The sequence below is a fragment of the Anopheles funestus genome, chromosome 2RL, assembly GCF_943734845.2.
Source record: "Anopheles funestus chromosome 2RL, idAnoFuneDA-416_04, whole genome shotgun sequence".
Classification (NCBI taxonomy): domain Eukaryota; kingdom Metazoa; phylum Arthropoda; class Insecta; order Diptera; family Culicidae; genus Anopheles; species Anopheles funestus.
The window spans coordinates 45,950,315-46,929,270 of record NC_064598.1 but is presented as its reverse complement, the minus strand read 5'-3'; the positions used below and the strand labels follow the sequence as shown (position 1 = coordinate 46,929,270).

The window sequence follows — 978,956 nt, the reverse complement described above, 5'->3', positions numbered from 1 at the left end:
ATATTCTGCATGTTCATATGCAGTGAGTTTCAGATTCGACTTGACATCAAATATGCTCAACCATTCTAAGCGCTCTAGCAACTAGTCGGGTTTGGTAGATGGTTTTGAAAAATACAAAACAGTTCATTTTTGGTACATCGACATGGGTCTACAGACAAAGTCGGTAGGACCCTCATTGATCCGAGATTGTCCGGGAGTTTGGCGAACCGAATTTCCCATGAAACCTTGAGCATTTTGTAAACGATTCTCGGTGAGCTAGTACATCGACCATTACAGGGTGATGGTGGTGGACAGAAAGTTTGGGGCACTTTTAAGCTAACACCATTACGTCCGTGTATGGAAGTGGAACTACCACCTCCAACGATAGTGAGTGTAATTCAACCGTACGCTTCCGGAAACAGCTGCAAGATAGGGTTCGGCTTAGTCGCTGTTGTTGTGTCGTCGGGACTAAAGTAAGGCTTAGGTTGTTGAGGTTATGTTTTCGGTCCTCCAAACTGAGTGTGTGTGTATGTGGAGGAACGATTTTAATGCACAACCATGCGGCACTCGATACTAATAGGCGATGTAAATACACACCCCATAAGCCTTGCACATTCCGGCACACACACACAAACTGTATAGGGTTTAGTTTTGATCTTGCATTTTATTTTTTTGACGTAACCCCGGATGTTTCTCCCTTTCGGCCATTCCCTTCCCACGGTTACGGGATGTTACAAATTAAATGTTTACTTCACACACATGCATGCACACTGCATTCACCATCAATTAGTCAACGTGGCAAAAAGGGAGATATTGTTTTTTTGTTTTTTTGTTTTTGCCATTGTTTGCTTCCAAAGTGCTTGCGGGATATTTTTTGTTGGATATTTCGTTGTGCACGTTGTTTTCCAAAAAAGAAACCCCATTCTGCCAGCTGCACAACTGGTTGTGGATGTTTTTGATGCAGATCCGTTTTTTGTTGTACGCCGATGATTCGAATGCGAATGGGAAAGAGAAAACGGGCCAATAATCCAGGTCAACATAAAGTCAGGTTGGATACATTTCATAGAATATGGGACGTTACCTTATACGGTGCGTAAATATACCGGCCAGAAATCAATTGTATGGCTATGTGAATAGATTGTTGCAGTTGGTTTTATTGAAATTGAGGAAAAACTATTCGTTTCAGTATTAGCTTGGCTAACTTTGCTATTTATATTGGTCCGTTTCAGATAGTGAAGGATTTGGAATATAAAAAATTATGAGCAGAGGCTGTTTTCAATTCCGAAAAATCATTTATTTAATTGTTTTACTCTCTTTTATATATGTTTTTTCTTGTTGTGTAAGAGCTTTTTTTTGTTTTTTTAATGTTTACTTTTACTTTTTGGGATGTTTTTAATTTATAATGCATACTTTCATAAAATACAATTCGATGTATTTTTATTGCATTAACTTCTTTGTTTTAGCTTTCATTTCCAAATACAGACGTTATTGTACTGTTTAAAACGTGGCAATTTTATTTGCCCAAAAAACAAGTTCTGAAACGAAATTCAAAACCATTTTTCCTGCCCGTCACTAATAAACAATTAAAAAATTAACCTCAATTTTCACATTTTGGGCAATAACGTTTCAATCATTGATCGAATATCCGTACCGGATCCACTTCATGCAGTTTCCTGCAAACTCCATTACGTTCAGTACACAAGGGTCATACTTTAGTTTCTCTAAAGTAAACTTCGAAAATATGATTGCAATGCATATGTACGTCTGAAGAGTGCATAAATATTCTCCAAACTTGTACCAATCCGCCCGCAACACACTTCCGCCTCAAGATGATGTGGTTATGTTTGAGTTTTTAGGCACCATCAAACAAACACTTCCTCGAAATGAGCACACTCTGCGTATAACGTTTAAGGTCATGCTACCGGAAATGCAACCGGACGAGGAAAAAGTTTTGCTCCTTTGAGGCTGGACGGAAAGCGTTGAGTAACCTGCAGATTTTGGGCTGTTGGTGTATGTAGTTGGGTGATTTGGAAGTTTTGGACACATTTTGGACGATCGAAATGAAAGTGTGTTAAATTGATTTTTGGAGCACTTTACAGCACGGAACAAACATGGTATGTTAGGGTACTAATAAAATTTAGGAATGGAAGAAGAAGCATCATACTTCATTTGAAATGTTATGATTTTGTGAACATGGTTAAAAAATGAATAAATCATTAGAGAAATATTAAAGAAATTTAATATTTTCTTTTTCATTTATATTTTGAATTTCACTTGAATTGTATTACTCATCTAAATGTATGCAATTACTTAATAAGTAAATTCGAGAAGAACTCCGCTTATCCGTGCTCATCGGAAATCGACCCTTGCCGAATACGCGGATACCCCTTTGATTTTTCTTAGTGAATTGTTGTTGAAGAAATATAAAATGAATCAAAAGTATGAATCTAGTAGAACAGATCCATTAAACTAGTTTTTGATTAAACAAAACTAAGAAAAACTCAATGTTGTCTTATTGTTTCTTACTTTTTCAGTAAAAATTATTCAATTAATTTTTTTTAATTTTTATTTTTTTAATTTATTTTTTTTCTATGTACATCAAATTTTAAGTACAATAAAATTCTTGAAATATAAATCTTGTAGTGAAAAGTAATACTCCCTTAAATGGAAACTTTTACCAAGATTTAAATCTTATCATCGATTGAGTTAAAAGATTTGCATTTTCTCCACAGCAAATGTGGAATGATGACGTACTGGTAAGTAAAAGAATGTGTTATAAAAATAACACTTGACCAAGTTTTTCTTTCTACGCATCATCATCAAGAAAGCGCACCAAACATCGTTGGCACGAGGTCGTAGGGCGCATTGGGTTTCGGCGTATCTTTGCTGGAAGTTTGGTCGTGATGAGTTACTTTGAACTTTGAATGCTTTACGGATCGCTCGCAGTGACGGCAAAGGTGTGAGTCAAAGTTATGGGATAGTGTTTGCAAATTTATGATCTGTTATCGTTTTAAACTTTACCACCACAAAACATTGACGTAACGCGGTGCTTCGGAACGTGCTTCGGAACAACTGTGTGAAAAACAATTCAACCGAAATGAACGACCTCATAGATCATAGGCAAATTCGTGTGAAATATTTGTGAGTAAAACATAATTCGCTCACTGGCGGTTCATTAACCGTGTGGTCGAATCGACATCCATCCGTACATCTCGTGCAATATAAACAAACACCTTTTTTTCAGCTTGTTTTGTGATGACGCGTATACGTACAATAAAACGGTACAGGATTAGTCAGGTGAGATGGTTTTTTTTGGTGTGTGCCGGCATTTTGAAAACGGCGGGAAAAGTGGAAAACTCCCGAGTGTGTTCGGTTCGGTAGTGGAACTCATTTTCCAGACACTCACGACGATGTGCAGAGAAACAAAGAGAGAGTTTCATTTTCTATGGTCGAAAATGGTACAAAAAACTCTCATTTATTTAAAAATATTTTCTCTATTGTTTTGTTAAGTATCAAATAAATAAATTAAATTAACTGTGGAGTATAACTAGTTCCAATACCCAAGAACATTGATTGATCAAGATTGATTGCATGTTGTAATGGAGAAACGTTTACGAAGACGTTTTATAAGCGCTGTTTAAAAAGATCATAAAATGAGTGGACTGACCAAGGCATTACATTGTGTAATAAACACCGGCCATAATGTAAATAAAGCATTCTCTTTCGTGTTTTGTTTATTGTGGCCGGATTTCACGATTGATCTGGAACTGTAAATTGGTTTGATCGTCATTATAAAAATACTTGCTGGAAGAAGTTCGTTTCGCTCTGTTGCTGTGGTCGCAGACTATTGAAGGTTTTCTTCCGGAAAAACTGACTTATGCAATCGAAATCAGCTTTCAAGGGTGATTTATTTACAGTTGGATTTTACTATATTCTATTCATTCTAAATATATCAATATACACAAAGAGTAAGATTTATTACATTTGCTAGCGTATGACAACCAATTTACATAACAAAGAAGGATTATTCCTGTCCTGGGAATGCGATTGGTTTGCATTTGAAAATTCAGTTTTTGTTGCAATTTTTTCCCACTGCCGAAAACTACGTTTCGATTCCAGAATTAAGGTAAACTTTCAGATTTTATCACAAACCAACCCTATAAAAATCAATTCTTATTATAGTCAACAAATACAAAAAAAAATATCATTTAAAACGATTTTTTTTACATCGAAAATACAAACGATTGATGACGAACGCGAGTTAATTTAATTTGACTGTAATGAATTCAAAAGCGTGGACCCGAATCAATTAAACCTGAATGAAATAACGATTGGTCCGTCTCATCATCACCCTCTTGACTTCGGGGCGCCATGAGTCAAGTGGATATTGACTGCAAATTAATCACTGGTGGAATCATTTGAAATGCAGGCGAATTGCATAATTGTATAATTTGCAGTGATTTACACCGCCTCGCCAGCTGGTTTTTCTTACCTCGGTCCTGTACTGCGAAACAATCAACCAAAGCCCAACGTTTACCGGTAACTTTCTAAACAACCATTCGTCAAAACGACAAAACACTTGATTTATGTAATGGAATCGAGCGGAAGAAGTCTTTTGCAATTGTTAGCCTTTCTTATGTGAATGTGTATTGAGCATTAAAGGACTTTGGTGTGCATTCCATCATGGTAATACCATTTGGATGGCTTTTCTAAGCTGTGGTTGTGGTCGATGCTGCAAATGTCGTATGAGGGAATTAGATTTTGTTATAAAATTTAAAATAATTTTTTTTGAACATTTTTTATAATTTTAGTTAGTCATATCTTTTTTATAAAGAAGTTTTAAAATACAATATTTCTTTCAAGATAATGAAATATTAATATTTGAAAGATTTAAATTCCTCTAGTTCGAAAATCCGGGCAACGTTCAGTCTTTCCCAACGTTGAGACTTTTCTTTTGCCTGTGATGGAAACTAGTTGGATCACGCTAGGCCATTAGAAAGGTACTCTACAAGCTCACAAGGTACAGGAGTAATGGAATGGATAAAGAATCCCATTGCTGGAATGTGTGAATGAGAGTCAATAAAAGTTCATTTGGGTCGTTGAAATCATTTCTTCGGGCTTCGTACATGCGGGGAATGTGGAATCGAAACTGTGATTGCAGTTTCTTTCCCACTCCCGGCCGAAGTATCCATGTATGATGCAGCGCCCGGGTGCAGCAAAGATGAGGGAAACAACTCAAAAGTACACCCCAGGACATACGGAACTCGAAGCCTTTTCGGTTTGATTGTGTGGGTGAATTTATTATTCCATGCTTGATGCGTCAGTGGTTCCAGCGGAGGTGTGGAATTGTTATTAGTTTCTGTAGAAAATGGTTTCTTTTGACCATTTTGACTACGGTTTGAACACTGCATGCTACATGTATTGATACAAGTCAATTTACGGCAAAATTTATTGATTATTGTTTGGAATGATGTGTAAGTGTCTTAAATTTTTCTATTGGACACAAAGAAAAATTAAAGCGAAATTCGCGTTTAATTCATTGTTTTAAGTAAAAGCATCAAGAATTAAAAACAAACAACATATCCTTTAGTGGTTTGAAACAAAGCATCCAATCCATACCGATCAGCGGTTTGGGAATAGGAAAGACGATTTGTTTGAAAAAAAAAACGCTAAAACACTGTTGAGGTGTACGAAAATGGTGAAATTCAATTAAAAGTTCCATTATCTTCGTTACACTAGCTTGCCAATCGGGTGATGTTTTGCGCTTGACAATAAGGGGTTTGCCATTGAAATAGCTGTAACAGAAGTGTTGGAACTAAAAAGTGCTGATCTGTTGGAAAAAACATTCGTTCAAACGGTAGAAAACATGTGTAGAATGATTTATTTGTGGTTCTTTAGATTTATATTGCTTTAGCTTCAACATTCAAGATTAATATTGTGAAATGTTGCTTAAGCTATTGCTCTTCAACAACTAATTATTAATATCAAATTACTTATTAACTTTTCATAGTCACTCACTATAACAAATTCACTATCACAAATTTGTTATAGTCAACAAACAATCCGATCATGGCTCAAAATTATTAAAATTCGTTCCTTTATAGTTGGGTCATTTGTGGCCAACAATTCCCACCACGATAGAGATAAGGAAACTACACAACATAACCGCGAGCAAAATCGTAACATTCGATTGGCCATAATCTTAGCTGACCCGTTGGCCTGCGAATGCTGTCCAGTCGCTGGTGGTCATTCGGTTTATCGGCAAAATTTTGTTTTGTTTCACGAAGAGATATTAAGGAAGAAAATTACCGTCCCAAGAGAAAACGGAACCGTAAGCACCGGAATAAGGGATAATTCTTCGCATGCTTCTAACGCGACAACTTGTGGTCCGATTGTCACCCTTGCGTTACATAACGAAGTAACCGAAGGTCACAAACTAACCATTCCGACAGATTAATCTGATGAACGAAAGCTTTTCGGTAGGTTCTGGAAACGTCCGGAATCGTTACACGATGGAGACGCCTGGTGGCTTATGATTTACAGCGGTTCGGTGGAATCAGGGATGAAATATATTGCGCCTGGTTATATCTCATTAGGCAATATTTATTACACGATGGCTCAAACCAACGTTGTGTGTTGTACAGCAATGGAAGACAATACAATTGTACACAATTGTCTAGCTAATTCACGGAACGATCGGAATTTAATGCACTGTTTGTGGTTAAATCGGAATGTTTACAGAAGGAGGCTTGTTTGCTACAAATTATACACTCGACAATTAGGCGTAGCTATTGGTTTACAAACACAAATAGAAATACAATGAAATAATCTCATATTTGCAAACGTTTAACACAAATGGAACATTTAAAAAGGGAACTATTGGTATGTAAACATCGTGCCCATGTTGTGTTGTGCGTTACAGAATAAATAAACATTGATGTGTATTTAGTGACAGTGCAGTGGTTAAGTGTTTTCAAGCGTGATATTCCAAGAACACTCCTTTCCCGGTTGATCACGTGTTAGAATATTGGTAAAGTAATTGATATTCATTTAAAGATTGATATTCACTCTGAATGACGATTAAAGTGGTTGGTGATTTAAAGTTTTGCTTAATAATGATTTATTTTCCTACACTACGGTCCGGAAAAGCTACAAGATTTTTGTTATTTCAAAATAAAATACAATGCTGAAGCGACATATAACAATGATGTTCAGATTTGCAAACACGATGGATGCTATTTTTGCATAAACGGTTACGAACTCTGTTGTAGCACTGAAAAAACAATTCTTTTCTAGCGAAAGAAAAGTTAATTAAATAAATCGTACTTTTCATCGCGATAGATTTTAAATAATAAATAAAAACTATAACTTGGATAAATTTTTACATTAAGAATACATTCTGGTAAATTAAATTAAATATTAAACATTGAATAAATTCTAGATTAGCATCAAATTGATTTTTAAATATTTGTAAACATTAAGTTTAGTAAACATACATTGAGGTTATGTATAGTAAAAAAAATGTTACAGTATTTTAAAACAGAAGAATGACATAATGTAGGTTAATAACTTTTCCGTTTCTTTGTGTTGAAAATGCCTGAACCATTTTCGTTTATTTAAAGACAAATTTATCTTTTAAATCATCCATACAACGAGCTAGACTAAACAGAAACAAAAAACAATTTAGTGAAAATCGTTCCTTTTCAGTGCATTCATGCAAAAATGCTCAAACACGTTGTAATGTTGATTACACATCGTAATGTCTTTTGCCCTGGCATAATGAGAACAAAACCGCTCCAAATGATTGATTAAGTGCACGTCATCGTTCGCATCAACCTCGGGATCAGGTCAAGATAGACGAGACGATCGGCCAACAGGATGAGAACGATATTTACATAAACTGACCTACGTACGTTCCCACCAGGAGGCAAACCGATAAAGAAGTGGTTCGCCTTTTGCTCCGATGAACATTTTTGTACTGGTGAAAATATTTTTCGCTGACCCCGGGTTGATGAGTGTTCGAGTTTTGAAAAGAGTCCTGTGAGTCAGACCTCAGTTCGGTTGTTTTCGATGAAGCTACGTAGCACGCTGAATGAAGATTCACCGTCGAATGTTTATTATTTCGTACTACTACTGTGTACGCCACGGGGGTAGTTCCGGAGAACATGCCAGCTTGAACCGAAAAATATTTGGATTATACAACTATTCATCGTTACAAATAGAGAGAGAGAGAGAGAGATAAAGCGAGAGAGAAAGAGAGAACTACTTGTGGGTTTATGAGGGGTTATATTCATAAGTATGTCTCATTAAGCGGTTGGTAAAGAATGAGAAGAATCACTTGAACACAATGATGAACCAGGTGGACTAAGTATAAGGAGAAAATTTTCCTAATACTAAGGGTATTCTGCTAAGGATACACTGCTTTGTACAGATTAAGAAAGGATAGTAACAATTGAAAGACTAAATTAAAATAATACTTTTTTTCGTTGCTGCACAAGATAATTTAAAAAACTTTTCTAAACTATTTTTAGAAGTGTTTATATCGCTTTTAAAGGCTTATCAGCTGCAGAAGCTTGATCACTAGTACAATTGTCAATGTGTTTCAAAATGCTGTTCTGTCCCTTTTACGGTCCAGCGAAACCAAAAGCATGCAATACAATACAGTTAAGAACATGTTACTAAACCGAACGAACCTGTTCCAATGGGTTCGATGCATGAAGCTGTCCGATTCAATTTTACTTTCTCGCCCACAGCTGCGCTTCTATTGGCAATCGGCCCACCCAGAAAGGAACCGAATCGCACGTGCAACTTCGATGTGTATTAAGCTCAAGACCAATGCGAATGACAGGCTAGGAAGAGTTGCCGTACCGTACCAAACTAGCTGACCGGCTGACGCATTCGTTTGTTTCATGCTTTTCAAACTGACTCACATACGACCGGAATAGCTGACCGAACCGGTGCATTAGCGATAGGTTTACCACCTCATTGAGCATTAGGCATTAAAACCTTCCATCAGTAAGCTAAGATGAACCTGAATTAGAGTTGGTTTTGTATCGCGGAAAAAAGGCATATCCACCCTAGTTTGGCAAAATTCTTCCCTGTCACAGAGTTTTCGACATCGCGTAAAACTTTCCTCATAAACATGCCACACGGGGTGGGCATATTTCGCTAAACCATTTCTTGTTCTAGTCTTTGAGAAATCTGTCATGTTTTCTGCTTCTTTCTTTTGGCGAAAATACCAACACCAAGTCGAACGAAGTCTTGCTGTTCAGAGCACACGACCGATAGTGCTGTTTGGAGCGGGGGAAAAAATTTTCCACTCGACGTTTGCTTTCTGGGCAAAGTTTTGAATGGAATTATTCTGAGTAGATGCAATGGGATGAATGATAAATTTAATCTAGAGCGAAAATGAAACGCTTAGTGCGGAAGAAAAAGGGCAGCTTTGTGATGTTAGTAGTATTTACTTTACAAATTGAGATTTTCATTAAATCCATGTTCGGAGACATTTCGAATGCTGCATTGTTTGAAGAGCTGAGTTAATTGAAATAACATTTATAGAAAGTAATCTGAACTGTACAAAAATAGTTGCAATTTGCATGCAGCAACGCACAAGTTCAGCTTGTGAAATTATTATTATCATTGGACAACGGTTTACCTAAATTTTCATCATATTTCAAAGAGTTGGGATGACAATTTCACCTTAAATTATACATTATGCTTATCAAATGGCTGACCAAAACCTTATCAAATGCCGCTGAATGTAATTTTTTGTTCAACTTTTCCAAAGCCTCGGTGTTTAGTCTTAGAATTTATTAAATTAAATCTTTTCCTTTGAGGTGTGCTTTAAGCATTTCTTTACAGCTGATAGCCTTTGAATGGTTAGCGATCTTTCGAAAATTGTTTGCTTTATCAAATCGGAAATCAAGTTGGGGCCTCTGCTGACTGTTCCGCATAACAAATTCCATCTTTCCCGGATGCTTCTTCACAGTTTGGCCGATTATTTTAAACTCGAGGAGAATCGAAAAGATCACTGCCTTCGATCTTCTCATCTTAAAATTCTGCTGCACTTAGCGATGACAACACTTCGAGACTTCGGACTAGGTGGGAGAAGATATTGTAGATGCCAGATCTTCTTTTTCTTCTTCTTCTTCTTCTTGGCCTGCTTGACCAGATCGCCAGTTAGGTTCCAGGAATCTCGGTCTCGGTCTAGAGTCCTCCATCCACGGCTGCATCCAATCTTCGACAGGTTCGACTCCATCTGATCTATTCTGTGCTCCTCTCCACCTCATGCCAAACGGATCGCTGACGAGCACCTTCATGGTGGAATATGTGACCGGTATCCTCATCACGTGCCCTAGCCATCGTATCCTTCCGGCTTTAACCACCGTCAGGAAATCTGCACCGCCAAAGAGCTCAGCTAGCTCGTGGTTCATTCTCCTTCTTCACACGCCATGCTCGCACATACCGACAAAGATAGTTCTTAGCACCCGTCGTGAGCATAGTCCAGGACTCATACCCGTAGAAGACTACCGAACGTATCAGTGAGCGATATTTCGTGCATTTCGTGTGATGATGGAGTCTTCTGGATCGCAATAGTTTGTGGAGCCCGTAGTAAACACTATTTCCTTGAACTCATGTAGTTGTCTGAAGTTACGATCGTACCAAGGTAGTAGAACTCCTCTACCACCTCGAGATCGTCGCCGTCAACTGATACTTTGCTCCCGAGCCGGGCTCTATCATGGTAAGAGCCTTCGGCAATCAGGTACTTTGTTTTCGTCGCATTGATCCTCAATCCAATTCTGTTGGCCTCGCGTTTCAGTCGGGTGTACGCGTCGCACACCGCCGCAGATGTCCGTTCGATGATGTCGATGTCATCCGTGAAGCCGAGAAATTAGAGAGAACGGGTGAAAATCGTGTTCCGGATGTCGAAGCCCGGGATTCGTATGACACCTCCTATATCTTCTATATCGGGCGAATACGAAGACTGCCTCATGATGTAAAAATTCTTTGTCTGAATTCAATTTTCCTTATACCCAATGACACAAGAAACTTCTATAAAACATCAGAACAGATTCAATTTTTTAAATGCTTAATTATTTAAATATTTTTGCTGCACTCCATTTAAAATGCACTCTTCATTCATATTTAAATTCCACACTCTTCCACATCATCCAGCACCAGTTTATTGTGGTAGCTCCATCCAAACACCGGACGTCAATTAACTGACCATTCCAAAAAGGTTGACGGTCTCTTATCTGTGGCAGTCAGGTTAACATGCACCGAAAATCTACATACCACAACAGAAGGACAACGACAGAAGGCTAACTTTAGGGTTTCTGGTAAATATGATGGTGTGCCAACAAAATGGCAATCCATACCTTGGAATGGTTGAAATATCCGGTATGATGGGTTGTGAAATGGTCGTTGTGTTCGATGGTGCCCGCCAGTGATAATGTAATTAAACGGATCCGTATGCGTGTTTGACAGTTTATTGACCGTAGGGCGGTGAATTCGATCGGCCTGGCTGCCAAACGGCCATCTCCAATCTTTCGTACCGTGGTGAGAACCTTCGACGCACCATTGGCACAACATGGGCTACAACAAAGGCAACAGGGGCAGAGATATGTGACTTGCAATTGCAATCTAGAATTAAAATCAAATTAACTTTATACCATTATGGTGTGTCGTATGCTACAGTGGGCTGGCACGAGCCAATGTAACCGAAATTCATCACCGCGTGGTAGTTGTAATAATTTTACACTGCATAATAAATCACATGGTCCATTCCATCACCCAAAAAAGGGGCAAGTTAATTGCATTACTTCGTACACGGTATTTGCGTGTGAAAAGAAATGTGAAAACAATCATTTATTGTCATTGTTGATTAAAAGCATGTAAAGTAAGGCAGTTGAGTTCGAACTTAAAATTACTATACGTATATTGCAACATATTTTTGAAAGCCATGCTTTTTGTCCAATTATTATATGGTTCCAATAGCCCAAACAAAAAAAAGGAACATATCCGTTTATAGCATAGGATTGAGCCAAAACATAAACGCACACGGTGGTCTGCAGGTTTGTAAGCAGTCCCTTAATGTATGCACCATAACAGTTCCCCAGCCCCTATAGAATGGAATGAATGTAAGAGAATCAATTTAACGCTTCGTTTGCATTTTTCCTTCCCACAGTTTGCTTGCATGGACATCGTCATCGTATCAGATCGGTAGAAAGCATTTTCCAAACGGTTCCGGGGATATGGCGATGGTGAAGAAAAACGAAGGAAAAGTGCCAGAAATCTGAAACACTAAAAAGTTTCTGCAGTTTAAAGCTCATTCATTGCAGCACAATGCCCCAAGCACGAGGTAATGGTAAAATTGGCTTTAAAGGGACATTTACGCTAAATGGAGCTCGTGCCAACATGGCGCAGATGAGGTAGTATGAGGATTTAAATTTTTACGACTAACGATAACATTTTTGCTGCATTTCAGGAGAAACAAAAAAAAGTAGAAGCTTAAAATTGGAGCAAAAAAAAACGCACAGTTTTCCATTGACTTACCTTTCCATTATGGTCCGTTGGTGAACATGGCGATGAAGCTGCACTGTTTGGCCCATTTCCACACTGGTTCATTACCGGTAAGCTTTGAAGCAAGAAGTTTTCCTTAACCGGTTACTTACAGGTGGTAGGTTTTTGGTCAATTTTTGAAACTGTTTTACAACCATACGGACAGGTTGCGACTTTTAATTGAAATTTCTTCCACGGAGCAGACCATCGGTGTTGGTCAGAAGTTTGATGAGATTCTCAGAGAACGTTTGTGTGTCCGTTGATGGAACATTTTGCTAATTAATTGCAATTTTTTAAGGTTGTAGAAAATGTTTAAAATTTTGTTGGATTTTATTAAAACCACACGGAAAGCAACATTAGCACATTAGCAGCAGCGGGAATGAGCGAAAAAGTTTATGTTAATTTAGTTTTTTCTTACTTTGACTTCAGCAAACGACTAAAATGAATACTGAAATGCTTTTAGTCAACATAAATTGTAGAATTTTCATGAAAAACAGCAGACAGCTTATAAAAAGTTATCAAAAAGTTGAAATGAAAATAAAAAACAGCTTTATAGAGAAGAAATTAAAAAGATTATAAAACATCGTTTGAATATTTTTGAAATGTTTTGTTTGCTACAAAAGCAAGAACTTAAAAATTGTGTACAATTTTAATTAGAGTTATTGATTATTTGATCATTTATTTAATAGGCGATATCCCACGGTTAGCTTCCCACGGTTCAAGGGAGTACAGTTTTTAACAAGATTATTGAACTTCTTGCCTTATTGACAGATACTTGTAATTATTAAAATTAGAAAATTGATTCCTAATAACTCTTTCCATGATTTAATCAGCCCCATTGCCATTCGTTGCTATGTTCTACCCGGGTATTAATTTTTACACATTTTCGTGGAAATTCCCGGCATTAGTATGGGAAGTTTTTCCCCACATCTGTTGCCTAATTTTTTGCCTTCTTATCACTTTTACCAAGGAAACTCTCTGCAGCAGAAAAGCAAAGGCGGAAGCGAAAAAACACGCTTCCTCGTCAGACGATCGTAAAGCAAAATAAAGCACCACCCAAACAACCAAGCACAGAGAAGTGTGTAAGCATTACCATCGGTACTTATACTCCAGAGATACATGCATGCTGGGTGAGACACAGCTTTAAATTACGATATAATACGAGCACCATGCTTACGGTCACTGGCAACTTGAATAAAGCACTTTGTTTCCGGTTGTGGTGCCGGGCTACAGTCGGTGGTTTACTGTTTTACCACAGAGAAAAGAAAGCATCTTATTCCTGCCCTTGTTATTCCTAACATGGGTGTATACTTGTGTGTGTTTGTATATGTCCGTATCTGTCTGGCTCGTGAGGAGTCTGCAGACATAGCTGCAAAAAGACGACCGCATGGTTGAACATTTTTATGCTTTTATTTTTATAGCGCCGGTTGGAACGCTATGGGCCAAGTTTTTTTTATTTATTGACGGAAGCAAACGATGCTTTATGGATTTGAATATTATAAATATTGTTTGATTTTGTTTGCATTACAAACAAGTGGTAAGAATACGTGAAGGTATTATATTCGTTGTAGAAGAACTAACGTACAATGTTTTAGCATGTGTGACCTTATTGTTTTTAATACGGCTTTAAACTTGTATAATTTCACTAGGTAGCTCTTAACTCACATTGCCATTGCTAAAGTATTTCGATTGATGTCGAACTCCATTCGTGTGTAACTTCCTGTTTTGCTGAACGCGATCGACACTGCCTTGATTTTACTTCGCAATGGCGCCAGCGGGACAGACCTCTTCTTGTTGTTATGCGACCAGCGTCGGGACAAGCTGGTGCTTTCCGCGTACACTGGAAGTGATTATTTGGTAGCATTTTTATATTCGACCGTATTTCATCTTTCGCGCAACGATTCGCACGGGAATCGCGCTATGAAGCGCGTAAGTGGAAATAGATTAGAAGTGGGCGAAAACCATTTCCACCTTGTGTTACATCGGTACGGTAAGCTGAAAGCTTGCCCATGTTGGGACGATGTGCCGTGAATTCTCTAGGCGAAGCAGTTTGCCAAAAATCTCCAACCTGCCTGCCCAAAGAGTCAGTTCGAACTGGATTTCTTATTGAGGCAGTGTGTGATGTCGCGTGTGTGTTTTTTTGTCATCTTAAAGGTTTTTTGCCTCATGCATATGTATAGTGTAATGTCGCTGGCACAACTTTTGAAACTGGGTCTGCAATGAGGAAGCTACTCCGATGAAATTGAGCTGAATGGAACATTGTGTATGTATAAATGTTAAACACAAAAGTTATTTTTTTTTAAAGAGAACAAAAGAATGACCCACATCTTAGAAGAAATCCCGGAATAAATTTTGGACAATTTTAAACGATGGTGTTATTAGGTTTTGCACTTTATAAATTCGAATCCATTTAACAATTATTAGAAACTTTTCGTATGATATCTTATCTACTAAATAAAGTGACCAATTCAATGTATTTAGTAAGGTTTTGCTTAAATTTCCGTTGGTATTCAAGAAAGAAAAGAAATTAATCTATGTTTTATGCCAGGGCTGAGAATGAAGGGTGCAACCCCCGAATCTATGCAATCCATCTACATGTCCATTCAAATTCACATTTGATGTGATGGAGGCGCATGGTGGCTTTGTGGCAGCAGTCTTTACGATTAGAGACTGATACATATAAAAGCCAAAAGTTGCACATCTGCTGAAATTATTTTTCAAAAAAAAAAGAGATTAACGATTAGGTTGCACAATTTTCAACCGTATTTAGTCCGGCAAGCTTAAAGAAACAAATTTCTACGTTTTACGCACTTAAGATCAATTTTCATCTGTTGGCAACGAAAAGAAAAAATAAATAAAACAAAATAACGAATCATGCTTGATTCCCAGAAGGAATATATTATGTGTGCACAATTATTTGTACATGTGTATTTTCATAATTTGTTTGATGGAAGCGCCTGGTTGTTTGATGCCAACAGCGCCTGTCTCCACAAAATAGCATCGACACTATTCTACCTATAACCTTTTTGAATGTAAAAATAATTAAATAAAGTATATTTAGCCGTCTTAGATAAGCTTTAAATTCCGAAAGTATCGAAATGAAGCAAAGAAAACAAATCATGCCTGATTTATAAATTTACGCCTGAAAGTATGCAATTCATAACTTCATTCATTTAAATTTACTTTTAATGGAGACTCCTGGTTGTTTGTAAGTAAACACACTGGGCCAGCTTACATACGATGAGATCGTTACGAAATAGTAATAAAATTCAGGAACGGAAGACCAATTTTTCAGAGATTCATATGTTTTAAAAAAGCTTTTCTCGTTTAATGTTTAAAGAATGGAACAATTTGAATACTTATTCGCTACAGCATATGGCCAACCAATTTTTATGGGTCACTGGTAATTTGAAAAACAAAAAAATGGTTGCACATTTTCGAACGTGTTTACCTCAACAAACAACCCATTTGGGAGGTCGTTCGTGACCGTAACCATTTGTCACCGGTCCTGTTCATCGGTGTGACGCGCGTAATCAGCACAGCCTATTAATTAAATTCAAAACCCACAAGCGAAACAAAATCATAACAACTACCATCAAATTATGTTCCGATTGGATGACGGTGGTTAACGGGTAGCTGAAAGCGTCACACGTCGATAATCGTTTATAATCGTTTATATAAATACCTCTGGGAGGTAGAGCCACCATTGCGATGAGACAGGATGGTCGGGCGCCAAACGGACTGCGGCAAATGGTTTCATTATCAGTGAACGTCCCATTGACCAGGTGGCATTTGGCATTCTTTACCCCTAATTCGAAAGAGAGAAGATGTGTGTATGTATTTCTGACACGCGAGCGAGAAAGGGAGAGAGTGATTTGATTGTTTTTTTATTATCATGATTAAATGCGACAAATTAGATGTGTCCCGGAAGGCACACGGCACGTTTATTCACGCCATTAATCACCGAACAGAATAGCGGAGAAAATATTTTCTCCCACCTTGATGCACCCAGATTGGTCCGTTTTTTCTCGAACATGCTTTCACCACGCTGACCTAGTTGATGGTACTTGATGCAAAAACAAATGCAACCGACAGAACTATGGCCGATTTGATTTCCATCTGTAGTAGATCTACCGGAACCGGAGTCGGGTAACAGAGTTTGGGTGCTAAAATGCTTCCCCCTTACCACCTGTTAAAAGTCAGCAGGATCAGCCCATCATTTGGAGGATTTTGCAGTTTGAGGTGCCAACTACACGGTGGGTGAAAATTTATCTGCCAGCCAGTCTTTTACTGCTCGGGTAAAATTTATTACTACCGTCATCATCATTATCAAGCGCATCATCATCTGGTTTATGTCGAGTGCATTATGGAAGCACAGTATGAAATCGGTGGCCCAATGCCTTTCCACACCAACGTCCGGGTACACTAATCGGGCCCGGTACTGATTTGGTACGGAGATTAGAGGCAAAAGTTATGGTTAATACTTTATGTCGTAATTTAGAGCTGTTGGATTTGGTGAAATACGGCTGTGCGAGTGTGCGTGGTGCGGAAATTGAGGCATCGTAAGCAGCTTAATTATTGTGTATTATTTTAATGCTTCTCACTAGTCGGTTAGGTGGATGAGTTGTAAAATAAATGCTAAACCGGGTGCTAATTCGTACGTACGAGCCATTTACACGCATGGTACCTACCTCGGGTCGTATGGGCATATGTTAAATAGTTGATTTATATGTGCTGGAAGCGGTTCGAAATTAATTTTATTTGTTTGATGTTCTACGGAATGTAATTCGTGGCTTACGTCGAGCAATGTATCACAGTATGGAGCACTTTGTTGGGAAGTCACTCCAATTATGGGATTTATGGATATCTGCTTTATGGTGTAAAGCTATAATATCATGTGTTTTCTGTTGATTTCATGTAGCAATTTTGAATGTAATGGAGATAAAAAAATACTTCTTATTCCTCTTTTTTGTTGACTGGTGTACTGTCCTCAATGAAAAGTAAAGAGCTCAGAACTCCTCAGCCATATTCTGGGGTACATCCATTCCTTTTGCGCTTTCGACTACTAGAATCATTTGCATATAAAAATATTTACTTACTTAATGTTTCTCATAGCTCTGCTATTTGAACAACCATTTTCAATTGATTTTGATCTACCATGCCCTATCACTAATACTAGAAGCACCATGCTTTTAGCAGCACCATGGATGCTAACACGACTAGCCCAAAAGATGATTGATGCTTACTTAATTAGCAATTTAGAAATGATCGATCATGTTTTTTATGTTTTTTAAGAGTTTATACTATGGAAAATATTTATTAAATCAATGCTAAATTAACTAAGGTAGAATTATTAGAGTAAGACTATAAACATTATTTAAGCCTTGATAGCACTATTTAAATGAACTATGACGGTAGTTCTGGAATTAACTTGATATGGAATAATGAACCAGTCATGTTTAAGAAAATAAAAATGAAGATATTGATTCATCTTTATTCTCCGAAAGACTCTCCAAAACATACTTTAAGTTTATTTTTTTATGTTTATTCTATCAGGAGTGTAAATAAGTTCGTACGGATTTTTAGCAAAAATCAAAGATTTATTATGAAAAATTGGTCACTGTTTCAATCCCCAAACTTTTTTGCGTCGTTGATTATTATTTTTTGCCATCTTTCCATCGAGAAAAAAGAGGGTTCTTTGGACGCTATCCATTCATCCATCCATTTTTTGCTTTTTCTTAAGCAGGAGAAATGCTGCTCAGCTAGGCCAGTTTCAACGATCGAAACAGATGGTGCAATGTCGGGGCTGTACGGCGGGTGGGGTAAAACATTCTATTTAAGTGTTTCAAATATTTTTTCACCGATGCTGCCACATTTGGTCGAGCATTATCATGCAGTAAAATGATTTCGTCGTGTCAATCGGCGTATTGCGATCGTTTTTCTTTTAATGCATAGCGCAAACACATGAACTGTAAACATCTCCTGTGATTGTTTCGTTCGGTTGTAGCAGCTCGTTGTCACACGCAGCTGATCCCACCAAATACATAACCTTCGCGCCATCAAGTTTTGGCCTGGAAACTGCTTTGTTTACACTTCAGCAAACTGACAGATAGTGGTAAAGAAAGCTTGAAGATGGCACTTCAAAATGGCGGTGTTGCCAGATTCTGCAAAAAAAAAGAATAGTTAACGCTGCTTGTTCTAAAACTGGACGAACTTATTAGTAGTCCCAATATTACAGTGATGAAGTTTGTATGTGGTGCAATCCTTTTCGTTTGTTTATGGTGGTGTTTGACTATTGGTTGCAGTTGATAGTGCAGTGTAATCCATTCCATCCATCCACAAGATCAGAGACGAAACTGAAACAAAACGAACAACATTAAACGCTTCAAGTGGATCACTTGAATTCAAAGAATAAAATACCGGACCGTCCCCCCGTAGCAAGGACTGACTATCCGGCTACGTGGTAAAAATAAGTCTAGTAAGCCAGAAATGGCCGGCATGACCTGTAAGGTCGTTAAAGCCAAGAAGTAGAAGACAAATACAAATTAATAGTTAGATCGAATTCCCTTTTTGATGCTATAATGCTGTCCTTGAAGGTCACTATTTCCTAAACAGCTTGAAAATTGCATTGAAAGTTTGTTACTCTAAACAAATGATGTGCAAGATATTGGTATAGGAACTGTACTTTACCAGATAGATACAATTATTAAACTACAATTTTAGCGCTAGTGACCCATATTATGCTAGTAGTGAACATTATATAATTTTTTTTCACTATTGAACAGTTGTAATTTATTAGTTTTAGACTGAACACTTCCTTATGTGGAATTATCAAATTCTTTAATTATTTCGACAACTAACTCATTAATTTTTTTCTTATTGTTTACAGCAACATATTGAAAGATAAGCGATTTTCAAGTTTATAAAAATTGTTTTTAACAATTGTTAACAATTCACAAATTCCAGCCAGTGATAAAAGTTTATAATATTCAGCACTTTACGTTTTACATCAGTTTTCGCCTTTAATGCGTTTAGCGCCGTACAGCGAATTTGATGCGACGAATATAGCAGCTGATGATTCCTCTTTTTGATCAATCAATTCTATCACTTTCTTAGCACTAGATAGTTGAAACATGCAGTGCAGATGCTAGCGACGACTTTTTCGCAAATATGTTACATTGTTATATGTTACATACTCTTTTAATTGTTTTGTTCCAGTCGTCATATTATATTACGTGGGTTTTAACGCATCCAATACGTTTCATAGTCCAGTTCTATCTAATTTACTACACTTCTAACATTTGATCGAAAAAGATCCTTTTGCTGTAAGATCATAATTGATTAAACATAACTGTGATGGAAGATTTTTCACAAAATCAATCAACATCACAAAAAATGTCTCTGATCTGTACATTGTCTGCTGTTGGACAAAATGAAGCATTTTTTTTAAATTTACAATTAATTTCGTTTACAGAAAAATGTCTATATTGATCACTCTCTTTTAACACAATTAATAACTATTAATTTACCATTTGCATTTGACTGAAATCTGTTTCAAAAACACGGCAACAGCACGCGTCAGAAAAATAACCTTCCCGGTCACTCGCCGATACACGTGTGGAACTCACGGTTAAAGCAGCGAATGAGTGTCGCTATTCGTACAAACGCTCCACCATCGAACGGACGTAGCACGAGCACCAAACACAACAGTCTGGCACGTCGTCTGCAAACGCAACGTGAAACGTTTCAGTGCTTCCGTGACCGTGGTAAAGAATTGACCGTTTTATCCGATACCTCCCGAACCGAGTTGCCCGTACGGCCTGTACAAAACCCATCAAAGTGTCGGCGTTTCCGATGGATACGATCGGGTGTGATTCGCAAGGATCCAACAGTCAAACAGTGAAACATCATCGCACGCGGTGGCAGTGTAAAAAGTGCATTCGGTGTGTTTGTTCCTGTTGCTCCTATTGTTCGCTAGTGTTGTAATAAAAATATGCCTTCCGTTTGCTCACTACAGCAGCACGTTTCCGGTAGTGTTTAGTGTGTGTAGCGGGTTTTCCTCCCTAGTGCAATCGCGTGTAAATGTTTGCCACCGTTTTCTCCCGTGTTTCTAGCTGTAAAGTTTTCTGCAAATAGTATCGTTGTTGAATATAAATATGAATGCTGTTTTATCGGCCTTACTAATATTGTAACTATTCACAAACACCTGTGTAGTCTCGGGAGGATCCTTAGATTTCTCCTTTTGTCTCCCATTCTTCAACTTCTGTCCACTCTTACCCCGGGGGGTGGTGTGAAAAGTGTAAGCCGCATATCTTAATGTCGAGTTCGTTCCACCTACCGTAAAACTTTCACTGTCTATTGAGAGTTTTTCGGACCATTTCGGAGTGTGTGAAACACGTTCAACCATTTCCTCTTGTATCATCACCGCCATCTGTATCGATATGGTCGTATCATTACGATGGTTCTTCATCCTACAATCAAGTGTGTAAGTGCGACTGTGAACCGTGTAAAGCTTTTTACTGCGAATCAGTGTCAAAGTGTACGCGTGTGTGTCTGGTGTGAATTTATGGCAACGAGCACAAGAAGCATAGCTGTAATTCGTAAGCATAATTTAATGGTGCGCATCATGTTGCGCTCGTAATAGTAAAAAAAAAACGCTTGTCGAATTGTGTTCCCCACTTCATGTTGTTGGTGGTCGTGTTGTGTGCAACTGTTGAATGAATGGTTTAAAGTGATCGTTAACCTGTCGCCGGTGGTTACATTCTGCATATGCTATATAATGTGATAAGAAGCCATTTTGGTAAAGTGCGTATGTGAGTGCTTTTTTTTAATGTTCATAACAGAAATTGTGAATTGTTTGTAATAAAACCCACACAAAAAAACGCAATAAAAGTCATTTTACTACGATCGATAGATAAAGGAAGCATAAAACGCAGCAGCAGAAATTTTGGGCTGTATTTCACAAGGAATTGAAAACTCCATTTCATTCAGTGGCTGGTGTTTATGGTGGTGGATGAAGTATCTGTTTAGATTTATAACCATAACCATACTGCGCTAGGGTATGAAATAAACATTCTCTATCGGAGCAGTACAGAAAAGTTTAGTCCATCTACTTTGGTGGACATAAAGTAAACTATTTATAACAAAAGAAAATCAAAAGATCAAATCTCCGTGCAGCTAAAACTAGTTCCAAGCTGCATCCCAACAGTTGGAAAAAGGTTAAGCCACTTCCGTTGCCAACAAAGTAAAAGACTATAAATTAATTACTCAGCGCGTGTAACTAATCCGATTGTTTGCAAATTTATGAGCTAATGGGTGGTTTGGTCGGCATGATGCAGATCGGATGATAGTTGCCGGCTAAGCGTAAATATAGACTAAGCCACATAAAAATCGGTGAGTAAAGCTGTGTCTGGTAGTGTGGAACTTTTGGGTTGTCTGCTCTTTAGTTAGCTTTTTATCATCATTTTAAATGTTTCGGAGACTCGATCGGAGAGAAAGAATGCGACCGACCAACTTCAGCAAGATAAGGGTTCGAACATGTTCGACCTTGAAGTGAAGAGTCCGTTGGTGGGGTAGAAGAAATACAAAACACAGTGTCGGTGTCGGTTATCAGCAAACACCTGTTAGTGGTTCTTTCGGTCATTGTATCTTCGCCGCTACGGGACTGGTCAAATAGGCAATGAATTTTGTTTGGAGCTTCAATTAAACAACAACACAACCGTTCCAACCGTTCAATAAAGGGAAGAAGTATTTTGATACAAAGTTAGGGCCACCGAATATAAATGTTTGCGGTTACGTAAAGCTTCTCCATCGGTTTTCATCACCACCAGCAAGCATGATCGCGGTATCATTTTAGCCTTCAATAATAAATGTTGCTTGGTGGTCGACTGGTTCAACTTTCGCTTGCTTTTAAAGCTGACACAATTGGAAAACTTATTTGCAAGCAATTGTGAAACATTCAACGCAATGGGAAAATTAATGGAAATTGATCCCAGAATCATTGTAAATTTCTTTACCCTCATTTGTGGTGGTGTTAAAAGTGTCTGAAATCGTATTTTTGTCATCTTTGTTGTGATGCTATTTCAGAAGACTGCTTATGAAGGTTGTTAAAGATTATGATGGAATTAATTTCACAAACTATTTTTTTCTGTATTGCAGTTTGGTTTTATTTGCTTATTTTTGTTTCTGATCTGTTTCCTGTTTGACTGAGTGCGTTATATATTGAATAGAACTTTTGGAATTAACTTGCCAATGAATAGCGATTCGAAATGCAAAAGTATCTAACACAGTTCAATAACATTTTGAGCCTTTTTATATATGATTATGTTAACAATGAAATCGCCCTCTCGAAGGCTATTCTAATGAATATAAAATAAAAAAATAAGCATAATTCCTCAACAATCGTGTGAAGCATCATTGAAAGGATAGCTAAGGAATGTTTTACTTCATCTTATGGATCGGTTTGATAAATATAATTGTCAGCATTAGTGTGTGATATTTATGTAACATTAGTGTTTTCTTGTTTTGTTTAATTTTTTATAGTTTTCCTTAGACAACATTGGTAAATTTTTGATTATTGCTTTCTATGACGCTGATTTTTTTAAGTTTTTCTTGCAAAATTGAAGATTCTTATCATGGGAAATATGATTTTAACCTACAGAAGTATTTTCGAACAAATTTATAACATTATTGTTATAATATTGTTTATCGATAGAATTGTCATGGTTTGAATTTAACATTAAAAAGAGATTTTTGTAGTAGATCTTCTCAGTCTTATAGAGGTCTTATAAGCTCTTTTACACCATTCCAGAAATACAATTCTTCACATCACAGTTTTTTTTTTTAAATTAGATTAGATTAGATTAGAGACCTCAAGAACAACGATCTGAATGGGATTTTATGCAGCTCCAGACGTGTGAAGATCAGCTTCATAACAATTTTTTAAGAATAATATAAATTGATAATATATTTATCAGCCAAGATGAGTTTTATTGGAGAGAAATAGTCAATCCATTAGGGTATTAAGATTTTACGAAAGACATCGTAGTTAGGTCTAGGTTAGGTTAGGCCGTACTGATGTGTCCTGATTTTTTTACATTTTATTTGAAACAGTTTTATGAGCGTATTCTTGTGTGCTAGAATAATTTCGTCTCTTACTTAACATATTCAAATCTGAACAAGCAATGAGCCAACTTTGGACTGCAATTTCGGATTTCATTTCTATAATATAATCAGAAAGATTTGTTCTCGTCTAAATGGTCCTTAATGGGCGATTCCTGTCGATACAGCTGCCGCATCGTTAAGCAGCAGCAGCAGCAACAACGATCTACAGCAGTATCATTTCATCGCATCGCTAATGCTGGACAGCCCAAGCGCCAATACACATCCAATAAACAACCGATTACGATTATTCGTTTTCTCGAAAATTGAATGCCTGCCAACAGTGAAACCGAAACGCGCCAGCCCTTCCATAAACCCTTCTTCGATTTTGTGCTTCGAACGGCTTTGTGAATAATGTTACATTTTACAGTCGCGCAATTTGTGATCGTACATTTTCATAAAGCGACAAAACATAAATGTTGCTGTGATAATAAGGGTCCGTTGCGTAGACACTGTCGTTTCATCGAGCGTATTAAACAACGTGGAGAAACATTATTAATTTAATCGTGCCGATCCTCGTTGGCCTAGCGATTTGTTTTTGTCGGTGAAAACTAATTGATTGAAAAATGAGTTGTAGAAGCGTTTGAAAAATGTTTTTTTTTATTCGAAAGGAACCAATTGGCATGGTACAGGGTGCGATGTGCGTTTTGCGATCCCACGCGCCCTCTCGCACACTGCCTTAGCTAGTTGCGCTTCGTCTAGACAAGCATGATAAATATTTATACCATCGTAACGAAACCACTACGCATCGCTTCGTCAGCGTCATCGGACGCAGTGAAAGCAATGTGTGTTTAGATAAGAAGTTCGAATCGTTGTTGAGTGAACAAGTTGCGTTTTGCCGCTGCGATCGCTACGATAGAGGAGGGGAAAGGTGGATTGTACTGCTGCAGGTTGTTGCGAACAAAGTAAACACGCTGGAAAGCATAAGTTCGCTGTGAGCAAACAAAAAAGAAATGAAATCATTGTGCTTCTTGTGGATTGTGGTTTTGTGGGATCGGATGGAAGAAAGCTAAACTGCAATCATAATCATAAAAAAAGCCAATTTTACTTGTAGAGTTTTCGCGCGTAAGCGCACAAACAATAAGCAGGCGATGTGGGGCAGGAAGTTTTGGCTGACGAAATTTGAAGAGTTAAGAGTACACATCATGATTTAATGGGTTGCGATAAAATAGTGCTGTTTTGTGTTGTCGTTTCTTTATGCTGAGGAAGAACATTGGGATCCGGGAAAAATATCTTACATCTTAATGTTTTTGGAACAGTGGAAATATGGAAAAATTTCCCCCCGTGGAAAAGTGTATTTTGCTGGATGCAAAAATCGATTTTTTGGATACAATTTTTTGTTGTTGCTGCTGCTGAAAGGATAAAAATGGTTTAACCACCGATAACGAAATTGCGATAAGACTCAATCACCCAAAAATTGTACCAACTTTGTACCCCACTTCCCGATTCTCCCCTTGTTTGTGTTTTTTTTTGGTACCCAATATTCTTCGTGGTCTGGAAAAGCAATCAAAGTAAACGAAATGCACCATGTTTTTGGCAGTGAAGTCAACGCCAAGAAACCATTTTCAATTCGCTGCGTTATCCAGTTAAGGCATTTTTCCTCTGTTGTTGCTTCATTCATTAGTGTTTATGCTGAAGTTAGTACCTCATGGTAGTAGGAAAAAACGGGATATTATTCCGTTTCCAACCCATTGCCGTGCAGTCATCAAATCCGATTCAAAAGCTCCTAAGCTCTAATGGTTCAAAACTCATCTCCAGTTTTATGTGTTTCTCTCTCTCTCTCTCTTTCGATTCGCAGTCGATTCGATCCGACCTAGTCCAACTTCGAAGGCCAAACCCGGATCCGCATCGTTGTCATCTTGGCCGGAAGCGGATTACCGTACCCCCGTGGAAAGGAGTTTAAGTAGAAGAACAAGAAAAAACAAGAAAAAAAGCTTTACCGTATGCGTATAGATTCGGTTTTACGGATTGCGTGCGAGTGATTAGTGTGCGGGAAAGAAAAGCGGCAAGTGAAAATCCCGATGACGCCGGAGTTCGCGACTGATCGGAAATATAAAGAAAATTAATCCTTTCACGCCCTCCGGTCCGGGTGTAGCAAACGTAATTAAGTGCTTAACGTGTTTGTGTGTGTACTTCGGGTTGTTTGTCTCGCTGTAGTTGCGTTTTTGTGTATGTGTGGATGTGAGTTTCATTCTCGAAGCCTGGAAAAGGAAAATCTTTCAACCCTAGGAAAAATCGTCTACCATCAGTTGTTACCGTTTTCGATCCGATGAAGTACACAATGAAGCTGCTGGTAGGATTTTTGTTCATCTTCGCAGTCAATTTCCCCTTCAGTAAGTAGTATTTTGCTGGAAAGTACAATGTATGCTAAATATTGATCACTTTTTTTCTCGTTTAGACCTTATTTAGGCTTATAGTATGTTTTGTGTTTGTGTTTTACTCTTTTCATTGGTATTCACCACCACCAGAATAGTTGTAGCAACAAAGTACATTATCCACACAGCGCTTAACGTTAAGTCGCTGTAAGTGAAGGCAGTCATACAGTTCGGAAAGAAAATCCTTTCCTTTTTTCTTCCTGGTGCATTATCGTACTATTGAATTTAGCCGACAAACAGCTCTGAAGGAAGTGAGTTTCCTTTGACTCTCATTTCCGGCAAACCGTACAGGGTGGCATAGTTTGTCGTATCCAAGCGTCTGGTCGTTGCTGTTCCATTCCAAGCCACTTTCATAAACAAATGCAATTTTATAAGCGTGGAAAATGGGAAATCGTTCATACCGATGAAGATTGTTCGCTTTTTCTTGGGAGTGTTAAAACTATACCAAAAGCATCAGCCTGGATGAGAAGCGATGGTGGGGAAATTGAATTATTTTATTTAAACTGTAAAAGCACACTACGAGAGAAAGGTAATAAATCCACAAAACAATGGATTCGTCGAAAACAGGGACATTGGATTGGTCTTTATGAAATGATTCTAATGCTAAATTATGACTTATGGAAATACATTGTTTCGCAATATCTATTTTTGAATAACAATTAAATTGTTGTATTAAATATTAAATAAATAATTTTAAGTTATTCAATTCGTCCGTCGTCCACCTCAGACACATTTCATAAACGGAACTTTCAACATTATAGTTTTGTTTTGTTTTTGGAATTGATATTACATGACATAATGCTCTTATCACCAGGGCAGGCCCGGTATGTCATAAACGGCGTATGTCATAAACGGCGTCGGTTCCACAGGACAGCGCCGGGTTTCAAATCCCATCCGGGCCGTTCCCCCGTAGCAAGGACTGACTATCCGGCTAAGGGATAAAAAATAAGTCTAGTAAGCCAGAAACGGCTGGCGTGACCTTAGACGTCGTTAAAGCCAACAAGAGAGAGACATAATGATATTCTTCGTCATGATGCTAGCAGCTAGACATCCAAATGACGTCATTACACTTAGTATTAAACAAATTTTACATGGTTGATAGCCTCCGACCCCTCTCGACCTATGCAGGGCTATGACCAGGACCATCATCACCATTAAAGAAAAAAATAACCTCAATGTTTAATATCAGATGACGATATCTTTCAGGTTAATGAATGAATTCAAGTCAAATTTTGGTTGTTTGTTAAATGGCCTTGTAATGTATGCAATATTTCTACATGTTTTCTTCAAACAGCCAAACAGACGCGAATTGTACAAACAACTCCCTGTTGATTTTATCAAAACAATAGCTACATAGACCATAGGTACAAGTAGATACCATGCCCTTCAGCTTATCAGACAAACTACGCACGACCAATAATCGCGTTTACAAAACGCATCGATACTATTATTGGGCAGCCTGGCCCTGAACTCGTGAGACGAATTGTCAACACACCACAATGAGGCCGCGATGATGAGGTCATTCTGCTATGCAATTTATTCCCGAACATGAACTCCATTCGCTTTAAAACAGAAAACGGTACATCAAAAATGAAAAGAAAACGCAAAAACCAAACAGTTGGCGAACGTCAGACATCATCGCATCATATTCCATTAAAATGACGAACGATACCTTTGTTTGACATACAATCATGGTGCGCCGCTCTCGCGTTTGGAAGAAGGATGGATGGCAGTGTGGTGTGAAAAAAGAAGAAGTTGGATAGGCCTTGAATTTCATGTTCCATGCACTCGCCATCGTTGGTGTGAAGATCGATTTATGTCTTTACGCTTCGGTGAGTTGCTTCTGGTTCCGTTGTCGCTTCCATAGCCATGTTTGCAGAAGGCAAACATAATTTACGTTCCTTCACTTTTGCGGGATAGAAAACGAGTTGAGTCAAGTTTTTTTGACTTGTGGTTGCGCCACACTACAATAGTTTTAGCATGTGAAGCATCCATTCCGAAGGAATCTGTTTTTTATTCTAATTAAAGCAGTAATTATTTAACAGCACGATATATGCATACAACGTGGAGAGGGAATCAACAAATATGACCTTTCTGCAAACTCTTTCCCAATGGTGAAGTTGCTTTGTCACTTCCATTAAATCGTCTGCCAGGCCACGTGACAAGGGTCGATGTACATTATGCTGTTGTTGACGTACATATTTTAAGCAATCATACCTGGATTGCATGATCATTGAATAGATGGCAGTTAGATATTGGTGAAAGGTATACGGATCAGCAGGACAACATGATGGACAGCGGAACAATGAAGAAGGTTTCGAAACAAAACGTGCAAACAATTGTTCGATTTTTTACTTCGGAAAATAATTAATCAAATGTTAGAGCACGAAAAAAGACTGGCATTATACATGACCCTATTACGAGCAAATGCCAGAAAAAAGGAACGAGAAGCTTTAAATATTTCAAAAATGTTAAATCTGGGTTTTTTTCTCTTCCAAAATGAGCGTATACTCTAGAAAAACAGGTATTTACTTATGATACTATTTACTGATCAAACAGATCATCTATGTTTGTTGAATAATGGCAGTGTATGCATTCCACCCAATGTCCATTTTGCATTGGAAAAGGAAAACCCGACGTAAACGAGCACAAACACTGATCGGTTGCAAAGAAAATATGTATTAAAAATCAAAGCAAACACACAAACCCTTCGGAAATATACATAAAATACATCCGATTTTCCGTATGTGTTGCTCAGTTACACAAGGAAGCAAAGCGTGGCCTGCTGGAAAGGAAAATTTATGGTTTGAGTATTTGTTCACAGTCGATAGTATATACTGGAGATGGGTGAGCGAAAGGAACGAAATATCGCATCGAAATAATAAACAATTCGTTTTCCCGATGGCTTTCTGATGCTTTGCTTAGGATTTCGCAACCAACGCTCTGGCCGGCTAATCATATGACCTTGCATTCCTGCTGGCAGAAAAAAGAAACATTTGTTCGATCGGATCTTCTGTTCTTTCGGTTTCGGTTTTTCCAGCGATGTCTGCCATACACCTGGTTTGAGTTTTTCCTTTTTTCACTAACATTTTTGGCCTAATTTTTGTTTTTTGCTGCTTCGTCATTTGCATAGCAATTCATCATTCGCAACGTTTGATGGCTAAGGCCGCAAGCATTTGGCAGTGCGTGTCAGGAGAAAACTCGAATTTACCCTTGGCTGCTTGGTTTTTCGGGGCCATCGACCATCGGGCTAATGGATGTAAATATTTATACACGTAATCGACAACTGAAGGATTATCATTTATTGGCTTATTGCGGGGATTCACCGGATGGTGATGATAGTGCCTTAATGAAAAACGACTCACTTTCCTGCCCCATTCTGTCTATCGGGACACGGTCGAATAATGGGTGGCGGAGAGAACGGTCTATGAGTTTGGGAGGCGGTGAAAGGAAAACCGTTGAATTATCGTTCTTCGGAAGTGCGAGTTAACGAGCCACTGCTTCACGCTTTACCCAAGCCGGTGGATAAAAACCGAATCGTTTTTGATCTTATCGGTAAAATGGCGGTTTTATCCTATGGCGGAAAACCATACCAACAGGTTGCCAACAGGTTGCACTAATGGATGGATACATGTCATCGTTACTATTTAAGGGGGTTTGTTTTGCGAGTGAGTAATGCGTCTTTGGCAGCATATTTTGATAAGCCCAAATTATAATTCCTTGGGCATAAACAGGAAAACGCGTGTATGATCGTGTGCTATCCTTTTCTCCGAAATTCCAATTATCTTTATTGCCAAGGTTATAACAGTTCGGTGGATGTTTGTTGCTCGGTGCGATAATGTAAACGCGAATCCTATGACGAAGATAAAGAAATTGGGTGTTGGATAATGATTCCAAATAATGTTGGAAATTACTGATAAGTGTGTTGCATGTTAGATCTACAACGCAATAAGGTAACTGAATACATACACTTAGTTTAAATGATGTACAATATTATTTTAATTATGTAATAAATGTAATACTGTAATATGTAATAAATGTAGATTAATATTTTGCTTTAAATTAATTTAAAACTGTAGTGAAAATTTACTCTCGTGTCATGCGCCTTACGTTATGCAAAATGTATTGCAATTGCTGAATTGTACTCTTCTGAAAGCTTAAAACACTTCTTACAATATTAATTGCATACTTTTGGGCGCTTTCACTCATCAAAATGACATTTAAGCTGGATATTTTTCAGAAAAACAAGAGATCCTTCTGCGTATTGTGTTATCAAACTACACCTTTTAGTTTACAAATTATATCCTCTAATGACATTAGAAATTATTTAACTGAATATATTTCATCCCGCTTTAAGTTGTCCTGCCTCATAATATTACATTAAAAATTTATGCTCAAACACAGCGCAGCACAGCCATCTTGACAACCACAACAAACAATCAGCCAAGAATGAAGGATGGCAGCTCATTTTTCCACTCCTTTAGGGCCTGTAAGTTTCTACTTCACAGCATCTTGTCGCGAAGATAGTTGACGCAAGCATGAGCTGACCTAATCCGATCAGCAAATTGTAAACTACCATCAAGTGCGGCACTGAGCGGACATGCTTTTTTGCCTGCTACAACCGCTACAGGGATCGTTTTGTGCATAACCAAAACAAAGGGAGGTTGGGAAAATAATCTCTTTGTTCACGCTCGTTTCCCCGCCTTATCGCGCAAAACCACAGTGGAAAAAATAAGAGACAAGCTTTCGCGTGGACTTTGCTGGCGTATGCGTAATCTGAAACACCGCCGAGCTGAGAATAGCTTCAACGGTGGATCCATTTGAAACTTGTTGAATAAAAATACAACCTTCCCCCCGTTCGGTGGTCGGTTCATCTTTCGGAGCGGTGACTGACGTCAGGCGCGGGATCTGTTCACCAGTTTTTGAAGTGTTTTGGTCGCCACGTGGATGGCGAACGACTGCAGAGTTTCAATAGCTGATGACCATGACCATGGTCACTGTAACGGCCGTTGGGTTAGAATCGGTTCAGTTCGTTTTGTCCGGCACTGCAATAATTTCCAGCGCTTGACGTAAAAGACACCCGTGTAATGGTTGCATTATTAAGCATTACATTTCCTGCGCGTTCCTTGTCGATGGCTGAGCAAGGGTTTGTAATGTGAAGCCTTCGGTACGCACGCACGCGATGCAAACCGGCCATAGATCGTTGCCTTTATATTTCAATTATCTTGTGCCGTAGTTGTTGTTTCTTGCTAGGCACATTGGAAAAGGGCGCAGGGCTTTTATGTTTGCATATTTATGATTTTTAATATTGCTACCTTGTGGTATACGGGAAAAGGGAAGCAAATGAACTGGTTCAAGGTTGCCCTTTACTGCGAGGATTGTTATTCTTAAGCTTAAAGTTCTTGCTGATGATATATTATGATTTTCTGTCCATTAGCTGGAGAATGTCACCAGTAAAGAACATCATAGTCGGAAGAATAATTAGACGAATATTTTATTGTTTTAAATTTTAAGTTAAAAGCAAGTATTTTTTTAACTTTTATTGATTTTTGTTCCATTGACTATGCAAAATGTTTTTGTTTTAATTTTAATTTTTTTTATTTGTTTTTTCAGTCCCGCTTTTTCTTAATTTTTTTCCAATAAAACCTAATATACTGTGCAAATAACTTTTTCAAGCATGTATCTGCATATTTAATGTGCAACCTAAACATTTAACATAGAAGTATGAAACGGTGAAATAAATTAGCAATTACGTGACGTATTACGAACTGAATGTTATGAGGAATTGTTAAAAAAAAAACATTTTTTTTCAAGAGTAATAAATACTAAAAAACCCAAATTTACCTGGAACTGAAATTCAAAACAAAAAACCTTACACAAATAAAACTATATTAATAAATTTCCGCATTATCTTCCACAACCATACATCACTTAGAGAGATGGTTTTGGTTCCGTGTTTTGCGATACAAGAGCCAAACAAACACGAAAGCATAAACCCCGCCCCCGGAAAATGTACATGTTTGTCATACTTTTACGCAACGAAGAAACCAAAGTCGAAAATTGGTCCCGAGTTGAGTTTTTACGAGCATAATTACGGTGACCGGTGGATCCACATACACACCGACTACCGCCTTCATCGTTTATCGGCACCGGAATGACTTCTTCTGCCGCAGGGGAATGACCAGTTGAAGCAATTAAAGCACTTCCCTCCCTAAAATTGAGCGCCTCCTGTACAGGGAGGAGTGCGTTATGTCGTAAATTTCTACGATAGTGCGACTTTGGCCGTTAATTGTTGTTTTCCCGAATGTCCCACTAAACGGATAGTGGAAGAAAAGCCCCGAGATCGAAATCGTTCCACTTGTGCGGAGGTCAATTTTGTCTTTCCCGGTCAGTGTGTGGAGTGTTAAAAATGAAAATCTGTACACGAAAGCAACTTGGCGAGGGCAAAAGAATTGCGCCCAGACAAATGGGTGGCAATGTATAGGAATGGCATTATTTAACACCGAGATTCGTACTGCTTCTTCACACATCCACAAAAAAGCGGAAACAGCGAAAGCGAGTTGAAATGCTCATGCATAAAATGGATATTCTGATTTATCACTCACATTAGACGGAACTTCCGTCCCGAGAATGTGAGAATGTTGGCCGGGACCCGTTCAGACTCAGCAATTTTCCACTCTCGTAAAGGATATGAACCATAGGTTCGAGGTAGGCGACCGTTTGGCAGAAACTGATTGTGGTTGTCATTGGCCGGAAATAGTCGTGCTTAACTTTTTCGAGCTCGGTGCAATATACAGTCTACAGGGCGCATGCATCACAAACACTTCCGGGAGTTACAGCGCAACCGAGGCTGAAATGTGACCGCAAATGGATGACCTACAGATAAGATGCTGGCAATTGCCTAATAAGCACAGTGGCGTGTGGTTCCTTCTTCTGCTCATTTCCTGCTGAACGTGCGGTTTCATGATCTCACCGTTGAACTGTCTTTCATTAGGATGGCAACAGGGTCGTCCTGTCGGGTGCAAAGTTTTACTCTATTAAAGCTACTGCACCCTGGCCCGTACTGTTGCTGTTCGGGATGGGATGCCGTTTCTTCTTGGGTGGCTTCCTGTGTTTGGGGATTGTTGTACCACCGGTCAAAGGATAGTTCGCATGGGAATGATTAACAGCACACCTACTGTTACGATCGAAAGTCAAACGGTAGGTCTGATGTTGCTTTTCATTTTCTCCAGAGAAACCAACCAACAACCGGCTTGGTGTGGAGACATATTTTGGAGCTAAAACTAATGTAGTACGTGTAAATAAATTGCATTTTAAATGGTGGAGTTCGTTGGCAATTGTGTGTAAAATAAAAGCTAAAAAGCACGTCGTTCGTTTCAGGTGATCTGGGACAACGTGTGCGTGCCGTCAGAGTCTCGGAAGTCATTAAGTGTCATTTGCCGCTCTGTTCTTTACGAGATGCATAGCGTATTGTGGGTCAAATGGATAGGGAAGAAATATTGTGTTGCGTTGGGCAACGTTCTTCGGTGGTAGGGAAATGTAGCGATTCATTCGTTACACGCGAAAGGATATTTAGAAAGATTGACTTCACGGACCGTTTGGTACGCTGATTAGTATAAGTGGGTGAATTAGAGGCGCATCAACTGATTAAAGGAAATGAAAGAGAAAGTTGAAGTAAGTAATTAACTTTTGCCAAGTTTTTATTAAGCGAATCAGCTCAGGAAAAACAGTGATTTTCTAAATCAAATTAACTGAGTTAATTAATTTTGAAAATTGTTATATTTTTCAGAAAAATAGCTACATACCTGTTAAATTACTTTAACAATTTCCTAGAAAGGAAAGATCAATTTTACTCATAGAAATCGATTCCTTTCCATTGCTTAAAAAAACCCAAAAAAATATATGTTTCATTGCGCTCTGTTGCCACGCTGTTACCATCCTGTTAGGCAGCGAAAAAAAAAGTTCGGATATTCGATTTTCCACATCGTGACCATAAAGTTCGCTGATGAATCGCACTACGCACACGAACAAAGGCGTCGCCTGCAGTTCAATATCTTTCGCAGACTGGTGAGCGCTTTTGAACCACGATGTAGGCCCTAGCATATTTCACATGCAGCTGTTCCTTCATCCGTCCACCAGCTACTGTTGACCTAAATCGGTGAGGGAAACGTTAAACAACGCACAGCGCAAAGGATCATATTTTGATAACATTGTAGGGTTGGTACGATGTGTGAATCGTAAAAATATGCTCCCTGTCACCGAGCAATTGTGTTCGATTGTGGACATATGACAAATTCGCATTGAAACATTATTTTATGGGGACTAAAAACGTAAATCGAAATGGTTATTACTATTGTTATTTTAATAAAATTTGATGCGTGTTCAAAAACTGTATGTTCAGTGTCCAATAATCAACGATATTAAATAGTTAATATCTATAATCTAAAAATTCCTTTTTTTTAAGTGTCTTTATATTCCTTAGTTGTTCTAAATGGTTTAAGCAAGATGTACATTTTGAATATATACGATTAGAAAAGTACTAACGGTGCATTTATCGACCTTATTTTGGAAATAAATGTTAGTAACAATACAACCGATACAGTTTGAATAATTAATAAGTTAAGTTACCTGAGATTTTATAAATTCATTATATTTTGTATAAAAAATGCTTTAAATGCGTATCTGGCTCGCAATTTAAGGACTTTTTGTTCTATCTAATCCTTTGAGAGAAAAGTGTGCCAACTAGCGATGAAACTGAATGACAATGGATGAGTTAATTATCTCTTTCTTATGAGTGAGTTAATTCGATTCTCTACAAAGAGTTTTTATTTGTAATGCACCTCATTAAAAGAGATTTAAATAAGGGATAAGTTCAAAAACTCATTAAAGAGTCGTTTTAGTCATGTAAGATTCGTTTCACTCTTGAAAGAGTCATTTCACTTTCGAAAGCGTCATAGCTCTTTGCGGCCACCTTTAAATGACTCATTTCTCTCGTGAGCCACAACACTTTGCGACGATCTTTATATTTATTAATAATTAATATTCAAATCTTTCGTTTCTTTCAGTTGACGTGCAATGAAATTATTATTATTTTCGCTTACGTTTATCCCCTTCCTATATACTTATCCTTTTCATTTTCTTTAAAATTGTTACTGATAAGAGAGAGAGAGAGAGAGAGAGAGAGAGAGAGAGAGAGAGAGTGCGAGATGATGTTACCATCAACAATTTTATAATTAACAATAACTCTTTAAAGAGCCAATCTCATCTTTAGTACATACATTTCGTATGCGTTAATGTTGACTTCCTGTGTCGATGAGAAAAATTCATTTGTCCGAATAATGTCTGTCAATAATTATGTTAAAAACTAAGATTTAAGTATAGTCCATTGTAATATTTCAAATAATTTCAAATTCTGTAGCAATTCTAAAGCATGAATAGTAGGTCTTTTGATTTAAATACAACAATTTAAATACAACATTTTAAAGAGCAGAAAAACCGTTCTTTGGTCGAAAACAAAATGCAATTTAGCTTTCGTGCATTGAAACAATCATAATGAGCTTACACAAAGCTCCAAATAGAAGCTGAAGTTTAGCTGTGATACTACCGAAATCGTATAAATAAACATCCATCTATCCGTTGACGGCGACGCGGTTGTACTGATTCAATTTATTCCTTGCTTCCGTTCCAGCATCGAGCACGTTGCGCCGTGCATTGGTTCTGCCCGAGACGGACTACGAAAGAATTCTGGAACAGTCTGGACCGACGAACCGGAATGCCGTCAGCGTAGACGGTGCCGGGTCGTATCCACCGCACGGTACAGTGCCATTTCGCTGTGAGGATGGATTCTTCCGGTGCAACAACACGCTTCAGTGCATCGAACAGAGCAAAAACTGCAACGGATTCCCGGACTGTGACGATGGTTCGGATGAACTTGAGTGTGGTAAGGAGTCATGGAATTTCAAACATCCAAAAATCCCCTTTGTACAATCAACCGAATTTTTTACTTTATGTGATTGTTTGTTTTTTTTTTGTGCATTACTATCATTACAGATGATGATGTTGGAAGGAATTATTATGATCATTACTTCCGCAAGCGACCGGCTGCCATCAACGATCAGCTACCGTATACAACCTGCAGTAAGTTGAAGGGTGTCGGGAAAGAAGGTGAAAGAAAACTAACTAGAATATTGCAATCTTTTTGCCTCATCCACAGGCTGGAACGATGCCAACAACACCTGCAAATGCCGCGGCACGGATGTGTTGTGCGAGTACAAGGGTCTCACATCGTTACCGGCGGTACTCACCTCGGAAAATGTCACACTACTGTAAGTGTAAATGGAAAATCATATTCCAGCCTCGCCTCGGTAGATTTCATTCCACGCAAATGTGAAAGCTTCATTTCACACGGTGGCTGATGGCGTAGTGACATCTCGCGGGTGTGATCAGCTTAGGGAATGCTGTGCGAATCCCTAAATCATGCTCCAAACAGATTTGTTAGCACGTGCACGGATTGTTTGATATAACAAAGTGGGCGGGAAAAACACAAAAGCAAAAAAAACCATCTTCATTTCGTGCTTTGTTTGTCGTTTCAGCGATCTTACAGGGAATGTGTTTATCGAGCTGAATATGAATGCGTTCCAGCGGTTTCCGAAGCTCAGCACATTGTAAGTACACCATCGATCACATTGTGGATTCCATTTTGTACATCCCTTTTCAGCCCCACTACCAATGTGCTTCAGTAGTTCTTATCGTAACTGCCATGTGTCATCGTGTCAACATATCCTGTTTGTGCTTGTTTGGATTTTTCTTCGTATTGGAAATTGAAACTGACCAAACGGTGGAACAATCGTTGGTGTTCAAAAAACGAGTCTCTTCCACTGTATTTCCGTCAATCCAAAATCAATTTCACCCATTCGCTGGAATTATCAACGCCTCGATAGCTAAACCGGGAGCTGCAACATCGGAAAAGACACCATGGCTGGTGCACACTGGTGCATCGGGTCCTCGGAAGAAATAGTTTAGCTCAACCCCGGATGGTGACAATTACGTTAAAAATTACATCACGTACAATTATTGTCCTATTGCCGGACGGTTGCCTTGGGACACTAAAATAGATTCTCCCGTTGCGTTTTGGTTCGCTCACGCTCGTTATCAAGCTTGACAGCACGAGAAAGAGCTTAATTAAATCCGCACCAAACCAAAGAACTACGCGTCCGCGTTCCGTTTGGCAAACTGGTTTATTCCAACAAATTACTTTTCCTTCTCGGTAGTAAGTTTACCGCTCGGACTATTTCCTTTGTTTAATTTAAGTTTTCTTTCTTGCTTTATTTCTCGCACTCATTTGTGGCAGAGTTCTGAGACACTGTTCGATCGAGCGTATCGAACCGGTCAAGCTGGCCAACAGTATCGACGCACTGTAAGTATTGGCTCCAGTCAAAACGCACATAGATTTAATATATTTTACTCACTTCGAGCACACAGCATGTCGTCAAGTGGTGAAGGTTATGTCTTTTTTTCGGCCGGAGGTTAATTGATAGATTTTTCCTGGCAAATAGAACACACTCCATTGTGTGTTCGTTGGGCTGGAAGGAGATTCCATTAGCGGCAGCCAGAAATATAACGCATGAGGAAGAATATTTCTGCTGAAGAGTTGCTTGCATTCAATGCGGCATGAGAGACATAGATAATACATACGGCCATTTCTTGAGTGTGTCCATCAAAAGCAGAATTAGTGTTTTTTTCCCTACGACGAAAAGCTGCAGGGGAAAAATGATCTGCAATGCGCATGATAACGATAATCGTTTGTTAAAAATGGTTTTGCATTCTTTCGTAACGAAATGAACTCATATTTGTTTTATGGATGTCTATAAAATTGAGTTTGCAGCTGTTTGTTGGAAAGTTAAATAAATGCTTGCCCCATCCCTATGTGGTTAGTTACACTCATTACAATACCATCGTACTTTCTTCGACCCTATCTCACCGCAAACATTTCGTTCGCTAGTGTACTGCACCGCCTCAAACACTATTCGCATTAGCTTCCGTGTCTTATTGAACAATACGATAAAAAGCCATTGCGCACAGGCAAGTGTCTAATAAATTGTGCTACTTTATTGTCCACAAAACTACCCTCTACGCTAGACGCTCAGGAATGTAGGATAGGCGCACAGGATACATATTTCTTCACTGAAGCCACTTGCTTACTGCAAATAGCGCAGATCGTTACTACCAGATGATTCGATTGCAGTGCGAAACATCCGGTGCGTTTATTTGTTTCTCGATGAGAAATTTAGACCCACCTCCAGTAGTCTGCGGAAAACACGAAAGACAATGAGAGACCGTTTTTTGTGCCGTGTAATGCACTTACTACATACCACATGAAAGTTTTTTTTGGGTAATGGTTTAGAGGTATATTTATTTAACCACTGAAAAATGGCAATTTGTGGTCACATTGTGGAAAATGACCTGCAATGAGGAAGACTGTGGTAGATACATTGCAGTTCAACAGTTGGTTTTAATGACGCTTCCAATAAAGAACTGTACCTTATAGGTGTAGCGCTTCTCACGACACTAATTCGTTAGTTTGTGTTTACCGCCTGGCAGTATGCAATCACTATTACGTCGGACGCTTTTTAACGGGTTAAGGAAGGATTTGAAGCGATTAAGATGTGATTTAGCTTGAATTAGTGGTTACGTCATCTAGAGCCCAAAAAAGGGATGACAAGACAAAGTGAATTATTTGGCAGAATACATATTTATCAGAAACAAAAATTTAGTTAAATCACAAGTACAATTTAACTCGCGCGATTTTTTTGAATAAAATATCTTGAGGTGTATTTTTTTTATTTATGTTTACTTTTCGGACAGATTTGTGTTAAAGAATAAACACACGTATAAATGTTGCGCCTAATGATTCTTATGTAAAGAGTCATTCCTATGAATTTTCAGTAAAGAGTCATTCAAATCTCGAATCGACTGTCAAATCTTTGAAGACTTATCTAATCTTTGAGGATTCATGAATCTCAGAATACAGATTCAGAGTCATTCATTCAGATCAACAAATCATAAAAATACATGAATCTGAATCAGATTCTCCAAACACCAGCACGAAAACGACTCAAGTTGTGTAGCTTGTTACATAAAATAATATATTTTAAATCTTTTGATCTCTAGTTTTTTTTTTAAATCAAACCATACCATATTGTCAAATCTAGTTATTTTCGTTTAAAAATGTTCGCTTGCTTTAGCCACCTGGACCAGAACGGGTTGACGATGCTGCCGGATAACTTTTTCCCACTCGGTACGGTGTTAAGAATACTGTAAGTATTGTTCAATATGTTCTAACATACCAATCATCGCTGCGTATCACTAATGTTCAATGTATGTCGTCCCCAAAGTGTTCTGAGCGGCAACAGAATTAATCGGCTCGGTAGGAAAAACTTTGTCAATTTGGAGTTTCTGGAGGAGCTGTAAGTAAAGCATGATGGATGACGGAGGTTTCGTGCCGATCTTAATCCGTCACAATTGATTTATTTCTCTCCCCGTTTTGTAGTGACTTAAAAGACAACCAAATCGATTCACTCACCGAGGACGTGCTGGCACCGCTGACAAATCTTCGTATACTGTATGTAATCCTTTTCCCTTTACATCTCAATCATTGTTAGCATGGTTTAATCGAAGGGAGGGAGATTTTAAGTTACAACATCACCGTGTTTGTGTCATTGCAGGTATCTAAATAATAACAGACTACGGAAGCTGGTCCCGGGGATGATACCGCAGCTGGTAACACTGCAAACGCTGTCACTGGCGAAGAACCAAATCGAAACGATAGAAGTTTGTGCCCTGGATCTTCCATCGCTGGAACATCTGTTAGTATATGCGTCTTTCCCGAAACGATACGAGAAGTTTTTCAACTAATGTACGTGTGCGTGTGGTTTTGCCGATTGTTTCAGCTATTTGTCGGAGAATTTACTCACCGTGATCCGTAACGACACGTTCGGCAACCTAACGAATTTAGTAGGATTGTACGTAAACCACTGTTGCCCAAATTGCACCTCATTGTCTCACCCTGATTAATGCCATTTTCGTGTTCTATGGACAGATTTTTAAATAGCAACAAATTAACCCATTTCGAGCTGGATGCGTTCAGCGGCATTGCCAAGCTGGCAACACTGTAAGTATGGATAGATAGGACAGAGGGGCAATAGTAATCATGTACCGCGTACTATCATTATCCTTTCTCTACTATCATTACGCTTCCGTGTGCTGCCGGGTTACGTAGAAACCTGCAAGGAAACAAATTTGATCGAATCGATCGGCGCGTGCTGGATAACCTCACCAACCTGCACCACATGTACGTATCGTCGGATGGAGTTTGTTCGTAGCAAACAATGTGTGTGTTTGTGTGTGGGGTTGTGTGTAGGGTGGAAGGGTGTTCCCCAAAATGCTCATCATTCATTTACCGTTTGGCAGACACTTCACCGAGTTCCATCACTGCAAGGCCGCCCTGCACGTGCGTGTCTGCGAGCCGAAAGGCGACGGTATCAGCAGCAACCGCCATCTGCTCGATAATCCCGTGCTGCGAGCAAGGTATGCATGGATGGAATGGTGGAATTTTTGGGGAGGTAAAACATTCAAGCACCAAGTTTCGGTTCATTTGGCAAAACATATCGCAATGCGTTTCGAATTCGGTGTTTACTTGCCAAAAACGATATGCTTGAGCTATCGCTTAGCAGCGCATCTTATTTGAGAATCATTCACACGTGTTATTACCAAATGTAGATCGGAGGGTGGGGACAGGACAAAAAGAAATCACCTCATAAAGTCATTGGGTGGAGTTGTTTAATTAAAATTTTAATTATCTTCTCACGCCGAAGAAGCGACACATCGCATTTTCGTGCAAGACACGTACCTGGCCATGTGTTTGAACGCTGGATGGCTTTCTTAATGAGATATTAATTTCATTCTTTCCACCATTTTTCGATTGCATCCGATTGTGTGGTGCATCACGCCAGTGTGTGGGTAATGGCGGCTGTAGGTATTGTCGGGAATTTGCTCGTCCTGTTCGGTCGCTATATGGTAGGATCGCGCAGTAGTCAAGCGCACGCGGAACATTCGCTCTACTTGCGCCATCTAGCGGCAAGTGATCTATTGATGGGGGTGTATCTTGGCATTATAGCAACGGCGGACATTATCTTCAGGTAGGTGTGAATGTCGAATATTCCAACCCTTCTTAACGGTGTATTTCCCCCTTTGCAGAGGTGAATATCTTACGCACGACGAAGAATGGCGCATGAGTTCGATCTGTGCGTTTAGTGGCTTTCTGAGTACACTTAGCTGCCAATCGTCCACGCTGCTGCTGACACTCGTCACCTGGGACCGGCTAGTGTCCGTAACGCGCCCACTTTACCAACGTTCGTCCAGCAAAACGCGCGTCATCTTGCGGCTAGCGCTACTGTGGGGTATTGCAACGGCAGCTGCGGTAGCACCACTGTCCGCGATGGAGTACTTCGGACCACACTTCTACGGTAGCAACGGTGTGTGCCTGTCCGTTCACATCCACGACCCGTACGCGATGGGTTGGGAGTATTCGGCCGGGCTGTTCATACTGGTGAATACGGTTTCGTTGCTTTTTATCGGCATCTCGTACCTGCGGATGCTGCAAGCGATTCGTGTATCACGCAACGAAACCCGCAACACACTGAACTGCCGGGAAACGGTGGTCGCCCGAAGGTAAGGTCACAGCACTTGGCTTCAATCAAAACAGGGCAGGGGAAAAGTTGACCAGCGTTTGGGATAATCATAATGGGATGCTCACCGGCAAAACAGTGCCCTTCCGAGAATTACCATCGTCATGCATAATTCCACCAGTTAATACCGCTGGCCGTGCCGGGTTTTTCTTACCACAGGTTTGCCATCATCGTTGCAACAGATTGTGTCTGCTGGATGCCGGTGATTGTAGTGAAATTAGTTGCACTGGCAGGTAAGTGACATACAATGGGCTCATACACGAACAAGGATGCGGTCGTGAGGGAGAGCGAGAGAGAGAGAGAGAGAGAGAGAGAGAGAGAGAGAGAGAGAGAGAGAGAGAGGTACGAGTGTAAATTTTATTTGTTGCTTTCTTGGGAAAAGATGGAGTGTGTATGAAAACATTGCTGGCTTATGATACCCTTCATATGTTGAACATACAACAAGGAAGCAGTTTTACTGACTGTAGGGACTATGTTCATAACTAATTTGCATTATGCACAAAATGTAAGAGCTATCAGTTCCTCTTTTGCAAATTTCATAAGCTTATTTAAATTTCATAGCACAATTAAAAGTGCTGGACATTGATGTGGCCTTAATTATTTTCAATTTGTGTAGAAAGTGAGTTAGGGCAATTTGACAACAAATATTTAAAAACCCCAAAAATACGTTTTTTTCTTTAAAAACAATATTATTTGTGCCATTTTTTCTTGATAAACAAAGCGAAAGAGAATTTCGATTGAATGTGTGATGGAGACGCCTGGTCATTTGTGAAAGTGATGGAGACGCCTGGTCATTTGTTACAAGTAGACGTTAGTCACGTGTTTCTGGTGAAGTTGGCGATTGTAAAAAACCCAAGTAACATAAAAAGAAAATACATAATTAAATTCTTATTTTGTGACTTTTCAGTGTCATAAGGTTTTTGAACTTCCTTTGCTAGCTTTCCTTGATTTTAATTATCTATAACAAGGTTCCTGCTTACGGGGATTCGGTCCGGATTTGGATTTCCTACGAGATTCGGTCGAAAAAGACTGGCCTCGCTATCACGCAAACCGCATCAAAACAGTATTCAATTCAAATTATTTCAAATTAAAAATGAATATTTTCAAATTATTAGTAGAAGTACAAATACAAAATAGTAAAAGAACAAAACTTTAAACTAGGTCAAACAATTACCGTACCTATAATTTAATTTTCAACATTCATCAATGAGAATTTTTTTCAGCATATTCTACGCTCCACTTTATGCTTCGGTTTTACTTCACGCCCGGAAAACCAATTAACCAGCGAATAAGTCTGACCATCGGATAAGCCGATGGAAAAATCGTGTCACAAGTCGGTTAAAAGAATTAGGGGCGTCTGAAGGCTGTCTCCAAAGCGTCCAACCTAATTTTAGTCATGGAAATCCCATTTCCATCCCATCCCAAGTTGAAGAAACCAAAAGTGCCGGAATAAGAATTTCTGTTCCATTGCCACGTTGGATAAAGTACCAGCCGCAAAATAAATGATACAAAAACCAATGGAAACCACACGAGAAAGTTGATATTTTCTTTGAAGTTTTATTTTCCTTCAGCAGTGGAAACACATTCAGTGGTCTGCTACCAGGACGTTGTCACTGAGATGTAAAATAAAGTAAATTTGGTCTCTTTTTCTGTTTTTGTGCCAAATTTTACATCTAGCGTAAAACAATTTAATCTTCATCAGGAAACGGAACGGACAATGTTAAGGCTGTACTGTGGTTTAGCAGTGGATCTTTCTAATTGAGGTGCTGGTTTTGTTCAACTGTGGGCTGTGACTGTTTTTCAATTTATTTGCTACAACAGTACAGGTTCGTTGTTGCATGATTGACGAACAAAAAATACATTTCCTGTTTTGTGTTTCAATTTTTTTTTTTTCGAAGGCAAAGCGTTTTCCATTTTTTTCGTTCCCCAACAAAGTCACATTATCTGGTGCATGTGCTAGACGTGGATACAGCTTTAGCAATCCAACCGAGGCCATGTTTTTGTTCCAAAAAACAAGCGGAAAAATAGTTGCTTCTGTCATTTGCGATTCAGCCTATGATTTGTTACGTGGAACAGTGGACGGTGAAGCCTGACTCCCAACACAACAGTTACGTATGCAAACAGACAGGAGTGAAAAGTGTTCCACAACTCGCAGACGCTTGTTTGTGTTTAGAGCGAACGATATTGAGTTGATTTATTGGGTCGATCGGTTTAGAGTTCACTTTTCGATCCGTTGCATCGAAATAATTAAAGCCCTCTTCACATTGCTTCTGCTTGCCAGATGTCGCCTTGCGAAGCGTTTCGCTCCGGGATGATGATGATGAGGTTACAATTAATTGAATTTCGCTGCACTATTGCAGTGTAGATGAGCAAAAGCGATGGGAAAAACCACTGTCATCCACACACATACATACAGCTGAAGCTGCGGACACTTTCACAATACGGCTGTCGGTTGAGCTTGAAAGGGGAAAATAACAATTCAATTCCTTGTAGCGACGTTTCGATTCCGACAGTTGGTCATGCACGGTTTGGTTTCACGGTTGTGAGTTGGTTCTGGTTTTTGGAACCACACTACATACATCCACCAACACAGACAAAGGGATGGATGTGCTTAGATTGTGCATTCTAAATTGCTCCCAAACGTTACCAACCGATCGTGGTTTGTTTACGGTTCAGTAGAGCTAAAATCTGAAACAAAGCTTGCTAGTGTGATGGTTTAGAAAAACGAGTGGGAAAACAAATATAAATAATCATTATTAGAAAAAATTTGTTTCATTATCCATGCTATTATCGTGAATTATTTAATTTGAAAGCCAATTATAACCTCATTTTGTTTCCATTCGACATGTTTTATATCATTATTGGATATGTAGTATCATTATTTTCGGAAAATTTAAGAACTAATGATTTTTTTTAAATTCTTTTTATAGATGTTTTGGGCCTATTGGCTGGCAATCTCTGTTTAAGAGACTAATGAATTATGTATTTAATTTATTTAATTAATTTTTTTAACTAAATAACGAGGCGAGTTAACTCCAAGTAAATGATTCACATAAATGAGGTAATTTTTCGACTGACTTGGAGAGCAGTGGGATTCGATTATTTCGGGAGAGATTGATGTCGCTCGTGAAAGAGTAATTTTACTCTTAAAAATGTCAATTGATTCTTGAAAGAGTCAACTTTACGAGTCAAGCAAAAGAAAGAGTCAAATGACATTGTTATGAATCAAATGACTCTTTTGATAAATGACATCACTCTCTAATGATTGAAATGACTGTTTCAAGGTTTGTTTTCGTTATTCTTTATTTTATTTTCTTTGAATGATTAATTGCAAAGTAAATATAAAATTCTTTGACGAGATTCAAATTGACTCACTTTTAAGAGCGACTTAATTAACTCAGTTTTCAGTTAATTAAGCATTTATTTTCTAAAAATTATAAAATGTTTTATAGCCATCTGAACTAATAAATGTAAAAAAATGTATCATCATTATTTACTTCACTAATACATGAATAAATTTATTCACGCGACGCAACAGACACATGCAGAACATTCAAATAAAACCTCAGAAACACAAAACCCACTTCACATATTTAACACGAGCACATGAGCGGGGAACGTTTTGTCATACTTATGGACGTAACGCTTAGGCTGTACTTAAACTTTGCGATGGTGGCAAATACAAATCAGACCGTTATTACTGTACAGCATTATGAAATATTTCTCAGCAAAGGCGAAAAAGACAAAGGCGGTGGGAGGAGCGGATCTCCTTTGCACAAGATGAACGTTTCCAGCAAGCCGAACATTTTACTGTGTGAGAGAGAAAGAGAAAAGGCTTCCAGAAAAAAAAATTAAGATTTGCGGGAAAGAGTACTTACCCAGCAAAACCGGAAACTGGAACAGATTCCTTTATTTCTGCTCCTTTTTTCACCACAGGAAAACTTGCTGTCCGATCTCTACTTCACCGCGTAGCACGCGAATCCATGACGTGGATTGCGAGACGACGAAACCGAACCATAAATAAAATGGCATTACTCCTATTATCGTGTTACGGGTTGGGTGCTTCAGGTTTGCCTGTTACCGTTTGTTCCACTGCACTTTCTTCATTGCTTCGTGCCATTTTTTTTCTCGCCCCACCACTAACCACAACAACACGATCGACCGGGTACATTCGCGAGAGAATATCGGCGAAACGGCATGAATGGAGGCGCCTGGTCGCTTGTGTCGTGTAATGTGAGTGTTTGCTCCGGAATCCGGAAACACGAGAGCGGCCAGCTCGCCGATGTCGATGGTGTGTAGTTGACTTTTTGATGCCCTCTTTGCACCCTTTCCCTCGCGTGGTAGCGTGGCCCGGGGTTGGGTGGAACTTTAGTTTCGTCCTTTGATCATCAACCACCGATCGGTTTGTTAGGCGTTAAAGTGGTGGGTTTGTAACAGTTTTGGGGAGTTTTTTTTGTCTTCTTTCCATTTTGCTTTCAGTTTCTTCGTTTACCTTCTACATTTCATTCAACCGAAAATATCGGTGTGGTTGGCCGGCATCTCGTTAGGCAAAACAAGATATGTCACGTATCCGGTAGCATATTTTGGCCTCCAGCCAATGTGAAATTTTTGGTCAGTTATTTTTTTCTGTGCACGGTAGTATTTTGTTTCTCCAACTGCCGCACGTTTGGATGGTTAGTTTACATGTTTTTGTGTTGCCTTTTTGATCTCCCGCCCCCGAACGGTCCCTCGCTTTTTGTTCATATTTTTAAGGTTTTTAATGTTTTACTCACGTGCTTGGTTTGCTTGTTTTTTTTTGGGGGAGAAGCAATCACTTTAGCATGCCTTGTCTGGGGAAGATATTTCACCGTATACAAAATTTAGGACATATTTTATTCTTCATGAACTCATTCCCAACGAACCGGGTCGGGGGAGTGATAATGTAGCCACAAGTTGTTTTCGTAATTAAGAAGCATTTCTTTTCGTGCACAAAGTTTCGTGGTGTTCAAGGGCAACAACGCTACAAAGCTGTTTGTTACCGATCACCTGTAAAACACTTCATTTTACTGAAGAATTTAATCATTTATCACAATTACGTACCGCAAAATTGCAAGTTCTTATCTTCATATCATGTAATTCTCCTAACATTTCACATGATTAATGAATAAATTCATCCCTGTAGAGTATTCCGCAACGCACCCGATTAGCTCTTCCACCTTCTACGTTCTTCAAGGGAAGGACAATAGTTTCGGCAAAGACTTATCGCGACTTTACGCATGCTCATATTTACACAAACTGTCAGACACAACTCCCTGGAGGGATTTACATGACAGCATCGTCTTGCATTACATCGCATAACACCGCAGACGCGTTGGACAGACTGCGGGGAATATTAGACCGCAGCGTTCCTCCATCGATAAGTTTTGAGTGACATGCGAATGGTTCGCAATCGGGGATGTAGGCGTGAAAAAAAGGAAGTTAAACCTGACAATCATTAGTCATGTCCGTTATGGGGTAGGAAGTTTCATATGCTGACTGCATTCGCTGTTAATTAAATGTATCGTAAGGGATTTTGCCAGAACTCGCTCGAACTATTCCGACTAAAGCTGGCACGGAATTTATTACACTGGAAACATTTTTACAACCAGATGGAACCAGATGCACCACAAAACTTTGCATTTATTGCATTGACTACCGCTATACCGCTACATCAAATAAGATATGCAAATAAGTGAACCATTCGGTCACGCTCGCTTTTCGTTAGATGGTACGTGTTTCTCTGTAATGTTTTGGATTTTCTTTTAGGATACGAAATTTCTCCTTCACTGTACGCGTGGCTGGCAGTGCTGGTGCTTCCGATCAATTCCGCCCTCAACCCCGTACTATACACATTGACAACGGCCCAGTTCAAGCAACAGGTAGGTTCGTTAGCTTTAGATAAAATAATGTGACAGGTAGTAACTTTTTTCTCTACTCATGTGGTAACGTATCGCATTGTTTATTTTTTATATATTCAAGAGTAAACTTAAATTTGTACTGTAATGGAACACGCATTACAATATATTTTACAAATCAAATTTATCATTATTAAATATAATAGACATGAAATTAGCTTAAAAATGTTTTACAACTATTGATAATATTTGTTTTATAAAGGCACTCACAATTGTCATGTACAATAGTTTAATTCAGTGTATTCAAGTGAATCAAAAAGGCTGCCAAATTTATTTTTTCATTTTTTATTCTTGTAGGACGACCTGGTTATATTGTCACTAAATTACATTTATTACAAGTCAATTTATTGAGATGTTATGTTGAAAAAATCTTTTAAAACTATTCAAATACTGTTATACTGTTAATTTTGTATGTATAAATGCAAAATGAAATATTCATTAGTATAACTTCAGTTTCAAAACTTGTTGTAGCAAAATTAAAATGTTGCTTTTCTTTTTCTTATTTTGTTCGTGAAACAAAAATATAATTTTAAAGAATTTATGAAGGTTAAAATCGTTAATTAAAATGTCTCATACCATAGTGAAGACTGCACCTTGATGAAACTGTTATATCCCACCTTTCACTATACTCCGCTAGATGGCGCACTTAACATGTGTTCCATTTCCACTTTCAGCTCGCGCGCTTCTGCTATTCGCTACCATGTGGCGCTCATACAGAGTACGATTCAGCCATCGACTCGCGGTAAGTGTAGATTCGTACAATTCAAACCCAAACCCCAAAACTAGCATCTTCTTACCTGGTTTTTTATTTTGTTCTGTATCAAAATTTTTGCGTGAGAATACTTCCATTCCCTCCATTCCTTCAGTTGTTCGTGTTTCGGGCTTTCTTACTAAAGTCGCGCTGAAAGGATATGGCTAATGATGTTTTAATGACTGGCTGGTACATTGTAAACACGGTACGGAACCGGAACGGCATAAAATGATTTAGTGAGCATCAATTTGCGAAGGTCCGGATGAAGTGACGCGCCCCAACAGATTCGGGCAGTAAGAAAAGAGATTTTTCCGAAGGCAAAGGATAATTAACGTTTGATAACAAAAAAAAAAAACAAAAATCCGCACAAAAATCGTTTCCTTCGGTTGTAAAGGATACAGAATGTTCGTTTTACCTTTCCATCTCAGCTGCGTCAAATGAACTGGTTCTTTCCTTTGGACAATGAGTTCGTCTCACGGGGTGGTTCATTATCGTAAGTGAAATCGCCACCCTCTACCGGAACACGGAATTTAATCCTTTTTTATGTCCAGCTACATAATCCATCCTCTCTTCCTTTCGTTTTTTAGGGAAAGGAAATATGAGGAAAAAGTTTTTTTGTCGCTAAGGTGTGTTTAACAGATGTACAAGCGCGATTAAAACTATTCTTATAGCTTTAAATAGATTTATTTTCCTTAATTTAGAACTGATTGTAGAGTTTGAATTTCATTGGACTGTTTTTTGAGGATCAGGATGAGCTGCTGATAAGTTTATGTCAGGCTTGTCTTGCTGTTTAAAATCAGATTTTCTATACAAATCCTATTTTCACTTTCTGCTGAAAGCAAAGCTTTTTCTGAAGATAGTGAACAATATGAAGATAGTCTTCTTAGAAAATTATTTACCCAAACGCATTCAGACATGGAGCAAATACCAACAGGGAATAAAATCTAACCTTGATCTCTTCGTCTTTGGGATCTACTCCCCATGGGACAACCGAACTAAGATAAACAATTCAGATGTTAAAATGATAGTAACAAGTAAAACTTTTATCTTTTTTAAACTTTTTTTTAAAATCAGTAAGTTTTTTGTATGCAGCTACTTAAATAAAAACGCCTATACTTATACAATTTGCTGTACAAAATTATTTTATTAAAAAGCTCTTGTCTTGTTTGCAGCTTTTTAACGCAATCAATAGTAAGAACTGTTTCTTGGGCGCCTATGTTGATAATACATGTATCATTTCTTTCTCTTTACATGATAAAAACGCCATTTCAATGAAACCTTCCAGGAACTCGATGGCACAATTTTCACACAACGGAAGCAAACGATTGATGAATCGAAGGGTAAGTGACGGATTGCAAGAACTCGCTCGAAAACAAAGCTCGAAAAACATTGAACTGAATCGATACTTTTCTGCGTTACTCGTGCCTCTGCACGCCTTTCCCCTAGGAACGGCTTTCCTCCAACACGAAGGTGTACGAGTTCAAATAGCAATTGTCGAATGGGGGAGCCAGTGACCGGCGCAGTGTCCGCGTTCGGCATCGTCCCTCGGACGCATCCGATACGTCCGACCACCGTAACCATCGTCACTGCTTCCTGCCGAACAGTGTTCACCATCAGTCGAAGCAAGGCCACCTGGGTACGGGATCGACGGGTATGTTACGGGTGCCCTCTTCGTTACCATCCTCACCGTCGACGATCATTACCAACATCGAACAGGACCGAGAGGAACGGGACATACCGATCGAGCTGGCCGCACTGGTGGTGTATGATCATAATGGACCAAATCAGAATCGCTTTAATGCGGCGGCTGGAACCGTTCCCAGCTATAGCCAAAGCCAGGGACAAGGACACATGGGCCCGACGGTGAACTGTGGCCACCGAAAGCATCGATCAGCTACGGCAGTGCTGATGCTGATGGAACGCTGCTCCAACTCAAGCACGGAAACGTTCGATTTTTAATTGCGATGCTTTCAGCATTAAGCAAGGGATAGCGAAGGAATGTAGACATGACTGTGATAAACGAATGCAACACGGGAAGGGACAAACACAGCCTTCTCGGTAGGACTACCCAACGAACAGTAGTAACAAAATCCCGAACAATATATTGCAAGAAATGGAACACACTACACTGACATACTTTCTCAGTAAGATTAGTAATCCTGTAAACGTTGAGCGATTGTTCGTATCGAATCTGTTTCCAATTGTGTGTGTGCGTGTATGAGGGTGTATTTTTTCAAAACGCTTCCGAGGAGCTTATTTTAACAGCAGGATAGGAACGATGTGTGCGATTTTACACAAAATTTTAAGAAAACACACCGATCTACGATTACACACAACGATTGAAAATTTTTAACACAAGAACATAAAGCAGTAAAGGATAAAAGTTGATAGTGGGAAGGTTAATTTTATGTCAAAGTTTTAACTGTTGTACACAATGTTTCTGAAGTAAAGAAGGTAAACGTTAAGGAGAGCATGAAAAAAGGTGATACATGTTTTATTATACTTCCCACAGATGCCAGTTCGCTACCTTCCTCTAGAACCCAGTGTCAATAAGGATGTGTCTTGGATGTATACGCCCGTAGTTATGCACTAGAGTTTTTTAAGCTGTCTAATGCGGATTAAAAAGTTTATCTCACCATTTATTTGAATTTATTGTTGCATACTTTCTATCATTAGTAAGTTAACAAGTTGTCTAATTGAGTTATTTGGAAGATTTTGAAACAAGACAAATTTAACAAATCGATTGTTCGGTAAGTGTATGATATTCCTTGTCATCTTAGTGCTAATTTGTTTCTTGTGTTGCTACACCTAAAAGTATGCAATATGTTTAATACTTATTGATTATTGAGAGTAACAACACTAACATCTAAAATTGTCTTCTAGCACTTAGAAGAATAAGAAAATTATTTAAAACAAGAATTGCATACTTTCCGGCGCAAAGAGGCGCAAAGAGGACACAATAAGGAGGCAAGTAGAGTACTTAAGTCAAGTAAAGTTAAGTTCTTTCGTCATTGTGACATTTTTTCCACTACACTATTGATCAGATATTTCTCTCTAGAATGAACAAATCCTTTTTGGTAATGTTTTGAAATTTTTCCATATTTTATTCCGTCTATGCTCTGCACATGTTACCCCATTTTTGTTTTTCTTCAGATCACTCAGGCACCGGTGGATACACTTACCCCCCTCCCCATTTTACCACCGGTGTACATGGTTCGGTCCCAATTGTCTAGATTACGTTACGTTAGCTTTTACAAATAAATGACTGCTTCCGCTGTTGCAGCTTTAATGCGTCTAAGGATATGCTTCGTAACACCCGCACGCGTTCGATTTCGACTGTGTGAACCGATCGGATGTGGTTCCAATGATCGTTTGTGCTGTGCGAACTTCCTAACTGCTTGGTACGTCTCATTCGATGGACGTCCGGCGCATATTCGCACATTATGCGAACTGCTGTACGAGTTTAAATTTCGCTTTTTTTTCTTTCTTTTCTTCTCATCTCCTAACATAAGCTCACCCTTGGCGTGAATTGTTGTTTGCTTTTCTCCACCCTCCCCTGTTCTGCCGCGTTAATCTTTCGAGAGCTTAACAACATCTAGTAGGAAATCTGTTTTTCATTTTACTTTCTTCCTCTCTGTTTATACTATACACCGTGATATGGAACAAAACGAAGACGGCCATTTCCAACCCTGTATGAGGAAGTTCGGAAAAACAATCAAGAAACAGTGAACCTCTTGCAACGGTAACTCGAGATTCTGCGCTACACACTGGCTGTGATGTCGAGTCGGCAAAGGATTTTTGCCCTATAGCTACGGTAAACTTCACAACATAATTTGTAGTGGTTTTTGGGCGGTTAATGTACGTTTTAATCCTTCGCTCGATATGCACCTTCTCCTATCGTACGGCGTTGGTTTAACAAAAAATATCGTGAAAAACAATCTGGACAAGTGCATCACGTTCACACAATAAATAATAAATGTGCTTCACCCATTCTTCACACCATTGAAGCTTTTCTTTGCTTGCTTTTTCACGTTCGCACAATTTCACTTTCCCTGTTGAAAAGTTCAACCAACACAAACATAAACGGAAACTAACAAGCACTTAAACTAGAAGGGAAAATATTGTCCTTGCGTGTTGCATACTTTGAGGCACAAACTGTCACGTGCCTGTACTGCCATAACCATTACCAACCCGGATTAATTGCTTAATTAATTCTTCCAGTTTACCGTTGCCGTTAAGGTGCGTCACCAGGCAGGAGTGATGTTTGTAAGGGTTTTCCACTTCACTGTCGTTGCAATTCCTTGCCAGCGTTCCGCTTCAACAAAAACCTCTCGAATTCAGTCTTTCATATATACAAAGGTATTCGATAGAGCAATTCTTCAATAGTGCCTAATTAACAAAATTCCTAGCTAATACCGTGGTACGCGTGGTATACGCGGTTGTCTTAACAACGTCTTGCTTAACCTTTCGCTGTCGCTAGTGTCCGTAGCGAATTGGTGCTATTTTTACAATCTCAAACATGGGTTTCATATCGTTACCGTAGGTCCTATGCCCTTCTTCACCGTATCCTCAAAGGATCCTTCTAAACGTGGGGGCGCTACAATGACCATGAAGAGGTACGCCTTGCTCTACCGTGATTCATACAATATTATTAACGCCGATACTGGTACGCTGCTGCTATCGCGTTGGATGCGTCACTATCTTCTTTTTTTTATCCTATCCGGTCACGGTTTTACACGCTTAACTATCATATGCTTTTACTTATTTCGTATATAAATAGAACAACGAGGAAAGGAGTTAACGAAGCGCGAACGAACGCCGCGACAACGCTACGTCCGTTGGTGAGTGAATTGATCGTGCGTTGTGCGTGAAATTTGTTGCAAAATCGTTTCAGCTCATCCTAGCAGTGAAAAACCCAGTGAACCGGGGCGACTAACGTTTAAAAGGGCTAACGGGTATAGTTAAGCAGCCGGCACAATGCACATGCTTTTTTGTGTGGATAAGTAGGAAATCTTTCTCTATTTCTGTTTTTTCGTCAGAATCAATACCGCAGCACGGTTAGGAACGGATGAAATGAAAAGATGCCCCCGGGGGAAAATTGGGATCAACTGGGGTGAAAAACTCAACTGGGTTTCGAAACGCTTTTTCGATTACTATTTTGTATTCATTCCGCACACTCACACACACACACAATTACTTTGTACAATCGCAATCACACGGATGTATGCTTATTAAAACACACGTTCAAACACACATCTTCACACACGCATTCATTCAACACACACACTAGAGATTAAGAATGAACAAAAGATCGAGCGATTGATCGAGGAAAAGTGGATCAGCAGTGACTATCACAAAACCTACTTAATTACAGGATCACTAGGGTTATACACAAAAATACACATACACATTGTATATACGGGAAGGCCTCATAGGTTTATCCCGCATAGTACTAGTCTGCTCACATACTACTATGAACAACGGCTCACTAATTGTTCGAGCACTAAATTCGCATCGCCTAGAATCCCGGGATCCCTCGCTTAGTATATCGTATTTACTAACCCTTTTTTTTTAGTTCAACCACACCCCACTTACAGCTTAGTGGCTTTATACATTGCATCTGTTTTTGCACCATTTTACTATCGCAACCGTTATCGTCTGCATAACTTAGACTTATTCATACTGGTAGCTTGAGTAGTAGTAGTAGTAGTAGCAGTAATAGCACTAATACTAAAAATAGCAGTAACAGTAGTAGTAATAGTGGTAGTAGTAGTAATAGTAGTTGCCGACGTAGTAGTGTATTACTACACGCTTTTACATCTCTCCGGATCGGCTTAAAGTGCGCTCACAGATCGCGCTCCTACTAGAGACTGAAGAGACTTCGAACCCGGGCCAACAGTCACCGTTTGTAGAGTGAGTCCTTGCCACCGCGCAGCAGTGACCCACCGCTCCCGCCCGTAGACGACGGTTTGAAGAACCCGAGCACGTCGAGCGTACGGCGCGTGCGCTGTATCAGTTCGTCCTTGTACTTCCAGATCGTGGTATCACGCACCTGATTTTCCTTGAACTCTTCACAGCTCTTTTTCAACGTTCGCACGCAATCGGCCCGATAGTGCTGTAGCTGTGCGTCCTCCGTAGACACCGGATACGAGTGACAGGTACCGCCCAGACACGCAATCGGAAAGTGATTGTGGAGCGTCAGTACCCGTTCCGGGTTGTGGAAACATTTGACGTACTGGTTGGGTTTGGTGTAATTCTTTGCGCGCGTTACATGCTGCAGCATGTGCATGTACCGTGGCGTATCCTTTGCCCATTCGTGATCGTGCTGATCACCGCGATCGAAGAAGTACACGTTGCGCACATTGTAGCTCGGGTAGGTGTCGTTCTTTAGCTTCATGCCCTTCGCGACCACACGCTCCATCAGATGGTGCCAGGTACGGTCCTCCGGTCGGCTTGGCATAATGACCTCGTCGATGTCTAGCAGCGCGATGAAGTTGTACTTGTACATGTTCTTGTACAGACAGTCGTTGTACGGGATCAGTTCGTTCTGGCGTTTGTGTGTCGTCTTCTTCGAGAGGAACAAATGCTGAAACCCAGGTACGTTCGGTTGCCCACCCGGGAGCGTTAGTGGCGTCACGTGTACCCGTTCCTGTTCCTCGTAGTAGCGCAACACCTTGGAGATGTTCGGATGTACCTGAAGCTCGTAAAAGAACACCTTATCCGCACCGAGCATACCAAGCAGCTCGATCCACTCGACCAACCGCACCGACAGATCGTCGTACAGAAAGTCCAACCCCTTGACGCACACCGCAAAACCGCGCTTCTCATCGTCCAGCGGCCGGTTGTACAGTACGCGCAAATTGTTCGTGGCCGTGTCGCACTGCTTCTCCACCAACGATACCGAAGCCGGCACCAGACCACGGAACGGTTTCGGGATCTGACAAGCGATCAGATACGGTTGATAGATGCCCTGCTTGTAGTTGCCCCACTTGTTGAACCAGATGTACTTGTACTCGAACGTCTTCACGATGAACGGTTCCTTCTGACCGTCGAACCACAGCTGACAGAAAGTTTTCACCCGCGGTTCGATCCGGTCGATCATGCCGAGGATGCGTACCGCCGGTCCAATGCGTGACCGCTTCCGGATGTCGTAGTACGCACCGAACAGCTGAAACGTACCGTTCGTGCTACGTAGCGTCTGCCAGTAGATGTTGTTGAACTCGAGCTCGAAGATTGACGGATAGCGGGCGCACGATGCCTTCTTCTGCACCACGTTCTTGTGCTTGCTCCAGTACGCGATCGGTAGCGAGGGAAGCCGCGATTCCACATCCCGCACCAGCTGCTCGTCATCGATCACTGCAGAAACAAAAGCAAACGAAGCAAAGAGTGAGAAAGGAAAGCAAATTAATTTCCACCAACAAAACAATATTAGGGTGCCGTGCTGAAGACAAAGAGATTCCGAAATCAGCAAACAGCGCGGGTGAATTTGAAGGCATGCGACTTATGGTGTGGATCACCATGGAATACTGTCACGTACAAGGCATATTACAGTAGCTGAAGGGCATCATTAGGTATAAACACAGGTAGAGAAGGTTTTTAATAGTTGTGATTTGTAACCGGCATGTCACGTAATCCTACATTACACTCCGGTAGACAAGGTAACAAGGAATATTGGCAAAAGTGATCGTTTGCATATTGATGAGCCTAATAATTCACTTTAACTAATCCATAATTTCTTCAAAAATCATGAATCACGATCTTCAAGAAACTTACTTAACATCGATCAAGTATTATAATTCTTGTTCGTTTATAAAAAGAAAGTTCTATATATTAGGCATCTCATTCTCTTCTTGGCCTAACAACATGTAGAGTCTTGTCGGACATTTCTGGCTTATTAGACTTATTTTATCACGTAGCCTGAGAGTCAGTCTTTGCTACGGGGACGGTCAGGATGGGATTGGATACCCGGTCCTTTCGTGTTTACCATATACACTACCGGACCGCCCGTATTTTAGTCATCATATACATCAAATACAGTGATAAACTCTATGATCTGTTAGCTGATCATATTCTTATCATGGCTCAGAACAACACAAATAGGATAGATTTTTTAAAGGCATTTTGCGATAAAATAGGTGACAACATTCAAGCACTCGTAAAGAGCTCCAGCAACAGACTGTGATAGTCAAATGGTTCCAGTGCCTAAGCAGTAAACTAAAAAAAATCACAATATTTTGAAATATAAATATTACCAGACTTAAACATATACCTAGTAAGACAAAGTAAAGTCGCATAAATAAACTTAGAGTTTATTATTTGCATATAGCTTCCGGTGGTGAATACATATGCTCGTCACGCTTATTTGTTTTGGTAGGTAAAAATGAAGGCTTGCAGCTCAATTGGAATTTACAAGCGATTTCAAGTGTATACAACTCTTGCTGATGAAATTAAACAATGTGAGTATATAATCCGTTCCGTAGCATTGTAAATACACTGTGTCTAGGACGCCACCAGCAACAACAAACCATACCGTGACCATGACCGTACGTGACCACGTGCGTTTATCGCGATAAGCACAACCAGCGAGTGTGTGTGAAACCAATAGTTTTTTTTTTTAATTTTTTTGAAACATGGAAGTACAGGAGCACTTATTCGGGTTAGTAAACACCCTTCTTCTTCTTTTAAAGAAAACGATTAATGATGTATTAATTGTCCCCATAATGAGCATTAAAAAAAGGAAATTAGTTAATATAACCGTTTTATTTGTACAACATTATCAGTCACGGCCGTCAGCAAGATAAGATTACTTTAAGCTACGAGCGGGTTATTCTGGAAAATAATGGACTATCTTTTACGTTGCTAACTACTTCCCACTTTAATCTTTTCTCGGAAACAGAAGAGGTCTTGGGACTGCCATTTCTGGCGTTCCTCGACTTTATTTACTCTTAGAGAAATAGTCAATAGACAAGAATCTAAATATATAAATTAATATTAATGAAGGAAAAGTTGGCTTCATATTAAACTATTTATCAGTATAAAATAACATTCCACGAAGGTTTCGACTCATTTGGTGGAAGAAAAAATTGAAAATAAAATTGAAATAAAATAAATGTCACCAATAGCAGGATATGGAATAATCGTACATTTTTTATGGCTCACATTTACATACCCAGGATGGGAACAGGATGAGAGAAAGCCAACAATCAACAAAAACCCCTCCTAGTTGAACTTGTTAAGCTTGTGCAAAAAATAGCTCACAAGCTTTGAAATTCCCAAAAGACATAGCTGTCAGCTTTCTGCTGCGTGTAAATGATACGACGATCTAACGGAACGACAAACCTCCACCGAGCATGCGAATCCATGCGAAAGAACGATCCACAAGGAGCATGACCGGATAACGATGGTTTCGATTTTGAAATTATCATTTTTCATTGTACCGTTAGCGTGCTGTGTCCATCCCATATCATATGACCCACCCGTACCATAGCCCGTACATCCTTCCGTATGCCAGTATCTTCGGCCAACGACCGGCCGCAGAAGGCTACAAAACAACGAACCCGACTAATTAGCTATTCACCTCACCCCACCCCGGATTAAAAGCGATCGGTGCGAATCAGCGAGAACATAGGCGATCGCTAGCAACGGCAATTTATTTGCACTATATCAAGATTTGGCGTCAGAAATTGGACGCTTTCATTCTACGGCTTACATTCGCCTGTCCCTTCACAAAGGCGCTGCATGAATGAGTAAGTGGCTGTAGTGTGGACCAATAAATTGGGAACATGTTGAATTCCATCTCTTCCAGTGCAAAACGAAAAACACGTCTTGGGTGCGCACAAGTTGATACCACGACGACCTCGTAACGCGATCTTTAGCCTCGATTTCCTGCACAGCCACTGAATGAATGCCACTTTCCTGTCCTGCTTAAAGCCGCTTACCAGATTCGGGGTCACACCAGGCGAGAATCACGTCCTCCGGGCCACGCCGGAATCGGGAATACGAAAACGAAATCAAAGCTCATGTGATCGGAACCATTAATGGCGTTGGCGCCGTACCATAGGCGGCTTTCGCTGAGTGGTTTCCGAACGGTCATTCGCGGGACGTCCAAAATTGGACGTCAGAATTCGATGTGGTTGGCCCTGCTCCGGTGCACCACACCAGTCAATGTACAGTTAGTTGATCTAAATCCCGACCCATACATCCACAAGAGGATCCCAGATCGTGCGATCACCTTTGCCGCAGCCCTGCGCAAAGGCAAAACGCGCGATAAATCAATAGATGAAACGCACACGACGAAAGCACCCGCGTGCTGATGACGCGGTGACGCTGGTGTACCACTGGACGAAAATAGGCAAAAATCGGAACGAATCGTATGATGGACATGTATGGTGAACCGCGTCCATCTACTCCAACCCCATGCTGTAGGCCCTTGTAATTGGGGAATGGCAGTGGAAGGCGTCCTCAAACGATGGCCTCCATTCCAAGCAGCTAGCACATTCCAGAGGATGGGTTTTGGGACCATTACTTCTCACACGACATGCCGCATGTCAAACACTGGTATGCTGCGTTGGGTTTCGTGAAAACGAAGATCGTTTGGTAGTTTATCTATTTTCCCTTCTGAACTCTTTGTCCCCGATTAGTTTCCTGTTTTGATCAACATATCTGCAGGTGTAGCTATAAACAAAGCAAACGTTCTACGATCGTCCCAAGCTAGGATAAGACCGTTTTTGAGGTCAATCTTTAACAATAAATTGATGTTTTTGTCTACTTTCCAGTTGCTTGGGGCCATGTTTGGGTATTTGATTTCTTCTTTCCCAAATTAATAGCACTCTGACAGCCGCTTTCTTTAAGCTCTCTAAAAAGCTTTAAAGTATGCAAATTTGGCATCGAATTACCATTTACTTCTTTCCTGTTTTTTATTGCAGAAGTTTCTTGTTTGCCGATATACTGCAGATTATAAATCATTTATTTATGTAAAACAAACTTCACCTCAACAATCCTATATTCTCCTGATATTAATGGGTCAAGAAGAAAGATTTGTCATACGTTTTCTGATAACTTGAAGAAGAAGTTTTTATGATTAAAAAATATGTCTTTTCTCTTTTATAAAAAAAGGAGACAGGTTCCGGATCGTAGTTAATGTATTCCACTAACGGTGTGTGACATTCTCATTAGCATATTCCCATTCGCTAATCTACGTGTAAAATCTATATCACAAATTTTGCTGTTTTGTTCCAGATAGAAATTATTGCTGTCGAATATTTTCTTCTTTCATCTTTAAAGAACTTAGGGGTTCCGATACGGAATCTGGCTTGCTGGGTTTCCGCTTACCATTAATCCATTGCTACAACCTACGCTCCAATACCTCAATATATTCGAGACTTGCAAACTTAAGCCATATGTCCCAAAGGAAGATCATAAAGTTCTAATTTTTTACTTTAATTCTTGTTGAATAAAACTATTGATTTTGGTTCGATCGTTTAATCGTGATTAGAGTTTGACGATATATCTTAGGTACTTCATAAAACATCAAATTGTTATACTTTTTTGAAAAACTAGCAAATATGATTGTTTAACCTTTTGCTACACGCAATTTAATGATTACTTCTTCCAATATTCCTACATTAAATCCTGAAACGTAGTAAAATTTTCTTGAAAACATGTTTTATGGTGAAAAAACCAATGAGCAAAACAAAATTATTAAAAAAAATTATTTAGGTACAGGTAAAATCTAAATAAAAATTCTAATTCTAATAAGCAAAATGGGATTGTTTGTGATGTTGTTATTGACTTTTATGGGAATGGCAGTAACTGTATTAAAACTGTTTCAATTTCAAGAATTTCTCCCAGCATGCTTAACATGTACCCCCCACCGAACAGTCATGAAACATTTACGATCGATCCGTTGTTAAACTTTTGAAACTTGACTAATACAATATTGCAATCGAGCCGTCTAGAGTGTTGTGCCCAGTTTAATAGTTGTTTAGATTCCGTTTCTTTGCCCCAGCCAGATTATGTCGCGTTTGTGTTCTTTTACTCGAACATAAGTTTTCGGTGATTGGATGGAGCGTGTGTACGTAAATAATGTTTTGTTGGCATAGTTTACGACCGTGCCGCAATGTTGTTTCGCTTGTCGGGATGGAAGATCGTCATCGCCATCGCCAGCGGGAGTAGCAACAGCAGGGAGGCATCCACGATAATCATCGCCTGCAAGGAGACGAAGTGATGTTCCATGTGTACACGCACGATTTGTCGCACCCCACGAGACAAAGTAGGCGTTAAATTGCCCAAGATGACAGAATGCTATAAATTGTCTTTACAGCTCTAAAGGCAGATTTGAAACATTGAGTGACTTTTTCTCCACCGTATCCCCCAGCAAAACTTTCTTGCCGACAGTACGTTAAAAGTGCACAAGTTTTGACAACGCTGGTAACGTATCGATTAAAAATGGTTTTATTGATTGTTTACTCAACACTTTGGAATCGTTAACCATCTTAAGGAGAGAAAGAAAAAAAATCCCACGAGCCAATTTCAACCACTCAGCCACACAGGAAAATAAACCAGGATTTAGCTTCAAAGGAACTTGATGTTTACGGTGTGCAAATAAACCTCGTTTTTTTTTGCTTCGAATTCAATCTGACTTTAATGCTTTCGCTGAACGACGGAAACGAGAATCCGTCCTCCTTTATCCCGACCCGATGATCGAGGTGGATAAGTATACTCGTTGCGGTGACATTCTTTGAAATTGAGTTGCACGTTTGATGGTGGATTGTAAAGAGAAGTACACAACGATAAGGAAACAAAATGTGTACGAAATGTTTACAAAATCAAATGTGATAAGCTGTAAAATTAATTGTAAACTATAGTCTTTCCAATAAACCATCTGCTAAACGGATTGTCTTCGGGTGATACCTGCAAAAGGGCAAACATATGTTTGTCATTGTCAGGTTTTGCCTAGAGATCCACAACAAGAAGTAATTAAAACCGGCTCCAAAGTACCATTAAATAATTCTTTACCAACATCTTTACGAGCCCGATCAAGTGGCATCGTGGCGAGGACGAGGCACAAGAAGTTATTTATTTGGCTTCCGAGTTTTTTTCCAACTGTTTGCCATTCTTCAGCCATGCAATCAGCTGACCTCAGAGACCTGTGCAATCGATTAACCGATGGTCAGTAAAACAAAAGAAAAAAAAAAAACTACTTCAAGCGCAGTAATGCAAAAATAGCAGAAACGCCATTTGCCAACTGGACGCAGCACGAATCAAACATCCGGGAGGAGTTTGAACCCCGGCTGCAGCACAGCTACTCAACGGAAGTTTTTCACTTAACAGTCTGCCCAGCCGAGCGTTCGAGTGGCCCGTTCTGGCCGAGAACAGCAGACTTTCCGCACCGCACAGCGCCGCGATGTTGATGAGCTTCCAGTAGTACACCCGTCGCTAATGCAGCGACAGACCAGCCATAATGGGATGGACAGGTTTCGCATTTTATTAGCTTCTTTCCCTCCCTCCTGATGTGGCCGAAGAATGCTAATCATGCATTCAGATTCCAACCAACGGAGGAAGGGACCCATTGTGGTTTGAAGAGATGAGCTGGTATGGCATTCGCCGGCCAAGTGGGTAATCTTCACGTCGACTTACCAGCACGATTATCGACGAGCACCTCGTCAACGCCGGCCATTGCGCCCGCGAGCCCGGCCGGCGACAAGTAGCGGTCGGTGGTGGTTGACGTGGCCTCATTTCCGGTCCATCGGTTGTCCTTGTTTAGCAGCAGCCGGCCATTGATGGGCGATTGCTGGAACTGGTGCGGCATTACCGGGTCGCCATTCAGCTTGAAGAAACCCAGCACTAGAAACGACCAGATGCCGAGCCCGAAGATGAACTTGAACACGACCCGCGTCTTTGGCGACATACGGTGCGACATGGTGACGGTGGCCTTGCAGTGGCCGTAGGTCGCAACGCGCGTGTGTAACGGTGTGTGTGTGTGTGTGTGGGGAAGATGAAAATTGATACGCCTAATGGGGCGTTTTGCTGCACTAAACTTGCAACTTGCTGCGAACCCCTTATCGTGGTTGGAGCAATCCTTCAGACTTGCGTCGGTCGCTGCTGGGCGTACGCAAACGGTGCATCGGTAGGCGGCAGCTGTCTCATGGCGTCGTGTACGGTTGGTGTGTTGTTGCCGTTTGCTGGTAACATCGATGGAAAAGCACTCCGATAGCTGCAACGACAAAGAACAACACAACACACGTTAATAGGCAATCATCTGGAATTGTTCGAAGCTAATAGCCATATTTGTGACCCTTTGCGCCATAGCTGGGGATATGGATATGATGAATGAGGTAGACATAATTAGACACTAAAAGCACACCGGATAGTAGTACTGCACTGCACGTCTACGCAAAACCGGGTAGGGGGTGGAACCGAGTCTTCCGTCCTGTGTGACATGCATGCGAATGAAGACGATTGACGTGAACGGATGAAGTTAGTAAAGACCGCAAACAATTTCCCTTCCCTCCGTGAGACGATAAAATCCCGATAAGTGCTGTGTGGACACCTTTCCAAAACTGCGTCAACTTCAAAACACTTTGATGGCAATTCTAATTTGGCGTTGACATCTGTGAGGAAGCCATAGAGAGCCTTCTACGTTCTGATTGGTGGCAATCACCTTTATACGGTACATTCACGTTATCACAGCTAGAAACCTCCTTTCTAAGAGTTGTGCTTCGTTCGAGAAACCCACAACATCCGAGTGGCACATCAAGGATCTCGCTGCAGTTGGAACGGGGCACGTAGATTTCAATCATTCGTTCATCACCATTTGCATAACGCAGTCTATCAATGGTCAGAACAAGTTGAGCGTTGCATCATCAACCTGGCCGGTTAGTGGTTTAGTGACAGTGTGACGCGTAACGCTCGTAACGATGTCAATGTCAAGAACGGACCGGACCATTACGCGTACGTTAGCGATCGGAGCGGATTGATAGTAATTAGCCTTCGGGGTGCTCAATATTATCGTTTGCCCGGTGTCAATCGGTGCATACATAATGAATCGTGCCCGGCAATGGACGATAAGAAACGTGCCAATATCCGACTCGAGTGTACGTGCGTGCTTTGGAACCCCGAAAACCGAGACAAGTTCAGGGTTGGGTTGCAGGGTTATAGAACACATTGTTTAAACATATCAAAACATTGTATTTCATAGCTTTACTGTCCATTAGTCCACTACCGTATTTGGGTTCTTTGCAAACAAAAAAAAGGAATATTTATCTGCAAATTGTGAAGATGCTATCTAGGTTGAAACACACAATGCAGTAACACTTTTCGCTTATTAATTATGATTGATTTAACACGCGATTGCGAGAGAATTAATTGCCGTTGGAGTGACATTTTAATCTACACTAAAGCATATTTAACTATGCGTTGTTTCCGATATTGGAGCTCGATGGTGTATGTGGTAAACGTTTTAGGTTCCATACAATAGGACCAAGTATCAAATCCCATCCGAAACGTCCTCAAGTAGCGAGTACTGACTATCCGGCTACGCGGTAAAAATAAGTCTAGTAAACCAAAAATAGCTGGGGGCATGACCTTAAAGGTCGTTAAAGCCAAGAAAAACCAGTGTTTTAAATCACCTGAGATCTGATATCAAGTGAATGGTATCAAGTGTTGAATTCTCCACTAGTTATTCTATTGATAAGAGAGTGACTTTTAGAAATTAATAATCGCGTGAATTCTCACACAATGGCATGTGAGCTCGTTAGGTGATAAACGACGCTCAAATCGGGTGCAAAGCTATCGGATTACCTCACGCACAATAAATTGAGGAAGCGAAACGATACTGGTAATCAACTAAAACCAGTGACTATTCGGCAATCAAAACGATCATTTTGATGAAGGAAAAAAACAAACTTCCCAAAACAGGTTGCTGAAGCAATCCACTCCTAATAGGCGAACAGAAGAGCATGCAAATCTCACTAATTGACTAATATGAATCGGGAATCCTTTTTTAAAAACGCCAACCCACCCGATTAGCTGATGATATTTCGTAATCACAACAAGTTATCTCGTGCTTCACAGCATAGTCACTTTCCAGCTCGTCTGCTGGTTATTTGTGGCATGGCTTGGGCTTCCGTCTCAGCTACATGGATTACATAAAAATTAGCATTGGCCTTCGAAATCTCAACACGGCAAACAATCCAGGAAGAGTGTCTGAAACTTTCCTCTTCTTTGTAATGTCTGTGTGTGTGTGTTTGTGTTTTTTTTCTTTTACATCATTATCGGCTCAGTTTTGTTGTTATATGTCACTATCTTTCCGGCAACACGGGGAAACGGTGGCTAACACTATGTTGCAGCAAAGATGCGATGTAGATCAAACATGATATTGAAAAAAAATACTAAAACTCACACACACAACAACCCCGGTGACGTGTAAGTGGAATTGACAAAATGTAACACTGTAACTGGTGTGGCAAAACGGGATTTGGCCACGGACGTTGCATCCGTATCTCGTGTCTCGGTGACATAACGACGGTGAACCAGGGGACGCACATGCTGTAAGCCGATACAGCCCAGGCCACTGGCAAGGGCTAGGGGGTACAAATTTAAAAGCAAACAGACGAAAAAGAAAACCCGTAATGCGACGAACAAATGCGCGTTCGGTTGCATCTGCATCCATGGAATATCGTTGCACGTTGTATATATGTAGACCTGCAGCTTCACCATAGACGTTCCATGCCGATTCACGCCGTTGAAGAGAACCGCCGGTCGGAAAGGGTTTACAATTTCCTTGGAATTTTAGTGTACCGTGTGTGTGTGTGTGTGTGGTACGTATATAGTTTGCTAAACATTTCCTTGCCATCTCGACGTGGGACGAGTGCTCGGAATGTGTGACTGGAAGTGGATCAAAATCCTCCATCTACGTTGCTGTTTTACTGCTGGTTTCATTTGTAAATCGCAAAACAATCAGTACATTTGGCCAGTGTGAACATGTGGAGTACAAGATATCACAACGGTGGCATAATTTAAGACAAAAAACACGGCTAGAGTTGTACAATAAACCACAGATTGACTGGTTGAAGATACAGGTATGTGACTTCACACTTCTGCAAGTTGACCGGTATCAGAGATTAACCTTTATTTGCTATTTTTCGTGGCACAAAAGATTTATTTTTAAACGAAAAAGGAGAAGCTTGATCTCTTAAACTTGATTTACTTTCATAAACAAAAACCACGAATTGAACCACGAACCATGAAAATAATTGTTGACGCATGCTGTCGACTAATGCTCCAACTTTGCAATCAATGAGGTCATGGGGATTATACATCTCCACAAAACCTAAGGGATAAACCACTCTGTGCGAACATGTTACGAGCAGCGTATGTACGTGTCCACAAATATGCTCCACAAACTTATGCGTCACATTAGCGCGTTCGTTCGTCTTATATGAAGTCAAATTTCACACTATCCGTTGTTTATTTATTTGTCCATCTGAGTCCACTCAAACCAAAAAAAAAGAGCTTGGAGAATGAAATGAAAGCAGACAAACAACCGATCGGCAAGTTTGAGGAATATATTTTTAACATCTTGCTTTTTCGGTATCGATCGTACGACGGCTTTCGCCCGGATGTGCTTAGAGGCAATTATTAATTCGTAAAAGTAGGCGAAAATGTTTGTCCGATCGGAAGATCAGCATCGGCTAGATATGTTACGCTGAACACGCTCAACACACCTATACATACACACACACACACACAAGCACGGTTGAACAAAATCTGCACGTCCAGTACCAGTTTACACAGATGAAGATCGGTCCGATCCACCCACAGATAGGCTGCGCGTGTAACTTTTTACTAGAAGGAGGTCAATTTTCGGTGCCTGCTGGAAAATGTGTTTCGAGGCCAAACCGGGGGCAAACATTGGCATAGGTGCATTACCGATTGAGCTAACTATGGGAATAAAACACATTTACGGGTCGAGGTTATTGGTTGGTGCATGAAATGGTTAATCGCTGCACAACACATGTACGGCGATCGAGTTGCAGTGGTGTATCATTTTGAGTTTCCTTTTCTTTTTTTAAAATAAATATCAATCACTCTCTTCATCAAGAAAACAATAAATGCTACACCCTGAAAAGGTGGCAGAAAATTATTCATATTCGGCGGTGAACGATGCGTTCCGGTGATGAAGGTTTGACGAAATTTCGTTTCAATGCGCGATTGAAGCATTTCAATGATTCATGCAAATGCAGATACGTTTTTGGCGCATAAATATTTATCGCTGTTTTTAGTGAGATTTACAGTCAACCGGCTGCGCTACACGCTTTTTAAATGGAATTTTGGTTTTCTTTTAGGTTGTTTTTCTGGTTTTATCGCATAATGAAACAATTATAATTACTAAAGATAATTTCAAGTTAAAAAAGGCAGGAGATGCAAAAGAGGGGAAAATTTCCTCTAGAGGAAGAAAAAAAAAGAAACATCCTTCCCGGAAGGATCGCGCGGAAGAGTAAGTTGGAACCGTCTGGTGTAGAAAGGTATCCGGATTACTGACAACCAGACAAGAGCTGCACGAAGGAACGAACAAAACAGTTTGAACTTTTTTTTCTTACACGATTTAAACAGACTAATCTGTTTTAAAAAAAAAACCACTATCGTCAGATTGGGCTATTCAACTGTTATCAACCACAACGAACAAATCACTTCAAACGAGTCGTTGGACGGTAAAACAGACGACTAAAGTAGAGCTGAAATGTGCAATCGATCATATTGCCTTTGCTACGGAACTAGCGCAGTGACCTATTCATTATCAGTAAGTTTGTACGATTAGCTCGAATAATCAAGCGTCAATTGTATTCGTACAAAACATTCAAGGCAACTGTGCTCATAAGACATGTGGGGAATTTCAAAACTCGGACGATTTCACAAACAAACAGCCTGTTTTATTTGGTTTCTTTTTGATCTTCTCCTTTTCGTCTCTTGCTGCCAGCCACATCCCACTTTTGTCCTTGAGATCCTTTTTTCTTCGTTAGTATGTGTGTGTGTGTATGTCGGTGTTACGAAACAAACGAGATGATGGAAACCTTACGAGAGATACAATGCAAGGATGGTTGGCTATCGATTACCAACGAACAAAAGCCACATTGATGGCAAAACGTGTACCTAGCAACCTGAGACATACCTACAGGTTAACGACGTCTGCCACGAGAGGGTATCCTTGCTTGTTTCTTGCCTGAAGCCCGTTACACTCTCTAAACAGAGGACAATTTTTTCCGAATCAAAATTCGTCACTTCAACACTTTTGCTTCTTATCGTGCATCACTCGCAATAGCATAAAATACAGCTTCAACATAAAAATATACATATAAGAACACACACAGACACAAGCACTTGGGCACTTCAACTTTCAGACCGATTCCTTGCTAGCCAGCTAAAGGCAAAAACCCGGCACCGGCAGCAGGAGAATGATCTTTCTCGCTGTACAAAACGCAGACTCGTTTGCTTGCGGATGCTGCAATTTTCCTCTCATCACTCACTCACTTCGTTTTGATTTGCACGTCGCTACTTTTCGCACTCGAGGCACAAGGAAAGTGGAGAAAATCTTACGATGCTAAGATCTTTCCCTTCCTCGCGGTGATAAACCGGGCCCTCTTCTGCCCCACACGGCCACACTCGCTAATTCATCATTCGTTGCTTCACTCGAGTTTTGTATCCTCGTGTCGCTTCGCTTTGATCAACTTCAAAATTCACTTCAGCACTTTACAGCAAAGCAGAACGTGATCAATGGTTGATTTGCCGTAGCTTCTTCGTTTCCCTTTCACATACTGCGCGCAAACTAAGAACACAATTACTGATGAAGATTCTGGCGCTTCTTCTTGAAGTGCAAACTTTATTTTCCCTTCAAGGAAACCTCACGTGCACGGTGCGTTTTTGCTTCTTGGTATTTAGAACTCCCCTGCTCGACAGAGAACACAGAAACATGCACAGATACAGACCGATCTGCAGTTGCTTAGGAACGGCATCAACACGCGCGACGTGAACAGAACGAACCGGCGGACAACGTACTGCAAAGCGGAATGACGATCTTCGATACGCTCTGAACGCACCGGGGTCCCTGTAAACATTGGGCGAGAGAACATGCAGGAGAAAACACGCAACATGCGAGAGCTAAACGCGCGAGATAACGGCACGGAGATCATGTGCGGGTCTTCGTCGATGACCTCCCTCACAACGATGACGTCGACGTATGATGACGATCCGGTCTAAACCGTGATGGCAGCTGAGCGAGTGATGTTATTTTACTCTCTCTCTCTTTTAATCTCTCCTTACGCTTAAGTCAACCGAGGTAGAAAACCGGCTTAACCTGCCACGGAAGTTGTGCGTCGACTTTGATTTTTGGTTTACAGACGCAGTGCGTTACGATGCGTTTATTCGAACCGATCGAATGATCGACCCGTCGTGATCGCTGCTCGGTAAGGAAACTCGCACTGTCGAGCAAACTCCTCGGCACGGTGTCAGGTGCAAATGTGGAAAGGAATGCGTATCGTTCAGCTCTTTCGTTCCTTTTCGGTGAAGCTGATGCGTGTGTTTGTGGTTCTTTTTCTGTTCCCTGCGAAGAGGTACACGCCGTTGGAAGATTGCGTTATCGGACGATACTGACCATCACCTTGGAATGATACATGTTTGGTTCTGAACGTAAACGTGTCTGTGTTTGTTTTTTAATCATACAGAACGGTCAGGTTTAGTTTGTGGTTTAAGATCGATCGAAAATTAATCGTTTTTAAACATAAGGTTTCCTTGGGTTCATTCCTTTTGGACGTGTTTTTTTCATTTAATCGAGTTTCACGGTTGCAAATGCTTTGTCTAAACCGCAATGGTTATGCTTGAGCTTAATATACGAATAGAACAATGAACAATTTTCATTACTGTTGACGTGCCTATATCTTGACTGAACACCGAGAAGATTTCACCGCATGATAACGTAGATAAGACCTTATCATATTCCTCAATCAAGATAACGCATCTGCATCAGTATCGATTCACTTGATACAGTTGGTAGTGCGTACTGACATATAGTAAAGTCTACGTCACTAAGGCCAAACAAACAAGTGACTCAACTTAATGGCACACTTTTGAGACTGGGTAGCCCCATAGAGATCTTTCAATAATTCGCAATATATTGTGTGTGCCTGGCAGTGTGAATTCCGTTGAATCTTTGCTCGTTTCTCGGGATATTTGTTCGCTTCATTTCCATTTCCAGTGTCATCGAAAGGGGCGTTAAATATTGGACAAATAAGCGTGATGTCGCTTCGGCGATCGATAAGCCGCAGAAAACATGTTAACCGTCGCCGATAGTGGTGTGGTGCATGTGTATCATCTGTATCTGTATGTTAGTGAAATGGAATATTCGAAAGCGTCGGTTTCGTTGAATAATCGAATACACGATCCGATCGGGATGCGTGTTCCGCGAGCGTGTACGCGTTACGTAACGGCAGATAAACGCCTCAACTCCAACACATCCCGGACGAAGATGGTTGATATCGGGCCTTGAGCTTCGGTGACAAATGTACGAAAAAGTGGGGGTGAAATGTGCGATGAAGACCATCAAATGCAAATTATTATATTTCTTTTTGAAGCTTTGATTTCCTACATTTAAACATTCCAAATCTTTACCTTGAAGACGAAAATACTTTTTCGACCACAGCGGTGATCCATTGAAGGTATTTTCATGGAATTTCTTAAGCAGAAGGTCAGAAAAGTTTTTATATCAAAGTCAAAACAACACATAACATACAATCCAATCTTACAGATAGATGTTTTCACGAATACGGATTTGGTTTTCTTTTCGACATTTTTCTTATGCAGCAAAACTGAAGCCACATCTTTCATCGTTGCCGTATCATCTTTTCGCATCCGTTTCAAGATGACTTTTCTTTTCCTGTGTACCATACTGAAGCCACTTCGTGTATTGTGTACAACTGGTCAGTTTCGAATGTTGTCGAAACGCACACAAATGCATTCGAAAAAGGAAAGAAACTCACAATAGGAATGTTTTCAACATCAAATCACATTACTACAGTCTGTTGATATGAAAACTTTTTTTCTGTTCTCTCTCTCTTTTGTGAGTCTCTCAATATGTCTACGTCTTCGCATTCTGGGATGGTTCTTGGGTTTATGTTGTATCGCTTTCCGGACCATGCGGTGACCACCGCAGGAGGTGCCTGTCCCGAGCGGCGAGCGGTAAGTTCTCGATCTTGCAGTTACCCTGAGGATGTTGTTTTTACTTTATCTTCCTGTGCTCTGGCCACCTTTGGCTCATTATTCTTACTCGCTAGCGCGTTCTCGGTCATCTCGGTTTACATCATCAATCATAGAACGATCAGTTCTTTGTGGTGAGCTGCTTCTTCTACTTGCGTACATTCAAGTGATCCGATCGTGACTCATTACCCATCGTACACAGATCTGGAAATGAACTTCTCTACACGGGAAGGGCAAAAAACCCGAGGGCTTTTGATGCCTCCAGCTCTCCCAACGTGAAACCAAACTTGACCCGTCTGGTGAAGGTTAAGCAGATTCCTCGCCATAAGACAGATGGACTGTTTATTTAAGACACAAACAAAGCGAGTGGAGGTTAGTAGGCTGTTTAGCCAGACCGCACTGGTAATAACAAATGGCCTTAAAATACATGCTATCACCCGGGAAGATAAGATTCGCTTAATCGTTGTTCGTTTTTGCTTATACTTGACTGCTTATACACGCTTGAAACAGCAAAAGAACAACAAAACCGAGGTTGAACTGTTGTGTTCCTTTCCAAACATTTTAACAAAGCTTCTTCATCGTGATGAGAATTATTTTTTTGTGTTTTTTTTGCGAATCATTATGCTCGAATCTTGGTGGTGGATGAAGAGGTGAAAAAAACTTCTCTAGAGATTTGGCCAGTATTATGACTGCACGGAATGGGTTTAGCACCTGTCATATTGAGTGACAGTTCGTTTGCAGATAAAATAAAATGAAAAACATACTATTAGTAGACAACACCATGTTTCCAGGGGAGTTCCACGACGTGGACAAGCATTAATCAGGCTAAGAATAAATTAACCGTTGATGAATATAGCAAAAAAAAAACATAGTTTTATAAATTTAAAAATTTCTCTTCACATCTCTGATGTGTGTGCTTTAGCTAATTAACCATAAAAGCACAGCGTAATAAGTTATGCAAATGATTGTCCAACGCTGCGTTACACAATTAGAAAGAAAATGATTGCTTCAAACCAAACCAGAATGCTCATTTCCATGCTCGGGAGAAGGATCTCGAAAAGGTCGTGACTGGATTAAATTAAAAATTATAAACTTCATCTCACCTGGCACTGATGCCATCCATTCAGAAGAAAACACTTGACACGGGAGATGTACAATCATGTTTCAAGGGAAAACAGTTCCTGAAAATCTCTGTTGTGCCCTTCTACACGTGTTAAATCACTGTGCGGATTGTCCTTCTCACGTGGATTGCATATCTTCACTCCGAGCGATTGCAAGACTTAAAGAGCGTTGCTGTGTCTCATTATTTCGTATCTCGACCATACCGCCTGAAGCCGCCCATCTAAGCGTCACGAAATGCGCTTCAAGTGTGTGGGAATAAAATATGGCACAATCCACCATGTGGGTATCCGTGATTATCACACTTGACGTTGTGTGAACAAGTGGCACACGCTTGCAGCGATGTATCCAAGGAAGATTTTGTTCCCCTTTCATTTGTCTGTCTACGGTGCGATACTTTTACAACGCCATTCGTGGCATGATACATTTTTTTTATGGAACCCTCTTGTGGGAGGTCATTTTTGGAACGGAGGTTAGGATAAGCAACGAGATTATGAGAGGGTTCTGGTGTGATTTGCAGATAAGTCTCCTGTTGCATGGAGACCCCGCGAAGGCTGCAAAAAGGGATAAGACGACATATGCATAATGATACAGAATTACCACTGTTGGCTGCTTCTTGGGCAACGCGCTCAAGATGGAGCATTAACTTTGTGTATCTTCACGGTGCGCTCCAGGGCAGACACTTGACAATCGCGCCAACTGACAGCTTCTCATCTTACTTAATTTGACGGCAATGATGCTACTGATGGCTGTGTATGTGCTTTTGGGCATCGTCCATAAGTACCCTCTTGATGTGACCTTGTACGAAGCGTATCTGTCGGCTACAGGTAAGGACGAGCTGGATCAGCTTCCGAATTTGGGTTTCATTCATACAACACATCCCCTACTTAATACCGTGCTTTGTGGAGAGCAACTTTAAAAAACATGAATTGGCAGTTTAACACGTCAATACGCACATGTTGGTGGTCTTCGGGATGGATTGGTACAGATTGGATGGTTAAGTGAGATAAGCCTAAGAGAGTTAGCGATTCGAAGAAGTGCGAATCCTTCAATTAAGGTATTAACGCATTATGCGGCTTGCGAATTTAGTATTGGAAGTGATTTGCTGCAATTAGAAACACGAATCGCCCATCAATATCTGGCCGAACCGAACATTCTCCAACAAGGACCAGTAGGCTAGGATTCGATAGCAATTACGGCACACACACCAATGCTAAAACTTATTCTCTCTATGCGTACATCCTTTAACTCGCTTTCAGCGAAACATAATTATGTGGGAAAATAATTGGGTGGAGCGTTGCGTTGCTTTAAACAATCGATAACTATGAAGCAAACATGAACCGTACCGTGGCGCCCGAACAACATTAACAGAATACCGGCTGAAACAATACGCATCCCGTCCATCCGAATACGAAATGTGTAATTAAAAGGCTATGACATTAGTCTCGGAACTCATTATAAATGAGCAAACAGTCGAACGGATGCAATCGGGCAGCGTTGCATCGTGTGTATGTTGGCATTAGATTTAACCCATATTTGGAGTGTAGAATTGAAATATTCCTACATTAGAAGTACGGTACGGTTTTAGCACAAAAGTTCTCACGTTACGTGTACTAACTACCTGTCCGCTGAGGATGCTGAGGATGTGGTACCATGCTTTGGCATATTGTTTCTAATTAGTCCAGAATTTCACGCCATGCACCATCTCATCAGGTAGCTGCAGTGGTTGCAAGGGGTGGGAAAAGTTTGGAAAGACGAAGCAAAACGCATACTACCTGGCGTTGTGTAGAGAGGCCACAATTGGTAGCCCGTTGCAGAGAGATGACGTGTAGAAGCCGGTCGATTTCATTTCATATCCGGATTACCGGTGCCTCATACCGTTTTTGAAATCTGCCGAGTGTGGCGCTTTATGTGCCACAAAACCAAAGCCACTGTCATAACGAAACTAATTTCATTAGCAACTGAATACGATAAAATATCTTCCTTCCCGGACGAACGGTTGAGAAACCGTGTGCAGCGAGGAAATGGTATGCCAAGGCACTGTCTGCTCTGGTTGGAGGATTTCGCATAGCCTTCTGGAATGCCCGAGAACCCGAGAGGTATTTCCGAGATAAGAGCATTTGCATGATGCATGCCTTGCGTTCGAGACGAGCAGACGCAGTCCCGATGTTTGTGAGTCTGCCCTGGTGTCCAAAAAGTTGCTCAGTTTCTGTTCGAATTCATCATGCCTGCCTGAACGAGCCTGCGACGAGTCTGGTACTACACATTACTGTGCTCCTTCAACGGCGGTGCCTTTACCCGTATAATCGGATAACTATCAGCGCATTACGAAAGAAGAAGTTCTGCATGAAGCAAGAAAGCTCCAACAGGAGACAGGGAATGCACTCACGGAAGCAAGCATGCAATTGCAATGGCCTACAACAGTACGAGGCAAAATGAATCGACCTACCTTCGAGCACTAACGCTTCTGGATCTAGCACTACTTCTTTTGCAAAAAGGTGCAGCTTGCGGTCGTTACGTGGCCATCCACATTACGCTTGCGGGCGTAAATGAGTTTCCACTCAATCGAAAATGCCTTCACCTACGTTCGAACACACCTTGTACGTGGAGAAAGTGCTTCCCCCGGCCGGTGGATCTAACCGCGACGCTGGTCCTCGGACGAACGGAAGCTTCTTAGCAACTCAATTAATTAGAAGCGGTTCGGCCTTTGTGTGAAATGCAGCTAAGTAAGCATTCTGAGCCGAGCCTTTTGCAAGGGCGGAATGGAGCAACCTAACCTTTAAGACGCGAAAAATCCCACCACAACTCCCAGTCCCGCAGAATCCAAGAACAACAAATGGTACGGTCTCTTTGAGGGATATATGCCACAACTCTTCCCCGCCAGCGCTGCTTTTTAAAACGGAAGCGGAAACTTCTTGCTACTGTGTTAGTGTTTGTAGGTGAGCAGGAAAGGAGGACAGGTCGGTTGGATGTTCTTTTGTGTTGTATGGTGAGTTTCCTTTTGAAAGCGGATAATAAGTTTTCGCTCGACTCAATTATGACCCTTGCGCTACATTGTTCCCTTCAGGACACGCAATAAAATTGGCTTCGAAGCCGGCTTCTGCCGCAGTGTTTCTTGTGTTTCAATGCAAAAAGAAAACCCGGATGGATTGGAAAGGATTAATTTAACGATTCGATAAAGGATAATGCTTCTCGATCAATTAGAAAGTTTTTCCTATCCTTCAATACACCCCTCGGTGGAACTTTCTTTCACGTATTCAAGTGTGCCTGATTCGTGCATTAATTAAGTAATGTGTTTTCGAGTTGGTTTGTAGAGCGTGCGACGATATTATCACCTGCAAATGAGACAGATTTGTGTCATTTTTCAACCACAAAGAAGGCGTCGTTTACCGATCCAAATCACTGCAGTGTAGCTGCAAAACGAACACATTAATCTCATCCACTCAACAATTTGACGTTCTGACAACTTTATCCATAAATAATCGCTTCATTTCCGGACCCATTGCATCGTCTGCGTTTGGATGTCTGGATGTTCTAAACACAGGAAGATAAGCAGTGTTCTTATCGGTTTACCATCAAAACGTCAACGGCTCGATGATGATGATGATGATGGTAGTGGACCACAAAAGCGCTTAAGAAATTTCCCTTCTATCGACACGGCAGCACATGCACACATCCAATACAGCATACAGGGAAACTCGATCAATTAGAAAATTGCGGACGAAAAGTTGTCCGTAGGCTCAACGTACACTTCAGAGCGAACCATCGGCTGTACGTTGGAAATAGCCTTGCACAAGGCTTCAAGTGGTTTTTGCGTAGAGCAAGTTTTGTGCAAGGATAATAGTTTTCTTCCTCAATTATGAAGATCGGATTTCATCCCTTAAACCGGACGGGTTGGCTGACAAGGGCAGAGTGCTGCAGCCGTCCATACAAAAAAGCTGACCTAAAGTCGCTCATGATGAACTTCCCTCTTTGCACTGGGATTGCAGTTTCGGTTTTAGCTGAGAATAAAACCAATAGAAGCGGGATTTCCCTTTATATTTGCATCAAGTTTGCTGCTGCTCACAGCAAAACCGATCGACTGTGGGTGGTTTGAATAAATCATACTTCCGGTTTGGTTTCACCCGTTTCCCGCAGGACACTTTCCGACGAATTGTTTCCATTCCTTAACAACCGAGGACGACCTACACAATCCACTTCACTTGGGTGTCGCTTTTTCCACCTTTGGATTCGTTCCTGTGCGCCGTACATACGATCGATGACAGACTCAACTGCTGTTTGATGAAGTCGCATCGATAAGGAACAGATGGTACTTAGTATTTACTTTACCGCATAACTCAGCACAAACTTTTCTCACTTTTGAAACAAAAACACAACAGAAAAAAATACAGATTTGTACTATCTACTGGTGAACACGAGATTCTACAGCTTAAATTCATCTTGTAGTTGCACAGTGCGAGAATGTTGGCCATAGATACAGTCAAAAATATATTATAAAAATGTTATTTTAATGTTTGAAAAATTGAAAAGCGTTGTTTTAGCTTATAGAATAGGATATAAATTGTTCAAGTTATTAAAAAAATAAGGCACTCCGATAAAATTATCTTTACTTAACACTTTGACAGCCGCACGCTGCGCATTGTCTACTTCACTGGTCGCCGGCGCCGTTTGCGCCGTTCAAAGCACGTCTCGCGGGCTTGGTTTGTTATCATCAGTATCTTTTTCGTATATTCGTAAATAATTAACGATTTAAAGCAATACCAATCCGAGTTACATGAATAAAATTTTTTTTTTTTCATCGCATTGAGCCCAAAGTTTGAACCATTTTAAAGAAAAACACAAAAACCCATACTCGCTTCATTACACCACTGTGGTGTGATCGGCTTTCAACCGATGTGTCTACCATCACACCACAGTGGTGTGATCGGCCGTCAAAGTGTTAATATGATTTCATCTGTACTGTAATTGATTATTATTGTTAACTTTATAATCATCTTTAAAAACTGATTTAATTCAAAAGTATTATCATTAGTAATTAATAATTCACTTATAGCATTGTTATTTTTGAAGCGAATTTCCGAAATTGAGCGAAATTGAGCGAATTTTTGAATTCGAATGTTTAGAGCAGTAAATAGAATTAATGCTCTTGGGGTTAAAAAAGGAAAATAAACGACCCACAGACACACCTACAGACCACCTTATCCACTTTTCTGCTCGTGTAACAATCGAGTTTTCAACATGTCGATAAGGAAACTCGTCCCCCATGGCGCACCAGGAAAGAAAAGAAAAAAAAACAATTGCGACTAAAAGGAAAGCAAAGAAAAACGACTTCACACCCTTTTGCGTTGGTATTACTGTTGAGTTATCTGAAGACGTTATCCTTCGTTTCGTTCACAACTGGAAAACGGTTGCGTGTAGCGCTACTGTGTTTGTAGCGATGACAAGTGATGAAGGTGCGTTAAAAGAATGGCTCCCACCGGTTGAATCACATCGCTCACACTCTCGTATACCACCAACAGAAACGGCGGAAATTGAGCAAAGGAAATTGAAAACTGAAAAATATCTACCCAGCTGAGTGATGGTTTATTCCTTCAGGAGTGAAATTATTGTGTAGTGACTAAATAAAAGCAAATTGAAATTTTATTTGATTGACTTTGGGTTTAGGATTTTTTTTATTTGTAAATAAATACATTTTTCCTTCAATTAGGTACCGAGAATTTAACGCTCCGTTGGCACTCATTTCCTCTTTTCTTCGATAATCATATCAAAAGGTAAAAGACGAGGGAAAATCCGTTTGCTTTTTTTTCTCATGCAACACCCATCCGAAACAGCAGCTACCGACAGCTTGAGTATGGTGTGCCGTTAAAATGTCAATTATTTGTCACTTTGCTCCCACTTGAAGAGGTGTGTAAAAGGAAGTGCAAAAAAAAAGGTATGTAAAAATCTTTAAACATCTCGTCTGCGTGTCGTTGTGGGATACCAAACCGTTGATAAATTAAGTAACGAACGTTTATGCACAAACTATGGTACGTTACACCGAGTTCTCAAGGGTACCAGAAAACGAATGTAAAGAAAATGTAGGCAGCAGGGGTTGAAAAAAAAGTTGGACATAAAATCGATGTTCACAAAACATCTGGTGCACATCACTTGGGAAACATACATAGGCAAGCAAGGATGCTGATGTGGCCGGTGTGTTTCATCTGTCGGTGGTAGCTCTTCCCTCACCTTGGTCACCTTTTAGATCGTAACGTAAACATTTATACTAGCACCCCACTCTGGTAAAACAAAACGGTGAATGAAAATTCAAACGCAGTACATCAAAGCAGTTGGAAAAGAAAATGGAAAATGGAGCTAGTAGTAAAAATCATCATTATCGCTTCCATTGGCCAGAGCAGCGCTACACGGGGTGCCGCATGTTATGCACATTGGAAACATTGTTGCATTGACACGTTTATGGACGATGGGACGTTTTTATCGCTTGTACGTAGTTTAAAGATAGTTTATAGACATCGGCCAGTTTGTTAAGGTTTTGTTACGCGATATGAAATGAAGCGTAAAACATTTTTTTTTCTAGAATCACATACGCCGTATTTTAACGTTAATTTTATTTCTTGTGTTTATTATCAGTGTATTTTAATGTTTATGTCCGCATGTTTGAGGATTCTTTGCGAAGGATTAAATTGTGTGTTTTTTTACCACAAGATATAAAATATTTTCAAAAATTTCAGTATAGGTATAGACTGAAATAGTAAACTGTGTTGTGATTGAAAAAATAAAGATGTTCTCTAACATTAATTTAAACATAAAGATCGTCTTAAACCGTTTTCGTTGAATGGAAAAATTAATAACAATTAAAGATTTATCTTGAAGCGCTAACATTTGTTAAAACTTTTATTAGTTTAAAGCATCAAAAACAGAAAATATAACAATTTAGCTAGAATGTAAGGCAAAATTTTGGATGAGAGTAGCAAAGAGCTACCATAAGCAATAAGATAGAAGAAGTTAAAATATCGTATGCATTAAAAAATTACGTGGTTTTGATGATTTATGACAGCAGATCCTTGTAAACTACTGTTGAATTTTATGTTGTTTCGTTTATTATAAATATCTTACAACATTCAGACAAAATTTGAAACTATGTTAAGTTAATTTACAACATCACCAACAGGCAATCCCAGTCGAAGATTTTTAAACTCTCTCTCTCTCTTCTTGGCATGACAAACTTTAAGGTCACATGAGGCTCAGTTATGGCTTACTAGACTTATGTTTACCACGTAGCCAGATAGTCGGTCCTTGCTGCGGGGGAAAGGCTGAATGGGAATTGATAACAGGAGCCTAACACATCTAATAAAGGTTTTAAACTGTAAGAGTTGTTAAATATCACAGGCAAAGTGAAGTCATTTTTCCGCCAGCAGGTCATAGTATCTGGAGGAGATTATAATTGGATTCGATCAGATCGGATTGGAAGTTGTTTTCTGATGTTGCATCTGACAAGTGATTGATACCCCGACGGTACATTTGGATGGCAACGACAAGCGTGGAGCCGAGGACTTTACGTCTTTCACCATGGAGCATTGACAACTGTCACACCATATTCCACAAACACGATCCTTCTTTAGTTGACGATCAGTAAAAAGAAAACTTTCTTTTTTGCAGGGCTTGCAACATTTTGAGATATGTTAATATGAGTTATGCTTTTGAAAGATACAGTGACTTAACTTCATAAGCAAGTATCACTCAAAGGAGGATGGGGTCTCTTGGTCTAATCCGTGTTATTGTGCCAAAAGATAATGGAAAAATATGTTATTAAAGCTACATTTTTGACCGTAGACCGTCACGCCTGACGTAATGGCATTAATGTATTATTATAAAGCTTTACAATCATATCATTAATGAAAGCATGCCATTAACATTAAATTGCTCTTGTCAATATTTCCTAATTGCCTGTCACAACTTGCCCATTTTTAAATACATGCATTGTTTTAATATCCTTAAACATTTACTCATTATGGAAGGTGCCTTAGGCATCGGAATTGTTTACCTGAATGTTTTGTTTGAAGGTATTCTACATAGCTCTTTCTTAAAAGTTTCAACACTAAAAAAGAAAACAAAAGTCAAATAAATAACAGACCACACAAACGTCCCTCGCCATGGGCTCAGATAAACCGGAACAGGCATGTGATTGAAATAAACGTGTGTCTGCTTAATTTGATTGCCCTGTCCTCCAAATCGGCCGTCCAATTAAGATCGTCATGTAAGCCTTATTATTATCTGGATCGTGTCCGTGGAACGTTCCGTCGTGATATCCATCAAATTACATTTTCATAATTCAGCTACCGGCGTTAAGCCCTTCGCCTGTCGTCACACAAATTGATTCTTAATCCACGCCAGTCATTGGCAGTAAACTCCTTGAGCAACTATTTAATCATCCAAAAAGAGGCACACGAGCCATCGGATGGCGCGATTCCGAGATGTTCCTCGCGCTCGCTCCAAAACACGCTCGGTCATCAATCTTCCGGCGTTCGGGACGAAACCGTAAGGTGCTAATTGCTGTTGTTATGATCGGCACTGTATACGCAACTGACGTCCTCAAGTGTTCAGGTGCAGCTTCCACGGAAGGAAGCGTACGGTGTGTTGACGGAACCGACGGAAACCCGAATGTTAATAATGTGGAATCCTTTTCGGAAACTGTTGTAGCGTCATTGTGATTTGAAGCAAAATATCGATGACTCATTTCTGGCCGATTTCGAAGAAGTATTCGGATTGAGCACAACAGTTTGATTCGGTTCGAAAAGATTGATGAGCGTGTACCGGGTTTGATGATTTTTGCGAAATCACGATTCCACCCAACATCATCGCTAGGCATCCATCGTTAACAGTAAACGCTACGATCGCTTCGGGAAACGTTCAACAATCTAAACCGAGCCTCGGGGGCATGTGTCAAGGTTTCGTCGGAGGCTCAGAACCAACGTTTCAGGTTCAAGATCGTGTTCGTACGCTTCAAGCTCAATGTCTCATGCTCGGTCAATGTTGGAATTTACCCTCGCTCGGTTTGGCAGGCTTCCTCTCTATCAGGCATCGGATCCGACGAAGGCTCATAAATACGGCTTAATTAGACGATGACGATAATCGGTGAATCGGTGGCCGTTCGAAGGCGCGAGTGAAGAAGCTACATTCCACCTTGCCGATGGCCGATGGGTTTGTAGAACGTGGAAGCGAAAAAAAAAATACAGCAACCACATTAAACATCCTGCCCAACCAAGAATTGCGCGCTAGAACACTTCGTGGTCGCCACTTGTAGCGGATGAGCTCATGGTTGTGATGAGCGCACCGTTAGTGGTGAGTGCAAAAAGGTGTTGATAATTGATGGGTTGAAGGCTGAAGTAACTAACGTGCCTTCGCATCGTCTTACTTCGGCACTGCTATATAGAGTGGGTACGCATGTTAGCCACTGTGAAGCCACTGACCTTCGAGTGTGGACTTGGGCAAAAAGGTAAAATAGAAGAACCTCACCAAAAGCTCACTTCCGTGAGGCATATGAGCATGTGGATCTTTTTGGGTATTTGACCAAGGGGTGGTTTTGGTTTCAAAGATTTTTTTGCGCCATTCTTACCAATAAGAAGACTCTAATAAAACACCACTTGCTCTGTGTATTGGATAAGGAACTTTCAAACATATTCTTCGGCTAGGCTTTGTTAGTTTACTTAAAACAACATGCATCAGAAGAAAAGCAAAGAATTATGATACGAATAAGAAAAAAAAAACGCCTAAGTACGATAAATGTTCTCAACAATCAAAAGCTCTTGGAAAGGCAAGCTTTCCGGGCGGCATGTTTTGCAGACAGACCTTTTGACAGTCTGCTGCCCCTTTTTAACCGGAACCGTTTACCGGCTGTTAGTTGATTTTGCAAAATTACCCAACCACTCGTGTGAAACAAAGCACCAGTTCCTTCGTTCGTTTTGCGTCTACATCCATTCAGAATGAGAGTGTAAGGGATGCCCTTTTGCAGATAGTGCGCACCACTTGTGCATTGTGAAGCATCTCGGCAAAAATGGATGAGAAAAGAACGTTTCGTTGAAGCGTCGAGCTCGAGTGTGAAAGATAAATTATATCCGAAAAGCTCACATGATTTACTGCTTCGGCTCATGATGAGACTATTGCCCTTTATGGCATCTTGTATGATGCGCTAGAGAAAACTGCATTCATGGCTGAAAGAAAGATGCAAACCCACACACACGTAATATGATGCAAAAAGCAGAACATGTTGGAAGAAAATGTGATCCAAACAGCACTCGTCCCCAGTGTGTGTATGCGTCTTGGGAATGGTTTCTTCCAGTGGTCGCACATCACTCCCGGAAATGGATCGTCTGGTGAAAATGGTGCTAAAGAGTGCCTTCGGAATTGTGAGGGATGCCCCCACCGTGTGTGAAAATAGGACCCGGTTCGTCTAGTAAAAGAAAACCCCATTTTGTGAAAGGACTCGGTCGGTCGCTCTAAAGAATGGTTACGCCGTAATCGCACTCGAGACAGAACACAACCTGGCGAAGGGGTAGCCGGTGGGTTTTTTGGGGAAGAGTTTCGTGAGGAATACCTCAAGATGAGGGAGGGATGAGTCCCGTTTTGGGATCTAAACTCGTTTCCGGGTCGACGGAAGTGGTGCCTTGTTGCTGTTGTTGATGTAGGATGCTTGAAAGCTTGAACGAATAGTGGAAAGCTGAATGAGAAGCAACGATGATGGGCGCTAAATGACGAGTTATTATTTTCAATAGGTGGAGGGTGAAGTTCCCATCTCTAGGGTGGGTTGTCTAGAAAATTTACATCTCCTGGCTGCGGTTGGGTTTTTGGCGAAACGAAGCGAGGTACGTTTGTTTGGAAATTTGGCTTTATGGCGTAATCACAGAAGATCCTTTCTGCAAGGTTGCTAATGTTTGATGAGCGTCATAAACTAACTGCTCGGAACATATTAGACGCAGAATGTCATGGGGTTGAACAGAAGAAATTAAATATCCCGCTGTGAAGTGGTTCACTCTCATGTCTTTGTGTTTAATGGTAGAAAAACCTATATGTAAATGTTACATTAATTATAATATTTTTTTTTGGAGACCTATTAGTTAGGACCTTTTGAACTGGCAGATCCTTTATTTTGTGTTCAACAATTCAAAAGATTTGGTCGCTTGGTACGTGAAAAGTGAAAAGAATGCATTGCATAAGTTGACATTCGTTTTATCACAGCCCAAAACCCTACAACACCGGTTATACTGTATCCCTCATTTCCAAGTGACCACATACTGGCGTCAGGGATTTTCTCTTACACAATAGCCAAGCATCATCATCATATCGTCGAGCCAGCGCAAAACCCACCAGCGGAAGCGTGAAGCGGATGTGATGATAAATGTTTCCAAAACCACACCGCATTGACCGCAACACTTACTGCCGCTTCAATGTGTGAAGAGCAAAGGATCGCCCGCAAAATGTTCCGCTCTCGGGTGCTACGCCAAGTTACTGCGTACTTACACCACGACGGTGGAGTCGCACCACGATCCGTGGCGCAAGTCGATTTCACAGAAATAAAACGCACAGTTTCCTTCTGGCAGGCTTTCCACTGCGAAAGTCAAACCTCCCGCAAAGCTGTAACAAGAGCAGATCCCGGTTAGTTATGGATGTGTACCACCTCGTGTCCCATGTACCGGTGGGGTTGGTAAGGGTTAAAATTGAAATGAGGTTTTCGTAAAATCAAATATGATGGCTCCATTATAGTTCACCAGAAGGATGGGAAGCCTTTCCCCTCCCGCACGTGTGTTTGCCGATCGGAATCAACGAGTTTGCAAAATGTCTACACGGCACAGAAGCTTGATAACGTGTTTCTTGCCCTCAGAGCAAACACGAGTCAGCAGCAGTTTCCGTCCCTTTGGACGAAAGCCCACCTGCTGCAGACAACTCGTGGATCATCATGAGCAGCAGCAGCAGCAGCTGAATACGATGACTGTGTCATGCTTCGTGCTTAGGACTTGGGTCTACCAATGCCAGCGTGCGGTCCCGGCAGTGAAGACTTTGTTTGACGTGGACCACCGGCAGCGTGGCGCTTCTGTTCCGGATCATTGTTCGTAGCAGTCGTTAGTCAGCGCTGCTAGAGCGACTGTGTTCCCATCAAGCGTTCTGGCTAAAACTACTATCCCACACTGATAGCTTTCCCGCGTTGAGCGTTGATTACGCGACGGTAATGTTGGATGGGACACTCGCCAAACTTTACGCAACTGGCGTAGAAAGCGTGGAGTTAGCGCGCGGCGGAACATTAGTAGAACCTTTCACTGTGCCAACGCTGGCCGTCAGCAACATGGGACAGCCCTTCACAGTGAGTCAAAGTTTGCAAATCATACACGAGCTAACCGCCATATCAAACCTTCCTTGCGGAGGGATGTTTAGAAGTCGATAAACAAGTTTTGGGTGAAAATAAATTAGAACCCACCGAACAGTGGCGTTCGCGTACGGATTTCCCCATGCACACGGTCAGTGAACAAGGAAAAACCTTTTGCCAGTTGTGAATATCACGGACCGGGAATATCTTAAAACGATCAATAAGGGGAAAAAGAGCATCAAACCGTGTGCATCTGCGGCTCAAAAAGTGTTTCCACAAGCATCAAAATCCGTGAAACAATGGAGCACTAAAAGCTTGTCGTTGCTGAGGCGGAGATTGTCCGCAGAGATCGGAGTCAGCAAGACCAACACCAACTGACAGCCTGAGAAAAGTTGTTCGAGCTCTCGGCTAACGATTATACCGACAGGAAAATCACGACGATACAATCAACAATCGCGACGTTTTTGAAAGAGGAAGCTCAGGTCGTTTATCCGACGGCCATCGGAATGGTATCCAATCGCAAAACAGAATGGAACTGCGATGTAACTCGTAGTGGCAAAAATTGCTTCTACGAACTTTGAATGTTTTGTTCACTTTCTGATCAGTTTTAAAGCTCGAAAACAATCAAACTACACTAGCTTACCGCAGTCACAAAACGATGGCCAGTAACTAAACGTAACTAGTATTCTGATAAAATCTTTCCATCAGGAAACTGGGCACACTAGTCAGTTGTATTGAGTTATCTTAAGGTCTCCTGCGCCGGATGAGAACAGATAATTAATTTACAGCTCAACCGACCCATGTCCGGATACGAACCGAACCCCATAGACAAAGAGAATCACGTCAGACCTAATAAAAATGACGACGAGATCGTGTGCGAAGCATCATCTCGGAGGGGCATCTTGGACACCAATCGAACACCATCACCGGATGACTCGTTGATCATCCAATCAGAATGATAATTATCAAAGCAAATGAAGCCATTAAAAACCCTTGTGGAGGAAATGAATTAAAAACGCATTACTCGTCACAACACACACACACCATCTTTGCTAGATGAGAGCGGGAGTTACGTTCCAAAACCATCCCATCAGCGTCATTCCGGTCTGACACGAAGGTGTTGCTGGGTGGAACGTGACCGGAAAGTGGTGAGAAATCCATTCCCCTCTTTCGAACTATTGTATGCAAAATCGGTACGGTACCGGTAAATGTGCGATTTGGAATGTAAGATTTGCGCCGCCGTAAACTGACAGCTACTCAAGGTTGGTTGGGGATATTCGGCTTATGAGTGATACATCTTTCCCTTCGTGCAATCGATCAACTTGATTGTTTTGCGTGATCGCTATCAATTGGACTTTATTAAAAGTGATCACATCGCAATGGGATTTCAACTTGGAAGCTCCCCACGGCAAACCCCTAGAAAGCTCTTTCTCCAATTGCATAAGAAGAAGAATCATCGTTCAGTTATTATGAAGCTTTTGCAGCGAAAGGTAACTTCCCACGTGGATTATCGTTGGTTTGAAAAGATTTTCAGTCAAAAAAAAACCTGTCAGATTACCATAGTAATGCAGCTTTGGAAGATTGTGCCACTAGGAGAGATGTACCGTGACAGCTGTCACTGTCACTGAAATTAGACAGTACATCTACATCCGCTTCGCGATGCACACAGAAAACGGTGTAGTAGTGTAGGAGTTAGTAGATGATACAAGCTTCCCAACAAATGCCGTAATCTTCTTCAGTTCCTTTGCTACCGAGGGTTACATTTATCACGAGAATTGCTGGCACGTTCAATTGACGATTCGATTACATCAACCATCCCAGCCATTGGGCAACTTCCGACCGAAGCTTAACCAACACACACACGCACAAACACTTAGCTCCCACCTGGTGCGCCCTGCTTGTGTACGTCGAGAAAATGTGGCAGTATGGCAACTTAACCTATCATTTGCTGCCAACCGAAACATGCTGCAGTAGTAGTAAGCAGTTGCACCCTGCAACTAGGTAGGTCGTAAATTAATCCCACCAGCCAGGCTAGGGAAGGGCTGCTGGCATCGGTCGACAAGAATGCGGTTCCACCGCATTTGCGCAGTGTACGCTCAGGTTCAGCGTCATGACTTCGCCCCTATCGGAGTGCCGTTGGGCATTCCGTACACCTACCGGCTAGCTTTGGCTAGTGAAGGAACCGAATATCAATGTCACGTAGACTGTGACCACCGGCAACAGACGGAACCGGTTTTTCACTTGATCAAAGAAAGTGTACTTTATGGCTTTTCTTCCCTTCGGGGCAAATCGCCCCTGGTTGGCCGTACCTTGCGGGATTCGCCTCACCGTGAGTGACCGTAGTGACGTGTTGTGCTGCATCTTGTAGTTTCGATGTAGAGCACAGCATGATGCGATACTTCATCGGATATATCATCGCAGAATTGGACCTTTCAACATGCACTCTGTTGTAATGTATTGTATGATGTGTGTTTATTCGTACAGAATTCCACAAATTGCAAACAAACAAAGTGAACCAGAAGTATGTAGACTGCAAGTAAGTGCACTCTATTGAAAATATTACTAAATCCTGGATTGCGTTATGGTTTCATTAGAAGAACAATTCATATTGCTTACTCCATCGTTTCTCGAAGCCTCATACTTGTGTACAGTTTGTGTCCCTGAGGTTTTCTTGCGCCCCAAATGGTTTGGCTTATCTAATGGAATGGTTTTTTTTATTCGTCCTCAATTTTGTTGTTACTTTTCGCTTTTAGAGTGCAGAAATCCAGTTGGTCCTGTTGTCATCCCTTGCAACGATGATACTGTTGCCACCAAGCACGGTAACTAGCTTCCTGCTTTTTAACGATTTTCAACCATCTGGAGCAGAAAATGATGGTTCATTTTATGTTCCAGTTCTTCGATCAGCGGTAGTAACTCTGGCTCCATTGTGAACATTTTATGTCTGTAAGCGTGATTACTATTTTTATGCAACCTAAAATATAATTGTTATGTGCTACTCCGAAAACCAAAACAAAAAATGGACTTAAACCAATAAATTTCAATCACGCTTACCACAACATGCACAATAAGAACTTCGTTTATCATAGTCACCGGAAGTGGAAAACGGAAAACATCCCTGTGCGGATACTCTTTATCTTCCGTTTAGCTCATTTATTAATCATCTCAGAGCAGTTTTGCCATAATCGTATCGTTTAGTCTTCGCTAAGTCTTGCTGTTTTTTCGTGCCGTTCATTATATTCAGCGAACATCTTAACCTACATATTTCCCGAGAGAGATTTTATTTATCCCGAAGCAGCGTGCATCCTGCAGGAGAGGGATGGAATTTTTGCTGGATGCACATTTGCACTGGCTAGAGCACGGTGCTATTAAATCTTCATTTTGTATAAAGTTGGTTGCTGCTTGTGGTGGCACATCTTGAATGTTTTGGTGCTTTTTGCGGGGGAGCGAGTGTAGCTAGCGACTTCTTTAAGCTTCTGCACGAATGCCAACGAATGACTCAACAAGCCACAAACCCCAGTCCCGTGTATACATTCGAAGGCGAACAAAAATGCACACCCATACCCAAAAATGGGAACAGCAAATAGGACAACCAACGACGGGAGCGCGCGCGCGTGTGTGTGTGGTTGGATTCTTATTTTATTATTAGTACCTCCTCACATTCCATCGCAGCACCGGTCACGGGACGTAATGTTACAATTTTATTTGCACGCTGACCGTGTTCTTCCCTTTCTTTTCTTTTTTTTGTCTGTGTGTGCCACAGCACAGTTTATATTTTGCAGCCGTTGCACACCTACGGAAGAGGAATATAAAACGTGCACTTTACTGGAGCTGCATTGCAACTGAAATGGGGCGCAAATCGTCATCTCACGCGCGAAGTGAAAAAATAAAAAGTACGATGACGGAACGACGTGGCATTTCGAGGGCGGTTGATTTTGAATGGCATGGGGAGAAAAGCTTACCATCCGTATGGCCAAGTAGGACGCAAGGTCTAGAGAGCATGGTTGGTACGTGATACTTCGTCGATTGTGACAAGGGACGGTACCGAGTCAGCAGTATTTTCACACGATTGAACAATTCGTCCTTCCAACGCACTGCCAGTGAAGGAAGCCGTCCATTTCAGGAGCTTCAAGAAATATTAAAACGATAGGACACGGTAGCTAGGGTTTCCCTTCTGATAAATACTCCCATTAAACTATGTCATTCGCAATCGGAAATATCATTTAATTCATTAGGCATTCCCATTGGGGGGTTGAGCACTTTATTCCCTATTGACGTGGCGCTCTGGAGATTATGCAGGGGTTTTCCGTAGGTTTGTTAGCAACGTTTTCATTTTTGAACCTTTTGCAGATGGTTTATTTTTAAAAATGTTCCACAAATCTCATAATGAAAATTGAAATATTGCTTTTATTTTGTTTCAATTTGTAGGGAGATGTACTATAAGCATGTTAAAAAAATTAATTTAATTTTCTCGAAGGTCCTAGACTGATAAACATCAAATCATCAAATCAAATCAATGCACTGAAAAAATAATGGAATTACAATCCAACGAGTAGACTCGTTCCTATACGAAAAGATGTAAAGGTTTTCAAATATTTGAAAACTAACTTTTTTTTTCAAAACAAAGTTTAAGAAATTATTGACTTGAAGCTTGATTAGTACTAAGTTAGGGAAATAGTAGCGAAAAAAAAACATAAAACAAAAACACAAACTATTTGCTTTCGATAAACAAAAACAGAAAAACAGAAAAATCAAAGACTAACAGAATACACGACAAAGAAAAGAAACAAGAAAGCACCAAACAAAATAAACCGAAGAATAAAAAAAACAGGAATTAAAAAACTTAGAATACAGATACTACATAGACTGAGAAGTCTACTCTACACAGACAGTCAAGGCTCTGATTATGAACCAACCTGGTGTCATAGAAGAAAAAAATTGTCAACGAAGAAAGAAGAATAAGAAACTTGGCTTGACTTAGTGGTTAAATTGCTGTTATTTTGATTTATAGGCCAATTACTGACACCCTCTCCCTCGAAACTTAAATGTCAACCATTTTGCCAATGAAATAAATCCGCCATCAACACTAGCAAAATAATGATATAAGATATCGAAGAAAATTTCCATATAAATTACTATGAAATTGTAAAACATTTTCCAAATAAAACAATAAATAAACATTCGTGCTATATTTCTAATGTAGAAATGTTTCTTTTGATGTCTCTTTAGAATTTTCTTCACAATTATACTATTGTCACAGGGCAAAACACCCTGCAACCTATGGAATCTATTTTCCAGCGTAGGAGAAACGCCCACCTTTGGAGGACAGTTAATTAAATCACACAAGCACAGATGCTTTATCGTTGCTTTCCGTCGTAACCGAAGCACGGTATTGCTCCCACGAAGGACAGCGTCTTGGGCGATAGCGTAAGGATATCAAAGACCCATTACAATAACCGTTTGCGTAAAGGTGGAACCGTTTGTGGACGATCATCAGTCCCATCATCACTTCGTCCTCAGTTTGCCTTTACGCATCGAATGTCCTGGGCGTACCAAAGATAGACTGGGTAGACCATCTCCATTTCTCACGCTGTTCCACAAATGTCGTTCGATTCATGGCTTCATTGGTTTAACGCACATAAACGCACAGTCCTGGTTCGATACTCGGTTCGTTTATGGGGAGAGTCAGGATAATGTAAAAAAAACGGTGATAAAATAAACAGACGCCTTCGAGGGTGAAACATGTACCCTTGGCTTTGGGGGCCACCATTTCACCCTGCTCAACACCAAAACGCTTTACCCCAACAGTTGTGTTCGTGTCGTATCGATTCCATTTTATCGTACAAACAAACGCCACCACTCTTTCACGGGAGTCGCCTGTTTCGTCGTGGCAGTGGTAAGCACCGGAAGCAAACAGAAAACGATATTTACAGGCAATAATTTAATTCGCCGGTGTCAGGACGCGGGACACCTAGAGGCAAAGGATGCAGCGGAAAAGCTGTGGAAGCACTTTGCTGTTCGATCGCAGCGGTGGATCTGTTTAAAAAAGAATTGGAAAAGGTGAAAATGGAACGAAGCACTTGACGTTGCACAGTGAGTCCTGGGAGTTGGTTGCGAAAAAAAAGGAGACATTCAATGTTGTGCCTTCATCTGGAACGAAATGTTGTTACGATGGTGTGTATTTTCCCGATACAACAACACAACCCCACATGTACGACGTTCTCGCAACGGCCATCGCTACCGTTGCTGAGTGCTATAATATTTAAAGCTTTTTAATGACTTCTTTCCGGAAAGTTGTGACTGGGTGTGAAGGACTTACGTCGGGAAATCTTGTGCTGTAGCGGCAACCGGACTCTAGTCTCTGGCAAAGAGTAAAAGTGGCCACCAACAATGCAGCTTGTTTTATCGTTCCATTTTTGAAAAAGGATTACAAATGGACCAATCATTCAGTGGCTGGTGGATTATGTGTAAAACGGGCGCTTCCTGAGTCGATAAAAGACAAATCGAACGTAATTTATGAAGAAACGACTTTCGGTCGAGGACAAGTGAAGCCAACAGGAGCTTATTTATTACTTGCGATCTAGAAAAAGTTAACAGTTTGGCAGAACGAATCATGACATTTGTTGACAAACATTCATTTAATGGCTATGTTTTAAATAGTTTAGCAACTACTCGAATCAAATTTCATGCAAAACTATTTAATTGCCCACTTTCAAATGAGTTTGAATAAACAAGGTACTAGAAAAAGTTTTTTGTCCCCTTCCCTGTATGTACTACAAACGAATTTTGCTTTGGCGTTTGCATAAATCAAGGCGCACTTACCTCTCTTAATCGGCTTATGACATTTTTATTTTCACAACCAACGTACTAGCCCGAGCCACACTGATACCTTGGCGGTTTGAGGGATCTGAAATTAAACAAAACGTAAAATAAACTGTTAAAGCAGAACGTTTGCATTAAAGGCGGTAATGGCAGTTCGGAAGCAAGGCTCAAAATGTCGTAAAAGCAAAACAAACAAAACAAAATGAAAGCGTACCACGATATGATGGCGTGATGATGGAAAAGATAAGCATAACATTCTCCATTTCCATTCGTTACCTAGCCAAAAACAAACAAAAAAATCTCACCGGTGGCAAAGCATTTTTGGGGTGATTCGTTGGGGGGGGGGGAAACACTCTTCGATAGGGCCCGTGTTGTCCGCATCGGTCCTTACCGCGATATCCTGGTACATTTGTTCGTTACTCGTTAAGCAGGCAAAATTATGTGTTATGGAGTAACTTTTGTACCGGGGTAATTAATTTTCCGAACCCGCGGCCGTGGAAAATGTGGTGAAAAAATCCTTCCAATTTCGGGGCGAAGTTTCGAGCGGTATGTAGGGCACGAAAAATGGGGCCCACGTATCATCATGTCTGATGATTGTGGTTATGTTTCGATTTCATGCTTGGAAGGGGACACGGGAAAAAAAACGAATGGAAAATTACCGAAACACCAGCGGTCCACATTTGTGGAACGAAACGGATCACGGAAATGGAGTGTTAAACGTTATCAACAAATGTAAGGGAGCTAAAAGGAAGGAGACGTCCAACAGAATTACGACGTCTTTTTAGTTTATGAAATTTGTTTTTCCAACTGTACTTAAGCAGCAGAAATGGTGGGGTAAAAGGAATATGTCTTTCCCACCGAGCGAATTGTATTGATAGTGGAAAGGAATTTCTTTTTTCCACTGAAAATGGCGGAAGCAACACGGTTGAATTATTATCGGATCGCAGAAAAAAAAAACACACACACAGACGGAATCCATGCACGCTACGAAGGGATAGTATTCGTGCTAAAGGACTCTCAATCATCATATTCTTCACTGGTGGTGGGTCGGACCTTTCACGGGTCAGTGGCAATGTCGAAGAAGATAATGAAACATGTCGGAATTAGTGTAGGATTTTGTTGTCCCACGTGAAACACTCCATTTATGAACCTTTTTTCTGCTTCATATTTCAATGATATATGGTATATAAATTGGATAACATGTTGAACAAGGTGAAGGTGAATTTAATAGCTGAATTTAAATCGACTCCAATTGAATTCGAGGGCTAGAGTTGGAGTAAAAGAAATCATTCACTTCTTTGTAGTTTTATAAATTTCGATTTGTAATGAGGCTTTTGATTTGTAAATGCTTGAGGAAAATGTAAATTCATATTTTCCTTTACGCGTTCAAGTTCAAATTTTAAATTTAGAAGCTCCTACAACTTGAACTCAAAACCCTGCAAACGGTTAATAAATACGTAACCTTTAATTGAAACATGTTTTATGATCTGTTCAAATGTGATGCTTTCTGTCGCCTATTTATTAACTACCTTCGTGATTGATCCATAATATCGCGAAGAATTTATCACCTACGTCTAAGCCATTAGCAAAGCCAGCGCAATATCCGAATCGAAAATGAACGTCAATGTTTCTATTGCGCAATAAAATAACCATCACCAGCGATACCACCCTTTCCCTTCCTGTCGAACGATTCGCCACTCAACCGTGATCGGAGCAAAACCGTTAAATGATTCTGTTTATGATTGGCAGGATGGCGCTACCGAATGCGAACGTTTTCCAGTACGACTGCGCCTTTTCCCACCCAAGGTGCGAGGACGATCTGTTTCACCAGTCGATTGGGGAAACTTCGATCATTTGCGGTGGTCATAAACGTGTATACCACAAGCCGAAATGCTTTCATTACGTTCTACTTCCTCCCCTTCGAGAAGGTGCACAGAACGTCGTCGGAAGAAGAAGTAAAACTTTCGCCAAACACCTGCCAGTAATTGGCGGTGATTCGGTGATCATAAACATAAACACTAATCAGCAAGTTTGTAGCCGGTAGCAAAACGGCAATCTTTGAGCTACTCAACCGTTTAGGTGACGACAGCCCGACAGTTAGAGGCCGGTTTGTTAGGAACCTGCTAGATCCTGATTGCGTATGGGTGGGTGACTGCGTTTGTTTGTGTTAAATCGTATGCATACCAAACCGGAAAACCCCCCTTTTTCAGCTCCGGTCGGTTATGCTTTACCGTTCATGATGGTATATAATTTGCTGCCAGCATTAAATCAGATTTTATTTACCCTTGACACACATACACACCGGCAATGGTATTTGGAGAAGGTCGTCCTTTCTCGAATCTCGTATATCTCGTTAAATTGTTTTATCCCCTTGATTGCGCTTTTTAAGCACCCCAAGTGCTCAGGTAGATAAAACTCCACCAGGCCTTTCACTGGGCCACCGGAACTCGGGGCTGTGTGTATGAAACGTTTTATTAAATTTCTCTTCCATCAAGATCGAATCCTTTTGCTTATTTACATTTTTGTTCCTTTCTCTTTCACGATGAATGTGATTTCTTCGGGCGGTAAATGCAAATATGATTTACCTCTTTGTATCATCTGCTAGCTGCTACTAAACGAATGTCCTTTTTTGCTGCTTTTCAGGATATTGAATATTTGGATCAATGATTCAGAACGTTCAGAACGTCTGATTAGAAGCTCATTGATCGTCCCAAACGCTTACCCACACCAGCAGGTAAGAAAGTAATTAGACGAGAAGATTTATGCAAATATCCGTTAGCCTTAATCGTTTTTCTAAGATTCAACCTGTTACAAGTTTTTGTCGAAGATACACGCCAACATTCTAAACTCGCTGCTGAAAGACTAGTTAAACGTACGTTTGAGCATCCATACAGCACCGCTTAGGGGAGCCTCTGGATATGGGGGTTGGAGTTGGCAAAATTTATCACCAAAAACCATGGGCGAATAGCTAATTTAAAGAAGGCAGCATGGATTTTCCCGAGTGGAATGTAATGAGTTTTACGGTTTGCTACAAGTTTCCCTCGAGACTTTTGTGGGGTGCCAAACGATACCGAAAAAGGTAATTTGGGGTATTTTAAATAAAATTATGTCGTTTTTTTTTTGGTGGGTATTAAGTAGCCAATTAAGATGTGCCTGGGTATGGTACGAAAGCTACAGGGAAGCGATAAAAATGATAGGCATGTAGGACTCGTTTAGACAGTTTGTTGAAGCTTGGTTAGAATTATAATAAAGGAAAATGGAAGCATTCGGTAGATTTATTTAACCATTGCATAAGGAATTCTTTGGAGGAAAGGAACAGTTTTCTGTTCGCACGCGCCCTAATGTTTTCTATATTAGTCACAAACAACTTTTTTTTCAATTAAACCTTTTTAGATGAATACACCAACAGCTGGATGGTTGGTTGCACTTTGAACTACAAACAATGAAAATTTAATATTTTCTTTCAGGGATTTCATTTTTTGCTTTCAGTGGTCGGATACATTAGTATGTTTTATTCACATCTTTCTATGAAATCTAGGATGGAAAATCTTCTTATGGTGGACATAATCCGTCAATGCGGTAAAAGCAGTCAGTCGATGGCAGAGAAGCTTTCCTGACGCTTGGAGCCATTCCTGATACGGATGCACCTTGCAAACATTGTCATCCTTTGCTTTATCCTCTTAAAGTCTTGTAGTACAGAACGGAAAATTTGATACTGTGAGTAGTTGTGACCGTGTCGTTCCAAAGCACCGAGCGATGTATTAATCGTCTAAAGATCAGGATAAAACTTGCTTACCTCAACATAGTTCATATGCTTTGGCTTTTTGGAAAACTGGCTAAGCAGAGACATCTCCACAGGGATGAAGCTTTGACGTGTTAGTCAGCCGATTTCGACAGAGAAAGATTTTCGACCGCTCAACGTCATAACGGCATATTGTCACCATCTCATCCCACTCCATCATGGCGTCTACCAAAAGTGACAACCGAAAACTTATCTCTCGGTCAGAGAGAAGAGACGTGGGAGAAGCGGGTAGAATGCGCGGAAACAGATGAATCGAATATCGAAACTAATCATGTGCTATAATCAAATCATAAATCATGACACCCAGCACTCACCAAGCGTAAGGTAGGAGGAACTCAATACCGATGATAGGAAAGATAAAAGTAGAGTGGACACCGGCATAACTTCACCGCCAAGCCGGTTGATGAGTTGTAGATGGGTTTATCAATAACTGTCACCGTGTAAATGTCCCCATCGTTCATGATGTCGCTTTCGTCCGGGTGCTTTCGGTTAGAAATGGGTTGGGTGAAATTATTGATCCACCAGCCCATCGCAAGGTGGGGAAAGAAAGTGACACAGAAAGTTCTACCGTTCATGTGCCGCACATATAAGGGCCACCGTCACACGATGTCACGCTTGATGATTGACAGACGGTAATTGAGCTTGCGCCAACTAGTTCTCGACACCGGTTCGCAGTATGGTGAGACTTATCCTAAGTGGTAGATGACTATTTATAAGTGAGTCAGCTAACTGACCACCGGCATTGAGTTTTCTTTTTTTTCTGGAATGGAATAGTGCATACAGGAGTGGACGCATACTGTGAATCATATGTAGGATTTAAGACTGATTTCGAAATACCAGTCCGACCCACTGGTATCTGCTTTTCTTTTTTTAGTTTCTTAGTAGTTCTTTGCAAGTCTTTTACCCTCATTCGATGACTAACAAGCGAACCACATATTCAAGCCCCCAACATTCCCTGCTTGATCAGCTGCTGTGGAGCTCACTGTCTCCAATTCCTTCCCCAAAACAATTCCAGTGGTATTGTTCTGTTTCACTTTCAACTAACTAGATCCAGCTCGAGTAACAGCTGTTCGTTGTGGATTGTTTCCTCCAACGGCTTGCTCACCACACACCCCTCCGGCAAAGTGAACGGATCGAAGAATGAAAGTAAAATATTACTCAACCTTAACCACACTAACCGACCGAATGACCATTTCAAAGACCTCCAATTGGACACACTTCCTGGGACGTTATGCAGTACCTCCAACGCAGAATGGTAAACCATCGTGTTCCCAAACGTGCGCGACAACTTTAAAAAAACCAACAAGAAGCATTTTGGACATTGGTTTTCTATGCCACCCCAATGATTTATCATTTCACTTAACCGCACACAGAAATTAGTCCGATTTATTACCGTGCACCGTAGCACTACAATCCGGTGAAGAGAAGTCATCCGGTGACTGAGTGTGAAGTTGCGATTTTGTGGCTGCCTGCCGTTAGTTCTTGTTGGTTCTTTACGCCAACCGCAAAAACCGTGTCGTTCAACTGTCCAGACAGCCATCCATTGTCCACCGCTTGGGACAATCAGCTTACAAGGCGGGGGGGGAGGTTTGCTAGTTGTTGCCATGTTGATCACCGTGTTGTTAACTGACGCAACACCAGATCACTGCGTTGAGCGTAGGCCACGCGGGTGGACGTGGGTTCGGAAGGGCCAGACAATAAGGAAATCGTCAGCGGTCGTCATCTTGAGCGTGTATATGCGTCCGAAAAATCTTTCCACTTGTCTTCAACTATCCGTTTCCTCGAACAACGGTTCAAATGAGACTTTAGCGCTAATAAATAAATGGTACTCTTCCGCAGAAACCGCCTTTCACGCGAACGATCACGCGACGCACCGGGAAAAATAAGAGTATGCTCGTTAGCGTGGCGTAAACGGGCATTTTTGGGGTTTTGGGCATGACGATTGCGCCACGAATTGTACACCATTAATATTCGCTTCTGTGCTGGACGGTGGACATTTCGGTTTGTTAGTTGCGCATAACCGTATCGTATCGTGTACCGGCATCAGCCCGCACCCTTTACGGTAGGATCATTCTAACTGTGTGCTCTTTGTTGCTTTCTCCAATCCATTCGGTGTGATGTTTGTAGAAGAACGTTGGAATTGTAGCATTTTTGTTGGTCTGGTGGTGCGCAAATTAATTGCAACCAATTACCGACACGTTGGGTGCCGGAAGGGAAGATATTTTAGGTTGGGCTCTAACACTTGTCGCTTCCATCCAGCATGTGTATGTGGTTGTGGGTATATTAATTAATTAAACTATAAAATAGAAATGCGTAGAAATGATTCTCAAAGAATAAATCAGTCTTCTTTCAACTTGATGTATTTAGGGAGCTTATTGTTAGCACTTGCTTTTATATTCTTTCTTTGTTGATTTTTTATTGTTAATAATTTTTTAAGTAACCATAGGTCATAAGCGATACTTCTACTACTGAAAATGTATACTAATCGATATGCTAAGTACTTCAAGGCAACAGTAGTAGAATGCAGAGTAAACTTCGATTTATAACCTCAACCATGACCTTTAATTAATGATGCACTGCGGATAGGTAGAGCTTGTACTAGTTATTTATTGAGGATGATTAAGCGGATAAACGATGTACAAACATAATACCGTGCTGAACGCATCATTGTTATTGTGAAGCTATAAATATGTGGAAAATATGTTGTTTGATATAAATAAACACTTTGGAAGCATACGATTATTGATTCACGATCGATACTTCCTGTAGAAATATTGGATCAATTACATTCTGTTTTTAATTCCAGAAGCAAAGTGAAATAATGTTATAGTAATATAGATAAGTGGAATTATAAATTAAGTAGTCAATAAATAATTTAAAAAATAAATAAATAGTAAACAACAGATATCAATGATCTTAGTAAAAAATAACTTGCTCTGAAAAATGAGCTTAAACAGCATTAAATTTTAGCTGATAATAATAAATTTACATTAAGAAAATTAAAAAGTTGAGAAATATTCTCTAATTGTTTCGAACACACAGGAAAATAATATTACAAACATTTTAAATTATAGAAACACTTGATTCATCTATACATCAAGCACTCTATAAATTACCTTCCCGCAAAAACCACCCAACCAACGCTACTAATGGACGTAATAGCCCCGAGGCAGATGGACATTAACACGATCACTCAAAGCCATAACCAAACTGACCGCACAATGTGACATCTCAATTACGCAAGCAATCGCAACCGTAAGGACACGTACCCGTGTTGTGATTGATAATCCTTACAGCTCCGGTCAATGATGTGCCCGTGCTGGTGGGTGCATTGTGGTCGAAGGTGTTAATGGAATTTCCATTTCACTACCACCACGATGCTACTGAAAACCGGCTTCAAACGATTGTCATGCAGTTAAGCACGCAGTGAAGCAAATTATTTCCAGTTCAATGCCTGAAAGCTACCAAACGATAAACGGCAACAATAGAATTCCGAGACGAGATAGATGTCCTTAAGGCAGTGAAAGTTTTGTCGATTAAAGTACATTAAACTTCACGACGCAGAAGCTGAACTTAACTATCGAAAAATTGTCTAGCTGTAATTAGATGCGCACGAGTATTGAAGAATTTTTTGTCTGGTTGGTAAAAGGAAAGAATTCTTGGTACCGATTTTATTGAAGATTTCTCAAGTTGAAGAAATTGGAATTGGGGTAAGGGATGATTCAACTATTACGAAACGCAAAAGTTGTAAATTTTTGACCCCGTTCCCGCTTATCGTAATAAAAGGTAATGCGGAAAGCATCCCACCTCTATTATTTGCGTTATAGTTTGGCGACCCCCTAGCCATCCACCCATCGTGTCACATAAATTGAAAGAGGACTTTAACAGCTTTAGTCATGCTAATGGACCTGCTCGATAGTTTTGATCTTGCATTATGTTAAACGATCGTATCAGAGGAATTTTTTCACAGAAAATTACATAGAAATTTTGCTTCGCTTGTATGTATCTAAAATAATTTTGAAATAAAAATTTATAAAAAGTTTGTTTACATTTTCAAATGCTCAGATCTCCTTTCCATTGTCAGATCTGTTAAAAAACTCTTTGCTTTAACAAGCGGCCAGTTTCATCATTTGATATATGTAACAAGACAGCATCCTACTAAGAGATAATACATCGCGTAACACAACTATATGGACACCTTGTTTATTGCGATTTACTTGCAATCTTGAAGAGATGGACAAAAACAATATGTGAAATACAATTCAGCCAAAGTGGTGATGGGTGATGGGCGGTGGGTGGTTGATTTTGCCGCATCAAACGGAAAGTTTCATCATGTTAAATAACAGGAGAGCATCGCACAAAGAGATAACATCAACTTGATGATGGATGGCTTGTGGGTGGCTGAGGATGTGGCCAGCCGATCCAGCCTACACGCACATAAGGAAAGAAAATGTGTACGCGACTTTTTTTGGCAGGCCCAACGCGAAGTCCATTGGGTGCCTTGGCGAACCTACACACATTATTACAAAAACGAATTTTTTTTTTTTGCTATACGGTTTTTCCCTTGGTGTCGATGAACCGTTTCTGGAGGTTTTTAACGGATGATCATGTGGATAGTTACAAAAGGAATAATATTTTTCTTTGCATCTTACTTACTCACACTATTGATCATGTGTTGCATAGCTGGTATTTTTCATTCATGCTTAAAAAATCCTGAATTTTAGAAGTATCTTATTTTATTTTACAAAACACAAATTTCAGTCCCCCACCTCTGTGTATCAAATTGTAACCCTTCCTCCATCCTTCTAGTGTTACGTAATAGTTGAATGATCCCTAATAGTGAAACACACTATGAGGAGAGCATTAAAGGATTTTAGAAGCTCGAGTTTGATTTTAAATTTTAAAAACATCAGCTTAAGTTATATCATTAGAACACCATTTTTAACCAGGCCTTTTAATACTATTTTTCAATTTCACAACACAAATCTTCCCTAAAATGGAAATGAGATCCATTTCCGACCAAGTCATACGTTAAGTTCGCACACACACAAAAAGTGTTCCTATCCTAAAGCAAATGCAGCTGTATTTTGTAACGCGCTCACATTTCAAAAATAATGTTTTTTTTCTCCCTATTTTGTATCTATGCATTAGGAAAAAGTTTGCACCAACCATAGTCGCCGTACACACGCCAGCATGCTAATGGTGCTAACGGGGCCTAGAGACGCCACCGTACATTTCCCTTAACGGAGCCGAGCGGTAAAGCAAGTGTGTGAAAAGTTTTCCCTTGAAATTTCACATCAAAACTTTTGCCCACGAGCCACCATAAACCGTAACACATCGCATGTGCTGGCAAAAGGATATATGGGATGGTTGTTTTCTTGGAGATTTTCCACGTTGTGCGTCGGTAGCGTGCCTCCGTGAGTAGGAAGCTTAATCGTGAACCTTTTTTTTTTACTTATTTTTGTTGCTGATTTTCGTCAAAACCTCATGTAACGACATACCACAGAAAGGGGTGAATACATGTTGGGAGAGTAAGAGCGAACAGAAAAAAGAAAAACCACACATAAAACCCCTTCCAAACAGGATTAAGACAAGCGGGAAACTTCTACTGATGGGGAAACGGCGCTTGTTGCTAGAATAATGAACAGAGACCATACTCGATCGTACCATTTTCCGCGAGAGGTGAAACAGCATCACCGTCAACGATGCAACTGGAAGCAACCGGGAAAGACTGGATCGGTTCGAATGGTGGGTTGGAATAAAAAAGGGAAAAACATTTACAACACACCCGCGAACACTCAGACGATAAATCCTTTTAAATACATTCAATTTAGCATCCAACCGCATCGAATGGAGTTTTTGTTCGGGTGTTGTTGTGTCTGGTAGCGTTTGCATTGTTTCTTTGGCACTATGGTTTAGTCTTTTTTTGTTGTTTTGTTTTGTATTCTTTCGCCTGGCCATGATTCATCAGGACACACAACCGGGACGTTTTCGCTGGTCGGATCGAGTGGGTGGGTGGCACGTGTGTGTATGTGCTGGCGATGGAAATCAGGGATGTTTTCCCTAAAATAAAAGCTTCCCTTTTCTCATACCCTTCATGCTGTACGGTTGAAGCTAGTAGAATGGGTGAAAGTTTAAAGGTTTTTTTACGGGTGTTTTTTTGTGTTTCCTACGGAAGGTATTAGAAGGAATGAAGGGTGACTTTCATAAAGAAAAACAACAGCGCTGCAGGAACCTGCTGAGCGTTGTACGGTTTGATAAGTGTGAGGAATGATTTTTTGTTGTAAATTGTAATAAAATGTAAGATAATGAAATTATTTGCATGTCATTGTTTTACATTTTATTATTTTATTATTTACTTTTTTTTATTTATTGGTTATTTGATATATTGCGTTATCGTTTATCACATCTCACAAATCTTGCAGTATTAGAACAGAACGTGTTCATGTCGTGTTACTTTTCATCTGGCATTCTCCTACCATTAGACGAAACAAGCTTACTCACTCTCAGCCTCCATCGTATCATCTCATAAGGCCTCCATCCTTTCCAACTTTAATCGGAAGGATGAGAAGGATCGTGAGAAAATCCCTTCGAAAGCAGTGTTCCTCCAGAGCCTTATAGGCTACCAATGTGAACGGTGGGAACTCAACTCAACCTTCCCCACTTGCAATGGATACTCAAAAAAAAAACAGCGAACGAACCGAAATCTATTCGCCGGCAAGGAAAGCAACAGAATCTACCCACCTAGCCCCACAAAGCGCCCCATGATGAGATGACAGGAAAACACCGAGGAAAGAGGATTCCGAATTTAATGTGTCAAGGATTAAGAGCGATTTCATGCTTTTGGGTAAGGCTGCCCAATCGAACCTAGATTGAAGGAGCGAGCAGAAAAACCTGAAAACAGCAACAACACTGTAAAAGTGTGTCAAGAAAATGAAACACGAAAACAGGGGAAAACCACAACGCTTCGGAAAAGGTCCGGGATCCGATGTTTCACTTAATGGGTTTTGTCGGTGGCAGCCTAAATGAGTGGAAGATTTATGTTCGATTCTTTCCGGTTGGTGAAGCCTCTTCCGGTGCGTTTTCTGCTTTTTTCTTTCTCGTTTGTACTTTTGCTGTCGAAAACGGACGTCCTACGGGGATTGTTTTTTTCACCAGATTTAAAGCGACCACCAAGAAAAACAAAAACCACGTGTTGGACCATTTGCCATGGGAACACGTCGGTGTGAACGTCCTTTTACCTGTTTGTGGTTGCTTATTGTTCAAAAACTAAACCAAAACGGTGGATTAGAATGCGTCTCCATCAGGGACAGGAAATAAATGCGTGCTCAGCTGGTAGAAAATGTTCCTTTCTCTCACGCGGAAAATTGACCATGACTAATGTATTAATGCAGGACACAATAATAAAAAAATGGTGCGCCCATCTTGGTCAAGCCAAGAGGAAAACGAATATCACATTGTGAAAAAACTAACTATTCGTGTACAGATTTGAATTGTGTTAGTACGTGGCCGCTTTTTTTCCACTGCTCATACCTCTATAAAATCCTTTTTCGATTGAGTTTTTAAGCATGAAATACCTGTCGAATAAATTATGGGAAAACAACAAGCGAAAAAACACACACACCTGCGTGGAACATGCAATGGAACAAAAAGGAACAAAATAAAAACTCGGCCAATGTTCCACCGTACAGATTTGTTCTTTCATGTTCACGGTACATGCTATTGTTAGAAAAGCGGAAAAGAATAGCCGTATGGCCGGCGGCAGGAAAATTACAGTTCCGTTCCGTTGGATGTTCTTGTATTCTTGTGTCTATGTTTGTTACGAAAACCTGCCCGACGGCATCCGTTGGTAGTCTGTTTCAAAACCAAAGCAAAAAGATGAAACGTAACATCGGTTCCTGTTGGGCAAAACAGAATACACTCACACACTCGAAAGAAGAAAATAAAAAAAAAATACTCCAACCCAGAATCCGTAGGTAGTCAGGAGAAAAATGCCGCCAATTAAAATTCTTCTGTCCTGTCGTCCATTTTTTATGTTTGTTCCATGCCGGCACACGAAAGGCCAGTGTTTCGCGCATCCCAGCCCAAACACGAACACATCTCACCCGCTTTGTAAGGCTCGTTGAGGGTAAGCTGGGAAGGGCAGAGAACCCTAGTGGAGGAGTTATGAAACATGTGAAATTATCAATTGCCAATAAATTCACGGATTACACCAATTAATTTTCCGCCTCCCGTTTGTTTGGTGCAAGCAGCACAAGAAAGACAAAAAGAAGAGATGGAGAGAGAAAAAAAAGTATGAATGTCGCGTTCCATTGCGGTAGCGTTTCCTGTTTGTTTCTTCTCGGTAGTTGTGATATCTCAGCGGATTTAATAAGGCACTGAACATCTAATTACGCACAAGAACTATTTTATTTTCGCTTCTTGCGACTTAACTCCTCCGCTATCGATCACGTACTGATTTGCACCCGTGTGCAAACCCCAAAACTTTACTCCCTCCGCTGTGGCGTGCATTTCGCGGAACCGTCCGTTATACCGCTTACCGCCTTGTATAAAAAGGACCCTTTTTTATTCCTGGTTATCCGCAGGTACCGAACGACACACCACAACAGAGAAAAAAAAAAACAAAAAACAAAAACAAAACTTCCGATGAAACGGAACATCCTCCCCGCCCGAATATTATTAGGGATCCTGCATGGGAAGAGGCGCTAACTTGTGTATCGGACGTTTAAATAAACCGTACTTCGTCTTCACATCTACCACTCGTATCAACCCGTCATCGCCTGGATACACTTTAGAAATTCGACCTAATTTCCAAAACTGCGGGGGCATGTTGTCTTCCTTCATTAATACCAATGCTCCTTCTTTGATATTATCCTTCACTTTGGTCCACTTATTCCTGGTCTGCAACTCACTCAGATACTCCTTCTGCCATCGTCTCCAAAAATGTTGCCGAAGTTGCTGAAGCCTCTGCCACTTGTCTAAACGGTTCTCTGGCAGGTCCAAATATGACGGTTCCGCAACTCCAATCAATGGACGATCGATCGTAAAATGTGCAGGTGTAAGGCAGTCCAGATCATGTGGATCGTTTGAAAGGGCGTATAATGGTCGCGAGTTTAACATAGCTTCAATTTGACACAGAAGCGTGTAGAAGTCGGTTATAGTTAACGAAGCAGACTTATAAACTCTTTTCAATACGCTTTTGACACTTTTTACGCCAGCTTCCCAAATCCCTCCAAAATGAGGAGCATTAGGTGGGATCATTTTCCACGTAACTTCTTTCTCTTGGCAGAACTGGAAAATACCTTGCTTCGTTGTTTCATCCTTGAACATTCCATATAACTCACGAAGCTCATGTTTTGCTCCAACAAAATTAGTAGCATTATCACTGTAGATTTCTTCAGGTATTCCTCGTCTGGATACAAATCGTCTCAAGGCAGCAAGAAAAGCGCCAGTTGAAAGATTCTCTACAGCCTCCAAATGAATCGCCTTTGTGACCATACACACAAAAAGACATACGTATCCTTTCGTAGCAGTAACACGACGGATACCTGATTTCAACATAATTGGCCCAGCGAAATCCAAACCTACACGTTGAAAGGTAGGAGCAGCTGTTACTCGACAGGTAGGTAGATCACCCATTTGTTGATCCATAGTACTTGGACTACTTCTGAAGCAAACAATGCATTCGTGCAGCACCTTTCGAACCGTTGATCTAGCATTCACAATCCAGAATTGCTGACGCAAAATAGAAATCACTCCAGACGGGCCGATGTGTAGATTTTCACGATGAATTGCTGCAATCAAACGCTTAGTTATGATGCTACGATGTGGCAGTAACAGCTGATGTTTATTGTCATACGACAGATCTGACTTGCGTATACGACCTCCAACTCTCAGCAGCTCACCATCCAAGAAGAGATTCAGATTCTGGTATCGTTGCACAGGTTTACCTTGCTTTACTGCCGACACTACATCCGACAACTCATGATGCTGAATAGCTCTTACAATCCAACGCGTTGATTCTCGCAACTCAGCAATTGTAGGCTTTGGGTCATTAATGCGTTCACCCTTACGTCGTTTGGCATTTTGTTTGAATCGTACAACGTATGCTACTATTCTTTGTGTCTTTCGAAAAGATTCAAATTTTACCAGGATCGGAAGAATATCAAGCGGTACTGTGACGCTGCCGGTAACACCCTTGCGTAGATCAGGAATCTTTTCATCATTTAATGACCTTCCGTTGACCTTCGCTGAAGCATCAAAAACCACACGGCATTTTGTGGTGCTTTTTGTCGGGTTGAGGACAGCATGATGTGGGAGATACCACTTCCTTGGTGATGGATCATCCTTACTTTCCTCTACCACTCTGTAGTGACCAACATACCTGCCTGTTGATTCGCGATAGTGTGTTTCGAGAAAATGGGTTTCGCACATTTCGTCCATAGATTTCACAGAACGCTCACTTGTAACGTCTTCTATTTTCCAAAACCTTTGCATTATTGATCCTAAACGATCATTTGTCGATACATTGGTAAACATTTCACTTTCCTTGTATAAATCAGCAACACGTCCTCCTATTACCCATCCAAGACGGGTTTCGGTGATCATCGGTAGTGTGTTCGCTCTTTTCACGGACCCTGATATTGTTAATTCCGAGAGACAATCCATTCCCAGCAAAATGTCCACACTGCCTGGATCGTTAAAGGTTGGATCGGCCAACAACGCACTATCAGGCAAGTTCCACGAACTAATATCGAATTTAACAGATGGCTTTTTACCAGTAATTTCGCGATACACAAAACACGTGATACCCATAGAAAAATCGGTGCATCGGGATTTCACAGTAAAGGAACACTTTTGCCTTACAGGCGAATCAATGTTTCCAATTCCTTTTATTGGCACGTTCACATTCACCAAATTTACACCTAATTTCACCGCAAGCGCTTCCGTAACACAACTGATCTGCGATCCACTATCCAACAGCGCACGGCACAACAACAACTCCTTGTTCGCTGATTCCGCGTAAAGCAGAACAGTTTGCAATAGAACAATACTCTCCGAACTAGCGGCATTATCAGCATGCTGGCTTGCGCTCACTCTTTCGGGTTCACTTGAAGCTTGTTCTGACTTCACCGAGTTATTGTCATAATGTAAAATTGTGTTGTGTGCTCCTTCGCACTTACTACACTTCAAACGCGATTTGCAACGGTTTCGCCAATGTCCTGGTTTCAAGCAAATCAAACAAAGCCGTTTTGATTTTACGTATTGCGCACGTTGTTTTCCATCTAACAAAACGATTTCCGGACATTTGTTCGTTCCATGTAGTCCCTTGCACAAATCACAAACCTTTTCACTGGACACATTTTCAACGAACGAAGTTGAAGCCGCATTTCGTTTCATAGGTGAATTTTCGTTGTAATTTGGCCTTTTTTCAACGAAACGACCCTTTTGTCCAACTGCAACATTTGCTTGGCACCTTTCTAACACCGACACTCTTTCTTTTAAGAAGCACAAGGTTTTTTCGTAATTCGGTAGTTCGCTTTTAGGGATGCTAGCTTCCCATAACTTCTTGGTCTCGATATCCAACGAATTAGATATTAGATATATCACCATCGTACAAGAAAGCCCGGCAAAATCTTCACCTAAATACTTCAGGTTTTCCACGTGGCTCTCCACTGATTCCACTAAATTACGCAGACCGACATAGTTCTCTTCGGTTAATTTCTTTAAACTAAACAGTCCACTAATACGTAGGTCCACCATACGACGCTTATTCTCATAGCGATCGGATAAGAGTTGCCACGCGCGTTCGTAGTTACCGTCATTTATTGTCTTTTGATCAATTACCTTGGCCGCATCACCGCTCAAGGCCTTTTCAAGGTGATAAAGTTTTATACGCGGATTGTCACCACTTTTGTCCACAATGTCTCTAAAAATTGTCTTAAATCGCTCCCATTCCTCATACTTGCCACTAAACGTAGGTATGGGGCGAGGCAATGGGGCATGCACAATCACTGGTGGGACACTGGGACCTGAAACCATTGCTTGAGATGATGCTGACTTTGCCACAAAGGCTTCAGATGCACTCTCTAATTCCAACATCACCTCCTCATGCAATTTAATAGTTTCCTTATACTTGGCGTCATGCACTGCACTATCACCAACAACAAGCTTAATAATTTCAGCATAATGCTTGTTATGCTCTTCCAATGCACTATCTGCCTTTTTCCCGTACACTTTGCACTGTACCGCGGTCAGCGCCTTTCCCTCATTCTTCGCCTGCAAAATATTGTCCATTATACGACCTAACTCCTCACATGCAAGATCACGCATATGAATGTTTGGCTTCGCTGCAATAATTGCATCCACCCAGCCCGGTTCTCCGACCGATTTCACGGCTGGTGTGCGTGGCGTTCGAGGTGTGCGAGTCATGATGAAGCGATCTCTATTGATATTCAGCTACCTAATATCATCCGGTTCGAAGGACCATGTGATATCTCAGCGGATTTAATAAGGCACTGAACATCTAATTACGCACAAGAACTATTTTATTTTCGCTTCTTGCGACTTAACTCCTCCGCTATCGATCACGTACTGATTTGCACCCGTGTGCAAACCCCAAAACTTTACTCCCTCCGCTGTGGCGTGCATTTCGCGGAACCGTCCGTTATACCGCTTACCGCCTTGTATAAAAAGGACCCTTTTTTATTCCTGGTTATCCGCAGGTACCGAACGACACACCACAACAGAGAAAAAAAAAACAAAAAACAAAAACAAAACTTCCGATGAAACGGAACAGTAGTGTCGTTGCCCTTCGGAACGGGGTAGGAAAAATGCGAATTAAATCCCTCCGGGCAGCCGCAGCACAGACAGAGTTATTTTCCAAGTTCGAATACTAGTGTCGTGGCGTACACCAATGCTGGTGTCAGTAAGGTAAGAGTAATTGAATGCTGTCGCATTGAAGTGAACGTGCCTGGCCGCTGGATTATGGAGTAATAATTCTAAAGCGTTATGGTGGGCTCGATTTGGTGAAGCCGGCGCAATGGTGGAGTATTTATTTTTACCGCAATTGGCGCTACAGCATCACTCAATGTAAACTGGTATAGTGTATTCTTGGGAAAGAAATAATAAATAAAAAAATATATCCGGAAAGTTTATTTTAAAAATGGGAAAACATGTCCATTTTGGAGGATGCTTATTTGGATTACTTATCTGCTAGTTGAATTACTTTTTATTTGTGAATAATATTATTTTAATATAATAAACTTTCAAAAAACTGACAAAATACACAACAATATTTATATGTAATTTATTATTTAAATCTCAATTATCACATTTGAGCCTAAAGAAACATCTCCTTTCTTCTTTCGAATCTTTTGTGTTAAAGCACATTGAAATTTTATCTGACAACAAGTATCTGATAATTAATACGGCTAAACGTCGTCATCATAAAACATAAGTAAAAAAATAAACATAAAAGGCCGTATCAATACTTATTGTTACCACGTAGCCAGATAGTTAGTCCTTGCTACGGGTGGGACGATCCTGATGGGGTTTATACCCGTTCTTGTCGTGTTAAATCGGCGCCGTTTGACACATACACCACCTTAAAATAATATTTACAAATATTACACTTTTGAAAGATAGTGTAATGAAAATAGAAACGGTACAAAAAGTAAAATTGAAATTTTAAATCTAAGAACCCTGGAAGTATGCAATTGTGATTATACATAAGTCAGGAGCAAGAAATATAAACAATTATGTCAAAATCTTTTTAAAAAAACCACAACGTGAATTATTGTTAGAATTCTTAAGCGGGATTATTTATTTTCAATCGTACGTGCAAAAACTATTATTGTCAAAAATTTTGCGGTACACATATCACACATCACGCCTACAAACTCCTAAAAAAATGTGTGGGAAGCGGATGAACCCGGGCGACTCCTCTCCGCAAGTCTGGTTTGATGGGCTCTCTGTAGATCGTACGGATCAATATGGAAGATGTCTTGACTAATGTCAAACCATTATGAGTTGAATTCACATTTACAGCGTATTAATCAGGCTCAGACGAAAGTGTGTGGCTGCGGTATTGGATTCCACGATGTGGATCACCTTCCGTTGTCCTGCGTAGCATTTGAAGCCGCGAGACCCTCCTTGATAAGCTTAGTTGGGACCGTGTGCAGGGAGCCGGATACAGCGATCCGAGATTGTCTTCCGCTTCGCCAGGGACAACGGTCTTCTCCGTTGAATCCTATCCCAATCATCCCTCTTTCCCCTTCGTTCTCCATCTATTGTTATCCGTTGTGTTGTATACGTCTAGACATGTTTTTTGTAGTGCCTTAGCTAAGCCGTAAGGAAACAGTCGCATTCGAGGATAACAGAAGAACCACGAAAATGAGGCAGACTGGGAGGCAGAATTCTAATTGTTGTTTGTTCTGTTACACTCCCGTGCAGGTCCCGAACAACGAGTGACAAGATTACGCTATTGGTATACTCAACCACCATTTTCACCAGCAACACCAACAAACAATAGTACAATAAATGGACCAACAGTACAAAAATTCAACTATAATCCTGGCCACATTGATGCACACAAACCAATAGAATATAGGACAAACCAATCCACAACAACAACAACAGCAATAACCCACTATCAGAACCGAATATGCCCGGGATAAGGCAAAGTACAAGGAGGAAATGCCTTCTGAAAAATGTACACGCTAAATGCCGTAATAATTAAACATAATTAAATTAAAATAATTAAATAAAATAACTGCTAATAAATGAGTTAAGAATATGTAATGAAATTTTTTAATTAATTATGTAGCAAGTTTTCGAAAACAAAATATTCTGGGCTTCAATTTGCAAAATATTCGACCTTTAAACATTGAATTTTGGAATTTGGCTTTCGGTTTTAATCTGGTTAAATAACAGTGTTTTGTCGTGTCGAAGTAGTTTAAAATGCATTCCTCAAACTTTACATTTGTTTTTGTTTTAACTTTCAATAATGAACTAAAGTATGTTGGTCACAAAACAAAACATTAAAATGTGTGTCCCTCCCTTGCGATTATTTGTGCAACGCGTCTACAAAACAATTAAACGATTCAAACATTTGCACTCAATGTTGGCAGAAATTGCATTATAACTTAAAAGGAAACTTGGGCCGGATTGCACCAGGAACGATGAATGCAATATTTCGATGCGCAACCCAATCATGCCGCCGCACAGTCGTGCCTTTCGCTGAATCAACATCGGAAGGAAAAATCCTTCATTTATTTATGCTCCGGTGTATTTGTTTAACATTTCTTCGTATCCCATCCAGTCCCATTAGCTCGCTGGGGGTTTTATTTACCTAGCGGATTAGTTGGCTGTGTAGTGTGCTGTCGATGTGGCTGGAAAAACGGTCCAAAGGAACTACTAAATATTCCTATGCAAAACGCGAAACATTTGTCACCCGTGTCGTGGGGCATAAACTAAGCACGCAACGAAGACAGGAAACAATTGTTTGCTTCCGCTCGAATGTTGGTACGGTACCGGAGAATGGAAGCAGTTAGTTGCTGCTTTTCTTCCTAGAAACAATCCATTTTCACGCTCTAGAAAGCTCTAGCCGCGTGGGTAGAGAAGGAAAACGGGGAACGTGAGGCTCGGGCTGATTTGAAATAGTATGCAAATTTTAAATAAATAACATTGCTCTTTTCGCCCTTTCCTGGTCAACCATCGACTCGGGGGGTTTGTCCCGTGCACTTGATGTCGGTGTCGGGCACTTAAATCTAAACCTCTGCTCTACTCGATGCCACAATTAGTCCTTGTCTATTGAAATCCTTCCTGTACAGACCATCAGCCGTAAGAAGAGAAAACTTTTCCACTAACGACGAAAGAAATCACTGAACTCCTTCGTGAAAATACTGTTTCAACCGATGCTTCTCGATCGGGACAATAGAATGTTCCCTCACGCCCCCCGGGGGTCCTTATCATCGTTGACAGAACGATCGCGTAAGACGCATCGTCAAAGTTTGCAATTTTGGTAGAAAACTTTAGCGGTATATTGTGCTTTTCCCTGCAAAACGGATGGCTAGCATTCATTTTCCCTCCCTGCTGTGTGATCCATACGCGTGCCTCAACGGTTCCAAACGTGCCTTAAACTTTAAACAGCCAACAATGCTCAACATCACGATGCCGGTTTGGTACAGACCGGGCTAAATACACACACAAAAATAAAATAAAATTAAACGACACCCGAGATTAGCAAATTAAATTGTTTCAATGCCAATGGCAGTTGCCCCGTTGTGCGAACTTCCACTTTTGGCACCGCACATTGCCTCGGCTGAAGTTGATTTGGCTAATTTCTTCGAGTTGAGAATTAATTAAAATTAAACATCTTTTCGAAATCTTTGTAACAACGACAATTTTTGGACACTTGAGAATGTATGGCTGAATTGGGTGGAATCTCTTTTGAAAGAGTTTTGCAATGCCTGTGTTCTTGCTTTCAGGAGATCCACTTCAACCACCCAGAAGGCATGTTGAAATGGGAAAAACTTTTTGTACGAGGACCTCATTCCAAATCACGGATTAACTGGTGAAAATTCTTGGAAAATTTTCAATACAATAAACAAAAGCTTCCTTTCTTTCTCCAACCCGGAACGGGAACCACCACGAACCCGCGTTTAAAGTAGCGGGAGTGTTAGTTCACAGAAGTACGTTAATTACCCATTCCAAGAATTCCGACTTCGGTACTACTGGGAGCAAATAGCATCCAGTGACCAGAAAGCGCAATGATCTCAAGATAAGCTTTCCCCATCGGGAAAAGCTCCCACCAGACTAAGCAACACCGGCATTTGGCGTAGCAAAGGAAAGAAAAAGTAAAACGAGTGAAGGAAATTGAAACATTTTCGAATGTTGGAAGTTGCTTTCATTCTTTCGGGGTGGATTTATTCACTCATTCTAAATCAGACGTGTTTTTTTTTGGTGGGCTATATGGCTGTGTGTGTGTGTGCTGAGATTTATAAGCAAGACGAAGGCTTTTCATTCACACTCGTGTTTAATTTCCTGCTCTCGTGTCATGTCTTTATCAACCATCGAAAGCGTTAATCTTTCTACCGCGAATAAAACACCACCCATTTGAGCTAATACATCTTTCGTTTTTACACTCTGATAGTGTGAGTTTTAAGAACTTTTTGCACACCAAGCCTATGTGGTAGCTTACCAAAAAAAAATAGATACACGCAATAGATAAATGCACCTCCAACACGCTAGGGACGTGAAAACTACGATCGGATAAAAAATAAATAAACCATGAGCTGTAGCTAAAAGCATTTTGGATGGATGTAGGTGTTCAGCAGGAACATTCTTTTCTAGTGGAAATTTAGGTTTTTCCCCCCCAAAAAAAGTTAGGTTTAATGGGTAGATGAGAATGCAATTGCAACTGGCGATATTTAGGTGAGACATTGTAACTATCTTTAAAAAAGTGTTTTTAGTAACATAATTTGGTATGTACCATGGTATGTACAGGACGATATACAATTGGGAAAATTGGTTTTATGTGTGTTTATTGTTTTTGTTAAAAAAATTTCAGTGAATAATGTTATTTACTTTCTACATATATAGATATTTTCTATATTCTTCTATATATTCTATATAAATAACGTTGAAAGAAAATTCGCTAATCTTTTTAATCTTCTTAATTAATCTTTTTTACACAAAGTCGATTTAAAAATTGATGTAGTACGACATAATATTTTGGTTTTTTCCTTTTAAATTGGTTGAATAGAACAGATTCATTATGAAACAATATTTTTTATTATAACCACAAACAAATCCCATAATTATTCCACTGAACAGAAGGGAACGTTTTTCAGGTTCATCCTGTAGTTAGAATTTCCCAGCTACCAAAATAAATAATACCATACCGCGGATCAGATGCCAATTATTATTAGCAACTATAACGTGCCACTAATGCCTAATTACGCACAGCTTGACGTTCGGCTAGTACGATGACAATTGTGTACAACCTCAAGCAAGTTAATCCCCAAAAACCTTCCTGTACGCTCACATGCTACCACCTACACGGATCACCGCCAAAAGCTGGCCAGTTTGTTTGACTTTCGGGGCACTTTTCAACAGAAGCACCGAATTGCTGTGGCTAAAGCCCCGAGGGATTCGGTACCGTTTAAATTAGTTTTCCTCATTGCTTCAGCACCGACTTCTGGCGCGCATTCGGTCGCTCTGACGCTAGCGGTCGGAATTCGCGCGCGTGGTTTGGCACGATTTGTGACCAATTTTCGGGTCCGGATAAGGGTCAATCTGTTTGCCGGGGCCAGTGCGACTAACGAGCTGATTGCGGTTGCGATCGGTGCTCTTTTGGCAGGATGTGTGGCAAATGGCACAAAGTCGGTCGTAAATATACTAATTAGACTGTTAGGCGGTAGATTACTGGTAAGCGGTACCTCTTCTTGTACGGAAGGTTTTAGGCAGGAAATGCTCTAAAGAAATTAGAAAGGTCTGATAGAAACATATTTTTCAGTTAATTTACTCAAAAATATTTTTTATTCGGTATGCACTAATTAAGAACATTGCCAAATTGCTCTCAAATATTAGAAGAATTTTAGAAAAAGTTAATATAAAATATTAAGTAATTATGGTTGACAGTCATTTACGTACAGGAGCGATCCTTTTTGCTTCTGTTGTAGAACCACAATTACTATGGAAGTCGCCACATTGCGGCATACACCTCACGAAACCAACATATTAATTAATGCCACTCCGTACAATACTGTCGGTCAGGCTTTAATTTAAAAAAAAAAAATGAAACCAGTTTCATCCATTAAATAAAACCAAATAAAATATACAAAAACATTCCTTTTCCCTACTCAACCGAACCGGTGTGAGTTCAATTATCCACGCAGTTTCCGTTGGTGGTTTTGGTGGTCGATGGCAATACTACGAAATACTCGATTCGATTTGCCTCTCAATGTTGCCTCTCACTCACAATTTTCCCTCCGTAGCGATTCGGTCCCGAAAATGCGGAGGCCATTATAATTGCAAATTAATGGGCGGATTAATAGACACTCTGTCTTGGGGAAGAAAATCTCGATACCTTTTTGGGTGGGTTATGGGACGAAGTTACACCATGCAGTCGTACTGGTAATGGGAACGCATGATAGGTGGTGGAAGGATAAAAGGTAAACAGTAAACAACAATTAGCATTATTTGCCCGCAACACTCGATCCTGGTACGATCGACACGTGGATAATGATGCAGCCGTGAGGCTAACAGCGACTAGCCAGGCCTACGAGTGTAACATTTTCCGCTAGTGGCTTTTCACCGTGGGGGAAAATCTAATTTAGTGCACGCAGCTTACTAATTGGTGAGAAAAGGTACGGATAAAGAAATCACCGTTAGGGGATTCAATTATGGTCATTCATTACAATGATTAGGATCTTTTGAGAAATACAAAAAAAAAACCTTTCGGTTGGATAAAGCTTTAAGATAACCTCCTGTTCATCTTTCATATGGTAGAACAATACAACTCTTGTTGATATTGTTTTGTTTTTATCCCTCGCTGGCGTGTGCCACATATCGAAACGATAATAAATGATTCTACATTCTATTTGCTATCCTTTCTACACTGAAGCAATCGTTTAAGTACACATCAATTCCCATTCCCGAACGATGTCCCATTTCGTTGACTTTTAATCAACGTTCTACCACGAACAGTAACGAGATCCATGTGGTGGCACTGGCCTGCCTTACAGATAACACAAGCTTTTCTAGACTGTGTTCCAGAGTAGCACGGTTGCACACCATAGCCATTATTTCTGGCTCGTTTATTTTTGCAGTATAAATACTTCCCCGTTGCACACGTGCAAAAGGTCCAGACCTGGAGGACAGGATCAGAAAGAACGATGGTTTAACTCCATCCTTCGGCAGCGCTATTGTATTTTCGGCAGTAGCACCTGAAGAGAATAGGTTTTTGGGGGGTAACTTGCAAATGAATTTTAAACCCAGCAATATACACTCGGTTGGTACATTCTCGTCAAATGGTATGTACATGGCTACATTCCTTCACCAGTCCATTTGCCTTTGGACGGTCTTCAAAGTCTTTTAACTATGGAACATGGAGAGGTGGTTTCTTGCTCTCGACAAAACTCCAACCATTGTTATTTTTCTTCCTCCGAAAAAACATAAATATACCATCAAATAGACTAGTTACAGGACGGATCTCTCATCCGACCAGAGCAGGTGTTCAGTTGTAACCGAAACAAAATTAATTAAAAATTCCATGCAGAAATATTCACCCCTTTTGCGTCGTTATGGGTTACCAAATGTGTGTGGGTGCATATGCAATGCGGAGTGTTAAGTCTGTGGAAAACGTGCTGATCTGTATGGATTCTTGATTTTACCCAAAAAAAAGTAAACAATTCATACTAGAACTAGTTTCGTTTTTAATTGAACGAAAACAAACTCGATCGTATCGAGTAGCACCGGAACCGGTGGTCAGTTTTTCATGGACGAAACTATTTTTAGCTCCACCTGACCCACACGTCACCGACGGCTTTAATTGTTATACCATCGGCACGTTCCGAATCCGTCCATCACGAACCACACTACAACGGAAATCATTTCGTTCCACTGTTTTCTTCCACTTGGAGCATTTTTGGGGCTGTGCTGTGTGTTGCTTAATGTGAAGCTCATTTTGTCACCGACTTCGTGTGAGCGTGAAACACCGATTAGCCGTGACGGCCACGGTTAAGGTTAAGGAGAAATATATCGAGCTTGGCAGCGGATATGGATGACGAATCACCAGCTGGTTTATTTGACGTGAATAACCTTGTAATTTTAAATATTGAAATTATTAAAGCTCAACTGCTATTAGGTATTCAACGAATAAAGTAGTTTGGACTTGATTGTCACGCCAAAATGGGAAATATGACGCAGAACGTTAATAGGGCCGCATGTATTTTAGGGCTTAATTATTTCCCCTCGAAGATGCTTTCGATATGTTTAAACCTTTAACTCATCCTTCAGCCATTATTTATTCCATCCATCATTATTTATTTAAGATTACTAGAATATTCAAAATTTGATCACCAAAATCACTTAAAGCATGAAAATTAAGAAAAGGAAAAAAATATTTTATTTTTAATAACCGTAGCGTAACTGCTCCAGTTTTGGCAGTGTACTTGCTATCGGCAGGTTTATAATTAAATCAAAATTGTACGCAAATGCGTTATAAAATGAACCCAAACACTTTCTCAAATTGTGAAAACCAATTAATATTCTTCAAATACGAAGTTTAGCAGGATTCACCTCTAGATAAAGTATTTTTTGAAATATAGAAATTTTCATCATTTTTCATCCGATTTGCTGTCGAATAGATAGTTCGGCAGGTATCAAAAATAAGAAACTTAAAAAGTTTATAGTGTACTGTTTAAAAAATGTTTAAAGTGTATATTTAACTTTACTGAAGGGTAAAACGGTTTTCAAATTTCTGCAATATATTTATAATTTTAAGAAATAATTTTTAAAAATTAATGTAAATAGCTTTACACACTGCCCAAAAAGGGTGTATGCCGAACGTTCATGTGTGACAGTTAAAAGCTGTGACAGTTAAAAAGTCGTTAATAGCTTCCATCATGAAAACGTTAAATCCGCCAGCACGATTGGCGAAACGGGCAACATAAATTACATATTATGTTACTTTTAACCAAAAAACTCTGCAAACTTAAAGCAAATTCAGATAAAAAATCGTAAAAATGCAGATGGAAAAAAAAAATAAATCTTGAGGTACAAAGCAAAACAGGAAAGAGCTGAACCTTTGCCTTCCGATCGAAGCATGTGTTCCACTATAAAAATGTATAGTGTTCTAGTGCCATAATACTACATATTACAAGTTTGCTCTTCAATCAATAAAGTTAATGGCAAAACAAGTAATTTAGCATATAAATGAGCTTTTCATATTAAAACTCGTATGCAAAAAATGTTTACAACTATTGAGCGGTGGTAGCGGAATGTTTCAAAATGATGAAAGTTTTTTTTGTGTTTATAAATTCTGATTTAAAAAAACGAATAGTATTGCAACACTTCCGCAGGCCCACAGTTTTGATCCCAACCGTGTGCTACAATGATGTACGAAAAATATTGAAACTGGCGATGAAATTGATTTTAATTTTTGTTTTAATGTTTGTTTTCATTACGGGTTTTGCTTTTCCTTTCATGCAGATTTTTATGTGATGTTTTGTTGTGTGCTTTGTGCTATCTCTTCATTCATTACAGTTAACACTCCTTTCGTGATCCATTTTATTGTTTGGGCATTGGGGGCTTTTTTATCGTACGGAAACAAATTTAAATATGTTAAAACGAACTACCAGCGTCCGGTTCGCTGTAATCGATGGATCGAAAAGAATTTGCACGCATTATCGGATTATTTATCACCTGCGATTGATGCGGCAGGGATCGAGATTGAGTGAAATAATTTCCGTTGCCAATAAAAGCTGCATTTCAACTGCTTTTTTTCTACTGAGAATAAAATCAGGAAAAGCATGGTGAATAATTTGAACCGTCTACATGCGATATGTGTGAAACGATCGATGATAGCAGTCAAATATAGCTACTTTATTACCATGAATAACATTTATTAATGTACGGCTTTAATGGAATTCGATATCATTGTTTAAATTTGTTTACTTACAGATGGTTATATTTTTTACATTTTGTTACCGACAACCTAATCTGTATCTCACAAACTTTATTTATAATTTGATTTGACTTCCTGCATCTCCGGACATGGCCTGGAATGTGATTGGATTATTTGCAAATTCTTTCTTTTCAAAAAAAAACTCCCATTTGAAACCTTTCGTGTAACCAGCGAAACACCAACAATGTCATCCCATGGAGATAGCTTTTGCTAGAATAAAAATGAAACTGCCCATGATGGAGATTGGAAACAAAGGACCAAACAGGAAGCCCTTACGAGTAAGTTAGGACAGTCCCGAAGCACCACCACTTACAGTGGATTTTCGTTCGCTTTGAAGAGTTTTCTCACCGTGGGCACATTGAAAGTTCAGCCCGTACTCCGGATGTTTGTTATCCGGTGCGATTCCACGCTGGGAGTTATGAAATGCAAAAAAGAAAACACCCGGAATCAACGGCCAGTAATAACACCACCACCAACCTCGCCGGGGACAAACGCTACAATTCCATTGCGGTAATTTATTTTCCCGACACAATACAATGTCAGAACAGTGGAACAGTTTTCGGGGTTTTTTTCTTTTTCATTACAATGAACCACATCCACGGGAAGTTTGTATGCCCCGGGGGCCATTTTGCCGGCCAAATGTCTCCCACGTTCAGTTTTGTGAATTTCCCTGTGGCGTCAATTTTTGAGGACGCTTTTCCTCACACGATGCATTTTTGCTCTGGAAAGTGGAAAACTAAACTAGACAACAACAAAAAAATAGAGTGAATTTTATGTTCTACATTCACTTGCCTGTTCATGAGTGGATTTCGTTTTCTAGCTCTTTATCTTTGCAGCTTTTTGTGGTTTTGTTTTGCTTCTATCCAATTTTATAAACAATTCTTTAGCGATGCTTCCCGCACACGTTCGTAATCGTGTAAAGCTTCCTTAGTAGCCAAAAGCTCACCTAAAAGCACGCTCGAGGGATACGAACTAAAAGGGGAGAAATTGGAAAAAAAGTCAGGTGATGGTAAAAAACATTACCTCACGCCCACCACCCTCGAACCAACAAAAAACACAGACACCACAACAACAGCAACTAGCAGCACCGACAGGAACATCCGGATCGCACAAAATGAAAAACAATTTTCATCATGAATAAATTCATAAATAAAATTTTAAATTTAAATTGAAGATTGAAGCCAGAACATTGCAAAACGGATGGGAGGAGTTCGTTGTTTCTTGTTTTTTTGCTGTCCAAGCATCGAGTACCTAGTGTGAGCAAAAAATGAAGTAAAATTCCTCCATATTTCATACCACCGTAGGAAGGAAAAATTTTAACACCAAAACAAAAGCATCGTCGGTGGTGCTTTAACAGCTTAGACGATGCGAGTAAGTGGTTGAAATTTTCCGACGAAAAAAAAAACACCTAAAGGATAAAACATAAAGTGCCTCTCCCGTTTTCTTTTCTGGGGCCACCATAAGGGAAAGAGTTGCACGTGTGAGGTAGATAATTTGCGATTACCTGGCAACCTTTCGAGGTGGAGCTTTTCTTCTTTCGCGTGTGTAAGGATTTATGGGTTCATGTTTTCGGCTTTGCATTACATATTCATGAAGGATCGTTTTGTTTGCCCAAAAATAAAAGTAATCTGCCCGGGTGTCATGTGAGTGATGGTTTTGTGGTTTGCTAATACCATTTGAAACACATAACAAAGTTTTAAAAACATACACACACACACGCACACACCATTTCACTGATTTTAGTTCTCCGGCACACTTAAAGATTGAATTAATTAATAGTAGAAATCCTTTCAGAATAGTGCGGTTTTTTCAATCAATGTTTTTAGAGAACATGTAAAACTTTCACTTCTCTATTGCAGTGTAAAAACCAAAAAAAAAAATAATAAAAAATGATTTTTTTTAAATTATATTTTAAAAAATTGTTAGCTATAGTGCAAATCAAAAACTTTTCTTGCCAAACTGCATATTAATTTATTAAACCAGTATCCAAAACATGAACAAATTTGTCCACGCGTTAAACATAACGCGTAAAATTTCATTCAAATTGCATTCAATTGCCCTGAAGCAATAGCAAAACCAAATTGAATAATATGCTTTCCCGTATGTTGAACTATGGAAAGTAATAAAAAAAGGGTTCCTAATGAAACAAACGGCGATGTGCAACTTTTCTGGGAAAATTTGATTTCCGGCTCGTGTCCATCACGATCGGAATTTATTCCGTCCAGAGCTTTTTCATTCTAAAAAATAAACGACACAAACGCACAAAAAGCAAATTTCAAACTGAACAAATGTAGAAAAAAGCATTCGCCAGCCGCGTTATATTTTGTACAATTCTAAATAATTTGACTAAAAACGGATTGGGAATGTTTCCTCCCGGCTAGCAACCGAATAGGAAACCCGATGCTGCATTATGAACGAACACGACACATTGAATCGATTCGAATGAACGAGAAACATTCTCGACACAGCGGGGGTGGGTAAAAACTTTTGGCAGCCAACCGGTTCCGTAACATTATCGAAGCGCAGCGCGAACTAAAGTGCGTTAAACTGCACACACACACACAAAAAAACCCACATTTTGTGTACAACGGAAGGGCCACAAATTTTTCCCAAACGAAACGACGTGCAGCTTCCATGACGTGCCAAGCGGACGGCTGTCGTTGTGATAGATGAATTAATTTAATTTTTTTGTTTTTCACTCTACACACCACACATTCGGGTGCATTTCACGCAAATTTATCCAACTGGATGGTAGGGTAATATTGTCACCAGTATTTCTCTTTTTTATTAAGGTCCTTTTCACCATACCGGAGGAACGGAAACGACATGGAACGTGAAGCAGAAGTGCTTTGTGCTAGGAAAAATGTTTAGAAACTGTGCACAGGTCGTAGCTTTGGGGCGGGTAACTCTCAACACGAACGAACCGCTTTGGGGAAGGTTTAATTGAAAGAGGTACAATAAATTGAAATGAATTTTCGGGAATATTGCTCTCTTGCAATGCTAAATTGCGTTCGTCGTCTAGTGTGGAACGATATAAAAAAACGCGAGTGAAATCTTGTTTTGTACATTCGGTGTGAAAAGTTACGTTTGTTCAACTGGTAAATGGTATTATTTTGTCCTTCCTTTTGTTCCATTGGTGGTTTGCAAAAGAGAGTTAGTGCATGTTTTCTTTTAACACAAAGGAATAACGCACAAAACAAGATTAATTTAAATTTATTTTATAACCATTTGAATGTGTCATAAGAATAAGTCTTCATACATCACGTGGTAGGTTGTTAAACTACGAATAAAATCTCAAAAAGATAAGACCGGTCTGAGTTAAAATCTCCACTGTTCCGTATCACAAACAGTATTAAATGTTATCCCAGCAAACAAATTTTGTAACGTTAAATGTGAATTTTAAAACCAATCGGAAGCAATTCGATTAAAACGTTTATGCTTTAATTAAAGTAATTCTCGCAAACTATTGTCTGCACCTGGTGCCGTTTTGTTTGAAGGATTAAAATTAATTGTAAATTCAAAGGAAATATACTCATGTCTAAATATGTATATAGTTTTCCCATAATTGCATTGCATGTGCGCTCATGTTAATTTTGTTCAATTTTGTAGTGCTTTCAATTCTAATGAAATCATGAAACGAATATTCCGCGCAAAATGATATTCAATTACGCCACGTAAAATAATTCCAATTTTCCTCATAAATTAATCAATATGTGTTCTGTTTTGTTATCGTATCGATTTCATACAAATTTATTCTAAACTGTTATTAATGTAATCTCTCCGCTGGTTCACACACTCTTATTTAGTTTTTTCACATTGAAATTTTCATGGACAACACACATACCTTTAACCTCAAGAGAGTGTTACTTTCAAACGACACACCTAGTCAACATTGTCATAACACTTTGCAACACCATTTCACTGCAAAATAAACAACACACCTTCCGTACGACGTTGACCCACCTCTAACGCAAAAAACGACCACTTCAGCTGGAAGCACTCGTCGAACATCTCGAACATCCTCCACTTGACCTGTGCTGGCACGGTGGGAAGCAATGGGAGCAACACATTCGATAACGTACGTTAGAGTGGACAGTGAAGACCATTTTTCCTCTTGAAAACGATTCAATAATCACGATGTACGATGGTCCCATTAGGTTTATGATATTTGGTCCCTCTATTCCATTAGCTTCCATTATCTCACCATTTGAATGCACCATTTCAAGAAATGCCAAAAATGGAGTTTCCTTTTTTAGCGACGATTTCATTCATATAATGTGTTTTCGGATATTTCCTTACTTAGACAATTTTGTAAAAACAACAGCATCTCATATATACAAGATACTTCGTACAAGAGAGTACTTGGCTGTCTATAATGAAATGTCTTCTGGTTAATACACTTCACTATAGAAGAGCACGAATCTTTTAATAGTAGCGTAAGAAACTTCCACCATGGCTTACAGCAGCAAAAACTTAAAGCCAACCCTTAAGACTACGAATAAACTATCCCCCCTTTTCGCCTTTTTGACCTTTTTGGATCATAATTTAAGAATTTTATCGCAATGTTATGAGAAATGCTTACACTTGGTGCATGAGCGCGATGCAAAACAAAGGCGACAGCGTGGTTGGTGTTAGCCCGTTGGTTGCAGCAAAACTGTAACTTCATCTGTCGATGGCACAACTTTCGGGGTGGCTGTAAAGTGCTTACACATTTCCAACCATTTGTATTAAACTGGGCCAAGAATTTGATAACAGTTGGGATCATAATAAACAGACGGAGGTATTCAATTTCAAAGCATTTTCTTTCACATCTAAAACGGAATGGTCAGCTTCCCCCCAAAGAGAACACGCTTTGTCTTTCTAATATTCTTCTTCAAATTCTTATTAGGGCTGGAGCTTGTTTAGTTCTGAGTTCTGATGAGTTCTTCAAGCACATTCCTTTCCCGGCGTGCATTACACCTCATCACAAACATCAAACGCGTCGGTGGAGTTGTGGATATCATTGTGAACTGCCAGAAATCATCAACGGAGCATGAAGAGTATTTGACCAGCTATTGGAAGGCTACCGAATACATTTCAAACTGTGTATACGTAATAGAAAAAAAACCCTACACTCATAGCAATAACACAAAAAGGCACACAACCCTCAAAAATATCTTTTACTCCTAATGAACATTTACCACTGCTCGTTTCGGTCCAGACATTCCCGTTTCAGCAATGTGACAATTTGCACGGTCAACAGTGCAAAACGGCAAGCATAGTCTTTTCATCCTTTTGGAAGCTGTGCTAGCGAAAGCGATACGCAGCTTTAAAATATGTCAATATTGTCCTGTCCGGGACCAACTCATACCTACGGGTTGGATGTACATTGGTAGGAGGGAGATTTTTTTTTTGGGAGGGGACATTAGTTTCACCTTGCTTTGAAGAACAGCTTGGAATGCGAGAAGGTCAACCGGTAAGCTTAAGAGTCATTCTACAAATAGACACACAAATTGGACTCTGGACAAATTTGACAAGCAACAAAGGACTTACTAAAACTGATGCAAAAATACACCACATTCTGTAGTACTGCGTAGAAACGATGATGATGACGACGATGATGTTAAAAATGCTTCAACTTCTTCACTCATTGACTCGCCGTTTTCGAGCTGCTCTAGTAAAGCTTCATCCACTACTCGTCAACCATCGACAACCATGGTAAAGAATTTCCCATGTCCAGAAGGGTCTATTTGTGTTTTTTTTTTATTTTTTGCATAGGTCATTGTTGTAGGAAAGGCTCATCTTAAAATGGGTAGCGTTTCGTCTCTAATCAAATCCATTCTAAAGACACGGTAACGAATTCTACCGAGCCAGAACCGGGTTCGAGAACGTTATGGTTGACTTGGGTAAAAAGTAGGCAACCAATGGAAGGAAAGGGGAAAGAACGATCGGGAAAAGCGTATCATATTTTTAAGCTGAGTTATTTTCCTCTTTTCAGTGGCCTGGTTTACACTTTTCCACTCACTGGAGCACGGCGTCTGTTGTGGATTTTTTTCTGTACTTCCTTTTTTTCATCCATTCTAGCGCCTTGTTGAAGAGCTGTACCGTCGAGTGGTCGCTCAAACACTTCACATTCTCGAGCACCGAAAAGGGACGTGACGTTAACAAGGAAAAGCCCAGGAAAAACTTTGAATGGTGAAGATAAACAACGGATGGAAAAAAAAACACACACACACACACGAACAGAAAACTCACAATGTCCCGACAGGCCGATGTGCCGATGTGTCTTCTCATGACGTACCATGAAGTGCCGATCGGACGGTCTGTCCGGGTATCCTGCTGTCAACGCTGCCGATTTCCGGTGTAGGGGCCGTGTATGTACCGAAAAGTGGGGCAAAACCCCATCCACTTAAGCAGCTCATTCACTCACCACATGTCTGTGCAAGTGGGAGCCTTTTTTGAGGTGGAAAGGGTCAAACGATGTCCTTCCGATTAGATCCATCTACGATAATTACCTGCAAACGAGTGAAAAGGAAAAAAATGAAAAGAAAAGAAGAGAGAAAAATCAGTTAGTTTTGTACGCCATTGAATGGAGCCGCCTTTCGATATGAAAGGAACAATATTTTTTCCGCAGCTTTCTGTGTGGCTTTGTTTATATATCTGTGTGTGTGTGTGTGTTTATTGTGAAAAATAGTCACGTCAGCACTCTGCTTTTGCCGATGGTTGCGACAGCAAAGCCAAACCTTGGCCAGCATAAGTGCATTAGCACGATGAAAGCATAATAAAAGGAAGGATGCTGCTTACACTAACGCGAACGAGCGGGGTTCAATGTCCTTTTGGCAGCATTGACTGTTAGGCTATTGGGCGACAAAAATGACAAACCCACGTATACAAAAACAAAACAAAAACAGCAGATAGAACGAGCGACTCAACTCATCATCAAAGTGACACAATTTGTCAGAACCGTGCACAGAACCGGCATTCATTTTATTTTTGTGTTTGCCTTGCTTCTGCAGAGACATCTTTCGGCCAAAGTTCCGGCAAGCACACAATCAATCAAGAAAGTTTCACGGAGCCTTTGAACCGTCATGGACCGTGGGGTGGGTCAGTGTCTTGTCTTTTGACATAATTTGATTCCTACCCTGGTGGGTAGGCAAAATTGTAAAAATATTGTTTATGAAAGCACGCACTGTTTATTCGACTCAAAGAGCCATTCTGGTCAAAGCGGATCAGCCGACGAACAAAACAGATTGGATGCAAACTGGCAGCTTTTGACTGATGAAATGCAAACGAACCAAAAAAAAATGTCGTAACGGCTTACATGTCCGTTAGTGGGAAAAAAATGCTGCCGTCCTGGGTTAGCTTTATTTAATTTAATTTAATACAATTTTCTTGATATTGTTTTTCATTCCTTCGCTCTTTGCTTTTGTTTTGTGGCTTGAAAAAAGTTTTTCAACTACTTAGCCCGGTTGCTGTCAGCTTCATACTGTTGGGAAAGTCTTGCACAACTACTACAACGCCATGTACATGTAAAACAGATTACAAGTTGTTCACTTTTTCCCCAATCAAACCGAAGACGTAGGCTAAAGTAATCCTTCGCTTCAAAATGTATCCGCGGAACGTATACTGACACTTGACAGTAAATAAACTACGCTGTCTGTCACAAGAGGTCCCGACAGGAGCAGGCCCCGGTGAGCAGTGATCGTGTTTGGGGCGTGCCGTGAAAATTGTCAACCATTCAAGGACGTTCGTGGCACAAATTTGTTCACGACGGTGAGGTAGCAAAGCAAAAGGAATTATCTTTTTCCTTTCTTTGTTCTGAAACTGGTAGACCTACGGTTTCTTTTCCATTCAGGGGTTATTTGAAAATCGTTTGTTACATCTTTCGCTTCAAACTAAAAAGTTTTTCGGATTTATTTTTGTGTTTTTAAAAGCTTGGAAAGAGCTTTTAAATAGAGCCAATGATTCGTAAGACAAACTTTGAGTAATGAGCATGGATTATAATTTTTTTTTATTCCATAACATTTGGTAAATGTTTAGAGAAACAGAGCATTACGATCCTCACGCTTCCTTGCTTGTATTGAAATCTGCTCCACTTTGTTAAGAATGTTCTTAAACAGAATTAACTGAAACAATAAGATGTCTATTGCTTTCGATATTTAGCTCCAGCGATGGATTTGACAAACGTCTATGGCTCATAATAAACAACGCCGTGCTGATCCCACCAGACACCCAACAATAGGTAGGAACCATGGATTTTCGGTTTTGATTGCATTTATCGTTGGATGTCTACCTCGCATGACTGTATTCTCTTAAGGCAATCAATATGGATTCACTTTCCATCTATATTTAGGTTAAATTTATTATTTGTCTTGAGCGCATAAGAATTAAAAATGTTTGGTATGATACTAGTTACTAACTAAGTTTCCTTATATATATGGATATGAAAGAAAATAACAATTAGAAGAATTTTTATTCTCTTTCTAAATTAACAAAATTGAGTTACTTACGTTGCTTTTCATGAACGCATATAATACACAAATTGAGTAAATTATAACCTAACTAAAAGCTGCTCTTTGCTACTAATGCAAGGTAACTATAAATATACCATCCTTCATGCGTATATTTTGAAACGAATGATTATCCACTCTCTTCGTATACTACAATTTTGGTTAATATGCTTCGATGTTGCCCTATCAATGTCAGTACAAAATAAAGTCCAATACATTGCCGAGAGTTCATCATTTCAATTCGCAATACTCAATTTATTTGCTTTGACATATCTTTTTCCCTTGATCTGTTCCATTTTAGATTTAATCAAAGCCGGAAAGATACCGACCCTTCCAGCCTCTCAACTAAATTAACCTTCCATCCCTCCAGAGAGTTGTTGCCATCCACAACCCATCCAACAACCTCAGGCTCAGATTTTGTCATCTTTCATAAGATAAGATAAATCAAACGAAATTTTCACAAGCACAATCCTTCGCCCTTTCCTTAAGGAAATGATTTCCATCCAAGTTCCAAGACGTCCTGCCGAAGTTCTTCCGAGATTGGACGGTATCGGGACGGTGCTCGGTTGCAGCTTAACAAACAAACAATCTACGCTCCGTTGCACTTGTGCACATTTCACGTTCTTCAGCGTCAGGCAGTGTGTTTGTGTTTGTTGTTGTTATACCTTCCACACCCGACAAAGCGCTCCAGCTATTTCGGGTTATTTATCGCTATTCATGCGCTCCAGATTTGTTTATATCCTTTTTGATGTATTTTATGCTCTCGAAGCTAGCCAGAAAGCAACCTATCGGGCCGGTCCGTTCGTTGGCTGGTGTTTTCTTTCGATGGCTCGAAGTTTTCTTTCGTCCTTTGAATTTGGTGCACATGTACATTCCTCACAGCAGGAACTATCCTCCTCAAACCCTTCAACAACATTTGGAAGCGCAAAAAAAACACACATACATACAGTGCTCCAATCTTGCAGCTATCGCTTTCTAGTGCAGCAGCGGTTCAGAATGGGGAAAATATTTAGATGCTGGAACGGCACCCGGTGGGATAATGTAGGTACCGTCGCAAGCAAACTTGATTGCTGCAGCCTGCCTGCATAATACCGGCGACAGAGCAATACACTTTGGGCAGATGGTAGCATGTAGAGAGCGAGAGAAGTAAAAAAATATAAATGTATAACTACACACATGAAAACGATTTAGTTCCCAGCGTAAGCTCGCAATTCGTTTGACGTTTGGATGGTTGGATGTTTGGCTGCTGGGACGGTTGGGGAAGGCCGGGAAGGCAGCGTATATTCCACACATTTTGCACCGATGTTACCTCATCCTGCCAGTGAAGGCGAAAGGCACGAAACATGCCAAAGTGAATGAATGCGACAGCTTGCACCCGGGAGGCAGCTTAATCTGCACGATATAGAGACAAGCTTCCATACGCCAAGCCGCCATTCAAAGGCAATCTCATTTTATCGCTTGACGTTCGTCGCAGTGCAACGGTGTTGGCATGGTTGCAGCGCATTTTGCGCAAAGAATTTTTATATTTATATTAAAATAAGAAAATTCAGTTTGGATTGAAACGCAAAATTGATCAATCAAGTGAGACAAGCGCGATCGTAAGAATATTACCATCGTTTTAACAAATGGATATTGAGATTTTTATCTCCTAGACTTTTTTCTTCCACAATTCCAAGATAAATGTGCCCATGGCCATTCATGACATGGCCGATTAGTGACAGTAAAGCATCTATCTTGTCGCATCATTTATTATCATAATAACAAGAGTTGCCTTTCATGCAGGCAGCAACAACAGCAGCAAAAAAACACACGTTTGCCAAGCGCATGATTATGCTTAGTGTTTGTCACCAACTCGTCAACCATCGACGGCAAGCACTCGTGAATGAATAGATCATAAATTTTTACATTTTGCACATCCTCGCGCTCGTGGGCTGCGTTGCTGCCCACGGCGAACTAAAGAACAATAGCCTGCGGTACGGCTTTCTTCGATGTGGAGTTTTCCTTTCACCCGAGAATGGAGCCGCGCCGATCGTAGCGCTGGAAAACACCAGCGGGAGCTCTCCTGCAAAATGTAACGTAACAGACGATAAACGTTTGGGGGCAACGCTCTCTGCCCGCGTGTCGGTCCGTGGAAGAGTGATGGCGATGATGGTGAACGATGATGCATCGACGGTGAACCGTTCCGATGCGACCGACTGCATCATGAGCAGCGTATGAAAACCGAAAGGAAGCCATTAATCATGCTAATTGTGTAAATTTGCTATTTACCAATAATTGCAAAGAATCGCACACTAACAAAAGCGAAACGAACGAAGGCCCTGAATCCATCCAGGGACGAAGATCAGTGTTTCTTTGTGCATGCTGACTGTGAACCACCGTTCGGTTCTCGTTGTTCGCATCTTCTTTCGCTCATCGTCGGTATGGAGGAGCTGGAGCTGGTTGGCCAGTAGATGCTATTTGCAGCCATAGCATACTCCTTGCAACCATTTCTCATCCCATTCCTCCATTCGCTTCGTTGCGTTTGGTGCTAACTAGATGGAAACTCAACGAAACGTGGTGATAAATGGAGCACGAAACAGGTAAACTGGTCCCATTCTGGCATCAAAAGCACCCTTTGGCATGGCTGTGGTGCAGCCGTGGAGCAATTGTTGGGTGAGCTCAAAACATGCCAACCGACTTCTGTAAGCCACAGAAAAAGGAAGGGAAGGAAAAACTCCTTTGGCAAACTACTTGCGTTCGCAAAAGCCAAAAAACGGCCCTTGGGTTAAGAGCAATGGAGCACATGGTGCCTCAAAGATGGAGATGTTTTCCCTCTGCAATTGCCGGAAGCTTCAATGCCACCTGGAATAACTCGTTGTACTCTCCCCCACCTTTTCCTTTTCTACTGGTGCAAATTTCCACTCGCCGGTTGAATCATCGATCGAACCATCGGACGAAACGGTTTGCATAGCTTCCCTCCATTCTTTGTATCCTTACGGCGTTGAACCCATTCGGGAAGGATCGTGCTCCTATTCCCTCACACCGGTCTCCTATTTGCCTTTATTTTCCATGCCCTGCTCGTATGCATAACAGTCGTAAGCGAACAATTCCACGGATCGCCGGAAGTCATAAATTGATATTCATTCCATGAAACAACGGACGGTTAAAAATAAATTTATCCTTCGCCGTTATTTTGCAATGCAACTCTTTCGAGGCTTTTTTTTATAATCCAATGTAGTACTGAAGGGTAAGTTTTTTTTGGTTTTCTTTATTTTTATTGTTTTTCATGTTAATGATATGGTTTTATTCATTTCCATCAAATATGTGCATACTTTGTATTATATTTCGAGCTGGTCATTTGTAAATTTACTATTTTCTAATAAAAGCTCTCTGCTTTGCAATTACGTAATAAAGTTATGCAAGATTTTTAAAACATACTAATAAAAGTGATTTTTTGAATATAATTATCTGTAAAAAAAATCCTAAATTATATTCAAATTTGTATAATGATTTCCGGACAATTTTAGTTCTTCCATTCTTTTACTGGATAAAATTTTCTCACATAAACTCCGAGATTTTTGGTTTAAAGATTCAAACTAAAAATATAACAACAAAGTCGTTTACAATGGCATTTATTGCATACAACTCGAAAAGCGACTCTATGTTCAGCTAACCAAAAGCCGCTTACTCAACGATATGTTGAAATTTACACTGTGGCAATTTAGCTTCGATGTCGGTACTTCATCGAAACGACCGGATGCATTTTGTGCATTCAGTGTGCATCCAACATCGATCCTATCGGCATGTTGCTGCATTGTTGTGTACCGTTGCCATTGCCTGAGCTGAGATTGTACCGGCAGTGTAGGCGAATGCAAAGACATCTTCGTCCAAGTCGTTACTTGCTCTTTCTTTGGTGCATATGCATTTATGGTAATCGATACATCCGCTGTTAATGCTAGTTGGAGGAAAGGAATCCACGGAAATGTGCGCCACAATGCACAAATCTTGCTAGCTCCTGCTAGCTTTTGTCTGTTTGTACAATGGGAAGTTTTCCCCGTGTGGTCACTGTTAAGATTGCAGAAGTGCAGAAGGGCGTGGGAAAATGAGAACATAAGCGGCTTAGCAAAAATGTTTCTAGCTTTACTGTTTAATTTCGGTACACGTGCCGGTTTTGAACAGTTCCTAATAATCATATGTAGTTTTTTAAGTCAAATATATTTACTTAAAAACTTATAAATCGTTACAGCTTATTATTTCATGCACATTATCTTTATGAAATTAACCAGTTTAAATATTTTCTAAACACAAATTAATCAAGATAAAACAAAATACACTATTTAAAATATATTCTGAAATTATTTTTAAAAAATGCGCTACATCTCTTTAAAATATTTTTTTTTAATTTCTTCAACACATTGTTAATTCCTTTTGAGCTGAATGCTTTGAAGAAAAATAAACAGCTTTCACTTCTTATCGGGAACATCTATCGTTGTAAGAAAAAGATTTTACTGCTCACATCACACGCCAGATTGAACCATTTTGAGTGGACAGAGAAAAAAAAACAAACCCTGTAACACCAGTAACATGGTGGCAAATAAAAATAAATCAGCTCAGCATTTAAACGATTCCGATTTCCACCTTTTCGCATGCTGATAAATGTAAACAGAATTTGTACATTTAACAAGCAGCCACGTTCCATCTGATAGTTTCCATCCAATTTGCTTTGGTTCGTCCATCGGAGAACTTTCCATCGCAAATAGTTGGGTGAAATTGGACGACCCAACAAGCAGTCACAATTTTCATGCATAAATTTGCAACACCTTTGCTTGGAAAGGAAGATACTGGACATACGGGTTTTAAGTTTTAAAGTGAAACTGCTAGATAGATCATCTTACCGTTCATCCTTCTGCCTGGGGTTCCATTATGGCATCATCTATTTTTGTTTTTCACAATTAAATTTACCATTTTCTTGCAAGAAACGCAGTCACTTCGACAGAGTTTCCCGAACACCAGCACCCAGTGCGCTCGCTAGTGGGCACGTACACTTGGGCTTTTGCTTTGCACCCGTTCCTTTTTTCCGGTCAGCCGATGGAACCGGGTAGTGTATTTTTGTTCGCGTAGAAGAAAGCAAGCTGACACAGCAAGGAGAAGAAAAACTTGGCAGACTGCCATTTGCACTGCAGGTGCAGTAGGATACAGTGGAATACTAATGGATCATTCCATTAGGAAGCGCAATGGGAAGGATGCTTTTCTTAGCTTTTTTTCTGTTCGGCTCGTACACTACACCCTCCATCAAGGTGGTCTTGTATTCTCTAGTTTGCATTTTTCCTACCGGTGACACTCAGGATGGTTGGTTTGCCGGTACCAAAAAAAAACACCCGTACGATGTGGGAATAAGCATGGAATAAACGAGTGGAATTGGATCTTCGGCTACGGCGGGTGGTACAAGAAAAAGGCGTAAGTTTGATCGTCAATCGTTAACCATTCGTACGGCAGAAACAAAAAGCTCTCACTTCAAACGATGTTCTTTTCCATCGTGTGATCAAGCAAAGTCCTTGTATTTTGGAAAGTTTTTTTCTACTCTCCCGGTAGGCGAAGCTAGTGCTACATGATAAAACCCTTATAACTCGTTGTTTCTGTGTGCTTCATCTTTGCATCTGGCGATGTTCAGGGGAAATGGAGAACAACATAGCAGAACCAGAAAATCGCGTACCCCTTTTATTACGAGCGTATATTTCTTTTTCTTATTTTCATTACGAGATGAACCCCCAAAAACAATGCCACGTTTTTTTCTTTTTCTTTTTCTCGCCCTAGCAGGTGAGGCCAGAAAAAGTCAACCCGTCACGTTTTCCGACCACCCAACCGGAACAGGAAAAGATAGTGAGTTGATAAAAACCAGCTGGCCCATCGGCAACAGACCAAAGCAGCGTCTGTTTTGCAATGGAAAACTCGTAAACAAGAAACGCCTTCGTCCCGGTAAGGATTGTATCCCTTCGCCGGGGTAGACACCGACACCGAGCAGGTGGTACACGATTGGAAAGCAATTTTCACCGGGTTCATCCACGCTAGAACCTTTGGCAAAACGTTGAGCTCGGATGGTATGACTTCCTATCAGGCCATCCTCTTTTTCCACCATTCGATCGTTGACAGCCAGCGTGGAAGGTTTAGTGCCTTTCCCGCATTCTACAAATCAAGGGATGAGTGCTTTGCCAATGTCCTTCTGCTGCTTCAACATCGACGATCACCTTTATGTTGGGTTCTAAAAGGGGAAAAAAAGGAAACATGGTTTTCCCAGACACAGCCAGGAATTCACCAAAGCGTTCCATTTTTCGCCTGGACGTCATCCGCTTCATCGGGCCCGAACTAATGTCCTCTTGCTGAATGAACGTGCGGGAAAGGCAGGTTCGTTTTTGACCTGTGGCATACAACAACTTCAAAAAATACAGCTCCAGTTCGAATGGGTAAAGTTATGCACGAGCACACGAGGACAGTTGACATGAATAAAACACATACACGCTGTACGCTAGGTTTTCTGGGACTTTTTGCTGTTGTTCAATAATGGCCCCGGGATCGTTTGTGGGGAAAGAAAATCATTTGTTGTTGTTGTTTTTTTCCTTGGAATTATAATCTATCAGATGGGACTAAAAGCCACCCCAGGATATGGATGAGAGCCGAAGATTAATAAACAGTTCTTAGAATACGATCAAATCAACCATCCTGTCAACTACAAAATGAAACCGGTTTAGAGTTTTCACAGTGAAGGGTTTGAAAAAGAAGTTACGTTTAAATTTATACAACATTTCATGTGTTTTTGGGAGCTGTTTAGAAGTTGTTGAAAATATATTTGATTTTCAAGATATTTTAATTAACATTGTATTGCGCTTAGTTGCCAAAATAAGTTCATTTCATTCAATAATCACATTTCTACAATCAGCTTTGATGCGGTCTATTGAATGCATATGAGCATGCTAGGTTCAATTAATTATTCAACAATGGAAGCTGCGAAGGCACTGCAAGGTACTATCTGTCAATTTTTCATATTAATTTGGCATCTAACTGTGACATATTCATGCCATTCACTACTTCGGACAATCCCCTGCTGTTTGGCTGAAAAGGCCAACAAACTCATCCGAAGTACACGTGTTTGCAGACCTTAATGGAGAACGTAGGGAATGTTTGTCGGACATTTTTTTTTTGCCATCCCAACATAGCGCTGGTGCGATATTCAATCTTCAAACAGTCTATGTCACATGTGCTTGTGCCTTTGAAGTTATGCAGCAATACTGCGGACAAGGGCTCGAGCTTCAGTACATTGGAATGCAGGAGAACTGACAAGCCTATCGCTTGCGACTAGACAAACATTAGCTTGTGTCTTGTTGCCAATGCTTTTCTTAATAATGTGCATCCCCTAAAGCGGTGTCTAGTAAGTGAAGGCTACATGTGTATGTGTTTATTCATGGAATGGAAGTCTAACATTTCCCTAGAGACGTATCATATCGATGACTACTACTGTACATCCCGATATTGAAGATCTCTCGTAGTAGACGAGTCGAACCATTAGAAGTTTCCTTACTTTACGAATGAATATTCAAGCAGGTTGCTTTAATATTTCACTGATTTCAACGCAATAATAAAAATGCTTATGACGGCCAAATGAAATTGCAATGCCTCTGGACACGCAGTCGGCGTGCAGAGAGAGAGAATCTCGCTAGATCTCCGTACAACAAGATCAACACGAATACAAACATACTCCTGCACAGGATACAACCGCTCAAGTAGATGAAATTTTATTACGCAATTCCGACCGCTCCCATCCGGCAGCGGAAAACTACGGCTTGTTGTCCACGGCAGCACGGCTTCGCCACGTTAAACCTGAAGGCAGACAGGTTATTATTTGCCCACCGCTGCAACACCACCAGGGAAGATGGTTTTTGCACTCACCGGGGCAAATAAATTAAATTTCAACCCATCAGTCGTTTCCCCGTTGCTCTCGGTCGCCCATTCCAGCTGCACTGCACTGGGATGTCTTTAGTGTTGCACTGTTGCATCCATCCGGCAGTAGGATGGGACAGTGGGCATCCTCGGTACAGTCGGTGGATCGTTCCACAGCACAATCATCATCCCAATCTGGATGAATCGTCATGGTGGAATTTGCACCTGAAGCTACTCAGTACAACCACAGCACCACGCCATCCTGTAAGTGACAGGAAGCGAACGAAAAAAAAAAACTCATAGCTCCTGCACATAACCTTACACAGAGTGAATTGGCTAGACCGCGTGTGCACGCAACAGCAAACTGCGCCCGAAAACGCGCCTCCTGACGGGATGTCAGAGCAAGTGAAAGATTTATGAATAAGTAATTCCATTCATCATCTGCGGATGGGATTTTGGCGAACTGTAGTTTGTAACACTGTTGCGATGGAGGTATGGATGGAGGATATGAACTGTTACTTTTACGTCGTCCAGTTACCGTGGCCCTTGCTGCATCTTCATCCATAAGTATGTCCGTGAATAGTGCATATGTCTGTGATGGAATGATCTGCGGTCACATTAAATGAGGAAACTGTGAGAATCCTTTGGTAATGGTGAATGGTAAAACAACTCACTCGACGATACGACTGGGACTGGGTGATGATTCGTACGGTCAGCTCGGTAAAGGTTCGTAATAGGAGTGCCTGAGTAATGGTAGCTGTGTTATATACACATCATGAGTTATGAATGCCACCTGGAATGTGCTTTTTCGGAGATATCATAAAGAATAATTCAACATTCATCAATTGTGCGTCCGGTTGTACATTTTTTTTTCTGCTGGAAGCTCCAAAAGACTACCAGTTTTTTTGGTGTAAAATCCCAAACAATATCATTCATAACCGTGAGACTTGCGTCAAGATAATCACAAAGATGATTAAAATGGTTTTAGAGATTTAATTACAAACAGCCTTGTTAGCCCAACTTTAAACGTACACCAAATCCATCATCAATGATAATAATCGACACCAAGAGTCAACGTGTAGACGATTGTCAACAAACAATGATTAAGCGCCAAAGAGATTCGAGTCATGTCCCACGCATACAAAAAGGTGCCAGGAACGAATACGAACCATCGCAATGCATCTACACGGATAGTTTTCAAATTCAAACGGTAGCAAACGAAAGTGAAAACAAAACACATAATCGCAAAAACCAACCAACGAGCACTTGGTGTCTTAGTAGTAGCTTAGGTCAAGTGTCAGATGTAACCGATCGCACGAACGGTTTGACAGCTTAGTGTGCTCGCAAACGTAAGCAACGTCTAGTGGTAAATTCTCACAATTGTTTTCACTCGTTGATGCTGCTGTTTCTTCTCCCTTGCGTGAAGATTTTTGTTTTTATTTCGGTTGATTTGCTTGAAAAGACAGTGGGTCAGCCATTTCGGAAACTGGTTGCTATTGTGGTGGTTTCACATTCCAATGCTTGTTACATGCGTGTTCGAGACGGTTATTATCTAACACGCAGAAACATGATGTATTATGTATTTGTTGTATTTTCTTTGTCCAATATTCCGCAAACAAATGGAATTGCTAAGCGCTTGAATCAAACAATCCCATCGGAAAAGGAGCGGATTCCATCCTTCCCGACATCGTTCGTTTCTTCTTACCGAGATGCTGAAACAGAAGCTCATTTGTTCGACGAAAGGATTAGAACCAGCTACGTTACATCGAAAACATTCACGTACAAATGTTCCCAATCAAAGACACGGCACTGGTACTAGCGTTCGTTCCGGCAACCACATCAGCCAGCGTCTTAGACGTACAATTTATCTCCGAAATACTTCCCGCCCGTAGCGCATTGACATTAAACAGCATGTTCATAAATTATGCACAACAGCAACGAAAACATTGTAACGTTCAATCAAGTACCGATTCCCAATCGAACCGGCCTCGACATCCCATGACCACCACCGAACTACTTGTTCCTCTCCGGTGGTTCATTCCTAGCAGCCCAGCTGCTATTGTTGCACGCTCGTTCGCTTCGGTTTCGTTGACTTGTTCCTTTTCAAATTACATACTCCCGGTAGAGTGGTACTTTACTGCATGTTCTAAGGACATGCCGGCCAGCCGTACTTTCCCGCTTTCCATTCCTGGAGCGGGATTTTCAACTCCTGTTCCTAAGAAATACTAGCGAAACAAGCATTTCGATCAACCAATGTGGCCTCGCTTAAGGACCTTCCTCACAATGTGAGTACGAATGCTTTTGTCTGGAGGCACATACTCGTCACATGTGCACACTTTACCGCCACCAACCACGGGCTGCTCTCCTTACCTGCTTCGTTTAGCCGTACAACTGGGACACAAAAACTACCGATCGTAATCAATAAATTTGTATAAATTATTCCACTTCCGTGAGTTTCCGTTCCGGATAAGGCGTTCGTGCCTCGCTTAGGGGAGACCGTTGGAGCAATTGTTCGGCTTGGTGACGGTTTTTAGGTTTGAAATGTTTCCCCTGAGGTCACAAAAACTTCTTCAAACCCTCAAACCAAGAAGACTTCCGATCGGTACTAGACTAAACGGTTCTTCCGGGATTGTGTGCCTTGGGTAGGATGATAGGAAATCCAGGAACCTGGATGGGACACGGTTGAGCCGATGTGAGGCATAGATAAAGAAAAAGTGAACCGTAAAGCTGGAATACAAAACGCTCCAGCCGAATGTCCGGGAGTTGGGAAGTTGAAGGCATATTTTCCTATCGCCGTCCAATCGTTTGACGGCAACCATCAGACGATGGGTTCACAAGTACCTAAATGCCGTTGCCCACGCTCGCCACGCGGTTAAACCGACGGGCACGTTCAAGTTTGAAGACGTCCTTACAGCCGTACGGTGATGCATATCATCGTGAGGCAAAAAAAAACGAAAAAAAAGGATTTGTTATAGCCTTTCCAGACCTTTCCTCTGGTTGCAGTAAACGAATTGGCCATATACTATGCATCTTACGGGAAGAAATGTTACCGTTTATGTTTGGCACACTCCCGCACATTTTTTTCCCAATTCCCTACCGATCGCCCACCTTTCCCTCAAAACGTTCAGCAAACACATCGATCTTGCACAGCGATCGAACGACAAGAATTTGAGCACTCGACTCGGGGAAAGGGAGCCACTCTTAAGATAGCCATTTTTTTTCTCTTAGCCTTATTTCCACTCGTTCCATCCCTGTTGATAAAGGAATGGGGAAACGATTCCTGATTGTGACAGACTATTTTCGTTCCAAAGCTCCCGTAACTTCGTCGGTGCCTTCCATCCCGTCCGGTCTACGATTCGTTCCGATTGAACAGTTTCCAACATTTATTTTTCCCGCTTTCCTGCGTATGTTTCTCCTGTACCTTATACCATACGCCCAAATATAGGAAATATTATGCCGAAACCAAAAGGGAACAAAAATACGCTCTGAACAAACTGTTCCTCAAAATAACAACAAAAATGCAAAAGAACATTCCTTCGCACGAACCCGCTCAATCACAAGACAAGAAGCGGCCAAAAATCGTGACGTTCTCCGCACGGTGGCAGCTGACGCGAAGATGCAAAACCAGAAACCCACCGGAGCGTAAAATTGAACCTTCGAATTTTGTTTTCTTTTCCACCATCATTGCCGTCATCGGCCGGCACCTGTGGGAAAGCCAAATGAAGGGTGTAGACGAAGATGGAAAGCACATCACAGAGCGTGATAAATTTGCATCATGAATTGGCAGCCGTCTCCCTGGCCATGATCCCAGCATCATGATTTGTTGCGCTAAGGGAATTGACTGTTGGAAAAAGCACGGACACGGCTGAACAGGAAAATCTGATTTTCCAAACACAAACGATCGACGCCTATACCTCCCCACGTGTTTTACTGCAAGCCTTTTGACTAAATCGAAAATTACCTACACCCATAATTCAATTCCTGGGCCGCCAGAAAACGACAAACGGATAGGCATTGATAGCGAGAGAGCTTTTTGCTGGGGTGAGATGCGAAAAACGGATAGAAAAATGTCTAAACAAATCCTACACAATCCTTTCCCGTTTCCCAAACGGACACTCTCGCTCAAGCTTTACCGTTTCGGGTGAAACACGATTTCGAAGTGGTTGAATGCGTTTTTCTCCATTTATCCCATTCATTATCGGTGTGTAGCGTAAGCGCAACGGCTTGGGGGTGGAATTTTCCTCTTTAGATTATCCTTTCCTTCCTTTCCTTTTTTTCTTGCTCTATCGATGTGGAAAACTTTCAATCGAATACAATCGAAAGGATAGTTGAAACAAGAAACCATAACGTACCTTGTGAATGAAATGCCTACAGAAAACGGAAAGGAAGCCGAACCGACTCCGGATATGCTCATTTCGTATTCCATTCAGGGGTGGGAGCACAAATGGAAAGCCGTGATTATAGTTTATGCTAATCCTTGCTTTCCGTACCCCGTTTTTTCTGTATCGGTTCGATTTTCTTTCCCCTTTTTGGCAAGCATTCCCAACGATGAAGAACTTTCACAATGCGAAAGAAAATGGTTATCCGTGTATTGAAGATTTTCACCCCAAAAAAAGGTAAATTGTGACTCTCCTTGCAAGTTCATACAACGCGCCTAGTAAAGAGTTACAAGGCTGCAGAAGAAAAAGCTTTCATGCGCATTGCTGGCCGTTGAGTGAAGGAACCCGCACAGTGTTATCATGCAAAAACACATAAAAGAAAAACGAAACCATTACTACTCACGACAAATTTGTGACTTTCCCGGCAGTAAAGTGTTCCTTTCTTTGAGGCATCAAACAAAAAAAAGTCGTCACTAATAAGATACGATCGAGCGGTACCGGGAAATGCGTTTAAATGCTGATGTACAGATTGTCGTGAAGCGATAAGCTACAGTAAAATCAATGTACTGTAAAAGGACAACATAAGCCCGACCCCGGGCTGTGTATCGGTACCAGGCGAAGGACACTTTGTTGATGTGGCGCCCTTTTTGGATAGGAGAAAAGATTGCACCAAACGAATCCTTCCACCAATTCGTTAAACTTAATTTATGCTTCATTGTTTTCCCCATTGACTATAGTAAGGATTTTGTTAGTTGCGATAAATTTTAGAAGAAGAAGAAAATGTTTACTTTTTGTATAAATGTTTAAATTACATATTTAAACACTAATTTCAATGAAATCTTAATTAAAAATTATAATACCGTTCTTAACAAGCAAAAAAAATCCATAAAATATGATTCATTATTCTCGTAATGAATGTTCCATGTGTTACATGTTATCAACTCTAATTAACTATAATTCAATGACTAATTGGATTGCAGTGTACATTGCCTTAATCGTTGAATTTATTTTCCATTTGTAAAAGTAAATATGTTTCAGTTAATCACACCATGAAATGTGTCGATAAACGAAAGCTCACTACAAATTAATTGAGCAACAGCAAACTCATCCACGTTTAATCCAATTACAACAAAAAATGACTTCACCAAAAATAGTCAACAATAAATAAAAACATAACCATAAACATTATTCATCAATCAGTTTCGAATCATTTATCGCTACTAGCAAAAATAGGGAAAAAGAAATGCAAAAGCATGAAAATAAAAGTCGAAAAATTCTCGTCATATATCGTTGATTTCGACTCACTCACTGTCACTCAACTGATGTCATATTGATTTCTGCCATTTTGTTTCACGCTATACTTCATGTGGGCCAAACTGTTACCATCAACATTTCAGTTCATTAACCCCCGCCTTTCATGTTTACAGCACAATTCAGGCTCTTGAAGGAAAAGTAATGAAAATAGCGACAGTCATGATCATAATGAAAAGTAGCCTACGGACCATGGTGGCGATATGATTGAATTAAATTCATACACAGCGTACCGAACCGATCCACACATTCTGCAAAAACATTCTACTTCATTGCGCTTCTAGGTTCGCTACGGCTTTGCTTCAAAGGTTATTATGAATTTAATGTTGTTTTCCACCGGACTAGCGTCTCGTAGTAGAGGTGTATCAGCTTCGTACACGGTGTGCCTAAAACCGTTGTCCACGCGTTCATAGCATGTTTGTATTTAAATAATTTTCATTTCGAACAAACTTCAGGGCCCAACAAAACAATCGCTTGCTTCTTCACATTTCCTTCAAGGTTGAAAGTATGGGAAAGTGAGTGGGGGTGGGGTAGTGTTGTTTTTCACGGCCCCAGTTCCATACCAGCATTCCATTTATTTTCTTTTCTTTTTTTTTGTTTATCCATTTGTTTCATTTATCCCTCTTCCCATACACATGAACTAAGGCGAAAATTCGGCGAAACGGAAACGAACGCGTTTGATGTGAAAGTTTTTCTTTTGGGCGATTTTCCAAACCGACAAACCCAGAGTGGTGCTTTGCTTTGAAAGATGTTTGTTTTTCTTACTTGTTCTTCTTTTCTTGTAAAGCTGGTTTCATACTAAAAACGATAATGTGTACATTTTCTAGTTTCTTTTTTATGTCTCTTTCAATAATTTGAGAGCCGGCAAATATCCTTGATGTGAGCCGGATAAAGCCAAAAGCAAGCTGAACAACAAACCTTACAAACAAACACACACACGCATACGCAGGAAAATGTTTCCCAATGTGTAAGGTTCTTGATTTACTCTCAACGAAAGGCACTAAGGGAACCTCCACCTAACCCAGTAACATCCGCCCCAAAAGGCGACCATCGACATAACAGCAGGAAGCCCACATAAAGATGGAATCGAAGGAAAGTAAAAAAACAAAAGTACGCAAACTTTTTCCTTCTCCGTCAACACACTATGAATAAATATAAATTTTAACAGCTTTCATAGCATTCAAAACTGAAATAGTCGTAAGAAAAGTTTGCCAACGCAGCCAACACTCACATACGCGCCAGTATACACTTTTGTGTTGAAATTATTCGAACAGCTCGTACCATCTATCGCATGCTGTCGAATGGTGGCACAGTGAACAGTTGCAGTTCGTGTTCGTGGAGGATAACGAATAAAAAAAATACTCACAAAAACTAAACTCCAAACCCACGGGACGGGAAACTCAGGGCAAAAAAACCCCTATTACCAATACACAAACACATTCAGTGCTGTGAAAAGAGGAGTTCATTTTGGGAGGTACCGACGAAAGGAAAACTTTGCCCCGTTAGACTCTTCCGACCGCGTTGTCTGAAACCTGTGTCTACCTCCGGAACACCGGAAGGATCGGTAAAGTGTTCATAAAAAAGTTGGTCAAACCCATTACTAACACCCATCAGCCTGGACTTCCGGTCCAAACGAAGGAAACGGATGCTTGCCCGAAAGAATGAACCAAACAAGAGGAAGAAAAAAAAACGCACACACAACTCAAAACGAGGATCAAAAACCCTGAAAAGGAAATGCTTGATACAACATACCGGACCTTACACAAAAACGCTCGAAGCTGAACCTCGAAGTAACATGCACCTTAGCAGAAAGGAACCTTCCGAACAACTGGCAGGCCATTATCGTTCGGTTCGGTGGGGAAGAAAAAAGCACCCATAAGTGCACTATAGCTGGTCCACACAAAAAAGGAAAACCATTCGCTTTTCTTCACACAGACACATATAAGAAACGGGAAGACGAAGCGTATGAAAAAGTTTCCAATAGTACTACAGCTTTCCGCTGTTCTTGTCCCCGACGAATCAATCCAAAATGTTACGGAAATGATCTTCTGCCAGGGAATAGCAACAAACGATAAGGATGTGCTGGACACATGCCGGCATGGACGTTAGTGCTGGGCTAGCTCGTAACGACATGCAAATGATCGTCGTTAAAAAAAGGGAACCACCATGATAGGAAGCGGAACCAGCTCGACAAGTTGTAACTCTTTTTCATTTCTTTTCCTTCTGCACTTCCACCTTCGCGACACGAATGTTCCGCCACCGACCCGAAAAAAGCACAGAATGTGTTCTCGAACCAAGTGCCCAAGTTCGATGGTTTCTTTCCGTTGGCACCAGCAACACATTCGTAAGAAAAATGACCACAGTACGTGTCAGCAGTTTTGCGCACCAGTTTGCTCTATGGACCACTCACCATTGTGGCATTGTCCAGTCGAATATAGAAGATGGAAGAATAGCAAAACCAAACCAAACCAAAAAAAAATGGCCTTTGTAGAAATGTTCAGCAGGACGCCTTCAAAATGACAATGTTATCAAATAACCGATAATTGTCGCCGAAAAGGAAAAATCCTTGCACGAAAATGGTGACGCTACTGGGAATTTCATTCCTGGGGCGTAAATTTATCGTGCCGACGTGTCCGCATTTGGGGTACGGGTTTTTTTTGAGATGGAACCGGAAACACCCGCACATTTGTAGCAACGTATTTTGGATTCATCGGTTTCAGATGTGGTTTTTGCGGTTGGGCTTCATTGAAAGAGAGCATGGTCGCCAAATCCCCCGATCGACGATGTACGAGGTGTTTAATAACGGTCGCAAAAAAAAACACAATCGAACAGAATGAAACATCGAATGTGAAGGAAATGGATGATGGTGGCAGATCGTGTGAAAATGGTAGTCGTATTTAGTGACAACACTTTTCGTATTCTTTTACAAATACTATGAAGAAAGGTTTTTCCATCATCTGATCGGCTTATTTTGTTTGGCGAGCTAATACTTTGAAGACTATGTATACTATGTAGACTATGAATACGGTAACATGGTTGACTACAACCATGTACATATGTAGCGCTAATGAAGCGAACCGAATATAGGAACGGCAACAGGCAGTCCTTTCAGCTACAGAAGTCAGGAGATGTTCAACCTGGTCTTTTTTTTTGAACTGGTTACAGATCAAGTAGAACGGTAAGACAAATCAGATATATGTGATGTGGAATTAGGAACATTTTCCGGTATTGAAAAGGAATGTGAACGAAGCAATTGTCTAGAATTTGTGCGAAATGAAATTTTGTGCTTATATACCATATCCGTACATCAAAATTATGGTACATGTTAGAGATGTACACATTGAGTAAGTGTTTAATCCTGTATGTGAATTTACAGTGCTCAGCCTTTAAACTCAGCCTGAAGAATTTTAAAGAATTTTTTATCAACCCTTTTTCATTTTAACTCTCACGCACTCTCTGTGTCGACTAACGACTCAATATTTTCAGTTTCAAATCACTCAATAATAGTGAGTAAATATTTATTCATTTAATTCGAGTTAAATAATCAATAACAGTGAATAAAAACATTTACAGCGATGAAATATAAAATTTCGAAGAATTAAATTTGAATAAAAAATATTCCTCAAAATACCCGTCAATTATCCTTAAACATACTTTTAGATATTGTAACAAATCTGTGAAAACAATGATAATTCTCATCACTAACAGATTTAGTATGGTTAATCATCTAACAATTAGTGAAATTACTTAACATTCTCCGATAGATACCATTCATAAGAATGATATTATGCACAAATTATTCAAAATCCGATTTTAGTTCAATTTTGGATGTAACCATTTAAAAAAGCGATACGAAAAAAAGAAACTATTCGTTCTACCAGCTCTGCATACAATTTTACATTCAAGGACGAAGTAAAAGATAAGTTATATTAGCTCTCGTGATGATTATTTAAATGTTTAAATGTGTCACAAGAGTATTAAAATTCTACGGGCATTTAATGGGCTTCTGTCGAAAGATCACATTTTTCTTTGGAACTTTAATTTCTGTCCATCATTTCCTGCCAAGCCTTACGGATGTTACTTGAGTTACTCATAACCGAAGGAGCCAAATGTTGTGCATGAAAAATACGATCTAACTGAGATTTCAATCTAGATTCTACTATTTGACCCAAAAGCCAAAAAGCTTAAGGAATCCCATTAAACTGCGAGCTAGATACAATCCTTCCCTTTGCAATAAATTTCCACCAAAGGCAAGTCGTCGGATGCATAAAATAAAAGAACACCTATAACCCAAACGCAGCATCTCTTGGCGCTTGTTTGCAACTGTGAATGAAAGCTATTTTACATCAATCCTCATCATTTCCACAGTACAACACACACCCGTTTACAACGTCCCTACATCCATGCAGCTAATGGGTGCTAATTTTTGCTCCACGGTCAAATAAAGATCGCCATAAAATGGAAAGGATATCCAAACAAACATCCTAATCCCACCCCTAGCAAGTGAAAGGGGTAAGAAAAATCTGTGGTAAAGTCTGTTTGGCAGTGTGCCAAAAAACTTTTGCCCCATCCACAGGGCAGAGAAGCGTTCTTCTGTTCCAGAATCTCCAAGCAATTCCTTGTGCAAAAAGAAACTGTTGTATAAATTGTTTCATCGTCTGCACGTCGCATCGTTTCGTTTTCCCTTCTTTTTTTCGTTTTGTTTTACGATTTTGTTTTCTTTTGATCCATGTTCACCCGCCTTTAATACATGTGTCGGTGATAAAATGCAAAGCTTGCGCAGCAGTAGCACGTGGCGCGCGAAGAAAAATGTCTTGCTGACGCTAACGCCCGGATGACGACACGTTACAGTGAGTATACGAAAAACAAAAAAAACCTGAACGCATAAACTCGCTGATACTTTCGAAGCGTCCCAACAATAGCGAAAGAAAAACTCAGTGGTTACAACACCCAGTTTCTCGCATGACTCAATCTATGTCCTAGCGTGCGATGGGTTTATCTATCCATCCTGTGCGCCTCTAAACTCAGTTACAAGTAACGATTTATAAAAAAGAGGTTTTCCTTCGGGGTGGACTGCATTTTAAAAAGGAAAACAGAGAAAAAAAAACTTCCTTTAACACAACTGCTTTTCACTGCCTCTCACAACGATATACAAACATACAAACACAGAAATGAGAAGAATTCCAGCTGCACGCAGCTACGCTCTGATTGTTCGAGTTTGCAAAACTCGTCCAAACGATCGTTCGTCCAAACGATCCAAAGTCGTTTTTACAAACCAGTGCAAAAAATAGGACGGAAAACTATCTTCACTTGGAGGTGATTCGATGCAAGGAAAGAGTTTTCTTTCACACATTTTCACGCTTGCTCATATTTTTCGACACTGAACTACTCAATTGACGATCAGTACCGACCAGCAAACTTAAGGAGGAAGGATAGAAAAACAGTCAACGCATCAAATGAACATAAAAATACAAATCCATCTTGTGCATGTATCGGTCCAGAGCGGCAGACTTGGGTAGAGTTGGACCAAATAGTTACCATAATCGTTGTCACCAGTAGTGCTTTCGATGAAAATAATTTAAAGAGATATGTCAATACGTTCATTTTAAGAGTATATTGCCATGATTTATTTGCTTGGTAAATTACAAAAATTGGTAGCAAATACATTTTTTATAATAATTTTTATCTCTTTGACAATTCGGTAAAAGCAGCCATAATTTAATAAAAATAATATTTAACCTATATTTCTTTTTCTTATTTGCTTCCGTGACTCCATTAACCTTAAAGTTAAAAATGTCCCGCATGAGGGATGTGTTATATTTTCTTCTGTTGCCATTTATAACCAATTCTCAAACAAAATGAAAACAAATTAAAAATTAAAATAAAACCACTTTTCTCTTAACCTTCAATTAATAATTCGCATTCCAACACTGAATTCGCACAGAAAAACAGATGCTGAACGAAAACGGCTTGTCACACTTTTACTGTACAGCAAACAACACATATCAACTAAGACACCTGTACAATATTGTTTAAAAAAAAACAAACTTTTCCTCCATTTCACCAACCAACGATAATTAGTTGTGTTTCGCTTAAATGGCGCATTATTCACTGCGGAAAAGCGAACCATCCGACAGCAGCAGCAGCAGCAGCAGCAGCATCAAAGAAAAATTGGTAAAGCACTCGCAAATCGATGATCACCAATTGTAGCGGGTGCAGGCATAGGCATAGGCAGATTGTTTAATTCCCGGTTTCATGTTTTTGTTGCGCGCGGTTGGTATTTTTCCTCGAGCGAATAAACGAAAATGCTGCCGCGGAGATTTTCCACCTGCAGGGTCTAGAGCCTGTCGCCTGTGACTTTCCCTTCGGTAGAGAGCGACACCCAAAGCCCGTGCAGGTTGTTTCGAATCGAACCGATACCGAACCGAACGGAACAAAAAAAAAACACACCCACTGCAGTTAAAAAATGCATGCAGGTGGAAGAAAAAAACTTTCACCGGACATTTCACCATGCCGCACACCTCGTGCCGGTACAGTATGGGTGATTTTTGCCCAACTAGTACGACTGTGTGCACAATCATGATCGTGAATAGTGCTTACTGTTGTTTTTTTTTTAAATAAATTGATCAATATTTCCCTTCTTTCGTCCCTTACCGACTACCGCGGCTGCAACACGGTGAGGCAGGTGATAATTTTCATTCCTGGACGGTCTATCTATACACGTGGGACGCCACGTCCTATCCATACACGTGGGATATATTTATTTATTTTTCTTTAAAAAAAAACCATTTCTGTTTTTTTTGCACCGATAACACAATCCACCACTTCACTCCCTGGATGATACACGCTGGCGGTACGCGTTTTGTTATTGTACGAACCAATATTTTCGTTTTTCTTCCCATTCGCTTTTCCTTCCAATATAGCACGCTTTCCACCCGATGGATGATCGATTCGCTTTCACAAACTTGTTCAAGCTTTCCTTCCACACATACGCATACATACACACACACACCCCTAGATATGGGCTCATATCTACACGGGACAGTGAAAATTGACCCGATTTTCCTAGCGCCGTTACGGGAAAAGTGTGGTGATTGTACCGGTCCGCCGGAAGCACAACTGCATAACGGCAGGAGGAAAGTGACCAAACCCACCAAGTGACCGCGTTTCCGGTTCGGTTGCGAATCATAATCTGGCCCGGATGAGCATGACCGGTATGCGTATGGGATGTGGTGGAAGATTAATTTTTCCTTTTTTTGCTGTGGGCTCATTTCTTCATGAAGACCCTCATTTTGGTGATGAGAAAAGAAATGAATCCATTTCAATCGCTTAAATTCATTTATGGAACAAACTCACCCAACATCAATGTTGTGTGGTGAAAGTAAGAAATGCGTTAATGAAGTGTTTGTTCCTTATACTTAGTAAATATTTCTATCATTTGAACTGAAAAATTCGAAATTCGAAGTGACTGTATAAGCAAAAAAATCAAACAAAAACAAAAGTTTCGCTAAATATGCAAGACATATTTTATCGGAAAACTGCCGGAAAACTCCAGCATAATGTCTCCTGTTACTGTGTAAAATCCACAGTAAATATGTCAACGTTCGACAGCAACGTTAGCGAACAAAAACTTTTCTTTTATCATAACAAAGTGTTTAACGTTTACTTAAACTGTTCACCAGACGAAGCAGTATCTGCCCAAAAAGCCAATCTGAAAAGTTACCCCACACTACTTCCCACGAAACGGCACCTCATCGTCATGAAAATTTCGCTCCGAAAGCACCATTATTGCATCATGTGGGAGGTGATTTTTTCCACCCACCCGTGTACCCACGGCTTAAGTAAACATAACAAAAACTTTAAGCGCGGCATCCGCTTTTCGCGAATACGGTCACGATAGTTTACGGTCAGTGACGGTGCCACGAGCCATTTGGATTGGGTCTTCTTTCTTTCTCGTGGGATGTTTGCAATCGCTCGCAAAGCCGGTCTGTCCGTCACTTGTCGCCCTGCGTGAATCAACAGACACGAATCAACAAAAACGAATTTCGGACCGATTTCCGTAAGCACAAAATTCGCACAGTCCGGCTGGTCGGTTGAGCTTGGGAAAATCTTCTTCCCGTGAACCAAGTGTCGGGGTGGACGGGTTTTGTGGTGCCTTAGCACATTTCTCGTTAGCCCGTCAGCCCGGCATTTTGCTGCTGACCGTTGAGTTTCTAATTTATCCAACGACGGACAACGGGCTCATCCTGCCATGAACAACCGGTGCTGCTCGCCTTACCTTGGCTAACGATGTTCGACAGTTCATTTCCTGACCTCTCACGATTGACCTGGCGAAGCGAAGATTGCAATGCGAAGCCAAAACGGCTGATTTCATCGAACCGCGGCAAACAAACGAGACCGAGGTTGCGCGAACGATTTCCGATGCTCTGCAGCATCTGATGCTGTTTGCAACGAACGATGCACCAGCTCGGTGCTCCCACCCCATGGTGATCGAGGCGAGACCGCTTGGGAAATTCCGGCCCATACCGGCAAACTTCTAACCCGTGCACGAATCGAAATGAAGCAATCGAACTTACCTGTAAGAAGAAAAAAAACAGAGAAGACAGAAAAACAAAACTCGTTAATACGTTTAACGACGTTGTGAAAATGGTGCTGATTGAGGGGGGAAAATTGAAGCAAAGCTAAAAGTGGAAAATTTAAAAATAAGAAAACAGTTAAGAGAGTTTGCAATTTCACGATTAGTTTTTTCCATGAATTGTAATTGAAAAATAGCAAATTGAAAAGTATTTAAAAGAAAATAAAACGAAAATAAAAAAATAAAGTAATAAAAGTAAATCAAAAACAGAATCAATTAAAGTAAAACAAACACAGAAAAAATAGGAAAAAAGGAAAAATAAATATTATTAAAGAATAACAATCAAATAACGATAACAAATGAGACTAGTAAACAAAGAGAAGTAAAAAAGAAGAATTTCTTTAGAAAATCAATGCATATTGATCTCCTCTTTCTGCTTGTGTTAGATCTTCAGGCAGTCTATTGGGCTGTTCTTATTAATATCTGTTTAAACTGTATTTAATCGTAAATTATATTCATAATATCATGAATTCGTCATGGTGAATTAAGTATAATCAAATCATTGTAAAAAAACGTGTCAAATGTTATGTTAGTTTATAATTATGTTACAAAATTATAAACTTTTACCATCAAATTTAAATACCATTATCTGCCAAATGAAAAGAAGTTAAAAAAACGATAAACATCAAAATAGGGAAAAGCCTCACAGGCAACACTTTCCTTACAAAATGCTAAATAAACCAACGGCTAGACGTAATGCTTAACCACACCATCGAAACCATAATTGACGTCGAAGCGTTGAAAAGGAGAAAAGCGAATAAAATGCACCAAATTAGTTTACAATTATCCACCGAAACGGTACACGAAAGCCAAACTAATTATCATCCAGCTCCGGTCGGCCGTCCGTGTCCATCATCTTTCGAGCTTGTCAGTGATAGAAAACACACCGCATTGGGCCGCCGGGTCGAATGGTGGCGGGTTTCCACAGCCGGCCACAATAATTAGGGTTCTACCGTTTCAAAGTGTGGAGGCGCCCGGTTTTATAAACTTTCTCGCTACACATTGATCAACGACCTGCCGCTGTGAAGTGCAATTGAGCGGGAACTGAAAAAAAATCATCCACACACAACGACTTGCTGCAAATCCTGCAAGCCAGCGAATCCAAAGACGATCATCATTGATGCGTGGAAAAACTTTTTGACATGAAAATTTCATCCGGACCAAATTTTCCCAACAACAAAAAAAAACACAACCTAAAGGTGATAGAAAAAAGGGCTCAATTAGGGTCAGGCTTCTAAAAGCCAGCGAAAACGGGAAGTAAAATGCTGACCGCAAAACAAAAAAAAACCCGACCGTAGCTACTCATGGTTCCGATTGCCGTTTGATGAGTTCCCATAAATTTATTCCCAATTTTGCTTTAGTTTTTAATGACTCGTTTTTTTTTAATTTTAAAACCATCACCAAAGTACCAGTATTGCCGAGAAATGAGGTTGCTTCCTTCGGACAATGAAAAGCCTGCCGAAAGTTAATGGGCAGCATTATCATTTTGGTACCAATGACCCAATACCCGAGACTCGTGGGTCCATTGCAGTTCAGATGTTGCAATCAGTCAGCAACAGTTTGGAAAACAAAACAACCGGGAACACGACGATAACATCAGCAACACAACAAATCGTCTTTTGTTTTGGAAACTGTGTCTTTAGGAGGGGGAGGGCTTTTCTCCCAACGAAGAAAACCCGAAAGGCATTCCCATCAACACACCGCCACCGATTGACGTTGGGTCATTCAGCATCGTGTCAAAAGCTTATAAACCAAGCGTAATTCTTCCATGTTTTTTCAATGCATCTGCAACACAACACTTTATTTCGGCAGTTGTGTTTTGTTGGTGTATTTTTTCTAAATTGAATTAATTTCTTGCCCAGCAGTTTGGTGCATCGAGGTGCAGACTTCAATTCTTGTTATGGTGTTGTTGATTTTTTTTGTCGTTATGTTTCTGGGCCTTAATTAAGCTTCTCATTATTTTTCAACGAGAAGTTGCAACGAGAAACAAGCCTAAAGCTAAGAGGAACCAGTCTGAGCAAAACACCCTAGTGCTAGTGCTAGCGATAAATGGAGCGTGGCGTTTTTGTTTATTATTATTTAAGTTTGAATGCACAGTTACTTTTGCTATCAGCATTTGAAATGGAACCGTGAGATAAGCAGGTGGTTGAGCAAAAAGCAAAACCGATTAATTAAATATCAAGCTATTGAAATATGCATCACAATATACAAAACCGCCATTATTGCTGTATGGAAAGAATCATTAAACGAGCATTAAGCTGCGTCAACTTTTATTTTGTTCGTTTTATTGCATACCACCAGGAGTGAGCATTCAAGACACCATTGTCAATGAATATAAATATAATTAACAGAGTTTCTTATACAAAAGTAATATTTTGCAACAGGTAAGCTTTCGAAAATTAGCTGTGGTTTATTTTTTTCTGAAGAAGCTTAGCTCATTCCCGGGAAAAGGATATATTTTAACAAGCTTTCCATTATTCATCGATAGTGGATAAATATGCATAAATATTGCGAGTAGAGCATTTAGTTATTTATTGTAGAAAATAATCCATTGAGCACTGTTGCGCAGGTAGCATGGATATATTCTAATTATTTATTAAATTAAAAATAAATCCTTTCAAACAACAAATTACCTCAAATTTGATTGTTTATTTGATAGTTTTTTAAAGCTACTTTGTTAGTTACAAACAATGTTTGAATCTGGAAATGTTTAAAAATAAAAACCTTTTTTAAACAGAACATTTAAGAGCACAATAACACCCCTCCTCCCAAACATTTTTTCATATTCGAATTTAAAACATTTGCAAATAATAACTTGTATGACGATGTCCTCCCCGAACGATAATTTCTTTCGCAACTTTATTCGAACGCTTTAAGATGTTCAAACCGGCAGAAAAGAACCAAATAAACTCCACAAACATATCATGCAAAATCGTGCAAAAGGCCCAACAAAAAACCGAAGAAAGTGAGATGAAAAACACCTTCCAACCAGGACCGCTCGGGTAGGGAGAACAAACTTCCTTCCGAGTGAACGCGATTTACCGAACGGTTCCTTGGCTCTTGTTCATAGCCCCCAAGGATGGGGACGGTGGGTAATTATCATAAATTTGCTAATAAAATTATTTCACTTTTTTCGGTACCACGTTTTCACTTTCTCCTTTCTCTATGCTTTAAGCAGCAAGCCAGCAAGTGTTGGAAAAGCCGTGTGGCAAAGCAAAAATCGAGTTATAAAAAAGAAGAAAACCGCTTCGTATTCTGTATTATCCCTGTTCCCAGCACAGCAGGGCGATAAACCCGTGTTGAGCTCTCGGACCGGAGTATCAAACTCCGACCGAGGGTGAGAGAAGGTAGAAACTAAACTAATTTATCCGCGGCCAACCGAAATAAAAAGGCTTTTTGTTCCGGTTGTGAGAAAGCTTATTTATTTAGGGCTACCTCCCCGTAGCCCCCTTTTATCGTACATGCTGCCTTAGCGATACATAATCGATACATTTCCTTGACGGCGACGCATAACCGTGTTTTCCTCGCGTTTCTCAACCCTTTATTCACCTTTGTTGCCTCATCGGCTGGGTTATCTTTCGTTCCTATCCAATGCCATTGATTTACACCAGATCGATTGAGAATTTCTCCTACTCTTAACGCAACAAACTGTTTGTAGTTTCTTGGCTCTGAACTGATCCATGCTAAAACTGTTTTCGAGTCGGTCCAATAACACGTCTCGTTTATGTCGATCCTCATTTCTCTTCTAAGCGTTTCAGCTAATCTGGCTCCTAACACAGCTGCTTGCAACTCTAAACGCGGTATGGATAGCGGTTTAGTAGGAGCAACGCGTGATTTTGCTGCAACAATGCAGATATCGATTCCTTGTTGATGAATAGTGCGCATGTAGACAACCGTCGCGAACGCCTTTTCTGATGCGTCTACGAAAACGTGCAATTCTCTTTTTGCAACATCTTCCGCTACTGAATAGCAACGCGGAATTTTTATGTTCTCTATACCCTTCATCCTTTCTACCCACTCCTGCCATCGGTCTGCTAAATTTCTGGGTAGTTTGGCATCCCAATCGAGCCCTTGCTTCCAAATATCCTGCATCAAAATCTTCGACTCTATTATGTAATTCGCAATAAGTCCTAGGGGATCATAAATTTTCATTATGTTAGAAAGCAACATCCTTTTTGTAACTTCTCCTCCTAATTCATATAATCCTTTCGGCACGTATTTTAATGCATCTTCTTCCCTATCCCACCATTGGCCAAGTATTTTGTCGAAATTTGCATCTTTCTCGACTATTTTGATCAATGTGTTCTCGCTCACTCTTCCCGGTGGCAGACTTTTCAACACTTCATTTGAATTCGATATGAAGTTTCTAATGAAAAAATTAGCTTTATCGTGGATTTCAATTACCTGTCGGGTTCTGTTTACCGCGGTATCCTCATTATCGAAACTGTCTAAATAGTCATCCACGTAGTGATTGTGAATGATTGCGACTACCGCTGAAGGGTACTGATTTTGAAAGAGCGATGCATTTTCATTTTTCACGTATTGGGCGCATGCTGGGGAACAGGTCGCTCCAAAGGTCATAACCCGCATTTCATAAATTTCCGGTTTCATGAACGGCTCGCGTCTGTACAAAAAACGTTGCGCGCAGCGATCATCTTGCCGGATTTTCACTTGGTGAAACATCTCCTTGATGTCACCTGATATACCAATGCGTCCCTCTCTGAATCGTATTAGAATGCCGAATAGAGATGCGACTGCATCTGGCCCTGACAATAATTGCGAGTTTAAAGATATTCCATTATTTTTTGCGGCTGCATCGAAAACCAACCTCGGTTTAGGCACGGGTTTGTTGTAGTTTACTACAGCAAAGTGTGGTATATAATTGATCTTGGAATTAAACTCATCGCTATTTACCTCACTCTGACCTATTGGACGCGCGTAACCCTTTTTGCAGTATGCGTCTATCTCCTCATGGTACCATTTTTTTAGCATTTCATCTCGTGCCAATTTTCTTTCTAGGCTTTGGAGTCGCCTTAAAGCTTGGCCATAGCTTTCGGGTAGACTGACGTCTTCCGTTTTCCACAGGAGCCCTATCTCGTAACCGGTTTCAGTTTTCTTCAACGTTTTCTCCATTATTTGTTTCGCCCTTTCTTCGTCCTTGGGCTGCGGTATCTTACAACCCAATTTGACACCAAAATCTTCCGTTGAGAAGTAATTTCTCATCATGTTCGCTATATCCTTGTTAGCATTTTTTGCTTCGATTAGAGAAAAGAGTTTTGCTTGCTTGCTATTAAGATCATTTGATCCTAACAATACCCATCCCAAGTGGGTTCGAATTGCTATCGGTTCGCCTGCTCGGCCAGTTCTGGTTTGCAATGCGCACATTAGATGCGCATGTGGCAATCCGATAATTAGCTTCGGAGCTCCATCACGATAGCTTTGTAAATTGATGCCTCTCAAATGGCGATATTTTCTTCTTAATTCCTTTCCGTCAACCGTTTGTTTTGGCAGCACCATGGATTCTACTGTCCTTAATCCATTAAGGTTTATAAATTTCCCATCCTGATCCTTAACTAGGATCGAGATGGTTTCACTTTCCGGCTCATCTTGTATTGATCCGTTAGTCCAAGCTAGCGAAAATGGTCGTGGAGATCCATTTACCTGCAACTCTTCTTTGAGCTCACGATGTATTAAGCTCGCAGATGAACCCGTATCCATGAACGCGAATGTATCGACCTCCCTATTCTTATGACGAAGCGTTACTGGGATGATTTGAAAATATAACTCAGGCAAATCAGAACCGTGGTGAGTATTAACATTCTCAACCTGTCTTAAGCCAGTAGGAGTTGCTCTATGTAATAGGGTATGATGTCTCGCTCTACATCCGTATTGCCGACATTGTGGTGGCAGAAAACAATTTTGGGCGTCGTGATTCGACTGGTTGCAACAGTTTGTGCAAATGCGCAACCGCCTAACCGTTTCCCATCTTCGTTCGACCGACATGTTTTGAAATTGAAAACATTCTGTCGTCCTATGATTTTGGCCACAAATCAAGCAACCCATTCTACGCCTTGGTTGCGATTGGATATTCGCTTGGAACTGTTGTCGTGGTTGAGCACGAAAATTCCTATGACCTAACTGTTGGTTGTGCTGATGCGATTGTGAATTCACAACATCATTAGCAACATCCGCTGTTAGCATAATAGCTAAATTTTCGGTGGGCTTAAGCCACTTAGCAAAATCCTCGAGAGTCCTAAGCTTGCTTCTACCATAATTCTCGTTGTCTGCCAAGATATGATTGTACCACTTGTGTTTTAAATTAGTGGGAATCTTATTCTCCAAGTCCTTTAAAAGACGTTGGTCGTTTAAATATTCTGGCTCTCCTATAGTGTTCATGTTTATGACCAGGTTGTTTAACGCATGCATAAACGTTATAAAACTTTTTGGCTTCTGCATCGTTGGGTTCTCTACTGCTAGCAATTCTTTTAATAACGCACTGTATATCAAATCAGGCGTACCAAATTCCTTCTCTAATCGCTGTAAAATTCCTTCGATGTTTTGCGCATCGAGCATCAAACCACTCACGCATTCCAGGGCATCTCCCTTCAGAGCCTTTTGCAGACGATTTAGATTTTCCAAATCTGAAAATTTAGCCTCTTCACTTGTTTTATAAAACACTGATTTGAAATGGTTCCATTTCTTAAAATCACCATTAAATTCAGGAAGCTCCATTAAGGAATCTCTTTTAGACCGCTCGTTTAAAGCATCGACCAATCCCTTTATGAGCAATTCGGAAGCAGGGCTTGAGTTGCTTGTCGATGCGCTTGCGACTGTAGCACTTCCATCTTGCAATTCACGTTTCTGTCCCTTTTCCTTGCGCAATTTCTTAGTTTCTGCCTCTTTTTCCGCTAATTGTGTGACTAATTTGGTCTGTTTTTCTTGCGATTCGCGTTTCGTTTCTTCATGTTTTTCGGATAAGTCCTTATATTCCCTTTTCAACCTCTCTATTTCTTTTCTCATTTCGCACACATCACTCCCTACTTCCTCCTCAAATTTGGTAATTTTCTCTTTAGTGTTTGCCATTTTACTCACGGTTTGTTTGCGGGTTCGTCGCTTCTTGTTGTGCTGCTACTACTGCAGTTGCTGCTACTGCTTCGGCTGCTGATGCTGCTGCTGCCGCTGCTACCGCTCCGGTTGCTGCTGCTGCTGCCACCGCTGCTGTTGTTGCTGCTGCCGCTGCTACCGCTCCGGTTGCTGCTGCTGCTGCTGCCGTCGCTGCTGATGCACTCTTTTAAGCCGGTTTAAGCTTAACCACTGTTACTGCTGCCGCTGGAACCGTCGCACTATTTTTTTTTTTTTTTTTTTTAAGCCGTTTTAGGCACCACTGTTGCTGCTGCCGCTGGAACCGTCGCACTATTTTTTTTTTTTTTCTTAAGCCGTTTTAGGCACCACTGTTGCTGCTGCCGCTGGAACCGTCGCACTATTTTTTTTTTTTTTTTTTAAGCCGTTTTAGGCACCACTGTTGCTGCTGCCGCTGGAACCGTTGCACTTCACTATCACTATACCTTCCGACCGGGAATGAGCGTCCTCCGGTCTTCACAGGGCGGTGGCCCCTCTCCTTCCCTTCGCTGACCGGGAATAACGTCCTCCGGTTTCCACAGGGCGGTTGCCCCTCTCCTTCCTTCCTTCGACCGGGAATGAACGTCCTCCGGTCTGCTCGAGGCGGGTGGCCTACTCTCGTCCTTCCTTCAGCCGGGAATGCGGTCCTCCGGTCTGCTAGAGGCGGGTGGCCCTCTCTCGTCCTCCTTCCAACCGGGAATGGGGTCCTCCGGTTCTCTTCACCACTTAGCGTCTTCCTTCCTTCCTTCGACCGGGAATGAACGTCCTCCGGTCTGCTCGAGGCGGGTGGCCTACTCTCGTCCTTCCTTCAGCCGGGAATGCGGTCCTCCGGTCTGCTAGAGGCGGGTGGCCCTCTCTCGTCCTCCGTCCAACCGGGAATGGAGTCCTCCGGTTCTCTTCGGCGCTTGGCGTCTTCCTTCCTTCGACCGGGAATGGGGTCCTCCGGTTACCTCGTGGCGGGAAACTTTCTCGTGCCTTGGAACGTTAGCAAGTACTACCTTCCTCTCTGGAGCCACCAATGTTCCCAGCACAGCAGGGCGATAAACCCGTGTTGAGCTCTCGGACCGGAGTATCAAACTCCGACCGAGGGTGAGAGAAGGTAGAAACTAAACTAATTTATCCGCGGCCAACCGAAATAAAAAGGCTTTTTGTTCCGGTTGTGAGAAAGCTTATTTATTTAGGGCTACCTCCCCGTAGCCCCCTTTTATCGTACATGCTGCCTTAGCGATACATAATCGATACATTTCCTTGACGGCGACGCATAACCGTGTTTTCCTCGCGTTTCTCAACCCTTTATTCACCCTTTATCCTTTCGCCCTACTTCTTATTTATATTATTAATTCCTGTAACAATTTCCTAATTTCCTGTAATTCCTGTAATTTCCTCTAATTTCCTGTAGCTATTTCCTCAATTATTTCCCTATTTGCCTAATAAATTTAATAATTTTGGGGAGGATTTTTCGCGCCGATCCCCGCATTGTCCTTGCATTATCTGTCTGCGCCTGCAGGAGCAAGCGAGACAGACAGAGACGCTTAACTTCCCTCTCACTCATCGCTTCACGGTGAAGCGATGCGAGAGAGGTAAGCTTAGTCTCCTAGCTTATCTTTACGTTGAGAGCGGCTAAGTCCGCTCTCCTGCTACTATTCTCCTAAGCTAGGGACCTTTTTTGAGCGCGGACAGCGGTTCCTAAAAAGGACATAATTTCCGTCAGCGACAATCCCTTTTCGGGAGGAATTGCGCGTAGGGACTTTTTAAGTCGGATACTGATACTTTTCGAAATACATTGAAAAATTAAATTATTGCCCTACCTACGTGGAACGAACACAAACACATGCAGATTGTTTGTAAAAGTCCTGTTTTATCCCGGTATGAAATAATAGGATGTAAATATCCTTCCTTCGTACCCTCAGTACAAACGGGCTGCATTCGCGTGCAGTCAACACGACAAAACCAGCGAAAGTAACCGGCTTTAGGTTTTCAAAACACACAAACACCATCCAATCTCGAACTGGCTCCACCACACGTATCCCACATTGCTTAAAGATGAGAGAAGGAAAAATCTGGCTGAAATGCCACAATTTCCCTGTACCAGCCGGCATTGGAAGACGAAGATGGTTATGCTGCCGAGCGATAAATGGAAGGTAGCCCGAATGGTGAATGTATTTGTTTTACCAAAACCAAACCAAATCGAAAAGAGCAAACACACATGTAGCACGCCCGTTGCCATTATGACTTATGTGGCTATGTGAGTTGCTGTGGAAAAGGCAAAACAACACAATCTATTAGAAAACAACCAAAAGGCACAAACACTAAAGCTTCTCGGACACCGGGTTAAACCGGTTCCGTACGTTGTGACTTCTGGTGGGTTTTTTTTTTTGAGGGTGGTAAAGTCACTCCGCACGCGGCATTTCGCTCAGGTGCAATCGACTGTTCGATGGCGTAGGACCAGTTGCAACCCACTTAAAATTAAACAAAAAAAAACGAGAGGCAAACCTGCAACTCTCGAATGCAGCAGTACGGCCGATCGAATGGATTCACGTGCCTTTTGACGTGGTACTTTGTCGCCGAGCGTATTTCCTGCTTTCAGAAAAGCCTTGGGGCCCAGCTCATGTGAGCCCGTTTAATGTGGAAAGGTGTGAAATGAAATGATTAGCGTTTGAAATAAACACACACCATTAAAGCGAATTAAATGTGAACAGTAAAGACATGCAATAAATGTCACCCACAATAATTATTAAAACTTTAATGTAGAATTTATTGTGCCGCATTTGCTTACTAGTAAATTTATTCGTTCGTTACACATGAGTCAACGAAACGGTTCGCATTACTCTCGTCTGATTTATTACTCCTTTTGCATTTTTTTATATTGTACATTAGATTTTTTTTGGAGTTATAAAAAGACTTTTTCGCCTTATTTATTTTTCTAATTACTTTCTAAGTGACTAACTAAGAGAAATATAAAAATAAAAACTCAAAATAAAAAAAATGACGATTACTTCTTTAAAATGATGAATGAATGAATGAAACACTGGGCAACTTATATTTTCTTCCTCCTCCTCCTCTAATGATCTATAAAAAAGCATAGAAAAAAGTGAAAACAGTTTCCAAGTGCATCGACAGAATTCTTCCAACGGTTCGGCCTTCGGTACGAATGATTTTTTTTAATGACAAATTCCTTCAATCAATTCTCCACCCATAACAGAAAAAAAGCCTAATCACATCCAAATCGCATATATCGAAATGAAATTTAAAACATTAAGCTCTCCCCAAAACCATCCATCTGCCCCATAAACAATCAAAACCATAATGCCGCTACCAATTGAGGAGGGGCCTTTTTGCATTCTTTCCATCAGGGCCAACGCATCGCAAACCGCCTCGTCAGCTGCGACCCTCCCCCCGAGCACACTTAAGTGTGTTTCTGATCCACCATTTCCACCATCACCACATACACCCAATAGCTACCGATTGTAAAGTGGCCACCCATTTTCAACATTAGTTCCATGCTGCGCCCAAACCTTTCAGCGAAGAAGCCCATCGCACAGATCGACGATTGACACACGACACAAGGCGAGAGAAGCAGCTGAAAAACACAGACCCAAGCGATGAGTGGTGCGCCAGCCAAACGTCGCAACATATCGTCGCGATAAACGTGTTGGTGAGCGATCCGTTTGATTTGGTTACACAAAAATGCTTTCAAAACAGCACTTGACACCCACCGGGATACGTTACGCTGCAGCGTTATGTCAACTCCCGTCGCAAAGGGTTGCAGTCGCCACCCTACCACAAACGGCACCCATAGCCGTGGTTCAATAATCAAACCGCCATCGCCAAGTGGCATCGATGTGTTAGATCTTCCTTTCAGGGCTTTAAACTACGACTGTTGACAGTGGAGACTTCTTTTTGTACCGTGTTTTGTCGTGTCGTGAGTCGTTTCAACCATTCATTTTGTGTCATATTTATGTTATGGTAGCTTCCCATTGGAACCAGCTGAATGTTGTAGTAACGTGATATATTCACTATACAACATTTTTAGGATAACTTTAATAATGTTACAAAACACTGTTAAATGCAAATTACATGTCATATGTTATTGTCATATGTTATTTATGTTAAACGTCATATCAACAAGATAAACAGTTGTTTTCATTGCTCTTTAAAATAATTAAAGAATGTTTTCTGATTTTTTAGAATATAAGGAAAAAGACACATGACAAAACACAACAATAAAGAACTAAATAAATATGCGAAATAAACAAACAGAATATATTGTATTTCATTAATCATAAAATAACACTGAAAATGTTTTTTTTTAATTCTTCCTAATCCACTTAAAATAACAAATGCACTTTATATAACTTTATAGTAAACTGCAAGAAGCATAATATTTGACTAACACACATACAGTTTCGCAACAAAGCTGCAGCATTATGTTCCATCAACCCGACTACCATACTGATGCACATTTATTCTCCAATCATCGAAACAGTTTACTAACGATACGCCACCAAACAACGGTTGCTGCCAACACTCAATTGCTTGCAAATGCAAACCATTCTTTCCACGGCTTGAATGTAGCCCCACGTAGCTCCAAACGCAACAGGAACAACCAGAGACAAACAGACATGAAAACAAACAACCGCCGCGGATGAAACCGATTACATTGCTGGGGAATAAAAAAACAACCTAAACATACACACAGACACGGCCATTCGCCGACAACCTCGCTGTCGTCGTCTTAACACATTATGCTTTTGGTGAGGGTACCACATTTTATGCTCGTAATGGTAGGAGAGACACACAAGAACGCAAAAAAGAAACCACTCTTTGCGTGACTACCACGTGCTGACTTTGATTGTCGAAGGCACCGAGGGGGGTTTGGTTAACCGATGAGCTTAAGAAGTGATCAAATAACATCTTTAGAGGAGGTTATAATTTAGGTGTGCTGGAGTATGTTGCATTACATGAAGACAAATGTGTGTAAGATTTTTTTACATAAATATTAGTTTTCTGTTAAAAACTCTAAAAAATGTTCCTTCAGTATTTTGTATTTAGTATTGTGTTTGATTCAGCATTCATCAAACAAAATTTCAATAAAAAATCATTTTCCAATTTACATTTGTGCCTCGACGAGTACATTGGTTCGAAATAATGGACTAAACGCAATTCTGCCACTTGTTGCAAATGTACGGAACATCGCTACGGAAATCATTCGCTTTATTCTCCACCGTGTACACAAAAGCAACACCACCCTGATCAGACCCAGGCTCGTCTGGCAGTATGCCACCATGAGCATACGTACCATGTTTTGGGTGTCGCGAAAATGCTTGTCCGTGTTGAATTTGGAAATGGTTTATCCTCCCGCAGCAAAAGTGGCCACTCTTCACAAACATTGAATATTTTGAATATACGAATGACTGTCATGGTACTCTTTGAGTTGTATAAAACAAAAAACCAACAACACTTGGCGCAATTGCCCGCGTGGTTGAGATCAAGTGTCGGTTACGTACGAGCTTGGCATACTACGGGCACCATCGCATGACCTGGCTCAATTCAGCGTACTATTTACATTGGCAACCGTCCGTTACAGCGATGCGTATCAATCGAAACAAGAGTGTAGACAATGTTTACCACCACACTTTGTTGGTGGAGAAATTCACTCCATTACTCATGTGCGTTCGTGATATCCTTTTTAGCGTTCGTGGAATAATCGATTTGTTTTGTAAAAATAAAAAATGAAGAAAAATATAAACCTAATTATTTGAACTTTTAACACAGGAAAAGATGTGAAAGTTTCTTATGACAAATATTTGATTAAATTTTTTAAGAATTCTTAAATATTCAATTTAACTTATTGTGAGTCGCGTCTGTTTTTCCTCTAATGCAATTAATAATCAAAACTAACCATATGTAATTGATTTCAATGCATAATATACTAGAAGGGTTTGGACGTCTGCCTTTCCAATACCTAACATTATACGCGTCAAATAGACTATAGAGTGTCCGTAAAACAATGTGCGAAATATGCGTTAAACTGCACCCAGAAACCAAACGTCTGATACATGACAAGTCCACCAAACGATCCCACTATTTACGCTCGTAACACATTCCATGGCGATCCCTGCCACGTAAACCACGAGATGGTTCGTGGTGGAATTTCTCAAAACATCGATTTCAACCACGGCGCTAAGGTGCGGCCTTAAAGCCCCGCGGCCCGACTATGCTAGCCGATGACTTTCAGCTGTCACCGAATGGACGCAACTCGTCCATGGATTCGACCAATCGATTGTGAGAGATGTCGAGCAAACGATATTCATCCACCGCGTACACGGTCGTTGGAGGTGTGATGGACGGTGCAGACACACCTGTGAATGAGCTGGCTAAGCTTTCCGCTTAAACGATCGCACATTTAATCGCATTACATTATCATCGCCGTACCAGCGTTGGTGGGTTAATGTTTGTTCTTCCACCGTTTGCACCCCGGTGTTCCAGCATGCCGGGCACGTCTTCCATTCGGATGCACTGCTCCCACGTACCGTGTCAAATGTCCATCTAGTCCGATGTTGTTGTGCTGCCACCATTCCACCTACAGTACGCTGGGAGAGTTCTCATGTAATGCTCGGTGTGTGGTTGCTCTTACAAGTGCAAATGAAAAGCATCTCCCACAGTTTCGGATGTGAAACTCCAACTCCCGGTATTCCCGTTAGTCAACAACGGGAATTAGCCAACACGTTGGGCGATGTGAGTCGGCATGTCCGGGACCGGGAACAACTTGGCTGTAAATGTGTGCGTGTGCAGGTCCCGTGTGACCCGTAAGTTCGATTTGCTTGGATCATCATTACCTTTACCCTGCAGTCAGGGCTTCAACCACAGTGCCACCATGTACTGCAACACCAAATGAAGTCAGAAATTTCCCCAACGATGGTGATAATAGACAGAGATTAGGTGAAATTATGTTACAAACTTGCTTCACAAGACCATGCAAGCGCTGGCCACGCACAAAATTCCCTCGGACGAAAAGACATAGGGTGGTATTGCATCGAAGACGCAACCGTTACTACACAGAGATTAGTACAGTGGGAAAGAAAGAAGTAGCAGCGGGCACCAGGGAATGGGAACATCACTTGTTACACGCTACACTCTTGTGTATGTACCTGCGCAATGGAAAATGCCAGACATGGTCGATCCGCGAAGGCCACGGAAGAGCAACACGAGAGTACATCATCCGCAACGTCTTATCGTACGGTCGAGTAACATCTTAGAATGTTTTAAATTATTCAACAGATTAGCGGATTTCGCTTTCAGCTCGCCCATCTTCGGCAGCAGATATGTGGCATCAGTAGCAGTAAGCAAAACCTTAACAGTGATCAGGGCGATCTAGCGCTGCCAACCATTTTTTTACAGTTTGAGGTTATATCCCTCTCTCACACAGCAGCAAACGGAACAGACAAAAGCCTTCGCCGTTGATTTTATCTAACTTCCTCACAGATGTCTTCGGGATGGATAGTGATCGCGGAAGAAAAATCGGGGCACCGGTAATACTACTAAATAAACCATTTCCGTAGTTTGAAAAACTTCCAATACAAACGAAGATAAAATTTAGAACCAATCTTCAGGAAAAATCTAGCAGCTTCTAACTCTACGCACCATGTGCCTTCTGCAAGGGCATGTAGAAGTTCGCTTTTTCCGGTTCAGGCAACATCTGCGTGTTACTCGCACTACTTCTTGATAGATACAACTCTGTCAAAAAGACGAAATTCTCATGCTCTCATTCACTCGTAAATTCTACCCTGTAGCTTACCACATCGTCCGTTAGAATTGTTGCCGGCGAGCCCATACTCAAAGCCGTTAGTAGGTCGGAATCGAGTCTCAGCCAGCCGGTAGATAGTAAGATCTTCGCGCTAGCTTGTTCACGGAACCGTGGAAAAAGCTGATGTTAAAATAGCATTCAACGCGCAATTTCCTTCCTTTGTGTGTTTTTTTTTGGAAAGATGCCTACAGCGCTGCTAGCTGACGCACTGGCAATGACTATGCCGCTAGTGAACTCGTCACCGGAACTCCGGATCCACCATCAGAACAATTCTCAGTTGCTTCTCATAGCCCACCCTCGAGACCTGGGAAAAAACCATTCTCCACCAGGGAAGACCTGCGTAAAAAAAAAATTCTTCATCGTGCGGAAGCGAGTCAATGAGGTGTAAAAGTCTTGAAAAATAGGAAACGTAGCTCTGTGCTTTAGTAGAAACTCGTCATAACCGTTGCCTTCAAAACATGCTTAAAATGGCACACAATCGTTGTCATTTCGGTTGGGTAAAAAACCGGGGCAAAGTTTAGCGAAACGGCAAATGATGCATTTGCGAACAGTTTCCTTCACATTTCAATGGCAAAGTGATATCTTAAAGGCATAGGATCGAATGTGTGTGTGTGTATAGCAATAAAAGCCTAAAGTGAGCTAAAATCGAAATTGAGGGCAACGTGCAGGGGCAGTAAACCAGGCCTAATGTGGCTAGCAAATACGATCTCGCTTATTTGTTTGCCCTCTTTCAGCACTTTCAAGCGGCATTTCATGACTCATAAAGATACTGTTTTTGATGGTCGATAATAATCGCACCTGGCTGTGTTGGCTTTCGGTACAGCGGGTTGATTCAAATCGTTCATTATGTCAGTCGACAATCAATTGCTTCAACGAGACCTAAGTAAACATTTGCGCACCTCCATGCTGTCAAACTTGACGTCTCGCTGTGCTTACTAATGCTCATTCAAAGCCGTCACCATATTGGATCAGTTGTAACGGTCGCTTACACCACATGTGCGTATCAAGGTCATGGTATAGATTGTTCGAATTTTGTCTTCCGCACGGTTGTTCCGTTGTTGGTGACCTAAGCTTGAGCATTCACCGCTACCTTGACAACGTCCTTCAGGTTCACCGGGAATACATAACCCTTCGCCGCGTCGAGAGGTGACGAAATAGGATAACGAATACGGCAGAGTAGGAGCCGCCTTGAAGGGGGAGAAAAATCAATGATTAATGAACCGAGGCCGCACGGTGCGTTAATGGGGCATTATTACACTTTTTCCACCTAAGCTGCGGACGGAAATCGAAACGCCTTCGCGTTGGGCTCGAATGGGAAGCGAATTTGATCATCGACCCCAGTCAGCGGCCCCCTCCCGTCACGGACATTTCTCGTGCTGCTCGCAATCAACCGGGCGAAGCCAGAAAGAGTTAATTTGTTTTACACGCTATTAACCTCGAAAATTTACAGAGCACAGGCACTGGGCACGTTCCGGTGCAGTGAGATGGTGAGCTTTTTTACTTTATTTCATTAATACCGTTCCTCCTTAACAGATCGGCTCTTTCTACTTGTTCGCTTCTTCTGTGACGTTGGTCCATTCAACAGCTCTTCAACACTTCTACGAGATCGGAACTCAAAACACCGTTTCTCGTACGGGTCCCGTCTCCAGCTGTCTTTGCAGTGTCTGCGAAAAAGTCAGTACAAATTCCAACGCACCGAGAAACCATACCACGAATCTACCGAAAGGGAAAGAGAAGTGATCTAAAATGATTTTGAACGGTGGACGGACGCGCGGGATCAATCCCAAACAGTGCGCGTTTTGAGCAAAGATCTAGTTTTCTGGTAACGAGAGTAATTTCCTTTCTAAAATGGATTTTTTGACAGACAGTCGTCGTCCACGTCGTCGTCGTCGTCCAGTAAGCTTATATCGTGCCAGGCCGGTATATCCAACACCATGTGCCGTAGTTACGTTTCGCCTCGTGTCTGACTTGGCAAGTTCTTGCTATATTTATCACATCTCGCTCACTCGTCCACCAAACACCAAGGAGTTGCATTTCATTTCTATAGATTTGACTCTACGTCACACGACGTTCCTTTCGCTGGGACAGGTTTTTTCGGGTTGTCCAACTACGCGCACAACTCCTTTCCTATAACTGAACGAATACTGGGACATTCTCCACATACAAGTTTTTGCCACCTTAGCGTACGCCCCAAACTTGGCGTACGATAATTGGCACAAATTTTGCTAATAAATCAAGCGATCGGTTTAGAGTAGCAGAAAACTTTGTTCCAAAACAACAAAAAAACTCATCAATGACCAGTTGCTTAACCAGGAAAGCCTGTGAATATCAGCTTACAGTATCGTGAAATGGTGCATTGTTGACAGCACAAGGGAACTGGAGAGGGATTTTTGTGTTTTTTTTTTAGATTTTCGGGGCCATTGTCTTCTCAGATTTCAATCAACAACACCCTCCCCTGTAAAGCATCATGTAACACCGATTGCAATACCTTTCATAATAGGCTCAATCGGCTAGCCTTTGATGGACCTGTTGTTAACGTGCAGAGCGTCTTCGTTAGTCGCCCAGAGTACATCTCAACAAGGTGTAAACCGTGAAAGGCTTGAACCAAGCCTTTGACCACTATTCTGACAACCCAACCTGACAACCACGCACGCTCCTGAAAACTACTTTCAAATAGAAAGCATCTACCCCTTTCTCCGTCAAACCCAAAAAAAAGTCAGTCTCGTGCAACAGCCTTTTTTGGTATACACGGCGTGCACATAACCTCCAACGAGAAAAATTGGTTTAACTCAAAATGCCGTGGAAAGAATCGGTTTACCTTCAGCGTGTACGTTCATCGTGTTTGTCTTGGTTGTACTTTTATGTTGCCTCCTCGAGTTCAATGACGGCAATTTCATACACCCAAAAAAAAAAGATGCGTTCCTTAGACAAACACAGTGGCAGCGGAAACCTTCATTCATGCATCGTCGCAAGCGTGCGCAAGCCGAAAACCCCCGTCTCCAGTGCAATTAGTTTTCGTCGATCAACAATAAACATTACCCGTACGGTCATTAGCATCAAAATAAATAATTCGTTCCGACGGCCCTCGGGAATGTCCCAGTCAGCAAAGCGCCAGTGTCTGCCAACTGACAGCTCTTCACGCTACACCACGATAACTGCTGTGCGGCAAGTCACCGTGAGCTGGCAATCGGGAGGAAGGGGGAAACTTCCGCGAAACAAAAAGACACCACAAAAATACGAGCTATTAATCGACCAAATCATGCTACCAGCATGTGTAGCACAATAAGCAAACGGCAAACATAATAAAATAATGAAGGAAAGCGGACATTTGCGAACGCCACGCAACTGGCATTGAAAAGATGCAACGTCAGCGCACACAGATAATGGTGGCTAATTTTGAGGTGCTTTCCTGGGGAAGCTTTGTTTTGTTCGGAACACCCGGTCAGTGCTGGATGCATCTTCAATAACTGTCAAAACGTTGCATACGTGTGCCTAATTGGACTACACGTTAGGTCTTTATTAGTAACCATTTACGGTACTTAATAACAGGACATTGCGTCTGGTCTGCGTGTAGTCTTTCTGAGCCTGGATGAGCTCGCCGACCCGGTACCGCCTCTGAAAAGGTCAGACGTGCTTCTATCCAGAGTAACCTATTCCAGAGTAACTAGTCTGCTTAAAACTATACCGTTGGAAAAAAAATACGAAGATCACTTGCTGTATTTTCCTTCCTAAAGACCTCTCGAACTCTGCATGATGTAGCTATTTTTCGTTCACCCAACAAACCACACCAATCCCGGAGATCTTCGTTTTACCGGCGCAGACAATTGCCACCACGTACCTACATAACCTGCTGGGATCGTTTAACAATTCCGTTTCCCAGGAGGTGAGTCAGCGATGAGCAGTGGTTCAGCTAAAGAGAGCGCAGAATATCACCTTCTGCAAGTAAAAGTGGTTGAAACCGACAAATCGTAATTATAACCCGCCGTGTTTGACTGCACATCAGTGTTCGATCGGTTACATTCGTTGCACAATACAGCGGCAGCATCCGACAAAGCTCATTTCATGCTTATTCCCTCTCCAAACCCCAAACGCCAAAAGTGAAATGTGGTTCAATGTTGTCTTAGGGGAAGCGGGGCCTTTTGGCCTTTTCCACCTTGTGTGCGAGGACCTTGAAGGTGGTAATTACTAAGACTCACAGCAAGATGAGCTCAAATTGCCTCCAAATTTGCTCACCAGATCGGTGCGAAAGCGGCAAATGCTCGACGCTTGGGAGTGTGTTCGTGCCGACATCTTCGTCAGACAACATTTCATCGACACAAACCCAAGTTCGAAACAAATACAGACTCAATGTTGGTGGTTTTTGGGGGGTTGTATTTTTTGATTCATTTATGAAAATTATTAATGTATCGCAGCTGTTGAAAGCTAAGCGTCATGCGTCCGATTTGTCACTAATGTCACACGCTTAATTGATCAGCAGGGAATACATTTTTATCCCGTCACGCATGTTCCAACACATAAATGCTTGTCAGCATCTCACACCTACACCAGCCACCAACGGGTTTTCAGTACATCCGGTAAGGGAACTTTCCTACGCTTGTCGTGTTGATTCATTGTGCGGTCACAATACAGCAAGGGCGGCAGCTGTTGCTAATAAAGACGCACATGCATACGCTTGGTTAAAAACAGACCTGGGCAGTACGGTCGAACAAGCGCTCCAATATGAATGAGCGCGCACCCTGTTCGACACGGCTTCTAATCGGCCATATTTCATGCCCAAAAAATTGGCAGCTCCTTAAAAGCGTACATTTTCATCCTAACTGGTATGCGGGGATTGTTTCAATGGTTGTAAAGAAAATCTACCTCACCCACGAATTTGGCACCAGTTGGGTTTTTTGTTCCCCGATTTTGCCGTACACCCGTGTCTCCCTTTACCGGTGCGCGAAGTTTATGAACCGGTACGGAACGCATAAAAGTGAAGATAAATTGCCAATATATCATAGCGGGGTTTAGGGAGAACAACATCATCACCGAGCCGTTCCGTGCCGGCAAAAGAGAGTAATGAACGTAGAGTGGCCACGTGAACAAACCACTATAAACGCACTCTTCGTCAAGAACGAAACAAACTACCTACCGACACAATCGAGTTTTGATGTGAAAGAACACGTGTCCCTAAGAGTAAAAAGAACTTCAAAATGAATGAGTTCTCGAGTTTAAGTTTCATACCCCAATGGTGGCTGTTACGAGCAAACATTCCTCTCTTTTTTTCACCCGATCGCCACTGCATTTCGCTTTTTTCCCCCATTTAGTTTTCTTTCACATTTCAAACGGACCCGTGCTCAGGTGTTAGTTCTTTCACTTGTATGTTGCGCTTCGCTGAGCATAGCTTTAACGTGGAAATGGTACGCGACACTGTCACCCTGCATTCCCTGCGTAACCTGGAGTGTTACGTTAAGGGAATGAAACTGATTGACAGGGTGGCTCGTACAGTTTCCCATGACTTCCAGAGCAATCACGAGCGAGTCTCGCGATCACGACTGATTCCGTGGCAACTCTCGTTGCTTCCATCCGGTTTGCGATCGCACCAGGTTTTTGGGGGTGGTACATTGGTGTCGATCGAACCAATACAGAAAAAAAACCAACCCTATGTTGTGACGATTCGAGCGAGTGCGTTTCACAACAAACCGGGCAAACTTCATGTTTGGCTTCTCTTGTCGATCGTATTGTTTTTACGCTCGATATCACTTTCTTCCCTCCGTATAGATACTTCCCAAAAACGTTTCAATTCAATTGCATCGAATTTCTCTTTCAACGGTAAAGTGCAACGAAAATGATCGTGCCACACCACTACATAGAAACACTGGTAGGGTGTCTTCTACTGGAACGAACGATCTCGCGAAAGAAACTTTCGATCTCACACGTCCCATCTAAAAGGGGGAAACGATTGATATTTTGTAGCGTTCCGTTTTCCCCTATCATTCCCGGGTTGAATGGTGAAGGACAAGGAAGCCAGCACGATGTGAAGTGTTGTTGATATGATCGGCGCTAATGGAGTGTCCACTACACACAACGATGCCACCGATACGAAGATTAATCTTCGAACGCATTCCAACTCCCAATAAAAGATGGTCGGAGAGTCATATGAGTGTGTTGCTTTGTTTCTCCGTAACGAAAGTGGAGTTTCAATTTAAACAAACGTTGCATAAGGTTCCGGCATCCGTTAATGAATTGCTGGGATGGCATTATTGGGCCATTAGTATGCAATCTGTTAAAAATTTCTAACCGAAGTGAAAGCGTGTATTTTGAGATATCAATAATTTATGATCGATTGTTTTAGGGGTAGGTGTTGTTTACATTTCAAAAGTAGATAAATATTTTCTGTTTTTTTAACGATTTTAGGGTTTGTTTTCTGTGTTACTCACAAGCATGGTTTGTTTATATGTTGAAGCCTGATGCTTTCCATTTTTCCATCTAAATCAATCTTTCGCATGAACAATGATTTTGCATGCATTGAGAATCCCTTTAACAACACATAAGCATCCTATCAAACAACGTCATGTACAAACCTTTCGGTGAAATGCACTAGGAGCAACGACAAAACTACCCCACCTCCTAAACATTGTAGGCCAACCGGAAGAGTTCTGCTGCGATCGATGGAAAGTGGTCCAAGCAACAGCGTCCCAACGGCGACAACCACCAGTGGGGTCAACCACGCTAACCACGTGTCGGGACTCACCAGACATTACAACCATGAAGCGATGAGAACATGACAAACACTGTTGTTCCACGTCCTGTCAGCAGGTCATCATTGTCCTGTGGGATTCGGTCCCTTCGCGCCACGCCACTAATGCCACTACCTTCGTTCCGTGTGTAACATGAACAACGGCTGTATGTTTTTTTTTGATTCGGTACTTAGACAGGGCTTTATCAAGCTTCTGTAATGTGCAGTATAGAACGACCATTTTAATTTAGAACTCTAGGACATGTATGAAGAACAGTTTGATTTTACAGCAATCACAAAAAATGTCATATTTTAGATCTTAGCTACAATACTTTTATAGAAATTTGTATGTCAAAAATAAAAAATAAATATTATAATAAATTATAATATAAAATATAATATAAATATAAATATTTAGCTTCAAGAACTAAAAGCTAAAAAACGATAACGTTCAAAGTGTCATTGTCAAATTGTAAAAAGTCCCCTTGAAACTGTATGAAAGTAAATTCCAAAAATAAAAACCGTAACAAACGATAAAGTCCCGGAAAAACTCTGACCGCTACGATGGACACGCTCTACGCCTTGATGGAGATGAATGTGACCGGCCGACCATATTTTTCTTTCATTAGGGAACAGACGTACACGAATAAAAAAAAAGACAATCGATACATTTCCTGCACCGTCAGGGAAATGGTGTACCGTGACTGTGAAAAAACATATTCAGTTTTCTAAGTCCGGAAAAACTTTCAGATGGTAGCACAGACAGGCCGGATTTCATGACCTTACCGATAACTCCCGTAGGAAGTAAAAACAAAACCTTCTTAAATTCATAAAACCACCAAACGGAGAATTGCACTCATTTACACTAGAAAGCTGTTGAAATCAATCCACTAACTGACAACCGACCGTATACTAACACTCGAAACTACGAATCCGCTTGTCAAACAATGACCGGCTGTCAGGGCTCGTAGTCATGATTGATTGAACAAACGGAACGAAAAGGCAAACGCTTTCCTCCGGATGCTTCTGTTTGCCTGCGGCCGTTGAAGATGAAGCGAGACAGTGCCATCGATGTTTCAGCAGACGGCAACAAATAAAATCTTCGACAAGCTGGAACTGGAGTGGCTACCGGAGATTAGGTACGCACTTTGCTCAACCGATCGATTAATTACGTACGAACGGTTTTAATAAATATGCTCTACCAGCTGTTTCTTTTTTTCCCGATCGACTTAATAACATATCCTCTCATAAACGAACGCCCCTGAGCAAAGCCAGCAATCAGTTGCATGTTTTAACAGGGGCCTCACATGCCGAGCAGCATGGAACAATTATAATTGGTGGGGTAGGTCAACTTCATTAGGGTGAAAAATCTAACTCAAGACGATTGCGAAACATTTCCTACCAAATGCATCCTCTCGAGTGCATCGTTCGATTACCCCCCAAAGATGCTCCAAATACTTCAAATCTCTATTCATGCACAGCAAAAGGGATGCCTCTTCACCACGAAATGTTCTTGGCTTTTTCTTCCTTCAATCGTGATGAATGGAAATGAGTTTGCTCGCAGACGGTTCATTCGTTTCAGACGATGACGACAGTTTTAATTAAGCAAAATTCTTAGGACAAACACTTAAGAATGACGATTACAATGGAAAGAACTGAGTTACGGCGTCGTGATCAATGTACGTGTCAGAGTTCCGTTGAAAGTACACCAAACTGATAAATTGATGTATTGTCTTTTAAAATTTTAACATGAAAGTATCTATCAACTATGTTTTAAGCAACTGCATAAATGGTAAAATTCTCCTTTTTCTAACTTCTAAATACTTATCAACTTCGTTGTGCAGCATTAGCCATTAATTATTCTGCAAAAGAGCACACAAGAACACACAGAAAGAACTCACGATCTTTTAACTCCTCAAAAACTTCCAACAGAACGACCGTTCGTCACAAGTTGGCGAATCGTGCCCCAATCTGCTCTGCAACCTCAAAACACCAAGACATGGCCCCATTTGGTTTGATTCGTTCGCCGGTGCTCGAATGGTTTCAAAACCATCGTTAAATCTGAAACAAGAATAAACGCAACACCGAAATAGCCGATCGTTTGGTTTGTTTCAACCCTGCTTAAGCATACCGCGAAAAAGGGTAAATGTTGTGTTACGGTGACACGTCAAGAGAAATTATCTCAATTCCCGTCGTCGCGTTTGCGACACCAACGCTAACAATCCTCAACCAACGTTCTTAGCGCGCGTGGTGTAAGAAAAATACTCATCAACGAGCGACTCGTTTGCAACATCACACCAAATTAAACGCGAGCCAAGCAACTTCGTAGTTCAGCAAAACTGCAGAAGTAATTAACCCCGGGTGGAGAACTTAAACGCACCCTCGGTGAAAAGTACATTGAACACGGTTCTACCCCTTCTTGGGTGGTTACTGTGTGTGTGTGTGTGCGTGTTTTGGGAAATTTCTACTTTCCCGTTGGAAATCGTCATCATCCTCATTACCGAACGATCATGATCACCGATGAGGCAAATTCTCGGAAACTCCCCACGGCGAGTAGCGAAATTCGTATGCTGTAAGCTTAACGAAGGCTAAAACTTTACAGCTCTCATCGTGCTTTGGGCATCCCCTTTGCAATCTTCTCAATTTGATGGGGAAATTAACTTTCCGCAGCTTAGGGAACACGCCAAAATAGACCACTAGGCAACAAAAAAAAAGGAACAGCAACTCAAGTACTTCACGACACGTGCCTCCCAGCAAAAATGACGGACGGGACGCGCTCACCAAGGGACCTTAGAAAATGCAATTTTGCAATTCTTTTCTGCGAACTCTCACTCTCCAGTATTTGCCAGCATCGAGAAGTGGATTTATTTTTTGAAAACTTCCTCCCTTGTTACACAAAACGTTTCGCTACAAAGTCAACTTCCGGCAGGGTTGTGTTTCGACTCTTCATGAGACATAAAATGCACAACAGCGTCCATCACGTGGAAGGTGATGATTCAGGCACAAAATACAATCGGCAAACGATGCTCGATGGTAAAGGAATGGTATACCGACGGATGGGCACTTTCCTTTCACGACACTATACACACTATTGCGGGTCCATTTTACTGTGCACCTTACACCGTCCGCTTTCGGGATCGTTTTCCACGGCGCACTGTTCCCGGAATAGTCCCGGCACCGTTGGAACTTCGATTCGACGAGCAAGTGAAAAATCCATTTCCCAGCGAGGTACAATGAAATATTCAACAACAGATCTGCCACTACTCGAACCGGGCAGGCGGCAAAAGTAGCGTTCGTTCAGTTTTCTCCTTTTTTTTTTGTTAAACTTTCTTGTTCTGAAGTTCGTGAACTATGCTGGCTCAAGATTCCAGTCTGCCAGTCATGAACGTTACTTATGGCGCTCCTACAAACGTCTCAAGGCTTCATTCTCGGGTAACATTTATTGCGCTCACTTAAGATGTCTTAATTGGAGTGTACTTTTCCTTCGAATCGACTTTTATTCACACAAACCTGCTACCATGCCATTTGCTTCAACAATTTCAACCCTGCTGCCATTGCGAACGAGAAGAGCCTGACTATGGCTAAATATTTAAAGCTCCCTTTTTTCCATTTTGGGCGATGTGCCAATGGTCTACGTCGTAGCCACGCTCCGGACGGATGGGATAAAGTTCACAAAGTTGATTGAAAACTTCCGACACTTCGGCCGGAAGAGTAGCTGCGGAGTACGAGCTTGAACAACGCTCGGCCATGTTGGAAAGAAATGCAATATTCAATATGACAACAAATCTGATAGAATTACTTCCTCCTAGGAAAAAGGGAGGAGATAAAAAAGGTGCTCAACTTCCCTTGTACTATTGGTTTGGGTCGATTTTAGACAAAAGTGCAGTTCACGTCCAACGTACGCTTGTCTTATCTGTTTGACAGACTGACCTTTCTCGGTCGCTTTAGTAGCGGCTGCATCACATCGCCGAAGCACTCTTCAGTCGCAAAAGTCAAATGTCGAAACTTTTGAAACTAAACGACCGGGACGATGAGATGGAAAAGTTTGATCTATTGCTGGACAGCTGAGCGAGTTCCAGTTCGAAGCGTTTGGTATGTAGCTCTAGTTCGTAGCATATTCCCAGAACTTTGCTATTGCCAGAACCTTTTGCTAGGACAAGCGTTCGTGGTAAGCAATTTGAGTTTAGTGAGACATTTTATCGTCTGCATTTTATGCTCCATTATTAAATAAATGATTGTGTAGCTTCTTCTGGACCGTACTTTGAACTTTTGAAGAAAAAGCATTGATCGTACACGAGTTCGTCACCTTATCAGCACAATTATGTTTAGTTCAAAGAAACCTTCTTCAAAACCTGTCCTTGGCATGATACGATCGTTACAATGCATATTGGAAGATTATTGACACCTTTCGGAACCTGTATTTGTAATCTTGTAAGACACATCTTTTGGAAGCCATTTATATCCAGTTGCTCTAGAATTATTCTCGCTGGTGATGTCTGCATGCAATATAGCAAGGTACAATACACTCGTCTGCATTTGATTAACGCTTTCGGCCCTAAGCACTGGTGACCGGAAGGTAAAAAATGTTTTTTATCCAAACCTCTGTCGTCTGCTTTCGTCATCGTGTACAGGTTTTAAAAGCGAAGAACCTACACCACCACAATTTCGGTGCTAAATTATCGACCAGCAGCTAAGAGCGTCTTCTCGACTTCCGCCCCAAAACTATCGTGCACCGGCATTGAACTGGGCGACCGGATAGGCCACGAAACCGAACAAAGCGTAGCAACAATAATAAAACACCAGACCGCAATTATGCTTGTATGTGCGCTGTACGCGGTAAACACAAGCTCACAAGGTTCAACGATCTGACGCCTTCCCCCGAAAAAAAAACATCCACAAAAATACAAACCCATCACCGTGTTGCGCCCACCAAAAATTTCGTTTCGGACGCTTTTGCATGTAGAGTGGCCACTTGGCTCTGGGTGGAAGTCGTTCGTTCGAGCATAATTTGCCGTTCGATGCAGGTCGAAACGGAGCGGGAAAGCAACAGCAGAACAACAGTAAAGCAGCAACGAAAAAATGGAGGTAAACGGAGGTCTTGCCACATTCAGAAATTGCCAAAGAGCGAAACAGGGAGAATGAAAGCAACAACAACAAAAAACCTGGATGACCAACGCAAATCGAAGGGCCAAACGCCACCATCACCGGAAGGCATCATCGCTCGTGAATATGATCCAAAGAAAATAAGAGAAATCAATAATGTCTGCATGTGCGAACAAACAAATCAAAAGAAAGCAAAAAAATATATAAAACAATTTATTTTGCAAGCAAAGCAACGAAAGAAGGAAAACATTTTCAAAAATATAACAAACGTCACGAGAGGATTTTTGGCGAAAAAAAAAACAATGTATAAACCATTCACATATCAAAGGTAACAGAAAGTAATGTACAAAGTGTAGTCAGTTAATAAGCTGTCCCTTTTGGCATTTTTTTTACTACTGCACATTGTAAGCTTTCAGCAAACAAATGTAATTTATACGTATGCAAATGACAGTTAAATAAAAGATACATTCTGTCATTTTTTTTCAAAGAGAAAAAAAACAGACTCTCCAGTCTTTCAAAGCTTGACAATATTTTCTAACAAAAAATATATCAAATAAAATATTTCAAACATACTTTGACATTAAATTTATTTTCATTATTTTTGGTATTTCTTAGGTTTTTAATATTTTTTCCTCAAAATGATTCACCGAAAGGAAAAATGGACAGAGTTTTATTTTTTTGCTCAACGAATCTTTCAACATCGCATGCAAAATCCGTGGAAGAAAAACCAAAGTTTTTTTTCTATCAACCCCATTTTACTAGACGGGTTGTGCCCTTAGGCTGAAAATAGTGACGGAGGAAAAGTGGCAAGGCTCGGGAACCACTTGTTGATTCTCTCCGAATCGGATTTTCCCCACGTTTACGTGATGCGTTTTCATGCTTTCATTCCGCTTTCAAATAAGTCTGCTATTGCCTATAGGGTTTGTTTTATCTGAAAAAAGTATCCACTTTGTGATGGATATGTTTTTGTTTGTTTCGTTTCATTCGTTTCTATTATCATGGCCGCTTCGTAGCTGCATTCGGTCGAAGGATATGCTTCCGTAAAAGAGCTTCAAAACATACACGAACGATGGGGAACCTTCATGCCGGTTTATGTGTGCACCGATTACATGAGCTAATTTCCTGTCTACTATACGTGTTACGTCTCTGGAAGTGCATCCTTACCACCTTCCAAGCGTTTGTAAAAATAGAAGCAAAAGGATCCAACTACAAGGAAAGAAACAGTTAACCAATCCCCAAGCGTACAGCTACCCGACGCGTCCACCATTATCCACCATTACTGGGGGATAGTTAATTAAAATTGTAATGCGATAATTGCTCCTTTTTTTCCTGCTTTTTCTCGCTTAGTGAGTCCCCATCTTAACCTCCTCGTGAGTTGCAGGACACGTTCAAGCTTGCTTACCTTTTCACTTTGCCGCACCGTTGCTAATAATGCCCTTGGAAGTTGCTGTCTCGACGCGAATGTTTCGTTTGCCGGTCAGGGAAGTCTAACGGATTGGGCTGGATAGGAAATTGGCTCCCTTCCAGACGGTGGATGGTCGATGACAAGCAAAAATTGCTTTCACAATCGGGCGAGTTTGACTCACGGATGCAGTTTTCCACCTTTAAAAGCTTCTTCTCCGTTTTCGGCTGAACTGGATCCTTTTCTTCTCTTTCTGCAACTTTTATTACTTCGTTTTAATCATTCACTACCAAACACAAGAATTATCATCATCACAATACAGCACAGCACGCATGCACACACACAAAAACACTATCAGGACTATTTAAGACAACGTCCTGCACAGCAGCAACACTCGACCGATAAAACCACAATCACTCAAAACACTGGAAATAAACTGCAAACAAATAAAACACATATACACCAATATGCACTTTCTGCAAACCGTTAAGCAATGGATTCGCGTGTTTTCCTTTCTCTACCAACCGGGGGCGAATTAAGGCAAACTCTAAGATGTATCGCGACAGGCAAACCGATTTTCTGCTAGTTAATACTTTATCAACTTCCAATACGACAAGCTCGCGATCATTCCGCTCGTACTGCTTGGGGAAATTAGCAGTCAAGTTTCATCGAGAAAAACCGGTTTTTCCTACTGGAACTGTCTCGCGGTTACCCCCTTTCAAACCTACAGCAAAGAATCCGGTTTCCGGTTCGAAATCAGCATTATGCCCCACCACCGGTGTGCATACCGATAAAGAGTGACGCATTTTTTTCTGCGCAAAAGCTAATACAGAACGTTGTTATCAGCAAACAAACACCCTGCAAAAGGTTGATTATGATGTTTTATCCCGGATTTTACGTTTGCAAGTTCACGCAACACCTTTTTTGGGGTTTGGATTGAGTGCAACTCTCACAACCACACATACACACACACACGCACAGGGATTTGGGTGGCAGCGGCAAAACGAACATCCAAAACACACACTTACGGAAGCGCCTTGCGTCTACCTTTTGGTAACCGGGCAAGGAGGAGATCTTCACCAAGGTGAGCTTCTTCAGGGAACCGGCTTTTACAACCAACAGCTACCTTCTCCGATCGGGGCGATCTCCACCCCGAGCGCGAAAGCAACATTCGAAACGCACCAACATAGAGTTCCCCTGTTTTTTTACGATCGTTTTGCTCTCTGTATATGCTTGTAAGGTAAAGCAGAAAGGCTTTTTTTATTACCTAGGAATTGTGTTTTTGTTTCGCATTTCACACTTTACCAACAAAAAAAAGCGCTCGCCTTGGTTGAAAATTAAATTTTTATTTGTCATTCAATCTTTTGCTTAATACTCTTATCCTATATTTTCTTGACACTGAATCGCCCAATTTCATCCAATATGCGTTTACCAGCACAAAATTTCTGCCGTTTTACGACGTTTGCACAAATCACTACAGACACGAGACAAACATTCGTAACACTGAACAGCAGGGCAGCACGAGTTCTGCGACCCGTCAAAACAAATGCCACACCGTTCGAAACGGGGCGAATGCGGCTAAAAACACACACAGAGCGCGCGTTGTTCGCTTTTCCACGAGCCGACTGACGGCAACCTACCCTTACGGTTGTATTTCAGAGACTGAACGCATTTTTTCATGCACTGGCGAAGGCTCGCCCCGAACGAAATGTCCAACCCCACCAGGGAGAATGAACGCAGTTTCTTGGGCCAAGGCACGCGCAATGGCAAATTGGTTCGTGTAGGGTTGCATTTACGAAGCATGAACGCATGGCAAGCGTTCAGACTGAGCCCATTTCAGTGTGCTGGCGAAAGACTTTCGGATCGGTCCAATCGCTTATGAGCAGTTGCTTTGACAGTAGTTGATTATTATTCTAAATTGTTATATTTTTTTAGTATTTCCATTCCTTTTCGTATGTTTATTGACTATTTCAACTGTTACTTAAATCATTAAATTACTTATTTTTTTATTACACTTGATTTAATTTGTTTTTGTTTTTTTTTAATGAATCCATAACCTTCTTTCTTTATTTTATCAAATTGTTTTAGTTTACAAAATATATTATCTCTTACTTATAAATTAGTTTTCCTATTTTCTTTTCTAAGTTCTTATTTGTGACAAGCGGAAACAAAGTAATGAAAAGGCTTTGTTAGAATATTATGTACACATCATTTCTTATTAAACAATTTATGAGAACATTAGTTTAAAAAGTAACTTGAACAGTAAACTTATTGATACAAAGAAAAGTGAGGAAGTAATTGAAACAAGTAGTAAAATCATGTATCAAAACGAGAAATGAATTCAACCCCCAACATTGGATGAACGGAATGAAAATGACCAGAGAGTCAAATACAAAACCAAAGAAGAGAGAGCTAAAAGCACGAAACACGAAGCCGAACGGTGAACCGCCAAGCTTCGGGCAAATAAATGCCGGCTCTTGGTATGTACACGTACACAGTCACACGCTGTTATGCTTTTCTGTGAGCATAAAGTCAGCAAACAGGCAAGGGTTGCAAACAGAACCAGCATGACCAGCGGCGGCCGATCAAAGCATATCTTTTACCAGATGCGATAAACGGGTCGTCGTATGTATCATTTTTTGGTCTTATCAGTTCACAATTGTCATGATGGTTTAATACATTCAAATTGTTTTTTTGTATTATTTATATTGGAATTTAATGTAATTTTAGAGTTATTAAATAAAATCGTAGACCAATATCCCACTAAGTATTCGTAATTGGATTGTTGGACCTCGACTATAGTTTTCCAAATCTTAAATTAATGTGGTCTTCTTTTACCAACGAGACGCGAGATTAATTGATAGGTCTCGCGGGGAAAACGAATAATACATCCAACAAACGGTTCGTGAGAGCGTCCACCCTTCACGTCTCGTACTCGAGGCGCCCAGTGTTAATGATCAACTGTCAAAAGATTATCCAACGATATCGGCATGAAATAGAGACGCGCGGGATCGGAGCCAATGGTATAGCAGAGTTCGATTGGATGGAAATAAAAATGGTCCCAAAACCAAGTCATCATCAGGACTTCCTCGCACACCCAAAAAACCGTTGAACTTTCGAATCATCCCGCGCTCCATTCACAATTACAAAACCACACACCTTCCCCTCGAAGCCGGGCAGAGGTTGACGCATTTTCCCTTCGGTATCTCTTTGATTGACAGCACCGCGTGTCGAAGATGGACGAAAGTTAACGCCACCGTAAAAGTGCTCCAAAAACTTTGACATTCTATCAAAGATTTTTGATCGATCAGCGGCACCGGCAGCAACATCGAATCGTGAACGGAAAGGTGATTTGCACCGTTTGACCCAAATAGTGAGGGCAAAAAATATCACGAGAAACTCCCCAAGACTCACATTAATTCGATGAGCAGTGAAGAATGAATGAAATTGCAAAACGCTGCTTTCAGAATTGATGAGGCCATTCAGTTGCGGAGAGTTTTTTTTTTGGGGTTCGCCTCATGATCCCCACCATCGGTACTTGGATGGTACTTGGGTTTGGTGATGAGGTGTCTCTGGTGATTTAGTGGTTCGATTGAAACGAGTGAAATGGAATGGAATTGTGACCTTCGTGCGGTTTGAGCATAATTTGAAACAAATGTATTGGCGAATTTGCATATTTTGCACCATTTATGAATTTCTCAAATAAGACCAAATAATGAAGATTGGATTGATTTTGTCGAATGGTTATGAGAGCGGTTATTGGATTTGGGCTTTTCAATGATTTTTTTTTTATTATCACGCTAATGATCGATTGAAGTATTACTGTTAAGAGCTAAAAACTAATGACCGAGAGAATGAGATAAAAAATAAGGTAATTTCTCTATAATATGATAAATTAAATAATCATTTCCAAGAAAGCAAAAATTGAAATTTGGCAGAATATTTTAAAAAAGTTTTGAGTTGATAACCTCACAATTTAATTAATCCTGAACTGTATTCTATACAATTAGAAGCTTCTATTATATAAAATGTTCTGCAAATATTTCAGGGTAATTCATAAAATGTGCTACTTCGCCCCAATTCTAACCACAACGATATTTACCATGAAATGTTCAACATGACTGCAAATAGAAAAAAGCAAACACCTTATCGTTATCATCATTTGCACAAGGTTGCTGCCATTTAGAGAAACGCTGCACGAACAAGTATTTACATAGCATCAAGCCGAAATTGGCCGTCCAAAATTCGTCACACTGAATAATACATCCCGGTACGCAGCGGTACGGTACGGACCATAGGACAAAGCAAACCAATCCACCTAGATTTTCCGCTCACGGTACTACACCTTTACACCGTTAATGGGGTTTTCATCATAATTTCCTTCAGCGGGCTAAAACAAAACATTCACCAGGAAAGCTGAGCCCACCAAATGAGAAAAAGCCCTTCACCCATTAGACGGTTGGTTTTGGCCACACTCCATCAAGAGGTCGCTTATTTGTTCAGGCACAGGGCCCATGTTGATTAATTGTTCGAATGATGTCGCGCGCTTCACTTTCCACTCGAATCAGAGTGCCCGTCTAGAGGGTCGACCTTTACTTCATCCATCTTTGTTTTTTTTTCGAAAAGCTTTGATGACTTTAAGGTGTACCGAGTACCGAGGTACAATCGTTGATGGGATATTAGGTTTAGAGTTTGGTGTGCGATAACTCTTTTGCGTAAAAATTCGCTTTCCTAACGATTCTGTCACCCAGACTGAGTGCTGTCTTCTTCCCTGATGTCTTCATGTTTTCAGCATCCCAGGGGAAAAGTTCTTTCCACCGAAGCTGAAATACCGACCGTCATTGATTATGTATTCTAGGAGAAAAACTTTGTCATTATTCTTACTGCGCCATGATCGAAACGTTCTCAAGTGTCGCAGCGGCCAAATTATGCTTCATCCTTCTACCTATGGTGCCACTCTCAACCCGCGACCTGTTGATTTGACAGCTGCGCTTTGACTCAAACAGCGAATACCTACAGCCAGTTTCCTAGACGTACGGCGATGCTGTCATCGTCAGTTTGCAACCCCTTTTACCACGGTACGCACTCAAACTCACCCCTGCAGCAAAGCCCTTGAAATTGGATCGTTATTGTTGTTTTCCCTTTTCGCTTCAAACCCCAGTGCCTGGGACAACCACAACCTACCAAGCAAAACCAATGTTCTCGGCTTTCAGATTGCTTTCAGGATCGCACGGATCAGGACTACCGGTCGCCCTCCAATGACCTCCTGTTTGCCAGAGCTCCTGTTAATTACAGTGATCGTTAATCCTGCCATTGTTAAACCTTTTTTTGCGAATGGACAGGCAAAAAAATGCTCTAACAAGGATCTCAACCACCTCAGATTGGTTGAAGTGAGAGAGAGATAGAGATAGAGAGAGAATGAAACGATACCAACAAAAAAAAATAGGAAAACTTAACACACACCCGAGGAAACGCAGAAAGGAAAAATCACACCACAGGAAGGGAAGATATAAATATTTGCTCCTGTCATCGAGCCTCGTCATCGTCCTTTCTTTTATGCGTATACTTTTGTACGGCTGTAGATGAATATCGCTTTAATTACACTTTGGCCGTCGCATGAATAAAATGCCCCGGAACAGAACACAGAAGTTGGACGCAAAACGGTGGTACCGGTTGTAGCCTTGCTTTTGATGTAAATCTCTATTCCCTTACCTCATGGGGTACCCCGGTTCGGAGAATTTGGTAAACAATCGTAATAAATTCCATCACGGGTGACATTACCCGAAAAAGCTCGCCCTTGCATTGTTCAACTGGGATGAGAGCGAATTTCACATGTATCGTATCGACATTTGGTAACAAATAGATTCTACCAATTATGCTACATGATTAACGATCACTTATCCTGCTTGTATCCATCGTGAAAAGGCGGGGGGGGTTTCAAAATGTACGCTTCGGTCCGCCCAATTTCCAACGAAAGCATGATGAAATGCAACGTACCGAGCGGAATGCTAAATGTTGCAATCGACAAACAACACGTCACACGCAAATTCCTGACAACATTCCTCAAACGTTCGGTACGGCTCATTATTTACCACACGTTCACGATGAATTGGAGCTGCTAGCCTAGAATCGCTACATAACGTGTGCTGGAATTCGAATTGGTGTCTACCCGAAAAGGGAAGCGCTAGAATTAGCGGACCTGTCTGAAAGGATGGACGATTTAACACTAGAACTACTCACGCAATTCAAGTGTGTTTTATTGTTGATTACATTACACAAAAAGAGAGCAGGATTTTTCTTATATTTTGGAGTGTGTAGTAAATAGTAGAGTTGTTAAAGTTATGCATTAACTGCATTAGAATTATTTAACCTCAAAAAATATACTGGTAAAAAATTAAGCAATAAAAATGACTCGTCGGGTAGCACTAGTGTTAAAATGGCCGTTGTTAAAATGGAAACACCGAGGACACATTGTAATCAGTTGGTGTGCGAACTGATTCATTCGCTATAAACATACCACCCTCTGGAGGGAATGCATCGATTGTTTAATTTTGAATTCAAACATTCAATTTTCAAAATCAACAAAAACACACGAAAACCTTACCATTGCGGGAATCTTTCATCGACGATGGGTTTAGTTCCAGATCCAAAAATACACGATAGAGTACACATCGTACAACGTCAACGTCTCGGACGATGTCCATGGAGATATACCTTTGCTGAAGAGATTGCTATTGAGCACTGTTCGTGCCAAAGCAGTTGCCATGCAATATAGACCGTGATTGAGAAAATGCCATCCCATTCAAACGGAATTCGAAACCCTACGAAGAGCCCCCAAACCGTACCGAAGAATGTAATCATCTTTCGGAACGAACATCGATACCGGAGCCATAACAAGATAGACTCTTGTTTGTAAGCAAAACGAATCTCCCTTCTGTTCCCCCTCAGCACTGCCTGCAACCAACAGTGTAAGGTGCAAACATGCATCTTCAACCTTTACTTCCGTGACCGCCGGCACGACCTGCAAAACCACAATAACCATTGTGGTTGTGCTTCCCGGAGCAAACCGTAATCATCCCGCTTGGGATACCCCTGTTTTGGCGAGAGTCATCCGTCCACGGAGCGCGTTTCCCGTCCATGTGGAATTCCGTTTTGCTTTCGCTAGGCCACATAATGGTAGCGGATCGGAAAACCTCATCTCTCGGTCTCGGTCGGAACTATCAAAACCGGACGACCTTCGCCATGCCAGAAAACCGCACAAGCTTAAACCCCAACGGTACGAACCTGTAAGATGACGTTGGTGAAGGTTTCTTACCGGTCGCTTATGCATCCCGTTCCGTGCCCTTTTCAGACAACACACACACACACGATAAAAGAAAGAAAAAATCAGCTTAAAGACACTTTTGCACGTGGACGCCTGAAGAAACTGCTTACCGCATCTTCCGCAAACCCATCTTCTGGGTGCAGCACGATCAATGCGCTGGATGACATTTCCATCGGACGTCAAAGTCTCGGACGCAAACCGTATTAAAGGCGGTTACCGTAGCAACCTTGCGTGGAATGGCGGTTAAATATCACATGGTCGTCAACAGTCAACAGTTATATTTCGTTTGTGTTTAATTTTGCAAATCCTTCAACGCTTTATTCATTTATTACCCTAAGTGATGGCTTCAAGGCACTCTCAATTGGACCATATAAAGGACCTTTGCTGTCCTTTTGTTTTCGTGTGCCAATTTAGGCTTGCATGTTGTGCTTTATTTGTTTCACGTGCGGCTCAAATGTCACAGCTATTAAATGGCAATCGCGTGAAGGAGTCACGTTAATGAAGACCGCTTACCGCGTGTGTAAGCTTTATTAGGACCCGCGCCAGCTAACCACAAACAACACAAAAGACAAGGTGTACAAGAACACTTGTAATTACCAACCAAAGCATTGCTACAAGATGGATGGAAATAAAACATTCATATCCTAATTGCTTCCATTAGCGAAAGCAACCGACTTTTCCACATTAAAAAGAAAGCACAACAAATGTATGGTGGCATAGAATTGAAAGCAAAAACTGCAAAAGATTAAATAAATTCTCTTCAGAAGAGACCAGAAGGAGCTACTTTATTTTCACTTCACGTTGAATGCATAAAGGAAAAATAGTTTCTCCACCGCAAAAAGCAAACAACTGCGTTCCTATCCGGTACCATAAAGCTTAAGATGATTAAACCTAGAAATATTTTTTCTTACTTTCATCAACCACTACTATAGTACCATTCTCTTATGGCGAAAAAAAGACCTACCTCAACTGGTTTCCCCTGCATTGCATTAGGTTTTTTTTTTTCATTAATCTGATTCTTATATCCCCGTTCTCCTTTTTTGTGCATTCGGAGTCCAATAGAAAAAAACGGAAAAACGTCAATCCAAGCATTGTTCTTGGTATAAAAGACCAGTTTTCGCTGGTTGGTAAAACTGTCTTGACCGTTCAGCGGTTTCCTATTGGAAACGAACATCTTTTCACTTTACGATTTTCCATTTCAGTCCCGTGGAGAAATTGAACCTATTAATTACGGACCAGTTAGAAATCACGATTGTTCTGATGCGAAAACGTATAGATGGTGTGAGCCCTGAGATGAAAAGTCAATAAGAGTCAAAAAGTCAGTAAGAAAATTATCAATTCACACGTTGTCACACGGTAGAATGCGATTGAGGTTATCTATTATGAGCCATTGAAACGACGTACATTCCTTCAATGAAGCTTTTAATTATAAAATTCATATTTTTAATAATTCAAAAAAGCTTTATTTGTGTAATAAATTTTAACTGTAAATATTTTAGTAATAAAATTATTAAATTATTTATAAAAAAATATGGTATGACTAAAAATACTTGAAGAAAATCAAACTAGTATCGTACTTCAATGTTGAAACTTTTTTTCATTATTTTATAACACAAATTTAAATGATAAGCAGCAAAAACCACTCTGAAACATCACACATGCCCATGTTTTCCCATTTACTTCCAAGCCGTAATCGGGAAAATCACCGAAAGCTTCTACATCCAATCCGTTACGACTCAGTTGGCACATTAAAGTTCTTCTATAAAGCAAAAAAAAGCAGCCAGGAGAAAAAACAACCCATCAGTTCAATGAATAAGTTTTACGGTGAGCCAGAGTTTAAAAAAAAATATTAAACATATTTTCCCGAAACCATTTCAGGAAACAGTTTTATTGGCAAAATTTAAATTTTCATACCCGTGCGCTTTGTTAACAAAAGTTGTGTGGGAAAAGTTGTCAAGCAACAGCGACCATCCAGATGGAAATCCTTGCTTTTGCTCTCGATTGTAAGCTTTAGCACAAAGTTTTTATCAATCTTGATGCAGGCTTTTTTGCAACAGAGAACATTGGAACGGGAGTTTGGAAAAGGTGTTGAAATGGAATTTTTCCATTATTGCCAAAGGGTGAAAGTTGATATGCGTATCTCTAAAAACTAATGATTTTATACGGAATCCTTTCAGCATACTTTTTTTACATGCTGCATATTCATAAACAATGATTCCATTTATTATTCATGAGCTAACGGAACAGACAGCAAGCTCATTAGCCATTTAAAAAGCTAACTATAATAATTTACAAACAAAAAAACAGTAAATGAGATTATAAAGCAAAAATGTAATAAATCTGTGGCGAGCGAACAAACTGTGTTAAATATTCCATCAATCCGGAAGAATATCGTGACTCATCGCCTGTAAATGAGATAAAAGGCCCCGATTTAATTGTTTGCGTGAGGGTTTAAACTGTGGATGGTTTGCAGTAACGCGCTGTGTGCGGTACAATTGCATTTAATAGTGTGGGCAGATAAAAACAATCAGCCCTATGCGTACAGTACAATAGTATAGCATCGCGTTAATCAGCAACATTGCAAAAAAAATCACCCATAAAATCATTTATTCTGCTGTGCTTTGCAGAATTAAGCTAAAAAAAACTTTTCTGCTAACTGTGCACACACATTACTTTACCATTATTCATCCCAAATCCGAAAACCATACAAAGTGGAAGGGAAAATTTACATTTTGTTGTTGAAGCTGAAAAAAAATATCACACATACACAAAACATCCCTTTTGCCGTGTTTCAACCACTCAGCCACTCACCCCAAAAACGACAGAAAGGATGTCCTGTACAGACATATCAATATTTACATGCCCCGCTCGTATCCACTCCGGACAAAGGACAACCGGAAAGGACTACCGCGCCCATGGTGTGCCAATGCTGGCGACGTGAACTTCAAAATGAGATAATGACAAGATTAAAGGTTCAATTTTATTCATCACATTTGCCAGCTCGGCATGGTACGGGAAGGCTGAAAGTTGATGCTGCTGTTACACGCCGGCCATTACAGTGCCACAAATGACACCAACTCGTCCTCCGGCTCAATATTGTGTTGCTTGGTGGCGGCACAGCCTCCATTAAAGTGTAATTGATACACTTTTTCCATTGTTCGCCTTGTCCTAAAACCAGTTTGTGTCAGTTCTATCCTTCGCGAGCTCTTCCTCTCTGTCTCTCCCTCGGTTTTTCTCTTCAAACTTTAGCACTTTGGAAAAGCAGCGTATCATTTTCGACATTTTGCTGCAATTGCACACATAAATAAAAACCTCTTCTGACAGCCGTAGCGTCGGCCATATCGTGGCCACGTTGCTAGCTTGACAGTTGACTACTATTTTTTGTTTTTTCGTTTTGATCTACTACGCTGTCATGGTATATTGAGCTATTGTTTTTCTTCACGCGCTGGTTTAACACGTTCTTCCAGCAAAATTTGTTGATTATTGGAATTTTTATGCATCGCACATAATTTACGACCGAAAGCATCCGAAAGGTATGATAAATGTCACCAGAACTACATTGTCCGTACATGGCCGCTAGCCATTTTAATGGGTTTCCATGTGTGGTATTTTGCATTCCCATGTTGTGTGCTTAAAACAAAAAAAAATTAATCCGAAAATTCCGTAAACTGTAGCGCAATGGTTTATCGTTACAATTTGCTCTGTAAAACAAACTGAAAACCCATCGCTGTTAATCTACTATTATGTACGGTCATCAAACAAAAACCAGTTTCATTTAGCATAAATATAGTAACCTTTCCATTGCAGGTTTACTTTTGTTTTATGCGATCATAAATACTATTACCGATTGTGTACTGCCGCACGCGTACAATAAGTCTTCCCATTAGGCAGAACAATAGTCGCTGCAGTTCGGAAAGTTGTAGGTAAGTATCTTCACAAATCGTTCAGCCGATGATGCTGCGGTCCTGCGTGTCAGCCTGTGGAGCATCATTTGTTACGCCAACGGGTGCCACGGGTACCACGGGTGCGGTTAATGTGCGGCAATGTTTGCGTTTTTATTTTGGCTTTTTTTTTCTTCTACAGTGACGGTAACGATTTTATGCGTTTTTATGAACCATTCTTCTCGGCGATACACTTTCTTCAAACCACGCCGTTTTCGCTGTGGCACGCTTCTTCTCCAAAACCCAGCACCGTTTAAATTGATGAGTGAATTTAATGTGCAGTTTTTTCCCCTCCTTTTGTGTACATATTATATTCCCATTTTGCACCGACCAACATTCATTATCTCCAGTTGCTTTCTGCTATGGATTTTGTGTTTTCTCGTTTTCATTGCACGTCTTTACCGGTGTTCTTCATTTAAATCCACACAATCACGTTCGAAGTCGTCTTCATGGCGATTTTTTAACCCATTTTCTGTCACCATGCTGTGCATTGATTCGTTTTGTCTACTTTCACACTAAATGTGACAACGCCCTCTGGTATAAAATGTTGCAAGCTGTGCTGAGGAGTAGCTTAATTATTTATTAACTCATTCGATTTGCATTCAGTTGTGGATTTTTTTGTCCTGTTTTTTTTGTCGATTGTTAATTTAATCTTTAGATCAAACGAGAATTACATCCCACTGCTGCTTTTGCTCATAAATTTGCATTGCCGCGTAATCCTTTACGCATTCATTTTACTTGAATCGCGCAACATCCACGCACACGTAGTGTGAAGTTTGTTTTACTTTTGCATACCATTTATTGCTTGTGTGCTCTAAAACCGGGTCTTATGACGTTCTGTTACTGGGGTAGTTTTGATAGACAGATTCTTAGTTTCGCCACTTCCGCCAAGGCGGAACAGCCACAACTCAACGCGATTCATTTGTCATCGAATTAATCGGTTCCCCCCGGCCAGACAACCAAAATCTTTGCTTTTCGTTTATTATTTACTACGGTTTGTGTTTCGTGTTCGCACAACTAACCTTTCCAACTACTCGTCGTGTGATGTATAATTTAGCTGTTCGCAGATGAAGCGAATACAACACAAAAACAACAAAAAAATCATGCCACATCCAAAGGCGAAACGAAACAAACACCTTTACCGAATATGGCCGACGACCTTTTCACTGGTAGCGTTAAAAGTAGAGGACCGTCGGGAGTATAATACAGGTTTCCAAACTGTACTGTTGCCTTCGTGACGAAATCTACACTCCAAAACCATAGTGCACAACTGGCAGCATGAGCCCAATAATTTGAGCCACATTGCGTAGGTGAGCAAGGGCGTACGAACCGTTCGTGCAGTTCGTTCCGCCGGCTGCTCCAGCTGTCATTATTCGGGAGTCGGTCGTGACGCATTCGAGTGACTCCACAGCAATGCATCGTGCGATGAACGATGAATGTCTTATGCGCTTTTGTGGCGCCGCAGGCTCCAATCCCCCCCCACACACATAAACGGGTGTTCGGTGGAGGTTCGAGGCTGTTTTGATTAAATTTCGACTTTGGCTGTGACTTCGTGTTTGGCTCCGCTGAGCGCCACCCATCATTAACTTGTGACTGCACATTTCGCCCAAGGTTCCAAGGTCGACGGGGGCCAGAAGTTCACAGCCGTGGAAGCACACCGGCGTACCCTCATTAGCTGGCGTACGTGGCGTGGCGTCGTGTCTGCCGTACGCGAAGTGCTCTATACGCTTCAACTTCGGGCGCGGTGCGTATGCAAAGTATGCTACTGATTGTGTTGCAGTTGCAGCAGCAGCCTGTGTGACCCTTCGAAGCAGCCAGCTAATGAGCGTGAACCCAGATGATTCTGAGACGGTGGTAAAAACGAAACGGAGGGAACGGGGGGTTTTTTGTGGAACGAGTTTTTCCTACGTGCGTCTAGAAGGTGACTGATTAAACCGATAACTGTAGACGCTGACTTTGTCGCTAGTGAACGGACAAAGCCAGACCATTTGAGCGGTTATTATAGTTTTAAGACTGATCTTGTAAACCAGACATGAAGGACATTTTTAAGAGCCCTTCATCTATCAGCTGCTGCCTAGAAAAGATTAATCCTTTTATATGCACCGATTTCATGTATCATTTATATTAAAAAAAAATAATTTTTAGTAGTCTGTCTCTCTCTCTCTCTCTTGTTGGCTTTTAACGACCTGTAAGGTCACGCCGGTCATTTCTGGCTTACTAGACTTATTTTTACCGCGTAGCCGAATGGGATTTGATCCTCGCTCCTGCCGTGTGGCAGGCGCCCCACGATTTTTAGTAGTATTGAAGGAATAAATTGCATAGCTCAAAATTTACTTCATCGGCGCCGGGCAAGTAGGCAAGCATTTTTTTATGGGAGTGTTTTCAAATATTTTCAATATTCATATAAATATAACACAAAATTTACAAAGTTGATAACATTTAATAAAAATTGCCAGGCCGTGCTTCATGAAAAAAAACAAATAAAAAAATAAACTTAGTAATAGAATCTATAACAATATATGTATATTAGGTATAGGTATCTCCAATCTTCACATTCCTTGGACAACTTTTAAGAATAGAATTTTGACCTTTGCCTTTTAAAAAAAACCTCGACTAATACCAACGACTAGCTTGGCTTAAGACATTTTCACATATTCTCTTATCAAGCGCTATAATTGCTTATCAGCATTATCTTACTGCAGCGTTCTTCTATAACGTTCACGATCGTGCGTCTCTCTTGAATGTATTATGTTGACCTTTCTGACGTACACAAACACGCCAACACACGATCTTAGTTTCGACGAATCCGACGAATTCCGACATTTTTAACCATTGGAAAAGGTTTAAAAAATGTGTCGAGCTAGGTTGTTCATTTTAATTACATGTTCCACCTACCGGAACAGGATTTCGAAGAAATTTAAATCTCTACTAGAACAAACGAACCACATTGAAGATCGATTTTTTTCCTTATTCATTTACTAATACAATTTTTACAACTAGTACTTGTGCTGAGATCATTAACAGTGCTGGTTAAAATTACTGCTCCCACTGCTACTATTTCTTCTATTTTTCTTGCTCAAAACTTTGCTGGTAGTTCTAGTATTAACAAATACACTTAACCATATTTTTATTTTTTTTACTACCTATTATTAATGTCACTTTCAATCAACGAAAAGATTTATATTGCTGTTGCGGATTGTATATACCACTGCGGTACATAACAATTACAACAAAAAAGTAATAAAACAAGTAGTCCAATACCACCTGATGACCTGCTTATCGGTTGCACCGAAGCACCACTATTTTCAACAACTTTTACAATAAATCATTTGCATACTCGTTAAACTGCAACCATAGTGTGCCGTTTAATCACATTATTCTCTCTTCGCTTAAACTGTTCCAACCGCGATCGCCATCCCTCACGATCGCCCTTCCGTCGCTGGGGCGTCGATTCCTATCATAGACACGTCCCCGGGTACGGTGAACAATTTCTCACCGACGACACCATAATTCCTTTCGGGTGGTTAGAGCCATCATAAATTCTCGATGCTGACGATTGCTAAACTTCATCACTTTAATTTTTTATGCACCACACGGCTCATCATAGTCGTAATCTTGTACGCTATTTCATCCGAGCAGTGCTGGCAAGCAAAACGGGGGAAAAAAAACTCACCTAAACCATTGCACGCCACCGCTCTCGATCAAATAAGACTGCGCAGCCCTTTTTTTTTGTTCAGCGTTGTTGCTATCCGCAGGGCTCAGGGCAAAGGAAACAGAGATGTTTCTTCACGAGCGAAGAATAAAAAACGGTACAGAAAAAATAGTAACGAGTTGTGGAAAAACTCAACACCACCGAAAGCTCTCGCCCTCCTAATACAACCGCAGCTTCAACGACTATGAGGATCGTGACATAATCTTAGCATAAATCATAGTGCACCATCTTCACCGAAGAAGTAGACGAAACTTTGTGCAACAACGACAACGACGACAACGACGACGACTTTTGCCAGCCGGTGATCTGGCGACTTTGGTGCGGTCGTTCCACTGCCTCGCACCTCCTCGTGTGGAAAACTCACCGACAAGCGTGAGTCAGACCCGTGAGTTGTGGCGATGCGACCTCGCGTTAACTTCTTGGCAATTTCCATAATTATCCCACCCGGCAATTGGGAGAGATACCACGCAAAAAACCTATTCGCCGCCCTTCATCATGATTATCTGCGGCACGGAAGAAGGTGTGCGTGGGGTGGATCGAGCTAAAGACCAACGATGGAGCGGAAAAAATAGTTGTATCCCATTTGCGGTGCGCTTTGGGAAAAGTTTGGAAAAATGCAACATATTCCTCATTCGCTGGTAATTTCGTTCAATTTCGTTGCTCATGAGGTGCCGATGGAACCCTTGGGAAGGCAAGCAAAATTCGGCCACAATTTCCAGAATCGTTTTGTCCGCAGACATTTAATACTTTAACAAAGATAAAAACAATTATTATTCACTCTTTGACAAATATTTCCAAAATGTTTTGACATATTTTACGAAATAGCCTTAAGTTATGCAAAACGCAATACAAAATGTCAACAATAAGGTATGTTTGGGGAAAGGAAGCTATGTTTATAGTTATAAACAAAGGAATATACTAACAAAAACAAATTTTAGGTTTTCTCGAAGTATAACAGATACTTTAAGTTTAACAATGAAAATAACGTCGATTTCTTTCTTAGTTTAATTAAATGTTTGATTAACGTTATGTGTCGCTTAAGCTAGGCCGCTTGAAGCCACTTGGATGTTAACACCATCGAAGAGTTAGACGCTTTATCGCTGTTTGGAAGCTACTTGCATACCGTGATAATGTGATGTACAGATATAAATTTAAATACGACATGTTGCATCATCGCATAGCGCACGCCATAGCGAAGGCTTCTCTTGGGGTGCGTGTGCACTTTTTTTCCCTCTTTCACGCCATGCAAGATGCAGTCGGTTGCATTTCACAGGAAGATGAAATGTCTTGCATACACACAAACACACACACACACACACCCACTCATATCCACGTACATAAGAGCTTTTTTTGTCACGCTATCTTTTTTTTTGTGTGTGTTTGTGAGCAATTGTGCATATTTGTTGATCGTGCCGAGATGTTGCTAAAATGCAACACCATCCATAGCACCACCACGCACAGTGCCCACCTTCTTCGCACCTCATCGGAACCCTTCGTCACATAATATCCCCACAATGGATGCGAAAAACTCAAACAAGAGAGTGGAAAGGAAAGAAACAAAAAACACCCACAACGAAAACAGCCGCCCTGTAGCTGTGCCAACATTTTAACGAGTTCGCGTACCGCACGGCGATGACATATTTTAATTTTCCACAAGGTTTTCCACCGGTCGCACATACCGCCCATAATGCCCCTAATCCACTTCATGACTTTCGAGCAAAAAAAAAAAGAGCGCAAGCAAAGCGCAGCGCAAAAGTTGAAAGTTTAACCATAAAACATATTTTATGCTTGTTTCTCAAACATTTGCCACTTTGCACTTTGCACAAGCCCTTTGCATTCAAATGTGCATCTCACTCGGGGAAGGGGGGACGAGGGGACGGGGGGAGAATGTTAAGGGAAACTACCCTCTAAACTGTGGCAACGAAATACAAAAATCACACAACAGCAAAGAAGCGAAACCTCGAGCTTAAAGTGTGATTGTACTCGAAAGGCGAACTAGTGACACAAACAACTTTGTGCAGCCCTTCATAGGAGTCACAACTGACGCCCCTTCTCGGTGGTTTCATTCAGCCACCAAAAGCGTCAATAATTGTTCTGTGTTTTTTTTTGTTGTTGTTGCTTGAAATCTCTTTGATGTTGGAAGATTTCCCCCTCTCACTATGAAGTACTTGAAAACCCCATGAAGCTTACTACAAGCACTGAGGGGAAATGCATTCACTTTCATCGGCGTCGATCGCCCACGAAATATGTTTGTCAACAGCCGACTGTGTGGGTTGGTTTTGTATATACTTTTAGTAAAAGCGTGATCGATTTCTTAGACTCAAGAGATAAAAGGTTACTCGATGTGAAACTACGCTGCTTGATTAGTGGCACGAATTTAGTGCATTTTAATTAATTTTTGATTACTAAGAGAGTAATGAGTTAAGTGTATCCCACGAGTTTTATAGCTAATTTAAGTGAAATAGGATAATTATTGGTAAAATTATTAACCATTTAATTATCCAAATATATAAGGATAAATGAAAAATTAAAAACTTAAATGAAAAAATAACAAATCAATTAATAAAATTGTTGTAAAGCCGGAACAGAATGGCACATTAATTGATTTCATTCCTTTTCCCAATAGCTATCAATCAAAAAGACCATTGTTTTATTGAAGAAATTACACAATAAAGTAGAATTACAACACATCGAAGGCACCATAAAATATACGATGCAGCTCAGTGTCACTTAACAATCCAACAGAAAAATGACCCAAAACCAAATGATAAATGATCATTGCGCGGCAGCACGCAAACATTTGCAGTATCGCACACAGAAACAAGAAGGTTCTTTATCCGATCCTACCATAATTGCGACATGGACATGGCACAATTTATTGAACACCATCGCATCGAAAAAGCGGATGGTGTTTGCTTGCTACATGTGTGTAATGGATAGAATTTAAACAATTATATCACGCTTTCCATTCTGATGTTGTTTCCACCAGCTTCAACTCTGTTGGATTTAGTGTAGATTCAGCTCGTGAAACTACTGAACCTAAACCAGATGGCTTTAACGAAAACCCCGCAGCGGGTATCATCCACAATTACCGCAGCACAGATGGATGCATGGTTATGGATGTCAATAATTACATTATAAAATTATGATGTGCATGATATTATGGTTCACTTTTTTGCCATATTTTGTAATATGGCCTCTATCTAGTTGGAGGGCGATGCAGCATGACAACAAATAGGTTGTTTTGTAATAAAGATTGGAGCAAAAAACAAATAGGAGCAAAACATTATGCCTCGATGTCAATCATTGAGTGGTAGTAACCTCATAAGGCTGTTTGCAAGTTTGTATGGATATCCGGACCAACGAGTCAACCTCAAAGCCGCGTCGAGCGAGATTTCGTCATTGCAAGCAAACCATATGCATGGATGATGCATCGCAGTTTGATTACATTTTATGAGTTAACGATCTTTCCGGTTTGCGGCAAATTCCTGCTTTTCCTCGTCATGCGTTTTCATTCCGGTATGTTTGATGTACCTTGATCGTCCCTTCACCTTTTGTGTTGCTGCTGATTACACACGGGTTGGAACTACTGGAAAGCTTGTTTTTCAATGCCAGCAAATGGTGCAATTTTCCACCGTGGGTTTACTGTTAACGAATTTGTTTCAACATGAATTTCATCCATTAATTCGTTTCTATTGCACACGTTAATTCCATCGACAAATTGGCTAAACTGATGCATATTGGGATATACATACATAACCGGCATTAGTTTGATGCAAATCTAATTCTATCTATCTATTTCTAATGAGCGTTAGGGAAATTTTATGTGTTTCCAATAAATACAGTGAGCTCGCAAAACAGTCAATCCATAAAACCTAAACTATTACCTCGTTATTAACACTGATTGACGAACAGAATTACTCAAACGAGCTGAGCTTTTTTTGGTACTATCGATTGGACCGTCGTAGAGTGATGTTAATTTGTTTCGCATTTTCCTATCAATGTTTCGTACAATGACCATCGGTTAATTCTCTACCCCTCCTCGCATGCGAAAGTGTGTACAAACAAACCTTTCATTACAGACACACGCGTGCGGGAAATGCTCACGACACTGTGTAGTACCGATCGAGCTTTCCACTGCAGACTTTTTCCCTATCCAAAAGGTAATCAAAGAGAAAAAAAACATAAATAAAGCAAACATAAAATCATCACGGTCCGATTTTAAGGCGTATCGAAAAACACGAACCAATAACGCAAGTAATTACGTTTGCGCATGGAAGGTGAGAGAAAGAAATGGTTATCCGCGTACCGATGAAACCGGGTGAAAGATTACAACTTTGTCTCACACTGCGTGCCCCATCTCACCGATCGATCGGCAGGAAAGTGTGTGCGTGTGTGTGTGTGTGTGTGTGTATGTGACGATTGCTACAAAATTGCTCATTTATCAATGTCGGTAATCGGGCAACTGCCGATGGAAGGTGAAAGTTGCAAAAAAGTGATTAAAAGTTTTATCCGGTTTCTCCCCCTGTTTATTTTTTTTTTCGTTGACACATTCCGGAAAACTGTACGAGCGTGTGTGTGTGTGTGCTTGTTCTGGATCATATGGTCGACAGGTAATCGGTAACAGTAATCGAAATGTTTTGGTTTACGGTTTTTGTGTGGCAAGCAAAACTAATTACAAATTGAAAACGCACGTGTGCAAACGTAAAATTTTACCAATAAAATTGTAACAAAATTGTATGTGGCTAACATGTAACCACGCATGTTTATGGCATCTGTTTCGGTTGGTTTTTGTCGATGCTGAGATTTCTAGAGAAGTCTGTCTAACATTAACCCACATTTACAATTTTGCAAGATTTGTAATGACATTTTCTTTTCTGTTTAGTGTTGCACTTACTTTCAAATAGAACAGCATTATTAATGTATCCAAAACTGCGTCTTCTTCTCAACTTCGAAATCTTATCATGAAAAACTTGATCCTGTCCTGCCGTACAATAGCATATAACTAATCTTAGCCTTCGTGCTACTTCTTCTTCTTCTTTCTTGGCCTGCTCATGGTCGAGCACGTCGCAAAGACATGGTCAAGTGTTCTATCCGTTTCCAGGAAAATCGGTCCAAGGCTGCAGTCCTCCATCCAGGGCTGCATCCGATCTCTGACAGGTTCGACTCCATCTGATCCAGCCAACGAGCTCGCTGTGCTTCTCTATGTCTCGTGGCGAACGGGTCGCTGACGAGCACACTCCTGGTGGGGCATGAGTCCGCAATCCTCAACACGTGCCTCAGCCATCATATCCTTCCGGTTTAGACCACCGTCAGGATATCTGCACCGCCAAACAGCTCAGCTACCTCGTGGTTCATTCTCCTTCTCCACACGCCCTGCTCGCACACACCGCCAAAGATAGTCCTTAGCACCCGCCGTTCGAAAATAGCGAGTGCATTGGCATCCTCCGTTAGCAGAGTCCAGGACTCGTACCCGTAGAGGACTACCGGACGTATCAGTGAGCGATATATCGTACATTTTGTGTGTTGCTGGAGTCTTCTGGATCGCAGGAGTTTGTGGAGCCCGTAGTAGGGACGATTTCCTTGAACTCATGTTGGTGTCCGAAGTTACGATCGTACCAAGGTAGCAGAACTCTTCTACCACCTCGAGATCGTCACCGTCAACTGATACTTTGCTTCCGAGTCGGGCTCTATCATGGTCAGAGCCTGCGGCAAGCAGGTATTTTATCTTCGTCGCATTTATTCTCAATCCAATTCTATCGGCCACGCGTTTCAGTCGGATGTACAATTGACAATACCTTCTAATTTTATTAAAATAAATTGTTTAAGCTTTTTTATGTTTTTTCTAAAAAAATCGCCTGAAATATAGAATGCATTACGGTCGAAGAAATAAGTTAACCCTTTGTCTCGGGAACTACCTGATCAGTTTAGTTCTATTGCAAAAAGAACATTAAGAACATCTCGATCATAAGTTATTTTCCACTTTGTCAAAAAATTATGTCTTTCAATTTGTATCTATGTACATTTCATTTCAATTATCTTTTACATTTAACATTCAAGTCGCTCTCCAATCGCACTATTAGATTCGGGCATTGCTACTTTTATGTTCACTTTATTTAACAAGAATTCTAGTAAAACACTGACTTTTATGCTTCAGTTGTGCGTTTACTATCATTCACGCATTATATCATCAACAAATGAATTTTAATCTTGTAGCTAAAAATTGTGTTAAATTTTTAATATTTAAACTTCATCGGTTCCGCCATCTCTTCTAAACACACAATACCACCTACAAAGTAAACGCATCACCAACACCCCCAACAAGTGTTCATTTTAAAGGCCACAGTGAACTACATTTCGCTAGAAACCGTGGGATTTTTTTTCACGTAAAAGGTCTTCCATTGGACCTAGAAGAACAGCAAAAAAGCCCTCAACAATGTAACATAAAATACACAAAAAAGAAACGACGCGACATCGTGCCTTTACTGTACGATGACTCGGCGCAAAAGAAAGCTAATTTCATCAAATCCGTACCAACGTCTCTGGCACGTCCTTCGCAGTGACATTCAGGGCAGTCAGCGCATCAATCGACCACGTCCATAAGGAAGGTTCTTTCAAGAGAAGAGAAATCTAAAACACCTTCCCGGCAGCGGAAGGTTCGATGCGTACCAGCAAGAAGCCGTTCATTATCTCACCATTCGTTCGAAGCTTCCCGTGTGGAAAATATTGCATTTGTGTTTAATTAGTTTTCGGCACGACGCGAGGTTTCCGGTGCATCTCGCTATGATGAAATTTTACAGCTATAGATTTCGGAGTGGAGTTTAGCAAACAAAAAAAAAACCAAGCAATGCGGATGAATTTATTCTGCCGTCCGTGATTCGTTGTGTGGTTGCTCTGTGGCAGCTGGCAACGAATCTGAAACAAAGTTAATCCCCTTAGGATGGAGCGTTTTACCATGGACTCATCGCCGGAAGTAGTTTTCGCCACTAGCGTGTATGTGCGAGACTAAGAGCCACACACGACCGTTGAAGGACGCAACGTGGAACGTGAGAACCAACCGAGTGGCAGCGTATGCATCATACGCCTGCCGATGCTGATCGAGCAATTTTTGTTTTTGGACAGATACGCACGAGACATGATGCCGTCGCGTACGAGATTTGTAACAATCTTTATTAAATCTTGTATCTAGATTCCAAAAATTCCATTCCAGCGTTTAGCCTCTCTCTGGATGCTTTTTTTTTAAAGTAACCCAATTTACTTTCGACTGTCTTGAAACGAGGAAAAATTGCTGACATTACTAGTTGGATTTTTGCTGAAATCTTTGCTCATTTCTCTTACAGAGGGTCGATGTGTGTGTGTTTTTTTTTTGTTAGCACCAGCAGCACTTGTTTGCCTTCAAGTGGCTTAAAGCTAAGCCGGGAATCACTCCACACACACCGTAGCACACACTGTGCGGATGCTTGAAGCCCTTTTCCGTCTCTCGCTTGCCAAATGGTAACCGATTAATTGGTCGGTTGTCTTCTCAATCTCTGCCAGTCGATAATTGGTTGCTGCCATGCTTCCCGTACGAGACATAGCGAACCTAACGAAATGGGCGTCAGCAGGAGTCTTCTGCTTGCCTTAGCACCAGAACCGTTGTTCCATCATTAGAAGGCAGGGTGTTTTCGGTGTCTGGTATGTGCTAAATCCCGGTGAAAGATGTATACCAGCGCTATCGAACGCCTTACGCTAGCAGGAATCATCGGTAATTAGAGAGCTTTCGCTCGTTTGCTAGTAGCACCTGGGAATGGTGCGGTCGATTGATTAAACGTGTAATCCGGATACGAGCTGGCACTTTTATTTTACAGTCAATGAGTAAATGAAGCTTAAAGCTTCTTCTTTAATTTGTGCGAAATCGTATTAAGGTATTTGTTGTGGCATATTTTGATAGCAAATTTCTAATCTAGTCGAATGCATCCGAAGGTCAAAGATCGAACCTCTTTGGGATTTCTGCCACCACTCCGAAGCAAAGATGGGTCAATATAGTATACAGGTAGTACCACTAGTAGTAGACGATTTTCTGGGGAAAAAATAATAAATCAGAAATTTACTAAACAGAATTAGTGGCGAATCAAGCTTCTCGGAGGTCCTAAGCGGAATGGTAGTTGGGACCCCAAAAGCAAAGATGGTCGCACTGTCTGACAAACTTCATTGGCCAATATACCAGCCTTTCTTTTGATACCTACATTCTCGGACACTTTCGATTTCGGAGCCCTTTTCCACCTACCAATAGATCCGCAATTGAACAGAATGTTCCAGACCATTCCAGGGCAAAGATGAATGAATACGAAAATTGATTATTTAGAAGTAAATAAATTAGATGTTAATATCTTCTTCTTCTTATGCGGAATGATTTTTGATTTTGAAACCTCTGCTTCACTGTCCATATTCAGAGGTTTACTCCTCCCTTGATTTGTCTTCCGATTTCTGCAAGTCATATTGGCATTTGACTTTTTTTATTGGTTTTTGGCTATTGATGTTTTAGAATTCTATCTTATGTTTTTATGTAGTTCATGATTCTTTTAACTGTTTTTGCGTCTCCATCCTTTCAATGTTTTTTTAGATCCTCTATGGACATCCCTAATGGCATATACTTTTTACGTGAAAAGATCATGTGTCTGGCGGTCTCTGGCATTTCGCATATGTTACAGTTTGGCTCTTCTTTGATTCCCATTAAAAAAAACATTTGGTTTTGAATTAAATCTTATATTCTATGACCTTCGTCAAACTAAAGGTGAGGCTATGAACCTTGCAATTTGAATAGTACAAATTAGCAAAAATAATTCAGAAAAAAACTTGGCAAAGTTTTGGAGCTAAGATAAATTGGAAATCTAGTAAAAAAGCGAAACTTTCAACGAAATATTTACCTACAAGTTTAACACTTTAGCACACTGACAATTCTGCTTCATTAAGTTTCCTTTTTACAATAATTTGAATGGAAATGTAGTTTGGAACAAAATTATTGCCGTTTTAATATTATTTTTTTAACCATTTTTTTGTGTTTTTGCTTGCTTTTCGGGAAAAATGACGCTCGCTTATAATTCTGTCATATCAAAGAAAGTTTTCCCTTTCATAAAACATTTACAATGTAGATATTGAACACAAAAGTTTCGGCACCCAAGATACACACAAATTGCTACAACTTAACAATGTTTTGCCCCCACACCACTAAGAAGTCACTATTGTTACAGCGCACAAACCATATCGATTGTGCTTAAAGAAGCATCATAAAACACGAACAGTTTGCTCGAACAAATGTTTTCCTTGCTTTCTGCTTCAAACAATATCATTCGCGACTGGACAAGTTTCTCCAACTGCAGCAAAACGTGTTCAGCTGGCGTCTTTTTGTTTTTGTTTTACTTTCACCACTCTGTGGCTTAATTTTTGATAGCCACCGTTCAATCCATCCTTCAAACCATCGTACCCGTGTTCCGCTGGTGTACTTTTATTGATAATAAAAAATTTTAGAAACCTGGAAGGAAGTGAAATTTACTTCACTTGGTCGGTGCAAAACTGACTTTATTATTATTATTTTTTGTCTTCTTGTGAAAATAAAATAAACGAAACAACCACACTGATCGGTAGGGCTATTTACCTAGCAACGCCTATTGCGAAGCCCTACTAGACGTGTGCTGCGGTATAATTCATCAGCAAGTACAAGCAAGAAAACTGCACGATCAACGGATCCAACTTTGGTCCGAAACAGTATCAACATGGCCGGCGTAAAACAAGGTAAGGAAATTAAATGAAGAACAACCACACCCCAACCCCGGCCAGGGAGTGCAACTGCTGGATGCTGTAAAATTCTTCCACCACCAGGTAGGGGTGATACCAGTGCCCGCTGTGGAAAATTTTACTGCAACGTAACTTCGCAAAGAATTTCAACGCCCAAACTGCGCCACGGCTTCAAACCACCATCTCTATTCATCCATCCATCCATCACCTTGCTGCTTACTTCGCTTCTCTCCACCAAGCAGCGCTCTCTCGAGACGGAAAAAGTACAGAAACGCGTTACATCAGGCCGGTAAGGTAATTAAATTTAATATTTGAAACCATTATCTCAGACGTCCATTTTAGCATAAAAACTGTATCATACCATGTTCGATAGAAGGCAACGGGCAACTTTTTTTCCTCATTCTTCACATTTCTTTCGCCTCTCTATGGCACAACCGTCAACTTTTGTGCGAGTGCTTGGAGTTTCCTTCCAACAGGGTGAGATCGGGTGTAGATTTTTCACCAGGAGAATATAACCGATTTGGAGTGGAAGTTTTCGTGGCAGAAAGTTTTTTTTTTCTCTCTCTCTATTCTAGTCATATTTTTTCTTTCGTTTTTCCGCTCTATCCAATCTTTTTCTCCTTAACCCCATATACACCGTCAGACGATGAGCGTTGTAAGTAAATCATAGTACACCATGTGTATGTTGCATCATCATCATCATCATCATCACCATCATCGCTGTATGCACCATTACGCCTTGCAAACTGGATTTTTTGTTTTTGCTTCTTGCATTCTCACACCCGATAAAACGCACGACACGAACGATCTCAGTGGGCGGAGGTGAGAAATTGAAAATAAATCAAAAACACCGTTTAAGAAGCTATCCGTACCTTGGTTTACAGAGTGCATTAATAAAATTGCAATAAAAACTAATTTTAGTTTGGAAGCGAAGCTAATCGTACATTTATGTGCATAATTCTGGTAAACTTGGCCCATTCACGTATCTCGCCTGTTTGTGTAACAATTCATATCATTTTTTTGAAATCAACTTCATTGCTCGTCATCAACAACTTTGAGCCCCTCCATTCTGCTTTCCATCAAATGGTAGAGACATAACATAACAAAGCCATTAGAATTTATCCCAAGAGCCTTTGAAGCTACCACACTGTTTATTGATTTTACACTTCAAAAGCTCATTCATACGCTACCGTACGTTCAAAACACGTGCATCGTACTGGTCTTTCTTCAAATGCATCCCCATTTTCGGAAGACTGTTCGTTTGCCGATTCAAACTCGGCAAAATCAGTATCGATCCGATATCGATCATAAAATCATCAGCTACTTTCGCAAGCAAGGGAAACGGAAGCCATCGAAGACTACGGACATGCTAATGAAGTTCGATCTGGGGAAAGAGTTTGGTGCATCAAGACAATGCCCGCTACGAGTATGAATTCTTGCCGATGCTTCCAAACGGGGTTCACAATCTGCAGCAGCATCCGGAAATATCGCCAAATTCCAATGGCAGTTGAGGCTACTACCCCAACACCAACGTCGACACCTGGAACGTTTGTAGCTGGAACCCGTTCGGTTGGTGATTTCACAACTCCCGGACTCACTGATGCATGTCTCTCCGATTGAGTGGTATTTTGCATACTTCCATCAGCATCACTGCCTGGGCAGGTGCTTTTCGGGGAAGCTGGTTTCGGAACTATTCCAGTGAATTTTGCGGCTGTAGTAGTCGAATAAATGCATGACGATGAGAAAATAGGATAAACATCAACACCGAGCATCGACCACCACGACCAGCTCAACACTATCATCATCGTTCGTTCGATCGTTCGTTATCGCCATCACAAGCAGCACCCCGTAGCCCCGTTCATTATGTTGATGTTTGTCTCTGCAGTTGTGGCCATCGCCATCGAAAGCATAACAATTCAATTCGGGTCTTCGAATGGGAAACTTACGGTTTTGCACAAAATGCATACGGCCACGGGTCGGGGATAACTTTGAGTCGTAACGAATCCACTTAAGAATTGGGGTGCATTATCGAGCTCTCAGTACCAGTGCAGTGAATGCAAGATACACGATCAGAAAACGATTAATGGGTCACAGACACTAGATTCTGTTGGGCCCGATTGCATTGCTATTGCTTCCTGTTGTCCAATCGAATGGAAATCTGCATCCACTAATCAAGAGCAGACACACTTTTCTTCAGCACTGTACCACCGATTGGGTCGTCTGATAGACCTTCATTGGATAACGTTTTCTCACTCTTGTGCGTACCGGACGCATCGGCCAAGAGAACGTGCGTGTTAACGATTAGCACGTGATATTTGTCCACCGCAAACTGAAGTGTTCGTTCGGGTTTGAATAAATCCCCTAAATTCTCGGTCGGTTTTCTTTTCCATCGGGTGGAATACTTAGATACCACTTTCCACATTCAACCGAGCGGTTCACACTAAAGCACACGCAAACTCAAGCCAGCATGCGTTTATTGGACGTGGTGAGACTTTTCATTTTTTTTTTGTTGCCAATCAATGAAAGAAAACAGTAGCCCTCTTTAATGCCTCTCGAAACTCGCTGCCAGACCGAACCGGGCGAGCGGCGTTTTCTCGTTTTGTGGTTACGCATTTGCGCGTAATGCGGTCAATTGCATGCTGTGGTCTTGGAGCTGTAATTAAAACCCGTTCCGCTTCCGATGCACCCGCAGATTGTGCTGATGCCATTGAGTTGGAAACCACATTGGATGCTTTCCACATTATGGTGCTGTTTTTTTGTTTTTTTTTGTAAAGCAAAGTATACTTTTCCTATCGATTTTCCCATCGGCCGTATCTCCACAATCAGTGACGGGTGACAATCAATTATAATGAAAATATATACATTTTTCCCCCGACGCCATTGGGAGTCGTTTTTCCTCAGCCAAATAGCGCGGTGAGTTCAAGCGATGAGATATTAATTTTTCCTTCAAACAAAACGAACATTTCCTGCTGTGCCTGGGTCAGCATAATGTGTTCCAAAAATACGCATTTCGCTACGTTGCATCTGATCATTATTTTTCCTCGGACAGTTTTTTTTTTTTTTATTTTTGGACTTTGACTTTTGCACCACAGCTACGGTACATAATTTGTACACTGTCATCATTTCCCAACGGTTTGCATTTTGTTGCGAGGAGTTTTGTTTTCCATTTTGATGACTTTAAATATACCGATTTTTATTCCTTACTTTTTTAAACGCAACCAATGCTGCAATTGCAACCTTCTGGGGAGATCGATCAAATATTTAGCGGCTGTTAAATAATTCATTATCGCCACCGGTAATTGCAACCCCATGAACCCCTTTAGCGCTATGTCTACGATACATCCGGTAGCATTTCCACCCAAAAACTTGCTCCATTACCCTACGGCTCTTTAGCTGGCTAAAGAAAGCTGCGAAATTTAGCGTACGGATGAGAAATTTTAAGATGTACTACGAACTGGTAAATATTGAACGCGGGAGAGTTTTTGGTTGGTTCAATGTGTCAAGTGAAGCGTTTTTTTTTTTGGATAGAATTTGTTCAATATTTTACATAGAAGTAATGAAACAAATAAATCAATTATTAGTGGAGTCTTTAGTTCCTAGTTTAAGATAATTATTTTAAAAAAATACACTCAAAAGATCGAAAAATGTTACTTTTTGGGGAAAATCAACTTTTTCGTTTTCACGATAAAAAAAAATTATATAAAATACTCCAATCTTTCGCTTCGAAATTGATATTTGGATCATGTCCATTTTAAGACAAAAGGATGGACGGAAAAGGAAGTAATTTTTGAGAGTATTTGCATTTTCATAAATATACAATCCCTAACTGAAAGTGTTGGACGATTTGATGTGTAATTCTTTTGTATTTTTTCTCTTTTTTTGGATAAACATACCGTATGCACTAAAAAAAGCGAATGGATGGTAAAAAAGAACGGAAAATGATATTTTATTCTTAGTTATAGGTATCAAAAAGAGGTTTGTAAGCATATTTTTCGGTTCCCTAGTCACATTTTCAATCAAATCATCCATCGTTTTTTAATCCACGAAATGTTTTGAATAAATTCTCCTTTTTGAATTGGCCTACAGAATCTCGATCGGGTTGAGCTAGAGCAAGTTGGGAGTGTAGACATGGTTGGGCACCACTAACCGTTTCACTTAATTTGCCAACAGGGCCGGCTTGGATTGACGCTGTCGTATGTGGATATTAACTTTGGTCAAATTTCGTTTTGCCATTTGGACGCATACTCTGACCCTTTCGGCTCAAAGCATTGCCACCTTGCACCAGGCGACCATATTGACAACAGTTTTGCGTTTAACCTAGAGATCAGAATAACAACTCTTTTTAGTGAGTGAACTCTGAGTGAGTGAGTCGTTATTAGGAGTCAGCTCATTTAACGACTCATTTCGGAATCATAAAAAAACCGGCATAAACGTATAAGTTAAAGTTCGGTCTTTTTACTCACTCATGAGTGTTAGCATGTAGCCGTGGTGATTCGAATTACAAAAAGAGTAAATACTCCTCCGGTCACTACTTTTGAAATCACCCCCCGGACAGTACTTTCATAATTTGACTTCCTCCGAATAATTAATGCAAGTCATCAATGCAAAATAAACCTGATTGATTTAAGTGCATGCTGGTGCATGTGATAAACGGCGCCGGTCCACACGGCAGGACCGAGTTCAAATCCCATCTGGACCGTCTCCCCGTAGCAAGGACTGACTATCCGACTACGTGGTAAAATAAATCTAGTAAGCCAGAAATGGCCGGCGTGACCTACAGTGCGACTCTCTTTAGTTTTGGGGCCCCAATTACCATTCCGCTTAGGGCCTCCGAAAAGCTTGATCCACCACTGCTCCTAAGGGTAAAGCCTTAGCTTTTTTTTGGGTAATTAGCCAAATTTATAAATTGATGCATTTTACGGCGAATTTGTTGAAATAAGTTTCTTTTCACTCAAATAATACTTTAAATAACACAAGAATAAAATATAATAAACAAAATTTAAAAAATTCTAAAAAATGTCCATTCTCCTGAGGCTATAGCCTTAGCTTTTTTTGGGAAATTTAGAAAAATGTATAAATTGTTGTATTTTAATACGAATTTGTTGAAATAAGCTTCTTTTCAATCAAATAACGCTTTTAATAAAAACAAAACAAAACATATTTAAAAAAATCTATAAATTTGCCAATCTTCTTAGGCTATAGCCTTAGCTTTTTTTGGGGAAATTTATCAACATTTTTAAATTGGTGTATTTTAATGCGAATTTGTTGAAATAAGTTCTTTTCACTCAAATAATGCTTTAAATAAAAATAAGAATAAAAAACAATGAAAAAATCTATAAATTTGCCAATCTCCTAAGCAGAGGCGGAAACCGTTTCATGTCCTTGCCGATCAGACTAGCTCGCTTGTTCGCTTATACAGGATTGATAGTTAGGCAGAGCAAGTATATTCATTTGGCTAGTACAAATGTATTCCGTTTCAACTCATGTGTATCAAACGTTTCGGTTCAACTCATTTTTGTTTCAACTCAGGTATTTACTCTTTTTGCAACTCAACTTACCACGACTACATGCTTACACTCATTAGCGAGTAAGTGAAAAAAGAGTCGCTTAAACTCCTCGTGGTGAGTGAACGAAGCTCGTTCAATACAACGCTTCAACTCACTATCTCACTCTTCCTCACTTTTCACATCTCTAGTTTGAACTTCTGTTGATTCCTCCGGTCGCTTAACACAATCAGATGGCAGAAACCAGGCTTCAAATAGACGGATTCTTCAAACTCTAGACGTGTCAGAAATCTTGTAAAAGTTTCCGCGATAGTATCCAGCCATCGGTGTCCCTCCATGGCTGATTTAGCTGTTGACCTAGATGGAGCAGGCGATTTGAACGACCTATAAATCGAAGTTCTTTCACTGTTCTTTCCACAGCGGCCTCAAATAAAGTGATCAAATTTTCACAGTATACAGACAATTAGTATACATTAACTACTGGCAAGGTTTGGCCAAGCAGTAGGTGACATGGTAACTGCATGAAAAATTTGACAATTTTGTCGCTTTGTTATCAGAATTCCGGCTAGATAATTCCGTTTAAAACATTCCATCATAACACACGAATAGATGATAACCGTTCCAATATTTTCGGCGTATTAGAAAGAATTTCATTGTACTACACCATAAGATCACATAATTTCATGCTGCTTTAAAATTTTGCTTTAATATTAAAACGCTCAGAGAGCCACCGAAAAAAATTCAAGCAAGTTCGTGTATCTCTTAATCAGCTTTGTTAAATAAGGCAGTAGGCTTAAATCGTAATTTCTTAATTGTAAACCAACCGCTTAGATTGGGCACGCTAAAACTGCACAAATAAAAAGAGCCATTAAATTTGATGAGTTCATCAAAAGTTAAAACATAATTAATCATACGGCACCGGTCCGGTGGTCGTACGCCACCCCTGTCGACCGTATGCCGATGAGATGGCACAAACTGGCCGGAAATCAAGTACACAGATCATGTTCGGCACTATCGTTACAGCCTAGATCTATGACACAGAAATGCGGGAAAAAAACGTATAGCCGGTAGCCGCAGTAGCATGTGTAAAGCTGTACTCTCGAACCGATCGTTCATCTTGCAAATGGTTTTAACTGTCCGCAACCGGGGGTTGCATTAGCTGCAGCTGTCCGACTCACAAACTCTCCAACAAACTCTTCGTGTTCTCGTGTTTCATCAGCATCCGATAAATCGGCCGGCCCGGGTGGGTGTATACGCCACTTTCCAAAGCGTTTACGTTCCGGGGGCGTTCGTGCGTGATGTGAAGTGGCCTACATTTTTGGCAACGGGCGACCAGCGAACGGTTACCAACGAACGGGTGGCTAATGCTATCGTGCATGATCGCACCCAAAACCACACCACACCCACCCTTCCCCCAAAACGTCCGGTTTCGTTACGACTCCACCACAACACTCTCACGATCATCTACCTTAAGGGTGCGGAATTCGTTTTCACGATCTCTGCGTTTTTTTTTCGGCTTCGGCTGGTGTAACAATCGTTGTTGGCATTTCAAGTTCAGGCTGAATGTGGCAATCTTACGCCGCAAATTTCTTTCGCCACCAAAACCGAACTCGTCTCGATCTTCGCATCGGTTGATTCATTTGCACAAAATTTGTAGATATTTATTTCACACGCTCCGTACAGCACGATGATGCTGCTCACTCGCATCGATAGGAATTCGCACCAAAGGGTGGCCTGGCCAGCTTGTGTCTCGGTGCACCGTAAAGCATCTTCGTGGAGCCCTTTGCTCGCTAAGTCTGTTGCCTCATCGCGATAACGAGTTCAAGATTTCAATCAAAATGCACACCACAAACAAACGAATCGCGCGTGCAGTACCTTATGGGGAATGGCTTACTCTTTGTCACTTTGTTTTGTTGCCCGGCATGATTTTCTTTCACCCTGCTGTTGTACACCCTCCATCGTAGATGGACGTTACATAGTTACTTTATTTGGATAGATCACAAGAACGACTTCCATCTCGTTTTGCTAAGAAATTAGTATACTTTTAGTGGAAATTGGATACATTTGCATGCGATGGCTAAACGTCTCACACATTCGAAATAAGACTCGAACTAGTCTAAGTCAATCCACTAAACAGAAAATATATTAACTCGACTCTTATTTTTATCATAAACACTATGTGTATACATCTTAACAAAAAAAAGTTAGATAAAACTGTTAAATATACATAATAAAGATTTTTTTCGCAAAATAATATTTAAAGCATGTTAATAAATTTGCTTGATAGAATTGTTTTACAATATATTTATATTCAAAGCATAGTTCCCAAAGTCTAAAGTAAATGCCTCCAAAAAAAATATTAGCACAGTAAAACCACATCGATATGTTGCAGTCACGTTTCACCAAGAAATTGGCAAACCACAAAGAATTACATGCTCTCCGTGCGCAGCATCTTTACCCCGGGCGGACTAAATTTCCCCCAACCCAAAAGCATCTGATTCGCATCTGAACGGAAATTGCATGTTTTTCTACCATTTGGCCAACAACCATTCCGACTTACAGCTAGCCAATTCCAGGTGGTTGAGCAAAACTGTTTTTCACGAACACCGTTCGGACACATCCGGACACAATCGCGGAACCTCCTGCAATGCCATATCGCACATTTTCAAAGCATTTCTGGCCTTACCCCAAAGCATAACGTCTAATGGCGATGTACATTGGTGTTATTTTGTACTTTTAAAATCTTCACATCTAAAACCGATCGATTCCATAACGAACGCCGTTTTAGACGTGCCGATGACCCAAATGAACATGCACGAAATGGTACGCGCCGCAGTGGCCGTGTAGTGTTTCATTAGGCGGCGTAAACAGGAAGCTGCTTAAGCAGGAACCATTTGTCAAATGTGTGTGCAACTACATGAGCTACATTTTAATTAAACACCGACTGTAACGCTACGTGTGGTATTATCCCGAAGGGGTACAGATTAATAAGCATATATTTCCTCCCCTCTTTATACCATCGATCGGCGTGGATTACAAACGTGACCAACCGTAAGCATGATCCAATATCGAGCAAACCTCAACCTGAAAAAGGGCTCTAGTTCGGTCGTGTATCAAAGCATAAATATTCGCCATGCCATTCGTGTCTCTCGAGCAACCGCGTGATTGATTTATCTCGTAATAATTGTTTCACTCTCGCCGGTCCGTAAGACTACGATTAGTGCGCCGGTAATGCCACCCAAAACCCGCGTGACAAGGTTGGCACACGAATGCTTCACAAAGCAGGTGGGTATGAATGGTTTTCGGGAAAACAAAACCGCCCGTTCGTTCGTTGTGATGTAGATTAATGAAATTTTTCGATCCAAACCGCTCACGTTGACCGGCCGGTCCTTGGTCCAGGCGGGGAGGGTGTTGAGCTATCGCGGACACGCTTACAAGTCAATAATATTATGGCGGCGCTAAAGTTTTTAGCACAACAACAACAAAAAAAAGCGAAACCAAAACTTCTTCCCCACCCTAGAAGGACACAATCGCGGAAAGAGTTGTGATTTATGGAACTTTTCGCGTAATGACACCTTTCTCGATCGGTTTTGTGGTACGGACTGTCAGCGTGAATAAATGGGTTTTTGCTGCTAGCACAAGCAAAAACCAAGGTACGTTATGAGCGCTACAAATGATAATTTCATGCCTGCTGATGGAGTTATGTCGGCTCACCTGGGGAGGGAAGGCCACCGGTCACCGGCTAGCTTAGAAAGTGCACGATCTGCCAGCCATTCACTGTTTCGCTAGTTTAAATAAGTGCAAAACCGAGACACACTCTAGAGCTAGATCGCAATCGTAAATCCGGTAGCCTAATGGGCAAACATTCATATTTTATTTTTGTCTGCTTTTTTCAATCACACCATTTATTAGCGCGACATGCTACGCTTATGGGTCTTAATTTAGCAGCAAGAGTGATTAGTGGGATGTAAGCTTAAACCTCAAGGCTCTTTCTCGACTTATTTTGTTTCATTTGTTTTAGTAAGCAATTTTGATTCCTAACCGTTACAATTTCCATTAGAGGTTACTTAGTGACGCATTTTTTGAATTTTGAAATTGAGTTCATTTATGTAATGAAAATTAATTCCACTTGTAATACAGTGTCATAGCGTATTAACTAATCTATCTACGGAACCGAATTATGTTCAGTTTTTCATTAAGCTCCTTCTATAGTAAAAATATTTTAAAATTCTTTTAATAATGAATCGCGATCAATCTAATCAGAACCAACAATTCCATTTCGAATTCTCCCTTAATCCCACAGCCCGTCCTTCCACTTAATCAACTCATTAAATTTCAATCGAAGAAGCATCAAACCATAACCAAAACGCTCATTATTGCTTGCTCGCACCGATTGGTACACGGTAGTTCTAATCCACCAGCAAATCGCAAAACCGTACCACACGCAATTGACACTAAACAAGAAAGATTAGCTTGCGGGTCTAATTAAATTTCGTACCAAACCACCGAAACGCTATCACGAAACTGACGCTTTAAGCTCCATTTAAAACACTTGGCCATCATGCCTTTTCCCACACATTTCCTCACCAAGTTTTGTTCACAAAACTCATTAATCTTCATTCGCAAGGGCCTGCAATCACCCACCAAAGTTTGGAGCGCTTTTGCGTATCGATTGATGTCAATTACTACGTTTTGAGGGAGCAAAACTTCGATTCAGACCATTGCCAAACATCTCGCACCTCCGAAGCACAACAATCATAACAGTTGCACAACACTCTACGAGCCTAATCTCTTTGGGAAGCGAGTGCCCTGCTGGTATGCGGGCTGGGAGGGCTTTGAATGGGAAAGCTTCAAGTAAAGAGGTCGTACTGTTGCAATGGATTGATTTGAATTATGGCGTGAGTATTCACCTACCAAAGGATGCACCGATGGTTGTTGCTGCACAATGACATCGTTCGATGTATGCATCACATATTGTACATACGCCATCCATACGGTCGATGAAATCCTCTCCGGTCGATAGCAATCTCAAAACCGATGTCCCAACTGGCACGAATGTCCAAACTCCTACCGATTGGACACTCATTTCAAGATGGGCGATTGACGAAGATGCACCACCCGATCATCATAGTGCACGCTTTGCATCATCTCAAGCACTAATATCACTTGTAACTCTTGTTAAAAATCATCATCGTCCAAGTGTCTTTAGCTCCACTGGCGGTGATTAATTAGCTGCCTCTTACCTACACAAGAGCACACACTGGAGCGGTGTCTGAAGTAAGGAACACTAAGCCTCAAAAAGAAACATCCCAATCACTAAAGCAAACTATCAATCCATCAACTCTTTCTTTATTATGTTTTCATTCGCTTTGTTTCGTTTTCCCAAACGTTAACATTTTCTTTTTCTGCTTCCCTCTTCTCCTGCTTGTCATTTTTCGTATGTGCACCCTGTCGGCGCCTACCGTTAGGCAATTAGATTTCAGTAATAATTTGTGCGTATGTGTGTAATTTAAGCAATGTAAATATGTAAATGTGAATAGGGAACTAGGATAGATGTAAGTGAATTATGTATAATATAGAAATTAGTCTAAGTTGAGTCAGCACCGTGGTCACATCATCATTCCAGAGAAGTATCATCCGAACGAGCTATCGAACATTTGGTCCTTCGAACCGGATAGGAGGAGCCAAACAGTAAGAAACCCAACGGTCTGAATGCTGAATAACGATCTCAGGAGGACAACTGTACGAAACGTTGCTTATGAAGTGTCGAACTGGGAAGAGCGCTGCGTACGTATACGAGGTCATCGATCGATCACGCTGATCGCAAGAACAGTGCGTGCGTGTCAGGTTGCTCACAGAATACGAGAAGCTTCAAATTTGGATTGTTTTCAAGGAGATCATCGAGTTGGGACAGTGTCATCATCCGTAGCCTGAAGCACAAGCGCTGCGCGTGCATATCGTGATTGTAAAATTTGTCCGTGTCAAGCGTAACGTAACATAAGTATTTGTGTGTAACCAAGTGTGTAAGAAGCGTCGCACAAACTAACACCGTGAACAAGCATAGGATTAGTCGGAGAAGTGTGCGTGTTACTACGTTTGCGCGCGAATTGAGGACTTCGGCCATCGCCTTTCACGCAATTGCGTCGTTCGAGTAGTGGTGTAGGATCACAGACGGGAGACGCTACAGTGTGGCACATAGTTTCCGCACAAGAGTGAATATCTGCAAGTAAGAAAATGAGTAAACAAATACAGACGGTGAAGCGGAAATATCTCGATACGTTAAGGTGCGTTGATTTCTTCGTTGAATTCATAAATGAGTATAATGCAGAGGAACATGCGTCTCAGCTGGAAGGTCAGTTAGGAGCGTTGGAAGAAGCAAGAAAGACATTTGAGAGTGTACGTGAAAAATTACTGGGTGAAGACGAGTGCGATATTGAGGCCCTATGTACGGAAAAACGAGAATATTATAAAAAATACCAACAGGTTAAAGGATTCATTGTGGCTCGTCAAAAGAGCGAAGAAGTAGGCTTGTTACCAGCAGCAAATAGCACAAGCGTAAATCAATCGATGTTATGCCATCCCAAATTGCGTTTACCGACCATTGACCTTCCGTCGTTCGATGGCGACATCACAAAATGGTTAACGTTTAAGGACAGATTTACGTCAATGGTTCATGAGGCGGTTGAAGTTCCTGAAGTTACGAAGTTGCAATATTTACTATCTGCATTAAAGGGAAATGTAGCAACCCAATTCGATCACACGCAGTTAATAGCCGACAATTACGAACCTACTTGGCAAAGTTTGCTTACGCGATACGATGACACAAAGACGATTAAAAGAGAATACTTCAAAGCGTTGTATCATCTAGAAGCAATGAATGATTCCTCGGGAGAAGAGTTAGCGCGGATTGTAAATGAAGTGAAACGATTGGTTCGGGGAATGGAAAGACTCAAGGAGCCAATAGACAAATGGGACACCCCCTTAACAAGCTTGATTATGTTCAAAATGGAGGCTACTAGTTTATTAGCATGGGAATTAGCTTCAGCAGATACAAAAAACGATACATATCAGGGACTAATCGAATTTTGCGAAAAACGAATCAAAGTGTTAACCAATTCCAAAATATACAATGTGCGGACTATCGATACGAGACCAGCCAAGCTGGTGAGCAACACGCGAACGCCTGTTATACGTAAAGAAGCAAGGTTTAATATAAAGGGAACTCCTACGATGGCACATGTAGAACAAACGGATGAAAGGTTTAAGACAGAATGCCCGGTGTGTAAAGAAGATCATACTTTGTTCAAGTGTTCGAAATTTGAGAGCATGGGTCTCGAGCAACGGCTCAATATAGTAAAGGAAAAATTTTTGTGCTATAATTGTCTTAAACGAGGACACGGAGTGCGTCAGTGTAGATCGTCTTATCGTTGCGTTCAATGTAAAAAGCGCCACCACACCATGCTATGCAGCCGACCAAAGGAAGCATCAGTAGCAGTACCACCAGTCGTAAATGCCACTATGCACAACAGGAATTTAGAGAAGCGAAAGACTATTTGGCTTTCTACAGCCCAAGTGCTTCTGTTAGATTCATGCGGTAAGGAAATTCCTGCCAGGGCATTATTGGACATGGGAGCCCAGTCCAATTTCATGACGGAAAGATTGGCTCAACAATTGGGACTGAGTAGACAGCGGATGCTAAGCTCGTTATCTGGAGTAGGTGCAATGGCATTAACAGCAAATAGTATGGTAACGGCAACAGTAAGATCAAGAGTGTCAAGGTTTTCTGCAGTACTAGACTTTGTTGTGTTACAACGGGTAACGGCAGATGTTCCGGCTCAGACAGTGAATGTTGATCGATGGAATATTCCAAGTGGTGTGAGATTAGCAGATCCAACATTCTTTAAGTCGGAAAGGGTAGATCTATTAATTGGAATTGAGTTGTTTGCGGATCTATTAGAAAAGGGCCATATTAAGGTTGCACCTCACTTGCCAAGCCTGTTAAAGACCAAATTTGGGTGGATTGTGAGCGGACCAATGCGAGACAGCATCAAGTATAGTAACAACAGTGTTTTGTGTCATTGTGTCCAAGAAGAGAATCTGATCGATTTAATGAGACATTTTGCCGCCCTCGAAGACATTCCTCAAGAAAGGGAAACATCAGAAGAAGGCTTGAGTTGTGAAAGGTTCTACTGCGATACTACGATTCAAAACGAAGAAGGTAGATACGTGGTACAGTTGCCAAAGGTGAAAGAATACGAAAAACAATTGGGAGAATCAAAGGAAACCGCGTTGAGGCGATTTTTATCGATTGAACGGCGACTGAAGAAAGATGAAGCCATGAAAAAGGAATACGTAGAGTTTATGGAAGAATACGAACAGTTAGGTCACATGACGAAGGTGGCGAGCTACAATAATGTTGAATTGGAAGTTGGAAAGGACTATTATTTGCCCCATCACGCAGTCTGGAAAAGGGAAAGTACCACTACTAAATGTAGAGTGGTGTTCGACGCTTCGTGCAAGTCTAGTTCTGGGCGATCACTGAACGACATTTTACTGACTGGTCCAACAATTCAAGAAGACATTATTCCAATTCTGTTGCGTTTTCGAATGAAGAAAGTGGCATTAGTCGCAGACGTAGCCAAAATGTATCGTCAGGTTTTAGTAGCGAAAGAAGACAGAAAGCTGCAACGTATTCTATGGAGGAAAGAAAGCGAAGAACCTATTTCCGTGTATGAGCTGAATACTGTGACTTATGGCACAGCGTGTGCACCATTTCTCGCCATAAGAACTTTGCTACGAGTGTTTGAAGACTATGGTCGTCACTATCCAGAGGCTTTGAAGAGTAAGGATGATTTTTATGTTGATGATCTTGTATCAGGTGCAGACTCTATCGAAGAAGCAAAACAAATAGCAAAGCAGTTAGATGAGCTTATGAACAAAGCAGGATTCAGCCTTAGAAAATGGGCTTCAAACTACCCAGAAACGCTAGAAGGTATTCCACAACAAAGGCAATGTGAATCAGTTGCAGTTGAGCAAGCCAGCAAATCATCAATATCCCTTTTGGGGCTATTATGGACTCCAAGATCTGATAGCATGCAACTGAACATAAAGGGGATAGAACAACAAACTAGCTACTCCGGGAAGCAAATCTTATCGTGTATTGCTCGTATGTACGATCCGCTGGGAATCATAGATCCTGTAAAGATGAAAGCAAAGATGTTCATGCAGCGTGTGTGGTCGTACAAAGAGTCACGAGGCTCTGGTTGGAACTGGGATAATCCCCTCCCTGATGAGCTGCAAGTAGAATGGAAGAACTTTTACGCTGAGTTGAAGTATTTAAGTGATGTTAGTGTTCCGAGAACAGTGATCGATAGAGCAGAGGACAATTATCAGATACACATATTTTGTGACGCCTCAGAGAAAGGCTACGGCGCTTGTTGCTATATCCGTAGTCGGAATAGTCATTCAGGAGAAATAGTGGTCAGATTATTCATATCAAAGTCAAAGGTAGCGCCTCTTTCAAAAAAACTCACCATTGCAAGGCTTGAGCTGTGTGGGGCATTACTAGCAAGCAATCTGTACCAGTTAGTGCAACGAGCGGTTGCCAAAGAAGTCACATGCTACATGTGGACAGACTCGATGACGGCATGGTATTGGATAAACTCTCCTAGTGACAGGTGGAAACCCTTTGTGGCAAATAGAACAAGAAGGATTCAAGCGAAAACTCAGAACTGTATATGGAAACACATTCCTGGTGTTGACAATCCTGCAGACTTGGTATCAAGAGGAACTGATGCCAAGGCTCTAATTGATGCAAGACAATGGTGGGCGGGGCCTTCATGGCTCCCCTTAGACGAGGATATGTGGCCAGTTTCACCGAATCAAAAACCGATAACCACAGACGAGGAACGAACATCAGTGTTACTAGTCTCTTCACCGGTTGAAGAGTCTTTTAGTGATAGGTTGTTCGAGCGCTGCTCAACATACACGGCTCTACGCAAAGGTGTTGGTTATTGGTTACGTTATTTAAACCTCTTGCGTGCTAGAAGAAAAGGTGCCAAACCTCCAGGGCATACCAGCAGTGGTCTAAGTACGGAAGAATTGGTAGAAACTGACAAGTTCTTATACCGGCTTGCACAGAAGGATCAGTTTTCAGAAGAGTTTAAGGCAATGGTAGCAAAGAAATGTGTACCAAGAACTTCTCCCTTACGGTTCTTGAATCCGTTTATAGATGATCAAGGCCTAATGCGTGTTAACGGACGTTTAGCCAACTCACAGCTTGATAGTGACATGAAACAACCGATACTTATCCCGAAAAACCACCGTTTAACGAGCTTGTTAGTACAGCATTATCATCTAAAGCTCTTACATGCGGGTCCACAATTGATGATTTCCACCATAAGGCAAAGTTTGTGGATCATAGGAGTGAGATCGATAGCTAGAAGTGTTTACCACAAGTGCATGCGTTGCTTTAAGGTAAATCCAAAACACATCAATCAACCCATGGGAAATTTACCTTCGAGCAGAATAACCGAGGCCAGGGCATTTGCAGTGTCCGGTGTCGACTATGCTGGTCCGGTTTACGTCAAAGAAAGGCATCGCAGAGCAGCACCAACGAAAGCATTTGTGGCAGTGTTCGTGTGCTTCGTGACACACGCAGTGCACTTGGAGCTTGTATCGGATCTGAGTACGGCTGCATTTATCTCCGCGCTAAGAAGGTTTGTCGCTCGGAGAGGTCTGGTATCAGAACTATACTCAGACAACGGAACCAACTTTAAAGGCGCCTCGAATGAACTGCACCAGTTGTACCAGCTCCTTCAATCAACCCACCATCGAGAAGCCGTAACTACCTGGAGTGCTGACAAGGGATTCAAATGGAAGTTCATACCGCCCCGTGCACCGCATTTCGGAGGTCTATGGGAGTCAGCTGTGCGGTCCATGAAACACCATCTCCAGCGAGTTCTTGGAACAGCATCTACATCGTTTGAAGATTTGGTGACGTTGTTGGCAGAAATCGAGTTATGCCTGAATTCTCGGCCAATAACACCGTTATCACATGATCCATCTGATTTGCAAGCACTAACCCCAGGTCACTTTCTTACTGGTTACCATTTGCAGGTTATTCCTGATATCGCATTGAAGGACATTCCGGAGAACCGTTTAAACCACTGGCGCGTGGTACAAAAACGTTTGCAACACTTCTGGGCGAGGTGGAGTACCGAGTATTTACAACAGCTCCATGCCAGAAGCAAGTGGAATTGCGAAGCAACCGAGATCAAACCAGGAATGTTAGTGATAATACGCGAAGATAATGTACCCCCTTTGAAATGGCCTTTAGCACGAATAACAAATATTCATCCCGGTACGGATGGTGTGGTTAGGGTAGTCACAATGAAAACGGCACAATCAAAAGAAGTAAAGCGTCCTGTAACAAGAATATGCATCCTTCCCATTGACAGTAATAGCAAACATGAAGAAGAAAACACAATAGATGAAAATAAGCGGAGCGAAACTTAAAAAAAAACGTTTTTTTGGTGGGCGGGAATGTCGGCGCCTACCGTTAGGCAATTAGATTTCAGTAATAATTTGTGCGTATGTGTGTAATTTAAGCAATGTAAATATGTAAATGTGAATAGGGAACTAGGATAGATGTAAGTGAATTATGTATAATATAGAAATTAGTCTAAGTTGAGTCAGCACCGTGGTCACATCATCATTCCAGAGAAGTATCATCCGAACGAGCTATCGAACACACCCATTGCATATTGCATAAACCCTAGGGGAGGAGCCCATGGTAAAATGATTATGTTTTTACTTTCCACAAAACCGATCACACACGGCATTTGTTTCTTCTCCGTGTTGGGATGAGGCCTGCTATCTATGGTTTGAAACCGAGATGGATGATAGATGATGAAGGAAGTGATAGATTTACGACTAGATGGGTTAGACGATTTTGCAACGCATTGTGGTTACAGTTGCGGTGGGAGGTATTTAAAGAGGGCTATTAGCTGAAGTTTTTTGCATTCCGAACTCACGAACGACTAAAGTTATAATGGGCAGAAGTATCGAAACATTGGTACAAAACCCATTTAAATCGATTAGAATGTTCGCGGTAAAGTGTTGTTTGAAATTTATTGCGCAAAAAACAGGAACTACTAATGACTAGATCCACTCACGTACGTGTGTATCAATTAGAGAAACGTTGTTTTTTTTTGCTCAGAATGAATGTTTTTTGTCTATTTGATGAAACTACAAGAACGAGTTGTTGGACGGCGGATGAAATTAATTTCGATTTGGATAAATGTTTCCCCTTTCCTGAAACATCGTCAGAAACTTATACAATTTAAAAATTTACTGAGATGAAAATTTTACTTACAAACACCTTGTGAGACAATCGTAAATCTGGTTAAATTTCCTTTAAGTACCCTTTAATTTGTTGGAGCAATTTAGGGCAAATTTGCAATTAATTAGTTAATAAATTGGACATACTGATATGGATGATTTATCGTATGCAGATTAACCCTTATCTTACAACTTAGAAGCGAATGATAAAGCTTACCCAAGAAAAGTACTCGAATGGGTCAATTAGCAGATCAGTAGTTGTCTCGCTGGGCAGTTCGTTACTCTAATGTCGAGTAAAGCAACATAAAGAACAGTTGGGATGTCAACGTCTTATCATGCATTAACAAACACCAGACAGATGTATGCAATTCTATCGCAAAACAAGCGCAAAAAAATCAATTCCGCATGTATCGCGTATTTTCGGTTCAATCAATTTCGGACATCCGGCAAACATCATTTGTAGAAAAACATAAAATAAATGTTGTATTTAACGGCTGAAACCTTTGTAGAAAATATGTGTTGAATGTCCCTGTTCATTTTCCTTCCAGGGAGTTCCATTAAATGATTTCATATCAGCTTTTTTATTCTTGATTGAACACCAAAAAGTCGTTTAGTGTTATTCAAAAGCAATTTATAATCTTCGTAACAGTTCCGACCGAACTACCAGACAAATTTTACATACCCCTATCATCATTAATCAATTTAATAGGGGAATTTCTGATAATCACTGTTTATTCCCTAATACATTCAATCTAACTATAAACGATGAAAGCCCTTACACACACGGGGACACTTTCACATTATCAACCCTACTATATGAAAGCTATCCGTCGTCTTCAAAGATATCATTCAACATTAATAGGCCAGAGTGACAAACACCACATAGGCAATCCAATCGGAAGAAACATTTCCATTGCCGTACACACCCCATTTGGTTGGCTTTGAAGCCATAATCGTCCCACACGCACTGCCCTCGGTGCGATGCTTCATCTTGCATCACATATCCATTCATTTATAATTGTCTCTTTGTTGGGTGGCTTATGACGGGACGCATCACTTAAGTGAATGATTCCCTCAATCACACACCAACCACACACACACACAAACCGATATTCGTCCCATTGCTCCGCAGCCAACGAAGAGCCGACGAGCAACCGACAGATGATGAGGGAGGAACATTTTACACAAATTCCTGCACAAATGGCAATTTCAATTCTACATCACCCTTGGGTGCGTTCGGTAAACCCCAGCGTAAACCTTCTACACTCCCGTCTATTCTCCCAAAAGGGCGCTTTACTGTTAATTAATTCGATCCACAAACACAAAGAGCATCTACGCTGGACGCAAAACGGTTCAGGGGACAGGAAAACATTCAAAGCACCCGAAACATTCGATTACAATTTGGACGCTGTGTTGCTACAGTAAACCGTCACTCCTAATTCGGTCAACAATTGATGAAACATTTCACAACTCCCAACCTGCGGCCCTAGACCGCCCAGACTACGGCTTGAAGCGACTATTAATAAGTGCGCCACTAACTCCCTTGCTCACTCCCACATGGCAACGATTCAATCAAACTTCAGCTTCATTAAACTGCAATTGCACCCGGGACTGCAATCGGGAGATGGAGTATCTACACCGTTCGCCCTTTACCAGCAGCGTCGCGGTGTAGAACGCGTAATTCAATTGCCAAAATGATCCCCCTCCCTGTGCGGACTTGTTGTGACTTCCGCCAAAGGAACCATTTTTCGTTCGATTAAGCAACCGAGTGGCAAGAGGGGAATTGTGCGTATCGTGCGAATTATGCGCATGAAAATTATACCCCGTTTTTTATGCGCCTTGTGCCGACTGTACAGCTGAGCAATGATTTGCATATGTGATTGTACGCATCGTTTTCTGTTTGATTGCAGACAACAAAATCATTATGGCTGTTTTGTCGACGTTTTGGTGATCGTGCAATGAATCGCATTACGTTGCGAAGGCAATGGGACAAACTGTGGGAAATGGGAAAAGTGGAGCGAGAGACCATTTTCCTGCTACCGAGGTTGAGAAGAGATTTATGGGTTGTTAAGTACATGTTTGATAGTGCGAATAGGTTATTATTTTAGTAAATTGTAAAACGTAATGTAGTAGCTTATTTTATCATCCTTTTTGGATTTTTTTCTTTCACTGAAAGTTTGAAAAGCTTTGAATCTAAAACACTCAAACAAATAGAAAGACAAAAACTGATGAAAGGTGACTTGAGTCACTGTGAAAGAAAATCTTACTCAAATATTAGATTGCAATGATTTTATGAAAAACACATGAATTAGGTGGAGTTTTTATACTGTGAGTACGCTTTAAAACTTTGTAATTTAAAGCAAAATGAAGGAAGTACTCGATCTGACAAGAACAGAAAAAGTCAAGTAGATTTAAAGTTAAAAATGTTAAAAATTACATTAATTTTATTTATTAAGTTGTTTCAGTATTTTGTTTAAAAAAATATAATTGATTGTTCTGAAACAACTCTCGTCCAAATTAACTTTTAACTAAGTGATGAACTGGTTTTGATTTTAGCATCGCATAATTCCTATATTTCATTTCATTTAATTTATTAATGTTTTGTATTTTCTTTGTCCACTTTGATAAATGTTAGGTGATGAGACAAAAAGCTTAAATATAAAACATTCAAACATTTAAAAAAAACTTTAAAATTTGTTTAAATTGGTGATTGATTCCTGTCCGTTCTGGCAAGAATAAAATAAAAATGGTGAGTGGTTAGTGAGCAAAGCTCAACCGATAGAGTCTCTTATAAAAATCCATCCGCCAACTGTAACGTTTCGGAGCATGTTAAATTATTCAAACATAAGGGACAGATTATCTTTTATCACAGCCCATGCCCTCGAAGTATCCCGCGGCGAGTCTTTCGGAAATTCATTTTTCACCGAGTATGTCCCTTACCTACCCACGTAAATCACCATCGATTGCAACGCCTGAAACATTGTTGCTAATTTCGAAGCAATTAAGATTTATCGGGTCAATAAATTTATCCTCTTACTGAAATCCACGAACCGGCGATCCGGGACGATTCGGTTGCCCTGCCACCACGGTTACTGATGGTTTCTGTGTCCTTCGAAGTACCGTCAACGGAAAAAGGAAAAAAGTGTTTTGGAATCGAATAGATGCCATTTTTATGTATTTTTCCTCTGTCGCGCGACCTATAAACAGCGGAAGCGGAAACTTGAACCGGCGGGTACATCCTTTCGCTCCATCCCTGTCCCTGATGCAGCGTACAAGCAACTGTACGTTGGTCTGATTTTCCTACCATCTGACATAGGGAATCGTTCTTTTTCTCAAACCCATAGCCGTTTAACGTTCGGGCCCTCTCGTGAGGTTTAGCAATGAAAAGCGTATGAGAGAGGCTTAGGCAACGGGCATAAAACAAAAAATGCAAGCAAAACACCACATAAACCGTTCAACAACGACGACAACCAACGCAACCCCTACCTCGTATGGCCAACAAGGACTAAGAAGAGCTTCACAAACATCCCCCAAAACTAGGGATGCAAGTTTGTAGCGAAACGTGAAAAGAAAAACGTTCCGTTTTTTGTTTTACGTGAAAAATGCTTCCGATTTACTTTCGCGCATTCCCTTCACTCTTTTTCTCTCTGTCTCTCTTTCTCTTCTTTTCTCTGTTGGGGATTCATGTCCTAGAAAATGCATTCTGAGAACCTTTTGTTTTCTTTTTTTCCGCAGAGTTCGTTCCAACGCGCGATCAACTGCATTGGCACATACGGTCGCTTGCTGCATGAACGCGTTTTTGGTTTCGGTGAGGTCCTAGTGAAAACTTTAACCATTAGTAACGGGGTTGCTTTCCCTCTACGCAGAACCATTTATAGTGACATAGTGGGAATACGGTATACTTACGATCGGAAAAATATTTTCAAAGCTTATTTTTGATGTAATTTTTACTTAACTGATCACTAAAACAAACCGTTTGTCGCTGAGTCAAGGATTGCAGAAGAATCATAGTGTGGAATACTATTAAAAAAATTTCTTAAATGGAATAAATTAAATTATTACTTAATATTAACAATTATTAATAACAATAATAATATGCCGACAAGGAAATTAAACAAATTTTCTCTAATTACAAACAAGCATTTTACGCAGAACACATTTCTGTCCGCATTTTCATCACAGTTCTACATAAAAAGTATGCAAAAAATAAAATATCAAAAGCTACAAAAAACAGTAGCAATAGCTTGAGCATTGAGCTTTTTTCCTTTCTTCTACTTTTTCTATTTTCTCCATTTTCTAGTATTTTTTTCTTCTTTTTTTTACAAACTTCACCTGTTCTAAATACCTTTCGATGACCTCCGAACTGTATGCTTTCTATTGCTAGTGAAAACTGAAAAAAAACTTTCACACACATTTCCACACCCATTCTAGTAACATCGTGAGGAAAATAGTTTTTCCTTGTGCATTGCGGGGAAAATAGTAGAAACGAGGGTTGAAAAGTTTTCAAGTTGTCGCTTGATTTATTCAAATCGTTTGCACAATCTTTGCCTTGTTCGGTAGCCATTTGATTGCGGTTTCATCATCGCTGTTTTTAGATCCTTATCCACGTGGGGCAGTTATTTAATCCTCAGTTTAATAAAAAATTACAAATTCTTATCCAAACTCACAAGGATACGTAAATAAAAAACAACATAAAATAAAGCATCATTTTTTTAAGAAACGTTTTTTAACCATCAAACAATGATGAATGAAATTCAATATGATTTCAATTATTCATGCTTCACCATTCGTACAAAACCGACCATCGTAAATCACCATCACATAAATGGAATGAAACAGATACAGAAATCTGTAACGCTTCACCAATTATCCTGAACCGAGCGAATGATGAAACATCCGAGCTCCAATCCAGCTGTCCATCCGTAGGACACATGAACGACCTGAAAAAGGATCTCGTCCGTCACAGTAAATTCAATTCTGCAGATAAAAAAAAGTCGAACATTCAGTGTGAGATCGAAAGTGATGAGATTATTGAATATCCCCTCGCTGTACGAACCCGGTCACCCACAATATTGACCGTTGTGGTAGAATGTTGAACAGTAACTTCTTTATCCTCACGGTCTCATTCTCACGGTGTGATCGATGCTGGTGCAATCGTAAAAAGTCGGTAAAGGAATCAAATAACGAATGATCACATAATTCCATCCCCGTCACTTTTTGCTACCACTCGCCAGTATCCACCAGTTCGTAGTATCTCGCCTACTATGGCGATTACTACGATTGACAGACAAATAAATCCTTATCCACTAGCGTATCGAGATAGGAAAGCGAAATCGAAATAGAAACATTATTCTTAGACCAGCCACCGCTACATGCTACTGCTGCTGCTTTGCTCACTTTTTGGGCACCATTTTGATGGCCATTTTGCACCAAAGTTTGCTTCGTATGCACAGTCGTTCCCTTCCGCTTCTAAATTGTGGAACGGACGCATGAGGGAGCACCATGATCCCGATGATCTCTTTTGTCAGGCGGAAAATCATAAAACTACCACCACGACCCAGCACATAATCAGAATTGGGGCGCAAACGATTTGTGTGATTTATTTTCAATTGTTTCAGCACCAATTGGTCCGGACCCGGCCGGGGGGAAGGTGGTGGTAACGGGGAGCGATTTTTCGGTGCTGCTTGAAGTGGAAAAATTCGAAACGTCATGCAGTGCAGGTCTCTAAAAGTTGACAAACGTTAACGAACTGAACCGCACTGACCCGAACCACAAATTTGTCCCCCTGGCCGTTGAACTCCACGCTACGGACGATTCGGCCTCTTAACCGACCACACCACAACGGATAACGATGATCGGAGCAAAAGCACAAGGGGATGTATCGTCGTCTTTCAAACCGGAACGAGATGCGGGACCAATCTCGACTCACCGATACGAGACGACAAATGCCGTCCGGCTTTTCTAACTAGATTACACCCGAATGAGGGAGCTTTGCTTCACTTTTTTGGTTGATATACTTTTTTTCTTCCTCCTAATCTTGATGATACTTGAGGGAGAAGAGAAATTCATCCGACAGTGGGATGTGAAATCCAAATGCGTCTGCTGAAAGCGACCAGAACGGAACGACCGACAAACACGACAACGATTGTCAGTTTTAATTTAATTCAAATACGACTACCCAAGTTACTAACGGCAAGGCCAACATGGCCAAACGTTTCAAACGTGCCTTCAGCACGTATCGTTCGCACAAGCTATCAAAAGCATCCCTGTGACACAAGTGTTTATAATCATCCGCCTTCTTTACTCCCAATCGCCACCGAAGGCCTTTTCTAATGCGGGACTAATTAATTAATCCTTTTATGGACTCTTTGCCACACCGCAGCACAAGAGTGAGTGGTATGGGTTTGGTACAGCACACGTGTGGGTGAGTCTTCGGTGTACGCAGAATACATCCCGCTTCTCGATAAGGATTTAATTTTGATAAGACACAACCGTAAGCACACTGTCTGGGTCAAGAATTTGCTGGAACTCCCGGGAGTCACCGAAAACAACCGTTTCAATTTCAATTCTTACAAAACCTGACGCTGCTTGCTCTAGTAGCTGGCATGAAGGTCAACCATCCCATCCCAAAATCAATGTCGCTTGTAAAAAAAGGCACACACATTTTACTTATTCCAATTTTCCCACACAAGAAACGATTTCAAGAGCACCGAAAAGTGGGAAAAGGATTTCATGCGTCACACACAAATGCTCTCTACTTGAATGTCTGTCATTTTATCGACGTTCTGTTGACATGTAATCCCGTACAGTAGCTGGCCAACTTTGCGATTCATTTCCACTACCCCGTATCAGCTGCCTTTCGTTTCATCATTCCATTAAGAACCGTTACGTCGAAATGTCATCGTACGAAAATGGGATGAAAGGAAAGCTTTTCCTGTATGTGCTTTGCCAGCACAGAGAAGACATGAAATCATACACCCTTGAAGGACCGGTACGAGAACGCGCAATTGATATCGTCCTATAGTACGAAACGCTAAAAAGTGAAGTAGTGGAATGGAGATACAGCTTTCATCTGTGTAGGGATTTGTTTTCCTCCTTGCAGCATTTGATTTGCTACGAAACGTGACAGAGGCAACGCTAGTTGACAGCTGATACCGCCCTAATACTACTTCCTGTCGCCAGTACACACTATTGAACGGTTCGAAACACCCCTGCGCTCATATTTTTTTCCATCAATAAAGCTTTAGTATTTCACATAAAATCTTATTTGTTCCATACATTGCACTTAAAAATCATGTAGGTCAAACTTTCAAAACACAGTTGATGTTTTCCCATTAGTTTTAGTGTATACTGAGGTATAAGTATGAAAACATTAAACACGCTACTTTCCTCAAAATGTCAATAAGCTTAAGCTATTAGCTTCATGTAAATAGACTTGTTTCATTCGTAGAAGAGTTAGATGGAAACTATCAGAGGGGATTCTAAAACGGAAAATCAATCACTGATCAGATCTTCACCAAGCGACAGATCTTGAAGAAGATGGCTGAGCTCCAAACAGCTTCACTCCTTCCATCTCTTCATAGATGTCAAGTCCGCATACATATGACAGCATAGCAACGGTAAAACTACACTAAGCAAAGAACCAGGAAAGTTGTAATTCCAGGAAAGCTTACCAAACTTGTACGATTAACAATGACCAACGTCACACGTCAGATTGATAGTTAATGAAAAACTCAGAACCCTTTGCAACCACCAAGGATGTGTCTACTCTTCACCAAGAGAGGATCATCCGTGACTCAGTTCCACCTCCGGAGACTAAGACATTCCAGATCTTACCATACGCTGATGATAAAGACATCATTCGTTTACGCCTCTGTTATGTAGTGTTATCTAAGTATCAAGAATGTGGCAGAAAACCAGGGTTAAAGATTAACGAGGCAAAAATCAAATTTATAGTGTTTAGTGACAGTGGATCATCGACCCTGCTAACAAATCCTGACTTACGCAGATAAGTGATCGTACTGTTGAAGTCTTTCATAAATACAACTATCTTGGGTCGCCATTGATGTTAACTCGGTCGGCCAACCAGTCTTTTTACAACTTGAGGAAACTTCTCCACTCAAAACACCTGTCGCGATGACCAAAGCTGCGACTCAGCTGGTCATGTCATGCAAATGACACTGCACGATCCAGCACTAAGTCCTAGTCCTTATTTATGTCATCCGCATTTTCTTTTGTTTATATGACTCTTGCATCAGGCCATTTTTTATTATTTATTATTTAAATTTTGCCAACACACTATGAAAATAACTAACTCATCCGTATGGGAATATGTATTTGATTAGTATATAAACGCGTTTTTCTCTTAAGAGTGAATATACACTCTGAAGCACGAAAACCACATCACATCATATGCTGGATGACTAGCGTGTCCTTTCAAAGATATGCTTATTTCAGAGTTGGTAAAAAAACTTGAACAATTAATAGATTGGCCAGAATGTTTTCTCTTTTTTTTTTGTTAAACACGCAATAGCTCTCATAGTAATAATAAATCTTAATATTTTGGGGATTTTTTTGACTTATTATTTGATTACATAATATATAAATTTGGGGCGGTCCGGTGGTGCATGTGATAAACGGCGCCAGTCCACACGGCCGGACCGGGTTCAAATCCCATCCGGACCGTTCCCCCGTAGCAAGGACTGACTATCAGGTTACGTGGTAAAAGAAGTCTAGTAAGCCAGAAATGGCCGGCGTGACCTGTAAGGTCGTTAAGCCAAGAAGAAGAAGAATATATAAATTTCTGATGTTACAAAATCTGGGATTTGAAAAAAAATGGACTCATGACCGACTTCCACTCGATAATGTATTCTATTCGATACTGATAAATTGGTACGACGCATACACGGTTAAAAAGACGACGGTATCCAATTCGCAACCAGATGCATTTCAAAGGAATTTCCTTTTTTTACGTCGAATTCAAATCGAAATCTATTACTGCGCATACTTGTGAAGAAATTCCTTCCGTTGATAAATTCTTGGTACAACAGGAAAGTATGTGCGTGTATGTATGTTTTTTCCCGAACGATGGTTGCCCACTTTCCTTCTCAAATCTTTCGAATGGGCGAGGAAAGTCGTGTGGATCATATCACGACTTATCAATCAACGTAATATATGCTGATGTAGTCTGCTGCTGAGTGACAAAAATCGTTACGCCAACGTTTGGACCGTCTGCAAATGGTAAAGATTCACTATTATGTCGGCAAAACATCTTCCATGCCCTACGGCGTGCCTCCAAAGGACATGTCAATCATTTCCAATGCCGATCCCTTCGCTTCACCGCAGCTATTGCAATGAATTATGTCACACTCGGCAAAGGGATGCGGTGCACACGGTCACAGGAGGTCGGCATAGCCACAAAAGTCATGCCACGATGATGTTTTCCTTTTCCGGTTGTGGTTCGAACGATGTCAAAACTTCCATTTGAAAGCTTACGCCTGGTATGGAAACGCAATCGTTTGCCGATGAAGACATCGGCAAACCGTAATCAATACCCAGTATCTTATTCTTCCTGGGTCACTGCAGTCACAGCCGAGCATATCGATCCGTCGTTCGTGGTACGGTTCAGTTGGTTTGTTGCAAAATCGAAGATCCATCTCGTGATGTTTTGTTACGTGGCCTAGCGTCTCCCACCCATCATCTCCAGGGGATATCGTACGGGATGCAGTACAAAGGGCATGCGACAGCAGGAACTCTTTGCAATTTCATCTAGGCAACGCTCATGAAAACTGAAATGAAGTACTCCGAGAATTGCGTTTATGTGAGTGTGTATGTGTGAGTGATAGCATCGGATGGCAACAAAACGATTAGCTTCCTGTCCCCATAGAGATGCTTCTGCTAGTATCGGTACCATCAGAGGAATAGTTTCAGTTGACCTCTAAACCTCTTGGCCAAAGCTCGACAAACTCCTGTGAAGACACCCTTCTGCCATACACATGCCATAGGTTCTACTGCAATCCGGCTTCATCGGCTTGCACCGATCTGCACCCATCAAAAGCATGGTCGATTTCATTCTAATTTACGGCTACTTTGAGGTTAAAGGCCACATTGGTTTGGAAGCCAAGCCGTGAAGCTCTCGCACAAAGACAACCGAGACCGGGTGACAACATTCTTCCTAACCTCAACATTGCTCCTGGAACAGCCATTGTTGTGCTTTAGTAAATATGGCGAATGTACTACCAACGGTCGTGTAGCACGTGTGTGGTGTAGCAAGCCACAAGAAGCAACTCCACCCGATCGGAAACGTTGGTGAGAATTAATTTGCAAAAGATTATAATTGATATCCTACCAATCCAGCTGGGGACGCAAAAAAAACCCATGCGCAGCCATTTGTTTCACATTTTGTTCGAGATACAAAATGTACAAAGAAACAAAGACATTTGTGATGAAACGGTTCAAAACAGATGGGTTAAGCAATTAGTAGAACGCTTCTTCTCCAGCTAAATCATTTATCACCATCACTACCATCAAGTGTTCGAATTGTATAATGAATATTAAAGTTTAATCATTCCTTTTCCTGAAAAAAGCTTTAATTCTTAATTAGGCCGGGATTGAATTTTTTTTAAATCAAAAACAAATCCATCCTTCGCTCACTAAACAGCTTCAGTTCATATTCCGTTTTTTGTATCTACAATGGTGCGATCTTTATGGTCCATTAGGCTTATCAAGAAAAAAAATCGAAACATTCACCAATTAATGCTCCAATTTAAATGGGACCAAACAGCACTTCCAAACGCAGAAATTAACTCAATTTATGGGTTTGCTTTTTAACGCATCCCTCTTCTCTTCGCTTTAAATATGGAAGCGAGCTTTTTTTATGTTGCTCATAAACATTCTAACCCCTAGCAGAAACGAATGTTGGTACACGCGTAACTCGTGCTTTAATTTCTGTTCGGCTAAATCCATTGCAAGCGGTTCTCCCATGCTTGGAAAGCTTACACAAAATCGTAAAACAGCATAACAACATTGCTCAGTAAGGCGAAAAATACATTTTACAACGATAATGATCCGATTCCGAAGGGTTGTGCAAGGTTGGGGAAGCTTTTTCATGCGGCTGGAAGATGGAGTGAGATGGGCGGAAGAGATTTTTAACCATGCACGGTCGCTATCGCTTATCATCATAAATTAAAATCTAATTGCATCTAATTAATTTGATGTGTTCAGTCAACCATTAGCGCTAGATAGAGTGTGCCATTATTGCCTCTCACTTTATCGTCTCTTCTCACTCTCATTTTGTTTAACAACAGTTTCGATGACATTATGGTACGTACGGAATGTTTAAATTAAATCACAACATAGCATGACCACAACTATTAAAACGAATTCGAAAAAAAGAGAGAAAGATTTGTACCCTTGTTCAAAACATTACACGCCCCATCGGTGATGGATAGGATGCGGTACAGGGAAAAAGAGGGATAGAGCGAGGGGAGAATTCACCCCCGAAACATACGCCATTTGGACACGCATCGTGCTGCAAGCGGTGCAAACCGGTAAATCAGTTACTCAAACAAAACGCCTCATAGTTTTGGACCGGATCCATTCACGCGTGTACCTTTATAAGCGCAAAATGGCCAAAACCGGGTAAGTGTAATGCACCGTTAAAATGGTACTTTTCTACATCATTTTCCACCACCGAAGGGGGCAGGTTTGGGACAATAATTTCTAATTCTACCCCTACTCACTAGTAGCCGGTTTTAAATTAGTCGCTAACCGGTTGGTCATATTGTTTCACACTTTTCGTGTGTATTTTTTTGGTGCTAGTTCATTTCAAATGAGAAACTTTTGTTCGGTATGAAATATTTGTTTCCTAGCTTAGCGGTTATGAAATTTTCCGCTGGTGAAAATCAGTGCAAATTTATTGGACAGCTTTTTGTCGTATGTGCATTTATATTTTCCACGCCGAAAGAGTGCTTCTGAAGAAGTTTGCAAATAAATTTTCTACTAGTTAAAAACTTCAATGGGTTCTACTTTGCATTTAAATGTGTCTAAATAATTTAACCTGCATTTAACGCAACCAAGAAATAAAGTTCGCATACTGCTCTAATTAGATCACCGAATTTCAGTTGTACTAGTTATGGCTACATGAAAAAAAACACCCTTTTAACTATTACAATATTGGTATATTTGATGTTGCTTCGTGGGCAACGGAGTAACAAAATTTGATTTTTACGCTAGTTTGAGCACTTTATTTAGCTAACCGCAATTTAGCTTTCGTCGGTCTAGTTTGGTAGGATTTAGGTTTTTGCTTGGGTCGCTTTTAAAACGTATTCTCTTTGCGTCTACTTTGCTACTAACGTTTACCGATCAGCTGACCTGGCGCCAGGCGCCCCTGACCTTTGTAGCCCTGATTGACCTATTTTCTTATTCGTCCTGCGTTAATGCATCCCTTCTACTCGCTCTAAGGCAGCTCCTATCTCTCGCTCACTACATAGACTAGCGCCGATCGTGGATGTATCGAGTGGATGATCAGATCAACTCGATCACCCGATGACAGCCGGTAGAACAACAACCGGTTGTCAATCTCCGCAATAATATTGTGCCAACATTTGGTATATTTCCGAAGTTGTTAAATACATAATAATTGAAATCCTAATGTTTATTAATGAATAAATATCAGAAAATCGTTTCGATTCAACTATGTTGCTTTTAAAAAAGGATCGTTAGTGTTTTTAAATTATTTAGAATATTTATTTTGCAAGTTTAAGGGTTTCAGCTCAGAGCTAGAGATGAACAAATGTAAGTATACAGTGTTTAAAATTAAATATAAAGCACACTATTGCCACACATGGGTCGCATACCCAATGTCGTTTGTTACTATTTTGTTTCTATGATTGGCAGTGGTGTGATGATGATGATTTTACTTTTTTCGATGTTGAAGTAAATAAAATAATTATAAAAATCACGAATGAGTATTCACACTATAGAAATTTGCGCGAAAAAATAAAATAGAGCTCTAGTTCATTTAATTTGTTTTAAATAAATTGGCGGTAACAAAGCTGACAAAGACGCTAGTCTTCCACTCGAAAGGACTGCTAATTGATTCAATCTAAAACGTTATTTAGTAGAACTATCATTAGATTTATTTGCTTAAAAATCTTTAGATAATTCAACTATCTTAATCCCATAAATGGATATGAGGTGGAAAATTATCATAAACAAATAAAAATATTTGTTACGATTATCTGAACTGTTATTATCAAAGATTAGGGAAAAATTATATGTTAGAGAACAACAGTTTTTCAGAACAATAAACATTACGAATGCCTTGCTGCATATTACACCTAGAATCTATCATTAAATAATTTACTTATACAACTTTATCAGCTCGATTAGATCTCTCGCTACGTTTTGCCACTCACCGTTACCATCAACTTTGACCTGTGAATTGTGTCAAGTCCTTTTTATGGATGCAAATTAAATTCAACAATCAATTAACTAGCTGTATACAATAATGCAACCTCGCTTCCTAAAGATCACGAAACCAGAAACGGTCAAACGGACGTATTTTTTTTAACAACATGCTAATGATACCACTAAAGATCGACACGTGATCAGCTCCATAATGCACGCGAGTGCATTAACATTAACCGCTACACCCATTAACATGCCATGCCGGTCTGTCAGCATGAAACTACTACCATAGCATACTTTCCGGAGCATTGGACTGACCGCAACGAGCCAGAAGTCAACCGCTCCAGACGATGATGCGATTTGCATACGAAATGCAAATGTCACCAAACTAGGCGGAACTGTACCAAAGCCAAAACCACGCTAGGCAAACTCGTACTAACCGACTAGTAATGGGCTGACAGACTCATTACCTCTGGTCGTTTTATGAACCAGGACCGTGGTACAAGCGGTACAATTCAATTACAGCGTCGAAACCCGGAGACGCTACCTCCGTACGTCCAGCCCAGCTCGCCGGTCAACTATAGTGCCGACGACCACGAAACCGAGCCTCTTAGTACTCGTAGCGCTATAATTTTCATTATGCCATCCGACCGATTGCACAACGAAGATGAACTCCAAACAGCGGCCTTCCAATGTCCATCCGGCGATCCGGTAAATCTTAACGTGCCCCGAAGATGCTCCCAACACACCGTCCGTCCATCGTCAACTTTGGTCACCAAACGGTGCATGATTGCATTCCGATTGCGCTAGGCGTTCCCAATTTGATAATAGACGACCGTGCACCAAAACGTGCACATTAAGTGCATCATTGCATCTGGCCATTACTGGCTGGCCTGATCGGCTTTGATCGGCATCTTACGAATGGCCATCTATTTATGTTACCTCTGATTGTAATTCTATCCGCCTGCCAAACTACGATAAGCACTGTCTGATACTCGGAAGATTTCACCTTCCCGAAGGTGACTCGCTACGTATTGGCCTACTGAGGAGGTTAGTAGTAGTTGGAGGATTGGTCAACTGGAGAGCGAAAGAATAGAAAAACCGTTGCAAAATCAAACCATTCGGACACCTTCGGATAGAATGGAGGTAAAATAAATACCAGATCGTCCATCCTTTATCGTTGGCCTTCTTCCCCCCAGTCGGACTTCAAAACTGACGTAACTCGCGAACGGATTCGTACAGCATTTGCTTTAATTAATTATGTAGATAGCTTCAATGTTTTTTTTTTTCGTTTGTACTATTTCGTGCGACGAGATGCGCTCGTTAATCTACCGCGCATAGTTGGTGAAAACCGTCTCTAAATGCAATCCGTCGGCATTCGATGTTGGTCGGCGGAAGAGGAGCAATAAAAGAGCTCGATCGATTCGAACGATCCGGCGCGCTGCATTTCGTGCAGTGAATATTTTATCACAAAACCCATGAAAACGCGAATAGTTCATTATGACTTCGTTCTTTTTTATTTCACTACTACGGCGGAGAATTTTACCCGGCGCGACTGGTTCCAATCACAATCACGATTGATTGCTGGGAATGGGGATGGTAACTAAATCGCTAGGAAAGCGAACAGTAACCGGAGTGGGTACGATTAAAATTTCATCACCGTCCTTTCCACCGACTCCATGGTACGATAAGTTCACATAACCTTCATTCATTTCCACGTCAGGCGTGGAACAGAATGTGTCTGTTTTTTTATTTTAATTTTTCCATTTTTTTGTTACTTACTTCAGAATAATTTAACAAATTTAATTGGAAAATATTATTCTACTCTCTTTTTTTACATTCTTTATGGTTCAGTCACTTTTCTAGAACTAAAGCTATATTAAAATGTATTCCATGACTGAAATACCGTGCGTTAACGGACAGTAAAGCAAGAGCTCAGTCAGTCTAGATCAGGAATTAAAAATTAACACGTGATGTGTTTCTCTTGTCTTCTGGCATGTGTCATTTTTGTAGTGCTGTGTAGTTATATTTTGTATGTATTGATTTTCTTTTCTTCCTTTTTCAATCCTTAATCGGAGTTTTTATTTTGTATTACACATTCAATATAAGTTTCTTTTTTTTTTTTGCTCACTGATGTGATACACTAATGTTTGTTTTTTCGTTCGTTTAAATTTTCAGTATTAATGTTTATTTATCGTATTCTTTCTTTCTTTCAATATAATTTTTTTTTTTCATTTCATCATACAATCATTTAAATCATTTACTTTTTCAAAAAACAATCACTTAAATTAACTTTCAAAAACTTTTATTTTATAATTTTATTTTTAAGTTCTTACAATTCAGTTCTTTCATTTCTTTCTTTATTTGTTTCCCAATATAGTTATAAAGGTGCTCTCATTATCTATCTCATACTAATAGTTAATTTATTTCTGTAAAAAAATTATTAACAAATTTCAAAGCTTTCGTTAAGCACAATTTAGTTATGTTGTAGACAATAAATGCTTTACTTTTTAATAAGTTTTTCATTTGCTATGTTTGCTTCTTATTACATTTTCTAATGTTTATTTGTAGGTTAGCGTTAAATTTAAAATGCTTAACAGTAATTGTTGATTTTTTTCTTTGCATATTTGTATATCTAATTTTTTACTATTTGATTTATTGTGCCGATAACGTACTCTAATTAAGAGCATACATAACGTAATTGAGATTTCTTTGAATTGAAAGATTTCTTTGAATTGAAAGATTTCTTTGAAATGCGTTTGAATGAAATTACTTTACAATTTTACAATTTTAAGTTCCTTTGAAATTAAGCAATTTTGTCTAATCATCTAATTCAACAGGATTATATAATCATTCATGTAACAAAACTGCGTTACAATTTTATTACTTTACCGAGGTTCAATGGTTTCCCAAAAAAATTCAAAGTATCGTCCATTAGATGTATTGTTCCCACACCAACATGCGAGTGAAAAATTCATTCATTCGACAATTCTAAACTTAAACTGCCATTCCATTGTGGTCTGCATCGCATTGCCATTCCGCTCGAAATACCACATACACGGTTTCGGAAAAGGCACGGTCGTACTAAAACAAAAACCGCCAATCTGCAATCAAATCAAAATCATCCAACCACACCGATATCGAATGATTGGTGGAGGCTATTTTCGAATTGCCAACAACAAAAAGAATGACTGAGACGGGGCAGCAAAATTAAAACACATTTCATACACGGGGCCGGTTTATCACATTTGCTCGCTAAATTAATTTAGTAGCCAGCTTACGGTAGCTTCATTCTGCGTATAATTTACACACTAAACGTTTGTTGATATCGATAAACTGTTTGGGGGTTGTTGTTTTTGTTGCTTCCTCCTATCCATACGTTATGGGTTACCACTCCTTTGGACAGGTTTATTTACACCATCGATACAACACTAGCCGGATGCTTTACGTTCGTTAGACTTTTTTTAAAATTATTTTCCTCTTTTTTATTCGTTCATGCCATAAAGTAACCGGAAAGCACATATCTATTCAACTTTTTTGTTGCATTTTATTTGCAAACGTACCACTCGGCGCGAAGGTCATGATGACGGATGCAATAGAATAGCGAATGCATACCACAAACGCGCAACGAATCAATCGTTCCTTGCACGCTATGCACAGCCAATCTCCGTAGCCCGCATCGGTTTGGACGGTATGAGTAAACAAAGTCATAATAAAATCTATCCGATGTCAATAGTGACACACATAGGCCAAAATATTTGCCCGATTCGCGCGATGGGGAGTTGTACGAAAAATAAATAACTAAATAAACAATCACAAAAACCACCACCGAGTGGCGATGATGGTGGAGATGTATTGCGATAGCAAACAAATGACGAATAAAAAAAATGGCCATCCAAATGCATTTTTGCATTCCGCTCGACAATATCTCGAATACAGTTGCGGTGCATCAAAATGCCAGTTGAATTGCGTTGCATCAATTGATAACTGATTTGTTTGTTTGTTGGTTAGCAGCAGACAGGCAGGGACACTATCTCGACCAAAAAAGGGGGTTGAGATCGTTTAAAGCATGGATCGACAGAAAATGTGATAAAACGTGCTTTGTTGGTGGGCTTTTTCCCTCCCAACTACATACCGGGTTTCGCAATTTTCGCAACAGGAGCAAGGATCTGACGGAAAGTGTCCCAAAACAGCTGCACAAATAACGCATTTATGATGCTTTGTGTCGCATTTTTGCTAGTTTTTCTCTCATCCCTTGAGATCAGTTCCATCGCGACGAGCACCGCTGGCGCAAGTTTAATGCTGATGTCACTCAATTAACTCAAACGGATCGTTAGGTGGGTTCTATTTTTTTTTTGCTACCGAAGCTTTGGATTATTTGTATCGTTGGTTTATGTTTTCACGTCACAGAAGAATAGTTCCATTTTTTTTGTTACATTTTTTTGTTCCTATGTTCATTTCACTTTCTGTGAGACAGAAATTACAACAGATGGTTGAGAGAAAGAATGTCAAGAAAACGATTGTTTGCAATCTTCATTGGGATTTTGGAAGTCTTGTAGAATGAAAAGAGTATGAAAAAGCAAAATGTTTGATTATCCCTGTCAACCTTTCCTTTCGTTTTGTTCTTTTTTTCTGGATGAAAAGATTCTAGCAAAAGAAACGGTTTCGAAACTAACTAACAAAGACTAAAGTCTGTCATTGAGACGGAAATCATCTGACAAAATGGTCCACCAAATCATGCTGCTTCAAACATGCTTTGTTCTTAGTGTCTGCTGCTATAAATATGGCAGATTTGGGTCATTATTGTCTTTATATTTATTTTTGTTTTGTTTAGAAACAATAGAAATTGCTACTGCAAAGGAAAAAGGCAAAGATGTTTTTCGACTGGCCAAAAAGGATTTGGAATCTTTGTTCTGCCATAGCTGACGATAGCTGCGATGCTCGAACAGGTTTTAGACCAACTTTGACGAATGTTTTGCATAAAATAGTTATGTTTAATATTTTAGTTTTTATTTATTTTAACATTACGACTTTAGCAGTATTGTCATTTTTTAGTTTTTGTTGAATATTTTATTTATAGTATTTATATGGTTGAAATCATAGATTTAAGGTTTACTATTAACCTCAATGATTGAATTATCTTTCAGCAGTTTGTAAATACCAATATGAAAAAAATAATCATTACAAAGAAATGTCAAGTGAATACTGTGGAGAATGACATTAGAACAAAAAATACATCTGGATAAATTACCTAGTACATAAATAAATTGAATAGAATGAAATTGAATGTGTAAAATTAAAAAAAAAACAAAAGAGAAAAAGTTAAAGAGATAGATAGAGAGAAAAGTGATGCATTACAAAGTACGAAGAGAATATAAAAAATACATTTATTTACGTTTAATTTATCATATTTTTTCGACGGGTCGTCCATGTAACATAAGTATTAGTACCCTTCCAATTTCATTTTCGATGTTTATATCCATTTTAAAATTCTTTAAAAATAACAAGTACTTTCAACGCATCTTAAATCAGGTAAAAATATTTTTTGACACTCATTTATTAGTCTGTGAGCTCCTGTTTGATAATCATCAAACATATCGTCGAATATCTCATATTTATCTCATATTTATCTCATGAATCAAATATTCATGATTCAGATATCAATTGCAAACCAAGACCGTTGCATACGCTAGTCTAATAAGCGCTTTTTTACGACAAAAAAAGCTTGTAACTGATTATGATGTACATCACGAAAAGTAGTAAACCGTCAATATCACACCTATGCCTTACAATGCTTCCCACATCCGAAGTGAAAGACCAGAAGGACGACAATCACACCATCGTTGCATCCTTTCTTGGCAGTTATCACCACTAGCACACACGCTTCGGGGAGTAACAGCGCTTTCGAGGGCTTTAACCTAATAGCAATAATAGTAATAATCATCGACATCAACACGACTGCAAGAACGATACGGCGCACAGGCTCGCTCCTCTGTTGTAGACTTCGAAGACGGCTACGGAGGCATATACGGCGGAAAATTGCATCTACTTTCACCGTAAGCACGTTCGACGCAATGGCTTCACATTGTTCGCCTTTCATCCAGCTCATATGGTACAAGCAGTGAAATTCAATCAAATAGTCGTTTGAAGCAATCAGAATAGATGTCCATACAAGGACATGTAATTGGATCCTTACAATGTCTCGTGTAAGAGGTGCATTCTGGCCAATTGAAGCTTAATTGAACTGATCTAAGACGGGCATTGATTTTTTTTATCTCATACGAATAAAATTGAATGCACCGATAGTATAATAATATCGTCATAAACATTTGAGAAACATCCAATCGTCTGTAGTAAATTCATACTATATTGTTGTATCGAGAAAAAAAATTTCTCAATACAGCTGTCATGAAATGGTTTTATAAATTCAAATATAAATAACGTTTTGTATTGCAAATTGCATACTTTAAGGCTACTTTGTACAAAATCAATTAATTTAAATGCTTCTGTTATTATTATTTAATTTCATTTAAATCCTTTTTGATTGAATATTTAAAACGAAATTATGTTTCTTCTTTTATTATAGGTTTACGTTTATTATTTAATTACCTTTGTGCCACAAAATCATCCTAAACGTTTATCGATCATTAATCGTAAGAGGTCATGTCCTACTTTAAAGTGTCATTTTTCTTAAATATCAACCCTACTCAAGGCTTAATAAATTCATAAACCATTCAACATTGCAAGCAAAACACACCTACAACAAACACTACCAAAAAAAACCCATTTTCACATCCGATCTCTATCGTAGCGCAATACGAACAACACACAGCAACCGACAGCGTTGTCAATAAATCTCCATTCTATCGTCAAATATGGTCGTGCTGGGTGATTTTTTCATCGAAACGGTAACCAAACGGACGGCAAGCAGGCAACCTTACGCTGGATTTAGCTTCCGGCCAAAGATGTGGAATGGCATCTACCACGTGTACCGCGCACCTATCAACACCCGTCTGGAAAGTTATGCCCGTCGGTCTTACATATTTACGTGATCGTGTCCATTGGCCGTTTCGCGGAAAATGGCAACCAAAAACCAAACTGCCGGCGGATGAGAAAAACGATGCTGCAAATGGTTCCCCTATCTCGTGCGTTCATGCTCCACGCTTCCAAAAGCCGTGTGCGGGCGTGATTTCTGCCATAAAGCAGCCTGCATCCATATTACCACAGCGTCGCCGATGAAGATAAATTTAATCGCTAATGAAGATGAATAGTGAGATACAATGCACGATTACCGTCGATTACGGTCGTCATGATACGATACGCCAAAGTATCGACATAATCTCCCAACTTGCTGGACCGAGATAGTTAGGGAAAAGAACATGACCGCGTCCGCTGTTTGTAGGAGTGCCACCCGCAGAAACGACCAAACGGGGTTAAAAACAACAGAAAATTATCCATGCCGGGATCGTCCAAGCAGACGATGCATTTAGTAACCGCATCTTTCCGTGCTGCGTCAAATGGTGCTGACATTTCGATAAAGCACACATCATAAACACGTGCACTAAACTGTCATCGTTTCCTTGGCTATCGATCCTTCAACGGGTTACTTAGATTATGTTTTCTTTTGGACAGTTTTTGTTTTCATTGCGGCATTGCATGGCGTTACTATGAACGCAGTACGAGATATTTCGAAAACTGGTACCTATATTATTTCGGGTTATGTGTTACAGACATTGAACAACCCATTTCCCCAACAAAAATTGCGATGGATACTTATTTAGATAATGGATTAGATTGTACATTCCAAAAACAAGGTCAGATGAAGGTGCATTTCTCGTTGCCAAAGCGTTACTATCGTACAAAGGAATTTCCCGGAATTATATCCGGTGCATGTTTTCGTGCAACGTACTATTCTTCATCCCACACCGCATTACATCAGGCTGATGATGCTCATGAGTTGGGAGCACGAACCCGCTCCCCCCACGTGTACACCTGTGCTCAGTGATGGATGACTTTCTGCTTGTATTAGCTATGAATTGGTGCAAAATGACCATAAAAATTATGCAATGGGGCGCACGTTGGCGAACGTAGCCTGGACGAACCATTGTTTGTAACCGGTTGCAGTGATGTGATTGCATCGGGGATACTGCAACCTCATCTGGCAAAACGTTACGCAGCTAATGTTAGCATGCAGCATACGACACAGGGAAGCGATTGCTAGATGACTGTGCCGCACAAAGTGTGAGATGAAGAAATTATTTAAGACAGGCTTTCGAGACGAGATAGCTACCTATTTTTCGAAATGTCAACGCAACGACACCTCGTTTAATTGGCTTTTGCTTTCGCGGATCATGTGGGTAGTAAAGGTGAATTTCTTTTGCATTTTGTAACAACTTGCATACATCGACAAAAAAGAATTATGAAACTGTTTTTTTTTTTTAATTTGCATCTTGCTTTAAAAATACAAACCATTAAATGTGTTAAAAAATTAAATGTGTTAAAAAAATTTGAAAAGATAACCGCTGAAGAAAGTGAGCTATATCCGGCCACCTTACAAGACATTTAGAAATTTTGAAGAAATTGGATAAGCTCTGATTAACGTAGCTTTGAAACCGATTTCCAATGTATATCACTCAACCCTCACGCACTGTTAAAGTATAAGCCCTTGTAAAGAAACCTCAACGAAGAAGGTGAAAATGATGCTTAATGAGCTTCGTAAAATCTACCACTCTTTACGCACCAAGTGGCCCCGGTCAGGCAGGTGCAATCTCTCTGCGACTGATGGCACCAAAACAAACTTACTTTATGCAACTCACGCTTCTTAAGCTTCCTGGCAGAAGTGTGCAGGGGAAACAACGCATCATTAATATAACCATCATTTAATCGATTAGGAATCGTGTCTTCGTTTAAGTCCTCCCCAACAGCATAAAACATTGCGCATACAAATGTCCTTCTCGATGCTTTACGAAAGCGTTTGAAAAGGTCGTGCAGCGCATTGTACGATGATTTGATTATCAGTCCGTTCGTTGGACGTTCCAGCTCTGTACGCTGTCATGCGGCAGGTGACATTTTGCCATTACAGCAGCGCACGACACTCTTGTGATATCGTACGCGTATCCTAAGGTAACGTACCGATCTGCATACAGGAACTAACATTCGCATAAAAAGAAGAAGCAAAAAAAAGGTTAATTCCATGCTCTTTCACTACCACAAGCTGTCTGTATATCGTTTGTGAATGGAAACAGTTAAGAGGTAAGTTTTGGGAAGGGCAACAAGAGCAGGAAATGGTTTCTATTTGTCGGTTATCGTTTCACCATCGCCAGTGCGAAACGGTTGAAAAGGGTAGCTACAGCACTGGAGATTCACTGGTTGCGATTGAAGATGGGATAAAGGGAACGTTGGTACCGGAAAGGATGAAATGTTTTACATGAGAAAACACCCCCCGGGAAGGTGTTGAAGGTTTCAAAACGGCACTACAAATGGCACTTACCAGCGGGAACATAAGTAGGTCCTTATTTCATCAAAATGTGCGTCATACAGACTATACAGTGTCTCTTCACACAGATGAAGCTGTTCCGTTGCTTTACCTTTTGGGCAGAGGTTATGTTTACTTAGTGCAGCATAGTTTGACATTTGTTACACCAGTCCAGTTAGCGGTTTGACATTCGCCAAATTAACTCATAAATTTTGGAACCACCACTAGATTGTGATCCGCTTACTATGATCACAGTGGAATGGACTTTTTCACTAGCGACCTTCACGAAAGTGATGGTTTGAAATGTCAAACGATGAAACGCCAAAAGAACGCCGAAATGGACCGTACCATTTTGTAAATAAATACCCCTTTAATAACCCTCACGAGACACGATCGAGACACGAGGTGCAAATGGTGCAAGAAGATGTAACGCTACATAAACAGCACCAATTGTGCTCATCCTTTAATGCCAAACAATCGTTCGCCTAAAATTCGATCTTTACGAATCTAATTAAAATGTCCAACAGGGTGGTTGAGCGGGCCGTTGTGTTCGAATCCGTATACACTTACACCTTTCGCAAGTAGTACCTCAAGCGAACTTGAACCAGCTATTTGCATCCAATAATGCTATTTTAAAGTCAATATCTCGAACCAATGGCCAAAGACAAAGTATGCCCATTCTTTAGTCAGCCGCCGTCGTCCAATAGAGAAAGAGAAGTGTCCGCACTCGAAGCCACACACCATCTCAGCAGTGCTGGCCAAGGTTGCATGCCCAATGCCCTTCACCAGTTGGGAGTGTTTTGGTTTTTGGGGGAATTTGTGGTACAATTGCTAGCAAAAGTCGAATCAATTGTATGACGGGTTGTGTATGATTATGAAATTGATTTTATTGTAACGCTCCTACTGGCATGTTGGTGATATTGGGAAAGATCTTTGTGAAAATAAGCTGCCCTACAGTTCATGTTCGGCACTCAAAACAGAGTACGCATACAGAAGGTTATTGCAACAATTTGTAAACATACGGCTCATGAAAGCTCACTCCAAGTGAAGGAAAGTAAAATAAAAATGCAGTGTAATCTAAATCATCTTACGGCAACTATGTTTGCCATTTTTAAATATCCTATTATAACTACTACTGCAGTAGTATTATTCTTGAAATAGTTTGGAAATTCAAACTAATTAATCTTATCAATTTAAAATTTAATTTTGTTGCTTCTGCTTGAAGCTCATAGAATTAAGCAACAAATTATAATGTTTCGTCTTCATCTCTTTCCTCGGACACCTACTGGCAACCTGTCCTTTGGAAGTTGTTGATCCAACCTTCATCAACACTTACCCGAAGCGACGATGCATTTGAACAGCTGCGCTTGCATTCCCCCGGGGGCAAAACAACAATTGGACAATTTTCCCATGTCAATTACGTTTTAAATTTAATTGCGCGTCTACAGCACATACACGCAAAACTGTTACCACGCCAGCATTTTCACGGGCCACGTGTGCGACTTCTTCGATAACGCTCACTACTCCTACTACTGCAGCACTGCTTCAAGCTATCAAGGGCATGGTAAAGTGCTGTCAGAACGCTGAAACATCCTGGTAAGGCTGTTCAAGAAGTAACTAGCGTACCATATGCACCAGAAAGGTGCAGCTACCGTGCGTTCTGCGCCTCCGGCAATGGCTGCGTTTGTTCAAGACAAGACACGCGTTACAGAGTTTTCTTTCCCGCATTCCCGGCATGTCATCTCCAGTACCGATGAAGATGATCACTGACGGGATAGACTGACTGTCTGACTTGATGTGGGTTTTGGGGTAAATAATGCCTAGCTAGGCTACTAGGAAACCGTGTTGGATCACGCGACTAATTGGTGCGGCAGAACCAGAAAAAGAGTGTTTGCAACGGGGGGGGGGGGGGAATAAACATGAATGAGAACAATGCTAACATTTGCACGAGATAGATAGAGAGAGAGAGAGAGAGAGAGAGAAAGACAGACAATTAAGGCAATTTTGTGATATTTTATTGTCTTTTGGAAGTGAATGTTCTAAAGCATAAGAATATTTTAAGGAATTAAACACAAAACCGCCAAAAACATGAATCAATTGTGATCATGAAAATGATTTAGCTTAAATAGAAATTTATGTTATTAAACATGTGTTCAGAATAATGCCATAAAATAACTGTCGACATTCGCACGACATTGCATACATTCAGGCGTAATACACGCAAGTGGTGGGATGAGACAAAAATCGTCTTCCTTTGGGCATAATTAATGAGCCATTTGTTTTCCGGTAAATTAAGTACAATATTTACTTCATAAAAAAAACGTTTCCTAATATTGTCAAAAGTATTTTGAAATTTATCCACTGGACACAGTGCTACAGTGTATGTATCCTATAGTTCCACGAGCAACAATGCAGCGTATATCATTTAGTTTAAATTGTACCATCTCACTGGAACACTACGGAAAGCACGAGTAATTGACTTTCATAGCGTTACACAACTGTGTGATACTTTTGTCTCAATAAGCCGTCCATCATATGATGCTGGCGAAACGTCTCTACTCTAGGTTTTCCGTGTAGGATTTACTCCTACGATAGCAGCAACATACATAAATAGTAACAACCTGTTCCAAGAAGGAACGGGCAACTTCCTGTTAAACAAGTATCGCATAACGAAACCTAGTTCTAAAGCTGCACCGTCAGTTGCACTTACTGAGAGGAACTTCTCATTTAATGCGAATCCTTATCCCACGAATCGAGTGATGGAATGGTTATGGGTTTATAAGTTCCCTCCCGGTTGCATTGCCCGTCCACTGTGTCATGTTCTGGATGGATCCGGTTCAACCCACCCTGCTATGCAGTTTCTGTTTCGTTTGAATATTCATCCTTCTTCCTGGATGATGAGAAATGAAAATTATTCATTTGGGTTGTTTACAGATGAGAAGGAAATTTAGACTCGATCGTCTATGGCACCACAAACCCTTTCACATTAGCAAATGATGCTCATATCACGTGTTTTGGATTGTACAAGAATGTTGCTCCTTCAAACTTACACTCGATACACGTGTTGCCAAAATTCCACGAACTGACTACGCAACTTGGTTTGTAGCACGGCTTTTATGACGTTAAGCACTGTAACTAGAGATGTGCAAAGTGAGTAGGAGTGAGATGGTGAGTTGAAACGTTGTATTGAACGAGTTTCGTTCACTCACCACGAGGAGTTTTAGCGACTCTTTTTTCACTTACTCACTAATGAGTGTAAGCATGTAGCCGTGGTAAGTTGAGTTGCAAAAAGAGTAAATACCTGAGTTGAAACTAAAATGTGCAAGTGAGTTGAAACAAAAATGGGCTGAAACGAAACGTTTGATACACATGAGTTGAAACGGAATACATGTGTACAATACCCAAACTAGCGAGCAATTTTGCAAAAATTTTAAATTGATGTATTTTATTGCGAATTTGTTTAAATAAGTTTCATTCCACTCAAGTAATGCTTTAAACAAAAAAAAGAATAAAAACTAATAAAAAATTAAAACAAATTCTATAAATTTGAAAATCTCCTAAGGCTATAGACTTACCTTTTTTGGGGAAATTTAGCAAAATTTATAAATTGGTGTATTTTAATGTGAATTTGTTGAAATAAGTTCCTTTTTACTCAAATAATGCTTTTAATAAAAAAGACTAGCGTACAAGTCCGCATAGCGAGAAGTATATTCATTTGGCTATTTTGGGTATTGTACACATGTATTCCGTTTCCACTCATGTGTATCAAACGTTTCGTTTCAACTCATTTTTGTTTCAACTCACTCGCACATTTTCGTTTCAACTCACTCGCACATTTTCGTTTCAACTCACGTATTTCCTCGACTGACCACGGCTACATGCTTACACTCATGAGTGAGTAAAATGACCGAACCTTAACTTATACGTTTATGCCGGGTTTTTTATGACTCCGAAATGAGTTGTTAAACGAGCTGACTCCTAATATCGACTCATTCACTCTGAGTTGACTCACCAAAAAGCGGTTATTCTCATCTCTAATTGTAAACGTACAGACGTAATCTGTGTTTGACTAGTTTTGCTTTCTTCGCGGTAGTATGGCATATTTTTCTACCTAAAAGCAAAGAATTGTATTCTATTTAATTGTATTCTCAACTTCTTTGAGAAGAGTGAAGTGTGGGTACAGTTTTTTATTCATAGCTATTAACACTTTCGTTGGAACTAATAAATTAGTTCATATTCAACTAAATTTAAATAGCAAATAGCAAATAGCAAATACGAAGGTTTTGTTGCTATTCCAAAGTATGTAAGTAACCGTCAATTCAAATGAAAAAACGCAAACTCGACGCATACTTCGATACAAGCGTTACGCGAATGCAAAAATGGAAATAAATTAACAATTTACAACGAAATCCTTTTCAAATAATCCTAAACCAGAGCTGTTTTCAAACCACAATATATTCAAGCTTTTAACATCGTTAAATAAAACTAAAATTCCAAAAGAAAAATTTATTTTTCAAATCCCAAAAACGCACAAATTGTTCACCGATACTTCTGGCAACACTGCCGTCAACTTTGCTGAACGGAAGTACCAGTGCTGTCACGCGCCGTCATCAATTGTCAGAGAAAACAACTTTACCTCTCTCTTTTCCGGCCTGTATGGTGTTTGTCTGAACACATTTTTGTTGAGGTGCGAAAAAATTTCCCTAATTTTAGTGTAATTTAAGAACTGTGTTGTTATTTCGGTAGCATTCACTCTGCGCAAATTGTTCGTGTGTCAAAATGGATGCCGTGTTTGTTGCTAGTTGTTGCAAAATTTGTTTAAATGAGAGGACACTTTCCACTGCCGCCTTCCGTGTTGTTGGTGGCGTTCCAGACAAAATTCGTGGCTGTTTTATATTACCGGAAAGCGATGCATTATATATGTATTTGTTAAATAACGAAGCCTATTTGTTTCGTTACCGCTATTTAGTATCTAATGTATGTTGACGAAAAATGAATTTCCGTAAGGTTATGTTTGAAAATTCGTCTCCCAGCCAACGTAGCAAATAACTACATCCATTTTGTCATTCGGCATCCGATTCCAACTATGATTCCTCCGTGTTCGTAATATCTATGCTGAAATGTAAGTGACAATTTGTTTCTTCTGTTACATCGTTCTAGGCACACGGCAGACAACAAATAACCCGCCAAGATGGTGAAGGGTAATCATATGATTTCTAATGGCCACTTCCATAAGTACTGGCAGCGGCACATTCGCACCTGGTTTAACCAGCCGGCTCGCAAGTTCCGCAGAAGGCAAAACCGCATCAAGAAGGCGAAACGAGTCTTCCCCCGTCCGGCCAAGGGTCCGATCCGCCCGATCATCCGTTGCCCGTCGCAGCGCTACAATACCAAGATCCGTGCGGGTCGTGGATTTACCCTTGCCGAGCTGAAGGTAAGAAAAGCGACGATCTACGATGCTCGTCAGAAAGCCCAAAGCTGCCCTTTGGTTGTATTTTGGTGTTGTTTACCTAGAGGATTTGGCGCTGAATAACCGTTAGGGCAAGAGAATCTATAACTCGGGGAGTGCTTGATCGGATGGTATGCTACGGTGGTCGAGTGATTGACTCCCTATTGGTAGACTGTTTTGGCAAAAGGACTCACAATGTTTTTTCAAACTAAATGTGCAATTCGTATGAGAGATGGTGGCCCTTGTATCCGCCATTTATGCCTCTATTGCCGCCTAGTAGAAATCTTCTTCTCATTCAATGGAAGGGATTTCGGCGGACAACGGAGGCTAGAGTAACACGCAAGCGAAAAGAAAAATCGCTTTCAGATGTTGAGATAGAGGGGGTACAGAGACCATCCGTGTCGGTAGCCAGTAATAGGAACACAATAATAATCTAACGTTCTCTGTTTCAGGGTGCCGGACTTTCGAAGAACTTCGCACGAACCGTTGGCATTGCGGTGGATCCGCGCCGTCAGAACAAGTCGGTCGAAAGCCGCCAGCAGAATGTGCAGCGTCTGAAGGAGTATCGCAGCAAGCTGATCCTGTTCCCGATCCACCGCAACAAGAAGCCACGCAAGGGCGAATCGACACCGGAGGAGTGCAAGCTGGCCAAGCAGTTGAAGAGCACGGTGATGCCGATCCGCAACCCACGCCCGAAGGTGACGTTGGAGCGGATCACGGAGGAGCAGAAGAAGTTCAGCGCGTTCCAGGCACTGCATCAGGCACGTCTGCACGCCCGATACTTCGGTGCCCGTGCCAAGAAGGCGAAGGATGCGGCGGAGAATGAAAACAACCAGCCCGGCGGTGGTGGTGACAAGAAGGGCAAGAAGTAAACGCGGATGCTCCGGGTGGTGACGAATCCGTTTTAGCTCTTTAGTCCGACCACAACTCTTCTGTTCTCTGTTGCCGTAAGCCGGGCGATCACCATCATCGTACGCTGTAGTGCACGCGTTTTTGATCGCGCGTGCTTGCCGTGTTCCGGCAGATGGAGGAAACAAAGCTAATAAATACTATTCCCCCTTACTTGATGAGCGATTTTATTGTCGAGAAAGGAGCTAAACAACACATCGTATCTTTATTTACACATAGCTTAATAGAAAGAGAAGATATTGATGACATACATTTGTTAAAATATCTACCATTTTCGATTACAGTGGTAATAAAAAAGGAATTTATAAAACATGTTGAAGTTATCGCAAGAAAGCGGGACGACTTAGCCCTAAAAAGCTTTGGGATTGTTAATAGACCATGCATGGACGAAGATATCACCAATAGATCCTTTCGTCGTCGCTCGAAAAATCCTCGAAGAAATGATGCATTTCTTGATTTCCGACATCAAAAGAACATCCATGGAAGGAGAAAAGCCAATCCCTAAAATCGTCATTAGCCATTCTAATGCTTCATATTGCTTTCCGGCTTTCACGTGATATTCACTGACCGTGATAGATGATCTAGCATAAGGTATTGTCTATCATTATCAGTGATAACATAGAAAAACAGGACATGCAACGTGTAAAAAATGCAAAAAAGGAATACTGCTGAGAGAAATTAAAGAAAAATGGTCATTATTTGTCGCGGATATAGTGCGAGCCATTTTTGACGATTTGAATGCATGATAGAGAAATTGTTATTAAATTCTAAAATTCTTGCTCATTCAACATTTAAAAAAAACACTGAATAAAGCAATAAAATTAAAATACATTTGTACAAACCAACCGTATAATCGATTCCCAACAGCTAGGACAGAAAATGCTTTACCGTTCACTTTATTGACTGGATATATTTCGTGTAGTAACGAAAACATGCATTACATACCCCAAATCCCACTGCCGCAACTGTTTCAATGTACACAAGCACGGCCTTACCACGATCGCGACCACGTTTTTGCAATGCTTTCTCTTCTTTGATTAAAAAAAAAAAACAAACCGAATATTGCTGAACAAAACCGAACACTGAACTAAGCGTTGCTAAGGCAACACGGAGGTAAGATAAAACTAAGTAAAAAAAAAAACTATCGCCAACTATGATTCCCATTACCTTTACCGATCAGTGGCGATTATGTGTACTCCGATCACATTCATTCCTTGCGAACGATATCTGTAATGGGCTTAACTGCGTGGATAAACGTAAACAATATATGTACGTATTGGGAGATGTAAAGCAACTCCCACATTCCCTGATTTGTTTTGTCAAGCTTTTCCCTACGCAATGCGTTTCCGGAACACTGAGAATCTTCCCACCCCTATAGTGAAGTTGTAATAAAAACGAAACGGTAGGACAGTTAGTGAACAGAATCCCTAACAAAATTTCGGAATTGATGCTGCGCAGAATACAGAGAAGCAGCGCCAAGGGAAACACTTTCTCCCCAATGTGTGCCCACGAGTGTTCGTACTGAATGTGCTTTGGTTCCATCGCAACCAGCAATCCGTTCTATCAAAAACAAAACGTTTTCTATTCCCGCCCAACCGTTTACAACAGTATCAACCCAACATCCTCCGGTTGCATGCTCGGGCAGCGCCAATTGTACAGGTAGTACTGCAGATTACCGTCGCCGATGCCGAACTTGAGCGGCACCAGAAACTGCTTGTTGTCCATCAGATCGAGCGCGTTAAACACGTCGAAACCGAGGTTTTTGGCCGATATTAGCGCATCGTTCATGAGATCGAGCCAGGGCGTGCGGGTCGATACGTTGTAGAAGCTGTACGCGGCCTTCACGTACTTGTGCACCGCATGGTGCATCACAGTCGAGGGCAGCGTGTAGTAGCTCACCATGTCCGTGATCGTACCAGGGCGGGCCGGATCCTCCACCACGAAACAATCGATGATGCCGTTTTGCGGCAGGAACCAGTGGCGCATCTCCACCTCGTCAAACACCGGCGTCAGGTTGAAGCGCTGCAGGTACGATTCCAGCAGCTTGTGTACCGCCTTTAGGTCCGTTTCGAGCAGCTTCCGGAAGCCGGGAGTTTTGGGCTGGTCCGGCAACTTGTACAGCTTGATCGTGCGCTGCATCGTCATGTTGCGGGACAGGTAGGAGAATTTCACCTAAAATTAAGAACGGAATTTAGCTTTGTCCGGCACGAACCGCCCTCCCTCTGAGTTTGGTACCTCAATCAGTTTCTTCGGATTTAGCGAACGGTGCCAGTAGCGGCAGGAAGACACGGGCTTCGGAAGCACCACGCCCGCCGTATACACTGCCTGGAAGATGCCGGTCAGATTAACGCGTCTCGTAATCTCCCGGATCAGCACCGGCGCTAACCGCTTCGAACGTAGCTTCTTGTGCACGCACAGGAAGTTAATTTCCACCATGCGCTGCTCCTTCCGGTGCACGTTCAACGTGCCAGGGATGGCCGAAATAAACCCAACCAATCGTCCCGACTTGACCACACGGACGCCACAGTGCCAGTCGCGCTTCCAGCCGGGCGGTTGCAGGGCCCACTGCAAAAATTCCGGCTGATAGTCGAACCGAAACATTGCGTCATCGTCCTCGACGTAGTTCTCGTTCAGCAACGTGTACAGCTCCTTCAGCTGTAGCGGATCGTTCAGGTTCATCGTATCCCAGGTAAACCCGTCCGGCAGTGCGTACGGTTCCTGCCGGATCTCACTCAACGGTTTGTCTTCCTCGATCGCTTCGTTCGCCTGAATGTTCTCGTCCATACGCGGAACTGGCTGGGTCGACCAGAACTTGTACGATTTGTGTAACGCCTCTTCGGGCGTTTTGGCCGGTTTCAGCAACCGGGTGTTAGCCTTCAAACGTTCCAACATTTCCTGCATGGTCACCAACATTTCGTCCGGATTCGATCCAAACATACCGCCCGACATTCCTTCCCCGCCATCAACTTCTCCTGTCGCCTCCTGGCTTCCGGAGGCTGCTGTTACCGCAACAGCTGACTGTCCCGGTTCCCCATTAATTTGTGATGATGGTGCGGCATCCGGTCCCTGCTCGGTCTGATTAGGTTTATTCTTCTTTTTCTTGTTCTTCGACTTTGCACTACCCTCGCGGCCTGCCACCCGTTCCTCCTTGCTACCTCCACTGCCAGCCAGCTCACCATTCGTCACAGGCACTGGTTTGCTTTCTTCCTGCTTGGCCGGACCTTTTTGGTGTTTCTTTTTGCTGTTTTTGTTCGTTGTCACTTCACCGCTGCCAGCAGAGCCAGCTGCTGCCGTTTCTGCGACCGCAACGTTAACATTTGCCTCACTCATCGCCGGGATTGGTGTTTTCCGAGTCTATTGAGTTAATTCCCTGTGTACGAAGCCCGTTCTACTGAGGTACCGAATCGGTTTACTGCCTATTACGTTAATGAACGGGTTTTAACAGACCGCCGGAAACACTTCTTTTTGCCACTCGCTCTCTCTCTCTCTAGCTCTCTCCCGGCCTTCGGCTAGTTTCTACCTTCCTATTCAGTACGATTTGGTTTAGGCTTTTGCTATCACGCGATCGATATCCGTGCGAACAATTTTGAACCACCACTGGGGGAAGATGATGACACAAGCCCTCCTTCGGAACGTACATACACACACATGCACCCAATAGCAGCTCCAAGGTACCAGCCGTTTTCACTTCAGTACTCGCTCTTGAAGTCGCGCTAGCGCCGGACTCGTGGAGGATTTGCAGACGAGGAAAATGGTTCTGTTCTGGCCACTTGAAATCTGACGAATCCGATGAATGACACGACCGGGAGCGCTTGTGCAAAAAATAGGCACAAAGGTGTGCGTGAGAGTTGGTGCCGATTTCGATTTTTCCAACAAAAACACAAGAGCGTTGTCAGGCTCAATGACAGCTGTGAAAGTGTTGGGAAATTAAAAACATAAAAAAGAATGTTTTCTGCACACGTGGAAATTTTAAATTATGGTTTTTTTGTGCTCCACTATTTTCTTATTACCAAATGATTCGAAAAGCTCTTTTGTAATCATATTGTTTTTTTTGTCTTCCACGCGACTGTACTCTTTCGGTTGAGTTGAAATCTCGTTGATTTCGCCTTTGGAAGATCTGTCAACAAAGCAGCGGGCGAGAATGATAAAAGTAGAATGGAAACAAACACCTACCCGCTCATCCCAGCGTTGCATTTATCGCTTTCATACCCATAACATTTTAGTAACGTTGTGTAAAGATGAAATCAAGAAGTCGTTCCCGCAGCCGAAACAAGCGTGATACGAAAAGAAGTCATCGAGAAACTAGTTCCCGTTCCAGCTCATCTAGCAGTGGCAGTAGTGCTAGTAGTCGCAGCAGTAGCCGCAGCAGTAGCGCCAGCAGCCATAATGCAAGACACAAACGTAGCAAAAGTGGTGAAGTTAAACGGAAACCCACAGAGAAACTATCCAGCAGAAGACGTTCGCGGTCTCCCAAACGCAGTGAAAATGTTACAAAAGATCGCCGAAATGAACAATCGCTGAAGATTCATCATGCGGACCGCAGGCGACAGTCAAGAACTCCCGAACGCAAGCGGAAAGACTCCCGTGCCCATGAGGAAAATCATCGAAATCGGCGGTCACCTAGCCCTCGTGAAAGAAGGCGCGATGGAAGACAGGAGGAAAAGAATCGTCGCGATGAAAATTCACGGCATACTAACACCTCAAAGGACGAACGACGCCGTCACAGATCTCGCAGTTCGCGCGAGCAAAGAGATCGATCCGTTGATCGCTCCCGACGACAAGATGATCGCAACGTTACCCGGCATAACGAAACCGAACGAAGAAATGGAAACGAACGTTCAGAAAATTCTCGCCATCGATCACGCAGCCCACGTACCCGTACGGGTGGCTCCAGAAATGACCGTAAAGAACGTTCTGACGAAGAGGGTCAGCGTAACGATTATGGCAATCGAGGGCAACAGAACCGTTGGATGCATGATATGTATGAGACACACGATTCACAGCGTAATGTCGATCGTAGCTTCCGAAGATCGAACCGTGACACGATGGATGACGATTTTATGCAATCTCGTCGTTTGCAGCGAGAAATAATCGGCACTGAAGGTGCACCGGATGCATGGGGTGATTCCCCGTCGGAGGGTAACAGCTCGGACGAAGAGCTGGAACCGTCTAAGAGTACCTCCAAGCACAAAAAATCCAAAACGAAAGGAAAGGAGAAGAAAAAATCATCCAAGCATCGCTCGAAGAAGGATAAGAAAAAGAAAAAGTCATCTAAAAAATCCAAAAAGTCTAAGAGCTCTAAGAAAAAAAAGCAGAAGGCAAAAAAAGTGGAATCATCTTCATCTTCCGATCCTTCATCGTCTTCTGAATCGTCTTCCTCTGGCGATGAGGAAGAAGTATGGATAGAAAAGTCTGAAGCATCAAGCAGAACGACCGCAAAGGATGCCGGATCGGCAACACTTGGAGCATCCTCGCAGACCCGTTCCGTAGAGGAGGACGGCGATAACGTGGTGGGTCCAGTGAAAACGAGCGGTAATCTAAGCCAGAAAGATTTCGGTAGAGCTTTGCTACCAGGTGAAGGTGCGGCCATGGCAGCTTACGTCACTGAAGGCAAGCGTATCCCACGTCGTGGTGAGATCGGTCTTACCTCCGATGAAATTGCAAACTTCGAGCAGGTCGGGTACGTGATGAGCGGCAGCCGGCATCGACGCATGGAGGCTGTCCGTATACGTAAGGAAAATCAAATCTATTCGGCGGACGAAAAGCGAGCATTAGCGATGTTCAGCAAGGAGGAACGGCAAAAGCGCGAAAACAAAATTCTGACACAGTTCAAGGAGATGATCAGCGCCAAGTTGTCGGAGAACAAAAAATGAAGCTTGTACATTTAAACTAAAGAGAATAAATAAAATAACTACAACAGTATTGTACAATAGTACAATATTTTCATGTTTTTAATGCTGCTTGTTCAATTTATTTTGTAAAAAGTCGCCTATCGGAGGTTATGCGTCAATTGCGCCACGGTCCATTTTTAGTTGAAACTTGATCACGTCGAATGCTAAAGTTTAATATATTTCTCCGGTGCACCACCGCGGCAAAACTACATGTATTCACGGAACAGAGAACGATTCGATTTAGTTTTAGTTTTTTTTTTACATATCAAACAACAGTTGAGTATAGAAGTAATATTTTCTACATTTTACCGGTACATTAAATAGTATCATACAATACAGGAACGGACTGGGCATACGATCGAATGTTTTGCTCCTCTTCAAGCACCATGGAGGAAACATCATTTCCAAACCATGCCAGCCATCCCGTTAGCTAACTACTGCAACCGCATCTCTAAAAGCGTTTGGTTTCTTTTTCAATCCTATATCTATTGCTTACTTGAAACAATCGATAAACGGTGTACCCCATCCGGAGCCAGTTGATAGAAGATAGTGAATCATTCTCACATCATGCGTACACGACCAGGTTACAATCTATTTGCAGAAAGCTTGGGCCAGGGCCACTTTTTTCCATCCCCTGCTGCATCCAATCTCCGACAGCCCTAGCTACCCACTTGATCCAGCCAACGAGCTCGCTGTGCTCCTCCACATCGAACGATTGCTAGACTTGATAGACTCGAGACTGTACAACCGCGAGATGAAAAATAATCACATTTTTTTCTATTTTTTACGGATGCTTTCAATTTCCCGATCGATAAAAAAATCGAACTGGCAAACGAAACATTTTATCAATGGTCAAAAAATCTAATTGCCGATTAATCGTAAGGTACACTACTATCGGAGCGAAAGAAAAATTCACTAATTCGCCTTGATGTAGTTGCTATCGAAGATTTCCAACTCATTCATGATGTAGTTTGCTTTGTTTTTCAGCAGCTTGATCTGTTTCTGGTTAGTCTCGATCACTCCGAGGGAGCTTTCGATATGCTTCAGTTCATCGTTCATTTCCGTGCTGGCAGTATCCACAACCCGGCACAATCGTGCGAACGTACTGGACAGTTCCCTGGATGAGAGAAGATGATGGCGTGTGTAAGTCGAAATTTTTACAACAAGATGTATTTTGTTTTACTCACTGTTGCACCTGATGGCTGCAGTTTGCTGACGTCAAATCGACAATCAGCTTCAGCTTGCGGGTTGCGTGCTCTACGTACTGGTTCTTAAAGTTTCGTTCCTTTGCCGTGTTGGTCCAGGACAATCGTTCGTAAAGGTAAACGCTGCCATATATTACACCTGCGCCGACTATTACTCGCCAACCGATGGTTTTTAACATCTTTGGGAAGAAAACCGATTTAATTAGATAATTATACTTCATCATGATGCCAAATAAAAAGTCAAACATATTTGCTAAGACGTACCAAACCAGCCACCACAAGGCCGAGTGTTCCCTGCGATCCTATAGAGGCAATGGCCACCTTTGAAATCACCGACAGCTGCTCGTTCGTTATCAGCTCGTTTTCAGGCATAAGACACATCGGTGAGGTTGGAGAAAGAACCTGCGACATCTGGAAGTAGAACACGTTTAGCTTCGTGTCGCTTTTATCTGTTTTCGTTGCTCCGAAATTATACTCACATTCATATTGCTGTTCTGTCGATGGTGCGTGATCGCTTTTCGATTGTTAGCTCGAATTTTACCATTAAAGCGTGCAATCATTGCCCGTATTCCCCAGGAGAAACGGAATTCCAGATCCTCCTGGAAATCGGCACACAGATTCTGGCAATTGAGCGTATACAGCATCTCGAAGGGTTGGGTGCGAACGATCACCTGGTGCTGCTGGGCAGCCATCTTTTCCGACGGTAGCAAAGCCGTCATGCGGCCCGTCATTTCCCGCTGCGCAGTTTCCACATTCATCGCCAGTGCCGTGCTGAGCCGTGCGCGTAAGTTCGATCCTAACCCATTTTCAACGTGCGCGTTGATCTCTTTCTTGTACACATTCAGTACAAGTGGATCCGTGTGGAACGGTAGATTAAACTCGTCCACCAGCACATTCAACCTCCAGATTTCTTCGTTCAGCGCTTTTGCCACCTTCTGTTCTACCTCCTCGACCATCGTGTGAATTTTCATCTTCATCTCGCGCGTTACCTGCATCAGTGAGGTTTCCGTGCTCGCAATCCGATCCGTCAGACGCTTCTTTTGTTCGAGCTTCTGGTTGCGCAACACGTTCGCCCGCTCGTAGATGCTGTCCAGCATCATGCGCATCTCGCTCGCAATGTTTTTGCCCCGCGAGCTGTGCTGTTCGAACTTGGTGCGTACGGCACTCTTCGAAATGCATTCCTCAAACTTGCGCTCGAAGTCCTGAAACTCAAAGTAGCGATTCTGGAAACCATCCGCAAGAGCACCAGCAATTGGTGGAAGGCCTTCCTGTTCCTTCAGCCGTGCCTGCAGGGTTTCGCGAGCGGACACGAAAAACACGCGCTCTTCGGCCTCTTTCGGTGTGGCCACCTTTAGTTCCTTGACTAGGAAATCTATACAACGTTCTTGGTGTTGAGCTTTAACCTTTCAAGAGGAAAACAAAAAGTGATTTGATTGTTTAATATAAGAAATGTTCTCTTCTAAAAACACATAACATGGTGCAATGCAAAAGAATAGGAAAGAACTATGTTACATAAGTTGGACACAAGGACAGAAAAGAATGAAAGCGTGCAATGGTTAACGGTTCGTCCTGAAGCGATAACATTCGGTGCACCGGAAACGCATTTCATTACCTTTTCCAGATCCATCTTAATGTGTTTTTTGGTGGAAATAATGAATCGTGAAAACAATGGATCATTGGGGAAAGAAGAAATACAATACATTTGGAAATGGTTTACTTTAAATGCTATCACACATTATACCTACCGATTCCTGAAATTCGGGCTCGGACGCGGAAGCATCCCATCGGTTGTTCAGCACAAAAATGTTCGGTTTCGATAGTCGTGTCGACACTTCATGAAAGAAGGATTTTTCCTGTAAAAAGAAATGTGTCGTTTTATACTATCCGCTGGAATAACACCCTACAATCAGTAACCATACCGCTAGTGTCATAGTAGATTCGGCATTTAGCACCAACACGAAAACGTCGGCATTTAAGCAATGGTTATCAATCCAATCGTCCAGATTAGGCGATACGTCCACCCCGGGCGAATCAACGAACACGACGTCATCCCGCAACAGGCTGCAACGTTCACGTGGCCAATATATTCGCACCAGCGAGCTTTCGCACAGCTTCTCCTGGCACAGTGCATTCGCCAATTGTTTCACAGACTACAATATACAATGAAAAAGCATTTAAAAAAACTGTCCTTCATCAAATAGTTGACTCTTCCACGTACCGTTACGTTCAGCTTCTCGTCACTTCCTTCCTTCACCAGGTACGCCTCTTGTCCATCGATTCCTTCCACCTGGCAGAAGCAGTTAGTCGTATGGCCAATACCGCTCGGAAGTATTTTATCGCGTAACATTGCATTTATGACCGAGCTTTTACCGTTGGATGTACGTCCGAAGAACGCCACCTTCATGTTATCCCGTGCCAAAACCTCCCTAATGCCTCGTACCTTGAGCACATAGCTTTTGAACTGTTCCGCTTCCGCTTTGTCCACGATTTCGGTCGCTGCGGGTAGTTCTATGAAAAACATAAATTTCATTATTTTGTTTACACGTAAACAAATAAAACGCATGTATCCCCTTACCTTCGATGAAACCGGTCGTTTCGACGACATAATCATTGATCTCCACGAAAATATCGTTGATCTTCTTTTTGGCTCGTACGAAGATCTGTAGCGGTGACACGTCCGTCGCATTGTTGTGCAGCGTCCGTGCGTTCGGATCGATAAGGGCGGCCGTTTCGTACATGGAAGCGTTTCCGTTGCCGGTCACCATCGACAATGTGCGGTTCAGGTAGGTTGCCATCGGTGGCCGAGCGGTGACGAACGGTGGCCGTAAATTAGGATATTAATCACGAAACGAGAGGAAGAGCGATCACGACACGTGACAATTCGTTACGGCTTGTTTTTTTTTCAACAATTTTACAACCGATCGTTGCGAATCGAACGAGGATCTCTTATCGTTACACACGCTACAAACATAATACTTTAAGACCGTATTTTTTTTTTCTCTAATCCGTATGCTCGTATTCGTAAGGAAAGATTAGTTCGATTCTTCGCTTCCACTTCACGAGTCACGCTCGATTGTAGCGCTAGGATGACGAAAAGAAAGCGACAACAGGGTACGAAAGATTCAATCCTTCATTACACCTTCATTTTACTTTGTTTTGCAAAAACACAATCCACTACACCCACTTCCGTTCTTGCTCGCATGAATGAATGAGGGAAGGATACAACGGCTTCAAAATGATAACAAACTCAAACACGTGTTTTCTCGAAATCTAATCAAAAATAAATCATTTAAAACTGGTTTTACGCGGAACACGGCTTACGGGTAAAAAGAAGCAATTGGAAAGGGATCGCGAATGTGGAACTTTCCTCACGGTGTGCACTCAACCTTATCTACACGAATTGGGAACTGTTTCTCTTTCTCGTGCTGGTGCTAAGCAACTAACTGAAAATAAAAAGAAACCATAAATAAAAACAAGGAAAGGATCAGTACTACGAAATTTAAAGTACAGTAAATAGCAAAACAAACACCACCATTGGACAAACGTTAGGAAAAATGAAAACAATAAATGTAAGCAACGATTGTAGCGAATGAATGGAAATACTAACGGGATCGAAACAGAGAGCGGCAAAGGTAAAAATTCACGTACGCCGTAGACATACGCGAGAAACCACAGAACACGACCGAGAATATCTTTTTCGGGAACGATACATCGTAATTGCGCTCCCGAACAATTGCCCTTGTTTCGTTCACCTTACGATTGACCATAGGCCACCGTGTGGGATGGATAATTAGCGTAAAGGCGTGAAGAATGGTGAAAAAAAAACACAAGCAGGTAAAAAGAAAACCACCGTTTGTTGTTTTTTGTTTGTGGTTCGTTCCATTCGGAAAGGAGCTGATAAAACAGGCGCAATGAATGAGATGAGTGGCACCACAAGAAGTCGTGTCGTTTTCGCTCCGCGGAAAGAAAAGCTTACACCTTCCCAACACGGTATACCAACCTGCTTTGATTCGGTCATACTTTATCACGCCAAGGAGCTGCCCAATATCCTTCGAGTGATGCTGATTACACACGATGATGACGTCCTGCACGTTGCGTTTTCATCTGCGCTAGAGCATGCTAGAAAGCGCATACGGCGCACTTTTCACTACCGCTCGTTGATGATTGTAGATCGCTTTGCCTGCCTGCTGGTTCTAGATGAAGGTTGGACCGTTTTATACACTTAGCACACGGCGAATCGTGGAAATTGTTTGCTCCGATTACTGCGTTTGTGAAATCGTGATGTAACTCTTTTTGCTGTACGTTCGAGGTAACGAACGATGACAAAACGTCGATGAGAAACACGAACACCGTTTCCAGTGCGTTTTCTGCTGTCAATTCATTGCACACACACACTTTTAAAAGCGAACTGTCAGACATTTGACGCATGGATGTTTTGTTTACGTTTTCCTAAAAACCGTATGGTCCAGAAGTATGAATGGGCAAATTGTCTTGAAGGAGAGCAGGATTTAATAAGAATATTAAATTGTAAAGAATATATTGTTTTAAGGCAGGCGTGTTTTTCGTCATTTGTGCAAGAATGAGTGAATTAGTTTTAGAATCATCCGTTTGGGAGGACATGGCCAATATCCCTGCGGATCCACCTAGGATGAGGCCAATGTGCACCAAATGCTGGTAAGTTGGAGACGTGTTTCCCATTATTTTTCTATCGTGGTTTGTTTCATTAAAAATATCACTCTTTAAAATACAGTCGTCCAATACAAGTGTGCTGGTGTTCAGCTCTCCCCTCACAACCACTAAGTCCCGGCGGACGCATAGTACTTCTTCAACATCCTGCCGAAGAGAAACGATCCCTGCGGACCGCTCCCATGCTATCTGTTGGACTTGCTCCTGGCAAGTGTCTTATTTACAAAGGAAAAAAGTTTCCCCGCCACGATCAAGAGCTAGAAACGATACTGGCCGACCAACGATCTCTGTTGCTCTATCCCAGCGCAAACTCTGTTCCCATCGAACAAATCGATCCTAGCGAAGGTCCGTACAATTTAATACTGATCGATGGTACATGGCCACAGGCGAAAGCTATCTATCACAGCTCAACCGCATTACATGGGATGCGACAGGTGAAGCTCGTAACATCTGGCACGAGCAGTTACATTATTCGTACCCAGCCTACAGAAGGTTGCCTCAGTACTCTGGAGACGGCCATCGAAGCACTTAGCGTACTGGAACGAGACGATCGGTACCGGGAACAGTTGCTGCAGCCACTGCACGTTCTGTGCCAATTTCAGCTGGCAAACGGTGCAGTTACCCATCAGTCGAAAGAGTTCCTCATCCGCCATAACCAATACCCGAAGCTTATCGGACGACGATTAAACCGGTTGCTGAAGCAGGCGGAAAACTTTAAAGATGACCCATCGGAACCTACGGAAAGCAAATCTTCGTAGCACAATCGAGACGGGAAAGTTTTACTTTTTTATACTTTTATTATACCACTTTATATTGTACTGATTTCGTAACATAAAATAGAGCATAGCTTTATTATGTGTATATATACATTCACACAGCAGAACTATTGATGACCCATCGTGTCTGTCTGTCTGTCATGCAGTTACGCTCCTTAACACTACGTTGCCATCTAGACGACTGTACGATACTTCTTTTAAAGATCAGTGAATTCAGTTTCAACAATTTGTTTGCTTTCGAATAAAATAGTCTCCAATCTTAAGCTACTAAAAACGAATCAACGAAGCAAAGGGCGCGTAGTCTTACCGTTGTTCCTATATGTATACCGATGTATGGTAATGCATCAGGTTAAAAGCTTCTGATCCTTGCACGAAATGAGATTCCAAGGGAGTAATTTTAATTGAGACTCTTAGTACCAGCTCTTCACATTCTTAAGAGAAGTTTTCCAATGAAGCTTTCTCCGTTGAATAATTGTTCAAAACATTTTTTGTTTGATTAAACGGAACCGTAGTTATAATATATGTACTTAAACTTTACTGTAACAGTGCCTGTCACAAAACTCTGTCTGCTTCAAACATGATCCAGCAACTCATCAGTTAGAAATGCTACATTCCCAAAGTAATTGGTAACACACTACGTATTCACAGCATTATTCTACGTTGTTTGATTTGCGCTTACTAAGAATTGTATCCGTATGTGGTATAGTTTTAAAACGGAATGTATAATACTATGCTTAAAAAGAACTTTTTCTTGGGACCATATCGCTTACGCGAACGCAGAACTATATGTACAACGATACTATTGCGTACCGCTTTTTGGGTAGAAACTGAAGCTGCAAAAGCACATTTACTGTTTGTTGTTGGTAACTAACGAAAATGTACTATCAACTTAACAAAAAACACCAAAGCGAAAGTATAACGAACACAACCACACTAGTATCGATCAACTGAATCCTTTCCATTTCCCTGTCTTTACTAACATCTACACTAAATTAGACCATCTTTCCTCAGGGTTTATACCCTTGCAATATTCTCGTACGTACATTCATACCATTCTTCCCATACCCATTTCCCTACACTAATGGTGTCCTCCTTGGGTTCTTTCATAAAGAACCAATCGCGTTCGCATCCGTATCTAGGCATTCAAAGGGACAGCAATACTACTCCTACATATTGACCATAGCCACCGCATAGTTGCAGTTTATAAGAGGCTGTTTTTTGTTTTAAATATTCGCATTCAGTTTGCATCTTTTGCATCTACGACTAGGTAGAGTAAATATGGTGGTGTACCCAAGTGTTAGTATTCGCGCTTACTAATTCCCCTTTTTGCGGAGCGATTCGTCAGAGCGCACTAACCTTTGGCTACGGGCATGATCTTATCGTCGTTCGATTCCCGACAATCCTTTTTGAGATTTGTGTACGTCCAACTGTTTGTCATACAAGCCTACAGAAGCGCACATCATTAGGCTATGGAGTGGCATCAGCACTGGGTAATAGTATCGCGTGTGTGGGGTGCGTTCAGGCGCTCTATGCCGCCGCCGCTGTGTGCATGATTATTGTATCATTTACTCTCAATCTAATGTCTGCCCCAGGGGGCCGTTTTGGGAAATCGTTTCAAAAGCTTGGGAAATGCAACTCGATTCCAAAAGTCTTCCAAAGAGATCCTTCGCCGCTGTACGTAGCAATCAGAATAGATATCCTTCTCTATGTGAGCTGTGCATCTTTAAGGATCTTTGTAGTGTTTTGTATATAATATATATATATAGAACTCTTTGTGTCAATTTTATTCTTAAGCTCCTTTCTACTAGTGAGAACTAATGATGGGTAGGGTGATGTTTTCTCGATTTTTTGGTTTTAAATATATTTGAGGTGTTTGTGCAGCAAACAGGTGGCGCGAATTATTCTTCGATGTTCAAAAGTTGATGTAGGGTGGAGTAACGCAAACAAGCAAATTTTCTACACGTTAGACAATCGAAAGCTAGGAGCTACTAAATACTGCACAGATTCTTCATTACCAAATGGTAAAGTGTCCGGATGGACAAGATTTCCCTTTATGTGATCAAAACCGAAAGTAGCCCCGGAGAATAGATGTGACCCGGGACTGGGTGGTATTTGTTTAATTTGACGTGATCTTGATTCAAAAGGTGCTCGGTATGAGTTTTGATTTGCTTCATGTTGGTTTTATAGTGAATGTATGTGTATATGCTACTACAATTGTCTATCTTGCTCTTTTGTTCAGTTCATAAGGGGGACATTTAGTCATTTTGGTGGTTAACATATAAAAGGTGTGAAACATGCTGCATCGAATGAAGAGCATCAACGAAACAAAAACCGCAACTGCTGACGAATCCGCTTACTCTCGCAGCTTATGCCAATCGGCAATTTGACGGCGTGGCGAATTGCACACCTCCTTCCAGTGGTTAAGAGCCGATCCATTGCTACGAGGGCCACCCAGTTCCAGACGTCCAATCACCTCATTCTTCGTCACCCGGTCCCAGTCGAGCAGCATCAGCTCAAGCGATACACCGTCCAGCGTGGCACCGGCACCCTCGGTAGTCGGAATATCAAACGCGAAGCTTTCATTAAATACCGGGCTCAGGGTGCGCTTCTTGACGTGCGTCTTCTTCTTAGCGATACGCTGCCCATTGTACAGCAGGTAGATCTTCACGTACGGATCCGCCAATCCGGTCACATCCATGCGCGGTAGATTGCGTGCCTTCAGCAATACCACAGTCAACCGAGCGGCGGCCGGTTGCCAGCAAAGGGAAATTAGCAGCTCACCACGGCCCTGCGCACGTATCTTCAGGCTACGCGGTTGGATCTCGCGACTCAGTGCCACCTGTTGGTTCTCGATCTGCTGCAGATCGATGCCACTGAGCGGGCACACAACCTCCCCGATCACATCGTCCCGGCTGTACCGATCGAAGCTTAATACCACGAAATGCAACGACATGCCGGCCAGCTCGTTTAGCGTTAATCCGTAGAAGGTAAAGTCCTCATCATACACCGGGTTGCGAGTATTGCGTAGAACTCTGAAAGCAAAAAAAAAAAACGAAACATTAGAAAATGAATGAAAGAAGGGCAGCAAAGGAATCCAATCATCACGATTACTTCGGTCTTGAATTCCTTGGAATCATTGTGTGCCCTTTGCCAGCAAGCGTACAAGCAGATTTTGCATTTATTTTCGGAAAAACATCTGTGACCGTAAGGAAAGGATGGGAAAGGAGAAGCGTCGGAAAAAAGGATCTCTCTAAATGGATTACTTTTCAATTCTCGCTCGTTACCGGGGAAAACTTTTTCGCCACATCTGTTGCTATATTTATCATTCCAGCTGTTACGCTCTTCCTTCCACACCGTAATGGTGTGGTGGCCAAAGTTTTATTGCTCTCTCTCTTGGTTCCATTTTCCCCGGTTCCGTAAGGCGTATGCGTATTTCTTGTCCTTGTGGATTATCCTGTTTTCATTACTTGACCTTCAGAATTAATTGTTTTCCATCTCGTTCGCACTACATCCCTGCCCATCCAACGGTCGTGGCTATTTGGTCGTGGATGTGGTGGTCGTCGATAAGCCGTTAAAATCCCGCAATGAAACTTGAGACTTACCTAGTTTTCACCTTATGCTGCTTGTCGGGCAACAGTTGCAACTTCACGTACGGATCGGTGGCCGATTGTTTTCCGTTGGCGCTTCCATTGCACAGTGTACCGCCTGCCATCGTACTTAGCTCGGCGACCGCCGTTCCATGGTTCTTGCCCGGCAGTCCACGACAACGTACCACCGACACCACAAGCGCACTCCGATCGGCCAGAAAACGTAGCTTGAACACAATTGTGCCGAGCTTGCCGTGCTCAATGCCATCCCCATTCTCGCTAATCGGATCGCCCAACTCCGACACGTCCGGGGACTTCGGTTCCAGTTGCGCATTCTTCGGGATCAGTTCGTTCTCCTCGGTGTACTTGGTCGGCGGTACAATGCTTGTAGTGGTGGTTGTGGTGGTTGCCGTTGCCGCAACCGTCGTCTGCTCCGTTGGCGACTGTGCCGGCAGATGTCCCGGAAGTGGCTTGATGCTTGTCGGCGACGGCGACTTCTTCAGATACTGAGGCGGTTGACCGCTCGGTGAACGGACCGCTTTCGGTGGCCGAGGAGGCTGAAACGGTAGCGAAGAAGCTTCATGGCCCGCCTTCTTGTTCTGTCGCCGGAAACGACGGGCACAGAAGCATGCTGTTACGGCCAATATGGCGGCTGCCGTCAGCCCTAACACTGCCGGTACAACTGAAATGAGCACAACATAATCTGAATGAACGGGAAGGCGATAATGTCTAGAACCTGGGACACGTTTATCCGGACGGGAAGCAAAAGGCTTGGAAGCGGGCGAACCGGTCGGAAAGGTCACGACTATCAAGAATGCCGGAACTCCCGGGCATTGGTACATCTCGCAGGTACAGCACCAAGATGGTCGTAAAATGGTGCGAAAACACCCCAAAAGCATCATAAACTTGGCAGCCAATTCATTCATTTCCTATTGGAGCCGGGAGGCCCCCTTCTTCCCCCTTCAATATTCGCTACTTCATTGTTGGGGCTCTGGAAGCACATTTTCAACGTGGCGGTTGATTCGTTGGTATCATTACAGCATTACGAGATCCCTAAATGATATGCCGGCATCATAAAGTTACCCGGAGCTTTAGGTATTTGGGGGGTCGGTCGGTTTTCTAAGCGACGATAAGTGGTGCGTCAAATTGAAAGCAAGTCCACTTTCGGAATAGACCGAGCAAAAAGGTGAACACGTGGTGAGAAGGGCACGTGTGTGTTTGTGTACGCTGTAGGCATATGTTTTTTTTTTATTCCAAATTGGTTTATTTTCCACACTTTATCAATATTTTTATGCGCTCTACCGTACGTTGGTCTGCGAAAGCTCGTAAAGATAATACATCAGCATTACGAGCGTCATAAGTTCGCACGGTTATAGTTATAGAATGTTTATTTAATTTCAAGCCGAATTAAATTAGAATTTTATATAGAGTACAAAGTATTGCTATTTTTACGTTAATAAGGTTATATAACAACCTGGTTTCATAAAGAAAAAAAAAAACAGTTAAACGGAACAAAATACAACATTTTCCATTAGACCATTTTAGATACTCCCCTTCATTTGAAAGCTTTTGAGAGCGGATGATTATCGCTTATCTAATCCCAACTGTTGGGTCTTTTTTTGTAAAATTTGTAGAAAACCCCCCCCCCCCCCCCATAATTGCGTAACTGCGGTCATCTTGTCCTGTTTCCTATCCATTTTCTCTTATCGCCACAAAATCGCCGGTAGAAGCTTAGATAATGGGAAGCCATCGCGCTGCTCAACAATCCGCCAGCTGTGCTTACAGCGTGTAACACCGGCTTATAAAATAGCACATAATTGATGGCACTTTTATCTTCTGGAAAACACAATTTCTTGCCAATTTAACGTTGCTAACAAGAGGCTGATGGTTTCCAGCGAATTGGAATCCGATTGGAATGGCATACAGTTTCCATGCTGTAATGGTGTGCGTACTGAAATTACTTAAAGATTCGAATGAAGCTTTGAAAGCTCTGAAAGTAAAGATTTGAGATTTATCTTTCCATCATCTGTGTAGGACGTTGGTTCGCGTTGCAAATGTTGGCTTCACATTGTTGGGGAGGAATTAATTAAATTTGTTTTGCACAACTGTTTCATTCCGTTTTTTGGGTATTTTGATTTTATGTGTTAAGCATTTCAATTCCCATAATGGAGTAAGAATTCGCAATTACTTCCAAGAGGGTAGCAAAACTCCTTTTCTAGGAAAAAAAAAATCGCAAGTGAATGAAATGTTGTTTCTCTTGCAATATGCTTACATTTTTACGACTTTTTCGACCTTCGTTCTGTTTATTCAGCTTTTCGTCCGCCCAATGGTTTTAACTTTTTGTGAGCTCGCCAATTCGACCAACGCTACCAACTCCTTTGCATAGTTGCGCCGGATTACACACCAAAATGGGACGCAGTATAAATGGTGAAGCAAAAACAAAACCATTTTTCAAAACCTTACCACTGCAAAGAACACAACTTGCTACCAACAAAAAGGAACATATTTTACATCGCCGCTTGAAGCCGCTTGATGCGCTTGCAAATAAAACGCGTGTGTGGTGCGCAAATGGTCGAAAAGCTCCGGGCTCCATTCTGGTACCACTCACTCAATCGACTTTTGGAATAAAATATTCAAACCATTTATAGCCGTTCGACGCCAGAGTAGTCCAATGGAGCAAAGAATAGAGTAGATCATTTAGTTCTTCCGACCGCAAGATACGCAACATGTATAAATAAGTAAAGTTTGCAGGAAAATGTACAAAAAACTTTTCGTAAGACAACTTCGACAACTTGAAAACTAAAAGCTAAGAATATATCCCGACGCTTTTTTCTTGAGTTGGCAGAGTCCAAAGTAAAACGGAAAACAAATTGCCTTCATCTGTCTCAAGCTTCACAAAATGCTCATTCAGATCGAAATAAAATGTGAAATGTATTTTTATCCCCCAACCAGCATAGCACAAACATACTTCAAAAAAAAAACACTTCCATTCTTCCATTCCATCCTGGGCAAGTGTATGAAAATCCTTTCCAATTCTGTCTTAAGGGAGTTCTTTAGCAGGTTGCGAACTCGTTGAAGCAAATCCACTTTAATTGGATTATTGATGACTGGTGAAACTGTTGGATAAGCCTGACTAGCTTTAGGTTTTGCTTTGGCTGCAAACAAAAACCTAACTCTAGAACTACGCAGAACAGGTCCCAAAAGTATACGAATTTCATTAATATGTTTCTATTTTGTGTGCTTCACTTTCTTGTTGCTTGTTGATAAGGATCGTCTATCGATCCACACGGAGTAACGAGTGTGACAACGCGTTCAATTTCAACGATATTTGCACACGCTAATCCATTATGTTGGTAAGCATACCTGGAGTGGACTAATCGATCTGTACTGGTTTGGAAGAAGGTATCGTAGACATTCCACCAATGAATTCCACCTTAAGCGTATTCCACTAGAGCAGTTCTTTTGCTAATGGTGCATTTTGGGGTCTTTTCTGCTGAATGTCCAATAAACTCCTTACGCTGTGCCTCATTTGACGCTGCAGTGGCTATGTTTGGACGACTTGAACGACGGTGGTCAATAGCTCTCAAGGGATCAAAAGAATGGGCCGAAACGTTTCGTTCGTGCATAGCACAAATAACGGCCACGGCTGGTACTACCATTCATGTCCTCGCGAGACACCTTCTTACTGTGGACGGACATCATCTTCATTGAATTCATTTTCCATTGCAGATCTGTCCGTACACACCATTCGTCTCCCGAGATGCTTCAATCGAACCGTACCACCGTTTTCGTTCGTCTTTGTCCGCAGTGGCATCAACATCCGACGAAAGGCGGTACGAGGAAAAACGTCTTGATGGTAGTTTCTACCGTGTCGAGTGTAAGTGACAAGCCGACATGCAATGCAACGTGTCTCCCACTTGGCACACGCCGGGACAAGAAGCTTTCCGGTAAGGTTGGCCCGCATTGTTTGCGTCGTACAGCGCATCTCGACGTTTGCTCTCATCCTTGCGTAGTAGCAGCACTGTAAGATGCCGGGATGACGAGGGCTTTGTGTCATGGAAGTTCAAGGAAATGCCTCCATGGTTGGCAATCGAACACGACGCACGAGGTGCGGGTACCAAGGACGTTTGCAATGCTACACGAAGGCACAGCGGGAATGCTCACGGTTGGCAGTTTCGTTATAAGATGTGCCTCCGCTCGGGCGGGGTGGCTTGCATTCGGTACGCCCAGTAATGCCAACACGCCAATTGGACGGGGCCAATCGATAAGAAAGCTTTCAGCACTAGCTACCCTAGCGCGTGAATGATGTGGATGAAAATAAGGTGTTCTTCACTTTTCCAGTTGTTTTGTTGTACGTGGATTTTTATCTAACGCTGTAGTAAGATTATTCCGCGTCCCGCATTTCGAACGTGACCAGCAATCGGAATGTATTTTATGAGTACCTGCGATAGTTGACACTTTGTGGAATTAGCACAGCCCATGAATCAATCTGGTTGGCTGGTTGGCTGGCTGGTGGTCCGTAACTTTACGTGGGATTGTTGCGTGGCAAATCGGTGTATCGGCCGATGGCATTACATTCAATCATCCCAACTGGAGAGTGGATTATATTACCTTTGTTACGTTTGTTTGTCTTGTTTTAGGTTTGTGGTGTAGCAATCATAATTTCATGATAATAAACCTATATGCTACAAAGAATAGAATAAAAACGCACATAAGCCAAGTCTCCTTAAGCCTGGCTTTAAGTCTTAAAGCTTTGAGATATGTCCAACACATCAGATTCATCAGACGCTTTAGTGGTGACAATGTATTAGAATTAACCCCTGATGACTCTAAAGCTTTTTTAAGTAGTCGGACGAACGATCACAGTGGGCAAAGAAGACAAAGGGACGCTTGATCTTGAGAATTCCTGCAGCAGATTTTAAGATACTTTTATTTCAAGCAAGACAAATTATAAACATATTAACATTCCTTTGCTCATAATATCATTGTGATAAAATAAGGCTAGTGACCCAATTACGACATGACCTAGCAAGTTGTTATATTAAGGACATTTTTCGGAAGAAGATGCTTAGAAGAATTGTGGGTTCCCTAGGTGTTTATCCACTGTAATGAGTTGTACGACGAACTCACTATCTTATAGCGAATTAGAATCGTAAAGCTCCATGTGGCTGATCATGTCATTAGAATGACACCGGACAACCCAGCTCGTAAAGTCTTTATAGGTCTTCTACTTGGACAGAGGAGGCATGGAAGGCCTAAAACTAACATGGAATGAGGGTTTTGATACGTACACCAGAAAGAAAGACCGGGATATTGGATGGGATAACGATGTCGTTCGACCGTGGCCGCTTTTGAGAACTCCTTCAGCTGGCCAAGACCGCCAAGAAGCGGTTGTAGCTCGTCCTTCATATTGTAGAGACATGGTGTAATTTACAATTGAGCTCGGTATGTGATGTGTTGCTGAATCGTACAACCCGCTGTTTGGCCAAGTCAGGGTGGACTTATAAACTTTCCAACATTTCAGATGGTAGTTGAATTGAAGTTTGATATATTTTTGTAAAGAGAGTCTCTCAAGGTCTATTTATCCCAATGCTGTCGAATCGTGTCACAAAGAGTACCTTGAATTGATGCCAAGATGCTTAATCTTATAATCCAAAAACAAATCTAAACACTCCAATGGACACATGAAATTTGCCAAAAGCAACCAGCATGAAATGGAGAATTAACGATCCGATATTCACATTAGCTGACCGTTTCAATTCTGTGCCTCCAGCTGTTGTTGTATGACAGACCAGGGTTTAATATTGAACATGTGAGAAATTTTGGGTATCATGAGATTATCCGCCCATATATCATTTTTTATGTTGCTCTTGTATGCAGCATATGAACCATTGGTGCAGCTAAAGTATATTCGGGACAATGCACTTTCTGCATCGTATGACTCACTGGTAAGATGAATCAGTTACACCTGTACAATACGGGTGGATTGTTTGCCAGTCATATTGGCTCCAGAAAATTACCTACAGCGTCGTACCGGACATCACGCAACCTGTAGGCGTCCGACTGTCGGGTGCATTGGCACCTTCATCAGAGATAATCGTCGAGTGCAATGTCAGCGATGTTAGAAATGTTCAATTTATGTACATCTCCGTACACTCTCTCTTCATATGGGTGTGATCATATTTGGTTTGTTTGACAATTATTTGTAATTTTACAATTATAATTGACTGTATTATCGCTTGTCGCATGTCGCATTCAGGAAGCCAAACATTAGAAAGCTTTCTCTGCTCGAAGATACCTGGAAATATCCTACCCACACCCGTCGGAACACATACGCTCCAACCTTCGTTCCCGTCCGCATGGGCAGAATGCCCTACAAATTGGAGTAGCCCTATATTACCAGTCTCCAGCGTGTTCATGTCCGGGCCATGGTCGCCCATCTTGTTGATGATTCCGGACTCCACCGTTTTGCCGATTTGGGACAGGTTTTAAACAGGAAACTCCACTCTACAACGTCGTCACCACACTGCACGAAAGATTACACAATTTGCTTAAAATCCGAACCAGAAGTTTGATGTCTTCCGGACACACACACACGCACACACGCACGAGCACACCAGCAAACACACAACACACAGGGATATGAACGCGCGCGCGCCCACCCACTCTTACAAAAGGAGTTGTCCCACGGTATTTTGTGAACGAACCAACGCCAACAAAAAAACGACACTTTTCCTGAACGTCCTGTGCGTTACCTTGCGTTGCTACACTTGCGGGAAAACGGGAAGCTAATGATTATGACACCTGTACAAAGTGTCCACCATTGTTGTACCATTTATTGCGGAAAAACAACTAGAGGACACTAGGTGGATGAATGGATCGTGATGCTGAACGGAACTCCCAATCGCTGTGACCGCAATGTCGCACTTTTGCTGTACGTGTGAGCGAAGATTCGAGCAGGCAAATCGATAAACCAAGCGGAACTGGATGGTGCGCGTGCGCCATACATTTTCTCTCTCTCTCGCCGGAATGGAATGAGGGCTGGTGGAAACATAACAACGTCGTGCGGAGCTTTAAAGCTCTCCCCGGTTTGATTGTTGCTTGTTTTCGTCGCCTACTAATTGCTCCAGTTCTTCGACTCCTACGCGGCTTTTGAGCATCGAGGCTTTCTGAGAGGTGATGGCGTCGAAGATAAAACCGCCCTTGAAGCATGTGCACTAATATGCGTCTGAACTTTACTGGAAGACTTTCAACTGTCTTAAGGACACGGTTAAGCTTTAAAGGAGCATCCCCTGGTGCCTGGTAACGTAATCTGAACTGATGCTGAACACTTTCCTCCAAATTCTGATCGGGCAATTTATACAATAGTGTGTACCGGGTATGACTGTATGCCAAACACGTGTCTTTCGTTCCCCTCTTAAATATCTTCCATAAAGTTATGACGAGTAGTACGGATTCCTCTATTCCTCATGAAGTACTTCAAACAAAACTCATGCATCGAGAATGGTCGTAAACTTTCAAATCCCTTTCCAACTTTCCCTTTAGTGCTCGCGTTTACTAAACAACGTGATCACAGATCTCGTGCTTCTTATAGCAATAGAGAAAAAAAATCATCCCCATCACCCACAGAAAGAAAACCCTCACAAAACACAGTTACAGTGACGCACGGTTTCTGGATGTTTTACTTAAAATTATTTACCGTCCTCATAGTTTTATTCAAAAGATATAAATAATACATTTATCAAGAGAAAGTAGACGTTGGAAGTTTCACATGCTTCAACTGTTTGGTTTGGTGTTGTTAAATTTTCCCGGATCTAAGACAGTGTGTGTGTGTGTGTTTGACCTCCCTGTTCGCTTCCTGCCGGGGAAGCAGTGCCGTGCCGTGGTTCGACATTGGGTCGACTCCCAACACCGAAATTAGCTAACGGACACCACAGTACCACACCCACAACTACATACACACACACACACGCAGCGCATCGTAGTGTCCCCTCCGGTGGACAAGGTTCTTTTACAGGGCCCAATTAAAGCCTGGCGACTAGCAACAAAATGACAACAACATCAACAACAACAACATGATCATATGGAACCTTGCTTATTCTTTTTCTGGGATGGTCTCTTTTGGTTTTTGGTGTTTACGAGGGCTTCGCTGATGTTTACTTTGCTATAGGCTCCTGTACCATCTGGGACGGGTGGTGTTAGATATCGCGTTATTAGATGTTCTTAAGTACTCTCTCTCTCTCTTTCTCTCTTTCTCTTTCCTTCTTCCATTCGGTTTTGTTTTGTGCTCCTGGCTGTTTACTAAGCTCGTCTCGATTATTTCGATCGCAAAAGATGGTTTATAAAATGCCTTTTAAACGGTCGCACTGATGACGGATAGGTAAGGTAGATAGGTAATAGAGTTCCTGCGCAGTTGTTTCGGAAGATATGGTCCGATCCAGTGCACCGGAAGTGCACCAGACGGATCATCGTACGCGTTTTGATCGACCGCCCGATCGATAGCCAGAAAGGTAGTAGTAGCCTTAATAGCCGGCCAACTCGGCGAACGTGGAGTCCATCTCGTCGGCCAAAGACTTGTATCGGTCCTTGTTGACGCCCAGCTCATCTGCGGAGAAGAGAAACGCGGTGTTAGTATCGTACGGTCATTGAAATGGTCACACACTCTGGGCAAAATGGATTGTAACTCCAAACGACAAAAAGTACACTTTAAATACACAACCACAGATCGGGGCCTGCCTGTGGGCCTTCGTTCGATCTGTGGCAGACACGTGAAATTGTCCCGCTGTCGATTCAGCCGATTCGATGTTGCAGGTGTTTACCCCCTTTATTTTTGGAGGGGAACGAACGTATGAGCCACAAACGTATACTTAAACACAGACGTTAACGTTAATGCGTATTTTTTTACGTACATATGACAGTGATCGTTAGTGCAATCTATAGCATAATCCAGTTACAAAAAAAACAGTTAGGTAGAAAGAATGCAAGGAGTGGCAAGTGGGATGTTACAAGCAGCAGTTTTTACGCAGGTATCGGATGTGGATCTTTCTCCTGGTAGAACGATACGGGTCTGGGGGGGCGAGGGGGCGGTCATGGGGATGGCTTTCATGTATAGATATGGTGGACACAACACAGACATTGTTGATATGTGTACACGCACGCACGCACGTAAATGTGAAACTGATGGTGAACATAGTTTATACAACACAACACAACAACAGAGTGGAATGCTTTGCTGAATGCTGAACAGTTACGCCACAATTGAAAAGTCTTGTGTAGAAAAGATAACGCATGATTGCTGTGGCACGTCCTTGCCACGCACGGACAATCCGTGTGGTGGGGCGGGTGGCCAAAATAATGTGTGTATGTGGGAAACTGTGTCGAGGATGTGCATTTCTTGCAAGATGTATGGAAACACATTTACACATGAACGGAACATCAACTGGAACTGGAGCGGACGAGCACATACGGAGGTGAGCATGTGACTGTACTGTGTCGGACTGGACAAGGCGGACGAACTTTACAATGTCACAGTCAAACAAGCGCTGTTTGTTTCTGTCCCCACCATTTTTGGGGTTTGGACAAGACAAAATGAACGAAACGGTAGTTTTTTTTTTAATGGATTTGTATGGAGTCGAAAGAAAACAGAATGTAAATAAAATGGTTGTGAAAACTTTCAAAAATCAAATCGAAACGCATAGCAGAATCGTATGTAACGTGCGTTACACATAAATACCTAAAGGTCGATCGATAGCATCACCGTTTTGCTCGATCCATTATGCCGCACCACCAACCAAACGTTAACGATGTGTGTACGATAGTGATCTTTAGCTATCGGGGGGGGGTGTCGCCCGATTTTGGACCGAGCTGAAAACGGCTAGACGTAGGCAGAAGTACGCAGAAGGCAGAAGGCGCGCAGCCGAAGGATATAACGAGAGAGCTGTTGTTTTTTTTTTTGTTGGTTTGCTGGGATGTAACTGTGGCTGAGGATGTAGTAGGAGACTCTTGGGGCAGCGCTTGGAAGTTCGGAAAGTACGGGTAGATTGGATAGAGAGAGAGAAAGAGAGTGGCAGCAGAGTGGGTAACGGGAAGGAGTTTTTTTTTTTGTCTTTTGGAGCAAGCTGGTACGGGCAGGCAGTGACGCCCAACGTTAAGACGGAAGTTAGCGTGCAGTTTAGTATCCGGTAAGTTCGGCGAAGGTCGAATCCAGATCGTCGCAGATCGCCTTGTACTTCTCCTTTTCGTTCATCAGTTTGTCTGCAAGAGATTACAGAAAGGTAGTTGTTAGGATTGCGTGTTGTTCGCTGTTTTCGCTGTTCCGAGACGTGGACGTGGACGTGGACGAAGTGCGCGTGGAGAAGGACATCAAGGAGTTTCTTTTTTTTTTTGCGCAGCCGCACCCGAAGTACGGGCATTTCCAGCGTGTACCGAGCCATTCCGGACAGTTCCGGACGAATGTAGTTGTTGATCTCGCCGAGAAGCAGTGCGATCGGGGTACGGATCGGTTGTCGTCAGCTTGCTATCTGCAAACACACAGCTACCCCTGCCTAGCCGCCTTGGGCTTCTTGGGGTTTGCTCGCGACTTTGGTTCTGTGTTTTATGTTTGATTTTGTTTTGGCAAACAGCAAAAGCACCCTTTCGGCTATTTACAGCTCAGGTTATTCAAGGAAGCATACAGCGTAAAGAGATAAGAAGATGTGTTTGTGTGTGTGTGTGTGTGTGAATAATCTGTGTGTGTGTGTTTGGCTGTCTGTGTACGCGTATGTGGCATCTAACATCTACTGTTACTGTAAAGCCTACGTAAACATCAAAGTATCAAGTGTGCGCATTACTTAGCGAAGTTGCGCCTCACCGTTGGGCTATTAGCCGTTGTCGATTTGTGACGTATAATGTGAGAGCATCGGAAAGTTTGTACGAGTTTGTGTTTGCGGTGTGTTTCATGTGCACTTGGTTGTACATTAGATACAGGGGACACAATCTCACGAACGTACCTTCTAGTCTGTCGACCTCCTTCTGGAGTTTCTTGACGTTCTTCTCGGCATTCTCGGCACGGGTCTCTGCCTCCTTCAGCTTGATGGTCAGGGACTTCAGCTGGCGCTTGAACTCTTCCACTCTCTGGTTGGCCTTGTCTTCCGACACCTCCAGAGACTTCAGGGAGTTACCGACGACCTGCGGAATCGGAACGGATACAGCGTGTGAGTTGACCGCTGCCGGACACATACGTCGCGCAAAAAAAAACCTAACGCACCTTCAGTTCCTCCTCAAGCTCCATGATCTTGGCCTCACCGGACTTGACACGATCCTCAGCGACTTCCAGCTCGTCTTCAACGAAGGCCAGCTTGCGGGACACTTCATCCGACTTGGTATCAGCGTCTTCAGCGAGCATACGGGCTTCCTTCAGCTGGTTGGACAGCTGGTCCATACGCTCCTCATCCTGCTGGGAACGGTTCTCCAACACTTTGCACATACTACAAATGCATAAAAACCAAGCGCGTGTCAGTCAGACAAAACATGTCTTACGATAAATCGACTCTCCCTTACCGGTTGTTCTCATCAGCCGACTGGGTGGCTTCCAGCAGTTTGGACAGGGCGGCGGACGAACGTTCCTCAGACTTTTCCAGATCCTCCTCAACCTGCTGCACCTTGCGGGTCAGGGCGGCTACGTTGGCCTCGGTGGAGGTGAGCAGCTTGTCCTTATCCTCGCAATCCTTGGTGGCCTGTTCCAGCGAGGTCTTGAACTTTTCGTGATCCTGAGTAACCTGCTCCAGACGCTTGGTCAGATCGGCGACCTCCTCCATGATCTTGTCCGCGCGGAGGTTAGCCTCCTTGGCCTGGTTCTCGCAGGTATCGGCTTTGTCCTGCGCATTGTCCTTCTCGATCTTCATCGCCTGCATTTTCTTCTTGATCGCGTCCATTTTGGATGGTTTGTTTTAGCTAACCTCGTGCCACAGAAAAGAAACAGGAAGGAGTTTTCCTTAAGGTGCTAGCTGTCGGGAAGGTAATTAAAAGAGCGGGAAATGATTAGCTTCTTTTGAAGGAGAAATTCTTTTAAAAAAAATGAATCGATTACTACTATTATATGATAATGTTCCCATTTCGTACGAGACGGTAACCTCCACATTCATTGTCATATTAACATAATTAATTCTAAATAAGACGTCATGGCGCTAGTACCGAAACACCTTGAAGTAAAGGCTACCCTAGTAGCACCAAATTTGCATGCCAGGCTCATGTGAAATCATCACAAAAAGAAGAAACAGAAAAAAACAAGTGCGTTCGCTTGTGCTGCGATTCCTAATTATAGAACATTCAGCTCGTCCATTCCAGCCTGAGCTGGTGTACAATACGAAAATCCGACACCACATTCCATACCCAACGCAACATTCCGCGCCATATCCTTCCTGCCGATGCCCTTCTGCCCACCACTAGACTAGACAACTGGTTATTTCAAGACATTTTCATAAATGTGTAGGCCGAAGGTAACAATTGCTTGCCTTACAGGGGGAGGACTTGCAGGGGAGGATTAGCAAGTAACACCGCCCAGAATCCGTTCATCGCGAAGGAAGGTTGTCGCGTGCAGGCAGAACGGAAAGAGGATCGTACACGCATACGCATAGGCTGCGCATTAGCTTTCGTGCGCATCTGTTCTAGTAAAAATAGCTTCCCAGCCTTTGGTACACACGGCAAGCAGCCGCCGTGCGGACCTTATAAGAGGAAACGTTAGTCCGCCGGTTTTGGCAAATTCTGACATGCGCAAACAAGGGGAAAAACTCGTCGGCTGTGCTCGCACGCACGCACGATCGATTGCAGTTTTTTTTTCTTCTTCCAATTATTCTATGACTCCAACAAATAGTTTTGGGGACTATATTGAATCATGTACATTGCTTGAGGGGGAGTTTATTAAGAAAAAAAAGGATCAACATTCCTAAAATTGCACGAGTGACCACGGTCCAACAGGCGGTTACTCAACCACACCAAAAACTCTCGAATGGAGACTATTTTTAGGTTTGGTGCTGCTTCTTCTCAACCCCTAATACACCCGCTAGCATACGCGAGTATCGATAGAGCATTTGGTGTTTCGTGACAAGATTTAGGCTACGTGGTTAATTATAACCGTTGCGTGAAAATCGTACGCCCCGCGTAGAAGGAGCGCTATTTCGGGGCCACATATCCCTATCCACAACTGACCGGGTCTTGTACAGACACCTGCCACACACACACACACACACACACATACGGCTGTCGAGCCATTATTGCTGGATCGTCACGCAGAGAATCCTTCCCATTTCACAACCTACCTCACCACCTCCCAACCATACACCCTCCCCATCCCCTCCTTATCAGCACACCATTTTGTTGTTGCTTTGTTTTTTTTCACATCCTTTACTCCCACGTCCACATCCTGTATCAGGTTTTTTTTGGTGTAAAACTTGATCCTTGTGACACAATTCTTTTGCTTTCCTTCTACATATTTACTATCAATTTGCTAATTCAACTTCTGGAAGATGCACTTTAAATTGCACTTGTTTTTTTGTTTCTAATTTTCCTTGCTACCACAAAATTTCCTTTTTCGTACTTAGTATATAATTTCTTACAATAAGTATTGTTCCACTTTTCTCTTAACAAGACAACGTAAGGAAGGATCCCCTTTAGCTGCAGATGATCGCTGATCATTCAAAAAAAAAACAACAAAAACAACAAAACCAACCTGAGCGCTTTCACTCAAATCCTCGCAAGACTAAAAACACGATAGCACTGAGTAGTGCAATACGAGGAAAACTCCGATTGACCCCTTGCGCCGACCGACGCACACAGTCGAACGGATGGTGGCCGAAGTGCACCAACACCAAACCAAAAGTTCGCACGCGAAACGCACACCTCCATCGGTGGTGGCCCAAAAAGGTGGGGAAAAAATCGTGCGTGATGATCTTAATGGTGCAAGATCACACTGACGTCACCGTATCGAGTTTTCCCCTAATTTTCCGACTTTCATTCACATGCCTCATGCTAGTAGTGGTAATGCGTGGGCCGCATATGTTCCCCGTCGCGAATCCACTCCGAAGCGAACGTGGTGTGAAGGGGTCGCTTGATCGTGCGATCGTGATCGCACGCGCACTAAGTATCATCCTGTGAACGGTGATCACTTCGTTTGCTTCGTGGGTAGCAAAAGGGAAACACAACCAGCAACCCGAACCGGTACATAGGCAGAAGATTTTCTTTTCACGTTTTTGGTACAATCCTCGCTTCCTAACACTTTTTCGCTTTGCGCATCGATTCTAAATTTGAACGTTGCAGTGTTGAACGCCGGTGGTTTTCGCTTTTTTTTTTGCTTCGTTCAGTTCATTTTTTCAACCCATTTTTCACCACCCAAACGGCAGCAGTGAAGGCAAGTGGTTTCGAGTTTTAAGAAATAAAATAACAAACACTGCCCATGAAGAAATTTTCGGTTCGCCTTCAGTTCGGTACCCAAAAATATATCTTCGAAGGAATATTAAATTTTCATCATCCGGCTGACCATCGTTTCGTTTTTCCCCGTTCTCTCGGTCCGGCCCCAGTCCATCGGTTTGGAAAGATGGTCAGTAAATTGACCCAAAAATTTAGATCACACGCCTGAACGCATTTGAATTCTGAGGAACAAAAAAAAAACAAGATCTATGCATGGCAGCAGTTGCTTGCATTTTTACATTTGTTTTGTTTTATTTTCTATATAAAATTTACTCCATTCAGTTAGTTATGGTCTTACCACAGTTTTATATTTTATTTTTATTATCATAATATTCAATATGAAAAATGGATGAAATGGAGAAAGTTTCCGCTGGCATAAAAAATTAAATTTATAGGTTTTTAAATGATTCTGTTTAAATTTTCTTAATTAAAAAAGATGGTGAACGTTTGCGTTCATCCTTGCGAATATTTATATTTCGCAATATAAATATAAATATAATAATATATTTATATTATTTATAAATATCCAAGGATATTCGCAAGGACAATATAAATATAATTAAAATGCTAACAGAAACATTACATGTTTCCCTTATTCTGTAAAAGAGGAGTTCCGCCAGCGTTTCAGAGGACTCCTGCAGCAACTTACAATCACTAAGCGGATAAGTAAATAAGTAATCTATTACGCTCTGCTATGCTCCGGAATGTTTCCACGGCCTTGTGCCTTGACGTTCTTTTTATTATATAGAATGTCTTGGAACTAATAGAGTAATTGACTACAGTAATTGACTAAATAGTCAAAAGCTGAAAAGTAAGCTACAAGCTAATATAAAAATTAAAAAATGCCTTCTCAAAATATGAGCTATTGTCCTCTTTTCGTAAAAAGATTATAGATGTTTACTAAAAAAACAACTATGAAATGATATTTATCGAACAAATTATTTTTGTTATTTGTTGTTTGTTTATTTTGAATTGTCCGCCCTAAAGGTTTAACAAAAAATTGACTTAAAAACTAAACTTAAACTAAAACTAAAAGCATAACTATAGCTAACTATAGTGGGGAAGTGGAGAAGACGGAGGATAGGAAGGTTGTGATGTGCGGGAACGGAAGGAGCCCAAGGAGGAGTTGAAATCGAACAGATGGTACAGGATGTTGAAGTGCCGAAGAGAGACAAGAAACGGATCATTTGAGCCATACGTAGTACGTCTGGAAGAGTCCGAGAGGAATGGACGTGAGCGAAGAGCGCGGGAAGGGACATAGAGAGGGATGCGAGAAAGAAGGTATGGCACATCAGTGGCGCCTAGAAGCAGCCCGCCTATGAGAAATGCCTGGGCATGATCCCGTCGAGTCTCCAACGATTTCAGGCCAAGAATTTGGCATCGTGATTCGTATGGAGGCATCTGCGTTTGGTTGGTATCCAGGAGTCGGCGAAAAACCATCCTCGTGAAATACTTTTGCGCCCGTTCGATTTTTGTAGTCCAAACAACAGACGCAGGACTCCAGACAACGCAAGCGTATTCCAAAGGACCACGGACTAGGCAACAGAAAAGTGCCTTAAGGCATGCCGGATCTTTTATGTCGATTGTAAGCCTACGGATAAGGCCCAGCACTTTGAAGGCTTTCGATACAATGGCATCGAGATGAGCGATAAAAGTTAATTTATGGTCGAGGGTCACTCCCAAGTCGCGGATTTCGTGGACACGACATAGCGGAGTTGAATTTAGGTGATAGTTATAAATAATAGGATGACGAGCACGAGAGAAGGAGATAATAGAACATTTACTGGGACATAACTCTAGGAAATTGACGGAACACCAGTAGGAGAATACATCTATGTAAGATTGAAGGGACGAACAGTCCTTCTGGTCATTTATCGATGCATAGATTTTAATATCATCCGCATAGAGTAGATGTCCAGAAGGAGGAAGAATATAAGTGACGTCATTGACAAACAAAAGGAAGAGGAAAGGACTCTTCCTCCAGAGTCCTCTAATTCCGGATAATTCTCTAATTTCCAGAGAGGAAATTAGTTCTCTTTACACCTATAAATGTAAAAAAATCTCTTCTCTAAAGAACAACAATTACTAGGTTTAAAAGATCAGAAAATAAACAGTATCTCTCTGACATTATTTCACCTACCTAAGTCTTACCAACCACCTTCATTCTTACCTTCGTTTGCATTTGTTTCTTTCATACGATCGGCAGTTCATTCGTAAAATAGTTTTAAAACAAATCATACTGACCGTCTGACCGAAAACATCTCGCCAGCTCATATTTATTTTTAACCATCCGTAAGAATTTCCTACCGTAAACAACCGGTCTCAACTGATAAGTTTCCGTATTACATTAACGCAGCATCGATCGTATGCGCCCCGGTATTAATGCAGCAAGGCCCTTGCCCAATCGCATCGTGCTTCCAAAACCATTGACCTATGCTCAGAACAATGAGATTTCGATTCGCAAAGCTCATCCACAGATTGAGTGGTTAAGAAAAAAAAACAAATCAAACAGGTTCTCACGTACACGCATACCATCGTCGGACTAGGGCGATAACGTGCGTTTGTACCACACGACTACGAAACAGCGAAAATATTGCTGCCTGTTTTGCAATGCACGCGATCATTAGAACCTTTGTAACCTTAGTGACGATCGGACGGTACGCAAACAGTTCCACACAGTGCGCAATGAAAGACAAACTAATAAAGCCTTAAAAGTGTTTGTCGATCTTCATCTCACAAATGATTAATACAAGCAAGTGGATACTTCGGGGATTGCTTTGTACTTTTGTTCTAGTGACGCGATCGAACGGTAAGTAAGCTAAAGCGTATTTGCGATTGGGAATTCCCATGTGCGTGTGCTTTCTCTTCGCGTCAGCGTAGCAGCATCAGCATCGTTTACACGCGATCGTCGAAAAGTGTGCAACTATTACGAATGGAAGTGCAGCAGCGGACAGTGCATCGAGTCCCACCAGCAGTGTGATGGGGTGATCGACTGCAAGGATGGATCGGACGAAACGTCCAAAAGCTGTGCCTTTATACGTTGCCCCAGCTACGCATTCCGTTGCCAGTACGGTGCTTGTGTGGATGGGAATGCACTGTGCAATGGTGTACGGGAGTGTGCCGACCATTCCGACGAACATGCACACTGTCCCGGGAATAGTGGCATGATTTTAGCGTCACACGGCAACTGCTCGTAAGTATTCGATCAAGTTGTGCTGGAATACTTTTGATAACGTTTCCTTTCTGCTTTTAGCAATACCGAGTTTTCCTGCCACTCGAGCGAATGTATACCGGCTGACCAGGTGTGCGATGGACAGGAGGATTGTCCGGACGGTACGGATGAAACGCAGCAGCTTTGCAGCCTTGTGTTCTGTCCATCGTTTTCATTCCGCTGCAGTTACGGTGCGTGTATCGGTGGATACTCCAAGTGTGACGGTGTGATCGACTGTCGGGATGGTTCGGATGAGGATGAGTTACTCTGTGGAAAGCCGTTCCCATCCACGACACCACGCACAATGACTGTGGTGATTTCAACAACTACCACTACCTCAACCACAACACCGAGTCCAGTAATCACCGTTACCGGACCACCGGGATCTTGTCGGGTGCCTGCAGCACCACGGCACGGACGAATCGTTTTGGACGAAAGTGCCCAAAACGTCCAAATAATGACGGGCGAGTTTATCGAAAACTATAACTCCGTGTACATAGTGTGCGATGATAAGTACACAATGAAGGGAACGGCCACGATTGTTTGTCTCGATGGGGAATGGTTGGAACCATTTCCGGTTTGTGAAAGTAAGCATGATCACGTGTTCTTTTGCCTCCTCCATTGTCTATTCTCCAATCTTTTATCGGTCTGTTTTTCGTTTTTTTTAGAGTACTGTTCGGAAATTCCTATCAATGGAATCACGATCGAACCGTTCTGTGAGTATCAGCGACGTCAGATTTCTTGCAAGCGCCCTCTTCCTCCAACAACGCGTGTACGAATCGGTTGTCGAGTTGGCTACCAGAAACCACTCGAACCCGTCAACGAAACGCTCAACTGTGTGGACGGTTCGTGGGACAGTGCTGTGTTTCGCTGTGAACCGATATGCGGTACACCGACACCGGACGCGGAAGCGTACATTATCGGTGGTAGTAATGTATCGATCGCGGAAATACCCTGGCATATAGCGATCTACAAAAACCTAAACGATTCCACACTGTCTGATTTGCGTTCGTCCGATTGGCAGTACGTGTGTGGGGGATCTATCATTACGGAGCGGCTTGTCGTGACCGCTGCCCACTGCTTTTGGGCCACGGAAGGGTTCTTCGACAAACGCTTCTTCCGGCTGGTGGCAGGAAAGTACAGACGATCGATAAGTGCGATCGAGGCACTACCACCGCAGTTCTTTCAAATCCACGAGATACTGCATCAGCCACAGTATCAGGACTTTTCCGGTTACTACAACCTGGACATTGCGATCGTGGTGTTGACCGATTTCATATCCTTCCGCACCTACATTCGGCCAATCTGTCTCGAGCGTAATCTTCGCACCGAAAGTGAGAAACGCATCAAACCGAACAGTTTCGGTCGGGTGGCAGGTTGGGGCTTTACTACGTCCACGGGCAATCTGAGCAGTGTGCTGAAAGTGATCGAAATTCCGACGGTGGATTATGTGACGTGCCGGGAGTTCTCACCCGTCGCTTACCGGCCATTCCTGACGGGTGATAAGTTCTGTGCCGGTGATCCTCGAACGGGGACGGGCGTATGTCAGGGCGATAGTGGAGGTGGATTCGCACTGGGCAAAGATGTGGGAGGCGACACTGTGTACTTCTTGTATGGGTTGGTAAGTTCAGCGCCACGTGCAGCGGACGGTGGATGCGCAGTCAATAAGTACGTTGCCTTTACCGAGGTGCAAAACTACATTCCTATGATACTGGACGCGGAGGGTCGGTATCCCGTGATATAGTGGAGATGCACAACCACCCTAAAGCATTTCATTGGATCGATCTTTATTACTGTTCCTCTTGCCATGCAGCACTTTTACATTTAGGTTTTAGATATAGGTTTGGAATGCGAGCAAAAAAACGTTTCTCTCTTATTCTTCAACTTGATTACTTGAACTTATTCACCACGGTGGTATCACCCGCTTGTTTTTTTTTTTGCTGACCAAATAAGGCCGCATTCTCTTCCTTTTCCTTCTTCTTCTTCTTAATCGAAAAAACCGAGCAGCAAATCACAAAAGCGTCACAAAATTTGCGTTTATCAGAATTAATAGAACTGGCTCGAAAGAGCTGATGAGGCTACCATGTTTCATTTTCTTTCCTTTGTCTGTCCGCCACGAAAAGGACTTTTAATTTTAAATTTGTTTGTTTTTTTTTTGGTTTCTGGATCAAGCGCACAATACCTACATACTTCTAAACAAGCTTTATATTTTATCTTTAATGGACCACCGCCACCATTGGATTGTACCGTGCTGAGACACACGCGCGATTTGTCTTGAGTTACGCGACAGCAGAAGAAAACTCGGCAACAAAAAAAAACGTGCAATGATTGAAACCTAGACAAAATTAATAGTTTTCGATCTAGTACTGTACTGGTACCTCGCAACACGGAATATGTAACATGTCTTCTGTTTTACTTCCTTGGAACCGCCACGTTGCTAAGCGAATAGTACCACTGTTCTGTGTGTGTGTGTGCTTTGCGTCAATAAATACCACAGCAGTTCGGAATGCGTTTGCTGTGTGTTTGCGTTATATCTGGACTGGCCAGCTCATATGTCTCTGGGTGAAGAAGACTTGGAATGGCGAACGATGATGGATAATGGTAATGATGCGATTTGGAAATGATTAAGTCGTGCGATTAGCGACCGTGCAAATACATCCGCCAGGTTTGTGTAGCTCGTTGATGACTACCGGAGGGCCCAGTGGCAGTTTGTTAGTATCCGGACAAGTCAGCAAAGGTTAGGTCCAGCTCGGCAGCAATTGCTTTGTACTTTGATTTCTCTTTGTTAAGATCATCTGCAAAAAGGTAGTGGAAGAGGAGAAAATATAAAAATATAAACTGTATGCATTTTTTTCATGATAATAAATAAAAGTTCAAAACTCATGGAATCTCACTAACTAACGGCTTATTTGTTTTGCATATTATCAGGCGTTTACTGAAATGACCTGGTGCCTTGAAAGAACGTATGTAGAACTACATTTATATTAACCCATAAAAGGATTCGAAGATTTGATATAGTAATGTAAGACAATAAAAATATAAATAAAACGCCACATTTTCTCTCAAATTATATTTTATCTACAAAACAGCTGTTCAATTTGAAAGCCCTACAAAACTTAAAATCTACATACTTACGCAAAACCATAACATACTCAAATAAACAACTACACAATCAAACAGAAAAACAAAACAAAACAAAACTGTAAAATATATTTTAAAATTCATTTATTTCATATCAATAAATGGTTCGCTAGTAATAAATATATTCCGATATAAAAACGGGCGCACAAAACAAGAGAAAACATACACTAAAAGAAGAGAACAACAACATCCGGTAGAAAGAACAGAACCGAAAAAGCAACTACGAAACATAGAAACTAGAAATGAAAACTCAAAACACGTGCTTCCTCCAATCGAGTTATATCGTTCGCTGTTGTTGTTGCTGCTGATGTTGCATTTCTTGTCGTATAAGTACTCTTAGCTCTTTATTATTGGATTTCTCTCAGCGGTTTTACCTTTTTGTTTTCATTTATAATAAACATATCATAATACATCGAAATAAAGAAGATATTTTCTGTGTGTAAGGTGCTTGTGTTTACTTTTTTTTGTTGTTGTTTCTTTGCTCACTGTTGGCTCTCTTTCTTTTTTTTTAGTTATTCTGGGGCGCTTTCGCTCTTTTTTCAGTAAAACAGTAGAAAACGGGTCCATTGCATTGCCTAATTAACCATTGCGCATTTCCCCTCCGGCACCAAAACATTCGACCCACAAAGGGAATCCTTTGATTTTGGATGACAAGCTCTTTCGCTTTTTCCTTCTTTAACAAACAAACGGAAACGGCGATAACAACGGTGACGATATATTGTACTTCCAAAATAAGCAAAACGACACCACTTCATCCGAAATGGAAGAAATCCGCCGTTCGCTCCTCTACTCGTTGCAACGATTGATCGTACACGTTCAGCGGTACACGACCCTCACTAGGCCCCCAAAACCGGGCAAGTAGGGTGTTTCAGTTATCGATCGTCTTCATCCTTGTCTCATGATGGTTTTTGCCTGTAGGAGCCAATCATCCGCCGATAGGTGGTACTGAAGGTGATGGTAACGGCTTCCGGAATGCAGCAAACACTGTTCCGTTCTGTTTTGCGCTCCTTTGATCGTTGGGGCGAATTTCGATGTTAACTTCGCCCTCCTTTTTGGTGGCCTCATCTCTGCACGGTAAACCTACAGCTAACCGATGGTAAAAATGGTGGCACTGATGGTGACGATGATACTGCCATTGGTAACCGAGCGAAGGAGAAGAAGCCTCGCATCCCGACAGGGATGACTTATTCCTTGAGGATGAGCTCGACGAAGGCGGTGTCGAGATCGTCTCCAATTTCCCTGTACTTCTCCTTCTCCATGACGAGTTCGTCTGTGCGGATGATGATGATAAGGTGTGGTAGTAACCGCGGCGGGTAGTGACAGTGATAGAACAGTACACGCAAGACGATCGATGATAAACGACCAGCGACGTAGTACACACGATGGCAAAAGAAACAGAACGGAAAATTCATAACGTAAGAATCATTTAACATCAAACTGATAAGTAGCGCTATGATCAACATGATCGCCTCGGATGAAACCTCTGCTTTTCGTTACCTAGAAGCGGATGCGGTTGCTTTCTATTGCGATCTCAAACGCACATTCACAATGGGGCACAATTTTGCAAGTTAATAGCGAGCCGGTTACTGTAAAAGCTGTACAATCTTGTTCTAGCCGGCGATCGGGCGATCGTTTCACTTAACCCAATCGCGATGCTTCGATACGGCGTTTTTTATCGATTTATTGGTATTGATTTATAGTAAAAAAAAAGCACACATCTCTTGCAAACAGGGGGGCGGGTGAGAAAAAAAGAGTAAAAAAGGATGATTTGCTAGCAAAACAAGCAAAGGGACGTGGACGCGCAGGAACGTGGTACTGTAGCAAAAGGAAGGCGGGGAGAAGGTGGCAGCTCTCAATAATGGGACGGATACGAGTCTGGCACCACCATTCTTTACGATGCTGGCGCTTCCGCCTCTGGTGCTGGTTCGGCTGGCGGAGCTTCCGGTGCTGGTGCTGCTTCCGCTGGCGGGGCTTCTCCTTCCGCTGGGGCAGGAGCATCTGCTGCTGCTGGCGATGCATCGCTTGCCGGTGGTGCGGCCGCATCTGCTGCACCCTCTGCTGGTGCTTCCGCCGGCGCTGCTTCCGGTGCGGGTGCAGCCGCTTCGGCCGGTGCCGCCTCCTTCGCCGGAGACGTCTTCGGTGTCGTACCGGTGGACGAACGCACGTACGGTACCTCAGCCGCCTCTGGCGGGAAGTGCTTGCGCAGCTCGAACGGGCTCGGCGTGCGGGCTTTGCTCGGAGCAGCTGCTGCTCCTTCGCCACCGGCCGCAGCACCTTCACCCTCGCCGCCGGCCGCCGCAGCTTCCTCCTTCGGTGCTGGCGGTGGTGGTGGTGGCGTTGGCAGCTTCGGCGGTGGTGGCGGAGTCTTCGGCTTCGGGCGACGCTCCGTCCATATAGGGTCGATACCGGGGATAAGATCGACGAACGCAAAGTCAAGATCGTCACCGATTTCGGCGTACCGTAGCTTCTCGACGATCAGTTCATCTATTACCCGCGAGATATTTTTACGCGATCACAAGCAACGATCGGAGTGCAGTTTCAAGATTTTAAAGCAGTCAAGAAGCAAATGTAGCGCAAATAAGAAAATAAAAGCAAACAATAAAATAAGCGAAAAGGCGTAAAATAAGAACAAAATAAAAGCGACAAAAAAACAAAGTAAAAGGAACACAAACAGAAAACAAACAAAAATAGCTCACACACATACAAGAGTTGTGGGGTTTTTTACTCGATTTACGATAAAATAATATATTATAAACACTCAAATACAATAAAGGGGTTTTTTCTCGCGCTGTTTTTTCCCCCCACATTAAACCTGCGTTCGACTTGGTGTATGTGGTAGTCGTGTGTGTGTGTGCGTTGTTTTGTTTTTTTTTCTTAAAAGGGAGTGTATTCGGTGTGTTTTCGTGTATCGACGTGTGATCATGTTAATTATGTGTGTGTTTTTTTTGGAGCGGACCTGTTTCGTCCTATGATCGGAAAAATTACACACGCACACACATATTCTTTCGATCGTCCTTTCGCGTAAGCTTACCATCTAAACTAGCATTGAAGGTATAAGAAAATTGAAACTCCTAAAGGCACGTTTTAACGGTCTTTTGCTGGCATTCGCGCATTCCTTTTGAATATCTGCCGGTACACGCAAAATCGTGAGATGTTGATTACTTTAACGATCAAATTTTGCACTCCAAATTGGACCCTCTGCCTTACATCAATATTCTTGCACATTGTCATTCTCATTGACGCTGTGTACATTCGATCGTTTTATGCGACGTTCTACTAGGGCGAGAGAAATGGGAAACTAGGCTTCTATTTGTCTTTTTTTTTACTGTAGGTTAACTATCGATGGCCGGAAAAGAGAACGATCGACCGTTACCGGCGGGACCACCACCGGCGGATCCACTCCAAACATGCAACATACTGTTTATGACGTGACGGTCTACTTCTAGTACTCGTTACCGCGATTTCGTCCTGCTTGCGTACGTGCACAGCTGTTGGTTCAGCAGATACGGATAGGGAATGAGGATGCGCAAGAGCTAAAACAACATTGTAAAGCGATAAAGGAGAACAATCAACCAACGCGTACGTTTACTATTGTTTGAAAAGGGCACATATAAAATTGTTGAAATAGGAGCCTGCCGTAGCATATGTGAAAACAAGTAGTAGAAGTATAATCTTCGTACGAAAAACATATTAAGGTGTAATATGACGCCCCAAAGCGATACGACATTGGAGCTTTAAAAGCATTTTTCAGTTTTTACTACTACTATTACTACTACTGCACACCTGCTCTGGAACGAATGAATCTCCTCTTAAATGTACAATGCATATTCCTTTTGTATGTTTGTTTCAAAAGATTTTTCAAAACTAACTTTATTTCCGGAATGCCATCGTTGGAATGTACTGTCGGTCTATCTCGGAGTGTGGATTTAAAATCAAAATAAAAAAAACAACGGCACAAATTCCGCGTAACGCGCGCCGGGAATGGGAATGGAAGATCATAGAACCTTCAACAAATTGGAAACTATCCTATACGGAAAAGTCTGTCTTTTACATATCTTGCTTTTGCTTTACAACGCATTTATGCTAGTTTAAAAAATACACCCACACACCCACATACGTTATCTATTGCTCCTACGGTGCACATGTGGCACAGGGTGTGGTGCCACCATACAGCCCACAAATCAATCTCTAAAATGCAACAAACAAAAAAAAACTTAAAACATGACACGACTCTACTCGTATTCGCTCATCTTCAACCGTTTGTGTGTATGTGTGCTTGTGACTAACGATAATCAAAACTTATTGAAAATTAAACTTCCGTGTTTTTTTACAATTGCATTAAATCGATCGTGGCCCATATAAATCGATCGGTTTTACTTCGTGTTTTGATCCATTTGCACCGACGTGTGTGTTTTTTTTTGCAACATTAACAAAAGGCTTAGCTGTCCTACAGGACACTTTCATATAATGTAACGTTTTCTTGTGCGTATATTGTTTAAAACGGCAAATCTACTATACTCCTTTTACTGTCTTTCTCTTGCTTAGTGTTTCGGTTGTTATCCTTTTCCTTAATTCTTCATGATCCACGCACTGATCTCCTGATCATCTTCCATATTTGATTACTCGTGTTCCTTCCCGTGTGCCACAAGATCTTCTTCTCCTACATCCCTATATACTGTAGGCGATGAGCGGTTTTAATTTATTAAATGAATGGAGAATGGGGTTAAAAATTCAAACCCCTTAAAAATGGTGGCATGTGTACAGAAATGCGTATATGTGTTTGTGGGTTTTGTAAAATTATTACATTCGTGTGGTTTTGTTGTTGTCGTCTGTGAAGGGCTGTTTTGCCATATGTAAATCTATGCGCATCGCATTTTTAGCGTTTCCGGCTTGCCAATAATACATCAGTTTCCCACCCGGTACGGTTCTACAAATATTCTTCTCCTTCCCTTTTCCTCACAACATAAACCACGTTTTGTTTTGTTTTTTTTTTAAATACATCTCGATCCTGGTTTGCTTTTTTCCATTCCTTCTAAACACCACAAGGATACCGCGGGTGTGCGCGCAGTTGGGTATTTTGGTGGCATCACCCATCATTCTTATAACGGCAGCCACCGGATTTGCCGCATTTGCCATTTGCAAAAGGCCGACGCATTCGCTTTACATGTTCTGGATGTCGTGCAGGGTCGCTTCCATCTCCTCCTGCAGCATTTTGTTCTTGGCACGCTCGACCGTCAACTCGTCTGCGCACCGCATGCATTCCCCGCGCATGTGCGTGTGGGGTGGTTTGGTTTGAATTGTGTTGATGATGTTGTTGTTGTATCGTGTGAATTGTCACACGAGCCATGAAGATGAGCACAGGTCGCATTGGAGGTGTTGCATTGATATGTTTGTTGTTTGCGATCATACGCGTGATCGTTTTCAATTTGCAGGTATGAGAACATCAAGGCGCACACAACATATTCAGGCAAGGTAACAACAACAAGGTTCGGCATTATATTCGATTAGCAGAGGCATGGTAGAAAGGCGCACACATCGCATTCAAAACGGGTTAAAGAAAACAAAAAATAAAAAAAGAAAAGGAAAACATAATGAAAACACATCAAATAAACATTAAAAACTAGCGTTTGTAAAATAAGTTCACTATTTCATATAGATACAATATCACAATCGAAATGTGGAAAACAAATTAAACAAACTTTAAACAAAATAAAAATAAAACTTAGGAAGAATTGTACGGAATTATTTTTGGGAATAAAACATTTTTTCAGTGCTTTGGAGTGATCATTATTACTTCTAAAAACACTCATGTACGACTAGTGGTTAATAATAACATAAACAAATTCTCAACAAATGGCGTTTTTAGCTTTCGTCAAACGTTTAGCATTATTAATACAACTGCAACTCAGGTTTGCCTGTTCGAGATCAGACGGATCTCTACAACACTTCTTTAGGTGACTATTATGACGGTTTTAAGGATGATTTTTTTTAATAAAGCACAACAAATTGGAAACACGGACACACTTACCTTCGAGTCTGTCGACTTCCTTCTGCAACTTCTGAACGGAACGTTCAGCGAATTCAGCGCGGGCCTCAGCCTATTTGAATATTACCAGGTGTTTGTAAGGTAATTCGATGAAAAGGTTGAAGAAGGAAAGAAAAAATAAGCATATTAATATTCTGATCCATCTAACCGTCCGATAAAAAAGCATCGTGCAACGGAAGCCCGCTAAATGTGATTCTTGTGTGGCACATAAAAACAGGACATCATCCATTCGCACTACTAAATCACATTTCACGTTTTCCAGTTTTTTGTTTGTTTTCAACTAAGCAAAACAACTAATCTAGTATTGGCATGCATTCCATCTACAAAACTCCTTTCCTGCTCCTTATTATGATATCCCTGTTTTGTCTTTTGCATTAGTTTCGACAGCAGGGACTCAATTAATGTACTCTTCTCTATAGAGCGAGCAGCGCTAATGTTGGCGAAAGCTTGTTATGTCTTTGGGTTATTGGGCAGTAGAGAAAGAGAGAGAGAAAAACGAAAAGCTACGGGGCACTTTGACCTGCCCCGAACGAAAGCTGGATAACAACACAACAACACACAGTTCATAACACGGATACACAGTTGAGTTAGGTAACGGAAAAACCACCCCCTTACCTCACCGGTGCGCGCATTTTGTCTTGTCGTTATGTTGGAAGTTAGCGGTAGAAGTTGAAGACCATTCCTACCATCCCCTAAGCCTACACTCGCTACACCAACCCACACCAATTTGGAAGTAAGACTGATCATCACCCTAGCCGTGTTGTCGGTGGAAAGGCACTGTTTACACTAATCTTTGGCACCCTAGTAGTAGCACCTGGAGCACCCTGATCGTCAAATTAATAAGAACAGCAATGAAGTACTTCTTCTGCTGCGATCGTGAGATTTGGGGGAAAATTAATTAATGAAACCTTCTACCCTAATAATACGAATTCTCGATATCTCTTCGCACCATCGTCCATAAAAGCATTATTTCCTGGGCGAATTCTAAATCATTGCCAGCAAATATGGCAAGGTACAGTGTACTAGCGGAACCCGTCATGAAGTGAAAGACGCAGTATGGAGTATGGGGCAAGCGTACCGAACCTGTTAAAGGGCATCTCTAAGATACGAAACGAGGTAGTAGAGAAGGCAGAAGTTCGCGCCAGAACGCGCCTTAGAAGCAAACTTACGTTGGTCAGCTTGTCGTTCAGCTGATGGATCTTATCCTCAACGGAATCGCGAGATGCCATCGCCTACGGTTACGGAGAATGGCGTTGCCACATTTGACATTGTTTGGAATGAAGAAGTTGGATTAGATACGAAGTAACAAACCAGGCAGGTGTCGCAATCTTTCAGGTCCGTCGAATTAAAAAAAGTTTACGCATTCGCATATACGCGATCGTTGTCTTTCCTCGCGTTGGAAGTTTTGTTCAGTTCTTTCTAGGCGGTACAAGCACCGGCTAGATCGTCATTCAAGTCGTCTTCAACAAAAGCTCATGCCCTTCCCTTCGAAACGCTTTCCCTTGTCGCAAGGATTAGAAGAGAACTATACAACGGTGCAATGGGTGGTCTTCGGACAGAAGGAAACGGACTTTGACACAGGGACAGAGGATCGACACGGACTTGTAACGAGGGACAAACACGGATGCGCGGGCGATACAGACACACACACACACACAAATAGACAGAATCGCATACATGTCACAGCTAAGCGGCGTGTAGAGGCGCTGGACAGGCTTGGTTGGCATCTTAACTCTTGTGCACTTTATGTTTTGATAGCAGCAGTTAGGCATATTTAACCTTTCTCGCTGTTGATAAAAAGAACTACATAACACAGTGTGCGGATGAGTGTGTGTGTGTGTGCGATCAGTGTGTGGCAAAGGAAAGTCAACGTTCTGTGGAGAAAAATCGAAAGAAAAGTTAAACGGAAGGGATACTAATAATGGCACGCAATATTTGGACAAAGAAAGGGGGAATGTGAAGATCAACAACCGATCAACAGATCAGCTTCGCGTTAGAATGCGAAGATCTTGACAGTAGAGTTCCAACCAAGTTCTAGCAAGAGACAGTGCATAAAATATACACTATTTTTCACACGTTGTCCTCGTGATGTTGTGAAGGATGAAGTTGTAAACGTATATAAGAGCTACATTTAAATATTCCAATAAAAAAAACTATTAGTGTCTCAAATATGTCGGTTGATCGATTCCTCTGCCCTGGGTTCGTTGAAGGCTCTAGCAGGAATGTTCATATAGCGCAACATACAGTGGACAGGATGACGACACAAACAAAGGATACAATGTTGAAAACCAAGACACAGACATAAGAAGTCGCAGCGAGAAAGGATAAAGTGTAAATCGGGCAAATTGGGATAATTGCAAACACTACAACAGCACTCAATGCTAAATCACTGAGTAGAACACTAGTACGGTGTGAAAAAAACGGGCGGCAAATACAGGGATAAAGAGAGCAAGGCATTACAGATCCTGACGCTAAACTATACCTTACGTTTGCGGATTTGCACAATTGCTAGAGCTCTAATGCCAGAACAATGTATGTACTTAGTAAGAAGGTTCGAGAAACGCATGTCCGGTGCCCAATCTAACCCACCCCAAAAACTAAAGACAAGTGTACTATAGACACGCTACACCTACTGCGAAATTATTTGTTTCATTTTCAGTGGTCCTGTACCTCCTTGAGACGTTGATCCAACACTCTCACTTGGCCACCGTACGATTCCTCTCGTTGCGTTGCCTACACGCGCGTGTCCGTTCATTTACAGCAGCACACCGGTCGATTGGTTGGTTGGGACATCATTGTGTCCCGTCAGGATTCATCATCATCATCATCATCGTCAAGTTCCACACACACAAACACACACGCGGTCAGTACAATAAAATCGGGCAACGTATGAACGCCCGCAAGCGCGTACACACATGCACATCCGTTGCGCAAAACATCAACAGCAAACAGGTGATCATCGACCAAACGAAGATCATGTTGTGTGAGTGTGTGTATGTTGCGCGATCATTACCGCATCGTCGATTATCGATTATGTTCGATTTTTGTACGTCATTTTACATTGTTTGGTTGATGTTGTTTTGATGCAGGCAGGTTAATCGTTTTTTTGGCATTTTTATTTAGATGGGTTAGTAGTAGTTGGTTGATAACCGAACAGATGAACACGCGTCAACGGGAAGGAATATATATGAAAGTAATAAAATAGTATGTATTAGAAAATGAGCTACTAGTGTGTAGGTAATTTGAATGTGATCTTTTTTTATACATGTTTTATCGTTGAAATAAAATTTATGCTGTAAAAGTCTCGACGCATCGCTGCAGGAATGTGGCTGAGAGATTACGCCTGAAGGTATGCTACACAACACTGTTAAACGTGATTTTGTAGCGCGTGATTGCATACTTTCAGGCGTTTGCAACACAATCCTTAGCGAAATTACGTCGAGCTGAGTAGAAACACAAGATATATTGTGTATTATAAAAGATGGATTCGCCTGTTAGGAGAAAGGGGTATTAAAGTCTTTATAAGGAGTACGTGAAAGAGAAAATAAAAATCTACACACTAATAGAAAACACACACGCGATTTCTTCGAGAACAGGAAAAGAGGTGAAATGTCCTTTTTAACTTTTCTTGCTCAACAAAACGGCCGGAAAGGGTACAGAGAAAATTCAAAAGCAAAAAAAAACACAACACAACATTCACGGCACACGCGGGTTTTTGGGGGGCGGTTGCATAAAGACAAAAATAATAGCACGGCAACAGAAGATGCTGTACCTCCTTTAGACGGGTGGTGAGGGTCTTGATCTGGTTCTTGTACTCTTCCTCGCGTTGGTTAGCCTACGCAATCGTGTGCACAGAGTACACAGTTGCCAAAACAGAGCAATTACGGTATTGGGATGAACGAGACGGTGAAATAGTTGAACCAATTCACACCACACAAACGTTTTGCGATTTGTGGCGTTTCAAAGATGGGGCCCACAAACAATTTTCGTTCGGCACAAACCGAACAGTAAGAGGGTAAAGGGTGTTCGATAAGGGTGAAAGGGAAAGAAATTGGAATTTTTGTTTGGAAATGAAATAAAAAAAATAAAGTCGATTTAGACGAGTTTACAAATAATATCAAGTAGTGCGGTGTATAAAGTTGGTAAATTATGGAAATTTGTTTTTCAACAATTGTGTCAGTCATGGCCAACCTTTACAGGTAGGTAACAGGTTCATGTCTATTTGCGAATGGGTAAATCAAATTTGCGTCCAATTGTCTATGAATAAGTTCTAGTCTGGCGTTTGATGATAAAGAGATAAAGTGACCATTGAAACAATCATTATTAAACTCTTTATCAACCAACAACACCGACTTCACAGTACAGTGTCACGTGTCTTGTGTGGGGTAAAACGGTTCGAAGGATGATTTTCTTAGCTAAGAAAACCAGCCCTAGTGGCCGTTTGTGCAGTCGGAACATTCTTACCTTTTCTTCCGAGACTTCCAGCGACTTCAGGTTGTTACCGACCACGCGCAGTTCCTCCTCAAGCTCGACAATCTTGCTGCAAATTATGCAAGTAGCCGAAGTATCGTAGATGGGGAAAAAGAAGTGAAAAGAAATCAATTTAGTATTTTTTGATGACAAGTTGATATGCATTAAAATAGTTGAATTTTTAAAAACCAACAAAAGCAGATAGTTGTGTTAAGATAAAGCTTTAGTAACGGATAACTCTTATCGATGTTTTACGGATTACCGTACCGTCAGTAGTTAATGTACACCATACAAACCTTTCGTTCATCTCGACCTTCTCCTCTGAGCGCTCGAGGTCCTGTTCCATGAGTACCAGCTTTCTGGCCACCTGTTCCAGTTCGGCCACCAGTGCATCGGGTGGGGAACCATCGCCAAGGGTTAGGACCGCCGTGGGCATATTGTTATTGTTGAAAGCGCACAAATACACACGCACACACAAACAAACACACACGAAAACAAGTTGCAGGTGCGATGTTGCGGTTGAAGTGTCCGGGCCACAAGCGCACCAATGTGATCGTCGTCGTCGTCGTCGTTATCGTCGTTGTTTTGCCGATGTCATCCGGACCCAATCGATATCCAATAAGGCATTGTCGGTGGTACAGCACAGACGAGATTCGGTTGGTTCGGGTGTATTTTTATTTATTTTTATTTCGATAGTTAAAGGCGAGGTGAGGGTTAGTCGCAAACACGACACGCATCCAAAAATTGATCATCCGTCGATCGGTGTGTGTTGTACAGCCGGTTTTTTTTGCAAGCAGCACAAAAACAAGCAGAGCACGCATAACACCAACCCGGGGTTTGTGTGTGCGCCATTGTGTGCAGGCGTTGTTGGGGGTAAAAGTAGACAAGAAAAAGGGGTTGAGGTTAGTATATCACATCGGTAGGTCATGGTACTCTCATCATCGATCACTAGCTGTGTTTGTGTGCGAAGGTGTTTGGCGAAACGATGCCACATCGCTGAACATCGCAAAGAAGAGGACAAACAACTACTGTACGCTGTGTCTGAAGGACACAACTTGCGTGATCGCTGAAGGATCCGTAGGTTTCGCTCGGGGCGGTAAAGATCCACCAGTTGCTTGCTTTGTGTCTCTTCTTTGTAGCCGATCAAGCGTGACATATACATTACACCTTACCTTCACAGTGTCACAACTAGCGAGAAGATCAGCGGATGATAGTATGAATGATATTTTATTCGTAGATGAAACATGATGGTATCAAAATGGGGAATGAAGGGTAGGATTTTTTTTGGGGAGAGGGGTGTAATATAAATATAAAAAATATTCGGTCATATTCCAGCGCAAAACCCGGGACACATTTGGAGTCGATGAATGTCCCAGATTTAAAAAAAATTAAAAAGCATACAACAACAAACAAACAAACAAACACAAAACTCAAAACTGATTAGTGAAATGTACACTAGAAAACCTTCCTAATCCATCAATATGAAGAGAAATTAGCAACACGTTTTAACCTTTAAACGTTATAGCAACTTCAAACGAAGATCACAGATTGTGTTCGATCGTAAGTGCATCACTCTCTTTAGGAATGCATCCGGATCCGGTCAGCTTTCGAATCGGGGGGCCAATTAACAGCCTCCCACCTTTCACTAGTCAATAAACGTGATTTACTTGACCTCTTCTTCGAAATGGGTGCCCTTATTTATGCTGCTTTTGGCTCACGATGCATAATTTCCCTTCAACCACTCATGCACTCCATGCCACCCCACCTCCAACCTTGGGCGGGTGGTGTGCACTCTAATTTTGTAATAAAACTCATCCATAAATCGGTGCAAGCAGTAGGCGCAGGAACATACAGAGGAGCAAAATAGCCGACACAGTCCAGTGTGAACGATCATCGATCCAGATCCAGATCGCGAAGGGCTTCTCAGCGGCTAGAACCGGGCGGACGCTTCTTCTCGCAGGTGGGGGAGGTTAGAAAAAGAAACAAACATAACAACAAGGAGAACAACAAAAAGTCCGCAGCAGCAGTAGCGAGTAATGTGTTAATAAATGCAATGTAAGAGTGGGTCTTAGCAGTACACACGAAACAAACGCAACACACGAAACAACACGAGGAAAGAGGGCCAGAGTACGTACGCTTCACCGGCTTCGGCGCGCTCTTCAGCACGCTCAAGATCCGCCTCAACCATGGCCAATTTACGGGCGACCTACACATCCGACGAGAGAAGTTCCGGAAATGTTGTGCCACCGTCCGATCAATCGAGGACGAGAATGGTGCAGGAAGACGGATGGGCGACGGGTGGAAAAGATCGAAAGGTTTTAGTATCATCATATTTAAGTGGACATTCTATCGTATCCGGTTCCATGCAGCCGACACATTTAAAACGAAAGAAACACTCGAAGACAAGTTGTTAGTTGGAAGCAAACAAAACTCCTGTGTTAAATGTTTTCGACTCGAGATTCGTCCTTAAAGTTTTGCCAACTGAAACGTGGTACATATAACACGGGCATGCAAGTATGTGCTTTACTGGTGATCATACATTAATTACCAGTTTTTTTAAATCTAAATCTCTTATTAATTTAGTAGCATAACAACAAAGTTCTTGCAGGAACGAATGCAATGCTACTAGAAATGTTTTGCTCATCATTTTCGTCTTTTGTTTTCTTCTTCAGTTCTAAGTAAATATTATACGATAAAGGAATCCGTTTACCTTCATTCCGTTTCGTAATTTATTCCAATGTCCTTTTGAGATGCAAAGTCGCAACAAACCTTCACTAAATGTATTTTTAATTTCAATGCTATTGAATGCGCGAAGGTTTATATTGCAGATAGTTTATTATCGCTTTAGAGTCATTATTTATGTTTAAAGTAAACTTTTTTTTACGTAATTTCCATCCAATTAGCAATCCAATTGTTTCAGGAGCTAAAAGACAAACAGTTTCAGGATAGTTTATTTTTCGAACATTTTTTTCAAATCTACAAGGATTACTTTGCAGAAGGCGAGAATGTCCTTTTAGTTAATGAGGAAGGCATGGCACGTTGAAGATATTCGAATAGACGTGCCACCATTCAATGGAGTGGCACCGCCCCAACGATAATATCAAATAATTCAGATAAATTACAAAATATGATTTTCTTAGAGCTTTCTTTAAACATTTTCAATCCACTATTAATCGATTTTAAGCAATTTCCAATCAAACTAAACTTGGTGGTGCAATAAATGTCTTTTTTTTTCTTATTATCTACATTGATACATACGGACTGGGTTTTTCAGACATGAGTTACCCAGACCTGAATATGGTGCCCAAAGTTGTACAAAATAACTTGATTAGATAACTACATCGGTATCGTATATTTCGTAAATCATTAACATGACTTTCCAACATTTGCTATCCGCACAACGCACGTGGTTTTAAGACCATAAAATCTAAAACAATCTAAACAATGCAACAAATGTTCCGATATTTAATATCGGATCGATATTTAATGTAGAATATTTCATTCATAAGAATTACACCACATTAATTATTTTTTTAATCTCATTTGATATAAACTGAGAAAATTGAAGTACTTTAAATCAAGGGGAGAAATTCAGGGTAACAACTGATCATATTAACAGTGTCATTTGCTTGACCTAGCTTTCAAATTTAGGAGCATTGTTTGTAGATAAATTTGATGAGTTGCCCAACTCTTTTGCAAAACACAATCAAAGCAAATTATTAAGGATATTCTACTCAGAATTTCAACAAATTATATTCTGTTGTCTGAAGTGGAATTCCATTTTTTTACAGAAAAACTATCCATGTTTAGTATTAATTGGATTACCAGACAATAAGAACACACCGGTCAAAAACTGGCTTTAAAATGTGTTTTCCAAATGCTTTATTAATCAATTCTTAATGCGAAAAGATAGGATCACATTATATTCGATCCAATCTTTCGATAATAAAAAAACTAAAAAGATAAAACAAAATAGTTTGGCATATAATTGAAAATTTAAAAAAAGAAACATTTTTATAGCTTTTCGCCAACAGACAGTCTCTATTGCAAATCACATTTTGTATTTTTTCGTTTATCGTTTATTATAAAAATAATTAAGGCGCATTCTTTCGGACAACAGGAACATTGGACAAAAAAAAACAAATAGAATGAAGGTAAACGTTACGATATAAGCTTAAAAATATAGTAAAATAAATTTATAAACAGTACAAATTTTGCTTTATTGCTTCTTTACAATACACACATAAACAGGAGATACGCAGTTTGTATGCAAACGTTTTGTTTTGCATTCCTTTATTCCATAGTCGATAAATAAACTCATTGCTTCATTTTAAAATATTATATTTTTCATCGGTCAGTGAGTGTGTGTGTATATATATTTATGTTAATATAACGTCTCCGTTGTATTATTTAATAGTTTTATTCCTTTATTAAGCAGCACTTTGACTTGTTGGGTTTTATACTCCCGATTCCGATTCGATCGCACGTCGCATTGGTTGGGGTTTACTGTCAGTAATAACATAATGGAGGGTGAAACTGTCCCCGGAGTATATTAACATGAACATCAATCAGCTTTCCTATATATTTATATATGTATGTGCCGCGTGCGTATGCTACACATGATCGATTATAAAATGGCGAAAGGAGTTTCGTTTTCGCATAACAATTACATGATTTTGATAGCTCATGTTACAGCTAGATTCTGATTTGATTTTGGGATTTTAACTTCGCTAAAAAATTGTAAGCGTTTTATATTATTGCTTTTGTGTAGTTTTAATTCCCTTCTCTAGTGTTTCCATTCCTGTTTCCCAATGGACGGAACAATGTTTTACAAATAGAATGAAATTTTCTGTACAAAGCTGGCAATTAAAGTGGATGCAGTGAAGGCAATACTAGGCATTATTTGATATAATTTTTTTTTTGTGTAACATTCAAAATTATTGTCATTCCAGGGAGGAAAGAATGTGGTTCGTTGTTTTTCTTTTTGCTTTCATAAATGAGAACTACACTAAAACATGTCGTCGAGATAATGAGTTCAACGTACACAATATCTGTTAACAGAAAAAAGCTGCATTTCGTTCTGCTTTACATTTCCCTTTTCTATCTCACATTTTCGCTACATGTTTAGTCCTACAAAAGCACCGATTGTGTTAATGATTGGCTTTATCACGGCCACACAACAAGAAAGGCACACGCGTTCATTGTAAGCGTCTCGTTTATCTTTTCGTAGTTCTTGCACCGATTTCATCATATTCGTTCGTGTTTTTTTTTTCGTTCACGCACCCGTACTAAAGAAAAAACCCTCTCCCCATACGTTCTTCGTCTCCGTTATGATGAGCAACAACATTTACTAACAAGCATTGCATCGTTTCATTTATGCTGAGTGATGATGACCCCTGCCCGGAGAAGGTCTGCGCACACCACACATTTTCCACGTCAACCACCAAAAAAAACACCAACCGCAAAATCTGGGTGAAAATTTCACAACAGGATGGTGTGGTGGACACGCTTTGCTCTTCCTGCTTGAGTGAGCAGTTTTCTCAACACCCAGCGAAATAAACACACCGTTGGTTAGTTTAGCATACAAAAGAAGCTTTGGTGCACACGAGAATCGTCAGCGTCGCGGGGTTTCCTTTGTAGGTGGTTTTCTAGCTGTTTCTTGATAGTTTATTTTTTTATTGTTTCAAGCAATGTTTCAATACGAAGTGCAAGAAGGGTGGCCTGAATAAATACGCATTCAAACGGATTCCCGCCCCCCTCGAGCGTAGACAGTGACCAAGATGGGGTTTATCTTAGGAGCACTGAAGGAGGTCATTTCATCATTTCTCTATTTGTGAACCATTCTCTGTCAACAAAATGATTGCATTCACACCACCGAAGGGTGAGTTACATGGTTGGTGGTCAAAGATGAAAACTATTTTACATTATTTTATCTGCCTGTGGAAGATCACGTTGAATGCCAGCCGATTTCTCGGGGCAATAATAAAAATTGCAATGCAAAAAAATCACAAAAAAACACAAAATGTGTCGAGATACACATTATAATAGAGCTAGCGGAAGCTAACGTAAAACAGAGACCATTAAACAATGCGTTGATCATCAACGTTAAGAAAAAAAAGAAAGAAGAAACAAAACGATTATTACGAGGACTTAGTCCCTCTACTCGAATAATAGCACCGCTTATAAGAGACATGAAAAATGGTTATTCATTAATTTTGGCAAGATTTAGGCTGGTGATTCATAAAAACTCAAAATAATAACGTTCAATTTTTTGTTTCAAAGTGGGAAGACATATTACAGATCACAAACGTTGGCAAGATATATTTTCCAAACAGTGGTTAACATAAGGTAGTGCAACCGGAAGCCAATTTATTTCAAACACCAGAAGAAAGAATTATCACATTCGTTTTCTCCATTCACCAACAACACATGTGGTGCACACACATCTTATCTGTTTTCGTTTTCGTAAACCATGCACCAACAGAAACCCTACACGTGACGATTCTCTTGACCATTTTACACCAGCTTCATTCTTGAAACACACACGCGTACACACACTGAATTGGTCCACCGGAAAGGATGCAAAAGTGGTTGATTATTTGTGAGAAGAGTATATAGTTGCACAATTTCATAAAATAAGAAAATAACCTAGCTTTTGTGTTCCGGGGACCCAATGTTCAGTGTGCCACCTTTAAATGTGTTAGTAGCAATTTAACACCATGCTCTATTCGATTTCTACTTTTCTCGCTTTCGCTATCAATCAAATCTCTTTCATTCGAGTGGCCAGTAACAATAGGTTTTTGGGGTTTGTTTTTGAATTTTAATTTTAAATGTTTGTGCCTCAACCAATCCAATCGCACACTGTGTCGCATATCAGTCAACATTCATACACGCCATACATTCCTGTTGAGATGAAACATCCTTTTGCTTGCGATTTGCGGCAAGCAAAGCACTAACAGGCGCGCTCGATCACACTCAATCCTTTCGTTCCGACTGGCTCTCACAGTCACACACATTCTCACATGCTTCCCTAGCCCTAACTAGCGCATTACCACAAATCAAAGCAAGAAAAGGGTTTTTTTTTTGTTGGCCACACACTAAAAACAAAACAGCCTAGCCTAGTTTATAGTCAAGTGATGTCTAGCATTTGCACCTCATCGTATTTCTTATCGGCTTCCTCAGCCATGAAGCGGGCCTCCTTCAGCTGGTTCTCAAGGGCGTCCATGCGCTCCTCATCGGCCAGGGCACGGTTCTCAAGAACCTTGCGAGCGCTGCATTTTTGTTGTTATTATTTTTTTGTTGCGCCAGGGTATACGCGTGTGCCAGTTTTTTTTTTCAATTCGTAAAATTTAGCCAATTACAAATGTATCACAGCCCGGTTGAAACATTACATTATTGGTATGTTTAAGTATAATAATTTAACAATTTTCGGATATTAAAAGAAGGATTTTTGTTACATTTAAATTAAATTTGTTTAACAATAAACGATGACGTTGTCGGTTTGGGGCAAAATGGGCGAGTGGGGGAGGCGAGTTTTCGTTGGCGGTGGGGCACATAGGTTTTTTTTTCGTTTGTGTTTTCAAACGTGGAGAGCGAGTGAGTGAGCGCAGGATACGGAAATTTGCAATAAATGGCAAATCACACGTCCAAAAATCACCCAAACACCATTTTCATACAGGTGTGTAAGGTGTTTGTTGGCCGTGTAAAGATTGATAAACGCAGAAAGATAAAGAAAGAAAGAAAGAAGAAGAAAAAAAACAAAGAACCATTATAAGTGATGTGGATCATGTTTCCTTTCGGACACGGATCAGATCGGCCAGACACCAGACGACGTCAAAACTAGCACACAATGACAAATTTCCACGCAGAGGCTGAATTGCACCGGAAACCTCTTCTGTACGTGGATGACGCGAATTGTTTTATCCTGTTGCTAGAAACAGGCAGCCGAGAGACTAAAGAAGGAGAAGGACAACGTCGAGAATGGGGCCCTAGCGAATGCACAAAACCACAGGAAATAATTTTCCAAAATCATTCGTCAATCAACACCATCGAACTGGATAGAAACACTTTGTTGCAAAGAACCGAACGAACAAAACTGAAGATAATATGATCTAGAGATATGTAAAGGATCATTATTGCACTTGCAGTGAATGTAAAATGATGGCACCTGTTTTATACTGTAAGGAAGTCGGATTTAACTGAAAATAAATGTAATACATCCCTTAACGGCGAATTAAATGGCAACTTTTCTACTGGATGTGAAGCGCCTGGAAGTATGCATTCACCACTTTTTAAGTTATTTTGAGCTTATATGGATTAATGGAACTCAAATTGGAAATCTAACGGGTCCTAACATTTTTTTTTAATGTTTTAGCATGTCTAATTCATCAGACTTCTTCGAAATCCGATCGGAAATCATCCTGGAACGATTGACGATTGCATACCTTTAGGCGAATACATCCAAATCTCTAATAGCGCCATAAACCGTGAAGGGTAGCTTTACATTTATCTCGATACTATGGAAATAAGGAAGGGAATGTACGTGTTGGGATGAGATGATACCCCATGACATGTCCGAAGGAGTGGATATTGTGTACCTCTTCGTATTTTTTGTCTGCTTCCTCTGCTATTAGCTTGGCCTGGGCTAGCTGTGCCTCCAGTATTGCTACCCTATCGTCTTCCATGTTTGTACGATTTTCAAGCGCTTTCCGGATCCTGTAGATATGTGGGAAGGGCAAAGTGCGAATATTGAACAATAAGCGATTGCGATGGACGATGAAAATGGAGCTTTGCAAGAAGGGACAACAACAATTCTAACAGATGGAGGCAAAAAACTCCACGTCAGACAAAACGAAAGTTTGATGATAGAAAGATCGGTTCCGAGTTGCTTTGCATGGCTGACAGATCGCACATACATACGCCACGTGGTTCTACAAGAACTTTCTCTTCCTGTTTCACGTTATCCTTCTCATTGCTTTTGATGTCTCGGTTATTTCAGTTTGATTTCGTTGGCCTTGGCTTTCCGTGTGCCATATTTCCGCGGGAAGGGACACGGAGCCTGTGATGCTACAGTGTTCTCTGGCTCATAGGCTGTTCCCGATGGGTGTATATGTTGTTTTTTTTTGCTCTCACTCGTCCGCCACTCACTAGAACCCAAACCACTTACCGTTCGCTCTCGTCGGCAGCGGCCGAAGCCTCTGACAGCTTAGCGGTGGCGGATGCCAAACGTTCTTCCGAACGTTCGAGATCCTCCTCCAGCAGCTGAATACGACGGTTCAGAGCGGCAACTTCCGATTCGGCCTACAAGGAGAAGAGAAAAGAAAACAGAATTTATTAGAAATGTTTTGAAATTCGGTATGATGGAGTATGTATAAATGGTTTACAATTTATATTTGAGATACAGTCCGCAATGTCAGTCCTTCAGCAAGAAGGTCACACTGGCCTAGAGCCCAGAACGTGTTCTAGCAATGTCTACTTATTAAAATTAAAAAAATCAACACATTTTGCATATCTCCAGTATGCTGACACCGGTCTTTTACCGGAACTCGGTCACGTAACCCATCCTAAAGAAGGACAAAAAAGGCCACTGCCAGTGAAAGTACAACACGCGTACATTAAACAACTGCAAGCAGTAACAACAACAATCCGCCACCCCTTTTCAGAACCCCCGCCGGCCAAGATGTCGCCTTCTAGTGACCTCTCTTCCATCTGTGGTAAGCCGTTTTTTACATCGTTTCTCCATTTCTGACTACATATTGCTACCAAATAAGGCAATCCCATACTCGAGAGTGAACAGCGAACCGAAGAAAGAAACCATGGCCTAGCAGCAACCATGTGCAGTATAGTGCCGTGGAGAGGAATACACGCAGTACTTGCGACCAAGCAGTACCGTGCATGCGATGAAAGGCGAATGATGTCATCCAGCTTTGTGGCTTTGGCAAAAAGAAACATCCAACAGGAGGCACTGGTGGTGGTGGAGTATGTTGGGGATTCATCCGTTGCTAGCGATCGCCTTCAAGTAATACAGCAAATGAGTAAACGTAGTTTAACAGTGAAGGACCCAACATTAAAAACATCGTCTTGTAAATCTTCGCCAGAAAAGACGATATTGGAGCACTTTTCAAACAGAAGCACGAACAATTACACCCAAAACCACTACCTCCCCGCGGGACCGATTTCACAATACGATGCGGGTTATCAATACATAGGTGTGCTTTATAAAGATAAGGCGCGTTTGTTGTCCATGTCAGATACTGAAGTATGCAGAACAACATCGCCCTCGGAGCTCTGGGTCTGTTACGAACCTTGCATGTGAGCGTGTGATGTGTCACCTAACCAAGGAGGTATGTTAACTTTAGTAGCAACAAACCTGCAATGGTAAATCAACGTGACTCAACTAATTGTACAGTTAGGTACATAGAATGTAAATAGAAAAAATGCAGGTTGAAACGGTTTCGCGTTAGTGCCAAACAATCGCTCCTGTCTCTTCACTATAGAAAAGCAGTAAATCAGCATAATAATCATCGAAGCAATCTCCAACCGCTCCCCCCAAACGACACTCTTTGATGAGTCGTCTAGTGCTTATAGAATTCGAAACAATTCGAGGTAACAGAAACACGATATCACCTCACCCATCCCTTTTGCAGTTTGCTATTAATACTCATCCCTCTAGCCAGCAAGTGGAGCATAATTCAATAGGCTTCAGCTGACCTTCCCTCGGGCAATTTGAATGTGAGAAGGGGATTTTTGCTTAACCCTGAAGAGATGACAAAACGGAACGCGCTGACATCATCCGGATAGGAACGTTTCGACTTCTCGTCTCTTCGCAAATAGATGTATGCGGGCCCCACCATTCGGGATCGGTAATTATGCTCAAGGTCAATCCATACATCTAAACGGCGTGTTGTTTCAACGATGTAGAGACACACTCCTGGCCATCTCAGTGTTTGCGTTAGACACTCGGTGACGTTTTCTTCCAATAATGGCAATTCTTGTACCTACTTTAAGTCTTCCCGTTTTACATAACGCCCCAAAACCCTACGAAGTTCCATGTTTTTAAGCCTTATAATTCTGATTCAAACCCACGCTACCACCCGTCGTTGCTGGTCAGTATCGCAAAACGCATTGTCACGGCAACAGGGCGTTGGTTGTCGCGCAATGTGTGTATGCACTAGCAAACAGTTACATGCCACTGTGGCACATCGTATCTGTCGGACCATCATTCGGTTGGTCATCCACCAGTAGCACCCGAATCCGACGGGATAAACGCATAGTGGGTCCAACCATCCGTAGGGGTGGGGGAGATTCGGTTGCATATTTTCTTTCCCCTTTCATTTCAATTGAATCCGTCCACATCCCGTAGGGCGAGGTGGTGATGCGCTTTTTTTTTGCTGTTTTCTTCACCCTGAAAAGCTGGCATTTCTTTCGCTTCTGCATCATCTACACACCCATTGCCGGTATCGCGAATTAACGCATACACATTCCACTGGCACTTTTCGTAGTGACCTCAGCATACCGCGAGGTGGTGTTTCGTGTGTTGGTTTTCCTCTCTCTTTGTGCCGTTGTTTCACCACCTCGCGTGCAGGTGAGAGAAGGAACCGGCTACCAAAGCAGGCAAAGACAAAAAAAGCATATCTCATTCATAGCACGCTGAAACCAGCGGACAAACCTTTCAGTGGTATTGGTTCGTTACATGGCCCGGCCGGGTGGTTATGTCTATGCTGCCGGTTCGAGGGATGCGTCATTCTTCGTTTTACCACCCTCAAAGGCAAGGGGCACAGAGCAAGATATCGGGCGCCGATGGCAACACGCACACACACACAGAGCGACCTGTCGCTGGATTTGGGGTGGTGGTTTTAGCATTATTACAAACACACCACCCTTCTTCAAGGGGTAAAGATGGGAAAAATGATCGACACGATCAGGCTTCAAATCCACTTCACATCCATTGCCGGCCGGTTTCGTTTAGTCGCGATATTGACGATCAGTTCTGTTGGATAATGATGGAAGAAAGGAGAAAGCTTGTGCGCTGAGGAAACGGCTCATCACAGCCGTGAAGGAGGTCATTTTTCCTAGCCACAATAAACCGAAGCTATAAAAATAGACATCAAAAACACGCTGCACAACAAACAATTATTGGAACCCATTTTCTACCTAGCTGGTGGCGTGCCACGCATCAACTACTTCATTTCACCTCCCGGTTTTGACACCATTTTCATCGATTTGCACAAACAAAAAGTGACCCTACGCGCTGTGGTTGATTGAGGTATATGATCAGGGGAAAAGACCTGCCAAAAACATTATGCTGCCCGCTTTGTGATCAATTAAGATCGGAAAATCATGCTCAAAATATAGGTTTTTTTTGCATCAAAATAATGACGATGATGATGATCCCTTAAGCAAGAAATCGAAGTAGGAACATTGTACGCGTTTACAGTACAACTCACAATTCAATTAACAATCGCATGCAGTTCGTACCCAATCAATTAACGGAATTGGGAAAAGGGAAATGATCACAAAAACAGCCCTGGAATAATAGAACAGCATCGGAAGTATGCACGAGCGCCTCTTTCAAGGCGTACACACACACACGTATACACACGCTAAGAAACATGGAAGTCAAAACGCACACTGTTGCAAAATACAATGACGTGTTTTGCTTGCTCATTTTGCTTGTGGGTAAATTTGCTTTTGGTCCGGTTTTTTGACAGGTTTATCTATCTGGAATGTATGTTGTAAAAGAGTCAGTGTTCTGCTGATTAATAGTAACACTTTTACCCATTCATGGTTATTTTTTTTACAAAAATATGTGTCCATGCGCCACCATTCATACCAAACATGCTACTCTGTCTCTCTTTCGCTTTCTAAAACTGATAGATCCGTGTGTATGTCACATAATTCTCTCACTCACTCGTTCTCTTTCCCCCATGGAATATGTTTCTTTATGTAGGTTTGTCTTCGTTTTCAATCAATTTACGACCGGCTTCACCACACGCACACGGCAAGGTGGTTGTTTCTATGTTGTTTTCTTATTAATAGAACATCAATAGAACGCAACCACCCTGACGACTGGCAGAGCTACTTCAATCAAAAGCAATGGGCACACAGAAAATAGAAATGGATGCGGCAATATTTTCCAAATTTGCGAAGAAAACATTGTGGTTTGTGGTTTTTGGCACAACAATTTGTTTGTAGTAAGTAGTCCAACCTCTTAAGAAAAATCGCAGAAACTTACTTCCTCACGCCTCATCACTTCGTTCTGGAGCTTTTTGTGGAACTCCTCGCACTCATCCTTGTACTTCTCCATCTCCTCCTTCGTCTGTCTCATCTTCTTCTTCAGCACGTCAAGCAGGTTGCCACCTTGTTGCACATTTGCGGCCATGGTATCTATTTTTCTGTTGTTTTCCTTTCTTTTTTTTAATCAAAGGAACAAAATTACTCTGCTTCTGGCGCTTTTCAGCTTATCTGTGTAGCGATAAGAAGCAACACCTGGACAGCACGGCACAATCGAAGTGTAACAGCGGCAGTAACCTGAATTTGGCGCAACCAAACTAGGATTATAACTATTTTTTGAAATTGCTTTTTCTTTACAGATCAAACACACTCTTGCACACACTCACTCGCACAGTCGCGCGCACGGAAAAAAATACCAACAGCGAACAAATGACAATTTGCCCACTTCCCTATAACGCGGTACTGGTGTACTATAAAATTCGAATATCAAAATGTAACTATTTTTTTACTGCTAGTAGAGAAAGAGAATACATTTAAAAAAAACGGCACATTTTGCACATTAATAATATGAAAATTTATATCAACATTGTACGAAACATATTCGTACGAAGGTGACATAAACGAAGAAATTAGGTTTCTTCTTTCATTTTTCTTACAAAAATAAAATAACTTTACGTAAACGCATTGAATAAAGTATCAAAATACACTACACAATCTCTCTTTTGGCATAACTTTTCCATCGTAAATTGTACACATCGCACTATTTTGTGCAGAATTTCATTGCTCTGAACAATCACATCATTTCATGGAAGGGTGCAAGTGATAGTCGCCTGTTTCTTTTCCTCCCATTGCTGATGTTATTACGCAACTTGCTCGCTCACTCTCGTTCTCGCTCCATATTCCGTATTCCCTAATATTCCCGCAGAAGAGACACACACTAGCACCCCGTAGCAGAACATCAGCGCAATACACCAACACACACTCGGTACGCACAAGAGATATTTTTCATATCATTTGCTTTCCCTCAACTGAAAGATATCTTCATTGCTTTCCGCACAATTGGATTTGCTTCTTGCCACAACACTCAGCTTTTTTTTCATTTCCATCAAACGATAGAATCTGCAAATGTATAACATCCAAGTAGTCGCAGCAGTTCACACCACCATCGCGCGCGGGCTCTCTACATTCCACACACAACGCCAATGAGCAAAGAAGACTGCACCAACAGCAAAAAGCAAGATTAGGATGCGGTAGACACACCCGTCGAAAACTGACGGCTCTGGATCGATTTATCAGTTCGGTATCTTTTTACATGGATAGCGAGCAAATGTGCAAAATCGTGCCGAGGGACAGAAGGTACTTTAAACGCGCCACAATTCTTTTCTTCAGATGGAAAATGCCAACAACGGCAAACGCGGACGAGTCGCGAGCAAAGGTTACTCACTTCGATCAAAAGCACTACTGAACTGAGTGGACTATGGGCTCGACCTGCCACTGGAAACGCTTGTTCGCTGCCTCCGTAAAGTAATGCCTGCACCAATACTATCGCACCTCTACGCAAACCTGCTGCAGACGTGTGCTAGAACAGGACGGCACGTCTTCCAGTCAACGCACAGCTCGTTTCGCATGCTTGTTTCCAGCGAGGACCGTGCATACAGCATACGAGCAGGACCGGTTGGGACGGGAGGGAGGGACGGACACGATTGCCAATGAGTGCCCCAAGATGGAGCAAGGCAAACGGATGGCGCTTTTATGGCAAACCGCGCTTCCATATGCAGCCCCTTCTCGGTGGACGGGCCCAGGTGTCCTTAAAAGGACAATATGCCGCAGTCAGCCGTTGGCTACGGCGCCCAAAAAGCGCATTGTCGCAGCACCTTGACCCACAGGGCGGATGGTTGCTGAGGCTGTACAAGATCAGAAAGATTTCTGATCAGTTTTCTGCTGGAGGATCCACGGTGTATCCACCGAGTACTAGCAACAAACGCAAGCGGTCAATGTGCGTACCCGTTTGTCATGCACTGGCGGGTGACAGAGAGAGAAAGAGAGAGAAAGATCCATAGGGAGAAAAGTGTGTGAGTGACATCCCGTTCGCTTTCATTGTGGACTGGAAATGTCAACACGCACACATCTGCCCTCGCTTACTTTGACTCGGCGGTGTTGCGTTTGCCTCCCAATGGAATTTCAGTGGGGCTCTCGCGTGAGTATTGTCCACCAGGAAAAATGTGCCGCCTGGACTGGATTCTGGAATTGTGTCGAATTTGCAGAGGTACGACCAAAAAATAGTACAACACTGATCAGCATTCAGCTAATAACAAAACAAACCTCAAAAACTGTCTCTTATTTGTGCATTTACTTATTGCTCTAAAAAATCGCACCTTTGGCAATATATTTTCAAAGCATGATCCAAGGGTAGCCATGGCAACATTCGATAGAGAGCAATGCAAACGGATCGTAATCAATCAGCACACTTTTAGACCTTGTCCTAAAGAGCATCCGAAATACGTTTGGTTTTGACATAAAAATTCAAACGCCATACCTGAATCGCACAGCGCTGGGCATTAATTGATCAGATATCTGTTTTCTTTTTTAACAGCAATCTACCCGATTCAAACAACCATGAACTCAGGCTCAGTCAATTCCGGCCACACAAAACGAACAAAACGTACAATACACACCGAACCGAATCACTGGACCATAACACGCACGTTCGAATATACTCACTGGATGCGTTGTTCTTTTGTAGCCTTCTTCCGCCCTTCCCCCACCCACCTTTAACCCCGTCGGACAAATCAGCTAAATGCATTCAAAAACTGGCATATTTGGTGCTGTATGGTGCCGTAGTTGGCATTCAAATATAATGTAATCGAAACCGAGACTAGCCCCCATACACGTTGGGCGCGGATGTATCGATCAATGCATTACCAACAGGTGAAGGCGTAGCGGGTGAGTATCGAAATCGCCCAACCCAGTGAAGACGATTAGAATAGAACGGAAACGCACCGCCCTTTTTGCAGGTGCTACCCGACACGCATTCCAGCTGGACATTGTTTTGGAGGGTTCGGAGTTTGGTGCCTCGCTCTCAAAATGTAGGGCCACAGCACTGCTCGTCCAAACGTGCAAGGGATCCCAAAATACTAGACGGCCGCATTGCATTGTTGTGCTCCCCCCTATCGTGAGTGATTTTTAAAAACCATGTTTTAGTCTGTCCATCGTTCTGCCACTACATCCAGCCAATTGTTCGAAGAAAGTACCCCAATGGTCGAGTTTCCAAAACGAAACACTTGCAAAGGGAAATAGAAGTAAAGGGCAGATTCCATAACGATCAACCGCTTTGTGTATTATTGAGGGATGTTTGTGACTTTTCGCTTTACTCATTTGAGATCACTTTACATCGCTAACCTCGATCGAGGCATGGTGGTAGTGCAGTAGAACACGGTCACGTTTCATTATTTCATATAGGTTGCTTCCTTCCCTTCTGACTACTGTGGCACATTCCACCCGAGGACAAAGTCGATCAATAGATCGAGGCAAGATTTGTATATCGAATCGATCGAATTACCAATTCACCGTGCGTTTCTTCCCGTTGCACGCTACGCGTAATAGCGGGATTCGATCATTGACGCAAACTGGGCATACCCACCCACTGCACACCTTTCCCGTGTGAAAACCACGACATGCGATCGTCATCGTGTTCCATGCGGCTAGATGTGAACGTGGAAAACAAACGAAGAAACAAACAGCTCAGGCAATGAAATAAACCATCAATCGGTGTCAGCAGCGTGCCGGAGTTTGTGGTGGTATCATCATCAGCTGGTTCCTCCGCGGAAACTTTACGGAACCGGAGGTGACAACGGTACCCTCCGTTTTAGATATTGCCGGCGACAAGTGGCAATCGCGAGGCGTGATGGTTGAACGCATATTTCATTAATCTAACACCGCACGCCAAGGTCGAAACGCCGTGTGGCAAATGAACTGGAATCGACGCCCACGGAACTGACTATTCCGATCCGGCAAGGATGCTTAAATACATAGAAAGCTTTTTTGGGATTTATAAGCTTCACGAATCTTTCCGTATGGAGTTATTCGGTGTCTTCAACGTGTCTTCAATCGTCCACACGAAACCAGGTGTTCAAATCCAAACGTTGTTGATGCTGATGCCTCTTCTTGCAGTACCAATGCAACGTTGTGCCCTGCCTGATGAAGCAGGGCAGAACAAACCGGCGGGACGAATTCTACCTTGAAAACAGTCCACCGAGGGACGACAGTGAAGTAAAAAGCATACATAACACGTTCCAAGCTTTCCATGCACAACCACTTACTACACCACCACACCCACCCCACGGCTTCTCCAAAGCTTCTTGCAGGGCCAACGTGAATAGTGCTGGTGTGCAACACACACACACCGGTTGAGGAAAACGTAAAGATCAGTTCCTTAAATGGACAAAATCGCTCGCGCACTACATCCCCAGACTCCTATGTCAAGCAGTCGCAAGCAAACGAACGTGCACCACGGTCAGACCAACGATGACTATGTTTGTCTTTACCTTCTCACCAACCTGCCTGCTCCGCTGACCCTTTTACCAGCATAGATTCCTCGCGGCCAACTTGGTGATACATGGGCTATATCATAAAATCCAATGCCATCGAGCGCTTGACTTTCCGAAACCGAAAAAAAAAAATAATTGAAAGCAGTCTCGTACAGGCGCCAGCTCCCGACACGTAATCGATCCTTCGACGGCTGTGCAGCACATACCGCTTCATCTTGAGCCTTTTCTGTTGTATATTCGCCACTTCATCCACATTTGAACTGCAATTATTTATGTTTCATTCATCTGCACACGACGGCAGCACGGAGAAGCAATTCGGCACACGCAAATGTAGGACACTGTGTCTGCGCCATAAACACGGGCAACTTCAAGGGTTAAAAAACAAAGCACCATTCGCGCGTGCGAAACGTCAAAACAGTTTCATCGACCGAGCGCGAGATGGCGCCACGTGCACGCACGGTATTGACTTGTTCAAACGCTCGTTCGTTCCAGCGGGTTCTAGCCTTCATCGGGGTTTAGTGAGACACAAGAAACCTCGAGAACCGAACAGAACAGAACGTACACATTAAGCAAACATATAGCATGTTTAAGTTGAAATACAAATATTATCGTTTTTCAACGTAATTCTCCCACAAAAAAAAAAAAAAACAACACAAAATAGAAGCTTTACTAGCCGAAAATTAATCGGTGAAATGAATCAGAATTTCGTATCATAAACCAACAGCAGTTTGTTAATGTTTGCCCGCTTTTCGTACGCCCAAACCGTTGCGCATCGCTGGTATTGTTCTCTTCCGTCCCCAGCACTCAAACATGTGCACCACACGGCACCCACGAATAATGCTGACTACTGATCGTGGTCGTGCTGTGCTGTGCTATACCACACCGGTAAAGAAAAAGCTAAGGCTCAACCTTAATGAAATGTATAAATATTTACACGGTCTCGTTACTTTCGCGGAGCAATAAACTGGAGTGTGAAGCGCAAAACCTAACCCGTCGCCACAGAGTTTTGAAAAAAAAATCTATTACGCTCACAGTACAAGTGCCGAAAACTTGGGTGGGAGTTGTAGGAAAACAAAAATCCACCACATTTCACCTGATTCGATCCACAGCTTCGATCGCTTACCGCACTAGTAACGTTTCATTTCCCTAACACTTTAATGGTATTGAACCTTCCCGGATAAACCTTCAGTTTATCTTGCCTAAGTATCGATCGATGAAGATCTTTGGCTTTGGCCAGATTGCTGACGGTCGATAATTCATCATAATTTGGATAATCTTCTGTACCGTGCAGCACCGTTGCACCGTTGTGTCTTCCCGGTTGGGTACCGATTTCGGTTCGAAAGGGAAGCAAAAGGAAAACGAAAGAGCGCCAACAAAGAAAACCCATTTTGCAGGGTTTCTCTACAGTCTAATAAAACGTAATGTTATTCACGAGTGAAATAAAGGTTAAATAAAATAGTAATTATTTTTTCTGAAAATGGAATCCACTGTTTAATCTAATGTTGAAAAACATTTCAACATCCAGCGTAAGTACAAGTGTAAAACTTCACATCAGAATGCTTTTGTGTACGTGCCAATCCCTGAACCTACATACTGCCATATCTTGGCCACAGGCAACGTTGAAAAAGATAAGATATCCGCTGTATTTGTGGCTCATCAATGAGGTATTTAGTTGGCAGTACTGGTAGGTATCGTTCGTCTTCAACCCGCTTGTCCAACCCTATTAATCATCACATTATTTCATACGGTTTGATATTCCATTCTACCCAACTCCCAAACAAGCGTTACTACCCCTGTAATGAAACTATCCGTTAGCATTGTACTGCTAAATTCCAAATTTCTCGCTTCAACATATCTAATAAAAATAAACAAAACGGAAACATTCGTTATCATGCATGCGCCATGTAAAGATTCCACAGCCCAATCTGAGTCAAATTAAATTTTGCCTTTTCCAAACTTTACTGCCACCGTACCCGTACACATCGGTCGCGGGTCGGTGCTGGAACTCTTCACCAAAGGTGGGTGAAATCGAACGGCACGAAAAGTGGCGAAAAAAGAAAAACGCCACGAAAATTGCCGCTCGCCGAGGTTAGATACTGCATACCTCCTCCTCCACAACACGGTTGTGGTTCGCGCACCTGTGTCTGTGGCTAGTTGCGTCTTGTGACCGTGTCTAAAAAAGCGTGAGAATGAAAGAGAAGCAAGGAGACAAAGGAAAAAAGGCAAGATCCAAAAAGGTGCACGTAGCGTAATCACAATGGAAACGTATTGCGCTCTCGAACGAAACCGTTGCCATTACCCTTGGTGAGGGATGGTTACACTTTTACGGTCCAAAGGTAGTAGATGCGACGAAATGAATGTATCTTTGTCGCTAAGATTTAAAAATTCTACCACCCACCCAAGTGTGGTCACGAAGGGTGGGGGGGGGGGGAAGTATGACAAGGAAGTAACAGGTTAAACATTCTTAGCGCATTCGCGACACGACGGACCTGAGCGAAAATGTATCAGCGCCAATTTTCTTTACCACCTCGAGGCAGAGTTATGTTTAGAGCAACGGCACACAGTACCAGAAGGCCACGATCGTAATGACGCCCTGCGTGATGATATCATCCTGCGTACGCTATGAATTTTGCAAACGCGCACATCGTTCAAATGCGCGACCGGAGTGTGTCAGCGCCGCAAACAATATTGCTAACGCTAGCGGAGGCCCCACACATGTATGGCCCATAAAAACGGTCTGTTGGAAAATTCCCTTCTCGTAATGCAGAAAGCGCAAGCGCTAAAGCAACGAAACGGCCTACGCGCAATCCGCTATTCGAGGTTCATGGAAAATTCAGCATTTCAAGCACCGACCGCTCCCTTGTGTTGCGGGCAGCTAAAAATAGAACCTGCCTAGAAACCGGCGCACACATCACAGAATCTTTCTGCCCCCGGGGATGGTCAGGCCGATTGCCAGACTGTCTCGCTACCGACGTTAATCGTTCCCGTGTGCACCATATAACACATATCGAGCACTGTTGCTTTACGCTTCTAAAATGTACAAAATTTCCCAAAATCAGGTCAATTTATATGATATTTACCCGCTTCAGCTGCGTTTTCATGATGTTGTGCAGCTCGTTCCGAATGATGTTAAACTTCATCATGGTATCGGAGCTAAAGATGGACCGCCCAAATGCCAACCCCGGATAGTCGGCACAGCGCTTCTGCCTTCGATGTTCCCGTTCCGCAATAACCTCGGTCCGTTCGCTGGTACATCGCAGCTTCGCCCATTCCGCCACGTCCGGATCGTTCTCGTCGTTCAGCTGCTCCTTACTGCCATCGCGCGCCATACCGCCACCGTACTCAGCCGCCCCTAAAAGCCCTCCGATCACAGCGTCCAGATCGCACGATGCTCCATCCCCCGATGCTCGCTGCTCCAACGCTGCTGCTGCTGCTGCTGCCGCGGCCGCTGCAGATGACTTCGATTTTTTCCGCTTCCCTCCATCTGCTCCAGTGCTGCCCGTCTTCGTAGAGGATTTTTTGCTGCTGGAAGATGACTTCTTTTTCCCGCTGGCCGGTGTACCAGCAGTGTCGTCCGACTGTGGGCTCCGTTTGCTACGCTTCAGCTTCTTGTTGATTTGCTGTACCAGCTCCTTCCCGCTTGTGATCTGATCCAGCTTCAGCTCTATGCTCTCCTCGTCGTCTGGTTCCGTTGTGCGGGAGACCGGTTCTGCTGGAAGCGGTCTCCCATCGGTGTCGGCCACCTCATCTAGTGGTATCACATTTTTTGGACTAACGCTGCTACGGTTGCTGCTGCTAATGCTGCGATTGTTGTTTAGTAGGTCCTGCTCCGGTTCCGGTGTGTTTTCCTTACTTGGCTCTACACTCCACCGTACACCGAGGGCTGTGATGTTGTTGTTCTCGATATTACTATTTACAATGTCAGCTGTTGCTGCTGTTGCTGCCGCTATATCATATTCATCCAACAGTTCTGCATCGTTATCATCCGACTGCTTAGCAATCGTGCTCCTCTCCGTGACCAGAGGGTTGTTGTTGTTGTTGCTGCTGGTACCATCACTACCAGTCACTACTCTGTCACTGCCACAACCACCACCACCACCACCACTACCCGAAATCGACACGTTCAGGGACGATGCGGAAGATGAGAGTGAAGACGAGGACAGTGAGTTGGTGCCACAGTCGAAGGCACCGCGCAGGGCAGCTATCACATCCTCCGCCGGAACAGTAGATTGCCGTGTGCCGCCAAAGCGGGGATGATGCTGGTGGCCCCGCTTCCGTCCACCCGTGCCAGGGCCCGGGCCGGAGTTATTTTCGCACATAATACTTGCACCAACGACGACACTACCACCACCGCCAGCTGCACCATTCACGACGTCTTGTTTATTTGCTGTTAAAAATGTGTCCGCCGACACACCAGCGTGATCCCATAGTTTCGTGTCAAACGTCTTGTCAACGAGTTCGAAAATGGAAGTTTGAACGCCGTTGTTTGACCGTTTTTTCGAGTTCGAAAGCGCATCGCTAGCTCGGTCGCCGGTTTGAAGTCGCATCCTCACTTCGGCATGGTTCGGCAATCTTCGTTGATTTTCACTGCCTCTCCGTTTTCTTCTACCACGTTGCCGGCGCGACTGACGGCCCTTTTTCGAGTGCTGCTTCCGTTTGCCACCGTTGCCGCTAGCGTGTGACTGCTTTGGACGGCTACAACAATCCGTTTTCCGTTTCCGATTTCCGTACGATATTATACCGGCCATGGTGTGGTGGAACGGTGTTGGCAAACTCTTTTGTTGGGCTGTCCACCTTCAACAGCAGAGAAAAACTTTCTCCGGTGCCGGCGGTGTATTCTACTGCCGCGTGTATGCGATGCGCGGTACTACTATCTTGTGAATGAATCCCAAATGCGCTTTCTTGCGTCTGCCTTCACCCCAAACCCGAATAGTAGTCATCGCTGTGACCCATTCTTTGTCTTCTTGTTTCTAAGTTTCTTCTTGTCTAACCGGCATCTTGACATTCCACAATCCCTCCTCTCCTTCACCGGTACTCAACTCTTCGGTCGTTTCCGATACCAATTCATTCAAATATTTGCACCGGATCGGAGATTTGGCTTGGGTCAGAATGCGTTGGCCACTGTGCCGCGTGCTTTTGGTCCATTATTAGCATATACGATAGGAAAGGGACATTGATAAAATTAGAGGATGATGATGATCGGCATCTGTGACAACCATAGTCCAACCATGTTGGTCCCGTTGTGCATCGATCACATAGCTTTTCTTTCGCATCCTCGATCACGTACGTGGCAACACGACTAGCTGCGCGCCCGTTGCGCATGATCGTATTGCGCACGACGATCACATCTGCGCACGTGCAAATGCGCATTGGCGGAAAGCAACGGCTGTTACGGATTCATCTTCTTAGCCCCCACGGTGGTAAAGCACGCATTCCGTAGCCGTATCGTTATACGGTTTCTGGTTTTTCTTGTTACGGCGTACATTTCTTTAAAAATAGACAATCGAAGGCAGCCATATTTCCCGGTCCATCTTGCGCTTCCGGCGCTGCCATACGTCGTTGGTTTTAGAACACGATGAGCTCATAGTGTTAAATTTCACGATGGCCTTTATTCGTATGAAACATAGCTTCCTATTTTTCACAAATATATTGTCAATTCGTTTAAACAAAAAAATGTCGCTTCGATTAATTACGTTCCGAGTTGAGCAACAATTATGCAACCGTTAATGGTTCGTATCAGTGTCACTGCACGACGATGCAGTTTACGTGCAGTGCCCGTCGGATGAAATGCAGCGAGCAAGATTATTTTTAGCATGTCTTACGTATGACAGCCTGCCCATACTAAAGACAAAAAAAGTACACTACAGACTTGTCACAACCCTTCATAAAAGCCACGAGACGAGACGAATGTGTGTCATCCTCATTCATTATCCTGTAGTGCTCTTGATCCTCGTTTGAAAGTGATATGTTCCGCTTAAGTTCTTCAAATTAGGTTACAAGTCAAGCATTTATACTTGTCTTCTTTTATCACATTTCATTATCGAATTTGCAATCAAAATAAAAAAAAAACAGATTTAAATGAGCTCACGTTCAGAAAATGATACGCAAAAAAAGAACACGCACGACGCATTTCTAGACTAGCCACAACATATTGCGCTATTGTGAAAAAACCCAAAAATAACCCGATGATGTACTGCTCGATTGCTCGCAGTTTTTGGAATGTACCCACACTGTGTGTTGCACATTCATCTTTCCCACACTTTCCCACAAGTCGTTTGTTCTAAATCACCTGTTTCGGTGCTTTGTGCCGCGCTGTGAAAAAAAGGAACCGCAAAGCGTTACCCTTCTATTTTAGCACAGATCACAGGCATTTAAAAGATTTAGGTCAACAACAATTGTAATGAACATCTTCTGACCCAAATACGACGACTTTGCGTAAAGGTCCTTGGTATGAATGGACGACTGTCAGATTGCGGACATGTCTCATCGAACATCGATTCATCGTAATATGGCGCATATCGGTACTTACGTTCTGCAGGGCCTTCTCCTTCTCCTCCAGCTTGGTGTTGACTTGCATGAGCGTTTCCTGGGTCTGATCGAGATCGTTCTCAATCGCCTGGATCTTCTTCTGGAGCTGGCGTGCCTCTTCCTCGGCCTTCTCGGCACGGAGGTTAGCATCACGAGCCTGCTGCTCGCAGAGAAGGGCCCGATCCAAGGCATTATCCTTCTCCAGCTTCATCGCCTGCATCTTCTTCTTAATCGCATCCATTTTGGGCTGGGTTTTTGTTTGACGATCACTTCACAACACTACGGAGCGTAAACACTACACACAAAACCGAATCGCACACGCGTACCCTGCAAAATTGAGAAAGAAAATGGGGTTTATATTATTATTTTTGTACTAATTTTACACTTAATGCTTTGTAGTAAATTCAAAATTTTATATTAAACAGACGATCAAAAGTTCAATTATGTTTGTTTAAAAAATTAACGCTCAAGGGAAGAAATCATACACCAACAGATGTTGCACAACTCGTCTTTCTCACGTTGAAATCGTTTCCCACCTCAAACCCCCCATGTTTTATTTCTTAACAACCAACAACTTCAGCGCCATTGACATTGTATCAATAAGCTCGAAATGATCCTAGCGTCGCTGAGCATAATCATAGATCGGATCCCAAACGGGCACACGCAAATGCAGACGCCTAACCGATGTGTACACGCCATTCGTTACAAACGGCCACAAACGGTGGTACAACTTGACACCATGGCGCGGCCTTCCGTTTTCCTTTTACGGAAGAAAATCAGAGAAACGTGAATTTCAATTTAATCGCGTTATTATATCGAAAGCACAAATGTGGTCCGTCATCGAGCGTGTGTGTTTGAAGTTTTCGAGGAATCCCCACTGTCCGTGCCATTCGGCTCATGCTTAAACCCATTAACCAGATGATCAATGAGCAAACAGCAAAAGGTGGTTAGCTACCATAGTGCAAGTCCATTAGGTTGAGATTTGTGTCACAGTTGTGGCTCATAAAGTGTCGCACACCGTAGAAGCGACCTAATTGGATGTTTGCCAGGGACATGGTTTCCTATTTCAAATAAGCAGATTTTTTTTATTTACAACCCGTTTCCCACAATTCGCTTACTACTTATCAGTTTAAAACGATCGAAGGATCACGTATGTGGTTTGCAGATCCCGATTCAAAGCTCTACTGGAATTAGAAGATGCTGTCCACTAAACCTTGGACGGTATGGCATTTTTTCGGCTGTAGTAAGGGGAAACCAAACAACGGCACACCAGTTATTGTCGATCCAACGACTTTTCTTCCTTTTTTTGCGGGTCAGAGTGCGTACATATATGGCATAGGACAACATTCTCGAATAGTTCGAGTTGAGCAGCTTGTGTTGTTGTAGTGAACAACATTGAATAAACCAGCTGGCTGGCTGGGAATGTTTATTGTCATGTGTTTTCATGCCGAAGCATCAATTCCGCACATGAACGGTGGAGGTTTCTACGGTGTGTCGCGAGCCCGGACCGCTTGCAAACTATCCTACCCAGGGTCGGATGATATTTATCTCACCTTTCTGCAATAAATATTCGAAACAGGTTTAACTGTGCATCGGTGCGTACCAACATGATAGCTTATTTTATTGCACACACATCGAATATCTTCTCTCGAGTAACTCGAGGACGAATGCAATGTTTTGGTGTTCCAGCGGGCAGGTATCGAATCGGAGAACAAACGAAACCTGCCCTACCATGAACCATCAACAACATTGGCTCCAGGTGTACAAGGTGCCAGATAACACCACCCTGTCCACAGGGGCCTTGTACTGTCGTCATCATCGCCCAGGAGCCCATGACCACGCTTCTAGGTGAATGTCAACGGCGTGCGGCGTTTGCAAAACCACAAACATCATAATTGCGGCTAAGATTTCACCACATGTGTGTCGTACGAAATTTGAACATCTTGAACCATCTTTGCCAGGGGGAAGGGCGGGTAGCTGCAGCTCGAGGAAAAAGAAAGCGAAAGCTCCAGGTCATTACAAAGAAAAAAGATATCTCTCATTGCGATAACAAGCAGACCGAAGTGTCTCATTGAAGCAGTAGGTTACGATCCCAAAAACCCGTTTCTCCATTCCCGATTATCACTTTCTCTCCCTCTCTCTCTCTCTTTCTCGTTCTCTTACACACGCTAAGGGAGGGAAGGAAATTTCGGTCAAATCGCCAACTTCACCCATGGTTCGCCAAGGCCAACCGGTGACGGTATCCGGTTACGCTGGATGTTAATTATTTAATCGTCTGTTCGTACGTGGCGATAAGTGCAAGTGCATGTTCACAAGCCGAGTGAAAACAAATGCATCGCAGTTGGGTAGACGATCGTTTGTTGGTCGAAGGCGTTGAATCATTCTCGCAAACTCGAGCGATAAGAACAGAGTCCTACTTTAGCGCTTGTTGGAATTTGCAACAGATTCATGTACGGCCCATCTCGGGACACACCTGAGACACCTGTCTGTATGGGTTTTGTTAAATGGTAAAAGGCGCAGCACCTGCAAAGAGTTCTCATCGGAGACGTCTTATCGAAGACAGAAGTGTGGCCGGAGATCGTACAGACGATCACCTTCAACGGGGCGCCTGGGATAGTATGGTGGCGTAGGATAAGAAGTAGGTCATCATGGCAAATAGTGAGCAGTTGAGATAAGCAAGTTCAAAAACTACCATCAACTGTTTTTTTACTGAAGACGTCAATGTCCAGATCATTGGTACGTTTCAAAATATTTTTCATCCAGAGTTTATCCCATTCTGTTTTTTTTCTTGGTTTATACTAACGCCACGTACAAGCTTGGTAATGATCCGTGCATCCGTTCGTGGCACATATTAGATTGAATTAAGCCACCACCACCGTTCGCAATAGACGTTGCCGAGCATTGGTTTAAAAATAAACTTTCTGCCACGGATCGGGGATGTTGAAATCGCCGGCACACGCAATGTGTATGCTGCCAGGACACACACTTCGTGGCCGACTCCGACCTGCCGGGGATTGCCATAAACGTCGATCGCGAACGGATGTTGGATGTTGGCCGAAAATAAACCTCTAAACCCGCCCTATGTTCGGGTCGTGCGCAATGGTACCATGCACCATGCGCACGCAAAAATGTACACCCGCGCGTCCTCATGCAGGTTGACCACCGCCATCAACCAGCCTCTGTAGTATGTCGACGGTCTGGTAACGTTACGCTTCGCTCCGTGGTATGCGCTACCGTGCGATCGGCACCAACGGTCGGGTGTTCTAAAAATACGATCACTGAGCATCCCACAACCCACGATCGATTGTGGACCGGTTGGACTGAATGGTGGTACGCTTGCTGCAGACACGTTGTGCGTGTACCGAACCGAATGAAAAAACGGCTTCTTCCCGGTGGGCTTTCCTTCTTGCCCTTCGGCCAACGGCGGTAGTTTTAAAAATATCGCACACCTCTCGCCGAAAGCTCATGCGCACACCGTTTTTCCCTTTTTTTTTTTTGTTTTGCCACATTACACAATCGCATATCGGCGTCGAAAACAGGGCCGGATTAAAACTGGCCATTTAGTTTCGGGCATGTTCAGCACAAACGTCCCACTAGGTGGTCACCGTCCTGGGTTTACTTTTTTTTTGTTCCTTCGCTTTATTCGACTCGTTATGCACATTCCAAACCGATGACTAGGTTCAGATGGTTTGATAAGTTTGTTTGCACATCCCACCGGGTGTTGGGGTGGTAGTGTTGGTGGTGGTGGTGGACGGCATTCCAACCAATGACACCTTCTAGTAGGGATCAGCTGATCCCACCCCTGTTATGCACTTTTATGCCAAAAAGGGAAATAAAAAAATCAGACACATTTGCACACTTTGACAAAACGATGCACAAAAGCACGTGCAATTGCACCCACAACACACACACACACGTATGCACACATACGCACACACACACACGCACGCAATCACTGACGATGCATCACAAACACTTTCGCTCTCCGGTACGATCTGGAATGGTCCTACTCAGAGGCTGGAGTAGGTTCCATTTTTTTGTTCTTCATCCTGTCCTCCAAATTACTCAGCTTATATGTTAAACACTTTTCGTGTAAAATTAAAACTAAAAGCCGTTATCAATTTGTCGTCATTTCACACTCCGAACATCACCCGACTGGAGCTTCTTTAAATTCACATTTCGCAATCCGTTCTGCTCTGGAGAAAGAGAACCAATTTTGTCGAATTTCCCTACAACTTTCCCATACGCAAAATCGTACCACCAAGTGAGTCGAGCAAAAAGAAACGTGTCCAAATGTCGTAATGCCGCTAGCAAGAAATCACCGTGCCAAACCTTCAGCAAAAACCGCACAAAACAGCGGCGTGATATATCCGCAGAACCAGAAAACAAACCCGGAGGACCTTACTTACACTTGAATCCGCGAGTTAAACAGTTTAAAGGCGAACTGAAAAACGTCGAAAAACCGTCTCGATAGTGGCGCACGGTGCGCACCCCGGCCCGGATGGAGTTGCACACCAGCGGCCCGCGAACCGTGTGCGTACGCGCACCCATACACCTGCAGTTGCGGTTCGTGTCGCGATCGTGCGCACGAACCGTGTGGAGTCCTCTCGGGCGATATGGACACTTACCACGGTGGGGGGACGTGCGGTGTGGAGTGATCATGGCCAGTAGCGGAACGAGTGCGTGTGTGGGTACCTTTTTTGTGTTGTACACGCAGTTCCAATCATTTTCACAGCAGCATCTTCGGCTTCGGCATTTGCAACGAACACCGTCTCTGCCGGCCGTACGCAAATCGTACGCGAATGCGCAAGTGAATTTTACCCTCACCACCGGAAGATACATCCCCACTCTCGATCGTTTGTATGGTGACCGATCGAGCCGCTTAGTCCCCACCATTGTACGATCGGTGGAAAACTTCCACCACTCCATGGGTTGGTTTTTCTGGTTCTTGGGTTCGATGCTTCCCTTCCGTACCGAAGCGTACCTGGCCGGCTGGTGGCACTTTTTCCGGCCGTGCTCTACTGCCGGAACGATTTTGGGTACGAGCGATCCTATTTTTAAATTGTCGATCGAGTCACACACATCGTGGGTCAGCAATCGGTGCTTGTTTATGCTTCTTGCCCGAATCCCGATGTGTGACGTCATTGAATTTGGGCAACCACCGAAAAATAATGCAAAAGTATCCGTTTTGCAGGGGCGTACCTTGCAAGCGGGGTCGACTGGTGGAAGAAAGAAGGAAAATTTAATTTCAATGAATCACACATCGTCAACATCGACCTGTTGCATTGCGAGTCCGACTTTCGACAAGTCCGAGATGAGTCTTTAGCGACGAATACTTCCGTTTGTAGTGTGTGATAGGTTGAAAATGATTTTTTAAAGCATTTCTATACATTTTAAATTAATATAAAAGGCTGATCCTTAAGATGCCAACTTAAGAATCCAGTCATCTTTAAATGATCATGATGTAAAAGAAAAAAAATCGATCGCATAAGTTTTTCTCACAGACTCATTAAATGATGTAAATTAAAATTTATGGATATTGTCCAATTTCAATGTGTTTAATTTGCATTCGTTCAATTATATAATCTCCTTACAATATAAGTTATTGAACAAATGCAAATAAATGGTCCCGGGTGCCACGGGTAGCACGTGAAAAATTGCGCCAACGTCAGTCACTTGTCATATTAGCGCGTAAAGCGCAGCTGGCGCCATTGCGTTTGCCAGTACGTTACAAGCTGCTGTAAGACAGTGGTACCAAATCTTATCGTTCATACACTCAGTGTTCAGTGTATGTATATGGAGCGCACGATGGAAGGTTTACGCTTTACAACGTATTACGCCAACCGTCTCGTGTAGCGAATGTGCCCATACTTCACACGACACTCGCAGTACACTCAACGTCGAACGTCGGCAGGAACTGTGGCACAGAATTTACAGACACTCCACTCTGTGACCATATTAGGCAAAAAAAGCAGCTTAATAAACGTTCTATTTCATTTGCCTCTTCGCACCACTACGGACCGTTTTCTACTTCTACCAGCCGCGTGTTTCATTTCTTCCTCTTAATTACATTGCACGCGAACTGCGATCGGGGAGCATATCCGCCACCAGAAGGTCATACATACGGATGGGTCATAAGGTCGACCCACATCAGGACCCACATTTATGTATCTGTTCATTGAAGACCTGAATCGGGCTAGACAGATGGTAAGGTGCCATAAATCGCACCACTCCACTTTGTTGGATAACCCGGTGTAAATCTGTCAAAAGCGACAAGCTGGAAGTTCATTTCAGATAACGATCACTCACCATCTAGTGAATCACAAGCGCCAACTGCATCGTCTAGCAGAAAAAGGATAGAAGCGTTTGTACGTCTAATAATTACCAAGCCATGTTTCCCAGACGCCCCATGAATTGATGGAAAGCTTAGTGGGTGCATTAAGGGATCCTTTTACGAACCGAAATGGGTGCTAATCGAGCTTCTCCTCTATCGCTTCTGGTATCCACTGGTTTTACTATCAAACCCCTCACCTTAAGATGGATGTTACTCGATGATTACCTTTGGGTGTTATGATTGGCCAGTTCGTTGTGTTGTGTTAATTACGGCAATTAATCAATTATTCTACTTAACCCGGTTGCAGACATTAGCACCTGCATGTGCAATCTGCTACAAATGGTAAGTTGTCGATGTGTTGAATCGCTCCATCGATTGCAATTCCCTTTTCGTGATCGCGGATATGATGGCCGAATTCGATCACGGTAGTGTGGTGAGAAATTGATCGCAGAGATGGAATTGGTAATATCTTAATGAATGTCTCCCTTAAAATGTTTGAGTAAATTAATGCTACGTAAAATAGATCTATTTTAGCGGTGCCGGTTTTCATGTGATAATATCAGTACCAAATCGTATTCCGACCCACTTTAGCGGTTCGCAACACGAGAAATATAGTGGAAAAACGCTAGAATTGTCGATCAGTGACAAATGCAGATTATATACGTTTTCACATCTTTTCTATTGTCCTTCATTTCATGCATTCTTCTGTGCTATATTTGTGGTTAGAGAAAGCGAGATACTCCATTATGAACACAACAAGAGATTTATAATTTTTTTGTGCTATAAATACTTTGGTACTTACACCGGAACGATCTTTCATCATTTGTGCACAGCATGAATGAATCATGAAATGTGCAGGATTGTTCTGCAGTTTTTGTGCGAAGAATAAACGACACTGACTAGCCAAAGGTCGCACATAAAACCTATTCTTACGCCAGTGTATTGCACATGCGGTACATTACGCTTTACAATAGATACAAATTTAATTGTGCAGCTTGATGATCGTTTCGCTTGACCTAACAAAAGGTAGACATATTTAATTAAGGAAAGTTAAATTTAAGATAAGATGGATATAACTGTTTTCAAAACTTAAACAACATTTCAGAATTCTACTTATGAGCCATCCATAAAATCATCGTCTTCTTGTCCTAATGATCTACTAGGGATCATGTGCGTGACGTGAAATGGCTTACCGTATAGGTGAGACTAGATCAATGGCTTACGGCTTACTAACCCGAACACCAAGACATCAAGCATCATCCTAATGAGTCATAAAAACCCTTATCCAACTTCTGCACCTATCCATACGACCACAGACAACACGCCATGACTGTAAGATTTCTTTTATCCCAGTTATCATTCCAAGTCCAATGTCCAATCTGCAAAATGGTGAATCATTTCACAAAAATTTAAATGCAAACTGCCATTCCGAGCACTTTTATACACTTGTTCCCTATATAAGGAAAAAGAGGCCTCTCGAAACTCAACACAGCAACAACTGCCCAAAGGGTGTTTGCCCACATCCATAATTTTATCATATCCCCCCAAAAACACATCCCATACGTGTACCACGGGTTTGACGGATTCTCGCATCAGATATCTTCGCCAAACTGGAGCCACCTCATGGTCACAACACGATGTCCACTGTTCCCCGTGGAGAAGCCAAAGGAAAAGCGCAAACTGCGGGAAAAAAGAAGGGGTAGAACACAGACGCAAGGACGACCGCATGTGCGCGTATTGTCGATGTCCATAAAGAACGAGTTTTTCGAAGATCAAACTGGTGGTTATTAATTTTCGCTCCACACGCCTCCACCCGCTGCTCTCCCCATTACGATCGTACGAGAAACATCCACCTATACGGTACGGATGGATATCAACGGTGGCCACTTTCCACGCTTATGGAAGATGATTTTCGAACCGAGGCCCGTTCAATTATTGCACCGATGGGTACCCGTTGCTATACCAGCTGGTGTACAACCTCCAAAAGGTCGTCTTGGCCGATTATGTCATCCGGGGCGTACGCGTTGTAGCAAGGACCTTTTTTGTGCACAAACGAATCGGACGGTTTTCTCTACACAAAACTCTGCTAAAGGGGTTTAAAATATTTGCTCGACTTATGGGCACGTACTAGGCGCACCATATTCAACGATAAAACATGATGATTATTAGGTACTGATTGGTCGGTACGAGAAATTGAACGTTGTTGCCGCAACTTAAGCGAACTTCATTTATTACCACCATTCTCATCGTGTCGAAACAATCCTAATCTGGTGACACAAACTGAAGGTCCGTGTACTGCACCTGTGATTCTGTGATGAGAAATAAATCTAATTACTGTTCAAGTACGAGCAATAGTTGCCTGTGTCTTTATGTTAACTGAAAAAAACCATTCTAGTAAAATGATTAGATATAAACATGGAATTTCACTTGAACAAAACTTTTCTTCTTTTAACTCCAATGTAAACCAGTTTCGAAGTTACAGGCGTGGAAGCACCATCTTGTAGCGCAAAATCAACAAATCTTCGTAAAAATAACGATCTCCCTACGCATTGCGCATCGGTTGTAAACAACCACCGCGCTGCTGTTGTATTCGTTCGTGCTCGCCAAAAGATCACCTCGATCAGGACCGATTTTCCATTCATTGTGCGGGGAAAACATAAATAAAATGTTGAACTGTTGTTTCAGCGCAACAACTGTTCGTACCGATTTGCAGCAGCTCACATTCGCGTAGAAATCCTCATTTTGCTAAACACGTACCAACGGACGAGTGTGTCTCGTCGCCAACCGACAGTGTCTCTGGTACGAAATCAAATCTGTTAAAACCACCCACGTGTAGGTGTGAGTGAGTTTCCATAAATAAAACTATTTCCACTCGGTGCCCTGAACAAAACCGAGCAAAAGTGGGACAACGCAGTGTGGAAAATTTGGAAAAATTTCACTGCTCATCTAATGGGGCCTAAGCAAAATTGGGATAGAAATCTATTTGTCAACCAACGCGCGTTTAATGTTTTCTGTAATAAATTTGTCCACTGCATGATGTCATCATGACCTGAAGTAAGATTGTAGACCGAGAACTAAACTGTTTTGATCTGTTGATTCGATCATGGCCGATCATTTTCTTTTATGTGGAGTTCAAGGAGAACTCGCGGGGCACTGCCAAGGACTGGCATATCCCTCGGAACGTAGACATATCCGTTGTAATGTCTATATTACAAATAATTATAACGAACCTTTGCATTAGACGGCGTCCATTAGCTAAGCAGTTTGAATTTCTTCATATATTTTTGCACCTCTTCCTTAGGGTACGGTTTCAGTGCAATGCATGTTGGTAGATTTTCGGGCTGCTCTATCCACACCTTATGTTTGACCTCGTTCTGTTGCAACACTTCTCCCAGGCTAACAAGTTTCGCCGCATCAGGTGCCTAAAATGGGAATACGAAATAGTGATAAAGCGAGCAGCGGGTAGTTAAATATCAAAAACATTTTTAAACATTCTTTCCCTACAATAAGCCGTGTGAGATGGTTCGTCCATTGATTCGATCGGTACACCCGCTGGGCTAGTGGTCTAGCATCGGACAGTATGGTTGTACCGAGATTCCCAAAATAAACCCTTAAAATCGGCATACACCGTCGATTGTGTGCGACTAGTGTACGTTCTTTTGCTTCGTTTCGCTTCTGGGCCAGTTTCCGCGGCATATTTTGTGTAGGTGTTAGAAATTCTCTTCAAAATCCTAAAATAGCTTTCACACGCTCAAATATTCTTTACGCTATACCAAATGATGGTATTTGTACTTCGGTAATGTAATGTCCGCACATTTGATATGCGAACCACTGAACTGTTTCAAAATGCTGTGCACATCATCTTGCACACGACTGAATCAGATGGTGCAGATTGATCCTTAGTAGCGTTTGTACTTTAATAATAATGTACAGAAAAAAAACGATATGGTTTTTATGAAATGTACTCCCTCATATACAGCGTATTATAAAAACAATATGGGAATACACTTACCTCCAGTACTACTTTATGCATATTATCTAAGTCCTTAAAATATTCTACGGTATCCGGATCAGCGGCGTATAAATGCCCAATTGCAGCTACGGCATGACAACACTGTGCGATAAGCGCACCTTTAGGCCAGGTTCTAGCTATTTCTCCATTTACAACAATGTACTGTACCAGCTTTGCGGCCGACATTGTTTACAGAAAACGGTACAAAATTTATCAAACTTTTTACAATGTGTGAAAAACAGCAATAATCAGCCGGCTCTTTGTTTTGTTTACGTTTCTGGTGAAACGGGTTACACACAAGGTCTATAGATAGAAGGATCGGCGGGTGTGACGTTACCAAAGTGCATTTTGACAGCGAAGCATTTGACAAACGCAAGCTTTATTTTTGAACACAACCAACGAAGTGCGGTGCTTTTTCATGGTTAATTTACAGCAAATAAAGATTAGATGAAGAAATACCTGAAAAACTATGAGTTTGTGAAGTAACAAAAGTTAACTACCCTTTAAAATGTAGAACTATTTCGTACTGAAACTATATGTACATAGCAACTCAAGGTCGGAATAAATATTTGGCTCACAAATACCTAATGGTAGCAAATATGAAAATGGCAAGGATATTTCAATAAATCAATGATAAGCTAACAATATATTACAGACATATTATACAGTCCGAAGCAGTGGAAGATATGTAGGCAAATAAAACGTATGACATGTGTAGAAAAAATACAGTTTATTTGTTAAGTTAATTAGGGTTCAAATGATACCATCTCTCTTATACCATTACTTTTTACGAACGCCTTTACAAGGCCTTCCGATGATACTCGGGGCTGGTATTTACGTAGTGTTGCATGTTGAATAGCGTGCTGCTATTTTTTACCAAATACTTCAGAAAGTCCTGCACATGACCCAAGGAAGTTTGTATTGATTTTTCATCCAGTGAGGTGAACGCTAGCATCGGTCCCAGCTTCACAAAGAGGCGAAGTAAATGCACGGAACCGTAGATTTTCGCCATCGGCACACCCGGATGTGCCTGTATCATCTCTGCGTACTGTGGTCGCTCGAATTTGTAAAGGAGCTGAGAACCCAGCATAACGTTGAAATATTCAACTATTCCATTGCCGATGTCTGCAACGGCCGTTTCCTTGATAGCTGTCGTCAGCTTGCTCTGTTTCTTGTACTGTACGTAGTTGTCCACTATCTCCTGGACCGGTACCTTAGCAGGTAGTTCTAGCAGTTTGTTCTGGCGCGATATTGCATCCCAGTCGTCCACCAACCATACCTTTAGTTCGTCGGGAATTTTAATTTTTACCTCCACCTTCGAAATGAACTGATCTTCCGATTCTACATTCGACGAATTTGTATCGGTGCGTCCGCGTTTCTTCGATTTGGAATTACTTTGCTCACTCGATGATTCTTCTTTTGCCTTTTCGCCTGAATCCTTACTTTCCGATGATTTGCCGTCTTTTCCGTTTGAAGCGGGAGCAGTTGTTGCTGTCGCTGTAGAAAATGTTGCTAATGTGGAAGATGTTGACGATGAGGTGGAGCTAGGCGATGAAGCTACGCTCGCACTGGTCACCGTAGACTTAAGGGACGATCTGTTCCTTCCAGTAGATGAAGAATTTCCGGACGAACTAATGCTGGTGGTGGTGGTGGTAGTGGGTACGGTGGTGGATGTGGAAGGTGTACTGATAGATTGAGCGACCGTTTCCTTCTCTTTCGTCACTTCCTTTGATGGTGTTGAAGCTCGAGAATCGTTATCTTTGCTCTGATTACTGTTTCCACCCTGCGTATCTGACTTTTTCGTCTTTGTACTGCTTTTCTTGTTCTTTACTAGAGGTGAATGTAACCGGTGAACTTCCTGTTGCCGCTGGCGATTTGCTTCGTTATACTTCAGGACACGGCTCTCCGGGACCCATTCATCCCAGCTGCGAAATGGAGTTGTATGAATAACGATGCACATAATACAGATTCAACGCTACGCTCTATACGTACTTCTTGTTCCATCCGGCATAGTGCACCAGGTATTTTACCTGCTTTTCTTTCATCATCGCGCATCGTAGCAGTTTGGCTTCGTACAACAGCGGACCATGAAAGCAGAGCACCTTTTCACCTGAAATAGAAACCAGTTAGGCCAGCTGTGTACATAAACGCATTTCGATCGTAATCTGCTTACCTTCGGTGAACTTAAACTTAGGGGGCATCTTCCCGTCGTCACTAGCGCTTTTCTTATCCAGTTGTGAGGTTTTTATTAAATTGTTTACACTTCAGAAATAAGGAAACAACGCTACTTCGGTTTGGCGAAAGCTTTACAACTGTCACCATCAGATCTAATTCGTTTTAGGACAGAATTTCTCTTCAAGCCAGCTTGATGTGAGCATTTTTGAAGGCAGTCGCATCAAAACACCCCATTTGTCACAGCATTTGCATCCAGGTTGGAGAATCGAACATGCGCTTGTGTACGAACGCTTTAGCAGCGAATCGATTTCATTTTCGAACACGTGAAATGCTCTCTTCGAAAATGCCGCTCGGTATGTTCAGCGCAGAAAAAGCTCGACGCTTGTGAAAGCTTTCAGCAAGCAGCGTCAGGACGCCATATTGGTTTGCAGTAGTTTTCGTTGGTTTATAAGGCAACTTTTGTGCGAGTTCTCGAAACAAAGCACAATTTTGGTTTGACGAAGTGCTGCTAGAGTTGGGAAAAGCAGTTAGAAAGGACGCGCGGTGAACACAGTGTGCGTATCAATTAACGTATTTTACGAAGGTGTAGCGATTGTTTTTAAAAATCCTTACGAATTTTGCGCTACTTTCCCCAATTGGCGTCAGCAAACACGGTGCACTAGAGGCGGGTGGTGAAATTCTTTCTCGAATACCCCATTATTGGTCGCTTGATTCAAACCTGTTTTAACAACCGATTCCACCTGATGGTTAATCAACGGGAGTTTAAAGCATTGATTGTTTCGGTTTCTTGCGTGTCCGTATTATTATGATTTACGCTAATCACTTCGCTAGTAATCAAAAGCATGCTCATCTAATGCTGTGACAGTACGGCAAAGAAAGTTTGTTGGTGTGAGATGTGCTGGAAAGGGAAGGCTTCAAACGTAAACAAACTAGACGTGTCGTTGGCCATTTAAATCGTACACAGCACAAGCATCATGACCTGAACAAATTTCGGATGCAGTGGAAGATACGATAGTAATGATTGCCCTCTTCTGTCTGGTGCTTCTAGGTATGTGACTGATGTGAGACAAGTATTCGTCAACACCTAAGCAGTACAAATGAACAAGATGACGCGATACGCGGAGGCCAAATCGGTGAAAGTGGACAACTGGGGTGTGTTTTTCCTGCAGAAGCTTCAAAACTTTTTCAACAAAACCGACCACTGCGATCTGACGCTACAGTTCAACGACAACTCCCAGTTGAAGGTGCACCGGCTGGTACTGTCCGCCTGTACCGATTACTTCAACCATCTGGAGAACGTGTGCGAGATGTACGACGACGTGCTGATCATGCCGATGGACCTGCAGGCCGACGTAATAGTGCCGATCGTTAACTTCATGTACACCGGAACGCTCGAATTCCAGTACAATATGTACGACCGGTTGCTGAAAACGGCCACCGATATGAACATGACCGTGCTGTTAAAGCTACTGGAGGCCCACCGTCAAACGTCGTCGCGCATCGTGAAGCAACCGGTACTGCTAAACAAACAGGCACCTCGTGGCCGCGGTGTCGCCATGTATCAGGGTGCTGGGCCGCGTGTTATGCCTGGACAGAGGGGACCCACTATGGGGGGCAGGCCCCGTTTACCGATGGTACGACATCCGGTGCATTCGTACGGCCACAAAGGGACGGCCGGTGTTAACACAAAGGACGTCAAACCGGGTCCTTCACGTTTCGATGACGGTGAAATGGGCGATGGTTTCGAGGGATCGTTCGATGGGATTACGTACGAAACCAAACCCCTGCTGACGGCCGATCAGGTAAAGAAGGAGGAAGAAACTTCACCGTTTGAAAAGCTGCGCAAAGGTTACACCAACGCAAACGTGGTGAAGCGAGCGTCCAGCGGTTCACTCACGTCCCCGCCGGCCAAAAAGCCCAACCTCGATGAGGTGAAAGAATTCACCGAAGCGGCACGAATGCGCAGCCAGCTGACGACGCACGATGACGATTCGCCGGACTATGTGGACGACGATACACACTTCAATGATGATGACGATGAGGACTATCAGCCACCGGCCTCGGTTAAGGCTGCGTTGGCAAAGTCTGCCAACCAGCAGGCAGCATCAGCCAAGCTGGCCAGCATCAAGCAGGAATCGAAGTCACCGCGATCGGGTGAAAATTCTTCCGCTATGAAGCAGATTACCGTAAAGGACGAATCCGGCAGCGTTGATCATGCGAAGATCATATCGGAAGTGCTGAAGAAATATCCCCATCTGGTGAAGAAGAACAAAAACATTAAGTTGAAAATCATGCAGAAACCTTCACCGACTAATGCCAACAGCAGTTCAAGCGGCGCAACATCATCCGGATCAAAAATGGAGATTCGTACCTCAACGCCTTTAAAACAGGACCTCTCGATGGTACGCCGTGCGACGGCTAGCTTACGCAACGAAGCAGTTAAGACACCATCCAGCACCTCATCCGCGACGACATCCACCGGGAAACCGGCGGCCAGCGGCACAACCAAAACGATCGATGCAAAAACAATGCACGCACTGATCGCGAAGGGTGCGGAAAACACGACCGGGCCATGGTTGTGTCTGCGGTGCGGCATTAACGGGCGCCCGATTAGCATTCCCAGCTACAAAGCGTTCTACAATCACTTGATCCACAAGCACAAGGAACGGATCGATGTGCGCATTTGTGAGCACTGCGGGTACAAGGCGCAGCAGCGCAATCCGCATCTGATGTATCACTGGCTGACGGAGCACAAAATTAAACCCCCGATTAAGTTCCCACGGTGTGACGAATGCGATCACGTCGCAATGACCGCCGACGATCTGCAGAAACACGAAGAGGAAGTGCATACGCGCGGGGATCTGCAGCAGTGCATCTACTGCAACAAGGTCTTCGCGAAGGAGATGGAGCTGTACGATCACATGAAGGTGCAGCACAAGGAGCGTGCCATCGCGGACGGTGTGCTCGAATTTACCGACGACGAAGACTATCAAACGGAGGAAGAGTTGGCGTCCCCGCAAAGCAAAGCGTACCCAGCGGCAGGAAGCAGCGGAGAGGGTAAAATCAAAATTCTTTCCAACATTACGCTTCCACCCGCGAAAGGAGCGGGCGCGATCGGTTCGGCACGCCACATCACACTCGAACCATCGTCAGAAGCGGAAGCGCTCAGCAATGTTGCGTCCGGCATTGCTACCAGTCTGACCCTTGTCGGTGACAACGGGGTTGTGATCGATGATCCCAACTACCAGAATCAGTTCATCGAGGCGGAGCTGGCCAGTGTGCATGGAGAAAGTGCAACCAGCGGCACGGGTACGGACACCGTCCCGAAGCTGGTGACAGCTGATGGAACCGAGTTGCAGCTTACACAGTCACAGAAGGATGAAATTATTTCCCAGCTGCAAAGCACCGGCAGTGGTAAGTACTGAGTGATGGTTGGATTTCTGATGTCTTTTGGACTTTGCTAATTTGTCCCGCATTCTACTCGACAGGAAATGACGTTGTAATGGTATTGAATGAGGACAACTTTTCCGTCGGTTCCACGATACAGTTGGACGAAGGCGTCCAGATTGTTGATACCTCCGCACAGAACATTATGGTGATGTACAGCCAAACGGCCGAGGGTGGCTCGGAACATAACGATAGTCAAAAATCCGATTCGAAAGCGGCCGATGTGACGGCTTCGGAGGATGAATTTTCGCAAGCATCCGTGTCGCTGTCCGAAGACAAGGCAGCATCGATCGACGAAAAGCAAGTGTCAATGGAAGAAGCGGATGAAAGTCAAGGATCGCGCCATACGGACAAGCCGGATGAAGACGAAGGCAACACAATGGACGACGTGGATATGGAAACGAACGAAACGTTACAGCAAGCCGTCAAGGATGAGTTGTTGGATTTGGAGGAAGAATTAAGAGCTCCCGACACGTCGACCGAAGGAGCGAAGGACGACGATTTGGACGACTCGGAAGATCGCCAGCAGTCGGATAAATTGAAGTTGATTTCCGAGCTGGAAGGTGACTGGTCGGAGGATACTGCAGACGATCAGCCTGCCGCCGTCGCTCCGGCGGACGCTGAAGCTTCGGAAAAGTCCGCCAAAAAGGTGACTGTTGATAAGAAACCATCAACCACTTCTACTACTGCTGTTGCTAAATCAGCGTCAAAGTTGGACACAGACAAAAAGGCGACAGTGGAGACAGGTACGGCGGCGACAGGGAAAAAGAAACCTTCTCCCGTTGAGCAAGCATCGGCCATCAAGGAGCGTAAAAAGTCAGCCGACGAGAAAGAGATCTCGGAAAAGGAGATCGACAAATTGCTCGATGATTGGAACAACGAGGCCAAGCTGGATGAGCTCGAGGAAGAGGCGGATCTGGAGAAGGAAATGGCAGAGGTAACTGGCGGGAAGGCTGCAACCGGTGAGGGTGAAAGCAAAAAGGCGAAAGACATTAAAAAGGAATCCCTACCGGTGAAGGACGAGAAAGCAGATGTGCGCGAAGGCGATGATGGTAAGCAAAAAGAAGATGCCGCGAAAAAGTCACCAGAAGCAAAGGAAAGCAGTACGGCGAAGAGTGCTAAGAAAAATGGAACGGCAAGTGGTGAAGCGGCGGCAAAAGCGAAGCCAACCACCAGTGAACTTGAAGAGGATGAAGGTGTTGATGATGAGGACGATAAGGACAAATCATCCTCCAAGTCTAAGGAAGTTAGTTCACTGCTAGGCGAATGGGACGAGGACGATGATCTGTGAAGCGGAGATAGAGTTCTTTTTCGTTGGCCAATTGTGTAATCTAATCGCTTGTTTTGCGTCAACACTAGTGTAGTGCAAGGACTCATTTTTACTAGTTTAGTTGAAAAATACGATACGTGGTGGTCGATTTAGCTTTTTTTTTATTCATACCCATAGTATGTGGTATCTTTGGCCGAACGCTTAGCACGGCTCTATGGGACCACCCGGCACGATGAGCGAGATTTAATTTTATTTTTGATTATGTTGTGTTTTTAATTTCATCTAACACAAAAGTACTAACAGTAAACTGTAGGAGGAAGGTTATGGTTATAGGAAATAATAAGGTGAAAAATGGTAAATTTTAGCGATTGAAATTACGTTTACAAAAAGTAGGTGTCAATGCTAATATTCTGCTTAGAAAATTTACTGGAAAAATTACTTTGTATTTTGCTATGATTTTTAAGCAATTGCTAAAACTTTCTTGTGTGTTCTTTTCGTATCGTTAAGAAAATGAAGTATGGCTTAGATTACTCATGCTTTAATGTATGCATGTCTTTCTAACTACATACACCGTATGGGGAACTATCGTGAACTGGGTTGAAGATGTGCGACAAATAAAACATTTCGGTTTTATTTCTTAGGTATACAAATGATCGTAGGAAAAAAAGATTAATTTGTAAGCTATATTTTATGTATCCTTAGATGCAAAAGATGCAATAAATACAACTATTTCACACGTAACTGTTTCAGCGTGATTTACGAGGGAAGAAAACCGATCCAAAATTATCAATTCTCGTATAAGTGAAGTAGAAATAACGCTACAAAAGGAATTTTTGATCATCTATGGGTGTAAGAAAAAGATTTGGTGCTCGCTCTACACGCCTGTTTACTTAAAATGTCTGGTGACAGAGAGATTCCGTGTGCAAGATTGTGGCCATTTAACCGTGAGTGGTTATGGTAGATTCTGAAGCCCTCTGCGCCTGTGCCTGTATAGTAAGTTTCAAAAGTTCCCGAAGTTTCCTTACTCCGCGCAAAAAAGTACACTTTGCATATTATGATCTTCAGTAAAAAGAAATGTTTGAGTACGAGTATTAAATCTGTAAACGAAATGAGAAATAAGGGTAATCTAATTATTAAATTATTGCTTGGCATCATACGACGCGTGGAACGGAGAACCGTAATGACCCTTACGTAAGCGAGGAGCTTTTTTTCAACGGACTTCGAAAGCTTTCATGTTCGAACAATGTTCGAAGTGCTTCGCTTGGTCTAAAACAGGTGGATGAATTTCCCATAAGGTTGTTATATACCTAACGCTACATTTGAAAACCTTGGTAACTACGAAACCAAATTTAGATCGTATTCGAAAATATCGAATTTCGCTCGCGTAGAGCGAAAAGCAGCTGTCAGAACGAGCCGTTAAAATTAAAGTTCCCACAGAGTTTAAAGAACAACAGTTTGCTTTTACTTCTTCGCACGTCTGCCACCTAAAAGTAAAAGAATCGCATTTCCGAGCATTCAGAACTGATTTACACCATAGTGTGCCTTAATACCATCATCAGCTAAGATATCATTTCAGCACTTCTTGCGGCTTCAGCTTTAGACGCTGTTTGCCTCGCGTATTTGTTTTGCTCGACAGTTTGGTTCAACATGGCGTGCAACAAAGAGAATCGCAAATTATTCACCGTACCGGCATCGGTATCTGCGGGCGCAACAATCGCATCCCATTCGGGAACGTTGTTCGGGAAAAAAGGCACCACGGTTGCCGCACCGGTTGCTGCAAACCAAGCGCTTAAAGCCAACGCATCAAAAGTTGTCGGGAAGGTAGCGGAAGGACAAAGCATGGGAGTGTTCAAAGCTCCGCAGCTACCACCACCTGTAGTACGAATAACGGCAGCTAGCAATAGCAAACCAGCCGCTGAAAAACCAACCACCTCAAAGACTGAAGAATGCCAACCGGAACCAATGGATACAACACCGTCCAGCAGTGATAAACCGGATGCTGGACAACCGAGAGCCACCAACCACGAAACTAACCAAACTGCACCACAAAAACCTACCAAAAAGGTGTGGACACTTAGCAACTTCGATATCGGTCGACCGTTGGGTCGAGGCAAGTTTGGAAATGTGTATCTTGCTCGTGAAAAGGAAACGAAATTTGTCATTGCATTGAAGGTTCTTTTTAAGAAGCAGGTAAGTATTCCAAAAGCAAAATGCTGCACTTGAAACAAGAACAAACCGTTAACAGCTTTCTACTCTCCACTGGCTAGGTACACGCGCAGGGCATAGAGCATCAGGTGCGAAGAGAAATCGAAATTCAATCCCATTTGCGTCATCCAAACATATTGCGCATGTACGGATACTTTCACGACGAGTCACGAATTTATCTCATCTTGGAGTACGCACCGGGTGGTACACTTTTCAAGGAGCAGCAGCAGCAGCCAGGCAAACGGTTCCCCGAGAAACGATGCGCCATCTACGTGTACTCGCTTGTATCCGCGCTGATCTATCTGCACGAACGCAACGTTATACATCGTGACATTAAGCCGGAAAACTTACTCCTGGGACATGGCGGTGAGCTAAAGATAGCCGATTTCGGATGGTCCGTGCACGAGCCGACATCGTCGCGCACCACACTGTGCGGTACGCTCGATTATCTGTCGCCGGAAATGGTACAAGGCCAACCGCACACCAAAACCGTAGATCTGTGGAGTCTCGGCGTGCTGGCGTACGAACTGCTGTGCGGAAAGGCACCATTCTTGGCCAACACTTATGAGGAAACGTACCGGAAGATTATGAAAGTGCAGTACACTGTACCGCCGGATGTGACGAAGGCAGCTGCTCACTTAATTTCGCGATTGCTCGTTAAAGATCCTGCCAACCGTATGCCGTTGGAAAATGTGGCCACCCACCCATGGATCCAGCTGCATGTGGACAAAAAGTAAGCGAAGTGCCATTTACGTTAGTGTTGCTCACGTGTTTCAATGGAAAGTTTTTATATTGTGTCGATTTTAGTTATTAATTTTTTGTTAGAAATAATGCTCAATTTTGAAAGGAAAATAGTATATGTAGTTAATATTGGAGATACAAAACGGGCTGTAGCTCGGTTAAACAATTTAAGTTTCCATAAAGTATGCAGCTTATATGATAACACACTTCAAAATCAAGCATATCATCCGTGTTTTAAATGATTTAGAAGAACAAAATTTGTGGACAGCATTGCCACATGGCGGGTTCATAAAAACGAATTTGCTATCGCTAAACAATCAGTCCTGCGTGTAGGAGGCGTATTGTTCTTGCCTTTGCTTTACTTTCTGACTGGCCTAGCTTCTTGTTACTTAAACTTTAGCTGTGCAGACCATTTCATATTTTCGAGTATTACGATCCCGACGTACTTGCTCCGCCTGATACAAGCTTGTCTAAGAACGATTGAAACCTTTCATTGCATTCGTCTAGCATCTGTCGACTCATGTTTAGAAACTTTTGATCCGACTCCTCCTGCGCTTTGCTGTATAGTCCGAACTGATAATCGATTAATTTTTTCTGATTTCGATACGCTTCTTCTTCTGTAGTTATTCTGCATGGTGGTACAATTGTCTTTGGTGTCTCGCTTAGGTCGCTTAGATACGTTGGACGCTTTCTACTGCGCTGGGAACGTCTTGGGATACATTTAGCAGATTGTGGTTTCGAATCTAACGCAGTCTTTCGATCGTTCTCCTCACTTCTTACGCTATCATCCCCGGAATCCTCCGGAATCGGGGACGAAGTCGTCTTGGTAAGCACATCCTCTGTGGCTAAGTTTTGTTTCGATTCAACTGGAAACGAAGGATTATAGTGATTATACTGTTCTGCGATGCTCAAGATAATTAAAAAAAGTGACCGAACTGGTCACCATACCTCTTGCGATGGTTAATTCGTATAGTTTTGACTCTGTGGCTGGTGGTTTTCCTTTCATCAAGACATCGATCTCATCATAGTATTGAAATTGATTAATTTCGCCCAGATCAGAATTCTTTTGCAGGTCCACGTATCGTTTCTTCAGATTCTTCCATCGGTTTTCTATCTGTTTTGGATCTTTGGTGTTGTAGCCACGCTGTATCATTTCCTCACATACCAAACGGAAAGCTTTGTCTTTGCGAAACGGTCTACCGTTCATAGCTTTCAGACTTTCTTGCTCGAGCATTATGTTTAACATCTCGAGTGTTTCGTCGTAAGCCCACATATTGCGCTTCGTCATCTTTGCTGCCAATTTTGCTTTAGGTGCTGCAGATCGAAAACATATTTTAAAGAAGAAGCTTCCATTGGTGAATGTACGACTGATAACGTGTGCGTTGAAAAGAAGGATGAAACCCCGCCAGAAATAATTGAAAATTACCTGTGTACAATTCAAAACAATCGCCAAGCTGCACTTTTTCAACTCCACTTGGATGCGTTTGTTTTGTTTGTCTTGTTCTGCGAGTGGAATTGGTTTAGACCCGCCGGATTGAAATCGAGTTCTCCGAAATCAAAAATCAAACCGCGAACATGTTGCACGCTGATGATAAATTTTGTGCCTGTGGCGAAATTATGTTTGAGTAAAAATTTTAGTGATTATTGCATACCTTTTTATGTAATTTTAATTCATCAAATAACAAATCACAAAATGAAGGAAAATTAAGTTTATAGTGTCATTTTTGACAGCAGCAATCAGTTGACAGCTTTATCGCGATGACAGAATTCAAAACTCTAGATAAAAATATCAACCCGGAGCAAGAAGCACATTTTCGTGACCACATCCCGGAACATTGCAATATCAATCGAACTATCGAAACATTTACGAAACAAATTAAAACACGTTACGTGCATATTGTCTAGAGGTGAAAGCACAAAAGTTCTATCGCAATGTCGTGGTTATTCGGGTATAAAAGCCAAGCAACCCCACAAGCAGGCGGTGATGGAGGTCCTGAACCACCGGGGCCGCCACCCTCATCGGCCGGTAGCGCCGGTCAGATGGCAGGTGATTCTAATCTTACCAAAGCCGAGCGGAAAGCCATGGAGGCCTATCGGTTCGATTCGTCAGCGCTGGAAAGGGCAGCCGAAGCTGCACGCACCCTGGAACGATCGAGTAAGTTTTCCTTAATGTTGCGTAATCGTAGTACCTCTTATAATGTTTTATCTGCTACCTCTTCCAATCTCCCGCAGAGCATGCACGCGAAGCGCTGGAATTATCGAAAATGCAAGAAAGTACTCGCCAGCAGGAGTATATGGCCAAGGTGAAGGAATATGAAGCTCACATAGAAACGTCCAAAGTGGAACAGAAACGTGTGGACCATGAAGAGCGCCGAAAGACGTTGGCTGAGGAGACAAAGCAGCAACAGCAGCGAGCTCAGTATCAGGATCAGCTGGCCAGGAAACGCTACGAGGAGCAGCTTTCCCAACAGCAGCGCGTACAGGAGGAAAATCTCCGCAAGCAAGAGGAAAGCGTAGCGAAACAGGAAGCGATGCGCCGCAAGACGATCGAGCATGAAATGGAACTACGTGAGAAGAATAAGATGAAGCTGTTGGAGGCCGAATTGCGGGCAAAAGCAAAAGTAGATCGTGAAAACCGTGACCTCACGCTAGAGCAAATTCGTTTAAAGGCGGAAGAGAATCGAATTACTGTGATGGAAGGCATTAAAACGGCGGGATCCGTGCTGGGACAGGGTGCTACTGCGCTGTTAACCGATTGGAATAAGGTGGTAACAACTGTCGGTGGTTTATCGCTGCTAGCGCTCGGTGTTTATACGGCAAAGGGTGCAACGGGAGTGACGGCCCGATATGTTGAGGCACGGATAGGCAAACCATCGTTGGTTAACGAAACATCGCGCTTTTCGCTATTGGAAGCGCTTAAACATCCCATCGATACGGTGAAACGCTTGAAGAACAAACCAACTGATGCTCTACAAGGTGTGGTTTTGCAACCCAAACTTGAAGAGCGCCTGCGGGACATCGCAATTGCGACGAAGAATACCAAGAACAATAAGGGTCTGTATCGGAATATCCTCATGCACGGACCGCCAGGAACTGGTAAGACCATGTTTGCCAAGCGGCTCGCAACACACTCCGGTATGGACTACGCCATCATGACCGGTGGTGACGTCGGTCCAATGGGTCGTGAAGCAGTGACAGCCATCCACAAAGTGTTCGATTGGGCCAGCACTAGCAGGCGTGGTTTGCTGCTGTTCATCGACGAAGCCGATGCATTCTTGCGCAAACGTTCATCCGAACAAATATCCGAAGATATGCGGTCGGCATTGAATGCGTTCCTGTACCGCACTGGTGAACAGAACCCAAGGTTTATGCTGGTACTGGCTTCTAACACTCCTGAACAATTCGACTACGCCATAAACGACCGGTTGGACGAGATGGTGGAGTTCACGCTGCCCGGGCTAGAGGAACGGGAACGTTTGATACGTTTATATTTTGACAAATTCGTATTACAACCTGCCGCTGAAGGAAAGAAGTAAGTAAATAGTATCGATTGCCGGACAGCAGAATACTACAACGCCTAATTCTCTTTCAGACGCTTCAAAGTGGAACAGTGGGACTATAGTGCTGTGTGTAGTAAAATGGCTAAGCTGTGTGAAGGCATGTCTGGTCGTGAAATCTCGAAGCTCGGTGTATCCTGGCAAGCGGCGTGTTACGCCTCGGAAGAGGGTATCCTCACCGAACAGATGGTGCTAGATCGGTGTGAAGCAGCCGCTCGCCAGCATCGACAGAAAATGGCTTGGCTTTCGGAACAGGAAAAACTCGATCACAAATCCATCACAGGTGGTAAGGGTTTTCTGACACAGTAAAAGTTACCGGCACTAGCCGGAGTTAGTAGAAAGAGCTATAATAATCGGTGATGGATGGGTTGGATGGAACTTTCGATTTCGTTCCCGAGTAACGATCCCATTATGGTGCTCATTAGATGCAATCAATGGCAATGAGCGGGGATTGTGACACAGGAACAGTTACGAAACATTCGTTGTGGAAAAATAATGGTGTTGCAACATACCACCATTTCCTAGCATCCATCCCGAAGGGGCGTATCGTTCTACTGTAGGAGATTTATATTAAACTTCCTATGAACGAGCCCACCTTAATCCACACAGTTCGACAGAATGCATTTTAAAAAAGAACAGCTGTTAACGGAACTACATGTGGTTAGCATCTTTCCGGTGAAGTAGCTAACCCGTCTTGTTGTTCGACTCCAAATGTGTTCAAGTTCGATAGAGATAAGTCAAATGTTTCCTTCTCCCTTCTATGCGGTACATACCGGTAATGTTATGAAATGCCGTAAAAATGCAAATGTTGTCTGTTACGGAGCTTTAGTTACGTTTACCTTTCTTTCTTTTTTGTTTGGAACAATATTGGACATTGGAAGGCATAAAATACAAAACAGTGCAAAATGAGAATAGTTTATAGATGCTTTAGATGTGATATTGTTTGGATTTGAGTTTACAGATACTTTGCTTGTAACGAGAAAGAAATCACATTTAAGTCATCGATCGATTCACACCCAACTCATATCACAAGCCCACAATTTTGTTGTACAAAACGATTGTTTATTTGTAGTTTATGACACTGTAATATCATAAAGCAATATTTGTATGTTGATAAAATGAAAGAACCCACGGTTCATTGCATGAGAATCTTTCTTAAAGTTTGTATAATCTACTTAAAAATAGCAAAGAGAAGAAATGTAAGGACTCGATCGCAAGGAATTCTTTTTTCCCGTTCATAAGCAAACTCCTGCTGCCCATATTCTTGGCAAAACTTACTCATAACAATACCTGTCGGTCGATTTGTTGTAGGCTCCCATTTCGTCACGAAATGATGCGAAATTTAAGTGGAATTTAAATTAATCTGTAGCTTTTCCGTGTGAATTATCCATCGGAAAAGGTAATGCATGCGTTGTTTGCTTTTCGGTGTATCCCTAAACCCATGCAAATTCCCATCTACGATAACATTAAGTTCGTTTAGGCACCACCACACTGTCTAAAATCAGTTGAAGATTATGTTCTTCTCTTGCAACAAAAAAGGGTATATATAATAGTAAACCAACAAGAAACACCCCGAAACAATTGGGATATCTCTGCATTCGGCTATAAGTTGCGTTCGTTCATTCAGAACGTTCATGTGCTGCTGCAGTCAGCGCAAAACAGACGACTAAATAAATTAAGTAACGAATCCGAAGATCTTCTCCTATTTTGCGGCTACTGTCTTGGGGTCCACTGCACCACTTCAACCGGGCGACCGGAGGCGGTTTGGTTTGCAAGTAGCTTTTCTTGCTTTCTACCACACTTCACACTTGTGCTCCGGGTTCATGGGAGAACCCGCGGGGCAGTTAAAGTCCTTTGCAAACTCGTGCATATTACTCATCGGACCGAGCACGCGGAACTGTCCTGGAGAATGAACGCCCGTAGTGATGCGCATTTTCATCGTCTCCGGTCGGTATACCGAGCACCAGGTCTGTGCGGCAGATAACCAGAACATCTGCTCCGGGCTAAGGTTTAGTCCCGGGAGGCGAGGTTCGGGGCCATGCTTTTCGGCCCACTTGCGGTACGCGTAGTACGCCTCTTTGATGCCACCATTGTCCGCAATGTTCTCACCCTGCGTGTTGATACCGTTCAGATTTAGCTTCACGTTCGGTTCCGTGTAGTTGCCATACTGTTCAATAATGCAACGAGCCTTCTCCAGATAAGCTGTTTTGGTGTCCGATTGCCACCAGTCAACCAGATTACCGTTCTTGTCAAACTGTCTACCTTGGTCATCGAAGCCGTGAGTAATCTCGTGACCGATGACAAATCCGATCGCACCATAGTTCATGTACTTCGGACGATCGTACGAGAAGAACTGACCTTGCAGAATACCGGCCGGGAACTCTGTGAATAGGAAACTTACGATCAGTAGACGATCCAATGAATTACAGAGTGTCTCACTTACGAATGCTGTTCTCGATCGACGAGTAGAAAGCGTTCACGATCGCTGGTCTAGAGTGCGTGATCCAATCAGTTTTGTTGACCGGGATGCGTAGCTTCTTGAACGCTTTTGTCGTACCAAATTTGTTCATGTACAAGATTGTGTTCAGATAGGTGGTATCTGATTGGAACTCCAAGTCCTTGTAGTACTCGGCAATCTTTCCATCGTCCATCAATTCGTCAGGATAGCCGATGTGGGTGGCCATGGTCGAAACCTTCTCCAACGCGGACACGCGCGTTACCTCATCCATCCAATCGACCTTTTTCAGAATGTCTACGAACACGCTCTTGATGTCGTTTACCATGTCCAGTGCGGCACGCTTCGAGTCCTCTCGGAAGTACTTCCGGATGTATAGTGCACCGACTGATATCGGCAAGCTGCCAGAGGTAATGTCAACACATTCCTTCCATCGAGGCTCCTGCTCTTGTTTACCGCTCAGTGCGGTACTGTACTGCAGTTGTCGCTTACGTAGCTTTTCCGTTAAGAAGAACGACGAGAATCCGCTGATGCGCCACATCACGTAATTAGCCATTACGCGCTTTGGTGTGTTCTGTAGCAGCGGTCCCAACTGTTCCATGAACGTGGGTACACTCACAATGATAACTTCTTCCTCGCCAATCACAATGCCGGTGTCCTTCAGGATGGCGTTAAAGTAATCCAACCAGTTGGTGTACGAATAGCGCTGCTGGAACTCTTTCACCGTCATAGGATTGTAGAGAGCGGTAGCATTACGACGCTTTTCATTTGGCAGTGAAATGTTAGCCAATGCCATCTCAAAGTTGAGTGAATCGAGCAATTCCCGTTTGGCGCGTTCTTCTTCCGCACCCAACAATACGGCCATATCAACCATGTAGTCGTAGTAAGCGGAAACAATAGGGTTTTCCATGCCCTTCACGAGATACTCTCGGCTAATGCCTAGCGAAGCTTGATCAGTCTGGGAAAGAAGACGCATGAAATGAAATCTTCGATAATTCTTATCCAATGGGGGATGTTCTCGCTTATAAACTTACATCAATGATACGGCGCGTTGAGTTCTTCAAATCGCTTCCGATGGAGAAATCGAAAAAGTAATCCGTGCTGTAGCCATTGTTTCGGAAATCTTTCACCGATTTTACCCACGACCAGGATGAATCCAGATCCCAGCTATCTCCCTTCAGTACGGGCCATCCTCCGAGAACGTCCAGTATGTCCAACAGTGGCTTAATTCCCTTCTCCTCGATACGAGCTGCGTGAAAAGAATTCCGCCATCTGTTAGACATCATTTCGAATATCGAACCAAAAGAATTGTTTTTCTTCTACTTACTTTTGTTCATGCACAACTTGTACAAGTTCTTGGCGAGCTTGAATGGTGTCGCTTCACTATCGGAGATGTCCTCGCTGACCAGTGATCGGAGCTGCTGCTGCAGACGATCGCCAATCACAGAGAACGTGTTTACCGAAACCTTCTCGTCCGGGATGGTTGTTTCTTTGACAAACTTGCCACAGGCGTAGTTGTAGAAATCGTCGCACGGTTCTACCTCCTGGTCCATCTGGTCGAGCGCCTTCGAAGCTGTTCACGTAACGACGGAGCATTTAGCGATCGCATTTTTTAAGTGTTTCAAATCAATACTAACCAGAATGGATGCATCCTGGCGTGAGGCAGATATCTTCAACACTCTTTTCAGTGACACCGTTGTATGCGTTGGGATGCTTGGACAGTGCCTTGCCACGTCTTCCGGCGGTCAAGGGTTGAGCTGACGATGAACTACTTTCACCTGTGAGAAAGCAAGCAAATATATTGTAAGTCACAATCACTAACACAAACATGGAAGGTGCAGATGAGATCTGTTAAGGAAAATTGCAAACCATTTGCACACGCCGTTAAAAGATCTTTTCAACCGGAAGTGCTAATGAACGAGCGTCACAGAGCACACGGTAGGTGCGATGACCATTTTAAAGATCATTGCCACAGTCAAACAAACAGCCAAAACGCACGTACCGGTTGGAAAGGACAATAAACCGTCAAAAGTATGTGCGCACAAAACGATTAACCTCAAAACCTTTATATGGCGATGTCGCAGATTGCTCTGTACACTGTTTTTGGGGAGAGTGATCCTTTGTTTGGAGAACCGTTAAAGTGACCATTTTTTTAAATAATGTTTTATACACATGATTTGCATTTATGAGTTGTGGCAAATTGTTTCATAATGTGAGAACGCATAGTAGAATGAATGCAAACTGATTTGGATCTATACTTTGTGTTTCGATAAAAAGGGTTTTAACTAAATCTCACAATGACATACCATTGAAATTTAAAGCCCACTTTTACTGCGTCGTAAAACTGATTTTGCCTTCCTGAGTATGAAGTTATACTACTTAGAACACGTAATTGAAATATCATAGATAAAAAAGGCGTAAAATTGTAATACGTAGTTTGAAGTTGATTTTATGCATCATCATTAGCGATCATGATTGTTCCTCCTATATGTCCTATAGTTATGGTCTTTCAAGATTTACTTACTTTGAATTCGGTCCGTCAGCACAACGGTGAGCAGCGATATGATTAACGCCACCACGGCTACTCCGCACACGACGCTGATAAGCGTAAGAACCTTTTCCAGCGCGGTTCGGCGACGCCACCAGCTGGGATTTCTGAGGAGAAAGCAATGGGAGACGAGTGTGAGACACATACTACTAAACAGGTCGGAAGAATCTTATTAATCGTGGACAGGATTCGGCAACCAAGCTTACTGCCGTAGCTGTTCTGGGTGTCTTATCGCACGCGGCGTGCCTAAAATACCACAGGGTCTTTGTCGGGTGATACAAATGAATGGGCAGTAATTATGATACACCAGGATGACCTTTGCTGATGTACAACCACCGCATCAGTATAACGCAAGACAAACTCTGTGTGTGTGCTTTACATGCTTATTGTAAAAAGTTGTTTATGCTGACATGCGACGAAACTAAAATGGAAATTCTTCCGCATGGCCTCCACACGTCGTTCTGAAGTGTTGTTATACACGCACTCGGTCAGCGGCAGTCAGCATTCTTACTGTAGAATTTTTGTTCCCATATTACTTGCAGTATTAATAGTATCGTTCTCATCCTCCAAAATTATTAATGACCATGGAATAGAGATGAATGAAACTTTCTACACCAACCATGCAGTTTTGCACGAGATGATCACGATGGTTGTGTCATGATCATGGAAGCCACAAACGTTAAGTATTGCGTTTTCTGAATTGGTGGGTTTAGTTTTTTATCTGATACCAACCACAAACGAAAGAAAGTTGGTCAGCATTTCGTCTGTAGCTCGGCAATATTTTGTTTTAATAAATCAGGAGAAATAAACATGCCCTTCTTTTTTGGTCACTCCTTGTAGGTTACCTTCCCTACAAAATGTTTCAGTGTCACTGGTAAGCATCAACGCCAACCCGAGGCGGTAAACCCGGTGTCAGTGTTATCGTTTTAGTTTTGAAAACAACTGTATCTTGTGAAAAAGGTCGCGAATGTGTGTAGGCCGAGCCCACCTGTTATGTTTTTTTCGTTCAGTCACTTCCCTTGCATTCACAGCGGATTTTTTGGAACAAATGAAATACATCTTCAGCCTGCCATGTGTAACTTACTTGCCGCTGAACCGCTCGTAACCGATCGGGATGTCGTCGGGGTCGAAAATAGAGTTGCGCGCTCGGCGCAGTTCCTCGAGTACCATCATGTGCTGTTGTGTAGTTTACTAACCAACGGTTGATCAGCACGCGAAAATGTGCTGGGGCGTATGATTGAAGCGTTGGTTAGCAAAAAAATTGTTTGTTTTTTTTTGGGTGGATTCTTTCTGAACTATTGTTATTCGTTCTGGCCAGTTCGAGGTCGACGCATGATCAATTGGAAGAGAGTGAAATATTTAACAATAATAATAGATCACAAAAGAGCGATCATTCAACTGATCTATTAATTCCAAAAGCAACTCCATATGCCTAGGCATTGTTGGCTATCATCCCCGGTCACGGCACCACAACCAGTGGGATATTGCACTCGTCCATCTTAGAACGGAACCGTTCTTTCTCGAGGAAAAGTTTCCATCTAGCAAAACAAAATAGAAAATGCCACTCAGCGGTACCATGGAACTGGTTTTAGCATCAGTCAGCGCAGGGTACGGAGCAGCAAATAACATAAAATACGTGAAACACACAAATACGCACTCACACACCTCCACGGTATAACGGTGCCCGAAACAGGAAGATGCGAACACAGAACGCACGGAAGAAGCTGCTGACCCCAAAAAATGTTGGAAAGTTCTATACCGTGCAGTGCTGTCCGAGGTTTTTTTTGGATATCTTTGCATGTTTAAATCGGAAACAGCTTAAAATGTCAATTTTTGAAGCCTTTCTCCTTTCCCATTTTTGCATGAGATTGCACACTAAAGCTTGAAAGTTCGGTTAAACGGGTTAAGTCTGGCTAACGGAGCCGGCTATTGTCCCGGGGTGTTTTGAATTGCCTCAGGGTACCAGAATATCCCAGCAGAAATCCGTTACTTTAGTTGCTCGTTTGGGACGATCGTAAATGTTGGTGCGATCACGAGAAAGGACGGATGGAAATTAACGCCAATCGGTTTATGTCGACAGAACGTGTCTCACAAGGTGAACATTTTTCAGGATGTTATTAAACCAAAACATACCATAACAGTATCCACTTTGGTGTTTCATTTTTTATTAAATTGCTATGACCATTTGGCGGAAGTAAGGCAAAATAATTACCATTCAGGCAGTGCCCTAACTCATATCGCTCCGTCTACTGATTAAGTGTAGAAACGAAATCGTTAAACACCCTGCACGACCGACGTAATATAAACAGTGCGAAACGGTACATCTAAACATCGGATATGGTGGCAAGTGACGCGAGTTCGTCGCATGTGCACTCGTTTAAGTGGAACTCGCAGCGATCCCAAGCACTGTTACAAACCGTTGTGTGCGGACACATTTAGTGGACGAAGCTTTAGTGTCGCATGTGTGTTTACACTGTCGGAAGCGGGGTGTGCACTGTTTGCAGTACGATTTAGTGGGGAATTGAAGTAAAATAAATAAAGGAACTATTTTAATACATGAAAAACTATCATTTGCAAATGAAAGCACTGGAGTGCGTCAAAATGTTTGTATAGCCGTTTTGCATTAACCCATAACTGAGTATAAAAAAACAAAATCCACAACTGAAGTCATTAAGGTCGTCACACCTGACCACGATTATGCGCGATTTTGTGTTTTCGGTTCTAGAGTGGCCAGCACAAAGCCAGTTTCGGTAGTCAAATTGTGCTTAAAGCAGTTAGCCGAGCGAGACATAATTAATTTTTGTGCTATCTAGTGCATGTATTTTTCATTTTATGATGATTGGCCTAGAACAACAACGTTTTATTTAGATTTATTTAGATATAACTAAACAATTCTGTAAATGCTACAATATTCTGTCGATCATTCATTAAAATTTATGCAATATTTTTCCACCGCCTACGGGTTACTTGTGATGGGTACGATATTATCGGTCCACCGTCTGTCCGATCATATCTGACCAGTTCCGCAAAGGGTTACGTAATGGTACCGCATACTTCCATCGCGGTGAAAACATATTTTCATGCACGATTACGATGGACACCGCATAGACCATTACCTGCGAACCGGTTGCACGGATGATTGGTGTAGAAGCATGACGATGCCCGACCACACTGGGCGAAACATATGTCAGACTTTCGATCCGATCGATCTCTCGATCCTCAATAGTTAGGAAAATGGTTTGATTTCCGAAAAGAAATGCAAAACTATTACACCGGCGGGTTGTGGTGTCGTTGACATGGGTGGCAAGTTTCATGCAGGTGGTGCTGCCACTCTGCATAGCACGTCTTTGGATCCCATAAGTGTCCGGTTTCTGTGTGACCGCTGGTGGCACGAAACACCCGTATAAGGAAGTGGTGTAAAAGAAATTCACGCAACATGGTTGAAAATTTGCTAGACACTAGACAAACGACTTCGTCGTTAATGTCATCGGACCCAGCACCAACGGCCAGGGCGAAACATTTTCTCTCCATTCCATTTCCAATCGCGAGGTTTTCGAGCCGTACGCGATACATAGGCTTCCCATTACATCGCGGGGTCAAACATCCCCATCACTTCCACCTTCATTGAGTGTGACGCTAATGGCCCTTGTGGGGCCCTAGTGTCTAATGTTTAGTTTCCGATCGAGCTGGCTTCCGCTAGCCGCTGTGCTTCGTGCGCAACATCGTAACAGATTGACGGCAGGATTGAACCTTCCTCCCACCGTACGTTGGCAGCATTTTTACGATTATTGATAATTATTATTATGGGTTCCTCTGCCGTCCGTTCAATGACGCCACCTTCGGCGACGCAAGCGCTAACCCTTGACCGGGAGACCGCATTTTGTCTTGAGTGAAAATCACCAGGGACAATCGCGTTCATTTGCTTCGCGGGCCGCATCTTTGTAACTGGTCCGAGATTTATTGTCGTTTGTAATGCACTTTGCTAATTGAATGTGTTGCCCTTCCAGTTGTGATTGGGACTTTCGATGTGTGTGCCGCGTGATATTTTTTTGTGTGTGCTAACAATCTCACCGACGTGCTGGACAAGCAACAGTCAAGTGGTGGACATTACGGGAGTTGCAAACCCGTGACGTCGTCATGCCCTGACGCGGCACTTGATGGCCGCTTCGGTTGGCTGCAAAGTGCCTTGGCCCTGCCCGTTCGCTACGCTAAAGGTTGTCACGCTGCACGGCACTGGCCGTAAGGTTATCGGTGCAATTTGTACCATTTGGCAGTGCGGACGACGTACACGCTTACGGACGTGATGTCGTGTTGCCAGCACCTTCTACCTCTGCAACGGACTGTCCACAGGTCTACCAAGATCGACCTTTGGTGATTGAGCCAATGATTTATACAATAGACCACAGGTTCACTTTCCACCAAGAGTTTGGGGGGGCCAACAATCATCAGCCGCGCACGGCACGAATCGATGAGTTTGCAATGCAAACAACGTACAAACACCGCAGCTGCAACCCACTTCGCGTCAGCTTCAGCACACCCGCGGACCTAGACGACCGTGACGAACTTATGGATATCGAGAGCGGTACCCCTACCGAATGCACGGCAAATTGCTAAATTCTCACACGCAACAAATTGATTGACTAATTTCGCGAGCTTTTTGACGATCGATATACCGGTCGAACGATTGGCCACAACTACACCGTGGCACATCAGATTTCGCACTGCTAGATGAATTCAGAACAACCGTCAATGCATCTGCTTCGTCAGACGAACGGTGAGGCCCCCCTTTAGAAGTCAAACGTAAGTACTCAAACATGGTAACACGCTGCTGATATAGATAAGAAACACTCGTATTGCAGCTCGGGTTTTGTTTGTAAACTGACAAGATCGTTCCCGTTTGTAGTGCCTAACCGCTCCGTTGGCCATTTTCCTTGTCTTGCCCTTTTGGTCGTATGTCACACATGGCAGAACGTGGGCTAAGCTGTGGTGAGAATGTGAGCGCCTTAAGTAGATTGCTTTTCCTTGAACTTGATGCGCCGCAGGGACAATACCGTACGCGGATTCGACTACTTATCGCGGGTGCTTGGAAGGCGCAGACGGAGGCTGGTAATTGGGCACCGATATGGACGGCTCGGTACATCTACGTGTGACATGCGGTTAGAGTTACAACTTGCTCAGTAAATGCTACAATTAGGACGTTGTCGCTTAGGCTGAACCTAGAACCCTATCACGTTTCGTTCTATCAGCGTGTGTAGGGTAACGTATGTATTGCGTCAACTGAACAGTAAATAGAAGCAGACAGTACGAGGTTGAATACATGTTTTCGTGGTAGAAATACCCAGCGGAATGTCAGCTTATTTTGTAGCGAACTCTTTGATGAAGATGACAATTTTGATGATCATCATCATTATTATGCATTGATCAGCGAAGAAGATCACATATTTTAATGGTGAGCTAATCCATAAACTCTTCAAGCGCTTAAGGAAAAAGGTCAAACAGATGTGTGTGCGTCTGCTCAATACATCATGAGGTACATAGATTGGAGTAAAGGCGATAACGTTTCAGGCGGGGCGCTTGTAATATCCCAAGTTGAGTATTGCTGCTAACTCATCAATAGTAAAAAAAACGTCAGACAGCCGAACAGACATACAAACGTGACGTGGCAAAGTAGCAGTATTACCTCACATAATGGATAATCCTATTTTTTGTGGACCGCGTGGACCTGAAGAATCGTGCGCTCTAGGCGCTTAGGTAGCCTTGAAATGCTTCTTCTGTATGTGTTTTCGCGTAGATCTTTTTTTTATTTGGTTGGCAAAATGATTGGTATGAAGCTTCGCTTTACGCATTGCAACAGGTAGTGTCTGTAGTGTCTTTAAAGGCTTATGGCACAAGGAACTAAATAGCAATGACACCCGATGTTATGAAGTTACCACACACGTCAACAAAAAAATCTCCCTGTAGTAAACTCCTGCAATGGAGGAATTGGTACTGCGTACCAAGCAATTAGAGGTACCCTCTGTTTTTCTTTCTCCATGTTCTACCCACCATTTGGCGGTGTTTATTTTGTTCTAAAGAGTAAATAGAATTATGAAACAGCTTAAAATGCAGGGCAGACGGTTTATTGTGGGGACGTCCTTCCTGGTGGAACTGCGCGCGAGAGTCGCATCAAAAATGCAAGCCTGAAGGATAATCAACCCGTGTATATATTGCATTTGTCCTTGCCCCTTGGTGTCCCTTACCGGTGCCGGTTGCTTCCTCGTCTAACCGCTCGATCCCAGCGGAACCTTGTGTGGTTTATTATGCATTCCAAAGAGGACACCGGGGACGGTAGACGGTGTACATTGCGATTGTTAGTGTTGTTACTCACTGTCACTACGGGTGTTCAGGGGTAACTTTCATTGTAATGCAAAGAGACTCATCGCGTGAACGCACCTCAGACGGCACCGTTCGACCATGTGTCAAGGAGTGGTTCACCTCACCGTGTGACTTTAATGGGTTTGTTTGTAATGTTTTGCCATACACCTAACGATACTAATCCACGATCCAATCCGCGTTGCGTGCGTACATTCCTTGCCGCATTTCCCGGCATATTCCTCTGCACTCCCGGGAGCATGGGATAGTATGGGAAGGATCTCATTATCCGCAGCGTGCAACGTGCTGGTTGGGCGAAGTAGTCACTTCGATTGAGCCCTGCCTGTGATAGCGATTTGATCTCTGGAGTGAATGTGGTTCCGGTTTGGCCATTTCCGGTAGGGATATTGCTGCATGTTCGAAATGGGCCACGATGACCCCTGTTATGGGCCGGTGTCATGCAAGCGATCCATTTCGAAGTTCACGCGGTTGCTTGGGGCAGTCTACGATGGCGGTGCAATTTACAGCACCGGAATGCATTCCACATCGGTGATAGTGGGCCTTGTCACGCATTCGGTGTAGTTTTTGGTAACGTGATACGCAAAAGCCTTGTTCGTTTGCGAAAGAAAAGAAATTCGGAACAGAACAGAACTGTACGATGACGCTTTTAAGAATTGGTTCCCCGTGGTTTAGATGGGTGTGTATCGTAAATAGCAACAGGGAGAATGTGCCACTCCTGATTAAAGTAAGACATTAACAATGAGGCAAGGTGCGCTATCTTTGGGGAATGGAAAAAAGACCAATAATGTAACTACAAAACCGAACGATATTCTTTTGCTCTTTAATATCTAGGTCGTAGCAAAGTGGTTTTTGGTGAATTTACACCACTTACAACGGCCCTGTTAGTCATAGCCAGTGCGCTTGTTTGTACATTCTGTGAAGTTAGGGGATCTCCTCAATGCCACCTACAGCACCCCGTACCTTGTGTTAGAATTATGTACTAACAGCTTGCCTTCATGATGTGCCATCGTACTAAAAAAAACCATAACATACACAATCTCTGGATTCTCTGGATTCATGCGCACGGGTTAAGGCCAATGTTTGCACCACATAAACACATCAACTGTACGACGACATTTTTCCTTACCGAATCCGAATAGATTAATCATTTCCTCAATCAATCATCGAAAGGACCTACTTGTTACAGACTGTCTTCGTTCACGATGTTCACACGTTTGCGGTGTGTTCCGTTTCCGGCAGTATCGGGAATGGGATGGTGAACTATATTCAAAGAACGGGAACCTCGCATCTTGTCGCCATACCGATTTTGCAGTACTGTTAGTGAATCCGGGAAGGGTTCGGTCAATTGACCAGAGCGGAGAGCATGTACTGGGAATGGTTAGATACAAACCAGAAACCAGCGCGGGAAAAACTTTCCACTTGCACTAACACACGTTTTGAACCAATACTTAAATTCAATATTTATTATTTCCGCCATCCATCATCGGGCCCAGGGAAGGTGTACCGTTTGGAAGAGATAGTAGGGAAAGGCGAATGTCACAGCATCCGTTTCCGATCGAACGCTGGGAAGAAGTATTTCCCAAATCTGCATGCGGGAGTTTTTGAATTTTTTGTTGGAAGCTGCTTGCTCACTTCTTCTTGTGCAGCACCAACCTCGGGGGAGCTTTAACCTTCGACTGGGTAAAAGCGGGTAATTCTATTCAGAAATGAAGTTTTATTTCAGCGCGGTAACCATTTTCGCAACTCATGCTCACCGCACCGCCAACCTTCCTACTGTTACGGTGCAAAACCGATTGCCAGTGATCAATCTCCAGTTGTTTTGCACATCAAACGATCGTTGGTAATGAACAGCACGCGGTTTATTAAAACGCTACCCAAGCTCTTTTACCGCTGTTTTCGGGTGATGATGGATCAGTGATGATTAAAACCTTCAAAAAACTACGCCATCAGTAATCGAGAGATGGAACTCGAAAAAAAAAATATGATCATCAAGTTGCTTAATTGTCGACCGGCGTAAAGTTGCCACAAGCTATTCTTCGCTACCAGTATGAAGCGCGAAACATCATATGGTCGGCAAAAATTGTTTGAAAATTTTGCCCCATCATGGCACCTAAAACCCTGCGTTGGAAAGAAACGATCTCGGACTAGCGTGCTTGATTTAGTGTGACCTCTAGTGGACGAACGCCTAAAGCAGGTGAGGTTTAACTCATCACCCCAGAGGTTTGTGACTCAATTGATATGGTAATGATTAACAGCGAAGAACGACCCATAGTTGATCGTATTGCGTGATCGTGACGATACACTAGCAATTCACTTTCGCACTGCTGCGTGTATTATCCACCCTGGGAATCATAGTTCAATGTACGGTATACAGAAACCTAGCGTCCGGGAGAAAGGTGCCGATGGCGTGACGTTAGCAGTGTTACCATTTTAAATGTATCTATCCGCCATGTTTTTCACACCCGCTTGTCGGCATCAGTATAACAACCTTCCGGTGCTATTTGTTTCAGCTGCTACAAATTGTTTGCAGTTTCGCATGGGACATCCCCAGTTCCATTGTGCGTAGTGTTGCAACCGGGAAACTAAACAACGAGTCACAAAGCAAATGTACACTCATTTACTACGACAATGCTGCACAAACATCTGAAGAAGCTCTCTTGCTTATAATCTAGCACACCAAATAGCCATGGTGTAACAAAAATGCAAGCTGCATCTCATTTCTTTGCATTACTTTCCCCATTACTTGCATTTGCATTACTTTAAAATAACAATCAACTGAATGCGGTTTACTTTCGAGTGCACCTTGAATGGTGTTTTGATCTACACCGAGTTTGATGTACATTTCTCAGGCCTTCAATTTTGAATGCACAAACTCTTCCGGTGGACGGCAGATACTTCCTTTCGACGTTCGAAATGTCTACACAACTCTTATTGGTAATAACAGCAGCTTGAGATGCTCCCATCCGTATCCACCACTACAGAGGTGAAGTCATTTCGGTGTGGGAATTGCATAATACTTTGAATTTTTGTTGCTATTGCTTCTTGACTCTTTTAATAACGTAATGAAATGAAGAGTGTACAATGTGAACTGCTCACACAAGACAAGTGGGTTTTGAAAGCTTGTCAGGTTCATTACTATCGTGAGAATGGTGAGTCGAAAAGCAAAAGCATTTTAGTCTGGTTGTTGCTTTATAAAATCTGTTTCAATAAATTTCGACACGCGTGTCCAAACGTGTCGGGCGGCACCGCGAACACAGGTCACCTGCCGTACAGTTGCGGGAAAAACCTGACTTTCCTCGCAGGGCTTAGAAACCGGTCTTCGTACGAATGTTGAATTTCATCTCGATTTGGTTTAGTTCAGTAACTTGCGTCTGTTGGGCGCATGTCTCCTGGCTATCAAAACACCATCCTTGAATCATGCACATGCGATCGAAAAACTGATCGGTGCGTTCAGTTATCGTTGGAGTGAGCTTTGATATCGGTGCACCAGACTCTAATCCAACGAATATATTCTAGGCTTCTCCTGTTTGAGGATCACGATCGTGTTCAGGAGATGTGTTAACACTACGTCCGTTCAGCGACTTCTTGACTATACAGATCGTCGGTGTCGTATGCAATGAAGCTGCGGACAGTGTGAGAAGTGTTTGAAGCCGATTGTACATACTATCCTACAGCCCGTGGCGTGATGACTTTCCTAGGGAAACGATTAGCAAACGAATTAATATGGTCGACGATGGGACACTGACGGCCATCGTTTTGCGCAGTTCGTGGAATTCGGAATAATATTACTGTGATGATTTATGTATATTGCTTACTCAAATAGAATGTTGTATCCAATGGAAGGAATAATGATGCTTGAGGAGATGTGAATATTCCAAAATTCTTGAAAGTTATAAAAACTCATCATTTTACAACCGTATTTATCAAGAAAAATCATTGAGTTTTTCTTGAAACTTATGGTTTGATTCATAAGCAATTATTGAGATTTTCATGCTTAACGGAGCATCATGCACCAAGAAATTTGGAACGTTTTTGGAACTGGTTCTAGAAGATTAAAACAATAGATTTTTATTTAAATTACGTTTTTCTTATATCATTTGGAGAAAACATACTTTCCAGACAAAACAGTGCTTGCGATCATATATAGGGTTATATGTCATCCAATTCCTAGTCCAAGACATTTTCCATTTAGAAGTTCCCCAACCTAGTTACAATAAGGAGAACTTTTCCTTTTTACTTTACAAAGATAGAACTCCTTATTTACATATTAAAACCATACCGCGCTGTAAGTTAATTAGCAGTTGATGGATTCCCGTACATTTGTCGAAGTTTTCTTGTCGAATGCGTAACAAACCAGTCTGTTTCATGGCGAAATACCAATTATCGAAGGTGAGTCATACAAAACGAGATATACTACAGAGCACTGCACTCGATTCAAGCTTGCGAAGATGTACACAGTAGTTAAGCTGGCTGGAATCAATCGATAGACACCATGTAGTGTGCATATGGAAGGGACAATCGTTAACACCACAGCTGGTCAGCAGACCGCTTTTAGACCACAATCCAAACATCATCATCTGTTGCAAGTTTACATACAAAACTCCTCACGAAAGTTGGACCGAAGACATACTGAGAGTTTGCTCATTTAAGATTCAGCGTTTTGTTCATGTCTCAAAGGTTAAAAAACCGGTTGCCTAAGGGCAATACTGTTGACCAGAGGGCAATCACAAAACGAAGACGCACTCTTCCACTTGTTGTATTTTCCTGTCGACAAATAGTGCCCACCAGTAGAGTGTGAGAAACATAAATTTTTGCCTCACCTGGCTTGATCAAATTTATTCCTAACCAAGAAATGTGTGCAAAGAATGATTGAAAGTAGGTACATAAGCCTAGTTAAGTGCAGTTCTCAGAAGCTAATCGTTCCTCGTTTTACTAATGGTCACTACACTGGTTTTACCCTCAACACACATTTAAACTTTATTTCTTTACGGTGAATTAGCAAAAAAAAGGAACCGTATTTGAGTTTTCTATTTGATGACACCCAGTAAAACATTTCTTTTCGCGCCAATAAATGACGAAACGGTTTCTCCAGTGGTGGAGAAGCGGGAAGGTAACTACTAACATTGGCCACCGGAACATCGGGTACTTTATCGTTTATCATCGGTTGTTGCACACTGTACAATAAAAGCGTGTCAAGTAAACTCCCGCTGACCGGACTTCCCGTACCAGTGAAAGCTTTTTTTCCAATCGCGCGTGTTTCGTAATAGCACGGCACAATTTGCACCGAATTCCACACGACTGTGTCGATCGTGGTTTTTGATTTGTGTAGTTTATCATTCCACTCGCCTGCTGTTAAACACAACGTGTGTGTACACTTTGTTTGTTGTTTCCTTTGTGTGTGGAGTTATTTTTTTTGTTATCTTCAAACCTGCCGCTTACTTTCACTGATGGCGGTTAAAAGGTGTTCAGATATCGAGCAGTAAGTAATCGGACGGTTCCGGGCGGAAGGAGCGAACCTTGCGTTTCCGGCCATGAGGAAATTGTCGATGGTTTGTCTTTCGGCAAAAATGTTATGCTCGATGTATTGTAGTGCGCCTCGGTGGCTTTTTGCATGCAACATGCAACCTAATGGCCCATTAATGTGTATGCATGTGCTGGGAGTGGGAAGAAAAGGGAGTAACTATTCAAAAGAAAACAAGCGACAAGTCTTTATGGCTTGTAGGAAGAATTATGGATAACCAATCGGTACCCGCAAGTGATCGGTTTACATTCGATTAGCATACTTTACACTCAACACATTATCACCATTTTTTTCAGGTCAATTAAACACTTCTAGCATTAGTACATCATCAGCGATCAGACTCTTTTATGAGCAAGATGACAAGTCGAGGAGATCTAATTTCTAAAGAAGTTGTACAATTCTCACAATTGGTGGTACGTACTTGATAACCGTCTGCATCGTATTGCTGGTCATTTGGGTTGGGTGTTGCTGTACAGCTACGGCACCGATCTTCACTTATTCTTCCGCAGATCACTTGGCGAATCACAGCCACGTGAGCCAGACGCCCCAATTTATAGTCGGAAATTTAACGACACCCTGTCCTGATAGCGTATTCCGGTGCCGGCACTACGGGATCTGCTGCAACCTATATGCCCTTCACGCCCTATCACTCCTAATGCCACCCGCTGGTCATCACACGCAATCGGCACACTGTGTCGTCGGGTGGTGCTGAAGATAATTTTTTGGTGTCAATGCTGTTGTGCTATGCCGCGACCAGCAGACCACAACCGCCGGTGGTGGACGAAAGCTCAATATTTTAAAGCTCCGTTCTGTGGAGTTGGGGTTGCGTGAAACGCACTCACGCAATGCTAATGGGCACCGCACGTTGGAAGAATTTTAAAAAAGTCTCACATGCACACAGACACACACAGACACATTCGTACACAGGCACACACACAGCCAATACACGGTCGTGTATGATGCACAACGGAAAATGCGAGTGTACGACCGCTTCGCGAGGTCGCACTGCTACGGAGGAACTGAAACGGTTTGTCTGCCAGTTGCGTGCATTTATAGCATCGGGTGGAGTTCGCGCTACCACCCCGCCCTACCCCACCTCTCCTTTACGTCGTTGTTGTGCCTTTCTCCCTTTTCCCTTGGGCCCAACTCGGTACAGGGAGGTTGTTGGAGCGCTGTTGTTTGTTTGGGATGGTTTTGCTCTCCGTGGCCGTGAACACCGGTCGGTCGGTCTTTGCTCGTTCGCGCTCTTCGAATGCTCTCTGGCAACTGACTCTCACCCGAACTGATGCGTACGTCTTGGATGGTATCACAAACGATCCTCAATCCCAACATCTTTCTGGTATAGTAGGATTGCGGAAGATGATCTTCAAAGCTCTTTTGGGCGATCAGCAAATTAAAAAATGGGAGTCCTGTTCTTGAGTTAAATATTGCGTGCAAGTTGTTTTGCTACATGTTGATGTTATACTAATGGTAATCTAAATTGAAATAATTTAAATTGCATTCGAATCATATTTTAAATTATTAATAAAATATACAGACGCATTTGAGGCATATACAGCCGCATATACAGACGTACATTTGTATGTGCTAAATATTGTTTTTTTTTTAAGAGAAGTAATACAAATTTGACATTAAGTTCTAGATTATGTGAAACGAATCATAAAACGGAATAAACTAAAATAAACTAAAAGAAAAGAAAAGAGGTCGGTACTTTCTTTCGTCCATTTTGTGCTGGTCTGATCTGGTTTGATCTGGACTCATCAGCAAACTTATCCTGTCCGATCTGCCACCTTCTTCGATCGGTCGCCTTAGCTGTGAAACTAGTTTTTTTTTCATTTGTATGTTTATACCAGTTGTTATCTTGTTCTCTTCTCATCTCATCTCCATATATTGTTCGATAAATTATTGTTTCATGATCAGCTGATAATTTCGCTAACGGCATTAAAAAGAATCCCCGTTAGCCTTTCCCTCCTGGTATCGGCAATTGGCTCGAAAGGACAACCATGTGTGGTGACATTCGGTGCGGTCTGGGGAATAGTTCGCGGGATAATTTTCCACCAACAACCGGTCGGTGCTGCGCGGTTCTTGGCGAGCGTAATTATCAATGAAATAATTGGTGCACTGGATCGTTCAACTAATAACGTCGAGTGGTCGTCTCGTTGCTAATGAGTAACTGTTGACCTATTCGGGAACTGGAAATGGTTCTACTGAACTTTTGCCGGTAGCCATCGGTGCCCATCGGCTGACCGATCAAATATGCTAAACTGTGCTATTGTTCCTCTTGGAATGAATATGTTACAGCATATTTAACGTTTCAAAGTAGCTGACGGACGACCATGGTGGTGTGATAAACCGTTTGCTTTATTGTAGTCAATGGCGGATTATCCTATGAAATAAGAGTTTATTGTTGTTCTTTCTGTGATATTACTTGTTAAATAAAACTTCGCACATGAGAATAAACTTATTATGGGTCCCGTTCACCCAGTTTTGGATTTATAGATTAGGAAATAGTCTTTTAGGTAAGACATTATGTTGAAAAAGGAGCCAATTTTGTCTTCATCAATTCAAATTAAAACACATTGTGTGATGTGCGTGTTCGATAAATCAATGGTTACAAAACAAACTGTTAAACAAATAATAATAATGAGCTTTTAAATACGTTTACTATAGTATGGTTTGTATTAACGAAGTTTTAAATTTCTAGAATAGAATTGATAGAATTATTTCGAATTGAATTGATTTCGTATCATAGAATTGATTTCGTAGCACTGCGATGTTTTTACAATATTGCTGCATGCAAGTTTCATGCAAGCTGCTTTACAATCTATACGTGCACAGTATCCGAACCTTTAAACCTGGGGTGTCAAACTCGATCCCATGGAAGTCAGCCGTAAATATCCCATCCCTCGTAATAATACGCACCAATTGTGGTCATATATGCATTACTTCATTATATTATTTTTTAAATTAAATTCCAATATGACGACTCATTGCCTTCAATCCGCATTGACTAAATACAAGTCAGTTAAATAGACATTTTTTTCGTTGGGTTGTGTCTTATTCCGGGCATGCTCGGTTGTATGAATTTACTTTATTGCTTTTTTAATGTAATTATGTAGAATTCGTTTTAATTTCTGATCACTATTTGTGGTTCTAATGGTTGAAATCTTTTGGATTCTGGAAATAATTTTTAATCAAGGTAGTTAGCGGACTTTTGACACACATGCCCTAAAGCAGAGGCCGGTACAAGTTTCCCGATTGTTTATTTGTAGTTTATGACACTGTAATATCATAAAGCAATATTTGTATGTCGATAAAATGAAAGAACCCACGGTTCATTGCATGAGAATCTTTCTTAAAGTTTGTATAATCTACTTTAAAATAGCTAAAAGAAGAAATGTAAGGACTCGATCGCAAGGAATTATTTTTCCCTTTCATAAGCAAACTCCTGCTGCCCATATTCTTGGCAAAACTTACTCATAACAATACCTGTCGGTCGATTTGTTGTAGGCTCCCATTTCGTCACGACATGATGCGAAATTTAAGAGGAATTTAAATTAATCTGTAGCTTTTCCGTGTGAATTATCAATGCATGCGTTGTTTGCTTTTCGGCGTATCCCTAAACCCATGCAAATTCCCATCTACGATAACATTAAGTTCGTTTAGGCACCACCACACTGTCTAAAATCAGATGAAGATTATGTTCTTCTCTTGCAACAAAAAAGGGTATATATAATTGTTGGGTGCCTGTGTCTACCGCGCTTGATGTGCCACTCACAAGTGACATTCGATGGTCACTTGGTGACGTGAGTACCCAGACACAGCATCCAGCCGATGAGTGTGCTCTCTTCTCCTGCGACCGTTGCCGAGGACGGTATCGTTTTAGCAAAATCAGATTTTATGTATATTTATATTGTACACTTTTGTTGTTAGAATAAAGTGTGTTAGAAGAACACAATAATAATAGTAAACCAACAATAAACACCCCGAAACAATTGAGATATCTCTGCATTCGGCTATAAGTCGCGTTCGTTCTTTCAGAACGTTCATGTGCTGCTGCAGTCAGCGCAAAACAGACGACTAAATAAATTAAGTAACGAATCCGAAGATCTTCTCCTATTTTTAGGCTACTGTCTTGGGGTCCACTGCACCACTTCAACCGGGCGACTGGTTTGGTTTGTAAGTAGCTTTTCTTGCTAACTACCACACTTCACACTTGTGCTCCGGGTTCATCGGAGAACCGGCGGGGCAGTTAAAGTCCTTTGCAAACTCGTGCATATTACTCATCGGACCGAGCACGCGGAACTGTTCGGGAGAATGGATTTCCGTAGTGATGTGCATTTTCATCGCCTCTGGACGGTATACCGAGCACCAGGTCTGTGCGGCAGACAACCAGAACATCTGCTCCGGGCTAAGGTTTAGTCCCGGCAGGCGAGGTTCGGGTCCATGCTTTTCGGCCCACTTGCGGTACGCGTAGTACGCTTCTTTGATGCCACCATTGTCCGCAATATTCTCATCCTGCGTGTTGATACCGTTCAGATTTAGCTTCACGTTCGGTTCCGTGTAGTTGCCATACTGTTCAATAATGCAACGGGCCTTCGCCAAATAAGTTGTCTTGGTGTCCGATTGCCACCAGTCAACCAGATTACCGTTTTTGTCATACTGTCTACCTTGGTCATCGAAGCCATGAGTAATCTCGTGACCGATGACAAATCCGATCGCACCATAGTTCATGTAATTCGGGCGATCGTACGAGTAGAACGGACCTTGCAGAATACCGGCCGGGACATCTGTGAATAGGGAACTCACGATCAGTAGACGATCCAATGAATTACAGAGTGTCTCACTTACGAATGCTGTTCTCGATCGGCGAGTAGAAAGCATTCACGATCGCTGGTTTAGAGTGCTTAATCCAATCAGTTTTGTTGACCGGCATACGTAGCTTCTTGAATGCTTTTGTCGTACCAAATTTGTTCATGTACAAGATTGTGTTCAGATAGTTGCTATCCGGCTGGAACTCCAAGTCCTTGTAGTACTCGGCAATCTTTCCATCGTCCATCAGTTCGTCCGGATAGCCGATGTGGGTAGCCATGGCCGAAACCTTCTCCAACGCTGAAGCGCGCGTTACCTCATCCATCCATTCGACCTTTTCCAGAATGTCTATGAACACGTTCTTGATGTCGTTTACCATGTCCAGTGCGGCACGCTTCGAGTCTTCTCGGAAGTACTTCCGGATGTATAGTGCACCGACTGATAACCGCAAGTTGCTAGAGGTAATGTCAACACATTCCTTCCATCGAGGCTCTTGCTCTTGTGTACCGCTCAGTGCGGTGTGGAACTGCAGTTGTCGTTTACGTAGCTTCTCCGTTAAGAATGACGACGAGGGTCCGGTGATGCGCCACATCACGTAGTTAGCCATTACGCGCTTTGGTGTGTTCTGTAGCAGCGGTCCCAACCCTTCCATGAACGTGGGTACATCCACAATGATAACTTCTTCCTTGCCAATTGCAATATCGGTGTCCTTCAGGATGGTGTTAAAGTAATCCAACCAATCGGTGTACGGATAGCGCTGTTGGAACTCTTTCACCGTCATAGGATTGTAGAGAGCGGTAGTGTTACGACGCTTTTCATTTGGCAGTGAAATGTTAGCCAATGCCATCTCAAAGTTGAGTGAATCGAGCAATTCTCGTTTGGCGCGTTCTTCTTCCGCACCCAACAATACGGCCAAATCAACCATGTAGTCGTAGTAAGCGGACACAATAGGGTTTTCCATGCACTTTACGAGATACTCTCTGCTAATGCCTAGCGAAGCTTGATCAGTCTGAGAAAGAAGAAGCGTAAAATGAAAGCTTTGGTAATTCTTATCCAAGGGGGGATATTCTCGCTGATAAACTTACATCAATGATACGTCTGGTTGAATTCTTCAAATCGGTGCTGATCGAGAAATCGAAGAAGAAATCCGTACTGTAGCCATTGTTTCGGAAATCTTTCACCGACTTTACCCACGACCAGGATGAATCCAGATCCCAGCTGTCTCCCTTCAGTACGGGCCATCCTCCGAGATTGTCCAGTATGTCCAACAGTGGCTTAATTCCCTTCTCCTCGATACGAGCTATGTGAAAAGAATACCGCCATCTGTCATTAGACACCATTTCGAATATCGAGCCAAAGGAATTGTTTTCATCTACTTACTTTTGTTCATGCACAAGTTGTACAAGTTCTTGGCGAGCTTGAACGGTGTCGCTTCATTATCGGAGATGTCCTCGCTGAGCAATGATCGGAGCTGCTGCTGCAGACGATCGTCAATCACAGAGAACGTGCTCACCGCAACCTTCTCGTCCGGGATGGTTGTTTCTTTGACAAACTTGCCACAGGCGTAGTTGTAGAAATCGTCACACGGTTCTACCGTCTGGTCCATTTGATCGAGCAGTTTTGAAGCTGTTCCAGTAAGGATGTAGCATTTAGTGATCGCATTTTTCAATGTTTCAAATCAATACTAACCAGAATGGATGCATCCTGGCGTGAGGCAGATATTTTTAACACTCTTCTCAGTAACACCGTTGTATGAGTTTCGATGGTTAGACAGAGCTAGGTCACGACCTCCACCGGTCACATGTTGAGCTGACGTTGAACTGCTTTCACCTGTGAGAAAGCAAGCAAATATATTGTAAGTCAAAATCAATATCATAAACACGGAAGGTAAAAGTGAAATCTGTGAAGCAAAAACCAAACCATTTGTTGCATGCCGTTAAATGAAACCATTAATCTAAAAATTTTAATAGGGCGATGCCGCTGATTACTCTACATTGTTTCGGGCGAAGTGGATGTTCGGAGAACCCTTTGTGGCATATTTGCTAAACATCTTAATCATTGATTTAGATTGATATGTCACATAAAGTATAAAGTTCGTAGGTATATCACGCGATAAAATTCAAAACTTCTTCTTTTTGGCGTAACGACCTCTGAGGTCATGCCGGCCATTTCTGGCTTACTAGACTTATTTTTAGCACATAACCGGATAGTCAGTCCTTGCTACGGTGGGACGGTCCGGATGGGATTTGAACCTGGTCCTGCCGTGTGGACCGGCGCCTTTTATCACATGCACCACCGGGCCGCCCCCGAGAATTCAAAACACTCAACCTAAATAAACCGCGCAACAAAAGAATTGCGACATTGCACGTTGAAAAGGTGACCAATTCTGTTGTATTCTTTTTATATACAAACTTTGCGCTTCTGAGTCATTCAAAGTTCTAAGGCAAATAGTTTAATTATGTTAAATTTGCATAGCAGAACGAATGCAAACTAATTTGGATCAAACTTTGTATTATAAAAAAAAAGTTTTTAACAATTTCTCACAATAAATTACCTGTGAATTTTAAAGCTCACTTTTACTGCCTCGTAAAATCTATTATGCTTCCCCAGTATGAAACTGTACTACTTAGAACACTTAATAGAAATAGATAAAAAAGTGTAAAAGTATAATAGTTTGAGCTTGATTTTACCCATCATCATTAGTGATCATTATTGTTTTCCCTATTTGTTGTAGAGCTATGCTCTTTTCGAGATTTACTTACTTTGAATTCGTTCCGTCAGCACAACGATGCTGATAAGCGTAAGAACCTTTTCCAGCGCGGTTCGACGATGCCACCAGCTGGGATTTCTGTGGAGAAAGCAATGGGAGACAAGTGTGAGACACATACCGCTTATTCATGAACTGGTAATTCGGTAGAAAATAAAATATATCATAAGTATTAGTATTAGTAAAAGGAAGTACGAAACATTATGAAAGGGATTGCAATAAAGGTACCCTTCGACAAGCACTCAACAAAGGCAGACGTGTTTTTGCGTACAAATCCGGTACCGGTACAAATGATGAATTTTATCGTGATTTAGCTTAGTTAATAAACTTTTTTTGGACAGTATTTTGGACGTTTTTTTGGACGCGTGACTTCCTGGCTATTTCAAAACTGTCCTTGAATCATATGCATGCGATCGAAAAAGTGCTTGTCCACTGTTGGGGTTTCGTTGGAGTGCGGTTTGGTATCGGGATACCAGACGCTGTACGACTTAGTCCAAACAATATATTTAACCCCTCTTGTATTTGAAAATGGCGGTACGATGGCATTCCGGAGAGGTGTTAACATTACGTTGGTTCAGCTCTTCTTGGTTATACAGATCGTCGGTGTTGAATGCAATGAAGCTCCGGACAGTGTAACAAGTGTTTGAAGTCAATTTTACCTACTACCCTATAGCCCGTGGCGTGATGACTTTCCTAGGGAAACGATTAGCAAACAAATTAATATGATCGATGATGGGACACTTGCGATCATCGTTCTGCGTAGTTCGTGGAATTCGGAATAATATTACTGTGATGATTTATGTAGATTGCTTACTCAACTAGAATGTTGTATCCAATGGAAGAAATAATGTTGCTTGAGGAGTTGTGAATATTTTAAAATTCTTGAAAGTTATAAAAACTCAACATTTCACAACTTCGTTTATCAAGAAAAGCCATTGATATTTTCTCGAAACTTATGGTTTGATTCATAAGCGATATTTGGGATTTTCTTGCTTATTGGAGCATCATGCAGCAGGGACATTTCCGGAATAAATTTTCGTTTCCAATTTTTAAACCTATAAGTTGAAGCAATAAACATTTTTTTATCTGTTTAAAATTTATCAAAAGACACCATTGTGCATATATGAAAAGGATATATTTGAATAACTTGTAGCATCATAGCCAGCCTAGCTGGTCAGCAGAACTTGTTTGGACTGCAATCCAAGCATCAAACCTGTTGCAAAATTTTACAACCGTAAAGTGGACATAATACATTTTGGCTAAAGTCTGAAACACGACCCCCCCCACTCACGGCACTCATTTTTGACGTACAGGGTGGTTCCGTGGTTTTGCACCGTGGTGCGCATCCGTAATGGTGATGGTTGCGTACTTTGTTTATTATTGTCGTTCAAAATGCATGTAACGGACAAGCGATCGGGTCCGCAGGTTCAGTTTAGCAAATGCTAATAAACGATATTTCACGTTGCGCATGTGCCGCTTTCTTTTGTGTTCGTTTATTCTCGACTACTAGATATAGAATGAATCAGCGGGAATGTGCTACGGACTGCAAAAAGTGAATTATTTTTTATAATTACAAATGCATTTAAGGGATGCATTAGTTTTCGCGTTAGTGAAAAGTAATTTTAAAAATTCGTTGTGCCATTGTTCCCTTGCAGCGCAGGTCGTGTTCAACATATTTTCAATCATTTTATGCGCAACTTTGATTACCATGCTATCCGGTAAGTTAATTTACATTCTATATTCTATTATTCTATATATACCATCAAGTCTGAGGAGGAGTGCTTATAATTTTTATTATTTATATTTTTTTCACTCGAATATGCGAACTACAATGAATTGTTTTCAGTTTATCAATTTGCTCATCTTTATTATTACTCACATCATTTATGGGTGGACCGAAATCGTTAGATCACGCATTTAAATATCATCCGGTGCCACGCCAAGGTTCGACAGTGCATCTGGCTCAGTCGATTCGGTTTCCACCTGGCTCGGTGCCTTGCTTTCTAAAAGATATTTTCTTTTCATGTACGTAAATGATGACACTTATTTCCTACTCATTGCATTCTTCTCTCTTTGGTTGATAATTACTTTCTGTTCACAAACGCCCCGTAACTGTTCTGTCTGTCCTTCATTTAGCACAATGCAAACTTCAATGCGTTGAAGGCTAAGTAAATGATAAACTTATATCGAATACAAGTATCATTCCGAATAATAAAACCGCGTGTTTCTGCTACCATGATCAAATGATTTCGCACTAAATAGTCTTTTCTCTTGTTGGCTTAACGACCCTCCAGATAATGCCGGCCATTTTTGGCTTGCTAGTAGATTCATTAATACCACGTAGCCGGATAGTCAGTCTTTGCTACGATCCTGATGGGATTTGATACGCTGTTGGCACCATCCTTTTTTTTGTTACTTCATTAGGATGCAACTGAATGCATACTGCAGTCAGCATGCAACGCAAGCAACAGGAAGAGAGTAGTTTACTTATATGACGCTGCAACCGCATCGTATTCGAACCCTGCTGAAGAAGTTTAGTTTTTTTAGATGTATGTTTACGTTTCTCATCGAACTAGTATAGATCTGATTAATATTATAACTAATTAAATGATACATCAAATCCTACGGCGCTACGGATGAAGGATGATCAATATCGACAAGCATGCTGACCAGTTTCAGTGCTAAAGGATCGAACACGTCATGACCGCGACATCGAAGGGGGGATGTGGATCAAATAGAGCAAAGATCGAATGATATGCACTAACTTCTCAGTGATGTGCTCATGGGGATCAAACGCTACGATGCTGTATCTTTCTGCTATCATTGCCATTTGCTCATTGTACATTTGTTGGTCAAACAAAATACGAATTCGTGGCCAGTTAAAACAATTATGGCATAGTATCGAAACCATCAGTGCGCATCGATTTTGTGCTCGCGATAATGGCATTTAATTGTTGGCTACACCTAAACCAGTGAACAAACACAGTTTCGAATAATTTTCCGCGATTCTTGCATACTGCTGTTACGCTCTTCTTGAATGTTTTATCTTTAAAGCCACTTTGGTTAATAAGTGCAACGGTGCATTTTGCTGATTTAACGACAATTTGATCACCGGTTTGTTTCGATTTGAAAAAGTGACAATTGTCTGTGAATGAAATACAATGAGCGAAAGCGAGAGGTTCGTGAGGTCTATTAGGCTATCTCTTTTGTTTAAGGTTGCATCCATCATAAATAACACCACAGTACGCAACCTAATTTTTCAAAACCAAAACAAGTTGATGTGCAAACAAACACGAAGAATTGCATTTTATTATTAGTCTTTTAACCCATCCCAGAAACAGTTTAACAAAAAGGAGAATTATTCGCAAAGCCAACTGACGTCCTTCCAGAAAACGGATGGCGAATCTGATAACAGCTCCTTTGCTTTCGTGCATTTATAGAATGCCATCGAGATCCAGCATATGTAACGATGCAACATTTGCTCCGTTCACTTCGTGGTGGATACTTCCGGGCCTGCAGCATAATCCACCAATCCGTGATCCTGCTTGATCCTCTAGGAAGTGATATTTTGATTCGGCCATCAGCTGTATAAACGCCACGAGCGTTTTCCACCAGTGATAACCAGTGAAACAGTGAAAGTTCAGTGCAGTATAATTGGCTCACGTTTTGCCTCAATCCGTTATCCTGCTTGATCCGTGTATCAGTTCCTCGAGGAAGTGATATATCGCCTCGATCGTTTCCGGCTATGCAGCGCCACCGTCCTCATAAGTAGAACAACGGTAAGAGTTCGGTGCGGCATATTTGGCTCGGTCATATACATCGGGTAGCTGTTCACGGTCAGGTGATTCATTACACCACTTACTTACAGGTAATATGATGTGCGATAGTAGAAAGAACAGAATTGTAATGGATCATATACCCTAATCACTACATTATGATTTTCAGTTCAGCAACATCCACCTGGCTGCATCGATGAAAAACTCCGGCCAGGAAATGAGAAGGGAGCAGACAATGAGACAACATCCCTGCTAGAGACAGAAGTAGCGGAAAAATCTTATCAACATCGTGTAAGTTCGAATAACGTATGTTGCAGCAGTGAGATAGAACAGTTAGATGAACGGTACGTTGTTTCTCTTACAGGCACATCCTGGATCACAGGATGCTTTTCCGTGCAAACACACGATCACTGGATACTATTCCCTACACTCTGCAGACACGTATGCAGGATCAGCATTCTGGTTATTGGCAACATCATCAACGAAAATCCGAATTAGTGTTAGGGTACGGCAATTGTGCGACAATATCCGAACCGCGGACGATTTCGCGATTAGATTAACTTTAGACGTAAGGTTTTAAAGGTTTACTTAAGAGAAAACCAAGCGTAGGGCGTGCCGTGCAAACATTGGCTCTTGAATTTTTCGAAACTCTTCAGACATGGTCGCAAGTTTCTTTCGGAAGAACACCTCGGAGAAAACCAAGTGTAGAGTGAAGCGAGCCAATATCCGTTTTTAAAATCTATCAAGATCCCAAACCAAAAACCAACGACGAAATCGATTCTTAAGTGTTGCGTGTGTAAAAGATGATTGTGCGGAAGAATCTTTATTACAAAATATCTTCCTGATTGTACGCCCTTAATTACACGATAACACCATACTAAAATGAAACCTGCAATGAATTCTTAGACCGATGGTGGTATGGGATCGAGCACGATACAAAACGCCTAGACAGGATGGTGGTTTGCTCTGGGACACGCTAGCAATTCTAACCACTCTATAACTCGATGTGCACACGTTGAGACTACAAGTTAAACCTTTTAGTGGGATTAAAATGTCCCAGTTTATGTATGCTTTTTGCTGCGCAGATCTAAGCCGATAGTGCGGTTGAACAAAAATAGGATAAAGACGTTGTAGGCGGAATCCTGTGTCCCAGGATAAGCAACCTGACTATGCTGACTATGCTCTGCGAAATTTGGCGTTTTCGAAACGAATGCTGAAGGATACGGTTTTTTAAGGCTCCACATTAGTAGTTCATTGAATTCGCAGTGCTCGTTCTGTAAGCTTACCGTAACAATGATGTATTATAACATGTTGCATCTTATGTACTAGTTTTATTACAATAAATTTGTAAGTGTGCGGAGATGCTTGTGTTGGATTTGTTTAAGTTTAAGATGTATATCATATTAGTCCTTATCTAACAACTTGCAGGAAATTTTACTCCTGGTCCCTTGCTCCCTTGGCTGTACGAAAATATTTCTTCATTCGCGTTGCTTATCTCTGCAGATTTTGTATGTTAAGGCTTCACGCGGCGTCGCGTTTCCTGATTGTTCATTTCCGTTAAGCTGCGCGATAATCAATGTTACACTTACGCATGTTCTAGGATCGCTCTTGTAAGCTGTTTGATGGAGGTTGTCGTGTATAAAAATATCATCTAATAATATTATCATATAATAATATCATCAAAAAAGTGGATCATCGCAAAAACAACCATCAACGAACAAAAAATTCAAGAGTGATGATGGCATAATTTTATCTTATGTGAGATAGTGCTTATATCGATTATCATGCAGCTTTACATCAATGATGATTCGTCTTAGGAAAAGAAACACAAACACACATTTCCGTGGAGTAAATGTTGTTTTATTTGTTCGTAACTAGGCTTACTTTTAAGTTTTCATATTGTCCAGTGCGTCGAGACATTCATGCTGCATCGATGCACTAAACATTGACGTCCATTGATCTTACGGCATTTCGGTTATTATTTTACTTTTAATGAGAAAATTCTGTGGTAGTTTTAAGGATCATTGCAATCGTTTTATGCAAACAACTAGAAGCTAAGTTTATAGTTAAGTCAGTGTATAGACCGTTTCTGTAGACATAGAAAGTGTATATTAATTAATATGTTATTGCATAAAATAATAAATAATCAGACATTTAAAAACAATCCTTTGGATTAATTGAACCGTCTGACGGTCTATGATGGGTCGTTCAACGATTTTTCAAGCGCAGTAAAGGTTGGATTATATACCGATACACGTTGAGAACAGTGATCCTTGATTCGGTGTCTTTTGCTATCATCTTTGCTATCACCGACCCTTGCTATCATCTAGTAAATCGAACGTTGTTGCTCTTATCCACTTACAATATAACTACACCTGTTGCGCACACGAAAGTAGCTTTCGGAGCAGCAGCTAGAGACTCGCGTGTACCGTCGCCGACTCTAGCACAATATGAACGCACCAACTGGTTGTTGGAAAATATCGATTTAATTTATCTAAATAATTGAATTTATACCCTAAAAATGCTGACCGTCGTCGGTCACCTAGCAATGCTACTTTAGACCTAAGTTGTCGTTAGTGACAACACCTTCAAGAGCAGTAATATCGAAAAGGATCAAAAAGTCTCATGTTATTTTCGCCAGTTAGTCAATATTATTAATTCTTTTCCCTTTCTCCATTTATGTTTCTTCTTTTCGTTCCGTTTTTTTATTGTAAACTTCCCTCCCTAATCTATATTCCGTTTCTATTCATTAAGTATTTGTTTGTTAGCTTAGGATTAAATTAATTTAATTGTTACGCATAAAGACACAGTGTTGCATGTACCATTGGACCGGTTATAATGCACGGCCTCTTCTTTGGTAAGTACACTTAAACGACCGCACACTTGACCGAAAAAACTGCGCCAAAGCACTAGGAGTGTTCTTTGATGAAAACATAAGCTTTCACGACCAGCTTCACCACATAGCCGCTAAGGATAATCCGTTAATCACACGCGACATAAACGATCCGATCTACGCAAATATGTTGCACTATTCCTTCGTTCTGCCCCGTGGCGGATTTACACTTTTCGGGACCCTAAGTGGGAAAATAAATGTAGCCTCTACCGCCGCTTAGTCCGCGTACCGTTAAATCCGCCACTGGTTCTAATCTTTCTGGAGTCGATACAAGAAAGCTTTACTATTTTTGCAGCGTGTTCCTGAAGCGTACAGGTTGCGTATGATGGACGCTGCGACGGCAGCTTGCCTATCGCATCGACCCGTTGGTTCTACTCTATGGATTCAACAATTACGTCATACCAATTTTCCGCTTCCGTTCCGCGTTCTGAAATTATATTCGGAAAGCATTAGTACTATACTCAAAATGGAATGTTATGCTGTTAGATGCTGTTAAACTCTGTTAAAAATCCTGCTTAATTTTAGTTGTTAGTTCGTTAGTGCGTTACTGAGCTAGCAAGTTGATTTTTTTTTTATTTTTTTTTGTTTTTTACAAGGAGGGGAAACCTTCAAAAGGCACGTGTGACACGTAGTGGGGGATTCACAACTAGAAGAGTTGTGCGACCGCCCTAAAACCTAACTCCTTGAGCCATTTAGCAGAAGCGGGGCTGGCGTCAACCCACTAGCGTACGATCCGTTCCTAAAGAGAAAAGAATCAAATATTAGTTTTACAATGAATATATTCTCGAACATAACACTTTCACTTACCGGATGGTGCTAGCTCTCCTGCCGATCGTTCGGAGGCTGCCGGTGATCCGTGGCGGTGTTGCTGCTCAACATGTTTCGCGAGCGAGCACGTCGATCAGGGCCGCGAAGACGTCCGTCTTGTGCTCTTTGCGGAACATGTGCTCCGCAAAGTAGCCCTCCAACGAACCATGGATATTGGTGCCCTTTTGGCGGAGAAAATGCTTCAGCCACCGCCACACATTCTCGATCCGTTGCGTGTGTACATCACCCTGCAACGGGTCGACGAAATTGCGTGAGTGGTTAACTGTCGCATGCTCGTACCCAAGGGCACCAAGCCCATTGTAGCCCGCCCAGCAGTCCGATAGGATGCGGGTACCGGAGACCACGTGTCGCTGGATTAGCTCGTGGAGTACTTCACGAGTCCTGGTCTGCACACGCTCCAGGAAAATGTCACCAGTTTCCCGGCAAATGCCACCAACCAACCAGTCCTTGTGAGACTCCCGCACTCGCCCAACGTGGTACTTCCGGCGAGCGACTTTCGTCTCGTCGACCTCGACGGTCATCCCTGCTCCGCCGATTTGCCTCGACGTACTGTCGAACACAAAATCGAAAAGGAAACTGCGGAGCAGTTTATACCAGTCGAGGACAGCGCATCGACTCAAGCCGGTCTCCGACATCGCTCGGCTAACTGGCGATTTGGCGGCCCATTCATACATCAGCCGCGTCAGCTGCTTCAAACTTCCTTTCGATTCGTAGAAGATGGAGCCCGTCCGAATACTGCAAGCAGTTGCACATGCCTTCCGGCGGCACAACCACTTGTAGCGGTCGCCACCGGTCATCTTCTTCGGCTTCATGGACCCGCCACATTTCGGGCATAGCTGATCCCGTTTCAGCAGCCCCTTGCGCTGCAGCCACTCAATACTGCGCCACGGATCCTCAAAAAGCAGCGTCAAATCACTTCCGTTCTTTACATCCATAACGGAAATTGAAGCGGGAAAGTATTTAACAAAAAAATCCGAAAACGAAACACAGTGCTACACCAACGGTGTGTTTTTGGATAATGCAGTTTTTATCTGGACTAAGGCTACCCATCCTCGTCCCCCCCTTTTTTTCTCTGTCCCTCTCTCTCTCTCTCTCTCTTCCTTGTGACATGCTTTTTCGCGCCTTTTGCAAATAATCCTGACCCATATTATCGTACAAGTCATATGGATTTAGTGACCATGCTTGTATTTGAATCATGCATTTCTATTAGCACACTTGTACCTAGATGTGCAGCAGCAAACGTTCACATGAGAACGACCTAGCTAAATATTTAAAAAACGTTGAACTTTAATTAAATGGTCGTTATTTTCTTGGAAATAAACCAAAGTGTTCAACACCCGTAAATTTTGCTATCGTACTCGCTCTTTCTTCCCTGTAGCGAAACAGCACTACTGCACTGAACAGTTAAATGTCTCTTTAAAAATGGTTGCACATTTTCCAGCGAATCCTTCCTTTTGGAAAGTCGCTAGCTTTGTCAGAAAAGATGTTTTGTTACTCGGAGTTGGTGCGACCGAACCGATTTCATCGTGTTGGCATCGACCGACGTCAGTTACGTACGTTTTTACGTTCTTAATCTGGCGTCAAATCATGTGGTCAGCGCAATTTGCTGTAGTCTAAAGCCATAGTGAACGTGTGAAAATAAGAAAACTTGCAAATAGTGCGTGTACGCTGCGTTTAAGCTTGCAATGAGTTGCATTTGTGTAGTGCAGTGCAATTTCCAATGAGTATTGTGTTTTTGTGAAACGAATATGTTCATAAACATGCGTTTTCCTTGCAATAAACTTGTGTTGTTAGTTTTTTTCGTATACCCCGTGCTTGCTTCGGCAAGCGCATTGAATTTGGGGTTAGGAACAAAACTTTCGGTACATGTTTTGGACAGCACACCCTTACTTTTTACGCATAAAAATGGACGCTATACATCCCTACGTTGTGTAGGACGTAGTGAACGTGTGGGGGAGTAAGAAAACATACAACTAGTGCGTGTACGCAGCGTTTAAGCTTGCAAAAGATTTGCATTTGTGTTGCTTTGCCACTTGCTGCGGTTGCAAGCGCATTTCCTGATTGGCAACGGTGTGTGCTAGCATATTTTCAAGCAAAAAAGATTTACCCGGTCCACTATCTAAAAAAAGAACTGTTGGTCAACGCCTTCGCAAATGGAGCTGGTGTAAGGTGGCAAGAGTAATATCGAGATCCGTGATCCGTCTAGTAGCAAAGTTCCAACATCTGCATGTTGCAGGATACCTTTCAACCGATCACTGTTTCGGGCACGCTACGCGTGCAACGGATCCGATGATTTGTTCCCGGTTCCTATCACGGTTTCTGCTGATGCGCAGTAGATCCGATAGTAGATCGGAACATCGTGGTACAGCAACGCTCTGGCAAAGTTGTCGTGTGCCACCAGCTGGAAGAACCGTGCGAACATGATATGATTACCGCGGATTAACAAACACGCAACGGATTCATGTGCGCAGAAAAAAGAACGTTCTGCTGATTTTGCAAGATGGATGGGAAGTGTAATGGAACTGCTGCTGAATGTCATTGTCGCCTACCGCCAGGGCATGATTCTCGACGTTGCCGTTACAATTGTACTTGTGCGTGAACCATGGATTGTAGGGCACTACGCATCGGTTGTGCAGGTTGATCACACTTGGCCCATCGCTACGGCGACGTTACTGTGGATAGCCATTATGCGTGCTGCGTGTCTGATCGGAGAATGGCTCCGGGAATCCCTTCGTGCATCTACCATCCTTCATGCAGGTGCGGCAGGATTGGCTGACCCACATGGTCCATGTTTCATGCATGGTAACCGTATGGTACAGTTGCTCACACGTTACCGGATCGGATAGGGAAGCTTGGCCGACACAAAGTGATCATAGCTCTCGTGAGAATAATCAGTAGGTGAGCATGGGCAAGACCACGTTTCAGAAACTTGATCACTCGTGATCAACGTGAATCCGCGCTACCTCGATGCCGAATGCTCTCATGGTAAGGTGATGCAGGACAGCTTCAACCGAAAAACACACCCGGTAATATTGTGTCGATTCGGGGTCCCCTGATAGTAGGCTTCATGTTATTTCAGGTCGCTTCGGATTACACGTGACAGCGATCAAAAGGTCCGGTTTGCCCAACACTCGAACGATGGCTATTGTGTCTTGATACTGCGACCGCATGTATCGATTGTCCGAGGGTAACATGCGTGTCCGTACGCGAGAGGTTCGATGATGAGTCAATGGTACGACGGGCAGTAGGAAAAGATGTTTCTTACAGCACATGGGCTTCCATACGCAAATTGGCCAAATTGTTCGGTTGAAGATGCGCAATGGTTCCATCAGCGCCAGCAAGATCCATGAAACCCGCGTACGCCTCGGTGTGAATTGCTGCCTGGTGTCGCAAATATTTTACACGCTGTATGTCCATTTTGCTTTGCCTGGTCCATGTGCCCGGTGATCTAAATTTGTCTTTTTCTGGCTAACAACCGGTGCAATGTGCGCAACGTGTTTTTTGGTTGGCAAATAAAGCACCAAGTTTTAAAAAAATCGCCGTTCCATTCCGCGTCAATTTCCGTAACAATTAAGTATGAATAAGATTAAATGGCCATCCGACGGTTTAAGCATATCCTGACTCGGAAAAAGACGCATTATCACCACAGTGTTCACAATGATTACGAAAAATGGTCGCGATCGATCCCTACGTTTTGCTTTTGTGGATTTCTTTCCAACCGGTGAAATTTGCAGACAATTTAAGGTACAATTTGTTAATGTAAAAGGGCACCAATATCCATGGTTCGTTGGAGGGCTACTTTGCGGAGCACATGTTCCGCAAAGAGCACAAGACGGACGTCTTCGCGGCCCTGATCGACGTGCTCGCTCGCGAAACATGTTGAGCAGCAACACCGCCACGGATCACCGGCAGCCTCCGAACGATCGGCAGGAGAGCTAGCACCATCCGGTAAGTGAAAGTGTTATGTTCGAGAATATATTCATTGTAAAACTAATATTTGATTCTTTTCTCTTTAGGAACGGATCGTACGCTAGTGGGTTGACGCCAGCCCCGCTTCTGCTAAATGGCTCAAGGAGTTAGGTTTTAGGGCGGTCGCACAACTCTTCTAGTTGTGAATCCCCCACTACGTGTCACACGTGCCTTTTGAAGGTTTCCCCTCCTTGTAAAAAACAAAAAAAAATAAAAAAAAAATCAACTTGCTAGCTCAGTAACGCACTAACGAACTAACAACTAAAATTAAGCAGGATTTTTAACAGAGTTTAACAGCATCTAACAGCATAACATTCCATTTTGAGTATAGTACTAATGCTTTCCGAATATAATTTCAGAACGCGGAACGGAAGCGGAAAATTGGTATGACGTAATTGTTGAATCCATAGAGTAGAACCAACGGGTCGATGCGATAGGCAAGCTGCCGTCGCAGCGTCCATCATACGCAACCTGTACGCTTCAGGAACACGCTGCAAAAATAGTAAAGCTTTCTTGTATCGACTCCAGAAAGATTAGAACCAGTGGCGGATTTAACGGTACGCGGACTAAGCGGCGGTAGAGGCTACATTTATTTTCCCACTTAGGGTCCCGAAAAGTGTAAATCCGCCACGGGGCAGAACGAAGGAATAGTGCAACATATTTGCGTAGATCGGATCGTTTATGTCGCGTGTGATTAACGGATTATCCTTAGCGGCTATGTGGTGAAGCTGGTCGTGAAAGCTTATGTTTTCATCAAAGAACACTCCTAGTGCTTTGGCGCAGTTTTTTCGGTCAAGTGTGCGGTCGTTTAAGTGTACTTACCAAAGAAGAGGCCGTGCATTATAACCGGTCCAATGGTACATGCAACACTGTGTCTTTATGCGTAACAATTAAATTAATTTAATCCTAAGCTAACAAACAAATACTTAATGAATAGAAACGGAATATAGATTAGGGAGGGAAGTTTACAATAAAAAAACGGAACGAAAAGAAGAAACATAAATGGAGAAAGGGAAAAGAATTAATAATATTGACTAACTGGCGAAAATAACATGAGACTTTTTGATCCTTTTCGATATTACTGCTCTTGAAGGTGTTGTCACTAACGACAACTTAGGTCTAAAGTAGCATTGCTAGGTGACCGACGACGGTCAGCATTTTTAGGGTATAAATTCAATTATTTAGATAAATTAAATCGATATTTTCCAACAACCAGTTGGTGCGTTCATATTGTGCTAGAGTCGGCGACGGTACACGCGAGTCTCTAGCTGCTGCTCCGAAAGCTACTTTCGTGTGCGCAACAGGTGTAGTTATATTGTAAGTGGATAAGAGCAACAACGTTCGATTTACTAGATGATAGCAAGGGTCGGTGATAGCAAAGATGATAGCAAAAGACACCGAATCAAGGATCACTGTTCTCAACGTGTATCGGTATATAATCCAACCTTTACTGCGCTTGAAAAATCGTTGAACGACCCATCATAGACCGTCAGACGGTTCAATTAATCCAAAGGATTGTTTTTAAATGTCTGATTATTTATTATTTTATGCAATAACATATTAATTAATATACACTTTCTATGTCTACAGAAACGGTCTATACACTGACTTAACTATAAACTTAGCTTCTAGTTGTTTGCATAAAACGATTGCAATGATCCTTAAAACTACCACAGAATTTTCTCATTAAAAGTAAAATAATAACCGAAATGCCGTAAGATCAATGGACGTCAATGTTTAGTGCATCGATGCAGCATGAATGTCTCGACGCACTGGACAATATGAAAACTTAAAAGTAAGCCTAGTTACGAACAAATAAAACAACATTTACTCCACGGAAATGTGTGTTTGTGTTTCTTTTCCTAAGACGAATCATCATTGATGTAAAGCTGCATGATAATCGATATAAGCACTATCTCACATAAGATAAAATTATGCCATCATCACTCTTGAATTTTTTGTTCGTTGATGGTTGTTTTTGCGATGATCCACTTTTTTGATGATATTATTATATGATAATATTATTAGATGATATTTTTATACACGACAACCTCCATCAAACAGCTTACAAGAGCGATCCTAGAACATGCGTAAGTGTAACATTGATTATCGCGCAGCTTAACGGAAATGAACAATCAGGAAACGCGACGCCGCGTGAAGCCTTAACATACAAAATCTGCAGAGATAAGCAACGCGAATGAAGAAATATTTTCGTACAGCCAAGGGAGCAAGGGACCAGGAGTAAAATTTCCTGCAAGTTGTTAGATAAGGACTAATATGATATACATCTTAAACTTAAACAAATCCAACACAAGCATCTCCGCACACTTACAAATTTATTGTAATAAAACTAGTACATAAGATGCAACATGTTATAATACATCATTGTTACGGTAAGCTTACAGAACGAGCACTGCGAATTCAATGAACTACTAATGTGGAGCCTTAAAAAACCGTATCCTTCAGCATTCGTTTCGAAAACGCCAAATTTCGCAGAGCATAGTCAGCATAGTCAGGTTGCTTATCCTGGGACACAGGATTCCGCCTACAACGTCTTTATCCTATTTTTGTTCAACCGCACTATCGGCTTAGATCTGCGCAGCAAAAAGCATACATAAACTGGGACATTTTAATCCCACTAAAAGGTTTAACTTGTAGTCTCAACGTGTGCACATCGAGTTATAGAGTGGTTAGAATTGCTAGCGTGTCCCAGAGCAAACCACCATCCTGTCTAGGCGTTTTGTATCGTGCTCGATCCCATACCACCATCGGTCTAAGAATTCATTGCAGGTTTCATTTTAGTATGGTGTTATCGTGTAATTAAGGGCGTACAATCAGGAAGATATTTTGTAATAAAGATTCTTCCGCACAATCATCTTTTACACACGCAACACTTAAGAATCGATTTCGTCGTTGGTTTTTGGTTTGGGATCTTGATAGATTTTAAAAACGGATATTGGCTCGCTTCACTCTACACTTGGTTTTCTCCGAGGTGTTCTTCCGAAAGAAACTTGCGACCATGTCTGAAGAGTTTCGAAAAATTCAAGAGCCAATGTTTGCACGGCACGCCCTACGCTTGGTTTTCTCTTAAGTAAACCTTTAAAACCTTACGTCTAAAGTTAATCTAATCGCGAAATCGTCCGCGGTTCGGATATTGTCGCACAATTGCCGTACCCTAACACTAATTCGGATTTTCGTTGATGATGTTGCCAATAACCAGAATGCTGATCCTGCATACGTGTCTGCAGAGTGTAGGGAATAGTATCCAGTGATCGTGTGTTTGCACGGAAAAGCATCCTGTGATCCAGGATGTGCCTGTAAGAGAAACAACGTACCGTTCATCTAACTGTTCTATCTCACTGCTGCAACATACGTTATTCGAACTTACACGATGTTGATAAGATTTTTCCGCTACTTCTGTCTCTAGCAGGGATGTTGTCTCATTGTCTGCTCCCTTCTCATTTCCTGGCCGGAGTTTTTCATCGATGCAGCCAGGTGGATGTTGCTGAACTGAAAATCATAATGTAGTGATTAGGGTATATGATCCATTACAATTCTGTTCTTTCTACTATCGCACATCATATTACCTGTAAGTAAGTGGTGTAATGAATCACCTGACCGTGAACAGCTACCCGATGTATATGACCGAGCCAAATATGCCGCACCGAACTCTTACCGTTGTTCTACTTATGAGGACGGTGGCGCTGCATAGCCGGAAACGATGGAGGCGATATATCACTTCCTCGAGGAACTGATACACGGATCAAGCAGGATAACGGATTGAGGCAAAACGTGAGCCAATTATACTGCACTGAACTTTCACTGTTTCACTGGTTATCACTGGTGGAAAACGCTCGTGGCGTTTATACAGCTGATGGCCGAATCAAAATATCACTTCCTAGAGGATCAAGCAGGATCACGGATTGGTGGATTATGCTGCAGGCCCGGAAGTATCCACCACGAAGTGAACGGAGCAAATGTTGCATCGTTACATATGCTGGATCTCGATGGCATTCTATAAATGCACGAAAGCAAAGGAGCTGTTATCAGATTCGCCATCCGTTTTCTGGAAGGACGTCAGTTGGCTTTGCGAATAATTCTCCTTTTTGTTAAACTGTTTCTGGGATGGGTTAAAAGACTAATAATAAAATGCAATTCTTCGTGTTTGTTTGCACATCAACTTGTTTTGGTTTTGAAAAATTAGGTTGCGTACTGTGGTGTTATTTATGATGGATGCAACCTTAAACAAAAGAGATAGCCTAATAGACCTCACGAACCTCTCGCTTTCGCTCATTGTATTTCATTCACAGACAATTGTCACTTTTTCAAATCGAAACAAACCGGTGATCAAATTGTCGTTAAATCAGCAAAATGCACCGTTGCACTTATTAACCAAAGTGGCTTTAAAGATAAAACATTCAAGAAGAGCGTAACAGCAGTATGCAAGAATCGCGGAAAATTATTCGAAACTGTGTTTGTTCACTGGTTTAGGTGTAGCCAACAATTAAATGCCATTATCGCGAGCACAAAATCGATGCGCACTGATGGTTTCGATACTATGCCATAATTGTTTTAACTGGCCACGAATTCGTATTTTGTTTGACCAACAAATGTACAATGAGCAAATGGCAATGATAGCAGAAAGATACAGCATCGTAGCGTTTGATCCCCATGAGCACATCACTGAGAAGTTAGTGCATATCATTCGATCTTTGCTCTATTTGATCCACATCCCCCCTTCGATGTCGCGGTCATGACGTGTTCGATCCTTTAGCACTGAAACTGGTCAGCATGCTTGTCGATATTGATCATCCTTCATCCGTAGCGCCGTAGGATTTGATGTATCATTTAATTAGTTATAATATTAATCAGATCTATACTAGTTCGATGAGAAACGTAAACATACATCTAAAAAAACTAAACTTCTTCAGCAGGGTTCGAATACGATGCGGTTGCAGCGTCATATAAGTAAACTACTCTCTTCCTGTTGCTTGCGTTGCATGCTGACTGCAGTATGCATTCAGTTGCATCCTAATGAAGTAACAAAAAAAAGGATGGTGCCAACAGCGTATCAAATCCCATCAGGATCGTAGCAAAGACTGACTATCCGGCTACGTGGTATTAATGAATCTACTAGCAAGCCAAAAATGGCCGGCATTATCTGGAGGGTCGTTAAGCCAACAAGAGAAAAGACTATTTAGTGCGAAATCATTTGATCATGGTAGCAGAAACACGCGGTTTTATTATTCGGAATGATACTTGTATTCGATATAAGTTTATCATTTACTTAGCCTTCAACGCATTGAAGTTTGCATTGTGCTAAATGAAGGACAGACAGAACAGTTACGGGGCGTTTGTGAACAGAAAGTAATTATCAACCAAAGAGAGAAGAATGCAATGAGTAGGAAATAAGTGTCATCATTTACGTACATGAAAAGAAAATATCTTTTAGAAAGCAAGGCACCGAGCCAGGTGGAAACCGAATCGACTGAGCCAGATGCACTGTCGAACCTTGGCGTGGCACCGGATGATATTTAAATGCGTGATCTAACGATTTCGGTCCACCCATAAATGATGTGAGTAATAATAAAGATGAGCAAATTGATAAACTGAAAACAATTCATTGTAGTTCGCATATTCGAGTGAAAAAAATATAAATAATAAAAATTATAAGCACTCCTCCTCAGACTTGATGGTATATATAGAATAATAGAATATAGAATGTAAATTAACTTACCGGATAGCATGGTAATCAAAGTTGCGCATAAAATGATTGAAAATATGTTGAACACGACCTGCGCTGCAAGGGAACAATGGCACAACGAATTTTTAAAATTACTTTTCACTAACGCGAAAACTAATGCATCCCTTAAATGCATTTGTAATTATAAAAAATAATTCACTTTTTGCAGTCCGTAGCACATTCCCGCTGATTCATTCTATATCTAGTAGTCGAGAATAAACGAACACAAAAGAAAGCGGCACATGCGCAACGTGAAATATCGTTTATTAGCATTTGCTAAACTGAACCTGCGGACCCGATCGCTTGTCCGTTACATGCATTTTGAACGACAATAATAAACAAAGTACGCAACCATCACCATTACGGATGCGCACCACGGTGCAAAACCACGGAACCACCCTGTACGTCAAAAATGAGTGCCGTGAGTGGGGGGGGTCGTGTTTCAGACTTTAGCCTACATTTTTAGAGGTTGCTCATTCTAAATTCGGTGTTTTGTTCATTTCTCAAAGCTTAAAAAACCGGTTTTTTTAGAGCAATACTAAAACGAAGAAACGTTCTGCCCCTCAATACGTTTATCTATAGACAGATAGTGAGAATTCCGACATTGGAAAAAATAGATTTTGCTTCTCGTATTTTGCCTACATTTCTTCTAACTGAAAAATGTCTGCAGATATTGAACCACTCACTACCACTCACGACCACTGACCCCGGCAGTTTCACTTTATCTTGATAGTATATTCCTGCACAGGCAAGAACATTTCACACTATGGGATCTACTGGAACTTGCATGCTCGTCACGATTTCTATGTGTAGTTACCTCTCCACCACAATTGCACAAAACCTCCGTTCCGTGGAGTTAGGGATGCGCTAACCACACTTACGGAATTCTTATTGGTACCTTATATTGAAAGTTTTCCATTCATAAATACGTACACACACACACATTCAGCGATTACACGATCGTGTATGATATACAACAGAAAAAGCGAAAGTACAACCGCTTCGTGAGGTCGCACTGCTAAGGAGAAACTGAAACGCTTCGTCCGAAAGATGCGAGCATTTATAGCACCGGGTGTAGTTCGCGCTACTGCCCTCTAGTACTTGTGTTGTTCTTTTCTCCTTTTTCTCTTGGGCCCGACTCAGTGTAGGGATTGTCGGAGCGCAGTTATTTGTTTGGGACGGTTTTGCTCTCCGTTACCGGGAACACCGGTTGACTCGTTTGCGCTCTCCGAAAGTTCTGTGGCAACTGAGATTCTGATTCTCATTCGAACTAATTTGTACGGCTTGGATGGTATCACAAACGATCCTCAATCTCAACATCTTTCTGGTATAGCGATCTGGCGAAAATGACCTTCAAAGCTCTTTTTAGCAATCAATTTAGCAAACAAAATTCGGAAATCCTGTTCTAGTCAAACGTGTTTGAACATGTGTTATTTTTTGTGTTAAGTAAAGCAGTATTGAAAAACATATAAAATGATCTTTGAGTTCATCCATTATGTAAACAAATCGTGAAATGACAAAAGACCAAATAAGTAGAAAGAATACGCAAGCTGGACTGTGGTTACAAGTTAGGCCATTATTCTCCTGTAATATAAAAGTTTATTTTCTTTAATTGCTAATCGGACTTCTGATTAAACATTTCACTTTACTTTACACTTTAAATTTCCTTTCTACTGTTGGAGTCATCGAGGCCTTACCTTGGGTAGGGGCACTCTCGATGCTCTTGAAATAATAACACAAATAATTGTTCTGGAAGCCCAGTTGTGAAACTGATCATTGACAACTGTCAGTTCACGATCGATCACTGGCAACTGACCGCGTTCTAACGGGTTTGGTTTATTTTATACTGTAACTTGTAACTGTGTACATGGTTTTTACATAAGTGCTTATGTATCGAATGTTTCCTATTTCTGAGTTTCTATTTGCTTGTAATAATTACTGATGCATTTTATAATTTTCGGCTGATAAGCATTAGCAATTAAATCATGCGTCGAGTGGTTCTTACTCTTTGGGAAAGATATATTCAAGGTTCTTTAGGCTTTCGAAAGGACTTCATAAACATGTAGCTTAAAGTTCAACCTATCATCAAGTATTACCCCAAGGTCGCGAATAGATAAAAGATGAACCAGTGAGTCATTAGAGAGAGAGAGAGAGAGAGAGAGAGAGAGAGAGAGAGAGAGAGAGAGTAATTATAAGGAATAGGGTTACGAGAATGAGTGAAAGAAATAATAGAACATTTATTGGGACATAATGAAAGAAAATTCGACGAAAACCTTTAAGAAAAGGAATTAAGATACTGCTGGAGCAGATAGCAATCATCTAAGGAAGAGATAGTATAAAAGATTTTGATATTATAAGCATAAAGGAGATAACCATCCGGAGGCAAAACATTAGAATCATCATTTACAAACAAAGCGACAGGAGGGGACTGAGTACATTACCTTGAGGAACACCAGAAGAACAGTTAAAATATCTAGCTACAAAAGTACCAGCTTTTACGCTACATTGACGATCCTTTAGGTAGGAAGATAACCAGACAATTATGGCCTTGACAAAGCCCAGCTTGGATAGTTTAGCTAACAAAAGTTCATGTGAAAGACTATCAAATGCTGCACGGAAATCGGTATATATGGTACTTGTAACATAGCTTCAAAATTCCGGAAAATCTTGGCTACAAAACACATAAGACTATTGGAAGTAGAACGGTCCGGCATAAATCCATGTTGTTTAACGCTGATGAAAGAACTAGCGCAAAAAAGGAGGGTAAAGGGTAAACAGATAGTTCAAGAGTTTTTGCCGAAGCACACGTTTTTGTTATTCCACGGTAATTTGGTATAGACAATCGACAACCTCTTTCATGTATTGGAAAAAGCCAACAGGATTTCCAGGGAGTAGGAAAAGTTCCAGTCCAGAGAGACAAATTAAAAAGTCTTGGTAGGACTGGAGCAAGCGAATCTCGACAATTTTTCAGAACAGACGCAAGAATGTCATCAGGACCTGGAGAATAGGAAAGTTTAAGTTTATCTAATGCACTCTCAATCATTTCACTGCTAATTTCAAGTTTAACTAGATCAATAGCGTTATTTGGTGTAAATGAAAGAGTCTAAAAGATTCAGGTCACGGATAGGGTCAGCAAACATACCAGAAAAATGATCTGCAAACAATTCACAGACATCAGTGTTAGTAGTAGCTGAGCGTGAATTAAAAGACATTTAATTGGGCAGTATATTAGAGGTTCTACGAGATTTAACGAGCTGAATGGATTGCTGTACCGAAACAAAACAAACACTTTTGGTAAATGATTCGCAATTATTGTATTTTTTTAATCGATTTTCGATAGCTAAACGAATAAATTATGGATTAATTGCATTTTGACAACAATTTTCATCAAACGGCTAAAAAATAGACAAAATGTTAACAAACAACAAACAAACATCCAAGCAGCTGTCAAATTCGAACGTAGTGGCACACGGTTCGACCGTAGTGGCACGCTTTCGAAAGTGCTGGCACGCGATTGGAAGCAGACGGCATGCGGTTCAAGGCAGATGGCACGATATTCGAACGTAGCTGGAAATAGGTGTAACATATTAACTGCAAATCAAATGGAGGTGATGGCGAGAAATAAAAACCTCAATAGGAAATGGTACAATTGGCTCAAGTTTCGACCAAATAGAACACAAATTTTGCAAAGTGCACCTAAGAATATTAACATTTAGCTTTAGAAAAGAAAATTCCACTCATAACACATTAAACACTAACATTTATCAATGAAAAGAGTTGTGCCTATTATCCGTGATATTCGCTTATCCGGCAAGTGCTGAGTCCTGATGAACACGGATAACCGGCGTTCCACTGTATTTGGTTGAGGAACTAGATTGTTTGCTAACTTTGAGTTAGACACTAAGTTTGCATATACGTATCTTGAATTTGATTTAAACTAAACTAAACTACTAAACTACGAAACTAATATTATAACTAACTATCTAAACCTAACACTAACTAATACTAATACTAACTAAATCTTTTTAATTTTTAATAGTGTTTAAAGAGTTTAAACATCTGGATTTTAATTGTGTCTTGATTGTTTCAATCATTTTGTTTAGAGACTCAACACTAGCTTTTTCATACATATTGACGCACCTTGTATATCTACTGACGTTCAAAATCATGCGCAACACCTTGTTAAGCATGACCTGAACGTTTGATCTGTGAGTTTGTGCACAAGACCCCCACACGGATACATCATACGTAGCCATTGGTATAAAGATTTGTTTGAATACTGCCAGTCTATTCTGGAATGAAAGCTTGGACTTACGATTTATCAAAGGATGCAGGCTCTTAATGAGCATGTGACCTTTATTCAAGATGCTCTGCACATGTTCACGAAAGAGCATCTTGCAATCAAACAGTAGGCCCAAGTATTTTGTGGACCACTCGATAGAACTTCCCTCCACACTAACTCTACTCCTATGAGAGGGTTCCAACAGTTTTATTTTATACCGATGGTAAAAAACCATCGCTTGTGTTTTGCGAGCATTAATTTTAATTTTCCAGTTCAGATCCAGATGCATACTTGACAAAAGCATCAAGGCCGAGCTGGGCCCTACTTGTTAACTCAACCATGTTCCTGCCCTTAACTGCGATGGTCGTGTCAGGGCAGGGCAGGGCAGGTTTGATAAATCCGATGTCTATAGCACACACAATAAAGGTCCTAACAGACTATCTTGTGGTACACCTGCTGGTATGGGTAAGGGATCAGTCATTACAGAGCCCAACGCTACCCTGAATGTTCTATCACCCAAGTAACTAGAAACAATCCTCACTAGGTGCATAGGAAGTCCGAAACCAACTAGTTTGTGTATTAGTTAACCGTGAGAAAAGGTTGTCAAAAGCCTTTTCTATGTCAAGAAAGGCAACAGGGGTGGATTTCAATGCTGTTTTGTTGTTTTTTATGGTTCCCTTAAACCTGAGCAACTGATGTGTAGTTGAATGACCCGGTCGGAAGCTAAATTGTGCCGAAGGAATGAGGTCCAACTCAGAGGCCCAGTCCTGAAGACGATCAAGAACACAGTACAAGAACAGCTTACCCAATGCAGAAAGTGAACTGATAGGACGGTAGCTCTCAGGGCAGGTAGGATCCTTCCCGGGTTTGAGGATGAGTACCACTTTAGCACTTTTCCATGCACTAGGAAAGGTAGCCAAGTTTTAAACATTTATCAAAAATGTTTGTCAACAAGGTGAGTGCCTTCACCTGTAACCTCTGAAGGAGATTGTTAAATAATCCATCCAATCCAGTAGCTTTCATGTTCCTCATCCGCTTCAGTGTGCATCGAACGTTGTTTATGGTCACTCGATCTTGTCGAGGCCTAGAAAAGGTAGCCTCTCTGGCTTGAGACAAGCTATTTGCAACGTCGCCTTGAGAGAGCTAACAATTTTAGCACCCAGTAGATGAGCGCATGCAAATTGTGCAGCAAGGGCATTTCATTTTTCTTTAACGGTGACCAAGGTATTTTTCATAACAGATGAAGGAGGTATAGGTTTGGGCGTCTGCTTAAAAATCTTGGCCACATTCCAAAAAGACGGAGACCGAACATCCAGTCGTTAAACTACACGTCCAAAGTTTTCATATATCAGCAACCCAAAAGGAGATTACTCTCGCTAAAGTTGCAGCTTGTATTTTAAACTGCCTATCTCCAGTGTTTTGAAATATTCTTCTATATCGATTACGGATGCGTATCAGTTCTAATGTGTGGGAGTCTATGTTCAGAAACTCACCTGTAACGGGCTTGGTCCTAACACATCGCAAGGTCAATCTCCTCAATGGAATTGACCTCCGTATCGTGGATCTTACCGTCCATTAATCGCCCAAAACGTGCCCATACAATACTGTGATAATCCTTACGCCATTGAATTGGTCCACGGCTTGCTGCAAAGGCTATCTCAGTACTGAGTACTCAGTTCTGAAAAATGATCGGAATTGAGGTCGTCCAGCGTCTTTGGTTTATCGATAGCGACGATAGTTAGGAAAAGATCTAGTGTACTACCAGATCATGAAGACGAAATATAGGTCGAGGTGTCCGGAAACTCGACCTTGAAGTGACCCCTCTGGACATGTTCGAAGAGAAGTCTGCCGTTGCAGTTTGAATGCATGTTGTTCCACATGCGATGACGAGCATTCAGGTCGCCACCCTCAACAAGCTTAACGTGTGTCCTAGTGATGGTTGTCAGGTGGCGTTTGAAAGCAGCATCGTGACCAAGATCATGCGAGCAATACACCTTGGAGCGAGCAATACACCGCGACGAACATTATCGCATCGGTGGATGAGTGGACTTCTGCACTAATGGTTTCTAGCATGGTCGTGTTAAAGCTAAGTAGCTGAGTGTAGCGTAGCCCTCGTCTAATGGCGATAACTACCGCTCCTCCTCGGGTGGAAGGACCCCGACGATCCATCCGTCTAATAACATATCCAGGCAACGCAAAATTTACGTCTGGCTAGAGGTGCATTTCGGTGATGAGTGCGACGTCGATGGTTTGGCGTCGAAGAAAGTCAGCAAGCGGAATTTTCTTCGATCTCACGTAACGTGCTTTCCAGGTTCCTAGTCGTAGTGTCTTCCCCGATTCGACGATTCCCCGATGCGACGGGAACGGCATGTGCTGAGCCGTTCAACCATCGTTGAAAAGATCTGCATCAACGTTACAGCGTCGTGGAAGTTGTTAGCCTCATGGTTTAATGGGGTAGAGGTTTCGGGTATGATGTCATTTTTGCTACCATGGCATACTGCATGCCGGTTGAAACGGTGACATGATGAGATTTCATTCGTGTCGATTCAGCGGCCGGGGGCTTCTTGTGTACAGCTGCCTGGCTCAAAATGCACTAGATATAGGCAGGCTGAGTATAAAACTGTGTCTTCATTTCTACGCTTGATGCGAAAAACTTCAACGGGTTTCATGGCATAGCATTACCGTAGCTCGTCCATGATCTCGGGGGTATCCATTAGCAGCAAAGGATTACCGCGAAGGACAGCCTTGAATGGTTTTTCTTTAGGCATATCATGCGAAAAAAATTCTGTATCCCTTTTGCCTTCGAGGTACTTTCTCAATTGTTGAAAATCCTTCACTGTTTTCACAAACAACTTGACTCCAATTCCGACGCATTGATATTCCACGCCAGGAATCTGTTTCAAATCAGTTTCAAGCTGATTTAGGGAAGGTTGTTTCACAACCACAGGCGGTGGTCGTACCTTCTTGTTTGCAGGTGCAGGTGGCGTACCGTCATTTGGAGCAGCATTAACCGTTAGACGGCGTGCTTCTCTCCCGTGTTTTACCGTTACGAATCCTTCTTCTTGCTCAGCATCACCAGAGACATTCTGGTTTTCGCTCTCAAGCGTCTCTTTCGATTTTTTTGGAGCAAGCTTCATCGGGTTTGCGAGAGGGACGTAGTAACTCTCTCTTTTTGCGTTTACGCATCGGGTAACACTCTCACGCACTATTGATAGGAGATAGATTATTTCTACTATAACGAACGAATGGGAGATAATACACGCTAGGGCTGGATGCAGAACTACTCGCTTCGACGTTTCAGATGAGGCTGATCTCTCGAAAGAAGCGTCCGTCCCCACGCAGGTGCCACGTAACACACAATGCTGTTTCCAACGTTACCCAGGGTGCTCCTTCTGTTGTCATTTCGGTCGCACTTATTCGACACTAGAGCGGTCAAGGCTTTCGTGATACGTGATGCCCTGGTACAAACCTTCTCCAGATGCCAGCTGTGGTACTGATTGCGGCCGAGCTCGACCCCAAGGCACTTCAGCGTCTGGATACGATCGTGTGTGTGCCCCGTTAAAAGTTGACCTATTTGCGGCTTTGTGATCAGTGTAGTTCAGACCTACACCATCCATCAAACTGTCGATCGTCTCCAGGTTCCTTGTAGTAAGGGCTCTGATTTCCTGTGGGTCCCTCCCGATTAGGGATAACGCCACGTCACCAGCAAACCCTGTAATATTCGCACGCGTCGCCAACAGCTCCAGACGTGGAAGATTGTCGTACATGACGTTCAGTGTTGGTCTTAAAACCGAACCCTGGAAACACCTGTCGATACTGGTAGCGAGACAATTCCTTTATTCGTCTCGTATTGGAGCGTGGGATTCGTGAAGTAGTTCCGCAACAGCGCCTGGAGGTAGAGTGGATGCAAATATCATGTACGATAACTTTAACTTCGTTTACGAACTACCACACTGTCTAAAAACAGGTGAAGATTATGTTCTTCTCTTGCAGCAAAAAAGGGTATGTACTATTGAAAGATTTTTTTTAAATTATGTTTGGAACGACGAATGATTTGTGATTCTTGGTCTAATCGATTTCATCATTCAGTCGATTCTGACTCGTTTACTGCCCGTTCGCTTTATTTATTCATATATATTTATTTATAAACTTTTAAACGCCATTGCCCTGGTTGTTGACCCGATAAAGATGCTTATTATTAAAAATTAAAAATTAAAAATTTAAACCGTCGTCGCGCTGCGCTGATGTAATAGCTTCTGGTTGTTTTTGCTGTAAGTAATACTACAAGTATGAACTATAAGTTCTTTCGTGCCGCATATCGCATACGTTTTCGCTTTGAATATCGCATACGTTTGCTTTATGTCCTTTAAAGTTGTGCCAAAACGTGGATTGTTGTGTTTTGATGAACTCTTTTTTTGTCTGGTGGCACTATGGTAAACTGCTTGAGTAATGGTGCGGTTAACAACTTTCTTTCTAAATCGAAAGTAAGCAGTATAGCAGGTATGCTAATGGTATATACAGGTAAACTGACAAGAAACACCCCGAAACAATTGAGATATCTTTGTATTCGATTATAAGTCGCGTTCGTTCATTCAGAACGTTCATGTGCTGCTGCACTCAGCGCAAAACAGACTACTAAATAAATTAAGTAACGAATCCGAAGATCTTCTCCTATTTTGAGGCTACTGTCTTGGGGTCCTTTGCACCACTTTAACCGAGCGACCGGAGCCGGTTTGGTTAGCATGCAGCGTTTTTGCTCTCTACCACACTTCACACTTGTGCTCCGGGTTCATAGGAGAACCCGCGGGGCAGTTAAAGTCCTTTGCAAACTCGTGCATATTACTCAACGGACCGAGCACGCGGAACTGTCCGGGAGAATGGAAGCCCGTAATGATGCGCAATTTCATCGCCTCTGGACGGAATACCGAGCACCACGTCTGTGCGGCAGATAACCAGAACATCTGCTCCGGGCTGAGGTTTAGTCCCGGGAGGCGAGGTTCGGGTCCATGCTTTTCGGCCCACTTGCGGTACGCGTAGTACGCCTCTTTAACGCCACCATTGTCCGCAATGTTCTCACCCTGCGTGTTGATACCGTTCAGATTTAGCTTCACGTTCGGTTCCGTGTAGTTGCCATACTGTTCAATAATGCAACGAGCCTTCTCCAGATAAGCTGTCTTGGTGTCCGATTGCCACCAGTCAACCAGATTACCGTTCTTGTCAAACTGTCTACCTTGGTCATCGAAGCCGTGAGTAATCTCGTGACCGATGACAAATCCGATCGCACCATAGTTCATGTAATTCGGGCGATCGTACGAGAAGAGCTGACCTTGCAGAATACCGGCCGGGACCTCTGTGAATAGGAAACTTACGATCAGTAGACGATCCATTGAATTACAGAGTGTCTCACTTACGAATGCTGTTCTCGATCGGCGAGTAGAAAGCATTCACGATCGCTGGTTTAGAGTGCTTAATCCAATCAGTTTTGTTGACCGGCATACGTAGCTTCTTGAATGCTTTTGTCGTACCAAATTTGTTCATGTACAAGATTGTGTTCAGATAGTTGCTATCCGGCTGGAACTCCAAGTCCTTGTAGTACTCGGCAATCTTTCCATCGTCCATCAGTTCGTCCGGATAGCCGATGTGGGTAGCCATGGCCGAAACCTTCTCCAACGCTGAAGCGCGCGTTACCTCATCCATCCATTCGACCTTTTCCAGAATGTCTATGAACACGTTCTTGATGTCGTTTACCATGTCCAGTGCGGCACGCTTCGAGTCCTCTCGGAAGTACTTCCGGATGTATAGTGCACCGACTGATATCCGCAAGTTGCTAGAGGTAATGTCAACACATTCCTTCCATCGAGGCTCTTGCTCTTGTTTACCGCTCACTGTGGTACTGTACTGCAGTTGTCGCTTACGTAGCTTTTCGGTTAAGAAGAACGACGAGAATCCGCTGATGCGCCACATCACGTAGTTAGCCATTACGCGCTTTGGTGTGTTCTGTAGCAGCGGTCCCAATTCTTCCATGAACGTGGGTACACTCACAATGATAACTTCTTCCTCGCCAATCACAATGCCGGTGTCCTTCAGGATGGCGTTAAAGTAATCCAACCAATCGGTGTACGGATAGCGCTGTTGGAACTCTTTCACCGTCATAGTATTGTAGAGAGCGGTAGCATTACGACGTTTTTCGTCTGGCAATGAAATGTTGGCCAATGCCATCTCAAAGTTGAGTGAATCGAGCAATTCCCGTTTGGCGCGTTCTTCTTCCGCACCCAACAATACGGCCAAATCAACCATGTAGTCGTAGTAAGCGGAAACAATAGGGTTTTCCATGCCCTTCACGAGATACTCTCGGCTAATGCCTAGCGAAGCTTGATCAGTCTGGGAAAGAAGACGCGTAAAATGAAAGCTTTGATAATTTTTATCTAAGGGATCTCCAAGGGAATATCTGAGTGATATTCTCGCTTATAAACTTACATCAATGATCCGTCTGGTTGAATTCTTTGAATCGGTTACGATCGAGAATTCGAAGAAGAAATCCGTACTGTAGCCATTGTTTCGGAAATCCTTCACCGACTTCACCCACGACCAGGATGAATCCAGATCCCAGCTGTCTCCCTTCAGTACGGGCCATCCTCCGAGATTGTCCAGTATGTCCAACAGTGGTTTATTTCCCTTCTCTTCGATACGAGCTGTGTGAAAAGAATACCGCCATCTGTTAGACACCATTTCGAATATCGAGCCAAAAGAATTGTTTTCATCTACTTACTTTTGTTCATGCACAAGTTGTAGAAGTTCTTGGCGAGCTTGAACGGTGTCGCTTCACTATCGGAGATGTCCTCGCTGAGCAATGATCGGAGCTGCTGCTGCAGACGATCTTCAATCACAGAGAATGTGGTCATCGAAACCTTCTCGTCCGGGATGGTTGTTTCTTTGACAAACTTGCCACAGGCGTAGTTGTAGAAATCGTCACACGGTTCTACCTCCTGGTCCATCTGGTCGAGCAACTGTGAAGCTGTTCCAGTAAGGATGTAGCATTTAGTGATCGCATTTTTCAATGTTTCAAATCAATACTAACCAGAATGGATGCATCCTGGCGTGAGGCAGATATCTTCAACACTCTTCTCAGTAACACCGTTGTATGAGTTTCGATGGTTAGACAAAGCTAGGTCACGACCACCACCGGTCACATGTTGAGCCGACGTTGAACTACTTTCACCTGCGAGGAAGCAAGCAAATTCATTTCAGCAAAAGTAAAAATCAATAACATAAACATGGAAGTTTTTTTGATTTTCATCGGCAATCGTTAAAAATCATGGGCTTCACTGAATATAAAAATTAAATTGCTTTAGTAAACTTATACATTCTTGATAAATATTTGAATGAAATATTGAAAAGATCAATTAATATACTATTCGTAACGATTTCTAGATTATTTTTTCCTCTAAAATATTTAAATAAAGCATTCGGTCTCAAATACAGTCGTAACTCGGGGGACGCCTGTATATAAAATTCTCATGTCGCGATGTTAGTGTGCAAAGTCCTCTTAAACGACTGAACCGATTTGTATGAAATTACAGGGTTTTCTTTTGAGTTTACACTAGCCGCACACTTTTTCCTGCTCTGCGCACTTGATTTTTGACGCGGGTAGGCATAAAAACATGCTACTAGTTAAAAATCAAGTGCGCCAAGTAGGAAAAAGTGTGCGGCTAGTCTAAACTGAATGGAAAACCCTATTTTTCTTTTTTGAAAAATAAAACGCATGTTTAAGGGAGATGCTAGGTTTGCCGGGTAAGATAGTTTATATATGTATATAAAAAGGTGTAAAACTATAATAGTTTGAGGTTGATTGTATGCATTATCATTAGTGATCATTACTGTTTTCCCTATTTGTTGTATAGCTATGCTCTTTTCGAGATTTACTTACTTTGAATTCGGTCCGTCAGCACAACGGTGAGCAGCGATATAATTAACGCCACAACGGCTACTCCGCACACGACACTGATTAGCGTAAGAATCTTTTCCAGCGTGGTTCGGCGATGCCACCAGCTGGGATTTCTGTGGAGGAAGCAATGGGAGACAAGTGTGAGACACATACCGCTTATTCATGAACTGTTAATTCGCTAGAAAATAAAACATGTCATAAGTATTAGTATTAGTAAAAGGAAGTACGAAAGATTATGCAAGGGATTGCAATAAAGGTACCCTTCGACAAGCACTCAACAAAGGCAGACGTGTTTTTGCACACCGTTCGATGAACGAGCTACTGAACACAACTAAACTGGTCTGAAGTAAGCCGAAATAACTGCAGTTTACTTTTGACTGTTGTTGAGTGTTGTTTTGATCTAAGCTGAGTTTGAATAACATTCTCCAGGGTTTAAATTTTTCCGCACATACTCGTCCAGGACGACAATGCAAACTGTTCGCACAAGATAAATGGCTTTTGAAAGCTTTACAGGTTCTCTACTATCATGAGAATGTTGAATCGAAAAGCAAAAGCATTTTTGTCTGGTTATTGCTTCATAAAATCTGTTTCGATTAATTTCGACACGCGCATCCAAACTTGTCAGCCGGCAGCGCGAACCCAGGTCAGCTGCCGTACAGTGGCGCAAAAAAATACTTTCCTACAACTGGCTTAGAAACCGGTCCTCCCCCAAAACCGGTACCAATGATGAGTTTTATCGCGATTTGGCTTAGTTAATAAACTTCAGTTTTTTGGACGCATGTCTTCCAGGCTATCACAAAGCTGTACTTGAATCATATGCATGCGATCGAAAAAGTGTTTGTCCACTGTTGGAGTTTCGTTGGAGTGCGTTTTGATATCGGGATGCCAGACGCTGTACGACTTAGTCCAAACAATATATTTAACCCCTCTTGTATTTGAAAATGGCGGTACGATGGCATTCAGGAGATGTGTTAACATTACGTTGGTTCAGCTCTTCTTGGTTATACAGATCGTCGGTGTTGAATGCAATGAAGCTCCGGACAGTGTAACAAGTGTTTGAAGTCAATTTTACCTACTACCCTATAGCCCGTGGCGTGATGACTTTCCTAGGGAAACGATTAGCAAACAAATTAATATGATCGATGATGGGACACTTGCGATCATCGTTCTGCGTAGTTCGTGGAATTCGGAATAATATTACTGTGATGATTTATGTAGATTGCTTACTCAACTAGAATGTTGTATCCAATGGAAGAAATAATGTTGCTTGAGGAGTTGTGAATATTTTAAAATTCTTGAAAGTTATAAAAACTCAACATTTCACAACTTCGTTTATCAAGAAAAGCCATTGATATTTTCTCGAAACTTATGGTTTGATTCATAAGCGATATTTGGGATATTCTTGCTTATTGGAGTATCATGCAGCAGGGACATTTCAGGAATAATTTTTCGTTTCCAATTTTTAAGACATATATGTAAGTTGAAGCAGTAAACATTGCTTATCTGCTTGAAATCTATCAAAAGCCACCATTGCGCATATATGAGAAGGATATATTTGTATAACTGGTATCATCATAGCCAGCCTAGCTGGTCAGCAGAACTTGTTTGGACTGCAATCCAAGCATCAAACCTGTTGCAAAATTTTACAAACCGTAAAGTGGACATAATACATTTTAAGAGGTTGCTCATTCTAAATTCGGTGTTTTGTTCAAAGGTTAAAAAACCGGTTTTTTGAGAGCAATACTAAAACGAAGAAACGTTCTGCCCCTCAATACGTTTATCTATAGACAGATAGTGAGAATTCCGACATTGGAAAAAATAGATTTTGCTTCTCACATTTTGCCTACATTTCTTCTAACTGAAAAATGTCTGCAGATATTGAACCACTCACTAGTTTCGTGCAATTCTTAGAGGTGAATCTTTTCAAGAACTTCTACTTCTTTTTACCTATTAGTTACAGTTTATATCCTCAACACACACCCGAACAAGATGTGGTGGGGTTGCAATAAACCTACAAGCCTTTAAGGCAGATAGGAAGATGTATGGATAACCATATACTCAACATACTATCATTTGGTGCCTTGGTATATCATTAGAATTCGGAATTTGTTTTTGAGAAAAATGATAAGTCGGGGAGATTTAATTCCTTAATAAATTGTACAAATCTCATAATTGGTGGTACGTACTTGATAACCGTCGGCATTGTATTGCTGGCTTTTTAGGCTGGGTGTTGCAGTACAGCTAAGGCACCGATCGATGCGAATTTCACTTTTTCCACAGATCACTTCACGAATTACGACCACTGACCCCGGCAGTTTCACTTTATCTTGATAGTATATTCCTGCACAGGCAAGAACATTTCACACTATGGGATCTACTGGAACTTGCATGCTCGTCACGATTTCTATGTGTAGTTACCTCTCCACCACAATTGCACAAAACCTCCGTTCCGTGGAGTTAGGGATGCGCTAACCACACTTACGAAATTCTTATTGGTACCTTATATTGAAAGTTTTTAGAAAAGTTTTCCATTCATAAATACGTACACACACACACACACTCAGCGATTCCACGATCGTGTATGATACACAACAGAATAAAGCGAAAGTACGACCGTTGCGCGATTTCGCACTGCTAAGGAGAAACTGAAACGCTTCGTCTGCAAGATGCGAGCATTTATAGCACCGGGTGTAGTTCGCGCTACTGCCCTCTAGTAGTAGTGTTGTTCTTTTCTCCTTTTTCTCTTGGGCCCGACTCAGTGTAGGGGTTGTCGGAGCGCAGTTATTTGTTTGGGACGGTTTTGCTCTCGGTTACCGGGAACACCGGTTGGCTCGTTTGCGCTCTCCGAAAGCTCTCTGGCAATTGAGATTCTGATACTCTCTCGAACTAATATGTACGGCTTGGATGGTATCACAAACGATCCTCAATCCCAACATCTTTCTGGTATAGCGATCTTCAAAGCTCTTTTTAGCAATCAATTTAGCAAACAAAATTCGGAAATCCTGGATCGGGACCGGGTATTAACACTCCTCTGAACGGTCCGGACCGATTAAATAACAATTCCGAAGATCTTCTCCTATTTTGAGGCTACTGTCTTGAGGTCCTTTGCACCACTTCAACCGGGCGACCGGAGCCGGTTTGGTTAGCATGCAGCTTTTTTTCTCTCTACCACACTTCACACTTGTGCTCCGGGTTCATAGGAGAACCAGCGGGGCAGTTAAAGTCCTTTGAAAACTCGTGCATATTACTCAACGGACCGAGCACGCGGAACTGTCCTGGAGAATGGACGCCCGTAGTGATGCGCAATTTCATCGCCTCTGGACGGAATACCGAGCACCACGTCTGTGCGGCAGATAACCAGAACATCTGCTCCGGGCTAAGGTTTAGTCCCGGGAGACGAGGTTCGGGTCCATGCTTTTCGGCCCACTTGCGGTACGCGTAGTACGCCTCTTTGATGCCACCATTGTCCGCAATGTTCTCACCCTGCGTGTTGATACCGTTCAGATTTAGCTTCACGTTCGGTTCCGTGTAGTTGCCATACTGTTCAATAATGCAACGGGCCTTCTCCAGATAAGCTGTCTTGGTGTCCGATTGCCACCAGTCAACTAGATTACCGTTCTTGTCAAACTGTCTACCACGGTCATCGAAGCCATGAGTAATCTCGTGACCGATGACAAATCCGATCGCACCATAGTTCATGTACTTCGGACGATCGTACGAGAAGAACTGACCTTGCAGAATACCGGCCGGGAACTCTGTGAATAGGAAACTCACGATCAGTAGACGATCCAATGAATTACAGAGTGTCTCACTTACGAATGCTGTTCTCGATCGGCGAGTAGAAAGCATTCACGATCGCTGGTTTAGAGTGCTTAATCCAATCAGTTTTGTTGACCGGCATACGTAGCTTCTTGAATGCTTTTGTCGTACCAAATTTGTTCATGTACAAGATTGTGTTCAGATAGTTGCTATCCGGCTGGAACTCCAAGTCCTTGTAGTACTCGGCAATCTTTCCATCGTCCATCAGTTCGTCCGGATAGCCGATGTGGGTAGCCATGGCCGAAACCTTCTCCAACGCTGAAGCGCGCGTTACCTCATCCATCCATTCGACCTTTTCCAGAATGTCTATGAACACGTTCTTGATGTCGTTTACCATGTCCAGTGCGGCACGCTTCGAGTCCTCTCGGAAGTACTTCCGGATGTATAGTGCACCGACTGATATCCGCAAGTTGCTAGAGGTAATGTCAACACATTCCTTCCATCGAGGCTCTTGCTCTTGTTTACCGCTCACTGTGGTACTGTACTGCAGTTGTCGCTTACGTAGCTTTTCGGTTAAGAAGAACGACGAGAATCCGCTGATGCGCCACATCACGTAGTTAGCCATTACGCGCTTTGGTGTGTTCTGTAGCAGCGGTCCCAATTCTTCCATGAACGTGGGTACACTCACAATGATAACTTCTTCCTCGCCAATCACAATGTCGGTGTCCTTCAGGATGGCGTTAAAGTACTCCAACCAATCGGTGTACGGATAGCGCTGTTGGAACTCTTTCACCGTCATAGGATTGTAGAGAGCGGTAGCATTACGACGCTTTTCTTTTGGCAATGAAATGTTGGCCAGTGCCATCTCAAAGTTGAGTGAATTGAGCAATTCTTGTTTGGCGCGTTCTTCTTCCGCACCCAACAATACGGCCATATCGACCATGTAGTCGTAGTAAGCGGAAACAATAGGGTTTTCCATGCCCTTGACGAGATACTCTCGGCTAATGCCTAGCGAAGCTTGATCAGTCTGGGAAAGAAGACGCGTAAAATGAAAGCTTTGATAATTTTTATCTAAGGGATCTCCAAGGGAATATCTGAGTGATATTCTCGCTTATAAACTTACATCAATGATCCGTCTGGTTGAATTCTTTGAATCGGTTACGATCGAGAATTCGAAGAAGAAATCCGTACTGTAGCCATTGTTTCGGAAATCCTTCACCGACTTCACCCACGACCAGGATGAATCCAGATCCCAGCTGTCTCCCTTCAGTACGGGCCATCCTCCGAGATTGTCCAGTATGTCCAACAGTGGCTTATTTCCCTTCTCCTCGATACGAGCTGTGTGAAAAGAATACCGCCATCTGTTAGACACCATTTCGAATATCGAGCCAAAAGAATTGTTTACATCTACTTACTTTTGTTCATACATAACTTGTACAAGCTATTGGCGAGCTTGAACGGTGTCGCTTCACTATCAGAGATGTCCTCGCTGAGCAGTGGTCGGAGCTGCTCCTTTAGACGATCCCTAATCACAGAGAATGTAGTCATCGAAACCTTCTCGTCCGGGATGGTTGTTTCTTTGATAAACTTGCCACAGGCGTAGTTGTAGAAATCGTCACACGGTTCTACCGTCTGGTCCATCTGGTCGAGCGCCTTCGAAGCTGTAACGACGTAACGACGTAGCATTTAGCGATCGCATTTTTCAATGTTTCAAATCAATACTAACCAGAATGGATGCATCCTGGAGTGAGGCAGATATCTTCAACACTCTTCTCAGTAACATCATTGTATGAATTGTGATGCTTGGGCAGAGCCTTGAAACGAATTCCGGCGGTCAAGGGTTGAGCTGACGTCGAACTACTTTCACCTGTGAGAAAGTGAGTAAATACATTTTAAATACAACATAACACATATATGGAACAACACAAACATGGAAGCATTTTTCCTTTACGGTGAGATCTGTGAAGGAAAAATGAGAATTATTTGGACATGCCGTTAAAAAGCAAACAAATAACCTCAAAACCTTAATAGGGCAATGTCGCAAATTTCTGTACACTGTTTTTGGGAAGAGTGATTATTTGTTTTTTGCACCCTGAAGGTGGTCTATTTTTTATATTCTTTTTATGTACAAGCATTGAACTTCTGAGTCATTCTAAGGCAAATAGTTGGTCAATAGCATGATGTTAGACTTTCATAGCAGAACGCATGGAAAATATTTTGGATCAATACTTTTTTTCTTTGTTTCTTTAAAACGGCCTGGACGTATCAACCCTTGCTACGGGTGAACGGTCTGGATGGGATTTGATACCCGGTAATCGCGTTTCCCAGGGTCAATAATTTAAAAAAAAAGTTTTTAATTAACTCTCACTAACCGTTAAATTTTAAAGATCACTTTTACTGCCTCGTAAAATCTGTTCTGTAGCCCCAGTATAAAGTTTTAATACTTAGAACACTTAATAGGAATAGATATAAAGGTGTAAAACTATAATAGTTTGAGGTTGATTGTATGCATTATCATTAGTGATCATTGCTGTTTTCCCTATTTGTTGTATAGCTATGCTCTTTTCGAGATTTACTTACTTTGAATTCGTTCCGTCAGCACAACGGTGAGCAGCGATATAATTAACGCCACAACGGCTACTCCGCACACGACACTGATTAGCGTAAGAATCTTTTCCAGCGTGGTTCGGCGATGCCACCAGCTGGGATTTCTGTGGAGGAAGCAATGGGAGACAAGTGTGAGACACATTCTACTAACCTGGCCTGAAGAATGCTGAAATAACTGCACCTTGACTATTGTTTTGATTCAAACCGAGTTTGATAAGCATTCCTTAGGTCATGAATTGTTAATGCATGAACAGCAGATATCTGCTTCCGAAATGCCTACGCAAATGTTATCGGAAATAACAGCAGCTTTACTGGGTAAAGAGGTGCAGTTATTTCGGTGTGATAATTGCATTTTACTTTGAAATTTTGTTGCTATTGTTTCTTGACTCTTTTAGTAACGAGACTTGCTCATATTACAAGCTGCGCACACAAGACAAATGAGGTTTGAAAGCTTGACAGGTTCATTCTGTATATAACTGACCTAACACGTGTAGTTTCCAAAGACGCCTGTTTGCTGTATGCCGATGATGTCCGAATATTTACGTCTGTCTCCGTTCTTTCTGACTGCTACGTTTTACAAACCATCTGTGATAATTTCTCTAACTGGAGTGCACTAAATGACATTTGTATATCTGTTGGCAAATGTTGCGTTATCACATTCCATATATCAAATAGGATCGTAAATTTTTCATTGACGTTATTAAACAATACTATTCAACGCAATCGCAAAGTCCGTGATCTAGGGGATATTTTTGACAACAAACTAAGTTTCAGCCTGCAAATTGTTAGTCAGTAAAATTTACGCCCAGTTCTCCTGGCTAGATTAAACATTTACGCCTCAGCTCAAACTCTTAGAAAACGTTCATATTTCGCTCCTCACCTTCGTGGGCAACCGTACAGTTTTAATAACCCAATCCTAGTATTAATGAGAAGGTTAAACAACGTTACGAACTTTTTGATTTCAACTCGTCCTCGTTAACATTTAAAAATAATTTGTTGCTTTTATATGCCATTACTACTAAGCTTTTTATGTTTATCATTTAGTCAGTCTTTAGGCTGTCTGTGTGGCCATACACTCATTCGATTAAATAATAATAATAATTACAATCGTGTGAATGGTGTGTTGAAAAGCAAAAACATTGTTGTCTGGTCACTATTTGATTCGTTGCATCATCAAATCTCTTTCGATAAATTTCGACACGCGTTTCCAAACGTGTCGACCGGCAGCACGAACTCAGGTCACCTGCCGTACAGTTGCGGTAAAAAACCTGACTTTCCTCACAGGGCTTAGAAACCGGTCTTCGTACGAATGTTGAATGTCATCCCGATTTGGCATAGTTTACTTGTCTTTTTTGGACGTATGTCCGAATCAATCGACGAACATCGATTGATGTGTCTATTACTCGTCCGACGTTGGGTTGGGGTTGGGTGGCGTAATGATTTTGCTATGGAAACGATTAGCAAGAGAATAAATATGATCGAAAATGGGACATTGACGATCAACATTTTGGGCAGTTCGTGGATATACCTTTATGGCATATAGGTGAGTCCTTTGGATAACCAATCACTCTCAAATGACCGACATTCAACACACTATTACTTCCAGCCTTACTGCATCATCAGCGATCGGACATTGTATACAAAAAATGATAAGTCGGGGAGATTTAATTCATAAAGAAAGTGCACAATTCTCACAATTGGTGGTACGTACTTGATAACCGTCGGCATCGTATTGCTGGCCATTTGGGCTGGGTGTTGCTGTACAGCTAAGGCACCGATCGATGCGATCTTCACTTATTCTTCCACAGATCACTTCGCGAATTACGATCACTGACCTCGGCAGTTTCACTTTATCTTTATAATATATTCCGGCACAGGCAAGAACATTTCACACTATGGGGTCTACTGGAACTTGCATGATCGTCACAATCTATATATTGTGGTTACTCACCACCACAATTGCACGAAAGCTCCGTTCCGTGGAGTTAGGGATGCGCTAATCACACTTACGAAATACTAATGGGCACCGTATATTGAAAGTTTTTAAAAGTTCAAAGTTTTCCATTCATAAATACGTATAAACACGCACTCAGTCAATACACGATCGTGTATGATAGACAACAGAAAAAGCGAAAGTAAGACTGCTTCGTGAGGTCGCACTGCTACGGGGGAACTGAAACGGTTCGTCCGCAAGTTGTGAGCATTTATAGCACCGGGTGGAATTCATGCTACTGCCCTCTAGTAGTAGTGTTCCTTTCTCCTTATTCTCTTGGGCCCGACTCAGTGTAGGGGTTGTCGGAGCGCTGGTTTTTGTTTGGGACGGTTTTACTCTCCGTTACCGGGAACACCGGTTGGCTAGTTTGCGCTCTCCGAAAGCTCTCTGGCAACTGAGATTCTGATACTCTCTCGAACTAATGTGTTCGTCTTGCATCACGTATCGCAAACGATCATCAATCCCAACATCCTTCAGGTATAGTAATATGGCGAAGATGATCTTCAAAGCTCTTTTGAGCAATCAATTTTAAACAATTCGGAAATCCTATTCTAGTCCAACGCTATTCAACATGTGTTAAATATTTTTTAAGGTAAAGAAATATCTTTATAACATAACAAATTCGCTGTGATCGCTTTCGTTATGCAATTGAAACAAATCGTAAAACGGCAAAAGGGTGTAAAATAAATAATATGAAATTTGAAATATTTCATAATGCGCGTTGCATAGATTCAGGCGCGTTATGGATGCGTTGCGAAATGATTCAATTTTTGTGTGTAACGCTTGTGTAACCTTAGCTGATGCATCAATTTTACGTGTATTTTCAGTAGCTTTTTTGTTCAAAAATAAACATATAAGTAAAACACAATCCATCTATGTTTAACAAGTAAGGATTAATAAAAATTTAATGAAATGCTTGATAGTTCTTAGTGGCTGGTACATTTTTGATCATGTAACGTTAATGATGCAACGAATAGTTAGATAAGCTCGAAATTAACCAGGTTGCTTAAAAGAAGAGAACGACTTTAATAGCTGATATTGCCGTAATAGCAACAATAGTTCCTTTTAAATCATGTTATTTAAATTTAATGTTTTATTTATAGTCCATTTTGGTATAGATTATTACGCCTAATATACACTAATACGCCTGTTTCTACATCAGGAGCATTATCAAATCTTTCGATATTCAATACGGCGCTGAATAAAAACCTATCCCGGATGCTATTCATCAACTTGAGGGCTCTTTCTACTCTTTCGCTCTGCTTTTTCGTGCTTTGCATGCACACTTGTGTGAAAGGATAACGTATGGGGTCTTTCTACTCTTTGCCTTAAATTCGAATGTAAAATGGGCATTCAACTACTCATGTTCCAACCGTACATATTTAACATTTCCGTAACATTCTTCCTAAATTGCGTATCTTTCGGTTTTTAAGTAATTCTAAACCTTCTATCACGCGCAAAAGCGGTATATGTGTAATTTTGTAAACTATATACTCATCTACTGTCTTACATTTCAATTCAAATGTCGAATTGGACATTAACAGCACGGGTAAAAATAATCAACCGACATCAACCTACTATCATAATACATTATGTTTGCGTTTTTTTTTTGTTTTGTTTTAGTGTTATTATTATGCTGTATCTATCGCTGTAGGTCATAGATTGGAGATCCCTGCCATAAATTATTATCCAACAACTGTCGTGCAATTGTAGGCCCATTTTTTCGCCTTACTCCATTCCAAACACCAAACACCGCACAATGTCGGAAATATTTTGCACCAAATTGTATGTATAAAAAAACAACGAAACTATACGCAACAAAAACCTCCCAGTCGAACAATTCAGGCATTAATACTTGCTCGAATAATCAGCAACATTTTGCGATGTGCAAAGATTTGTCCAGTTGAAGTTTAGCTACTGTACCATATAGATCACGAACGGTTTATTCGCATTCTACCATTTTTTTTTCGATACAAAATGATTATTTTAACATCGATCATATATTTCTCGTTGTTTCTTCTCGCATTTGGACAAAGTAAGTAAACTAATTAAAACGAGGAGGTATTAATTATAAAACAATGCATTTTATACATACGTGATACTCTAAAAATATGGGTTTTGTTTGCATGATGAGCAGTGAAAACAAACTCTGGTAAATAGCAACGCTTCAGTATGCTACATGTTGCCAACGTACTGTAGATATCGCTAATAACTGTGGTGATTTTTTAATGAAACCTCACTAATAAGAGAGGTACTCTTCACATTCGTCACCACATCAGATGGTAAACCCAGCATGAAACCCGAAGCTCAAATGCCATGCTCTAGTAAATCTGTCGCTGTCCGATGGTTCGTAGTGTCAAGTGCGTGAGGTAATGGGATGACTTTTTCACACATTTTTTTTCCTCCTTGTTTGACCACCATTTTTGTATGCTTATTGGTCATACATAGCTTGACCGCGTAAAGTGTGACACATTCTAGTGTTTCGATGGCAAGTGGCAAAGAACATTACCGATGACATTGAAGGTTTTTATCCAGCGGCATGTGATTCTATTGTTCCTGTTTTTGTGCACTAATCCATCCATTGCTTAAAAGCAGAAAAATTACCCGCCCAGCTGTTAGTAGTGTACGTTCTGATCGGTTGTACGCGTCCAGTTGAAACTGTCGTGTGGTGAGAAGGTTATGTCGTTGGACGAAATCTGTTGGAAACTGCTAATGTTTCCCTGGCTGGTGAAACTAGCTCATTGGAAAGGAATCTGTGTGAATCATCTGCGCACAACGACACCATTCCCGTTCATAACACTGCCACCGAATTATACCTTTCCTGGATCGACTGTATCCGCCACGATACCATTTACACCGCTGACAAGTCCTTCGCTGACGTTCAGCACTGGAACTACCCCGACGGGGCCACCGTTTACTTCAACCACGTTCGCAACAGCAAGCCCAACCGCACCGTTAACGTTTACCACAGTACCGATAACGGCAACAGTTACCGTGCCCACATTTACCTCCACACCATTCAGTACTCAAACATCCACGTCTACCGTCATCGGTTCTACGTTTCCAACCAATAGTATCCCAAATTCGGGTGTTACTTCTACCCCAAGCACACCGCTTTTCCCTACGGTTACTTTTACTAATCCACCCACGGGTAGTACTATTCCTGGTGCTATACTAACGTCCACACTGTCACCCGTTACTCCCGTAACGGGTATATCACCGCTGCCAACGTTCCCAACCTTCCTTACGACGATCAATCCACCGATTCTTACCAGTACGGTTCCTTCCATAACGACCGTTTCCTGTCCACCGATTCCACCCACCTGTCCACCGTCTGTGCTAACGTCCACAACGTTTTCGGGCTTTGAGCCAATGCCTAGCATCGATCCTAGGCAAACTTTCAACGGATGTCCGTGCATTGATCCGCGAGCGATATTGGTGACTACTGCTAGAAGTTGAGCATTTGTAGAAAGTATGAACTTGGATTTCGTGACTAATGCAGATCAAAAATGCTTATCCGTTGACCCGCGTGTTTTCTTCTTCCAGATGACAGTTGCCTAACGCCAAACGCCCAGAACGGTATATGCATCGTGTACGTAAACTGTGACTTCATACTACAGCTGCTGATCCGTAACGCGAATCTGCACGATCCATCGATTGAGAACTATGTGACACAATCCGTTTGTGGTTACAGTGATGTGACACCCATGGTAAATTAAATAATTCCATACATGGATAACGTCGAAGTACGAGAGATTAAAGCGACCTATTTCCATTCTCATTTTCATTGTAAAGGTTTGTTGTCCAACGTTAAGATTCGCCCATCAAAGCACAAATACGACGAGTAGCGTCGTCACCAGCGCTCCAACCGTTACAACAGCACCCGGGTCATTCTTTTTTGCAAGCATTTCCGGTGGTGGATTCAATCCTAGTTCCGGCACGGTAGCGCCCAGCACTGGCACGATCAAACTACCCACCAACGATGCCGATCGCTGTGGTATGTCTAATGCAACGCATACGCGTGTCGTCGGTGGTGTCGATGCACAGCTGAATGCTTGGCCGTGGATGGCAGCATTGGGCTATCGATCGTCATCCTTCGAGCTAAGCAGTGGGCCCCGGTTTCTGTGTGGTGGTACACTGATTACTACAACCCACGTGCTTACCGTGGCACACTGCATACAGACAGGGCTGTACTTTGTGCGGCTCGGCGAGCATGACATTACATCGGATCAGGACGGTGCTAATCCGATTGACGTCTACATCCAGCGTTGGTTAGTGCACGAGCGTTACGATGAGAAAACTATCCACAACGACATTGCGCTTGTATTGCTGCAGAAAACGGTCATCATTAGTGAAACGATTAGACCGATCTGTTTGCCACTGGATACGAAACAGCGCACGAAAGATATAACGTATTACGCACCGTTCATAGCCGGTTGGGGTGCTGTGTCGTTCAATGGTCCTTCCGCTACGAAGCTGCAGGAGGCACAGGTGGTAGTGCTTCCGGTTGACCAGTGTGCCTTCAACTATAAGCTGTACTTTCCCGGCCAAATCTTTGACGACACGGTACTGTGCGCTGGTTTCCCCCAAGGGGGCAAAGACTCCTGCCAAGGAGATAGTGGCGGCCCGCTAATGTTACCCGAGGTTAGTATAGTGTGCAGTGCGTCTAGGCTCTTGGTAGGGATGATACACTGAGCATGCGTTATGCGTCACTGTCTTGTTGACAGTGATTAATATCCAATACACGCTAAAACAGTGCCAAGTGTTTAGTTTTGCACCTCCGGACAACTTCCACCAAGGACGTTAGTAGGTGAGGTAGCATACTAAACGTACTCTGGACGGCTGAATCATGCTGCTTGCTACCGTATTTCATTGATGGTTTTCTCGCTTTTGTTGCAGCTTTCAACGAACGGTCAGTACTATTACTACACCCTAATTGGGCTCGTCTCGTACGGTTACGAATGTGCACGTGCCGGTTTTCCGGGAGTCTACGTGAAAGTCACGTCATATCTTTCCTGGATCGAATCGAACATCAATTTCTGAACCTTATGTCCAAGATGGCGCTGGATGATTAATGAACTGCACTATCTAAACCAAGCTGTCCGATTTTTAAGGCTTACGTCATCTAAAGCAGAACACGTTCATGATCGTGATCATGATCAGCGCTCTTCCTACTACTACTGTGCATTCTTTCGCCGTAAAGATTTTACATTTGCATGGAAGAACTGTAGCATATTCCCAATTTCATAGCGTTTCGATTGTGTATGATCGTCCGTTTTGTCGATTTTTGTTTTGTTTTGTTTCTACTGTGCTTTGCGGATGCGGACAGAAATCGCACAAAACTCCACGAAGACGGATGCAAAAGTTACACAGAACGGGCCACCGTCTCGGAACCGGTTGCTAATGAGAAGACCAGTTTTATGGCTGGCGGTCTGTTTACCTTCCTTCAATTTCTGCTGCCGAATAAAATGTAAATTCAAGTTTAAGGCGATTCACCAAGCCGGTTTCCCAGTGGCCCTTGAACGGCACGGAGAGGTTGACAATCTTCACTTAATTTTTTGCTGGTGTGTGTATTTTGGTGTTTTTGCTACATTGCACTGACTGCGCTCTCGAAGCTAAAGTGCTGTGTGATAATAAAATTGACTTCTTTAGTGATTTGGGTCAATACAAACAGCTTAAGTGGATGGAAGAACTTTGTAAATGAAAGATCTTTTTATTTTTATTTTATTCTAATGCCACATTTAGATAGCGAACCGAGTCGAGAGTTAGTTCGTATCGGTCAAAAGGTTAAATAGCGAAATTATTTTTCTGTTTCTTATCATCACAATTATCGTTAAAAATGGATTGTGAATCCTTTCAGACAAAATGACAGTTCCGGAGGATTAGCCGGGACGACATTAAAGGCAGATGTAATAAATTGCGCCGTACTTGACATACATAGACACTTTAAACAAGTTCCAACGGGAGCCTTGAAACGAAGGAAACCTTCCTAGTAAAGTCAATGGGTATTACCATTTATTTAAAAAAATCGAGAAGCAGAACAAAACATAACAAATGGAATTTAAAATGCGTTAAACGATTGCAACTAGTTCTTAGTTACATAATTTTGTTGGAAATAAAAAAATGTGTTGTTTTCAAAAGTGATCGGTTAAGCAAACGATTGTTTGTTTTAAATCATGCACAAATCCTTTGAAGAAAGAAACACAAACAAAAGTTCAAGATCCTCGTGTTGTCGATATCATGAGGCGCATGTACAGAAGTGATCAGAAGTAAGTAAGATGTATAGCATGAGATTATGGCACCATCAATAATTCTGCGGACACGATCGGCATGTTAAATGCACGCTTTGACACGCCTGTTCACGATGCGACTGCCAGCCACGCTTCGAGAGATTTTATCGGCAACTGCATTCATTCAGAGATCAATTAATGCCATTGCTAAGCTTTCGTTGCATATGCATATTGATGATGGCTTTTAGTGTCTGGTTAGGGATCATTCAACTATTACGTAACACTGGAAGTTGGGAGGAGTGGGGCTTAGTACCTGCGTTAGTATTTGATGCACAGGAGGAGAGTGTATTCTTCTAAAATTCTGGAGATTTTTTATAAGTAGCAGATCTGACCACGGAACGGTTGTGTTTTCTATATTTTAGAAATGTCAACAAACTTGTTATACATAAAATATATAAATAAAAAATAAAGCTACATTTCTGTGTGATTTGCAAGAATTCACCTTGATACGATCGTTTAGCATAACGGTACATAAAAAGTATCGAACTGGTCTACTAGCATGATAAAACCAGTTAAAAGTCCTCTTTAATTTATGTAACAGGATGGTTGGTGGGGGATGAGAGGGGAAGCTTTCCGCATTACTTTTTGTAAGGGGGAGAGGAGGTCAAAATTTATCATTTTTTTGCTTTACGTAATATTTGAATCAACCCTTAGCTCGTTACAGGTGGAAAGAAATCATATGATGAATATGAATGATTTTTTTTTAAATTTTACATATGGAAATATTATGTTTTTACCTTCTTCAAGTGTTACAAAAAGAAAGCAAAGTAATTTCCCAATCACATGAGTAACGCAACACGTAGCAAATCCTAGCAGTGGAGCTCAAATAGACAGACTGTTTGTTTTTCGCTGTCTAATGCTTTGTCCAGCGAAACCTAATTGATCTTCCCACCCGACGGGGATTCCCAGACTCTCAGACCGATGAGAGGGTACCGATGCTGACTCCACTCTGATAGTCACACTACAGCGAATGCGCATCGTGGCAAAGGTTTTTGCAGCACACACGCACAGGAGCAATACACTGAGCCGTTTTTGGAGAACCGGTGGTCCTCCGAGAACAAGCGAGCGTGCGCGCTCGGAGCCTTATGAGTGTGTGCGAACGGTGACGATCTTCTCCCTTTCCCCCGTCACCCCAGCACTAAGGGTAGCTTCATAGTGGTGGTGGTGGTGGCAGTGTTTACGATCGCTAACTTCCGACTTCTGATTCGCAATTCTCTGCCAGGGCTGCGTGCTTAAAATCTTTACCGAAGAAACGGGTTAAGTTTAGTGTTGACGCTACGGTTGATCGAGAAGGAGGTCCACACCGTACATCGCGCGGTAGAAGATGTGCTGAGTGCTTACAAGTGTTTTTTTTTCTTTTCTTCTCTCTCACCGCGAGATTTCGAGATAGCAAAAAAAAAGTGAAGATCAAGATTTGAAGTCTACAACGTTACATAAGTGCAGATTTACGCGAGCATAATGTGGAAGTTTACGGTCATTATACTTTCCTGTATGGTTATAAACAATGTGCAGCCGCAAGGTACGATCGTCAATGATCTTTTTTTTTATCTCCATACGGTGAAACAGTGGTGTGTTACACTACTTCATTTCGAAAAACAAAACACACGATCATCTCACATACCCGCACAAACACAACACATCGGCGAGCTTGATCGGTGACCCTGAGGGAAAACCAGTGCCAAGGTCATACCAACTCCTTTAAGAAACAATCGCTCGAACCGTGGAACGATCACCTCCAATGAAATGCGCTTCAGTTCAAGTGCACCGAAACGTTGCTTCCAATCGTGTTACAACCGTTTTTTGGAAGGTTAAGTCCGGTTTGTTTGTTTTTTTCGGTGGTGAAATTGATCGGTTCACTGCTTTATCGCATGTTGCTGTCTTCCGTCATCGTTGGTTAGCGACTGTACCGAAGACAATTCATTTGCAAAGGTGAAGCGTATCATTGGCGTGGTGTTCTTCAACAATTTTCGTTAGCGAGTAGGTGGTTCGCCTCGACTGATACTGTAACGCAGCTCATGGTCATGGTCAAATGTGAGCCGTTTTACCATCCAATCGGTTTGCCACAAAGTTTGCATCGAGCTGGATGGTGTTAATCGATAACACACACACACCCGATCGAGTCGGTTATGACGATCATGATCAGGCTGATGATGATGGTGAGCTACTTGTCAAACAATCTCAACTGGTGGTGTCGGTCAGCTTGAATGTGCGATTTACTTGTTGACCGAAGGAGCCGTTCAAACGATTGTGGAACGTTACGTGAATGCTTGCCATTAATGCGAATGCTAAGCACTTCACTGTTCAAAACAATCAATTTAGAAGACCATGCGAAAACAGCAATTAATATGCTTGTGGAATGGAGTTGAACTACACTCTGACGCTGCTTGTGAGTGTATGATTATTTCGGACCCCCCTCAAAAACACAGGGTGTGTCGATAAATGTTCAATTGCACATTATCTGCCGATCATGCGAAGCTTCGCAACGTTATCAAAAACATGCGTGACACTAACATGCACGAAACAAGTCACTCCATTGTTCACTCGCTTCATACGGTTGTGGGGGGTTTGTTTTTTTTTTCGAGTGCCCTGTGCGGTATTGCTCACCAAACAACAAAAAAATGGTACGCCTCTTTCAGCTGGCAGTTCATGCTATACCCCGAACAGACAGATAGGCGTTTGCCAGGTGTTCCAGTACTGCTCATCCCTGATACGACTGTACCAGTACAATCGGAACCAGGAGACGGTAAACTTCTTGCTCGCGTCCCAGCGCAGCTGTGGCAATCGCAACTATAACGGCAGCCCGATCCTTTGCTGCAGTGACGGTGTGGAGTACGATTCCACTACAACTTCATCTCCTTTTGTAGAGGTAACGACGGCTCCACCAACGTCGCTGGCACCGCTGCGTACGGCCGATTGTGTTGGACCGGACAATCGCGAAGGATACTGCATAAGTATGTGTGGCGCTGTGTGGAGAAGCTGATCGCGTTTTAACGGCACACTAACGATCGTCATTTTTCGCAGGCATTCGCAGCTGTCCCGAGGTGCTGAATCAGTTCGTGCAGCGTCAGAAGGATCCCCAGTATGTGCAGTACGTACGGCAATCGAATGCGGTCTGTAACTACATCCAGCCGAACGTGTGCTGTCCGCTGCAGCGAGAAACTCCACCGGCACCACCAACAGCACCGCCACCACCACCACCTCCAGCACCGGTCACCGAGGCTCCACCGGCACCACCAACACCATCGCCACCAGCTCCATCTGGCGTAGGTCCGGCCAAGTTGTATACGCCCGAAACTGGCTGCGGGGTCAGTCTCGTGCAGCATAACCGTGTTGTCGGTGGGGTACCGGCTGAGCTAAATGGATGGCCCTGGATGGCACTGGTCGGTTACAAGAATGCTCTCGGCGAGGTTTCGTTCAAGTGCGGCGGTTCACTCATCACCAAGCGACACGTACTGTCGGCGGCCCATTGCATTCGGCGCGATCTGTAAGTAGAGCGCACTGTACACTAAACGCATGCAAGGTAACGTTCTATTCGATCTCTCCCCGGTCAGATCATCGGTGCGGTTGGGTGAGCACGATACGGCCACTGATACGGAAACGAAACACGTCGACGTACCCATTGTGCGGGTAAGTAACTCCCGAAGGTCGGGATCGGTGAAAGGAGTTTTGACTTTAACTGATTTATTCCCTTTTCTGCGCAGTACGAAACGCATCCATCCTACGATAAGAAGGACGGACACACGGATTTGGCGGTTCTGTATATGGAGTTCGAGGTGCAATTCAGCGGTAAGGATACGTCTGTGTTTGTAACGGTGACCCTGATGTGTGGCCTTCAACAAGCTACAGTTTAATCGAGATTTTTGTTCTCCCTTTCACAGATGCGATCAAACCAATCTGTTTGCCGCTGAGTGATACGATCCGTAGCAAGAACTTCATCGGCTACACACCGTTCGTGGCCGGTTGGGGTCGTACCCAGGAGGGTGGCAAATCGGCCAATGTACTGCAGGAGCTGCAGATACCGATCATTGCGAACGATGAGTGTCGCACGCTGTACGACAAGATCGGCAAAGTGTTCTCCCAGAAGCAGTTCGACAATGCGGTCATGTGTGCCGGTGTGCTCGAGGGTGGCAAGGATTCGTGCCAGGGCGATAGTGGTGGTCCGCTAATGTTGCCGCAACGGTTCGGTACCGATTTCCACTACTTCCAGGTCGGTATCGTGTCGTACGGTATCGGATGCGCCCGGGCTGAAGTACCCGGTGTGTACACGCGTGTGGCCAGCTTCGTCGATTGGATTCAGCAAAAGGTGGCGGAACCGCTGTAGAAACGTTTTGCCAGCGGCTAACGATTTTTTTGTTTGTGGTTTTGCTCAGACATGTTTTTTTTAATTTTGCAATAAATTGTATTATTAGTGTATGTTCAGTACAAAGTGAATGAAAACACCCGCCACGTGTTATGCTTTAATGCGCTTTTATTCTATCCGATACTGGCATTTGTACACCCTTTTACACAGACGAACGATAGTAGACGATAGTTAGCTTTATCATTTGCTTTTGTACCACATTTGTATTCCACCTCTTTTTCTCTTGCATATACAACTATCATTTGCTTTTTAAATGTTTATATTTGTTGTGCATAATTAGAGGAATTCTAACAATTTTACATTCAGTACAGTTTATGCGGCTTCTTCTGGTTTTAAAATTGCGACAGGGCTAACAGTTTATTTTGTGTTTTGAGTAAATAAGTCAATTTTATATTTGTTATTATTATTGCAAATTTTATCATACATACTGTTTGTAACACAAAAGTGTTTTGTTTTACATTATTTGTTCTATCGTTTCAATTGTTTTCCAATGATTTATGTCCACTTTTTCGTTTGTCCACTGTGCCATTCGAAAATAATTTTAAAGTATACTAAAAGTGAATCTACTGCAAGAGGTTTTTATTTATGTATTCTCTCTCTTCCTATGTTAGTTTTATTTTGTTTGTACGATAACAGAACTAAATGTATTAATTTTCTAAACTCAACGAAAAAAGGGAAAAAAATGACGCACAAACAAACAAATACCTACATTTATAAATAAGCAGTCCTATAGTTTGCTTTATTAGACAGTCTTTTGGGCGGAATTGGAATTTGCACTGGAGAGAAGGAGTTTTGTTTTCTTATTAATTTCTTACAAAAACAAAATATTTAACAAACTGAAACAAACTAACAAAAAAGGTGATTTTTTTTTTTTTTTAAATTGCCAAAAAAAGATTTCCAATTGCCTTTCCTATGCTTTTCTATTATGCTGCTTATCTCGTCCGATAGCAGCCTTAAACGGCATGTTGCACTAAAGTTTCTCAAGTAAGTACGTTGCTTTTGTTCCTAAATTGTTCAATAGCATGTATGCGGATATGAAATGTATTAAAACAAACTTTTAAAAAGTTTAACCGACTAGCACAACCTAAACCGAGATGCCTTGACCTACGAAAATTTTGCCAAATCCTTCACCAGAAAGCAAAACAGAATAAACAAAAACTTAAAAAAAATAGAACCTATTCCTACAGGCTATGATACAGTGCGTAAACGGTACTCTAAGTGTTGGTGTGAATCGTGCGTTGAGATCGGAGTTCAGAGATCCGGCGAGATGGTTTCCCGCTTGATGGAGATCGCTTCGCTGAGTGCTGGACTGAGTGCAAGGGCCGGATTGGCAACAGCAATGATGTGACCACCGGAGGAAGAGATGACTTGTACGCCCAACGAACCACCGATAGGATCCAGCACACGGGGTGTGTGTGCACGCAAGTCGCCAAAGTCGGGATCGCTCAAATCTCGGTCGGCTCCATTTCCAGCCTGTGGAGTGAACGGTACAAAACGATACAGTGAAATTTTCTCTTTCTTTTTTTCCTGGTAATATTTTTGTTGTTTTCCCCCCTTACTTGAACTGGTGACGAACTTGAATTGCTAAAACTAAATCGAGAATCTGTGTCATCAAATTCGGATCTAGTGTATCTGGAAAGAGAAAAGAACAGCAAAGAAACAAAAATATCACATTTAGTAAGGTTAAAAACAATTAAACTACACTAAACATAGGAACTATTCTACACATTTATGTTAGCTTTAAGTTCTCCAAGATCAAACAACCCACAGTTTGGTGGTGGTATTGGAGTGTTACATACAGGGTTGTTTTCACTTTCTGCTACAGAAAAAATACTCACGAAAATTTACTTGAATCAGTTAAATCGAAGGGTTTGTCACTGATCTGCTGGTAAATGGAGCCGCTCGAAATGTCCCGATTGTCATCGGAGTTTTCCTGGGAATGTGTACAAAGGCCAAGGGAATTAGTATCATCCAATATTCATTTTACTATTGGGTAACGTTTGTTCGTGCGATAGAAGCGTGTAAGCGTTGTTAGTGTACGGCAAGCTAAAGTGTAAAAACTACTTTACGATTTGGAAAACTAAAATGCAAAATTTAAAAAAACGAAACTCAATAAATATGCATAAAAGAAGAGAGAAACAAAATGATAAACTACAGCAGAAGCGTAAGCAGTGAAGCAGATCTAGCACTCTGAAATGGTCGAATGCAATGCATCATTCAAAGCAAAGATCGTACGTTTTTCTGCAGAGTGCCTTTTAATTGAACGTGCAAATGTGATGAGAAGGTGTGTTAAACATATTCGTAAGCTTGTATGTCATTTACTGTCTAAAATTTCCCGATATGGAGAAGAAATATTGCTTGTTACAATAAACTGATAGTAAAAATAACAGAAGGTGTTTTACTGCAAAACACAGCAAAAAACATAACATCACCTTAATAAATGGCTGATAGTCATTCTAAAGAAGACGAACGAGCACGAAACAACTGAACGGAGTTCGATTTCATATATTGAAAAAATAAAATAAAAGAAACAGCATTTAATGTGGAAAAAATAATATTTTAAAAAAAACGATGACGATCTAGTCGTTCTTCAACAAATAAAAAAAAAACTTTAAAATGTTGAAGAAAGAAATCAAGAGAACAGTATTAGAAAATCCTTTGCACGTACAATTCACAAATGCGTAGCGTAGCGAAGCGATCATGCATTACATTACTAAAGATGCATTTAAAAAAAACTAATTATCATTAACTTTTTTACTAAAACCAAGCTTTGACACGAACCCGAACCAACGCAATGGAAGAAAAGATTTAATAGTAAAAACTAAGAAGCTGAAGAAGGAAAATAAAAGCACACATAGGTCATTTCACAAAACTAACTACAGTCTACAGCAAAATAAAAATAGGCAAAAAAGAATGCACAATACGACACGCAAAATAAATGGTAGGTCAAAGCGTTGACTAGCAAAATAAAAAAAAGGCACACGGAATTTTCTCTGCTAATCACACCTTCTGACACTTACAGTATAATCATCTAATTTATAAGTTTAGTACTTAACAGTATTGCTGATTAAGGATGCAATACAACGAGCATTGACACTTTTGTTTCGAATACTTCGCAAAAGGAACATTCCAAAGCAAAAATGTCAGCTGATTTTATTCCCTATCGCAAGGTAGAAAAACTGCTTGTTGGAAAGTAAAAAAGTATCTTAACTTTATCGCGAATACCTTACACAAGATCCGTTTTTTACTTTCCACCGTAAGGCAATTTGGTTACAACATTCATTTAGCGAGCTAATAAAACTATAAAAAATATAACTTAAACTTAAACCAATAATAAATAAATGAATATAAAAGGATACTTAAATGCTCAACGGAAAGAAACAAAAAACGATAAAGCGATAGCGGAAGCATTGTGAAAGCAAGTTGCAAAGCAAAGCGACACCGAAAGCCAGGCCCAAGCGTGTTGCCAAATTGTAGGCATGGCCAGTGTAGAACAAAGTCTTCCGCAGCTCACGCAGTCAGCATGAGCCTGCAGATCGACCCATCGACTACAAATGCACGAGCTGAGCTTTATAAGCACGTATACTGCGTAGTTGGAGTAGGCTGCAAATAAAGTAAGCAATTAGTACCAAAAAATAAAAAACAAACCAAAGCAAAAGTTAAAAAAATAATTCGCAGAAAAAATAAAATTAAAAAAGCCAAATACACACACAAATGGGCAAAACAGTTTTAAAGCGTTTGTACAGTTGAAGGGCACATCAAGGGATAAAGTAAAACATTATGCTGCACCAGTTCAGTCGTACCATTAATCTACAGCTTTGAGATGTGTGATAAAGCGTTTGAAGTGCATAACTCTGATGTAGCAAGAGTGCAAAAGTGTGTTACGGAAGCGGAAGCGAATCATTATTTGCATTTATGTACAGTTGTTACAGTCCTACCTTGCCCATATCGGAGCTTGTGTCACTAGAGAGACGCGCTCGCTTTAGTTGTTGCACTGTGTCCAGTTCATCTCCACGATTTTGCTGAGTTTGACTGTAAGAAAGAGAGAGAGAGAGAAAAACGACACGAATGTATAAAGGGATTGATCGATGATCGTATGGATCAAGAGGGGTGGTGCCACCTTATACTATCTTACCTCAAACCTGTCAATCGTATGCTAGCGGAATGACCGAAGCCACAATCACGAACGACCTGCCGGGCGAGTGGGAACAGCTCATCGCGCCTGGTCAACAGTGCCGGGATGTATTTGCAAATCTGGGCCGCCGCCTCATTTACGCACACTTCGTGCAGTGTGAGCGGCTTCTCGGGTCGACGCTTGCAGTCGAACCGTCCGTAGATGGCCGAATACTTCCGTATCTCCTCCATCCGTCGGGGATCACTTTCGCTCATTGCGATCACGGCTTCCAGATCGCGTGCCGATCGTTTCTTGATGCTTTGCTGGCGTGGTTCCAGCCGGGGCAATGTGCGGGACAATCGTTCCGCTGCCTGCACAATCTTTGCCACCTGATCTTCGGTGAGCGAAGGTGTCAGCTGCACCGAACCACTGGTTGTCGAACCGATCTGGTTGCTGATCGTACTACTCAGATTGCTACTGCTCAGCGGATGATGGTGATGGTGGTGATGTAGAAGATGATGGTGACCTAGCGAACCCACACCCGTGCCGAGATGGCCGAGGGTAGAGGACGCACCGGAAGCTGCTGCAGCGGCAACAGCTGCTGAGGAAGAGGAAGCGGGAGCAACCGGTATCGGGGTGGGTGGTGTAAGTGGAAGGTTTGTACTGGATGTGGCATTGGCCGTCAGGTTCGAGAAGCTGCCGGCCACGGTCGATGGACCACCGTACGGTCCAGTGCCAGCCGTCGTAACGCTGCGCGCTATCGAGCCCGGTTCCGGACTGTACGGGATCCGCGACGGGATATCCACGTTCGTGAGCGGACTCTGGAAGGCGGATGGATTGGTCATCCATTCGTGCAGTGCCTTCTGGAGACGGCGAACGTGCAGTGGTTTCGAAGCCATCCCAACCAGTGCCATTATCTCGAGAAATTCTTCCTCGCCTGCATCACACAACTGCTGCACATCATCACCTCCTGTAGTGGAACGTCCGTGAGACAGAAAAAAACGAGACACATTAGCTGACAAGTCTATTTTCTGGATATTCTTGTCCTATTCTACTTACCCATCTCCAACAGTGTATCATAATAATTGAGCAAACTTGCTCTCTGCAGCACCCGGTACAGCTGAAGCTCTGCTTCGTTTGATGGGGTCGATGTGACAACCACTGCAATATAGAAAAAAGTACAAAATAATTCACTTTTTGTTGAACACAGACAACGAACAAAAATTAAAAAAAAATCTCGCCAAAAACCGTTAAAACTCGAAAATCCACCAAACGGCTTGAAGGCACATTGAAAAGGCCCTCTCTTAACATTCCATAATTTATGCTTTTATCATTCACATTTATTCCAGCTAAATTTGTTTTCTTCTTACTTTCATTGAAATCTTTCGTGCTTTTTCTACGCGAATGTGGCCATGTTCTTCTAATCCATTACAGCTTCCACTCCGCTAGTTTTGTAAGACGGAAATGAACTTTTTGCTTTAAATCGCTCCACTTTTAGTCTGTTCTTCAATGGGAATCCGCTAAAAAAAATCCTAACGGTCGTTGGTCAAATTGCTTCGATTCGGGGTTAACGATTATATCCCATTGGTAAAGATGAATTAGCGACATGTAAGCGTTGGAAATGAACAGGATGGGAAAAAGCCGTTACAACTCTTTCCCGCCAGTTTGCCAAAGCCCAAAAAAACCGAATGGTTTTAATTCCAAGGACACTTTTTTTCGCTTGGAAGAAGGCGCTGTGATGACAAGTTTTTTTTTTCTTTCGTAGTTGTTGCCTCGTACAATACAAAAAGATTTTATGTTATAACTTAGATCAACTTAGAATCTTCATGCCTTTTTGCTGTATGTAAATGCTTACGGACGAACGAAAAAAAAAGATTATTCTCTTTCTTTCGTTTGCTAAGGTTTCGACCCCTTTCCGAAAGCATTTACAAAGGGGCAGCAGATAAACGAGAAAATGACGGTCGTTTTCCCTCGCCCTCGTGTAAGACAAGATTAGAATGCAGCAAAGAATCAACCAAAAAAAAAAATCAAAACTACTCCCATTCAAAAGCAGAAAATGGAGGGATTTAGGGAATGTTAACCGTCACACGTCATCAGAAGGAAAAATGAAGTACGTTCTTAAGGATAGTTGAATACGGCGAAGAGTGAGCGAACGGGAACGAGCATGGAACGATGCGCAAACTTACCGTGGGACAACCCACAGCATTAACCCCGACGATGAAACCCGTCCCCGACCCATGAATAGCCCAATCAGCGACCGGTGTAACCGAAAAAGGATCGTTAGGAACAGGGTCCCGGGATGTTGTTTAACCCAGAACAAAACAAGAACGAAAAAAAAACGAATCCTCTGTGGGTCGCAAACCACACCCTCCCGGAACAGGAGACTTCAATTGAGAAAACTGAACACTCGAACTGAACTACTCAACTGGTTTCCGAACGCAACGCTTAAAACACCCATTAAACTCCTGTGTTGCAGAAAAATCTTGTCAATCATCACATACGTCGAGGGCACAAGAACATGCCGTAGGAATGTGGTCCAAAAACGATCGTAAACGGAAACACGTTGCGATGCGGTGCGTGCGAAGGAGTGTAAAATATGCGTCGATTTTTGAGCACGGCCATGCATGCGCGCCATGCGAGTTTTGCCAAATATTTGCACGCCAACAGAGTTCGTACGAGAGTGAAACTGATGTAAATTGATGTGCAGAGGAATGTTTCGAGATTTGTTTTATTTTTTTGTTTTAGCTACAAGTGCGATTGTTGGTGAGCAAGTTTTAGGACAAAACAAGTAATTAATGTTTAATTGCTATTCGTGATGACTCCCAAATTTGGATACGGAATTTGTTGCTTTTTTTTTGGTTGCATACTATTTTGGTAAATTATTGGAATGTGGGTAACATTTGTTCCAGGGGACGTGGTTGGGTCAATTAGATTACTCATGTTTTACATTTTTGTAAAACATTTGAGTAATTGGTACTACAATGTGTCGGTTGCATGAAATACAATTAAAATAAGAAACACAAACTATTAAAGTAACCTTGAATTCTTTGAAGAAAAGTGAGATAAAGTTAAAGCTAATTTTGAACTTACTTTTTTACAATGAAAAGAAATTCATTAAAGCTAGTATTTTGTAGTAAATAGAGCTTTCTGTGAGTGCTTTTACTTTTAACTGAAGTATTTGTTTGACAATTGGTGGGCAGTGAAAGTAGCAGCAGCACCTTAAAATTCATTACGACAAATTATTAATGTAATAATTTTTGCTTTTTAAAACAAAAGATAACCTGTCCGTTCCTTATGAAGAAAAAACAATAGATATAAAACCATTATATAAAACAAAACTTTTTAACAACAACATAAAACAAAACTAAAAGAATTAACTAGCGTATGCAAGAAGAGTTGAAACCATGGTCTCGGGCCTCGATGATCGATCTAATAAACAATAATTCATTATTCGAATCAAACACAGACCCAAAGCAAAACCTCATTATATCCGACCTAGTAATGAAAAAGGTATTATATAAGTAAGCCATTATAAAGCCGGAAATTCATACACAGGGTTTGTCACTTTTCGGTCAACAAGTCTTTCGTTTATGAGTTTTTTATTGGCAAATGATCAATGTTTTGGAGGGTTTTTTATAGTCAAGAGGAAAAGAGCGATTGAGCTAGTATTGTTAACAGTCTGTTTTGTCAGTCTTGTTTAATTTTACACTAAATGTATATGAGTCATCAATGTTTACATCTAGTCATATATTTATCAATCGTTCAGAAACAAACATTTTATTGCTAATACTGGTTTGCAACATTAAAATTTGCAGAAATTTTAGTTCAAAACTGAGGGAGTGTTATAATAAAGTATTATAAAATTTTGTTACCTTTTTCCAAAAGTATAATTCATTAAAAATAATATTAAACTAGAGAAGGACTTAGATGTATCATTAAAATATGATGCAAGAATAAAATACACCCCGCATATTGATATAATCTTTGACACTAAATTAAATTGCCTTTCTAGCAGTCAGCAGTAATCATTTCATCATGCGGCGTAGTGTAAATCGACAGTCTGATATGTTACCCTCACAAACCGTGTTACGACGACAAACGATGCGGTTGTAACATTCATTCGCACCCCATGGGAAGTAGCTTGCCCCGTTATGGTTTGGCCAAAACAAAACGAAAGGGGTAACAATTTCGATGGGCTGAAGGTGGTTTGAGATAGAACAAAAAAAAAAAGACTATATTTCACCCCTGACAGTGAATCTGCAGTGAACTGCACATTCGACACCATGAGAACTATCCGGGAGGGAATTTAATATACAACGAAATATAGGAGAGAGAAAAAAACTGATAGCTTAACGAAATGATTTAATTGTTGCAATGTAGTTTGTCGGAAAGTTGGTTTTAGTAAAGAAGTCAATTTTGAAGATTTTTTTTCCTGTGTCTTTTTGCCTCGTCAAAACAAAACACTCCATTCTTTCCAGCGGGGTTAAGCCCTCCAGTTTGGTTCGCTTGTTTATGGAATTTGCATACTGCGGGTGTAAAAAATTGCTTTGCACTTCGGTATGATCCGTGTACGATCAGCGAACGGTTTCATCACTTCACGCGCAGTATTAAGCGGAAGGTAAATTTGTACGGGGAAATATTTGTGATGACTTCTGTGATGCCAACCAAAACCTCTCCCGAGTTGTGCTGGGTTGATGCGACTCTGAAGTAAAATAATGATCGCGTGAAAACGAGTTTAAGTTCTGTCGTAAAAAAAAATCAATCCTACTTCAACCGAACCCATTTCGGTTCGGTTCTATTTGTCGTGAACGGTGGGCTATGGTGGATGTGATAAAAGCCACGATGCGAATGAAGGTGTCTTTTGAGTTTTTTTTTGCACATCAAACCACTTCAAACCGATGAGCTAATCGGTTAACCAACAATTAACCCACCCTTTCCAGCGCACAAAGAGGGCTCAGCGGGTTTGTTGAGCTGTCAAGAGCAAATACAATGATGCTTGGTTTGGTGTTTTTTTGTTGTTGCTTTGTTTAGTTTTGCGCAACAGTTTTACTCTGCTGCCAATTGTACAACAAAGTATGCGCGTTAGGGATGTTCCTTGTGTTGGTATTGGTACGGACAAACCCCACGCAATGCCGTTGACAAATCAGTGCAATTTAATTTCCAATTCTATACCCATTAGCAAGAAAATAAGCCAAAAATGGACACTCAAACAAATGAAATGAAAGGATCCTTGATTTCTTTTCCACCGAAATCTTACATCCGATCCTTTACTCGCGATGGGTTTAACAGGATGTGTGGAGATTTTTTTTTCAACAGGCAGGTAGAAGTAGCAGGTTTTTTTTGCTTCCATCTTTTACCAATCCTTTTGTCCCGAAGGAACTCGTTTTCTTTTCTGCCACACAAAAAAAAAACCTGCTCACGGTATCTTAGAACAGCTTTTCATCGTATCCTGATCCTGACCCGGCAAGGATGAACTTCTGACGCATCAGGGGTCGTCCGTGTCTTAAGGGTTAGACCTTATTTGCATATCGAGACCGATCCGGCCAGTGGTAAGAATATCACGGCGTTTGGTCTGTACCTCTTTTTTTTCGTCTTCTTCAGTTGTCATTTGTCGCTTCACTAGACATGTTTCCGATCCACCGTGTTTCGGTGAACGTGTTGTTTGGGAATTTTTCACTTTCGCTCTCGTTTTCCCTACACTATGAGGATGATGCTTTTGTTTGATTGCAGCACTGGTCCTGTGTGTCCCTTTTTTTTTGGTCAATTTCAGAGTTCATTTTTTTTTGATGATCTAAAGCAATTTTTTTTTGCTGTGCGTGTACATATCCTTGTCTTACCTTACCTTTGAGTAATGATAGAAATTTGAGTGTTTATCCTGGGAGGACAGTCCGAGCGCATGATTGTTTAAGGCAAGCACACCGTGAGAACGGCCGTGCTTAGAAGTTCATACGTTCTGGCTAGTTTTTTTTGTTGAGTGTTTTTCAAGAGAATGATTTTGTGTCAGTGTATGATCATCGTGTTGGAAGGTTTGCTTTCGATTTCATTCGCACGATGCTGATCGGTTTGTGAGGATGCGTTTTGAAGGATGCGTAAAAAAGTTATTTGCATGATGGTTTTTTTTTTGTTGGAAATCATGTGTTTCTTTATAATTCACCCTTTGGCAGTGTTTAGAATGGTTCATGAGAAAACTTGCTGAGCTACGTGTGAAGTTAACATGGGAGAGCATTATTTCTGTGCTTTTATTGCAAGCGTAAAATAATGATGTATTATCGATATCTCACTACATAACTTTACTTCGTAGAGGTTGCATAAATGTCCGTTGAAAATGATTGATCATATGTTAGACTTATTTATAAGTGAAATGAGTCAATTTTTCAAGTAATGTTAATTCTGCGTGTATAAAATATACCTTGTCCTTGAAGGATGTATTTTTGGGAATTTTTTTTTAATCAAAGAAGAAGTTATAAAACTAAAGAAATAATTTGGTTCTTTAACATAGTCATAAAATTTGTTTCACATTCTTTAGAAATATATGCATTTAAAAAATGCCAGTTAAATTGTTCATATCATATCATATCAAAGGATCCACTCTTCTCATAAGCTAAGTCGTCCTATGTAAAATAATGATATACTTGTAGAAGATGCACCTCTGCTTTTGAAGGATTAAATATTCAAAAAAAAAAGTTCATCAATAAACGGGAAATTACGGTAAATTTAAGTTTTTGTTATTTAGATCTCCTTAATATTGTGCGTTCTTGAACATTACATATTTTTTGTAACTTTAGTAAAAATAACTAATTTCTTTTAGATCTAAAATTCACACGACAGGATCAGGTATCAAATCCCATCCGGACCATTTCCGCCAGTAGCAAGGTATAACTATCCGTCTACGTGGTAAATTAACTCAAGTAAGCCAGAAATGACCGGCATGACCTTTAAGGTCGTTAAGCCAAGAGCAGGAAAATTTTTCAAAAATATAACAAAATTATTTTTAAAAGGTTTAAGCTTTATCATCCCTATAAAATAATAAATCCACAAAAGCCGAACCAGAATACAATCGAACATCTTGTGATATATTAGTTACTGTTCACATAATATATTGCATTAGATATTCAAATGTTGATTCAGACCGTATGGCCATTCAGACGAAAATTTTAAAAAAATTAACAAGAAAACGATGAAAAAACCTTGACAGCATTACAACGAATTTCATGAAACAATTATTTAAAAAAAAATCTTACATTATTTCCCACAACCTTCATGAGAAATACTTAATTTATTCAAATTTTGTTTGTCACACGGTAATGGCAGCATCTTCAGCCAACAGTGAGCTATAAAAAATACTTTTAGTTAAACAAACATCCAAAAAAAAAACACATTCGGAACTCGCCAAAATCACATTCCCACAGCGTCTCATTACCATACGCTGGATGATCAAGCACACACGCGTACGTGCAATGATTGCTGTAACTCAAAAGACAAATGAAACTACCGTCCACAAAAAATATAATAAAAGACAAATACCTAACAAAAAAATGCGTAAAACAAAAAAAAAGCTTCATGTCCTCCCCAAAAGAAAAAGGCTTACGCACATTCGTTCAAGATGCGCCTTACAAACATGCATATGATAAGACGGCATTAGACGATTTCCCTGCTTAGACGCACAATGCTCTTCGTGCGACCCGCGTTCAAGGTGTGCGCCACTGAGAATGAATAATGGACAGCAAAACTAGCTCAAAAAAAAGCTCACTTTCGATCATCATCATCGTAACCCTTGCACCCTTGCGATCCTCAGCCCGAAGACACTACGGAATGGCCCGGCGAAACCCCCGGGTCAACTCATCTCTTCGGATTTTCTCACCCCTTTTTCTTGTGCCGTCTGTGAGGGTATAGCGAACCGATGGGTCGCAAGGATGGTTACAGAAAATTTGAATAATCGTTCGCGGTAGAGGCTTTTGGGTGGTGTTGTGTCCTGCATTTTTTTCTCTCCTTGGTCTGCCTGTATGTTGGTTCGGGCCTGTCTTATCCAGTCACCATGCTCAAGATGCCAGGACCACTCATCAACTCATCTTCTTGCATATCGGCTCCCTGCTCTAGCGGAACATTAATCGCAAGGGATTGGTTGCTGTCGGTGAGAAAAGCGTATCACACTGCAAGGGGCCACCGTTTCTGGGCCGTGAATTACAGGGAGCCCGGTTGCTTCCGAGGTTACGAGCTAATCATTAGGACATTTGGAGATAATTTATGCACACAAAGAATTGGTTTGCTTCCATTGCGTATGAGGTGATTTTTTTGTTGTTTTACTTTTAAAGATTCTCCAGACGAACAGGTTTTTTTTCACTAAATTTACTGCAATCTTCGTTTCATTCTACTTTCCCTGGCCCTCAAACAAGGAGAAAGAAGTCCCGTTGGATTGGGAGCCCAAAACGCCGTGATATGGTAGGTATGGAATGGGTTTCTGTAGAAGGTGCATTTTTTTCTCCTTCAACCATCAGCATAAGCAGCTGGCGGCAGCTAAATGCTATCGTGATGGCACGGAAGATGCTGGGAATTGTTTAGAACAACACACACAAAAAAGTTAACCACCTATAAAGATGCAAAGGCGAAGAATCGCTGCACCCAACAGGATCAAGACACCCGAAACAGGAATATTTAAGCAGTTTTTTTTTGTAGTTTTGTTACTCATCATCCACCACACAATGTGTGCTGCTAGCCTTTGAAATGTGTACAGTATGTATGACAAACAAAAAACAGTCAGTAAATTTGTGCATTTTTTGTTGTTGTCTTATTTCCAAATGTAGAATTTTCTCACACAAAAGCAACGGTTCAGCATACGCAATATGTTTCGGTTAGCAGCCGTTTATCGGAACGCGGAAATTAATGGTACCAGTACTTTTTTTTATGCCTTTCTGCCGATTTCTGCGCCAAATTCCTGGGAAAAGAAAGCTACCGGAGCTGACGAACATCTTTCCCATGTTATTGCGTTAATTATAGTGAAAGATTTTGAATGTTTGTAAAACAGTTAGTTCTATGCACGCAAGCTTTGTGGTGTTTTTTTTTTGTTCCAAAACGATCAGCAAACATTATGTGTTTAAGCGTGTTTAGTTACATTTGGAAATCTTGTCTGAACAATAATTTAAGTTTATACTAAATTTTTTAGTATTTTATTAATTTATTATTTTTTTGATCATTCATTAAAAAGACAAACGAAATTTTATTTTCGACAGAATAAATTGCTATCACAATCCAGGACAAATTAGGTTTAATTTTTTTACATAAAATAAAGCCTTTTTAAAATAGATATTGTTTGACGTAGTATGACACAGCTGTGCACAAAAATTAATACCAAAAGGTGCTTAAAAAAATATAACATATAACACATTTCGTATAACAAAATATACGAAATTTTGACGAAATAAGAAACAATTGTACCATTGTTTTTACTTAAAAAAAAAAATATTTATATTATTCGAGGGGCTTTATAATTCTTTAGTTTGACCAAGTTTTGAAATGATTATACGAAAAAAAAGATTTTTGGTAAGTTATGCCGTAGTTTAGTTACGTGGAATAATTTTCGACCAGGTGAAAACATAATCATATATTTTTTGTGCATAATGAAATATAAAAACACATTATTTATTATTATAAAGATTTATAAGATTTAAAAATTTCCATTTTTATTTATACTATAATATTATTTCATTTTATCAATAAATTTTATTGCCATAAGCCGAAGCCTTTTATTAAAAACAATATGGCAAACAAATTGATTTCACCCGCATCTGCATTACAAAATGGACGCAATCTTCCAACCTGAACCGGGTTAAAAAAAATAACACAAATTTATTCTTGCCCAAAAGGATATACTGCTAATGGGTAACCATTTCAAGCTTGCCATACTGGGAATAATGCTTTGCAGAAAAAAAAATCGGAAAAACGAGTGTAAAAGATTTTCCTATACTCTTCCAAACACACTCTCCCTCGCTAGTGTTTCCGTTAGAAGAACACAATGCCGGACTTTGGAGAGAAAGTTTTCTCCTCAAGACAGTGCAGACAGGGGTTAAAAATGATAAGTGGTATACAGGGATGAAACAATTAAAAAAAACCCCTTCATACAAACACACTTCCAAATCGAAGCCGCTTCAAACACGCAACGCGACGCGGAATGTCCTCCCTTAATTACAAATTTTATCAATTTTAATTATTTTTCTCTTTTCGGCCAATCTCCTCGCTAGCTTCCTTCTGCCTCGGGACGGGAAGATGCGTTTCCATCCGATCACACTATATGCGGTTGGAATGGAGTGGTGGCGGCCCATGTTTGCACCACACTTTTCCAAAAGGGAAAACTCAGAGGGTGCATCACTGCGTACAGGGGTGAGTTTTCCGGTTCGACGAACATAACCGGAAGGGAGGAAAAAAACACCCCCTTTCGGGTGCTTAGAGCAAACACTACGCAAATCACTGTGATTGGTCAGACAAACTGGGCATGGTGGTGGGTGTGGTGGGTGGGGTGGGTGCGTACGCTAAGAACAATACGCTTGAACTTCGCAGCAATGGAGAAAGTGAAAGTGACATCCCGAAAAGGGACAGGGCCTGATAAAGAAGATGTCCCCAAAGGCAACATCGGAAGTGGCAACCACCGATCCCAAATTCAATATAGTCGTAATTGAATGAAAATTCTCGCACCATCGGTTTTTCCTAGGATTGGGAAAAGAAAAGGAAAAGGTCGCACAGAATATGTGACAAAATTTTTTGAATTATTAGAATCCATTTCACAAAAGAAACAGGATGCGGGTGCGAAATATGTACCACTACCAGCAGTGGACGAATGGATGGAGTATTTAACTACGCTTATTTCTTGTGCGAAAAGCGTAACCCCATTGTTTTATGGAACATTCGTTTCATTCGAAGGATCTTGCTGCCCATTACGGTGAGCAAACAACCGCATTAATTACGCGAAAAAAGGGAAAATTGTTTAATGGAGTCAATTTCCTTTGGGAACCGTTGTGCTTGTGCGTGTACGCATCGGGTTGTATTTGATGGATGGGTGAACGTCTTAATAGGATAAACGGAAAAGTAGGAAGTGTCAAAAATTGTGAAGCATTTTTTTTTCTTGTTTCTCATGATGTGTTCTGATGCATTAGCTCACTTAAGATTAGTTTAGTTTTAAGTAGAGATTACATTGCATTATTTAGCCTTTTGGTTTCCATTTTTAGTTTTCAGATTCTTTTGAGCCTTTCTGAAAGAATTATTTTCTTATATTATAATGCATAGATTTAAAACATGGATTTTAAAAGATGATTAATGAAAATGGTTTTATACCAATTCAAACATGGTCTAGTATTCTATGTTTAAAAAAACGTTAAATAAAAAAGGCATCAGCATTCTAAAGGGATGTCTTACGATAATTGGGCGGAATCGTAACTGAACATAAATTATTATAGCTGGTAGAATTACAATACATGTGTAACGACATACGTGCACTAAAGAACCTTGTCAACCTAGCAGTTATGGAAAACTCACTTGGAAAAGATATGAAGGCGCAATAAAAATGGGCACATTACCGGTGGAATAAAAACGCATTTTAGAGAAATAGAAACCACGACTTATTATTAAATGTTAGCTATTAGTTGGGATTTTTCTTTGGCTTGAAGATCCCCTTTATTTGACCCTCACAATAATTGAAGGAGATTAGTTCAAAGCACCATCTTCAACCGAATTTCCTCCAATAAATTCTTGATTTGAAAACACCAGATTAGTTCGTTAAATCACATTGTGTCATACGACAACTTCGGGAAGACACTTTGTTTATGTGATTTGTGATTTGACATCAGTTTACCGTAAGTCGTGAGAGCAACAATAACTTTTCGCAAGTCGTTTACCACTAAAGGACCTTCTGCCAGGAAAATAACAAAATGACTCAGAACTTCCACAGTGAATGTCTGCAATTCTGATGCGGTTCGAGTTTATTGACACTTTCATTCAAAAAACTCCTTTCTTCTAGGTTTGGTCTTTAAGCTATTGCTCTTATCTCCAGATAAAAACATAAAGTGCGAGAACAGAAAACCATGAAGTTTGATATGATCTACACGACAAAATGATGCACTTGACAGTCATGTATGTTGTCGTGTGGTTAGAACTAGGCTTCTATTCGACAATCTTAATTTTCTCCTCAAAGGATATGATATTATACACATCTTCTTCTGCCCTCCGATGCCAGTTTTGTTCGTATAAAAGCTTGGTAGGCAGTTGCGTGATGTCCTTAGCAAATAATGTCTGTGCACAATAAAATAGTCACCAAAGATGAAGGATAAAGTGGCAACGACCTCGTATCAAAAATCGCTATGTCAAAATCTTTCAAATTCATGGATTATATGTTCTATTATAGGGAGCAATGCATCATAAAACATGTTCGTACAATATAAAACATCCTAAGAAGGGGCATGTATTCTGTTCTGCAAAGGCTGCTGTATTTGTTATAATATTCAGCGAATGTCGTCCTTGCCTGCAATCGCACATAGTTACAGGGTTCATTTTACACGCTTTCAGCCTATCGCAGCAAATTATTCACCATCCGATTCGCATTTGCATATGGCATAATTTCGGTATAGCAGCAACAGAAAAAGTATGTCAACTGGTGGTATGATTGCCATCACCATCCAGCTGACCGTTCCAGCTGAGGTTCTACCGGATACAACGGGATACAAACACATACGCGGTCCAGTAATCATCATCCACCGTTGCACAATTAATCGAAAGAACATTACACGGAAATTACACCCTTGACCCTAACCATGGCAATCCAGCTGGTACGCCAGGAACGGGACGGTACCGGAATGGAATGGTAGAGAATCGCAAATATTTGGCAATAATACCCGTTCCCCTTTGCGCGTTGTCATGTTCTTCACGTCCCTGTTTGGGTACAGGCGAACACGTGCCGGTAGCACCTTGTGCATATTCGAGCGCACATGTACCTTGTCCGTTCCGCAAACGAGGCGATGAAAGATGTTTTAAAATTCTCGCACCTCACGTGCTCAAGCAGCGTAAGAGAAGCAGCAGAAGACCGTGGTTAAATATTTGCCGAAATATAGTCATCCATCGATTGCCTAATTCGCCTCCAGCTCCCATCTTTCCCGGTGTTCATTTAGCAACAATGTGCAAACGGTTTGTAGCATTTTGTGCAGCAAGTAACGGTGACCCTGTTTTTGGGCCACGGTTCGTCCAACGTACGATCGATGTGTAAGCATTTAATGTACCATCCCTTATTATCGTTATTATCAGTACACCTCTGCGTACCCCGAAAGCGAATGACATCACAGGCAGGTAGCGTAAGGGATGCGATAAAAGATGCGACCCTGTCTTGGTCCTTGTTTCGGTTCTGATGGGTATACTGCAACTAGGTCACGAAGGACACACGACTGGAACGCGACCAGGTAGACTCGTCGATCCCAACATTCAGGTAGGTCCTTTGTCCCATCCCTTCCCCGTTTTGTCAGCGGTCCCTTTTTATTCTGACGCGTGATCCCAACAATCAATTAAGATCATTTTATCAGCAACCGGTGAGGAATGGTCCCCGACCGCACTGCACCCGGTCGCGTGGCTTGCGGTCCACTTTCCATCTCGGGATCTTGAGATCGAGATCGTCAGAACCTGCACGTTCTGTGGAACAACCGCTTTTTGGGGTGACCGGATGCATACGATCGTACCGTACGGTGAGTTGATCGGTGATCGGAACCCTTCATTTATGAACCGAGCCAACCATCTGGCCGACCGAATGCCATAACGGTGCTCGCCAATTGCATGGTACCGATTATTACCAACCAATTCATGTTATGGTTGCGCAAGCATTGTGACAAGGTTTCGCGTAATTTTGCCGCGCATCATATCCGCGAAAGTCCGTTATGTGATCAAGGTTTGAAGCTGCGGTATTGAAATCGAGACGGTAGTTGGCGATGAAGTTTAAGGTTAAGGCTTGCATCATCGTGCATTATTATCGTGCATTTTTTGGCGACGCGCAAGAACGCGCACTCGCGCCCATTCGCGCACGTGGATTGTCAGGTGCATACGTAATGAGGTAAACGCAAATGTGGTGTCCTGTTCATGGGTGGGTATCGATCTGTGGCATCGGTTCTAGTTGTTGGAACACCAGAACGTACTCTTATTCAGCGGTACTAATTATTTCAAGCTGATTATTAAAGATAACATGCATTTTTTCTCAGGGAGAAAGCAAAGTGTGAATTATTTTTTTCTTTACATGCATATGTTATTAAAGGTGTTTTCTTATGATCAATTATATTAAAATATGTGCTACATTTGTAGCTAAAAAAAGGAACAAATTTAACTTATTTGCAACTTAAGCACTTTAGGAAAGTTAGGCAAAAAAAGTTCTAATAAAAAAAAAACATTTTTTGGATAGGTATAATTAATATATAAACGTACATATTTTATGCTCCAAAACTGTTTTTTTTATATAAACATTTAATTATAAACTCTGCACCTGTTAATTTCAATATTGCTTCAGCTTTTATTTTGAAAATTGATTTCATTTTGTTTTACGAACATAATGCTAAAAAATTTTCAATCAAGAGTTCTTTTATTCAACTTTAAACGTTTACTATTTTATTTAGCATTTAAGTTTTTAAAATTAAGTCTTTTGAATTATGAAATTTTAGTAACTCTTTTCACAATACTTTAAACTTTGAAATTTAATCTCAAATTTTTCAAAAGAATTTTTATGTTAGAATAATGTTTTGAAATCGACCACACAATAAGCCCGTTAGGATCTTTCGTGTGATCTCGTTCATACAAGCCACATGAATATACGATCATTGTTAAGGTTGTTTATGTAAGTTCTTGATCAGTTAAGCAAATAAATCGTTGCATAAAAAATGCCCCATAAACTCGTTGGACTCAATGTCTTGAGGTATAGACACAATTGAGAACTGACAGAAAAAAATAATCAAGAATCTAACTGCATCCAGGAACACCTTTACCTTGATCCTCATCTGTGACCATCTGGACAAGTTTGTTTTTTTCTTATGCTTTCATCAATATGACTACATTCTGTAATGCTAACGGGGTATGCGGGGAGTAAGAAGGCAAAAGACATAACCCCTAGAACCACGACCGGCTTAGTGAGAAAGAAATTGAAAGAACCACACGCTCGCCATGACACAAGAAACCGTCAGCACCGTGCGCATATCACGGACACAACCCTTTACAATACCGGTCGTTAAAAGGAAGCAACCCAAGAACCATTCGTTTAGAGAATTGCTTTTTTTGCTCCTTTTTTTCGTTAGTACATATTCTTTCACATTTCAAATCTTTTCGATCGAAGAAAATTCGCCTCTCGGCTTGGACTTTGCGCCGTATGCTTACAGTTTAACTATGCAAGCAGGCAAATTGCTTTACAAAATACAAGCAAAGCGAGTTTGTTTCTTTGGTATTTATACCAACTTCATCTGCTGCGAAAAAAAGGGTTATAAGACCCTTGGCTTGTTCAGACAGCACCGGGTCTTGTCGTAGAGGAATGGCCAGTTTTAAGAATGAAAAAAAAAATCACGCTTTGTATTTACGTCCCATAACCCACTGTGTGTCTCGTGAGACAGACCGTTGTATGGAAGGAAATCAAAGCCCAGGAAGGACATCTGTACCATTTGCGGCTTAGGTAAGTGGGCAGTTTTTAGTATTTTTTTAAATTTTAATTATAAATGCCGTACATGTGAGGTTTTGCGTAAATAATCACTTTTGTTTTAAAAATATTTTTTGAAAGTAAGGATTCAATGGTCAAACCAGTTGTCGGTTATTGGAACAAACAAAAAATACCTTCCAAAATGTGTTTAACGAAACATTTTAGAAAAAAATGTCCCAAACTCTGTTTTTTTTGCTACTGAAAATCGAAGTGATTCTATAATTATCCGATCGTGTACTGGAATTAGGAGCAACACTCGACAAAGACTGTGTCCCTTCGTGGACGACCACGTTTAAAATCGGTATAAAAAATCAACCTTACATTCCATTTTCCTTACGTGCCCACTGGTACTGTAAAACTGTCGCGGTTATGTTTTTGAAGTTGTAGAAAACCCCGCAACAGTAATACAATCACATTTGTGGCAAACACAAAAACAGATCAATCGAAATATTTATTGCCATTTGATTTTAGTTTTAATTTTTTTTTCTTTTTCGGTGTATAGATGTGCTACGATCATGTCAACTGTTTGCCGTTTGTATGCGCCTTTTGATCGTTTTTCAGCGATGGGTTTGATTTTAGGGACAATTAGATGACAAATCAAAAGCACGAAAAACTATTTGCGGCAAATCCACACAACCAACAAGGTGAAAATAGTTCCGAATCGTGGCAGTTGGAGACACTACGGTGCAAGAAGTAACCATACGCACACGCAAACAAAAAACAACCTCATTCTTTTTTTTTAACGGCAACGAAACATACCTGCAACTAAAATAGGGACCCCGACAAAGGAGAAACCGCTGGCAGCTAATAAAGCAGCAATCGAGCATTGACGGATGGCGGGTGCGACAACAGCGATTAAGAACACGCCACACAATGAATGTCGGCAAGCAAAGAGTCAACAAAAAAAGCAAAACAACACACAACGAAACCATACCGACTCAAGAAGTTTAGCTTTGATTTAAGATTAAAAATATGGGATCGTTTTTGTTTTTATGCGTGTAAAATAAATGTTTGATTTGTACATTTTCTGCGTTACACACAACCGAACTGATATGATGGCCTTAACATTCCTTCATGATCGTGTTTGTCGTTTTGATCAAATACAAAAACTCTTCAGTCGGGTTTAATTTTTGGTTAAAAAAAAACTCCAACGTTGTTGTGACTATCTGAAATAAAATAAAACAAAAAATGGATGCTGTTTCTTGATCATTTTATGCCATTTTTCTTGAACATGATCATTTCATATAAAGTATCTACTTTTCAGCATAAAAAAATGTTTCAACTGCGATTTTGATAATATGTTTTCATCTTTAATTAGAATCTCTACTTCAGTACAACGTACAAATGCGGGTTTCTACTGTCAATAGACTGTTTTCATTTCGGTAAAGGATTATTTCAATCACCATAGAAAAGAAGCGTCAATCATTTGTTGAATAACCTTCTATCGACATGAAATATTCTGTTGATAGTTAAAATACGCCGATAATAGACCCTGTAATAGTTTATTGCTAAAGATGATGTCGTTAATTCATACTTAAAAGCAGCGTTCGAGTTTGTAAATCATCAGTTACTCAATACAAACTTAAGCATCTTGGAATATTCGAAAGTGTCTTTACTTGAGTTATATTAAATTTACCTTAAAAAAAGATATAATGTAAAACTCGATAGTTTGTAAAACATTTGCTAATTTAAGCGTTTTATCACAGGGCAGTCAGTGGGATTGAGAATTCTAAATATGTTAATGACCCAATGTGCTTAAGAGCTATCTTTCTTTTATTTCTTGAGTGAAGAGAATTGAATCGATCCAAAATAAATTTCCCAACATAACAATATTGTAACAAAGATAGCTTAATCTAAGTGGCTTAAACTGGTTTACCAGCCATGGTTGATTGCTTGAGATACATTAATTTTAACCAATTTATTGTTTAACGAAATTAATACGCCATTTATATTGAGAACCCTTTATTGATGTGCTCCTGAACGGTATGTAAGAACTAGAAACAATCGGGATAGGTCTGCCTGGGATGCATAAGATAAATTGTAAAAAATCCTATTAGACATAAATCCACCGGACATGAGTAATAATATCTTAGATTATTTTATACAGGCGCCAGTCGCGGCAAACCTCATATACATTAAATTGTTCCCAAATTTTCACTTCTCTACCGCAGCCTCTATGTACAACTGGCCAAAGGGTCAATGAATCAGTTCTCATTCGACCTCAAGGGAATAGGGATGCGCTTAGAAAACAATGCCAACGTACATTTGATGACCCGAATCTAGAAAGGGTTATGACCTGCTCGTCATACGCCTGTGACTTCTGGCTAGCATTAATTTGAAACAGGACGCTAACGGTAATTCGGGTGGACTGTAACATTTTTTTTCCTTGTTTCGTTTCATTCTGATTGCATACATCCTTACGTCATTTACAACCTCCTAAAGCCTGGTGTACACCTAACAGGCTGATCAGTGGCACCCTTCGTCCTAGGTACGGCACTAACAATCTCAACCCATTAACCAGCTCGACCGGTAGTTTGATCTATTTTAGGCTTATACTTCTGTTAGACCCTCTGTTGTTGTCCCCAGAGCTGAGGTCAGACGCACAAGTCTGTAGCCCTCCAGTCCGGTCGAGTTGCGCAAAGGGATTTTCGGTTCAGTTGCGTGACCGTTACAGACAGAGGACGCGGATCGGGTGTATATAGGTTTATCCTGTTTTGTGTGTGTTTTTTTACTATTCGTTTGCTGTCCAACCGTATTCAAATTGAATGTCGTTTCCTGGCTCTTTGCTTCCAGCATCCGGTTAAGCAGCGCTTTGGACACATCTGCTTGCCTGAACAACACAAAGGCTGTGGACGATGTGACCGCTGTTTTTGTGGATGGTCTAACAAAATTAGATGTTTTTTTTATTCCTAGGTTACGTTTGATTACTCACATCCTCACCGTTTTCGTAGGGTCTAAATTTATTAATCAAATCAAACCTGGACAACCGTTCTCATCAACGTTTGGCTCTGCCATGAGCGCAGGGACAGGATTAACAGTACATATCCTTGGTGAGATAAAATAATAGCTTCCTAGTTGGAATGGGTAAAATGTGAGTAGGTCATCAAATGGGACAGCTGTCCCGTGATGATGATGCCCTATGGCTCTGACACGATCGACCCACGGGTTACGGGATTTTTGACCCTATTTTATGCTGTATGAAAGCTTCATGTATTTGTCGCATTAACGTAAAGATCGCTTAGTATTAAAAATCAAATCATTCTATTTTATCGCGACACTCGGTTTCGATTGTTATAATTGTTTTAAGAAGTTTAACCCATATTTAAAACATTTATATTTAAGCAAGTAAATTTTCAATCCTATTCTATCATGATTCATACCGATTTGTTAAGCTACCGATGATTTTTTTTTTGTTTGCTCGAAAAATCTTTTCATCAGTCCGGGAAGATAAAAATCGCAGTAACTTCCCGAGATGAAGCTCCAATAAAAAAATCATCTATCACTGCCAACCTTTTAGTGTTATGGTAGTTTTGTTTTTTGGTTCTGCTTTCAAAGACATATCGAATAACATTACTGAAACGTTGACGGTCACTAACGGTCAGCGTACTGGCTCTGTGGTACTGTGCAGATGAATATCCATTGAAAAGCAAAAGCTTGCTTTAGAAGCGGGAAATAGATTGAAAAGTAAATGTTGCAGACTGAAATACTCATGTCCCGTTTTTGGAGCTAATTTATTATTCTCCAGATAAATTACAGTTGATTAATCAATAAACTATTCTCTAGCAGTTTGAAGTATTAGTGTTGTTTTAGAAAACTGGAAACTATATCAAACTTTTACAGTAATCTTTTGCAATGTATTATAATCATTATCTTTTTATTATTATCTTTTATGAAAAACTACCCACAAACATATAGTTTTCTTTAAAAAAATAAAATATGTTTTAAAAATTTGCTTCATAAATTTTTTCACATTATTTTTTTATACAAATAAAAAAGCTTCAGCATTTTATTATTAAACCCCATTTTAACAATTTAAGTTTGTAACAGAAAAAAATAAATTCTTTATTAGTAAATTAAGGAAGTAGCAAGAATGAAAAAATAAAAAAATGTTAACTGGTCAGTATATGATGAAACATAGTGAAGAAAGTGCAACAATATAGCACATTACAAGCCAAAACCATTGAGATGAATGGTGGAGATTGCATTCGATATTTGCAACAAAAAAAAGAACATGTGAGTTGGTAAAGTACGAAGAAACTCGTATATATATATAAATGGGACAGAAGGTGCACAAAAACCACCCTTCACCATTCTAAGCGCAGCAAAAGAAAATTGTGCAACCGTAAGAGTGGAGTGAGCATTCAAAGAATATGGGTCGAGCTGCAACTAGCAAGGAGCAATGTGTGGGGTAGCTTCATGGAAAAGAAGTTTAGCGCGGCACAAAAAAAGTCTCACACAGAACGCCACACGGACAAGGGCAGACAGAAGCTCCAATATTCTCCTTCTTCGCCCGTTCCTCCTCCACGCTTCACTTATCTCAAATTTTTCCTATTCCATTCCAAGATACCAATCACTTGCCATAGTACAAGTGAATGCATTCCCTATAGAGGAAAAGCAAGAAAACACAAAGAATATAAACATATAAGGAAAAACACAAGCAGCAAAGTAAGGGAGCCAACATACATACAGCAAAAAAACCATCACCGGACAGCAATGGCCAACAATCCACCCGTTTCATCCGGTGGCAACGGAGTAGTACAAGGATTCCAGCGTCGGTATACTGTTCCAACCATTGCTCTCAGGACCAAGCGAAGCAAGCAAAAAAAAGGAAAACATGGCGCACAAAAACATTCTGAGTGGAAGGAGAGTTTTGGCTTGAGAAAATGGAATAAAAAAAAGAAATATCCTGAACCCTGGATTGAGAAAGCCACGCCAAGGGGGAAAACATTAGCGAGCGGAAGATCAGTACTTCTACCGACCGATTCATTCAATCGATTGAATGGGTTGTCCTTTTTTTCTTCAGTACGGACAGTGTGGACCTTCGGGTCAGGCAATATCGTGGATGAAATCTGATCGACCAAATAGATCACACGGAGTACCCGTATCGAGCAACCGAAATAACATAAAAGTATGCGTTACAACATTGACCCTCGCTTTTTGGTACAATTTTCGATAATTACTACAGCCTAGACGAAAAGAGTTTAAAATTGCCTCTTTTAGCGTGAAGAAAGGAAGAAAAAAGCCAAAGTAGTCAAAGAAAATGTAAAACGTGTCTTTCATTCTCTTTCTTACGCCGGTACGAAAAAGCATGCACAAATCGTGTTAGAATTCAGGGCAACCGAACTCTGGTCGAGTTTTTACTAGTTTTTTAGCATTTTGCTACTACCGCTTGATGATTCTTTACTATGCCAATGGACTTTTTTTTACTCCTGCACTCCCATGATATGACACTGCTAGCTTAGAGACTGAAGAAAAACTCTGGCAAGCAAACGAAGCCCTGCCCTGGAAAAGTGCAACCGTGCACGAGAGGCAAACAAACAGTGAAAAAAAAAAGAAAATGCACAAAGGAAAACAGACTGCAATGCAAAAAGGGAGAGAAAAAAAACCGGACAAAGAAATGGATGAAACGTACGGAAAAGTATCCCTAACATGCAGTGTGTCCTGATTCTGAGGTAATAGTGCAAGGACTACAAAAAAACTATTACCAGCGATGAAGAGAAGAAAAAGAAGACAAAAAACCCTGATACGAACAAATAGACGAAGGTGTTAGAGAAAAAGCATGATTCCAGCTTGAAGCTTTGGAACAAGCTGGGCAAGAACTCTTCTTGCATTGCTTGTTGCACAGCAGCAGCAGCAGCAGCAGTACTTCAGGACGTGTTGCCCGCTCCTTCATGCTGCCCCATCGGGATATGGAGTTGGTATAATCTATAAAATATCGTAGCATAAAATACGATCTTCACCGATGAGGAAAGCGACACAGCAAAGCCATGAAGAAACTGGCTAAACAGAAAAACAAAAAACCTCCATCCATTTGGATGGATAGAAGGACATGGCGCTATTGCAGGACATGGCAGAAGAAGAAAAAAAATGGTTCCCCAGAACAAGAGCAAAATTGCGTATGAGAGTGTGTGAGTGGAAGTTAGTGCACCGGGAAGCGAGCAGAAAAGCTTGTGTGGACATGATTTTGAAGGGCACAAGAAATGCTTTCCCTCTGGGGTGGCTCCTGACCGTCTGTTGTCCCGGGTAGGGAGCCCGCACAATAAAAACAACACGCTTACTGAAAGTTCAATTTAGAACACTGCACATGAAATATACAAAAAAAAAGCGGACAAAAGGGAAAAGCTGGAATAACAACAACAAAATGAAACGATAAAACAGGAAAAACTCCCAGCGAATGTATCGCACAAAATCGCACTACCATTGAAGATACATGTTCGCTCTACGGGTTGAGGTTGCATCTTGGATTGCAAGCCAAAAAGGGATCAAATGGAACAGTAGAGTTGGAGACGTGCCTGAAGAAATTGCATTCCTTGAACGTTCACGCTCGGGCGTTGTGTTCTCCCGGCACCGGCCAGATGCACTTAAGAAGCTGGCATCCGTTTAACGTCAACCCGCGGTGGACGGGTGGTTCGGAGAAGAAATTGACGATGTTTGAGACATTGGAAGAAAGAAACGGGAATAGTGTATTGTGTATCATGAGAGAAAAAGAGGAAGAGAGAGAGAGTGTGTGTGGCAAAAAAAATCCCCAATGTTTCGTCGTCAGTAATGGATGGATGACAATACCTTCGATACTTCACGACAAGTGCACCAAGCATGCAACTGCTGATTTGAACGATGAAGAACACGTAATGTAAGTTATTCAAAAATAAACCCAAAAAATGTCTTCAAAAGTGATTGATAATATTTAAATGCATCATTTCCGTTATAAAATTCTTCCTTCAAAATAGTCTTGTACTTACTGATTCCGTTGTTGTTGCGTCCAAAGATTTTACCCGGTGGGCTTAAGATGGGGCTCGGTATGCAGGAGGTCGATCCGGTCGCAATACTTCCCCCAGACACGTTCGCACCCTTCACAGGAGTCGCGATGGACGGCGATCGTTTACCACCGTGGGCGGATGTCAAGGACGAAGGTGCAACTTTCGTCACCGTGCACGTGTTTGTCGTCACAGCGCAACTAACAGCACCGTACAGTTCCGACTTGCGGTCGGCAAGTGTTCCCACCGGACCTACTACGGTACTAGCTAAGGGCGATACGCTACTACTGCCGGTACCGGCTATCAAACTACTACTGTTGCCCGCGCTTTCCGTTCCGACGTCCGGGTGTGAACCGGCCGCTAGCGTACTCTGCACTATCACACCACTACCTGTAACCGTTGTTGGTGAACCGGAACGGGGCTTGAGTTCCATTACCGTTGACGCCAAGCGGCCCAAAAGTTATGGGGCAGGGTGGGTTGGGAACGTTTGGGGTACGGGTGTTGGAGCGCACATTCAAAGCATTGCAAAGACGGCGTGGAATACGGCGTGCAGGATTTGCGTTAGTTACGTTAGCAGAGCACAAACACAACGGTCGCAAAAAAAAACAAAACAACTCCTAGAACTCACCGAAACCCCTCTTCGTCTAAGAAGCCCTAAACTAAACTGGTTCAACTCGTGCAGGGGAAAAAACGCGCGGAAGCTTGAAAGCCAAAGTAAAAAGCTGTTACGGATGCGGGAAACTAGCCAAATTTTGCCTACAGATCGCCCTGCGAGTTATGTATCTTTTTTTTATAACAAAATGCAAAATACGCCACTAACTAAAGTAAACATGTAACATAACAAGAGATACGAAGTAACAAAAGAAATATCCTAATCTAATCGAACTATACGGATCCGTTTGCTATTGCTAGATTAATTTTCCTATCGTCGTTCAAAATATGCACTTTATTGCAGTTGGAAATTCTTTCACCCACGTGTCACTTCTTGCGATACACTTGAAATCTTTCTTTCCGAATGTTCCTTATCGCTCCGATACGCTTTCACGCAATCACGAAACTCAACAACAGAACAGTCACAGCGTGAACGCATCCACTACTCAGCTCGCAGGATATTGCACTGACTGGTCCCCATAGCAACAGTGGTACACTGAGTTTGAAAGTTTCACTTCTAGTCGTTCACCGATTTGCACGTTCACCGATAAGCTCACGTAATGTTTTAGATTGAAAAGTGCACAATCCTCTAATTTTAATTATGCACCGCATGCAGATCCCGTAAAATGTAAAATTAATTTTCCCGTGGCCAATATTTTATTTTTGCTTTCCGCCGAAAGCATCATTCACGGCCACGCTGAATGCAACTCCCAAAAAACGGTCAAAAGTACGAAAGCGAGTTCGCTAGTTGTGTGTAAATATATTCCTTGGACTGTCAACTGTACAGATCGAAGCCGAAAGAATATCTGAGCGCACAGTGCGAAGGAAAAGTCCATCGGGCCTCCAGAGTGTGTGGCAAGGAAAACTTCAAAACCCGGCTACCGGTGTTTGCTTTTGTTTGTGGTGGTCGTTGTCGTTATCATCATCATCATCATCATCCAGTTGTGCATGTGTAGTTGTCGGCAGGACCATCTGACCGTTTCAGTTTCTTCCGTACATCTTCGATGTGGATCGGGACGGGAAGGTTGTTTTTTTGTTTAGTTATTCTCTTTATTTTCATTTAGCTGCTAAGCGCACGTTGCAACAAGAAACGTGGTCCTTTTTGTTGGAGAGCATTTCTTTCGTTTTTTTTTGGTGCTGCACTGGCGGCAACGGTGGCCAACATGCCGAGAAAAACCCGATCTAGTCGACTTTCGGGAATTCTTTCGTTTCGTTCACACTGCCATCGATTTCATTCGCTGCCATCTCACGTTTGTGTCTGCATTCGTTTTCTCTTCTCTTTCGAATTCTCTGGATATCCTGATGCCATCATCATCATCATCATCATCGTCGACTTCTTGTTTCTTGGGCATTGAAGATCGACATGTTTTCCGTTGTTTGGTTCTCACACATTTAAACTTTCTTTTACGTGTCTGTGTATAAGTTTGCTTTACGGACTAAAAACAAAACTAAAAAAAAGGGTTGTACACACTGTCATCGGAGAACACGACTAAGGAAGACTCGGCACACTCGCGATATAAGAAAAGGGGTTAAGGAAAATTCATACCACCGTATGGAGAGGAACCGAAAACCGGAGCACACGGAGATGAGCATCAAACCAAAACAATTCGAAGCATCGGCATCAACAACCACGTATAAAAAAAAACTTCACAAAACCCCTTCAAGTTGGTATCGTGATCGTGGCAAAATGAGATGGAAATTGAACGATTTAAACAACAAGGCACAAGCAAGACCAACCAAATTCATCATCACCGAGAGAGGGAAAATGATCGAGCAATTTTCGGCTGGTGAAACTTCCCCAAGGGTTAAATGGCATAGGGTGGAATTGGAAGGGTAAAAGGGTTTTTGGAAAGAAAATGACGCACAAAAAAAAAAGTTTATTCTCAACAACCGATGGCTCCGCCCTTTGCGTTTTTTTTTCAATGCTAATTTTTCACGTTAACTCACGCACAGTTCGCGTGCTGTGCGTGAGTTGCTGGGCCCAGAATTTGATCCTTTGGACAACTTTTTACCATACAACAAACTATTGCTTTCCCGTTTCGGCAGTAGTTGCTGGCCATATCCATGACACTATGACCGTTAGTGAGGTTTATCATCATTTTCATCATTTTTATCATCACTGTCATAAGATGTTCTCTTTCGTTCTCTCTCTTTCCTTCTTTTTCTTTGCCTTTTTTTCGAAACTTGCTCCTTGGCGGGTTCTGTACGCATGAGAGTAAAGATGCTGCCAAGATCACTCGGGAATGTGAAGCACGTGACCGGGTGACGGTTGGATGGTTTGGCGCGCAAACTGCCTTGGCACTCACCAAACGTTCGTTAGAGGCTGAATTCCGATATGTTTTGAAGGTCACCTAGAAATCAACAGCTTCTTTGGATTGCAGCTCCTGTGGGCTGCCAAAGGTTTATTAAACATATTTTACATACCTAGTACGAAATTTATTGATAAGATTGAAGAAAAAACAAAAGATTAGAATGTGTTTTATATCTTAATTCGATATTAACCTTTGTCCTAATTATCAGCATTGATTTTTAGCAGATTTTTAAAAACACTTTCTCATGATCAATAAAATTGAGTTACTAAAATTAGTTATTATAAATTATACAGATTAGCTATTTTCATGGAGGGTTTCGATGAGGTAGCATTTATGTACCTTCATACATTCAAACTTCTTACAACGAGCTTCATCCGATCGAGTGTTTTAGTTTCTAACCGAAAAACTCATTATGCGGAAGATTTATTATTATACATTTTAAATAAAAACTAAAAAAATCTGCCTCTACACTAAATTAATGTTCATTCAAAGTGTAAATAATTTGTTTATTTTTGTTTATTCGTGTCGAACAGCCGAATCAAACTGATCAAACTGAGTTATCAAACTCAAAGTTATGAAAACATATTCTCTTTATTTACATTAGAAAGATGTAAGGAATTTAATTTCCTCAATAGTAAAATGTTTTTGTAGTAGTTTTTATAATACCCGAAAATGTTAAATAGCATTTGGCTCTTAAGCATCATTGAGCCGTAAAGCCACGTCATGATGATGTTTGTTAACATATTAGAAATACTATCTCATGCTTTCTAAGCCTCATTCTGAAGGCCTTCGGCTGGATGAAGATATGCTTTATCTTTTACTGCAGAATCCTTTTCCTAGGCATTTGTAAGTACATAAGTTCTTCGAAGGAAAGAACTTCCTAGTGCGCCTCTAGAAGCTTTACGAAGTTACCATTTTCAATTTCCAATCCTAAACTTTTACAGAACGTCACGAGTTCATTATCGATGACATTGAGCGGAGCAGGAATGTTCTGAATATCTGGCCAAAGTTTCTTCAATATGTCTACTCGACATTGAACAATATGTCAATTTTTATTGAACAAGCTATGAAAGCTTTCTTTGTTCTTTTCTTAAATTACAAGAAACACTTATTGCTATATCAATATCACAATCAATCAAATTCTGAAAAACTTGAAACTTTAAATCAAAGTGACTCGAAATCTCCTTGTCCTTTTCTCTTGGGATGCATTCTACGAAGTCGCGATATCAACCACTAAGAAAATGATCTTGCCAAGTGGTTATACTGCATCAATTGATATAATTAATGTTGGTCTTGTTTACCTAATTGTTTGAATAAAATCGCCATAATTCTCCAATGATAATTATTACAACGCTATATCTGTTCCGTGTACTTCAAACAGTAGTTCCACCGATCTGCACAAATGTCTTCCTAATCGGACACCATGTTTACCATCATATCAATCCAAAAAAAACATGCAGGTTCATAACGCCAATCAAACATCTCGGTCTGTCTGCCATTAACCTTTTACCGTCTGAACGTCCGCACGATGTCGTGTGAAGTCCGATCAGTCTAACGCTGCGATCATTGCTCAATTTGCTTGTAAACGGCGATCCCCATGTTGTTACCACGCTTCGAATCAACCCAGGCAAGGGGTTGTGTTCTTTAGCGCTGCCCATAAATCTTTCCCATGACACACAGGCGTACAAAGGCGCAAAACGGTCAAGGCGATGGTTGAAATTTTAAATTAAAATCGATCAATCGTCATTCGAACGTGGTGAAAAACGCCACTTTACCAATTCGCTCGCACAGCCCCAAAAGAATCAACGTTAAAGAGCTTCGATTTTCGGTACGCGGACATTATCGTTCGTGTGTAGCAAAGGCAAAAAAAAACCTCGCGACGATAGAAAAGAAAAACAACGTGTGTTTGCTGAGTAAAATACGCAGCGTACGATACATCTCAGCTACAGTTTCCCTTTTGTGCAACACACCATACGAGACAAAAAAAACGGCAGGACTTCACCGAAAGGACCAACAGATCACGGTTCATACGAAATCACATTCCACCAGTGCACACAACGGCGGCAGCATGCAATAATATACTGTGCAGACGCGGAAAAACCATCATGCCGGGTGAGCAAAAACAAATCACTCCAAGCCGAGGTCGAGCGATCACGTGATTAAAATAATAAAACTTACCCGAAAATCACAAAACCCTACCGGTCCGGTTTTCGACAGACTCGACATTCCATCGGGATGGCCTAAAGTCCGCGGTAGTAAGTATTGGATAATGGTAAAGAAGTGAGCAAGCGACGAACCATTGGGGTTGTGTACATTTAGTAAGTTTTTTTTTTTGGTCTACTCCCTGCACCCTGCTTTTATAACCTTTTCCGGTCGATCGTGCTCTTGTAAAGTTGCAACACAGTATTGCCCGATAGGATCGCGACCGGTACGTGTGGTTGCAGAGGGTCGACCAACCTCTCGTCGAACCGGCAGAACGCTAGGAGAGGTCCAAGCCTGATGTTCTTTGCGGGTGAAACGATCATGCGCTAAAAATGCGACCAATCGTGATCGGTAAGTACCATTTCTGTTTGATTTAGAGCTTTCACATTACGAACGTCCGATGGAATGTTCAGGATTTGAGGCATTTTTGGGTTCGTTTTTTTTTTGCTTTCGACCAAGTTATCACCCTGCCAAAGTTGATCGTTTTGGTAGATGGTCCAAACAGTAGCTTTTGAGCCGGATCGATCTTTTAGACGTTGGCACAGTGAGAAATAGTGATTGACACGAATGGTACAGTCTGGAGGAAAATTTTCATACAAGAAAAACTGAGCCTGACTCTCTGACTGTCTGTGGAATTCTGAACGTTCATAAGAACCAAATTTGTCCGTAATTCCACTTCACCATAATGTGCCTGATGTGTCGTTACAGGATAAAGGGGAATTTTTGGATAAAATTGTGACTTCGCAATAAGCCTCTTAATCTAAGCTTAGAATAAAGCTAATCCTCACGGATAATCTTCATCAAATTGTTCATTCAAAAGATTTACTTTTAATTTAAACAACAATTTGCCCATACTTTGGTAATTTAACGAAGAAACTGAAAGATACAAAAATTCTCAAAAAATATTTTTTTAAATAAAACATTCAAATGATAATTGTCATTACGATGGACGCACACATTTCCTCATTCACAAAGGCGTAACCTAACCTAATGCCTACTAATTAAACTTTCTAAGCTAAGGCAATCATCAAAGGTTTTCAGAGGCCCAATTGGTTTGGTTGTCTTAGCAGTACCAGTTAAGGAAAATGGAACAAAAAAAACCCTGTTCAGATTTGTTGTAAAAAAAAACCATCAAAAATCGTTTACTAAATACATTATGTATTTCATGTCTGACAATCGGGAGGCCTCTTTGCTCGGGCATCCGCACAAACAAAACAGAGACAAAGATAGCCGATTGTAGGTCGTAAAAAGGAAAACAGAATCCACCATAAAATACAAAGAAAAAAAATCTGTTACAGTGTTCTAACCACAAACACACACAAGGACACAAGGCTGCCCGCAAAGGATCGTGCGAGCCCGCATTCCATTGGTCCGATACTGAGGCGTTGATAAATAGACGCTGACCGAACACTGGGGCTAACGATTTCGCGCAAGCAAGAAAGGAAGAACAGTTCGCGCACCAACGTCCGTATGACGGTGGGGCGGTTTTTCTCTTTTGCGTGGTGGAGCAAAATAATTAAAAAATGACGAACGACTTAGTAGGCGGCTTTGAAAGTGATAGTCTTGTAGCACTGTTGCGTGTCTACGCATAGACGCGTTTTATTTTGTTTCTTGCGAGCGAGTTTTTTTGTTTTGGGTTCTGCTCTGTTTGTCCTTCTTTGCTGCTTGTGTACCACCAGCAGCAGCAGAGGAAATGATAAGAAATGTTTCCGTTGTTACCCCTTTTTTAACACGAAATTTTATCATTCACGAACCGAGGAGGAAGGATAAGAAACAGTGACGGGAGGGAAGGATATATCTGTGAATTTTTTCGAAGGAATCTTTCTTTCCGGGCGGCTGGAATGGCATCCAATTTGAGGGATGGGTTTTTGATTTTTTTTTGTTTTGTTTTTTGCTGTACAGTGCCATAGATCAAAACTCAAAAATTTCCTTTCAACCACCCGGCTGTGGGGGTTTTCGTGCCGTTTGTTTAAGGTTCAGTTACAAGGATTCGATGAGGATTCGGAAAATGGATTGGATGATTTAGACATTTGGAGGAAAGAAATGCTGAAAAAAAATCGTACTGGTCGAATAGGACGGAACACAAGAAACGTTTCAACTCATCTTTTTTTGTTATTCCATGCACAACCGATGACGTGGTACTGAAAGTTTTGTTTTAAATAGGGAAAAGAAATTGGCCGTTTGGGGGGGGGGGGGGGGGAAAGTGAAGGGCTAATTTTATATTTATTTTAATACTTCACAAAATGTTTTCTCCCGCACCGTTAAGCAACGAGCACTGAAAAAAAGGTTTTTCTGCTGTAACACATTTCAACTTATTAAGAAAACCATTGCAAAATCATAACTGTTACGAAAAGCAAATTAAAAATCCTTTAAAGCAGATAAAAAAAAATCTAAAATGATCTCAAAATATATTTGCCCCATTTTTCTTTCGATCCGAACGTAAATAAAGAGCCAAATTTGTATAACCAGTCATTTTATTTTATTGTACAAAGTGTAACAATTTCATTAAATTGTTAACTAACGACTACAATCGTTTGCTTTTTGTTTTCTATTGCTATCAATTGCAATACGTCTTCAAGATTTAGTGCTTCAAATGTTTCGGATTCGGCATGTAATTGTGTCTCATAACGATTGCTTACCATTCAGCTAAGCTCTCCATATTTGTAGTTGAAACATAAGCCAAACATACAACGTAGCGGATAAATCAGTCGAGTAGACAAATAAATAAATATTCACGCATGCTTAAATATCGTTAATGAGATGAAGGTAAGTCCTATAAGTTAGAAAGCGTTAGCTTAATCTTTACTGTTAATTACGCTTTGAATTACTGTTGAATTACTGTGATTGTATCGAGCAAAAGGGAGGGTTTTTTTTGCTATTGCTTAACCTTACCACAGAGATTTTTCTATACAATATGCATCGAATTATTTGCATTCGATACGCCCCTAGCAGAACAAAACTATTCCATCGCTATGATCCTAGGGACATCTATTAAAACTATCTAGTTTTTTTGTTTTATTTTATTTTGACAACTAGCATCGACTGTTCTTGTTCGACCTGTGAAATAGTAAATAGTGCCCCGAATGAAGAAATCGAACAATTTGAATGTTCCACAAAAAAAACATACTTTTGCTTCGCAGGCTTAAAACTGAGCTTACCTATAAAACTACTAGAATGCATAAGGCGCACGGTCTGGGGAGGGGGAGCATGGAAAGACAGTTTGGTATTTGGACTATTATTACTGATTGTTAACACTAATGATCTGGTTGATCCAGCCGATGAACGAGGAAACCTTCACGTACACACCGGGCACATCGACCCGACCACAACCGAAACCCCACGAAACAAGTCCGGCCAGCTCGAAGAATCCATCATCCTGGCACACTAGTGGACCGCCCCCATCACCCTGACAGGCATCGTTACCTTCCTCACCGCCAGCACAGAAGCTGGATGCCGGCAGGATGAATATCTTCTCAGTGACCGCATTCACTTTCCGTATGCACTCGGCATCGCTTACGATCGGGATCTCGGCTTCACGCACCCGCAGCGGGATGGGACCAGCCTCACCCATATATCCATAGCCCGTCACTGTGCAACGCTTACCAGCGGCATGACTGACGCCTCGTGCTGGTAGACACACCTGAAGAGGGGAAAGATAGACAAGATGAGTTAGTACTACTTCTTCCACGTCCATGGAGTGTTCGTCGCTTTCCTTACCAAACACACACCGTCCCGCAGTTCTGCCTGTCCGTGCAGTTTCAACAGCGCAATATCGTTATCGAGTGTTTGACTGTTGTGGTTGTGATGGATATAGGTAGTCGCTACTCGTAACGTTTGCGCTCCAGGACTTCCGTACTTGCGTGTCAGATCATAGTCACCCACACGGACATAGATGGCATCACCCGATCGGACAATACTGCAATATATAAATCAAATGTAAGTAAGATCTTAGGAATTGCTATACGACATTCGCGACTCCACTCACTTCGTCACACAATGTGCCGCAGTAAGTACCCACTGTGTGCCAATCAAGGCCGCCCCACAGAGATACTGATTAAGGGAGTTGATTAATGCGACCTGCCAACACCATTCACCGTTTTCACCATCTTCTCCACCAACGACACGACCCTTCCTGTGGTGGTTCCAGTACTTGGCTAGTGTAGCATTCTCCTTAAGACTCGGATGTCGCAACAGATCCTCCGGTACGGTATCGTTGTGATCGTGATAGATGATCGGTATCGGTACGATGCTACTACCAAGCACCAACCGTTCGGAGCTCTTTGACCGATAGATACTGTCCACGTCTATGTGACGTGCGTGCCGTGCTACGGTGGTCTGCTCTTGCTCTAACCGAAGTACCTCACGGCTGAGAATGGATTTTGCGGCCCGGCTAGTTCCCTTCACACCGCACACGTACTTGGAGTAGACCTGTGGTCGGGAGGTCGTCGTCGGTGGTTCATAGACCGGAGATTGTGCGTAAGGCGGCTGCTGTGTCGGTGGCACCTCGTAGATGTTGTTGCTGATCGGTCCTGGGTAAGGATTCGGAGCCGGTGGACCATAGCCCGTTTGATGTGGCGCTAGTGGTGACTGCGATTGTAGCGGTGGCATTGCTGCCGGTGGCATCGGGTATGGTTGTCCCGGAACCTGCATCACCGGTTGCTGCGGCATCATCTGTGGTGGAGGCGGTAGTGCCTGCGGTGGATAGCCATTCGTGTCGTTGTACTTCGTCTTGCTGGCAGCAGCCTGCTGTACTTCCTGTATCTTTGACTTCGGTGCGCAGCACTGAGTGCCGGACTTTTTGCACTTGAACAGATCCGTCATCTCGGCGTTGCGGAAGCAGGTGAAGCTGAGCAGGCTGACAATACACGAACCAGGGCACTCTTCACGTGGATCCGGAATGGCGGTAGTGGTCGGAACGGGTGTAGTGGTGGTTGTAGTCGGTGGTGGACGCTTCTGCTGCGGAGGTCTCGGTGGTGGAGCACGCGTATTGTCGCAGCACACCGATCCTCGCTTACAGTTGGCCGTGTTGGGGATAAGTACCGAGGGACGTTCACAGAACGCGGCCATAATGTTTAGCAGACAGAACCCGGGACAACGTGGCAGTGGTGGCTGCAATAGAACAAACGATCAAGTACGGTTACTTCTAAACTTTCGAACTCCTTCAAACTCGATCACTCTTACCGGTGTTGCTGGTCGCCTGGTGGTAGTCACAAGCTGTTGCTTATTGTCATCTGCCACACCCGTTATGCAGCATGATCCCTCGTTAGGGCAGAACGCCTCACTATCAAGATCATCGCAGAACAGGGCAAACAATCCATTCACACATTCACCCTCACACTCCTTAAACACCGGTCCCTGTCCATTGTTGGCTAAGGTAGCGGAAGTGGTTTTCAACTTCGATGGCGCTGGTTTCGTAGGCTTTGGCGTTGGCTTCTGTGTGGGATTCGTTTTTGACTTGATCGGTTCTTCGGTGGCATGTGGCCGTTCGGTCGTTTTTCCGTACGGTCTAGGCGTGGTAGTTTTGTTGGTTTTTGCATCGAAATGGGCCGTCGGTATGTACAGCTCGTCCGGTGGACTGTCCGGATAGATATCGCGCGATACGCAACACTTTGAGCCACTTTTGCATAGACCGGCCGTCGTTAGATAAGCCTCACAATATTCCGCAATTCGGTCTGCAACACATACACCCGGACAAGACGCTGGGAAAGATTTAAATGAAATAAATCCGTTACTCCATTTGGAATTGTTAGACATTAGAGGGGGAAAAACGCTTCTACTTACAGTTGTTTTTATTATCCTTATCCTTAATTTTTGCTTCCGTCGTTGGTTTCGGTGTTGTGGTTGTGGGTCGTACCGTTGTTGTGGTGGTTCTTGGCCGTGGAGTTGTAGTAATGTTTGCCGCAGCCGAACTACTCTCTACGCAACATTTCATGCTGGGCGAAGGGCATGGAATGTCGTCCAAAACTTCGTAGCATATCAGTGTGGCCAGAGTGTGAACACAAACTCCAGGACATCCTTTCGCATCTTCTGTGCTTGTGATGGAATCCAATAGCCCTTTAAGCAAGAGAAAGCGTCGTCGTTAGCTGCTGTCGAATAGTACGCCGATTAGTGTTCCTACCTGACAGGAAACTGCCTGCTAGTGAGTCATCTTGGGCTCTTGCCGTACTCGTGAAGAGCAGCAGTAATATAGCTGCAGCTTTGAGAATCATTATCCAACACTTGTGCTTTCTTTTTGTCACATAAACACTTCTTAACTTGCAACACTTAATTACACACTATAACGATACCAATCGATGATCAAACTTATAGTGAAAAACTGTGAAATAAAACAAGAAATTAAAAGTGTACTGTACATGTTAACAATTAGGTATTTTTGGATTATTGGCTATGAAACAGTTTTTTGGTTTTTGGCATAAAAAAATAAAAGTAGCTACTTTATCGGAAACTTCAACCCGAGTTCAGTGACAGATGATAGTCTCACAATTACTAAACATTTCAAGATTAAGAATTTCAAAACCAATTAGATACTAGGTATACTATTTTTTGCAAAATAGTAAAATTTGAATAAAGTCTCAATTTTAGCTTTAATCTTAATTTATCTTAAAAAATTGCTCATCGGAGCAAATGTCGTCTAATGTCGTCTTGTCTTTTATGTCCAGTTTTGTGTTCGAAAAAAAAAATCATTCTTCAACATAAAAAAAAATTCTCATCACGATAATAGAAAAATGCGTCACACCTCAATTAAAATTACGACAAAACAAATAAATTTCCAACTTCTAGTATAACTTTAGTATTTTGAAGTCCATCACGCGTGTCTTACTGAATGATTCAACGTAATGAAAATGATTCACCACCTCTTGGTTGCTTCACTCGAAAAATGTAAGTTAAAAAAGAAAAGTATTCAAACCGTACTGGCCTCAAAAACGTTCGACCGGAAGTGAGCTATCACAGAAAGTTTAACTTCTTCACCGTCCGCTTCTACACCGTTTGTCCGTGAATTATTGATCGGGATCGCGTACACAGTTGCGATTGGAGCGTAGCATTTAATAAGCGTACCGTGCATACACCAAAAATTCGGTTTAGGTCGAGTGAAAATGTGTTCCAATTTACGCCGACAACGCAAAAGGAGCGAAACTAACTGTGTTTTCCCAAAAAAAAAAAAACGTGTGTATCTAAACGAACGTGCACAAGGCGCACCGATCCACCGGTGGCATTTACCAAGCAATGCAGATCTTCCTTGGCAAGAGCTCGGAATCTGGTCCCGTGGGTTCCATGATTAGACGCACCCCTGTACATTCCAGCGCGCCACGTGATGCCAACCGTCAATGATGGCGCAAAATGAAATGTTACTTCTTCCTGCGTATGGATGTTGCCTTCGGACAACATCGGACAGGGAAGATATTTTTCTTTTTACGATCTATAATCGCTGCGGTTCCGATTGCATCAGACGTTGTGAAAGTTGGTTTGTAATAAATTAAACAACATATTCTGATGGCACCACAGGTTTTGCGACTTTCTAAAACCCTATTTGGCGACACAGAATTCAAATTACTCAATACGTCACGGTTTAAACGGTTACAGCGAAACGGTTCTGACAGCAAGTTTAAGTAATGTAGCCTACTTTTCTAACACACGGTTCACGTTTACTATCAGAAACCAACTCTTCTCTCGAGATGGGTGTCTCTCTTTTTCTTTTGAAGGCCAACGGCTGTCATGACGTTATGGCAACCGGGTCAACAAATTTCACCATCGGCTAAAGAATGTTTGCTAGTGAAAGCAGCTACCAAACACAATCGGCCACGATTAATGCACCATTCTAGCACGATGTCCCGGGCCAGCGACCTACACACGGCTTGACTGTTTTTACTGTTTTCCTCCCTTTTTTTTATCTCTCTTCCCTTCTGACACAGATTTCAAAAATTATTCTTTCTTCCGGACACCGTCCTACCGCACCGTCCTCACATCGATCGACCGATCATCATCAACGAGACTGGTTTGTTGTTTTGTGTTTTTTTTTTATTCGTCGTTCCTCTGTAATGCCTTTTGACAGAAGACGGCGGATCGAAGGGATCGTAACATGTTGGTGTGTTGGTTTACGGCTCACGTTGCAGGTGTATCGGTGTGTCTTCACACAAACGCCCCAAGCCTTCCATGGTCATGGTCGACGTTTGTCGAGAGGAAGCTTAGGGACTTGGGCGAACGGTGAAGGTTACGGAGTGGAAAACTGGCAACGAGTTTTGTCAGTGCTTGCCTGCCCAGTGATACAATACGCTGACCCATTTCCGGGGCGCATTCCCGAGCAGACGGGTAACCTCACCCCTAGTGGCGCTCGCATGAAGGACAGCACCAGCCGAACCGAAGGTGGGCAAAGCGAAGAAAAAAAGAGAAAATATGTCACCGGCATCGGGTGGTACACACGGCTTTTGGGAGTAGCATTTACAAGGGCAATCCGTGCCCCGTGTGGAACAGTGCAGTAACATCGGAAGCGTTCGATACGTTTGGCTCGACAAGACACACATACGACAAGACTTTCCTTTAGCCATATGTGTAGCTTTCCAGCATAAACAGTATGACGATTTTTGCTATGTTCTTTTTCTCTTGTTTTCCTCCTAAAAATTTCTCTCTTTCCCTTTTTCTTGCCAACCGAACTGTTGGACGGTTTCGTTCATTTCTCTTTCAATCGGTAATGCACTTCCTGTCGGCCGGCACTCTACAACAGGGTTGCCCGAACGGTCAAAAAGCTCTGCATCCACCCCCCTTCCCCACCTCCTTTGGGGTGAAAGCTTCCGGCACTGGTCGTCATTGTCGTCTTCGTCATCGTCGTCGTCATCGTCGGTGAAAATGAGAGCGTCAGCCATTGTACGAAAATTGTGGTGGAATTCGCTAGTTGGCGGATAGAAGGAAAAATTTGATCCGTACGCCAAATGGTGGCCAAACGGCAGCGCGTACGTGAATTTGTTCGTCCACCAACGAGGTCGAGGAGAAATCATTCGTACACACACACACACGTATCGAACCCCGGGTGCTGACAAAGTTGTGATGGGTGAAAACAGAGACCACGAGTAACGATTGTTTGATCTCAGATCGGAATTGTTTGAGAGGTTTAAAACTGACTTAAAACACTAAGATAAAACATTGCTAAATTCGACCGAAGTACCGCTTCTTCGTTGGAGAGTTTCCCGTAGATATAAGCCCCACAGGCATTCCTGCATCACTTCACAACAGATATACCGTCCACCTGTCTGCTCTTGACAGCTCGTTAATAATGGTATGAATTAGCAATCGGCACTCGCGATCGCTACGTTCTTGTCCGGTACTACCGATCCGGGCAAATGATCTTTGAAACTAACAATCTAACTGTAACTTAACACACTTCATCTTAACGTGTTCACAGTTATCGCTTGCAGACGCATTCACAAACTGGTTCCGGGCCACTGACACCGGGCCCATAGACGCGGAACATCATCGATCGCAGTTGAAATACACCACGATCGTACCTGCCCGATGACGTATGGTGACGATCGTTTCGGAATCGCATTCGTACGAATGTGCCCTCTTGCTTTTATTAGCAGCACAAATCTTTCTTCACCGGCACATCTTCAACCACGTCAGCATTAGGTGTACTACCGTACCGGAAAAGCTCACTAAATGGGACACACATCATAGCACATAGATCACAACACACTCTCTGCGTTCGAACGAAACGACGAACGTGTTTCGTGTTGGGAGCTTTTTTGCTGGTTTTTCGTGATTGCACTTTACATCGCCTTTTTGCATTTCACTGTTTCTCACCCTTGCACGTTTCGGTAGCCGGTTTGAACGGTTCAAGTGGTCAAGGAAAGATTAACCATTGGCACCGGAAACGCCAATCACAACAAACTATCACTTTTCAAACTGTGCAACACCATTCGTACGGATGCTGCCCCCGGGATGGAAATTGGAACCGTGGTTTAGGTGAGTCTTGAAGAAGAAGAAGAAAAAAAAGAAGTGGTGGCCTCTCCTTATTTATGGGGTCACCATCGATTGGTCTTACCACCTGCCCTGCAAAAGCTCGGAGAGCTAAGGAACGCGATCCGTATGCGATACCAGTCGGGGCGATAGTAAAGTTACTTAATATTGCGCTTGAAAACTGTACTCTCTCTAACAAACTTTCATGCTGTTTTGCTGCTGCTAACTGACTGACTCCCTGGCTGGCTCATCATAGTTTCTTTTGTTCGCTTCTCTTTCCTTCCACTGGCCCCGAGCTCTGTCTCGCTTTCATGCCTTTACCCGGCGTTTTGTTTCTTTCGCTTCTGATCGATCTTCGACTCTTTTCCGTGGGTTTCGTTCGTGGCGCGTGCATTCCTTTCCCGCGATCCTCACTGGACACCCATCGCCAGACATTCATCGTCAAACGTGTACCTTGGCGTTCCATTTCTTTCTCATTCGTACGATCACCGGTCTCTTTTCGGTTTGCTGGATTTTTCCGTTCTTTTTTGTTTTGCCTTTCTTCTGGTAGTGGCTGAGGTTTCTCGCTTACCGCCACCAAATCTTTCTGTGTATTAGGGATCCTCCTGTGGTAAGACTTCTGAATGCGAGCTTACGTACCGGGAGCTTTCGAGTAGAACGATACCAACCAAAACCTCGTCACGATCAATCAATAGATCATCGTAATGTTTACGGCTTCTTCAAGCCGAACTCTTGCTAAACATCGTCTATCTGATCGCTTGAAACTTCTATGGCTTTCGTTGGTCGCTTCTTCTGCGAACGTTTGTTCGTTTCCCTTAACTAACTGCGTAACTGATTTATCTGATGAACACTTTTCACCAGATGAAGATGTGCTGTGAATAACAGGAACAACACTTTCCATTTTATGAGGTGCAATAAAACACTGCAACGTGCAGAAAGTAATGTACAATAAGCTTCAGACACCGTATGGAATGTGTTGAAATTTTGAGAGAATATGGGATTTCCATTCTAATGGAACTAATGGAAGGAAAATACGTTTGGTAAATGGTTTTATAACTTCTTTAGGCGATGAAGAAGTCTCCTTGGTAATAAAATAAGTTACCATTTCGATAGCCGTTTCACACAATATCCCTTTTTAACCTTGCTGGAACATTCCAGTACGTACCAAAAACGTTCGCAAATTACGAAGGTGCGGAGTTGTGGTATAAAAATGGCGACTCACGCCATGGTCGAAACGCGCCGATGGTACTACCTTAGTACTGCGAAGTAGTCCATACGGGCTGCGGTTTCACCTGGAACCGTTAGAATTACTTCATCCTTCTTCGTGGATGCCTCACCGCTTTCGAGCACCGCGCATCGCATGTAATTTGCATTGGCCGCCTTGCACTACCGTTGGCACCCAGGCGAAAACGCACCGTACGGGATTTAAAGTCGTGAGCACTTTATTTGCACAGCACCGCCTCAAGAAACTAGCGGCGATCGCTTTGGCGGTATCTAAATCGATCATTCGTTTTTACCGTTTTCGACAAAGAACTGGCCGGGCTGGATGAGTGAATGGGAATGTCTTGTCTTGACCGTTCGCTCGTATGCTTTTGTCTATTTATGCAGTGGTGTTTTTGTTTTAGTTGTTTTTTGTTATGAGGGATCTTTTCCAATACTTTCACACGAACGAAAGCAGCACAAGAACATTGTAGCGCACGCAACACGTGAGCAAACTTCAACCCAAACAAGTCGTTCACGTCCAGATCTATTTAGTGCCCGGCGTATCAAGTCAATCTAGCGGAAACGATCATAGCGGTACCGGTGAGTCTTTGTACGAGCGCATCTGTGTGTGAGGGTAAGTAAGTTTTTTTTTATCACTCAATATTTAACCTAGTTTTCCGGGACTACACTTAGCGGGTTGCGCATTGTGCCCTAACTCTCGCATCGGTGTCTGTCCTGATTTTCTGCCAGGGGTTTTTTTTTCTACGCCGAATGGTTCTACGTCGAGTAAGTGTTTCAAATTGGCAAACTTAAATCTTACAGGTGTGTAGTAAAGTGAACTCGATTCCACAATATCGCCATTAGACACTACGCTTCACATCTTATGATCATATGATCGACACTGTTGCACATCTACAAGCAAGCCTGCTTTTGCCATTTCACATCACATTTCTTCCCGACTTTCTCCAGCAGATCTTTATCATTACCTTGTACCGAGTGCGAGTTCGCGAATACGTCTTTGTCGTTTGTCGTGTACTTTATTCGGTGCCACACAGAGATCGGTAACACATTACCAGTGTGCTGCACTGCACGTCCACGCTTTCGGAATGGCTTCTGCAAACTGACCACCCCGTCTGGGGACGATGAGTTGTTGGGTCGTGTTGTTTGAACCAGCAGCGGGAAGCAATAAACGAGAAACATGCTGATGGCTACAACAACGAGTTCACAGAGGAGATGTGTGGATGTGAAAATCTCACCTTACGCTCCTGAGCATGTTTGCTGGTTACCGTTGGAACCTGCATCTTTCTCTTCATTCATGTAAACGGTTCCGTCTGTTCCGTCTGATGATGATCCGGTTGAATGAATCAGTGTTGACCTGCATTCCTTGATATTTGGGAAAGGCCTACGCTACTTGCCATGTGAATAATGTGCTTCAAATGATGTAATCAATGGAGTATCATTATCTAGCACAATACTTTAAGATGGGTACCACGCTTTATACCTTCTTCTATACTAACAAAAAGTAGAGACCACCAACGCTTGAAATTCTAAATGAGAAGAAGAAGACGGTTCCTTTTTCAGGATTTTCATTACATTCAGTAACATAGCAGTAAACACATAAAACATGTGCATATTTATTAAAAAAAACGTTTTGTTTCGAAAGTGCACGAAGCTGCTGGAAAACTGCTCGACTTTTGAAACCTTTTTCAAATGAGTTTTTCTTGTTTTGGTGGTAAGAAACACATAAATTATGTGCATTATGTGTAGCATGAGAAGTAAAAATGATTCAAACTTATTTAAATTAAGCAGTCCGCAATAGTATTTATTCATATCATGGGGTTTTAGGAAAATAATCATCCGAAAGCAAACAGACGATTTGAATTTATGTTTACAAGGGTAGTTCCATTTCTGCACATGGATTCAAGTATAATTTGAACTTTATAGCACGACAAGAAAGAGCGAATGAAGTAAAATAAATATGTATATGGAATTGTGAATATTTTTCATCACAAAAATGTGATAATTTGTAATTTTTGTAATATTTTCAAATACAAAATGTCATACACTTGACCAGCGGTTACGCCAACAGTGCAAATGACAGTACTTTGTTTATCAGCTGTTTACTTGGAAATCAGATCATGCAAGGGAAAGGGCTGCAAGGGTGAAACCCGTTTGACAGCTACGCGTTGTATGTTGACGTGTTGATTTGTGGGTGGGTCGAAAGGGGTGACTTTCTCAGCTGAAAAAACAGAACGTCGTGAACAATTGCACGTACTTCACAGTTTCAAGTGGAATTCGGGACCGGAATGTATCTTAGTTGTTTGTGCAATCGCATCGAAAGTTACAACATTCACCAGAAACAAAGTTATCCCGCGTTCATTACATTGACCGAAACGTGTGACCCATCAACTAGACGAAACTGTGTCTGGATAGCTGCAAAACGATCGCCTAACGTGAACCGCGTCTTGTTTATCATTGGCCGCATATTTCCGGCCCTTATTTACTACAACTAAAAGCCAAAACAATCAACAAACAGTCTAGTTTGTTGCAAAAGTCTGTCCGTTCATACCGTAAACATTAACCCGTTGCAGCTGTGGAGCCGGAGAGTTGGACACACGGGGCACAAAATAGTGTAAAAAAAAAACAAACCATCCAAACGTAACAAGTAGCAACGAAATCAGTGTCAATGGCACTGTGGCGAAGACTTTCCGTCGGCCGGGAGACTCGGTTACAGCTACAGTGGATCGTCATTTGTTTCGGTGTGTTGCTTAGCTTTGCCAACAATTCTAGTGGATATTTCTATAGCGATAGTAGTGCCGAAGCAAGTAATGATCGGTTTTGTTTCTGCCAGGTAAGAATACCCTTTTGTCGTCATAATGATTGTCATTAGGTGTAAATTTGCTGTAGAAAGCGGAACAGCACCGGCAGTAACTTACACGACCTACAATGGTGTTTGTGTGTGTGTGTTTTTTTTCCTTTCCTATTTCAGCTACAGGGGACGATCGATGATTGTAGCTGCAGTGTGGATACGGTGGACTATTACAACAATGTAAAAATCTACCCTCGTTTGAAAAGCTTGCTGGTAAAAGATTTCTTTCGCTACTACAAGGTGCACCTGAACAAAGAGTGCCCGTTCTGGGTCGACGACAGCAAATGTGCGATGCGGTTTTGCCATGTGGAACATTGCGAGGAGAAAGATATCCCACCGGGCCTGAAGGGTGACGCGTCGTCTTATCATAAGGTGAGCATCGTGGGGAAACTACACGCGCCTTTTCAATTAAAACATACCGCCAAACGGTGGCTACACGTTTCTTTCCCATTTGGCTACCATTAGCACATGTTTTTTTTACTTACGTTGATAGCATTCTGGAACTGATGGAAGAAAGTATGCACACGTAATCGATTCTTTTTTTTTGGGCTTACGTGTGCAGTTAATTCTGATGATTGCATTGCTTTTGGTTGTTACAGTCTAGTACAATCAACAATGTGATTATGTTTTCAATAACAAACGCATTTTCTTCACCATTTCCTTTCAGTACATTAAAGAGGTGCAAACTTTGACGAACTGCAACGAAGACTTGGACGTGGAACTGGGCTACCTCAACACAAGCATCAGTGATAAAGCACACAAAGAGTTCCAGATATGGGCGGACTATGACGAAGCTCAAGATAATTTCTGCATCCTGGACGATCACGAACCTGGCGCAGAGTACGTGGATCTATTGCTGAACCCGGAACGCTATACTGGATACCGGGGTGAATCAGCGCGCCGCATCTGGAGCAGCATCTATCTGGAAAATTGTTTCCAGTAAGTAGAAAAAATAGCTAATGCCACAACGTGCAACATTGGAATATTTATTAAATTGCCCTTTTCCGTTGCAGAGCACATTCTGTGAAGAAGAAAAATGCTTATTCCGCGATGATTCCCTACCAGGATATGGCCCGCAATGAAGTTTGTCTGGAGCATCGTGTATTTTATCGTATGATTTCGGGGCTACACTCCAGCATCAACATTCATCTCTGTGCCAACTATCTGCTATCGGAAAAGAGTTCATTTGGGTTCGTCGCACCGGCCGGTGTGTGGGGACCGAACATGGAAGAGTTCGAACGACGCTTCAGTCCGCACATGACCGACAATGAAGGGTCTCACTGGTTGAGAAATCTGTACTTTGCCTACCTTGTGGAAATGCGCGCATTAGCCAAGGCTGCGCCGTACTTAAGAAATGAGGAATATTTCACCGGTCTCGAGCGGGATGATCGCGAGGTGAAAACGGCAGTCAAAGATCTGCTAACGGTAATTGAAGGTTTTCCGGCACATTTCAACGAAACTGCCATGTTTAGCGGTGGCACATCGGCGATTAAGCTAAAGCACGAATTTCGGGAAAAGTTTATGAACATTTCCAAAATTATGGACTGCGTCGGGTGCGATAAATGCCGGCTGTGGGGAAAGCTGCAGGTGCAGGGCATGGGAACGGCGCTAAAAATTCTTTTCTCCGGAAAGTTTGACGACAAGATTGATACCGGGCTCGGTACAAAGCTGAAGCAACAGACGCCATCGTTGAGGCTGAAGCGCGGTGAAATAGTGGCATTATTTAACGCGTTTGGAAGGTAAGTGTCGATCAGTTATCGGAGGGAGTAAGTGTCGGAATTATAACATTAATGCTATCTTTATTTTTATTTTAAGACTTTCGACAAGCATACACGAATTGGAAGAGTTCCGGCAACGAATGCGATGAGCGTGTAGTGTAAGACGTTTTATCCCAGCAAAAGACTAATCACCCGGTACCCGGTGCAACAACCATGTGATGAAACTCGACTTTTAATCCCAATCTAATTCAGTGATTTCCGGCTTTGTTCGTTTATGATAAAGCTTTGGATACGTACTTGTTAAAAGTTGGCAGCGTCAATTCATTGTTTTGTTTCGTTTTAAATGTGTGGTTGGTGTGTTTTTTGTTTGTTTGTTTAATGAACTAACTGTACTCGACAGATGTACGAGAGTACAGTATGTGTACTGATCTTGAAGATCATCATGATATTTACCACGTGTGTAGCGCAGTGTACTGCCGACAAATCATCGAACGAGATTGTACAGTTGTTCTAGATATGTATACATGCACAGCAGCAGACGGTGCAACATTACGGACGGTCCGTACGTTTCCTACTAACTTATACCACTATAGTTGATGTGCGTGCCCCAAAAAGCAAATGGATGTATGTAAATTATCGATGTACAATCATATTTATCAGTTTTTGTAAATATATTAGAGAAAAGCTAGTGTTGGGGCTAACGAACGAAATGATACGCTATTATTCGCTTGAAAGAAACAGGTTTCGTTTAGTGTTCTCAATCATAAGAATATGATCTTCATTTCAAATAACGCACGATCGCTGATCTAGTTTGTCGTTTCAAACGAACTGAAGCATCACTTTAATTGTCCTGGTACACGATAAACACATCGATCGAACCATTGCTCATGTTGCTTAGCAACGGTGTATTGCGCCATAATGTTGTTTATTGTTGCCATGGTCGCCAAGTTTGACAATTTCTATTCGGTCATTGTGGTCCTAGCAGCTAGTCAGAATATTGCAAGCTAACCAGAAGCAAGTATCGTACGAACGGCGTTCAAAAACTTCATCAAAATGGTCCTGCTTCATGTAAAACGTGGTGATGAAACTCAGTTCCTATACCAAACATCTGCAGGCATCGGAATTCAACAACTTGCCTACGAATTGGTGACAATATACAATGGACGTCTCAAAGTTAGTCGCGTATGCTCGGGTAAGTTGATGCGAAATATTGTGTTTTATCTCTTTCACTGGATATCGGGTTATGAAAGCGTAACTTTTTTATTTTAGAAATTGAAGAACTGGCGAAACACGGTACTATGTTACCGCCCGATATGCTGGGACTGACCGATGAGCAGGTTGAAGAGTTGCATCTGGTTGACGAATGGGCCGACAAGTGCGTACCGTCCGGAGGTTGGCGCTTTAATCGCGATCCCGTCGGTCGCCGCAACGGCAGACAGCCCCAGCTGAAGATGGGCGAAGTACTGTCTAAAGCTATCGAAGATGCAAAGGCTATGATTTCCAAGAAGCTGGTAACCGAAAACAAAACACTCACGCAACGCATTGTGCAGGAAGCGCTGGATTTGTTACGCGGAGCAGTTACTATTGTCTATCCTATGCAACTTCCGCCACATGATCCCATTCGAATGGAATTTAGCAATACGGAAGATTTAACTGGCACACAAGTAAGTCACCGTCGGCATTTCATCGTCCCCTGTCACGCGATAGTCGTCTAATTTAATACGATTCGTATATCCCTAGGCTTCTCTGGAGGTGATCGAACCTACCAAGGTGCAGCTATGGTTTGCCGGCAAATTGATGCAAACCGATAAACGACTCGGAGAAATCGTTGGTTCAAATGAGAAAACGAAGATCATAGTAAAGCTTGCCAAACTGAACGAGGGTGCACCGGGTCGTGAACCGGTCATTTCGGAAGATACGAAGAAGCAGATGATGCTGCATGCCTATCGCCGTCAGGAAGAGTTGAAGGTAAGTGGCAATTAATCTAACATTTATTGATTTTATGTTTATTAGATTATTAATTTGTATATTGTCGTGTAATGGACCGATCCGGCTCATGTCATCACTGAGAAAAATAGGCTCTTGATAGATTGTTTCCATTCTGTCTTTCAAGCATTGCTCTATATTTCATAAATATATTAGGTTTATTCAAAAATGTACAAAGTTTTTTTTTAGATGTGCTAGGTTTCATATCAAAGATTGATCGATAAAGCATTTCAAACTCACGGGCATTTTTTGTTTGCGTAAGAGTTGTCTGACATACTTCTTGTAATGATTAAGCTGGTTTAGCTTTTGAATTTACTTCCTTTTTTTCTTCTCTTTTTTTTTTGGTTGATAATGTTGATTTCATCATTGTATCTTTTTCTTATATTTTCCTCGCGAGCTCTGATTCTAAAGCTGTATTTTAAAAAAATAATAATAATATCGAAATTAGCTTCGTCGTACTTCACCACACGTGCCTTTTCTGTTTGAGAGTCCTTATAATAGTCGTTTGTCCGGTTTGAAACAGTTTCATATCGAAATAACAATAACGTGAGAAGAAAGGATAAAAACTGCCTTGAGAGGAAGTAGTTGTGTATGTATGTGCATGGTTGTATTATTTAACAGAAAATAGAAACATTCGCCGGTAAAATACTATCCGCGGCTACATCTGGCTAACTCTTCGTATCCTGCTTGCTACCCTAGCCTAGAGATGACGTTCAACAGTTACGTCATGTGTGTCGAATGAGAATTTGTTTCGTTTTGTTCTAGTTGTTTGTTTTGCCAATCGAAAGAAGAAATGTAAACTTAACAATTTATGCTAACGATGCTAGAAACGCGATGCACGATTTGTTTGTTGATCCCCGCTGGTGTGTAACTGGTACAAGTTTGAAGGATGATGATGCATTGAAGCCCGATCGTGTGCGTGATGACCGTGTTGTGTATGGATGCGGTGTGTTCCGCAATTGATGTCCTTTCGACGACTCCCCGTACAGAAACACATGATTCTCTCGTTATCCGTTATGATGCTGGTGGAGCCATTCTTATGCTCACATTTTGTTGATGAACTCTTGCGGATATTCAATCTTCCACGACTCTTTCCTTTCGGTTGCGTACGATCGTTATTTTTTGTTGCAATGTTGTTTAGTGGTGGAGAGTAGATTATGCGTGTAGTTGGGGGATGTTATGTGTAATGCAGGGTTGTTGTTTTTTTTTTTTGGTCGGTTGATTATTTTCATATCGGAATCGGGAAACATACGGTTGTTCCACGATGGATGGGAAGGAAGATATCGAAGGAAAGAGTTGTTTCGGTTGGTTGGTGATTGGAAAGGAAAACAAAACGTTATGTATTAGAGTAGAGAACGCTAACGCTGCGATTCAGCGTAAAACATCAGATTGAAACTATTGTAAAATGTAAATTATGCAAGCATTTAAAGAAAAAAGGAATGCATAAAGCAGAAATAGATTAACTGCAAAACTGTGAAACAGTGAATTAGAAGCAAGAACTTGCAAACAGGCTCCTGCTCTCAAGCGAATCATTTAATGCGGTAGCGTACTATTGAGGCTTGTGTGTATGCGTCTTCATATAGCCACAAAAGCAAATTTCTTTGGTGCCTCTGGATGGTATTTCGTTTCGTTTTGTGGTTTTTTGGTGAACGCGGTTGACTCAATACATTGTTATCACAGACTAAATTAAATAGCTACTGTTCTTAACACAACAAAGAAAGGTTTTCACTATTCACGTTGCGTGTGAACATGAAGAAGTCGCAGAGCATGATCGCACTTAGAGTCGCGGTGACGATTGCCATAAAATGTATGTACATAAGATTTTTTTTTTCTTCAGAACAGCGTTATCCTGCGAGCTGGGTAATCAGGGCTCTTTTGTACATAACTTTGTACACTATTTACAGTATCTACCGAATTTCGTTTGAAAGTTTTTTACACATGTAATTAACAGCTATTAAGACTGGACTGGTAAAAGATATCTTCATTCGGCAGCTGCTGCTTACGGTTGCCCTCCGTTAAGCGAACATGGGTTAGAATTTATTGGTTTGGGAAAATTATTTGCAACATGTTCCGATTGTTTATTCCCCTTTTTTGCATTATCGTAAGCCCTGCTGAGTGCAGCCTCGCTAAGCGATATAAAGCTTTATATATATATGTTTATGTACTATGCTATATGCAAATACTATTTATCATCAGTAACGATCGAAGTATAGCAAGCGGACTGACAATAATCTAGGTGCGGACTGACATGCACATGGAATGGTAAAAGAAATAGAAGGCAGTATAATTTAAAGAAGTTTGGATATAACTTGGCTATTGTATCTTATTTACTAGCGTTTGGTTATTTTTTAACGAATCCGTTGTCCTACTGGTTTTGCTGATGTATGCTATACCATCACTCAGTCGATGGATGCCTTTCAGGCCTTCGTGTGCTCCTCACCGAGACTTGGTCGCGAAGGTATGTATACGATCAGTCAAAAGAAACAGTGAAACTTAAAACATCTATACCTCCACATAACCGGTGTGACAGAGGAATGTGTGAGAAAAACAAAAAAAAACATGTATAAAAACTCAAAAATATGCGATTGTTACGAATATAGTTCAAACGTTAAAATATACCGTGAGTAAGTGTACTATATCAAAAACGCAAAAATCCGCTGCTTTGTGGTGAAAATTGTAAAGTGTGTGGAGTTTTGTGTGAGACAGACAGTGTTTGTGTGTATGTGTATTTTTTTTGTTTCAGTAGTCTAGTTCGTCTTCCTCATCGTCACTACGGCATAGAAGTTTGCTATAAAATACAGGGAAAAAGAAGAAGCACTCATGAGCATCATCAACTAGTAAGATGTGCGTAATATTGATAACTAACAGTAACAAAAAGATGGTTAAATATTTTCCGTCATAAAAAAACGACTCTAAACAAACTTGCATGAGACAAGAATTGAAAACAAAAACACGATCAGGTGATCTGTATCTATGTATGTGTGTGAGTGTGTGTGTTTGTGTTTGGTGTCCTTTTTTTAAGTATTGTAGTATTTTAGTACTTTACGACACAATTTAACTGCTTCCAGCAAATACCTAAACGATCGTTTCAACTTGCAACAATAGAAGCGTGTTGAAAGATATCTAATAATGCAAAACATTAAAAAAAACATATCAAAAACAAAATTTTTGCAATATTTTGTCTCGTCAACGATCAACTTTCCGTGACAGGTAGTAGTTTCGCATAAGAAAAAGTGTGGTGCAGTGTTCATATACATATTTTTTTTACAAAGATACATCGCAAATAGTACATTAGTGGTAAAAATAGTAAAGGCGATAGGAAGAGAGCAAAGAATTGGAGAGGAATTGTGAATTACAATGAAGTACAGAGAGCAAAACCGGGAAAACTCATAAAACAAATACTTAATTGATTAACACACAAACGCGTTTGCGCACACATACATCGAGGGAGCTATGGCGAAAGGTTAGAGAAACTTCGTTTAGATAGGTGAGTGGTGAAGGTACAGCCGGTGCTCGTTAAGACACACGGACCAAACGGTTCGGTACCGATACGTAGCAAATGTGTTTATCTTTCGGAAGGATGAAAACGTACAAAATGGTGTTTCGATTGGTAGGTGCGCTAGTGAGTATATGTAGGCAGTGAGTAAGGCGTTTAACCCCTAAAACGTTCCTAAATGGTGATCTAACTTCAGGCAGCAGAGAGTGTAAACTTAATGATGCTAGTATTTTGGTTCGTGTTGATGTGTGGCGCAATGAAGGTGTGTTGAGTTTGGATGGCGATTTGGGAACTCGCGTACTTGGAAAAGTACACCAGCAAACAGAGGAATCCATGCAGTGTAGTCTACCGGACTTACTTCTCTTTCGTAGGATACTTCTCCGCGTAGACCCGAGGCGACTTGTGGCAGGCTTTATCACAGCAAGGACAATACCAGTAGCTCAGAACACCGATTGACACAGCGAACAGCACGTTCGGTATGATCAGCGATAGTATCAGGTGCTTCAGATTGTCATCCCAGGAGTAGCGAGCAACTACTATTTCTGGGTAGGCACGACTGTAGTAGCAGGGAAACGGTTCTCCAACGTGCGAGTAACTGTGCGTAAGAAGATCATAGCATTAATAACCACTTGCTCTGTGGATGTACTTTTTAGATTAGAATTCCACCGTAGAGCTACCTACCCGTACTGTTTAGCAAATTCTGAACAGTTCACTCGTGGTGGATACCCGCAACCTTCGGTGTTGACGAGAAACTTCGTATCCATGACGTCCCACTCGATACTGTCCAGATCTCGCGGATGTTTGTGCCATTCGTGAAATGCTATCTTGGTGTAGTTCACCAGCAGCTGATGACACCGGATAGCAGCGGTTGTGCAACCTTCTCGGCACGAACTCCACGTACAGTTGCGCATACCTTCCGCGTACACATGATCCGTCACGACGCACGTCACCGGTATGGGATCGTAATCCGCCACGATCGTGGATATTGCGGGATCCACCACAAACGGTATCAGAAAGAGAAATGCAAATACAGACAGGATGGCCGTGGTGCCTGTGTAGTATAGAAGCGAGAGATTTCTACAATGTTTGCCCACGCAGCTGATTGAAGTGATAACTGCAAAGTGACCTACCTAGACAGAGTGATGTGTAGAACTTTGCCTTATCCAGAAACTCGGCAATAAGCTCCTCCCTGGTTGGCGGTCTGCCTTCCCGATTCGAATCGGTGATACTCTGTCTACTGTGTGTGAGGCTCGCCTTGCTGTTGTTCAAGCTCGGTTTGCTCATGGTTAAGCTGGGCGCTCCCGACAAAGTCGACGAGGACCCTCGGATATCGTTGAGCGATCGCATGGTCCAATCGAGCGTATCGTTTTCCAGCTACACCGAAGATATTGTCGCCTGCAATAAGCTGCCACCGTGTGCAACTGAATGTTGGTCTTGTGCAAACTGATGCTCTCCGTTCGCACACTACCCCCGCTCTGCCTCGCTATTATGCTTGTTCAGCGGATTATCTGAGATTGCTGAAGGTATCGTTATCGTGATTATAAGTTGTCATTGGCAGCCTAGATTTTATGTTTCTTTCTAACCTTTTTTTTGTTACACTGTTCAAGCAGTTAATTTAGTTACTAACTTGGGCTTAACGGCTACAAACCGGTATTATCCTACCGCAGCTGGCTGAAGAATATAAAATTTCGAAAATCTTGTCCTGTGTTGCAGTGATACAACGCAACGTTTTGCCAACTTGTTGCGGTACTTGTTTCGCGTACGAACTGCTTGCAAACACGATCGTATCATTGATCAGTTACTGCCGGGAGTTCGGGGAGTTCCGCTCAGTGCGTCAAGCGCGACAGTGAACGGTTTTGTTTTGAATTTCGATTTAGCAATAATAGTAGTAATAGTGTTGCTAATTTGCTTGTATCTATTACGGTTCCGTTGTCTAAAAATATTGTTGATAAGTTGTTCGGTGAAGCATTAACAATCTGTGTTCGCTTCTCTGCTCTACGGTACACGCATTCCTCTAACTTGGTATTGGAGTGAACCGCTTGCGGGTCCAATCTCCTGTTCGATGATCCAGCGTTTTTTTTCTCTATCTCTCTCTCTCTCTCTTTTCGTTGGTTTCCTCCCAACCACTGTGCGATCGTCACTTCTTCGCAGCAACAGCGGTGGCGTATTTCCAGCCTAGCAAATGGCGAAAGTACACGACGATGCACGATGTTCTTGCGACTTTGCCACAATATCCGGACGCTTCTGGGATGGTATTATCCAGCGGTGTCCACCGTTTGGTGCAGCGTACGTCCGTACGGTATCTCGCTCGTCATCAATGTACGGGATTTTGTTGACAATTAAAATATCACTAAACGGGTTATGTTGCTCATATAAACGTCTCGATGCACGTCCTTTCGCTCGTTGGATGCCTTTTCCTTTTTTTCGTACCTGTTTTTTTTTTTGCTTCTTCCCCCGCTTCGGTTCGTTACAGAGTGTTAACGCAAGGCATCGATTGCATCGAAAGATGAACAATACTCTTAACCAAGTGTGGTCACGTTGGTAAAATTACATATTACTTAACAATATAAATGGGGAATCGACGGAGGAGTGTTTTGGGGGGTTTAAGGTTTGGAGGGGAAAGGAAGGAACGAAGATGGTTTAGTATGTCATCCACTGGCCCATTCGTGTGTAGCGCTTATCTAGTTTGGTGTTGGTAATGCCATGCGTTTACAAACGTCTTCAACCAACCAGTTCCTCCTTTGTATTATTACGAGCCGTATATTGCTGGTGCATTGAAAGCGCTGTGTTCCATTAAACACTCTCTGGTGTAAGTCACGGGTAGCTTCCTTAATTGTGCAGCTATTCGATGGTGGTTGTTCGGTTAAGCCCGGCGCTGCACTTTGATTGCGATATGAGCTCCGTTGTTAGCCCCTCAAAGGTATGCAATCAGCACAAATCTGGCTTAGTACGGCATACAGGCAAGCAATACTAACAGTACAGCGGATATCACACTGAACGGGTTTTATGCGTTAAAACAATGGCGAGCGTTGTGCTTTGTTTGATTTCGTTTTTTTTTCATGCAAGACTCCTCCGCATGAGTTGTGTGAACGCGCGCGTTTTGTGATGTGTGTCGCAAAAGGATCGTTTATGAAATAACACGTGTACAATAACAAACGGGATAGTAGACGTAGGCTCTCATAGGCAGGGAAAGGAGACGATAGACTGAAGAATACCGATTATCGCTCTGGCCGGAAACGGTTTAGTGTAGAGAAAACACACCCGATTGATGAACTGGACTATCTTCTTGCAGGAGAGGAATGCCTGCGAAACGGGAACGAGAAAATGTGAAAAAGACGAGAGAGAAAAAACAAGAACATCAGTAGTATCAGTAAGCCAAACAAAAACTTGATACGAACGTATAAAAGAACTAGATAATGTTAAAAAAATACGAATTAAACTACAATTGGGTTGAATCGTTAAAAAAACACAAAAGTGGGTTCGAATATTGTGAATGAATGACATCACCATCACCAACCGGCTACCACCACCAACTCGTCATTGTGGCCTGCAGAACGAAAAGGAGCCCTCCGGGAAATAGAACAAAAACGTGACGTAACGGACGGGAGAGTTTACTGTGCAACCCTTCAGCAGCAGTTTCAAACTGGTTGAAGTGACCGTAATGGGGCAACCATTGTCTGCTTTAAACGCATGATCAGATGTGACGTTCGGTCCGTTCTGTAACCGAACGGTGAGTTCAATGCTGGAACGTGCCAGGAACCGGATACAGATACTGCTGATCTCTTTGTACAACAAATTCTCCCGCACGTTGCAAACACATTACATCCGTTGACGGAGGTGGAGGAGGTGCTTCTTTCCGTTGGCTGGCTGGACCAAAATGGTGGGGCCGGTATGCAAAGGGAACGTTAACATTAACACCTAGCTAAGTTCTAGCATAGAGGTTGGTTGGGACACAATCGTTTGTTTGTTTTGTTTTTATTTCCATCAGATCGGCAAAGGCTTTTGCGCTAACGAAAGACGATAACTATAACGAAACAATGCAGGCAAATGATACATAAAATAAAACAAAGTAAATAATTATAATAAGGAAGTGATAGAGAAACGATAGATAGCGCCTTTTAAAAAAAACACTGATAGAGGTTATTGTTTCAACAAAAACAAAAAGGAGGACGAAACATTCTTTTTAACTTGTTTTTTGGAAGGTTTGAGGACGATATACTAATGATGCAAAAAGGGCAAGCAAGAAAGTATGAGTATCGCAACGCCTTACGTGATGGATCTCAGAGAGCCATAACGGAGTCTCCACCTCCACCGCCGTCACCGGAGTTGGCTTTGTCCTGGTTTTTGGCGCCCCCGTTTGCCACAACCGGGTTCTTATTGCCACAACCCATGAACCGCATCTTCGCATCATCCCCAACCTGGATGGTGCGCTGGCAGAAGATGAGCGTTACGCAGGAGACGGCAAACAGTATCGTCGGCACGAAAAAGCCGACGATAAACTGTTTGTAGGTCGTTTCCAGATTAAACCGTGCCACCACCTGCTGCATCTTGCTCTTGGAGTAGTAGCATGGGAATCGGGCCCGCGCGTTATGATCCGTACCGTCCTTGCCAAACTCCTTGAGAAATTCCTTACACTCGTCCTGCAGCGTGTTGACGCACCCTTCGAGATTTATCATCAGCCGGCTTTCGTTCGACATCGTTAGGTCCTGCTCCTGCGGTGCAATCACCTTGATCGGTTTCGAAACCGCGTAATGCAGATAGCTCAGATAGGTAAAGTTGGTCAGATCGGTTAGTTCCGTCTTTTCCAGCACCGACCCGTTAACGCAGTCGATCGCTTCGATACCGAGCGACGTATTCTGGATGTTGTAGCACGAGGACATGATCACCTTGTCCTCCGCCTCGTTCCACACCTCCTGCTTCGTTTCCAAGTCTATCGCGCTCGAACATTGCGAAAGATAAACTTTATCTCCACTTAATAAGATCATGTTTTTGTTTCTGGTCGGTATGTCGACGCAACGACGATCGCAATTATATGGAGTTCTTATCTTTCGACATGTTCCCCGGTTACACGAGAACAGGCCGGTTATGTCGATGCAGGTAATTTTACCACGCCGCCCGGAACACTTGAGCGGTGGATCCGTATTTTTAAACACACACTCGAACGCATCGGTAATGTTAATGCACATCCCATCGCTGCAGTTAAACGTGCCGGTTAGATTTTTGCACTCGTCGGCGATGCAGCGCGCCTTTTTCGCATTCTCCTGATCGATGCCGTAACACGTTTTATTTGCCGAGTTCGTACAGTTCGTAAACAGCAGGCTGCTACCGTTCATGCGCAGGTGCACATAGATCTGGATGCAGGCGCCGGACGTTTTGCTGAGGCACCATTCGCCGCACGAGCCCCATTCGCACGCGTCCTGATTGAGGGCGCGCGTTGTCGTGCACATGACAGGCGTTTCATCGATGCCACTCTTGAAGGCGCGCGACGACGGCATATAGATGGCGACGGTCAGATACACGATCGCGACCGTACTCAGCACGAACGTTAGCTGGCAGACACAGATGACGCCACAGATACGATTATCCTGCGGCGGTATGATCAGATCTTCCTCCGGCGTTGGTTTTTTCTTGCCCATCGTTACGACACCTGCTGGAGCAGCAGCTCACTACGGATAGGGTTTATTTGTCTGCTGCCACGAAGGGATATTCCAATTGCCTGTGCTCAACACTGTCCTACCGCTTAATAGGAAAAAATGCTTTTCTTTTTTGTGACCTACACTAGAAGCGAAAGTTCTATGCACGATGGAGAAGGAAGAAATAGGGTTTAATGTTTATTTTGCTGAAATTAATTACTTTAGGGAAAAAACGTAAGTTGGTTTATTGTTTACACTTTAAAGATTTTTTTTTTTGTGTGGGAAAAATGTTTTCAGTTAGCAAATTAATTATCCTTCCCATCTTAGTTTAACCATTATAAATCACGTGCAATTGTTCCATTTTGTTTCGATCATGAAAATGACGTACATTGCTGACCTGACCCAATTCGGTCCAATTCGAAGATCGTGTGAAATGTGTTCAAGATGCTTTCCTCAAAAGCAACATTTATTACCTTGGTTCCGACCAATCCTCAATTGGGGCTATCTGTTCCCAGACATCGGACTGCCTGCGACGGGATTCAGCCTTAGCAGCAGCGGCACACGCACCACGGAAAAAGCGTCTGTGTCGCAACCGTGGGGCAAAACTATTCCGTCGGTACAGCTGCACTAGGCGAAGCAGCACACAGCCACTGCAGTATTTTGGGTTCGTTCGGTCCCCTTTGGCGCTTCGTTTACTGATGATGGTTCACGATTCGAGTCCCCACACTTTCTCCCTCTCACGTATTCTCTCTTTCTCTTTTTCTGTGTATCACACGATTACAGCTCCCTCCCGCTGCTACTGCGCTGGCACCTGAATTAATTTTTCTTTTCACTGCCTGTGTCACTGCCTATGTGGAAAAGTTCAAAATGTATTGCTCGCTCTTTCACACCACTCCAATACACGGTGTTCCTTGTTGGCCATGCGGGTTTTTTTGTTCCAGCGCCCAAACGTGGGGGAAACCTTTTGCCAACGATAACCGTTCAACTATTTGTCCTGTGCATGCTTCTACTTTCTTTGTTTGATTGCAATCACATTCGCTTTTCCTTTGTTCGACCTTTGCACACCCAATTCTTGCAATCCTTTCCGTGCTAAAGCGTTTAAAGTTTGTAGTTAAGGAAAATTTCCTTCAATCGATTCACTGTACACTGCAAAAGAAGGGACGAGAAAAATCAATGTTCATGTCACTGGCAAAGCTTCCCTGCTTGAAGCTTCCGATTACAGGAAAAAAGGTTTAACCATAAAACAAAACATAAAGCTTCAGTAAATGGAATTGATTAGTTTCACGGCAAATACGAATTTCTTTCTTAGTAGCACGGAATTTTTAGTTTTTAAAACGCACACTCACACACATACACACACATACACGCAGATGAACAAGTGACTTGCGGAAACTGAATGAAGAAAAATCTGCAGTCTTTAAACAAACTCCAGTCCTTTTCGGTTTATTTGCAGACCACTCAGTTCTCGCACTTCCCTTTTGAAATGGCTTAAATTGGAGATATTCCAATGATAAATTTCTATTTTAAACATCTATTTTCACACAAAAATTACACTGCCGTGTGCTGGAACGATGACGAAGTCCTACCGCACACGCTTCGATCGTCATCTACCCTATGAATGAAATTGCTACCCGATGAAAATGAGCAAATTTTTCACTCACTCGAATGTTCTTCCGGCGACCGATGATGGTTGTGCGCAGGCCCAATGACGAAAAAGCTCGCGCCTCCATACATTGCACACGGTCGTCTCTTGTTTGTCGTTTGTCAGCAGGACGACACTCCTCTTTGATTGATATGGTGGTTGGATTTTTTTGTTTTAAATTTGCTCCCACTATTTAGTTACATTTTGCTTCATTTTGAATTATTACTTGGGTAGAAATATTTTGTTTTTCTAAAAAATCGATATACCTAATCACTTTAGATTTTTTAATTTGACAACCCTTTCGTAATGGAGACGCCTGGTGGTTTATAACGTTTTTAGCAATTATCAGCAAATAATGTGTAATAAGGATTTAGAATGCAGTAATGATAATATCAAAGTATAAACAGCCTATTTCAATGTACACGAATGACTAAACCAAGTGGCAATCAAAGCTAGAGAATATTTACCATTTTAAATTATTTACACCTTCGAAACATTCCTTCTTGCACACAAAATTGTACACACCTGTCAACGTTCACGCAGCAAAAATACTCTTTGTTGTTGTTCGAAACAATCCTTTTTCGCACGTCCTGTCAAAGCGCGCTCAACAGGAAGCTTTCGGAGCGGTGGGAGAGTGTTTCTCACCGCGCTTAATGAGAGAAGCTCAGGATAGCGTACTGCAGGGAGCGTGAACCTATCCTTGCGATATATCCTGCACGATTGAGCAACGGTATCGCGATGGGGGTTACCGTTTTTCCAGAGCACAAAACTGCCAGAACGAACTAGCAGGGGCCAGTCACTGTTCAGTACGTGAGAACGTTCAAATGTGATAATATCCATAAGCTATGTGTTTAGGGAAACTTTAGTTTTCTTCTTTGATCAGTTGTACATAGTGCAGCATGCAATAAAGTGAAGGGGACGGGACATTTTACTACGATGGTCATCAGATGAGCACAGTTCGGTAGTAAAACAGAGATCTCGATGGTGGCGCACGGTGTGTGAGGTTGGTTTGTGTGGCAACAGTGTGTGACTAGCCGTCGAAACTCCGTCGAAAGCAATAGGGACGTTTGTGGTATCGTTCGGATTTGCTCTCTGCACACGCACATACACACACATACGCGCGCGCTCGTTCACATACAAACAGGCCCTTGACGGATGGCACGACATAGTGTGTAGTGCGGTGATCCTGGGATTTTCCTGGTTTTTAAGCCCCACTCAAGCAGGGATGTGTTCGTTTTGTTTCGCGTTTCCACCTTTCGAGTGTATCGGAGAACACTCAAGGTTTCGTTGGTGAACATTAATTGGCCGCTAATGTCGAGAGACCAGAAAATTGAAAAACAAGAAACTTCAGCCATGTTTCGTGTATCGCCCACTACTCATCGAAGGTAGCAAGAAGCCTGCCGTCATCCTTAACTTTTCTGTCTATTTCTGTAACAGCACCCGTACGAAGAAAAAAAAGACAGAATTTACCACAGTGACAGAACTTGGTCCATATTCAGCTTATTCGTTTGCGTTCGTAAAAAGATTCCACCAAACGTTTGCTCCCAGGACAATGTCACGGAAGAAAGTTCAAGTGTTGGTGAAAAATCAATTTTTGTCTTGCTTTGCGTCGATTCTCGCATCGTTCGAGTTTTGCAAAACCTCAAGACCACGGAGACAAGAAGTCGGTGCTACACCACTGAAATTATAATTTTTTTTTGCTCCCACTAAAAGCTTGTCCGGTTTCCTGTGCAGGAGAATCGGAGAAGTACAGTGGCCCCGTTGGCCATCATGTACCGTGGTGGATTAAAGGGGAGGGAGTTGTTGGGGGGGGGGGGAGCGGTTTGATTGTGTCACTCTGAGTTTCGGGTTGAGGGGCGGGGGTTGCCTTTTCATGCTAAAACGTCATTTTGATGTAATGCAAAACTCCCCGTTCGCAAGACCCACACACACACACACACACACGCTCTACCGGGTGCCAACCGGTTGGGTCTGGTCTGGCCAGCATAACCTTATTTTGAACCGATATTTTTTAAACTTTGCAGAAAGAATAACCAATCACTACTGGAACGGCAATGGCTCGGAGGTACAATCTGCAGTTAGTTTGCTTAACACGCAATCGGCTGTTAGTGGGTGAGGGCTGTTGGGCTTTTGGACCATAATTTGTGTCCAAGCGCGGTACAGAAAAGGGGTGACTTTTGCTACTCGGAACTTAAGGCGACGGGACTGTTGTTGTTGTTTTTTTTTTTGCTGTACAAATTACTCCAACAAAGGATGATTGGTGCGTGAAATTCTTATGCGGAAATGGGTTGGTACACGGCGTACTCGTTTAAATTGACCTCCACGATTTGCGTGTTTGTGACGCCGAATGTACACGGATGTATTTGCGGGCGTTCGTGTTTAGGTATATTGGTCCTGCTGAGGTTTTTAAAAACGAGGATGCAGTGTACAGTACGAAAGTGTACAAGTGGCCGTGCAAGGATATCCGAGATATGGTGTGTCACCGCTGCGTGATCGGACTGGTTGCAAATGTGTGGCACCATGTGGCCGGGGTAATTGGAACTGACTTGATTTGTGCCAACGAAGAATGCGTCACCTGCACAGAAGGTGAAGGTTCTCCAAAAACCCCACCCCACTGTTCCCAGCAAGTGTTTGCCAGCGTTAAAGGATGTGGGGATTGTGCATCGTATCGATGTTTCGATACGTATACATTAGATTCACTCACGTAACAATCCCTTTCGCGTGTATGCAAGCGTGTTTGTGTGTGTGTGTATGTGTGTTTGAACATCACGAAACGTCACGGAATGTTCCGACGGGGGGGTTGAAACGTGAAGCCCATGTTGATGTTAGGTGGGAAATAAAGAGGCTGTTAATAATTTAAAGTGTAAAGTTGGAGGCCGAAAGGGATTCGATTTTTCACCCACATCTCTTAACTCCCACCACTGTGTCTCTCTCTCCGTCCTCCCCTCTCCTCCCGACGCCACCGACGCCGCCGCCTCCCTCAATCCCCTCCCCCCCCCCCCACAACTCTTCACCATCGTTTGCGTTTCGTTCGGCGTTATGTGAAGTGTATAATAAAACAAACCAAAATGCTCCTGAAACAGGGTGGAAAAATGAATATCTACACATTTGATACATAAAACCACGTGCGTGCGATTGTTTCTATCTGTGTGTGCGTGCGCGTATGTGTGTGCCCATGTGTGAAATGTGATGGAACCGTGTCATGATTTTTTTTGGCCACTTTTCTTTAAATCAATATTTAAAAAAAAAGACACGCACGCAAAAATGATACGGGTTTAGGTAACGGAATGACTTTGGAATGTGTCCGCCCCAGAAAAAGGGTAGAACGATGCGGGGTGGCAACAACGAATGAAGCAAATACAACGCGGTTAAATAAAATTATTTATAATTCAAAATCACAGTGTGAAGCACACATGCAATATAGTGTTATATAAAGCCGGCAAAGGAGCACGAGTGTGTGATGGGGCCGGCAGCAGCAGCAGCAGCAGCAGAACCCGAAGCAGCAGAAGCAGCTAGCAACGAAGCGTAAAGGATAAAGTGAAACAGTGACTAAAGCGGAGGGGGTGAAAAAAAAAAAGAAAACACCATTCAAGGAGATCGGTCCAGCACCAATGGTGGTCGAAGTGTGGTAACGGAATATATATATATATATATTCCAACCATTTCGGAGCATGCAAAGAACAAAGACACACACAAACGGAGGACTGTCGTAACTGTGCATCTCCGCGCGTACGGATTTGGTGTTCCTCGGTGTTTTAGGCGTCCAAGCCGTCCTTCCTAACGTGCGGTGTACGATAGTATTGCGGGCGAAGAAATTCCGTGGAACACCGACAGTTCACTGAAAATGGTGAAACAATCGTAAGTGTACCAGTGGCGGCCAACCTCTGTGTAGCGCCTAGTGTTGTCGAGCTTGGAAATGCGCTAGTCGCCGTGTTAGGTATACTACCGTGCAACTAACTCTCCAAAAACCCGCGTGCGTGCGTGTGTAGATAAATATAGTGTATACAGATGGATGTGGTGCCAGCGATCCTGCGACGGGTGCCCGAGAACGTACAGTAGCAGTAGGACATTAACTGCAACAACAACGAACACAAAAAACAAACAAACATCAAACAGGAATATCAACAACAAAAAAGCTGCTTTGCGAGAACCGTCGTGCGAGGTCACCGTCAGCCGACCGCGAAGTATCATAAACGTCAACCAACTCCTTCTTTTTTTTCCTCCACCCCAAAAACACCCTTCCACCCACATTCCCGACCTTCGTGTGTGTGTGTGTGTGCTGGGGTGTTTTAAGAACCATCCGGGTGAACCGAAGTGAAGAAAATTCGCAACAACAACACACGCGGCTGATTTTCTTTTCCTTTCTTTATTTGCATTTAATTCTTTTCCCACCTCCGGTGGTCCGGTTTTTGTTTCGTTCGGTGCGTTCTAAGTGAGGGTTTTTGTTTAGTTTCATCCTTCTGTTCATCCGCAACACGCTACCGTTTCGTTACGTTGCTTTTTTTTCTTCTGCAAAACGATCGGAACGACCAAAAACCTGCACCACCATCTGCCCATCGGGACGCAACATCCTGGTACAATAATTCACGGGAAAGGTGGGTGCAATAAACTTCGGGGGCACCACGCGATAGAGACGATGTGGACGTCAGACACAACCGCTGGGTATGCTGTTTTTCCGTTTGCATAAGAAATTGTTTCGACTCGAAAAGAAAGAACGGCATCACCGTTCCGGTTTAGAAACTGAGCAGCAGTGAGCTGATCGGTTGATAGCTCGTACACGATCCTGTACCGCGCGCGTATACGGATGTATAATGGATCCTCCATAAGTGTGTTTGATCATAACAGCACCGTAGTGTGATAGTGGTGTGTGTGTGTGTGTTTGGGTGTGTGTGAAAAAAATCCACCAACAACAAAGTCCGTTTCACTGCGTGCTAAGGATAGTTAGCAACATTCGCGATCGAGTGACAAGATCACCCAACCATACACATCCATCAACTAACTGAGGTCACAAACGCGTGTGACGCAACTAACCACGCACACTCGATTCACCTAGAAAAAGGAAAAAAACGAAACCAAAAAAAGCACACACACACCCTGAAGGTATAGTAGTGCAAATATATCAGCCCCCGACCCAAGATCAGCGTAGCCGGTCCTGCAGGCAGTAGATATGGATGAGGAAATCGTCGAACGTACATTCCGCGAAAAGGCACTGTTCTATACTACCGCCTTCTTTATCCTGCTTGGCACCTTTAGCCTGTTCGCTTTCCTGTTTCTGGTACCGTTCGTGATCGAACCAGCGTTCCAGACGATTTTCATGCAGTTCGATGAATCGCCGGCCCTGTGCGTGACCGCCTACAATGAGCATCTGTACGGGGCGAAAAATTGCTCCTGGGCGTCGTGTCGCGAAGGCTGCACCAAGGATATCTACGAGTGTCAGCAGATACGCGTCAATTATAAGACGGCCGCCCAGCTAGCGGCGGCCGCCGCCAAGGAGGCCGCCGGTGGTGACACGCACGGTACGCCCCCATCGCACTTAGCGGGTGCCGCCGCTGCCGGCGCCGCCGGCGCCGTAGTTCCGCCGGGCCCGTCGACGGCGGTAATCGCTTCAACAACAAAAACCACTGGTGATAGTAGCATTAGTCGAGAGGATAGTAGAGATAATAGTATAGCTAGTAGTACCAATAGCGTAGGCAACACGGCTAGCAAGCAGCCGATCAGCACCTCCGATGGAGCGTCGTCCCGGTCGAATGGTCCGACCGGTGCCAACAGTAGATACGGTAGCGCACTGAATCGGTTCGAGCGTGCCATACGGGCCGATTACGATTATGGCGATATGCTGGTGGAGAATAGCAACGGGCTGAACGGTTTCGGTGATCCGAAGAATGGCTTTATCAGCTCGATCATTGACGACGAAAACGCGTTCATCGAGTATCCGGAGGAAATGACCGGTCTGATGGGTAATAATTCCGAGTGGTATTTTACCGGCGCCCGGCTTTACCCGAACGTCAAGGGCTGTGGCTATCCGCCGATGCTAAACTGCACGATCTGGACCAAGAAGTATTGGACGATCGGGACGAACTTTACCTGCTACTATTCGCGCGTCGATCCGGAGCTGGTGATCAGCGATCTGGACATGTGGCAGAACACGCTCAATCTGGTGTACGCGATGGCGATCCCGATACCGTCATTTATCATCTCGGTCATATATCTCGCGTTCGCGTACTTTGTCATCTTCAACGAGGATGAGGAGGCCGCCCTGCTGGACAAGAATGGGGAGGATGAGGTCGGCGACGATGATATGCAGGAGACGGACGAGGGTAATGATAACAAGATCAACAACGAGAACGAGGTGGAAGTGACGGCAAACCACATCAACGAAAAGCAGCAGCAGCAGGATGCGATGGATGAGGATAATGTGCATACGACGACCACTACACCGATCCAACCATTGCCGAACGGTACTGCCAACTCGATCAACAACACCAACACGACCGCCACCACCAACACGAACGGTTCGTCCAAACCGATCACGCCGAACTCCACCTCCGACCTGAACTCGTTCGGCCATCAGCTGAAGGTGAAGATGGCGGACGAAATGTCGCGCGAAAGTATCGACGGTGGTTTGCTTTCGAACTCGGCATCATTTCAAGGGTTAGTAAGAATGAAGTCATTGGAATATATTCTGAGCCACTTACAGATTGTCCTTTCGTATTTGGCGTTTCTGATTTCTAGCTTTTGTTTTCCGGCGCGTTTTTTTCGTTCTTCCTGTCTCTCAAATCATTCGTCCGTACTGTCTGTCCGGAATGGTTAGCTGTTAAAAAATAAGTTCTAATAATGCCTTCACAACTTGGAGTAGAATTTCGTTATGAAACCACCGGCACTGTCAGAATTGGTTTGGAATTTTTCAATACTGTTGATGTACGGGCCAAATTCCACGCCCCGTCATTCTACATTAATAGGCTGGGATGGTTTGTTGCCGTTAGGTGTCGCTGCTCGGCTGTGGAGGAGGGTGTACTGCTAACAGCCAGCTGTTTTTATGGTGCATAATTGCGATATGCCATTCGACGTGGCTTCCGTTCATTTCTCCGTCGGTATTCCGATTTCTTGCCGTAGTGCTAAACCCGTTCCAATGCATATGCCTTTTGGAATTTGAGCCCCATTCGTGGTAGTAGACATTGCTGAGGTGTACCAACAATAGTAGTATTAGTAGTAGTAGTAGTAGTGATGGTGCAGAATGTGTCATCGATCAAAGCAATGGTTTTTTGCGTGCCATCGTCGACAAAAAAGGGAAGCAAACAGGGTAGTCCAATGGAGGCCAAATTAGCGGTCGCCAATGGGTTAGCTCAACGATTATCGATTGCACACAACGCTGGTGCCCGTTCTAGTGGCGCCGGGCTAGAATTAATGTTTCACTTCAGCTTTGTGCCCCATTTACGATGCTCTGCTTCGGGTACATGCAAGACATGCCAGTGCATTGATGCTCTCCTTTTTTTTTTTGGTGCAACAAACCCAAATGTGTCGACGTTTATGACGTAGCCCCAGTGAATGCAATTTTGGGCGAGAATTTTAATTCAATTTTTGGCGCCAAAACATTCGGCAAACCCAACAGACTGCAGACTGATTTGCATGTCATCGTTGTCGTCGGTGTCGACTTTATCCGATACTGCGCGACATCGGTCCCCGGTAATCATTTGCCGCACTTGTACGGCATTCGCCAAGAATAAGCAATTGAATTGGACCGGAGCCAACCATATGGGCACGCGAGATTGTGTAAGGTGTGCTTCATTGCAATTTCACCTACTTTTGGTGTATCACATTTAGAAGGATCGCGGTTGCCAACGATTTTAATTGAAAAATATTCCACAAATCCTCGGGTTAAATTGTTTTTTTTTTCATTCTCACCTCTCAAAGCGATGGTTGGATGGAGTCCGTTGTGAATAGTTTATCAATTTCAATTTGATGTTATTATTTCGGATGCGTCATGTATTTTAAAATATCTAATGTATTGCTCATGTTTTATAAATCTATCATTTTTTTCTTAAACTCCACAAATCCTCGGACTAATATCATTTGTTAGCAATATTTAAATTAGAATTTTTGAAGGGCGTTACAACGACACAAGATTTGCAAGTTGAGCCTATAGATGAGTTTATGAGAAAATTGACCAAATTGAGGACATAGATTGTCATCAGGACAATGATGAGACACATGTACATGTATGTGTGCCAAATGCAAAAATTATTTATTCACTCCCAAGAACAATTGAGGACGAATATCTCCAATAATATTTTGAAATAATAATTACACATGCTTGAAGATTGAACGAAATGAAATTAACTTTCATGATTCCGTTTTTGGTTAAATATTTGCTTTTGTTGAATATTTCATAAATCTAACAACCTAGCGTTTAGTTCCATGAGACTTTCTTACAACTCTGGGTTCTACACCTTTGGGTTCTTAATTTCGTTAGATGAACAACAATTGAAAAAAAGTTCAATGAAGAACAATCGAAAAACATTTTTTAGGCGATGTTACGTTGCTTACTCAATGTTCAGTAATTGTAGAACCTCGGACGAGAGTTTATAATAGTCTTACACGCCTTACATCTTTCATAAAATTTCAAGACTTTAAGGTCAAAAAGTGTTTGAGGTCACTTTTCACATTCTAAGTGTTTAAATCACGTTTCTTTTTGCTTTACAGTATTGACATAATATCAAATTGAAATGCTTTTATGATATTCGCTATGGAATTAGAAAATGGATAAGAAAATATGCTTTGAAACTTAAATTTCAAGTTCTAAAATAAACACTCGCGATCAAATGAACGAGGACTCTATTTTTCCTTTTTCATGGTTTTATTCATGGTTACTTTATCAACAATTTCAAACAGCAGGAATACAGCTTAATATTTTAGAGTGGAATTAGAGTAGAATTGCTCAAACCCAAGAATTATGATTTGAATTAAAATGAGCTGTTCAAAATGGATATTTTTTTCTCCTGTTTGTATTCGTCTTTCTTCTTAGTTGTTTTAAATATACCGTATTCCTTTTCAAAAGCACTTGCTTAAATAACATACATAAATCCCATTCCTTCTTTTACAGAAACTTGAGCAAGACGATGACGACCAGTATCTCGACTCCGCCTGGTCCGATAGCCGCAGTCTGAAACGTCAAGTGCACGGTTTGGAGGACGTTAAGTTTAAATTTACTAAGTAAGAATCTGCTTATCTTATGATTGTTAAAGCGCGAGCCTGGCGAACGAGCAGCATACTTCTAGCGGGGCGCATCACTTTACGGCACGGATCTTGCAAACGCTGCGTACGAATAATTCCACTAAACTCTATCATCCATGGGCGAATTCTAGCTAAATGACCATTAAAAAAACTCACACACCGGAAACATGCAACGCAACCGTGAAATGTGCACAAACCAGTCGAAATTAGTGGAATGGGGGAGGAAAAAAAAGACTAAGAAGAACAAACAAAAAAAAGAAAACAAAACTGCACAAAACCCTGCACGAACTGCATCAGCGCTACGATCCCACAATTTGGGGGACTAATATATATTTAAGCTGTTTCTAAAACTAGCAAAAGCGCGCTATTATATAGACATGTACACATACACACACATACATACACCCATATCCTCCCTCCCCCTCCCTTCCTCTCCATACGCCGCCTCATCTTGAAACAAAGCATGCCAAGCTCAGCGTTAGGTGCTCCATTGCAGAAAGAGAGAAAGAGAGAACGCAGAAAATGGAGAAAAGCGCAATGATAAATTGCACTAAGATTCGTAATGCCACCGCAATTCGACGCAGGATTAAGTGCAAAACCAATAGGAATGCGTTTCATACGGAACTGTTTACGCTGTATTCGCTTTTTTTAAATTTAGATGTAACCAGAAGGCAGAAAAAAAAAAACAAAACTAAATCGTATGCACTAAAGCATGCAACAGTTTGCTTTTGTGCGGCAAAAAGCAATGGGCCAAAGAATGTTTTACCGTTTTACCCGCATACTCTAGTTTCGCTTGATGAAAGTGAGTTTTAAATGTGCTGCGCAAACGAAACATGTGGTGTACGTTTTTGAATGTAAAGAAGAGAAATCTTATTTGCTTTTGGTACACACAGCGATCGCCGTGGAAAGAGGTTCTTCGATTGTAGATCGAGTGCGCATAGATGGTTCGGAGCTGTTTTCACAACTCTATTGCCTCGTAGTGAAGATGAAACATAGACGGAACAGTCGATGACGGGTCTTACAAAACATTAACACACACACACACAGAGACACATACACACAAAAGATGGTATCAAGCGTTTCAGGACGACTAACTATAATTGTGCAAAATTTTATTGCAATCCCACGGTTGGTAACATTATAATGATAAAGCAAGCATGAACTGTTGATAGATTTTTACCGAACTAGAATTCTTAGAATGAATAAGGCCACAGCAGTACAGAGCGAAGAACAAAACAAAACAAACAAACAAACAGCAACACAACTGATGTAGAATAGTCCTGTTAGCAGAAATTTGTAGTGCGCAAAAGGGAAACGAAAGAAAGAGAAAGAGAAAGAGGGCAAGCATGTAAAATGAAAAGGGAAAAGTAAAAATGGACAACTGGATATGGGGGGGGTAAAAAATGCATAATAATTGTAGCCGCCAGCCAGGACAAAAGTTTACAAAGCAAATGCAAAGCGCCATTTCGTTGAAACTATCTTTAACAAAAACAAAAATGCTGTAGCTAAAGAAGGTTTTATATAGTGAGAAACAGAGAGAGAGCGAGAGAGAGATAGAGAAAGAGAGATTAAGAGATTAGCATACAAAGCGCATCTAAATCATTTCGTAGACTAGGAAATCAGAAAACATAATTTTTAAATCGTTATCTAGACAAAAAACGCTGTTAATTCTTACATGCAACGGGGAGCACTTTTACAGCTTCATTTTTTAAAGGCTTTTTAATGTCTTGTTTTTCTTTTTTGTAGTTTGGGTTTATAAACCACGCACGTAGCATAACGGTCGAAACAAGAAAGGAAGGGCTTTACAGCTTGAGTTTTCGGCTAGTACCTCTGGTAAGGTCTAGTGCTGTCACTTATGGCATCGGTATTTTATTTATTTTACCTTTTACCTGGGCAATGTAGTCCGGACTAGTACTAAGAACAAAGTACTAAAACACTGGGCGCCTCCATTGAAGATTTTTGTGAGAAGAAATAGATGTAATATAAAAATATTATTACCATCCTTTCGTGGTGCAGGCTTGTTAGTGTACATGCTGAATGCAAATATATTGCGCCTTTTTCAAGCTCTGTAATGCTATCGAGTTAATAAACCGCGAGCAAACAAAACGGTTGTAAAAACTAACAGACTGTTTTTGTATGTTTTATGGTTTGTTTGTTTTGTTTGAATATTAGAATTCCCACGCCCTCCAATAATTGAATAATGTGTCTCTTCTTATGTTAAATTTTCTCTTGTTCCATCGCTGATACGGATTGCCTACAGGTTGGGAAACAATGTTTATCGGCTGTCCATTCTTTTCTATCTGTGAACGTTTCCGCTTATCTTTAAATGAAAAATCCTTGTAAAAATGTCTGAAATTGAACAACAAAAAAATCAATCAAATAAAAAAAACGCAAACAAAAGCAAAACTAAGCAACAAAAAGCACATAAAAATAGTTATAAATTTTCCAAATTTTAGCAAGCAAATGAACAAAAAAAAACAAAACCAAACTACAAGCGAATTACTGAGAACTAAAGAGTGAAAGAGGCTAAATCGGGGGAACCACAAAAATGGCGCGGAGAATACGATGAGCTACGGTGGTGCATATTGAACACTTAAAGATGTTTAAAATCTCAAAAGCTTTGCTAGTTTAAAGGCTTGATCACAAGAAATAAAAACAAGGCTAGAATATAACTATTCATATTATAACGATAAAGGGTGACCCACGATTGTGCATCACAGAAGGGAATGGTTTAAGAAATGATACAAATTCCGCTATGCTCATAAGAAATAGCTCATACTCGAATGCGTAAAAAATTAACTCATTGATCATCTAATTTTGAGAAACTTGACATAAATCTTGTGTAAAGAAAATAAAACAAAAGAAACAAATACACACACAACATACACACACATTCACACACTAGCATACGCGCATTAAAGCAAAGCGACATGTATAAGCATGGATGGAACGGAATGTTACAAGTTGGGGCTTGTTGTTTTTATTAGAACTTTGTGACTATCCATCGGAATCAGAGCTTCGTCGAAATTATTGCGCATTGCGTGTTGTCGGCTCGTCTAAATTAGGGCCAGAGCTCTACGATTTAAACTACCACCGTCCGTTCCAAAGATGAAACAAAAATTGTCCATTACTGAGACAGCTTGTGCTCAATCAGGTATATATCATCCAAGTTCATCTCGCTCGCATAAATAGCAATGCTACTGTAACGTAATACAACCACACACATACAAAGAGAGAGAGATAGAGAGAGAGATACACACAAACCACAAAACAAGTTTAGTATTTGCAAAAACGACGCACATATAGCTGCAGAATGCAACATGTTTGTACATAAGCGAATGGTTCTGAAGGTTCACACAAAACAGAATGCTACATAAAATGAAGAAATAGATTTAAAAACAAAACACCCACTTAGGTTGAAACCCTCACAGATGCAACTAAGGAAAGACAAACCATATTACACAACAACAAAAAGAAACACGGAGCGGGAGTACCGTGTGAGTGAAATAACAACTAATCCAGAACGATCTTCTTAAGTATATCATGAGTTACAAACGAAAAAAAAGGAACAGAAACCGAAAAGTGAATAGTGCAACAAAGGTTGCCACGTTTTTCGTTATTGGGTGGGGACAAAAATGTGACCGCTGGTTAAAAGAAAAGGTTTGGTTGTTGTCGTTTTTTTGTTTTGTTTTCAAACGCATCTACTCAAAGCAGTCTGGTTAAATACTGTGAATCTAATGACAACCACCCGAAGTACACAGAGCAACAAACCCTTTTTGCCAGATAGCAGCAGCAGCAGCAGCAGCCGCAGCAGCAGCAGTACGAGTAAAAGCAGAAGATTTGTTTTGGAATTTAAAATATATTTCCACTGATATGTATTGCCTTGTGATTGCTATTTTTAATTTATAAGAGTGACATCATGAAATGCGAATACTAAAAGCCCGGCATGAGTAAAACCTATTGAGAATAAATAAAATGTGAAAGCTTTACGTATGATGTTTTTATTGTTGTGAACGAAAGACACTAACATTCGGTGAATTAACATTTGAAGTTAACTTTATAATATTTGCTTGATATAAAAATAATTATTTGATTTAGTTTTGTAGTTAAAAATAAACAAAGTTAAACAATGTTTAACAATTTAAAGATTTCTATTTATTAATTCACACAAACGCTATAACACGTGTTGCCGAGTGAAAATGTATTTTTCTTGCAGTTTAAATTTTACGCACAGTGGTCGATTCCAAGGTCACTTAGAGTACAAGGTGACTCTTGACAAGTAAAGTTATTTTTCAAGTAAGAAATTTCACAAACAAATCAAAAGATTTATAATAAAATCAGTCAATTTATGTCTCTCGTACCATTCTCGTAAAAATATCACACAAAATATTGTGAATTTAAATGTATCAATCTAAAAACATTTTGCCCTTCAGCGTTCAGCAATGACAGCTACCATTCGCAACTGTCAACCGAAATTTGTTCCCGTATTTACATTTGGTTACATTTTAGCTGTATACAAACACCGAACGCTCATCCATTTGGTTTCGACTGGAAATGTTAATTTTGCTGCTGTTTTCTGCCGTGTTTATCGTCGAAACTGCACAAATTACCAAAGATAAGGATGCTGCCGTGTCGAACCAATCGGCCACATTCAATCCGCTAAGCCCGCTGGTAAAATGTTCGTTCCTGCCGCTGGAGTTTATGGACTGCGATGAGCCGATCAACCTGAAAGGGAACCGAACTGCCCGGGATGCAGGTGCTAACGGGTGCGTAAAGTTTGGCGGTGTCTACTACGACGAGGTGGAAGTAACGAAGGTGAACTGTATCGTGTTTGAAAACATCGAATGCTACGGAGCACGGGAGTTTCTGCGCGATGGATTCCCGTGCGTTAAGTACACGGATCACTACTTCGTCACGACGCTGCTGTACAGTATTTTGCTCGGATTTCTCGGCATGGATCGCTTCTGCCTCGGTCAGACGGGTACCGCCGTTGGGAAGCTGCTGACACTGGGCGGTGTCGGAATCTGGTGGATCGTGGACATTGTGCTACTGATCACCAACAATCTACTTCCCGAGGATGGTAGCAATTGGAATACGAAGGTGTGATAGCAAGATTGCGATAAAGGTACAGTTCAAAATTGGTAATTGATATTTAAGTTTATCAGCAGTTAGTTAGGTGTTAATGGTAAACTGTATCTTTTTCGCCACAGACATTTGTTGTTCGGATGGTATCTTTTGGCACGCAGATCGAATTAATAAACCGATGTAAGATATAGAGACATTTGTATTTTTTCTTAACATAAACAATGAAAATGGTTTATCAAACAAATAAAGGACACGCTAGCGTTTGCTTCCTGGAGCAAACAGTCGCTTCGAAGCGAATAAATAGAGAGTTCGCGAATCAATTGTAGATATTGGACAAGAGTTATACAATAAAAATAAAAAATCTATGACATTTTGCCATTTTTTAGAATTCATTTTCTGCCTTAAAAATAGCGTCAAATAGTTAAAAAAAAACGAAAACCTAAGCACTAAAAATTCATCTTAAAAGCAGGGGAGCCTAATGTTACACAAATAAATTCAAACTGAATGTAATGCGGGCTGTGCAGATTCGAGTACAAAACGCAAGTGGTTGTAAATATAGTGTCTATGTTGGGCATGAATCTTGTGTGTTTTCTTTATCTCGTTAAAACCAGAAACAAAACTGAATATACCGGGTAGTGTTAAACTACTCATCAAAAGAAAGTTGACAAAAGCAAAGGAAAATGCAAAATACGATACCGTGGCAGAAGTTCTCCGATCGAACAGGCACAATTGCTGTTTGTGCATCGTGTGTTTAGACTAACTGCTACTAATTGCACCATCAGTATGAATGTGTTTTGTACTTTCGTCAGGGTAGTAAGTAGTGATGAGACGGAGATGGTTAAATGGGATTATTATCATTCTGTACAGTGAAGCGTAATGGCAGTTTTAAAAAACAGACAGCTACTCTAATAGTAAAGGTGGTCAATATACACAGGTATCGTATGCCTAACGCGTTTTGTTTCGCAATCGCGAATAACGTTGTAGAACATAAAACATCTTGAGAAAGATTAGCTTAACCTAAGCGATCCTCCTTCCTTCCTATTTACATACCACGCTGCTGTATCAGCACATGCGTGTGCTGTTGCAGATAATGAATTTATCCTACAGATAGGGCAATTAAAGTCAAATACAGATACTATTTCATTCCTTAAACTAAAACGAAACATGAAAGATAGTAAAAACAATATAATCCGCCACGCGATCGCTAGACGTCGTCTCCTATGCTAATCATCGATTCATAACCGGATTCCGCCAAAGAGAACACACTTTTCGCATACGTTATGTTGGCAGCATCACGGCCAACAGGTACGAGAGTCGCTTGATTAGTTAGCAGATCAACCGACAGAAGATCCTCACACGAATCCATCACTAACGGTGATGGACAGTTAGCAGATACACCGTTACGCTGTACACTTTCTGACCGTGGTTTATCTACCGATTGGCACCCATTGCCATCCGATTGTGTTACTTTTGCTCGAGATGGTGTAACCGGTTGTGCGACAGAAGGGGGTTTTTCACCGTTCTTCATATTACTTACCGCATCGGCTATCCCGTAAGCACAATTTCTCATTCCTCTTCGGAACGCTATCCGCTTGTGCTGCGTACTTTCACTGTTCAATTCGGCGTACACTTGCTGGACATTGTCAAAAAAGCTGGCACCATCGTCCCCTTCATCCAGTCCATTCAATCCACCAACACGACTGGAAGGATCTTCCCGTGCAGTGTCTTCCCGACTGGTTTCTCCATGATTGGCCACATCATTTTGCTCCTGCTGCTGTTGTTGCAGTGGGTGTTTTCGTTTACGATTTTGACGCTTTTCCCGATAACGATCGGTCGCCGACTCAGTGTCGTTCGATGAGGCAGATGGTAACAGTTCGCCAAGCGCTTCCAGCTCCTTGTGATGTCGTTTGCGGCTTATCAGACGCAACTCTATTTCCGCGGTCGAGGACAACCGATGCGGATCATGATTACGATTATTTATTTCAATGTTGCTAGTGTTTGCCAACATTAGCACCGAAAGAAAGAACCTTGCCGTACTGTTGGGCGGTTTGTTTTGTAACACCTTTTCAAGCGTAATTGATTCACTGCCGAGCGGAACGGCCGGATTGAACGTGTCGATAATTTCACTTCCATAGGCGTGAATGTCGAAATGTGTCCGCTTTTCCGATTCCATTAAAATTGGCTTTAGATTCCGATGCCACTGGCTCACCTTGTCGAACCGTTCTTTTGCTTCATTCATTTTTTCTTCAATCCGCGCATTACACGCATCCGTATGGTGTTGTGATGGTGCCTGGTGTAATAACGATTTCATTCGGTTTTCCTCCCGTTCCATTTCATTGTCCAGCATGTTTTCTTCGATCGAATCGAGATTTGTTCCCGCACATGGTTGCCTGCCCGTGCGCTCAACAGTGTCCGAAATGCCGGAATCACAAGACAATGTACGGGTTGGCGTACCTGGGAGCGAACCATTCGTTCGTTTCGATGGACTACTGCACGGATGCTTCGGTTTGTCCGGCATTCGTTTCACCAACTCTGCGACCACTTTCTTTGTAGCAAGAATTTCTTCCTCGCTAAATCCTTCAAAGCGCTGTTCCGGTGTGGATGGTCGCTTTTGTTTCACCGGGGAAGATTCGTTGCTGGACGACGAGGATTTCGTTTTCCTAGTGTTCGCCACCTTCACCGGTGTTTGACCCGTTTCGTCATCGTCAAAGCCAAGAAAATCTTCTGCAAAAAAGGGGAATGAAAAAAAGATGCACATTATAGCAACCATCGACTTTAAACCACACACGTTGCTGTTTACCAACCTTCTTGATCGGGTGTGGAAGGGCGTAACATTGAATCAGCCGTTGGTTTTAAACACTGTAACTTTACGTAACTTAGTCCAATAGCTATTTCTTGTTCGCGTCTTTTTACAAACTGCAAGAAGAACCACAAAAAAGCAATTAATTAATTTCCTAACGAAGCGAAGCGATATAAAAGCAAATCATGTTCGTACATACCTCTTTCTTCATCTTTCGGTACTCCATAGTGAGCGTAAATGGGATATGTTTACAGGCCAGATCCTCGGGAATGCCAAGAATGTTTTGCACTAGCTTTGGCGGTCGTAATACAACCGGTGGTCGGGGGAAAACGGTTCCCTGACTGAATACAACCGTACCGGACTTGGTGATGCTTTCCTCCTTCAGGTTCATTAACGTCGTCCGGGGCAATATTGATTCACAATCCACCCCAATACCTTCGTCTACGCTCAATCGTGATGCTGCAGCAATCGACTTTTCGGTGCTACTTTGCTTCAACGACGAATCTTCCAATGGTACACCTTCGGCGGAATCTTTGTGTAATGTTTGTTGGCCCGATTCCTGTGACAGCACGGTGATAGATTTTCCCGTTAAATCTAAATCACTGTTCGGTTCGAGTGCCGAATCGTCCGTTCGGGTAGATGATAGCACACCGCTCAAAGAACGATCATGCCCGTCTTCGGTTACTGTCGTATTGTTACCGAATCCGGAATCATTTATCGAGCCGGACGATTTACTTTGCATGGTGGATTCGTTCAGTTCCATACATTCGGCGGCAAGATTCTCGGCTCGTAGCTTATGATCCATCAAGGAGAGTATTGGATCGGAGTTGTAGTTCGTGACGCGGGCCTGTATTAATGCATTGTCGAAGTCGGTCGTATCGTTTACCTTGATGCGATAGCGATTACTTAGGTACTCTGGTGGCATGTATAGCTTTATTCCACGCTCTCCCTGCCACAGCCGTTCGGTCGGTGCTGGCATACCCAGGCTGGTGCATCTTGCCCGTTCTGTTTCGTGCTGTTCGTGCAAAAAATCCATTACATCGCACCGTTGGAAGAAGCGCTTCAGGTCATGCTCGGCTATCAGCGAACCGGTACGCCCATCGATGTAGTTCAGGTGAATCTGATAATCGTACCGTGTGCCTATTGCTTCGCCTGATTCGAGATCGGCAATTTGATTCTTTCGTGCCGAACCATTACTCGACATTATCGGAGCGATGGAAGCATCATCGCGAAGTCGGTTCAAAATTTCTTGCCTTCGCTGTCGGGTTGGATTCATACGTAGTTCCACGCACAGTTCCTGCATCTGTTGCACTTTTGTCCGACAGTCGACATCGACGATGGGTACCGATTTGACGAGCGATTCCAGCTTCAACAGCTTCTTATCATTACACGAAAACTCCAAATCTCCAAAACAATCCGACAGTGATTGCGGGTTGAAACGCCCAGCACGTTTCCGGCCTGGCGTTTTGTTCGATGTGTCTCCCTGCTCACCCACCTTCTCACCCGCTTTTCTATTTTCCTCCTCCAGTGTCTTCTTTTCCCGCGCCGTCTGATCGTCGTTCATATGCACGACGATGTCGCTTAAGTAATCGACCTTTCGGCCGTATATTTGTGCGGCACACGAAACCAGTATCGCAGCTTCCGGAAAGTTCACATTTCTTAATCTGGTTGTTTGGTACAGCGTGAGCCAGTGCTGTAAATCAAAGTTCCAGCACCGGTCCGTTTTCTCTGCCACTTGCATCAGCGTTGTGGCAATTTCTTCACCCTTCGGAACGTTTCCATTCGATACGCTCACGCTGCCATGGTTGCTGCGATCAAGCAGCCTTGTTGGACCATCCATGATGATGTAGCTTCTGCTCTTGCTGGCGCTACTATTGTGCGATGAAGAAAGTTCGCGGTGCGCTTGTTTGCTCGAAGAAAAATATTCCTCGTCTAAATTTTTGTTCGCATTTCCGTTTTGATTGAGGTGCCGGAGCTGGTTCATATTGATATTGCTAAAATAGGAAACGTGAGATGCACACACGGTAAACAATCGGTTCCACCACATTTGGCACGCGTGCAAAGGGCAAACTGGGTTGGAATGGTGCACGTTTCTTACCGTTTCAATGCATCCGACGACACCATACAAGCATAGGTTTTATGTTTTATCGAATTCAGTGCACAAAATTAAACATTTTCTACCCAATTGTTCATGCTTTTGACCGGGAAACAACACAAAACAATAACAAATCTCTCACCACGGAACACACGCCATTTTTCTTTTCTGTTTTCTTTTTTCTATTTGAACGAAGAACTCAGACTCCTCTGCTTTGAACGAAAAAACGAGAGCGAGACAGATGATTTAACGAAACTCGTGTCGGATCAAAGCACGCAGCAGCCCTGACACTGAAACGGTGAGTGCATTGAGACGAAGGGTCCGAATATGTTTTGTTTAGCGAAAATCTTCTGCCGATTTTTGGCGTGTTGTAAAATGCCGAATTGTGTGGGTTTTTATGGAAAAATTGTTTGCCTTCAATACCTAGGTAATTAAAATCGAGCCGGACTGTTGCTATGGATTTGTGGACTGAAGAGATTGTGAACCATGATACCGTAGAACCTATGGAAACCAGGCAGATGAAACCGGTCAAACATTAAAACCGATAAAGTAGACTATAACGATCATTCCCCTTTAGGTAAAGTATCCTCTGACCAACGAACTTCCCATATACAACAGATAGCCTGCAAATGCAAAAGGCAGACCACAACCCGACGACGGATTTAAATCCACAGTACGAAGAAGACGAAACAATTGCATCGTGTTAAGAAATAATTTACTATACTCGCACATATTCGCATTTTATTTACTTCTTAGCTTCATTAAATTTCAAGAAAATTATGATTACAAAACAAAATCTGCGATCAAATAACGTATCGTTCCCACATCCTTGAATGTAAAATATCGGTTGGCCGTGTTTAAGCGATCGGGAACCAAAGTACATTCTCTACGCGGCAACACACGGTGCTTCACATTCTGTCCACAATTTCACACATTAACCGGTCCAGCGGATGGCAACCTTCACCCCGGCCTCCAGCAAGATCGCCCGATTCACCCACATCCATCGGTTCCAGCCCGCCGGCAAGCCGATCAGCGTCCGTTAGATCAGGCAGGGAAGCGAACGCATTCTTCACCATCTCCCGCACCTTCTCCAGGTGGTTCTGGAAGCGCTGGGCCGTCTCTATCCGCTGGCGCTTCTGTAGCTCCATCATTACGCGCAACGTTTCCCGAGCCTGATGCGGCCGGAACTCGTTCAGCAGGTGGTGAATGTGCACGAACAGCAAACTGAGATCTTCGATCTTTTCCGCCCGCCTGGGACTGTCCGGATAGTGCACCAGCAGATCAATCAGATCGAGAAAGTTGACCAACAGCGAATGGTTTAGCTTCTTCAGTTCCTTCCGTCGGTCAAAGTGTTGCGGGTAGAGTCGTTTGAAACCTTGGCTTTCGAGCGGGCGGATTATGTTGTCGTCGTTGCTGAACGGGCTGCCGAACATTGTGTACGAATCCTGAATTGGTGCCGGAGGTTTCGGGGCACGGTTCTTGCGTATGTTTTCATCCGTGTACAGATTGATATACTGCGCGGGGGGCAGCGGCAGCGAGCTGACCTGAATGGCTTCCGCGTTGGCCATTGCGTTTGTTTGAACGGTGGTACAGGCTAGATGGTGTCGAACACTTTGCTAAAGCACGGTGTTGTACGGGGCTTCTGATGAACGATATCAAACGTAGGAAATACGCTTATCTCCTGCTTCGTGTTTTGCCCATTAAAAATAACACTAGACAAGAGTACAGATTGTACACGAATTACGGCGTGAAGAAGTGAAATTTCAAATGACAGTACGATAAGTTTAGTGCTTACGATCCATTTCTGTACCGATGGTCAAAACTGAGCAACGATGAGATCGCACTCTTGGCGATATGTTTTTCTAAACAAGCTAATATTGTCAACAGATGGCGCTATACACTGATAAAAAAGGACGCTCGAGATTATTTCTTGTAGTGCATATTGTAAACGTATAACTAGTAATCTTGGAACATAACTGTACATAAAAAAACAGCATTAAAATGATTCTACTAAAATCTCGATTAAAGCCACTCCGAAAGGTAACCAACCATGTGTGTTATGTCTGTGTGAAATCATAAGTCCGCCGCAATGATAAGACTATCAAAAGATAAAGAAACATATTCAATTTATCATTGTTAATGCATTTTAAATTGATTGCAGGAAAAGTTACAACAAAAAGATTTTGGATTTTGTCAAGCGAGTTGCTCAACTTTGAAGAAAACTTCAATCTCTCAACGCACAGTATTGTACAGATTGGGGTATTTTTGCGGTAATCAAACATAAATATTGACGCAACCCACAAGTAGAAAAAACACATTTCACAACATATTGGAACACAGCCGTCAAAAGATATTACACGTTTTTTCCAAAAAGTTAGTCAAATTGTTCAACGCTAAATCAAAACCTATCCAAAACGTTAGCAACATGTCCAGTTTCACGTGCCTCAACTGTGGAGTCCGTTTTGCCACCGCTGAAATGCAGCGAGAGCACTACAAAACCCACTGGCATCGGTATAACCTGAAGCGCAAGTTGGCCGAACTACCGCCGGTAACTATAGAGGAATTCGAGAAACGGATAATCCAACAGAAAACAGAAGACGCAGCTGCACTAGAAGATCAATCGCTTTACTGCAAGGCCTGTCGGAAGGTATTCAAGTCAAAGAATGCTCACGACAACCACCTAGACAGCCGGAAGCACAAGGACAATTTGCAGCAATATATTGCCCAAAGCAATGGAACGATCGGTGCATCTAGTAGCAGCACGATACAGGAGAATGCGATGGAAGCGGAACTGGAGGTGTCGGTGAAATCAACACGCGCAGCAGCACGAGCCGCAGCAGCTGCCGCTGCCGGAACGGAAGTCGATGTGGAAATGATAGAGGACGATGATTCGGACGGATGGGAGGACGTGGAGTTTGAAAATCCTATCGAGCGCAACGATTGCATCTTCTGTCCACACCACAGTGAGGATCTGTTGGAAAACATCAAGCACATGTCGATCGTCCACTCGTTCTTCATCCCGGATGCGGAGTTTTGCATCGATGTGGAAGGTTTGCTTACTTACCTGGCTGAAAAGGTGTGCCGGGATTACGTCTGTCTGTGGTGTAACGAGCGGGGTCGAACGTTCTACTCCATGGATGCGGTGCGCAATCATATGACGGAAAAAGGACACTGTAAAATGCTGCACGAAGGTGGCGCTTTGGCAGAGTACGTTGATTTCTATGACTACAGTAGCAGCTATCCGGACCACGAGGACGGTATGGATGTGGACGCCGAACTGGACACACCGGGCCCACTCGATGGGGATGAATATCAGCTGGTATTGCCGTCCGGCAATGTGATAGGGCATCGGTCACTGTTGCGCTACTACAAACAGCGCATCAACCCGAACCGTGCCGTTGTCGTGAAGAAATCGACCCAGAAGCTTCACAAGGTGCTGGCACAGTATCGCTCGCTCGGTTGGACATCCACACAACAAGAAGCCGCAGCACGGAATGCTCGCGATCTGCATGTCATGAAGCGACAGCAGGCCAAACTTATGCAACAAGTGGGCGTGAAGGCAAACAAGCTCCAGCATCACTATCGACCACAGGTTAATTTCTAAGCTGGAAATATGATTGTTTATGAATAAAAAGAGCATTCTATATGCTTGCAAAATTATCAAACGTGCCCTTTTCTTCTGTCATCATTGTTACTAGGCAACCAGTGGTTTTAAATCTACGCAAACTTGGAGCAGTTATTTTTCAAAATTTCTTTGCCATTTGTTTTACTTCTTTTCTCGTTCGCATCATTTTCGTACACATTTCGCTCGTGTGTCTCCGGTTTGCATGTTTTATCGTGTCTTTACACCACTTTTGTTTCTCACTTTTGCTTCTGTGTGTTTTTGTTTTACTTCCTATGCAATCTGTTTGCTTACCACCTACAACGTTACCGCAACACACACTGTACACGTGTGCGCACATATGTTGCCGCATCTCGGAATAGTTTTTCTTACTTTTCTTCTTCTTCTTCTTTCCCGCTTCTACTCCGTGTCGTAACGGTTCGCGAAGAGTTCGTCCCGTTCGGTATCGTTATCTTGTTTGCTTTGTGGTTTGTTGCATTTTTGCTAGTCTCTTAGTAAACATCTCTGACGTTTTTGTTTTACTTGCATTCTTACAGCTCCACCTTCTTTACTTACTGATTTGTTCTTTTTCACTTTCATCACGTTTCGCGTTATATCTACTTTTTTTTTTGCTTTTCCCTTTGTTGTCCCTAAACTCGTAACGTCGGGTTATTGCTACGCGTCGATTACACGCGCTCCTATCATCAGTTTAGCGTTCTTTGTTTTCCTCTCCCCCTTACATTTGGATACTTTCATCAGTTACGACCGCGATCGCCCTGTTGTCTTACGAGCGGCCCGGAGTAAGCATTATATTTTACCGTAAAAAGATACTTACAACGATTCGTGTTTAATCGTTGGTAATTTACAGCTGTCTATTTACCAACTCCTAACTAGCCAGAACTAGCCAGCTTCCTTTTTGTGTGTGTATGTGTTTCTTTCTTCTTCTGTTATCTTTATTCCATCTCGTCTAATAGTCTTGTACCCCAAATTTGTACCCACCAAGTCAGCTTCTTCTACGGTAGCTCCTTTCTCCATTTCAAACTGGTAGCGCCCAACACGCGTGCTTTTGTATTGTGATTTTATAAACGCGGCAAAAGTTGTACCCGATTTCCTTACATGAGTTTCCCTTCGATTTCGACTAATCGGTTCAAGCTCCTTCACATTCACGTTCACGGGTTTCTGGCAAGGCTTCTCGCTTTTCAAAAGGTATTATTTAACACATTCCTCTCGCTTAAAAGTTGTGTACCGGAAAATCCGTTCCTGGGTATGTATGCAATGTGGGTGTGTTTTTTTGTTTGTTTGTTTGTTTTGGTTTATGTGGCAAATGAGTTTGTATAGAATATAAATATAATAATTTACGCTTCTTCTTCGTCTGTGTATTTTCTTCTTCTTGTTTTTCCTCTCTCCATTCACAATCACTACTGCGCTGACTGCTATGTTACTGAATTACTGTTTTATGTTTTTTTTTGTTTTGCTGATCTTACACATTGCACCTTACTTTACATCTTGTTCGCGACATAATTATCTAGTTGCTTCATACATCGTCGTACCGGCAGTTATCATTTTCATTTGGGATTTTCGTTTGCTTCGTTTGTTTTTGTGTGTCTGTGTGTTTTTTATTTGATGATTATTTTCTAACCCTCAAGCAGCAGTCGTACCCGGCTTGCCCTATATATTTTCCGCTACGATTTTCCGGTGGCAATTTTACTCCTGTGTATGTATTTTTCTTCTTCTGTGTGTTGAAAGCACGCATAAGCCGCTCACGATCCCTATATACGATCCCTTGTAAGAAAACTGTCTTAATATTATTGCATTAATCGTTACCGTTGAGTGCATGTTCTTGTGGTGAGGAAGTGGAGTGGAGCGGGAAGGCCGGGGGGGGGGGGGGGGAGAGTTGATGGATGCATGGAGAATGATTTATGTTCTCTACAGTCCATTCCAAATTCCAATTTTTCTCACACACTTTGAACTACAATTTTTCCACATTGTCATCGGTCGCTAGATATTTTTGCTTCCCGTTTTTTTGTTCTGTAAAATATGTTTTAATAAATAATAAAAAAGGATCAACCTTCACTACTCCTTAGGTATGAATGTGATCGTGTGTATGACGCTCTTAGCGGTTAATAGTTTCAGTAGCACACGCAAGGTGCTACTAACATCTTCCAAAAACTGTTAAGTACTAACGAACGCTCCCGGTGTTCAATCACATTTGCGTATTTCTTTCCATTAGCTCAAAAAGCACACGGCGATACCATTTGCAAAACGGGTTGGGATTGATAATTGTGAAACAGAAAAGAAGAAAATGTTTAAACTATGGAAGGCGAACAGAAAACACCAAATGCTGCCAAAAAGGAAGGAAAACACATAAAAAGCGAGAGAGATCAATATCGAAAGCAGAAACCCGAACCAACAAATCAATTGAAGAAACTAAACCGAAACAATATCAAAGCAGCACATGTACTCCGCTTCTGTCGGTAACTAGGGGATACGGGGAAAGATAAAAACAACGATCATTCGGATCATCACACGACGATTGCTGAGATTGGTAAAATTTCTTTTGTTCGTTTGTTTGTTTTTTTTTGTATCTTTAGTTTTCTTGTTTTTCCGCATTATTTCCACACACAATGCGCATTGCATTTCCAAATGTTGCTTTTTTGCTATTTTACTTTTCTGGTGTATGTGTGTGTGTGTGTGGTAAATTTCATTACACGGGGAGTTTACACAAAGTAAAGCGCCTATATTTGCCGCACGCGTTACAAAAGTACATCACGCAGCACACAACCGCCATACAAACACACTCGCGTACACAAGAGTATATAGAGTAAAACGCATTCTTAACGCACAAAATCAATACCCCGACCCAGGAAGCGAAGGGTTGCGATCGTTCCTTAAATGATCATTCTGCGCCACGAGTGGGCTATTGGTTTCTTTGTTGCCTCTCTTTTATGTGTGTTACAAATTGGAGGAGGGCGAGTGTATGTGTGTGGTGATCAGTGTGTGTATTGCATTCATTCGCGTTTGTGGTTGATCATACTAATTTACTTACTAATCCCTTTCCTTTTTCACCATATCGTGGGAGTGTGTATGTGTCTGTTGTGTCCACTATGTGTCTATGTTCGCAAAAGTTGCATGGGATTTGTTACTGTTTTTTTTTGTTTTCTTCTAGTCTTCTGTTTTTTTTTCTTCTGGCGTTTATCATACCGATTGTATTGTTGCCCTTCACTGTGGTACGTACGGCATTCTTACCAACATTCGTTCATTGATTATTTGTTTGTCCAAAATATTTGTTATGTGGTTTTCGTACTTCTTGCGGTTTGCTTTTGCAAACAAACTATCGCCAATTTCATATGCTGCTGTTTTTTTTTGTTTTTGTTTTTGTTGCTAATTTACGAATGCGTTCTTCTTCCCTTCCTTTGCTTTAGTATCATTAATTTAATTAATTTACCTTCTTTAGTTATTTGATCTAGTACTTTTCACTTACAGTATAGTATTTTTTTGCATGTTTTGTTTTTTTTTTGTTATTTTCTCCATTTTCTTACTTAAACGTATTGTATGTGTTTTTTTTACGTGTCTGTATGTAATCGCAATAGATACTATACTTCACACCTTTCGCGATGTTCGCGTTACAGTTGCTGCAACCTAATCATCATTTGACTTACTTTTTTTTTTGTTGTTGCTTCATTTACATTCCGTTTCTTCTTTTTTTATAATAATAATATTACTAATTTAATTATTGATATTATCATCATTAGTGCTAATCAGTTAATATGTACATTCATATTTATTCACCTTTACATATTCGTGCCTTTTCTTTTCATTTCAAGTGCACCCAACATTCTTGCTTCGGGCTGGGATGTGTGCAAACACTACGAATGGGTGTTTCTTTCCACCATCCCAACACCGATTATGTTGCACAGCAGTTGCGTATTGCCTTCATCGATGTCTGTTGGAAACAGAAAAACAGGACCAAAAACATCTGCACGTAAACGCACGATCAGTCCCCAATTTCCTAGTCTTACTGGTTTGTTCTAAGCCCACCCCACTTTTGCTAGCCCATCTCTTTCTCGTCCTTTCTCTCTTTATCTCTCTATCACTCTCTTTCTCTTGCCAAACGCTGCTCTACTTTCAATGTCGCCACTCCGGTTCGTCCGTTTGCTCGATCGGGTTCAGTGAAAAAAAAAACAGCATAAATAGCAATTCCACTTTCACGGTTTAGCCGATGATCAAGAACATACAATTGTAACCATGTTCAAAGTCTCAGACAATAGTTAGCAGTGCAGGCACAGATTTATATTCCGTTCCCTGTGAAAGCAGTGGTCACTATTCCTTCGTAGATTTTTGTTTTTTTAAATATGTTTCCATCTCACAATGTTCATCACATTCGATCGCCATGAAGCAGATTTAAGTGCTTTGAAAAACAATTCCATTGAGCTTATTAGTTAATCCGATTCTCACTGTTGTTAGCAAAAAAAAAACAAGAAGACTCTTTGAGCACTGATTGTTTAGTGGGAAACAGTATAGTTTCAAACAACATTAACATTTTCGAAAATGGCGCTATAAGAACGAACTAAAATTCTGTAACTCTTTTCGATTGTTGAATGTATCTACTGATTAGTTTGCCTCATTGAAGACCTGCTTTAAAACCGGAATAGTTGCTGATTACAAATAGTGCGTACAATGCGATAATTGTACGTCGATTTTTTACCATTATGGATAAATCAATGATTAGGCTTGCGTAATTCTCATGATTAAAATTATCCATAATTCCTTGAAATATATGTTGTTGGTGAATTTGAACTATCAAGAAATGGAATCACGAAGTTCTTGTAGTGTCCTTGCTGTCAGAAAAATGTGAATTAAAAAAAAAGTCGGATTAACCATTGCAGAGATAGGCGGCATACCAACCAAACAACCCACATACCACCATACGTTCTACACCCACGGACCGTAGTTGCTGTTTTTTTGTTGTTGAGCAGAACACGTTGCCCATTGCATCATAAAAAGCCAGTCAGTTCTATTATCCTACATCACTAGTTACGGTTTGCACGATGCAGCGCAAAACACTCTTCTACCCTTCGTCTTCTACCTTTCCACACTTCTCGGAGAACACAGACATTGGTAGTAATAGGAATTCATTAAACCTTTCGGAACACATCATTACCGTTTTGGACTTTTGGAGCAGCAAATAGCACGCCCCCGGATACCGCCACCCCGCTCTAAAACCCGTCTCTTCTTAAGCGGCTCTGTTTAAAAAAAAACTGATCAGATATCATCATCTGTCCTACATCTGGATGTGTGTACATTGTCGCATGTTGCTCCAAACCGATTGTTTCTTGGCAGTATCCATTAGCAAAAAACACTATCTCTTAGTATTTGTTTACCATTTGTTTTCTTGAAAAACTGTTCACCCATTTCATCTACATAAAGTTCATGAATAATTAACTGTGGCTGGTGGTTCTGGCTCTTCCCGTTTTATCTCCTTTCTTTCATCATTGTGTTTGAGCATCAGGCTGTAGAGCAACATCCGTTTTGGAATTTGCCAAAATTGCTCAAAGTTTCCCAATACACTACAATGTATATGGTGGATCGGTTGATTCACTCTTTGCATTGCTGAGAAAAGCGGCCAGCTTTAAAATCCAGTCGGGGGGTGGCCCAATTTCACTAACGGTAGATGAAACGAGCACATTCAAATGCGGACGATGTCTATAGTATGAACAAGGTGATGATCTTTTGATGCTGTGAAATGAAACAATAATTCTGAACAGCTGATCTGCTAACATCCCGCGGCCTACGCGAACTGAGTCTCGTCGCTCGCGATCACGTCCTGACAATTAGTTGCAACTGTACGTTATTTGTTTTTTTTTTTTGCAAATCTCTGCATGCAAATGTATGACTATGTTGGTGAGAATATGTATATGTTTTGTATCAGTGAATGATAACTGGACTCGGTTGTACGCAAACACCAACCATAGGAGACGATTCATCCCGATCGCTCGGTGCGCTGGGTGGTCCACGACCATGACCTTTCGTACTACTGCTCACTCCGTTTCCACCCGATCCAACACCGCTACCACTGGCGGATCCCGAACCTGTACCACCTGTTCCATTACCACCTGCTCCACCATTGTTGCTACTACTACTACTACTACTGTTGCTAATGCTACTTCCAGTACTGCCGATGAGATGATGACTACCACCACTGACACTGACGGCGGCCGCCGCCGCTGCCGCTGCTGCTGCTGCGGCCGCTGCCGCAGCCGCTGCCGTTGATGATCCGACAATAAGTGACGATGGGCCGGTGCCGGAAACGGAACCAATTGGACCACCGATCGCACCTAAACTATTGGCACCGCCAAGTGGACCAATGTTGCCCGCGTTTATACTGGTACCGGTCGCCGCCATCAGCATGGCATCATTCATCGAAAAAGGCGCATAGCCACCTGCCGATCCGACCGGCACACCGCCTATACTACCGGGAACACCACCCATCGGTAAATTGTGGGCCAGAAAGCTACCGGACATGGTTGCCGTTGTATGGTGATCCGGTATGACAAGCCCACCGAGCGACGAGGCCATGTGAGTACCGAGATCGAGTGGTAACGAAGCAGGTGCGTAGCTTTTGTGCACTCCACCAACCAGCACACCTGGCGCGGTGGACGATCCTCCTAAGTGGGTAGCTGCATTTTGTAAATGTTGTCCCTGTTGTTGCTGTTGCTGCTGTTGAGCTAAGTATCGACTCCGGTGATAGTGTGAGGGTGCTGCCCCGGATGAAGCGACAGCAGTGCCTGGATATCGACCCGCAGATGCACCCGCATGATGACCGACGGACTGACTCAGGTTAGTCGTCACGGGTGGATCACAATCCATGGCGAGTGGATAGGATGTGGAAGATACGTTAGACGAGCTGACTGTGTTACTGCTCGGCGCTAATACTCCCGCAGCACTGCCACTGCTAACGCTACTGCTTGCGGTGATGGCACCATTCCCGGTCACGGCACCGACACTGCTACCACTGTGCGTCCCATTCGAACCGACCGATGATGCTGGTTGCGCCAGTAGCACAAGCGTTTGCTGCTGTGATTTTGGTTGTGTTTGCTGTTGGTTTTGTGGCTGTGACGATTGTTGCTGGTGTAATGATAGACCTGGCCAGATAGAATTGTACGTAGAAAAGAATATAAATAACATTAATCAAAACGGCTTCATTCAATCGGGAGGGTTGGATTTTTGTGTGCGCGAAAAAGCAAAGAAAAATGGATTACATGCAATCAATTAATATTTGGCAATCAAATTCAAAATCAACTTTCAAAAACGATACCAAACGATAACCTTTAGCCTGTAAGACAGAATGGAAAATGTGTCGTAATAAAAGGCAAAAGGGGGGAAAATGACATTATTAACCAATATAAAGAACAGATAACATGCAAACAACTAAAAACCAAAACATACAAAACAGGCAGAGCTTACGATAAGAAAAATAAGGTAATAGATGATTAGTGAAAAGAATTAAAACATTACCCAAATTATGTTTAGAAGAGTGTGGCCTCCAGCAACAGATGTGATCTGATTCGTTTTCTACCTTTTCTTATCTTTCTTTCGCTTTTCTTTTGTTGTTATCCTTACTGTACCTAAAGCAGCTTGTATTAATGCGACCCTATCTTGTTGAATTGTCTCACAGCGGATCCACCAACCATCACACACCTAACTGTTCTGCTTGTATTGGTTCATGAAGTATGCGTTTTGATGTAATGTGCTTGTTTTAAGACTCTAAAAACTGCATTTTGGCATTCTCGTTTTCATTTGATTATGTGCTATTGCTTGCTTTACTGTCCCCATCGCCATCGGCTTACGTCCATTCAAACCGTGCGCTTTTGCTGCTGCACTGCAGCATGAGAGACTTGGTTGGGCATTTTGTGATGCCCCATTTGCGTAAGCATTCTCTCGCCCTCCTCATTAGCTGTGCCTCCCATTTTAACACTCACTCCTGGTTCACTGTTCACTTTAGTTCTTTTTTATACTATTTTGTATGTTATGGTACTTGTAGTCAGGTTTGGTTCTTTTACTTCTTCCACCCGTTTAGTGACACCATTATTTATTCCCACCGTTTGTTATCCATGTGTTTTGTGGTGTGTTTGTGTATGTATGTATGCAGTGTGAAAGATAATGCATGTGTGGTACATTAGGAAGAGAGATGAAGGAGACGTAATAACAACATGATGCAGGTATTTCGATAATCATAAGTAGTACTGGATAGATTTGCTATGTCATGTGTGTGTGTGAGTGTGTGCACAATAATTATGCACAATAATCCTAGTGCCTGTTAGGTGTTCTTTAGTTTTGTCAACATTTCCCTTGAGACCACTTTCACTGCTACATTTACCTCCGCCACTTCTCCCTTCACTGCAGAATGAAGCCATGGAGACAGGATAGGGAGGAGATGATTTAAAAACTTTTGATTCTACTTTTGACCTGCCTTGCACCGGCAATACGGTGCAAATTCGTAAGAAAAATTATACCCATAATAATCCAATCGAATGCTACAATGAAACGTATCGTACAGAATCTATTATGTCGTGTTGTTATTATATGTTTTTGATAGACAAACTTTTGGACAGTACCATTTTGAATCAATATTCTCCAATTCTGGTCTGTCTGTGTGCCTGTCTCACTGGTTGAGATGTACAGCTTTGATCGTTTTCTAATAACCTTTCATAATTAGTTTCCATTTCTTTTTTCCTTCCATAATACCTGACCTTGTATGAGGAAGTTATGCTTTTTAGGCTCGTCTATCATCATACCCAATATCAAAAATGTGTACACCCAAAATCAAAAAATTGAATTCCATTTCAATCCATATACGAAATAGTCTATAGCTTTTCTACATGCAAATCAGTCGGAGTAGTGTCATGATTGGTTGTTGTCCTGTAACAGCGTGTAACCGGGCAGCGGCGGCAACAGTTTGCAGCCGCTATGATTTGTTTTACAATCTGTGTTCTGTGTGGCCGTTTTAACCCCCCGTTTTCTCTCTATATTCCCCCCATGCTAAATATAACTTTCTTGTTCTTGCTATAATCTAAAGTCTTCTGGTACTTGTTGTTTGTTTTTTTTGTTGGTTTCGCAATGTTTTGCTTTCGTTTCTACACACCGGTAGCCGAATCGTTTGTCAGTTACAATTGTCCTTTCTATATCGTTCGAATACCTTCGAAGATTCCACCGACAGCAGTTTGCTTTTTTTTACTATGGGTATAATGTTGAATTTATGGGGTTTGGTTTTTTTTGCTATGTGTTAATGCAGGATGCGTTCTACCATGTGTTCGCTTCTTCACTAAATATAGGTTCATACCTGCTCTGTTGGCTTTTGTCCAGTTTTTACTCTCTTTCATCTATTTCTTCGCGCGTATTTATATATTTTGTATTTTATATGTTTAAAAAAGGTGTTTGTTTGTTTGTTGTGTGTTGTCTCTTGTATGTATGTTTTTGTATAATTATTTCCATTACTATTTGTTTTGTTTTGTATCGTACAACCGTACTATTGCAATGTACAACAGTTTCACTTTTGACACTGCAGGTTTCGTCAGGTTCAATTTTCAATTTGTCTACACTTACTCCCATCCGTTTTGCCTTACAACGCCGTTTGCATTATCCCAACATCAATCTTCTCGCTTACAATATGATCTCCCTAGCTTTGTCGTTCCCATCTCGTTTTCACACAAACTAAAATACTGATCGACTTAGAAAAGACACAATGCAAAAACAATGCATACACAAAACCACACCTATGGAAGATCACGAATGAACGACTGACGATGGATAATCATGGGGAGTGTGTGTGTGTGTGTTTTTTTTTGTTCTTGGTTTCTTTTCATCCTTTTAGGATGGGGGAGGAAAATTACATGTTATTACTTATTGGTACCAATATCGATTAACATTTCCGACCGTTTGTTTATTGCTCTTCTCAATTGATCATTTATCCCCTAGTAGCTTTCTACATGCTCCTTCATCCATGGCAATTCATCCGCGTTAGGCATATAAACGTTTGTTTCTGGGTTTAGAAAAAAAGAACCTTAATTTATAAAAGATGTGCTGATATCTAGATGATAGCCTCGAATGGATGGTGGCTCTAACCTTAACCCCTTGCCATGACTCGTGATGATGCCAGACCGTTCCTGCTTCCAACACGTTTATCTAAACCAGCTGCTTCCTACGACACTCGCCTATCGTCTTTCTATACCTTCCATTGCTGAATGCTGTTACGATTGTGCGGGTTAGTAGTAGAACATGGTTTGCAAAACTGTCGAGCACAGGTTGATTCTATTTACTACTGTTATTACGATGTACTTGAGGAGCCGTCGGTTGCGGTTGCGCTTGCTGTTGCCGGCTATTATCCTCCGTTTCGAGTCATCGACGCTCGTCTGCCAATGTTAAGCGCACCCGAAGGCGTGGGAAAGGGATGCATGTTAAGTGTTAGAAAGCGACCACGGAAAGCGGATATGCGTATAGAAAGAAAGAGAAAGAGAGAGAGAGAGAAAGAGAAGAGAAGAAAGAACCGTAAACAAGGTGCGATATCACGGCCACTAACTTCGGTAACGAACTTTCTACACGGGAAGGAGGTAAAATTGACAACTTAACACACTCAAATTTAGACGTTAACATACATTACAAGCAGTATTATGGCAAGTATACCGTATTATTGAGAAACATAGCCTCTGTTAGTGTTTATTGCTTTTATGCTAGCAACGCAAAACACGCGTAGAAACAAAACACACCACGCACGCAAACGCAAAGAAACACTTTCAATTCACCTTTGAGCGGCGGCTAAACTAAGCGTCATTTGGATTTCCAGCGCAGTATTGTCTTGTTTGTGTGTATGTGTTTAAAACAAAAACAGAAACTCAAAGCCCTCTCTGACTATCGTTAGTTAGTAGCACGTCCGCACGAATACTGCCGTCCGTACGCTGGTTTTGCGCATCACAAGTAAATGCGCTCGTATAACAGGAATGAAGCTAGGTAAGATTGAAAACGAACTTCAACTACACAAAACTTCATTACATGTTTGTGTACACGAAAGTGCCCATCTACTTCAGATAAGAAGACGAAAGAAAAGCCTTCTCGTTTGCAGTCGGTTGATGGACAATGTGTATCTTTTTCAACCTGTCGTCGAGTTCCGGTTGGGAAGATTTCGTCGTTTTATTAATTATTCCGGAACCACCGATCCCGCCACCACTAGTTGATACGGATGACAAGGTGGAAGAGGCCGATCCGGAGGCAGATGCTGAGACAGACAGGGATGATGCCGATAATGACGATGTTGATGAGGATGACGACGTACACGACGATGAAGTAGATGTTAAGCATTTGACCGATGGCAACATTGAGTGTGCAAGCTTTGGTTGCATTTTAGGCTTTTGCTGGTGATAGCGATGATCACCGCTCTTAGCGGCAAGGAAAGTGGAAGGGTGATAGGAGCTATAGGAGGACACAGTGGCACTTGGTTGGGACGGTAAAGGAACCACATTCGGAGTGGCCTTATCCTCGCGTAGAGCAGACGGTGGTAAAGGCAGCTGGCTGCGGCGTTGACGCCCATACTCACCATGGCTGGGTTGATCTTGTGTGCTGACCGATGGGCTCGTGCTAAGCGAGCTGATCGTGTTGGCTGTGTTGGTGCTTTCGTCCGAGGTTCGCTTGAAGAAGTTATGTTGCAAGGCATAGTACGGTGTAACCCGTGTCTTCGGGTCGTAGTCCAGCATTCTTAGGATGAGGTCCTTAAACTTAAGATAGTCCGATACGCTGTGTCCCGGCTCGCCGTGCCGTCTGCCACCCGGGCCGCCCGTCTCGACGCCCAGTATGTCGTGCAGCTTGCGCGAACCGGGCGGTTTGTATTTTCGCTGGTTTTGCGTCTTCCGCAGCACGTAGCTACCGTCCGACGGGAGCTTTTCGAAGAATTTGCGTGTTTTGTGCGCCTGGTCGAGAATGTGCTTTGGCGGCATACCGAGCACCTCCACGATCCGGTTGATCTGGTCGGCTTCATTCGAGCCGGAGAACAATGGCTCACCGGTGTGCATCTCGACGAGGATGCAGCCGAGCGACCACATATCGATTGCTAAATCGTACGGTATCCCCAGCAGTACTTCTGGCGATCGATAGAAGCGTGATTGTATGTACTGATATATCTGCAAGACAGAGTTTGATAATATGCCAGGTTAGTATAGAGCCGATTCACATTTCGATACAATACTTACCCGCTGTCCCAACTGACAGGAGCTGCCGAAATCCACTATCTTAATTGCTGATCGTTTTGGATTACAAAGTAGTATATTTTCAGGTTTCAAATCACAGTGTATGATATTTAATTCTGGAAAAGACGGAAACACCATCGATTATTAATTTCTCCTGTAAGCAAGACGCGTGTATAAACGTGCGTTGATCATCAAGAAGCAAGAGCTATATTGAGTTGATTTTGTATAAATTATGCTTGATGAGCCAGAGTGAAGCATGTCTAGTACATTAGATGGCTAATACATGTATTATATAATTTAAGTGAACATATAGAGTAAGTATGTTAGGAAAATTCGTAAATTTGGTTATATTTCATTCTCTCTAGGCTTGTGGTTTCAAGAATATCTAGTACAAATTTCACAAAAGTGATGGAATTTTGTTTATAGTGCATTCATATCTTATCCTTTTAGTTTTCTATTTTTGTTTGACTCTGAGTGAATTGATAGTTAACGTAGAGATTTGAAACTCATTCTTGATTTGTATCCCTTCAAGTGAATGGCATCATTTAACTCATTTTCATTGCAGGATGCAAAATTCCAAAATTTACTTTGATTTTCTAGCTTATAATTATATATTTCCAACTCAAGCAATATACAAACAATAATTAGTATATACTACCGGTAATGTCCGGCGGTTCAACTTACCTGGTGTACTTAAAAATAATAACGCCGTACATAATTGCTGGGCAAACTTTTTCGTCAGGTTCAGTGATACGCCGCGGAAGTTTGTATTGCGCAGTAGATCGAATAAATTATAGGATAACAGTTCGAATACTAAACATAGATGATTTCGCCACATAAAGTGTCGTTTTAGCTTAACTGTAATGGCAAAGAAAAAGGGACGGTTCCATCCATTAGTATGCGTTTCCTTCCTTTTTCCACACTTCCGGGATAGTGACAAATCGTTCCATGTCAAACGGAACAACGATATAAACGAATGCTTACCGATATAGTACTTATTTTCCACATCGGCCCGGTTCATCATTTCTAGCAGCTTGACCTCGATTTGTGCTTGATTTAGGAAGGGTTTCTTGTTTTTGATGATTTTGATCGCCACCTGACAGCGTTCCTCGTGGTCAAACGCTTTCACCACCTGTCCGAAGCTTCCCTTGCCTGTGTAGAACGTTCCAGTGAAGAGTGATACGTTAATGAACGGTGAGCAGAAAGGTGAAACGTGAGAAATGTGCCATTCTTACCGATCAGCGAATCGATCTCATATCGATCGAGAAACTTCTCGCCATTCTTAATGATATAGTCATGATTCTCGTCATCGTAGCCATCGTTGTACAGCTTCCGTTCCTTTTTGTGGGACGTATCCTCACCCTGGGTCTGTTGAGCTCTCCGCTTCTTTTTGGCATAGTAAACCTGTGGCATGGGAAGAAGAAGCAGAAAAAATAATTAAACGTCACATTAGCGCATCGGATTCTAACACGCCTGTTTGCGGCATTTGAAGAGAAGATTTTCTTCGGCCTTTTTTCCCCCTTCATTTTCCTCATAATTCTGATGTCTCTTTTCGTCGGTGCATATTGTTAAGCTGGTGGGGATAAGAGATTTCCTACACCACCCGGTATACATCTTTTGCTACCTTCCGCTACCATTAGGCGCCAGCATCATGTATAGCGCAGTGTACAAGATGGCATCGTGTGGCTGCCACCGTCACCGGCACCGCATCATCACCAATACCGCCCGCGCGCATTCCACTGCAGACTGCAGCACTTTGTGTCGGCGGTACGTTTGTGGACAAGTTTCGCTCACACAAGTCTCCGATTCTTTCGCCTGTCACTTGCATTATGTTGCCGAGCGAGAACAAAAGAATGTTGCAGCAAATCGTGCGCTGCCCCGTCAACGTTGATGATGAGGAACGGGAGTGGTAAGAGCAACATTCCGTACCCGAAGGAACGAGCCAAAGCCATCACATCCCAGACATTCCCGAATGATTCCTCGAGGGCACGTACAGAGTACCGGAGAAAGAGCAAACTCGTTCCAGTGAATGTACCAGGGGCTAGAAAAGCGATCAGTTAGGTTTTGGGTTAGAAGGCTCACTGGTTCGGGATGTGTGTATGTGTGGGAGAATCACAAAAAAAATTTGCCAAAAAATACAATCATGAACAGCTCTAGGCGACCCATTATTGTGTCTTTGTGCATTTTTCATAACAACAAATATAACGAAAGTAGAAATAATGATAAGAAAACTCTCTAATCTGGGTATGGGCACAGTAAACAGCTGAGTGAATTGTGCGGACAAAAAACTTAATACATTTTGGATTAGACATCGCTGAAACAACTGGATGAAAAACAAAATTTCAACTCCAATACCTCGATGTCGTTTGTGTTGGGAGTAAAGGCAATAATTTTTTTTTGAAATTAATATATTATTCTGTTTTGGTATGCAAGATAAAAAGTAAAATTTAATTGAACAAAAACCAGTTTTTCATCACTATCTAAAATGAGTTTTTCGTAATTATCAAAAACAGAAAACTATTAATTATTATTAATTATTGCTGAAGTTAAAGCATCATAACATTGTACAAAGTAAAGTTGATTCTTTTTCAAACAATAAATAACTCATCAACCAACTGGTCAAGTTTCATCACCGCAAAGCATGAAGCGATGAAGAAATGCTTATAAAAGGGCTATCAATACAACTACTATCTGAAGGGAAAACATACAGCAAAACCTTCTTAGGTATCCACCCGACTAGACGAATGCAGGAACACATTCACTGGCGCTAAAATGCACACATGCACACCGGAAGAGACACCATCATCATGTCGGGCAACACACGTAAAGGGGTATGATGCGAATAACTGAACGATCAAAATCTCTCCCATCAACGGCAAACTGTCTGTGCTGAGTGTCCTTTTTCTCTGGCGTCTCTCTTTCGTCGAGAGAATAATCTCTCACTTCTTGCTCTATTCATTCGTCTGGATAGATGATTATTCTTCCCGAAGAATAGTCATACCAGGATACGATTAATCACCATCTACAGACCGACCTTCAACCCCATCTCGTCTTAACTCGTCTATTTCCCAATGCTGTACAAGCGTCCAATGCTCCCGTCGATCGACTCTCGCACAATCGCGAGACATTGCACTCTCAGCAGACATCATACAGACGAAACTAACCAAGCCCTAGCTATACATTTTCTTGCGTGAAAAACGCACTCATACTAACACACACGCACACAGCACGTATGTCCCGTAGGACTTTTCGACCACGATAAGAGCGTGGTTTGTCGAAATGGTTGTGGAACGTAGCGGAACGTTGGCATCGGGCAACGTGCGTCTTTCTGACCTTCCCTAACCTATTTCTCGCGCAGGCTGTCGCACGGACAGGGAACATTACCTCCGTCGCGACAACCACTTCAGCTACACTGTTCTCTTTTTCTCTCTCGCTCTCTCTTTCTCTCTCTCTCTTTTCGTCCATCTCGCTATCCCCGAGAGCGCCTGGAATGGCGACCGGGAACCCATACCAAAAGCGGGAAACGATGCGTGTGCACTGGTGTGCGTTACCCATATATACAGTGTAATATCAGGTGCCACCTGATAAAAGCAAGTGCGCTCTCGCACACACAACGACAGATGATCCCTTTCGTCCACTAATTCCCTCCTCTCACCCTTCTCTGGCGGAAAGAAAGCAAAGAGAAATGAAGTGGAGGAGGAGGAGAAGGAGGAGAGAGAGTGGTTGTGATGTGGGGAGGCTAGACAGTGCCACCCTAAACCTGGGAAAAATCAACCAACAGACGGTTGGGATTGGATGGATGGATGGATGGAAATTGTCTGTGACAGCTTTTCTAGCCGACGGAAGCAAAGGAAAAAGCGTCTGTCGCGATGAGTGCAAATGAACGTCAACATAGTAATAATATAGGCAGCATCTCCGTATGTTAGAAAAAAAAAATCTGCATCCCTTTTTTCCTAGCTCGATTTTTCTCTCTTTTAACCGGATGATGGTTCCGGATGATGAAAAAAAAACGATTTCAAAATACAATATAAAAAAACAGTTCGACACAAATCCATACATGGAGAAGTTTTTAAGATTAGCAACACTGCTGCTAAACGTGTTTCTCGCTATATCGATATCAATTTTCTCGCTGTCATATATACATAAGTTTATATGTACATTTTCATCCTTCATCTTAAACGCGACGCAGCTGAAGCTGACTGTCATAAATCATCGATCGTCCGACTGCAGCAGCGTCTCATCTGTGAGATCTGCTGCATCGTGTCAGCTGCGTGTGCCACCGTCTGCACACCCTGTATAACGCTCCATTACCCTCCTTCTGCTACACGGTCCACCCCACAATGGTGGAGATGAATCTAGGATGCTTTAGCATCACCACCACTGAGAAACTATTCGCATACAGCGTGTACGGTCAAATGTACCGTTGTGGTAGTGCATTTACCGACACACAGTCATACTGTTAGTGCACCAAGCAGAAGGTGTTTGCTACTTTTGCGATGTTAGAGTTGGTATACTTTGACTGTAGTGAAAAAAAAACCCCCCGATAATGAGCAATAACTCACCGACACAAAAGTTGGCATATAGTCACATTAAGTTCCTCATATATTATATGCAATTTTGTTTTGTTTCTAGTTTGCTTTTTTCTTCTATATTAGACAATTTTAATAAAAGTCCCTTTAATAAAATAAAATACAAAAAATAAATAAAAACTTCTCAGTTATAGAAAAGTTTTTTTAATAAAGAATATACTAGATGGAGACGCCTGGTTGTTCAGAGAGTGCACCATTTCCTGCAACGCAAACAACCATTTGATTGTCTTTTCCATCGTTGCATCGACCACGACATTAAAACGGATAAACACCATCTTTCCTAACCACCATATTTCGTTGCGCCAGCATGCATCTAGCATTCGGAATCGGGCAGCAAAAATTGTACCACCAACAGGAAAATTCATCAAACATACCGATGGAAAAACCGTCGACCAACAGCAGCACCAGAGTCGGTTTGTGCAGACACACAGATACGACTACGAGCCATCGACAGGAAAATGGAGCCCCCGAAATGGGAGATTCGTACCATTGAGTCACAGGCACCACTACCAACACACAACCCGTTTGGAAGGAGGGTAAGGGGAGGGCGACAGACGGAAAGGAAAGGCAATGCGTTGTGATGCGGCTCCGAAGCGTCGGACAACCGGTATTGTGCCGACCGAGTGGATTGGAATGGTGGAAAAATTGAAAAGAAGACAAAACTTAGGATGGAAGCAAAACATAAAGAGAGAAGGCGAGAGCGAGAGAGAGAGAGACGACAAAGAGGGAGAGATAGATTGATGGAACGAGAATGCAGTGAACAACGGGAGTGAATGAAAAGGAAGACAACAACAAGAAAGAAAAAAAAGAATGAGGAAAATTCCGACGATGGCACTTACACCACACGCGGACTTTCCCTAGAGCGCCACCAACGAAGCGACACGAGGTACACGAACGCGCGGAACCAGCAGCGACACACAACGACAGACGCGTCCACCCTTATATGTGCGCTGATGCTTGTTGGCTGATGATGCTGCCCTGCTGCTGCTGCTGCTGTTGCTGTCGGGTCGGAAGAAAATCGATATCGTGTGCACACGTTTGCTTTGGAGCGGCCAACAGCTAGCCAACGTCGCACACTGCAAAAGCAAAACGCGCAATACCCACAACTGGAGACAACTGGGGTTGTGTGTGATTGTGAAGTCGACATAATTTTGATACGTATTTTGTCAAAAAAAAATCTTATATCCAAATCACTATAAAAATGCAAAGTATAACAAATATTTGTTAACAAAAAATCATACAGAAAAATAAAATTTAACAAATGGAGACGCCTGGTGTTCCTGCACATTAACGCGATACACAATATAACTTTCTTCCCAATTATCCGTTTTGCAGTAAAAAAAGGTAAAAACACAACAAACATTTCACCCTTTCACCGGGTTACTTATGATAACGACTGTTTGACCACAAGTGGTCAATTCGAAAGCTGAGAGTCGAGAAATAAGTCATGAATTAAATGGAACGGAATAAAACAGCTTGGCAACCAACAGTGGAATCACCAGCGGAAAGTGGTAAAGTAACGTACCGAATGGAATGAGAACCCCACTAGTCAATGCTAACAAATAATCTGCCACAGAGAGGCAGAAACATAACCGTACGAAGGCGAAGAGACAGGAAGGCTGACAGTGCCGAAGAGGGAGACAATATTTGGCCCTATTATAAAGCATCCTTGAGCTTCTCATTAACTCACAGTTTTCTCGCATTGTTCCCTGTGCACCTACCATCCCTTTGGCTCATCTACCATTGTTTGATGAAGTATTCAGTAATGAACGAGACGGTCGATTGGAGCAATAGTACTCTGCCGAAAGGGGGTTACACTACCATCTGGATGTGGTGCGATAGATCTGCAGTTAATATTACTACGTCTCCGTATGATAGATGCCGCTTCGATTGCTTTCTCGACACAGGGGCAAGAGATTGTCTGGGGCGCCGGCTCTGATCAGTGTTCTTTTTTTTTGTTACCTACAATATCCTATTTTTACTGTTTCGACGTCAGCTGCTGGCCAATGGCCAGGAACAAGTGCTGTTGCGATCGTATCTGTTTCATTCGGGTGTTGTTTCTTTTTACTGTTTCGTTGTTGTTTCCTTTGCTCGGTGCATACAACCAGCATCGGGCTGCTGATTGCTTGGTGGGCTGATGAAAAGGTTCATTGACCGCATGCAATACCGTGCAATCACATAAAGCGTTTTTTATGCTTGATACACGTTCTGTAGTATCGTCTTATGTCAAATGGAATCGATTCTTTTTTTTCATTCATGGTCTGTTTTTTTTTACAAAATGTACGTTAATTTTTACGTATTAAATTCATGAAACACTTAAAGTGACATAAAAGAAAACAATAAAACAGACATATCTGTCACTTCCACTAATTCATATTAACAATTCTCTGAATACTCCCGGATAAGTGTCAAACGGATGGTGTCGGCACATGAAATTTACGAAGAAAAAAAAACTTGGGACACCAGTCCCGGCACAGCTCTCTCCTGCGCTCCCGTAGTTCGGCCCCAACTGCTGCCAAACGTCATGACGAAATGTGAAAGAATTTACATTAAAATTCCAATAATGAAAGGTTCGCGCACCCACCGTACCGATTCACCCGAAAGCTGGAAAGGGGGAAGTTTTGGAGGACGGGACTGGGATGGAACTGAAACTAAAACCGAAGCAGGCGAGAAGCAGTACAAAACGCGAGCTCGCACGCCGTTCGAATTTCAATTTCTTTCGCCGTCACTTTGTGGTAATAAATCGTACGCGAAGAATGTCCGGATTGGGTTAACTTCTGTTGGTGCGAGCTGTTCAACTGTCCGCATACATAGATCGGGCTGTAACTACAAAAAAGCCCCTCCTCCACGGCAGGTTCGAGGACACAAGGACGCACTCGCTAATATCCCGAAGGATATGCGAAACGGACAAACGAGAAACTCCGTTCAAAAGCAATATCTATCCGCTTACTTAACCATTCATTGCTGTTGCATTTACATACATTGGAAAGATGTACATTTAAAACTGTCAAATAGTATTATTTATCAAATCTAACGAAACAAAACCATCAACACATACACAAAAAAACAAAAGGCATAAAAAATGGTTGTCAAATTTCTACTAGCAATTTGTGCACAATCGAAACAATTAACATCTCGATGGACGGAACATGTGTTTAAAAAGACAGAAAAATCCTTGCTCTAAGTATCGATCGCTAGTACTTCAAAATAATTGCATCCGTAAGAGATTTCTACAGCTGCTTCATCTTGCATGGAATCCACTTATCCCTTCTATTTCAATCTATGTCCTCCCTATTATTTTGATAGTAGAGTAGTACTACTCAACGACAATGTGATTTCAAATCTTTTTAAATACTTCCGTTGAATATATGAACAGAAGGAACATCAATAACTGGTTCTGTTAACATTAATCTAATCTGTAATTTTTATACAAAATTTTTCCGTATCACATCCTACAAAAAATACTCAATTTATCCTTGAAAAAACCTTTTCTTCCGAATATTTTCCTTGGAATTGCCAAGCTGGTCAGCGATTTTTAAATGTACTCTTTCTAGCAAATTTCTTCGTCAGACTGTTTTATTCGATCCTGAGTTTTACGTCCGAAAAGTCAACTATTAATGCACTGTGATTTAAACCTTTTTTATGACCTTATGCTTTGAAGATGACTTCAAGATAACATTTATATAACATAGATATAACATTTATTTATACCATGATGCATGTCCAGTCAATTCAATACTAAGCTGAACATTAAATTAAAAGAAAATACCGGGTAAATTCGAGGCAATGTAAGGGTATATGAATCAGATTTGCATAACTGAGTTTTTTTCCTAAATAGAAACTACCCTATGGCAAATAGTGGCAAACCACTATTAATTAAAAGCAATTTTTTTATGATTTCGGTACATTCGTTTTCAATACAAATGGATCAATAAAACTATTTAAATTTTATTGTGAAAAAAAAGCAAAAAAAAGACACTGGTTCGAAACGTTAACTAGGGTTTCGAGTATGAGTTTTATTTTATTATGATCATCTACTTGAATAGAGGGTTCGAAAGATAGGTAGTTATGGTTGTTCCTATAGCGATTCTTTCACATAAAAAGATTAGATAATAACATTTCCCTTTGCGATCTTCTGTACCTTACAAAATTCTGATGCATCTCTTCACTTCACTAAAAAGATCCGTACTTTAAAAAAAAGCAACCACCAATAACAACAACATTTAAAGGAATACATCCGTTGTTCCTTCACATCTCATCATCCCGAGACACGGTATCCGAAAAGGGCGAAAATAATGGTCCGATTTGGTTCGATTGCTGCTCGATACGGTTCGTCTTCGTTACGTCTTGCGCTTTTACCGGGATATTTTGTTGGCAGGTCGAGAGGTTCCGTTCGGCCATCAGTTTCATGGGCTCCAGTCGGCCTGAAGTGAACTTGAAGGAATTCAAACAGATGACCGAATCGCAACCACTCGACAACTTTTTCTCGTCCTTTCCTTCGGCCCCGTCCAAGGTTTTTCTGTCACCTACTGTTCCTCGTCCCGAACCGCGCACGTATCGTCCGAGTACCGGAATTATTCTGCACGCCAATTTAGCAGAATGGTGGCCGTCCTCCAGCTGGTAGCTGGCGCCAGCAAACTCTGCCCCTTACAAAGCTGCAGTGAATGTTTGCCGGTATCGTCAAGTGGTGAGAGTAGAGTTTCCTCTTACTCATCATCGGCACCAAAACCATCGGCGACCGTAGGTTTTCGGTCGTCCAACTGAACAACATTTTCTTGGTCAACATGCACACAGACACACACTTACATATATTTAAATGTGGTACGTGCCAGAACGTTGGCTCCACTGAGGTGGACTAGACACACAGCGAGGATGCGAATGGATAGTATGACAGGACATTATTATAATTCAATTAACAATGACCACCAGCACCGCGACGCATTCTTTCCAGTGCGGTGTGATAAGGCACGTAGAATAGACAAGCATATATTAAAAATTAGTACAGCTTTCCCGCGATCGACTGACGGAACTTGGTGAGCAAATAGGCCGTAACTTGGAACGACGTTGAAGTCCGTCGTTACTGTTAATCTGTTATCCGTATCCGCCTTGGGCTATGTTATCACGAATTGATGCCCTGATCGAGTATATTGTTTTCAATTGCAACAGCATCATCCATGTGTTTACCCACCTCGTTTATATGTTTGTAGGTTTTGATCAGGTCGACGCTCAACTTTCGCAGGGGTGCCGTAGCTGGATCTCGAAAAAGCACCGGTATCCGGGCTTCCATCGCCCGAATATCGGTCGATGATGTGGGGCTTATCGAACGCTGGAAACGAAAAAAAAAGGAAAGCGAATGTAATCGGTTTAAAATCGATGATTTTTGTGACATCATCATTGACGGTTTCTCACCTGGTGTATATCACGATGTACGGCAGGTAAATGTTCTTCTGTAACCAGTCTTCCGTAGAGCGGCGCATGATGCCTTTGCCGCGTTGAGTCAGGAACATTTCCGGATGCAAACTGTGCAGCCACTGTTGAGAGACAATAACAAATAAAAAACATTAGTATTAGGAATAATTTAAGTAACATATTGTTATCATTAAACTGGTAGAAAAGTGTCTCTATTTCAAATCACGTGTCTCCATTGACACGAAAGACTTTAGATACCCAATCACAGGAACTCAGAAACCAACTAAAATATATAAACACACTACAAAGACTGTTTCGACATGCATTGAACACGCATAAGAAAGAGAAATACATACAAAACGTGCTCAAGAGATCCCAACACATCGAACATCCGAACATTAGCATGGAACTCGCTTTTTTCCCTCCAAAAATCGCGACCGGCTAAAGAACCAGGCGAACATAACGACGACACAACAGCCGAATAATTGAGCCGGAAATAAGGTTAACGAACTTCTTCGCTGTGCCGTTCGTTCTTTCATTCTTTCGGCGTACAGGTGCGTCAGCATCGAAAAAGCTCCACACGATCGTTACGTTCAAGCTGTGTGCCTCCGGTTTTACAGCGTGTGTGAGAGCGTTGAGAGCTGTAGTTTTTGGGGAGATTCATTGCATTTCCTACTTTTTTGCTCTTTTTGTCGTTTTTTATTTCGCTCGTTCTCTTTCTTTATATTAAAACTTGATTTAATACGTGTGACTTTTTAAAGTACCATTAAAGTTTCAGGTTCACAACTTACTTTTGCTTTTTTTAGCGGTAAACAAATACATTGAAACCTCATTTTTAGAAGGATTTTGAACAATGCTTTAATGCGTGTGTATTTGTACCTTGTGTTTTTAATCTTTTTATAACGCAGCCGGCCCGAACAGACACAACATTCCGGCCGGAAGTAATATTAAAATAAAATCCTACCCTACCGTAATAATCTGTCTCTCTATCTTTCTCGCATGAGAGCGGCCAGCACGATAGACAATATTATTCATTTTTGATCGCTCGCTCCACGGAATTCACACGGGTTAGCTTGCTGGTAGTTACTCGCGATCAATGAATCGCGAGATAGACGTAGCATGATCTCCACTTTAAAAACGCTCTCTTTCATCTCACCCTTATTTAGTTGCGTGAGAGATATATCTCGCATACAAGGTGTTCCCAACGACCTTTGAGCACTCCTGGTCGGAGCGATTTTATATTTATAATTCCACTGTTGCTAACGAGGCAACAACTGTATACAACATTACAACTTTATTTTCTTTAAGCTCGAAGTTTGAGTTCCAATTTCACAAAAGGTTATCTTTATGTTTTGATGAATAAAAAATTAATAAAAAGATCTTTACGAAATTTGAGTTCTGCTCCTCATTATTTGCCTCTAGACGGTTTACATTCAATACTTTCTTCCAGTCTATTCCAATACATCACGTCATGTCAAAATAAAGTTGCCTGAAGGTGTCAGGACACATTTCTTTTAGATTAGATTTTTATGCAAGTCTTATGCAGCCGGATGAAATGCTTTTTGCCGTTGCGTCGACAAAATCCATCGTTTTCGATGATGAGAATGATGATGATGATGATGAAGCACAACCTTCCTGCAACTCTACAAACGAATATCGGTGGGCTTCGTTCGCCACTCTCCACAACTGCACACTCATACAAAGTCTTCTTTCCGATAGGCGCAGATGTAACTTTAGATTGATGTTGAGACCACCCCAACGATTCGGAGGGTCGCCCAATACTTTCTTAGGGCTAAATTAGGCCGGAAATGGAGCAGCTGTTGTGGCCAATTTCGCTAATCATATAAGATCCAAACTCTATCGATCGAACCTTCTCAACGTCAAACTGATCCAAAAAAAAAACATAAAACCTTCGACTATACTGAAAATGGTTTCTTGTTTTTTTTTTTTGGTAGCCTTTTCCTGGGGTCCGTATCTTTCCGGAGAAGTTGAAAAAAAAAGATCAAGACAACCCATCCCTTTTGCAACCGTTGAAGGTGGCATCCAACAAGAATGAAGGTTGGTAACTTCACACTGAGCGCCAGATGTCCGTCCGGACAACACGCGTCGGAAACGGTTTCTTAAGATTTCACCGACAATGTTACGCAGATGGACGAATATCATATTACCAAACCGAATCGGAAAGTATTTAATTGAACGACCATGACCAGAATCCTTCTCGGTACGTGTAACTCTAGCATATCCATCCGGTAGCATATGTGTCGATTAAGCGTTATGCGTATCTACAAATCGATGTCAATGTCTCAATGTCTTCATCTTCTTCGGAAGGAAAGGTTAAAGAAAGATGAAGTTTACTGAAAAATATTAAACTTCTTAAAGATAGGTAAACATTTTCCTACTGTATACACCGGCTGCGAGACAAAGTCAATATGAGGGCCGCAAGTTTTAAAGGGTAACGCGATGTATCATCACTCGCATGCCCATACTAACAACCCACCTCCATCATGTGCGCTATTGCAGTTGTCTGTGCAGTTGCAGTTTCATCTCCGGGTCGACCGAGTCACCACCAGACTGCTGCTGCTGCTGCATCATTATTCATCCGTCATCCCTCTCGAGGTGGTTTCGGCAAACTCATGGTCTGCCCGTCATTTCGCGCCGACCGTTGGATACCGGGGGCTTCAAGGCAAACCGGTTCCGGGGAATTTCCTTCCCGTACATACATCTCTCTCTCTCTCTCTCACACACACACACACACAAACACACACACACACATCCGTGAGCAAGACGGTATACGGTTCCGAGGGCACATTATGCATCACGATCACCAAAATGGTATGCAGAGAAATAGAAATTCCAGGCAGAGTAACGCAACAAAAACTGCTCAGCATACAGTAACTCTCCACGGACAAAGAACAAAGAGGGAGTTTTGTTGGAAACTCCACACCGTTCAACATTAATCGGATTTGAAGGGTTAGAAGGTGTGAGGTTAGTGAGACTTCCAACGGTCATTGCTTTCTTTACATGAGAATTCGTTTCTCTCGTTTTTGGGTTTCACTTCTTTTTTTTTATGTATCTTTGGCGCGAACATACTCTCGATTGACTATTTGGGGATTTTGAATGTTGCGAATTCACGCCGACACAACCGACATGAGGACATTATAGCGGGCTTTTTTTTAGAAACCAGTGCGAATGACACCGATCAGTCTTTCGATCGTAGACTAACTGCTTCATCTATAAGATTGGCCCAAAAGGTGGTTTTTTTTCATTGCAAGCAGTTTCTTATGCTGATGAAGGTAAATTTGCAAAAGGCTACCAATAGTACTCGTCATCAAGGTGTCAAAATAGAGAGAACAGAGAGAGAGAGAGATGAAAAGAAACAACCCACACATTGTCTACCACGGCCGACGCCCATGCTAAAAGAGCACTAAATGCATCAGATCACCAACGGCAGATTTTGCACCGGAGGGCATTTGTATAAGTTTAGAAGTAGCAGCCCATGCACGAACCGGACATCTCAGTCGGCTTAAGGTCTCCTCGAAGCCAAATTACAAAAAAAAGGCCGCCCACCAAACGCAATGGCGGTGTGCGGTGTTGTGCGCTCTATTTTTAGCGTATTACAACACTTCCCTCCACCCCGGGTTTCGACATGTTGGTTTAAACTGCACACCTACACACTGTTGTGGTTTCGTCATGCCGATTACCAACCAAAGTTTGTGAACTTATAATAACAATTGTCCGTTTGCACATTTCACAAGCGACAAATATGATGCAAAAGTTTACTTTAAAATAATATTAATATTCTAAACTACATTCGATAAAAGTTTAATAATCTCCCGACTTTACAGCAGACAAAAAATATGCTTACAACAAAACAAACATTAGAGTAAATTCACTAACGAAAAAATGTAAAATTAGCCTCCCAAAATCGAAAAGCGAAAATACACGATCCCGCACACAAGGGTGCGTAGGAGGATTAGCAAAGCTATAAATAAAAACCGTGACCGAGAGCAAAGTACGACAAGTTAACATAGAAAGCAGTTGATCACTTTTGCTGGCTGGCGCACTTTAACTCTCTCCCCGCTGGGCATCCTCACTGTCACAAATAAATAAGTGATTGTTGCAAAATACGTTTGATCTGTCCAGTTAGTTGTCGTTTAATGTGGTAAACAATCTCGTAAAAAGCTTTTTTCTGTAATGTGATTTACAAATTAAACACTTCAATAAATTTGCTAAAGCCATTTCAAAATTGTATATAAATCTTATTGAAAAAGAATAATAAGATTTGCATTTTGCCATTTTGACTACGAGTTACGATTGCATAAAACTAAAAAATCGTCTTTTTCAGCTTTTGTTATTGCTTAAATGTGTCCATAAAAAAATTTTATTCGACGGCAGTAAATTAGTTCCTAATATTAATAAGGTCATCCAGAAAGTATCTACTTATTTTTGAATGGAATTTAAACAGAGAAACACCATTAACCACTTTTGCATGTAATATGTCAAATCAACTTTAGAACTGTCATTCAAAACCAGCCCGAATAATTCAACATCCGGATAAACGATGAATATCATATCTTCATAATTCCTTTAATTAATTCCAAGTACAACGGCATTATAATTTTATCGATGTAAATTTGTACTTTAAAAAAATTTATGCATAAATAAAATGTGTATTGTCGATAAACTGTTTAATGTGATTTTCAACAGTTTGTTCAGTGACATTTGATTTCCGCCACGATAAGTTGGTTCCAGTTGCACAGCAGACAACTAATCGCATAAAATTCTCAAACCGTAGCTTAATCTGTCAGTTGACAGTAAAAATCGGTGTGAAAATGACACGTGAAAGGACATCAATAGATCAAAATATTCACATCACAAAATTAGGCTATTTGCTGAATAAAAATGTAAAAATCCACCAATGCAAATAAGCAATCAAATGCTTTAAAGGTTGAAATGTAAAACAGTAGAGAAAAATAACCAGTTGCGAGGTGCTGTTTAAGTACTGGCGCACACACATACACACACATGAAAGCACATTTTTCCCTTGCATCAACAAAACTGACCTACGAAACCGTACCGTGAGTGGCACACCGGCGGTTTATTACTGCATTGCCTTGCGCTCGTTATTTCGATTTCAGGCTTAGCGTTACAAATTGTGTGACAAACCATTATCATATTTTTTTTATCAGGTCGAATCACAAAACAACCGAAAAAAAGCTCACGAAAGTTACTTTACCTAAAATAAAGTCATAGGAAACGCATTCTACACAAACAAATTAACAATAAATGTTGTTAAAAAAACGAATCAAAGAAGGCTTTTTCAATTAATATTTACAAAACCCAAAAAAATAATATTAACAAAATAATAGTTACAAATGTTGTAGACCAACGTGACGAAGAAACATTTTCAAAAAAAAAGAAAGATGGCAACCTTTCAAAGCTTTTCTAATATCATCAAACGCATTAGCTAGCACGCGTCCCTCACAGTACATATGGTCGGGTGGAAAAACATGTGCAATGAATTTTCTTTTCAACAGATCATGTGTCTTAGAGTTTATGAAATAAACACCCACAATCGAAAAATGTAACTCGTTGCCTGTGTGGTGCCACATTGCAAGATCATCGAAATAGACAATGCATACATATTTGTGTTCGTATTTGTTCCCCCAACGAATGTCCCAATTGTGTTTAAGCATAGCTTTTTTCTACACACAACCCCCTCCTTACCGGATTAACCCCACCGGGTGTAAAACCCTTTCCCCGAAAGGTTGATGGTTGCATATGAAGTCACAGGTTCAAAAATAGACCCATAATTCATTCTCATTTTTCATTTGCGTGCGAACGAACGAAACCAATGGCGAAACCAACAGCCTGATGACCTCCAGACTAAGGGAAATTGGAAAGAAGGGTAGTTACGGGAAAAAATATTTTCCATTTCCGCAACACAACAAATGCTCGTACAGTCAATTATTCTGCCGGAGAACATTTTCCCTCCAGCTCGGTGCTATATATTTTACTTGTTATTTTAAAGAAATCGATTGATTGAAAAATTGAATTGAAAATTGAAAAATATATATTTGTGATTGAAAGCAATAAATGCTTCTTGGAACACGGAAAAGATGCAGGATGAATCAACAGCGTAAATTCCAATGAGAAGATGAAAAGTAGTGACAAAAAAATAATAATCCTCAATCGCGTATTTATGTGATGCTTTGCCAAGAAATGATTCATTTCTTGAAATTCTGCACACGACAGTCACGGGGATTTCACGAATGCAATAATTTCGATTTACTTCGAGCCACAATTCTCATTCGATTCCGAGTACCAAACGCAACACTGCAAGCATTTCCACACGAACAGACTGCAGGAAAAAAAACTATTTGCCCTAACAACAAACGTGTAGGTTTACACCCCCATTTACACCCCAAAACAAACCCCGTAAGCTCACGTGGGTAGGACAAACTGTTACCTTTCCGTTTCGTTTCGTGAAGATGGTGACTGCTGGTGGCGATTATCGGTGTTCAACTTTGATCTCGCCCGTTCGGAAGTCGTTCTTCGCCCAAACAAACGCCCGCAGAGATGATTTACTGACTTCTTCAACGATTGCGTCGATTGCACACGGAAGGTGTTGCCATCCATCGACCGTGTGTTGCACACATCAGACACTCTTTATCTGGTCTCATCTCACACAAATACGATGGAGTGCAAAAAGTTCAAATATTATAAAATAATAAACTTTTCAATTTTATTAACTTCAGTCATGGGCATCTGTAAACAAACTGTAAATATTGTCCTCCTTTTTTATAGACATCTGTTGCATAGTATTTTTTATTTGAAGAAATAAACGAAATTGCATTAAGCGTCTCGAAATTCAGCCCTCGATAAAAAGCAAACCCCCACAAAAGGAAAAACGTGCGTCGCAAGCTTTTGCACTACTTAGCGAAGCCTAAGATTTCATTTTCTCCCACGCTTATCGCCTGGCAGCACACCTACGCCCACGCTGCATTAACCACGTTTTGCCCATCTCCCACAACGCCGACCGAAGGCCAATGTCAGCAGCTTCTGCATTCTCAATTAGGGATGAAAGCAAAACAAACGGTGTGTTATTTAAAGGTGTGCGCCAGAAGCCAAGATGAAATCAGCACCAAAAAGAAAATCCGTGGGATTTCCGTATAAGCTTTTTTTTGCCGTCAGTGGGTTGACTCACGCGTAGGTGAGACACCTTTTTTGGCTTTCACTGCAGTACACGAAGGTTGTGTTTTTTGAAGAGGAAAATGGCATTTGTTGCTATTTACGAACTTTACGAAGGTAAGCTGTGAAACTGCGACACAATTGACCGCAACATATGGTATTGACACTAAAATGAACGCATTTACAATCGATTTAATGCTTCTGACACGAGCTTTTACCTAATTATGTTATTTCTTTCTACATCAGATCTAAATATTCAACATTCTCACGCAACAAACACATGGACTACACGACATGAAACTTGATAAAGAAAGAAAGCGTCGCAACAAAGTGCAGCAAAGAGTGAATGGAAAAAGATAAATTGACATGACAGACAAACTTCCGCCCAAGACACGGTACCAAATAAGATGAAGACTATCCAAAGCACACGAAAACCCCTCGCGCGCGCGCACACACACACGACGGAATCTTCGAGACACGAATGTAATTCAATCAAGTATTTCCGGTTCTTCGGTTTCTTTATCCGTCTAGACAAGAGCACACGGGACAAAAAAGGTGAATCCCAGCGCCTGGTGCTAGAGCCAAGGGAGGGACATCTCACGTCCCGCTCGACGATCGTCATCTTACTGGCCAACGTCATGCATCAACGAGCAAAACGCAAACCAAGGACAATCATCCAGAAATAATTTACCACGATATCTCTCTCTTTCTCTCTTTATATATCCATTATTCTCTTAGTCAGAGACAAGAGGAGTTCCTTTTATGTATGTATGACATACCAACAGCTTCTTTGGTTCAAATTGGTGAACAAAACTGCTTCCAATACAATAACCAAGTAAAATAATTGTAGAACAAAAGTTTTCCATTCTCATTTCCTTGTTGGGGTCAGAGTTGGGTCCAACTTAATGAACGAGAATTGAGCAGTAGAAGTTCGAACAAAAAACTGAGAAGCTTTTATTGCTTTTCTGTCATATTTTTTCCAATATCTCCCAAATCTCAACAAACTGAGAGATAATCTACAGGAAAGATATTCGCAAACTTCAATGTTACTAATATTTCATCTATCGCGAATTAATTATCAGTATCGGTTTATGATACTTGTGTAAACGAGAGTAATTTTGAGGTCCACAGCTTTCATTAAACTTACAGCCCAACATTTTCTTGAATGCCCAAAAATAAAGTTCTTGCTAAATTTGCCCATTTCTTCCTTCACCAATCCTAAGAAACCGCGCGCAACGATGATGACGACAATCCAGCGTGTCTCGTCTAACGACAGACGGGACCAGTTTCCATCCGTAATACAAATCACCACTGCAAAACCGTCTTCAATCTTGTTCCCAAAATCAGGCGAGAAAATCTAAAAATGAACATTAAATCGAATCCGCCAGACAGTAGCAACGACGAGCGTTAACCAAACGGACTGTAGCTCGGATGCGAACCCCCCGGCGAGGGATGTTACAGGGGGCGGGAGAAACAACTTCACAACTTTGAGCAATCCTTTTTCATCATCCCTCAAACATACAGCCCCCGTTTGCCTTCTTCCATCCCCTGTGTTCCATTAAACAAATTCTCCATCTGGTGTTGGAAGAAGCGTATTCTACTTCAACGATTTGTTCTTCTTTATCATCCGTACAAAAATCCAATGACCTCTCAGCGAGACAGTTTTTTTTCGTAACGTTCACCTCACTCTCTCACTAGACTTTACCAGACTAACCCGAAACGACCCTTCCGGCCACTTTGCTCCCATTCCCGCGAAAATACCTTGGATGGGATGGCCAGACGGAAAAACAATACAATCACAACCCGAGACGCCGTCGAAGATAAAGTTAATGTTGTACACGTTGCAGTCCACCAGTATTCTCCTGCAGCACACCGTCTAACCGAGAAACGTTTTTGGTATCGCAATCGGATAGAAGATCCTGACCCAAAAGCGATACGGACGAAAAAGATCACCCAAGGAAAACATGAAGAAGAACATCTCAACATTTTCCCCCTTGGCACAACTTGATTTCCCATCGCCCCAGACAGTGGAGTAGTAAAAAAAAACTCACAAACGAGGGGCAAAACGATCGAATGGTGGTCGCTCCAAAAATGGAGGACTTGGACGACTCGGTTACTCTTTTCCCACCAACACACACTCACACAAGGTACGATACAGGGGCAACACCACAATTTTACTTGCAGCTAATTTGCATCCCAAAATTCTAACCTTTTGGCCCTTTCGCCTCCTCCCCACAATAGTCGACCGGCCATCATCCAAACCAGCGTGGAGACGAAAGACGAAGACATCGTCACCGTCGGGTTTTGCCCGTCGAAACCGACTTTACTGCTGGTTTGGCTGGCAAATAATCACGTCGCAAATATCCTACTTTACTGCAACGATATCATTCTCCATTAGAACCTCCGCATGAGCGTGAATGTAACGTTTTAGACGGGTTTCGGCATTGGAATGGGCAAGAGAGTTCGTCATACTGATATAACTACCCGCCGTACATAATGGTAATCATGCGGTATATAATGACGATCATAACCATCCGGAGCAGTGCTGTTAATCGAAACGGCATTCGATGCGATTTGCAACGATATAAAATGGACTTAAACATATCTGTTTGTCCTCGGTATAGAAATTCATCTTGGGAATATACTAGACATAATGTACTTTCTAATAATTCTCAACAAAACGCTTTATTTTTCCCAATTTCACGTACCCTTATTGAGCTATTGTCGTTCCCTTTTTTGTTGATAAATAAAATTAAATTATCAAAAAAGAAAAAAACATCCTTTTCTCTCGGCACACTAACGCCTAGCTATCAAACTGAAACGACCCCCATGATCCAGACACCATAACGACCGAGGACACCTCGGGAGGTCCTTATTATGGTGCTCTCGTTTAGCCCATAAAACAACTTCTTAATGTAGCGTGCGCTTGGTGTACTGCAATAGGGGTGTTTGCAGACGCTGAAATCGGGGTCACCATAAGCACGATTCCAAGCGAATTCACGATCTTTCCATTACTCCGATGTTAAATTGCACACGAACAGTGGACAACAGTCAGTGTTGTACTTTTTTGGTTTTTTTTCTGCTCCTTTCTCTGGCGTTATACACACCGGGTAGACAGATAGCTAGATTATTTACTACGCGTAATATGGATTGTGAAGGGTCTTAAAAACAGAAAGCTATAACATAATGGCTGAGATAGTATTCTTATGCTGATGGGGAACCCTCTTTATCATGATCCTTAAATCGTGTGTGCAGTTGCAAACTGCCGCTAAAGGAGAGTCAGAACGGTGTAAAAGAAATAATCAGTTCCTGGGGGGATGTGACCCCACGTAAAGCATATTTCATGAACAACTTTTATTAAACTCTATTAAGAAATTTTACAACTTCATTTGAAGCAGTGGCTTCAAGTCAAAGTTTCAAGGCTTTTCGACTAAAACACTGACTGTTTACCAATCAAAACAAACTGACCTAATGAGCTTGACAGTTAACAGAAGCTTGAGCTTAATGTCAAACACTTGCTTGAAAAGTGTCAAAATAAAAGAGTTTTTAATGCCAATTAATAGAATTTAACGTCTGACAAAATAAAGCTCATGTCAAATCAAACAAATCATATCAGAGTCTGAAGAATTTCTGTAAGATTTTAAATTGTCCATCGAAGACACTGTCCAATTTCTTTTTTTTAAACCTATAGAATTGTAAATAGTAGCATGAATGTACTACAAAAACTCTTTTCAATCGTTCATTTTAAATCTTCTTTTTTTGGCAAACTTTTAACCCATTTAGAGCAACCCATCTTCACCTACCGTGCCCAGAATAATTCGAGCGACGAAAGTCAACGAACTGCAACCCACGTTCTTCAATCGTTCATTGATCTAAGAACGGTGGCTCATCAAACAAATAAAAAAAATCCCCAAAATAAACAACTACCACAAACCGATGGTTCGATTTCTACCAAAAAACTTGCCGTTCTGTTATATTCTTGTACATTGTTCCCCACACAGTGCGTTGTTTTGTTCCCTTCAGGAACGTAACCTGTTGCTCCCAGGCACCCTACGACATTACATTACAGACACGCACAATCCCATACTCACCGTAATCGTCCTTCGTTGACCAGGATTGCGTTAGTGTCGACGAGGAAATGTAGCACAGTGCACTGGTCATTTTGGGGTAGTAGCGATTTAAATTTCTTCGAACTTTTTACTGCTTTTTTTGCACTTTTTATATTCCTCTTTTTTCTCTAACGAGCTGGTGAAAGAAATGTAGCTAATTTACGGTGCACAAGATGTAGTGTAGAATAAAACCAAAAAACAAAAACCTTCTCACAATTATCAACGAATTTTGCCCAAAACGCTAGCGGATCTTTGATTGAGATCAAAGACAATCCCCAACAACCACACCACAGGACACGCACAGAGGCTAGCAGCAGATGTTTGTGAGTAGGGTGTGTATTTTGAGCCAGGAAATGAATGCCAAATCGTGCTGTTGCCGAGGAGCATATCGACTAACTCGAAAGACAACCTACCCGCCCCTATACAATCACCCTCGTTTTTTCTTCCCTTATAAACACACACACACACTCGCGATACTGTTGCCGAGCTTCTATTATTATCGCCAATTCCCGTGCGACAGTGGCGCGTATACGTAAGAGCGACGAGCAAAGCTAAGTAAGCGCCCGTGACGCACTTCCTCTTCTGCTATCTTGCTAGTTTAGGTTCTTCCTACACCAAACCACCACCCAGTGTGGCGGGTAGTGTGGTAACGCGAGCGATCGCGAATGTTTGGCACCATAACGAAGCATATGTATACCCCGAAAAGAGCATGATTCCCACCACCTACTTGGGAAATGGGGAAAAGAAACAAAAATAACACGACCTACACTACTTAGTCACAGCACTTGTCTCGGCCGTACGCAACAAACACTGGAATGTATTAAACTAGAGCTGGTTAGCATGGCTTAAATCATCCGGCATATGAACATTCACCATGGAGAAGTTGCCTGATGCTTTGTATTTTAAGTTACATTTTATTTTTACCATCTTTCACTCTCGATAGCACGCACCAAAAAAAAAAACTACCGTAGACACATGCCGAACGTGTTGCGTGCGTTCAATTACTTTGCTAAACACGATCGAACGCTCACCAAGGAACAAAAGTAAGGTTATGCAATCTGCATGACTGCCGTACGCGGTTAAGTAATGGTGACAATATGTCACTCAAACTTCAAGAACTCTACACATCTCACCAAGTTTTGATATTTCTGTCAAGAATGCTAGAGAATTCTCCACAATTCTACACAGTTCCAAGAATTCTACACAATTCTTCACAGTTTTCTTCCAAGTCGCAGTATTTCTTACACAGAATTTTAAACAGTTTACCAAGTTCTAGTATATCTGAGCAGAATTTTTCACAGAATACCTCGTAATGTACTATGCTGGATTTCCAGAGCTTTAAAATTATACTTTCACAGTATGTTTGATCACCTCAAGAAATTCAATCACTTTAATCGACGACACTTTAACAACTCGCAAAGCTGTCGAATAAATATTTTACACGCCGCAGGACAACAAACAACAGCCCTTAGTACTGCAAAACAACGGAAGGTAAGGATCCGAGAGTTGGGTATGCTCGGTCCGCTCGGTCGAAGACGCGAACAGACACTAAAGTGGTTTACACAAAATCAGACAACCCAACAAGCCCGGGTTGCGGGCAACAAACAAGGGAAATGAAGATGGAGCGAGAGAAGAAAAAAACGCATCTCCGTCGATTCTTGGCAGTCCAAGACAAGACCGGTACACGCTGGTGCAGGTATGTATGTGTACGGATGACGTGATTCCCTTTACCATACTTGATGCGCACTCAATCGGTTCTATCCGTGTGAGGCGCTGTATCGTCGCTGCTGTTATAGTTAATGCAACAAGCAACATATACATGCTGCGCGTTCGTGATCTCGCGTTTGTGCACGCGATCTTACCCGAGAGCGGTTGTCACAAAGCAGCACCGAAGGACGGACGACATTCTTGACGCGCTTTCTTTTAACGGCCGCCAACGCTTGGCCAACAATCAATTGCGATCGTTTGGCACCCTGTCCCCGCTTCGATCGTCATTCGCACCAATCTCACACGACACATAGCAGCAAGCGATCAAACAAAAGAAGACTTGAAAAAAAAACATCTTCTACGGAGGCAACAGAACAGCAAGTGCCATCGTGCCATCCTCCCACAAGCGCAGAAACGCTCTTGAACTGCGTGTCTGCTTTTGTTTCATCACTGGAGGTGTGTGTTGAGTCATACCGCTGTCTGTCATGTCTTGGCGAGATGATGATCATTATGAGTACAGGAAGTTGCAACGTTCGTTAGAGGATCTTGTTTTGATCTCGCGCGTCAAACGGCGAGAGGTACGCAAACTCATCAGTCATCATCGGGTCCCATTAGCCATTACGATATTTTCGAACGTCCTTCGAAGTTCACTCCCACCGCTATTTACAAAAGCGTACACAAAGGTGGAAAAATTATAAAACTATAAAGTACAGGAAAAGAATAAAGTAATAAAGATTGCTATCAGTAAGAACAATTTCACTTCACTAAAATATAAAGAAAATACAAAGAAAATATGAATATATGGAAAATAAAGGAACTGAGAAAGTAAGAAAACAAAGGAAACAATTAAAAAAATAAAACTAAAATAAATGTTTTTTTTTCTTTTTTCGGTTACCTTTCATTTCTTTTTCTTTTGTTTTGTTTATTAATTATATGTTTTTATTATTTAGATTTCCATGTGTTTATATTTTTTATGTCCTTTATTTTTATTCTAGTTATTTTTTTTGTTTTTGATTGCAAACTTTTATTTTCTTTTGTGTATTTACAGCATTTGTAAATAGCACCAGATGTTCAAAAAAATAAAGAAAATACAGGCAACAAGGGCGAATAAATAACCTAGCGTTCCTACCCTTTGCAACTGAGGAAATAAAATAAAAAATACAATTTTAATTAAACAAAATCATACAAATATTGCTCGATGGTACATTTTGGAACGTGCATTACAATCGACCGCAACATCGACCCTGGCAACAGTCGATTCAAGCGCCCCAAAAAGCGTTACTAAGCGTGGCAACCCAAAATAGCTGCACACCGATACCAAGGAGTCATACAAAAATGGATCACTTTTGCCTCACACCGCACCCCAATCCATCTTCCGACCCTTAATTTGTTCAACCCCCCCATCGCAAAAAAACGCTAGTCATGAAATGCGAATTCTGTTTCGCGTCATCGTTCACGTACGCGTCTTAAAAATCGCATGCTTTTCCTCTTCTCTATGTTTGTCTTTCTGTCCTGGTCTCTCCCCCCCTAACCTTGCAGCCGGTTTTTTCCAGGTTTCTATGAGGCGCGACTCACAGACCCATTATCATTTGTCTCCACCGCTTTCGGTGAGTCTGTTGCGCACGATAACACTTCGTTCACTGTTTTCTTTCACACCATCATATGCTGGCTGGTGGTTTGCACCCTTATCATCGACACCCCCATGCCAGTGGAACCGAGGGGAGTGGGGGATGATAAAAGGAATGGAGAAGGAAGCAACGAAAGAGAAAAAAAAGACGTTTTTACCTCACTGTTGTCGTCGGCATTGTATTTGCATTTCTTTGCGGATGTAGCGCCGGGCGCTCCGTTTCACTGTACGTTCACGTGCACGCGCAATCTTTAACAAATAATGGCACCCGAACTGGCAGCACCGAACAGACGTTCGGAAGGCAAACAAACACACACACACAAATATGATCGCTCACGGCCAGACAGCGACGACTTTGGAGGTGCGCAACAGCAAAAGAAAGCGCTCACACATAAAGGTGTGCAGCGACGAGCGTGTTTGGTGTTCATACTGTTGCATATACCACAACTGCCGACAATCAAACCGTATGACGCAGTGCCTCTCTACACCAATTTCTGTGGCGATATCGGTGTGCTAACTCGCGCGAAAAAGTTGCGCGGTGTAACTAAGGCAAATTTCTTTAGTAGCGGTTGTTTTTTTTTATTTTCATACTCTGGACCGTTGAATGTAACGGCAAATAAACGCAGTTGAATTATTTGCTTCATTATGCTACCCAATGTGATAAAAGATTATGGAAATGGGTTTTCAACTGTATAATGTAAATAATTTGATACATTTTTTTATTCATACTCACAACAATTGTTTTGTAAACATACGTTTTTTTTTAGATTTAGTATCATATTTCGTAACATAATATAAAATCAAATCATAATATTACAATATTTTGTTGTTCCAAAACATTCTTTTTTTATACTTATTTATTATATTTTATTTTTAATACTTTAAATGTTACATTACTTTTATTTTTATTTTTATATTTTATAGTTTTGGTGTACTAACATTATTCATTTTGTACCATAAAAACTGTATTATGTTACGCATAATCGCAGTATTGTATTACATCGCCAAGCTTGAACTTTGGACAGTGTACGTAATATTGCGCGTCAACCGGTAAAGCATGTGACAAGCTGCAACAGAGATCACCTGCAAATGAACTCCGAGAGCCACATACAGCTGATGGCTGCCGTCGTCTCTAGCAACGAAATCGTAGATAAAAATGGCACTGTTTGTTTGGTACTGTTTACAAGGGTGACACAAACAACATAATCTAACACAATTGCATCTGTTTAAAAGCATCTTTTTTGACAAAAAAAATATGTTCCCACTAAATATTTTCGATCATTCACAGCGCCCGGTAGCAAACAGTTACCTGGTGCACACGTGATTAACTACCCTCATGTTAAATGTTGACGCATCGGACAACGCATTCCGTTTGTGCCATTTCATCCCGGCACAGTGAAACGGAAAAAAAGGATGCTGACGAAGTAAAAAAAAAAACAACAACCTTTTCTTAATTTAATTATAGGATCTCGATCGAAATTCTACACTCGGTTTTTGGCGAAAAAAAAAACGCCAACGAACCGGCGAGGGCTCGACGGAGATGATGCGTTCGAAAGTTAAGAAACAAAAGCAAAACATGAATTGGGTTGACCCATTAAATGTGGATGTTATTTTGGTCACACCGGTTGAACCAGTTGCTTTGTGTACATGTGTGACATTTCGAGAGAGAAAACTTGGAATATGTAAGCTATTTGAAGAGATTTCATTTGTAAAAGCTACATGTTACCAAAGATCCAGCAATTTGGAGAAGAAAAAGAGTTATTTCCCATTTTTCAAAAAAACGATCAATGGGAAAATGGGAACGAAAAATTATACAAATGATTTAAAATAAAAAATAAATTACTTGAAACCAAAAAGTCTTCATCAAATAAACGGTAGAATGAAAGAATGTTTATATTAAATAGTAAATAAAACTAAAAGATAAGACCGGTGAAACAAGCGCACGTCAATGGGGAGCAATAAATCACCGTTTTCATCCACAGCAAACCAGGTAAGTAATGGTGCATGTGCGTGTGACCATGACCGAAATTTCCTGCGAACTGTGTCACATCACAATCATGAGAAGCGTACGTTGTGCCTGATAAGCAATGGGTTCAGTTACTTCATCTTTTCAATGTTTCAAAATTTCCTCCATTCCTAACATTCACCGTTCAAACAAACGTGCGGCTATTCTAGACTATCAACAAACACATACGGCGACAGCAACTAAGCACACTTCACACCTTGGAAATAAGTACGACAGTGTTCCACTACCATCCCCACGTCCAACACGTGCTGCTTGCCATGGAGAAGTGTACGAAACCGCGTCACAAATTCCAAAAAAAAAAAATCAACGAATTCACATTCTTCGCATGAACGCTACTGATAAGCCCCAGCCAGCATGAACTTGGGATAGCGTACCGGGAGAGATCCACCACAGACCTCATAAATATGTGTTTACCCTCCCCAAAAATAGGACCATCAGACATCGAGCAGTTGCCACAGCATCGCGCAACATTGATAACAAAGTAAAGCCGAACACAGAACTGCATGTTCCCATGGCGTTATGATCGGCACCTCGTCAGCGGACGGTGACGGCGCACCTTTTCTACTTCAGGGCGTCTCCGTCGACGACATCCGTGTCAAGTGTCCCGCGCTATCGAGTATTGCGCAATAAGTGACAGCTGATAAGGTCGACTGTACGCGCGATAGGTGCAAAACCGTTCGGCGTACGGTTGATCACTGCGGCTATGATAAAGGCTAAACGATCCACGGTGATGATAGGTGCAGTAAACAAGAACACCGTACTGAAAAAGTGATGTGTTAGTTTAACATTCATGGTACGTCCCAGGGCAAAACAAATGAGGCTGTTAGCTCACTTGCTGCAAGTGACACGCGAATGATGGACATCCAAATTAGTCACACTTCGGGAAGAACCCTGTACTATAAAGAGACAATAAAAATATCCCAGTAAATATAGTGGAACGCCGATTATTCGTGCTCATCTAGACTCGTCCCCTGCCGCATAAACGAATAACACGGATAATCGGCACAACTCTTTTTATTGATAAATACCTATTAGTGTTTAGTGTGTAATGTGTGGACTTGTTTTTTCTGAACCAAGATGTTAATTTTCTTAGTTTCACTTTGCAAAATACATATGTTCTATTTGGTCGAACTTCAGCCATTAGTGTCATTTCCTATTGAGGCTTTTATTTCATGCCTTCACCGGTTTGCAGTTGATATGTCAATTTGCCTTTGGAACCGTCATTTCCGCGGATCACGGATAATGGGACAGCCGGATAAAAGGTACCCGGATAATCGGCGCTCCACTGTATCTTGTTGTTGAACTTTTACAGTACTTTTGCCAAGAAATCAGTAAGTAAGTAAACTATTTTGTTAACCTGAAAAAAGAGTGATTTTTTAAGGTTTTTTTTACAAATAACTTTAACAAATAAACCAGTCACGGAATACTTGTATTTATTCTGCCACTTTTAGGCTACAAAAATTAATTGTTTAGCTCTGGTTGCTGCACCAGATGTAGCTTGGGTCCCTCTAATTGGCCAACCTGATGATTGTTGAACACATTTTCCATAAAAAAACATTATTTTTCCCTTATCTCCTTTAAATTAAACTTAAAGAAACTAGAAAAAATTGACAGCTGTTCAACCGTGGTGAACATTTGTACTGATGTCAGGTTGATTAAAATAATTTATGTCTAAACGATATATTTGAAATGTTCTTCATTTACGTGCTAAACAAAGTTTTAACAATTTTTTGATAATAATTTGCTCGGTCCGGAATCATTTTTGGCATCAAAAGGACTACATCAGAGAGCCATTTTTTATTATTGGATAACGCTCCATCACATCCAGTATAATCAGTTTTGAAATAATCCAACCAATGCACCAGAGAGTAATAAGTTTACTGAAACGACTGTACCGATCCAGTATCATAAATATGTTTCTGGAACAGGACGACCAAGTGTTGGATTTTTGGAAAAATTAAGTGTTTCTAAGTTAAGTGACATTGACATTTAACGGACTATTATCCGTAGAAATCGATTAACCGGCGTCCCGTCCGGTCTCGAGTACCCCGAATAAACCACGTTCTACTGTAATTGGTAACATTTTAAAAACAAAAACAATCTTCTGGACCGGAAGAAAAGCTTCGATAAGCAGGGCCTTTTCCATTATCCGCTCAATATGGAAACAGACCAGTACACTGTTTCTTCTTTTATTACACCAACAAACGTATTCCTCTATGACATTGTTGTCAGTAAAGACAGATAGCTCCAGCGTACTGCAATTGCACTGAACTTTAATGCATTCCTTCCATCTTAGTTCTACAAAAATATATATTTCTAAGAGGACAATGTAAAAAAACCTTACCCTCAAGATAGCTCAAAGCAACAACAAAAATCGCACCCCTTGGTGGACGGTGAAGGGGGGATTTCCCATGACCCTTTTGCTTGAAGCGCAGGATAATTCCAACGAAGATTAGAGAGCGGGGCAATAAAATGAAATAGTTATGACACCCAACCGCACAGCACCGATTATACAATGTTGTTGTGTAAGACAGTTGCGGATTTTTCTTATCACCATGCGATGCGAAATGGCAAAATGATAATAAGTAACGTCAGACACCAGTGCGTTCAGCGATACACACCTTCAACGGCATTTGAAGAGTTAAACGTCTATAGGACAAAAACAGGCCAAAAACAAAACAAAAATATTTACCAAAAATTTATCATATTACGGTAGGTATACAATTCTTACACAAGCTGTAATATAATTCCTTTTATAAAATTATGTACCAGTACCAAAAACGTGATCCGCGCAAAGTACTAGGCGCCTCCATTATTGTTGCATTGACTAATGGAGGCGCATGGTGGGAAGAAAAAAAACATAAAGCAAACCGATAATATTGTCCATTCATACACTTCAAGCATCAAACGTATCAAAAACGGAAACCAACACAAAGAGATTGCGCACTGGTATTAGGAATTCCCAATGAAAAAAATATGGTACAAAACCGAAGTGATGCAGGTTAGTAACAAGGACGGAGACGATGGTGCCACGTGTCACAAAGAAAAAGAAGAAAACGCAAAATCATAAAGACTATTTTCTTGGCCAATTGTCTTATGTTGCCTAGGTGAAGGAAAGTTATTGGAAAGGCAAAGGGGAGCTTTCTGGAAAAGCAAAGAACCAATCACACAAAGAGATCCTTGTCTCGGGCGGGCTTTCTTGGGGTTGTCTTTGTTTACGGACGAATGAGTCTCCTGTGGACTCGGTACCGCGTAAGGAAATTGTTTCAACACGCTACACTAACGCCGACATAAGCTGCAAGCGAGTTTTTTATGAGGGTGACAATAATAAAGAGAAACGGGGTTTTTGTAGCGATTGTTTTATAGCTTTCCTTTTTTTGTGCGTACGACAAATTTCAACGAGTGAGTGTATTTTTACATGATGCATGGAATGTGCTCTGGTTGACGTTTGAAACCATTCCGATCAGTATCTTTAGCTCCATAGAAGTCATATGTTTTAATTATTGAATATTGATTTTCTGATAATCAATCCGAACTAATGTGAAATGATGAAAATTTTCCATTTTGTTTTTTGTTTTGCTTCTTAAGAACGGCCAGGTCGTATCAAAAAGTTTTTCATTTATTACACACCTTTAATCAAGTATACTTTCTGCCGGTTTTTCATTAAAGCAAAGACACCGGAAATAGTGTAAAATGATTGAAACGTTTTACTGATTAGATACTCAATTTATGATTGCTTTCGGACAAAATGTTCTCCCGGGAAACATTATACTGTTCAGACCGTTGGCCGTTCCAATTAACCGAAAGGTAAAACCCCTTCCCCCCAGGACCTGCCCTAGCATAACGTTCGTAATGGACCCATTTTACTACGGCCCACGACGGTGTAAAGTTGGAAGGAAATCTTTTACTACAAATAACAACCGCGTAGACGCGTCGGGCGATATTTCTCAGCAACACGACCATCACCAAAAAAAACAGCACATGCTAATACCCTCGAGATAGAGTTTGGAGAGTTTTCCACCAAAAAACACACACACATACACCCGCACAACCGCTTTCCCAAGACTCGGTTCCGTAAGGCTTTTATGCGTTTTAATTACAGTTCAAAGAACTGGGCGGAAAATTCGGCCTGTCAGAACGAACCGTCTCGCAGCGCAGGGAAAATCGTCGTGGGAGGATCGAGTGGGGGAGGTTTTTTTTCAAGCAAAGAGAAAGTTTCGTCGTCGAAACAGTTGGCCAAGCCGGTCGAGATCGAAACAGCATCATGATAAGAAGTCCCAGACGCCCAGTTCCAGACACCGGTTTTAGCTCTTAGCCGAATGGAAAAAAATATTTCGAGTAACGAAGGCTTAAAAATAATATACCCTTTAATACATTGGCGTAAGATACATCCTGATCTAAGATGAGGAATTTAAGAGCGTTGGACAAAAAGGCAACAAATGATTTTTGCACTACACAATATTAAATGATCAATTCAACAATTCATTTGCCCTTACAGGATGCACAAATCCGTAACGGTATCAGCTTTTAATTTGACTCGTCCGGTAGTTCTACTGTTAATGATATCTTAATTTAGTTTGTAATCAGTTTGTAAACTGCAGGATTTTGTTGTACGTTTAAAGGTGATTGAGAAGTTACAAACTTCTCCAATTTCTTGTCAATTCTTTAGGCACGAAAAGTGCTATAAAATACCATGAAAATACCTAATTATATTCTCAAAAATTGTACTCTCAAATCGGTCGTGTGGGCGCCAATCTTCACACAATAGACTCGGGGTACACCAAATCCAATCCCGAGTGTAACCTCGTACGAAGGTTTTGATTATTCAACAACAGATCGAGACTTTGACTGGTTGTAGTGCTACAAAAAAAAAAGAGGACTCTTATTCCCAGACTCGACTTCTCGCTTTTACTCTCTTCTAACCCATATTTTTGGCTTTTCAATAAAATATAATGCAACCTTTTTTTTCCATGCTACAAGTACTTACATTTCTGTTTCGCTTTATCGGCCAACATGGTGCTGCTGTTGCTACTACCGCTTGCTCTTATTTCCGATTCAATCCAATGACTAATGTGTGATTGCTGTTGATGCTGTTGCTGCTGCTGCTGCTGCTGCTGTTGATGGTGACCGGGATGAAGTGGTTGCGTTGGTAGTTGCTGCTGTAGATGCTGTGGCTGGTACGGTTGGTAGCCCAGCGTTGCTGCCGTATTTGGTAGCTGCTGCTGTTGCAGTAAATGCTGTTGCAAATGCAGCGTATTCGTATGGTAATGATGATAGAACGGTTGCTGCTGCTGCTGCTGCTGCTGCTGCTGTTGTTGCTGATAGTCCAGCTGATCTTGGGACTGAGCACGGCTAACCTTTAGCGATTTGAAGCCATAAATGATATTGTCGTTGATCAGCGAGTCGAGATCGCTGCCGAACAGCAGATCGTCGATGTTCCGGTTCACGGCAAGTATCCGCTTGCCGCTCCCCCCGCTCCCACTCGAGCCACCCTCGTCCTCCCGCTCCTTACTGTCGCGACCCGCTGCCTCGCCCCGTCCGGTACCGATCGAACCGTACTGCGAGCTACCACCGAGCACTTCCGGCACGACCACCGAACCGGCTATGCCGTTACCACCGCTCGACGTACTGCTGCAGCTAGCGCTACTGCCGGCACCACTGTTGCCACTGATAATGCCACTGATACCACCGTCGGTACCGCCGCTACTACTGCCGCCGCTACTACCGGCACTGCTGGTACAGTCACCGCTCTGCACTACCACTATGCCACCGATTGGATCGTCCAACACCGGCGGACGGGATTCTTCCACACCGTGCGCGAACTGGCGCCTGCCGCTTCCCACCACCCCAACGTACGACGCCACCGGCAACACGATATGTACACCCTCCTGCTGCTGCAAACCAGCGGTTTCACCGTAACCACCACCACCACCGCCCAATCCACCACCTCCACCACCCGCACCACCACCACTATCGGCACTGGCCGTTTTCGGGACAGCCGGTTCCTGTTGCTGCCGCTGGGCGCCGCTCGTCGTCCTGACGCGTCTCACTCGTCCTTCTTCGCCTCCTCCACCTCCACCTCCACCACCTCCTCCTCCTTCGCCTCCGCTGCCACCCACACTGCCTTCGTATCCCGCCGCTACTTCTCTGCCAACCGCACTGCCACCACCGAGACGTGCAACTTCCGCAAACGTTGCCGCCGCTTCTTCCGTTGCGCCGGTTCGGTTCGTGTTGCCGCGTCCGGAAACCCCACACCCGTACACGTCACCACCTTCCGCACCGTCACCAGCGTGCCCGTGAACTGTTGCTGCTGGGCGATCTTCGATCGCGGCCGCTGTTAATGTGTTGCCGTAACTATAATTTCTACCGTACTGTAAACTTTCCACTTTTGCACGTAAATGCACTGCCTTGCCGAACTCGTCCTGTCCAGCGACCGTACTGTGTTGCTGCACGATGGTATCGGCGCTGCTGTCACTACCGATCAACAAGTTGCTGCGGACGCGTCCGTTGGCCCGGCGTGATGTTCCGGTTGCACGTGTTCCGCACAAGGATCCGGCTTCGTAACGATCCGTGCTGGTGCTGTTGCTGCTGCCGAAGCCACCGGTGGTAATGGAATCGATGGCGTTGCAACCACGGCAACGACCACCACCGATACCGCCTCCGCTAGTGTTGAGTAGTGAAGCCAATCGTGGGGAAACTATCATGCCCCCGGCAGACACACACGCCAACACACTGCAGCAGCACACATACCAGAAACCCCTTTACACACGCACGCGCACACGCACACACAGACACACTTGGCTGGACACCAGTTGGTTTTTTGGGGCCCAACTAAACCAACTTAAAAATAAAACGGAAAACAAAAATAATAATAACGCAACTGAAAGGATGCTTGAACCTTTGCTGGAATATTTGCAACGATGGATAATGCACCCAGGCAAAGCATACAACCAACAGCACCACTGATTATTTACTGAAACAGAACTTTCTCCCGTTGATGCACTTTACACACTTCTTGGCGACGATGTGCTTTTCTGCTTCTTTCCTTTCCTTTGCGCGGCTCTGCCTATTGCTATCTTGTATTTTCTTGCTCACATTTCACACAGCTCTCGTACGGCTTTCAGATTATCATACACTGACATTAAACCTAAAATAGAAACAGTAAACCACGCATCAGTACACTGCACAATAACAAAACAATAACACCAATATGTTGTGTGGAAAATTCCAAACTACACCACAAGATCGATTTAATTACACACAACAAAGAGCACACAACGCACTTAAGGTGAGCTCTAAGCTAAGCAAGCGTTTTGCATCTGGTGTGGTGTGGTGACCACCGCCATAATGACAACTTCACTAAGAAATCTTTGATGCTTTGCGGGTATGTGTATTTATGTGTGTGTGTGTGTCGGTTACAAAGGAAAACTTTTCCACCACAACGGTTCCGCGGTACAGGAAGGATGTGTATTTGACGAGCACAATGGACGAAATGCCAGAATGAGTCAGTGGAAAATCAACAGGCACTACGTAAGAGCGAGAGTGAGATATAATAAGAGAGACAGAAAGAGAGAAAGAGCGAGAGACTGGAGCAGACGATGAAGCAGTTTATTAGAAGTGTTCTTCAGCTGACTTGTGATTGAGATGCGAATGCCAATCTCGAATGGTGATAAAATCTAAAAAAGAAGAAAAAAGAAAAAAAGAAAATTGATTAAAAAATTGGAAATAGAATTTATTTATTTAAAAAAGTTTCGTGTAATAATTTATACAATAAATACAGTTTACTCATTTTTCAATACTTCTTTAATTTCAAAAAGTCAGTGAGAATTTTTGAATTTTTTCACAATTTTTACTGTCATCGTACGTAGCCGTTTTGTCTTCAGCACAATCTGGAATGACCATTTTGGTGTTCGAAAAGTCTGTTTTTTATTTCAAAACGTTGTTTATTTTTCAGCTAAATCAATGTTGATTAACGAGCCATGTACGATAACAGGAATTTAATTAGAAATTAAAGGAAAAATATCGATTTTAGTCTTACATTAGTTATCTTTAATCCCAAAGATCAATCTTTTTTGCAGACCACTAAACTGCACTACTACTTGTAACGCTCAGAAGGGATTAATTAAAAAAGGGAAGTAGATGCGAAATTCTATTACATCAACAATATATTAGCAAAACTAGAAAAATAAAGATCAACCCAACAACAGTTTGACCTAGTTCTAACGCGACACGCGCCTTCACGAGTTCAGGAATAATTTCAAAGCCCTCTTCCAAGTATTACGTCCCACCGGGCGCAGAGCTTGAACTTTGTTTACAGCAGCCGCGTCTTTATACACGGCTCACTTTCCAACCTTTCTACCCTCGGCCAACATCACACAACGGCAGCAAAATTCCGCTATTAGCAATCGGATTAACGTAGGGTGTAACGTGCTATCGTCATAGCAACCTGTCTATTGCTATGATTATTTTCATTTCAATCTTTAACAACACTCCCTTCCCTTTTTCTTCCCTGCTGAACATCACCCTGGTTCCTACTACCGATCACTGATTATCCTCTCTTCATACTGCACCTACTGATGACGACCCTTGCAGCAGTGGTGTTCCAATCCGGATTACGAACAGCGTCAAACAATGCATTGAAAGACACTTTGTGCAATGTGTAAAGCCATTGCAGGCAACGAACAAAACAAATCCCGCATATTCTAACAAACAAATCAAACCAGATAATAGCGATCCATCGTCCGATCGGTTCGGTACGCGCGCCAACACTTACTCAAACTGAAATATACTTAGCACTGGCAAGGGGGGGGGGGGGAATATATTCGCCATACCTCAGGAAGAAAGTGCGCAGTAAGACGAAGTGCAGCGGCAATGATTTCAAACAGTGATAAGCAAAAAAAAAATCATCTATTAGGAGTACAAATAAGTTCATGGCGTTTCCTATCGATATTTGTAGCATTCGTGTGAACAATTGGTTGTTTAATTATGATTTAAAAGATTTTCCGTCACATTCTACGACTGCTTCCCATCTTACAGGCTATTTATGGTTTTTGTGATGAAGAGAAAACGGCTCATTTGCCACTATCAATGCAACGATCAATTTGTTTTATGTTTTCGTAATTCAAGAAATACTGATCAGCCGGATCATCCTTCAAAGACCGGAACAAAAAGACTGAGAACTTCCCACTTCCTTCTTTCGCAATCGTCAACGCCATACGCATCTATAGATTTCGGTAAACCCTCTGTGATCTGTTGGTTTGATTGTAGCAGCTCATAGTAGAACATATCCTGCTGGTCCCACCATATAAAGAAACTGTACTTCTTGCCATGAATATTCCCTTTAGCTGTCGATGATTCAATATTTTTCAATTATTTTAGATTGTCGTATGAGACCCATCTTTCATCGCTAGTCATATCTCTGTACAAAATCTTTTCCGATGAAGCAATTCTTCCGTTATTTTTTGCAATATCTTAATGAATCTTTCCCTCTTTTCTCTCTCTCTCTCTCTCTCTCTGTCTTGTTGGCTTTAACGACTTCTGATTTTCCCACGTAGCCAGATAGTTAGTCGACGCTACGGGGAGACGGTCAGGATGGAATTTGTTTCACGGTCCTGTCGTGTGAAACTGGGGCAGTTTATCACATGTACCACCGGGCCGCCCCAAACCCAAGATATTTATTTATTTAACATATTGCTATTTATTTAACATACTGTTTATGTCGTTTAGACGTGTTAGTATTTATTTAAAAAATTCAAAGGAACGATTGACAATCTCATTAAATGTTAATTGCAGTTCTCAAACAGCAACGTGGATTCTTGAGGTGTCTAATCAGTGTCGTGCGAGAAACAGCAAATTCTAGAGCTGCTGTTTTTACTGCTCTTCCATTCTTCACAGATTTCAGTGCCTGTTTCATCTGCTGGGAGCTCCATGATTTTCGGTTGCACTTGCGAATGTAATTTGTTGGCATCTATAAACCATAAATTGATAACAAAAGCAAAATGGATCAAACTATTCTGTGTCCATCTTTACCTTCAACAACGTGTCCGTCTTTCCCACTTTGTTTTTTTGTTATAATTACCGTTTTTCACCAGGAGTGTGCTTGGTACTCCAGACAACCCGTTTACTTCCTAAACCGGCCGAAAATATTACTTCAAGACGCAACAGAACTTGACACAAGTAGTAACCAAATTACATCCACTAGCTGGCTGAGGAGGAACACTTTTGGGCATTACCCAATTTTAAGAGATTGACAAATCTGACTTAACAGTTGTTCTCAAATGTTTTGCTCAAAATGTTGCTGCATAATTTAAATATTTTATAAAATTGTTTTTCCCATAATTATAAAAGGTGTCCATCTTTCCTCGCAGTGTTCGTCTTTACCTACCTTCCCCTATTTCTAATAGCAATAATTCACCGGATGAAAGGAACTCTAATTCTATAACACAAAACGTACAATACAAATAAACAATAGTTAAAGCGACTTCTTTTTTTAATTTTCGTTACAAATTTAGGTCGAACGTAATGCAACGCTTTGGTACATACTCAGTTGCAGCCGCAACGCTTTGGTACACACTGTAGGCACCAAATGGTGCAATAAGCATGAAGATACCCATGGATTACCATCTTATCTTCATTCGTTCATCGATGTGTGTAATTTTGAACGAAAAAAAAAATAATTCCACCAAAAACCCTTATCGCTCGGTGCACTAGTTGGGCAGAACAATTATCAATGCAGAAAACCCCTTTCGAATATGGAAGCCGATACATATAGAGCAGAAGATAGAAAGGGAAAGAATAGTGATGGAGGAAAATCGATACACAGGATCGATGAAATTGACGTTATAATGGATATGGATATCCTTATCTACCAAACCATGAATTGAAAGAGACGCAGAACGTTCGTTCTCATTTTTCACTGCTGCTTCAACATGTGTACCAGTTGTGGACGAATGATAAAGCGGTAGAATGAAAGACGCGGATGTACCTAGATACATTAATCACGTCAATAATCCGTGCATAATGTTTCGTCTGAAAAATACCTTAAAACTTCCTTTTAAACCATCGTGAAAGATTTATGAACGAAAAACAATTTTATCTTAGTTTGAGTTGTACATTTACACACAACATTCATTCTAGTGATATTGGTTTCGTGAAAATTATTCAAAATCAAGCCCATGATTCACTTGGCCGGAAAAAAAACTATTGTAACGGAAAATTAAGTCATCGGTTAACATTCGCCCATGCGGCAACGATTGTTTCTACCAACACACGCGCGAATGTGCGTTGCATGCAGAACCATACATAATGGAGGCGCCCAGTATTGCGTGACAAAACGGAGATCCCAACACATGTGTTGGAGGGGTCTTTTTTGTTGTTGTTGTTGGTAGCCTCACGATAAGAAAGATGGCACCAAGATGACAAAATGCTTGCAACATCTGACGACGCTTCGGCCAATGCCAATGGCGAAGGATTCTGGCCGACAGTTGGAGAAGGTTAATCTAGCGTAACACATTCTCAAATGACCTGTTACATGGATCATTTGGAACGGAGCCATCTTCGTCGTCGTCGTCGTCATCATCGTCCGTACCGGTTCGGACGGTGTCGGTTCTTCTTCCGCCAGGCTTGTGTTCGACGAAAGCGATTAAATGGAACCGGTGGTGAGTGAGACACTACCGAATACGAAATTCTTCCCTTGCTTTTGTCCTTTTTTTTACTAGTGCAACTCCTTTTTTAAGTAGAGTTATCCTTTGAACAAATGACGAAAAAAAAAACAATTTGATAAATTGGACAAAAAAATAAATCAAATGTTATTAATCTAAATTTGAGACATCTTAATCGTGTTTTATTGTTTCTATCTTAACATTTTAAAGGTGATTTATTTATTTTTAATAGCATGTTAGTTTTGACGTTGGAAATTTAATCCACCGAACCAACACATGTGAACAATTTTTAAGTCTTTCGGTAGCGATAAGTGCGCAGCCAAGAAACAAAATACGCAATAGTGCGACCAATCATTGTACTGCTTATTTTTTCACTTTTTTGAAAATAAATAAAATAAAAAAATAACGTCTTAATGTGTTACGTTGTAACTCAAGAATAGTCGAATTAATTGAAATCGATAATGTGTGATGATTTCTTAAAAGCTTCTTTCATCATCATCATCTTTTGCTCTTTATATGTTCCACAATCGTTTCTTCTACTTTACTTCACTAACTGCTCCTAAGCTGTCGCCAATATTCCAATATTTGTCGTGAAGTAATACAAAAGGTAGGAAACCATTGTGAGATCTTTCCTTGGGTAATAATGTATGGAACGGGATATAGATTAGCGACTAGACTCAATGGGCTACTCCCTGTTCCTTTTGTATCTCTTGATTAATTCCATTTCATATATATTATGCACCCACATCAACACGCGCATACATTGCATTAAGTTGCATCTGTACGGATGCAGTCCGCCCATCGGTAACTATGTCTGTAACTTAAGCGCAGAAAAAGCGTTACGAGCGAGATACTGAGGAATGCAATCAAATTTAGCCATACAGACTGCAAACCTTAACACCAAACGGAATAGAGAGAGAGAGAGGAAAGGAGAGAGAGAGAAATAAAAAGAAGAAAAATATAGAAAAACTCCACCAAGAGCAGGGCATTACAACGGGAGAAAAAAAAGTAAACTACTTAACGTTACTGATTTACGTGCCAGACGCCAGACCGTCCGAAATAGACCATGAGATTGAGGAGCGGAAACGGCTCCGCATCGCATACGAATGAAGCCCTTTTGCTAGAGTTTAGATTGGTGGCCCTTTTTTTTCGCTTCAACTTTGCTGCAGATTTCAAGTGTGTCAGCACTAGTACAAAATTCCATCCGCCCATCGTCTAACCTGCAACTTCGGACGCGTTTAGTACGGATGCAGCCGTAAAATGGGAGCGCAAAAATGCATCTGAGAGCAAGATGGAGAGACAGAGCGAGCGAGTGAAATGGCGCCATGGGAGACACAGCAAGATGTGTGTGGGAGCGAATGAGTGGGCAAGGTTTCATAAATTCATCTTCACCCGCGCTCAGATAGAGCAGATGCGTATGGGAGGCCCGGCCCGGTTCCGGTACGATGAAGAATGCAATTCTAGCACCAGCAGCACTCCACTCGACTTGTTCCGTGTGGTGGAGTTATTGGAATGCACCATACGAACAAGGCGCGCCCCACACAACTCTTTCTAAAACCAAAAAAAACACACACAACTTTGTAGATTTCTGTCGATTGTTAATGTTAAAATTTAGGTTTTTTTTGTTACAAATTTAATCGAGCATTTCTTATTGGTGCATTGAATTGAGGAGTGCAACTGCACTAAAACACTACCGGAGACAAACTCCCTCACACATCCTGGAACTTTTCGTACGCGTTGTACGTGTGTTTGTGTGGGCTACATGGCGGCATATTGCGGTCATTTCAAACGTTTCAATAGACATCGAGGGTACGTACCTTCCCTTATGGGAAGCGCGGCGTGAGAAGAAATGCCATGCACGATCGTGAGCCGAAAGTGAGATGAGGGAGCCAACATGGCAACGTACTGTGTTACCATCCTCATCTTCATCATCGGCACTACTACCAACGTACGAAATCTAAGCAGGCAACACACCAAAACTCAGTTCACATTGCGTGACGCTTTGTGATGGTTGCTATTTTAGTGGCAGATCATGTGCCGTAAAGCTTGCGAGAGCTGCGCAAAACTTTCCATCCACCAGCCACGATCTAGCGCTTCCGCTTTAGGCCGCTCATTCGTAGCGGCCTATCAATGAACCAGTGAAGCTTTCCATTTCCTCCGTCCAATTTTAACGGATCTGGGAGCAAAAACAGAAAAAAGGGCGATGAACAAGAACAGGCACAATTTTCACACAATTAATTTACTCCCATCCGCAGACCAGTGGAGTCGGTGTTGGCTCCCACAGCATATGGTTAATGGGTGGGGGGCAAGGAATGTTGTACGGTGTAGTACGGTGGAATGCAGGGGAGGTTTCTAATGGGTGATTTGTAAATGACCTTGGGAAAGGCATTACTTCACGCACCATACGGACTGGGAATTGGGCGACCTACTTTCCCAAAAACTCACAACCAACTTACAGCAGCTGCTGCTGGTGAATGAAGCAACAGCACTAGCAACAAACAAAAAAATATCCTAAATCTAAACGGAAACAATTTACTGCTTGGGTACGGTTAATGCAAGTGTACCGATATGCTTGGATTTACAGCACACGAAATGATGTGGTTCCGGTTTTGTTGTTATTTTTACACCACCGCATCATCATCACATCTTCAACGCAGTTTACTGCGATAGCGCGAATAGATTTGAGCAAACCATGCAGTCGCGTTTAGAATATTCCCTCCGTTGATCGAGCAGCATACGGCACACATCGATATGCACCATATACCATCATTCCACACCGGACGTCCGAACACACTTGCACCATCAGTGCAACGAACGCATCATGATGGATTCCTCTCGAAAGCAATATACAGATTGCTTCCTCTCTCTCTCTCTCTCTCTCTCTTTCTCTTAACTGCCGTTGCTTCATCAACACAATAATAACAACCCGCACCGTGTCACAGTGTTTTCGTGTTTCGCTCTGCGAAAGATGATGACAGTCACCGTCCAACGCCGTTGTTGTCGATGATGCAAACGGGTGTGTTTGGTAGTGGTGCAAGGCAGGAAGGGAAAAGAAATTCGCTACAGTTGGTTTTAACTGAGCACATAAGAGAACGCAAGAACGCATCAGAGCGCCGACAGACGGCAAGCGTGCGCACACACGCTCATGCTTCTTGCTCTCACCATAAAAAAAAATCCTACACTCTTCCCCTCTTCGTGCACACGCTCGCACACTTTTGCCTTTTCTTATATTTACGCACACACACACACATACACACACCCATCCACACAACCACATGCACGCAGCATAAGCTTTTTTTTGTTTCTTCCCGGGGGGATGAAGAGAATTGACCGAATTCAGCAAACCACGGATGAAGTACGCAAAATTGCGTTAACACATTTTACAACCATTGGCTGTTTACTAACGTTTTTGAATTAAATTCTTTTCGGCCTTTCGCACATGCATGGGACATGCTGTGAAAACACACTGCAACGCAACTTCATATTCGTAAACTATTGAGACATTTTTTTTTTGGTACTAACCACTCTGTCGGGTACGCACACGCACACCCAGCACCATCCGATGGTATGCCGATATTCACTTTTGCAGGCGGAAGATCCGCTCGCGCCCTGGGTTCACTTTCCACCGGAGATAATACAGCGGGGATGTATTTTGCCACGAGCGAAATTTGATTTACTTCTTGCTGCTTCGGCGAACAACATTCGAGCTTATCCGCCAGCATCCGAAATCACGCACACACACACACACACACCAACACACACACAAGCACTAAGCAGTGATGTTGAAGCCCTTTCTCTTCTCACTAACACGCTCACACTTGTGCGCACACACCCCGTCGCCGTCGTCACAACATACTCAAACATTACCCGCTGAACACAAAACGGGATGATAGTGCGGGGTTGAAAATTTCGGCACGTTGATCGGTCACACACTATACAATCCACCTCGATTCCGCTTGCGTTTGGTAAGCAATTGTGCTTATTCTTCCGTTGCGGAAGAACAATTTTATCACTAGTTCACCCACCGTTTTCTACGCGCGATCTTCCACGGTCCGAAGTGCTGTTCACGATTCGCGTCCGTGTGTATATCTTTCTCAACAAGATGGCGCGGCTCGGTACGTCGAGTATTGCACCCTGGCGAGCATAAACACACACGCCGAAAAGTGCCGAAGGTTTCGAACAGGGCACGAGCCTTGTCGAAATTGGGTATTATTTTCGAACTTCGGACCTGCGACCCAACGAACAATTAGTGCATTTCGTAGATAATGAAAAAAAGGGGCGACAAGTCGGGAAAATGTATCTTTAAATTTAGCGCTTAAAAGGTCGTTATTGGAGGCATTTTTTCAAAAAATTTAATTATATTAAAGCGTTTTAGGCAAGATATGTTTATTCAAATTTGCTCCCAATTTTTGCTTCTTTATGGCCCAGCGAAACACATTGGTTGGGAGATATTTCTTTATCCGAACCTTGAAAATGGGGTTAGTCTTGTAATTCGACAGGCCCCGGACGACTCAGCTCGTAAAGTCCTTTTATACACAAGAGGACAGGCAGACAGACAGATAGAAATGCGATGAAGTGATGGCGTTGATGCGTCCTCCAGAAAGGCCGTTATTATGGATTGACAGACTACAGTACTGTCAATGCTGTTTAGCTGTTTAACACGTTGTGTGCCATGTCTATCATTTTTGATAGACAGTGAAGTTTCCTGGGGGGCCATGTCTATCATTTTTGATAGACAGTAGTCGTCATTTTCAAACTGCAATTTCTCCGCGGTGGCTGCACTTTTCTACTTACAACCTTCGGCAAATATTAAGATAAGACTTTTATGAAACTAATTATATAGTTGGTTTTCGCAAATCTTCAGTCCATCAATTTATAAAAGTATATTTTTGGGATGCCTTTTTTCGAAAAATCTTAACGTTTTGTTCATATTGCTATCTCTTATATCGCGCCGTTTGATCGTCTGCAGTGCGAGTGAGACAAATATATGCTTGAACAACAGACGATGGAACGGCGCAACACAAGAGATAGCAATATGAACAAAACGTCAGATTTTTCGAAAAAAGGCATCCCAAAAATATACTTTTATAAATTAATTGACTAAGGGTTTCCGAAAACCAACTATATAATTAGGTTCATTAAAGTCTAATCTGCATATTTGCCGAAGGATTTTTGTAAAAATGTGGTATCTCCGCGGAGAAATAACAGTTTGAAAGTTACATTTCCTGGGGGGCCATGTCTATCAAAAATGATAGACAGTCAATTTGTAAACAAAAACGCCGTGGCCTGCTAGGAAACATCACCAAAATAAGCGTGGCACACAACGTGTTAAAGAACTCCTACAGCAGAACACCTCGAAGAGGTTGTAGCGCCTGATAGGTGTTCTTCTTGTCTTGACGACCTCTAAGGTCATGCCGGTGATTTCTGGCTTCCTAGATTTATTGTGACCATCTAGCCGGACCGTCAGTCCTTGGTCCGGATGAGATTTGATCCCCGGCCCTGTCGTCTGAAACCGTCGCCGTTATCGTATATACTATCCGGCAGCCCAATATATAAGATCACAAAAAATAAATTTTACTTTTTGTATTTGGCCTAGAAACATCCGCAGATACGTTCACAATCGAACGGGAAAATACTGATTATTGCATATGATCCAACTATAGGTTGTTGTATATGATATAGATTTTAACGATTTTAATTGAAGCTATTGTTTCGACTTGACAGATGCTGGTACACTACAGAAATATATCAATTTTATCTACTAAACGGAACTTGTTGATTGCTTTCGCCTCATTTTGTTTGAACCTTTTTTGAACCTTTTTTCTCCCTTCGAATATCACTTTCGAAATGTAAATATGAAAAAATCATATTGCGCAAACTGTCAGCTAATATGTCCAATAGCGAATCAGTATTCAGGGGCATGCAACCCAGTTGTTTCATTGTTTAGCAATAATAAAGATTTAAACATTCTCATCTTACATACACGAAAAAAAGGTATGTAATAGTGTATTTATAAATTTCCATTCATTTCTTGTACACATAGCTCATCTCCCTTTCTTCAAAACGCTATTTACCATTTGTTTTTTCTGTGTTATTACCAATGCTATGTTGCCAGCCACTGAATGTAGGTTGAACAACTTTGTTTTGAATTTGTCGTCGTCGTCGCCGTCTTCGTCGATGGAAGGTGGTGGTAAAAGGTGGGAAAACTGTGTAATGTGCCAGTTCCGTATGTGCGTAGCGTACTTTTAGTGGAATTTTCTTTGACCGAGTGTGACGGAAATCTTGGGAAGATAGGGTAACTCTGCCCAAGGCTCTCGCGTTCAGTCACAGTCCCAGTTTCCCGAGAAAAACAACCACCACAATCTGCGTGAAGACGATGTCATTTTTTAGTTCACGCGACCATGAAGGCTACGTTGGCAGAGAGGAACATATGGTACGGAATAGTGCAAACAATGGAACGATTTGTGTTATCTGATTCTTTCTTTTCCGCAGCGAAAGCTCGAATCTGCCAACTCCGAAGATGATACCGATATGGTGGAACTGGCACTCGGTGGACTTCACATCGCGGAAGGCGTACGGCCCACGGCGGGTGGTCCTTTTTCCGCTCTTACACCGTCCATGTGGCCACAGGACATTTTGACAAAGTTGGGGCAACCGGATCCGGACGAACCGCCGAACCATCAGCCCGACTATCGTTTCGACGAGTTTGGGTTTCGCGTGGAGGAAGAGGATGGTCCGGAGCCGAGCTCGAACAAGCTGCTGAGCATTCCGTTCATTGAGGATCCAGCCCAACGTTTGCAATGGATTGCGCATTTAGAGTTCTCGCACAACAAGGAAGCGACCGAGCTAACGTGGGAAAGCGTCGACGTGGTGCTACCCCGCACAGAGAAACTCCGCTCGATGGTGCGCGCCGGCATACCACACTCGCTCCGGCCCCAGATGTGGATGCGGCTGTCCGGGGCACTGCAGAAGAAGCTCAAATCCGAAACGAGCTACCAGGAAATCGTGAAAGCTTCCTCCAACGATCAGCTAATGACGTCGAAACAAATCGAAAAGGATTTGCTACGGATCATGCCCACGAACGCTTGTTTCAGCTCGCTCAATGGCACTGGCGTGCCGCGGTTGAGGCGCATCCTGCGTGGAATCGCCTGGCTCTATCCGGACATTGGCTACTGTCAGGGGACGGGCGTCATAGCGGCATCGCTGTTGCTACTGCTCGAGGAGGAAGATGCCTTCTGGATGATGGCCACGATAGTGGAGGATCTGCTGCCGGCCTCCTACTACTCGTCCACCCTGCTCGGCATCCAGGCCGATCAGCGCGTCATGCAGACGCTTATCGGCAACTATCTGACGGCGGTGGACGAAACACTTAAAAGCCACGACATTGAACTGTCCCTGATTACGCTCCACTGGTTTCTGACCCTGTTCGCAAGTGTAGTGCACATGAAGATACTGCTGCGCATCTGGGACTGGTTCTTCTACGATGGGTCGATCGTGCTGTTCCAGCTGACGCTCGGGCTACTCAAGATAAAGGAACCGAACGTGAAGAATCTGGAAAATTCGGCCCAAATTTTTAACTCACTCTCTGACCTGCCGGGTGACATCGACGATGTGGAACATCTGTTCGCGGTATCGCTCGACGTCGGTGGCTCCCTGTCGCCGATGGTAATTGAAACGCATCGTCGCCGTCACCTCGCGTACCTAATGGCCGATCAGGGTGGGCTAGTGGGTAATCCGGAAGCGGCCTCAAACCTTCCCAAACAGCAGCTCGTTCGTCGGCAGATGAAAAAGTCCAAATCCATGCTGCAGACGATCCTGTTCGGTAATGGCACCGAAGGGGACGATGAGCTGAAGTGTAAAAACATCCGCACTACCGAGCAGCTGGTGGATCTGCGGGAAGCAATCCTGAAGGTGGCCCGCCACTTTCTCGCTATCGAACCGAAGCTGGCAGCGCACATTAAGCTGGTGGCCGATTACGGTATGGATAGTCACGCGAAGGATCACGAGAATTATATAAACGTGTCGCGAACACGGAGCCGCCGTGCGAAGGCACTGCACGACTTCGAGCGGCACGATGACGATGAGCTGGGCTTCCGGAAGAACGATATCATCACGATCGTGAGCCAGAAGGATGAACACTGCTGGGTGGGTGAACTGAACGGGTTGCGCGGTTGGTTTCCGGCCAAATTCGTGGAACTGCTAGACGAACGTAGCAAACAGTACAGTTGCGCCGGGGACGATGCAATCTCGGAGACGGTTACGGATCTGGTACGGGGCACACTAGCACCAACGGTCAAGCAGGTGCTCGAGCACGGCATGAAGCGTCCATCCTTTCTCGGTGGACCGTGCCATCCGTGGCTATTCATCGAGGAGGCAGCAACGCGCGAAGTCGAGAAGGATTTTGAATCGGTCTACTCGCGGCTGGTGCTGTGCAAAACCTATCGTCTCGATGAGGACGGTAAGGTGCTAACGCCCGAAGAACTGCTGTACCGTTGTGTGCAATCGGTCAACCAAAGCCACGATGCGGCACACGCCCAGATGGACGTGAAACTGCGCTCCCTGATCTGTCTCGGGTTGAACGAACAGGTGTTGCATCTGTGGCTGGAAGCACTCTGCAGCTGCACCGAGATTGTCCAGAAGTGGTACCAACCGTGGAGCTTCGTCTACTCGCCCGGCTGGGTACAGATCAAGTGCGAGTTGCGCCTGCTGTCGCAGTTTGCTTTCAATCTTAATCCAAACTGGGAACTGCCCGCCAAACGGGAAGCCGTCCAAAGTCAACCACTTAAGGATGGTGTGCGGGATATGCTCGTGAAGCATCATCTCTTCTCGTGGGATCTCTAATGTTCCCTGTCCTCCGGTTGGTTTGTACGCATATGTGTGAAGTTAATGTTTTGTTTTAGTTCGTTTTTGATTCGTTTTTAAGTTCCGGTACACTAACAAATGTTTTATGGCTATGTTTTAACTAGGTTTGAATTTTTGCCGCGTCCTACATTCCCTCCTACACCGATCCGGTGTTGTTCATATATTCTCAAGTCTGTTTTATAGTGTAAGAATTTTAGCCCTTTTTCCGTTGTTCCCCATCCCGTGAGAAGTTGCTAGAAACTTTGTAAGATTGTTGATTTTTGTTACTCAGCTCCTCCCTTTTTTTTAGTCAATTGCACGGATTCATCCGTGTTCATGTTTTGTTTCCTTAGTTCTCTGTGTGCAATAACAGTATTACAACTTAACTCGTACTCCTCTACACCAGGAGAAAGTTCTTTGTGCAAAAATGAACGTAATGTGAGATTTTAAAATATCGTTCTACCTAAGAACCTGTTTGATGTTTATTTTACGAATAATTTTTAAACTATTTTTATAACAACTTTTTTTTTATTATTATTATACAACTAAAATAACGTGCTTGATATGGTGATTGTGCCCTTGCAGGGATCAACTCATAATCCTCAGATCGATCGTCTTCTTTGATTTTATTTTGTACTCTTTTTCTGATCGTTTAGTTGCTAATCCCGGTTCCTCAATTACCAAAGGAAATTGTGTCACTGGTTTGATCCTAACTTTAGCTTTACCCAAGCACTGCAGAAGACGGCAAATCCAGAACTAACCTTTCTCGTAGATAGACGATATGCTATTGATTAGGTGTGCGTGCGTGTGCGTGTGTTTTATGTACTATAACAACGTTAATGCAAAACCAAACTACAAAGTACAGAGTTCAAATATAAAGCGCTTCTCTGCCTTTTAACCTACACCGAGTCAAGAAGCGAAAGCTAACGAATCAAATATAAATTCATATGTATGGAAAACATATTGTACACAAAAAAATGCCTCTGCAAATTATACAATAGTAAAAGTGAATATAATGTTCCATAATGGTTAGTAAGCGTATAAGTGGGAAAACAAGGAAAGAAAGGCAGTAAACTATTATTTTGTGGGGAAAAACGGATAAACATGATATCGGACCATGTGGCGAATGCTTGTTTTTGGCAATATGCTGTTGGAACAATCTTCTCTGTGTTCTCTGTGTAAACTAAAAGATGCTATGAGACAAATCGACAATTTCATATCGCTCTAACTTTTCATACACTCCAGTACAGTACAGCTTAATTAAACAAAAAAGGAAAATGTTTTTGCGTACCACATCACTGAATGATTTAAATAGTCAGGCGTGTCAAACTTAACAAAAACAAATAGAAACAAATCGTTGTCATGTTACTAACTTCAGTTTGTATTATTTTTTGTGTCTGGTTAGACCTTAATTCTGCTTTAAATAAATATTGAAAATATTCATAATAAAACACAAACATTACAATGCGGCAATACGTGCACAAGTTAATAAATTGTGCATGGCAATGACAGTTCAGAAGAAAAATCGAAAACATGGAAAATTTGGCAACACTGACAAACGCACGGCTTGACTTTTTTTCTCGTTTTGCTTGTACCGCTTGTCAAGCCGAAGCGGTTTTCGGTTCAAAACATAAACTTTCCGCAAGCGGACCAAACGCTCCGGGATTACTTTCTTCCAATTGGAATTGCGTTTTTTCGCGTGTACAGCAGAACGATGTTTTACCATGTAAGTACACAATGAACGATATTATTGTGCTTTACAATTGTTTGTATAAACTCTCACCCATCATTCGTGCTCGTTTTAGATATCGCTGGAACACGAGATTCTGCTTCACCCAAGGTATTTTGGCCCGCAACTAATCGAAACGGTCAAACAAAAGCTTTACACCGAGGTCGAGGGCACTTGTACGGGCAAGTACGGGTTCGTGATTGCCGTCACGACCATCGATGATATCGGTTCCGGTACGATACAGCCGGGCCAAGGATTCGTGGTGTACCCGGTCAAGTACAAAGCGATCGTTTTCCGACCGTTCAAGGGTGAGGTGCTGGATGCGACCGTCAAGCAAGTGAATAAGGTGGGGATGTTTGCAGAAATTGGACCTCTGTCCTGCTTCATCTCGCATCATTCCATCCCGGCCGATATGCAGTTCTGTCCTAATGGTGCTCCCCCGTGCTACCGGGCTATCAATGGGGAGAGTGTTATAGCGGCAGAAGATAAAATACGGCTCAAAATTGTCGGTACCCGTGTAGACGCGACCGGTATTGTAAGTATCGCACTTACGTTGGTACATTATCGATGGATACTAGATGCAAATTTTAACACTTTTCGCTTTTACAGTTTGCGATCGGAACGCTGATGGACGATTATCTTGGCCTGGTAGGCAGCTAATCATGTAAGGGAATTAGTCAACGCCGAAAACTGAAGGACGATATGTGTTTTAAGATATGCATTTGTACGTAATATTAAGGATCAAATATATGCACCGGAAAGCAAGCTTTGCGGACACACGTAACTTTCTGTTGAATCTTCAAGACTAATTCCAAAGGAAAATATAGAAATTATTGTGCCCTCAACAACCTGCCACACCTCGGATAACGTGGCCCGTTTTCTCAATTTAGCTCACTGCATGCCGGATAATAAACACACAAACATTTACCGTTTCAAGTGTAATATCTCTTATTATTACTTCTCAAAACGAATCCTTTCCTTCGGAAGAAAGAATAATAGATCCGCCAAACCAAAACGCAGCGACCGATAGACAAAAGCAATTGTACAGGAGTAGGTGGTGTCACCATCGTACGGCTTACTCCATCTCCTGGGCACGCAGTCTGGCGTTCGGGTTCGTTACGGCAATGGCCAGCTGCTTAGCGCGCTCGACAATGGCCTTACGCTTCTTGGACGACACGGCGTGCGCAATCTCGGCACAGTACACACGGTTCTGCATCATCAGGACCTCCAGCTCGCGTACGTTGTGGACCAGGAACTTCTTGAATCCGGTCGGCAGCATATGGCGTGTGCGCTTGTTCGAACCGTAACCAATGTTGGGCATCAGGTACTGTCCCTTGAAGCGACGGCGTACTCGATTGTCAATACCTTTCGGCTTACGCCAGTTTGGCTACAAAGAGAAAGAGGGAAATCGTATTATCCACCACTTTAGATAAGTCACATTCAATTGCAGACCGTATCAAATAGGGGGAAACACTTACGGCAAGTTTCTTATAGCGATCGGACTGGTGACGGATGAACTTCTTCGTCCGCTTCTTCACAATCTTCGGCTTATATGCTGGTCGAACAACCATTTTTGCTTCTGTAGGAAGAAAAACATTCAAAGGAGTAAAAATGAGGTTAGAATTTGTTGCTTTCATGTCACGACGCTCTACTACACAATTCATAGAGTTGTTTATTAGATCACATTGCTGTCGTAAGATGCAATAATTGAACAAACAAATGAACGGATCTTTCTCAAGACACTGCGATCGGCACAATCGCCCGACAAAGCTTCACACACATATCTAACGAGCGCACCATCCGCACCACTGGGATGCTTCATTGGTGCGGCGAGATTCCGAAGTGAGGAGTAAACATCCCATTTTCAAAACGGGGTTTCACCCTCTTCTGTGATGCGTACTTGAACAGAGGAAATAGTTCCATGTTAGAGCTACTTATTGCACCATTTTACGATACGGAATTTTAACAGAGGAAGCAATTTCGATCCTTAATTTTCTTACATTTTATTGGAGCACAACACGCGGCAGATCGTTCAATGTGGAAGAACAATCCAAAAGGAACGCATTTGACGTTTCGCCCGTCGCTGTCATGTTGCACCGTTGGTAGCCCTGTAGGTGTTTTGTCATTTTCATTTGACAGCGAACCAATTGGACGGTTATTGGTAGTCTACACACTATGCGAAATGGAAATGTGGCAAAAAAGGTTAAAAGTAAACGTTAGTAAAAAAAATACGACAGATTTTTATGACATACTTTACATACTCAAAATACTTTATGTAATGCACTAAATAAATGAAAAGAATACTGGCGTAAAGAACCCTATTTTCCCGATCTAATATCGATCTAACCACATATGTTGCAAAATGCTCTGAAATATATGTGTTTTATCTAATCCTTTCCTAGCCAAAGACTTGCAGATACAAACTTGAATAATCTATTTAAAAAATCAAAGTTTTTTGCTTCAGAAACGGCCATGCCCTCATCGAAAATTATTTTTACCTCGTAGCCAGCTAATCAAGTGCGTGCTATGGGTGCAATTTTATGACCGGGCCGGTCGTGTGGAACCGGCGTCCTTATCTCAACCCAAATTTAAACTGTGGAAATATGCAAGGACTAGAATATTCGTCTTCATAATTAGTTTTTCGTAGTTTTTATGTAAAGAGCTTACATTAACCAACTGAATTTTATTCGAACGCGATCTAATGCATAAAGCAACACCCGCGGCTGTATAAAAGCTCACAAAATTAATGTGTTGAAAACTAATTTGATTACCTGTTGCAAATTCTTTACAATGATAATAATAATGTTTAAATAGATTTAATAAAAAAAAACAGTCAACAAAACATAAAATGCATTTTAAATAAGCAATTATATTTCACTATTCCACTAAACTTTTGCTTCCCTATTACAGTCGTGTATATATATTACCTTATAAATATACATACGTGCATATATATATAGCTCTTTTTCGCTTCACTATCGATTCTCGTTATCCCTATCGTATCGTTTGTTTTCGACAAATTATTATCCTTTATCGTTCTTGATCCTTGCTCGTGGTGACTTCGTTTCTCGAATGCTATAATAAGGCTAGTGTGAACTAAGTAAACAAAGGTAAAGAGTGGGACTGGACGCGTGGTAAGATCGATTGATGGCAGAGGAACGGAATAAAAACCTATGACTATGATGCCCTTTATCTACATACGCAACTCTCTATGTTTACATATACAATGTGGTAGAACGAACCGAAAAAGAAACTGTAATCAATTTGCAATACAATTAGCCTATTATACCTGCTTGTATGTATGTGCACGACCTGGAACGACGCCCATTAATGATAACTACTAAAGAATAAAACAATATAGTACAATTAAGTGATAAGGAGCGGTGGTCTCGGTCTTTCGTTCATGAACATGGTAAATGATGGCGTACATTCACCATTAAACACTTGCTCCCCTAACCAGCGTTCGTTGCTTTTCTTCCGAACGCAAGTCATTGCTTTTTGGAAGAACTAAGTTTTGCTCGACTTGGCCATTAACACTTCCTGCTTAACCGAACTTGTGATGCGTTCAATGTGTGGTGGAAACTATAGTACTACACAGTTGTCCTGATTGCTATTTATATTACTTTACTTGCTCCTTCAAAAATTCATAAAACGCATCCAAATACTGATACTTTCAATTTGATTTCATTTGCTCGTCTCGCGTTACGTCGATATTGCCAGTCAGTATGATTGTGGTGGTAATTGCAACTTCTGCACTGATTTCAATCCATTTTCGCCATTTTGACCCTATCCCTATCTATCTCAACATAAAATACGCCCCGAAATCGATGTGCGAAAAAGATAAAAATCGAATTTTGTCAGGTATTGTAAATGATTGCTTTTCATTGTTCGTATGCGTGTGTTGTTTTTTTATATGCAGTGCATTCATCCGATATACTGATGTGTGGGCATCAGAAGGCACTATTGGCAATGGTGTAACCTCTGTGACCTGTTTTTATGCTGATGGAGAATTTGTATTTTATCATTTATACCCTGTGACTTCTATTTAAAGATTTCTATTCGCTTTTCTCCTCTTAACGCTAATGGAAGCCACACATTCATCCCTCGCGAACGAGAAGATTAAGACTAAGAACTCCGTTGGTCAAATTATCCCAGCAATGACACAACTGTACAACATACCAGACTAAGACGCCGTTTGTCTGGTTTCGCATAGTCGAATGAAAATCTACTCCGAAGGTTTTACGGTACCCATCACTTTGCCCTCGAATAGTGGCAAGGGTTCACTGTCGCTGTTCACTTCCTCCTGAATGACGGGATTGTCCAGGTCTTCGCAGCGCGTTTTGAAGAAGAATCTAGCATGGTCGAAGGAGAAGGATAGCGATATATCAATCCGTATACGTAGCTGGCTGAATACTGTTTCTTACCGATAATTTCCTTTCTTGGGTAAATAATCCTTGAATTGCTTCAGTGTTGGCGGTTGCGTACCGGGAATCTTTATCCTATATGGGACCTCCTCGTCACAGAACGAGTACACCACGATGGTGAACTCGTTCGGGGCCTGAAGCGGTTTGGCAGGTATTGGTGGTGCTGGCATGGCCGGTGGAAGGTTGCTACTAAAACCGCCCGACGAAGACATTGGCACCGGTGGTAAGGGCATGCTCTGTATTGCACTAGATGGCAGTGGGTACTGATATCGCTTCGAACTGTAACATCAAAATGAATTGGGTTCGTTAAAGAAAATGTAGCAAATACGTAAGAATTGAACCCCAAAAAAAAGGAAAGGAAAACACACCGTCGCGTTTCATCTTCCAGCCGGCGGCTCGATTCCTGCAGCAGCGTTGCGGTATGCATGTCCGAATGCATATTGCGCGACAATGGACGTGAACTGCTACCAAGGCTCAACTCTCCTCGACTACCGCCACCGCTGCTGCTATGTTTCGTCAGCGTGTCGGTAGAGAACAGACTGATGCCACTGTCCGTATTGACCGACGGCCATTTGTTATTAAGCTTGCGAGATCCGGAAGACATTTGCATTGGCATCGGTTGCATCGGGGGTCCCATAAGCGGGTGCCCTTCGGGCATCGATTTTGAATGACGCATAGATTGTGCTGTAAAACAAAACATGCATCGAAAGGTGAATAATTTACCGTTGTACAGCCAACCTGTTAACCATATACGAAATTTACCTCCAAATCCGGCCAGCTCGAGACGACGCGACCGTGAACCAATAACGTTCGTTGGACACGGTGACATTGTGCCCGGTGAACGGCTTGGCGTTAGATCCGACCATACCCTCGACACGTGTTGATCCAGAATGTCCTGATCGTTATCGTCGTCCACTTGCAGCTTTTGTCGGATGGCATCAGCGAGCACCTTGTTCTGCGATCGATCGGACAATTCGGCCTACGATCGAGAATGTATTAAATGACACGTTAAAATATGGACACTTTCCCATTCATGATTCTATTATCATTTCTCACCTCCTGCATCTTTTTACACAGAACTTCATCCTTTTCCTGCTCGCGGGCTACATTCTCCAGCTTGGTGATAAGAATTTTTGCAAACTCCATTGGTGGTGGTTGTTTCTGCGTGTGCCGATGAGTCCGTGGGATAATCTGCAATGCGAAAGCAATTGGTAATCGATGAGATGAGAGTCGAAAGAAATCCTTTTTTCGCTCCAGGATTAAACATACCGAAAACGTATCGACTTCTTCGTTGGTTAAGGCATTTTCACGCATCATTCTTCGCTCCATGGACGAATGGTGATGGTGATGATGTTTCCTTTGCGAATGTGGTCGTCCATCACTGTGGAGGGTAAAGCAGATGTACACAGGTTGATGGTTGACGATAGAGGAGAGCAAAGTTCAGTTAAGTAGTTAAAAATCTTTTAGTCATTTAAGTCAATGTTTAAGAGCAGCTTCAACAAGCTACGCTCAATTCCCGCCACCAAATAAGAAAATGAACAAAAAATAAATAAATAAATAAACAAAAATTGTTAACGTATTATATTAGATTAAAAAAGAAAAACAGAATGAAACTAAGTGTGTTAGATACTAAATTAAGAAGAAAAAAAAACAAATGATTAATAAATAAACAAATAAAAACTTACGTGGATATGCTCGAAAGAGACATCGTATCGGAATCGGTACGGCCGGAGCTCAGACTGGCCAATTCTGAGTCACGTCGCGATACCGGATTATAGGATGCATAGGCGGTGTACACGGAGTAGCCGCGTGGTCTGCATGCGTAAGGGTTTTGTGTGTTTGTGTGTAATTTTTGGGGGGCACAATTAAAAGGGCAAAATCATCGAAACAATAGCGTTTATGAAAATGGAAGGAACGATAACGCATTACGGTTGAGATGATGGTTCAGTGGTTCAGATGATGGTTCAAAAGCGCAAAGGTATGTGAGTAAAAGAGAAGTCAGGGAACATTTTAAAACATGGCAGTTCACATTAAAAAAGGGGAGGACCCGATCACACAAACCAAAAGCACGAAAGAGCGCACATTTTCGTACGTACGTCACATAACGGTAGGGATTCCAAGGTTTTGCGCAAGGACATGAACCGTTCAGTATAGCAACAGGACGAAACAGAAATGGTGCGAGAGAGTGCGTGCGTGTGTAGGAATAAAAGCAGTTCGTTCGTTGGTTGGACAGGCAGATGGTTTGGTGCAGGGTTTGTTCCGGGAAAGGAAAGGCACATGCGCACAGTGATGATACACAGGACACGCCGGCAACAATAAACACACACACACACACAGACGCACGTGACACAATACAAACATATAGAGAAGGAAAGTGCACAGGATGTGTTAAAAGACGATGATTTGTGTTGTGAGATGATGATGGGAACAATAACAAAACAATTTAAATAGTAAATACAAAATTTTCGCATCAAAATAGTATTTTGTGATCCAAGAGTTTGTGTGACCAGCCGGTGACCGGAAAGATGTTACCAGGAATGTAACCAGGAAGTAACAGAAGTGGTGCGTAACAAAATGAAACGGAAAGGCAATGGAAAGAAAAGAAAGGGAAGAAAAGAAAGAGAGTTTAATTAAACGAAAAAGAAAAACAAAAACTGTGATTTATAGTAACAACAACATAAAAAAAAAACAAACTATGAAACACACACACACGATTCAAAGCAGTTAAAAATGGAGTAGCGATCTTTAAATTAATTAGTACACATGACAACAAATTTGCCGTTTTTTTGTGGTCGGTTTCGTTGATAAGAACTTCACTTCTAACAAAAGAATTTCAATCAAAAGGTATCGATTGTGGGTTACATACAACCATACGCAAAGAAGCACATATACACAGTTCAATCAGCATAGAAAAAGTGTCGAACTTTTGTGCTGATTATGTGATTAGTTTGCAACTCAACATGAAGGAAGGCAAAGGATGGTTTTTTTTTGGAAGGGAATGCGGGTATAAGCGGCAGTAAACCGAATTCATTGATGACATAGCAACACCGACCGCATTTTTTTCATCTCTAATTCCATTCGTACAATTGCTTTTGCGATTAACGTACGCAGTAGCGTACATATGGTTGTTTACGTTTAAATTAATAAAATTTGTAATTAAAAAAACATACAACTCAAGTTCATTCCTAACAGACAATGGGCACTGATTGGTCAGTTGCTAACAAATGCTTTTCGTGTACTGTTCCTAACGCTTACCCGGGTGGCCTCATCTCTAGCCGCCGTTTCTGCGTTGCCATCAGCGCATCCTTTGTCAGCGTCATCGGAACCTTGGAGGTGGATGCGGATCCTGTGGCACTGGGTGGTACAAGCGGTGGACCCACCAACGCCATATGACTATCCAACCCTGGCCCAGTAGCACCGTACAGCTGCTCAATCGAGTCAGCATTGGCCAGTTCTGCATCTTCGTGTACCGTTGGCAGCGCAGACGAACTATGCAGGAACAGCTCGGATGTGGAACTGCTGCTCGTAAGAGAACAGGACGCACCTGCCCCAGCACTGCCGCTACTACCGCCAGCTCCACCGTGCGATGTGCCGGCCACCGACGAACCGGGCCCACCGCTTGTTGAAGGCACTGCCGCTGCGAGGCTACAATTGCTACCGCTGCCGATCACACTGCTGCTGCTGCTTGAGCTCTGCATGTTCTGCACATACTGCAGATACAGATCGGACTGCAGAAAGTGCGGATAGGTCGTTTCGGCAATAATGTTCGCCACATCGGCCTGCATCTGATCGAAGATGTCCGGCGTAAGCTCCAGCTCATTCTTGAGACCCGCCTTTATAAAATTCCGCAGCGATTCGTTCACGTACAGCTCCGAACCGGGCTGTGCTTTCTTGAGAAACCGCCGATAGATGGCACCGATCAGTTGCGTTACCTTGTCCGGATCCGTTTGCTGCTTCAGACCTTCGCAGGCAAAGTAAAATTTAAGCCGGTTCGACGGTTCTTCACCCTCCAGCTCGACGTACCGCTTGAACAGCTCGGCCCCGTCACCATCTTCCAACAGGTAGGCAAGTTTCTGCGCCCATCGAACGTATGCCGGGGGCGAACCGTCTCGGGTTCGATCCGAATGTGACGTTTCCGTCATCTGTAACGATGACAACAACAAATGCATGCGTTACATTTTTGTCACCCTTTGAGAAAATGGTAAAAATAGCGATGCATTTACCTTCCGGCGGCTTTCCTCTCCGGGAACGGGTGGTCTCGGTCCACTGCTGTGAAAGTCATCAAACTTTTGATGAAAGTATTGCTGATTCATCGGTAATGCGCTGGTGATCACAACCGAAAACGATCCTAAAAACGATCGATCCCGGACTAGCCAAAAGCGCGTAATTTAAATGCAGCTTTTTTATTCGTTGAAAGTTGATTCACTTTTAGGCTAGTTCTAGCAAACGCGGGCAAAATAAATGCTACCAAAAATATCGGTCGTTCAACCGGCCCGGGGGGATTATTATTATTGAGCTGATCGTTGTTGCGGTGTTATTACTCGAGACAATTTTTGTACAAATTATTCGATAAGAACTGCATCGGCAGCGTGCAATCGTCACGTACTTCCACAGTCTCAGTTATCAGTCGTTTGAAGGCAGTTGTGGTTACCTGCAGCCGTGCGTTCGTTTGTTTGGCAAACCCTCGGGTAATCAATCGTTAGCAATATCTGTAAGTAAATAAAACGAACACATTATTAGTCATCGATTCCGCATTTTGAACTTCATGCAAATAATTATCAAACATCTGCGTACATGTTTAATGATAAAATTGGGGAAGATTATTTAAAACAAGAAAAAACTCGAACAACAAATTTCGCATAAAGCGCACAGAATCCTAAAGCGAATAAATAAAACACATCCGTTTCTATTCCTCACTTTCATTCGAGCCCTTCGGTAGTCCCAAAAAGTTCCGCATCTGGAATCCTATTAAAACGTCAATCATTTTTCGGTTCCGAATTTATGAAATATTCCACGGATGAATGCATCTTTTCTTTCATTCTACAACAGAAGCCCTCTTTTCTAAGGAATTGGTTGGGATGTACAACCGTAGGGTACGCTTTACGACCGAGTACAATATTTTTCGTGTGTCCTTCAATGCTTCAACAAACCATATATGCTTTGCAGCGATTGAGACAAACGAATTCTTTTCCGACATTAATTAAGGTAAAAGAAGAGAGTTATTTTGCTTGTTTTATACATTTTATTAACTATGTTTTTGTTTTGCACGCCTTTTTGGCAAATTCTTCAATTCTCTCAGTTCAATATAGATTTTACATTCCATTTTATTAATGTAAAAACCAATTTCGATCAACTTAACAAATTGTTTGTTCTCGTTTTGATAAGAATCCAAGACTTATAAGTTACATATGTTCATTCAATGATGAAAACATCAAATCTAAATGACGCACGTCACAAGCATCATGGAAGCAAAGTTTCCAATGCAAAAATCAAACTAAGAGAATTAAAATGAAAAGAGATTAAAAAAGCAACGTAAACAGGGCACCTCTGAAAGGGTGTTCTGGTTCATGGACGTAAAACTTTGGTAACCCTGAGCAGAGCAGAAATTCACCCTAACCAACACGGCGGCGGGCGTACAATTTTTGGTCTGCCCTTTTTCCATGCATCTTTTGTGCAAATCCCCTGTTTTATTTCCTGCAACGAGGATTTAGTTCGACCTCGTACATTTATTCCACTTCAATTTTAAAGCACGGGGTTTTGCTGCCCCATTCTACCGGGCCCGCCGACAAAACAATGCGATCTGGCAAAAAAAGGACACAACAACATGACGCGACAGAGGACCGTGCAATTGGTCGTACATCAGGACGAATCACCGGCAGAACGGGGCTTAAAATGGCCGCCCGAATATGCCACCGGTCTGTCGGAGGGGTTTGTGTGTTTGCCGCATGATGGCGGATCAAGGACAAACACACGACAACGTGACAAGTATTCTTCAAGTAAAGAGGGTTGAATTGGGTTTCAAGATCCGTACGGAGCTATACGTCGATGAAGATGCCAAAGTGGGAGTTAGATTTTGTATAATTATCCTGCCGTAATGGCGACTCTTAACCAGTTGCATTACAACCGGAGAGGGATGCATCATAATGAAAGGTTGCTCAAATTCAACAAAAAAATCTCTTTTGTTATGAAGCTTTAAAAGACATAAAGAAATGAATTTGCTATCATTAATTGGCTATTAGTTGCCGTACATCGTACCTAATCAAAGATTGAGTTGTTTTTTAAACTGCTCCAAAAGCTAATTACTTCTAACGAAAATATAAAAACATTAATCCACGAGTCAAAGAATGTTCTTAACATTTTGAGAAATATATTCTGAAAAAATATTTTTAAGCAATTAAAGCGTGGAACTGTTTTATTAATTAAAACATTCATGGATTTAATTTGAGTGATCATTAACCATTTACAATTTTTGTACCAACGAGTTAGACATAATAATTACATAAAGAATCCAATTCCATAACAATTGTTACTTATCAAAATAAATAAATAAAATAAAAGTAAAGATTGAACATGAGTCACATAAAATTAAATTCATTAAAATACCAAATATTTTAACCTATTATTAATTTCGAATGGTTGGATTATGTATTGATAATTGTAAGATTCTATACTTAAAAATTATATAACTAAAAATGATACTTCAACTAAAGTAGAATTATTTAAGCTAAAACATTAATGGGTTTAAAATAAAGCCCACCAATCAAAATGAATTCTGTTGCGTTTAAAAGGTAAATCAATACAGAAACGAAAAAACGACAGAGTTGTGCAATAAATTTGTACTGTGAAAGACAACAATTAAATGCAATTTCAGCAATAAAATAAAATAAAAACCAATTAAAATAGCAATGCTTAACAATGCCATTACTACGTTGCTTAATATGCAATTTAGACAATTAAAACCTCGCAATAAGATTTGTGACGGATGGATGTAAAATATTTAATATTTGCATGGAAAATAATAACAATCCATATATTACTATTTACGATCCTTTCAGGCGAAAAGAATAGAGTCATTGAATGAATGAAACTCTTCCACAACAACATCCTAAAGAACGGTGTACAATTTTATGACACACGAGGTTATGCACCTCTTTCGCACAAAACAGGATCTTCGAAAGGTACGGTTCCGTCTTTACGTGGGTTTAAATATGGCCACTGCTGCTGTTGCTGCACATCCCAGCCGAGCATTCGGTGCATTCGTTCAACCATTGAGGCTATTAAATCCTTTTCCTTCATTACCATCACCCGGTTCGGTACGCAAGACGACTTCAAGCGCAGATCAAGCTGAACACCGATCGGCAAAGAAGCAACATATCAAAGACTCACTATTGTACCATTTTATGAGCTAATGGTCACAACGGCTTGTGTAGGCTATTGGTAAAATGCATCTGTGCCCAATCGTAACACCAAACTTCTTTCTCTGTTCATGCTAGTTACACCAAAGTATGGCAATAAAACAAGTAAAAAGTTCCATAAAACAGTCGGTCGGTAAATGATGTCGGCGTTTTTTGTTTCGTACAGAGAAACTGCAGTAAAACTTTATATATAAAACACCGCTAATGCCATCTTTACACAGGCCCTTCTACCATGCATGTGGGGAAGAGATTAAATTATAATTTACTTGACTTTAATTTGCAGCTCAGCAGGAAAGCTTTGCCTACAGGGACGAGAGTCCTGATTTGCGGGCCAACATTACCGGGTGTGCGTGTGCAATTAGCTTCGAGTTAAATTAAATGTGGCAACCCAGTAGCCTTCAGATGGCTGGTGAGATTTTGTGGGCCAAATTTCCATTCTTCTGAGCCATCCCAAAAAAAAACACGGACAGGGCAACTTATTTTCCCCCTTATTGTACTCTCGGCGCCATGAAAATTCAGCTGCAGCTTGAAGGATTATATTTCCACTAACGAAAAGACCCTCGAGGGAAAGAACTCCCTCCTTCCGTCTAGTACACTCGTGCAGTTCAGTATCATTTTCCAATTTGCAAAATCATTTCTGCTCTTATATTCTGCCGGAAGGTTTAATCTCAAGCAAATGGTAAAAAAAACTAAAACTGAACTCCTTGGTGAACAGTTAGGAGAGGGAACGAAGATAAAAATATTATAAACAAAAAGATCCTACATTTTAACCAAATATCTTGCAAAAATAAAAATTAATCAGTTAAACTATTCGTGTAAAACAAAAAAGTTAACGTTCATATTCCACTCCGTTTCACATTGGCTTTGTACGCTTTTGGCCGTCACAGAAGGACAATAATTCTACCGAAGTAAAAAGGGAAGATACCGGGATCATAACTTTATGAAACAGGGAACACACCATTCTCATCTTTCTGCAGGCAGCGCTCATAATTTTAGCTGAGTTTTTGGATTCTCCGCTAGGTACGGCTAGGCACGAAAAAGCAATGGCAATCAACCAAGGCTCAAGTACGCTTGTATTGGTGCATCATTGTTAGCGTTTTACCTTGCTGATGTTTATGTTTATTCTATTTCTTTCCCGATACGGAAAGGGAAAACGTAAAACCTCTGAACAATCTAATGTTTCGTGAGCTAAAAATTCGATATCCTTCCGTCCGTTCGAAAAGCTACCATTAGTTCTTAGCAATAGGAATATTGAAAACAGTTTCCCCGGCGATGGCGATATGTTTAAGATGAAAATAATAATTTCGATTCCTCTCCTGGCAATGGCAAACACAGTGGGCTGCGTTCGAAATTTAGGGCGAGATGATGAGAACCGAAGCACACGGGGTTTTGGTAACGTGTGCAGCAGCGACTGGCCCAGAGATAAATCCCTTTTTCCACGGACGAATGCTTTCATAAGCGCTCGCCGATGGGTTTATTATGAGTCATTCAACAAACATACAATGGTCCTGTAGAGCTAGGGGATTTTGTACTGCAGCAAACACGGTGCGATATTAATTAAAATCGAACGCTTTTTTGGGTGTGCTTTTATGCTTTGGTTCAATGTCGATTTGGAAACGTGCGATATGTGTAGGAAATTGGAAAATCTATGTTAGCAAAATGGATAAAATATTGGGGAAGGAATTAATCAATTTAAACAATAATGCTAATAAAACTTCTACTATTCTAAGCTGATGGTGAAACAGTAGCAGAACATCAAATAGGTATAAATTATTTATTCACATTTTTTATGTTTCTTCTAATTCGCAGACTAATAACCTACCTAAACTTCAACGAAAACCGCAGATTCAACCTATGTTGGGGTATCAGGTGGGACTTATCATCATCATCTTATCATAATAAGGATAAAAAGGATCTCTTCCAATTTGTTCGAACAAAACATAGAAGTACCTCCGCTGGAATTATAATAACTTTGTAACTATTATGCTATAATTTTCTAGCAAAAATAGCTTTGAAAACACAATTGATTTCATCTTTTAGCGGGTCTATTGACTACCAAACAGAATTTACGAAAGAGATTGGCGTGTATTAGGAATCAAACACAGTTCATGATTTTTGTCATTCTCCAATATTTTTCAATCGTTATCAATTATTTTGAAATGTTAACGCTATTCTCTGAAAAAAAACAGATCATAAAAAATTTAGGAGGCAGATTTTGGTAAATATCCTTTGGTAGAACAAACAAATTGGAAGAGTGTCAGCAGGATTCAAAACTGTAAATTGTCAAGAATAAGACAGTAAACATGTCAAATTGACAACTACTTAAAGAAAGATCATGGCTTATCCCAAACAATTGCATAAATTATCATTGCAGATATTTTAGGTTTTGAAAGAATATGGAATTTATGCATAAAGTAGTTAAAGCTGCTTATAGACAAAATAATTTAAGAGTTCTATAAATCTCCAAACCATAGCACAGCTGAAGAAAAAGATAAATAAAAAAAAAACTTTCCCTAAAACAAAACAAAAAGAGTTGATAATAGGAACTTTGGAATAATGCGAATGTTTAATGATTTAAAACAACATATAAGTCAGAAAAATTGGGTAAAGTTAGGTGTTCTGAAGAATTGACAGCCGCAGCACATCCCTTGGAAAGAAATTCTAAAATTCCTCAATTTCGATAACTCATGGTTAACTAAGGAGTTTTAATCCCTGACAAGGAACTAATTAAATAATTGTTATTGTATATTATTTTTTCGAGAAAAAAAAGAGAATCTCTCAATTTTGCTAAAGCATAACCTGAAATGTTTATTGCTCTAGGTGAGTTTTTGATTGGATGAATTAATGAATCATATCGCAAACTGAACTGCACCACGAAATTCATTCATAAAAATCTCTTCCATAAAAAAAATCTCCCCATTTGCATCATTTGGGCCCCGCGAAAAGAAAAAAAATGAACCATTGCCATTCGTTATGCATTTCGACGATGATCATCTTTCTTACCCCTATCGGCTCCGCGAAACTGTTCCGGTTGCGTTTGCGTAAAAATAAACAAACCGCACCGCGAAACATGATAAGGAAACAATAATGCACTTCGCATCGTGTGAGAAGACCGAACAGCAAAACCACTATCAATCAAAAAAGCCGCCCTCTGCGCCACAAGCGCGCGCGGGAACAGACAATGGGGTGGAGAGCTCCCTTGCATACGGGGTCGGGGGGGGGACAGTGCAGAATAAATCATTGGCAAACCCGATTGGCGATTGTGGGTTCAATATAATTATTTCCGTCCTTTCCGTACTGCTGATAGCAGGGACGGGCGCACTCGGTTAAATGTTACGAACAATAAGAAGCGTGTGTGGAGTTTAAAATAGGTCTGCATCAACGCGTTCTACAATAAAGAAATATCCCTACGATTGACCTATGCGTCGGGTTAAATGGTATTAAAATATCAGACGCATCAGAAAGGACAATGAAGCCGGAACGAAAAACGAAAAACAACATTTGTAATCAAAGCTGGCAAAATCGATTGATTGACCGACTAAACACGGCGCAGTTACCAATCATTAATTGGATTTTCTTTTGATGTTCGCACACACATTTGTCTTGGGAAACTTTTACCCACATTCATCTGCAGATTTCCACCAACGTTTCGTATTCTTCTGCACATGTTAGCTTGATCACATCGTTGGAAAATTTGTTTTCCAATCCCAAATGGTGATGGATGATCAGAGGGCGTTTTTTGTGTGTGTGTGTGTTGGAACACGCGCTTTGTAGTTTAATTTTTCAAAGTTATTTTTTGTACACACACAGAGAGAGGGAGGAAGGCCCCTTTGGGAATTTTTTGCCCACACACTGTCTGTTTGCATTCGGAGACGATCTGTCACCAGTAGGTCCCGCGGCAAATGGTGACCTACAACTTCTGTCCCTCCTTAGTACATCATCTCCTGCGTGTCATCTGTGCGTTCTGTTGACTAGGGACATCACTATCCCTCTTACACTGGATACTTAAATACAAACAACACATGCGTGACACGAAACGCCACCAAAAAAAAACAATTAAAAGGCAGAGCACACAACGCTTTGGGTTTGTGGTGGTGTGCGTCTGTGACGGTGCTCTGCCCGGTGGTTTTGTGAAAGGTAAAGGACTGCACACACCACAGCACGAGCGCGACACTCACAAACGTTGGCCGCGATCAGACCAAAGTCGTACATTAAAAATGTCTTGTCTTGGTGTTGCTGCGCTCTTCCCTTTTTGCACCGGGGTAAGGTCGTCGTCGTCGTCGGGTGGTGCTGCATATGTGTCGATGTTGCGATCGCCTTGGTGTCTCGCTCCACTCTTTCACGGGCTGATCTTCCTGCCACCACGGTCTGTTTTCTTTTGATCTTTTGCCGGCACAACAAAACGATGATGCCGATTTTTTTTCTTCGTACCTTGGCCCTCATGACAACGCCCCCACCGATGCCGCGAGAGAGGACAGAGCAGTGCGCTTTCGTGAAGAAGCCTTTGATGTCGCGACGCGGTATTTTTTTTTTATTTTAATTTTATTTTTATACATTTTTTCTTTATTTTTTCCTAGGGTGTTTCTTCGACTTAAAAGATGACTAGATCACTCTTACTTCACACTCTCCACACAACTAACACCTTGTTCGCCCATTTTCCACTCCATTGCCAAAAAAAAGTGTCCGCACATTCGATCGTATGAGTTGTTGTTGCGCCCTATTGCATTCGAATCTTTATACACATACGATCATCATCAATCTGTGCAATCGTCCATCCAGGCGAAGAGAGAGAGAAATAGATGAAATATTGTGGGGAGTTCCTGCGTTTTTTACGGGTGAGTCAAATCGGCAATAAACGCACATGAAATGAGGAGTTGTTTCTGCATTCCCAACCGATGGTTAATGGGTGTGAAAAAAAGAGAAGCATCTTTCGTGTGTTTGCAGGCCATGTTTCAAGCGGCCCCGTTTATGGACCCGGTGCGTAAGTGGATTCGTTCAAACGATTTACCGGTAAAAAAGGCAACAACAAAAAGCTTCCGTCGGAAGCTGTGAAGAAGCGAACTTGTTAAAAGTCATTTAATGGTCCTCAAAACTTCAAAAGATCTCCATGCCCTAGGAAACTAAGCCAAACATGACGTACGTAGAGCATATGGATTGCATAAATCACAAAAGAAGATTTGTAAGCAATATCCTTGAAACACTACACCCACCACCAACCACCACAACGAACAACGGAAAGACGCACGGCTGGGATGAAACGGAAACGGTTTCGTTTTTTCAGGTTAAACGATCCTCAACTTTGATCTCTTTCTCGCACACACACACACAGATCACTTCATAGAACAGTTGCTGTTACAATCGTTAGCCTTAAAAGCAATCCGCTTTCTCCCAAGTGTTCCGAAAGCCGTAACGGATCAACGAATCTAAGTGCACAAAACGATGTCGTAGATGTCAACTGCCGGTGGCAGGACACTTTGACTGCATTATGTGATCGTCCTTTTTCACACTCTCGCAATTGGTTTCCCCACGGTAGAGATTTAGAAGGAACTTTTAACACCAAACGCACACACAAAAACCATTGAAAGTCCCTTTGGCCCTTAAATGCAACGAGCATTTAAAAGAATTGTTTTTTTTTTTTTGGTTTTTTCTTTGCAGTTTAGAAAGCATTGTGGAAGTGGTTTTAAATGGTCGAACTGATCGAACAAAGTAAGAAATAATCCCGAAGTGGATTCACTACAGTTTGCTTGTTTCGTTTATCAACATTAAATCACTTAGAGGCCTTATGTAAATGGTGGCTAACGTCACAGAAAAATTATGAAATTCAATATTTTTTGGCATTTTTACATAACACAATAACTGATTTTGCAAATTCGAAAAGAAAATGATTAAAAATTAAACACTTTTAGCGAAAATTTGTCCACTATTTGACCGTATGTTATGAACAGTTCCGCTTTTTGCGACAATAGCTTAGATTAGATCAACTTGTTTGTATGTGTATGTTTTGTAAATCATCATTTTCGAAAGAAATTGCTCACAACACTGTTGGTTGAAGGCACAATAACTCACCAATATTCTAGTTTGATCCTTTATTGCTGTTGCGAATGGGTTTTTTTTGCTAGCACAATAATGGACCTAAGTAGACAAAACTATACACGACAGTACCGTTACTGCACACTGTGCTGGTCGGAAATCATCTGGGTGGTCCTCGTTTCCAGCACAGCGAAAACCGCACATTCCCAGCATCACACCCCCGAAACGCAACACAACACGGAATCGCATTCTCTACTTTCGTGAGGTGGATGGTTAGAGCCACCGGATAAACATTCGGTTCCCGTGTGGGAACGAGACACACATTTGGAAATTGTTCGTGAGAAAATGGGTGGAAAAATTCGTTGCGGGAAATGGGGAAACGGTCGGTTGCCGAGGGGTGCGGGGGCACATGCGCCGTTGTAGGTACGCCGCAAGGACGGTTCCGTCTCGTTTCATCTTCGCGAGATCGATCCGATCGAAAACGGTGTCCATCAATAGACAGAGAAGAAAGTGCATCTTCCGGTCGGGACGCGTTGTCCGTATGCGTAATCAAACATTATTTACAACCAGTGACTTCTCTAACAGACAAACGCCGGTTTTTTTGGGGTGGAAGAATTAGCAAATCGTCCATGAAGAAGAGCGTACAAATGTTTTGCAAAACCATCTCTATCTACAATAATTATCAAATGGAGGAAATAACCAACCAGGGAATGGAATTAATCTGATTGAGTGAACTTTTTTTACACCACAACACGATATAGAAAAAGAATGTGCAAATGAGGCAGTTTTTAGACTTGGTTGAAAGTTGTAAATTAAACAAATGAGATAATTTTAGCAACTTGTTATAAAACTTTGAGATTCAATTCGTCAGTTCGAAACATAAATAAAATTAGAAATGTTACACAATAAAAATAAATAATAATGCTAAAATTGTATAATAACTATGATAGCTTAAAAGCTCATAGCATTGGAGCATGCAATGGTATTGCCTACCTTCAACGCGTAAGTTACACATTGCGAATGACACCGAACAATCCGGGATGTTTCGCTTGGTCAAGTATTACCAATTCTATTGCTTGTTCGGCCCAACATAGGTACGAGGCTAAGGCATGTATAGGATGTGCCACAATAACTATTTGCTTTAAATTACTTAAATATCTCTGATTTTTTTAAATATGTGATTTGTCATATTAAAATTGAGTCCTTTGTGGTGGCAACTTCCCGACGCAATTCAAAAAACGGCTTTCCATACTTTTTTGTGTTTTGTGGTTTCGTACAATTTATCAATGAACCAACTTATGATGATCTTAAGTTGTTGATGAGCAATGAATTTAACCGCAAGAAAAAATCCACTAAACATAGACATCAGATGTGGTCAAATCTCAAATCAAATCCAGCAGAATTAGCTATACACATGGCTATCAAGCAATGTGGCGCGGTCTATAAATTGGCATTACTTATAGAACTGCCTCTATTTTGTAAGAAAAGTACATACAAATCAACTTTTAGATTGCAATGAAAATCATTCTGAGCTGCTGAGGACATTGACGGAACTAAGGTTTTTTCAAAGTGTGTTAAAATGGCATAATAATTTCAAAATGAAATAACATACAGCTTCCAAACAATATGAAGAACCGATTTCAGAGATGGTTGCTTACAATTTCATCGCTATCTTCCAATCTGTCCAAAACAGTCATCTCTTCTTCCTTACTTATTCGACACAAACAACCAGAGCGGTTGGAAGAAAAAAAAACATAATCCTTGCTCGCAGAGTTCTAGGTTTTTTTACTCCCCAGTAAGAAAGGATAGCCAATTCCAATATCTGTTGCCTACATCCCATCCGCTGATGAACCCACACCAACAACATCTTAATCGTGGTGCATACATTTTTTGGCTATTGAAAGAAAATCATTCGATATTTACAACACGCTACAAGATTATGCTCTAGCAAAGGTTATGGAGACGGAACCGGTAACCAGTCAGAGGAGATACACAGAAGACAACGTCTGATTGAGACACATTCGATTGCTAAACGAACTGGCACGGCGTATCTCGCCCCATACCTGCTGCAACGCGGATACTTCTTTCGGGCCTGATCCTTTCCTTTATATTTTCTCCAATATTCGCCATCAGTCTACGCACGTTTGTCGTTAGCAATACACCACGATATAATCTTCTCCCGCAGTCCAAACCGGTAGTTTCTGATTGCTAAAGGATTTGAGGACGCGTTGATTCAATAATGCCGCCACGGTCCAGTGATCGTTGCAATCTTTGCATGGCTTCCCACCGTTCGACCAATGCGCAAAAGGGGAGCAGAGCGAAAACGGGCAATTCTTTTTCTGTTGTGCCTCTGGGGCGTAAAAGTGAACGGTGCGCGCCCCACACAGACACAAGACTTGAAAGGAAATTGAATTTTTCCCTCAAACCTGCACACCTGTGATTCACCGTTAAAGAGATGTCCATGAGAACTGTCTAGTGCAGGGAATCATCTGTTTAGTTCTTGATTGAGCTTGATAAATAAGTGTGTCGTTTGCTAATAATACTAAATGGGTAGCAGGTTTGAAGGTCGTTATGATCGAAACAAAAAAAGTAGTAGCATTTAACCGACAAGTAATCTTAGCTGGCAGATTTAGACATATTCCGTACAAACTGCTCAATTTTTCTTTAACGAAACAGTAAGATATCCTAGAGCTTAAGAAAGTTCCTTCATAAATGTTTGTATATGATCTCTACAGCAAGAAAGGAATACTTTCTTGAAGGAATTATTCCCGAATCAAAGCCCTTTAATCCTCCCTTTAACGTCCAAGCCATTCTGTGGTCGTTGTCTCTCCTCCTACCATTCTAACGAGAACAGGAGGATAGCAAGGAGGATAAGCTACCTCCTGCGGAAGAGGAATTTACCCAACGTCAATGCAAATAGTTTTGCTTAATTCCACCGGCCAACCTTTCCATGTGTCTGCATGATGTTGTTACACGAATGATCAACAGGTAGTTGATCCGCAAAAGGGACATATTTTCATTTGTGCCAATTTGCCAAGAAAAAAGGCTTTCGGGTTAGTTTCGTAGGTTTGTTATTCTAGAACGAAACTTGGCTGTAACTACATTTCAACATACGAAACTGACGCTCATATCGGAACACAACCATTCCGCGTGTTACACTCGGTTCTGGATCGAGCATTTTGCAATCAATTTTTCGTAAACGAGTGTGAAAAAATATAATTTTCTCGTTAGCAAATCAGTGTGAAGCGATAAACGGTGGCACGGTGCCGTTATGCCCTGGGATCTGGAGCGAATTGCATGAGGTACGGTCGATTATAAAGTCGATCGAGGTTGTTTCTGAACCAAAACAGCTGAACGTCACCTGAGCCCCAGTGGTACTTTATTAGTTCTATTACATGCAACGGAACGGTGTAGCTAAAAATATAACCATACCTAATAAGAGAATAATCGTGTTTTAAAAACATTTACTAACATAGCTGTTTGCTTACCTAAATTAAAATCCGCTTACCGATGGCAGTCTTGGTGGTGTAGCTTAACGTTAGGTTACCACATTCAACTTGAGCAAATCATACAATTGTCTGGTAGTTTTGTGTCATCCGGTTTATCATATCAATCGATGCCGATCTTTACTTTTTGACTTAAGATCGGGTGGTAGATAGTGCTTGCGTTTGTTTTCGTCACTTTCGTCTGGCGATATACATATGTACATGTGATTTGGGTTACATTTTTTATCCACTTCACTCACACCTAAATAGAGGCACACTGATATAACAGAGGGTTACAGGGGGTTTCCATTTTAAACATCACCAACAAACTATTAAGCTTTCCGCCGTTTTGCAAAGATAACAAATCACTTATACAAAGATATTTTCTTGTTAAGAACAGCAGCATCTAGGCACAACAATGCAATGAAGGGATATTATTCGAAGGATCTTGTTTGGTACTGGCAACATTGATGTCTACAGTACTAAATCAATTATCTTCTCGTTTGTTTCCGATACTCGATACTTTTCGTGCGATAATACATCAAACACAATTTCCCACTCGTAAAAATAAGTCACTTAGAATGACTAAATCCCGTTTACGCTGAAATGAGAAAAAAAGAAAGAAAGGTTAAATCAATTATTGCTATTCAACCATGTACGAAAACAATTGTCGTTTGTGGTATGTTTTGAATCCCATCCCATGTGCCCCAAATGTTGCTTTTCTGCACATGCTTTTGTAGCATTACGCGATCTGTCTCGTCTGGAAGAAACGAATTGCCCAACATAACAAAAACATACCTCTCAGCATTTAAACAGACCCCGCACGCGCGTACCATATGAGAACGATTTACATATGCGGTTTACGCCGCTTTGCACTATACCAATAGTGTCTACATTTCTAATCCCAAAAAAAACTCTACTTTCATATGCTTTCTTATGCGCGGGAAGCTAACACCGGTTTGCGCATACCGACCGGGGGAAAGCATGGGGAAAATCTTACCCCATCTCTCGCTTGCGCGCAATTGATACACATTGTGCGCCATGGGATCGGAACGGAAGCACAGAAAATGATGGCTCGCACTTCGCGCCGGTTATATTTTTAGGTTTAACATAAACAATTACCACCACCAACACGGCGCTCAACAGCGCCCAGCATCCATATAGTGGCATACGCGTCTGTTACGCGTTGCCTCACAACGGCAAGCGCAAGTTTCCGGGAAAATTGGGGACGAAAATCTCCGGCGATCTGGCGCATAGCGATTAACGCGAGATTAGTTATGTTTTATGAAGGTAGATATTACTGCCGTGAGCTAGCACTTTCGGGCATTGGTTTAGAAAAAAAAAGATTTCAAATTAAAGCATTGACGTTTCGGCGAAGTTGTTTACATTCGTTGACAGCTATTCGTGCTATAAAGGAACAGCCTACTACGAAACCTAAGCTCAGGAACTATGTTTTTGAGTGGCGCTCAATATGAAAAAAACCTAAGTTAACCGATATGTTGCTCCCATGTATTTTCAAGCCAATTTACCTTTCGAATCGTTGCACTTTGTGGGCGTGTGTAAGTTGTAATGAATTTATGTATTGCCGATGGTACCTTTTCGTTAGCTTGATGGTTGATGATGGTCAGAGAATTGATTTTATCCACTCTTGGTGATGATCATGATCAGCTTCCCAAAAGCACGGTAATTGTTGAAGCGTAGCTCGGATACACGTACACAAACGCACACACATACTGAAACGCAGCACGATCGCGAAAATTCCACCCAATCGATCTTAAAACACGCGGACCACGTAGCAAACCGAAAAGCTTCTTAACTAAAACCATTAGCTACGATTAAGCAGATCCACAATGATGGATTTTACTGTTGCACTGGCCTTGAGCATACATTGGCTAAAGCTTCTCGTTACCGGATCCCGATGCTTTCGACAACTGGCGACAGTCCACACTGTTACTGCTCGGCCGTTCCTTCTGCGGTTTCTTTAAGACGGTCTGCACACGATGGTGATGCTTCTCGTTTGGCGGCGACTGGCTGGATTATGCGGAACCAATACACCCACCCCTGGATCTGCTCGCGGCACATTGACTTTCCGTCCCGCTGTGTGACGGACAACGTCGACAAACGAAAACGGACGGCCAAGCAATGGGTCTGCAAACGACCGAAGTTGATAGAAAAGGAAGGAAAAGAACGACTTTTTTCCACCGTCCCGCTGCTTCTGCGTCTTCTTGCCGCTTGCTGCGTTACGTGCGTTCCTTCTGTGGCTGTTTCCACGCTTATTTCAGCCGGGAGACATAGTACGCACATACAATCAGAGCGACACTGCGGCACCGCACCTCTTCCACAACTTCGACCCTTGCGCACATACACAACATATAAAAACACCGCTGTCAGCTAGCATCCAATGAGCTGGCCATGTGCCGCAGCAACCACTAGTGCGAGTGAAACGTACGACCTTAGCCGCATGCTACTAGACAGAGACGACACACTGGCGGCACCAGAAAAGAGAAACAGTGTTGCTGCTGCCGTCGCGCCGAAAAATTCCTTCGGACACACACACACACGCATGCACACACTAGCGTACACGAACACAACTCTACGTTACCACCTGAGCCAAAAAACCGCACCGCACATACACGCACACACATTCACCTCAAAACACAGCACACAACCATCATCCTCCCGCGCCACTGACAGCATTCCTTTTCCTGCTCACACCTGCGCACACACATCATACGTCAACCGTACAGCCGTTCTTCCCGTCTCACTCACTCTTAGCTCCAACATTCGGTTTGCTTTTGAACCGATTTCTTTTCCACTATTATGGGTCTTCTCACTTCTTCTACATATTTTTCTCCTTCTTCACCAGGGATGCCACAAATTTTACCACTTTATCCGGATCCGCAATTTCAACTGAACTGAACAACGGAAGACTGTTGGCACTGTTTAGCACTCCGGGCGCCAGAAATTTATGTCAACATAAAAATCGTTCCATCTCCCCTTCGGGGGAAGCCACACAGCGAAGGTATTTTACACGCACGGTAAGGAAGGCAAAAAGTAGTAAAGGTCGCGCTCGCCTCTACTAAGCCTGACGAGACCACGACACGACGACGACGAAGAGCAGCAACGTTCCTTCGCTGTCTGAATGTATCGCTTTTTGACAGCCTCCGTTTCTTGTTCGTGTGTGAAAGAGAAAGAGCGATTGGGTTCGTTCGCACTAGTAACTGCGAACGAGCGATGTAACTTTCTCTCTTGCGCTCTTTACGGTTGAAATAGACTTTCATGTGTTATCCTTCTCTCTCTCTGTTCCGGAATGAACAAGTGTGCGTGACGTTCGATGCTGTCAAATTTTATATTTACTGCCATAGGCGCGAACACACACACTGATGCTGTTGCCCCGTTGCCAACCTGATGGAATGGAAAGGTAAAGTGTTTAATTTGAATTTAACTGATTTTTGTTCTCTTCATTTCTAAACATCCAACAATTGCAATGCTTCACTATCAGCTCTTTGTTTTCCAAAGAAAAGAAAATCTGTAAAGGTTTTCATTATGGTTAGCATAAATGTGTAAAAATCCCGCTTGTTTGTGCGAATTAATGTAATACATCCCATTCGTCTAACTTCGTGCGCCACATGCTATAGCATGATATGGACAATATCAAATATCGGAATATTCGATCGATTTCCTCCTTCGATATGCATTAAACCAAAGCTGACTTCAAAACACCTGCACAGTTTGCAAATAGAATTCCGCGCCTATTTACCTTTCCCCGCAAAAGGAAAAACAGCAACGCGCGCGCGTTCCCGGTCTCTAATAGGTGCAGTGCATTGACATGCCCTTTTAAAACCTCAACCGTATACCTTTCCATCGGTGACACAGTGCTGAACTTGAACGTAGCTAACTGATTGCACAAAAAAGGGGAAAAACATGTTGTCCATGCCTCAGTTCAAACACCGTTTAGTGTGTAAGATTATCGTACAAATTTGTACATGCATGCACATCGTCATCAAGCCTACTACAGCCAACCGGAAGGGTCTCTGTCTACGTGTAGTGTGACGTTTTGTTTTATTTTGTCTCGTTACCAAGCCAACCAACCTGCCCGTACATGAAAGGATTGCGAACAGACTATCCTTCGCCCATCCTGAAACGGAACACGCACCAGCCAACATCGGGGTTCTGGTGGTTTATTCATCCGGCAGGCCGGACACAATAAAAAGCCATCCAACAGTGGGTTCACGGTTTTAGTGCCTGTTTAATCGTTACTTCATTTGCAAGTGATCGCAACTGTGGCAAATAACCACACGGAGGAATAGTGTAGTTTGTTTCACGGTATTGCACGTGCAGTTAACACTACAGACAGTCATCTTTACCAACATGGCCATGGCTTCGATACTACCTGCAACTTCGGGCGTAGGCGATAGTGATCGTGTTGTAAGTGTACGGAAGAATTTGCGTTCAAATTCAAATTGCGTTCAATCCCTTGCAAAGATACAAATCAATAAGCAATGGTGAAATGCAAAAATGTGAATTGTTAAGCATTCGAACAGTTTGAAACAGGCGATAAAAATCAATACAAAATCAACATGAGAAAATTCCTTTCGAACACAGTGCAACAAACCTCCAACGCATGTCCTTACGGGACCTTTTTTTTCTTCTTCAAGAGATATTCCGTGGTGACGTGGAAAAAATACGGCGATGGGAATCGTAAACATGTGTGTGACTCATTATTCATCGTTTACAGTTTCGCATGCCTGTTTGTCGATGGTGATAACTGCCAGATTGTGAATATTAATCAGGTGTTTTTGCATCAAACCATGGAAGCATTAGAGTATTGATTTTTAACCCATAAACAGGGTTCCTGGTGGAGTTTTTCGAACCATCCTTGCGGCAAAGCTCGTTTTAATAGTCTTAATTATAGCGTTCGCTTCGTAAATCGCAACTCGTCCCTATTTTGTGGTGACGCGACGAATGCATTTACCTTAAGCTCAGACAAACGGCAGAAATAATCACAACCTTGCTGAACCGTGCTGCACGCACGATTAATGTCATCCGCTTTGTTTGAGGATCATTCACTCACTCACCTGTGGCCAGTACCGTGTGGTTCTGGTTGACTGGCATAAACCGTAACGACTGTACCATGTTTGTAAGATATTTCTGTTTTGCAGGATTTCTCTTCCACGGCACACAACATTTACCATCTGCATAAGTAGCCGAAAGAGAAACGTGTTAGGACCCCTAGCATTCACATCGCACAATGCAAAGAACTTCAGTGTGCAGCATGTGACAATGTTCACCCTCCCTTTACCAATCAATCGTTACAACCCTTGGCGTTAATGTTGTTGCTGCTGTGGTGGAACATTAATATGCGACCGGATCGGTAATGCCCCGACTTGTTTTGTTTGATGTTTGCATTCTTGTTGGTCCACCGATTCCGAAACCGAAAGCCTTCATTGATGCGTGTCGACGGAACGACGACAAAACATACAAACACCCAGAAGCTCTCGGGAACATTCATTAACATCGGGAACAATTTTTCTACCATTGGGTCCTTCCAACACTCTCGCCGTAGGTAGATGCGCAAGCATCTATGAATCTGTAAGCAAAGTTTGATGGTTAGTGCCTGATTCTTATCGTACATCTTATGGGTTGGAATGACCCTCCCAGCAAGCCTCTTATTGTGGCGAAACGTTTGCAACCATCACCTCCGAAGAGGCGTACAACCGAACGGCTCATATTACCAGGACACACCACTACCAACGTTCAAAGGTAGGGAGTTTCAACTAATGCATGCGCCACCCTAAGGCTCCGTACGTGCGTCATCTGACACCCTAAAAGCGGACAATAGGGATTTTGGATTTCCGAGCAGCATCGGTGTTTTGATCAAACTTTAAGTTTAATTTTTGTCACACGTCGCACAATAAAGCGGGGAACAAATCATTCCTGCTCGTTACGGGCTTTTTTGCCATCCCGCAACACTTCGAGGTGTCGAGGAGCGAATGCATATGGGATTTTTATCCTTCGTCAACCAACCAATATGCAGCAAACTAGTAAAAAGTCGAATTTTCTATCAAAAGCTAAGTGAGAGAGGATAAGTAGCGGATTAAAAGTCGGGTTCTGATATGAAAAAAAAAAACAAATCTGTCCCAGTCACCGTTAGTGAAGGGTTAGGCAGAAGGTTTCACAATAAGGACTGATGTGCCAGGAGATGGTAGGCGGGTGATTTTGGAACAGGCAGCAAAGAAATAGATTAAATTCCGAATGCAACACTGTACCGTTTGCAGAACGTGTGATAGGAGGATAAGAATTTGCGTATATGTTGCCTTTCCACTCGCTCCACAGGAGACCCCGTTTTGGCAATAATCCTCTTTTTGTCAACCTCGAACACACGAGGAATCTATAATCGAGGTTTGATAATTGCATTATGACAGTGTTAGGGACGGGGAAACAGTTATTACAAGACCGTTCGTTGTTGCCCGCCCTAACGCTGCCAGGATAAAATCGATCAATCCACCTAAAGTGAAATTCGATATGTTGAATGACCTTTTGATTACAATTTCACAACCAAACACGCGATAACATTTCCATCGTGGTTTAATCATGATGCAAGCATTCATTTTTTATTAGCTCTGGCGTAAGGAAATTTAACAAAAGCATAAGCCTAACCATTATTAGCTTCAAGAGGATATATACACTTAAAGGCACAGATCTTTTTTGGATGTTCAAGATTTTTTTAAGTTAAAGTATCAGCACATTATGTAAAGATCTGGGAGAAAGGATGGCGCTTTTGGATGAATTTAGAGTTTTCTCTTTGGACTACATCTTCGATTTTGATTTAAATCAAAACCAAGATTTGAGAATATGTAATAAAAATATTGAGCATATTGAAGCTACATGTATCTCTCCTCAAAGAAGTTCTTTCCTATCTAAAGAGATTTGTTACAATTTGAAAGCGAATGCAATACTTATCCGGTACTAGCCCTAAAACCGTACACTGCATCTTTTACAGTTGCAGAAAAATCTCTCGCCTCAACGAAACTCTAGCTCCCTTACTACGACATCCCATGTTTCCGGTAGGTCCACGCACGAATTCCGATCCCTATCCTGCTTTTGTCACCCTACTGGGGTAACGAAATCGTTAGCGTGCAATTTTTGCGTTTTACACACGGCACCTCTCTCGAAGACCTTTAGGTTTACCCAATTTTTTTTTTTGTGGCTGTCGTTCTGTTATATGTCACCGAACGGGAAGAAGTGACGGTAATCCTGTCGACATTTACTGTTTTTCCGTTCGAGCGAAACGAGGTGTTCCATTGCCCGGAAGGGATATTCCCGGGGGTTGTTGGGATAGTTTTCTCCTCTGCCTGTTCGCTTTTTTTTCTCTCCCACAAGGTGACGAGGACGTGATACCGCGATAAAGCACCCAACACATTTAATTGGCTCCGATCAAACATTTCAAGCCGTGCTGGCGATGTAACGCACTGTTCCGTAATGAAATTAACATTAAAACTAAACTCACCGAGGGACCGGGGGGGGGGAAACGTTCGAATAGGCATCAAGGTGGAATGTCATGAATTCCTAATTTCATTGACTTCCCGATGAAGCTCTCCCTCTGGGACGCTGTTGACACATTAATAATCGGTACAAATTATGCACGGTTGCTTCTATTTAACGATTTGCGACACACAACATACTTACTCAAACCGAATACTCTCCGTATGTCGCAAATCCTCACCACATGGGGGTTTATTCCACTTCACAGCTCAAATCCATGGATGCCAATCGGTACGCGACGAAGAAAACCATCGCCCAGGGCATGCTGGACATTGCGCTGCTGACGGCTAACGCGTCCCAGCTGAAGTACATTCTGCAGGTGGGGGAAAAGCACGAGTTCTACGGTCTAATGCTGACGCTAATCAGCATCTCGATCATACTGCAGGTGAGCAAACATTACACAAGAAGAAAAAAAGACCAGCGGGAACACCATCCATCCCACGGCATGAGGATAATCCACATTCGATTATCTGCTGCGGGAGTTCCTCTGCAACCGAGATGAAAGATAACGAGTGGAAGTGTGTTACCAATTGCTAATATTCCTTACCTTCCTAACTGTTTCCTCCTAATCCTAATTTACCCCAACTTCTGCTCCCGGTTGGTGATGGTGGTGGTGATGGTGATGACGATGATGCTGTCCGTGCCTCAGGTTATAATGGGTGTGTTAAATCTAAGCCTCAGCTTAATGCGCGACTGCAGACTGCATTTGCCCGAGTACCATCGATCGGCCAACGTGATCAATTACATTGTCACCGGAGCTGCCGTGCTGGTTGCCATGGTGAACCTAATGATATCCGCCTTCGATCCAAAGATTCTGAAATACACGCTCGAATAACAACGTCCATCTTTGCGTAACGCAACCTTCCTCCTGGCCAGGGCTGACTTTTGTAATCGATTTTCGGTCATTCGGTCAAGCGTTTGATGTCCTGCATGTCAAACAGATACGTGCGCTCCCTTCGATTGATTTCCACCACAGCTCTAGGGACGTTCTTAATTAGCTTTCGGGAACAATGCCGACCATTCTTTCCAATTCAAAGGCGCCGATTAGGTTTTACTGATGATTAGTGTTCTATTCATCGATATGTTATTGATTTTTGCTACTCGATACGGTGTTGTATCATGTCCAGTGTTGTGGCTAGCAAAAGGACTCACACTATAATATTAAGAATTACAGTAGATTTTCGTACCGAACACGTGACCGGAAATTGTGAAAATCTGACACCACGCGGGCATACCGTATATCAATCCATCACCACCATTCCCATTTCACTCTCTCACGATGCACTACATCTTTTGTTTTTTCTTCCTTATCGAACTAAACAATCACTATTCCTTTCTGAATTAGAGCACGATCCAACACTCCTCCGCCAACCATTCTTCATACATCCTCCCATCTCTCTTTCCCCTGCAGATGTTTGTCGGTATACTGTTCGTGGTGATCGGTAGTTTAAACATCAATCGCAAACCCGACCAAACGGCTGCCATCGTGCTAAACGATGTGATCCTGGTACTAATATTTGTCATCTCACTGATCAATGTCATCATATCCGGGTTCGGTATTGAGTATTCTTCGCAACCGCTTCGGCTACTTGAGCGTGTGGATGCGACACAGCCTACTGCATCAACGCAATCTACGAAACCCTCCGTAGTTTCTTATTTTACGAAGTAATAGACGGGACACATCAGCCCATCAGCCCATCATCCGTCCACCAACATCCGCATACGTTCCGCGTGAATTAGCTTTAAGGAAGTCACCAATAAATTCTACTTAACTGCTAAACAATCAGCAAGCTACATATGTACATATATCCTTTCTGTTGCACTCCGACTACCTCACAGCTTCACTAACTAACGGCCAGTAACTAACTCACTCATTGATGTACAGGTTTCGGCCGCACTACTAGCCGTCATTCTAACTCTAGTCAATCTGCATGGTGGTGAGGTACAGCGAAAGGTTGCAAACATACTAAACCACTTCTCGCTCGGGTTCGTCGTGGTCGCCCTGTTTTGCGATGTCATCAAGATGAACTTTGGGCTTGATCCGGCTATTCCGTACATTCACAACTGAGCTGAAGGAATAGAAGAGATGAAGCAAAACACAATCTTTATTCATAGTTAAAGCGCCACTACTTTCTCACTCATATACACACACACTTTTCCTCGACATATGCCACGATGCTGTGCATCTTTTCTTCCCGGTGGTTCTACGCTGGTCGTCAGATCGTCCAAGGTATCGCATGTATCCTGCTGGCTAACTACAACATCAATAAGGAGAATTCACGCGATACGGCCAACGCGGTGCAGAACTTTTCACTCGGTCTCAACTTAGCCACGGTTGTGGTAAACATCATGATCAACAGCATGGAGATAAAGCACATGGACGATGTTGGGTTGGGTGTAGGTCTCGAAAGCACCACAAAGGGATTGTGAGAAAAGTATTAAACGTTAAGGTGCAAAGCATCACCATCACGGCGATGTGCTTTTTGAGGAGATAAATTAATAAACGTAATACAGGGTTCATTGTAGAGAACTGTTGTGGTTTGCAGTGCTTTATGGAATGAAATGTTGAGAAATCTTGTAGCACGTGGGAATCATTACCGTGTTATACGAACACTAAACTGAACCGGACATTTGAATGTGATAATTATTTCAAGGTAAAGGTGGGAGGAATGTGAAATTTTTCTGTTGGCAACAGATGTACCAATTATAAATGCTGGTAGGTTAAAGCGGACATCTATAAAAATCGTCGTATATACATAATAACCATTAATTAAAATTTGAGCTAATTGTATGCCACTTTTATAGAATACTTAATTGATATGATTTGGGAATTTTGAAGCTGAGAGGAATGTGTTTTCCCAACGACATTTAAATGTAACGCTGAATCATTCAGATGGTGCACAATTTATTAATGTTGTTGTCAATAATTAGGTAAAACTCCCAAGAAGCGCTCAGAGACATTTAACTTTTCTATTGATATGGAGAATACAAATCTCTCAGACACCAAAGGCTAAACCATTATTATTTTTTGTATGTATGCTAAACCAGGGGTCTCCAAGCTCCGGGAGGCGGGCCGCGGGCCCGAGAGATCCCGAAATTGGCCCTCAGCTGTGGCTATTCCACTCAAAGCGGCCCGTCATCTAAAAAGTTAGGAGGCCCCTGTGCTAAACAATACGTTAATGACATTTATATAATTCCTACGACTACATACGACAGGACAGACTACAAATCCCAACCGGACATGACCTCTCTAAGGACGTTAAACCAAGAAGAAGAATGGAGTCTACTAAAAAAGAGAGATAAGTATGCCTTTTTAAACATTTTTTGCTTTGCGTTGCAACACACAATACACGGAATATGCCATATTGAGGATCTGCAAAACAAAATAAATCAATTCCAGCTCCCAACAACTGAGGCGTCTATAACTTACCGTTGTAAAGGCGGGTAAATTAAAGTTAAAATACCGAAACGCTGTCGCAGCAAATGGTTTGTTAGTGCGTACCAGAAACATTTGTACACTCTTCCTGTTACTGTGCTTCATGGCGTACCAGTTCGAGGAGTAAATGGCATTCGTCAGTGCGTAACTTTTCAACGTCACTTCGTTACCATAGTAGCACGGTAGCCCGATTTGCATCGTCATGGACATCATGTAAAACACGTTCATCAGTTTGCTAAAATCATTCAGGTTAAGCTACAAGTACGATTAAGTTAATTTGTTTATTTTGCCAACATACCATATTATCTAGGAATACTTACCATAGATGCTACCTGATAAGCTGAAGCGCAGATCACTAAACCGCTGACACTGAACTGTACAAAATAGGCAAGCGAGAAAAGGTTCTCCACTCGGCACAGCATGCTATGATGTGGAAGCAAGCCGGATTAGTACATTCATGTACTTGCCAAGTGCTTCACAACAACCTTGGCGACAATTCCTACTCACCGGTGGATTTTGTTGTAGTGTTGCACCAACGGTACAAAGGATCGATCGAACTCTTCCGAGCTACTCAAACTACGAAACCGCTTCGCTAGCAGATCCAGCTGAATGCCGATCATTTGCAGCATATAGCAAAGCTGCGTATCTCCGGCAGTATTTAGCAACATGTGGAAATACATGCCGAAGCATTGATACGCAAATATCGTGTAATATGCAACACGCGCATCATCACCATAGCGGACACCGAAAAACCACGGAAAGAAGGGCATCCGATACTCGGAACTTAACAGATGGCTACCAGTACCGAATGCGGCCATATGACTAACAAAGATGTAAACGTAGTACCAGCGGTTAAAAACTTGCAGCGTACGATTCTGCAGCTCTCGTTCGAACTCATCCCGTGGTTGAAACGATGGTCCCAGTGTCGTTTCGTACAAACTCCAGATAGTATCGAAATGTCGATAGATAGTGCGCGTTTTCAGGATCATGGCCGTTTCCGTCAGTGAGATGTACATGATGAAGAACACACGCTGTTCGAAGGGTTGCGGAACGAAAACGTTCAACATCAGCGCAAACAGGTACAGCGCCATGATCCAGAAGTAGAACAAATAGCAATATACACGGTACGGTACAGATTTCGGTACGGGTGCATTGAAAAAACCACACAATTTCCAAGACCACATGGCAAACCGCATCGGGAAGATAAATCGACCGGTTTCGTACATTGTTTGCTAGTGTTGCAGAAGGTGCTGTTGATAATGCTTTTCAACTTGAACTGATTGTTTGATCTTTGTCCTGGCGATCAAATGGTCAACGTACGTCGTGCGTACAAATTGTGGGGTGCCTATTGCAACGCCTTTGAACGTCCTTAATTAGGTGGTTAATGAAATAAAAATTTAAAACCATTTGGGGTCTTTTTTGTATAAAATTCCTCAACCGGTAATTATTTGTCTTGGCTCTTTAATTCGCTCTCATTCTGTCTCCCTCTGTTATACCTCAAATGTTAATGCTAAAGCTGTCAGAAATCTATGCTATAAAGAAATATCTATAAATCCACAGATCTAGAAATTCTTTCAAAAGACATTTTTCTACTATTTTCGAGTCACGAAGTTGAATTTGAAGAGATTGGAACCGCAACTTTCGGTATGAGCTATGCATGGGCAATTGTGATCTAGAAGTTTGTGTCCTTCTAGCATTTAGAAGCCTTTTTCCTACTTCCAGATCCTGGACGTGTAGTAGTTTTTGTTACTACAACATACTTAATATAAGGAACCAGATTCCCGTTTCCTCAAACTTGTTTGTAAAAGCTTGTTAATTAAGAAATATTTTTTTTTCAGTTGTTTAACGACTCATGCTCGTTCCAGTCGTGAACTACCGACTACATTATTTTAATTGTCCTCACAATATTCATACACTTTTTCTTGATATAATAACCCAGAATTCAAAGCTATCGTATTTCCGTTAAGTACGTACTTTGCGACAGTAAAGTTATATTATTTTCAATCATTTCATTGACCTTACCGGTAAGTTGTTACTATTTTACTTCTTAATTCATAATGAATATCGTTTTAGGTGTCAACAATTAATCCACGATCAATCCACGAAATCAATTGCATTTCTGAAGGGCATTGTATTCAAAGTTACAGAGTTATAAAATATAGAAATTCGTTTTTAAACACATTAACATTTGTCTTAGACAAAATATTTCAATTTTGATATTGTTCCTAATACGAGTACTTTTGCATTTCTTACGTCGATTATCGCGTTCCTATAATGTAATTTCCTAAATTTACCTTTTTCCATAACCTATACTTATCCATTCCTTAGTATGTTTCTTATACTCTTCGTACCATCCATCAAATCCATACCCGTGTTGGAATCCAAACTGAATGTTTGTTTTCGTGTAAGAAATCACTGCCACGCCCTGTCGTTTTGGCAGCAGGCACAGGTATCATGCCACCTGTTTAAAAAAATTTAAAAGGCCCTAATAAATAGAAAGAATTGAAACCATTTAATGAATAAGTGGACAAGCTTTTCATTTGAACACGTTAGTAATAGCCGTCGTGTTGATCAGATCGCACGATGACGATCGAAACGTCCAGCACCGACAAGTATCGCTGGAGTGATTACATTCGCCCGGTACGGATGACCGTTTGGGTTTGGAAAATCTGTGGACTCTATAACGCGAAACCGCAGACTCCACTGTACCGGGCGTACCGTATCGTGTTCAACGTCGTTCTGATGGTGGTGTATCTGTTCACGCTTTCGTTCAACATGTTCCTGATGCAAACGTTCGAGCAACTCGTCCTGTACACCATGTACATAGTTTTCACGGAGATTGTAATGCTGCTGAAGGCTCTCATCACGTACCATAAGTTCGAACAGATATGTGATCTGTTTCGACAAACACTGGACAGTGATTTTAAACCCATGGACGCAGAGGAGGAAAAACTGCACCGTAAAGGTGTCGGTGAAATTAACTACTACTTCTATTTGTACATCCTTACCACAAATCTGGCCATTGCAAGCTCGGTGCTATATCTTCTGCATCAGGATTATCGTTTGCCTTATTTTCCCTGGATGTTGGGCATCCCCTATGGACCAACGGAGCGTCTCAACTTTGGAATCATGTTCGCCTATCAAGTGGTTGGCATGTACTTTCACATGTGGATCAATATAGCGATAGACATACAGCTGATTTACTTTCTGGGAATGATCGGCATTCAGCTAGATTTACTTGGCAAACGGTTCCGCATGATACGCACCTCGGAACAATTCGGGCAATCGTTTGTGCAGCTAATAAACCAATATCAAAAAGTGCAACGGTAACAGGCGGTGTAGTTTTGCTATTACTTTGGAAACTTAATTCATCATTCTGCTCTTTTTTTTTTGGCCAGGATGACCCAAGACATTGAACACCTGTTCTCACCTGCCTTCTTCGCCCAGTTCAGTGCCAGCGGGTTGGTCATTTGTGCAACCGCGTACAAAACATCCTCAATGGTGAGTGCTTGACACACCTTTCGTAAGTCACTTTACGGGTCTGTAAAAATAATGGAATTTAATGTTTAATCGCAGTTTAACGTGTACGAACTAACGGCTATACAGAACCTACTCTACATGCTTTCAATGATGTTTCAAATGTTTTTACCTTGTCGGTTCGGCAATGAGGTAACTCGTAAAAGTCATATCCTTCGCACCTCTATCTATAGCTCCACGTGGTACGAAATGCGGCTGAAGCATCGCAAAACGTTACACATGTTGCTACAACGCATGAACAAACCACTAACGCTGAAGGCGTATTATTTCTTCAACTACAATTTACAAGCCTACACAACGGTACTTAAACATTACATTAAATGTCGTAAGTTATTTAAGAATCAAAATTATTTCTGTTTTCAGACGCTTAATATGGCCTATTCCGTGTATGCGTTGTTGCAACGTAACGCGTTGAAAAAATCCTAGTAAGACAACGTAGACAAAAAGGAATTGTGAAATGTTTTCAGCCATGCTTAAATCCGTGGAAATTATCGGCACCCTTTTCACTTTTCTACCTACTTACTTAACAGGCAGTAATTCGCTGTACAGTAGTGAGTTAATCGTGTAACTCATCATTAGAGCTGTTCCTCCCTTGTTCTGCCACACATATGGGACCAAAAATCCTTCTGAGCATCTTTCTATCAAACGCGGTAAGGAGGCTTTCGTCAGTTTCGTCCATGTCCTCTATCGAGCCGTATTAAGGTACTGATATTAAAAATTAAAATAATTTCTCATTCTTTCTACAACAGTACAACATTAGCTTCAACGGAGTGATTACGCATTACGCGGGCATTAGATTCCTGTTCGATATATTTCCTCTCTCGTACACAATTGCAATGGTTGTTCTTTGCGTTTGCTTTCGGGGTCATTATTGCTGGCAAAGAATAAGCCACATAAGCGATAAGTACCGGCTAACCATACTTTTAAATTTGCTCTCCAAATTTCTCTAGCCATTTTCCGACTTTTTTTATCTCTCGAATGTGCAGCGATACAAACGGATTGCATTGGTACAAATTAATAATATATAATATCTACTCGTATGCTTAGAGAAGGATAAGGTTATGCCTGTCTTGCTGCAGCAGTATTGAAACGTTATTATGTCGTTATTTCTCTCGGTTCATATACGCTTGATTATATTCACTTTTTTGCACTTTGCTTGTTTCACTGTGGGGCTGTCAGCAGCAACCACACACACACACGCAATCGCGCGTTTACATTAATTGATAGTTATTGAATATAAATTACTAAATTATAACTTAATTCGTGTTAATTGATGAAAAGAAATACACACCATAAAAAAAACACATCAGAAAGCGTTGTTTTGCGACTATCCATTGTATCTTATTGCCAAGCTAATGATTTAAAGCATCAATTTAAATTTCTGCACAGAAAGGAAAGGAAAGGATTAAAATCAAAAACATGAATTGCACATCTTATCGGCTATGCAACATAGGTTGGAATGAAGGTGATTCTCTATCGCACGAGGCTGATCTTTATCTAATGGGAGGAAAAATGTGCTAGAAATGAATGCACAAAGCTCTAACTGCTGCTTACCTTCAACATGTTCCTCTATTTGAACATCACAATCACGTGGTACGTTTCACGAAAACAAACAATAAAACAAAATGACCAAATGGTAGAGAGTAACAAACACAAGACTACAATGTAATAATTTCGTGGTTTGTTGTGGCTTTAAGTTGAACGTAAACCTTTCAGACCGTATCAAACGTATGGACGAACCAGCCACTAAAAGCGTATGGCGCAAAAGCAGCTTATTACAAACCACAAACCTGTTCAACGCGTGTTGCAAAGGAGCTTGTTCGCCTGCACAAGCTCTGTTCAAATGTCCAATCTTACCGTGTCTATTTGTGTGATAGAGACTTTCTGTGCGCGCATTATACCTTCTTGCAGTCGATTGCAGTTATAAAAAGCAACACTCAACAAACTGCCTTTTTGCTGAACACTGTTTGTCTTTCCATGTTTGCCCCTCAAAAGTGACGTCCATCATTTTTAACTTATAATAGTTTAGATTCTATACACATATTATGTTATTCGGTGAATCTTTGTTTACCTCCAAAATGCGTTTATGCATCACTGTGAAATAAAAAAAAAACAACAATATATCCGCATAAAGCTGCACTATGGACCGAAGGCCAATTTGCACGGTTAGTAAATTTAGAAATCAAATTCCATCCGGTGCGCTACGTGGTGTTCCGATATCGTACCGATATAAACCTGAGAGAACCATATCTATGGTGGCTGCCCAAAATCATCCTAATATGTCCTATATTCCTCTCCCAAATCACTTACTCATCCACACATCGTCGGCCTGTCTGTCTTTCTCCATATCCTTCTTTCTCACTTTTCTGCAAACACGGCCAGCCACATGTAGTTTGAGTGTTTTGCCCCCCGGGGAAACTGTTGCCGAATGAATGCTTTCAAGGTGTTTAACACTTTAAAATGTTTTCCTATGAATTGCCCTCTGACCATCTTCGTCGAACTCTCGTTTCGAGACCCACATCTTCTTGAATGTGTCGAGAGAGGCCAGAATTGATCCACCCATCCAGGTTGAATAGATACGTTCTTGTGGCGCAGCGATCTAAAAACAAAACAATGATATTAAAATTTTTTACTTTGTCGCTAGCGGTTAGATGAATATTTCTCATTACCCTTATTTTCATATCCTTCGCCACGTGTTTCCTTATCTCGGATAGCAATCGATCGCCAAAACCTTTGAACAGTGTCGATCCGCCCGATAGTACGATGTTCTGGTACAGCATTTTTCTTAGGTCCATGTCGGACTTTTGAATGGAGTATATTAGCACCTCGTGTATGCCTTCGCACTCTTCCCCAAGCATGTGAGGGCGGAACAGTACCTCCGGTGCCCGATAGCATGCCGGTCCAATCTCGAGCACATTTCCATCCGGCAGCACATACTTGGTTTTCTCCGTATCGACCGTTTCCTCTTTCAGTGGATTCGTTGCTAACGAGCATACCTTTTCCTTGATCGAGCGAACTATCTCGAACTCGGCCGTCGTCCGGAAACTAAAGCCTTCCTTGCGAATTAGCGTCTTTAGGTAGCGGGTCACGTCCCGTCCGGCAATATCTACGCGCATGATGCTGTGAGGCATAGCGAAACCTTCGAATATCGGGACAGCGTGTGTCACACCGTCACCCGAGTCCAACACAACACCGGTGACGCGCCCGGTCGCGTACAGACTCAGCACGGCCTGCATCGACACGAACAGTGCCGGCACGTTGAACGTTTCGAAGAAGATTTCGGCCGCCTTCTCACGGTTCTTGCGCGGATTTAGTGGTGCTTCGGTTAGCAGAACCGGGTGCTCCTCGGCAAAGGTTGATAACTCATCCTTGCTGTAGATGTACGTCCAGATCTTCTCCATATCGTTCCAGTCCGTCACGATACCGTGCTCCATCGGGTAGCGGATGCTTAGCAACCCCCGATAATCTTCCGCCTTTGGTCCCACGAACATGTCCCCTTCCAGTGCACCGGCCATCACGCGCACATGCTTAGGCCGACCCATGCTACGATGAGACAGCAAATAAGGGAAGCGTTACCAAAGTTACTACACTAACGCAGCATGCATCAAAGAAGCCTATGAGTACGAATAAAAACTTACTAGTTGGGAAAGCGACACTTTGGTATGTGATCGCCAGCGAAGCCAGCCTTAATCATTCCAGAACCCTGCAAAAGGAAGCCGAACGCGAAACCGACCGGTCGATATTATTCGTCTAAAAAAACGTATACTTCTACCAAACTATCGTAAAATGTATGCTGAACATGTTAAACAAATTCGCCGTACGCTGGCCGCGCTTGTACCACCGAATCCAAATTTGACCGTTTTCGATCGTAACCGGATGACCCAGGTGGATGAGTTTTACTTGCGATGTCAACAGCAGCGCGATTATTACCGGGATCGTACCGACTTGCTGCAACAGTTACCTGAATTCCGGCGTCCATTGAAACGAAGCTTTTCGCAACTACCGGATCCTACCGAGCATTACCTCCGGTTGCATCGCTGTTCGACGGGTTACAGTTTCGATAAACCATATTAAGTTTTTCACGTTTCCGCGATGTAAGCGAATCGCAATGATGCATTTTGTCATCCGTTTTTCAGGAGCAATAAATAGTTAACTCATCGCTCGGCAAACTCTATCTTCTGAAGAGATTTCTAAAAAGAAGTTGTCAATGGATGCATTCCAGTGATGTCATTGTTTCCCACTGATGCGTTCATTCAATACGGATCGTCTCGTGGCGAACAAGGTGGATCGCCCAAATGTCCCTAGCCATTTGCTCGTACGTCACCCGTTACACCGTTCCGTCCGAGCGTCTATATTCGTGGTCCACCGACAGACGAGGGGAAGTTTACCGATTTCTCCTCCCCTGTTCGTTTTCAGCTTTTCTACTACTTACGTTGTCGATGACGACCGGTTGATTCACTATCACATCATAAGGCTCCATTGCGCTGAACTGTGCTGAGCTATATGAACTTCCGGAACACTGAACAACCGAAAGTAAAACGGAAACGAAATGTAAACCGAGGAGAACTACTTGGGAAACGGTAAAATAGTTTATTTTTTCCTTGCTAAATCGCTTTTCAGAAGAAGGGGTGGCGAGAAAGACCGTTTTCCGTCGTTCTCTGATGACAGCACAGTTCACCTACGCACGCACACACGGCAACATACGAGGGAACAAACACACGCACACCACACAGTTCGGTTTATCTGTTTTGACAGCAAGTTTTCGCCCCACAAACACAAATGTTTCCAAATTCTACTTTACAGTGTACACCGAGATAGAGCGGACCAAGGTATTTCGAGATTGGTGTGCGAGTTGAAAAAAAACGCCAATTGTCAAACTGATCCTCTTTGTTTTGATTCCACAGATGCATAGCTCCGCAGTGCATTTTGCGTACAATTTGTGCCACAGTCGTCTGGCGACAAGTGAAATAATCGATCGTTGCTTTTTCTTCTAGCTTAAATAGAAAGATCGCGCGAAAGTAAAGTTGCATTCTGGCAAGAATTCGGGTGTGTGAGTGTGTATTACGTTTAACAATAAAATAGTTGCAATCAGAGAATATTCACACTAAACGTTTGACCTTCCGTTCCGTTTGCCTTTTTTTTACTTTCGCGGTTTCGGTGTAATTAGATTATGACTGTGGCTACGTCATAAATGTCTGCATTGGTTTCTTTATGTTTGCTGAAGATTGAATTAGTAGCCGACATAAGTCGCAGCCAGTCGACGGTTATGTTGGGCTCTTCGGAATCCGGATCCGCCTGCGATGACGCAGCGACGGGTGGCAGCATAGTTGGCGATGGTGAGATGCATTTTAATTTTAGCCAAATAAATATACACAACTAGCATAGTAGTAGTGAGTGTGTGCAACTACGAACCAATCCCAAAAGTGCTTCAGTTCGATAATGCTGGGCTTGCTTTGATCGATTACATTCATCACAGAAGCAGCTGGTGCGGTGTCGAACGAACATCCCAACAATCCACGCCTGCAGCGAGAGATGCGGGGCCAACGGAAGCCGAAGAAAATCACGATCGAAAGCTATCGGAATCGGCTCCTGGATGGTGGACCGATTCCAGCAGACGAGTATCGTGGCATCCTGCCAAAGAGCTCGCGCGAACAGACACCGATGGACGAGGTGCCACCGCCTTCCGCCACAGAGATACTGGGAGAGATAAACTTCTTTTCCGGCAATCCATTCGTGGAAGTCACGAAAGGAATCCTGCACCTTTTCAAGCGGAAGTAAGTATTGCCACAGTTACGTAAAAACCCAATGGCTCGCGTGTGTGTGTGTCTGAGGTGCCAAACACTAATTGCGACATTCTTTCTGCGGTGATATTTTGCAGCGAACGAGCGGATATTTCGGAAGGTGGTGTATCGAAAACGCTTTGTTTGATTGCCGTACCATCGTCTCTTAATTGCCACGATATACTCAACTTTATCGCACCATGTCAGAAGGAGATCCAGCATGTGCGAATTCTGCGCGATGGTTCGCCAAACCAATTTATGGTGCTTCTCGAGTTCCGCTGCATAGAGGGAGCAATCGAATTTTACAAAACCTTTAACGGAGCGCCCTATAACAGTCTTGAACCGGACACCCTATGCCATGCCGTTTGGGTGTCAAGCGTGGAGTGGGGTCTGGACGATTGTTGCGTAACCCCGCAAGGACACACCGAGCTTCCGTCGTGTCCTGTGTGTCTTGAGCGCATGGACGAAAGTGTGGACGGTGTGCTAACGATCCTGTGCAACCACGTGTTCCATGCCGGGTGTTTGAACAAGTGGGGAGATTCGACATGTCCCGTGTGTCGATGCGTACAAACTCCAGAACTTTCCGAACAGTCCGTTTGCATGGAGTGTGAAGGAACGGAAGCGCTTTGGATCTGTCTAATCTGCGGACACATCGGATGCGGTCGATACCAGGGAGGTCACGCAGCGTCACACTATCGGACGACTAACCATACGTACGCCTTGCAGCTGGGTACGAATCGTGTGTGGGATTATGCGGGAGATAATTTCGTTCATCGATTGCTGCAAAGCAAATCGGATGGGAAGCTCGTCGCCACCCAATCGCCCGGTGGAGAAGATGGAGAGGAAAAGATCGATTCGATGCAGCTGGAATTCACTTACCTGCTTACATCGCAGCTCGATGCGCAGCGGGATTATTACGAGGAACGTTTGTCCCGGCTCGAGTCGATCGTCGGTGGCGAAAGACAGAAGCTGCAAGAAGACAACGAGCTAGCGAAGAAAAAGACCACAGAGCTGGAAGTAAAATTGCACGCGCTAACGAAAGAGAAAAATGGCTTAGAAAGAAAGATCACGCAATTAACATCAAAGTAAGCCGCTTTGTGAAGTGAATCATGGCCCATTTTGATTGTTTAATTTTATATTCTATTTTGCAGGCTGAGCACCGTGCTAGGTGAGCTTGCCGAGGAGAAACAGTTTGGGAAAACGCTACAAGCCAACCAAATTACTTGGCAAACCAAGTTCACCACATTGGAGAAACAATGTTCGGAGAAGGAGCAAGAAATTGTCGAACTGAAGGAGCAGGTGCGTGATCTTATGTTCTACATGGAAGCACAGAATACGATTGCCGGTTCGGAATTAAAAAGTGAATTGGTTGACGGAACAGTAGTGCTTCCGGCCGATGCTGTGGCGGCCGCCTCGTCTCTTTCCTCCCACAGTGGACTAGCTATGGGTACTAGTGGTAATGGCGGTAAATCGTCCAAGCGTCGCCAAAGGAGAAAGTAAAAGCTCACCCGAACAGCCAACGCGTCTGTTCACATCATTCACATAAGCTGCGCACAGTTTTTTCGAGCTATAGCTACACGTTCGATACGATGGAATTTTGAAATTGTGATAAAGTTTCTTCGCGTTTTTTTATTTCCTTCGCCAATTAATTATAGAAATACAGTAACGCAAAGACTTGTGGAAAAAGTGCAGAATAATACCTATAGCTTTCTATGTAAAACGAAAGGAATCGTTCTGTTTGTTGTCCGATTTGTATTTACACATTTGTAAGACACACCTTCGCTTATTATCCATCGTTTACTACCTTCACCAGCGTGTCAGCGTACTGGAATTCGGGACTGTTTTCATACTCGCACATATCCAGCGCTACTTCGCAGCTTTCCTTTACCACGCGCTTTTCATCCTGCAGATACTCGTTCAGCACACGTGTACACTCCTCGGTTGCGATGGCTCCGAGCGCTTCCGCACACTCATGCCGCACCATTTCGTTTTCGGCCGGATCGCGCAAATTTTCTATCAAAAACGGCACGCTACACTCTTCCTGCAGTTGTCCCAACACGAACGCAACCTCGTGCCTGAACAGTGCACTTTTGCCCTTCAATCCCGTGGCCAATGCAAGAGTCGCTTCTTCTGTGCGCAAATTACGTAGTGCAAACATGGCACGATATCGATTGAAAAGGGAATCCGATTCATCCATCAGGATTCGCTGGAGCTCCTCAACACTCTTAGAAGCGGCCGGTGGTGTCGGATCTACCGAGGCATACGGGTTTTCGTCCTTCAGCGACTGTTCTTGCTTTTGTTTCAACCATCGTACACGTTCCAATGCGATTTCGCATGTTTCCGCTACTTCAACTACAGGATCCTTACTGAAGCTGACCAGCGTTTGCTCAACAGAACTGTCCCCGATGGCACCGAGAGCTTCGGCTGCCTCGTGCCTTACCATTGGTTCTTGTTGCACGTCCGCAAGCACTTTCGTCAACATGGGAATCGCTCTAACATCCTGCATCTGTCCCAGACAGTACGCCAGCTCGTGTTTGAGCAGTGCCGACTCATCATCGAAACACCGGCCGATGGACTCGAGCGCATGTTCGCCACCAATGTTTCGCAACGTGAATAATGCTCGAAACCGCTCTTTTAACGGTCGTTCACGGTTGTTTAAAACCTCGCCGATTGCAATTAATTTACTTTCTTCTACCTTCACCATAATGTTACGTTCCTTGGAGTACGGTGTTGAGCTATTTCACCATAAAACGAGGACAATGCGTGTTTTTTGAATGTTTGGGTATTTTTTTAACAAAAAAAATTGTCAAGTTGGAATGATTGACAGTCATTTGTTTACAGAAAGTTTAGTGACTTCAGAACTTCAGTAATCGCGTGGAAGACGGAATGCTTGATGTTTTATCAAAAACGACGCATTTTTGTAAATCTTTTTATAATGTTTGATAAATTGTTAGTTTATCTAATTATTATACTGATTTGTTTTGGCATTTCTTCCATTTTGTATTAATTTTATCGAGGAAAAACGTTGTTTTTATCTTTGTTGTATTTTCGCTTATTTCATGTCATATTTTCTTGTGATGACGCGTGATGACTAATAATTCACCGTTGAAACGGTATCTAGTAAGCCGGCTCTGTTAGTACCACACTATACTGATTTGTCCGCAGTTCCATCCTTCGCAAAAGATTTGTGGGTGCTGTTCCTCGTTCGACCTGTTTCGTGTTCTCAGCCAATTGATCTGAAATGTCTGATCCTCGCCTTCGTCAGCTAACCATCAAAACAGGTGTTGTGAAGCGTCTGTCGAAGGAAAAAGTTGTGTATGAAAAGGAAGTCGTTACACAGCAGAACCGCATCGACAAGCTGAAAGCGTCCGGTTCCGATGACCATGTGCTGCGCAAGCAGGAGGAGGTGTTGCAGGAATCGATGATGATGATTCCGGACTGCCAGCGACGGTGAGTTTGAAACAGTGGGCGTCCTAAGTCAGTGCATGGATCTTATTCTCGATTCTTTCTTTATCGCCCTCAGTTTGGCTAAAGCACACGAGGAACTTTCAGAAATGATCAAAAACGAAGAAGAACTTAAAGAGACGGAACAGTACCAAGCAGCCGTTGCAGTGCTTGATGAAGCCAAAGCTAACCTTCCGCAAAAGATTACTGCGTAGAAGGAAAACGGGCTTGTGTATTAGCAGATGTAGTTTTAAGGCCCTCAAGCACGCATATAATAGGAACGTTAACTCACACATAACCTTACCATTGCCAGATTTTATTTAACAAATTGAACGTAAAATGTTCGCACATGAGCTATGCCAGACGGACACAACGAAGCCTCCGCCACCAATTGACGATTCCTTTCCCCATTCTGCACTGTTGGAGCAGCTTCGCGTGACCGACGTGCAAAGAGTACAACAGTTTTTAACTAATCGAAATTTACGAAACGATAGTAGATCGTGTTCTTCAACCATTCCCGCAAATATTTCAAGCTATCGAGCGAAACTTGGCGAGGCACTTGTTGTTTTGGAAAACCTAAAACATTCAGCGCTGGTAATGGATGATTTGTTACTAAAGGAAGATGAATCGGATCCGAGATGGAAAGAAGAGCTAGGCCGAACGCAACAATTGAAGGACGTTTTGTTACGCATTTTAGAACCGCTGGAAAATGATTATTGCAAGCAACGCTTAATGCACAAGCTTGCCACACGCAAAAAGAAACGAGCATGGCAAAAACGACGAAATCAACGGTTGCATGAAGATCGCAAGACGGAACAAGCAGCCCGGACGGAACGCTTAGCTGAAATAGATGCATGGGAGGCTGAATGGAAGAATCGGCTAATCCAGGAACGAGTTGCCCGAGAGGAGTTACACATGAAAACTCTAATTCTAACCGACGTACGGCGCAGAAAGGCTAGAGTAAAACGGGTGTTAACACGCTTTGAAAAAGCTGTCCAACTGCAACAGCAAAGACAAAGTGTTTCAAGTATCCACCCACAGCTAGAAGAACGCACCCTCACCAAAATGGACACTCTTATAACAGAATGGAAGGGGAAGATGGCAGAATGTGTTAGGGAAGAGAAACGGCTGAAAGCGGAGCTAAATCGTCAGTCTACCTGCAACGTAAATCGCCGGCGAGAGAATCGTTGGCGTAAGGTTTTGTTTGGAAGTGCTGCTCCTGGCGGAATGGCTGGCCGTGGGTCCAAAGAAGACTGGTGGCAGCAGCTTATAACAGTGCGTCGTGCATGGGATACGTTTTCCTTGCCAAGCAGTTCGGACGATATCCTGATCCAGAATGGCATGCCTAACGAGAAAAATGTTGCACCTGCCACATGGGTTTTGCCTCCGGATCAACCACTACCGGAATGGGGTGTGTATCAGGAAACGAAAACAATTAAACGATAAGCTAACGGTTCATCCCTAGGTTTTCAGTATGCAAATAATAATGTTCAAATTTTGAAATGATCACTAACGACAAATAATAAAGCAGTGTGGCGATGAAATTAATGCAACTTAAAAATTTATTAATATGCAATGTAATACAATGCAATTCACTTTCTGCTACTTGGCCAAACAATCGAATTGATTCCCGAAATCATTGACAACGACGTTGGTGACAATATGTGTAATTAATCTTTATTACTTTATGCTACAGTCCTTACAGCGTAATGTTGATAACGTTCAAATCATTTATTAATATATGTACACACATCCCACCCCACAAACACGGGTCGTTCATTAGAAATAACTCCTGTATCATAATTTATATTACGCATGTACGCTATTTACAATACGCGCGTGTGTGCTCTTTTGTTTCATGTTCAATGTATTCAGTTCGTTCGCTTTTGCCAGAGTTTGCTCAGGGTTAATAGTAATTTACGCACCGAAACGTGGATGATGTAAAACAAACCGTTACTAGAGTGCAGTAAAAAAGCTGCTGCGTCGGCTGCTGCTGGCCTAAACCTTTTACAACTAACTATACAATAGGTAATGTATTATGTTGGTAACATAATTTAAAAAAATGGGGTAAAAAAGAACGATCGATACTTCACTCATGTCAGTAATAACACTTTCCTGCAATTACAATCCTTACAGGGCCATTTGCTCGAATTTCTAAGGCCATAGACTAGTGGCAAACAGAACGTAATGCAAAAACGAAACATTATCTAGCTTACATTACAAAATCGAATTAATTCCCGAATGGCAACATCGAGTGTGTTTTTTTTTCTTCTCTCTTAAGCCACTAGCAGGTTTCTAACACTATCAGTTATAACACAAAGCCCACCCATTCCGTGGTGTTTTTGCTGTCTTTTGAGTACAAAACCACACGATCCTTTCGCATTCTGCATTCTGTACATTCCACTGTACTTTACGGCTATACGGCAATTACGTGTATGCGTACATCTCCTTACCTTCTTCTACTGGGATTACTATTTTGTGAGATTGAAAATTGCGCGATGATATTCATCAATAAGTTACGTATTACTAACATCTTCCCAAAAACCTGCATTCTCTTGCTTCCCTGCCGTCTATATCCATGCTAATAATTCATTTTTCCGACGTATCTGCCAACCAACCCTGTCTGTGTGTGTGTTTGTGTGAGTCTTGAGAGAGTGATCCTTTTTAACGATCGTTCACTGATTCGTGTACTTTACGCAATTGTTACTATTATACCCATTTCCCGGGTACTATACTAAAGTCGTAGCTTAAATGATCGGTTAGCGAGGAACATTTTAACAGAATCAGTAGAGTGACGAAACGTAGCAAATGGTTCAGTTCCGTTAAGATTAAAGTTGTGTAAACGTATCAAAATACGTCGGATAAAAAATTAAAGAAAAACAAAATATGCCTAAAAATGATCGAGTTTAAAACAACTCGTAAAAGTAAAATAACCAAATTAAAGTTATCGTACATGAAACATTGCATAGAACCTGGACTATTTCAACAGTTGTCTCTGTGGACTCTATCTCCTGTACACCTGGTCGATTTGGGCTGTGATTCCTGTCCTATTGTGAGATTGTAAGAGTGCTTGTTTGCGCGTGGTTTGCAAGTTTTACAAACCAACATCTTTTGTACTTTATACAATTTTTGTTAAACCAACAAACAATGAAAAAAGTACGTTAAGCAATGGAATGCTACATTGCGCATACAACAACAAAAAATGGCGAATACAATTCATTCACATACATTTTACAGCACACGCAAAAGGTCTTTCTTCAGTCCTCCAGGATCCTAAACAAGCATTCTGTAGTCTTGCATACTGCTAACGATTTTCCTTATCTCCTTACAGGCATCGCACATTTGTTTTCTCTATCCTATGTGGGTATTTTGGGGGAGGCAGTCAGACGAAACTTGAATGCTTAAATGACAAGAAACCGGTACATACGCGATTCCGATCAGTGCTTGTGTCTAAGTGCACAGCGTACTACATTGAAATCTCTTCCCTCTCTCTCTCTCTTCCTCTCTTCGCTTTTCCGTGTGTTAAGCAAATCCGGTCGATTAGGGTATGGTACTTCTGCTCTAAACTAAGCGTTATGTGCACAGTTTGCCAAATTCAATAACGGTCAGTCGTTTAAAAACAAGTTAACGGAGCGATATTTCCGACCGATACTATGACGTCGAATTGAGATACCACAAACAAACCGGAACCTCTATATGCAAACACATTGATCTACCTACAACTTTCGATAATCACGGCAACGCAAACCACGCAACTGCTGACAACGCCCAATTAGTGCCGTGTATCGTGGAAACAGCGAAGCGGATGCTTTCCAGCGATGAACACAGCACATTTTAGTCCATTTTGTTTTCTTCACCGACAAATAATAAAAAAAGAAGCTCGTACAGTATACAACATAGTAGTTCAAGCCGGTTGCTCCATTGCTGGCAGATCACCGACTACTGTATACGATATTCATATGAATGATGCATTCCAATGGAATGCGGCTGCTCGCTCATTTCAACCTTTGTCTATTGTCAAGAGGTGGCGAAAAAGTTCTGCAACCGCCGCACCGTCATAAGGTCCAGCGCACAAAGATCGAAATCAAAGGTAGCACTCGTAATCTCATAACATCCTGTGGCAGCTATCATCTCCACTACTCGCTGCAGTTCCGTGTTGTCCTGGAGCGTCATTATTTTCTGCTGAAGATCCTTCAGTTCTAGCATGTAATCACCGGTCAGCGAGACGGTGCTGGTAGCATTATTGCCCGCTCCGGAACTACCGACACTGGTCCCACTTCCGCCAAGATTACTGCCCGTCGCACCATGGCACGAGCTGGTGCCATTATCATCCGGAGCAGAACCACCACCACCAGCGATCGATTGCTTGAAGTTGTTGTTGTTGTTGTTATTGTTCAGCGTGTTATCTAGCGTATCATGGGCCGTGCCTTTGCCAGCTGCTCCCGAAGCAAGATGCGGATGTTCCTCCTTCTTTGGTATCTTTGCCGGTGGCTCCATTAAACTGTTGGACGATGCAGGTGGAGACGGTGGCGAGAGACTGCGCCGTTCCCTGGCAAAGCCTGTTGTAGTCGCAAGCTCCGGTGCGGCGGTGTCTTTTGTTTTGTCCACATCAGCGTCCTTATTTTTTCGCTTCCTTCGTTTAATCGGTTCGCCAACGCTGGAGCTACCGTCTTTCGGCTCGACTGGTGGAGTGGCCGCGGTACCACTCTGCGCTCTAGATGGTTTATCCTTCTTGCCTTTATGGTGATGATATTTTAAGTCAGATTCCGCCATCCTGCTACCTGATCCAGTAGTACCGGACGATGTTGCTGACGGTGGTCTTTGCTGATGGGACGAAGATGAACCACCACCGGCCGGCAGTAGATCAGCGATACTGCTGTTGGACGCTTCCGAATCTTTCTCGGTCGGCAACGTTGACGGAGCGCGACTATTGTCCCCACCACCGGTACCACCGGTCACTGCATCCGAATCATTTGAATTCTCTTCACCACTACCATGTCCGGCTGGTGTTTCGAGGACTGGCGTACTCGATTTCCCTACCTGTGGTACGGTAAGTCTGGCACCGGTTGCACCGGAAAAAAGATGTCCCGTAGTCGACGATTTGTCTCGATCGTGTCCGGTTGGTTTCGCTGACGAATCAGTTCCGGTGCTGTGCGATTTACTTTTTCCCGTCGCGATGCTATCCATTCCACCGGCCAGACTTTCGCGCGTCGGTGTCAAATAGTTGCCCTTTCCGGAGCCAGTATCAATCCCGCCGGAAGGTTTGTCCTTGTCTTTTCTATCCTTCTTATCCTTACCGACGGACGATCGCTCCTTTTCTTTGTCCTTCGTTTTGTCTTTCTTTTTGTGCTTGTGCTTTCGTGCTTCGTCCTTTTCCCGATCCTTGTCCACCTTTTCGGATGCCTTTACAGATGGCACCGTTGTTGTTAAGGTACTTCCAGCAGCATCCGGTTTTGTGGCAGCATCGCTAGAATTTTGATGGATTTTTTTGTCCTTCGAGTAGCCGGCATTGCTGGCAGTAGAGTTGGAAGCGTTCAAAGATTCACGAGCTGATGCGCTAGATGCCTTGCCGGCTGACCCATCCTTGACAGCTTCGTGCGAAGCATTGTTGGAACTACTTTTGCTTCCAGAATTAGCAGAAGAGGATGATTTCCCACTGCTTCCCAGTGCGGATGGTGCTTCTCCTTTCGACATTCCGGAGCCAGAAACAAACGCAGCGTTTGCTTGGATCTTTTGCTGGGGTTCACCGCTTCGATCCGCTTTTCGCTGATTGGAAGAATCAGTTCGTTCCTTATCCTTTTCGTAGCTTTTCTTCTCCTTTTTGCTACTCTTTTTCTCTTTCTCGTTAGCGCTTCGCTTGCTGTCAGAGCTTTTGCCTCCGGATGGACCACCGCTCGGACCGGATCCAGTGGTAGACGCTACACTACTGCTATTAGGAACTGTAGAATTGCTACTGTTGTTGCTTAGGCTAGTATTGCTATTTGTGCTGCTAGTACTGGACCTCTTTGGACTGGCTGTTACTGGCCGCTTCATTGATGCTGACGAGTTTACTGCTGCTCCCGAGAGGGGGTGCGCGTTGCTGTTACCACCGCTGCTACCGGAACTACTGTTGATCGCATTCTTATCCCTTCCACCTTTATCGCGTTCCTTCGAATGACTTTTATCCTTCTTATCTTTAGTATGCTTTTCCTCCACTAGTCCTCCACTACCGCTCGGAACCGTCATCGACGATGCGGAGTTGGACGATTTTTTGCCTTCCTTGTTAGGGCTCGAGTGTTTGTGCTTCGATGAGGATGATTTGTCTTTCTCCTTCGATGTGGAATTCGAGGAAGCGGACATAGATGATGATGATGTGGAAGAGTTTGGAAGCGTCGTCCTAGCGTCAGACGAAAGTTTCTGACCAGACTGTGCTTTACCACTACCGCTACCGCTACCAACCGGTGACGTTTTGTTGGTAGACGATTGTTTCGGGTCGGGTGATACCTTGCTGTTGCTGCCACTGCCGCCACCCACGCTACCACTTGATTTGTGGGAGAAAGGTGAACCAAACAGTTCCGCAAATTGTCCCTTCGTATCATCAACCGAGGAGGATGTTTTCGATTTCGATTTTTTGTCCTGCGATGAGCTACTGCTTGACGGTCGTTCGGTACCGGCACTACTACCACCACTGTGACCGCTGCCACGGCTGCTTTTGTAATCATTGCTGACACTATTACCGGCACTACCGGTACTACCAGATATGATTAATCCGCCACCCTTCAGCAACTTTCGCCGAAACTCATCCGACGGATGATGAAACACGTACTCTTCGCGTTGATTTTTAGTCGGCGTCAGATCAAGATCATAGTTGTACACGGTCTTTTTCGGATCGTCCCGGTTTTTGAAGTAAATTTCCACGGGCAGTATGAAACCGGCATAGCCGGCTTCCTTCACCAGGTAGGGTGGTTCTTTGAAAACTAAAAAGAGATAAACAAATTGTCAAGCATGCTATCGTAGAAGCATTTTTTTTTCGTTGCAAAAACACCGCACTTACCTCGTTTCGGCTTCGGGAAGGATTCGTGCAGATTGAAGACAACCTTGTCCACGAAATGGCTAATATCGTTACCATCTAAACCGCGGACAAATAATTCCCAGTCGTGCGTATAACCTTCCGCCGTTGGCCTACTCTTGACGGAGGCCACATGACCAATTTCGAAGCAAATCTTCACCGACATGGCAGAATTGTAGGCACTGTAACCTCCAGCTTCCACGGATCCACGGTTGGAAAGTGTTTTAAAAATTAAAGCGCCTAATGTAGCGGATTCCTGCAAAGAGGTAGAAACATTTTTCGTTAATTCTTCTTCTTCTTGGTTTAACGACCTTACAGGTCACGCCGGCCATTTCTGGCTTACTAGACTTATTTTACCACGTAGCCGGATAGTCAGTCCTTGCTACGGGGGGACGGTCCGGATGGGATCGTTAATTATTAACAGCTTTTTTTCTTCCAATAACAACCAGATAAACCCGCCTGAATGCCCTTTATTCCATCCTCCGAAAACCGTTTATAGGAAGCAAAACGCATCCAAATTGACTGTACGCGTTATGCATTTGTGTTTGTACCGCGCACAGTATTGCCGGGAAGAGCATGTATCCTTGTGCCTATACATGTATATGCAGTTCTTTCTTGGGCGAAGGAAGAAACACGGCACACTTAGTTTTCTAGTGGAAAAAATCGATATTCTCTTCTCACTGCAGCTGCACGACGGAGCCAAAGCAACCCAATGCCAGTAGCAATCAGGTATGGTTGCTATACGAATCCTGCGCTTTTCAATGCGTTTGAGTAGCGGAGCACCGGTCGAAATGATAGAAATGCATCTAACGTTGCACCGACCTACTAATGATGGTACACGATCGTACGATTGCGTATGAGAAAATATGAATTAAGTGATGGTAAAATTAGCACGAGTTTCGAATCCTCTTGCAAACTATCACCGGTATAAACAGCGAGAGGTTTACTTCTAAGAATGTCCATGTTATTTACATAACATTCCAGCGGGCTTCACGTACGAATTGCCCAATATGTGCTACAAGTTGAAACCTTTTCCGTTTTTTTTTCGTTCAGCCATCGTTTCTTGGTGTTCGATATGGAAAATATTTGTATTCGGTTTAAAATTCTTCAAAACATATTTATATTGGTGGAGTCTAACCAAAGCATCCTTATGCCTGCTACATGTGGTAGTTAGTAAATTCCCTATTTTGCTATCGCGCTAATGATTAGATTGCCATATGTTTAACCGCAAAATAATCCTCTTGCGTGCCAGTGTACAGTAAAACTTTATATGCATCTGCCACGATCTCAAGCAGCGAGGTGTTCTTCCGTTTAGGAACACCATCAGCAGTATTTAGCAGAAAAGCAGTATCCTAATGAGTATGCACATTAACAGCGTCGTACAGTGTGAGGCACCGACAAGACGATTGGTTGGCGACGTGATTGATTGTGCTACTTTGACCAGTATTTTAGTTTTGTCTCGGAACACGGCGGCTATATGAAGCGATTATTTGACTAATATTAAAACACATTTCAGCTCACCTAAACACCGTTTTAATGGGGACAAAGTGGCCTTTTGTTACCACTTTGGCTATTCCTTCCGGAAGCACACTCTTTCGTCGTTTGTTTTGCTTACTAATGCACCAAGTTCTGTTGCTTACACATACACACATGCACAATACACACACGGCGATTATAGTAGGAATATATTTCACACTGTCCTCTCGTTATGCTTGCCGTTTCCCCACTCGATTTCTCTGATATTAAGATAAATCTGGAAACTGTAAACGGAACCCTAATCCCACAGTACGCCACCGGTGGGCACTTCCTTGCAATTCGGCTATCTTTTACCGAGGTGGTATCCTGCGCACACGGACCACTGGGGAAAAACACTTTGACACCAACTGAGACGCGCTACAGTGTCCCCGTGAAAAGCTACGTTTTCACTTGGCATCGATCACCACACCTGAGTGCGAAGGAATATGGTGGGACCGACTTGCACAAACTTCTTCCGGTAGAAAGGGGAACGAGCTGCACGTTGTATTCACTGGATGTTGATGAACGGTTCAATCTAGTTTACATTTTCAGACACCAGCTTTTTCATGTGGAGTCGGTTTGCGCGAATACGTTGCCGTACTATTTCTTGGCACACCGTCTTGGAGAGTTCGATGCTAAAAAAATGTCTCTGGCTATGGACGACGTGATGTGTGTGGAAAGTGGGGGCGCAAACGCAGTGTGACAGTGACATTTTTGCGCTCGATTGAGATTCAGATAGAGGTTGGGATGTTTCGTACCAGACCGGTATTTCGGCAACGTAGACTCAAAATTAGAATTAATTCATAAATTCCTATTTGCATTGCAAAAACATATTTTTCTAAGATCTTTCCATGTCTTGCCATAGATCTGGAATGAAACGTGTAACTCAATTCAATGCGAAGCACAGGAGTGCAAAGTCTAAACTCCGCAATCTCATGTTTATTATGACTTTTCAAACTGTCACACGCCAGCGTAGAAAAAAAAAAACGATTACAAAATATTACCGCTGCTACGGGCGGTAAAAAAGTATAGCCAAAAAGGAGATTGCTTTTTTCGGCTAGTAAACAAAGCAGTTTTTGTAACTCGTGGTCGCACCATGAATTCATTACAGCAAAAGTTTCTGTACTATAGCAGACGAAAATCTTTTCGATACGGTGTCCCATTTTTGCTGTTGATTGTTGGCGGTTCGTTCGGTTTGCAACAATTTGCACAGCTTAGGTAAGCGAAGCAGAACCAATCTTTATCGCTTTAAGTATGCCTAATCATCTTTTCGCCGCAAAGGTACACATTCTCCAAGAAAGGTTCCTTAACGAGACAGGAAGCGGAAAAGTTTGGCATTAACATGAAGAAAACCGACGAAGTCACCCTCGAAGGCGAGTACGAAAAGATCAAGAAGCTAGATATTGAGCATTGGGATAACGTACGAGGGCCACGACCGTGGGAAGAAACAACCCCAGCCAGTGGGAAACACTAATGGATAGAACGAAAGCGAAGCAGTCATCGTACGCATCTTTGCTATAGTTGTGTTAGACAGTTAATGTTGTTTCCATAAAAAATACGTTTTATTTCCCACAGTTTATTCAGCGCTTTCTGTTTTTTTGTCCAATAAAATATTTGGCATTATTATTTTGTTATAGTTGCATTTCGTTCCTACATAATGGCTAGTGGTGCTGCGCGTTGAAGCTTACACATATCCCATAGGTTTTCACCTGTCGCTAAGCCGAATAAACTAGACAAACGTCGGCAGAAAGCAACTATTCGGCGGGTGGCAATGGCAAGCAATACATAAGTACGAATAACGCCAGCGTTACGTGTACACAGGGAACATCTTTCAATTTTGTCCAAGCGTGAGCCAAAGGTGAGCTAGCGGCAACTGTGTCGCCAAACAAGGCAGGGATGCTTCCTTCTATTGGGTTAACGCTAATAAATCGTTATCTTAATTTGCTTCAAGCAGCAAACAGCGAATGTAGAAGCTGGAGGCAATGGCTCCCCGAGGAATGTTGTCTGCATAATGGCGCACCAGATTTAATAGTTCGAGCGGTGACTTAAAGTGTGATTGTGCGACACCTAACAGATAGTTCCACTGGCGAAACAGAGATTCGGTTTTTTCCCTTGCATCATTTTTTTCGCCATCCAGCATTGTATTGTCGCTATCGTGGATTTTCTTCTCACTGGGCCGAGCGCACAGTTTATCACAGCTCAAGCAAATCATCTCACGTCGTTGATGATACGCTATTACTAACTCAAACAGCTTCCTCCAGTGGTCCACCTGGAACGGAAGCTCATCGGCTGCGCGTTCGAATAGCTCACGATCGGCCAAGTTCCAAACGCATGATACCACCTTATCTTCTCGCCGATCTTGAATGTAGTAACGTGTGATTGTGCGCCACAAGTAAGGAACCTGCTTTACCATCGCGAAACACTCGTCGTACTCCTTGCGCGACCAGTAGTACTGCATCAGGCTGGTTCCAATTTCCTGGTAATGGCACGTAGCTGTCGCCTCCAGATAATATCCACAGTCCGTACAATGAACCAATCTGCTGAGACATGCCCGATCGCTAGGCTCCGTCGTATTGCACAGGATGAAACCGCTCTTAATGAACTGCCGCGAATCGGCATCGATTTCCCACAGCAATTCCGGCTTGAGATAGTTAAAGTATATTCGCGTGCACTTGACGCCCGCATTCGTTTCCTCATTTTCCTCCATCAATTTCTCTAACTTGCGCAACAAACGCACAATCGACTCCGTGTCGTAATCGTCAAAAATTTTCGCATATCGATCAGCGAAGTTCAGATTGCTAATGATCGACGATCGGAAAATGAGGTACAAGTTTCGCACCGTAGCATCGTCTTCCGATGTTTCGTACCCATCGAGCAGTGAGGTGGAAAACTTCTTTTTCCCCTGCAGCTTTAACCCACCTCCGTTTGGCATGGTGCCTAGCGTCTGGCCGGTGCGGGTGCGCACCAAATCTTCCATCATATCATCGCATTCTAAATCCTCTTCTGCTTCCGCTTCTATGCCAAATTCTGCAAGCAGTGCATGCCCGTTTCCATTAATGAAAACGTTCGAACGGCTTGGTTCGTATATCTTCGTTAGATTCAGCGTTTTTGGTCGTTCCGGTGTACCGTTTTGTGTATGCTGCTGCTGATCGTAACCCATAAACATTTGCTTAATGTTACGCCCATACTTGCCCCGAACAACGGACACGAGCGCTTCCTTAATGGTTGCTTCCGTGGATAGTAGTAAAGGGCTTTCCTTCCCGTTCAGTTGCTTCCCATTGTTGTTCAACATGCTATCCAAAATGTACACACCCTGCTTTTGTTTTCGTGATTCGAGCGTCGGTTGTAAGGGTGACGTGTTATACGAGCAAGGATCATCTAGACCAGACGATGAGTGTGGATCCTCTTCCCCCTCGATTTCGACACGAACTTGAAACACTCTGTTCTCGCCGGTGAGTAGATAGATCCACTCATCTACTACCGCTACGTGTGTGATGTCCGTGAATTCATCGGTGCGCAAAACGATCCTCGACTGAAGTGGATCAATGATTAGCAGCTGACAGCGATCGTGTACCAATAGTAACTGACGGCGAATGGAATAAAGCACCTGAAACGGTACAACCATCATCGTACCATCGGGGTTTTCCGTCGATCCAACCAAATCCAGTTTGGACTCCTGCAAACACTGCAACTCCCTACGGCGACGACTGGCAGCGGCTTGCTTAAACTGATGTGTGCGAATTACGTTCCCTTCGAGATCCGCTTCCCATAGCCGACTACCGGGTCGTGAGCAAAATATTCGAACATCCTCTTCGTCAACGATCATGAGCGGTGGAGAAGGTGTAGTAGAGCCGGCATTACTATTCGCTTGTGCAATAACAAAGGATGCCCCGTACTGTCCATCTCTTGGTCGGTTGCCGATCTGTAATTGACATTGAAACAGCCAAGTCTAAAGGACATGCGAGCTAACGAACACAGTTTGGCGATGTTACCTGTTTAAATTCTTCTCTCGCTGTGTTGCAAAGCACACACTTCGACAGCGTGGATACCAACAATAGGTCCTTGTATCGATCGATTTGTACTATACGATTGTCGAGCAACAGCACTGGATGCAGACTAATGTTCAGGATGTTTCGACCCTGGAATGCAACCACAAACAAAAATAAAACGATATATGCAAATCCGTCTTTCTCGCCATACTTACCATGAACAAGGAAAACTGTATGAGCGATACAACACCCCGCGAATCTCCACAGTACAGCTCTTTATCATCCTCCGTCCAGCAAAAACTGGTAACGAACGCAGGTTCAGCCATTTCGAGCGGCTGTCCATCTCCATCAGTGGTTGGTGCTAATTCCGTACAAAGGATCTCCTTAACGTGCGGTGGTTCCAGCTCTAGCAGGACACCAATTGAGCCCGCTTGGTTGCCAACGGCGATTTGCTTTTCATTGTGCGAAATGGACACCTTCCCGATGGTGCCCAATTGACTAGGAAAGATAGCTAGAAAGCTAGTCGTTATGCGATCGTACAGATAAAGGCTTCCAGAATTGGCCCCAAATACGAAGTACTTCGGTGAACAGTCAAAGCAGGTGAACTATAAACGACAAAATGGGAAACAATCGTACAGAACGGAGGAACAAGATTGGAGGAGGCCCCCCATCAGATGATACAGTACCTTAATACGACTATTGTTTCTAAACGGTTGATTAACGAATGAGGAGAGTTCTGCCCTGTCTCGTAGTGCGTATTGTTTATTCGCTGCATCCATCGTGCAAGAGATTTCGAACGGAGTTTACCGCGTTTGATGTTTCCTTGAACCGTTCGTTTGGTATTATTTTGATAAGAACAGCAAACGGCAATGACCACTGTCGTTCAACCGTACCGTACCGTGCAGGCACATCCGATTGTATTCATCGTTTACTAATGCTCAACTGTTGTCAGTACCCTACCCCATCCCAATACAGAACAAAATCGTTTTCCAATTTTAACATTTTGGGACTGTGGAAAAATCTACACAAATTGTACACTAATTAAACTGCACTGCAACACGACCGCGTTACAACTTCGTGCAAGAACGATTTACCAATTTTGGGACAAGGAAAAGAGCTTAACACTGACTAACTATTGCACGAAGTAATGTGAAATAGGCGTCATACACGAAGAGTATTGATTTGGAAAGAAATCAATTTTGATGAATGTTACGAAGAATGCAAATAATTAAACACGGGCAGGAAAAATTCTGTTCTCCACAACTGTCAAACTGTTATCAATCATCCGTTGAAAATGCAACCAAATGTCAAGGAATGAAAATGCAACAACCGGGGTTTATATGCAAAGCGAAATCCAAGGTGGGCTTATGCACCAGAGCTGTAGGTACCCAAACAACACTGTACAGCGTCAACACACAGATTTCTAATAAAAAAAAATGCGAATTTGCAAAGTTGCATAAGCACTCATATATAAAAATGCATGAAACCCTGTTGTAAATGGCTTCAGGTTTATTTTAACAAAATGCGATAATATTTGAAAATAGAAAAATAATTCTAGAAGCTAAGTGTCAACCAAGGACTTGCTGTCAAAATGCGCGATCCGATCTTACCGCACATATGCTAATCTTGAGCAAATAACCTCAACCGGCGCCTATTTTCGCAAAGGAAGAAGCTGCAATTCGTTCGTGTGAAAAAACACTTTGCCTAGGAAAAGAACCTTTAATCCGCCTCTACCGACAGTCAGTGGATTTTCGTGGATAACTCTACATTCTGCAGTTGATGTTCTTGTGAAAGTGAAGGTGAACAATTGAGAAACGAATCAAATAGGCTGAAAATTTTCGCACACACAGCTGTGTCAATTTGCGTCGTGTCGTCGCCGTCGATTGTTTCTGCACGGCTTGATGCTTCCAGTCTGATAGAGAAAAGGAAGAAAATCGATTGGAAAAATGTTCTCCACCAAAAAAGATATTGATCGGCATGTGAAAACGTCTCTAAACAAGCTGCCGGAAAACGAGGTAAGAGCGGTTAATGTAGACAAGGGATCTGTCGGAAGGAGGTCTGCATCTTTTTCCGTTTTTTTTCCTTGAAAAGTTACTATGGCATTGTTGAACGGTCAGGATCTTTTAGCAAATGAAGTAAAACTTATTGTTTGTAAATAATTTGTGTTAGACCGGTCTGGTTTCATTGTTCGCAGCGACAGGAGCAGGAATATAAGGCGGATAGTCTTCCTATTTGCCGCATTACCGCGAAATGAAAGTATTGAGGTTAGGTAAATTGCGTTAGGCTTGGTGTCTATCCCAACGTTCGACTAATTGATCGATATATTCATGGTCAAAGGAAAACAAAATGCGTAATTCTACATTTAGCTAGCGTGTTTTATTTTAATACTTTCCGCTGCATGTTCCGATTTCAGCGCTATCTTCGTGGACTGGCAATAGCGAGACAATATTTCAAGCTGAATGAATATGCGAGTGCCGAGCATTGGCTTTCCTGTTATCTGTCGGTGCAAGAAGATAGCGCCCCAGCACACAAACTGCTTGGCCAATGCTATGAGAAGCAGAAGAAGTTCGATCGAGCTATTACCTCCTACCAACGGTCGCTCCAGCTTGACTCGAAGCAAACCGGACTCATTACGGATGTGTGCAAGTTGCTGCTGATGGATGACAATCTGTCTAAGCACTTATCCAAGGCAAAGCACTGGTGTGATTTAGCCGAATCGGAGCGCATCAACCATGAGGCGGTACTCAATCTGAAGCTAAAGGTAGCCAACAAAGACGCCACTACGGACAACAAGTTAGTGAAGGACATCATATTGAAGGAAATTCTAGCCCGACCGTTGGATCCCTTGCTACGCGTACGGCTGGTGGATCATTTTCTGGACGAGAAAAAGCTGGACGAAGCGTTTAAGTATTGTTTTGAATTGGAGATGAAGTTTTGCGAACCTTTCATGCAATCAAGCGAATGGACAAATGGTGTGGCGAACATGCTGTCTAAATACTCGGAAACGCCGGGCTCCGATGGGCATCAAAAGCACTGGAACTACTATCTGCTGCAGGCGCTCGTGCTAGATCGGCAGATTTACTTAAACTTGCTAGCCGACTCCACGATGGAAACGATCAAGCGAAGCAATCTGAAGGAAATAGCCCAGAAACTGTTCAAGCTCGACCAAACATTGCAACAGGTCGCGGAGAAAGGTCGTAATGCAGCCCCGCAAAAGCAGATGGCAGATGTGTACCTGCGGCACTATCGCGGTCAGTTCCTCTTGTACTCAGCTTCGTTGCTATTTAAGGGAGCGCAGGATCAGTCGAGTACAGGGCGCGCCAAGGATACGAGCAAAAAGTGTCTAGCACTGTTACTAATGGCTTACCAATGCGGAGTTCCTAATCCGGACGAACCATGGTTGAAGCAGAGCAGCGAAATGGCACGTCATTTGTTGGGCTTTTGGAACAAACAGGCGGCATTCCGGTGCTGCCAGGCAGGTAGTACGATACTGTCGTGCGTCGAGGAGGGTGCCGATGTGTCCGTGTTGGCTCAAATACAAACCGTAACTGAGACGAAGGTATGGACAACCGCAGATGATGTAGTGAATCAGGTAAGTGTTGGAAATCATTTTCCGCTACATTTGTACTTCACTGTTGCTATCGTTTAATTTCTCACCATTCAACAGATTCGTCAACTTTGTTCCGATCCTGGATGGCGCCAAAGTGTGTCACGCGCACTTTATTCCTTCGGTGACATCTCATCCAAAGCGGCGTCCGGTGCGTATTTCGTCAAAGATAGTGTGGCCTTCGGCGAACCGCAGTATGTACTGCCGAAACGTGAACAAGTGAACCTGTACGTAGAACTCGCACAATCCCTGTACCCTTCCTCGCTGCCATATCTCGTCTATCTGGGTCTGGTAATCGGCACGGAAAATTTGTCCGAATTTCGTTGCAATGCGTTTCCACGGTTGAACTTTTCCACCAACAATCTCGACAACTGCAACCTGGAAACGTTGAATCAGCTGGATATGGATTCGTTCCTGTACTGTTCGATTCTTGTTGCCCAGAGCAACCTGGATAGCAAACGTCCGATTACGCAGCAGCAGGGCCGCCCGGCATTTCTTCCAGCGGCCAATCTTACCCCGCTGTTGTGTGAGGATAACAAGATCGATTGGTGGAGTGCGGCGTATAATTTGATTAAGAGTAGCACAGCCAAGGATGCGGCCACCAGTGTAGCCGAGCAGCGGCAACTCTTGCAGCACGGCTTACAAGCGATTCGCGGAACCGGTGCTCCGCTATGCGATGTAATTGTGTTGTTAAAGTTGGGCCAAGTGCTAGTGCAACGGGCGAGTGCATCGAAGTTGGTCACACCTGAGGAACGACGTTACATTGAGAGCCGCAGTGAGTCTGTTTATCGTGCCGGAGTGCTGTTGTGGAAGATGCGCAACGAATCATCATACGCTGGCGGCGTGGAATCGCACGGTGGCTCCGCTGGTTACGGTTCCGATATGTTCTTCAAGTACGGTATCAAATCTTACGATTGTCAGCATGAGGCGGTTAAGCTGGCCGAGTCAGCAATCACGTTCCTGGCTACGGTATACTTCAAGCGCGGTAGATATGAGGAGTTTACGCAAGACTTCAGTAGTATTCCATTGCCTTTCGCTGCGTATTTTCGCGCGGAAGCTTTCAAAAAGCTGGACGAATCGAATAAGACGCCACTGAAGGCAAAGAAGTTCTACTCCGAGCGGGCCCGTGAATGCATCCGTCAGACACAGCGCTACCTGGAGTTGCCGTATATTGAACGCAACCATCCGCTCAACTACGTAGTGCAGAGCGAGATGAAACGCATGTCGTTCGCAAACGATTCGTTTGATGGAAGTTTGAACACATCGGCTAACGGAGCAGGGGTTGGAGCGAGTGGTGACGAGAGCGACCACTTCCAATCCTTTACATCTTCCTTGACAAATCCTGGGCTTGCTAGTGGTGGTGGAACAGGTGGCGGTGCCTCGTTATCGCGTAGCATTACCGAGCGAGATGCGGCCACTGCGACGGCGGCCGCATCGATGTGCCTGGCTAAAACGAATGATCTTGAAGCGCTCATACGCCAGATGATGGAAACGCTAACGTTCGTTAAGGAGGACGTACTAGGAATACGCAATGACGTAGGCGACATGCAGGACCGGTTGGTAAAGATCGAAGAAAACATGTTCCGCAAGTCAACGGAGTCCTCGGGAGGAAACGGTGCAGCGTCATCGACACCGATAGTGAACGAAACCGCGACGGTAAGTGCGGCAGCCGCCGCTGCGGCTATGCAGGCCATGAACGAGATTTACATGGATGAGTTTCAGAGTTCCGCCTCGGCACTAGCGTACCAGCATGCAGCAGCTGCAGCGGCAGCCGCTGTTCGTACCCCGGTCATGGGTGGAATGGCAACATCGCAGCAACCCGGTCCCAGTATACCGTACCACAATCTGTACGGTGCCAATGCATATCCCAACTACCTGCCTCAACATCAGACGCAGCCACAGCATCAACCGATGCTAACTCCTCGTGGACACCCGATGGCCGGAGCGATGGCAGCCTCTCCTATGCACACGAATGCCGCTTATCAACATCATCCGGATGGTCTGCTGGTACCGGCTGGTGGATCGCCTGCTGCCGGTGGTTATCAGCTGCCAGCTTTCCAGCAAACAGTTCTACCAACGCAACCGGAATCTCAGCTTTCAATGATGCATTCTACGCCGACAGTATCACAAATCACGACACCATCATCGTCGATTGGTCCAAAACCCGTCAACAGTGGCGCAAATCTTTCAATCGAACAATCGCTGCAGACGCCGGCTCTTCTTAGCAGCTGGAATAACACGTATAACAGCACGTACAATGCACCGACTTCCGCACCGTCCGTGCCTACTATTTTGCCCGCGTATCTATCATCCAGCGCGGAAGCAAAAGGTGGCGCACCTGTAAACGTGGTCATTACCAGTTCGGACCCATTACCACCTCCGCCCAGCATAAATAGCTCCACCTTTGCCGCCGGTTCGACTGTGCAACCGACGTACAGTGTAACGATACCACCGCAGCACATTAAACACAGCAACACAGGTGGCAGCATTGGGCAGGGAACTACCGGCAATAATAACACACCAAAACCGGAACCTGTTCAATCCGTTACCGTCAACACGAAATTCCCAATGCCTTCGATCCTGATGGCTGGCGGAGGATCGAGTGATAAATCCAGTGCAGGCGCTGTTCCTGCGGCACTCACGCCTTCATTCTTTGCGAACATGATATCCCCAGCTAAGGCCGCAAACGATGCCAATCAGGGAGTTGAGGAAGACGATGATGACGATAGGAACGTGTCAGGTGGCGTTGAGTACGATCCTCGACCGGACTTCCAGCCGATCATTCCACTGCCCGATGAGATCGTTGTGCGCACGGGTGAGGAAGATGAGGAGCAAATATTCAGCGGACGTTCGAAGCTGCTTCGTCTGGTTGAGCGCGAGTGGAAAGAGCGTGGGCTGGGAGAACTGAAGATACTCCGCTCGAAAGCGGACCCGAGCAAGTATCGGATTGTTATGCGCCGCGAACAGGTCCATAAGATCTGTGCTAATCACTACATCACACCGGAGTTAATTATCAAACCAATGGAGAAGCGCAAGGAATGTTACATCTGGGCAGCGATGGACTTTGCCGACGAGGAACCGAGAAAGGAATCGTTCTGTGCACGCTTTGGCACTAGCGCTCTAGCGAACGAGTTCTATACCGCGTTCATCACAGCAAGAGAAGAGGTAGCTCGGCTGCGAGCCGATGGTGGACATCAACAGAGCATGACATCAGGTCCACCACCGGCCACAACACCGGGAAGCTTTGCCTTTAGCAGCACTCCAAAATCCGCTGCGCCAAGCACACCGGCATCATCTACAGTATCGAAACCTTTCGGAGAGTTCACCTTTGCGAAAAATTACACACCGCCAACGCCGGTTGTTGGCACTAAAACAACCTCGAAACCTACGGATATTTCTACGGCCCCCACCGGAACTGTCGCTAGCGATGGCGGTAAACCGAGCCCATTCTCATCATTTACATTTAAAGCGCAAACACAAACGGGCGGTATAGGATCTTCCTCTGCTCCATTTGGTAATATATTTGGTGGACTTACAGGCGTGTCTCTTGGATTCGAGGAACGTGACTTCGTGTGTTCCCACGAAGCGCCCGTAATCGGATTGAAGCGTAAGGAAAAGGAGTCCGGTTTTTGGATGGACTGTGGCGTTAGCAGCGGACAATTGCGTCTTCTTACATCCACGGCAAACGTGCGACTGTTAATGCGAAACAGTGAGAAGCCTACCACCGTGTATCTGAACCACATCTTAAGCAAAGACGCACAGGTTAAACCTGCTGATAAAAATGCTTGCAGCTGGACCGCCCAACAAGATGCTACGTATCCTACAGCAACAGGACCGCTTAACTTTATGGCGCTCTTTAAAACTACCGACGATCGCGATCGTTTCGTAATGGCCGTGCAGAAATTTAGCGCTAGTGCATCTGTCACAGCTCCGGCAGCTCCGGTAACTACCAACGTCGGTTTCGGTGATCTCTTCAAACCAAAGTCCGGAAGCTGGGAATGTCCCGGGTGTTACTTAAGCAATAAGGCTGATGCAACGCTATGTGCCGCTTGCAATGAACCGCGTGATCCAACGAAGAAAGATGAACAGAAAGCTACATTGTCCGGTGGAGGGTTGTTCGGTAATCTTGCACCCCCGAAGGAAGGAGCGAGTAAATTTACGTTTGGTATGCCTCCGTCCTCAGCTACCGTAACACCGATTGCGTTTGGTTCTGCTACCGTCGCTAGTGCAGGTGTCAAAAAATCTCAAGAACAACCGATCAAGCCTATACCGGCTACTTCAACACCGGCAAAAAGTGGAGGATTTGGCGAACAATTCAAACCGAAACCAGGCTCATGGAATTGCAATGCTTGCTATCTATCGAACGGTGCAGATGCGTTGTACTGTGTGAGCTGCGAAAGCCCGAAGGATGATACGGTTCCGAAGAAGACGGCTGGCGGAATGACATCTACAAGCGGACTGCTGAAGGCGGCCGATACAATGCCGAAGTTTAATTTCGCAGCCGGTGGTGGTTTTACCTTTGGCGTGTCACCATCTACGACGGCTACCAATGTCACTGCTGGATCGGTGGTGACCGTGACAGCCGCTAGTACGACTACCACCACCACTACTGCCGGTAGCCTTTCGCAACAGCCGATTTTCGGAGGAGGATTTTCTTTCGGAAGTACCCTGATACCGCTACAGAACACAACAGCGAGCACAGCGGAAAGCACTGTCGTCGCTACACCAGAGAAACCCGTTTTCAAATTCGAACTACCAACACCAGCCGGAGGGCTTTCCTTCGGTTCAAAGTTAACACCGAACACTGCTGCGTCAAAGTCGGGCAGCGCTGGTGGCGATGGGCAGGGCACTGCAACGTCAGCAATTAGCATGCTGGATCCACCAGAGAAAGCTACCTTTGGGTTTGTGTTCAAGCCCAAATCACCTGGCCGAACGCTTAGTGGCGACGGCGGTGATGGAGTCGAGGATGATGGGGCCGCCGCTGATAGCAGCGTGACGGAGGAGGAAAACAATACCTATTTTGCTCCCGTTATTGCACTACCGGATAAGGTAAGTGTGTTGGCGTACTTTTGATATGGTTCCAGGCGTGTGTGCACGTTGTCATATGCTGTTACGTTATGTTCCAGGTCGATGTGAAAACTGGCGAAGAGGACGAGCACGTGCTGTATGCTCACCGTGCTAAACTTTATCGGTTTATTCATTCTGAGTGGAAGGAGCGTGGCATCGGTGATGTGAAGATTTTAAAGCACAAAGAGACAGAAAAGCTGAGGTAAGCCCTTACAATTGTTGAATAATAATACGAAATAATCGCTTAATGGAATCATTTCTTTTCGTTTGCTTCAGAGTGGTAATGCGGCGTGAGCAGGTGTTGAAGATTTGTCTCAATCATGCACTCACCGATGACATCTGCTACACCTTAAAGGACGATAAGTCGTGGCAGTTTGTAGCAAACGACTTCTCCGAAGGCACCTTTGAGATTATGAACTTCTGTCTGCGGTTTAAATCTAGTGACATTGCGCAAGAATTTCGTGACGCGATTACGGACGCGCTGAGCGGAAAGTTGAACGTTTCCTTGTTGGATGGAAAAAATGATACGAAAATCACATCCCCAACGCATAACGATACGACGATCACGTCCACCAGCTCGCCGATCGGTGCATTAAATTTTTCCAAACTGAGCGACATTTCACTAAATGATCGCGAAACGGCACAGAAACTGAAGCTGCCGGACAACTTTTTCGAAAGTTCATCCACGCCTTGTGCCGGTTGTCGTGGATGTGATTCGGATGCTTTCGTTTTTCCGACCGTAGGAGGAATGCAGTTCGGGGCCGAAAACGACAATGAAATGCCTCTGCCGGTCGATATTAAGAGCGTAAAACCCTTACCTCCTGTGGCGCCAAGTAGTTCCCCAAAGAAAGTATCATTTGCAGCGTCTTTTGGTGGTGCGGCACAAAGTTCGGAAGTGTTTGGTGGAGATAAGACAACAAAGACAAGTGTAACGGCGCCTGTTGCACCCGTACCTGGTTTGTTCTCGGGTTTATCGTTCAAGGTGCCCTCGGCCCCTGGTAGTACTGCTGCTAGTGCGACAAATACGTTCTTGTCCGCTGAACAAAAGTCATCATCATCGCCGTTCATGTCTGCACCTTCAATTTTCGGTGGAGGACAGCCATCCTCCACAACGGACCAAACACCTACGAGTGGTTCAAATGCTAAGTTTGCGTTTGGAAGTAAGTTATCGCATATTAGCTTTGTGAATAGTAGCTTTATAATCGATACTTTATTTACTTATATTTATGTTTTTATTCTCCCTTTTTAAGGTGCTACTGGAATTGGATCTGCTGCTTCTGGTGGGTCAATCTTTTCAGCATCGCTCAATACTACACCGAAAACATCGTTCGTTTCTCCCCCTGCTAGTACGCTTGGAACCGGTGTGCAAGTAACATCTACCACAGTTGACGACCCGAAAGAATCCAATACCAGTGTTGCTGCAAAACAGACTACCAGCAGTCCGTTGCTGCAACCCGCATCCCTAACCACAACCCCGACAGTAAAACCGGTGGAAGGTGCAGGAACATTCTTCGGATCATCGGTCAGCGGGTTCGGTTCCGGCGGTGCAGGTGTTTTCGGATCAACAGGCGGGACGAACATTTTCGCTGGGAGTAACATTTTTGGTTCGAGCACAAATACCACCAGCACACCGACGACAAATAGCAACAGCAGTAACACTACTCCAGTAAACGCGACCAGCAATTCGCCGCTTTTTGGCAGTGTAGCCTTTGGCGATGCTGGTACAACTTCCGTTTTTGGTGGCGGCAGTGGTTTCACGTTCGGAAGCTTAGCCAAACAATCGGCAATAGCTAGTGGCAATAGCGCCTCGAATAACAGTAGCGATGCATCATCGATTTTTAAAATGGATGATAGCGTAAGCTTTGCGACACTGGCTAGCAGCAACAGTCCAGCCTTCAGTAACGTAACGAAGCAAACGGAAGACGGTAGCAAACCTGCCGGAGGTTTCGTGGGACTAACCGTGAAGGAAGATTTCTTTTCACGTTCTGCCTCTGGCAAGTTAAACAACAGTACAGATGGAGGAGCTAACGCTGCGGAGCCCAGTAACGGCAATGCAGAAGATGCAGCGACGGGCGGTGGAGATGGTGCTGGCGCAACCGCTGGGGATGAAAATTATGATCCGTATTATGCCCCCGTCATTCAGCTACCAGATGAGATAGAAGTGCGCACCGGTGAGGAGGAGGAAACAAAAGTATTTGGTGAACGTGCCAAGCTGTATAGATATGATTCGACCACGAAGGAATGGAAAGAACGAGGCAAGTTCGATGAAGCAAAGATAACTCCCTAGACCAATTTGCAATAATTTATATTTTCGTACTTTTTTTAGGTGTTGGAGAGCTGAAAATTTTACATCATCCAGTGCGAAACACCTACCGATTGCTGTTACGCCGTGAACAAATCTTCAAGCTCGTGCTGAACCATGCCATCACTGGGGATCTTGCCGTAACGCCTATGAATAATTCTGACAAGGCTTTCGTTTGGGGTGCCATGAATCATGCCGAATCGCCCGGTCAGCTGGAACAATTAGCTGCTCGGTTTAAGAACGAAAGCATCGCGTCCGAATTCCGCAGCACGCTCGAGAAGTGTCAAGAAAAATTGCGCTCCCGGCCAGATCTCGAGCCGGATCAGGATTAATAAGAATGTTTCTGTTCAGACGAATCGCTGGGACGTTATCTTCATGTGCTGGGAGTTCTTCTGTTAGTAATATTTGTAGCGCGATGCGTGCCGCAAAATGCTATACCCACATTCACCTAAGTAACGGTTACGCTACAACAATACTATAATTGAATAACGTATTATGTTTTTCGGCTATTAGTATTCACTATTACGGTGTTTTTAAATAATGCGCGTGTGTTATGGCAATGGTTATGTATCCTAAAAATCTTTGTGTTTGTATTATGCTTAGGGGTAATGCGAGTTACTACATTGTTCAAATTTGGCACGGTATTATTTAGGATCAGTAATAGGGTTTCATTTACATTTTATTCGTAAGCCACTGATAACCATGCGCATAGATTGTTATAATTAAAGCAACGAATCGAAAGAGCAGCAAAGAACAAAATCAAGAACAAATAAATAAGACATTACAATACATAGAAGAAGAAAAAAAAGTTAATGGTGTATTTGTTTGAAATATCATCTAATTTCTGACGGTAGTTTATATTTTTCGTATTCCTCCCTTCCAGCAGGTTTTCAGTTTTCGAGGATTGAACTTTCTTCCACGAAAGCGTTTATTGGACGCTTAAAAAAAAGATTGGAAAATGGCGCCTACTTTTGAGCGAAGGTATACGAGATCAAGGTATTTTTTGCTAATTCCTGCGCGCCGCCACACATGCGAACCTGTACGTTGTCAAGGAAATGTCAAAACAGAACCACCACATTTGCATCTACAACGCGGACTTCACGCACACACGAGAGCGAAAGAAACGCTCAATTGTGCTTCGCTTATGGGTTTGCAAGGGTTGCTTTTCTAGTGAAAATGCTATAGCACTGACACTAGCACAACGCGGCGTAGTTAGATGGATAAAGCCGAACATATCGCATTATTTCACCTTATTCGACGTGCATCGCTATTAGTGTGCGGAGGTTGAAGGCTGTATTGCTTACGTTTTCGGTGAATTCGTGTATTTTAGTTGCCGGCGGAATCCAGAAACCAGAGGAACCGGGCCGGAAGGTTTCGTCGTGAAGGTAGATATACCGATTTTCATAGACGTCTGTCTGTTCGTCTGTTTAGCGAACCAGATTTCATTATCTTCCCGAAATATACAGTAGGTTTGCCAATACCCGAGGCTGATGGTGATAATTAGAAGGAAATTTCTGTTTCTGGCGTCGTCCTACGATGGCAAGCCACTTCTACACCCTAGGTGCGGATTATTCACCATGAGTATTTATTGGAACGAAATGTTCAATTTTCTAGCAAACGTTCCGGAACGGTAGATTCTACGCGAAACATCATGCCAGGCTGGTCATATCTGAGCCTCCTCTAATTGTTGTAATAATTGACTGCTGAAAGGCTGGAAAACGTATTCGTAATGATGTCAAACACTGAAATTATCTTCAATTTCATTTTCCTTTCTTTTAGGTTATCCCGAGCGCGGAACAGAATTCGCAGACCAGTACCAGCAGTCACGGCCCACTTTCTGCCATTTCGGTACCATCCTGCATTTCTATAGAAGCGTGTAGCTTGGGTGAGTGTGTATGAGTGAGGATCGTTTTTAGAAAGATGATCGAACTTCATGCAGGTGTAACTAGGTACAGCAAGAGATTCGTCGTATTTCTTGGAAGATGAGTAAATTACACGCTCCATATTCGGCAGGATCGAAGCAACAGTTAACCTTTTTTTCGTGCTGCATTTCATATCTAACTCAGCCATTATGGCAATGTAGAGATTCTGATAGGTTTCGCACAGTAGTATGGTGTGTTGCATTAATTGGAAAGTTTTCTTATTCTATTCTTCTTAGCTGTACTTAAAATGATAGTTCTTCGTGATCGAATGTTCTTCTTTTTGTGATGTGCTTATATAGTGCATACTTTCAGCGCATTTCCAACGTGATTACAAAGTTATTATCGAGAATATTAGACTGTATTATAAATATCCACTCCTTCAGTGTTGCATAGCTGATATATATCTAGTTGTATTCAATTAAAATTTGTACGAGCGTGCTTAATTGGCACGTACGCAGACTGTAATACTGTGTAAAAAATGATTAACGCATACATTTTACTTCAGTTCCCAAGCTCACAGAGAAAATCCTTGCTTATTTGAGTTTTGTTTAAACACATACCAGTATATTATGTTAAAGAACATAGTTGTAATATAAGAATATTGGCGTTGGCGCTGAACATGTTAACCAGTAAAGGCCAATAACGAAATCGGATGTTGCGATAAATTAGAAGAGTTTGGATAAATATGTCAATGCATAGTTAATGCAATTATAAGTTAAATTGAATGATGTATGGTAATGTGATAAAATTTTAATTAGAAATTATTTTGCTTGCTTTCAGGAAAGAAGTAAAACGAAGAAAGCAACTCTGTCTTGCGACATACGTATTCATAGTCATATAGTTTTCCTTACCGGACATTCATTCCGCTGGGCATGTCTTCCGGAAGTGGTAAAAAGAAAGTAGTTGCAGCTGCTGCATCACCGCTGTCGTCCGTCTCAATAACTCCGAATCCTGTGACATCGGTACCATCAACGGGTGGTATAAAGCTCTTGATTGACAGGAGTAGAATCGTTAACGTTCTTCCGCCAAAAACGCAATCTGGTGTGCAGAGGCAATCTGTACCCGGGGTTCAAAACGTATCCCTAATCGATTCCAATGCAGATAATTTGACGAACGGTTCCCATGCTGGCTCATCTACTTCAGTGACAACTGTACCCATAAGACAGAAGAGCATTGTTAAAAACCTTGCCCTACCAACCATCACGATCACTCACAGCACAGGTACCGTTGACACCGGAGAGATGCGTGTGAAAGTGACGGGAGAAGATCGTAATGGTCAACCTTTGGCGGCCGGTGGACAGTTGGGGCCAGTAAAGCAAAGTTTGTTGATAAGACGGCCCTCGACAAATCGTCGAGTCACAGTTCCTACAACACCGGAAACCGATGGCATCAATGGGCAGCAAGCTGTTGTTCCTTCGTATACGACAGTCCCATTGTCGGATGGAAACAGCCTAAACCGGAATACATCAGCCAATTGGCAGGCAAAAGTAATATCAACGGCGGCTGTAATTCCCACTTCCTTGCCCTCAGCAAGCAGCACTACCATTTTTGTACCAGTCGGTCATGTACATCCTTCTAAAACATGCAATTACAGAACAGGTCTGACAGATGTATATTCCGTTCCAAACATGCGATACAATTCACCATCATCGCAAACATCGCCCGACAATATACCGACCAAGAAAGAGCATATTGACAGCGTTGTTACAGCTTCCGGTGAAAACACGTCACCAGACTTTGAAGGAATTACTACAGAATCTCTTGAAGATACGGATCGATCTACTGGTACGGATGCGGCAAGCTCTAGCAAAGTGGCAGGCGAAGAGGTGATTAGTAAGCCATCTCGTGAAATAAAGTCGCTTCAATTGATGCAATCAAGATCGAAAATTTTGACCGAGTTCATCGCTGACACTTCCAGTAAAGGTAAATTGCGGAAGCGTCATTCGGATGGTTCAGCTGATGTAGAATCGGTAAATGTGGATTCATCGGTAGCTGGGACGACAACGCAATTGCAATCACGTAAACGGCTTCGAAGACAATCAACGATTCATTCGAATGCTATGGACGGCAAAGGATTGGCGACTGATTCATCTTACAGGCTAGACAATATAGTTGTCGATTCACCAGTGGCTAAAGGTAGAAAAGGACGCTCGTCTGCTAAACTAGACTGTTCCTTGCAAAAAAATACCAATGAATATTCTAGTAACACGAAGGATGATAGTACGGATTTCTTTACGAGTTTGAACCTCAGTTACGAACAGAATAACATTAACGAACCATCGTTCCCAGCAAATCCACCGAAGGTGAGCAGTGTAACATTGTGCGCACACATTGCCTTTGGTATATGTAATTTGCTAATCTAAATCATTTCTCTTTTTTTATTTTCTTAGCCTGGATGGGATCGTTTTTGTTGGCGTTGCAAAAAAAGCGACCCAGATTTGGGTTGCTGCAAGTGCATCAGAAGTTATCACAGTGATTGCGTACGCTATTCGGTTGATGATCCGAACTGGAGCTGTCCCGAATGTAAAACGACGCAGAATGTACGCGCGGATATCGAGTCCATGTCTAAGTGTCTGGGATATGTGCTAGATATAATAACTATGCATCCAGAATGGGTAAGTTGGGTATAATAAGAATAAATTTACATGGCTAGTGTACTGTTTTGGTATATGATAAAACTAAGTTTTATACGCTCTTGAGGGCCAGGGTTATTGGCATGGGTTGCTTTGTTCAGTTTAGGCAAACGTCTGTTTTAATACTATTGTAATGAATGTGATTGAGCTCTAAATAGGACTCTAAATAGGATCCTAAATAGGACTAACAACTATGATTAATTGAATCCTAAGTAAAGTTTTCATATTTAGAGCATATCTTTTGTAAGCAAGCATACCCCATTTCATTCTAATTCCTTTAATTTTATATTACAGAATGAAATGTTTAATCCTATCGATAAATCGATTATGCCTCACTACGATAAATACATCACCCGCCATATGGACCTGTTCGTGTTAAAGAAAAATTTGGCACAGAGAGCATACAAAGCTCCGGAAGAGTTTTTATCAGATATGAGTTGGATAGTGCACAACATGTCCATATATCCTGGTAAGTGTATACTATATAGGTTTGTTGATATTTAAACCAGATTAAATAAATCTGAAACGATTTTTATTGTACTATTCTTCGGCAGATAAAATATTACTGTTGAAACATGCCCGGGCTATGCAGAAAAAATCTAAACACGAGATAGAAGAAATAGAGCCTTGTCATGAGTGCTATATACACGCTAACACACAGTCTGAACATTGGTTTAAAGAACCATGTTCGAAACCACACCTATTAGTGTGGGCTAAACTGAAAGGATATCCGTATTGGCCCGGCAAACTGTATATGATTAACAACAACAATCAAGCATATGTACGTTTCTTTGCTACACACGATCGATCCTGGTTGCCGGTGAAAGATTGTTTTCTTTACTCCCAGCAAGATCCTAATCCTTCGAAGAATGTGAAGAGTAAACTAACATCATCTTTTGCAAATAGTGTGAAAGACATAGAGCATCATATTACCCGATTGCGAGAACAATTCACCATCTTCAATTATGGTCCATTTATGGAATTGGTAGATCCTTTGCGGCATGAGGAACAGCAACGTACAATGCTTCCGGGTGCATACCTGAAAAAAGTGAAAGTTACGATCAAAAGAAGTGAAGGTGAGATGGTTGCCGTTGCTTCATCTACTAACGATGAAGTACAGACTCTTCCAAAAAATAAAGTCAGATTGGAATTGGACAAAAGTGCAACTCTCGTTAACAAAGAACCGGCGAAGAAGGGTACGCCAATCAGTCCCCCTCGTAAGCGAATGACACGGCGCATGTCGCGGATCTTGAGGGATGCAGACGAAGTAAGTGAACAACCGCTACCACGTATCGAATGTTCACAGGAAGTCACGAATGTGCCTAATGTTTCCCTCACGCCAAGCGAAGATAAAGCCGATAAAACGATCGAACGTAATCAATCGTCTGACAGAACGACTGACGACAAGATAGAAGATTCTAAAAGCTCCGATTGTAATCCAAAAAATCTATCGCTGTTACTTCGACGTGGCTCACAATCGTGGGAAACAGAACCACTTTCCAAGCGTCGCAAATCAACGATTGATAAAACCATATTATTGACCGCTGCCTCTAAAACGAATCCTCCCATCGCACCAACCAATGTTACAGAGACGGATAAACAGATAGATATAACAAATATGAACAAGCATGATGAAGAACCAACTGCGGAAAAGCCAACTTCCATTACATCGGTGAAAAAGAGTACAATGCCCGAAGTAAATTTAACAACGACATGTGCTGCTAAGGCTAAAGAGCCACAAAAACATACTGCTGAGCTTGTCGCTGTAACCGTCCCCGTAGAAAAACCTTCACCGCAAAAGGAGTTGGTGTCGGCGCCAGTTGCTGCGGTGGTTCCTGCTGTCGTTCCAGCAAGTGACCCTGCAGAAGATAGACCTTCACCACCTTCAGCGACTGTCACGGTGAATGTTACTCAGGACGCGAATGCTAGCTTTGATATTAACCAAGAGGTATCTGTTAAAGAAGAAATTGTCACAGTACCTGAGGTTATTGCAATAGCGCACGACAATAATAATTGTACCTTGGTCGCGGCAAGGGAGCAGACCGCATCTGTCGGCAGTTCGGAATCATTGCTAGCTACACGACCTGTAGCTATGGAGATTAGTGCAGTCGGCAAAACTGAAATGACCAAAGGTGACACGAATTCGGCTCCTATTCCGATTGTGCCTAGCAAACAGACGGCAAGGAAGTCATTTCCTGGAGGTGCGGGAGCTAAACCAGTGTTGCCTTCTGGTACATTAGGAAACAGCAAGAGTGCACTAGTTTCCATACCGAAAGAACTCGTTGCACCATCTGAGGAGCTTTCGATGATTCCAACTGCCGACAATCAAGTTGATGTGTGTTTGGGTACCGTTTTAAATGATCAGGAGGATGATGTTATGATTGTTGAAGAAGCGATAACATCACCTATACCATGTCAAGAATGGACGATGAATAAAAACCATCAGCTCCCTCCACCACTTGCACCGAAGCCTCCGGAAAGGCATCCGCCTCCCTCCGATAGCACCATCGATTTGAACAACTCTATGCAGATATTTGATGATAGCTCGAATAGGGTAATTATAAATTATTTTAAAAAAGCGTATCCTAGTAGTAATATTGACAAACGTATGCTAATTTTTGATTTGATAAATGTTACAGGTGGTGGACCACATCCGGATGGTGATGGAAGATATGCTGAAAGAAATGTCTGGAAAAGGGTCGTCGTTGGCTGAGCTGGCTACGCTCAAATTAAACCTAGAGCGACAAAATGAGTTATGGAGGCAAGAGAAACAAACAATGCAACAGGAGTTTGAGCGTAAAATGGCGGATTTACGTATCGCTTTTGGGCAGGAGAAGGACCGATCACTGAAGAAACAGCGACTGCAATTAATTGGAGAGAAGGAGCGTGCGGTGCATGACGCGAAAATGAAGCAATGGTGCAAGAAGTGTTACAAGGAGGCTAGCTATTATTGCTGTTGGAACACTGCCTATTGTAGCGAGAAGTGTCAACTTATACATTGGCCAGAGCATCAGAAAACACATAGCGCACCAGGCATTAATTCGATCCTACAACCCAGTTTTTCGACTCCGACCTTCACAAGCTCATCGCAACCCGACAACAACGCTGCTATGCGTGGCCGTTCGGCATTGACTATGTCCGGGGTATCTACGTTCGGTAGCGGGGACAATAGCAACGTAACCAAGAGATCCCCGGCAAATCGATTCGTACCGCAGTATGAAATACCTCCAACAAGCACTCCGTTGCCGACCCCGGTTCACTGTATGTCCAGCGCGATAACTGGTTTCAAAACACCTGCCGTACAGCCTGTGCACGGAAGGGACAGTATTATCATCAAAATGTCTCAACATTCTACGCAGAATGGAAGCAATACTACATCAACTCTGAATACGGTTCAACAACAGCTGCAGATGCAGAAAAAGAATATCGCACGTGACAAAGCTAACCTGCCAAATCATCAGAAAGCGGTTAGTCCTAACCAGGTTGGTCAACTATTGTGATTTTCTCTTTATATCAATATAAAATGTTTTTATCCACATTCCTTTTTGTGGATTCTTTGAACAAAAAAAAAAAGAATAATTAATGAAACATCATATTAACGTGTTTGTGCTAACTACTTTTTCCCCCTTTTCGCAGGTATACGTACAAAAAAAAGCAAGCGACATCATGCCGTCACCATATCAAACATCGACAACTAATGCCATGAAGATACCATCTTCTGCATATGCAACTGCTACAACAACCTCTGATGAAGTAGTCGGTAGCAGTCCTGTGGCGTCTAGTGCTTGGAATAACATGGCTATGTTACATCCGACCGCTAATCGTCAAATGCATTCGGGTACAACATTCAGCTCATCAGGAGGTAGAGCTGGTACACAAAAAGGGCAAAGGCATCACCTAACTATTACTTCCATTGTGCAGCAAGCAAAACCCATACAACCTTCGTCCACAACATACATGCGACATCAACAATAATTATACGTTCGCGATAGACGAACGCGCTAATATAGTTCAATTTTGCAATGATAATATTGGCCAACTAAATCTTATATTACTAAACACGTAGTAATATTAACTCAAACAACAATTATATTTATAAGAGTAGCATTATCCAGATTTTCCCATTATTTAAAAATATTTTTTATAAGCTTCTATGAAATTATCTGTACATTACGAATATGCTGTATATACATATATTTTAAATGCTTTAATAAGTTGATTGGGCGCAGTAAAAAATCGCCAACATTTGCACGTTGCAAACATTTATATGGAATCTTAGTTGGTTGAATCAATTTATTATGATAATATTAAAATCCAGATAGGAAGCTGATACTATTGCATAAATCATATAACTATAAAAAGATATTTGATATTTTTTTAAAATAGAAGTTGAATTAAGGAATAAACTGACCATAATATCAATGGATGCAATGAAACGGTCAAAGTATAGGTGTAGACATTTGTATAAAAGTTCTTTTTTTATAAATTATGCATTTAATTACGATACTTTTAAACCTCTTAACAGTTAATACATTGCAGCTAATTATGAGTACGTTTTTTGTGTTTATTCATCCAAAAGTTGTCTGGACTCCTGTCTATGGGGACACTAATAGCGTACAGAGAAGACTTCCGAAGGCGATATATGACACCATATCGCTAACCAACTATTGATAAGTGTAGGTACATCTCTTCGAAAGAGATGAGAACAGCCGTTACGCAAGTGTCTGTGTGTAGCGGCTAAATCACGGCGGCTGTAGTCGGCGGTCTTATAAAATTTTCCTCCCAATAAATGTTCCTTTGTATTGGTATACATTGCCGTACGTATTCGCGAGATGTTCATCCGCAAATGGTTCGATAACTAATTTGTACTAATTGTTACATTTCTTCAGCCTCATTAGGTGTGCTGGTCTAGCGAATAGGACTATCATCTAGAACGTCGGATTACGCTTCCAATGATCTCAGCTACCAGAAACGCTGTATAAATGCCACCAAGTACCAGGAAGTAGCAACTGAAAACAGTAAACTGACCGAATACATCCAGCGCAAACCAACCATCAGAATCAGTCACCGAAAACGTGAGCAACGTTTGCAGCGATAATGCTACAAGCGTGTTGAAACCAAACACTAGCCCAAAGCAATCGTCTGAAATGTTTTTAGCAATTTCTGCGCTTACCACGGTGATGGCAAACGCGTACAGCACACAGAAAATCATGTAACCGCTGTAGGATACAATCAAATTGCCGGTATTAGTGGCCAGCAGCATTGCCCCGCCCGCAGCAAACGAAAGCAATGCGAGCGAGAGAAGGCTCGTGCGTGGTTTCAGGAAACCGCTGTGCAAATATCCAGCCAGCAGTGATACGATAGCACCGAGTAGGGTTACGGCAGCTTCCACAGCACCATTCCACACGGCGGGTTGCGTTTCATCAATGGAGCTCCAGAGCGCTTGCACGTAGGCGAGAATTTGGATATATCCGGCCATCGCCAGTGCGTACCATATGCTCCACTGGAGCACACTGCGATTGGTAAACGAAATACGGAAATGTGTCCAAAGCAGGACGAAGGCTTCGTTCAGACGGGATCGGAAAGACGATTGCACTGGACGTGCTGCTGTAGGCACAATCGGTGGTTTACTATCATCCGAACGATCTTCTTCACTGCCGTCCACCATCTTTGTTTCCCTGTCTGTCATGGTGCATTGTACTGGGGGAGAATCTGGTCCCGCGTCGGATAACGTCCGTCGATGGAAATACATGCTGGTGGGAACGGATGGTAGAAAGAGCGCCCATACCGTAGCACTGATCTGTGCTGCTAGTGACAGATAATTAAGCTGACGATAATCCATAGCCTCGAAATACACCAGCAGTTGGGCCAAGCTGGCGGCAAAGAAACGACCACTGTAAATGGCTGCCCGTGTATGGGAGGTCACTTTTTGATAATGTTCTCGGTCAACTTTGGCGTAGATGTAGCTGAAGTATGCTACCTCGGCTGCACAATACGTGCCGTAGAATATTTCTAGCACCTTGAGCGCATTCAGCGATGTGGTCCAGGTTAGCATGCTCCACACGATGATGCCGGCTGCCCCGTTTACGATGATGATCGGTTTGTAGCGTAGAAAATCGGTTACCAGGAAGATGACGGCAAGCTGAGCTAGATAGGAGTAAGTACCGATCGGGAACGCTTCCTGTATGATCTGTTGGGAAGGTATGTATAATGGAAAAGTGAGGAACATTTCTTTATACGCATTGCTGCGGTTTGGCCGTACCTGATCCATCGTTAGATTGCGCCATGGTCCTGCAAGATAATCAACGATGAACGGTTCGCTGGGTCGTATCTCTTTCAGAAATCCAAATGTGCAAACTAGCAACGAAATCTTTAGCCATTGTTGCATCCTCGATCTACGCGGGAAAGGTGAAGCAAACAAGTGAAATATGAATTAACTTTGCGGACATTTCTTGAAAGGATTTCTCGATAAATTTTCAGTAGTTGAGACTTTCTGTTGCAACAATGTAATACTTAAAATCATATGATAATGACATAATTGCCTATTGATTGTTAGCTTATCCGGGGCTTAACAGCATTATCTTATCAAAAAGATTTAATCAGAAAAAATAACAATTTATTACCGATGTTATCGGTGTTCAATGTTAATAATTTTCGATCGATACGATTGGGTTTATGCATTAGGTGATTAACAAGATATAAATTTTAATAGCCTTATTTAAAAGGCTTATCATTTTTTTTATAAAAAAGATACTTTATTAATGATTAATTCGCCAGGATAACAAGTAGAATGCTAAATTGTTTTTCCTTTCCAGAAATTATCGCTTTTTTCCTATTGAGTTTTTTTTCCATTTGCTTCTACTATTATATAATAACTACGAGGTCCGATGCTGCTATTGTTTCAAGCAGCGTTTAAATTGAATCAAGCAAGCAGTGATTGATTTGAATCAAAGCGATTTTTCTCTCCGACAGAGGTATTTGCAATATTCGTTGAAGAGAGAACCGTCACGTATCGGAAACTTCTTGCAATGCAAATAGATTTGAAGCTAGTTTCATGGAAATATTTGTACTTTGGTTAAAAAAAACATTCATGTGCCGGTTTTTGGCAAATCTTTTACTTGCATCTGTTGAATGCTTTTGTTTATTCCGATGCAATGACATTCATTGCTGCTAATCGCGGTGCTATTGCATCGGTTGCTTTGATCCGATGTGTACACCATATTTGTGAAGGTAATTCTTGTAGCGAAGAACAGTATAAAGATGAAAATAACACCTTATCATCCCTCTACATTGTTGCAGGTGTGATCGGGTGAACCGATTAGCAGACAATGGCAACTTTAAATGGACCGACATAAAAGAACCATGAAATATGCATTTTTTTGAAAATTGCTTACCATGCAATCGATGAATCCAAGACACTTTATGCAGCAGGGACAAAATATGAGGTACAGAACCGATGCACTCGTTCCTTCGAACTCCTCAAGGAGCTTTTACTGGAACTGCACACAACACAATCGGGTGTTTGTGAACGGTGAGAGCACACTCGTCTGATGCAACTGAAACCGGGTACGGTACTAATGCTTCTGCTTGGTCCTACTCAGCCTGATAAAAGATACACCGAACAGAGTTCCCTCGCACGCATCAGCTGATGATGATGATGACCATCGTCATTCGGAATAAGTTACGAACGTGCGACACCCCACACGGTGTTTGACAGTTCGTTATGTATGGCGAGAATGCATCGGCCCGCGTGTTTGTGGGGAGAGCGAAAGGAAATTAACGAAGAAAAAAACACAATGTCATCCCTTTGAAGCACGCCGTCGAGGCAGATACACACGTGCACATAGGCTGTAAAATGTTTGTTTACGTTCCCTGTTCTGTTCAATGCTGCTAGTGCGATTGCTAATCGCGAGAGAAAGAGATTCGCACGTTGAGAGAAACGCTGATAACGCGTGGTTTTAACGCTCTCTACATTCTTCTATCAAACTGTTTTCCCGACCGCGGTCATTGTGATTGTTCAACGCGAAAAGCTTGAGCATCGATGGAGCGATTTATCAGTTTTCAGCATTGACCATACGATAGACATGGGAGAATTATCAATAACAGATTATTTCACAGCATTGGTTTGTTTACCGCTAGGATAACAAGTGGCCACAGATGCCATAGATGTTTTTAAGGAATACATTTTTATTACCTCCATGTTGTTTTGTTACAACTCACCCAGTACGTTTGAATACTACATATACTTGCGTTTTCTGTCTTACAAACTACGCAGCTAAGAACTCTCGAATCCAGTACATCTGGTTAAAACAGAAAAAAACACGGTTTGTCTCTTGTGCTTTGCTTGCACCCGCGGGGAACAAAAAAAAAACCTCACATCACATAATATACATATTTCGATTCGACTTACTTACAGACTAACAAATGTTTTTCGCTCACTTTAGAGCGCTTCCACTAACACAAACGACAGAGAAGAGGGCATATAAGCTGAGTTTTTGTTCGGTTTCTAAACTTCCTTTGTTCAGTTAAGTATGATTTTTGTGGCCGTTTTCCCTTCGCGCCTGAGTAACTTTGTCCGTTGTGGTAAACTTAAAGACAGAGTAGAAGTGATGATAAACGTAACAGCGCCGTAATAGTTTTTTTTAAACTCCGTCATATTTAAGTGTAACCCTTTCGTTCTGTTTGAGTATCAAAATTCCAATAAATGAACCGTAACCACTTGATAGCCGCATATCGGTGAAGGATGTAAAATTCGTTAAAAATAAATAAAAGTAACAAATATGGCAATTTGTTCAAGGCAACGCTAGCATAGATAACAAAGACAAAATCAACAGAATGCGTGAAAACTTAAAGAAATAGAATCAACATTAAGAAAGCTTATAGAGAGATCGATGGATACAAGACCAATACGGTGGTTGCGGTTTTGTCGAGATTTTTGTTTCGTTTGGCTGTTGAGCCCAATTAAGTCTTTTCGCTAACACCACCACCACCATGCTGGCGAGAAATTCTGCATTCATTCTCTCTTTGCATCATTAATGTTATGAGTGGTTAACAATCAAAAACAAAGGAGAAGGCAAAATTCTGCGCCAGATAAGTGTCATGATAAAGGAACCAATTACATCTAATGCAGGTGCGAAACTTTTAACAAGTACAACGAAAATGTAGAAATGGAAATAGCTACCCTAGTGGACGTTTCGAGCGATCTTATGAATTTGTTCTTTATCCATCACTTCTGTTTTGCAGCGAGTTTGAAGTTTGAATTCGAAGCTTTTCCCTCATCAATCAGCGTGTACGCTTTGTTGCAGTACAGTTTTCGTCGGAACTATTTATAAAATGGTTGGTGGTTTGATGATCAATGAAATAATCCTGTGCCACGTATGACCTTAAGTCTTACCGCATGCTTATTGTGCTAAGCAAGTTTTAATGGTTCAGTTCTGTCAGCTCGCAAACTTTCACGTCAGTCATTTTCGATTGGTGATGTTCAGATAAACGGACCTTCTGCTAATAACATTGAACACTTCTAGTTGCGTTCGGCGTGTCCTTGCTTCAGTGCCGTTGGATCATCGTAATCGCTCACTAAAAAAGATGGGGGGAAAAAACAGAACAATAACGTCTCCATTCCGTGGATCGACGGCGCACGAACGTGCGAGCACTTACCATCCTCTTCTTCAGCTTCGTTTCCCACTAGATGTAAATCTTCCATTTCGTTTGGATAATTATCTCCTTCTTTGCCGTGATCGTGGACAATTTCGTTGATAAGCTTATCGCCCAATCGATCTATGATGACGCCCTTGCTATCAATTCCACCGCCAGCGGGAAGCCCTTCCCGTCGTTTCGATCCGATATGCCGACCGATACCGTGCCCCGGCACCATCACATCATTGTAGTCAAGATGGTGCTGACGGTCATCACCTCCACCACCGAACTGTGGCTTGTTGCCAAGGCCGACAGCAGCGGCAACGTTTACGTTATCGTACAAATTGGTGTCCTCCTCTGCCGCATTCAGATTGTTTTCGTTGCCCATAGCTAGCTGATCATCGTCGCCTGCCGGTACGCCATTGTCTGCCCCGCGCTCACCGTCCAGCGCTCCAAACATGGGACGCTTTGCTCTCATTTCCGTGTCCTGCACTTCGTGCGCACCATTGTCATCCGCAGCATTAGCTCCACCGCCACCGTTCAGGAAGTTCAAATCAGCGCCACCACCATGCCGGCGTTGCTTATCAGCCGATGCTTTTTTCGACATGGCAGCCGAGTTGGCCGCAACACCGGCAGCATCTGCGATGGGACGAGCACCTCCTGTCGATCCGGCAGCAGCTGCTGCGGCCACATTGGCGTATCGATTGTCTAGAATGTTTTCGCTAATGTTTTGTTCCAGCTCCGGCATGATGTCGGGGAATGGAACGATTCCAACCGGCACCTGTTTCGTGTGCCGGTTGCTCAGTGGTTTCCGTGCCGCTGATGCTACCGAGCGGTTCGGTGCCGCTCCCGCAGCTTTTCGCACCGATGACCTGGTGGTGGTTGAAGTTGTGCTGCTGCTGCTACTACCGGAGAGCGTTCCACCACCTCCGTCACCAGCGTTTTTAGTTCGCTTGCTTGAGTGTTCCAGCGAAGGACCGGGCAGAACGGTCGGTGCGGCCAAAATTGGAAGCTGCAGGTTACGATCCGAGGATCGCTTTCCGCCAGTCGATACGGACGTGGAAGTCTTCATTAGATGTGGCTCTTGTAGCACATTGTTGGCCGGTGCGCCTTCCAGTGCTGCAACCGCTGGCAGCGGTTTGGGAATGATCTGAAAATTTTCCACAGAATTAATGATACCACCATCGAGCGCCGGATGTAACGGGGAACCGGCATCTACGACACCGTCAGTGGGGTTAGTCTTCGTGGGAGGCTTCGGCACCGCTTCCGGGCTATGACGTTCGCTACGCTTCGCATCCGCACGCGGTACGACCTCGAACGGATTTGCAATGACGCGCGTTTCTTGCTCTTCGGAGGCTTGCGGGACCATCATGCCGCCGCCACCACCGGACCGTTTGTTAGTGGCGAAAGAGGGAGAGAAGGTTGAGGGCGATAGACCGAAAGATACCGTGGTGGAGCTGTCACTCAAAAAGTTGGGCGGAGTGGCAAAGTAACGGGCCCTTAATGCTACCGGTATGCGGTACAAGTCATCACTCACGGATAGCTGCTCGTTGAAATTGTGCACCGGTGGTGCATTCGCTTGAGACGCAGCGTCCCTAGACAGCGCTTCCAGGACGTCTCGGTAGCGGTGATGCTGCTTCGGAACCTGGTCCGCTGGTAACTTGCAATGCTCGAGGTAATGTGCGTTTTCCTTTTCCATTTTTGTCGCAAGATCACGCATTTTCTCGATCACATGATCCTTCTCGCTGAGTTGGCGGCGTAAAGTTGCCTCCAGGTTGAGCTTGTCACTCTTTAATTGTACTATTTGGGCCTAAAAAAAAAGAATATCAATGAAATCGATTTCTTACACACGTTGGGAAAGATTGTCCCTCCGTCTGGAAGTTTCACCTTTAAATGTTCCGCATCGTTCGCCGATTCCTGTTTGTACCGTTGCACCTTTCCCTGCAGCTCGGACACCTTCAGCCGAAGGGAATTGATCTCCTCCGATTGTTGTTTCCTGCTTCGGCTGCACTCTTCCGTAAGGTCACCGAGCTGGCTTTTGACCAGATTGCACTGTTGCTGCAGGGAAGCATAACGTATGTTGGCTTCCATCGAGGTTTTGCTGTGCTCTTCCTTTTCCTCCTTTGCTTTCTGTTTCAACTCCTTCCGATTGGCTTCGTTTATCATGCGTTCCGACTCGAGCGAGTTCTCCAGACGCAGCTTCTGGTCGACGATCACTTCCATCTGCGCCTGGACGGATTTCTGCTGCTGTTCGCACCGTAATCCCAGCTGTCGCAGCTCGTCCAGCTGCTGCTGAGAGTTGTGAAACATCGTGACGAAGCCAACCATTACAATCAGCAGCCCAAGGCAGGCGAAGAAACGGCTTCGCCCCGCACGTGCCACCATTGTTGCTGTTCCTGTTGCGGATGCTGCCGACTGGTATCCGTTCCTAGGCTGCTTATGTTTGTTGTGTAAACAAGGATTGTGAAGCGCACTGTTTCTGGACCACTGGCTACCACTACTTCATGAGGAGATGCTTATTATCATCATCACTGAAACTAGACGCACAATTATTTTACTGATACGCCAACACCACAGGGAAGTGTTTGCTGATTGATTCCCTCTCTTCCTTTTCTTTGCTGCTATTGTTTGCGAAGGTAAAATTGTTGAACGCAAACTGCAAATGTCACTTTAGCGCTGTCAACGGAGCAGTCATTCGCTGATCGCGCTGTCAAAACATCAGCAGTTTCGCTGCCCGAACACGGCAAAATTTTGCCGGAAAACCTGTCCTACTGCGGTGGTTATTTATCGAATAATTAGTGTTTGAGTGTTGCGAGTAGTACTATCTTTATGCCCGTTTAAAGAGCCATTTACAAAGACCCAAATCGTCTTTGTGTGGCAAAACCGCAGGTAAGTATTGTCCCATAGGCTTCGTCCTTGCCTTGGATGACCTTCCGTAAATGTGTCTGTCAGTGGCGCACACTATCGCATCGATCCATGGGGCAAATTGTGCCAGCGTTCGATTATACGGTTTGTTTATCAACACACTACAGCGCCCGGCATTTGATCGAAGGGTTTTGTGTTATATCACGCACGGTTTTTTTTCCTTTCACGCTACGGTTTTTCACGGTGAAAGTTTTTGTCTCGCGCATTGAGAGCTGCAGCATCGCGTTGCGTACAAATGGTTGGAATTATTAGTTCCGGTGTGTGCCGTGCGACTGTCACCATCAAAACGTTCCTTTTTCGGGAGTTCCTGCGTAAAGCGAAAGTAAACGGTACGGTACATTTCTCGCTGGCAAGTATTGCAGGTGGTGCCGTCTTTCGCAAGCAACTCCAAAGTGTGGCTGGAAGTAGGTGCTTAGTGATGGGTTCTAGTGGAAGTGTGGTTCCGAGGAATTTAGACTGGAATTCGAAAAGAGGTATGTTCTGTTTCGTGATATGGTGAAATGTGAATAGTGCGCGTTACCCATTGAAAGGGACGGCACATAATCTTTGATGTATTAGGACACATTAATTACACAAGGTTGCTTTAAGCATCTATTATCTGTAGCACCTGTTGCAAACACAATGTGCTTGTGATTAAGCAAAAAAACTTATCATATCAGCAGCATCAGCAGAGCTCTTCTTCCAAGCGTTCACAAACAGGTGCTTCATCTGTTATTATGTGATACTGAACTCCAGGATTGGCAAACCTTGTCGGAGAGTTGAATGTGATATATTTTTTGTACATTAGGCCGGGAGTTTGTCTAGGCGAATGCGAAATATTAGTGGGATTTGGTTTTATATATGTATAATATAATTTAATTTATAGCATTCTTTTATTTTCAATATATGTATAATGTGGAAAAATCTACCAGTGCAGTCTATATCGCACGATTAAACAACGGCTCCTATACCGGTAATAAAATCTCGACACAGCGACAAAAAATACGGCAACGGATTTAAAATGGGAAACTTATTGCCGAACGGTTCTACAAGTTCGCTAACCCTGCTTGCTGGGTGCGCCACAATTGACCATCCCCGTCCACAACGGCTTTTTAAACTCATGATCAGTGGATGCGCAACCACATGGTCCATTCGTAGAGTCGCACGCAAGGTGTGTGTATATACGGACGGGTGCGCACACCCCATATCACGGTTCGTCATCTTCTAGCATCCGTGGAATCTATCGAGGTGACGTTCGATCTAGTAGCCCCCGAACGATCATTGTATAGGGCAACTGTCCAGCGTTTTTTAGTAGTGACCAGATCACGGCAGATCGTGGTACGTCCATATAAAGTAACAATCGTGCGCCACAGCGACATTGTTAACGAAACGTGTCCATAATTGTGCTTATCGTGTGATTCGAAGTTGCCGAAGTAGGTTTCTATGCGTATCCAGTGAATGATATCTTTCGGGAAATAACCAAACCTAGGTACTTTATTAAAGTTAATTTTTCTGTTAAAAAAAGCCCGAGAAACATTAGTGAAACATTTAAATGTACACCTGTTTGCATCTATGCATGTGTTTAAACATTTGACCATCAAACTAAGGGTAGAAAACGTGAACGTGAACGTTTTCTTCGACCTAACACAGCTCAAAAGTGTGTCGAAAGTAATATCGTCGTCTTGCTAAAAATAACTTTGCATTGACCGCAGGAAGATCACTAGATGAGGAAAGCGCGCAAGAACCAACCTGCTTGGTTTGTATGTGAAACAGATCGTAGACACCGGGGAAAGAAGCTGCTGTTTGTAGTGGACTTGACTGCAAAATAATGTAATCTAGTACTCATGGTGGTTGGCGGCGCTCTGAAGACATAAAGCGTCGTCAGCAGGGGGCTGGTTACTGTGATCATTTCACGCATGATTTGTGTACATGCATATATATGCACCCGTTTTCATTCAGGGTTAGTGTGTGACGAACGGAGGTGGAGGTGTTCCGTGCATTATGTGCCACCGTCGCCCCATCAGCTGGGAGAAATTGTTTATCCATTCGTAATTGTACCGACTGTGCGAACAGGTTGCATGAAAGGTGCGAATGAGGGGCGTTAGGAATGTGTTCAAAAACGTGTGTTACGATGTAGAAATATGTACGCTGTTTATTTTAACACTTAATGTTTGCTAACGTTTATGGGCGTTGGATCGCATAGATGGACAATTTGCTTTTCGATGCTACAAATGATTAAGTGATTAATTTGAACTGGATGAGTTCCATCCATTCGTTTGATCCTGCAAGCAAAGAAGAGTCATCCAATATAAATTATAATTGTCTTCGAAAAATGCAATAAAAATTATAATTCGTCTTAAATTGAAAAAGTCTTACACATTTGTTTTATGATCCAAGCAGTTCTAGTTGTATCTGGAAGTGTCCATGGATACGCTCTGCAGAAGCGAAAACACTGTGTGTTTCTACAAATTGAGGCTATGACCGATTAACGGCCGGTCAATCGAAGGGTGCGTATCATCGATCGTGTAAAGTAGGGTTGGGCATCGGAACTATGAACGACCTATAAGTGGACAAATACTGGAGGGTCAATACAAAATGATAGGCTGAGGTGGGGAAAAGGGCGAGAAAAGATGAGTATGTTTGTGTAGAGGTGTGTATATAAACTAACGCGCTAATAGATAGAAACTATCTAATTGGCGAATTGGGGTCTAATCGTGAAGAAGGGGACGATTCATAACATTTTTATGTTACTCAGTAGAGTGATAAAACCGCACGAAGTACGTTGCGAATAGACACGTAGTATGATTCAACGTAGTATCAATGCAACGTTGAGTTGTAGAAAATAATGCATTAAATATAGATTAAGGTTAATTCATTGCTAAAACAAATCTATTTATTATACGCCGGTTGATTGTATACATTACTAGTATTGCCAAATGAGTTACACATTGGTTTGGAAGAAAAAATGGGCAAAATTTCTATCGATCCATCATCGTGTTTCCATTTCGTTTGAAGAATGTATTTTACACGTGTCTGAAGCAATGGCATGGAACAACGAGCACTATTATCAATCTTGTCGATAGCTGGGGTTTGTATGGAACCGAAAATAAACACATGAAAAAAAAGAATAACTACGTTTAGTTCCGGCTAAACCAAACCCTGATCGAGTTGGATCGATGCAATCGGTGTTGCACTGGTCTGCACATTGCAGCTCTATTGACCATGACCATACTTTTCACATTATTTTTCGACGTTCGTACATGTTTTCTTGCTTGTACTAGTGCCATAGTTTGCATTCAAGGCAACGATCGTGTTTAGTAGAATAGATCAATTTATTAGATATTAAATATGATTTTTTGTTTTGGTTTCTTCTTTCAAGAAAAATCATCCAGCAACGAAGCGGATCAACACCAAACCCCATTAACGATGGAGAAAAAAGACGAACTGGTTGCAAAACTGACACCACTGCAGTACCACGTCACACAGGAAGCTGGAACCGAACGTCCGTTCACCGGGAAGTACAATAAGTTCTACGAAAAGGGTACCTACATCTGTGTCGTGTGCAGTCAAGAACTGTTTAGCTCGGAAACGAAATACGACTCTGGCTGTGGTTGGCCGGCATTTAACGATGTGCTCGATCAGGGCAAGGTGACACTCCACAAAGATCCAAGCATCCCCGGTAAGTGTGGAAGCTCACATTATACGGCCCGAACCTGGGACTGATGGTTCGCTGATGGTTTGCGACTGCTATATGCGCGCTGCTCATGATTTTTAACAGCAATGGTTTTTGTTTTTATATTAATTTATGTAAAGTAGTTTTTTTTGTGGCTATGAAATTAGTTATGTTGTACAAAGATAAATAGCCGTCTAAAGAAAAAAATATTTAAAATCCAAAAGTTAAAACTCGTTACTTAAAAATATCGCGAATGTTTGTGGCATGTTTTAAATGTTTCGTTATTTTTAATCTCTTTTTGTTTCGTTTTATTTTCCAGTTTAGTTTAGTATTTTAATTTAATTATATATTTCGTATTTTGGCTCGATGTTGAACATATTGTGACTAATTAATTAAAACAAACCATGACTAGAACTCGATAAACCAAATTCAAAACTAAACTGTGATTAATGTTTGTGATTAACAAATGGCTGTAACATCACAACGGATAACAGTGCACAACTGGTTTATAGTTTCAGTAATGCGAGTCCTTATAATGATACTGCTGATATAAAGAAACACCCACAATGAACGGTGGGTCAGTTTTTTTATAGATTTAATTTTATATTTCCTTATTCCTTTAGAATAATACGTTTACATAATGGTTATATATTGCTGCTTATAAGTTAAATTAACTTGTTAAATATTCATCCCTTATTATCGATGCAATTCTCCTTATTACACCCTAATGTTAATCAAATGTGTCACATAATGTTTAGAATGTGTTTTTTTCCATAACCTCGATACAATGGACAGTGGAGTGGATATTCGTTCCGTTGCAGAAAATTTGAACCCTTTCCAAAACAACCTATTCCATTTTTGCTTCTCTATCCTCTTTCTCTATTCTGTGTTCTTTAGTTGTTCAATTTAAAAAAAATCAAACACTTTGTTATACACATCACTTCAGCTATTATCACCATCTTCATCTTCAATTTAAAATTGGCCACCTTTACACATATACATAACTGACCTTCGTTATGCTGGTTCATTCTGTCACATGTTAAGAATTGAGTTGAATAAAAAATCACCAATCACTACTGATCACAATGTGAAGGAAGATAATGGAAGAGAAAATTCGTCTGCTTGTAATATTCCCCATCACTGCCCGATCACGCTTCATTCATTTTGTTCTTTACACGAGCATTAATATGTCTAGATTAAAAGTGCTTGATTGATGAATTGTTGTTTTTTGTTCAGTTTCCATGTCGGTTGGTATTCCATTTCGGTTTTGTTACATCTTGCGTTGGTTAGATTACATAAAATGGATATATTTTATTGTTTTTTATGTTTTTCATTTTTACATTTACGTGTGGTTAGAGTGCGCTTTTCTTTTAGCTAAATTAGCACAAGCTGATTCTGCGTCCGTATGATTGTTATAGTTTCGCCTAGCTCTAGTTGTTTGGTTCTCTCGCTTTTAATATTTTAAAGCTTATCAATGTTTTACACAAAATATGTATTAGCTTTGCTTTTTTGCAATTTTGTGTGTATTTCGGCATCACACGCTAGCAATGGTTTTAAAAACATTTTTTCGTATTGTTTCGCTTCCTGGCGGGCGCCATCTTTGGTTTTCATTGTAAACAGTACTGTTACGAAGGTTTCCGGTGATGGTTCTAATAGTATGTTTGTTCTCTCTTCTCTTCCTTTTTATCTCTTTCTCTTTATATATTGCGTACTTCACTTCTGCAATCGATCTACTATGGTTATCAACATTTGTCTACTTTTTTCATACACGAACTACCACTACAAATCATTTGAAACTGCTCTCAACATCGTTCATGATCATGTTTAACAAAAATATACACAACTGATCATAAATCATACACACTATCATAAACGTAACATTCGTACTATCGTTTTCGATTGGGTCAAATTTATTAAAATTCATTTCAAAATTTCGGTTATTTTCTGTTGGGCTGAATCGTTCGAATGGGTTAATATTTCTTTTTCTTTGTTTGTATTTTTTCCCCCATTTCCATTTATGTTCTGTTTTGTTTTCATTTGTCGATTATAATTGGATTCCTTGTTTTATGTTTGGTTTATTCGATGTCTAATGTACGTTGACTGTATTTTGTAAATTCAAAATACTCATGATATTCGTGTCTCTTTAATCTCAACATTGTATGCGTTGCCTCATTTAATGAACAAACGGATTTGAATTGTGAAAAAATTGTTATCCTTGCCGGTTCCTTTTTTGTAACTAAACGAACACCACTGCCACCTGTTCGCATCCACCAACCGATGATTGGCGATGTGAAAAATGCCACCATTGTACTTCTTTTCCATCCAATCCTTGCCATACACTGCATATTCCCACATCCATCCATCACCGTACCACAAACACCACCACCACTAAAAGGGGGTAATATCCTATTGTTGATCACACAACCAGGCCGCGTGCGGACGGAGGTACGATGCTCGAAATGCAATGCACACATGGGTCACGTGTTCGAGGATGGTCCAGCACCGACCCGTAAACGTTACTGTATCAATTCGGCCGCGATCGAATTTATGGCAGCCGGTTCCGAACGAAAAGATGGTTCGAGCTAAGTAAATTCGGCCGTTGTTTGTGAGATAATGGGCTGCGGTAGTTCCAGATGGCGACCCGAATTTTCCAGACTCTACAGTTTGAAGGATTGTGGTACGCTGCACTATCTTTAACGAGATATCTGGAGAGGTTCGTGTCATGGAGAGGGACGCAAAGGACACGTTGTAAACAGCAAAGCAGCAAAGATGAATCGCACTGTGCCAGAAGGCTGATATGTAAAAGCTATAATATCGTTCTTCAATGTCGTCTAATATGATATGCAGGGGAAGTGGTGCCTATTTATTGATGGATTAGTTCTATGGATTAATTTTAACCAGCGCCTGAATGTGCTCCAGTTTGTCCACAACTTATTCGTCGAAGCAAGCTGAACGTAAAATATTCTGTTTGATTTGGTTTCCATTCACGAGTCAGGAACGCATGCTTCCGATAGCGTAGTGATAGCAGGAATCAAGAGAATAACGAATAAAATAAGGAGCGCAGGTTAAAAGTGAAGTCTTAAGGGCAAACAATATGTGTGAAATAACAAAACATTTCCGGTAAAAATAAAGCACCTGATGTTTTAAAAAAATATCAGAAAACAATGTACTCAAGAATTGTTTTGCAAAAGTCTCAATCAATCTATTGTTTGTGCGAATAATGTTGTCTTGTCTTTACCAGGGAATGCGGGAAGCGAGATAAGATAAATGTTGGGAATGGACGACGGCGCTCAAATGTGAACGCATATTAATCCAAAAACAAATTTAAATACATTTATGGAATTTGCAAATCAAAATAAAGATCAAAACATTTGTCTAAATATAACAACAAATCATTAGTTCGAATGTACTTAATTAATTGTTCTTATACTACCACTGAAATCTTTTGAAGTGCTCACCATCAAGTACCTCGTCTTCTTTCAATCATTTTTCCACTGACCATTACATCACTTTGACTTGAACCGATCACGTCTCAATTATCCTTGGGGAAAGATATTTCTATTATATAGAAGATGATCATCGAACTTTGAATCTTTGATCCTCGAATTTTGAGTTCAGATAGTGTGGATGGACATGAAGTTACTGTTTGCAATATTTTCAATATTTTTGATAATTTCCAATTGTATTTCATTTTCGAACATTGATCAGCAGGAAGAATACATTTTAGCCAATATTCAACAACAGCAAAATAGCCCTAAATTTTTTTTTATCAACAAATTTCTATCTTGTATGCAAGATAACGGTCAAAAATCCCTATGGTCAAATTTAAACTTTTGTGCTAAACTGTCAAAGTAGCATGTCAGTTCAGCATGAAAGCAACTCGTGATGCAACCTCTCTTTCACACGCTCATTTATTCAAACAACGGAATTATCTCTGGCGTCGTCGTCCGAACGGCTTGTTCTGTTTATTTTCGCTTTTATACGTGATTTCTGTGTAACTACATAGTACTTGCACATGTACAGTGCATTATAATGAACGAAACGCGAAAAAGAACACACTATCCAAACGATCCTGCCCACACATCGCTCGCAAAGCGGCATCGGGCAGATGATGGCAACAACAATTCCACAGCGGCTGAAGCCAGCGTAAGTTTTTGCCCGTTTCCATACTCCAAGCTTAATTTTTGCGGCCTTTCTAAACGCTCTTCTCCACTACAGATGGCTGCCGGAACATCAATGGAACAACCGGAGATGTTACGCAACGGAAAGGTGCTAAAGATAGTGCTCAAGAATTTCATGTGCCATCGACATTTGGCGGTGGAGTTTAACAAACGCGCCAATCTGTTAGTCGGTAAGAACGGCAGCGGAAAGAGTGCCATTCTGGCGGCATTAACAATCGGGCTCGGTTGCAACGCGGGACAAACGAACCGGTGCAACAGTTTGAAGGATTTGATTAAGCACGGTGAATCACAGGCCGTGATCGAGATTCATCTCGAAAACACATGCTTCGACGCGTACGAAAAGGAACGCTTCGGTAGGCGCATCATTTGTGAGCGCACAATACAAGCGTCCGGAGGTGGCTCGTACAAGCTAAAGAACGAAAACGGACACGTTGTGACGACGAGCCGTGCTGAGCTGCTGAAAGTGTTGCTAGCGTTCAACATCCAGGTGGACAATCCTATCTGCGTACTGAATCAAGATTTGGCTCGGTCGCTGCTGAAAGATTCGGACGAAAGCAAACAGTACACGTTCTTTTCGAAGGCGACCCAGATCGATAGCATTAAGCAGAAGCTGAACGAATGTGCCACGATTGCGAAACAAGCCCGCAACGTGCTGTTGGTGAAGGAGAAAAGCCTCCAGTATCTGACCAGCGAGATTGAGGTGCTAGAGGAAAAGCAGCAAAATCTCGAGTCAGCTGGAAGGTTGGCAGAATTGTTGCAGGAATTGCAGGCACACCTAGCCTGGCGCAACGTGCTCGATCAGGAGAAGCAGTTGGCGGCTGTGGATGATGAGCTGAAGAAGTTACGGTCGTCGATCGAGGAGCAGGAACATCGCATTCGTAACCGTGAATCGTTGGTGGCCGATACGGAGCGTATGGTCGAGTCGCACCGGATCGATATCGAGGGTAAGAAGACGGAGTACGTTGCGCTGAAGGAAGCGTACACAGCCATTCGGGCGACATTACGCGATGCACTGACGAAACAGGCCGCTGTGGAACGTATCGTAAGAAATAACACGGAACGGATCGGTCGACTACAGAGCGACATAAACCAAATCGAGCAGGACTTGCAGCAACGGGAATTTGGGTGAGTGTAACAAGACGAAAATGTGTTACCGTGTACTGATTTATCACCTTTCTTCCATTTTCCGCTTTTTAGAGGTCTCACCCAGGTGGAGGCAAAGAAGAAACAGGTGGAGTGTGAAAAGGCGCAGCTGAACGAGCGCAACGCGGAATTAACGTCGATGATCAATAACGCGCAGCGAGAGGTGGACATGATGCACGACACGGTGGTAAACATGAAGGAGGTACGGGAAGAGAAGCACCACGAACGGTTGGCAAAGCAGAACGAATCATCCCGAATCGACAAGCAGCTTGAGCAGTTCGAAACGGCCCCACGCAGCAAGCTGGCGGTGTACGGTGTCAACATGCCTGCCCTGGACGCTCGTATCCGGCAGCTGCACCAGCAGGGCAAATTTTCCGAGCTGCCGCGTGGCCCACTCGGCCAGTACATCGAGGTGCGGGACAAAAAGTGGAGCAGTATCGTAGAGACCGCACTCGGCAGCTGTCTGCCGGCGTTCTTTGTGTCCACGCAGGAAGACTGGCGTACGTTGGATGGGTTGCTGAAGCGCGAATTTCCCGACCTACAGAAGCGGACTATATTTACCGGACGGTTCGTGAAGGAGCTGTACGATGTGCGCAAGGGATGCGTACGGGAGCAGGACGGAACGCATCTGCTGATGAACCTGATCAAGGTAAATGATCCGGTCGTGATGAATCGATTGATCGATAGCGCCTCGATCGATACCATACTCGTGTCGGAACATCAGAGCACGGCGATACAGTTGACGAGCGAGATCGAGAATGTGCCGCGCCATTTGAGCAAGGTGATCGTAGCCGAACCGTGCTCGGAGTTTTTCCCCCAGCCCAAATATCGATCGTACGGGTTGCAGCAGAAACCGCCCCGCTATCTGCAGGTCAGCATGGACGAGCTGAAGCGCCAGACGCAGAAGCGCAAGGAACAGTTGCATCGTGAGCTGATCGAACTGAACGGCGCGTTTGAAAAGGAAAACGAACGGTTACAGGAGATGTTGGTTAAGCTGCAGAAGCAGCAGCAGCGCAAAGATAAACTACAGCGCGAGCTGCTAGCAAACGAGCAGCAGCTGCAGCAGCTTGAGACCATTGTTTTCGAGGGTGAAACGGAAGAGGCAACACTAAAAGCGGAGCTGGAACATTCGCGCTCGATGATCACCAAATTGGAGCATGATATTAAGGCCGAACAAACGTCGCTGGACAAGCTGCGCCAAACTGTCCAGCAGCAGGAAGCGGAAGCGCAGAGCAAAAAAAGCGAAATGGCTGCAGTAGAAGCGGAAATTGCACGCATCCAGTGCCGTGTCGATGAGGAGCAAAAGAAGCGGCACGATCTGCAGACGAACCACAAGGTAAAGCGGCAGGCACTGGAACGTGCCGAGCAGTACATGCGTGAACGAAAGCAAACGCGTGTGGCGCTTAACACATCGGTTGAACAAGCGCGCGAGGAAGCACTGGCCAAGAGCAAGCGACCCGAAAACGAAGAAACGATCGGTTCTGTCGAGCAGCTGAAAAAGAAAATTCATACCACCGATAAACGTATCAGGTTAGAGAAAGAGAGAGAGACAGGGGAAGATGGTTGTGATCTTTAATGTACGATCGTTAATACGGTTATAATTCTTTCTTTCACAGACAGGTGAATTCTACCCAGGACAAGCTGGAGGACGTACTGGAGGAGCTCGAGAGTAAGATACGGGAACGTGACGAAGTTGTTCGATACTCGACCGCACTCCGGAACATAACGTCACTGATGAACGAGATACGCAAATCGCGCTACAACTACTTGTGCCATCTGACATCGCACATGTCGCTTCGTGTAAAGCATAAGTTTATGGTAAGAAAGATGCGCTTTAGATTCATTTTACAATGTGCCATTGTTCACTGTTTGTTTCGTTTATTTACCCCACCGCCATTTTCACAGAGAATAATGCAGATTCGGAACTACGTTGGTACGATCCGGTTCGATCAAGAGCAGTGTACGCTCGCACTTTCGGTGGTGCCACGGGACAGCAACATTCAGAATGCGGTATCGACCACCAAATCGTTGTCCGGTGGTGAGCGTTCGTACGCCACCGTAGCGTTTCTGATTTCGCTCTGGTCGTGCGTGGACACACCGTTCTTTTTCTTGGACGAGTATGACGTGTTTACCGATCAGGTGAACCGACATACGATCACACGTTTGCTGTTGAACGAGGCGAGCAAAAAACCGGACCGTCAGTTCTGCTTCCTTACGCCCCAGGATATGAGCGAGGTAAAGGGTACGGAACATCTAACAATTCATCGGTAAGTAAGGGGGAACTGGGAATGGGAAATGCAATATAATAGAAAACTTCCTTGATATAAATCTCGTTTTGTGTGTGCGTGTGTCTGTTTTCCTTTTCAGAATGGAAGATCCGCAACGTTGCTGAACGATAATGTTATGGAGGAGAAAAATGATCGATCGACATAAAAGTATGACATAAGTCCTGAAAATGTGTGTTAAGTTTTTAACATTCTCAAGCATTTACTGTCAGTTCTTTTCATGACCTTTAGTTTACGGATGAAGAATAGGTAGAACAAATGTGCCTTTCGAATGTAGAATGTGTATGTGGTTTTCTCGGATTTGTTGCGAAGTTTATTTACATTGAAGGCAAGATGTGGCATTTTGACATTTTTCAAACAATTTTTTAAAATTAGGAACAGTATTGAAGAAAAAGGAGTAGTAAATTAGTAGCGTACTTGTGTCGCGACTTGTGAAAGCATAGAAGAAAGAAGAATACTGGAAAAAATACTCTACCGTTCGACCATTTGTTATAAGGACAATTTGACCATCCGCTAGTCGTTAATCAAAACGCATTATGAGTCTTGTTAATACTTTGTCACCTGTTCTGTTGTTGTCGTGCGAAGAAGTCAAATATTACTGAAAACAGGCAGATTGTTGATGCAATAAATGTAACAAGCAGCGCACAATGTACCTTATTTTTCGATCAATAAATAAGTTACCGTGTCTAAATATTTGGTTTCATCACGCCGTTTCCGCACTTCCGAATTGATTTGTTTTTTTTATGTTGAATATTTCTAAAAATGATGCAACGCCTAAATATATGCAACTCACATTACGCCTACTTGCTAGAAGGCCCCATGGCTAGAAATTATAGGAACAATATTATAGCAAGACAAAATAATTTAAAATTATAGCATATGATTGATCGCGTAACAATAGGAAGGATTAACAACGACATGCCGACATTAAAACAATCGCACGCACCCGTATCGTATAAAATGTTTTCTTTATTTTGCCTTCATTCTTTTCACTTCTGTTATATAGCTTTCTTGTTCTGTTTTCTCTCTCTCTCTTTCTTTCCAAATCCCATTCCACCCATTGTTGTGTCTTCATTCGTTCTATCCTACTATCCCGCTGTACTGCTCTGTGCTAAGTTTCACTTTACATAATTATACATGTGTTATTTAGGTGTTATTCTTATACTTTCTCGCCCTCTTCGATTCGATTTTAAGCGTAAGCGTACACCGCTAAACGCATTTCCTGTGCTTATCGATACTGTCCCATCTTCCGCCAATCAGCTAATCAGGATTTGTAGTTTCCGTGTTAAACTTTAATATGTTTTTTTTTCACTCACTAACTACCTGACAACACGGTGTTCATTTGTTTGTTTTATTTTATTATATATGCATGTTTCTTTTATTTCTTTCATTGTTTTTTATAACATAACATTTGTTTATTGTGTGTGGGTGTGTATGGTTTTGTTGGAGAATTTCTGTTTGTTTCTGTTTGTTTTCGTCTTTCCTTCCATTATATATTAACCTTTGAATGAAACGAAATTTTGTTTGTTATTCATTCATTACACATTTATATGCTTCTCTCTAACGGTACTTCAGCATTGAACGAGGGTTATACACTTCTTAATAAAAGTATGAAAAGGGAAGGGGTAGGTGCTTAAATACGTTCTCGATAGTTAAGCAGCTTTTGTTTTAATGTTTCTATGCAAGCGCTTTACACACAACAAATTGGATTGTTCTGTTATAATGAGATGGAAACATTTTCTATATCACCATTTGTTTGCATTCTTCCTTTCATCGATGGAAATAAAAATGAAAATTGCATTCACGTCACAAAAATCAGTTCCCCACACCTCTAGGAAAAGCGATTTGCATACGGTGTTTGCGAGAGTTGTGAGCGCCTATTGTTTTATGCATTAAATCTTAAAATTATTTCATGGCGTTTAAGAAAAGTTTTATATAAAAAAATTCTTTTTATTTAACAAAAACTTGGGGCAACAGGATGTTCTGACACAAGTCAATCATTTGCAGGAGTCTTTAAAAATGTGGAAAGTATTGGAGTATGTGGAGTTCAAGCTAAAAAAGAGCGAACTTCAGACAAACACTTTGTGATATCCTGCACGAGCATTAGCCTTAACTTCTGTACTCCAATAAAGCAATATCTGTCGGACATAGGAGACGCTCTACATTTGGTGGAATAAATTTGAGTCGTCTATTACGAGTTGAGAATACACGGAATTACAATTTATTCTTGTGACCCTCCAAAAAAAACCTAACCAGATAATATTTCCACAATTATATGGTGGTTGATATTTTCTAACAGAGAAAAACAATCTTTCAATGCTTATTAAATGCTTAAACAACCCTTGATCCATTCGCCCATATGAACGCCACAAATTAAAATAAAAAGACCCATGGTATGGCATTTGTTGAATTTCTTTTGTTACTAACGTGTGTTTCAGCATGTTTTATGTTTGTGTGTTTTAGTTAGTGTGAGAGGAGTATGTTTTTTGTTTTGTTTTTGCATGTAAATTGTTTATTCATGTTTTGTTTTGTCATCTTTCGTTTTGTTCCCCGCCTGTTCCTTTCGTTACTGGGAACTTTATCGCCCCCTTCGTACGTTATAATACATTTTGTTTTTTTTTTGTGACGAAAATTATATCATTTTGCTTCCTCATTAAACGGGTCCTTCTTCTTCCCTTTCACAGTGTGTGTGTGTGTTTGTGTGTGCGCATTAACTCATTAAACATTAGATGACTGTAGCAGAAGCTCATCGGAAGGATGGAACAACGAATGCTGGTGAAAATAGTTCCGCTCTGTAACTAGCTGATGATGTCAACGATGTAACGATGTGTTCTTTTACTCTTCTGTTGCTTCTTTTGCTTTTACTTATTGCAGTAACGATAAATCCTCCTTCTTCTTTATTGTCGAGCAATTAGAAACTCACCAACCAAAAGTGCCTCTTCCCACTTCCTTCTACACAATCGAGTATAATAGTATGGATGTATCTTAGGAGTTAGGAAATAAGTGTAGCACAAAACTATATACGCAGCTTCTTTACTCTGTACATGATTGTGTAAGCGAAACATCCGCACAGAAAAGAGAGATGTTGAGTCGTTTAGCAAAAGGAGTGAAATATAAATTAATTCTACCATATTTAGCAGCGCGCTAATGTTCTTCGTACAAACAAAATACACACGCAACTATACCTATACATGAGGATGAGGAAATGCAACATAATAAGGAACGCAGCACGATAGTATTTACCGTGTTTTGTACGGATAACGCGTAACGAAGGTTCATTCACAACACGACGAACCATTAGGTCGGACGTTAGAACGCAAAACGTTCGTGTAGTATTTCTTTTCCGCTTCCATATGTGTTTCCTATAGCGCCCAGACGTAATGTAGTAACGTCTGCAGTCGTGCTAGAGTATCCGCTTCAGGCCTTCATTTCATTATGTAGCGTTTGTTCCTGTTCCTGTCTGTGGCTGTGTTATGTTTTAGTTAATGTATGATAATACTTTGTGTAGCTTGTGTGCTTGTGCCGTCCATTTGTTTGTCTGTGCCTGTTCGAAAGTGCTTCCCGCCATTTAATGCAATTTGTTTTGCAACGGTTCGACCTGGAATTGGCTGAAGCTGATCTCCTCCGTACGATATTATTACGTTTCGCGTGAGAAAATGTGCGAAACGGTTTAAGCACCTTCTACCTCCATCATTACGGTGTGGACAGCAGTAGTAACACAAGCAAAAATCTAAGCTGACAGACACAAACCATATCTTTTGCTTCTGCTCCTGATACATTGATTGCTTATCGAGTTGAGTGAGTGCATAATTCATACGTGCTATTTTGCATGCGCATGTACAAAAGAAGTAACTGTTGGGAATTGAAACGGCTTTGTTGTGCACACATCTATTCAGTTTCGGCCGTTTCGGCAATTTTCATTTTCCACTTGATGTTCAATTAAACGTTTCAAAGACAGAGCGCGGCACCAAAAAAGAACCATTGACTATACATTTGCGTGCCTTTTTGCACGAAAAGAGAATATACAGATGTAGATGCGCTTATCAACCCGCCCAAAACATGCACAAACACAAACGGGTCATATATGTATGTGTACACAATTGTTGGGGTTTCTCCTTTCTGTTGCATTTTGTTTTGTTTTGTTTCTCTGTAGGCACTTTTCACTTTTCATTTGCATTTGGTTGTGTTCTGTTTTTTGTTGTTTCTTTTCTTTTGTTTACATTGCGTGCTGTGGTTTTGTGTTTTCTATGTTTTGTGTTCTTCTGTTCCAATGTTTCCCTCATCTTCTACTCCACTTTGTTTGCACCACTTATAATCGCTTTATTTGTGTGTTTTTTTTGTTTGTGTGCTCATATCCTGGTGAATGATTTTATCCTAGATTGAACGTGTGTGTGTGTATCCACTGTTTGTTTGACTGTTTTCATTTAATTTGGAAGAATTTCTTCTTTGTTAGAGTTTTGCTTTGTTAGTCGCGTTCATCTCTACAAACGAAGATCTTACATTCGAATCGGATGAACCGCTTAGATAATTTAACCACATCACATCGTCGAGTTTACCGTTTCTCTTTCATTTGCATATATGTTACCTTGCTGTTGCGTTCCGTTTATACGTTGTTTTCCAGTTTTGTTAGTATTGATTTCACATGTTTATGTTAAGCCATTCGTCTGTAGTAAAGTAATGTTTTTGTTTGTTTTGTTTTGTACTATTTATATACACTATACAATGGTTCATTACCATCCGCTTACACGTCGTTGCGGCCGTTGATTTTTTCATATGCACGATGTCCTCCATGAGCATCAATATACGTCTCATATATATGTTTAATTGTATATGTGTAGGTTGTGTGCATATGATTTTCCCGTCTAATTTCACCTGTTGTTACTTGTTGCTATAACACACTAGAGATCGTCTAGAAAGCAAAAAAGGAGTTTCTGAGTGTGTATGTATTTGCTTCTATGCTAGTGCCTTCGTCTCTGATACAACAGTATGCACGTTCTATCGATTGCTAGAGCTTCCACAAAAATACCGACTGCTCTATAGTGTATGTCTGTGTGTGTGTTTGTGTGGCTAGAAACTATCACTATGCGCTTCCATAAATGGATTAACATCTCTGCCATCTTATTGTGGTTGTGTAGTGTTTAATATTTTATATTTTGCTACGACTGCTTCTAGATGCAAATACAATCCGCAACCATGATCCTTATACCGATTGCATCGCCCTTTTCCATTGATCTTATACATTTGATGTGTGTGTGTTTGTGTGTGTTTTTTTATTGTGTTTCGGTTCTCCATTGTTCTACCTTCTAGCGGTCTTTCAATGTTTTCTTTTTCTCTTTTCTGTGTGCTTTCGCTGCTGGCATCTAATTAATAATTCATCTATATATTAAATATTAGTCTTCTTTCTGTTTTAATGTTTACCCAAAACTAAAAGTAATGGTTTTGACTACGCAGGTTTACTTTGTTTACCCTTTGCGTTTTCACTTGTTTGCTTACTGAATAGTTTTGTTTTTTTGTTTCTTTTTTTTTGTTGTCAAATTCGAATCAATGTTTTCGGCATCGAAACCATTCCTTTTCACTATATACAAGCTGTACTCGTTCATTTTTGTTTCTATTCGCTTCAGTCCTTTGCGTTTGTAGGTGCTTTTGTGTTGTGTTATCACCCTCCGGCGACACTACACGTGCAACCAGATGCCCGTAAACTGGAGAGTAACGTAACGGTAGTAACGTTGCATTACTTAACACTTAACGCATTCTTTTCGTCACTTATGCACTGCACAAGAGATCCGCCGACATGTTCCCACGGGTACGGAAGCGGCAAAGGGCATGCGCGAAAAAACTAGCAGCTGTTGTTATCGATGGACGGCAACAGTACGTTGGCCATACTGGGATTATCACGTTTTGACTCACTGCCGGTGTGGTGGTCGGTGCTGCTGCTGCTACCGTTTAGCTCGCTGCTGGAAGTGAGTGGCGATGGACTGCAGACAGTGCCAGCCACCATACCAGCATCGGCAGCACGACTGCAGGAAGGTCCATCAGTTACGTCGGTCCCAACGGTGGCCGATGGTAGAACGACGTCCTCCCGCTTTCAGTGGCCCTTCGTTGCTTCCTTGGCGGCCATGATGAGCGGCGTTAGACTAGCGAGCGGTCGGGCTAGTTTCAAGAAGGGATGCTATCGAACCATAGCGGACAGATTGATGTGTTAGTCGACGGTTTAATATCTCTAGTGCAGTTAAACTTACCCTAAGTAGTTCGTATGCCGTAGCACGCTGATCAACGTCCACCTCCAGACACTGATCGAGGAAATCCTGAAAGACGGTGCTAAGTTTCTCCTTCTCCTTAATCTCCGGCTTACCGTGCGTCGCGATCAGATAAAGCGCACGCAGTGGATTCTCATTAAGGTACGGTGGTTCTCCCTCAATCATTTCGATCGCCATAATGCCTAGCGACCAGAGATCAACCTACAACGACGGGAAACGGTGTGTTATTAATAGTGCGTTTTGTGCGCAAAACTTCAACTAAACATTTCTCACCTTCGGTCCATATTGCTTGCGAGTGACCACTTCCGGTGCCATCCAGTACGGGGTACCGACCATGGTCGTACGCTTCGATTGTTCCGGTGAGATCTGGGCACAAAATCCGAAATCGGTCAGCTTGACACTTCCGTCCAAACCCAGCAGTATGTTGTCACTCTTGATGTCCCGATGAATGACCTGATTGCTGTGGAGAAATTCAAGCGCTTGCAGGACCTCGCGACATACGGCCGCTATCTGGCCCTCGTCCATACACGTCTCCGTTACGACATCCGTCAGCGAACCACCGGGCAGATATTCCATCACTACCCACAGTTCTTCCGACACGAGGTAGCTGTCCAGGTAGTTCACCACATTCGGATGTTTGTTCTCCCGCATTACCAAAATTTCGTTGATGATCAGTTCCTTCTTCGGCTGCTGGCTGAGGTTCATCTGCTTGATCGCAACCTCCATACCGGTGGAGCTTTCGATCGCCGTATACACCGTACCGGAGGCGCCCTGGCCGATCTTTTCCATCTTGTTGTACTTCCGCTTCGGATCGCCCACGCTCACGATCGTACGCAACTTTTCCAGGATCTCTTCGTCGGACATTTTCTTCTTCTTCAAGTTAGCGGCCCGCTGTTGCATCGTAGCGCCCGGAGTTGTCGTCGTCGTACTGTTGTTGAGGTTGGTACCGTTGTTAACGTTGTTCGGTGCAGGTATAGCACCTGCGGCTGCCGTTGCTGCGGCGACTGCCACCACCGAGGTGCTGTCATTGCTGAGACCATTGTTGCCAGCTGTAAGGTTGGAGGACGACGTATGATTGAGTAGTGTGGGTTGTATTACGCCGGTAACGGTCCCCAGAGGGACAGCCCCTGTTGAAGTAGCGGTAGTAGTAGCGGTAAGCGATGCAGTAGTAATGGTACAAATAATGCTAGTGGTGGTAGAAGTATTAGTAGTCGTCGTTGTTGTTGTTATCGTCGTGATGGTAACGTGCTGCGTGGACTCGCCGTCCGTCGCGGCCGCCGCTAGCGATGGTTCCGTTTCCGGCGTTGTGGAAGCGGGCCGAAGCGGTTGGTCGTCGTTTGCGTCGGTCGGAGCGTCATCGGTGTGCTCCGATGGAAGATCGTCCAAGTCGTCGGGATCGTCGTCGTCGGAACGTGCCAGCGGGGCAACGATCGCGGGACGAACCGCCGTAGCTGGTGTCGTAGTCGTCGGTTTATTGTTTACTGTTAGCGTTAATGTGGTTATGGTTGTTGTTAGTTGGTTGTTAGTTGTTGGCGAAGGTTGTTGTTGTTGTTGGTTTGGCGATTGCAATTGCGATAATTGTAGTAGTACGGTTAGTGGCATGGAAGCGAATTGGTCCAGAGAAGCAGAAGCTAAGGGCAAGTTACCTTGGTGTTGATGATGGTGGTGCAAATGCTGAGGCAGCTGTTGGCTCGGAACGGTCACCGCTGTACCCGCTAGGCTGCTGATCGTTTGTGCGGATGCCGCGTTGACCGAGTTCTTGTTCTTGTCAAATTGTGTTGGACTGCGTACGGTGCCGGAACTCGCCAGCGATTGGTGTGTCGCCCCGGCGCTCAAATGCGGAGGTATTGGCGGTGAGATCGGATCATCAATCGGGCGTGTATACTAAGTTTGCGAATGGGATAATAGAATGAAAATTAGCAAATAAGTAAGATAAGTAATAACCCGCTGACATGATCAGTTCGTCGATACATTCATTTATGCTGTGAAAATTACGATGATCAATAACAAAATGGACTGATTTCGAAAGGCGATAGAAACATAAAATTGACTGCAATAAAGTTAGCCTTTAACTTTTCGGTGGCCTTGGGCTCTGACCCTTCTTATAGCTCCCTTAAAATTATCGGAGTAGATCCGGCCAAAAAATCAGCCGAATCTGAGTTGTATGAAGTTCGAGGCCACGTCAGTCCAAAAGTTTGCATACCCTTTCGCATCATACTTACTGATGAAGGCAACATCTTCGGAAAGACACTTCAAGATTATAATCCCTAATTACCGCGAATTCTGAAGGAATGGTCCCCTTTCGTAGATCGTTATCCTTCAGCACAGATGCACTGTCGGAGCACGGTGTGGGAGTCTTGAACGCTTATCTTCTTGGAGGAAGTCTTGAAGAACACGCAACCCAAGTCAAATATGTACACCATTGTATAACTAAAACTACGCTTCTGTTTGGCGTTGTGATCTTTTTCCAAACGTGAGAAGATATTACAAAACTTAAATCACCTATATCTCCAGGACACGTAGTACGTTATGATGCAAAATTACAACTACATATAGTTCAGCTTCAAAAGGAAAAACGTTGCCCACTACAGATGGCAAGATACTTGCCATCTCAAAAATCAGTCCATTTTTATCATCCACACGCTTATTAAAACTTTGACTTAAACTTTCATCAAAAAAAGCTAATTTACCAACAGCAACAGCGAAAGCCGATCAATTATACCCGACACGGTACGATGAAACGTTTCCTGGTAGATATTGTAAATCTCTTGAAACATGACGACAATTACGGCAGAACGCACGTTACTAAACACTTCGAAGAAATAATACAAATCACTACAATAATAACAAATCACATTGCGTACACACGCATTAATAACCAAACACCTAAGGTGTGTGTGCGTCCAAGACGATCGATGGTGAGTAACTGAAGATCAGCAACCACTGTGAGGTGAACAGCATATACTTCCAAATTTTAAATCGGTTGCCTTTTTCAGTTGTCCTTTTTCTCCGGTGACCCTTTCGCCTCTCTTCCTCACACTATCCCGGTCTTTCCGCATTCCTGTGACCGTTCTATGGTGAAATCTCGAAAGAAGACCCAAAACGCATACACATGGCGGCAATCGGTGGGTAGCGAATGTTTTACAGTCGGCACCGTTTCATGGGACAGAATGGCTTGAGGGAGGATCGCCATAAATGATCCATAAGGGACACACCGGGGGTAGGCATATCTGCATGCCAAGGTTACACACAAAAGGTAGCATAGATACGCGTCGTAATATGCAGTAGAAATAGCGAATGAATGAAACATGGGAAATTCCAAACCTAGCAGCGTTTGTAACACGTTCATCAAGGCGCTGACAACATTCCAGAGTAGTTTTAAGTTTTGGAAGATGGATACCTTTAATCAATGTCACTTCCGTTGTTCTATTACGTTATCTCGCCCGGAACTTCTTCATCTTCTATACCGTCTATCTACAACGGAACATGTATCGTTCAAAGCATGCGAAGATGCGTAAAACAAATTCAAAATCATCGAGATTCTTACTTGTCATTTTTTAACGAGTAATTTTATATTATAACTGTTGATCTTCTTACTGCGTTATCATGTTGTTATGTTGGGACTAGGCTTACAGGAATTTAATTACCTATTGATCGGGATATTCACATTGCTGGATAACTTGGTACTTGATTTGTGCAATTATTTACATATAATTTTTATTTTTATGTCAGCGACTAAACGTTAAAGTAAGGAAAAGCAAATTATTGAACTTTCCTCGATACTAAAGTGGGCGGGTTAGTTCTTTGAGTTTGAAAGCCCAAAATGATTCATTTACATAACCTTGCATGAATCTGTGGAAAATAAGCAGTAAACCATATGGTGGCTAGAACTGCGGAAAGTCCATTCGTGTCATTCGGCAAAACACACCTTGGCGCTCACTGAGAACCAACAGCATTATGGAAATTTATTGGAAAATACACCAAGGGTCTAATTAGACTTTTACCCACGTGCCCTTTTTTCATGCTGTACGTTACGTATATAAGTGAAACATTACTTACGATTGATTTGGTCCGTTCGGGGCGGCTGGCGATCGGTGGTGGTATCCCGTTGCCGCTGATACTTCCGCTGGCGCTGCCACTGAGTATGCCCAGTTCGTCGCTGTCATGATCACCGGCCGAATTGTGAGACGACAGACCAAGGCTGTAGGCCTGCGAATGGCTGCTCGAGATGATTTGCGCCCCGGGGCCACCGTGCGATTCCGAGTCGGTTGGTGTGCTGCTGGGACTGCTGCTGCTTACCCGGCTCAGCGACGACCCTATGGACGATGCTACAGTTGAGCATTAATAACGAAATCCAACATCCGCCACATCGGCAACAGTTAAACGTAAGGTGAATGTGGAAGTAAACTGAGACTGAGCAGAACAAAAAACCTGGAATATCTTGTGAGAAGTATTTTACCAACCAAGCGACATGGAGTCAATGAGGAATGAACTTAATTTCGAGTGACCTAAGACATTCAGACATAAGACAAATTAAGGCTTGAGTTCACCTCAATTACATGATCGTCAGTCGTGTTTGGGAAGGTAAATCGATCGAAGAAATACTAAGGCATCGTCGTAACACAGCCTTTGTTCGTTCCCAAATTTTAAACAAAAAAAGGATAACATTCGTTTAGATTGAAATATTCACCTATTTCGTTTGCAGCACTTTTTATTTAGATTTCTTTCTTAACTTTGCAGCTCAAGTGAACTGAATCCGTAAACAATTGAATTATTCTTGCGCAACACGATTGTGGATTATGCAATGGAAATAATCTTAACCGTGCTCCATTCCCGTGCTTTATTGGTTCGAGCACATTTTCCAACCTTCCTATCGATCGTTCCCATCCGGATTCAACGGTTTTTTCCTCCGTTTCTTAGTGCTTTTTCTATCCACTGCACAACATGGTGTAATGGTAACACCGGTTCGCTTACCATTCTCACCACTGCTGGAGGTGTTGGGAAATTGTACCAAAATTGCCCAGCAACTTCACTGGCGCATCGTCCACTGGAAGGCAAAACCCTTTCCATGAGCGAATAAATCGATTGACCGCCGCTTTCGGCGTTCGAAAGTGATACGGATGGGGTTTAATGCCGTCGCGACAACTGTCCCTTCCGCTCGCTTAATTGAGTAAAGTTCCCATCCCATTCCCTTCATCGGCTAACAAACGGCAATGACTTCGCCGCGTTCATCATTGGCGCTGAGAGCGAAAGGTGGAGAGGTTCGGGCCGTCGGGCCAGTTGAATAACTCAATTAATTTGAACTAAGCGCCATGCCCACACCCAGTAAGATACATCTCCCGACGGGTACGTGATTTCTGTCACAATCAAATCCGAAAAGACACGGACAGAAACAGTGGTAAGACATAAAAAAAACAGACACTATGATCGCCACAATACGAATCTCTGCTAATTGATGAACTTAATAAGTGCGGACGATGGGAAAGAAAAGCCTCCAGACTAGACCAGCGAGTCATCAATGGAGAACCATCAATGTGACACTGGTACGTCAAAACTGATCCGTTAGTATCAAATGGAATGATAGACAAAAATAGAATAAAATACCATTCTTGATATAACGTCATCACGAGAAGGAAGTAAAAAACTGTGCAAAAGTATAATGATAAGAGTTTGCTTTGGAGTTAGACTCCATCAGAGGACAGCAATTGATGACGATTGTTTGCTTCCGGGCGTGAATGAGGATATTGGATTTCACGTTCCACTTAAGCCACCAGACCGCTTTTCGACATTGATCTTGCTTTTCTCCTTTAAATGATGTGTGATTGTATCCTTAATGTGTGAGCTAACATGAGATCCGAAACACCGAACCTTGTCTTCATGTGAATATACCCATTCCAGCATTACGAACGAACTGCCAGACGAAAGTGAAAATTATAACACATTGCAAGCAACATTTTTACTGACACGATGAACCCTTTTGTTGCCCATCATCCGGTGTATGAACGGTCGCGAGTGTTATGTTGTTTGGAGCGTTAATTGGCTTTTGCCCGACCGGAAGGTGCCCTTCACCTTCTACTCGAGATAATTAGGAAATGTTGTACTAATTTTCCTGTGTGTGTTTGTAGCTTTTTTTTTCATTTCTTCATTGAAAAAGAGTAACGATGATGAGAAAATTTGTTACTATTTATATAATAGTTCAGATAATTCATCAATTTGGAAGATAATTTTCATTCATTAGAACTTTTTATAATCAATTCTCTGTAGCGTCTTTTGTCGATGTGATTTAGTCTGAATTATAATTTATATTTTCATAAATTATGATTGCAAAACCAATGAGGCAAAAAACCTTTTGATTACAATGCAATACAAAACATTGGTGCAGCCCTGGACCGAGTTTCCTGGAAAAGGATTGGAGACCAGGCCATGTCTACACGACGTGCTCGACCTTGAGCAGGCCATAAAAAAAGAAGAAGAAGACAAAACATTACAAAAAATCAATCAAAAGCAAATATTAATATTATGCAAACTCAAGATACAAAAGACCTCAAGATAATCAGAAGCCGAACCGAAACCGAGAATTTATCAATACTCGTGACTTATGATCTTTTACTGATCTAGACTAATAATTTCAGTGAAAACAAACCTGATATAAAATGGTTCAATAAATTGTCAATACCAAACGTGCCAATAAAATGCATTTCTGAATACAGTATCGATAAAGCAAAAAACAAAATTATTACATACATTTAGTTACAGATAAGCTGACAAAGACAAATGCAAGTGATCTTAATTAAATTTCTTGCGCTTAATTACGAAAGATGTGAATCATCTGATGATCTATATCAACTACATCAAAATTCAAATTTGGCTTAAAAATGGTTCAAATTTGTTTTCTACAAAAGTCGTATCAGATGAAGCCTCAAAGTTATTGTTCGTGGGTTTGTATTGCGTTTGTTGATTGGAAATTATTATAAAATATTCCCTATTATATAAAATTACAATACATTTTTAACATTTGATGGTGAAAAATTGGAAGCCCAATAACATTGTTTTCTATCACAAATATTAACACTTCATCTCCCATCTAGCAACGTTATATTTTTTGTGACGATGATCTTCAAAATTCATTTTGAAACAAATGTTTAGCTCTTTCATTTTCGTCACCTTGTGCCGTGGGAGCTCGTTTTTTGTTTTGTTTTGCTTGGTAGCTGATTTTATGATACTTTTCTTTGGGACCGTTTTGCCGTGAGAATTTGCATTCTCCAATCCGATCACCTCAGGTCCCGTGCGGCGCACCACAAACGATAGCCTTACCGGGGAATGAAATGATGAATGAAATGCAAAATCTTGCACGCGCTAACTATGCTCCACGAAAGTGAAATCCCTTTCACTTGAATTCGCATCGAACAAAAAAAAAAAAGGCACGCACGCAACACACCAGAGAAGGGGAAAGAAAATCGTCCAAAAACCCGACCTATCCCACCCACTCCTGGAGCCAGCAGCAGCTGGTAAGACCAAACCCGAAGATCGGCCATTTAAAAGTTGAACCTCCACTGTGCGATCGTACAAGCGATGCCGCCTTCGTTGCATTCATTGTCCCTCCGTCACGAGAGAACGGAGGTAGGTCGAGAGAACCACCGGAAGGTAAGTCGGCACCATTTTCGGCGCGTAGTACACTACAATGTCTTAATAAATTGTGTGCTTGAGAATATGTGTTGCTTAAACACTTCGCACGCTTGTCGCGGGTCTTTATGTTTCACGAAAAAGCAATGAATGCGCGACTTTCTACTTGTCATATTGTTGGTGTTTTTTTTTTTGTTTTGGGCGCTTCTCTAGGCCCATGAATGCGCTGGCGGGAAAATACCGAGACGTGGGTGTGATCTATTGAGAGTTTGTTTGGAGGTGGGATAAGCTTATTAGCGCTACACAATTGTCATCTTTCATGGATCTCTAATCGTTCGACATAGCAGGAAGGTTGTGGTATTTTATTTTTCGCTGGAAAAGGACAGGTACAGCATATTTTAAAATGCCAACCAGTTTGAGCATTGAACCATATTTTGAGCTTTATTTACAGATCAAAAATAATGTTGCTGTCTTTATTATCATTGTAGAAATTTGTAATCCATGAATTGTAGACTATTTTGGTTTATTAAAGTGACACAGAATAAAAAAAACAAGCTACGTTTGCGGAATAGATCTGTCACACACTTATGTACACAAATTTGCATCGATATTCTTTGCGTTTCACCATGGCCTTATGGTTTCGGTGTCCGGTCCAATACATCAACGGTAGTGAGCTCGAGTTTCATCTGAAGCGTCCTCTGGTAAAGCATGTGGATTTAACTATCAGGCGCCTTCTCAATATGTGCGAGGTTATTGACCTCCGACAAATCATTGTGTCAAAATGGAGTAGGGTTAGATTACCATCAGTATATTCTCGGGGAAATTACCGGTACATGGTAAGGGCTTTATGTTTAAATTAATTGATTTAAATATGTTTAAATTTTAAATTACTAAATTACTAATATATTTTAAAACAAATTTTTTATTTCTAGACATATTCCTAATTTTTTAAACAGTTTCAACGCTTTTTTCATAAATTATATGTTATGCTTTTTGATTTGTAATATTTTGTCGTAAAAAAAATAAAACTTTCAATTTTATTTTCCAATAATTTTTATCGCAAACCTTTTTTTTTAATATCACTCCTCAAAAAATTTCGCCAAAAAAATCAATTTTTATATTTTCTGCCCTTGTATATAAATAATGCGAACCATAAAATCTAATGTATTCGTGATTTTAACATATTTGTGTTTGCTTCGCCTGCAAGCTGCCACAATAAATTGGCGTAATGCTAAACATGGCCGTAAAAATACTAGTAAATAAATCCTCCATCAATTGCTACACTTTCATTGGCATAACAGCACAAATGGCTTAATCTCCAACTTCACTATACCCCACACCAATAATAAAAAAGGGTGAATTTTCATGCAAAAAAAGGAAACCGCAAAATGTTGCTATTTAAAACGAGCCCCGGTTGCAAAGAACGTCTGCTGTTCGATGACCTTCTGCGGCAGTTCGCACGTCGTTGTTGTGTCGTGCCGTATCCTTCGCTTCGATCGCTTATCGCGGGCACCGCTTGTCGTGAGGGTGTTGGCGTGATTGGCAATATGCACCACCCCTCTCCCCCGCCTTCCACTGAAATGGCCCGTTTTACGGTGACTTTCGTTCGGGAAAAACGATATGTCAAACGACTGGTTTCCAAACGATATGGTTGCCACCTTTTTTAGTTATGTTACGATGCTGCACAAATTATGCAACACTCTGTTGCTCCTTACAGCGTGTGTTGCATTTCGAGCTGCAGTATGAAAAAAATGTTAAAATCTATCACACAAATCGTTACATTTGTTATTTAAAACTAGTGGAAAAAACCTGTGTAATTTAACGTTCAATTTGTTTTTTACATTCGCTCAGCGCTTAACAGGGAAGAAATGATTTGATTTCATTTCACCAGCAACTCCTATCAGAAATTCAGCATCAACATCACCCCCAGATCTGATGATGACGGACGGTCTAAATCTTTTTGAAACCGAGCCTCCACTCTGCGTTGCGTTTAGCACGAACAAAAGGTACCATGAATTTGCAAATATTGAGCCATAACACATTTAGGACCGCGTATGAAAACCTTTGCAGCATTTATGTGATCTGGACCGGAGGAGAACAGGAGGAGAAGAAGCGAGAAAAGGAGCGATCAAAGTAATAGCAATAAATGAAGTGATGGTAAATATGTGCCTTCCAAACAAATACAGGGTAAATCACTTTCACAACATGTTGCGCAATCTTGCATGGGAGAGGATAAGGTGAAAAAAATCCAAACATGATGCAAAGTTCAAACAAATGAACTTGACATATGCAGTCCAAAAAACGAACAGACATTTACATGTCAGTATGAAAGCGTATTAGGATCATAAATAAGTTCGCAGCGTTTTTAATCGATATTTCAACAAAACAAACTGTTTGAACGCTTTCTTTCTTCTTCTGAATGATTTCAGAGTTTCATGGCAACATGTGGGCGAGCTATATTAGGACCAACATCACTTTGTCATGACTATCGAGATAATGTGGTCAACTTTCTCGCAATGTTTAGCTCAAACACATTTATTGCTTTTGTTCGATCTGCTCTGTATCCCTTTCATTTAATTGTGGCAGCTCGTAATAGACCACATCTAGCTGGTCCCACCAAATACTCCATATGATCTTCTCGTTATGAATATTCGGCTTAGCTGTTGATGATGAGGAATGGTCGGACTATCCATACGACGTACGGCGTTTTGCATTAGCATAGTGGATCCACTGTTCATTTCATTCTGTTGTAAAGAATAACCTTTTCTTTTTGACATTGCAACGGCTGCTCATAAGCGGACATACGGTGTTTGATGTCTCCTTGTTTCTATTTTTAAGGTTCAGGAAATGGCTTGTTGAATTACTCCAAGTGTCTTAGCGGATTCTTCTTGTGGTTTTGTTAGAGCTTGTTCAGGCATTGCCTCTAGTCCATTCTCAAACGTTTATGTGCCTCCGGATAGTTCTTCATTTTTCAAAACAAAATTGTCACTTTTATAAAAATTGAATCACTTTCGACAAAGTTACTTTAGCTAAACTATAGTTATTACAAACTTACACTAAAATACGATAGCAGCCTTTTTCTTCACATTGAAACAATGAAGCAGAACTACCCGCATTATTGTAAACACAATATTCAGTAAAACAGTTGCCATTTGTACAAACTAACCACAATGCCATTTTAGCGTAATGGCAGAGGAAAAGAATGCCTAATGATGACACTTAAAAACAGTGTTACCAGATTAACTAGACAGATATTAATGGTATTGACATTTGTTATCAAAACGCACGGAATTTATCTAAATACCTAATAATAGTATAAATAGTTCGAAATACAGATCACAACTTGGTTCAGATTGCAACAGAATTAACCAATTGAAAAATATAAATATTATTATCATTTTTCCATTGTTTTATTTGCCAAATGATTCTACATCGTGAAGCACAAAGACAAAAAATCTAAAATTAAAAAAAAACAAAATTTCCCGCTCTACAAATAACGATCGAAAGCAAAATTCAATTTCTGTTTTCATAAAAAAAAATCCTTCGTTACCCATCTGCGAAGCAAAAGGGTTTATCATTTTAATTGAAGAATTTCACCAAAAAAAAACAAATAAAACTGATTCATTTTTTAAATTACTTTTTTATTTTTTCGCTTGATAAACATCACGTGATGGTGTGGTGAAACAATCGACAGAATGAGAGGAAAATTGGAAACTCCAGTCGTACGGTTTCGTATTGGTAAACTGTCTCTCTTCACACAAAGCTCAATATTACCCACAGTTTTTCTTCGGCAAGTGAGCAATACAGCACCCAGTGTTTTCGATGGTTATTTCAAAGCAAGTAAATGTGTATATCGCTTCCATCCTTTTTCGGATCTGGTCGAAACGAAATTTGGTGCAAAACTTTGGCACTCCTCTCCTCAATGTGATTATAGCGATTTTCCCGAGCGAAAACGCTTATGCAAATTAATGGGTTGAAGTTTTTCATCGATTCGATCAAATGATAGAGTAAATTCCCGATGTGGCTGATGGGGCACAGTTGGGATTTGGTGATGGTTGTGTTTTAGTTTTGCAGCCCAACAGGTGGTGGCCAAAGTTCAATGCATATTTTTTTTGCCCCTCCTTTGCATTGCTGCTTTTACAGATTTTTATTTCCAGTCGATGGTGTAAGTTTTTACAACCGCTGGCCTGGGAGATTGCAAATTGATTTCTATTTGACGAGATAAGCTTGCGGGCAATTTTTTTTTATTGGAAAAGTAAAAACTTTAACCACAAACATAAACGGACAAAACGTTTCATCAAGGGAATAGACACATCGATCTTGGTCGTAGGTCGGTAGTGGATACAGATACTCTTTAAGCACAATAAACCAAAAAGCTAAACTTACCCGAGTGTGTCGTAGTGTGCAGTCCATGGGTCATATATTTCGAGCTAGGCCGCTGTTTGTTGCTGTTGTCGAAGAAGTTCAGCACGTCCAACACGGCCTGAGGATTTTTCTTCTGCTCCTGCTTGCTAATGTTCGAGTTCTTCAACATCAGCGCCCATTGCTCTGGCATACCCTGTGGTGATGTAGAAACGGTTTTTGGGGAAAATGGGAAAGAAAAAGAGAGAAAAAAAAACATGTGCATCAATTAGTATTTATGAATGGAGACGTAGATGAGGTATAGGTTGGCGGGGATCGACGTGTGATTTGTGATTTATGGAGCCAATGCTTGATTCGACTAAAAATAAAACGTCTAGCAATAATTGGAACGCGTTACAAAAGCTATGCTTCGAGCGTAAAGTAAATAGTGGCAGCGAGTAGCTGTGTATCGTGAGGAAATATGAGAACTAGCCAAATACATTAACACAGAGCAACATAGTAACATCAGCAATCAGCTAAACATTTACTAATACGCAGATTTCCACTTCAGACATGATTTATAGACTAAATTGATTGATAAAATAAAATAAAACTATATCATGCGATAGACGAGTGTTCATAGATTATCGTTCGTGTCAATGTCTCACATTAAAGCTTACAATCAAATGGCAAATGTATAAAACCATCCTCCTTAAAGCCTTTAACCAAAGCCTTTTAAGAGTTTGGAAAGCATGAACATGAATCACATCTTTAAAAAGGTTAAACTAATGATTCCAATTACAAAACCAACCGGCGCTAGTTGTTTCTCTTCTTCGCGTACGACCTTTCTGTAGCATACGTAGGGTGCGAAAGAGCTTTGCGTAATGGCTGAGACGTAATATTTCAACCTACGGGAACCATTTCCATTGCTTCCCGGGGGTAACCATCTTGAAGAAGCCCTCCAAGCGAATTGCTTGTTTGTGAAGATTAATTTGTAATCGTCACGCGCACACGGGCGCGCGCGCGCAAATGTTTTCGATTTTTCCTGTTTGATAGCTTGCCATGCAATGTAAGAGGCACTGGTACACTGAGAGCTGTATTTGGTGCTATAATAGAGCCATTTCCCAAAACCTCACCCTTACCCAACGTATACCAAAGGAAATGGAAACGGTTCTATCGATCAACAGGTTGTGATAGCTGTGAAGGAATCGAGTGTTTTTAGCAAGGATATAGAACAACTTTGAATGCGATGTGATTAAGTAAACATACATTAAACACCTTTCACTTCTTTGATAATACAGGGAACAAAACTGTTAGAGGCAACAATATTGAGATGGATATTTAGCAAATATCATTTGCAGTAAAAAACACAAAACCCTATCAAATTTGATTGTGAAACATAGTGGATAATATAAAGTAAAATAAAAACCTGCATTTAACATATTTTACTTGGAGTCGCAGAATAAGGAAAGTTCACAATGTATGCCTCTAGAACACGGCAGGGCTAGGTTCAAATCTTAAAACAAAAAAGGATAATCGAATTAAACATGAGAATACTCACTCTTTTCAGAGAGTTGAAACGGATTGGTTATTCACTGTTTCAAATACTTGAAATTTTTACTCACTCACAAGAGAATCACAAAAATATTTTAATTATTTCAAAGTTTTTATTCATTCACTCTCTGCGCCGACGCGCGTTTCAATTCTCTTTTGCGTTTCAATTCACAAATTAAGAGTGAGTAAATGTTTTCTAACTCTTTCTAGATTTTAATCACTCTACAGCAGTGATTAGTAATTTATTTCTGTCCATTTTTTACTCAACTGTTACTCATTAGTCGACACAAAGAGTGAGTGAGTAAAATTGCAAAAGAGACAGTCATTAGTCGGCACAGAGAGTGAGTGAAAACGTAAAGGAGTGAGCATCTTATGCTGAGAGAGAAACTCTTTTTTGCAGGATTGAACTCACTCACTCATTCTTGCTCAGTGTGCACATCTTTCGAACTATGCGAATCGAATTCGAACTACGCGGGTTATTCTCATATTCCTGACAGCCGCTTTTACAAGGCAATCATAAAATAAAATCAAAAATTTCATTACATCACATTTTAATTGAACGAACGAGATTTCAAACTATCAATTCTGACTCTACAATGGAACCAATATTTTGCACGACACGACAGGACATTAACTCTGGCAGATTTGGAGAAAGTTAATCACCTTTACTTTCATCTCTTCCAATCCTACAGCGAAATGGTTGGAGGTGTTTTTGGCGATTTTTTTCCTTCTCTCTATATATATTCTCCATATTAATGTATATAATCCTTTCATTAACATTGCAAAATGTTTTTATAATTGCACACCTCGTGTTGGCTTGCCAGTAGACGGGGGTCAGGTACACTTGCTTTAACGGTCTCCAAACAAACAATCACGTTTCGGGCTTGACATTTTTGACATTTTCGTAAATTGGTTTCTGTAGCTTTTGGCACAGTGCCAAAACGACCGTTAAGATTGAAAGCATTTTTTGTTTGTCAGAAAAGAAAAGAAACAAGTCCCTTTACACCTCTTTTTTTCCTTCGTCATCAAGTTTGCAAATGTGTCGGTGGATACCGTAAGACGACCGCAAACGGTAAAGAAAGTCCCGAATGATGGAGGGACTATTTCTGGGTGGGTAAAAGTAAAACACACTTCACCCCTAGACGATAAACCGTCCGGGAACGACGTCTTAATTTGTTTCCTTACATTTCCCGTCATCAGCTTCACGGGTTTGCCAACGATGGTTGGATTTGTTGCAACCGCAGGTTCGATGACGACGAGGACGACGACGATTACAACGTTTTGCGGGACTGGGGGGATCGTATCAACGGGTGGTCTACTGCACCAGTTACTCCCCGTTAGATTGGATCTGGCTGCTTGGAAACATGGGCACATAGATAGATACTTCATTTCTGTTTCAACGAGTTTCAATGTTTGCAGTTCCGCTTACCTACAGCGGACATGTCGTAGAAATACGCCGCGGGCAATGGTTTTGAAGTTGAAAGGTAAAAGGTAACATAATATTATTTTTGATTTTCATTTTGACAGATTTTGTAATCGGTATCAGAGGAGAAAACAAAACGGAAGGATTGTGGACTAGCTCTAATTTTATAAAAGAAAATGCTCTTGAAATTTTTATAATCATAATGATTTTATATTACAGGGTTCCCGGTTGAAATTGAACTGTGAATAAAATTAGAAAATGAAGTGTCAATCATTTGTTGAATAACCCCTTACCGAAAAGAAAAATTCTAAGCACAGTTTAAAATGAGATGGTTAAAACTGTAACGGACTTGATAATGCGGTTATTAGAAATTTTCCGTCCAAAAATGTTATCTTCAATCAGGACTCTGGCAGAATGTTCCCTCCCAACGCCTTTCCATTGTGATGCAACAAAAATCATAATTAAATTTTGTGTAATTAAAATATATTTTCTACAAATGTACACCATTTTCTGGCTTACGACCGATTTCACTTGAAAACAACGTGTTTGGTTTCGATTTTCATACTGGACTTATTCTGTCAAACACAATTTGACAGATAAGCGACAAACATCCATTGACAGAAAATTACACGTTTAACAACGCAACATGTGTCAAAATTTCGAAGTGTTGTGCACAATTAAAAATATCACAAGATAAATTGGAATTTATTCAATAGACAAGAAGGTTGCTAATTCGTTATTAAAGCATCTATTTCTATTTCTCATCATCCATCTTCTGTTCTTCTACATTAAAGCTCATTGTGTCCAAAAGATGCGTCGTCAATGGGGAAAAAATGTTAGGAAAGCTTTTCACTGTTTGTCGCTAATTTCGAAAGCATGCAGCTTCAAAATCCAACATATCTACACAACTAGCGAAAGCTTTAAAAGCCACCACCACATGCGGTAAGCATTAAAATCCATGTCACGGTACTTATTTTTCACGCAATTAAGGACCACGTAGAGAGCGTTGCCACTTTGCTGCAAAGGGATCAACAACAGAAGCTAACGATGGCTGCATTAGGCTGGACCTTTTAAAACAGATAAAAGACTGATGCGTGGAATTTTTCGTTGGTGACAGTTTGTTCAATGCAATAAAAAAGACCCGAAAGACGATAGATCAACATGATGATTTAATGTTCAGTATTGAAGCTGAAGCTGAATGCGTTACAACTTACATTTGTGCTTTTGTGACAACATATGCTTTGGATGAGTAAGCCCATTGCATAATAAAAGCAAGGGATGAGCTCTTAACGCTGTGTGGACGCGCAAGGCCCAACTATGCGGATGAAAGTAAATCGAATTAATGCTCATGAGATGCATCAGAGCAAGACTGCGTAATCATAGCCGATGAGATGATCTGGCTACGAACGCTAATAACACACGAAAATTTATGTAAGCATACGAAACATTGTCCACGCTGATGATTTGGACAAAATAGTTTAGGATGTATGATTGATTGCTTTTCTCTCTCTTCTGTAGAGTGCTTTTTAATCATATAGATACAGGGATGATTTTATCTACGTCACAGCAAATAGCGCCTAAAAATTAAATTATGTCATAATTGTTTACATTACATCAAGCTTGTTGGTTAATATAAAGAAAATAAGATTTGAAATAAAAAATGTTACAAAAAGGAACATTTGATGTAGTATAAGAAGTATGTAATAGCGTAATAGCCTTACAAGCCCAAAGGACACAATTAAGTACTGGTTTTAAAAGATACAGAAAGTAGCTCAAACATCGCAGCCAAGGGCGAAACACAACGTAATCATAACGTAATCATATTTATGAGGTGCAACTAGAGCGTTGGAGAGAAATGCCTATGTTGCTTCAGTCGATTTCGGAACATGGCCAAGCCATTGATAGTATTCACCTTCTTCGTTTTCTTTATTTTTTTCGACAAATGTTACCTTATGAGAAAAGCACATAAATTATGACATCGAAACTCCTGTTTGGTTCATTTTTTTACGTATTCCCTTTTCTAGAAGTTCACTTTTCTGCACTCGTCCATATATACTCAACAAATGCTCATTTCATTTCAGGCTCTATAATTTGATGAACTGTTTTTATCCCTTCACTCCATCGTTCGATTTCATCACAGCAGCCAATAGAGAATTTGGAACGCCAAATAGACGCACTGCACTTAGTAGTCGAAGCTCTCTTATTCCCCTGCTTTGCCACACTCTAACGATGTAAACAAAGCCAAGCAAACGGTGCCAAAGCTGAGGGTAATACCCAATCGTCATCAGGCGTTTACATCATGCATATCGACAGCATCAGATTTGTCGAAATCGATAGCGAAATAGGACCGGAGCGCGAGTTACTCTACTACTGCATCGCACTGTTGATATCAAGATTTTGTTACCGAGTCGGTTTCTGTGGTTTTCTTTCCCCATATACGAGTGCTGCTGGAATTGCAATGACCTACCCTTCGGAAGGGCCAGTAGCCAGTAAAGTAATAGGGGTGTGGATTTTGAGTTCCATTTTACGATTCCAAGACTGGAGTCTTGGAGGCATGATACTGTCGAGCAATTTCCCTAATACCGTGTAATTTCTTCCTTCAACACAAAACACCGGCCATTTATATACAGTTAACACCTTGCTGTGGCTGCCTGTTGTCACGAATGAAAACCGTGCTGTATGATCGTTAGTTCGTATATCAGTGTTTGTGAATATTTAAGATAGGACTTGAACTGCAAAACAAGCAAAATGTTTTTTTTTCTTTACAATTTTGAAATTATTTTTTTCATTTCGATACATTTGATGCCGTTGTTGGTTGTGTAGTTTCTTAAATTGTTATTTATATGACTTTCTGTTAAACGTAATTTTTTTTTCCTCTAGACGTTCATTTTTTAGATAAAATCAAATGTATTTAATTTTACAGGATTTTCGAATTAACCACATATTCGAAGTCGGATATATTGCTGGATTCTGTTCAAGTTTACCTAAAACGCGGTGAGTTAGAACTTTCACAAAGCTTTGGATTCACACATTTGCAATTGATGTTTGGCATTGGATTCTATCATAACTTTCACGAATTTTTAAAGTACCGAAGAAATAGTTAGTATAAGAAGCACGTTTTTGTCAAAATTTGGCTTCAGAGCTGCATTTTGCACATGGGAATTATTATGGTACAAAGCATCGTTTATAAGGATTCGTCAGGCTTTTTTAAAAATACGAATAATTAAAGTCAAGGAAAGGCAAAATCGGTATGCCAACATCATTTGCAGTTTTAGTGTCACAAAAGAAGAAGATATTTGTAAAGAAAGTGAATAGTAATATTAAAGAACAGAGTTTGTTATTTTGTTTATACTAATAACATTTGTTTAGCCTTGATTTTTGCTACTAAAAAAGCTTTGCTGAAATTACTTGGAATTTTACTCCAGTTAAACTATGTTTCCCGTATTATAGAAATGTAAACAAACTGTTTATAAACGTATGTTTCAAACCAAAATTTATGTTAGAAACGTAAAACAAAAAAACAAAATTTTGCATGATATTTTCATATGCAACAAACCATGATAGATCTGAAATCCTGCTAATTTTACTTATTTTAAGGCATACTGAAAGCTTTACAACATATACGCAAGCAATGGCCTACATTACCTGAAAGAAAACCCTGCAAATTTATGCAGATAAAGTAACACACTATGCTATATGATGTACGAAATAAAACTAATCCAACCAGATTGGTTCGAACAGCGGGTGGACAAGAACGTGACTTTATCGTAGCATGGCACCTTCGATTGAAAAGGTAAAAATACAACCCCGACAGTTAAGGGTGAACCCACCGAAAGGCACTCAACATAGGAAACAGGGAAGAAGTAAGGTACGAATCGGTCAAACATATTCGTGGGCTGACAGCGGCAGCTAAGCAGGTTAAGCCGTTTCCGCGAACGTTTGCCAACGACCGGGAACTCCTTCAACACGAATCAAGCGGAAACCTGTCCCGTATATTTGAACTTACTTTGTGTGTGTATGTGGTTTTTAGCTGTCGTTGTGTGGTGCAGAAAAGTGCAAGTGTCGCCTCGACCGTACAGCATAGATGACGGTCGTTACGCATGCACCATAAGGTATAAAAAAAAGAACGCCATGAGGGTTTCTCTCATTGGCTTCCATTCGGGGGCTTTCGGATTAGGCCGTGTGGATTTACAGAGAAAATCGCTTTTACTTCCCACGTGCGTAGGAACCCTATGGCAATTGCAAAGCATTTTTCTTCGTTTTCCCCTTAGGGTTTGGTGCATTTATGTTCCTTCCCATAAATGCATACCGGTCTCCCGAAAGCTTTCCTAAGTTTCTTCACTTGGTATTATTATTGTTTTGTAGTTTCGATTAATATTAATATCGTACTTATTTTTATGAATTCCATTATTCTTCCGAACGCACTCGCAAAACATTGGAACGCTTTTCAGGTCGCACAGGTTGTGGGTCGTTTGTCTCTCGATTTCACCGGTTTAACTTTTAACACTAGACCTCCCCTAGAGTGTATGGTGACAGTGTGGCTAGTGCAACGCAGATTAGATTGTAGGCTGTATCTTCCGGAGGGCAATTTATACGATTGCCGGTGCTTAACCCTTGCCTTTGCTAATAAATTTTATGTTTTAGAGTTTTGTTTTCTAAAAAAAAACTCCCAAAAAGATTAATTATATTTCAATAACGATCTAACCTATCCATTTGTGATGTGAATTGATTAAATTTTCGTATTAAATTTAACATCCTTTAATTTTCCTATTAACATAAGTAACGTGTTGGCTGATTGAAAATACAAACTTCACGGCACACTCTCAGCACGGAACACGAAAGTGGCTTTGCCGGTATGCTTAGACACGCTAACTTTGTCACGGGATTATTTTCCTATGCAAGATCGATTGTTCCAGCGCACTGCATACATAGTAGAAATTCAATCGCAATCTGCTCCACACCGCACAATTTAAACCTAGCCCGCAGGACCGGAATATCTGCTAATAGATATGTTTCCGTTCGTCGCTTGCTAAGGCTTCCGCAAGGTGATGGCGCAAGTCTTTCGTTTGAAAGTGAAATTGAAAACGATTGTGTGTCGCGCTTCGATTGGAATTGGCGTGGGATGAACTCGTTTTTTTCGCGAAGTTTGCTTAATAAATGCCTTCTTAACTTTTCGCAATTACAAATGTGCATTTTGTGTGACTTGTGCAAACATAGAATGGAATATTAAAATGTATTTGGCAATACATCTCATTAAAATTAAATAAAAATAAAGTAAAACTATTACTAATTTCGTTTACAATAAAAACCTAAATTGTTTACTCTTCTGCATACATTAGCCACTTAATATGGAAAAGCCTGATTGGGACTTAAAAGAAATTTTATCTCACGCACGATGTGGAGCACTAAAGTGCGTGCACATTAAACTTTTCCACTGGTACAGTTTTTCCACCTGAACCGTAAGGTGAATGTTTTCTCATGAGCTGCCTACCATGCTGCAGAGCGTATTCATGAAGCTTTCTTCCGCCTTAACGAGTACCTCATTATAACTGGAACCGCTAGAGGTGAAAGAATAGAAAAACACACATCGCGGCGTTTGGGCTTTTGTGGAAATGGGAATATATGCCATCGCGGCCGGAAAGTACACGGGACTTTCAAAAGGAAAAAAAAGAAGAGAGAACACGATGTTCTTATGCATATTCTAGTTTCAATTACGGGTGCCATAGCCTTTCAACCTCATCCTCTCTTTAACACTAGGCGACGATGGAGATGAGTTCTTCTTGCTAGAGCAAAGTTTCTTGACATCATCATTCGCCAAACAGAGCATTATGTGCGCGTTTTCCACCGTTCTTTGCCATCTAGCGGTGGCCTTTCTCCCACACACGAACGCGAATAGTAACTTTACCATCTATTATCATTCCCATCACGATTACGTCTCGTCTCGTCTAGGGTGTCGCGCGCCGTTCCGTTTGTGTGCGTCGTCTTGTCTGGTCTCGTATGAATGGGGGTGAGTTAAGAAGCACATTGAATGCTTTAAATTTTCAACATTTACCCCGAGAGCATTCCTTAGCAGTGTTCGTAAAGAAACACACTAAAGGGACATTATATGTCGTTGACTTAGTTCGCAATTTACCATTTCAGTATTCATTACGGGAAGAAGAATAAAATAAACAGTAATAAAGCATCGTGAACAAATGAGATGGCATGAAACAAGTTATGAAGTTTTAATCGATAAATAGACGTCATGTGTGTGGTGTATGTAATAGGCTCCACGCGATAGGCTAGGCATCAAATCGCATCTGAGCCGTACCCTGAGCAAGGACTGACTATCCGGCACCGTGGTTAAAAAAGACAAGTAAGCCAGAAATAGCCGGCGTGGCCTTAGAGGTCGTTAAGCCAAGAGAGCGAGAGACGACATCTGTAGTGACGATGGAATTTTTACAATAGATGTCATTTGAACAGAAGTTTATTTATCAAATAATGGTACATATGCATAAACTTATAAATCCGTAAGCTGGGAGGAAGGATTGTCAAGTGTGCGGTAATTCCGAAATTTCTTACAGTTATTACAAGAAACTCTCTTGTCTCATTTGGTATTAAAGAAAATATTCAGGACATATAACATTATTTGAGGTGTTCTCAATATTCATTATTCAAATAGTGTCATTTGTAAATTAACGTTGAGAGATACATTAGCTACTTCTGTGCTGGAACACAGAACCCTGATCTCCGATATTGACTCCTAGTAGAAATGGCCTGCGTATTGACGCTATGGGAAGTAGTGATCCAATATTATTTATTAATAACTAGGGCACGGACAATTCTTAAAAACTGTTACAGAATTAATAACACTATATCCGTATTAATCCGACTTCGCATTCCGGAGTATACTTCGAAGTAACTCCGGAATTATCCGGTGTAATCCGGATTTTGCTCCGGAGTAACCTAGTTGATAATGATGTAAAAAGGACTTATATAAACGAAACGGGTTTTTTATCAACAACTAAACAAATTTGTGTTACAGAACAAATACTTTTTTTGTTTGGGAGAATGCGGAATTACTTCCAAGTCGACAGTGATTTCGATTTCGGTTTTGAATCGGAAGTAAAATCAGCAATTGACTCCGGAATAATCCGCAGTAACCTTCAATTGATTCCGCAGTGCACTCCGGAGTTGCATCCGGAGTTTATATCGGAGGTTACTCCGGAGTAATTACTCCAGTGAAATCCGGATTAATACGAAGTAATTACTCCGGAGTTTACTCCGGATTCTATGTGTCGGAGTCGGAGTGGATTCATTAATCCACTCTGGAGTAGACGAACCCATATTCGTTCTAAAATACAATGCAAAAATATGACACGAAATGAAGAGGAGTTGTTAATTTTGATTCGGAGTTGTTGGATGTACACTTTGAGTTAAGCAATTTTCGAATCGAATAAATGTATTTTCAAAAATACCACAAAATTCAAGCACTAGGAACAGTATTGACGTTGAAGTAAATATTTGGATTTTACACACAACTAGATATGTTGATTCTTTCAACGATTTAAAGTTGGAAACGGGAAACGTTTAACGGAGCGCCACAACGATTTGCTACCCTCGCAATTACTGGGACATAAAGAGTGCTCCATCAACACGGAATATTTTCGCAGTCGTTTCTGTCTGCTGAGTTCTCCCCCAAAAAACATAGTCACAAACGGAAGATAGTAGCAGTGAGGTACGATAAAATACACTACTCCATTTCTTGTGCCAAACAGCACTTCGCTTCTCGTGGTCAAACAGTGTCGCAATACTCGATCAATCGGAACAGTAAAATGATTCGAAATCAAACCAACCACAAAACATTTTAAAAGAGAGAGAGAAAAAAAGAGACAAGAACACAACAAACCCACCGATCACCGTTATTTGTTCAATGGCGGTAGTTTTTCACGGGCGGTTGATTGGTCTCACTACTTCATCCCTCCCTCCGATACGGTGTGTAACGAAAAAAAAGGTCAAATTTCAGCTTGCTTTTGAAATCACGAACACGGGGGCTGTTTATCGTCGCCGTCCCTGTCAACGGGGTCCCCCGCCTTCACACTGTACGACGACAACGACGACGACGCGATGGATTTTTCTTCTCGATCTGCCCTTGACCAAGCAATCAAGCGTGAACCGGTGAAGATTGAAGAACTCAAGTGTTACGGAATTGTTACAACTACTGCACTGTGTGTGTTTTTTGATTGTTTTCCGAATTTCTGCTACGCGAAAGAGCTTCTTCGACGACAGATGCTTCCCCAATTTTCACCATCGATGAACGCCACACAACGGGAAGGAATAATTAATATTCAGGCTTTAAATATTTATGTTGAGGGACAAAAGCTGGTGTGATTTATACGGTAAGCAATTGAGTGTTAAAAGCAGATCGCTTTAAATCGGTACAGCAAAAGAGGAAAATTTTCCCCATTATGCGAGAGGAAGATGAACAAAAGGTTGATAAAATACACATTTATCATAGTAGAAGCGTAGAAAACGAGTATACAAATTTTTGGGGCAAACAGCTACAGAAGAAAATCATACAAAGGATTAACCTGAGCATCGGTACCATCGTTTGAGCTTGACCGTGTCTTTTATAGCAATCACGAGTGCTTTTTGTTTTCCTTTTTCTTCAATTTGGTTGGTTTGTTTTGTGTGTTTGTTGTGAAGAGAGTGCTGTTTTGTGTTATTTAATCATCCTGGATGTAGACCGTAAACACTTGACACATGATATAATATTTCATTTTGTATCTACCCCTTTCTTTTCGGCCGTTTTCAGCTTTCCTAGTACTGCAGAGCTAGTAGTGTGAGGTTGCAAATTTATGAGAGATCTAATAAAGATGTCACAATCTTAAATTCGACCAGTCGCATCATACGCTCTACATAAATTGAGGGCAAAGAGTTCAAGAGAAGTTTAGTCTAAATATACCTGTGTACGTTTTTTAAGGCCTTTTTTCTGTTATTTGAATAAAAAATCAACAATTTTTCAAGCCACTTTTCGTATTTTAATACCCAGTTGAAGCAACTTTTAATGCCATTTTTCAATAGATGACGTCTGGTCGTAATATTTAACTGGCGTTTATTCTCACCCAACACTACCAACGAAGGATACATTACAATCGATGAAACATGATTCACTTCACAGTTTCACAACGACACACTATGGAAAAGACCTGTGACTGAGAGGCAGATGAAGGCTTCTGAAATTGGCAAGCAACTGTATCAATTACAATTGTAACACCAGCTTTTTAAAAAAAGCGTCGTCCTCTGTTTCATGTGATTGCTCACATATTTGAAGATATACAGAAGCCACTTCGCTCCTAACAGGGAGTAGTGGGTTTGAAAAAATTACTACATACGGCTGCAATTTGATTAGCGAGCAAAGGTGAAAAATTCAAAATATGGCGTGCGAGGCATAACTGGCAGATGTAATACCGTCCGAGCTGGACAAATTTAAAACCATTGGGAAACTGGCAAGACAACCCGTCGACTACCACATAGAAAAAAAAACAAGTTTCTTCCTGGTTGTGATAGATATTTACCGTCGGAATGTGTGTACCAGTAAGGTGACAAATTATCCACTTGACGCAATTTTCAAGCTAATCGAGCTCTTTTTTGTAATAACAACATGTTTCCGAAATGTCAAACCTGACCGCAAATAGCGGCAAATTATGATGATGTGTGAGTCAGACGAATATGATGCGCAATGTTTGGATACGATCACGTTCCTCCAAGCAACACGCTCGCTGTCGGATAAATTTCAACTTGTGGCATGCAGTTGTGAAAAGGGTATAAAGTGTACGATGTTGTCTTAGTAGAAACATCGATGCTTCGTCTCGCTTTCATGTCAATATTGAAACGATCGTATTTTTTTTGTTTTTGGAGCAAATATTATAGCAAATAGTGTGTCGTAATGTATGGTAGTTCTTATGTATTAAATATAGGTCGATGTTACAAAATTTGTTAAGGAGCGTTCTAGTTTTCTTTTTTATTAGTTGATCGACGCGAGCGTATAGCTAAAATTAGTTAATTATTAGTTAATAATTATATATGCGAAATAAATTATATCAAACTATAATATAAACTATTTTTCTATTATTGGTCATAACAATCATTTAATTTATTGAATATAAAGTATTGAATTATTTCGAATACTTGATATCATATGCTCTTCGCAAGTACTGACGACCGAATGGTAATATAGTAAATTATCGTTTGGAACAAACTTTGAGTAAAAAAGAAATCAACCTTTAAGAGTAAAGCTTAATTGTCGTGCCAGTTTTTATGGCAAGCTATAGCAAAGGATCTAATATTTAAAATGGATACAAAAAAACAATTTGATTGTATTATACACCCTATTTGGATGGTGCGAAATATTTTTTCCCGCTATAATTAAACATGACATTAAGTGTTCGCAATCATAATTATGCTTTCACTTAAAGCTACAGATTGAAGATCTAATAAAAGCTCTCGGAATTCTAAACACACAATCCAAATACACACATACCTCAACATAGTAAAAAATCAACATCGATTCTTCCGTTTGGTGGTACTGGCTCGTCCCCGAAACAACAGATCAAAAGCTGTTAGACGAAAACAGGAATCGGCTTGCCGATGTACGCACTACAGTTACACGCTACACTCGTTAAATTGCCGCTTGTGCCACTTGTTGCTTGGCTTTTGTATCTTTATACATTTCCTGTACCGTGAGCTCGCAGCAGTAATTTTTCACATGTAACGAGGTTCTTTTTCAATTACAATTTCTCTTCCAATAAGGAAAACTACGAACGATTCATACAAAGTAAAACTGCACACATCATCACCATCATTTTAAAACCAACAACAAGACGCAATTTATCCACATTCCACAGAGGCCACACGGGGTTGCTGTTCTAAACAGCTTACCCACGAGAATGGTTCACAGCGTGCAATCAGTCAGCTGTTTCTGACCCACCGTCGAGTTGTTAGTTAGGAATTATGTCAACGAATGCGAATATGTATGGCGTAAGCAAAAATGCGGCTTGTTTTGTAACGTTAACGGGTCGCACGGTTAACAATAAATAAACCGGAAACAGTGCACGGAAATCGGTAAATAAGTTCAGTTATCTTCACTCACAAAGGCAATTAATATTTGCACGCAGAACACAACACGGTGCAAAAAAAAACGAATCAATTCATTTGGTACTATATTTCTTAATTTGCTCTTAGTATTTGACATCACACATGTAAACACTTGCAAGCACTTTGAAGATCTGTCAAACACTTAACTGTCAAATGAATGATCAATTGTTTGATCAAGAGATATCTTTTGATGGATTGTGGCTGTAATTTTTTTTTCTTCAAATTTTATATTTTAACGTTTCTCCACACTAAGCACCTTTTCTGGGACACTTTATCAACAAATCCATCGTTAACCGTTTGCTGTGACATTCTAATGCACGGCGCAGTACAATCTGCTAGCACACGATCTAACACTTGTCGATCAAAATGAAGGATTGCCGTAAATTGATCACGATTGGAAATCTGTTTTCCACTTTCCCATGCTTAAGTAGAACACTTTACAACTATCAAAACTGCTGACCGGTTGCTGTACGTGAAATATTCGAAAAACATAAACAAAAGCAACCCTGCACAACGTGATCACAACAACGAAGCGACGATCACATCAAACGATCGTAAACACAACCGAACGCGATGAAAAACCGTTCCAAAATGCATTGCGGCACCAAACCACTTGGCCACAAATGTACATAGTCGCGGGTGTTGGACCGGGGAAGACGCAGACCCTCCACGATCACCCACCCGTTAAGCTTTCTGCTGAAGCAGCAGCAGGGCTGCTCTCAGGGCTGGTCAGTAGCCCGTGTGTGAGTGAGAGTGGAAAGGGTTTTTTTCTTGTTTCATTCCCTGCACAGGTGTGGGATAACGCGCAGAGGTTGGAAAGCAATCACAACCATTCAAACAAATCCCAACTCAACCATGGACGGAGCATGGATTTCTCTGGACGAAGAGAAGTCTCTTTGTGTCGGTTTCTTTCGCTGAAGATCTTACGCATCTTTCTCCACAAAAGATTGTCTTTTTTAAATTATATTTTCCTTTAGTATTTCCAGCTTTTGGATACTTATTTGTGTGATAATTTACAAGCAGCTCGCGAGGAAAACACTTCATCAATTTTATTCTCAATTTGAGCATCAAAGGGTTACAGAGATATTCAACGATCCCCACCAACTGTCGTTTTTTTATCAGAGAGTAAGAAAAGCGGTCCAAAAACCTATCTCAGCAGGTTAAGGAGAAGAGATGAAACTAAAAAAGAAAATGGAGGGGAAGTTTGGGAATTTCACGTGCGACAAACGTGAGGAACTTCGAGACGGTCACCTATCTTCCCTACCTTGCACACCCGATGCGTCTGCTTTAAATGTTTCCACTACACCAAATAACGGATTCCCTCTGCTCACAAAACGGCTTCTCACGAGTTTCCGTGTCGTGCTCAAGAGGTGGAAATTGGACGCAAAAGGCAAATGGGAAAGAGTGAGAGAAATATGAATCTCGCATTGAAAAAGCTTCCAACAAACATGACTTTAACAAGCGACTGCCGCAACAACCAAACGATGGTGGGAGAAACGGGATTTGTTCTTTAACATATTTTGATGTTTTCTTCTGCTCCACTAGAGTTCCCAGATATGCGTTGCAGCAAGACAAAAGAAGCTGTACAGGATCGATTTTCTAATGCACATGGACAGACACTTATTTAACATGGATGTAAACCAGTACATCAAGGAAATCATACATTTCAGAATCCCAAGAGTGAGCGTTTTCCACTAAATAATAAGATTGACTATTTCTTGTAAGTGGTATAAACAAATGAAAGACAAACCGGATTCATCTGTAAGAGAGAAATGAGTTGTAGATAGAATTAAAGAAAATTGTGCACACTAAGAACAACATCGATAACTACAACAACTAGCCTACAATTACAGTGCCGTGAAAGTGTGTAGTTGCGAGAAGCATAAAGTGTAATAAAGAATAGATAAAGCGCATGACAAAAATCATACAAATTCTAGCGTTCCCTTAAACGAGAGTACGATGAAAAGACACAGAGCACTGGAAACGATCGTAAAACATTCAATTTAAAAAGCGCAAATACAATACTTACTTTCAAAGGCAGCTTGTGAGAACGAAAGAAAAAGATACATAAAACCATAAGATATAAAACGTAAAACCAATACCACACACACCGCATCGTTGTTAAAACAAAATGTATCAAAGCATCGTTCCGTACCGTCTCGTGTCCCGTTCTGGGTGGACGGAGTGTATATGCGTACAGACAGAGTGACACCAAATAACAGCAAGAAAGATAAATATGAAAGCTTTCAATGCCAAAAGCAGTGTTTTTTTTTTCACTTTTACACAAGCAACATTTTTGGGAGGGTTTTATTTTTTTTTCTAATGCAACCTGCAGCTACTATTACTTATCATCCTTTATGGCAAACTTTGTTTTTTATGTTGAATAAGTAAAATGTGTCGAATGGTACAAAGGGGTTGGAGGAACATATTTGATCCGCTTTTAGAAATGTTTTCTTAAACGTATCAAGCGCAATCGTTGCGTTCTACATTACGGATCGCGCAGGTGAACACTTGAAAGAAAAGTTTTGTATTTCCATTGCTCTTTGGAAATCTTGAGATATATCTGCACCGTCTGCAGCACACAAAACGTTTTCCTACTCTTTTAATCCTCTCTGTCTCTCCGTCCCTCCAATGATCAGGTCGGATTTTTTTTTCATTGGAGGTTAGAAGACGCATTCTATAGCCGAACGGGCGCGGCATCATATGTGGCGAGTTTGTTGGCACACGATATGGAGACACCATCATTTGTAGACGAGAAAAATTTAAAAACAGCTCCAATATTGTTTCCCTGCCAATGCGGATTATGGAACTATCTGCTTGCGTTACGTATATTTGGAAGCGAGAAAGTTTTCTTAATGTGTGCACACAAATGATAATGTGTTTACTGTGTCTTGTTTTATTCATGGAGAATTTTCGAGTACATTAGATCATAAACAAAAACCCTTATCTAACTGTTATAAACTGTTATAAGTAGAACACCGTGAATGTTATCTTGTTTTATGTTGTTCTGAGGTGAAAATTCCAAATCATTTCAATATAACCTCAATTTTTGGGGAATTGAATAGCGAATCTCTGAAGAATCCTGATTACTTAAAGATTCGCGAATCAATTTTTAGAGATTCTCGAATCCTTCCAGATTTATCAATCCTCTGATACACAAATCGCCGAAATTCGTGGAGCTTCAAAGATACGTAAGTACTCAAGGATTTATGAAACTTCCTTATAGAGATTCCGAACCATTCATGATTTAGGAATTGGTTTAGATGCATGACTCGGAACACCTAACACTTGGTTTCAACAGTTTAACTTATAGATAAGAGATTATGTTTTAAGGAGTTAGACATACACAGATCCAAAAAGTAATGTGTAGATTTGAGATTTTACAATTAATTGTAACGCTCTGTAACGCCTCTTTTACACTTCTAAAAAACCTGCAATTTAATAATGAATTCCGTTTTCGATTCGTTTAATTTTACATCATTGTAATTCATAACAAATCTCAAATGTTACCACATTCATCACATATTCTGTGCGCCTCAACATCTACACATAACACTACAGTAATTGAAATCGTTAGAATGCAGTGCACTCATTTACCGCATTGAAGAAATGGCAAGAAACAAGTGACAATGACAACCGCCAAGGATATTCCAACAGCCTGGCATGTTTTCGGAAAAGTGGCACACCACATACAACCGTCCAACATAACCTTGAAAACGGTTAATCCAAATGCTTCACCATTACCCAGCATCCTGTTTTGGCATGTTTTAATATTCAACTCATTTCCGCAGTAGAACGACCATCACACCCGTTATCAATGCATGGTTTGCGGACGGCTGACTGCAGGAGGAGGGGGTGGTTTTTTTTAACGACACGGGAAGTTCTTTGAACTGAAGCTGACAGCATGAAGAAGACATGCATTCCCACCAAAATACGATCGCCGAGTGAGTAGTAGTGCCAATCCGGACATAAATGGTACAAACTTCCCATTCGCTAAATGAAGTGTGACGACGGCTCCCTGTCATGCAACTCCACTCCACTTCCATATCCCTCCTTCCCTTCCAAATGGTTCTTTTTCTCTCTTACACTTTGTAAATCGATCTTGTTTTTCTTTCTCTTGTTCTTTTTTTCAATTTCGATTCCTTTTTCACAAACAAAATGTATGAATGTGGCATCCGCGGGAAACATCATACTGAAACGGTTTCAATCTTCCACCCATTTTCCCAACCCAAAGTTTCCTGCCGAGTCAGTACCAAATGCTGGACATGGCCGGGGCCAAAATGATAGCACACGTACAGATGATACGTACACACATACTGGGACGGGCAGCAGTTTCGGTTCTATTTTCATCTCATCTTTAATTCATGCTCGATAGTAGTGTGTGCTGCCAACCGATCCAAGGAGTGTACAGGTCGCGCGTGGAGCAGAATTGGGTGGTGGTTGTGGATGAAACGAATTCTAGTGGTTTTTATTGTTAAGGATGGCGGGCCCAAATGAAGGGTGGTGAAGCGAAGAACCACACCAACAGTCAGCAGTTGTGGCCGGTTTCTCAAGCATGCGGATGCTGCCGATTTTGACCAAACGTATAACGTATCCCTCCCCACCATTTCCGGTTCGGCGGGTGAGGTGCAGAAATAGAGAGAGAGATGGTATGGTGGGGCGTCTTTACCCGTCCAGCAGCCCAAACATGACATTAATTTATTCATCTTTCACTAAATACATAGGCCACACATGGAACGTAACGGTTTCGGCGCATCCTGGGAGTGTCTAAGGCGCTTTCATTTATCGACCCACATTTGTTCGCCTTCATGTTAAGTTGTGTTTGAGGCTGTCTGTTCTATGCTCATCAAGGTTTTGCAGGGCAGGATAATTGCTGTTTGTTGAGGAGGAAAAAAGGCGATAACAGCAGAGGTATTTTTTAAATAGGAGATTACCCCTTTTAAGGCATATCACGAACGATCATACCAGCGAAAAAATAGTTAATACTGCAATTAAAAACCTTAGTACAAAAAATCGAAAACTTTAAAAATCTTGGTAATCAAAAAACTCTTCCTCTTAACATGCAGTTTGTAAAATTACATCCAAAGCATACGCGACATTCACAGGGAAAATTTCCAACTTAGAACTGTACTGCCAGTCGTCGGATGGATAAATATTCTTCTGGAGAGGGCATAATTTATTAGGCAAGTGTGCGTGCGTTCGTGTAAGCGGGGTTTTCGTGAAATTGGTCATAAATTTTGTACCAGGAACAGGGTGAAGTGTGCTTCACGAAGGGCTACAACAGCAAAACGTTTCCGCATTGTCAATCTGCTTTTTTTGCCCTTCCTTGTCTAAGCATGTGTACTTAATAAAATCATAAAAATCCTTTCTTGATTCGACCTTCGAATGCTTGCCAGTCTTGAGCGTTGTCTCAACAAAGTTCAGCACGCACGTGTCAAGTGTGCGGGAAAAGCAAAAGAAAACGTTTTTCTCACGCACTTCGCCGTCGTACGAAGCTTGCTTCGACAATTACAACGATTCCATCCAATGTTGTTGAGGATGATCTTTCGCGATACTGGTGCTCATCCCACTGGCGACAAAAGATACTAAATTCTACACACATACATACACGCACACGTACATGTGAGTTGCACCATCGTCGGTACTTTCACCAGCGAAGCAAACCAACCCGCAGACAGCTTAACAGCTGCGAGCACGAAACATTTTTAATAAACCATTACACACATCCATAAAACTTTTCTCAATCCCCCCCTTTTGACAGGGTTTTCCTCTAATACGGCCGGAAAACGAGTATGTTTGTGTGAAAATGTGAAAAAGAAAAGCAGATTCGTTGCGTCCACCTTACTCCTGCTGAACCAGCTACATGCAGCCATGTACCGGAGCTACATAAAAAGAACGTCGCCTGGAGAAATGGGCACACCGAAACAATCTTCAGACGACCTGACGAGCTGCGATGATTTAACACCAACGTTCTAATTTTATTACGACGTTTGCGCAGTGTTTGGCCGCAGAGCACTTTGCGTGACGGTGCGAATCATCGTACGAAGCTCATTTTGGTTTGGTTGTTTAGCGTGCGTTTGTTTGCAGGGTTTTTATAGTGAATGTTTTAACATGATTGTCCCTTTTATCTAAACTTTCTAACAAAGCCACTTGTGATCGGGGTTTTCTTTTATCTTTTTGTGATAAAATTCTCATACACAAAAAGGTACTTAATTTTCTTTCTTACTGTTGCTGGATTTTTCCTTTTTTGCTTTTTTCTTCACACAATATATTTTTTCTTTTTCTTTTTGTTTCTATGTTCTTACTTTTGAAAGATGCATCTAAGAGAACGGAAGCAGTTTATGGACGCATCTAGAGGCAAAAGTCAACGATAAAGCAGACGATCCACGAGTGCCATAAGGGATAATGACGCTACTCAATCATTGCTGCGTTGGTAGTGATGGGTAAAATTCACATTTTTTCGGAGTCGTTTTCGGCTCCGTTTGCTGGTGGACGGATTTTTGTCGACTGTTGGTAAGAACAGCTGTTAGAGGAATTCCATATAAAAAAAATCAACTCCGGATTTCCTGACATCGGATTCAATTCCGAAACAGTCTGGAGTACCAAATCTAACTCTGGATTCCCGTTCCCATCACTACTGCGCTGTTTCCAGACAACGCAGAAGATCATCTTTATCGCTTTTAGCTTGGTATGGGGTGTTTCCGCCTTCACAAAGGTGGACAGAGAACACTAAATTAAAATCCCTTCTTCCCGGTTGAGAACAACCACACTCATTTCAACTGTTATTTGCAAGAGAAGTTTGACCGGAAAAAAGGGAAGAGATTTCTTTTTTGAGGGGGATGAAATATTGCTTATTTATAAAATAAACTAATGCTTAATTATACAAAACGCGTAAAACTGTAAAGCGAACATAAAGATATAATCAAATCAACAAAATATCTTATTTATTTTCGCATTAATTTTGACTTGAACGCCTAATTTATAGTCCTTTTCCGAATGTCATATGCATTTTATTCAAAACAATTTGCATTTCACTGCATCTGAATAAATTATAATAAAAATCATTTTGTTCTTTAACAATAAAAAAGCGATAAAATTTCTCACTTCTTCATTCCCTGTCTCTGCCACAAACTACCAAACTTCAAAACATACATATTGCGATGGTCATCCACACGCCAGTAAAGGTCACTTGGGCACTTGTATTAAAAGCATCAGCAAATGAACATAAAAGGTTTATCGAAAATGCATTCATTAAACGAACAAAAAAAAAACTCTCACTAATCCTAAGCACCATAATTCTCAGTCGCACCATCGCAATAAACTGGGACCCGTCCAGCATACCCCATCATCCGGCATCCGGTTGGGTAAGTTCAGGGATGAATTATTTACTTTCTTTGATGGTCAGATTAAGGGCCGATTAAGCGGGTCATCCATCGTGGGTGCCGGTTTTGCAGTGCTAAGATAGGAACGGGTCACTTTTACTTTGACCACCTTTTAGGGATGTTGAACTCGCCGCCGCGATGCGGGCAAATGTTCATATCACTGGACGGAAAGCTCATCTGGTTGCTGCTGCTACCAGGTATCCCCTTGGTATGCTTTTGTGTATCGTGTCCTAAAATATTTAGACACAGTAAAAAAGGCAGCGAAAGCTGATTTTGTTGCAGCATTTTCGCTACTTTCGAAAGGCGAACCCTGCTCCGGCAGTTGCACTAATCGTGTTTTGGTTGGATGTGTTGTTAAAACAAAAAGGTTACTTATGATAGTGTGGGACATCTTTCGGGCTACCTCAAGGGTCGCGATTGGCATCCTATGGTGGATTGATAGGCTGCGGATTTTATCGCTGATGTATCGTTGTGTTTTAACACTTTTACTCGCGTTGGCCACCTTTAGTGGTAAACTGTTTTCACAGTTTTTTTGGGTTTGAGACATTTGGGACACTTTGGGATTTTAATTTATATTTTTGAAGAAGAAACCATACGAAGAGTAATATCATTTGTTAGACTTTTGATCAATATATATAATAAACAGTATGATAGAAAAAAAGGTAAGGAATTTTTGGAAATTTTGCTTCATTACAATTTTTGTAAGTAATCAATTAGCCAATGATATACAAAAATTTTTTAGATAGATCTAGAATCCTTCTTAGTTTCTGGATCATATTCACACGGAGACTGATGCAATTTCGGCTTCAAGCATTCGGATTTTTTTCTTCCTATAATTTGCTATTTTATATGCTTAAAAAATCTACAGTGGATGTCTGTTAAAGGATGAGTAGTTTTCTAGATAATGTTCATGACGCAGAAATTTCTAATGTAAAAGTAAAAGCTGAGTGATTCAAATATCTTCAACACCAATGAACCAAGAATTCCATACTATAGCATACTACAGTATAGTATATATGGCGGCCCGGTGGTGTATGTGATAAACGGTGCCGGTCCACACATAGGACCGAGGATCAAATCCCATCCGGACCGTCCCCCGTAGCAAGGATTGACTCTCCGGATAAGTGGTAAAAATAAGTCTAGAGAGCCAAAATGGCAGGCAGGCAACCTTAGAAGTCGTAAAGCCAAAAAAAAAGAGACAAAGAGATAGAAGGAGATAGAGAGAGAGAGAGAGAGAGAGAGAGAGAGAACAAAATACGATAGGAACTTGTCAAAGCCGATAGTCGAAGAGTTCTCTTTAACATTAGTATTGATTGTGATGATTTAAGGGGTTTGTGAGGGGTTTAATGGCTAATCGATTATTGTCTAATAATTCAATAACTTAAAAAAAGTTTTAATCACCACTTTACAAAAGATGAAACAATTCAGAAATAAAAAGAAGGAAAAATTATGAAAAAACTGAGGAAACTTTTTCGAAAATTCTTTAAATATGTCACAAAACTAGTTTTGAGAGGTTAAATTAAAATTTTTCACTCGGTTAGGGAAAATCGAAACATAATGCCCCGATTAGCATCATCGTCACAGCGGTATGCACAACAGGCAAACAAAAAAAAAACACGAACGAGCGAATGAATGAACGTGCGTGGGTGGTTACAAATGTGGTGGCCACAGCCGGTTGACTGACAGCGGCGGGATACTTCTTTCCCATTTCTTTATTCCAGCAACCGTTTACTACTACTACCGCACGTCTTAGACGATGAAACCCCGCGAGAAGGGTTCGTAGAATGTGTGAAGTTTTATTTTTAGTTTGGACATAACGTCCAACCTAACGTACGTAAACCTAACCGCACAACAGCATGTCGTACGCATACCGCCGGCGGGGGGGAACGCCAGTGAGAGTACCTTTTTCTGCTCCTAAAAGAATATGGCAGCTCCATACTCCAAGGACGAACACAGACAGCAACCAGACGTGGGTTGTGATGGAGATAGATGAAGCAAATTAACCAAAGTGTCACACATTGAGATCACACAACTTTTTCACCTGACAGACGTAGCCGTAGACATCTACCGTAGTAGAGCAAACTTTCCCTTTTTGGTTTACAAGTGTACAATTTTTGTGTAGATTAGCTGCAAAAAAGCACATCTCTTGATAGAGAGTAATCGGTACTGTGCGTAATTGTACGATAGCTAATTTTGTTGCACGAATAAGAGTTCACACCTTTACAGAAATCTAATTTTCTTCGTCCACGCCCACACAGGGCATGTACAAAAAATGGGTCGGAAATTCCCCTATTTAACAGGCCAAACCCCGGTGCTGACCTGTGGAACGCTTTATGGCAGCAACGCAGGAAGTTCAATTCGTCCTTTTCGGCTCGTTTGCGTGGACTCTTTTTCCCATTAATCCGTTCAGCACGATAATCCTTTTTGCTGCCTCTGCGTCACGATTGCGTTCCCAAAATGGATGGAATGGAAAAAAAAGTGAACGAGTTTCGCATTCATTTCCTGCTGAAACGATCCAATGATTCCTTCAGAAGAAAAGCAGTAAAGAGAGCACTTGAAAGATGGCTGCAATGGTGCGGGAGAGCAAACCCATTCTCCAGACGATTATGATTTGAATTTTAATTAATTATACAACACTGAATTTGAATGCGACAGTGCGCTGTAAGCCTATCGGCGTATGGTTAATTTGTAACCAAATCTAAACGTTATATCCAGTAAGTGTTTCTGCTTAGATTTAATCCATGTGTTTAGAATAGTAATTATACAAATATTGTACAGATTTCCTTTTTTTTTCAAAAACGAATAAATAACTAATTTACATAGCGAAGATATCGGCTTAATCACAGGTATTCCCGATGTCAAACGTGAATGACTTCAATGTCCCATTGCATCCGCTTTAAATTAAAACGCAACAGCAAGCCTTCACATATCTTTAATCGTGCTTTAAGCAAAGTTAAACATTCCGTCAATGGTTGCACTTCAATTCCACGCGGAATGAACTTTACAATCAAATTCCCCGTGCCCGTACCTTCCCGTTTCTATCACATCGCTCCAGAGAATGGGCTGCAAGTATCTGCTTAGCAAAACAACTTAATTAGCGCCTAAAACAGCATCACGTTTCAGCGGCGACTAGTTAAATGACCACTTTGGCTGCAACGTACGTAGAACGACAGCGTCAACCGCACGGGAAGTTGACTTCCCAAGGGTGCACCGATTTCGATGCAATCACGATATATGCACCAGAGCACCGCCAACAAATGCACCATGGTCACAGTTTACCAACTCACACATGTTGCGCTGTTAAATGGGGACATGGGGCGCAGGATTTCGGCACGGCACTACTTTCAATTCCCTGCTGCGGTTGTGCCGTTTTGGGTGGGGAATTTTCAAATAGCAATTGAAAAGCATTCAGAAGCAGAAACTTTTTGGTTTTTCGTTCTACGTACTGTTTCCCTGCTAGGATATGAAATTATTATGAGCAAATCGACGTCTCACTTCACATGTTGCTTGCTGGACGTTTGGAACTGCAACCTCAGAGCAACCATTCTCAATAGTGAATGACAGAATTCGATTTGTGGCGGTGATTTTTAGAGACAGATTAAGCTTTGTTTTATATAAAGAGCACGTCAACATTTCCTATCGTACAGTTTAGGTTGCGCTATTAACTACGAACTTGAAGCATGCAATAAAAAAGCTCGGCTATTTCCATAGAATGCTATTTCGTAATTTTAAATTAAAATTAAAATTTTGTCATGCTATTAAATATATTTTAAATATATTCTGCTGATTTGTTGGGTTGGTCGTATCAAGAATGAATTTTTCTGTATAAATGAATTGAAATCTGAGTCAAAAGCTGTCTTCCTGAGCAAACTTCAGGCAATTGCTGAAACAGTTTCAGACTAAAGAAGTTTTTAACAAAAAATAAACATTTTATAAATTCCATTATTTATTTCTTGACTTGAATTAGACTGGATGGTTTGTTATGCCAAATAAATATGTTTGCCATTATTGCATGTTGCATCATGCACTAAACAAAAACTGGAAAAACAACATCTAGATTCGTTATACTCTGATTTTAGCTACACAACCTAGTTTAGCTCGATCGTAAGGTATGTCTTAAGCGTATAAAATAAACTAAACCTCTATTAGGGTGCGATAAAATAAACAGACTACTTGTGTACAATGTTTGCCCGAAATCGATCAGCTATTGATACCTCGTACCAAAATCCTGCCCTACAGCAGGCCAAAATAAACAATTCGTACAATTCGGAAGAGTTTGGCCAAAGGCAAATGTTGTTGGTAAAAAACCAAAACAGTTTACAGTCGCATTATGCCGCCCAACGAAAAGGGTTTGTTCCACCTACATTCCGGTTCAGTTCAAAAACAACCAAAAAAACAAAAGAAACACAACTGCAGCATAGTTGGATACAATCTACCTTTAAGCATTCAGCTGCCAACTGTGGCGGTAAAGGCGACAGTTTACCACACTTTTTGTTATGCCAATAGGATAAAATACGCTTGGAAGGATTGTGCACAGCATGGATCTTGGGTAGCGAATGCAAATCTTGCTCTAGTTCCAGTCATAACGATCGGTTGGAGCCAACATCTGTTGGCAGCTGCTGCCATAATTAGTCACCCAGTTGCAGTTGCGCTTCGTTTTCTGCTTCGCAAATGACGGTGCTGCAACGCCGAAGATTAGATACATCTCCCCGACAGACAATCAGAATGAATTGTAGAAAATGGTTTTACAACAAGTCCAAAATGTGCAACTCTCTTAAATGCACAGCGTAAAAATAGCAATGAATTCCAATTGGAGTACTTTATGGCAGTCTTGCCAATATTTAAAAGGTTATTTTTTAAGAAAAACCAATATAAAGTTTGGAAGAAGTGTGGGAAAAATGTATACTCTTGCGTAAATAAATACTTTTTCTTGCAGTAAAATTTACTTTTAAAACAAGAATTCAATTAAGAGAATATACAATCCACAATAATCGATCTCCGCCGTTCAAGTGTTGATGTTATTTTTGAACTTTTCAAAAGATATATTGGAACGAAATTTTTCAACTTGATGGCAGACTATCAATTGCAACAGCGAACCGTCATTGGAATGCTATCCTGTGTTCATGACAACTTTATTATCCGCCATCAATCGAATTGCAGTTCATTATCTGTCAAACTGCCGGAGTGTCACGTTCATTGCAATTGGGGTGATCCAATGCAACAGTGCCAATTCAACAAGAAATCTGGCTGACAGTAAAGTACTCGCGACCATGAGTGTCGTTTGCTTTGGTATACTTTTTGGGAAATCGTTCATAAAACATTCACATCATCGTCGACGAATTCTTGCTTGTAGCAGCATTTTTAGAGTTCTTATAAAAAACCAACATTGTAGAAGACAAACTAAAACCCTGCCATGGGAGATGTTTTAGAAACAAAACTGTGAAGCTGAGAATGGAAATGGAAAGGATGATTGCAGCTGATTGCAAAGGTTACCCAAAAAAAATCGTGATAAATCAATCAATCGCCACTCTGCTGAGCGGTCATAATCCCACAAATATTTGGAGTTCGTCACGGTTTTTTTTATTCCAGTCGAAGGGAAATTGCAATTTTGCATCAATCTGGGAGTGTTGTCACGATGGAAAGTGAAATAACGTTCTTCCAAAAATACCTGACACTAATTGAGTTCAGATGGGAGGAACACAGGCAGTTCCCATCTATGTGCAATGGCTGATATAAGCGAACTACGACAGTTCAGTTGGGTTTTAATACAAAGTATATAAAAAAATTGATTGATACATTCTAAAATAACAATAAAATTTTGTTCCTTCAGAAAACTCGCCTGAAATGTTGAACATATTACCAAGCAAAAACGGGAGTCGATTCTTAAACTTTCGTGTATAAACAATATTGCAGCCGGATTACGAAATACGCAGATTTTCCCTGATCTCCGCTATAATTCGGCCCGTCTTAATGATGTATTTCTGGAACTATTGAACTATTTCTGATGCACAAAAAAGTAAGGTACCGTCGTAACCTTTTCGCAACTTAAAACTAAGGATCTACGATCAATCGATAAAGCTTTTTATTGATACTAGTGATGTAGTGAATTTTATGTCTATCTCTGCTCCTTTCTTTATAACTGGTATGTGAAAACGATTAAAAATTCAAATAAAGGATCAAATCGCCCTCAGGGAGCGGCTGCACCAATAAAAAACCCAAAAAGGGAAAGCCTACTTAAAAATGCAAAAATGTTTTACATGCTGCAAAAGCTTTGCTACACCCTCGATGATTCTTCAAAAACGAAATGAAAATTGTACCAAAACTGGCAAACAAAAGTGAGATTATTTTCAATCTATACGTACACTGGTCGAGTGAAAGATCCAAAATGACGGTAAGAAAATAAGGGAAGGGACTGATATTTCATCCGACCACCCAACAAAACGATCATAAATCGTTCCGGCGTGACGTGACGCACGTTTCGGCAAACGAGATAAATGCGCCAAAATAAGCGAAAAAAACACGCACAATACACACACTCGTGTACATCTGTATATCAATCCTTCGTCATAAAGAAAGTGGCAGTCTAAACAACAAAAAAGCACCACTGGAACAAAATAGCGAAACAGAATATAATAGGGTTAAAAGAAAAAAAAACCATACACACCAAAAATAGCAACATATCGCGCCACTTTGCTTTTCTTTACCATCTCGTCCACTCCGGGGCCGGTTAACTAATCGTGCTTTAGGTTCGATTAGCAGACCACCCCCTCCTGTCTTTGGAAGTGTCGAACGCATTTTCGGCAATGGGAAATAATGATTTACCAAAAATTTGCCCATTGCGAAAGAAAGTGAAAGTGAAGTTCCGTCCGAAAAAACAAGAAAAACAAAACTACAGACACTCAAAAAAAAAAAAGGGACTAGTCAAGTTGCCGATATTGTGCACGTTTTGACGGTACATCGCTGTACGTGCGATCGCTTGAGAACGGGCTGATTGGCGTGAAGCGTGTGCTGGCTGTCTATCTGTCTGTTGGAAAATTTGTTTAGCTTCCGATATAAACAATGCGGTACGTTTCAACATTCCCCGACCATCATTTAAAGATCCATTATTCTTAACGTCTCCTGCACTCGAAGTAAAGGCCAGTCAATCTTTCACAATTGGGAATTCAAATTAAATTCCACACTAGCACAAGTTCCCATAATAGATTTGGCGTTGTTTACCTGTGCAGTTTGCTGTACTTTTGCGGAGATAAAATAAATCTTGCATGCGATCTCACTCGCTCGCCCCATCTTCCATGGAAGAGATCAAATTCCCTTAGGCATCCCTTAGCCTGTAGACTAGATTCTCCCATGGAAAGTATGTTGCGTTTTGGTTTCCAATATCACACTTACCGTAAATTCTCCGGTCACAGCATCAAACCCAACATGGACCGTATGCTCGAAATTGGTCGGATAGGATATATTCGGTTTGGAATCGTTATGGGACGCCTTCGAAACCTTGATTTTGTTCTTGAGCGTTTTCTTCTTGCGATCGGCATCTTCCGGTTCTGAAAACGGTGTAGAAATGAAAAACAAATTAATTAAATATTTTATTATTGGTTTGTGAAATGTGAGCTTCATTAGGTATTTACTGAAGTTTGCTAGTTTAATACATTTTTTGTGCATTATTGTTATGTAACAGTTATCTGTTTTTATTAAATGATAGACATAGTTAGAATTTTATTTCTTAAGTTGGAGCTATTTCTGATTTTTTTCAAGGTATGCCGGAATGTGCCAAGGTACATCAGGAATTCTTCCAAAATTGAGATTTGAAATTGATAGTGTACTGTACAACACTTAGTAGAAATAATTTAATAAGTAGATTTATTTCAGAAGTTCAAAGAACTTCTTTTGAAGAATTGAATTATTATTATAAAATTGAGAGTCATTTATTCGGTTTAAATGTTCAGATTTATGAATTTGTATGAGATTCACATCACATTAATCTCTAGTACTAGTTCAACTTGAAAAATATCTAGAAATAGCTTAAAGTAGCTTTGCTACTTGACATAAAAATCACAAATAAAACCCATATTATTGAAAGATAATAAATAAATAATTTTTGTAATCATGACGGCTTTTCTCCGTACTGTCAAAATTAAAAATATATAATAGTCACACTTTTTTATTATTTACCTTTTGGCAATGGTTTCATATCAACCGGAGCAACACCATCGATCCGATCGACCACTCCTGAACCCCCACCTGCGCCACCGCCAACACCACCTCCGCCACCACCCCGATTGCTTGTCAACCGAACAGGCGGTGCCGGAGGTTTATCCTCTTCGCTAGACATAATGCACCGTTGTTCGCTGGTTTAGAGGTTCCTTAAATTTTACTCTCCACGATCTGAGAGGAAAAAGATTGGAGACTTATGGCGCTTCTTTCTCTAATAAAACGCCTGTTATTTAACCTTTGGTGCTGTTCTTTTGTTTCACACTGCCAAATTCTTTCACTTTCAATTTGTTTTATTGATTAAATGACCATATTATATTACTTTATGACTTTTGATGCTACTTTTAACACTTTTAATACTTTTTTCTATATTTTCATACGATACACACGCACATACAAAACGGTGGCCTTAGAGCAATTTTAACCGATTGACCGCTATACATTCATCCGGGGGAACTTATTTTCCCATCGAAATACAAAACGATATTGAACACTTAAAATTGCAACACCACAATCATTCGCGTATGTACACATGCACATGTAAATTGCCGCAAATAGATACACTTAAAAACATTAACCGATTACACTCGTCGCACTGTTGGACATATTTTTGGAACAATAAAAGATGCACGGTAATGGCACGACACGATACAAGCACACACACACAGAACGGATCAGATCGCCGTTAATAAATAAATAGTAAATAAAATTAACACAAAATAAATGTGCGCCAGTGAATAAAACACGACACACGTTTGCACACAACACACACTTTGCTTATCTCAACGTTGCGCCATTAAGGATTCAAGGACCGTATCCTTCACTAACACACATTCACATTGCACTGAATGGTCGCGTTTTGCGATGCTGGATGGTTTAAGAGAAAATCGAGCGAACGATGGATTCGAGCGGCTAATTTAAATTCCAAACATTCCAAAACGACCTGCAAACGAAACGTATCGTAGCCAATACTTAATTAATAAAATCGAATTTATGCCATAAAATAGAAAAGTAAATAATTTACTAAATTCTCTATTTTTAATAGATTCTATTGTCTCTAATAGTGCATATAATATTCGCACGCGTATTGTAAGAAATATTTTACGGCTGATCGTTCAATCTAGTGCATTCAAATGATGATCTTATGAGCCTTGCAGATGATTCCCATGTTTAGCATTGCACAGACCGTTTTTCCTGAAATGAAATAATACAAAAATAAATATTAGATGAATATAGCAAATGGAGTATAAAAGTTATATTTTATAGGCATCTTTGAATAAAATAAAATAGAATAAAATTTAGAAAATTTCACTTTTAAACTGAAGCAACAACCAGAATAATGTCTTTAACAGTATCTCTGCACATACTCTACTAAAACTCTTGACTCTGTCTTATTCACAGAATTAAACAACTTAAATATTATTAGAAAGAATCTTTACATCAACCACGGCATAAATGCCAACTTACTTTACTGTCTTCAATGGATTAATATGCTAACATCACAGCACAGTACACAACAGAAAACAGAATAGGAAAGAATTTAGCTTTATCAAGTATAGATTTTTCCTCAATTCGTAAATTCCGTTCGCTACCCGCCAGCAATACCTTCCGTCATCTTTTTCTTACAGTTGGCTCAAATAACTTAACCAAAACCAAGCTATAGAACATTCCTTCCGGCATTTTTTGTTTCATTCTCAAATCGCTTTCTTAATATTTCTAAAACAAAACACAACCGCACAAAACCGGGCAACCACACTTAACGCGCCTCCGTCAAACATGGAGGTAATATTATTAGCGAACCATTTCTGGAACCTACGGGACAGGACGCTATGAAACACCGTCATATCAGGTCTTTCGTACCGTCGTCACATCCGGTAAACCGGCAAAGGAAAAGATTGTCTGGCAAAAAGAATAAAGAATAACCACGAAAAAGGCTCTCCAGCCAAAGATGGGAAACGTCCGGCTAAAACGTTTGCAATGGGATGGGAGTCGATCGATTCAACTATCGCACGCCAAAGTTCTTCTTTATTTAGACAATTCGCGACCGGTTGGCAGGAGTTGAGTACGTGCGTTTGGTTTTAGTTTCCGGTCACCCTGGCAGACTTGACAGTGGCTTAGGGAACAGGCAATGGAGTTTGAAAAGATTGTCATAAAAAAAAGCTTCCATCTGTCGTCTGCACGAAGATTCGGCGATAAAAGACTAAATACCTCAAATCTGATTGGTTAATAATATAAAAAAGATAAATTGCTTGGCACAGGAACATTACATTCTAAAATATACTTTGTAACATACTAGTTAATAGGCCCGGTTACATGCCTACACAACAGATCTACGTAATGCCGAGGTATGTTCTATGGAGTTTTCGTCACATCTAGTAGAAGTTTTTTTTATCATGCTGAAAATGTTCTGATATAATTACGGCTTACGTTGGCTATACTACGCTACTTACAGTGAAATCCAGCCTTACAGACTGAACATGCCAATTTGCTTCGAACATTAGGTGAATTTCATCTGCTACAACCAAAAGGAAAAATAACCTGTGAAACAATTTTTCATCAAATCGAATGATTCCTTACCCTTCACCGCGAGCTCCTAGTAACCGATTTGAGAATTATTCGTTCGTTTTGAGGATTTCAAAGTTGGTCAAGGCCAATGTCAGCCCGGCCATCGTGGGTTTTAATTGCTTCTTTTCAACCATCTAGAATGTTCAATTTACTATCTTGGCTCCTTCAGAATTTCTTTACAATAGTTCTGCTACAATCGCCGAAACAGGGAAAATCCAAACATTGAAGACGTTCATGGAAGGCTTAGAAAATTCCGTTTAAGATGCACATCGGGTCTCTCCAGTTTTGGTTTCATGATGTGCCATTGTAGGATCGACCACAGAAAAGAAATATTTTCGGAGCGTATGACATGTTTTCCTTTTTCTACAATCATTAAAAATAGAAAATTGTTGAATAAAATGTCTAATCAAATTCAAAAATTCCTTACCCCTTACCGACTGCAAATCAGATCTGTTTAACGCAGTATATTTGCTGTGGTCAATGGTGGCCCGGTGGCCCGGTTGCCCGGTCCTGGCAATATTATCACCATCTTCACCAGCTATTCCTTTTCTCCTGCATGGGCATCACCATTTACTCTTCTTCTTTTTTTAAATTCACTACAATTTGAAGAGGTCTTGGCCAGCCATTGCTAACTTTCCTTGGCTTTATTAACCCGTAGCGAGACAGTCTGTGCTGCGTACGGAAGTTTAGCCCGGAAGGGATTTGATCGCCCGTTCTATGGTGAACAAACCCGCGCCGCTACCATTCTGCAATTCCCGCTCAGCAATTGAAAAATGCCAAATCTTCGTGGAATTGCTTCAAACTAATATTCTGCTGTTAAAATGTGGTTGATTTTGCTTTCTTCAACTTTTGCTTATTTTCCCTTCGCCAACACACTCTGGAAACCGTAGCACTTGTAACATTTGTTGAGCCAGTCTGCTACGAAATATTTAACATCGTCCTACCGTAAAATATCGTTTGGTATAATCCATTCACATTTCGATAAGTTGAAGTAGGCTTAGATCCTGTACAACAACCAAAAACCACATCAATCTAGTGAACATGCAGGGTTTGTTGATTGAGCTTTCATATTGAGCAAATTATAGTTTTACAACACTGGCTTAGAAAAACAACTATACCAACACTGCAGTAACGCTGCGTTACTGCACGAGTAGAATTTATATAGCGACTAGATTAAACTCGGGGCCCGGTAGATTACAGGGCTACGCACGGAAACTCCAGGATGCATTGAAATACCAGGGTGCATGCCAACTCGGGTACCTTTAGAATGAAGAGCGCCATGCAAAAGGTTTCATTGTGAGGAAGTGCAATAGACATGGAAAGTTGGGACCCAAGCCATGGAATTTAACGATGATAACGATATCCTTTTTTCTATCATGTGGAAAACTGTGGAAATGAAGAAATAAAGCAACCAATTAGGTGTGTGCGTGTGTGTGTGTGTGTGTTTTTTTTGTTGACGGGGAGGGGAATCTTCGAAAGACACTTGGGCTCCCAACTTAAGTTCCAAGCCCATGTAGTGTGGGATTCATCAATAGATGCCTACACAGAAATGTAGAGACACACCGCAGGAACAGGGGACACGGGATTGCAGGATTCCAGGAACACGCGTACCACCAACGAACGAACACTAAACGCACCTGAAAGAAAACTAAACCTGACCACACACAACTTATCTGCCCAACGCACAAACAAATAATGAAACGCACTTAAACGAACTAATAAATAGAATAAATCTGTACCCTACCTAACTAATATCACTGAGATTTACACAAAAAGGAACGCACTTATAAAGGAACTAATGTAATGATCTAAAGGATCTTCGCACTAACACACACACTAAACACAGCGAAAGAAAAACTAACTAACCTGTAACTAATGTTAGAACGCAAACGCAAGACGCCCTCAGCTAATATTACGAAAAAAAAGGAAACAAAACGCACTCTATCGGAACCTAGGTGCCTAGAATGGTGCACCAGGTGCACTAACAACGCACTGTCGCACTTAGCTAAACTTTTTAACAAAACGCACGTTAAACGACGCAAAAGGTAAACTACCAACACACGACTAAGCTTAAGACTAAACGCACTAAAAACGCACTAACACTAAACGTACGCAAATAATAATCAGCTAAGCTGTACAGGAAAATCTTCTATCTTCTAACCTAAAAGTAGCTTAGAGCGCGATTAAAAAAACAATCTTAAAGTTAGCAAACTGCAAAGAAAAAATTTCGAGCAACGGAAACACAACAAATTGTTTGATAGTCGCAATGAAAATTGCAATCAATCAATATAATAAATGTGAAAATAATCCAGAACAGGTCGAAATAGCGTGGCGTATGGTTTGACGGCGGTTGAAAAGTGAAGTCATGTTTGTTAAAATCGGGTGTTGGTGTGTGAAAACTAACTATTTGCCGGCAGAAAAACAAAAAAACAATACAACCAAAAACGGATCGTCGTGGTTATACTACCAAAGAAGAACCTCTGCTGTCGCAACTACAAAACGAAGCAGTGTGTGAGTGTCAATCGTATATGTGTCCTGGTTCGTTTCAATCAGTCCGTGTTTTTGCGTCATCTTGTGTAACAATGAATACGGCAAGTAAGTGTTGTTGGTTTATTAAAATATTGGTTTATTGTTGCTCGCATATATCGCATATCATTCACCTTCAACATCATCAGTGCAATGTGTTTTAATACGGCTTGAATCACGGTCCGTGATGCACCCAAAATGTCCAAAATGTACCGTGTATCATGCCATTCGCTTGATCCATTCATGTGTGTGTGTGTGTGTGTAACTGATGTTTAGTGTTGTTGATTTATTTAAAATGTAATATTACGCACTGTGAAAAGAAAATGGCACTATCAACATCATCACCATGATCATCATCATCATCATCAGTGATGATAACATAATAATAATAACAATATTAATATTAATGAAGATGATAAACAAAACAACAAAACTACAAAAACAAAAGCAGCTCGTGTGCTCGGGCGGATAGGTGACGGCGGATGGGCGGATACGAAATGGGCGTGAAGAAGCGAGCTAGTGCTATGCGGCAATGGGTGAGCGGAGAAGCGAGATGGAGCGAGCGTAACGCGGAGCGTGACGTTTTTTGACGTTTGAACAAACGTTTAATATAGGAGAGGATGTGAACCTTAGTAAAAGGTTTAAACATTGTTTAATGAAACAAAAACATTTCCTCCAACTGGTTAAACTGCAGATGTAATCGGTTTCTCTAAAATTCACTTTCACTACAATTACATTTTGCCTTCATCAATTTACGACAATTTTTTCATTCGACCATGACCATTTAGTCGAAAGTGAAAAAAGTGTCCCGCATAGACAAACCTAGAAGACGCTAGGCAACGATATAACATAACTCATTACATACAATCGATCTTTCCTTTCATCGATATTATCTAACAAGCGAAATGAATCGCTTTCCGTTCAGGTTGCAGGTCAGGAAACCAGGAAAGATATTTGTCATCGAGTTCCATCGTGTCTATCGGAGCGGTTAGTTGTGGTTTTTTTGTGTGTGCTACAATCTCTTTTCGCTGTCGATGCTTGCAAAATATTGAAAGTGACACATATGCAACATGCAACTAAAAGATCAATGTGATAAGAATTGTTGTGGAATAGCTGTGCGGATAGATAAAGATACAAAAGTTTGGTTTATCGAATATTGTAGCGCTCTATTTGATAGAAAGCAAGAAAAACATTTAAATTGTTACGAATCGAGCAACGATTGTTGTTGCTAATTAAAAAAGGGAGAGAATAGTGATTACATAAAGGAGGGACTCATTACAGATCTTGTAATAATGTTACTGGAATAAATTTATTATAGCCTTGAGTGATAAGATAAAGTCTGATCTGAAGCGACTCCTTCCTCGTAGTAAAAATTGTTTATCCAGTGTTTAGGTAAATACATGGTTAAAGAGTTATGAACAACTTTGCCATGAGGTGATGAAATTGATGAGAACATGCCCGATCCGCCTTATAATCTCGATTGGATTTACTTCGTCAAAACAAGCCAAGAACCGAATTTACCAATTTTTATCAATTTTTTCAAGTAATTCCCTAATAATAATATGAATATCCCTCTTTATTATTATGTTATTTTTGGTAAAATTCAACATCACTCAATTTCTTTGTCTCATAGCATCGACGATAAATTGTTAGTAACATTTGTTACTAAAAACATAAAATTCCAAATTAACCACTACTGTCTAATAAAATCCTCTCAAACAGGGATTGTCTTGGCTATTCAAGGATAAGAAGGTGAACGGCTAATGAGAGGTGTTTAATTAACCTTCCGTCTGGTTACTGAAGGCTGTGGGTGAAAAATGGTCACCATCCAATCGTACAAAACAGTGATGAGGGTACAATGGTAAAAGTTCGTAAATCCAAACCAAAAATCGATTCGCTTCTTCACCAAGTTCAGTGTCTTTGCTTCAAATGAAGAACATCGATGGTGGCAGAAGAAAAGAAATGAACCAAGTGGGTGATGATTTTCTCTCTAGGTTTTCCAATTACTGTTTTCCTCTTTTCAGGATACTGTACTCGGATGACTTTGAAACCAAACCATTTGACGATTCGCGTCAAGCGTCTTGAATCCAGTGGCGCACCTTACGCCGCGTGTTGAAGCACAAGGGCGAAGAAAATTTCAAACTAAAAATGGCCCAAAAACAGGGCTCATTGTCACTCTATGAGCTTCCGTTTTTACTTCAAACGACCCTAATCAACGTTGTCTTACGATGCCGGTGGACAAAAGTCGACGACCTAGAAAACCCAAGAAGGACGATTCTGGTTGAATATTTTCGATCCATGTACAAAATGACGAAAATGGAAAAAACACGTACCCGATGGTGGTGCCAACTTGGTGACCAACATCATGACTGCGTACACATCAAGGATGGTATTGCCACTGTCCACTTTGTGTAAAATTTAGAATTCATTTCGTACTCAGCAGGAACTGTTCCAGCTGTGCATTCGATGTTATTTGAGACACGTGGCTTGGCGTAATATGGTTTCCAAGTGTCATGAAAATCTTCAATTTACAACAGTAATGAGCATTACTAACTCATCAGTCATTAAAGAATTACATTTCTAAAATTTTACTGAAACTTAATTTCAAACAATAACATAACAAAAAAAGGTAAATTGAATAAATTTTCTAAAAGAAGATATTTAATTCGCGATTCAATGGAGCAATGCATCATACCTTTCACTCATTATCTACAAGTGGCTCAAGATAAGAAATTGAAACCAGAATGGGTAACCGGACAGTGCATTTTTTTTAGTTCAGTTAGCCATCAATGCTCTCCATTGCATGAACATGTATCTACAAACAGTTGCAACACTACTATTCATAAAAATAGTAAAAATAAGCTTTGTGTAAACGACAGCTGTAGTCATTGCTCGACTTTTCGTTCCGATACTTCAGGTAGTACACGCCCTTGGTTTGAAGATAATAAAAGTAAACGCTTCTCACAAATAGTCCGTTAGTATTGTGAAGTAAATGAAACACGTCACCGTGACACGTTTAAGCCCTGTTTTTGCAAAAAAGCTTCTACAATCAAAACAAAGACAGAATCCTGCTCAAGATAAAGCGCTTTAGTACCGGCAGAGAGTGTGTCACAAGCAATAGCATCAACGGACAAGAGTAGAGAATAATGCTTGTGCCATGATTTTCCATCAAGGAATTGCCTGCCATAATTTGGGTCTTTTGCTGAAAATCGTGCTTCCTAACACCCCTTGTTATGGTTCATCATTTTAGACTAGTTTGGACATTAATATCATCAAGCCAAAGTGCTTCTATGTGCAAGTGAGTGCACTAGACGCTATTGCAATGTGAGGGCAAGCAGATCATCATCCTCATCATCGTCGTGTTCTGATTGAACATGGTGTATGGATGGTGACAAGATGCTCCTAAGACATATACTCCCGGCGTATGCGCGTCCATCTCGCTAAGCTAAAATATTTTCCACTGTGAATGACGTTGCATCAAAGAACATGGCGCAGACCGAACCCCAACCGTGAAATGCATTGCGACCGGAGCACCAACGTTCGAGACCGATCCACGCTGAAGTGGAAGAAACCGTGTATGTGTGTGAGTGTGCGGTGAAGCACTTAAGAGATATATTTATATTTATAAGAAGACGCTTGTTTTCTTTACATCGTTCGCACCCTCGATCTCACGCTGTTGCATATACGCTACGTACGCCTTCGTAGCGCACTGGTCGCCCGCGCTTTTTTCACCGGGCGGTTTAATTTTATTATTTCTTTTCCGTCTATTTTGGATGCCAACAGTATTTTGGGGAGTAACCAGTTGGGAAGCACGGAAGCATGATGGATGTTTGGAGTGGAAATGCGTCTGCACGCGGTTCGTTACGAGGTAGCGCCACTCGTCACAGCGCGGTAGACTATTGATTCCTAGTTTAGAACAGGGGACTTAACGTTGGCGATGCGTTAGGTATTCTTGTGCCAGTGTGTGCTATGTGTCGCGTGTGACAACTTACACGACGATTACTTAGGAGCAGCATCAATGCAATTCAATGTCGGGAAGAATGGGTACAGCGCTGGAAAACTGCGATATACCAAGCAATGTGATGAATGGATTGTTAGTGAATTCTATAAATGAATCCTTACAATTTCGCTTATTTTTAGTTACTTTGAACTAACAATATGCTAGATTTCTTAGCACGAAAATATGCCAAGGTTTTTGTTTTATTTCAGGCAATCATCAGGAATATGTATTATGTACATATAATCCCGGTATTGCGGCTCTATCGGAACATATTCTTTATGTGTGGTGCAAGTCACACGTAGTCAATCGTTAAGCAAGATAGGCCAGATCATCCAGATTTACATTAATGATTTTACTTCATTCAAAGCATGTCCATTAATTCGTAAAGCGGAAATATTTTCATGTAGCGTATTGTCGTCCCCAGCCATAAAGGCTGATGCTATGTGGTGATCGCTTTCTAACAATTGAGCATTGCAAAACGAATGCCTTTCCTCTATTGCATTTATCATTCCTTTCCTGTATAGTATCGTGTGAATCGAGCCTGCAAAAAAAGCAACAACCGATGACTCATGCTCTCAAAAACCGAGGATAGACTTACCGGCAACATACGATGCATCGAAGAAGATTGCAACTGCATAGCAACCGTTGGAATATAATTTTGCTCTGGTGACAGTTTTGTTCATCGGCCAGCTGCGGTTTCCTCGCCTCGGGAGCATCCGTCGTACATGTATGATGTTGATAGCTCTTCGGGGAACGGAACCAGGATAATAGCGATATGCCGCATCGAAATCACGACGTTTATCGGACGCAGAAGACCATACCATCAATCTTTTGCCTGTCTGTGTTCAAACGGTCACACTAATCAGGCGATAAAATAAAGGTTCAGTTTATTATCAGCTCCGTACCGGCATTGCAACCAGACGCTCTGTTGCTTTGCATTGGCGAATTTGCGAAATAAAGGTTGGCGTTAATTCGTCGTTTTTCGCATAATTACGATAAAAATCACACACCGGCTTTAAGGCATCCACAAAGCCTGCTAGATGCTTGTGCTAGCTGGGTGTGGGATGCTAAATTTCTTCCAATGCACTTTGGTATGGTAAAGCCACTGACAATATTCGCACAGGTACACTACCGCGACACATACGCACACACTATCCGCATGCGATTTTTTTCTTCACTTTTTATGTTATTTTCCAGTGGAAAAAACACATCATATTGTGGTACCTTTCCGCTAGCCGCTGGCCTCACCAACTCACCATCGTTGGGACTTGTGCTGGGTTGGGGGAGAGGTCTAATAACCGCTTCCTTCACTTTTCAAAGAGTATTTACTGTTTCTTGTGCTATGGTTGCTTCGATTGTCTCCGCAGTCACCCATCAGCAGCACCATGATTGTATTCCTTTAATGCATTTTGACCCATCGTCGGAATACGAAGGATCGGTAACATGCTGATGATGCACAGGGCAACTAAACCAACCTACCGGATCTGGATTTCGCTCCAAATCGATACCGTTTGCGTGATGGTCGCGACAGTCTTCGCGACATTCACACACATACCCACGCACACACACAGAGCTGCACATGCACGCTTGCGCTTGCTGAAACACGCGAAAGAACAGGCCAGCGGAAGGTGACATAGGGCGGATAAATCATACGCAAGCCTTCTGCCTCCCTCTCTTGAAGTTCTATCACGGCCTGTTCTGCGTGAATCAATTTTCATATACGTCCAACTAAGCATTTACAAATCTGTAATCTTTTTAGCATGAAACACTGCGGAATGAAAAAAAAAGCTAACTTTTACGAACAATTACACTCTAAAGTCACATCTCGCACTGACATGACCATTGCATCGATTAGCGATAGTATGAAGCATTCGGCAAGCAGGAGGCACCTACACATGCCGTTGAAGATACCGATTCCTTTCGTACGGAAACAATTTGGTTCAAGTAGAGGCACCATTGCAGGAAGAAGCGTCGAAAACTGTACCATCTTCCATGGAAAGAAGGTTCATCTAGAACACACAGTTGGCTGAGCAATCGTAGTTACCTCGCGCTCCACAAAGACGGCGAATATTCCATTTAGAATCGGACCAAGACGTGTGGTCGGCCAGCGAATTAGTTGTCAAGTTGGGTTGTGGCCCGTTCGTTAGCTGGAACACAGAACACCACCCGCGATAACCCGTTCCGAACCGTGTATTTCCGTGTGCAGGAAAGGGTGACCACCTTAGAAAATTAGCACGACACGGTGACTCGATTTTTCTCCGTTCGGTGTGCGTTACATTTCACTCCGTTTTCATTTTCTTCTTCTTCTTGTTTTGCAAGTGCTTACGCAGAACCCTACAACGGTAATGTTGCGATTGTGTTGGTTTTGTTTAGCTGTCATTCGTGGTATGTAGTTTATAGAGATGTTTTCAAAACTGGTAAGTTATATTTTACAGAAATTGGTACAAATATAGCAACTTTGCATGAAATTTACTATTAAAACTTTAGTTATAAAATATTAGCAGCAATAATCCGTTTAATTTATCTTGTAAACTCTGTAAAAAGGAGAATATTCAATTTCTTCGTAAATTACCACAGTATATACGTGAAGTGGACAGGTGCAGTGTGAAGGTTATTACTGTGACCTTTTTAATTTGATCGTTCTTGCATCTATGTTGCATTTTGGGGTAAGATGTGAAAACATTTAAAAACATTCAGCTGGCAAAATATCTTGATGGCAAAAAAACATGACGAATCTGACACGTAATAAATAAACAAATAACACAAGCCTTAGTTCATACCAGCTCCCCGCATATGTAATTTTTAATTTACTGCAAAACATTCCTTTAAAGAAGCTAAGAGAAATGATTTTTCGCTAAGTAAATAAGTACAAAATTGAATACAATACATTGAAATGGATGGAACAATTTAGTGTCCGCTTGATAATTAACGTCACAGCAATGTTCCCTGTTATAAATTGTGGTTTATCTTTGCTTAATCATTCCCATTTGGTCAAGTGAACACCAACCGTCTGATAATTTATCAACAATAATCTATTGGCGCTATAAATATGCTACCATAATTTATAACAATTTGGCGATACATTTTGTGCGCATAACGTACGGGTTGATAAGATTAGGATAATCCATTGTATTTTCATGCTATTTAAAAGATCTACCACATCTATCGCTTCGAGGTACAGAAAAACTGGTCTGCGTTTTGTTTAAGTTCACTGATAATGTATTTCTTGTGAATTTTTCGCGTCTGGTTCAGATACATTGACTTTCTTAACGTTAATCACAAATTCGTCAAGTTGGTTGTAATATAAAAAAAACAGTAGAGTTTAACAACCCACACCGGAGAGTCCAGCAAGTTCGCAAATAATGCCAGCAAAGTCAGTCAGAGAGCGATCTTGAAGACCCTGGTCAAATTGCTGAGAGAAAAGAAAACAACAACATTTGCCAATCGTTAATTCAATTCGTTATCATAAACTTCAATTCGTCGCATGCTTACTCCGTTGAACACGATGGTTGGAATGAACGCTGGTGCGATCAGCTGCGTACGACGTTCCGCCTCGAGTTGAAGTGTCGTTCCCTGTGTACCTTCAACACATGCTTCGGCAGCATTAAGATTAACTCCCGAACGGAAGGCGCACTGAGAATGTAGAGCAGTTTCAACAAGTTTATCAATTATTTATCCATTAAGTTAAATAAACCGCCACTTACCTCCCATCCACGTGGATCAGCAGTGAAGCTCATCTGGCATCCGACGTAGTTCACCTTAGCCGGCTGGTTTGGCAGCAAACTGAGAACACACGATTGTACACGATTTCCCTCGCATTCTGCAGGGCCGTGCTGGCAAATGAAACTTTGGCCATTGTTGACACTCTGCAAAACAGTGTGGAATGAATAAAGCAAATGTTAGGTAACGCACTGATTTCACACCAAAACAGTATTGTTTGTGGGATGAATGGGACGGAAACACTACTTTCGAAATTGTTGCAGTTATGTACGGCCAACACCGGTAGGTAGTTGGTGTGTTGTGCTTAAAGCTAATTCACATTGACCTTTATAGTGCGTGGGAAGGCTTCTCTGATTGCCTAATGATCGGTTAAGAAGAATTAAAAGTGTTGCACAAATAATTAATGCGATCGTCGGGTGGATGAATTTTAAAACAATACTGTAATCAAATTTCCTTGCCATACAAGTGATATTGAGTTCGTTTTATGTTTTGTGAAGACACTTAAGCACATACAGCTGCGAAAACAAGCGAGATCAACATCGATCGTGCGCGTGCTTGTGGTCTTGTGAAATAAATCCGGTTTCTCTATGGCACCGACTAGCTCGCGGGAAATGCTAGCTCAAGAACAATCGCATTACTATGCGAACGGTCTGATTCGATTTAACTTATGCAGACAAAACTCGAAATCTACTCTCCAAAGGTAGCACAAAGCAGTGTGAAACGAAACAGGTTTCTTGGCCACTGAATACAACTTGTAGCCCAATAGGATTGTCACAGCCAAAGAGATGATAACTAATAGATCGTTTGTCATCCGAATTGTTTCGATTTCACCTATTATTAGTTGGTTCAGCTTTTTGGAGACCTTTCGCTTTTTGTGACACTATTACACTCTGCTTACCTGTGCCTTGCCGAAGGGAATGAAGTCAAGGGTGATGGCGTTGAGAAGTGTCGGATTCAATGTCAGAAGCTGATCCTGTACGAAGCGCACACTGTCCGGGCAAAGATGGGCATAGTAGACATCCACCGTAACCTACACGATTCACAGTACAACAAAAAAAAAACAGTGATCACATCATCTGTACGCACTTCTTGTAGGGTTTCATACTGATCGCGACATACTTACCGCTTGTACATTTGCAGCGAATGCCGCCAGAATTAAGATCGCCGCCAGTGATTGCTTCATGGTTGTAGGTTTTGGTTACAATAAAGTCACTTCTAAATGCAAAAAAATGGACTTAAACTCTGGTGGGATGCAGCTTCAATCCGTTGCGTCTGACGGTATCAAGCGGAATGCAGCCAAAACGAGTCGTGCTAAATGGTTTTTCGCCTACCGTTCACCCCTCCAAATCGTGAACGATCAGCGATTTCTTGTGTGATTGAAGCCGTTTGTGTCGTACGGTGTGGCAGAGCTGATTGACCTGCACCAACACACGACGACCACGATGAAGCTGCGAGTGCGTTCTGAGTGGGCTCCGATGCGTGCGTGTAGCACGTGCCATGGTAGTGTGCGTCCTTTAGTACAGGCAGTTTGGTGGAACATTAAGGTAATACGCGTGCGATGAGGCATTAGGAGGGCTTGGTTTGTTACAGTTGTACAGCAGTTTGGGTGTCGGTGGCTTTTCTAGCGCTTCGAGAGTGTTCGTTTCAACAAAAAAAGATGAAGTATGCAGATAAATGCGTGGGAACAGATTCATCACGATTGAAAAGTTACCACAAAAGACGAGAAGATTAAAACTAAAAATACTACAATTACAGCACAGAATTACTATCAGTTGAGGCTTCTTTATTATGTTTGGCGTTGAAAGTTGTAAGTGGGATTCTTTTTTGTTGGCATTTCCATCATCCATTTCATAATTGTTCTTGCGCAGTTATTTGTCAAGATATGATTCAAGAAACGCATTTGTCAGATCTCATTCAACCATTCAAATAAAACTCAGTTTGTAGTCCCGACATTCAATCATGTGCGCAAATCTCCCGTCACCTACAAGAATTGGTGCTTATCTTCTCAGGTGCGCACCGATATCTGCTCAGGTGTCACGGTATTGTCGGGGTCGGGACTACTTTTTCCGGCAGCAGAGGGCCTACCGTCGATAACGAAGCTGTATCTAATCTGAAACAGGCAGTTAAAACCCAATCTAATATACAGCTTGTACATTGCGATTGGACATTGACTTTTAGGTCATACCATTGTTGACGAATTGTATCTGTATCCAATGGCGTAATACTTGTAGAATCTCGTACGTAGGTTCTACATACATCCAGTGCAGTACCCGGAATACGAAACATACCAGAGGAGAAGTTTCACAGCTAAAAGCTAGCTGTTGTTGTAGTTTGGCACCATCCATTGATTGTAACTGTAAAGAATGCAACTTTACTGTGTAAGTTTTTAACATTTTTAGATTATTCTACTTACATGCTTGACACACGAGGAGGCGGAAATAGTGTGGTTAATGTTTTGTATTAGAAAGTCCAACTTTCCCAACAACGCAGCCATTTTTTGGGCTGCATGATTGGAAATTTGCTCAAATGATTCTGAGGATGATTCTGAGGAGGATTCTGAACTCCAGCTCTGCTGCGTTTGCATACGAGCATAAGGTGATTTGGTTGCCAGGTTTGCTATCATAGTTTCTATTTTTTCTGGCCCAAATAGTTCTACAGATTGCAAAACCAGCGTATCAAATGCAAGATTAAAGAATTCTTTAATTTCCTCGAAACATTGCACATTTTCTTCGTTCGACGTTTCCGCTAGACTTGCTAAAGGAAGAGAAAAAGTATTCCGATAAAAATAATTCCGAGGGCAAATGTTTTGCTTAGTCATGGTTACCAGAAAGGCACGATAAAAATAAAAGTACTGCAAGCATTGTTATACTTTCAAACTACAACTTATTTACACAGACTATTGCTTAACGACTAAGTACATGTTCTTTTATAGTACGACAAACAATTTGAGTTGGCAAAGGCAATCGCCTTGTATTGTATTGAGAGAAGTATGAACATATTCCGCTGCGATTATCAATACCTAACATTTTTGAGATAGTAGCGTCGATGCGCGTACTTAAACAACTGCTCAGGTGATCGTATGCATGATCATGTAACTACAATGTTTTAGTTTATTTATTTGCAATTTTTCGTTTTGTTATCGTTTATATATAAGGGATTCATTTTAATCATTAAAACAATTTTTTTTCTTAAATACATACTTAAAAGAAATTTCCGTTAGAAATTGGTTGCATCGAATTTTAGAAAATGATTCATAGAGATATTGGAAAATAATTACTATTATACGTGGCTATGGTTGAGTTGAATTCCATAACATGAAACATAACAGGGAAAATAAGAAAATATAGCTATTGCAGATAAATTTATCGTTAGCTGATTTTACACGTGTATTAAATTGCGCGCCACACATTCAAATTCACGAGATTCAATTTCACTGCCATAAAATCGATTCTCTTTCCTGCTCTTTTGCAGCACTATGGGAAAGCAGTGTGGTCACACTGTGAATCTCCAAACGTCAAACGTCAAAAACATTTGTTGTTAATTTTTTTGTTGGTTCCTGCTATCTGTGCTGGAAGAAAAAAGGAAAAGAAAGATCGTGATTCTAATCTATTTTCAATCAGAACTATACACTTTCAGTGAACAATCTACGTGTTATTTAAACATTCGACTTGTGTGCACGTTTCATTTGTTCCAACTCCTATCGTGCTGCAACCGATATACTACGCCAAAACAGAATGAAGAAAAAGGTTCGTAATGTTTGTTTTCTACGACGTTACCGTCATAACAGTGTCTCAAGGATAAGAATGATTCACGCGAATGTAATGGTTTACTGCCTTCGTCTTGCAGGTGCTCCTGATGGGAAAGAGCGGATCTGGCAAGACCAGTATGCGATCGATTATCTTCGCCAACTACATCGCCAGGGACACACGACGGCTGGGAGCGACAAGTGAATATCTCCGTTCCGGAACAAGCTGCAAATAGTCTTTGCTAAACCATTCTTTGTCTTTTACACCTTCCCGTAGTTGATGTCGAACATTCACATGTACGCTTCTTGGGTAATCTCGTGCTCAATTTGTGGGACTGCGGTGGCCAAGAATCGTTTATGGAGCAGTACTTTGCCTCACAGAAGGACAACATCTTCCGGAATGTGGAGGTGTTGATATACGTGTTCGATGTGGAAAGCCGTGAACTGGACAAGGATATGCATTACTATCAGTCCTGTCTGGAGGCATTGCTCGTGAATTCTCCAAATGCGAAAATCTTCTGCCTCGTGCACAAGATGGATTTGGTCGCGGAGGAACAGCGGGATATTATTTTCAAGGAGCGTGAGGAAGATTTGAAGCGCTGTTCGCGACCTTTAGAATGCACGGCATTCCGGACGAGCATCTGGGACGAAACCCTGTACCGAGCGTGGAGCAGTATCGTTTACCAGCTGATACCGAATGTAAAAGCGCTCGAGCACTCGTTGAATTACTTCGCAAACGTTGTGGATGCTGACGAAGTGCTGCTGTTCGAGCGGGCAACGTTTTTGGTGATTTCACACTGCCAGCGAAAGCAGCACCGGGACAGCCATCGGTTCGAGAAGGTTTCGAACATTATCAAACAGTTTAAACTATCTTGCTCGAAGCTCGGTGCGAAGTTTTCGTCCATGGAGGTACGCAACAGTGTGTTTGCGGCCTTCATAGACACATTCACGAGCAATACGTACGTAATGGTGGTGATGTCTGATCCTTCGATACCATCTGAGGCGACGCTGATCAACATTCGGAACGCGCGCAAGTACTTCGAGGAGCTGGAAAATCCAAACAGCAGCACCGGTGGTAACAACCATCATCTGCATCATGCAGCGATTAACCACGGTGGTGGTCATGGGCTGGTAAATGGAGGAACACACCCGAATCACTATGCTGGAAGCGGAGGAGGCTATCACCAGTACGCTGGTCAGCAGCAGCAGCAACAGCAGCTCTACCAGCAACAGCAGCAGGCTCATCACCTAACGCAATATCAATCCTACCACCATAATACGACAACGAACGCTTATCACTGATACCTGTACCGGAAGAAGTATTACTACTTCCGGTAAGCAAAACGAATACACTAGGACGTGATCTTCCAGTAGCCTGATGCCGTTGATGATAGCGTTTACTTTCGCAGTCATTTGTTTTAAATTTTGCAAGCGAAAAAGACGCGCGAAGCGTACTGAATTCCGGCCCCGTTCGAAGTTCGATGGCAATTAGGAAGAGCAAACTCCACCACTAAGTCAGAAGCTGGTAAATTCTCTACTCACGTGATCAGCAGAATATCGGCAAGTTTTTCGTTTTTGTTTGTTTTTTTTTTGTTTCCTTCCCCCATTTCCAAACCGATAGGCGAACCATACACGAATAGTTGCACATGGCTTTGCAGGACGTTCCATATTGTTGTTAAATAATGTGTTCCTGATAATCTTGTTGTTGACGATATTAGTCATTTGCGAAGCGTATGAACGTGTGTGTTTTGTTTTTATTTTACTACTTTATAATAATTACTGATGATCCAATCGTTTTATGAAGGTGTTATATATATGTAAGCTTTATTAGCTCTTGCTCGCCATACATCTCCCTTAGTATATTGAGCGCTTAAATCAAATCCTTCCCGTTGGGTGCATGTGTTCAATGATGATGGTCCCAGCGATATGATCGAAAAGCATCATTTGTATATGAGCTTTGATTTTGAAAAAAAAAAACAAGAAGAAACATTATAATGATCCCTTTAACTTTACTCTGTTTTCGACAGTTGAATAAAAAAAAACCTCTATTCTACAATATCTCGGAATTCCTCAATCATGGACCAAACATATTTCCACTTTCCCTCACACCCTTATGCCGATTGCAGAAATAGGGTGATTTTGGAATAAAGCAGTGGCCGGAAAATGGAGAAAATATAGATAAAATAACCCGAACAAACCGAATAATTAGAAGTACGTAAAATTGTATAAATGGTGGAACTGTGAGAGAAAGGAAAATGAGTTATTGATAATAGTAGAGCAAAACACATTGCAAAGGGAGCGTAGAGTTGTGAAGCTAAGATGTAAACAGTGAAATAAAGCCAAACTACAGCGGGTGTACGAATAAAAGCATTATTGATGAAATAATTTTTTTTTGGTACATTAGAATGAGTTAAAAATCATCCCGTAAGCCCAAAATTGATAACATTTTCGTGCATATATTTTGTGGCAAACTTTTCAATCGTTAGATCCTGTTGTTATGACTCTTCGTGCTTTCAGGAACGAACAAGCTCTAGGTTCGGGTTGGGTCGATTAGGGATTCTGTTAATGGATGATAGCAGAAACACGGAATGCATGCGCATCGGATGCGGTTTTGTTTTGTTGCCTTCTTCTTCGTCGCAATCGAACCACATCATGCTGGTGGGATAGGTTCGTTTTCCAGCCCCTATTTACCGAACCTTCCTTCAGTCGACAGCTGACCCAGTGAGTAGTGTCGAACCCCGGACGGTTACCGATGGTATCAAATCTTATCAGCGTTTTATTCCGACTATCGCAACAGTTAGTGCCGCAGTGCCCGTGGGAATACGCGGGTCCACATTTGGTCGTGGTAAAATAGTTCGTTTTCTGTTCATTTCGTTAACATTTAAGTGGTGGTTCTTATATGGAACATTCTTATTCTTAAGTGATCGTTACGAAAATAATTTGCAGCTTATTGTTGGTCCAAAATGACGCATCTCAACAATAATGTTTCCGTTGTAATAAGATACGCAAATATTTGTGGTTCTTCTAGGACAGTAATGGACTGTACTTCACAAAGATTCTAACAACTCGTCCCACAAATGGTTCAATTTTCATCCAGTGAAATCAATGCACGCGTATTTTACGTTCGAAAACGAGAGTGACCTTCGCTCGAGACTGGCTCGCACTATCTGTTGCCTCACGCAATCGTTCGTTCTTTTCTTGCCCTTGGTCGTGGAAACATTGCTACGGTTTCCAGCAACGGTTTAACGGCGTGCATCGGAAAGAGATAGTGACGGGGGGATAGCTTGCTTTTAGCTCCATGGCGGCTCCATTGCGCCGCCACGTGTAAATGAATGTGTGCGTGCACGGGTGGTACGCACACCGTGGCATGTTTGTTTACCAGCCTGTGAGATTCTTTCAGCTTCCTCCCCCTTCTTTGCAATCGGTATCCACCCTTTAACCCACTGAACACGATGGCATCATTTATGGGGCAAAATGTGGGGAGCATGTATTTGTGTGATCGGGTTGGAGCATTGTCGTACCGTTGTCGTGGTGGAACCGATCGTTGATCGTGGATCATAAAGAGGGGACACTGTTTATGATCGCACTATTTCTGCGTTCAGTGTCGTATTTTAATCGATCGCAGGTTGTGAAGTCATCCGACGCGAGAATAAGCGTCCAGAAATCATGCCCTCTTAAACGATAATATCGGTCCTCCGTGTGTGTTTTCTTAAAAGGTATCAACGGGTAGTGCTAATTTAATGTTTTGTAATATGCTCACTGGTCAAGATAATAGTTGCTAACGAGTTGGGGAAACGATGCTTACCATCCGGTGACCCGAGCTCAAGCTACGTGTCAAAGTGTTTTCAAGTGCCGTGTTTTTGCAAGACGATCGTGCGATATTTGCAAATCGGAAATAACCCGACACGCTTGGTGGAAGCTTCTGCCAAAACGGGAATTAATAACACACCCTTCAGTCATCATCTACCGGTGAGTCATGGAACGAATATTGCGTGGCGTTATGCGTTACCGGCATACGACCCGCGAGCAAATGGTGCAGGAATTCCGGAAAGTCCGTGACAATCCACAGGTATGTACTATACACATAAACTGGTGAAGAAAAACATGCTAAAAGTCTACTCTTCGATTAGCCAAAAGCCGTCTTTTTCACCTGTATGGACAGTCGAATGATACCGACCAGGTTCACGGAGACACACGTCGGCGATATGTTTGTGGTTCGAAATGCGGGCAATCTCGTGCCACATGCCGAACACTTTCAGGACGAGTATTTTAGCTGCGAACCAGCGGCCTTGGAGTTGGGGTGTGTCGTTAACAACATTAAGCACATCATTGTGTGTGGCCACAGTGATTGCAAGGCGATGAATTTACTATACCAGCTAAAGGATCCGGAGTTTTCTTCACTGGTACGTGTGCGAGTGTTAGCATTCTTTTATCGCTCGTTTTACTGATCTTTCTTTTTTCCGCTTTGTAGAAAAACCGGCGCATATCTCCACTGAGAGCGTGGCTGTGCGAGCACGCCAATACCAGTCTGGCCAAGTTTCAAAATCTCAAGGAAATCGGTCTAGACAAACCGCTGATCTTTTCTTCTGAAACACCACTCCGCAAGTTTGTCGCATACATCGATCCGGAAAACAATTTCGCGATCGAGGATAAACTATCGCAAGTTAACACACTGCAGCAAATAGAGAACGTGGCGTCGTACGGTTTTCTGAAGCGCCGGCTCGAATCACACGATCTGCACATTCATGCGCTCTGGTTCGATATCTACACCGGGGACATTTATTTCTTTAGCCGCAACTCGAAGCGTTTCATTGCGATCGATGAAAGCTCGATCGAACGGTTACTGGACGAGGTACGGCGGTACTATTCGTGATTAAGCATTTTGGTGTGTTCCTGGGGAGAGTTGTGTCTGTTTAGATAGTATGTATAGATGTGCTATACGGGTTGAATGATAACGCTTTTGTGTCGAGAGGGGTTTTTTTAAATTTTGTTTTGCTGAAGGATTGGATGGTCCTTTCTTAGTTTGTAGTAATTGGGCTAGCCAAGTTAGAAAGTGAATCGTGATTGTAAAACATGTGAATGTTATGACAGTATGCGTTTAGTCGAGTTAAATGTGCAATGTATAAAATATATCCGCTTAGTTAAGTGTTTTGTAAAAAAAAAACAAAAAAATATTTGAAATATTTTTTTCCATTCAGATTCACTGATTACAACCAAATTGTTATTGTTCATTTAAAGGTACGGGAATAAGAGAGAAACCTTTAAAAGTACAGCAACACAGCAGAAGAATGGAGAATAAAAGTTTGTATAGTTTTATAGTCACATTAAACTTCAAATAAAGTAAATTACATTGTAGAGCTTCTATGAAATAATAAAAAAGATGTGAATTTTTTATTTTTTTAATAATTTAAGGAAACATAAAACCGAACACGTGCATAATGAAGCACGTTTTCGGCTAGTGGTGCTTTTCTCAGAAGTGACATGCGTAATGCATACCTTTAGGCGTTTATCATGCGCAACGCATGACACTAACCCTTAGCATCATTTATCCGAACAAGCTTACTGTTTTGTATTCCTTTTCCATATTTAAATCCCGGCACGTGTAGAGCACCACATACGATCAGTGTTTTGCAGCTAGGGCTGTTGTTGTAGCAGGGAATTGGAGTGGAAAAATGGGCCCACGCCGTATCGTCTGCCCACGCAAACCGGGGGGAAGAAAAATGGCCACAAGGTTGTTTTGATGGATCGGTTTGGAATGGAAATGGTACTGGTAGTTTAAACCGTTTAAAGTAGCTCAAACGGTGCTGTAGTTTGTTAACAGTTTTGTTACTTGTCCATCGTGAAGATGTTTTTGCCAAGCAAAGCCGAGAAATTTACTATTTCAGCGACAAGAAGCCGAGCTGATAGTGCTCATCTTGTTACGGGGGGTTTCCCCCCCCCCCCTCCCAAATGGGTTGTTGTGGCAGATGTTATACGGGCTTGTTCTTTTCTTTTTCGCCTCTTCTAAAATCATGTCGTTGAGCGGGGGGAATGAAAATGCTCCTGCGGCACGGTGCATATCGTTTGTCCAGCTTCTTCACATTCAGTAGCTACATTCCAAGTCATACACAAAAGGGAGGAAGTGGGAGGCCGGAATTTATGCAGGCTAGTGCTGCTTCTGCTGGGGTGGTATGGTTGTTGTGACGATGAAGCATTGCATCGTGTTTGCAACTGCACTGTGTCGCTTGCATCCAGCAGACGGATACCAAAATGAAGCCATCGTAATGGTGCTTCCTTTTATTCTCCTTTCTCCCGTGCCCGTTGATGAAGCTGGTACAGAAGCTGCGTTGTGCGTTGTCAACACTCCCTTTCCACTTCTTTTTTGCATACACGTTTCGTGCCACTGGCTGCAGTTTTAGACGATGCTTCACATCCACATACAACCATAACCATCTCTACATTCTTCTGGCCGTGCACTTGCGGCTGCGCTATGTTAGCCCGCATGTGTTTCCACCCGTTTTTTTGTTTTCATACCCGCCATCGCTGATGATCATCGCAGACCCGGGAATCCGGACATGGCGCGCTCTCGTATGCTCGGGCAATGTGGGTCACTTGCGATTTCGTGACCAACTTTTTCCTGACATGAAGCACCAGCAATAGGCAACGGGTAGAAAGAGAGAGAGAGAGAGAGAGAGAGAGAGAGAGAGAGAGAGAGAAAGAGAGAGAGCGAGTGAATGAGTGTGAGAGGGAGAGAGATTATACCTAAAAGCAGCAAGATAGAATGAAGAAGAAAACAAGTTATCAGACGGTTGGGGAAAACTCGGGATGCAGAAAAGAAGGGGCTTTTAGACCGGAATGGTGAATGAGGAAAACGTTCAAAGGAAGCTGCACAGACCTGCAGACCTTCTTGCGGAAGGTCTACCGAAAATTGTACACTCACTCAGGAAAGAATGGTCTCCATTCTGGAACCGGAAATATTAACTTCAAAAACACCAACTACTACCAACATACTGTGGCCCATGAATTGCCCGAAATTAATTGCAAACATGTGCGAGGTGGACATTTGGTTTCAAGTTTTATTAACTGTTTGAGGAAATGGAGAGATACAGAAAAAAACTAAATTATGCATAGCTAATTAACAATGAAAAGGAAAGTATTTTTTGTTCTGAAATGGTGAAATTATTTTTTAAAAACTGTTAACTTTTCGAATACAATTGGTGTCTAATTTTATTGATTGTAAAGCCGCAACAGGTTCAACATTAATAAAAGATGAAATTTGTGCAATTTTTATACAAAATTTATTATTCGAAATGCATTATACGCTAATATGAGTGAAAATCAAACAAGTTTTGGTAATAGACGGTATTGTTTGAAAACTACTTGAAAATGGTAACGAAAAAAATAAGTAAATAAATAAAAACCTTCAATTATTACGACGTGCGAGATACTTTCCATCTCTGTTGCGCCAGTTTGGAAGCTTTCTCAATTCCCAAAAAAAAACTTCTCAAATCCTCTCAAATGTGACTCGAGATAAAAAAAAAACGCCCCATCTTCCCGAGTATTTACTAGCTAGTGTATTTTTCTGATTAGTGAAATTTTGGTGCGTTGTTTGGTTGCAAAATAAATTTTACTTTTTTTCATCTCAAACTTTTTACCACTTCTTTCGCTTCTTCCCATTTCTTCACCAAACGTCGCACTATTCCCAGTCGATCTTTTGTGGCGTTTTCCTGGCCCTGGTGGTGAAGATGCCGGTACCGGGCAAGTAGGTCAACGAGAATCGTTGGAACCGAGTCGCGTATTCCAACGGAACGTGCGATCAAACGCTGACTTCCTTCGAGCTTTGAGGGTTTAGATTTGCTACGGATGTTTTCTTTCTGTTGTTTTCATTTCTGCTTTTTTTGGGGAGTGATTTGCCTCCGTGTTCTGGTCTAGTGGTGGTGATATATGACGGTGGTGTTCGAAAGAGAATTAGCACTTCTTCTAACTTTCCCTGACTTCCATATTCCCGGGGGGAATTTTTTGTATGGGTAATACGTACGGGCTTTACGAGTTAAAATCGAATGTTTAGAAGTTGATGGCAAAAGTTTGGCAGCATTGTGATGATTTGTGAATGTAGGTTAACCGATGAAAACGAACGCTAATGAAGTGTGTTGGTTGGGTTATTGTATTATACGACACTTTTCTTACAATGGACAGCTGGGTTTTGGGAAAAATACTTTGGGACAGATATGTACAATGAATGATGATTTAGGACATTTTGTTTATGCGACATAAACGATTTCCACCGAAGAACTACTGTTTCAAAATACTCTAGTTTTAATTATGTTTAGTCCAATTTCAATACAGACACCATTAACAAACCCGTCAAAGTTTAATGATGCTAAAAGAAAGCGGTAAAATTTACCTACCCAAAAGCTATTGCTCACACAAAATCATTAACCATAATTCCACCACACTCTTATTATCTTCGTTCGATCTCCCAGCAAAAGCAACGGGACAAACGAGACGAACCTGTCACTGATTCACCTGACTTTTAAGTATTTTATTTACCTATATCAGCCGGATAGCCTAAAAAAACAGGTTTTTTTTTGTTTTGGGCGCTACACTGAAACAAAAGGCTTCGCATTGAATTCGAAAAGTAAAAGAAAAGCAAACCCAAAACAAAAAAAAACCAACATGTTCAAGATAAATCGTGCATATCGTCACCCGCCAGGCACGCATGCCAATGGTGCGTCGAATTTATTTCCCTCTAGTTTTTTTTTTGGCAGCAAATTGCATGTAAATGTTGTGTTGCGCACCTTTTTCGCACCGTTGTCCTGCGGTAGCAGCAAATGGATGCCGCGGAATGGATTATAAAGATTTCGCAGCCATAATGGTGTCCGTTCGGAGCAGATTTCGATTCCCTAGGGCGGTAAAATGAAAGAGGTGTACCGTCAATCTGAAACTTGAGCAGCCGCAAAAGGGTTCCTTGTGTGACCTATATATGGCGTTGGTAGTTGTCCCCCTCCGGGCGAAGTAGAGCGTTCTTGACGATGTATCAGAATTGGGGTTTTGACTTGGTGAGGCCGATGAGATCGGATAATTGATTTGAACTCGACAGATTTCGGTAATTCGTCGTAAGGGCTGTTTTAAGGGATGAAATAACATTTTGCAAAAAAAAAAAAATAAATAAATAAATTTAAATATTTGTTTTGAGTTTCAAACGTGTACAAAACAACTGTTGCAAATATCTTTTGTTGAATTTTCCTATAAACCTTATCTTTCGAATTACTGCTTGACAATATTTGTATTGTGCAAAAAAGAAGAAAAAACAAATTAATAGAAATTAATCATGAAATTAGATCACATTTCAGGAAACAACCGTACGACCAGAATCAAAAACAGAGCAATGAATTGGCAAGCACAACAAATCTCAAAAGTATCGTCACCGCTCCAGTTTAGCTGTCAAACTGTCAATCGTCTGATCGAGCGTTATACGATGATGATCTTTTGGACATCTAGGTTGGAGCAAAAAGAAAAAAAAAATGCGGTCAAACTGTACAGGTTGCGAGCGAGAAACGGAGCAAAAAGGAACTTCAAGAATAACTTGCCCACGAGGACAATAGGGGTGAAGTCGAGTACGGGTGAACAAGCAACTCACATTACCAGTAGAGGGTTTAAAATTGGGCCAAATTTGCGTGCAAACCGCAAACGTGCAACGCATGCCGGCACGCGTGCACGACGGTTTAGGTTAAGAGAGCAGATGAGACCCCAAAGAGGGGTACATTCTGGACGCTTTTGATTATATAGAGAGGGGAAGAGGCCTAAATAGAAACGTTATAAGCGTATTAGATGATAGAACTTGCTGCTGCCAATATATACCGTTATACCGCACCTTAGTTTCGTGGGGTCAATTTGTGCTTTTTTTTGCTTCTTTCCTTCATATTTCGGCAGGTTGAAGGGGTTGTAATTGACAGTCGACAGGATGGCAAGGTACTCCCGTTTTTTTTTCTTCTTCGATGTGGAGCAACTTGTTTTCAATGTTCGTGACAGACGGCGATAGCCGTTGAAGGAATAGCGACATTGTACGAATACACCTGATGTCGTATGTCGGATAAGGAAGGATTGGGTCATGGATTTGGAGGAGAAAGAATTAATGTGGGTTGTCTCTATTAGGTGCAATTAGTTTTCGTGGTAACAGGTTTGATTTGGAGCAGTACCATATCTAAACATGGTTTAACAAACTATCTTGCTTAAAGCAAACAATACTTCATCGATTAACAAAGTTTGTTTTACTAGGCATTTTCTTTATCTAGAATGTTGTTATTCCAGACCTACGGGGTCTTACCCTGCAATTTATGAGGTAGGAATTATTTCTGGATTCTTTTCAAGTTGGGCCGCCGAATGAGCCGAAGTAGATCTGGAATGTTTCTGTCTTTCTGGAAATTTTCTGGAATCGATTCTCAACTGACACATTGTAAGATTTGCAAATGTGTGAAGATAGCCGAGAAACCTTTGAACAAAATCTCGACATATTCTAAACTAAGACATACATAGACTAAACATAGACAAACTTTATCACTTGAATTTGAAACACTTGACCCGTGGTATATGATTAGTATTATCATGTAATTCGATATTCAAGTTTTTGTGATGTCTCGAGATTTGATTCAGGGTTTTACGGTGTATTGGACTGAGGAGTTCAATCTCAGTAATTCTAGATATGTCGTTTCTGTCTGTTATGGATAATGGAATATGTTTTAAATTGTTAAATAACAAATACATTCTTTGCTTCTTGTTTTGTAACTCACAAATCAGATCAATAGGCTTTTATGCTCTTATCTTGCTAGTGAGCTCCAGCAAAAGTTTCTCACAAATATTTAGAGTGAATTATAGTTTTTTAACTCATCAATTTCCGCGGGAGCCATATTCGATTTGTTTCGGTGATTTGCTCACTCGCTCATACACCGTTTTCAGGAAATTTGAGTCTTGGCTGTGGTTTGTTTTTTTTTTCAAGTCATCATAGCGCTACTTCCATATCCGCATGTAGGACCGCATGTAGGGACACGAACGTGTTTGTTGGCAAGTTGGAGCTTCATTCAGTTGCTCGTCATTATTATCGTCCCCGGCTCTCGTTCGTACCGTTCCTCCGAAAGAAAATGTTTCGTTTCGTTGTCCTTTTTCATAGATTCGCTGTCGTCGCCATCATAATCGGCGTTCCTCGCATGAACGGACGGACGGATCATCAATTTACTTAATTCGCCCATCCCAAACTTGGGCCACTGCCAAAGCATCCACTGTATCATTCTAAATGGTTCGGAGTCGTTCAGGAGATAAATAAAGAGAGAGAGAGAGAGAGGAAGAGAGAAGTTGAGAGAGATTGATAAAGAGCACAAGAAAATAAAAACTTGAACAAAACAGAAAAACCGTACACCTCCGTCCGTGTGTTGCATCCAATTTGTCGGTCCACCTGGAGCGCAAGCAGCACCGAACAACGCTCAACAATAAAGGAGCTCGTAAGGGGGAGCTCAATGTATTACAACAACCAAAAAAAAAACGCACTGAAGCGATGACGATTCCTTCGACACGATCCGGAGCCCACGAAGGCATCCTGAGACTGCCGGGTGATGTTCGCCTGTCCGAATGGCCAATGGACACGAAACGGTTCGTAAACTCTCTTCCTCAAAAAAAAAGCAAGTTGCCGCCTCGATGTCGACCTACCGAACCTGTAGGGCAATGTGTTAATAGGTGAATCGTGCCCGATGCGTTCCCATGGTAATGTGAAGCTGGACGAGGGCTTTATTATTATTAGTTTTTATTCGATGCTTTTCCCTGCGCTGTTCAACAGGAAGGTATTGATGTTCTCAGAGCTTTTGGGACGATAAAAATGATCTGGTGATCGTTGTGGTTGAATAAAACCAGGGAGCGTTTGTTCACGAAAACAGACGTACAATACATGAAACAGACGTACAATAGCAATTTTTGCTATAAATCAACCTAGAATTATAAACTATTGAATAATTTGTTGCAAAAATACGCAAAGTGTTTTTTGGTATTAACTTAATATGGAGATAAGTTATGAGCTCTATTTTCGGTTATGTTCCATTGGAAATTCTTTCGATGTCGCGTTTTACGAATATTCTATTTATTCTAAAGCTAATCAAGTTCTTAACACAAATTCTAGCATGATTTGAGGAATAATTTCATTCGCACTCTACACGGCATTCCTTTTAACTTTTACGAGCAACAGCAACACCAATACACGAGAAAGGAATTGATCGTACCTTCATCTGCTTTACATTATCTGCTTAAGTTCGGACCCCATGTTCGATCGGTCAGACATTAGCAGATGAAAGATGAAAGGCAGACGTTAGACGACAACAATCGAATCTAAGCTTCTAGCTAGTACCCGAAAAGGTCACGGAACTTGGTCAATCAGGGGACGGCACAGAGTACATTGACTTCCTTGATAATCATTGTAATCATGGGAGACGCATACATAGAAACCACTGACCGATGCTTTATGAGTTCATCGGCTACAGACAGCGAGGAGCGTAAGATTAAATCTTGACGGGTTTTTGGTTATTTTTTTCTCATTCCAATTTTTCTCGCCCCATTACGCCTTATTCTGTATAATCGATTATTGGTGTCTTCGTTTTTTTGAAACTGTGGCCCCTAGAATCCTGGGCACCTTCGACACGATCTCGATCGTTCAGGTGCATCAATAGAAATACATGCGTATTTGCTTTTATATATGTGTGTGTGTATTATTTTTTAGTGAGGACGCCGATCACTTTGGTGATGACCCCTTCCGGAGCTCGCTGGAGGATGTTCCGGAAAAGACGATGTAGCATCAACTAGGACAGGTTTTTTGGGACGCTCTGCAGGTAGTAGCTATTAAAAAGAATTTATGATCCGTCGATCTTACGTCATTGGATACGGTAAAACATACGAAAAACTTTGATTATATACCTTTACATTTCTTGGAGAGTTCAGGGTTTGTTGAGATTTTGTACACTCCGATTTGTATTTGTAATGTTTTGTAATAAGAAGGTAAATTCAATATTTCATAGTTGGTATTAATATTTATCCATTTGTTAATGAGATGTTTTTGACTTTTTTTTAATTCAAAATAGATGGTTACTGAACCATTTAAAGTTAAAAAAACAAATTAACTTTTAATTAAGTTTTGAGTAATATTTGAAATAGTAAAAACAAATCTTAGAATCGAAATGACGTAACACGAACACAATGCTGGACTCAATTATCCACCAAACGTCTAGCTGAAACAGGATTTTGGAATTTACATGATCGGCCTTTGCTTGGTGCTGCGCCGTGTTAAAATTCTAGCATCCTTTTCTTACATTCCCACCACCGTACGATGGCGAAGGAAATGTTGGACCATGGCGAGAAGGAACAAAAAAAAACAGCTCATCCTCTGACCAAATATCGACGAATTCTGTCTATTGACCTTGGCTCGGTGAATAACCTTTCAGGGCAGCACCCGCTCCTACTCATCAGACCCCGACAGGGTCACACATTCGATCGAGGGTTGCTGTATGTTGTGTGGAGTGTAGAAGAAAAAGAATACAAAACAGACCAGTGGTAACATCCTCCGATGAAGGTCGATCGAACGGCGGATGTTTTTTGGAACGGTGCAGGCATTTTTCTTCAGCAAAACCTGATGTGCATTTTATACATAGAAATATATGCTACACGTGTGAGGGTGTTTGTTGTTTTGTTTTGTCCGTGCGCATTTCATAACAGCTTACCTCGGGTGGTTGAGCCCGTCACGTGTGGAAACACACACCCTCCGTGTGAGGATGCAGTTGATATTGGAAGTTGGTGAATAATTTACAGACTTATGTGTTGTTTGGCACATTAAAAAAACTTGCTAAGTAGTACATTTTATTGCAAGGCATATTTTTGATAATATTTAAAAAAACTGTTTTAAATATAAAAAGTGAAACAGTTCCAACTTGTAAATCCACAATCCGATTTAAAAAAAAAAGAATTTTATGTTATTTTTTTTACCGTTTTTTTGTTTCGACACCATTTTCCTTGTGCCTATTTTCTCCATTGATCTTTCATCTACACACCAAGTTTCATTTACGGCTTGTCAATACACACAACAAGCACACATCACCCTAATGCCTAATCAGAGGCTGATTGAAGAATGACTAATGACTCAAGATGATCGAAAAAAGAAGCCTTCCCGCACGCTCGTTCCTGCCGCCACTCTACACCTATCGAAAGCGATATAAATTGTCGTGCATAATTAATTAGAAAAGTGCAAAACTTGGCAGAAAAGCTAACCGTAGCTTCAGGTTTCTTTTATTCAAATTCGTACTAGGCCGAAGCCGTTATAAGCGGACGGGACAAGGGATTTTCAGCCAGGAAGACATAAAAATAGAAACAGCATCAATAAGCAGAACCGCTACATGAGCTGATTGGTTGCAATTGTGTCTAGTTTCAGCGAAAAGACGAGTTTTTTTTGTGTGTGTTAAGCTTCTGCTAGGTTGTGTCAGTGGTTGCATTTGTGTTTTTTTTTGTCAACCAAAAATATGACTAATGATGTTTGAACATTTGAAACATTTTTCATTATAAGGAAAGCAATAATTCGGGTGAAGATTTTTTTTCCAATAGGTTACTATTGAAGTAAAGCTAACTTTGACTTATTTAACGTGTGAAGAGTCAATTTTTTTAGTGTCGAGCACTCTGTTATACACAGCCGACGTTGAATCTAACCTAGAATTATCCTTTCATTGCCAGAGCTGTCTTGAAACTATGCGAAATATGTATTTGGTTAAAATATACTTGTTTTATTTATACTTAAAACATTTATAAAATAGTTTTTATATCACACATAATGCTGTAAGTATAACACGAACTTTGTTATGTATAAAGCATAAAAAACAGATTTATAGCCTTTATAGCATCTACCAAAATAAATTGTAAGCCAAAAACTAAAAGTAATCCCCAGTTTTTTAAAGCGCCTAAATTAACTTTTATCTTCGTACATTTTATGCACATTTAAAATATTCGCAAGACCTATGTTAGTTCTATCTTTTTGTCATTGTAAATTCTGAACGGTTTCATCGATGTCAGCGCATTAGCGTCCGACATGTTCTCGTTCCTCTTCCTCTTTCCGCGTTGTCTGCTTTGTCATCTACATTCCGTATCATGTTAAGCAACTTTTCTTCTCATTACGGACCAATCGTATGTAGTGCGATGGTTTAGAAGAAGTGCTACAGAAGGTACCATGGATTGGGCAACGATGCGATCGTTTGCTTACAATGTTAATGTACCAGCGCGCAGATCTTGTCTGGGTCCGTGCGTCGGCTGAATGCGGATTTGCGCAATAGACAGCAGAATCGAATGGCAGGCAGGGTGACAGTGGAATTGGTTCTGCAAAACCGATTGGTTACACGTGTTCCAGAAACCGACAGCTAACAATGGTTCCGCCTAGCGTCGGATGTCGCCGCAAGCATTTTCTCCACCAGACCAGACGGTTCGCATCGCTAGCGCCGAAGGTTCGGATGGGTAATAAATCTGTTACTGGTGGAAAATTATAACATTCCGCGACGAGCATTAGTTGTTGGATGCTGTTTTATACGGTCTGTGCCCTTTGTACAACGTAGGACATAGTGAGTTGACAGTTTGCATAGCGAGAACCCGAAAAGGGGTAGTAAATGTTGAATACGCTTCCGGGACCACCGAGAGATTTTATTTATAGAATAAAGTTGGCTATAGTTGCACTTAATTTGTCGATCTACTAGAAATTAAATAGTGGAACATCATTAAAGGTATTATTTGTGAACAAGAAAGTAAGAAAAATCGAAAGAATTATAAGAATAATTGATAAAACCGAAGCTTGAAATGTAGTTTTTATTACATGGGGTTCGTCGCTTTTGTTGAAGTCTTTTGTTTCTGCATGAAAATCAGGTAACGTATGCATTTTGGAACAGCACAGTTTTCAGTTTTAAGTATTATGATTTTTTTGTAGCTATTCATTTCTGCAAATACAAAATTTCACCTCATTATGAATTAATTCATAATACTCAAAGCGAAAACAGTGAGCGAAAGTGCAACTCCTTTGTAGTCTTTGTTAAAAAGTCAAAAGTTTCACCGAAGTGAAGCAGTTTTACGTGTTATACTTCGTGCTCGTCGGATAAAGCCGACTTGACATTTGTTATACATTATCCTATCTAGAAAAACGTCTACAGAGTTAAACAGTAGTCTTATGCTACTAGGTAGTTCGCTACCTGCCAACAGCCATACAACACCGAAAAGTGCAATTAAATTTTAAGATGAATATCATCAAGAAAATAATCGCTTTGTTTCTCCTGGAGGTTGAACCAATTGGCCAAATAGTAAGGAAGTACTACAACAAAATGGGCTTTGTTATGCGGAAGTGTCAGTCCTGGTCAGTGAGCGGTAGGCGATAGGCTAAGGAAGCGACTGAAGGTTCTAGTGAAAAATTTCATTTCCATTGGTTAAGGATAACGTTTACTACCAGTAGCACTCATAACCGCCGAACAGAACGATTTAGCAAAACCATTAAACATAGCATCTATTTCATCAATTTTGTCATGCCATGCTATTTAACGTATGATTCAAACCGCATTAGTTCTATTCAATTATATTTAACTATTTGTTTCATCTCCAATACAAAATTGTGCATTTTTGAATGTATACGATAATTACTATATACGTGTTGAAAATGTTTTGTTAGTGATAGTCCGACAGCTCATTATTACGTAGTGACATTCTACTACGAAAGAAGTGACAAAAAATAAGAGTGTAATAAAATCAAATTGGAAAAATAAATAATCGTGAGCAGTACAGAGCTAGAAAAATGATTCTTCATCCAAACATACATCCAGACATACTTCAGGCAAAATTTTCTACAACCTCATAAGACAAATTCAAATGCAAAAACGCTGCACAGTGATAAACAAACCATTTGCAGAACAAACATTAAAGCTCATTTAAAACGCCACCTGGCTCAAGTGTGTCCATAATGGCAAGGGTAAGGGTAGCATGCGGTATAAATTTGCTATGGACTGGTATTCCATATATACACAAATCACACGCATCCACATCGAAACATCTATATAAATTTGCACTCGATTACTGAATGATTGATCTGATCGGGGTTAAATTATCTCCAGGCGTGTGTAGAAGAAGGGATGGCGGAGAAATAAAAAAAGCGATAAGAGGCCCCGATTTGTCGAGTCCCAAATAAGTCATAGTGCGCGAATCGGAACCCCGAGAGTTGTGGAGCAGACGAAGCGGAAGCGATAAAAAGATTGGCGATCAATGGATGAGTTGCGCGCATGGACGCGTATCGTACGCGTTTGGGGTGGTGCGCTTGTGGTGATTTTTTTCATTATTATTAGTGGCATCACCGTATGTAGGTACATGCTTCCCGCAGCATAGATGGGGCCTCACATTTTCCCATTACACGTTCCAGCTGTTTTCCTCGGCACAACACTCACGGCATCAATACGATCACGATCACGTCGATACTTGAAATTGGGAAGGAGAAGAGGTTGTGGATGGCAATAAGAAAGAAGACCAATTGCTAATGCTTTCTCCGTACGCAATCGCATAGTTGGCCGGCAATGGCGAACATTTCGAGGCCAGGCGCGTGAATTGTTTTGCGGGTTTTTTTGACGATCGTCCCATGCATGGCGGCATTGCAGCAGCAGGCAAAGAGTGTGCCCACGCAAACTTTAGGCTTGGAGATGGTTTGAACTTGACCGGTACTGAGACCCTCGCCGTGTGCTGTTTGGGTATGTTCTTGTTGCTTGTTCCCAGCGAGACGCGAGCAGTTTAGTTTTCTGTTTATTTTTCAGGATCCACTTTTTCGATCTGAATAAAGCAAAACAAAAAGAAACAACAAAATAATGAAAAAAAAAAACATCTGTACCTGGTCAGCGGGCTGTAGGGGTACGGCTTTGTTTTCCAGGTCAGTTTTGGGGTGGCATCGGTGGTTGGTGGATGATGTTGAAACATACAGCACAAACCACACGGCAACGAAGGAACGGGTTCAGGAAAGGGATATGTAGAGTTAAAAATTGGAGTGAAAATTGGTATGTGGCGCCCTCAGGAGCCACTTTGGAGCGGTTAGCGTTAAATTAGACAGTCGAAAAACGAATGTGTTTAAATGGATTGGCAAACAACCTTTTTCGCTTGCCGATGCAGAGGTTTGCCAACGCAATAAAACTATTTACACGCTAAAGGACCACAATCCATTCGACAGTAATGGGGTACTGTGAGTGGAAATTAAGATAATTAGGAAAACGTTCCATTTCTTGCTGGAGGGTCACAATTAAGCGATAAAGTGGATGTTTGATGTGTACATGAATGAATTAAATAGAGTACAATGATTATCAGTAAAAAACATGCAATTTGGTTATTAATTGAGAGCTAAGTAAATAGTAAAATAATTTATATTATTAATTATAATATTAGTATATAACAGATTCATCCATCGAACGTTTAGTATATTCTTGAAACGTTGCTATGCATCTTCAATTATATAGTGAATCAAATGCAAGGATATAATCGTAATATCATTCACAGTATCAGAGCATATCTATGCTTAGTATCATATTTGAAATGAGCCTAGTTGAAAGAAGCTGAGGGATGCCCAACAAAAACGAGTTCTCGTAATCTAACACACGTCAAAAGGTGCGAAAGTCTTCAAAAGCGATGATGTAAATATGACGCTTGATAGCGTCAAACGGCAACGAAGAACAGCAATCTGTTCCAAATTTGGAAATTCCTTGCCCAGTCACTGTAAAGAAGGTGCTAAACTAGCCTCGGTGTTAATATTACTGTCACAGCAGACAAAGAACTCGATCGATCCATCGAACTGACAGCTGGTATACATACCGGTGCTGTTTTCGGTAGAGGGTCGTCGAGAAATTAGAATCTCTTCCCTCCGCCCCGCCGTCAGTATCGATAGTATCCAAAAACACCGGGAAGATCGATCGTCGGGATCGATTTTGGTATTTGACGGGGTTGACCCACTTCCGTGCAAATAGATAGCCGCCCAAGAACTAATGATAAGCTGCCAGTCAAATGATGGCGATGGTTCCCCTTTTGCCAAACCGAACTATCACGCTACCTTGCGGTCACCACGGTCGAACAACAGGCCGGCCTGGTCTTTCCGTTTTGCACCGTGCGTGCGGGCACTAATGTGAGGGTTTTGAAATTTTTGGGGCCGGGCCACAAAGGGGCACGAGATTACAGTGGTTTGTTGGACTGGTTGCCCAGGGCGATGCCGTGTTGTGACGATGTTTGGAGTGGACCTTCTCAAAACAAATGCCTTCCAAACACCGTAGCGTCACATCCCCATCCGTGCGTTGCCATGATCCTGCCCCATGAAAGAGACACAGAAATGTTGAACCAAAAGAAGAAAAAAAATCACACACACACACCCCAATTCACCCAACACGCAGCAGCAAACCGCCCAGTTTTGTTTCGGAATAATATTTCATTATCGTTTTGGTGTGCGGAAGACGCCGGTACCAAACGGGTGTTACTTGACAGATTCGGTCCCGAAATCAAGGATCACTGATCTCCGTGACTGGTACACGCGGGGGGAGTCATTTTTCAAATCACACCCTTGTAGGGCTGCCACCACTGCTAGTGACTGGTTGTGGCAACCCGTCTGAATACAGCCCTTTTTGATTCAACCATTTCCGAAGCTGGAAGTGATTTTTCATCTTTCCCGATTGGTTGACCGTATGATGATCGAGCATACTCCAAAGAAGGGATTGCCGAAATTCAAACGAGCTGACGAAGAATAGCTGAAAGTCATTATGTTAAAACAAGCTATCGAACTATCGGTTGCTGAATTTCTTCGGTTGGAGTGGTCCTGTAACTATTCAAATGGTTTGCCAGATATTCGGATTTTGACATGATATAATTTTGTTAATTATTGTTAAATACATGAAATACTACAGATAGTGAAGATATGCTTTTTTTCTCTGTGATGTTTTCAAAACATTGTATTGTGCTATTTAATTGCAATTGGAGAGATTTAAATTTGCACACATTGACGTTGAAAATGTGCAGCAGTAGTCCGGTGCCATGGCCTAGACCCAGACCTCCTAGACCGAGCGTATGCATGATTGGTCTCGCACAGCTGCCTTGGCATCGACTGTACAGTGACTGGTGCCAGAGGGACAGTGCGCGTCGGAACGCTGGATCGAAAGAGAAATGAAGGAAAGAAGAAATTTAGGTTACGGCACACTTTTTCCTTTTGCGCCGTTGTGGCGTTCAAATGTACGACCGGCGTTCGGGTACGGTACGGTGACGATGTGGTACGGACGATGAGACGCTGGTTACGAACAGGAAAACTGGTTGCGAAGACTGGTCGAAAGGGGAGAACCGTGAGCAGGTACGCTGTATCGCTGGTCAGCGTCCACTACGTCCAAGTCCACCCGATGACTTTGTTGGTGTTGGAGGAAGGTACGTTGTGTACGACTTTGGGGCGCGAACGTTTCGGCCCTGGCCGTGACCACTCCCGTTTGCGACAACAGTGCTGAGCTTTTGGACTGTGCGGTACGAGCAACATGCACTCGTCCCTCGTGCAGAGCTTTTTTTTATTATTGTCATCATATAGTCGTCCTAGTGCGCCGGATATTGGACGATACTTTAGAGAATCGAATAAAAAAAAGAACAAAATTTCCCTCTCACTATGGGTCTGTGTCTAGCGTATGGTTTTGGATCAGCTTAAAAGCGATGGAGCAGCTTCTTATAGCTTTGCCTAGCACTGTTCTGTTGCCATCAACCTCCCGAACCGCTCAGCGTTTGCCGACATTCCCCAAAACTCGTTCGTCGTTGTGCGCTTCTGATGACGATGTACGGGCGGCGTGCCTTCTCCTGTAGATTATAGCCCTGGGCCCAGCTTGAGCTTAGAGAGAGGGGGGTTTTATACGTTCCTTGTTTCATTTTATTATCATTATTTTCGTGTGTTTGTGGGCGATCGTAAATGCTGCTGGTATGCAATGGCCGGGATGCTCGATCCTCACACAGGGCGACATGATAAAGCGGTACGAAAAGGTTGCGTTACTGGTAGGTGGATGAAATGTGTTTCTTTCGCCGTACGCTTTATTTGCCTCGAACACCAGCCGTGGGCCGGTTCTTGAGGAGATGTTTTACTTTTATTATTATTTTATCTGCGTGTACCCAAAAAAAAAAAGCTTTAGCTACATTTTCGGGCACGGGACGCTGACTCTCGTTTGGGGAGGGTTATTTTATATATGTTTTGCAGCAGCATGCCTTACGGCAACATTTATCCCCCAGGAACCCTTACCGCGTTTTTCTTTGGCACTGGTTTACACACGATCCCGCCGGTCAAGATACGTGTACTGGTTAAATTAATTTTTTGAATAACAATTAAAATTGATTCAAGTGGGCCCCCTTAGCATTCGTTTAGAGGTGTTTAATGAGTACATAATGGGTCGTTTGTTCGCCTTCATTCCGGTGCGGAAGAGCTGGAACAAACCATTTTAAAATTTAACGAGAAACATTGCTTTTTTGCAGCATCTTTTACCATGGATCGTGTCCTATTTGTGTTACTGATGGAACTTGAAGTTTACATATTTTTTTCGCCAAAGATCACTGGGTATTTAAAGTTTCTTCTCGAATTCAATGCTACACATTTTCGATCATGTAAATTTCGCTTATTTTGCTGGTCTAAAGTACACCTTTTTGCCGCTAAAAGCACTTGGTAACGATAAGAGATGGGTAATTGTGGTTAGGTCAAGAAGTAAACCAACAACAGCTCAGTTATTGGCTTTGAGGATGTGGTTTAGTTTTGCTTGAACATGAAGATTTGTTTCGATTGGTGTATTCCTAGGCAATGAGAGCAATATATGAGTATTCGAATGGATTTGAATGATTTATTCAAAGCCATTTCCACGCTATTGCTGCTTGCTAGAATTCCTTATTCTTAGCTCGTCTTTGTAATAAGCAATGGTAAAGTATTTCCAACCCCGTGTATAATACTGTAGGCAACACGCAAGTGGTAGAAGTGATCGTTTCGACTTCGTCCAATAAAATGTCGGCATCATACCAACTACTCAAAGCGGGCTAAGGTGTGAAAAGGTGTTTAGATGCATTCACCCGAACGAACGTAGAACACGTCGGTGACGGTTGATGCGATGAGAATTGGAAGGTAATTTGCCTAAAATAGCTATCGTCACATATGCGCCATCAATTGCACCTTTCGCTTGGGTTGGAAATCCTTGGAGAATGTGCTTTCGCTGGTGAATGTTGAGTTGACCGATTCTAGGTTGCAATGGAGAAGATAGCTTACGGTATTCGTTAAATTGCATAGTCGGAGGTCTCGTATTTCCTGACAAAACCGACCGGTCACATCGGTGTCATGTTCACATGCGCAGCATCATTCTGTGTGGCGATGGGAAATGGGAAACTATACATGAGCCTAGTAGAAGCCAACGACAGAGCGCGGGTAAGCATCTCCGTAATGTGAGCATGGGAATGGTATGATACGTGCGATGACACCTGTTCAATTGGACGGTTGATTAGTGGGTTGGAAATGATTGTATTTGAGGGAGTAGGAAAAGAAATAAAAGTTGATTTGATGAGTTGAAGACTCTGAGGACTGGCTGCATTTTTCGTCTATTATAGTATAATGGTGATAGATTTAAAGTTGTTGGCTAAAGTTGTAGTAATTAAAGTCTTTTGATTGAAATAATTCAAACAGAATCTCTTCTTATCGACAAACCAAAAAAAAAAAACTTCAAGTCATACACGCATACAATCTAACATTCAAGTTGTGGTGGAGTGTCGAATACTTGTGTCGAACACCTCTTTACAACAGCATACGATCACTTTCAAAATAATTCGACTGACGTATGGTGTGTAATGACGTTTGTTTGGTTGAAATTCTAGTTGAGTGTGACATTTCAATCCAACGCTTCATACTTATCGACCAGAAATTACCACAACATAAAACACACGCATATCCACACCTTCGTTTGGGTCAAACAGTGCACATTCTAATGATTGGTCCATACCAATCCCAGTGCCACAATTCACCGATTCGCGTTCGGTGTGGAAGTCGAACATGAAGTAATTGCATACCATGTGCGTTGTAATTGCACAAAGCATTAGCTCCGAGCCGGGCGTGGGCGCAAACATTAAGGTAAGGCTGTGTCCGATCGGTCGTTCAATCGATCGATGAGTATCGGACAACCACGGCCATGCTTCTAGATGTACGTACTGCCACTGCTCACGCACGCAAATGATAGCAATCAATTTGAGAGCCGCTCGGCAGTGAAGCGTGGATAGGGGATGTGGATGAAGCTGGATGCACAATTAAGCATGTGTATGTGTAGACGTTGGGGCGAAACCGTAAACGGCACAACATAATCGCACTAATCGATGCTGAATATCAAGGCCATACGGATGTGCGTGATTTGCGGACATGGTTGTGAGGCTGCGGATGAAAAATGTGTTAATGTAAAATGCAGGCAATGTTCCTTTTTTTCATTGCGCCTTAAATGAGTGTGTCGGGAAAAAAATTTACTTAACTACTTGAGGACTTTAATTAACATACAGGGTTCCCTTGTTTAGGATAAAAGGTTAGTAGGACATTTGGTGCAATGTGTAATACTGGCTCGTTTGTATTTTATTTTAATTTCTTTCACTTGATATCAGAAGTATTAAGCGGGGAATAATTGTTTTCAAATATAAACTGGGAAGATATATTTTCTAATTATTTTACAACCTGTAAATTTAGCCTTTTTTCATGTAAGCTTTTATCATTTTATTGATTGAGCTTCATACAATTTAAATATTTAACCTTAAGTTTAGGATGGTGAAAAACTAATGAATTCAACAAAAGCTTAACAAATGATTGATTTATACCATTCGAAACCAATATTGCGAATACAAACCTAATAATTTAATATTTAACACAAATTTTCTACAGTTAATTTAATCAATTTTATATCGCATTCTGACGAAGATGCTTATAGCTCTAGTACAGACCCTGGATCATGTGTTAGGAAAAAAACAACAAGTCTCTTGAAGCTGGTTCAACTATGAACTTCAAGCACAGCGGCATGTCTCACGACTCATGAAGATGTCCCAGAAAGCGGCATAGGTTACCAATCCTGGTAGATACACTACGACGAATCCCGCCATCCATAGCCGAATGTCTTATCTTTACGAGCCATTCCGAACGATCCCCACTTCTTGGGAGCTCCAATCGTTGGATATGCTTTTTCCTAAGGCTTGTCACTCGCAACCCCTTTAAACTATTCGATAGTCACTTTGGTAGAGTAGGTAGTGTTTTCTTTATTCTTGGCTCTTTTGCTTTGAGGCTATTTTTTGGCACCATGCCTTGACATCGTGTGGGTATCGGATTTGAGCATCCATGTGCGGTGGAAGCTGGGTGGGAAATGTTTTGCAAACAGGCAAACACTTTACGAGCCGAACGAAAGAGGCTGAGTTCTGGAGTGACCGAAAATCAACTTTGTCGTAACCTCAATTTTCAATTACGACGACGACTTCCCGTAACTTAGCTTCCCGCGGCAAACGATCCCGAATGCAGCCGGCTGGGGTTTGCTACAAAGAAGACACACGGAACGAAGCGGTTGGAAGTGATCTGCAAATATTCCATCCCTTGTTAACGGTACTGGAGGGATTAGGTACGGAGGATTAGTTTCCCATAATGGAGAGGGTTTTGTCAAATGTTTAAACAAACACAATTTAGACGAATGCTCAACAACGACTTAGCACACTATTTGTTTATGTGCATTGTAAATAGTTAGTGTGTTGGATTAAATTTCGCTGGCGTTAAGTATGATTGCGTGACAATCACAACATGTGTTGGGAGGCAATTTGGGAAATTGATAAACTATCTTTAAAAAGAGTTATATTGTATAAGTAGATAATTTAGATTTAAATATATAAACTGCATACCTTGAGTCTCAAATTCAATAAAAAATGAAAATCTTTAAGAATTAATAACTTAACTAAAATACAGTGATGATTCATATACATACACATTTTGCCAAATATTTAACCGTACAAAATTTGATACTACTTTCACTCACCGTTTATTGCATTTAATATTCTTACAAAGAAAAAAAACTTCAATATATTTAAACCACTTGTCAATTAGTTCAACCTTTAGTACCATTGCATTCCTATAACCCTAACCAAGCTCAGTTCATGATCAAATCTACGCATCCAAGGTGCAAAAATACAACGCAACACAAACCACACCAATGCAACAAACAAATCAATGCATTCGCATCAATCGAGCATCTCCGCGGGGCACTTAAATGTAAATAGTACGACGGTCATTCACTCGTACCGATACTCACACTCGCATCAGTGTTGGTCCGTAGTTGTGCAGTTAGTCAGCAGAGGCGGCAGTGACACTGACCGTGACACGGCCTCCAATGGCGGCGCGTTCGGTTTGGTAAACGTTCGCGCAACGACTCTGCAAACCGTCACGTTTATCCCGTTCATGCCGGTGACTGGTTTACTAGCGCAAAATTTTCATTATCATGGCCATTTTTCCCATTGTGGTGTGGTACGGTGTGATCCGCAGATTGTGCCGAAGCAGTGCCAGGGGCGGCATTCGGTTGCGGTACAGTTTTATTGTATTTCTTTCATGTTGGTTAGTGCGGATGGGGGGAGGCTGGTTTTTTCCCCCTCGATCAGTGATCATGGCTCGTGCGTTGTTCATTTGAGCCCTTGAAGGACATGCAGTTTTAAGAAACATTATTAAACAATTGTCTGTACCATATTTTATTTTTTACTGTCGCAGTGTTTTCATTATTATATTATTTATTATATTTTATTAAAAGAATTTTTGGTTTTTGTTACCAAAAAACCAATAAAAGAATATTACATAAACTTTATATGTTATGAAATTACACAATCATATATAAATATGAATATTTTATAATTTCGATATTAACAAGTATTTAAAATAATAAATGTATTTTTTATAAGTATTAAATTATAATAAATATCATAAAACTTATGAAAACTAATGAAAAATAAATAAAGAAGATTTAAAATATCTGTTTTAATTAAAAATATAATGTTTCTGGACAGTTGTTAAATAGTTTTTTATTATTTGATTGTATTTTTTCCGATGTACTGTTACATTGCTGTTTGAGGGTTTAATCACGTTTCGTATTGCGTTTACTACAGGACCAAGAGATACAGCTAAAGGTAAAGAAATGGATTCAGCTTTCCATCAGCACACCCTCGGTGGCCCACCCATACGATTCGATCACGGTTAATGAAGGGAAGACGGGGACGTTCGCAGAGTGCAAGCATGCAAACAAATTGAATAATGCCGATGTGTGCGCATGTATCTGTGTGTGTATGCTAACGAAAGGACAGGCGAGTGGGAATGCATGCCACTCCGCGGGCATCTGCTGACGCGTACCCAGATGCAGTGAAGCCACTCATGCACTCGGGCGCCTCGGCTGCGCATTAGCAATTAAATTGAGTGACACAATTTATGCAATTCGATTGCACGCGCGCGCTTCGTACTCGTGGGCGTGCCGTGGGCGTCCAGATGCCTTCCCATGGTCCTGTGGATATGATCTTACCGCCACCGCATGAGGCAGCGCAAGAAACCCGTGATGCTTTCTTTACGGATTTCGGACCGATTGGTAGCGCTTTGGTGCAGGTTTTGTTTTCCTCTTGCGCTGCGCGGCGTTGACTGGGAAGCGAATTGAAAACTGCAACGCATACTACGGAAAGTAGGACATCGGGTAAGTAGACACACGAGCTATTGTAAAACACGGGATAAAGTCATTGTTCTGTGCAAAGAAAAAAGAAAAGGTAAATCAAATGGAATGAAAAGATTTTGTATTTTTTGCAGCAGAAGTGGAAAGAAAAGTGGATTGAATTAAGTGGTGGACCGAGTGTTAACGAATATGAAATTATTGCAACGTTATTTATGGGACCGGAAATTTGACAATTTCGTTGGAAACTTATTCTAGGAGGGGTTTCAAGAAGTAATGGTGGAAATTGAACCAATTGATCACAGCATACGGTCTGCGTGCATGTGGTACATTCGATCAATATTTTCTTGTTCTACATGTTACCTTTTCTAATAGAAAAATGTAGTGGGTTTTATTTACTTTTTCAGTGTTTGGGCCTGGTTGCTTGAGCGTGGGAGCAAACGCGTGTATAGTTGTGATAAATATGTTGCGACGCATAACGATCGAACGTGCGATGGAATGATATTTAAAGTTACTGGGAAGATACATGGTTTGATACTATTCTACTCTAGCTGGCAACATTTGCGTGGTTACTTTATGCTTTGTTATGATTTGCACTGGAACTTGCATATTGTACTACAGTTTAGAAAGCCGTGGAATGTCTATTCATTTAAAAGTCATTATGGACAATCGCGATCTTGCTGTGAATGGTGGAGGAAATTTACATAAAAGAACGTCATCCCATCAGAAGATCGGAATATGGTTTTATCTTTTTAAACTATTTGGTAGAGATTTTATGTGATAATTGTTTGTTATGCAATAGATCATTTGATAAAACATTATTAAGTGTGATATATGCTTAAAGTATTCAGTTTATACGAAATTTCAACAGTTATTGTATTAGTTTTGGAAATTGCCATTAGCATTATTTCACTTTAACAATTTAAGAAAAGATAAACATTCAGAAGTTCAAAAACCAGATCTTTCTTGAGATTAAAAAAAACTAAAACGTATATTGGATGGCTAGCGTGTCCATTTAAAGGTATACAGAGTAACTAACAACGCAGCAATTAAATGAACACAACAATTGACGTTTTACAGATCTACCATGGGAGTGTTATGAAAAAAACCGATTTCGTCGGCAAAATACATCGGAACCCAAAAATGTAAGAATATTTTCAAAGAAAATACTTAAATCTAGTACTCGTCAAAGCAGATCTTGAATTTTGAAATTTCTGAGCCATCTCCCCGTAGCAAGGGCTGACTATCCTGGTACGAGATAAAATAAGTCTTGATACGGCCTGGGCGTCCGTAAGAAGATTCTTTTATGTTCCTTTAATTGAAAATTATTAAATACTACTGGAAAAGTGCTAAACTTGTGAATCTACTTTCAAAGTATTTACAATTCTTCTGGTTTCGGTGACTTTTTATGAAAGCTTATGCTATGCTTAATAAATTTTTAAACTATCTCTTGAATATGGATATTTATTTAGACACACATCGTATCCTACATACAAGGTATTTTTTCTTTAAAAAAATCGCAAATTTTTTTGAGCTTCTGAGTGCAAAACACTTAACTATAATTTGTGATTTCAAACTTTAATAATTGGGAAAAAGCAAACTTTGGATGAATTGACTACTACTTTTAATCCAATAATCTCGATAAATTATGCTCGAATATACGACCATCCACTACAGCCAGCCAAGTTATGGGTTTTTGCGTGTTTCGCTAGGAACTTTCCAACTGCACCGGAATCGACGTTCGACGGTAACCCTGTTGTAACCCGTCCCGAGTGTAAACGAATTACTAAATCGGATGAAATAGACGAATTAAGGTCAATTTACCACGTAAAAAAAAAACAACAAAAAAACCCCCCTGGTGACTCGGGCAGTATCGCACACGGAGGCTACGGTGCGCAGGTAAAGACGAAAAGAAGTAAAACGAGGTTAAGATTATTTAGGAAAAACCTAAACACGGGTAAGGTGCGCAGTGATTCGCATCGGATTCGACTCATTAAAGAGTGGTTGAAAGAAGGAGCAACCCACATACCGCCATACATTTCGGTACACCGGCTTCACCGCTCGCACTGCTCTGTTGAGATAGTTTTACCATGTACTTTTTTTCCCTCGGCTTTTTTTAGAAATTGCCCCACTTCCATCGCGCTTGCGTTTAGCTCGTTAATCGCTAAGCTCCAACAGGGAAGTAATGATTGAGATTGAGTGATCGCGACGTTTGGAAAAATTGTGGCTCATTTTGCGTTAGCGTTGCTTCGCGGTCTGGCACTACACACACACACAGCAATACATTGAGTTTGCGGTGTAAGGCAGCCGGTTAGTTCTCTTTGCTAGTGGCACTTTTCTTTACGGTGGATTTGAGGCGACAGAGCAAGGTCGGCAAACCTTAGTCGACCGAGTTACTAATTTGTCAATCACTTTCCTAACGCCTTCGATAACTACCATCATTATTAGCTGTAGCTGGGAGTGTCCGGCTTGGTCACCATCAGTATCAGAATCGATCAATCGATCAATGAAATTGGAAGCCAATTTCTCCGATTCTCTTACTTGCCGCCGTTTCCTAGGCAATTCAAATTCGGAGCTAATCTGTGCTGAGCAAGCATAGGGCTCGACTTATCGGAGACTGATCACTGGGCAATAAAAAAAAACCATCTCGCTCCGCACCTTCATGCCTTCCAGACTAGTAAAAGTGAAACCTCTGGATCAGATTCGAGTTTGATCGAATTGGTTCACTCGTTCGTAAAGATTTGGAATAATGATGCTGAAACGAAATAAATCGATCGAAAGACCAATAAACGTACCGCCTAATACCATCCATTTGCACCGGCCACGGTTCGATCCAGCCGCTGATCACGATCGTTATTTGAGGCCGTCCAATTGGATGCAGAGATCTTCATGTTAATGTTATGTTTTCTTGCCGTACATGTAAGGCTTTGGGCATACTACGGAAAGGTTCGTCACTTAGCGTTGAAGTCTTTTATGTTACGAAAAAAACTAGGAAATGAATTTGTCAAAGAAATTATTTACCCAGCAGTGAGAATGTTAGTATCATGTACATTGGGGATGTTCGATAATGCGGTTACATACAAATTGCATATGACCTTATCAATCTACGGCGATAATCATTTACAGCTTTACGGCTGATTAGTATGAAACCTGAAGTTTCATCCCCTCATCAACTGATACCCTTTCGAATGGTTCATATGGAGACATGGTCAGCTGAAGCATGCAATTGAAGGAAATAGTCATAAAAGACACATCCACACAAACGCACACACACTCCACCATATATTGCCTCACGATCGTAGATCATAATAATCAACCGCGCACGATGGCAATAATTTGTGGAACCGTTGGTGAGTTTTGCTTTTCCACATCGCGTATGTCGTAGTCACCGTTTCGTAGTCGCGCGCAAGGTGCCACGCGGTTTAAAAACGGTTGCCTCAATTTTGATCGCGATTCCAATTAAACCAATATACCGAGCAAACCAATATCTTTGGATTTCTTCGCCTTCTTCAGCAGCTGCATCCACCTGGTAGAGTTTCTCATTTTCAATATTTCTCAACGGTAACTTACCTTTTGCGTCCCAAAACAAGGTGCGATTGGTTGGAGGCTTATTTTTTTACTACCATGCGGAAAGCTGTAAAATGGAGTGCATACGAAATCGAAGACTACATCCAATCGCAACTAATCCCTTTTTGGGGTTTTTTTGCGAATCGTGGATCGTTGTCTGCATGGCAATAGTTTGTCGTTTGCTGGATCAATGAGCGAAGAATACGGCGTTACGTTGAGTTTTTGTCAAATTAAAGTTTGATCCGTTTTCCGGGATGAGTGAACAAGCACGAAGCACTTAAATGTCCACAAAGAAAAACATCTTGTAGAAATTATTCGGAAGATCGATCAGTTGTTTGTTTCTTCAATTTATAGGAGTGGATTTTCATTTGCTTCCTCGAGTGTGAGAGTTTGTTGGTACAGGTAAGTGATGCAATTAAATAGAGTTGGTTGTGAAACTGGACGTTATTGAATGATGAAAAAAGGAAAATGTAATTGTTGTAAAGTAATGGCCATTTCCCATTTAGGCAAGTGCACATTTGACGTTATGTAGTTATGTACTTAACTTGAATTCAGCTAGAAGATAATCAGATCCGATAAAAAAAAGAAAAGTAAAAAGTTGTTTGGTGAGAGTAGAAATGTTTTCTCCAGAACTCTGTTCAAAATTTGTTGCTTCAGAGAACAAAAAAACACGAAACAACAGCATTCAAATCAAATATTGCATGCATCTCCTAAATGTAGGTAAGATTGATTTTATTTCTTCTTTATGCGTGTCCATATTAATACATTTATATAGATGAGTCCTTTTATTCCACTTTGGGGGGGAGGGGGGCTTATCGGAAGATTCGCTTACGAAACCTAACACTTTTCCGCTTAACGCTAAGTCTACACCGCTTTACACCTTTACATCCTACCAATCGTCGCTTGTCTCAAGCCCGTAGTTTTGTATGCTTGTGTGTTTGTCTGTGTGTTGTGTGTGAGTGTGTGCATGTTGTAATATGTGTTGCTTTATGTTACAATACTTCCATAATATTGGGGATATAACACAAGAAAATGAGAGCTGATAAAGAATTTTCTAAATTGGTAGAAATGTTTAAGTAGAAGCAGATGCTAAGAATTGTGATCGAAGATGTCCCAATGACATTGTCCTCGGTAAAAGGTTTGCCTTTTTCTTTTCTTTACACACGAATGTAGAATTGTCTCTAGGTACAGGTATAGTGTCGTAAACCCTTTGTGGGAAGTATAGAGAAAGAAGAACGTTATAAGAAACTAACGTAACGTATTCGCACACCTACTTAAGAAGTGGATATGATTAAAGTTAAAAATTGCACATGTTTTTATTCCACTCTCCTATCGGTTTTTTTTCTTCACTTGCATACCGTGTACGTTGCTTATATTTGTCCCTACATTAACACACACGCTACGCTTACTGCTAGTGTATGCTTATTTAACCGTTTTGCGTATTTTAATTTCCCATTGCCCAATTGTGTTAGCTCTCTACTGGTCTACACGTGGAGCTTTCGCTAGTATTAGCGGACAGCCGTACGTCGAATCGTAACATAAGACGGTTAAGTGAAGTTTATGGCGCCCGAAGAATCGATGACTTCGAAAAGCTGTTGTTTAGTGGTGTTTTCGGTGTTTTGTTCTACCAACCAAACCATTTTATTCCGTTTAGACTGGTTTTGCTCTAGCATTACAACGTACAAACTATCTATTGTTTTTTTTTCTTTGCTCTACACAGCGCAATCGGGGGAGCAATAATTCTTTTTACAACACAATTTTTGTTCTCATGTTTCCTCCTAACCGATGGTAAGGTTCGTCCATGTCAATTAACTAAAAGGAAGACAGCGTTTTGTTGTGTCCGTATTATGAGGTTTTCTCATCTAGTGTTTTTTTTACAATTATTACTAAGCAAAGGTACTGAAGGCATCGTACATGTTTTTTTTTGTGCGAACTAACCGCGCACTTATAGTGGTAGTAACTTAATATCGGTACGTATTGTGGAAATGGAATTGTTCGAAGGAGGTTGATTTTTGGAATGAACGTTTTGCGTATGTATATTTTAACAAATGGAAAAACGGTTCTGGTGGGATGCGGTGCCTTAAAGCGGAAATTAAAAAGTACAAACAAACATTTAAAAAAAACTCAGTAACAATAACAAATCTTTACTTTCCGTTTTGCACCGCGTTACCAGATACCGCCATCTTCCATCTGTGTTTGTGATGAAATTGTTTTTTTGCATGTTTGTTGCTTGGGTGGCAATCAATGCCCTAGCCGTGTTCTGTATTTGTCTGTTACTACTGTTACTATTACGCTTACCTGCTAGAAAGGTGTTGACCCAGCAAGCCCTTAAAGACCAACAGTTGACGCTGGAGTTAACGAATAAATATCTAACTTAGCGTTATAGCGTACATTTGTTACAGATATAAATTACATTCACCAACCGCCGATCCGCCACTAATCGCGAATAGCCCTAGCTTCTACTTTACTCCTATCTGCAGCAACACGACGGCAAACACGTGGTTTAATAATGATAGGCGTAATAACATAACAATCATGGGAAGCGTCAACTCGTGGATCGCAACTCCGGGGGTATTAGCGCCGGAAGGAAATAAATATGTTTTGTTTTGAGTGTTACAAGTGCCCGGCCCGGACATTCGCGAGCACCACGAGCAAGCGCCATCCCTTCTCTATGTACACACCAGAACCCTGCCGTCCTTGTGACAGATTGGTCCCACACAAGCTGAAAAGAGGATAGCAGCAAGCATCTTCCTCCCAGCAACTACTTCACTAATCTCCTGAGGTACGAGTGTTAATGTGTGTTTTTGTTGTTTCTTTGACATTGGCTGCACAACTCTCCGCACCGAATCGCAGATATTCGGAGCATTGCCAGCGCACCGAATAACTTCACTAATCTACACAGAAACACGACTTTTGGGATTACGTCGATCACGTCGATCACACGAACGGTACGAAGGAACGATGAAACCGTTGGTTCGCTTGATCCTGCTCCAGCTCCATGTCGAGATCCAGCTCGTCCAGGTCCTCCAGTTCGGATGGAATGTTGTGCTGATCGTCGTTGGTATGATAGTCGCCGGTGACGGTGCCGTACTCGGTGTCGTCGGATGTGCGTTTGGCTTTGCGCGCACCGGACGAACTCCTCGGCGGCACCGTCTCTGATGGTCAATCGCGCCCAATCCGCTTGTGTATCTGCTGGTGCTTGATCAGGTGTGCCTTCTGCCGGAAGGCTTTGGCGCACACCTCGCAGCGGAACGGTTTCTCGCCCGTGTGCGTCCGCAGGTGCACCTTAATGTTGCTCTTGTTCAGAAAACCCCGGTTGCAGATGTTACACCGGTGGACCGGTTTCTCCTTGCCGAGTAGCCCGCTGAGATCGTTCGCCGCCTGGAAGCTGAGTGCCGCGGCCTGTTGCGATTGAGCGTTGAGCTGATGCTGGTGTTGTTGTTGCTGTTGTTGCTGCTGCTGGTGTTGCTGTTGGTGGTGTTGTTGCTGCTGTTGTTGGTGATGTTGTTGCTGCTGCTGCTGCTGCTGTTGATGGTGTTGTTGCTGCTGATGTTGTTGGGCGTTGAGGGCACCGGTAGGCGTCGGGACGAGCGTTCCCGGCTGCTTCGATTGCTGCTTGTGGTTACGCCGTTTACTTTTTGGTGTCGTCGGAGAGTTGCTAGCGCTCGAGGAGGATGTAGAGGTGGTGGTGGTCGTGTGGGGATAATTGCTTAGGCCGAGCTCCGGACTGCAGAGCCCGTCCGGTTTGGTGAGCGATCCCATCGACCCGAGCGCAAAGTGGTGTCCGTTTTGATGGTGATGATGTCCCTGCAGGTACCTGCCGTTGAGTATGAGATTATCGGTGGAGGTCGAGACGACCGACCCGGGTGGACTAGTAGAGGTGGATATCAGCTCACCGCAGTACGAGGTTGAGCTTGGCGCTTCCAGCTTGATCGGTGGTCCGTGCTGCAATCGGTTCTGCAGCAGTGGCATGTAACCGTGCGTCAGCAGACTCTGCAACGTGGAGCTAGTGCCACTGGACGTATGTACGGGGGAGCTCGGTAGGATGAGTTCGCTGAGCGAGTCCTGCTGCGTTACGATGAGCTTACCACCATCTGGCACACCGGTACAGGTGCCCTCGATCCACGCGTCCAGATCCATCCACGAGTCGCGCGTATCATTACCATCCTCCTTCTCCACCTTGCTGCTCGGCACGGTTGTGTCAGCAATCGCCGAACCAATGATCGCGGCAATATCCTCGATCGAGCTCATATCGTACTCGGACAACTCCTTCGTATCGACGAATATCCGCGCACTCGACACAGAATCGGCCCCATTCATTACGCAACTGTCCGCAGGTGCACTGTAGATTTTGGTACCGTCAAGCGACCCATCCGAGAAGAGCTTCACATCAGCCAGACTACACGCACCGCCCCCATTGTCGGCACTCGATCCGTCCGGATTTAGTACCGAGTCGGGCAGGCAGGTTGATGTAGACGAAACGATGTTGTTATCGCTACCCGTCGAACCGACGCTGGTTCCGGTACCGGGAGCATTTCCATTACCATTCGTCGTCCCACTGCTACCTCCCAGATGGCCAGACCCACCGGTAGCACCACTCGTGTACGTGTTTTGCGTGTAATTATTATTCTCCTCCGGTAAACGCTGAGCGATCGCCGTATAATGGTACCCGGAGATACCATTGATCGACAGGTGGCCAGTATTGAAGGAGGTAAACGAGGGCAGTGGCTTCACGTCTCCATTCCCGAGACCTCCCCCTCCACCTCCGCCGCCGCCACCACCACCACCTCCACCTCCACCGCCCCCTATGTGACCGTTCGAGTGGCTGTGTCCGTTCGCGCCGTTGCTTGTGATGGAGGCGGCCGAATTGAGCAGCAGGTTCTCGAGCACGTCCATGGAACTCTTTTGCGTTTCGCCATCGCTCGGCAGCGAGTCGAGTTCGGCCTCGAGCAGCAGCTTGTGACCATCGAGCAGGTACTGATCAGTGACGCTGGTGGACTGGTTCCAGCACGGGCTCATCAGTAAACTTTCCACCTCGACCGAATCGTTCTGCGAGCTCATCTTGCAGTTGACCATGCTCTCGAGGTGCATGGGGCTAGTGTAATGTTTAGGCGTGGTCGCATGCGACGCCCCTCGCATTAGCAAAGTCACCCGGTGATCACTTTCGCGCAGATGATTGGTTGTACTGTCCGTTGATTTAAAATGGATTATTGGAATATTGATCGACGAATCGAAAACTCGATACTTTTTTTGGTACTGTTTACTGTTGTGTCGGGTGACGTTAGCTGGCGGCTGTGTTGAAGTAGGTACCACTAGGGTACCCTAGTGCACTTGTGGCTGCAAGCTAGGCAACGATCATGCGCCAGTAGAATATGCTCCGTTGAAGATCCTCCGTTAGCATCCGAAGCTGTTCGTGCATGGTCTCAGCCTGATGTGTGTTGAGGGTTAAGGGAAAACCGGATCGTTTATGGAACGAAACGAAAAAGACATAGAACAAAGGAATTTCTTAGTTGCAGTGCATATCTTTTGTAGTAGTTATGGAATTACGAAATATAATAATAAATTAACATCTAATCAAAGTAAATTTCTCATTGGAAATGTCAAAAGGGTGTCCTATTTATTGAGTACATCTACTAGAATCTAAGTTGCATAAAGCATATGTTGTGAGTAGTTGGAAATGATTTATGAATTTATAAAATTGGAAACAATTTTCTAATTGTATACCTCACAATGTCCAGCAGAATATACTAATAGATCTTGCAAATACCTTGTGTCGTCGGTAATGTTTTCAACGTTTTTTTTCTTCTATTTATTAATGTGCAAACACATTTTCCATTGTTCTACCAACGCATTACTTTACGCATCTCTTTCACCTTTCAAAAGCAGCAGGTTACTTTTGTTTGTCAAACGCATTAGAATATTAAAAAAAAAACATTGGTCATGAGATGCTTGTAGCGATCGTGTATTTGATTGTCATTGATGCCGCAAAAGTTAAACAAACCACCAATTGTAGGTCGAGTACATAAAACCTTTCCTTTCCTTCCAGTAACCTGATGGATTTACAGCAAGTGTTCCGATATGTAAACCAATTCTCTCCCGCAGGAGATGGAGTGGATGGGTCCTCGTTTCATTCACTATTTTCTCAGACAAATCACCCATTTACCAACGCAAACAATGCACCGGGAACTTGTGACGCATGACAAAATCGCGTCAAATAAACGCCGAAAATAATGGAATAGGTGCCGGCATGCCACATCATTGGTGGAGCTCAACCAAAAGCTCTTTCTCGCGTTCTCCCAACAAACGTGTGTTCCATCATTTAAACATATCACAGTTTTGGGAAGTTATTCGACGTAAAACAGTACCCGTTGTGAGTGTGATCCCTTGCAGTGCAGTCAACTGGATTAACGTGTTAATGGTTAAGCTCCAAGCGAAAGGTAACCGTGCGTACGTTTGTCACAACCGGTAACAGCAGGTTCCATGGGTGACTGTAATAACCTAGAAATGAATGTAGGTTTGTGGATGATCTCTTTCACCTCCTATGGTCCATATCCATAAGCATCGAGTGTGGCACTAACCGCAACACAACGGGCTAGATTTTGTTGTTTTACCCTAACCCGGTTCCCGGGGACCATCCAGAGGAATTGTAGAAGAGGGGGCATTTGTCTTTTTTACATAGCGCTTGTTCGAGAGCGGTCGGGTTGTTCTTCTTTCCCGGTGCAATGCGTGATGCATGGCAGCCGCTTCTCATTTGCATGCGACACCAAAAGCGCAACTCGCGTCACACATTCACTACCACGTTCGGGGTCGTTGAAGCGCAAGCTTGGAAAATATTGTGTTTATGTTTCTGCCAGTTTCATTGCGTTGGTACGGTACGGTGAGAAGGTGGTGAACGTAGATCGCGCATGCCATCTGCATCAGGACAGGGGAAAAATTGCGGTGTTCACGTCGGTAATGAAGGAAGGAAGCAAACATCAACAGATCGGTGAGTAAATACAGAAAGGTAAACAAAACGAAGCTTCGGAACACGATCTGAGTGATGGAGTGTCACCTGGACCAAGATGATTTGTCTTGGCATGCGTGATGTATTGGGAATTTATTCGCGTGGATTTGTTTGTGCTGTGGAACCGCTTTTTTGTGAGCTATTTACTTGTTAATTTGTCTTTGTCTCATTCTTGATGGGGGATGAACTTTTGTTTGTTGGATGTTCAGAGACATTCCAGGCACAGGTACATACAAAGCGTGCGAAGTTGTCTGATGATATCTGGAGTATCTTGTAAAGTAAAACTAAGATTATAAAAAATAAACAATATTTCTAAAAAACACTATATAAAGATAAGGAAGATTTTTCAAAGTATTATTGAAGTGAAGGTGTGTTCTAATAAAACAAATAATCATTTTACAAAACTAATATTATAAAAAATAAACAATTTTTCTAAAAAACACTATATAAGGATAAGGAAGATTTTTCAAAGTATTATTGAAGTGAAGGTGTGTTCTAATAAAACAAATAATCATTTTACAGTGTTCTTTGGGATGGTTAAATAAAAGAATAAGTTAGTTAATGGACGACCAAACATCACATTCAATTCGGTTCAAATGGCTAGATGCGTAAAGAATTAATTGTGTAAAGACTAATTGGAAGAAGGTAAAAATCAAGTCACAGAAAGCTCTCATATAATAATGCAATCCACGGCTGAACAACATATCCAAGAAAACACTAGTAAACTGAACTAAAATGCTTTAAATATAATAAAAAAAATTCAAAACATCAAAGTATTATTACTGGACAAGAAAACAACCAAACTGACGACATTAAATCATTTAGTAAACTATGACTAAACTGTAAATTATAATAAACACCCCGAAAAAAATAAAAATATAATCTAATTGTTTTTCACACACGATAGCGAAAGTGTTCGACGGACCGGTCGAAACAATCGTCAGCAGCTACCGCATGCATCAACAGGAAATGAAAATCGAAAACTCCCAGCAAATAATTACGAAAATAATGCCAGTCGTCGGCACGCGGTCGGCTTGGCAGGCCACCGCGTTGGCAGGAAACGGGCAGACGTTCTAATGAGCGGGAATGGAAGAAAAATGGCACCCATGAAGTGGCAGTAAAAGCCACCCTCTCCCCCTCTCTGCCACGCTCTCTCACTTCCCGCATTTACCCGCATTTAAAGCCCACGAGAAGTCAAACTAAAAACAGAAATCATAAAACATCCCGACACTCCCGACGGAGGAATAATGCGAGAAGGTAATAAGTAAGGCAAAAGAGGGAAGAGAGAAAAAATCACTCTTCCTATCATCCGAACCTGTGGTCCAATCATAAAACATGGTTCTGCTGGTAGTGTTTTGCGGGATGTATAGTACGTCTGGCGCAGAGCATTCCTATGGCGCATTATTATGGCGCACTTCCCACCCGAGAATCCCAGCACAACCAGCACCACACATCCAGTCAACCAGCCAGATTGACCTATTTTCCACGTTCGGGTTTTTCCATTTTGCCTCAACGGGTCGGTGAGAAACGGGCAGCGTTTGTCTGCTGTAGGCAGTTGAGGCCAGCGAGAAAAGCAAGAGGAAAAAAGGAACGAAGTGAAACAGCCCGATGGATGTTCTTCGCGAAAGCGTACAAAAATGGGTGGCTGGCCGGTGGATGCATGGAATGAAAAATACGCACACATTCAACGATCGCACAGGAAATGTGCCGACCGATTCCAGCACCGTGAAAAGGGAACGGGAAAATTCGCTTTCAATCCAAGGCATGGCATGCCATTTTGAAGGTAAGGTTCGGGGGCAGATGGGGGGAGTGTAGTATGTTTGTTGTTTTTTTTGTGTACCAACACTACCGATGCTTATTGTTGTTGTGTTCCATTGGGACCCTTTTCCACCTGCCTTTGGATGGATTAAAAATAGGAAGTGAATAAGCAGGAAAATGATCATTAAGTCTCTAACGGGTACAATGTCACTTCGATGTCCCAGCGTTTGTGGTGTAAAATGTTATTATTAATCTACGAAATTCTTGAAATAGAAATGTTTGATGTTATGTTTAGCAATTCTTACACAACAGAATAATAAAAGATTCGTTGAGCGTAAGACCTTAACAATAAAAGGTTTCTTGTTTTACACTAGAACTATCGGAGCGATTATGACTGTCTAAGTCATTAAGATCAAATTAATATTTGAGTTAAAGAAAACTTATCCCAGTTAATGCAACGTAGTTTAAGAGAATATCAAAATTATTTTAAAATTGTTTATCGAATAACTATAACGCTTAAAACGCTTGGTAGTTTTACTGAAAAAAATCATCATTGTCGCACATAGTACGTTCGTCACTGTTACCATCGTGCAAGTCTCTCTGATGAATTTTTCCTTCGCCCAACGGATCGACGAAGCGTTTTTTTGTATCTTCATTTTTAAAATCACATACTCCCCTCCGCTATGTCAAACCATCCATCGGTACACACTGTCCCCTACGTTTTGCTCCGTCAACCGTTGAACGCACTTGAAAACGGGTCTCCACGCGCGCACACACAACACGGAAAGGTCCACTCAGGCCCACCGCAAAGAATCAGCTCAAAGCGGAGACGAAAGTAAACAACAACAACAAGAAATACCGTTATTCGCGAGACCTGCTAACACACTTCCGAATGCGCTGTGTTCGCAAGCACGAGCGACGATTGCGTGGAGCACTGTACCCGTGCTCCCCCTCGAAACATGGGAATGGAGCGCGAGAGCAACAGTGGAAGAAGACAAGGCGAACAATGGGAGGCAACACTTCGCGGAACAGAGATATCTGTTTCGCTGATCGCGATGAACGATCTTTCTCTCTTTTCGGTTTGCTTGTTTGCTGCGTTTTGTTATTCTACTTCTTCCATCGTTCAATTTCTCTACTTTAATGTGCCATTCGCATTCCGCAGAGAGAAGTTTCTTCTCAAGCGGTTCAATCAAAGCGTTTGCGTCTAAACACTTTAGATTGAACTTAAAACTCAGTCGCCCAGAGGTAAGTTGGCAACAATCGAATTTGACGGATATTTCGTTAACGAGCATGTATGAAGTTTAACTCTAGAATTTTCGTACGAGTCAAAATTACTACTCTACAAGAAACTTCATTTTTTGTAGTTGAACATTTCCACCATAGTTATTCTTTAAGACAAATTCCACAAAAAAAAAACTAAAACCATATTCCATAATCTGAAATTTCTTATACAATAACCACGAAACGCTACAGTAACCATCAGAAAACGCTTAGTAGTTTTATTGTTAAGCACAACAACACTTTAGGATAAATATGTAAATCAGAATATTTTTGTTTCAAGAAAAAAGATTAATGAAAAATATTGCCCAAAAAACACCTGTTTGAAAGTTTAAATTTTCCTCCGCTCGATCATTCACCGACACAAGCGGAAGGAATACGGATGCAAAACACCCTGATTTTGATGCCGCGTTGTGTTGCCTTCGACGATTTCCTCTTTACGATTTCTTCATGCTTTCTTCGCCCGAGGCATGTGCCTCGAGTGCCGCCGCCCGAATGATAATGATGCTAAATGATGTTGATGATGAGGATGATGATGATGATGTGGTATGCTCTCGTTTGCCCCTTTTCCCATATGGCGACGTTGCTATGCAGGTTTTTGGGGTGGTGTGCTAATTGTTATGTTTATGGAATATGTTTTTTTTTTCTTCTTCTTGCTTCTTCACTTGGCTCGGTGTGAGCTACATTTATGTTACAGTTTTCCGCATCCCGTCTCCTGCACAAACGCTTCTGCCGCCGGTAAGCATCAATCGTGATCGATCGGCTGCACATCGTTCAACGGCAGCAGCGGCACTATCTACAGCAACAATGTGTGCACCAATAATTCCCCTAACGATGCTACTGAAGGCACTATCAGTGGAAAGCAGTAGGTTTTGAGGTGACTGAAACCTTTTTTTCCGTTGGAAAGTTTATTTCGACCAAAAAAAATTTATTTTGTTAATAAAACACTCATTTATTCGTTGAACGATATTAGTATTCCCATTATATGAATACATATAATAAAAGACTTTAACACATGGAAGGTATGTTACTTTTCATCGCAACTCGCATATATCTTTCTAACCTTTGACTATAGATCCCCGTATAGGCGACCTTTTCGGGAGGGAACACATTTCGCCATCGCGTGCGTCAGCAGGCATTCCTTTAATGTCACCATACCGCACCGAAACATCTTCCACTGGCGTGTTTTTTTTTTGCTTAATCACAGGTGAGAATGATAATAAGCATTGTGGAGAATGACTGAACAGCGCTGCCAACGAAACTCGTTTGGCTTGCACGGTGTGTAGCTATTTTTATCTTACAGTTAAATGCGGCTTAAAATGAGATGTGAAGAAACGAGCGTCAAAGCTCATAAATATTCCTTAGTAAAGCTCTTTTTGGGGTAGGAAAACCCGCGCCAGTGGCGCTATTGGTACATTAGACACCTGAAATGTTGCTTTCTTTTTCTTTGTCGTTAGAGGCGCATGCAAATTGCCTGGAAATGCAAAAAAGAAAAAAGGCAAGTTTTGTTTAAATGTGGGTAATAAATTTTAACAAAATAAAGACAAGAGCAATTAAAACCAAATACAAAAATATTTTAATTTTAACGACCATGGAAAACAAGAAAATATAATATGTCATATTATTGCATGACTTTTCTAAAAATGATATCACTAAAACAATAACATTCTTGAAGCCAGTTTTCAATAATGCTGACCACGGTTTCCCACTTCTCCCAGATTCGTTGGTGCTGTTATAAAGCGTTCGGCCATTGTCAAATCTGAGCAACATTAAAAGGTCAAAATCGTTCTACCTTTCTGAACGGTAAAGAATCAATGCCGCAGGGGTGCGCACACAACCGAATGTGGGTCAGATTGCCGAAACGAAAAGCCAGAGACTTCCTCCAAAAAACCGGGATAACGTTAAGAAATGGAAAGAACTTTAACCCCTGCGGGCGGCATTTCGTGTTCCGAGCGGGTGGTGAGTCAATCCTGTTTTGGGGCTGAGCAAAAAAGACTCGCAAAATGATTGGCGTGATCGTGAGAAGCTTAACCCCGCATGGAGCAACTTCCCACAAAAACGTACACATATCAAGGATTACCTCGCGGCTTTGTTCGTTTCGATATGACCGAAGTTTCGTCCTGCGCCGTCACTTTCCTCGAGGTTAACCTCTGCCATAGCCAAATCGGCAATCAGTGTGCGAATCATGTTCGATGCATGCATAGCTGTTTTGATATATTATTCTTAAATAAATGACACATTCGAAAGAGGGAAGAAGAGAAAGCATTTCACCGGTTTATCTCTTTCTATTGAGCTTTAAAGTAAATTGATTGTACAAAAAAAAACTTCGTTACGTTTCGTAGCGAAACATCGCATCGGGAGGTTCCTCGCCTGTTTGATCATTGAAGTCTTTTGATGTTTTTCGTCAATGATGATTTACGACGCTTCGCATGCTGTTTCGGAAACGTAGAAAACCAAAAAAAAGCATTCTTAAATGATTTGCATAAGAAACCAAAAGAATGAATTTTTTGTTTATCAATTTAAAACACACCACGGCACACGCTTCTGACAGACCGTTGCTTCGTTATTCTTATGGAACAAAGGCAAAAAATGCGTTGAAAAATCGGTAAAAACAAGCACAAAAAACAGTTTCCTCCACGAATGTATGAATGAAGAGTTAGCGATTGCAGCAGGTATTTAAGAAATAAGAAAACAGTACCTTCTTTCGTCTTTTTGCACGCTTGTTTCGTCGCTTGAGTGTGGTACCATAAATCAATGCGTTCACTAATTTGTCCATCAAAAATTTTGCCACCGGACGGCTCGGCTCGCACACCGGACGCACGCATGAGCAGAACTGTGGACAGAGTTGCCCTGGGCTTGTTTTTTTGTTGCTGTTTTCTCATCCATCCGTACCGCTGCACCGTCTTCCCGTGACCGCGACTTTTAATTTATTAATGAAATGTTGCACGAGAAATGTTGTACAATTTATTGCGATGTGTTCGCTTGAGGCGATCGTCGACGGGTCGTGTAAGCAGAGCGTGACCGAGCTATTGCAAGTGCAGTGCGTATCGTCACCAAGGCAAGATCCCAAGGTACACGGGCAAGAAGATTCCATCCATGGGCTAGCTGTCAGCATGATTCCGATAGTGGTATGTTTTTAATAGGAAAGCTAATCCCATGCTAATAGTTGCCCCGGAAACGGGTTTATGTACCCAAACTGCTACCGGAAAGGTGTGTTATCAACCGGTCGTAGTTGTTACCAGTGAAAACGGACAGCAATTTGAAGGAAAATCCCGTACGCATACCACCAAAAGGGCTCTAGCCCAACCTGTCAGCCAATGCACCTAGGAGCCACCGGCATTCATTAATCACCTTCGCCCGGGTATGCAGCCGGTGCAGCCGTTGCAGCCGATTCCGTGACCTCGGGGATTGATTCATGTTTCTCATTTGGCACCACCCAGCGCACCCGTTCCGGCTACCGATTCGAAGCCAGTGGGCGATGTGTATGATCAAGTATGCCTCAATCGTATCGTCTTTTCGTCGTTCTCTTGAACGACCCACATTCTACGAGGAGCGGCCACTACGGAAAACGCACACAAGTGTCTGGTTTCGGGTTTTGGAAGGATGTTTTATTCTCGAAATCGTAATGGCGGCGCCCGTTTTGCTGCCGGGGCCATTAAAAATTAATCAGAAGCGAAAACTAGATTCCTTCAAAGTACGTCCGATCCGATGCGACTGCTTGTGTGTGTGTGTGTGTTGGAGTGTTGATTTTTTCATGCTCCCCTCCTCGGGTTGAACCCGGTTAGTGAACTTAGCACTGTCATCATGCCTAACGATGGTTTGATGGATGATGTTTCCCTCTATTACCGCTGCTGCTGACAGCGAGGATCACGAATGTGGCAGTAAATCAAAAAATGAAAAAAGTGAGAGAAAAAAACCCATTTCCATGCAGGAGAAGGATGCTTAGGAGAATGATTAATATTTCCTAGCGCCTGTTTTTTTCCTTTGGAGCGCTTAAGATCATCCATCGATTTCGACAATTCACTGGATTGAGTGAGTGTGAAAAGTGGAAGATAAATCGAATTCTATCCTTCTAGAGCCTTTTGATAATGGGAATTTATACAAAGGCACGCGTAAATTTGGGATGGATGAGTGTTGGAATATATAATTAGTTTAGGTTCATTTGTTCTTAATTCAAAATTTAAATATTATTAATACTCACAATAGAGAGTTTCGAGATACTGAATCAATTGGTTGGGGATGAAATTGTGGTGACTACCATAACAAAAAAGGGACTTCAAAATACTTCTTTGAGATCTTTTTTCCTAACTCCTTCCTGTTGGTCCTAACAACTCCTTTCTGAACTCCGCTTCGGTTTCGGTTTAAAACCAAATTTGGTTTTATATAGAAAAATCTGAATAAATTTATTCAGAATAAATTTCTGAATATTTCTAGAATAATTGTATGTGTTGCAAAATATCATATTTTCAAAGTGTCTTTAAAGTACTTTTTCGTGAAACATTTTTTGCTTAAAAATCCATTTACAAATTGTTTCTGTTTAAGTTAGTTGATCACAATTATTATCAACTTTTTAAATGTATTGTTTCAATTTCAAAATAATCTCAAAAAAGGAACTGCATTACATTAAATAAAGGTATCAACAGTAAAAACTCTAACACTCTAAGATTTCGCTAAAATCAATACACATGCAAACTATCCAAATACATGTAATATGTTACCTACTAAGTACCTATCGCATAATTCGGTTGTTGCGACTAACAAGCTTAGCGTTGGCTGACAAAATCACAGTGCAGAAGCGTCTGGGCACGAGTCGTTCTAATGCGGTGCTAATTAATTTGCTTTGCTGATTAGCTGCCACAACCGGTGCGACCGCGTGACGCTACAGTCGCTAACGGCAATTAGGGGCGGGTGAAGACAAACGACCGCTTCTTAGCGTCAGCGAACCGAACGGTTAAAAACAATATTTTGAAACACCACGACGGTGTCGCTTACACTACGATGGAATCAACTCGTTAGAACGACCATAGAATAGTTGATCTTGGAACGGTTTGCAACAAATGTAAGAACTTGTATGTGTAGGAGTATGAGACGAAATCAAAGACAACACAAAAAGGGGGTATTTTGTCGTCTTCAAATGCTTTGTAATACACTAGCGGTTGTGACTTACGATACGATGAATCTTGGGACCACCGTGAAAACTAATTACTTGCGGATCGGTCACAACTGCGTTGACCGGGTGAGGAGATCGTGGTGCAATACGACGAACGAATCGCGTGCCTGTCTAGCGCTGCGTCATCGTCGCGAGTCAGTCGAATAGGAATGCGTTGCGTTCCACACGTTGCCGGCTTGTTGCCGGAATAAGAAATTAAAACTTAACTTTTTTTTGGGAGCTACAGCAGCAAGCGATCTGCACGGCAAGAAAAGGAACGAAAAGCACCTTGTCGGACAGCACTCGGGTGAATTGGAATTGGCATTGCCGTCGTCACCACGATCGAAGGTTGCGGAGAGACTGGCACGGGGCTAGACGGACACCGAAACGGCTAGAAGACATGGTCTATGGTTTTGCGATCGTAAAAATCAGCGAACCATCATTTGCTGCCATATCTCTATTATTACTATCATTAGTACTATTACCCATAGTGAGGCGCTAATGGTACTGTGTGAGGAGTACGGTCAGAAGACTGTGTTATAGATTCGGCAAGAAAAGTGCATTCATCTCCATTTCCTTTCGCCGCTCGTCAGAAGGATGTTTGGCCATATGTGTGTGTTTGGTTACATGTGTTTAGCTTTAAATGTGTCAGCACACCACGACTTAAGGCCAAAATGGCAGCATTTCGTAGCATTTCGTAGCACCGTTGCGTGGAGTCTTTGCCCCGTTTAGTGATTAGTGTCGGACCTGCCTCGTGACTGTGTGCCGAGGGTTCGTCGCTTGCGACTCTATTGTCGGCGTCACTCGGAACGGGTTTCGGCATCGCGTGAATGGAAGGCAGCAAGGCAGAAACTATTTCGGTGCGGTCCGTTTCCGAAAGGGTTGGAAATTGCATCGGATTTAGAAGAACGGCACTGCCTCCTTCCTTTCCCCTTGGCCACCCGGTGAGGTTCATCGCCCGCTCAAGGTGCAACAGTTACCTTGCGTTGCTATTTATTAGATTGTTTCGATGATCGTTACGATGCCGGTGCTTCTGATTGAATTTGAGCGGTCGGTAATATATTGCATCGCACGTTCGGAAGGTTTTTTTTTTGTTATGGGGGGAGGACTAGCAAGAAGCGCTGGTGTATCGATGTCTCAAGGAAATAAAATCAAGATGAGGCAATACCATGATGCGTGTTCGGTTGACCGCCCATTCATTTAATTAGCCCATCCACCAACACCAACGAAGGGCAGCCGGGTTGATGAAGGAACGTTTCTTTCTGCCTTTGGAAGTGAATAGCGTTGGGTCGTCGAAAGAATGGAAATTAATAATTCAGAAGAATTCAATCGAAAAAAATCACATTTTGATGGTGGAATGCACATTCATTATGACATGCAAACGGTTTAATGCATTTATTGGTGGCATACGTAAATTACTTTTGTAACAGTTTTATGATCAAGCCCTTCGACAGTCCGAATGATAGTATCGAGGTAGGCCTGTCCTCACGACAAGGCTAGAAATTCAACACGCGACATGTTGGTCCCGGCATACTCTTCATTTTTAATCAGAGAAAGGCGTTTATTTGAAATGAACGGGAAACGTAACCGTTAGTTAATGGAGTTGTTGATAAATGGAAATAGCTATGCACACATAAGCGCCGGTACAGTAGTTATGGACCATTTAGAGATATCAATTAAGCTTGTTGCGCTGTCTGGTGTTATGAGAAAATTTAAATAGCAATTAGATGCGATAGAACAAATGCTATAATACTTAAGTAAAGAGAATGAGACGACGACTTGTTTCATTAAAATTAATTACCGAATATTCGTATATTTCAGTTTAAATCAAACCAATGAAGCCCTCATTCATAATTTTAAGGTTAAAAAGAAGCTATTTTATTCATGTTTATAGCGCTGATATAGAGAGCTGATAAACACCAGAAGAAAGACCAAAGAAAGCACCGAACGTTAACCTCGAAATGTTCCCGAACTTCGCCCATACTTCGAGGCCAACCATCAACTCGTGCTTGATTATGAGGTCAAGTGTGCGCTTGAGTGTTCCCTGGCGTGCCTTATGCGCAACAGGTTCACATGCGTTCACGGGCCTAATGAAATTATCAATCCTCCTACCAGATCGCCTCTAGTGGCTCGTTTCACCGAACCGTGGTAAAATAATCCGCCCCATAATGAAGAGCTTCCTCACGAAGGAACGAACACTGCACCGTTTGTTGGGTTATTCGGTTGCGTTGTTCTCCCTAACATTTGTTTCTGACATTGCGTTAATCTTCGAAAAACTGGATCTTGTGCTGCTCGGTGATAAATAGAACTGTTAATAATTGATACTTGAAGATGCACATGTTTTGTTAAAATTTTACCTTCCAAATCAGACGTACATATTATATACGATAAAGAAAATAATTTAGAGGACGACTTTGTTTATGAGGACAGTTAACCCTTCGATAGTTTATTCGATTCATCAGAGATTAAAAAAATGCTGATATGTATGGGAAAAGAGAACTTCTAAAGAATATGTTTTCTGCTTTCATCGATAACTATTTTATTAATCTTAATTTTTACTATTACTAAAATTACAAAAATACATTTTTAAATTCGAGGGTGTATCTTACACAAGCGGAAATACGGTATATTATATGGTTTGCTTGAGTTTTTGGAAGTGAAATAAGGGAAATCAAAAATATAAAACAAATGGCATCGTGAAATTCATCTGTTGATGATAGTACGTGACAATATTTATTTAAAAAAAAAATTTAAAACAAATCAAAATCTCACGTTTTGGAACCTGCTTGAGCGTTGTTGATTATTGTTCAAGAGATTTTGATTGTTTTGGATCATTGATAAATGTATTACGTAATACAAATATATATTGATCGTAAATTTAAAAGCATTACAAATAAATATTGATTCTGGGGACGATACAATGAATTACACAAAAACTTGTATCTGAATAAATGATTAAACAATTTCCTTTCACTTACTTTTTCCACAAATTTATTTCTCATTCACAAATTTAATAAGACAAATAAATTGGACCATATCATCTAATATTGTTAAAACGCATAAAAGCAAGGCAATTTTTATTTCCAAAAACCTTCAAACATCTTTTGTTCGGGTTTATTCCAAGCGACTCACAAACGACAATCTAACGGTATTGTAATTTGGACTGCGCGAAGCCAACACGAAAGAAAAATTAAAATTTATAAGGTTTTTGGTGAGTGGGTATATCTGATGCTTACCTTTCCATCCCAAAAAGGTCGTAATATGTCCCGCAAAATAAAGCTAAACGTAGAAACATCACCCGGTAAAGGCAAAGTATGGTGCCAGCGCTTATGGTGCTTTATCATTCGATTACCAAAAAGAGATCAAGAGACTTAAATGATCGCGTCGGACAGGAGCACGCACCGAATGAAAACTATCCTTGTTCTAGAATCCCTCGCTCGGAGCTGATTCAAATTGGTCAGCAGCTGCTCGACTGTGTTCTCATTCGTCTCATATTGGACAAAATGTGTTTCATCTTCGGTAGTGGAAGCAATTTAAACGTCGCGGTTGTGTGGCAAAACAGAACCCACACTGCTGTGCTACGTAAGTTAATTCACCTTATTTTTGGTACGTTTCGCGTGGAGTTATGCGTGGGTGCCTTACCGGCCGAGAAGGAACAGCTTAATGAAATGTACATAAAAGTTGCTTCCTCACTCCCTCTTGCTTGGTACAAATCTGGCAACGAAGATGACATAAATAAATAAATAAACAATATCCATAATAAGCTTGCAGAGATGCGGTAGGGTTTATACAAAAAAAAAACTCCCCTCGCGTAAAATGTAGTCCAGCCACCGATGCAGTTATGTTTAAATGTTCCATCTAACGGGTCTCGGTATTTTTCAACGCCACCGACCGATGCTCGGCCAAGGGCCACGGTGCTTCCCGCACCGTGCCAGCTGTTGGAACGGTCCGGTGCGATACAGTTCGGAGCGGTTGCTTTACGTTCCCTATTCTTTAAGCCGCTGGCACCGCACATTAGGAAGCGTGGCAGGCTGGCGCAAATGTGACTGGAAGCAAAAGGTGCATCCGGCACGCAAAACTTATCGAGCATTTCTTTCACTCAACCGGGCACGGGTGCGCACCCGCGCCATGCACGAGCGGTTTTGAAGAAAATAGAACAGAACCGAACGGCGGCACAGAAGCTTAGCGGCCACCTACAGCTAATTAGCGCCGTACCGTACCTTGTGCAGCGTCCAACGGTTTGATCCTGGTACGTTACAGGTGCATTGTTTACATAATAATGCAACTGGTGCATACAGGCGTTAAAGACGGAGAGAAAGAGAGAGAGAGAGCTGAAGAAAAATGGCGATCGTTATTATGTTTACAACATTGGACGATGCCCTTTTTCCGTAAGCAAGCTGTAGCGGGATTTAAAGTGAGTTTAAAGCACAGTTTTGTTGCGCAATATTATTCTAAACTTGAAGTTCGTAATTATAGTGTATATTGTGTAACAATTTTATGTATAAGAATAACAGCATCAGATCAGTGACCAGTGAGTTCTTCAGCTTCAAAATTTAATGTTTAACTTGGACAATACTATCAATTAAAACTGTAAAATAATTTCGCAATTTAAGCAAAAAATGTAACATAAATAAAAATGTAGAAATATAAATTGGCAATTTATGCATATGCTGTTTTTTATGCTACGTTTGTTAATCAATGTTATTTAGTTTTATTAGATATATTTTTTATCAAAAAATTCTCATTCTCTTTCTAAATGCAGTGGGTTGTAATTGCTTATAGTATTTGAAGCAATTACATGACATGATTCCTTTATATATAAGGTATTGCTTAACTTAGTGATCGAGATAAACAATATTATCTCTACCATTGTAGTTTACGTACATATTACTGTTTAATTTTATTCAAAGAGCTCGACTAGTGCTTGATGTTCACGATAAACTCGTTTATATAGATTAATGGGATTAATTTAAAAACAAAAAACAAAAAGATGCGAGTCTTTACCTGACCTGTGTTTGTCACAGCGATTGCAACAATATAAGTGCATCAAGGATGTAGCAGCAATAAATGTTCCTAACAAATCACAAAAACTAATCTGATTCCTGCAATCGTTCGGATGCGCTTTCGTAGGGTCAAAGGCCTTCACATATTGATATTAAAGTAACGGTTTCCTAAACTTGATCTTGTTGCTTCCACTCGAAAGGGCACCAGATAAAGGTGCTCCAGCGTTGCTCAATAAAATCGATCAAGAGTACCAAAAACCCTACGCGAGGGAGTGAATCGGTGATCGCCTGTAGACTTATCTAAACTTAGAAGCCTTATTTCCAATTCCGATCGTGCTCGAGCCGGATCGGAATTGGGTTCACAATCCGAATCGTTTCGTATCAGTCGTTGCGCCATTAGGCATCGCTAGCAACCGGTTGCGCGGTGGGTTTTTGATTAGCCGTGGCGAGAAGTTCCGTTGCGACAGTTTTACGAAACCTGTCTCTTCAACGCCATGTGCAGCGATGCCATGCTGGGCGGCATGCTCAACCCAATGGTCAATGTCAAGCGCTGCAATGCTCGCGTAAGGTTTTTGGGGGGTGCGTGCAGTGCGTGCACGGTTTCCGACTCAACCCAGGTTTAAGGTCACCGGTGATGTACGGGTGGATGAGATGGAAGATGCAATCGTTTCGATGGGAGGAGGCGTTTCGGTTCACCTAAAACTAGGGGTCCCATCCACCGGGTGGATGGGATGATGCGTTCCATAATGCATCTGCCCCTGTGTGCGGAACGTATCATGCATAAATTCATAACCAACCGCCGACCCTTCCCTTCGTTGCGCCGAAATAACGAAACCAAAAAAGTGGCCGAATCGAATTGAAGTTCGGAACCTTCGGCAAACATCTGACCGGGCAAGATGAGTCGTCCCCCTTTTTTCCGCTCGTCGGCCGTTAGCTTGTTCACCGTTAAGACATCCATTAAGTAGGCCCACTAATTTGCTCCGAAAGCAAATTGAGACCTACCCGGGCGATGTTGCGTAGCATTTCGGTACGCACATTTTGTTGGACGCGATCTGGTGACGACCCGCCCGGTAAGGATCGGGCCCAGCAACAGAGAGAGAGAGGGAGTGATGTGAGAGGGGCGGAATAATGGAGCACCGACCGGCAGGGTCACGGAATTGATCGCGATGCGTGAGCGATACCAAACGAAATGGATACCGAAGGCCGTACCTGGGGGTCTGGGTGCCGTTATTTTTTCACAGTCACTGACCATGATCATGATCGTCTCGTGAGCCGTGAGATGCTGTCCGTGTTGGGGGTGGGAAGGGGGGAGTTTGTTGCGTCTATCCATCGAACGGGGTGTGCTGTTTCGTCCACGCGAGGGAGCTCTTTAAGCGATTCTTGTGGTGTCTTCTTTTTTATTTGAAGCAGTGACTTGTATTTCTCTGTTTTGAAGCTTCTTTCGGGGAATGAAGAACTTCAACGAGCGCGTAAGGCAGAAACGTGCCAGTATACAGATGGAGCCATATTCCTTACTCCACCGGCTGCCCGGATACAAATTATTAGAGGTGGTTTAATTTGATCAAACAATTTGGTTGTTTCCCTGTTTGAAACAATAGTCAAGAGCGGCGGGTGGACCTGAAAAGCGTCAACCTGATTCTCATTCTCAGCGCACGCAAACAGCACAAAACAATTAGCGGTACTATTTTCTCTAATTATGTCTGTCAACTCGTGCCAATTCGTTTCGGTGTCTAATTTATACCACGGGTGTTCTTTTTTTCTTGCTGTATTTAAGCAGGGTACCGGATGGAAAAGGTTAAGATTTCTATCTGAACAAACAAAACTTATGATGTATTTGTGCCATAAATTATGTTTGATTCCAGGGTCCAGATTGAGATGGATGACTTTTAACTAAATTGTATAAATTGAGTGGGAAGGCAAATTGAATGAAATTTAGGATGAGAAAATGTTGGGGTTTTTTTTACATTTTTGCACCGTCCATAATGATCGGCTCATTGATTCGTACATGTTTCGTATTCCACGGTCCCTGTCAAAACGTATCATTGACGATGGAAAAGGGACACGATTTTGCATCCGGGAGCGCATCACAGACGATAATGTCGGTAATTGGAGTCCGTAAAAGTTCTCCCGTTCTCGCAACGAAAAGGGTATTCACGCTCTGAATTTCGCTCAAGGCACCACGCGCGCTAAGTGTTGATGGTTTTATTGCGTGGTCAGTTCAGTTTCTTCCCACCATGGTCCCGTGAATCTTGTTCCATGCTTCATTCAGTTCGCAAGACTCACCGGGAGAAACCAGATCCATCATGTTCCAGCCATCATGTTGTGCTCCTGCATCTTATCCCCAATCCCATCCATCCCCATTGTGACTTCGTCACACAACCCAATCCCGGTAACACGACGATCAGATCGGGAAGAAGCCGGTTTCGGCTTACGGTCAGCATGAATGATTCAAGTTACCGATAAACGCTACGCCATGTTTGCTGGTTACCTACCAAAGCGGGCAGACAGCATCATTCTTGGCGCGACTGACAAAACGTTGCCCAGCAAATGCTGCGAGCATTACACCGACGGAATGGAATTGCATCCGTTGCGGCGCAGACGATGGCGATGATGACGATGGTCGAGTCAGTGAAATGGAAAGTAGGTCAGGCAGCCCGCGGGACCAGGATCTTGTTTTCTGGACTCAATGTAAGATTTTTTTGTTCTTTCCTTATTTCTTCTGCTTTCGCAATACTTCGCTTCCTTGAGCAAGGAGACACTTATGCCCATTTGGGAGCATTTTTTTATAAATTTGTTATTTTTGGTTGTTCATACCAATCAATCATTCTACAGAATGCTTGTAGCTTTTGTCCGTTTTTTGGGTTTCATATTGCAACTTAAGGTGAGTAAAGCGTGTTTGGAATAAATGTATTTTTCTCTTCATGTGCACAATGTTTTTGTGTAATGGAGTTTTTACCTCCTAATGGTTATGGGTAATTTATCATAATTATTTAGCTCGTACTAATAAGCTGTAAGGATTAATGTAGTTTTGTAGTAACGGAAATTGCATTTCGGGGAGTTTTATTTGGTGTTCTTATTTTAGTTAAAAGCTTGAAATATTAATACATTAATAAAGTGATGATTTAGGTTCTTCTTCTTCTTCTTGGCTTAACGACCTCAAAGGTCACGCCGGCCATTTCTGGCTTACTAGACTTATTTTACCACGTAGCCGGATAGTCAGTCCTTGCTACGGGGGAACGGTCCGGATGGGATTTGAACCCGGTCCGGCCGTGTGGACTGGCGCCGTTTATCACATGCACCACCGGACCGCCCTGATTTATTACCGCCCTGATGATTTAGGTTATCTAATATAATTAAGCCAAAATATTTCAGTTATCATTTATAAGGTTATTACGCAAGCGAAGAAAGGTTTTCATCGTCCATTTATGATATCTTCCTAGAATAATTACAAAAAACTCAACACATATTTACAATTTGTCAGAATGCCAAATCATCACATACTCAAAAATTTCATTCAAATATCAGTTAGGAATTTAGGTCAACAATCTTTAACACTAAAACTCCCCGCCAATGTCTTTGGCCGTTCACTCGTGACTCATCGACACGTTTATTCATCACAGGTAGAAGTATGCGGGAAATACTACTACCGGTTACTATGAGCGAAGTATCACATCGATGACGTTTAGCGTGCAAAGTTGAGTCAATGGTGGAGACATTTATGTGTATTTCCTCGTCGGAATTTGCATGTTATGTAATCGGTGTTGGGAAAATACAGTCATGCATTCACTCATGTGTACTATCGATTTCGTGAGTAGTAAAATATATCTGACTAAATTGTTGGAAAATGGATGACTCAAATAGGTTTACAAGAGAGTATAGATTCGTCAGAAAATAAATGATAAATTATTATGTTGTTCAATTGTGCTTCATAGTAGCGGTATACATATTTTACACTAGTGGAGAAGAAAAAGAATTTAAGTTAAGCCAACCTTTAATCAAGCAGCTAAACTCCAGCGGTGGAAGGTTATCGCCCTCGGCATCCGTGTAGAACGGTTACGATCCATCGTCATCGACGTACCAAAAACGTTGTGCGTGCGTGACTGAGACCCATGTAAACATCGTAAAGAAATCATTAAAACGATTTACAGAACTGATCTGTATCTTCGAAACGAATCACAAACTAGTCGAGCGGACGATAACGAGCAGCTTACTTACTCTGTACTAGTGGGGAGTACGTTGGACGAGTAATAGTATGTTGATTCACACTCACTGTTTAGAGGATGCTTACACTAAGAGATGTCGTACTGTTTGGGACGTTCATCGCCGAACGGTAAGTGTCTTTTCCGTCAAGTCAAACTTGCGTATCCGGTTGTAACGGTGGAAGAAATTTGAGAATTCCCCAAAAGACGTAAAATGGTCATATTTTTGATGGTATACTTAACAACCGGTTAGTAATAGTTGGAGATATTATTGAGTACTTGTTAGTGAGATGAAGAAATTCTGAAAGCAAGAAATAGCGTGTTAGTTAAAATCAGAAGAAAAGTTTTATTTTTGGGGGTTTTGTTGGGGAAAATTATTGAAAGCTCTGCTCTATTTTATGTGTAGTAAGTTATTTGTTAAAATCTAATCTACGAAGCTGTAAAGCATACTGATACTATTGAATTGGCTATTGATAAGAGATGAAATGATGTACAATAGAAAACAGACAAAGGTTGTACTCACGCAAATCGTTTACGATAGTTCGATGATAGAAGATTTGGAAGAGAGTATTTGCATAGATGTCGGAAGAGTTCCTTGTTCTTTGCACCCCTTTTGTGTTCGGAGTGAAGTTATCAAAAAAACTTGTATTCTGTACAGATCCAATCAAATAAACGGTAGAGTGAAGCCAGCAAGGATGAAAAGAAGTAGAAGTGATAGTAAAAGTTTCAGCCTGCTAGGCGAACAAACTAAAGGTGATCGTTCTTTTGAGGAATTTCCAAATCATTCGGCAGAACGTGCAGGTATTTACACAGACGGTAAAGATCACGGGTGGGATGAGAGAGAAAGGATGCGTGCGTCAGGACCACACAGGAAGATCGGCGATCGGTTGTACTCGTAACACTTTTTGTCGTATCCAGCCCCGGTTGAACCTCCACAGATGTTAGCACTGATACACTTTTGGCCCGTTTGCTTTTTTTTGGACCACTGTTGAACGGTTCTTTCCGTTTTTTTTCGAAATGCACTATTGTAGACTATTTCATTCGTTTGCATGTAGTAACTACGCCTTCGTAAAAGTTGGCTCGTATCGGAAATGTTGCGTCGGCGGTGAACTTCCTTGAGCTTCACAAACTTCAAGCAATTGGAACTTTGCTGTTTTCACTATAATCACTCACATATTGCAATCACTGAACGATGTAGCTAAATCACTGTCACTGTAACACGAAAAACAAAAAGGTAGAACAACTTAGTTAGAGAACATAATTATTATAATTAACAAACACTACATCAATCATTGAGTATCTTCTGAAAGCTGTTGCTGTGTTGCTCGGCATTTTGCTGATGGACAGATCTTCACATTACGGATAATTTGTTGAGATTTTAACACTGTTTATATCCTCATCTCACGGTAGATGTACTTTTTTTAATTTTTCTATTTCTTTTGTCTGCAAAGATCTCACTGCAATCACCAAATTATATTGTACACGACGTTAAACACTGCAATCAAAATTAGCTTTGGGTTCACTTCCTATGTGTTTTTTTTGTTGGTGTTTATGCTTTGGTAATGCAACTGTGGTTGTTTTGTTTGATTATTGCTTCAGGTATGAACATAAACAAATCGGCCCATGCGTAGAAGTAAGGGCATACGGGTAATGAGAAGGGCGGTAAACACAAACGCAACTCAAAATATGTTATGTTAACGATTGTAACAAAACACTTTGCAAAAATAAAAAAATAAACAAACATTGCAACAATGTGTGAATAATGGTTTGAATGTACTTTGACACACTTTTGAAAGATTGAAGCTACGTAACAAAAAAAAAAATACTCCTATTGGCTTATTCTAATCCCTTAATAGCTTGAAAGAATAAGCGCGATTAAAATGCTTTCGTCATATTCGATCACATTTGGAAGTCACTTAAATCCGCCTCCAGACACCTTAACTCGATCATACACATGCACATTCACACACACACACATATCATGTATGTTGTCTTCCTTCCACAACTTTTTCTTACACTTGCACACGCATCAGCGACGTGGAATGCCAGCACGGAAAAGAAAACTATCCAAAGCAATAACACACACTACGAAAAAAATAACACAACTAACGACCAAGTATAAAGTGGGTCATCGTCACCATGCTTTGACAGCGCGTGCTGGCTCGGGACCAGTACCGTCTTCTGGTGGTGTGGTAAGTGGTCACTCACCACCATCAACTAGCACCTCCGCAAAGCATTTCACCCCCGGGGGTGGGGTATGACGGTAGCAGAATCGGACATGCGTCGATTGTATGTTCTATTCACAACACCACGTTAAACAGTCACTCTCGTCCTCGGTAATCAGTGCTCCATCCACTACTTCATTATTCTTAGCTTAGTAATGCACGATCTTTCTTTCACTAGCTGCGAACTATTGTCAAATATCGTTGTTGTTGTGTGGTGTAAAAAAATATTTTACTTCTCACCAAACGATACTTTGCAACACTGTCGGGCACTAAACCATGATCCTTATCTTGTGTTTCGTTTATTTTCGATTGTGCCAAATTGAAGCCGGAAATAATTTTCAATACTTTATCATTACATCACTTATGCACCTGCGTGTCACATCCTGTTGTCGAGTTGTTCAAGATTCTTTACACGTTTGGCTTTTTATTTTGAATTCCTCTTTTCTTGTTCACACTAGAAATGTGGGTCACTAGGGTACTACGTCACACTTTCTTCCTGTAAACGATCGTGCGATCGCCAGTTAGTAACAGCCTGGCACATGTGGCTACCCTGTTAGGAATCACTTGATAGTAGTGGACGTTCACGGTCAAGGATCCTTTATGATTTTTCTCCCTCAGAGAGCTTTTAAAGGAAACTTAATTTCCGTAAGATCACGTAATTTTCACTTCCGCTCCATATGGTTTCTTGCACAGTGCGGATCTGCGATCCCACAATCACTGAATTACATTTGCAAGCAATTAAAAACACATCACCGGAATGCAAAACTTACTCACTAATTGCACTGGAAGTCCTGCGAACGCCGATGACGACAACGACTACGGTCACGGTGACGGTGATGGCGGCAATCGGTGTGCGGCGGCGGTAACGACGGCGCTGACGAACGCACAGACAAAACCAAAATAATGCGCACGTGAACCGCACGGACGCAAGCGCATAGAGCAACGATCGAAAACAAACTGGCATGCTGGCCACGGCCTACCAAACGGTCCGGCTGGCTTCTGGCAGAAGGGATGCTCGTCTGTGTGTCTCTTTCCTTCCGCCCAGCGCTTACCCGGTTAGCCGTGGTTCGCTCTCGCTCTCTATTTCTTGTGCAGCATTGAGGTAAGGGTAGAAGACCCAAACGCACCACCAACCGTGAACTCGAATTCGACCGTTCGTGCCTCAAGACCCGCACCATTCTTTCTCTTTTCCACCCACGGTACGGGTTGGATGGGACGGGTTGGAATGCACCGTACAGGGATGGAAAACTGTTCGGCATGGAAAAAAGCTCCGGCCTGTTCGGTGATCGGAATGCTCAGTCTTTCTCATTTCACCTACCAGCCCGATCTCTTGCTCTCTGTTTTGCACGTGCGTGTGTGAAAGCAGGAGAAAGAAGAAATGGTACGAAAGAGACCACCGATACAAATGGGCCCGAATGGGTGAAATGAGCGAGTCGGGTGCGCAGCGCACGCGCGTGCTTTGAACGCACGAAAGCTCCACGATCGCGAGCCGAAGAAATGGGGTCATCCGTGTGCGAGCGGGACCGTACGATCGTCACCAGGTGGATACCATTGAATGGTGGCCGGGAAGAGATGTTTTAGGCAAAAGGGTTAGCGTCCCCCCCGAGGGCGAGTGGGACGTGGGAGGGCGAGAAGGGGGATGCGCGGTCAAGCGCGATGTATGCGTGAGCGGAGAAATGGTCCACTGGGACAACGGCGGGTTGCGAGATGGTGCGCGATCGGGAGAAAATTTCTTTTTGCGGTTGTATGGCGGCGAACGATGTGGCGGCCTGCCGTGGTGTCGTGTCATGTTCTTTTTGTTTGTGTGCTGTTTTTCTTAGGTTTCTTGCTTACCCGATATGCCTTCTATTGCCATGCGGCTAGATGGAAGTTTCAAGAGGGCGCGCGCCGATCTCGGGCGCGTGGTTTTGTTGGTGATTTCAACGAGCCGAATTTTGTTTTATTTTTTAATTTTTTAGAGTTTAACAAAAAAAATTGAGAAAGTGTAAAAAACCATGCGCAATAGTTAAATCAATCGCTTCTTATATTTGATTGTGTTGAAAAATATACATCAATAAAAAAAAAGTTGCTATACAATGAATAATTTACATGTAACAGAAAAATAGTAAAAATATTTTCCTCTTTTTTCTGTTTTCTGTTTTATATTGCAAAATATAACCAATTCGATTGCAATACTACCCATTTCTCGCGAACGATCCGCCAGCTGGAGTTTTGTACCACAACGAACGGCACGATTCCTCCTGCCTTGTTCGTTGCCCGTTTCGTCACGACGCACCGCTCCACAGCATCATCAGGAAAACACGAACAAACGCAAAAAGGGGGTCAACTATTTCCTCGTATCCATTTCAGTCGCGCACTGGTTCGCCAGCCTCCCCGCGTGAAAAACGGCCACCCGTTAGTGGTGTGCTCACGCTCTTGCGGTTGCTTTCTCGCTCTTCTCCTTGCACTTGAAATTGGCCCTCGGCCGGATGGCTTCGCGAGCCATCGAATCAGGCTAGGGTCAGACAGAAACAACACCAATTCAATGCGACACGTAGCAAAGTGCTTGCATCGATGAAGAAGTATACACACCGGCAGGAAGATTGGGGCAGCGAGTTTGCAGTGTTTTGGCACTGGAGCTTAACATACCCACACACACATACAGAGACGAACTCAACCGCACAAACAGGCCACCAAAAGACGAGGAACAGAGCTTCACAACCTACCCTAGAAATGCGATGGAACGAAAAGAATAATAAAAAGGCACATTGGCAGGAGAGGGCCAACAGTAACTGGGGGGAAAATTAAAAAAAAATATCTACACACACAAACAAATCGTCTAACCATCGTGACCCATCGCGACTTTGCATCGCTTGGCATGCAACCATGTGGGAGGTTTTTTATTGTTGTTGTTCCCTTTCGGCAAAGCTATCGTTATGAGGTGAATAATAAAAACATGTACAAAATAACTCCAAAAGATGCAGCGTAAGCAAATGCGGCCCTAGCTTGCAGACACGAAACTGTTCGTGCGTTCTGTTGACGAACTGTTTGCATGTGTTTGCGAACTACACGGAACTAAGTCATTGAGCAGCAGTGAGAAAAGATTCGTACAGTGTGTCCCGAATTTTGTTACGTATTATTAACATGTGAAATAAGTCAAACGTCCACTGTAGACATAGAATGGAGACGATGGGGATGGTCACAATAAATAAATGTAATTTAAAATTATAATAATAATCTAAAAATTGATGACATGTCTGTGAAACTGAAATTAAAAATATATAAAAAATATTATAAGTACAGATATTAAACTAAATAAAGGACATTTAACAGCAATTTGTTTCTAAAACAACATTTTTAAATTACAAAAAAATATAATTAAAATTTATAAGCTTTTACTTAAAGGTTGAGTATTACATATCACTTCTAATAAAAATTAATAAAGTAACTATACTTTTACGGTTCATTAAGCTCATACTGTAAACCATAATAAAGGGCATCTTTTTCCAGTAAATGCAACGGATACTACGTCGTCTACTCGTCTGCCGGACGGTTATGGAATGTTACGATCCGGGCCACGCTGGTACAGTATTTGAAGGGAGAAAGTCATTAGGTTGGGAGGAAATCTTTACAGCAAGCTCTGGGAAGGTTAGTCCCATGTCCCATCCTTACGTTGGTTTTACAAGGAAAGTGAAGCCAGTGCTAGTATTGCCGGAGGTAATGCGTTTTACCGTGCGTCGCGCCGATGAAGGAGTGGCGCGTAAATGCGAGATGATTTTGCGGTTGTCCGAACGGTCCGATGGTTGATGGGCCGGGTGTGATAATCATAAGGGATGGCAGCATGGTGAATAAGACGGTTCGTATGGTAAAGATGAAATTAAGGGTTTTGGTTGTTGTTGTCGTCATGTGCTAGCAGAATGGAATCCAATTTTTTAGTTCGATGACATTTTTTGTGGTTCACGAGAAGGTTCGTTTTCTCTGCGGGCGTTGTAGTCTTTTAGTGTTTGTATGAAAGGAATAGATGTGGATCGTTTTTATTTACATAATATTTATGTTGGTATTACAATAATTTAGTATTTCATCTTGAAATATTTTGCATACATTTGAGTTTAATACGGTAAAATGACAAGAAACTCTAGAACACACTTTATAATATCTATAACTACTTGTGTGTTGAGACTAAATACACAAAATAAATTCAAAAAAAAACTTTGTTCTGTGCTTTTTTCACATTTTGGAACACTGTTACATACTGCTTGCAATAGTTATGATGATTAAAAAATTGCACAAAATTCAAAACTATTTTGAATAACTCCAATATTGTAGACTAGTGTAACCATTATATGGACAAATTGTTAATCAATCTAAAATATAAAAAAAATTATAATTTTTTTATGATTGAGATATTTTTTGTCAATGTGGTGCATAAAACTTAATGTAGGAATATGGAAGGAAAATAAATTTATTTAAAAACCATGGACATAAAAAAATGTCAAGAATAAACTAGAAGCAAGAATTATTAAATATTGCTTCGAAATTGGAATATACATTTACAATAAAATTTTGTTTTAATAGTTTTTTTGTCATTCCATTACAAACCAGTAGTTTATGTTATCTATAAATTCGTTACTTCAGTTCAGTATGAAGGGAACAGATGCTAATTTGTCGCAGTTCTATTTGAATTTGCATCATCCATGATCAGTGTTTCTAATAGAAAAAATGTTCTAATTTTTACTTTTGTTTTTCTTAGACATGTTCGTAATAAGAACTGCATGCGAGGCATGCATACCAGTGACAATACCATTTTGAGAGCTCAATTAACGCATTGGAAAATAATTTGACATACTTTAAGGAAAATTTGTGATACTGGCCAAGATACTTGTTTTAATGGTATGACAGCAAAGGCTCAGCTTTCTTCACGCAAATATGGTAGCTTCAAATGTGTCATCTTAACACACAAATAGCAACACTGTCTACAAACATTGTATACAGCTTTTTGCGACAAAGTGTAGTTTGGCACTTTTCTAGTCATGTATTGTGGGCATGTAAGCGTCCCAGTGAACCCAGGCCCGATCCCAGGCCAGTTTTGTTGGTGTCCTTTGTTTGACACTTTTCCCCAGTAACCCAGAACACTCGTATCATCTTTGGGGTGCGACATTCGTCAACCTTCTCATCACCATCGGTACCGCGTGCAGCCACGCTTGCCTAGTGCGGTTGCGATTCGATCCATGTCGTAGCTTGTTCGACGGAACCTTTAACTGCAGTTGTTGCAATGCCCGGTTTTGCAGACCTGGGACAAGGCGCGAGTGGAGTACAACATCCAGTGACAATGTTGGCAGACTTTGCCGACTGCACATGACCATAAAAGCAATTAAATCATAAAGAGAAAGTTTTCAACCTGCAACCAGCAATGTAGCGGTGCACGCTGGGTTTTGCTGATCTCTTGCCATGGCCGGAACACAGATCGGGTGGCCCAGCACATATTAGTCAAGCGCAAATAACAACAATAAAGCATGCACGTATAGTTCGCGAGTTGTTGCGACGCGAGGCCCCATGGAACCGTGGCAGGAGGAAGAGGAAAAAATCGCTCCAATCTGTCGGAACCGAAGTAAGTGATTGGGGCAATGTACGGAAAAAATAAAAACAAAACAAAAAAGGAAATAGATTAACAGAGAGAAAAAGAGAGAGAGAACAAAGAGAAACAAACAGATATTAAGGAAGGATGGAACGAAAGAGAAATATTTGCTGGCAAATATTTTCAGAAGGAAACAATCGATCGAAGGATGCAGCAACAGGCACTCAATAGTAATGGTAAATGATCGCGGTCAGAGCAGGATCGAATATATCGAATCGCGAGAAAAACAAGCCATTGTTCGGTGTTGCGGGGAGGGAACGGGTTGTATGGCAAGAGCCGGAAGGGTTTTTACTTGTGTGGGGAAGAAAAAGCACCCAGCGGTTTGCGGGCAGACGACGATGGCGCTTGGCTTTTTGAGGCATCGCAGCATTTATTGCCAGCAGCATCGTCCAATTGTTCAAGTGAATTTGACCTACATCACATCGTTTCGATGTAATTTTCCTCCCGTGCTTCCTTCATTCCACCTGATGTTTCTGATGCTTTCTTTCAGTTACCAGCATACCACAAAATGGTTTCGTGCTGCAGTTTGCCAACAACACACTTAAGACTGCCGACTGCAAGCCAGAGATAGACAGCAAGAGTGCCAAGCAAGGAAATGATTTTATGAATAATTATGTATTAGTATTATCGGACTACTTAACATCATGAAACAGGAACGTTTAGTTTCAAGATGCGTAATTGTTTAAGTGCAAACCAGGTGGCCTTTTCAAGATGATTAAAGTTATCTAAACCTAGTTCCGTAAAATATATTACAACTGAAACTCATTTTAAATTTACATTTTTTTGTTAAATTCCTAAGTGAATATGGAATAGTAAATAGTGTTTAAATTCTTTTTTGTAATTTAAAACCACAACCAACAACAATTTGCTTTCCTCAGTGATCAGCATACAAAAATCACGATCGCTTGTATATTTTAGTATTGTGTGCTCCGTCTATTCTCCAAACCATCTGCTTTCATTGTTGCGTTCGGTCAGGGTTTTGGACACCGTCGTATAGAACAGCCACCCACCCAACAAGAGGTAAATATGCATCGCTGTCGGTGCGATAATTGCAGCGCACTTCACGGGTTCACCCAGCGCGGTCATAAATTGGGTCGGTGTAGCTCGGTGCACTAATTTAGAAGAGAGCACATGGAAAGACACAAACAATGGCGAAGATGAGGTGGTGATGATGCCGCTTACAGATCGGTGCGAAGCGAAAGAAAGCAAACTGTAGCACTTTTCTATCCGGTCCGAGCCGAGACAAACAAAATTAGCTTTAATCGATCGGCAAATTGACTGGCCGTCTAATGCACCCAAGACGCTTTGGTTTGTTCTTTGAAGGTAAATACATTTGCTCTTGAAGCATTGAACAGACCAATCCGCCATCCGTCTTGTTGGGGCGATGAGGCTCATGGAGAATGTGTTAGCACTTACCGAAAATGTCGAGCAAAGTCGCATACACACAAATTGTTCACCTTTAACGGTCGGCCTTTAACGGGTTTTGAATCGGATCGGTTCTTTTATGCCACCCAGCTCACTTTCAATCTCCCAACCTCAGCAAAAATCAACAAGACAATCTAATTGAATGCATCGATCGATGGTCGAGGTCTTGGCAGTAGTAATTGATTTGAACGATCGGTAAAATGGCATCCCTGACTCACGAGAATGGGTTCGTATGTAATGGCCAAACGTAATAACAGACGTGAGGTGAATATTTTCAAGAACAGGGCATCATTTAACAGACCCGGTTCAGTGTTTTAGTTGTGTTCGATAATTATGGTATTTAGATGTTTTGTTTTCTTTAGCAGAGCTTAGATGTAAGCTATATGAAGATGTCTTGAAAATTGTAATCGGTTCATTTTAGAGCTGTGTTCTATGAATCTTGTCGAAAGAGTCATTTTTATGAATCTTTATTGAAGTATCATTCAAAACATGAGTCGACTCCTAAAAGATGTATTAATCCTCATGGATTCTTGAGTCTCAAAGGAAGATTGATGCTATGTATTTTTTATCTGTTTGGCTTGAGAATTCTATGTGGGCGATCTGGTTTGTAGATGGTAGCGGATCAGATCCAAATCCTACCCGGAATGCACTCTTGATTATCCAGCGTTAGGCAAATAAACTCAAGCAAAGTCTAACATGACAAAGTCTGCATTGGAGAATTATGTTGTCTTCAGTTTTTGGCAAACCTTGCGAGGTTTTGCCAACTCAAAATTCTTGATGATTCATTAATCTTCAGAATAGAGTTTGATTGGGAAGCCCCGTGATGTATATGTTAAAACGCGCCGGTTGCACACGATAGGACCGGGAATTAAATCTCATCCGGACCGTCCCCCCGTAGCAAGGACTGACTCTCCGGCTACGTGTTAAATAGATTCTAGTAAGCCAGAAATGGCCGGCATGACCTCTAAGGTTGTGAGGCTAAGAGAGAGAAAGAGATTGAGAGTCATTTATTTTGTGCAAAGACTCATTCAGATTTGTGAATCTGAATTAAGTATTTTTTATCTTTTCAATATAACTCCTGAATGGTACTAAAACTAGTGTGATGATGTCAATAAATATGATAATTTATCTTAGCACTCCAATGCACATAAAGTCAAGTCTTTCAGCGGAAAAGTTACACCATCGAGGCTGTTCAGTTCTGTCTTATTTTTGTAACAACACCAACAGACGCTCTAACAAACAACTGTTGCCGTACCGTGTTGTGCATAAATCAAATTTATTAGAACACTTTATAGAAGCTACCTGTTTTATTTTGGTTCATTCACCCATTTTCTCAACACATTTCACAGTACACTCCCGGTTGGCCACAATGTGATACACAGTTCAATGGAAAAGGGAGCAGTAATCTCTTACCTTTTGAATGTGGAGAAGAAACATTCCGACAAGCTGTTTTGAACTACAGTTCCGACCCGCGTAACAGGTTATGCGGCAAGTGATCCTCTGTCATTTCTGCTGAAAGTGGAACCTGCTGCACCGACGACTTCTGGGTCGCCACGTCCTCTACCAAAGCTGAACAGATCCACCGGTCAGACAACACATTGTGTCCGGTCGATCCTATTGATCCCGGACGCTGCTCAATACGCCGGGCGTGTGTGTGTATTCATGAGCATCCAGATGATCGATTTATCATTTATGCTTACTCCATACACTCAACCGCACGGGACCCCGTTCGACTCGATTGGAGTTGATTGTATTTTTTTTCTTATATCATTCCTCTCTTTTCACGTAGCCCACGCCAACCAGCTTTACCGCGAGTGTAGCCGGTTCGTCGTCTTACTGCTCGCTGAAGTCGTTCGTTTTGTACGGTTCGTTTCAACTACGCTTCATCAGTAGGTCAGTTCACGCGTTTTACGGGATGATTAATGTCAGGCTGTAGCCACTGTCGGTGTGTATGGAAGTATTGTAAGCATTTGCATAGGCCTGGCCCATGAACTTGACTCATGAACGTGAACGCTGGGACGGCGAAAACGATGAGCATAAGTACGATCGTGATCGCAGTGTGGAATTTTGCATTGACGCGTTTTTTTTTGCTGTGAGGTTGTGGGATATGTGAAAATAGTGTTTAAAATTTGTCAGATAGTTGTGTGTCTTTTCACAGGTCGCAGCAGAAGGTGGAACATTAACTGCTGTCGAATGTGATCGAATTAAATAAATAATTATGTTAAGTTTCTTATTCTATGAAGTATGAATGATATTAAATTTTTCAGTATTAATAGCTAAATAAATGCTTCTGGTTGTTACAATGTTATGAAGAATTTGCGTGTATTAACTGATAAACTTATCTTTTGATTTGTTTTTCTTTTCGACATGACTTCAATTGGATACTCATCTGTTATTTCATGTTGCGTTTATGCGTATTCATAAAATCCTAAATTTTAAACCAATTTTTCACTTTTTGTAATAACGATAATTCCTTCGATCGTTTTTTATCCAAGCTTGATGTCTTAACGAAACCCGAATTGGAAAGTGAAACTGTAGTTTGATTAGTTTATGATCGATCCGATCGGTTGCTGGGAATTAGGAGAGAAATGAAACATTAGCACTATTAGGAGAAGAAAAGTTCGTTATCAGGTTGTGGCATGTGCGCCAACCAGATTGGTTGGAATCACCAAACACGAAGTTGCTCGGTGGCGCCCTCAACTTTCACATATTAGGAGCGTTCAACAATATGGCATTATTTAGCAGCTAATTAGCCAGCATAGTTATATGGCAGGTTGATGTAACGGGAATATTTACTGTGATTTGTTATGGTAAATAGGTATAACCTGAACATGGATAACATGATAAAGTTTTCCATCATTAAAGGATGTGAAAGAAACGAAGAAGCAAATGTAAGGAGAGCTCGGAAGACAATTTTGTTTCGGCTAAAAAATAAATAAAGGTATATATTATAAGATGAAATAAATTACAATGACGCAAGTAACGAGCGAACCGAGTCGGAAAGCAATATTCCCAAAATCGAATCAAATAAAATGATATTTAAAAAAAAACCTGATCCTCAAACCAATTGACCCACAGCCCGGGGCCACAAAAAGTTGTTCAATTACATCGTGCGTGCGACAACTACACGAAAAGGGCTGGGATCGTTTTGGGGGTTCGAGTTTTTGTTGCTGTTGGTTGCTAGAACACGGCACACATCCGAAAGATCGGTCGAAAGAAGAGATCCCTAAAAAAACGTCCGGATGGTTTAACACAATCGTTCGATATTTTTGCGTCCGAAATCGTGCTATTAAGCGTAATTAAGTGTGCGGAACGAACGAAACGTTTTGCGCCTGCTCGGAAACGTCAATACCAAGGGCTCGAAATCTCGGAGCAGAGCGGTGGTGTTCGCGAGGTTTGTTCATCAATAATTAATCTTACCTTTAACCATCATCGCTGATCAAAATGCGATCACTAAAGGTAACAACGATCAAGGAAACAAAGCCGACAAACTAACGTTAACAAAAAGGGACGATCGAACGGGTATGGGATGGGTGATCCTATCATCATGGCTATAAACAAGGATAGATAAATAGAGCCGATGATAGTGGTTTCCTCCCGACGTCCTGGCCCGTACAAACATATTCAAGCTACAATGTCAAATCACACAAGGTTTAATCACCATCCGGGGACAGCGCCGAGGTTGAGGTTTTATTGCATGAACCTTCGTTGCTAAATAAATCAAATTTCACTCTAATCAGATCAACCGCCAAGAGATCATGAAAGTCTACTTGAATCGTAAGGGCACATATCTGTGTGTGTGTTAGTACAGGTTCATTATCAACAGAAAGAACCGCCGCAGGGTGTCTACTGTCAGGCAAATGGACGATCCGCGACGGTCATTTGGTGAAATGATCCCGCGCCACACGATCATACATTCCTTTTGTAGTTTTGCTGTGGGGCTTCCAGCCGGTCATGCTAACATAACGGCAACTTAGTCGCTATCCTGTTTGCCGTACATGTTGACCAACATGTCGATTGACATATTTTTAATTTTGATAGTTCGGTGCTTCTGTGCCTGTTGTACGTTGACATGAATCGTCTTTATATTGTTGCTACCTTACTGGTGAAGAAAGCAAAATCAAACTAAATATACACAAGTCTGCCCTTGCTTATTGCCATTTCGGCAATGTTATTTCGTTTTTTTTTATACCAGGTTTTTTAGTTTAATACATTTTCTTGTTGCTATGTCGTTTAGTACCAAGGTTTAAAATTCTTAAATCGGATTAGGAGAAATGCACACAATTAAGGCCGATTAATGGGTAAGTTTTTGCATGACCCAACCGCTCGCTGTGGGTCTTTCCTTTCTTGTCGGCTTTGATCTTCGCTTCGGGGGGTTTCGTTTAATCGTTTAAGCTTTAAACATACGTAAACAATTAGAAAAGAGAAAAATTAACACACACAGAAAAGGTTTTATTAGGCTTGCGTTTGCACATTTGCTTGCTGATGATGCCGAACGTCAGGCTTAGTCAGTCGGTCAGTCGGTTAGTGATGCGATTTTTCTTTAGTTTTTATCTCATTATTTCCCTTTTTGGTTTTACCATCCGACAACGATGTCGAACGAAAAGAGGAAGTTGAATGGTTTTTTGCCCTAGAAGTTTTTTATTTATTCTTATTTTTAAAATTTTATTTTCCTTTGAGACGACCATGCCATATGTCTATTTTTTGTCATAAAATAAAAAATAAATATTTTTTTATGTATTCAACAATTCTTGTTGATGTCGGTACTTTAATCCTTGTTATTATTAATCTAACTTCATCAAAACTTTTAAACACATCTTCTGTCCAGAATCTAATATAGCGATATGGCATAACTAGTCAATTTCATATTGAACGATGATCATTCCAAAAAGACCATACTTATGTACTTTATTTTATAACATATTTATTAAATCAATCACAACCGTGACCTACAAAATGATCGGTGGTAGGAATACTAAGGTCTGGTGGTATCAATTATTGCTCAATTTATCTTGGCTGATATTGGGCTTGAACTTGACATTCCCATGGTTCGCGTGCTGGTGCCTTATTGACGTTTGCCTCTCGGAACTAATAATCAATCACAAGCAGCAAGAGATTCAAGATCACATGGAGAAATTGTAATCAATCTTTACTCACTCAGCGGTTAGTGGAAGCATAATTCACCCGACTCTAAATTAAAACCGAGCTTTTCAAGATTTTTATCAAGTTCATCGCTTAAACCATCGTTTAACATATTTCTTTGGTTTTATTGCGCCTTCAGTTTTGAGCTGCATCTTGGCTGCTTAAGCCAACGGTTGTAACGCTAGGTCTAACGTGTTGTCGAATAAAGACATTCAAATGACTAATATGTGTGTATGGTTTTTCGTGCACCAAGACGGTTTTGGTCGTATAATGCTAGCATGATTTATGCCACTTGTAAAAGGGCCACTTTGCGAATAGACCCAGGATCCCGGGATCGGACGAGGAAAGCAATGGTTCGAACCGACGTATCGTTTGTACGATAGCCAATATTTGGTTTTCGGTTAGCATCGAACCGGGTTGATGGGTTTCTATTTTCTTTTTTATTATTTTTTTTACTGCACCCTTTGGCCCTTCGGTTGGTTTGTTTCGATCACTTGTAGGATCCGTGTGACGGGCAAAATTTATGACAATCGTCAACACGCTGTAAGCTGGAACGTATAGACGGAGCGATTGTAGCCAACGTCGACAACATCATCATCATCATCGTTCACCGCTCGTCACCGTACGCTCGAGTATGCATTTCGTGCAGGATTTTTGCCATCCTGCCATCTGCCGTCTGTCTTCCGGTGGCGATGATATACGTTGCCCCGCCGAACGATAAAACTTTCTTCAAACAACGAGCAATAGCGGCCGGCTCTAAACAACATCATCTGCTGTTGCGGCGCGCATCGATGCCGTCATGACCGATGGCTAGCGGTTAAGTGATCATAAACCTAAATTCCTGTGGCTTTCGAGAATGGGAAGGTGGAAAATGAGCACCCTCCTATATGCCTTCCTTGCTGATAAAATACCCACTTAACCCTTGCGAGCGCCCTACGACAAGTCGGATCCGCCCTTTGGGCGATCATCAATCAGTGGTGAAATTAGCGACAAATTTTGCATTTTTTACCATCGACGCGTGGATATCCTTCGGTGGATAGAGGGATCCAACCTCGTTGGGTGGTTTATCCGTGTGGTGGTACAAAATTTTAAACAACGTCCAGGAACGCATGGGCAGGTTCGTGGTTCGTGGTGGGTTAGATTGTCGGAAATGTGCTGGCGCATTTAAGTTGTAATTTCAGCATTTAACGGTAGGTCATAAAACTAAAGTTTCCAATGAGCGTTTTTTTTTCTTCCTTCTTTCGTATGCGTTTATTCTCCCGTTTTCGTGTCTGCGAAAAAGGGTGATGAGTTAATTGGCTAGCTCACTGGGTCAGCCCAAATTGTAGTAACATGGGATCTGTTTGTTAGGCATTAGTTTTCGAAATGTACTTAGTTCGTACAGATTAGAAGGAATGTATGCTAATACAGTGTGCAACATAACTGTATGGGCATCAAAATAAGAGATAGCGGCCAGGCGATCGAAAGAAATGAGATGAATAACAATCAGTTTACAAAGCTCCCGATGAATAAAATTATATAAATCGTTTGTAAATCATTTTTCTAGCATTTCATGAACATATTTTAACAATCACATGTGCCATTATTAACATTACATGTTTAATGTGCCATAAATGCCATAAAAATGACAACAAAAATTAAGTAATACAAAACATTATGTCGAGACTCGGAAACTGTGTTTTAAATTAAAAATTTTTATAATCAAATAAGTATTAGAGATTTATTTATTTAATTAGAAGACATTTTCACCGTTATTTAAAGTTTTTTGCTTCAATTTTGTACTATAAAATCACTGAACTGTAAAATTTTAAAATCTGAGTAAGTCCGAATCCGCTTTTAACAGATACCGTGGAACTCGTTGACGTCCTCTATATGTTTTGTATACACGCTATATGCCCTATATACAGCTGTACATACACTAAAACTGGACCCTTTTGGACTCATTTTTGGCTACAGTTGTGCCCTAACTAACTGGAACGTTTCCTGTCTAGTTATCACTCACACTTCTATATGTATGTTCTGTTTTTATTTTTACACAACAACTTCAAGTTCGGAAACAGTGCAAAATACCACTGTTTTTTTTTAAATAAAAAAGGCATGTTAAATGCACCGAATATTTTTTTACTTGTTGATGAACGGTAACGTCAACGTATTGATAAATTGTTGAAAGATTTACGGCTTCATCTTGCCTGTAACCTGTAACGAATAGAAGCTCTTTTTTACGTTATCTTTCGTGCGAAACAAATTTAAAAGAAACAACACCAGATCCCCTGAGGGACTGGGAAAAATGGTTTGCTACAGTATTACGTTAAAATTTTGCGACAACCTGTTGTGCGGTGTAAATCGTGTGATACCGAAAGAACAAAATAAACACGAAAACAGGTAGCATCAGGTCGGATGGTAACACTGTCGAAGGTGCAATAAATCCTACCCTTCAACCTTCCCTCCGACTGATGCACCCGAAGCAGCGGTGTTGTGCTACATAAACGCATAACAATCTCCGGGAAGGCAATCCGACTACCGTATCCTTTCTACGGGTGCTTTTAACAAAGCTGAAATGATTGTGTGATGCTTTGACGAAGGAATGTTTTTCTTCGCTTTACGATCTGTTTCAATTTTTAAACAAGTGACAAAACGAAAGAAGCATCATTTCCTTCTAGCAGAGTATTGTTTTAACCAATTGGTATTGCTAGAAACAGTTAATTAATATTAACGGTTAGGGCATGTTGTAATCTTTGCCCGCGATACGTTGCGGGATGTTTTGCGTGAAGTTTTCGTTCCACTGGTTGGCGCACTCGCGGTGCCGACCTTCGGCAGATTATCCATTTTTGTATGGTTCGATTCACGCAAACGGACGCAGTCGGTGAGGAAATGTTCCTTTTCCATCGCTGTTCATTGCTGGTGTGCTTCGGAAGAGTGTCGAAGAGTGGAGCGGCAAAAGGCATTCGGAAGGAAGGTCATATGGTTTTTAGTTGGAACGAAGAAAAGTATGGCACGTAATTGATAGGATGGGCGAGATAAAATTATTTATTTCTCATTTGGTTTCCATAGAAGAAACATCATAAAAAATATTTTCAAATGTTGGCTAATAATGATAAAACTTAAACACACAATAAAAACATTCTACAACTAGCAATTGTTCACGCAACTTCTTCCTAATTGCATAAGCTCTGCCTCTCAGAGCCGGACGGAATGTCTTTCATACCAACACGTTGCTGCCAAATGTTAAACCACTCGGTGCAAACCTTCCTTTGCAGCTGCATACGAAATCCGAAACCATAAACCATGAATGAGCGCCAAAGAACGGTGATTGTACAACCAGAGTGTCGGTCTAAGGCCGCCAGCAAATTCCGCAATCTGTTTCGGTCAATCGAAGGTTTCGAGGGCTCGGCCAGATTCGAACGGTTTTTTTTTTGTCGAGCCGCGAAATCGATCTGTATCCGCAACATATTACAAACGTTTCCAGCTAACAAAACTCCCCCCTTAGTGTGCAGAGGAACATCTGTGCGAACATCGCCGAGCAGGTGTGGAGAATGTTTGACAAACCGTAGTTTCTTTCATCGGTTAGTAGTTCGCCTCATCTCGTACGCTCCCTGATACGTTCGTTGTCGATTATTCTGGAACATCGTAAGCCGATCACCAATCACTGATCGACACGAGCGCGATACAGAAAAGGGATAATAAATATGCTGATTATTTGTGGCAAAAAATCAAAACACTGTTCACTGGTCCAGCCCGCCCCAGCCGTAATCAATCAATCTCGTCTGCGATGGCGCTTTGGGTAGCTTAGTTACGGTTGAAGCGATTGGTAAAATTATTATTTTTTTTTTGCATTTTGCGTAAAATTTGTCCCCACACCTTACAGCACCTTCCACCTACCACCCAAAAAAAATCAGCCATCGACGTTTGTCATGCTACTGTGAGTCAATTGCAGGACACTTGCCACGTTCCATTCGGAATCGATTGAGCGTGAAATGGAATTAAGAGATTCGATTCGGTGTTGAGGCGCGACCAAACAGCCACACGATTTAGCGAGGTTTTTTTTAGTTCACCACTTCCCCAGATTGCGTGTGTAAACATGGCGCGATGCCATCGTCGATGGCTAAATCACTGGCCCAAACCACGGGTGTGTCCTTTGTTTGTGGTGCAGTTTTACGAAATGCATACGAAACATTTGTGACGGTGTGAACAAGTCGACTTTACAAGAGGGAGCATATTTCGGTATTATTACTGATTTGCACGATTGAACGTTCAATTACCTGGAATGAGCTAAAGATGTAATAAATGAGTATTGTTATTTAATATACTTGTTTGCTGTTCGTTGTTATGATAAACAATATTATTTACTCTAAAAGAAGCATAAGTGAACTAGCTAATTTGCTTATCCTTATCATGTTTTGTTTCAATCATTTCTTACAATTATATGTATTTTTCTTACCTATTAATCATTCATTAAGATGGTTGTTAACAGTGTTTGAAAATGACAACATAACGCATATTCGTAACAGGTCACTAACCTGTTATGCTGCTTTGGACACTTATTAGCTAGACCATTATTGGCAGCGTGGTTTAAAATCCTTGAGCAGGAAGGCTTTTCCTTGCGTACAATGCACTGCCTCATCGTAACTGCACCGTTCTTTGCCAGCCCGCGAGGGTCAATCGGTTGTTATACTTGAGTGCGGTTTGCGTGGTCTACGGAGCTGCTGAACGGATTATGCAACAAACCTGCTAATGGTATTAATTGTACGCCTACACACGGCCAGTGCGATTTGTTCAGAATTGTGTTGCAGTTCGACGCGGATATTGCACCAATTATGGCGCTAGTCCGTGTGCATCCGATGGGAAGTTCAACGTTCTTTGTCGATTTCTATTTCGGCGCCTCTGTGTTGCTGTGGTAAGTGTCATTGAACGTGTTGATGGTACACGGATTGAAAGGATTAAACCGTTCGTGCCGTATATGAATTATTTAATTATAAAAATGTTTATGCTCAACTAAAATTATTGAAAGATTTCAGATATTCTGTTTTTGTTCTCACTCTTTGTGGACTTGTGAGTTACTGATGAGTTATCGTGCTATTTTAATTATTATCTTTATTTCTCTACAAATTCGTACACTCAGTTGTTTAAATACTTTCAAAGGAGGTTGCATTTAAATTTCAGTTCAATGTATTTGAAATAGACTTAACACAAATTAAAATGAGACAAAATGATTGTTTGTTTTGTACTAGATATATGGCTTTTCACGGTTCGGTGAAAGAAATATCGGTGTGCAGTTCCCCAAAGTTCACACAATCCAGCTTGTGTGGGGTTGCAGGGTCACAAAGAAGAAAAAACATTGTAAATCTATTAGATAGAGTAAATTTGTTAACTTAACTCCAATTTCCCATTTGCTGTGAAAGCTTCACGGATAGTCCGTAGGATAGTCGATCAGGATAAAAAAATCAGGTGAAAATCAATAAGCTTTTCACCGTAATAAGTGTTTGTCCTACTGACGACGTAGAAAATAGAATAGAAATCTACTGAAAACCCTTGGAAATTTAATCAGGAAACACTCGAAGCACTTTAAGCAGGAAAACTCGAAAAAATTTACAGAAAAAAGTGTAGAAAACCTGTTGCCATTATCAATGTTGAGAATTTCCAGTCAAATTGGACATTGTAAAGCCAAAGAAAATATAATCCAAAATGAGGTATTATGGCCGCCATGGCACAAATGAAATGGTATAAATCGATACATAATTCAAAAAATTGAATGAAATTAATTTATTTATTTATAATTAAAATTAAATGTTAATTAAAATTTACATTTTTATAACAGATTGTTTAAAAATGCCTTTATAGGAAATGTACTCTCAGAGTCTAAAATAAAAAAATAGTAAAATAATTTCAGTTTATGACATAATGGGAAATTTTTAAATTAATGTTTTTTTTACTGAAAATAGGTTAGAATGTTTCTGATAAAAAAAAACAGAATGCAATTTCAATATAATAGCTATCGTGACGTACAAGTATATCATGTAAAAAATATCTGATGGAAATTTCAAATCAATTACAAGTTTAGCAGAAATTCCGTATATCGATTAGCAAAACATTGTATTCGGAAAACGGCGTTTGAACATGAATAATAATAGATGAACATGAATATAATCTACTCTGAAATAAGATCTTTCAACTGTTGTTGTTCCAAACATTGTATTAAAATGCATTGAATAGCTCATATTTTGAATAATTAATCATCTGATTAGTAATGTATTCCCACCACTTTGTCTATCAGTTTCACGAAGTAGGTAATGTTTTGGCAAAATATTCAATATCGATTGCATAGCTAAGCAGACGTCCCGGAATCCCACGCCCTTTGCCAGCGGGGTCACACGGCTCACAATCGTTCGAGCTTGTCTTGAGTGTTTGAGCATAATTTATTGATCGCTGCTACGACGATCGACGAATCCGACGGAAAGCGAACCAAAAGTAGAACCCAAGTAGGTCAGCGTGTAGCCGCGCCCTACCACGCAGTCGACCTGAACTACGGTTTTGACCCTTGGTCGATGGTTTCGGGACTTCGGCAAGTACCACCCGACCCATCTGCAGGCTTTTATGCTTTATCCGAACGCCAGTATCGGAGCCCCGTTGTCGTGTCCGTTTGGAATCTTCATTTCCACCAAATACACGATCCGTTCCGCCCGGGCTATATTCACGTAATGCCCAAGCAAATGCACCTCACCTCACGAACTACGGTGCAAACCTGAGTCGGATCTCAAGATTCCGACCTGATCGTACACTAATTGTGCCGAAGGATATGCCGCAAAAAGGGAACGAGAAGCAGAAATGGAAGTACCCAAAACAGGAGCTTCCGTGCGGGATGTGTGCAAGTGTTGATAAATATTTTCAATCGCACCGTGTGGCATCCCTGCAGTGTGCCGGTGGCTTTTACTAACGCTGCTGCCTACCACCATACCCGTCCCGTTGGCCTCGGTACAAGCAGCTCGGTGTGTGGTTTGTTTTTTTTGTTTGTACGATTCAGCCAGCAATAGGAAGGAAAATAAGGTGCCAATGGGCAATTGGCTAGCATTTTGCTACGGCATGGCACTTGCGCTACTTCACCTGCACCTGCTGGGTGTAACCTGTGGTGATTGTTTGCCGTCCGGGAAATGCATTGATCACCCGCCGGTCGGGTAGGAATGTGTTCGGACATAAAACAGCGACGCGGGTGTTTTGAATGGTCGCCATCATGCTGTGGCTTGCTTTTGCATGAGCTTCTGCAACACGATTGCAGGAGAGTTATTGCTCAATTCCAGTTGAAACGTTTCCGTCCGTGCTTGGGTTGTTTTGGGTGGGCTATATGCGTGCTATTTGTCACTTTTTATTGTATATTTGCAATGAAAGGTTCGAATGAGCTTTCCGTCGGTGGAAAAGCCACAAAAAAAGGACACGCATTCCGTTGTGCAGTGAGGTTTGATTTTGTTTTGTTGGGTTGTTGTTATTTTAAAATCGTTTGTGTGACGGTTGTGCTAGAAAGATTGGCAAAATTGATTATAGTGTAATATTGGGTAAATATTGACGCTCTCCAGGAGTGTCCTTTGTTGGAAAGGATTCTTTTAAACTTCGGTAAATAGAGGTTTTTTGGATAATACCTCAGTAAATACATCAAGCATGTAGATGCTGTAAGCTATTGTTTATTTTTCTCAACTTTTCGATACATCTTCAAGCGGGTGATTTGAATATAATTTTGAAGCTCCCTAACAAACAGAATACGCAGGAATTCCATTAGAATGCCATCACAGCTGCACGGTCCCGTTAGCCAAGATAAGTCCTAGTGATGGAGGTTTGCCCTCATTTATTTCCACAATATTACCATAATACCGACACTAGCCATATCCATTCGATCCATCGAACGATCGACCGGATCGCCATTTTACGCACGAGTTGCAGATGGGGAATGCGACGGGTAACGACCCATACTTAAAGATTGGCCCGCAAGAGGCATCTCGCACAGTGATCAAGAACGCGCGAGTACGGCGAAGGATTGGCCATGCGTGACATCACCCCACCAAGAACCGTGTCACAGTCACCCAGAGTCAGCTGGATCAATCAGCATTTGTGTGTTTTGAATTGTTTCATTCCCCTTCTAGTGGTTCTTCCATCCTTTCCTGCTCGAAACATGCCACTCGTATGGCGAGGTGCGTTTTTCACTGTATTTTGGCAATCGACCACGCATGATGCCATCGTTACAAATTTACAGTTACAATCACTTTGCATGCCGAACAAAACGGTGCGCCTTACAGTACTCCCCCATCTTTGTTGTGTCCGAGTGAATGAACTTTTTTGCGCAAACAATAGCGTACTGTGTGGAGGTTAGGTTTTAATGGAAGCGTTTAAATAATGATTAGCAGGCGATGGGTAATATTTTATAGTGATCTTGCTGGATGGGGTAGGTGATGGAATGTGCAGGAGAGCTTTGTTTGCTCATAGTATAGCAAACAAAATAAAATAAAACTAAATCGATAAACTAAACTAAAACAATTACTTAACCTTTATCTATCAACTTTGAATATCTGTTAGGGACTTCACGATTACTATTCTTAAAATATGTAAATTGAACTACATCGGTGAAAAATACTTAATTCATCCCAGGGACCCAGGGGCAACTTGGTCCCAACTTTTTCCCAGAAAAAGATCTTTTTGGTCCCAAAAAGATGAGCAACTTTTTGGAGCTTCGGGCCACTTTAAAAATTAAAAAAGGTGTTGGCGAGCTGCATTGCAGGATGCATTGATATAATAATTATTGTAGTAAAGTTCCTTTTATTTGGTCTCTTTCGGACTCGATGCACTGCTGGATTCTTGAAAAAATAAATTTCGAATTAGAACACTTTTTTTGGGTTAGTTTAGAGTGTTGTAGCACAATCTGAATTTATTTAATAAAATTGTAAATTTGACGATAAAAATTAAATATTGTTGACAGAAAATATTTTACAGTATGCAAAAATTGCATTACATTGGGATTTCGAAACATATTTTTAAGGTTCTGGTTTATAAAAATATTTCACTAACATTTGTTGTGGGAATTCGAGCTTAGGCTGAAGGGTCCTGAATTCAAAATCTATCCTTATATTTGGAAAAAATTCGGAAAAAATATCTTGTTGATAGAGCTTGAAAACAATATCCGGATGCTAATATTTTGAAGAATGTGAAATAAATAAACATGAAACAAATAAATTTATTTTTTCTTGTAACAAACACTGACAGTTGGTACATACAATTTGGCAACAAATGATCCCTTAATTATTTAACCTTCATTTCAATTTCTTCCCGGGTACTTTCCCGGGCATGTTTTACAATTTTAAGTGCTAATAATATTTGAAATAAAGATTGGCATGACATTTTGAAACCATTTTTGCGGGCCGCATAAAACCACTTGCCTCAAGTTGCTCATGCTTGATCTAACCCATTTAGCATGATCAGTCAGCTTGTCAATGATTACACTGGTGCAACAATTAAGGTGCCAATGATGATAATGAAAGCAGTCGCACTATCGCTGTACACCAAAAGAAAGCAAAACCACCGGTTGCATACCTTTTAACTTCACATCTCCGCAGAAGATTCCATTTGCGGAATTCTTAAAAGCCACGATCACGATAGCTCCGACAGTCGCTCCGTGACGTGGTGACAGCGACGACGAGCGATGACGAATTGAAAACTACTACTCACTTCCTTCTGCGTGGCACAACTTCCACCATGGCTGTCCTTAAGCGGAGAAGGTCCCCCCGTTCCATTTGCCGTCACTCCACACTTTCCGTAACCACTAAACCGCTTTTAGCACGCGCGCATGGCTGAGAATGCTTCTTGCGTTTGGATTTTGTGTCACCGTGCGGTGTGATATTGAGGTTAATGATAGTTTGTTCGTTTATACGGCTGCACGTATGTGTCTCTGAGTGTTTTGTGTGTGTTTCTATGGTTGAATATTTACCTTCCTGTACGGTTGAATCTCTTCAGCTTGACGATATTTGTTGTCATCCCGACTGTCGTTTCCCAGTTGAAATTGTCGTTCGGGTTTGATATTAGCAAAAGACTTTAATGCACCATCATTTCACTTGAGCATGCAAGATACTACGGACTTTTGGAAATGGTTAATTACAGGTTCCGGCACCGTCCATCCGACCCAAAAAACATTTATTTTTCAATTTTATTTTATGAATATTACCGTCGGTGGACATTCTGGCAAATGGTTAATGGGTGTGTTTGTTTTGTCGCAAGGTTCCGTTCCAGTTGCACACAACCAAGCCACAACCATTAAGAGCCTAGAAAGCATGGTACGAGAGTAGAAGACTTGTGGTAGACAATTTTGTCAATTTTTGGAGCAACACAAAAACAAAAACTACATACCCGTGTTCGTTTCGCTTCGATTCGAACGTAGGTTAGAGGAGGAATTATGCGTACGCTTCCGTGGCGATGAGAATGAAGGTGTTTTTTTCTCCTGCCTTCTACCCGATCCTGATTTACTTGCCTACCAGCACAATTTGCAATCTCACGGGAGAAAGTGCTGCGTAATAGAATGCAGAAGTGGTGCGGTTTTTTTTGGTTTTTTATTGTCAGCTGGAGTGAGGTTTCTGTATGTTAAAATAAAAACACAACACAAGTGCGTTCCTTGATCGTGGGAAGATCGTAAAAGATGCTTGTTTTTTTTTGTGTTACATGTTCGTGTGAGAACGTTACTCATCTGGTTTGAAAGATATCCGAAAGACTTTCAATGTTTTGCAGATAATTCTTTGTTTATAGAAACGTGATTTTTTGCACCTTTTCTCTTAATAATTGCTGCAGGTTAAGGATGATGTAGTAAACTGGGTGTGTGATTTGTTGAGAACGAAAACATTTTTTTTCTAATTATTTGACCATTCATTTTCCTTTGGCAGTGAGTTAGCGTTCTTTAATGATACTTTTTGTTTTTTTTTGCAAGGTAGCAATCGTCTTCATCCCACCGAGTCACATTGTTCGGTCGGTTCGTTCCATGTTCGCAAATCTAGGTCACCGCCAACGCATGTCTTACTCACCACTTTCGGGCCACACTGTGGTCACTTTACCTTTTCCGGCTAATGAAGACGCAACTGGATGCCAGACAGCTAACCCTTCATCATCTTCGTTGTTCTTTGCTTGAACGGTGTTGTTGTGTGTGTGTGTGCATTTTTTTGTTTCTCTGTGCGTGTACATTATTTTTACTAACCTTCGTTCCTGCTTACCTTCGCTCGTAGCCGGAAAGCGGGGCTGATGAAATCGAAAATGATTCAGTGAAAACAGCGCACGGCTCTTTCCTGTGGAGACGGGTGAAAAGAGTAAAGCCGGAAAGCCACCGTGAGCGAGTGGCCGAAAACAACAACAACAAAAAAACACACGGTAGCAAAACCTTGGCCTTGGCATGGCCCGCGAAGAAAGTGATGATCGGGCGCCGGGAGAAGGAAGCGCGTACGCAAAGCAAACATTCAGCAAAAATCGATCGTGACCTTCTATTGTACCGGCACGGTTCCCATTCGCTTTATAAAAGGGCAAAATAAAACAGCAAAAAAAATACCGAACACTAAACTACGCGAGAACTTTTAGTGCGCTGACGGTGAACGAAAAAAAAACGAAAGAGTTCAACGTCGCCCTGCAGACGGTAGGCGAGGAACGTTCCAAAAGTCGGCGAAATGGATTTGGTTTTTATTGAATCCAAATTGTACACCAGTCGTTTGGTTGTGTTTCACGCTGGTAGTGTGTGTGAGTGTGAATGTGTATACGTAGACTATTTGTCTGGCAAATGTCATACCGGTCGCGCCGAACCCGTTCCAAGCCGAGTGGCCTACTTCCCGAGCGGATCTGGTCCGACCAAAGCCAAACTACCACTGATCTATGGTTTTATTTTCTACCTTATCCTAATAGTGCGCTTAGTCGCCCGGTAGCCACACAAGGTTTTAAGGCGAATGAAAGAAGGCAGAATGTGTTGCGGTCACAACCGCTTGACTCTTGAATGCAACATTGGTCCCGGATGGACGGATAGCTTGACAGTTGCTGTGCAATCCGATCACCATCTACGAATCTGGAATTCTTCAAACCACTGACCGGCTGATGGTATAAAAAAATGGGTGAAAATAAAAAAAATCAAACCCGTTCCAGTGTTTCTTTATTTGCTCCTGATTTGCTTCTGGTACGGCAAGTTTATTATTATTTTTGTTATTAATTTCTCGTTGCACGTAGTTTGTTTTCATGCAGGATTTGGTCTCTTTATGGTGTTCGATAAAAAAAAACGCTCGATACAGCAAATGTGGAATGTTCACTATTTTCTTTTGGCGTTATGTTGTGCCTTCGCTGAGAATGATGTAAAAAAAAGCCCCGTATCATTTTATGCTTTTTAATGTTTGCTGATACGCTTTTCCTTTGGGAGCTAGAGGAAGATCCGTCCTGTTGACTGTATAACCTTAATTAATGCATAATGATACATCGTTTGCTGAAACGGGAATTGCAGGCTTGAACATTCTTGAAAGGGACGAAACTTTCTGTTTAGTGGCAGTGGCATAACAAATTATATTAGATCAAAGTTAGAATGGGCCAAGAAATGTTATGGTTTTGCAGACATTATCACACCAAGTTTAATGAAACATTTTCTTGCTTATAACAGTGATACAAGAATAAAATAATGCTTTTCTGCTTTGTAGATCTTCAAATGTTATTAAAATTGTTACATTTTGATTTAATGTAGGCAAGAAAACCCTTTCACCATTAACATTCTTCTCAATTAACTTTTCAAAATTAAATCAATCGTTTTATAATTGTTTACGATTAATATCAAGTTTAGTCAGTCAAAAAATTTAGTCCTTAAGCATTTATCAATAACAAGCACTGTTCAGCGTTTTTAAAATCTGATTTGATTGTTTAAAGGCACAGGCAAGATAGCCTTAGAACGACAAAGGTTAAGCAGACATACTGGTAGATGTATTAATGTGGTATTATTTTATTAAGACTTTATTTGATTTTTTTGTATCTATTTTTTTTTTAAATTTGTTTTAAAAAATATTATTAAACTATTCTACGATATGGTTTCTCTTGTGACTGAACATTAATTATATATTGATGCTAACGAATGTGTTATCCACAAATTAATTTATTTTCTTCCTTCTCAATTATTTCGTAGGGGAGATGTGCACGAATGCTTTTCTTAAACACTACTTGAATAAAAAAACACCTTATTCTTGAAACATCACTAAACATGGAAATAATTATAAATAATTCAACCGACTTATTTAGCTCAAATGGTGACTTTTTATGGACTATCGCACCGATAACACCAAACATCTAGCTCCCACAGACTGTTTTGCATCGCCAATGACTATCAAAGCCCGGGGCAAGCCCTACTGACCAACCTGTTTTCCCGCTCCATACTCCTCACAATAGCAACACACCGGGAACACACTGTGGCTCGGTGGAGTGATTTTTTGTTGTTTGCTGCTCCAAACCCATGCTTTTCGAATTACCGCGAGGGCATGAAGGAAATGAGTTGGCCTCGGTGGCTTGAGGCGTTTCATTTCTCCCTTGGTAGCAGTGGAAGGAAGTCACAACAACACCAAATATCCATATGCTACCCGAACGAGACGCACAAGCACGAAGGAATAGTAAAGACAGTCCGCACTGTCTTCCCCATTGGCGGCTCCCATACGGTGCGTCCTCACACGCACCGATTTAATTACTCATCCTCACTCAAAGCCTCATTCGTGGAGATTTGAATTAATTAGCTAATCTGCTGAAAACTGTGCCAACGGAAGTGCCAACGAGGTGGCTGCCTCACCCCGATATGGGCGGAAGGTGGGATTTTTTTTCTTTCTTCTCCGGGTCAGGTTTCTGTCCTTCTTTTTCACCCACTATTACTACTATTACCCGACAGCCTCTATGTTGAGAGAAATGAAAAGTTTTGTTTTCGTTTCAGCCCACTTTTCAGCCGTCAGCTCCGCTTGCCACTGGCTGGTGCATTCTTTTCTGTTTTGTTTCCGAGCTTTTCCGCTGCCTGCCCGATGGTGGTGTGTTCCCGCTTATCATACTTTGGGACCGCCAGGTTTCAGGTCAGAATAATTCCCGTCCCCGAGGTCGCACAAGCCTTCCCGCAAAAAAAAACCTGCCGACCAGGGAAGACCGATTAATAAATTGTTCCCTACCGGGTGTTTCACCCATTTGTGAAGGCCATACAATGCAATGGGGCAATAGGGTGCTGGTAAATGAAGAGCGTGGTGCAGAATTTCACAGACACCATCACCAATGTATGCCGGGCCTGCTCGCTTTGCCACCCTTTTGCTATGCGCGATTGCGATTCGCAGCGTTCGTCACTTGCGCTCGTTCCCAGCGTTTAAGTCACCCGCAGCATTCGCTGATGATGGTCGTTAAAGCAGCGTTTCAGCGTCACCCGTCATGATCATCTTCCGTTGCGCTTTTGCCGCGTCACGGGATGCAAAAGGGGATACGAGACCGGTTAGATTAGGTTGGGGTTGAGATTTAGCGGGTTTAAAGTATTGCCATCTACTGTGAGCACGAAGAAAACGTGGCCGTCTTGCGGTGCGGACGGACTCGAACGTACCGCAGAGGCTCGTTAATTTGACAGCAATGAGATGGAATGAGTCGACGGGCCTTCAGTTGCTTCAATCGTCCGGGTCCATAATTCACCCGTGTTGCGCCGGATGCACCCGGACAGACTGTCCCGGATGCGGTAGATTGATTGTGGAGCTGATAGCTGCCATACTTCTGTCATAGCTCCCCGTAAAAAACTTGGCTCTTGGTTTTGTTATTTCGATTTTTTCCCCTCATGCGTACTCTCTCTCCCTTTCTTTCCATGAGCTGCAGAATCCGACAATCGTAATGATCAACAAATCAACGCGCTACGTTTGGGGAAGGCATTTTATTGAATTAACATTATCGGCATTCTTCGTGTGGGTACACACCGTATCCATGATCAGAGCGGGAGGAAATCAGTTGCGCAGCAGAACGGTGGAAGTTTGCTGAGGAGTGGTGAGCAGAGCGGGACGATGGTTGCCCGAAACCAGCTGTCCGACGGTCGGCTGTCTAAGCAGGACGGCTGGCTGCAGGGTGTGGACGAGCTGTGCTCTCGATCCAACCGATGGCTGATGACGTACGACTGCGTTGAATCCGCGTACATCGTCCGCCGTATAGTCGACGATACGTTCCGTGCCGTCCGATTCCAATGTGCGGTACTGGCCTCGTACCCTATCGCCGTTGCGCACTTCCTGCTGGCTCTTGATGTCTCCCGAAAGCTCATCGCGCACAGCGTATCCATAGCTGTAGTCATCGCGATCGTAGTCGGATTCACGGCGATCCTGCAGATCCTGGTCCTGGTTGCGGCCCGAATACCGTTGCTCGTTGTACTGATCATTATAGTTGCGAGAGGATCGTACACCATCGTCATAGGATCGGAGTTGGTTCAAACGTTCTTGTGATCGACGACCCAGCTGCTGTCCGTACTGCTGTGCATTAGCATTCACCAGCAGCAGAGCAAATGCGATGAGCGAGATCTTTGAACAAAATGTACAATGTTAAAATCTACCGAGAAAAAATAACTCATGTTTTACCTTTGAAGCCATTTTGGAGTTAGTTGAAGCAGGATACAAACGGCGCTGATAAGAAGTAGCAACTGTAGTAACAGATTAACTTGTGTTACTCGTAGAACACTCGACTACCCAATGATGTCTGTTGTGGTAGAAGCTTGGCCGTTTTATAGTCGTTCTAATAGTCGGAATTGTACCACAAGTTGAGGTTGTCTACCCGTGAAACATCACACTTAAGGTGAACTATCCATGTGCTGTAGGCTGGGCAACACTATCACATTTCATCCAGTTGATCTTCATGCACTAATTGATTACAATGTTCACATTTGATGTTCAGTTGCATGAAATACATGTCGGTTTCCTTGTGGTTAAGGTCTTGGTGTCTGATTACGAGAGAAAAACGATGTGGTAATGTGCTCGATAAAAGCGTTATATTGTAGTTGAAATGTGTGGCCGCGTTATCTTCAAGGTTATTTTTGTAAAAATATAATTTGAAGAGAAGTACAATTTTTTTAGAATTCAAAATCATTGTTCATATTAACAAAATTTTTTTATATAATATATTTTTATTTCCCAACTACCATCTTTACTCGTAATGTTTTCCATTTTTTACATGATTTTATTTAAAACGGTAAGAAAAATAAAAATAAAGTTATTTGTTGGATAAAGGCGTGCAAATCTTTAATAAAATTTATTATTTATAATTATTTTTTAAACTTTTCAAAACATAAAATTTCATAATGATATAATTGAAGGATATTTGAATATTGAAACAATTTTTAATTTAAATTTAACGTCTATCAAATATTTCAACTAACAGTTAGAAAAACAACTCAATTTGGTGAAAATTGAAGTAAAACTATCGTTTGCTTGGTGAAATGCGACTCGCAGACAGTTACCCCGCACGTTTGTCCATAAAATGCATCGAGCAGAACGTTAACCCAATTTTCGTTAAATCAATTCGATCGAATCCATAAATAAACTCCCTTCCGCATCGTTCCCAACCGGACCAAAGTGTCAAAAATATCGAACCACCAATTTTGGCCAGGTTTCCCAGCGTTGACCGCTTCCGGCCCGCACGGCCAGTGATTTATGAATGAACTAGATTTCAATTTCCATCGACCAACACCACCTTGATTGTCTACTCGATCGCGTTCCTGCCTGGCTAGCTCGAACCACTTCGTCTCATTAGAGACATCGGCCAAGCGGGTGTACCGAGCACTCGCTTACTTGTTTGTAAGGGTATGTGGCGTGAAATGGCGGTACGAAAAGAAAGCAAAAAGTAAGCCAACCACCTGAAAACTGGCTCCGTAATTTTGAGACCCAAAAAAAAGTACCAATAACAACAACAAGTACCCCTCAATAGCTTCAAACGAACTGCCGCACGTAGCAAAAAAAAAGCGGGGAAGAGGGCAATTGGCCTAATGTTGGTCCGACGATGGACATTGAAACATGATACCGTACGCAATGATCGTAATCATGGTGCGATGACGCACTAGATGCCTGTTACTAAGCCAGTTGTTCAATGAAGATGCTTCAGGGCAGAAAGTGTCTGCAGTGTCTGATCGATTCCGTGGTGTACCATGACTTGTAGTCGATGTAGACATAGTGGCTTCTTAGAGATGCATCACAATCATTGTAAGCATAGTGTATAGGATCGGTTGATATTGTAGGTAAATCAAACATAGAATACATTAACAAGTTTCTCACACACACACACAAACGTTTGGAAACGTTAAATAAAAGTTCTAAAAATATCAAAACTCCGTTCGCATGGTTTGACCTACTTTTGGCCACAGCGCGATTCACTTTCCTCTGCCGAGTTCACGACGTAAGACGCAGCAGGAAACGATAACACCTTCGTCTTCCGTTGACTTACGAAATGAAGCAATAAACCAGCGATTCAAGCTCGTGATCGTTAGTTTACCCAGTTCCGGTAAAGGTTTGGCTTTTCCCTTCCACCTGCCACGTGTCCCATTCCATTGGTTGGAACTTCACCCGTCGGTGGGAATCGAATCAGGAAAGGAGGTGTGTTTGACAAAAGAGTCAAACTATGAGAAAAGAAAACTACTCACAGACCGAACTTGCATCAAATTGGGAAATGGTTCTTTCTTTCGGGAGGGAATCAAGCTGAACGATGATTAGCCGATGGGCGTCGTTCATGGGTGTGCAAGACTCGGGAGGAAGTCCTAGATCCGTGGTTTTGTTTGACTCGCCAAACATCGTTGACCTTAATTTTTATGACGCGAGCAGATGACGAGTGCGGTAGATTTTTGGCCAACAAAATAGGCTGCCGTCTGGTACGGAAAGAAGAACTTGTTTTAGTTCTTTCCCTTGTTATTTTTTTTTATTTTGGGGAATCATCGAGCTAACTCGCATTGCTTGTGGTTGAAGCTGTGTTTTCTGGTTTTTGGGGCAAAAACCTGTGCGTACGTCATGGTGGAACAATGAAAACGGGTTACGATAAAGATGATTCTTACATCTCGCTAAAAATTACTTTGCAGAACTTTTGGAGATGGAACTGTAAGTATTCGCTTTGACGCTGCTGTTGGGCTGAACCAGTTCCGAAAATGATGCATTACCTAAAGCAACAAAATCATTAACGGTAAGCATTCACGGCCCGGCAAAGAATGGCGTTACTTATAATGGTTGGTTTGTCGAACCGTTTGATGTGGCAGAGATGATTGGGTTTGGGGGGACGAAATAAGAGATGACTTAATTTAAGACGGCATGATTTTGACAGCTTTTTTGCGCTTCTCGCTGACACTACCGCTGAAGTCTTTCAGTTGTTCGTGTCTTTACATAGCGGTTTTGAAGAGTTTGTTTGATTTGGAAGTATTTGAATGGAGTGTGTAAAGTAATGCCATGGGACTGAAATTTTAATATGAAAATTAGTAAAAAATAAAACAAGAATTAAAAAGATCAACATCAGATCGAAGGTTTTACTCTTTCTTTCTAATAGTCGTAAAGCAAAACAATTTTTTATTAATCTTCTTTCAAAAATAAGTAAAATTCATTCATTCCAAGAACAATGATACTGTTATGATGCAATGAGGCATGATTTTACAAAGAAATAACAAATAAAATGAAATCATTAACGCCGAACAAAAGTTGTAAATATTGAATGTTAATATGCACCCACTGTAGGCACCAAAATGGTGTGAAGCAAACACTTACATTGAGATTTATTCGCATTGTCCAGCGTTCCTGCTGGTGGCTTGCTGTGCGATAATTGAGTGCTTAAAAATGTCCTCAAAAACATGGTTGACATTACATTTTTTACGGATTGGTTCTTTACTGGCAATCTTAAAGAACGCATTGAAGAACCGTTTGAAGGATGCGTAACGAAACGTACGAATAATATTTGCTTGTGTACTCCCCGTCTGTATGCCCTTGACTGGGAGAGAAGTTATACCAAATGCATCCAAACACGACCAGTAAAATCGTTTGAATGAATGTGCTGTTTCGTTGTGTAAATATGCGAACAGAATTTGTCATCCCTTTGTTACGGTAAATACATTCGGGACCGGACAGATGTGCGCCGGGTTGAGCTTCTTCCAGGTTATTTTTTATTTCCACTCTGTTCAGAGCGATTTGTTTAAGGGAGTTTCTTCTACGTGGACACGTTTTTTGAACATTATTGTTTACCTGCAATGGACGCAATTTTTCACCAATTTTTCATAACGCCTCCTCACGAGCGCAGAAAAGTATGCAAATAGATGAACGTGCACACGCGTGATAATGATTCGAAGTCGAGGTTGACGCCTAACGGGATGACGAAGGCCAAGGCCGGCTGGATATATTTTGCATATTGCGGCATTGAGTGTTTTATTGTCGGAAATTTAAATCGTTACATGCAACCTACAGTAGGATCAATAGGGTCGAATGGCAGACAAGCATCTCCACACATGTGTGACATGCTGATGGACACCGTTAATTTCATCAGCCGCTTTTTAAAATTCCCATATCACATGTTCTGCAACCTTTCCGTATCCTTCACTGGCTTACTGGCGTTCATTTTTGAACGAACATTTTTACGATATTTATGATCGGTCGCTTCATTTGCATGTTCGGTCACCATAAAAACGCCGAAGTTTGAGCCGCTCTGGTGCAGTGTCGTGAAAATGCCGAAACTTGAATGCTTGCGGTTCGTTTGTCGGTGCCTGTGCGCCGAATCTGGGAGGAGCAATAAATAAATAATTATTATTATCATACAGCTCTAAATTTGCTTCCATCGACCCCCGGGACATGGACAACGGCACGGGAATGTGACTTTCTTTCTCAAGCAAAAAAACATCGAAAACGGACGCGTGGTGCATTGTGCATACGATGGAAGTAATAGGATGATAATCGATTTATGTCCCATGATCTGTGTGGCCTTATCATAGTATATGGGGCAAACATTTAGATTAGTTTCCTTTTTATGAAATTATAATAAAAACAAAATAATTCAGCTCCGTGTGCAAAATATGTTTAAGGAACATGAAGTATAAAATACTTGGAAACACGAAAATGATTTCGCAAAAATGAAATATTCATACCCAACCTATGATATACTACAAATTAAAAAAAAAAAGATAATCAACTCTTATGCTAGGAAGGCAGCCTTTGACCCATATTAACGTGTGGTTTATTCTCCAAGATGCTGCTGAGTACTTAGTGAGTACAACCACATAAACTGGCGACTAGCTTGGGTCAACATCAGCTCTCGGCGGCTAGCATCCGTACAGAGGTGCGTGCTGTACCTGCTGGCAAAAAAACAAGATAGTTCATGGAGAGCTAATGACGAAAATGAATCGAGGATCATTAGCTAACCAAGCTGAATACACTGGAACACAAATTTAAATTGTGTTCCAGAGTGTCATCGGCCTATAGCATTGTGCTGCAAGAAATCCACAACAAAGAACAAAGAAATGTAAACTTCAGACTTAGTCTGCTTGAAGGCACCGTGCGATTACTGAATTAATATTTACATTAGCTTCTGAGTTATCACCAACAATTTAATTTTGTCATATTTAAAATCAACTTTAATTAAGTTAGTGAAGTTTAATGAAGAAAGATTCTTATCATTAAAAATAAAAAAAACGGAAATAAACAATTTTGGTCCTCAAAAAGAGTCCTAGAGAATTGTTGATAGACTAAGAAAAGACTTTTTTAAACAAGAAATTTTAACTTTAAATACAGAACTGTACGATTTGTTTGAAAGAACTTAAGCTACGCAATGTTGTATCTAGCTAGCAACATGAAACATCCTAAACAGATGTTAACTCTTGCCATTGTTTTAAAACACTATCAAGAGAAACCGTCTCTACAAAGCCAAATACAAACGATACGTTACTCTCATCAACGCCCGGAAGATCGTAGCTTCAATGCAAATCATCACGCCGAACATTAATCAGAAATAAATCACAATTTTTGGCAGCAACATAATGTGAAACAAAATCAATGAGAAAAAATAAAAAAATAAAACAAAACACTAGCGGCATCACCGCAAATTGGTACCCGCACGAATGGGGCTGTAATTATCCTTCTACGGTTTCACGGCGGCAACCCATCACGGGACTCCACGACCAGCTGGATTTATAATTTGGTTTTCCTGTTATTTCGCTTGTTTACAAAACTATCCTCGCCCATGTGGGTTACCAATCATCTTCGCTTCCCAAAAACCAAAACTGGTCAAGAGTGATGTCCTGCAGCAGTGTGACGCCAGCCTTCCCACCACTGCAAACTGGTTTCTTTTCCTTGCCATTCATCACCCTGGTTGGTTTGTACCAAGGGTTAAGCATAAGGAAATACTGGTGAGCTTCGGGGCAGTTCGTCTTATCATGGCACCACATGCGTATGAAAGATACTGGCCTCGCTGGTACGTCTTGCACGGTATATTACAAGTTGTCTGGATCACTTTCTGTGACAAAAAAAATAAATAAAAAATAAAATCCCGTACACGATCCTTCACACTATAGGTATGTATACGAAACAGTTAAATTTAAAATCGCTTCCCAGCGTTCTTTTATTCATTCAAAACTGGCCCGAGGGAGCTTCCGGCCTTTTTTGGAGGGTGCACCGGTCCGCAAAAAACCAAAGCAAAACAAAAAAAATCCCCCGACAAAACGAAGGAAGGAACAAAACGACGTTGTAGCTGGAATTTAGGACACCACGCCCGAAACCACTGGTATGATTCCGTCTGCGTGAGGTGGTTTTTTGTTTGAAAAGCGAAAAAGAAACAAAAACGCATAAATACTCCGCCACACACACACACACGGGCGAGCGTCTCGATCCCGCGTGGTCATATCATACGTTGCGTCAAACGATGCTCTTCCTCACATGATGGCGTTGAACCCGTTACGCGAGCCGCACGGATTCGCGGATGGAAGCATTTTAATTACATTTTTATGTTCTCGCTCCCTTCCCGCACCGGACACTACCACTTCGGGCGAACGCCATTTGTTGGTCCTGCGGGCGAAATGACCAAAACGACCCATCCCAAGATCGTTGTGTTTGTCTTCATAAATACGCACCCGTTGCCCCCGGGATGCACCACTCCAACCGGGTCGTTAACTGACTGGAGACCAGCATCGTTCGAGGTTCACCGTTGGCCGTGACCGTGGACCTGTACCAGTGGTTCGTGGTCATACGTCTCGATGGTCAGGTGAAAAAGGGAATAAGTGAAGGAAATGGTGAAGTTGGTGAGTAATTTTGACCAACGGTTCGGCAGTACAGATAGTTTATATTTTGTCAAACGAATTTTCGACTCTTTTTAGTACTGCTGCTAAAGATGCTACCCATTGAAACACACCAGAAATAAATCTTAATTTATTTACACATTTTTATAATTAACTTGCTTCGGTATGGCTCGCCATCTAATGTAATGTTCGCTATATGTAGATACTATTCGAGAACTTAATGGAGAGTACATCTCATCAAATTACGCTATATCTTTGAATGTAAAACGTACTACTGTTTCATTTTATGGTCTTCAACCAGAATTATTGCGTTTCATTCTCTCTTGCACTCAAGTATGTTAAACCACTTACACTGGGTACAATTGTTAAGTTAAACACAACGAATTTGATATTTAATATACACAATAATCCAAGCGACGTACTAACGGTCTCTATCCTAAGACATTTATGCTATTGAAGTTGAATAATTTACAATAAGAAAAATTCTAAAAACGTATTATAAAATTATAAAATTAGTTGGAAAACGTCTAGGATGTTACAAGACAATTTTTTTGGCTTATTACTTCACTTCTTAGAATTATTGGAACTGCAGGTTGAACTAATATTTATACTTATTCGAACATAGGATGCAACAGATTCAATACTCCTACTTTCGTGTATGATTCATTTTTTGAAACATTCTATGAAACATTGAAACATAAATTGAAACATTCTAACGTTGTTGAATTGAAACATTAATGCATTACAAAACCCATCTTGGTTTTAATAGTAGTTTCAATTATTCTGTTATTGATATCATATTAAATACAAATTTGAAATATATTCATGTTGATGCAAATTTTTTCTTACATTATACACATCAGTTCATAAATTAGCTTCCTTGCCAAAAATCTAACTAACCTTGATTAAACCAAACCGTTGGCTCAATTTACAGGTTCTCTTCGTGATGCAATTTTGGTTAAGGAGCCTGAATAGTATGATTTATTGTCCAACGCAAAAGTACGAACGAGGAAGACGATGTATGCCTAACCGTACTAGTGGCACTGTAAAGAATGAAACGATTCTGTTACGCGAAAAGTAAGCATGTTTTAGCCGACTGACCCACAAACACCCGGCATTGGTGCTTAAGATGATGCACAAAGTGAACCGTTCTTACGAGGAAAGGAAAATAATCTGAAGAAAACAAAAAGATGCAAACAAATGCACGCAACCTCACGTACGTTACCGCATTGGCATTCTGAATGGAGTGGAATAAATGAATGCAGTGTATCGCTAACAATTTGCCGCTGTAAGAAAATGATGCAGTAAGAACTGAAATGCATTAATAAATTATTTAAGATTTTACCCCTTCAGGACCATAAGCTATCCAATACTAAAAATGCCAACACAATAGAATATTTTAGCTTTTGAGGGTGTAGAATAGAAGAATATCTCCAGAAAAACATAGCAGGATGTGTAAGTTTTCAATAATTTAAAGGAAAAAATTTTCCTTATGGATCATAAAAATAAATAAACTACTAGTTTGGTTATTTATATCGGTTATTTTTTGTTTTGTTTTCTAATACAAATTACATTATGAAATTTCCCAGAAAAGTAAAGTACATAAATATTTATGGTTTTCCACGAAACAATTACGTGCACTTGTGAAGCACAAATGAACGTTGCAAAAAATACAAGTAGTATGTGTTTTTGACGCAATAAAATTTTACAGTTTTTCTTTATTTATTTGTTCAGAAAGGCATTTACCGCCTTTGACAGGCATTTAATTTTCATATTTCGTTAAAAAAAATTTGTTACAATAATAATTGAACAATTGGTAACGATTTTTGTAGATGGGAAAAATGTTTCCCTTGAGCGTGAAAGGGTTAAAAAGTTGCTTTTACTCTATGTTGCTTTTAAGCTATTGCTAGGTATTTATTCAAAATATTTTTAGTATATTAGTACGCCTAAATGATTTCAATATAATTTAGTTTTAAAGAAAAACGCTTAATTTTTTTAAATAAATATAAAAACCTAACTAATAATGGGTTAAACAATGATTCGTGTTTTTGACTTGCAACGAAGATTTAGATGTGAGGTATTGAAAAAATAAGTAAACTAGCATATCATACAACTAGCATTTTACTGACTATGTCATAGCAAACGATTAAACAGTGTGTTTCACATTTTTTGCACAATTCAAGTTCATATACAAATCGCCATGAATAAGTAGTCCATTAAAATATTGATAATTTTAGTTGAAAAATAGTAACAGCATATGAAAGCAAATCAATTAATGTTTAGTAAAAACATAACTACTGAGTATGACAAATAGACAAACTCGGTGAATTTCTCCATCGACACTGCGTTGATAGAACCAAAAGTGAATCGGATCCTTTGTTGACTGCGCATTATCAGCAAACCGATCGTAAGAGCCTCCGAACGATACTCTCGATGAAACTTGCGCGAATATCGTAGCTGCAGCATCCACTCAGTCCCATAAAGCTTATCTCCGATAGAACGATTCTTAGTGCAACAGAAATGAATAAAATATAGAATTAATTGTTTGTGAAAGGTAAAGGGCTCCTTACCATGTCCTGTAATTTCTCCACCAACATACAGAAAATGAAGTATTCCAATACAACGGAAATAGGATATTCGCTCAGAACTATATTCTCACGCAATGCCGGTCCGCGTAGTGTCACGTAGCAGCCGGCCGTCACGAGTCCCAGCGAAAAGGTATGGTGCTGAAGAAATACGAAGCTTGCCATTCGTTGTAGCTTCGGTAGCATTCTGTAAGGAGATGTTTCTCAATTAAATTGTACCACCAGATGATACTGCGACTGAAAATAGTTACGTGAAAATTTCACTGTGACGCTTTGCGCATTTGCTTAGCTGCTCATGTAGAATGGACCAAAACTGAGCTTGATCATGGAGCGCCTTTTGAGCGATGAGTTGGTTTTCAACCGTTTTGAAAACTTCCCCCAAACAGACGGCCAGTAGTTCCATCTCACCCATAAATCCCGTCAACATTGCATTGACTATCGAACACGCCATAAAGAAACCCACCGTTGGGAAGTACAGACAGTTTACGTACAGGAACTGATCAAACTCGGTTCCGGTTGGCTCACCGCTTATTACCAACATGGCGTGTTTTTTCAAGTGTTGCTGGGAAATCCATGTCTGGACCAGGATAAGCAGGATACCTAACTGAGGTCCAAGAATTAACCAGTTACTCCAGCGATACCAGCGCTCCCGAATCTTGGCGGCAAGCGGATGATCTCGTGCAAATGAACGATCGTTCAAAAAGTCACCCAATTCTCGAAACGCATCGTAGTGGATGGTGAAGATCAACATCAGCAGTAGTACGGCAACTAGGACCGTGATACCTCCGCACACGAAAGAGATATAGTTAATATCCTCTGGATGATAGCGTACGTAATAGAGCTTGTGTATCAGACTGGCGAGATATACAAGGTAAGCTATAGCACGAAGTATAGTGACGAACTTCACAAGTACTCGACGCGAATTAATTGGATATCCTGCCACCACTTGAAATGGGCGCAGAAAGTAAAGATAATCACGATCTTCATGAAGATGTCGTGCAATGTCCAATTGATGTCTTATCCACTCCATCTCAACGAATAAACTGACCCTATAGGATTGTGGCCAGGATATCAAGATGTGACGACCTTAATGAGAAATTACATGGGAAATTGCTCGGTTCAGGACGTATTGCATCGGTCAGAATCATTGACTATAACATAGAAACGGTAATCAACCTAATCATTTGAATTCTTTAGTTAATTCTAGTTCTTCAAATTAGACAAGCAATAAAAACGGACAAGTTTCAGGTCACTATATTTTAGGGGTATTCCCGAAGACATGACCGTTTTCCAAGACCCATATGAAAAATGCATAACAATTTTCTTACCCTTGTTAGTTCAACTGCTTTGTGCATCCAGAATGTGCACCAGAATGTGTTGTTGAAAGAAACTTTGAATAGCTTTGTAATTGGATGTTTATGATCAGAAGGGCAATGACTTTCTCTCCTGTTCGATATTAGTTTAAACCTTTCATCTTTTTTTCCTTTTAAGGTAAGCAAGAGTTTATCGTAGTCATATGCAATGGTGATCGATAACAAAAGGAAAGAAGGGGAAATAAGGTGAACGCCTGATGTCAAACAAATATGTACTGAATGTTATGGAATGGTAAACAATTTACGTCTAAAACTTCTTAAGGAAATGGTCCTTTAACAGCCCCCTTGAATGTATGGGAGATATGCTTAATTGGTGAGCATGGTATCGAACAAAATTTTAATGAAAGTCCGCGGCGTTGGATTTTCGGCTGCTTATGTGATTTATTTCTTCCTACAGAGGTTTCCTAAGATCCTGTATCATTGAATATTAGTACCAAAGCACGAATAATCCTCATGGTCAGCAGTCTGCCCACGATTCATCTTTTTAAAATTGTGTTGAATCTGGTAAACGCTTTAATTTTCTTGAAAATAATGTTTAACAATTTCCGCTAGTTGTTGTGCTGTTAAGTGTATTTATTATTAATTTATAAAGGCATTTAGTGATCATATTGCTCGGGATAAGACAGTTTATATTGTATTAGACAACTTAGTGTTTGACACCTATTCTAACATGGCGATCTATCACATGGTTTTCTAGTAATTTGAAAAAACCTTCGGCTAACACTATAAAATGAAACCTGCAGATTGTAGTGAAGTTTTCTACTTCACATAAAGCATCAATGGCAAAACAAGCATTTATGGATGAGCAACGTGGTTGATAGTTTAGTGGAAGATTCATGTAAACTTTCAAATAAACATAACATTCCACGAAAGCAAATCAATTAATGTTTAGTAAAAACATCAAAATCGTATATGACAAATTGACAAACTCGGTGAATTTCTCCATTGACACTTCGTTGATAGAACCAAAAGTGAATCTGATCCTTTGTTGACTGCGCATTATCAGCAAACCGATCGTAAGAGCCTCCGAACGATATTCTCGATGAAACTTGCGCGAATATCGTAGCTGCAGCATCCACTCAGCCCCATAAAGCTTATCTCCGATAGAACGATTCTAAGCGCAAAAAAAGGAATGAATGAAATATGGAATTAATTATTTGTGCAAGGTACAGTGCTCCTTACCATGTCCTGTAATTTCTCCACCAACATACAGAAGATGAAGTATTCCAATACAACCGAAATAGGATATTCAAATATGACTATATTCTCACGCAATAACGATCCGCGTAGTGTCATATAGCAACCAACCACCACGAGTCCCAGCGAAAAGGTATGATGCTGAAGAAATACGAAGCTTGCCATTCGTTGTAGCTTCGGTAGCATTCTGTAATGAGGTGTCTTAGGCACTAAATTTTTGCAGTAATAATAAGCTGTGTAAAAATAATTACGTGAAAATTTCACTGTGACGCTTTGCACATATACTTAGCTGCTCATGTAGCGCGGACCAAAATTGGGCTTGATCATTGATCGAGTTCTTAGTTATGAGTTGGTTTTCAACCGTTTTGAAAACTTCCCCCAAACAGACGGCCAGCAGTTCCATCTCGCCCATAAATCCCACCAACATTGCATGGACGATTGAACATCCGAGAACGAAGCCCACCGTTGGGAAGTACAGAAAGTTCATGTACATGAGATGATCAAACTCGGTTCCGATCGGTTCTCCGCGTATTACCAACATGGTGTGCTTTTGCACGTGCTGTCGTAATATCCATGTCTGCAGTAAGGTGAACATGATACCTAACTGAGGTCCAAGAATTAACCAGTTACTCCAGCGATACCAGCGCTCTCGAATCTTGGCGGCAAGCGGATGATCTCGTGCAAATGAACGATCGTTCAAAAAGTCACCCAATTCTCGAAACGCATCGTAGTGGATGGTGAAGATCAACATCAGCAGTAGTACGGCAACTAGGACCGTGATACCTCCGCACACGAAAGAGATATAGTTAATATCCTCTGGATGATAGCGTACGTAATAGATCTTGTGTATCAGACTGGCGAGATATACAAGGTAAGCTATAGCACGAATTATAGTGACGAACTTCACAAGTACTCGACGCGAATTGATTGGATATCCTGCCACCACTTGAAATGGGCGCAGAAAGTAAAGATAATCACGATCTTCATGAAGATGTCGTGCAATGTCCAATTGATGTCTTATCCACTCCATCTCAACGAATAAACTGACCCTATAGGATTGTGGTCAGGATATCCAGATGTGACGATGTTAAAGTGGGTGTCGTCAAACCTGCACTGCATGGGAAATTGCAGGGTTCAGGACGTATTGCATTGATCAGACCTATATCCTTTGTACAAGGAACAATAATCAAATGTAATCAGTCGAGCCCTGTAATAAAATCCTCTTTTCATTTTGAAGAGGCATTCTTATCGCATCAAGTTTCAGCTCATTATATTCTGTGGCAGGTGTCGGCAAAGTTCGGCTCGCCGGTTGATTTTATCTGACCCAAGAGATTTTATTTTAAATGATGACAGCCAGGCGTAATGCTAAGAGGAATTTTGGAAAGATTCACTAACGTCACAAGACAACACCACATACAAGAAATGCATTATATCTAAAGCATTTTTTTTCCGCGCAATGCCTCCTCAAGTCTAAATCTAAAACTAATGTCTAATTATGAACAAGATGATAAGTTTCTCCTTATTCTCCAAAAAATGGCTTGAGAAGTATGAGTTTTACTTGAAGGATTCAACTTTCTTAATTAATTCACAATGCAATCAGTCGATATTCAGCTAAAAAAAGGATATCCTGGTGCAAAAATTTCTTTTGAAAATTTTCGTTAAAAGTGTGCCAACCCCTGATTTAATGGAGTTTACTTCTATCGGTTAAAAGTTTTCCCAACGACAAGATCTATTAATCAGGCCCTATGAAAAATGCATATCAAAGTCCTCCCTCTCGTTAGTTCAAGTGATGTCTATTGTGCAGCAGAATGTGTCGTTGAAAGAAACTTTGAATGACTGCTTTGTAATTAGATGTTTACGATCAGAAGGGTAACAATTTTCCCTCCCGTTTGATGTTAGTTTATACCTTTGATCATGCTCCCGCTTGACCCCATGTAAAGGCAATCGATAAACGAAGAAACTTATGGGTGCTTTTATGTAATTTGAACTACAAGCTAGTTTTGGTAATAAATAAAATATGATATGAATAATAAATAGAAGTAATAAGATTGTGAAAATATTTAAAACTAGCAAGACTCACAATTTTTTTATGAAAAGAAAAACGAAGTACAAAAATATTAAAAATTGTGTAAATAAATGTATCGTATTGGAATACAGGTTCACAATTACACCTTAACATAAAGCCCTACATTTTGCCGATTGTTTCCAATGTGTATAGTTGTGCGCGTACAGCAAAGGCAAGAAAGAAAAGTGATCAATAAAATAATGTGCAATAAAGTTGCAAAACAAATGGGCACGCATAATGGGAAAATCGCATCACAACCTGCCCGAAAGCATGGGTGAGAATAAATCGCACCTGACCCGAATCGGTCACCGACGACCTCGTGCAACTCGGCGAGGCAACAACGAAAATTTTCAACACTGACCTTCTTCTTCTACCCTAGGCTATCGTGCATCTTTCAATTAAACTACACCAAGCGAGGGTTTTGGTCACGGCCTGCACGGATGATCGGACCAGGTGCAACGAGTGAACCATCTTGTGGAGGAAGCATTCCGTACGATGTATGGAAGGCACAACGTAAAACAATGGCAAGAGGTTGTATCGATCAATTTTCGTCTGGTAATTGCATTTATCAATATTTTGATCACGCCCTGGATGCTTACATTTTCCAACGGTGCGTGCATACTTTTGAGATACATCCTGTTTTAATTTCTTATAAATAATAGGAGGGATTGTTTCTTTTTTATTTCTTTTAAGAAAAAATTAAGAATTCCAAAACTGGAACATAATCGTACCGGTGGGGGCTATCATTATCGGTCCAACAACATTAACTGCATTTGCAACAGCTCATCCCAAAATGGTGGCGCTTATTGTGACCTCAAATGCGGTTCACGGTTGATAACTTTCACCCAAGGTCACGTCCTATGCATGGATTGGCAAACATTAGAGCAGGAAGCGGATTTTATGATCCTCGCATGGCGCTGATGGGTGGTGTCAAGTCACATTCGGCACCAGACGGCACCGAACGGCCGCAACACTAATCAACGTGACACAATTCCTTCCGCGTATGGGCCGTACGGGAGGTGCATTGGCACAGTTGCCGTGGTACACTAGCCAAACAAACGGGCTAACGGATATTGTTCCACCGTGGTCGATGGAGACACGGTGATAAAATATAGCAAATCCGCGCTCGTGGAATGGAATCGATTCGGAACGTATACCATCGGTTTAAAAGGCGTGAGCTGCATAACGGAGTTGGTCGAAGAATATAATTAAGTAAGCCCAAATGGTGGTGCTCCGAAAACCGTCATCGAACGAAGATGTCTGCTCGCATGTTGAAGCACCGTGCACTGCCCAATTCTATGCACATACATTATTAGAGATACACCTCGTGGTGCCCTGCAGCCACACGGAAAGCAATTGGGCTTGACTGAATGAATCATTTCATTACTGCAAGCAACCGAAATGATTAAACACACTTTAAGTGTAAATATTTGTTGTTATTAAGTTGAGCTCATATTGCTAGGATGTTTTGTTAGTTTTTTTTAATAACCAGAATTGATGAAGAGAAGATACTAAAATCGAAAATGATTTTATTTGGAACAGAAAGACGAATGGTTACTGAAGTGAGATCAGCACGTTGATCATTGTACGGTCTCTAAATAAACCCGAATAGTTAATTAAATGATTTTTCAATAAGGGGAAATTAGTTAACAATGACTTATTTCTGATTTTGCAGTATAGAATACCGCATTAGTAAGTAATAAAACAGATGATCAATTGAAGTTATCGACAGCATTTAAATCGGGCACCAACAATCCATAATATCTTGTATGCAAGGCTTTCCTCAGAATTTCACGTACGTGCAAGCTCGCATGCAATGAGTGTGCACGGTGGTTAATCCAATTGAAATATTGAGAACATTTTATGCATTTTAAAAATAACTTATTATTAAGCTTTATTTTTAAGAGTAGTAATTATCAAATAGATTATAAAATTAAACATTCTGTTTGTGTATGTATTTTAAGTGCGTTCATTGCACATTTGATTGAATGTTTATTTTTCTCATTTTCCGAAACTTACTACATGAATTTATGTAATTTTATATTTTGCCTAAAACACAGCCTTGTAAGAGCTTGATTACAAGCAGCATTCGATAAATTTTTATACTTTTATTACAATAAAATCAATTCAATTACGGTACTACGAGTGATGGCTGTAACCGTCAATTTGTGTCGTTGCCCTGGTATCCGAAACCGCATGCGGAGCGGATAGGAACGTAGCTGTCACCGTGACACGCGGTTTGTTGTTGGTTTTTTTCCTCTCTAGAATTAAGTAAAAGACAGAAACCGAAGAAGAACAAATTACGCACACGGTAATAATATTGCAGAGCAGAAAGTGAGCGGAAAGGAAAAAAGTAGCATCTCGCACCAGAGTGGTGCACTGGATTTTCCACTTTTGTGTAGATATATACTCATTGTGGTAATTAGTTTATCATTTCATTGATATTGTTTCGTGATAAAGTGACGGTGTACAAGTTCCGAACGCAGAACGGGTTACAGCCACACAGCGGCAGCAGTGTTTTCGTGTGTATATTGAGTGCAAAAAAAAGTGATCCCTCAGAATCACAATTCGGTTGTGGACGTGTTCCTTGACTGGCCAAAGCTCCTTATCGATTAACGTACTGTGAATAGAGTAATAGAAGCTGATTATTTTCAATGTGCTCCGTCCGGTGTATTAGGGATTGCAAACATTTATGCAACACACAGCATACCCAGCCTATATGTATCAGCTACAGAATCGGCAAAGAACGGGATAAAATGGGGAGCCCACCATTGGCTAAATAGTGCAACGCTTCGTTGGATGCTCGAAACCAGTTCTCAGATCTGTCGATATTTTTTAATGCGTCGCAGTTTATTCCGAGTCATTTCGTTCGTTCTGACAAACCATTTTCTTTCTCTTCGTAGCAGTGGCGATGTACTTCACTAACCTGGCATGGATGTATTTATTTTGCTTTGGATTTGCTTTTCTAAAACTGTCTGACGTTTTGAACACGCGCCCGTCTCCACCCAACGCTACAGAGCGCACACCTTCCCTCCCTCTATCGAAAAGTGTCCCGTCCGGCCACCCGACCGATGGTTTTAAGTGGGAATGATTTCATAACAAGTGGTGAAATTGCGCGTTCTCGTCAATTTCAGCGTTGGAATCCAAAGTTCTTTGCTTCGTACACAGCTGTTGCTTGAGTGAAGAGCGAGTGGAGAAGTGTTTAAAACAGGAAAAAAAACAGTAGTTATGATGTTTTGCAAAACATATTACAGCATTAGAAGCATAAATTTGCATTGTCCGGAATTGAGACGCATATGAACATGTAAACACTGTCCTGTTTCGTAATGATTGTGCTGCTGTACTGCCTCTGCTCTTTGTCCTCCGTATGGCGAACAAAACAAACTCACCTTACTTGCCATATGTTGGCAAAGGGAATATACTTGAATAGCTTCTTGACGAGAAAACGAAAATCATCCTTTGTGGGAATTGCGCATGTCGCGCACAAAAATGTAAACAAACAAAAGCAGTTGATGAAGTGGATGAAATCCATACCGGGAGCAAACCTCACGGTTAGTGGGTAAAGTTATAGACAATTGGTAATTTATTTCGATAACTGAAACTAATCCGCACATAATCGGGAAGGAACAGGTTGTTAGATAAAAAGAACGATAAGTTTTTATGCGTTTGCTGATAATCTGTTTAATTTCACAATACTGTATGGAATTCCTCTTATACATTTAAAAAAAAACTTCTATTAACAACGCTTTAAGCTTTCCGTTCGTCTCCCCAACCATTGTCGGACGGGTTATAAATAAGAAATGATCTATAGAACGAACGAATCTTCATCGTCGATCTGTACCAGCAGGCTGCAAAATACCGGAGTGGCAATGATCGGTTTGTTGAACACCTTCAACGGATCATAAGTGGCACGCTCGTACACGGTGGGCTCGTATTGCGGTGGTTTACCTCAGAACGAAAGTGTACAAGGAACCGGTTCAAGCGCAGACACGTACAGTCTTTGGTAAATTATTTGCAACAGCACCTACAACACACCACGGATTTGAAGCACAACAACGTCAACACACCACGTCGAAAAGGTAGAACTGAACCATCTCAAGATCGGTAGGATTTTCAAAAATTCAAGGTCATCCAGCTCTAGTGGTGTCGCGGTGTAACTCAGACACTGTGGGATGAGCCACCACAAGCCGGTGTTTTTTTTTTCATTCCATCGAATCGTTTTTTTCTGGTTGTTCTTTCAGCGTAAGAAGGAACGTCGAGTGGTACAGCTGACTCTGCATTTTTTGGCATAATTAAGTCGATGGTCGCGTACGAATATTTGCCGATTAGCCGTAACTTCCGTCATGTGTCATCTGATAGCCGGCTGGCAATCAGCTGTTGTTTGCTTTGCTGTGATACATAAAAGGGCCAAATTGATGTTTCTAGGGTTTGCCAGATCTATTGCAAGGCTATTGTTTGATGCTAAAGGAAGTAAACGGGAAAGATTATTTTAATCATATGCGACCGGCATTAAGATAAGACATGTTTCGTACGATGTTCGAGACGTAGTAAATTAGCCGAACAACGAATTGGTTCAAGGCTTTACATTTCCAACATTTCCACTTGACGTTCTGAAGCTGAATGTTGGCTTGTTGGATTGACACTATCCAACGATAAAGCCTATTTTTGGCATTGTTTCATGGAAAGCCTTCCCTGCCAAAGCTTAGCACACGTCTCAAGGTGGACAAGAACGTTTCGCGATGATTACAATCACGTCAAGTCCCTTCCCCGCTGGGCATTTGCCAATGTGATATTGAGCACATTTTCTTCTCCTATCTATCTGACTCTGATAAATCGTTCTTCCGCTGTGTGGGAAATTATTTAAATTGACTCCTAACCTACACATACACACACACAAAACTGTGTGATGTATGAATCGGTTAAAAGCGTTGATCGATTTTGTCGCAAGGGTATATTCCTTGGAACGTTTCATTTCCTTCGCGAGCACTGGACATGCCGACTGAACAGTGCCGGTTGATGTTGTTTGGATTTGTTCATTGTGTTTTTTTCTTCTTCGCCCTACCCTTATAGATCACTGATCACCGTTTGCTATATGATCGGCGCCCATCGTTGTGTGGGTACTAGCCGTGGTATTATGCCGGGTTGTGCCGAGCGACTGATTATGCCTTTTTGGTAGGGGTTCGTTCGTCAGCAGCTGAATGCTTGGCTGCTGTGTCCGACGCGGTTTCAAACACGATCTTACCGTGACCGGTGTAGGACGTGCTCCGGTGTAGTTGTACGCGTAGTTAGCCTTACGTTAGTGCTTCTTAATTGTAGTATAAACGACATTTGCATTAATCAAGGTATAGTGCACAAAAAACCAAACGTACATAATGCAAATAAAATATTGTGCACCATTTGTTCGGCACAATTTAAAGAAATAGCAGTAACAAATAAGTGGTTAAGTTATGAAGTTTTTGTGTAAAATATAAAAAACGAAAATCACGAAATGTTGTGATAGTATGTAGTGTACCATTAGTGGTTTAAATAATGTGAAACTTTAATGTGAAAAAAAAAAACAATTGTGTGTAGATTGTATCGTGTAGTTTCGGACTATCGCTTCCGTTCCAAATTGATCGTGTTTTCGATTGATCGATGATAGCAATGAATCTGCAGCACGACGAAAGGGAATAAAAAAAAACTTTTCGTGATCACGACAAAGAACAGTTTCCATGTTGCTTAGTTTAAAGCCAATCAAAAGAGATCAATTTCCACACACACACGAACCTTTTCAAGTGGTCCCAAAGTTGTGTTTTTGTTCATATGAAAGAGTAACAAAAAAAATTGTAACACGCGGTTCGAATTATTCGTCGAGCGGAGAAGCGATGTTTTCCCTTTCTGCTACGAACAGTTAGACTATTGTTTTTTTTTCCAGTACTACATGAAGAGATGATTCTTCTACTGAGATATAATAGAAGGCGTTGATCATGATGCAATGATGCAATGATGCTGCTATTCAAAAGCGGAACACTCCGTTCGCCACTTCTTATGCTACGATCGCTTCCGATCATATGGCTGGCTGGCTGGCTGGTAGTGAAAGTGGTACGATCTTCCTGGACGTGTTTTGGTTTGTTCATTTTTGCGATCGCTATCTTTTGCGCTATGATTGGATGCTTGATGCGCGCCTCCCCGGGATGGTGGGAGGAATTTGAATGTGGGAATTAATCTATTTTCGCTCCGTTAGATTGTGTTCATTCCTTTTATGGCGCTTTTCCGCGTTTTTTTCTTCACTATTTTCCGGCGCCAATATTCCATTCTCTTTTGCATCCAGCTTCCATTAAAAGGGGCGGTAAAAATGGATGATCAAGTTTTGATTTTGATTATTCTTTATTGCTTTACATCTGGCTTGTGGGAAATGGTACTATAATAATGATCACTTTGCTGTCTAGATGTGGCAGAAATTTTAGGCTAAAATACTAAAACAGTGTTCGGGGGGATTGTTTCAAAGTAATCTTTCATTTATCAGCACATTAACTAACAGCGGGAACAATAGCCGCACACACGAACGAATATTGTTATCTTTTACTAAATCACTCTCCAATATTTAGTAGCAATACGCATGCAGCAGTACGCGGCTGTAGCTTCTGTATCGGTGACGAACAATTTACACTAAAGTGGTAAACTTGGTTCAAAATTTAGTTCTTTCGATCAAAATTAATTTGTGAAAACTCGTGACAGCGTATCGGAAGGGAAGCAGTTGACCGTGGCCCAGTGCGTGTGAGATAGTTGAAAATTTAAAAAAAGAAAAATATATCATTCGAACAGTGAACAGGTGGCGGTTTGCCTGAAGGAAAGCGGATTACAGTCTTTAAGAAACCGGAACCAATTGGTGGCACACATAAAGCAGCGGCAGCGGATTGTTTGGTGAATTACTACCCAGAAACCACTGAATTCTCGTGTTACGCGTTCGAGATGCGTAGCGTGCGGAGCAGCTTCACCATCGGGCGGTTGGCGATTTATCCGAAAAATTCAAACATTCGCACTGGTGAGTATGGAAAAGTACTTTTAAGCATGCTGCTAGTAATAGATCGCTTTCTTTCAGGTGTGCAATGCCGGGGTGTGGTATTTATTTTGTAATTGATTCCCTTTTTGTTTGGTTTTGTACTATGAGTGGTATACAGAATGGGAACGTTATTTGCCTTGGGTCCTTCTTTGGTTTGTACTGACCTTCCTTTGCTGCCCTGTATGATGTAGATGAACTTTCACAAGAACAAGATCGACAATTGTATTGGCGTGTTTTTTTTCTCTGCACTTGCCCAGATGCAGCAAAAGGTGCTGCAAATTCCAGGCAACCTTGAACATTCCAATGCAATTTATGGTATGAACAATTTTGAAAGGATGAACGACTACACCGTTACCGAGCAGTTGTGCATAAACTGTTTTTCATTCTTCGATCGATTCTGTTTAAAACACAATCGTTCAATTGGAACGCAAAACATGCAGAGACACAGACACTGTGTTTTTTGGGGCCAAGAGTATCAATGACTTGTTCCACGTGAATGAACTAGACCACCTTCACCATCATGAAAAGGAGTAATGTTTCTTCTGTGGAAGATACATACCGGTTACCGTTGCAGTGTTTCACGAGTACCCAAACACTTACCAGAATAATAATCTATTTACGCTATATTCCTGTCGATCTGTTACGAATGTAAGGTAAACCGGTGAGCAATGTGTGGTTTTTGGCTTACCTTTTGAGAGAAAGGATAAAGGTAAGCAGAACCAGCAGAATCAACAAAATGGCATCAAACATTGGCGCCTATTCGACAAAAAGAAAAAAACAACCTCCCGTGCCACACCGAAGTTTGTTTCCACTCATTGAGGACATGGTTAACGAATCAATTATTTTATTTTATGTTGTTTACCTTCCTATGGAGTATTATTCAGCAACTATTTCGTACGGCAACCGGGGTGCTAATTACATGTGGCTCGTCGCTTCATTTTGGATAATAGTTATTATCGGTTTGACGAAAAAAGCATGAACATGTGGGAATTATAATATATTTAAGCAAAAAAAAGTACATATATATGAGTATGCTTCTGTGCCCTTGAACCATATGCTTTCTGAATGGGTGTGTTGTTTGCCTGTTTTTTGGTGTGCATTATGCGAGAAAGAGAATTGTGGAGATTGGCTTCTTGAACAGGGCACAAACACAGAAAAATGAATTTCTTTACCTTCTTACTGTCTCTTTTCGATGTTTGGGAAGAAAAAAAATTATTTCACTGTTGGATTTTGCTGTTGTCGGATGTATTATGATGGGATCTTTTGTTTTTACTTTAACCAGATTGGTTTGGACATGATGCGATACAGCTTGGTACCGGATTGATAGTCGATTTTGGTGCATGCAGGTGAAGGTCGAGGTCTACCGTATCATACGATTGTGGCGACTTAAAGATACATTCCCTGCCAGTGATCGCCCAGCAGCTAGTGTCTGTTTTAGCTAGTGAGAAAAAAGGAGCCATAAAATAGTACATAATAGGATTAGCTACTAGCCTGGGGATGGTTTTTGGTAGCCTTTGTTTTTTTTTTTTGCTATTCGCCAAACTACCCACAGATTGTGTTGTCCAAATGGGAAAAAATACGTGATCGTATAATGTGATAAAAATAAAACCAGACAATCGAAAGAAATGCAAACGTAAAGTAAAGACCGTTCCACCGTTGCCCAGATGGGCCAGGATGATTACAAATCCGTGACCTTCCCGCGTTCGGTAAAGGCTAGTATGCAATTAAAAGTTGACCCTTTTCTCCTGACCTAGACGTTTAAAATTTCGGCCGGCCGGACACCGATATGCGCGCGTATCGAGTGTGAACTTGACAACGGCACGTAAACAACATGTGGTAACGTGTGACTGTTGTGTTTAGCATTGGATCATTGTAAATGCTAGCAGGAAGCGCGTCCTCTAGCGTCCTCCAGATTGTACGTGATTTAGGTGTTTCAGTTTTAGTTCATTTGAATTTGTTTTTTTGGACATATGGCTCTAGCTAATCTTCTGATCCCAAACAAGATGGAATGATTATTTTTTAGTTTATAATATTTTACATAAGGATTACGAACATGGTATGATTCTGTTTATCATTTGTGAGATGTATTGGGTGTACAACTAAGTATCCGACTTTTTTGTTCATCACTTGAGGCATTACTATCATGAATTATTTTACATGGTTTATATTCATAGGATTTAACATATTCTCAACTGTTTAACAATTTATGAATTTTAGCGTTTGTACTAAAGGTATTTTCCAACATATCATTTCCCACTGATGGTTTGACCACTCGGAAGCAGTTCTTAATATATGATTCCAACTATGATCCCACTATATTTTCTGCGAATAAATATTTCGCTTTGGTGCCGATGTTTTTTTTGCTATAGTTATCATCACCGATTACAATATGATGAAGGAACTCTATTTTATTCCACACCGGCACCATCTTGGACAGATGTCTCTTGGTTTCAGATGGTAGTACGTATGATATCGAACTTTTTGAAACCCCCAAACCCCAAACCCCCAAAAGTAACGAAGGGTAACAGCTTGTTGTGGCACGCCCAAAGATGTGTTATTGCGCCTGGCACATCGCCTCATTACACGAAGCCTACAAATTCTCGTCTAAAAATGTTAAGCTTTCTGTTGCGCTTCTTTTCACGATTTTTTGTCAAACAACATACAGAACGACCAAATATAATGATGCAATGTAAATATCAAACGTGAAACCAATAAATGTGACTCATAAGATCAGAAATTCCTGCCCTTAAAGTATCGGTGCCTTCAACTTTGCTGAAACGCTGGGAAACTTACTTGCAGAACCTAATAATATGTTAAAATCCTTAAGAATCATTGAAAACCGTTTGTGTCGACCTTCATAACATCACAACTAGCAAACGTTCGCCGACAGTTTTTCCAATGTTTATGATAAAAGGTGTCTCTTATCTCCTGATACTGATAAGACATTACATCGAACGTGATAACTCGTTCCAATCAAGACCTGGATTGTTTTGGTTGGTTGGAAGCTTGTTTATCGCGTGCTGCTAAATATTGTTCACGTTATTACATACGTACGTATCGTGTATTGCTCGCGGCGTATTATATACAAATTTCACAAATCATTTTTATGCCCATATGCTGTGCATCATATATCAGTGAAAACGCATATTTATCTGACGTCCACAACCGGCTTTCCGCTGACATGCATTGTGCGTAGAATTGCCTCAATGAATCAATACGCACGCCATAACGGGGTACTTGAAGCAATCAGCGGTAATACGCATTGTTAATGGTCATCATTATGCAGGCAGATGGAACAGAAAGGACTTAAGTGTCGAAAAGGAGGCTGACCGAAGTAGAAAAAAAGAAGTTTTTTGTTGTGAAGAAGTGCTGGATGGAGAAGGCAAAAGGGCGTCGTTCGGTTGAGTTCCAGGGATCGACCCAGTTTTGTTGCGTGTCCGTGACACGATTTCACGACGAGACACGACACCGTCATCGTTCACCCAGTGCAGTGCAATCGTCTGTTTCTTTGCTCTTCCCATTGCGTTGCAGAGGAAGGATGCAGCAGAAGAAAAAGGATCATGTTGCAATGCGTTAATGGCGCTTTAGTAGACGATGGATGTCGTTTTTCTTGGGTATGGCAAGTCACTCAAATGCATCATAACTCGTCGGACTAAGTGTCCGGACTTACTACACACACGCAGCTTCGGTGAGCACTAACGATGCAATGTAGACAGATAGGCCCACCTCAGCCATTGGTTGTAGTAACATCATTTCAGTATCATTGCTTTTTCCTCATGGTTGTATCAGCTAGGATGGATCGTTGAACCGGTTATATATTTTTGAGACACAAGGTCTCAACTTTATGAGTTTAGAAATGCAAGAATTTTACAAGATGTTGAAGAACAAAAAATATCTATGAATCTTTGAATCTTCTTTGGTCAAAATTCTTATTACATTATACCTCATATTTAAAGTTCTTTTTTTTAATTTAATTTTTGACCTGTTATTCGAGGTTCTGATTGAATATGTTCCCTTAACGAATGTGTATACTTGTTTGTAAAAGTTTTTTTTCTGAAGGGTCAAAGCTTCGCTAGAATATATCGATTATTTCTGCTAAAGAATATTCAGCGTTACTACACGTTATGCTTCGAAATTTAACCAGAAGTGGGGTTTAGATGTACATTTTATCCATCCACGTTGAAGCCATCAGCTCTTTCAATTGCCCCAACCCACATGTGCGAATGTAAGTGTTTTCGGTGTTAGATTGAACGGTTTATCTGACCTGGGGGAGTAGTTATTACCTCAAACAACTTGTTTACTGGTAAAAATTAGATTTAAACGCTGAGCAATTGGCAACTTTTACGTCAGCGATCGCGCATACAGAGCGACAAACTTAGCGCACGTTATTCGGTCTGATGCTTTTATTGATCTTTCCACACCTTTCCGTACGCATACGCTTCTTTCCGTCCGTTTTGTTCTTGCCTGCTACAAAGAATCTACGTCTCCAAGGTCAAGGTTTCACTGATGGGGTGTTTTGAAGGCAGCAGCTGCGACCTACTCCAAGGCTCATCACCAGTCGCTAGATTCGATTCATCGTCTAACCTGTTTGCTTGTAGCGATTTATCGGAAGGAATACATTATCATGTGCCGCTTATTCGCGATTTATGGTGTTTTTGATGCTGGCGCCAAATTCTTTGCTAGTCAGATGAAACGCACGTGGAGGAAAGAGGCAAACAAATGTTCGATATCCATTAGATTATTTAGACGACAGGTTTGGATTCTAAGCAGAGATATGTTGGGTTTATTTGACCATCTGTCGTTCGGCTTACGATTGGGAATAAAGTGATAAATCTATTACATGCAAATATATTGCATTTTAATTTGTAGATTAGTCGGTTTCGTCATGCACTTGTTTTTTTTTTGCTAGGTAGAAATATAAATGATCATTCTAATGTTAGGTGTACAATCAAGAGGAGTCTGCTGATAAAACATGACATTTTGATAAGTCGCACCACAACCGCCTTATCATGACGTGTTTCTATTTTCACTAAACGAAAGTGAAATCACAAAATGATAGCAAAATTGTTATATTTCGGGTTCCTGTTACTTGGAGCGATCACTCCCATCAATTCGTTGATTTGATGGGAAATTGAATCGCGATGCATCAGCTGATCTTATGCTCGCTAAAGTGGGGTGAAATGAAGGGCTATTGCACTTGAAACCACCACCACTACCACCAACATACGGGTTAGAAACGTGGCATGCCCTACGTGTGCGCCTAACATACACCAGACCTGTCTGCGAACCGAAGTGTTAGTAAACAAGATAACCTACCCAGCGATAGATGCGAGAGGCTGAGAAGATGTTGAACGATCGGTCGTTTGTGGATGGTGAGAGGTTTGTGTCTTTATTTTTGTGTCTTTACGTAGCTGGTTTTTTTTTGCCATATTGTTTACCTTATTTTGTTCACGTCATAAAAAACCGCGAGTACATGATCACAGCGCTGTCACATGGAACGAGAGGCTTGGTTGTACACGTTCACGTTGTTTATCACTTGACTCGGTTCTTGATAGGTCTTTATCAAGCGCAATCAGCGGTACCACCGTCTGGCTGATGCTGTGTATTTGTGTGCGTATTGTTCGTGCGTACTTTTCTGAAGTGATTGCTCGTGAAGAAGTAACGCAACGCTAACTACACTACTAAAGCCAATCGATGTGTAAGTGTGGGCGCACACACATGGTGATTATTATCTTTTTTTTTGCAAACATTTGAGGTCAATAATGAACATCGGCGGGTGTATAAATATTTTGCTTCCAAGGTCATTTTCATTTATCGAGTGCGTTGAGGCGCGGATCGTTCCGCAGTATAGCTGATCAATACAGGAAGTGTGCCGAGCAGACTGTGCAAACGACAAATATTACTCATACGGCAAAATAATTCCTCTTGCTCGTTGCTGGGTAAACATCATCGCATCGGGTGTCCGTGTAAGACAATTATGATTTGCAATATATCACATTTTATCGATAATTGATGTGATTTTTCGCATCTTTGACAACGCGCACTGACTGATCAAGCGATGAAAGCACTTATTATGCAGGAAGGGTGATAGCGTTGTTTGCACACGGTTTATTGATGTCAATAAAACAACTGAACATAATATTGTCAATTAAATCTGAATTGTCACTCATTTATCACACATATCTGTATCATGTAAATTTTATCGCTGGAATCCAAACAATAAAAAAAGGTTTGTTCAGCTTTTTTTAATGAAAGTTTTGATTAATCGTATTGAGCGTACGTTCGTTGTAATTCGCAAACGAAATCAGTCTCAACTGTGCAACATCGCCATGTTTTATGCTTTATTTTCACACGAAGAAAACGCCTACTCATGCCCCCGACTAACCTTCGACATCGTTTGCAATTTATTAAATATATGACCACCACGACGCACACCATCGCAGGAGGCTGATCGTACTTGTACTTCAAGTTTCGCTTGCAAATCACGCGATCGTGTGTGTCACGATCGCCCGTAACGCAGCAGCGCGGTACAAAAACGCACACGTTTTCCAATCGCATCATATCATTGCGACATTTCGCTTTCTTGCACTCTTTGTTTCAGTTCGTTCGATTGCTTACGAACGCCTCTTTTTTTCTGTCTATTGCCCTGCGCACTGCGATCGCACCACCAAGATCGCGCCACTCGATGTTCGATGCAATGCAACTGGTTCGAAACGTTTTGTTTCGATTGCTTCCACCGTGGTTTTGCTCGTTTTTTTTTTTTGGTTTCATCGCTCCAAACCAGTCAGGAAGAAGAAGGGTGGCTAGAGGTTGGAGCAGCTATCTAGCAGCTGGCAATGCCGAGGTCAAGCTGACCGGTAGCGCAATCGCAAAGTAATGCCGCTCACGTATGCACACTCGAGCGCATGGCGAAATGCATGGCGGCGTGTACACGCACGTGTGTATACACCCTCAAACGCAATAAAATAAAGGCCATGACGCACGCACAACGGTTGCAGTAGTGTGTGGTATTTCTTTCAAACTCTCATGCAAAACAAACCGTTTGGCGCACCAAAAAAGCGTTTTTGGTAATGCATTTTTGATTCGCAAACGCTTAGCAGAATTACGGTGGAGAAGCGCCTTGTGGGGGTGGTATTGTTATGATAAACGTTTTTGTTTTTGTGTTTTGTTTTTTTTTCTTGCGGCTTGTCCGTTAGTGATGCCTTATTTTGCAGCACCAGCTAGGGTATCCCGGTATGGAACAGATTGCTTGTCACAACGGACATAATCACTGGCAATAAAACCAGCAACCAGTGCAATTTGGTGTGGTGGAACAGTGTTGCAGCAATGTGTGCATGCGTAAGGAGTGAACTATAGCACGAGCCATAAATTATGGTACAATGCAACGCGGCACCATATATAGTGTACTTCAACTACTGCAAACCGCCTGGTGTAAACTACCATCAAACCAATGTTGTCGATTTACGAAGTATGAAGAAGTAATATATTATATATTGGGCGAATAAGTAGGTTTCCACTTTGTTTTTTTGTTATGTAAAATTGAAACATTTTTTTATAGAATAGTTCGTCAGAAACAACAACTTTTTCTCTATTTGATGGAAAATTATTAATTCGCCAGAGCTAAACAATGATTCGTCATTTTTCCAATTTATAAATCTCTTCGACTAAAAAGGAGCATATTCTAGTAAGTAGTAGCGTTCTACATCGATCGAATTAAGATCAAGTTTGACTATTCCGTAAATAGGTTTTTGGCCGGAACAGAACCATGTGGCCGAGCATTGTTGTGATGGAAAGTTACTGACCGGTGGTTAGCCTCATATTCTGGCCATTTTTCCTTCAATGTTTGCTTCAAAAGAGTTAACTGAGTTCGATACCTTGACCGATTGATTTCTGTTCCCACCATATGCTTAGCATGACTTTCCGCGAGGATATATTTCGGTTGGTTGTCATTTGAGCAAGCTAGATTTGGTGTAAGTTTTTTCTTTTTTTCCATTTAATGCATTTAATGCTACATTCACGCTAGTAGTGGGAACTCCGGAATGGATTCATGAATCCAGTCCGACTCCGACGTATAAAAACCGCAGTATACTCCGAAGCAATTACTCCGGATTAATCCGGATTTAACTCCGAAGTAACTCCGGAGTGACTACTCCGGAATTTACTCACAATTACTTCGGAGTTTGTACCGGAATATTCCGCAGTTAACTGCGGAGTCATCCCCGATTTTAACTTCGAATTCAAGTTCGGTTAGTGGCCGTTCGCAGGTAGTTGAACTGAATACACCCTAAACCCGCTTAAAACGCTACAAACTTACTTGTGTTCCCAACACTACGATCGATGTGTTTACTGCATGATCGATATGTTGCCGATCGTAAAAGCGATAAAACTATAGAATATTAAAATGATACCGAAAGTATTTTTTTTAACCCTTACCCATTTTGTTCACGCGAGTTGGACATAAGCATACAAGAAACATTGAACCCCGTACATGCTGGTACAAATTGGGAATCAGAAGAAGTGGGACAGCGCGTTGCAAAAAACCACCTTCACAACTCTCTCGAGTCCGTGTGTTTATCGGGGTCCCACGTTTGCGGTCACCTGATTGCCAAATAATTCCTGCTGAAATTTATTGTACAAAAGTAATTCCGCAGCGGAGCGTGCATGTGGTTTGGCAGTTCGTTGTGTTTGACCGTTTACGAATTCCAGCCACGACAGAAAGGCTGTCGATCGCACGAAGGTTGATCGTAACACAGGCGGGCGAAGGGATCGGGTATGTTAAGGATTGTTCGTAATGTGAATATGATTGCATTTTTGAGCTTGCATGTTCAAGGTTATCGGTGAATAATTATGTGTTTAATAATTTATCACTTTAGGGGCTGCCCGGTGGTGTATGTGCTAAACGGCACCGGTTCCACTCGACAAGGAACTCACTGTCCTTGCTCAGACCTGAGCTGTCAAATCTCATCCCATCCGTAGCAAAGTTTGACTATCCGGCTACGTGGTAAAAATAAATCTTGGTACTCTTCTTAAAAAATAAAAAAAAAACACATATTTTGATTTAAATGATATATTCTAGGCTTAACAATGTAGCAACCAATTCTCAGTGATTTGTGATTGTGAGAAAAAACATGGTTTAATGTTGAACGTCCTCAAAAACCCCAAAGTAATTATTCATCACAAAGTTCATGAATCTATTTCAAATAATTTGCACGCGGTGGTGACCCAAAAATCCTAATAAGGTACTTCTTCACACACAACTAAGTCTCTAAATCACACTGTCAAGCTGATTGTGGAGGTTTTTGCTTGGAATGCTTTTGTTTTGCTTTTGCTACTCAACTTGAGCTGACCAAACTGATCACGGTTTTTTTTAAAGATCGCCAAGTTCGACACCAAATCTCTCAACGCTTGAAGTCGTAGGAAGGTAGACAGTTTTAGTTTATTGTAACGCATTATCCACCGGGGGAGCACTATGCCACAGTTCGCAGTACAGCAAACGGTCAGCTTAAGACGTGTGAAGTGTTCTCGAATCACTTGAATGATTGAATGAAATGGTCCTTCAAAAACCATAATACTATTGTTCGTTACTTATCCACAAGACCATGCCAGACACAGGACCACTAGCAACCGACCTGCTGATACTTATGGATCGGTCATATAAGCAGCAGTTGCGGTGGCGCTCTAAAAAATTAAAAACATAAAAACCTGACAACGCCTCTCCAGACAGTGTTACCTTGCAATTGGTGCAGGTCATTAGCGCCATCCCTCTGAAACCCTGACAAAAGGTTTTGGGACCGTAGTTGAAGCGATCATTAGAGCCCCGAAGGGTTTGGCTAGGGAAGAAAGACACCGAACCGAACACGGGATCCATAGATGGTAGTTAACACATTTTTGAAATCATGAGATCATTAATCATTTGGGCCGAAAAACCACCCCTAGCAAAAGCAGGCACCGTGTAAACAAAGTCCTTATATGGTGGCGGTGTTGATTGTTGGTCTAACATTAGCTTCCAAGCTTTAAACTGCAACTTCAAAGTGCAACGAAAGCAAAAGTAGAGCAAAACGATAAATGAAAGCTTTCGGCGTTTTTTTTTTTACCAAAAGCGAGTAACTTTGAATAATTTCCATTATAAACATAAAGAAAGAAAAATCTTCCTTTTCAAGGTGTTACTTATTGTGCTATAGAAATCTCCATGTTGGTTTCCAACATAATTAAATTGGTAATGTTAACCTTTCGCCTGACTTTTGTACTCAGTGTGATAGCTGCTGCTCCTTAAAATATGACTTCGCCTGTCTGTTCGATGCTTCGTACCGAGCCTCTTTTGCATTTTTCGTAGGGCAGTGCCGAATTTTAATACATTACTCTTTCTGAAGCTTCAGTCGAATTAAACGCAGTTATTGGCGTGCACCATCACATAACGTGTCCAACATTTGGGATGATTGAGTAATGAGGAAAAGTAATGAATTTAGTCCCTTTCGCCACCTTTGCCCAAAGAGTTGAAACGATCCTCTAGATGTTGGTATGATGTCAGACACCAGATGGAGTCCCATAATATACCTTCACCCGAGCATAGAAGGCAACCCCGAAGGTGCCGAATGACTTACGCCCAGATGGCGATCTACGATTTCTAACAATAGGATTGTGATGGCCTCGTTTTCCAAAAATTCAAGCACCACTCTTTTTAAATTTCTTTCTAAAAAGACCCACATTTTGAGTTCATGACACTTTGGTGGGTAACCTTGAAGGAAGATTGGCGGCAGGAAAAAACTTTTTGACAGAATCATCTCACAGCATCGTGGATAATGCGGGGTAACTTTGAATGTCGTGGGAACAGTTTCACTGGAGAACTCATCTTCACCGTGGCGGTACCAAAACATTCGTCCGTGGAGCTGCTATTTCCCTGGGCATTTGTTTACCATTTCACGTCTCACTGTACATTGAATGTGCCGCGATCATAACCATTTCACGCATAGTTTAACCACGCACGCAACACATCGGAGGGCATCGTTTATGAGGGGAAGAGTGTTTTTGCTTAGTGTTTTGATCGTTCATCCGTCCGTGCGTGTAGTGTTTGAAAGTGCGAATGGAGTCGCGGGACAGATAAAGTTGCACTGTTTATTAGCACTTGCGCCAACCTGATCACAACTCAAAAGGGCTGCAGTAGTAGTAGTGGAAGTTGATCCACTCGGTTCGCATAAATTTGCGCCATTTGTTTACGAGCTTAGAGGATGGTATAGACGTTAGGCAGCATTTGTTCCTGATGCTGCCCATGCATGGGGATAATGTGAAAGACAAAGAGTCCCCACTAAAGCATACACCCAAGGAGGTGGAGGTTTTCAGGGTGGGCTGCGGTAGAGCTAATGTTTGTACAGTTACGGTGTTTTATGATCTAATGGTTCCTACAATTACGTCGAGACTGCGTTGTTATTGTACGCAGGCAGTGTATGCGCCCGTGCATCATGATCATCATCATCAATCAACAATGTACAAACATTGACGCGGAACAGTTGTCGGAGTGAAAACACTCGATATGCGGGAACTGTGCGCGTATCGCCACCACCTGTGCGCAAAAGGTGTCGCGATCAACGAACCAGTCTGGATTAGCCGAGACCGAAGTGGAGATCGGTCTGGACTCGCAACAGCGAAGCGCCAACTCCTAATTGGGATTTTTGCATCTCACGCCGAGGCCACCGCCGGTGTGGGTCGACCCTCTAATCTCGCAGCTGCCATCAGACGCCCATCATGGGGGGCGGCCGGAGAGATGGAAAGCGGCCCTGATGTATATTCATGCTTTAATTTGGCAGCTCACGTCTTCTTGTCTGTCGGCGGATCATGGCAAGTTGCTTTCCTCCAGAAAGGAGGTTTGAAACTGAAAGTCTGTAGTTGCTGTTTTTTTTCGGGAGCTGAGTTTTAAGTACATGATCATTCGACTTACTATTACATCAGTCCCAGACCGACGGTTGTCGAGTTATTAGAGTTTGCTTGCTGTATTAACGGCAATTATTTTGTGATACTCTATTGAGGTGATTTTTTCTTCTATTACGCTTTGCATTCTCTTGCTGTGTCAGCATCATGTACGCTAATGATTTTTTTTCCAGCTACGAATTCCAGGTCAAAGTGTCAAACAATACGTGGTTTTGGGAGGGTTTGGTTTCGCTTCACCGGATTTGTAACCAGGCATGCAGAAAAAGGGGGGGGGGGGGGGGGGGAAATAATGTAAGAATTTGCCAACGGCGGGTGAAAGGGATCGACAATTGATGTCTCTAATTTCGAGACTCTCGGTTGAAGATTAGCATTATGTCACTTTGAAGGTAATCGTTGTCCATTGGGACATCACCTTAACTTTGATATAGCCGAGTAGAGAAAGAAAGGATTCGTACATTCAGGCAGCGGATAATGACAAACTAAAAAATCATTACTTGGGGTTCCAAGTCCCAAAGGTCCCTCATTTAGGCAACGGACATTGAAAAACTAAAACCACATTACTTCCAATGATTCGATCTTTTGTCTAAAGACTTATGTATGTTTATTTTTTTCATGGTTTTTCTTTCAGGTTCCATCTGCCTGATTGCCTCCACTGCCTCCAACGGCTATCAGTTCCAACCTCAACATCCACACTGTAGTCTGGTAACGCTCCAGTTGTCCAGCAACTCTACCGTCACATCGAGCGATTCATCCCGAAGGATAATCGGTAATCACACACACAGCGTGCAAGTATGTTCCCCTTCGGTTCTGCTGTGTGCCGGCGCATCGTCCACGGATGGCTCTTCCAGTACGTTTCCGCAACACCCACAGCGAACCGTCCGTCGTTCGTTTCACGTCTCCGCGATCTGTGATAAATCATCGTCGAAAGATGGTGGCAGCGGAAGCAACAACAATAACCCACCCGGCAGTGGCTCAACGGGTAGCGGTAGTACCGCCAGTGGAAGCGGCGGTTCTTCGTCCGTTGGTGCCGGCGGCAAGGATGGTGGCAGTGGTGGTAAGGAACCACCGAACAAGAAGAACACACTATCCTGTCCGAAGTGTGGCGATCCCTGCACGCATGTGGAAACGTTCGTTAGCTCGACGCGGTTCGTCAAGTGTGAAAAGTGTCACCATTTCTTCGTCGTACTGTCGGAGGTCGATTCGAAAAAGACAATTAAAGACACGGAAACGAAGGGTGCTCGGAAGCCACCACCACCGCCGAAAAAGATAATGGAATATCTGGACCGACACGTCGTCGGACAGGAGCTGGCCAAAAAGGTTCTCTCGGTGGCGGTGTACAATCACTACAAGCGCATCTACCACAATCTGCCACCGCCGGCATCCTCCTCAGCTGGTGCCCAGCAGCAACAGCAGCAACTGGATTCGATGTCACGGAGCGGTGATCTGCTCCACATATCCGGCATCGGTCACACGATGATGAGTTCGGCACCGTCGGAAGTGCCGCGGCCACCGCTCGGTGCGGGCGGATCGGGCCATGGTGGGGCGGCGGGTTCGGCCGCACACCATCCCGGTTCGGAGCTGCTGGACAAGAAAACGCACGAGCTGAAGCTGGAGAAGAGCAACATTCTTATGCTTGGCCCGACCGGCTCGGGTAAAACGCTGCTTGCGCAAACGATTGCCAAGTGCCTGGACGTTCCCTTTGCCATCTGTGATTGTACGACGCTAACGCAAGCCGGTTACGTCGGCGAGGATATCGAGAGTGTGATTGCGAAGCTACTGCAGGACGCTAACTATAGGTAGGTTTGATGATAATAGTCATGGCGCCGGTCAGTTCCGCAATTATGTTGCGCTTTCTCCGCCTTTCCAGCGTTGAACGGGCGCAGACGGGCATCGTGTTTCTGGATGAGGTGGATAAGATCGGTGCCGTGCCCGGTATCCATCAGCTGCGGGACGTCGGCGGTGAGGGTGTGCAGCAGGGCATGCTGAAGATGCTCGAGGGTACGATCGTGAACGTGCCGGAGCGAAATTCACCGCGAAAGCTGCGCGGCGAAACGGTGCAGGTGGACACGACCAACATTCTGTTCGTGGCGTCCGGTGCGTACACCGGTTTAGACCGTTTGATTGCGAGGCGATTGAATGAGAAGGTAAGCGTTGTGCCCCGGTGTACTTAGTGTATTGTACGTGTGTATAATGAGCGTGCTAATAATGGTGCGATGATTGATTGGGGTTTTCTAGTACCTGGGTTTCGGAATGCCGGCAAGTTCATCGGAAGGACGCCGAGCAGCGCAGGCGTCTGCGTCACCGATGGATAACGATCAAGCAGAGCGGGACGCAAATCTAAAGAAAGTGCAAGCGAAAGATCTCGTCGAGTTCGGTATGATTCCCGTAAGTTTAGCAAGCGTTACTGTCAGCTGTTGGTTTCGGAGAGAATTGTTTTGATGATGTTTTTTTTATCCCTCTATTCCGCTTGACAGGAATTCGTTGGTCGCTTCCCGGTTCTGGTGCCGTTCCACAGCCTTGACGTGGACATGCTCGTACGTATTCTAACCGAACCGCGCAATGCTCTCGTGCCCCAGTACAAAGCACTACTCGGCATGGATCAGGTAGATCTATCGTTCACCGATGAAGCCCTAAAGCAAATCGCTCAACTAGCCATGGAACGGCAAACTGGAGCCCGTGGTCTGCGTGCAATTATGGTAAGCATTTGATCCTACTTTCATGTGGCTCGTTTTACTAATCTTTCCGGCGCAATAATATTTCACACAGGAAACACTTCTATTAGAACCAATGTTTGAGGTGCCCGGTTCGGACGTCAAAGGTGTACGGATCACGGAAGAAAGTGTACGCGGTGCGGAACCGATCTACGTACGCCGGGGTGAATCGAACGCCTCGAACAAGGATCCTCCCGCGTCCGGTGAGGCTGGACACACTAGCAGTAGCTCTTCGGAGGAAGAGGAAGCGACGAAAGTGCGCGTGAAACAGTAAAATAGGTACAGATGCAAAATAGTGCGGGCGCTTGCAAACACCCCGAGACAGTACCCCGTTTGACAGACATCGTGAAAATTGCTACTATTATGCCCCGAATCGATGGATAAACGAAAACACAGATGAAAAATGTATTTGTACATACGATTTATTTTCACATACGGCTGCCGTTCCTATTTGGTTTGTTTGTTCTGCTCTGTTCCATTGTGGTACACGTTTAGCTTTATCCTATTGCTGCAACATTTTGCTAACAGTTGCATTACAAGGTTACATGCTTTTTGGTCGTATCAGGATGATGCGCGAACCAGTAATTGGTTAGGTTGAGGTCTTCTACTCGACACTATAGATCGGACATCAGTTCATGGATGGCATCGGGTTCATGGGAACCTGTAACCTCTGTACATCTCTTTCACGACGATCTAAACCTTTTCATAATCGTGTACAGTTTTTAACATAAATGATCTACGTTGAAGATATAACCAAAATGTATAAATTTTGACTGGTTGTTGTTATACTATAAAATCCCGTTTGTAAGAAGGGAATAATTTTTCGCCTGGGATTAATTTGGGCGTATAGCTTAACGGCTTTTTTTTTATACTATCTGGTTTAATATGTTCTGCAAATTAGCGATGCTAATGGCGCTATTTATTGCAACAAAAGTAAAAGTGAAACTTCACTGCGGCGAAATTAAGAGCCACGAATTAACAAAACATAACATAAACCAACTACTAGTACAAGGGATATATCCGACAAAAAACACAAACTGTCTTTTGTGCAAGACAAAACAAAACGTATAAAACCATAATGTTTTGACGTAGATCGTCCGTTTATGGCGCGTAAGTTAATTACGGCTAGTGGAAGGTAAAAGCGGAACGCATACTAAAAATGTTAACGAATCTTGAGAAGTATATGTGAACAGCAAAGTAATTTTGTGTAACATAAAGAAAAAAAAAACATAGAAAAAGGAACTCGCCCAATCTGTTTGCAGAGGTTACTAGCGGCGCACATCACCCACTGTACGCCTACAACTGTGCGCGATGGGAAAAGCCCTCGTTATGCAGTGTAAAGCCTTTAATTATATCTTTCAGCGTGAGAGCATGAATGAAAGTGTACATGTAATTAGCGTCTCGTGTGTAGAAGAATAGAGTTTTAGTGTAGGGATTTTTAATTCCTTTTTTGTTTTCTTTTTCTTCCCATATTCCTTAATATGTAGTGCGTCGGTTAGGGACGATTGTACTGCGCAAGTTGATTAGGAGGTAAGAGAATTTAAAAATAATAAAAAAAAAAAATACATCGAGGAATATACGCGTCGGATGCAAACGTTCGTTGAGGGCCGGTAAAAACAAGGTGCTGAAAGAAATTAGCTTTGGTGCGGTTTTCCCTTTCGAAAGTCTAATTACACACTTTATCGAAAGGAAAAAAATCGGTTTCCAATATAACGGGTGTTCATATTGGGGTTAATCGGTTAATGGTGCGTGAAGGCGGCAGTGCAGTTTGAAATGAACCCGTTTTAATTGCTTTTAATTAATTGTTCAGTTATAAAGTAATGAAAAAGTTAAATTTAGTTGTGTCATGGAAAAGGAGGAAGAGGGTTGCCTTAATAATAAAATAAAACCAAATCATCTCTGCGTAAAAAAGGTTTCCAGTAGCCGTGGAAAATGAAAGTGAATGTCGACTTTTAACGAGAAAGTCGACCCGTTGAAATATTTCAACATCGTGCACGAAGTATTTCATTTGAACGCGAAATGCTTTCATTTGAAAATATTAGTTACAAACTTTTTTCATTCAATCGAAAGCAAAGTTCAATAATAATATGTGATTTATGGATTAAAGAAATGAAGCAACTGCAGGATTAATTCTAGGTGCCCATTCAAAATATCGTCAGTTTTTATTTCAATTAATATCAACTGTTTTTCCTGCCCGCACGTAATTCACATGCCTACATACATAATAACGTTTAGTATCTGATGCTGCTGCTGTCCATGAGTCGTTTTTCATACCACTTGTTAATTAACATTCAATATCGCTCAAACAACAACACGGTTCATTAGGAAACATTCAACAACATCCTTTTGTCCTTTTTTCGATTCACTTTTAAACTTTCTCGCTCATCCTCTCTCGTTCTCGCTATAAGCACATTATTTCAGTGTGTAAAGTGTGTCGTGTTTTGTAGTTCTGTAGTAGAACACATATATGCTTCACTCCTGTTTTCTGTTGTGTAGAATATTTTTCAGATCTTGTTCTGCGCTACGCTGGTGCATATTTACGATAAGTCTAATATTGCTGTAGAAAGATGCGAGAATAGAATAGACTTTCCGCTACGAGAAAAGTGTTCATCAAAAATGGTCCATTCTGTGTTGGTTGTTTTTGTTTTGCAGTTGAGTTAGTGTAGAGATAAGTTCGTTTCACCTAGATGCGGGATATGGTACGTGTTTTCTGTCCCGTAAGCAGCTTCACACGTATGTTTCTGCCAACGATTTCAAATGGATTGTAACGTTCGGGTGATGTGTAATCAGTGACAAGTGAGGTGAAGGTGAAGCTATTTATGGTATTTCCAACATTCCTCGGATTATGACAATACTGTGGCAATACTTCCAAAAAGCTCATTCCTCCATTCATTGGTCTAATTGATATGGACATGACCCCAGAGCAGAATGTTGCTTTCTATCGTTCCTGAAACGCATGCTTTTTAACCTATCATATCCTGTGCGTAACGGCTGCACGGACGATACCGTGGCTTAGCGTACTTTGTTTTTGTAAGACTACGTAGCTATTTAGTAACTTAACTTAAACACGATCGTTGCATTAAATAAAAGCTTTAATCCATTTAGCTTTTCCCTTTTTTTCCCACTTCCCCATTAGTATGTGTGACTCGTTTTGTTTCTCGATTCGCGATCGACATAGGTCTATGCATTCTTTGTTGCTTACTTTGCGCATTGTTTGGTGTATACTCTATCGCTTCAACCGAAAAGTGGCAGTTGTTGTGATAGGGGTGATGCTGTTGCTGTTGCTGCTGCTGCTGCTGAAGAAATCTAAAGCCTTGCGGTGCTCGTGCAAGATGCGGGAAGATATGCTGGACCTTCCACCCAATCGAGCTCCTGGTTCCATTCGGGCAGCAGATGAAAGACATCTGTTTTGTAATATTCCAATTTCGACGGACGTTTGCCGGGGTGCCTTAGCAATGGCAGCATTAAATGTCTCCATTCTCCATCGCTTTGTTCAGATCGACCACGATCTTGTCCATTATCTCCCGGTACGGTGAGTCTTGCCGGAAGGCCGTCTCGAGCAGGGAGGAATCCGTGAACGTGTCAAACACCTCGTCAATGCGACCAAGCGATTTGTCCGTCAGATGGCGCACCACACACGATCGGAGCAAACTTCGGCAGTCGCCAAGCGATTTCTGCAGATAGTTCAAATCAAAGCTGTAGTCCACCTCGTAGAAGGACAGTATCGCCATCTGGAGCGTTTGAAACTTGATGCGGAAACGATCTGCCTGGCGCAGTTCTTCTGCGTTCAGCTGTCCGTTGCGATGGAGTACTGCAATTTTGATTACAATTTTTATAATGTTCTTCACCAACCGTTCGGCATCCTTTTTGCTGCCAGTCTGTGAAAACAGAAAATGAGAGAAAGCAGCTTGTCAGAGGCGAAGAAGCTAAGAAGAAGGTTCTCATTTTTACTTACGTGCACTTTCACCAGTCGGTACACATTGTCCAGCAGGGATGCGGTCGTTCCATCGATGAATACTTTGGCAACATTTTTGCTTGCCATCCGTGAGAGGATTTTCTTCTGCGCCCGCAACCCAATGTCCTTCGCTTTGAAAGCATTATCCGTCATAACTGAAATGGTGTTTGAGAAGCGGATTAGTGGAACGGGAGATGGTAAGAACTCGGGCTCGATGCTACACATCGAGTGTCAACCGCAGCAATTGAGTGGCAGTCATCGCTCGGACCGAAGTCAACGTGTGCGACACAATCAAGACGAACTTTCTCGTCCCTATCTTGGTGCGCAAACAGACTTGTGTATCTGGGTCTGTTATCATACACAATTTACCAAACAAAACACATTTCTCCCATTCGAAATGGAGGATGTGTCGGTTGTGCTGTTTGTTGTAGTTGGCGTCGTATCACTGAACGATCAGAACCGCAACTAGAGTTGATAGGTTTGGAGGTGGTTTGATTGTTACCGATGCAAAACAACATCAATTCCATTTGATGGAGGTGTTTGCTTTCTAATGATTACATTCTTTGTGGTTTATTTCTTGAACAGCAGATAGCACTGAGGTGTTGAACACTGCTGGTAATGTCTGGGTTTGGGTTTTAGACGCTATTTGTTGGTAACGAGCAAAAGGTAATTGTGTGGTTTTACATTAATTTTAATCTTGTGGTAAAACAGTCCCGTTTTGTTTCGTTTGAAATCCGTGACACGATTATATAAACGCCGTGCTTGATGATTTTTTGCGTTTGTTTCCCTTTTTTTAACGTACCTGTATCGATCATTCTGAAGAATCAACAACGAATTCTTAATTTCTTAATTACTGGGGTTTTACTGGGCACAAACTTGGGAAATATAACCTCCCGTAACACTCTGTGATCAAATCAAAATAAAATTGAAATCCAATCGAACTTAATAAAAATTTCCTGAAAAAAACGAAAGAAAAAAGAAAAAAATATTACAAAACAAAAACAATTTAAATGAAAATATAAAACACTTAAAAATTATGTGATATAATTATAATAAAAAAAAAACTAATTACGGTTACAAAAGCAACTAAAAGAGGCAAAAACAACAAGGTTAATTGTACCATATTGTCTAGCCAAGAAAACGCCTTTCGTTATGTTATAGTGTTTTAACATGCGACATTATGCAGATAGCTACCCTTATGGAGCGTCTTTCTGGCATTATTTCGTTGAAGTTGAGAAAAAAAGTACACCAAGTCCTTTCCATCACACTTATGGATCTATTTCAACGCTGAGGTATTTTCGAGATTATTGTAATTCCATCATCAGGCGAAGCAATATTTTATGTATAAACTGTTCTCGATGTGATAGTTACTAATTATAATACGATTCATAGCTAAAACCATCGTCAAAAGATGCAAATAAAATAAATTACTCCCTTCATCAGGAAAGTTGACCTCGTCACGATAACGTTCAATTTGCCAGGTAAAACATTTTTTCGGAAACAAATTCAAAGAAAGGGAAGGGTACAATGGAAGATAAAATGTTAGAAGAGCACTTGGCATACATTCGCAGAAGTACGAAATGATTAACAACCCACGTGGCACCCCATTTGAGAGGATTAATGTATTTTCCTTTTTTTTTCTTCGCCTCTAAAAGCCCACGACCCTGTTGATAAACGGCATATGTCCGAGAATCAATCGAACCTAAGCTTGGGGAAATGTTACTAAAGGTTTTCAATTTCTTCCCAAATCGACCTATCGACCTTCCAAATAAGGATTACTGATGACTATTTCAACCATTCCGTAAACCTTTTTCATGAATTGTTGAAGTGTTTTTTCCTTTCCTTCATGAATTTTTCTAGGTTTAGGTTGTGGTTTCTATTAATGGTATTCACTGTATGCTAGGGTTACTCATCAGACGACAGGTTTAAATGTTCTTACTGAGCATCTTACAGGAACCGTATTTTGTAAATTATAATCATTCGCAAGTTTTGAATAATCTTTTCGGGGTAGAAAATCGATGCTTCGATGGGTTTGGTGTCCCTTTTTCAGGACAGGTAATACTTACACAAACAGTTCGCACACTCGGCTGCGATGCGTTGGTAAACGATCCACGTTTGTAGCTCGAGAATGCTGGCCGCGCTCATGTTGTACATGGTTTAATTAACTTTATGCAAGATGGCTAAAGTGGCTAGGTGATGGTTTCAGCTTCGATATGCACAGCATGTGCGCTTGTTTGTACTTTATCAAGGATGGATTTGGATGACTGCCTGTGAAACGTCTGGTGCGTGCTTTTGATCGAGTAAGATCCAACAATGTTTGCGAATTGATTGTTATTAGTTATCTGAAAAGAAAAGAAAATTAAGAATTCATATTAAAGCTTTCATCACTGCGTTACTAATGTTTAAATTTTTGATTAATTTTATGCTATTTGTAACTGACAACTAACCCCTAAAAAAACTATATCGCTACAAAATAAGAAAGCCTATTTTCGAACAACTTCCAATCCACATTTCATCGTGTACATTTGCTGTGCACCGACAACGAACGTGATAAATATATCGTAATCATAATTGAAAGTTTTGATGTGTGTAATAAATGCGCTTCTTGTGCACTGGTTCGAAAGGTAATTAGTAGCGTTTCTGCTGCTACACGTGGAGTTTTAAAATATACCACCCTTGCAAAAAGCAAAAACCCGCGCCCGCGATTCGCTTTAGTACGAAATCGAGAAATAAAACATAAGGAGAAAATCGATTGGATAATGTTTTCTTTGATGTGGCGTTACTGCTCTGCACTTGACATTGGACCGTGAATTGTGGATCGTTTTGATATGGCTCATGCGTCAGATTGATTTATGTGTTTTTTTTTGGACTTTCGAGATAATTTTCCCTACTACTAAACATTGATTAACAATCACTTTTCTTTCCAGCATTTTTAATAGAAAATTGGCCTAACAATAATTTCACTTTTGGAAAAGCCGCAAATATGCGATGCAATATTAATAAAAGCGCTTATTTTCAATTAAATAAAACCATAATAATTTCTTTGAATGAAAGGGTGTAAAAAGTGGTTCATATTTTTTTGTTTCATGTACAATTGATGATTAGGTTGTAAGCGCACAACGCTGACAACAACCACCTTCCATTAGTTAAGAGAAAACCATCATGAACAATGTAAAACACGGGAACGCATTCATGTTTTGCTCTGCCGTGTGCTTGCCGTAGTACTAATCTTGTTGACAGTCACTTTTTTTTGTCTCATCTGATAGTTCATCATTTCCATAATTCTCACCATGTTATGTTGTTTTCTGCTAAATGATTCCCTGTGTTTTTCCTCGTTTACCGTACCGGTACAATCGCATAAACCCTTCTCTGTTGACGTGCGCGAACAAAATGTTAAAAGGTGTTTGAGTGAAGCGAAAGGAAGACGACACTAAATTTAGTGCTTGCAGCTGATCACTGTGTAGTGGTGCCATCACTTTTCCTTACAAAATGGCATAAATTTCACCTTCTGCACTTAGGCCTTCTCGTTGTCTGTTCGATCCTTTTTTTCTTCTTTTCATATTCACTTGTTTGCTGGTAGATTTTTAAGTTATTCATCTTTCCGACAATGTTTGATCATTATGTGTGTGTGTTTTATTTACAAACGGAAGCTAAAACCTCTACGCGTTAGTGTTGTCATGTCCGGGATGAAAAAGAAAAACTTTAATGGAGTCACCTCAACGCGTAGGTCGTTTGTGCTGTGGAATGAATGGCATAATATTCAAGCGTAGTTTGGTTCAATTTCACACAACTACCAATATTGCACGTTCAATACGGCCAGGCCGTTCTACCTGAATAAAAAAAATATATTGCACGTACTACATGGGTTCCATCCTATCATACCGATACACATCATGTGGTTGTAATGAAAGTTTGTAATAGAGAAAAATAAACATTTGATCGAACCGAGGGAAAACTTTTACTATCGATCGAGCATCTTACCGTTGATGGCAGGCGAGAAACGTTTTGGCTGCTGTGCCTTTCATTCCATTCTCTCTTTGATGCTTGTTGATGAAATTATTGACACAATCAATCATCTAAACGAACGTTAATGTTTTTAAAAGCAAACCCTCGAAGCACACGAATGGCTCTTCCATTGTGATGCGTAGTCGGAATAATGTATTTAATATCAAGCTGTCAACGTTGAGAATCATGTCAATGAACTTCCACTGCTACATCTGAAAGATTCTTTAACAACACGACATGATATGATAAAGCATCTTGTTACAGTATATCTTCTCTTTCAAATTATATTTTGGTAAGAAAATATAACAAATTCTAATACATAGTTAGTAGTTGCGCTTTTTTATGTTAATCTTTTCAAAAACTGTCAACTTACTACAAGATCGACTTGTCCCATTTGTAGAAGATATAGCTAAAGGGAACAGAAAATTAACCAATGATCAGATCTTCACTATCAGATCTTGAAGAAGATGGAGGAGCAACAGCTCCACTCCTTCCATCTCTTCATAGAATTCATCGACCAGATTTGTACGAATGACAATGACCAACTTCACATGTCAGGTTATGGTACTCTACTACTAGTATACTACTCTTCAACTTAGTGCCAGAATGGTCTATCCGACTCAGGGGTGAAAACTTCAGGGATCAATAAGTCAATCCAGATCCTGGAATAAACTGATGGCATAGTCATCATTGGTTCATGGCTCTCCTATGTACCGGACGATTATCAAGCGGCAGGAAAAGTCGAGTTGAAGATTAAAGAGGCAAAAACCAAATTGATCGTGGCACCACCGTCGGCCTTGTTAACGAATCCTGACCTCTGCAAGGGTGGCGATCTGTACGTGACCACGCTGTCTAGGTCGTCCAATCAATCTTGTCAACAACATTGATGACGAGATATGCTCTAGGCCCTAGGCTCTCTGCCAACCGGTCTTTCTATAGCCTGAGAAAAATTCTTCACTTAAAATAGCTATATACAACAGCTATATGTACCTACATATATAGTTGCAGTACTTACATACGCTTTTGAGACATGGACTTTGTTTAAAAATTCTGAGCTCAATCTATCTCAGAAGGATTTTTGGACTCGTATATGAGGAAGGAAAATGGAGAAATCGCTATAATGAGCGGAATAATGGATTGGCCGACGACGGAGTAGATCAAGACCGCGAAGTGATTGTTACGCTGGATAAGTTAGTAACTAAATACTATTTTTGATTTATAAATCTTACAAATATGCCTATCCAATAAGCACAGTTTGCTGACTTTTATAAGTTTTAAATTATTTAATCATTATTATAACTTTCTAGTTCCTGAATTTTAGGAATTCATTTTAGTGTAGTGGACGTCTAAACCTTTTCAATCGAATATTACTTCTTTATTTGTGCTGCCAAAACCACAGAGAAAAGGTCCTTCGTAATTCATAGCCTATTTACATATTTGGTTACAAATTTACGAAATGCTAAAAAAACAAACGCCCAATCAACTTTTTGTCACCAATTGAGATAAAACACCCCATGAACGAAACATTCTGGCTACAGTATTCGATGTCATTTCGATTTGTGCTCATTCGTGGAAATGGTCTTTAGGTGTTATAATAGAAGAATACATTGAGCCCCACCCCATCGTCAGAAGAAGCTTCCGGCAAAAATCAATTATTGATTGTCCTCTGGAGACATGTTGTAGAAAAGGTATGGCTTTCGGGACGAAATTAGCTTCCTACACCAGGAAGCTCAAATGGAAACGTTAAGACAACAGAAAGAGAAATCCGATGCAAACATTGAATCATGACATTGTAAGGCGATTTCGTGCAAGGACAACAAGGTTGTACACGTGATCGTTATACATAAGCATGGTCAAAACATTTAAGGAATTTCTGGATTTAAGGATATCGTATCATGGAGCTCAAAATACGGAAAGAAAACTGCTCTTGTAAACATTTCCTTATGTCTGTTCCTTATGTCTGTACAATGTTGTTTGTCTTATACAATGACATTAGAGAATTTTGTAGTAAAATTTTACAAAAAAAATTATAACTTCTAAGTAGAGATGTGCGAGTAAATTGAAACAAAAATAAGTTGAAACGAAATGTTTGATACATATGAGTTGAAACGGAATACATGTGTACAATACCCAAACTAGACAAATGAATATACTGCTCGCTCTGCCGAACTATCAAACTTGCATAAGCGAACAAGCGGGCTAGCCTGAAGGACATGAAACGGGATACTTTTAGGATATTTATTATCCTACTCAGAGGCGAATCATCCACTACGCAAACTAAGCGGCCACGGGGGGGGGGGGGGGGGGGGGCGAGGCTAAAAAGGGCCCTAAAATTTTTGGCGCTTGTAGAGTTTAATATGCATGTGTTACAATATTGTAATACTTTACTTATTATCTTTCTTCGGTTGTGGGGCCCCAAAAACAAATAGATGTAAAATAAAGCGTATTTGTTAAAATATGTTTCTTTTCCCTCAAATAATGCTTTAAATAAAAAAATTCAACAAATTTTAAAAGCTCATAAGGCTATAGCTTTAGCCTTTTTTGAGTAATTTAGCAAAATTTAGAAATTGATAAATTTTAATGCGAATTTGTCGAAATAAGTTTCTCTTTGCTCAAATAATGCTTTAAATAAAAAAAAATAAAAATAATGAAAAAATAAAAAAAAATCTATAAACTTGCCAATCTCCTAAGGCTATAGTTTTAGCCTTTTTCGGCAATTTAGCAACATTTATAAATTAATGTATTTTAATGTGAATTTGTTGAAACAAGTTTCAGTCACATAATGGTGTAAATAAAACATAAGTAAAAAATTTAAAAAAAATTCAAAAATCCACAAATTTGCCTATCTCTTAAGCAGAGGAGGATCCCGTTTCAAATCCTTGCCGATCAGACTAGACCGCTTGTTCGCTTATACAGGATTGATAATTAAGCAGAGCGAGAAGTATATTCATTTGGCAAGTTTTGGGTATTGTACACATGTATTCCATTTCAACTAATGTGTATCAAACGTTTCGTTTCAACTCATTTTTGTTTCAACTCACTCGTACATTTTCATTTCAACTCACGTATTTACTCTTTTTGCAACTCGACTCACCACGGCTACATGCTTACACTCATGAGTGAGTAAATAACGGAACCTTAACTTATACGTTTATGTCGGGTTTTTTATGACTCCGAAATGATTCGTTAAACGAGTTGACTCCTAATACCGACTCATTCACTCTGAGTTGACTCACTAAAAAAAGGGATTATTCTCATTTCTACTTCAAAATAGGAAAGTTACTTGTGCAGAATACAAATAATTTATTTTAAAAAAGACGAATGACGGCAAGCTAAATGAAGTTATCAAACAAATGTTATCAAATTATTATAGTTTTCCCATTCTTCATATGAATTTTTTTTATGAGGAACATAGAATGAAATATATAAATAATTTCTTAAAAAATAGATAGAGCGAACGATTTAACGCTGTTTGTTCTCTTGTCATGACAAACCATGGAACCGTTCATGATCGTTCGTAGATATTTAATCATTCTGCTCGAAATCAGTATTGACAGGCAAAACTTACACACTTTTCATTGATAAGAGGTAGAAAACATTCATCCCTTCACACCGTGGCTGGAATGATTCATGTTGTTAATTTGCACTCATTTGTTGCCGATGAGTTTTTCGTGAAGAGGCGAACACCGAGGGAAAAAACAAATTTAAAAGTGTGAACATATTTTCAACATCACCAAAAAGGAGAACCTATCTTCAAACTTTGTCAAGCAAATAATGAAATTTGTGTTTACTTGCACCCGCACAGCAAACAAAACCAAAGGTTCTTCTGGGAAGTTGTTGTGGGGCGCAAAACTCCGAACGATGTAACACCATCGAAACATGTTGCTCCTTGCGATTTCGTCGCAAATGGTTGTGCTGTAGAACGAAATGATGTAAGTAAACTTTCCAATGACTCCATCGGGAGTCATTTACCCGCATCATGTTCGTCGTGTGAGTTCGGAATGGAGCAAATATTTTTTTATTACCGAAAAAAGCAAAATAAAACAAAAATATGTGCATCGTGTCACGCATTTGGAACACAGAAAAGAAAGATGTTGCTTGATTTTATTTTCTCCAAGGTAAACTATTTTATTGTTTTCAGCAAGAATTCTTCTCTTTTTTATAGTGTAAGCGGATGGAAATAGTATATCCATTTTTTAAAGTATAATAAAGTAATAAAGAAAAGAACTTTTCTAGAATCCTAATTCCATACAGCAGATATTCAAATCACTGCACAGACCATCGAACAGATGACAAAAACACCCTTCCCGAAATACTTTCAGCTACAAAGTGTTGTCTCTTTTCTTCATCATTTATACCCAACTTCTGGCCCGGACACGTGTCAAGCGTATTCCTTGCGTTGCAGAACGGCCTGTATAAAGGCTTCACCGGCAACAACTGTTATGGTAACGCCAATGAACAGTGTGGGCAGCAGTATTCTAAAGAGTGTACTTGTGTTACTCCGGCAGAAGGTACTTAGCATCGTTGAAAGCCTTTATCATCGTTCAGGGAAGTTCAAAGACCGTTCTTGGCGACGACATTTTGTGTGAAGCTGCGGGATATGGCTTTTCCGCAGAAGCACAAAGCAAACGTTACAGGAAATCAGGCATTTGAGCACGAGTTACTAACGATAACACGTGATACCGAAGGGTTGTCATTGGAGCAAATGTTGGTAAATGTTGGAAGCAGAAACTTGCAAGGTTTATATACGGGCGTAACAGTTGTTTTGGGATTTTAAAATAATGTAAAGAAGCCGGTATACTTGTAACAAGATTTAGTTTATTTTAATGTGCTTTTGCTTTTCGAAAAGTTTGGTTAGTAAAGGACAATTTATTAATAATTTCACTTCGGGAAAACTCGGTATAAATCATCGATATATCACCAAGTACAGAAAATGCAATTCAACTAAAATGAAGTTTAAAAAGTTTTATTTCACCATTTTCATTAATGGCATCTTGAGACATCTTACATCTTCAATCTTCAATTCTCAGAACACTAACGAAGTCATTCGCCTTCGGATCGAGGTACAAAACATTGATGAAATGATTTCTTAGAAAACAGATATTAGAAACGTCTTACAAGCTTCATCATTTACCCACCGATAAGTACGACTGACGAAGCAATAAAAGAAGAATTGGATTTTCATTACTCGATAGCAGTCTAGACGCAATTTCGCTAATGAATTCATGCTTGAGCCGTTCTGTCTGATGTATTGCTACAGAAACATATAATCTGTCAATTGTTTCCATAAAGCTAGAGTAATGATTTATTAGTAATTCAAACGCGTTAATAACAAAGTGACTATTCTTGATTATTTGAATTGCACAGATCAACGACTAAATGTTTTTATTATACATTAGAAGGCAACGAGTGTTTCTGCGCCAAAGAGAACGGTGAAAGTCTCACTTGGGAAGCCAGAAACGTTAACTCATTCGCTACACTGCCCAGAAATTAGATCTCTTTCCGGTTCCGGTGTCTACCAAGTGGCGCACCATCGCAACCCAAATAGGTTCAAGTTTCTTTCCATGGAAACATGAGAGCTGATATTGGGGGAAAACATCACTACACCGAACGATGACACAAGGAAAAGAGTGTTCTGGATATCACGACATAAGAGAGAAAAAAAGTCATACTAACACACCATACATCCAGATTCCAATAACGATGACGGAATAGCGATTAAAGGAATGCTTAACGGCATTCCAGACGTTCCATTGGACCGGTTTGCGGTGCGTGTTGTTGCTGTTGCTTACACCATCAACGGCCAGCTGACTAGTGCAGTGTGTATCGTACTGCCGAGATGAAGCAAATACACCGCGAAACGTTTCGAACGATAGTCTCGGTTGCAGGTTGATGGCTGTGACGTGACACCAATGGTAGCCACCGATGGAGAATGGCCTCAGTGCCATTCCGCCGGCTGCAGAAGAAGCATTAGAAGGTAACGGTTATTGGCATATTTATAGCACCAGATGACCGCCGAAACCCCTCGGGGCGTATGCTGATAATCGGTTTCGGTTGTGGAGTTTTTTGGTTTCTTCTTTCTGTGCCATTAAAAAGCAAGGGGATGAGTTCCGAAACGATGTCGCGAGAGAAGGGATCAGCATCAACGAGAGGGTGCAAAACCGTTCAAATAAAGTGATCACAGTAACAACGTACGATCAGGATTTTTAAAAGTGTTTGTAGATTCGTTAAAATTGAAGCGATATAAGTTATAGGTTTTTTATGAAGCATTTGAGTCGGAGAATGTTCTTCTTCTTGGCTTAACGACCTTACAGGTCATGCCGGCTATTTCTGGCTTACTAGACTAATTTTTACCACGTCACCAGATAGTCAGTCCTTGCTACCGGAGAACGATTCAGAAGGGATTTGATACCCGGTCCTGCCGTATGAAACCGGCGCCGTTTACCACATACGTCACCGAGCCGCCCCACGTGTCGGGTAATGTTTTATTTGAACGTGTAATTTGACATCGCTGGACTAAAATTACGAGCTAAGATCAATTATATGTATGGACTGATTAAACCTAGCTCTGATTAAATTTGAAGAAAATCCAAATTCATCACCTAAAGAAAATAAACAAATCTAAATTCTACGTATAAAACGTTGTCGTACAAATATTAGGAATTATTCAGTTAATGTAAATATAAATAAATTGTCAAATTTAAATGATGAATCAGCATTTGTTTGATTTGGTGTGTTTGTATATTTTGGTTATGCAACAATTATGCTGCGTATGCGTCATCGCCATGCTATGATGACATGTCGTAAACGCTGAGAAGTCATTTATTTTAGGCATTCATATAGTTGTTCAAATTTTAAATAAATTGTTAGCAATGAAGATGGTACAAAAACATATACAGTGTACAAGATCATTTCTCTAATAAACTGCATATAATTGTACATATTTTACAACGTACTCCAATAGGTACTCTATACTACAGAAAAAAACTGGTCTACACAAGACTGACTATCCTCCTACGGGTAAAATAAAGGTTGTATTGCCACACATGAAGAAACATTAGATCGAAACTAGAGAACGAATTGAATTTTATTAAGTGATTAAATTTAAAACAATCAAAATCGAATAATTCATCAGAAATTTAATAAAATCTAATTAAAACACCAATTTAAGCAAAAGTTAGATCTCAAAAAACACGAAAAAACAAAAAAAAATCCAACATGATGCATGTCTGTTTGCTTCCATAAATTCTGGCTGCGACCGTTAGTTAGCAAAGTTTATTGAGAAAAAAGTGGTTGAAAGCACATAACGCTTAAGATATGCATAAATTTATTTATCTACCCAGTACAGATACATATCTAAACAAACTGGGAATAAACTCAACCGCACAACTTTCATTTACTGAAGAAGAACGTCAAAATACACCAGCACCATCGGAGTTACGTACGATCCGCACCACAGCAACTTTGTCCGCATGTAATAATTAATTTGATTAGCAAATCTTTAAGCTCGGCTAGCGTATCGAGCACAAACTTTTTCGGCAATTTGCACCATCATAATGCCGTGCATAATTTCTCGCAACCAAATCATGGTCGCGTTACATTCATTTGCACATATTTGTGTACATCCACAAACACAACCGTTGCAGGTTGCCGAAAACAATGCAAACAAAATGGCAAGGGTACGGTTTTGGTAGGTAACACACGAGTCACGGTGGAGACGGGCCTTTTCTGCAACATTGGCTTAAAATTTGCATTCGTGACAAGCCGAGGGACAACTGAGGGAAAAATTAGCAAAACCATATGCCATACGATCACGAATGGCCGCGAGCAAAGGGTGAAAAATGTCGAAAATGCTACCGCACACTACTGCACAACGTGTTCAATACCTGTGTGTGATTTGCTGAGGCAAGAAATCTCGTCTCGCATACGTTTGGAGAGTTTATTATCTTCCCACCATCCAATGGTTCACTTTTCGGTGCAATGTGTAGGAAATTGGGTTCTCATTCACTCAAAAAAAGACACCCCCGCTTGTGGTGCAATGTATACTCCTCAATTGTACTTCCACCCTGCCTAAATATGGTGTCATGAAGTTATTCGCTCAGAAGCTTAAATTCCCACACACACACACCGCCCGAAGTGCACCTACGCGGCACCATCGCCAGGAACACTTTGAAAGTGAAGGAATGTTTATGAAATTCCAATGAAGGCGAAGCGCGAGTGCTACCATTCCGTTGGAAGTTGGGATATGATCGGCAGCTGCCGAAAGGCATGAAGGCATGATGCGGGCACGTTGGCGACGACTATCAAAAGATGCACAATGCGATGCATACAGCAGAGCCCGAGTGCCGAACAGTTGGGAACGATTATGCGACCACAATCGTCACAAGACCAGAGACTTCGACGTCTGAATATGCAATGGGTGGATGTGATTTTCATGCGAATGTGCTTCTGGTGCTTAACTGGTATCTGATTCGTTGTAACAATGCACCCGGGGTTTTTGTCGGTTCGCCGTGATGCATTCAAACATCGTTGAGATGCATAATATGAGTGTTATTTTTTCACATGATGCACAGCTCGACGAAGAAGCTCGTGTTAGATCAAACTTGTGCAGGTTAGATTTATAACATTAGTAACGTGTCTGTGTTGAGTGATAAGGGAAATTTTGTTACATTTCTTGTGTATCTATGCTTTAAGAGGACATGCTTTTAATAACTTTTATCAGCTGCACAAGACTTCAACAATATGCCAAACTTTAGAGAGTTGTTCAGACAGGCAGAGATCAGGATACCTTCAAAGCTGAAGGAGAATATGTTGAAGAAGATATTAAATATTAACAGTTTTTCTTGGGCATTTTCCAAATAGAAATGAGCTCTGTGCAAAGTTTACCAAGAAGAACCACACTCTACCTCCACACTTCTACTTGAAAATAATCCGAAAATGACTCCAACTTTCTCACTCGAATTCAAAATTCTTCTAATTTAATTCCACGTACACGCTGTTACATCCAACCTGACTTACCATTCAGATCGGAGAAATTTCCTCATGGTCTCATACAGCCTGCTAATATGATGCATTTGAAATACGGCGTAGGCGAAACAGAATTTCTAATTAGTTCATTAGCCTCGGCTAACGAGCCGGTGCGCGAGACGAACGAGAGGTGAAATCGTTTATTTATCTATTTTCCAGTGCCACTCTACCGGTTTAATCTCGTTCTATATATCCGCTCCCGGATGACGATGTTCGAAAAAAGGTGGCTTAGACTTAGCTGTCTGGTCGACAGATGTGTGAAATGATCTCGATCGGCCAGTAAGCAGCTACGTGTCGTAAATCTACACACAATACAAATCGGGCCTAAAGGAGGCACTCTAAGCACGGTTTAGAGTTTCGGTTCAGACGTGAGCGTAATCAGTGTACGTCTAGAATTTTCACTCAGTTTATATTGTGTTGAGTAACATGTAAACTCGCACCGTTTTAGTTAACCCTTGCGAAGGAAGCAAAAGTTGTAAAACAAATAAAATAAAATTTTAATTACTTTCCTCTTACGACAATACGGCCGAAGCCGTAATAATTAATTATAAATACTTTCCTTTTAGCTTCACATTTCTTAGCCTTAAAAAGTGTATCTAAATTATTTAGTTTAAATGTATATTTTCCGATTTTCTAAGACAATTTTTGGTTTTTTCATAACGCTCCTAAAAGCTTTACTGGAAACCGAACCAAATCAGCTCATTAATACATATTCAAAAAAAAAAAACACTGGATAAACAAAACCCATAGTAAATCGGAACCATCCTAGATCAACACTAGCACATCCAAGGGTTTAACGTACGGGAAATCAGTTTGTTTATTTTGCCTTCCACACGTCTACGCTTTATTTTGTTGGGGATTGGATTTTTATTCTCGCACCGACAATGAAATAAACATTCATTTACATTAAACCAAACCCAATCCCAAAGCCTCCAAACGCACACAAATTCTCCTCCACCCCCCGCTGACAGTGGATTAAAACGAAACAATAGTCACAGGAGAGAATAAAACATCACAAACATTGAACATTTCCTTCTGTTTGCCTTCAATAATGTATTATATCAACGGTGGTTTCGTGGCGTCACGATTGTGTATCCCAAACCAACAGAGATCCAGCTTCCGGCTAAATTTCCCCGTTGACCGATAGAATCTTGCTCAGTCGAAGGGTAGGGTATATAAAGGGAATAATAGCAATAGCTCAGGGAAAGAAGCTGGTTGATAGCTAGCATAAGAATTGGACCGTGGACCGCTTGCCGATCGGACAGACTAACTGCAGCGGGAAAGACAAATCGCTAAACCCGTTCTCGAATTCGATCGAAGCCACTCGAATGCGACCGGACGGGGGTTAGGAAAATCGTTAAGAAGTTGTTTACCTCGAGCGACTGGCTTGGCTCCAATCTGGGGATTGGAACGGTTTACCGATGTCGTCGTACGGCTGGAGCCAAGGCGATTGTTTTATCGTTACGATGCCGTGAAGGAAAAATGGGAGTAGCTAAAGAAAATCCGAACGGCGGAACATTGTGAAACAATGAAAATGAACGAGAGAGAACAAGAAGCACATTAACAAACCAAATTGCAATAGCCGGTACAACTGCTGTTACTACCAACGCCACCAAAGCTGTGGAACAAGTGAATCAATCTATGAGAAAGACTAATATCGATTGAGCTTATACAGTGGGTCACGACTTTTGGGTAACTCTTTCGGAAGTTTTAGGCGTCAAATGAAAGTACTACGCATAGATTTGGATGAGTGGCATCGAGATATTGATTTTGTTTTTAAGATATACAGCTCATAATCAGACTAATTTTGCTCAATTTTGTAGCTCAGCAACTGTAGCTCAAAATTATCATTATATTCAATGCTTCTAAACACCCAATAAAATAAAGCTGCAAATAGGCTCTCAGTAGCCGGGTGTCACGCGATCGCCTTGCCATTCACCGGCTGTTATGCGGGGTTTTGTATGCATTTCGTCATGCATTGCAAAACACTTGCAATCTCTCAAGTTTTAAAGCACTGACACCACTACAACACGAGACGGGCAGTAGAGTTTTCGCATGACGATGAGAGCAACTTTATGGCGTTGTAGCTATTCGGCTGAGAAGCAGAGTGACTCTGGGCTATAAAGCTAAAATCTGGAACTATTTGGGATAGTGATTGAGTAAGACCTTCATGCTGTAATTTTCACGGTCAGAAAGAACAACCTGTACCTGATGGATTTATGTGTGGCATTTGCCGGTTATAAATCTTGCCAGTACCAAAACTCGTCCAATAGTACCTTGAGCAAACGACCCAAAGTGAGGCAACTTTCAGGTGTAACTCTCCACAAATTTGTGGCGAAGGAAACAATGAAATGGGACACATTTCGCGCACCAAGCGCGTGTATGAAATCGAAACTTCCAGCTTTTAAGGCAACCAACATTCACCACCCAAAACGAAACTTTCCAATCATTTTTATTGAGATGCAAAAAAAGTGTGTAAAAGCGGAAAATCGGGGTTTTCCTTTTTGATATTATCAACGTCGCACATTAAACATACCTTATTCAAAGGATCAAACGTGCGCCTGGTTAGGAAATGGGATAATGTAACAAAACGAAAATATGTGCCTGGAATAAAATATACGTTTTGTGTGCCCATTTATGGGCATGCTTGCGTTTGTCACCGGTCTAATCCTGTGTCATTGCTGAGATTGGATCGGGTCGAAAAGCGGTTGCCGGTTTGTAGCAAAGCCAAACGCAATTCGTTCCACCGGTTGGGTCGGCCTTGCTTGGGGAGCTTATTTTAGCAAAGAATAAAACAGTACAAAAAAAGGTTTCCTTAAAGAAAACGCCTCTAACGGGGTGTTTCGAACACTGATGTACGACATTCACCTGCGCTTGACAGCGGGTTGTGGGTGATCGTAACCAACCAAGCAGTTTGTCATCTTGACATTCTTGTTAGTCTACGTATTAGGAAGCAAGAAGAAAAAAACATTTTCAAATTTGTACCACATTTGGTGGTTAGTTCGTTTGTGTGATTTAAGAGAAGGTGATACAATATTTAAAACATGTTGCAAAATGTTAAAATGAAAATAATAATTTCCAATATTTAAATGTATTTCAAAACAAAATACATCCCACATTGTCTTTGCTTCAAGGCACTAAAACTAAATAGGTAAAATGATCCAATTTCCGCTCCACAGTTTGCTTACAGCAAGAATGATTAATTAGAAAGATTATTATCATGCTGCTAACGGTGTGGTAATGGTGCAATCTGCTAAGCTTTTGGTTAGCAAGAGTTCAGGCGTAAATTTTGTGATCAACACACATCCCTAGGTGACGCACGAAATGTGTTATTATTTGTGAAGGAAGCGAAACGTGCTCATGATAAACCATCATCGAGAGTAGAAACGATCTAGATAGGAACATTTTCTCGTGCTAAACGCATGCTGGCATTAAGGATGCAAGAAGGGTCGCGTTTTTGTGCACCGAATTGATAAATTCTTGTAATGAAAAGACACTAATTGCATTATTTGAAAACCTTTCTAAAACTCTCGGCAAATTATGCATTATGCAAATGTTTCACTATGAAAGCGTTGATAACAAACTGAAAAAGTTATGAATCAATTTACTCAAAAGTTTCCACCGAATATTGTTTTCCCTTTTTTGGTTAATGTTTATGCTACTAACTTTTACCTCAACGGGAAGGCAAGTTATTAAATAAAATTATTTCAAAACAAAAAACTTTTCATTCAGCAACGTAAAAACACTCATATCGAAACAAACGCAACGTGTACATGGCATCAGGTACACAAGGATATCGTTGAGTCCTCGTTAAAAATGGCACCATCAACGTGATAATGAGATCCACTTTCCTTTCACTCTGCAGTTCCAACTTCATTCCACACGGACTCAGCAGTTTGCTGTCGTGAGGTGGGATGATATGTAAAAAAAACGAAGAAGCAAATTTCATGGTTTGGTGCAAAAAAGTCAATTTTTACTTTCTCTCCCTCATTAGATTGGGTAGCCCCGTTCGTTAGGCATGTGACAAAAAAATTGAAACAGCTAAGCCGTAGAAAAGGTCATTATATGGACGCGCCTATGGTGAGCTAAAAATATCAAACCAAAATGCGGGAGTGATCAACCATGCTTGACGATGGTCTGTGCCTCGTTGCTTCAAAGTTGTTGATGAAACTGTCAAATGATTATGTCCAGCTGTGCTGAACGATACATCGGACGCCATCGAACACCATCGGTGCTACAAGGGTGAGATCAATCATTAAATTTGAGTCAAGAACTAGAACGGTTTTTTTACGGTGGAACTTCCATAGCTTCTGACATTTCCAGGCTTTTCCATCAACCTTCAGCTATCGATCCAATTCCAACCACGATGGTTGTCCTGACGATGAGCGATTGTTTGGTACCTGTACCGTTTGATGCTCGAGCGAGTGTGGTTCGCTCGGTAAAACTTCGTCCTGCCACAGACAGAGTCCGGCTTTTCATTCTGACCTTATCCTCCAAACACTGAACGGCCCTGTACAGCGGTGCTTGAGCATCGATTTTCCCGCACGGGTGTACTATGGGCGGTATCGGTGATATTGTCGTTCCCCATGGTATGGAACGCTAGAGGTCAGGGCGCAACAACAAAAAAATCACCTCTCATAAATGGACGAAAATATCGTTAACGGAACCGATGATGGCAAAACATGGACACTTGGCGTTTGACTGACGGCTATAGAATGAGTCGCGCCGGGCTAGGCAAAGTGCTTTTCCTATGGATTTTATCATTTGCACCGTCCAAATTGCAGGATAAGGATCTTATTTTATAGCTTTTGCAACACTTGGACGGTTTTCGTTGGATGTCAATTTATATATCGATGCTGCTTTGGCACTAAGGAGGAATATTTTTTTTGTTCAGGCAACCAAGTAAATGTTGGTATAGTTGAGGGATTTGATTTTTTTTAGTCTATTTTTTATTGATTGCCACACATAGTAACGAGGAGTGAAATCGTACTGTTGATGTTTGGTTGCAAGCTTGGGACAACAACATATCACTCGAGGATTGCAATATAAGTTGATTGTCGTAAAAACCTCATAGCTGGAATTAACGTCAGCAGATCATTTCGAAATACTATCGTTTTTGTGTCGCAATGTGTCCATACTTTTCTAACGTTATGCAATTCACATCGAATGTTGACCTTACTATGTGGAGCATTAGTTTAACTGAAACTCGTAAAATGGCTGAAACTCGCCAAATTATCGTTTACCGTCAAATCAAGTTTTGTCAAGTTTTGGTTTGCTGATATTTATCAATAAATTATTTTTATGGCTGTGTTTTTATAACTTTTTTCTATTAGATTCTAAAAATTTAATATAACCTTTTCGTAGCTATATATTAAGTTTTACATATCAATGACATGGTTCAGTCTAAACTTAAGTCTTAATCGACATGTCGTTATGTTATCAATATTCTCATCAATACACCTCACAACAAGTTAACAGAATTTCTGTACCCCAATTCAATTTCGTCAAAATGTAAAAAAATACATTAATGTGGTACGTTCCATAGCGAATTTTGAAATGTCATTCATGGCAAAATGGCGTACGCTTAAAATAAAAAAAAAGTAATTTCGATCGAAAATTTTGCCTATAAAATAAAGAGAAATGGCAAGTAATTGTGCAAAGAATATCTGGTGCAAATCTCAAGGTAATCGGTTTACAGATTTCTGAGCGATTCTTGGGAGATGATTTGCAAAACTTGATTTAAAGAAAATCGTATTTGCATATTCAATAAAATTTTCACCAGAAATTCTAAAAACAAGAAATTGTATGAGCCAAATAAATGAAAGATAATTAAAATAAATTAATATTTATTTGGAAATAATCTCAAGTCGCACTGAACCGGCTTTACTATTTAGTCGTCCTTTCTTTTTTCAGATATGACTACAATGTTTCTACTTTTTACTATAATTGAAGCAAAACCTCCAAACACCAGTCTTAACTACAATTTAATTTGCAGCATGCATTTCCCAGACCAATACGATTAGGCACCACATAACAGAAGCATAGGTGTAACACAAACGGCTCAATGCATGTTTACTTTTTTCTTGCATATACCAATGTTTTCATGCTATAACTGCTAACCATAACCAAACACGCACAACATGCATATCAAGGGAATACCTAGTTTTTTTTTCTCAGATATGCAATATGCTATTTATGCTCCGTTCGCATAAGGGTATGATAAACGTAAAAATTAAGCTGGGAAAAAATAGAATGGAATGTTTCGAGAAAATAGTCAAATTATCTGGCTTAGTGACATGATGAAAGTTATCACAATTTTTTGCATTTTATTCTCACTGTCTTCTACCCCAAAATGTCCACTTCTCGCTCAATGCAAAGTGAAAACGTACACACGTCCTGCTGCATTTATAATCTTCTTTTAGACCAACAAAACGCATTTCCATACGTATCCATCAGTACCGTCATCATTCATTCATAAGAGCACCCGGTAAGCCGACGAGCTGGAGTCAAGCGAGTGGAAAGCATCGTGCGAAGGGAAACCCTTTTACCGGTCGCTAAATTTAGCCCAGCGGTTTTTGCAGCCCGAAAGAAGAAACCCCAACACACTTGTGAACCAGAAGAAACACAAAAAGGCAAACGAGCACAAATCGATCCCACTCGTGCGGTCACTGGCCATGTTTTCTTTTTGCGAACAACGCAACATGCGCACACTTTTGTGGGACTCAAAACGGACCCTTTGAAAGGGAAGAAAACGAAAAAAAACAACACAAAATAAACGCACACTTTGAATAACGCAAAATGCGTAAAAACGAGCGAACCATGCATCATTTGCCATTTGTGTGTGACTTACGGTGTTACGGGGCCTTCTGTTTTTGGGGTGGGAATAGAAGAGTGACATTAAAAATTGACACTAAGAGCCCTGAACGCCCATGGTCCGTAAGGTTAAATTTTACTGTGTATTCTATTTCTAGAAAAAAGGTCCTTCTTTTGCGCAATACGAAAGCCATACATTCTTTAGGTTTTCAAAAAAAATATGACCCAACGGTTTTACACTAAATTGCGCTTTTGATTGTTACCATCCTAAATAAGTATAGTTGTTAGGTAACTGCTTTATAAACATTTTTGATTATATTTAAATGTGTTTTTTGAGTTCCTATTATAAAATTGATAAGTAAATGTGCATTACTTGCATTACTTTAAAATTGTTTAAATTGTTTAAAAAAATTTAACGTTGAGTAAATGTAGCTTTTCAGTCAAAAAGTTTGAAAAAAGTTTGATAAATATGTGTTGCGCTATAAACGCTAAAATAAAATGATTTTTAAAATACAAGTTATTAAGTTAGGAAGATTGCACCAGCAAATGCATTTAAAAAGAAATATTTATAACAACAATTATTAGTTTTTTCATTATTTCAATTATTCCATTCATAAAAATTTTTGTTACAATTTTACTGCAATTTCTTAACAAAGCAAATTTATTCAAAAAAAACATTTAGAACAAAAACCCAGCAAAGTACGATTCTTTCTCTTTATTACAACATGCCCGTTGCGTTATGAATGGCCAGTTAAATATGTATTCCGTTTATTTGTGTATATGTGCTTGCATGCGGATGGGAACACATTTCCGCCGGAAAAGGACGCATATTGTCCTTGCTGGAACATAAAAACGTACGCCAATGGCGAGGAAATAAATTCACCGGCGCACCACAAACGTCTCTTTATTGCGGATCTTTCTTTGTCCTCGGGGTAATCGTGTTTCCCTTTTTTTTTGTTCATCCATACGATCAACTTCCGTTTTCATTTTGAATATTTTAAAAAGGGCTTGTTTATAGCGCAAGGATAACAAGAAAAACTGGAAGAAAGTAGACTTCATAACACACACACACCCTAACTTTTCGTGATAATTGAAACCAGTTTTTATATATTTTTTATACTCAGATAAACGTATTACCACTACGAATGTATAATAGGAATGATAAAAGCGACCATAATCATTGCACATTTAATATGCTGCTATTAGGAACTCATAAACACCGTGCAGCCGTTAAATAATTACGCTCATCTGCATCGGCACTTTCTTACGGTGAAAATCAAAGCTGCCACAAAATATGATTCATTGTTGAAGGTTTATTACCATCACGCTTAGGATGAAGTAAAACGGTCCCAAAATAGGCTCATTCGCTCCACACAAAGTGTGAATGACTCAATGGACATAGCTCGCACCAGTATGACCGAGTCTGTGAGGAGATGATTAAAATGGGGAAAATGGAGAAGGCACATAAAACAGTCATACTTGGGTGAATCTTTCCCGTATCAACAGTATCTTCTTTATGGTAGCATTAGTAACGTAGTTGACGGTGGCGACAAAAGTGAAAAAAGCTGACTTGTAAGCGTACTCGCTAGTTTGCGCTCGATCGTATAGTTGTATCAGTCTGAAACGCTGTAGATCAGAGGTCGGCAAAGTATGGCTCTCGAGTCACATCGAGCTCTTGGCCACTTTCATTGTTGGCTCTTCATCGAAAATGATCCATTTCGTGTAAATCTTGCTGAACTTTCTAGCCACTAATTTTAGGAATATAGCCTTGGAATCATACTAGTTCAAGAGAATATTGGAATATATTCTACACATTGTTGAAATTTTCCTTGAGAACGATGAAAACTTAGGATCCTCCTCTTATCTTAAGCTTGTGCCATACTACTATTTCGATAGCATTCGATATAAGCACTAAAATGACTTTAAACAAATATTCGTTGATAGTATTAAGTTCTAAAATAAAGAGTTCTTCATCATTCATTCAAAGGTTTGTTTCTAATTTTTTATGTTAAAATATTTTTTCTTGTTTATTTTTTTGAAGAATTATTAGTCTGTTAATTGCATTCATTAATTGCATTCAAAAAAATATTCCATGTCTATTTGTACGATATATGGCTTTTGGCTGCGAGAAGTTTGCCGTCCACTGGTATTGCCGTATCAGGCTGAATCGGTATAAGTGATGGAGAGCTGGTGGTTAAAGCAACAGTATGACCAATCTTATCTTAAATTTCATTTCATCAACATTCTGTCACTTTATATTTGCAGTTGAAATTATGACTTTTGTGGTTGTGCGAGTGATATTGGCTGGTAGTGAGCGATATGGAATGCTAGCTTGATGATAAGCATTTCGCTGACTTCGATAACGTGACGTACCATTGAACAAGCTGATGTAGAAAGGGTACTTTGTACAACTTAAACTTTGCACCTTCCAAAAGCTATACCTACATATCAATCTGGTTTTTTTTGTGTCATTTTTCTGTATAGTATTATTAACAAAATAACAGAGCAGTCGTTTGAGAAAAATAAGATTTGTCTCGCCTCATACCATGTGTGTTCCGGTATGCACGTGCGAAGGCTACAAGTCAATGGAGCGAATGAAGAAAGTGCATTAGCACAAAGCACTCATACGGAGAAACTGCACCAAGCAATGGGGATTCATCGGTTAGGATACCCGTTTCAGTTGCACAACAACCCCTTGTGATGTGTCTAAAAAAATGAATTTTCTATTTCTCCATTCGCTATCTTCAACTCGGAACCCAGTTACCCCTAGTCCGATGACTGCAGCGGGTTTCGTGATCGTCATCGGTTCAAAGAATGTACGTTTCACAGCTGCTTCCGCTAGGGGTTCTAAGAAATGCGAACGCGTGTGTTCCGGTTGAGGGCACATAAGAAGGGAACAGATGTATGAAACATGGGTTAACCATGTCCAGACGTAGCTCTGGATTAGAGCTGGGTGTTGAAACATTAACAGAAATTTATAAGAACATATTGCTGAGAGATTGCTTTTGTTCGATCTTAATTTATTATGTTTTGATTGTGATATGATAAGAACTTTACTATAATTTAATTTAGATAACTGAGAAATCATGTTAATGGCATAAAAACTTAATGTGATATAAAAATCAAAATTCTCCTAACGGTCAAATGAAAACAAAAACTGCAACTCACCTCGAGTAGTTGTCCAACTGCTTTTCCAAGACCGTTGACCGAAAATCGACCACAGGACGCAATTCCCTTAGCTCTCGTTCTTGACACCCTTCGAGCTGTGGCAGGAGACTTCAACGTACTTTTCCTCTCGTTTCTATTTTGTTTGTGCCGGTTTTTAATCGATATCCTTTATTCTTCTTTTTTACACACAAGCACACATACACGCTTATTCAATTCCAACACGCGCACACGTTTTACTACGCGTACTCGGGGTACGCACACACTTTGGAGGGAATTTTCACGTACAGGAACTCAAGGACGAATTGACCAGCTGCTGCGACAGGTGCTGATTGTAGGGCACACGACACGACGCACAAACTCACCAACACTTACACACGATGAAAGGATCCGTTGGTTTTATTACACCTTCCGGACTCTTATTCCTTCACACACTTACACCAGACTTAACTGTTTGGTAAATTAAATTAGGTTTGTTGTAATTCCTTATTTATTACACATTAATGTGAACCGCTTCCAGGTTATTTCACTGAGAACATTTTCACTGCTGTGAATGGGTTAGAAAAGGATATTGATATTCTATAATAAAAACACAATATTAAAATACACACACACACACACACGATTACATTACAGCAACTTCCACAGTTCATCCTTCATGGATGCTGTTGACGCTAAAAGCTTTCGCTGTTGACCTACTTTCCTGCATCACCCGAACCTTGCACAAGCTTTTGTTTACTTTTCTCAACACCCGCAGTAGGCTTTGCTGTTTGCTCGCCATCGTCGAACATTTGGCGGACAACATGATGGAAAAAGTCCTTTCGTAAGGGTGGTTACAAAAATCAACTTTTTCCCATCATGACTTCATCAACTCGGTACAACACCCGATCTCCCATTTTGACCATGATGTTGGTCAAGGGGGGAATGATTGTTTTGATTGCGTCTGTGCAGGTTTCGTGCAGCACCGAACAGCAACGTGGGAAGGGAACTAGCCCAAACGTTAAAAACGTTGCCGCCGGAATTGGTCACATCGTAACGGTAGGGAGAAACGGGCACGACTGGTCGACGGACCGATGACGGCATGAAATTAATTATATTGCTCCACACGTTCGGCCCATGGTGGACACCGGCAAAGGGAGATGCTGCTTCACATGAGTGGCAGCCCGGGAACTGAATATACTGGATGGCCGTTTTGTAAAATGCTAATTACCCGAGATGAAGCGCGAGTGGAGCAATAAAAACTTTGTCATTGCTTGCACACGCACACTCCCAATTGTGTGTTTCGTGCCTACACTACGGAGCATCAATTAAGATTAATCAATTCATCAACATGCCACCGTTGTTGCTATTGGTAACTGCTTGCGTTTAAAGTGTAATTCTTCTCACCAACCGAATCATTCTCTTTCAGCAACCCTAAAAAGACGCAAATGACGTTACACGAAATTCCCTATTCCAGTACGTTCCTTCCCGCCAAGGACATCATCTGTTGGCGGGTTTACGGATCGCTTTTTTGTGCTTGTGTTAGTGTACCAGTTTTACGAGCCAAGCCTTCCTGCAATCGCTTGTCTCCTCTTTGCTTCATCTATTCGCTTAACAGCTTTTCCTGCAATTTTCCGCCCAACAATTTCCACGCTCCACGTACGGTTTGGGATCTCTCCGGGTGGGATTTGGTGAGAGTGCACGATATGGATATACCACCGGTTGCATGGCCATGGGCCAAGCCTTCTTCTCGCATGTCGTATATTGCACAGGCACGGGAATTTCTTGGACCACGCAAACGACGTTTTACTACCGTCGACGCGATCCCTTTTAGCCGTCATTGCAGCAACTTTGCATGTTTTCTAATTAATAAGATTTCTTGCACCAAAACACTTTTTTCCCAATCAAAAACATTATGCTCCTTTTTTTTGCTGAACAATTACAACAAAAACACTGCATTTACAAAACACGCGAACTGGTGAGTCACATACAGTTGGGAAATTCCAAGGCAACGTACTGGAAAACTCTGGAACCACACTTAGTATGTTTTTATGCTCTTTCTACACTTCCACTGCGGTTTAAATTTCAAGGAAAGTTTGTTTTTGCCTGTGAACCTTTTAAAATTTCACCAATTGAAGCCCACTTTTATATATAGATTGTGTTGTAAACGGTTGTAAACTAACTTATTGTGAAAGCGTTAGCTACGCTACGGAAACATCCGCACGCCTAGAGTGACGAGAGAGAATTAAAAACTCTGCACACAGCTGGATGGAGCGTGTTTCGTTTTGCGTTGCGTAGAGTATCGTGGGGCAAGGATACGTCAAAACATTTGACGTTGGGATATTTTAAAGAAAAACATCTCTGGGAAACAGAATATTGTAGAAATAATTGAGCGCAATATTAATCAAGGAAAGAAATTTATAATTTAGTGAAATTGTTCGATTTACGATTATGCTTCTTTCAGTGCGCGTCGGGATCCCTAGCAACAAAAATGACCACAAATTCATCCAAACTCCATATAAAAAAAACGCCGACCCTCTAAAAATGACCGCGCTGTCCCAAAAATTCACGATAAGAGCAAAAACCTTCATTCGAGAACACGAAAATGTTCATCGTCTGCTCGGCCGGTCATTTGCTCCTACTCTTGCTTCCTCTTGCCTTGCTGCTCGTACCCACAAGCATCCGTCGTCACGACTACGATGAATTTTGCACCCTGCATTGCTTCTTGTTTCACACCCCCCTGACCCATATGCTTTGCACACACACGATGTCCCTTTAAATTTTCTTGATTGTACTTGCCTCTTTGTCAAAATTGTTCTGAAATGAACGTGAAAGAGCATCGTCAAGCTGCGGTGGTTCTATTGATATGATTATTTTTTGCATGTTTCAAAACCTATTGCCGTTCGATCATTGCAAGGTATGTCGTCTTTACCACGTGGATCATACGGACTGCATTTCCTTTCGAACCCGCCTACGATATTTTACATGAAAAATAATTTTAATGATAATAATGATAATGATTGTTTTCATGTAATGAAGAAATTTGTTACGCTGGTATATTATCACCAACTATATCAAATTTTTGAATTGTTATTGAAAATCAGTAAAAACAATCATCAGCAGCACCTCTACAAAATAAAATAGATGACACGGCACATGATTTTAAAAGATAGAACGAAGATCACGAATGCAGCGAAGGTGCAGGTGCACTGAATGTGCAAGACAAAATATGATGTGATTAATTGGCTTTATCACAGAGTAAGAGAAAATGGGCCACTTAACCAGAACCTAAATCGTTAGACGTGCGACGAAATATAACATTTTTGGAAATGAAAATATTAAGCTATGTTTACATAAGCAACCTAATCAAAATTTAGAGATATCTTGCCTTTAATGTTAAATTTTTTTTTAATCATTATTTATCATATGCTTTAACGAATGTACGTCCATTTGATATTAATTGATTAAAAAAAGATAATTTTTCATGTTTTCGAATGGCGAGGACGCATATCTAGCATTGCATTCGATTAATAAAAAAACGGGAATGTTGCGCTTTGCTCATGAAAAATACGTCTTACCTCTTACATATTTGCACCAAAATCCTAAGAGTCGAAAGAGTGTGTAGACATGTTCACTCCTAGATCATGGTTGCAGAAATCTTTCCTTCCTCCGACTTTTTATATAACGTTCTTCGCGCGCGGACGAAAACCCAATTTTTATAGTCCTGATCGTAGCGGCAGGACATTTAGTATAGGGAAACGTATCTAAATTGAGTTCAAATCACATCAACACATAAATTTTCATCCTTCAATTCCATCCATAGGCGAACAAGAAAAAGAGACTCTCTCTCACAACAGTTCAGTTGGTTGAGGTTAAATTTAGGCAAAAATATATCCCCCTCCACAATTCTACAGATGCAAGCGAAGCCTGGCGCGCATACAGGACATAAAAGGATAAGGAAGAGAGAGTTATAAATAGAACATACGGCTGAGCCAATCACAACACGCGATTAGGAGGGGGAAGCGTGCTTAGAGCTACCCAGATAACAAAATTTTTGCTTTCGGTTCACGGCAGGTTACGATTCATTTTAGTACGAGTCTTGTTCACTTTGGCAAAAGGTCGAGGGACCACGACACGTCGACCCTCGCCTCGACCCTGGCTCGACCATTTTCAAAATGAATATTTTGGGATGAATTTGTGGTCATTTTTGTCGCTAGGGATATATCTGAGTAAGAATCTTATTTTTAACACGCTTTCCATATTAAATTATTCTAGCTATCCTCTACCGTTAAAAAAACTTTAATATACAGCCGTAAAAATGCTATATGAACAAAGAAAATATTAGAAAAAAACGCAAATAATATGAATTCCTCTCAAACGCTTCGCGCACAGCTCCTATTTGACTGACAGCACAAGCGTTTGGAATTCGTCTTTGTTACATCAAAATGTTATTTGGGAACAGGCGCATGACATTTCTCACTAGGAAAAAAATAACAATACAAAACTCTATGTTTATTTTTTTACAGATTGCAATGTTTTCAATCGATTTGGATGGAAAGTTGAACGCAACAGGGGAACAAAGTAATCAAGTGATTTGAATATACAACTTTCTCCAACATTGGTGTATTACCGAGCTAATAGAGCTAACTCACAAACTTTTGGTATGCTTTGTGAATTGTGACAACACCCCAGTACAGAAAATGTGTCATTAAAATGAGCGAACAGAGCAACGAAGATGTGACCGACGATACCAACGGAAGCGAACGGCCCAGCTGCGTAGAAATGTTGAACAAACGACCTCGCTTGTTGTCGTTCCAAGGGTTGAGCTCTCATTCGCGTGCCCTGGCGGATAGAGAGGTACCTGTGCCAATGGCAAGCACATCGTCCAGCTCCCTGGAACACATCAACCGTCGTGAACAGCTGGCGAACGATCTTCGCAGCTGGCAGGAAAGTCAAATCGCTGCCTGCATAGATGACAACATTTTGAACATGGTACTGGAACGGTTTCTAGTGTTTTTCGAGCGACGCAATAATGCCAATACCGCACAACAACCACCCCGAGTAAACGAAGACGAGCTGCTGGAAGACGAAGCAGTACGAATGGCAATAAGTGCACGGGGTCTGCTACCAGCTAGCTCGAACGAACTGGCCGGACCGTCCACTACACCACCAGCACCACCAGGCCCAGCTATCGTGGCGGACAGTAATGTCGCAGCTGAGCCACCCGCTGCCAGCTGGCCTGATATGGGACGAGCATTGCACGACAATTACATCCTCGAGACGGCAGTGGCGGCTGCGATTCAGGAAAAGGGATTAATATCGGGCTGTTCGGAAGCGGAAGAGACGAGCGATAGTGATGGGGAAGAGGATGGCGCTAGGTAGTAAATTCGAATCCGTCGATGAGATATTTTGTAAATGAGTACAGTGGTACCTCCAGATACGAGTGCCCTGACATAGTGCGCGTGTTTTGAGGTACGAGCTCCCGTAATTGTATGTTTGTACCGTCCTAAGGTTTATGCTTATCTAACTCCTCTTCGTAGGGATATGGCAATCGTTTATATACCTGACGTTAGTAGTAACAACGAATAAATTTACGATGAAAATCCTATTGTATTCCGTCTAATATTTGAAGGAAAAGTTCTTTACCCGTCGAAGGGATAAGGTTTGTAAAAATGTGTAAGAATAAGTCCTAAATTTTCATGGAATATTACCGTGCGGCTGATCATATTTAGCGTCCAATGGTTAGTTAATCGTACTTGTTCTTTGTAAGAATAAATTTAACATCTGTTTGAAATAGCTTCAAGGGATTGTTTGAAAAACAAACACGTTTCTTTTAAAAACCTTAAAGATTAAGCTAGGATTAATTTAATCAATCAAATTTGTTACAATTTGAACAACAGAAAGTAAGTAATTTAAAATGATTATTTTTTGTTCCAACTTTACAACGGCAACGATTTACAAACAGCATGTCGATATAGGCAAAATACCATCTGAATCTTCACGCTGAACATTCGCTACGGAATCAGTAGTGCGTGCAACCGTGATTAACACACACCTGGTAAACAATTCCGATTTCTGTCTTACTCCATTGGCCAATCAATAAGTCTGGTTTTGGCACTGGCTTCCTAGCGAATGGTGTTTGTTCGAACCGTCTCGTTGTTTCTGTAAGACCCTGACCCTCATAGAAGTGTGCTGAAAAACGTGTGACCAAAGGTGATGAGTATTTGTTTCAAAAAAAAATTAGAATAATAAATTGCATCACTAACAGTACAATTATCTATATTTATAGTATCTAAACCAAGCAAATTTGCTGCAACAAAATTTATCCATATCAATGGGGGTACATGAAAATTAAACGAGCCACGCGTGTTAAAATCGTAAACCAGTAATATATTAGCTTACAGTCGTAAACAGACAGTCTTAACGACAAAACACAGGAAATGCAGTGCTAGATACTACGCGCATGATTAACTCATTGGCGCACGAACGGTGTGGCAGGAACAAGGGGGAGTGTTTTATTACTTTTTTTTTATCTTGAAATAGACAACATCCAACAATGCCTGGCATGGGTAGGGAAGAGCATTTTGCCATCTGGATTAATGCACTTGTGATCTGCACAGTGACGTCACGATGCGGAAACCAACAAGTTCAAGATGATCGTTATGATCGTTAATATACTAGCAGGCAGTAAGGTTTATATCCCAAAAGCGGAGAATGGGTTGTAGGAAAATTGATCTGTAATTGAGGTATTTCTTTTTCTTTTTTTTAAACAATATTCTTCACAAGAATTGGTTGGCAAAAGCTTCTTCTTTGTAAGATCCTTGTACCAAATCTAGTACTCAGAGCTTTATCGCAAGCTTTTTTCTATTATCCGTTATTCCTCCATTGAGGAGAAATCTCCCCAAAAGCTTCCACGCGAAATGCGCAAACTCCATACAGAAGCTGTTGATTGCACCGGGTGCGATGTTATGTGTTATTCGCGAGTCACACGATGTCGCACCTCCTTGTCGGGAAATTCGGATTTTTCCGGATGCAACCACAACGACACATCTTGAACGTTCGTACATGTCCAACAGGTTACCCAACCTACGCGAAGCGTTGTTCGCACCGTAATCTATCACTACAATCATCTTCTCTCGCACTGTATCATTCAACAAGCTTCTGCCAGTGCAGAAATTCACGGAGGCCTGCGAATACTCTCCACAATGCTTGTCCGCACGCACGTGAGAGATCGATCGAGTTGTGAGTTAGAGCATCAATTTCCTTGTTCTAACCGCGCCACCCCGAATGTTGCTCACGTTGTGTGCGGATAAGCTGCGTGTAAAGAGAGCAGAAAAAATTGAAACAGAATCACCCACCCCACCCACTGGGCATCTCCCGGGAGATAAAATCTTCTACCAAGGCGGTGTAAGCAATCTACCGCCACCAGATGCTTGGGAAAATGTAAACAACCCGAGCACATACACACAAAAGGGAAGAAAAAAAAAATGGAGATGAGTACCGAACTGCGGCATTTGGCGTTGGTTGAGTCGGCCCAGCTGGACATGGACAAACCAAGCAACCTGTTGTATTCTGTGCTTGTATGTGTGTTCGGAGTTTTTTTGGTTTTATTTATTCGTTGTAGTTGTGTGCTTGCTATTATTCATTGAGGTGTGTTTGGAAAGATAATAATGATAGCAAAAGATAAGCTTTACTTTTCGGCCAATAGTTAATGAGCAATGGAGCAATTCTTTGTTTAAAAGATTTAAAGAATTTTTTTCAGCTAATTTTAAGATTAATTACATAATTTGTATATAATACCACTAATTTTAAAAAGGCGTATATTGATGTTTATACTTCAAATAAATAATATTTTTTGCATAGCCCAAGGTCGTCTAGAATGTGAATAAATGTCCTTTTAAAAGAACTCATTCTAGCTCGATCTCCTCATTACAGAATTCGACCACCTTTGTCTAATAAAACTAATAAATGAACTTGAGAAAACGCACAACTCTCGGTGGATACAATCCAATGAAACATTCTCGAGTTTCCCCTCCCAAAAAATGGAGGCGATGTTTTTTTCTTCTTCTCCGCCATTCAGTGCGTAAACAAGAGCTTTCGATGAATTTCAGTTGCATATTCAACGCACTTTGCCAGACGATCTACCCCAAGGTTTCAAAAGCTTCCCCAGCTTTTCCTGTTGATTCCACACACATATACATAAACAGCAACGGGCGGAAGAGATGCTGATACACGATACAGGTTCGGTCGGTTCTCGGCTGTGTTCCGTCCATGAACGGTGCGACATCGTGCGGCATTCAATCCGTGACCATCGGACCAACCGGACGTGTCCGTGTTCTCCGGGTGCCGTGCCGTTTTAGTGTTGTTGGAAAAACCCCGAACTTAATCAAGATTCAAACAAAACTCTCTCGGAACCGCAAAAACCGGGTGCTAATTTGCACTCTGCCGCCCGGACATACGCGCGGTAAAGATTATTTCGTGCGCGAAGTAACCCGGACCGTCGCACCGTACGTTCGCCCTCCCCCGCCCCGGGTTGGTTTTGTGTGCGGTTGTGTAAATAATCAAAATTTACTACGTGTTCCATGCCACAGTGTTACACATAGGTGAGTGGTGAGTGGGTGATTTTGTTTGCGTTCTTCCGTGCCTGGCCGTCCGGTGGAAAGATAGTGCCTAGAGTGCCAACGATCAACGGGCCCGACCAAAGCCAAAACATTTAAGTTGTTGAGTCGTCTAAACCGACCCCGCCGCCCGGACCCCGGTTGTTTTGGTACGATCATTCAATCGTACCGGACATTTTGGGCTACTCGAAACTATTCGTCCAAAAAGATCTCATTACGCGATTGGGGTATCGAATGATCGCGCTCGTGTGTCTATTCTTGGGTTTTTGCAAATAAATACAATCTCTGTTCTGTGGCGGATTTCTGTAGAGCATCACGGCCATCGAAACCCGAACCCGGGGGAGTGAGATTTTTGCGCGTCTCCACCCGTCCTCCCTTTGTGAAAGATAAATATTTTCTGTGCAAACTGTCCGAAACCGGGCGCGTGTGTTCTGGCTTTTTTTGTTGCTGTTGTTGTACGATACATCGACCATCGATCGATCGGGCCTGGCTTAATGGATGCTCCCGGTATAGCATGGCAATTGCGTGGCATGCATGTTGCCAAATAAAAAGCAAGTGTACCGTCAAGAAATAATGCTGGATCAATTCAAACCGGAAAGATAAATATGCAAAACGGTATCGGCAACGATCGTTGCGAAACCTCGGTACGACGGATGATGAAAGCTGTGCGATAGAAATCTGTAGAACCCGTGAGGGTAGCGATAGAAATAGATTTAGAAATAGAAAGGATACACTTGTTGCTAATTGGAGACAGTGACCGAGGGAAAAAATGATTTATCAGTAGTACTCGTGAAATACTTATTAAAAGTTCCAATAATATCTTTGTACATAAAAGATAACACAAAAAAAAACAAAAGAAAAAAAACTGTATCATAAATATTGCGGTGTTCATTCACATAACAAAAGCCAACAGAAACAGGGTAAAAAGTACAATAGAGAGAAAAAAAAATACTAACAAAAAGGCAAAAACTTTAACGAGTGTTAGTTGGATGCAATTATTTTAGTGTAAAGTTTAACAGTAAATATAAAAATTGTGCAAGAAAAAAAGCTGTATTTAACCCGCTAGAATGTGTGATTAAAATGGGTTTTTTGTTCTACTTTTATCACATTTTGAATACATTCCACGATCACGAAAACTCCATGCCCTAGGTGTTGTTGTTACGTTAGTGAAAATGTGTGTGTGGTGAATTGATGTGCTTCAGAATAAGAAAATAAAGGGTGTCAAACAAATCCCTGTTGGAAGGGTGCAAAACCCCCCCCCCCCCCCCCCCCTACCCACTACCAATAGAGGCAATGCCATATCCGGTCGTAGCTGGTCTAGGCCGATAGGTTCGGAAATTTCGGTTCAGTAGCAGCAGAGGAACCCGCAACCCAGTCGCCGTCTCGAGTGAGGTGCAACAATCTCGTCAACGAAAACAGGTACGCCTAGTCTTAATATTCGCTTGCCTGCTGATTCACGCAAACGTCGGTCGGCTTTGTGTGGGTATAGATTTTTCCACCAGCTTGTCTGTATATTGCTTCATGGTGCTCCTTGCCACTGATTGGAGTGTGTCCTTGAGCTTGCTCCATATTGGTAAGGATTCCAGTCGGCACGGTTTGATTACATCTTGTCCTTACATCGTCAATCCATTCGGAGACCATTCCTTCCAAACAGCCGTAATCCTACAGATTTCAACCGGTTTAGCTGCCATCGGGGATGGGAACGAATGAGACGAAAAACGAATTTACACGAGGCTGAATATTTCGCGTGGTAAAAAACATACACCTCCCAGAAGCCTACAAAGAACACATTCCAAGAAGGGTTCGCATGTCACAATGGAATCTTGTCATCCATACCGAAGGGAGCTGCAGTGAGAAATGTCAACCTAACCCATTGTCTCCAGTACACCATATGACGTCAACCGTTACTGAAGTGCGGAATAAAAAGCAACAGTTAGATGCTTTTTATAACAAAAAAAAAACAAGAACATTTCGAAATAGTTCTACAGTACGATATTATAAAAATAACAAAGCTACTCCTAATAACATGTTTCTGAACTGTGTTCGAACACAACAAACACTATCGTTTAGCATGAGCCCGTAACGCAATCTGGTAAAGCCCGAAACGGCCGGTTTGATGAATCATGGCCAAGTGCAAGTGTTTATCTTGCCCGTTCTACCCTAACCATAACCTAACCGAATGTTTTCCCCGGTTGAAACTCCTGCACCAACGTCGTCCATTGCCCTATTGCCTCGATGCGGCATGGCATGTAATTACGTCCAATAAAGTCCAAGGTAAACGGTTCGTAAACGGGATGAACCTCGACTCGCTGCTGTTCGGGTTAGTCGGTGTTTCCGAGTGCGAGGGACCATTTGAAGCGTGTGCCATCGATAAGAAATTTCCATAGCCAGGTGATAGCACACCGTCCCAAAAGGTGTGTGTTGCAATCTGTTCGAGCTTGGGAAATGCGACGTGAAGCAACCGTCAGCAAATCGACCATAGAAGCTACCCTGGCACGATTAAGCAAGTTCGGTTGTAACGGAATTCTTTATTAGGAGTTGTTTTGGGAAATGGGGGCGTTTGGTTATGAAAAAAAAATTCAAACTAGGAGCAAAGCCCCCAAAAAACGCATAATGCCTTTAATGAAAAATAGAAATGAAAAGAAAAGCAAAAAAGGGAAAAAATCCGTCCGTCCCTTTGCACCAATAGGGACTTCATTTTTTCTCTCTCTCTCAAACACCGGCATTCATCCGATCCGTTCACCTCATAGTTTGCTATTTTTAGTATGCCTTATTGATGGTAATCGATGATAGGTTTCATTTTACATATATACATACATTCGCCCGCATTGTGGTTGGTGGGTTCGTTTAGAATTTAAATTTCAAAACCACGACGGAAAACTGGGGTTTGTTGGGGTTGTATGTTGGGGGGTGGGTGAAAAGCGTACAAACGTGAACGACGCCTAACATCATCGATAAGATTGTGTTTGGTAAGGGAGGGTGTATCTTTTTTTTCTGCACCAACGTGTCGTTACCAACAGAAGGTTCTCTACCGTACGGGAAAGGTTGAGTTTTATGTAGTGATTTGTGTTTTTAATATGTTTTTTTTTCTCGTTTGTCGGATCGGTTTTCTGTTCCAAGTTTTTTTTGTTGTCCGGATGTCAGATTACGGTGCAGGAGTTAATATTTTGCGTTTTTATCTTTTGATTTTTTATCCGCTAAAGGGGAATTTACATTTTTTTGTAATTTTTGAAACACTTTTTTGTTGGAATTAAAATTTTATAATAGTTTGATATTTTTGTCATGTCTTAAATAGGTTAAATTTTTGGAATTCTTTGTTCAATTTTAATTAGAAATTTATTTTTAATAGTTAATTAAAAATTTTCCTTACTTGTTTAGTCAACTACAATCTAAGACGATTCAATGATAGAATATTGTTTCACATTCAAAAATTGTACGTCCTCTGAATGTTCCGATGTTTTTGTGCATTTGAAATTCTTCGCACAGTTCATTAAACATACCCTGGAATTTTCAAAAAAGAAAAATTTTAAAGCTTTTTTTTTGCTGCTGAAATACTGCAAACATATCTTACTGTTTTGCCTTGATCCAGATTATGCCGTACTGAGCATTAGAAAAATAGAGTAATGGTTTAGTTTCATTGTTCAACTCCAAGGACGATTGGTGTCCTTGGGCACTGGGTGTACCGAGCGTACGGAAATAACTTCCACAGAAGAACAGATCAAGCTTTTATACCGAGCAAAATGTGCTTTAAGCATAACGTTCCATTTGTAAGGGCTTTGTTCTTGGCCATGTTAGGTCGTGTAGCCCTTTAAAAGGATACCCAACGGATATGGGTGTGATGTTAATTTTCCTACCTTTTGTGTTGTACGATCGATGATGATGAGCAAAATGTTCTTTAAGTTTTTAATGCATTCAAGAAAAAAAACATTTACTAAAAGACCAAACAGTGTTTTGAATTCTTCATCTAGTTCTTAAATCATAACGATGGAGTTGATGCAAACTTTGAAGATAACAACTTATAGACGATAATTGAATGCACTGTAACATAATATGGCACAATAATGTTTAGCTTGTTGTGAAGAAGCCTTGTAGCATGAAGCACCAAAGCAAATGCAAAAGCGCAAACCAACTTTCGATGGTTAGTTTCGTCCGCTACAAGGATAACCAACATATTCTTGAGGCGCACGGACAATACCTCGAACTGCTCCGGTATTCAAGAAACGCTGTACACGACCTGTTAAGCAACTTTTCACTACACTTTTGACTTTTCTCTCATCCGCATCCTTCGGACGCATCCGTATCCTTCCATTCTCTCTTAAGGCCATATTAAGGCATGTTTTTGTTTGTTCCTTTCCTTCACACTTAAGCTTGCCATGTATTAATTTGCCAGGATAGTTTGCTTCCCTTAAGCTATCGGTTGTACTGATGGACTTCTTTAAAAAAAAGCAAACTTCTTCTTAAATTACAAATCCAAAAAAAGTGCAGCATCGTACATTAAGCTCCAGGAAGGAAAAAAATCGGAAAACAACGCTTAAACGAACGTTAAAACAGAAAAGCACCAAAACGCATCACCCAGAACTGTGTTACAGGCAGTTCAGGCAGTTCAGAGTAAAGCGGACACAGGGAAAACAACCATTATCGAAACTAAATCCATGTTCGCTTCGGTCCCGGTAGTGAAAGTTTCCCCGTTTTGTTGCAGGGCGACGCCGAGTGGTCGATCTATTGTGTTCGCTTGCCCGTTCCATCTGCCGAGGACGGTTTCGACCCATGTTTGCTGAATGGTGTAGCTTTGGCAAAGTTGTAATGAAATGATTCTCTTATTTCAGCACGACTTTCTACCAGCTTTTCGTGCAAAACCCTGTCCCACCACACACTCACACACACTAGCCACTTCCCCTTGCAAAGGATATGGTTTTGTATTTCTGAATATTCCCTGTCTATGTGCCTGTGTGTGTGTGTGTGCGAGGACACAAGACAAAATTCATCTTAAAACAATTGCAGCAAAAAGTCACATAAAGGGGTGCATGCATGGGTCCCTCTTTTACACGCTCTCTCATTCTAACCCCGGGTCAGTTATTTGTCCCCCACAATGCCCACTGACAAATGGTAGCCTTTGGTTGAGTGTCTTTGAATCGAAAGAAAGCGGCAAAGGGACATGGATTGGGAAAAAAGGACATTTCGTTTGACACTTTGCTCGAGTGGCTTCTGTGTCCGGTGTCAAAGGTGTACTTGTTAGGGCTTTTTTTGTTGCTGTTTTGTGCTGTTTTGTGCTGTGTGTGTGTGGTACTTTACACCCATTTACTACGACGTAACACAGCAAACAGTACTGCAATTACGAACGTAAAGCGAATGGTTTGTCTTTCGTAAAATGAACTCAAGGCACCGCGATAGCGATAGAGACAAATGGATGGTTCTTTGTTTGTTGCTACAAGTTGAACCCAGTGCACCCAAGGTTTGCAGTAAAGCAGCTTCATTCAGGGGGTAATGGCTGGAAACAAAGTCTAATATTTCAGATATGGCTTTGTTCCAGTAAACTACTGAACAATGGATAAAGCCAGGAACCTTGAGTAACTTATATGGACTTGATTTTTTTTATTATTTTAAATTTCTATTTTGATTAAATTTAACGTGATCTGATGAAGTGATAAAAAATAATATAAAATTTAAAAAAATATATGATATTTTATAGAAATGGAATAAATTTTATCCAATATGAATGGAGAAAAATAAAAAGTAAAAAGAAAAGCGGAGAAGAACAAAAGAAACAACTTATCTTTCTACTCATTAAATCAATAAGTGAACTGAACTTATGTGAAGCTGCTTTTGATTTCAAACAACTTAAAGATAAATATTTGCTGGAAATGGCCGGTATCGATAGGAAACTTTAAACAATGCTTCTGCAACAGACGAGCACCGTAGGACGTAAACTTCAAGTTTCGTTTGTATATGAACACTTTGCTTTCTGCACGATGAAACAGAACCGAGCAAGGCCGGCAAAGGCTACACGAAAATGGTAAAGTTTCACCCATGCTCATCAATAAAACGTTAGAAATATTGAAGTCATACAAAAACCACACTTGGAAGTTGTGGAAGAATTTGCTGCCATTGGAATGGAAGCAAACGTAACCGCAGTTAGGTGCCGGCTAAAGTCATTGCATTCCTTCGATGATCGACACCGAGTGTGGTGACATTCGATACACACTTTCCAATCCTAATCTTTAACAAACGGCCGGTGTGCTTTCCAGGTCGTAAGAGGATTTTGGGGGGCTTTGATGTTGAGAGCACAATTTGGTAAAAGCTATAACGGTTTTCGTTCCATCCCGGTGCCTTTATCGTGCAATGCAGCGAAGGAAAACGTGAAAATCGCCGAAATAGCTTTGTGAAAGAAACCGGTATGAATTTAAAAAAGGAAATAGTTTGTTGCATGAATGATTCTATTTTTATTTTTAAAACTATAATACATATACTTTTTATGTTTTTCTACTTAATGGAGTTAGAAATATTATTTTTATTATGGTAAAATTGTTAGAAGATACGTTAAAATACGGTCGGACCTGACTGATTAGGATATGATAGAAAACTAATTCGAAATTCGAAACCATGCTTATGTCTTATTCAATAGAAATGACAACCTCGTTAGCTGACATGCGATCCAACTAGGTATTGAGATTCCAAAGTACAAAAAATGCAACTAAAAAACCAACCCAACCAGTACGTTTTGACTGTACACAAATAACTGTGTTATTGGGTTCGTTACGTTTACTTTTCAACATAAATTTTACTTATCAATCAGTTCATTATCATGTTTGGGAATATTTTAAAGCCAAAGCATGCTTTAAAAATTGACAACTCGTACTTAATAAACCATTCGTTATGTGAAAAGCGAAACTCAGACTTTATAATTGAATCCACTTCTATCGGCACATGCCCTTGTCAGCAATCTGCGCTCAGCGCTTAGTAAATTTTGAAAGAGAATATTTAATGCTGCTCCTGCTACCACTGTAGCTTGGAAAAGCAAAAGCTACTGCTTGTATACACACCTAATAGAAATGAAGCCCTACCTGCCGCATGGTAGCACTCCCCTTTTTCGCGGGCCCGTTAAATGGTACAACAGTTTCCCCGTGTAGAGCAGCTTTTGAGAAAGTAGCTTGAAATTGAAATTTGTCCACTGGAAAACCCGAAGATTTATGGCATCCTATGTTAAGTGTGCTTCGGTACTGCTGTACGATTTAAGGATGGTTTTCCTCGTCGAAGGTATAGTCGATGTTTAGCAGTGTTTCGATTGGCTTTTACACTCACATTTTGAAACCGGCGTGGATGACTGGGCGCCTCCATCGCACTCCGGGCGTAAGCGTACGTCTATTGAAGCGATCCGTGACAAGTATGGCCAGCTTGAAGTGGCCAACTTTGATTGATTGATTGCCAGCGGATTTAGTGAACAATTGAATGCGATGCTCATCATCGTCGGCCCGCTGTTCCTCGATGGTTAAAATGTGCATTTCAGAAGACGAACGGACTTGTGGCGCTGGTGGCAAAATGTGGAAGCTTTACCGACAGCATCAACGTTTAGCGAATGCAGCTTGGAATGATTGATGGAATTTTGGTACAATTTATCTAGCTTGGATGGATCAATTGAGCTTTTTTTCAAAGATTTTCTTTATAAATTTGAACACTATTTATTTGAATTAAATTGAAAGAGATTGTATAAATTATCATTAATGAATTATCTAAATAAGAATAGCATAAACTTGCTCTATTTCTTATTTTAATTACACGAGAATTTGAATGGATTATGCTTTTGGGAGCTTAAATTATCATCTGTCAGAACGGCTTCATGATGTATCTCTTCTTTGAAGTTACATTTTCTCTTCTTGGCTTTATTTTGCCCCAGCCATATTGAATAGATTTACCATTTTCGCTTCTCTGCTAAATCAAACGAATGTTTTGGTAATGCTTATTTAATGTCCACGGGATTAAGCGTGATACGCTGATGTTTTATGGTATTTGGCCAAAATATATATATTTAGAAGGCGCGATTTGTTTGAAGTAATTACGAGTAACAGAATGAATTAATAATTAACTTTTTGTAACGAAGTATTTAAAATAACAACAGTTTTCGCGCTACTGTATACAAAGTAATCCTCATGGAGCGGACTGGGTGTAAAACATTCTCCCGTTAAGCCCACAAACATGTTGACATTTGAGAAAGTTAAGAATGTTGCAAAATGTATGTGTATACATCATGTAAGGATTAGTCTTGCTTTCATCCTGTTTTATTCACGGCAAAGTGCTGCAATCCTCTAACCAAACGTGAAATACGACATGGCAAACAGGACGGAAACGGAGAAGAGCAGAAAACGGAGCATCCAGTGTACATTACTCGGTATACATTCGGATAAAACATCATCTGCTTGTTTTAATGCAATCTGAGCGAGTGCACGTGCATCTGCTGGACAGTTTATCCTGCTACTGTCGGATGGGTTGATTTGAAATGTCACAATGAATGCTGGTGTTGATTTTTCAGCACTCGGATTCAGCAACGGAGAGCGAAAGCTAACCCAACTATTGTACCAATGGATTATTTCGTTTGCTGGACATGTGTTTTTTTTCTTCCCTCTCACCGGACATGCAATTATCACAAACCATTGAAATGGAAATGGCTTTTGTGTGTGTGTGTGCGTGATTTTTTTTTGTTTCGTTCTGCATAAGCAGAGTGTGTGAAAACTTCTGTGAGGAATGGACTGGTAAATTTATCTAATGAATAGTTTATTTAAAATTGACAATATTTGTGTGAAGAGTAATAAAATAAATTGGGAAATTTTGTATCTGGAGCTTTTTCAAACAAATCTTAATTATTGCAATAAAATAAAGCATATTTTGCGTTGTGGATTTAGAAGTTCTAAATCAGATTTCCGGTTTTTTCAAAACAAAATTTAACTCAAAGTACTCAGTTGTAACAAATACTTAATTTTAAACTATTTTACAACCCAAGAATAACAAAAAAACTGTAATTTCAAATTTATTCTTTTAATTCTTTCTTTGGACAGCAAATTGTTTTCAAACAACTTTATCTAACAAATTTCCGAAAGTTAACTTTCTACTTACCTCGGCAGTTTGTGTACCTTCCCTAACTGACGCTATTTATAATACGTTCAAACCCAAATGCGAATAATAATGGGCTCAATTATTTCTTGAAGAGCAAAAGTGAATCGTAAACTTTCGTAAAGCTGCCATCTTTTGAATGGCGAACCGAGTCAATGCGGATGTTTCGAAAGGGGGAAGACATCTCATCGTTAGCTATTTCATACTATCTCCCATGTCAAACCTGGTCCACGTGAAGATTGGTATCCCTTGGATTCCGTTTTCCCGCTAGGCCGGGATGAAGAAGGCCAGAAGGCCTTACAGGGTTAGTCGCTACAGATGGGAAAGAGTTACCCTAATTCTCATCCAGTTGTCTCGCCAGCTACGGTAAAGATAGGCCAATCCCTTCCCATTTCACCCGCTCGATATGGTGACGATGATGTCGATGATGGTGCTAATGGGGGTAATAACGTCCCAGGAGCATCCCGGCAACCTTTCGGTACTATCCGATCGTATGTGAGGGGGAAATTGGATCGGTTCGAATCGGTGGATAAACCCCCAATGAACGACGGTACACGACGCTGGCACGGGGTGCTTTCTTGCTGTAATATTAATGTGCTTGAAGCGTTATTGCTTTTATTCCTACATTAAGCATATTGAGTTAACGCTCAGTGGGCAGAACCGAATGCAGATTGGGGATCATTCGAGGCTGCAAAGAGCATGGGAAAGGAATGGAAAGGACGAATCCGGATCTTCTACTCCTTGGCATAGGTAGAAGAGAGACACGACGAGATGTCCTTGCGGTGTGTATGTGTGTGCCCTGCTTACTCCGTCTGCAGTCGTATCAACTTTGCATTCGCAGTTCTTTGAGAATGCCGGATGTCGTTCTCGGAAACCATAGCGGTTCCCACGGTCGCTCGATTTTCCCTTATTCCTTATTCCCAGATTCTTCGCCCTAGTTGCTCGGAAACGGCAAAAAGTCAGCCAACGTAAAATTTGTAACGTTTTTCCCATTACAAAAAAAAGAAGCTCACATCACTTTCTTCCACTGTTAAAGCTTAGAGAAAACTTCACAAAGATACCAAACGCACAAGGACAAAATTGCCTTTGGCAGAGAGAGAGAGAGAGAGAGAGAGAGAGAGAGAGAGAGAGAGAAAAACCCAGGATAATGTGGTGTTTAAAATTTCTCCACCGCTGGGTTACACACAAACACACCTTCCATTTGCCATTTTGAGTCGGCATGGGATGGGTGAATTGTAAAGGTTCACCATAGCTCGAAATTGGTACATCGTAGAAAGGACAAATTTACGTATTCTTGATGCGATTGTTAATGGGGATCCCTGTTATTCTTCCGCCCTGAAGCACCAATGAGAAGGTCTCATCTGCATATGTCGACAGACGTTGCGGCATGTGTAGATCGTTTATTTTTGGAAAGATGTCTTGGTTGGATCTTCCGCTCGAGTAAGGTGATACCAGAGCGTTTTCCCTCCGCTAACTGGTTAAGTGCAGTTTCGTGTACGATCTCGCCTGTTAGCGTTTGAAAGCAAGTACTGGTACCGCCTTTGCATATACTCGGGTCGGGTGTTTGGTGCTATCATATGAATTTGTATTATTCTTTCAACCGATTTGGCGTCTACGAGTTCAGTCAGCGGTTCTTTCTTTTCTGTTACTCCCCACACGGTTAGATGATGCTCGGTGAGTTGTTGAGCTGATTATTCGAACATCCTTTACAAGAAGTGACGTTCGGTTAGAGAATGAGACTGAAATTGATTGGTTTACAATTTTGTTGCTGAGACTGGGAAAGCAGTCAGATTATATGAATTCTACATAATGAGGTGATGAAGTTTGAGAATGAATGAATTATTATTAAATTGAATAAATACTGAGCAACATTTTCGATGCGACTATAGTTTGATGATGGTAGGAAGTTAGAACAAAAGGATACCAATGGCATTATGTTTGATTTTTACTATTAATAAAAACTATATGGTGTTCGAAAATGTTTATTTTCGAAATGTTTATTTTACTTCTTTCCACTACTTTTTCCGACGCTAATTAAGCTTCCATCCATTTTTTGATTTCATAGAATTTTTAAGAAGTGCTGATGATCGACAGTAACCGATTGTCATTGTCATTGATCTCTTCTGCGCTTAATTGCAACAGCTCATAATAGACCACACTTTACTGGTCCCACCAGACACTCAAATTGATATTATATTCATTGGCTATCGATGAAGAGGCATGGCGAGAGTATCCATACGTTCCTCGAAATGTTGGATTGTCGTAAAGGACCCACTTTTCTTGGCCAGTCAAATTTCGTTGTAAAAAAACCTTTTCGTTTTTGCTATTGGAACAGCACACAAGTAAACAAACGGCGTTCGACGTGCCTTGGCTTCAGTTGATAAGGCGTTCAATTTTCCACCTTGTAGTTCATTTGCATTACCTTTATTCCATGAAGAGTCTTTGAAATTTTTACAGGATTTTCATCGACAGTATATTCCAATAATGAACCAGAACTCACCGCAAAAAAAGTATTTTTTTGTTACAAAAGATACCATTTTGGGGCTTACAAAAACAATGACTTATCAGTTGTAGCTAAATGACCGATATTGGAAAAGAAAGCCTAATGATGACACACCAAAATAACAGTGTTTCCTGATTAAACAAGGATGTAATAAATAAATAACGAAATCTAATAATAAAACGCTACGAACTTATTGGATCTCCTTATTAATAAAGCCATTTTATGTTTGCCATTCATAACAATTTTATACGTTTATAACAGAACCCTAACTTGAATGATTTTAGAAGTTCGAATAATGATTATAAAAAATGGTCAGAAAACGATATTATAAAACTATAGCAAATTTTCAACAATAAGTTGTATGATTTAATTTAAAACCCCACGTAAATTCGATTGTCCGCTTGAAGCACCATTCAACGTTAATTGTAAAAATCTGAGTGTGTGATTAATTTGCAGCACGTCAAAACAACATGCCGCGCATAATTATTCAATTGAACGTTCATAATATCCCGAAACATGTTTTGTTTTCCGATGTAAAGCTCAAATCATAACATTACATGAAAATAAAACTTTTGCCCGGTAGCAACATTTAACAAGCTTCGGCAAATTGGATTCGGAGAAAAGAGTAAATATTTTACTGCCCCATGCGATGCATACCACGCGGTTCCGTTGCGGCTTATGCTCTGTCATGTGAAGGTTGTTCTATTGTTTCGTTCAATTTTTTATACATTCAATCCTGCTCCTATGCGTGACCTGCGATATTCCTTTTCGTTTTTGTTTACCACATCGTAACCGAGAGAAAATTATTTCAACATTATGCCTTCCCAAAGCCCATCATGAAACTAATAAAAAACCGTTCAAACATAAGCTTTACCAACCCAAAGGCATCAAGCACCCGAGATGTAGCCCTTTTTGTTATGTTTTCTTTTTCCATTCTCAAACAACAACGTAAAAGAAAAACGAATCTCAAAATGTGCGAAAATATTGAACTCAGGTTATCGTGGCACAGCGGGTCGGCAATAACTCAATTGCCGATGACGCGGAAGCTTAAACGCTACTCTCGCGCCATCCTAATAGATATTTTATTATCGCACGCGCCAAAGTTTTCGGACTTTGGATTAGGTCAGAATCTTCCCGTCCACTGTGCGCTGGGATTGATTTTGTTGTTCGTGCATTTTTTGTTGCTCTGCACACAAAAAGGTTACTGAATTTCACTCTCACTCTCTACGGTTTTGTCGATCCAATCCAAAATTCCTTATGTGCCGATGGCATAGAAGCAATTCCCAGCAGGTGACAAAACTTTTGTCGTCGAAAAACGATTAAAGTGACCCTAAGTGGTACACCCCGACCTGTCGAAGCGCGTTCGTGGATAGCTTCGTGGAAGGTTGGACTGGACTGACGGAGGAGTCGATAAAACATTACGCTACAAGGCCAATTCGTAGCGACACGTAGGGAACGATAAACTCCCGGTCGCGGAGAGCAATGGTGTGGCAGCGAGTGCAATAAATTTATAATCTGAGCCGTTCCGTGGCATTGTCCGGTAGCAACGGTGGCAACATCGAAAAGTGGCTAGGCGACTGAGTCTCGTACTCTGCGTCACGATGCGACAGCACGATGCGGAGATCTACGGGTCGTGTCAAAAATTTCGATTAGCGCTTACGCTGGACGAAAATCCTGGAAAGCGCCCGTGGAAAACAGCCGGAATACATCATTGTATTTAACTTCGCTTGCTCGTGGATTAAATCTTGGGTTTTTGCGGCACAGAACGGCGAAAGAACAATTATTTATAGCTTTCACTGGTCCACTGGTGCCGGTGGAACCGGGCAGTGATGGCTAGCGAAGATGTGGAAATAATTTATGTTTGTCTCGCTCGGCACCCATCGATGTCTGTGTCCGTATGTTCTGGCGCGTTCCGACAGAAAGAAAGCAAATCGTTCGGGGGCCAATTTTAGTGCGACATGTTGAGAATATTTTTGGGTGACACCAGTCGGCAGTGAAACATTCCTGCTGAGTGATTAATTTCTCTCACGTAGTGATTCAAATTAAATTTGTTATCCTTGTTTCGATGCGTACCGAAGCCTACCGAAAAGCTAAAGCAAACAGGCCGCTGGGTGCAAAACATAAAGGAGAAACATAATGGGGTTGGGAATAATTTTCAAGAGCACTAACACGCTCACCAGCTGCCACTACTTGCCATTGGTATGTTTACAGTGTGTTGTGTTAATTTTTGCGGACAAATGCTTTGCTGCAGACACCTATCAGTCGGAAAGGTTAGAGCAGATCGATTTGTTGACTTAATAGGAAGTTCGCCTTGTACGTTTATTCAAGGCCATCGAGTGGCTGCTATCAAATACAATTTCTTTCGTGACCTTTTCTCTACCAACACGTTTGGCAACACTCCCAAAGCTCTGGGCAGCTTTCCAATCAGCTTAAGGCGAAGCGTAGTGAGCTAATACCCTTTAAATGGAATGCCGGTCAGTAATCGTACCATTTTCTTCGAATGGATGAGAAGAGCCGTGGCAACATTAAGCATTGCTTATCACAAAAAAAAAACAAACATACGCACACAAACAAGGAAACACAAACCAAGGTAAATAGTGGTGCGGTTGTTTACAGAAATGATAAAACAAATCCCTCCCTCTTTGGTTGGATTGTCGTTGTGGTCGCGGGTTTTGTTCAAAAAAAAAAAGTGTCACCAAAATCGATTCCAATCAAAAGCTCACCCGCCCATCCATGTCTCTTGCCTTGTCAATCAGAAGTCACGTTTATCTGCCATCAAATGAATCCCGGAATGGTTGTAACGTCAATTTTCATTCGTCATCAATTTATTCGAGCTTATTATTAAAATGCAAACACCTGCTAACTTGGTGGCGTTTGTTCGGAGCAGAAGGATGGATGGTAGTGAAGCGGAAACGGTTGATATTTGATTCTATAAAACCGATTGAATGTACGGTGTGAACGGCAACTCGCGCGGCCAGTGTAAGCTGTGATTATGAGTATTTGTATTTTGACTTAATGTGACATGTTGATTATAGATCGGTAGGATTATGTTGAGCTCATTAATTTTGTTGACATTTCAAGCGTAATGCAGCAAGCGGTTAATATGACGCGGTTAATATATCGGTGATAAATCACTTGTAGAGGATTTTTATTCTGCTTTTTTTTAAATAATCGATGCTGATGGAAAGCAATTTAATTAACTAAAATCACTAAAACTCGTGAATATTCATCTATGTTGAAAGTTTTCACGAGATTCTTTATGTACGTATCGAGTGTATCTTGTCTGAAAAGCTTTTCATTCTCAAAGTATCCTCAAGAGTATTCTCAAACATCAACTCTCCTTTATAAAATATATCATTGGAAGAAATTTTCTAGCGACAAGTTAAAATTTGATTCTTTTTTAAGCATACAATTACTTCAGTTTTCTGCTTAGTTAACAATCGATACATTTTCGTAGGCTTTGTGGAGCGTTGGCTTAAAAATTTGCCGAGCACGTAACCATCCTCAACTGCATCCCTGCTTGGATGTTGACACAAACGGATAAGCTTCATCACCAATCTGACACGTGCCTTTTGTTTTTGTGTAGTATGCAAAGATGTTTCGGATGAAGCAATTTCGTTAATGTCGTTACAATGATGATTGAGCTTGTACTTTATATCTTGAGCTTAAACCTTAAATAAATCAATTCATTTTGTATTCAAATATGTTGGTAAATTTACAATTAGTAGTAGAAGTAATTTATTTAGGAATTCAAATATTATTTTAACAACTTATATTTTTAGCAATCGGTTCACCCAGTGTGCTTTCCTCGTTAACTTTTTCTAATTAGAGTTTGCTGAGTTTTATTATGATACTTTTACAGTATATCAGACGAAAGTTGGTAAAGACCAATGTAAATCCGAGGGACTATTGATTAGCAAAATTGAAATAGAAAAGGAAGTAAATTGCCAAACATAAAACGAACCGGAAACAGCGATTTATAAAATAAAAAACATAAAATTTTCTGTTTTAAGATATATGAGATGATAGGAGATACACAAAGAGAAGATAAGCCATAAGCATGGAAAAGACTAAAAATAACCTGGAAGCAAAGGAATGGTAAGGATATTAAAGAAATGATTAAATTCATGAAAAAAGCAGAAATATCTAAGGGTTAAGATATTATCCCTTAGATATAGGGTTAGCAGAATATAAAGAGTGAGAAAACTAACAGAAAATAACCTGAACCTAAACCTGAACGGAAGGTTATAAAAAGAAACAAAATGTCAAGCAAGCAACAACAGAAAAACAAACATTGAACAAGTGTCGATCGCCGAAAGATGGAGTATGCCTCTAAATATGTGAACTTAGTTTAGAATATCGAAACGCGCTAAAGAAAGATATGAATATAAAAACTACCACGAGAACAATAAACAGAAGAATTAATCGTTTACATGACTAATATGAGAAAAAATCACAAAAAACACGAGAAATTTCAAAGTTATATAAAATATTTAACCTAACTCCAAACCAAGGAAGTAATTTAACAAATAAATACTAATAAATAACATAAAATCATGCTAGTTTTAACTATACGGATTTATTTAACTACTATTTTGTTGTATTTATTGTGAATTTGAATGATAAAGAAAGTATCACTTTATTGCTTTTTGCCGCTAATTATTTCGAAGCAGTTCTAAATGCTGGCTACTATCACAGTATTCATTGTTTACGTCGCATGACTTAATTGTATCATATTTCAAAGTGTAACAAAACAGTGGACTCCATGTTTATTTATGAAGTCACGACAATTTCCATTAGCCTCAATGTCAATAGATCACACTGAAAAGCTCACCAAGATAAACCGCCTCATTATATCCTTTGAATAAAGCAGTAAACCAAAACTACAAAAAAAAGAAGATAAACCCATCAGTTCCATTTGTAACCCTTCGGCGCTGATTGTTAAATTCCAAGCCATCCCGACGAATGAATGAGAAACCAACTTTCCTCCGATCTAATCAAATCAGAAAACCTTCATTTCACTTTTACTGACACGTTGCGGATTCCGAACCGTTATGAACTTGCACATTGTGCCGCAACGTTAAAAGTACTCACCAGGGTTTATTAAGGTTTCGTTAAGGGGAACGATACGGTAAAGGAACAAGTAATAAAAAAAATCCCAACTCAATGGAAAGGAAAATGCTTAAAGGTCATAATGGCGAGTAATGGAACGAGTGGTTAGGAATCATTATTTTCCTTCCATTACCCACCATGTTTATGCATCGGTACAAAGGGCAAGCATGTGTTTAACAACGGCGATAAAATAAAACTAGAAAACAAACGTTCCACGTAAAATGGAAATTTGATGCGTTCTTTCAAATCTTCAACGTCGTGTTCTCTTTCGGGCGGGAAAAAGAACCAGTTTAAGAACAATCCCGACTGAATATTTGTCATCAATACTTAAATGGTCTGTTTTAGTAACCTTTTTCGCCGGATGTAGTTAATTTTTCGGTGGAAATTCGATTGCCCGTTAATGCTTCCGTTAGTGTACCGTTCGTGCGTACCGAAAAATCTCCATCGGGAAAATCGGACCTCCATCGCTCTTCGGCACGTGTTTTTCGGAGGTTTATTTTACGCTGTTGACTAGCGTCCCTGGGGACGAATTCCATTTCCAGCAGTGAGGCAGCAACCAAACAGCAGCCTCAAATTTGATTTTGGCCCACAAAAACACCCCGTACCGAATGCTCGGGAGAAATAAAACGTAACGAAACCAAATGTCAGACCATTCCCTTCGACGTAATAGATCGATGTGTTTGCGTGCCGTATACCGGATGTGCAAACCGAAACCGAAATCGATAGGTGAACCCGGTTCGAAAGCCTTTCAACGGGTCCGGGCTGATCGTCAATCGGGAGCGGAAATTAATTTCCAAATAGCTCCACTTGCAACGCCCATACCAGTCTCATGGGAGATGGGGTGTGGGACAGGGGAAGGAAAGAGGAAACGAGTGTACATTTCGGTCAGGTGGGTCCTGAGTGGATTGGAACTAACAACGAGCAACAACGAGAGTTTACATCCGGCCGATTCGGTGCTTCTAAACGTCAAGACGATGTGTTTTCATCGGAAGGGAATAGCCCGACGGCTTTGCTCATGGTACCGTTGTCAATTCGTTTCATATACATGGACACACACATACACTGTAAAAGAAGCTTATCTTGATGAATACGGAGAGATTGTGGGGGGGGGGGGGGGGTTGCTATTTTTTTATTGTACAATTTTTGACCACGGACATTGTAAAGCGTTTCATCTGTCTGATGACCTTAACGGAAAAGAAACATGAAAGACCACAAGAAGAGTTTGCAAACCAGCATTTTTATGGTCCTTAAGGGAGGATTTGTACAGTCAGTCAACGACACTAGTGTGAGGTGGTTTGGAATCCAGTTAAGTGATTTACTGGTTATCTAGCGAGCCTTCAAAAGGATACTCCCGTTGTATCTTTGCTGCTGAAGGATTCTTTTCTATTCGGTCCCAGTCGTCGCTCCATGGATAGATCAAGGTGCGAGGACGTTGAGATAATTAGCTGATAAAAATGCAATTAAAATGCCAGCACGTGTACGGGAAAACAAAATGGAAGCACAGGGTATATATTTGGGGCGAGGGGTTGCAATGGGGTTTGGGGTTTGATCTTGATTGCTTGTTTACAACTTTCTTGCTGAGGGGTGCAAAAGGCGAAACATATTTCGTTTAAATATTAATTTCATTTAAAACAAGTTAAACTTTGATTAAAGTAGGAACAAGAAAGCAAAAAAAAAAGAATACCTCACTGTTTTAATCGTACTTTTAATACTGTTGTATTGCTTCTCCAAATGTGTGTTTTACTTGCAATCTTCAATTGTTACCCTCAAATCAACTCCAGATTTTAGAAATTCATAACTATTGAAGAATTCCCCGGATAACTGCCTTGTGATCACTGTGAATGTCAGTACAAACTCTATTGGCAATAAGTAATAATCAATTATAATAGAAACAAATAAATATAAAGCTCCTAAACATTGTTTTGTATAATGAATCATTTGCCATTATGTTTGTTGTATTTCAAGAAAAATGGCCTGCCCGCATTGGTAAATGACCACTGTCGATGTACATATGTTGGAATATCTCTTGAAGAAGAATTTCCATTGCCCATGCCGAGCTTTACGACGATAGTACACCAGTGGCTCTAAAGAGCCGTAACGATGGCGACAAATTGGATAGTTTTGTAAATAGACAAATCCCAAAGCAGACAGCACCAGAGACAATCGGGCGTCGTACTTCGTGACCTTCACTCCATAGCCTTGACATTGCGGAATTGCCTGTGAGCTTTTTTTGATGTAATTATAGATTGAAGTTTTTATCGTTTTTATGAGCAGAATTGCATTGAAATGAATGCTGGAGGAATGTGACATTAAACTGTTACTGGATTTTACAAAATTCTAAGGGAACTATTTTCTTCCTCAAAAAATTCATATGCAAATGCATTGCACACCCGCGTATGAACATTAAATGAAGCTAAAATTCATGAATGTTGTATACATAGCTTTCATCTTGCATTTTTCTTTGCTGTAGGGTCAACTATTTAGGGAGAGCAAATTAAATTAAAATGTCTTCAAAGTAAATAAAAAAAAAAACTTAGGGTATAAAAAGCTAGCACGTGCCGGTTTACAGTAAGAGTAGCAAATGGCCGTTAAACCAGAATACTGCAAAAGGTGCTTGCTTGTGGTCGGTTTCACCGGCAATGCTTGCTGGACGCTGTCCAATGTAAACAACCTGGCTTTTTTCTGTTTGTTGTTGCTGCTGCTTTGCTTTGGTTGGTTTGTCCCAAAAGGGGTGAAATGGATTTGCTTTCACGCGCACGCACTCGAGAGATGGAGCTCGTGCAAAAGGGCACAGGCTGGCAAAAAAAGGTGAAGCGCAAAAAAAACGAGGGCTTTGAATGGCGTTCATCCGGGTACTTTCAAGGGTCGGTTGTTGGAAGTTTAAATTAGAAAATTATTCAATTTGCGGAAGATCTAACGATGAACTCGTGTGGGGAGCAAACACAAAAAAAATTGTAATTCAATCATTGAAATCTTTTGCAAACCCTGGGGGAGGAAAAGCTAAACTAAATAGCAGGACGCACAAATTATTGTTTTATTAATTAGAGAAAAAATATGTGGAAAATGGTTAGTAACTTTGGAGTAGGGGTTTCGAGGGAATAACAAGGGAATTTAAGCTATGCAATGATTATATTCCACAGATTTGAGCTTTTTTCAAAAACTATATATAATTAACCGCAAAATCATCATTATACTCACCAACTTCAGCGAAGCATATGATCAAGTTGTTCAAAATCGGTAATTAGTGCGTTCGGCAGACTAATTTTTAAATACAAAAATGGAACATGCGCCATTCACGAACACACGCACCATTGCCGCAGTATTGATTGACCGTATGCACTGACGGACTGAAACAGTTCGAATCGTACCAAATTCTGATTTTCCACGATTTGCTCGAACGCATCATTTTATTGTTTGCCTGTGTATTACTTCTGTTCCAATTCCGCTCCCTAACAATGTCTTCTCCCAAAGCCTCCAAATAGAGCAAACTCCATTTATCGTTTCGCCGTTCGAGCTTTAAGCGTACGCTTATTAATTACCGATTATGAATGCATGGGAATAGTTTTCTGCTTCAACACAAAATCGGCGAACGCACGTTACAATCGGATGCAATCGTGGTTGCACAACGTTCCAGCCGCATACTAATTAGGCGTGGAAATATTGCATTCCAACCGTTACGCGTGTCTCTCGTGTTGAACTCATCCTCTACCGTCGTATGCCGTTAGTATTTCCGGCTCTTTGAGAAGATGTAGCATGTAGAGGAGATGAATGCATGCATTAAGGCTACCTTCTAGCGGGCCGTACATTCCAACAACGTTGGGTACATTCATTTTAACGCTTAGCTCGTGCTGGCAGTAGGATGGCGCACAGGGCCGAAAGCGGTAGAAAAAAAGGGTGAAGGCGGGGGTCAATAAGCCGACACAGGTTGATATGAAACGATGTGCACCGTACAATGTGGGTCCCTGGATATCGATAGTGTCAGCGCTTATGGTCGTGTAAAACTAAAGCCTTACAAATTGAAAATATGGAAATGTGAGCTTTCCCTTGTTGATGCACAAACGCTCCAATTCCTAGCAGTCTAATGCACGCAGAAATTCTGTGTGGTGTCACCGATATAGCAGAATCTGCTTTTCTTCGCACTTTACGATGCGGTTAGAATAAAACGAAGGGCAAATTCTCATCTCATCTCAAGTCTTCATCTGTACGAGATTGTAACACGCTCCGGGATTTATACGATTTTGTGTCATACTTGATGAAATTTTCGACATTGTGAGTTTATATTAATGAAATTGTCAAGCGTTGTCGCGTAATTTTCACGAACCCACAAAACACTTCGTATGTTGTGTTATGTGTTGCGGTTTTGGCAGTTAATATGAAGGATTGAGGAATTAATTTGAAAAGCAAAGATTCCTTTTGAAGTCATGGAAAGATCTGACATTCCATGACTTTTAATATCCTTAACTATTGATAGTCAGGACTTGTTTTATTTGAAACTCTACGTACATCAGGAAAAAATACATGAATAAAAACGATTAAAAACTAAACAGCTTCAATTTGGTTTCTAATCATTTTAAATTTAACTTATCGGTTCCATCTTTTCGCTCTTCTCTCCTTCGCTCTGTTTCCTTCTAACTGCCCAATTCTTTACAGTTCTCCTTTTCTTTTCTTTTTTCCTATACTAGCTGTTTTCTTTTTCTGCTGACGGGATCCTTTTTACGTAATTTTTCCTTTAGTCTTACATTTTTCTTTTTCTTTTTAGTCTTAAGTTTTAAACCCTTGAGGCCAACAATAAATTAAATGAAATGATATATTGAACATATAGACCAGCTTTTGGCCGCCTTCCCGTATTATACTAGTAACGTGTAACCTGGCTTTCCCGTGAGTCATTAAAACGGGATGCCGGATTATCCATGGTACTTGGGAATGACAGTTCCATAGTCGCAAAAACTGCATTCCAGAGAAATCCGCGTAACTCGTTTATAATATCGTTTATAATTCGTAAAAAGAAACTGTATACCTAGAGCTGCATCAAAATTAAAAGCTCCATATTTTCCACAATTACTTAAAATTTTACCCAATTTGATATTTATATTTCATAATTATAATGCATTTTTGGGAATATTTTAAAGTGTACAGATTAACGATTAATTTCACACAAAAAATAATCATTATTATTATTATTATTATTATTATTATTATTATTATTATTATTATTATTATTATTATTATTATTATTATTATTATTATTATTATTGTTATTATTATTATTATTATTATTATTATTATTATTAAATTCTTGTACTTTGAATTCACGTGTCAGGACTATGCTGTAACTCAGTAAAAGACTTTATTACTTGGGAAGTGGATGACGTCACATAACAAAGCCCTTAATTCTGCAACAATCAATCACAAGAAAAATATTACGGATTTTTGGTATTTCATTGCATTTAGCAATAATGCTAACGTACCTTTCATCTGTGTGATCCGTTTTTCCCGTTAAGTTGTGTAGCCGCAAAGTGTATGGAAAATCGGTGTTCACACTTTGAGATCTGACTGATTGAAGTTTCCCCAAACGGTACACCATGTTGTGCCACATAATTATACATAAAAAGTTTTCCTATAAATATGTAAAGGTAAACCAATATAATGCTCGTTTTTACTTATAAAATTTAACAATTAAAAATTACTAGCAATTTGTATGCAAATCATGGACAAAATTTAATTTATGCTTTTTTAGCAACACTACATCATAGTAATTAACTTTCAATAAGTTAGATTAGGAGACACGTTCCGCATTTCGGGTAAGAATATTAACTACAAGTTGCTATTCCCTTGTTGTGGAAGGTGTCGCATAATTAGCGACTTGTGGCATTTGGGTTATAAATCTGGGAACCCGCATCTAGAAGGGATCAAAAGCATTTAGCCGAATAATTCAACAACAAAAAACACACACATCAATCACACTTGCCTCCGACACACTAGTGCAAAAGCGGGCGAAGGTTAAGCAATCTGATGCTGGCATGAGGCACTTCAAAGTACACTGTACCAAGCTGCAACGATGACGAAACGTAACAGCTCGGGAATCGGTTGGCCAGGGCACTAGATATAGCACCCGTAGTCAACAAGTGAAAGTTACTTATATTGAAAGACTAATTGACGAATTTTCAGTGTGTCAGTACAGAACCAACCTACGTAGGTGGGCCCCGGCATGGTTGGTAAATTTTCGTTGCGCGAAAGTTTTCTCATTTTGGAAAGCAAGCGTATCAGTGTGTGGCGATGGAAAAACCACCGAACGGAATGGTGTGGGTTCGGTGTAGCAATTTTGCAATATTGCAGTGTATTTTAAGTGCCAGTGAACTAGTGCTGGTGGATAGTAGGGGTGATGGAAAAACCACCATTTGGTGAACTCGGTTTTTGGGTAGTGGAAATGGATCAACTAGTTTTGCTACTAGGAAATTTAAATACAAGGTGGTATGAAAGGATGGGCTGCTTAGGGAAGGGAAATATATCAATAGACGAGAATAAAACACTTTAAAACATTCAAAAGGTCAAACAGAACCTCAGAATCAACATTTGCACAAGATTCTATCAGCTGCGGTCCGTTATGATTGAATGAGTGTGCTGTCTGATGGCATGAAACGAAGTAGAGTTAGTTTAATCTACAAAAATGTTCGTTTCCAACTCTGAAAATAAAAAACTAATGAGACCAAAGACAAAGAAATTAACGATAAAGATTGTTTATTCTTTACGCTCTTGAATGTGAACTTTTTTTAAATGAAATGATTAAAGCTCTGTAGCTTAATTTGAAATTTCAAAATTTGATACAGACAAAGAAATGAATTGGAAACAATTATTTCTTAAAACGAAATGAAATAATTCATTGCACTGCGTTAAATTGATAGTTATAAAACAAAAGATGTGTGCAAATACCACCGTATCAAGTTGTCAACACTTCAAAGATAATTATAAATTAAATTCAACTGAACGAGTTGAATTTGTGGTTTTCCAAAACCCTTTCAACCTAACCAGTTAAATCTGATAAAATTGTAAATTTGAAGAGCTTGTCTTAACAAGATAAAATTTACTTAATAGAGTATCCAGAATAGCTCTTAGTTTATTCTGAGAACCAACTGGAAGGTTATTTAGAACAACAAGAAAAACTATTTATCTAATAAACATCTTCAAACGATAGTCTTTAAAAATTACACCAAAATTGTATTTCCTTTTGATCAAATTTATACAATACTTCAAAGAGTATACAGCAGAAAGCTCAGATGATAGCGAAACAAAGAAATTTGTCTCTTTGTTACTGATGACCTTTTTGCTCAAAGAACCAACTGAAACCTAATTACAACAAAGAGTTAAGGTCACAGCATACTTATTCAATTATTGATCGTTGATAAGAACGATGTCCTTTAGTAGTTTGGTATTTTTACAGCAAAAATTAAAAGTAAATTAAATCTTTTACCATTTAACATCAAAAAGCACTTCTTTCAAAATCATGATTTTAGCAAAAAGCTAAAATTAGCTCAATTTTTCTCACACACAATCACAATTTAATTAAGAATCATACAAACAAAACAAACCATAAATTTAAGCTATGATTTCTATGTAAATTGATGTTTTTTTTAAACATGTTAGCGTTTGCTACCTAACAGAAATTCATTTGAACAGAAAGATACATCAGAAATTCATTTGATTTTGAATTGGTTCCAAATTTAATTGAATTATTGAAAACTTTCTGCATTAACGTGTTCTGTTTAGCTTTCGCCGTTCTCTCTGTTATGCCATGTTTCCTCTATTTTTCCATGTTCGTAGAGAATGCAACGAGAGAAAGCTTGTTGCCCGCCGAAAGGTAAACTTTAACACACGGTAAACATCGAGGCACACAAACCTGCGTTGAGCCGGAGATATTTTTTGACGATTTCACCTCGAAAGCAAACCACTTTCACTCCCTAGTGAATATTCACGTCACGTTACAGTTTTTAAAACATTATGAGGCTGGTTTGCTCCGAAATTCACTCATACTGTGTTATATTGCTTCGCGCCCACAATAATTTTGCTTTCTCAAGCGTAATGAAAACGTGCGCACACAAGCGCCTTTCGCCCGAGCGGCGAAGAACGGTATAGAAGCGGTGAAAAACAAAAAAAAGTGCGCCTTACACCACTCATAAGCATGTGGAAAAACATATGATTACTTTTTTGCAGCTTCCCTTAAGAGAGCGGTGTTGGTTTCAGGCACTTCTAACCAACGTAAAAGCGCCGGTGCGTGTGGTTGGAAAAAGTGATCGAAAAAGTTTGATTACGCTGAGCAGCAATTTTGCCCTTCCCTCTAAAAAGGTGGCCCTAAAGGATGGATGGTCCCCTTCTTTCCTCCACTCACGCTGTGGGTGTAGCGAGCGTGGATTCTTTTGCGTAGTCGGTTTTCGACAGTAGCGACAGAAACATATTTAATCACACCCAGCAGCAGCAGCAGCATCAGAGAGTGTCCTTACGGAAAGGAACACGAGATGAAAAATACGTCATGTAAAAACAAAGCAACATGAGGCAAATTCAGGGTCTGTTCTAGTGCATTCTAGGAACATGGTTAATAATTCAGAAACTTTGCGTACATAAAGCTTCGCCTTTACCGGTGAGTGCAGCCCATTTAGGTTTGGTAGTCGGTGTGCTTTCGGTATGCTTCCATCGCAGTCGGGAAATAAAAGAAGCCTTCCATTGTGACCGCTTCTCCGAGCTCGAGCATTCAGCTGACATGAATCTGTTGTTTTTTCTTCAGTCAGTTGGATACAAATTACATTCAGTGTAAAGGACGCGTTGTGCCAAATGTGGCTACCGTGCTGTCGTCATTAATCTTCACGATTTTGGCTTGTTTATTGTTTTTGGTACGAATTTTTACACGTCACCAGGCGTCTCCATCTTGGTGGATTAGAATTCCCCAATAGGGCCGAAACACGTACGCCGTTGAAACCCCATTTTAGAACAACCCAGAAGCATTGATACAATGGGTAGAATAAGGGCAGCATTGGAACAAGGGAGAGAGAAAGACGATTTAGAAAATGATATATCAAAGATATGGGTTTCAAGATGCTACAATAAACAGTATATAACAAACACGATGAATTATTGCACGAAAATGGCAAACAACGCGCCTTTAACTGCTTGTTTTAAATCAATTCAAATTATCGTTCTTTTGCTGTAATGTCAAAACAGATATAAAACTATTTACATAAATGGTTTAGTAGATCTTAATAATCATACAAGCAAAAATCTTCTTCGTGGAATTCTTAGCATAATTCTAAACATTTCTCACATTTATGTTTTTTGAGTAAGATGGTAATGGAGTTGGTAAAAAGACAAATTGTAATATTCAAGCAGTCTTTTGTTCTATTCTGTAAGTAATTGAATGTTGTTAATTAAACAAATTAACAAGAAAATGTCAATCAACGTTACGTTGGTTGGATTTGCTTGCGATACAGCTTTAGTAGCATTACCTGACATGCAGATTTGGACGTTTCGTCGGTTATTCGGTATTATGTAAGTTGTCGAAACGATCACGGGCAAATAAGTAATATGTGTGATAAGATGCTGAAATATATGATTCGACAACTCGGTAGCCAAAAGTGCTTCACTGGAGTAAAAGAAGCCTACGCACCCGTGCCTTCATGCATGATCAGACACATTAATGATTTTCTTCGTTTTATCGTAGTTTGATAGTTTTTTTTCCTTCTTCACACTTTGCTAGGCATTGGCAAGCAATCTTCCCAGCTCTCGGAAAGTGGATATACAAGCAGCACAAACAACTAAATAAATGTTCGGTTCTTGAAGTTGAGATGTGAGTGGCATGGTGGGCATGTGTCCAGTACCGTTCTCGATGCTGTCGGTGCTGCCAAGTAGAAAAAGCGTGAGAAACAAACCAGCTGCACTGTGGCCGATCGTCAAACGAAAACAAATGAATGGGCAGCTTTCGGTTGACCGGTCAAGCGTTTTCGCAACGCTTTCCTCACTATTTATGTTGGTCAGAGGTTTCCATGAATGGGGTCCAGCAGAAAATGGTGCATTGTTTTGTACGACAACAGAAATAGGAGAAAATATGAGTAGCAATGAAAATAATATTTTTCAAACCATATTCTTGCCGACAGTCACAGCATCACAAAGAAGCACACAAAATTGTAGTTACACAATGTACAAATGATGAAAAAAGAGTTAAGTTGTAATGCTTTAGTTCAATTTGACGTATCATGATAAGGCATGATAAAATATCTCCTCGTACCTTAAAGATATTTTTCAAATTCCAAAAGTGATGATATCAACGTGTGCATCCAGGGGAAACCAACAAATCGTACATCCTAAATGATCCTTATAATTATCATTGTCATATTAACACAGGTTTTATTACAAATATGGATTTGTGTTCAGTATAATTAATTTTCTAATTGCTTTGGATCTGGTAATTTCCACTAGGTCTGATATCAAGGTACTGCCTTCCAAAACTGAATAAATTAAGGTATGTCAATGACCACTTACAAAATCGATAGACGATGATGATGATGATGACGATACGTTGAAACTCGTATCTCAACATAATTTTGAGAAGGACAGAGTCAGCTCAGAGGTGTATAAAAAAACAATAATTTTACACAAAAGTGGTGAAATCAAAATGCACCTCTCAAAAAATGACAACTCTTGCCTCCTAAGAATCACAACAACCCCCTTCATCTCCCACATTAATTATGAGCTGTTTTAGTATAATTAATTCTCTAATGCCTTTTAGTAGACCCAGAGTTCCAAGTATCAATAATTACTCTTAGTTCACTACTACTCATGGCGAGGCTACTTAAGACTTTATCCGTTTCTCTGGATTTAATTAGCTAAGATCAGAATACTGATCTTAGAATACTGAAAATATCAATACATAATTATTGCAGTGAATCTCCATATTTCTTTTTAGTTTAGTTTTTCCTTTTTATTTAGTTTTTCCAAATGTGCAAGCAAACTTTAAAATCCTATCATCATCATCCAGACTGATGATAGGAACTGCATTTTATAACTACAATTTGCACAAGTATAGACGTACATATTGCTATTCATCTAAACTTATGCGTAATATTGATTTCTTGGTTCAGATATTCTTGTTATTCTTGATTCAGAAGCTCTGATATTCTTGGTTCAGAAGCTCTACAAGAAGAATTGCATTACTTTTCCGTTCCTTTTCCTTAAATAATCTGATACCTGACCAATTCTAAGTTTATGGATTATGTAATTGTTTTGATTTACAAATCTCTGTTCCAATCCCAAGAACTAGGGAAGTCCACTTACAGTAACTATAGACGAGTCAATTTGGTTGTGCAGTGAGCAATTTTGAAAGGGCTTACCTCAGTCTTAGTTATCATTATTAGTTATCAGTACTTATCATCAGATACTTATCAGAATCAGAATAACCATTAAGATAGTTTTTGTAGAACAAAGCATGCAAAGATTAATGCGAAAAGAACTAAGTCCATTCAACGCTACATCAATTTTCGAAACAATTCGTTACTAATGACGTGAATACGGTTGGCATGGTCATAAAAAAATCAGCTCAAAATTGTCGTAGAGCTCGCTTTTCATTCTCTAGCGCGCGTATCGCTCCTATCTTGACGGTGGATTAAATTGCTGGATCGATTTTCGTCACTGTTTCAACGTAATTTACATCTTGTCATTCATAATATGACTCCTTTTTTTTGGTGCCTGTCCATTGGTGGTAGTTTCTGTGAAGTAGCGCTAGTTTCCATCTTAAATCCGTGGGTAAAATTGGTCGTGGATCAACTGCAACGATGGCAGCCTCATCCCGTTTCCCACAGCTGGTGATCGAACTGATGGAACGAATCTCGGACAGAAAAGCATCAGACTGAATGTATATTTGATCATAGTATTAATTCTATCGAATGGAACGCGTATCTACATATCTCTCACTTCTTTTACACGCTCGCTTACTCTATTTTGTGGTCGTTTTACAATGTGCGGCAGTTGCTCATCCTATCAATAAGAGCTGGGCAGTGCGGTTTTCCACACGATGACAACATCAACAGCAGCCTGGATGCTGGTTGCAGTGTCGGACAGTCGATGAATGGCCCCCCAGGCTAGGCGTCCACTGGATGGATTTTACTTATCCCAGAAACCGAACGCCAGTGCGTGTCTCATCCACACTCGCTCTCCCAACTGCCAAAGTTTTGCGGCACGAAACCATCGGATGGTTTCCCGTAACGCTGGATATAGCACAGGCAACGTTACGGAAACGTGCCAACTTGATTACCTCATATTCTACCGCTCGAAACAATGGAAACCGAAAAGCCACGGAATGCAACACCACCACCACCACCACCACCACCACCACCGCTCGTCGCGCTTCGTTCCTTCACATTTAGCCTCGTCTACCTCGCTCGATTGCACTCGTGCGTTGCTGCAATAACGGAAATGTCAATCAAAATCGGCTTCAGCACCACCGAGCGTATCGAACGTGCCCGGCAGGTTTGATCGGATGCAATGGTTAGCTTTTACATACGTCTTTCCACTCAGCTAGTGCTACTCCATCAAATCGGCTCGTACCGTGTCGTACCTCGAACGCACCATCACCATTGCCGTTGTATCTCTTTACGCTTTTCCGGCACCGGGAGTGTCTTGTAAATGCCGCACAGGACAGTGACAGCAGACCTGTGTTGTTATGCCGAGTCGAATGCATCGGTTGCAGATTGCCAAATGCATGCTAATGTTGCTGCAGGAATAACGGCAAAGATGAACGTCGAGTGGAGATCGTTCGTTCCTTGCTACCGAAGATAAACTTCCGAAGTGTGTCTATCCTTCTAATATAAATCAGAAATTCCTGTGCGTTGTTAACAAGGCAATATGGGAGAAAATATGTTGGTACCGCTTGTTGCACATAGTACCTACTTCATGCAAGGGAAACATGCAAATAGGTATGGCTTAATTATATTGGGGGTAATGACAAAATGATTTACTTTGCAACGTTGCTAGTTATTTAAAATGTTCGACAAAATACGGGAAAATAATTTTTTAACTATAGTAAAATATCGATTATCCGGGTGCCTTTTGACCGGGTGGCGAATTATCCATGGAGCTCAGAAATTACACATTAACTGCAAAATCGATGATTGCAAATAATAAAGCTCTCAATTGTGAATGATGCAAACAGCTTAAGTTCGGCCGATATTAATAATTATCAATGAAATGCAATGTGCCTATTATCCGTGTTATCCACTTATCCGGCTATAGCTGAGTTCCGATGAGCACGAATAATCGGCGCTCCATTCTACTTAAAATAACACTTGGCAGCTTGAATATTTTTATCACCTTTCACAATAAATGAAAAGTTTACAGAAATAGTTCAATCCAAAAATTTCCACCCTTTTAATTAAAGTGATTTAAAAAAAACACACACACACACACGGATACCCATCAGTTTGGCCCATCCAATATGATTGGGTTTTGAGAATGCATGGAATCCTTTTATGATAAAGCTGTAAATTCGATTTTTGGAATTTCAAACAAAATACAGTTTCGTTTTATTTGCACCTTTTTCGGTGTGCTTTTAAACCAAGAGCTAGCCAATAAGAGAAGCACAAAATGTGCTTCTTTCATTCTCATGTGTAACATCATACAACTTAAATACATTTTCCATAATAATTTAGATACGATGGTAAGAAAAAAATGTTAAACGCTTGAGTTCAAATCTTTACCTCAATCGTGTCTACTCACCTATTTGATCAGACTGTCAACCTATGGATAATTCATACGGCAGATAACCAACCTTTACGTCACGCATGCCAACACCGATAACGATTTGAACCGAGATGTGGGTGGATGCAGTAAAAGGGAATAAATTCAACGTTTTACTAAGTTCAATAGTTCGCATGAAGTAACGTCGCTATTACAACTTTTCATAACAGCAGATAAGAAGGTGATGCAGTCACGTTTAATACGTCAAATATGTTCATTTTGGAGTCGATATACGTAGAGCCTGGTATGTAATATAGTACGGCTTTGAGGTTTTTATTCTCTTCTTTTGGGATGTGAAAACATAATCAAAGAATTTATTTCCTATCCATCGATTTTTCGTTTTTTTCAACCGCTGGTTGTATAAGAAAAAAAACCACAACGCGTGAGTATGAGTTATGGTTTGCCACTATCTCTACTGCTTCGTTATTAATGTATATTTTATGAATGCCCGCTGGATGTGGTGTAAAAACATGATAAGCTCGGATTGAGATTTCCGATCGAGAGTGTAGCTTATGGGTTACGGAAGCATCGGTTATGAATGTGCTTTCAACGATGAAATATAGCCCCGTACATTTTCGACGTGGCTTAGCATGGGTGTAATGTACCGTCGGGCACTTGCATGAATGATGAACCACATTTTTATGTTTTATACGTTCTCTGTGTCGATAGTGAATAGTAGGGGTGCTAACGTAGTTTAACACTTTTAGTAGCGTTTTTTTTATTTCTTTTTAAATTTTTTTGAACCTTTTTGTACTAGCAGGTGTGCATATTTTTTTACAACACCTACAAAAAACAGAAAGAAAGTGTTAATATTACTTCAACACACTTTACTTCAAATCTAGAATCAGTAAAAACCTGTAAATCCAAAGTAAAAGCAATCGCTTCACGTACGGCACTAAAATCAGAACAGTCGATTCTCTTTCCACAAACATTATTTCCCGAATATACTTTCCTTTGCGGTTATGTTGGATGCAAGAATGTGCGAGTGGCACGGGTAAGCTGAGCAGAAGGCCAGTTATTTCAGCGCTCACTGCCGAACGAGGCCATCGATTGCTGCAGGAAACGAAACGGAACATATGGAGCAATATTCAGACGCTTGGCTGTTCATCATCATGCATCGATTTTCGAGATTCCATTCTAAAGTTTTCCACGAAGAACTTTGAACGGTTTGCTAGTGGTAAAAAAGTAAGATGGTAAACTTTGGCCATAACGGAAAATTCCAGTACGCGCAAACTTGGTAGACGATGCTATGTTCTTGCCCTTACCTGCCTTTGGTGCCAAAGTATTCGCTTTAGTGAGTGAAAATGAGGTGGAAAGACCATATGGTACATGGCATCTTTAACGGTGGTAAAACTGATTGACGGCCACTTGGCATATGCCGGAAGTTCGTATAGAAAATCAACGGTAGCTAATTTGTTGCCAATAGCACGAAAGTAGGTCGAGATTGAACATTACAGAACAACGAACTTGATTGGGAAGTTTTGTAAAAGTGCTTTAACCGGGACACCCTTTTCTGTACCGTACGCATTCCAGCACGAAAGCATTGAATTATCCTGTTTTACGAACATATTCGTTCTTTTAACATTTCAAATCACTTCACTGTCATCAGATTTTTACTGATGTGTTTAGAATAATGCATGATGAAATTTTTTTATTTTACATCATCAAAAGAACTTTATTTTACGTACTTGATGATATCTTGCTTGTCAGAAAAATAAGTTATATTTGGCCATTTGAGCTTTCATAAACATCCATCTCGTACCCCTATTCGACCGAATCTGTTAGTTACCGTTCCAAAATCTAAAGAGAAATATTTATTTTAAACGATTCCAAGTTTTTTTTCCATCCTTTCGATTATTTGTAGAATTATTCACCGAAATCTACATTCCTTGTGTGGGTAGGTAAAGGATGATTAAACAATTAGGTAACGCAAATTTGTGAATTTTTGACCCCTCCCTTCTCTATCGTAACGAAAGGAAGGATCCTTCTTCTATAATTTACTTAATAGTTTCACAAACGCTCCTCCCCGACCCCATCCATCTTGTCGCATAAATTAAAAACGGACTTTTAATGACTTTAAAGGACTGGTACAAAAATCTTTGCTTTGATAAGCGGCCAGTTTCATCATTCGAAGTAACAAGAGAGCGTCCTACTAAGAGGTTCGCCAGGTTAATGCCATGTTATCAATGATAGTTATACGAAATCTTTTACTATTGATGGAATGAATTGAAAAAGATGAAGGATTATTTCCCATTCTTCCGAAATGTTCATACAATCGATAGTAATCAATAATGAAGCGTCTCGAATCATGATCAAAGGTAACATACGAAAAAAACAACATCAATACGATGTACTACATAGAATGGCTGTTACAGGATAGAAGTGAGTGTTACCTCCTCCGCGGAAATTCGTGGATCGTTTCTGGTTTTTACCGGACGATCGAGAGGAAATTAACGAAAGATAAAAGACAAACGATACTTTATTTTTTATTCTACTTCCTCACTCGGTCATGGATTGAATAGCTGGCACCCATACATTAAACATCCATTATCTTAGAAATATTTTATTTTATATAACACAACCCAAATTTGATTCCCCCCCATCGCATCTGTGTAACAAATCGTAACGCTCGTAGTAACCTCTCCTTCCTCTCCTGTCAGTGTTACGTAATAGTTGAATGATCCCTTGTATAATTTGTGCATCGTTGTTAGAACAAACATCCCTTAGACCAATGTCCTGTGTTCCTCTCTTTGGTTAGTAAAGAAAGGCAGTGTGATGCTTTTCCCTTTATGGATCCCTTATATTTGTTAGTCTTTTCTTTGGAGGAAAGTAATCAAATGCTACGGTAGCTAAAAGGTATTTTGTGTTTGGTTAAGTCAACTATTCAAACAGATCTAACCGTAGGTTTTACTCACTTACATCCATACAGTTAATGTATCAATAATTAAACAATTGAACAAGTATTGAGCGGTGTTTTGAAACCAAGAAGAATCATCCCGAATTCATTTGAACTGCTGATATGTTAAACGACGCTAATGGAAAAAAATTCGTGTAAAATTTCTATCTTAACATTAGCTTAAGAAGTTTAGAAGTTAACTTCTAACATAACTTTAGTTATTAAACCTTTTTTCTACATTAATTTAGAATATGTGTCTAAATGTCTATTTACACGTCAAAATGCTTCATCATCCCAAATTGTTTTCACCAATTCGGTATGTGTTCTCTGGAAAGAATTTCCTTCATATACGATTGACAAATCCTATTTCTGGGAAGTGGAAACGACCTGTTCACGAGTTTAATCATTACTAACGTTGGTTGTTTTTTTGTCAGCTTTATCTCTAGAACGACTTTATGATGCTTTGTATGTTTAATCTCTTCCAATCTTACTTTTCCGAATTCCGACTCGACTGAATAACAAAAAAAAAGTTAGCCTGTTTTTTTGTACGAACACAATTGTCCGCTGCCGTTCAATATGACAATACGGCAAGCGAACACCGATGGAATGCCGGAAACATGAAAGGTTAAGCAGCAAACGCCCGGTAGCCAATGTCCGAAACGGTACCGTCGATACCTTCCGGTCGTTTCATAAGCTTATACACAGCAGCAAAATGCACATGAGAACCACACTACACTACACCGTCCCACCGTGCTGAGTTGTCCGTTTTTTATGTGAAGCTTGTTCTTTTTGTTTTGTTTAGTTTAGTTTTTGCATTTCTACACATGTTTTATTCATGAAGTACGCTTTGTGAATCTTTTGTTATGCATTGCTCCTTGTGTCCGGACGGCAGGGATGAATCCTCGGGGTTGGATTGTCCATTTTGTTTCTGCCAACCACATTTCAGCGCCAATAGAAGATCAGCACCGATAAAAGCAGAAAAGGGTGGGAAACACCGGAAGAAGTTATCCCGGCTCGGGAACGGTCATGGGAACGTACCGTACCGTTCAGCAGCTGTTTGACTGCTGCCAGTGCAGCGTTTCATCTTCCAGCAATGATTTAATCTGAAGAGAGATAATAAATTGACTTTAGCCGGTGAACCGCAGCTACCACCGGTGGCAGTGTACGTAAAAGTGAGGACATCAGAACAACCGGCCGGGAAGTGGGAAACGTGGTAAGGTACAGGACAGGGATGGAGCGTTGAAAATTGACTGAAAATGAACCAAATTCCAATAACTTTGAAACCAGAGAGATCTGACGATGGCGATGATCGTGAAAGGCATCCGGAGGAATATGTGTGGGCAGAAATTGCCTGTGGCATTTATGGAACGTGGACAAACATCTGTCGACTGTTTTAGCAATTTTAAACCGAGGGAGCACAGAACCATGAATATGATGATGATTTTTTTTTCAAGTTGATGTAACAGACAGTATCAGTGCTAGTATCAGTCATATGGTGCTGGTACGAGCTAATAAAATTACATAAAAATTACATGTAGACAATTTTTTTCATTTTTTGCACAAGGACATTCAAATATAAGACGATGATTGGAAAAGTTACAGCAATACAGTGCGTAACACAACTTTAAGATTTCTAGTTTATTTTAGGAAAAAGAAAAGAAGTATAAAAGATGTTTAAAACAAATGTTGTACAAAGTTTTGAAGATTAACAATGAATTATGATAGGATAAATAAAAAACTAGAAAAAAATCTAAAAAATGTAAAATGTAAAAAAAGTATCATTTTCAGTTTTCATTATGCGAGGAAAAGTTGGTGCATTTTTATGATATTTTTTTTATTTTTGAGACCTTCGAAAGTGAGTAGCTAGTTGGTACAGAGCATGAATGAGTTGAAATGCAAAAGTGTGAGTAAAATTTTAAAAAGTTCATAAACACTCTTCATGCTGGGTTGAAACCATGAATTCACCTTTATAATGAATCTCACCTTTTCTCTGTGGGCGCATCTCTAGAAATAAACTTTACAACTTTGTAGAGTTTGATTTCCAACTATCTCGTTAACTTTTCCATTTATTTTCAACTAAAAAATAACCATCTTTTTTTCATCTGTAGATTTAATTTGTTAGCAAACGGATAATTAAGCACCATCATGTTTCTGAATATTTCCGTTTTTTGTCCCGAAATTATGTTCACCGCGATGTACTCGCAAAAGCAAAAAGTACGATAATATACATTAATTGATTTCCTCTTGGCCTGTCACCGAAACATGTTTAAAACTCGAGCTGTGTCGGATGTCAGCTGGTAATAATAAGCCCAAACCGCACCACAAAATTGAGACACAGTTTATTAACGAGCACGAAAAGCATGGTTCCTGCTCATTAATCATGTGAAGATAAATGAAGCCTTCGGCAATCAATCCACTTTGGGTGATAATCCGCGCTTACAAGCAGCAGCTAGTAGTATGTATGCGTGTCCTGTATCAGACACACGTGACTGTCGTTCTTGCGGCTCAGTTCAACCCGATCGCAAGATTGATGCGATATTTGAACTGGGAGTGCGCCATACGTGATAAGATAGTCCGTTTTTAAGCTTACCTTGTAACCTACAGCAAGCCTTCATCATTAGGACTAAGTTTCGTTAATTGAGCTTCTGGTTCGAAATTGATGCGAGCTGCCCGGCGGGAATAATAATGATCGATTGAAAACTGAACGGGATCACGCATTTGCGCCTCGTTCGGTAGAATGTGCCATTTCCATTCGATTGATTTTCACCATCCAAAAACCGGCCGGCACAGTTTGGCATATGTTACCGTTTCATGCTTCAATTTACGCTTAATTTCATCAGCCCGTTCGGTGCACGAACACGATACCTGCTTGCCCGGAAAGGGACTGTTTGGTGCAAAAAAAAACCCGGCAAACGGAAATCAAATTATTTTCCGTCGATGGCCAACGGAAAGCATCCATCAATTTTGGCCCATGACAAAATGAGCGGAAGTGACAGTAAAACAAAAAATCGTTTTACTCTCTGAAGGAAGGGACAAGTGAGAACAAAAACTGACCCGAAAAAATAGGGACAGCATGCAAATCGTGCTACATAAAGAGCAAAAAAAAACATTCATCAATCAATACATATTTTTGAAGCGATCAATTGGGTTTTATTTTTGTGTGTTGTATTAATTTTTACCCATTTCATCATTCCATACTGTTCAGTTTTCCCGATTTCGACCATGCAGTCGTCCACTAAGGGAAATGGTTGACGAATGGTGATTGATTTTTCAACTGTCCATCTCCGGTGTGTTGCGAAAGTTTTTATTGTGCCTTGCAACGGCCTGTCGCTCATTAGTACAATAAATACAATTTGCTGTGTGATTTTTATTTCCCTCGTTTCCCTCGTAACGAGCGATCGTAACGCAAAACCCGTCTGCTAATGTTCTGTTGTTTGTTGACGGAAAGGACTTACCAAAAACTGGTCGCCATTGGACAATTTAGGGGTTTCCATTTCGCAGCTAAACCTCTCTATCAAACCCACCCTAATGACCGTCATGTTCTGTTTGATTTTAATTAGAGCTCACAATTTGGGGATGGGTGGGTACAAAAAAAATCTTCGGACTTGGTTCGTTAAATGGAAACATCAAACAGAATTTGTAGAGATTCTTTTAGAGAAATGCATCATAATGTTATGTTTTTAATGTTTTCATTAAGGATTTTTTTTTATTTTGTATGACCATTTTCGTCCGCTAGTCAGAACTGTAAAATGGAAGACAAATTAATGTCTATAATGTCTGTAATGTAAGTTCTAGAATGACTTCGGGGTATGCATGGATTTTTATCATATTAAGCAGAGTAATTTTGGATCTTTTTCTAATAATTTGGTAGCGAAATCATACTTTGAGCTTCTCACTAATCTTCTATAATGGCTTCCAAATCTTCCAAATAAACAAAATTCTTTGAGATTTTTCGATTCCTCGAATCGGTACACGTTAGCTGTAAACTCTTTTTTCGTCAACGGATCGCTGTATGTTCCGCCTTTATGTTGTTGACAAGTATCGCGTTTGTCATGCTTGTTTCGAATGCGTAACAAACATCGTTAAAGTTACGGCTTCTATGCATGAAAGGGCCATATAATCCAAACATCGATCATCCACGAGGAGCAAAGACTGCAATCGCGGAACAGACTTAGAAATTGATGACCGTGAATAGATCAGGAGACTCAGAGTCGCCATTAATTAGCCGCAAAACAATCTCCTAGCGTTTAGCAACGTTTCCTCAAGAGGTGAGAGTCCAAGAAGTAAACGCCTTGGGCGATGGTCAAATCGGTGGCATACGCTAAATGGATTCCAGTTGTGCGATGGGTCATGTGAGTGGACAGCACAGGGCCTTAGCGCAAAAGGAATCACGAACCCTCGTGGGTTAGATTGACATCTAAACCTATTCGTTAGAGGCTATTCGTAGAATACCTTCATAATATCCTTCATAAATATTCGGTACGAGCTGTCGAATCTTAAACATTAGGTATTTAATAGTAGAACATGAACTACAAAACCAATGATTCAGAAAGATATACACTTTCTTGCTTTCCAATCGGCATATCTAGTGATACACCGTCCAAAAACCGCCTTTGATTCAATCGAATAGTTTCCCCTTGTCCATACTGGTTCCAAAGAATTCCAAACAACTTCGACGGGCAGAAGTCTGGCAAGACTTAAAACAAAAAACGATTTAACTTTCGTGTCTTGTTTCTTCTGTTTGTGGCTCAATAATCTTAACACTTCTTGCCTTGATATTTCGAGACTTTCTTTGACTTTGATTTGCTTGTTGCTTCATAAGTTCGCAACAGCCTGTGTAATGGATGCCGAACCAGATGGGTATTTGGTACTGGTACTTGTCGTGTGAATTGTACCCAATTTCGACTTACATAACTACGTGCTATTTTTATGAGGGCAATAACATTTTGTGAAGAATTTAAACCAAAGCAACATATTTCTTTCACCGTAATCCAACGATACCGGTTCATGTTCTACGGCTTATCATATGTACCATTTTTCTACCATTTTAAAGATCTTTCTGCCTTTTGCGCATCAATCACCTTAAACCACCGCACGGTGTGTTGTGATGTGTGATTTGTTCGGCTGTCAGATTACAACTCCCAACACTTGAGCAGCGTCGTATCTGTGGCCGTAGGTGTGGAAGCGCTTCGGATTGGGAGAAATCTACCGGCTTTGGCCTCTGATGGCTTTTTGCGAAAGTGAATGCATAAAAGCTATCGGATAAAGCGGCTCGAGAAGGCTCGAGAAGTCTTTTCCGTGCTGTTGAACGTTTTACGTGAAGTGAACTTTTCGCACTGGTTGTGGAGTGTGATAACAATCTTGTTGTTGTTGGCTTGATGCTTTCTTTATTTTTTCTTCGTTGCTTTTTGCAAGATAATCGAAAATCCCATCCCATCGAACAAGACGATTGGTTTACAAGATTTTCACGTATTCGTAATCGTATGGATAGGAACGTACGAAGCAGAATGGAGGTGCAGAAAGTGTAAGCAGATGTATTGGAGTGACGGAAGATGATCAATCGGTCGAAAGGGTGGGCGGAAAACTCATCACAGATACAGTTTATTGCTGATTGACTGTCAAAGTCAGCTTGTATGTATGTAGTTTATATTTACAGACCAACACAAACGTACACCAAATATAGATGGAAATCGAACCAACCAAGCAACACACAAATTTTCCCAAAAAACCTCACCATAAGCCGAGCGAGATAAAGCAATGGGAATGGTTTTATTTTCTTCATCAATTTCTATTTTATTTCGTCCGGTTTCTATTCACTAGCTAGCGTTCCGTTCGATAAGGGCAATAGATGCTGCCATTCTGGTGGTAAAGACTCTCGCCACCAACGGTCGTCTACTAGATCGCTAGCTAATATTTACGCGACCACAAAGCGGCCACAAACTGGCGGGTTTTTTTTTCTTCTTGTAATTCGCAGCAAGGAAATCGTTCGCTGCCGACGACGATCTCAAAACCCGTAAGTCAAACAAAAGCGTCCCGAGTTGATAAACAAATTCCACCGCGGGTCCCCAAACCACTTGCAGCAACTGCTCATAAATAGAGCGACATTGGTTTCACCTACGACAGTGGGAAATGAGATAAGAGGAAAGTTTTGCCAAGGTTTTGTTTTGCTTTAACAAAAGCCGCCTCATCACAGTCGGGCTCATTTAATTCCGATGCAGGAAAACCACATTGAATTATTTTTTTCCCCTTCTTTTATGCGAAACACATTGTGGTTACGGAAAAGAACGTATAAAATGTGGTTTTGATGAAGTTGTAGAATTTGGCAAGGCATTATTTCCCTGTGATTTGTTGCTTAAAATAATTTGATTCAAACAAAAAATGCTTCTCATAAATATTAGTGGTTCAAATTGAAAATAATTGTGCAATTCACCGCAGAAACCAAATGGAACATAGAACAAAACAAATTAAGCATAATTATGGATGGTAGCAAAATTTAATCATTTATAATGGTATGAAAGAATTGTACCGGGAAATGTTTTTATTTATTTTTCTGGTTGATTAATTCTAAATCCAATCAGAGATATACAACATTATAGCCAAAATATGAAATGATTACAATTGGAATAATTATTTCTACTCATGAGCTAATATGAACAAACAATAAGTAGAAAATATTTCCGTTAGAGGAAAAAGTTTATCTATGTTGCCTTCATTAAGAAAAAGTAATAGTAATTGAACCGAGGAGAATAAGAAAACAACGCAATGCGCGGGAAACAATCAAACATTGATAATAATGAACTGTTGTACAGAACAGTCTCCCCTATAACCGAGGATCAGCTATGAGCTAAGCTGCCTGAAACAAATATTTACCCAAGCTTTACCCCTCCCAGCCTTTTCCCTCGGGTGCAGCTTCCAACACCTGCCAGCGTACAAGTTCGCGCGAAGAAGCTTCCGATTGCTGATGAAACGAACCGAAATCAATTAGACAGGGCGGTTCTATTATTGTTACTGTCATGTGCCTGCATTCCCGTGACGAATTTCGATTCCAGATGAGAGACAAAATCAACAACTTCATTTGCCATCATAGTCCGTCCGCCGTACGTCTTTCATTGCGTTTTCTCGCGTGCTTGCTCCTTCCTGCTGTTCGCATGCGTTCCGTACGTCCTGCGACCGTTGAGACGAATTACGTTTATTTGACTAGTCGCTTTTGCGGTGCCCGGAGCAAGTTTTCGATGAAGTGCTAAATTGTACGGTGGCATTGATAAGGGGATCGAACAGATCGCGTGCTTTCGTGCTGGTGTCGAACAGGTGGCCGGTTACGATGGTGTGGTATGAAATCAAATCATAGCTCGCTTTCAGGTGCCGTTGATAGTTTGCAGGTGGGGTTAGGTTTTTGCTTGGAAAATAGCCTACAGCATGTTGTCTTTACATTTTCACTGTCATTCTCAAGTTTCGTTGTGATAACTTCTAATCCAATGCGGATGCGAGAGAATTCGGGGTTTTTTGTTATTGTTTTCAATGAAACATTGTTGTGTTGGATAAGCACGTGAAAATGATAATCTAAAAAAAACTCATACTTCATGCTTCAATATTCATTCGTTCTTCTATTTACATAACGCATTCATTGAATTCATTAACATATTTAATTTCGATGAACCAACGAATTCATTGTTTCCCGGAATGGTTGGTCTAGACACGTAATTATTCGTTGCATCAACATCTAATTAACCACTATCATGTTAATGAGATCGAACTTTGATGGTTTAGAAATGAGCCAAATGGCAGAAATATCATGAGCTGAATTTGCTTTAAAGTTAACGCCTTTTTTACAGTTACGAAAATACCTAAAAATAATCAAAAGTTTAATTTAATGCCATTTCAAGAATTGCAGACAGTTCGGTTTTAAAGTAAAGGATAAACAGACAGAATGTTAAAACAAATCAATGTTTTTTCTTCATATTTTCAAATATGCTGTCAAAATCAATAAAATGAAAAAGATAAATAACGTCTCTAACAGTCTAAAGAGCAAACTCATCACCAAGGCGCGTTTTCCGCCTTTTTAATGATCAGCGTTTTGCAACATGGACGCCATAATTTCTCGAGAACTTGAGAGCCGGATTATTTGAAATTATAATAAGATTACATAATTACTTAATTGTGCTTATTTACATAATTACTTAATTAACTAGCACTTAACTAGTGGTTTTATTCTAAATTGAGCCTGTTTGTTTTGCAATAAGATAAATTGAAACATTTTTTGTGTAAGGACTGGAAAAGATCGATTTGATGAATTATTATTAAAATTTGATTTGCCTTTCACCAGTTTAAACTATTTTCTTAAATATTATTTAAAATATTATTATTTAAAATAATTGAGATAGCTATTCTTAAAAAATAGAATGCAACTTGTCTGATTGGCAAAATTTTCAACCAAGTTTTTAATGTTTTTGATGCTATAAATTTTTTTATAGAAATAATATTAATGGTTTATTTTTATTTCCAAGACGGAACTTTAATTTAAATTTATAATGGAACTAAATTTATACCTGATATTTTACCACCAACTCTTTTTTATCAAACAATCAAGCTTGTCTAAAAATGACTGGGCGCCTCCATTATGATGGGTTTGAGCTTACATAAAATTAATTTTATTACTATTTTACACAAACTATTCATCACTATTTTTACACAAACAGGCAACTTAACACTTATTTTCGTATTCTCCTATCACTTATCATTCACACCATTATTAATACAATTCCTGTTTTATTTCTTCGCAGATCAAATACCTTAAGTGGACCTGAGTTTTGGATAATCTTCTGCCGACATGACGTCACCACTACCACTGCTGCGTTCCTTTTCCACCGAGAACCAGAACCGTGACTGGAGCAAGCGGTTTTCCTTACGCATCAAGCAGAAAAGCAGCAACGATGGCAAACTGGTAAGTATTGCAAAAGCTTTTAGCTCGTCACCATCGAATACGGCTTCAGGTACAATACCGGGATTGCCCTAGCCAAGCTTGTTCTCTTCTGGAACTTTGCTAGTTCTCCGTTTTTGTGTCGTTTGTGTAACAACTAGAAGGAGAGGGAGGCACTTTCACCATCACCTCCCTCCACGACAAACACACATTCACACCGTACTCACCCTCTTTACATGCTCCCCAAGCACACTCACACTTTTCCTTGATTTTCTGTTTTTTCCTATTTTTTCTTCTTCTTACTTTCGGCAATGCCCAAACTTCCAACGCACCCCCGTGGCACTACGCAGGACTTTGCATCGTTGCGCAAGAACAAATTTGCACGCCGCTGTTCATCCCTACGCCAGCAGCCCACCGAACAGACCACGTCGAGCGTTACGCTCGAGCTGGAGTCCGCATCGCCGGCACATTCCATGACCATCCACGAAAACAGCTCACCGAAGAAACCGAAGTGGGAGGTCATCGAACACTTCAAATCGAACGTCCGGGGACAGGAGTCGATCAGCAGCAGTCTGATAGCGGTAAGTTAGTGTTATTCTAGCATTTCTGTTTGTTTGCTGTTTGTTGTCCCCTTCTGCCGTGTATTTGCGTTGGGCCGTTCCTTGTTTTTGTGGGGAGGGTCCCTTTTTTGCACAGTGCAGGCGTAAGATTTGTGTTTGCACAGGAAGACGATATGAAAGTACACGATCGTTAGCCCTCCATCCTCTGGTAGTGAAGGTCCTCACCCGACAACTCCCTCACAGAGCACAGCGCACAGTATGAACAAACAATAACAAAGTATGATTTATGTGTGGCCGCTGTGTATGTGTGTGGTTGAATCAGACTTGTTGGTCTAAACAAGAACCGTCTCGGGAAGCTAACTTGCCAACAACACTGCACTATGGCTACCTGACAGGATGAAGATTGAGTGTCCGGTTGATGAAGCTTATGATTGCATTGTGGTAATCAGAAAAGGAAAACAAAAGTTTCCATCAGATAGATTGTTAATTAAAATTAAAGCAACGGTAAGAAATTCGCCGTAATTGATGATCCTCCACCTGAAGCGCTGTCATCAACAACGGGACGAATGGAATTTCAATCCGGATGGGAATGTTTTTGTCGATGATCAATCGGCCGTGATGAAACTTTTCCCATCCCGAAATGCTACGCGTGAAGCCTGAAAGAAGGTTCAGCTTTCCTTTTTTACGTAAGGATGGATCACCGGTCTATCAGCACCGGCAATAGGCCACGGCAGTCAACGCACGCGACGGCAAAATTACGAATGCGTAGCGTACGGAAATCGGCGATGCAATCGTGCGTAGAATATTTCCACACGTTTTCATCAGATTGATACCGTTTCGGTTGTGTTACCTTTGATTTCATTCTGTTTCGCTGGCGCTCGAACGGATCGAACGATGTCGTCGGAATGTCAAGTAGGGAAAACCACGCAACCGAACGTGGAAGGCTTGCATCGGCGGGTGAAATAACATCGGGAAATCTGCACCGACCGTGCGGGCAATGGCAGAGCAGAGTATATGGCGCGCTCTGTTTCGTATTCAAATTTAATAAAATGTAAACGATACCATACCGCTAGCGATGGTTCTGCTGGTTGGCTTCGGTGGCTTTGCAATGTGATGTGAAGTGGAAAAGAGATAGTTGAGAAGAATTTTGTTTTTCTTTTGTCAGCAGATGCGAACCGTATAAATAGATATGTTATGGGAATGAGGTTTTTCTTTGGTATGTACGTATATATTTTTATAACGGCAGAACAAGATGATGTTATCAGATTCGTTCAAACCGTACAATGGAGTTGATGAAGTATGTTAGTATACCGATGTATATGTTGTTTTAGTTTGACATGAACTACAGCTTTGATAAAATTTGAAATTATAATTCTTCACATCCAATAGGCAACGATTTACTTGTAAACTTTATTTTGAATAACATTCGATTTGTTCGAACTCGATCTAGCCGATCTAGCATTTATAATATATTTCTCTAGAGGAAAATGGTCAGCGGACATGCCTTTAAAGAGACTGTAGATAAAGGGTTAAAGTGATCCTTCAGTTCTGCTAGGAGGTTAAAGCAACTGGCATAACACTGAAGAACTAATTGATCAAAATGGATACTGTTACTTGTGGAAGTTTCAGTCGACCCCGTTATCATCTGAACATCAAGCAATCACTCGAAAGTAACTGCTTTCTTTCGAGAATTTGAGAATATCGAGAATTCTATTCAGCAATGCTATATTTCACGATTTCAATGGTTGACGAGAACTACTGGATTGGGCGGATGGACTGAGGGTCAGGTGCGTTACGTTATCCACTGAGTTGATGACTAATCACGACTTCTTCTCACCATTCTCCACAAGAAGGTCTTACAGTGGCTAATGAATATGAAAAATTTTTATTCTTCAGGCCTTGCGATGATCTCGAATGTGGTGACAAAGTTTCTTCCGTAAATTGGAGCTTTCAGGGGTTAACGAATAAGACATCTTCTAGAAAATTAGAATTGTTAGAAAGTCTTTTTGGGTTTGCAATGATCTGGAATGTGGCGACAGAGTCCCGTAAATTGTCGCTTTTATCATGAAGTACCTCGCGAAAAAGTATGTGATCTCTTAAATTAACTTAACCTAGGCTCGTAATGCCTAGATATCATTAAATTGTTTCCATTGATAAGGTTTGTTAAGACAAAAGTTTTTTTTTTTATTTTTGGCTCGGTTAGAACGGCCTGACTTATTTTACGACGTAGCAGGATAGTCAGTCCATGCTACGTGGGGACTGTCCGGATGGGATTTGAACCCGGTCCTGCCGTGTGGACCGGCGCCGTTTATCACATGCACCATCGGGCCGCCCCAAGACAAAAGTTTTACTAAAGACCAAAATCTCTCTCAATTGTCACAGAGATGTACCTCACTCAATGATTGTTTTTGATTTTGAGGATATAACGAAGTGGTCAATCGATCACAATCTACTTCTTTTATAGTACTACAACCTCAAGAGGACTTGGGCTGCCATTTCATGGCATCTTTGATTTTATTGATCCGTGGTAGAATCCGTGGTCCTGCGTACGGGAAGGAGTACGGCCCGAGTGGGATTTGATATTCAGTCCAATCCGGCCATCCCAAAAAAGAATCAAATTTTAACAATTTTGTTTTGAAATTTTGAAATCTTCCGGAAAGCTGATGGAAGGCAACGTAGTAGAGCTTTGAAGGAATTCTTTTGCATTAATTTATCTTAGTTAATATTTTTCAGTCCTTAAATATCAATCCATCTTGTCAAGGACTGCAATAATTCATTTGCATTTATTTTTCATTCAAGTCATAAGCGTATTTAATGCTATTCGCAGAACGAGGTTTTCTTTTATGTTTTTAACTCTATTTCATTCAATATTCAGCTTTCTATTTCCCTATTAAACTTTTATTTCAACTACCAATTTAAACTTCCAATTAAATTCAAACAAAAATCATTTGGAATGTGGTTGAGGCATAGTTAAAAAAGCTTTCAGCAAATTAAAGCTACGGTTTAAAGTTATTCTCAATATTGAAGCGAAACTTTATTATTTTGTACGTTAGCAAAGTACATCATCTGTAAAATACGGAGAATAACATAGAATGTATGATATAGAGCATGTACAGTATGCTAACCGGAAGATTTAAGCCCTGGAACACACTATCGGATCATCTCTGTTCCAAATCTATCGCTCACTTTTCTCGGAAGCAACCACACACTTGGACGGTGTATGCGAGCGCGTATCAACGACATCCCTTTCAACTTTGTTGGTTTTATCAAGGGTAAACTATCTGCAGCCATCAGAGCTTTCAGTAACCGAACCCGTGGACGGGTTCAAGCGCGCCACGTATCAACGATCACCCACGGTATACATAAGCGAAAGTAAACCGTGCGATCAGACGACACACTCGGCAAACGGCACACGATGCAAGAAGCTGCTCCTGTCCATGATGCTCCGTTGGATCTAGCGTATACCCATGACAACCTGTGGACTGGCTGTGCCGGGGTTTTTGTTTGTTTCCATGCAGACGACTATCAACGTCGTACGATTACGGCACTGCAAACCGACAAAGGCCGTACGCCAAACAGGAGATTGGAATCCGCTTTCCACTTCCCGTTTTTTTTCTTCTGCTCCACGTCCATGTCCACTGGTGCCAACCGGTTAAAAAGAGGTGTCTCTATTCGTTGTATGTCGGGGTGTGTGCGCCCGCTCGCTCGTTTATGATTGTGGTGCAAAGCGTTTAAGGCAAGTAATTGTTTTATGCACGCGAAGCGATAAAGCGTGTTAAGGTGAAAACCTCCCGGTACTCGGTTCTTCGATCCCCTACGGTATCACACGTGGACGCGACGATGTATCCGGCGTTTTGTCACACAAAAACATAGAAAGCGAAGCGTGGTGTGGAACGGTTTCTTGTGCTCCAGGCACAACGTATAGTGAGAACGGATCCCGTTGTCAGGACAATCGGTTCATTCCGAAGGGAGGATTTTGTTTTTGACGGTGCAAGTCGAGAACATAAAAGTACAAGCCAAGCATTAAAAGTAGCTTCCATTGTCCTTCTGGCACGGATCTCTCCGTCCCTCGGCGATGGACTAGCCTTTGTGTCCCAATGTGCGCCCTTTACGCTCAGTTACGAGCGTATATGTGTGTGTGTGTGCGGACACAGGTGTTTTTATGTCTTACCATGGAATGAATTGGAAACATGTCCATGTAGGTTTCTTTTTCCATCTCCCGCGATGGTTCACCCGGTTCAGGTGTTTGCGAAGCATCCAGAATAAACTGTAAGCACCATTTCAATCATGTTCCGCAAAATCAAAGAAAGGGCTGTCGTGTTTCCCATTCTTTGTAAACGCTTTATGGTGTCACCGGTTTTCATTCAAAATCGCTTTTGCACGCTTGAAGTGGCCCGAAGTAAGAGCAATTCCGGTAAGTCAGGTCGTAAAGTGAAGCCGACTACGCATTGCAAGCTTGGTTTTTTGTTGCAGCTATTTTTATAATCCCTCAGCATCATTTATAATCTTTCTGTTTTTCTTTCTCCACCGTGGACAACGGTGATGGTGGAACCCTTATGCTTTGTCCATCAAATGTTCCAAATGGACAGGTTCATAAACTGTGTCTGGGTTTACCATGTACGCAAAAGGCAAAGAGGAGGGCTGTTAGGGATCATTGAACTATTATGTTATGAAGGTGAGATACTACCGGCGTTACGATTTGTTACACAAAGAAGAGGGGAACTCAAATTTGTGTTATGAAACATAAAATAAGATACTAAGATACTTCTTAGTATAAGAATAAGATACTTCTACTAAAAACACCCGCTAGGGAACACCTAATCGATCATGTGTGAGTAAGTAGAATGAAAAATATAGTATTGTTCCTAAAAGTAAAAGTATAGTGTATACTTTCCTTTCATAAATTTCCCCATGATCGTTCGAAAAAAAACCTCCATAAACGATTCTTCGACACCATGAGAACATCCCACCCCGTATAACAAAAAAAGCTCATTTTTTAGAATATGTTCAGGACCAACAAGGCATTCAAGGGACAAAGTCTTGCTCGCTGCATTGAAAACACCACACGCACGAACGACTATGAGGATGAAAATATGCGAACGAGCAGGACGAAGAGACGATCGTACACTGCCTAAAATAGGATTAAGTACAGGTGTAAAATATTCTACATAATGTTCAATTATTATTCTACACTTCCATCATCGTTTATTGTGAGTTTAAAATCACAACCATGGACTGACTATCCTGCTACATATTTTACAAGTTTTGATACGGCCAGGCAGTTTTACGAGATGCTATCTTGTTGAACGGCTATGGTTTCTAAATTTTGGAAAGGAAAACAAACTTTTAATTCAAAATTATTATAGAAACACAAAAACAAAGCAAAATTCCTGTGTTATTTTCAAGAAATTTCTGTGTTACGAACGTTTAACATAATAGCAGATCAAAAGTATTCGATCAGGTCCATTAGCATGACAAACCCTGTAAAAATCCTTTTTATGTTTTTCTCTCAGGATAGGGGAAGGTGGAAAATCTATTGCGTAAATAATTAGGAGTTAGAGAAGCAATGCTTCCATCGTTACGTTTTGTTACAATAGGGAATGAGGGGGCCAACAATTCACTATTTTGGCGTTACGTTATGGTTGAATCATCCCTTACTTTCTTCCATCGTCCATCGTCTTTCCAGGCGTTTGCTTCCTGTCACATTCAGCGCTTTCAAATTGGTTTGAGTTTTTTTTTTGTCGTTGCTATCTTTGTACTATGATCCCCAAATAAAATGGGCCAAGTGCGCCTAGAAATGTATATACGGCGTCAAAAGTGGAACCATAAAAGTCACTTACTTACATTTCTGCTCGAGTGGTGTTTACAGTGCGTTATTTTGATCAAAAGTACGTTCAACATGAGCCGGAGCCGAAGCGAACAAGTAACGCATTGGCCAACAAAACGCCGATGTTTACGAACGCTTCCGTGGATTACGTGGCTGTGAGGGTCCCATTTTTCGAGGGAGCTTACTCTAAAAGTTTTACAGTTCAATTGTGGCTGTCGTTTGATTGTATTTACACAAGCGGTTCGTTTTATCGGTGGGAGTAGGCCCATTATGGAAGACAATTTCGAATTTTATGGCACTGAAAGAAACGATTTCGAAACAAGGAGTTCCTCATCGACACTTTGGCCATTTCCCCGTTTGGTAGCGTGGGCAGCGTTCGAAATATGGTAATTATAGGGTTTTTATTGCATTTGCAGTTTGTTCTGCTCGGTCTACGCCCGTTGCATCTTTCCTAGTGGAGTGAAGCCGCGGACAAAGGCGCTTTTATTGTCACCGAAATCTGGGTGGTAATTAAGGGTAATTAAATTTTCAGTCTAAAGTCATTCGCTCGTTGCGTTGAACCGTGTCAAAATTATAATTAAACTTTTCAACTATAAAACAATGGTTGTAAAGGCAGCTGTGCTGGGTGCTGTAACCGTGCATTAAAGCGCCCTGTATCACTGTCCGGAAGTAATCGGTCGGTTTTGTTGTGTTTAATTACCGTTTGATCATTGCTTACACTTATATTGCGGCGGTTTTAGTTAAATGGATTGTAATTTAAAGGTAGTAACAATTGAATGTATTACAAATAATTGTAAATTTGATTCAAAATATTTTAAACGTCAATAAAAGTAAGATATTTCAGTGTTGTCTATGAAAATTTTGTTACAAAAACTGAAAGTTATTTCTGCATAGATACGGAAGGAATTGCAATTTCATGGTGTTATGCATCTGTGCATGATAAAACCTCACTCAGTGAAAGGTTCTCATCACGATCCTAACATAGTCTCATATATGAAGCATGAAAGTAAAAATAAACCGACAAAATAGAAAAAAAAACCGCATGACGAACAGTTTTCACTAGCAGCCAGAGAAGAAGCGTTCCACAATTCTGCGCCACATTCCTCGGGCTATAAGTGTGTCTCATGGTTGAGAGCGAAAGCTGAGTGGAAAATGCACTGAACATTTCGGAAATGTGCATTTTTTCTCAGCAATACCATCACTACCTGCTGCAAACTTTAGAATGTTGCTAACGAGTACGTTGAGTGGCGATAGAGCTAACATTGTGCCCTCCAATTCGGTCGGTACGATGCAAATGCGGGCAGCTAGGCGCACACACACGCGCATCACAACTTTCGTTCCCTTTTGCAAACTCATCCGAACGTATGTTTGCAGGATGTTGTGTTTTTTTTACGTATTTCCGTATTTCTTCTACCGGAAGAGGATAGAAGGAAAGAAAGCTAACAAACCTACGGCACAGGATGCGGTAATGATGATAAGCACGTTGCTGGCACTGTTAACAAGGATCAGAATCAGAGTGATGAATGGGTTTATCTTTAGTGTTGCCGACACGGAATTTTTCCCCTTCTCGTTTCGGTTATCCAAAGTGACACAAGTGAAGATGTATTTGTCACTGGGAACAAAAGGAGAAGTTGTTTAATGTAAAGAAACGAAAAAGAATTTATTTTTTTATTAGCAGGTAGTAGGAATTAAGAAGTAATCTATGCTTATTAACAAAATATTAGTTAATTTTAACATCAGATGAAACTGAGCCCGGCACTATAAAATGTAATAGATATGAATTTTGAATAAGCGAATTAATTTCCCATAATGTAATAATTTACTTTGCATCCTTACATTTGCATTAATATTGCATTATATTGAACATTGATGAAAAAGCTGTCACTCTGTGACTTAAGTGATACATATCAGTTATTCCTACGAATGTTTCACAATAGTACGTTACCGGCATTATTATTGGAAAATTGTATAAATTGTCATCGTAAATAGAAGTAGAAAAATTAAAAGAATGAATAAGTATGGTTTTTCAATACTTTTTTCAATACAGAATTTCAACGACATCATTTATTTACCTTTTGTTTAATTATTTCTACTATTTAATCGTTTAAACGTCTATTTTTTCGCCCGGCGTATTTTTTTATGTCCTAGGTAATCTATTGTCAAACAATCAATAGCTAATGTTGGATAGTCAAAATGGTGTTCCCCAATTGACGGAGGACGAAAAAGTTTAACTTTCCTAACTGTGGAGGTACATCGATTGTCTCTTATAGCAAACCCTCTACGTAGCAGAATTGGTGATATCTTCTTGTAATTTCTAAACAATCTAGCAGTTCTTGAAGTGTTGAGTAATTTGGTGGGTTCTAGTGATGAGAATTTCGTTCCGAACCTATTAGGTTCGTTCCATTCCTTGAATGGAACGAACGCACCCAGATTTAAAAAAAATACGAAGTAAATTTTTTGCACCTACAATTTTTTTTAGGATGAGAAGGAAGCAACGTGATCTGTTACTTCTTTTTTCTTGTTCAGAACTGTTTAGCCGTTATTTTGGATCGAAAATAACGCTGGAAGTAGCAAAGCAAGTTGAAACTATTGTTCAACTGATATGAAACACACACTCAACCTGTGAATAGTTTTCAAGGAAAGAAAACTCATTGATAATAAAGGGGCCCGGATGTCCATATCATTCCTTGGAAAACTTTCGTTCTCGATGAATTCGATGAATTAAAAAAATTGTTTAAAATTCCCGTTGTAGTATGTTCGACGAACATACCAGGTTCGTTCCGTTCCTAATTGAAAAGAAACTGATTCCGTTCCGTTCCAAAAAAAAAAGGAAATATCTCATCACTAGTTCTTTCTAACACGCCAATTAAAGCATATTTTAACAAAGAACAAATACGATAAGCTAACTAGTTATAGCTTTAGTATCAATTACAGCAACAGTGGGTTTTATATTTCATTTTAAACGGAGATATTTTTTTAATCAAATATTAGCATTGCATTTTTGCAAAATTAGTTCTAAGCTGAACTCTTCAGTATGTAAAATAAAGCAATTTTAAAATATGTCTTCAAAATGACTAACTATTCTTGATTCTTTTGTTAAGAGCAAATTAATTGTTGATTTTTAATGATTTTCAATTGAATATTCGTCTTCTTCTTCTTGGCTTGCTCACGGTCCAGCACGTCGCGTAGACATGGCCTGGTCGCCAATCCGTTTCCAGGAAACTCGGTCCAGTGCTGCAGTCCTTTTCTTTTGCAGTTCCTTTTCCACACGTCCTTCTCGCACACACCGCCAAAGATAGTCCTTAGCATTCGCCGTTCGTAAAAAGCGAGTGCATTGGCGTCCTCGCTTTATCATAGTCCAGGACTCTTACCCGTAGAAGATTACCGGACGTACCAGAGTACGATATATGGTGTACTTCGTGTGTTGCTGGAGCCTTCTGGATCGCAGGAGTTTGTGAAGCCCGTAGTAGGCACGATTTCCCTGAACAATGCGCCTTCGGATTTCAATGTTGTTGTTCGAAGTTACGATCGTACCAAGAGTAGCAGAACTCCACTACCACCTCGAGATCGTCACCGTCAACTGATACTCTGCTTCCGAGTCGGGCTTTATCACGGTCAGAGCCTTCGACAAGCAGGTACTTTGTCTTCGTCGCATTGATCCTCAATCCAATTCTGTCGGCGTCGCGTTTCAGTCGGGTGTACGCGTTGCACACCGCCGCAGATGTCCGTCCGATAATGTCGATGTCATCCACGAAACCGAGAAATTGGAGAGAACGGGTGAAAATCGTGCCCCGGATGTCAAAGCCCGCGCTTCGCATGACACCTTCCAGAGCGATGTTAAACAGCAAGCAGGAGAGTCCGTCCCCTTGCCTCAGATCCCAGTGATTTAAACGATTCCGACAGCATGTACGAAATTCTCACCTTGTACTGCATCCCGTCCATAGTGGCCTTCCACAGACGAACAGTTGATCGAATCGTAATCAACTGGCAATGCAAAAACAAAACAAAAAATCAGATAATGCGGAGAGTGATAAAAATGGGCTCATTATAAGAATGTTCCTTTTAAGCAATCTAATAAACGAATTCTCAAATTGCAAACTGTTATTTGCTAATTTACGTCGGCTCAACTCTAAATGACATGCCCGTGATGAGCTGAATTCTTTATTGGATTGACAGTATTATGCTTAGAACGTACTCTTCGAAGATGCTAAAGAAAGATGGTGTTATTTTTAACTAAATTATCGATTAATTTCACAAAGTTAGCACAGTGCTACACAACGCAAGATAAATCCTCCAAATATAAACGTTTCTCATTGGAGCACCATAAAAATGAGACCTCATCACCAAAAAATATTAACGATCCAAACCGACGGTGACGCTTCCTTACGCATCGGTCAAGGTCAGCGGAGATCATTGCGCCGAGGACATACTGACCGGTGCTGGAAATTATTCGCCAACTCAATTTGGTTTGCTGAATTACCGTTTTTTGTTGTTGTTGTTGTTGCTTGATTTATGAAACATTTAACGATGTCTTCGTCAGTCTTGGAAATCGCTGCAGTGGAAGCTTAAGCAAAATGTTTATTATCCAAACGCTGGATGAGTTGGTGGGGATTAGTTAGTGTTGGGCATCGGACTCATTTTCGGCACGGAGCGCTCATAAAAAAAAGACTGGTTTCTTCTATTCTTATTTTTCCCCGGGGGCGCTCGTTTTCGGTGGTTTTCCACTGAGACAACAGGCAATGGTGTAATTTGGTTTTCCTTGAAAATTTATTAAACAGACAATTTAAGCTTGTTTTTGTTGTTTCTCCCCAAACGATACACTAACGTAACGTATTTTTGTTGCTGCTGCTGCTCTACTTTCACAGGCCGGCGTGACAGCGTTCAACCTGGACGATACCACCTCCAACTACTCCGGTACGCCATCGATACGGAAGAAAAGCTTCCAGATATACAGTGGAGCAGGTAGGTACTGATGGATTTTTCAGAATCATTTAATCACGCTATTGGGTTGCACTTTCCTGTGCAGAATGAAGAGATATCGGTATGTTTTGGACCTTTCGTCGACGGTCTACCGTGTTCCCGTGGGAGCCCAAGAAAGAGAAAAAAAGAGCTTGAGGTTCGTTAAGACATTACTTTTCGTTGTTTTTATTTTGCCCGGTCTGCGTTCGAACACGATTCCCTGGGCACGATACTGCTCGCCCGGGAAATCATTATCAAATTGTATTAATCATAGCTGTAGCCTAATTGAATGCGATGGAATTATCGCTTGGAAGGATAATAATTTCAACATCATTTTTCCACGAAACCAAAAGCACTCCTAGTCATCGAGTGGCTTGAAGTGGGTGGAACAGGATCTCCCGAAGGACATATCGCCAAGTTCAACGCGCCTGAATGTAGATATCTCTGGTTTCATTTTTATCCCAGTTTCCAAGGAAAAGAGAAGCAACCGGTAGGTTGTTGAAGAGTACACACTAGCCCACATCATTACGTAGGGCAGGTACACGAACGTGCCCTGCTAGTCATCATGCATACTCTTCTGCTTCGGTTCGTGCTGTAGCATTAATTAAAAATTCATATTACATTAATTAATAATAAACCAGCTAGTACGGGCTGGAACGGTGGGCAAAGGTTTGTAGTCTCTGCCAGAGGTAAGCTCTGGCTGACTGCAATTAGCAACTGATTTTTGTAGTTTGCTAGTTTTAAATCAGTTTAGCTTTGAAACTCGGCATTGCTTTGCCACAGTGAACCTCAACAGGGGTGATGATATGTAAATCGAGATTAAACTATCAACAACCATACATACACATCCATGCACACATACACACATCGTGCGATGTTAAGTATTCATAAATAGTAAATTCGTGCCTTGCGCACGGCGGGAGATTTAACGTCTAAAGGTGAAAAGGATGAAGGTTGTTCCGTTTTGGCCACCTTTTATTTTCCCTCTAAAATTGCTTTTCCAACAGACAGCCTGCCTTACGCTTTTTGATAGGTTGAAAGTTGTTAACACCACTTTTTTTGCCGTCACCGTACGCTTTATCGCTCAAGTCAACGCCTTGGCTCAAAAGCCATCAAACGGTACTGCTTTTGATACGGAGATTTACTTTTTACCCGGAAGTTCGTTTAATATTTGCCTGTTTGAACCTTTTTAGTAAGGGTTTGGTTAAGGGTTAGATATTTCTCTCTCTCTCTCTCTCTCTCTCTCTCTCTTTCTTCTCTTTTCAAAAATGATATGCTTTTGTCCAGTGTATAACGATAAAATGTATTTATTGAACTGATGTTGCCGCATGAATATTCAGCACTTCTTCCGTTAAGAAAGTGAGGTTAAAAACGCAACGATGTAGACAAATTGTTACCCTTTGTTATACATCCTTGTTCAGTTGTTGCTAACTCGAGTAGCATCGAGATAGTACAAGACAAAATGTTTGCTCAATTTGCAATGCATGACACACGGTGTGGGGGTGATACATTATTAAATTGTTCGCAACTTTTCCCCAACGTCGTGCGATATGTGGAAGGTCGCGTAACTTTCAGCATTGGGTTAAATCGTTCCGTTTTTTTTGTATAATACGAATTCTTTTGGTCAGCTAAACAAGAAAACAACAAAGCTTTGTCGTATTTGTGTCCGTGGGAAACAGAACAAACCGATTCTGTTCCCGAATGTTCCACATTCTTGTCGTGTGCTGTGTGTCCTCAGCAGGTCATTAGGATGACGGTTTGTTCGGTGTCATGTTTGTCATGCAACACGTGTCGACCTCCAACTGTACCGAAGCTCCACTGTGGGAAAGTTTTTGGGGGGGTAATTGAATTCACCTCTTCGCTCGGACTCGAAGCGAAACCAATTTGCTATTGAAGATCGGTAACACCGGTACGATAGAACCGATGATACCATCGAGAATAGATGCTGTGTTTGAATCGAATTGCTAGATGCTTTATTTCGAACCATTAACGATTCAAGCAGTTCTTCGAATGCATCAAACACACTTGGGTTTGTTTCGTTTTTCCCTTCGTTCCCATTTGCCCCCTAGCTCCGTACACGTGGAAAGAAAGTTGGCAAAGATAGCACAGGAGGTGCAACATAAAGATCTCGTTACTTTGAAGTAACTAGCAACCAACTTTCCCAACAATGGGATGGTATTCTTTTTCGGTTGTATTGCCCTTGCCTCGACACAAAGGAATCGCATTTCGCAAACAGACACGATGCTTGCCCGGGAGGCAAACAGCACAAGCAAATGTAATCATGGCCGTGTTTGCCTTTGTTTTGTTCCCTGTACACTCCCGCTGCGTCCACTACGGCAGAACCGAACCGCATTTCGCATGCCAAATGGAACTGTCATGTGTCAATGGTTTTTGCAATCCGGTGGAAATTGGTGGAACTGGTCCGTTTACCGTGAATGAACTGTATGGAAATCAGACACCTTTTATACCTTAATCAGTTTGATATGTTATTCCATTCCGTTTGGTAAGCGATTCGTTTTTGCATTGGGGAAAGATTGTATAAATGTTTTCTAAAGTATGCTGTTGGAGTTTAAGTTTTTCAACAATTTGCTTTTATGCATGAACATTTAGAAATTATTTCTTAACGACTTTATGTTTCCTTGACGTGACAACGAGTTTAACTCTTTTAGTTTTTCGGGTACCTAGTCGTATTTTCCTCAAAAAAAGTAGAAAATATAAATATAAAAACGTAGATTGCTGCATGTCCAGAAGACGCATTATACAAAGAAAGGAAAACAAACTTTCCGCCTAACCATGTGGCGATGATTAACAACTTTCAAGCTCTTTATCACAACATATGACAAAACGGTTCCCTTTTGGGACGAAAAAGAAAAAAAAAACCATCAACCAAGAAAACTTTACACGAAATAAAAAAAATGTCCAGCATCGCAATATTGACGACCCTCATCGTCGATCGGTGTATGGTTCAGTGGGTAAAGTTTGGTCCAACTTTCCTTTCTTTCACTTGACAGTTGTTGCTAAAAGCTTATCCTTACAACGATAATGAAAGCTCTTTATCACTGTTGGCGATGTAACTCTTTACCTTCCCCCCGGGGGGAGGCACATGACCTGTTCCCATGTACCATGGTATAACAATCATCACACAACATAATTGAGTTTGTAAAACTTGTTTTTATCAATTTCCAGCATGACCGGCACGTGCAGGGAAAATAACAAGAGTTTACGGGCAAACTTATTTCCAAATACTGCCATCATAATCATATGATCCGAAATAGCTCTAAACGGCACATTACCCTACAGGTATGGGGCACAAAATAATTCGAACGTTTATCGGATAACAACGCATCCCGTTCCGGCCGTTGTGTTTATGAATGGATGGCACTCGGGGAGGGGGAGGGCACTGTAATCGTTTCGATGGAGTAGACGTCAAAATCCTTTACCTGAGGGGTATTCTAAAATCCATCCATTACCGTATACGCCGTGGGAATGGCGTTACCTAATGGACCATCATTTAACTCACGAAGAATGTACTTGCCTAGGTACGGGTACGGGTGGCATTATCCTCGCATGATATAGTTCGGTTCTAAACGATTCCTTGTTGCTATTAGGTACGTAACCATCGAAAGGCCTTTGTTATGCTGAATGGATCTACATGAAACATTCTGCACAAAACCGCATGAATGTTGGAAATCTCTTTAAGACTCATACCGATCTCCGGTCCATGGCGGGCCTGAAGGCGGTCCAACCCCATGATAAGCCTCCCAGCAAAGGAAGCGTAGGGCTGCAGTTATGAAATATGATGTTTATGTACGTTCCAAACGCCCTCGGGCGTCTAATTTCTCTTCGATGCTACTGTTTCGCTGTACTACTCGGAATGGAATGAAAGGCTCCTAAGCAGAACGCTTGGTCTTGTGAGCCTATACCATGACCATGCTCATAAGACCACAGCCACAGGAGAAAGATGCTTCAATAAATGATGTCTGTACGAGTGCTTCCGATTAACTTCAACGTTGCTTGAAGGGTTATTTGAAGCAGTTGTGGTCATCAGTTTTACGTGTGTAAATGTTATAGTAGAAGGCAGGAGATTTCGATAATATATGGTTGATATTTGCTGAAGAGTGTTTTCAAATCGATACGAAGAATAATAGTTGGTAGGAATTTATGAGACATTAATCGTTTTAATATAAGTCGTTACTCTGTGTATTGGAGCTTTGATTTGTATGCATCAAATTAATAGTTATTTGTTATTCTGCTGGAAGTGTTTAACTTCAAGAAAGCTTAAACTTGTCCATATAAAACCCAACCTATCTACAATCCTTTCCAGATTGAGATGAATATTGTTCCACAAAAAAATTATTTTCGCTTTGTGCCATTTCGAAAAAAATTTCATCTCCAACAGGGAATGTTTTTTTCTAGAGCTCTTCGACGCTTCCGTCCCGATGCTCTGCTACAGCTGGGAAACGTACGAGAAAAAATCGTTTTGTCGAATATTCGTGGAAAGGCTCCAGAAATGCAAAGAGTTTTCCATTTCGCGAACAGTAAAATCGATGCTGAATAGCTTAAGGGTGCGATTACTGATTGTTAAGGCGGCAGTAAGCAGTACTTAAGAGGTCCGCAGCAAAGCGCACTGAACCGAAGGTTTCCCTTCCGGCACGGTTTCGGTACTCACGCGCTTGAGTGCCCGAACCGCAAACACCTGTTGATGATAAACGCCTGGTGGGGCACTCAATGCAGGATTTTGGGGTCGATAATGTATGCCCTTACTATTTGGATAAGAATATTTGCATTGCTGCCATCACTTACAAACACTTTAACGGTATTAACAATGATTTCAGGGCGCGGGAATTAACAATTTAATGGAGGAGTCATGGGGACGTTCCGACACTCCATTCATGACAATTAAACTAACCGGAACGTACTACCCCGTAGTCAGTAGTTCTGTTTCGTGCGATTCAATTACAATTTCGGATCCGGTGTCGGAACTTCACGTGTCCATGGGTTGCCAACCATCCGATCTGTAATTAGCAGTTATAACCAACTAGAGAGAAAGAGAGAGAGAGAGAGAGAGGGAGAAGGAGAGAAAGAAAACGGAATGAACGTGTGTATGTGTAGTTTTGCGTTTCGTATTCACCAGAGTGTGTAGTTGATTGCGGCAAAATGGGAACTTGATCTTCGTTCGGTTTGCATCTGTTTGAAAAGAAAACCACATTAGCCAGGTTTACACGGCAATTAAATGCCAATTACTCTAATTGGGAGGGTTTGAGATCAGCTGAGGTCGAACGTTAAATGATTCGGGTCCGACACCCGATTGGAGAGCGATTAAGCGCTCATCTCACAAACGGTCCCGAACAATTAGACGGAACATCGTTAGTAGTTCAGGCGAACCGGCAGGTGAAGATTTGAAGCAATGTTCGTGTTACAACTAGAGTGGGATTTTTTCTTTCTAACATTACATTTTGTTCAATTAATTTAACACTAGAACTATCAATCGTTTTAAGCGCTTTTTATTGTTGCTTATTTTATGAACAATTTCGAAGAGCTGGACTATATTTATAGGTTTTGCTATAGTGTGTACTTTATCATAGATAATTAAAAGTAATATGTAATATATAAACTGCTTAAAACAATTTAAGTACAAAAATTAATTCGATGATAATGAAGCGTTTCAGTCACTTACTTACTCAAAAAAGGTATTTATTTTCAATGCCGATAAAAATCCTAGTGGATGCGCTAAACAAATCTCCGAGAAAAATAAGTTTTCGGTCTAACGATCGGTCTTTCAAAGGCTGGCCAGAAACTCAGCAAATGCCATACAATCTACGAATTAAAGCATTTATTTTAGCATTTCCGTAGCTGCGGTAATCAACTGTCAGTCCGTATTGCTAGGAAATTGTTGAATTTGATCCTCTGTTTACGGTTTTCGCAAAAACGTGCTGTCCTACACATCTGAGTGGCATTAGAAGGATTGGAGATCTTCGGAAAAACATTATCCTTAACTAATCGAGAAGAAATTTTTCACTTGAACCTTCTGTTGCTAATTCTGGCTATCATCTACCGCTCACCGACTTCGGTTGACTCTTCCGCATAGCAAAGTTAACCTTTACCAAGATATTTTTCACTATTGGGACGATTGGTTTCACATCCAGGAGATCATTTTGTTCTTAATACTAGAACTATCGGACCAGTCATTTTGACTGGAACGCTTCATTTTCATCACATTATTTTTTTATATTAAGCGATCCTAACGATAGTCAATAAAATGTACTCCAAATCTTCGAAATTGTTTAAAAATTAACCACGACCGATAAACGCTTAAAACGCTTGGTAGTTCTAGTGTTAATCTTCACCTTTAGATTTTATTTACTAGCCTTTTCGATTTTGTCAGGCTGTTATTGAGCGATCAGAACAAGATTACTATTTGACTCTTTAGACTTTCTCAAGATTTGAGATTAGATTATTAATACCAAATCGACTATATCAGACCAGCACGACTTGTACTGCTTTACTCCTTTTTAAAGAATATTCAAATTTTAACAGACATCCGCAAAGAGTTGACTGACAAATTAACTGGTAACATTGTCAAATTTGTTTTTTTTTCTTAATTCGTACATTTCCAATGTCTAAATAATTTTAATTAACTATTTAAAATTTAAACAACATAAAATAATAAAAAAACAATACAGATTTTTAATACTCACACTTCACAATGCTGAGTTAGAAGTCGTTTGAAAATGCATATCAATTTATTACAGTTTACACGTGTTTTTCCTCTTTTTTTCCTTTCCACCCAAAAACAGCCCAGGAAGAGCTTGAACCGCTGAACAACATAAACATCAATAACACAACCGAAGGTGTGTTCGATACATCCCGCTGCTGGAACACGGTCAAATGTTTGTTCAACGGAGTCATCTGTTCGCACAAGTTTAAAAATGTCCAGGTAGGTAACAGAAGGCAATGAGAGAAATAAAACACAACAAAATGCTATCCATCGTGTTCGGCCACGACCAACCGCATATTGCTTCCCGTCCCCCCGTTCTGTGCTTTTCTATCGTTTACGGTTGTTGCGGATGGTGAACAAAATGTATAAGCTTACCAGAATCTCTCGATGCTACCGAGCCAAACAAGCAGAGGTGCCACACAGCGTCAACATCGCTAAATAACGGTTCACGTAATCTTCTCATCAAAGTTAGACTCGCGAAACTGACTGTCCCTCTAGAACTGGCTTAGGCTAGTCAAATTGCAATAACACGGGGACGAACTGCTGCACCGTTTACCGTTTTACCTGCTTTCCCTAAACGTCTCCTGGCCAGAAAATGGGACGCTTGTGAGTGTGGTGCGAGGATAATGCGATAAGATTTTCCGTTTTGCACGTTTGCCTTCGTTTTTCTTTTGCCTTCCTTACCCGGTTTTTACTTCAAGATGCTGAAATTACATTTAATCTACTACGGGTTTTTGCAATCGGAAGGTAAAACAGGGACAAGAATCTTGTGCTCGTGACACATTTTTACGAGTAGCCGGTTCCGAGCGATGTACCGGGTTTTGCATCCACCCGGTCGTACACTCGGAGTCTTGTGTAAGTTTAATTCCATTTTATACACCGTTTGGGAAAGAAATTTCTCGACAAGAAAATTCTCTGATGGTTTCTGCACGGGGGAAAAAGTTTTCCTTTCCACCATTCGAGGGCAATCGGGAGGATGTTGGCGAATACACGTACCCATTTGCTGGCATTTATGTTTGTTTGCTTGGACATTGCGATGTAATAGCGGCATCCCAGCGGCAAATCTAGCGGGGCTAGTTGAATATATATTGCAGAAACATTTGCAAGCAAACAGTGAAGTTTACTGATTGTGTGTGTTTTTGCATTTGCCGAAGTTGCATTTAACAGCCCTCGGATACTTCCGATCGTAATCACAGGAACTGGTTTGATTTTCACTACTTTTTGTTTGAGTGCACGAATAGCTCCATTCGTGTTTATTCATTCGAACAGTTTTGTTTGAGTAATTGTATTTGTTTTGAATATTTTATTCGCAACTGCAAAATGAATTCTCGGTGGTGCAGCGAGTAGCAGCGACCCGATACGAAGGCAAACGATGGCGTATAAATAAAACTGAAATTGGACCGAACATAAATAACGTGCCGTCTTCCTGTTTATGCTGCATATCAAATCTTATACACTTTCGCACCTGCGTTTTGCTTTATTGCTTCACTGTGACCACGTTTCAATACCATCGGTGCACTCTGTGACCGTGGACCATTTTGTGATGAATGTGATGAACAAAATAAAAAAATATTCTTCACTTTAATTTAACGGGAACCAGTTTTCCATTTCGCCCGGAATTAGGTCCGCTCGGTATCGTTCAATGCAGGGCGATTTATACGATGGAATAAGTCAATGGAACCAACAGTGCGATGGATATAAGCATGTTAAAAACGTGGCCAAGGAAAAACTGGATGCAGCAGTGTTTCCGGAAGGCACCCAGCACAATTGTATGAGCTTTTGCATCTGACATTCAAGCCCTTCTTTCTAGCGAAGGATGTAAGCTACGGACGCCAAATGGAATACTCTGCTTTGTCTGAGCTACGGAGCTTCAAGCTTTCAGTTACATTCCGTTACCAGGTTTCTGAACTCTACTCAACATGAGCGTACTAAAAACGTAAGCCATTGAAGCCACCCAAGTAAACCAATTCCAGTGGCGGGTATCGCCATGAAATGCCCCGGGAACTGGGATTGGCCTGCTGGAGAAGATGATTCCGACTTTCTTGCATATAAAATTTGTGCACAAATAACAGGCCACAGATTCAAATGCAACGAGACACATGGACTCCAGTGATCGTATGCACCGCAGTGCACTTCAATCTAGATGGTAAGACACTCGACAAGACCACGGAACACTTGGGTTTTTTGCTTGCCGATTACATCGAAGAAACTGTATGGAAACACACTATCGCCACATTGTGTGGAAAGCTGTTGGTGGGCAAATTTTTACATCACTCTATTATCACCGCTACTAGCACCATCCGGGTTCGCTGCTGTTCGGTGAATTTGTCATGACATTGATGGGAATCCCCTTAGCACCGAGGACAATGGTGTATGACATTCCGGTCGCAAGAATATTTGGATCCTTGTCATCAACGAGAAGAAAACTGATTGAATTTAACCATACCGGCAGAGAGAGAGAGAGAGAAGAAAGCAGGCACACTTTCTTTGTGATATGATGTTCCCTTGTATAGCACCTGCCCACAACTCTCCCTTGAATGTGTCCGACGGTGGTCTGCTAGGAGGAAGCTGTGGAAAGCTTTCGACACAAGCTAATCACTACGACCCGCTTGGGATGGTTGGGTGGCAACAAAAGGGGAATTTTTTTTGCTTCCTCTTGTAAGTCTTCGTTAAAGGATGCCATATTTTATCATCAGCTTTCGGAAACCATCGTGACCACATCGTTTACTTTTTTGCCGTACAAAGTTGCACATTCTAATGATGCATAACATTTCACGCAGTACACATACCGTCCAATAGACACACCATTTATGCTTTAAGCTTTTCGGTATGACTATTCAAATTGGTCGCTTTTGGAGGATGAACATGAAGATTTGTGTTTTGGATAGCATCAAACAAAACCACCAATAAAAGGAAATGTTAATTATGAGTTAGTCAAGTACCTCCGCAGAACAGTGCCCAACGGTCCATTTGAAATTATGTTTGCATAAAATCGCTTCCAGGATCTCGATGCAAATAAACTTGAATGAAGAAAAAGAGGAAACCAGTGGTTTATCTGCCAATCTGCTGGGAAAAAATCATACATTTTTGCATAGGTCCATCGTTCGGAAGGTATACGGCGAAGCTGTGAAATGAATTTCAATTAAGGATAGCAAAATGAATAATTAATTATTTCCTCTTAATCAAATTTTAGATCAAAATTTTGTGTTCTAGCTTGTTTTATTGAAGATATTTGTTAATTGTTAAATTCAACACGAAGAACATTTTTTATATTTTTTATATTTATCAAGACTTATTAAATCTTTGGTCTTGATGGGATCTGATACCCGGTTCTGTCGTCGGGCCTCCTCGGAACTCTTGGTACTGAAAATCAAAAGAAAAAAATAATACAATTATTTCATTTTATAAATTTCCTGTTAACGTCAGTTATGTTTGGTTAGGTTTTTGGGAAGTCTTCTCCATGCCGGATATGACCAATATTCCGTTAAAGTTCCATAATATTATTGACACGTTTATTTACTTCAATTCCCTATAGAAGTGGAAATATTCTTCCATTTCCATTAACATGAATGTAAGTGAAAGTGAATGGAACTGCCAATTACATCGTTTTCAAAGAAATCCTTCAAAGAAATCAAGAAGGGAAATACATGAGCTTTTGTTATTTTTTTTTTTTTTGCTCTCCAACAGGAAAATTTTGTTTATATTTCTACCACACAACTAAGAAATTCGCTGGCATTTTGTGCGTGAAAATTATTCAATAATCTTCCCTTTCAATCAAACGATCAAGTCCGAAGGGAAAACACTTTCGATCCATATGCAATACGGTTGGAAACATGTTTCATTGTATCCCTTTGTGCCTATTACGAACATCGTTACTTTTTTCAATTTCAATATTACCATCCAGGGAAAAAAATGTTCAACCATCGTAACAGCAGCGTGAAAGCAGCAAAGCTCGTGTGTAGTATTTATGACGTTACTGATTCGCCCACTGGTGTGAGTTGCAAACGAGGCAAGATAACACATCATGAAGCACATACCACATGAACATTGAACGCAGCATCCTGCCCCCGGGGCAATGCAGCTGTCCCATTCGAGAGGATAGTTTTTCTACGGGCAATAACACTCGACTGCACCCCGGCACTGACTGGTGTAGCTGTGCGAGATTATGTTGAGATTTTATTCCGCAGCCCTGATGCTTGTCTTCAGATGCTTCAGAGCCATGCCACTGCACGGAAATGCCACATCGTGCAAGTGCACTTCGTGCCTGCCATTGTGCGATGTTGCATTCATTCCGTTGCTGAATCGCTTCTTCTGTATGAGGCATCTTTACGGCACAATGGTATAAGGCCCTTAGGTTCGTAGTGACTTTTTTACGGAGATGCGTATGCGTATCCTGTCGCTCTTTTCTACATTTGTCCTTTCAAAGCTGCATCTCGAGTTTGTACAAACATCAAATTAAATGCGCAACCGGGAGCTTGGTTTTTGTTGTTTCGCACATGGATTCCATTTTTTTTTCATATACTGCGACTACACTTGCATGTTTGATTGCATTTCTGCATGTGAATATTTGTTGCGCAGTGCTGACATACTCAAAATAAAATTTAAAAAAAAAACTTTAACCTCTCTGGGCTTACTGCCATTTTTAATTATTTTAGTTGGTCGTTTCATGTGATACAACGCACAAACATTCTTAGAAGGATCGGTTTCATATCTGGTGATTGCAGAAATGACTGCGTTTCATTGTTAAATAATGTTTGTCTACTACTAATTAAATATTTTAATATAAATATATAAATTTGTTTCCTCGGGAGATATGTACTTTGAGGCACAAAGAAAATTTCTTTGTTCTTTGAAATTTGATTTCTTTGAAATTTTATAATAAAAAGCAATGCTCAAATTTTGGTTTAGAAATATTTTTATGAAAAACAAATACACAATCAAAATGATGTGAAAGAACTAACACAAAGTATACAACAATTTAAATTTGAAAGGATATTACTTGTGGTCGAGTTTGATATAAATGACTAAATGTAGAACAATTTTAACAAGTCAACGGTTTTAAAATTGTTTGTATTTTAAACAGACAAAAAACAAATGAAAAAGCTTGACAAATATAACTTAAAGCCGATTATCCGTGCTCATCGTGATTCAACCCAGGCTGGATAAGCAAATATGACGGATAATAGAGACATAATTTTTTATTGATAAATACAGGGGAACGCCGATTATCCCTTCTCATCGAGATTTTGTTTAGTGTCCTCATTGGGTCAATGAGTAATTTTCTATATTGAGTAAATATTGTTAAAAATTACAATAATACAATGCGTCAAATAAGTTTTTTTTAACATAATATTCCAAAACCCAAAAAAAAATTAATAGGTTAACATTTGTTATTTAAAAAGGTTATTTGAAATCTCTTGTACTAACGGATAAAAGGAAACAGTAAATGTAGGTAAATCCTCACTGGAACAGCTGCAAACAAAACGAAGATATCCAAGAACAGATGACCACTAGACTTTCCGCATTCGACATCTTTTCCTTTCGATGCGATTTGTTGCATGGTGCAGAAAAGTATGCACCCCGTGGTCGCACTCACTACCGTCTACAGTTTGAAGCAGTAAACTTTCGTTAAAAGTTTTTAATATACTTACCCATTAGTAACGTCACCGTCAGCACCGTAGCTGGCACCATGCTTCATCCACACCGTGTTCAATCGACGATGGATGCAGAATGGCACATCAGTACAAGTAACGAAGTGAAAAGTGCTCCCATTATGCAAAGCTGTGTAACTGCTAATTGCATTCATCGTGCAGCGGGCGTGAATTGAGTTTGGAAAGTTTATCAACAGCTTGGTTGGGTTTTGCGTTATTTTACCCATTTTGTAGTTATTATTACTACCGTGTATCGCAGGCAGTTTACTTTCTTGCGCTAATTTAACTCACTTGTAGTTAAACTATTCCCTCAATCGGTTAGCAGTAAATAGTGTATTTGACAGTGTCATTGAAATGGCATACAAGCGGAGATTAAAGAACGTGAAATGGCTTGAAATATGTAATAAACTGTACCTTACTAACGTGACCGATATGATTTCGTGCTTTGATTGGTTTAGCTCTTTCACACCGAAAACATCATCATCTGAAAGGATGAATTATGGTACGAATTAGAGCTTCGAAATAATTCATTACCCTTCAACTATCTCCAACCGGTCCTCTGTAGCTTCGGACGTGGAAGCATTCCCACGGAATGGGTTTGATAATTTATGTGCAAGCTAAGATCGTGAGATGCTTGCAAGCGGTTGTACAATCGGTCAGTTGCGTTTTGCTGAAATGGTGGTTCGTGTGGTTATACACACCTGCACCATATAAGCACCTTGATTTATTCCGTGCTGTTGCCATGTAATGAGCTTGGCTCTGCGGAACGGACGTTGAATAATAAGATGCTATTTCGGATTAATGTTGTGATGCTTCTGCAATTGTTGCATCAGCAGTAGGAATTATGGTGGCTGTTTCCTAATTAATTGAAGGGCTGTAATAATTCAGTAAACAAAAGATAAAAGTACAACTTCAATTATTATCTAAATTTATTTACTTTAATAAATATAACTTGTTGTTTGTAAAATAATGGAGCTGATATTTTTTCTTCTCAAGTTAACATCCCAAAGCAATAAGCCATGGCCGCTCTTCAAGAATAAATAACATACAGCAAGAACAAAAAATCCCACGTACAAACGGTTTAACGAAATGAAAATGCAATACACAATGTGTCTTTGTTCTTGTAAAGAATTTCATTTCCCGCACAATATTTTTTACATGTTTATTTCCCCCTAATGTCTCGTTTTACCAGCCAAAGATGTAAATTGGATGGTATCAGCTTAAACCACATGATAAAAAAGCCACACTCGTACATTGCAATGGTTGGTTTTGGAAAAGTGAAAGTAACGACGATAAAAAAAAACCACCCGGACTGGATGAAAAATACGATACGGAAAAAGTACGCAACAGGAGCATCTTACATTGGATAACGTGTTGCTTTTTTTCTCTCGCTGCCATCTTCTCGTTCTTCTATTCGTCCTTTACTTGCGAATATTTTACACCCAGCCTAGAACGTCCCCAAAATCGGTCCACGTCCCGTTTGGCTAGCACATTCCGTTGGAGACTTATTTTTATCATTTTCCATTTTGTTAGTCAGAGCAGCAGAGGAAAGTTTGACAACCTTTTCCTGGCGAGAAAAAAACTCATCCTTTCACCGTGCAAGTTTGCGTACCGTGGCCGAAAATATCCCTTGGGTGCAGAATTTCTGTCATGCACTGGCAGAAGACCTTCTTGCCTTACATTATACTGTAAGAAAATAGCAGAACGAAGTAGAAGAAGAACTAACCAAACAAAAAGAAAAGTAAAAAAACACACAACTCACGGCCAACGAAAACATACAAAACAGCACCGGGGTTTTGCCCGGGGTTTCCGTACCCCGTCGACGGGAGGGATGTTTTTTTTCATGTCGCAGGGTGGGAAGTAAATTGACGCTCGTTATTTTTGCGCCCAAGTGATTGCTGGGAAAATCGACGAAACTCCGTGTGGTTGGGGTTGGCCAGAACCGAACCCGGAAACGTTGGAGACTAGTGGACCTAACAATCTTACTGGTTGAGTTCGGTCCGGGCACGATGTCTTAATGTTTTTTTTTCCTCGTTGACGCTGCGTACTTTTCGTGGAAGAATTTCGTTCGCCCGTCCGTCCGTTCGTTGGTATGACGTCGTTACCGTCTCTTTGTCACATCATAAAATTGGGTTGTATTTGTAATGGTTTGCCGGGTGGCGGTGGTCGGGTGTAGTCCGGATTGCACCACTTGTCTATTGTTTGTGCCGCTTTCGCGCTGAAGGAGCTGTTGTGGAGCATTATTTCAAGTGGATAACGAAATAAGCTGTACTTTGGTGATGTTATACCTGAGATGGTGGATGGATACTTATCTGCAGTGTTGAGAGGAAAAGTGATAATAAATAGTACTTTCGTCATGACGTTGTTTGTATTCGTTTTGGAAGAAAAAAGAAAAAAATGAGTATAAAAATAGAGATAGAAAATCAAAGTAAAATCACAACTGCTTACAACAATTATAATTAATTTGTGTTTTTGAAAAAAAACCCTTAGCACTTTGCAAATTAACTGGTAACTATGTATAATTACAGCACCAATAAACCATGAACCTAGAGAATCATAATCCAAACACAAAGGAAGTAACCATTATTTACCTGGAACTATTATTCGCCAGCAAACACTTGTTACCTTCAATTATCTGCTGTCAGCTTCTACGCACAATTATTGTCGGCCGAAACCTACCAGGCGTCTCCATCGTTTGCGCTTCAACAGGCCGAAACCTACCAGGCGTCTCCATCGTCTCCATCGCGTATCAACAGCTGGAAAAGAAAAGGTGGAAAATAATTATGGCAAATTTCCTTCATCACTACACTATGCGCGACAAATGCACGACGATGGCTACACGACAAAAAGGTCATTTGCAAAGCAGTGCATGGTGGCATGGAAGGCCTGTGCTCTGCCCTTAATGACGACCCATCGAAACTGGTTGGCACGTTTCGTACCGTGGGCAATGTAATCATCATTGCCGGTGGTTCATTAACGGACAAGCTTAAGTAAGCAAGCAAAGCAAGCGGCATCAATCGGTGAAAATTGATCCTGTCCTTTTCTTACGACTGTTACCTTACGTTAATGAAGTTGCCTGTTGCTCTAAACCAAGCTCGGCAGGGGATATACCGATACACAAAAACACAAACACAAACACAACTGCAATGACGCTGTGAATCAGTGACACTTGGATTTGCACTCGAATCAGCTGTGTTTAATTATTCATCGATGCAATTCAATTTACTTCCATGCTTATGTTTTGTGTTGCGCTAATGAATTAGGAATTTGCTGCATAATTAAGGAACTGTTGAGGAATATCACTAAAACTGAGCGAAAAACTAATACATCGTTTTGGAGCTATTTTTTAACCAAATAAGTTTTTATGTTACGAAAATGTTATACCAAAATGGTGGATTTTTAAATGCACAGAACATTATTTAACATTTAAAAAAGCGGGCGACGAAAAACGAAATCAAATTCCACCCGAAACACCCCTTTTCCTCTAGTGGCTATCCCCCCCTTGGCTCACCTCTTCTCATGCCACTACTTTGGCCGAAAATGTGCGCATGCCTTCAAAGTTATGCTTCAAAACCATTCCCGTAGCACATCATTGCTGACCGATGTCGGGATCACTCAAAATCACTGTTTCGTTGTAATAAATTATTGACAAAAGGGGGGATGTACTGTTTCATCAGCCCGGCCCGTGAAACAATTCCCGGAAGGGTGGTTCACTTGGAAGCCTTCCGTCTGGTGAAAAATGTTTAAGAGAAGATGGTAGCGGTAGGTAGCGGTTGGCACAACATGCTGGTAGGCAAATCTGTTGACCCAATTTCATGTGGAAAATTTTGTGCGAGATGAAAATGTCCGCAAAACGAGCAACAAGTGCACAAGGCACAACATTCCACTGTGCTGTGGGTTTTGTTAAAATAGCTATATAATAGCGTTCCTTTTGTGTTCGTATGGTTCTAGACAAGAAAGGAAGGATTCTTAACACACTCACAAAAAAGGCGATTTATTGTTTTATTGGTATTGTCCACCTACTCGCATTCTGTTACAAAATTGGATCCATGGATGGGGTAATATCCGCAAAAGGTTAACTTTGACCGAAACCCATAGTTAGTTGGATGAAAAGCAAACATATTATTTGTTCACTGTTTTCCCTTCATCAACTTTCGGCAGGCACACTATTCTGACGATGTATTTTAAAAATATTTCATCAAAATGACCGATCATTCTTGACGCTCCAGTCAGTGCCGTCGGGCATATGTCTGGCATGTTTTCGGGGGGAGGGTTTGTATTCTACCGGTTTCATCCATTTTTAATGCATCTTCATGGATGGGAATGCCATCTGACAGTGGCTTTTAGGGATTTTGATTAGTTGTACCCTTTCCTTTTTTGTTTTTGCTACCAAAAATTCGCAACTAAACAAAGCCGAACAAAGTCAACGCCAACGCACTTTTGCTGGAAATGGTTGTAAAAATAATATTATTTTTCGTCAAACGATCCCAACAACCCATTGGTTTAATAATGAAACAAACAACCCCCTTTTTGCATCAACCCCTTTATGAAAACACGTTCCCTTTTTTGCAGTGTTTGTAGGCACTCCATTATGAGTAAAATCACAAATTTTTGGTCGTTCTTTTTCCTCTGCTTCATTCAAAGTACCTTCTATATATCACTGCAAGCTGGACGGTACATTTTGTATACACATTTGCACAAAGGCAAACAAGTCAAGAAAGGCTTCACAGCCACTGGACGCAACAAATCACACAAACCACCGTTTGTTTGTTGGTGGCAAAACTTAGCTCAAACGAAAGTTTTCCACGGTACCACGGTTTGGGAGAAGTTTTGCCGCGTTTTAATCTGCCAAGGGGATGGATTAAAGGTAAATGCAAGCAAAAGACGGTTAGCTAAGAAAGTGTGCAAAGTACTTGTGAGTTGTGTTGGCGGAACGGGTAAATTTATCCGCGTGCTCAAGTCTTTACCAATGTTGGTGGGGAATGTGTACTTTGCTTACACCGTCATACTCTCGATGGAAATTTGAAAACCCTAACGCTAGGGATAACGCTGGCAGCGGTCAGAATCTTAAGTCTTTGACGAGCAACTCGTCTTTTTTGGTGCACCTGCATCAGATGTTTGCTACAGTTACAGTTAACCTTGTCAGGTGAACCATGCTGGTAATATAGTGCTTAAAGGAGCTTTAATTGCTACTAGTTTTTTTAATGGGTTTTTTAATGGGTTTCAGTATTTTCCATACAATATGGCCGTACAGTCACCTATGCAAAATGATTTTTATATGCCATATTTATATCAGATTTCAGACATTGTAATTTTGTCTGGCCAATGGTAAATGTGATAAACGGCGCCGGTTCCACACGACAGAATCGGGTGTCAAATCCCATCCGGCCCGTACCTCCGTGCCTAGCTTGCATCAAGGTCATCAAGCCAGAGATGGGAGGCCCAAGAACCTTCCAATAACGACACCATTTATCACATACACCACATTATAGAAATTATAGAACATAATGTTATCTATCATTATCATCTATCTATCAATTTTGACTGATTTTTTTTATTCATAAGGAACGGCCTAGTCGTATTGATAATTTTGACTGTTACTATAAAAAAATAATGGCCGTTTAACTACATTATAATTTTTAAACTATTGTACCGCAACTATACAGTTATCATATTTTTGTATTCTGCGTTGTTAATTACAACAAGCATTTGTAAGATTCTTACTTTCTAACTTTTAAATTCATTGTTTATGCTTTGATATTAAAGTATAAATTATTTGTAAATGATTCAATATGTTTCTTTAATGGTAAATAAGTTGAAATGATGAGTTAATAAAAAAACCCAATACTAGCATGTAAAATTTATTCAATTTAATACAGAAAATGTAAATTATTTCTTGGCCTGTGTGCTAATATTTGTTAAACAATTAAAATTATTAATAAAAAAATCCTTTGGTTGAAAAAAATAAACCTAATCCAAATTCTTCAATTTTTAACTTCTAGCAAGACCTGATCGTACTGCTTAATCTTAAATTTGATTTGTTTGTAGCTTTTTGCTCAGTTACTAACGAAAAATTAAACCTTAATCCATTCTCAAAATTATTTAATTGTTATTTAATTGCAAAAACAAATTCGAGAAGTCTTTTTTTGCCTTTAAAACAATTCATAATGAGAAGTAAATTCTCACTTCCTCCGGTTGTTCCGTAACGGTAAGAAACCGTTTGTTCTGCAAATATAGACTTCAAACAAACTCTCTGCTTGATGTGTAGTACCTATCTTAAGCGTCAAATATTTTCCGACTGCAAGAAAATAGAAGTTAATTTGATTTAATTATGTTGGTAGCGTTGTTTCTTCATCTAACATTCCAAACCCACTCATTACATTCACCATCTCGTACCACACCAGTCTCAGTGGCGTGGGTTAAGAAATCACTGACAAACAGAAATGTGTATTAGACTTGGTGCAGACGAGACGAAAGAATATGCAGCAGAAGACAGGCTGTGACATGAGCCGCTTGGCCCGACAAATGAGCGTCCAATAACAATAACCACTATTGATTATCTATTCACCACTCAAACTCCGTAACGCAAGCGGAACCGTTACAAAGGAGAGACTCTTCCGAAACGGAAGGATCCTTTATTTTAAGGGATGTGCGATGTATAGGAGTACATTGAGCTGTAATGAAAGTTCACCCCTGTGGAGGTTGAAATTCTATTAAAATATAATTTAGCGATTCTTGAAATAAGACTATTCATGGTTTTTACATGCAGATCAAATCAAACATGATTGACAAATTGAATGGTTGTCCATGGACTAATCCAGAGCTCGAACTGTCTTTTGACGGTCCATGTAGAAGGTTCAGCATTGTCTATTCAAATCATCAATGTATAATTTCAATAGAACAGAAAGACAATGGTTTTTGCAGTGGGTAATTAATAACCACTTCCGTATCAGTAATCTTTTCCTACCATCGGTTCGGTTAGCAGCAGCATTAATGACGTCATGAAGCTCGTGCCACTTTCATAAACATTAAAGAGGTTGAATTTGTTCTTGCTACAAATTGAACCGATTTTCAAGCGAGCAATTTACTGGAAAGTTTTCTAGGAATTCGACAACTTTTCTCGTTGGAACAATCAACTCGTTAAAAATTTCTGGAAAATAAGCACCTGAAATGTTTGCACATTTCAAAGTCATCAGGGGAAGTAATTCGCTTTACAGACGAGCTTAGTTTGGAGATGTTCAATGTAATATTAATTAAAATGATGAAAGTAAAACGTTGCTTTTTTGGGCCTTTTTTGGGTTATGTGAAAGATTTTTACTGCGAGTTGAGAATAATTGAATAAAAAAAAATTACAGTTGATTTTTTTATATTTTCAAAAAAAAGTTAAATGCTATTAACAAGACTCGCATTAAAACAAGTTTTTAATATTCAACGGTTTATTACGGCACAACTTTGCAGTTTATTACACTTTTGAAAAAAATCCCATGCATTTCACTTCTCCAACAATCACATTTCAATCATAAAATTTTCCTCCCAATGGAAATTATTCTCCAGTTATTTTTTCTTTGCCTCTCCTTGAGCTAGTCAATCGCCAACAGGTCCCACCGGACAGTCTGCAATCAGTGTTCAATCACTTCCTTAAGTGATCAAGCAAAGAGCTTGTAATAATCAACACAATCACAATCCGTCCCGCGTGTTTCCCACTAGTTGTCGCTAGTGGTCACATCCCACAAGACACCCGGGCGGCTATTTGTGCACTTTCGTCCTCACAGTAAACTATCGACATTGCGTCCAATGGAAGGAAGTTTGCAGGCAGTAATCTGCCGTCACCATTAGTCGGGATAGAATCGCATCGCACACATCGTGCTGAGCTGAGCCAACTCAAACCGCTCGTAGTTAACGTTTCTAATATACGCCCAACGATGAGGCTCGCCCAATATCTTCCGGACGTTCTGGGGTGGAATGTCCGTCCTGCCCTAATGGCGACAACTAATGAGATTTTGCTTAGTGATGTTTTCCTTCAGCTAAATAACGGTGTGCTTTCTGTTTTACTTACGTTACTTCTCCATTCTCGGTTCTCTACTTCTTAGGTGGAAATGCTGTACCAGCGGTACTTTCTGCGGATGAATCAAAGCAATGCGGTACACATCGTGTGGCTTCTGTTAGGATTAATATTTATCTTAGCGCTAATACATCTAGTGTTTACGTTCATCCTGCAACAGTCGCTGGAAAGCTGCTACGAGTCACCACTGGACGGTGTACACATCGGTCAAGGTAAGGATAATGCTCTGCAGCTTGGTCAGAATCGGACTGGCGTGGTTGTAGCAATGGGAGACGCAAAATGGACGGAAGATGCATGCAATGGTTAGCTATCACACAATAGAACCATGTGGCAATGTGGGATCGGATTTGTCACACATGGACGAGTACCGGGAGTGGTTGTGTTTTAGTCTATTTCCTATCCAGGAAAGCTACTGCCCACAGTTTGTGTTGCGTTTGCAGTAAAACCTTGCCCACTAATAGTGTATATGGTTTGATGGAGCGTTTTGATCCGATTGGAAAGCATTTTTCTCGTTCGTAGAGTGTACGGTCAACATAATTCATAACGCTAAGTACAGCGAGTGGACACATGGATGACGTGCAACAGTGCAGCTTACGGAGTACAGCTGTGAGCCTCATACAACCATGACACATTAATGGAAGGATTAACTGAGTGCAAAAACAAACGGACAGAACATTATGGCCTTGACGTTTGATGACGTGTTAGGGCAGGGTTATTTCCTCGTTCCTATTTTAGTTGATGGTATGGATGTAATGGTGATGGTATGCGATAGTTACACATAATTAACTTCATCATAATTAGCAAAATAATTAAACAATCTCGGAAACTCATTCGTTTCAACAAAAACTATAACATCATGGTATTGTTTTGTTTTTTACTTCTACTTCAGTAGTTAAATGCAAAACAATTTTCACCACCAATCTGCTATTTGCTCCCAGTATATACATAGACAAGTGAGGATCATAAATTTAAGTTGAAAGTAGGTGTAATAATTATAATTTAATTTCATGAGTTATTTCTGTAGGAGTTTTGCAAATCGTGTAATTATAGACAGCAAACAATGTTTCCATTTGGGGATTTTTTTAGCTTAAAGCAAGAGCAATAAATAATATTATTTTCCACTACGCTTCACGAACACAAATAAATTCTCAACTTTCCACTCCCTAGCAATACAAAACATCCAACATAACAACGTATCAGTTCCATTAAGGGACAAACCGAATCCTTAGCGTATCGGTTTTTGCAACAGCCAGATATCAAATAATGCTCTGCATTAACTTCCGTTTAGCTAATCTTCTCCGAACGCTCAAACGAAGCACTGAACCGAATGCCCACCATGTGACAAGCCTGGTCTGTGTCCATTTTACTTCCGGCAATCGATTTATACCGACCCTTTTCGTCCACCTTTCTTCCTTCACCTTTTCCAGATCCCATCAACGGCACTACGTTGGCGGCGATTGCATTCGGCAATGGTAGCTACGAAGATCCACTCGAAAGAAACAGATCCGAAGAGGTGGTTCCACCGGATCGGACGTACGAAGAACGGAGCGTAACGAACGAACCGAACCAACGGCCAGGCGAGGAAAACATTGCGGAAAGCAAGAGTAGCTACCATAGTAACGATGAAAAGGACGACCCAGGTGGTACCGATGGGGGACCTTTCAGGGAACTGGTTGACGAGTGGACAGTTGCTGCACAAGACACGAGTCAATCCGGACAGGCAGAAACCGCTGGGGGTTTGCGAAGAACGAGAAAACGATGGGCCGATTCGGTATCGGACACTGTCGTCGTGGTACCTGTTGCTGGTGAAGAAGATTCGCTTCGAAGTGGGCGAAGAGCAGCAAGGGACAGACGATGGACTCGAGGACATGCAAATCATAGGTGAGTAAGCCAGTGAGCTTTGGGCAAAAAAAGGACGATGGATGCTAGTTGGGATAAATATCTGTACATAAATCAAATTATTTAGCATAAAGAGCCCTAAAAAAATAGATTTACCGTTATGTTATGAGGTACAACAGAAATAAGAGAAAATTCTTCTAAAGCTTCAACATTTACAGCTTATTAAAATAATATCCAAATAGATTCATCGGTTCAAAGGCAACGCAACATAAAAGAGCAACATGTGATATCACTTTAATCGGGATGAAATAAAATAGTATTTTCAATTCCACAAAGCTCTCAACAAAAGATAGTAATTCTATGCCGATTATAACATAAATGTTCATCCACGTTCTTTGTACTCAATGGGCTTAGCAATCAATTGCTCTCTAAACTGATGTGCAAATTGAATTTCGGTCCCTACCCGGGAACCAGGTGGTAGTGATGGGTACCAGTCAGTGGGCCTTGGTGGAAACGGAAACCCAAATGCTACCCAACAACCATTTTCGACGAAACATGAATTTGACTTACTACGCCATGCGCTACTACCGTGAAGCCTGCCCACCATAAGCGGGTTGGATTCACTTTACAGTCGTCAGGCACGTGTAGGAAAGAACCGTCATTGCTTTCACAAACGAGCTTAAATGGCAAAGCTCACGTTTGCTTCCAGAAAACATTTCATTTGTCACCATTTTTGGAAAGGGGTGATTTGGAAAAAAGGTATTTGGGAAGCGAAACGAAGAAATTGCTACCGAAATTGGCTTTAATGTGAAAATACGATTGTGCCGTACGATTTTAAGTGCCAAAGGAAAGATAAATAAAGCCATGAAGCTTTTTTTTCTATTTTGTTTTTTTCTTCTTTTTTTAGCGCAATTGCGATAAGAGCTTTAGTAGCGGATCTGATTTTTACTTTAACCCACCGAAAGCCCTTTTTTCCACCAGTTTTGTGTATGCGTGTGGTTAACGGGAAGCCCATCAATTTCCCATTAACAGTTGAATGAGGGTGCAAGAAATTTTCACAAGTTGGTCGCCACGGGATCTTTTCTTTTCATCAGCACCCGAAAGTGATGCAGTGACCGTACCATGTTCGACCGTTCGGTTCAGCCAGATAATCAGTGCTTTGTTGACTGGGTGGTTTGAAGCTAAATCCTGTAAGTTGGAACGAAAAAAAATATAACGGCCGTAAGCTATGAATGGTGAAGAAAGCAGAAAAAAAATTGAATTTGTTGATCAAAACAACACGAAAGCCGGATTAATATGGAATGGTTTAAAAAGTATAAAGCTTACGAGTATAGTGAATTTGTGTGGGTAGACTTCATTCTTTTTTTTTTATTAAAAAATTTTTTTTTTGGGCAACAAAGCCACAATGGTACTATTTTAAAATATGTTTCTAAATTTAATTTATTTATTCGTATGACGGCTTTCCATCGTACAGTACAGCTTAATTTGGGCTGAAGTTTGTTCCATTTTTACAAGGCATTTTACAAAAATGTTCCTTATGCTGAAATAGTAAAATTAAAATTATTCTTAACTGATTATTTCAGCTTCTGTCGTATTGCGAGGACCGCTTGTGCTGATGGTTACAATAGTCACAAGACATTTCTTTCTTGTATGTTGCCTTATCAAGGCAATATTAATATCAAGAATTTTCTTTAAAAAAAACTACATATTTATACATGATTATATTAATTAGTTAATTACTCACGATTATTTATCTTTTAACCATTCAACCCATGGCAAAAGAAGCTTTTTCTTCTATTTTTTTCTTACACTAACATACAGCGTTAGAGTTTTTTGTCTGGATATGTTGGGGATTTTTATGTTAAAACAAGCATAGCTGGATAAAGCTCTGTTCGAATCCGAACACTAACCCAATTTTCAATTTTCGACGTCAAAATCAATTATATTTAATTATAGTGTAAACGTTATATTTTTTTAAATATAACGTTGGTGTACAGATAAATGCGCGGATCTTTCTTGTGCAATCGTTTTGGTTGTTTTGCCTGTTTTTCTTAGTTCGTGTTTCATTACAGGCCAATTTATTTCAATTGGCTGAATTTCTTTCCACTGTTACTCATGATATCCACTTGATTGTTGCTTTACCATCCTAAAAACTCCCGACTGTACTGACAGCTGTGCGAATCTGGCCAGACGTATACGGAGCTGTTATGAGAATTGATGAAAGGAAAAGCACACTTTTCCAGACACTGTTACTTTTTATTTTATCGTCTGGTTTGTGATAAAAACTCGTCTTTAATACATACAGCTGCAAATGATTTGCCCAATATTCTTTTTGCGGGTAAATTTATCAACAAGAATGTATTTAAACTTGTTGGGCAAAAAACCATTTTTGATGTGGGACCTGCCTGAAATCCCTTTTTTCTTTAACCATGATTGGATGTACCAAGTGGATGTGCAAAATTAATGTTTTACGCTGTACTTCTATCGTGAAAAGAAATTAAAGTCCTACATGGTGTCGTCAGAATCTAAATGAACAGTGCTTTAATTGGTCCTACGTACGGCAAAACGATTTCTGAAAGGATTTTCCATCAGTCACAGAATAATCTTCGCATCAAAGAGTGTCCCTGCTGATAATATATTGGTGGGCATTTTTCTTTACAAAATTTCAAAGCAGCTTTGAGATTTTGAGAAAATGAAATATCAACTTCATTCCTCAACCCGAGCTGACCAGCATTTCGCTAACAATAAACATGATGTGACAGTAATTGGACTCTAAGTATCCCCATCCTAAGAAGTTTAAATTTTAAACAGATGAATGGTAAAACTTTCCACCGGATTTAGGGTGTAACCCCTAAATAAAATTAAAGTACAATATCTTCGCATTTCTTCCTCTACGCATAATGCATAAGAAAATGAAAATTTTCAAACCCTGCCAAGAAGGCTGACGGTTGACAATAAATACCGATTACCGTCTGCCCGTAAAAGCCGGCCCGGTGGGATTAACTCTCCTGGCCACAATTTAAGCCCAACCAGGCAGCTGTTTCGGCCTGCTTTCGTCTTAATTAGCGCGGTTTTCAGTTGCTTTAATGGCAACTGGATACCGAATCGGTTTTCCCGCGCACAAGATCGTCCACAATGGGACGTCATGTACCGGCCAACCTTCCGGGTCAGAGTGCTACAAAATTATGACCAAAATTGTCGTAATTAATCATGATAAACTGGCGGCATTGGTTGTCACCTTCCCCCGGCGACGAGTGTACCGTTTGTGTCACCGCAAACGAAGCACAACATGTTGCTTCCGTTTCACGGCAAATGGAGTGTCCTTAAGTGGTCACCCCACTCTCCCGTTTTGCGTGATGTCGCACGCAAACGGATAATGTGCTTCATCTCGGTAACGGTGCGCTACACAACGTACGGCCGCACTACTACGGCTGAAGCTTTTCATCATTCCCAATGAGACCTAATTGATCGCACAAGATGGAAGCATTTTGTGTGTTTCACCTGGAAGGGGTGAAGGTGGACAGGAGAGATAAAGGATGCACACCGCGGTCAGAAGTAATAATCGTAAAAAGCGGTGAACATCTTTCTCATGTTTCGTGTATTTCATTTTGCTTTATTGGCGTGACACCCTTATCGCTGTGATAACACAGCCACTTTAATGTACACGGGCTACCTTCTTCCCTAGGCAGCATCAGTGACAAACCTTTTTGAGAGTAGGCCCATCCATTATTACACGACAATATTATCCGTGCACTTGAAACACTGGTACACGAGACATAATAATCGAGTCCATTTGTTTTGTTCTTGTCCGACACTGTTATGGAACCTTAGGAAGCATGATTATACACATTTTTGCGCACCGTTCGCTTCAACAACCTATCCCAATGGCCGTCACAAGAATGCGAATAACATAATTGAGAAGACTCGAGAAAAAAACGAGATGCGTTCCAGGAAAATGGTCCACCCCAAAACCATCCACCACACATTGTTGTACGGGAAAATGCTGAAGATAGACAGCGCATCAACGACCGTCACACTCTAATGCTGTGCAACGTTTCAATACCACTCTCTCTAGATCATACAGTACTGGTTCAATTTTTTGTTCATGTCCATTTTCCCATTCCCCCTAGAAACAATGTGGAGTCCAGCAGCCACGACAACAGCTACGTCGCGGAAAGTGCAGCTGACAGTGCGGCAACCGATAAGCACCACGATAAGCTGGACGATGAAGACAAAAGGCGGAAGTATACCACTGCCGGGACTACACACGGTCTGGACACCGGTAGCGAAGCGTACGGTTCCGTCAGCAGTACGCTCACGACGCCCCAGGTTCTGCCGGCTAACGTCAGCAGCGATTACTCGGCGGATGGCGAAATTCCGCTGTGCAATCGCGACTACTTTACGCTGCTGAAGGACAATATGACCCAGATCATCGTGCTCGGCGTGTGTGCGACCGTGTACGCGCTGCTGCTGATGTGTCTTTACAAGCAGCGCATCAACGAGATCTACCTGTTCCAGGTGTCGTACGTCATCATGGTGACGCTGCTCGTGCTGGACGTGTGCTTTAGCTTTACCACCTCGGCCAAGTAAGTACGGGTGATGTATTTTGTGTTCGATGTTATGGAGATATTAGAATTGAATAGAAGGAAAGTTTTCTTCAGTTCAGTTCAGTTCAGTTCAGTTTTCTTTTTTTTTGTACTTAACAATTCAAGATAATATTTAGGAAATAATTACTCAATTAGCTTGAACATAAATTAACTAAATACAATTTTAATTTCTTTTTAATTTATGTATATTTTTTGTTAGAAAATTCACCTCGTCTGGTGGATGTACGGTGATTGCGATCTACATCATTTACACGATGCTGCCGATACGACTCCGTGAAGCCGTTGTTGGTGGCAGCTTACTGTCCATTTCGCACATCGTGCTAATGTTCTACATGAACGAGTCCGACGACATGGATGTGGTAGGTTATAAAGTGTTCTCTTCTTCTGCAAGATCATCTTCACTCCAAGAAATTCCTTCTCAAATCAACAGTTGTACTGTGATCTAATCACACTGGCCTGTACGAACGCGACCGGCATTCTGCTGCACTGGCCTAAGGAAAAGTCCCAACGGAAGGCATTCATGGAAACACGCCAGTGCGTTGAAGCACGGTTAAAGATTCAGCGCGAAAATCAAAAGCAAGAACAGCTGCTACTGTCCGTGCTGCCCCGGCACGTTGCGATGGAGATGAAGAACGACATAGCCGGACAACCTCGGGAGGCTCAATTCCACAAAATCTACATCCAACGTCACGAGAACGTTAGCATACTGTTTGCGGACATCTGCGGCTTTACCAGTCTGAGCGATCAGTGCACGGCCGAAGAGTTGGTGCGGCTGCTAAACGAACTGTTTGCACGCTTTGATCGTCTCGCGCAGGAACATCACTGTTTGCGCATAAAGCTGCTCGGCGACTGTTATTACTGCGTGTCGGGATTACCTGAGGCCCGGCCAGATCATGCACTGTGTGCGGTCGAGATGGGTTTGGACATGATCGATGCGATTGCTCTGGTGCGTGAAGTGATGGCGGTAAATGTGAACATGCGTGTCGGCATCCATACGGGGCGTGTACACTGTGGGGTGCTCGGATTACGCAAGTGGCAGTTTGATGTGTGGTCGAACGATGTAACGCTCGCAAACTACATGGAGAGTGGTGGAGTACCGGGACGGGTACATATTACCAAGGAAACGCTCCGCTGTCTGGGTGATCATTACGATGTGGAAGAAGGTCGTGGAGCGGATCGGAACAGCTACCTAAAGGATCATCAGATCCAAACGTATCTGATCGTACCGAAGGATGCATCCTACCGGCCGGTAAGTAGAATCGTTGGAGATATCCTGACTGCTATAAGAATTTAAATCAATCCCATTTTGCAGCACACCATGTCGAAACAGTCATCGTCTGTTAACGGGAACATTTCCAAAGAGTTGCGCATGATGGGCCACTGGTCGAAGATGGGTTTCAATGATAAAACCGAACCGAAAAGCACGGAGGAGGAAGTGAACGAGTATCTGATCAAAGCGATCGACGCACGCAGCATCGATCGGTTGCGGCTCGATCACTGCAAGCGGTTCCATCTGACGTTCATCAAGGACGACATCGAGCGAAAGTACTGTCTCGAGCCGGATCCGATGCTGAACGTTTACTTCTACTGCAGCATTATTATCTTTCTGGGCATCATGTCGATACAGGTGTTAGTGTTTTCAATGTAAGTGATTGATCTTAGGTTTGCTTGTGGATTACAACTCACACGGGGTTTCTCCTTGGTAAATCTTCCTCATAGGGATCACTACAGCTATTGGGTGTATGGGATTCTATCGCTCACCCTCTTGGTATCCTGCGTCCCGGTGTTCACACGGGAAGATATGGTAAAATCCTAGCATAACAAACCCTTCTTTTTAAATAAGCAAACTGTCAACTGTATCTTGTCCTTCCAAATTACAGAAAGTGTCCACATTCTTTCGTGCATTGTCACAAAAAATTCACGGCCACCGTGAAATAGCTCAAGTGATATCGCTCTGCGTCGTCATTACTGTGATATGTTTATCTTACTACAAACTGGTAAGTTTCGGCAATGGATGGAGGTGGAATTCTTGTTCGTGATTTTTTTTATCTTTCTATTCCATCATTGCAGACTTTAATTTTCTATCTTTCGCTTTACGACGAGTACCCGCTCGTTCGGCCTAGTAATTGTAAGGAGTCAAAAATTATTAATGTAGGTATCGTTTATTCATCCCTTTGCTGAGTGTTTCCCAGACTTTTGTAGTTTTCCTTTTTAATTGAACATATATTTTACATTTTTTTTTTTAAATTTCAGATTCTGCTATTGCTTACCTTGCTTGCCTTACTGACCTGTGCGGTACATCAGTTTATTAAAATTCTATTCAAAATCTTGCTACTTATTGTCATACTCGTGCTGTACGTTGTGTCCGTCATCGTGCTGGCACTCATCTTCGAGCGTCACTGCGAACCATGGTAAGTTCAGGGGAACGACCGATTCTCCTTAAAAAAATACCTCCCTTTTTTAGTCCTACCTACATGCCGTATGTGAACCGGAAGCATGGTAATGTATCGATGTGGTTTACCGCAAATCGAATTTGCAATTTCGGAACGGTTCGGAGAAGCGGAAATTGAATGTGTGCAGTTGAATAAGTATGAAAACGTACCGATTGGACACATTATTAATTTAAATCGTGTAATGTGTTGCGTCAAAACGTTTTTTTTGCATAGCTCAGCACAGGAATGTTTAAGGTTGCTTTCTGTCGCATTGTTACAAGAACGGGTTTTCACAATGTTACAATTTTCTATGTAAATTTAAACCATAATCGTTCAAATATGGAAAACTCGTCATTACCTCCATTCGTTGGTAATAAGTTTTATTTCTTAAAAATCGTGCCAGGCTTTATTCACTTTATAATACAATAGTTCCGAAGAAAAGAGAAATATTAAATGGATTAATTCTATGAATTGATGGATTTAATTTCATACAATGGAATGTAACTCAATAGCTCTAGCTTTCCCTACCTTTTTCAAGAATTGGTTTTTATTGCTTGTAATAGTGGCAAATATTTAATTCTTGTTTTATTCCTCTTGTGATTATTGACGACCCTTGTACGACCCTTGTCTCAAACGTAATTATTAACATCAAAAGAGTAAGATTTTATACTTCAGATAAAGTTTTCCCTGAACAATTTTCATAAACTAGAAACCATAATTACGATCCATATTAATATTATATTATGCATAATTAGAATAAATGCAACAGAACGTACCCTTTATGCATAATTTAAACTGAAAAATAAAATAAAAACAGCTGGATCAATCAGCAAGGATTAAAATTAAATCATAATTACAAACAAAACTTCTTTCACTTCCGCCCAAGGTGCGTCAGATTATCTCTTCTTTTCGCTGCTGCTTGGAACTTCAGTTCCAATCATTCACAAGTCTCCCTTTCTCGACTTGATCATGGCGATGTTAGCATTTCGATAAACTTTACCCTATACTCCTTCAGCATAATCAGCTGCCAAAGGGATGGGATGGAGTAGAATGTTTTTTTCTTCTCTCTTTACTCTTCACGCCCACAGATTTCGTTTTTACCCGAAGCTCCATCAGTCTGTCTGTCCTGTATAACTTCCACCTTTACGTGAAAGCTTTACCGCACGGCGAGGATTAAAAACTTCACCGATCAACTTAATAATGGGGATATAACAGCCATTGCTTCCACTTCAGTGACCATCAATTCTACCATCGGCATTAGTCGCCAATCGAGCAATCGATGGAGCGAACGGAAGGAAGTTTTTGGGTGCACAGGGAAGAGATATGGGGACAGGGACTAAAGGAAGAAAATGACTTTAAAAAATTCACCTTTTAGCTTGTTAATCACCCTCGAAGAAAAGTTTTGTTCCGGCACTCCCCAATGCAGCCCCGTATCAATATTGTCGGTATCGGAAGTGATTCATTAATTTTGTCTGTTCCTGCGAGAGATTTATGGGCGATCTTTTATTTTTGCATTTCGTCTTTTCTTTTGTATGTAACGAAAGTTTTATGTTTTCTGGCTGTGAGGATGTTTGTTGTCTTCATTTGCAAGCCTCGATCTGATCGGAAGTGTGGGATGGAGTTGAAATCCTTGAATTTCCTTTTTTGAATCATTATGTTCTGGTTTGATTGCGGAAAACATTATTGACTTCTGTCGGATGTTCTAATTCTGGGTTTATTTTTTGTATCTTTCTTCACGTTGCAGTCATTACTGTTGTTCTCAACCTTCGTACGTTTTAAACAAATTTTTTTTTTTTATTTATTATATCACTTATCAAAGTAATTTGTTTTCAATCAGTTCCAAAGTTCTACAACATTGTTGTATTGTATTAAACTTTCCGTTGCCTGTTAGCAAGGGGCTATGTTTAAGTACAAATAACGTTCATTGAAAGATTGTACGTTGCAATTAATTTTACCTAGATAATTGAACCTCGCGCTAGAAACACCCTTACCGCTCAATCCAACATCCGAGGATTATTGGAAATGGTTGAAAATGTGCTCATCAGTTACTAATTACACCGCGGCAGGTTGACCGCAACCATAACAAAACCACAAACAAGCCGGAAAGCTAATTTACTTGCTAACTGTGCGCCGCCTGCAGGTCGGTACATCCTGCGAAGCATATTCAATGCGATACACGTACGCGATACCACGAGCACGAACAGTTTGAACTGCACGATTGAAGGATGATAGTAAAATAAAGGGATTGAGGGTGCAACAATAGAGTGATCGTAATACACCCATTAGTAGGATTATAGCTCAATTAACTACCCTCGTTCGCTTGCATCGCTGGGAGGATTTCAAGCAAATATTTTCGAAGCGAGCTCATTATTTCGTATTTATTCAATTTACAATATTTGGAAATTGTTAATAAAATAGCTTGAAGTTTTGTAATTATTTTAACATACGATAAACAATCGATGGATTGTCTATTCATTACTGAATTGATCGTTGACGTCTTTTGACTATTTGAAATACTTTAATTTATGTATCTATTTACATGCGTAGCTTATTTTATTATAATATGTATGTTAATATAACAGATAAAACATCAGAATTAAAACAATTACAGTTCAATTGGTAATGTTTAATGATTAACCATGCCCATTTCCCAAGAGTAACCTGAAAATTATTAAAAATAGTTTAAAAATTTGATACTGTACATGATGTAAAAGTTTAAAATTTATTTCGAAATATTACAGGTGTTAATGAATGTGAAAATGATTTGAATACGACAAATACATTTATTTTCTAATGCCCTCTGTACCGTTCAAATAAAACAACTTTAAAGCTTTGGCTATTACCCATCAGATGGCGCTACCAATCGTAGAGAGATATTTTTCAACCGTTGGTTTGGGAATTGTTAGACACGTGTTGTTTCGAATTTAAAGCTAATTTGGAATGGTTTGGTTGTGTTTTTCCTTCAAAATCTTCTATTGTTCTTCATCTGATAAGGTCTAAGTTAATAACTTTTATAAAGTATTAAGCAAGTTTTTAATTGCTTTATCCACACGCTCTTTCTGCAGGTTTCTAACGACGGAAAGATTTCTGATCGATGTGGCGTTTCTGGTGGTGTTCGTGATTGGACAGATCATGCACAGCCAGCAGACGGAGATAACGCGTCGGCTCGACTTTATCTGGAAGCTGCAGGCGACAGAAGAAAAAGAAGATATGGAACATCTGCAGGCCTACAACCGCAAACTACTAGCCAACATCCTACCGGTCCATGTGGCAGATCACTTTCTTATGCGTGAGAAAAACATCGAGGTAAGTGTAAAATAGAGCTGTACTCTGTGTATCTTACTCCTGAAACTATCCAATTTATTGTACATAATCATCTAAAGCAAAATTACATACCTTCAGGTGATATAATATCACAACACAACTTAATAAATACATTAAATGAAGAGTAATTTCCATAAACTATTTAAATACTTTTTTTAAGGAAATCTATCACGAACAATGCGACACGGTATGCGTAATGTTCGCTTCGATACCAAACTTTTCCGAGTTCTACATCGAGCTGGAAGGAAACAACGAAGGTGTCGAGTGTTTACGTCTGCTCAACGAAATAATAGTCGACTTCGACGAGCTACTCGGACTGGAACGGTTCCGTTACGTGGAGAAGATCAAAACGACCGGCTCGACATATATGGCAGCATCCGGGCTGACGGCGAACAGCTGTGACAAGAACGATTTCCAGCATGTCGTTGCCATGATGGACTATGCGCTCGAGCTGTTCCAAAAGATAACGGACGTCAACGAACATTCCTTTAACAATTTCCGGATGCGGATCGGTAAGCAGCAAACCACCGAAAGACGGTTAAGTTTGAATTGGTATTAATTATTTAAATATTCCCAGGAATCAACATTGGACCGGTAGTAGCAGGTGTGATTGGGACCCGGAAGCCACAGTACGACATCTGGGGCAATGCGGTGAATGTCGCATCGCGGATGGATTCAACCGGGCTGATGGACCACATACAGGTCACGGAAGATGTCTATCAGATAGTGAAGGATAAGGGCTACAATCTAACCTGCCGTGGAACGGTCAACGTGAAGGGCAAGGGCACAATGATCACCTACCTGATGCCGGGTTTGGCAAAAGAGCAAAGCAACTAGAGCAGAGACAAACGTGGCACCGCAGTACCAAAACAAAACAAAAACCAAACGAAGAGTCTATTTTAAAAGTGTTAAGTAAATTCTACCCTCGAGCACACTGGCACAATGTTGAACCATTGGAACAGAACATATCACTACACTATTCTGTTGGCAAAGATGAAAGCAATGTTTTGCTCGTAGGTATTGTTAGTGACTGTATCCCAGTTCCTGTTAAGGATATAATTTTGGATCCCCTTGTGCACAGTACCTTTTACTTATGGCATAAAAAGGAAATAATGGCGAACCGGACGGAAATCAGAATGGCTTTCGACTGTTCGACGATCTACCTTTAAAAAGAGAATAATTTCGTTCAATTAGGAATCGTTCGAAAACTCTTCTACCGCGGATATATCAAGCAAATTCTGAGTGATACAGGTTGCTCAGCGAGCAAAAATCAGTAGCAAATGACACGATCGAATCGTGATGATCAGTATTATGAATGAGAGTAAAATGTTTCTAAAATGTCCGTGATCAATCCTAAACAAAGACACACAATCAAGTGTTTCATCTGCAAAAGCTTTAGTTCCATTCCACTATCACTACTTGAATGCCGTGGAACGTAGTACATAATTTGGTGTATTAAATTTGTATCGCCACGGAATGAATGTGCATCGAATGTGTAGGAAAAGATGGAAAACCACTTAGTAGTAGTCAATTAAGGCGATCTTACGACCAACCGGAAATTGTAAATTTCTCGTGCAGGAAACGAACAAGAAAACAGAAAGAGCGAACCGTATAGAGTGCTAGACAAAAGGCAATGAACAGATGGATATATTTTTGGAACACATGTTTAATGCTCCACACTCACCCAACCTGTCCGGAATTAGTTGAAACCGTTCAGATCAGCATCCTGCCCATACTTCCGGAAAGACCAAACAATGAACCCGATCTCTCGAATTTTACTTTTCGTGAAGAAAATAATAATGTACGTAAGTGTGTGTGTGTGTGTTTGTATGTGTGCGTGTATTTTTCCCCGAATCTTGCGGCGCATGAATGTTACTCGACCAAAGGAAGGCCAAACCAAATTGATCCTACCACTAACTACTAGTACTACTACTACTACTACTACTGCTACTACACTTACTATATCATAGAGGATCCGCTTTATACCGCCTAAATGTATGTAAAGTGGAGCCATGGAATTGGTACGCACGCACACAGCCACATAGTTAAGGGTACGGTGTACTAATCGATATACTCACCGAAGCAGCAACGGCATAGTGAGATCATTATCAATATACTAAAAACAAAATATATTGCTAGCGGGCGATGGTAGAATGATGTGCGTGTTATGGCAAGGGTAAAGAGGCGTAAAGGACAAACTATACAAACACGAGAAAAAACGAATAGAATTGTACTAATATATTTAACGGGTGAAACCAAAGATGGCAAAATGATGTTAAAAATATCTGAATGGAATTTAAATCGACGATAGGAAAAAACAAAACACACAAATAATCGCGGTTGGTTGACGCAACGGCAAGGAAATAAAACAAATACACGGTTAAAATGTATATGGAAAATGTCCATTAACCTGGCTGGTTTTGAGGCTTGGAAAGAAATTCTTCCTAATAATAAGGATCCGATCGGTGGAGAGATCAGAACTGGAAACATCAACGCTTTTTAGTTTAACATCTTGCGCTTGTAAACAAAGCCACTGCGCAAGCGTTTTACCAAAAAGCAAAATTGACACAAGCACGTTAAATGCGCTTGCGCTCTCGTTTTTAAATGCGATCGTCGGACGAACAGTATGCCGGGAGATGCATTCTAAATTTAGTGTACTCGTGCTTACAACACTGTTCACTTCATTCTAATTCCAAGTCGTCACACGATAGGTTTTTTGGAGGTATTTTTCTTCCGTCAGTTTGCGTGCAGTAGGCAACACCAAGTAAGATGACCTCGATCGATAACGATCCACTGTTTACATCGTTGTGCAACGAAAAAACACTCCAATCGCAGAAGGAAGGCTTCTTCAATGAGTTTTACCAGTCGGTTGCGGAAAATTTTACCGGCAAAAGTGCCCGCTGGCTGACGGAGGTGTACCAGAAGTTGTCGACGGACAAGGAACGGTTGCGCCTGATCTACGAAGATCCGGTCGTTGCGTATGAGGTGCAGGGTACGCTCGAGCACGTAGAACCCGTATTTCGGGCAAAGGATGCAAAGTTTTCCTGGCAGCGTCGGGAACAGGCGCTTAAGTTGCTCGGCGAGAACAAGCTTCAGCAGGCGCTCATAATGGCGTGCCAAGCGGTAATGCGTGCTCCCGATCAGGGTGTGGATCGTTACATTGACAAGGGTTTAACGTTGGCGCTTGCACTGTGGACACGGGCCGAGGTGTTCATACGCATGCTGGATGGTAAGCGCGCACTGCAGGATCTTCAGCTTGCCTCCAAATGTGGTCTGCCGGTAAAGCAGAACGCAGACTATTACGCACGAGTTGCAAAGTGTTACGCACGTAAGTGGGGTTTTTCGCTTCCAACAATTGCAAAACATTATTGCACTTTATCTTAAATCGTTTTCTTCACAAGTTTCGTGTGAGAATGGACGTGCGGAGGTGGCGACTAAATTGTTCCACCAGCTGTCTGGTCACAATGATTACGCTCTAACGCGACTGAAGGAAGATTTGGAGGATTTGCGAGTGCTGAAGCAGGAAACACCATCGGTTGAGGTGGAACGAACCTTACCCAAGCTGGCCGGTGAAGGACAAAGTGCCGACATTGTTGGTGCATCTACCAAGATCAAGCTGGCCGGTAGTAAGGAAGATGCGCGCGGTCGTTACGTTGTCGCCGCGGCAGATCTCGGTCCAGGTGAGGTAATTCTTACTGAGCAGGCTTATGCTGCCTGTCTCTATACGAAATACCTTGGAACGCACTGTAGTGCATGTTTCACCAGGTGAGTGACATAAGAGAAAATCCCTCCAAAACACCAATCACCTTCAAATCCCTAACAGGTTGGTAGCACCCGTCGCCTGTCCAGATTGTTGCGGAGTTGCATTCTGCTCGGTAGCCTGCCGGGATAAGGCTTGTGCCACGTACCATCGCTTCGAATGTCAATATCTCGATCTAATGATCGGTTCCGGCATGTCGATCCTTTGCCATGTCGCTTTGCGCATGGTGACGCAGGCTGGCACGCCTCAGAAAGTGATCACAGAGGGTCACATGTTGCGTGACACGTTTTGTGCTCACACCGAGCATCGTGACCCGGAGGATCACTTTAAGCGTACGCTCATGACGGCTTTTCTGTTGCGTTGCCTACAGAAAGCAGAGTTTTTTGGTCGTCGTACAACGGAAGCACCGGAACCGACTGAACAGGAGCTGGAGGTTGGTGCGGTGCTGCTTTCCGCACTGCAATCGCTTCAGTTCAACGCACACGAGGTGTACGAAACGCGCATCACCGGTGAGCATCGGTTCGATACGGCTAAGGTGCAGTACATCGGGGTCGGCATCTATCGCGGTGCCTCGATGTTTAACCACGAATGCTATCCGGGTGTAACGCGCTCGTTTCTCGGCACCTCGATGATACTGCACACTAGTCGACCGATACCGGCCGGTGCTGTTGTGCCGGAAAACTACGGTCTACACTTTCTGCGACAGCCGAAACCCGTGCGACAGCGGAATTTACGATCACGCTACTGGTTTAAATGCGATTGCCGTGCGTGCACCGAGGATTGGCCACAGATGGATAAGCTACCGGCTAAGCCACGGTTGCGCTGCCCCACTGGAGATTGTGGTAATGCACTTGCCTACCATAGCAAACCATCGCAGCGAACGGTAAAGTGTAGCAAGTGCAAGAAACAGATCAACCTGGAGGCGAACATGAAAATGCTCGAAGCGAGCGATCAACTGTGCACTACCGGGGCGGAAATGATGGCGGTAAGTGTCCGCACAGGGAGAAGCAGATTTGTTTATCTAAACTGTGATAACGCCTAGGTTCACCTCACGTCTGTCATCTAATACGGCTAAATGATGTACATGTTACCCCTTGTGTTGCTGGACCAAGCTGGTCCGGCAAACCTGAAAAAGGTTAAATTCCTATCCTTTCCCTACTTGTAAAGAGCAATGTACATGTCTTGTGTGTCCTATGTGTTTTGCGTGTTTGTGTTTTCGTCATGTAATGTCGAGTTAATGTGAAAACCATCTTTTATCTATTTATCTACAGTCTCATCAGTTGGAGGTATATACCTGTGTTTTCATTGCAATACCAAACCCCAAATTGCTTCTTCACTATTCTTTAGCCACGTAGTACCACGTTGAAAAAAACGGGATGACAACAATGGAACCACAAAACATTTTCCGGGGGGTCGTCTGCGGCGCGGGGCACATATCAACGCTGTACTAATCGGGGCTCTTTTCTATGCTTCGTTTCGACAGGACGAGCGCGTTGACGAAGCGATCGAATTGCTGAAGAAGGGCATCACATTGTTTGCTCAGGCGGCGGTCCCACCGCACAAACCAGCACACATTGCCGAGGAATCGTTGAGATCTTGCTTTGCCGACAAGGGCAACGCCAATCGCTACTGAGTGTACATTAGCAACGAAAGGGATACTAAATGGGCCACATCTCATATTAAAAACAATCACGGAATCTTTATAAAAGACACCAAACATGTTGGCACACTATTCTATTTCGAAAAGAACATTTTTACACTGTAGCACTGCACCGTTTTCTTATGTATGTATTGTTCAGTAAACGGAGTGGCGAGTTGATTATACCATCACTTGAAGCACTTCACTTTCTAATATCTGCCATGCCTTATCACTCACGCGATCGTTAACGCTAAAGCGTAATCAGTCGGTTACACTGAGCGAACGAAAATTCGTTATCATCACTAAGATTGAGAAACGGCCGGTGCTTCATCGTCGATCGCTGGCGCTTTCGCTTCATCGATCAGCCCACTTCCAGGTGGTTTTTCATTTGGGATGCCATCCTCCATCGTACGTCCACGAAGGGAAATGTGTATTGCGCTACAAATACAAACGGGAACGAGCGTCATATAAGGTGGTTTTTAAGCGTTATCGTGTAGTAAACGCAAATACTTACAGTGCAATGAAGAACACGACCATCTGGGTGCCCATCGTAAGAAGAAAGATAGCCTGCGGGTAGGTATTGATGGATGCGTTGTAAACCTGGGTGTAGAGCACACCGCTAAACAACGGTACCGCATTATCGAACACGGAAAGAAAGGAAAATATAATACCGCGCTCGTTTGTTGGTACCATTTTTGAAATCATCGATCGAAGAACGGGCGCAACGACCGGTCCAACACTTGAGATAGTTGCACCGATGTACAACACCCAGCCAACCTGTGCAAAGATATACACAAACCGAGCACTGGCATGTGCCAAAGCACCAATCATGATGATAAGCGTGTCCTTCAGTCCGAGCACCTTGGTAAATAATGGCACGCCTAGAAACATCATCACGACATAAGCGGCCGATTGATACGTCTTGAAGTAGCTGTACAGATCCGTGTCCCAGTTGAAGCGTAACTGCGTGTACAGATACATTTTAGGCTTTTCATCACGCTGGAACGTGTAGAAGGACATGGCCACCATCAGCAGGTACATGTAGGTGCGACGATGCATCGTACGATGCCTCACGAACGTTCGCACCGATCGTATCACATGCTGCCGGTCGAAAAAGTCCAACGGCATACGATACCAGGGCAGCTCACGGATCGAACACTGACGCTCAGTAGTGCGTGATTTAAGCCTTAGGACTGAGTAAATGATGGAGCACGCCAGCAGCGACGCATTGATGGCAAACATGATCGTGTACGATTTTCCCGTGTGGTTGAAAATTACATTACCGAGTGCGACACCGATCGGCATTGTGCTAAGATACGTTGCATCCAGTATCGTAATGCGCAGTGTACGTTCTTCCACGGTCGTTATGTCGGAGATGTAGGCAAAGCACGATGCAAAGATGGCTATATCCGCTCCGGTTAGTACACTCGGGATCGTTGCAGTGTAGATGATATACTCAACCGGCCACGAAGGCATACGAGTGTTCACGACGATCATAATCGAGTAGATAAATTTACCGATAAGTCCCAGAATCAGCGGCAATTTGCGACCGCGCCGATCCGACCAGGCACCGAGAAACAATGCCAGCACGATGGGCACCACGTACATTGCAATGTTGTTCCACTGATGAAAGGTGGATGTCGTCACCTGGACTTGCTTTTTAATGTCCTGATACTGTTCGATGTTAAGGCAAACTTCATGCGAATATCCATGATCGACCGTACACGCTTTGTAGAGAAAGAACGCTTGCTCTACGACCGAGGTCAGCATAAACGCCATCATGTACAGGAACATCGAAGGTTCGACGGAAATTTTCTCGTACCATCGTTCCACCCGAGCATTACTCGTAGTCAAGTGTTCCGTTACGTTACCATTGCGTTGATCGGGATCCTCCTGCGTTCTGTGCTGACTCTGGCCACCATCGGCCGGCTAAAATTAAACAATAAAAGCACACATTCAAAACACAGCAGAACCACACATGCATACAGCCGGCCTAAAAATGTTTTGCTTACCTCGGCAGTTTCTTCAGACATGGTCGTTGGCAATGCTGGAACGTCGTCATGCGACACTCTCACGAATGTCTAACCTGATCGACGGTTCGCTTACGACTGCTGTTCACACTAAAAGCGGACATGCCGGACGGGGTTTACGCTGGCAGTGGAATGGTGCACATCCGAAGTTGATTATATTACAAGCTACGTCTTTATCGTAAGACTGCTTGCAAGGGAATCTCCTATCAGGCTGCAGGCCTCCCTTTTCTGGTGTCATCTACCTACACCGGTCAATTCAGCTGAGTCTTGCAGCAGCTTCCAGATAATGCTATCTCGCATGTGATGCTGTGTAGGGCTTGGTGCCTGAGGAAGATGCTACAATCACTAATTGAAGCTGTTAACAGCACCGATCGTGAATTGCGTTCATTCAATTTCGCACTCGACTCACGAATGATTATTATTAGTGTTGAAATTGTTGGTGTGCTTCTTCGATAGTTCTCAGCTATTTGAACATTTGTTTTTGTGTTAGCAGCTAGATGAATCAACTGATAAGAGATGGGAAGAAACAAAAAAAGGGAAATTAAAATGTTTTCAGTTGTTTTCGAATTCGATTGGCCCGTTCTGCTACAAATGTTCTTATTTCGCTACGCAGTGTTGTTGAGGTTTGTTAATTTGTTTAGACCGATTTTAATCCATTGCTAGATAAGGTGTTAATAGTTTCCATTTGTCGCATGTTTACCTCGTGTTTCGATATTCGCACACGTGGTTAAAATGAAATAGTGGATGTTTTTTATCGGTAAACAACTTGTTCGTTTTAATGGTTATGAATTTAATTAAATTAATTAAAATTTATTAAATCAATTTAATTAAAAAACGCACATAAACCTTTCCCATCAAATAATCTTAATTATCAATTCAAAATATTTCCCGCCATCCCTAGCTTCGTTTGCACATCGAAGGGTTAACGCATTCCCGCGTGAACAGCACGTGTTTTGAGCTGTCAAAATAAGTTTTTTTGTTTTGTTTTGATACAGCAGCTTCACTGTCGGCATCGACCGAACATCCTTACTGATTATTAAATCACATATTTCTTTTTCAGACACCAACGAGTGATATGAGAGATAAGTGTGTTCTGTTTTACGACGGTGCCCGTTCTGGTCAATTGTCTATTAACATCTGCTGCCGTAGATTAGAGTAATTACTTGCACAAACAACGCAATTTTATCTGAAGTGGAATCAAGTGCATGTCCCGTTCAAGCACGTCAAGTATCAGTTCAATTATCAAGATCCACTTACTTTGTTGCAGCACGTTAAATGTAGGGTTTGTTTACAATTGTGACAATGTTCCGCTTTACGGTAAAATGATAAGGTTCTCCGGTAAAGTGAGCTGCGGACACGGCACACGCGGAATGCTCTATCTGCCCTTATCCTTGAAGCTACACGCCAATCGGTCACACTCACTAACACACTTTATTTCACTTTTGTTGAATGATTAACTAAAAACTCATCACCAAGGATCTAAGGATAATGACCTTGAAACTAAAATTCTTTTTAAAACGAATGAAGAATCCTCATAGCAACCAAGCTACCATCAGCAACACACCGTGGAAAAAGAAACGCGGATGCTGTTTGGTTTCATAATTGCTTGTTTGCCTCGTAACAGCACGGCAGGGATGGACAATCTTTTTTCTTTCACGACGTACCAGTTGAGTTGGTGTCTTGGCTAATTTCTTTGAAAATTTATTTATTTTTTGTATTGTCGGTTAATTGTTTTATTTTATTTTAAAATATTTCCTTACAATATCAGACAAAAATAAGAAAAATATGTTTTCGAACCATCGACAACCTCCGGACCGACCAATGTGCAGTACGTAAAATACCTTGAACGCAAGTTTTGTTCAGCACTGTATGCGATGCAAAACGTTGAAAATTTCACCGTTTGATGAAATATTTCATCTGATTCATTCAAACGGTACTAATGAAACGGAAATAATTAGCAAATGGTGAAAATGAACTTTTTTGAATAATGTTATTGAATTTGATCAATTTGATTTGATTCAGCAAAATATTTTGCAATACAGCAGCGCAAATAAATAAAATATTCTGTAACTCATTTTCATAAAGCAAATTTAACTTGGGAATTCTACACTGGGTTGATTAGCGCGATTTAAACGCACAAAAAATGTATGTAAAACATATAAAACACTTCAATAATATTGCAGATTATACAAATCTCAAACCTTCACTTCTACAAAAAATAGAAATATTTGTGAATAACAATAATAAATACAAATAATAGAGAAAGTCCAAAGAAGTCTTCTGGTACAGTTGCTTCGCCGTACAAAACAAAATCGTCCTCATTTCAATCATTAATCAAGCCACCTGACGAATCGTTACCGGTTTCTAATGGATCCATATCCTTTCAAAACGTTATCCAAACTAATGCAAAAAAATAAAAATGCTCGATGCGCTCGATCGTGTGCCGCATTTAATTGTGTACGAAACACTGAAGCACCCATTTGCTCCGAAACTATTTTCGCCCTTGACCAACATACCACAGCCATGCCCTTGGTCGTATTCCAACCCCCGGCGCTGTCGAAACATCATTTGTCATGTAACTAGCACACGGAAGAAAATTCATCCCGCTCCCATTAAGCGATTCTGGGCTGGGAATGTGTACGGTTCAACAGCGAGCCGACAAAAAAACGCTATCCACCTAAGTAGATATTCATACACTCCACGTTGGCACAAGTGTTCTGCCCACGGGATCCAGCATAAACCAGTGCATAATGAGTGGCTCCGTCCCACTGGCAGTGACGGTGCAGGTGGATAATCACCATCCCCCAATATGCTCGGCCTTCTGCTAGGTGCTGAACCTCGCTCATCCATAATTACCTCCAGACATTACCGGCAGCCTCGGATGACTCTCGAGTGCAGCTAGGACTATTGTGCTGTTGCATGGCGCTTTCATGATTACCCAATTTTTGTTTGGAGCCCACCTCAATGCCTGCCGAAAGGCCATCCCGTTCCCTTCGAAGGGAAACTAGGATGGGAAGTGTGCGGTGAAGCGCTAGCTGCGGTACCAAGCACTGGATGGTTATTACCAAGCGAGTTGTTCCTCAAATTCCGGCCAGCTCGAGTGGAATCAAATCGGGAACAGTTACCACACTCAAGACCGCCCCAAACTCGCGCCCAGCTTGGAGACGCCGGAAAAAGATGCACTTATGGGTGAGAATGGGTGGTTTCATTGATCTGGTGCTTCACGAGTACCGCGCGATCGGTTCACCTAATCCCGCGGCAAACTTAATCCAGCGCGATCCACCGCGTACGCCATCTACATAATGCTTGCCAAACGACTTTCAGGAGTCAATGAAACATTAACCCATTTTTCTTCCGGTTGGTTTGTGCACACTTTGGAAGTATTATTGCTTTTCTATTACGCCTGCGCACTGGACGCATTCGCACGCACTGTTGCTTAAGCGTGTAGTCTTCTGTTTGGCATCTCTTGCACAATAGCCACCCGCTAGTGTTTTTGTTTTTTTTTTTGTTTTTGTTATTTCGGCTTTATTGCGGCTGTTTTGCGGGGATCTTTTTTGGCAATGCGGTCAAAAGCAATTACGGGAGCTCATTGCTCGCGGTTAGTCTCCATCGCTTTTTTTCGCGGGCGGAAGATGGTTGTGCTCTCGAAATGTTTGGCACTATTAAATCATTGCTCTTATTTGACCGTCAATGTTTAGTGGATTATTTTGAATCTCAGTGGTTTAGTGGTGATGCTTCAAAATAAATTGTTAGACGATACAAAATGGAGCATTGAAGAAAAAAATAAATGTATCAGAAATCCTGAAGAATTTTTATTTTGTAAAATATATGTCAAAATTCATTACAAAAATTTAGATAGGTATTTGTATTCCAAAATTGTTTCGGTTCTACTCAGGTGTCTTAGTGATTCTTCTGGTGGCGCTGATTAGTGAAGCACAAAATCAAACTCTGTCAATTATTGAGTTTAATTGATATTGAATCTCGCATTTCACACGCGTAGTTCTATTCCAATGTCTGTATCCCTTCCTCTGAACTCTACTACCGTTTCTCGTCCATAACATCAATTCTCTCGTCCATAACGTTGTATGATCTTTGTCGTTGAACCTGTACAGGTCGTTGTGACCTGTAGATTTTCCAACTCGCCATTCGGATTTTGACCGATACGATCGTTCCACCTCCGCACTCGACTTTTCGATTCTTCAACTCTTTTCTCATAGCCGTTACATCTTCCTACCAAGTTTAGTAATTTATTAATTTTTTAACTTTTATTGAATTAAACCAACGGATATATGGCCCTCTTGAGGCGTTTTCTATTGTTTTTACGTTTATATTGTACATTTACAGTTTAACATTCAACAAGTAATAGGCCACACTAGACGGATGCAATTGAGGAACGCAGAGCGCGACAAGTCCGGTTTAAACCGATCACAAACGGCATTGAATTCACGGCACATAACGACGAACAGATCTAGCCGGGGCGTAAATGTTTAGTGCCGAGAACAGCACCGGCAAATAACGCCATATCCTAATTTTGCACCTGCCTTTGTTGTTAAGCACAATTGTGTAACCCACAGAAGTAGACAATAACAAAAAAAAAGTAAAAGAAAACCCCATCTGGACCTCAAGACTCTCATGTCCCAGAAAGCTGGATTCCACGACTAACGATCTAGGAACACTAAAAACTGTCTGCTCTCTATACCACTAAGAAGCAAAGGCAGAAGAACTTAACAAATTAAATTATTTTCAAATTGAAGTGACACAAGTGGAAGTAGATGTGAAATACATCCTATTTGTTAAAAACTTCACAAAGCTATCTCTACGGACAAATCTGTCATATCAATCACCTTTCTCGACATTTTGCAAGATGTACTCGAGTCTGTGTAAATCCTTCCATGAGCATATTTCACATTAGTTTAGTACTCATCAATACGACCAGGCCGTTCTAACTGAATAAAAAAAATAGTTTAGTACTGCACTGGATTGTCCTTAACTTGAAAAGTATCCAGAAATGGATTACTAAAATTTGACACTTCTCGAACTCTCTCTAAGCATCGTTCGAAGAACATATACATTACACATGAGAGTACTTGAGATTTGAAAGGATTTGTATTTCGTGGAAAACATAATTAAAAACCATTCGAGTTTCGTAAAATGTCTTTAAAGTGATAAGTCTATTCTACCTAATTGTCATACACAAACTCTCACAACCCCGAAACACATCTTCAACATTCAAAAACTCATTACACTCAATCATATCCCATGCATCTTATCGTACTCCCTATCTTTCCCGCATCTTAATTTGTCGATCAGCTGGATGTAATGTATTCATACTTCCGACCGGCGCTCCGTTGCAATGTCACGCCGGGCTGAGGAAAATAAAAACCAAATCAACCATCGCGCGCAAGATGGCGCTGGCTGTACAGAAAACAGCGGGTAAACCTCCCCGCCCCCATCCCCCTTGCTCCCTTCCGGAAGAAGCGCAGGTGCCCTGACCCAAGGATGGATCCATGCGGTGGTGCAGCAGCACACAATGGGGGTCGCAATGTCTTCATTAGTGCGCTTTCGCGAACCATAATTGTTCGGTAGGCAAATGGCAACCGATTTTCCCTCCGATTGGCCTTCGCCATCCGGATTACGTTCCGGGAGGCAACCGGGAGTAGGAAGCAATCCCAGCTTAGCATCCCTCTCTCTCTCTCTGTCTTTCTCTCTATCTCTCTCTTTGTCTTTCGGCGGCAGAAGTCTTCCACACATCTTGCACACGGAAAGATAGCGAAAGCTCACCATGCTAACCCAAATCGGGATGACATTGAAATCATTAACTCTTTGCCTTCCTCTTTTTTTGTCTGTGTTCCGCCTTCACCATAAACGACCGCGCTCTACAAAGCACGCCGGTTCCGGAGGGTTCATTAGGCCATCAGCGAGGTGCGCTTTTCCGTGGCGCTTGTCATTATTTCCCAATCGAGCAGAAAGGGTAGCACAAACCGAAACAGCAACAAAAAATCCAACTAAATTCCAGTTCCCTCGGCAAGCGAAGGCAATTCCTATTCCCTTGGATCTCGTTTTCGCTACCTTTGACATTGACACTCGCAAACCCTCTCTGGGTCTATGGGTGGATGCACGGAAAGCGGTATAAGATGCAGCTATGCATCGCGAAAACACATTTGTCCCACGGTGGCGCTCCCATTGTCACACTTTACCTAGTGCCGTTTTGCCTGTGGCATGGCATCGGCGGAGTACCGTGTACGGGGTTAAGTTCAACGATCATTTGCATCTATTTACATCGGTACGATCGGTGCTGCAGCGGGGTAGATGTGTATGAGAAGGCGCGTTGTTAGGGTCATGTTTACACCGGGATCATCCGCGAGAAACCATTTTCCACCGTGGGGATTGTGGTGGAGAAACTAAGAGAAAAAAGGATTTGTAGATGAAAAAGACAACTATACTGGCAACCGGAGGAGCTGGAATATATTTAAATAATTTTCAATATTTTACACGACGTATAAGAAGATCATTTTTGATATCTTTTATATTAAAATTTTCATGCGGAGGCATGAAAGGCAGGTTTGAATTTTTGCTCAACAATTTTATGTCTTTACTATTTTTAAGACTGTGTAAGAATTAAAACGGTAAATTTTGAATAATATCCAATTCTATTTTCAAGTTAAACTGCAATAAGTAAAGAAAGATGCGGAATCTTTCCACTGTCTTGGCATAATGATTTAGTTTCAAGTGGGATCCAAAACATAGGAAGAATTCCACATCTACCTGAACAATTTTTAGTTCAACTTGAAAAGAATACAACTGTCACCTGAACTTGAAAAGCTTCAGACGTTTTCATCAAACAAAACTCCAAACATATTTTTTCAGTTTGTTATATAGTTTTGGATATCGATTTTGTTATAATCAAACATATTT

At 41.4% G+C, this 978,956-nt stretch overlaps 68 protein-coding genes and 2 long non-coding RNA genes across 179 annotated transcripts; 36 read left to right on the top strand and 34 right to left on the bottom strand.

Annotated features, from left to right (window-relative positions):
* Window positions 1–20,035: 20,035 nt before the first annotated feature.
* On the top strand, window positions 20,036–50,064 carry LOC125765417 (relaxin receptor 2-like). The gene is made up of 22 exons (XM_049430546.1): window positions 20,036–21,933; window positions 25,499–26,033; window positions 35,764–36,015; window positions 36,126–36,212; window positions 36,289–36,400; window positions 36,668–36,739; window positions 37,426–37,491; window positions 39,320–39,391; window positions 39,470–39,541; window positions 39,625–39,696; window positions 39,800–39,940; window positions 40,025–40,096; window positions 40,174–40,245; window positions 40,354–40,425; window positions 40,545–40,661; window positions 41,087–41,272; window positions 41,331–41,804; window positions 41,981–42,054; window positions 47,606–47,718; window positions 48,429–48,496; window positions 49,791–49,845; window positions 49,952–50,064. The coding sequence occupies exons 2-22, from the start codon at window positions 25,970–25,972 to the stop codon at window positions 49,991–49,993; spliced, it is 2,355 nt and encodes a 784-aa protein (XP_049286503.1). The 5' UTR covers window positions 20,036–21,933; window positions 25,499–25,969; the 3' UTR covers window positions 49,994–50,064.
* Window positions 50,065–53,240: 3,176 nt separating this feature from the next.
* Window positions 53,241–178,089, bottom strand: LOC125765430 (uncharacterized). 6 transcript variants are annotated; one of them, XM_049430590.1, is made up of 5 exons: window positions 176,416–178,089; window positions 123,822–124,035; window positions 91,047–91,131; window positions 62,144–62,720; window positions 53,241–55,861 (listed from the first exon to the last, which is right to left on the bottom strand). In XM_049430590.1, exons 4-5 carry the CDS (start codon window positions 62,424–62,426, stop codon window positions 54,405–54,407), a joined length of 1,740 nt encoding a protein of 579 aa, XP_049286547.1. In that variant the 5' UTR covers window positions 62,427–62,720; window positions 91,047–91,131; window positions 123,822–124,035; window positions 176,416–178,089; the 3' UTR covers window positions 53,241–54,404. The 6 variants fall into 6 exon arrangements, with proteins under 6 accessions (XP_049286547.1, XP_049286546.1, XP_049286549.1 ...); XM_049430589.1 differs by lacking the exon at window positions 123,822–124,035 and having other exon boundaries at window positions 176,416–176,851; window positions 177,848–178,089; XM_049430592.1 differs by lacking the exon at window positions 123,822–124,035 and having other exon boundaries at window positions 176,416–176,851; window positions 178,056–178,071.
* A 22,241-nt stretch (window positions 178,090–200,330) lies between these two features.
* Window positions 200,331–204,072, top strand: LOC125765494 (uncharacterized). The gene is made up of 2 exons (XR_007418561.1): window positions 200,331–201,163; window positions 201,251–204,072. It is a non-coding gene; the product is annotated as an uncharacterized LOC125765494 (long non-coding RNA).
* Window positions 204,073–216,971: 12,899 nt separating this feature from the next.
* LOC125765456 (uncharacterized) lies at window positions 216,972–218,362 on the top strand. Its single transcript, XM_049430637.1, has 2 exons — window positions 216,972–217,078; window positions 217,147–218,362. The coding sequence occupies exon 2, from the start codon at window positions 217,174–217,176 to the stop codon at window positions 218,185–218,187; it is 1,014 nt and encodes a 337-aa protein (XP_049286594.1). The 5' UTR covers window positions 216,972–217,078; window positions 217,147–217,173; the 3' UTR covers window positions 218,188–218,362.
* An 18,021-nt stretch (window positions 218,363–236,383) lies between these two features.
* LOC125765411 (tropomyosin-2) lies at window positions 236,384–320,259 on the bottom strand. Of its 26 annotated transcripts, XM_049430511.1 has the most exons (9): window positions 310,388–310,424; window positions 308,945–309,451; window positions 304,877–305,010; window positions 304,308–304,425; window positions 296,007–296,077; window positions 295,705–295,780; window positions 293,911–293,973; window positions 291,223–291,292; window positions 287,896–290,437 (listed from the first exon to the last, which is right to left on the bottom strand). In XM_049430511.1, the coding sequence occupies exons 2-9, from the start codon at window positions 309,089–309,091 to the stop codon at window positions 290,355–290,357; spliced, it is 762 nt and encodes a 253-aa protein (XP_049286468.1). In that variant the 5' UTR covers window positions 309,092–309,451; window positions 310,388–310,424; the 3' UTR covers window positions 287,896–290,354. The 26 variants fall into 26 exon arrangements, with proteins under 26 accessions (XP_049286455.1, XP_049286464.1, XP_049286462.1 ...); XM_049430507.1 differs by lacking the exons at window positions 287,896–290,437; window positions 308,945–309,451; window positions 310,388–310,424 and adding exons at window positions 283,979–284,848; window positions 320,020–320,259; XM_049430505.1 differs by lacking the exons at window positions 287,896–290,437; window positions 293,911–293,973; window positions 296,007–296,077; ... (1 more) ...; window positions 308,945–309,451; window positions 310,388–310,424 and adding exons at window positions 283,979–284,848; window positions 295,013–295,075; window positions 297,846–297,916; window positions 302,864–302,981; window positions 320,020–320,259.
* Window positions 246,452–248,448, top strand: LOC125765473 (60S ribosomal protein L13). Its single transcript, XM_049430669.1, has 3 exons — window positions 246,452–246,584; window positions 247,058–247,331; window positions 247,799–248,448. The coding sequence occupies exons 2-3, from the start codon at window positions 247,089–247,091 to the stop codon at window positions 248,216–248,218; spliced, it is 663 nt and encodes a 220-aa protein (XP_049286626.1). The 5' UTR covers window positions 246,452–246,584; window positions 247,058–247,088; the 3' UTR covers window positions 248,219–248,448.
* Window positions 249,106–252,137, bottom strand: LOC125765432 (glycylpeptide N-tetradecanoyltransferase). Its single transcript, XM_049430595.1, has 2 exons — window positions 250,491–252,137; window positions 249,106–250,427 (listed from the first exon to the last, which is right to left on the bottom strand). Exons 1-2 carry the CDS (start codon window positions 251,583–251,585, stop codon window positions 249,855–249,857), a joined length of 1,668 nt encoding a protein of 555 aa, XP_049286552.1. The 5' UTR covers window positions 251,586–252,137; the 3' UTR covers window positions 249,106–249,854.
* On the top strand, window positions 252,359–254,210 carry LOC125765434 (NKAP family protein CG6066). Its single transcript, XM_049430601.1, has one exon. It carries the CDS (start codon window positions 252,494–252,496, stop codon window positions 254,126–254,128), a length of 1,635 nt encoding a protein of 544 aa, XP_049286558.1. The 5' UTR covers window positions 252,359–252,493; the 3' UTR covers window positions 254,129–254,210.
* On the bottom strand, window positions 254,196–259,679 carry LOC125765419 (transmembrane GTPase Marf). Its single transcript, XM_049430550.1, has 9 exons — window positions 259,352–259,679; window positions 257,927–258,794; window positions 257,570–257,859; window positions 257,271–257,501; window positions 257,097–257,204; window positions 255,831–256,754; window positions 255,616–255,762; window positions 255,334–255,530; window positions 254,196–255,263 (listed from the first exon to the last, which is right to left on the bottom strand). The coding sequence occupies exons 2-9, from the start codon at window positions 258,144–258,146 to the stop codon at window positions 255,062–255,064; spliced, it is 2,319 nt and encodes a 772-aa protein (XP_049286507.1). The 5' UTR covers window positions 258,147–258,794; window positions 259,352–259,679; the 3' UTR covers window positions 254,196–255,061.
* LOC125765463 (tRNA-uridine aminocarboxypropyltransferase 2) lies at window positions 259,809–260,898 on the top strand. Its single transcript, XM_049430646.1, has 2 exons — window positions 259,809–260,025; window positions 260,102–260,898. Exons 1-2 carry the CDS (start codon window positions 259,931–259,933, stop codon window positions 260,793–260,795), a joined length of 789 nt encoding a protein of 262 aa, XP_049286603.1. The 5' UTR covers window positions 259,809–259,930; the 3' UTR covers window positions 260,796–260,898.
* On the bottom strand, window positions 260,815–271,346 carry LOC125765441 (synaptotagmin-4). Of its 2 annotated transcripts, none has more exons than XM_049430618.1 (3): window positions 270,801–271,346; window positions 264,416–265,103; window positions 260,815–263,845 (listed from the first exon to the last, which is right to left on the bottom strand). In XM_049430618.1, the coding sequence occupies exons 1-3, from the start codon at window positions 270,838–270,840 to the stop codon at window positions 263,167–263,169; spliced, it is 1,407 nt and encodes a 468-aa protein (XP_049286575.1). In that variant the 5' UTR covers window positions 270,841–271,346; the 3' UTR covers window positions 260,815–263,166. The 2 variants fall into 2 exon arrangements, with proteins under 2 accessions (XP_049286575.1, XP_049286576.1); XM_049430619.1 differs by having other exon boundaries at window positions 264,416–265,082.
* LOC125765462 (tropomyosin-1) lies at window positions 272,070–278,237 on the bottom strand. 2 transcript variants are annotated; one of them, XM_049430645.1, is made up of 5 exons: window positions 278,106–278,237; window positions 275,939–276,384; window positions 275,646–275,865; window positions 275,389–275,566; window positions 272,070–273,005 (listed from the first exon to the last, which is right to left on the bottom strand). In XM_049430645.1, exons 2-5 carry the CDS (start codon window positions 276,310–276,312, stop codon window positions 272,923–272,925), a joined length of 855 nt encoding a protein of 284 aa, XP_049286602.1. In that variant the 5' UTR covers window positions 276,313–276,384; window positions 278,106–278,237; the 3' UTR covers window positions 272,070–272,922. The 2 variants fall into 2 exon arrangements, with proteins under 2 accessions (XP_049286602.1, XP_049286601.1); XM_049430644.1 differs by lacking the exon at window positions 272,070–273,005 and adding an exon at window positions 274,341–274,654.
* On the top strand, window positions 281,457–284,586 carry LOC125765424 (modular serine protease-like). The gene is made up of 4 exons (XM_049430575.1): window positions 281,457–281,651; window positions 281,723–282,035; window positions 282,096–282,640; window positions 282,722–284,586. Exons 1-4 carry the CDS (start codon window positions 281,582–281,584, stop codon window positions 283,795–283,797), a joined length of 2,004 nt encoding a protein of 667 aa, XP_049286532.1. The 5' UTR covers window positions 281,457–281,581; the 3' UTR covers window positions 283,798–284,586.
* On the top strand, window positions 310,098–312,215 carry LOC125765493 (uncharacterized). Of its 2 annotated transcripts, none has more exons than XR_007418560.1 (3): window positions 310,098–310,299; window positions 311,537–311,886; window positions 311,958–312,215. It is a non-coding gene; the product is annotated as an uncharacterized LOC125765493 (long non-coding RNA). The 2 variants fall into 2 exon arrangements; XR_007418559.1 differs by lacking the exon at window positions 310,098–310,299 and adding an exon at window positions 310,886–311,209.
* Window positions 320,260–329,603: 9,344 nt separating the features above from the next.
* Window positions 329,604–330,693, bottom strand: LOC125765486 (putative peptidyl-tRNA hydrolase PTRHD1). Its single transcript, XM_049430690.1, has 2 exons — window positions 330,365–330,693; window positions 329,604–329,774 (listed from the first exon to the last, which is right to left on the bottom strand). The coding sequence occupies exons 1-2, from the start codon at window positions 330,548–330,550 to the stop codon at window positions 329,604–329,606; spliced, it is 357 nt and encodes a 118-aa protein (XP_049286647.1). The 5' UTR covers window positions 330,551–330,693.
* Window positions 330,694–331,075: 382 nt separating this feature from the next.
* LOC125765444 (mortality factor 4-like protein 1) lies at window positions 331,076–332,737 on the bottom strand. Its single transcript, XM_049430623.1, has 3 exons — window positions 332,538–332,737; window positions 332,357–332,474; window positions 331,076–332,289 (listed from the first exon to the last, which is right to left on the bottom strand). The coding sequence occupies exons 1-3, from the start codon at window positions 332,563–332,565 to the stop codon at window positions 331,164–331,166; spliced, it is 1,272 nt and encodes a 423-aa protein (XP_049286580.1). The 5' UTR covers window positions 332,566–332,737; the 3' UTR covers window positions 331,076–331,163.
* Window positions 332,738–332,912: 175 nt separating this feature from the next.
* Window positions 332,913–337,997, top strand: LOC125765403 (centrosome-associated zinc finger protein CP190). The gene is made up of 3 exons (XM_049430470.1): window positions 332,913–333,093; window positions 333,588–335,953; window positions 336,028–337,997. Exons 2-3 carry the CDS (start codon window positions 333,637–333,639, stop codon window positions 337,275–337,277), a joined length of 3,567 nt encoding a protein of 1,188 aa, XP_049286427.1. The 5' UTR covers window positions 332,913–333,093; window positions 333,588–333,636; the 3' UTR covers window positions 337,278–337,997.
* Window positions 337,998–338,532: 535 nt separating this feature from the next.
* LOC125765447 (aurora kinase C) lies at window positions 338,533–340,226 on the top strand. The gene is made up of 2 exons (XM_049430627.1): window positions 338,533–339,446; window positions 339,524–340,226. Exons 1-2 carry the CDS (start codon window positions 338,904–338,906, stop codon window positions 340,196–340,198), a joined length of 1,218 nt encoding a protein of 405 aa, XP_049286584.1. The 5' UTR covers window positions 338,533–338,903; the 3' UTR covers window positions 340,199–340,226.
* Window positions 340,227–340,440: 214 nt separating this feature from the next.
* Window positions 340,441–341,747, bottom strand: LOC125765465 (uncharacterized). 2 transcript variants are annotated; one of them, XM_049430649.1, is made up of 3 exons: window positions 341,629–341,747; window positions 341,151–341,516; window positions 340,441–341,068 (listed from the first exon to the last, which is right to left on the bottom strand). In XM_049430649.1, the coding sequence occupies exons 2-3, from the start codon at window positions 341,488–341,490 to the stop codon at window positions 340,632–340,634; spliced, it is 777 nt and encodes a 258-aa protein (XP_049286606.1). In that variant the 5' UTR covers window positions 341,491–341,516; window positions 341,629–341,747; the 3' UTR covers window positions 340,441–340,631. The 2 variants fall into 2 exon arrangements, with proteins under 2 accessions (XP_049286606.1, XP_049286607.1); XM_049430650.1 differs by lacking the exon at window positions 341,629–341,747 and having other exon boundaries at window positions 341,151–341,552.
* A 218-nt stretch (window positions 341,748–341,965) lies between these two features.
* On the top strand, window positions 341,966–344,678 carry LOC125765428 (ATPase family AAA domain-containing protein 3A homolog). Its single transcript, XM_049430584.1, has 3 exons — window positions 341,966–342,357; window positions 342,435–343,734; window positions 343,795–344,678. Exons 1-3 carry the CDS (start codon window positions 342,135–342,137, stop codon window positions 344,066–344,068), a joined length of 1,797 nt encoding a protein of 598 aa, XP_049286541.1. The 5' UTR covers window positions 341,966–342,134; the 3' UTR covers window positions 344,069–344,678.
* A 121-nt stretch (window positions 344,679–344,799) lies between these two features.
* Window positions 344,800–406,198, bottom strand: LOC125765416 (neprilysin-2). Of its 22 annotated transcripts, XM_049430539.1 has the most exons (9): window positions 405,748–405,868; window positions 404,010–404,140; window positions 403,156–403,296; window positions 403,059–403,090; window positions 396,495–396,708; window positions 396,203–396,417; window positions 395,137–396,106; window positions 394,956–395,075; window positions 363,393–365,325 (listed from the first exon to the last, which is right to left on the bottom strand). In XM_049430539.1, the coding sequence occupies exons 1-9, from the start codon at window positions 405,777–405,779 to the stop codon at window positions 364,856–364,858; spliced, it is 2,325 nt and encodes a 774-aa protein (XP_049286496.1). In that variant the 5' UTR covers window positions 405,780–405,868; the 3' UTR covers window positions 363,393–364,855. The 22 variants fall into 22 exon arrangements, 21 of the variants coding, with proteins under 21 accessions (XP_049286492.1, XP_049286495.1, XP_049286481.1 ...); XM_049430535.1 differs by lacking the exons at window positions 394,956–395,075; window positions 395,137–396,106; window positions 396,203–396,417; ... (1 more) ...; window positions 403,059–403,090; window positions 403,156–403,296 and adding exons at window positions 344,800–345,767; window positions 365,507–366,476; window positions 366,553–366,767; window positions 366,848–367,093; window positions 367,157–367,297 and having other exon boundaries at window positions 365,072–365,445; window positions 405,748–405,863; XM_049430538.1 differs by lacking the exons at window positions 363,393–365,325; window positions 394,956–395,075; window positions 395,137–396,106; ... (2 more) ...; window positions 403,059–403,090; window positions 403,156–403,296 and adding exons at window positions 344,800–346,021; window positions 365,326–365,445; window positions 365,507–366,476; ... (1 more) ...; window positions 366,848–367,093; window positions 367,157–367,297 and having other exon boundaries at window positions 405,748–405,861.
* Window positions 406,199–407,780: 1,582 nt separating this feature from the next.
* LOC125765464 (mucin-2-like) lies at window positions 407,781–409,559 on the top strand. Its single transcript, XM_049430648.1, has one exon. It carries the CDS (start codon window positions 408,709–408,711, stop codon window positions 409,486–409,488), a length of 780 nt encoding a protein of 259 aa, XP_049286605.1. The 5' UTR covers window positions 407,781–408,708; the 3' UTR covers window positions 409,489–409,559.
* On the top strand, window positions 409,557–412,877 carry LOC125766058 (venom protease-like; the record flags this gene model as incomplete). The annotated part of the gene is made up of 3 exons (XM_049431642.1): window positions 409,557–409,739; window positions 409,825–410,673; window positions 410,929–412,877. Coding segments are annotated over 3 exons (1,176 nt in total), but the record flags the coding sequence as incomplete, so codon positions are not given.
* Window positions 412,878–413,466: 589 nt separating this feature from the next.
* LOC125765439 (venom protease) lies at window positions 413,467–416,756 on the top strand. 2 transcript variants are annotated; one of them, XM_049430616.1, is made up of 6 exons: window positions 413,467–413,838; window positions 414,956–415,270; window positions 415,341–415,803; window positions 415,871–415,946; window positions 416,021–416,105; window positions 416,198–416,756. In XM_049430616.1, exons 1-6 carry the CDS (start codon window positions 413,778–413,780, stop codon window positions 416,638–416,640), a joined length of 1,443 nt encoding a protein of 480 aa, XP_049286573.1. In that variant the 5' UTR covers window positions 413,467–413,777; the 3' UTR covers window positions 416,641–416,756. The 2 variants fall into 2 exon arrangements, with proteins under 2 accessions (XP_049286573.1, XP_049286574.1); XM_049430617.1 differs by having other exon boundaries at window positions 413,468–413,838; window positions 415,184–415,270.
* Window positions 416,757–417,554: 798 nt separating this feature from the next.
* Window positions 417,555–445,925, bottom strand: LOC125765425 (NGFI-A-binding protein homolog). Of its 2 annotated transcripts, none has more exons than XM_049430576.1 (7): window positions 443,444–445,925; window positions 421,853–421,954; window positions 420,815–421,763; window positions 420,618–420,711; window positions 418,518–418,612; window positions 418,239–418,311; window positions 417,555–418,152 (listed from the first exon to the last, which is right to left on the bottom strand). In XM_049430576.1, exons 1-7 carry the CDS (start codon window positions 443,889–443,891, stop codon window positions 417,931–417,933), a joined length of 1,983 nt encoding a protein of 660 aa, XP_049286533.1. In that variant the 5' UTR covers window positions 443,892–445,925; the 3' UTR covers window positions 417,555–417,930. The 2 variants fall into 2 exon arrangements, with proteins under 2 accessions (XP_049286533.1, XP_049286534.1); XM_049430577.1 differs by having other exon boundaries at window positions 418,020–418,152; window positions 418,528–418,612.
* A 4,939-nt stretch (window positions 445,926–450,864) lies between these two features.
* Window positions 450,865–460,945, bottom strand: LOC125765413 (protein masquerade). 3 transcript variants are annotated; one of them, XM_049430515.1, is made up of 7 exons: window positions 460,761–460,945; window positions 454,742–454,939; window positions 454,405–454,677; window positions 453,805–454,322; window positions 452,609–453,732; window positions 452,341–452,539; window positions 450,865–452,263 (listed from the first exon to the last, which is right to left on the bottom strand). In XM_049430515.1, exons 2-7 carry the CDS (start codon window positions 454,830–454,832, stop codon window positions 451,862–451,864), a joined length of 2,607 nt encoding a protein of 868 aa, XP_049286472.1. In that variant the 5' UTR covers window positions 454,833–454,939; window positions 460,761–460,945; the 3' UTR covers window positions 450,865–451,861. The 3 variants fall into 3 exon arrangements, with proteins under 3 accessions (XP_049286472.1, XP_049286473.1, XP_049286474.1); XM_049430516.1 differs by lacking the exon at window positions 460,761–460,945 and adding an exon at window positions 458,657–459,682; XM_049430517.1 differs by lacking the exon at window positions 460,761–460,945 and adding an exon at window positions 458,657–459,682 and having other exon boundaries at window positions 454,742–454,898.
* Window positions 460,946–461,903: 958 nt separating this feature from the next.
* LOC125765438 (ero1-like protein) lies at window positions 461,904–465,071 on the top strand. Its single transcript, XM_049430614.1, has 5 exons — window positions 461,904–462,625; window positions 462,764–463,015; window positions 463,311–463,582; window positions 463,657–464,382; window positions 464,459–465,071. Exons 1-5 carry the CDS (start codon window positions 462,461–462,463, stop codon window positions 464,508–464,510), a joined length of 1,467 nt encoding a protein of 488 aa, XP_049286571.1. The 5' UTR covers window positions 461,904–462,460; the 3' UTR covers window positions 464,511–465,071.
* Window positions 465,072–465,180: 109 nt separating this feature from the next.
* On the top strand, window positions 465,181–490,338 carry LOC125765437 (cilia- and flagella-associated protein 298). Of its 7 annotated transcripts, XM_049430613.1 has the most exons (4): window positions 465,181–465,553; window positions 465,631–466,025; window positions 466,102–466,329; window positions 486,219–490,338. In XM_049430613.1, the coding sequence occupies exons 1-4, from the start codon at window positions 465,415–465,417 to the stop codon at window positions 486,330–486,332; spliced, it is 876 nt and encodes a 291-aa protein (XP_049286570.1). In that variant the 5' UTR covers window positions 465,181–465,414; the 3' UTR covers window positions 486,333–490,338. The 7 variants fall into 7 exon arrangements, with proteins under 7 accessions (XP_049286570.1, XP_049286569.1, XP_049286567.1 ...); XM_049430612.1 differs by lacking the exons at window positions 465,181–465,553; window positions 465,631–466,025; window positions 466,102–466,329 and adding exons at window positions 477,769–477,924; window positions 480,520–483,769; XM_049430610.1 differs by lacking the exons at window positions 465,181–465,553; window positions 465,631–466,025; window positions 466,102–466,329 and adding exons at window positions 477,932–478,057; window positions 480,520–483,769.
* On the bottom strand, window positions 466,452–471,194 carry LOC125765460 (protein tipE). The gene is made up of 5 exons (XM_049430642.1): window positions 470,974–471,194; window positions 470,525–470,894; window positions 470,202–470,438; window positions 468,679–469,135; window positions 466,452–467,442 (listed from the first exon to the last, which is right to left on the bottom strand). Exons 1-4 carry the CDS (start codon window positions 471,188–471,190, stop codon window positions 469,087–469,089), a joined length of 873 nt encoding a protein of 290 aa, XP_049286599.1. The 5' UTR covers window positions 471,191–471,194; the 3' UTR covers window positions 466,452–467,442; window positions 468,679–469,086.
* LOC125765443 (uncharacterized) lies at window positions 473,032–477,109 on the bottom strand. 2 transcript variants are annotated; one of them, XM_049430622.1, is made up of 3 exons: window positions 477,029–477,109; window positions 474,114–475,636; window positions 473,032–473,146 (listed from the first exon to the last, which is right to left on the bottom strand). In XM_049430622.1, the coding sequence occupies exon 2, from the start codon at window positions 475,477–475,479 to the stop codon at window positions 474,124–474,126; it is 1,356 nt and encodes a 451-aa protein (XP_049286579.1). In that variant the 5' UTR covers window positions 475,480–475,636; window positions 477,029–477,109; the 3' UTR covers window positions 473,032–473,146; window positions 474,114–474,123. The 2 variants fall into 2 exon arrangements, with proteins under 2 accessions (XP_049286579.1, XP_049286578.1); XM_049430621.1 differs by lacking the exon at window positions 477,029–477,109 and adding an exon at window positions 475,950–476,090.
* A 487-nt stretch (window positions 490,339–490,825) lies between the features above and the next one.
* Window positions 490,826–491,826, top strand: LOC125765480 (TM2 domain-containing protein CG11103). Its single transcript, XM_049430682.1, has 2 exons — window positions 490,826–491,474; window positions 491,560–491,826. The coding sequence occupies exon 1, from the start codon at window positions 490,904–490,906 to the stop codon at window positions 491,453–491,455; it is 552 nt and encodes a 183-aa protein (XP_049286639.1). The 5' UTR covers window positions 490,826–490,903; the 3' UTR covers window positions 491,456–491,474; window positions 491,560–491,826.
* LOC125765404 (uncharacterized) lies at window positions 491,616–496,901 on the bottom strand. 3 transcript variants are annotated; one of them, XM_049430473.1, is made up of 4 exons: window positions 496,333–496,901; window positions 494,434–496,228; window positions 494,239–494,350; window positions 491,616–494,158 (listed from the first exon to the last, which is right to left on the bottom strand). In XM_049430473.1, exons 1-4 carry the CDS (start codon window positions 496,356–496,358, stop codon window positions 492,639–492,641), a joined length of 3,453 nt encoding a protein of 1,150 aa, XP_049286430.1. In that variant the 5' UTR covers window positions 496,359–496,901; the 3' UTR covers window positions 491,616–492,638. The 3 variants fall into 3 exon arrangements, with proteins under 3 accessions (XP_049286430.1, XP_049286428.1, XP_049286429.1); XM_049430471.1 differs by lacking the exon at window positions 496,333–496,901 and having other exon boundaries at window positions 494,434–496,326; XM_049430472.1 differs by lacking the exon at window positions 496,333–496,901 and having other exon boundaries at window positions 491,616–494,155; window positions 494,434–496,326.
* A 126-nt stretch (window positions 496,902–497,027) lies between these two features.
* On the bottom strand, window positions 497,028–498,085 carry LOC125765474 (mediator of RNA polymerase II transcription subunit 7). Its single transcript, XM_049430670.1, has one exon. The coding sequence runs from the start codon at window positions 497,895–497,897 to the stop codon at window positions 497,238–497,240; it is 660 nt and encodes a 219-aa protein (XP_049286627.1). The 5' UTR covers window positions 497,898–498,085; the 3' UTR covers window positions 497,028–497,237.
* Window positions 498,086–498,638: 553 nt separating this feature from the next.
* On the top strand, window positions 498,639–499,986 carry LOC125765448 (zinc finger protein 622). Its single transcript, XM_049430628.1, has one exon. The coding sequence runs from the start codon at window positions 498,755–498,757 to the stop codon at window positions 499,931–499,933; it is 1,179 nt and encodes a 392-aa protein (XP_049286585.1). The 5' UTR covers window positions 498,639–498,754; the 3' UTR covers window positions 499,934–499,986.
* Window positions 499,987–500,065: 79 nt separating this feature from the next.
* On the bottom strand, window positions 500,066–554,736 carry LOC125765399 (serine/threonine-protein kinase minibrain). Of its 6 annotated transcripts, XM_049430457.1 has the most exons (11): window positions 554,004–554,131; window positions 546,455–546,497; window positions 543,809–545,968; window positions 522,162–522,283; window positions 521,941–522,078; window positions 513,399–513,567; window positions 513,148–513,315; window positions 512,848–513,021; window positions 512,167–512,279; window positions 511,518–512,097; window positions 500,066–507,072 (listed from the first exon to the last, which is right to left on the bottom strand). In XM_049430457.1, the coding sequence occupies exons 3-11, from the start codon at window positions 545,523–545,525 to the stop codon at window positions 505,856–505,858; spliced, it is 4,398 nt and encodes a 1,465-aa protein (XP_049286414.1). In that variant the 5' UTR covers window positions 545,526–545,968; window positions 546,455–546,497; window positions 554,004–554,131; the 3' UTR covers window positions 500,066–505,855. The 6 variants fall into 6 exon arrangements, with proteins under 6 accessions (XP_049286414.1, XP_049286411.1, XP_049286415.1 ...); XM_049430454.1 differs by lacking the exons at window positions 546,455–546,497; window positions 554,004–554,131 and adding an exon at window positions 554,507–554,736; XM_049430458.1 differs by lacking the exons at window positions 546,455–546,497; window positions 554,004–554,131 and adding an exon at window positions 554,338–554,500.
* Window positions 554,737–556,408: 1,672 nt separating this feature from the next.
* LOC125765415 (small G protein signaling modulator 3 homolog) lies at window positions 556,409–560,354 on the top strand. Of its 2 annotated transcripts, XM_049430522.1 has the most exons (3): window positions 556,409–556,475; window positions 556,597–556,914; window positions 556,974–560,354. In XM_049430522.1, exons 2-3 carry the CDS (start codon window positions 556,858–556,860, stop codon window positions 559,320–559,322), a joined length of 2,406 nt encoding a protein of 801 aa, XP_049286479.1. In that variant the 5' UTR covers window positions 556,409–556,475; window positions 556,597–556,857; the 3' UTR covers window positions 559,323–560,354. The 2 variants fall into 2 exon arrangements, with proteins under 2 accessions (XP_049286479.1, XP_049286478.1); XM_049430521.1 differs by lacking the exon at window positions 556,409–556,475 and having other exon boundaries at window positions 556,524–556,914.
* Window positions 560,355–560,906: 552 nt separating this feature from the next.
* Window positions 560,907–561,835, top strand: LOC125765481 (DNA-directed RNA polymerase II subunit RPB7). Its single transcript, XM_049430683.1, has 3 exons — window positions 560,907–561,048; window positions 561,128–561,586; window positions 561,661–561,835. Exons 1-3 carry the CDS (start codon window positions 561,037–561,039, stop codon window positions 561,709–561,711), a joined length of 522 nt encoding a protein of 173 aa, XP_049286640.1. The 5' UTR covers window positions 560,907–561,036; the 3' UTR covers window positions 561,712–561,835.
* Window positions 561,836–561,974: 139 nt separating this feature from the next.
* LOC125765485 (60S ribosomal protein L32) lies at window positions 561,975–563,164 on the bottom strand. The gene is made up of 3 exons (XM_049430689.1): window positions 563,052–563,164; window positions 562,530–562,630; window positions 561,975–562,438 (listed from the first exon to the last, which is right to left on the bottom strand). Exons 2-3 carry the CDS (start codon window positions 562,620–562,622, stop codon window positions 562,127–562,129), a joined length of 405 nt encoding a protein of 134 aa, XP_049286646.1. The 5' UTR covers window positions 562,623–562,630; window positions 563,052–563,164; the 3' UTR covers window positions 561,975–562,126.
* Window positions 563,165–563,900: 736 nt separating this feature from the next.
* On the bottom strand, window positions 563,901–585,563 carry LOC125765420 (axin). Of its 4 annotated transcripts, none has more exons than XM_049430551.1 (11): window positions 583,935–585,563; window positions 582,409–583,006; window positions 569,699–570,184; window positions 568,731–569,617; window positions 567,161–567,289; window positions 566,745–566,856; window positions 566,532–566,666; window positions 566,238–566,454; window positions 565,844–566,159; window positions 565,476–565,754; window positions 563,901–565,403 (listed from the first exon to the last, which is right to left on the bottom strand). In XM_049430551.1, the coding sequence occupies exons 3-11, from the start codon at window positions 569,786–569,788 to the stop codon at window positions 565,277–565,279; spliced, it is 2,292 nt and encodes a 763-aa protein (XP_049286508.1). In that variant the 5' UTR covers window positions 569,789–570,184; window positions 582,409–583,006; window positions 583,935–585,563; the 3' UTR covers window positions 563,901–565,276. The 4 variants fall into 4 exon arrangements, with proteins under 4 accessions (XP_049286508.1, XP_049286509.1, XP_049286511.1 ...); XM_049430552.1 differs by having other exon boundaries at window positions 584,001–585,563; XM_049430554.1 differs by lacking the exon at window positions 567,161–567,289.
* A 924-nt stretch (window positions 585,564–586,487) lies between these two features.
* On the top strand, window positions 586,488–592,480 carry LOC125765483 (ninjurin-2). 3 transcript variants are annotated; one of them, XM_049430684.1, is made up of 3 exons: window positions 586,488–586,833; window positions 590,159–590,335; window positions 591,362–591,740. In XM_049430684.1, exons 1-3 carry the CDS (start codon window positions 586,777–586,779, stop codon window positions 591,617–591,619), a joined length of 492 nt encoding a protein of 163 aa, XP_049286641.1. In that variant the 5' UTR covers window positions 586,488–586,776; the 3' UTR covers window positions 591,620–591,740. The 3 variants fall into 3 exon arrangements, with proteins under 3 accessions (XP_049286641.1, XP_049286643.1, XP_049286642.1); XM_049430686.1 differs by lacking the exon at window positions 591,362–591,740 and adding an exon at window positions 591,836–592,148 and having other exon boundaries at window positions 586,501–586,833; XM_049430685.1 differs by lacking the exon at window positions 591,362–591,740 and adding an exon at window positions 592,171–592,480 and having other exon boundaries at window positions 586,574–586,833.
* LOC125766057 (odorant receptor 94a-like) lies at window positions 592,463–594,477 on the bottom strand. The gene is made up of 4 exons (XM_049431641.1): window positions 593,894–594,477; window positions 593,707–593,809; window positions 593,381–593,641; window positions 592,463–593,323 (listed from the first exon to the last, which is right to left on the bottom strand). Exons 1-4 carry the CDS (start codon window positions 594,475–594,477, stop codon window positions 593,264–593,266), a joined length of 1,008 nt encoding a protein of 335 aa, XP_049287598.1. The 3' UTR covers window positions 592,463–593,263.
* A 2,038-nt stretch (window positions 594,478–596,515) lies between these two features.
* On the top strand, window positions 596,516–597,349 carry LOC125766053 (putative odorant receptor 71a). The gene is given in 3 exon segments (XM_049431634.1): window positions 596,516–596,887; window positions 596,963–597,223; window positions 597,287–597,349. Coding segments are annotated over 3 exon segments (696 nt in total).
* Window positions 597,350–597,715: 366 nt separating this feature from the next.
* LOC125765451 (actin-related protein 1) lies at window positions 597,716–601,644 on the bottom strand. The gene is made up of 4 exons (XM_049430632.1): window positions 601,356–601,644; window positions 600,562–600,626; window positions 599,593–600,466; window positions 597,716–599,522 (listed from the first exon to the last, which is right to left on the bottom strand). The coding sequence occupies exons 1-4, from the start codon at window positions 601,401–601,403 to the stop codon at window positions 599,379–599,381; spliced, it is 1,131 nt and encodes a 376-aa protein (XP_049286589.1). The 5' UTR covers window positions 601,404–601,644; the 3' UTR covers window positions 597,716–599,378.
* Window positions 601,645–601,817: 173 nt separating this feature from the next.
* On the top strand, window positions 601,818–604,400 carry LOC125765429 (BRCA1-associated protein). 2 transcript variants are annotated; one of them, XM_049430586.1, is made up of 5 exons: window positions 601,818–601,969; window positions 602,091–602,259; window positions 602,400–602,697; window positions 602,802–603,788; window positions 603,855–604,400. In XM_049430586.1, the coding sequence occupies exons 2-5, from the start codon at window positions 602,115–602,117 to the stop codon at window positions 604,201–604,203; spliced, it is 1,779 nt and encodes a 592-aa protein (XP_049286543.1). In that variant the 5' UTR covers window positions 601,818–601,969; window positions 602,091–602,114; the 3' UTR covers window positions 604,204–604,400. The 2 variants fall into 2 exon arrangements, with proteins under 2 accessions (XP_049286543.1, XP_049286542.1); XM_049430585.1 differs by having other exon boundaries at window positions 601,818–602,259.
* Window positions 604,401–604,435: 35 nt separating this feature from the next.
* LOC125765458 (deoxyhypusine hydroxylase) lies at window positions 604,436–605,480 on the bottom strand. Its single transcript, XM_049430640.1, has one exon. It carries the CDS (start codon window positions 605,405–605,407, stop codon window positions 604,490–604,492), a length of 918 nt encoding a protein of 305 aa, XP_049286597.1. The 5' UTR covers window positions 605,408–605,480; the 3' UTR covers window positions 604,436–604,489.
* A 303-nt stretch (window positions 605,481–605,783) lies between these two features.
* Window positions 605,784–606,362, top strand: LOC125765488 (tubulin-specific chaperone A). Its single transcript, XM_049430692.1, has 2 exons — window positions 605,784–606,153; window positions 606,227–606,362. Exons 1-2 carry the CDS (start codon window positions 605,945–605,947, stop codon window positions 606,360–606,362), a joined length of 345 nt encoding a protein of 114 aa, XP_049286649.1. The 5' UTR covers window positions 605,784–605,944.
* A 124-nt stretch (window positions 606,363–606,486) lies between these two features.
* On the top strand, window positions 606,487–607,708 carry LOC125765452 (programmed cell death protein 7-like). Its single transcript, XM_049430633.1, has one exon. The coding sequence runs from the start codon at window positions 606,487–606,489 to the stop codon at window positions 607,591–607,593; it is 1,107 nt and encodes a 368-aa protein (XP_049286590.1). The 3' UTR covers window positions 607,594–607,708.
* An 89-nt stretch (window positions 607,709–607,797) lies between these two features.
* Window positions 607,798–615,576, bottom strand: LOC125765407 (protein AF-9). The gene is made up of 3 exons (XM_049430475.1): window positions 614,717–615,576; window positions 613,181–613,451; window positions 607,798–613,103 (listed from the first exon to the last, which is right to left on the bottom strand). The coding sequence occupies exons 2-3, from the start codon at window positions 613,359–613,361 to the stop codon at window positions 610,165–610,167; spliced, it is 3,120 nt and encodes a 1,039-aa protein (XP_049286432.1). The 5' UTR covers window positions 613,362–613,451; window positions 614,717–615,576; the 3' UTR covers window positions 607,798–610,164.
* Window positions 615,577–615,681: 105 nt separating this feature from the next.
* Window positions 615,682–616,336, top strand: LOC125765489 (cytochrome c oxidase assembly protein COX16 homolog, mitochondrial). Its single transcript, XM_049430693.1, has 2 exons — window positions 615,682–615,928; window positions 615,992–616,336. Exons 1-2 carry the CDS (start codon window positions 615,807–615,809, stop codon window positions 616,182–616,184), a joined length of 315 nt encoding a protein of 104 aa, XP_049286650.1. The 5' UTR covers window positions 615,682–615,806; the 3' UTR covers window positions 616,185–616,336.
* Window positions 616,251–620,001, bottom strand: LOC125765412 (Hermansky-Pudlak syndrome 5 protein homolog). Its single transcript, XM_049430514.1, has 4 exons — window positions 619,386–620,001; window positions 618,915–619,304; window positions 618,703–618,849; window positions 616,251–618,632 (listed from the first exon to the last, which is right to left on the bottom strand). Exons 1-4 carry the CDS (start codon window positions 619,476–619,478, stop codon window positions 616,647–616,649), a joined length of 2,616 nt encoding a protein of 871 aa, XP_049286471.1. The 5' UTR covers window positions 619,479–620,001; the 3' UTR covers window positions 616,251–616,646.
* A 290-nt stretch (window positions 620,002–620,291) lies between these two features.
* LOC125765394 (E3 SUMO-protein ligase RanBP2) lies at window positions 620,292–630,502 on the top strand. The gene is made up of 7 exons (XM_049430448.1): window positions 620,292–620,714; window positions 621,113–622,291; window positions 622,367–627,355; window positions 627,433–627,575; window positions 627,650–628,533; window positions 628,624–629,628; window positions 629,700–630,502. The coding sequence occupies exons 1-7, from the start codon at window positions 620,646–620,648 to the stop codon at window positions 630,005–630,007; spliced, it is 8,577 nt and encodes a 2,858-aa protein (XP_049286405.1). The 5' UTR covers window positions 620,292–620,645; the 3' UTR covers window positions 630,008–630,502.
* Window positions 630,503–630,859: 357 nt separating this feature from the next.
* Window positions 630,860–638,779, top strand: LOC125765398 (protein kinase C-binding protein 1). Of its 2 annotated transcripts, XM_049430453.1 has the most exons (9): window positions 630,860–631,060; window positions 631,142–631,236; window positions 631,455–631,560; window positions 632,378–633,900; window positions 633,988–634,212; window positions 634,525–634,699; window positions 634,785–636,784; window positions 636,870–637,712; window positions 637,867–638,779. In XM_049430453.1, the coding sequence occupies exons 4-9, from the start codon at window positions 632,470–632,472 to the stop codon at window positions 638,203–638,205; spliced, it is 5,013 nt and encodes a 1,670-aa protein (XP_049286410.1). In that variant the 5' UTR covers window positions 630,860–631,060; window positions 631,142–631,236; window positions 631,455–631,560; window positions 632,378–632,469; the 3' UTR covers window positions 638,206–638,779. The 2 variants fall into 2 exon arrangements, with proteins under 2 accessions (XP_049286410.1, XP_049286409.1); XM_049430452.1 differs by lacking the exon at window positions 631,142–631,236.
* LOC125765442 (thiamine transporter 1-like) lies at window positions 638,771–641,941 on the bottom strand. Its single transcript, XM_049430620.1, has 3 exons — window positions 641,625–641,941; window positions 640,493–640,625; window positions 638,771–640,420 (listed from the first exon to the last, which is right to left on the bottom strand). Exons 2-3 carry the CDS (start codon window positions 640,616–640,618, stop codon window positions 639,155–639,157), a joined length of 1,392 nt encoding a protein of 463 aa, XP_049286577.1. The 5' UTR covers window positions 640,619–640,625; window positions 641,625–641,941; the 3' UTR covers window positions 638,771–639,154.
* Window positions 641,942–642,397: 456 nt separating this feature from the next.
* On the bottom strand, window positions 642,398–646,630 carry LOC125765418 (uncharacterized). Of its 2 annotated transcripts, XM_049430548.1 has the most exons (4): window positions 645,754–646,628; window positions 645,404–645,676; window positions 643,888–645,016; window positions 642,398–643,806 (listed from the first exon to the last, which is right to left on the bottom strand). In XM_049430548.1, the coding sequence occupies exons 1-4, from the start codon at window positions 646,249–646,251 to the stop codon at window positions 643,751–643,753; spliced, it is 1,956 nt and encodes a 651-aa protein (XP_049286505.1). In that variant the 5' UTR covers window positions 646,252–646,628; the 3' UTR covers window positions 642,398–643,750. The 2 variants fall into 2 exon arrangements, with proteins under 2 accessions (XP_049286505.1, XP_049286504.1); XM_049430547.1 differs by having other exon boundaries at window positions 643,888–645,676; window positions 645,754–646,630.
* A 200-nt stretch (window positions 646,631–646,830) lies between these two features.
* LOC125765468 (methionine-R-sulfoxide reductase B1) lies at window positions 646,831–653,620 on the top strand. 2 transcript variants are annotated; one of them, XM_049430653.1, is made up of 3 exons: window positions 646,831–647,264; window positions 650,150–650,449; window positions 652,839–653,620. In XM_049430653.1, exons 1-3 carry the CDS (start codon window positions 647,027–647,029, stop codon window positions 653,027–653,029), a joined length of 729 nt encoding a protein of 242 aa, XP_049286610.1. In that variant the 5' UTR covers window positions 646,831–647,026; the 3' UTR covers window positions 653,030–653,620. The 2 variants fall into 2 exon arrangements, with proteins under 2 accessions (XP_049286610.1, XP_049286611.1); XM_049430654.1 differs by having other exon boundaries at window positions 646,837–647,264; window positions 652,872–653,620.
* A 702-nt stretch (window positions 653,621–654,322) lies between these two features.
* LOC125765406 (structural maintenance of chromosomes protein 6) lies at window positions 654,323–658,654 on the top strand. Its single transcript, XM_049430474.1, has 6 exons — window positions 654,323–654,589; window positions 654,662–655,749; window positions 655,822–657,297; window positions 657,384–657,585; window positions 657,673–658,034; window positions 658,135–658,654. The coding sequence occupies exons 1-6, from the start codon at window positions 654,476–654,478 to the stop codon at window positions 658,157–658,159; spliced, it is 3,267 nt and encodes a 1,088-aa protein (XP_049286431.1). The 5' UTR covers window positions 654,323–654,475; the 3' UTR covers window positions 658,160–658,654.
* Window positions 658,655–659,001: 347 nt separating this feature from the next.
* Window positions 659,002–717,397, bottom strand: LOC125765421 (serine/threonine-protein kinase Pak). Of its 2 annotated transcripts, XM_049430556.1 has the most exons (11): window positions 717,115–717,393; window positions 715,669–715,928; window positions 705,941–707,173; window positions 705,158–705,312; window positions 692,416–692,427; window positions 676,319–676,490; window positions 668,369–668,637; window positions 665,956–666,193; window positions 664,583–665,358; window positions 664,292–664,510; window positions 659,002–664,221 (listed from the first exon to the last, which is right to left on the bottom strand). In XM_049430556.1, exons 3-11 carry the CDS (start codon window positions 706,098–706,100, stop codon window positions 664,138–664,140), a joined length of 2,085 nt encoding a protein of 694 aa, XP_049286513.1. In that variant the 5' UTR covers window positions 706,101–707,173; window positions 715,669–715,928; window positions 717,115–717,393; the 3' UTR covers window positions 659,002–664,137. The 2 variants fall into 2 exon arrangements, with proteins under 2 accessions (XP_049286513.1, XP_049286512.1); XM_049430555.1 differs by lacking the exon at window positions 715,669–715,928 and having other exon boundaries at window positions 664,583–665,436; window positions 717,115–717,397.
* An 869-nt stretch (window positions 717,398–718,266) lies between these two features.
* On the bottom strand, window positions 718,267–720,182 carry LOC125765477 (GILT-like protein 1). The gene is made up of 5 exons (XM_049430678.1): window positions 719,914–720,182; window positions 719,689–719,820; window positions 718,775–718,936; window positions 718,563–718,703; window positions 718,267–718,482 (listed from the first exon to the last, which is right to left on the bottom strand). Exons 1-5 carry the CDS (start codon window positions 719,971–719,973, stop codon window positions 718,393–718,395), a joined length of 585 nt encoding a protein of 194 aa, XP_049286635.1. The 5' UTR covers window positions 719,974–720,182; the 3' UTR covers window positions 718,267–718,392.
* Window positions 720,183–720,362: 180 nt separating this feature from the next.
* Window positions 720,363–721,726, bottom strand: LOC125765479 (uncharacterized). 2 transcript variants are annotated; one of them, XM_049430681.1, is made up of 4 exons: window positions 721,615–721,725; window positions 721,204–721,544; window positions 720,976–721,144; window positions 720,369–720,900 (listed from the first exon to the last, which is right to left on the bottom strand). In XM_049430681.1, exons 1-4 carry the CDS (start codon window positions 721,649–721,651, stop codon window positions 720,896–720,898), a joined length of 552 nt encoding a protein of 183 aa, XP_049286638.1. In that variant the 5' UTR covers window positions 721,652–721,725; the 3' UTR covers window positions 720,369–720,895. The 2 variants fall into 2 exon arrangements, with proteins under 2 accessions (XP_049286637.1, XP_049286638.1); XM_049430680.1 differs by having other exon boundaries at window positions 720,363–721,144; window positions 721,615–721,726.
* Window positions 721,727–722,303: 577 nt separating this feature from the next.
* On the top strand, window positions 722,304–724,920 carry LOC125765450 (ras-related GTP-binding protein A). The gene is made up of 3 exons (XM_049430630.1): window positions 722,304–722,536; window positions 722,637–722,736; window positions 722,813–724,920. Exons 1-3 carry the CDS (start codon window positions 722,525–722,527, stop codon window positions 723,835–723,837), a joined length of 1,137 nt encoding a protein of 378 aa, XP_049286587.1. The 5' UTR covers window positions 722,304–722,524; the 3' UTR covers window positions 723,838–724,920.
* Window positions 724,921–725,440: 520 nt separating this feature from the next.
* On the top strand, window positions 725,441–727,899 carry LOC125765466 (beta carbonic anhydrase 1). Its single transcript, XM_049430651.1, has 3 exons — window positions 725,441–726,604; window positions 726,666–726,938; window positions 727,007–727,899. The coding sequence occupies exons 1-3, from the start codon at window positions 726,512–726,514 to the stop codon at window positions 727,406–727,408; spliced, it is 768 nt and encodes a 255-aa protein (XP_049286608.1). The 5' UTR covers window positions 725,441–726,511; the 3' UTR covers window positions 727,409–727,899.
* Window positions 727,900–755,166: 27,267 nt separating this feature from the next.
* LOC125765426 (ichor) lies at window positions 755,167–780,382 on the bottom strand. Of its 3 annotated transcripts, XM_049430581.1 has the most exons (5): window positions 780,218–780,382; window positions 777,742–778,430; window positions 777,235–777,375; window positions 777,009–777,119; window positions 755,167–758,256 (listed from the first exon to the last, which is right to left on the bottom strand). In XM_049430581.1, exon 5 carries the CDS (start codon window positions 757,965–757,967, stop codon window positions 755,991–755,993), a length of 1,977 nt encoding a protein of 658 aa, XP_049286538.1. In that variant the 5' UTR covers window positions 757,968–758,256; window positions 777,009–777,119; window positions 777,235–777,375; window positions 777,742–778,430; window positions 780,218–780,382; the 3' UTR covers window positions 755,167–755,990. The 3 variants fall into 3 exon arrangements, with proteins under 3 accessions (XP_049286538.1, XP_049286537.1, XP_049286536.1); XM_049430580.1 differs by having other exon boundaries at window positions 777,235–778,430; window positions 780,214–780,382; XM_049430579.1 differs by lacking the exon at window positions 780,218–780,382 and having other exon boundaries at window positions 777,235–780,055.
* A 26,125-nt stretch (window positions 780,383–806,507) lies between these two features.
* On the bottom strand, window positions 806,508–807,349 carry LOC125765478 (cuticle protein 21-like). The gene is made up of 2 exons (XM_049430679.1): window positions 807,215–807,349; window positions 806,508–807,157 (listed from the first exon to the last, which is right to left on the bottom strand). The coding sequence occupies exons 1-2, from the start codon at window positions 807,224–807,226 to the stop codon at window positions 806,597–806,599; spliced, it is 573 nt and encodes a 190-aa protein (XP_049286636.1). The 5' UTR covers window positions 807,227–807,349; the 3' UTR covers window positions 806,508–806,596.
* Window positions 807,350–814,946: 7,597 nt separating this feature from the next.
* Window positions 814,947–816,677, bottom strand: LOC125765492 (uncharacterized). Its single transcript, XM_049430697.1, has 2 exons — window positions 816,444–816,677; window positions 814,947–816,378 (listed from the first exon to the last, which is right to left on the bottom strand). The coding sequence occupies exons 1-2, from the start codon at window positions 816,642–816,644 to the stop codon at window positions 816,142–816,144; spliced, it is 438 nt and encodes a 145-aa protein (XP_049286654.1). The 5' UTR covers window positions 816,645–816,677; the 3' UTR covers window positions 814,947–816,141.
* A 6,696-nt stretch (window positions 816,678–823,373) lies between these two features.
* On the top strand, window positions 823,374–844,343 carry LOC125765422 (ATP-dependent Clp protease ATP-binding subunit clpX-like, mitochondrial). Of its 14 annotated transcripts, none has more exons than XM_049430564.1 (7): window positions 823,374–823,446; window positions 827,681–828,117; window positions 840,686–841,853; window positions 841,925–842,201; window positions 842,293–842,442; window positions 842,532–842,753; window positions 842,824–844,343. In XM_049430564.1, the coding sequence occupies exons 2-7, from the start codon at window positions 828,045–828,047 to the stop codon at window positions 843,040–843,042; spliced, it is 2,109 nt and encodes a 702-aa protein (XP_049286521.1). In that variant the 5' UTR covers window positions 823,374–823,446; window positions 827,681–828,044; the 3' UTR covers window positions 843,043–844,343. The 14 variants fall into 14 exon arrangements, with proteins under 14 accessions (XP_049286521.1, XP_049286517.1, XP_049286524.1 ...); XM_049430560.1 differs by having other exon boundaries at window positions 823,390–823,511; window positions 827,684–828,117; XM_049430567.1 differs by having other exon boundaries at window positions 823,392–823,427.
* Window positions 844,344–844,898: 555 nt separating this feature from the next.
* LOC125765476 (tumor necrosis factor alpha-induced protein 8-like protein) lies at window positions 844,899–871,975 on the bottom strand. 6 transcript variants are annotated; one of them, XM_049430677.1, is made up of 6 exons: window positions 871,730–871,971; window positions 869,737–870,280; window positions 848,790–849,065; window positions 847,526–847,679; window positions 846,724–846,878; window positions 844,899–846,646 (listed from the first exon to the last, which is right to left on the bottom strand). In XM_049430677.1, the coding sequence occupies exons 4-6, from the start codon at window positions 847,536–847,538 to the stop codon at window positions 846,233–846,235; spliced, it is 582 nt and encodes a 193-aa protein (XP_049286634.1). In that variant the 5' UTR covers window positions 847,539–847,679; window positions 848,790–849,065; window positions 869,737–870,280; window positions 871,730–871,971; the 3' UTR covers window positions 844,899–846,232. The 6 variants fall into 6 exon arrangements, with proteins under 6 accessions (XP_049286634.1, XP_049286631.1, XP_049286628.1 ...); XM_049430674.1 differs by lacking the exon at window positions 847,526–847,679 and having other exon boundaries at window positions 871,896–871,975; XM_049430671.1 differs by lacking the exon at window positions 847,526–847,679 and having other exon boundaries at window positions 871,730–871,973.
* A 2,188-nt stretch (window positions 871,976–874,163) lies between these two features.
* Window positions 874,164–875,315, top strand: LOC125765472 (uncharacterized). The gene has a single exon (XM_049430668.1). The coding sequence runs from the start codon at window positions 874,426–874,428 to the stop codon at window positions 875,092–875,094; it is 669 nt and encodes a 222-aa protein (XP_049286625.1). The 5' UTR covers window positions 874,164–874,425; the 3' UTR covers window positions 875,095–875,315.
* Window positions 875,316–879,509: 4,194 nt separating this feature from the next.
* On the top strand, window positions 879,510–967,002 carry LOC125765400 (adenylate cyclase type 6). 2 transcript variants are annotated; one of them, XM_049430461.1, is made up of 18 exons: window positions 879,510–879,749; window positions 920,497–920,657; window positions 920,984–921,214; window positions 931,886–931,982; window positions 938,777–938,916; window positions 952,439–952,622; window positions 953,838–954,291; window positions 958,380–958,835; window positions 959,056–959,215; window positions 959,287–960,105; window positions 960,169–960,500; window positions 960,576–960,660; window positions 960,737–960,853; window positions 960,927–961,007; window positions 961,110–961,267; window positions 964,354–964,594; window positions 964,773–965,124; window positions 965,190–967,002. In XM_049430461.1, exons 2-18 carry the CDS (start codon window positions 920,544–920,546, stop codon window positions 965,447–965,449), a joined length of 4,281 nt encoding a protein of 1,426 aa, XP_049286418.1. In that variant the 5' UTR covers window positions 879,510–879,749; window positions 920,497–920,543; the 3' UTR covers window positions 965,450–967,002. The 2 variants fall into 2 exon arrangements, with proteins under 2 accessions (XP_049286418.1, XP_049286419.1); XM_049430462.1 differs by lacking the exon at window positions 920,984–921,214.
* A 278-nt stretch (window positions 967,003–967,280) lies between these two features.
* Window positions 967,281–970,226, top strand: LOC125765423 (SET and MYND domain-containing protein 4). Of its 2 annotated transcripts, XM_049430573.1 has the most exons (5): window positions 967,281–967,940; window positions 968,014–968,377; window positions 968,436–969,357; window positions 969,644–969,658; window positions 969,856–970,226. In XM_049430573.1, the coding sequence occupies exons 1-5, from the start codon at window positions 967,382–967,384 to the stop codon at window positions 970,003–970,005; spliced, it is 2,010 nt and encodes a 669-aa protein (XP_049286530.1). In that variant the 5' UTR covers window positions 967,281–967,381; the 3' UTR covers window positions 970,006–970,226. The 2 variants fall into 2 exon arrangements, with proteins under 2 accessions (XP_049286530.1, XP_049286531.1); XM_049430574.1 differs by lacking the exon at window positions 969,644–969,658.
* Window positions 970,072–973,666, bottom strand: LOC125765436 (proton-coupled folate transporter). 3 transcript variants are annotated; one of them, XM_049430604.1, is made up of 5 exons: window positions 973,299–973,666; window positions 972,451–972,547; window positions 972,024–972,365; window positions 970,526–971,940; window positions 970,072–970,449 (listed from the first exon to the last, which is right to left on the bottom strand). In XM_049430604.1, the coding sequence occupies exons 3-5, from the start codon at window positions 972,042–972,044 to the stop codon at window positions 970,314–970,316; spliced, it is 1,572 nt and encodes a 523-aa protein (XP_049286561.1). In that variant the 5' UTR covers window positions 972,045–972,365; window positions 972,451–972,547; window positions 973,299–973,666; the 3' UTR covers window positions 970,072–970,313. The 3 variants fall into 3 exon arrangements, with proteins under 3 accessions (XP_049286561.1, XP_049286560.1, XP_049286562.1); XM_049430603.1 differs by having other exon boundaries at window positions 972,024–972,547; XM_049430605.1 differs by having other exon boundaries at window positions 972,024–972,547; window positions 973,535–973,666.
* Window positions 973,667–978,956: the final 5,290 nt, after the last annotated feature.

Excerpts from the sequence above, each read along its gene's own strand:
- LOC125765432 (XM_049430595.1), bottom strand. The coding sequence starts at position 251,585 with ATGAGTGAGGCAAATGTTAACGTTGCGGTCGCAGAAACGGCAGCAGCT. Across the intron at positions 250,428-250,490 it reads ATCCGAAGAAACTGATTGAG|GTGAAATTCTCCTACCTGTC; the intron begins GTACCAAACTCA and ends TCTTAATTTTAG.
- LOC125765450 (XM_049430630.1), top strand. Across the intron at positions 722,737-722,812 it reads ACGACGGCTGGGAGCGACAA|TTGATGTCGAACATTCACAT; the intron begins GTGAATATCTCC and ends ACCTTCCCGTAG.
- LOC125765489 (XM_049430693.1), top strand. The coding sequence starts at position 615,807 with ATGAATTCATTACAGCAAAAGTTTCTGTACTATAGCAGACGAAAATCT. Across the intron at positions 615,929-615,991 it reads CAACAATTTGCACAGCTTAG|GTACACATTCTCCAAGAAAG; the intron begins GTAAGCGAAGCA and ends TTCGCCGCAAAG.
- LOC125765436 (XM_049430603.1), bottom strand. The coding sequence starts at position 972,044 with ATGTCTGAAGAAACTGCCGAG. Across the intron at positions 971,941-972,023 it reads TGTCTGAAGAAACTGCCGAG|CCGGCCGATGGTGGCCAGAG; the intron begins GTAAGCAAAACA and ends GTTTAATTTTAG. Across the intron at positions 970,450-970,525 it reads GTCGTGTTCTTCATTGCACT|CGCAATACACATTTCCCTTC; the intron begins GTAAGTATTTGC and ends TTGTATTTGTAG.
- LOC125765492 (XM_049430697.1), bottom strand. The coding sequence starts at position 816,644 with ATGCTACCGAAGCTACAACGAATGGCAAGCTTCGTATTTCTTCAGCAC. Across the intron at positions 816,379-816,443 it reads TGGAGAAATTACAGGACATG|AATCGTTCTATCGGAGATAA; the intron begins GTAAGGAGCCCT and ends TGTTGCACTAAG.
- LOC125765398 (XM_049430452.1), top strand. The coding sequence starts at position 632,470 with ATGTCTTCCGGAAGTGGTAAAAAGAAAGTAGTTGCAGCTGCTGCATCA. Across the intron at positions 633,901-633,987 it reads TCCCAGCAAATCCACCGAAG|CCTGGATGGGATCGTTTTTG; the intron begins GTGAGCAGTGTA and ends TTATTTTCTTAG. Across the intron at positions 636,785-636,869 it reads TTGATGATAGCTCGAATAGG|GTGGTGGACCACATCCGGAT; the intron begins GTAATTATAAAT and ends TAAATGTTACAG.
- LOC125765443 (XM_049430622.1), bottom strand. The coding sequence starts at position 475,479 with ATGGGCAAGAAAAAACCAACGCCGGAGGAAGATCTGATCATACCGCCG.
- LOC125765404 (XM_049430471.1), bottom strand. The coding sequence starts at position 496,281 with ATGTGGTGGAACCGATTGTTTACCGTGTGTGCATCTCACGTTTCCTAT. Across the intron at positions 494,351-494,433 it reads ACCGAAAGATGAAGAAAGAG|TTTGTAAAAAGACGCGAACA; the intron begins GTATGTACGAAC and ends TTCTTCTTGCAG. Across the intron at positions 494,159-494,238 it reads TTCCACACCCGATCAAGAAG|AAGATTTTCTTGGCTTTGAC; the intron begins GTTGGTAAACAG and ends CCTTTTTTGCAG.
- LOC125765473 (XM_049430669.1), top strand. The coding sequence starts at position 247,089 with ATGGTGAAGGGTAATCATATGATTTCTAATGGCCACTTCCATAAGTAC. Across the intron at positions 247,332-247,798 it reads TTACCCTTGCCGAGCTGAAG|GGTGCCGGACTTTCGAAGAA; the intron begins GTAAGAAAAGCG and ends TCTCTGTTTCAG.
- LOC125765476 (XM_049430674.1), bottom strand. The coding sequence starts at position 848,877 with ATGTACAACATGAGCGCGGCCAGCATTCTCGAGCTACAAACGTGGATC. Across the intron at positions 846,879-848,789 it reads CGAGTGTGCGAACTGTTTGT|TTATGACGGATAATGCTTTC; the intron begins GTAAGTATTACC and ends ACACCATTTCAG. Across the intron at positions 846,647-846,723 it reads ACCGACTGGTGAAAGTGCAC|ACTGGCAGCAAAAAGGATGC; the intron begins GTAAGTAAAAAT and ends CTGTTTTCACAG.
- LOC125765465 (XM_049430649.1), bottom strand. The coding sequence starts at position 341,490 with ATGACGAAGCGCAATATGTGGGCTTACGACGAAACACTCGAGATGTTA. Across the intron at positions 341,069-341,150 it reads CGAATTAACCATCGCAAGAG|TTGAATCGAAACAAAACTTA; the intron begins GTATGGTGACCA and ends CTTCGTTTCCAG.
- LOC125765419 (XM_049430550.1), bottom strand. The coding sequence starts at position 258,146 with ATGGCAACCTACCTGAACCGCACATTGTCGATGGTGACCGGCAACGGA. Across the intron at positions 257,205-257,270 it reads AATCTACTATGACACTAGCG|GAAAAATCCTTCTTTCATGA; the intron begins GTATGGTTACTG and ends TTCTTTTTACAG. Across the intron at positions 255,264-255,333 it reads TGCAGCCATCAGGTGCAACA|GGAACTGTCCAGTACGTTCG; the intron begins GTGAGTAAAACA and ends TCTCTCATCCAG.
- LOC125765456 (XM_049430637.1), top strand. The coding sequence starts at position 217,174 with ATGGGAAATTTACCTTCGAGCAGAATAACCGAGGCCAGGGCATTTGCA.
- LOC125765413 (XM_049430515.1), bottom strand. The coding sequence starts at position 454,832 with ATGATTCTCAAAGCTGCAGCTATATTACTGCTGCTCTTCACGAGTACG. Across the intron at positions 453,733-453,804 it reads CCAGGCGACCAGCAACACCG|CCACCACTGCCACGTTGTCC; the intron begins GTAAGAGTGATC and ends GTTCTATTGCAG. Across the intron at positions 452,264-452,340 it reads TGCGGGACGGTGTGTGTTTG|GTGTGTCTACCAGCACGAGG; the intron begins GTAAGGAAAGCG and ends TCCCCTCTTCAG.
- LOC125765444 (XM_049430623.1), bottom strand. The coding sequence starts at position 332,565 with ATGCCCCCTAAGTTTAAGTTCACCGAAG. Across the intron at positions 332,475-332,537 it reads TAAGTTTAAGTTCACCGAAG|GTGAAAAGGTGCTCTGCTTT; the intron begins GTAAGCAGATTA and ends TTTCTATTTCAG. Across the intron at positions 332,290-332,356 it reads TATGCCGGATGGAACAAGAA|CTGGGATGAATGGGTCCCGG; the intron begins GTACGTATAGAG and ends TCCATTTCGCAG.
- LOC125765428 (XM_049430584.1), top strand. The coding sequence starts at position 342,135 with ATGTCGTGGTTATTCGGGTATAAAAGCCAAGCAACCCCACAAGCAGGC. Across the intron at positions 342,358-342,434 it reads ACGCACCCTGGAACGATCGA|AGCATGCACGCGAAGCGCTG; the intron begins GTAAGTTTTCCT and ends AATCTCCCGCAG. Across the intron at positions 343,735-343,794 it reads CCTGCCGCTGAAGGAAAGAA|ACGCTTCAAAGTGGAACAGT; the intron begins GTAAGTAAATAG and ends ATTCTCTTTCAG.
- LOC125765416 (XM_049430524.1), bottom strand. The coding sequence starts at position 349,935 with ATGATGGTACTCGAGGAACTGCGCCGAGCGCGCAACTCTATTTTCGAC. Across the intron at positions 348,870-349,846 it reads TACGAGCGGTTCAGCGGCAA|AAATCCCAGCTGGTGGCGTC; the intron begins GTAAGTTACACA and ends CTTTCTCCTCAG. Across the intron at positions 347,788-347,851 it reads GCCAGGATGCATCCATTCTG|CTTCGAAGGCGCTCGACCAG; the intron begins GTTAGTATTGAT and ends TTACGTGAACAG.
- LOC125765421 (XM_049430555.1), bottom strand. The coding sequence starts at position 706,100 with ATGTCTAGCGAAGAGGATAAACCTCCGGCACCGCCTGTTCGGTTGACA. Across the intron at positions 666,194-668,368 it reads CCGAACGGACCAAATCAATC|TATACACGCCCGATTGATGA; the intron begins GTAAGTAATGTT and ends TCGCAAACTTAG. Across the intron at positions 664,511-664,582 it reads GCAAGCAATATGGACCGAAG|GTTGATCTCTGGTCGCTAGG; the intron begins GTGAGAAATGTT and ends CCGTCGTTGTAG.
- LOC125765430 (XM_049430590.1), bottom strand. The coding sequence starts at position 62,426 with ATGTCGCACCGTATGTCGCCAAAGACGCGGGTCGTGTTCAAGTTCATC. Across the intron at positions 55,862-62,143 it reads GCTCGTCGATAATCGTGCTG|TGATCGATGACGAGCAGCTG; the intron begins GTAAGTCGACGT and ends TTGTTTCTGCAG.
- LOC125765479 (XM_049430680.1), bottom strand. The coding sequence starts at position 721,651 with ATGCTTGCAGTACTTTTATTTTTATCGTGCCTTTCTG. Across the intron at positions 721,545-721,614 it reads ATTTTTATCGTGCCTTTCTG|CAAGTCTAGCGGAAACGTCG; the intron begins GTAACCATGACT and ends CTCTTCCTTTAG. Across the intron at positions 721,145-721,203 it reads CCTCCTCGTGTGTCAAGCAT|TTACAATCAATGGATGGTGC; the intron begins GTAAGTAGAATA and ends CATTCTTTACAG.
- LOC125765448 (XM_049430628.1), top strand. The coding sequence starts at position 498,755 with ATGTCCAGTTTCACGTGCCTCAACTGTGGAGTCCGTTTTGCCACCGCT.
- LOC125765441 (XM_049430618.1), bottom strand. The coding sequence starts at position 270,840 with ATGGGCGACCATGGCCCGGACATGAACACGCTGGAGACTG. Across the intron at positions 265,104-270,800 it reads CATGAACACGCTGGAGACTG|ATTATGTTGTGCTCATTTCA; the intron begins GTAATATAGGGC and ends CCGTTCATTCAG. Across the intron at positions 263,846-264,415 it reads CAGCATAAGGTGAAAACTAG|AGTTCTACGCAATACTCGCA; the intron begins GTAAGTCTCAAG and ends TTTTGCTTTCAG.
- LOC125765452 (XM_049430633.1), top strand. The coding sequence starts at position 606,487 with ATGTTCGCACATGAGCTATGCCAGACGGACACAACGAAGCCTCCGCCA.
- LOC125765468 (XM_049430653.1), top strand. The coding sequence starts at position 647,027 with ATGGTTGGAATTATTAGTTCCGGTGTGTGCCGTGCGACTGTCACCATC. Across the intron at positions 647,265-650,149 it reads AGACTGGAATTCGAAAAGAG|AAAAATCATCCAGCAACGAA; the intron begins GTATGTTCTGTT and ends TCTTCTTTCAAG. Across the intron at positions 650,450-652,838 it reads CAAAGATCCAAGCATCCCCG|GGGGTAATATCCTATTGTTG; the intron begins GTAAGTGTGGAA and ends CACCACTAAAAG.
- LOC125765442 (XM_049430620.1), bottom strand. The coding sequence starts at position 640,618 with ATGCAACAATGGCTAAAGATTTCGTTGCTAGTTTGCACATTTGGATTT. Across the intron at positions 640,421-640,492 it reads GCAATCTAACGATGGATCAG|ATCATACAGGAAGCGTTCCC; the intron begins GTACGGCCAAAC and ends CCTTCCCAACAG.
- LOC125765423 (XM_049430573.1), top strand. The coding sequence starts at position 967,382 with ATGACCTCGATCGATAACGATCCACTGTTTACATCGTTGTGCAACGAA. Across the intron at positions 967,941-968,013 it reads AGTTGCAAAGTGTTACGCAC|TTTCGTGTGAGAATGGACGT; the intron begins GTAAGTGGGGTT and ends TTTCTTCACAAG. Across the intron at positions 968,378-968,435 it reads TGTAGTGCATGTTTCACCAG|GTTGGTAGCACCCGTCGCCT; the intron begins GTGAGTGACATA and ends AATCCCTAACAG.
- LOC125765394 (XM_049430448.1), top strand. The coding sequence starts at position 620,646 with ATGTTCTCCACCAAAAAAGATATTGATCGGCATGTGAAAACGTCTCTA. Across the intron at positions 622,292-622,366 it reads CAGATGATGTAGTGAATCAG|ATTCGTCAACTTTGTTCCGA; the intron begins GTAAGTGTTGGA and ends ACCATTCAACAG. Across the intron at positions 627,356-627,432 it reads TTATTGCACTACCGGATAAG|GTCGATGTGAAAACTGGCGA; the intron begins GTAAGTGTGTTG and ends GTTATGTTCCAG.
- LOC125765447 (XM_049430627.1), top strand. The coding sequence starts at position 338,904 with ATGGCGTGCAACAAAGAGAATCGCAAATTATTCACCGTACCGGCATCG. Across the intron at positions 339,447-339,523 it reads AGGTTCTTTTTAAGAAGCAG|GTACACGCGCAGGGCATAGA; the intron begins GTAAGTATTCCA and ends TCCACTGGCTAG.
- LOC125765403 (XM_049430470.1), top strand. The coding sequence starts at position 333,637 with ATGAACAAGATGACGCGATACGCGGAGGCCAAATCGGTGAAAGTGGAC. Across the intron at positions 335,954-336,027 it reads GCTGCAAAGCACCGGCAGTG|GAAATGACGTTGTAATGGTA; the intron begins GTAAGTACTGAG and ends TCTACTCGACAG.
- LOC125765425 (XM_049430576.1), bottom strand. The coding sequence starts at position 443,891 with ATGGAACTCAAGCCCCGTTCCGGTTCACCAACAACGGTTACAGGTAGT. Across the intron at positions 418,613-420,617 it reads CAAGCTCCGATATGGGCAAG|GAAAACTCCGATGACAATCG; the intron begins GTAGGACTGTAA and ends ACACATTCCCAG. Across the intron at positions 418,312-418,517 it reads ACTGATTCAAGTAAATTTTC|ATACACTAGATCCGAATTTG; the intron begins GTGAGTATTTTT and ends TTCTCTTTCCAG.
- LOC125765422 (XM_049430564.1), top strand. The coding sequence starts at position 828,045 with ATGCGTAGCGTGCGGAGCAGCTTCACCATCGGGCGGTTGGCGATTTAT. Across the intron at positions 841,854-841,924 it reads CTGCAGGACGCTAACTATAG|CGTTGAACGGGCGCAGACGG; the intron begins GTAGGTTTGATG and ends CCGCCTTTCCAG. Across the intron at positions 842,754-842,823 it reads GTGGTCTGCGTGCAATTATG|GAAACACTTCTATTAGAACC; the intron begins GTAAGCATTTGA and ends TATTTCACACAG.
- LOC125765474 (XM_049430670.1), bottom strand. The coding sequence starts at position 497,897 with ATGGCCAACGCGGAAGCCATTCAGGTCAGCTCGCTGCCGCTGCCCCCC.
- LOC125765420 (XM_049430551.1), bottom strand. The coding sequence starts at position 569,788 with ATGAATCAGCAATACTTTCATCAAAAGTTTGATGACTTTCACAGCAGT. Across the intron at positions 566,667-566,744 it reads AAGAAGTCGATACGTTTTCG|ATTATCCCACGGACTCATCG; the intron begins GTATGTTTAATC and ends TTCGCATTGCAG. Across the intron at positions 566,160-566,237 it reads CGAGCTGGCCGGATTTGGAG|CACAATCTATGCGTCATTCA; the intron begins GTAAATTTCGTA and ends TTTGTTTTACAG.
- LOC125765463 (XM_049430646.1), top strand. The coding sequence starts at position 259,931 with ATGAGTGAATTAGTTTTAGAATCATCCGTTTGGGAGGACATGGCCAAT. Across the intron at positions 260,026-260,101 it reads CCAATGTGCACCAAATGCTG|TCGTCCAATACAAGTGTGCT; the intron begins GTAAGTTGGAGA and ends TTTAAAATACAG.
- LOC125765406 (XM_049430474.1), top strand. The coding sequence starts at position 654,476 with ATGAACGAAACGCGAAAAAGAACACACTATCCAAACGATCCTGCCCAC. Across the intron at positions 657,298-657,383 it reads ACCACCGATAAACGTATCAG|ACAGGTGAATTCTACCCAGG; the intron begins GTTAGAGAAAGA and ends TTTCTTTCACAG. Across the intron at positions 657,586-657,672 it reads GTGTAAAGCATAAGTTTATG|AGAATAATGCAGATTCGGAA; the intron begins GTAAGAAAGATG and ends CCATTTTCACAG.
- LOC125765418 (XM_049430547.1), bottom strand. The coding sequence starts at position 646,251 with ATGGTGGCACGTGCGGGGCGAAGCCGTTTCTTCGCCTGCCTTGGGCTG. Across the intron at positions 645,677-645,753 it reads ACGATGCGGAACATTTAAAG|GCCCAAATAGTACAATTAAA; the intron begins GTGAAACTTCCA and ends CTTTTTTTTTAG. Across the intron at positions 643,807-643,887 it reads CGAAGCTGAAGAAGAGGATG|TGAGCGATTACGATGATCCA; the intron begins GTAAGTGCTCGC and ends CATCTTTTTTAG.
- LOC125765426 (XM_049430580.1), bottom strand. The coding sequence starts at position 757,967 with ATGCGAGGGGCGTCGCATGCGACCACGCCTAAACATTACACTAGCCCC.
- LOC125765472 (XM_049430668.1), top strand. The coding sequence starts at position 874,426 with ATGAGCGAACAGAGCAACGAAGATGTGACCGACGATACCAACGGAAGC.
- LOC125765415 (XM_049430522.1), top strand. The coding sequence starts at position 556,858 with ATGTCATTTTTTAGTTCACGCGACCATGAAGGCTACGTTGGCAGAGAG. Across the intron at positions 556,915-556,973 it reads TTGGCAGAGAGGAACATATG|CGAAAGCTCGAATCTGCCAA; the intron begins GTACGGAATAGT and ends TCTTTTCCGCAG.
- LOC125765477 (XM_049430678.1), bottom strand. The coding sequence starts at position 719,973 with ATGAAGCAATCACTGGCGGCGATCTTAATTCTGGCGGCATTCGCTGCA. Across the intron at positions 718,937-719,688 it reads TTCCCTTCGGCAAGGCACAG|AGTGTCAACAATGGCCAAAG; the intron begins GTAAGCAGAGTG and ends ACTGTTTTGCAG. Across the intron at positions 718,704-718,774 it reads CTGATCCACGTGGATGGGAG|TGCGCCTTCCGTTCGGGAGT; the intron begins GTAAGTGGCGGT and ends CTACATTCTCAG.
- LOC125765399 (XM_049430454.1), bottom strand. The coding sequence starts at position 545,525 with ATGATAGTTTCCCCACGATTGGCTTCACTACTCAACACTAGCGGAGGC. Across the intron at positions 513,568-521,940 it reads CCTACAAACATATAAACGAG|GTTTACTATGCCAAAAAGAA; the intron begins GTGGGTAAACAC and ends CCCATGCCACAG. Across the intron at positions 507,073-511,517 it reads ACAAGATCAACCCAGCCATG|GTCTATCATTACACCAGCAA; the intron begins GTGAGTATGGGC and ends CTATCTGGCCAG.
- LOC125765411 (XM_049430489.1), bottom strand. The coding sequence starts at position 318,238 with ATGGCCGGTATAATATCGTACGGAAATCGGAAACGGAAAACGGATTGT. Across the intron at positions 304,426-304,876 it reads GCTGCCGACGAGAGCGAACG|GATCCGGAAAGCGCTTGAAA; the intron begins GTAAGTGGTTTG and ends ACATATCTACAG. Across the intron at positions 291,293-293,910 it reads TGGATCAACGTCTCAAGGAG|GCTGAGGCCCGCGCTGAATT; the intron begins GTACAGGACCAC and ends ATATTCAAATAG.
- LOC125765429 (XM_049430586.1), top strand. The coding sequence starts at position 602,115 with ATGTCTGCATTGGTTTCTTTATGTTTGCTGAAGATTGAATTAGTAGCC. Across the intron at positions 602,698-602,801 it reads CTGCACCTTTTCAAGCGGAA|CGAACGAGCGGATATTTCGG; the intron begins GTAAGTATTGCC and ends GATATTTTGCAG. Across the intron at positions 603,789-603,854 it reads ATCACGCAATTAACATCAAA|GCTGAGCACCGTGCTAGGTG; the intron begins GTAAGCCGCTTT and ends TCTATTTTGCAG.
- LOC125765424 (XM_049430575.1), top strand. The coding sequence starts at position 281,582 with ATGATTAATACAAGCAAGTGGATACTTCGGGGATTGCTTTGTACTTTT. Across the intron at positions 281,652-281,722 it reads TCTAGTGACGCGATCGAACG|CAGCATCAGCATCGTTTACA; the intron begins GTAAGTAAGCTA and ends GCGTCAGCGTAG. Across the intron at positions 282,641-282,721 it reads ACCATTTCCGGTTTGTGAAA|AGTACTGTTCGGAAATTCCT; the intron begins GTAAGCATGATC and ends CGTTTTTTTTAG.
- LOC125765417 (XM_049430546.1), top strand. The coding sequence starts at position 25,970 with ATGAAGTACACAATGAAGCTGCTGGTAGGATTTTTGTTCATCTTCGCA. Across the intron at positions 41,273-41,330 it reads ACGGCGGACATTATCTTCAG|AGGTGAATATCTTACGCACG; the intron begins GTAGGTGTGAAT and ends CCCCCTTTGCAG. Across the intron at positions 41,805-41,980 it reads GAAACGGTGGTCGCCCGAAG|GTTTGCCATCATCGTTGCAA; the intron begins GTAAGGTCACAG and ends TTCTTACCACAG.
- LOC125765434 (XM_049430601.1), top strand. The coding sequence starts at position 252,494 with ATGAAATCAAGAAGTCGTTCCCGCAGCCGAAACAAGCGTGATACGAAA.
- LOC125765464 (XM_049430648.1), top strand. The coding sequence starts at position 408,709 with ATGTCGTTGGACGAAATCTGTTGGAAACTGCTAATGTTTCCCTGGCTG.
- LOC125765485 (XM_049430689.1), bottom strand. The coding sequence starts at position 562,622 with ATGGTTGTTCGACCAGCATATAAGCCGAAGATTGTGAAGAAGCGGACG. Across the intron at positions 562,439-562,529 it reads ATCGCTATAAGAAACTTGCC|CCAAACTGGCGTAAGCCGAA; the intron begins GTAAGTGTTTCC and ends TTCTCTTTGTAG.
- LOC125766057 (XM_049431641.1), bottom strand. The coding sequence starts at position 594,477 with ATGGCGCTGTACCTGTTTGCGCTGATGTTGAACGTTTTCGTTCCGCAA. Across the intron at positions 593,642-593,706 it reads CTTATCAGGTAGCATCTATG|CTTAACCTGAATGATTTTAG; the intron begins GTAAGTATTCCT and ends TCGTACTTGTAG. Across the intron at positions 593,324-593,380 it reads ATTTACCCGCCTTTACAACG|ATCCTCAATATGGCATATTC; the intron begins GTAAGTTATAGA and ends TTTGTTTTGCAG.
- LOC125765480 (XM_049430682.1), top strand. The coding sequence starts at position 490,904 with ATGTTAATTTTGCTGCTGTTTTCTGCCGTGTTTATCGTCGAAACTGCA.
- LOC125765483 (XM_049430684.1), top strand. The coding sequence starts at position 586,777 with ATGGCCATGGCTTCGATACTACCTGCAACTTCGGGCGTAGGCGATAGT. Across the intron at positions 586,834-590,158 it reads TAGGCGATAGTGATCGTGTT|CTCAAATCCATGGATGCCAA; the intron begins GTAAGTGTACGG and ends TCCACTTCACAG. Across the intron at positions 590,336-591,361 it reads GCATCTCGATCATACTGCAG|ATGTTTGTCGGTATACTGTT; the intron begins GTGAGCAAACAT and ends TTTCCCCTGCAG.
- LOC125765481 (XM_049430683.1), top strand. Across the intron at positions 561,587-561,660 it reads GTGTAGACGCGACCGGTATT|TTTGCGATCGGAACGCTGAT; the intron begins GTAAGTATCGCA and ends TCGCTTTTACAG.
- LOC125765458 (XM_049430640.1), bottom strand. The coding sequence starts at position 605,407 with ATGGTGAAGGTAGAAGAAAGTAAATTAATTGCAATCGGCGAGGTTTTA.
- LOC125765460 (XM_049430642.1), bottom strand. The coding sequence starts at position 471,190 with ATGCGATCGCTCAACGATATCCGAGGGTCCTCGTCGACTTTGTCGGGA. Across the intron at positions 470,895-470,973 it reads CTACACATCACTCTGTCTAG|GCACCACGGCCATCCTGTCT; the intron begins GTAGGTCACTTT and ends TATACTACACAG. Across the intron at positions 469,136-470,201 it reads AAGTATCCTACGAAAGAGAA|CAAACTTCTATGCCGTAGTG; the intron begins GTAAGTCCGGTA and ends TGTATTTTATAG.
- LOC125765439 (XM_049430616.1), top strand. The coding sequence starts at position 413,778 with ATGTGGAAGTTTACGGTCATTATACTTTCCTGTATGGTTATAAACAAT. Across the intron at positions 415,947-416,020 it reads TCGACGTACCCATTGTGCGG|TACGAAACGCATCCATCCTA; the intron begins GTAAGTAACTCC and ends TTTTCTGCGCAG. Across the intron at positions 416,106-416,197 it reads GTTCGAGGTGCAATTCAGCG|ATGCGATCAAACCAATCTGT; the intron begins GTAAGGATACGT and ends TCCCTTTCACAG.
- LOC125765438 (XM_049430614.1), top strand. The coding sequence starts at position 462,461 with ATGGCACTGTGGCGAAGACTTTCCGTCGGCCGGGAGACTCGGTTACAG. Across the intron at positions 463,016-463,310 it reads ACGCGTCGTCTTATCATAAG|TACATTAAAGAGGTGCAAAC; the intron begins GTGAGCATCGTG and ends ATTTCCTTTCAG. Across the intron at positions 464,383-464,458 it reads TTATTTAACGCGTTTGGAAG|ACTTTCGACAAGCATACACG; the intron begins GTAAGTGTCGAT and ends TTTTATTTTAAG.
- LOC125765400 (XM_049430461.1), top strand. The coding sequence starts at position 920,544 with ATGACGTCACCACTACCACTGCTGCGTTCCTTTTCCACCGAGAACCAG. Across the intron at positions 931,983-938,776 it reads CCAGATATACAGTGGAGCAG|CCCAGGAAGAGCTTGAACCG; the intron begins GTAGGTACTGAT and ends ACCCAAAAACAG. Across the intron at positions 952,623-953,837 it reads CGGTGTACACATCGGTCAAG|ATCCCATCAACGGCACTACG; the intron begins GTAAGGATAATG and ends CACCTTTTCCAG.
- LOC125765488 (XM_049430692.1), top strand. The coding sequence starts at position 605,945 with ATGTCTGATCCTCGCCTTCGTCAGCTAACCATCAAAACAGGTGTTGTG. Across the intron at positions 606,154-606,226 it reads ATTCCGGACTGCCAGCGACG|TTTGGCTAAAGCACACGAGG; the intron begins GTGAGTTTGAAA and ends TATCGCCCTCAG.
- LOC125765466 (XM_049430651.1), top strand. The coding sequence starts at position 726,512 with ATGGAACGAATATTGCGTGGCGTTATGCGTTACCGGCATACGACCCGC. Across the intron at positions 726,605-726,665 it reads AAGTCCGTGACAATCCACAG|CCAAAAGCCGTCTTTTTCAC; the intron begins GTATGTACTATA and ends CTCTTCGATTAG. Across the intron at positions 726,939-727,006 it reads ATCCGGAGTTTTCTTCACTG|AAAAACCGGCGCATATCTCC; the intron begins GTACGTGTGCGA and ends TCCGCTTTGTAG.
- LOC125765462 (XM_049430645.1), bottom strand. The coding sequence starts at position 276,312 with ATGGACGCGATCAAGAAGAAAATGCAGGCGATGAAGATCGAGAAGGAC. Across the intron at positions 275,866-275,938 it reads TCGGCTGATGAGAACAACCG|TATGTGCAAAGTGTTGGAGA; the intron begins GTAAGGGAGAGT and ends ATGCATTTGTAG. Across the intron at positions 275,567-275,645 it reads AGCTTGAGGAGGAACTGAAG|GTCGTCGGTAACTCCCTGAA; the intron begins GTGCGTTAGGTT and ends CCGATTCCGCAG.
- LOC125765486 (XM_049430690.1), bottom strand. The coding sequence starts at position 330,550 with ATGTCGGCCGCAAAGCTGGTACAGTACATTGTTGTAAATGGAGAAATA. Across the intron at positions 329,775-330,364 it reads TGCATAAAGTAGTACTGGAG|GCACCTGATGCGGCGAAACT; the intron begins GTAAGTGTATTC and ends TTCCCATTTTAG.
- LOC125765437 (XM_049430612.1), top strand. The coding sequence starts at position 482,286 with ATGGATGAGGAAATCGTCGAACGTACATTCCGCGAAAAGGCACTGTTC. Across the intron at positions 483,770-486,218 it reads AACTCGGCATCATTTCAAGG|AAACTTGAGCAAGACGATGA; the intron begins GTTAGTAAGAAT and ends CTTCTTTTACAG.
- LOC125765407 (XM_049430475.1), bottom strand. The coding sequence starts at position 613,361 with ATGTCGGTGAAGATTTGCTTCGAAATTGGTCATGTGGCCTCCGTCAAG. Across the intron at positions 613,104-613,180 it reads CTTCCCGAAGCCGAAACGAG|TTTTCAAAGAACCACCCTAC; the intron begins GTAAGTGCGGTG and ends ATCTCTTTTTAG.
- LOC125765412 (XM_049430514.1), bottom strand. The coding sequence starts at position 619,478 with ATGGATGCAGCGAATAAACAATACGCACTACGAGACAGGGCAGAACTC. Across the intron at positions 618,850-618,914 it reads TACAGTTTTCCTTGTTCATG|GGTCGAAACATCCTGAACAT; the intron begins GTAAGTATGGCG and ends GTTGCATTCCAG. Across the intron at positions 618,633-618,702 it reads CGAGAGAAGAATTTAAACAG|ATCGGCAACCGACCAAGAGA; the intron begins GTAACATCGCCA and ends TGTCAATTACAG.
- LOC125765451 (XM_049430632.1), bottom strand. The coding sequence starts at position 601,403 with ATGGAGCCTTATGATGTGATAGTGAATCAACCGGTCGTCATCGACAAC. Across the intron at positions 600,627-601,355 it reads AACCGGTCGTCATCGACAAC|GGTTCTGGAATGATTAAGGC; the intron begins GTAAGTAGTAGA and ends TTCCTTTTGCAG. Across the intron at positions 600,467-600,561 it reads AAGTGTCGCTTTCCCAACTA|CATGGGTCGGCCTAAGCATG; the intron begins GTAAGTTTTTAT and ends GTCTCATCGTAG.